Consider the following 1,153,433-nt stretch of genomic DNA (forward strand, 5'->3'; position numbering starts at 1 on the left):
AAAGCCAGATAATTTTCTGGCGGGGAGTGGGAGGAGGAGGGAGGCCAGATTGTTCTCTGGTGGGGGGAGAGGAAGGAAGGAGGCCTGATCGTTCTCTGATGGGGAGGAGAGGAGGGAGGAGAAGGCCAGATCGCTCTCCGGAGGGGTTGGAGGAGGGGGGGTGGGGGGGTGGAAGCCAGAGGGTTCTCTGGTGGAGGAGCGGGGGGGTTAGGGGGGACCACTGCTACTCTGCAGGTGATTGATGTGGGGGAAAAACTGGAATGCATTATGGGAAGGCATCCAGGAAACATGTTGCTAATTCTCAGACTTACAAATGATTCAAGCTTTCTGGAATCCTTGCTGCCTGTTTAAGTTCTCTAATAGATGTTGCACAGTAATTTATGATACCAATGGAGTATTGTGGAGTATTGAATGAATAACTTGCCTATGCAATCAGAACAGCACTTTTCATTCCATCAATTGAAACAAATCCCTTGCTGGGTGGAGTCGGGTGTGGTGGGTGGGTAGTGGGGGGGAGAGAGAAGGTAGTGGTGGGGGGAGGAATAGTTCACTACATATCAGCACAATACTGTCTTAGTAAAACACTACTGATGGCACTGGTGTGCTCACTCAATCCCTTCCTATTCAGATTTAACCAAGTGATCTGAAGACTTCACTATCCATTCACATCCTGGTCAACTTATTGAAGCTATCTCAATTTCACTAACACTGCCTTTTGGCGCCAGGATTTGAGGTACCTAATGTTTTCCCAATGCTTAGGAATGACTTGACTACTAAAAATGCTTTCTTTCACAAAGGAGTTGAGTTACATTCTATTCAGGAATTCTCAGCCTCCCAGCTGTGTATTTCTCAGCAGCAGGAGGTGGTGTGCTGTTTGTTGGCGAAGGGATTCTCTGATCCCACTGCAGTCAATGGGATTTCCCACTGATATCAACCCATGCCAGCAGGGTGTAGGCTGCCAGTGGGACTGAAGAATCTGGCTTGAACGGTTGGAGAACTCACCCTCTAAATCCACATGATTGGTGCATAAACCCAACTCACCCATATAATCAGGTTCTAGGAACTAATAACTAAACAAGGTGACATTTTGAAGTTAAGATTAGGTTTGTATTTTTAAATCAGTAAGGAGAGTATTAACAACCACACTGAAGAGTACTAATATGCCTGCTGTGCCTGCAATGAAACAACAAACAAGTACCTTTATTTTTTAAATTGGGCTTTTTTTTACAAAAGGTTCTTTAATAAAAGTATAACAAGTGTTTTGTTAAATTCTTATCCGTCCTTGCTACGTTCGTTTTAAGGATCCACTAAATGAGAGTTGGGTGGGAGACACAGCAGGAGCTGAATGCTGTGACACAACTTACTCACATTACACATTTCTCTGACTATTGCTTTCTCTGTTTCACTCAGGTCATTCTCATAGCTTTCTTCTTTGTCCACTTTCTCGTGCACTTCCACAACCTAAGTTTAAAAATATTTAAAAATGTTATTAGTAGCAGCATACCGCTCAAATAAATTTGAGCTGCCATCAAACAGCAACATCACATATATCACAGATGACATTCAATATATTTGAAAATAAGATTCACCAAGATAGAGACAGATGACAAGTATAGTTTAATTTTGAAATTCAGTATTGGAAAGTCAAGATGAAAATTTGATTGATAATTTATTTTATGTTACATGCTGTAAGTACCTTTTACCCAACAGCCAGGTATGAAATAGTGAAAATATACTGGCTACTATAAATTTAAATATACTGGCTGTATATTTAAATGGTATCAATACTGGTTGATTGCACCAAAACAGCTTGATATCACCTTCCTTATTCCTATCCAGATACTGCATCTACTGACTGACGACAACAAGAGTAAAATGATTTGACAAGTTATTGGAAATTCAATTTCCAAAGTGGGAAAATCCAATGTTTGTGGGAGATCTGAATCCTGTTAAGATGTGATGATTAGTACAGATCGGCACTGTAAATTAATAATCAAATAATGCTGGAAAACACAATGCTGAGATAGAGGTGAACATTGAACATGAATGCGCCTTAGTTCTATTTCGCCTATACATTGCTTTCAAGTAAACTGACAGTTGGGCATATCGAGGTGCAGTTCTTACTGTTGAAACTCTTCTTAATAAAACAAAATACCAATAAATTAAACAGAAATGACAGGGATGATAGCGCCTGCTGGAGTACTGGAACGAAGACAAAGGGAACTTAACTAATTAAACCAAAATGTCACTCCCACAGTGTGGTTAGCACTGCTGCCTCACAGCGCCAAGGACCCAGATTCAATTCCGGCCACGGGTCACTGTTCGTATGGAGTTTGCACATTCTCCCTGTGTCTGTGTGGGTTTCCTCTGAGTTCTCTGATTTCTTCCCACAGTCCAAATTTGGTTGCGTGGCCATGATAAATTGTCCCTTAATGTCAAGGGGATTAGGACGGTATATATCTGGAGTTACGGGGATGGGACAAGACCTATCGGCCAAATGCCTCCTTGTGCACTGTAAATTATACGACTCTTTGATCGTGGATGGCCTGAAGCATGCTGGTGGACACTGTGCACTCCTTCTCCAAGGCCACTCAGCTATAAATGTAGTTGCAGTAGAGGGGCAGAGAGTCAAGTTGGCGACTCCCTTGACCGCGCACTGCCGGTATTTGGGCCGCTTGGCCAGACCCAGGGATAGGCTTATGAAGAGGTCCTCCTCCTTTTTTCATGCACCCCTCCACACTGGCTGTCTTACTGTTTATATGATCCAAAGGACAAAAGGTGTAATTAGTAAAAGAGCTTGAAAAGAAGTAGTGGGAGGGGAGTTTGGCGTCAACAACTGAGCATCTTAATTTGTTTTCCAAATGAATGATATGAATCGTGATGTTTCCCTGCAATTTTCAAACTATAAGGAGAAATTGTCTTAATGCCAAGACACCTTTCATCCCACATTGAATGGAAAATATTGGTATAATGTGTGGTCATGATGGATAAGATGAGATACCTTGTCATAGACAAAAATTCAAATGTGTTAATATTTAAATACTCATTCAGAGTTATCATCGACAGAATATTGCTCTGATATTCTGTACTGTAATGAAGTACACCTTTTGAAAAGCTGACCCATCAGCGGCCCAGGGAAGATTTAGCAAAATTAGCCAAATAGTCCTGTCAAAAACAAAGAATTGAATTTATAAGCCACCTAATTATATACCTCTGAAACATCCCTCAATGCCATACATAAAATGAATTGTATTGTAATGCAGTATGAGCAACATAGATAACTACAGCAACCATTTTACACACAGGATAGCCCATAATTAGTAAATAAGATGAATGACTAATTAATCTTGATATATTGGTGATGACTGGGAGGAATTATAGGCAGTCACTCAGATAATTCCTTACTCTATAGCAAAATACAGTGCTATAGGATCATTAACTAGTTGGCAACTGAGGAGACTCAATAATGGGAATGTTTCCTTATTGAGCCTGATCTTGACTTTATTAACATCCATAGGAATGCATTTCTATCAGAATTCTTTGATTATAATCAGACACTGGGAATCAAGTTGATTTCTCCCTTCTCTTCCAGCTTTGGACATTGAGGATAATTACATTTCCTCCTTGTCACGCTGCCTATGATTTGTTAAGCCCATACAGATCAGGAAGCAAATGTAGATGCTCCCGATAGAAGCAAAATATTGTGGATGCTGGAACTTGAAACAAAAATGCTGGAAAATCTCAGCAGGTCTGACAGCATCTGTGACGAGAGAATAGAGCCAATGTTTCATGTCTGCATGACTCTTCGTCATCACAAGTACCCAGCTCTGATGAAGAGAGCAAGCTGAAACCAAGTGTTGAAACAAAAGGATTGAAAACTCGGGTACCTGCTCCTCCAGAGACAATATACCCAATCTATGACAGAGACTGTAGGTCACGCATTGGCCTCCTCAGTCACCTGAAAACTCATTTTCAGTGTGGAAACCAGTCATCCTCAACTCTGAGGGACTGCCTAAGAAGGAAGGAGACCATCATTGAATCTCTTACACACACTTTTATATCATCATCTCTCATCACTTCCTGCACAAAATCATGTGTCCAGCCCTTACAAATGCCCACTCAGCACACACAGGCATGATCTTCATCTGCTTTGGTATGAGTCCGTCTCATTACATAGGAATGATCACCCACAATGACAGGGAGAGATTGCAGACCAGAGATGGGGACGCTGGAGCTCAGGCCATTCACTCGAGAAGTAGACAGCAGAGCTGGCCGGCAGGGACAGGGGGTGTTCCTATGCTGAAAGTAAGATTGGCATCTCACAGCAGGCCAGGGAGGCCCCATTCACTAGTTTTTGCCCATCCACCAAACTGTGGGTGCTTTTTAATGTAGGTGACCATCAGCCAATCGCTAATTATCTCTTCTCTCCATTAATGCCTCTAGCAACAGAAGGAGGAGACAAGCACCAACCAATCCATCAGCCCCAGCCTCCAGGCCACCTTGGAGCAGGATCCTGAGGACTCACCTGATGTCGAGGCATCACCAGCACAGTCACTCACACTTTGGTGGGACCAGGTTACAAAACATGCATGGGGTGACCATTTGGTGACCATGGCACAGATTTGGGTCCACATCAGGTGGAGGCCATGACAGTAAAAGTCACTGACACAAACAGGGCCCCTGGAGGCCAGACTCAGTGCAGGTTCAATGATGAGCCTCTGGATTTGGCAGGCACAGCAGTCAGGTTTGTCAGAAGCTGCCGGCAAATTGGAGGATGGAGGATGGAGGAGTACGTTCACACTCTGTCTGATATCCAGAACATGCCAGCGCACTGAGGTCACCATGGGAAGGGTAGTGACCACAATGGAATCTTTGTCCACTAGTGTGTGTCAGCTATGCAGGCAGACCCTCACCCCATCACTTTAGCTGCAAATGGGATACATCAGCTGTTAATGTGCAAGGGAAGAGTGACACTTTGTTCTCCCTCCAAAGAACCCCTTCTCTTCGAAGAGTAAGGGAGGGGCCCTTGGGTATCCACAGGGTGGATGTGTGTGAACTGGACACCTGGGACAATCCATCCATGATGCTCCTGGGCTATCCAAATCCCCTGTATCTGTGACCCGAGTAACGCCAGTTGCTCAGGCTGAGGAGAGTGCACCCAACCCACAATAGGACACCCAGAGGAATCAGGATCCTCCAGGCTTCAGCCCTCCAAGGTCATCACACACACAAAAGGGCATAGCGGTCAGCAGGCTACCTCCACCTCTGCTGCTGATGCCAGGGAAACATCTAGGTGTAGCAATAGGGTATGAAGAATTAAGCAACATTGAGGTGACACAGGTGTTCACTTATTGTATATGCTTTTGTAAATATATTTGGTTTATCTGAAATTTGAGTGAATGGCCCTGCTATCTGATTCAATGTTCCAAGTGTGACAATCTCAGCGCAGTGAGTCACCTTTCTATCCATAGCAGAGACATGAGCAAAGCCTCTTGTTCTATGATGGCTGGGTGATGCATATCTTCGATTTGCATTGGACAATCATATCATGTGGTCTCGTGTGTATAGATTTTGTAGTTTGATTTGGTCGATGGCTTCCATGTAATATCTGCCAGCTTTGGGAGCAAGTTACATTTCAAATAGTTGTTGGGGATTTTACATACTCATAGCAGCTTGTAGCGTGATGGTCTGTACAGCTAGACAGCACCGCTGCAGTCGTTCTCATTCTCCACCTGCATGATGCAGGGCTACAGACCTAACTGGCACTTTGTGACTCCTGAAATGCCTGCTAGATGATAAAGAATATACCAGATCAGAAATATACTAGACTCCTGATGCTGGCCTATTAAATGGACCTGAAGGTCTGGCTAGCGTGGTATAACATAATCCCTTGCTGGATTGCTGATTGGTAATCGGCATGGTTATCTGATTGTGACAATGGCATCAGTGTGCCAGGTTTCTTTGTGTTTGTCTGAAACTGCAAGCATGAAAATGTGAAAGCCTCAAATGGGATCAGAGTGAAGCTCCACTACATCTGATATGTCCTCTTTGTTATCAATAAAGTTATTAAGTAATGCCTAAATGCAGTGACGACATTGACAGGATTACCTCACACCTAGATTCCAGTGCTGGAGAGAAACTTGTGAAGCTCCATATGAAGACTGGTCATGAGATTTGTCAATGATCAGATGATGGTGCTGCTGCACTCTGTACACACAAAGGTGACCTGACGCACAGACATGACACTGAGAGTAATAGATCACAGCATCATAAAGAACAATGTCATGCTGAGACTCAGTCTCAAAATGAGTCCTGAACATTATTCTTGCATGAGGGATGGCCTGCAAAGAGATGCCACAGTCCGCATTCAGATCAGAGCTTAGATGTTCATGTGAGAAGCAGTGAGAAATTATTGTCCTCTTTGAGGCTCCCCACAATGTTCCAGACATATTAGCATCAGTGCACTGAGGCTTGCAGTGCTGCTCCTGCCTCTCAAAGGCAGATAAATGTTGCACAATGCTTGAAAAGCCTGCATCATGGCATATGTCTTCACAGTGCATGCTGGTAGAGTTCTTATATTGTGGCATATGGACCACAGGCTGCCGAGCCATGCAAGGACGTGGCCATCATTATACAAGATTGTGACAATGCATTCTGATGACCTTGTGGATAGAAAAGAAGGTGTTAACGTCAAGCCAGCATGGAGGACCCAGGTAAAAGAGGCTTATATGAGCAAGCTGTCATATTACCCTGGAACTTGTGTTGATAAGTATTTCACAGCTACATCTGCCACATCTAGCTCATGCTGTGGCCTCTTCTGGGGCTTCAACATCTTCACCCTCATTGACTTATCCCTCTCAATGCCATCTTACTGGGAGGAAACGTATAGCTCCTCTAACTCTCCATTTAGCAAGTCAAATCTCCTTTAGAGCACCAGGTTAAAAAGCGCAGCAAGCCTCAATGATACACAACACCCTCTGGGGAGACTCACCTGACCAGTCTAGATATTGAAAATGTATCTTCAGCATCCCACTGGACTGCTCAGTCAAACAGCATGTTGCAAAATGCGTGGCGTTGTACCTTTCCTCTGAAGCATTCCATGGCTGTTAGGGGGAGTAGCCTTTGTCACTAAGGAGTGAATCCTGAATACACTGAGAGCCATCGTAGATCTGTGGCACCTGTGAGTGACTCAAGATGTAGGAGTTATGTAAGCTCCCAGGTTATTTCATACAAACCTGCATAATCTGCTTTTGATGATAACAGATCATCTGAACATTGAAAGGGTGAAAGCCATTTTTATTAATGAATCATAGCAGCTTCTGCCAGAGAGCTCTTAAAGCTACTTGTGTGCAATCAATGGCACCTCACACCTCTGGGAAGCTGGAGATCGCTGAAAATCCCGGACTGGCTGGCTTTATCCAGGGAGAAGTGACTGTAATTGTGTGTCTTATTGAAAAGGGCATCAGTAACCCCTCTAATGTGGTTATGAAAGGAGAATTGTGACATTCCACAGATATCCCCAGTGGAGCGCTGGAACGAGTCACTTGGAAAAATGTTGACTGTGGAGATCACTTTTAGAGGCACCAGCAATGGATGGCCTCCCAGGCTGTGTAGCATCAGAAATCCCAAGGGGTGTGGCAGACGTGAACCACCATATCCCTTGACAAGTGAAGGTATCAACAGCGTCTGGTTCTTCTGCAAGTATGGGAAGAATCTTTGGGGCACCCTAGGTCATGTCAAATGCCTCAGTGGAATTGGTCCCCCCTACTCAGCATCAGGGACTTCATAGAGCCCTCTTGCCTTGTCAGACAGTGACGGACCCCTCCTCTCCTTCCGAGGTCCATGGGAACCATGAAAAATGGAGTGTTGCTGCTGCCTTCACTGTGCACTCTTCCTCGTCCCTGGGGATAATTGATTGAATATCGCTCTGTTACAATCACCTAACAAGACTGTGATTTTGCTTTCACGGAGTGGGCTGGATCTGGATGAATATAGCTTGGCACTATGAATCTCAGTCATGGCACTGTCAGGCTGTTTCCTTTGGAGTAAGCACAGCAAGAAGGCTCAACAACACCAGGTTAAAGTCCAACAAGTTTATTTGGTAGCACAAGCCACGAGCTTTCAGAGCGCTGCTCCTTCATCAGGTGAATGAGAGTCGTGTTCACAAATGGAGCACATAAAGACATAAACTCAGTTTACAAAATAATGGTTGGAATGCTAGTCTTCATAGGTAATCAAATCTTAAAGGTACAGACAATGTGAGTGGAGAGAGCGTTAAACACACGTTAAAGAGACATGTATTGTCTCCAGACAGGACAGTTAGTGAGATTTTGCAAGCCGGGGCAAGTCATGGGGGTTACAGGTAGTTGACATGAACCCAAGATCCCGGTTGAGGCCGTCCTCATGTATGCGGAACTTGACTATCAGTTTCTGCTCAGCGACTCTGCGTTGTCATGTGTCCTGAAGGCTGCCTTGGAGAACGCTTACTCGAGGATCAGAGGCTGAATGCCCGTGACTGCTGAAGTGTTCGCCAACAGGAAGAGAACACTCCTGCTTAGTGATTGTCGAACGGTGTTCATTCATCCGTTGTCATAGCATCTGCATGGTCTCCCCAGTGTACCATGCCATGGGACATCCTTTCCTGCAGCGTATCAGGTAGACAACATTGGCCGAGTTGAAGAGTTACATATCCCCAGGACTGCCTTTACTTTCTGACAATGACTACACCATGTACACAGCCCCAGAACTGTGTTTGCTTTCTGCATCCAACTACACTGTGTACTGAGCCCCAGAAATGCCTTTACTTCCTGACAGTGACTACACTGTGTACACAGCCCCAGGCCTGTTTTTTACTTTCTGACAGTGACTACACTGTGTACACAGCTCCAGGCCTGCTTTTTACTTTCTGACAGTGACTACACTGTATACACAGCCCCAGGACTGCTTTAGATTTATGTTGCCTCACCCATTCCTACCCCTTCACCCATATGTGACTGTCCACTTCTCCCCGGGCCTCTGTCTCACCCATATCCCCCAGTCAACAATGTGCTACAAACCACCCTCCATCCCACCTTGCCTTCCCACTGGTCTTGCCTAAGCAGCTTTGGCAGGATGAAGGAGCAGCGCAATGAAATGTAGGCGAGCACCATGTGTACAAGCCTCAAAGTCACAAGTGGACAGCAATTTGCCTGGTGCACACCTGTATGTATTTTTAAATGGAAGTTTAGAATCTGTGGAAACATGATCTCATCCAAGTTGGCAACAAAAGTCTAAAAGTCAGATTATCTGGATAGTTCACTGAGATAAAATCTGAAAGAAATCTCAATTTTCAAATAATTCTGCTTCAGCCAAGATTGAGATGCTCCAATGTATTTTCTTCATATACAAGGTTCATCGAGCTAGAAATCACAGATACAATTAAAGGGCCCGATTTTTACCAATTGGAGGCTAAAGGCCGGATCCGAGCCCAGAATCCTCGTTCCAGCGCGCCCATACGCTTTTTGTTGGCTCCAGTCCGGTCTGTGCTGTGGGCCGGGTTTAGCACTGCCAGAACGATCAGAGCTCTGAACTGCGCATGTGCAGTTTGAAAAAAATCTGAAACAGCGCGCCCGGGCGCGAAAGATAAAACAGAGAGGGGGGGGATGTTCTCCCAAGTCCATCCTCCCCCTCAATCCTCCACGACCTCCCCCCCCAACCAGAGATCCATCTGAGGCCGCCCTCCTCCTCCAGCAGACGCCAGCAGAAGATCAGGAAGGCTGTCCAACAAGTGCAGTAAGAAATCTCATAACACCAGGTTAAACTCCAACAGGACTTTAACCTGGTGTTGTGAGTCTTCTTACTGTGTTACCCCAGTCCAACGCCCGCATCTCCACATCAACGAGTGCAGGTCAGAAGGATGGTGGATGGAGAGCAGGTAGATTGGGGGTATGCTCTGCCAAGGGGGGGGGCCTGCCTCCCGGGGGGGAGGGGGGGGCGGGGTCTGACCGTGGTCGGGGGGGGGAGGTCTGCTGGGAGCGCCTGCCTCCCGAGGGGGTTTGATCGTGGAGGGAGTGGGGGGCTGCCTCCCGCGGGGGGAGGGTGGACCACAGGGGGATGTGCTCTGCTGAGGGGGGCCTTCCTCCTGGAGGGGATCCAATCGTGGTGGGGGGTGTGCCAGGGGAGGTCTGCCTCCCATGGGGTTCGGATCGCAGGGGGACGCGTCTGCCGGGGTGGTTAGCACGGGGTCCGCGAAGGACGTTCGAGGAGGATGGGCTTCGGAGGTTCCCCTGCAGAATAAGAATCTGCTTCGGATTTTTATTCTAATGGTTGATAACAGCGCGGATCCGGAACGGATCCGAAAATGGTAAATTGGGATTTGGCAGTAGAGTTGGGTGCGCGGTTCATTAAGTCGATTTAAATGCACGTTAATGCAGTTAAATCGTCGGGCCGCCCAATTGGGGCACGGACCGGGTCCGCACCCAAATTGAGTGCCGGTAAAGGCGCGATCTGCTTGGTTTTGGGTGCAGATCGCGTTACAGGCCCAACGCTCACATTTACTGCAATTTTACGCCTGAAAACGGGTGCAAATATTTGGTAAAATTGGGCCCAAAGACTCCAGTCACTGAATCTCACTTGGATGAGTTTTCAGATGCTTCAGTAGCCTTGTCTACAGCAAGGCAATGAGCTGACATTCTTTAAAACTGCAGGGGTAGCCATCGTGATTCATATATTTTGTGTTCATTTACCATCTTAAACTTCATTTGACATTTTTCCTTCTGGTACACAAAATCAAACAGTTTAATGTGCTCCTAACAGTGGATCTTAAAATCTCTGTGCTTCCTGAAGGTCCTCGCACAAGTGTCAGAAGAACACTTGAAATACTCTAGGTTTCCATGCTGACACTTTAGGTGTTTCTTTAAATGGGCATTGCTAATATAGGTTTCTGTGCAACCATCAGTTATACATCAGAAACATTTCTGTCCCAAATGTTGGTTTGTAGATCAGACCTTAGGGTAAAAGTCTTTGGATGTTCCTCTTGATCACACTTCTGACCCGTGTGGACAATCAGTTCTTTCTGCAGTTTTCAAATTCTGGTGAACATGGCCAAATACTTTGGGTGATCACAAGGAATGGGTTTTAGTAACTTGTCCTCCATTCTCTGGTTGTGATGAATGATGGTTTAATTAGTGCATGGCGTGTTCATTAGATTTGAAATGGGGGTGTGATTCCAGCCAGCTTGGGTTTTAATGAGTATTCATGAGATGCAAATACATGCACAGTTCCCACCATGGCAGGGAAGGTACCCTGACCCACCATGAGACACGGTATGGAAAATTGTGAACTGTTTTCACATCAGCAGGAAATAAGCTTTGGCCTCAATCAGAACTTTGTAGTCCCACCACCATGTTATTTGTCCAGTAAGTGATTGAGGTTTCTTAGCTGCCGTTGGGAATATTCTAAGGTTCAATTGGGAATATTCCTGAGAAAATCTGTAACAACAAACTAATTTTTGTCTGGGTGGGTGTATTAATGACTGATCTAACTCTGCAATGTTGTAACATTGTTTGAGTGTGACCAGTACCTTGATAGCATGAACCACAGCCTCAGGTTTCTGAGTCGGTGAACTAAATCCACATTTCCCATCTTGAAGGCTTGGAGATGACAAAGTCCCATCAGTTCCTGACATCCGCCTAAATGGAGCCTGTAAAGAATAACAAATACATTATGAATTTTAGTACTATTGCTTTATATTAAATTATTTCAGATGGTGCATGCTGAAGAAATGAGCTGCATGCAGTCCTATGCATCACCTGTACAGAATAGACTCTAGTTATTGGTCAGCTACTATGCATTGTAATATCTCCTTCTGAAAGATGCAAGCAACCCTTGTAACGTTTACTTGTCAAAAATAATGTATATCTTCCCATCAAAAACAGACCCAGACAGAAAATTAACAGTATATAAAAATACGCAGTTCAACCAACCCATCGGTAGAGTAACCAAACATAACAGAAGCAGAAAAATTTCACATACTCCCTGCTGGAAGTCAATCCCAAGAGACATCGAAACATGGAAACATGTGCCTTCTGAATAGAAGTTCAAACTCAATTAGTCATCGTTTATTGAGCCAAGGTTGTTGAAGCACACACAAGGTGATAGTTTGACGGCTGATATTCGTGTACAATTTCTCCAGCTGCACTTTCTCTGTCCTCTTGAACCACGAGGGTCAAATTCATGACACATTTATCCTCATATAGTTGCTTTGAGAAATACTCTTGTGACCACCTGATTTACAATAAAAAGAGGAAAATAGCAAATGCATTGGTGCTTTTATTGCTATGTGGCACCAATTTTTCCACGGATGAAAGAATGCCTAAACTTGCACAATTAAAAAGTAAGATTTTGACAGAACAAGGTTTTATTGACAGGAACAGGAACTGAGAGATTGTGGTTGATATTGAAAGATTTGAATGATTTTGTAAGATTGATACTTTGAAGCTAACTAATTTTCTAAAATGTTGGATGGGAAGGATCAAAATTTGATTGGCTCTTTACAAATATTAGGAATTTGTGTGTGGCACGTGTGTCCGTAAATGTACATGTCCATGTATGTGAAATGTATCCTTCCATCACATGCAAGAGTTAGACCTGAGAATATTGGCATAGCAGTAATGTTACTGGGCTAATAATCCAAAGGGTAAGACTAATGCTCCAGAGACTTTGGTTGGACTTTACTCCAGAGAGCATTATAATCTAACAGTCCTGTGGCTCTGCAGCAACTTAATATTCATAGAATCATACAATCCCTACAGTGCAGAAGGAGGCTGTACGGCACATTGAGCCTGCAACAACACCAAACCCACAAGGCCCTATCCCCATAACCCCACGTAGTCTCTCTGACACTGAGGGTCAATTTAGTAAGGCAATCCACCTAACGCATAGATTTTGGGCTGCTAGAGGAAACTGGAGCACCCAGAGGAAACCCCCACAGACATGCAGAGAACATGCAAACTTCACACAGACAGTGACCCGAGGCCGGAATTGATCCTGAATCCCTGGCGCTATGAGGCAGCAATGCTAACCGTTGTGCCACCATCCCTTCCATTCGTTGATACATAAGTTATCTTGAAATAGCACATCCACTCCCATCTCCCCAGGCAAAATAGCCTAGCGGTAATTTCACTGGGCTAGTTATCCCAGGATAATTCTCTTTGGATGTGGGTCCAAATCCCATCGTGGGAGCTGGTGGAATTTGAATTAAATTAATTTGCAACCTCAGTACTGGTGACCATAAAACTGTCATCGATTGTTGGGTTGTTAAAAACCCATCTGGATCACTAATGTCCTTAGGGAAGGAAATCTGCCCTCCTTAACTGGTCTGGCTGACATGTGACTCCAGACCCCCAGCAATGTGGTTGATTGCCTTTTTAAATGGCCTAACTGATTATTTAGTTCAAGGGTAATTTGTGATGGACCTTGCCAGCCATGTCCACACTCCAGGAAAGAACATAGGGAAATAAATTTGTGGAGAAAGTCCAACCTCCAAGAGCTGTCAGCCAATCAGATGGCCAGCTTTCTTCTTCCTGCCCAGCCTGCTGTTCACATGTGCTCACATTGTCTGCATCTTTAAGACTTGAATAGCAGGTTAGCTGTAAAGGCTTGCATTCTAATCAGTATTCTGTAAACTGTGTGTGCCTCTTTATGTCCTTCTCTGATCAGAACCTTCCACACACCTGACAAAGGAACAGCGTTTCTGAAAGCTTGTGGGTTTACTATCAAATAAACTTGTTGGACTTTAACCTGGTGCTGTGAGACTTCTTACTGTCTCAGCTCAACACCCATGAATACAGGAGTTGGGATGTCTTCTTGAAGTTGTACAAGATATTGGTAAGGCCACACTTGGGATACAGTGTGCAATTCTGGTCACCCTATTATAGAAAGGATATTATTAAACTAGAAAAGGTGCAGAAAAGATTTACTAGGGTGCTACTGGGACTTGATGGATTGAGTTATAATAGAGGCTGAATAGACTGGGACTTTTTCTCTGGAACGTAGGAGGCTGAGGGGTGATCTTATAGAGGTCTATAAAATAATGAAGGGCATTGAGAAGATAAATAGTTAATATCTTTTCCCAAAGGTAGGGAAGTCTAAAACTAGAGGGCATAGGTTTAAGGTGAGAGGGGAAAGATACAGAGTGTCCAGAGGGGCAATTTTTTCACACAGAAGGTGGTGGGTGTCTGGAACAATCTGCCAGAGGTGATAGTAGAGGTGGGTACAATTTTATCTTTTAAAAAGCATTTAGATAGTTGCATGGGTATGATGGATATAGAGGGATATGGGCCAAATGTGGGCAATTGGGATTAGTTTAGGGGTTTTAAAAAAAAGGGTGGCATGGACAAGTTGAGCCAAAGGGCCTGTTTCCATGCTGTAAACCTCGATGACTCTATGACTTTATGAGGTCAAACCTGGTTAACGGAAGCAGGCGTACGGGGAGCAATCTGCTGGGCAAGGTCTACCTCTCGAATCATACAATGTCTATACTGCAGAAGGAGGCCATTCGGCCCATTGAGTCTGCACCGACCACAATCCCATCAGAGTCCTATTCCTGTAACCTCACATATTTACGCTGCTAATCCCCCTGACACTAGGGTCAATTTAGAAAGGCCAATCAATCAATGAAAAGGCCTGAGTGGTAGAGTTTATCAGGCAGACCAATATGACGCTGACAGGAAGGAACTGGAAATTAGCGGTCTCTTTTGATGATTCTGTGAGATAAAAAAGGGGAACTGTTTGTTCAGAATATCTTAGCAGTCAATAGAAAATAAAAAAGATAGATCTACCACTCTGAGAGATCATTTAAAAATCAATAGTGAGGCCTTAGTTCTCACCACGGAGAATTCTAACTTTGCAGATTGACACTGGGACTGATGACAGGATAGCAGGGACAGTCTGCACGCATGAGGGACTTTATTGAAGAACTTCAAACCCTTTTCTTTAACAGCTTGTCAGGGAAACCTTCAGGTGGAAATATTATAATGGATTTGTTGCTAACTAATGAGAAAAGATTAATAAGCTAAATTGAATAAAGGGAATAATTAGGAACTGCTAATCATAACATTGCTATGTTTAAAGTTTAAATAAGGAAAGGAGGAATGATAAAAACATTGGATTAAAGGATTGAAATATCACACGAAAGGTGTAAAATGGGAAGAATTATTCAGGTGTTATTATTAGGTGGAAAATGAGAATGCTTTAAGGATTACTGTTTTACATTACAGCTTATCCCAGAAACAAGTCAAGGAGAAGATAAAAGTTGAACCTACATGGAGAAAGCAATCAGAAAGAAACAAAGAGGCTATAAACCTCTGAATACAGGGATAAAGTGGGATTGCAAAACATGTCAAACCAACCAGAGGAATTCAAGAAATTAATCAGAGACAAAGGGAGAGTGGAATTGAATAAAAATAGTCACCAGTAAGGGTTAATTACACATCATGTCTGGAAACGGGGATGACAATTGTCCCCTTTGGACAGGTTTAGGATTAATGGTAGCTTTTAAAATGACAGAGGGAGACAAGCTGGGCAGATATAAGGAGGTCATTCCAGAGGACTGGGATGTGGAGGTTGGAAGAAAGCTCCTGATGAAGTAGGAGGTGAGAGGAGAATGGAGAACCATGGGGCCAGATTTTCAAAGGGTGGGAACCTGATATCTGGATGAATTCCAGCTCCTGACCCTATGTCTGAACTGCGTCCCTCTCACAATGCTCTCTTGAACTGTCAATGGGCGGATTGAACAGGAGGCCTCCAGGTCTCCAAGAGTGGGAGCTTCCTGCCTGATGCTAGTGACAAAAGCAAGCTGCAGCCATATTGGGGGTTAGCAGAGCCTTGCTGAAGAGAGCAGGAACCGTGTGAAAGGACCAGAAGGATAAATACTGTGCAAAATGGAAAGGGACACCAAGTCGAGTGTTCAAGCCAGCATAGGTGACCCTTCAAATTTCACACAGAAAAAATCAGATGGGACTAAATTTTCTTTTGCCCTACAATGACTCCAATAGCGGTGCACAAAAGTGTTCCAGAATGTTTGCCTTTGTCCCAAAAAACATTGAAAATTCCATTCTGTCCTGGACAGGCTATTTATCAAGCTCTGTAAGGAGCTTAATTGACCCTAATTGGCAGGAAGAGGCTTTCTCATTCCCTCCCTCCTGGAGACCCTTTGAAATTTGCAAACTGTCTGGAGGCGGCAGGTTCCCTACCCACTCAAAGATCAAAGAACAACACAGCACGGGAAACAGGCCCTTCGGCCCAATGAGCCCGTGCCGCCAGCAATTGAAAATCCAGCCCATGGTGTCCAAATATTGCAGATGTATTTCAAGTTTGACTAGCCGGATTGACTTCCTTGATGAAGTAAGGGAGACTGTTGATGTGGAGTTGTCGATAATGTTGTGCATAACAAATGGCAGTTGACAAGTTACCACACAATGCACTTGCTATTTCAAAGATTGTGTATCATGTGCACACTGTATACAGGGTAGTCCTATGTTCCTAAGGGATGAAAAGCAGAAAATGAATGTGAATGATCGTACATCAGACTGAAGAGAAGTACACAGTGGTGGTTCCCAGGGTCAGTATTAGGACCATTAATACTTCCTCCAAGCTGTGTGGTCACTCAGCAAGCTGGATTGTACCATCGCACATGGTATTAAAGAAACTGATTACAACAGTAAGATCAGTTGGAGGGTCGGGCAGAGATTCAAGGCCCAACATCAAAGGCCTGAGCTGCTGGAGAGAGAAAGAGTGGGAAAATGCAGTTGCGATTGGAGCAGAAGTGAATTTGGGAGTGAGGGAATCAACAATTAGAGGAGCAATGAGCTATGGAATGAATGAATCTGTGATTGGAGGAATGTCACATAGGAGGGAGGCAATCTGTGATTGGAGAAATGAGCTCCAGCAGGGATGGGGGAAGACATGTCCCAAATGTAGCACGCAGAGAGAAAGCAAAATGGCAAAGATAATGAAGTAGGGTGGCAGAAAGATTCATGGATGGAATAAAGACCTCGGCGGTGATCTTACTGCTCGTCCTGCCAGTTGATCAGTATGGCAAGCCTGTAAGATTGGGAGAGAGGTGAAAAATTGGGTTTGCACCCTGTTGTTTTATCTCTTGCGATGTTACCAACCCCATTTTGCCAGCAACCAGTTTTGTATCCATCTCAATTCACTACCTCCAGTCCCATGTCCTTTAATTTTATAATCTCTTTTATGGTTCCTTGTCAAAAGCCTTCTGAAAGACCATTTAATTTGCATGCACTGGCTCCCCCCATCAACATAGAACATAGAACACTACAGCACAAACAGGCCCTTCAGCCCACAAGTTGCGCCAATCACATCTATACCTACCAAGCCATAGAACTATCTGTAACTCCCAATGCCATTAGATCCCATATACTCATCCAGAAGTCTTTTAAAAGACCCCAGCGAGTTCGCCGCCACCACCACCGACGGCAGCCAATTCCATTCACTCACCACCCTCTGAGTGAAAAACTTACCCCTAACATCTCCTCTGTACTTGCTTCCCAGCACCTTAAACCTGTGTCCTCTCGTAACGACCATTTCAGCCCTGGGAAATAGCCTCCGAGAATCCACCCCATCTATTCTTCCTGAAGGACGTGGAAGCTATTGAAAGGGTACAGAGGAGATTTACAAGGATGTTGCCTGGATTGGGAGGCATGCCTTGTGAAGATAGGTTGAGGGAGCTGGGACTCTTCTCCCTGGAGAGACGAAGGTTGAGAGGCGACCTGATAGAGGTTTATAAGATGTTGAGAGGAATAGATGGGGTTGATTCTCGGAGGCTATTTCCCAGGGCTGAAATGGTCGCTACGAGAGGACACAGATTTAAGGTGCAGGGAAGCAAGTATAGAGGAGATGTTAGGGGTAAGTTTTTCACTCAGAGGGTGGTGAGTGAATGGAATCGGCTGCTGTCGGTGGTGGTGGAGGTGAACTCGCTGGGGTCTTTTAAAAGACTTCTGGATGAGTATATGGGATCTAATGGCATTGGGAGTTACAGATAGGTCTATGGCTTAGTAGGTATACAAGTGATCAGCGCAACTAGTGGGCCGAAGGGCCTGTTTGTGCTGTAGTGTTCTATGTTCTGTGATTGGAGAATTGAACACATCAATTGAACACAATCAACAACTCTCATAGTTGCATACTCAAAGAATTCCAGTCAAATTGTCAAGCATGATTTCCCTTTTGTAAATCCATGCTGACTCTGTCCAATCCTGCCACTGTTTCCAAGTACTCTGCAATTAATTATTTTATATTGGGCTCTAGCATATTTCCCACTACCGAGGTCAGGCTGGCTGGTCTATAGTTCCCTGTTTTCTATCTACCTCCCTCTTAAAATAGTGGGATTACATCAGCCACCCTCCATTCCACAGGAACTGTTCCAGAGTCTATAGAATCTTGAAAGATTACCATTAAAGCCTATTTCTGGTGCTGCTTCCTTATGTACTCTGGGATGTAGACAATCATGGGGATTTATCGGCTTTCAATCCCATCAATTTCTCCAACATAATTTTCCAGCTAGCATTGATTTCCTTTAGTTGCTCCCTCTCACTAAACCCTGTGCTCCTTAACATTTCTGGTATATTACTTGTGTCTTCCTTTGTGAAAACAGAACCAAAGCATGTGTTCAGTGGGTCAACCATTTCTTTGTTCCCCACTATAAATTCCCCTGTTTCTGAATTTAAGGGACCTACGTTTGTCTTCACTAATCTTTTTCTCTTCACATATCTATAGAAGCTTTCACAATCAGTTTTTATGTCTGGCAAGTTTGCTCTCATCATCCATTTTCCTCATTCCTAATCAATACCTCTGTCCTCCTTTGCTGAATTCTAAATTGCTCCTAATCTTCAAGTCTGCTGTTTTGTTCTGGCCAATTTTTTGCCCCTTCTTTGGATCTAATGGTATCTCTAATTTCCCTTGTATGCCATAGTTTGGCCACCTTTCCCGTTTTATTTTTACATTAGACAGGGATGAACAATTGTTGCAGTTCACAACGATAGTTCAGTTCAATGTCATCCTTTTAAACAGTGTTCACCAATCCTTCATAGCAAACTCGCACTTCATACCATCATAGTTTCCTTTATTTAGATTCAGGACACTAGTTTCAGAATCAACTATGTCACTCTCCATCTTGATGAAGAATTCTATCATATTATGGCCGCTCATCCCTAAGTGGCCTCAAGCAACTAGATTGCTAATTATTACATTCTCGTTACACAATGCCTATCTAGAATGGCCTATTGTCTAATTGGTTCCTCAATCCAGAAAACTATCCCCTACACACTCCAGAAATTTCTCTTCTGCAAGATTGTTACTTATTTGATTTGACCAATCTATCTGCAGTGGCTATAAGATAATAACTTATTGGTTACAAAATGCTTTGGACTATCCTGAGACTGTGAAAGGCAATCCATAAATGCAACTTTCTTTTTCATTTTGTAAATGATATTATTATTCTTTATTTCAATTTCCTCTTCAGTTTCCCAGTTATGGCTTGCTAAATTTTCCACCTCTTTACACTTTCTTTAATATCTCTACTTCAGTCCCTTTCCCATGAGTACCATGCATTTCTTTTTCAACCATACCCAAGTGAGTCCAATTGAAAGAACATTGGACAGACAGTGGAAGGTCCTAAAGAAATCCTGAAGCAAAGAGAGATTTACAAGAGCAACAGGAGCTTTGAGGCAACATTTGTACGTTATAAGGAATACTGATACAACTGTCTCCACAGCAGAGCATATCAAGAAAAACAGGGCTAGTTTAATAGCTAATGAGCTATTATAAAAGACTATAATTCTCCCAAGGTTTCATCACCTCTTCATTCCTTGACCAATCCTCAGCTCATTTCACTGACAATCCTTTCCATTCTAACTGGAATTCTATTTGCAACACCTTTAATCTTGACCACTGAAGTGTGGAGTGATGCTTATACAGTGCCTCCACTTTGACACACAATCTCTCAGCAATACCTAGCCTTTCCAAATGATCTTTTTCGCTATTAAGAAGTAACCTTACTTTGGTTAGGATACTCTGCTTTGGAGACAGCTCCTTCTTGTGTTCTTTCTAACTTTCTCAATGGCTTTACTAGATGTCTGGTCAGAATTTTGCTGCTCTTGCAAATCTCTCTACTCAATCTTCAAAATTCCTTCAGGGTTATCCTTTATCTATCCCATGTCTTTTGTGGCCTTCGAAACAGAATCACCGTAAGTAATTCTTCCATATTTACCAAAATCAAAACGTTTTGTTGTCTAACCTCACTGTCAAAATTTCATAACATGTTTCCTGCATGACCTTAATATCTCTGGTAATTCATTTTCTCTGAGCGTATTTCTTCTGTGTGTCACACAACATTAATTGTAACCAACAGAAATGTATCATTGCCTGAAGGCAAGCTTGTTAATTTATTAATGCAATCGGCAGGACGGAAAAATAAACTGGATTGTAATGTGAATTGGACAATTGGATAATTATCTGTAAATTCCTAATTTGAGGTCAGCAGGTAAGGCAGCATCCATGGAGAGAAACGTTTTGGAGAAGGTAGAAATAACTTGGCAAGGGTGTGGAAACCAGGAGGTAATATTATAGAGATCCCATGAAGCACAGAATACTGGGAGAGACAGATAGAACCAGAGCAGCAAACAGAAAAGTATTAGGTGGTTTCAGCGAAAAAGGAAAATAATAATGGCTAAATTAGAATTGCAGTATATATGAGTATTGTAAATAACAATGGTGAGTTACAGATAGGATTTGGGAGTCCTTGTTCAAGATTCTCTTAAGGTTAACGTGCAGGTTCAGTCAGCAGTTAGGAAGGCAAATGCAGTGTTAGCATTCATGCTGAGAGGGCTAGAATACGAGAGCAGGGTCGTACTTCTGAGGCTGTATAAGGCTCAGGTCAGGCCCCACTTAGAGTATTGTGAGCAATTTTGGGACCCATATCTAAGGAAGGATGTGCTGGCCTTGGAAAGAGTCCAGAAGAGGTTCACAAGAATGATCTTTGGAATGAAGAACTTATCGTATGAGAAATGACTGAGGACTCTGGATGTGTACTTGTTGGAGTTTAGAAGGATGAGGGGGAATCTTATTGAAACTTACAGGATACTGCAAGGCCTGGATAGAGTAGATATGGAGACGATGTTTCCACTAGTAGGAATAACTAGAACCAGAGGCCTCAGGCTAAAGTCAGGATCCTTTAGAACAGAGATGAGGAGGAATTCCTTCAGCCAGGGAGTGATGAATCTGTGGAACTCTTTGCCGCAGAAGGCTGTGGAGGCCAGGTCATTAAATGTCTTTAAGACAGAGGTAAATAGGTTCTTGATTAATAAGGGCATTAGGGGTTATAGGGAAAAGGCAGAAGAATTGGGATGAGGAAAATATCAGCCATGATTGAATGGCAGAGCACACTCAATGGGCCAAGTGGTCTAATTCTACTCCTATTCTTCTGGTCTTAGCTATGTGGAAATATGGGGTGTGATTTTCCCAAAAAAACACTAAGTGCCCAAAAGGCAGGAAACGGGAGTTTTCCCACCCATTTTCTGGACGAGTTAGTAAAATGAATTTATGGCATTCTGTGCAGCACAGGGGCTATCGGGGGAGTTACGCCTGTAAGAGGAGGTGGGGCCTCATCCCGCCTGAGAGGCCAGCATCAGACTGCTGAGGGGACCAGCGCACATGCTTTGATTCTCTCAATATATTGGGAGATCAACTGGCATGCGCCTCCCACTCTGAACACCATCAGCTTTCCAATCGCCAGCCCTGACCCCTCCAGACATTGCCGGCCGAGATGCCAATCCCCCTGATGGCTGGCCATGACCCCATCCCCTTCCACAATCGTTGGCCCTGACTCCTTTCTGATGGTTGTCCAACTGATGGCCAGACCCAGCCTCCATGTGCTGGTTCCACCACCAGACTCCAACTCCCACCGCAGAGTTCCTCCATTCTCTCCCCTCCTACCTCCCCCCAAACACCCGATCTGGTTCCAACCCCATCAGGGCCTGCTCATTCAAGCAATGCCCCCTTGGCACTGCCAGTATGCCAGGCTGGCAGTAACAGGGTGCCCAATGGGGAGTGCCAGGATACTCAATGGGGAGTGCCAGGGTGTCAGGTTGGCAGTGCCCAAGGTGTATCCCCTATCCTGGTCTTTTGGGTGGCCTCAATGGCCTCTGGTCCCACCAGCAAGGTTATCATGCCTGGTTCCCGTTGTTGGGGATCATACATGATACCCGCTGGTTCGGACCTCCACTGGTGGGGTCAGAAACATTAGCAAGCTTGGACGATTGCATCCTGAACTTGCTAAGTAGATGCAAATAAGTATTTGCATAGTGTCATCAGCCTCGTGCCATTCCTCATTGCAACGCTGATTATGTTGAAGAAAATGGGTCAGAAAGATTGAGACCAGCCAGATGCCAGTCCTGATTCCCGTTTTTGGCCACCTGCTGACATTTTCCTGCCTGCTGCATAACTCAGGCAGAGCAGCGGGCCAGGAAAATCATGCACACAGTGTTGTGGTGTTAATGCAGTCTGGCTCAAAGAAGGGCAAGACAATGATTAAACATTCCTGGATACAACGTGTTCAGGAAAGATAGGAAATAAATGAAAGGGCGATGGTGGTGCTATTGATTAAGGAGTATGTTGTCATGTTGGGGACAGGATGTCCCAATAGGTTGTGGACAAAATCTATTTGGCTAGAGCCAAGAGGAACAAAAGGTGCAATGACATTGTTCTGTATCATCTATAGGCAACCAAGTATTGGCGAAGAGATAGAGAAACAAATTTGAAAGGACATTACAGAAAGGTACAAGAATTATATAATGGGTGGCTTTAATTATCAAATACAGACTGGGATTGTAATTGTGTAAAGGGCAAAGATGGCCATGAGTTCTCGTGTGTTCAGAAGAATTTTTTTAATTCCAATTCAATCCAATCAAGTCCAATTCAGAGTCTCAACAAGTTGAGATGCTCCAGATCCAAGCTGACAAGACAGTACTCTCACCTCCTGTCTTGGGCTTGATCTACATGATTCAAGCTGAATGGAATAGGCATAGCTCCCCCTTCGAGGCTTGATCTCATTTGCATCTTAGCCAAAAGGCCTAGATGCTACTTTTAAAAATTGCTTCAAACGAAGCTGAAATGTAACCCAATGACTTCAACCAAGCACAGCATGGTTGATCTTACTACACTTGATCTTACAGCAGCATTTTTCCAATCTAACAAAAATGATGGCATAGCTGGACCTGATTCTTGGGAAGGAGGTGGGACAAATGAATCAAATATCAGTGGGGGAAAACCTTGGGGATAGTAATATCTATCGTAAGATTTGCTTTGGGAAAGAACAATTAAGCGCAAGAATAATTAACTGGGGAAAGTCAACTTCAGTGCATAAGAATGGATCTAACCCAGATTTGGAACCAAAGGTTGATAGGCAGGTCATAGCAAAAGAAAAGGTAGTTCAGACACTTGAAGGCTTTAAAATTTTTAAGGAGGAGGTATTGCATTGGCTATCTGTACTTGAAGTTGATAAGACACTGGAACTGAATTAGATGCAGCCAAGTTCACCAATAAGCAAGAGTGGAAATTGCAGAGGCACTGGCTATAATTTGTCAATATTCCTTGGACTCAATGATGTTCTTCAAGGATTGCAAATGTTACACCCTTGCAGGTTCAAAAAAATGTAAAGATGAGCTGAGTATTTCCAAACCATCCAGTTTAACTTCAGCGACAGTGATTCTTCCAGAAACAATAATTTGGGAAAAATTAATAGTCACTTGGGCAATTGTGGATTATATAATGAAAGCCAGCAAGAAGGTGTTCAGGGGCAAATGGTGATTCACTAACTTGCTTGAGGTTTTTAATAAGGTCATTAGACAGGATTAATGAGGGTAATGATGTTGATGTGGTGTGCATGGGCATACAAAGGCATTTGATAATGTGCTACACAACAGACCAATGAGCAAAGTTAAATAAGGGGACAGTAGAAGTAAGGGGAAAATGAGCTGAGTAACAGGAAACAGAGAGTGGTGGTTAAAGGTTGTTTATCAGACTTGAGGAAGGTTTGTACTAGAGTTCCCCAGGGTTTGGTGTAAGGACTACTGCCCTTTCTGATATGTATTAATGACCTAGACCTTGGTGTACAGGGCACAATTTCAAAATTGGCAGATGATATAAAACTTGAAAGGATTATGAACTATATGGAAGACAGTGTAAAATTTCAAAATGACAGACAGACTTTTGTGGAATGGACAGACAATTGGCAGAAGAAATGTAATGCAGCAAGGTGTGGAGTGATTCATTTTGACAGGAAGAACGTAGTGAACCTATGTAAAACAATTCTAAAGAGGTGTAGGAGATGAGGGACCTGTGCATATATGAAGGTGGCAGGACGGGTTGATAAAGCATGTGGTGCTGTAGGTTTATCAATAAGTGAATATTGTACAAAAGTAAGGAAATTATGTTATACTTGCAGAAAGCACTGGTTCAGCCTCAACTGGAGAACCGGATTCAGTTCTGGGCACCACACTTCAGGAAGGATGTGAGAGAGACAGAGTGCAGAGAATGGATTCTGGGCTCAGGAACATCAGTTATACCAGTAGATTCAAAAAGTTCAGACTGGTCCCCTTTAAGATGAGAAAGTTGAGAGGAGATTTAATAGAAATATTCAAAGAGGCCTATATAGAGTCTAAAGAGAATCTGTTCTCGTGGTGCTGGGACCAAGGAACAAAAGGCATAGATGTAAGCCAATTGGAAAAAGAAGCAGCAGTGACATGAGGGAAATCTTTTTAATGCAGTGAGTGGTTAAGGTCTGGATTGCACAGCCAAAAGGTCTGATGGAGACTGAGTCAATAAGGCACTTGAGAAGAAATTGGATTATTATTTGAAAAGGAAGAATGTGGAGGGCTACGGGAGGAGATTGGTGAGTTTAACTGTTAGCGAATTGCTCTTTCAAGGAGCCTGATTCCATGAGTTATAGTTTTAGCTCAATGACCCTGTCAAGGCTGGATCTGTTGTAGACTAATTGGTTTCCTTGATTCATCAACAACTCCATTATCATTGAAACATGTGAATCCAGGATTGTGAGAGATGAGATAGATAAAACTTCACCTTCTTTCATTTAGCAATTCTTATCTTCCTATCAACTAGTGTGCCTTGTTAGCAAATCCACAAGCCTGTAAAAATGTTTTGTTTCATATAACATAAACGCCCCTACTTGTTGCTGCTTCTGCACCATTTTTGGGACCTCACCACGTCAGAAGGCAATTTTCTAGTGCAGACCAATAGTGATTCCTGCCATTCAAATCCCAGTGCTTGGAGGGCTGGAGACTGTATATTTAATGCTACTTTAAATAAGCTAATCATGCCATTAGTAAGAGGCTGAGAGAATGGCAAATAGTTTGGCACCAGGCATGAAATGGATTCTTACTATTCTCTGGGACCGATGTGATCTACAAATGGCACGACGAGGTCGGAGAATTGCCCCCAATATTTCCAGCTGATTTCACCTTGCAGTTAATGACAATTATGCTATTTTAAAACTAATGAAAAAGCAATGATAAACAAACTAGTCTTGTTAGTTTCAGCACCAGTTCTTGTCTTCTCTCCATTAATGAAAGATAGCAAAATAATCAATATCATTGCCTAGAATTTCATGTTATTTCCTGTTCATTCCAATTAAGCTCTAGCTGGCTGTCTGCCAGTCAAAAGCTGTGCTGTTTCCACCGATTGGGATGGATATGACCACGTATATTGTGCTTACCTGATGTGCTAAGCAACATGTTAAAACAGCAACAGGAAAATGAATATTTAATGCAAAAATGCAGGTGTGCAGGAAGGGTTTTGGGGAATTCGCAAATAACAGAAATATCCAGTTCTGATATGTATTTACCTACTTTTAACTCAGTGTCTTTGGTCACAGAAAATATTTTCTATAAGAAAATGTATTTATTGATTTTTTTTTTCTTCTTGTGTAATTTATCCAGCTAAAATTTGACTTCAATGCAAACAGTCAATACATGTTTCTATTTTCTCCCATCTGTTAGTTTGATGAAAGCAGTGAGGTTATCCAAATGTTGATTTGTTTCAAAACCGATTGGTGATATTCTAATACTGCAAATCTCTTATTGTGCTTGTTGCCCATCATGCATCAAAGGAAAGCTCTCCCACAAAATATGCAGCATGAAAATCACAATGCTGTTTACTCAGAATCCACCTGTCTCCATCAGTCAATGTGCTACGAGGTAGCAGTAAGGATAGAATATAATGCATAGTACAATCTCGCGTAGGAGGTTCCATCTTTCTGTATCCATCAAACTAAGACCTGGTCTACTCCCTGCAGCTGGTGTAAACGATCCCATGGCCTTATCTTGAAGAGCAGCAGAAGGGTATTCCCAGAGTCCTGCCCAGTATTTAATCTCTCAAGCAACAGCACTAAAACAGATTATTTATCATGTCACTTGCTGTTTGTGAGGGATGCGTGCAGAAATTGCCTGCATTATTTCTGTGCCTTTATCTCAACCATACTTTTTAAAAATTTTTCACAGGATCAGGGCATCGCTGGCTAGCCAGCATTTATTGCTCATCCCTAGTTGCCCAGAGGCAGTTAACAGTCAACCATATTGCTGTGTCTCCGGAGCCACATGTGGGCCAGACCACGTGAGAATGGCAAATTCCCTTCCCTAAAAGACATTAGTGAACTAAATGGGATTTTTTTCTGACAATCAGCAATGGTTTTATGGTCATCAGTAGATTCTTAAGTCCAATTTTTTAAAAAAAATTGATTCAAATTCAATCATTTGCGATGGCAGGATTCAAATCCAGGTCCCCAGATCATTAGCTGAGTTTCTGGATTAATAGTCTAGCAATAATACCACAAGGCCATCACCTTCATTGGCTATAAAGCACTTCAGGACATTCAAAAGCCAGGAGAGGCTCTGTATGGATGCAAGTCTTTTATTCTTATAAAATGACTTCATGCCTACATCTAATTCAACCCCAATTAACATTTTAATCTGTACTGGCCTTTGCTTTGAACATTATAAAGAGCAGTTACTATCATTGTATTTATTGGTGTCTTTCACATTCATACAATTGTAATGCTATGTCAGTGGTGAGAGTTATTCATAAAGTTGTCAATCTTAAACCAGTGTAGCACTAGACAGAACGTTGCGGTTCCAGCTCCATTCCAGGACTTGAGTACATGATTCGGGCTGTATTATGGTGCAGCATTGTAGAAATGCTGTATTGTTGGAGAAATTGCCTGTTAGGTAAGTCATTAAACTATGATCTTGTCAGCCTTCTCAGATGGACAAACAAGACGCACTTTTCAAAGAACTTGGGAGTTTTCCTGATGCCCTGGAAACATGTAGGCCTTACTGCTAGTGGCAGACATTTATTTCAATCTCTTTGATTTGATTTATTATTGTCACATGTATTCGTATATAGTGAAAAGTATTGTTTCTTACGCTCTATACAGACAAAACATACTGTTCATAGATACATAGGGGAGAAGGATAGGATGCAGGATATAGTGTTACAATCACAATTAGGGTTTAGAACAAGCGTAAAAGTTAGAATTAGAGGATATGCTGGGCACAGCTTGCAAGAAGTCGCCACACTCCAGCACCATATCAGGCCTGATATTTTTGTGGGATCTTGCTGTGTTTGCTCACTGTTTCCACTGCCACTTCTTTCCATGTCTTTCCCTGGAAAATCTCTCCCTGAAGTCACTTACAATTGCACTTTCAAATTCCTAAGGATTTACCATTTGAGTTTCCATTCTCCACAACATTTTTTTCAGCTACCCATCAGCTTAATCACACCCTCATCTCCATCTCTTGATGCCTTTGTCTCCAGTAAAAGCATCACCCTCTCTCACTCTGTTATTCTCATTGATACACAACCCTCATTTCCACTCTCTGAAGTCAGAGGGATACATGCTTGAATGGTTAGGGAGGCAAGTTCAGGCATTTATTGTCAGATCTGGCTGGATCAGATAAAGCATTATTAGATACTGTCCTCCGCCAAACCTCTTGTAAGATCACTCTGGAATGCAAAGATAATGCCAGCTTCTCTTCCCCCTGTCTCCTCTACCTTTACATTCAACAGTAGGTATGAGAGGCTCATAGACTTCTTTGTCACTAAGACTGAGACCACAGTTCAGCTATCTCTACCATCCCCAAGAGTTTCAAATTCCTCTCTGTTCTAGATCCAGAACCTGCATTTTTCTCAAGCTCTGCTCCAATCTCTCCCATCACCTCCTTCAAGCAAACTGTGTCCACAAGACCAACCTTCCCTTCCCTTAACCTTCCTCCCAGTAAGTTGCTGATAACCAAACTACCAGCCCTAACTTTCATTTTATTATAATGGGGAGGCAATGGTCTAATAGTATTATTACTAGACTATTAATCCAGAAATTCAGCTAATGTTTTGGGGACCCAGGTTCAAATTCCACTATGGCAAGATGGTAGAATTTGAATTCAATGAAAAATATTTGGAATTAAGAATGTGCTGCTGACCATGAAACCATTCCCAATTGTTGGAAAAACCCGTCTGGTTCACACATGTATTTTAGGGAAGAAAACCTGCTGTCCTTACCTGGTCTGGCCTGGATGTGACTCCAGAGCCACAGCAAGGTGGTTGACTCTCAAATGCTCTCTGAAATTGCCTAGGAAGCTATCCAGTTTCAAGGGCAACTAGGGATGGGGAATAAATGCTGGCCAGCCAGTGATGCTCATGTCCCATGAATGAACAATATATTGCCTGAACATACTTATTAATATATAGATAATTATTTATGATCCTCATGGGGAATGTAATGGATCTTAATGACAGTCCTCTGTGTGAATACATGAAAATGGTAGAAGTGATGGATGTCTTAAGAAGATAAAGCAACACAGTTTTGAAACCATGAGCAAACACAATATGTACAATAAGTTTAAGTTTATTTTATTAGTATCACAAATAAGCTTACATTAACACTACAATGCAGTTACTGAGAAAATCCCTTAGTCGCCACACTCCGGCAATGTACTCAGGTACATGGAGGGGAAAAATTGGCGTGGCTGATGCACTTAATCAACACATCTTTCAAACTCTGGAAGGAAACTGGAGCACCCAGAAGAAATCCACGCAGACACAGGAGAACATGCAAACTCTGCACAGACAATAACGCATGCTCGGAATTGAACCCAGGTTTCTGGCACTGTGAGCCAGTAGTGCTAACCACTGTGCTACCTCATACTGTAAAGACAAATGAACTATTATATGGCCCATAATTATTCTGGGAGGTAGAGGGACTAAAACACAGCAAAAGAATCAGTGTGCACAAATCATATTATAGGTATGTCATTTACAAAAAGTGTCATAAATATTTAATAAAAATGCAAATTGCTTCAACATTAGAAGAAATTTCAATATCATAGCCCAAATGAAAATGATCTGTATCAAGTATTCTTATGTCAGTTATATAACAGTTCTAACCTAATTTAAATGCAATACTATTAAAAACAGAAAATTCAACTTAAAGCATTTTACTCCTTGAAAAGGTATTGATTTTGCATGATTTATGCAGATTGCAAGATTTACACTCAGCTGAGTATCAGATGCCTGACCCTGATGAATCTTGCAGTGTCAGAGTGGATGTTTTCTTTCCTGTTATGTCCTGATGTGTAATTTGTAAATTAAATGGAACCTGGATGATTCAGTGTGGAATATCAGGTGCTGTTATCAATTTTGTAATAAAATGTGGAATGCAGAATGGCTTACTTGTCGCAGTCCATAGATTTAAAAGGATGCACCAGCGTGCGGTTTTTGATTACCACCGACAATGCTAAGCCTATGTTGCAGATTGACTGCAGTAACTGGCACTATTGTGCATCAAGTACCACACTGCTCTTCAGCTGATGGGAAAACACCCTTGTCGCTGCAGGATGACAACATTGGAGATTTGGGCCAGAATTCTCCCAAAAAAATTCTAAGTGTCGAATGCGGGTGAAAACTGGAATAATTCATGTTGTATTTTTTTTTCAGTGGGAGTTCAGGGAAGAATCTCCCACACTCCATGCACTGCAGAGGCTACCAGAGTGAATATCATTACATTTCAGGGGGTGGGGGCTATCCCCACTGGAGAGGCTGAAATCAGCGCGTTGAATGGGCCACTGCACGTGTGCTGATCTGTCAGTGCTAAGATCAGCACATGCTCAATGACCCCACACTGCTAGCCATCCGATTGCTGACTGCTTGGTCGCTGGCCAGCACCATGACCCCCGCAAAGTTGGCTCTCTGCACCCCCCCACCCGCCCCTCCCCCTGCCACACCCCACCCCCCCCCCCAACAGCCCAATCACTGCCCTCCCCATCCATTCCAAGGCCCAGCTCTGATTCCCTCCCACCCCACTGATCCCCCTGATAGTCAGTCACACACAGACCCACCCCCCACTGCTGCAGTGCCGATCTCCCAGCAGCCTGACCACCACTTCCCCCAGCTTATCCCGCCCCCCCCCCAGCCTGCTCTGATCCCTCCCTCCTTCCACCACCAATCCCGACTGCAGAATGGCAGCAGGATCCCCCACCCCCTAGGTCCCTGCTCCATCAGGCCCGGCACTCCTAGGCCCTGCCCCTTGGCACTGCCCCATGCCCAGTGGACAGTGCCAATATGCCCCCTGGGTACTGGCACTTTGCCGTACTGGCACTTTGCCACCCTGGTATTGCCCAAGGAGCAATACCCAGGACGCATGCCCCCCAACAACTGCCCGATCCTCTGAGGTTAGGGTGCAACTCTAAACCTCTCTGGAGTGAAATACTCATCATGGGGTGGGAGAGGCTAGCGGGCCCTGGAGATTTCAGTTCCAGACCCGCTTCATGAAGCTGAATGTGTAATGCAGCTTCATGCCTATTTCTGGTGCGGAACTGGCAGTGCCAGAAATCTGGCACTGGGAGAGGCGCTCGAGGCTGGATGCCCAGTGCGGATGACACTAATCTGCCCCACTCAAATCTCCTGACCTGCTGCACTAATAAATTAGAGCACCGGGATGGGAGAATCGCCCCTTTGCAGTGGATTAGCCCTAAAACCGGAAGATTCTACCCAAGATCAAAGGATCTTTCCATGGTCCGCCCCTCACTCGCTCCAATTCCTGCAGCAGGTGGAATGAGAAAATCCACCCCATGATGCGAGCCATATGTAACTGTAGCCAGCCCACCTCTGATATCTGCTGATCGCCCTGGTATGGGGAAGGCAATGGTTTAGTGGTGTTATCACGACACTATTAATCCAGAAACGCAGTTAATGTTCTGGGGACCCAAGTTTAAATCCCGCCACTGCAGATGGTGGAATTTGAATTCAATAAAAAATGTCTGGAATTAAGAGTCCACTGATGACCATCAAATCATTGATGATAGTCAGGAAAATCCCATCAGGTTCACTAAGTCCTTGAGGGAAGGAAATCTGCTGTCCTTACCTGGTTTGGCCTACATGTGACACCAAAGCTGCAGCAATGTGGTTGACTCTCAACTGCCCTCTCCAAGGGCAACTAGGGATGGGCAATAAATGTTGGCCAACCAGCAACATCCATGTCCCATGAATTTAAACAAAGAACAGATTTTCTTTCATATTGTGTTATTCAGCTATGTAACACTTAGATTAGGACATTTAGAAATAAATCTCATTGTTAAATTTCAAAGCATGTAGCCAAATGGCATGAGATCTTGCAGTCTACAGTTTTAAAAGACCTTGAAGGAACTTATGATGGAAATGAGAGCAGAACGTGGGGCAAGGAGGCCTAAACTAAACTCTCTTCTTTTTACCCAGGGAGAACATTCCTGGCCCAACAAGAAAAGTAAATGCATTTTTTAAAAAAGTAACCTCTTTAAGCTTCTTCTGGCCCTAATTGTTCCTGTTAACTTCTCCAGTTGGAAAAGTCGCACTGAGTTCCCTTGTTCAGGCCAGTAATTAATAGTGAAGGACTCCAATGATTTCAAGTGGCTATACTTGCCACTTGGTCAGAAGAGCTGGTTACAGTTGAAGACAATTACAAGAAGGGAATGGGATATGTGAGTGGAAAGAGGAGGAAACCACAGCCCCATGACAATCACAGCTGGGCAAGAGGAGTGGAGCTCTTTCAGGATTACAAAGCCTTTCCCACTTCCTCAACCAATGTTGGCCTTCATACAAGAACAGCAGACAACACTATTGGCAGTCTCTATCAGGATTCTCTCAGGATTATAAAAATATCAAGAATTTTCATTTGAAGCAAAACAGGTTTCCATCTCCCCTGCTGAAGCCATCTAGAGAGTGGAATTAGTTGGGAAGAGATGACTCAACAAATACTCAATGGGCTCACTCCAGGTGATAATTGGTTTGTGGCTTTTTGTGTGGGCCAATAAAATCAGAATCCCACTTCGATACCATCGTATGCAGATTGCAGTGGCTGGGCACCATGCAATGTTGGTCTTTGTGTTCAATTAGTTTAGTGGAGGGTAAATGGAATGGAACCAATATTGAAGAGAATGGGCCCTGAGAGGATGGGTGGAGGTGGTTCAGCAAGTTGCTGCCGATCAGTTGGGCCTGTGGGCTGGAGTTCACGCCCTTATGATGAGGTTTTAATTCTCCAGTCATTCAGTAAAGCCTGTCAGGAACAAGGACAGAGGCACACCTGCAGGCAGGATGGCAGTCAGGTCAATAAAGTAAGCTTTTAAAGACCCTTCATGTAATAATATGAACCTTTGGTTGCTGTTAAGATTCTGCATCAATATTCATTATACATATCCCAACCCAGAATACCCCAGAGTTCATTGAAGCCTCTCTGCAGGTTCTCCTCCAGACTGTCTGAGAAGTGCATGGGGTTCTATTTCCCTGAGATGGCAGCAGGACCCCCTCCTGTCTGACTGTGGTCACAGTGGAGGTTAGGACTCATTGAGGTCCACAGGAAAACAGCCCAGCAGTGTCGTATAAGGATGAACAACCTGCTGAGCTTCACCATGGTATGTACCATACTCAAAGTGACACTCACAAGGGCATCAGGCAATGCGGATGTCAGGCAGGAGTTTGGGTTGCAGGATTCAGCAGCAGATGGGATATGTATACTGAATGTGTGGCAGCCACATCTTGTTCTCAATGTTTTATCCATTACAGAATGTCCTGCTGTTAATCTCTTAGTGGGGAGGCTCAGGAACTGACATGGGCATGCATGCTGCTACATGGCTCATGCACCCATTGGAATGACAGTCAATCCTTCCATTTGTCTGCAGGACAAAAACACACACAACAGGGGGAAGAGGGCCAAAACCAGTGGCAGTCTGACAGCCTTGGTCAAGGAGGAGGCTACAGAATAGATAGAGAGATGCGTCCACTATGGAAGAGATAGGATGCCAGTGAGGATGTCTACATCTGCAGTTGTTAGATGTACCCATATAATGAGATATTAGCTTGGATTTTCCACCCTAACCCTACCTCTGAGCATAAAGCTTCAGCATTCTCAGAGGTTGAACTGCCATGTTGTTCATCTGCCCTCTCTGCCAGCTCAGAGACTTTGCTGGGACCAGGCTCAGGGTCACAATCTGGTGAGGACATCACAGGCACACCAACAGGACTCAAACTGCTGGAGGAAGTGACAGTTGATGTCTTTAACAGCAAGGAAGCTGAGTCTCTGCACAGAGGAGTGAGGGACCAGGTGGTGTCCCCATGCTGCTCCACTCTGTGTATTCATACATTTGGTTCTGCCTGAAAGAGCCATCTGCAAGGTCCAGACCCCAATGGGAGCCATGAGGGAAACATGAGTAACATCCCTGCCGAGGTAAAATTCCATGTTGTTTCCAAGTTGTCACACACAGACTTTATGAGGGCATAGAAAGAATCTTATTTCCACTTCCAGATGCCTGAGGTTGTGGGAGAAAGGCGTGCTGTGCAGATTCTAATGTGTGCATTTACCATCAGGGATCTATACATCAGCACAATTTGGCACACACAAAGGCTCAAATCATCATCATGGCAGACATTAAGTGAGCAATTTAATTCAGCTACCCTGAAACAAGATACTGAAAGCAAAGGATAATGTGTGTTACCAAAAAAGAACTGTGGCCTGCCAGCCAGCTGAGGATAGAAAACCAAATAAGAAGGGAAATAGTTCAGCAAATACATTTACTCTGCCTGGGGTCTGTCAGCTATCAGATTGCCATGGGCCTGTGTGCCACATTATTCTTATGCGATGGCCACTGCACGCACTTCCGCAACACCGTAGCCTCATCAGCATCATCCCTTCACCATCCTCATCATCAGAGAAGACATCTTGGTCCTCCATGTCTCCCTCAGCGAAGGCAGCCCTCTTTATAGCATATGGCTTTGCAGAGCGCAGCAGAAAACAATGACCCAGAACCCTCTTTGTGAAGAACATTGGAAGCCCACATCTGACCAAACATCTGAACCTCGTCTTTAGGATGCCTGTCATCGGCTCAGCCATGGCCGAGATGGAGGCATGTGCAGCATTGCAGCTCTCATCGGTGGCACTTTGCAAATGGTGAACTGGTGTCATCAGCTTGATCCACTCTGGAGGCATTCCTTGTCCCCAAGAAGCCAACTCTCCAATCGAGGTCCTTAAGAAACTTGTGGCACCTGGGAGTGGGTCAGAATGTAGGCATTATCAGAGCTACCTGGACACTGAGCAGAAACCTGCAGGATTCACGTGATATGATCACATATCAGCTGTGTATTCAAAGAGTGGAAACCTTTCTTATCGATGAATGTGACTGGCTGTTACCAGGGAACACTCAAGGCCACGTGTGTGGAGTCAATAGTCCTTAGCACTTGCTGGAAACCCAATTGTTGGGTTGCAAAACCCAATGCTCTGGCAAACTGGCTTTCAGGATCTGGACAGATGTGGACAAATTGGTCCTGAACAGGGCATCTGTCACTTCCTGAATGCACTTGTATGTTGCTGACTGGGTGATGTCACACAGGAGCCCTAGGAGGAGGCATTGGCGAAGAAGTTTTGGGTGGAGATGACCTTTGATGCCACTGGCATAGGTTTGCTTTCAAGCCCTTGTGGCCACCAATTCTATGGCGAGGTTGGCAGTTCTGAGCAACCACATTCTGCAACACCCTAAGGTGTCTCCAGCATTGATTTACACTCATTTACAGGTAGCTCTACCATCTGTAATATTCCCGAGTTTGAGCCAGTGTTCACTGTCACACTGTCCCCTAGTCACCAGCATAATGACCTTCCTGAGGGCCCATTCCTCTTGCTGCTCTGACCATTACTCTTTCTGGCCCTGGGCAAACGTGTGCTGGTCCTTCCTCATCTGAGCAACAGCCAGTGGGAAGACAGAGCTTCCTGGAAGCTGCACCATCTTAGCCTCAGTGGATCTTATTGAATTCAGTGATCCATTTAGTGGGCGTATTCTTTGTAGATTAGCCTCCATCTCTGAACCACAAGCCAGTACTAAATGCTGCACTTGGTTTCCATGCCATGGCATCCATACCTCACCCCTCCCAGGCTAAGGACAGCTTGGAGAACCAGGGATGAATGTCACTCTTATTCATACATGACTGTTTATTGAGGCATTGCACATTGACCAATATTATGGCAACCACGTGCAAACACTGCTGAGTTTGTCTCCATTACCCTTGAAAACTCTACACAGTAGGCCTTTCTAATCTTTGCACTTGGGAGAGTCACATTTCCACTTTCTTTCTCCATCAAGTTGATGATGAGCAAATTTCACAAAAAAAAAGGTTCAGCACAACTTTAAACCGAATTTCAAAAAAAATTGAGGTATTAAGAAAATAAATTGCTGAGCAAAACAAAAGCAATTTAGTAGCAATAAGTTGTTAAACTAAAAGAAAGTATTTAATAAAAATGTGAGAAGGTCAGAGTGTTTGAGCAGAATTTCCCCATCCTGCCTGCCACAGGAATCATAGCAGGTGAGAGGCGAATCATGGTAACGTCTGTTAATCTCGGGTGGGATTTTCCAGCCTTGGAGTAAGTGTGGGCAGAAGCTCCAGCCCTATGTGTTTGGTCCCTGCTTAATCTCAAGGTGCTCATTCACTAACCCTCACCCAATGTGAGTGAGTGTGAGTGTGTGTTGGTATGTGGTGGTCCGAGAGAGTGAGAAACCCTGAGGCTGGGAGTAAGGCAGGCACACATTCTCACTCTCACACAGGCATAAGCTCTTTCTCTCTCTGTCTCTCTCAATCCCTTACACACACAGAACATAGGCCAGGGTTTTTTGGCCTCACTCCAATGAGACCGCAAATTCCTGCGCAGGTCAATGGAGATTTCCATTGTCAGACCCTCACGCGCGGGCAAGGTGGTAGAGTTCCAGCCATAGGGCAGGATTTTCCAACCGCACTTGCCTCAAAATCGGAAAATCCCACCCAAGGTCAATAGACCTTTGCATAGTCCACCCCTCGCCTGCTACAGTTCCCATGATGGATGAGAAAATTCCTCCGATACAATCTCACTCCTTTACACAACAGCCAGCCACCCCATGCTCAAATCCTATTATATTTCTAACCACCCCCTGTTCTGATGGTGGTAGATGTTACCTGACTTGCTGAGTACTTTCAACATTTTCTCTCCAATACAATGATGTTCGTGTGTGATTTTGCTTCGTCTTCTAACCACAATCTAACTGAGGTGATAAGAAACTAAAGGTTTTCCTGTCAACAATTCCTTATTGTTGCCATATTCCTGTGACTCACGGTTCAAAATATAAGAATAGATTTACTAACCATTTCCTCAGATGCAATTTTTGACCTTTGCATCTGTACCTGTGTGTGAGAGGTAAGCATCAAATTTCAGCTTAAGTTTAACTGCTTTCTTCTTGTTGATTGATCACAACATCTGGTCAGAATATCAATGCTCTTGTGGTTGAGATGGGTGTCTGTTTAGAATGTAGTAAAAAATGCACCATCTTCCTGATGCCCTACAAAGAGAAACTCTAGGTCCAGTTGGGGACCTATCCTGTAATCTCCCATGATTGACCAGAGGTATAAACTGAAACAAAGACCCAATTTCTAGTTTTTCTACTGACTGAACAGCACATATAAAAATTTGAAAACAAAAAAGTTCTATTTTCCTTCTTCCCGCACAATTAATTTCATAAGAGTGGTCAGTCTTTCAGAAACCTATTTTCCCAAGGGCCTGGGATTTTTTTGCTTTGATAAAAATAATAAATAAACCAATAGCTTACCAGCAGCTATCTCATTTAGACCGTGTAATACAGTCATTTATTTCCATTTTCTATTTCTTTCAAGGACCATAAACGTGAAAGATGGTTGATAAAATGGATGTAAAGAATTCCTCCTCACTTTACACTCCTGCGACTCTTTCTCAGAGCTGACACAATTCAAGAGTAATGCATTGTCGTTACAGTGGAATGCCAGCTACATATCACAGCAAGCTACAGCATACTTGAAAACAAGTCCCAAATGCTCGGAGGCTATTGACGTTGCCATTAAGCTACACTTTGCTTCTGCTGGAAATGAATGATAGGATGTGCTTACTTTTAACCTAACATCCTAACCTTACTTTTAACCTCACATGGGTGACACCGTGGCACAGTGGTTACTGCTGTCTCACTGCGCCAGGGACTCAGGTTCAATTCCCAACTTGGGTCACTGTCTGTGTGGAGTTTGCACATTCTCCCCATGTCTGCATGGGTTTTCTCAGAGTGCTTCGGTTTCCTCCTACAGTCCAGAAGACATGTTGGTTACGTTGATTGACCACACTAAAGTGCTCCTTAGTGTCAAGTGGACGAGCAGGGTAAATATGTGGTGGTATGGGAATAGGGTCTGGGTGGGATTGTTGTTGATGCAAACTTGATTGATTGAATGGCCTCCTTCTGCACTGAAGGGATTCTATGATTCCTTACTTGTGGTAAGTGTATCTAAGGAAGTGTAACTCTTTTCTTCAAGACATAAGATCATAATAAGAACATAAGAAATAGGAGCAGGAGTAGGCCATCTGGTCCTTCGAGCCTGCCCCGCCATTCAATAAGATCATGGCTGATCTGTTGTGGCTCAGTTCCACTTTCCCGCCCTCTCCCCATAACCCTTAATCCCCTCTCCTATCAAAAACCCATCAACCCGCATCTTAAAAATATTTAGCGAGGCAGCCTCCACCACCTCAACGGGCAGAGAATTCCAGAGATTCACCACCCTTTGAGTGAAGAAGTTCCTCCTCAACTCCGTTCTAAACCGCCCCCCTTTTATCTTGAGGCTGTGCCCCCTAGTCCTACTGTCTTTTTTGAGCGGGAAGAGTCTTTCCATGCATTATTCCACCCCAGCCTTTGCTTGAATATTGTGGAAGATATTCGACGATGCAGTGTCAATGTTTTTCATGTGTCTGTTCAGGTCAAAAATGGTAAAAGTTAGTATTAAAAGATGGACGAAGTTGGGAGTCATGGTTTGCAACCTACTTTGCCAGGCACAGTGAAGGGAGACAACACACGAACTTTGTGCCACTTCCTCATCTTTGTGATTGTGGAGTGCAATCTCTGCTGCTGACTGGTTCCATGCCTAAGAGTGTGCAATGTCAGCAAGTGCTCCAGCCAGCCTCCAGCTCTTAAAGGCAGTCTGTCCCTCTTAAAGGCAAACTGCACTAGAGAAGTGAAGGTTGAAGAAAAGCATTGTTGAAGATTGAAGGGAAATAAATGGAGCCCTAGGAGCGGGCTCCAAGGCTCAGTGATGCAACACTCTCAGTGCATTAAAGGAGAGAGGCAATGTTACCACTGGGGGTGGGGAAGGAAACAGGAGGCCCTGGCAGAAAGGAGTGGAAGCAGATTGCATAGGAGATAATATCAATACTGACATCTGACCTCAAGGATCTGGCAACAGTGTCAAAAGGTGATCTCACCAAGTGACCAAGGTTAATGAATGCATCTTCACATCACCTCTCATTCCTAGTAAATCACCAGCTTTTCATACTGCTGAATATACCACACAATATCCCCCAGCCAACAGTAGTCTCCAGCCCTCAGGAGACACATGTAACATCCACATACTCCATTATACCCTTCCAATTATGCCAGTCTCATGCCCAGTTTTCACTGTCTACACATACAGAGAAATGGCAGTCATTTCAAGATCCACAAACTTGCTGTTCTCTCACAGGACGATGGCGTTCATGCTCCCACCACTGCCATCCTACCAATGCCTTTGTTGTTGCCTGCCAGTCAGGCAGTGTAGATTCCTCCATCCATGCCCAATAGTCCCCCAGCAGCCAATGGTGTGAAGCTGGGCCCTCATTGTCCAGAGTTGTTCAAGGGCATCCTACAAAACCACCTGTCATCTCCCTCAGTGGAAAATCAGCAGCCTTCTACCAGCCAAGAGTAGCATTGCATAGAGACATTCGGCAGACAAAGGCACCCGGGAGGCAGGCGCTAAGGGAATGCACAAGGCTAAGCTGTTTGTATAATTGGATGTACTGTACTCGTGCATAGAGATGTTGTGGGAAGGATTAAGTTGATGGCCTTTATTGTCGGATGGTGGTCAAGGTGATATTATGATGAGGTATCTCAGGTGGATATTATTTGGGGGTATTGGTGAGTCCATGTTGGTGTGGGGCAGTTGTTTAACTGAAATTGCAGACTGATGAACAACTTGCTCACAGTACATCTGGTTAAAACAGTTTAGGATGGCACCTGTCTTCCACCTCCTGGTTCCTCCTTCTTTTGATTTAGCATTTTGGTGGTTAGCACTGCTACTCAGTGCCAGAGACCTGGGTTTGATTCCTGGCTTGGGTCACTGTCTGTGTGGAGTTTGCACATTCTCTCTGAATTTGCATTTGGTATATTTTTCCTGTCGCATATTTCTATAATGCAAAACTTGTAAGTCAATATTTCGCAATGTAATGATCTAAGCAGGTCAATACGTAATAATGCAAAACCGCAACCTAACAAAATTTTACCATCAGAAATTGTTTATAAATTAATTGACTTATAAAATTGCTTTTTTGAACAAGATCTGTCCATTATTTCATCTTAGTTACTGAAATTTCTCATGGTTTAATGGCTTTTTTCTAAAAATCAAAAACTTACATTCTCATCATGATTGAATGTAGTCACTGAATTGATCATTGTAATTTTAATAATTTCATTAAAACTCTTTGTTGAAGACATCAGTTCCTCCCATAAACCTAGACTGCAATTTGGTTCTGAATTTTTATGATACTGATTTTAATTGAATAAAAATGGGGAAGGGTTCCACAAGGAACGTGCAAGCTGCATCAGCAAAGTGAGGATGATAATCTAACTTGATAATTCTGCTAGCAGAAGATCAATTCTGTCACCTGAACATAGGCGAGTCAAAATGGTTCAACTCCCTGGGTGATCAGATTGGGGTTGTAACCAAGGGCAAAATGAAGAATTCTTGTATCATGGAAACTTGCCAGAAATGGATCTGTTCGACAATTGCTCATCCAATGGTGGCAGGTAGCAATGGTTACCAATTAAGTTCCCACTTAGGGGTTTTGGGTGATATCAAAGCACAGCCTGTAGGCAACTCCCTCCCCTCGCCAAATGCCAGGCTGGAGAACTGTAGCAAGAACTCCCCACCAGTGGAGCCCCTCCACATTGAAGGCCTGGGAGTTTCATTTACTTGAAATAATTTCAGAAGTCTCCAGAGGGCTCACCATCTTAAAGCACTCTTGCAGTGAGCCACCTTCATCAGTAACATTTACCCCTCCTGATGGGACTGCTAATTGTCCAAAGATTTAGGCAGTACAATTGGCCTCCGCCTGCAGAGGTCACCTGCTGCTCCTTATTGGGACTCCTGGGGACAGCTTATTAATTGGCTACTCCAAGATGGTTGTGTTGTCATTAGACTATTAATCCAGAAACTCAGCTAATGTTCTGGGGACCCGGGTTCGAATCCTGTCATGGCAGATGGTGGAATTTCAATTCAATAAACAAAATTCTGGAAATAAGAATCTACTGAAACTGCATGAAACCATTGTTGATTGTCGAAAAAAACCATCACTGATGTCCTTTAGGGAAGGAAATCTGTCATCTTTATCTGGTCTGGCTGACATGTGACTCCAGAAGTACAACAATGTGGTTGACTTTCAACTGCTCTCTGACAACTAGGAATGAGCAATAAATGCTGGCCAGTCAGCAATGGCAATGTCCTATGCATGAATAAACAAAAAATTGGGCATCATTGGAGGTTCATTTATGGCCTCAGTGTCCAAGAATCTTCGAAGAAGAGAAGATGCCGCTTGCACTGTGCACAGTATCCAGGATGTAGCAATGATATCAATGGATAAAATCCTCTTTCTCCACTCTCCGAAAAAAAACTGTATTTTGTCACTTGTAAACATTTAAAGTTTAGTTGAAGGTCAAATTTCAAAAACTTCATTTGGATAAAATCGATATTGAACGTTGTATGATAGAAAATAACAGAGAGGTTGCTTGTACGTATGTGTGAGATGTAGCTAGAAAGAGACAGAACCGAGTGGCAGATTGTACTATTGTGGTCATTCTTGGTTTTGCACTATCAATTTCCTATCAACATCAGGCAGCATTTTAATGCAGGAAAGGGAGAGTGCTAGAGAAGCAGACCATCTCCATCTGATTTTTATAAATTAAAAATAAGCTAAATTTTGAAAACCATCAAGCCTCAATTTAAACTGTGGGAGTGGGGAAGGATAATTTTCACAGCCTTACTGACGTACGTTCATCAGTGGGGAAAGGGTGGCATGAGTCGTCCACTGACTTGGCTGAGTCTCCATAATATGGGGCAGTGTGTAAGGTACCCAATGGGATGTAATCTTTAAGCCCATTGAGGCCAATTAGGTGGCAATTAAGTCCCTCAATCTACCTCTACTGCTATACTATACTGGGCAGTGGAAGGTAATGGGTGGTGGGAAGGCTTTTTTTTAACCAAAAAGGCAGGAAGGAAGGAAGGAGGGGTGCCTTCTTCAGGGGTGCCCCTTGTGCATTGGGTGCACACCTATTAAGATGTACCCTCTTTTTGTGCCTTTTCTCCTGGCTCCAAAACTAACTGCCATAACCGCTTAACATCCCCCCTCTCGCTCCCTTCCCCAGAGAGCGTTATCTTATCCAGTATCTATGACACTTCTTGGGTCTCATTGCAGTCCCACTATTCTCTCCTGTTGCTGCAGGGGCTGTAAGAGCTGCCGACCAATCAGATTGGTAGATGTCCAACCCTCAGTTGATAATTCCTGTCTGACCCAAAGAGGGACATTAAAGTGGAAGGATTGAGCAATGGGAGAGAAATAGATATAGAAATGGGAGAGAGATACACCAGCAAGAATTGATGTGGGCCTGGATTTCAGATTCCAAGGTTAGGCATGTTCCCAAATGCATCTAAAATCGCACAAGATGACGTTAGTTGTGTGTCCTGATGTCAGCGTGCACATCTGCAATATTGAGGTCAGCAGACATGCCTTGGAGTTAGAGCCCTGTCCACCAACAACTGAAGGGTCAATTAAAGCCATTACGAGACCATTTCATATGGATTTGACGTTATCCATGTGATTTTGTTTACATCGCACAGGCAAGAACGACAGGCCTTTATGAATTTGCCATCCCAGAGCGGAGTAAACGACTCCCGGAGAAAAAGCACTTTATTTGTGATTTTACTGCTGTTGCGTTTCTGAGTTTTGCCAGATTTTCTTTTGATTGCGGTAGTTTTCTAAACTGCTTCACCTCCAAATCTGTGCCAAAGTTCTAACAAAATAGATCTTTCTTTACAGCCCATGCATAACGTTGATATTTACTGTGATAGTGTGGTCTCTTTAAGGGGCTGGTCCCTGAAGGTCACGTGATCAGGCTGGATCCTATGGAGGTGGGAAGCCGAGCCAATCAAGTGCATAGTGGGGTATCTCAGGTCCAGTATGTTGGCCAGAAGCCAGATATGGCCAGCAGGGAGGTAGTTCCTTTCTACTGGGGACTGAAATTGGGAAAATTGGATCACCCCACGAGTTTGTTGTTTTACTGACCTTTTAGAGATGATACAATTGACCAGAGTGTGATACCCGTGCATCTATATATATCACAGGAATCCAATTTGCCTTCAGTAATAAGGTTCTGCCTGATTTAGGTAGGCAGCCAGGTACCTGCTCAGAATCCCAGCATAAATTGCAATGGAGCAGAGTGGGAACAGGCTGCAGAGCTCATTCCATCTACTTTAACTCTGTTACTAATCCTATTTCCACTGAGCAAATGAAAGATTGTCATTAACTTGACAAACAGAATGTCATGACAATGTTGTAAGCAAGAGCATAGACTACAGTAATATTGTTAGCTTAAGTATTCATGCAATCCACCCACTAAAATGTTTGCTTCAATTTCTCAGAAATATAACAGAAAATTGTCCAAAATCATTTTTTGTCCATTAGGCCAGTCACTGGCCTGGAAAAGACTGTGGGATCTGAGATGACACTGAACCTTTTTTCATTCTGAATGGTTATTACATTTTAGGAAACTGAAATGAAATAGAGTCATTGAATTATAGAATCCCTACAGCACAGAAGAGGCTATTTGGCCCATCAAGTCTGCACCAACTCTCACTGACAGAATATCTTACTCGGGCCCCCTCTCCCACTCTATCCCTGTATCTCCATTTATTTACCATGGCTAATCCACATAACCTACACAGTTTGGGACACTAAGGGGCAATTTAGCATGGCCAATCCATCGAACCTGCGCATCTTTTGAGTGTGGGAGGAAAGCAGAACACCCAGAGGAAACTCACGCAGACACAGGGAGAATGTGCAAACTGATAAAGACAGTAACCCAAGCCGGAATTGAACCCCACTCCCTGGAGCTGTGAGGTAATGGTTCAATGTCCAGAACTGAATGAGTTAAACTCTAATCATTTCATCTGCCATCCACAAGGCAGCCAATTACTCTCAGCAGAAACTTTAAGAGTAGAAAATCAGGTCTGAAATTGGAACCAACAAAGATTTGGATTCATCCAGGCCTATCTGATGGAGTCAGGTTCACACAGATTCAATTCTCTGCTCATTCCAAGCTTAATGGAATCTGTCTGAAAATGATGATGTGTTTAAAAATTTTTACAGCTAAGGTGCCGTAGATTATGATAACCAAGGAACCACCTGAGGGCATAGCGTGTTAAGAAAAATAGTGTAATCTTCTCAGCCTGGTTTCTAGACATCGGCTGGTGATTCTAGCTATGATGATGAATGTCCTTTTCTCTACAATTAGAATTCGAGTGGTTATCAACTTTAAGGATACTGTACAATGGGGAAATATTTACAGATGTTCAGAAGGGGAGCAATGCATTTGTCTTTTATTAAAGATTTTAATATTATCCAGGAGAATAAATTTTTCAGCTTTTAATAGGTTAATCAGCATCTGCAGAGAGAAAACGATGGCAAAAGCTTAATGCAGTCGCTAAAATATTAACTCACCTCTTTTTGTCTACAAACACTGATTAACTTGCCTTGTGCATTTTGGGCTGGCTTCTTCACAGTTCCACAGAGCTGGGGTTAGAGGTGGGAGTGCCCAAGGAAAATGGGTGGGGTGGGAGTGGGAGCATGTGAGGTGTGCCTGGGGCTGAGTTGGGAACTCATAGAATCATAGATTCATAAAATCCCTACAGTGCAGAAGGAGACCATTCAGCCCATCAAGTCTGCACTGACCACAATCCCACCCAGGCCCTATCCCGTAACCCCATGTATATATCCTACTCATCTCCCTGACACTAAGGGACAATTTACCATGGCCAATTAACCTAACACTCACATCTTTGGACTGTGGGAGGAAACTGGAGCACCTGGAGGAAACCCACGTAGACACATGGAGAACATGCAAATTTCACACAGCCAGCCGAGGCTGGAATCAAACCCAAGTTCCTGGTGCTGTGAGGCAGCAGTGCTAATCACCCCGCCACTGTGCCACCCATAAAATCACCATAATCCCAATAGGCTGCTCTCCTTTTTGAGAGCTGACTGGTGGTGATTTAACCTGAAGACCACCACGCCTCTGCTAAGAGGCAAGATTGAAAAGGTGGGGTCTTCATGAATAGCCTCAGCTGGTATGGGAATTGAACCCACACTGTTGGTGTTCTTCTGTGTCACAAACCAGCAGTCTAAACAACTGAGCTAAATGCACCCCTTAATGTGTCAACTGCCCATGAGGCAGACAAGTTTATAGGGCTAATAAGTTAGGCATCATGTTGAATAAATGCCAGTAATTTCCTACCATTGGATTAGTCTCCCACTTTATGCAGAGCTTGGCTGCTCATTTCTGTTGGCATTGGACAACTGGGTGGGTAGCCAGTGGAGAGGAAACTTCATGCCCAATTGTAGTGGAATTTAAACTCACTTTGATACCCAGCTGGCCAGAGTAGAAACCCCCTGCCTCTGTAGTTCGATGTTTCATGAATAAAGTAAAATTAAGCTAAAACATTCAACAACTTTTCAATTTATCCCAATGTAACTTCAATGATGCTGTCTTTCAAAAAGTAGTAATTCATTCTCTTTCTATCACTGGTCATCCAAACTGGGTTTTTCCTATGCCAGAGTAAGGTATGCGCGAAAGAAAACAATCATCTAATCCCAATCCTCAAAAGTCTGCAACATACATTACGGCCTACTCAATAAAAACAGGCAATATGCTATTCCTGTCACAGCTGCCATTACTGATAACATCTGCAATTGTCTGTTAAGTCCAGAAAACGGCTGAAAAGAGCATTGCTTGAATGAAGAACTCCAGATATTTAAAATGAAAATTGACAAGAAATCCTTCTAAATCAATGGATTTTCATTCCAACTGAAAGATGTAAATTAGTGAGTCCGATAAAATCTCCAGCTACTCTCTTGCCATATCAAGTGAGATAGCAACCTATCTAGCAGCATCTGTGGAGACAGGAACAGAGTTAATATTTTGAGTTCAATATGACTTCTTCAGAACGGAAGAGAGGTAGAAATGTAATCAATGCTCTTCTCTGTACTGTTCTACGTAAAGTGAAATCACCTATAGTTTGTTGTTGAACTTCTATTCTTGCTTAGACTTTGCAGAAAGCTTTTACTAATTAAAGTCTCCCAGATTTGAGCAATCTTGCCTTGGGACCCACTGCCTGCTGGCCGGAGTGCGATGCAATCCTAGGAGGAAGGTACAAGGATTGGTGAAATAATACTGTGGGTTCTTTATTTGAAGATGAGACTACGTACAAATAATGTTCATTGAGAACTAAGTATAGGTCATTTGGCTCCTACCACTGCTGTTCAATGACTATATTCAAGGCATGGGACTAAATCATCATATCCTGACAAGGTAGATGATAACTGACAGCAATTTAAAGTATTCCCTCCTTACTGGTGTATGACATCATGAGAGGCATGGCGGTGCAGTGGTTAGCACTGCTGTCTCACAGTGCCAGGGACCTGGGCTCAATTCCCAGTTTGGGTCACTGTCTGTGTGGCATTTGTATGTTTCCCTCATGTCTGCTGGGCTTCTTCAGGGTGCTCCAGTTTCCTTCCATAGTCTGAAAGACGTGCCAGTTAGGTGTATTGATCTGAACAGGTGCCAGGCTGTGATGACGAGAGAAATTTCACAGTAACTTCATTACAATGCTAATATAAGCCTGACTTGTGACTGATAAATAAATTTTACCATGTCACAACAAAAACATAACAGCTCCAATAGATTATAAAGGATTGACAATCCATCAAAATTTGAGGAAGCAGTCCTAACTTTTCTGCAGATTTGTCTTGACTGGTAGAAATTTGGGATAAGCAACGTGATATGATGTGGTATATGGAAAAAACACTGTTCTAAGTACAGACTTTTATTTCCACTCTTGTCTTGCATTATTGGCTTTGTGTCTTCAACTGATTTTCTCAATAATTTATTTTCAACAGGAACAGAACAAAGATAAAATAATTAATTGAGACCTCCTCCTTCGCTTGCAGAGACCTGAAACATTTTGATGCCAATTGTTTCAGCTGCAGTATTTAATTTGGCACTCACACTCGCTGCCGCCTGCAGAAGTCAGATGGAAAAAGACATTCAACCTGTTTCTGATGAGAAAATAAATAGAAGATGTACAACAAATGATGCATTCACACAAAAGCCTTTCGCACAAACCTTCCAGTGAACCTTTTTCAGATTTAAAATAAAAACTGTTTCCCCAGTGTGTTCGTCTGGCCTCAATGCAAGAGGTAATATCCACAGCTAAGTGACAATTTACTCAGGCTGGAACACCAAATAATAGAAATGAGATTCGATTCAAGCAGAAAGAAAGGATGTGAAATTAAAAAATCCAAAGAAGATAGTCCATTATCTAATACTATTGGGTTTTACCTAACAGCACAGCACAGAGTTTTATCTCAAGTTTGCCATTCTAACTGGTTGAATTTTTTTTTACACCAGGAATCAGCAGCCTGACTGGAAATATTTTCAATCATTGTTTGTTCCGTAATCCTTTAGACATGTTTCAATTTAAAATATATCTCACCAGCACACAAAAAGGCGTGCATGAGTTATATAATTCAGGGAAAATATATTTACTGACGGATACATTACGCCTGGAATTCTTCCTCTTAAGGGATAAAGGATTGACTTTTGAGTTATATGTATTCTTTATTTAATAAATTAGTCATTCTAATTTTAAAATCATTTAGTTTAAAGATTTGGGCATACCAATACTTGGTAAGTTGCATTTAATGAAATTAGGAAGTAACCGCTGACCTAAACTGATCCGGTCGACAGTACCTATATCCTACTCAGAGTCACTGCTCACACTCCAAACTCCCTTTTGCACGGAAGACAGGAATTAAAAAAATCTATCTGATGATTACAGATATTAAGCAATTCTTTTCATGGTGTGTTATCATCTCTTCTAGGACAGTTATCAATGTGTGAGACAAAAACATTCAAAAGCCATTGGACAGTTCAATTACATTGCCCACCCATTTCCAGCAAGTCTCCATCTTGTTTGTTGCTGATTTGTTTGCCACATTCAAGCACTGTTTGTCAGATCTCTCTTCTATTCTTTTGATACTTAATTATTTCCTCTTTAAATCCCCCTACAAGCAAGTTCCTATTTAGGTCATGCTCCTACCTGCTTAATGACAGATTTAATTTCTCTCCTGTTGGTTGGGCTGTTAAATGCAATTGCCTTGCTGTCTGTTTAATATGAATGATAAAGCTTTCAGGAGGGAGTACTCTGGTCTGTTTCTTGTACCAGCAATGGTGCAGAAGTATTTATTCAGGTGGGAGAGTGACATGCAAGCCCTGCCTATCTGCCTTCACCAAAATTAAATCCCAAGTGCGAATGCCTGTAGTCAGACCACTCGCCCAGCTGACAATTGAGGCTCCTAAGTGGCCTATTAATGAATGCTTATGGGCCTCATTCAACTGCTGCCAGTATTAAGCCAGCTGTGGGCAGGTCTGTCACCACGCGACAAGCACAATGAGTAAAATTATGCTGGGCACTTATGGTCTTGTGGAGGTAGTCCCTCATTTAAAAGCATTCATTTGCCTGATCAAGGGATCTACCATGGGGGTTGGGGAGGCCAGCTGAGTGCCACCCTCATGCTGTTGGTGCACATCCCCCATAACCCCTACACTATGAAACCCCTGCTGTCACGACTTGAAATGATTGGGCACAGTCAACATGGATTTAATGGAAAATCATGTTTGACAAATAGTTTGGAATTTTCTGCGGATGTTACTAACAAACCTGATAAAGGAGAGTCAACGGACAGAATATATTTGAATTTACAGAAGGCTTTTGATAAGAACCCCCACAGGAGGTTGATTAGCAAAAGAAAATACGTGGGATAGAAGACAATACAATGACATGGGCTAAGGATTGACCAACTAGCAGGGGACAGAGAGTTGGGACAAATGGATCATTCTTATGTTGGTGAGCTGTGGTTAGTGGGATACCACAAGCATTAGTCCAAAGGCTCCAACTGTTCACAATATTTATGAATGATTTGGATGTGCAGCACGGTGGTACACTGCTTCATAGCACCAGTGAACTGGGTTCAATTCCCACCTTGGGTCACTGTCTGTGCGGAGTCTGCACGTTCTTCCCATGTCTGCATGGGTTTCCTCCGGGTGCTCTGGTTTCCTCTCACAGTCCAAAAATGTGCAAGTTGGGTTGATTGGCCATGGCTATATTGCCCCTCAGTTTCAAGGAGAATGGCAGGGTAACTACACTGAATTATGGAAATAGGGACTGGGAGGGATTGTTGTCGGTGCAGATTTGATGTGTTGAATGGCCTGCTTCTGCACTGTAGGGATTCTATGAGGGATTCTACTTGGGGACCAAATGTAATATTTCTAAGTTTGCAGATGATATGAAGCTAGGTGGGAATGCATGTTGTGAAGAAGATGTAAAGCGTCTACAGGAAGATTTGGACAGACTTTGTGAGTAGGCAAGAACATGGTATAAAGAATATAATGTGGATAAATGTGAAGTAATCCAATTTGATAGAAGGAACGGAAGTGCAGAGTATTTCCTAAATAGTAAGAAATTCAAAAGTGCATATGTAGGGACCTGGGTGCCCTTGTCCATAAGTCACTGAAGACTAACATGCAGGAGCAGCAAGCTATTCAGAAGGCGAATGGAGTGTTGGCCTTTATCACAAGAGGATTTGAATATAGGAGTAGTGAATTCTTGCTTCAATTATATAGAAGCTTAGACCACACCTGGAGTATTAAGTGCAGTTTTGGTCTCTTTACCTCAGAAAGAATATTATTGCCTTGAAGGGAGTGCAAGCTTTGCCAGACTTGTTCTGGGGATGGTGGGAGTGTCTTACGAAGAGAGATTGGGCAAATTGGGCCTGTATTCTCCAGATTGTTGAAGAATCAGAGGTGATATTATTCAAACCTAAAACATATTTAAAGGGATAGACAGGGTAAATGCAGGCAAGATGTTTCCCTTAGTTTGGGAGTCTAAAACCAGCAGGCACAATTTCATTATACAACCACCGTCCCCATCCCCTCCCCTGAGTCAGCTGGACAATGAGAGATTTGGGGAAGAAGAGTAACAATACATGTTGCTACACCAAGCAGAAATAAAGGACTGTTCATGGATTCATCACCAAACAGAGTGCTGGTGAGGATGGACACCTTATTCAAAGAAATAAGGCTTGTGGAGAGTTAAAGACTATGGAGACAAAAAGCCTTCCCACCCTGGATATAATTGAGCAGAGGCAAGAAGGTGATGGGATCCCCATCCGGCATCCTTCTGCCCAATGAAATGCCCCACCTCCAAACTGGCCACCAGGGTATTAAATTCTGCCCAGAATGTGGGACGTCACGTAAAAAAAACCATAAGGATAGAAAATTAACATAGTTAAATACTGGGTCATGAGTCAAACCTATATTTTAGATCAGAACAATAAGAACATAAGAACATAAGAAATAGGAGCAGGAGTAGGCCATCTAGCCCTTCGAGCCTGCCCCGCCATTCAATAAGATCATGGCTGATCTGTTGTGGCTCAGTTCCACTTTCCCGCCCTCTCCCCATAACCCTTAATCCCCTCTCTTATCAAGAACCCATCAACCCGCTTCTTAAAAATATTTAGCGAGGCAGCCTCCACCATTTCAACGGGCAGAGAATTCCAGAGATTCACCACCCTTTGAGTGAAGAAGTTCCTCCTCAACTCCGTTCTAAACCACCTCCCCTTTATCTTGAGGCTGTGCCCCCTAGTCCTACTGTCTTTTTTGAGCGGGAAGAGTCTCTCCACCTCTATCCTATCCATCCCATTCATCATCTTATACGTCTCAATGAGATCTCCCCTCATTCTTCTAAACTCTAACGAGTACAAGCCTAGTTTATTCAGCCTCTCCTCATAGCTCAATCCCCTCAACTCCGGTATCAGCCTAGTAAACCTCCTCTGCACTCCCTCCAGGGCCAAAATATCCTTGCACAGGTGCAGCGCCCAAAACTGCACACAGTACTCCAGCTGCGGCCTCACCAATGCCCTATACAGCTGCAGCAAGACCTCCCTACTTTTATATTCAATCCCCCTCATTAATGCCAATATATTGGCATTAATGGCAGAATTAAATTTCATTGCACGATTTCAGCCGTAGCTCAATAGTAAGATTCTAGCCTCTGAGTCCGGAAATTGTGAGAATTTCACATCGTAGCCTTGAGATTTGAGCACAACATTTTGGCTAATGCTCCAATATCGCACTGAGGGAGCATCAGAGGGACTGTCTTTTGGATGAAATGATAAATTGAAGGCTATGCCATCTCTGGAGGACTAAAAAGAGGACATAGCATTATGTTAAACAAATACTGGTCAATATTTATTTTTTGACCAACATTATTACAAACTGGCCATTATCACATTTTGTGAGAGCTTGCTATACCCAGAGCAGCTGTAGCATTTCTGATACAGCAGTGGCCACATGTTATTGGCTGCAAAATGTGTTGAGATGTCCCAAGGTGCTATGTAAATGCACCTTGGGACCTATTTCCTCTTTCTCCACAATTTAGCTATTTATATAACTCTAGTCATATAAATATATTTACTAATATAAAGAAAAGATTTCATTGGAGGCTGGAATGAACTCCCTGACCAAGTGGTGGAGGCAGGTTAGATCGAGGTACTTAAAAGGGAATTGGATTCCTATCTGAAAAGAAAGAATGTGCAAGGTTATGGGGATAAGGCAGGGGAGCGGGACAATGTTGAGTGCTCTTTCAGAAAACCAGCGCAGATCCAATGGACCGAATGGTCCTGCGCTGCACTGTAAAGATTCTGTGGAACCTGAACAGTATTAAGGGAAATTCACTCTCTTTCATAAGCTGAAATTTCTTTGGAAGTCATGGGTCACGTTTATGTCAGATTGAGATTCCACACCGAACAAGCTCTGATGGAAGATAACAGCAAAGGACAGAATCCAATGTTTCTAAGATTGCAATAAGCCATCAGAGACAGAAGTCCCTTCACCAAAATCACTTTATTTATAACTCTAACAGCAGTACACAGAGGCTGGAATTTTACCGGCATGCCAGCCCCAATGCCAGGGGTGGGCTCGGCTTGGAAAACAGCATTCTCCGTTGGCCTCCGGCAGGATCATGCGAAACTTGGGCAGACGTGCCGGTAAAATTCTGCCCAGTTAGCAATCTATCTCCGGGGGTGTCAGGGGAACTGACACACCCGATTAAATACAAGGCAAAGACTCTCTGATTAGGCCCTCAATTGGATCCTTAATCAGGGAGTTCATACTCCAATAGGCCAACTTCAATGGCCTGATTGAAGTCATTACAAAGATCCAATAGGTTTTTCACCCCCAGCTGTATTATGCCTGATTACACTAATGGCTATTTGGGACTGTGCCTATGGCCAACCACGATAAAGACAAAAGAGATACACTCAAATATTATTAAAGCTGGCATCATTGCATAGAAAATGGAGGTGTACATTTTCATCAGGTGTACTTGAGGCCGACTTTAAATTTATTTGAAGTTATAATGTAACATGGACCTCTAACAAAGAACCTGGCAGACTGAAGTCTGAAATACCATACTCTGCTGATCTTCAATTACAGGCAGTGATATCTGAGGATGCACTCATTTATAATTTACATGAATCCAGTCCAAGGAAATGCCGATTAAGCTTCAGACTGAAAAAAATCAACAGGTCAGAATAGAACCTCTGGCACCAACACTGTCTCCTACCCCCACCACTCCCCCCTGCCCTCCCCCAACCCCTCACTCCAACACCACCACCCCTCCCCCATCAGCTCATTCCCTCTAATTAAAGCCTGTGCTTTTGAGTTCTGAGTATTCTTTTCTATTTCTGTTTCGTGAAGCACTTGATTTAAAGAAGTTGCTGGAGGTCACTGTAAATTTGCTATCCGTGTAATTTGTATTCTGAGATGGTTAGGAGGAACAAATTGGCGCACAGCATGCAATCCAGAAACTGAAATATGGGCAATTTCATGCTGACGGATTTTCATTTTCATCATAAATACTGGTATTGTTTTACACTCCTGTGAATTTGCTAACAAACTGAAGTTCTGAAAAGTTAACACATTAAAACAGCCATTGCTAGTGTTGGTGGGAAGGCTTCCAAATGTCTGCTTCCCAGCACGAAGAATGGCACTGTCACTGGATATAAAACTATTGCTGCTCTCAGTGTAGGATGACTTGCATGACCATCCTTGCATGTCAAAGTTAGGTGGAAATGTTAACCTATATCTCATAATAACTGACTTCCCAAGCAGAAAACATGAATCTTTCTCTATTTATCAAATCAAAATTGTTCATAGTTACAAAAACCTCGATTGAATTTCCATGTCACATTCCCTGCTCCATAGAAAGTAAGCCCAGTATCTCGTGTCTCTTCCTTGTCTCCTATCCCAATATTGTTATCATCAATTTAACTTTTAGGGGGGGAATCTTTCTGTCCCATTTGCCACAGGAATCGTAGCTGGCAGTGAAACAAACCATGCAAAGGGTCGTTGGCCTCGGGCGGGATTTTCCCTTTTGGGGCGAGCGTGGCCAGAAAATCCCATGCTTTGCATTCTAACAAATAAGCACCAAAATAATGCAGAGTACTCCATAGCCTAACTATTTTTTTGCACACTGTTAAGACCCCTTTATTCCATTGTTTTATGCCTAAATTCACCAAACCCAAAATGCCAAGGTCTTTTTCTCCCTTTTCTTTTTTTCCCTGCACTTTCATTTCTAGGGAATTAGGTATTTAAATTATCCATCTCTTTGTTCATCTGCGTCTTTCAATGTCTGTCTACTGAGCCTATACTTCCTTCCCTTCCTTGCTTGGCCTCCCAGAGTATACAGAGTACATTTTCCCACATTTGCCTCTCAGCTATCCAGTCTGGGATTAGCAGGGTAAATTTGTGAGGTTACAGGGATAGGGCCTGGTTGGGACTGTTATCAGTGCTGGCTGGATGGGCTGAATGGCCTCCTTCTGCACTGTCAGGCTTCTGTGATTCTATCCAGAATTTATCCTCAGCTATTTTTCAATTGAGTTCTCAATTTGACAAGAATTAAATGTGTACCATTAGAATCAACATTGTGGTCCCTCTGTCCAAGTGCAAGCCACATATATATTGAAAACAGTTTGGACCTATGTATATATGTTTGTACATATGTATGTTTGTATGTATGTTCATGTATAACCATTGGGCTGTACCACTATCAACCTTCTCTAATTATTCACATAAGCTCGAGCAGAAAATTGGATTCAGTTCACCGAATTGCTGGTTAGCCTCCCTTCAATACTCTGGCTAAAAAGCCTCAATCATGTTTGTAGTGAAAAACAGACTTTCTGATATACCCTTATTCTGGTGATGTTTGTTCTAGTGATGAAGTGGCTAACTGTGGCCAACAAAGCATCAGTCAGTTGCAGAAGGGCTGACATTGCAATATCTCCTGCGATGAATGAATCCAAGGCATAACAATTCAAGTCTGGGGAGCCCAGACCTAGATTTTGATTGTAGATTTCCTTCCATGGAAATATGTATCATAGGCAATGCCAGTAGGAACCAACAGAAGGTATCAATCTCCATACTTCTGGTCAATTATGTCCCAATTATGTCAAAAGGATTCCTTTTTTTTAAACAATAGTTTAGCACAAATTTGAGTATATGTACAGTCTTAATCTAAAACTGAATTTTCCTATTTAACAAAAGTCAAAGGCTAAATTCAATGGCGAGACAAAACAGAAGTAGACTTGTAATTAGGCTCAATTTGGATGCTACAGACAGCATTTGAAGGCCAAAATGGTATCCGTACCACACGCACAGTTCTATCGTCAATCGTGCCAGACATCATGGGCTGAATTTTCAGGACCCCTCCTCAGGAGCAAGATGGAGGTAGGCCATTGAAATTACCAGCGTGAGTTGGCATACCAGTTGCAGACTGACGTTCCTGGCACTGGACATTTTTGAGGAGACTTGTTCAGGTTCCAGGGAGGCTGCTTGTCCCCACAAGACAACTGGGTTCATTAACAGCCTTGTTAAAGATGAGCTTAGGCTTAGATTTTCCACTTGTCCTCCAGTTTCTGAACATGACAGGGGCAGGTCAACTGCTTGAAGGTGGGCAGACTGAGGCCAACATGCTTGGTCGGCCTACATGCCCTCTTCTTCTTGGCTGGGTAGGGGTGCAGCCAAATGCCACACTGTTGAGGGGCTCCCACAGTGATGGCCAGGATTTTTTTTCTCTGTTTTATCAATTACAGATTTTAGAAAGAGGCTGAGAGGGGAACCTTTTTGCTGATGTACCTACCCAGTTAATCACTCTGCGCTGCAGCCAGGCATTGCTCTGCAAATGGAAGGCCTGTGATTGGCTCTTCAGCTTTGAGAAGTTGCCAGTTGGCATTAATTTGATAGCAAACCTGTCCTTACGCCAGTTAAGGCACACCCACATGAAAAATGGAACTTGTATCAATTCCTGCCACAGGTGGGCTTCTGACACTAAAACAAAACTAGCTTTGGTTTTCCACCTCTATTGTGAAGACCCAGCCCCATACTGGTGAAGGTATTTCAGTGTAACTAACGTCCACTGTAAGAATGCAAGTGGGTTAATCCTGACATCAATCAGCCGGCAATTCTGATTTGACTTTGGTGCTGCCATTTTGGAGCTCAGCTGTATAGCTGACATCCTCTCTTAACCTCACAGAGCTGAATGCACATTAGATAGATGCAGGACTCACCAGCTCTTTTTAAAAGGATTATCAATCCTTACAGGTCAGCTGGTGATTGATTTCTGCTGGCCATTGAGCTGCTGTGATTATTCGAGAAATGTTTTCCACAATTGTTTCAAGTTGGAAAAACCGACAGGGAATGGTGTGGTAAATATTGAAGGATTTTTTTTTAACTTCAATGCACTAATTAGTTGCTCCCAGAGATATTGCAGGGGGTGGCGTAGCAGTATTTTCACTGGACCGGTAATCAAGAGACTCAGGGTAATGTTCTGCAGATCCAGGTTCAAATTTCACCATCTGATGTGAATTCAATAAAGTTCAGGAATTAAAAGTCTAATGATCATGAAACCATTGTTGACAAAGATGATAGATGTGGGGAAGGCACTGGATGTTGTATGCATGAACTTCAGTAAAGCCTTTGACCAGGTACCTCATGGTAGACTGGTCTGAGAGGTGAAGTCACACCGGGTTCAAAGAGCTGGAAAGATGGATACAGAACTGGCTTGGCCATCGAAGACATAGGGTAGCAGTAGAGGGGTGCTTTTCTGAATGGAAGGCTATGACTAGTGGTGTTCCACAGCGATCAGCTCTGGGACCTTTATTGTTCATCGTACATAAAATGATTTGGAGGAAATGTAGCTGGTCTCATTAGTAAGTTTGCAGACAACACAAAAATTGGTGGAGTTACAGATAGTGAAGAGGATTGTCAGAGGATACAGCAAGGTAAAGTCTCCAGTTGGAGATTTGGGTGGAGAAATGGCAGATGGAGTTTAATCTGGACAAATGTGAGGTAATGCATTTTGGCAGGTCCAATGCATGTAGGAATTATACAGTAAATGGTAGAACTCTTAGGAGTATTGACAGGCAGGGAGATCTGGACGTACATGTCAACCAATCACTGAAAGTGGCAAAACAGGTGGATAAGGTAGTCAAGAAAGCATATGGCATGCTTGCCTTCATCAGTCAGGGCACTGAGTATAAAAATTGGCAGGTCATGCTGTAGCTGTACAGAACATTCATTAGACCTCACTTGGAATATGATATATAATTCTAGTCGTCACACTACCAGAAGGACGTGGATGCTTTGGAGAGGGTACAGATGAGGCTTACCAAAATGTTGCCTGGAGGATATTAGCTCTGAGAAGAGGTTGGATAAACTCGGTTTGTTCTCACTGGAAGGTGGAGGTTGACGGGTGACCTGATAGAGGTTTACAAGATTATGAGTGGAATGTAGAGTGGATAGTCAGATGCTGTTTTCTAGGGTAGAAGAATCAAGTACTAGGGGATATAGGTTTACAATGCGTGGGGAAAAGTTTAGAGGAGATGTGCAAGGCAAGTTTTTTTAAAGAGGGTGGTGAATGTCTGGAACAGGTACAATCGCGGCATTTAAGGGGCATCTAGACGATTACATGAATAGGATGGGAATGGAAGTTTAGGTAGGCACCATGGTCAGCGCAGGCTTGGAGGGCTGAAGGGCCTGTCTCTGTGCTGTACTATTCCTTGTTCTTTGATTGTTGTAAAATTCCATCTGATTTACTAATGCTCTTTGGGGGATGAAATCTTCCATCTTTATCTGGTCTGGCCTACATGTGATTCCAGATCCACAGCAAAGTAGTTGACTCTTAAATGTAATCTGAAATGGTTTAGCAAGCCACTCAGTTTCAGGGCAATTAGGGATTGGCAATAGCTGTTGGCCCAGCTGCAGTGCCCACACCCCATGAATGAGAAGGAGGCAAGAGTTATTGCCTCTAGACTATTAATCCAGAAACTCAGCTAATGTTCTGGAGACCCAGGTTCAAATTCTGCCACGGCAGTTGGTGGAACTTGAATTCAATTAAAAATATCTGGAGTTAAGAATCTACCGATAACGATGAAATCATTGTCGATGGTTGGAAAATCCCATCTGGTTCACTAATACCCTTAAGGAAAGGAAATCTGCCATCCTTACCTGATCTGGCCTACACGTGACTCCAGAGCCACAATAATATGGTTGACTCAGGCAACTCGGTGGCATAGTGGTTAGCACTGCTGCCTCACAGCACCAGGGACCTGGGTTCAATTCTGGCCTCGGGTCACTATCTGTGTGGAGTTTGCACATTCTCCCCTTGTCTGCATGGGTTTCCCCTGGGTGCTCCGGTTTCTTCTCATGTTTCTTCCCAGATGTGCGGGTTAGGTCGATTGGCCATGGTAAGTTGATTGTACTATCAGGTGATTAGCAGAGGTTATGGGAATAGGGCCTGTGTGAGATTGTACAGACTTGATGGGCTGAATGGCCTCCTTCTGCACTGTAGGGATTCGATGAAGTTAAAAAAAAGTAACTTTTCCCAAATAGCACATGACTGTGAGATTGAGCAGAGATCAGACAGAGAAGAACAAGCTGGTACAAGAGGTACAGGAGTAAAGATGGCAGAGCCTGGACAGCCACTGCACAGGTTGTCTGTGAAGAACTCATCCGAATGTGATACCAGTAACTGCAAACCCAATTCCGTATATACCAACAATCCTACACCTTCACTTTGTTTTGTCACTGGCTATCACATCATTGCCCTGGCCACAATGTGCAAATAAAGCTACCACAGAATCGAAATTCCAATAACATCACACCATATTGCATGCAAATAGCACCCAATTGCCCTATGCATTCTCTTATTGCCTGTACCAGTGCTCCTTCACAGTGCTATCCCTGGGTAGTTACAGTAAGGTTTGTGGAAGACTCAATGGAGGATACTATGGATGACATTGGAGAATAACAGCTCTGGACCTAGAAAGCATGTCCTCAGACAGCACCATCTTGGTCATTGCTGCCTACATTTGGCTGCTGGCTATCAGACAACAGCAAGGGCACTGGTAGATTGGCTATGAGGGAGGCAGAAATGCTGTCATCCTGAGAGAGGAGAGCATGTTCATTCTCCATGAAGCCACTGCCATTGTTCCAGAGCACCAACTCAGCCATCTTAGTCATCTGATGGGAGGACTAATTGCTGGACTGCTACAATACTCTGCAATCCCCTTTGATTCCTGGTATCCACCAGGTACCATACGGAGCTTGCATGGCTGCAAACTGACCCGCATGACTTCAGTCTAAGCTTCTACCGTAGCACTAAGATGTTGAGTGGCCAGTGCTTATGCTGCAATGGAAGCTGAGATATTGATAACCAGATGCTGCATCATGATTGTATTCATAATTATCCCAATGGAGTTGGCCATCACTTCCACGTTGCAAAGGTTGGGTTGCAAACTCTCCGCAAAGCCCTAATTTGGTTCCAGACTCCTCCTTGCTCCTTGACACTGACTGCAGGCTTTCTGACAGGAAGGGAGATGGAAAATGTGAACGGTAGGCATGAACTTGACTGATTAAGATCGGTGGTGAGCGATGGAGGTGTGAGAAATTGAAGAGTGTGTGAAGCTAGTAGTCTAGTTTGTCATTGACGTTGACCACTTATACGAAATCATAGATCCTCTGGCAACACTGCATCAGTTCCATATAACTTTATTTCTGACATTAGCCTCCACGGCTATCTGCTCCCACTGCCTTTGACCACAGCCGCAATTTTACTGTCCCGCCCGCCACGGGAATCATGAGGGAAGGACAATGAATAGGTCCATTGACCTTAATCGAGATTTTATAGTTTCTCAACAAGAGATGTCTGAAAGGTTTCTTTTCCATGTCTCCTCCATTCCCAAATGCCCTGTAGATTTCTCTCCTATTTTCTATCTCCACCAGGTCTCCTATGCAGCATCCGAAAACCACGGAACCCATGCTCTCTCATATTGTGCCATCCATCAACTTCTCCCGTTTGAAATTGACCTCCTATGTAAATAACCAGCACCTGTTCCAGCTGCAAGCAGCTTCCCTTTTAAAAATGCAGACACGCTGGAAGTAACGCCGGGGAGGTACAATTTGGGGCCCCCTGCTGATGTGTGCGGCCAATTAATAGTGCAGTTAGTGCTGACTGCATACAAAAATCACTCTAATGAAAGGCAGCATGAAGTTGGCATGCTGCCTACATTTCAATCAATGAGTACAGGTTCACAGTTTATCAGGGTTCCTGCATCAATTTGTGCACTATCCGAATTAACAGCGCAAGACAAGGAAATCATAAAGCCAAATAATCTCTAATATCCATCTTCTGAATCAGAGTATAGAAGTTTGCACTATGTAACTAATTGTTATTAATATTTTTGTCTTTTTCACCTATGCTGGTAGCTCATTATTCTATTAAGTTCATTCAACTGTTTAATTTCAGTTTGGTTATAATTAAATGTTAATAACACTCAGTAGTGCTCTTATTGGCATTCAACGTGGAAAATAATACCTTGGCACGAGAATGATCAGTTGATTAATTTACCATGGTTAATGACAGAGGTGCTGTAATCTCCAAATAAGCTGAAAGGTCTTGGCTTCAGTAGCAAGGAATACATATGAAACAAGAGATTTAACTAAATAAGTACCAAAAAGTCAGTGTTGACTTCAGTGGTTTGGATTCAAAAATACCTTGCAAATTGTATTACTGTACACCATTCCATTATTTAAGAAAGAGATCTGTTCATGTCAACTCTTCAAATTTCTTTGCTTTGAAGATGTAAGATTTTTTTCCCTTCCACTAGGACTACTCTGTGGAGGTCAGCTGCTTCACCAAAGGAATGGAAGAAACATAGATCACACACATGATGATCCGTGCCCATTTCCAAAGCATTAAACGTACACATAAGCCAAAAATGTGTCAGGGTCAGGATAAAGGCATTCATTATGTGCCTTTCACCATATTAGTATAGGCAATAAAATAGGTGTCCAGGATCTATCTGGAATGTCAGGGTCTTGGTCTGTGCCTTTGTAATATTGGTCTGTCATGACTGCAGCTATATTGCAATATTGACTACGTTATGAGTCGGCGTGATCAAGAACAAGGTTTGTGTTACGAGACCAATTCACGTCAGTAAGATGATGTGAATCAAATTTTAGGCCAGTACCTTGATTAATTATTTTCATTAACATCCCATAGTCAGTTTTCATTCACACAGATGAATGCCACGAATTAAGTTGCTTACCTGTCACTGGTAGTGCCAGAGGTACCCCTCCACAAGGGTGCCGTGGCTGCTTGATCCATTTCTAATTTAAGATTTCAAAAAGTTGGAGAGAAATGCTTCTGTCCCGGGATAGCCTCTCCCCCACTTACCTGCTGCTTCTTTCAAGCTTCAGGTTGTCTTACTGGCAGTCCAACTTCAAGAGTCTGCCCTTCTTCATGAAATGGTAAGCCTATCCTTTGGCCATTAATTGGCCAAATTTGGTAAATTCTCAGGTGACTGACCGCTCCCATTTGTCTGCTGCCCTTGTCTTTTCAGGTGGAAGAGAAGGTTGGTTTTGAAGATGTTGTTGAAGGAGCCTAAGTGAGTTGTTGTACAGAATTTTGTGCATGGTATACACTGTTGAAATTGTGGGCGGTGGTGGAGGAAATGAATGTTTAAGGTGGTGAATGCAGATAAGATCAAACTTTGTCCTGGATGGTGTTGAGTTTCTTGAGTATTATTGGAGCTGCACTCAACCACATAAGTGCAAAATCCATCAAACTCCTGACTTGTGCCTTGTGTAATAAGAAGTCTCACAACACTAGGTTAAAGTCCAATCAGTTTATTTGATAATAAACCCACAAGCTTTCGGGGTTTGCCCCTTCGTCAGTGAGTGGAGAGTGACGAAGGGGCAAACCCCAAAAGCTTGTGGGATTACTATCAAATAAATCCATTGGACTTTAACCTGGTGTTGTGAAACTTCTGACTGTGTTTACCCCAGTCCAACGCTGGCATCTCCACGTTGTGTGGCCAGGCGACAGGTCTTTGGAAGCATTAAGAAACTTATATCTACCTTTGAAGGTCAGGAATTCCAATGAACTTCTGGCCTTTCACACATGCGCCAGACAGGAACTATGCAAAAGAAAAGAAGAGCGTGACAAGGCAAGTCAGATGAGCTGGAATGGGGCACCATTGTGGGGAAGCATTCCAGGGAGCAAAACAGGGAGTGATCCCAAACCAGGAATAGGATAAGGAGAAAATCTAGGTAAGGAATTAAAGACAAGGGGCAGACAAAGGTCATAATAATTTAGGATTAAAAATGAACAGAGATAGAGGTTCAAAATTTAAGAAAGAGCTACAGGGAGCAGACTTTGAGTGTGGTGGTCATGCAAGAAGCCCTAAAGATCTGAGAAAGCAGCCACAGATTGGGTGACTCTATTCCACAGGCCGTTGGGGCAGAGATACCCAGTCGGAGCAGTGGTGTTCTGCTTGGCATAGCCGGAGATCTGAGATTATGCTTTGTTGGTGAAGCTTGCATGGACAGGGGAAAAGACTTTTGAAAGCAAGCTTTACACTCTTCGAGGTGGGTCATTGTTGAAGCTATGTGAGTTGGAGTGACTTATTGGGGAGAACTCTGAGGCGAAATCTTTAAAAGTGAAAACTGGAAACCCTTGTGAAAATGATGAAGTTTCATGAAATTTGTTGGTTCACAGGTGAACCTGGTGAGTTGTTGAGAAATCCATGGAGTTGATTTTGGTCACATCTGTCATTTATTTATGGCATGTTGTATTTGAGCAGGTTTGCCTATCAATTCACTTTGTACTTACCCTGAATAAGATAGACATAAGATAGATATTGTAAAATGTTTATCTTTCTGAACTTGTAGAGTAAAGTTTATTTTTGCTTGTTCAAATTACATGGCTGGAATTCCACTCCACTGCCTGCTACAGGAATCAAAGCGAGCAAGGGACAGACCATAGAAAGGTCTATTAACTTCAGGTGGGATTTTACAGTTTCAGGATGAGCGAGATGGTAAAATCCCACCCATGGAATCTTGTGGCTTCATTCTCTCAGTAAGCATCTTGAATCTCCTACTCACTACTTTAAACAAAATGTTTAAATTGATCCCCAACCAAATCATCCCCTGTGACCTGGGATTTGGCCAGGTATCACAACAGGAAGTCAGAAGATGAGTTACTCATTGCAGAATTCTCAGCCTCTGACCTGCTTTTGTAACCATGGTAATTATATGGCTGGTCTGATTCAGTTTATGGTCAATGCCAACCTCCAGGATGTTGACAGTGGGGATTCAGCAATGGTAATGCCACTGAATATCGCAGGATGATGGTTAGATTTTCTCTTGTTGGAGATGGTCATTGCCTGACACTTGTGTGGCATGAATGTTACTTGTCACTTGTCCGCCCAAGCCCGAATGTTGCTAGTTATTGGGTGTGTGCAGGCATGGACAGCTTCAATATCTGAGGGGTTGTGAGTGGTACTGAACATCACCAGCAAATATCCACATTTTTAACCTTATGATGTGGAGGAAAGATCATTGATGAAGCAGCTGAAGATGGCTGGGCTTAGGACATTACCCGAGGAATTCCTGCAGTGAAGTGCTGGGTTTGAAATAATTGGTTTCCAACAAAGACAACCATCTTCCTTTATCCTAGGGCTGATTCCAACCAGCGCAGAGTTTTCCTACCCAATTCCCATTGACTTCAATTTTGTTCAGATTCCTTGATGCCACTCGGTTAAATGCTGCCTGATGTTCAAAGGGCAACTACTCTCAACTCACTTTGGAATTCTGCTCTTTTGTCCTTGTTTGGAATAAAGCTGTAATGGTATTGGGTGGCCATTGTGGAACCCAAACTGTGCACTGGTGAACGGATTACTGATGCCGAAGTGTTGCTTGACAGCATGGCTGCCAACACCTTCCATCACTTTACTATTGATTTAAGGAGCAGTGATTAGCTGGTTGGATTTGCCCTGTTCTTTGTGAAGGAGACATAATTAGGCAATTTTGCACATTTGTAGATGCCAGTGTTGTAGTTGTGCTGGAATAAATTGGCAATGGTTGCTCACCTACATTTGTCACTGAACCAGGGTTTTTTCTCCTGGTCTGATCGGAATGTCAGAATGGGGGGGATATGCCAGACCATGAGGGTACAGATTGTGGTTGAAAAGGATTAAGCTGCTGCTGATGGGACACAGTCATTCATGAATGCCCAGTTTTGAATTGCTGGATCTATACTGAATCTATCCCTTGTATGAACATACAAATTAAAAACAGGAAAGGCCATTCAGCCCCTTGAGCTTGCTCTACCATTTGATAAGGTTGTGGCTGATCTGATAAGTTCGACCTCCATGTCTAACTCAATGCCCTTTGACTCTCTTGTCAGCCAAGAATCTATTTAACTCAGCCTTAGACATATTCAGTGACTCTGCTCCACTAATCTCTGGGGAATTCCAGACTAACAACCATCTGAGAAAATAAAATTCTCCTCATTACCTTCTTAGATGAGAGATGCCTTACTTAATATGTATTCCCTAGTTAAGTGTCTCCCACTAGAGGAAACATCTTCTTAGCATTCACTCTAGTAAGTCCCTCAGAATCTTATATGTTTTATTAAGATCACCTCTTCCAAACTCCAAAGAAAACAGGCCCAACCTGCCCAACCTTTACTTGTAAGATAACCCTTTCGTCCCAAGAATCAGTCAAGTGACCTTTCTCTACATAATTTCTAACACAATTTTATGCTTTCTTAAATAAACACACCAAAATTTTACAGAGTATTTCAGATGTATTTCAGTATTTCAGGTGATAGTGGATGCCTTGGTGGTTATTTTCCAAACATCGCTGGATTCCGGGGAAGTGCCGGAAGATTGGAAAACGGCTAATGTTACGCCGTTGTTTAAGAAGGGTGCCAGGCAAAAGGCGGGGAATTATAGGCCGATTAGTTTAACGTCTGTGGTAGGTAAAATGTTAGAATCTGTCATTAAGGAGGAAATTGCGAGGCATCTTGAAGGGAATTGCTTGATAGAGCAGATGCAGCACGGTTTCATTAAAGGGAAGTCGTGTCTGACAAATTTACTGGAGTTCTATGAGGATGTGTCTAGGGCGGTGGATAGAGGAGAGCCGGTGGATGTGGTCTTTCTAGATTTTCAGAAGGCGTTTGACAAAGTGCCTCACAAGAGGTTATTGCAGAAGGTCGAGGGACATGGAGTTGGGGGTAGGGTGTTAGCGTGGATAGAGGATTGGTTGTCAAATAGGAGGCAGAGAGTGGGGGTCAACGGGTGCTATTCGGATTGGCGGATGGTGACTAGTGGAGTGCCCCAGGGGTCGGTGCTGGGGCCTCAGCTATTTACCATTTATATAGATGATCTGGAGGAGGGAACCGAGTGTAGAGTGTCGAAATTTGCTGATGACACCAAGATTGGGGGAACGGCAAATTGTGCGGAGGGTGTGGAGAGTCTGCAGAAGGATCTAGATAGGCTGGGCGAATGGGCCAGGAAATGGCAAATGGAATTTAATGTTGGCAAGTGTGAGGTGGTCCACTTTGGTAGGAAGAATGGTAGGAAGGACTATTACTTACGGGGCGAAAAACTGCAGCAGGCGACGGTGCAGAGGGACCTCGGGGTCCTTGTGCATGAGTCGCAAAAACCCAGCTTGCAGGTGCAGCAGGTGGTCAGGAAGGCGAATGGGATGCTGGCCTTCATAGCGAAGGGGATTGAATATAAAAGTAGGGAGGTCTTGCTGCAGCTGTATAGGGCATTGGTGAGGCCGCAACTGGAGTACTGTGTGCATTTTTGGGCGCCGCACCTGCGCAAAGATATTTTGGCCTTGGAGGGAGTGCAGAGGAGGTTTACTAGGCTGATACCGGAGTTGAGGGGGTTGAGCTATAAGGAGAGGCTGAATAAACTGGGCTTGTACTCGTTAGAGTTTAGAAGAATGAGGGGAGATCTCATTGAGACGTATAAGATGATGAATGGGATGGATAGGATAGAGGTGGAAAGACTCTTCCCGCTCAAAAAAGACAATAGGACTAGGGGGCACAGCCTCAAGATAAAGGGGGGGCGGTTTAGAACGGAGTTGAGGAGGAACTTCTTCACTCAAAGGGTGGTGAATCTCTGGAATTCTCTGCCCGTTGAAGTGGTGGAGGCTGCCTCGCTAAATATTTTTAAGACGCGGGTTGATGGGTTTTTGATAAGAGAGGGGATTAAGGGTTATGGGGAGAGGGCGGGAAAGTGGAACTGAGCAGCGACAGATCAGCCATGATCTTATTGAATGGCGGGGCAGGCTCGAAGGGCTGGATGGCCTACTCCTGCTCCTATTTCTTATGTTCTTATGTTCTTATGTGGTTTTGCTAATGCTCTGTACAAATTTAGCAAAACATTTCTACTTCTATATTCCATTCCCCTTGTGGTAAATGACAACATTCTGTTTGCCTTCCTGATTACTTGCTGTACCCGTATACCAACTTTGTGATTCATATACAAGGATGGCCTGATCCCTCTAAACCTTCCATTCTGCAATCTATCAGCTTTTAAAAAATTTGCTGCTTAGCTATTGTTCCTGCCAAAGTGGACAACTTCGCATTTTCCTGCATTATATTCCCTCAGTCAATTATTTTCTCATTCATTTATACTATCTATGCCTCTGCAGTCTCCTAATGCCCTTTTCACGACTTCCTATTTATCTTTGTGCCATCAACAAATTTAGTATCTTCTTGATATAGGTTGTAAATAGTTGAGGTCCCACACTGATTCTTGTGGCACTCCACTGGTTATATCTTGCCGACCTGAAATTTATCACTTATCCCTATTCTCCGTTTCCTGAAGCTATCCAATCCTCTATTCATGCTAATATGTTACCCCCTACACCATGAGTTCTTATTTTATGTAGTAACCTTTGATGTGGCACCTTGTCAAATGCCTTCTGCAAATTCAAGTACACCACTATCTACAGGTTCCCCTTTATCCGCATTGCTTGTTACTTTCTCAAAGAGTGTTAATAGATTTGTCAAACACTATTTTACTTTCACAAAACCATTTTAACACTAAATGTCCTGTCATAGCCTCTCAATATCGTACCTTTAGAATTTTTCCTAAGACATGTGTTTGGCTATCAGTCCTGTGGTTTCCTGCTTTCTGCCTCCTTTTTTGAATAGCAGAGTTACATTGCTATTTTCCTATCTGATGAGATTTTTCCCGAATCTGGTGATTTTTAAAAGCAATGCATCTACTAACTCAGCAGCCACTTTTTTAAAGATTCTTAATTTTAAAGATTCTTGGATAAAGTCCATCGGGACTGAGGGACTTGTCAGGTTTTAGTTCTAATAATTTTTCAATACTCTTCCCTTGGTTATTGTAATTGTTTTAAGTTCTTCCCTCCCTTTCACCTATTGGTATACAATTGTTTCTGGGATGTTATTTGTATATTCCACATTGAAGACAGATCCTGAATACCTCTTCAATACATCTGCTATTTCCTATTTCCTATTCTGAATTACCCAGACTCACTCTCTGGGGGACCAATACTCACTTTAGTCACTCTTTTCCTTTTTAAGTACCTGAAGAAACATTTACTATCTCTTTTTATGTTTCGAACTAACTGTCTCTGACACTCTCATTTCTCCCTCATTTTTTTTGTCATTCTTTGCTTTTTTAATATTGTGTGCAATCTTCTGACCAGCCACTAATTTTTGCAGATTTGGACAATTTTTTTTCAATCTTTAACTTCCTTAGTTAGCCATAAATTATGTATCCTTTCCTTAGAGTCTTTTTTTTCTCACTGCAATGTATCTTTTCTAACTGTTATGAAATACCCCCTTAAAGTCTGCTACTGCATGTCTACCAACCTATCTCTCAATCTAATTTCTCAGTTCAATTGCCAAGTTTACATTAGTTTTAGACCTACTTGGCTCTCTCAAATTGTATTGATTTATTAGCACCTGAATATCCTGAGACTTTGAACATGGAAAGAGAAATGTTTGCCTGTTCTGCCTGGAGGAGAAGATATCAAATATCTTCCTGATAATTGTGTTATGATCACAGAGATAATGGCATAATGGTAATGTAGTACTCCAGAGGATCAACTAAAGCTCTGGGGGCATCTGTTCAAATCCCACCACGGCAGTTAATAGAATTTAAATTCAATTAAAAAATAATCCATCCAGTTCACTAATGTTCTTTAGGGGAGGAAATCTGCCAATCTTGCCTGGTCTGGCCTACATGTGACTCCAGATCCACAAAAATGTGGTTGACTCTGAACTTGCTCCTGAAATGTTCTGTTAGAAGGCAATTGGCGATGTGCAATGAACGCTGGCCTTGTCAACGACACCCATACCCCATGAAAGAATAAAGATTATATGTAAACAAGTATCAGAGTGCTTGGGAAGTTGGTTTGCTCAGTTGGTTGAACAGACAGTGTGGATCAGATTGTTGCACAAAGAGCATGAAATTCAATCCCTTTTCTGATGTGGATTTAGGACCTGTCTGCTTTCCCTACTCATGTTGGAAGTGATGACACATGGATTGGACCTGCCTTTGACAGAGAACTGAAAAAGAAGACATTGATCACTATCTCAGTAACATCAAATATTAACAAAGGTTTTGAACCACTTACAGCTCTTGAACTGATGTAATATGGTGCTTCATACCGTCTTCAAATTGGCACTAATACAGACACTTCTTTCTAAATCATTAACCTGCTGCTTGCTGTTGTTAACTTGGCAGCCATACCCGCTGTGTGTTTGATGTTAAGGAGTGGTGTCAGGATGTAAAACGATGTGGATGGACTGGTACAGAGTGGGGAGCTGATGGCAGAGAGAGGTTTGACAGCAGGAAGCTGCTGACTCAGGGATACATAATAATAAAAATAAATATGGGAAAAGGAATGTCTTTTGGTGTTGAATGGGCAATGGAAGAGGGGGGCTGATAACAGGAAAACATTCTTCAGTGCTGCATGACTGCTGAATCCAGACCATGTCTGTGCAATGCAAGTATTTGAACAAAATGATAGATTTGAGTAAACATCACTTCTTCCACTGGACTGGAAGGCAGCAAGTAGAATCATCCTCTGCACTGAGCACTGGTGACATGACTTATGGGGAACATCCAGGAAATGACTGTTGTAAACCGCAGGGAACAAGGCATTAAACAAGCCTGAGGCCCACCAGAACCTGGGAAAATGTATTACGAGATAAGACCTTTAAAATTCTGCTGTCTTGATAGAAGGTGATCAATTGCAGGTGTATTTGCAGCATTGATGTTGGCATTACTGAACACAACAACACAACAGCTTTGAGCTGCGTGCCAGTGGCTCTTTGTCAGATGCAATTTCTTTGCCTGGCTCTCCAGGTTTGAAAAATTGATCCCAACTGTCCTTCTTAGGTATCTAATTTCAAGCATGAAAAGCCCAAGGTTCCTCACAACTCAATTGTCCGATGGCAGGGGATTGGCCTCACAGGTCTTCTCCATTATCTCTCTGCCCCTTTCCACTTGTTTCTTCCATGTTCAATTTAAGTTTACTGATTGATGAGAACTTCCAGAGCTATTGGCAAGAAACAGCCAACCCAGATGGGGCAACTGAGCAGGGAATAGAAGAAGCGATACCACGCAGAACATCTCCTAAATCTGATAGTTCTCCTATACACATCATGATTGACACTAGATTATATTAAAACTAACTTGATATCCTGCTGCAAAAAGTACTTCAATCCTTTTTTTTAAGATCAGAGCTTACTGAATACCAGGAAACATTTCATTTCAACAGAAATATTGGCAGCATAGAAACTAATTAATTGGCGCATGAACAGGACACAAGCTAATTCTTATTGGCTAGATGATTATAGATCGTTATGCAATTAAATCTCAGTTCTCCAAGGACTTGAGTAAATTAATTGCTTTTCTAAATCCAATGGAGTTTCCTATTTTTAGGAAGTTTGTGCAAATAAGCAATTTAACTTTTGTTCTGAATCCACAGTTACAGGAGTTGAATATTTACGGCCTTGACAATAGCTTGCAAATGATAGTCTGAGTGAGTTTCAAACTTTGCTGAGTGCTGTGATTAATCTCGAAAGCTTCAGGTTTACAATGTGGATTTTGATCTCCATGGTGGCTAAATTATCACAACTATTCTTTAGGTCAGGTAAGTGATTAATTAAATATCTAATCTTAGTAATTCGACATTAGCAACTACCAACCTATTCTGTGACAACTCTGAAATTGTTCCTTTTCTCTGTGCTTTAGATAACTGTTACCTGGCTGTGAAATGAAGAGCTGACTGTGCGCAAAACCTAAGCTTCTGTTGGCGACTTTACTCTCGTGCTTACCGTCAACTTTTACTTCTGCGCAAGATTCAGGTGGAGGGACTAATGGTGATTAATTAAATTCAAGCTCACAGTGAATTATTAAAGTTTTTCTTTCTATGTATAGTACAGAACATATTACACTGTTACAGAAATGACATATTGCTTGAATATTTACATCAATAAATACCCTCCAGCCGAAGCTGATAGTGTCAAGTCCATACTCATTTAACACCAAGCATCAAGTGGAAATGTTTGTATGGGTGAACAAAAACAAACCAGCCAAAAGGGCAGAGGCCATCGATACAGATAATTGGCCCTCGTGGGAGGATCCATCAAAATTGTAGGAAGACAGTTACTCCAACTTGCAGATAGGGAGATTGAAGGCTTTTTTCCAGCATTTTCATCAAACAACACGCCAATAAAAAGGGCACGTTGTGAGTCTTACATGAACCATTGTTTCAGCTATGATTTCTGAACTCAATCTCAATTAGCAATTGATTCACTGAGCAGAAAAGAATCTCCCCTCCACACAGCAGAGATTTTTATGGAAAGCATTGCCTATAAGTTTGCAAAAAGAGATTGTTCAAACACTTTACAATCTTTCACCCTTTGACAACGTATTTCATCTTGGATGGTTGTCTCCCAGTCTCTCCTGTAGGTGGTGTCTAATTCTTTCTAGTTCAGTGATCACTGGTAGCCTACCCATATGACTGTTTGTGATGAATACAAGCCTCATTCTATCATCACCTTATGCTTACATCTGTAATTATGAGAAAAATAAGAAGCCTGTGGGATTTGTTACCACAGAAAGCAGTTAGGGCCAAAGGCATGATCTTACCCTAAAAATATTCTGTCATAAAATCTGAAAATAGGAGTGTTCCACACCAGGTTTTTGTGTAACTTCGGCACAACAATCCCCCGGCCCTCTTGTCAGCTTTTCTGATAGCTGGGAGAGTTGCGATGGCGAGGGATGGGGGCGAGACTGGGTACGCTGGGGAAGCCAGCTGCAGGGTGCTTGGACATCACTGTTCAGAACACTGTGACCTCCCAGCCACCACTCCCCCTTCCCCATCATCGGCAGAACGTTTTCCATCCACACCAACATTGGTTGCCAACACTGAGGCATCAGGACCCTCCTGATGAGTTCCCTATGCCACCTCCCCTGCATGCCATCCCCTGCCAACCAGGCCCCTTTGAATAGCACACCACCCTGCATATCCCCCCACCCCTTGTATAACCCTCCCCCATTGCATATCGCCCCCCTGTATAGTCCTCCCTCTTTGCACATCCCCCTCTTGTATAGCCCCCATCCCACATTGCATAGTCCCCATCTAATAGAGCACCACCCCTTGCAGAGCTCTCCTCTGCATAATTCCCCTCCCCACACCTACATTGTGCATATCCTGCCCTTGTCATAGCTCCACCACTTGGCACTGCCCTTGGCATAATTATGGTGCACAATCAGACACTACCAGGGTGCCAGGTGGGCACTCTCAAGCTGGTACTGCCCAATGAGCATTACCTGGCTATATCTCCAACTACCTGAGACCTTTAATGATCTCTGATCCTCCTGGAATGGCCAGGTCTCTGCTGGTGGAGACCAACAGTGATTCTCTCTGGTGTGTTATCATGCCAGCAAGGGGGAAGATTCTGGAAGGCCAAAAGATGCAGTGCAGGACCAAGGTAAGTCCTTTTAACTCTTGCTGACCGCTTTGTGCCCAGAAAGGGCGTAAAGTCAATCTTGCCAGCAACAGGGCCAGGAGGATAGCAAATAGATCCAACAAGTGTGGCAAGCTGGTAAGAACTGACAAGAAGAAGTTACATGTAGTTCCAGAGTCAAAGAGATCAAAGGATATGGGAGAAAGCAGGAATAGATTTCTGAGTTGGATGATCAGTTATAATCGAAATGAACGGTGAAGCAGGCTCAAAACGCCAAATGGCCTCCTCCTGCTTCCATTTCCCATGTTTCTAAAAATATATTGAGAGGATGAATCATTGTTCGGCCTAGGATGTTTATACAGTTGGATCATCCCCAGCTTTGCATTGCTTAGGATCAGATACACAGGAAGTCAAGCATCAATTCAGATACCTAATATCGTATAAAATAAATACATGAGACCCTGGAAATATTCAGCAGGTCAGGCAGCATCTGTGGAGAGGAAAATAGGGTTACCAAAATTCAAATACCTCTGTACAATTCAGTCACACAGCAGCCAGGCATTCAGTCAACGAGTCATTAAGAGAACTCATATGTATTTAAACTAATAAAACAGTCGCTATTTTAAATATCATTACAGCAGGATCTATTCCAAGGGCAAAGGCCCAGTCATGTTTAGAATGGGATGTGTGCTTTTGAGCTTTTTCATCTGCAAGTTCTGCTCTGCTGCCTGTAGTTCTCCTCCTTCAATCCTTCCCAACAAAATTCAGTATTTCCTTTGTGCCCTACTACTCTGCGGTACATCACTGCCATCCAAACATTCAACCCGGCCATTCACATTCTCCACTCTCCAATGTGATTGCTACCTCATCTTAGGACCACATCCTTCCTCGTCAAAATCACCAGGCATCTTCTCTATAATTATGACTGCAGTGCAGTATTCCACCTCAATCTTTCCCCAACATTTCACAGAGTTGATCATTCTCCTTCACTCTCACACCCTTCACCTAGATGCTGCTCCCTCTTGGTTCTACTCTTACCCAACATACAATAAGATAATTTCATACAATGGCTCTCTTGATGCCTTATCCTTTCAATATACTGAAGCTGATAGCTCTGAGCCTGCATTTTCACACATGGCACCTTTTAGCTTTAAATATAAATATATACATCATCACTAAAAATGCACAGACTTCCTGGCATACTCCTGTCAGAACTTCAGAAGGTGCAGGGGAAAACGACTAGAATTTTGACAAAGTACCAAAGCCAACTCACAACCTCCACATGCCCCTTATAAGCACATTGGTATAAGAACAACGAACAGTACAGCACAGGAACAGGCCCTTCAGTCCACCAAGTCTGTTCCAACACAGATGCCTCATTAATCTAATATTTTCTTGCCTCTACATGGTCCATAACCCTCTATTCCCTGTCTTTTCACATATCTGTCCAGATCCTCTTAAACATTGTTATAGGATCTGGTTTCACCATCTCCTCTGGCAGTGCATTCCAAGCATTCACCACTCTCTGCGTGAAAAACTAGCCCCTTACATCTCTTTTAAACTTACCCCCCTCTCACTTTCAATGTATGTCCCTGGTAATTGACCCTTCAACCCTGGGAAAAAGACTCTGATTGTCCACTCTATCCAAGCCTGCCATAATTTTGTAAACTTCTACCAGGTCCCGCTTCATTCTCCAATGCTCCAATGAAAACAATCCAAATTTATTCAACCTTTCTTCATAGTCCATATCCTCCAAACCAGGCAACAACCTGATAACTTTCTTCCACATCCTTTGCAATGCGTTAACATCTTTCCAGCAATGTGGCAACCAGAATTGTACACAATACTACAAATGTGGCCTAACCAAAGTCTTATGCAGCTGCAACATGATTTTCCAATTCCTACACTCAATGCCCCAACTGATGAAGGCCAACATGCCATAAGGCTTCTTGTCCACTTGAGTTTTCACCTTCAGAGAACTGTGGATCTGCACACCTAGACCCCTCTGAATGTCAATATTTCTAATGCTATCATTTACTGTATACTTTCCTTCTGCAGTAGACTTTCCAAATCACATCATCTCACATTTGTCTGGGTTAAATTCCATTTACCATCTTTCGGCCCAGGTCTCCAGCTGATTTATATCCTCTGACAATCCTCCTCACTATCTGCTACTCCCCCAATTTTTGTATGATCTGCAAATTTACTAATCGGACCACCTACATTTTCTTCCAAATCATTTATATATATCACAAATAACAGAGGCCCCAGCACTGATCCTTGTGGAATATGGCTTGTCAATGACCTCCAGTTAAAAAAAATCCTTCCACCGCTACTCTGTGCTTTCTATGTTCAAGCCAGTTTTGTATCCATCTTACCAGGGTCCCATATGGCTTCACCTTCTGTATCACCCTATCATGAGGAACATTATCTAAGGATTTACTAAAGTCCGTGTATATAACGTCCACTTCCCTGTTCTGGTTTATTTTTCTTGTAACTTCCTCAAATAATGCAATCAAGTTTGTGAGACCCAACCTCCCCTTCACAAAACCATGTTGCCTATTGCTAATAAGCCTATTTTCTTCCAGATGTGAGTACATCCTGTCCCTATTAATCTTCTCTAATAATTTTCCCCCACTGATGTAAGCCTCACAGGCCTTATAAAGGGTATAACAAGATGATGATCACGAGTTCTGAAGTTCACGTGCTATGGGTCTTCATTAAAACTTGGAATACAGTTGGCATCAGTGTGCTTGCGAACAGGCATGGGAACAACCTGGGAGTCCTGATCTAGACTGTGACTTGGATCACTGAAAATTGGCTTCTGAAATTTTAAATAAAGTTTTAAGACAGCCTCTTTGTGGGGACTGCTGGGGCATCTAAAGATTGTTTAGGAGGCAGGAAGCAGCATTCCAACCAACCTCCCCTCCCCACACCCCACCACTCCCCTCAGCTGGATCACCAATGCCAGATTTTTTAGCTTTATTGCAAAGACAATCACACCCACTCCATTCCCAGTGATACAAATACCTGCCAATAGTACTCAAGGTGAAGGAGTCTCCCTCCTGCTGACACCACAAACTTAGTAAGAAGTCTCACAACACCAGGTTAAAGTCCAACAGGTTTATTTGGTAGCAAACACCACTCTTCAGTGTGGCGTTTGCTACCTAATAACAAGTTTGCTAACCTGTCTGGCTGTGGTGTTTGCTACCAAATAAACCTTTTGGACTTTAACCTGGTGTTGTGAGACTTCTTAGTGTGTTTACCCCAGTCCAACGCCAGCATCTCCTCATCACCACAAACTTAGGTAGGAGAGAGATAAAGCTCTGAGGCGGGCTAATCACACCACGCAGATTTTTGAGGCTACGATGCTTATTTTTCTTCAAGTAAACTAGATCACTTAAAGTTTATCATACCTTTTTCTATTAACTAACTTTTTTCTTAATATAGATCACTGAGATCTATAAGATGGCATAAGTAGTGCACCAGCTACTTTTCAAATCACAGTTGTCATTTTCCTTTTGAAGAGGAAAGATTGCCAACCAGCTCTAGGTACTGAGTTTTGTCAGATCGTTTTGCATTGCAAGAGCGGAAGGTACATTGAAAGGGGGAGGAAAGTAATGACACTCGGCTTAAGAGGTCATGTAATGTCTGATCTTATATGACAGGAAGAGAGTGATCTTTGATGCTAACCCATACCAATCACTTCAGATCAATAACTGATGAATAGGATCCAGCTGGAAAATACTCCTCTACAGTGTTTGTCTGGAACTCCTACTCCTGAGTCTCATATTAAGATGAGAACAAGGTACGGAAGTCCTCCTCAGGTTAAAATATATGGGGTGGATTTTCTTGATAAGGTCTTGGGGGTGGGGGTCCACCCTCATGTCTGCATGGTTGGTGGGAAGTGGGGGATTGACCTATTATTTTAGTGGTGAGGGAAGGATGTGTCTCTTTCCTGAAGGATTGGTGGTGCTCCTCTTGTAAAGTGACGTCACCATTTCCATGGTCAGTGGGAGGGAGGCCTTTCTCTGAAAGCAGAGATTAGAGGCCCTTTAAAAATGTCACCCTGAAGTCAGGGTGGCTGACAGGCCTCTTATTATGCATATTTTTATCTGCTGGAGATGAGTAAATCCCACCAAAGAGGTGTTGCTAGTGCCAGCGGGAAATGATGCAGTTTGTGCACTAATGGGAGCATTTAGAGTGCAAACAGATGAATTGTGCCCTACATCTGTACTTAAGTATACTTTCAGCTCTTGTGTTTGAGGCCATTGCTCTTAACGCTTCTTTGAAACTTAATCCTTCCTAACATAAGATCTTTCATGCTCATTCTACATTTACAGGATCCCCATTATCCACTTTGCTTGTTATATTTTTAAAGAACTCTAGCAAATTAGTCAAACATGATTTGCCCTTCATAAAACCATGCTGACTCTGATGGAAAATGTTTTGACTTTCCAAATGTCCCGATATTGCTTCCTCGATAATTGATTCTAACACTTTCCCAACAACAGATGTTAAACTAACTGGTCTGAAATTTCCCACGTTTTGCCTCCCTCCTTTTTTGAATGAGGGTGTTATATCAGCATTTTTCCAATCCATTGGAACTTTTCCTGTGTCCAGGGAATTTTCGAATATTATAACCAATGAATCTACTATCTCCACCACTACTTCCTTTAGTACCCTAGGATGTAGGCCATCAGGCCCGGGGGAACTTGTCAATCCCAATAGTTTGCTGAGCATCTTTTCCCTATTGATGTTGATTGTTCTAAGTTCTATCCTTTCTATTACCTCTGACTAGCCTGTTCCTAAAGGAATGGAAAAAGTACGTGATTATATGCAAATAGAATAATTTGCCCTAAAGAAAATAAGCAATTTATTAGCTTGTTTTGGTAATCACTAAGCACCTCACAATGTATTGGAGAGTCTTTGATGTTCCTTGCAGTTGTGAACAAATGATAAAATACAGAGACATCCGAAGGAGCCCGCCAGGTTTTTAAAGAGGAGGCTATAAGGGGTTTTGCTGTGACTGAGCAGTTAGAAATGATGGAGGTTTGTTGAAAGTTGTCTTATTTAAATCAACTTTGATGATCCATTGATTTGAGGAAGCAAGCTTGTTCTTTCTCAAGCATTGCTCTGTGAAAGCAGGACTTTCTAATTGAACTAAATGAATGCAATTATGATAACTGATCTGTAAGCTTATCCATTCATTATTTTTTCTTGTCTTTCCAATCCTTCCACCTTCAGAGATAAAGAAAAAGCACACGTATAAAAGGTACTCATACTTTATTTAGGCCACAAGGGAATATAATGGTTACACTTTTGCCTGTGTTATCCTGTGAGAACATCCAGGCTAATATGGTCAATTGCTATACAGTGAGATTTTTAGATAACCTACAAGAGTAACACCACTGAACCCAAGAACATATCTACAACAGACCTGAATTAGTGATGACTATTAACATTCTGAACCAAACTCACCATCACACAATTCAGTGAATAACCAATAAAGATTAATGCTGTTATTTTGTTTCCATCAATTCATCTGCTGTTTGCTTCCATTTATTTATTCATGTTCTCATTAATATTGATAGCTGCAGAATGACTCAACAGCAAAATATTCTGCAAAAGTATTTCAGTTTCAGAAGGTTAAAAGTCAAAGCAATCGTATGTCTTCCCCAAGGCTCTGTTGATCACAACATAAATTATTTTTCAGTTGTAGCCTTTTGAAATTTATGAAACAACCTCAAAAATATCTTTCTTTGACCTAACTAGCTGATATTTTATAAAATCATACCACTTTACAAATAAAGCTTCATGCAATTTATTAATATAGAAGAATATTGTATCTTTTCTAATGAATTACTATTTTATTTAGCTACAGACAGAATACACATTGTCTCAAGGAATAAGTAAATATTCATAAGAAATGCCAGTGAAGATGACTGACTTACTTAATGTGACCTTGATTGCTAAAGTGTAGATATTAAAGCGATCTTGATAAGTATCTTATTTTGATTTTAAAGTTAAAAATTGTTGCTACTCATTAGGAATAAATGCTAAAGTGAAATCTCTCCAGCTCCAAAAGGTGACCAATTCATAAATAACTAAATTTTGCTCTGTCAGGTCTTGCTTGCCCTTTGAAGTATTGCAGTCAGCTGGCATCAATAGAGAGAATATGGACATTAACATTTTAGGCTCCAGCAATATTTCATAAAGGCAATAATGAAAGATGAACATTTCAATAAAACCAGAGCAAAACCAGGGGATAAAACGTGAGGTTTAAAAGGACAACTGAATAGATAGACAGACACAGACTAATTTTCAAACCAGAAAATGGAAAGAAGCATTAAACAAAGTAAGTACGTTGGGAAAACAAAGTTTATGCAAATATCTAAGACAGTGAGAAGCGCACCAAAGGAAGAAACACGACCAATGGGAGACATTAAAGTTTAAAGTTTAGTTTAAAGTTTATTTATTTATTAATCACAAGTAAGGCTTACATTAACACTGCAATGAAGTTACTGTGAAAGTCCCCTTCAAAAGTTTGTAAAACAAGAAAGATTTGCTTTAAAACAGAAAACACTAGCAAAACACAGCGAGGTCTGTTCATTTTGAAAAGAGAGAGAGGAAAAGATATTGGACAATATCAAGGGAACAGATGGCCAACTAGAACTGTGCTGGGGGGTTTACCTTAACTATCAAACATGCCTTCCCTACCCAGGAGAACACTGACAAACTTATAAAATGTTACTATACCTGGACACAGGATGACAATTCAAAGCTCTGATATACAAAAAAGATTTCTCTCCATTGTGATTGATAATGATTCAAATAAAAGGATCCACATTAAAACTACTTTTGTAAAGATGATTGAATTAGTTAATGTTTTATAGTGACATGCACACTGAATGCCTTGCAGGCTACAGGTGTAGATTTCAGACCATAGAAACTTATTTCTAGTATGTAAAATGTACCTTATTCCGCAGAGAATGCTACTGTCATCAATCAAGGGAAAATTGCCTCCCCACTTTTTCACTAAAATTTAGATTTACATAATCCATATACAGCACCCATCAAATTTGTAGTCCAACTCCACTCAAATACTTGTTTTGGCCTTTACTGACAGGGTATTTCCAATTACTTTTGGAAGATACTTTTGGCTTATTGCTTTTCACTCTTAAAGGAAGGTTTAACCCACTTAAATTGAAGAAATTTAAATTTTTGATGAAACAAGGGAATTGGAAGCCACTCCCGATACCAATATCCTGTACCTTTAGTACACCAGTGGGAATGTAGTGCACAGCATCATTAATCAAAAGAACGCAGCTTTCTGAACTTGTTTCCCTCCAGTCTGCAATGTACTATGTTTCCAATTAACTTCAATGTGCACCAACCAAGAAAACATCTAGAAGTGTATTCTGTATTAAGCTGCAAATCAAGGTAAGTCTAGAGATAGACTTGCTTAAAGGGAGATTTAGTGAAGTTTAAGTTTAAAGGAAACAGACAGCAGTGAAAAGATGACTAATGCCAACAAATAGCAGAAATTCTCAGTAAATAGGCTAGGTTTGCGTTCTCCCTGGATCCATTCACATATTCATCTAGCCTGTTATCCCAGACCACAAGAACATAAAGACACAAGATATAGGAGCAGGAATAGACCATATGGTCCATCCAGCTTGGTCTGCTATTCAATACCCTCACGCCTGATTTTGGCCTTCAGCTCTATTTTCCCTCATGTCCTCCATATTCCCTGAGACCAAAAAACTGTCCACTTGAGCCTTAAATGTTTCCAATGGTGAAGCATTCACAATGCTCTGCAGCAGAGAATTCCAAACATTCACAATCACTTGAATGAAGTAAAGTCTGCTCATCTCAAGTCTAATGGACTGACCCCTTATCCTGAGACTGTGTCACCATATTTTAGTCTCCCCGCCCAGCAGAAACAATCTCTCAGCATCCACCCTCTTCGGAATTTTGTAGGTTTCAATGACTTTTCATTCTTCTAAACGCCAGAGAATATATGCTGAATTTGCTTAGGTTTGCAACAGAGGACAACCCCTTCATTCCAGTGACCAGTTTAGTGAACCTTAAATACGGAGATCAAAAGTGCACACAGCACTCCAGTCGCACCAAAATCCTGTACAACTGTAGCAAAGCTTCTTCATTCTTTAATTGTAATCCTGTTGCAATAAAGATCAACGTAGCATTTGTCTTCCTAATTGCTGCACAAGCATTGAGGGGAGATGATGGTTCAGTGGTAATGTTACAGGACTAATAATCCTAGAGACCTAGACTAATGCTCTGAGGATAGGGGTTCAAATCCCAGCATGCAACTGGTAGAATTTGAATCTAGTTAATAAATCTAGAAAAGTTTGTTTCAGAAATAGTGACCATGAAACTATCAACAATTCTCATGAAAACAATCTGGTTTACTACTGTCCTTTAAGGAAGGAAATCTACCATCCTAATCTGATCTGGCTTACATGGAACTACAGATCTACAACAATGTGGTTGACTCTTAACTGCCCCTCTGCAATGGCCTGGCAAGCCACTCAGTTCAAGGACAATTAGAGATGGGCAACAAATGCTGGCCTTCCCAAGGATATCCACATCTCATAAAAGAAATACTCATTTTCAGTGTTTCTTGTAGGAGTAGACTATATGTAGTAAACCAACAATTACAAGTTTCTCACCGATGATAATAGTCTTGTTTTTTGTTCGAACTGCCATCTTGCTGCCTGCTCAATTTACCTGTCTATATCTTCTTACAGCCTCTTTGTGTCCTCCCTACAACTTAACTTGCCACCTAGCCTGTTACCTTTCACAAACGTAGTACATATACTCTCTATCTCTTCATCTAAGTTATCAATATAGATTATAAATAGCTGAGGTTCCAGCACTGATCCTTGCAGAACACCACTATTCACTACTTGTCAACTTACAAAAGTACCATTCATGATAACTCATTGTTTGCAGACCTCCCCCTGTTGACCACTCCCCTTGCAGAGCTCCCCGTGCTGACCATCCCCTTTGCAGGATTCCCCTTTGCCAATCAACACTCCTATCATTATGCATAAACCCCCCGTGCCATAGTCTCACCCCACTCAAGCCCCACCACTACTTAGGCCCCACTCTGCTCAGGCCACATGCCTTGGCACTGCCCTGGAACAATTATGGTGCCCAACCAAGCACTGTCAGGGTGCCAGATGGGCACTGCCAGGCTAGAACTACCCCTTGGATACTGCCCAGCCATCCCCCTGACCACCTGGGCTTCAATGGCCTCCGATTACCCCAGCGTGGCCATCACATCTGGGTCCCTGCTACGGCAGAACAGTAGTGATTCTTGCTGGCATGACATCTCACCAGCAAGGGGGATGATTCTGTGAGGCAAGAAGAATATGCGGGGGAAGTCCTTTTAATTTATCTTAGTTAATAGGCTTTGTGTCCAGCCAGCAAAATAGGCCAGAAAGATGCAAAACTGATTTGTGCTGGCTGCAACGTGCCAGTAAGATCGCAGCCTATATTTCAAATCAATTTGAAAATGAAAGCACAGTATCCAAATGACACATTAGAATCAGATCCTGACAATGATGAATGCAGTAGGCAAGCCATTTATCAATTGGATAAAGTACTCCAATGCATGTGAATACTCACACTGTGCTGGTCAATTTAATGATCATTACTGTTTAAGGACAGAACTCTATAATTAATCACTCATTAAAAACATATTCATATTATCATTTTCACAGTTGATGTTGATAAGGGGCAGTGGGCAGTGGAGATTCTCCAGCCCTGTCAGGTGGCCAGTGAGGATCCCGATGCCCCATTGAATGGGGCATTAGCCAAGAGTCCAGAATACCACTGGGTGTGAGATCTACTGAGATTCACCTAACGTGCCCCACCAGCTCTGATTAGGTTCCCACCATTGCCCCATAACAGGCAGCAATCTGATAATTATGCAAACCCGCTGACTGTAATACAATTATGGGACTCGTGCAACCACTGTAACAAAGGTCTGAAGTTCGACCAGGGTGCAATTTGAGACTGAAGGCTGGGGGTGGTAGCTGATCAAAGACAATGAGGCAGTGTGGAAGGAGGGTGAAATGACTTATCTTTCTGCTCCTGCATTGTTATCTCTGGAGTCCCCCAAGGATCTATCCTTGGTTTCCCCCCAACCCTCCCACCCCGCCTCCTATATCTCATCTACATCCTGTCCCTTAGAGGTATCGTTTGAAAGTTGTTAATTCTCACATGTATCCTGATGACTTCCAGCTCTATCTCAGCACCAACTCCAACAATATCTAAACATGTAGATTGCTTATCTGGCATTGCATACTGGATGAGCAGAAATTTAATTCAATTAATTGTTGGGAAAACCAAAGCCATAATTTTCAGTTCCCATTCCTGACTCCGTTCTCTAGCTACGAGTGAAACGAGGATGGAGGGTTATGGTAGGGGTTATTAAATAAGGTCAGAACCTCGGGAGACACCGGAAAAGCAGACTTGTAAGATTAACATTTTTGTCTTTTATTCTGCAGGTGGAGGTCCACCTCGTTGTCAAACGAGGGGCATGCACACGGTGGGTCGTGCGTGGGCTGCTCTTGGAGGTTCCAGGAGTGGCCTAGTACTTTGTGTCGGTGTGTGTGCTTGATCCTGGACCGGTAGATGGGCGCCGCAACAGCTCAGTGACTAGCACTGCTAGCTGTGCAGATACATGGATTTGGGCCTGTGTCTGTGGGAGTTTGTGCATTCTCCCTGTGGTTGCGTGGGTTTCCTCCGGGCGCTCCGGTTTCCTCCCACACCCCAAAGATGTGCTCTTAGGCTGATTGGTTTTACCAAATTGACACTATTCTCCTCTGAATCTGGCTAAGTTAGGGGTTCCATTCGTAGACACGCAGGGTAGAATAGGTGTAGGGTGATGCGGCGGCGCGGGCTCGTTGGGCCAAAGGGCCTGTTTCCCATGCTGGGTTGTTCTTTGTTCTTTGTACTAACTCAATCATCTGCCCACCAGCAGTCTTAGGCCAGTCTCTTTACAGCCCCGACGTTATATTTGACCTTGAGATGAGTTCTGACCTGACATTTGTGCCATCAGTAAGATTCTCTATTTCCACCTTGGTTCTGTTGTCTGACTTTGCTCTGTTTCAGCACACCTGCTGCTGAAACTCTTACTCATGTCCTTGTTACTTTTAGACTCGACTATCCAACACATTCCTGGATTCTTTCCTACGTAAATTTGAGGCTATCCAAAATTTGCTGCCCATTTTGTTATGAGCACTAAGTCCCATTCCCCTATCACCTTTTTGCTCACTGACCTACATTGCTACCCATCAAGCAACAATCTGATTTTAAAATCCTCATCCTTGTTTTCAAATCCCTTCATGGCCTTGCTCCTCCCCATCTCTGTAATCTCCTCAAACCTCACAACCCTCCAAAATATCTGCATGCTTCGATTTCTGGCCACATGAAAATCATGATGTGGAGATGCTAGCATTGGACTGGGGTAAACACAGTAAGAAGTCTCATAACACCAGGTTGAAGTCCAACATGTTTATTTGGTAGCAAACGCCCCAGATTGCGTTTGCTACCAAATAAACCAGTTGGACTTTAACCTGGTGTTGTAAGACTTCTTCTCACATGAAAATCCACAGTTTCAATTACTCCAATATCAGTAGCTGTGCCGTCATTTCTTAGACTTCAACCTCTCAAATTTCCTCCCTACATCTCTCCACTTTAGGACACTCCTTAAAGCCTACCTTTTTGACCAGTTTCTAGTCATATGACCTAATGAGCAGGATTTTACAGCCTCGCTTGAGTGAGGCTGTAAATTCCCACCCGAGGTCAACAGACATTTCTGTTGTCTGCCCCTTGCCTGCTTTGGGTCCATCGCGGGCGAGGCACAGAATTCTGGCAAACATCTCTTTACGAGGCTTAGTGTCATATTTTATTTCATTTTGTGCTCCTTTGAAGCATCTTGGGATATTTATTACAATAAAGGCACTACATCAATATAAGTTGTTGTTGTTTTCCAAAGCATGGCTGAATAAAACTGTCAGGTTCTGGCGAAAATTTTCCGCAAAACTGACAAATTAAAAATGCATTGGAGTTCGTAAATCTTCAGACAGTCCCCGTGTCAACAAATAAACTTTGTGGGAGATACACTTGGGAATCAATTTTAATGGACGGAACGCAGTATCTGCATACAAACCAGCTTGGTTTAAAATCCAGCTATCTATTAAATTACTGTGTTTATCAAACTGAAAAGCAATTTCCGTTTCAGCTTAAGCTTCCATTTAAGTTTAAGCATTATCAATTTAACGAATCATCTACTTCCCTTGATTTATGTTATTTCAGGCAACAAGTATTTATTAGAGAGTCACTAGCAATATATATTCTATTTAATCATTCATACCTAGCAATAAATTATTGCTGGATATACTGCCATAAGGCTTACTTTTTAAAATATTAGGTGGATTTTTAGTATCCTGTCAAGGAGCAGGGTGCCAGTTCTAGACTGTACAAAATCTTTTTGTCTTGTTTGATAACATCAAATACTCCCAAGCCCCTAACTGTATTATAGTCAGAGGGTTTGCATAATTATCAGATTGCTGCCTGCTATGGGTGAGAACCCAATCGGCACTGGTGGGGCAGTTTGGCTGAATCCCAATAGGTCTCACACCCAGTGGGAATCCGGATTCTTGGTTGATGCCCATTCAGTGAGGCATCGGGATCCTCACTGGCCATCTGACAGGGCTGGAGAATCTCCCCTACCCACCGCCCCTTATCAACATCAACTGTGAGAACGATAATATGAACAAGTCAAACATGAAGCAATATTCTCCCAATGTTATCTTACCCTGACTCAGAAGAAGGACTCTGCTATACCTGTCCAACACTATAATTTCTTCAAAGCAGCTATTATTACAGATCTTTCAGAACACCATAGACAATTTAAAACAATTTGGTCCAAGAATAAAGACAGCTTTGTTCACCAGAATTGCATTCATTAGGTAATACAATGGGAAGTTTTTCTCTTCTTAGCATTGGAAAATGAGGAATATTTCATCCCATCAATCAGGACTTGATTTGAATCCAAGCCTAATACAGAATGCTAATATTTTATCTCCTCTGCCAACTCATCTCTATATTGTTCGCTCTCCACAAATGCTCTTATCACCTTTCTGCCCTGCTATGATACTTGGGCAGAAAATATTACATGACTTCCTGTCCAAAGTAACTAAATTTCTGATCTTCATTCCTGGCGTAAAAAGTTTGGCACCATAGGCATGAATTCCTAAGATCTGGATTTCACAGTCAGCAACAAACTGATGGTGCTCACCACTGACCCTAAAGAAAGCTTCCCAAAAAGATCTAGCGATTGCTATCACATGTGTTTCCCCTTCCCCTAGTTTTAATCTGGTGCCAAGTCTAGGGAATCTCCAGGTGCCCAGAAGCAGTGATAATATCAACCAGCACATTGGCATATGTTCACAGACAGGAAAAAGTCTGACAACACCAGGTTTTAGTCCAACCTATTTATTTGATAATATACTCACAAGCTTTCGGGGTTAGCCCCAAAGCTTGTGAGTATATTATCAAATAAATAGGTTGGACTAAAACCTGGTGTTGTCAGACTTTTTACTGTGTTTACGCCAGTCCAACGCCGGCATACCCACATCACAGAAACCAGGGAATAAAATGCATTAATTCTTTCTTTTCTCAAGTTTTATAGAGAGCCAGATAAATGATTGGGAAAAATGCATGGATTAAGGTTGAAGAGGAAAGATCATGAATAAATGTTTAAAGGCAAATTTTAAAATGTAATTTTTGAAATCATAACACAGAGACTTGATATTCCGCAAATGTAAAATTAGCTTTTTAAGGCCAGAGAGGTTGTGCAACAGAAATTAAGAACTTAGCACACCATTAAAAATACTGTTAAACCTCACGACTTTTTCAAAGGTTTTTATAGTGAGACAAATATCATAAAAGGGAACATTTTCATCAATTCTGTGATTTCTAATTGATGGCAGCATGGGAGGTTTCTACAGCACACCCTGTGGTGAAGCACAGAATTACAGGCAGTAACTTTTAGATTTCTATCTGTGACTGCTTATGTGTGAAGTTGCTGTCAGTTTCTGGGAAGAAATGACAATGAGCACCAACAGGTTCATCATCAGTACTACCACAAACATTGTGCCATCTTTTACACTTTGCAAATATCTCAACTCATTTTATTTATCTTTTTATAATATGTGAATTTAAGGATCAAAACTATGAATGGCTGAAATGAGGAGTAAAATGTACAATATCGATAATATTGACTACTTTTTTTTTCTTACTTCCACTGGAGGTGTACTACCTTGACTAGGATTTGCCCCTGAGTGCCCACAGATCACCTCCCACCAAGATGAGCCCTCCACCAAAGAAAATATGTATTTCTAATCAGGAAAGGGAAATGGTCATAATCAAGTAAAGGGCTCTTCCTCAAAGTGGTCCATGAGCTATGAATTTGTGAATGTGTGTGCTTGTGTATGTGTATAGCCCCTTTTTAATTTGCAAATAATTCAATTTTAAAATAATCAACAGCAAAGCTTTAGTCTTTAAAAAAAGTGAACATTTAATACAAAACTACTGTTGTAAGTAAGCTAAATAAAAGTAATAAAGTTACTAACAGTCCAGGTAAGGATTAAATACAGATGTGGATGAAAGTTACTTAAAAAGATTAAATTCAGCTCAATCCTTGTAGGTCAGTAGCTTGCAGTTGAAATGTTGGGGCGGAATTTTCCCATCCCACCCACCACAGGGATCAGTCCAGGGGGATAAGGGCACCCAGAAATTCCCACCCTTGGTGTGAAGTACTAAAGTTGAAGAGTTTGGTTCAGCAGTTGTGATAACTTCTGTAGTCAAATAGTCAGAGGTTGCTTTTGTAGGTGGACTCAGCTGGAGAGCTGGATGATGTCACTCCAGATTCTTCCTGGGATTCTCCATAAAATGGTTATTCTCAGCCAGACTTTCTATAGTTCAAAGGTCAAAATGGCTGCTATCCCAAACTGTTGAATCATGCTCCCATATTAGGTATTGGAGTATCCCAAGTCTGGGATATAGTCTCATCCATCGAGGTAATTAATCTTTTGAATGTCTCAGTAGTTGACTTAAATGACTGTCATTCATCCAGGTTTGGTGAGAAAGAAAATAACTATTCAATTCTCAGGAAAGCAATTGTCAATAAGTTTCTGTTCCCCTTGTGGAAATGGACAGTGAATTTAAATTCCTTCAACTTTCTGGGTATGTCTTTTTGCAAAAGACTTAGAGCCTCTCAAGGCTTAGCAAACATTGTAGTTGTAAAAAAGTCAGGTGACTTTTGTTAGCCATCTTTAAAATTCCTTGTGTCCATTTAAGGAAGATTTGTTTCTTTTAAAAAAAATCTACGTGTAATGTAGATTACATGCTCATGACAAATGCTTTCCCTCTGTAAACTTAAACAGGCAGTTGATGACTGAGGTGATTCTATTGAAGCTGCCTTCTATAACCTTGAAATATATAACTTGAATATATATATAGGACTGTTTAATAACAAAGCCAAAAGCTCCTGTTTTGAAGGTAAGCATGAAAACAGACGTCTGAAACCAAACCGATGGTACTCTGAGATAAACTGTGACTGTTATTTGACTGGTGTCTCTGAGAATTCGTTGACTTACTCTTTTGTTACACAAGACCATGATGAGAGTAGAATTATCAGTTTTTACATTTCCTTAATATTGTTCAACTTTGTCCCTGTCTCAACTCCTCTGCTGAAGAAACCCTCATCAATGTCTTCGTTCTTCTAGACTTGACTATTCTAATAGTTCTGGCTGGTTTCCCACATTCTCCCTTCTATAAGCTTGAGGACATCCACAACTCTGTTGCCTGTGTCTTAACCACAACTAGTGCCTTTCTCCTGTCACTCCTGTGCTTGCTGACTTGTATTGGCTCCTGGTCAACCTTGAATTTAAACTTCTCATCCTTGTTTTCAAATCCCCCCAATGGCCTGGCTCCACCCTATCCCTGTAATCTGCTCCAACACTTAGAACTCCTCTAACTCTGGCATTCTCATTTCTCCATCGTTGTCAGCCGTGCCTTCAGTTGCCGATGCTCCAAGCTGTGGAATTCTGTCTGTGCACTTCTTTGAGTCTCTAACTCTCTTTCCTTCTATACGGTCCTTCCGAAAACCTATCTGTTTGATGAGGCTTTCACTCATCTGACCAAACATGTCCTTTGTGGCTTGGTGTCAGACTTGGCTTGATAATACTCCCATTTCATTACATTAAAGATGCCTTGTAAATATAAGTTGTTATTAGTGGTGCTTAACCTTAGACCCCTTTGTTTTGGCAAAGACTTTTTAAGCCTATGTCCTGTAGGCAAACGCTGGAGTGATAATTTTGAGTCCCATTATTACCAACTAAATTTTGTCAGCTGTGTCACCACAAAGTAAAATTCTCACCATATTCGGATCATATCTTATCCAGCCAAGGACCTGGACTTCTTGAATTTGTCACTCCCCTGAGTTACCCCCGAGTATTCAGTTCCATAGCAAAAACAGCTTTGTGTGTGAAACTCATTAATGTAATTAGGTATTCATGAATTCAAAAGGCTTTTGGCTGCTGGCTTGCTGAAATATTCCCTCAAGATTTGCACTGTAATTAAATATGTGCAGATAAGAGTGCATGTACAGCCAATATCCTCGTGAAGTCTTGTTATTGAAAAATAGAAGTTCTGAACTATTCCGTCGGTGGATTACAGCTTTACTTTTCAATTCCTGAGAAGCATTTTACAAGTCATTCACATGGATGTGTTTTTAATTCCTCAGTGGGAACACATTTTGAAATTAATTGTAAAAATATCAAGGCTAGCATTGCTGGACTGGCCAAGATTTCCTGCTTTATTGAGGATGTATTTTTGCTGATTTTCCAGTGTTCAGTAATCTGTCAGGAATCCATCAAAATGGGAGTGCTTTTCGTTTTCATAAGTTTAGACATCACTTCTCACTCTCCTTGATGATGCTGGATATCAGAAGTGAATTGGCATCCTTTATGCCCCATTTTGTCACAGTACCAGTGATGGAAAGTGCACTATATTATATATTTCTGTTATTTTTATGTAGTTGTAATTAATCTAGCTATATCTGGTCAAAGGCTCTTTAAACCAAATGTCACTCATGCAACAAACATTGGGAGTGACATTAGGTGTGAAGTAGAATCATAGAATCATAGAAACCCTACAGCGCAGAAAGACACCATTCAGCCCACCAAGTCTGCAGCAACCACAATCTCACCCAGGCCCTATTCCCATAACCCCACATATTTACTCTGCTAATCTCCCTGATGCTGAGGGGCAACTTAGCATGACCAATCTACCTAATCCACACATCCTTGGACTGTGGGAGGAAACTAGACTACCCAGAGGAAACCCACGCAGACACAGGAAGAATGTGCAGGCTCTGCATAGACAGTAACCCGAAGCCAGAATTGAACCTGGGTCCCTGGTACTATGAGGCAGCAGTGCTAACCACTGTGCTACCGTTGCCAAAGAATACCACCTGAAGAAGATGTTAGTGTATTCTGCTAGAATTACAATAGCAGAAAACCTAGGCATCTGTCAGAAACAATAATGGACTAAACATACCACATTGTTAGAATTCACAGGAGGCATTAATCTGATCTTTATTGTCACCTATAGCAATTTCCAACCTCCAATTTTGTGAGAATTTGGAAAATTGTTTTCTCGAATTATGTTCAATTTCTTGTTGCTTCCTCAGAAATGAATCTCTGATTCATATTTTTACCAATAAATTGTTGAAGTGTTCTCTTGTGGGGCCAGATTTCAACCTGGGGTGGGATTATTTTGGGGTCATGACCCTAACCTCTCAGCATCAGTCGCACAAAATGATTTTCAATGAAAATGTTCCAAATTGGCCTGGAGTTAAGTTTTGAGAAAGTTTATTTATTAGTGTCACAAATAGACTTACATTAACACTGCATGAAGTTACTGTGTAAATCCCTTAGTCTCCTCTCTCCAGTGCCTGTTTGGATAAACTGAGGGAGAATTTAGCATGACCAATGCACCTAATCAGCACATATTTCAGACTGTGGGAGGAAATCTGAGCACCCAGAGGAAACGCTGCAGACACAGGGAGAATGTGTAGACTCCGCACAGTGACCCAAGCCGAGAATCAAACCTGGATCCCTAACACTGTGAGGGAGCAACGCTAACCACTGTGCCACCATCAGCACCCGATTAGTGCTGATTGGTGTGGAGAGGAGGTGGGGACTATTTTTGAAGAGTGATCTTAAAGGATAACTGCTAGCCATGACTGAGGCTTGCTGTTATCTGGAGAACCGAGGAGGGTGAAGGGTCAGCAGCCTCACAGTCCAAACAAGTGCGCAGGTAATCATCAGGCACTTAATCCACGCTGCTCAAGCAATGGCCACTGCATGAGAATATCAGTTTTCCTTACATATTTTTCTGAGCAGCCACAAACAGTAATGGCTTCCATCTGTGTCCTGTACATTAACATATCCCAGGCTATTCACTCCACCTGTTATTAAATTTGATTTTGTCCATCTCCAGCCTTTTCACAAGCTCTTCAAAGAGCTTAACAGGAAGTTAGTTGGAGGTGTGCATTTCACTATCTCCCCCACTCTCCCTTTAACAATTGCAAAGCGATGGGAAGGCATGGGAAGACTCACATGCAAGTTGAGAACGTGATTTTCACAGTGCACCTGTATGCACCTGCCCTCACCCCACGGGCAGCTGAACTCATTGCCAACAGAGTCTTAACTAACTCAATCCCAAGAAGCAGCCTAATTTCTGGTTCCACACATGAATGATTTAACCAAACCAAAATAAAGAAAATACTGTGACTGTTGTCCGGTTTATCAATAATACTGCCTGCTTCAATTTAAACAAAAGCAACATGTCAATCTGTTTAAAGACATTTTAATTAGATTTCTCCACAGAAAATAGTTGAAGGACTGAGCTAGGTCACGCCCCACGGGACTGTTTTCTAATCCACCTCAGATTAATAGGATAACAGCTACTCTTTTTGATAACTGCAAAGATACCCGGAGGGAATTTTAGCCTATTTTCACAGCACAAAATTAGCCACATATCAACACTAATTTCCACTAAATTGACAATCTTACTCAGAAAGAGGATAAGTATGGTGAACAGGAGTCCAGCAGATGTCACACTGATACCTTTGTGAGGTTAAGGTTAATCATTTGTCTGATGCAGCAGGGAAACAAAAGGCAGAAGAATAGTTCCAGCCCAACTCTGAACATCTCCACTTGGACAGCATAAGAGATGACAGTAAAGAAAAGCTACTGAGAAATGCCTTTCAGTTATAAACTGCAGCTCTCTTGATGGCGCAAGAAGTTTATTTAATCAATAACAATATTGTATAAATGAGAAGGGTCAATCGCAGTCCAAATTATGCTGGTTAATCTCAGCTGAAGCAATGGTAGGGCACTGCAATTAGCACTAATGTCTGAGAGTTAGGGAGGGGGAAGTCTGCGATTGTTCCCTAGTCTTGATCAAAATTTATCATTCTCTGTTTGAATTGTAGGCATATGCTCAATGGGCACTTAGGCTTGCGATATCCTCTCCAGTCAAATAGCCTATTAACTTTGAAGGCTAAGGGAGTGATCTTGAGCCCATATTCTCCGGTGGGAGGTCAAGATCCAGCGAAAGCTGAAAGTCATGAATCTTGCCAATGAGGTTGCATTATCCAATTTTTACCGATACTTGCCAGCGATGTAATCAGACTGTGCACCCGATTTTAATAGATTTAAATATATTTAAATATTATTAACCACCCTCCTTGCCATATATTGACCCCTCAACATATTTTCAGCCCTCTCCCCCCACCCCCATCACGTTGGCGCCATTTACAACAGGTTCATCCAAACGTGAATCTGTCGCCGGGACCCCCCCTAGGGCACTAAGGTGAGTTTAGTCCCTGAGGGAGAGGGACACGGCCAAGCAGTGGCCTTGGCAATACCCCCTGGCACTGCCCCTTGGCACAGATTGAAACTGCCAGGTTGGCAAATGTCAACTTGGCAGTGCCAACCTATACCAGGGGGCAGTGCTAGGGGCAGACTCTAGTGGAAGAGCTGAAATAGGGAGGTGAGGGGGAATCATTTATTTGTGGTGGTGTGGAAGATTTTGGAGCTGGAAATATCAGCGATGGGTGTAGGGGGAAAGCAGTAAGAAGTCTGACAACACCAGGTTTAAGTCCAACCGATTTATTTGATAGTAAACTCACAAGCTTTCGAGGTTGCCCTCTTCATCAGGTGAATGGAGAGTTCTGGCCTCAGACAGTACATATAACAGCACAGACAGTTTACAGATTACTGATTAGAATGCAAATCTTTACACCTAACCTGCTATTCAAGTCCTAAAGTGGCTAACAATGTGAGTGGAAGGACCACTGATCACAGGTTAAAGAGATGTGTATTGTCTCCAGGCAGTACAGTAAGTGAGGTTTTACAAACCCAGTCAAGTCATGGGGGCTACAGATAGTGCGACATGAACCCAAGATCCCTGTTGAGACCGTCCTCATGTGTGCAGAACTTGGCTATCAGTTTCTGCTCAGCGACTCTGCACTGTCGTGTATCGTGAAGGCCACCTTGGAGAATGTTTACCCGAAGGTCAGAGGCCGAATGCCCGTGACCAGTGAAGTGTTCGCCAACAGGAAGGGAACAGTCTTGCCTGGCATTCTCCAAGGTGGCCTTCACGACACACGACAGCGCAGTCGCTGAGCAGAAACTGATAGCCAAGTTCCGCACACGTGAGGACGGTCTCAACAGGGATCTTGGGTTCATGTCGCACTATCTGTAGCCCCCTTGACTTGACTGGGTTTGCAAAACCTCACTTACTGTACTGTCTGGAGACAATACACATCTCTGTAACCTGTGATCAGTGCTCCTTCCACTCACATTGTTAGCCACCTTAGGACTTGAGTAGCAGGTTAGGTGTAAGGATTCGCATTCTAATCAGTAATCTGTAAACTGTCTGTGCTGTTATATGCTCTGTCTGAGGCCAGGACTCTCCATTCACCTGACGAAGAGGGGAACCTTGAAAGCTTGTGAGTTTACTATCAAATAAATCGGTTGGACTTAATCCTGGTGTTGTCAGAATTCTCACTGTGTTTACCCCAGTCCAACGCCGGCATCTCCACATCATGACTACTATCGGGGAAAAGCAGGTCAGGGAAGCGTTCCAATGCCGACGATGTTTGAGAGAAAGTGGGTGTTGTTAACATTGATTGGATGGAGAGGGGGGGAGATGTTAGCTCAGATTGTGGGATGCCCAGCTGCTCACCAACACCAAAACCCAAGATGTGCAGCTGCTTCCCGACACTAATATCCCGCATGGCAATACCATCTCCCATACCCAGACCTGCACTCTGACACACAAGGGGTGAGGAGGATTCACTGCTGGATATAATGAATGCTGATGCATTTCATATCTAATTTTAAAACAGATATGTTGTAATATTAATACAGGTAAAGTTTCAGAACAATGTATAATAATAATTTGTAGATTGTCCTTCTGGTGGGACAGCGCTTGCCACTTGTGTTACATCACATTCCATGACATACCAGGCAGACACATAGGTGGCAACACATACCATAATTTCAAATACTTCTACAAAAAATGCTTGAGCAATGATGTACAAGAAAGTTACATTGCTTTACAGTATGTAATATATTTGGAAATGATGTGCAGGTACTGTATGTATTGTTTTATGAATTATTCTAACAGATTTGCCTGTTTGCAGTATTGTTTTGGCTGAATTTTTCGGTTGATTACTCTGTTGGGCTCCCTCACGGAAAATGTTTTATTTAATCATTTATGGATTCCTCTTTGTTTTTGTGAATGCCCCTGCACTGTGAAATAAAATGGTGCAGCACAGTGGCACAATGGTTGGCACTGCTGCCTCACAATGCCAGGGATCTAAAGATGTACAGATTAGGTGACTGGCCATGCTGAATTGCCCCCTTAGTGTCAGAGGGATTCGCAGGGTAAATACACGGGTTACAGGGATAAAGTCTGGATGGGATTTTTGTCAGTGCAGGTTCGATGGGCTGAATGGCCTCCTTCTGCACTGTAGGGGTTCTATGAATCTATGATTTGATGAAATGCTAATGTGTTTACTTGAAATTTGTCTTTCTGCTTTTCTGACTGTGGTAAACCTATTTATGTAAGGCTTCATGAAAATAATGAGGAAAGCAATTCCAGATGACTATATCAATGTTTTCACACTGTTACGCAGCATAATTCTTGTCTGATCATTCAAGAATTTTTTTTTAGAAAGATTAATTCTTTTACAGCAGTTTAGCATCCTGTGTAACAAATAACATTGGGTAATTTGTTGACTTCTTCAGATCTCAACAATATTGACACTAATGATCATGCTAACTTTAGTTGGCAGAATGTAATCTGTCACTTTTTTTGGTTGACTTGAGTATGTCGCTTCAGTTTCCAAACAACAGTTACATCATAGTTCTCCATGCCGCTTTAATCTGCTTTTAAACATTCTCTTATTCAATAATAAGCCCACACCTGGAAATTTCTCTGGGTATGATCCAGCTGTACGAAACTTATCCTCACACAATTAAATGAATACTGACTCCACCACAGTTTCTATCAGTAACTCTGGTTAGAATAATTCAAAGTGATTTGAATTCTCAAAGTATTCTCACATGTTTTGGTTTAAGGGCAGCATGGTGACACAATGGTTAGCACTGCTGCCTCACAGCACCAAGGACCGGGGTTGAATCATAGAATCCCAACAATACAAAAGGATATTGAGTCGGTATCGACCAGAATCCCACTCAGACCCTCCTCCCGTAACCCCACACATTTACCCTGCTAATCCACCTGACACTAAGGGGCAATTTTGAGCATGGCCAATCAACTTAACCAGCACATCTTTGGATTGCGGGAGGAAACTGGAGCACACAGAGGAAACCCATGCAGACATGGAGTGAATGTGCAAACTCTACACAATTAGAGACACAAGGCTGGAATTGAACCTGGGACCCTGGTGCTGTGAGACAGCAGTGCTAACCACTGTGCCAATTATTCTACCCTTAAAGCAAAACATGTGAGAATTTGAGAATTCAAATCACTTTGAAATATTCTAACATGAGTTTGATTCCTGGCTTATGTCACTGTCTGTGTGGAGTCTCCACATTCTTCCAGTGTCTGCGTGGGTTTTCTTTGGGTGCTCCAGTTTCCTCCCGCAGTTCAAAAGATGTGCTAGTTAGGTGCACTGGCCATGATAAATTCTTCCTCAGTGTACTCAAACAGGCACCTGAGTGTGGCGACTACAGGATTCTCACAGTAACTTCATTGCAGTGTTAATGTAAGCCTACTTGTGACACTAATGAATATACTTTAAACTTTAATATTTTGACCACAGAGAAACTGTGGAGAAAAGGGGAAGTTTTTGATCCTACGTGAACAAAGCGAACTGAACCATGAGATTCGGACACCGGGTTAAGGAGTGGATGTTGGGGAATGGGGTGGGGAGGTGAGTTCACATGAGGCTAAGATACCACATTCCCAATGAAAGGTAGCTTTGAAATACTGCAAAGGCACTCAGAACTATGAAAACCTGCAAGGTTACTGACCTCAGCATTTAATGTATAATAAAGTAAGCTTATAGAACGGAAGGGGAGACAGAAAGTTAGCAATAGGTAAGCATCTTGGCAAATCAACCACCTATGTAAATTAAATTAAATGCAAAATACAGAGGATGTTGGAAAAAAAATCTGTAAGTCTTGCAGCATCTTTGGAGAGAGAAACATAATTAATATTCTGGGTCTAATATGTAATATTCATCACAGCTTAATAATATATCTTTGTCTATTGTTGTGCCTTGGGGCAGCCCAAGGTAGACAAATGATACAACGTAAGAACTAGGAGCAGGAATAGGCCATCAGGCCCCTTGAGCCTACTCCACCACTCAATAGGATCATGGCTGATCTTTTCATGGACTCAGCTTCATTTACATGCCCACTCACTGTAATGCTTAATTCCTTTACTGTTTTAAAATGTATCTATCCTTGCCTTAAAAACATTCAATGAGACAGCCTCAACTTCTTCATTGAGGGGGAATTTCACAGATTCACAGCCTTTTGGGTAAAGAAGTTCATCCTCAACTCAGTCCTAAATGTGCTCCCCTTCATTTTGAGGCCATGTCCCCTATTTCTAGTTTTACTCACCAGTGGAAACAACCTCCCTGCTTCTATTGTATCTATTCACTTCATAATTTTATATGTTTCTATAAAATTCCCCTCCTTCTTCTGAATTCCAATGAGTATAGTCAGAGTCTACTCAGTCTCTCCTCATAAGCCAAACCTCTCAACTCCAGAATCAACCTAATGAATCTCCTCTACGCCCTCTTCAGTGCCAGTATATCCTTTCTCGAGTAAGGAGACCAAAACTGTACACAGTACTCCAGGGGTGGTCTCATCTGCACCTTATACAGCTGCAAGAATGCCATAGGAATGGAACCTGTATCCTCCAAAGGTCAGAGCACTCCCAGGACAATCGGAAACCCATTTGCTACAATAGTGACATATGAAGCGAATGTTACAAGTCTGATCACCCAAATAGGATATTGCTGTGAAAATAAGCTGTATTAATTTCTCACTATTTAATACAATGCTGTAGAACAGCTGTATAAAAACAATACTGCTATCAATGTGTATTAAAGCTTATTGCTTAAAGAAACTTGGGAGCCTGAGTCGTACAGAGATTATCGCTGTCAGATAACCCTTTGTTGAAACCTTAATAACAAAAGAATGCACCCACAGCTTCATTTGATGAATGATGCTGACTGCCAGGCATAGGAATCACCTCTGATTGGGGCTTCATCATTTGGGGAATGGGGAATCACATAGTATTGCAGGATATCACTGCTTTCCACAACTCAAATGGCCTGGTAGCATTCAAGGATATTCAGTTGGAAACTAGGAAGTTGGCTTGTTTACACTGTTATTCAGGTCAGCAGCAGAGTGCAAATGTTGGCCTGTTTCTGAAGAATTCAGTCAACAGGTTAGCACTGCAGCAGTTTAAGGACACCACAGTGAGTTGTTTATGGTTAGTGAAGGAAAGTGATCGGAACAGAAATTGCTATGGCAACCAGCCAACATATTCTGGATTAAACTGTCATCGTCCCAAAATTTTCTACATCAAATTAAAACGAAATCCACTTGGGTGACATGATGGCATGGTGGTTAGCACTGCTGTCTCACCGCACCGGGGACCCAGATTCAATTCCCGGCTTGGGTCACTTTCTATGTGGAATTTGCATGTTCTCCCTGTGTCTGCGTGGGTTTCCTCCGGGTGCTCCGGTTTCCTCCCATAGTCCAAAGATGTGTGGGTTAGTGGATTGGTGATGCTAAATTGCCCCTTGATGTCAGCGAGACTAGCTGGGGTGAATGCATGGGGTTATGGGGATAGGCCCTGGGTGGTATTGTGGTTGGTGCAGATTCCATGGGCCAAATGGCCTCTTTCAGCGCTGTGGGATTCTATGATTGTAATGCTATGTCTATGGGCATTTTAAAGGGATAAGACAACGTCTAGGATTCTCTGAACTCATCTGCGGCCAAGATTCTCCAGTGCCGCTGCTGTGAAGACAGATCTGGCTGAGAGCCAAATTCTCCTTTCTCGCTGGTAGCAGCAGCGGGGTACACAACATCAGAGAATCCCAGCCCATGTTTCAATTGAGATCTGAAATAACTAATGCCTTTGTTAACAGAGTTGTGGGCTTTCTTAAGATAGAGCATTTGTTTAAAACTTCAGTCACTTGATAGAGATTAGTTAATCCTAGTGTCTTTATTTCCTTCTTTCCTGGCACGCAATCTGCCAGGAACAGATCTGAATCAGAGGAATGAAATTCGGGTCAATTCTATAAAAGCAAGGCCATTCTCTCAAATAAATTAGCAACTAGACAGCAAAGGCAAAAATCTACTCCTCCTATTCAGTGCAGGAAGAAATGATCAATCCAGAGAAGGTGAGTTAGTTATATCTTACAAAAATTAATTCTATTAAATTCTCACAATTCCTCTCACACAGTTTGAATAATTATCTTTAATCCCCAGGAGGTGGTAATGCCCATTTCACCTCAGTCTTCACCCGGATAACTTTCTCACTAATACCTTTATATATTTGGTGGCACAATGGCACAGTGGTTAACACTGCTGTTTCACAATGCCAGGGGCCCAAGTTCAAGTCTGGCCTCGGGTCACTGTCTGTAAGGAGTCTGCACATTCTCCCTGTATATGTATGGGTTTCCTCTGGGTGCTCTGGATTCTTCCCACAGTCCAAAGATGTGCAGGTTAGATTGATGGACAATGATAAGTTGCTCCTCAGTGCACCCAAACAAGTACCGGAGTGTGGCGATGAGGGGATTTTCACAGTAAGTTCATCGCAGTGTTAATGTAAGCTTATCTGTGACACAAATAAATTTTAAAACTTGATGCCACATCAAGACTTGCATGATTCATACGGGTGAAGGTTCTACTTCTGCACTCTCAAGATATGTACATCACACACTCCCAAATCATGTTCTTCCATCTATTAAAGCTAGGTGATAGAATTTCACCAATTAGGAGTCACTAAAGCAAATGTACCGTGTGTGCACAGGGAGCTTGCAGGCTGAACAGATCATGATGTCAGTCAACACCTAACCCTGTGTGATCACCTTTTCAAACCTCAAAGGTTCAGTTAACAACCTCCCCCAATCACGGACAGCCAAACACACGCTCAGCTGCAGAAGATGCCTCCCCACCACCAATGTCCACACCTCCCTTAAGTCCACTTGAATGGGTTCACTATGGAATTTTCAGAGGATATGCATTTGACTTTCTTTTGCTGCTGCAAAGCTTTGTGAAAGTACTCTGCTGAGCGTTACTGAGGGTTTTAGGAAAACTCTTTCCTTTCACAAAGCTGGGGCGCTGGACTTTGACAGGAAGGTCAGAAGAGTTTGGAGACCTTTCAGTATTATCCATCCACCATCTGACCACTTGTAAATTTACAATGAGAGCCATGCTGCCACCACAAGTGTCATGGAATGGAGCATTGGTATCAGAGAACAACAGTTCCCATGTCTGGACTGCTCAGGATAAACCTCCAGTAAGCATCATTATTATATATTTGTCTTTTTTGGCTCACCATAGAGCTTTGCTATAGTACTGTATGCAAGGAACTGATATAATGCAATGGAGAGCAGGAAGCAGAGAAGCAGCAGGAAAGAAAGAACATACCATAACAAAATAATGGTTGTTTATTGAGTATTCCTGAGTGTCATTCTCTAAATACACAAAAAACTGGTGACGAGGATAAAATGGTTTATGATGACACTGCCTCTGGCCGGACATCTGTATCTTCATCATAGTATGAATAGAAAAGTAGTCACCCAAATGCCTGTCTTTGGGCAAATAGACCCAGTGAGATATTAAAATATTGCTAGATCCTGAGGGATGGATGCAGAACGAGCCAGCATTGGTTGTCAGAGTCAAAGGTTTAGAAATTTACATTAAAAAAAGAGAAAGTAACTCTCAGAAGCAAGAGCTGTGATTTTGAGGTTAAAGAAAAGTGGAACTTCAGTTGCAAAAAGGGTTGCTGCAGAGTTTTTATAAAAAAAGTGCACAGAATGCACAGAAAGCGGTCTTTTAAGTGAAAAAGGAAGAAGTGTCCCAAGGAAATGTAGTGGGGTCTTAAAAAGTACAGGAAACTGGAGAGGCTTGATTGGTGGGCTCCCACTGGGAGCAGAACCTGTGGGATTTCCATGGCAGTGGACACTGCACTGATGGACTACAGGTAGCAAAGTTTCAAAATTTAACTTGTTTAGAAGAGAAATAAAACAATTTTCAAAACACCACCATGGACCTCAAAAATGCTGGGTATCCGGTGAAATTGATGGAAAGAAAAACTCAACACATCATAAGAAGATGGAGAATGCTCTCTCCAAATGGCCAAGCAAAAAGAAAACGGCAGAGATCACTGGAGGAGCTTTCCAGCAGAGGAGAAGTGAAGTTTTCAAAGTTTAAAAAAGAAACAGTCAGGTTCTCACCAAGACTTTAAAAGTACAGGAAAAAACATAGTGACAGCTCAGTGAAAAAAGTTGACAGTCTTAAAGCAGTAATGCATTTAGAATAATAATACTTTTCAAGTGGCAATGCACTTAAAGCAGCAACCATAAGAAGAAACAAATGGTAATGGATGGGAAAATTCGGCAAGATTCCAGATAGAGGAAAGCTCCCAAAAAAGGTGTCATTCCTCAAATACACAACAACCATAGTGAGTCTCCAAGTTCATGGTGGTCTGTTATATCCTCCACAACCTTGATCACATGAGAGTTCAGTCCTTGCTATCAGAAGGGTCAGGAGGGAAATGAGGAAGGGAAGGAAGAAGGGAGATAATATCTGGGACCTCTTCACTCCAGATATGCTGTTTGTAAGAGACTAAACAAAGCCTGGTTCACCAGAAATCACATCCTCACACTTCCATTGCTCCTCTGTGCCTGAACATTCATTCCTCTGCTGTGTATCTGAGCTGGTGGCTGTGATTGTCAAAATAAGTGGTGGTGTTTCGGCAACAGAGGTCCGTCAATGCAGCCTTGAGTGTGAAGCTCCACCGACTGGACAGTTGGTGACAAATCATGAGTAACTGAAAGCAATCTCAGAAGATAAGAGTAAAGGTGAGAGTAGGGGATATGTGGAAAACAAGGAGCCCAATGGTCACAACACCTACAGTTCTCACTTGATGCCAGACAGCAGGGTGTGGGTGAAGCCAGATTTGTAAAGGCAGGAACACACTCTCATCCTGCTTGGTTGAAAATTAGCCTGCTAGTCCTTCCAACACTTCCTTATTCTTCCTGAAAGGGGAAAAAAAAAGCATGTGTGTGCGTGAAGATACCAAGCAAACAGGCTGTCATCCTGAACGTTCTCAGAGACACAGAGTGCAAAAACAGACTTCCACCTCATCAAAGGGGCTCAGGGCACACAGGTCTGATGACACCCCCCTCCTCTGAACCTGAAATGATGCGTAAAGTTGTAGTGCAGGTGAGGTGGAAGAATGTCAGTGAGTGTGTTGCAATGTATTTTAGTGATGCCCCTACTATAGTTAAATAGCTGGAGGTAGATAGAAGCAATGTGAGATGGGTGTGAGGTTGGGTGTGAGGGGTATCTGAATGCTATGCCTGAATCCTGATTTCTGATGGGTGAGTGATGGGACATTGAGCAGCATTATATTTTGGAGTTGTATGGATAAAAGACGTCCTTTGAAGACACATTCACTGACCTTGACAATCAGTGTGAGATCATTAAACTTTATCCATCACTGCAGCCTTCAGATCGGACTCTGGAAATGAACTTCCATGCTTCCATTATTAACACAAGCTATGCCTTAAGGACCTCCTGGCTCCCTGTGGAAACATCACCTCTCTCCTCATTACCACCATTTTTTTCCCAAAAATATACTTTATTCATAAAACTTTCAAATAAACCATTGCGAATCTACATGTCTTTGCATTGCCTACAGCGCAGAATTAAACCTTTTTACAGTTCTATACAAATTACAGTCATAACATTTCAAACCTGAAAACTACATACATGCCTCAAAAATTACTGTGTGCCGTTATTTCTCAGATTGGCGCACAGTTGCGCAGGTCGAGGGTGTTCTGCAGTTGCCAGGCCCCCGGTATGCCTCTATTCAAAGGCCTTACAGTGTGGCCTTTCCCGAACGAACTTTTTTCCAAAAATATACTTCACTCATAAAAATCTCAAGCAAACCCCATTGCAAATCTACATGTCTTTGAATTGCAAACAGTGCAGAATTAAAACTTTTTACAGTTCTGTACAAATTACAGTCATAACATTTCAAACTCAAAACTATATACATGCCTCAAAAATTACCGTGTGCCGTTGTTGCTCAGATTGGCACAGTTACGCAGGTCAAGGGTATTCTGCAGTTCCGGGGCCCTCGGTCTGCCTCCGTTAAAAGGCCTTATAGTGTGGCCTTTCCCCATTGTGCCTTTGCGGCGGCTGCTCCAAGCTTCAGTGCGTCCCTCAGCATGTAGTCCTGGACCTTGGAATGTGCCAATCTGCAACACTCGATCGAGGACAGTTCTTTCAACTGGAAGATCAGCAAGTATCAGGCGGACATTACCACCATCTATTACGAAGACCTCCATAACTACAGCAAGAACCCTGGGAGCGCTCTCTGGCTTGTGCATCTATTTGCAGTCACCCATCTTCTGGTAAAGCTTGTCAGAACATGTTCCAGCTGCAACCTGAATGCAGCTTCCCCTGCAGAGGGGCAGATTCCCTCAAGGAAGTGCATGCTATCAGCTCACCATGCTAGCTACATATGTTCCTGAGCCCCCTGCTGACCATATAGACTGGGCTGCAGGCTGTAATCATGTGAATGAGCAGGCAGCGGGCTGTCTGCCTAAATGGGACCCGGAGCCGGATAAATGCACATGGTGATCCTTGTAGGAAACTCTTCTTATTGAACTTATCCCCTTCCCAACCCTAAGGTTTTACTGCACAGCTGCACTTCAGGTAACTTGGCCCTCTTCTTCTGCCAATGTAAGGCATCCCAAATGAGATCACCCCCCCACTATCAATGAGATCTCTAACTATTGATGAGGATCAAGTCTTGCACATCAAGGGAAGGGAGGCTGTCCAAGATCTGAATGAACGTGTCAATTAAAGCTTCTGTCTTTCCAGTACTGATTAGCTGTCCTGGATGTCATTGAGGTGGCACTCAGCAACCACTGCATGTGGCTCTGGTCATTGTTTTTGGTCCCCTCCTTCTCCACTAGTGACCACTCCCCTGGCGGATCTCATCCTATGAGCAGTTGTGAGTTCACATCTGGAAATGTCTATTTAGGAAACCTGGAAATGTCCGTCTTCTGCCATCACATACCTGAGCCCTTCTTTCTCATTCTCCAGGGCCTAACGTGGAGACCACAATGAAGCTGTGAGACAGCATGAGGATATAATATAAAATCACTGCACCTTGATAGCTTGTCAAATGTTACAGGAAAACAACACATTACATTTATTGATCATCCTCCAGAAATTTGTTACCACATTAAGTTGCTGTAGGCTTTTAAATCCCCTACCACCAGCATCATTAATTTAATCCCACTATATACTGTTTCATTGAGTTGATTGTGTACATTTCAGCAGAGTCAGCAGCGCCCTTACCTGTGGAGGAATATCCTGCCCAGCCTGTGCTTCTGAAACATCAAAGGGTCCCACAGAGTGTTGGCCTCAGTGTTTATAGCTTGACTCAAGTAACTTAATGATTGAATGTATAACCTGCATGTTATTTATATGAAGTATAATTGTGGTACTGTTACTTTGTTTGCTAGAACTAAAAAGGCTCTCTCTGAGCCATCTGTATATCAGCAGTTTCTACATTTTCAAAGAATGATTGAAAGCAGTTGTTGGTGTTTTTGAAGCACTAACTTGGCCAGAATCAAGATGCCAAATAATACAATGAGATAGAATTCATCCCCTTGACACAACCTTCACTGCAGTCTGTCAGTCGAGCTTATAAACACAAGATAGATGGTAATAATGTGATCAAAACTAGAAAAGAATTGTTCCAGTCAGATTCACAATGAAGACATTTACTTTCTAGGGAATTTACTTAATGAGCAAGACAAGACATTGTAATTATCTTTCCTCGCCATTATTTACAAAGATCAATTTGAATCACAGTCCGTAAAGAGTGGCAATTCAGAAAGTTGTCTTAGGTGAATGGTGACTTGTAACAAACTAGAGGGGTCAGATGGGAGTAGGTTTAGCATTGATACTGCAATAATTTGTGCCATGGAGTGTTCCAGGGTATGTGTTAACATAGAAACATAGAAAATAAGAACAATGGTAGGCCATTGGGTCCTTCAAGCCTGCTCCACCATTCATTATAATCATGACTGATCATCAAATTCAGTATCCTGATCCCACCTTCCCTCCATATCCCTTGATCCCTTTAATCCCTAAAGCCATATCTAATTTCTTCTTGAAATCACTCAACGTTTTGGCCTGAACTACTTCCTGTGGTCGTGAATTCCACAGATTCTGCACTTTCTGGGTGAAGAAATTTCTCCTCACCTCACTCCCTTATCATCAAACTATGGCCCCAAGTTCTGGACTCCCCCACCTTCAGGAACATTCTTTTTGAATCTACGCTGTTTAATCTTCTAAACTCCAATGAATGTAATCCTAACTGATAGGTCTATCAAATGACAGACCTGTTCATCTGCAGGCCCATCGTAGAGGCACATAAATAGTTTGGAACAGCTTTTATCTACCCACCAGCCACTTCCTGCCTGGCTTGCATGATATTGCAGCGGGAGAAGGGCACAGGTGGGCGTGTGTGTCCTGTGCAAGCACAAGGCATTGAATCCATGTTTTCCTCACATCATATAACCAGCTGGTGTCAGAATTCTAAATTCAGACCATATAGATTCTAGTGCACTCGTACACATTCTTCAAAGAGTAGGAGCACAGAGTAAGGCTTGAGTGTGACAAATAACTAGTGTTATGTCAGGAATTTGTTACCAGTGCGATTTCTTTCATAAGTTCTCATCAAGGTATAATTTAGATTAACAGTCAGACTCTAAGTTAGAACTTTAAAGCTGCAAGCAAGTTCAGGCACCTAATATAACTGAAACTGTCTAGCGGTGGCAGTCATCAACTGGAAGCGGCTGTCTAAATAGGCATTCATTACTGTAGCAGGAAAGTGACTTTGCAGTTGTAACATGAGAGTGAGTCATCAGTTCTCTGTAAAAGTGGGCAGATTTGCCACCACACAAAGTGGGAGCACAGAATGAGGCAAGGACTGAGTGTGATAAGGAACAAATGCTAAGGCGGGCATTTAGTACAGGTGGGAATTCAGCACAGAGGGGGAATGACCCTTTTCAGCCTCAATTGCTGGTGAATGGTCTTCTTTTGTACCCAAGCAAGGAGACTAGCAATTTAGTTGTGTAAATTAATAATAAATTGACTAAATAAATAAGTAAGGTTAGAGCAATGATGGTGCGCTGCGAACATGATTTGTAGAACTCTGAAACATGTGGGAGTCAGGCAGGTATGCGGATCCAATAGGTATTGATAGATGAGTCTCAGTCCTTGATTTTTATCAGTGGGTATAAGGTGCTTGGTACCTGTATGAATGAGGAAAAGGATTGCAGGATAGGTGATTAAATTGATCATGGCACCATGGGGAAGGATGACATTCAAGCAGAAAGGAATAGGTGACAATATGGTCAGGAAAACAGACACTGTACTCTGTACCATGATCAGGAGCTCCTAAGGTTGTGGTGCCTGACTAGTGTCAAGACTAAGAACATTTCCTCATGGCTGAAAAAAAATGAAATGGGAGGGGAAGATCTAGTTGTTGTAGTTCACGTAGGAGCTAATAACATAAATAGAACCACAAATGATGTTCTGCTGAAAGCGTTTGAAGAGTTGGATACAAATTAAAATGCAGAACACCAAAGGTAATTACCTCTTTATTGTTACCTGAGCCACGTGCCAATTGGATTAGAGTCAAGCAGATTAGTGAATTAAATGCGTGAGCTGGGAAGAAAAGGTTTCCACTCAAAGGGCACTGGTATCAGTACTTAGGAAAAAGAGTGCTGTCCCATTCCTGTGGGCTCCATTTAAACCAGGCAATGCAGACTCAATGGGATGAATGGCTTCCTTCTGCACGGTAGGATTCTATGGTTCTATGTTCTGAGTAAAACTTGTATAGGAGAGGTGGTTACACCATCTGTACACGTTGCCTAGCTTGATAAGAACAGGTGGGGGCGAGTCAGAAATTATGATCCCTGCCCCCAAAAAAAAGGGCAACTAAATTTCTAGCACTTGATCCTCTTTGCAACACCAGCAATCCATTGGCCAGGCATATTTAATTCAGTATGACAGGCTGTTCATGCAGCTATTATTGCTGCAGTAAATCACTCCCACTTAAAGAATATTTACCTTGCAAATAAATGAGACAAAGTTGTCACATTCAAAAGGGAACCGATTTAAACAATACAAATAATCTAAAATATTAACATGTTTCTCAACACATTGCCACCTCATTGTTTTGGATGTCAGTTCATTTCTAGTTACATGCAGGACATTTATTCATTCAGGAAAAAAGTATTCAAATATCCTATCTCATTTTATTAATTGCTATATGACATCTCAAAACTTTCTATTGTGCAAATGGAAGTTATTGACAATAATATTGCAGTTTGACTGTCTACCTAGCAGCTTGCAAGTGGCACAACATTTTGCATCACATGGACCAACACAAAATGCTTCAGAAATCAAGGCTTATTATCTAGTCCTGGTGTTCATAGTCCCAAATATAATCAGTCTCTCGGTCTTCAATCACTGTTTACTTTGCTATGCATTCACTTCTGTCATAATACTTCTGCCACCTTGGTACAAAGAACATAGAAAAACTAGAGCACAAACAGGCCCTTCAGCCCACAAGTTGCGCCGATGACATCCATACCGACTAGGCTTACCTATAAACTTCAATTCTATTAAGTTCCATGTACTCATCCAGAAGTCTCTTGAAAGACCCTATCGAATTTGCCTCCACCACCACCGACGGCAGCCGATTCCACTCACCCACAACCCTCTGAGTGAAAAATTTACCCCTGATATCTCCTCTGTACCTACTCCCCAGCACCTTAAACCTGTGTCCTCTCATAGCAACCATTCTTGGAAAAAGCCTCTGAGAATCCACCTGATCTATAACTCTCAACATCTTATACACTTCTATCAAGTCACCTCTCATCCTTCGTCTCTCTAAGGAGAAAAGACCAAGCTCCGTCAACCTATCCTCATAAGGCATGCCACCCAATCCAGGCAACATCCTTGTAAATCTCCTGTGCACTCTTTCAATAGCTTCCACACCCTTCCTGTAGTGAGGCAACCAGAACTGAGCACAGTACTCCAAGAGAGGTCTGACTAGGGGTAACATTATATCCCGACTCCTAAACTCAATCCTTCGATTGATGAAGGCCAATCATCTATTTCTACTTCTGCTTCAGCCTCTGAATCTCTCATTTATGCTTTTGTCACATTCAGGCTTGATGTATCCCGTCCTTTTCTGGCCAACTTCCATTGCAAGACTCCATAAATTTCAGTCCATCCAAATCTCCACTGGCCATACTCTATCGTACATCAAGTCCCACTTAAGCTTTTCCATGTTTGCTAGCCTAAATTAGATTCAGACTCACCTACCAAAGTCTAATTTTAAAATGCTCATGTTTAAATTACATCATTGTCTTGCTTCTCCATATTTCTGTGGCCTCCTCTAGCATTATAATCTTGCAATTGCTCATCATTCCTCCAAATTTGGCCTCTTGTGAGCCCCAATACTGGCAATACTGGGTGTTTGGGCAGCACGGTGGCGTAGTGGTTAGCACTGCTGCCTCACAGCACCAGGGACCCGGGTTCAATTCCGGCCTTGGATCAGTATCCGTGTCGAGTTTGTATATTCTCCCCGTGCCTTTGTGGATTTCCTTCAGGTGCTCCGTTTTCCTCCCACAGTCCAAAGATGTGCAGGTTAGGTGGATTGGCCGTGCTAAATTACCCCTTTGTGTCAGGGGAATTTGCAGGATAACTAAGTGGGGTTAAGGTGATATGGCCTGGTTGCAGGTTCGATGGGCCACATGGCCTCCTCTGCACTGTTGGGTTTCTATGAACTGTGCCTTCAGCCAACCAGACCCCCTGCTGTAAATTTACTCCCTAAGTCTTTCCCTCTCCAATTCCCTCCATCTCTGTAAGACCCTCCTTGAAACCTGCTTCAATCAAACACTTAGTCACCCTTCGTATTACGTCCTTCTTTGGCTCAGCATTGATATTTGTCTCATTATGTTTCAATGAAGTGCCTTGAGATGTTAAATGTTAAAGGTGTTACGTAAACACAAGACAAAGAAGGAATGATAAAATGTCACCTTAATTTTCTGTTCAGCAAGACAGAGGTAGCCAACTATGTGCTGTTATTAATTAATAATAATCCACAGCAAGTCTCTATCAAATATGATTCTCACTGCATGTAGATTAGAAGTTCTTCAGTATTCAAATAGTTAAGCAAGCAAAACTGAGATGCAGCTGAAAGAATCATGTGGCATTAAAAAGCAGATCCCTGATGGAAAGTGGATGTCAGAATTTAATCTGATTAGCCAATACATCAAAGGCCTGCATCTGATGGAGCAAGATCATATTTGGCAATATGCAAAAGACTATACAGCAAAACTGAGACAAATCCAATTTACATTGCGACATTAAAATGCTCAGCTTCACTCTTTGGACATGCAAGAGAACATCATGAACATTTATGCCACCACATGTCAGTTCCTGACGGTGCACAGTGGCATAAGTAATCTAAGGAAATGGATTGCATTGAAATCCCACATCAAATTGTAGCATAATTGCAGTTTCTCCAAATACTGATACATTCCTGTCAGTGCTGGCATGAGAGGAAAAGGAGTATTCATGGTGACTGCAGTAAGAATTTGCAATTCCTCTAATTGCCTGGCATGTGCGCTGTGACACAGATTTCCATATTGCAGATCATTGTCTCTAAGATCCAATCCGTAAATTCAACATATCCACTGCAAAGTCCTTTATCCAGCATTATGTAAAATCTGGCATCGTTCCCCTTGAAAATTAAACCAATAAGTACACTTGATAACCCTTAGATATTTCCTCAAGCGAACTGTATTTATGCCCACATAAGTGCAATTTCTTCTGTTTTCACAGAGATGCTCATTCACACTGACTACATTTAAGAGAGGGAGGGAACAGGCTTCACAATAAGTAAAAGCCAAACTAACCTTTAATTTGAAAAGTTCTTTGAAATCCAAATTGTCCTCTAACGGGTCCTAGTAAACTTTTCAGGCACAATGGAGCACATATCAGGCTGATCCGTACAGCACAACTCTCTTTCCTGATGCAACATCTGGGTGAATTACATGTAAATTGAAGTATTAACAAAATAAGTCAGGCACAACTCGTATCTTGTCCCAATGTGCAGTTAGGTCAGTTGGCTGGATAGCTGGTCCGTGATGCAGAGCAAAGCCAACAGCATTGGTTCAATTCCCGTACTGGCTGAAGTTATTCATGAAGACCTCACTTTCTCAACCTTGCCCCTCGTCTGAAGTGTGGTGATACTCAAGTTAAAATCACCATCAGTCGGCTCTTGCCCTTGAAGAGGAGAGCAGCCTCTGGTTGTCTGAATCTGTGGAATTCATCGCCACAGAAGGCTGTGGAGGCTAGGTCATTGAGTGTATTTAAGACAGAGATGGATGAGCTCTTGATTGGTAAGGGGATTAAAGGTTACAGAAAAAAGCAGGAGAATGGGGTTGAGAAAGTTATCAGCCATGATTGAATAGCTGAGCAGACCTGATGCATCCAATGGCTTAATGCTGCTCCTGTATCTTATTGTCTGGACTACAGTGACTTTAAGCGTGCATCAATGGGTTGAATGTTATAAGCTCCTAAAAGTTAAACAAGGTCTTGAATCTTAAAATAACAGTTTCAGACAATTAATAATGAACAGCTGAATAATTCAAACAGAGATCAAACACAATGCTGTTCAGTATCACTTGTATTGACAGCATCCAGAAATTAAAATTGAACTGCAAGTTTCTCACCCTGATGTGGAGTAAACCCCATTGCACAACTTCAGCACCAACTATTGCGATCGAGATTCTTCCAAAGCCTTTGCATCATCCACAATTACTTTTCCACACAAACAAAAGTTGGGAGAAGAGGAAAGGAAGAGATATTTATCCCTTTCAACCTTCCCTGTCCTGCATCAGTAAACAAGAAATTAAATTGCTCAAATTTGAAGACTGTCTTTCCTGTAATGAATCGTCAGATGTTTATTCAACAAAAGCACCGATTTCTGTCATTCCAATTAATGGTAACAGAGTGGAATGTGTTTATGTAGCTGTGACTTGTCTGTCACAAATCCTTTCCATCTTAACAACAGATTTGGTCTATTTGTCTACAGTCTTTTAGTTAGCTCAGTCAATCAAAGAAAGCGGGCAATAGAAAACATTTTTAGCTGTTGCTGTGCACTGCGATAGAAATTGAATTAGAAAGCCAAAAACATTTTTGTTTAACAGCTGTTATTTTAGTTTATTGAAAATTAAATGCTACCATTATTTCACATTGGACTTGTTGTTGACAAGCAAATGATCTAACAACTCTTATGAATAGGTACTACTAATAGCAATCAATCCTAATATATTTTATCAGGCTAGCTCATTTAGTATACAGTTTGGACCCACTAGACAGAAATGGTGCAAACAAGTACTTGAAAAAAAAACTGTGTTTGCGTATAACATCTTATCATGTCTCCAGAGCATCCCAAATCCAATGGCAGACTTGCATAATACAATTACTGTTACTGCCTAGATAGTTGTGACATACAACTTGCATACATGGCTTCAGAAACAGTAAATGAATGGGCAAACAGTTTACAAGCACAAATTTGCTGGGGCAGGGCATCTATTAGTATTGGCCAATCAACAGGTTGACCCCTGTATTCTTCAGTAAAAAAATGTTACCCACACCATTATTCAAAATGTAAGCTAGCAACAATACAATGAGGGAAACAGGGCTTCTGGGGTCTGTGTGAAAAGGGCAATCATTAGAGTATCTCTTAACCAGTCAGATTTAAGGATGGCGGGGTTGACCAGATTATGGGGGGTTTTGACAATCTCTGGAAATTTTCACACTGAATTATGAGAAACAGAGCATTCACGCTCTCCACAGTGGACAGATGATGCGCAGGAATTGGAACTTACTATGCTAAGAAGTTTCCTGGTCCTTCATGGCCAAGAATGGGCAATAATGGCATCTGATTCACCAAGTGTGATCTGGCCACATGTTCAAATCAAGTGGGGTCCAAGCCTGTCAAGTGGGATATAACCCCACAAAGTAATTCTTTTCTTTGGAAAACTTCAAATCTGGCTTTTTTACTCGGAGTAGTAATAGGGTTAGGAGTTCCCACAAGTAGACACTTGAGTTTAGGCCTTTATGAAAAGAAGGCACCAGTGGGGGAACTCAAAGTAGCAATTGTGACTGTCTGACCATTGTTCATCCACTCAGCCTGCCCTCTACCCCTGCCAAGCAATTCTGACAGGAGTCTATGCTGGATGCCACCAGTGGGTATGTATAGTAGCTGGCCCCTTTAAGGAACGTACACCAGGAAAGTCAATGCGACCCAATCACCCAATGGGGAATGAGGATGGATGTTTGCAGCCAAAATAGAAACTAAATCTAGAATGTTAACACCATAAAAGTATTCTGTATATTTATCTGCTTGTAGACAAACCACGATAGCTCATTATATACCAACTAGTGGTCACCAATCCTTCCAAATGCTACAGTATGATTCCAGTGAAACTACTGGAATGAGAGGTGTGGAATTTTAGGGCCATAATAAATACAATACAAATACCATGAACAATCTTCCATTTTCATAGTAGGATATAGAATTATAGAAGCCCTATGGTGCAGAAGGAGGCCATTCAGCCTGCACCGACAACAATCCCATCCTGGCCCTAAATATCTTGTCTTTAAACCTCGTATTTACCCTGCTAAACCCCCAATACTAAGGGGTAGCTTATCATGGCCAATCAACCTAATCTGCACATCTTTGGAGTGTGGGAGGAAACAAGCACACCTGGAGGAAACCCACACAGGCACGGGGAGAATGTGCAAACTCCACATGCACAGTCACCCAAGGCCGGAATGGAACCTGGATCCTTAGAGCTGTGAGGCAGCAGTGCTAACCACTGTCCCACCATGCCATCCCTTTGGGATTTTCTGGCTGCCTGCATCCCAAAACCAAAAATTCCCACCCAAGGCCAATGGACTTTTAAATAATCCACCCAATTTTCGGCTACGATTCCCATGGTGGCCGGGATGGGAAAACTTGGCCCACAATCTTTTTAGTTTCCTACTTTGCTGTCTATTAATGCAAAAGAAGTTTTCTGTCAGTGTTTCTTCAGCTCCACAAAATTTGCAGCCAGTCAAAAGTGGTGGAATTTATCTCCTAAAAACAACTAAATTTGGCAAGTTCAGAGGAGTGAAACTTTCTGGCAGCAACATGCACAAAAAACCCATACAAGTCGAAGGAAATAAAAACGTTATGGATCTTTGCATCCTTTTCCTCACTGTCTGTAATCAATGTGGTTATGAAGAGTGGTTGCACATGAGAAACCCATTTGCACTGGAGAATATTCCAGAGACATGAATTAATCCTTTGTGCAGAAGAGGTACGTCACCTGACCTTTGGCAGCCATCTTCAGAGCCTTGTACATGTCCCTTTTTACATAAAAGATAGTTCCAGATAAATTTGATTAGGTTATAGCTATGATTAGGACATGCTTTCACTTGGCATAACAAAGACTTCCAGAAATTATATTGCAACAACACTACAGTTGAGCCTTTTTGTATTTTTCTGATTTTTCCATTGCATCGCATTGTGCAAAAATATTTGACCTCTCCTCCCCTTGCCCCTTTACTCTTCAAACTCAGAGAAAATTCCTTAATGGAAAAAAATAACGTCAACTTTTATTACGTTTGTCTGACAATCATTGGTCGCTGGTTTTTGGTTCAAAATCTAGTTGCATTGAGCCTGTACCAATAACATAATAATGTGGTTGCTATGTGGGGAGCAAGTTGGTCATTTAGAATGAAAGTGTACCTTGTTGGGATGTCCGATTATCGTGTTTAATTCATCTGTACATTCCATTCCAAGAGGTGTGTCTGCAGCTTGCTGTCTCACAGAAGCGAAGCAAACCACAAAACAAATTAAATAAATAAATACCAACTATCAGTTTGCGCGCTTTTGTGATATCCTGGTCTTGTGATGTGCATTGCAGATGACACCTTATAGCTCCGGCCCAATTTATCGATAATAACCCACAAAATGAAGATAAATTATTGCTGAAAAGCACAGCAAATCTCTGCCAGAAATCAATCACGTTTACATCGCAAGTCATTAATCAAAGAGCGTCTCTCCTGTCGCCCACTTTCCCAGATGCATTTATTAGCTCTTCATCATTCTGTTCCAGGCCCCTGGCTCATTGCAAAGGGGGACAGTTCTAGGATGGCTCTCAGACACCTGAAATATGTGACTAACAAATTGCTGCTACTCAGCCTCCTACCCTGTCTGGAAAGATTCGACTTTCACCTCTCAGCCATCAAACCTGATCCCAAAAGAACAGCCAATGCGCATCACTTGATATATCTGCAAGGTTACTTAATACAGTGGGACACACTCCTGTCAATAACAATCACCACCTGATACGCAATGTGCTAGAACAACGTTGGGTGGAATGTTAATGGAAACATCTCCCGCAGACTATGCAAATATACTTGCACCACAGCATTCGATATCACAGAGATGTGCTGTTACTATTTTGTAAAAGTACAATCAATCATTTTTCGCAAATCTTTGTTCTCTCAGTGTAATATCTCTAAAGAGACAAAAGCGGATGAGTCAATGACTTCTGTAAATGAGGTTGAGCATTGTCAGATCCATCAAAAAAAGGCAACTTATGTTGCGCCTTGCATTTGGAATGGACAGATATTCTCATCACTCAGCCTGACTTTATCATTCAGACTGACACATACTGTCCAAGACAGAAAAATACTAAGGCCAAAGCATTTATTGCAGTTTTCCCTCTAGTTCTTTTATTATTGGATTTTGTCCTTTCTTTGTCAGTTTTACAAGCCACAGTCAGCACTTCAGGTTTAAGAGGTACTCTGGCCGTTTTCAGAGTTGTAGATACGCTCAGTTCTCTGAATCTTTTAAACAGTTCACTGAGGAACTCTAACAACCAGCCTCCCACGAAAGTACCATAAATCTGAATAGCATATTGTATATAACCACATCTGAAATTAAGTTCAAAGACAGCTATGAGGTAGGAATAGCTGTGCAAGTCACCCGTTTTTCAGAAGTCGCACAGACACAAAGCAGTGGGACGCAGCACAGGCTTTACCCCACTGCTAAACAAACAGGGGCTTTTACTTTTAAGCCATTTTGGGCGGGCATCCAAGATGAAAAGCAGGCCCTTAAATATCTAACTTAAGAGGCTAAAGTGGCACGATAGCACAGTGGTCAGCACTGCGAGCTCACAGTGCCAGGGACCTGGGCTCAATTCCCAGCTTGGGTCCCTGTCTGAGCGGAGTCTGCATTTCTTGTATCTGTGTGGGTTTCCTCCGGATGCTCCAATTTCCTCCCACAGTCTGAAAGACATGCTGGTTAGGTGCATTAGCCTTGCTAAATTGTCCCTCAATGCACCTGAATAGGCACTGTGTGGCGCGACTAGGGGATTTTCACAGTAATTTCATTGCAGTGTTAATGTAAACCTGCTTGTGACACTAATAAATAAACTTAAATTTCATTAAGAAATGTATTGTCCATCAGCAGCATAACCTTCATGCACTACACAGGACTCTTCAGCGATTCCCATGGCCACCAATGTAAAAGAAAATATTTAGAAGTAAATTTATGGAGCCGAAGTGTAATATACCATTGTTCTGCATTTGATTATCTGAGTCTGGTAACTAATCCATGCTAACTGTGCTTGATTGATTAAATCTTGGTGCACTTGAGTAAACAGAAGCTTCAAGAAGAAGTTGAATTGTAAACATGCGTGCAGGCATTGTGTGATTCCAGAGCTATTTTAGTCTCTTGGAAATAAAGCTGTTAGCAAGCCGACACTGATTTCCTCAGTTGTACAAGATACCTCAGTTAGATCCAAGGAATATTGGCAGTTCCTGCAGAGTTTGCTACGAAGTTCTGAGAACAAATTTCCTCCGACCCCTGAGTCTCAATTTTAGGAGAAACTGGTTGTTTCAGCTTTAGTCTGGGCCCCAAAACAGACCCAGGCCCAAAATCTACACAATTATGTTTCATTTTAAAGGCACGTTGGCCGGAATACCCACCACAGGAATGGGAGCGGGCGACGGGTGGAGCTTGGGAAAGTCCACTGGCCTCAAGCAGGATTTTATGGTTCTGGGACAAATGAGGCCACCCATTGTTCTTGGGGAGAACAGAAATCTTGCTCAAAATATTGTGACCAGAGGTTAGATTTTCTCATCCCCAACTGAGGTAAAATGAATGCAGGATGGCGAACAAAATGGCACTGAAGGCGCAGGGATTGCAGGTGGCGTCAAACACTGGGGCCTGGGTTTTGGGGGGGGTTTGGTTTGTTAGTGTGACTGTCAGTGTCATTAGCTGCTGTGCTGCTGCTTCTGACCTACAGGCAGCTCCATGGCTGTGATTTGTTTGTGAAAAGCCTCCAGAACTCCACAAAGCTATCTGGGGCAGACGGAGCAAACAGAAGGTCAGGATAGAGTTAGAGGGCAGGACAGATTAAAGGACAAAGATGCTGTGGAACCCGCGGCAAAGGGAGTAGTAATGATAGTATTAAATTCAAAAGCTTTTTAATATCATCGTTACCATTCCCTTTCTCTTGGGACATTTTTGTCACTTAATCTCTCCTGCCCTTTAACCTATCACAGACCTGAGCTGAAATTTTCCAGTTTTTCCCACCTATGGCGAACCTTAGCTGCAGGTAGCCAGGCGGTGGAAGGTGTGAACAATGAGAAAACTCACTGACCGCGGCAGGGCTGGAAAATCCCACAGACAGCCAACGGTGGGCCACCTCAGCCACCGCAAGATTCACCACGGAGGGGAAAGAAAATCCTACCCCTTGTATTTTGCTCTACCTGCCCCCCGCCTCCCAACGCCGCACCCCCCCCCCACCCCACGCCAACATACTTCTATCAACATCATAAAACACATCACAATTCTTCAGTTCCAAAGAAGAGTTTTATTGGACTTGAAACTCTGTTTTTCTCTCTACTAATCCTGCCAGACCTGCCAAGTTTATCTAGAACTTTCTGTTTTTATTTCAGATTACCAGCATATGCAGTATTTTGCTTTTATTTATTCCTAAACTCCCCTCAAACTCAGTTTCATGCTGCCACACGAAACATGTCACAAAATCAGGCAGCTTTCTAAATCTTGATATTTTTTCTAATATTTGCATTAAAAATAGTCTTGACACATTAAAGAGTGGTAATCTGTGCAATCTGTCCTGGTTCCTCCATGCCGACACTATAACTAAGAAAGCCCACCAAAGTCTCTACTTTCTCAGAAGACTAAGGATTTGGTACATCCACCATGACCCTCTCCAACTTTTACAGATGCACCATAGAAAACAGTTTTTCTGGTTGTATCACAGCTTGATATGGCTCCTGCTCTGCCCAAGACCGCAAGAAGCTACAAAGAGTCATGAATGAAGCTCCATCACTTAAACCAGCTATCATCCATTGACACTGTCTACATTTCCCACTGCCTTGGAAAAGCAGTCAGCATAATTAAGACCATAAGCACCTCAGACATTCTCTTTTTCACCTTCTTCCGTCGGGAAAAGATACAAAAGTTTGAGGACATCGCAATCAACTCAAGGACAGCTTCTTCTCTGCTGCCGTCAGACTTCTGAATGGACGTACCTTGTATTAAGTTGATCATTCTCTACATCTTACCTTTGACTGTAACACTACATTCTTCACTGTCTCCTTTGCTTTTCTATGAATGGTATGCTTCGTCTGTATAGTGCACAAGAAACAATACTTTTCACTGTATGTTAATATATGTGATAATAATAAATCAAATCAAATCAAATCAAAATCAATTTTATTCCCACAGCTGAAAATCTGTTTTTCACTAAAATTTTCAATCAGCGTCTACCCCACTGTTTGAAGTAACCTCAGCTTGAATAACTGAAAATGATAAATTGTACCAAATCATTTGAGAGCTACACTGATAGTAATTTTCAAAACAAAATTAAAAGCTTTTGAAATGGGTCTATTCATGACCTTGAAGGAAGGTCTCTTTGAAGGTCTGCAAACAAATGCAGTTAGCAGAAACTTGCAACAGTGATTAGTTTAAATTCAGGCCATGGCCAGTTTTGTGCATAGATCAGGCTTCTCGTGAAATGCTTTTTAATCAAGCAAAGGAGATTGGGAAATCTCAACTTGTGCAGAAAACAATTTGGCCAGGATTTTACAGCCTCAGTCAGGTGAGACCGGAAATTCCTGCCAGAGATCAACAGAAATTTCCGTTGTCGGACCCTCGCCATCTGTGGTGGGCGAGGTGGTAGAGTTCCGTTGTCGAACCCTCAACCTCCGTGGTGGGCGAGGTGGTAGAGTTCCAGTTTTTGGGCTTAAAATTCTGCAATTTTTAGCAAGATTGTCCAATTTTTGTGAAACATGCTGAAAAACCAACACAAGTGAATGGAACCTCCTGCCCTCTATATCCAAGCAGCAATAATAATTCTGGCCATATTCAGTTCATGGTTCAAAGAAGCTCTTTGACAATTACCTGAATTGACCTCTGCATTCAAATCCAGGAATGTATTTCCGTTCTAACAGAAATTTCAAACAATCAACTAATTTCAAATAACAAGTGTGTGCAAGTAGCCTTAAAGTAAAATTCGAAAATGTCGAAAATACGAGGCATATCAGTCAATATCTGACAGAAAAATATAGATTAATGTTTTCAATGTTCTTCTTGCACTCTTGATTGGGGCATCACGGTGGCACAGTGGTTAGTGCCACTGCCTTTCAGCGCCAGAGACCTGGGGATAGGGTGCAAGGAAGGGCCTAGGTGGGACACTCTCTTGAAGAGTTGGTTCAGACTCGATGGGCTGAATTGCCTCTTTCTGCACTGTTGGAATTCAATGGTTCTATGGTCACACTTTAACGTATAATTTTTTTTTTCTTTTAGTCACTGAGTTGCTGTGTATTTGCACCATTTTCTATTTAGGTTACAGACAGCCACTATTCCTGATCACTTCTTGTTACTTCTGCAATAAAAACTTTTGTTTTCTGAGACATGCTAATTTTAGTACGTGTCATCGGCAATGTATGAGTTGGCTAATTATACATCAATAGGCAAGAAGACATCACATACCAGTGATAACTTAACAATGTTGGACTGGTCCTACTCACTTCTAAAATGCACTGACAGTTGAGAATCTAAGCAGCGAGAGGATTTTTGTCCTGTCAATTACTTAGCTACTAAAATTACAATGTCAGGGCTGAGTAATTAATTGACTGACAAGCAGCAAGTGTAGCCAATGTTATTCACAACATTCACAGATTTTCAACTAGTTTACATTAGGCATTAAGAAGCAATAGGTTCCCTTTGAAGGCAGGTATTAATTCACCCCTTCAATTTAGTGCACATTTTTACAAATCATTTTATAGGATATGCACATTGCTGGCAAGGTTAAAATTTTATTGCCCATCCCTCCTTTGATGGCAATGAGGTGTCTTCTTTAACTGCTGCAGATTTACCTACAGTGCAACTGGGAAATGAGTTATGGGCTTTGATTCCACAGCAATGAAGGAAAGACAATATAGTTCCAGGACAGGAAGGTTTGTGGCTTGGAGGGGAAATTGCAGATGGTAGCTTTCCCATGTATCAGCTGCCCTTGTCTGGGTAGTAGAGGTCACAGCTTTAAGAGTTGCAGTTGAAAAAGCTTTAGTGAGTTAATATTCAAGCACACGAAATACAAGCAGCAGTGGGCCACTCAATCCTGCTAGCCTGCTCTGCCATTCAGTAAGATCAAGGCTGACCTCATTGTGTTTTGAGTTTCACATTTCCACTTACCCCAAGAATCTTTGATTTCCTTGCCTAACAAGAATCTACTTATCTCTGCCTTAAAATATTCAATGACTCCCTCCTCCATCAGATTGTGGTCTGAGAGTTAGAAAGTTCAGGATCCACTCACAGAGAGAGGTGCCTAGACCCAGGCCATGGAGTTTGGAGACGAGTTTCATGGGAACAATAGTGTTGAAGGCTGAGCTGTAGTCAACAAATAGAAATCTGACATTGATTTCTTTGTCGTCTAGGTATTCCAGGGTTGAATGTAGGACCAGGGAAAAGATCCACTACAGGGGTTCGGTGGTGACCTCTGACTGGGTGTCTGCCCGCTGCCTCTGACTCCATGTCCAAGTCACAATCTTCATCGTCCAGATGACTAGTTCTTGAGCTTTTAGAGGGAGAGTTTCCCATTCATAGGCCAATATTAATGATGCTGACAGCGTGTCCATAGAAATGATTGCCTTTGTGAAGGGTTCCTGATGATGGAGGTGATCTACATGCTCCTTTAGGATCTTCTTCCTGTTTTTGACCTTATAAGACATCAATCCTATTTTCTCAAAAATTGGCTCCCAGAATCCACGGACAGCCATTGCCACAGTTCCCCACATGGACCGTTTTAAGTCTCATGGCCACGTTTCTGGGTTTCTTGTTTTAACTTGGCGTTGCTTTCCAAATTTGGGAACATCAGGCTAAGTCCAGTCCAAAGGTATCTGCCCATCAATAGCTCTGCCGGTGCTATTCTCATCGTCATATGCAGCACAGTCCAATAGTTAGATAGGAAATTTTTGTTTCTAGAAAACCTGCAGTTTGTTTCTTCATGCCACTTTTCAATTCTGGACTGCCTGCTCAGTCAGGCCTTTTGAGGAGTGGTGATAGAATGACGTGTGGGTGTGTCTAACCCTATTTATATTCATGAATGTCTGAAACTGCAGCATCCATGGTGAATTGAATATTGTATTGTGCATTCTGTCCACCTAAGAATACCATATATGCATGTACCAGCAGAGGGAGTCTGAAAAGAGACAAAAGGAATCCATTGTTTTACAGAACATGCGGTTCTGATTCTGAATACATCTTACTGAATATCTTACTGTTCCTTGCCAGGTATTTCATGGTGGCAATAAGGATGGTGAAAAATGGACAATACTTTTAGGTATTGAAACACACATATGCACACAGCAAAAATAACCATCCAACCAAATAAAAAAAAAATTCAAATCATTACAGAGCTTTTTTTGAAAAAAAGTGATCTTGGATCTCTGATCATGCACTATCACTACATTACAGATGAATATAACATTGTCTCTATCCAATCTACCGGAACTTGAAGCCATCAGCCGGAATTTTACCGGCTGCCCATCATGGGAAACAGAGTGGGTGAGGGGCAGAGCATGGGAAGGTTGGACGACCTTGGGTAGAATTTTGTGGTTTTGGGATGAGTGAGGTGGTAAAATTCCACCCATCATCTGTATTCATGCATTGGCAAAAGTGGCTGCAAGGCTTCAACTGTGTGAGAGCGAGTTTGGCAATTGCAGATGACAAAAGATAAAGGCCTTATTTCTCCAATATGGAAGTGAAGAATTGGAAGGTATTTTGAGAGACTTACACCTGAGCAAAATTATTATAACTCAGCGAACAAATGCACTCACGACTTATTTTATACCCCCACCAAAAAAAACAATTATCTTCTGATGCATTAAACAGAAGCAAACAAGACAATTCACAAATATTGCTTGTGATTTAGGCAACGACAAACATCCAAGTTAGGGGAGAAGTAGATCACTCGGTCCATCAAGCCTGCTCTGTCATTCAATCAGATCACAGTAGATCTGATTGTAACTTAAATTTTACATTCCTGCGTCCCTCCAATAACCTCTCACCCTCTTGTTAATCAATAATCTGTCTAGCTCTGCCTTTAAAATATTCAAAAACTCTGCTTCCAAAGAGTTCCAAAGTCATTGCAGGCCACTATCAAATCAGGCTTGCAGAAGCATTGGGGTATCTTACTGTATTCTCTGCTCACAACAAACTTTTTAGACACAAGAAACTCAATTTTGGAGTCAGGTCAGCTGCCCAGTTATTTCAGTGCTTGATACAGTTTGCGATTCCAAGGATTAAAAGACACTCTGAATATCAATGTTGACATTGTCATCTATGGTTGCATTCAAAGTAGATTGGATGCATGCCTACAATATCTTAGAGAATATAACTTCACCTGGAGTAAAGACAAGTGTTTGGTTAATGAAAGCAGAATCTAATTCTTTGGTCATGTGATCACAGGTGAAGTATGACCTGATTCATGGAAATTTGAAGCCATTGCAAATGCTATGGATCCCATAAATGCATAGGAAGTCCAGAGTCTGCCAGAGCATATCATCTACTGTAATTGCTTCATTCCCCCTAGCATGACCTGACAAAAGAGACCACCAAATGGGAGTGGATTATATCATAGAAACAGAGTACACCAGATCAAACAATGGAGGTTAGCAAGTTGCACAAATGCCAATTTCAACCTTGAGACAACCACCCAGCTGGTCTTGGATAAGAGTCCAGTCAGCTTAGGTGCAGTTCTCATGCAGAATTGCAGGACAGGTAACCATTAATTGCTGCATGGTAAGCAGATTGCTACCACCCTTGGAGCAACATTATTTCCAAACAAAGAGTGAAGCTCCTTCAACCACATGGAATATCCCATATTTTCATCTCTATTTGCACGGAAGCAAGTCTGAAGTAATAAATGATCATAGATCACTAGTAACAAAACAGATCACTTACCTGAATAGACCATTGAATATTCAAACTACAAGAGTACAAGTTCCATGTTGAACATCAGCCAGGGAAACTGAAACCAGCAGGCTATCATTTGCAACATCGGGGATGATTCTCCCATCGCGACCCGCAACTTTTCTGGTGGGTCCGGTCGGGAGAATCACATCATCGGTCTTTTTCTGGGATTTACGCATGCGCCGGGGAATGCGTGCGCATCTCCCAGTGCCAGAGAACAGTTGGAATCCAGGCTGTGTTGGAAACCGACAGGAAGAGAAGTAAATGATTTGAATCTTTTTTTAATGTAGTTTAAATATGTTTAGCATGCAATTATCGGGAACTTGGCAGTCCCGATAGAATCTCCCACCCTGCTACGAGTACTTCGTTCCGTCGGGGTTTAAAGTAACTCCCCATGTTTGGGGAACTAGCAGGAGACCCTGCCGGAATGAAAGGGGGGCAATTGGGTTCCCCAGGGGTTCGGGTGGTGGAGGATGGTGCCTCCTGGGCATGGGCACCCTGGCAGTGCCAACCTGTGCCCCGGCATGGCCCAAAGGGTAAAGTGTCCATGCCCAGGGGGCACCTTGGCACCATCCACTGGGCATCGGGCAGTGCCACGGGGGCAGGGCCTACAGTGGGTGGGGCCTAGTAGTGATCGGGATCCTGCTGCCACCCTGCATGGGGATTGGTCTGGGATAGAGGGAGGCCAGCGATTGGGGCGGGCTGGGAGGTTGGGGGCTGGTGATCTGTCGGGGGGGAGTTGCCTGCTGGGGGGGTGCCTGATCCTGGGGGGGGGGGGGGGGGGGGTCAGTGGAAGGGGAGAGGGGAGTCTGCCAGGGTGCGAGGGGTGGGGAGATCACCACTGCTGGGTGGGGGGGTGGGCTGGATATCAGGGTGCTCCAGTACAGGGGGTGGGGTGGGGTGTTAGAGCTGGCCTGGGAATTATTGTGGGGGCCACGGTTGGGCCATGGGGAGGGGAGGTGCTGGAGGGGCAGCACTGCAGGGTTCCTGATCTGGCCAGCAAACAGGGAGTCTGATAGATCAGGACTATATGCACAGGGTTCCAGAAGTGACAGACTCCGGTGTGAATAGGCTCCATCCCTTGGGTTTTTCATGAGATTCCCGATTGTGAACTCTGCAGTGCACAGAGTGGAGAGATTTGAGTGTGAAGGTGAACTGAGAAAACAGTCGTGATCTAGAACAGTTTCCCCAACATTCTCCCACTTTTGGGAGAATCACACCGCCCCCCCCAATTCTTTCCACCAATCAGTCCTACACAGTGTGAGAAAAATATTACCAAGCAACATTATAACTATATAAGCTTAGACATGGTGCCAACATCACTAAATCTAGTTGACATCAAAGCTGCATTATAGAAAGATGAGGCATTGCAATGATCCATTAGATTTCTTTTGAATCATAGAAGCACAGAAGGAGACCATTCGGCCCATCAAGCCTGCACCAACATCAATCCCATCCAGTCCCTATCCCCATAACCCCTGCCAATCCACCTGTCACTAAGGAGAAATTTATCATGTCTGACCAACCTAACCTGCACATCTTTGGACAGTGGGAGGAAACCAGAGCACCCAGAGGAAACACACACAGACATGTGGAGAAGGTGAAAACGTCACACAGTGACTGACACCGGAATCAAACTCAGGTCCCTGACGCTGTGAGGCAGCAGTGCTAACCACTGTGCTACCATGCCACCCCAAAAATCATAAAACAGGAAAAATGCGATTGAGAGTGCCTACAGATGAAATCGCTCTCATACTAAAAGGTCTTCCCATTGTTCAAAATGAGCCCACCATTACAACCACCTCTGATCTTGTGTTAAGCAGCAACCGTATTGTCATTCTGCATGCATTGAGGTGTTATCAATGTATATATGATGGTCACCATGTAATTTTCAAAATCAACAACTCCTTAGGGCAGAACAGTAACACAGTGATTAGCACTGCTGCTTCACAGCTCCAGGGACCTTGGTTCAAATCTCGGTGTGGATGTGCTGGCGTTGGACTGGGGTAAACACAGTAAAAAGTCTGACAACACCAGGTTTTAGTCCAACCGATTTATTTGATAGTAAACGCACAAGCTTTCGAGGTTTCCCTCTTCGTCAGGTGAATGGAGAGTTCTGGCCTCAGACAGAGCATATAAAGCACAGACAGTTTAGAGATTACTGATTAGAATGCGAATCTTTACACCTAACCTGCTGTTCAAGTCCTAAAGTGGCCGACAATGTGAGTGGAAGGAGCACTGATCACAGGTTAAAGAGATGTGTATTGTCTCCAGACAGCACAGTGAGTGAGGTTTTGCAAACCCAGGCAAGTCATGGGGGTTACAGATAGTGTGACATGAACCCAAGATCCCTGTTGAGACCGTCCTCATGTGTGCGGAACTTGGCTATCAGTCTCTGCTCAGCGACTCTGCGCTGTCGTATGTCGTGAAGGCCGCCTTGGAGAACGCTTACCCAAAGGTCAGAGGCTGAACGCCCGTGACCACTGAAGTGTTCGCCAACAGGAAGGGAACAGTCTTGCCTGGAGATTGTCGAGCGATGTTCATTCATCCGTTGTCGTAGCGTCTGCATGGTCTCCCCAATGTACCATGCTTCGGGACATCCTTTCTTGCAACGTATCAGGTAGACAACGTTGGCCGAGTTGCAAGAGTATTTACCGTGTACCTGGTGGATGGTATTCTCACGTGTGATGATGGTATCCATGTCGATAATCCGGCATGTCTTGCAGAGCATGCTGAGGCAAGGTTGTGTGGTGTTGTGGTCACTGTTCTCCTGAAGACTGGGTATTTTGCTGCGAACAATGGTCTGTTTGAGGTTGTGTGGTTGTCTGAAGGCAAGAAGTGGGGGTGTGGGGATAGCCCTGGCGAGATGTTCGTCTTCATCAATGATATGTTGAAGACTCCGGAGAAGATGTCGTAGCTTCTCTGCTCCAGGGAAGTACTGGACGACGAAGGGTACTCTGTCCACTGTGTCCCGTGTTTGTCTTCTGAGGAGATCGGTGCGGTTTTTCGCTGTGGCGCATCGGAACTGTCGATCTATGAGTCGAGCGCCATGTCCTGTTCTTAAGAGGGCATCTTTCAGCGTCTGGAGGTGTCTGTCACGATCCTCCTCATCTGAGCAAATCCTGTGTATATGGAGGGCTTGTCCATAGGGAATGGCTTCTTTAACATGTTTAGGGTGGAAACTGGAGAAGTGGAGCACTGTGAGATTGTCTATGGGCTTGCGGTACAGTGAGGTGTTGAGGTGACCGTCCTTAATGGAGATGCGTGTGTCCAAGAATGCAACTGATTCTGGGGAATAGTCCATGGTGAGTCTGATGGTGGGGTGGAATTTGTTGATATCATCATATAGTTGTTTCAGTGATTGTTCACCATGAGGCCAAAGGAAGAAAATGTCATCGATGTATCTAGTGTATAGCATCGGTTGAAGATTCTGTACAGTACGACATCTTCTCCGGAGTCTTCAACATATCATTGATGAAGACGAACATCTCGCCAGGGCTATCCCCACACCCCCACTTCTTGCCTTCAGACAACCACACAACCTCAAACAGACCATTGTTCGCAGCAAACTACCCAGTCTTCAGGAGAACAGTGACCACAATACCACACAACCTTGCCACAGCAACCTCTGCAAGACATGCCGGATCATTGACATGGATACCATCATCACACGTGAGAATACCATCCACCAGGTACACGGTAAATACTCTTGCAACTCGGCCAACGTTGTCTACCTGATACGTTGCAAGAAAGGATGTCCCGAAGCATGGTACATTGGGGAGACCATGCAGACGCTACGACAACGGATGAATGAACATCGCTCGACAATCTCCAGGCAAGACTGTTCCCTTCCTGTTGGCGAACACTTCAGTGGTCACGGGCATTCAGCCTCTGACCTTTGGGTAAGTGTTCTCCAAGGTGGCCTTCACGACACACAACAGCGCAGAGTCGCTGAGCAGAGACTGATAGCCAAGTTCCGCACACATGAGGACGGTCTCAACAGGGATCTTGGGTTCATGTCACACTATCTGTAACCCCCGTGACTTGCCTGGGTTTGCAAAACCTCACTCACTGTGCTGTCTGGAGACAATACACATCTCTTTAACCTGTGATCAGTGCTCCTTCCACTCACATTGTCGGCCACTTTAGGACTTGAACAGCAGGTTAGGTGTAAAGATTCGCATTCTAATCAGTAATCTCTAAACTGTCTGTGCTTTATATGCTCTGTCTGAGGCCAGAACTCTCCATTCACCTGACGAAGAGGGAAACCTCGAAAGCTTATGCGTTTACTATCAAATAAATCGGTTGGACTAAAACCTGGTGTTGTCAGGCTTTTTACTGTGTTCAAATCTCGGCTCAGGTCATTGTCTGTGAGGAGTTTGCACATTCTCCCTGTGTCTGCATGGGTTTCCTCTGAGTTGTCCAGTTTCCTCCCACAGTCCAAAGATGTGTGGGCTAGGTTGATTGGCCATTCTAAATTGCCCCTTAGTGTCCCAGGATGCATAGGTTAGAGGGATTAGTGGATAATTATGTAAGGATATGGGGATAGGTCCTGGGTGGGATTGTGGTTGGTGCAGATTAGATGGGCTGAATGGCCTCTTTCTGCATTGTAGAATTCTATGATTCTATGAAAAGGTATATTTCTCAGGAAATGACCACATGGTAGAGCACAAAGTCAATGTTCTCTGTGACAAGCAACCACAATGTCATATCTTTGTGATCCACTCAAGTGGACTGAGCTACCTCGAGGACTAGGATTGAGATTAGTGTTGACTTTGCAGATTTGTCCACAGGTGAACATCTGACTGTTGTCACTGATGATTACAGCAGATTTCCAGTTGCATAAATAGTTCTATCAGACTGAACGAAAGCAGTTTTCCTAGAGCTTGACCAGATTTTCATTTTGTCCTGAATCCCTCAAACGGTGAGAAGTGCCAGTGGAGCCCCATTCAATGGTGATGTGGTCAGTAAATTCACAAACTACCTGGATTTCACTTACTGAAAAATCACAGCCCACTGCCAGGAGCGAATGGGAAATTCCAGAGCTTCATGTGCACCTTGAAAAAACCAATATGTACAGCTACAGCTGAGAACAAGTCATGGAGGCAAGGATTGTATCATTTTCTTCACAATCACAGAGCATCACCCACCGAAATACCAGAAAACCTCCAGCTGCACTCATTTTCGCCCACCCTATACACTTACACCTTCCTGAATTAACCCACAGAGCTACATGTACATGAACATAGTCAAGAACTGAATGATGGAATGGAAGTGAATGTTGAGCTAAGTGTCAAATTTAGTGCTACACTCATAAAACCAAGAGATAAAGTGCTGGGAAAATGTGACAGTCATGTTGGAGAGCAAACAACTCCTGTGACATCCAGCCATTTGTTGTGACCAACACAAATGAATCATTGATCATCCCAGGCGGGTCACAAATCATCGCATAAAATGTGCCATTCTTCAAAGCACTGAAAGCACCATTTGTAAGCATTGAATCCGAAATAGATGTTGACATGTCAGAGGACGGACCTGAATTAAATGAGACCACAAACTAATGTCAGATGACATCCTTCTCATGAGAGAAAACATCCAGCATACTTAAGGGATTATGTTACTAAGTGAAGAATTCTCAATTGGTCTTTCATCTCAATGTACATGACCGAGTGCTTTATTAAATTAATACACTAGTTTGCATTTGTTACTAGTGAAGTTGAGTTATGCATACATTTTATTATGTATACTTATGGAAATAAATGTTTGAAACATACCATGCCTCTGATTTACTACAGATCAGAGAAGGTGGTGTATTCAGAATGAGATTTTGTACTTTGTCCACCAAAGAAAACCATACACATATATAAGCACAGGGAAAGTATGCAAAGAGATTAAAGGAATTTATAGTTTTAACAAAACATGCAGTTCTGGTTTTGAAGGCTTCTTCTTGAATACCTAACTGTTTCTTCCCAAGATCTTCACAGCAACAATCACTAAGAAAGCAGGGCAGTTCAATGGAAAAAAAAAAGAACTTCTTAAGCCAAAAAAGCAATGCAAACTGCTCCGTTCAAAAATAGTACAATTAATTTTGAGGACATTAGGCTGGCTAAAGATGGTCAGCTAATCAGATATAATCCATTTTTATACCAATGAGAATAAAGGAAGGAGCTTCAATCAAAGTTTCTGAATCCATAGTAGAATTTCATTTTTGTATTTGAATTTGAGGTTCTTGCCAATGATGTTGTCTCCTCTGGTTCCCAAAATTGGACGCGTTAGGAAATGGCTACATGGGAGGTTGCACCCTACCTTGCAGCCGATACCCATTAGGCTCCACACCATCATTTGGTTTGGCTCAGGTGAGTCTGTGTCATTTGGTTTTGATTTGTGAAGTCCAAGTACAGATAAGATCCAACAGCGATTCCTGGAGTTATAACCTTTGCGTGGAACTAGAATCCAAACCAGAGTCCAAGGTGTCATCAGCTGGAAAACTTGTGGAGTGCTGATGGATTCTGGTTATGGTTTCAAAGTAAGTGTTAGTGGGCTTTAGGATTACAAATAGTTCAGGTACGATATTGGGCCATGACATCTTTTATTACACATTCTACAAAGACTGTCAGTGAGTTATTGTATTACTGCTGCTTGTGAGGAGAATCTTTGTGTTAATATTTTACTATTATCTTATCGGGCAATTTCAATGAGTTGCCATTAGTTACTGGTGGAATTAAAATTCTTTCCACCTTCAGCGTCCCTTCTGCAAATTACTCCTTCAACTTTGGTTTTTAATTTTATTTATTAGTGTCACAAGTAGGCTTACATTAACATTGCAATGAAGTTACTGTGAAAATCCCCTAGTCGTCACACTCTGGCACCTGTTTGGATACACTGAGGAAGAATTTAACATGGCCAATGCACCTAACCAGCATATCTTGCAGACTGTGGGAAGAAATTGGAGCCCTGGAAGAAACCCACACAGACATGGAGAGAATGTGCAAACTCCACACAGACAGTGACCCAATCTGGGAATTGAACCTGGGTCCCTGGCACTGTGAGGCAGCAGTGCTAACCATTGTGCCACCATGCTGTCCACTTTGGGCTCACCACTGTAAGTTACTCTCCGTTCTTAACCTCTGTTTTCCCCCATGCCCTTTAGATCCATCCAGAATTTTTACTTTACCATCTCTGTATTAAGTGATTAGGAGCTAGAAACTTGATCTGCATGATGCATAATGGTCAGCATGCCAGCAACACATCCTAGATGTCCAAGGTATGAGGCTCAAGGTGGTGCCAAAAGTACCATTTTTAGACTTCTGCAACAAATGCCTGAAAATTGTCTGATCCAATATGTATTAAAGACATCTTAAGAATTTAGTGCCTTTTGCACATGTTGTCTGTCCAATAAACATGTGTACCACACTCTAATTTTCCCTCGATTCCCCTTAATTTTAACAGCACTAATTTTTCTTCTCACCATTCATTCATAAGCAAAAAGGTGTTTTGATTTATTTGCCTCTTTACAAGTAGTGGCATATTTCCCCGTGCCTCAGGTTTGATGTGATCCAATTATCGATTAATAACTCCACAGTAAACTTAGGATGAACTCGAAGGGTTAGTTGATTTGCACACACTCAAAATGCAGAAAGCGGGTGGTTTTGACATCATATGATGAGATAGGCATGTAGCAATGCATCAGTCTGGTGTACGATGGGATAGAATCTCCAGGAGATGCAGTGTAGATGGGACCAGGGCCTGAGCATCTTTTCTGTGAGGCTGCTAGTTAGATAGTAAACAGTGAACTGAGCTATGTAGTTTAGCAAGGCAATATTACTTGTGTCACAAGCCAGAAGCCCAGGCCAGATGACTCCTACCTTTCCACCATCTTTGACAAAGGATATGTGTACATCACCTGGATTCCAATGATGTTAAATGAGTCATCCATTAGGAGCTGAAAGGAAGGTTGCAGAGCCTTTTTCTCAGCAGGTGACACATCTCCTTCTGGCCTTTCAGATAGCCTTTCTATGCTTCTCTTAAGTTGGGCTGCACAGCCCAACGAGAGTGGTTAGCATTTCCTCAGGTATAACAAAATGTGGGATTTCCTAAAACCCTTTCTTCCAAGTCACCAACAGACATAGTTACAGCCATTTTAATGTTATTTATTCAGTTTTAAGAAGTTTAAAAGTAGCCTTAGAACAATGCCTGTCTGCTCACCTCCATGCCACATAGTGCCAATTCATGCCAAAAATGGTCACATCCATCACAATTTGTCCTATACTGACCATGCCAACTAATCCAGTATCTACCACGGGCAGACCACAGAACACATACAGAGATAGAAAAAAACATTCTTAAGTGTCTAATGATTAATTTATTATTTCAAACAAAGTTTCTCATTAATAGAACCCCATTCATTACATTGCCTTCCTTTAATCTCTTAAGATAACAAGCATTGGAATTTATAGACCAACTTGGAACTATTAATTAAACTACAAACGAATAGGCACCATACTGTGATAATGAAAGGTTGTGAAATCAGTCATGTGACATGAATGCTATAATGATAACCCTCAGGTTTATATCAACAGACAGACTGAAATAGCAAGTACTGTTTTTTTTCTAAACACTGCAGATCATGTTCTCTGAGACTTTGGCCCAGTTGTGAAAAGTTGTTAGGCCCTCTAGACTTCACTTCTCACCTCTCACTCATTCAAATGCCCCGTCATACTCTCATGTCAGCTGGATATCCCCAATATCGCCACACTCCCTTGTCACCTCAATTCCCCATACTGTCATGCTAGCTCCATACTCACTCATGCACCCCAATGCCAAAGATTTGAGATTGAAATACCTTCAGGCCAGGCAATTGGACAGTATTGCATTGCATTCCTGACTTGTGCCTTGTCAATGGTGAACAGGCTTTGGGAATCAGGAGGTCAGTTATCCTCCACAGAATTCCCAGCCTCTTTCCTGGTCTTGTAGCCATAGTAATTATATGGCTAGTCCAGTTCAGCATCTTGTCATCAGTGACCCATGGTTGATAATGGGAGATTCAGCGACGGTAATACTGTTGAATGTAAATGTCATCTCTAATCAATCCATCTGCCCAATCCTTCAAGCACTTTCTGGAAATGGTTATTGCTTGACACTTGTGTAATGTGATTACTTACCACTTATCAAACATGAATGTTGTTTAGGTCTTATTGCTTTTGGGCATGGGCTGCTTCAGTATCTGAGGAGTTGTGAATGGAGCTGAACATTTTGTAATTACAAGCAAAATTCCCCACTTCTGACTTTATGATGGAAGGAAGGTCATTGATGAAGCAGCTGAAGATGGTTGTGTCTCGGATACTACCCAAAGAAACTCCTGAAGTGATGTCCAGGATCACAGATGTCTGCCCTCCAACCATCACAACCACCTTCCTTTGTGCCAGGTATGATTCTGCCAGCATTCTCCGAATTCTGATTGGCTTCAACTTTGCCAGGCAACTTGATGCCACAGTCGATCAAATGCTGCCTTGATCAATCTCACCTCAGCTCTTTAGTTCAGCTCTTTTGGTCTATATTTGGACCAAGACCACAATGAGGTCAAGAGTTAGATGGCTCCAGAGGAACCCAAACTGAGCATCAGTGAGCAAGTTGTTCCTGTATCAGTGCCATTAAATAATACTGTCAATGACACCTTCCAGTCACTGATACAATGGTTGATTTTGCCCTGGTTTTGCGGACAGGATATATCTGGGCAATTTTCTAGATTGTCAGATAGATGTTAGTGTTGTAGCTCTGCTGGCTGGAACAGCTTGACCAGGGGTGACGCTAGGTCTGGAGCACATGTCTTCAGCTTGGTGACTGGGATGTTGTCAGGGCACATTGTCTTTTCAGTAACCAATGCCTTCAGTCATTTCTTGATATGCTGTGGAGTGAACTGAATTAAGTGATGACTGGTGTCTGTTGTGCTGGGGACAAAAGGATGAGGTCAAGATGCATCATCTGCTTGACACCTCTAGCTGAAGATAGTTACAAATGCCTCAGCCTTGCCTTCTGCACTGATGTGCTGGGCTTCCTCATCATTAAGAATGGGAGATTTTTGGAGGATTAGCCAGGACTCCAGATCTTTGAGCTGATCTGTAAGTCGGTCACTAGATTGCTTAGCACTGTCTATAGCATCTGCTTTGGCATGAGAATAGTCCTGTGTTAGCTTCACCAGGTTAACACCTTATTTTTGGATGGCAAGTACAAATCCTGGCATGCCCTCCTGCATTCTTCATTGAACTAGGGTTGATCCCTTGATTTGGTGATAATGGTAGAGAGGGGCATATATTGGGCCATGAGATTAAAGATCATTACAATTCTGCTGGTGCTGAGGCTCATAGCGTTTCATGGATGGCCAGTTTTGAGTTGCTAGATCTGTTCTAAATCCACCCCAATTAGCATGATGGTTGAACTACACAATACAAGATGAAAATTCATCTCCGCAAACACTTCTATCAATAGTGTCATGGATATATGCATCTTTGACAGGTAGATTGATGAGGTCAGCTTTTTCCTCATGTTGGTTTTCTTATCAACTGTTGCAGACCCAGTCTGACAGATATGTCCTTCAGGGCTCAGCCCCGCTCGGTCAGCAATGGTGCTATCGAGCTTCTCTTGGCCTTGTATCTTTAACCCCCCACCCAGAATACATTATGCCCATGCCACCCTCAGAACTTCTCCCAAGTTTCTTAATGTTTTCTTGTACTTAGTCACATTCCTCCTTTACATCAACTAAATTCCCAATTTGCTGATTGGATGGATGGATGGATAAATGGACAGATCATGAGTTTCCTGAAAGTCATCATGATGGAAAATGCCAAAATGTGATGATGATACAAATAAAACAAGTGATCATAATTCATGACATAGTTATAGACAATCATTCAAATTAAAATTAGCATAAAGCATAAAAAGGATTGCACAATTATGATCATTTCAGCATAAAAATAATTACATTATGTTGCAAAATGCAGTTCTTTATTTACAGACTAGAAATAAAATGTAAATTGCATGAATCTATCCATGTCCAGATGAATTTTCATATTACTGGGAAAAGGAATAACATTGGAGAAAGTGGATCAGGTAAAATTCATAGAAAAGACAAAGAAAAGCAGTTTTAGAATGCCAACATGTTTCAGGTAACCACAATTTCCTATTACATATTATTCCCCGATAGCCGTTTTGTATTGTTTTTGATTGTCATGAGGAGATGTTTTCATACAGTGGGTGCAAGTCAAAGTTTCCTGTTATATTCACAACAATCACACTTGCATGACAACAGGCCTTCTACTGATTTATGTGATTCAAATGGACAATGTTCTCTCTACCAAGAGAACATGCTTGTGTTACAAATGTAAAGATTCAGTAGAGCCAGGTACAACAAAAATCTCTAACAGCTGCAATGCATATAATCACCCAGGATATGTTGTAATTATTTAGAATACACTTTTCAAGACAAGATAAAGATATTACCCCTGTGCAGGTTTATTGAACTATTACCAATAATTTTCTCGTCGGAGTAATGTAATATCTGTACTTTTCAAATGACAAACCAACAAATATCATATCTCTGCTTTCAATTCCTTTCAAGTGACAGGATAATGGATGGGAAACATTTTTCTTCAATCGGAATTCATTTTGTAGCAGTTGTCTGTTGGTCACAGTTGGGAAAATAAAAGCATGAAAGACTTGTATTTATAAAACACCTTTCATGGATCTCAGAATATCCCAAAACATTTTCCAGCCAATGAAATGCTTTCAAAGTTGTAATATAGGAAACACGGCAGCCAATTTGCCCACAGGCTGGTCTCACAAACAGCAATATCATTATGCCAGCCAACCTGTTTTTGTAATTGTGATTGAGGGCGGAACATTGTTAAGCCTCACAGTTGCAGTCCAATAATAAAAGATATGCAAGTCCAGCTTCTTTACAAACTCACTTTATTTTCTTTTACTACTCCACATATACACACCACAACACCCAGTGCCACCTGTAACCCCTTTATATATCCCGGTGAGTATTATTAAACAACTAACATATAAATTAGGTCTAAAGTGGGGAGACTGCAGCTAACCCATTCCTAACAACACCAGTGCCATGGGATCCTGTACGTTCACCTGAGAGGATCAAATGGGACCTTAGCTTAGCAATTATTCAAAAACCGGTGATCTGGATTTTCACCAAGTCAGATTTTTATAAATTATTCATCCAAGGGATGTGGACATCATTGGCTGGTCCAATATTGATTGCTCATCCCTTATGTCCCTTCAACTGAATGGCTTGTTCGGCTACTTCAGAGTCAACCACATTGTTGTGTATCTAGACTCACATATAGGTCACATATAGGCAGCAATGGTAGTTTTCCTTCACGAAAGGATATTAATGAATCAGATGGCATTCGGGAGCCATTTAAAAATGACAGGTATGTCCCGAGTCTGGGATTCCCGATCCCATACTCATGCAGCCTAATTTTTGGGACTACTTTTAAAGGTTGCAGGCTGGTTCCAGTCAATGGCTCGGATCTGGCACTCGCTACCCAGTGGGCTCCATTGCAAGGATAGGCATGTCGTAGTCTTCCTCAATTTTCAAGGAGTTGTGCCATGCTGTTTGGGAGTTGTGGTTCACAGCCTCTTAGAGGAGGCCCTAAAACTAAGCTGAAAACCTCCAACTGCATCGGCTGAGTGCCAAATTCTCCATTCTTGCTGGCAGCAGGGTTAGTATGGACGAGCAGCTCTAACTGTATACTGATGTGCTGCTACCTCTGTTCCACTGGCAGGACAGACCTAGGGATTGTGATCACCCTAGCTGTTGAGACATCCTAGACGCAGGGTCAGCAGGGCTGAGTTTGCTGTTGTCTGGTGCCGAGGCCGATGTTAGGTGGTCCATCTGGTTTCATTCCTTCATTCAAATTGAGTGTCTTGCTGGACCATTTCACAGTCCACCACATGACTGGCATCACATTAGTAAACTAGTTACATTTATATGACATCAATAATGTTTCCAACATTATTGATAATTAGACCTTTACTTCAAGATCTTTATTGAATTCAATTCCTCCATGGTGGGATTTGAACCTAGGTGCCCTTATTCTCTGGCGTACCAGTCCAACATCTTACCATTACGTCACTGCCTCCCTCTACATGTAATTAAACATTGGCTAAAGATGCACAGGAACCAGAGCAGAGGAGGAAGGGTTATCAAAGCTGCCAGATTGTTGAAGGGTGTTATTGAATATGAGCTTCATTGCAGACGACTTGGATGGAGGAGTGAGTCAGGTTACAAAAGAAGGCTGATGCATGTACAAAACCAAATGTTTGGTTCACTGGAAAATCTTCCACAACACCTGAGCACAATATTAGAGAGCAAGGCAGAGTGTACTAACCTGGCACAAGCTTTGTGCAGAGTTTGGAGCCAACCTTTTCAACATGGAATAGCTGTTCACCACTCCTGTGGAACTCAACATGATGTATCATCTGATGGCTAATGTCCAGTTTCTATTACAGTACAAATAGCTCCCATCGAGTATCTGAGTCCTGCAATGGAAATTTAGTCCCGGGGTGATGTCAGGTGCATGGGTCGTACATCCCAATAATTGGCTGAGTGAATCAAACAGCATGTTCCTTTGATTGTTCACAACAGACAGAGTACAGACTGTACTCAACCAGCAACACTTCCAAAACCCAAAACAAAACATTTATCCTTCGATATGATTGTGATTGAGCAGCACTTACTGAACTTGCTATTCACAATACATCAATGATTAAGATGAGTGAACTAAATGTACATGTCCAAATTTGCAGATGGCACAAAGCTGGGTGGAAGGGTGAGCTGTAAGGAGGAAGCAGGGATGCGTCAGTGTGACTTGGACAAGCTGAGTGAGTAAGAAGTGAGTAAGGAGAGCAATGCTCCCAAAGCTCGTGATTCCAAATAAACCTGTTGGACTTTAACCTGGTGTTATGAGACTTCTTACTGTGCTTACCCCAGTCCAACATCAGCATCTCCATATCAAATGCATGGCAGAAACAGTACAATGTGGATAAATGTGAGGTTATCCACTTTGTTAGCAAAAAAAGACAGATTATTTTCTGAACATCTATATATATCGATCAATAAATTAAAAGACAAGGGAATATTCAGGGAGATCTGAGTGTCCTTATACACCAGTCACTGAAAGTAAAGCATGCAGGTGCAGCAGGAGTGAAGAAGGCAAATGGTATGTTGGCCTTCATAGCGAGAGGATTTGAGTATAGGCGTAGGGATGTCTTGATGCAATTATATAGGTCCTTGGCGAGGCCACACCTGGAATATTGAGTGCAGTTTTTGTCTCCTTATCTGAGGGAGGTGCTTTTGCTATGGAGAGACTGCAGAGAAAGTTTACCATACTGATTCCTGGGATAATGGAACTGATGTGAGAGGGGAGATTATCGGTAAGGATTATATTCGCTGGAGTTTAGAAGAACGAGGGGGGATCTCATGAAAGCCTATAAAATTCTAACAGGACTAGACCAATCCAAAGATATTTGGGTTAGATTGATTAGCCATGCTAAACTGACCCTAGTTTCGGGGTATTAGAGGTGGCCTCCTTCTGTACTGTAGGGATTCTATGATTCTAGACAGGGTAGATGCAGCAAGCATGTTCCCAATAGTGGAGCTGTGCAGAACCAGGTGTTAAGATAGGGGAGGAAACCTTTTAGTACTGAATTGTGGAGAATTTCTTTCAGCCAGAGAGTGACAAGCCTGTGGAATTTTCTACTATAGAAAGCAGTTGAGGCCTAAACATTGTGGGCGGGATTTTCCGATTGTGTTTACCCTGAAACAAGAAAATCCTGCTGGAGGTCATGGACCTTTCCAAGGTCCACCCCTCACTTGCTAAGATTCCCATGGTGGGCGGAATGAGAAAATTTGCCCCTGTATGTTTTTGAGAACGAGTTAAAGAAAGCACTTGGGGTGAAGGATGGGGTGGGGTGGGGTGGGGTGAGGTAGGGGGCAGGGAAGGCAGGATCAGGCTATGGAGTTGGATGATCGACCATGATCATAATGAATAGTGCAGCAGGCTCAAAAGGCCCAATGGCCTCCTCTTTTGCTATGTTTCTATGTAATCCTGAGTGTGTTAATACCTACCCTAACAACCAATTTAAGATGATCAGTGGAGCTTGTAATGTGGCTCACTTATGCTTGCTGGAAGTGCCATATATTCATACACCATAACCTGTTCATTTCAAACAGAAGGAATATGTCCAAATCTTGCACGTATTTGAGTTAGCCAGAAGCGTTGTGATGCTGAAGTTCCTCATTGCTTTCTCCATAGCAACACCTTGGATAATCGGATTTGACCTGTCAAATAATCAGCATCCTATTTTCTTTTACAATAAATTGTGACCATTTGAAATTTGCCATTTTTGTGTTTGATCTGATGAGTGCAAAGTGAAAATCTTTGACAACATGTTTTTCTCTTCAATAATATTCAGGCTTTTTGCTACCAAGCAGCTGTTTGTTATATGTTTTGTTTGGGCATACTTTATTCTGCTGCCTGAAACTGTCATGGAAAGCGTAATTGGAATGAAGAGCAAATAAACTACATCAACAAAGCTACCTGTTTAAAACCCTGTTTTAAGACTGGATTGAACTTCCAAAGCAAGTGATTGAACGATGAAAGGAAACAGCAGATAATCTTAGCTACTTATCTGATACAAATCAAATAGAGTGCAGCTAATACCTCTGGTAAGAATAACGGCCCATTTGCAAAAATAACTTTTATATTTGTTTTCCAAAGGACTACCACAAGACGTCTCTTCTGCAGTTAAAGGTGGCCAATTACAGTTCATTCAATTATTGACAAATGCCATGTACCAGATTCACTTTGTCACACATATATTTCTACTATATAATTTCCAAACAGCCTCCAAAAGTAATTAGAAGACTGTATAGCTCGCAAACTCTTGTTTCATTTGTCTCGAGCATTCATAGAACTATATAGAATCCCCATAGTGCAGAAGAGGACCATTTGGTTCTTTAAGTCTATACCAACTCTTGGAAAGGGCATCCTACCCAGGTCCACTTCCTCACCATGGCCTCATACATTTACCATGGCTAATCTTTCTAACCTACACATCTTTGGACACTACAGGGCAATTTAGCATGGCCAATCCACCTAATCTGCACATCTCGGATGATGGGAGGAAACCAGAGCACCCAGAGGAAACTCAAGTAGACATGGTTCAAATTCCACACAGTCACCCAAGGCTGGAATTGAACTAGGGTCTCTGGAACTCTGTGGCAGTAGTGCTAAGCATTGTGCCACCCAGAGTATCAACTTTATACATTTGGTAGAAACTTCATGTTCCTAGAATGGAGGGCTGAACCATTTTCTACAGGGTTCTCTTTAGACCAGAATTCCAGGGAGGGAGGTGGTGGGTGGATCTTCTATCCATTTTCCCAAATGGCAGAATAAGCTCAAGGGGCTGAATGGTCTTCTCCTGTCAAATGGGCAGGTTGGTAGAGTTCATTGCTAAAAAAGGCATAATGGTCCCAAAAGATTTAACAGACCAAGCAGCAGATTGCCACCAGTTACTTTTCCCACTCAGGATAGTTTGGTACAAGCTAGGATGACAGAGGGAAAGTGCTGTGCACAGGACCCATTGTTCTACTCCAGGTAATCAGGTGATAGGACTGGAACCTAACCTTGCATATACTTAGAAACTTTTAGTTACATTACAAACATGTACCTTCCTAATCCCCACAATTGCTATTTCAGTCTGCTTCTATATATAGAAGCTCAGTTACTGTTCATTACCTGATACAATTAAATACACTTAACATTCAGTGCCCTTCTAACTGGTTTGTTGCTTTGCCTTGTTCTGAAGCCATCATGTGTGCCCCCAGTCTTTCACATCAGGGTAAATGTGCCACCGTATTATCAGCCACATAGCGTACATTTTATTAGTTTCTTACTACATATTTTTCTGTTAAGGTGAACAGTTCTCTTTTTTCAATCTGTGTAAGTATGCAAAAGTGGAGAGAAAGTTGGGGAGCTCAGAGTCTGGGGGTTTGGAGGGAGGGATCGTTCTGCCAGATTTTCTAACAGAATCTCAGAGAATAATTACCTTTCAATACCTGCCAGGCAGCTGGCCACATTGACGGCTGCTTGATAGGAAGATCAGGGACACAAGGTCCCTGCTGAGGGCTCCTTCACAATGGGGAGGGGAACAGTCTGCAGGTTGGGAGTTAATTGTGGGAGTGTGTGGTCATGAGCATCAATGGCAGATTGGGATTTGGGAACTGTGATCCATATGAGGAAGGCTGAATACTTCATTGAGAAGCAGAGGACGTGAGGTTGGAGTGAAAATATGCCTACTTTTTTATCCATTCATGGGAGAGGCAGGCATTGCTGGCTAGGCCACAGCTTATTACCAATTCTTTATTGCCCTTAAGAAAATGGTGCCTTCTTGAATGGCTGCAGTCCATGTGCTGTAGATGTACCTACAGTGCAGATAGGGAGGAATTTACAGGATTTTGACCCAGTAACAGGGAAGGAAAGGTGATATATAAGTCAGGATGGTGAGTGACTTGGAGAGGAAATTCTGGTGGTGTTGTTCCCATATGTCTGCCACCATTATCCTTCTAGATGATAGAAATTGTGAGTTTGAAAGGTACTGCCTAACTGGTGAGTTTGTGCAATGCACCCTTTAGATGGTAAACACCGCTATCACTCTGCAATGGTGGTGGAGTGAATGTTGTGGATGGGGTGCCAATCAAGCAGACTGCTCTGTCCTGGAGGGTGTAAAGTTTCTTTTGTGTGGTCGAAATTGCACTCATCCAAGCAAGTGGAAAGTATTTCATCTCACTCCTGGCTTGTGTCTTGCAGATGGTGCACAGGCTTTGGAGAGTCAGGAGGTGAGTTACTCACTGAGGATTCTAAGACTCTGATCTGTTCTCAAAGCCACAGTATTTATATGGCTAGTCCAGTAATTAGGAGTTACATTGGCTGTGGATAAAGGGAAACTGGTAGATATCTTGCACTTAGATTTCCAGAAGGCATTTTATAAGGTGCTACATCAAAGGTTAATTGTGTAAAATAAAAGCTGAAATAAAATATCATATTAGTATGTACAAAAGATTAGCCAGCTAACAGGAAACAGAGAGTTGGTATAAATGAGACTTTTTCTCATGGCAGAATGTGATGAATGGTGTGCCACAGGGGTCAGTGCTAGTGCTCAGCGCTAGTGCTAGTGCTTAGAATTTATATATATGATCTAGATGAAGACAGAGATAGATAGGCTGTTGATTAACTAGGGGTGAAAAGTTATCAGGCATAGTTTGTGAGACAGCACTTCTAATTATAGCACTATTCCCCAGATGTTAGTAAGGAGGAACCAGTGTCTGTTTTTCAGAAAGCAAGGTAATTTTTTGAAATTTCTTGACTTCCACAACAGGGTGAGAGTGAGAAGTCCTGAAATGTATAATAAATGTAGACAAAACCCACAGATTTGCCTTGTGACTGGCAATTTTCATCTACTAGGGATTGTTGCCTAAAGAGTGACCATTAGATTTTTAATTCCAGATTTTTATTACCGGTCTAATGACAAAACCACTACCTCACTGCCTCTCCCCAACGTTTCCAGCCTACATGCAGTACTATCAAGGCTCTTAACTTGTGGAGTAGACAGCTCCCACATGTCACTTCTGAATTTCCTGAGCCCTGGAAAACTCCGTTGGCAAAAGCTAAGTTTAGTTCTAACTCCCACTGACAACAGGAGAATTTGATTTATATCTGTTAATTATGCTGCTCACCTCTCCAAAATGGAACAAACATATCACACAAACATAGCCGCCACTGGAGAAATGAGAACAAAATCAGGCAGGAATGTAAGTGACAGTGGGATCATGTTTCGTATTTTTCCAGGTTGAATCCTGTGATCTTTTGCTGTCCATTGGCGGCAGTGGGATTTAATATTCAGGCCATTATGTCTGAATCACACAAATCTCCTTGCTGACAGTCAATCAGAAAATTGGAAAACATCTTCAACTCAATTCCATTGTTCACAATAGCTCCCTTTACCTTCACAATCCTTTAGTCATTGTGTTTCAACCATGCTGTCTAACCTGGTTCCCGCCTAGAACCAAACACAAAACTGGTTCACTTATTTCCAGGCCTGTTCTGAGTGCTCCCATATCAGTCCTACTCACTCCCTTTTACAGGTTCATCTGACTTCCTGTTTTGTACCTACAGTGCTGTTTTTGCTTTAAAAAAATGCATCAACAGGAGGCATTTTCTATCCAAAATTCTATCCACAGTTCCATACTGTGAGTGTCTGTCACCAGATTGACAGAGCCACATTTGAAATTCAAGACCATCGGTACGTTAAATGTCTGGTTGACAAGCCGTGCTTGCATCTGAGGCTTTGAGAAACAAAGAGCCTAATTATTTCTAGATTAATTGCTGTAAATAGATCCTCAGGCAATAACATTGTAGCTATTCATCACCTTTTGATGGCTTTGTGTTAGTCATCTTTCTTCAGCTTGACTTCCAAGCATTCCAGTATTCTACGAGGTACTCACTCCATCCATCAAACACCGGTATTATGTGCCAACAATATATTGAAAACATTGAAATACTTGCCAGAATTGTGAAATTTACGGTTTAAATTAATTGTATAATCATTTAGAGGACACTATAAAATATGCCTGAGGCTCAGTGATTGAGAAGATGGTAATTACTACAACTTGTTCTCATTAGAGACCGCACTTACTGTGACAATATGTCATATCTGTGCTTAACATTGACAAATGTCATTTATGATTTCCATGGATCAAGGCTTATTACCAGCGCTATGATCAATGTCTGACAAAGTGACTGAAGAGCCAAAACCAGACTTGACATGAATGAATATGGATGATCAAGGGCTTTTGTTTACTCCCTTCCAGTACTTGAGTGGCCAGGAATGCAATTTAGGAAAATAAAATTGACAACAATCTGAACAAACAACATTGTTGAACAGCACTGAGAAACATTTAAATGCATTCAACAGAATCCAGAAAAATATAGCCTGCTAAACACAAACTAAACAACAATGATATGCGGTAAGGAAAAACATGGAAAGGATAAAGATATACCCTAAGCATACAGACAGCAGGGAGATTAGGAGAACGAGTTTAAAAAAAAAATTAGGAAGGTAAAGGGGAAATACAAAAATTAAGTTATCATGGAATATAAAGCAAATGATTAAATATTTTACAGGCACATAAATTTAAAAAAAACGAAAATCAGGTTGGCACGAAGTGACAGACATGATAAAGAGCCCAGGCAGCCACTAGCAAAATGACAGGGATATTAAATAAATAATTTGCTTCAGTATTTACCAGAGAGAAAAATCAGGTAGGCAGTCCATGAGAAAATGTGATTCGAAAATTGCAAGAGTATTTCAAAATAAAGTTACCAAATTCAACAAGGAGATAACAGAGGCGCTATTGCCTAATAATCTATTGGAAAATGATGCAGTGGTAATAAGTGGCAGATATTAGATCTAGATTTTAAAATAGCCAGACCGCTTCGCATTAGTAGTAGGAAAAATAACAGGATCCCTACTAAAATGGAAAATGGTAAAACATCTGGAAAATAGAAATATAATGATGAATAGTCATCACGGATGTGAAGAAGGGCAGTTTAGTTTGACTACCATCATTGAATTCTTTAAAAACAACATTGTATGCAAGGGTAATGCAGTAAATGTAGCATATCTAAAATTCGAAAGAAATTTTTGATAAGCTAGCACATAATAGATCAATTAATAAGGTCAGAGTATGCAGAGTCAGCAGATAAGTAGGAGAACATGTAGATTAGCTGTATGCAAGACAAAAAATAGGGAGTAAAAATACGGGGTGGGAGTTTCCGGCTGCGCTCACCCAAATTCTGCTGACGGTGGGAAGGGAAAATTCCACCACAGAGTAGAAATTCAGAATGGCAGAAGGGTGAAGTTGGGTCCCATAAGGAGTACTGTGAAGCCTTTTTATTCACAATTTATATTAATGATTTTGCCTTTGGAACTTGCTACCACAGGGAATAGTTCAAGTGAAAAGTGTGTAGCAATGTAAGGTGAACCTGGTTTAGCATAAGAGCGAGAAGGAAATAGAGTGTTTTGTTGATCTGATAAAAATAGATGAGGAATGGGCAGAAATCCTAGCAGAACATAACTACTGACATGGCTGACAGAGCTGTTTCTGTGCTGTATATTCAATGTAATTGTTCGAAATTGGTAAATGAGGATTCCTTTATCACTAGATAACTTAGTCACTCAGAACAAAACAAAACACTCTTTTCAATTGACTATGAACAGAAGGAAATGTCGTATTACTGCTCAAAGTCTCAAAGAAGCAACAGTAACATTTGGTAATCACTTCTTAATAGTGCTAAATCAAAGCTATTGTAAAATACGTCTTCAGTTCAAATAACTGCATACCTTCCTGAAATAATACACCCAATAGGAGCACATTGGGTGGGGTGCACAACTATTTAACTATTTAAATGAATAGTCAGAAATTTTATGTAGCCTACATCTAAATTTTTTACGTGTTCCAGTGGGAAATGTTTGTAAGAACAATATCAGAAAATTAGCCATTTCTTAGGTTAGTTTAACATTCAAACGACATGGTGCATGATGAAAAGGAAGGGCTTTTATTCTTGGCTGACATTGGCTGCCGTTCTGGGGCAGAAGGCATCTATTCCAAAGGAATGAGTTGCATCTCAACAGGACGGGGATCAATCTTCTCATTAGGAAGTTTACCAATGTGGTTGGGAAGATTTAAACTAAATTGATAGGGGAATAGGTACCAGCATATAAAAGAAGGAAAGAGAAAAAAAGTGCGTGAAGTGAGAGTTTTGGACAATACTATAGAAGGAATTGGTTTTATAGTAGACAGCAATGGAGAGGCAGGATTGCAATGCCTGTATGCAAATGCATAATGTATGGTGAATAAAGTTGATGAGCAACAAGCACAAATAGCCATGTGGGAATATGATCGGGTGGCAAAAATGGCATAAAAATGGTTAGGACTTAATACTCAAGCACATAATATCTTTAGAAAAGATAGGGAAAATTCAATGGTAAACCAATTATTTCAGCCTGCTCCTGCCCCATTCAACTAATTTCTTTTTATCTTGGCTATTTATTCTCCCCTTGTCCAGTGTCTTCCTCCATGATCATCCTCTTCCATGATCACTCTCAACACCCATGCCCCACAAAAATTATGTCCTCAGCCCCTTATAATACTCTTTATACACCTATGACTATGTAGCCGAATTCCCCTCCAACTCAATTTTCAAGTATGTTGATGACACCACTGTAGTGGTTTGGATCTCAAAGAATGACAAGACAGATCTCTCCCTCAATATCAACAAAATCAAAGAGGTAGTCATCGATTTCAAGAAGCGTAGTGGAGGACGTGCCCCTGCCTACATCAATGGGGACAAAGTAGAACTGGTCGAGAGCTTCAGGTTTCTAGGTGTCCTGATCGCCAACCTGTCCAGGTCCCCCCATGCTGACACTATAATTAAGAAAGCCCACCAACACCTCTACTTTCTCAGAAGGCTAAGGAAATTTGGCATGGCCACTGCGACGTTCACCGACTTTTACAGATGCAGCTTTGTATGGCTTCTACTCTGTCCAAGGCTGCAAGAAACTATGAAGAGTTATGAACAAAACCCAGTCCATCACTCAAGCTAGTCTCCCAGCCATTGACATTGTCCACTGCCTCAGAAAAGCAGCCACAATAATTAAAGACTCCATGCACCCCAGGCATACTCTCTTCTGCCTTCTTCCATCGGGAAAAAGATACAAAAGTCTGAGGATTTGTACTAACCGACTCAAGAACAGCTTCTTCCCTGTTGCCATCAGACTTCTGAATGGACCTACCTCACATTAAGTTGATATTTCTCTCAGGTTAAGTTGCTAAAGTAACACTACATTCTGCACCCTTTCCTTTCCTTCTCTATGTACGATATGCTTTGTCTGTATAGTGCACAAGAAACAATACTTTTCACTGTATACCAATACGTGTGACAATAATAAATCAAATCAGATCAAATCTCTGTTTTTCACTCAGAACAAACAAAGGAAGAATAATTCAGTTTCACATTGATGCAGGAAGTATTTATGTTAGATCCTTTATGAGACTAATCTTTTGAAGTTATAATTGTGGATTTACCTCCAGCCGTCTCTGCTGCAGCAAGGACCCAGAAAAAATAATTGAAGCCTGAAAGGAACTGCTCCCCAAAAGTTTAGTTTATCACAAGACTAATTAGATGTTCATGCAATGTCCATTTAAAATATGTGATATAACTGAATCAAACATAGTTTTCCCCATATCAACTGCATCTCAATGGATCTATCACACACATTCATGATAATAAAATAAGGTGGACTTTTGAAATTGTATGATTGCACGTACATTAGAGTGACACAGTGCAGTAGGGATCTGAGTTTGTATACAATAAATCAGAGAGATATAGATTAGCACATACAATGCCTCAAATTTCCAATCCTATCTAATCATTGGAAGACAAACATTCCCCATACAGAGAGGGAGAGTTGCCTCAATGCCAGCTCTTGCATACCTCCGAGTGACTAGCTGCCTGCCATCTCATTTTCAGATGCTGAATATTATGAAAAAAAGAAATTATAAAAGAGAATTTCATTCCTGCATAGCACCTTATCATGTCCTCATGATGTGATGGCTTGGTAAGTTTGCTGATGACACGAAGGTTGGTGGTGTTGTGGATAGTTTGGAGGGATGTCAGGAGTTGCAGTGAGACAGAAATAGGATGCAAGGCTGAGCGGAGAAGTGGCAGATGGACTTCAACATGGATAAATGTGCAGTGGTCCATTTTGGCAGGTCAAATGGGATGAAGGAGTATAATAAACTTACCAACCCTTCCCTCCACTTCCTCATCCAGGTCATTTATGAAAATTATAAACAGCATGGTGTTAAGTTCTGTGGAATATTAATACTGTCAATGATGCTTGACTGCTTCAGGTGGAACTTTACATGTTGGAGGATTGGTTGCAGAAATAATAAGTTTTTTTTAATTCGGGAAAATGTAGTGTTTATGCAAATATTTAACACACATACAGCCATCAGAGAAAAAAAAACATGAAAGAAGATGGCGAAGGAAAGAGATCTCAGTGTTCTAGTGCATGTATCCCCAACTGTTCATAAACAATCCTGTGACGTGTAACTAGAGCAAATAGGGTAAGACTCTTAACAGTGTAGAGGATCAGAAGGACATTGGGGTCCGGGTCCATAGGACTCTTAAATTGGCCTCGCAGGTAGAGGGTGTGGTTAAGAAGGCATATGGTGTATTGGCCTTCATCAATCGAGGGATTGAGTTTAGGAGTCGGGAGATGATGCTGCAGCTGTATAAGACCCTGGTCAGACCCCACTTGGAGTACGGTGCTCAATTCTGGTTGCCTCATTACAGGAGGGATGTCGAAGCTATTGAAAGGGTGCAGAGATTTACAAGGATGTTGCCTGGAATGGGTGGCATGCCTTATGAGGATAGGTTGAGGGAGTTTGGTCTTTTCTCCTTAGAGAGACGAAGGATGAGAGGTGACCTGATAGAAGTATATAAGATGTTGAGAGGTATTGATCGGGTGGATTCTCAGAGGCTTTTTCCAAAGGCTGGAATGGTTGCGACGAGAGGACACAGGTTTAAGGTGCTGGGGAGTAGGTACAGAGGAGATATCAGGGGTAAGTTTTTCACTCAGAGGGTAGTGGGTGAGTGGAATCGGCTGCCGTTGGTTGTGGTGGAGGCAAATTTGATAGGTTCTTTTAAGAGACTTCTGAATGAATATATGGGACTTAAAAGAATTGAGGGTTATAGGTAAGCCTAGTAGGTAGTGATATCATCGGCGTAACTTGTGGGCCGAAGGGCCTGTTTGTGCTGTAGTTTTTCTATGTTCTTTCTGGAAACTTGCAGACTGTGACAACACAAACAAATAGATCATTAATGAAAATGGTAAAGAGCAATGCCTCCACTCCCAGTCCCTGCAGGACATCATTGGTGTCTAGGTCCCACTTGCAAAACGGATGCAAATACATCTATAACTACTTCCTGCTTACATCCTTACAGTCATTTCACAATCTAGCTGAAAACATTACCGTGGATAGCACGGGCTTTGATCTTGTAATGGAAGCATATTGTGCAGAAACTTGCCAAAGCTTTTTGAAAGTCTAAGTAGTCAATGTCTATTGGGCTACTTGCAGCCATCAATTTGGTAACATCTTCAAAAAGTATAACCAAATTTGTACGATATAAGCTGGAGTTCTCTGATGTTGGACACCCTGTAAGCGCTGCCAGCGAGAATGGAAAATTTGGCACTTAGCCAAATCTCCATTCACTGCAGCGGGACTGGGGAATCCCAGCTGCAGGTGAGGTCAGAAAATTCTGGCCATTATCTCTGCTTATGAGGCCATTGGCTGTCTCTCTCTATCCAAGAGATCATATATTGTATCCTTAACAAATTCCTTAAGCATCATTCTCTATTACTGATATCATGCCAATTGGAATATAGCTCTCTAGCCCATCTCGTCTCTTATTTGGAAAAGTTCAGGACGATGGTAACCTCCTTACAGTGTAGGTGAAATGTTTCAGACAGCAGTAAGCTATTAAATAGGGACAAGCAAAGTTAGACATCATCCAGCCCATCTGCTCTACCAACATTCAGGTTCTTAATCTATCTAAAATGTGTTGATTTATATTATTAGTGTTATTATTTACATCATTAGATTCTAACAGGCAAGCATTCGTCTTCAAGGATGATGACTGATTCAACAGTTAATATTTACGCCATTTCCAGTAAGTCTTTTGTGACATTCTTCACTGGCCCAATACAGACTTTGACATTTCTCTGACACTTCGCATTGCTCAAAAAGCTTTTCCTATTACTGACATAAATGTCAATAATCATCTCGCACAGATCTTGGTGAATACAAAGGTGGAAAGATTGATTGAAAGAGCTACAAAGAAAAGAAATCAGCAAGAGATCAAAATAACTTTACAGTTCGGCAAAAGAGTCTGATCAGGAGTAATGTGGACCCTTTGATGAAATAAGGGAATGGTGGGCATGCTGAATAATTACTTTTCTTCGGTATTTTCAATAGATGTGCTGGTTAGGTGGATTGACCAAAGTAAATTGTCCCTCAGTATCGGGGAACTAGCTAGGGTAAATGCATGGGGTTATGGGGTCAGGGCCTGGGTGAAGTTGTGGTTGGTGCAAACTTGATGGGCTGAATGGCCTCCCGCACTGTAGGATTCTATGATTCCATGAAGAGATCAGTATGGCAGACAGCCCAAGGAAACTAATAATGAATCAGGGACAGGCATACACCAAAACTAATGTAACCAAAATAAGAGTAATAAGAAGCAATAGTAATAAAGAGTAGCAAATCTTCAGGATCAAATGATTTCCACCGCTAGCTTTAAAACAAGCAGGCAAGACAATAGGTGCTCCAACTGTAATCTTTTAATGTCCTTTTCAATCTGGCATTGTCCCTCTGGATTGGAATATTTTACATTTCAGTTACTATTGAATAAAGTTGAGATAGGGAAACCAGGAAACATTAATATAATAGTGTCGCTGAGGCCAGTCTTCTTTCACCATACCCTTTATTTACAACGTGCATAAAGTACCACTCCCGTAGCTACGGTGTACAGGTCAAGCCCCGGAGTCCTCTGAATGTTGGCCTGAGCGGAGCAGCTGGTTTTAAATCCCTCCCAGCTTTTTCCTATTGAGTGAGCCTCCACTCAGTAAGGGAGCTCGTATTCCATGGGGCACACAGAGAAATCAATTGATGACCCCCCCCATCATAACATCCTTCCCCATCTCATGTCCATTTCTTCTCCAGCACTCCCTCCATGGGAGGGCCTTTTCTGTTGCTTGCCAATCATCCTAGAGTCATTTGGGGGTAGGACAGGATCTGGGGTTGTGAAGCAGATTGGAGACATTCGCTTCCAAAGGGAACACTGTAACGCCACTTATGATAGCTCTTCCCAAAGTCTTGCTTCAGTCAGGGTGCCAGTTTCTTTCGCATCCATTTCAAAATCCATGCCCTCCCTACCCAGAGGCAGGCTTGGGTCAACTTCTAATCATGGCTCGATGCTGTCAATGATCATTCCCATAGCTAGCAATGAGGCCTGCACAGTCTTGGGCTTCCCACTTCTGAGATGGTCCAGGTAGTTCTTCACAACTTTGCCTTGCACTTGGACCTTATAAGACATGGGCCCTGTGTTTTCTGTACAATCCCATGGACACAACTGTGACTGTCCCAAAGTTCCTCACATGGACCGGGTCGCTAGTTTTGAACATTCTTTCTGTCTTTGCAGTTCTTCGTCTGGTTCCCTTGCTGGGACTCAACCCTCCCAGCCAGGTTTGGGATCAGTTGGCTGAATCTTGTCCAAAGCCTCCATCCCATTAACAATTCCGCTAGAGTGATTCCTGTCATGGTGTGAGGGGGTAGTCTTGTAGCCAAACAATGATCCCGCCAGTTTGGTTTATATGGATGCTGCAGGTTGCTTCTTCATGCAGAGCTTAAACTCTGCACTACCCTTCAGCCAACCCATTCAAATGTGTTTGATTCCATTGGAAACCATGAAGATCTGAAACTCGGTACTGGTAAAGGCAGTGCCATTGTTAGAAGTGGCACAATGGTTAGCACTGCTGCCTCACTGTGCCAGGGACACAGGTTCAATTCCTGGCTTGGGAGACTATCTCTGTGGGGTTTGTATGTTCTCCCTGTGTCTGCGTGGGTTTCTTCCGGGTGCTCCAGTTTCCTCCCATAGTCCAAATATGTGCAGGCTATGTGGATCGGCCATGCTAAATTCTCCCTCAGTGTACTCAATCAGGCGCCGGAATGTGGCAACTGGGGAATTTTCACAATAACTTCATTACAATGTGAATGTAACTTGTGACTAATAAATAAACTTTAACTTTATCCCCTGTGAGTGGAAACTGTCGTAGTTTCTCAATGGTCGCACGGGAAGTGGTGGAGCACATGCGATGCATCTCCAACCATCTGGAATACGCATCAACCATAATTAAGAACGTGGAACCCATAAAAGGCTCAGTGAACTGCAAATGCACTCGCACACAGGGCCTACTAGGCCACTCCCATGGATACAGGGAGGCTGAGGTGGGAGTTCTCCTGGTGTAACTCATACTGTCAACCAAGCCTGTAATGTCTGCATCAAAACTGGGCCCCATACGTAACTCCTGGCTAGCATTTTCATTTTGAAATTGCAGGATGGCCATGGTGTAATTCTATAAGCATCGGACATCACCCTGGACAAGGGAAACTATATGGGATCCCCAAAGGATGATGCCATCCTCAACACTGAGCTCATCTTTCATCATCAGATTTCATTTCCTCTGAGGGATGTCCTCTGAATTCCCAGGTAATGTTATACCTTTCAATTTATATAGGACTGGGTTCTTTTGCATCCAGGACTTGATTTGCCCTGCCATCACCAGCAGGGTGTCCAAAAAACTAAAGGTGTCACAGCCTTTTTCCTCAGCTGGTAATGAAGCTGTGCTTGTGGGCAAAAGCAGATGACTCAGTGGACCAGCATTAGCTATCCAGATCTCAGAGCGGTGCTCTAGGAGGTATTCATAAGCTGCCAGTAATAGTGTCCAATACCGTATCCAGGTGGAGGCAATGGGGGTCATCGCCATGTCTACTTAAAAAGTCCCAGCAATGGTTTACAATTAGTGGCTATGATGAAGTGTCTACCATAGATGTACTAATGGACTTTTTTTAATGTCGAAGACAACTGCCAATCCCTCTTTCTCGATTTGGGAGTATCTCCACTCAGTGTCCGAGAAGGTCCGAGGTGCATATGCAATAGGCTTTTCCGTTCCATTTTTCCAGCGTGTTCCACTACCATCCCAACCTCATAAGGGGAGATAAGGAAAGGTGCCGCATATGAAAGCCCTCGCCATCGGTCAAATAGCCCAAATAGTTCATGGCACTTGCTTGGAAGACACATTTTCCCTTTTTGAGATGCATCATGACCCCTGAGAATCGCTATTGGCTAGGTGTTTGCTTTCTAAAGTTCCTGTGACCAAAACATCATCCAGTTATACCACTACCTGAGGTAAGCCTTGGAGTTGAAAAATAGTGCATGTGGACGAAACTCCACAGGGTATGTGTGTGTACTCATAAAGAGTTTGTGCATGTCAGATACTTCCAGGAGGTTTGTTTATTCAAGTTGGAGATATGCATGGCTCACGTCCACTTTGGAGAATGCTTGGCCATCTGTTTACCTGGTGTACAGATCTCTAATTTAAGGCATGGAGTATCTGTCAAGTTTAGAAATCCTATTGACAGTAATCTTATAGTCTCCACAAAGTCAGACCAACTTATCCAGCTTGAAGACAGGAGTAACAGACACAGCCCACTCTATAAATTGTACATGTCTTATGGTGCCTAACTTTTCCAGGCCTTTCAGTTGCAAGTCTACTTTTTCAAATAGGAAGCATGCAACTGGTCTCACTCTAAAATACTTCGGCATAGCACTGGGATTGATGTAGATCTTGCCTTTGGCTACCCTTACTTTTTTCAAGCTCTTCCATTGAAAACTTTGAGGTACTTATTGTTGACTTTGTACAGACCCCCATGTCCAGCCTGATGATCTCCAACCTGTTCAGTCTGATGTGCTGGAGCCAATCCTTCCTCATAAAGCTAAGTCCTTGTTCCCGTACATTGACGAATGCAAGTCAAGTTGACTGCTGCCGATTCATCATTAGGGTCACCATGGTGCCCCTTACCTGTAATGGTGCCCATGCAGGTAGCCAGCCTGATCTACGTATCTTCTAAATTCAGGAACTGCATACCAGCCCAGAGGCAAATGTAAGTCTACTCCCCGATAAGAGAGACTGCAACCCCCAAATGCACTTCCATTTTCAAAGGGCGATCATTTACTAACAACTCCACCATTATGGGGCGACTTTTGTCATGGAGTTGTGATTTAATCGCATTTTCCCTGCTCCTGGTAAGGGACAAACTGCAAGGTACAGTCTGGTGTTGGCCTTAATCTCTTTTCGAAACAGCACATGTTTTGACCGTCCCTTGGTTGTTGTCTTCTGCAGTACTTATAATAGCCCACCATCTGCAATCCACAACCCTCCAAAATATGCTCCCTGGAAATCTGAAGGCTGCCCCTGACCTTCCTTGACTGCCTGGTGATGCAACTTGGGCTCCACTGCTGTAAAGGGTTGTGATATTTTACTGGTACCATTGCGCTCAGTTGAGGGATTAAGGTTCTTCACCACCACCACCACCACCACCACCCCCCAACGCTGCTGTCTGATGTCTGCTGTAATTCCTGAGCCCTTTTCTCTGCATTCTCCAATGATAGAGCAATCTCAATGACCTTCTTTAGATCCACATTAGTTTCTGCCAGTGATTTGTTCATGAACACTTAAGAGCCTCATTCCGACCCCGCTGCTATTTTATCCATAGCCGGGGGAGGCCTACGAGCCTGGCAGTGTTAGCTGCAAAACCTGGTGTTTGGAAGGGAGAGGGGACCTCCTTTGTGGATCACACATCTCCCTTTATCCATCCCCAACATGCCCTTTAATACCTTGCCCCACCCCCCCACCCCCACTCGGCCAGTAACTTTCTGAGGTTGCAGCTGCAGACCCTGAGGGGCAAGAATCCCGACTCCACCATATTAATGGCCACTTGACTGTTAAAAGGCAGTGGGACAGCCGTTCTTTCCCTGGGAGGAAGCCCCACTGACCTTTTAGCAGACAGAGACCATATTGTCCTGGAACATTCAATCTCAGGATTTCGGGGCATCTTCAAAAATTAGAGACAGACATATCAGGGGTGAAATTAGTGAATATATCCTAACACAAAGGGTGTTAGAGGTCTGGATGTATCTTCTGTGAATGGTAATTAATACTAGATCAATGTAATTTTAAAATTGAATGGTTTGTGTGGCCAAGGAATGAAGGGATTTGGGAGAACGTGGCAGAATATGGAGTTAGGTCACAGATCACCCTTGATCTCACTGAAAAATGGAAAAAAGGCTTTAGGGGCTAATTGGCCTACTCCTATTCCCATGTTCCCATTATTAGCTTTTATCTGAAATAGTTCTGCTACATTCCAACAGTAACACCCATGATTTTCTACTTTGTAATTGTGTCATTTAACTTTAACACTATGAAAGATAAGCCTATATTGAAACCACCATTGCCTTGATCTTTCTGAGGAGCTCTAAGTCAGCTGAAGGCTCTTTTCCAACATAAGTAAGCCTATCTCCTGAAGTCTCTCCCTGTGACCACTGTTATGTTCCAGTATATTATGAACTTTCAGTTGATATTTTTAGAAACCACAGAAGGCAAGATAACTGCCTGAGGATCACTTCTATTATGGATTGAAAACTCTCATTTCAAATTGAATGGGCCATTCAGATACAAAGACACCAGCTGTATCAAACTCAACACACAGTCAACACACTGGATCCATAATTGACCTGGCTAACCTGGCTTTACTTGGAAAATGACCTTGGACTTGTAACAGGTCATACGAGGCGCAATTCTCCAAAATATGACAAGAGGTGGGATTTTTCCAGCCACGCTCGCTTCAAGGCCAGAAAATCCTGCCTGGGGTTAACGGGGCCTTGCACGGTCTGTGTTCCACCCATGACGATTCCCATGGTGGGGAGGACAGGAAGATTCTGGTGGGAAACACAGTGCTGGGTGTGAACCAGATTATATCACCAGCCAGGGAAGGGGAGAACCTCAAAATGTGATCTTCCCAGGAGCAATTCCCATTATGGCCCCTCTCACGAGAGTCTCCAGCCATAACGGAATTTGCATCTGTGTGAGCGGGGCTGGAGAATCACTCATAGTTTTTTTCATTCATTTACAGGATGTGGGCATCACTGGATAGACCAGCGTTTATTGCCCATTCCTGCTAATTCTTGAGACGGTGGTGGTGAGCTGATTTCTTAAACCGCTGCAGTCCCCAAGGTGTAGGTACACCCACAGTGCTGTTGGGGAGACAGTTACAGGGTTTTGACCCAGAGACAGTGAAGGAATAGCAATATATTTCCAAGTCAGGGTGCTGAGTTGCTTGGAGAGGAACATTCAGGTGGTGGTGATCCCAGGTATCTATTAGTCCCTTATCCTTCTACATCGTAGCAGTTATGGTTTGCAAGGTGCTGCCTAAGGAGCCTTGGTGAGTTCCTGCAGTGCATCTTGTAGATGGTACACACTGCTACCACTGTTCATTGGTGATGGAGGGAGTGAATGATTGTGGAAGGGGTAACATTCAAGTGGACTGGTTTGCCCTGAGTGGTACTGAGCTTCTTCAGTGTTGTTTGAGCTGTGTTCATCCAGGCAAGTGGAGGGTATTCCATCACACTCCTGACTTGTGCTTTGCAGACGGTGGGTAGGTTTTGGGGAGATAGTTGTCACAAGATTCCTATCCTCTGACTTGCTCTGGTAGCCATAGTATTTATATGGTTAGTCCAGTTCAGCTTCTGGACAATGGTAATTCCAGGATGTTGACAGTAGGAGATTCAGCGATGGTAATGCCATTGGATGCCAAGGAGTGATGGCTAGGTTCTCTCTTGTTAGAGATAATCATGGACTGATACTAGTGTTGGGCGAATGTTACAGCCATGATTGTTGCCTGCTTTTAAAGCAGTAAGAAACTGCTGTGCAGACCAAATCCATCAGGCAACCACTGAACCAGCTACCTAAGCAACCAAGGTAATAAACACCTTGAAAATGGGAAAACAATGATCCCCTGCCAAACATGTTCTAATTTCAATTTCACCTGAGAACCAACATCCTGGACATTCAACTACATGAAGCGTCGCTACTTCTGAAAATCCTCTGCTTTATAAGGCCTTCACTTTAAAGCATCAACTGATCTAAGAAACTAAAGCCTGTCACAAAAGAGACTGAGGCAACATAAATTGTAATTGCCTCATTTTACTTTCATCTGTATCTAACCTCTGTGTGAGTAATAATGTTGACGAGTCAGGTAAGTTTAAAACTCCAGGGCAAGTATGTCATAATAAATAACCTTCCTTATTTTTAAATTCACAAAAAAAGCTTGCTGCAGGAATTATTTAAATTGGGACAATCACTCTGAGGGCAAGGCAACGGACACTGCTCGCATACAAAACCCATTGATCACAGCAATAAGGAAGCCCATAAAATCTGTCTGTGGTACCACTTATCAACTTTCAGGCAGCTCTACGAGCAGTGCAGCAGTGAGCTAACTCAGAACATTGTGTTCTGTGTTGAGGCAGCTGCAATCCTGGCTCCTTGGAAATTACATTACAGCACTAACTACCTCTGCAATTTTCCAATGATGTTACAGACTGGATTTAATGCTCCCCCACTGGCAGCTTTGAAGACAGGGGAGAATGGGGGCAGGGGGATGGGGGGGGGGGTATGGGGGCAGCATAAATCCAGCTGGCAGACTGCCTGCTGCTGCCTTTCCACTCACCTCTAGTCCCACTGCTATTGTACTATGAACAGGGTGGCATCAGCCAATTGGGGCACTGAGGGAAAAAGGGCTTCACCTTCCCATCACCAAGATTAAACCAGCAGCGGGAGACCATAAGGCATAGAGGCAGAATTAGGCCATTCGGCCCATCGAGTCTGCTTTGCCGTTCAATCATGGCTGATATTTTTCTCATCCCCATTTTCCTGCCTTTTCCCCATAACCTCTGGTCCCCTTATTAACAAGAATCTATCTCTGTCTTAAAAACACTCAATGGCCTGACATCCACAGCGAAGAGTTCCACAGATTCACCACTCTCTGGCTAAAGAAATTCCTCCTCACCTCTGTTTTAAAGGATTGTCCCTTCAGCCTAAGGTTGTGCCCTCTGGTTCTAGTTTTTCCTACTAATGGAAATATCCTCTCCACGTCCACTCAATTCAAGCCTTGCAGTGTCCTGTAAGTTTAAATAAGATCCGCCCCCCCGCCCCCCCCCCCCCCCCCCATCATCCTTCTAAATTCCAATGAGTACAGACCCAGAATCCTCAACCACTCCTCATTTAACAAGCTCTTCATTCCAGGGATCATTCTTGTGAACCTCCTCTGGGCCATTTCCAAGGCCACCTCATCCGTCTTTAGATACGGGACCCAAAATTGCCCACAATACTCCAGATGGGGTCTGGCCAGAGCCTTATACAGCCTCAGAAGTAAAACCATGCTCCTGTATTCTAGCTTTCTCGACATGAATGCTAACATTGCATTTGCCTTCCTAATCACCGACTGAATCTGTACATTAACCTTAAGAAAATCTTGAACATTGACTCCCAAGTCCCTTTGTATTTTTGTTTTCCTAAGCATTTTCCCATTTAGAAAATAGTCTTTGCCTCCATTCCTCCTTCCAAAGTGCATAACCTCACACTTCTCCACATTGTATTCCATCTGCCACTTCTTTGTCCACTCTCCTAACCTGTCCAAGTCCTTCCGAAGCCCCCTGCTTCCTCAATACTACCTGTGCCTCTACATATCTTTGTATCATCTGCAAACTTAGCAACAGTGCCTTCAGTTCCTCCTTCCAAATCGTTAATGTATATTGTGAAAAGTTGTGGTCCCAGCACCAAACCCTGAGGCATATTACTAGTCACCAGCTGCCATCCTGAAAAAGACCACTTTATCCCCACTCTCTGCCTTCTGCCAGTCAGCCAATCTTTATCTATGCCAGGGTCTTAGCCTTAACACCATGGGCTCTTAACTTATTTAACAATCTCTTATTAGAAATCTTGTCAAAGGCCTTCTGGAAATCTAAATAAATCATGTCCACTGATTCTCCTTTATCTAACTTCCTTGTTACCTCCTCAAAGAGCTCTAACAGATTTGTCAGACATGATCTCCCCTAGACAAAGCCATGCTGACTCAGCCCTATTTTATCATGCACTTCCAAGCACTCGGCAATCTCATCTTTAATAATGGACTCTAAAATCTTACCAATGACTGAAGTCAGGCTAACTGGCCTATAATCTCTGACCTGCTGCCCCCTTCGTTCTTAAACAGCGGTGTTACATTAGCTACTTCCCAGTCCTCTGAGACCCTCCCTGCCTCCAGTGATTCCTGAAAGATCACCACCAACGCTTCTACAATTCCCTCAGCTATCTCTTTTCGAACTCTGGGGTGTAGTCCATCTGGCAGGAGAGGTCCATGCTAATTGGCCAGCATGGCCTGTTTCTCAGTAAGGATTGCTGACTGGTGGAGTAATCCATCCATCCTTAATGGGTATCCTGGGCTCATTGGAAGACCCCTCCCCTACTAGTTTACGCCTCAAAGCCTCTCAGACCCTAACCACCACCCCATCTCATCCTGCCTCCTTCCTGCTCTGTCCCCCCTTGCCCCTCTCATCTGGACCTGCCAGTTTGGTATCCAGTGAGCTCTCCAAGCTTAGTTAAATGATTTAGCACTACTGAAATAACATCTCGGAGGCCGGTGTCCCTTCACCAGATTCCCTTTATTCACAAACTCCATTCCAGCTCTAAAAGTGCTTCAGGAAGAACATCAGAATCCAGAGCGACACTCCTCAATATGTATACAGGTTAGGCTCTCTGATTGGACAGGCATTCATTACCTCAATCAGGGAGCTCATACTCCAAGAGGTCAACATCATAGGCCCTGTTCAGGTCATGACAACCACACGCTCCAATTGTTGAAGTGGAATTTGCTGTCCCTGAGGAGTGGAAATCCCGCCCCCAGACTCTTAATGGTCAATTGTCCATTAAACAGCTGACTAGATCCCACCCTATGCCTCCCTGGAGTAAAATCTGGGCCTAACAGGGCCTCTATATTGCAGCAGGTATCATCCACGGTGTTAAAATTCCAGCCCACTGTGTCCAGGTGATTCATTGCTTTTGGATTCAGGCCCAAGTAAATCTCCACTATGGGGGTACATTACAATGTGGAGTGGGTTTGGCCATGTGGAGGGAGCAGGTGTGCAGAGTGAAAATGCATTAGCTGACAACATTGCGGACCCAAGGTATTATAACACCTGGCCTTATTTAAATGCCACTGCCACACTGGTGGCAATAAAATGGAAAGGCAACAGAAATAGAAGAAGAAATGAAGCAACTTCATTTTAACTTCCTACGCATTGCATTCCCGCATTGTAAAGTTGCTCCATAATAACCGTGGCACAGTGGTTTGCACTGGTGCCTCACAGCACCAGGGACCAATTCCGGCCTGGGGTGGCTTGGGTGTGGAGTTTGCATATTCTTCTCATGTCTGTGTGGGTTTCTTCCCAGAGTCCAAAGATGTGTGGGTTAGGTTGCTTGGCCATGCTAAATTGCCCCTTACCGTCAGGGGGATTCGTGGGGTAAATACATGGGGTGACAGGGATAGGGCCTGGGTGAGGTTGTTGTTGGTGCAGGTTCAATGGGCCAAATGGCCTCCTTCTGCACTGTAGGGTTCTATGATTCTATGAATTTAGACACAGCATTATAGCAGTTAATCTGCATTGAAATGGATTACATGCTCATTTAATTTGTTTGGTTATTTATAACATCAAGGAGAAGTCAGGGACTGAATTGCCTAATTACAAAATCTTTTTCAGTCTTAGGCACTCCTCTGTTGTAAATGAGATACAAATATAGCTAATTGCTCAGTATGTGCACCAGTTTATGTCAATGCTGCTGTTCACTGCTCTAGAATGGCAATTTATTTTCCATTGATCTCCTCCAGGCCAATACAAAACATTGGGGGAATTTTCCCATCGCACCCGCCATGGGTGGGAGGGGGTCGACTATGCAAAGGTCTGTTGACCTCGGGTGGGATTTTCTGGTTTTGGGGCGAGCATGGCTGGAGAACCCCGCCGTTATTACTGATACCATTGAGATATGTAAACTCTTCTTTGCTAATCCAGCCCATATCATTGATTCATTTCTTGCCCAATGCAAATAAAGGATTGTTAGCCACGGAAAATGGATATAAATCTTTTGGATTCTCAAATGACTTCTGGATGTTTTTATTGTTTTGTTTCTGTTTGCTTGCTCTTGTAAATTAAATTGCAATGATGTCACACTGCCAGCTTTTTTTTGCCAGGGATAGTAACAATAAAAGTGAACCAATATGTTAGGCAGTCAGTGAAAAATGTGGATGGATGGTTGAAAAATAGCTAAGAAGAGATTGAAATGGTATTACTCTCTGTTCTTGAGGGGCAGAGGACTTGTGGTGAGGGAGTGACGGAGATGGGAGTGCCTGGAAGGCCTAAGACGCAATTGGAAGGGTGCAGTGGTGACTTAAACCAGTGGAATTAGAAGGAGAATGGGTGCCTGACAGGAGGAAATGGAGAAGGGTAATCACCAGCACTGTGATAATCCCAAGTAAAATGTCCCAAGACAGGAGAATGATAATGACAGAGAGGTTCTGGGTGATTGAGAAGCATCACCAACAAAGAAATGCAAAGGTAGGTGAGGCTGTGTTATCAGCATTTTGCACTCACCCTCAAAAATAAACCTACAAGCAGAGGTGCACAGATCCTAGATCGTCCAGCAAATGGAGGATCCAGAACATCCAGTTAACAAGGCAGCTTACGAATGCTAGTGGGGCCAATGGAAGCATTTAAGTATGTGAAGCCATTCCAAAGTTTAATAATGGAGGCTTCTTTAGAAGCATCTTATTCATACAAATTCATGTTTTCATTTATGAGCCGCATTCTCCAACCTTGCCTGGAGCTGGGATTCTCCAGTCCCACTGCAGTAAATAGAGATTTGACTAGGCGCCAAAATCTCTGCTCCCGCTGGCAGCAGCAGCGGGTCGTAAATGGTCGGCAAATTCCAGCCTATATAAAAAGAGACTAGACAGGATGATCAATAGCTACTGGAATCTGATTGGTCCTAGATCAACATGTTGCTACTAATCACATCTGCCGTCTCTGGCACAGCTTCTTGGCATTGACTATAGGGAATTAACTGTACAGGTTCTGGATAAGTAGAACTATCTAAAGACATCTCAGAGGGTGGTGAGTGAATGGAATCGGCTGCCGTCAGTGGTGGTGGAGGCGAACTCGCTGGGGTCTTTTAAAAGACTTCTGGATGAGTATATGGGGTTTAATGAGATTGAGGGTTATAGATAGGTCTGTAGGTTGGTAGGTGATGTGGTCGGCGCAACTTGTGGGCCGAAGGGCCTGTTTGTGCTGTAGTGTTCTATGTTCTATGTTCTATGTTCTATCTATATAACTCACATGCACCAACAGGCTGCCACTACCAGTGGCAGTAAATACACTTAAAATTTAAATGCTTTTGCCAAATATATCATAATTTTACCCACGAGATCATCCTTTTCCTCCAGTGAAGCACCATATTTGTCAGCTGTGGCTATGAGGATATGACTTTTCTAAGCCTATTGATGGCATGCAAAAAGATTGCCAATATTTGAAGTATAATATCACACATTACAAGTTCAAGTAAAATCCATTTACTCTCGGAACCTTTGTGATGCCAGTGACTCCTTAACTGTCAATTTGACTTGTGACACAGCACTTATTGTATCATCTCCTCTTATTATCGAGAAGCCAGACTTCACCTCAAGACATTTCTGCTGTTGCAAACCTTTCTTCTTTGTATTTCAGAGGCAATGTTGCTAAAAGTGCCTCTGCTTCCTCTGATTGTTATGGTAGCAATTGCCACTTTCCACAGAAACGTCAAAATATAAAATTTATGGCACAGAAAGAGATTATATATCCCACCGTGTCTGTGCCAGGTGAAAAAGAGATATGCAACTTAATCTTGTTTTTCAGCTCTTGGTCCATAGCCCCATCACTTCAACTTCGATCAAAGTAGCTTTTCAAACGCGGTTTCTATTATCCTTTCAGAAGGTGTCTTCCAACTCCATCATCCTCTGAGTGAAAACATTTCACCTCAACTCCCCACTAATCCTTCTAACAATTATATTAAATTTACGTCCCTGATCATTGGTCCTACCTATCCTGCCAATCTAATTTTATACACCTCCAGTTAAATCTCACTTCAACCCCCCAATGTTCTAAAGCAAAAAACAATCCCAACCTACTCACTTTTCCAATAGCTAAAACTTTCAATTCCTGGCATACATCTGTTTTGTATCCTCCCTGTAATATGATGACCAGAACTTTACATAGTATTCTAGCTAGAGTTTAACAAGTGTTTTTTACAGTTTTAGTGTAATTTCTTTGCTCTTATATTCAATGCCTCGGTAAATATATGCCTTGTTAACTACTTTATCTACCTGTCCTGTTACCTTCAGAGATCTGTAGACATGCACCCCAAGGTCCCTCTGTTCATCTAATTTCTCAGCATTGTACCATTTATTGTGCATTCCCTTCCTTGACTGCCCTCCCCAAATACATTAGCTCTCATTTTTCCAGAGTGAATTCCATTTGCCACCTTTTTCTCCACCTGACCAGTCCATTAGTATCTTCCCATAGTCCTATAGTGTGTTACTTTATTCCTTACTATCAATAATTGGCCGTGTAGTTGTTTCATCGCCAAACGTCTAAATAATGCTCCCAACATTTAATTTTAAATCAATGATGTATGCTACAAATATCAAGGACCAAGTATTTGGAACACTAATGGAAACATCTGTCCAATTCCCATAACATCCATACACTGTTATCTTTTACCACTAGCCATTGAACCAATTAAGGCTCCACTTTCCCATGGATTTCATGGGCTTATCATTTTCTGACCAGTTCAGTTTATTCTGATTTATTCCAGCTATGAAAACTGTGTAGGCACTTCATGGGGTACGGAACAGTTTTCCTTTTCATTGGCTACTTTAGGGCTGTGAGATCATGTAGGGTCATCTGATCACAAAATAAAGCTCAGCTGTGAATTCCTGCAAAACTGGCACTAATGTTGTTAAAAAGCAGCTTTGCCATCACTGTTTTGAGAAGTAGAGTAATTGGTTCCTAATGATAGATGATGGAAGATGGGATGGGAGTTGGAATGAGCAGACACCCAGATTTATGGACCCACCTCATTTTTTGTTGTCAGTTAACCAATGAGCCATACAGAATATGACAGGAGCCTACATAAAAATGTGGGCTGCTCCTCATCCCCTAAATTCCCCAACACTTTCACAACTTCTTGTTTACCCTGAAATGGATTCTTGTATTTTAATAGATTTGCTTGCCTTTGGTCTTTGAATATATATCAATAATATCAGGAATAAAATTGCCCTTATAAAATGCCATCCCTTCTTCAATTACCAAATCATGCCAACATAATACTAGACAAACTTTTTGTATCTATCTCAGATAAACGGTACCACATTGGATGCTGAAGTCTCTCACTCTCTTGACTTCGTGGATCTGATTGATTGATAAAGCAGTATTTCAGTCTAGAGAAATATGCCACGTGCCTAACAGAAGCACAAGATTGCAATCCATGATCAATATAGACACTTCAATTATAATTACCACCACTTATTGCACACAGAGAATTTTCCTTAATTGGATTGTTCTGCAAAGTGACAATTTGTGATTTTTTTTGTTTTATTATTATTCCAAATGGAATCAGTTTATTCCAATGCTCAGAGGAACTGAGTTCCTTAGTCACAAGTTTCAGTCACAAGCCAAGAAATTCAAAGTGGAACGCAGTCAAGCAAATACAATGGTACAGGGTCCTGCAGGCTGGAGGTTAATTACCATTGTGAAGTTTCATATCATGTGATGACATTTCTAGCATTTAAAATGTGTAGCAGTTTTTCAGCTCACTGCCACTAAAATTTACATCTGATTTGAAATTAATTAGAGAGGTTTAATCATTTTTTGTCAAGTGCTTAGGTCAAAATTACCACTGAGACCTAGTTCATCAAATACTTATTCATTAAAATGTAGCTACCAGGGGAATTCCAGCTCTGTTAGCTATATCTTTCCATGAAGAGGGAAAATTGAACTGCACTAAATCAGATCCCCATACATCATGGTGGTAAATGAAGGGGCCACTTCATAATGAAAAAGCAACATAAATCTTCAAAATGGCTATAGATATTTAGTATGGAAACACACATCTCCCATCAGTAACAGCATCATTATAATAAACGTAAAAAAAGAATTATGTGCCACATTGCAATTTTTCTTGACTGGAAAAATGAATGTTTTGAGAAAGCGCAAGAATATATCAATTACGAAAATATTTGGAATATACAGTGCCTCCAATTTTGGGTTTTATTATAATCCAAACCTCTATTTTCCTGGAAAAATGGGAGCATGCAGAGAATATACTTGTCTGTTAGGCTGTCTTATAAACATACAAAGAGAAAAATAGGTAACATAAAAACCATAGTTTTTATCGCTGTGTTGGCCTGTTGTCCCTGTTCCATTACCTTCAGGATCTCTCGCTCTGACTTGCTGCAAATATATCAATACCTCCCAACTCTTCCTCAATCTCATGTTGTATCTTGGTGGCAAAAATCCCATTACTGGTTGGTCCATCACAAGGTGCTAATTTCAGACACTGCAATTTTGATGGAGTCTGGCCAGTTATATATAGATTCCCTATAGTGCAGATAAAAACCATTCGGCATATCGGGTCAGCAGTGACTCTGACAGAGCACCTTACCAAGGCCCACCCCTGCCCTATCCCCGGAAACCATGTATTTACTCCACTAATCCCCCTAACCTATACATCTTGGATACTAAGGGGCAATTTAGCATGGCCAATCTTGACCTGCAATCCCCCAGACTGAGGGGAAAGCGGGGCACTCAGAGGAAACCCACAGGGAGAACAGGAAGAATTCACACAGACAGTAACTCAGGTCTAGAATTGAACCCGGGTCCCTAGTGCTGTGGGGCAGCAGTGCTAACCACTGCGCAATCTTAGCATTAGTAATCTAATGCACCCAAAGACTTTTGCACTTCCACAATGCTGGTCAGTTTAATGGTTACTTACCAAAACTCTATCATCTATTTTTTTAAACAAAACTCTATCATCTACCACTGGATTAAAAACTGTTACGCTTATAGACAACACAGCTTCAGCTGGCTACATGCCAGCCTGTACTTAATCTGTTCATGGTTTTCATGTGTCCCTGGTAAACATTGGTTCTCATATTCTCAAAGACTGAACCAGTTTAAAGTTTACTTATTTGTGTCACAAGTAGGCTTACACTAACACTGCAATGATGTTACTGCCACACTCCAGCACCTGTTCGGGAACACTGAGGGAGAATTTAGTGTGGCTAATGCACCTAAGCAGCATATCTTCCAGACTGTGGGAGGAAACCAGAGCATCCAGAGGAAACCCATGCAGCTATGGGGAGAATGTGCAGATTCCGTACAGACAGTGACTCAAGCCGGGAATCGAACCCGGGTCCTTGGCGTTGTGAGGCAGTAATGAGCACTGAGGAAACCACTGAATAGGATTAAAGCTTTTTACAGGTTGATTTTGATTGGCTATTTGTATCATGAGGGGGTCATGAATTCTGTCCATACTGAATACTGGATGACTGAGTATGGAAAGATATTAAGGATATGGAGGGGGCATGGGGCATATGGGGCAAGCAGGTGGCTATGAGGCAAGTGGGGGTTATGGAGGCAGGGGGCTGGCTAGGGTCAAAGGGGTTAGTGAGGTATATGGAGGGTGAGGGATGAAGACTTGGGTATCTAAGAATCATGAATAGAATTGGATCAATGTCCCAGTGAATGGAGACAGGCCTTCTAGCCTGCCTACGAATCCACCCACCTTGGGCCTGCTCTGGGAGGCAGCAGCCCCAAATTTAGTCTGTCCTTGCCCCACCACTATGAAAATAGTGTGGGCAGGCACTACCAGAATGAAGCAGGATTGCAACATCAGGAAATATCTATTAATCTAAGAAAGTGATTAACAAAGAGGAAATAGAAAGGAGCCAACTAAGGAGTGGAAAATAAAATATGAACACAAACTGAGCAACTTAAAGATGGACTGTCAAAATTTCTTTACAGATGCAAAAAGGAAAAGATTTGTGGGACAAATGTGCATCACTTACAGGAGACAGGAGAATTTATCGTGGAGCACAGAGAAATAGCAGAGAAGCTAAACTGCTTCTTTGTGAATTTTTTCATGGAAGATAGAGAAAAATCTCCCAGAACTACTAGGCAACCAAGGGACTTATGGAACTGAGGACCTAAAAAAATCTAGTATCAGTAAAGAGATAATATTTGACTAGATTGAAGGTTAACTAATTCACTGAAGCAGTTGTGTTTCCTTCCAGTGTTTTGAAGGAGATGGCTAGAGAGCAGATGGTAATCTTCCAAAACTTTGGATTCTGGAAATGTTCCTCTGGACTTGAATGTAACCTCACTATTTAAAAAGGGTGGATGAGGGGAAATGGAGAACTACAGACCTGTTAGTTTGATATCAGTAATAGTGAAAATGTTAGAATCTGTTATTGAGGATGTAATAACTGAACGTTTAGAAGAGAATGGTAAAATTGGATAGAGTCAACATGGATTTGTGAAAGGGAAATCAACCTAAATCTTTTGTTCCTGTCCACCACTGGAATCACCAAAGGTGGGATGGTAAATATGACCGACAAACCAGAGATCCATTTACCTCGAGCAGGAATTTCCGGTCCTATGGCAGCAGGACCAGAAAATCCCACCCATCACGTTTGACAAATTTGTTGGAGCTTTTTGAGAATGTTACTTGTTGCATAGATAAAGGTGAATCAGTGGATGTGATGTCTCAGGGTCTTCAGAAGGTTTGTGATAACATTCCACACAGGTGGTTCGTAAATAAAATTAGAGCACATGGGTTCAGAAGAAACATACAAGATAGATTTGAGAAACAGATAGAAAGCAGAGAGTGGAAATAAATGGTTCACTCTCGGGTTGGAACGTTGTTACTAGTGAGGTATTGCGAGAATCAGTGCTAGATCCATTGCTGTCCACAATTTATATAAATGTTGGAACCGATTGTAATATTTTCAAATTTGCTGATGACACCAAGCCGCGAGGAAAATGTAAATTGTGAGGAGGATGCCAAGATGCGGCTAAAGGACTTGGACAGGCTAAGTGAATGGGCCAGAACATGGCAGATGGAATATAGTGCAAAGAAATGGAAGTTTTTAACTTGGGTAGAAAAGAAACAAGAAGGCAAAGTGTTTCTTAAATGATGAGAATCTTGGAAAAGAGGGTGTCCAGAGCGATCTGGATATCTTTGATCAGTCATTACAAGTTAGCAGGCAACAAGCAATTAAAAACAAAAGATACGTTAGCCTCCATCACAAGGGGATTTGAGTACAGGAGTAAAAATCTGTTGTCGCAGTTATATAGAGCCTTGGGGTGGCTGCACCTGGTGTATTATGCACAGTTTTAGTCACCTTATCCAATGAAGGATAGAAGGAGTGCAAAGGATGTTTAGTAGGTTAATCCCTGGGATGGTGGGATTGTCTTATGAGGAGAGATTGAAGAGATTGGGTCAGTATTCCTTAGAAATTTGAAGAATGAGGGATGACCTCACTGAAACTTACAAAATTATTGCAGGACATGACAGGGTGGATGTAAGTAAGATGTTTGCCCTGTCTAAAACCAGTGGACATGATCTTAAGAGGCAGGCCATTTAAGGCTGAGGTGAGGACGAATCATGTTACTCAGAGGGTAGTGAAATTTTAGTATTCTCCATCCCAGAGGACTGTTGAAGCTCAATCATTGAGCATGTTCAAAATACAATCAATAGATTTCTGGAGGGCAATGACTTCAGGGGATATGAGGAAAGTACAGGAAAGTGGCACTTGATCAGCCACGGACACACTGAATGATGGAGTAGACCCAATGGTCTGAACGGTCTAATCATGTTCCCGTGATTCCTATCAGGAAAGGAAAATCTGGTCCAAGGGGAGTCAATGACGAGTCTCAGCTCTCCACTTCCTCCCCCTTTCTCAAGTCCTCCACAGTCTCTTTGTCAGAATTGGGAGGACTGATGCCATCAGCCCTGGCCCAGGCTGTACACTCCATACCTTGAAGCTGATTCTATCTGCCCTCCTCAACCACTAACTCAGGTTGAAACCAACTGTTTAAATCTCAGTATTCTAGTTGATCGTGCTTCTTTGAAGGGCTTTGAGACATAGTAAAGGTGCTATTTAAATGAAAGGTTGCTGTTGTTATAGTAACTTCTTGTTGGGAAATTTCAGAATAATACAATTTCAAGATGAAGTAGGATATCTTTTTGTTACATTATATGTCTAATAGGGTGGGATTTTCTTTCCGCATGCACCCCATGAATGGAAATTCCTGACCGAGGTCAATGGACCTTTAACTGGTCCCACCAAGTATTCTGTCCTGCCCTCTATAACTCCTGTGGCGGGCAGGATGGGAAAATTCCACCCAGGCCGTTTGAAAATGAAAGGTATGGTGATGTAGCTAGGAAGATATTTGCAGAACGATTACAATATTGGCATAGTCCAAGACTTGCCATGATCTTTCTATCAACCTGGCGCTGTGGATGTTAATAAAGTATAGCGGGGGAAACTGTGCAGCTATTAATTTAGATCAGTGATAGGTCAAAGATATTAAATAGTAATAGCATTCAATTGAATAACAGGGGATAGCCAGTGCATTTGATAGCTTTCATTAAGTGTCTTTTTTTATGGAATGAGCAGAGACCATTTATTAATGAAGTACTTCTAGAATATGATGTGGAGGCTTACCTAACATTCTCCTGAAATGGAGAGTTGAAAGGCCCTTTCAGAGGGGCTTAATTTTTAATTATATGAATAGAAATTAAATTAACCTCCACTGTATTCAAACAGTCAGGAGTACAGAACTTGAATATTGCTGAAAAGACAGACATATTGCTAATGTTATTTTGTCTTACACACATCAGGACAAACATGTTTTGCTTGTCTCTCTCATCAGCAATATTCAGCATTGAGATGATACTAATGCCTTATGGTGTAGTCCCAAAGTATCCAATTACAGACACCTAATCTGGCCCTGCTTCTCAGCAATATAAATCCCAATTCTCCACTAACTCAATGCCAAGAAATAATGAAGTATATTAAAATATTATCTACGCGCTGCGCTTCAAGATGTTGATTGTGGATGCTAAGAAAAATATCTTACTTATTATTAGTCTTATCCGTGTACATATTGTCCTTACCAGAAAATGTTGATATTATTTGCTTCCAATGGCATTCAGCTGTGCTAATTTTGATATCAATTGTACTCAGTAATCATTTAGCCATTATTTGATATAATTTGCATTCAAACCAATCATTTACCTACAATTTGATATCATTTAAAACATCCAACCATGAAACCACTGTCAATTGTCAAAACAAAACCATTTGGTTTTATAATGTTCTTTAAGGAAGGAAAACTACTATCCTTATCTGGTCTGGCCTATATGTGAGTCCAGAGCACAGCAAAGTGGTTAACTCTGAACTGCCCTCCAAGGGCAATGAGGAATGGGGAATAAATGCTGGTCAGCTAGTGATGCCATGTCCCATGAATGAAAAAACAAAATTTTGCTCAGAAGCAATCATTTGTATCATTTCATAATATTTGCACTTAAAATGATCATTTAGCTTTCATTTGACATTGTAAGTAGTGCAAATGGCATTATTGTCATCAATTACCATCAAACTGCAGCATTCAAACATTTTTGATGAGCAAAGTTATACTTACCTTAAGCATTCTGATACCAAAAACAATTATAGAGTTTGTTCGCCATGTTTTTGAATTTCTTTAGTTTCAAACATCCTAAGGCTGAGCTAACTGTAGAAGTATCAGACTCTATTTCAACATATAAGGGGTTTTGACAAGCTAGTTTTATGTTTTTCTTCATAACCTATAACTTATGCAGCACTCCTCTTTACCCATCTCACCACTTCCCTCTTTCCCGGACCGCAGCAGTTTTCTACCCAACCACCACCCTCCAGAACAATTTTCTCAAGGGCTGACCACATCAACTGCATTGCCATCATCAGGGTTACTTCATCAGAAAATTTCATCAGGTTAGTCAAACACAACTTGTTCTTATCAAATCCACATGGTTTTCCTGCATTTGCCCAAGCAACTATTCATTTGTAAAAGCTTCCCCACTACCCAGGTTAAACTGTCTGGTCTGAAATTGCAAGGCTTATCTTTCCTCCCTTTTTTGAATAAGGGTGCAAGATTTGGTCTCGCAAGCTTTCTGAGTACTGAGAGGGCTTGGCCTAGGGGCTGGTAATACTGGGTTGGGGGCCTTGATTCTGCTGCATTGGGTATCATATTAACATGTGGCAGATCATAGAATCATAGAATCTATGGCACGGAGACAGGCCGTTTGGTCCTTGCTGACCAAACAGCCCATCTAAGTTAACCACACTTGCCTGCATTTGGCCCATATCCCGCTAAATCTTTCCTATCCATGTATCTGTCTATGTTGTCAATGTCCCTGTCTCAACCACTTCCTCCGCCAGCTCATTCCACATACATATCACCCTTAGTGTAAAAAAGTTGCTCCTCAGGTTCCCATTAGTTCTTTCCTGTCTTAACTTAAACCTATGCCTTCTATTTCTCGATTCTCCAACACTAGGAAAAAGACTCAGTGCCTTAACAAAATCCATGCCTCTCCTGATCTTATAGACCTCTATAAGATGTAGGGAGAAATCCTGAGGATGTCAACACTTGACTGTAACCCTTCCACTTAAGCCTGGGTTATTTCCTAACAATGGCAGTTTCAGCCACTATGGTCCACTGCTAACTAATTTTGCCAAGTACCTTCAAACAGGAAATTGGCCCCTATTTGTACAGATCAGGATATTCTATCAATGAACGGCACTTGCAGCATGGAATGATCACATGCATGCCACCCACCATATTGAACCCCCCACACCAGCTTACCAGTTGTTAGACAGAAGAGGCATCATTGGAATTCAATTTCAACATGTCTAGTAAATTAATTAAAAAATTCATGAGATCAAACTTGGCTCGCGAGTGGCTAGAAGAGAAGGCAGTGATTCAAGCTTCACTGCAAATTCACCACATAATCCAGATGACCTCTAGACCCTGCTTGCCCTCACAGATAGACGTAAAAGACCTCATGGCACAACTCAAAGAGGAGGAGGGGAATTCTTCCTCATTCCTCAGCCAACACCTAAAACAGATAATCTAGAGATTTAAATAAAAACACATTTTTGAAGTAAATTACCCGAACACTGAAATAAAACATGGAAAATGAAAGGTCATCAATTTGGCATGTTGGGCGGAATTGTCCCATTTCGACCATGGCCGGCTCGGTGGCAGGCAATGACAGAATACAACGGTGGGCAAAAGGTCAGAAACCCGCTGGTGTAAAAGCAGTTTGTAATTCTTCTGATGGCAAGTTCATGGTGGTCTGTAGCCCAATGCCAAGCGGCATGAGCACAATTTACATTCAGTTAAATCTGATGAATGTTATTTATAACAACTGCTCATGGAAGTCTCCTCATGCCTTCCAATCCTGTGTCATGCCAGCAGGGAATTACTTCAGTCTCAAATGCTTTAGAAAAGAAGTGACATGCACAAATTGGACGTTAGCTCGTTGGTGTCTTGGAGGTAAGTACAACCTGTACAGTCACCGTAATATTGCGGTGAAATGCTGGGCTGTAGGGTTGGTCTGTCTCTGCTTTTCGTCCACGTTGTCCAGAAGGACACCACTGTGCTGCGGTACTGATGCAGGCCTCCACCTTCAGGCACCGACAAGCACTGCAGCTGAGGTTGGAGAGCGCAGGGATCTTCTACTCCCGATGGCTGACACCATTGTCCACAAGGACACCACCATGCAATGATTTTGAGAAGAATCTCAGTAATGAGCATTTCAACCAGGAGGATGGGGTGTGAGGGGAGGGTGGGGCTCAAAAATCCAATGGGGGCAAAGGAGAAGGAAGGCTATGCAAAAGTTGTGGGGGGAGGGGGTGGAAGGAGCACAATGGCAGGCAGATGGCAGACTAAGGGGTGGGAAATTGGAGCCTGACAAGTGTACGTGAAATGCTGACAAACAAGGGAGCCAAAGTGACAACACATTTTTGACTAGAAGGAGACGCATGCAGGTTCCAGATTTGGGGGTGGGGAGGGGTGGGATGAGGTGGTATTGTGAGTGTGGCACATGAGGAATGGGTCACAGAAGGTAAGGGGTGTGGTTTGGGAAAAGACACTATAGTCCTTCATGACAATGGGGATCTCTGTGAAAGTCCAGTTCTTTGGTCTGGCCCTTACAGACCGGAATCTTGGAATACAGACACTCCTGGTGATGTGGGAAGGTGTCATAGACTACCGGCAACTCAGGAGTTACACGGACATCAGAATCAGAAGTCAGAGATAGGAGACAGTCCAGGGGTGCAGTGGGCGTGCAGCAGGATCATTGGGAGCATGGTGTCCTTCAGCTGCGAGGAGGGGCAAAGATTGTGTGCTGCAGAGGGGAAGAACAGAGCTTGGTGTGCAGGGCTGTCTCACAGCCACTGTCTCTGGGCTTGCCAGGTTCTGTATTAGACTGCAAAGGGAATGGTAATGGTGACTGGTGGATTGGGAAACACAATAAAAGGGTATGTGAAGCTTTCTTGAGGGCGAATTGGGATGTATGTTCATCCACTGGTGTGCACAGCCCAAAAGGGGTTCACCGCAGTAGATGACCATAAACACAGCCTCTAAATAAGATGGGTAAAGGTCCATATGGGGCACGGGCACTTCACAGGCTCGAGACGTGGAGGAAGCGAATGTCCACAACAACAACTATGGCATCCAATATTACTGGGGGAGGCTGATGAACAACAAGAGGGATCTCTATCTTCACACTGTGAGAGTATAGGTATATATCGGGCATATGGACAGTGAGAGAGGGAGAGTTGAATTCTGTTTGGAAATGAAAGAATCACCATCTTGCTGCAATACAGTAATGGTACTGGCTCAAAACAAACATAATAGTGAATCTGATCAGGAGAGGTCTGAGGCAGTGTGGGAGAAGTGCCCTGCTGGTCTCAGGGGCCACTTCTTGGGGATGCAGGAGTGAACATCAGTCTGCTTAGTTAGAAAGGAAGAAGACCTCCTTTGGCAAGAAAGCCACTGGGGGCCTATTAGTGGTGTTGAAGGGATACTCAGAACTCAATGGCTTCATATCACAATTGCTGCATCTAAAGAATAACATCTTTGTGAATGCAGGCAATAGTGAAGGAGGCACAGATGCTTTGTGGCATTCCATCAATGAAGGTCAGTCATTGTTCAGAATTAGCATTTCTAATGGGCCAGAGGGCATCCAGGCATTGGCCACGAGCACCTCATTTGGTTATTAATATGTCACATCAGTTTGGAACACAGCTAGTTGGGGTCATTCATCTCATTTATACCAAGCAAGGTTCCAGATTTTGCATTTCTGGGATGCCATCCTGATCACCTCAATGTGTGTGCTAGTGTGCTAGGCTGTATCGGTCACCATGCAAGTAAGGCAGGAAAGGTTGCAGACATTTTTCATAGGTTTCATATTCAGATCTTCACAATCTTGACCCTTTAATCATTCTTGTTGTCTGTATTTTATTTCAGCAAGAAGGCAGAAGGACAAATGGATCCAGGGCTCAATGCTGCCTTTGTCAGAGTCCGAGTTCAACAGAGGAGGTGAAGGTAGGGGAGGTGGTGCTGAGCCCAGCTCCAGCATGAAGCCCCACCTGAAGGACATGGTCAAGATGAGCCCGAGAATGAGCAGGAGGGTCAGGAAAAGAGACCCAGGCAATGGAGGTAACTCGGCTTACCTAAGTTTATCATCTAACAAAAGAGTGAGAGGCAGTGCTGGGCACATGTCCAAAGTTTGGTACATCACCAATGCCACAATCTTTGTAAGGTGTGATGCAATGTGGGGTTGGAGACTATCCCCTGCCAGTGGCTTTGAAGGTGATTGCAGCACTCAATTTCTTTATCTCTGGCTCTTTCCAGGGATCAACAGGGGACCTGTGTGGCAACTCTCAGTCCGTAAAAACATTGATGTATAAAAGAGGTCACAGATACCTTTTACAGGAAGGCCTATCATGATGTCTGGTTTGCTCTGGATGAAAATAGCCAGGCTAGACCAATGTGAAAGAAGCCTTGAAGCTTTCACTGCTATCTAATGATGCAAATGCTGCTGTGCCTGGGATGAAGGCATGGCTATGTCTCCACCTGTGCATATCATATTTTCAGCCATTATCACTGTAGAGACACAAATGGTGTTGCTTGTGGAAAGGTTGGGAACCTTTACATCAGACACTGTAAATAAAGATTCAAACGCAACTTGCTGACATCACAGAAGGGTGTGGAGATGAGTTCAGCTGAGATTGATCATCTCACAGTGGGACACTACCACTGAACGGGAAGATAGCTAAATCTCAACAAAAGAGGATTCCGATGTACAAATTCACATCTCCTTCAAAGCATTCACGTCACTATCAAATGTATTCACAAAAGTGCAATTTCTTTTACAGCGATAGCACATTAGTGACCCAACAGTAACATCAAAATCTGTTAACTTTCCTAATCCTACCGTTACACCTGGGTGCAGGCACGACATCTGCAACAGAGGTGAACTCACCATGCTGGCTGTTTTGTCCTGATATCTGTGATGATCTCAAAGGATATCTTCTAGTGGCCTGGAGGGCCCTGGACTGATAAGGTTCTCCTGCTCGGGGGCCCCTGGTGGCCTGAGCAGCTGGAATGGATTGAGTCGCAAGCCATGAGAGGACACCTCCAGGATATGCAGCTAATGTTCAATCTCCTTGTTGGTCCCTGAGGGCCCGTTCTTGAATCCTGATGTACATTCCACTGTTAACTCTGTTTCTTACCTCACAGATGCTGCCTAACCTGTTCAGGGTATCCAACATATTCCACTTTTATATCGAGTCATTTATCTCATTGCTTGAAGTTTGCTGTGAGAATTTGATTGCCATCAACGGACAGCACGGTAGCACAGTGGTTAGCACTGCTGCTTCACGGCTCCGGGACCTGGGTTCGATTCCTGGCTTGGATCACTGTCTGTGTGGAGTTTGCCCATTCTCCTCGTGTCTGTGTGGGTTTCCTCCGGGTGCTCCGGTTTCCTCCCATAGTCCAAAGATGTTCAGGTTAGTTTGATTGGCCACGCTAAAAAAAATTGCCCTTAGAGTCCTGAAATGCGTGGATTAGCGGATAAATATGTAGGGATATGGGGATAGGGCCTGGGTGGGATTGTGGTCAGTGCAGACTTGATGGGCCGAATGGCCTCTTTCTGCACTGTAGGGTTTCTATGATTCAAAATGGATAGAACTCAGGAATAGGAAGGGTATAGTCACAGTGTTTACTGTAGGCTGCCTAATAGCCAACCATATTTCCCTACATAATAATAGTAAAGGCACTTCAAAAATCATTGGCTGCGAATTGTTCTGATACAGCAAGTGGTTGTACAAGGTGCTTGACAAATGTATGTCTTATTCCCCCTCTCCATATTATTTTTTCCTCTTTTCTACTGATAGTTTTTGATCACTAGATGCTTAGACATAGTACAAAGTTCAAGGACAGCCAGCTAGAACATTGGTGCAAAATAACATTATAGAGTGGAATAATGTTATTGTCATCCAAGAATTCAGGCAACTAAAGTAAATTACAGATATTGAAGTAACAAGCAGTCGCATCTGTAACCTATTTTCTGTGATTGGCGGTTGGCCAGATATTGCTCATGCAACAGTTAAATTATTCCTGTTGGAACAGGCTTTAAAGAAAAAGAAAAGGAATATAAAATAATAGAGATCGCAAAGAAATATTTCTGCTCATGCAGCATGTCTGAAACAGAAATAAAAAATACTGGAAATATACAGCACATTAGACAGCATCTAAACAAAGGGACAACTTAATGTGTGTGGAGACAGTTCTGTGGAATAATTTGCCGTATTTCCATCAATTTCTACTTCATTTTGAAATGTCAAAACATCTACTTTAGAGCACTCAGTATTTTACGCAGATTTCCTCCAATGGAAAAGAAATTGCCAGCAATCTTTCCTTTATCACACACTTAAAAACCAAAAAGTGAATCTGGAGCAAGATTTTTCTTTGGTTCTTTGGCACTAAGGCTGCCTATGCATTTTTCTTTGGTACTATACTGCCTAAGAGTTTCATAACATCACCTGCCTTTGCCCCACGATTCAGGTCACCTGCTGTTGATTTGATTTGAATTATTATTGTTATTGGGATACAGTGAAAAGTATGGTTTCTTGCACTATACTGACAAAGCATACTGTTCATTGAGTACATATGGGAGAAGGAGAAGAGAGGGTGCAGAATATAGTATTATAGCTAGGGTGTAGAGAAAGACCAACTTAATTTAAGGTAGGTCCATTCAAAAGTCTGATGGCAGCAGGGAAGCAGCTGTTCTTGAGTCGGTTAGTATGTGGTCCCAGACTTTTGTGTCTTTTTCCCAAAGGAAGAAGGTGAAAGAGTGAATGTCGGGGGTGGGGGGGTGTTGAGTTCTCAATTCTGCTGGCTGCTTTTCCAAGGCAGCGAGAAGTGTTGACGCAGTCAATAGAAGGGAGACTGGTTTGCGTGATGAATTGGGCTACGTTCACAATCTTACATAGTTTCTCGTGCTTTTGATCAAAGCAGGAGCCATACCAAGCTGAGACACATCCTGAAAGGATATTTTCCATGGTGCATCTGTAAACATTAGTGAGAATAGTAGCTGACATGCCCAATTCTCCTGAGAAAGTAGAGGCATTGGTGAGCTTTCTTAACTAGAGCATCGGCATGGAGGTACCAGGGCAGGTTGTTGGTGAAACCCTCATACATGTTTCCATTCCTTTTAGACTTGACTATTCCTGTCTCCTCCTGGCTGCTCTCCCGCAACCTGTCCTTTGTGAACTTGAAGTCATCCAAAACTCTGCTGCCCACATCTTTAGCAAGTCTTGTTCCTCTTATAGTCATTGTGCTCATTGATCTACACTGGCTCCCAGTCAAGCAACCTCAGTGTCAAAATTCTCATCCTTGTTTTCAAATCCCTCTGTGGCCTTGCCCCTCTCTATTTTTGTAATTTCCTCCTGTCCCACAAATTGCTGCGATAACTGTTCACCTCTAATTCTGGTCTCTTTGCATCCCCAATATTAATTGCTCCAAAATTGGTGGCTATGTCTTCTGTGGCCTGTGCTTCAAGCTCTGGAATCCTCTCCCTATAAATATTTGCATCTGCACCCCACTTTCCTCCTTTAAGGCAATTTGTAAAATATACCTATTTCAGGGGAGGCACAGTGGCACAGTGGTTAGCACTGCAGCCTCACAGCGCCAGGGACCCAGGTTTGATCCCCAGCTTGGGTCACTGTGTAGATTCTGTACACTCTCCTCGCATCTGTGTGGGTTTCCTCTGGGTGCTCCAGTTTGCTCCACAGTCTGAAAGATGAGCTGGTTAGGTGCACTGGCCATGCTAAAGTCTCCCTCAGTGTACCCGAACAGGAGCCAGAGTGTGGCGATCAGGGGATTATCACAGGAACTTCATTGCAGTGTTCATGTACGCTTACTTGTAACGCTAATAAAAAAACTTTAACTAGCTTCTGGTTAGTTGGCCTAATGGCTGAAATCTTTGGTCCTCATTCATTCAGCTGGGATTTTCCAATGCCGCTGAAAGTTAAATGGAGTTTTAGTTGGAATGTCAAATGTTCCATTCTCGCTCACAGCAAGAGCCTTGAGGCACTTCATTACTTTGAGGATACCGCATAAATATATGCTGTTACCATTACCGTTGTTGTTTAAAAATTATTACATGACTTCTGGCAAGGTTGTTAAAAAAGGGTAATATCTAAAACAGGCAGGAAATAAAGAAGAATGCATTTCTTTGGATTATGTAGTTAGCCTGAGGCAAAGATCACTTGCTGTGGAAAATGTTAAACTTACCCTGGATTGTCACTGCCATGAAACAATTAAGGGATAATTCTTGTATCACTGCCTGGCCTGCAATCTAGTGCAGCAGGTCACCTGCACTACAACCTGCCCTTTTCCATCTCATTGCTGTAAACATTGGGAGGGCTCAAAATGGGTGGGCAATGCTTTAGAATCATAGAACCCCTACAGTGCAGAAAAGGCCATTTGGCCAATTAAGCCTGGACCAACATCAGTCCCAACCAGGCCCTGTCACTGTGATCTCACGTATTTAACTTACTAATCCCCCCGACACCAAGAGGCAATTTAGCATGGCCAATCCACCAAACTCACTTTGGACTGTGGGAGGAAACCAGAGCACCCGGAGGAAACCCACACAGACATCGGAAGAATGTGCAAACTCCACATAGATAGTCGCCCGAGCCAGGAATCAAACCCGGCTCCCTGGCGCTGTGAGGCAGCAGTGCCACTGTACCACTGTGCTCACCAGCAGCTGGAGACCTGCACCAACATTGGGAAAGCTCATCCACAGAATAGTCAGCAACAGTCATCCTCACAGAATTTTTCCTTTCAGCCAAAGTCCCAGACTCCCCCGTCACTATTCCATAGATATTGAAGCAGAATCAGACCATTCAGCCCATCGAGTCTGCTCCACCATTCAACCATGGCTGATATGTTTCTCAACCTCATTCTCTCGCCTTTTCCTTGTGACCTTTGATACCTTTACCAATCAAGAACCTATCTATCTCTGTCTTAAATGTACTCAATGACCTGGCCTCCACAGCCTTTTGTGGCAATGAATTCCATAAATTCACCACCTTCTGGCTGAAGAAACTCCTCCTCATCTCAGTTCTGAAGGGTCGTCCTTGTATTCTGAGGCTGTGCCCTCGGATCCTAATCTTTCCCACATGCACTCTATCCAGGTCTTTCAGTATTTTGTAAGTTTTTCAATGAGAAACTTACAATATCCTATCTCATAGTGATTCACAGCCAGGACAGAGTTACCCTACAGCTCTGGACCTTGTGAATTCTCATGGCATCAAGTCAAACATGCGACAGAAACCTCCTTGTCACCTACTATCCTCGCTGTCCTGATGAGTCAATATTTCTCCATATTCAACACTATTTGGGAGAAGCACTGAAAGTAGGAAGGCCACAGAGTGTGAGAGGGGAAGCTCCCTGAACATTCCCATCCTCAGTGATGGTGGAGCTCAGCACGAGTTAAAAAATATATTCTCTAGGGCAATTAACCCTTGCAGTTCCTTGGATTCAGGAAAAGCCCCATCAGATTGAATAACAGTAAATTAAACTTCTCTATTCAAGAAAGGAGCGAAGCAGAAAGCAGGAAACTACAGGCTAGTTGGTCTAATATCTGTCAGAAGGAAAATGCTTGACTTTGTTGTTAAGGAGGTCATAGCAGGGCATCTTAATGCAATTAGGAAGAGTTAACATAGTTTTGTGAAAGGGAAATTATGTTTGACAAATTTATTGGAGTTCTTTGATGAAGTAACAAGTAATATAGATAAAGGGGAATTGTAGTTGTGGTGCATTGAGTTTCCAAAAGGCATTTGATAAGGTGTCACACAAATAAGAGTTCATAGTCTGGGGGGGTAATATTTGTGGATAGAAGATTGTTTGTATAACAGACAGCAGAGAGTAGGAATAAATGGGTCACATTTTGAGGTGGCAAGCTGTAACCAGTGGAGTGCTACAGTAATTAATGCTAAGGCCTCAACTATTTACAATCTGTATCAATGACTTGGATGAGGGGACCTCATATATAATTGCCAAATTTTTTGAGGGCAGAAAAACAGTAAAACCATAGGAAATACAGCTCAGAAATGGGCCTTTGGCCCTTCTTGTCTGTGCCGAACCATTTTTTGCCTAGTCCCACTGACCTGCACTTGAACCATATCCCTCCACACCCCTCCCATCCATGTACCTGTCCAAGTTTTTCTTAAATGTTAAAAGTGACCCCGCATTTACCACTTTATCTGGCAGCTCATTCCACACTCCCACCACTCTCTGCATGAAGAAGCCCCCCCTAATATTCCCTTTAAACTTTTCTCCTTTCACCCTTAACCCAGGCCCTCTGGTTTTTTTCTCCCCTAGCCTCAGTGGAAAAAGCCTGCTTGCATTCATTCTATCTATACACATCAAAATCTTATACACCTCTATCAATCTCCCCTCATTCTTCTACGCTCCAGGGAATAAAGTCCTAACCTATTCAATCTCTCTCTGTAACTCAGCTTCTCAAGTCCCGGCAACATCCTTGTGAACCTTCTCTGCACTCTTTCAACTCTATTTACATCCTTCCTGTAATTAGCTGACCAAAACTGTACATAATACTCTAAATTTGGCCTCACCAACGCCTTATATAACCTTACCATAACACTCCAACTTTTATACTTGATACTCTGATTTATAAAGGCCAATGTATCAAAAGCACTTTTTATGACCCTATCCACCTGGGATGCCACTTTTAGGGAATTCTGTACCTGTATTCCCAGACCCCTCTGTTCACCTGCGCTCTTCAGAGTCCTACCATTTACCTGTACATTCTACTTTGGTTTGTCCTTCCAAAGTGTAAAACCTCACGTTTGTCTGCGTTAAATTCCATTTGCCATATTTCATCCCATTTTTCTAGTTGGTCCAAATCCCTCTGCAAGCTCCTCACTCTCCAGTACACCTCCAATCTTTGTATCATCAGCAAATTTGAAAGTAAGTAGAAAAATAAGTAAGAGGTCAAAGAGTCTACAAGGGATGCTAGATTGATTGTGAGTGGGCAAAATTTGGCAAATGGAGTATAATGTGACAAAATGTGAACTTGTCAATTTCAGCAGGAAGAATAGAAAAGCAATATATTATTTCTCGGCCTTTTGGCTAAGATCAAGTGTAGTAGCGACATGCTGTACTTTGTTGAAGTCATTAGGTTACATTTTAGCTTCATTTGAAGCAATTTTTCGAAGTGGCATCTCAGCCTTTTGGCTAAGATGCAAATGAGATCAAGCCTTGGAAGAGGAGCTACACCTGTTCCAATCAGCTTGGATCATGTAGATCAAGCCCAAGACAGGAGGTGAGAGCCCTGTCTTGTCAGCTTGGGTCGGGAATGTCTCAATTGTTGGGGCTCTGAATTGAATTTGATTTGATTGGATTGAATTGGAATAAAGAATTTAAAAATTCTGTAAAAAAAATTCTGAGGTACAGAGGGATCTTAGTACCCTGGTATATGAATCACATGAAGTTAGTATGCAAGTGATTAGGAAGACAAATGGAATGTTGTCACTTATTGTAAGGGGAATGGAATATAAAAGTAGGAAAGATGAACTACATTTAGTGAGATCATGAGTACAGTTTACAGTTTTGTTCTCCTTACTTAAGAAAGACTATAGAGAGGAAGCAGAACCAAAAAGATCAATGTCTAGAAATGGTAGATAAAGCATAATTACAGGGAGATCAAGGGCTGTACAGGGAAGATCAGGTGCCATTTAAAAGGCAAATGGACATTTAACCCCATGAGGTTATAATGGGCCATCAGTCTCTTGCCTAATCCCGCTACGTGATTGGCCAGGATCTTCACTTCTGCATATCTATCTGGCTGGCCACCATGTGATTCTGCATGGCCAGCCACTCCACCTCTCAGCACTTCTGGAGCCACAACCGGCACTCCCAACATGAGAAAAGGTTTTGCCCAGAGTCAACGGAAATCAGAGTTGAACTCTCCACTGGTTGGAATCAAACCTAGGTAAAGAAGATAGTTCTAGTTCTTGAAGGCCACTCATCTCAGCCCCAGGAAATCACTGCAGGATACAAGGACAGTATCCTCGACCCAACCACCTTCAGCAACTTCATCAACATAGGATCATATATGTGGATGTTTGCTGTGCAGTGTTCAGTTCCGTTCCTAACCCTTTCAAAATCACTGAATCCCGATAGTACTGAAGGAGGTCATTCGGCCCATCAAGTTTGTATCAACCACATCCCACTCAGGACCCATTCCAGTAACCCCACATATTTGCCCTGCTAACCCCCTAACATTAGGGTCAACTTAGCATGGTCAATCAACCTAACTCATACATCTTTCGACTGTGGGAGGAAACCAGAGCATTCGGAGGAAACCCAACCAGGTAAGGGGAGAAAGTGCAAACTCCACACAGACAGTGACCTGAGGCTGAATTGAACCCTGGCGTTGTGAGGCAGCAGTGTCAACCACTGTGCCACTGTGCAGCTGCAAGCAGCCACTGTGTCAGAATGCAGCAAGACCTTGGCAAGTAACAATAAGTGGCAAGTAACATTCACATCATACAAATGGCAGGGAATAACGATCTCCAACAAGAGAACGCTCAACAACCCCCCTTGAAATTCAATGACAGTACCATTGAACATTCCCTAACAACATCCGAGTGGATCACCAATGACCAGCAACCTAACTAGAGCAACAAAGTAAATACTGTGGCTATAAGAGCAGGTGAGGTGCTGGGTAATCCTCCCCTCACCTCGAGCATCCTTAAGGCACAAAACTGGAAGATGATGGAATACCCTCCACTACTAACTGAGCATAAGGATGTATCTATCAGACTGGGCATGCAGCAGATGTTGAGAAAGTTATCAAGCAGCATAAACCTACTTGACTTCTTCCTGCCTGCCATCAGATTTTTCAGTGGACCTACCTTGCATTATGTTGATCTTTATCTACACCCTAGCTATGACTGTAACATTACATTCTACATTCTCTCCTTTCCTTCTCTATGAATGGTATGCTTTGTTTGTATAGCGCGCAAGAAATACTTTTCACTTATACTAATAAATATGACAATAATAAATCAACTCAAAACAAATCAAAACTTGATGTAAATGCATCAGTCCATAAGTGTATTGGTAGGAGTGACCACCACACAGTCCTTGTGGAGATGAGTCCTGTCCTCACACAGAGGAGACCATCCATGTTGTATGGAAGACCTGGATAACATTCAGGCTTGGGCCAATAAGCAATAAGTAACATTTGTAACACTCAAGTACAAGGTAATGACCATCTCCTGTCAATACAACCATCTCCCCTTGACATTCAATGGTATTATCATTGTTAAATTTCTGCACCATCAGCATCCTACGAGTTACCATTGATCAGAAACCAAACTGAACCTGCCATATTAATACTATCATTAGAAGAGTAGCCATGATGTTGAGTGCTGGTGTTGGACTGGGGTAAGCACAGTAAGAAGTCTCACAGCACCAGGTTAAAGTCCAACAGGTTTATTTGGTAGCAAAAGCCACAAGCTTTACGAGCACTGCTCCTTCATCAGGTGAGTGGGAGTTCTACTCACAAACAGGGCATAAAAACACAAACTCAATTTACAAAATAATGGTTAGAATGTGAGTCTTTACAGGTAATCAAGTCTTAAAGGTACAGACAATGTGAGTGGAGGGAGGGTTAAGCACAGGTTAAAGAGATGTGTATTGTCTCTAGCTGGGACAGTTAGTGAGATTTTGTAAGCCCACGCAAATTGTGGGGGTTACAGATAGTGTGACATGAACCTAAGATCCCGGTTGAGGCCGTCCTCATGCGTGCGGAACTTGGCTATCAGTTTCTGCTCAGCGATTCTGTGTTGTCACGTGTCACGAAGGCCGCCTTGGAGAATGCTTACCTGAAGATCAGAGGCCGAATGCCCATGACCACTGAAGTAAGAACATAAGAACATAGGGGAAGGGGAAGTCGTGTTTAACAAATTTATTGGATTTCTATGAGGATGTGACCAGTGCGGTAGACAGACGGGAACCAATGGATGTGGTGTTTTTAGATTTCCAGAAGGCGTTCAATAAGGTGCCTCACAAAAGGTTGCTGCAGGAGGTTAGGGTGCACGGAGTTGGGGGTAAGGTGTTAGCGTGGATAGAGGATTGATTATCTAACAGGAAGCAGAGAGTTGGAATCAGTGGGTGCTTTTCTGGTTGGCAGTTGGTGACTAGTGGAGTGCCGCAGGGATCAGTGCTGGGGTTCAACTGTTTACCATTTACATAGATGATCTGGAGGAGGGGGCTGAATGTAGGGTAACGAAATTTGCTGATGACACGAAGATGAGTGGAAAAGTGAATTGCGTGGAAGGTGTGGAAAGTCTACAGAGAGATCTGAATAGGCTGAGTGAGTGGGCGAGGACCTGGCAGATGGAGTATTTAGTTAGCTATTGTGAGGTTATCCACTTTGGTAGAAATAATAGTAGGAGGGATTATTATTTAAAGGGTGAAAAGCTACAGCGTGCTACAGTGCAGAGGGACCTGGGGGTCCTTGTGCACGGATCGCAAAAAACCCAGTCTGCAGGTGCAGCAGGTGATCAAGAAGGCGAATGGGATGCTGGCCTTTATGGCGAGGGGGATAGAATATAAAAGCAGGGAGGTCTTGCTGCAATTGTACAAGGCACTGGTGAGGCCGCAACTGGAGTACTGCGTGCAGTTTTGAATCATCATAGAACCCTACAGTGCAGAAAGATTGGTCCCCGTATTTGCGAAAGGATATGTTGGCCCTGGAGGGAGTACAGAGAAGGTTCACCAGGCTGATACTGGAGATGAGGGGATTAGTTTATGAAGAAAGATTGAATAGACTGGGTCTGTACTCGTTAGAGTTTAGAAGGCTGAGGGGGGATCTTAAAGAGACTTACAGGATAATGAAGGGGATAGATAGGGTAGAGGTAGAGAGATTCTTTCCACTTAGAAAGAATAACAGAACTAGAGGGCACAGCCTCAAAATAAGGTGGGGGGACAGTTTAGAACGGAGTTGAGGAGGGAGGAGGAACTTCTTCACTCAAAGGGTGGTGAGTCTCTGGAATTCTCTGCCCGTTGAAGTGGTGGAGGCTACCTCGTTGAATATATTTAAGAACATAAGAACATAAGAAATAGGAGCAGGAGTAGGCCATCTAGCCCTTCGAGCCTGCCCCGCCATTCAATAAGATCATGGCTGATCTGTCATGGCTCAGTTCCACTTTCCCGCCCTCTCCCCATAACCCTTAATCCCCTCGCTTATCAAAAACCCATCAACCCGCGTCTTAAAAATATTTAGCGAGGCAGCCTCCACCACTTCAACGGGCAGAGAATTCCAGAGATTCACCACCCTTTGAGTGAAGAAGTTCCTCCTCAACTCCGTTCTAAACCGCCCCCCCTTTATCTTGAGGCTGTGCCCCCTAGTCCTACTGTCTTTTTTGAGCGGGAAGAGTCTCTCCACCTCTATCCTATCCATCCCATTCATCATCTTATACGTCTCAATGAGATCTCCCCTCATTCTTCTAAACTCTAACGAGTACAAGCCTAGTTTATTCAGCCTGTCCTCATAGCTCAACCCCCTCAACTCCGGTATCAGCCTAGTAAACCTCCTCTGCACTCCCTCCAAGGCTAAAATATCTTTGCGCAGGTGCGGCGCCCAAAACTGCACATAGTACTCCAGCTGCGGCCTCACCAATGCCCTATACAGCCGCAGCAAGACCTCCCTACTTTTATATTCAATCCCCCTCGCTATGAAGGCCAGCATCCCATTCGCCTTCCTGACCACCTGCTGCACCTGCAAGCTGGGTTTTTGCGACTCATGCACAAGGACCCCGAGGTCCCTCTGCACCGTCGCATGCTGCAGTTTTTCGCCACGTAAGTAATAGTCCTTCCTACCATTATTCCTACCAAAGTGGACCACCTCACACTTGCCAACATTAAATTCCATTTGCCATTTCCTGGCCCATTCGCCCAGCCGATCTAGATCCTTCTGCAGACTCTCCACACCCTCCGCACAATTTGCCTTTCCACCAATCTTGGTGTCATCAGCAAATTTCGACACCCTACACTCGGTTCCCTCCTCCAGATCATCTATATAAATGGTAAAAAGCTGAGGTCCCAGCACCGACCCCTGGGGCACTCCACTAGTCACCATCCGCCAATCCGAATAGCACCCTTTGACCCCCACTCTCTGCCTCCTATTTGACAACCAATCCTCTATCCACGCTAACACCCTACCCCCAACTCCATGTCCCTCGACCTTCTGCAATAACCTCTTGTGAGGTACTTTGTCAAATGCCTTCTGAAAATCCAGAAAGACCACATCCACCGGCTCTCCTCTATCTACCGCCCTAGACACATCCCATAGAACTCCAGTAAATTTGTCAGACACGACTTCCCTTTAATGAAACCATGCTGCGTCTGCTCTATCAAGCAATTCCCTTCAAGATGCCTCGCAATTTCCTCCTTAATGACGGATTGTAACATTTTACCTACCACAGACGTTAAACTAACCGGCCTATAATTCCCCGCCTTTTGCCTGGCACCCTTCTTAAACAACGGCGTAACATTAGCCGTTTTCCAATCCTCCGGCACTTCCCCGGAATCCAGCGACGTTTGGAAAATAACCACCAAGGCATCCACTATCACCTCTGCCATTTCTTTCAGAACCCTCGGATGCATTCCATCCGGTCCTGGGGACTTGTCCACAATCAGTCCCTCCAGTCTGTCGAGCACCGCCTCTCTAGTAACAGTAATGTCATTAAGACCCTCCAGTCCTACCACCTTTCCATCACTAACACCCGGCAAATTATTCACGTCCTCCTCCATGAAGACAGAAACAAAAAAGTTATTCAATACCTTAGCCATATCCCCATCCCCTACCACTAGGTCCCCTTTCTCATCCTCTAAAGGACCAACGTTCACCCTAGCCAGCCTCTTCCTTTTTATATATTTATAAAAACTCTTGCTATCCTTTTTTATATTAAGCGCTAGCCCAGCTTCATAGTTTCTCCTACCCTTCTTTATTAACTTCTTTGTCAATCTTTGTTGACATTTAAACCTTTCCCAATCCTCTTCTCGCCCACTACTCTTAGCTACTCTAAATTCCTCCGCTTTTAATTTAACACTTTCCTTCACCTCCTTCGTTATCCACGGCTTATTACCTCTCCTCCTACTATCCTTTTTGACCATCGGAATAAATTTCCGCTGAGCACCAAGAAAGATCTCCTTAAAGATCCTCCACTGCTCCCCAGCAGACCCTCCCTCCAACGCGCTCCCCCAGTCCACATTCGCCAATTCTTCTCTCATCCTACCGTATTTCCCTCTATTCAAACAAAGGACGCGTGTCCGGGAACCCACTTTCTCCTCCTCCATCTGCACCAGAAACTCCACCATACAATGATCACTCTCCCCAAGAGGATCCTTCACCGCAAGGTCCCTAATTCTACCCGCCTCATTACATAGCACGAGATCCAAGATAGCTCTCTCCCACGTCGGCTGCAACACGTACTGTTCCAGGAAACTATCCCGGCAGCATTCCAAGAACTCCTCCTCGAGCCCACCGCGTCCAACACGGGTCGACCAATCAATATGCAGATTGAAATCCCCCATAACTACGGCCGTCCCATTCCTGCACGCCGCACTTATTTGCGCGTTAACAGCCCGCCCCCACCTCCAGATCATTATTCGGGGGCCTATAGACGACACCCACCAGCGTCTTCCTCCCTTTGCTGTTCCTAATCTCCACCCACAACGATTCCACCCTCTGCTCCTTGGCTCCAATATCATCCCATGCTACCACCGTGATGCTATCCTTAATCAGCAGAGCTACGCCTCCCCCTTTTCCCTCCTGCCTATCCTTCCTAAACACTTGATAGCCCTGTACATTCAGCTCCCAGTCCCTGTCACCTTGCAGCCACGTCTCTGTAATGGCCACTAGATCGCATCCATTTGTGCTGATCTGCGCCATCAGCTCATCCACTTTATTCCGAATGCTTCGTGCATTCAGATAAAGCGCTTTCATCCCAGCCTTCACCTGGACCCTATTTGCCGTAACGCCACCAACCATACTCACGCCCCCTACTCCCTCTATTATTGGGACATCCTTGGCCTCTTCCCTTACCTGTACCCTATCCTTAACTTTTGACCTCGTAACGTCACCTACCCTCGCACTGTCCCCCCCCCCCCAAATTAGTTTAAAGCCCTGTCTACAGTCCTCTTTACTCGATTCGCCAGCACTCTGGTCCCAGCACGGTTCAGACCAACCCCATCCCGCCCGAACAGGTCCCACCTACCCCAATACTGGTGCCAATGCCCCATAAATTCAAACCCATTCCTCCCACACCAATCCCTGAGCCACCCATTCACTTCCTTAATCCTGTCAACCTTATGCCCGTCTGCACTCGGTTCAGGCAGTAGCCCAGAGATGACCACCTTGTCGGTTCTACTTTTTAATTCCATTCCCAGCTTTTCATACTCCCTCCCCAGATCCTCAGTCCGCATTTTGCTTACGTCGCCAGCACCCACATGTACCACAACGACCGGATTCTCACCCTCCCACTCCAGGTTCCTCCGCAGCCCAGCTGCGACATCCCAGACCCGAGCACCAGGCAGACAACACACCCTTCTGTGCACTTTGTCATTGTGACAAAGGACAGTGTCAATACCCTTCACCCCACTATCCCCAATCACTACTACGTTCCTTTTCCCCTTCTCTTTGCCTATGTCCTGCTGCATCACTGTACCGTGTGCAGTTTGCTCACCAACCTCACCTGCCTTGTCCTCTTCCAGACTGGAAGCAAGAACCTCAAACCTGTTATGCAGATTAAGAGGCTGAGGCCTCCGCTCCCCACCCTCCTTCCTCCTCTCCCCACTCTCCTTCCTCCGCTCCTCACCCCCCTTCCTTCTCCCAGCAGCCCCCTCTTGTCCCTGACCCTTAGAGTTAGCCAGTCTAGGGGGGGTGGATGTCACTTGCACCCCATTGACAATGGCACCCTCTCTCCCCCTGATGAGCCTCAGTGTCTGTAGCTCAGAGGCCAGCTCATCTACCTTGAGCTGGAGCTCCTCCAGCAACCTGCACTTACTGCAGACATGGTCACTGGGATGGACCCTGGAGTCCACCAGTTCCCACATCATACAGAAAGTCATGGGTAGATAGATTTCTGATCGACAAGGGAATTAAGGGTTATGGGGAGAAAGCGGGAAAGTGGAACTGATCCACTTCAGATCAGCCATGATCTTATTGAATGGCAGGGCAGGCTCGAAGGGCTAGATGGCCTACTCCTGCTCCTATTTCTTATGTTCTTATGTTCAGAAGGGGCCATTTGGCCCATTCAGTCAGCACCAATCAGGCCCTATTCCTGTAATCCCACATATCTATCCTCCTCATCCCACTGACACTAGGGTTAATTTAGCATGGCCAATCAACCTAACCTACACATCGTTGGACTGTGGGGGGAAACCGGAGCATCTGGAGTAAACCCAAGCAGACATGGGGAGAATATGTAAACTCCACACAGGCACATATAATTTTGTGGGTGTTGACTCCCACTGCCCTGTAGCTATGTGAGCGATATCATAGCATATTAGCATCCTTTTGTGACTTGGACTGGGTTCTTATGTATTTCACATGTGTATTTCTTCCATCTGTATGACCATGGTCTGAGTTATTTTGAGATGAGGCAAGGCGTGATAAAAATCATTAAGCTGCTTTACTTCACAGGACATTGAACATGAAGACTGACTGTTATGGTCAGGCTCATGATTTCTAGCAGTGCAGCAGCAAGACAATGATACAGAAATGATTAATATGATAATATCAGTTTGTTTGGCTTAAAACTAATTTTCACTTTAACTCTCCTGCATTCCATCCTTCTCACGACCTTTTGCACAACCCTCAGATTTCCCAGCTCTCCCAGTGTTAGCCTTTAGTCAAACCCCACCCTCAAAACTGACTGCTGCTGAGTTTTAAATGCTGGATGAGATGAACCTGGATTTACTGATGAAGATCTGCAGCTCCTGGCAGATCATATGCAGCATGGAAAAGTGCTTTTTGTAATGAAACGCTGATAAGCTGAGGGTAAAACAGGTATCAGAGCTTATCCCTCTGAAACTGAATGCAAAGTCATATACCTGGAGGAAACAACAGATAACCACATGGAGATATCTGGCCTCAAGTGAAGCACCCAAGTAAAAAAAATCCAAAGCTAAATGTAGGCTGCAAATACACAGAATAATTCAAATGTGAATCAGTTTACAGCATCAGGTAGTTTGTTTCAGTAGCATGACATAATTAACCCAAATTGTGGTAATGTGGCGCCTTTAAGGGGACAATCCTTTGAGGGCCATATGATCGACCAGACAATATGGAGAGGCTGTGTGGGAAGCTGAGCCAATCAGGAGCAAGGGCACGCATTTTGGGATGGGGAGGAACCTCAGTTGGAACCAGGAAGAAGTGAGGAGACGTGTATCGCAGTTGTGTCAGACACTTATCTTGTACACATGAAATTAATAATGAATCATCCATTGTTGAAGCCACAACAAGTTGCCTTTGACTTTACTACACAAATCAAGCCAGAAATCTGTTGCGATTGCACATAGCGGAGTATTACAAGTTATTGAGAACTAGGCGGGCCACAATATCAACTTGCAATTCTGTAATTATCACAAACAGGATGATGTCTCAAATTGCTGAACACTTAAAAGAACAAGCCAGTGAACCACTGTAGAGTAATAATTTGTGAATGAGTATTCATGAGAAATATCAATACTCTTATCTTAAGAGCAAGGCCCTAAAAATTAACATTAACAGACACATTGGTCAGGAGGGTGAGGGTGAGGAGAATTAACCCCCAGCATTGACATGTCCACCCACTTTAGAATCTCCAATCATTTTTTTCTAGTTGTATTACTGAAATTCATTTCTTCCCCGTAGGGAAGTTTCCTGAACTGTAGCAGAGTCTTTCTAGTCATTGTGCACTGATTAACCACCAGCTTCTCCAAAAGAGATATATAAAATGTCCGTGGACTATTGCAGGAGAATACTTAATTAACAATGGCTTTTCCATGTGCAGTAAAGAGTAGCTACTTTATGCCCAAGGACTAATCAAAGTTAATCAAAAATAATTCCACATTTTGTGGCATAATGGTAATGAGACTGGACCATTAGTCCAGAAGCCAAGAGGAGTGGTCTGGAGGGATGTGTTCAAATCCCACTATGGTTGCTGGTGGAATGTAAATTCAGTGAATGAAATCTGGAATTGAAAGTTAGTCGCAGTATTATGAAACAATCATTAATTCACTAATGTCTTCTAAGGAAGGAAATCAGTCACTCTTACCCTAAAGTAAAGGCAAAATACTGTGGAGCCTGGAATCTGAAACAAAAACAGAAAATGCTGGAAAATCTCAGCAGGTCTGACAGCATCTGTGGAAAGAGAACAGAGCCAACGTTTGGAGTCTGGATGACTCTTTGTCAGAGCTGGCTTTGTCTTACCCTGGTCTGGCCTATCTGTGACTCCAGATCCACAGCAATACGGTTGACTTTTAACTGCCCCCTGCAATGGTTTCCTAGCTAGCCTCTCAGTGCAAGGGCAATTATGGATGGGCAAAAAATTCTGGCCTTGTCAGTGTTGCCCACATCCCGAGAAGGAATAAATGTTACAAAAGAAAACAGCCCTCAGCAGAATAGGGCAAACATCATATCCAACTATGGGTAACAAAAGCTACTACCAATATGACCAAAAGGAAGAGAAGGCTTTAGATAATTGAGGTAGCAATAGTAAAATATGTTTAATTCAAAGACAATAAAGGACCCTTTGGGATCACTGAATGCTTCCTTCAGGCAGAATCTAGGGTGTGGTGAAGGTTTTAAAATTTCAACTCTGCATAAAACATTTGCTTCTGTAAATAGCATTCAGTTACCACTGGTGCTAACTTAGCAATGGAGTTGTGAATGTTATAGTAACTGCAGAACTAACCTCAGAGAGAATAAGTGAGGCAAAGTCAGAATGAGCTGTTGGCCCAGACAGAATTTACTCAAAGTTGTTTCAAGAAATGGAAGAGATGCTGTGTGAGTCACTCAGTCGTACGCTGGAGGCTGGAATCAACCAGAGGGAGGCCAATCTTGGTCTGACATTCAAAAGGATGCAACTGGAGTCAGGAGATTATAGAACAAAAAGCAAAGAAAAGTACAGCACAGGAACTGGCCCTTTGGCTCTCCAAGCCCGTGCCGATCATGTTGCCCAAAATAATCTATAAAAAAACCTTCTGCCCTTCGGTCCTCATCCCATTATTCCCTCCCTATTCGTGTACCCATCCAGATGCCTCTTAAATGTTACTAATGTGCCTGCTCCCACCACCTCCTTTGGCCGGCTTTCCAGGCACCCACCACTCTCTGCATAAAAAACCTCCCCTGCACATCTCCCTTAAATTTTCCCTCTCTCACCTTGAACCTGTGCCCCTTTGTAATTGACACTTGCACCCTGGGAAAAAGTCTCTCACTATCCACACTGTCTTATGCCGCTTATAATTTTGTAGACCTGTGTCAGGTCTCCCATCAGCCTCTGCATTTCCAGTGAAAACAATCCTAGTTTATTCAACCTCTCCTCATAGTCAACACCCTCGCGACCAGGCAATACCCTGGTGAACTTTCTTTGCACTCTCTCCAAAGTTTCCACATCCTTCTAATAGTGTGCTGACCAGAACTACATGCAATACTCCAGATGCAGCCTAACCAAGGTTTTATATAACTGCAACATGATTTCCCAATTCTTGTACTCAGTGCCCTGACCGATGAAGGCGAGCATGTCATATGCTTCTTAATCACCTCAGCCACCTGTGTTGCCATTTTTAGGGAACTGTGGACTTGCACACCCAGATCCCTGGGAAATTAAATCAATTAGCTTGAAATCAGTGTTGGACGGTTGTTCGAATGGGTCACTCAGGATGCTCTGCACAACCATCTCAGGAGAGGAGTTTTAGACTACAGCCCACATCTTCTGATCAAAAAGATCAGCCTTACCATGCTGATTGAATTATTCCTGGTGATTACTAGGTTGATGAATGAAGACCCAGTCGGTATTGCATGTTTGGAATTTCAAAGAACTGTTGGTAACGTGCCTTTTAACAGGAAGCTATATAACCATGGTGATTGTGCTAATTATCTCTTTAAAGGCAACACAGCAGAAGCGGAACACTTGGCTTGAGGGACCAAATGAGTCTTGTTAATGTTCATTGTTTTGTTTTTCAGAGGGGTAGGACAGATGGCCATCCCTCCAAACATGGAGGAATAGTCTACTTTTTCACCTCCAATCCGCCTTGTTTTAATTCTGGATACTTTCCCCATCATCTGTCACAAAAACCTGTTGGGAACATACTGTTCACCAGGATAGATACCCTGATACTAGAAAATAGGAGAGGCCTTAGGTGTAAATCAAACAAAGGCTGATGCAACCAGTTTTGGAAGAGGAAAGGGTAAGTTTTGTGATATTTTTGTTTTGAATTAACATCAAATATATTTAATGAAGTTAAAATTACCATGTAAAAACCCAATGAGAAAATATTTTAATTTACAAAAGTCTATTCTTTTAATAATGAAATCAGACAACTTCCCCAAAATACTACTTTCTAAATAAATGTCAGCTGGCTGGTCCCCAAAGTTTGAGTCAAAATGAACATATCCTTTGTTCAATGAAGCATTTGATTCTGCTGGCCGATTGCAAGCTGTTGGTTGCTTGTACTTATCATTAGTTGTTGGAGTGCACATTGCCACTCACTAGGGCCAACTGTTGAACCGCTGCCAGAATATGACACTGGTAACAGCGCTATTGATCGGTACATTAATCTTAAGGGCTTGTAGCAAGACCCGTGCTCCCATGGCTGTTCTTCATTTTACTTCATTCCACTTGCATTGCAGCCAGAGCTCACAGATTACAGATGGTAGGAAGGTAGCTCTAAATGCTGTACATCTTCCTCCCAAAATGTACATGTGAATCTCAGAGCTATAGATTTAGTCAAAACATTTTTCTTTTGCTTTAACGTACTGCTCTAATGATTAGTTTGTGAATTTGTTCAGTTAACAGCTACCTTAACTTAGACTCAGTTAAATATCTCGATATTCTTCTAGAATCAGCAGCACAGTGGCACAGTGGTTGCACTGCTGCCTCACATCCCCAGGGACCTGAGTTCGATCCCTGGTATGGGTCACTGTCTGTGCCAAGTCTGCATGGGTTTCCTCCAGGTACTCTGGTTTCCTCCCACAGTCTGAAAGACATGCTGGTCAGGTGCATAGGCCATAAATCCCCCCTCAGTGTACTCGGACAGGCGCTGGAGTGTGGCAACTAAGGGATTTTTACAGTAACTTTATTGCAGTGTTAATGTAAGCCTACTTGTGACTAATAAATAGACTAATAAAACCGTAGCCACAGTATTTATATGGCTAGTCTAGTTCAGTCTCTGGTCAATGGTAACTACCAGGATTTTGATAGTGGAGGATTCAGCAATTGTAATGCCATTGAATGTGAAGGAATGATGATTAGATTCTCTCTTATTGGATGCAAAAGTTGTACAGAGCGCAGACAACAGCAACTTTGGGCACACAGTCCCTGAAATATTTTTCAAAACCCCTTTCTCATGTATCAAGGCAAAAGAAGTGTTCTGTAATGACCCTGATGTTTCTCTCAATAATTACTATCATACAAGCTCTGAAGAAGAGTCATACAGGCTTAAACATTAACTCTTTCTGTCTCCACAGATGCTGTAAAAAGTCTCACAACACCAGGTTAAAGTCCAATAAGTTTATTTGATAGTAAACCCACTAGCTTTCGGGGTTTGCCCCTTCATCAGGTGAGTTGAGAGTTCTGATCCACTCATCTGATGAAGGGGCAAACCCCAAAAACTAGTGAGTTTACTATCAAATAAACTTGTTGGACTTTAATCTAGTGTTGTGAGACTTCTTACTGTTTTTACCCCAGTCCAATGCCGGCACCTGCACACATGACTTCCACAGATGCTGCCAGGTCTGCTGTGTTTTTCCCATGTTCCTGTTTTTGTTTCTGTTTTTATTTACTCTAATGCAGGCATTTAATTCATTACAGCGATATTCAGTTGTTACTCCTGCAACTGTGAGAGGGGCTTTAAGCAATGGCAGCAAACAACATGCCTTGTCACCCATAGCCATCTGTTCACTCGACTATCTTCTTTGAAGAGCTCCTGGAGGGTACATTTTTGCGAAGAGTTTTTCACATGCGATCACACACAATATGGGCACTGCGGATCTCTCTGTCGACTGTTTTGGTTCAGTGGCTGTCTCACTGTGTTCGCTGTTGGCCTCTTGGGATTTGTGGAAGAACTCCCACAGCCTCATTCGCCTGATCAATTCCTCTGTGTCTGCTGTGAGACTGACTGGATCTATTTTAGTGGTGGTGCAGAAACTGAGCCCTCGGTTGAGAACTTCGATTTCGTCTGGTTGAAGTGTGTAGTCTGACAAGTTGACAATGGACTTCCCTGCAGTGGTACTGTTTTCTACTGTGGTACCGGGGGAGGCTAGGTTGCTGCTGCTGGTGGAGATCCTCAAGTTTCCTGTTCTTGGTGTGCACGTAGATGGTATAGTTCCTTGGTTGAGCAGCAATGGGGGAACAGGGTGTTCTTCACAATTAATTTATTTAACTAGTCATTTAACACATATAGCAATACAGCTACCATAACACACATTTTCCAGTGTCAAATAATTCAACATTTGTATAATAACACAAAATATGCAAAAAGCTGCATGCTAACTAGCATTACAAAAATGGTTAAATATTAACAATATCACTACTATGTGGCTAGAAATTGTGAGGTGAAGTGATGGTAAAAGTTACAGATTCTGAATGCAACAGACAATTTTTTAAATGAGTTGTAAGGTTGCAGGGTTTAGTTTTGGGGTAGTGGTCTAGTGTGACATGCTGTACCTTTAAGAAATACGTTTATACTATGTTTCTTGTGAGGAGTGTGTTTAAAATTCAGCTCTGATTTAGCTGGTGCCAATCTGTCTGTAAACTAGGCTGCTTCATGCTGAGAATGCAGAAGCATAATTGATCCTAGATAATGGGGTAATTGTTTTAATCTGAGCTAATGCAATTTTGGTTTTCCCCCTGACGTTTCAGAATAGGGTTTAATTAGGCTGATTGACAAGAGACAAAGTCATGTGCTAATGGGGGGGTTAAGCTCACAGGGCAAAACAAGTTAGATTCTGCTTGGGCCTGCAAGGAGCAGATCATTTACTTTCTCTCTCTAGAGTCTGCTGTTTAGGACTTTTGGGAAAATAAGCCTGTCACTTCAAAGGTGTTCTGCAGGCTTGAGGGTCGGCACATTAGCCTGTGTTGTTTAGTAAATGATTTTGAAGGGGGGGTTTAAGTCTATGAGGAATATTGCTTACATTGGAACTAATAGAGATAGGTTAACAGTTAAAAATTGTATCTTGTCATGCTTAAATATGTCAAATGTTAAAAGTTAAGCTGATACATTTATTATATTTAAACTGTACTGTTAAAAATAAAGTTTTTTTTGATAAAAGCTTCCTAGTGTGTCACCTGGAATGAAACACTTTACCCTCACATTAATGCCAAAATAAAATATAGTCGAAATCTGGTTGGGCTTCAGAACATACTTTGGGGTTTCTGATCTGATCCATAACACGAGGCAGAAACAGTATCAACATAAAAGGATGATTGAACAGGTGGATAAAGGGAGCAGTGATAACAGTATATGGGAATTGGGTGGATAACTGTGATTATGATTATTTGTTTATGTGGAGGCTAAACAATATATGCTGGATAGGCCCATTTCTGTGTTAGAAATACATAGAGGTTATATCGTGTCATTTTTTTTTCAACTTTAAAGTTTGTTTGTTAGTGTCATAAGTAGGTTTACATTAATACTGCAGTGAAGTTACTGTGAAAATCCCCTAACCGCCACACTCCAGTGCCTGTTCGGGTAAACTGAGGGAGAATTTAAGAACATAAGAACATAAGAAATAGGAGCAGGAGTAGGCCATCCAGCCCTTCGAGCCTGCCCCGCCATTCAATAAGATCATGGCTGATCTGTCGCTGCTCAGTTCCACTTTCCCGCCCTCTCCCCATAACCCTTAATCCCCTCTCCTATCAAAAACCCATCAACCCGCGTCTTAAAAATATTTAGCGAGGCAGCCTCCACCACTTCAACGGGCAGAGAATTCCAGAGATTCACCACCCTTTGAGTGAAGAAGTTCCTCCTCAACTCCGTTCTAAACCGCCCCCCTTTTATCTTGAGGCTGTGCCCCCTAGTCCTACTGTCTTTTTTGAGCGGGAAGAGTCTCTCCACCTCTATCCTATCCATCCCATTCATCATCTTATACGTCTCAATGAGATCTCCCCTCATTCTTCTAAACTCTAATGAGTACAAGCCCAGTTTATTCAGCCTCTCCTCATAGCTCAACCCCCTCAACTCCGGTATCAGCCTAGTAAACCTCCTCTGCACTCCCTCCAAGGCCAAAATATCTTTATAAATATATTTAGCATGCTCACTGCACCTAAGCTGCATGCCTTTCAGACTGTGAGGAGAAACCGGAGGAAACCCATGCAGACATAGGAGAATATACAGACCACACACAGACAGTGACCAAGCTGGGAATCGAACCCAGGTGCTTGGCGCTGTGAGGCAGCAGTTCTAACCGCTGTGCCACCAGGGACAATGTAGCAAAAACAAAAACTTTGATAAATGAGATGTCAATATCATAAATATTCACAAAATCAACAGTTTGGAACATAACCCTCTAATAGATTGAGGGTGGAATTTGTCCAAAAATGTTCTAACTGTTGAATTCACAGGAAAACTGAATAATTCACACAGTTATTTTCAGTGCGAGTTCACATTAGAATCTCCCACACTCTGTTCAATGCAGAGGTCACCAGCGTGATTATCATTAGATTTCAGGGAGTGGGGCCTATTCCCACTAGGGAGCTGAAACCAGCACGCCTCTGCACGTGCAAATAGCTCCGAACTGTCAGCCTCCCCATTTGCTGGTCAGCTCAATCTCTGGCCATCCTAGGACCCCTGTAATGCTACCCCCACCCCCTTCCTCCAGCCGATCCTGCACTCCCAGCCGGCACCCCTCAGCCTGCCCCGATCTTCAGTCCCTCCAAAACAGATTCACCCCTCCCCCAACAATCCCGACCACCCCCCAGCCCACCCCAGTCTTCAACCCCTCCAAAACAGATTCACCCCCCCAGCAGTCCCGACCACCATCCCCCCCCCACCCCCCCCCCCCCCCCCCCACAAAGCACACCCCGATCTCCCCCAGGCCATGCCTTCTATAGGCCCCAGCACCCTGGCATTGCTCGATGCCCAGTAGGCATTGCCAAGGTGCCCCCTGGGCATGGGCACTTTGCCCCTTGGGTAGTGCTGGGGGCACAGGCTGGCACTGCCAAGGTTACCATGCCCAGGGGGCACCACCCCTCCCACCACCCGATTCCCTGGGGAGCCCCAATTGCCCCCCTCTTCACTACAGCGGGGTCAGACCACTAGTTGCCCAAAAGTGGGGAGCTAGTCTGAACACTACTGGAGTGAAATACTCCTGGTGGGGTGGGAGAATTGCTCCCTTAATATTTGTTTGCCTTGACTTTGAGACTATACATTCATAACTGATTCATGATTATGTGTGCTCATAAAATGATTCACAAGAGTCACTATGGAGCTGAGTTATTAACAGAGGACAGTCAGCTCTCATTGAAAATACATTGGCAACAGGTCGATCCATTACCCGATTCAGTACATCAGCGCTGGTTCTGTGTGACTGAAACCAAGCAGCAATTCTTCAAAGTTCCTGACTGCCAGAAAACCACGGTTATACCTGAAACAGCAGCAGGCACTGTGATCAAGGTAATAATAATGGTCTCTACTTGTACTGTAACAGAAAATCGAGGTCAATTGAAGCACTGAAGCAGCAGATTAACCCATCTCTGCTGAGCTCCACAATTTCCTGCTACTGTACTAGTCGTTCAAAATTTTGATTTAAAGGAGAAATAAGTCCCCCAGGTACGATTTTTCTTTGAAGTACTATCACTTCCCAATTTTTAAGGAGGAAAATAAGCCAATCGTAAATCTCTTTGGCAATTTTTCAGACACTTTCTTCACAACATGATGACTCAGGAGTCAGCGGTCCCTTGTTTCTCCATTACTTCTTACTGATAAATATCTGAGATATGCCAGGGTAAAATATCAAAGCAGTCTGGCAGCTGCTCTGGAAGTGTCTAACCTCAGAGATCATGCTAGAAACTGAGATTGCAGAGTTTACAGTCCATTCGAAAGGTGACCCCATGGTTGGTAGTAGTTCACTGCATTGTTCAATGCCAGCCTTGCCTTTCGTTGAAACTTGGCTACATTCATTAGATTAGTTTCTCCGTGAGAACCCAAAGGCAGGTTTCCACCAAGAAAAGCACAACTCCTTTCAATTGCAAAGGTACATAACTATAAAATCTATTGCTTTTCAACCTTAGTATTGGCCGTGATGGCAGGGAAGGGCAATAGAGAATCATAACAGAGTGGGCCGGGGGGGCGGGGGGGGTGGTGGGTGGGCGGGGGAAGACAAGACAGAGACAAGGGAATGGGTGGGAAGACACTGCTTGACTGGGGATGGGGGAAATGGAAGCTGGGGGAAAGAGTGCACAAAGACACATGATTTGGGGGGAATAATTGGAATAACTGGTGAAGAGAGCATGGAGACACATGACTACTGGGGGCAAGGGGATGTGGGGTGAGTGCAATATAGTCGAGGCCAGAGAGCAGAGCCAATGCTGGACAAGCATGTACCATGTTTATAGAATCATACAATCCTATGGTGCAGAAGGAGGCCAATCAGCCCATCGTGTTTGCACCAACCACAGTCCCACCCAGTTCTATCCCCATAACCCCATGTATTTACCCTAGCTAGTCTCTCTAATACTAAGGAGCAATTTAGCATGGCCAATCTACCTAACCTGCACACCTTTGAACTGCGGATAATCCGGGGGAAACCCACGCAGACACAGGGAGAACATGCAAACTCCACACAGACAGCTGGGAGTCAAATTCAAGTCTCTGGCACTGTGAGGCAGCAGTGCTAACCATGGTGCCACCGTGCCACCACATAAAGCTGTACTTGGCATGCCTGTCCTGGTTCCAGTCCAAGGAAGCAGAGGGTCTGTCAGTCCTGTATCAGTCATGCCCTGCATGGTGCACAGAGCAAGGTCAGCCCCTCATAATTGTCAGTCATGGGGGTTGGTGGTTTGATTCTGCGACTGCAAATGGCACAGTCAGGGCAAGAATCAGCTGCCTGGGGATGGGGAACAGGTAATGTTGCAGGGAGGGCTGATGGTGAGTAGGGCACTCAATGGTCACATTAATGGGGGAGGAGGGGAGGGGATCTCGGTAAGCTACAGTGTGATGTGCCTCAAAATGGGAAGGTCTACATGAGGCATGGGATATCTACATTAACAGTTCAGGAGGGAGGGCTGGGATATCAATGACAATCACAGTAGGATCAAGGATTAGAGGGGGAGGAAGGAGAGTGATCGGAGAGAGGGGAGCCTGCACATTATTCTTCCCATACAATGGGAGGGACTTCTACAGTTAGAGGCAGGGATTAGAAGCTGGTTTCGTAATAAAACCACATGATTTTAATAAAACCACATCAATCTCCTCCAATAATGCAGTGAGATGCAAGCTATGAAAAGAATCACCAGGGTAGGGTGGAGCTCTCAGGATTTGTGGAAGGAGTCTGCATGATTGGTCTGACTGAAAGGATACCCAACTAATTTCCACTGTAACCAATGGGGTATGGAACAGCTGAGACATGTAAACTGCATTCAAATGTCACCTGAGAATTTGGGGCACCTTAACTCATTTCGCCTAGAGTAATATTCAGAGCTTCACTTCAAAGGAAAACCACTGCTGAATTCCGAGGTGTAGAGGAATCTAGGTGTTATAGAAATCATAGAAATCCTACAGTACAGAAAGAGGTCAATTGGCCCGTCAAGTCTGCACCGACCACAACCCCTACCCCCATATCCCTACATATTTTACCCACCTGATCCCTCTAACCTACGCATCTCAGGACACTAAGGGGCAATTTTAGCATGGCCAATCAACTTAACCCGCACATCTTTGGACTGTGGGAGGAAACCGGAGCATCAGGAGAAAACTCACGCAGACACAAAGAGAATGTGCGAACTCCACAGCGACATGTTCTAGTACATGTCACAAAAGACTGGCATGCAGATACAAATAACTAAGAAGCAAATGGAATGCTATCCTTTACTACAATGGGAATTGGACATAAAAGTAAGATGCCCTACTTCAGTTATACAGGGCATTGGTGAGACTGCACCTCGAGTACTGTGTGCAGTTTTAGTCTCCTTATTTAAGGAAGGATATCAGTACATTGGAGGTGATTCAGAGGAAGTACACCTGGAATTAGCAAGTTGCCTTTTGAGGAAAGGTTGTACAGGTTGGGTTTGATTGAATTATATAAGAGGCTTAACTAAATAAAAGCATACAAGATGCTTAACTATATAAAAGTGTATAAGATGCTTAAGTACTGAAGTATATAAGATGATGAATGGTCTTGACAAAGTGGACATGGAAAGGATGTTTCCTCTTGTGGGTGAGGCCAAGACTTGAGGGGCCAAATTCATTGCTAGTGGCTGTCGAAGTGACTCTCTGAATTTCTTTATAAGGCTCTCTTCCAGGGCTTCACTGCGGACTTTGGCAGGATTTCTCAAGCATCTGTTTAAAAGTGCATCTGAGTAGTTACCAACACCCTATTGATGAAGGTGCACAATTACATCCAGTTCTCCCTAGGTGAAGCTGGTCAGGCTGCCAGGGCAATGGGATTTGCAGCAATCTCCGGACTCCCACAAGTGTAGGGTGTCATCGACTGCACATGTGTGGCTTTAAAAGCTTCCTGGGCAGCAGCCACTACTGTTCAATAGGAAACTGCTCCACTCTCTCAACCACCTGGTGTGCAACCACCAGAAGCAGCTCATGCAGGTACGTGAAATATTCTGCAATCCCCAACATCTTGAATCACTTGCAGGTGCCACAGATTTTCAAGGGCCCTCAATGCATCCAGGGTTGGCTTCCTCGGTGACAAAGGCTACTCAAAAGAAGGCACGGCTGATGGTGCCTGCTCAGAGGCCACAGAGTGTCTCAGAGAAAAGGTATAACACTGTTCATCCTACAAAACACTTATTGATTGATTGGCATTTTGAGATGTGTTTTTTGATGTCTGGACAGGTCAGGCACTACTTTCCAGTACTCTACCCAACTCGGCACAATAAAGGGGAGATGTCTGCCCAGAACAAGAAATGAAGGAACTGCATATCTCCTCTGATTGTGATCTCAAGAGAGCTGAGCTCAATGAGGATGACGGAGCTGAGGCCCTGAAGAAGAGGCCAGAGCATACTGTTGCAAAGTTGAGTTTGTAAAGATGGAAAAAGTGTAAAAATGCAAGAGGTAAAAAAAATTGCAAAGTCCTTTTAAAAGCAGGTATTTTGTTTCAGTGCTTAGAGCTTTAAAATGCAAAGTACACACAGAGTCCAAGCTAAAACATTTGTATCAAAAAGGCAAGCAACTTGTTTTTTTCTAATTTAGCCCAATCAATTTAAAACAAGCACTCAGCTACCAGGAACCTATAAAATTGCAAATTGATGGTGCTAACAACATCAGACCAATCCTATTTTAGGAAAATTGATAGATCGTCACAGGTGTAAAAGAGAGTGCAGGGGGGAAAATAGAAATGAGCAGCAGTTAGCAACCGCTACCTTCCAAGTCTCGTGAGCGAGAGAGCGAGAGCAAGAGCGAGAAAGAGAAAAGGCCGGTGACCAAGAGATAGGAATTCTCAGCACTCTACCAGATTTATATATATCTTAAAGAATGCACCATCTAACCAACCAAAGTTACCAAATCAGAAAGAACTTACAGACAAAGTTCAACAAGAAACTTCAGAAGATTCTGAAAGACACAAAACCTGGTTGTATATTTTTGCGACTGACTAAATTCTATTATTACTTTTTTTAATGAATGGGCATTGTATTTATTTGAACAACACTTCATCAGAATCTTATTTTATTCAGTATATTACTTGTTTAGTTCAAGTTCCATTAGTTAGATAAATAAATAGTTAAATGTTCATTTTAGAGTGAGTGTCAGGTATTTCTGTTGGTTAACCACTAAACATTACTGAAGAACAGTTCACACCCTCCCACTCTTTTAACAGATTATGAGGTGAGGTATTCCCATTTGGAGGATTTGGCATTACTTCTCAAAAGTGGGACAACCTTCACATCGTAACACTAGGCCAAATGAGGCAGGTATACATGTGAAATGCTTGTAGCCACAAGTTTCCAGGAGGATGATGACAACTGGCTGATACAAGCCCCTAACACCAGTGTCCTTCACCCTGAGCCCTTGCTGTAATTAATGTGATCCTCATCATCTCAACAAAGCACACCAATGTCTGAATGAGTAATTATACTCTTGTGCCACAATGTCCTCATCCTTGAAAGGTAAGATAGCCTCTGGAACATGTGGCTTTTCTGTCCTGAGATGATTATGGCATCAGCATATGGTGTGGGCCAAGAGGAAATGGTGAAGCCTCTTGGAGCAGTTCAATAATGTTCCATTGCCAAGGGACAGGAGCAGCACTGCAATCCTCAGTGCACTCATGGCAGCATCCTGCAGTGTAGCAAAGTGCCTCAAGAAGGACAAACATCACTCAGTGGTTCTCATCCTGAAATCTGAGGTCTACTTTCAATCCACACTGTGGAATTTCTGCACAGCCATTTGGTCATATGAGACAAGTCTTCAGGCCTCATCATCATATTCAGTACCCAGTCATAGGATCTAAATTCAGGACAGTCTTTTAATGATAAATGCAAGCTTGCACTTCAGTGGAATGTGAAAGCTTCAGCTGCAGCAGCAGAGCCTGCTCTTGTCAAACACTCATGACCGTGGCTCCATCTGGAGTCTCCCAAGTTATCACAGAGTTTAGCTTTGGCGTCTGTAGGCCCAAAAATGTTGGCATTCTATCTAGGCATTAAATACGCTAATCCTTGATAACAAAGAGCAGACATCAGATGTATTCCAATCCCATTTGAGGCCTCCACATTTTTATTCCACCGGTTTGGCATATCCACAAAGAAACCAGTCACACTGCTGCCACTGTGACTAACACATAACCATGTCATTGTAACCAGCATATAACCATCTCGACTGACCACCTGAGAGTTGACACAAGGTTAATGTCAAGAGATGCTAGACAGGCCTTCTGGCCCATTGCAGCACCCTTCCATGCCAAAGTCTGGTATCTGGGGTCTTTACACAACCTTCCTATCTCACACAGTTTTAATCACCTAGCACATTAGTCAAGGCTCAACATGTGTCAATGAGGCCCATAGCTCTGTAGCATGGAGATGGGAAGAGGGGAATAATATTGAGGTGCTATTTAGATGTGCAACAGACATGATACAACCTTGCAGGCGGTTTGGAATGCATAACAGCCCCATGTTTGCTGCATATATAAAGCTGAATCAAGACTGGTCTGACTGGAATTACTGGGATTGACTGCAATGCACCTCAACATTCAGTTCTCTAAGATCCACCTTGAACATTCTTCAGTGCAGACTAAACCAGCTTACAGCTTCTAAACTCAGCAGGAACAGTATATGAACCTCTGAGGCAGGTCTCAGGGATGCCTTACCCAACCACCAAGTTCTTAGAGCCGGAGGCTTCACTCATGTCGACACAGTGCAGAGCACGGTCAGGCACCGTAATGTGATGGTTCTAGATACCAGGGAGCAGTGACAGATGATGGGACAACTGAGAGAGGTGAGGGCATCTGTTACATTTGATTAATGAAGAAGCATATCATCGGAAACTAGAGACAGATGAGAAGTAGACTGAATCGAATTATATTTATAATTGTGACATTTAAGTCCAAACACCTAAGCTACCTTTGTGCACTTAATATTTCTGAACTTTTCTTCCCCCACTGCCGTGCCTATGTGCATTCCCGACAGGCAGAGTCCAGGAGGAGACAGACTGCTTACTGCTGTCCCCTGTAACTTGCAGGCATCCTCTGGAGGGCCGAGGCCTGGAGAGCTTTGGGTCTTCTGCTGTGGAGTAGGTATACCCTCCTCGGAGCTGTAGTTGATGGGCTCAAAAGCAAAGGGGATTGGGTGCAGCTGGACACACTCTCGGGGTGTTTTGCTCAAGGGTGCCCAAAGATCCCTACCTGACACTTGAGGAGAAAGGGCAACTGTTGTCAGGTTGAGGTACTCTGTTCCCTTTTCACCTGGTAGCTGATGCATCCCACCATTGGCGTGAAAGTCTTGGTACAGATCAGGCACAAAGTCCAATATCTCTATGGCAGTTGCCACTCTACCAATGTTGACCTCGGTGCACTGGCATTTCTTAATTGTCCATTGCAATCTAGTGACAGAATCTGACAAGTCTTGCTGATGTTCCTGTGTCTGTCCTTGCAGCTCCATTATCTCTGTTAGGACTGATGAGGTAATGGTGGGTCGGGCTGATCCCAGGCCATTTCACAACAAGATACAGCTTGCTTCACATTCATAAATAATGAGCTGAACATTCAGCGATCTGTTGTGGAAACCCACCATAATGGCCGAGGCAGATGTGCCATTCTTCTTACCTGCCACCACACTTAGTTTTGGGAGTGGAAAATCCTGCTCACTGTGACAAAGTCTGAACAGATGACTGCCCTCTCAATCAAACAACTCAGCCATCTGTCCCACTGTTTTAAAGGCTGAACAGTTGGCTGACCTATCCACCAATGAAAAAAATCAAAGAACAGAGTTCAAGTGACACATTCAATTCTGAACCCTAATGCTGTTGAATGAAGGGAAGTATTTTATCCACTGGTAATATATTCTAATATATCTGACGCTTTACACAAAGCTGGTCAATTTAATAGTCATTTACCTCTTAAGAGAAAAACCCTATCATCATTCATTGCATTGAAAACATATCTAAATTATCAAAGAACATTGAATTATGACATATGAAATTGCCTCCATCTTTTAAGTTTGTTCCAAAGAGGGGTAATATTAGACTAACATTAATTAGACTAACATTAACATTAGACTTACATATTAGACTAACATTAATTCTGGGTCTCTCTCCAAAGAAACTCTATAGATGTTGCCTGCTGGGTTCTTCCAGCACTTTTTTTCACTTCAGATCTCCAGCATCAGCAGTACTTTGCTTTTTACTTTTAAGTGTACCTATCAAAAGTTCTCAACTTCAGCACAGGCTTCCACCATGGTTCACGACTCCTTTAACCTCAAGGCACAGTGGCACAGTGGTCAGCACTGCTGCCTCACAGCACCAGGGATCCGGGTTCGATTCCCGGCTTGGGTCACTGTCTGTGCGGAGTTTGCCTGTTCTCTCCGTGTCCGCGTAGGTTTCCTCCGGGTGCTCCGGTTTCCTCCCACAGTCCGAAGGTGTGTGGGTGAGGTGCGTGGCCTTCTTCTGAACTGTAGGGAGTCTATGATTCTCAGGTGAACCAGATTTCCTTCAGAAGCTTTCCAAAGTCCTCCCAACTCCATGAATATTGCAGGGGTCTGAAATCACAAACCCTGCATTGGAACTAGCTACGTGGGGTTGCTCTGTGCACAATTGTGACCCGCACCATAATCTCACTCCCTTGACAATCGCAGAGAATGGGAATGGGATCATGAATCCTGCACTGAGGTCCTTCCCATTTCATCCTCCCCCACCCCTGCATCAGGATTGCAAAACCTGGCTCAAAATCTCCAAATTCTGCACATCGCTAGGTTCGATCGATTAAACATCAGTTGATTTATCTGGGCAGCAAGATGCAGTTTTTGATGTATTACTCCATTTACTGGCAGTGCTGTGTTTAGCATTGCTCCCTTGGTACTTATCACAGTAGCTATTACAACTGCGCATCTATGCATTGATGGCAGAGATATTTTGCGGGATGAATAGGGGGACTGCTGGAGTTTTTAAACAAAAAAAAATAGCCAAACCTGTACTCAACGGAAATAAATACCTTCCCTCCCCAACTTAAAGGCACAACAGAATAAAGAAGAACTGGTAAGCTCCTCCTGTGCTGAAGCAATTCTCCAGCTTCAGAAGCTTTTACAATAGATCCTGCTATACATGTGGGCTATTTTCAGCAAGTAGTTGCAATAGTTTTAAACAGTTTTAAATGTGAAGCAGATGAAAATGTGAGTAGGCCATGTTGGCAAATTTAAATTGCAGATTGAATGTGCCCATATAATGATAGGCATACACCAGGAGCAATTAGAGAGCAGTGGCATTGCTGTTGAATTCACATAGAACAGTAGTAAATGTGGAACTGGCTGCCACCTATCATAACCTGTGTCATGCCCAATTGCGGGAGACCAACAAACTGACCAAAATCAGGAAATTATAGGCCAGTGACCCCCAGTCCCATCTCTCTGGCCATTTAAAGATTCAACCCAGTCATGCCAATATGACAGACACAGACAACATGAAGACCACAAGACATAGGAGCAGAATTAGGCCACTCAGCCCATTGAGTCTGCTCCGTCATTCAATCATGGCTGATATTTTTCTCATCCTCATTCTCCTGCCTTTTCCCCATAACCCCTGACCCCCCCTTATTAATCAAGAACTTATCTATCTCTGTCTTAAAGACATTCAATGATCTGGCCTCCACAGCCTACTGCGGCAAAGAGTCCCACAGGTTCACCACTCTCTGGCTGAAGAAATTCTTCCTCATCTCTCTTTTAAAGGATTGTCCCTTTAGTCTGAGGTTGTGCCCTCTGATCCTAGTTTTTCCTAATCGAGGAAACATCCTGTTCATGTCCACTGTATTCAAGCCTCGCAGTATCCTGTAAGTTTCAATAAGATCCCCCCTCATCCTTCTAAACGCCAGTGAGTACAGTCCCAGAATCCTCAACCGTTCCTCATACGACAAGCTGTTCATTCCAGGGATCATTCTTGTGAACTCCTGTGAACCCTTTCCAAGGCCAGCACATCCTTCCTTAGATATGGAGCCCAAAACTGCTCACAATACTCCAAATTATTGTTTCTTGCCAAAATTGTTTCTAATAATCTGTGGCAAATATACTTCAATGTAAAATAAATTTGACAGAATGACCAAAAGGGATCAATGAAGTCCACAGGCACTGTAAAATCTTCATCAGTCTGGGCAGTTGCACAGGGGGTTTAAACATCTTATATGACAAATGTCTAACTGATTTTTCTCTTCACAAACACTTTGTAGATATGGCTGATGGGTCAAAATACAATTCAAAACTTGAACAAGAATATAATAGTGAATCAATTTTTTGTGCTGTTTGTGATGAATAAAAGAGGACAGAATCATAACTGGTCAAACATCCTTGATGCACTTTGCATGCTGATTATTATCCAGGATACAATGAAACCAGCAACAATCAAACTGACTACAATGCAGAGCAATGTGAAAATGTAGAAGTGAACATAGGAATGAATTTGAGAACACAGGAGACTGCGGTGGACCTATGACCTAACTGTCAATCTCTGAGTGGAGCTGTGAGAGATGGGGGTCGAACAGAATGATTAATGTTGCTGAAGACTGTCTGATTGCCACCTCAAAGATGCTTTGAGGATATCTGGCATTCTGTAAATCTTTCACCATCTCCTGCTTTGGGAAAACTGCTTACTGTCTGTGGGTCTGAACTTGAAGCTCGGCGAAGACAAAATAATTTACTGCTAGGATTATCAGAGGAGCAGATTTTTTAAATTGTTTTTACAGTACAGTAATTTAGTGATACTTTTTCCAATGTTTATCCAGTTAACAAGTTAAAATTACTTTTACTGTTTTGCAACATTAATATAGAATTGAAATTTGTTTATTAAGTTTCTAATATAATAACTTAAAATATATCTTCATCTCTCATCTTCCTCTACTACAGTCCAGGTTCTATGTGTCTCCATGTAATTTGTTGGCTTTTTCACTAATGTCTGCAAAGCCATGGCATAGGGTGAGAAATTCAGCTCCTCCTATTCCTTCACTACTTGCCGTTTCTGAAAGCATTCCACACACACAAAGACAACGCCTAACTGTAAGTCTCAGACTTCACCCTTGAAAACATGAGAATTTTCATGCAGACTGATCAAATGTGAAACAAATTAGAGTTTGCTGCATTTCAACATAAGCGGAGACATCCCGCCAGAAACCTTGTGCCAAAGCTGCCAATTCCCTGTCTATCCCTGGCCAACTGAGCCAGTAGGCACACGCTCTAGTCCTGATCGACTTTGATCTAAACTTCAAAATCTATATCAGTCCCGTGGTCATAAGCCTTTACTTCCACATCCTGACATCCATCCTACATTCCTACTTCACTTACTTGGTTGTTCATCTGCATCTTCTTCATCTTCAAGTCTATTTTTCCAACTCTTGTTCTCAGTTGTTTTCCAAGCTGCAGACTGCACAAACTCCAACATATGTGGAAACCTGCAGTTCACAACTTGCTGCACACATCAACCTTTCTAACCACCGCTGGCTCCCAATATATTGACTTCATATCCTCATCTACAAAGCCATCCATGGGTCCCATGCCTCTGCACTGCTGAAATCTTAAGTGGTCCTCAAGTTGTGATCCTAATTATATCTGATTTTATGTGTAGAGGAATGTAGCAATGAAGTCAGATATTCATAGCAAACATTGGATTTTATCCATTGTTGGAACCTGCGTCTACGTCCCGAGGATAACTTTGTGCAATTTCAAGGAGAAGGCAGCAATGGCTGAATGTAAAGTTCAGAAATCTCTTTGGAAATCCCTTCAAGTAGGCAATTTCAACCTAACGAGATTTCAGTGGTCATTTAACCTCAGCACAAATTGTACCCTTCCTCCATGGCCAGCAGTTGATTGAGATTTTTTTTCCCCGTAAATTATGAATCCATAGCATTGAAGAAAATTGAATGAATCCATCATAATGTGGCGTTCTGTTGTTAAAAGGAAATGGTATATCGTTCAAATGAAAGGCCTCCTGACCTTAATCACAACAGTAGGACTCTGTCACTCACAGTTTTCATTCTGGGTACATGGGCAGGCTCCCTGAACTGTAAAGCAAATCTGAGGTGGCCACGAAGGTGGGAGAGTGCCAAAGTGGGCTGGCTCAAAGACCTGTCTTGGATCACAATTGGAACCATCCCCAGAGAAAGCTGTTAGATCCTCTTGCCCTTACTCCTCACATGCTACTTCCATGCCACCATTTCCAAATACATCACCTCCTTAGCTATTTATTTAGTGTCCACCATGGGAGCGATATGGAGATGACAAAAAAGTGTAATAACCAAAGAGAATTCTCACTCATATACACTTGATTCAGAAATAAACCTCCTATTCATGAAATTCATGAAATCCATCCAAAGTACCAAGATGCATAGATTCCCTGAATTGTTAATTTGTTATGAAAACAGATTTATCTTCAATAACTATATCAAAGACAGTTAGTCCTTTAATAGCCTCTTAAAACTGTCAACCAAAATGTGAAATCAGCACCACCCCACCACCGCTCTGCACCCTCCCTCCCCCGTTGCAGTGATGATAGGTTTTTGAGGTTTTACTAATCATGATGGGCTAAGCTATATTAACTGTGCTTGTCAATTGCCATTAAACTGCAGGAACAGATAGATGGTAGTAGACTTTTCTAAGCTATACCAGATGGCCCGGTAATCAAAAAAATCATCAACTTTTTTTTTCACTTTAAATGACAGTTGCAGTCTGTGTTTTACGTTTGAAGGTCTGGGGATTTAAATAACTTCAGGTTGTGACATCTAAACAGATAATATCTACCCTTTAATCATGTTTCCATTTCCTCTATATTTTGTAACTCTCATACTGTGCTTTAAGCCCCTTGGGAGTGACAAAAATGCTATGATGTTTGAATTTGGCACTAATTTCAAATGGCCATGATGGGTTTGGGTTTCCAGCCTGAACGAGTCATGTCCCACCCCTTCAACTTCATGACAAAATAGGATCTGTTGGAAATGGGGGGATGATATCCCGGGGACATGCTATCCTGTCAGCCATTTTTAAAAGCTTCTCTCATCGGTATCCTTTCAAGGTAGAACGCATAACAGAAATCATTATGGATTTATAGTTTATGCTGGCTCACTTTTTGTCCTGTTTGGATGTAAATGGTGTGAACTGCTAAAAGATGATCATGGAAAATAATTTTAAGGTTTTGTTGCAGGGTAGGCAAAGCTAAAAGTTTTCCTGAAACTGGGAAAGACATTGGCAGCCCTGATCTGCTTTTATTGTTCATTCTTAGTCTCCAGAATGAAGATTGAAACAAGTGATTAAAAGTGATCTGGGTGGGACATGCTGCCGTCTGGCATTTGAAATCATTTAAACATCTATTTTATTCTCAATAGCTACATCTTCTAGATGGAGCTTGGCATTTCAAAATCAATGAAGGAGAAAACAATGGATCGATTTAGGTTGTGATAAGAATCACAGGATTTGGCCTGTAAGAGAGGATTTAAACTTCAGTGTTTGGTCATTAATAAATGATAACACACAAAGCTTAATCCTAAACAGATCATCAATCAGTAGAAGCAGGAATATTGGACTGCACATAAAATCAAGATGTTGATTCTTTTAATTGCACAAACACAAAATGTACCTGATGTTTAGAATAGTAAAACGTATACATTTGAATGCATCATGCAGTTCAATTTGTCACATTTTGTGTCCAAGAACAATGAACTGTTCCAGGGTGAGAGAAAGTGAGTGTGATATGCTTGAATGCATACAGCTATTTGAGCTGTAACATTAGAACGTGCATACAACAATTTTAAACATTTTAAAGGTACCTATATTAGATGAAGGTTTGAAGAAACTGCATCTTGGATGGCATTAATCTCTATCTAAGATTTATAGCCATTTATACAATATTTGGTCTTAACACAAAATATCTGCTGCACCAACAACTTCAGAGCAGGCTCATTGGGCTGGAAAATTGGTTTGTGAGCCAGAAGCACTGTAGTTGAGCAAAAAGGTCACTTATCGGGATGGACACTATCTATTTTTGTCCAATTAAATAATGGTGTTGAGAGATTTGCCTCCAAAACTTGTTAAAATCATGGAGCTCCTGTATCTTTCAATAAAATGTACTATCTGGACCATCACTTGCTGTCACAGATTTTATTAATGGCACTTGGCTAAGCAAACCAGCTGGTATCAGAGGTTGCTCACTGTCTCTGGTCTTTCTTCATAAAGAGGCGACCTTTGCTTTTCCCGAAAGCTTCTGTACAATATCTCTTCCTACTTTAGGGAGAAAAAAATTACAAAATTTTCAAAATTGTTTAAAGTTTCTTTGTTTTGCAAAATGTGGAGTTTTTTTTATACAAAAGAGTAACCTACCTTGATAACATGGTGGTAAGTTCTGGAAATGCTGTGCTGGTTAGACACGCACAGCTGGAGATCCCAGCTTTAGCTTACATACCATTTAGGTCCAGACAGATCCAGGTGCAGCCACCAAAGACTGGGGATGGGATTTTCTGGCCACATTCGCCCCAAAACCGGAAAATCCAGGCGAAGGTTAACAGTCCCTTGCGTGGCCCACCCCCTGTCCGCTATAATTCCCATAGCAACTGTAAAATTTGCCCCTGAGTGATTAAAATTGGGGGATGTTCAAGGGGCTCAAATTAGAAGGGTGCAGGTATTTCAGGTGATTGAGGCCTGGAGGAGATTAGAGAGAAAAGGAGGGGCAAGGTATTGGAGGAATTTGCAAACAAGGACGACAGCCAGGAAGAATTGAGATGATGGCTGAACCAGGAGAACTCCCTTGTTCTTTCAGCAATAACCATGGGATTGTTTATGTATGATGTAGAAACTCACCTGATGAAGGGGCAGCGCTCTGAAAGCTAGTGGTTTTTGCTACCAAAAAAACCTATTGGACTTTAACCTGGTGTTGTGAGACTTCTAACTGTCATTTATATATAACAAGCAAATGGGACCTTGGATTAACATCTCATCAAAAAGATGGAAACTCAAACTATGCTACACCCTTTCAATATCTGTTTAGGTCCCTGGAGAGAACCTTCACTCTACAAACTTATAATTCTGCACCAAGTATGCTATCCTAGAACTAACTGTTACCTTATCAAACAGTGGCCAAAACGGTTTGCAGAAGAGAAGATCCTATTTTGTCCTATTCTTGACATTTTTGTGAATGTGAATTCTGGAGAGGACTGGGGGAAACACAATTAAGTTCGGCAATAAACTGGAAAGCCCCTGATAAAGGGCATGGGGATCAATGGTGTGCAATTACCTATGTTCACTTGCTGTAATGTAGGCAGCATGGCATCTTTGTGCTGTTGCCAGCACTAACTGAGAGGTTGGCTGTCTGCCCACCTTAGCAGGGGATCCAATACAGATACTTTCCGGCATTATTTAAACTCGCCTGCATTGTTTAATGCCAGACTGCATCTCAAAAAGTAATCAGTTTCTGGCTGGAGCAGGCGCTGGCCATCTTTTGTGGCCTGAGAAAGAGAGAGAATGGCTGAACGTGGGGAAAAGCAGACACCCAGGTTTTCTGAGGCTAGAATTCTTTGTAAAGAAGATGGGGGAAACAAAAGTTTCTGTTGTTTATCTGAAGGGGGCCCAGAGACCTCCTGAACACACTGTGGAAAACAATTACAGTAAGTAGCCATTGGGGATCAATTGTAGCTGTTTAGCCCCGAGGGTCTTGTTGTAGTACGACACAGCATTTAATAACTTCACATGAGTGATCTAGCTCAGAATGTATCTTTAAATGGCATATTCTATCAGCTGTCAATCATGACTCATACTTAATGTATATAGATTTCACCTCACCCTCACAAACTAAGCAAAACTGCAAACCTCACACTCACATCTCACAATATGTACACACTGCCAGCTATTCAACCATGACAGCCACATCACCCAAACATATTGGACAAGGTTAATCCACACAATTCCTCCTCTCAAGCGGGAGAAGATATCACACCAAAGGCAGCAGGAGTTCACTGGGGGGGGACTGGAGATATGCCCAGATGTCCTACCCCCTTGGAGGAGATGGAGCTAATCATTATTGCAAGGGTTACTGCTGAGGCCATGGCCAGCAGTGAGGCTGACTGCATTGAAAATGACAACGTGCTCATAACTAACCCTCCATCTCAAATCCTATTTGCCTCTCCCACAATCCCCACTGATTTACAGCTACAGATGGTGTAAGAGTGCACCTCTTAATTTCACTCCTCCCTTCACCCTAACATCACTCTTATGCCTTATTCTTTAAGGTACCTAAAAAATGCCACCAGGGCAAGCAGTGGAGGAGAGCCAAGAAGAGAGTGATTGAAGAAGGCATATTGCCAAATGATTTATTAATGGCAGCCACCAGCTCAAAGGCTGGCACTGCACACACAGTAAAGAGTAGATTAGAGGTGGGATTTACTCGTGTTGAAGAACCAATCCTGAGTGTACTACAGCCCAAGGATGAGGGAGAAGTAGTGCAGGTGCCAGGTCACGCACTAACTCTGTTGCTCAGTTGAGGCATTAAATGGGGCAGTCTTCCGAACAGGGCTGATATGTGTATGCAACAAAATTCCTGGGAAGCCTGCCAGAAAGCCTGTCTTCAATGGCAAGCAGCACGGAGCAATCCAGTGCCTACTTGGCACAGGGCCTTTGTGCAGAGCTTGGATCCCGGCCTTCCCAGTGACAGCTATTTCCATTTGCACGTTTGCCGACCCACCCGTGCTGCAGCGTCTGTTGGCTGATGTCTCAGCCTCCACTGCAGCACAAGCAGCAGCAACCCCCCCACCCCCACCACCCCCTCCAAAATCTGAGCTGAGGTTCAGACTCAATCATTCAAACTCATACTACTGCTATCAGACTCTGGGTAACAGTTTTCAAAGGGGCTTGAAGAGCAACACAGTCACCCAGCAGTCTAGTCTTCAAGAGATTATCAAGATTGCTTAGGTGCCACTTTTGGGGAGAATGGCAATGGATCCATGGAGCATTAACCTCTTGTCCTATCTCAGATTCCTTGCTCCCAACACTGACATGCCACCAGTGCCCTTCCTCAGCTTCTTCCCTGCTGCTATCAGACTTTTGAATGGACCTATCTCGCACTAGATTGATCTTTTTTGTAACACTACATTCTGCATTCTCTCCTTTCCTTCTCGATATACGATATGCTTTGTCTGTATAGCACACAAGAAACAATACTCTTCACTGTATACAAATACATGTGACAATAATAAATCAAGTCAAATCAAATCTATCTGCAATCCCTTCAGTCTAGGCTGAATCTGGGCACAATTCAGATCTGACTTGTTGCTCTCAGGCGCCCCCATACACACTCAGCCTGAAAAGCAATCGCGAGTCTGAATCGGACTGTGGGTGGGGCTTATTGCACCCAAAATGCTGCAGTTATGATTGGAGCTTTGAACTGCGCATGTGCAGTGAAAAATAAATTGAAAAACGCATCCCTGTCACCTTGCGCCCAGGCCGCAAAAAGCAGATAAAGCGACTCAGGAGGGAAAAGCGGGAGCAATGGCCCCCACAGACATCGCTTCACTCCCACAACATAACTGTCCCCCTTATCCACCCAACCCCTCTGCTACCCATATCGATCACAGTCCCCTGCCTCCTATCCCCTCCCACCGATCACCCGCAGGGTGGCAGCAGTCCCCCCTGATCCTACCCACCCCATACCCCCCCCCCCCAACAGAGATCCATCTGGCCTCCCTCCTCCCCATCAGATGTGGCTGCCCTCCTTCTCCACCCCCCCCCCCGCATGAGAGATCCAGCTGGCCTCGTCCTTTTCCCTCCAACCCCACCCCTCGCCCCAACCAGAGAATGATCAGGCATCCCTCCTCCCCCCACCAGAGAACGATTGGGTCTCCCTCTTACCCCCTCCCCACCAGAGAATGATCAGGCCTCCCTCCACCCTCGTCCCTCCTACCCCACAAGAGATACATCTGGCCCACTTCCCTCCTTCCCCCAACCAGAGAACAATCTGGCCCGCCTTCCACCTCCTCCCCCCTCCCACCAGAGATCCATCTGGCCTCCTACCCTTACCAATCCCCCCACCCCCACTGCCAGAGAAGATTTGGCCTCCCTCCCCCTCCCCTCCCCACCAGAATGTGATCTGGCCCTCCCTCCTCCCCCCTCCCATCTGGCTTTCCCTCCCTGCCCCCGCACACCAGAGATATATCTGACCCACCTCCTCCTCCCTGCCCTCCCACAAGAGTATGATGTGGCCCACCTCCCTCCACCCCGCCCACCCCCTCCTCCCCCCACCAATGATCTGAGTCAGAGAGCCACTGGATCTTCAGAAGCTGGAGAGCTTGAAACAGTCCTTTGCCGAGCATGGCTATTTCATGCTGAATCTGTTAAAGGGAGAAATGAAAGCTGGGTGCCCAGCTCATTAAGTCAATTTAAATTTGTACAAATGCATTTGAATTGACGTCACGCCCGTTTCGGGCATGGTTCAGATTGCAGCCATTTTCGGGCCTTGGTAAAGTGGGCATCTGTGCGGGCGCAGGTGCAGTAGGCATTACTAAGACGCAATGATAAAATTGGGCCCATGGTGGGGGGAGGGAGTGCGGGAAGGGTGGGAGGGTGTGGGTAGCTGGTAACTTTGTGTAGGCAGAGGTATATCTAAGGCAGGTATTAGTGAATTTATAAGGATAACCAGTTTCAATTTATATGCAATTTGACATCATTTCATTTACAAATTTGATTCACAATGTTTGTTTTGTGTTTTTATTTCTGCATCGTAACTAAAGAGACAATGCCGTGGTCAGTGACAGAGGCAAGGTAAAGAGGGTGACTTTGTTGGTGAATGGGAAATTGGGTTGAAATGACCAATAACACACTCGCATTAGTTCTTCACATGCAGCCTGGCTGAAAGGGGCTGTCTGGGTTAATGCCTCCCCTCCTCCAGGGTCCCCGTCTCCTGTTCGTCAGCCTCTCGCCCGACAGATGGAGACAAGGGCTGTGTCCTCATGTCAGAAACACTGCTCAGAATGAACCATCCCAATCACAAACCTTAAGACCTATTTGGATGAGAAGTGCCAGGTCCCTCCAGAGCAGCACAGGCAGCAGAATCATTGCCTTACCCCACTGACTACTCAATCCCATTTCTTACAGAAGCATGGTTCCTATTGTGTACATATTGTAAATGTGGATTGCAAAACAGATTCCTGGATCACGTCATCAGTGGATCGCCCTCTTTGTCTAGAAACAGTTTTGCTTTGTCTTGGCGGCTGAAATAAAGGTGCCACAGTGGACTGCCACAGAATGAAGGCACTATGACTGTTGTCAGGATATTGGGCATGACCTGCATGATGCGTGAGAGAATGGAATCCCTTTCAATTCCAAAAGATGGCAGAGTCGATGGTGATAAAGCAATGTTCATGCAGTCAATGGCACCCTGCACCATTCGGAAGCTACCAACTAGCAAACCCTTATGCTCACTCAACCCGCTTGTGGCTACAAGGATGAAGGAAATAGAGTTAGCTCCGAGTGAGTAGAGCTTGAGTGACCACCCTTTAGATGGCAAACTGTGAGGTACTGCTTTTAGTAGCCAGAAGCAGCTAAGTTCATTTCTAATTTCACCTTTACAGCCATAGGTGATGTTGTTCACTTCCTGCTCTGATGCAGCAGCTGTGGCTACAACAGGTGACAGTTTGCAGTGACAACCTCTTTAGAACAAGAGTACTTCAACCCCTGCCACACCATCCCCTAGAGACATAAATTTGAAATATCAATTGAAAGCACCCAAACCTTTCAGAATTATAACCACAGCCAGAAGAAATAGGTTACAGGGAAAGTGGATGAAGGGAAGGCAGTGGATGTTGTCTACACGGACTTCAGTAAGGCCTTTGACAAGGTCCTGCATGGGAGGTTAGTTAGGAAGGTTCAGTCGCTAGGTATATGTGGAGAGATAGTAAATTGGATTAGACATTAGTTCAATGGAAGAAGTCAGAGAGTGGTAGTGGAGGATTGCTTCTCTGAGTGGAGGCCTGTGACTAGTGGTGTGCCACAGGGATCAGTCCTGAGTCCATTGCTGTTTGGCATCTATACCAATGATCTGGATGATAATGTGGTAAATTGGATAAGCAAATTTGCCGATGATACAAAGATTGGAGGTGTAGTGGACAGTGAGGACGTTTTTCAAAGCTTGCAGAGGGATTTGGACCAGCTAGGAAAATGGGCTGAAAAATGGCAGATTTTGTTTACTGCAGACAAGTGTGAGGCATTGTACTTTGGAAGGACAAACCAAGGTAGAATATACAAGGTAAATGATAGGACACTGAGGAATGCAGTAGAACAGCGGGATCTGGGAATACAGATACATAATTCCCTAAAAGTGGTGTAGATAGGGTAGATAGGGTCTTAAAGTGCTTTTGGTACATCGGACTTTTTAAATCAAAGTATTGAGTATAAGAGTTGGAATGTTATGGTGAGGTTGTATAAGACATCGGTGAGGCTGAACTTTTGGTCACCTAATTATAGGAAGGATATTAATAAGGTTGAAAGAGTGCAGAGAAGATTTACAAGGATGTTGCCGAGACTTGAGAAACTGAGCTACAGAGAAAGGTTGAATAGGTTAGAACTTTATTCCCTGGAGTGTAGAAGAACGAGAGGAGATTTGATAAAGGTGTATAAAATTGTGATGGGTACAGATTATAGTGAATGCAAGCAGGCTTTTTCCACTGAGGCTAGGGGAGAAAAAAGCTAGAGGACATGGGTTAAGGGTGAAGGGGGAAATGTTTAAAGGGAATGTTGGGGGGGTGTGTTGGACTTCTTCACACCAAGAGTGGTGGGAGTGTGGAATGCGCTGCCAGATGAAGTGGTGAAAGCGGGCTCACTTTTAACATTTAAGAAAAACTTGAACAGGTACATGGATGAGTGGGGTGTGGAGGGATATGGTCCAGGTGCAGGTCAGTGGGATTAGGCAGAAAAATGGTTCAGCACAACCAAGAAGGGCCAAAAGGTTTGTTTCTGTGCTGTAATGTTCTATGGTTCTAAATCCACGAGCAATTAACCTGTAAGTGATGATGATGCCATTAAAGAGTGTTGATGGTGGGTTTCTTCCTGCTGTTTACAATGTGTTCAGCTGCGCTAACCTGAGCATCAATCTCCAATATGGAAACACTGGTGCCAAACCAACTTTGCACATTGGAGCAATCTGTCTGCACTGCATATTTCCATGGGGTATTTACTGTATGTGTGCATTCATGTTTTTGCCAAGTTAGCATCTGGCATGCTTCACATCAGAAATGTGCGCACAGGCAACCATTCTGGAACATTAAGGGCACTCACCTGGCAAAATATGAGGGCTTCTAAACCCAATTTCTCACCAAAGGTTGTACTTAGAGAGATGCAAACTTAATTATAAAGAGTGTGGTAGTGATGTCAGAGCTGGGAGATGTTGAATTCTCAGGGATCATTGCCCTTGACCATTATATTCATGATTTTGAATTAGACCATTAGTATAAACCCATTGATTGACAGATAGGATATTGGAGGGCCTGGGATGGGGACTAAGAATGGTGGCATTATTTAAAAAGACTTAGATCTGACTGGTTAGATTTTTCATCATCTTTTCCCTACCAATTCTTTGGTGCATTTGGGGAAAGTGGAGATGCAAAGCAACTCAGCGGCGCACTGGACATTTATTTTATTCTTCCATGGACCATGGCCATCGCTGGCTCAGCCAGCATTAATTGCCCATTTCTAACTGCCCTTCAGGAAATTGTGGTGAACTGTCTTCTTGACCACTGCACTCCGTGTGGTGTAGGTACATCCACACTGCTGTTAGGCTATTTAAGGATTTTGACCAACAACAGTGAAGGAACAGCGATATAGTGCCAAGTGAGGATGGTGCATGGCTAAAGGGGAACTTGCAGGTTATGTTCCCATGCATCTACTGCCCTTATCCTTCAAGATGTTCATTGTCATGAGTTTGTAAGGTATTGTTTAAGGAGCCTTGGTGATTTCCTGAAGTGCATCTTGTCGACGGTACACATTGCTGCACAATGTTCAGCTCATTCATTATCCCTCAGATACTCAAACTGTCCATGTCCATCTGCAGCAAGAACTGGACAACATTTAGAAGGATTAAGGTGTTGGTGTGGCGCCAATTGTAATGTTCTGACAATGTTTGGGGTTGTGAGTTTTGACAGAAAGAAAAGAACTTGGTTTGCATGCGTAGATTCAAACTAACACACAACAGGTTTTATTGAAAGATGTTCCCTGCACTGCATAGAGTACAAATTGAAAGTGAAACAGCAGCCTCAGCGAACATCCAAATGACATCACTATCAAATCATGTGATCAGCTCTTAAAGCAACCTGCAACTCTTTTAAATATATAAGTACTCAACAACAACAATAATCTTTATGAAGCACCTTTAACATAATGAAATGTCTGCTATGTTCTGCATGGTCTCAAGCTTCAGTGTTGTTGGAGCTGCCCTTATCCAGACAAGTGGAGAGTATTTCATCACAGCTTGGAGATGGTGGATAGGCTTTGGAGAGTTAGAAGGTGGGCTACTTTCCAAAGAATTTCCAGCATCTTGTAGCCAGAGTATTTATATAGATGACCTAGTTCAGTTTCTAGTCAATTGTGATCCAAGTATGTTGATAATGGACGATTCAATGATGGTAAAACCATTGAATGTCAAGGAATGATGCTTAGACTCTCTCTTGCTGGAGATGGTTGTTATTGCCTGGCAGTTGTGTATTGCGGCTGTTACTTAGCACTTTCAATCGAAAGCTAAATGCTGTCCAGTTCTTGCTGCATATGAATATGGACAGTTTGAGTATCTGAGGGATCATGAATGAGCTGAACACTGTGCAATCATCAACGAACTTATTGACAATCATCTGATCTTATTATGGTGGGAAGTGAATTGATAAAGTAGCTGAAGATGGCTTAGGAGAATATCTTAAGGTACTCCTATAGTGATGTCTGGTAACTAAGATGATTAATCTCTAACAATCACAATCATCATCCTTTGTGTAGGGTATAACTCTCCAAAGTGTAACTGCATAGTTATATCTCTGCTTCTTTCACTGGGACACGTGCTGTCTAAAAACCTGTACCTGCCCATATGTGGTTAGGCAAATGATAATACTGCAGATAAAAAGGGAAACACAATCTTTGCCGTAGTAGGGTGAGTTCCCAAAGCCAGAAACCCAGCTGAGATAAAAGGGCCACCTCAGGGACAGGCAGAAATACTCTAAAACAACAATTATGTTTGTAAAGCACTTTTAACATAATGAAATGTTTCAAGGCACTTCATAAATATTAATTGCTGTTATTGGCTACTTACTGGAGAAGTGGGGGGAATGGAGTCAGTGCTGATAGAAAGGAGTTTCCAGCGGAAACCGAATACAATGGACAGAATTTACTGCTGCTTGGGTGGGTAATCTGGAGGTGAAGGGACTTTTAAGAGGACAGAGCGTGCCATATCTCGATCTGAAAATCCAAAAGGGAGACAGAGAGTGAGAAAGAGAGGAAGAAGGAGACAAGGAGATAGAAAGAGGGAGAGAGAGAGAGAGAGAGAGATGGATGGATGGTCAGAGAAAAAGTCTTGAAGGGTATAAAGAACAGTGTTGAATTTAACATGCTCCACTCAACAGAAATAGTGAGCAGAGTTAGAATTGAGAAGTCTGGCTGTGCCACCATTTTAACGTAGGCCTTTTCCTGTACAAACCAGATATCACCTCAATCAAATGGGTCCCTAATTAATTTCCCTGAATGAGGGTCTTTTGACATACATGGCACCCTGATGCAGTTCAGAGCACCTATTACAGAGAGGGCACATTGTGGATAGTCCACTCAGTGAAATCTGCTAGTCTGGAAGAGACAAGAAAGATAAATCTAAAATTATGTTTGTGTGGTTGGTAAGCCTTGGGATGAGTACAATCAGAAAATGTCGCCCAAAGGGGCCATAAGACATAGGGGCAGAAATATGCCATTCAGCCCATTGAGTCTGGCAATTTGGGATAAAATTTCATTCAAAAATTCTACTTACCAACATCTATGAGACAGGATAGAGAAAAAGATGGAAAAATACAAATTAAGGGTGCATCAGATAAGTAAGTTCTTCATTCTAATTTAACTCATTTCTTAAAGACAATGATTTTGCAGCAGCCACTGATTAACAGCTCGAAGTAGTTGCCTGAGTTTCAGTGAGCACATCTGACAAAAATCAAGTGTTTTGATTGAGATATAAAACAATGGCAAGTAGTGAGTGAAACCATCAGGTTTTCAGCACACAAGCATTCTATTTATAGCCAAAAATAAGCAATGGACAATGGATTTCAATTAAAATAAAATTTAATGTTCTTATACAACATTTAACTTGCCAATAAGAATAATCAGGATAGAGATTTTATTTAAAAGCAAGGTTGGAGCTATGATGTGAGAATTTTCATCAAAATATCTTTTATATAGTATAAAGCCAACACAAAATATGACCCAACAATGCTTGAGAGGATACGTTAAATTTAGTAATAATAAAATGGAAGAACTTGCTTTGACAAGCCTGACTATTGGATGTTACTTATCAATGCTAACAACCTAGTACTGAATTGATAGAAATGAAACTAATCAAATAAGACAATTCTGTTTTAAGTCGGTTTACCATAAGTCTCAGTTTATTAAATGATATTTCTTCTCTTTGTGCAATGCAGTGGTTAGCACTACTACCTCAGAGTGCCAGGGACCTGGTTTGATTCCTGGCTTGGGTGAGTGTTTATGTAGAGTTTGCACATTCTCCCCGTGTCTGCGTGGGTTTCCTTCAGGTGCTTTGGTTTCTTCCCATAGTCCAAAGGTGTGGGGATTAGATTGATTGGCCATAGTAAATTGCCCAATAGTGTCAGGGGACTAACTAGGGTAAATACATGGGGTTATGGGGATAGGGCCTGGGTGGGATTGTGGTCAGTGTAGACACGATGGCCCCAATAGCCTCCTTCTGCACTGTAGGGATTCTATGATTCTATGATGAATGCAGACTTCATGCAATTAACTCCTAGCAGGATCCATTTTTATTCAGTTATTATGTTGTTATATTTTGTACTTAAAATGTTCAGTGTTTGTGTCTGAATCTATGCACATCTCAAAGAATATTGATGAAAATGAGTGAAACATGAAGTGTGAGTTGAGTGCTACACTATTTCACGGCTGTTGTGTGATGTTAAGGGTTAAAATGTGCACATTGACCATAACCTCTCACTCAAACTAACACACTGGATCTGGACTTGAATGATATACATTGTCAATGTCAAGTTGCAGTCAAACAAAAATATTCCTTTTACTGGAAGCAAGAGAATTATTTAGTTTGTGGGGTTAAGGGTTACCCAGTGAAAAATGTTCAAAACTTCCCTGCTGAGGCTAATAGTTTTTCTACAAGTGTCCCTGAGAGATTTTATACTAGGTGTTATGTCAGCCGGAGTGGAAAGAATTAATTTGCATTTATGTAGCTTGAAATCTCGTCCTCCGGAAATCTCAAAGTTCAAAATATCAAACTAGTTACTTTTGATGTGCTGCCCCAACCATTACGTAGGCAAATGAATGGGCCAAGCACTCATTAAGTAACTGCTCAGATTAAAATGAATTTGAGTTTTTGATTTTGAGAAATATTTCTGAAGGTTTCTGAACTCCTTCCTTTGCTTCAGCTGCAGTGCTGCACATCAAACTGGAATTCATCACAGGCTCCCAACCAGGTCACCGAAAGCACATCACTACTCTTTTTCTTGATCACAGACCAAAAACTGCTCATCCCTACAGACTTCAGAAGGCATAGATATTGCTTGAAAATATGTGCAGTGGTGCTGAGTACCAGTCCCCAGTTTCTGTTGCCATAGTTCCCAATTACAATGACATATTACAGTGTCACAAATGATACGGTGGAAACACAAAAGTTCCAATCATCTCCACCAGATTACCAATGAAGATGAAAATTTATCCCATGCATTCAATGCTGATCTTCTATCAGTCACTTTACCATTAAATGCTGTTAGATTTATTTTGAGTTACCGATTCTCACTCAATGGTAACATAGATTGGAAAACTTCAGAGCTCATGCAAGAGCAAATTGCACTCAAATGTTCCTGATCCATAATGAAACTCTGTGCACAAAAAAAATTACAATTGAAGGATAATTGCAACATGATAAACCTGAAATGCCTCCTGTTCTTATCCATTCAGAAACTTAATTCAGTTCTCACTTTTGTCAGTGTTGCGTGAATGGATTGGCTAACTATGGGCTTTGGATAGGGTGGAAATTTCTTCTGTAAGATCTCCACTTCCACCTGCTAGGGGCAGCTATTTCTACGGCCTATACTGCTGCTGTATAAAAGGAGCAGAAGTTTCATTTTAATAGTAATATCAATGTTAAGGAGATGGAAATCAGTTCTGGCATAATTTAGCATAACAAGAAGTTAATGTATCTAATGAAGCCAGATAACGTGGAGTGTCAGTGCTTTGACTCTGGGCTTTTTGTTGGTTGAATGCCTCAGCTTTTGATTTTAATTGTCAGTTTTTGTTTAATGTTTGAATATTTTTACCAGACTTAGCAGCAAGATTTATAGTTGGTGTAAGCAGAATTCTGAATATGGAACTATCATTCTTCTTGTGTTCTATCCACTATCTGATCAACACGCATACTTGAAAATAGTTGTGTTGTCAGACTGATTGGTGATTTTTCTTTTCCAAGTGTTAAAACAGCAAATGCAATTTGAAGTGGTAGTAATGAAAATAGCCATTATTCCCTTTTGAGCCTGTGTGAAGTTGCTATGAGAATGTTGAGCATGCAATCAAAGTCAGGGTTTAACAAAGTAAGTAAAATCTATTGCTGTATGTCTAGTGATCCTTGACTTGGCACCAGTTTTGAACTAACACTTTTTATCTTTATTTATTTCCTGTTGGCACATGAGTCACATAAAACACAGTCTTATGTCTGTTTCCATGGCTATTTTTTCCCCAGAACAGGTCGCTACCCTGTCATCAGTGCCTACAACTTGAGGGGCACCACTCCACAGAAAGCAATGTTCGGCAGGAAATTGTTCTGCTCTTGCCATCTGTCGCAGCCGCATCAGAAGAATTTACAAGTTGTTAATCAACCTGTTATTAATGCATCTCCCTTGGCTGCTAAGTCCTTCAGTACGTCTTGAACCTGAAGCTTCTGGCTCAGAGGCAGGGACAACACTCAATGTGCCACAAGATCTGCTCAGGGATAATTCAGTCTTTGTGGCCAACAAACAGTGCTGTCCATTGCGATTGACTGCAAATCTAGGTCATTGATCAAGGTTCTGACTACTTTGTCCGGTAGAGGTTAAGAAAAAAAATCACATGGCATTATGCAAAGAACACCAGGGAATTCTTCCTTTTGTACTCAATATTTATTCTTCAACCAACATTACTGAACAAATTATGCTGGATTTTGCAGTCAGCAACAAAAAAGACTCACTGCTGATCTCAAAGAAAGCTACCCACAAAGATTCAGCAATCTCTCTATTTTTGCCCTTGAAGCTGGCACCAAACCAGAGAGCTGCCTTAGCGTACAGCAGCAGCAACCCGGTAAGCAGCCAATCCCATTGAAGTATTCACACAAACCCAACTAGGAAGTAAAATTCACTTACTAGCCTTCATGTTTCATTTAAATTTTTCAAAAAGCAAAATAAATACTTCTGATTGGATTAGCATACATATGTCCAGGAGTCAGCTGTAAAGGAGCAATGCTTTATTGAACAAAACAAAGTAAAGCTAAGCAAAAACCACAAGCCAATGGTGAACACAACAGATCCCAACCAGGACAATTCAGTAATGGATCTACTCAGTGGTCTGCTTTATACAGGGCTCAGTAGACAAGCTCTACCTGGTGAGTTAATTACCAAATCCCACGGAGCTCATTTTCAACAAATCCTACAGGGAGATCAATCAGTGATTCCCAATGCAAGACATGGGGGTTATCACAGCATAGAGACTAAATTGAAGGCAAACAAAATACATTTTTTTTAAATAATCATGGCCAAATTTGACATTCCACAATTATAAAATGAGCTTCTCAGGGCTTTGTGTGTGTTCAGCAGGAATTGGGAGCATAGTATGCTGTCAAAATCCCAGTTACATCTCATTCAACAATGTATGATTTTTTTCAAGGGTTGTTACAACAAGACTAGAGGAAATTCTCATCAACTCAATTGACTTCCCATTGAACATAAAGTGGTCGTGCCTCAGCAGTACTCTCTCCAGAGAAGTGTAAAATCACTGACAATAACATCTGGATTTCTGCCCTGTTCTGTGTGGGCTCCAAATGTCACTGTCATTTTCAGTGGAGTAATGATGGTGAATGCTATCAGTTTCTGCTGTCAATATCACCACAGAATCCAGGCCATTTATTCAGCCAGTCTTACTACTGTGTGCAAAATGGCTGCCATGTTCCTTACATTGTACTAGTTATTACCCTTCAAATGTGCTTCCTGGGCTCTGAGGTACTTCGGGACATCCTGATGTTGTGAAAGGCGTTATATAAATAAACACTCTTTTCTTAATTTCCTAGCTTCTAGAGTCAAATTATGCAGAGTTGGGAGTCCACAGATAATCGTAGCTTGCATGTTCTTGCTCTTTCCAAATAGTGTCACCCTGCACTGTTATGTCAATGTTGTTTCTGGTACTTTTACCAAATTCATGTAATCTTGTACTGAAATCAATCACAGTAGATAGTCCAGATTTGATAATGAATATACAATGAAGCAGCAACACAGCAACACAGTCAATGCACAGGCCTTCCCTAAGATGTCACTGTTCTTGGCACTGAGTTCCTGTTGAAGAATGCCCCTAAACAGGGCTGTGTGTAAAGAATACCATCACTTACTGTCTCCAGTTGTTCGGGGGTGCTACGAGCATGTCACTTCCTAGCTGGAATGAACAAGGACATGGACCCTACCTGGGGTAATATTCGGTTTTCTTCTTCAAGTTGTTTCACTCTGGTCTCCAGCTGTTTGACATATGTAAGTGCTGGCTCTGAAACAAAGAATAAACCATCACATTTCATTAATTCAATGGAGCATTTGGATGTCAACTGCTTCTTTTTCGTGTCTTCAAATTACAATTTTAAGATTAGGCAGCATTAATAAGTTGCCTGACCATCAGGGCAGTCACTGTCACTGGAATTTACATCAATCTTTAAATACTTTTAAAATTAACTGAGCTAATGGGGGGAATTTTGAGCCTGCATTCTCCATGTGTATGATCGCCAGCGCAGGGGCAAAATCCGGAGAGATTCATCAAACGTGACTCTCTCCGGAAGATGGGGTTTCCCGATTTTCCCTGCCCCTTGCTGGTGACATCATGAGGTTCGTGCCCACAAAAGGCGGGAACCTCATTTAAATAGATCTTAATGCATTTAAATATTAACTGCCTCCCCGCCAAATGACCGTCCCCCTTCCCTGCCCCACTGACTAAATATTAATAACATATCAGCAAGGTTACGCAAGGATATTTTGGCCTTGGAGGGATTGCAGAGGAGGTTTACTAGGCTGATGCCGGAGTTGAGGGGGTTGAGCTATGAGGAGAGGCTGAATAAATTAGGCTTGTACTCGTTAGAGTTTAGAAGAATGAGGGGAGATCTCATTGAGACGTATAAGATGATGAATGGGATGGATAGGATAGAGGTGGAGAGACTCTTCCCGCTCAGAAAGGATAGCAGGACTAGGGGGCATAGCCTCAAGATAAAGGGGGGGTGGTTTATAACAGGGTTGAGGAGGAACTTCTTCACTCAAAGGGTGGTGAATCTCTGGAATTCTCTGCCCATTGAAGTGGTGGAAGCTACCTCGCTAAATATTTTTAAGACGCAGGTTGATGGGTTTTTGATAAGAAAGGGGATTAAGGGTTATGGGGAGAGGGCAGGAATGTGGAACTGAGCCACGACAGATCAGCCATGATCTTATTGAATGGCGGGGCAGGCTCGAAGGGCCAGATGGCCTACTCCTGCTCCTATTTCTTATGTTCTTGTGTTCTTAAGGTTCACAGCAGGTTTGCCTAAAACAAGAAATAAAACAATATCCCTCCAAGGACTGTGCTTACATCCACAGGTGCAGAGGTAAGCATAGCCCCTGGGGGGGAGGTGGGGTGGGGGGGTGGGGGGGGGAACGGGACATGCTGGGTCATTGCCCTGGCACTAAGCCCTGGCACAGGTTGGCACTGCAACCTAACAGTGTCAACCTTTGCCAGGAGACAGTGCCAGGGGCAGGCCCTAGCAGGAGGCCCATGGGGTGGGGAGAGTCAATTCATGTATAGTGGTGGCACTAAGAGGGGTTGCTACTGTTGGCGATGACAGAAGTGGAGGGCAGGCGAAGAGCCCCAATTTACTTTTAGTTCCAATTGGGACGGCAATTAAAGATGGTACCCCAATCTCTGCAGTGTGGGTTTTGCCAGCTCTGTGAGGTCCCACCCTGCCGAGGTGAAAGTGTAAACCACACCCACTCATTTTCTTTTGGACTAAAAGGCTCAAGGTCTGGAGAGGAAACTAGTCCGTGGAGCTGGGGCGCTTCACACAGTTTTTCTGTCTGAGCTTAGCACTTTTGGTAAGATTCCCCACAAAGATAATATTGAATCCCATAATAACTGTAAAGTTTAATATAATGTGGATAGTAAAATGTTTTTTTGTAACCCTGGCTGCCAAAGGATGTGGGCTGAAGAAGGATAAAAAATGCTAAACTCAACTAAGAATACCTTTCATGAAAATGACTAAATAACTATCTCAGGTCCTTTAGCAATTCCTGAATGAGATTATATGACTAGCATAAATTTTCAATCTTTCTAGTAGGCGCTAAAAATAACTCCCTCATTCAACTATTTGTATCACCACGCTGAAACAAAAATCACATTTACAGTCAACGGGGTTTTGATAAACTATTTTTCAAATCTGCATGGATATTAACTTACTGCAGTCATACCCGGCATAACACAAAAACTGAAGTAGAAAGTGACTGTAAGATAGTTCATACAGAACACCAACAACTCACAGTTAAATATTACATCAAACAAATGTTGCCAGGGCTTGAAAATTGCAGCTATAAGGAGAATTGGATATGCTAGGATCATTTTCCTTAGAGTAGAGGAAGCTAAGAAGTGACCTAATTGAGTTGTACAAAATTATGAGGGGCCTAGACAGGGTAGTCACGAAAGACTGTTTCCCTCAGCTGAGAGGTCGTTACCAGGGGACAGAGGTTCAAGGAGATTGGTAAAGGATTAGAGGGGATAGGAGAAAAAGCTTTTTCACCCAGAGGGTGAATTCACTGCCGAATGTGGTGAGTGAGGTTGAAATGCTCAACTCATTTAAAAGGTACCTGGATCTGTATCTGAACTGCTGGAACTTGCAAGGCTACGTACAGATCAAGAGCTGGAAAGGGAGATTAAAGTGAGCAGTTTATTCTCTTTCTTTTGCGGCAGGCGCAGACACAATGAGCTGAATGGCCCCTTTCTTACTCGATGGTTCTAAGTAAGAATGAATTACTGTAACGTGATTAATTTTGGAATTTGAAAATAAGTTATTAAGAACCTATCTATCTCTGTCTTATAAGATCATAAGATATAGGAACAGAATTAGGCCATTCGGCCCATTGAGTCTGCTCTACCACTCAGTCATGACTGATATGATTCTCATTCCTATCCGCCTGCCTTCTCCCCATAATCCCTTGATCCCCTTATTGATCAAGAATATATCTATCCCTGTCATATAAGACCATAAGATATCGGTACAGAAGTAGACCATTCAGCCCATTATGTTGGAATTGTGACCTGTAACATGGAATTATATATAGCTGTACGCAAATTACAAAGCTACAATCTAATCAGGGATTTATGATGATGTCACAAAGTGTCACAAAGGAATTTCTTTGGAGTAAAGTCTGGAAGCTGTATCTGTGAAGCAAAGGATAACAACAACAGCCAGTAGTACTTTGTGGGCACAATTTTACACTCCCCCCAAAGTGGATTCAGAGGCGGAATGTAAAATTGCACAGGCCAAATCCCAACCAGTTGCTGCCCATCCCAACCCAGACACAATTTCACAACTGGGTGGGAAACCTGCCCTTTCATCTGTTAAGCCCTTTGAGTGGACACTTAATAGGCACTTCACGGGCTTTCAGGGACTTTTCCCATCCAGCCTCAATTTATGGGCTGGTGGGAGTGGGTATGAGTAGGGTGGGAAACAGATAAATAAACTTTTCTCCGTCAAAGGTGAGAACGGGGCGGATGGGTGCCTCAATCTGAAGGCCCCTTCAGATTTGGGGTGCCCTCCCCTCTGGGAGCTTAGAATTATGACACTCTCGATCATTTCCACACCCGCTCCCCCCATGTCACAATCGCCCACCCCCCCCCCCAGCCCACAGGGCATTTCATACTTCCATTCCCCTGGATCCCGGGGACTTGCCTTGAAAACAATCCTGGGATTTAGTTCCAGGCAGAGGGCTGCAGTACTTCTTTTGGCAACTGCAGTGCTGTACCTGGCTGGCTTGGAAACCGTCGGCCTGTCAGATTGGCCGACAGTGGCAATCACAGGTGGGTGCTCCTTCCAAAGATGGACAGAAGTCCCAACCACTGGCAATCGATGCTAAAGCAAGTGTTAGATGGCAGTGGGCTTCGAAGAGTGAACGATAGCACGTTACGTGCTCATTCTTAGGATGGCAACTACCAAGTGTTCGCCATCCTTAAAATTCCACCAATGACACTCATGAACATAAACTTTTAAGGTTATCCTAAAAACTGCCACAAAATCACATTATAAACATTTATGCTTGCACTTTGCTCCTCAGGCTGGAAAGAGAGAAAGGCAGTTGTTTCTATGCAAATATTCTGATGTTTTCTCTCTGAAGAAATGTTTATTGACAAGGCCATCATCAGTGAAACCGGTTGAAGGAGGCCAGATGCTTGAGATTCAAAGGTAATGAGCCTGTAATTTGTTATAGCTAACATGAAAGATAAAATCAAGTGTCAATTATGAGCGAGAGAGTCCAGGCAATCACAGCGAGTAGATGCACCAGCGAGTACTAAAATGCTTTGCATGGTTTTTCAATAGATTTGTAGTTGGTTTCGCTAGATTCTGCATAAAGCATGAAAGCTATATTAGATCAGAAAAACTAAACACATTTCACAAAATAATCATGTAATAATTCTTTGTTGTAATCTTTATGTCTTTGGTAGCAAGGTAGACATGAGTTATAAAATATTTCCTTTGGCTGTAGATGGGATTGGTTTTGTGGAAAATCCTTGCAATATTTGTATATTAACAAATGGAACACTTTAGACAGGATTTTCCAACACGATCGCCCCAAGGTCGGAAGATGCCACCTAAGGCCAACAGACTTCTGCATGGCACGCGTCCCACCTGCTGTGATTTCTGTGGGATGGGAAAACTCCACCCTTTGTTTCAATTGAAAATTAGGCAAGATGTACAATAAAATTGTCCTGTGTACTAATCAAATTATATATTGTCAAAACAGCAATAGATGCTCAAATCCTGGACGAAGTCTGATCATATGCTGATCTTCTGTCCAGAGAGACCCATTCCCTCTCGTGGAATCACGACTGTTCACACTTTGCAACTGAGTGGATTGTTAACCTCACTATCAAACTATAACTATTTCCCCAGCCATACAAACTTTAAAAAAGAATTGCTGATCACTTGAGGTCAAGCACAGACGCTCAGCTATACCTATGATCTCGGTTGACTGATAGCTCTTTATTCAGTAGCCTATGAACTGGATAAATATTGCAGGATTTTCACAATATTTATCAGCTCAGATTGTTTGTGAAGTTGAATTCTATAATGTTGACCTAGCAATCATGTCACCTACATATGGCATTGCATCCACAGGTTTCTGAGATATTTTTGTCTGCATGTCCTGCAAATTATTGGATTGTGTATGAGGTAGGGTCTACAAAGTCATGTTAATTCTATGATTCTATGAATTCCTGTGAGGCAATTACATCTTTAGTGCTTTCTAGTATTGTGTCATCACCAATTTGTATATTTTTGTACTGCTGTGAATGATCTCATCTGATTGATAAATCTGGGTGAACAGAACCATATGATAACATGTTCATTGTTTTCTTTCGGAGCAGAAATGAAGAGAACAGAATGGGTATACCATGAGATCCTTAGTACAATAAACCACAATTGTTAGTCCCTTGGGACACTATTCCAATCAAGTCAGTGGTATAGGTTTTAGTTCACTGGAGGTGCAGTCTGCTCTAAACTCAAGCTGAAAAGTGCTTGGAAATTCCTTTGTCTCCTAGTTTACTCATTTTAAATTATCTATCAACTTCCTGGAGGTTATCATTGACTAGAAACTAAACTGGACTAGCCACAAACACAACAAAACTGAACTGGACCACCCCATCTACAAACATTTACTCTCTCCACCACCGATGCAAAGTAGTAGCCGTGTATACCATTGACAAGATGCACAACAGTAACACACTAGGCTCCTGAGACAGCACCTTCCAAACTCACAACTGCAACTAGAAAGACAAGGGTAGGAGATACATGGAAATGCCATCACCTGGAAATTCCCCTCCATGCCACTCACCATCTCAACTTGGAAATATATCCTAATAGTCATTTTTAGCCCCAGACCAATTTAGTGCCAACTCATGACCCCCCACCCATTCATCCTTTTGCCTATAATCTCTCCATACCAACTCGTTGGTATCATTTGACAGTTCCTTGACATCTTTGACAGATCCTTGACAGCTTGACAATTCTTCCACAGTTCCTTGACAACTTGACGTTTCAAACAAGCTGTTTATGTACTTCTTGTGTGCAATCATTTTTTCCTATTAATAATCCTAAAGAGTTCTTGTTGGAGGGAAATACAATGAATCGAGCCTTAGAGACCTTCAAGAAAAGTTTTTATTTCACATGCATGAGGGAGAGCTGGACTCGGGCCTGAAATCTCAGGTTGCCTGCAAGTCTTCTCTGCCCCTGGTAGATTGGTACAGGTTAATATACTGTTTCAAGTCACAAAGGTTTACATTCGCATCTTAATTCCCCGAGTTGGATACAAAATGGTTATTTTAATCTTGTTATCCAGATTGCATTGTTCAGTACAACTTTGTTCATCAGTTTCTTGAGCAATTCTTTTTACCCAATTATAATATCAAAGTGTTATATTTGCCCAACCGACTTGCACTGATGTGTTAATCGCTATCCTCTTCTGCCAGATGATTGTGTTTTATAAAAGATTATACACTCCCTAGACTATGTGGAGCCCGACTGTCTTAATGCTGGTTCTCCCATTGTTGCAATAATTCGGAGTGATCCCTGCACATCAGAAGTTGATAGTATGTATTAATTGTTATCTGTTGGCAGATCAGGCCTCTACCTGTCTTTCCTCTGATGAGGCCTGGCTCTCTGAGCTTGGTCTATGTAACCCTGCATGTATTGTACTGAAATTAAATAAAATATGAAAGGACATATAAATTAAAATATGAAAGACACAAGCTCCGGTATTGCCCTACAATAGTTCCTATCCTCCTACAAACATGTCCCAGGACAAGATGTAAAGGAATAACCCCAGATTCACCAAGTTAAGACCTGCTCTTACCTGGTCTAATCTGTATGCTCCAAATAATGTGAATCTTTATTTTGTTAGTCATAAAAGAGTTAAGAACATAAGAAATAGGAGCAGGAGTAGGCCATCTGGCCCTTCGAGCCTGCCCCGCCATTCAATAAGATCATGGCTGATCTGTCGTGGCTCAGTTCCACCTTCCGGCCCTCTCCCCATAACCCTTAATCCCCTCTCTTATCAAAAACCCATCAACCCGCTTCTTGAAAATATTTAGCGAGGCAGCCTCCACCACTTCAACGGGCAGAGAATTCCAGAGATTCACCACCCTTTGAGTGAAGAAGTTCCTCCTCAACTCCGTTCTAAAACGCCTCCCCTTTATCTTGAGGCTGTGTCCCCTAGTCCTAGTGTCTTTTTTGAGCGGGAAGAGTCTCTCCACCTCTATCCTATCCATCCCATTCATCATCTTATACATCTCAATGAGATCTCCCCTCATTCTTCTAAACTCTAACGAGTACAAGCCTAGTTTATTCAGCCTCTCCTCATAGCTCAACCCCCTCAACTCCGGTATCAGCCTAGTAAACCTCCTCTGCACTCCCTCCAAGGCCAAAATATCTTTGCGCAGGTGCGGCGCCCAAAACTGCACACAGTACTCCAGCTGCGGCCTCACCAATGCCCTATACAGCTGCAGCAAGACCTCCCTACTTTTATATTCAATCCCCCTCGCTATGAAGGCCAGCATCCCATTTGCCTTCCTGACCACCTGCTGCACCTGCAAGCTGGGTTTTTGCGACTCATGCACAAGGACCCCGAGGTCCCTCTGCACCGTCGCCTGCTGCAGTTTTTCGCCCCGTAAGTAATAGTCCTTCCTACCATTCTTCCTACCAAAGTGGACCACCTCACACTTGCCAACATTAAATTCCATTTGCCATTTCCTGGCCCATTCGCCCAGCCTATCTAGATCCTTCTGCAGACTCTCCACACCCTCCGCACAATTTGCCGTTCCCCCAATCTTGGTGTCATCTGCAAATTTCGACACTCTACACTCGGTTCCCTCCTCCAGATCATCTATATAAATGGTAAAATGGCAAGGCAGATCAGCTTTTTAACAATGAGTTTCTCAGTTCTCCTCTAACAGATTTCAAAAGGGAGAATGTGATTAAGTCAGCTGAAATCTTGGGCAAATCTAATTTTTTCTGTAACGGTGGTGGATATTTGGCAAGAGAGGACATCCACTCACAACTTGTCTTCATTTGGACTGCAGTCTTTTCCTGAGAGGTAAAGACAGAAGATCTTCTTTTGACATCTTCTTGTAATTTGAGTCCTATACTAATATACAAGTCTATACTTGGGTGGATACACTGTACAGCTGGCCTAATTTCTGGTACTAAATATTGGGTGCGGGAACTGTCTGTGCTGTTATATGCTCTGTCTGAGGCCAGAATTCTCCATTCACCTGACGAAGGGACTAACCCGAAAGCTTGTGAGTTTACTATCAAATAAATCGGTTGGACTTAAACCTGGTGTTGTCAGACTTCTTACTGTGTTTACCCCAGTCCAACGCCGGCATCTCCACATCGTGGGAACAGGCGTCAGGAAAGCGGCAGAACAGCTTCCAACTGAATTTTCCTCCCCTTGTGCACACTCACACTACATGAACTGACCAGCATAAAGATGAGGGAATTCAGCTCTCCCGTATTCATTAACTGTATTGCTTGCAAAGATGTTTTCAAAAAATGCTGCTCGTAACAGCTGGAGCTCAGTTCCGAAGAAGTGAATTCAATACTTTAATTGTTTTCTCTCTCTACAGGTCCAAACTTTCTAGCCAGGGTCTCCCCATTGCTTTCTAAAGGTTTAGTCAATTCTTACACCTTAACTTTGTACTCCATGCTGTTACTTATAAAATCAACAGAGCTTTACAACAGCCTTCTCAAGTTATCCTGCCACTTTCAAAGATTTGTGTTTATATACCAGCAAGTTTCTCATTTTCTGCCACCCCCATCCACTTACAATTGCAATATTTATTTCATATTGCCTCCCCTTATTCTTCCCACAAAAATTATCACTTCACACTTCTCTGTCTTAAATGTGATCTGCTACGTGTTTGCCCATCCTCCTAAAGTTTGTTACTATTCTCACGCTTTTGTGCATTCTTGAGTGTTGTGTCTTTTGTTTTTACCCTGTGTAACTAAGATCAATTCACCAACACATCAAAAAGAGCAGTTCTCAGACTAACACCAAATATCCCTATTTCTGTGAAAAACAACCACTACCATTCTCCACTTTCTGCTCCTTGGCCAATTTTGTATTCGTGCAGTCACTATCCCTTTAATCCCACGGATTTCAAGCCAGGTGAGTTAATTGCAGCACTTATTGAAAGTTCATATATCTAACACCAAATATATCATCCTTATTAATCCTCTACATTTGGCACAATGGTTAGAAGTGCCGCCTCACAGTGCCAGGGGACTTGGGTTTGATTCCAGCTTGGGTCACTGTGCAAAGCCTGCATGTCCTCCCCATGTCTGTGTGGGTTTCTTTCAGGTGTTCTGGCTTCCTCCACAGTCTGAAAAACATGCTGGTTAGGTGCAATGGCCATACTAAATTCTCCCTCACTGTACCCGAACAGGCGCCGGAGTGTGGCAACTAGGGGATTTTCACAGTAACTTCATTGATGTGTTAATGTAAGCCTAATTGTGACATTAATAAATAAACTTTAACTTTCTCAAAGAACTTCATAAAATTAGTTAGAAACAACTTTTCTTTTACAAATCCGTGTCGAACTTCATTTAGTGACCATTATTTTTCCATGTGTCAATTATTTTTTTTCTTGACTATTGTCTTTAAGTACATCTGAAACATGGCCATCGGACTGTCTGATCTATAGTTGCTGGGCTTTGAACAGGCTTGTTGTTAAGGACTTGATCCAGTTAATGAAATAGTTTTTAAAAATATTTCATTATTTTTGATGCCATGCAGCACCATCCCAAGCAACCCCTCCACCCCTGCACAAATCTGCCCACCACCGGATCACTGACCTCAATCTTAAACCCCCTTCTCCAGCAATCCTGATCTCCCGATCTCCCCCCCCCCCACCTCCACAACTCTGACCCCCACACCCCAAACAGGTCCACCCCTGCTCCCCCAACACCGATGGCCACCACTGGTCAGTGGTGCCCCTGCCTCTATCACTGAACCCAGTGCAGCATGACAGCAGGACCCTCTACCTCACCCCAGAGGCCTTGCCCCCAATCGGCCACTTGCCCCCTCTGGTCCCACCCCCTTGGTTCTGCCCGCTGCCCGTTGGACAGTGCTACTTTGTCCCTTGGGCTGTGCTGGAGGGTTAGGTTGCAATGCCCAGGGGGCACCCCCCATGCCTCTGACCTCCCTGGGGGTGGGGGGTGCCTCCATCGCCCCAACCCCCCATCATTCCAGTAGGATTGAGCCACAAGCTTCCCACTAGTGGGAAGCTGTTGTATACCCAGCTGGAGTGAAACACTCCTGGCAGAGGAGGTGGGGACAGACGTGAGCTTCTTCAGCTCTGTGCTGATTTCCAGAGTCACAGAGAAGCTGTGGTGCTCAGCAGGAAGCCCACAACACAGCCTCCACTAGATCAGCGCAGTAGGCTGGGAGAAATGCCCTCCCATATTTTTCATCTTACAATACTTCTCTCAAACAACAAGCCTTAGAATATGTTGGACAGTGATTATGTTATTCTAAAAGCAACAGATTTTCTTTAAATTTGATTGTTAGATTTGCATAGAGTTCAGCTGGACAAGGAAGTCAGAACTGTTGGCTAAAGTAAGGTCAAGGTTCTGATGAGATCTCTCCAAAGCTGAGACAAAGGCATAAACTTCAATTTATACATTGATATTAAGTTTAAACTAGTTTATGATTTGTTTGAATGTTTTGCGTGCATTTCTAAGTGGATTTGTAGTTTGCCTTTACTTTTAGGTAGAGTCACATTTTTCATTTCTGGATTAGACTATCATGCATTTAATATTCCAACCATTAATATAATGTAAATCAATATTTAAGCTGATAATAAAGTATTATTAAGTAACCATTATAAAAAAGCTGTAGCCTCTACCTGTAAAACCTCAACACCTTAAATTCTCTGGAATTCTTCATTGAGGGATCTGTATTCCGAAAGATGTTAACTTTTCAGGAGAGTTATTTCTCTTATAACATACTTTGTACATTGTATTCTGAGATTGTTGTTTAGTCTACATACTTCTGGCAGCGAGGATGTTTTAAGACCAAGTTAACAGCCAACATAGTTGACTAAGCGCTTATAATGATTTGAAATTTCCCCCAGCTTTTTTTATTCATCTGCAGGACATGAGTAACGCTGGCTGGCCAGCATTTATTGCCCATCCCTAGTTACCCTTGTTCAGAGGACGGTTGAGAGTCAACCACATCACTGTGGCTCTGAGTCACGTGTAGGCCAGACCAAGTAAGGATGGCAGATATCCTTTTCTAAAGGACATTAGTGAATGAGGTGGGTTTTCCCAACAATTGACAATGGTTTCATGGTCATCCGTAGATTCTTAAACCCAGACACTTTTTTTATTAAATTCAAATTCTACCATCTGCTGTGACAGGATTCGAACCTGGGTCCCCAGGTTCTGGATTAATATTTCTTGTGATAATACCAGTATGCCACCACCTTAAAAGCTACAGACTGACCCAATATATTTACCTTGCCAGAGGGTAAAGATTGAGGAACCCCAACATTATAAATTTGCAATCTTCCAGTACTGTGGCCCCACTCCCATGTCAAAGGAGAATTGGAAGAGTGTGGACAGAGTCTCTGCTATTTCTTAATTTCTTCAACAACTTTGGAAGCATTCAATCTGGGATGGGTGACATTTCTATTTTAAACATCGGCAAAATTTGAATCTCCTATTTTTCTTTGATCAAATCTCTCTATTACCTCTTCCTTTAGTGCAGCAGGTTTATTGAAAATAAAAGCTATTTGGTTTTCCCTTCCAAGCAAGAAGTTTGTCAAGTTTGTGGTGTGAGTATGATGGCAAAATATTGAAGACTTAATGTAAATGACACATAAACACTTCAGGGAGATAAGTGACAAAATAAATATTAGAAACAGCAATCATAACCTAAGTATCAGGTTAAATAATTGAGGGATTAAATCACAAGTGCAAATTTTGACAGTCTCCTACATACTACTGTAATATTATGGGGTTAAAACGACATACCAAGGTCTTTAAATTGTCAAAGTGGATGCAGTTGAGCTTGATTACAGTAAACAAGGCCATATGAACAGTATCTACAAAAAGCCTGTCTGGTCCATCAATACTTCATTAGACAGTGTGAATGCCCCCACCTCACAGTCCCCCCAGCCAGAAAAGGCAAAAGGCCAGAAGGAAAATATGGTGACCAGATAGAGATTCATTTCTGGGACATCACCTCAAAGCATTTTTTTTCTGACATGAACAATTCTTTTCATTGTATTTATTCCTAGCTCCGATTTATTAATGCAGTTACTCTTCTTTGTACTTCCATGGAGGCCAGGCCAGATCTTAGTCTTTGTAGTTCAAAGCCCAAAATGGCACATTGTGGTCAATGTCTACACATGAACAAAACAAATCAAAGCTGAGAATAAGCTATTATGCTCATCTTCATTTATCCTTCTGCAATCCAGCTTTCTCAAGTGAGAGTATAACTCCATTCAACATCTTGAATATTTTGTGTTTACCAACCTAGAAGGCAGATTATGGCAGACATACATCGCTGAATAAGAAAGGATTAAAGATCCCAATTTCCACACTTTACTTTCTCGCCACGTTCAACAAAACATTAGGCTGTAAACCCTCTCAAGCAGTGCATTGGGTGCTTTAACTATAAAAGTGGAAATCTCCTTTGGCTTTATGTTTCACATCTAGAACAGGTGCTATAAAAACAGCCAGCAGCTGAGTGACATTTAAGGCTTTGGGGAATACAATCCTAATTACCAAGGATACTCCTGAGTTATCAATTCACATTAGCAAATGTCAACAATTACTTTCTTGGAAAATCTTTGGCTCCACAGACAACAATTTTCTTTAAAAATATCATCAGTAAGTCTCGGCCTGTGTGCCTTCGACCTGCAGTAAGGTATTTTTTTCCGAGAGTTCTGAACCTTCGTGTTCGCAACAGTCACGTCTCCTGTTGCTCATCAGGCAGAATGTTGGCAGGGTGAGAAAAGTAATGCTGTGCAGGGCTTAAAGAATTCTCTAACCTATGAACAAAGTGTCCACAAGGCTTTTAGATCAGGCACCGTTACACAAACTCTCCACCTTATCTGTCAAAATTCTGCATTGTACCTCAAGGTAATCTGTGTTTGGGTTAGGGCGATGAGGGCAAAGTAATGCATTTAGTTTCTTTAATTGGATTCAGGCTTCAGTTAATAAGCTTAATTAGAATCTGGGTGACAATTGCAGAAAAGTGCATCCAACAACTGAAACACAAGTCAGAATCATTTCACCTTTGGCTACAATGAATTACTGTTTTGTTGCAACTTCATTTTAATTGTGTGATTTCAGACTGTCAAAAACATTTCCAACTGAAAATGTATCCCCCTGCACTTTAATTCACACTTTATTTGTATACATGTATGTGCAGATACTTTTAGTCTGTATAGCATGCAAGAATCAATACTTTTCACTGTATGTTAATGCATGTGACAATAATAATAAATCAAATCAAATCAAAATCAGAGGTACAAATGCATCAGTTCTATACAGGATATGAAGAGTATGGGGACAATTGTAATGTTGTCAATAGGGAAGGAAGTTTCAAGGAAATGCCACAAATGCATTTCACATTTTTAAGGCAAAGCTGTGGACAATGGAGACAATCCGTCTGCAAGGACAAAGGACTTTGAAACCTCCAGTATCAATGACGGGTGAAATATTAACCATCTCAAGAATTCAGACCAGGAAAATACATCCTTTGTCCAAACCAAGGGGAGGAAGTGAGAGTTATGTCACATGACACTCCAACCTGCTCGAACCAATAATATTGCCTTGTGAAGCTAAAAGAGTCTATGCACCATCTTCCATCAATTGAACAAAAGCAGAACCAGAGTTCTGTCCGGGTTTAAACTGCCTCATCCTCATCTACACTATTTCTATAGAAATGTCTGAACTTCTGTACCAGTGTCTACTACAAGACTAATTCATCTTTATATACTTCTCCAACTATGGAGATCAGCAGTACTGGAAAAATGGATTACCCTGCACCAGTTTGCTAGCCTCTCTGAAGGAATACACCATTAAACCTTTGATTCTAGGCTCTGGATTTATGTGAAACACTGGATCCTATTTTGCCATTTTAATTCTAAGTGCTGGCAGGCTTGAAATTGGGAGTGTTTCAGATCCAACTTTTAAATCCATTCTCAGGTGCCCCCATATGCACTCTGCCTGAAAAAATATCAGTGATTCTGAATCGTGCTGCACAAGACTGTGGGTGGGGCTTATCGCGCCCAAAATCTTATAGATGTGATCTTCGCCTCCAACTGCACATCCGCAACAAAAAAGATAGAATGCTGCTCTCCTGCCCCATCCCTCCCGGGCCGGATAAAGCCTCCCACTGGCCCCCACAACATTGCTGACCCCCTTATCTACCCACCACGCAGACCAATCACGGGCCCCCACCCCCACTCCGCCCTTTCTGCCTCAGGCAAAGTGGCAGCGGACCCATCTTCCCCCAACCCCCTCCCCTGACCAATCACAAGTAGAGAGCCGTCTGACGCTAGGCACCTACTTCCTCACTAACTGGAGTGCCCGAAATCGGACTTTTGTAGAGCATGTCTATTTCATGCTGATTCTGAGTGGGTGAACGCGGTGGTAAAGGGGGAAGTGCTGATAAGGTTGGGCATGCAGTCTATTAAGTCAATTTAAATGCATACATGGAGTGTCATGGCCAATTGCGGCCATTTTTGGGCCTTGGTAAAGGGGGAACTGGTGTGGAGGTGGGCACAGATTGTGCTACTTGCTTCGTGCCTGACCTTACCAAGCTTTCGCACCCAAAAAGAGGTGCAACATGATGGTAAAATTGGGCCCTAAATGTCTTTTTCTCTCTGTGGTCTTTGCCCTGTTCCTCTTTCCTTCCCTTATCTCCTTTTCATTGCATGGATAGAAAAAATGTTGTGAATCCTCTTCTTGTATTTTAAATGCGTGTAAAATAAAGAAACCTGATTTTACCCTTTCTCGAGTTTGCTGCACAGTTACTAATAAAAGATTGGATCCCTCGAAAACTGAAGGGTTGGAGAAAATACGCCACCACTTATAAAAGGGGAAATCAAAAATCAAAAAAATCACTTGTTTACAGGTGGTCATAGTGTCATAGAGATACTTAGCACGGAATCAGGCCCTTCATCCAACTCATTCATGCCAACCAGGTTTCTTAAACTGAACTATCTCTTTTGCTTGCATTTGGTCCATATCTGTCTAAACCTTTCCTATCCATGTATCTGTCCAATTGCATTTTAAATGTAATCGTACCCGCCCCGTACCACCTCCTCTGACAGCTCATTCCACATACTCATCACCCTCTGTGTGAAAACATTGCCCTTCAGGTCCCATTTAAATCCTTCCCCTCTCACCTTAAGTTTATGCCCTCTAGTTTTGGAATCCCCTAACCTGGGAAAAAGGCCTTGGCTATTCACCTTATCTACGCCCCTCATGATTTTATAAACCTCTGTGGTGGTGAGGCGAGAAATCAAAGCTGTTTTGAATTAAACCCTCTCTTGACCATAACAATACATATAAATATTTATTTGCTTACATTGATGAATTTAATCTTCAGGCTTGGTGAAATGTATTTCAGAGACAAGTTCCGTTCTTTGTTTGACATCACTATCCCAAAGGATTTCAATGGGAGAAAAATATGGAAATTGACTGAAAGGTGTGATGAGACTCTGGGAGGCTGTCAAGACCGATGTATCTGCTTAGATAGAACAATGACTCTTTAAAATTAGAGCCAGCATCTCTTCTAATGGGCTGTAGACTGGGATTTTAAGCAAACCAAAATTAAATTAAATTAATTTTATTGTAAAATAGTATTTTAAATCAACACAGCAGTGTTAAAACGAGACATCGCAATCAGTCAGCATCATTAGATTCTGGACAGATTTCAGTACAAATGTTTCCTCCGCAGGAGTCACATTTGGACGCAGTGAGGACAGATCAGTGCTGTTTCACTGATGTGCATTAAGAATCCTAATTATAATGATGGGACAGATTTAGAAAATTTGGATGCTTGTCTAAGAAATAGAAATGTTAAACTAATAAATACATAGGGCAAGATTTTCCTGCCACACTTGCCCCAAAACAGGAAAATCCTGCCCAAGGTCAACAGGTCTTTCCATGGTCTGCCCCTCACTTGCTCCGATTCCATGGCAGGTAGATGGGCAAATTTGCCCCATGTACTCTTTTTCAAATTAGAGGTGAAAGTTCATCATTCTAGGAGTCTGAAGTGAAGCAGATATATGTAACAAGGAAGAATTTAGGGTCACTTTGTTAAAGACTGGCAAAACAGCAGAGAATAATTCCAAAAACTAAATCAAATCGGTGTGATAATCTTCCTGGCCCAACCCACAACCTGCACCCCTCTCAAAAATGTTTAGGTTTAGTTTCAGCCAATCATAGCTGACTCTAATGTTGACGGAAGATCTAATTGAGCTCATTCCATCTCAATTATAATGGTAGATAGGCAACACATTTCCAGAAAACAGCTAATTTGGCTCCTTTACCATTATAAACATTCCAAATTTAGACATTTTTAATGAGAAACCATCTCTGACACAGCTGCACAATCTAATTGGCAACTTGGAAAAAGATTATTCAGTGTAACTAGTCTGACACATTCAGGTAGAATGCCTGCCAGTAACTTATACTGAGTATGAAACACACAGAATTACTTGATTCTGGGAAGGTACTTACCTTACTTTATACAGAATGCAGACAAGGAAACAGACACAACTACGGTGCATTTAAATTGCTCCCAGTGTAAGGTGTGGTCTGGCTGCAGGGTTTATTAACTTACATTCCTGTATATTAATTAATTGTTTCTATTCAAAGTAATTGCCTCTAGAGCAGCATCTGAAAATAGTAATAAAGAGGAGCCTAAGCAGAGGAAAGACAGACTAAGTGAAATCATCCATCATCATTCTGCACATTTGTTTGGGAAGGATGGGCATTCTCTGAAGTTACAGAGAGATACCCAGTAGGTGTTACTGGTAATATGAATGAACAAATGCTAGATGCATTCAGAAGGCATTCCTCTTTTCTGCATTGGTAAAAATCTTGACCAGTTTAAAATAAGTGAGTTAGCACCCGTGTTGAAATAGTAAAATACGGTGATAGAAATGGATTAAGCATTAATCTGCCGAAGGCCAAATCCATATGAAGCTTGTTCATTTCTATTTAGTTTCATTTCACCCTCAAAATTCTTCAGAGGTTCCATTAATCTGCCCTGATAAGTTTGAGAGAGCACCCAGGAAAACAATGGAGGCCCAGTTGTGCCGGGTCACATTTCTTTCCTGAGTTTCAAGGCTGCTTGGAAAGGTATGGCCTTCTGTCTACTTTTCACAAATCAGGTAGCAATCAGGGGCAAGAGATTCGCTAGCCAGGACTTCCTCCACCTGATCACAGAATCCCTACAGTGCAAAAGGGGACCAATTGGCCCATCAAGTTTGTACAGACCACAATCCCATCCTGTCCCCCTAACCCCACGCATTTACCCCGCTAATCCCCCAACACTAAGGGGCAATTTAGCATGGCCAATCAACCTCCACATCTTTGGAGTGTGGGAGGAAACTGGAGCACCCAGAATCACACAAACATGAGGAAAACAGACTCCACACATACAGACCCGAGGCCGGAATTGAACCTGGGTCCCTGAAGCTGTGAGGAAGCAATGCTAACCAATATACCAACGTGCCACTGATGTTCAGTGGGAACCTGATGTAGCTGTATTAACTAATGTATCAAATGGGTGGAGGCATGTCAGCCTCCACAAGGCAGATATATTCCCCACTGAAGAGATAAATACATCAAAAGGCACATAGCCAGTCTGGGGGAACAGGGGCAGAAATAATCTCCACCACTTTGCATAGCAGACACCAGATTTTTCAGCAGAAAATAAGCCTGAAGTTGAGTTGAAGTGTCCACCCTCAGGCCCTACAATTTGTTCAGAGTCACCAATGTAGGGCACTGTTGGTCAGATTCCCATCATAACCACTGGGATTGTAATCCAAAAAATTTCAGGACCGTGGGTGAGATTTTCCATGCCCTACCCCATCCCCACTCCAGTGACGTGTTCTGTGGCAGCAGATGTAGCCCCCCATTCGTCAGTGGCAAGATCTTTCAGTCCTGCCACTGTCAACATTGTTCACACCCTCCACTGCTGGGGAACCCACAGCGGGGTGTCACCATCAGGGGGACTGGAAAATCCCACCAGTGGCAACGGCCGGAAAACCTGCTTATGAAGAAGTGTCCCTTTTAGAAAAGAAACTACCTTAAAAGACAAAAGAAGCAACTACTTCACCAGTTTCAAAAGGCATGAAATTAACAAAAATGAATGTCTCCTTCAAATCCACACATGCATACAGGCAGAGACAGAATATAATAAGCAATTAAGCAAGAAGTGGTTTTAGTCATGTGACAAATGAGAATAGAGACTTAATATGATCTCCACTCAGCTAATCTTGCTAACAGTCCTAATAAAATATATACACTAATTCGAAACATTAGCATGAAAATACAGTTCCCCCAAAACAAGCACAGTAATATTTTCTAATTAAAAGCCATTGCATTGAACCTCCCACCCCAAAGCGTAATTACTCATGCAAATAAAAAAAGTCTGTGTTTGCCTCGGAGATGAGGGGAAAAGATATAATTTATTGCTGTCAGGGCAACATAAACTAGGGTCTCCCACATTCTCAGCACGACGATTATTTCTGAATGTTCTCAGCCACACTTAAATAATTGCAATCTCCCTATTGAAATTATTAGTGGCTTCTGATGAAATTTGTGAAGTATAAAAATGAATAAATACAAACAAGAGCTTGACTTCACGTCACTTTCAGTTGCTGGCTGCATACATTCAACTAATAATGCAATTCATTCTGTGTGGGTTATGTTAGCATTTATTGACTGCAAACTGTACTGTGCTAGACCAGCAGTAATTATCATTTTGCTGCAGATCCCATTAAAGCCAGCTGTAAATGAATACCACACTTCAGCAAAAACATTAATTAGAGGCAACTATTTGGGTGGATTTTATTTGAAGAAGCAAGACCAGATTCACCCTGCATGTTATTCCAGGTAATGCAAAGCCAAATTCGAAGACATCTCATTGACTCCTGCCATTGTAAGCTGAATTTCTTTGTAGATATACTCTTTTGCCCAAATATGAATCGATTGTGTGTCAACTTTCATTATCCCAGCATGGTGCAATACCTAATATGGCTGCAATTAATAATCTTAAAACATTAAAATTTGGATTTCATTATATTTCATATTAGTTGATCGGGCAAGAATTTTAAAGTAATTTACTTTTTACACTAGGCAACTCCTTACAAGAATTTTAACTCCATTTATCTGAAAGGCTTTTCAGGGCACACAATGAGGATGATTTTCAAACCTCGTCATCTTGTTAGCAGATCATACTGATCCTGCAGGCCGAAATACCATTCATACACCCTGTGCCAAAGTGACTCTCTCGACCTCTTCCTAATGGTGCCAACTGGATCGCACCCAGAAAGGACACAAGGCCGATTAGCCCATTTAAAGTTGTATTTAAATATGCAGAGCCCATTTGAATCACCAGCCTATAATGGCAAGAATCACTATTGGTCTCCACTAGCGGAGGCCTGGCACAATGGTGCTTGGAAGCCATAGAAGTCTCCTGCTGGTCGAAGGCTTGGCAGTGCCAGTTGGACATCGCCATGTACCAGTGGCAGTGCCAAAGGGGTGCAGGGCCATGACAGGGTAGGGAGTGTTGTCGCAGGCTATGCAGGGGGGTATCTGACCCAGGGTCGTATCGGGGCTTTTGATGGGGGTAACACCGGAGGTCAGGCAGGAGACACACGGGAGGGCCCCCCATGCCCCAGTGCTGAAGAGCTGTGTCAGGGCGGGGATGGGAAAACACACCACCAATGAGGGTGGGTGGTCCTGAAGTCTGTGGGCAGAGGGAAGAGGTCTCTCAGTGCATTCTGAGATCGGGATGCCCAAGCGCTCTGAAGCTGGACTCACCAACGTGCTTTGGCCCCACCTACTCCTGCCCAGTATCGGCACAAAACTCCTAGCTCTCCAAAAAATTACTGAGCATGGGTAGATTGCAGTGCAGTGTGTGCTTGAGAGGCCAGCGCGGATTACTCCATTATTCTCACTGTTATGACACTTAGACATTTTTGGAAGAATTCCTCCCAACTTTTAATAGTGTTAATGACTCCAGAGTCAAGTTTGGCATCTTTACATATGATTGTTACCTATAAAGAGTGAACAGAAAGGAAATTCAGACTGAAAAATCCACGGCCAACTCCTTCCAAGGCTGACCCCCTCAAGAATCATGAGGTGGCAGACACACACTCCAAAAGGAAGGTCATTTCTATCACACTGCTGGAAACTCTAGCACATCACTGTCCTGCTCAAACCTGCCTAAACCACCTTCATAATGGAGCAATTCTTTTCAAAATTTCCACTTTCAGTAGTCTGTCCCATTGAAACACTATTGGAATCCTCTTTTTCTTATTGATAGGTTCCCTCTGCAGCTGGGAGTCCACTCCTGACAAATGTCAGGAGCAGATGGGTACAGGTGGGAATCTCATTCCTTATGTTGACGTGGAAGAAGAAATCTGTCTCTCAACACAGTAAAGTTAAACATCAAGCCCAGTTTCTTCATAACCCCACTAATGGCTCACAGTCTGGCTACGACTCCATTCTAAAATTCTTGTTTTCAAATTTCTTCATGATCTTGCCCCTCCTTATTTCTGTAAGCTCCCCCAGCCCTATAAAATTCTTTGATATTTCTGTTCCTCCAATTCTGGCCTCTTATGCATCCCCTACTTTAATTGCCTCACTATCAGTGGCCGATCATTTCGGTGCCTCGATCCTAAGCTCCGGAATTCCATCTCCAAACTTCTCTGCTTCTCAACCTCTCTTCTCCCTTAGGACTCTTCTTCAAAGCTCCCTTTCAAACATCCTAATTATGTGACTTCATGTTAAATTGTGTTTGCTAATGGTCTATAAGGCATTTCAAGATGTTTTGCAAGTTGATGTTGTTGTTTATAGAACTATTGGACCGTGCTGTGTCTCTCTCCCCATACAGAAAATTCTGGAAAGTCCATCATAATTGAGTAATGTTCCCTCTTTAAAGCACATGGTTAAAGCTTAAATTTATTTATTTGTGTCACAAGTAGGCTTACATTAACACTTCAATGAAATTACTATGAAAATCCCCTAGTCACCACACTCCAGCACCTGTTCAGGTACACTGAGGGAGAATTTATCTTGGTCAATACACATAACCAGCATGTCTTTGGATTGTGAGAGGAAATGGAGCACCCAGAGGAAACCCATGCAGACACAGGGAGAATGTGCAGTCTCCACACAGACAGTGAGCGAAGCTGGGAATTGAACTCCATTCTCTGGTTCTGTGAGACAGCAGTGCTAAGCTAACCATGGTTAAACACAGGGATACGTTTCCAATATTGAAGTTGTTGTATTAGTACAAGTTGTTGTGGCTATATTTCATGGAGATGAATCAAGTAAATGAAAGCTTGTCAGTGTCAGTAGACGACAATGGGAACTCTGACATTGGCTGAACACTTGTTTTTGGACTGGTGAATTTTGCTGTCAGCTGAAATGTTTAATTGACAGATATTAGGGACCGAACAATATGTTTAACAGATGGCATGTAATAGCTGCACAGCACATCAGACAAAAGACTCTGCTTGAGGCCAGCATGGGAACCCAAACCTTCTCCTGTGTAACAACTTGTACACCTGTTCTCAAACAATCTGAAGCTGCTCCTGTTCTGCCCCTCAAGACCATTTTCTTTCCAGTGTACAAATTCACTCCATTAATCCACTGGTAAAGCTGGTCTGGAAGCTGTTCATCGGCAGAGTAAATACATACTGTAATCTGCTGTATTGTTACCCCAGCCCCCACAAATTAAAAGTACCACATTCAGCAATTCAATTCTTCTTACGTATTCTTTTCCAGATTTTGAGTCAGTGCTTTGTTCCATGATGGTCCACTCAGTGTTAGATATCACTTGTGGCTCAGCACTCGCACACTGCAATGGCCAATCACTGGTATATTTGCTGCAGATGAATACAATGGGCTGAGAAGGTGCATGACATGCTGGTTTCTGTTTTTCACTGGATCCTCTTCTCTGCCAGCTGAAGCTTTTGTTTCTCCTTGCTCCTTTCAGCATCCCTCCGACAGTCAGCTTCCAGAGATCATGTCCGTCAGCAACTGTCAATGTTTACCACCTTGTTGGCTCATTTGCAGGTGTCCTTGTAGCGGAGGTGTGGACCGTGACCCAGTAACCAATTCATATCGAAGAAGGTCTTTAGGTAGAGAGTTGTCACCCATCCAATGAACATGCAGGTGCCAGTGCATATTTTGTTGGCTTAGTTATGAGTGCATGCTCTTGGAATTAGCATGTTCTGAGACAGACAGGAGTTGGTGACCTTATTTTCTAAGAGATGTTAAGGATATGTCTTCAACAGCAAAGGTGGAATTATTCAGTCTTTTCTCCTGCAGCTTTTCCAATATTTGTGTTGATTTCAGCATCAAGTAACATTAATGGTGATCGTGCAGCTGAGATATGAGAAGCTATCAGCATCCTCATATTTCAATGCTAATAGATAGCAGTATGGAAATGTCCTGAATCAGTAGTCTTCTTGATGCTGATGATCAAACCCAAACTCTTAACAGCCATTAGAGAGAGTTTATTTGTTGCTGAAGGTGCTAATGTGGTATCACTGGCAGAGGGCAACTCTCTGATGAGGATTAGCATTATTTTATATTGAATCTACAGGTGAGTAAGGCTGAACAGCTCTCCATCAGTTCTGATGTGTAAGTAGCTGTCCCTCTTTCGATGAATTGAAGGCAAATGACAGCAGCAAGAGATCAAAGGTAACATAGGTTACATCTTAGGCTGAAAGAACAACATTTGAATTCAAAGAGTTAGCTGCAAAATGATATAATTCAAGCTGCCAAACTGGCCAACTCCCTAATATGTGTTATCTGACTAACAACCATCCTCCCCATCACCCGCCACTGCCCCCCCCTCCCCCACATATCTAGTACAGAATGTATCTGACAGTATCTTATCCAAGTCCCAAGTAGTATTTGATACTCATGTTCAAATGCATAATCATGACACCCCTCCCTTAATAGACCAAAAACATGTCCATGATGTTTCTGTTTGGTGTGTGTAGCTTGAGTCCATCACTTCCCACACAATCTGCAATAAATGTTGTAAATAAATTTTGCATACAATCAGCATTTCCCTAATTCACTGAGTAAATGAGCTCCTTGAAATTCAAATGTCATGTAAGTTCATAGCTCAGAATTTCTCTTTCTGGAACTGTTATTTCTCTCTCACTATTTAACTGTGGCATCCCTTACGATCACCATTAATATGTGATCATTTCTGCTCACTGATCTAATATAATTGCTTTCTCATGTACTTACAAACATCACAAACAGGAACTTCCAAATCACAAAAGCAACATTCGGTGTATAACCCTTTTTGTTTTGAATATGATATGGAGATGCCAGCATTGGACTGGAGTGGGCACAGTAAGAAGTCTCACAACACCAGGTTAAAGTCCAAAAGGTTTATTTGGAAGCATGAACTTTCGGAGCATTGCTCCTTCATCAGGTGAGTGACAGGTCTTTGGACTCACATTCCAACCATTATCTTGCAATTGTGCCTTTGTCTGTATATGCTGTATTTGTGAAACCTACCTCTCCACTCATCTGATGAAGGGGCAGTGCTCCGAAAGATCCTTATTCCAAATAAACTTGTTGGACTTTAACCTGGTGTTGTGAGACCAATTACTTTTGAATATTACCACAACACATAAAACTTCACATCTAGACCATTTTTCAACTTAAAATCAACCTACTTTAAATCACAAACTTGCTCCAAACTGATTTTCAATTTTACATTCCGTCGCTAAATCACACAAAATCTTCATATCGCTTTTCGTGGTCTTCTCACAGACTGTGATCTGTCTGCTGACTCGGGAACTTTGATCACTACATCAGGGTTAAGAAGTGTCATCAATTGCTCTGGAATCAATGTCTTACTCTCTGAATAGCAGCTGAATTCTATCAACATCATTGGCTTGGACTTCTGGACGTCAGCTTCACCCAAGCCGCAAAATCTGGTTCATCTGATCTGATGTTTTCAGGGGGATTTTCAGAATGATTCTCTGACAATCTGTGCATCAGACAGTGCCCCAACGTGATTCGCTCTGACAATGTAGGGGCAGGGCCTATTCTTGCCTGAGAAGTCAGCAGCATAGTGCTGAGTGGGCCACTGCGCCTGCGCCAATCTGTCAGTGACGAGATCAACACAGGTGCAGTGGCCCCACATTGCTGGTCTCCAGATCGCTGGCCAGCCTGATCACTGGCCAGCTCTGCAACTCACCCATGGCTGGCCCTGTGAACCCCCCACACCCCCCTCCCAATCGCTGGTAACCCCGCCCCCTGGCCAGTCCCAATCTTGCTGAGTTCCCAACAGGCCAGCCCCAATCTCTCAATTCCACTCCCTACCTCCTCTCCCCCCAGGCAGTCTCAACCAGCCCCCTGGCACTTTTGACATCAGTAAAAAGTCTGACAACACCAGGTTTTAGTCCAACCGATTTATTTGATAATAGTTTTGACATCAGGCAGCCCTGATCCGTCAGCACCCACCCCCCCCAACCCAGATGGCCAGACCCAATCGCCCTCTTCCCTCCCTCTATCTGCGGTCCTGATTGCAGAGCAGCAGCGGGACCTCGCCCACTGATCACCCACCCAATAGGCCCCATCCCAGTAGGCCCTGCCCCCAAGAAAGGCCCCACCCCCCCCCCCCGGTCCTGCCTGCTTGGCACTGCCCAATGTCCAATGGGCAGTGTCAATATATCCCTTGGGCATTGCTAGGGTGCCACGCTGGCTCCACTGCCAAACTCCTGGGGGGCCTTTCTTCCTTCTTTCAGGGTTGGCCACCTGTCCCCCTGTTGGTGGGGAGCAGGAGTAAATCCTGGTGGAGTGAACCACTCCTAGCGAGGAGGTGTGGGGGGAAGAGACACTAGCGGGGCCAGAGACCTCAGTTCATATTGAAACCTCCACTGATCTCTCCCTGCTTGAGTAGTACAGCAGGCTGGGAGAATCATTTCCCCCTTATGTCGTATTGACTTGCTTAAAGAATTATTGAAGAACTGAAACCTGCAATACACTTTAAGTGGATAAGTACACTGCAACATCAAAGATTATAAAAACATGGAAAGTTAAAGTCCAAAATATCTTAGAGCATCCATCAAAAATCTAAAGTGTTACCTTCAGTACCCCGGGCAATAAGTTGCCCACCTAGAAGGACAGGTCTTCTCAATCAACATGGAAGTATCCAACTATTCAAACAGCTCTTATGAGAAGCATTGATCTGAGGATTTCAATATTTCTGAGTTTTCAATGCATCTTTCTACAGTTTTAACTAATCAGATCATCTTTGGCAAATATGGGTGTTGCCTGCCTGTGTAAGATCCACCCCTTTTTATCTCCTTATCATTCTTTATTATTGGTCAGTTATTGAATTGTTCAGGTTTGCTTTTCTATGTAGTGAGTTTTTAATCTGGTCAAAAAATATTTGTAATGTCTTCCAATAACGACCTCTGGATCTTTTACAGGTTTATTACTTTCAAAATCTGTATTTTTATAAAATGGTTTCTAAACTTTACACAGAATGATTAGCTTCAGGTTTTCAATGAGGTCATTCAGCAGCTACAGCTATTTTTTTAAACAGTTCATCCAAAGGTTGCCTTTTCTCAGTGATATGAGATGTTCCATTTCTGTGTTTAATTGCTTTGATAAGAGTCCAGAAAGCCATTGGTGTTGGCTAGTGCCAAGCTCAAAAAATTCTTCCTTCAAATTTTGAAAACTTCAATGAGACTAAATTGATACTAATGGAAGTTACCATCCTTTTAACATTCCATCTTGCTCACGTCTGTACAATTAGGGATTATGAGATAGACAGAGTTTATTTATTCTGTCATTTTTGGGATAGCCTGTACCTGGTACCTGTATTCAAAAAGGCTTTTAACAAATTCCAGTGGATTCTAAAAGCAATAAGTAATGCCCATCTGTCTTTAGTTAAGTTCAGAGATGTCTCTGTGTATGCAAACTTCTCTGGGTAAAAAGCTTTAGCCCTTTCTTGTTTGTACACGCAAAGGTACCTGGGTAAAATCTTCAGCTCTTTTCTGTTTCCTTTATACACTTCATTACAGCAAATTCATAATAATGGTCGTTGTCGTCAATCACTAGTTGTGCGGACTCTCCTGATGGAAATGGGCCAAGGGGGGGGTCAACTGCTACATCCTCCCATGGCCCAGCCAGTAACATTGTGCCAACTACTGATTCTGGTGGATTGGGTCTGCTGATATCTGTGACATGTTTTGACAACCAGCTTCGCATCTTTCTCCATCCTTATCCATTATACATTGGCTCGAGTCCTCAATGGATTAGCAGGATAGCAAAATTTGGGATATGCCTCACACAATAGTTCATCTGTTCCAGAAACTTCCTCACTTCACCAGTATTTTGTGGTTGACATGTCTCTGCTAGCAGTTTGATCTTGTCTTTGGCTGAGCCGATTGAACCACTTGTGAATTTCTGCCTGATGAACATTGGCTCTGTCACTCTCAGCAAGCACTTGTCTGCATTTACCATATGTTCTGCTGACTGCAATCAGCTGATACTAATCTCAGACTTTCATCATATTCCTCTCTATTGGCTTCATGAATATTGATTTCGCCTGAGATATTGGCTGTTCCTGGGATTCCTTGTATCATCTTATGGATTTTGTGTTTGTAAATTTCTGGCACCACATTGATGCCAAAGAGCAATCTCTTATTTCTGTAAAGTCCATAACAAGTGGTGAAAATTGTCATCTTACTTGAATCAGGCTGAAGTTCAAGTTAATTGCGTCCCCATTTCAAGTCTAATTTGATCAATATTTTACTTCATAGGTCATAGAATCATAGAATCCTACAGTGCGGAACGAGGCCATGCGGCCCATCGAGTCTGCACTGACCACAATCCCACCCAAGCCCTATCCCCTTAACCCCATGTATTTACCCTAGCTAGTCCCCTTGACACTGAGGGGAAATTTAGCACGGCCAATCCATCTAACCTGCACATCTTTGGACTGTGGGAAGAAACCAGAGCATGCGGAGAAAACCCATGCAAACACAGGGAGAATGTGCAAACTCCACACAGTCTGTGACCCAAGCCAGGAATCGAACGTGGGTCCCTGGCACTGAGAGGCAGCAGTGCTAACCACCGTGCCACCATGTGACAATTTCTGAAATATGTTGTCCACAGTAGGAATTGGGTGGAGTGCTCTCACTGTTCATTCAGCTGTTGCATATCAGCACTGAGTCACCACTTGCTTTAGGCACAACCACAACAGGGTCCAACCATGGAACTGACCCTTCAGCTGGCTCTATTGTGTCTTGGTCGATCAGTTCCTTGATCTTCACCTTGGCTTTCTCTCTTAGACCAAAAGGTGTTCTGTGAACAGACTACGCTACAGACTTCATTCTCAATGGTTCATCACTCTTGGCTGTTGTGTAACTTTTTGATTCTTGGATCCTTGGTTCAAGCTCCTCTAAGATAGTCTCTCACAGATTTTACTTTCACTCTAATATGTACCACCCCCAAGGCTTGTGCAGTTTCTCTGCTCTGAAGAGACTCATCACCTTCCTCAATCACTGTAAATTTTGCCTCTACGTTCCATTCCCCAGCTCTCACATCCACAGTGAAGCATCTAGCAGTTTGAAGTGGAGTTTTAGATGTAAACAGAGAACGTTTTGACACATTTTCCAGATGTGCACTTGATTCTTCCCACAATGGTCTGTTGATGACATTACTGTTATTGCCTGAATCTGCAACAATGCTCACATCAACACCACCAATAATCACTGAAACTTTCTCTTGGTTACTCCCATTGACAGAAAACATGTACCCACCATTGCTATCTGTGTCTTCACTCTGCATCATCTTCAACTGCTCTCACAGTTCAGTTACTTTTATCTTTCTCTCCTTTACATGTTCAGCTTTGCTTCTGCATTTCTTGGCAAAATGACCCCTGCCCCCTCTCTTTCTGTATAGCTTCCCCTTAGTGGGGCAGTAAGAATCTTTTCCACAGTGCCCCAAATTGTCACACCTGAAACATCCTCTCTCAGACTTTTGTGGTTAACATTTACATAGGGTGGCACAGCGGTTAGCATGGCTGTCTCACAATGCCAGGGATCCAGATTCAGTTCCGGCCTCTGGTGACTGTGCAGAGATTGTGTGTTCTCCCCGTGTCTACATGGGTGTCCTCCGGGTGCTCTGGTTTCCTCCCACACTCCAAAGATGTGCAGGTTAGGTGGATTGGCCAAGTTAAATTGCCCCTTAGTGTCAGGGGAGTCCACACGGGATTATGGGGACAGGGCCTGGGTGGGATTTTATCAGTGAAGACTCGATGGTCTGAATGGCCTCCTTCTTCACTGCAGGGATTCTACAATTCACACATACCTGGATTCTGTTGGGCCACTTGGTTAACCTTAACTTTTATCTTGCTAATGGCAGAGGTGGGATCAGATTTATGCTGCAAAAAATTGTCCATCCACTACTTCCAGTGCAGCTATTATTTTCAAAGTGTAATCGAACGTCAATTTACCTTCTCTATCCAGCTTACCCAACGTGCAATATTGGATCACCTGATCCATTAACTGGTTATTCATCTCTATAGCAACATAATAATATCAATCCAATGCCTGCTTCAAATGGGTCACAAATTGGGCTACCATTACCCCCTCTTTCTGTCTCATCTGGCAGAAAGCATGCCTTTGGAATGTGGCACCTGGCATCTCCACATCATGGTCCTTTCAAAGCTTTACTGCACAATTAGAATCTGCCTTTTCTCCCACGTCAGGTAAAAATCACCCAAACCCCTGTGTGAACAACAATAAGGCCCATTGTCATCCTCTCTGTGTCACTGTCACCTTGCCCAAAAACAGACGGCGACTGTTAGCATACACGTCAAATTCTTCCAGCTAACTCCAGCTCAATCCCACACTGCAGATGTTTCAGCTTCAGCAAGTACCATGACACAATCCTGAATATCTCTTCATCTATCCTCATTACCAACGTCACATCTCAGCCTGAAAGAGCAACACTCCAAGTCATAAATTTAACTGCAATAACAACATAATTTAATCTTCCAAACTGGCTAACTTCCTAACATGTGCTATCTGATCTCCACCCTCCCTTAGGTCAGTCAACCCTTATGTAACTTTCTGTATCTTGTCCATGTGCTGTATAGTATCTAACACTCAGGTCCACTTGCAAACTATCAGTTATCTCCATGACAGCACACATAGTAGTTTGATCCTTCTGAAGTGAATAGTCCTAATAATATAGACTTAATTCCATAAACATCACAAAACCGCTTAACAAGTGTGCACTGGACTGCTACATAATAAGTATCTTTCCTTCTGCCTGCTCTATGTTCTTGTCCAGACATATCCATGGGATTACTAGAGAGAAGTACCAAACCAAATGGTGAGATTAGAGAATGGGCATTTTGTAGGGATTTCACTGCCCAGATACCACTCTGTTGGAAAATCCATCCCACTTCTCTCCCATTTAGATATAGCTGCCAAAGGTAAGCTTAAAGAGACCCAAAGGACTGAGTGGCCTGGACACTTCTTGAGAATTAAGATACTTGCCAGACATCTCCTCACTGATGAACAGCAGCAGCAATAAATATATTCACCAATCAATGACAATAAAATTATCTCCTGCATTCAGATACCATGTAGAATCTGTAACCTGGGAAAACAGCTGTCAGTAACACTGCCAGTGACAACTAAAAAGATAAAAAAAAATGAACTTTCTTGCTTAAAATGTGGCTGAAATCTCTTCCCTCCCAGGAAAGAAGTAAATAGTCTGTATTATTTGATGAAACCAGATTAAAAACAATCATGTAACATTAATAGGGACAGGCATAACACTTGGAGCTAATTCTTTTGACAAAGATGCAAGATACAAAGGTGAGTGATTTGCAATGCTAATAAACATAGATTACAAATTTCTCCTGTGACATATTACAATAATGCAAGTAATTAGAACATTGATTAACATAGCATCAAATTGTTCACTGGTAAAAACTCTGGCCAGCCTGGAGAGGTTGTGAAAACAATAGCTTCAATCTATTTTTGATCAGAATTACATATTTGTACAATGAAATGACAACTTGCATTTATAAAGCACTGCTAATATGAAAAACAAATCACCCAACGTGTTACACAGAGGAAATGGAGTGTGAGGTTTTGGAGGAGACAGCTAAATTGATATGAACAGGGTATTGAGAATGGAATTCAAAACCAGAGGGATTTATTAAGGGAGTTTCAGAGACAGTGAAAAGCTTGGCGATTAATAAGGGAGCAGTGGGAGAGAATGCACAGCGGGCAGGAGGGCATGGGAGAGGATTCAAGGTTGGAAAAGGCTGCAGAGCTAAAGGGAATAAAAGGCATTTTCAGATTAGGACATGGATTTCAACTTTAATACTGCCCTGGAACCTGTCCAGCTCCTGTCTGCTCCAAAACATGTCTTAAAGGCTATAAAAAGAAAACTGTGTCAGCAGACGAGTCAACATGTTTACAGTGTCTATACTGCAGTGATACAGGTTCACAGCTCTGTGAAAAACTAATTGGACGTGGATACAATTTGGGAAATAAGATCAATAATTGTGCAAAATAGGCAGAGACACAAGTGAGGTAAATGCTCCTAGGTGTCTGCTGAGGAATGAGCTAGACAAGACGAGCCATTCCAGCAAATGAGTGGCTAATGGCACTAAGGAACTGAGGGACTTCGAATGACCCTGGGACAGTGCAGAAATTGGTATTGCAATATTAGGGGAAATACTGATATACAAATTATCACACTGACAAAAGATATCTGGGACTAGGCAACAAAAATATAAAGCAAAATCTACAGCACATCTTTGATAAAGAAAAATCTCCACAGCAAAATAATATCAAAGGACAACTAACTATGAAAAGTCTCTAAGCCAAACTCAATTTAAAAATGCTATTTATAAATCAATTAGCGGGTAGGTTGACACCTGCAGATGTCAATCAAAGAAGAACCTTGTACTTTTTCAGCTTGCAGTTAAACAGCAACATAAATATATATGGCAATTAGTAACCAATCATGTTCTGGGAAGTGAAGTCAGATCAGCCAAATAAAATTCAACATTCGCTGACAAAATAGGAATCCGGACACAAAGAGGGCATGTTGCAATCTGTTTGACTTTGTTGAAAATTTATCAGAAATAGGCTTCTTTCCATTAGAAGTGGTTCAGAGTATAATTAAGAGATATTTACCAGAGACAAAATCATGAGCAAAAATGATCACATCTTACAGCCATGATATTCCTAAAATGTTACCGCGTGAACTAACTGGAGAGGATTTTTAGCAGATGAACATGCAAATGCTTCACAAGCAAAGGGGCCAAATAACTCATGAGTGAAGCAGGCAAGAATAATCACTAAAATGGTAGTGTTAGGCAAGCTAGTGGGGCAAAAAGTAGACAAGCCTCCTGACCTTGATGGAATGCATCCCAGGGTATTAACAGAGATGGCGGGGGAAATAGCAAATGCACTAGTACCAAAATTCACTGGACTCTGGGGTGGTTCCCACAGTTTGAAAAACAGCAAATGTGACGCCACTTTTTAAAAAAGGAGGTAGACAAAAGGCAGGTAATTATAGGCTGGTTAGCATAACTTCTGTAGTAGGGAAAATGTCTAATCTATCATTAAGAAAGAAATAGCAAGACATCTGGGTGTAAATTGTCCAACTCGGAAGGTGCAGCACAGGTTCATGAAGGGCAGGTCATGTTTGACTAATTTGGTGGAATTCTTTGAGAACATTACATGTGCAGTGGATAATGGGGAACCTGTGGATGTGGTGTACCTGGATTTCCAGAAGGCATTTTCCAAAGGCAAAGACTGTTCCATAAGATAAAGGTGTTAGAGGTAATGTATTAGCATGGACAGAGGATTGGTTAACTAACAGAAAGCAAAGAGAGGTGGTAAATGGGTGTTTTTCTGGTTGGCGATCATTGACTAATGGTGTGCCTCAGGGATCAGTGTCAGGACTGCAATTGTTTACAATTTACATAGATGATTTGTAGTTGGGAACCAAGTGTAGTGTGTCAAAATTCGCAGATGACACTATGATCAGAGACAGAGCAAAGTGCGCAGAGGACACTGAAAGTCTACAAAGGGATATAGATAGTCTAAGTGAGTGGACAAGGGTCTGGCAGATGAAGTATAATGTTGGTAAATGTGAGGTCATTCATTTTGGTAGGAATGACAGCAAAATGGACTATTATTTAAACGGTAAAAAATTGCAACATGCTACTGTGCAGAAGGACCTGAATGTCCTTGTGCAGGAATCACAAAAAGTTGATTTGTAGCTGCAGCAGTTAATTAAGAAAGCAAATAGAATTTTGTCCTTCATTGCTAGAGGGATGGAGTCTAAAAACAGTGAAGTTATGTTGCAGCTGAATAAGGTGCTGGTGAGGTCACACCTGGAGTACTATGTACAGTTTTAGCCTCCCTACTTAAGAAAGGATATACTGGCACTAGGGGGGTTGCAGAAGAGAGATTCACTAGTTGATTCTGGAGTTGAGAGGGTTGGCTTATGAGGAGAGACTGACCAGACCAAGACTATACCTTTACTGAGCAGACTGAGATTATACTCATTGGAATTCAAAAGAATGAGGGGAGATCTTATAGAAACATATAAGATTATCAAGGGAATCGTCAGATAGAAGCAGGGAGGTTGTTTCCTCTGGCAGGTGAAACTAGAACTAGGGAACATGGCTTCAAAATAAGGGGGAGCAGATTTAGGACTGAGCTGAGGGGGAATTTCTTTACCCAAAGGGTTGTGAAGCTGCAGAACTCCCTGCCCAGTGAAGCAGTTGAGACTACCACATTGAATATCTTTAAGGCAAGGATAGATAAATTTTTGAACAGTACAGGAATTAAGGGTTACGGTGAGCGGGCAGGTAAATGGAGCTGAATCCATAAAAAGATCAGCCACGATCTTATTGAATGGCGGAGCAGGCTCAAGGGGCCAGATGGCCTCCTCCTGCTCCTAGTTCCTATGTTCTTATAAGTGTGCAGATGTTTTGCACATGCAGAATCAAAAGCTTGGGCCAGAATTCTCCAGCCTCAACCGCAGCTGACATTCTCTGGTCCTGCTATAGTGAATGGAGATTTAACTGAATGTCAAATTCTGTGTTCTCGCTGACAGCAGGGCTGGAGAATTCCAGCCCTTATTTAATATAATAAATGCTAAGTGTTTGACTAGTCCAATAAATATAATTCACCAATGAATGCACTGTTCTAGCTCGCTGTATCACGACAAGGAAGCCTTGAATCACAACAGTGATTAATTGAAGGAAAAATAAAACTATATACAACAAGTTGAATGTGGGTACAGGTCTAGTTCTACTAACCCCTGGGCTCACACTGAAGGTTCTCTCCTACCAGAACCTGTGCCCTAACACCTGATAAGTGACAGTTCACACAGTTCCTCTTGACAGGCCTTAGTAGTAGGATCCTGTGACCCACAAACACCTGCCCCTTCAAAGGAACGTTTTGTGGAACAGTGCAACTCCACACCTGCATTCTCTGAGCTCAGGGTAAGTGGGTCTTCAATAGCGGATGGTGAGTCAATAGGTTCTGACATTGAACTAGGCCCAGCAACCTCTTCCTAAGCTTCTGCTGACTGTCGAGATTCTTCCTGGTCAACACTGTTAGTGCTGACTCAGCTGCTGGCACACTGGACCCTGTGACAACTGAGTGTTGGAGGCTGCATTTTCCCACCATCTAATGTGATGGACATGTTTCCACACTTTGTGGCCCTGCAGGTCAATAACATAAGATACTTGGCCAGTCTTCTGATTTACCTTCCCAGGAACCCAAGCTTTGTCCCCCCACCTACCACCACCAAAAGTTCTTTACAAGAACAAAATTGTTCAATTGTCAAGTGATCTGTTTCTCCTAATAGATTTATGATAATCCTTCTGTGAGGCTTGCTTAGCCTTCACCCTCCTCACCAAATAAATTTGGGAAAAGAAGATCAAGACCGGTTCTTAGGCATTGACCTATTAACAAATCTTGACCTTTGTAGTAGCAATGGGAGTGGGAAATTGGCCAATTGGAGGGATTGTGGTCTATTGGATTGTTTCCTCATTGATGCTTTAAAAGTCTTCACTGCCCTTTCTGCCAAGCCATTGGAAATTAGGTGGTATGGGACCATGCAGGTGTGTTGGATGCCATTTGTTCTGATAACGTGATGAAAGTCCTTGGCTGTAAAGCAGTGCCAATGTCGGAAACAATTACTTCTGGAATGCTGTGAATCGCAATTTGCTGCAGCTTGTCTACCGAGGTCATGGAGCACGTGATTTGCACATCCAACTACTCTGAGTGGGCATCTACCAGGATCAAAAACATCATCCACATGAAAGGACCAGCGAGATCAACGTGGAGCCTCGCCCAAGGTCAGCCAGGCTATTCCCAGGGGTGCAGCTTCACTGCAGGCGAGGGGTCTGCTACATTTGACAATGTTGGCAAGAGACACCATACCCTCTATCTCTCGTCAATTCCTGGTCACGCTTCAGACCAACATCTTCATATTGATTTGCCCAGAATGTGTACTGTACAACTCCTGGAGGAGTGGCTGTTACCCCAGGGATGGTATTATCGCTCAGCTCCCCCACAAAAGTACCCATCTTCACCACTGTTTTCATCTCTAAGCTGCAAGTAGGGCCGGACCAGCTCGGATTTGTTCAAATGCCAACCTGTCAAAACAATTCTCTCCATTTTTGAAAGGAATTATTTCCTGAGTTGTCACTAACTTATGGAGCTTTTTACAGTCTGATATTGTAGAGCATAATTTTTAATGTATCTTTTATGGTAAAATTTGAAGAACAGGATTTAATTCATTTTCCCAAGTATTTCCTTATTTCTTTCACCTAAATAAGCAAGTGTGTCTGTCTAATATGTAACATACTGAAAGGAAAATAATAGTCAGGCCACCAATCCCATTCCTCTTGTATAAGGGTGTTTGGCAGAGCAAGGGTTAATGTGGCATGGTATAGGTTCACATGATGATATTCCGTGCGTTCAGTGGAGTCTAGCAGAAACCAGTGTGGAGGCAGCACCCAAGCAAGGCTGTATCAAAGAGATATATATAGTTATGCACTACAAATAAACAGTTTATGTTCAACCAGACAAGCCTCCAGGCCACATAGTGAGACACCACACAACCTCACAACATAGTAGCATTGAAGGATACATCCCAAAATGCTGAAAGCAAGAAAAAAAATAAAGAAACTGAAGCCTGGGAGAAGTTTGCCTAAATTAAAGACACAGCTGGAAATCACTTAAAACTGCCAGATCTTAAAAGAAAAATGGCTGAAAGGCCAAAGAGTAATCCACTGCGCACATGAAAAGAAGAACTTGACTGAACGTAGAGTCAAGGGACCTAGCCAGATCACTAAAAAGGTGAGCAAAATATAGTAACAGGATAGGAATGACCTTTTAAAACAGGCAGCGACAGGATCAATACTGGCATTCCGAACATAGCTGGAAGAAATTTGAAGCATCAGGTCCACAGAAACATCGTAACACAGGGTAGCTGAGCTTGACTGAGTGAAAACAGAAGTATTAAAAAAGCAGGCAGGTCTAAAGAAAATGACTTTCCATTTGATGCCCAGGATTAATATTGCAAGTAGCTGGCCCAACAACTAGTTTTGAAAAATTCCTGCAGAGATGTTTGAACGGTTTGGCCCATGAGCAGTGAGAGTGCACCAAGGTTCACTTGGCGATGGAAGAGAGAAAGAGAAGAGGAAAGATGGCTGCTGTCAAGCCATCTTTGAACAAAGAAAAGAATTAGGAAGTACTCCATTCTTATGGAAAGCAGCAATGGACAGTAAATGAAAAGTGCCAGACCAATTTGAGCTCTTGCAAGGGCCAAACCAGATACAAGTTTGGGCATCATGGAGAACAAACTTTTATATTACAGAAGTACGCCAGGATTAAGGAAGAAATCAGAAGAAGTCCAAGTTGGGCGACTCAATGGCACAGCAGTTAGCACTGCTGCCTCACAGCGCCAGGGATCCGGGTTTGATTCCAGCCTTGGATGACAGTCTGTGTGGACAGTTTCAATGCCAAATGAAAAGTCAATCAAAAGCAACTGAGACAACCTTTCCTCCAAACACAACAGACCAAGATCTGGAAGAATTGTAAAGCTTCCAGATTATATGGATTTACAAAGTCAGAGGATGGACAGAAGACAGTAGCACAGAATGGATAGTAAGCAAAGAAGATCGTATTTTAAAAATTTTGGGTAAGCTCTTCAGGGGGGGACAGGTGTAGTATAAGGGTGTTTGGCAGAGCAAGGGTGACTGTGGACTGGAGAACGGTTCAACCCACAATGTGATATCGAGAATCACATGAAAGTAGACTGTGAGTGCAGTCAGGTTTAGCAGAAGCTAGCATGGAGATAACAAGGTAATACCTTGGAGATGGACAATTATTACAAGCACTTTGTGCCAAATAAAACACAAAATAGGTCATTCAATAATGGAGGACACAAAAGCATAGAACTCCATTCAATGTTCTGGTCTAACATCCTACTGGCTATGTTAAGCTGTCTTTATAAAATAATTACTGACCCGATGAAGGAGCAGCGCTCCAAAAGCTTGTGATATCAAATAAACGTGTTGGACTTTAACCTGGTGCTGTGAGACTTCTTATTGTGCCTACCTCAGTCCAACGCCAGCATCCCCACATAACTTATAAATAAGCCATGTGCTGTGTACACTGACCTTGAGGGTGCCTCTTGGGGTGTAGTGTGATTAACCATTCTTAAAAATTTACTTCTTTATTATCTAATTGCAAATTTCAAACGTCATCTATGCAAGGTCTTTGAAAGACAATTTCATGCGAATATGAATGATGGATCATATATTCAGGCTGTTTAAATATACCAGATACCTGTGCAATGCTTGTTAAAGTTTACCTGCATTCAAATCAATCCAATTTTCTTTAAAACCAAGGTGCACTGCATTGCTGGAATTCTAAGCCATTGATAAAAAAACATGAATATTCTTATTAAGAATTATACAATAGAAACTTATAATAGTTATTGTTAGCTTAGTTATACGATTCCATATATTTAAACCATTTTAACTTTGGGTTCATTTGACTTATAGATGGTTTAACAATATTTTGTACATAATGTTTTGTGAATTGATTGATCTTATTCAGTGCAATATACTATATATGGGGATATGGAGATAAAGCTTGTTCTTCTTGGTTGAGTTAAGAAGGAGACCTCCATTACTTGCTGAAACTCAAGCATTGACCTACATTATTTTGAGTAGGTAGACAAGTGAAAGTGCTTGATAGAGCAGACGCAGCACGGTTTCGTTAAAGGGAAGTCGTGTCTGACAAATTTACTGGAGTTCTATGAGGATGTGTCTAGGGCAGTGGATAGAGGAGAGCCGGTAGATGTGGTCTTTCTAGATTTTCAGAAGGCGTTTGACAAGGTACCTCACAAGAGGTTATTGCAGAAGGTCAGGGGACATGGAGTTGGGGGTAGGGTGTTAGCGTGGATAGAGGATTGGTTGTCAAATAGGAGGCAGAGAGTGGGGGTCAATGGGTGCTATTCGGATTGGCGGATGGTGACTAGTGGAGTGCCTCAGGGGTCGGTGCTGGGGCCTCAGCTATTTACCATTTATATAGATGATCTGGAGGAGGGAACCGAGTGTAGGGTGTCGAAATTTGCTGATGACACCAAGATTGGTGGAACGGCAAATTGTGCGGAGGGTGTGGAGAGTCTGCAGAAGGATCTAGATAGGCTGGGCAAATGGGCCAGGAAATGGCAAATGGAATTTAATGTTGGCAAGTGCGAGGTGGTCCACTTTGGTAGGAATAATGGTAGGAAGGGTTATTACTTAAGTGGCGAAAAACTGCAGCAGGCGACGGTGCAGAGGGACCTCGGGGTCCTTGTGCATGAGTCACAAAAACCCAGCTTGCAGGTGCAGCAGGTGGTCAGGAAGGCAAATGGGATGCTGGCCTTCATAGCGAGGGGGATTGAATATAAAAGTAGGGGGGTCTTGCTGCGGCTGTATAGGGCATTGGTGAGGCCGCAGCTGGAGTACTGTGTGCAGTTTTGGGCGCCGTACTTACGCAAGGATATTTTGGCCTTGGAGGGAGTGCAGAGGAGGTTTACTAGGCTGGTGCCGGAGTTGAGGGGGTTGAGCTATGAGGAGAGGCTGAATAAATTAGGTTTGTACTCGTTAGAGTTTAGAAGAATGAGGGGAGATCTCATTGAGACATATAAGATGATGAATGGGATGGATAGGATAGAGGTGGAGAGACTCTTCCCGCTCAGAAAGGATAGTAGGACTAGGGGGCACAGCCTCAAGATAAAGAGGGAGCGGTTTAGAACGGAGTTGAGGAGGAACTTCTTCACTCAAAGGGTGGTGAATCTCTGGAATTCTCTGCCCGTTGATGTGGTGGAGGCTACCTCGCTAAATATTTTTAAGACGGGGGTTGATGGGTTTTTGATAAGAGAGGGGATTAAGGGTTATGGGGAGAGGGCGGGAAAGTGGAACTGAGCCATGACAGATCAGCCATGATCTTATTGAATGGCGGGGCAGGCTCGAAGGGCTAGATGGCCTACTCCTGCTCCTATTTCTTATGTTCTTATGTTCTTATGATGTGCAATACAAGCAAGGGAGAAGTGTCTCACGAGTTGGGAGAGCCTTTCTGGTAGCAAGGCAGGACACCTGAAAGAGTGGTACAGCAATTGTGGAAGACATGCCAACAAGGAGCGCCTCCAGAGTATAAGAAGAACAATCAACCATTTCCTGTGATTATGATCCAACATAAATTATCTCAGTAACTATTTTAATCCCAATTGACTAAATTTTTTCTATATCCTTACTGTACCACCTATATATTAATAAGCACTGCTTTTCCTGACATAACATGCTTGTACCACTAAGTTCAAGCAAGAACAGAAGAGGGGTGGCAGTACAAGCTCAAGCAGCAGCATGAATTTTGCAGAAGGAAGTGAAGAAAAGAAGATGGCCATTTTACCTTTGCTGAATTTACAAAGCACTTCCATGTGATTTCTTCCCGAGTTAAATCAACTGGGCAGCTACTGTCCTTAAGTACAGCTCTGATTTGCATTAAGTGTCTCAGTATAGCACTGCTGGATTTAATTCATTGATATTGTGGCAATCCCTCTGTGCAAGAGATACTATTGGGATTCTAATCTTTCCCATATGATGAACCTCAGCCCATGCAGGCAAATGGATCAGAGACATGACTATACTGGGTTAGCAGGCAGATGAACTGCTCTAACCAACATCACATTATCTATGGTGGAATAACCCTGGAGAAAAATTCTGCTTTACCACACACAACATGGTCTGTCCATAACTTCAGAATGACAGAAGTACTTCTCCCTATTATGCAGGTAATCTCTTTTATCATGTTGCACTCCTCAAACATTGCTACCAACTCCCATCAACCTCAGCAAAACATTTTCCCTCCCACTTGGCATTCCTTCCTACCACGGCCCTCCAACTCTGAATTCACCTGAAGCTCCTACTAAATTACAAGGTGGGCGTTTTCCTGTTTAAAGCAATTCTTGATCTAATAAAACTTGTCTGTATAATGCAGCAGAGATCTTTGTTCTTTATCTTATGCTGTAAGATATACCTCCAAATTAATGTTTACTGTATTTTCAAAGTTAGTTTGCAAATATACAAGCACTGTTATAATACATTAACATATCGACAGATGGAGCTTGGAGAGAAATCCTTAAATTTTTCGCTATTATAATACATTGATTGGCACTTAAAAGCATCTACAATCAGATGCAAATATTTCAGAAGATCAAGATTGCTTATTCATAAAATATACCATGGGGTTTTCGAAATAGAATGATATGCTAATGGTAAAATTTAAAGTATCGTCCCCATAGTCTGACTATAACAAGTATAAGCTTTGAAGATTTCATTCTCAGTATGATCAAGTCGTTCAGAAAGGCGAAGCTATTTCTCATAACCTTCATAAATGCTGAACATTATCATCCAAAAGCTCTTGACAGTGTGGAAAGGATTTTTTTAAAAGAAGCTGCACTCTCTGTGCATGGTACAGCTCATGATAAGCTTAATGCTCAAGGTCTTGTCATTGGTATACTCCTCAATTCTTCAACATTGCAAATACTACAGCCTAGAAAAGGGTTGCCAACATTTGAAGTCTATGTGGTAAAAAAGAGAGTGAGAGATGATGTCTGTACTTTATTACTTACAATAGTAATTTGATTTCTGTTGGATGTTTGACAGCATTATTTAAGTCCTTTCTGTACAGCCGCTCCCCAGATCCCTTAAGTAACTCATCAACTTGGCTATCACCTTGAGCTCAATAGTGAAGAATGATTATAATCTTCTTGGAAACAAGGACATCATAGCTGAACACTATAGAGTTCTCATTCAATGAAAGTGATCAGGAGGGGGTGCATGACTAATCTTTGTTCTGCCTGATCCAGGAGTATGGAAAGAAATTACCCTATCATTATTTAATCCCTATCTTTAACTTGTTTGCTCTAGCATACTGAGAGAAATTACACCATCCTTACCAACATCTTGATTGGAATGAGTAAAAATGAGCAGAGCTGGGAAATCAAAGTTGGGACCTCAATGTATTCATGACTCAATTACTCACTGAACAAACCTGCTGAACTATCTGGGAATTACATTTATAAAGTACCAAAATAGTTAACTGTAAAGTTTAACCTGTATTTTATCAAGAAATTTTAGATTAAGGGGATGTGATTGAGTAGCCATTCTCGAGTGTTTTCATTTGCTGTTGGTTTTACTTCATTGTTCATGTGCCTCTGAGGCCTCAATGGACCAGTGATTTTTCTGTCCAACTATATTATTATTTCTACAATGGATTCCAAATGGGAAACCCACTGCATTTGTGCCTTTTGAAGGATAAGACTGAGGGCCAACAAAGAAAGCAAGGCAAGTTAAGCTACATCAATATATCTTATATTTCATTTAGAAACATTAGAGATTATTTATACTTTGTAATCTATGTTGATGCAAAGCTTCTAAAGCAAGTGACATGAGAACATGGATAGTGTCTTCTCGCATTGACATTGTACCAGTATGAACTCACTGACCACAGGGTGCATCTGAGGAGAGATACAATGCCGCACATTCAGCCTAGAGCATATTGGCCTTTGAAAGATGTATTTCTGATGTTTGGAGCAGTCAGGCAGGGCTCTCTAATATTTACCATTGAGAGCGCCCTGCATCATCACTGTTTATTGCGCCCTGCACAATCTAGTGCTGCGAAGGGAGGATGTGTTGCCAAAGGGAAACATGGAAGAGCTGGATGACTGTTTGGATGATGAGCTCTCGGAAGGGGATGAACTTGAAGAAGGTGTGGATTTAGATTAGCCACAAGAATGCCATTGCATGGGCTTGGGGCAGCAGATACACCTATTAAAACTTCACAGTTACAAGATTAGTAAAAGAAGAAAAGGTGAAAGCAGGCTGTTACTAGCACAGTTCTCTTCAGGCTTTAATACAGGGTACACAAAAAAACCTCAACATGTCATGAGAGGTCATCAATCTCATCATGGAGCAAGCACGAATCACCTTCAATCCTACTGAAGGATCATCCTTAGAAGGCGACGTAGCTTAGGGACCATGTGGCCTTTGTAGAATGTGGTAAGCATACCACTGATGTGCATCCTTAAGTGAGTAAACATAGTATAGTCCTTTCAACCGTGGCAACAAGTTAGTGGGCATGACATCCTTCAAGAAGCTGAAATGTCACTGCACACATTGAAGCATTCAGACAAGCATGAGAGCAACTTAGCAAGGGACTCTCAGACGATAAGCATTCATCAATAATCATCACATGAGGGAGCTACATCCAGATGGCACTATCTCTCTAAATGCCAGCTCTCATATATGATCAATGCAATGACCACATCTTGATACTGAACCCAAGATGGCACATCAGGGTGCAATGATCTGTACTCTGCAGGATGCACCTAAGGTTATATCCAATGCATCTAACCTACATATCTTTGGACTGTGAAAGGAAACCAGAACACCCAAAGAAAACTCATGCAGACATGGGGAAAATGTGCAAACTTCACACAAACAGTGACCCAAGCCAGGAAGCCATCCCAGTCCCAGGAACTGTGAGGCAGCAGTGCTAACCGCTGTGCCATCGTGCCACCCTAATGTATTTGAGGTGACCTATTTCAGCATTGCATTGTGAGCAAATGGCTCAGGCCCAATTTACAAGTTTGCTGAGAAGACCAGTTTTATAGTGTGTGGAACGGTAAGAATCCCAGCACTGATCAGTGAAGGCAAACTTGCAGTAGACCATGGGAGAGAACTCCCTTGAAGATTTCACAACTAGCATGAAAAGCAAGTTCATCTGACTGCTCCATTTCAAAAACAAATTTGAACCTAGGATGGAGACCATTAAAATACGTAAGGAAATAGTCACATGCTGCTGCAGATTTCAATATAGCAGATGTACTATTGACATATTGGAAACATGCGAGGGATAGGAGGTTATGTGTTGTTCCACTGAAAACACATTTCCCTCGGAATTCACAAAGATGTTTGCAGGAGCTGGGTCTGTAGGGAATTCCATGACAACACCATCTATTTTGACACATGGCACTATGAAAACTGAATTCAATTGTATGAGTTGCTGTGTTTGTAAGTTCAATGAGTACTGATTTACACAGTGGTGATGGGTCTAGAACACCATGATAGAGAGCTGCAGCACAAATATCTATGGCTTCCTTCCATTGTGGAATAAGCTAGTAATATCAATGGATTGTTGTTTCCCTTTTTACTGGTATTCTTGCAAAATGTCTTAATGGGTGCAAGACAAAAAGCTTTTCTTTGAGCTTTTCTCAAGTTCTGTGCTACCAAATGACTAATAAAGATAGATGGCTTAATAGTGAGCACAATGGATAAAAGAGCATTTCAAAAGCATTCTTGCCTGTTCCACATACCAAGCACTCCCTAATAAAGGATTAAATCACCATTTCTTCTGGATCTTTCATAAGACGTTGATCTTAAAATGGCTGGTAGACATTCAGTGCTAATGTCCCATCTGCTGGTCATATGGGAGATCCCTGTGGACTCTAACACTTAGGCTGCCAGATGCCCTTGTTAGAGTGTGAGTTTAGAGCGAGCAGAAGTTTCACTTATCTTGGCCGCATCAGATCATTCATTGTTTCCTGCACTGCAGTGCAGCTATTTACTGCTGGCCATGGGTGCTAATCTCCCTAGTGACCCCCTTCCAGATCAGGGAGGTCAGGTGAGAGGGCCTGCTGCATATTACCCTTCTACCTTTCCTGGATGGCTTGAATCCCTAGGGAGGCTGGGTGAACTGTGGAGCGGAAGGTTTTGTACATTTGGGAGCCATGGTGAAGCAGATGTTCAGACTACAACTGGCCTGCAGCAAGTGAGTGTCTATGCAATGCCATTTAAATATGGCGTTAGGATCTTCAACCCCATAAGATCTTGACAGATCAGACAAATCCCTGCCTGTTCAGCCACGTGATTCAATGATGCGTAATTACTGAGCTGAAAAGTGAAAAATCGGCCCAATGGATTCACACTGATATTCCCGCCTACCACCACAATTAGACCGGAATTCTCCAATCTTGCACGTCCCACTGCTTCTGCCAATGAGAGTGGAGAATTTAGTGCTCAACCAAATCTCCATTCACTGCAACAGGACTGGAGAACCATAGCTACAGGCAAGGTCAGACAATTCCAGCCTTAGTCTCTAGATTGGAAATTCCATCAAAGCCATTGAATATATTGAAGGCCGAGTTAGTTTTTTTTAAGTTTAAGGAATCAAGTGTTTTGGGCTTCAACTGCACTTTTCTGCCTGTTCTCCATATCTCTTAATTTCCTGAGAGACCAAAAATCTGTCTATCTCAGCCTTAATGTATTCAACGGTGGAGCATTTACAATGCTCTAGAGTAGAAAATTCCAAAAATTCACCATCATTTGGGTGAAGAAATTTCTTCTCATCTAAGTCTTAACTGGTAGGCCCCCTATCCTGAGTTCCCATGTTTTTGATTTCTCAACCAATCAAAACAACTTCAGCACTCACCCTATCAAATCCCATCATAATGTTCTAGATTTCAAAGAGATTAAAGTTCAGGCGAAAAGAAATTTGGAAATCCAAAGAACAAGGCCAAGGCATTGGAACAATATGGTTCTTATGTTCTTATAAATGTAAAGCACAGAGGTAATGAAGCATAGTCTATGCAGGAGTATAAGTTAAGTGTCATAGATGGAGTGTAATAAATTGCAAAGGCATATTAACATTTTATTTATACATAATTGGCAGTTCTATTATTGTAGTTGTAACTTCTGATTCTAATAAATGAATTGTTTGATGCTGTGTATAATAATCATTAACAGGCATGGTTCCTTTAAAGTAACATTATTTTAATATATTTGAGACAAGGCAATAGAATTACTTTTGCAATTCTTATCGTAATTATTGGAATTGCAGGTTGTTGTTTAGGGTGCTGAAATAATTTGCTTTCTCAATTATTGTGAGAACTTGTTACATTGATAATCTGTGCACTGCCAAACACACAGATTATTTGCAGTTATCAATCCAATATTTGAATTAAAGTCACCTTGTCTAAAAACCGATGACAGATAATATGGATTTTCTATTAACTCAGCGGAAAGAGATAAAAAAAATGTTGCCTTCATTTTATTTAAACTATTTGAAGCTGAAACTAATAATGTGGTAATGTGGAATAATGCAGAATTGGCAAGTGTACAAAGTTATCCACAATCTGTTTAAATTGTTCTTTGCCACAAGTCTTCCTGAATGGTGCAACAAGATTTTTGAAAGACACGCTTACATTATATCATTCCTATTGTATCATTTTGTTTTTGCTGTTGATCTATAATTTAAGGCTGTACACTGAGCATGTCGGTGGCAATAACATTGAGGCCATGATTTTAACTTCACCTACATGGACATTTACAACCCCCACTCCCAACATTGAGCAGAAACCAGACAATGGCAATTCAAACATAGCAGAGGACTCACTCACTCCTTATTCAATGTAATTCAGCTTATTCCCATTTTAAATTGCGTACGGTAAGGACCCTACCCCAAGTCAATGGGGTCTTCTTTAGATAAAATAGCCCGAATCTTCCGAGAAATGACGATGACTGCTGGAGCAGACAGGTGGAGAAGTGGGTAAGGAGGTAAGGTGCGTGAGGTACAAGGGTACAGTGAGTAAGAGGGGACAATGAATTTGTTGATATGACAGATAAGGGGGTGGGATAGGTAAATGCTATGATGCAAAGATTAATCTCCTGTATCTCGCTTCATAATCTGTTAAATTTGTTTGGGAAGGTGTTGATTGTTCTTCATTAACATTTACAGGTTCATTAACAGAACAACCTGACACTCAATTTAAGTAAATAATTAACAAGTCACTTACTTAACTAAGTGGGAACTTTTACTAAACAAGGAAGATATCAAATGAAAATAAGGCTCGACTGGAACGCTGTCCAAATAAATACAAGGATCATTCATTACAAAAAAATATGGACACTAACATAATCACTCTCAAAAAATCGTATAAACTGGTTTTGTGGCTTTGGAAAAACTTTTGGAGTTGTTTTGTCAATATTGCTGTCAATAAACTCTTTCTGATTTGGTACCCTTCTAGTAAATAGATGGAGAGTTATCTTGAGATATTTCTTCAGCTGGCAGACAGCCATTGTTCCCACCAGCCATCCTCTCTGAATCTTGAGAGGTGACAGCTTTACAGTTCAACTTCATTGATCTGAACTGACTTAACTGGCTAAAGTCTCTGCGCTCACTGCACTGAAGGCAGACAGTTGAGTTTCTATTTTTATATTCCTGATGATTTATGCATTTTTCTACACCATGATTGGTCTGATGGTGACAACAACAGCAAATTCAAAATTAATAGAGTCCTGATTGCTGAGTATCTTCTTTAAACTAATATGCTATCAAAATGCAACTGCTGGCAAAGCCAGTTACCGAGGCAACTCTGGTGCTTGGTCCTAGTTATAATTGTTGCAAACTGTGTACTCTGTAAACATTCAAGCACTGAACACAAAATCAGTAGTATAAGGACCACGCAATGTTTTTTTTCCCCCAGCAGTTTTTTTACAATTCTCTTACATCTTTACAAACATTCTTTATATCTTTACAAACTCAACTTCACAGCAGTAAGGTAAGTGGGAAAGGGGTAGAATAGGTCATAGGGTAGGAAGGCAGCTGCATAAGGTGGTGAAACATAGGAACTAGAAGCAGGAGTAGGCCAGTTGACCTTTCGAGCCTGCTCCGCCATTCATTTTGATCAAAATAATCAAATTCAATACCCTGATCCCCCTTCCCCCCATATCCCTTGATCCCTTTAGCCCCAAGAACAATATCCAATTTCTTCTTGAAATCAGACAACATTTGGGCCTCAACTACATTCAGTGATAGTGAATTCCACGCATTCACCCCCTCTGGGTGAAGACATTTCTCCTCACCTCAGTTCTGAAAGGTTTACCCCTTATCCTCAAATAATGACCCCTATTTCTGGACTCCCCCACCATTGGGAACATTCTTTCTGAATCTATCCTGTCTAACCCTATTAGAATTTTATAAGGTTCTATGAAATCCCCTCTTACTCTTCTAAATTTCAGTGAATATAATCCTAACCAACTTAGTCTCTCCTCATATGACAGACTTGCCATCCCAGGAATTAGCCTGGTAAACCTTTGCTGTACTCCCTCAGTAGCAAGCACATCTTTCCTTAGGTAAGGACACCAAAACTGCAGCCAATAAGTCAGGTGTGGTCTCACCAACGCCCAATTCTCAAATCCTCTCTCCACGAATTCCAACATACCATTTGCCTTCTTTAATGTCTGTTGCACTTACTTTCAGCGACTGATGCTCAAGGACACCAAAGTCACGCTGAGTATTCACCTCTCTTAATTTACACCCATTGATGTAATAATCAATCTTCCTGTTATTGCTACTAAAGTGGATAACCTCACATTCATCCACATTATCCTGCATCTGTCATGCATATTCCCACACACTCAGCCTGTCTCTGCATCCTCCTCAACTCATCCTCCCACCTAACTTCGTATCATCTGCAAATTTGGAGATATTATATTCAGTTCTCTCTTCCAAATCATTAATATATAATGTGAACAGTTGGGATCCCCCACTCGTCACTGACTGTCAATCAGGAAATAACCCATTTATGCCAACTCTTTGCTTTCTATCAGCTAACCAGCCTTCTATTCATCTCAAGACACGACCTGCAATCCCATGTGCTTTAACTTAACATAGTAGTCTGTTATGTGAGACTTGTCAAAAGCCTTCTGAAAGTATAAATAAACCACATCCACTGGTTCTCCTTGGTCGACTCTACAGGTTACATCCTCAAAGAATTCCAACAGATTCGTCAAGCATGATTCCCCTTTTGTAAATCCATGCTGACTTTGTCTGATTATACCACTGCTTTCCAAATGCTGAGTTATGACATCCTTGATAATGGACTCTAGCAACTTCCCCAGTATCGATGTTAGGCTCATTCACGTGAGGTCAAATCAGGTCTAGTTTGGGAGTGGTCTGGGGTGGGACAGAATTGAGTTGTGAGGTTGGGTCAGGTTGAGTCAGGGAGAGTGGAGAGGTAGGTTGAATTGGATAGTTATCCAAATGTTAGGTTAGATTTTAATCTGTCTAACATCTTCTGGATATCTACCCAGTTGAGTAAATAAGAACTGTCTCAGGTCTCTGATTCTGACTCAGAATTGGATACTTTTCCAGTGGGTCCTAGAGTGCAGGGAAATTGACCATCAGAAGTTCAAACATTCCAGATAATTCCCACAGAGTCAATACATTGGATATTCTGAGGGGTCCCTTGGTGCACCTTGGGGGAATGGGGGAGGGGGAGGGGGGGCAGCATCTGGTTCCGAATCATGCAGAGATCAGAAGATCTGGGCTTATATTTATTAAGCTACTCCAGCTCCAGGCCTCACCCTCATCCCAAAGGAAATCCCAGAGCAGTGTCTCCTTGATGCTCGAATTCCCATTGCTGTACTCTGGCCAGGCACTCATTTCTTCTGCTTTCAAATAAAGTTCAAAAGCTAACATTTGTCTGAGCCTCAGCATGTGAGCTTGTTGAATGCCACAGAACATCCATCCAACATTTATCCGGTCAAGAGTTCAAAGCAAGTCTATATAGACAGGTTTGTGCTGACAAATGTTTCTTATCAATTATTTTCATTGTCAAATGCAAATAAAGTTAAATTCTGATACCAAAAATGCAAACACAACATTTATCTGCTTAATGTTATCTGCTTAACCTTTCTTAATGTTCAAATCACCTTTGTGAATATGATTTTACACTAGTTCCACTCAAAATAACCTTAGCAACAATTCTTTTTATTTGTCACTAGCACCGACACTAATCTTAACTCAAGTACAGTCAGCCTAGGCAGCCTTCCTCCATCCTCCATCTCATTCCTCTCTTTCTGTAAGTAGAATATACTGTTTTGAATTTACTAATAGGCTGGCATTAACCATTGAATTGAAGGTTACCATAGCCCTGACTTTCTACAACTCATAATCTTCCCACCAGCCGTGCGGGATTTACAAATCATCAGACAAAGAGCTCTTAGGGATTTCATTCACCAGGTGACAGGTGCCCTTTTTCAAAGGGTATCTCAATTCATACTCTCTGGTTTGCCACAAGCACTAGATACTCCTCAGGCTCACTGGCTTCCCAGGATGCAGAAAGCAATTAACAAAACCCACATGATTTACATCAATGATAGGGTTGCTACTACTGAACATGCAGAATGTGTGTCGATGCATATAGGGGATTGCCATTGCACTTCCATCCTTCAGCATTCAGCATTGCCCAATTATTCAATGAATGTAGGTTCATTGACGATTGAATTCTATGGGACAAAGTCACCTCCTTGCTACCAGGACTCTATGTGCAGCAGAGCAGCATTAAAACCTGGCCATTCACCAACCAAACAGCTCGTGGAGAGACTTTCAGGGTTTCGAAAGGCCAGAAGAAGTGGGGGTAGCCTGCAGTATGTGTTAGAGAGCGTGGAAAAAGTAACTAGCCCATGCCCACTGCATAAATTTCATCTTGGAGGAAGGGATGAGCCTGGATATCCTTGGCAAGGAGATCTGGAGCTTGAAGATCCTGAACTGCAGGTAGCGGAGCCAACGGGTAATTCCAGTCTGATGATCAGTCACCTTGAGTTAGAGCAGTCGGAGACCAGTTTACCTCCATCATCAGAACACAGCTTACCCACAGTCTCCCTAGTTTTGTCTTAGACAGTGAATATCTTAGGAAGGCATGTGAAGGAATGCAGCAATCGATACAGAGCTTTAAAATAATCCAGCATTGTGGCACAGTGGTCAGCACTGCTGCCTAACAGCATCAGGAACCTGGGTTCAATTCCCAGCTTGGGTCACTATCTGTGCAGAGTTTGTACCTGCTTCCTGTGTCTGCGTTGTTTCCTCTCGGTGCCCTGGATTCCTCCCATAGTCCAAAGGTGCATTGTCCACGTTAAATTGTCACTCAGTGTCAGGGGGATTAACTAGAGTAAATGCTTTAGGTTATGAGGATAGGTACTGGGTGGGATTGTGGTCAGTGCAGACTCGATGGGCCAAATAGCCTCCTTCTGCACTGTAGGATTCTATGATTCTATAGTGAGTTATAAAGTTAAAACGAGTGAGTTTCCTATGAAGTAGGATCTAGAAATTTTAAAAAAACAGTTCATCTGCTGGACAAAGGAACAAAAGTTTAAAAGCTTAGGGACATGCCTGGGCATAATTGTATATCCAAGGACAACAAAATCCTGTTACATACTTGACAACACAAAGGCAATCCTAAAACAAAACTGAACTGCTCTTCAGATCGCCTCAACAATAAATTGTAAGATACAACACTCTAATTATGGGCAACCTTTAGGATAACCATAAATACTTTTTTAGTGTGTTCTGGAAAATTGAAATTGTTCAACGTGAGTGCTCAACATGCTTCCTGCTGGGTTATGGGCCCTGAGAGTATTTCGGCAATATTGCTGAGGACATGTGCACCAGGACTTGCTATACTCCTTACCATGTTCTTCCAGTACAGCTACAACACTGGCATCTATCCTACAATGTGGAAAATTGCCCAGGTATATCCTGCACTCAAAAATCAGGACAAATCCAACCCAGCCAATTACTGCTCCATCAGTCTATTCTCAATCATCAGTAAAGTGATGGAAGGTGTTATCAACAGTACTATCAAGTGGCACTTACTCAGCAATAACCTGTTTAAGGACCTAGTTTGAGGTCCGCCAGGGTCGCTCAGCTCCTGACTCATTACAGCCTTGGTTCAAACATGGACAAAAGAGCTGAATTTCAGTGACGTGAGTGTGACAGCCCTTAATGTCAAGGCCGCATTTGACAAAGTGTGACATCAAAGAGCCCTAGCAAAGCTCAAGTAAATGGGAATCAGGAGAAAACTCTCCACTGGTTGGAGCCATACCTACTACAAAGAAAGATGGTTGTGGTCATTGGAGGTCAGTCATCCAAGCTTAAGGGAAGTTTCTTAGGCCTAACTATCTTCAGCTGCTTCATCAATGACCTTCCCTCCATCATAAGGTCAGAAGTGGGGATATTTGCTGATGACTGCACAATGTTCAGTGTCATTCACGACTCCTCATGACTGAAGCAGTCCATGTCCAAATGTAGCAAGATCTGGACAATATCCAATTTTGGGCTGTCCAGTTGCAAGTAGCATTTATGCCACACGAATGCCAGGCAACGACCATCTCCAACCAGAGAGAAGCTAACCATCACCCCTGACAGATAATGGTTTTGCCATTGCTGAATCCCTGACTATCAACATCCTGGAGGTTACCATTGACCAGAAACTCAACTTGATTAGCAACATAAATACTGTGACTACCAGAGCAGGTCAAAGGCTTGGAATCCTTCGATAAGTAACTTACCTCCTCACTGCCTCAAAGCCTGCCCATCATCTACAAGGCACATTAAGGGGTATAATGAGATATCCTAAACTTGCCTGCATGAGTGCTGCTCCAACAGCACTCAAGAAACTTGACACCATCCAGGGCAAAGCTGCCTGTTTGATTGGCCCCCCTTTCACAAGCATTCAATCCCTCCACCACCGATAAACAGTAACAGTCATGTGTACCATCTACAAGATGCACTACAGAAACTCACCTTAGGCAGCAATTTCCAAACCCTTAACCCTACCATCTAGAAGGGCAACAGCAGCAGATATCTGAGAACACCACGACCTGGAAGTTCCCCTCTGAACCACTCATCACCCTGACTTGGAAATATATTGCTGTTTCTTCACTGCCATTGAGTAAAAATCCTTGAACTGCCTCCCAACAGCACTGTGGGTATCTCATGGACTGCGGCGGTTCACGAAGGCAGCTCACCACCACTTTTTCAGAGGCAACTAAGAATGGGAAATAAATGCTGGTTTCCTCAGCAATGCCCACATCCCGTAAATGCATAAAATAAGAAGTTATTTTACAGTATAAGTATTGGAAGTACAGAACAGGATTTTTACATTCATTGGGTTCACTCCAGTCTCTCTCAAGTTAAAGGTTACTGCTTTAGTGCAGTGATGATAGTTCTCACCTTCATTTGGATGAAGGTATCCTGCTAGACCTGGTATTTTGTACATTGGAAAATAAGATAAATACTACTTTAAATATTGATAGATATCATAAATCTCTCTCTGTGACATTAATAACAGTTGGATACTCAAATAGAAATAAGGTATCTACCTTTCCTAGAACTGTCAATGTTGTGATTGAATTACCATCAAAAGTGCATTGCATGTTTTTTCTGTAATAACCCTTTAAAGAGTTTGCTAAATATTTTGTCTTATATAGTCTTCTGTACCCCAACTCAAAAACCCATTTCCACACACTCTTTAGTGCAGAGGTGCATGGTTGAGAAGAGCTGCTGGGACCTTTATCACATCTTGGTAGTTCTAATTAAAATGGTGGATGAAGTGCCAATCGAGCAGGCTGCTTTGTTCTGGATGGCATTGAGCTTCTAGAGTGTGGTTGAAGCTGCAATAATCTAAGCAAGTGGACAGCATGCCATCACACCCCTAATTTGTGCATTATGAATGATGGACAGCCCTTAGAGAGTCAGGAAGTGAGTTTGTCTCTGCAGAGCTTCCAGCCTCTGACCTGCTCTTGTAGCCACAGTATTTATATGGCTGGTACAGATCAGTTTCTGGTCAATGGTATCCTCCAGGATGTTGATAATGGAGGATTCAGTGATGATAATGCCATTGATTGTAAAGGGTAAATGGTTCAATTCTCTCTTGTTGGAATTGGTCATTGCCTGGCACATTTGTGGCATAAATGTTACTTGCATCTTCTCAGCCCATGCAGGAGCATCCAAGTCTTGCTGTATTTGGGTACAGACTGCATCAGTACCTGAGGTGATGGAATTGGTGATGAACATTATGCAATCATCAGCGAATATCCCTAATTCTGGCCTTATGGTAGAAGGAAGGTCATTGATAAAGCAGCTGAAAATGGTTGGCCCTACACCTTTTGTGGCTACACTGCGGAACTCTTGCAGCGATGATCCAGGAAAAGTGTGAAGTTATGCGCTTTGGAAGGTGCAGTGATGATAGTTTTCACCTTCATTTGGATGGAGGTATCCTGCGAGACTTGGTATTTTGTACTTGGGAATTTAAGATAAATACTACTTTAAATATTGATAGATATCATAAATCTCTCTCTGTGACATTAATAACAGTGTTGTGAGACTTCTTATCAGCACTTTGGAAGGAGGAATGGAAGCATATACTATTTTCTAAATGGGAAAATGCTTAGGAAATCAGAAACACAAAGGGCTTGGGAGTTATTGTTCAAGATTCTCTTAAAGTTAACCTGCAGATTCAGTCGGCAGTTAGGAAAGTAAATGCAATGTTAGCGTTGATGTCGAGCCGACTAGAATACAAGAGCTGGGATGTACTTCTGAGGCTGTGTAAGGCCCTGGTCAGACCCCATTTGGAGTACTGTGAGCAGTTTTGGGCCCCATATCTAAGAAAGGACATGCTGGCCTTGGAAAGGGTCCAGAGGAGATTCTCAAGAACGATCCCTGGAATGAAGAGCTTGTCGTATGATGAACAGTTGAGGACTCCGGGTATGTACTGGTTGGAGTTTAGAAGGATGAGGGGGGAATCTTATTGAAACTTACAGGATACTGCAAGGCTTAGATAGAGTGGATGTGGAGAGGGTGTTTCCAATAGTAGGAAATCTAGAGCCAGAGGGCACAACCTCAGGCTAAAGGGATGATGCTTTAGAACAGAGATGAGGAGCAATTTCTCCAGCCAGAGAGTGGTGAATCTGTGGAACTCTTTGCCGCAGAAGGCTGGGGAGGCCAGGTCATTGAATGTTTTTAAGACAGAGATAGATAAGTTCTTGATTAATAAGGGGATCAGGAGTAATGGAGAAAAGGCAGGTGAATGGGGATGAGAAAAATATCAGCCATGATTAAATGGTGGAGCAGGCTTGATGGGTTGTGTGGCCTAATTCTGCTCCTATGTCTTATGATCTTATGGAATGAAACGATTGACCTCCAACATGCATAAGCATATTCCTTTGTGGCAGGTATAATTTCAACAAGTGAAGAGTTTTCCCCTCCGATTTTCACTGACTTTGCTAAGGTTTCCTGATAAGAAGTCTCACAACACCAGGTTAAAGTCCAACAGGTTAACCTGTTGGACTTTAACCTGGTGTAGTGAGACTTCTTACTGTGTTTACTCCAGTCTAACACTGGCATCTCCACATCAAGGTTTCCTGATGCCATGCTCAGTCAAATGTGCCTTGATGCAATGACAGTCACTCTCACCTCACTTCTTGAGTTTAGCTCTTTTGTCCACATTTGGATCAAGGTGTACTGAAGTGAGGAACTGGCTTATTTGTATTCAGACATCCCTCTGTTCCTCTCCCTGACCTAGATCTGCATCTCCCTACCAAGTGTCACAAACAAATCATCAGATTACAGATTCTAAGGATAGCAGCTTTGAGGTCACATTTCAATTTTCAAACCTTCAAACAGAGTTTTAAAAACCTTTTTCAAAATGGAAGTATGGACAGACAATATGGCACCTTCAAGTGTTTATTCAAACTTCATCAAGACTCACAGCTGGCTACAAGAGTCAATAAAAATACAAAGACTTCTTCAGGGATGTCCATTGAATTTGAAACAGTGTGAAGAAATCTTTTTATGTCTGAGGGAACAGGAGACAGGAAGGGAATTCAAAGGATCTTTCGTCATAGATTAGCCCAGAATTGCACCGAACGATCCCGCGGCAACCCATGAATGAATTTGTGATGCCCAAAATGTTGTTCCAGAGCGCTTTGTGGTGCCACTTGGCTCCATCTTTGCCCAGCCCCATTCCACCTTCCTTTCTACCCAACATGGTCTGTGCCATTGATCCCTTTCAACTTTCACTTGTCCATTATTTGTTCATTCTGTAAGTTTATTCACATCCTTGCAACTTGTTGAATGTCTCTTCAATCTACACACTCCAGCAAAAAAAAATTGTCATTTCCAAATTTAGAGACTGTGTTTTTTATACCAAAGTCAAATTATTAATGTAAATTGTGAACAGCAGTGACCTATGCGGAACACCACTTCCCAATTTCTGCCACTCTGAATAATGAACCTTTACATCCACTCTACTTTTCATTTTGAAGCCAGCTACCAATCCATTCTGCAACTTGTCCCCAGACTCTGTGTGCTTATTCATTGTCTAGTATCAGGCATATTATCAGAGGCTTTTTGAGAATCCAGATAAATTACATCTGCTGTATAGTCATTAACTACACTCTCTGCTATCTCCAGAAAAGACTATAAAATTGGTCAGGTATGATTTTCATTTTGAAATCCATGTAGCTGATTTGTTATCATTTATTTTGTTTCAAGTTGTTCTCCTTTTCTCTCCTTTAGTAAGGTTTCCATGATTTTTCCTAGCACTGATATTAAGCCGATTGGTCTATAATTTTCTGGATATGTTTTATCCACCTATTTTAAATACTGCTTGGGTTAAGAGGGACTTTACCTGCTGCTGAATAGAGCAATACAAGGTATAATAGCACAATGGTTAACACTACTGTCTTACAGTGCCAGGAACCAATGTTCGATTCCCAGCTTGGGTCACTGTCTGCAGAGTCTACACATTCTCCCCATGTTTGTGCATGTTTCCTCCCACTATCCAAAGGTTAGATGCATTAGCCATTCTAAATTCTCCCTCAGTATACCTGAACAGACGCCGGAGTGTGGTGACTAGGGGATTTTCACAGTAACTTCATTGAGGATGGGCAAAGGAATCTTAAAATCTTACTAGTAACATAGCATGTTATTGACAGTCATACTTTATCTACCATATATAAAATGCATGGCGCATACATTTTATTTATGAGGTAAAAAAGAATATTTGTCCCACAGTTATTATTGTTATAAATAGATTCTGTTTTCTTTTCCTTTCACAAAGCAATTTTCCCCAAGAATACTTGAAGTAGAATCTTAATTGGAGATAGCATGCAACATCTTACCAAACAACACTGCAGCTCATCATCTCTTGAAATTTAATTCCAAGATAAGTACCAAGTACAAAGTGACCTTCATAAATTGCTATCTGATGAGTTATTTCTCAAAATGTCACTGCATGAATGCGAGGATTGTACAGGAGCATTTTAATTTCGATTTGAGGTAGAGGATTGCAATGTAGGATACAAAATATCCTTTATGCAATTAGAGAATGTTCATATGATCTTTGAAGTTAAAATATTGGCAGAATTTACAAGGATGGCTGGCAAGAAAAGAGACATCCCATTCAGTAAGGGTGAAGTGTGGCAGACAAGCTACACGTAATCTGCAATGGAACTTCCTTGAACATGCGCATGTTCTCGTGCAAACTTGCGGTATTGTGGGTACAAATTATGCTAATACTCTTCTGAGAATGTTAGTCAAACTTTGTTGCGCCACTTAATCTCTCCTTGTAAAAGTGGTATGAAACTCAAGACATGAACAGCAGACAGCTAGCAATTATTGATAGAGAAACAGAGGCTGGAAATCTCCTTGGTGCTGCTCTCACCAAGCATCAAAACAAACTGGAAACATTTTAAAAGCTGTTTTTAAACTACAGAATTACTATCAAAGTAATGCCAGTATTACCGCCACTAAGGCAACATAGTTTTACTTACACAGACAAAACTAATGGGCGAGGCAAGGAAACAACAAGCATTACCATTGATGCATCAATATAGTTAAAACCACTTGGCTATTCATTTATGTGGAGCGTTTCATCTTCAAGTTATTGATCTCACTGGCATTTCAGGATTACCTGCAATATTTTAAAATGAATTACGTTCTATTAATTTCTGTTTAACTGTGGATAGTAATGATTATCACGATTTTCTGGAAATAACTTGGGTATGATCTAAAGCACCATTATTTATTGCTGTAAGTAATGTCTATTTTTTTCACCAGTTTGCTGCAATATATATAATGGTTTGTAACTTAGATATTATCTGAAGCACCATTACTTAATCCTTTAAATAATGTCTATTTTTCACAGGTGTGTTGCAATATATACAATAGTTTGCAATTTAGATATTATCTAAAGGGCCATTATTTAATTCTGGAAGCAATGCTTATTTTTTTCACAAGCTTGCTGCAACATATCAGTCCAAATTGTAATTTAAAAGTCATCTAAATGACTAAGACTTAATTCTGTAGATAATATCTACTCCTTTGAAAGCTTACTTCACTATCTAGAATCCAGAGCTGCTGAAGCTACACTTTGCACTCAGTCTTACAGACTGATCAGATAGCTTGCACTTGTGTTAATCTGATGGACAGGAGGACACAAGCTGGTCCATCGAACCTGACCCAAACAGTTTGCTTGCAACTAGGCATCATGCTTTTCAATGCTCTCTGCCACCACGGAGAGACAAAAATTTGATTTAAAAAAACCCTGAGATCTCTGCAAGGGAAATACTTCTTATCTTGAGCTTTCTGCCTTGTTCTGAAACCATGCTTTATCTTAAAAATGACTTCTTAATTTGTTGGCTGGAAAAGCTTAATTGATTTTTTTTTCTGTAAAGAAGGCTAACATCACATTCCAGTAACTTGGGATCACAGTCCAAGATGGCTGCATATTTGCACTGTAAACACTTAATGAGGTCTATGAGTTGGAGCTGCTGAATATGAGCTTGCTAACTGAGGGCTATCAAGGTTGCCAGATCAGTGAGCTCAACACAGTCATATAATGTGGAGCATCTGGGTCACTGGCACTCGGAGTGAATACTCTGTACTGGGAAATACCTGATGGAGAGATGCCGGCATTGGACTGGGGTAAACACAGTAAGAAGTCTCACAACACTAGGTTAGAGTCCAACCAGTTTATTTGATAGTAATCTCAGAAACTTTTGGAAACGGTTTTCCTTCACTCCAATCAGTATTCTGTAAACTGTGTGTGACTTTATATGCCCTTCTCTGATCAGAACCTTCCACACACCTGATGAAGGAACACCGTTTCCGAAAGCTTGTGAGATTACTATCAAATAAACTGGTTGGACTCTAACCTGGTGTTGCGAGACTTCTTACTGTGAGAGAGGAATTCCCAGCCATGGTCTGTTCAAGGTAACTTGAATACACTAGCCACAACCACCTTTGGGTCACTGGAGAGAGAAGGCCATGTGACAAGCTAACTCTTCTGTATGTTTTAGCATCTGTTTTAGCAACCAAGAGACACAAAGACCAAAATCCTGATTGGGTTCTTTCCCTCTCTCTCCATCTAACTTGCAAGTTTTGAACCCTGGCTGCTGATTTTGGCAATACAGGTGCCTTGGATGGAAATTTAAAAAACAACTCAATTCAGCACTGCTATCTCCAGAAGAACAGACAAATCATCCATTTACAGCTGTAAACTGTCTTAGCCCCAAAAGCAGCAACACCACTGAGTTCAGCCTGAAGCCAACTAAGCCAATGACCTTCAAGAGCCGTATATCCCTTTAATTTTACTGGAGTCTAAATTACATTATCTGTCCTCTCCACACAACCATGTTTTTGTTTGTGTGTTAAAAACTTGTGTGTGTGTGTGTGTGTGTGTGTGTGTGTGAGTGTGTGTGCGCGCGCGCACATGTCCATGTATGTGTTTGTACATGTCTGCATGTGCGTCTGTGTATGTGCGATTGTATGTTTATTTAGGCCAGGTTAAGTACCAATAATAAAGGATCCCTTTTTTTTTAAAAAGAAGCTCAAGAAAACCTCTTTGATCATGTATTTATGATTGCAGCACACAAACAATTAAATCCACATGGAATTGGTAAGTAAACATTTTCTAAAGTAAAACCCTGTTGTGGTCAAATGAGGAAGGTGTAAAGAAGGGAGCCATTTGACTCCTCTTCATGTGATTATAACAGCCTAAAGGCAGGTGCAGCCCACAGAGCCACCATCTCCACCACAGTTGGGGTGAAGAGCAGATCCCAAATCCATCCAGCCAGAACAGGGATTGAACCCTGTGCTGTTGACAACAACTGATCATCCAGTCAAATTGCTTCTCCACCCTACCTCCCACCACCACCCCCACTCACCAAAAGGAGTCCAAGCTTGCTGTAGCCTGGATCTATTGGTGAAGATTTCTGGAGGTTCCTATTTTCTTTCTATTACAAGGTTGACCTGAAATCTCTCCCACTGTTACAACTGTCCATGTGTATGTTGGGAGGTTTTACAAGTTGATATGCAACCCATTTGACTGAACAAAAGCCTGTGCTCTGTGAAAACAAAACCTAAGAACAAATGACAGATGGCCTAATGTGGGGGGGGTCACACTGGGACAATCCCCAGCCGGGAAACTCAACACCTTCCCACCCCTCTCACCGCATTCCTTCTTCTAATCCCAACCCTTTCCATATATTCACAATGCCCTCTGACCTACATTGTGAGGCTGAGAACACAGACAGCCACTACTCTTGTTGAAAAAGCTTCGCCCAAAAGAAAACATTGCTTGATGGGCTGCTCATGTTCTCTGACCTCTGCAGTCATCTTCACAATGTTTATTTACACAAGATTAAATGGTTTCACAAATGGCGTGTTTTTTGCATTTACATTTTGTGAGGTTGTTTGAATATTTTGCTGTATATATGAATTTTGTTTCTGATTTGAACTTTCCCAATGGCCTAATTCACATTAATGACTAAAAAATAATCCAAAATGCACACTCAAAAACATTTATTGTTGCAAAGAACCGAGCAGCAAGGAGAAAGTAAACAAGCTATCTTGCCATCTCTCTTCCCATTAGCAACAGCCCATTGTGTTATTTGAAGGATTACAATCTACTAAACCACTACTCAACCTTACTTACAGTCTGCATATACCATCCACTGGGCAGAGGTTTGTTGGCATAGCAATGGCCTCAGTAATAGGTAAGAAAGCCTGGAGTAACCCCATTTTGTCATGATTAAATATAATAAATCTATTTTTTTTATCTTAAATATCATTAAGAAATTAATTAATTCCAGAAACATATCATATTCTAAACAGTCACACTACAAGAAAGCACATTTATTTGAAATATTCTAATAAGTGTTATAAAATCATCACAATAATCGTTTGAGGAATGAATTAATCTGCATTAATCAAATAAAATCAACACTAGGCATGGAAGGCTGAGGGGTTGTAGAAGTCTATAAAATAATGAGAGGCACACATCAGCTAGATGGTCAATATCTTTCCCCAAAGGTAGGGGAGTCTAAAGCTAGAGGGCATAAGTTTAAAGTGAGAGCGGAGAGATACAAAAGGGTCTACAGGAGCAATTTTTTCACACAGAGGGTGATGAGTGTCTGGGGCAAGCTGTCAGAGGTAATAGTAGAGGTGGGTATAATTTTGTCTTTTAAAAAACATTTAGACTGTTTCTTGGATAAGATGGATTTAGGATAGGGGGCAAGCGCGGCCAATTGGGACTAGCTTAGGGGTTAAAAAAGGGGTGTCATGGACAAGTTGGGCCGAAGGGCCTGTTTCCCTGTTGTAAACCTCTATGACTCTAAATCATAGAATCCCTAAGCTGGGAGGAGGTCACTTGGCCCATCGAGTCTGCACCAACCACAATCCCACCCAGGCCCTATTGCTGTAACTCCGCATATTTATCCTGCTAATTCCCTGACACTAAGGGGCAATTTAGCATGGCCAATCAACCTAATCCACACATCTTTGGAGTGTGAAAGTAAACCAGAGCACCCAGAGGAAACCCATGTAGACACAGGGAGAATTTGCAAACTCCACACAGACAGTGACCCAAAGCCAGAATTGAACCCGGGTCCCTGGCATTGTGAGGCAGCAGTGCTAACCGCTGTGTCACTGCACCACCCCTTACTTACAAACTGCATTGTTGTTGCTCATGCTTATGATGACATGTGGCATAGATGTAAGAGTTGATCTGGTTACATGAGTGGTTGGGTTAAGGGTTCTGACCTCTCCTCTCACATAGTCTCTGCTGTGGCGTTGCATGCCAATGATTCTCATTTTTGACCAGCTGCTGAAATACCCTAGAGTGCATGGTCTATTCACCACATTTTGAGAGATCTACTGAGGCCTAGTCAAGGTCTTGTACAAGGACAACAGTGTATTTGTTTTATTTTGAATAATCCTAGTAATGCATCCTTAAATGATTTATTTCTGCAGTATATAGTGTAATACTCAGGTGACTTCCCTGCTCAACACTCTTTAATTTGGAACCCTGCAGGGTACAGATGTGATTAGTATTCTTTGTGCAAATACTGTATTTATCTATTCTGAATGTCATTTGCCATTTGCAGACCTGTTCCTCCATCACAGCTAATTAATCCTAACACTAATTGTTGTATTTGTTTTGTCACCCAAAGTTAAAACACTAGTACAGATCTTTCCATCATTCAGAAACTTAAGGATATTTCCCCAGAAGCATTCAATCAATTTCAATAATAAAAAGCAACAGAGGTACTAATGAGCAATTGCGCTTAACTTTTCAATATACAATTCAAAAACTCAGATGAAATCAATCATGTGATGTGTAGAGGGAAGGGGTGGCCCAAAGATATTATCAGTGGGCTAGAAAAGCAGGGTGCCCAGGGTGTCCAAGTTCAACTCCCCCCATGGCAGAAGGTGAAATGTAAATCCAATAAATTCTGAAATTTTTAATGACCATTGCCAATTGTTGTTAAAAAAAAGCATCTGGTTCACCAATGTCCTACAGTAAGGAAATGAACCACACCAGTTTGGTCATATGACTCCAAATCCACAGCAATAGGGTGATTCTTAAAAACCCTCTGAAATGGCCACTCTGTTCAAAGGCAATTAGGGTTGGGCAATAAATGCTGGCTAACTAATGATGCCCATCTCCCATGAATGAACTTTAAAAATGTTAATGACCTGCTTCACCTATGCTAATTGACTATGCCTTCCCTGTAGTGTAAGTTTAGCTATCCAACCAAAATACTCGGACATCCTAATGGAAGGTAGCATTCCAATAACACACGAAGAGGATGCAATTTTCTGTACGTTCCCGCAGTATGTATTGTGCGACCTCCTCCCATTGTTTGGACCTTCCACCACTGGGGAACCATGCCGGTGAGGTTGCCTTTGGTGGGACTGGGTGATCCACCAGTAGGAATAGCCGGAAAATCCCACCAGCAACCCTGCTGCCTGCTGAAAACAAGGAAGGCAGCTAAAATGGTCACACCACTTTGCATCAATGACACAAATAGCTTCCCATGGATTGCAATGTTAGCCTTTTCCTTTGAACCAGTGAATGGTTTCCTTCCTGGAAGGCACCGGGTTCCGTTTTAAATATGCAGATTAGGCACCAATGGCATTAGTTAGATCAATCAAGTAGATTAAACCAAATTATGTAGATTTAGGTGACAGAGATATGGCAACTCATGGACAGAACTGCAAGCAAGTTCATGTATTTATATACATCAGGGTGTGTAAATAACTAACCAAATCAGGCATATTCTCAGCACAGAACAAAGAATAAAGAAATTACAGCATAGGAACAGGCCCTTCTGCTCTCCAAGCCAGCACCAATAAACGTTACCCTAATTGACCAACCGCTTGTATTCCTCTATTCCACATTTGTCCATGTGTCTATCCAGATAAGTTTTAGACATCGCTAACGTATCTGCCTCAACCGCCTCACACCAAAGGGTTACTGAAAGTCAGGCTCTTTATAGACCTATGTGGACAATGTCAGATAGTTCAGTCTGAATCTATCACTTTGGATGCAATTGGTGACCAGGATGCAAACTGTGTTTGATTTATTGAATATAAAAGTAGGGAGGTCTTGCTGCGGCTGTATAGGGCATTGGTGAGGCCGCAGCTGGAGTACTGTGTGCAGTTTTGGGCGCCGTACTTACGCAAGGATATTTTGGCCTTGGAGGGAGTGCAGAGGAGGTTTACTAGGCTGATGCCGGAGTTGAGGGGGTTGAGCTATGAGGAGAGGCTGAATAAACTAGGCTTGTACTTGTTAGAGTTTAGAAGAATGAGGGGAGATTTCATTGAGACGTATAAGATGATGAATGGGATGGATAGGATAGAGGTGGAGAGACTCTTCCCGCTCAGAAAGGACAAGGGGGCACAGCCTCAAGATAAAGGGGGGGCGGTTTAGAACGGAGTTGAGGAAGAACTTCTTCACTCAAAGGGTGGTGAATCTCTGGAATTCTCTGCCCGTTGAAGTGGTGGAGGCTGCCTCGCTAAATATTTTTAAGACGCGGGTTGATGGGTTTTTGATAAGAGAGGGGATTAAGGGTTATGGGGAGAGGGCGGGAATGTGGAACTGAGCCACGACAGATCAGCCATGATCTTATTGAATGGCGGGGCAGGCTCGAGGGGCTAGTTGGCCTACTCCTGCTCCTATTTCTTATGTTCATATGTTCTTATGTAATTCTTCCCATTAGATTTTCACCCAAGCACATTTGCATATCACCAAACAAAACGCTGGTATGAGCCAATGCAATCACACGGTGTTTTTAAATTTTTTTTACCAAGTTTTTTAAAGAATTATTTGATATATTTAAGACTGGAAATTGGTACAATTTGACAAGTGCAACTGGAAGTGGGTTTATCAGAAAGACAGGCATTTTAAATCTATTAGTTTTTTTATTCATTCGTGGGATTTGGGTGTCACTGACTGGCCAGCAGTTATTGCCCATCCCTAATTGCCCTTGTTCAGATGGCAGTTGTGAGTCAACCACATTGCTGTGGCTCTGGAGTCACATGTAGGTCAGATCAGGTAAGGAGGGCAGTTTTCCTTCCCTAAAGGACATCAGTGAACCAGATAGGTTTTTCTAACAATCGATAATGGTTTCATGGTCATCAGTAGATTCTTAATTCCAGATTTTTTTATTAAATTCACATTCCACCATCTGCCATGGTGGGATTCGAACCCAGGTCCCCAGAATATTAGCTGAGTTTCTGGATTAATATTATAGCGATCATACAACTGGACCATCGCCTTTCATGTAAGTAACTAAATTTTAAATTACCGATTACTTATTTTAAAAATGATGCAAAACTATTTTATTGTTATGTTATGGGCGGGTTCTTCCAGCTGCACTTGCCCCAAGACCGGAAAATCCTATCCGAGGTCAACGGACCTTTGCCGCTACGATTCTCATGACAGGCGAGATGGGAGAATGTCAGCAATCAGTTTCAAAATTTTACTCAAAAGCTTTTAAAATGTACTTATTAATGTTTTTGAACCTAAAGGAACCATCTTACTTTTACCACCTCTTTGAGGTAAGTGAATGAGCTTAGTTAATCTACAATAATGATTAATTCAAACTGGGGTCATGGCCAACTCTGTGGACAGGGACAGCTTTTAACGCAATGTTTCCAAACTAACTCAAAAGGTTGCAGAAACTTAATTTGCACTGAATTTAGGTTGCACTTAAAATTCCACAATCTCTTATGCAGGTTGAGCCAGTTTTGGGAGAATTGCACTGACCCAAACACACCACTCCATGATAACATGGGGAGACGGTGGTGTCATGGTAATGTCATTGACTAGAGACCCAGACTGAATGTGGAGATGAGAACAGTCAGATCCTACCACATTAATTTTCTGGAATCTGGAATTGAAAAACAAATCTCAGTAATAGTTTCTGATAGACAAGGGAATGAATGGTTATGGGGAGAGAGCGAGAAAGTGGAACTGATCCACTTCAGATCAGCCATGATCTTGTTGAATGGCAGGGCAGGCTCGAAGGGCTAGATGGCCTATTCCTGCTCCTATTTCTTATGTTCTTAGTTACTGTGAAACTGGTGTCAATTGCAGCAAAAACACTTCACCAATGGCTTTTGGGGAAGGAAATCTGCCATGCCTTACTTGGTCTGGCCTTCTTTTGACTTCTAGACCCAAAGCAATGTAGTTGAATCTACCTGCTCTTTGAAAAGGCCAGGCAAACCACTCAGCTCAAGGGGGATTAAGGATAGGCTGTGCCGGTGATGTCCACATCCCTTGAAAGGATAAAAAAAGTTGCATAGTGCAACATCATCAGATGACTATGTCACACACCAAGCATTTTGTGAATGTATTTCACCACTGTGGCCAATGTTTATTTGTTTTAAATAAAAGAAAACACAATTTTGCATGGTTATAAACATTACTCCTTACCAGAATAATGACTAACACTAGACATGTTGGCTCCAAATTAGCAATAATTCTTTACAGAAATCCTTTGATGCTTCTTCAATTGCATTAACCTGACACCTTCTGCTTGTTAGCATTTCCCTGTGGAATTATAATAACCTAATCAAACCTATATCTACACCTCTATCACACAGAATACATGCTCACGATGCAAAAAAAGGATTAATAATGAATTCTGTACTGTGAAGCTAATTTTTTGCGATTAAATTAGACATTATCCTATAGTGTCATTCCCTGATGGTGATTTTAAATCAAAATCTGCTCACCTTAAGTCATCTTAACATCAGTAGGCTGGCTGAGGTCTAGGCCTCATAAGGAAACTTTGAGCACCTCCTTCTACCCTAAACATAGTGGCTAGAATCTTCAGATTTGGAGAGGGATAATGACTTGAGGGGAGGCACAGTGGCACAGCGGTTAGCACTGCTGCCTCACAGCACTGGGAACCTGGGTTTGATTCCAGGTGCCTATCTGTGTGGAGTTTGCACGTTCTCCCTGTGTCTGCATGGGTTTCCTCCAGCTGCTCCGGTTTCCTCCCCCAGTCCAACCTAAGGTGTGCAGGTTAGGTGGATTGGCCATGATAAATTTAGCCTTAGTGTCAGGGGGATTAGCAGGGGAAATCCATGGGGTTAAGGGAATAGGGGCTGGGTGGGATTGTTGTCAGTGCAGCCTCTATATGCTGAATGGCCTCTTTCTGCACTGTTAGGGTTCTATGACTTTTCTATGATTGTACAGATTTCCTAATGCACCTTGGCACTCAGGATCCTGAGGAAGTCCCTTTGGGCACAAACACACTGTATTTACTCAGAAAGATTTAACTTCCAATGACTGCCTGAATTACTCCACAACTCTCTAGCACAGTGGAGTGAAATGACGGGGACCATGGAGACTTGGGCTCTTTGTTCTGTTCTTACCCAGATTTTTAGACAGGTTTACTTAAAGCTGGCTTGGAAAAAATAAATCAGCTCGAGTATCAAATACTCCAGCACATTGGTGACACTGATAAAGCTCAACCCTCCCCCAGCAATGTCCACCACCCACCCAACAATGTTCACCCCTCACCAAAATTGTTTACTCCCCTCCCAACAACGTCTCCCCCAACAATGTTCCCCCTCCTGACAATGTCCACCCGCCCCAGACAATGTTCCCCCTGAAATGTTCTTCCTCCATCCCGACAATGTTCCCCCCTCACAACAATGTTCACCCCTCCCAACAATGTTCCCCCTCCCGGCAACGCTCCCCCTCCTGACAACATTCCCCATCCCAACAATTTTCTCTCTCCCGACACTGCTCCCCGCTTCCAGGAATGTTCCTCTCCCGAAACTGTTCCCCCTCCCGACAATGTTCCCCCCTCCTGACCATGCTTACCCCCCTGCCCCCGACAACGTTCACTTCCTCCCGACAATGTCCACTCCCTCCTGGCAGCCTCTGGAGTGCCCGCTTCCTATTTGGCCAATGTCAACCGAGTCCGCCATGCTGGAGAGTGAACAAGGAGGGGGAACTAGCATTGTTCAACTAGCACTGAGAGAGGGGAGGGAATGAACATTGTCAGTAGTATAACGGGAGTAGGGTGAGCATTGTCAGGGCGTAAGGGGAGAGGCAGAACATTATCAGGTGCCCCAAGGGAACACTGTTGAGGTGAGAGAAGGGCAGCATTTTCAGGAGATGAGGAAGTAAATGAGCATCATTGGGGTGGGGATGTGAATATTTTCACACAGTAAGGGAGTATCAACATTGTGTTATGTCCATGAGACATCTAAGAGATCATCAATTATGTCAATCAAACTTTAATTACTGCTTATTTCAAAATGGACTTCATTGGACCAAAAACATGCCTGTCATAGTTGATGACAAGTTTGCGACAGGTCTGAAAAACTTCCAGCGCTAATTACAGGACAATGCTCAACCCTCATCCTTGAGGAATCTCACACCTATCGTTCTGTGAACCCATTACAATCAATGAAACAGGGAAGCAGCAGAAGGTCTGTTACGCTAACCTGGACTTAGAACAAAAAGAAAGCCATCAAGACTTGTTATACCTGCAGAGGCATCGATGGCCATCTCGTAACTCTTCAAAGCCTGGTATCCCTTCACCAGATTCCCTTTATTTACATACTTATCTCCACTCCTAAGAGTGCTTCAGGTACAAAGTCAACAAAGGTACTGGAGTTCCAGTATACCTGGCAGTCCTTGTAATATGTACTGATGAGATTCCCTGGATGGGCAGGCAATGATTACCTCAATCAGGGAGCTCATACACCAAGAGGTCCTCCTCATGGGCCTCACTGAGGTCACTACAAAGGTGAACAATGGATTTTGATATAGCATCAAAAATTATTGGGAACACAAAACCAATTCATCAATGAGCAACACCACAAGTTTCCTTTGGTTTGTGAAATGTTTTAATATTACCTTCCTAGATTCCCAGGGCAGTTTGTTATTTAACATTCAGCCTGTCAAGTCAGATTCTAAGCTGACAGCAAAGCCTGCCTCAATTCTAAATCCCTACAAAGTCTGCTTCTCTGGAAGATTCCAGCCATCTCTGTGAACCAACCTCATCTTGCTGTGTCATCACCAGTCTGACAACTGCAGGAACTTTAATTCCTACCTGAAAGGAACCCTCACTGGATTCTGACATTCACATGAATTAATGCCCATATCTTCATCTTCCTTTTGTTTTAAATTATTCCCAGTTGTAAAACTTTTCTTTAAATCTCCTTGTGTACGCGTGTGTGTGCGTAGAGTTGTAATGACCATCCTCTGGGTTTGAATGCATGAGTAAACAATACTCCTGATTTAACCCGAAGAGATTTTGTTGTGAGACCCTTTAAAAATTGACTTCACAAACAGAGGGTCTGGGAAAATACCCCACTGTCTACTTCAAAAGTTAAAACAGCTCTGCTTAAGGATGGACAATAAGAACTCTCACAACACCAGGTTAAAGTCCAACAGGTTTATTTGGTAGCAAAAACTTACAGAGCACTTCATCAGGTTAGTGAGAAGCTGTGTTTGCAAACAATGCATATGTAGACACAAACTTAATTTACAAGCTAACCGTGCTACCATGGACGACACGGTAGCACCGTGGTTAGCACCGCTGCTTCACAGCTCCAGGGACTTGGGTTCGATTCCTGGCTTGGGTCACTGTCTGTGTGGAGGTTTCACATTCTTCTCGTGTCTGCATGCATTTCCTCCGAGTGCTCCGGTTTCTTCCCACAGTCCAAAGATGTGCGGGTTAGATTGATTGGCCATGTTAAATTGACCGTAGATGCATAGATTAGAGAGGATTAGTGGGTGAAATATGTACGGATTGGGGGTAGGGCCTGGGTGGGTGGGATTGTGGTCAGTGCAGACCCAATGGGCCAAAGGGCCTCTTTCTGTACTGTAGGGTTTCTAATGGTTGCAATGCGAGTCTTTACAGGTAATCAAGTCTTAAAGATACAGACAATGTGAGTGGAGAGAGGATTAAGCATAGGTTAAAGAGATGTGTATTGTCTCCAGCCAGGACAGTTAGTGAGATTTTGCAAGTCCAGGCAAGCTGTGAGGGTTACAGATAGTGTGACATGAACCCAAGATCCCGGGTGAGGCCATTCTCATGTGTGCGGAACTTGGCTATCAGTTTCTGCTCAGTGATTCTGCGCTGTCGTGTGTCGTGAAGGCCACCTTGGAGAACGCTTACCCAAAGATCAGAGGCGGAATGCCCATGACTGTTGAAGTGTCCCCCAGTAGAAGAGAACACTCCTGCCTGGTGATTGTCGAGTGGTGTTCATTCATCCATTGTCGTAGCATCTGCATGGTCTCCCCAGTGTACCATGACACGGGACATCCTTTCCTGCAGCGTATCAGGTAGACAACGTTGGCCGAGTCGCAAGAGTATGTACCATGTACCTGGTGGATCGTGTTCTCACGCGAGATGATGGCATCTGTGTTGATGATCCGGAATGTCTTGTAGAAATTGCTGTGGCAGGATGGACAGCCAGAAAATGAAGGAGTTCAGTTTGCCTCTCTCCCCTAATTGTTAGGGAAAGCATTTTGCTCACAGGTGGACAGGGATGTGAATATTGCTGGCAAGGCAATTAAGAGGGTTGCAGCTTCATTTAGAAACATCAAAGTCAATGAACTGAAGATGAACCTTCCAGGGACTGAAAAGGGGATGTGCTTCACTGGAATTACACTTGACCACTTGATGTTGCTCATCACTGGACTCTTGCTGGAGCAAGACTGGAAGATATTAATGTTTCCAGCATTAAATGGTAAGTGGTGATTTAAATTGCAAGCAGTGATGTGTATACCCCTGGACCTCTGATTGGACAATCCAGCCCGACCCACCATTCATAAACATGTCCCTGGAGTGCCGAGTGGGAGACTGACTGCAGAGCCTATTCAGACAAAGGTCAAGAGTTAAATTCTACATCCTACTTAGAGCAGCAGCCCAAGCCACATAACTCCATTCAGAGTTAAATTTGATCTTTTAACTTTACCCTTTCAAAGTTTTTCCAAAGTCAGTACCATGTGTACTCCAGGACAAAGGCCTGAATTTTAGCTTGAAGGTGTGTGTTTTTAATGCAGGACATCTATCAATTTTTCTGGAGTTTATCCATCCACAGCTAGCCTGATTGACAGTCTAGACACACATCAGGCAAAAATTCCCACCCCTCAGGACTGCAGCTAAGCTGGCTTATGATCAGCTAAATGAAATGGGCCCCAATCACAGAACAGAGATGCGCATAGAAACCAACAGGCCCAATGGTGGTTGAGGGTGGTCCAAGTGGTGGTTTGAGAAAACCCAATAACATTGCAGCCTCTAAGTTTGGATGGGTGTTTGATTGGGGTCAAAGGGTTTGAGGCAATTACCTTCCTAGTTCACAGTTTTTGAATTCTAACCACTGATGTTTCCCCCATCACCTTTTTTGGTAAGGGTCAGCTGAAAATTACTACATTCTAATGGGCATTGTTAAAGTATACCTGTTAAAAATCTTTCACACCTCTTATCGGAACATAGGAACATAGAAATTAGGAGCAGAAGTAGATAATTTCAGCCCTTCAAGCCTGCTCATTCAATCAGATCATGGCTGACCTCTCAGATCCACTTCCCCATTTATTTCTCCATATCCCCTTATCCCTTTTTTATTAGCAATATATCTATCACCCTCTTGAAACCATTCTACGATTCGCCGCACTATGGGACAGCGAGTTCCACAAACTCACCGTCCTTTGCAGGATGTAGTTCCTCCTTATCTCAGTTTTAAATCTATCACCTCTCAACCTATACTAGTGACCTCTTATTCTAAATTGCCCCATAAGAGGAAACATTTGGTCTGCATTTACTTTATCAATCCATTTAAAAATGTTAAACACCTCAATCAGACCACCTCCCCCACCCCTCTGGGTGGGCACATCCCTCTGCCCACCCCCTCCCCCCATCCTGATCCTTCTAAACTCCAGAGAGTACAAGCCTAAACTGTTTAATCTCTCCTCATACGTCAGCCCCTTAATCCCCGGAACCAATCTGGTGAACCTCCTTTGAACTGCCTCCAGTGCCACCACATCCTTCCTCAAATAAGGAGACCAAAACTGGATACAGTACTCCAGGTGTAGTCTCACCAACAGCCTATACAATTGCAACAACACTTCTCTTATTATTGCCATGTAAATGCATAGCTGGAGTCATTCCCTTGTGAAGCAAAGACTCCTGCAATGCATGGAAACTGTTTAAGATAAAGGAAGGTGCTGAGGAGTTAATGAATGCTTCAATTCTCTTCCATTGTAACTGGATAAAGATGAGGGAAATCTGGTGCAGATGGCAGTTCTGCTCTCGTGCAACAATTACCCCATTCTGCTCATTCATGCTGTCATTACCTAGATGGTTATTGCTTGCTTGTTTCCTCTATATTGGGTGGATGTGAAGTGTAGACAGGGATGTTATTGTAACGTACAACAAATATATCGCTAAGGGCGAGAGCGTTGTAACTATAGTTAGGCCCTTGTATTTAGACTCTCCCTGCTTCACTGAGCTGAAACTCACACAGCTCCTGAAAATATCTTTTGTGAACTGCATTCAAAGTTACCCATTCAAAAGTGAAAATACGTAGCTGTTGTATTTCTGATTTTTGGCATGAATCACAACTTGAAGTTTGATAATATGTTTGATAACATGCTGGAAAAATGTATTTTGGCTGGCATGAAAATGGCATTCTTACAAGACTGAGACTTACTGCTAATTAGTGACAAGTTATTGCCATTTACTCTTAAGCTGTTGCACCTCCTTGAAAGTAGATTAAAGTTAAAAATAATATACATGTAATCATTACAGGCATTAAAGACTAAATGCCTCTTTTCTGTCAATTATTTGGGTTCAAATACAGGTATCAGAACTCAGCGGTAATCCCACTGCATACAAAAATGAACTTTTAAAAACAATAATTAAACTAAAAGATTATTTTTTAGCACAACCATCCTTGTTATAACAGCACCATATACGTAAAGTCTTTACAATGCTCTGTGACCATAGTTTGAGCTCAAAACTACCATTAAATGTTGTATTCTAATAAATTCTTATGCACGAGGTGGTCATCTATAACAAGCGGATAACCACAATGTGCTTTCCCTCCCACTCATCTAAATTATCGTCTCCAGATTTTCAATAAATTGTTAAATAATGCATTCTCAATCAATGGACCAAAATATCAAATACCAAAGAGTTGCTTCCACCCAAATTTAAATCGTAAAGAAACAGTATTAAGAATACTTCCTGCATTCACATATCCAAGCAATGACAAAACATGCACCTTCTGTGGAATCCACTCAAACAACAGCTTGCTGCCTTGATAAAAACACTGCTATCATATGCCATGAAACAGAAACTTGGCAGCTAGCCAATTAGGTGCAGGCACAGGATTACAATAGCATTATTGCTTCCTTTATTGGCCAATCAGTCATTAAAACTGATGGTTATTTCATGGAAATAACTTGACTAATGCAATGCAAATGAACCATTTGCTTCACTGATATGGTCCTGAAGGGAGTGAATGCACTTAAACAATATTTCAAATGTGTATGAAAGATCACAGGCCAACTTGCTGGATGATGCAGAGGTTATTGTGCATTTTCTGGTATGTAGCCTTGTTTACATATAACATAAAGGCTAATATGATAATCTGTCAACTAGGGATCGACATTCAAATATTGAACAAGCCATACTGCAAGCAGGGAGATAATATTCACATCTTGGACAGGGATTACAAAATCAGAATAGGTTATATGTAATAATGCACCCTTAAAAACATAGAAAATAATATTCAATATGATCATGGCTGATCCTCTATCTCAACTCCATTCTTCCACTCTCCACCTATACTCCTTTTTGTCTTTTAACTTTAAAGTTTATTTATTAGTGTCACAGGTAGGCTTACATGAACACTGCGATGAAGTTGCTCTGAAAATCCCCTAGTCACCATACTCCGGTGTTTGTTCAGGTACACTTAGGGAGAATTTAACATGGCCAATGCACCTAACCAGCACATCTTTTGGACTGTGGGAGGAAACTGGAGCGTCCAGAGAAAACCCATGCAGACACAGAGAGAACATGCAGACTTTGCACAGACAGTGACCCACCGTTCGATTCCCGGAATCGAACCCAGCTCTCTGGTGCTGTGAGGCAGCAGTTCTAACCACTGTGTCAAGAAAGCTATCCATTTCCTTCTTAAATACATTCATTGACTTTGCCTCTACACTGATTCACCACCGATGGAAAGGAGAGAAATAGAAACCAGCAGCATTTAAGATTCTTTTCCTTTATTCATTCTTGGGATATTGGTGTCACTGATAAGGTTGACATTTATTGTCCATTCCTCATTACCCGGAGAAGGTGTGGTGAGAAGGTATTTCTTGAACTGATGCAGTACTTTGTAGTGATTTGATACAACAAAATGGCTACTTCAGTATGGAAGAATGGTTACGTGACGAGGTGAAGGCTATTTAAAGAGTCAGGTGACGGAAGCTGGAGTTCGCCCAAGAGCCTCTGGGGAGTATGTAAGAGCTGCTCAGAGCACTTAACACATTATTGCTGTTACAAGTCCTTAGTTGCCAGTGATTGGAACCCAACACTTCAACATGGTGTCAGGAGTTGGCAGTATAGCACAAGGACTTTGCTGCATCGACCTGCTTGCGTTCGATGAAAACATTGTGGAGAACTCGGCAAAGTTTGAAAAAGAGTGGCGCATCTACTCTGGTATCAGTTTATCAGACAAATCCAAACAGTTACAGGATTACACTTTACAAAACCTAGTGGGCCTCGAGGCCATTGAGAAGTTTGAATCTTTCCTTTTCCAAACGATGGAGGAGACAGAGGACAGCAAGGACTGCCAGTCAAGAACACCATACATGACAGGTATGTATTTAACCCCACAAACCAAAGATCTAAATATCAAAACAGTCATTCACTGCAACTTTAAAAATTTCAGCAAAGGAGTATGTGCAAGGTACCCTTTCAGACAAGTTCCTTAGGGGTCGCATAGTTTGGGGGCCCACAATAATCTTATCTACAAGCAGCTCCTTTGGAAGAAAGAGTTAACATTGCAATCTGCTATCAGCATTTTATGCTGAATGAACAATCAGAAGAAAAGCAACAGGGAGCTAAGGCAGGAAACAGAAATTTCCATAGTGTAAGATATGCCCTGCTCCAACTACAGTGGCAATCAACCTCAGAAAAAAACAGCATGCTTGGCATTTGGCAAGTGCTACAATAAATGTGGGAAATGGCACATTTTGCAAATTGCTGCACACCCTAACCACAACAGCCTTCCAATGCCACCAGCCAAACACACTGCAGTAGATTAGTCCGCCAAGGTTCAGAACACGAGCAAGGTAAACAAACTGGAGCTCAGTGAGGGCAACCAAACCACTGAGCTTCCCACAACATTCTACTGTGAGAGTATCAACACCATCACAGAGAAAGGTGAGATCTTCACCATCCTGAACATTATTTGCAACAATGCAAAATTAAAAGTAAAGATTGACGCAGGAGCAAAGTGAAATATATTGCCCAGGCAAATGCTACAGAAACTAAACCCACAAACAGCACCGTATCCTAGCACCCAGGTGGACCTTGTGGCCTACGGCAGACAAAACATCTACACGGAAGGTGTGGCCACTCTCCATTGCACACAGGGCAGCTTCAAGTTTCACACGGTCGACCAGAACGTAAGGGCACTGTTAGCTCTTCAGGACAGCATCACACTGGGATTCCTCCATCTTGGTCCAGAGGTACAAGCTTTGCAACATCAGAGCTCAGACTGATACAGTACAAAGACTTTTTCAACTGCAATATCATCAGTAAGCTACTTGTAATATATCACATGCTGACAATGACACGGTACCACCAACAGTTTGTGCCCCAAGAAAAGTAACTTTAGACATGAAACAAAAGATATTCAAAGAGATGCACTGGATGACAACACTGGGGTGTCATAACTCCCATAAATGAGGCCACAGAATGGGTTCAGCAATGCTGGCTGCAGTAAAGAAAGATGGCATAGTCAGGATATGTATTGACCCAGTGCACTTAAACAAGGTGCTGCTCAGACCTCATCAACCTATGAAGATGATTGAACAGTATTAGCAAACATGCCTAATCTAAGGTCTTCAGCATCCTAAATGCAAAATGCAGGTTCTGGAGAAACCCATTTGATGAAGAATTTCAAAACTCACTACATTCATGTCTCTGGTAGGCAGATACCATTTTCTTTGTATGCATTATGGGATCTCCATTGGCAGTGAGGTTTTCCAGTGAAGCATGGAGCAACTCCTTGCAGGTCAACCCTGCAAAATCATCCTCGGTGACATTCTGGTTTGGGGTCAAACAATGTAAGAACATGATGCATATCTTCATCTCGTCCTTGACAGAATTAGGACTTTACAACTAAATTTTAGCCCTGCTAAATGCAAAGTCAGGATAAACCAGGTCCCTTACGTGGGTCAGTCACTCGCAGCCGATGACGTGAAGCCAGATCCAGATAACACAATGGCTATATGATAGGCGGCCATTCCCACGGACAAGCATGCTTTACAGTACTTCCTTGGTACAATCTTTCAAACTCCATTCATTGTTACAGTGAGGTCATTGGACCTCTTTGTCAGCTCCTCTACCAGGATGTTGAGCTGTGCTTGCAGGAACACCACACAGTGACATCCAACAGACTCAAACAAGCACTCGTAGCCCCACCAGAGCTACAATACTTTGATGCCCAAGCACCAATACTCTTATCAGGAGGTGCCTCCCAGCAGGGACTTGGCACAATGCACATTAAAAATGGCAGATCAAGGGCCCTCACTGAAACTGAGACTTGTTATGTTCAGATTGAAAAGGAACTCTTCATTTCAGTCTTTGTCTGTCAGAAATGTCATGACTTTATTTATGGTTGTTGAGCAACTGTTGAAATGGATCATCAGCCAATCATAGCTATCTTTAAAATGTCTCTTCACACTTGCCTGCACAGCTGCAAAACACGACACTAAAGCTGCAACATTACAACCTCAGTGTCATCAATAAGCACGGTAAGGAGCTGTACTTGGCCGATGCCCTTTCCAGAGCCTTCCTATCCACTACAGACCAGATAGATTGTGGGGAAGCCATACCCATTATCACGATGGAGATGGGGATAGGGCCTGGATGGGATTGTGGTCGGTGCAGACTTCATGGGCCAAATGTCCTCCTTCTGCACTGTAGGGATTCTACGATTCTATGAACATGCCAAAAAAGTCAACAGCCTTACAGAGTTGGCCAAATCAAGGCACTGTTTGCAAAGCATCGCCTGACAGAATCGAGAAGTTTCACTCACTTCTTCAGCTATCAGTGTTTTTACGCCTCATCTGCTGAATTTCAGGCAAACTGACGGCAAACACAGAAACCTCTGGAAAGAGGGATGTGATGAGATTGTTTATAAAAAACAAAGGAGGCCTCAGGGAGTTGTTAAGGGCCTGGATAGAGTGAATAGGAATGACCAATGGCTTTTAGCAAAGAAGTCAGCAGCAAGGGGCACAAATTTAAAATAATTTGAAGCAGGATTAGAAAGTGGTTGAGGAGAATTTCCTTTTCATCCAGAGAGTCATAGGGTTCTGGAACTCTGCCTGAAAGGATGCCAAAGAACACACATATCATGTTTCTAAATTACTTGGAATGCATTTGAGGTGCTGTAGCCTGCAGGGCTGTGGAGTACGGAAAGGAAGACAGATTGATCTAGGTAGCTCTTTTTCAGCCAAGATTGATCAATTTGTCTCTTCTTATGCTATAAATTTTCTGTTTCTATGTGAAGGTCATGCGGTTGCTTCCAAAGCATTCGATTGTCATCTAGGAAAACTTAAAGAAGTAAACTACACATGTCCCTGCATCACATCCCAGAAAGTTTCTGATGTCCTGCAGAACAAACAATAAGTAGTGACAGTCCAGTAAAATACTGGAGTAACAAGATGCTATTAGAGATTTCTAATAACATTGATGTCTTGACAATCAAAACTGACAATCACCGCTGGTCCAATGAAACACTTGGTGATCAGCATGAACATAACATCAATTCCCACAAAGCTTCCATGTCTTGACTGGAACTATTGAATCTGAGATGACACCAATAATTTGTATTGCCGTTACAATGCTGCAAGAAAAGTTCACAAGTGTTTCTCTCTTTGTGATTGGCAACCATCCGGCTTTCTTGAGGCCACATTCAATCCTGCTGAGTGAGACTCAATGATGGAGTGGCCCATTCCTTCTTGATAGGGTAGGGATAAAAGAAAACGTGATCCCATCTACAACAACCGCTTCAATGAGATCAGAGTCACCCTTGGTCTCTAATGTTCAAGGAGTACTTTCCCACCTACTATCTCTCAATTTTATCACACTCAGAGTTCATGTCAGGGGAGTAGTTGATCAAAAAAATACAGATGTATGTAGAAATATCTGTAAAGGGATGTAGGTAAATCCAATAGCAACTTTCAAAAGGGAATTTAATATAGACTTGCAAATAAAAAATGTGCACAGCTATTCAGAAAGTATGGGGAAGTGGGATTAATTGGATAACTCTTTCCAGCAAACTTGTTATTGCATTAGCTGCTGTTGCTCCAGAGCAAACCACCATCACCATTCCTCATTGTCCATGAGTGCAGTAGCGGAATGGGAGCAAGACTGAAAAAAATAGGGAGGCTTCCCTTGTCTAAGTCCCACACAAAAAGATCATTTGTTGACTCTTGCTCCCTTCCTTTAGTTACATGAAGGGAGGCAGAGAAAGAATAACCTTCTGGGTAGGACCAGGGACAGTGGAGAAGAAGAGAAACTGATCAGCACACAGAAATAACATTGCCATCCGATTTTGCCACCATTGTATTGTGAAGTTGAATTTGTAAAGCTGTAAAGAATGTTTATAAGAAAGAAAGAATATTTGTAAAGAATATAAAATGCTAGATGGAGAACAATAGTGTGTGTCCTTTAAAAGCTGGTTTAGTTCTCTATGCTGAGATGTTTAAAATACAGAGGCACACAGGGTACATAGACTCCAAAATTGTAATTAGGACCAAGCATCAGGGTTGCCTTGGTAACAGATTTTGCATTTTGATAGCATATTAGATTGAAGAAGACACTCAGCTAAAAGGAACCTATCAAATTTGATTGTTTTTGTTGTCCAACTTGGCAGTTCAGTTAGTGAGTTCAGTTGAGTTCATCTGAGAACCAGCATAGATGGCCATCTCTGGAGCAGTTCTCCACCCTGCCAGCTAAAAGAACTATTTCTGAAGAGAATTCCCCATCCATCTAAGAACAGGATATCAAGTCAGAATGACCTTACAGAGAGAGAAATCACCAGAAAAGTACTTCAAATCTTTTCCAAGCCATCAGACCTGGTTGTATATAGTTTTTTTGAGAATGACTAAGATTCTGTTATTACTGTTTTGGTACTGAATGGTCTTTGCCTTTATTTGAACTGTATTTCAGTCAAACCATCCTTCAATTAAAATGTTACTGGTTGAGTTAAAGTTCCTGGTTGGTTGAATAAAATAGCTTGTTAATTATTCATTTAAAGCAAGTATCAGATTTTTATATTAATGAATCTCTAAATGTTAATATGGAACAGTTAACACCTTCCCGAACACTTACTAGATTACGAAGTGAGGTAATGGGGATTAACCTCTGCATTGTAACAATTGTTAATGCTTGAATTACAGTTGGAACAAACCAGTAGAATTTTCAGAGCAGATACTCCCTGATCATTCCACAGATTAAACATGCATGGAAACTACAGTAAGGTAACCAGGAATGACCATTTGAGATGTACCAGTGAAATTTGATTATTTATTTACTTTGAAACCCTAGCTTTACTTACAGACATAACATGACAGATAGGTGCAATACATATTAAAACAGATGACCTTGGATATTTCTAACTATTTAGCTGTTGTTATTTAACAATCAGTAATGATGGAATTTTGTCTACCTTAAAATGTCTAATAGTTTTTCACTGCAGTTATTCCTTGATCATGTTTGACTTTGCATAAATTCTGTCTGCTAGGAGGAACTTAGAATTCTTGCATTTATGTTAGTGCAGGAATGTAAAACTGCTGCAGATTTTCAGCATCGGAATCTCAGTCATTAGAAATGGAACCGATTACAGATTCACTAACTTCATAATCTGTTGGGTTAAAAAGCAATCGATTCATTTTAAAAACTGCCAGCTTGATAAACATTGAAAGTTGCATCAAGTAGAGCCAAAAATGGGGCAGTACAGTGGCACAGTGATTAGCACTGCTGCCTCATAGCACCAGGGATCAATTCCAGCCTCGGGTGATCATCTGTGTGGAGTTTGCACATTCTCCCTGTGTCTGCATGGGTTTCCTCCCACAATCCCTTAGTGTCTCAAGATTTGTAAATTAGGGGGATTAGCAGAAATACAAAAGTAGAAATACATGGGGTTATGTGGATAGGGGCTAGGTGGGATTGTAGTTAGTGCAGGCTCGATGGACTGAATGGCCTTCTTCTGCACTGTAGGGATTCTATTCTATGAGAAATTATAAGTAGGCTCTCAAAAAAATAGCATCAGTTGATGCTATTGTAATACCAATCATATTTAACAGGCCACAGAGAAAATTCTACATGTTAGTTTTGCTTCTCACTTTGTCTCTTAAGAATAGAATAAGGTTTTACTAGCATACTGAGTTAGCACACTGACCTTACACCTCTGGGATATGAGACTGGATCTAGCCAGACATCCTACTGCCAGCTGTCTCAGTTTTATCGGTTTTAATTTAATTCCTGGTAAGGATTGGTCCAAAGCACCAAACCAAAGCTGGCTGCAAAATGTGGAACCTGTTCCATTGGCATGACTCACTTTGATAAGTGCAACATTTCACTTCATGTTTTTGTTGTCTTATTCCCTGTCGTACAGGCTGTCAATCAAACAGAGCTTCCCTAATGCTGAAAGAGCACAAGGATCCCACTGCACTACTTTCTTCAAAAGTTACCACTTCATTTGTCTTACGTTCATTCTGCTGCCTTATTTTTCTTCACAGCCATAGCTGGGCGACATGGTAGCACAGTGGTTAGCACTGCTGGCTCACAGCGCCAGGGACCTGGGTTTAATTCCAGCTTCGGGTCACTGTCTGTGTGGAGTCTGCACCTTCTCCCCGTGTCTGTATGGGTTTCCTCCAGGTGCTCCAGTTTCCTCTCACAGATGTATAGATTAGCTTGAGTGACCATGTTAAGTTGCCCCTAGTTACGGGGATCGGATCTGGGTGGAATTGTTGTCAGTGCAGGCTCAATAGGCTGAATGGCCTCTTCCTGCACTGTAGATTCTATAATTCTCTGACAACTGGGTCCAAAGGTAGCATTCGTACCTCTGAGTCAGAACACCATGGGTTCTTAACCACACAGATCTAGATTTAGTACAGGCTATTGCAACTGGAAATATGGTGGCTCGGCTACTCAATTACAAGTTAGGTTTCACCTCAGTCTCCTGACCATGGGAAAGCTTCTCACAGTCAAGTTGGAGGTGGGAACAGGAGCACTGAGGAAACTCACACACTTCTGGTGGGTTGTTGAGCCAACTGACATCCCTGAGCCCAATGGAATATAGTGGTCGTTCCTCCTTATGTCCCTGCTCAACATTTATTCATCAACCAACACCATTTAAACAGATTATCTAGTGAGTTAAAGTAACGTTTATTTATTAGTCACAAGTAGACATACATTAACACTGCAATTATGTTACTGTGAAATTCCCCTAGTCACCACACGCTCAGGCACCTGTTTGGATACACTGAGGGAGAATTTAGCATTGGCAATGCATTTAACCTTTCAGACTGTGGGAGGAAATCGGAGCACCTGGAGGGAACCCATGCAGACACAAGAAGAATGTGCAGACTCCGCACAGACAGTGAATTGAACCTGGATTTTTGGCACTATGAGGCAGCAGTGGCAGAATAGAATAACTACTATAATGTATAACTCTTAACAAATATATCTAATGTGTTCCAATCAAACCAATCCCATAGACAGAAGGCCCTTTTCACAGGTTTAACACAGCAAAGACCAAGGCTCACGTAGTACTGGACTTAGGTCCTTTGGATGAAGTCTGCAGTTCTCTGGACAGACTTAAAACAACTTCCCAGAACACCAGGGACTCTAGGCAATGCACCAACAGCAAATTCTCCCTCTGGAAAGGCAAGACCTTGCTTTCAGATGACCAGCAGAATTTCCAAAACCAGAAAGAGAGAGTTAGTTTCTGTTTGATGCCCTTTCTAAAACTAAAACTCAAACTGCAACTCAAACTGAAAATGAAGGAACTCCTGTCCCAACCTGCCAACTAGTTCTTTTTCCCTGACAATGTAGAATCATAAACATCCCAGTAAAAATAAACAAACCCCATTTAAGCAGCAATGTAAGAGCATCTCCAGTCAAACTGCTACCATAATGACATCAGCTATGGCCATGAACTGAGAAACACTGACTGTGAGAGCTGCAGAGATCATGATTTTAAAAAAAATCTCTTAACGGTACACTAATGTCACACTTTTGTGGGCCTTCATGTGACTGAACAGACTGATTCTCAACCAATAGATCTTTGGGCACATGGGCAAGATGTCCCACAAGGTGGTGGGATGAGAAGTGCAGGACTTGCTTCCTTCTCTTCCTTTCTTTGCCACCACTCTGCCTCATCATTAAGACTTTGTGAGTCAAAGTATGATGCAGTATGAGGGACACAGTGTTGCCATTTTGAATCATTGGCAGCAAGCTTATCTTAGTCATTAATGTCAGTGAAGTTGTGCTTATGGAAATGGTTTCAAGAAGGACATTCAATGGTCCTCTCATTAAACCCGAAGGATGCAGCAGAGGCATTGCTGACGGAACTTCCCTATCACTTCCATGATATACAATCCAGGTCTCATTGCAGTTACAGGAGTGTGGTGACAGCAATGCTCTGTATGCTAGCCCTTTTGTTGACTTTGTTGTCAAACACTCGCTACCATAATTTGTAGAAGGTTGAACTAGTGCAGCTGATCCAGTATTGAATTTCCTCACCAATGGCAGCGTTTTGAGAACGGTGACTGCCAAGCTATGGGAAATGCTTAACATATTCCAGAGTCTCTCCTTCAACAGATATGGGAGGTGGAAAATTTTCCTGGCCAGTCTGAGTTGACAAATGAATTTGACTTGGCAACAGTCAAGGACAGGCCAAATCTCTTATTTACAGAATCAAAGAGATGGAGTGTGGCTTGCAAATTTTGTATGCACTGAGACTGCAGTCATCCTTAAACTATAGATCATGTACATTCATGGTATTGTCAGTTTAGTTTTGACATGGAGACAACTCAGGTTAAAACGTTTTATATGTAAATGGTATTTAATACTGATATCAGAGGGTAGTTGATCTGTGATGAGGTGAATAGACACTGTAAGGTAGGTTGTAAATATTATGGGCGCTATCACACAGCCGTGCTTGACCCTTGTCAGGATTTTGAAGGTGTCACCCACCATCACTGAGCCAAGTGTTACAAAGATTTTACATTTCTGTTACTTCAATATAAGTTCCAGCTGCATCATTGGGCCAATTTGAACACTGATCTGATTTGATTTGATCTACTAGTGTCACATGTATATGACAAAAGATACTATTCATCATGTACACATAAAGGAGAAGGAAAGGACAGGGTGAAGAATGTCGTGTTACAGTCATAGCCAAGATCTACTTAATACATGGTAGGTCCATTCAAAAGTTTGATGGTAGCAGGGAAAAAACTGTTCTTGAATCAGTTGGTACGTGATCTCAGACTGATGGAAGAAGGTGCAAGAGAATATGTCCAGCATGTGTGCAGTCCTTGATTACACTGGCTCCTTTTCCAAAGCAGTGGGAAGTGTAGATGGAGTCAATGGATGAGAGGCTAGATTGTGTGATGGACTGGACTACACTCATGACCCTTTGTCGTTTCTTGCTGTCTTGGTCAGAAGAGACATTCCAAACTGCGGTATACCCACATAGGATACTTTCTTTGATGCATTTGTAAAAGTTGGTGAGAGTCGTAGTGGACATATTGTATTTCCTTAGTCTCCTGCAAAAGTAGAGGCATTGGTGGATTTTCATAGCTGTAGTGTCAGTATAGAGGGACCAGGTTGATGGTGATCTGGACACCTAGAAATTTGAAGTTCTCATTCATTTCCACATCATCACCATTGATGTGAATAGGGGCATGTTACCCACTTGTCTTACTGAAGTTGATGACTAACTCCTTCGTTTTACTGCCATTGAGAGAGAGATGGTTGTCATCGCACCATTTCACCAGATTCTGTACCTCTTTCCTGTACCCTGTCTCATCATTAAGGTCATTATGGTATGATATAAATAGCAAAATAAAAAATAAGTGCAAATAATGGGAATATAAAATCAAAACAAAAATTATGGAAATAGACAAAAGACCCATCAGCAACTGTAAAGAGAAAAAGGGCAAATCTGATGTACTGTCAATATTCAAGTCATCAACCTGTCCTTCTTTTCAGATATTGAAAGATATGCCACATCAACCAAATTTTCCGTTTAACAGAATGGCTGGCAACTCTTCACATCAGATATCATTCCTTCTTGCTTTTCTGTTTCAGTAAAAATATCTTTAGTGTGCATTGTAACAATGTGAATGTGTAATGAGAGGAGTAAGAGTTACGGCTGGCATGAAATGAACTGTGTGACTGAGCAGCACATGGGGCCTGGCAGTGGGGCACCTGTCCAGTAAGGAGTGGACTGACAGATGGCACCAGATGAGGAATGTGCAGTGGATGGGTTGGCACTGAAAGCCCATGAAAACCCAACCTGATCCAGTCCCACGGACAGCCACATGGCATCACCCAAGCCTGAAGAAAGACACATGCGATTATATTTTCCACATTTACTGCAGGTATTCGAGGCTATTATTGCTTGGGTGAGGCGATGGCCAAGCTGTATTATCGCTAGATCATTAATCCAGAAATTTAGCTAATGTTCTGGGGACCCGAGTTCAAATCCTGACATACTGAAATTTGAATTCAATTTAAAAAAATCTGGAATTTAAAAAAAATCTACTGATGATCATAAAATCACTGTCGATTATCAGACAAAGCCATCTGATTCACTATTATTCTTTAGGGAAGGAAATCTGCCATCCTTAGCTGGTCTGGCCTACATGTGATTCCAGAGCCACATCAATGTGGTTGACTCTCAACTTCCCTCAGACAACTAAGAATGGGCAATAATGGCCAGCGATACCCATGTCCCACAAATGAATAACAAAAATGCACAGCTGGGCTGTAGGGCTGTATTCCAGTCTTTCGTATAACCTGATAGTTAGTGAGCAGCACTGGCTAGCAGGAGCCTTGGAGCTGGTCACTTGTTTGCTTTCTTTCTTTCTCTTAACCTCAGTGAAACCTTGCAACAGCAGAAAGCCAATTAGGTATATAGGCAGTTCAGGGAGGGGAGAATGGTAACTTGAACACACCCCACAACAGTTAGATTTATGCTGCATCTTTTTAGACACACAAGCTGGTGAGAGGCAGCATCTTGCAGGGATTCACAGCAGATGGCTTCAGTCCACCTGACACCCTTTGGAGCTATTCTGCTTCTTTTGCATTGGTGTGAATTACTTGGCAGCAATGTAGAAACGGCTGTAGAAATGTAGCCAGTAGCTGGCCAGTCTTCCCTAGTGCTCCCACAAAACACAAGATGGTCCTGGAAAAGCTCAGTGACATAGATTTACACAGACTTATTTGTAAATAGCACCACTTGACTGCACTTGGCAGCTTTAAGTATAATCAAGTGTGGTGTCGGAAGCATTTGTGCTGTTTTGCAGTGGAAAGAATTTAGCTACAAGATGCTGAACTGTTTCGAGCTAAAGGAAACCCTCAAATATCCTATCCTCAGTTACTTCCCAATTTCTTAGATGGCTGACATTAGCAGAACTTGTACAAGTCTCCCTGGTCATCTGGCTGTGCTCTCAACTGGAGCTCAGAGTGTAAGGAGCAGAAAATATCCCCAGATAAATGAATTGAATAAAACTGGGTGGTAGGTTCCGTAACACTGCACATCAAGCAGCAGCAGTTTGAACTCAATCAGCGCTCTGAGATCATGAAACTTACTGAAATACTCTGCAAAGGATTCAAAAGGCTTTGTCCATGATCACCCGCAATGAATCGATCTGAGCTGCACTACCACACTCCATCACTTGACTGCAAAATAACAGCAGGCATTTCAGAAATGACGTCACTACACATTAAAATAAAATGATCTGATTTTTTATATTAGAAAGACTTGAATTTATACAGTGCCATTCAGAACAACTGGGCATCTCAATGTGCTTTGTAATCAATGAAGTTTCATAGAATCTCTATAGTGCAGAAGGAGGTCATTTGGCCCATTCAGCCTGCACCAACAACAATCCCGCCCAAACCTTATCCCCGTAACCCCACATATTTACCCTGCTAATCCCACAACATTAAGGGAGAATTTTCCCATCCCACCCACCACGAGAACCGTAGTGGGTAGGACACGAACTATGCAAAGATCAGTTGACCTTGTGTGCAACAAAAATCCCGACCTAAGGGTCAATTTAGCATGGCCAGTCCACCTAACGTACACATTTTTGGGGTGCGGGAGGAAACTGGAGCACCCAGAGGAAACCCACACAGAAACACGCAGAACATGCAATTTGCAATAGTCACCCAAAGCTGGAATTGAACCCAGGTCCCTGTGAGGCAGCAGTACTAACCACTGTGCTACTGCGCTGCCGCTGCTTTTAAAGTGTGCTCACTTGTGTCGTATTCATCCACACTGACATTTGAATCATAAAAGCTACTACAAAACAGAGCTGCAAGTCACTTAAAACTGTGCAACCATGAAGGAAATCCTATTGCCATGTTCATACAGGAAAGCAATGGCCACTGCTCAATCACTCCCTGTATATACTGCAGTTGATGGGAACATCTGTGTGATTTTATGTTTAATCTCTCACGGGTGTGACATAATTGAAATGTAACAGATTTAAATTTCATTATAACTTGCAATTTAAAATAAAAATGATCATTAATTTCTAAAGAATGTTAATCCATTTCAGTTGAGAATATTCAGACATAGTCACAGCGTGGAAAAAAGATAATCCACAGGAGCTGCAGTTTTTCTTTGTTTGTGGATCCCCGCTCTTCTGAAATCTGGCTTTATTTTTAGGTATAGAATAAAAATATACTACAATCATAGAATCCCTACAGTGCAGAAGGAATCCAACCAGCCCATCATGTCTACACCAATCACAATTCCACTCAGACCCTATCCCCATAACCCCGTATATTTAACCTACTAGTCCCCCGACACTAAGGGGCAATTTACCACGGCCAATCCACCTAACCCGCATATCTTTGGACTCCCCGGAGAAACCGGAGCAGCCGGAGGAAACCCACACAAATACAGTGAGAGTGTACAAATTCCACACAGACAGTCATCCAAGACCAGATTTGAACCGGGTTCAAGGCGCTGTGAGGCAGCAGTACTAACTACTGTGCCACCGAGATGCCAATATTGTGCATTAATCATCAAATCAGCAACAGTAATCGATTTTCAAGTTTGCTGATGACACCACCAGAGTAGGTCGGATCTCAAACAATGACGAAATGGAGTACAAGCAAGATAAAGAGAATCTGGTGAACTGGTGCAATGATAATGTCAGCAAAATGAACGAGATAATCATTGACTTCAAGAAGCATAGTGGAGGACATGTCTATGTCTACACGAATAGGGGTGAAGTGGAAATGATCGAGAGCTTCAGGTTTCTAGGTGTCCAGATCACTAACAACCTGTCCTGGTCCCTCCGCGGTGACACTATAGTTAAGAAAGCCAAACAATGCCTCTCCTTCCTCAGGGGGCTAGGAAAAGTGGTATGTCCACTCTGACCCTTACCAACTTTTACAGATGCACCATAGAAAGCATTCTTTCCAATTGTATCACAGCTTGGTACGTCTCCTGCTCTGTCCAAGACTGCAAGAAACTATAAATGGTCATGAACGAAGCCCAGTCCATCAAGCAAACCAGCCTCCCATCTATTGACTCTGTCCTCACTTCCCGCTGCATCGGAAAATCAAATCAAATCAAAAAGCAGCCAGCATAATCAAGGGCCCCCTACACCCCCAACATACTCCCTACAACTTTCTTCCGTACAAAAGTCTAAGGTCACGTACCAACCAACTCATGAACAGCTTCTTCCTTGTTGCCATCAGACTTTTGAATAGATCTATTTCATATTAAGTTGATCTTTCTCTACACCCTAGCTATGACTGTAACACTACATTCTGCACTCTTGCTTCCTCATTGTGAACAGCATGCTTCATCTATACAGCGTGCAAGAAACAATATGTTTCACTGTATACTAAAACATAATAATAACAATAACTAGGGCCATGCCAACACATATGGGCCAAAATCTTACAACCCCATTCGGGGATGGGGTTTCCAGTGTCGCTGAAAGTTTTGGCTGAAATGCCAACGTTTCCATCCTTGCTCGCAATGAGTCCCGCCATGAACGAGACTGGAGAATCACGCCCATGGGTTCACTCACAGTATGGTTGGGATTTTCCACAAACTCCCACAGCATGTTTCACAGCGGTGGAGGCAGCCTGCCATTGATCTCGCTGCTGTCCATGGGGTTTCCCATTCTATGTACCTCCCACCACCAGGAAATCCATGGCAGAGCTTCACCATCAGCGGGACTGGAAGGTCCAGGCAAGAAGGCTAGAAAATTCCAGCCTGTACTTTTGTCAATGCTAATAACAAATCATGTTGTAGGTATTTTGCTATGTGCTTGAAACCTGATCACACTGTGGATCATTAAATTTCAGATGATCAGAAAGCTGTTAGTTTTGTTAGGGGTCAAAGAGGACTCAGAGGCAGAAACCATCACCTCAAAGAGTTAGAGTGGAGCAGCAGGATTATTAACAGTGAGAGAAGAGTAACGGGGCATTAGCAGTGAGAGAAGATTAATGGGGCCATGGACAGTGAGAGAGGTGTAATGGGGCCATGGACAGTGAGAGAGGTGTAATGGGGCCATGGACAGTGAGAGAGGTGTAATGGGGCCATGGACAGTGAGAGAGGTGTAATGGGGCCATTAATAATGATAGAGGAATAATGGGGTCGTTAAAAGTGAGAGAAGTGTAATGGGGCCATTAACAGTGAGAGAGGAGTAATGGAGTCATGAACAGTGAGAGAGGTGTAATGGGGCCATTAACAGTGAGAGAGGTGTAATGGGGCCATTAACAGTGAGAGAGGTGTAATGGGGCCATTAACAGTGAGAGAGGTGTAATGGGGCCATTAACAGTGAGAGAGGTGTAATGGGGTCATTAACAGTGAGAGAGGTGTAATGGGTCATTAATTGTGAGAGAAGTGTAATGGGGCCATTAATAACGAGAGAGGAGTAATGGAGTCATGAACAGTGAGAGAGGTGTAATGGGGCCATTAACAGTGAGAGAGGTGTAATGGGGCCATTAACAGTGAGAGAGGTGTAATGGGGCCATTAACAGTGAGAGGGGTGTAATGGGGTCATTAACAGTGAGAGAGGTGTAATGGGACCATTAACAGTGAGAGAGGTGTAATGGGGCCATGGACAGTGAGAGAGGTGTAATGGGGCCATGGACAGTGAGAGAGGTGTAATGGGGCCATGGACAGTGAGAGAGGTGTAATGGGGCCATGGACAGTGAGAGAGTAATGGGGCCATGGACAGTGAGAGAGGTGTAATGGGGCCATGGACAGTGAGAGAGGTGTAATGGGGCCATGGACAGTGAGAGAGGTGTAATGGAGTCATGGACAGTGAGAGAGGTGTAATGGAGTCATGGACAGTGAGAGAGGTGTAATGGGGCCATTAATAATGATAGAGGAATAATGGGGTCGTTAAAAGTGAGAGAAGTGTAATGGGGCCATTAACAGTGAGAGAGGAGTAATGGGGTCATGAACAGTGAGAGAGGAGTAATGGGGCCATTAATAACGAGAGAAGAGTAATGGGGTCATTAACAGTGAGAGAGGTGTAATGGGCCCATTAAGAGTGAGAGAGGAGTAATGGGTTATTAATAGTGAGAGAGGTGTAATGGGCCCATTAAGAGTGAGAGAGGAGTAATGGGTCATTAATTGTGAGAGAAGTGTAATGGGGCCATTAATAACGAGAGAGGAGTAATGGAGTCATGAACAGTGAGAGAGGTGTAATGGAGCCATTAACAGTGAGAGAGGTGTAATGGGGTCATTAACAGTGAGAGAGGTGTAATGGGGTCATTAACAGTGAGAGAGGTGTAATGGGGCCATTAACAGTGAGAGAGGTGTAATGGGGCCATTAACAGTGAGAGAGGTGTAATGGGGTCATTAACAGTGAGAGAGGTGTAATGGGCCCATTAAGAGTGAGAGAGGAGTAATGGGTCATTAATAGTGAGAGAGGTGTAATGGGGTCATTAATAGTGAGAGGTCTGTGCGACTTTCATGAGCTCATGAGGCCACCTCGGCACTCTCTGAATCCTAGGGAGAGAGGTCCTGTGGGAAGGAGAAAGAAGGACAGTAGGAGTACATGTGCTTGTCTGTCCTGGGCTTGTTCCATGAAAAACGTGTAGCCACCCCACATTAAACGAACTCACATCTTCCATCCCTTAAATGTTAAGGATATGGAATATCAGGACTCTCATGGACAATCCCAATGAGCAAGAAGCTATCGTTAAGACCTTCACCAAGGCATACAAGAGCATGGGCCTTCGTGTCAGAGTAAATTACTACGGATGCTACAATCTGAAACCAAAAGAGAAAATGCTGGAAAATCTCAGTACACCTGGCAGCATCTGTAAGGAGAGAAAAGAGCTGACGTTTCGAGTCCAGACAACCCTTTATCAAAGCTTTTGACAAAGGGTCATCTGAACTTGAAACATCAGCTCTTTTTTCTCTTTGCAGATGCTGCCAGACCTGCTGAGATGGGCCTTAGTGGATTGTACAACCCCAAAATTCTCCCTGCAAATAGGATCAGCAACTTCATATTTCTATTAGGAAGCTGAATGGAGACCAGTGAACAAATACTTCAAATGTAATCATGTTATTTAATTCAACATTGCAATGATAGAGCTTGAGTAGAAGATGAAATTGGAAATTAAACTGGATTTCCCCCACTTTCAGCAATAGATATATGGCTTGGGTTCAGAAATTTTGGCTCACCCATTTTATGCTGAGGGTTCATTGCCTACACTTGAATGGTAAGTATTGAGGCTCCCCAGTCTTTGACTCACAAGATTCAGAGACTAACTTACATCAATAATTACTACAAAAAAGCTAAAATAATTAAAATCTCTTCTAACTTCTGGATAACTGTTGTAAACACTCTGACCAGCCACCTCACAGGAATCCCTAAACCTCTGACTATTGTATCCCAATGGTTTTCCCCACTGCCCAACCCCCTCAAGGATCACAACACCATCCTGACCTCAAATCCCTTGAACTATGAAGACAACCTGTCACTCCACTCCCCACCCATCCCGACCTCCAACTCCACCCTAACCTCTGACCATTGCCATCCAGACTCATAGACCCAGCCTAACATCCCCTCCAACCAGACTTCCCTGAATCAATGCCCTCCAAACCCAAACCCCTCCCACAAGTCAACCCTTCCATAAACCTGCAGACTCAACCCAACACTCCCAGCTCCCTGACCTCCAATTCACCTCACTCCTCTCAAACTCTAACCACCCCCATCCACGGCCTCTGACCGCCTCCACTTTCCCAACCTCTGATCCCCCCACCCCTAATATCTGGCAACCCCACCACCCCGACCTCCAACCCCCCCAGCCCACCCTGACCTCTGACCTCCCTCATCATCCTGACCTCCAAATCCCCCCATCCCCAACCTCTGACACCACCCCCAACATCCGATTTCCCACCTGTTCTTGCAACATTCCTGACCAGGCAAATCCCATCCACTTACCTTCGACACTCACCCTCTCCCTGACCACTCAATTTCATTGGGCCCTCTAAAGGTTGCTGCTTTATGGCAGCTAGTACAGTTAAAAAAGGGGGCATGGCCCCCTTGAATCCACCAGAGCTGGACTGCACTGGAGTCTGCGGGGACTTTTTCAATGCAGGCCCTTAGTAACTCTGATGATTGAAAATTTCAGGATAGTTTTTCAGAGCAGGTAAGTGTGCTAATTCCCGTGGGCCATCGTTTTCCATCATTGGTTGAAGTTATGGTCTAGTGCCTCATCAGAGCTTGCTATTGAAGTAGATGGGTACAAGATGGGTGTAAGTGAATCAATGGCTAGTAATTGCAGAGGGGCAGGAAATCAGGAGTTGAGTCTGGCAGTGCCTGCAATATGTTGGGTAATGGGAAAAGGGAAACAGATGAAAACAGTTTCTTTCATTTGGATTTGGGAGGAGCACTCTTGTTCCATCTGTCTTCGAATTCAGGTACATTACTTTAGCTTCTTGGCTGAACCTAACAGGTAATTCCTCGGCCTGCTTTCAAGTACAATTGATACTTTTCCTACTTTTGTTTCAGGTTTGTAGCATCTCAGCTCTCTTCATACTATTCTTTTGACATTACAATTACGTGCTCTAGGATGACTCTGGTGGTATCATTGTTCTGCTAATATCCAGGACAGCACAAAGGTGTCATTAGCAGGTAGCCTTGATCTCCCAGGAAAGATGGACGCAGTCACCCTCTTTGTCCAACAAGCAATGGTGCAGTAGTTGCTTTAAAATGAAGCCAGCCTGGCAACTGCAATACAAATAGGGTCTCTATTTGAGTGGAATTTGTTCCTATTGTAGAAGTGGAGGGAATGGAAGGCAGCGCATGGATGACCACATGGGCACAATATGTGACTCATTGTACTTTGGAGAATTGCTTTGTATTTGAGATGGCTGAAGTGTCAGATCCACCAGAATTAGTCAGTAAGATCAAAGGACAGTACAGCGCAGGACCAGGCCTTTCACTACACAACTCAAGCATCGGGGGATAGAGGAGAAAACAAGTGGTGAGGTTCACAAAAGGAAGTTTCATAGCTTTAAGAGAGCCTGTTTAATTACATATCCACATTTATGTGGATGCAACATTCAATGTCGTGCTGCAAAATGTGACACTAACTTCACATCAGCATTTTTCACATTGCATGGTGCAGGGTAGAAAATCTTGGGGGTAGTGCCTGGTCTTTGTATATTCGGCAGGTACATATTAGACACCTGCTATGTACCCTGCTGAATATTATTTTCCATTGAAGTCCATAAAAGACAACATAGGTACGATGTACAATAGGTAATCCATCTACTGCCAACTATTTTGCACCCTGGTCAAAATTTCAAATTAACTCTTAGATTTCTGACAACAAATATGGACTCAAACCATTAACTAATATTTTCTAGCATTGTCTGTTCTTGTTACTAAATGTCCTTAGTCTCCAGGTGCTTGCCTTTGGGTAGTCACTTCGTGCCAACCTGTCACTTTTGACAGGAATTCATAAAAGTTAGGTTCTGATGGACAGTAGTGAGGTTTTATATCCCAGAATCAAACATTGAGTGAAAGATAGAAAGAAAATCTAACCTCAGTGTCTGGACTCACAATATAAGAATGGCTACTTGGACAAGGTACAATAAGGTGGCCAGCAGCCACAGTGCAACTACCTCAGCATTAATAACTACCTTCAGGAGAGGAAGAAACATAAAAAAATCAGATCAGTCTTTTATCTGAGCAAGCTATCCTTTGTCATGTTATACTATATTATATCATATTGGACACCTCCCATTTCCCATCTCGTTTAAAACCTCCCTAAACTTTAATAATGTTCAAAAAGAATTAAAATCAATGTTTATTTGAAGTTTTCCTTTCATATGCATATGTATATAAATGTAAAAGCAGAGAATGCTAAAAATTGAAATGCACCTCGGTTGAATTTATTCATGAATCATTGTATTAAAATTTAATTTAAAAGACTTCAACTATTTGGGAATAATGAGATTCAGGGGATGTAAATCATTACGACTTGTGCTTGAAATAATGAATACTTTAGTCATTTTTAATCTGAAGCGGCGAGATATTTATATTTTCATTTTTACGGGCCATAAGATTGTGATTTAATGATGCGCAATTTCATACATCGGCTCAGCCAAATCAATGACTTTTGAGCTGAAACTCAGGGTCTTAAATGCTGGAACAGTTGTGCTAACCTTGACATAGCGAATGGTTGAGTTGAATTCATCTACTCTGCTGTTAAAAAAAAATGAGGTGTGCAGAACAAAAGGCGCGCAAGAAATGCCTTCCATGAAATATTAAAATAATTCCTCCCAGCACCACAGTGTAGCAAACACTGGAAATGATGCAGACCATGTTTTAATCAGCTAGGTAGCACACGTGATGTTTTCATATTTACATGTAGTGTAAGTCACATCTGTACTTTTAATATTAGTTACATCTCAGTCAACATTTACATGGCTGATCTCTGACTCAGTCAGGTCTCTGATTCTTCTATCTAGGTGTAGTTTGTGACACAACAGAAAGCTGACGTCACTTGAAATAAGGTGCCAGTAACAGTAACAAGGGCCTTTGTCCCCTCTGGCAAAGTTACAGAAAGCACAAACTACAGTGCAAGTCACGATGTTGTATAAAATTAGCATGCAATGGCACAGGTTTCTCCAGCATTAAACTGATTCAGAGTCTTTAAAGGTGTCCTTGCAAAGGGAGCACATTGAGAAAAGGGAATAAATGAGAAGGAATCTAGAAACTGCAAGGGCTAGAAATTGGTGTGTCACCATTTTTGGGAACTCATGATTCACAATCTGCCTGTACGGGTTCAGAAGAAGGTGGGCAGCGTATAAAACTTGTCAGCACAGCTCAATCCCATGACTGTACATGGCCCTGAGCTGATCCCATGTTACGCTTCTCCCTGGAGCACTGGTGGCCTCAGGGCAATGATTTACATTGTGAGGGAACAATTGTGCACCAGGCAGCCATGACATTTCAAAGGCACAGTCCCTATAAAAGAGAAGCTGCATCCCTGGATTGAAGACTGCTAGGTAATCAGTTTGGGAGTGCAGGGTGGAGCACATGTGTGTGGCCATCCTGCTGCCATGCCATCTTGCCAGCGTTGAGGCAGGTGGCGACTGGCCCTTCCACCCCAGTATCTAACTGAGCCAACTGAGTCGTCAATGAAGTGAGACCTTCCACTGTATGGGGAGACTGGCAGGTGACCTATGCAGGACCCCACTGGGCTCTGGGTGGGGCCTCCATTTTGAGCCATGGTGGGGTCATGGAGAGGCACAGTGTCACTACCCGCCCTGACCAACCACCAAGTTCCCTGCTCGCCCATCCTACCTCTGACCAGTATGGTCGACATAATTGCCTGATTATGAGGGTCACATCCATTGATATGTGGTGTTCCCGAGCCTCCAGGACTGAGCCTCCACAGAGAATGGAAACAGCTGTAAAGACAGTGCCCCATGGACTTAGCAGCAATGTAGGAAAATATTTCCTGACCTCATTCAGGTGCTCAAAATTAGACAACACGAAGTACACAACCACACATCACATCTCAGACCCTCCACACCACACATCACATCTCAGACCCACCACACCACACCACACACACCCTCAGACCCACCACATCACACACACTCTCAGATCCTCCACGCCACACACACTCTCAGACCCACCACGCCACACATCACATCTCAGACCCTCCACACCACACACACCCTCAGACCCACCACATCACACACACTCTCAGACACACCACACCACACACACTCTCAGACCCTCCATACCACACACACTCTCAGACCCTCCACACCACACACACTCTCAGACCCTCCACACCACACACACTCTCAGACCCTCCACACCACACACACTCTCAGACCCTCCGCACCACACACACTCTCAGACCCTCCGCACCACACACACTCTCAGACCCTCCACACCACACACACTCTCAGACACACCACACCACACACACTCTCAGACCCTCCATACCACACACACTCTCAGACCCTCCACACCACACACACTCTCAGACCCTCCACACCACACACACTCTCAGACCCTCCACACCACACACACTCTCAGACACACCACACCACACACACTCTCAGACACACCACACCACACCCACTCTCAGACCCTCCACACCACACACACACTCAAACCCACCACACCGCACACACTCTCAGACACACCACACACACTCTCAGACACACCACACCACACACACTCTCAGACACACCACACCACACACACACTCAAACCCACCACACCACACACACTCTCAGATCCTCCACACCACAAACACTCTCAGACACACCACACACACACACTCTCAGAGACATCACACCACACACTCTCAGACCCACGACACCCACACACACTCTCAGACCCTCCACACCACACACACTCTCAGACCCTCCACACCACACACACTCTCAGACCCTCCACACCACACACACTCTCAGATCCTCCACACCACACACACTCTCAGACCCTCCACACCACACACACTCTCAGACCCACGACACCCACACACACTCTCAGACCCTCCACACCACACACACTCTCAGATCCTCCACACCACAAACACTCTCAGACACAGCACACACACACACTCTCAGACACACCACACCACACACACTCTCAGACACAGCACACACACTCTCAGACACAGCACACACACTCTCAGACACAGCACACACACTCTCAGACACACCACACCCACACACACTCTCAGACCCTCCACACCACACACACTCTCAGACCCTCCACACCACACACACTCTCAGACCCTCCACACCACACACACTCTCAGACCCTCCACACCACACACACTCTCAGACCCATTACACCATACACACACTCAAACCCACCACACCACACACACTCTCAGACATAGAACATAGAACATTAGAACATTACAGCGCAGAACAGGCCCTTCGGCCCACGATGTTGCGCCGACCAGTTACAAAAACAATGACCCACTAGCCTATACCAATCCCTTTTCGTCCATAAACCTATCCAGAGATCTCTTAAACGCCCCCAAACTAGACGCATCTACAACTGCAGCAGGCAGGGCATTCCAATCCCTCACCACCCGCTGGGTAAAGAACCTACCCCTGACATCCGTCCTGTAGCTACCCCCCCTTAATTTAAAGTCATGCCCCCTCGTGCTAGCTTTCTCCATCCGAGGAAAAAGGCTATCACTATCCACCCTATCTAAACCCCTAATCATCTTATATGTTTCAATAAGATCCCCTCTTAGCCGCCTTCTTCCCAACGAAAACAACCCTAGATCCCTCAGTCTCTCCTCATAGGACCTCCCCACCATACCAGGCAACATCCTAGTAAACCTCCTCTGCACCCTCTCCAACGCCTCCACATCCTTCTTGTAATGCGGGGACCAGAACTGCACACAGTACTCCAAGTGCGGCCGCACTAGAGTAGTGTACAGTTGCAACATTACACTGCGACTCCTAAATTCAATCCCCCTACCAATAAACGCCAAGACACCGTACGCTTTCTTGACAACCTTATCTACTTGATTCCCAACTTTCAGGGATCTATGTACACACACACCTAGATCCCTCTGTTCATCCACACTATTCAAAGTCCTCCCGTTAGCCCTATACTCGACACATCTGTTGCTCCTACCAAAGTGAATTACCTCACACTTCTCCGCATTAAATTCCATCCGCCACCTCTCGGCCCAGCTCTGCAACCTATCTAAGTCTCCCTGCAGACTATGACACCCTTCCTCACAATCTACCACACCTCCAACTTTGGTGTCATCAGCAAATTTACTAATCCACCCAACTATACCCTCATCCAGATCATTAATAAAAATTACAAACAACAGTGGCCCCAAAACAGATCCCTGAGGCACACCACTCGTAACTGCACTCCATGATGAATATTTACCATCCACCACCACCCTCTGTCTCCTATCTGATAGCCAATTCCTGATCCAACTTCCTAGATTACCCACAATCCCATACATCTGCATTTTCTGCAGAAGCCTACCATGGTGAACCTTATCGAACGCCTTACTAAAATCCATGTATACCACGTCAACTGCCTTACCCCCATCCACCTCTTTGGTCACCTTCTCAAAAAACTCAATAAGGTTAGTAAGGCACGACCTACCTGCTACAAAACCATGCTGACTATTTCTAATCAATTCATTACACTCCAAATAACTATAAATCCTATCCCTAATAATTTTTTCTAAAACCTTGCCCACAACAGAAGTAAGACTCACCGGTCTATAATTCCCGGCAAAGTCTCTGTTCCCCTTCTTAAACAATGGGACAACATTCGCTATCCTCCAATCCTCCGGGACTACACCAGAGACCAATGACGACCTGAAGATCTGAGCCAGAGGCTCTGCAATCACCTCTCTAGCCTCCCAGAGAATCCTAGGGTAGATCCCATCCGGACCAGGGGACTTATCTATTTTCAGCCCCTCAAGAATTTCCAGCACATCCTCTTTATCAACCGTAATACTTTCTATTTTACACCCCTGCGACCCAATGTCCTCCTCAGCTATATTCATGTCCCCTTGCGTGAACACCGAAGAGAAATATTGGTTCAATACTTCTCCAATCTCTTCCGGTTCCACACACAACTTCCCCCTGCTGTCTGTAACTGGCCCTAATCTTGCCCTGACCAACCTTCTGTTCTTGACATACTTATAGAACGCCTTAGACATTCCACACCACACACACTCTCAGTGAACCCACCACATGACACACCCTCTCAGGCCCTCCACACCACACACATTCTTAGACATGCCACACACATTCTCAGACCCACCCCACCATACACACTCTCAGACCCACCACACCACACACACTCTCAGACCCACCACACCACACACACTCTCAGACCCACCACACCACACACACACTCAAACCCACCACACCACACACACATTCTTGGGCATACCACACACACTCTCAGATCCTCCACACCACACACACTCTCAGATCCTCCACACCACACACACTCTCAGACCCACCACACCACACACACACTCAAGCCCACCACACCACACACACACTCAAACCCACCACACCACACACACATTCTTGGACATACCACACACACTCTCAGATCCTCTACACCACAAACACTCTCAGATCCTCCACACCACACACACTCTCAGATCCTCCACACCACACACACTCTCAGATCCTCCACACCACACACACTCTCAGATCCACCACACCACACACACTCTCAGACCCTCCACACCACACACACTCTCAGACCCTCCACATCACACACACTCTCAGATCCTCCACGCCACACACACTCTCAGACCCTTCACACCACACACACACTCAGACCCTCCACACCACACACACTCTCAGATCCTCCACACCACACACACATTCTTGGACATACCACACACACTCTCAGACCCTCCGCACCACACACACTCTCAGACCCTCCGCACCACACACACTCTCAGGCCCTCCGCACCACACCACACACACTCTCAGACCCTCCACACCACACACACTCTCAGACCCTCCACACCACACACACTCTCAGACCCTCCACACCACACACACTCTCAGACCCTCCACACCACACACACTCTCAGACCCTCCACATCACACACACTCTCAGATCCTCCACACCACACACACTCTCAGACCCTCCACATCACACACACTCTCAGATCCTCCACACCACACACACTCTCAGACCCTCCGCACCACACCACACACACTCTCAGACCCTCCACACCACACACACTCTCAGATCCTCCACACCACACACACTCTCAGATCCTCCACATCACACACACTCTCAAGCCCACCACACCACACACACTCTCAGACCCTCCACACCACACACACTCTCAGACCCTCCACACCACACACACTCTCAGATCCTCCACATCACACACACTCTCAGACCCTCCACACCACACACACTCTCAGACCCACCACACCACACACACACTCAAACCCACCACACCACACACACATTCTTGGATATACCACACACACTCTCAGATCCTCCACACCACACACACTCTCAGATCCTCCACACCACACACACTCTCAGACCCTCCACATCACACACACTCTCAGATCCTCCACACCACACACACTCTCAGACCCTCCACACCACACACACTCTCAGACCCTCCACACACACTCTCAGATCCTCCACATCACACACACTCTCAGACCCTCCACACCACACACACACTCAAACCCACCACACCACGCACACATTCTTGGACATACCACACACAGTCTCAGATCCTCCACACCACACACACTCTCAGACCCACCATACCACACACACACTCAAACCCACCACACCACACACACATTCTTGGACATACCACACACAGTCTCAGATCCACCACACCACACACACTCTCAGACCCTCCACACCACACACACACTCAAACCCACCACACCACACACACACTCAAACCCACCACACCACACACACATTCTTGGATATACCACACACAGACTCAGATCCTCCACACCACACACACTCTCAGACCCTCCACACCACACACACTCGCAGACCCACTCCACCAATCATGCTCTCAGACCCATCACACCACACACACTGTCAGACTTACCAGCTAAGGCAAGCACTCACCAAAGCACAGGAATGCCAGACCACTGACATTCTGCCCTTTCTCTCTTGCAGGAGACATTGGCCCACAGCAGGTGGGAAAACCAGAATACCAGCATCTCTTCAACACCTGTGTGCAGATGGCCCAATGAAGCATCTGCAATCATGCAGCATAGCCAACAGCATTAGGGCAGCACCATGGCACAGTGGTTAGCATGACTGCCTCACAGCAACAGGGAACCAGGCTCAATTCTAGTTTTGGGTAACTGCGTGGAGTTTGCACATTCTCCCTGTGACTGCATGGGTTTCCCCGGGTGCTCCAGTTTCCTCCCACACTCCAAGGTGTACAGTTAGGTTGACTGGCCATGATAAATTGCCCCTTAGTGTTAGGGTAATAGAGCCATGTTGGTGCTGTTGATGGGGCCCAGCATGATCAGGCAGCCGGTTATCTTGGCACACCTTTGTGCCCTCTCATTCTGCTGTTAAACCCTGTAGAAGAAGAGGATCACATACAGTGATCCCATCATATACAGTGTGTCTGTAACCATTGATGCATCTATGAATGGCAAATAATAAGATGTCGGCTGCTCCAATCCGGAAGCATCCACTGGTACAGAATGTTAGAGTGATGATGAACTTAATAATGAGAAGCGCCATCTTCCTCCTACATTGAGATTCCAGGACACTGTGAAGGAAGTGGCAGTACTCTGGGACAGCCTCCTTGGTGAAGCCTACTCCAAGGTCATTGCTTTTGATTATAGTTAAGTCGGAGTGAAGCTACTGGAGCACTCTTTGTGGGTACGGCCCTCTACATAGAGCCTGCCTTCTCCTCCGTCCTCAGAGAAATCCTCCTCTCTATCCCTCTCACCACACGCCGCCACCACCACTCTGCCTCCTCCCCCCCACACCACCACCACCACCACCACCACCACCACCACCACCACCACCACCCCCCCCCCCCCCACCCCCCCACCCCCCACACCACCACCCACTCCTCCATGTCCTCATCATGTCGCTGACCAACTTTTGCCATATAACTGTAAGAATCTGGTCTGTCCTCCCTTCCCATGTACAGCAAAGATAAAGGGCCTCATATTAACCTTGGCAGCAAAATTGAACATGGTAGAATAAAAGGAGGACTGGCAGCATGGGTACAAAACTGGCTGAGTGACAAGGACAGAGCACAGTGGTGAACAGACTGGGTTCAATTCCCGGCTTGGGTTGCCGTCTATGTGGAGTCTGCATATTCTCCCTGTGTCTGTGTGGGTTTCGTCTGGGTTCTCCGGTTTCCTCCCACAATCCAAAGATGTGCAGGTTCGGTTGATTGGCCATGCTAAATTGCGCCTTAGTGTCAGGGGGACTAGCTAGCATGGGGTTATGGGGATCGGTCCTGAATGGAATTGTAGTCAGTGCAGACTCCATAGGCTGAATGGCCTCATTCTGCACTGTAGGACTCTCTGATTCTATGAATTCAGCCACATGCTGCATTGATGCCCAGTTAGTTATCCACTTGGCCAATTGCACGCCAGTCTCTTTCTATGTTTCAAGTGACCCTTTTCAGACTGGCAACAAGCTCCCCTAAGGTCAGTACTAAGACCACAGTCTTTATTTTAAATATATTACTGACTTAGACTTGAGTGTGTAGGCAACAATTTCACAATTTGCTGATGACATTACAGTTCAGTGGCACCAATCTGGCCTTCTATAAGCTGAAGGTGTCCAAATACCAGACATTTTTAGAGTGAGTCATGCATCAATTTTAATTCAGTAAAATGAAATAAACCTTACCCAAACAATTTGGCACAGTGGCGCAGTGGTTAGCACTGTTACCTTATAGCACCAGGGACCCAGGTTCAATTGCCTGCTTGGGTTGCAGTCTCTGTGGAGTTTGCAGATCCTCCCTGTGTCTGTGCGGGTTGCCACAGGGTGCTTCAGCTTTTCCTCACACAATCCAAAGATGTGCGGGTTAGGTTGATTTTCCATGGTAACTTGACCCTTAGGGTCAGAGAGACTAGCCAGGGTAAATGCATGGGGTTATGGGGATCGGCCCTGGGTGGGATTGTGATCAGTGCAGACTCGATGGGCTGAATGGCCTTCTTCTGCACTGTAGGATTCTATGAATTCAGCCTCATGCTACATTGGTGCCAGGCTCGTTATCCACTTGGCTACTTGCACACCAGTCTCTTTCTATGTTTCAAGTGACCCTTGATCCCAAGCGACCTGGCTTGGCCTGAACTGCCCAACCCAAAATCGGGCACGGCCTCAGTCCTGAGGTTGCCGGTTTTGAGACACTGTTATAAACTGTGAGAATAATAGTGATGGTCTTGAAAAGGATGTAGACAGGCTGGTTGGATGGGCGGACACACTGCCGATGGAATTTAATGCAAAGAAGTGTGAAGTGATACATTTTGGTGGGAAGAATGAGGGCAGGCAATGTAAACTAATGGGTACAATTTGAAAATGGGTGCAGGAACAGAGAGATCTTCGGGGTATATATGTACAAATAGTTGAAAGAGAGATTAAGAAAGTGGTTACAAAGGTATGCAGGATCCTGGGCTTTATAACTACACGTTCAAATACAGAAGCGTAGAAGTTATAATGAATGTTTATGAAACTATAGTTTAGCCATCTCTGGGATGTTGAGTTCAATTCTGAACACCACACTTTGGGAAGGATGTGAAGGCTTTAGAGACGTGTAGCAATTATTGATTAGAATGGTTCCAGGATTGTGGGGCCTCAGTAGCATGAAGGGATTGGCAAAGGTTGTTCTAAGAGATCAGAAGGCTAAAAGGGGATTTTACAGCAGTGTTCAAAATCATAGGGGATCTAGACAGAGTAGATAGGGAGAAATTGTTCTCATTATGTTAGAAAATTCATTTATATTTGTTTGATGGGTATTATGAATAATATGTAGCTTCAAGTAAGCTTAATATGTGTTTCTGCATTCGCATGTTAAGAAATGGTTAAGAATTTCAGTTTCGTTTCACTTTAAAATTTGCCTGCATTTAATGAGGTTTTTAAAACTCTAAGACAAATACAGGATATAAAAAATTGAGCCACTGTCTAGCAACCAGGGGCTCACAGAGATAGAAGTAGGTATTTAGTTTAGTTGAGAGAAGGTCAGTGCAGTTAAAAGCAGGATTCCACAGACACTTCTGGATAATGCAAGGGGATTGAATGAAAGTCCCAAACAAAAGACCAAAGTCCCAGAAACCAGGGAATGAGACAAAAGAAAGTTCCAGGAGTAAAGGAACAAGGAAAAGTATTGAAAATAGGCGTGAAGAACAATGAGAGACTCCAAAAAGACAAGCTTCAGGAAGCAGTCTGAAAGTAGGATTAAATTACAACATTAAACTTTAAACTTAAACTCTAACATTTATTCTGGAACATCTTTGAGGATTTTGCCTAAGAAGAGTAGGTTCTGTACTAGAACAAAACAAAATACAGTAGCTACCAGAAATCTAAAATAAAAATGGAAAATGCTGAAATACTCATCAGGTCTGGTAGTATCTATGGAAAGAGAACTGCTCTGCCACCCAGCTTTATTGGATACCTTACAGTAGTTATCAAGAGAAAGAGAGATGAGGACAAAGTGAACTCCATCTCCCCTGTGGTACAGGTCAATCCTTCTCATCAGGACCTCTTCCATCAGGATTTTTAGTGTTGCTGAACAAGTGCACCCTTTCACTCCGTCTCTTAGCCACCTTAAAACTTGTCACTGATTATCTGCCAGTCCACTGCACACCTTCAGTGGAAGTGTTTTTTTTAATGTATCTTCACACCCACACTTTCTTTTACCCTTTGGGGAATCATGGGGAGTGGAAGTGGTAGAGGGGTTTCCAAACTGATTATCAGCCCAATGAACACCCTTTCTGTGGCCAGTGTGTCCTGGCATTGAACTCGAACTCAGGGATTTTGGCCCAGCAGTAGGGATGCCTACTGTGCCACAAGGTCTCCTAGTAAAAGTGGTGAATAGAATGCATTGTACCGCTCCATGAAAAAATGCATCTAAACAGCAGTTGGGTGCTAAACCTTCTGATGTGTCTGTTTTAGCACTGTCAGGCGAGTTCAAGTTATTCGACATGTGAAAACCAGACTTTCAAACAGGTGTGTTTTATTCACTCACACAGCATTCATTTAGCACCTGTTTCCACTGTCTCACTAACACCTTCAGGTAAATTTATTGTTCATCAGATAGCAGCAACCTACCAGCCTCATATAGCGGCACAGTGGCACATTGATTAGCACTGCTGCCTCACAGCGCCAGGGACCTGGGTTCAATTCCGGCCTCGGGAATTGTCTGTGCAGAGTTTTCAGATTTTGTCTGTGTCTGTATGGGTTTCTTCTGGGTGCTCTGATTTCCTCCTACACTCCAAAGATGTGTGCATTAGGTTGATTGGCTGTGCTAAATTGACCCTAGTGTCAAGGGGATGAGCAGGGTAAATATGAGGAATTTTGCAAATAGGACTTGGGTGGGATTGTTGTCGGTGCAGACTTGATGGGCGGAATGGCCTCCTACTGCACTGTAGGGATTCTATGATACAAATGTAGTCTACATAAATGACTTGGAAGAGAGCGTAGGTGGTGTGATCAGCAAGTTTGCTGATGACACCAAGATGGCAGGGTTGGCGGGTACCGAAGTGGATTGTGAGGTGATACAACAGGATATAGATAGGTTGGTGCATTGGGCAGATAGGTGGCAGATGGAATTTAATCCTGACAAATGCGAGGTGATGCATTTTGGAAGGAATAATGTAGAGAGGAGCTATGTGATTAAAGATAGACAAATTAGGAGTATAGAAACACAGAGGGACCTGGGAGTGCAGGTTCACAAATCCATGAAGGTTACGACACAAGTGGAGAATGTTGTCAGGAAGGCTTATGGAATGCTAGCCTTTATAGGAAGGGGTATAGAGTTTAAAAGCTGCCGTCTAATGCTTCAGTTGTATAGAACGTTGGTTAGACCGCATTTGGAGTACTGCGTCCAGTTCTGGTCACCTTACTACCGGAAGGACGTGGAGGCTCTGGAAAGGGTGCAGAGGAGGTTTACCAGGATGTTGCCTGGCATGGAGGGGCTGGGTTATGAGGAAAGGTTGGAGAAACTGGGACTGTTCTCCTTGGAAAGACGGAGATTGAGGGGGGACATGATAGAGGTATATAAGATACTGAAGGGAATAGACAGAGTCAATAGTGAGAGACTGCTCCCTAGATTGGTTACGAATACAAGAGGACATGATTTAAGGGTGAGGGGGGAGAGGTATAATTTGGACATGAGAGGAAGGTTCTTTACGCAGAGAGTTGTGGGGGTATGGAACGCGCTACCGAGTGGGGTGGTGGAGGCGGGAACGTTGGACTCGTTTAAGGTTCAGTTAGATAGGCACATGAGTGAAACGAGGATGGAGGGTTATGGTAGGGGTTATTAAATAAGGGTTAGAACCTCGGGAGACACCGGAAAGGCAGGCTTGTGATTAACGTTTTTGTCTTTTATTCCGCAGGTGGAGGTCCACCTCGTTGTCAAACGAGGGGCATGCACACGGTGGGTCGTGCGTGGGCTACTGTTGGAGGTTCCGGGAGTGGCCTAGTACTTCATGTCGGTGTGTGTGCTTGATCCTGGACCGGTAGACGGGCGCCGCAACAGCTCGGTGACTAGCACTGCTAGCTGTGCAGATACATGGATTTGGGCCTGTGTCTGTGGGAGTTTGTGCATTCTCCCTGCCGATGCGTGGGTTTCCTCCGGGCACTCCGGTTTCCTCCCACACCCCAAAGATGTGCTCTTAGGCTGATTGGTTTTACCAAATTGACACTATTCTCCCCTGTATCTGGCTAAGTCAGGGGTTCCATTCGTAGACGCGCAGGGTAGAATAGGTGTAGGGTGATGCGGCGGTGCGGGCTTGTTGGGCCGAAGGGCCTGTTTCCCGTGCTGGGTTGTTCTTTGTTCTTTGTTAAATATGAACAGGACTGATTAAGAATAGGACAGGTGTCACACTATATCAATTAAAAATAAGTTATTTCAGTGATGTTATTCAGCAGTAGTTACTTTTGAGTTGTTCTTTTCCTTACAGCACCATTTCCTGTCACAGTTTGATCTTCTACACTTCCTACTACTGTTCCATTGTGCAAAAGAGGAGAGTGCTCCAGAGCAGGTAGCAGCTAAAATGCCTTAATACAAAATCATCGTCCATCCACCGTACACAGCAAATAATTTTCAGAAGTTTTTGTGTATGATTGATACAGTTTTTGTGCTCCCATGAACATTATTTTCCATTGTCATATTTGCACTGTCCAGAAGAAGAAAAGTTAGCACCTGCTGGGTTCCATCATCAATAAATCAAGAGTCGTAAAGATGCTAAATAAAAATCTGTTCGAGAAGTGTGATTTCACAAGGATCTACAAGCTGAGCGCTAACATTAATTTACTTACACTTGATTAAACATGGATGAATACACATATTTCACAAGCAAATATCTTGCAACTTCTGTATAGTGTCAAGTCATACCAATACTTTTCAGTGAGTTAAACAAAAGAGGAAGGTTTTTTTCAGCTCTGACTGATGTTTTGAGAGGCCACCATTTATTTTCTTTACATCTTCCTCAATATTTCAATGTTTGCTTTATTACACTAATTTCAGTCAAAAACAATGCATGCAACTTTCAGATGTCACAAATACATCTTTGTCACTGAAACATTGGATCTGGCAAACGGCATTGCAAATGTTCCTTGTGTCTGTGTGGGTTTCCTTCAGGTGCTCTGGTTTCCTCCCACACTTCAAAGATGTGTGCATTAGGTTGATTGGCTGTGCTAAATTGACCCTAGTGTCAGGGGATTAGAAGGATAAGTATGGGGGTTTTTGCGAATAGGACTTGGGTGGGATTGTTGTCGATGCAGACTTGATGGGCTGAATGGCCTCCTACTGCACTGTAGGGATTCTATGATACAAATATGAATAGGACTGATTAAGTGTCAGAGGGATTAGTAGAATGAATATGTGAGGTTACAAGAATAGAGCCTGGGTGGGATTATGGTCAGCGCAGACCCGATGGGCCAAATGGCCTCCTTCTGCACTGTGGGGATTCTATGATTCTAAATGGTAAAAGAAGCAAAGGTGAGGAAAATAGTACGAATCATGAGCAGAATTTTTCAGTTTTCAGGCTGAGTGTCCACACTGGCAGGAAAACAGGAGTTCTTCCCATTGGTGCTGGGAGGGAGGTGGAATTCGCCTGATTGAAAGATGTTGATGAGCTCATTTCACAAAACCCGCCAGCCAGCCCCGCTGTTCAGAAATTGAGTCACAATTTGTAAAAGATGCCCTGATCTCCATGCTCAGAGACAGGCCCCCTTCCCCCCAAAAATGAAAGTGTAATATTTTACACAACCTCCAAGCTCAATTCCAGGGAATTGAACCAGATTTGCCGCATTTCGGGCAGGGATACAAACTACTATACTAATGAGGAACTCTGTTTCACTAAGTTAAACACTTATTCATTTTGAAGAAACCATAGGCTGTCAATCAGGCTTAGAATCTTTATAAACATTGTGGTTAGAATCAATGGAGGTACTTGAGATGCATTCAAGAGTGAAGGGAAAGGTCAATAAACACATCAGAGATTATCATAGAATCTACGGCACGGAGGCAGGCTCTTCAGCCCAAACTGGTCCATGCCAACCAAAATGTCCATCTAAGCTAACCTTATTTGCCTGCATTTGCCCCATATCCCTCTAAACCTTTCCTATCCATGTATCTGTCCAAACGCCTTTTAAATGTTGTCAATGTCCCAGCCTCAACCACTTCCTCCAGCAACTCATTCCACATATGTACCATCTCTGTGTAAAAAGTTGCTCCTCAGGTTCCCATTAATTCTTTCCCCTCTTAACTTAAACCTATGCCCCCTAGTTCTCGATTCCTCAACCCTGGGAAAAAGATGAGTACATTCACTTACCCATGCCTCTCAGGATCTCATATACCTCTCTACGATCAACCCTCAGTCTCCTATGCTCCAAAGGAAAAAATCCTAGCCTGTCCAATCTCTCCCTATAACTCAGTCCCTTGAGTCCTGGCAACATCCTTGTAAATCTTTTCTGCATTCTCTCCCAGTTTAATAACATCTTTCCCACAGCTAGGCAATCAGAGCTGAACACAATAATCTAGTTGCGGCCTCACCAATGTCCTGTATAACTGCAACATAACTTCTCAACTTCTAAACTCAATGCCCTGGTTGATGAAGGCCAGCATGCGAAAAGCCTTCTTCACTGCCCTATGTATCTATGACTCCACCTTTAAAAAATCTGCACCTGAACTCCAAGTCCCCTCTGTTCCACAATACTCCCTAAGGTCCTACCATTCACCGTGAAAGTTCTACTTTGATTTGACTTTCCAAAATGCAACACCTCACATTTATCTACATTGAACTCCATTTGCCACTTCTCAGCACACTTCCCCAGCTGATCAAGATCCTGCTACAATTTGTGATAACTTCTGTTGCTTCTGTAAATGGAGGCCTCTCACCCAGCACTGAACTTTGAAATGGAAAAGGAATAAAGATAATAGAATGGAGAGGGTTTCAAAGGTTTCAGCTCACTAGGAAGGCTCAAAGTTGTATATACTTTGGAGCTGACTGCACAGCTATGCAGAATGGAAACCACCCCTCAAGGTGAAATTGACATTTCGCATGGAATTTTACTGTTGGCCTCAGCTGGGATCTTATGAGTCTTGGACGGGGGAGAAGGTAAAATTCTGGCACTCCTTTCTGCCAGAGGACTTCACAGGTGTCTGCTCACACCTGCAGTTTCAGACAGTCTCTACTGCAGAGTGGAGTGCTGCAATGATTTAAAATCCTGCCAGATGACTGGTGGCATGGAGATTAAAGCGAACTGGCCACTTCAGAATCTTCACATCTGACAGGCAGGAATCACAGGCCTACCTGAAATCACCATGCCAGGGATCATCTTCCAGTCAGCCGGGGCAAGAAGGGGCAGCCACATCCCAGGGGAGAATGGTAAGGTCAACCCAATGCCCCAGACTGAGTCCACCAACTCCCAAGGGCACTTCCTCTGCAGCCTGATAGAGGCTGAGAGGCAAACTGCCACTAACCCCCCGTCAGTGCCCAAGACACCAAGCCAGGGTTTCAATGTCAGAGTGCCAGGGCACAGTGCACTGTTGGCACTTCCAAGGCCTTTGGCCTGAATGGGGTGCCTGAGGGGGGCGGGGGTTTGTTGAAGTCTAAGGGAAGAGGTGTGTTGCGGGGGGCCTGCAGGGGCAGGGGGCAGAGTGGGAGATATCAGGGGAGGAGCACCCCTGATATCAGGGGATCCTGAGGGGAGAGTGAGGCTGAGGGGTTACTGAGGGGGGAGAAGCCCTGAGGGGATGTCTGCAGAGACAAGGGAGCTAATTAGGGAGTCTAAAGAGGGTGGGGGCCTGAGTGTGGGGTCTAAGGGGGGAGGGTGTTCATGTCAGGTTACCCTGGATGCCTGGGTGGTGCAGGGTTGTGGGGGGGGGGGTGGTGAGCTGGGATTTGAGTTGGGGGGGGTGGTGGATGCCTCTCTTTTCTGAGGCGTATCCCACAGGGTCCAGCATGCCAAGTCCATGCTCATGATTAGCAACACCAAAGTACACCTGGCGCCATTACTGCTCATGGGGGTGGGGGGGGTTGATGAATGGGGTGGTGAATGGTGGGGGGATGAATGGTGGAATGGTGAATGGTGAGGGGTGGGTGAATAGTTGGGGGGTGAATGGTGAGGGGTGGGTGAATAGTTGGGGGGTGAATGGTGAGGTGAGTGAATGGTGGGGGTGTGAATGGTGATCGGGGGGGGGTGAATGGTGGGATGGTGAATGGTGAGGGGTGGGTGAATAGTTGGGGGGTGAATGGTGGGGTGAGTGAATGGTGGGGGTGTGAATGGTGATCGGGGGGGGGGGTGAATGGTGGGATGGTGAATGGTGGGGGGTGGGTGAATAGTTGGGGGGTGAATGGTGGGGGGTGGGTGAATAGTTGGGGGGGTGAATTGTGGGGGGTGGGTGAATGGTGGAATGGCGAATGGTGGGGGGGGTGGGTGAATAGTTGGGGGGGTGAATTGTGAGGGGTGGGTGAATGGTGGGATGGCGAATGGTGGGGGAGTGGGTGAATGAGCTACAAAGCCGCTAACTGTATTCCAGTTATGGGTTTTCATAATTATCAAGTTGCCACCCACTGTGAGTGAGAGTCCATTCGTGGTGAATGGCAGTGGTCGGATGAATCCTGATTTTTGGTTGATGCCCCATTCTGTGGGGCATTGGGATTCCAACAGGCCGACTGAAGAAGCTGGAGAACGTCACCCTGTATATTTCCACAGAAAATGCTGCGCATTATACAATGTGCAACATTAACAGAAAACTCTGGAAAATTAAGGTCAATCAATACTTATAAGAGGAAAAGAATAGATTAATATATTAGCATTCATTCATCTTTTAGTTGCTCGCAAGTCTGCTTCCCAAAGCTTTGTTATTTCAGATTTCTAGCCTTCCAAAATTTAGATTTTTATCATTGAGATTGTGCAGTTAAAGTTTATTTATTAGTCACAACTAAGGCTTACATTAACACTGCAATGAAGTTACTGTGAAATATCCGAGTCACCACACTCCAGCACCTGTTTGGGTCAATGCACCTAACTGGCACATCTTTCAGACTGTGGGAGGAAACCTGGGCACCCCGTGAAAACCCACACAGACATGGGGAGAAAGTGCAAACTCCGCACAGACAGTGACCCAAGCCAGGAATTGAACCCAGATCCTTGGGATGGTGAGGCAGCAGTGCTAACCACTGTGCTACAAGAACATCTTTTCAATCACTAATCTAGTTCCCATCAATCTCCATTATCTCAGTAGTAACCATTCTCCTAAAGCCACTGGAGTCAGAGATTCTGGCCATTCGTGCTGTCACTATTCTCCAACATCAGCCAGTAAGCAAGAAGATTCAAGAGGTACAATTTGGTGCATTAGGTTTGTATTTTCCTTCTGTCGAGTGTAACATCCAATGAGTCTAGCCAACAATGAGGAGAACTCTATGGCCGGAATTTTACATAGGAATTGGAACAGGCAAAGGGCAGACCATCAAAAGTTCTGTTGACCTCAGGCGGGATTTTATGGTTTTGGAATGAGCAAAGCCGCAAAGACCCGCCCTCTAGGTTTCGAGGGATATAGGCCAAACAAAGGCAAATGGGATTATTTCAGTTTAAGAAACCTGGTTAGCATGGATGAGTTGGGCCAAAGGGCCTGTTTCCATGCTGTATACTTCTCTATCACTCTAACATATCACACCTTGACAAGTGATCTAGAGTGATGAAAAGATCCAAGGCTCTGACTTGCCAACGCATTAACTGAAAGCTGAGTGCTTAATAATATATATACATACACACAAATGGCCAAAAGAGGGTGCTATAACAGAGTTGTGGTCCCAGTTCCGTAAGTGGTCATAGTTAATTCCCCTTTCAGGGCAATACACTGCCACCAAAACGTAAGTACTAGTAGGTCACACATAGAAATATAAAGATAGTGGAATATAAATATTATTTAGTATGGGCTGGGAGAATTTCAAAGCTGACCCACCCTAAAGTGTACTTAAGTTTCTAATATTCATATCTGCTGGTTATTCTAAAATAATCTGTTTACCACATCAGTTACCTCTGGATTGCTACAGTGAATTGTTGTAATGAATTTATAGTGAAGTGATATGAAGCATTATTGACATGAATGTACATATCTCCTTCAGCGAACCTATAACAAAAATGACAGGGGTAGAAATTTGACTTGGGTGATAATGCAAAACAAGCAATATCAGATCGGCCGCCCATTACACACAGAACCTCCATCTTCTGCAGGAGTTGTGTTCTGTGCTTCTAGAATCCCAGGGTTATTTCGTGGACTGGCTACTTCCCAAAGCTCTGAACAGGACTGGTCTTGGAGCTGCAACAGGAATTATCCTATGCAGATGGGAATGAGTTAGTTTGTATCAGGAGCCTCCTCCCTGTCTTGCTGTTATTGTAGGAAAATGTCGTGACTCTTGCTGCTTTCCACCAAGATGTGCAGATTTGTGTGCAGTTTCCCAGAAATCATCCTGAATGTTCTTCTTGGTTTTAATATCAGTTGATGTCCTGGTGTTAAATGCAAAATAGTGTGGATGCTGGAATGGTGGACTGGTGTTTCCAATGTGGCTTTAACCCTCCACATTTTCGGACAGATTTGCAAAGTTATAGTCAGAATGAAGCATCAATATTGGGGTTTAAATGAAAGAGCAGCTGTTGCAGAAAGTGTCGATGGATTTGAAGAGAAGTCACGCAGCTCCTACTGAGGATCTCTCTCTTTCTTGGATTCTAAATCACAATTAGTGCTCAACCAGATATCACTTGGACAACTCAGAATGATTGCATATCCCATCTCGAGAGTAATATGCCTATTCAAAGGCAGAAGATTGATAATAATATTTGCTATCATGTTAACGAGTCGGACATTAGCAGTAAATTTGCTACGCTACTCAGCAGCTCATTCAAGTATGAAGACAACAGGAGATGGCTGATCTTAATTGCAACACCAAGGCAGCAAACTATTCAGATCGTAAAATCAATGACTACTGCGTAAACTCAGAGATTCTTCAATCATGGTTTTTCTTTTAATTCATTCGTGGGACATGGGCATCATTGGCTGGCCAGCATTTATTGCACATCGCTAGTTGCCCTTGAACTGAGTGGTTTACTAGGCCACTTCAGAGGGAAGTTGAGAGCCAACCACATTGCTGTGGCTCTGGAGTTGCACGTAGGCCAGACCAGGTGAATATGGCAGATTTCCTTCCTTAAAGGATATTAATGAACCAAATGGGTTTTTTTTCCAAAAATCAACAATGCTCTCACAGTCATCAGTAGATTCTTAATTCCACATAATTTTTATTATTCAAAGTCCACCATCTACCATGGTGGGATTTGAACCCTGGACCCCACCCCAGAACATTAGCTGATATTGTGCATGAGTTTCACCAACTAGATTTTATTTATATCTCCTGATTTCTGGGATATCTGTTCTTTGAGGCAGTCAATTTGATATTCCCAGTGTATTCTAATGCAAGCTGACTCATTTAATGTTATTGTGGGGAATTTCCTGAATACTCATTACTTCCTTACCTGTTCTATTAATGGCCTGACATAAGAGTCAGCAATTTAAGTTCTGGACATTTTGGAATGGCGAGGATCTTAACTTTTATTTCTTTCTCTCTCCTTCCCCTCCTTTTGCCTGACACAGTATCTGTGTGAAAATTATAAAAGGGTTTGGTTCTGACACTATCCTCTTTTATGATACTTGCTGAGAGTTGTGTTGTGAGTTATTTATATCGCTGCTGGTAATTTCATTGTGAGTTTTAGTTGCTACACAAGTTAGTCTTGAAAACCTATGCATAAACATGGCAAAAAAGGTTTTCATGTTATGGGAAGAAATAGCTTTTTAAGGCTGTGTCGTCTAGATAAAGGAAACATGTTATTCTTGTACAGGACTATACAATGCTAGGCTCTAGTTCTTGTTACTGTCTGTAGACGTTTTCCTGCGTTTTAAATGTAATCTTGTTGTTTGCAACACCACACTGTGTGACTTAGTCGTACCTTCAGTGGTTTGACAACAACTTCTATTTGTATGGAACCGTTAACACAGAAACATAGAGACTAGAAGTAGGGGTAAGCCATGCAGCCCTTTGTGCCTGCTCTGCCATTCATTATAAGCAAGGCTGATCATCAAATTCAATATCATGATCTCTCCTTCCTCCCATATGCTTTGATCCCTATAGAAACTTAGAGACTAGAATATAATAAAACATAATAAAACATCCCAAGGAATTTGATAGCAATGTTATGTGTCAATATTTGACCACAAGTCATGTAAGGGGTTGTTAGGCAAGCATCTTGGTCAAAAAGGTAGCTTTTAAGGAGCGTCTTAAAAGAAGGAAGTGAATTGGAGAGGTTATGAGGAGGAAATTCCATAGCTTAAGGCTTTGGCATGACCATTATTAAGGGCAGGAATATTCAAGAGTCCAGAATTAGATGAATGGAGGAATCCCGAGAGACTGCAGCTGGAGGAGATTTACGAGGGAGGATGCACAAGGCCGTGAAGGGATTTTAAAGGGAAGGTGGAGTTTTAAAATTGAGGCAATGGGATCCAATGTGGGTCAGCAAGCACAGAGATGATGCGTGGACAGGACATGGTGCAAGTTCAGACACAGACAACAGAGTTTTTGGATGACACAAAGATAAGTGGAAAATGACATGAAGATAAGTGGAAAAGCAAATTGTGCGGAGGGTGTGGAAAGTCTGCAGAGGGATCTGGATAGGCTAAGCAAGTGGGCGAGGACCTGGCAGATGGAGTACAATGTTATCAAGTGCGAGGTTATCCACTTTGGCAGGAATAATAGTAGGAGGGATTACTATTTAAAGGGCGGAAAGCTGCAGCATGCTACGGTGCAGAGGGACCTGGGGGTCCTTGTGCATGAGTCGCAAAAACCCAGCCTGCAGGTGCAGCAGGTGATCAGGAAGGCAAATGGGATGCTGGCCCTTATAGCGAGGGGGATTGAATATAAAAGCAGGGAGGTCTTGCTGCAACTGTACAGGGGACTGGTGAGACCACAGCTGGAGTACTGTGTGCAGTTTTGGTCGCCACACTTGCGCAAGGATATTTTGGCGTTGGAGGGAGTGCAGAGGAGGTTCACTAGGCTGAGACCAGAGATGAGGGGGTTGGACCTTGAAGAGAGGCTGAATAGACTGGGTTTGTACTCGTTGGAGTTTATAAGGATGAGGGGGGAACTTATAGAGACGTATAAGATAATGAAGGGGATGGATGGGGTAGAGGTAGAGAGATTCTTCCCGCTCAGAAAGGACAGCAGGGCTAGAGGGCACAGCCTCAAGATAAGGGGGTGGGGGGGAGCAGTTTAGAACGGAGTTGAGAGGAACTTCTTCACTCAAAGGGTGGTGAAACTCTGGAATTCTCTGCCCGTTGATGTGGTGGAGGCTACCTCACTAAATATATTGAAGACACGGGTAGTTAGGTTTTTGGTAGGCAAGGGAATTAAAGGTTATGGGGAGAAAGCGGGAAAGTGGAACTGAGCCACGACAGATCAGCCATGATCTTATTGAATGGCGGGGCAGGCTCGAAGGGCTAGATGGCCTACTCCTACTCCTATTGCTTATGTTCTTATGTTCTTATGATTTCAAATTTAAGGAAGGTTAAGCCCAGGAGGTTTGCCAGGAATGCATTGGAGTAGTCATATCGGAGATAGCGAAGGCCTGGATGGGAATTTCAGCAGCTGATGAGCTAAAGTGAGGTGGTGTTGGACAACATGAGGTGGAAGTAAACAGTTCCAAAATATATTTGCAATCAGAAGCTAATCTCGGGGTTATATGACATCAATGTTGTGAACAGTGTGCACTGAATTTTAAAGCCACAAATTAGCCGAAATCACACTTCCCTACCTCTGCGCAAAGTAGATACAGCTTAGAACCCCTACAGTGCAGGAAGAGGGCCATTCAGCCCATTGAGCCTGCACCAACAACAATCTCACCCAGGCCCTGTAACCCCACCTATTTATCTGCTAATCCCCTTGACACTAAGGGGCAATTTAGCATGGCCAATCCACTTAATCTGCAAAAGGTTGGGTGTGTGGGAGGAAACCCCCACAGACATGGGGACAACATGCAAACTCCACACAGACAGACCCGAAACCGGAATTGAACCTAGGTCCCTGGCACTGTGAGGTAGCAGTGCTAACCACTGTGCCACCATGCCACCCATGATAGAGTCAGATCAACAATCTAATATCAAGACGGTGTCCAATATTACAAAATGTGAAAGTGTGGAAATTAGAAGCCCCCCACTCCAGCTCGTTTGAAATAGGCAATTGAAAAGCCTTGTTAAAGAGCCAATTGTCATTGGCCCATCCATTTTTGGGCATCTGACAGGAAAAAGTTTGGGAATGCTTTTTGTCTGGCATGAGAAGGCAGTACGGGGGCAAAAGAAAAGGCCAAAGGGTCCATGCCTTCATGTAGCAGCAGGGGCAAAGGTGGCAGCATCTAATTTTCTTTTTCATTTCATTTGTTCACTTTCCTGAAGCTGACATAAGAAATAAGGAGAGTTTGAGAGGGTGGCAGGCCTTTAACTTGGCCGCGTGACCAAAGTCCTGTTCAAGACCTAACCCCTCTGCCATATGACGCCCTGCCCTTTTATTCTGGTTGGGTGCAAAGATCCCCTTTGCACTGCTTATTGGCCGCCATCCTGTCAAGCAGCTGCTATCCGATGCTTGATTTGTCAAGCTGAGACAGCAAGGCCGGGTGTGAGCGGACCAGCCCCCTGTCAAAACCATCAAATTCGGCCCTCTTTTCCATATCAGAGAGTTGTCAGCAATCCAGACTCCCACTCTCGAAAGACAGAGATGATGCAGCTGCAAACACCTTGGCTGAGACATTATCTGCAAAAGTGATGGAAGTACCAGGGGCCCTTTCGCGACACACTAGCTGCCTCAGAAGCAATTAAATATTTACAAAAGTTTAATTTTCTAACTGGAAATTGAATGCTGGCAACATCGCATGAAGGTTCACTGAAATTTCGATTGTCAGCAGATGTTCTAGATTAATTAAATCTACACACCGCATATACTTCAAAAAGCTAAATCAGGTCTGTGCCTGTTCACATTGCTGGTTAATTATTTTCAAAGGAGTATTTTTCCCCTCAGTTGGGGAACAATGTACTACAGAGAAAGCCTATCAAATGGTAAATTGCTGCAGTAGGTGAGCAAATTTTTTGCCTCCTCTCTGTTCACTTGGAAATAAAATGCATGAAATTGGAGCTTAGGGCTTCTGAAAGAGTGCAAAATAAATATGAACTGATCATAATTTGTCTCGATTGTGGAGATGAAGAGCACCACAGGATAGTAAAGTCATAAAAAAAGCAGCACAATGGGGGATGCACTTGCACTGGAAGCATTTCATGTGGCTAGTTCCTGGGATGAGGGGGTTGTCTTCTGAGCAAAAGTTGAGCAGATTGAGCTTATATCCGTTGGAGTTAAGGAGGATGAGAGATGATCTTATGTGCGATACGGTGGCACAGTGGTTAGCACTGCTGTCTCACAGCACCACTCAGTGCCAGGGGTCCGGGTTCAATTCCTGGCTTGGGTCACTGTCTGGCTAGAGTTTGCACGTTTTTCCCTATGTTTGCATGGGTTTCCTTCGGGTGCTCCAGTTTCCTCCCACAGTCCAAAGATATGCGGGTTACCTGGATTAGCCATGCTAAATTGCCCCTTGGTGTCAGGGGGACTAGCTAGGGTAAATGCATGTGGTTATGGGGATAGGGCCTGTGTGGGATTGTGGTCAGTGCAGACTCGATGGGCTGAATAGGCTCCTTCTGCACTGTAAGGATTCTATGGAACATTTGAAATTCTGAGCAGGCTTAATAAAATATACACTCGGAGGATGCTTCCCTTGCGGAGGAATCTAGAACAAGGGAGGACAGTTCTGCCATTTGAGGTGGAGAGTTTGAGGAGGCTGTTCGTGTTTGAAATTCTTTTCCCCAGCAAGGCTGGAAGATTGAATATATTCATGGCTGAGTTGGATAGACTTTTGATTGACAAAAGAGTCAACTGAAATTAAGAGAAGTGATCATCATCACCTGGGGAGGTAGTTTGTATTTTAAGACTTCTTAGTGATATGCACAGGCATGTCTGTCCCTGTTTGTACAGAAAGCACTTGAACCCGGGCCTCATTTTGTCAAAGCCAATTGTCCATTTATTATATCTTTTTAAAAAGTGAAAATGTCCATCTATCTCACATGTTCATGGCCATACGGTGCAAGTATAACAAGGGTTACAATGATACATTTAGATGAGGAAAGATGGGAGGAGTGCAGTATACACTCAAGCATGGATTTGTTGGGCTGAATGGCCTATTTCTATGTATTATATCAGGTGTAATCCCAAGTGAAGAGGAAGCACTCTTTCATGAGCAATGATTTGATTTTAGCAATTAGCTGATTAAATGGACTGTCTTACATTTTGAAATCAATAAGCACCATGGATTACAAATTGGATGCTACCATTGATTGCAATTCTCATGGAGATGGGAAATGTACCAATTTGGTGCTGCTACCTCATTTCTGTGAATGTACCGTGTAGGCAGGTATTTTCCATGTGCTGGCCGGCTGCCACTGTGATCTGCAAGGTCCTAGTAACATTGTGCTGATGGCATACTGTGCAGCCAACATTCTATTCTTAAAGATAATCTGCCCTTCTTTAAGGGAAGCAGCTATATTGCTAATCTGTCATTCTAAACATGAAAATGGAATAGCAAGGTAGAGCGTGGGGTTCAAGCTTTCTTTTATTCACTCATGGGACATGGGCATCGCTGGCTGGCCAGCATTTATTGCCCATTTCTAGTTGACCTTGGAAGGAAGATGAGAGTCAGCCAGGCCAGGTAAGGACAGCAGATTTCTTTCTCTAAAGGACATTAGTGAACCAGATGGGTTTTTCTGGCAATTGGCAATGGTTTCATGGCCATCGGTAGATTCTTAATTCCAGATATTTTTATTGAATTCAAACTCCACCAGCTACCATGGCGGAATTCAAACCGGGTCCCCAGAATATTAGCTGAATTTCTGAGTTAATAGTCTAGCGATAATACCACTAGGGCCATCACCTTCTCTAAAGCCGTGGAGGGCTTAGTGATGGAGGTGGACAGAAGGAAAGATACCGTCGTTTTGTTGGCAGACCAGGAGGCAAACACTTATTTCTGAAGGGATTGGGAACAGATGGACAAGTAGATCAATTGTTATGTCTGTACTTGAGTAACTAGCAGCAGTGCCACAGGACAAAGTTTAATTACCTTACATTCAAGGCCAGCGAATGCATCTTCACATGACATCTCCTTGCCATTGCTCAATGTTGACACCTCCATCACTCACCAGCATCAGTTTCTGGCATTCACAACTCACACACAATATCCAGATGCTCCTACTCACCCTCACGCACTTACCAATGCTGCCAGTCTCACAGCCACCCTTTGCTACCTTCTCATATCTCCACCTATCCAGCTATAGCAGGCAGATCATCCAAGCACACTAACATTCTTCCCTCTCTTGCAGGACAAGTTGAAACACAATAAAAGTAAGCAGAGCAAAGCCAGTGAAAAACAAGTAAATCAACATCTCTTCAAGCTAACAGAGGAGATCATCTTCTGGACTGGCTCTGACAAGTGAATTCTCAATCCCCAGCTCATTCACATCTTGCTACCTGGCAGGATGACTAAGCTGCAGTTTCTGTGACCATGGACCTCTTGCTTTCCAACTCAACTTCTCACTTACCTCGACCCCCTCCCGCCTTCTGATGTTTTGCTTTCAAACACCCAGGACTGCTGCCAGCCTGGCTGTAACAGGCCTCAGCAGGAAGGAGAACAATACTCTTACTTGCTCTGACCCTTGCTGCCATCAGCTCAGATAATGCCACTGCATGTACTTTCAGGGCTGTGAGAGGGTAGACCCTCATTCTCAGGCACTCTGTGCTCGATTGGGATATCCAGTACTGGGAAGGGAATTACCAAGGAAAGTCATCCCCTCTCCAATTCACCAATGCCCCAATCTGCACAACCACCAGCTCCCACCCCCACCTAACACTGACCCCAACTTCCTACCTCCCTTGTACCCTCCTCCTACCTTCACTTACCACTTGGCAGCGACTCATTGGTGATCCCTGGTAAAGGCCTGAGTGCAGTATCAGAACTGCCACAACTCACAGTGATGCTGCCAATACTGCTGTCTATTTTGCCTGCAGCTCTTGTGTACTCGATGTTTGGCTGACACCAGGATAAAATGCATGGTGCTAATTTGGTGAATCAGAGTCACATCAGCTGTTGGGCTGTTTGATGTTATGATAGAATGCACTCAGTGCTTCCAGCACTTGCAGGGGATGCCCACGAAAACACAAGGTGGTGCACCCCAAACAGCGGTACCTATCTGAATTTCACACTTGGGGCGGGATGTTCCGGCCAGGCTCACCACCCGAGGTCAATGAACCTTTCCAAGGTTCGCCCCTCACCCGCTACAGGCAGTAGGGGAAAATTTGCCTCTTTGTGAATCCCTCTTTCACATATGATATATTTTCACCCTAACCAGACTGAAACTTAAAATTGCATGAAATAAGTAAACTAATTTCCTGTATATGGAAATAGACACGTTCTGCTGATAGTTTGATCGTAATGCATGATCAGAACATAAAAATGCAAGAATATCAGCAATAGGAGTCAGAATAGACCACGCAGTCTGTCGAGCCAGCTCCACCATTCAGTACAATCACAGCTGAACTTTGGCTGCAACTCCACTTTCCCACTTCCTCCTCCTATCCCCGATTCCCTGAGAGACCTAAAGTTTGTTTATCTCAGCCTTAAATATATTCAGTGATAGAACATGCACAATCCACTGGGGTAGAGAATGCTAACCATTCTCAACCCTTTAGGTAAAGAAATTGGGCCTCATCACAGACTTAAATGATTTTTTACAGAGACTGTGCTCTCTCCCTTGTTTTAGATTCGCCAACCAGGGGAAACAACCTGTTAGGGTTCACCCTGTCAAATCCCTTTGGAATTCTGTCTAATGCAGTGAGATCGCCTCTCATCCTTCATACAGTGAACCCCCAATGCAATTATCCTTCCTTAGATATGGAGAATACACTGTAGCTGGTATTCCAGGTGTGGTCTCACCAAAGCTGTGTACAACTGCAGCAAGGCTCCTTTATTCCTGTACTCCACTCCCCTTGAAATAAGCCATTTGCCTTCCTAATTGCTTGCTGGACTTGCACACAAATTTTGTGTATGAGTATACACAAGAGGGGCAATTCTCCCCAAAAAATTCTAAGTGCTGAATTGGCTGGAAAACTGGTGTAAGTCACGACTGTTCCTTCAGTGGGAGTTCAGACTTGAATCTCCACACTCTGTGCAATGCAGAGGCCACAATCATGAATATCATTAAAAGCTGGGGGTGGGGGTGGTGTGGGGGTGGTGTGGGGGGGGCAGTGGTGGGAGGGCTTTCCACACCTGACTCTGACAGTTCCGGACCTCTGTGTATGCACAGTGGCTTCAAACTATCAGCCTGCAGTTTGCTGGCCAGCTCAAAATCACTGGCCAGCCTGGGGCACTCGCAGTGTTGCCCCTCCACCCCCCCCCAAAGCCCGATTGTAGCCCACACAAACATTCCCGGGCCAACCCCAACCCCCCTCCCATCCAGGACCACCTGGTCTCCAGCACCATCACCCCAACAGTAATGATCCCCGCCCATTCCGCACCACACCACCCCCCCCCCACGATCCTGGCAGACCACCCCCTCACGGGAAGCAGACCCCTTCCCCCATGGGAGGCAGACCACCCCTCCCAGCCCGCCCCGAACACTGGCCTCCCTCCAGCCCCAACCAATACTATCTGCAGAGTGGCAGCAAAACCCCCCACCCTCACCAATCGCCCCATTGGCCCTACTCCTCAGCACTGCCCCATGGACCCCACCCTCTTGGCACTGCCTGATGTCTGGTACAATGATGATCACTGTTTCCCAATTTATCTTTCACAAGAACAGTACGAATGAACTCTGTCTCAGTACATAATACCATATCTGAGGTAGCCTTTTCTCTTATTGCTTTCAGTGTATCACTTCAGAAAACTGTTATGAAAACATCTTCAAACTTATCTTCAACCCACATTTGTCAATGAAGATTAACATCAGCTACAATTATTACGTTGCCTTTGTTACATGCTCCAATAATTTCTTGGCTGCGCTATATCTGATGATGTAACTATTATTCCATCAGTATTTTCTGATTCTTTCTCTTCCTGATATCCACCAATATGAATTCTAATTTCTATTAAAACAAGATCGATTTTCACTAAAGTCCCTATGGTGTTCTTTCCTATCAAGGCTACCCCTCCTCCTTTTCCATTCTGCCTGTCATTTTCAAAAAGCCAAAGTATGTCAACTCCATTAATTTCACCTTGATCAGAAGCTCTGTACAAAGTGCTGGGGTGAGATACTCCAGCCTCCCAGCTACATGTTTCCAGCCGGCGGGGAGTGGTGCAGTGTTTCTTAGCGGTGGGATTCTCTGGTCCCGTTGCTATCAATGGGAATTGTGATTGACATCACCCCACACTGACGGGAAACCCGCGGGCAGGGGTGTGCTGTCGGCGGGACCGGAGAATACTGCTGGTGTTAAGTGACTGCTAGTCATAGACTCAGAATCCGACAGTGCAGAAGGCCATTCGGCCCATTGTGTCCACACCAACCACAATCCCACCCAGACCCTATCCATTTACTCTAGCTAGTCCCCCTGACACTAGTATCAATTTAACATGGCCAGTCAATCTAACCCACACATCTTTAGAGTGTGGGAGGAAACCAGGGCACCCAGAGGAAACCCACAGAAGATCAAAAGTCACAGGCTCATAACATCTAATATCAAGATTGTACAGAAAAAGTGCAAAATTTCCACTCTTGGATAGATATTGACGTATGTCAAGCCCTAATTCCTGATATCAATGATACTCTTTCAACAAAGCATCCAGTGATGGAGTATTTATTACTGTTACTGGAATTGCTACCAATTGGACCCCTACCTATGGCCAGTTGGCACCTCCACTTTCACAAAGGCAGAGTCTTCTGCCCAGCTGGCAGATCCGGCATGCAGCTGCCAGATTCTGGTGGGCTCGATACGTATAGCTGTCTCTTGGAGCTTCCAGGATTTGATAGCTCCTATTAAACCGGTCATCCGGCTGATCAGTAGGAACTGATCCCGGACCCAGTCAAATGAAGTTGACTCAAGTTGATCAGCAAGAATCTGAGAACAGCAGCTTGCTCCTCAGAGTATAATGCCAGTGGGATGTAAAGGGAAATACCAGGCCACCAGCAGAAGTTCCCTACCACCCGCAAGCTGCCATGTGAGGAGAGGCTGCTTAGTTCCATGACTGTTTTATGGAACATAGCCAACCAACCACAATTTGAGTTGCTGGCTCATAAATTGTACCAAAAAGAAACCAAAGGAAAAATAAAGATGTCAGTCACCCAAAGCACATAGTGTCAGAAAAGTGAAGGTTAACTTTGAACTTGGTTCTATTAAAAAGAATGTTAATTATGTCACGATTTACTACTCATTGGAGGGTAGGCACAGTCACACATCAACTGCTTCAGTCTGCAAAAGATCCTGGCACAAAGAAATCCAGCACCACAGTGACCTATGCAGCTAATGGCAGCACTGTCCTAGCCCTGCTCTAAGGCAGCAGAGGCGAAGGAGGTGGGTGAGGATCTCCTTCCTAAAGTGCAGATGATCTACACATTGTTCCAGGCTTAAGTGGAGATAGAAGGAGTTCTCTTCAAACACCCTAGATGGGCAAAACATTCTACTGAAAGTCCTCCTCTTCCCTCTGCAAGCCGCTTGCCCTCTTTCTGGTCACCTCTATTCCATCTTCCTCTCGTGCCACAGCACAAGGAGAATTGCAATTACAGCATGGGAGCAGGTGGCCTGACCAGACCCTGTGCAGTCACAACCAATGGGTTTTCAATCTCCAATGCTGCTCCCTGATCATCAACTGTAACAAATTCGGCAAACTTCCAAGCCCTTCCACATATTCAGAGTCGGGAGAACTGAATCAGCATCTTGCCTGCAGGTGGGAGATGAGTCCCTGAAATAGTGCTGATGGGAGGTCCTTCCTGCTGCCGAACCCCCAAGTCCTGCTGTGTTTGTGGGCAGAGATTACTTGAATGGTAAGGATGCACTCGCATCAAACCAGCATTATACCTGACTGACATCACAATCTGCCTACTCTTCATACACCCAAAGCACACTTGGTAGACCTGCCCTCATCAAGATGGTGTTCAACACAAGTGCATATGCAGATGGATGCCATTTTGTTACTGAGTTACTGGTTGCTGAGTACCAATAGCAACAAAATTACATCTTGTCATCTTGGATCTTGTTTGTCTCTCTTGAAACTTGCAGGCGACTGCGAGGCCTGGATAGAGTGGACATGAAGAGGATGTTTCCAGTAGTAGGAAAAACTAGAACCAGAGGGCACAACCTCAGGCTGAAAGGACGATCCTTTAAAACAGAGATGGGAGGAATTTCTTCAGCCAGAGGGTGGGGAATCTGTGGAACTCTTTGCCACAGAGGCCCATTGCGGCAAGTCATTGAATGTCTTTAAGATAGGTTCTTGAATAATAAGAGGGTCAGGGGATATGGGGAAAAGGCAGGAGAATGGGGATGAGAAAAATATCAGTCATGATTGAATGGTGGAGCAGACTCGATGGGGCAAGTGGCCTAATTCTGCTCCTATGTCTTATGGCAGGAACTATGAATTGGGTTCAATTTGAATTTGGTTTAATTTGAATTTGGTTTTTGGAGCAAGCAAGGAGATGGATTTGGGTCTGCCGAGTCCATTTTGAGCATTGGTTTTGTAAATCAAAATTACGGGCACATTTTTAAATTTTGCAGCTAATATAAACTTCTGAGGCCACAGGAAGGAATAATTATGTTATGCCTTTAACCAACTGGGGTAAAGGCCAACAATTTGTTAACTCTGTGTGTCTCAAATCATTTACTGAAGAACACTGCTGTCTTTAAATGACTCAGGAAGCTATAAAAGCAAGAGTTTAGTGGCATGAATGTCATTTAACCAGAGCTAGAAATGGCAACTCAATTTAGTAACACAAGGAACACAGTTGGAAATTTCATGATTATAAGACAGATATTTCTACATATAGGAGCATACTGTGAATTCAGTGAATGAAAGACAGCAACACTATCTCTGTTATTTTTGTACAGTAATTACTAGGAAATAATAAAAACACTGTTCTTTGCAGGTTTTCATCTACAAAATGCAATCCTACAAACAAAGTTGAAACATCCATTACTTAAAGCATCATTGGTATAAAATACCCCAAATAAAAAGAAAACCACACTTTGCTAAAGTATTTTCAAGAACATTTCTAGGAGCAACTGTGCAAATGCAGAGGTAGTATTGTCTTAAAGGCATTGGGCAATGTTTAATACAGGTGACAGGGGTCTCGCCAGACAGCTGGAGAGCCACAGGAACCCCTTCTTGTCTCTTCATGGGAAAGTCCACTGAGTAAAGTAACTATCAGGCAATTAACATAAGAGAGGGCTGATTCTATTCCTTAATATTCTTCCCAAAATCATCTTTCATTTCCATTTCTTACAAAGATCCGCATTAAATTCCACATAATTGGTTGAATACGATCACCGTTTTACTGAGCTTCACTTTAACCTCTTCCATGTTGGGTTCCAGTTCCCCCAGCCCCCATCAACTCTCTGCCTGCCATCGTTCCTAACCCCATCACCAACCCTCCCCTGTTCTCTTCACGTTTGTGTCTGCGAGCCACACCCCTCCCCATGCTGATTTCTGTTAGTAGACGGACATCACAACAAATGAGCACAGCACCCACCATAAGAGGCACAGCTGGGCACCTGAGGAACCCACCATGAGCCTCCCTACCACACACCAGAGGAACCCACAATGAGCCTCCCTACCACACACCTGAGGAACCCACCATGAGCATCCCTACCACACACCTGAGGAACTCACCATGAGCCTCCCTACCACACACCAGAGGAACCCACCATGAGCATCCCTACGACACACCTGAGGAACCCACCATGAGCATCCCTACCACACACCTGAGGAACCCACAATGAGCCTCCCTACCACACACCTGAGGAACCCACAATGAGCCTCCCTACCACACACCTGAGGAACCCACCATGAGCATCCCTACGACACACCTGAGGAACCCACCATGAGCATCCCTACCACACACCTGAGGAACCCACAATGAGCCTCCCTACCACACACCTGAGGAACCCACCATGAGCGTCCCTGCCACACACCTGAGGAACCCACCATGAGCGTCCCTGCCACACACCAGAGGAACCCACCATGAGCATCCCTACGACACACCTGAGGAACCCACCATGAGCATCCCCACCACACACCTGAGGAACTAACCATGAGCATTCCTGTTACACACCTGAAGAACCCACTGTGTTGCCGGCTCCCTAGACACTCACGCCAGTCTCACCCTACACAGCAGCATTGGCATTGCAGACAACTCAGGGCGGTGTTGATGCAGATAGGTTTGAATATTGCACAGAACTCAAAGTCACTGTGATAACCCCCAGGACTTGCATGGAGAAACTCTGATTGACCTCTCAGTAGGACTCGTAGAATATGAGTTCCTCTGGTGGTTGGTAATTACCTTACTGGGTGGTACTATTATCCTGAGCCCTTTACAAAGCAGGTCCGTGGGTGGGTCCACTGTTGTATCATCACAGTTGGGACCTGTATGTGTTCACCACAGGCTTGTGGCTTTGTTTTACTTTTACGTTGTGCAATAAAGCATCATACCTTCACAGTGGACTCCTCAGTTATTTTAGTCAAGAGCAAAGTCAAGATGGGCAGCGACATGCCACTTACATCTGGTCATGATTCAGACCTGCCTAACTTCCTGATAGTGAGGCACATAATGGGGAAGGAGAATGTAATTTTGGTAACTTGCAATTTTAATGAGTACTCATGACATGCTAACATGTGCACGTGGGATTTCTGACATGAATCAGCAGAAAAGCTGACCCACCATTAGCCCACCATGAAACTGACGAGGGAAAAATTCCAACTTTGCTTTCCCGTCAGTGGAGTTCAGATTTTGGGCCTTACTCCCGATTTTCCACACCTACCTGCAATGAAAGCCACCACTAGCATGACCAGAAAATACTGCCCAATCAGCTTCATCAGCGGTTGGAGATCAATATCACAACCATCTTGTCAATGATGTTTATAGACAACCCCAGCCCATTTAGTCCAAGAATTGAGGCGCATTAATAAACATTGGCCGCAAATACTCAGTACTCTAAATGATCCACTAAGTTTAATTCTCGAAATGTTTCATAGAGTCAGAGAGGTTTGCAGCATAAAAACAGGCCCTTCTGCCCAACTTGTCCATGCTGCACTGTTTTTTACTACTAAGTTATTCCCAATTGCCCGCATTTGGCCCATATCCCTCTATAGCCATCTTATCCATGTAACTATCTAAATGATTTTTAAAATTGTACCGTATCCACTACCACCTCTGGCAGCTTGTTCCAGACACTCACCATTCTCTGTGTGAAAAAATTGTCCCTCTGGATGCTTTTATATCTCTCCCCTCTCACCTTAAATATATGACCTCTAGTTTTAGACTCCCCAATCTTTGGGAAAAAGATGTTGACTATCTACCTTACCCATGCCCTTCATTATTTTATAGACTTCTATAAGATCACCCCTCCTATGCTCCACGGAAAAAGTCCCAGTCTATCCAGCCTCTCCTTATAACTCAAACCATCAAGTCCCGGTAGCATCCTAGTAAGTCTTTTCTGCACTCTTTCTAATTTAATAATATCCTTTCTATAATAGGGCGACCAGAACTGTACACAGTATTCCAAATGTGACCTTACCAATGTCTTTTACAACTTCAACAAGACATCCCAACTCCTGTATTCAATGTTCTGACCAACGAAACCAAGCATGCTGAATGCCTTCTTCATCACCCTATCCACTTGTGACTCCACTTTCAAGAAGCTATGAACTGTATCCCAAGATCTCTTTGTTCTATAACTCTCACCAACATCCTACCATTAATTAAGTCCTGCCCTAGTTCGATCTACCAAAATGCATCACCTCACATTTATCTAAATTAAACTCCATTTGCCATTCATCAGCCCACTGGCCCAGTTGATCAAGATCCAGTTATAATCCTAGACAATCTTCTTCACTGTCCTTTATGACATCAATCTTGGTGTCATCAAGCATTGACAAAGTATTGTTTTAAAGCGAGGAATGTGGGAATGGGAAACTATTTCATAATTGTCACAATGAGTTGTCATGTGAGTAGGGCTGCATCAAATGGGGCCACAGATTGGTGGAACCAAATTTTTTGAGAGATAGAGGCCAAATTCTCTGGCCTCCCAGCCACGTGTTTCCCGTTGGCGGGAGGTGGTGCAATGTTTACTAGTTGTCGGATTCTCTGGTCCTGCTGCCAATGGAAATTCCCACTGACGTCACCCCGTGCTGGTGGGAAACCCATGGTGCAGGTGCATTACCAGCAGGACCTAAACATTCTGCTGGCATGATCAGCCAGAGAATTCCACCAGAATTCTGGCCAAACTCCATACTGACCACACAGTAATAGTCAATATGAACTCCGTAGCAAGAGGATTTGTTTATTGGCCTGATGTACATAGTGATCTAGAGTCACTGATAAGCAATGTACTATCTGTCAAAACTGTCAAAGCAAGTTAATCAAAAACCCTTTTGTAGTTGTCGTCATGGTTGAATCAACCGTTTCAAAGCATGTGGACTTTTCTGAAAAGGAAAATGACAATTTCTTGGTGGTCATTGATAATCCTTTGAAGTGTATCGAAGCAAAACACAACGGCTAAAACACCAATGTGGAACGAACAGTAAATCTATCTATCTTTGTTTGTCTGGGATTACCAGAGGAGATTGTCACAGATAACATCCCTCGGTTTCATCCTGCTCCATTCCCAAATTTCATGCAATAAAGCAATATCAAACATACCCTTACTTCTCAATATCTGACATCAAACGGAGTAGTTGAAAGATCTGTTGGGGTGGTTAAAGAGACACGAAAGAAACAAGTGCTGCACAGATGTTGAAAGTCAGTATGAAACAATGGCTGGCTAATTTCCTGCTGAAGTCCACATTCCATTCCGTGACATGGAGATTTTGATGAAAGGAAGACGAAGGATATGTTTGAGTCTGATCTTCACAAACTTGACTGTCAAAGTTGAACACAGACAGTCGTCATGAACATCAGAATAAGACAAACGAAAGGGAACAGTTTCAGTCACATTGAGCATGTTTCCACACCCCCCTCACAATTTGTACAAGTGAAATGTCGTTGAGTGTGTGGAACCAAAAGATACAAAGATTCTCGCAGTATTGCCAGTGGACTTGTCACCCAGAGTAATTCTGTGGCGTTCTGGGTTCAAATCCCACCATGGCAGATGGGGGAATTTGAATTCAATAAAAGTGTGGAATCATAAGTCTAAAGATGACCACAAAACTAGATTGTTGAAAAATCCACCTTATTCATTAATGCCTTTAGGAAAATAAATCTACCATCCCTGCGACATGTGACTCCAGACCCACAGTATGGTTGGCTCTGAAATGGCCTAGTAAGCCATTCAATTGTGTCAAGTCACAAAGAAAGGAATGAAACTGGAGAGAGAACCCAGCACCGACCTGGACACCGGAGACAACAACAGTGAGCCCAGCAGCGACCCTGCAAAGTCCTCCTCACCAGCATCTGGGGACTTATGGTAACATTGAGAGAGCTGTCTCATAGACTAGGCAAACAACAGCGTGACAGTCATACTCACAGAATCATACCTTACAGGTAATGTCCCAGATATGACCAGCACTGTCCCTGGGCATATCCTGACAGTGGGGCAGGACTTACAGACAGCAGAGATGATGACATGGTGGTATACAGTCAGGAGGGAGATGCCCAAAAAGTACTCAACATCGACACTGGACCCCATGAAGTCTCTTGGCACCAGGTCAAATATGGGCAAGAAAACCTCTTGCTGATTACCATGTAACCCACCCACCCCTCCATCCTCAACTGATGAATCAGTACCCCTCAATGTTGAACACCAATCATGAGTGCTCTTGGACCAGCATTAGTTGCCCATCCCCAATTGCCCTTGAGAATGTGGTGCTCAGCTGCCTTCTTGAACTGGTGAGTCCATGGGTATACCCTAGTGCTGCTCGGGAAGGAGTTCCAGGATTTGTCCCAGTGACAGTGAAGGAACAGTGATTTGCAAATCAGGGTAGTGGGGTGGCATGGAGGGGAACTTGCAGGTTGTAGTGCTGCCACGTGTCTGCTGTCCTTGTCGTGCTAGATGCTGGCGGTTATGGGTTTGAAAAGTACTGTCTCAAGAGTCTCGGTGGGTTTTTGCAGTGCATCTGCTGCTACTATGCATTGAGTGTTTGTGGATAGACTGCCAATCAAGTGGACTGCTCTGTCCCAGATAGTTTCAAGCATCTTGAGGGTTGTTGGAGCTGCCCTCATCCAGGCAAGTGGAGAGTAGCCCATCATACTCCCGATTTGTGCATATAGGTGATGGGCATGGTTTGGGGAGGCAGGAGGAGAGTTAGTCAACATTAAGGACATTTAAATGGTAATTGGATAAAGATATGGATGATATTGGAATGGTATAGTTTAAATGGGCTTTAGATTGGTTTCACAGGTCGGCACAACATCGAGGGCCGAAGGGCCTGTACTGCACTGTAATGTTCTATGTTCTATGTTCTTACTCATCATAGAACTCTGAACTTCTGACCAGTTCTTGTTGCTACAGTATTTATATGGCTGGCAGTTCAGTTTCTGGTCATTGGTAACCCCCAGGATGTTGATAATGGAGGATTCAACTTTGGCAATGCTATTGAATGTCACATCGTCATAACACAAATATTATATTAATGAGACGTCACAGCTTGCACAATGATGCAATAAACAGTCATGTAAACTGGCCATTCCTTGCATTTTTGCTTCTTTGTTTGTGTCTCCAATACACAATGGATGACTTCATTCTTTCTGTCAAAGTGAGTGCAGTGCCAGATCCTCATGATTGGCCTCTGGCTATTCAATCTCCAGCTGATATACCAGCTATAGAGTCTGTGGGTGCATGCTGCTCCTGAGCATGTGAGCCCCGGGTTTCTACTGAGTCCCCAGCAAGGTTCAGATCTGTTGGCACGTGTAGCTTCTGATATCAGTGAGCTGCTAGTATTGGCCCCTGAGACCACCAGCGCCTTATCTTTCATCTTCAATACTTGCAGGAGACAAAGGGTCACAGTGTCAGAAAAAGGACTCGGAGCAAAGGAGTTTCCTGTCTCCAAATTGGCTGCCATGGAGGAAGAAGCCATAGAGATTGCAAGAGGAGCTCTCTGGGAGAAATCTGGGATGACGCATATGGTGATATTGCAATCTAGAGTGGCATGAACTCCTCCCTTCCCAACATTATGACAAAGAATGAGCTGCACTGGGAAACATATGTATAGTAAAAAGTCTGACAACACCAGGTTTTAGTCCAACCTATTTATTTGATAATATTCTCACTAGCTTTCGAGGGGACAGCCTCTTCGTCAGGTGAATGGAGAACTCTCCATTCACCTGACGAAGAGGCTGTCCCCTCGAAAGCTAGTGAGAATATTATCAAATAAATAGGTTGGACTAAAACCTGGTGTTGTCAGACTTTTTACTGTGTTTACGCCAGTCCAACGCCGGCATACCCACATCAAACATATGTATTGCAGAGGATTCTGCTCCCCAAAGGTTAGCCCTCATGATTCTGGCATGGAGGGGGAGGGACAGAACTTTGTGATGACACCAAGGTGAACAGTGTTATCAGAGCACACAACATCTGATCTTATCAGTGTATCCACTACTGGTGCAGATGCACTCACATCAGTGGATCATCCTGTTGGATTAGGTAGGGTGGCACTAGGTGAAGTACACATCACAAGTGAGTGGGAGGAGATGAGAAAAGAAAGGGGTAGAGAGGTGAAGAGGGTTAGGAAGGGAATTTCTTAAGGCTTGGGCAGTTGAAAGCATGGCTGCCTGTAGCAGAGTGGTTAAGATTGAGATTGCTCAAGAGACCAGAACTGGAAGAGTACAGAGATTTCAAAGGCTGTTCAGCTGGAGCATGCTACAGAGATAAGGAGGGTTAAGGCCTTGGAAGGCTTTAGAACAAGAATAAGAATTTGAGACAGTGGTCTTGGTGATGGAGCAGATCAAGGTTGTGTACAGTTTGGTTCAGTCTGAGACAGGTGTCACAGTGCATTGTCAAGTCAGTGCTTAGGACATTAACTTTGTGGCAGGACCTGTAGACAATGCCTTCTGTCTTCTCAATACTTAGTTGGCAGAAATTTATATTATTCCAGTCCAATGCTGGATAAGCAATGGGACATATCAGTATGGTGGAGGGTTTGAGAGATATGGTGCTGAGGTAAAGCATGCAATGGAATAATACTGAGTTTATAGATGATGTCACAAAGAGGCAGCATGTAAGTGAGAATTAGAATGGAGCCAAGGAAGGAGAGTTCTTTAGGGAGCTGGAAAGGTTGTGGTGTGAGAGTGGGAAGGGAAGCCATTGCTGATGTTTCTGTGGCTACAAATGAGTAGATCAGAATGAAACAAGGTGATGACAGCTGGATGACAGAGGAGAGGCACTGGAGGAGGATGGTGTGATCAACCATGTGGCATCAGGTCAAGAAGGACGAGCAGGGAAAACCCACCTTTGTCACAGTCATATTGGATGTCATTTGTAACTTTGATCAGAGCTAGTTTGTTGCTGTAGTAGGGATGGAAACCTGATCGGAGGGTTTTCAATATGAAAATCTAGGGAAGATTTGGAAGGGGACACAACATCCAGGGATCTTAGAGTGGCAAAGGAGATTGGAGATGGGACAGCAGTGTGCAGAGACATCCCCATAGTAAATTATAGAAAGCTTTACCATCCATATTATATATGAACAGCAGTTCTGAAATGATAATATGATTATTAATATTTGATCATTTGGAACATAAATGACAGAGTTGCTTTTGAAAATTTCCGTCAAAATTTGAATTGTGCCTTTCTTGCTGGTGCCTAATGTTTTACATTTGCTAATACTTCAGATATATGAGCGTCACATTTTCCACATTGCAGAGTTGACTGATCTATTTCAAAGTATTTATTGATGCCCGATATGCCATGAAATCAAGTTGTTCACATCCTCTTAAGTGCCTTCACAGAGTTTTACCCGCATTCTAATTACCTTCAGCTTAAGCCAATTTTCTACTGACCGGGATCACTACCGTTGGATATGGTCATTCTATGGCTTGCATATGCTTAAACCTACCTTTTATGAGGTCTGTTGAACCAAACAGAACACATGAATATTGGACCTGAAAGGCAATAAGATGGAATCATAGCTACCCAATATATCTCTGCACATATTCAATAAAGTCAGCAAACTGCGTGTTGTTAATGCGTTATGTTACAAACCAATGTAAGCATTCACATTCACCTACTCGGCAAATATTTTAGCAAGCGGCAGCATCTACACTACAGATGTGTGATTCCTACTTCTCATCAGAATCTTAATGAGCAGCTTTAAAGCGACTATCAACAAAATTAAAAATAAAATCATTACAAGTTCTGAAGACATCAATTCCTTGCCTGCCAATTCCTCAGCACGTTTCATTTATAGTGAAAGAGGTTGTATGCAGGACTCAATGAAATAAACAATATTGCAGAAATCTAATCAGATTGTGAATCTGCAATGTCATCTGAACCCTCAGGTTAAGTTACAGTTTTGATATTAATATATTACTAAGTATTTAAAACAATAAATTAATTTCAGGATTCATGTTGATTTCAGTGGGAGTTTAAATTGAAGTGACAGATGAGAATAGTGCAAGCGTGATGTTCACAGGATCTGGTAACTGTTATATTATTAATGCTGCTTTAACTATCTATCTGTATATCTCAAATGTCTATCTGTTGGCAAACTTCTCTGAGGCTTTTGGGTCAATCTCAACCAAACTTGGAGCGGCACGGCAGCACAGTGGTTAGCACTGTTGCTTCACAGCTCCGGGGACCTGGGCTCGACTCCCAGCTTGTGTCACCGCCTGTGCAGAGTCTGCACATTTTCCCCATGTCTGTGTGGGTTTCCCATGGGTGCTCCAGTTTCCTCCCACAGTCTAAAAGATGTGCGGGACAGGTGCATTGGCCATACCTAATTCTCCCCCAATGTACCCAAGCAGGCGCTGAAATGTAATGACTAGGGGATTTTCACAATATCTTCATTACAGTGTTAATGTAAGCCCACCTGTGACATAAATAAATACATTCTTAAACTTGTTAGACCAAGGGGCATTTCATAGGAAAGTTGGCATTGAACCACTGTGCCCTCCTAGTAGAGGATACTGTAGTTCTGCTAACCCTGTGGCTCCAGCTGTCCCCTAACTCATACATGTGTGAACCAACCTTGATCATACATCCAAGAAAGAATGGACTATAGAATCCCTATAATGCAGAAGGAAGCCATTTGGTCTATTGAGTCTGCACTGACTCTCCAAAAGAACGTCTCACCCAGGCCCGCCACCCCATCCTATCCCTACAATTTCACACGTTTACCACAGCTAATCCAGCTAACCTGTGCATCTTTCGACACTAACAGACTATTTAGCATGGTCAATCCACCTAATTTGCACATCTTTGGGCTCTGGGAAGAAAGCGGAGCACCCAGAGGAAACCCCACACAGACATGGGGAAAATGTGCAAAATCCACAGAGTCACTCAAGGCTGGAATTAAACCTGGGTCCCTAAGAGCAACCAGGGTCCACAGTGCTAACCATTGTGACACTGTGCCCTCACTGTTGCCCAAATGCAACATATTTATGTTATAAATCACATTTCATTTGTTCTTTGTTCTCAGATTTGTTTCATGTAAGTTCTGTTCTACACATTAGTAATTGGCAGGGAAAGGGACAGGCAGTGTGCAGGGCCATGGAGGATGAAGAGGCTGGAGCCAAACGGCAGAATGTTGACGGAAAGCAATAGGCAGCAAATAGGGAGAGAGGTGGAGAGGTAGCAAGAAAAAGGCGAGAGGTTGATAAAGAGCAGAAGGTCGATACTCTTCAGGGAAAAGTTCCAACCACAATTGTCATCATCCTTATAAATCAGACTCAGTATATGATATTGGCAGCAGATCAGAGATATGTGATTATTGCTGTGTAAAAAAGTGAAAAAGAACCAGCTTCAATGCATTGTGTAAATGTTAAAGTACGATTGCTCCTCTTAACTGAGTCACCTGACCCTCAATGTTCACAGGAACAACAATAAAATCAAAATAAATCTGGAAACATATCTGAAAATACAACAGTTGAGATCATAGAATAATAAAAATCCCCACCACGACAGAGATGGGAAATTCCACCCACATTGGGCCACAACCTCTGGCAACTGGCATGATCAGTCGGATTGTCACTTTGCTCCTTTTTACTTACCTATAAAACATAGCAGAATTAGGCCACTCGGCCCATCGAGTCTGCTTCGCCATTCAATCATGGCTGATACTTTTCTCATCCCCATTCTCCTGCCTTTTCCCCATAACCCTTGACCTCCTTATTACTCAAGAACCTATCTATCGCTGCCTTAAAGACACACAATAACCTGGCTTCCTTAGTTGGGAGCTGCACATTCCTCACCCAACCTTCTGACTTGAGAGACATGCATGAAGTTGGTTCCTGGGACACTTCTGTGCAATGGAGCAGTGCCGGGAAAGTGAGGCCACATTCCCTTTCTCCGGCACCAGCTGCCATTAAGCAGGTAAATGTAAAAGTGCCAGCCACTTTGAGAAGCCATGGTGAATGTGTGAGAGGGAAGTGGGTGACACAGTCATAGAAGTAGCATAGGTAGCAGAGGTTGCACGGGTTGGTGATATTGGAGGGTTGTCAGGGGCTAATGGGGAGTAGCCAACAGGGTGGAGGTAGTTGGAGAGTCGAGAAGGCAGTCCAGAGTTTGGTCACAGGGTTAGTTGAGGCATAGTTGGGCGGGGTGAGAGGTAGTCCAGGTGTTGGGAGGGAAGTCAGTAGGGTTAGTCCAAGATATAGAGGGTAGTCATGAAGGTTGGGGGTGCAGTTAGAGAGTCCAGTGAGGGGATCGCAGGGATCAGTGTTATAGTTACCTAAAAGTTAAAGGCACTATTAATCCTTCTAACCTTTCCTTGGTGACTGTTTTGCTAAGAGTCAGAACCATCCAAAGTCTTTGGTGTAAATTAGAATACCAAATGGTTCCCAGTGAAGGGTAATTGCCAATTGGAAGTTTGAACTTCCCCAGCAATTCCCAAGGGGACATCCAGGGGGTTCCCCAACACATCTTCTGGAGTACCTCCCGGAATTACAGTTCTGATAGAAAAAGGTTCGCATTTACTCCCAACTTTCTATGCATTTTTTTTCACTTTTGCACCCTGGCAATTCCTAATCCCAGAACCATCTCACTGTGAGCGTTGCATGTAGATTTCTTCCTCTAGGTCTAAGCCAGAAAAAACTTCCGGCCTTCTTTAACTCTTCACGATCTGGCTCTTCAACCTGAGCACCAGCTGTCACCCATGTCCCACATGGTGAATGATACAGTCAGAATTAAAGTGTGGGCCTTGCTGGTTGTGTCTCTTGCTCTTTACCTCTTGTTTGATTATCAATTCATTACATGAGATAAAATTGTAACCTCCTCTCTGTCTGAAATTTCGCTGGGTTTATAGGAAAGTCTGTAACTTGATCCTCTACCCACTTCCCCGTGGCAACACGAAACACATTGGCTTTGTATATAAGTAGAGTTATCAGTTATCTTTGACGCCCAATTCCCTTTCATCTTAGAATTAATGGGAAAGTTTGCAGCACAACTATTTATAAATTAATACTGAGAACACCTTTCTGTGCTTCTGAGAGACTCAGGATCTACTCATCTTGGAGATAGAAACTGCTGCCATTGTCTCCAAGCATAAATACCTTGCACCTCCCTTTCAACAAAACAATTTGAGTCCTACTTACCTCTAATAACTGAAGCCACAGTACAAGGTACATGGTCCCCTTCATCTATCCTACATGTAAAGTTACAGTACTCAAATACGATGGGTCAAAACTTCCATGCATGGTGATCACAGTTGGATTACCCGACTCCTTCTAACTTACTCAAGTCAGGAGTTTCATATTTCTCGCCCAAACTTTCATCCTGGGCATGGGGAGGAATGTGCAGTGCTGCAGCTCCAGAATCCTTTGAGTGCATCACAACAGTGTCAGAGGGAAGTGAAGCATGCACCCCCTAGGCTGCCATAAACTGAATAAGTTTAAACCTCCTAGCCATTTTCAGAAGCCAGGGAGAAGGTAAAAGTGTAGGTTAAATGGGTGAGGCATTAGGGTAGTCAGTGGGGAGAAGGGGAGGGGGGTGCAGAGGAGTGCAGCCTTGGAGGGAGTGCAGAGGAGGTTTACTAGGCTGATACTGGAGTTGAGGGGGTTGAGCTATGAGGAGAGGCTGAATAAATTAGGCTTGTACTCGTTAGAGTTTAGAAGAATGAGGGGAGATCTCATTGAGACATATAAGATGATGAATGGGATGGATAGGATAGAGGTGGAGAGGCTCTTCCTGCTCAGAAAGGACAGTAGGACTAGGGGGCACAGCCTCAAGATAAAGGGGGGGCGGTTTAGAACGGAGTTGAGGAGGAACTTCTTCACTCAAAGGGTGGTGAATCTCTGGAATTCTCTGCCCGTTGAAGTGGTGGAGGCTGCCTCGCTAAATATTTTTAAGACGCGGGTTGATGGGTTTTTGATAAGAGAGGGGATTAAGGGTTATGGGGAGAGGGCGGGAATGTGGAACTGAGCCACGACAGATCAGCCATGATCTTATTGAATGGCGGGGCAGGCTTGAAGGGCTAGATGGCCTACTCCTGCTCCTATTTCTTATGTTCTTATGTGTTGAATGGGAGAAGTTGGGATGAACAGGGGCACTGGGAGGGTAATGAGTATATGGGGCAGACACTCATTACCCTATGGGGCATAGTCAAATGGTGGGGTGGGTAGCCTGAAGAATGGAAGCCATTTTGGGTGTTGAAAAGGGTAGTTGAAGGGTCTGGTGGAAGGTAAGGTGGCCAGGAAGTAGGGAGAGTAGTTAGGGGATCAGAGGGTCAGTAGAATAGTCAGCAGAGTTGGAGCCATAGCCAGTTGAGGAAGATAATCAGAGGGATGGGGATTAGTCTGGGGATCAGAGGTGTACTCAGGACTTCAAGGACATCAGAGGGAGAAAGCACAGTTGGGGATTCAGGAAGGTTGCAGGGAATAGCTGGAGTGTAAGGAGGTAGTCAGAGGGTCAGGAGAGCAGCTATGGGTTAGGGATTGGCAGTCGTGGGGTCGTGGAGCACAGTCAGGGGGTCAGGAGACAGTTGAGGGGTGGGGTGGTAGACAGAAGAGTAGTTGTAAGTCTTAGGTGATGGGTTTGGGGTGGCGAAGCAATGATCCAGAAGTTGGGGGCGATTGGTCAAAGGATAGTCAGGGCTCCAGTGGGGTTGGTAGTCAGGGGTCCAGTCGGGGCCGGAGGGTAGTCAGAGGTCCGATGGGGGGGGGGGCGGTGGTCAGAGGGTAGTCAGGGATCTAGTGGGAAGGGGTCAGAGGGTAGTTAAAAGTCCAGTGGAAGCCGAGGTGGTGTCAGAGGGTCTTCTAACATTTTCTGGGTAACTATTCTGCGAAGAGATTCAGAACCTTCCAAAGTCTCTGATTTAAATTGGATACTGGATGGTTTCCGATGCAGGATAATTGTTTCTCGGTAGTTTAAACTTCCCAGGCAATTCCCATGCAGTCCTTGCCTGAGGACTTCTGAGGGGGATGTCCCCCAGAGCATCTTCTGGGACACTTTGAAACCTCACAATTCTAACATGATGATGATTAAAATTATTGGACTTAATAAAAATAAGTTTTATTTTTAATTTTGCTAAAAAATTCATTTCAACTAAACTGTATTAGTGTGTTTTAACTACATCAGTCCAGGTTATACAGATTTTGTGGTGCAGTTTCTGGAAGCCACATCCATAACTATCTGCCATTTTCACCCACATTAAACACCACTCTGGGCCTCACTGAGACTGACACTAGGAGAGAATCCTCCCTCCTTCAAACCTAAATTCTGATCACATTCACCTTCTTTCTAACTACCCTGTGGTCTATCTGATATACAAATGTTTTCATTCACCTGAAACATCAGAGTACAGCTGTTGAAAAACAGGTGACAAACAATCCTGTTCTTTTATAATTAATAAAATGCACCATTAGTCTAAATTTTAGTTGAAGATATTTTAAGTACTTTGATTTTGATTGTGATTTTGTCAGATATTTCTGAGCTGATATTACCTTGAGAAATATTTGCAGAGGCTGATGGTTACAGACTCATGGGTGTCTGTAAAAATGATATGGAATGATGTATTTCCAGCAGGGATCCAAAGGGACTTCCTAGCGCATCCTCCAGGGTGATCGTGCTTCCTGTGAGCATATTTCAATCTGCCAGTATACCACTGAGCATGCATGTGTCACAGACTCAACAGCTACCGCCACAGTTTGTAGTTGTACTCCCGAGTCCTGGAGTGAGTATTGAATGCACAACATTCTGGCTCACAGGCATGACTGCTCGGAGCTAAGCCAAGCTGTAACAAATGTGACTTCTGGAGAGTAGCATTCCTCTGTGCTAAAGTAGATAAACAAAGCGATAAAAAGAAAGAAAAGAATGACTTAGAATCATAGAAATCCAACAGTGCAGAAGGGGGCTATTCGTCCCATCAAATCTGCACTAATTTTCTGACAGAACATTCCAGCCATGCCCTCCACTGTAACCCCACACATTTCCCATGATTAATCCAACTAACCTTAGACATCTTTGGATACTAAGAAGCAATTTAGCACAGCCAATCCACATATTGGACATCTTTGGAGGTTACATTTATATAGCAATTTTCACAAGCTCAGGCTTCCAAATTTCCTTTACATCCCATTAAATGCAGTTGAAGCATAGTTACTGAACTAGAGGAGGCAGGGAAAGATATAGATAGATTAATCTTTTGGTGGAATAATGTTTATCTTGAATCATAAACAACAAAATTTGGACATGTGATTACATTAGTTAGAATTTATTGGAGGAGTGAATAATAAAGCATCTAATCTATTGGTGTAGTTTAGAAATGATAAGATAGTATCATGTTGGAAGCAATGGGGGGGAATTTCAGTGAGAACTATTAATGAGTGCAGTGATCCTGCATCTTTACCCTGTGCCCAGTGGAAGTACTGCAGGCAGCACTTAAACCTCCATGATTGTGACACAGCAGCCCAGTTCTATTTCCACTGCACTGTGACTACACACTCAGCAAAGGACCTAGCTTTGTATAAGGCTAGGACCAATTAAAGCTGTAGCCTGTGTTTTTGAAAGCCAGACTGTACCTCTTAAAGGGAAGGTTCATTGTGGCAGCAGCACATGCCAGAACTGGCTGCGGGATGAGTCTCTGCGTGATATGAAAACAGAGCAATGGAGCTGGCCGACGAAGGATCTCTGGGATTCAGAGGCAGAGTTGGAGGCCTGAGTGCAGTAGAGACGGGTCACCTTTCTGCAGGAGTCAAGGACACCCTCCAGATTTGCACTACAAAGACAGTGTGAGCAGAGAGCCAGGAAGGTAATTTTGAAGAGTCCAACTTGAAGACACGAAAATAGTGCCAGAAAACATTCAATAGCCTCACGAGTGTCAAGGTCAATGACTGCACCTACAAATCCTATATCCAACCTGTCACAGCAGCAGCTTTACACACTGCTCAATGCACCGCACTCCCATTGCTAATGCATCAGCAATCTTTAGCAAAACATTTATATGCTCCACCTCACACTTACTCCCTTACTAACCACTCCTGCCAAATCTTGCACTCACATTTCACAGTTTTCACATGTTTCCAGCTGTTCAGTTAGACAGACACATAGCTCAAATACATTGCAATATACTCAATCACATTCTTCCATCTCCCTTGCAGGACAAGGTGGCAAATAACTGAAGGCAGTAGCAACGACCTGGTGAGACACTTGTATGACTGCAGGTCCTCACTTCCTTGGAGAGGAAGCATATGTGATGTGGCTTTCACTGAAACTGTGGCCACATGAATTGTAGAAGCCTTAGGCACCTTCTCAAATCCACAATCTGCTATAGTGTATCAGCTTGCTTTCCACACAACTTTCATCAGCTCAACCCTCCCCTTACACATTTATGCTTTCAGTGACTAGACAGCACTGCGTGTCAGTCAGTGGTGCCAGAGAGGGGACCTGAGAGAATAGTACAGATTTGGGATCTGCATGTGATGAGACCATGGGTACACGTGAGCTGCAGCAAGGCCAGGTGGGAAAGGATAACGTGTGGGCAAAGGCACTATTGGGCTGTCTTCTTGAGCCGCTGTAGTCCATGTGGTGTGGCGCACCCATGATGCTGTTACAGAACGGGTTTCAAGATTTTGAGCTAGCGACAGTAAAGGAACAGGAATAGAGTTCCAACTCAGGATATATGCGTGACTTGGAGGGGAACTTGCAGCTGGTGGGGTTCCAATGCATCTGCTGTCCTTGTCTTATAGGTGATAAAGATTGTAAGTTTGGAAGGTGCTGTCAAAGGAGCTTTGGTGAGTTGCCTTTAGTTCATATTGCAAATGGTACACGCTGCTGCTACCATGTGTCAGTAGTGGATAATTGGGAGAATATTGATAGGGTGGTACATAGACAGACTGGATATTTTCTGCTTTTATTTTTAAACTGGATGTATATGAGCAAGCTTCTTTACTGTTGGGTTGATGTTAGTGTTATAGCTATGCCAAAACAGTTTGGCTAGTTCTGGAGTACAGGTCTTCAGTAGTATAGTCAGGATGATGCCAAAGACCCATAACCTTCACTGTCTCTAGTGCCTTCAGCTATTTCTTCATATGACATGGAGTTAATCTTATTGTCTGAAGACTGGCAACTTCGCTGTTTGTGACCTCAGGAGGTGGCTGAGATGGGTCTTCCATTCTGCATTTCTGACTGAAGATGGTGCAAATGATTCAGCCTTGTCTCTTGCAATAATGTATCGAGTGCCTCCTTCACTCATGATAAGGATGTTTATCGAGCTTTCTCCTAGTTGTGGTTTAATAATTCTCCACCATTCCTGACTGGGTATGAATGGATCGCAGAACTTTGATTTGACCTGTTAGTTGTGGGATTACTTTGCCCTGTATGTAACATCTTCTTTCTGCTATAGTTTGTAATTCTTTCATAGAACACGTGTGTTGCATTTTTACTGCCTATCCCTAATCGTCATTGAAAAGGTGATGGTCCACGTGGTGTAGATACAGTGCTGTTTGTGAGGGAGTTCCAAGATTTTAACCCAGCAACAGACAGGAGCACCGATATCCAAGTCAGGATCGTGAGTGGCTTGGAAGGGAATTTGCATGTGGTGGTGTTTCCAGGTATCTGTTGCTCTTGTCTTTCTGGCAGCTTGGACAGTTACTGCAGTGCATCTTGTGGCTAATGTACACTGCTGTAACTGTGCATTGGTGAAGGAGGGATAGGGATGCTGCAGGTTGTAGATGGAGTGCCAATCAAGCATGCTGCTTTGTTCTGGATGGTGTTGGGCTTCGAGTGTTGGTGGAGTTGCACTCATCCAGGCCAGGAGAAGGGTATTTCATCACACTCCTGACTTGTGCCTTGCAGATGGTGGACAGGCTTTGGGGAGTCAGCAAGTGAGTTACACACTATAGGATTCCAAGTCTCTGACCTGCTCTTGTAGCCACAGTATTTATATGTCTAGTCCAGTTCAGCCTTTGGTTAGTAGTAAATCTAAGGATATTTATTGTGGAGGATTCACAACAGTAATTTCTTTTATATTCATTTGTGGGACATGTGCATTGCTGGCTGGTTGGCATTTATTGCCTGAGGGCAGATGAAAGTCATCCACATTGCTGTGGCTCTGGAGTCACATGTAGGCCAGACCAGGTAAGGACAGCAGATTTCCTTCCCTAAAGGACATTAGTGAACTAGATGGGTTTTTCTGATAATCACAATGGTTTCATGATCATCAGTGGATTCTTAATTCCAGATTTTTTTAATTGAATTTAAATTCCACCATCTGCAATGGCACAATTTGAACCTGGGTCCCCAGAACATTAGCTGAGTTTCTGGATTAATCGCCTAGCAATAACACCACTAGGTCATCACCTCCCCATTGCCACTGAATGTCAAGAGGAGATGGCTAGATTCTCTCCTGTTAGGGATGCCAATTGTATGGTGTGATTGTTACTTACTACTTGTTAGCTCAAGCCTAGATATTGTCCAGGTCTTGCTGCATTTGGACATGTGCTGTTTCAGTATCTGAGGGCATAGTTTTAGACGGCACAGTGGGACAATGGTTAGCACTGCTGTCTCACAGCACCAGGGACCTGGATTCGATTCCTTGCTTGGGTCACTGTCTGTGTGCAGTTTGCATGATCTCTCCGTGTCTGCGTGGGTTTCCTCTGGGTGCTCCAGTTTCCTCCCACAGTCTGAAGGATATGCTGGTTAGGTGAATTGACCCGAACAGGCGCCGGAGTGTGGCGACGAGGGAATTTTCACAGTAACTTCATTGCCATGTGAACGTAAGCCTACTTGCAACTAATGAGTAAACAAATAAAAAGAAAGGGAAGGAGATTCAGAGGGAATTTGAGAAAAAAATCTTTTCACCCAGAGGGATGTGGGAATCTGGAATGCACTGTCTGGAAAGGTAGTTGAGGCCAGAAACTTTACAACCTTTAAAAAATATTTAGATGAGCACTTGAAATATCATAATATTCAAGGATACGGGACAAGTGCAAGAAAATAGGATTAGTGCGCCTTTAGTGGCAGATAGTCAGTGCAGACACAGTAGCCAGGCTTTTTTGCATTGCATGATCTATGAGTAGTCGCAAATGGTGCTGAATATTGTGCAATCATCAGCAAACATCCATACTTCTGACCTGATGATAGAAAGAAGGTCATTGATCAAGCAGATGAAGATGTTTGGGTCTAGGACACAACTCCGAGGAACTCTTGCAGTGAGGTCCTGGAACTGAGATGACTGATCTCCAACAATCACAACCATTTTCCTTTGTGCCAGGTATGACTCCAACCAAAAAACAAAGGACAGTACAGCACAGGAACAGGTCCTTTGGCCCTCCAAGCCAACGCCAATCATGATGCCTGCCTAAACTAAAACAGTATGCACATACAGAGTCCGTATCCTTCCATCCCCAGTGGAGAGTTTTCCCACTGATTCCCATTGATCTCAGTTTTGCTAGGAATATTTGATGTCATATCCGGTCATGTGCTGCCTTGATGTCAAGGGCAGTCACTTTCGCCTCACCGGTGGAGTTCAGCACTTTTTTCCTTATTTGAATCCAGGCTGTAATGAGGTCAGGAGCTGATTGGCCCTGTCGAAACCCAAACTGAGTGTTAGTGAGCTGGTTGTTTCTGAGTGAGTGCTGCTTCACAACACTGAATGAACCCTTGCATCACACTGGTGATGTTCTAGCATGGACGGATGTGATGGTAATTGGCTGGTTTGGATTTGTCCTGCCCTTTGCATACACGACATATCTGGGCAGTTTTCCACATTGTTGGGTAGGTGCCAGTGGTGTAGCTATACTGGAACAGCTTGGTTAGGGGCGCAGCAAGTTCTGGAGCACAAGTTTTCAGTACTATTGCTGGAATATTGTCAGGACCCATAGCCTTTGCAGTATCCAATGCCTTCAGCTATTCTTTGATATTATGTGAAGTAAGCAAATTGCCTGAAGACTGGCATGTAGAGACCTCCAGAGGTGGCTGGGTTGGATCATCCACCTGACACTTTTGCTGAAGATTGTCCCGAAGACTTTGGTCTTGTCTTTTGCAGTGATGTGCTGGGTTCCCCCGCCATTTATTTAGCCTCCCCATTCAGTTTTTAAATTGTCCATCACCATTCATGACTGGACGTGTGCAGAGTTGAGATTTCATCCCCTGGTTCTGGGATTGCTTAGCTCTGTTGCTTTCACTATTTGGCATTTAATTAGCCCTGTGCTATAGCTTCGCCAGGTTGACTCCTTACTTTTAGTCATGCCTGGTGCTGTTCCTGACATGCCCTTCTGTACTCTCCATTGAATCAGGGTTGATTCCAGCGTAATGGTAATAGTAGAGTGTTGGGAATGCTGCACCATGAGGTTACAGATTACGGGAGAATACAATTCTACTGTTACCGATGGCCCACAGCGCCAGCTCATGAATGTCCAGTTTTGAGCTGCTAGATGTATTTGAAAGCTAAACCATTTGGCACCATGGTTGTATCATGTAATATGATGGAAGGTATCCCAAATGTGAAGATGAGACTTGTCTCCACAAGGACTGCAGTTGTCACTCCTACCAACACAGCCATGAACGGAAGCATCTGCAGCAGGCAGGTTTGTGAAGAGAAGGTCCAATAGGAGTTTCCCTCTTGTTAATTCTCTCACCACCTGCTGCACAACCAATCTAACAGCTCTGTCCTTTAGGATTCAGCCAGCTTCAGTTATGATGTTCCTACTGAGCCAATCTTCAGAGTACGTCCAATCCTTTATTCTAACTTTACCTGGTTAGCACCTCCTGATGTTGTTCCTGGGTATGTTCTCCTGCACTCTTCATTGAACCAGGCTTGATGGCAATGGTAGAGGACAAGGTCAAGTATGTTTTCCCTTTCTTTGGTTCCCTCACATGCTATCTATGAGGTCAATGGCCCTAATTTGCATTTAACCTTGGTGAATTAATCTGCAGTAATACAACAGAAATAAATTATGTGAAAATGCCGGCGTTGGGCTGGGGTGAGCTCAGTAAGAAGTCTCACAACAACAAGTTAAAATCCAACAGATTTATTTGGAATCATGAGCTTTCAGAGTGCTGCTCCTTCATCAGGTGAATCAAAAATAAATGTCAGACTGTCTAAGACATTAGAGAGGCTCTTATCTCTCATGTGATCATCTTAAGGGGCAAGAGTATTACAAATCAAAAAACAGAATTGTATCACTGGTACAAAGGGGGGGTTGGTTTCATAAATATCTGTGCGGGGCAATGCTACAATTACAATAGAAACTACTGGCTTCTGATCACAAAAAGTGAAAATGTTGGAAAATCACAGCAGGTTTGTCAGCATCCATGGAGAACGAGAACAGAGCTAATGTTTCAAGTCTAGATGACTCTTTATCAGAGCCTCTGATTAAGCAGCCTCAGTTTAATCTATAGTCAGTCTTCTCTAGGGGCTGCATTTGACAGAGTTAGGCTAGAGTGGTTGTAAAAGATCAGCCAGAGAGGGATTCCATGCTTTACTAAAGCATGTCATAATGAGTTAAGATTAGGGCTACCAATTGAGATATGAAAAGCAGCACATGTGAAGAAATAAGACAAAGGCCATTTGGCCTTCAAGCCACTCTTTTCATATACATCTGCATTAGTAAAGGTTTCCCAAATTTATTTAACACCGTGAGTGAGATGTTCAAAATATAATTTTCTGCATCTCAAAGGCAATCATCAATCCTTTGAGACATCAGGCTAACATTAAGATATATGGTGCATCATTCATCATCATCATCATCTACTTCCATTCTTCAGTTGACACATTTCAATAGAATTGGAGGAATGACAATAGAAATTACTGTCAGCAAAATTATCCAGATGTATTCATATCAAATTTGAGTAAAAATAGTGGAGACAAGCGTTAATGTTTTAAGTATTACTTAAATTTTAACAGTTTTCTACAATTAATATCACCCACAATAATGTCAAGAATTTGAGGGGGAGAAAGTTGCTTGTGAGGTGACGTGACACTATACAGACTTAGGCTGGTTCACTGGAGCAGTTTAGTGTTATGTTATGTCAAAGCAGCATGGTAGCACAGTAGTTCGCACTGCTGCCTCACAGTGCCAGGGTCCTAGGTTCAATTCCAGCCTTGGTCACTGCTTATGTGGAATTTGCAATTTCTCCTCGTAGCTGTGTGGGTTTTCCGGGTGCTCCGGTTTCCTCCCACATTCCCAAAGCAGTGCAGGTTAGGTGCACAGGCTAGGCTAAATTGACCCTGGTGTCAGGAGGGATGATGTGGATGTGCCGGCGTTGGACTGGGGTAAACACAGTAAAAAGACTGACAACACCAGGTTTTAGTCCAACTGATTTATTTGATAGTAAACTCACAAGGATGCCTCAGAAGGGATTAGCAGGGTAAATGTGCGGGAATGGGGATAGGTGAGATTGTGGTCGGTGCAGACTCGATGGGCTGAATGGCCTCCTTCTGTACTGTTAGGATTCTATGATTATTTTACAGAAAAGCCTGCTTTTAATCAGTAAAACAATCACAAGTTTATTAATTTTGAATTTCTAAGTCTATCATCTATGAAAAACAAAACAAATTTGAATAATCATTCATGATAAGTCTTGACATTTCACTTATCTGATTGAACAGTTCTGAATATTCTACAAAAACGGGTTGTAAGCTCAAAAACCCACATGTCAGTGAAATGAAAAGTGATAACATAATGGGGTGAAGAAAGGCATTTTGTTGTTACTATTCTGCGCACTAGACCACTTACAGATTTTGGATGCACATGAAATTGATGTAGAACAATGCTATTCCTTTATTGTAGGTTTAAATTCTAGCTATGGATTAAGTAAATTAAGCAAACTGTGTGTTTGTTAGACATTCATAAGCTTATAATATCTCAAGCAAGGGTTAGAGACAGACTGTGGTTTAATCAGACGTGGATGGTTGTAAGATAACATGGAATGAAACATTTCCAGCAGAGATCCAAAGGAGCTCCCTGGCTTGTCCTTTAGGATTAGCATGCTTCCTGTAAGCATCTCACTCATTCTGTCAGCATACTACTGAGCGTGCACCTCACAGGCTCACAGCTATTGCTATCTTCACCTGCTGTGTGACATTTTCAGATATTTTATAGATCTCAAAGTTTCCCTCTGTGACCCTTGTAGATCATCAAAGTACCATTTTGCTGTGACATGTAGCTTTTCTCTGGGTAAACTAGTATTGTGCCCGTTCTTTTCCGTAATCAGCACAATAAGCATAAAATACTCACAGATGCACATTTTTTTCTTTAAATAAGTAACTCTGGCTTATTTGTTAAATAAAGATGTTGGAATTAATTTTCATTTATCATTTAAGGTGCCATTTTCAGGTTTCGGAATTGAAATTGAGGCACTGAGGCAGAGTAAAACTATATTGATGAGAAACTGTGGAATATAAAACATAAAGAAGGACGATCACCTGATTGAGACACAGGAAGCAGAAACTTTGATTTTTTTGCCTCTGTACTTTGCCGAACTGAAGTAATTTTGAAACAAACACCTTTGGTTGGAATTTTCCCAGGGAAGGGAATGCTGGTTTGGGAATTTGTGCAGGGTCCCACATTAGCCTGCTCATTTCTGGATATTACTGAGGTTTGGTGGGAGCAATTGAGGATGAATGGGGAATACAAGTAAATAATTAAATAGCTCATTAAGTAGTGTTTTAACCTTCAATTCTGGCTGCAGATCTTAGGTAAGCTATCTGACCAAAGAAATTCTAAGTCTTGAATGAGCGTGAAAACGGAGGAGTTTCAGATCTGCTTTTTTGGTGAGGCCACAAGTCCAATCTTATGCCACTCTATGTTTGCACACAATCTGTTTCCCACCAGTAAAGGGAGGGGGAGGCTGGAAAGCTCACCAGAAAGTCAGTAGCTGACAACAGAAGGGGCAGTTGTGCATGCGCAGATCATTCTTCTGTGTAGTAACACAGGGAGATATCAGTCACCTCCACCCCCTGGATTTCATCCACTTACCTCACAATCAGTGGCCTCCTTGGCCAAGTGCCATCCCCCCATCCCACCTCCTGACCACACAGTTGTGTCCCAGCCTCCTGAATAACATTTAAATCAACATTTGATTTGATGTAAATATTGAGATCTTGCTGGAAATCCAGTTAGTATTGCGAGAGGTGAGAAATTGAGCTTTAACCTGATTTTTCATCTATTTGCAATCTTACCAGCTCACCCCGCTCATTGATTGGTGGGACAAGAAGGTATGTTCAACTTTTGGCAGAGATGTTAAACTGAAAATCTGTTTGTCCTCTCGGGTGGGTGTGAAATATCCAATGCCAAAATTTCAAAAGATGCAACGCAGGAATTCTCCTTGGTGTTATGGACAACATTTACCCCTCCAAAAGCATCATAGATACAGATTATCTGGTGATTATAACATTGCTGATAGTGGGAGCTTCCTGTGCTCAAATTGGTTGTTGCATTTCGTACGTTATAACAGTGACTATACTTCAAAAGAACATCATTGGCTATAAAGTGCTTTGAGGCATACAGTGGTTATATACAATGCTAAATAGATGCAAATCTTTCCTTTATTTAATGGCCAGGACACCCCTTTCCTGATGCATTAGTAACTCACCAGAGCCGGCATGGTGAAGTGAGTTTCTTCAGTGAAACTGACAAACTGGAAAGATATTGACCAGTGAAATGGAAGGATTCCTGCCATAACCAGGTGACAGGCTGCTGTTGAGAATTTCTTCCCTCTGGGAGTGCTTTCACTGCTTGACAGTTGAATTACCAATATCTCCTGCCTTCACTTCACTCAAATTCCAGTGCCTGTCTTTGCTGTCAGTGTCCACCACAACAGACATAGCTCTATCTGGAACCTCTCACGAGAGACATCAACAGCTCCAATTCCAGTAGCAGCTGCCTTCTAGTTAGAAACCACACTGCCCCCCACTCCACTATTGGGCAGACAGGAATGGATGCTAAAATCAATCTGGAAATAGGTGTGACAGCCTCAACACAAGGTCTACAGAAAGAGGATCAGCTCTGAGCACCAGTACCTCAAGGAGCTAAGGCTTTTGTGGCAGATCAGCACCAACATCTGGATGAGACCTCCTTCTCAGTCAAGTAGAAGAGCTCACACTGCCAGAGACAGAGCAGCTGCCTATCATTGGATAGCTAACATCCCCACAGTTTCATCACCAACACCCACCAACCTCACAGCCCATATTTCACACTCATTTCAAGGTAGTAGTCAGGCTTGTCCGTATGGAGTTGAGGTGCACAGCTGTTTTTTGTGGAAATCTGAGACACGGGGAAAGGCAGCAGGAGATCGACAGTATGGAGGGGCTGAAAGGACTTGAGTGAATCAGGGATGTGCAGGAGGGGACTTCGATCTTAGCGTCAAAGGTCTTTGAGAAAGGGAACCAAGTGTGACTGGTGAATGGATGTACACAGCCAAAGGTCTTTTTGTGGGTGGGTAGGTGGGGGGCTGTGTGGGTGGGGAGGTGCAGAAGGATGTGGGGAGGTGTGGGAGTGTGTAGGTGGGGAGTTCTGGGGGTGTGTGAGTGTGGTAGTGTGGGGTTGTGTGAGTGGGTAGATGCGGGGCTGTGTTGATGGGGAGGTGCAGAGGGATGTGGGTGGGTAGGTGCAGAGTGGAGTGGGTGGGTAGATGTGGGGCTCTCTGGGTGGGAGATGCAGAGGGGTGTGGGTGGATAGGTGCAGAGAGGTGTGGGTGAGTAGGCATGCAGGTGTGTGAGTGTGGTGCTGCGTGGGTGGATAGGTGTGGGGCGTATGGGTGGGGAGGTGCAGAGGGGTGTTTGGAAATTGTGCTGTTGCCTATACTTGAAGGATGTGGCAGGCCATTTAAAAATGCCTCCGGGGCCACATCCTGCCCTGGTCCATTCCTTGAACAAAGCTGATTTAGTAAAATAGACATTAGGTTGAATCTGCCAAGAGGAATTATCGAGGCAAAAACATGATGGTTTTTCTTTTAAATGCGGCTGTGTTCTACTGGGAGACATGGAATTCTGCGGGGAGTAACTTCAATTGGATCTGTGCTTTTTTCTCATTCTTTGTTCATGTTCTTTATATTATAATGAGACAGCACTTTCCGGAGAAACAGAAAAACAAATTATAAAGTGAAGATTTCTGAGTGTATTGTGCCAACAGATCCATCCAAAGTGTCCCATAGTTTATTTAAATGTTCCCAATACCCAGCATAATCTGTGCCAGCCTCACCGCTGAAAATGTAAAGTTATGAACTTTGCTTTGAAATGACAGTATGCAGTATATGCTGAATACTATTAATGAGGGCGATGTACTTCATACCATCAAAGCACAGAAAGGAAGAGGGAGTTTCTGAGACTAAAGGTGGATTTTCACTCATCAAACCGCTCGTTAGTTAGGTTCTCATTTGCTTGCAACATTATGAAGCTCCGGCAATTTTAACTGCCGGGCCTCATTGACGTGCGATTAGCCTTCAGTATATTGGACTGCTGCTTCCCCAGCTGTGACCCGTTGATGGCTATCTGACCCTTATTAGTGTATGTGAACTTGGGCTCCACCAGTTTTGGGCGATGCTATTTATATGTGACTTTACAGCCTCGCTCATCCCAAAACCATAACATTCTGTCCAAGGTCAACGTACATTTTCATTATCCACCCCTCGCCAGCTCTGATTCTGTGGTGGGTGGGGCAGTAAAATTTCAGCCAGCATCTCAGTCGCTAGGTGCATTGCATTACCCAGTGATATAACTAGCGATTGTGTTGATAGAAAATTTTGGTGGCTTTTTTTTTTGCAGCAGGCTTGTGGTGAAAAACAATGGCTCTACATTTTACGTAATATGATAGCTAAAAACTGTAGTTTTCCATAAGATAATCTATCCTATAAAATTTGTTTGTGGAAGGTGAAATGTAAGTTTGATTTTGCTTTGCAAATAGAGACGGAGTTTGTGAAATCATGCTCTATATCAAAAAACGTTTTATGAAGTTGCCGGCTAGAAACCTCTAACTGATTATTTTTAAAGAATAAAGCCACGTTCCAGTGACTTGGTATCACAGTCAAAGATGGCTGCATATTTGCATCACTGTACCTTACGCATTTAGAACTATTAAAATGGAGACAACCTGTCTGTAAGCTGCACCTGGACCAATGGCCTTGAAAGATGAATGGAGGCCATTTCCAATCTCATTAACAAAGCATCGTCACGTTCCAGTATATCATAAACTTTCGGACAAGATTTTAAAATTTTAAACAAAAACAGACTTTTAACATGGCTGCTGCCAACCATCTGACTCTGGCAGTATCAACTCCAGATAATCCAAAGACGCAAGCAAATGCCTAATCACCTATGGATACTCACAACCCTCTGTTTAAGAATGGAACATGAATAAATGGACTACAGCATTCAAGCCGACCTATCTTTCAGGTTCACTGTGGGCAAAAAATGCATCAAAACCCAAAGTGTGTTCGACAAATGTGAAGGGATTGTATGATTGTTTTATGATTGTATGATGACCATCAAGGCCATGGGGGATCATTAATAGAACTCCCCATGGGTTTCATGCAGTATGAGTTGCCTTATTGAGCAGGGGGATGCTCACCCAATGGGAAGCAGTCGGCGGGGTTTTTTATAGCCTGTTACTTTACCCAGACTGGAGTTCTAGGTCCTGAGGTGAAGACTGCCCTACTGTAAGCTGCAGGAGAGGCCCTTCTCTTTAGTGAAGGTGTCAGTGACAGGAAACTGAATTATGACAATTTTTTGTCCCTCGCCAAAAACTGGGTAAATTGACCGTAACACCAGTAACCACAGAAGAAGTTGCGTGATTCATGATGCCTAAATATGGTAAATTAAGTTCTGGATTTAGCAAATCTATAGTCTCTGGATTCATACATTTTGGATTGGTGCTTCTTTTTCTGTCACTGCTGGAGAACAAAATTCTTCAAATTTTAGAATTCAGTGACGGCATGAAACATTCAGACAAATCTGGCTGAGATACTCAAAAGCACTTCAAAACACAGCCTCACAAGAATACACCCTTCTGAAAAGTGAGAAATGTTTGCTATTTCACACAGCAATTTGTGCATTAGTAGCTTGTTGAAATTGCATAGGAACGACTCCAACCTCAGTCACGGAGCTTCAGTATGCGGATAACTATTTCAGAAACTGAGCTTCAGATTGTTGTCAACTTTTTCTCTGAAGCATATGAGAAGATGCACCTTTCATTGAACACCCAGAAAACTAAGCTCCTCTTTCAAACCAACTCTCACAGCAAAGCACCTCCCACCAATGAATACAATCTCTGGCGAGATCCTGGAAAATGTAGACCATTTTCCACAATTTTGGAGCCTCCTATCAACAAAGGCAGACATAGATGATGAAATTCAGAGCCTGAAATGTGCCAGCCCAGTTTTTGACCAATTAAGGAAAAAAGTATGAGGACCAGGATCTCAAACTTAATACCAAAGTCCTGGGTTACTGAGTGGCAGCGATTCTCACACCCTTATATATTTTGGTGACTTGCACCATCTGCAGCAGGCACCTTGCAGCACTGTAGGAGTATTGCCAACAGTGTCTGCACAAGATCCTCCAAATCCAATGGCAAGAAAGATGGTCTCACAAGCCAATGTACCCAGCATTGAGGTGCTAATCATGCAAAACCAACACCCTGATTTCACCATGTTGTCCATATGCCTGACATTAGACTCTCAAAGCAACCATCCTACTCAGAATTCAGTGCCAGAAGACTCCCAAGAGCACACTGCAAAATGTTTTAGGGATATTATAGAATATTGAAAGGAGGCCATTCAGCCCATCGAGACTGCATCGATCACAATGCCACACAGGCCCTATCCCATTATGCTATAGCCCCATGCAATTACTCTAGCTAATCCCCTTCTCACTAAGGGGCAATTCAACATGGCCAATCCACCTAACCCGCACATCTTTGGACTATGGGAGGAAATCAAAGCACCCGGTGAAAACTCACGCAGACATGGGAAGAATGTGCAAACTCCACACAGGCAGTGACCCAAGCCGTGAATTAAACCCAGGTCCCTGGCGCTGTGAGGCAGCACTGCTAACATAAGAACATAAGAAATAGGAGCAGGAGTAGGCCATCTAGCCCTTTGAGCCTGCCCCACAAGTGTGCCACTGTGAAACATCTCTGAAGAGGTCAAACACATAACCATAAACTTATGTGAGATTTTGGCTTGTGACTAACAAAAGTGGAAAAGGCTGATTTGGGAAGGCACCAAACACATCGGGAGGCTTCATCCAGAATGTGCAGCAGCAAAGTCAAGATGTCAGAAGGAGTCCACAAGCCTCCAAATAACCTATCCACCCCAACTCTTCAAATACCATCTCCCTCACAGGTGCCAGAGACTATAGGTTGTGCAGTGCATTTCTCAGTCATCTTAGAACCCATTCAATCAGGGGAAGGAAGTTGTCCTCAGACCCGAGGGTCTGCCTAAGGAAAAGAAAGAGGAAATGGGTTGAAATGATCCAAATTTATTTCATGTGCACCCTTTAGAATTAATAGAAGATTGAGAATTTCACCCATAAATTCTAGCTAGATTCAAAGCTAAGTTCCTGTTTTGAAAGGGGCATGAGGACAACATACACAACCAAACCTTTTGTGTCTCTGAGCCTATTTAAACCCAGCAGAAAGCCAAGTACTTTAAGGAGTACATCTAAACATCTGACAGCTACCTTCCATTCAAAACAGAAGAAACAAAGCATAAAATTGACTCATTAAACACAGCTTTATATCTGTGCATTCACATAACATCTCTGTTGGATAGATGTTACAAACATAGTTCAAAAGCGAGTGTCAAGTCGAGCTAACATTTCGGCAGGTAAAATTAAGTCTAAGAGGCTGCTTGACTTATTCACGTTCAAGAAAGTATTTCTGAGTCAATAATGTATTTTTTCAATGCCCTGAAGAGAAATTATATTTTAAACAAAGGTTGTTGGGGATAAAAATGAGGTTCCAGATCTGCAGGCTATATAAAATTCTCCAGGTGAGAATAAAAACTGGAAATATTGTTAATTGAAATCTAAACTGAAAACAGCTAATATTCAAAATACATGGCAACCCCATCAGCAAATATAGAGGAAAAAAACAGTTTAACCTTCCCTACGCATACCCAAAATATTAATCAGTCTGTTTTACTTACTAGTCTTGATCGATGGTGGCAGGGTAGAACAGTGGTTAGCACTGCTATCTTATAGCGTCAGAGACCCAGGTTCAATTCCAGCCTCAGGTGACCGACTGTGTGGAGTTTCTGCATTTCCCTGTGTCTGCATGGGGTTCCTCTGGGTGCTCCGGTTTCCTCCCACTGTCTAAAGATGCACAGGTTAGGTGGACTGGCCATGGTAAATTGCCCCTTGCTGTCCAAAGATGTGTAGGTTTCATGGATTAGTCATGGTAAATGTGTGAGGTTATGAGGATATGGCAGGGGAGACAGTCTGGATAATATAGTCTGTCGAACAGTCAGCACAGACTTGACAGGCCAAATGGCCTCCTTTAGCACTGTACGGATTCTATGATGGATGTGATTGTGTACTTCCAGCACATTCTGGTTGATTGTAAAGAGGTATATTGGACTACATACAAATTTATGGATATTCTGTGTATCACTTGTCAGTGCAAAATCTCACTAATTGTCCTGTCTGGAGACAATACACATCTCTTTAATCAGTGCTTAATGCTCTCTCCACTGACATTGTCTGTACCTTTAAGACTTGATTAATTGTAAGACTCACATTCCAATCATTATTTTGTAAATTGAGTTTGTGTCACCATATGCCCTGTTTATGAACAGATCTCCCACTCACCTGACAAAAGGAGCAGCGCTCCAAAAGCTAGTGGAGTTTGCTACCAAATAAACCTGTTGGACTTTAACCTGGTGTTGTAAGACTTCTTACTGTATCACTTGTCATGCAGTAACTGACTTGTATAAAAAATGTATTTTGTTATGAATTATTTTATATCTTTCTCAGTGACCTACATCAGACCAAGCCTACTTCTGTTGTAATTGAGAATTGATTTAAAATCATACCAATGTTCTGTGACTGACAGTACTTATCAAGAAAATGCCAGGCCACCAACAAATTGATTATTTTTCTACGCAAACCCAGGGAAGAAAAGTCTTCAAACAAATTCTCCTGGTGTTGCTCAAGGCGATGGAGTTTCCTGACTGAAATCTCCCCTGCCGTTGAATGCTAACATCTTAGCTCATTACACTAATAGGCCTTGGAAGCTAGTGAAACACTACAACTCTTAATGGAAATAAAGAACAGGATGTCCTGATCTATAAAAGCAAAGCTGGTATTAAACTGAAGCAACATTTAGCACAGAGACAGTGTTTACATCCACCCCCTGCCCCCCCACAGGCTTAAACTGACAGATTTAATTTCCTTCGCTTTTTAAAAAGAAATTTCTTTCAAAAAGAAACTCACTTTGAAAGGATGGAAACTCGCTTGTGTTTTTGGTTTAAACAAAAATGTACCACAAAGAGAGAATATGACTCCAGATTTTTGCTTACGTTCCTTATTAAAAAGACAATGATATATACTATAGCGTTACCAGCAGTGGAATTGGCTACCGCAGTGTTATAAAACTCCTGAGTATTTGCTAAGGTGAATGTTACCCTGTGGAGCAACACATTGGGTTAGATTCTGGCCATTCACCACAAATATCAGTTTTTTCACAGCCCTGATGGATCCTCTGACAACTGTATAATAAGATTGAGCTCTCTGTAAAATTGGAAGTATCACATTAGTTCAGGTCTATGAGCTCTGTTGAGAATATGTTGTTGGCAGAATAAGATGAACTTCACTCTGTATCTGGTCATATTAGACACGCAAACTCCACACATAGTGACCTGAGGCTGGAATTGAACCTGCAACCCTGGCACTCAGGCTGTAGTGCTAGCCACTGTGCCACCGCATCATATTAGACATGACCAGAGGATGCTTAATGTTGATATGTAGTGGAAGTGAAAATCCATGGTACTTTCAGTGCACCGCTTCCAAAATACTAGCTGGATTACGCTGGAAGGGCCAATTTCAGGCCAAGATCTGGATGCCTTCTATGGAATGCCTTCTGGCCAATGTTCAAGCTAGGGGTCCAGATTTTTGCTTCCGCATCAGGTGTGCAAAAGGCAGAATTCCTGTTTTTGTGAATCCAACATTTAAAAATGGCTGCCAGGATACTGGATTTTGGGAGGTAGGAGTGGGCCAGAGTGAGGGTGGACAACCCTGAAGGAAGTGAGGAGACTTCTGGGTGAGGAGGAGGCAGGCTGAGCAGAAGCCCTCCTTTATGGCTCTGGTACTTTTTGCAAAAGTAAATATTAAGACCAAAATATAAAACATCCCTCTAGGTCCTACCCCTAAAACCCCCTGAACATGTCCCAGGCCTCATCAATACCAACCCATGCTACCTCAAGCCCTGTACCCACCACATTTGTCTTTATAGTCTCTATGCTTCTGTGCCCATCCCATGACCTTTCATAGCCCCTACACCAACTAACTGCACACTCATGTCAAACCATGTTTCCCCACCCACCACTTTGTCCTTACACCTACCATACTAACTCACCTAGTATCCACCATGGGCAGACCTCAGGAGCAATGCAGAGGTGCGAGAAAATAAAGTTCTATGAGGTAAAGTTCTAAGTGTCTATAGATCACTCTATTTAAAATAATACACTACTTCAAACACTTTCAGAGGCCATTGACCTCCACCAAAGATGTCCTGGGACTAGGTCCAAAGGGCTGCTGTACCTCTCCACAGAGATTCCCAGTATATCCAAATGGATGCACAGTTTCAGGCCTCCTCCTGCACATGTCAAGTCTCACACTCTTGGTCTAACAAAATCCCACTTCAGTGGGGGCAACTGATGATTTAAATGGCCCAGCTATCCCTATAAACAAAATGCGCAAAATGCCCCAACTCTGCTCCCGTAAGAATAGGAAGTGTTGTGTTCAGGGACAGAACTTCCGATTTTTGAGCATTTCTGCTATTTTCACCATGACAGAGAATCTCTCCTTTCACAGAATCATAGAATCCCTACAGTGCAGAAGGAGGCCATTCAACCCATCCAGTCTGCACCGACCACAATCCCACCCAGGTTCTATCCCCATAACCCCACCCAGGTTCTATCCCCATAACCCCACACATTTACCCCACCAATTCCTCTAACCTATACATCCTAGGACACTAAGGGGCAATTTAGCATGACCATACACCTAACCCACATATAAATTTCATTGCAGAAGTTTGGGACTGTGTCTTTGTCCACCCAAAACAAGATGGGCATTCCCTGTGACAGGCTTTCATCAGGCTTATAACAAGGAAGATAAATAATAAAGGATAAAAAATAAATCCAATAAAGAATAGAAAATCATGCCCAGTAAACCTAATTCAGATCTTACTGTTCTACCTCTTGAATTGGACCCTTATTATTTTGATTTCTGATTCTTCAAATCCTTTGTTGATAACGTTGTATCCTAGTTTCCATTCTTTTGCCAAGTTAATGCCATTGAATGTCAAGGGTAGGTGGTTAGATATTCTCTTGTTGTAGGTAGTCACTGCCTGGCACATGGCACAAGTGTTACTCACCATTATCAGCTCATGGCAGAATGGGGTCCATGGCTGAACGTGGGCGCAGATTGTTTCATTGTCTGAGGACCCGTGAATGGAACTGGGCATCGTGTCATCATCAGCAAACATCGGCACTTCTGATCTTTTGATGGAAGAAGGGTCATTGATGAAGAAGCTGATGATTGCAAGCATTTGCAGCCATATTTTTCACATGTTTAACATACCATGTATTGTGTTTATGCCATCCTCTGGCCAGGCAGAATGGTTTGCTCCCGAGAGGTTTGGATGGTTGTTGGGATGGTGGGGAGGCGGGGGGGAATCTTGCACAGGGCAACTCTCTTTTGCTCCTATAGAAGTACCTACAAACCAGCTCATAAAATGGAGGTACTTTATGGCATCGGTCATTATTTTCAAGCTTATGCCAGCAACAATGAAACAGGTCTTTTAAAAGGAGCTGCAGCTGGGAGCCACTTCCTGCCCTTGCTAACAATAATCACCCACAAGCGCATCCAATTCAGCATGGGAGCTCACTACTGTAGATATAATGAGGCTGACCTTTGGAATCCTCCTGGGCTTGTATGGCATGCAGAATGTTGCTTTAGCACCAAGACTGGAAAATTGCCCTTATTATTTTTTTTGCTACGGTTAATTTGACAAGATGAGGCATACTTCTCTTCCTTCGTAAGAATATCTGCACTGTCTTTGGTATTAAACTAGGTTTCTGGTGGCAAGCTCAGGATAACAAGCAGAAAACATTTCTGTAAATTGTATTAGATTTCTGTGATTCACTGGACATTTTTCATATCATGAAAATGTCAACATCATTCTGATTAATATACGTACATTAATTGTTATTTGCTGTCCTTTATTTTTTGTCAATGCTCCTATTAATCAGCTTAATTCCAGATGCTTTCCTTTGCCTGATACACTATCCAGTTTTGGGTGTGACGTTGACCATTCACTGCAAGTTTCCTGTTAATGTAGAGCTGTTGCCAATAATATTAATCAAACACTAGGACCCAGCTTAGGGCACTTGACTGTTCTGCCTTTGCATAGATCAGAGAGCGAGACCGTGATTAGAATATTACAATTCAGTTTTGGAAGCTCTTGATTCCAAAGGATAAGAACATGATGTATTTACAGCAAAGAAACAGGCCATTAGATCCACCAAGAATAAACTGATGTCTACACTCACAGCTTCTTCCCACCTTTCTTCATCTCACCCAATCAACTTATTCTTCCATTCCTTTCTGCTTCTTGTGAAACCCCACAACTTCCCCCACCCACATAAAATTTTCATGATGTGGAGTTGCCAGCATTAGACTGGGGTAGGCACAGCAAGAAGTCTCACAACACCAGGCTAAAGTCCAACAGGTTTATTGGTAACCTGGAATTGTGGGACTACTTATTATAACATTTTTGACAGACTGGGCAGGGCACTCACTAGATTTTACCTGCTCCCTTTTCTTCAAATCAGCCAGTGCGGGAGTGTAAAATCAGCCCAAAAGCTTCCTTATCCATAGAATTCATAAAATCCTACAGTGCAGGAGGTGGTCATTCGGTCCATTGAGTCTGTACTGACCACAATCCCATCCAGGCCCTATTCCCATAACCCCATGCATTTACCCTAGCTGGTCTCTGACACTAAGGGGCAATTTAGCATGGCCAATCCACCTAATTGCTTTTGTTTTCTGTTATGTTGTATCTCCTGTTTCTACTCTTTTCCATTCTTTCACCTCATGCACGTGGAGCATCATTGTAGAGAAGACACATAATTCTTCTCTACAGCCTCAGATTTTCTGGTCAAGAGGCTCAGCTCCATTGTGCTGTTGGAGTGGTGCCATGAAAACCAAAAGTCCCGTCAGTAGAGTGGGCAGAGCTTCCGTCTGCTTTCTGGTGCAGCCCATACAGCGCCCCATGCGCGGGAGAATGTGCACACAGTTCTTCGTGTGCGCGCCAGCAATTTGATGGGTTTTGTCGTCAAACAGCTCTACCACCTGATCTGGTGCACGAATTCCAAACTTGGATGAGGCAGGTCCACTTTAAAGATTTACTTATCACTCAGCAAAGAACGTGTGTTCAGTTGGGGAACCACACTCAAATCATTACCAGCCATTCAACTTGGGGGTAAGGTGTTTTCAAATAACTTCTTCTTACAATGTTGTGCAAGTACTATGGGGAGTTTTTGGAGATACTTTTGGTGAGTTGCTGGATTTGGCAGTAGATTCTGGTGTAACCTCACAGGGATCTGGTGACTTCTTCCACACAAAGGCGGTGTCAACATCTTAACTGGTGACTACAAATATCAAGTGATGGTGTTTCTTCATCAGTAGTGAGCAGTTGCTGTTTCTGTTCCTCCTGGGTCTGCAATGGCTCGCAGGGAAGCTGTTCTTGTATTTATGAAAGCAAGAAATAGAAAGAATGGGGTGAGTGACAGGGTGGGCAGGGAGCAAGAGGTCACCATGATATAGAGAGCTATCTTCTCAAGAGGTTAAGGGCTGCAACCGTCCTTGCCCCCAAAACACACCGCCGCCCCCCCCTACCCCATGCCCTCTGGTTTTTCTCTGCTTCTGGCAGTCATTTACCAACGTGTCCTGGATTAGAGGGAAGTACCTGGATGATGTGCCCACCACAGCTGAATAGCTGGAGGCATGTGGAAATAGTGAAAGTTGGACCTGAGGCTGTCAGCATTGGAATGTACATGACATGGAGTTTTGGAATGTTGGGCATGAGGCCTAAGTGCTCGGGAACACTGAACATAAGAACATAAGAAATAGGAGCAGGAGTAGGCCATCTAGCCCTTCGAGCCTGCCCCGCCATTCAATAAGATCATGGCTGATCTGTCGTGGCTCAGTTCCACATTCCCGCCCTCTCCCCATAACCCTTAATCCCCTCTCTTATCAAAAACCCATCAACCCGCGTCTTAAAAATATTTAGCAAGGTAGCCTCCACCACTTCAATGGGCAGAGAATTCCAGAGATTCACCACCCTTTGAGTGAAGAAGTTCCTCCTCAACTCTGTTCTAAACCGCCCCCCCTTTATCTTGAGGCTGTGCCCCCTAGTCCTGCTATCCTTTGAGCAGGAAGAGTCTCTCCACCTCTATCCTATCCATCCCATTCATCATCTTATACGTCTCAATGAGATCTCCCCTCATTCTTCTAAACTCTAACGAGTACAAGCCTAATCTATTCAGCCTCTCCTCATAGCTCAACCCCCTCAACTCCGGCATCAACCTAGTAAACCTCCTCTGCACTCCCTCCAAGGTCAAAATATCCTTGCGTAAGTACGGCGCCCAAAACTGCACACAGTATTCCAGCTGCGGCCTCACCAATGCCCTATACAGCTGCAGCAAGACCTCCCTACTTTTATATTCAATCCCCCTCACAATGAAGGCCAGCATCCCATTCGCCTTCCTGACCACCTGCTGCACCTGCAAGCTGGGTTTTTGCGACTCATGCACAAGGACCCCGAGGTCCCTCTGCACCGTCGCCTGCTGCAGTTTTTCTCCACGTAAGTAATAATCCTTCCTACCATTATTCCTACCAAAGTGGACCACCTCGCACTTGCCAACATTAAATTCCATTTGCCATTTCCTGGCCCATTCGCCCAGCCTATCTAGATCCTTCTGTAGACTCTCCCCACAATTTGCCTTTCCACCAATTTTGGTGTCATCAGCAAATTTCAACACCCTACACTCGGTTCCCTCCTCCAGATCATCTATATAAATGGTAAATAGCTGAGGCCCCAGCACCGACCCCTGGGGCACTCCACTAGTCACCATCCGCCAATCCGAATAGCACCCATTGACCCCCACTCTCTGCCTCCTATTTGACAACCAGTCCTCTATCCACGCTAACACCCTACCCCCAACTCCATGCCCCCTGACCTTCTGTAATAACCTCTTGTGACGTACCTTGTCAATCACCTTCTGAAAATCCAGAAAGACCACATCCACCGGCTCTCCTCTATCCACCGCCCTAGAAACATCCTCATAGAACTCCAGTAAATTTGTCAGACACGACTTCCCTTTAAGGAAACCGTGCTGCGTCTGCTCTATCAAGCAGTTACCCTCAAGATGCCTCGCTATTTCCTCCTTGATGACGGATTCTAACATTTTACCTACAACAGACGTTAAACTAACAGGATGGAGTTGTCATTTATTGAGCAATATGACAGGTCGGTGGAGTAGGAGATATAACAGTGCATTCAGTCACCTTTATCACTCACATGAAATCATCTTTTGTGGCACTCTCTGCCAAATCTTTCGAACCAGACTTCAGACATTGATCTCCTGCTCCCATTCCCTTTTGACATTTTGCTTTGAGGTTTCCTGGACCTCCACGGCTCCACCAATAAAGACTCCAATGCAGCATCCACAAACTTAGGAGCCTTCCCTTTTCCTTGATGCTCCATTTGTGCAGTCAATAAAACAGACCCCATGCATCAGGAACATACTCTCTTCCAGCTTCTTCCGTTGGGAAAAAGGTGCAAATGTTTGAGGTCACGTACCAGGTGACTCAAGAACAGCTTCTTTCCTGCTGCCATCAGACTTGAATGTTTTTAATGCCTACCTGGCATTAAGCTGATCTTTCTCTCCACCCCAGCCATGACTGTGACACTACATTCTACACTCTCTCCTTTTCTTCTCCATGAAGAGTATTCTTTGTCTGCATAGCGCAAAAGAAACGGTGCCTTTCACTATATACTAATACATGTGACATTACATCAAATCAAATTAAAGTCAGCAGCAGCTCCCATCAATGCAATTCCCCTTTATGAGGGGCAGACTGCCTTTAAGAGAAACAGATTGGCAGCACCAAGTGATATCAGTGCATACTGAGCACTCAGACAGCCAGCAGTTTGGGTCCCATTTGGGTTAATGCTATACTGATGTAAATGAGGAGGCATCACCAAGTTTTGCTTGCTGCCTTACTCAATGGAACAGATGTGGGCCAACTGTGAATATCAATCCTTGAATACAGGCCTTAATCCATTTCTAACTCACTCTGTATAACAGCAAAATTATACTCAGATTGCAGACATTTTCTCATGGGGTATGACTATCAAATTACGTGTCACAATTCACTTAAATCTATTCTCAAGCATTTAACAAGTAAGTTACAAGTCGGCTGTATCATCAAATGCTGAGTAATAAGCTTAATTGGACAATGCTTGGAGTCTCTTGACCAAAAACAATAATAATATTACTGCTCTTGACAAATTGTGCTCATCATAACACAAAATAATGATTCTAGTAAAGTTATAGCACATAATGTATCAATATGTGCGCAAATAAATATATACATTTCATTTACATATGTTCCTGCTGAGCTTTCATGCCAGCAGGACTGGAATGTTTAACCAATGACATTCTTTCTGTCTCCATCCTATAGTTAAAACAATCTCATTATGAAGTATGAGATCAACTCCATTTGTAAGTGGTCCCTCAGCAGGGTTGCAGAAGAAAGTCAATGGGAGAGGTTGGGGGTGGGTTACTAGGGGGAAGGAAAACCATTGTTTGCTACAAAAAAAAAATTAGAATGGGCTTAAAAGGTCAAAAGATGTTCAGAGAGGGTCACAGGGAGCAGGGAAATGCCCAACAGAAATTGAAGCTTTCCGAGCAATTCCCACATAGGTCTGTGCATCAGGATTTCCACAGGATCCCAACATGCATCTCAGTTACATTTCCCGTCTCTGACAATCTGGAAACCAGAAAATCTGGCTCAATAATGCATCCCTGAGGACATTGTGAAGTCATGATGTGGAGATGCCGGTGTTGGGCTGAACATAGAACATAGAACATAGAACATAACAGCGCAGAACAGGCCCTTCGGCCCACGATGTTGTGCCAACCAGTTTTTTAAAAAAAAACACTGACCCACTAATCTAAACCAATCCCTTTTCGTCCATAAACCTATCCACAGATCTCTTAAACGCCCCCAAACTAGGCACATTTACAACCGCAGCAGGCAGGGCATTCCAATCCCTCACCACCCTCTGGGTAAAGAACCTACCCCTGACATCCATCCTATAACTACCCCCCCTTAATTTAAAGCCATGCCCCCTTGTGCTAGCTTTCTCCATCCGAGGAAAAAGGCTATCACTATCCACCCTATCTAAACCTCTAATCATCTTATATGTTTCAATAAGATCCCCTCTTAGCCTCCTTCTTTCCAGCGAAAACAACCCCAAATCCCTCAGTCTCTCCTCATAGGACCTCCCCTCCATACCAGGCAACATCCTGGTAAACCTCCTCTGCACCCTCTCCAAAGCCTCCACGTCCTTCCTGTAATGTGGGGACCAGAACTGCACACAGTACTCCAAGTGCGGCCGCACCAGAGTTGTGTACAGTTGTAACATGACGCTGCGACTCCTAAATTCAATCCCCCTACCAATAAACGCCAAGACACCGTATGCCTTCTTAACAACCTTACCTACTTGATTCCCAACTTTCAGGGATCTATGTACACATACACCTAGATCCCTCTGCTCCTCCACACTATTCAAAGTCCTCCCGTTAGCCCTATACTCAACACATCTGTTACTCCTACCGAAATGAATTACCTCACACTTCTCTGCATTAAACTCCATCCGCCACCTCGCGGCCCAGCTCTGCAACCTGTCTAAGTCACCCTGCAAACTATGACACCCTTCCTCACAATCTACCACACCTCCGACTTTGGTGTCATCAGCAAACTTACTAATCCACCCAACTATACCCTCATCCAGATCATTAATAAAAATTACAAACAGCAGTGGCCCCAAAACAGATCCCTGAGGCACACCACTCGTAACCGAACTCCATGACGAATATTCACCATCAACCACCACCCTCTGTCTCCTATCTGCTAGCCAATTCCTGATCCAAGTACCTAGATTACACCCAATCCCATACATCTGCATTTTCTGCAGAAGCCTACCATGGTGAACCTTATCAAACGCCTTAAAATCCATATATACCACGTCAACTGCCTTACCCCTATCCACCTCTTTGGTCACTTTCTCAAAGAACTCAATAAGGTTAGGAAGGCACGACCTACCTGCTACAAAACCATGCTGACTGTCTCTAATCAATTCATTACTCTCCAAATAACTATAAATCCTATCCCTAATAATTCTTTCTGAAACCTTGCCCACAACAGAAGTAAGACTCACCGGTCTATAATTCCCAGGGAAGTCTCTGTTCCCCTTCTTAAACAATGGGACAACATTCGCTGTCCTCCAATCTTCCGGTGCTATACCAGAGACCAACGATGACCTGAAGATCAGAGCCAGAGGCTCTGCAATCACTTCTCTAGCCTCCCAGAGAATCCTAGGGTAAATCCCGTCCGGACCAGGGGACTTATCTATTTTCAAGCCCTCTAGAATATCCAGCACATCCCCGGTATCAACTGCAATACTTTCTATTTTACACCCCTGCACCCCAGTGTCCTCCTCAGCTACATTCATGTCCCCCTGCGTGAACACCGAAGAGAAATATTGGTTCAATGCCTCTCCAATCTCTTCCGGTTCCACACACAACTTCCCTCTACTGTCTGTAACTGGCCCTAATCTTGCCCTAACCAACCTTCTGTTCTTGACATACCTATAGAACGCCTTAGGATTCTCCTTAATCCTATCAGCCAAAGTCATCTCATGTCCTCTTTTAGCCCTTCTTAACTCCCTCTTCAACTCCCTCCTAGCCAATCTAAAGCTTTCTAATGCACTACCTGAGCCCTCAAGCCTCATCCGAACATAAGCCTCCTTTTTCTTCCTAACCAACGAATCAACTTTTTTAGTACACCACGGTTCCCTAGCCCTACCAAATCCTCCTAGCCTGACAGGGACTGAGGTAACTATCAAATAAATTGGTTGGACTTAAACCTGGTGTTGTCAGACTTCTGACATCATGAAGTGCACTCAAACATACTATGACAGTACGGCGGCACAGTGGTTAGCACCGCTGCCTCCCAGCGCTAGGGACCCAGGTTCAATTCCAGCCTCAGGTGACTGTCTTTGTGGAGTTTGCACATTCTCCCAGTGTCTGTGTAGAATTCCTCAGTTGCTCCAGTTTCCTCCCATAGTCCAAAGATGTAAAGGTTAGATTGATTGGGCATGCTAAATTGCCCCTTAGTTTCAGGGGGATTAGGAGCGTGAATATATGGGGTTTCGGGGATAAGACCTGGGTGGGATTGTTGTTGGTGCAGGCTCGATGAGCCAAATGGCCTCTTCTGCACTGTAGTTTCTATGATTCTATACTCAAGTTGCAGTGAGATTTCAATAAATAACATTCTGACAAAACTAATGACAATGTTATCACTGTGCCAACAGACACCATGAACTGAGATCTCTTTCCTCCCCATCCACTTGGTTTGTTTTCCAGTTAGATGACTGCCATTCTTATGACAATAGAAATTTTCACTTCAGTATTGAAATGAATTTATCATTATGTGACAGGACTTACCAAGCACCATTTTGTGACTTTTGATGCATAACTTATTCCCAAATTCTTTAGACAACAAGGTAAGTGTTGTGATGCTGTTTGTTGTGTGCATAACGTAGCCAGATAGATTGATTATCGGCCTGCAAATCCTTCCAATATGCCTATGGCAGGGAGTAATAGCAAGAAAGTCTCTTGGCCATCCACAACCTGCAGAAGACAATGGTGAACCACTGCAATGCCTTGCCAAGTATAACCACGGACCAACACATGGAAGTCCATGGTCACTAACACCTTCTTAGGGAACATCAAAAGAGAGAGACACCACCTGCACCAGATAAAAATGTATTCTAATTTAAATTTGAAAAACACCAACTGCGTTCCTTTATTTCTCTATTATGTGTAACCACTGGGCTCAGGACCATCAACTTCATGGCTACCACCTCAGATATTAAGAAGCCAAAAGCTACACTGCTATTTTGCTCAGAGAATGCAGCAAGTTAATAAGTGTCTCTCACTCTCAGCATTGAAGCACCCTCTTCTTGCCCCGCCTCTCCCCACATATCAGCTAAAGCCTGGGCTTGGAGTTACGTGCCTACTGAGTCAGACCCCCACTGGAGTCAGAGAATTGCTCAAAACGATTGCTGTTGTCTGTCTGCTGTACTCCTGCTGTGAATGCTGGCAGTGCTTTCAGTGTCATTTGCCAGTGACACATCATTTACTTCCCACAGTGGATTTTTAAGGTCAGTGTATTTCATTTATAGAGCTCACCTCAGTTATTGGGAGCATTGTGTTGTACACAGGAGGGATTGTTTTAGAGGTGGAGTTCTGGAACCAGGTAAAACCAAGAAAAAAGCAGTTATGTTGTCTATGACCTGAAGTTGGACACCCTTGTGTTAAATGCTTGTGACTTCACCCCACAGAACATTCAGATCTGAGAGTGACAGCAGGCAGGATTTTCCAGCCCCCCTGTGGTGTGTTTTCCAGCAGCAGATGCAGCTTTGCATTAGCCACCAGTGGGAGCAGAAGATGATATTGTGTGTGGCCCACCTGACCCTCCGCTGGGGAATCTGCCGCAGGTAAGCTTTGTCGAGACCGGTTGACCACACTGGCTGTGGGGCCGGAAAATCCTGCCCAAGGTTTGTCCAACCAAGAAACATACATAATGTGGCAGCATAACCTGCACCTACTGACTTTAAACAGCAGGAAGGATCCAGAAAGTATGTAACACTGTTCCTGATTACAAACTAGACCAAAATTGCAATTAAAATTACAAACAAAGTACAGTGGTAGTGCACTGTCAAAAGTATTTAACTATGCTTCAACATGTCTACATTCATTTATTTGAGGAACAACATTTGCATGGCAGTCTATATTATTCAAGTTAAGATTCAGATTGCAGCACAAGAAACACAATAATTACTGTAGTACAGATCAATTCTGTCAGTTGTGAAATTGTTCTCTATGATTTGAGAGTCAATAATTTATATTTCAGACAAGCAGAGTATAATAAGAGGTAATTATCTTCTAGGGCCTGCTGTGGGCACATGTGTATGTTTCTGTTTATTTCTATCTCTCTTACAATAATCTGTTTCTGATGAAAATATTTGGACAAGGTTGTTTACCGTGAAAGAAGGACAATCATGAGTGAAAATTCAGCTACAACATTGGCAACAAGCACTCCACTGCTCCGTCGCTGATTCCATGGGCATTCAACATGGTCAGTCCCAATAGCTGTTGTTGAAATCCAACATGCCCTCACTGGTACAATGGAGAGGCCAATTTAAACAAGGAAGGGTGGATAATAGCATCCTTTTACAACTGTAGTAGTGCAACATTTTGTCTAATTTTCCTCTCTCTGTTTGGATAAAGCTATTTTATTCAGTGCTGAGGGAGTAGATCAGTGTCATCAAAGAAACATAATCACTTAATAATGAATTCTTGACCAAACTGACATATTTAATGTACAGCCAGCAAATGCACCTTTGATTTGATTTATTATTGTCACATATATTAGTATACAGTGAAAAGTATTGTTTCTTGCGTGCTGTACAGACAAAGCATACTATACATAGAGAAAGGAGATAGCTATGACTGTAACGTTACATTCTGCACTAGGTTATAGGGAAAGATCAACATAATGCAAGGTTGGTCCATTCAAATGCCAGATGGCAGCAGTCAAGAAGCAAACAGTCAGAGAGAGTCTGTTGGTACACAACCTCAAACTATTGTATCTTTTTCCCAACGGAAGAAGGTTGAAGAGAAAATGTCAGGGGAGCATGGGGGTCCTTAATTATGTTGCTTTGCTGAGGCAGCAGGGAGCGTAGACAGAGTCAATGGATGGATTGGGCTATATTCACGGCCTTTTGTAGTTTCTTGCGGTCTTGAGATGACTTATTTTGATTTGATTCATTATTGTCACATTTATTAACATACAGTGAAAAGTTTTGTTTCTTGTGCTCGATGCAGACAAAACATACGGTTCATAGAGAAGGGAATGAGAAAGTGCAGAATTTAGTGTTACAGTCACAGTTAGGGTGTAGAGAAAGATCAACTTAATGCAAGGTAAGTCCATTCAAAAGTCTGACAGCAGCAGAGAAGAAGCTGTTCTTGAGTCAGCTGGTACATGACCTCAGAGTTTTGTATCTTTTTCCTGAAGGAAGAAGGTGGAAGAGAAAATGTTGGGGTGCGTGGGGTCCTTAATTATGCTGGCTGCTTTGCCAAGGCAGCGGGAAGCATAGACAGAGTCAATGGATGGGAGGCTGGGCAGAGCAGAAGTCACACCAAGCTGTGATACAACCAGAAAGAATGCTTTCTAAGGTGCATGGCTTATAGGACACTATCCTATGACAATTTGGAGGTGCTTACCTCGTATTAAGTTGACCTTACTCTACATCCTAACTATGACTGTAACACTACATTCTGCATTCTTTCCTCTCCTTCTCTATGAACAGTACACTTTGTCTGTCTAGCACACAAAAAACAAGTCAGGATGCTAGGGCACTGCTTTGTCATGTCCCTCACCACCCAGGGGCCATACTCACCTCCGCGTCTCCCTGGTGTGGTCATCGCAACTAGTTTCCATTTTAGAAAACCAGTCGTGATTTCAGCCAGTGTGACACCACGCTGGCAGTATAAATTTAACCAACTTTTATAGCTGAAGCAGGGAAAGCATTCTTTTTGGTTGTATCACAGCTTGGTATAACTCCTGCTCTGTTGAACACCACAAGAAACCACAAACGGTTGTGAACAAAGCCCAGTACATCAATCAAAACAGCCTCCCATCCATTGACACTGTCTACACTTGCCACTGCCTCGTAAAAGCAGTTAGTATAATCAAGGACCCCACATTAAGCATCCCAGACACACTCTCTTCCACCTTCTTCTGACGGGAAAGAGATACAGAAGTCTGGGGACATATGCCAACCGACTCAACAACAGTTTCTTCCCTGCTGCCATCAGACTTTTGTTTGTTTTATTCATTCATGGGTCATGGGCATTGCTGGTTGGCCAGCATTTATTGCCCATCCCTGGCTGCCAGAGGGCAGTTAAGAGTCAACCACATTGCTGTGGCTGGAGTCACATGTAGGATGGACAAGCTAACACTAGTCTATCTAGATTGGACCTACCTCATATTAAGTTGATCCTTCTCTCCACTCTAGCTATGACTGTAACACTACATTCTGCACTCTCTCCTTTCTTTCTCTATGAGCAGTATGCTTTGCCTGTATAGCGCGCAAGAAACAATATTTTTCACTGTAGACTAACACGTGTCAATAATAAATCAGATCAAATGGTAGTGTACAGTTGCAGGACACTCAAGAGTTGGTGCCACATGCATCACAGCAACCCAAACAAACGTGCCGCTCGAAATGTACTACAATTTCAATCAGAGCCAGTCAGCTGTAATAACAGAGCATTTTTTTTTAAGAAGCAGAAAGTTAAACACACTCGTCCCCAAGATGAATGGGGAACAGGCAGAATAGGATACACTGTCTAAGCACCATACATTTGTATCTGCGACATGAAGTATGAAGGAGCAGGACTGAAATCATGCAAAACTGCAAAGTGTTATGAACTTCCGATCACTGCCTATTCAGAGAATTCTTATTTTAGACTTATAGGAGACAGACCACAGGGCACAGTCATTCATCCATTTTCCAACACTTTGCAAACTATATTATCGAAATATTAGCCAGCTCAAAACATGCAACATTTCTTTCAATCTGGGAAATCAGTAGGAGATGCATGTGGTCAGTATTTTCTTTGTTTAATGCTTTCAGTAAAAGAGTTGAAAGAGCTAAATGTTGTATTTGGCAACTTGCAACTAAAAAAAAAAATCGACTTTTACGCGTCACCACAAGAGAAAAAGATTACTTAACCTAACGAAAGGTGGAGCAAGAATTATCTTAACAACACAAATTCTGTGTCACTTTCAGGTCTCACAATTTCAACTGATTGGATATGAGACTTGAAGCAATCAGAAAGAAAATCACAACTAAAGATGCAGGAATCAGCAAATTGCACCAGGAATGAAAATCAATCAAACAACAATTGCAAATCAAAACCAACAGTCAACAACAGCCACAAATATCAAACTGCTCAAAGTAGATTGTGAAACAGCATTTGGCTATTACCTTGAATTTTTCATTACTTATTGAGAATAAACCTTTACCATAATAAAGACATTAAGGGTTGAAAATATGGTTATTGCTTGCTTTTGGGCATGGGGGTCACAATTTGCGACATGCTTATGCTGGTTGCCATGAGGCCCCCCAACCCGCTAGCATGGCACTGCTATCTAATTTACCTGATTGTAGCTTTGGTCTGAGTGAGGTCCACAATGCTGGCTGTTTAAACAGGCAGCCAAGTGTGATGTGCTGATAACAAACGGTGCAGCCAGTCTTAAAGGCAATCTGCCCCTCTTAAGAGAGAGCTTCACTATGAAGGGAGCTGCTATACCGACTGCACAAATATAATTTTCCCTCAAAAATGCATGCTGACTTTCTTTAATTCACCTGCATTTGCCCAAGTGACTATTAATGTTGTCCTGAATTATCGTTGCTAAAATCTTACCCATGACTGAGGGTTAAACTAACTGGCCTGTAGTTGTTGGGTTTATCTTTACACCATTTTTTGGACCAGGGTATAACTCTCCAGTCCTTGGGAACCACTCTAAAATCTAGGGAACATTGGAAAATCATGACCAATACCTCCACAGTCTCCACTCTCACATCCATCATTATCCTTGGATGCATCTTATTCAGTTCCTGTATCTTATCAACTTTTAAGTATAGACAACCTGTCCAATACCTCCTCCTCATCAATTTTAAACACTAAATCTTTCTGAACTACTTCCTCTTTTGCCCTAACCTGGGCAATGTCTTCTTTCTTGGTAAAGACAAATGTGAAATATTAATATTACACCTTTGCCATGCTACCCTGCCTCCATGGTAAATCTCCTTTTGGTCCTTCATTGGTTCCACTCCTCCTCTTACCATCTTTTAATTATTTATATGTTTATGTTGGCTGCCAGCCTCTTCTCATACTCTTTTGCTTATTTTATATCCTTTTTCAATTCCCAGAAACCTTCTATATTCAACCTGGTTCTCCATTGTATTATCCACCTTGTGCTCGTCATAGGTATAATTGTTCTGTTTCATCTTAATCTCTATTCTCCTTAATCAATATTGTCATGCCTCCTTTCAAATCTTTATTGAATAGCTTGTATCCAGGAATATTTAATACTCAATCCAATCTTCTTTAAGCCAAGTCTCGGTTATCGCCTCAACATCATACTTCCACATGGCTCTGTGCTTTTGAAACTCACTAATAAAACCATAGAAAATTACAGCTCAGAAACAGGCCTTTTGGCCCTTCTTGTCTGTGCCGAACCACGTTTTGCCTAATCCCACTGACCTGCACTTGGACCATATCCCTCCACACCCCTCTCATCCAATGTACCCATCCAAGTTTTTCTTAAATGACCCCGCATTTACCACTTTATCCGGCAGCTCATTCCACACTCCCACCACTCTCTGCATGAAGAAGCCCCCCCAATATTCCCCTTAAACTTTTCTCCTTTTACCCTTAACCCATGCCCTCTGTTTTTTTTTCTCCCCTAGCCACAGTGGAAAAAGTCTGCTTGCATTCACTCTATCTGTACCCATCAAAATCTTATACACCTCTATCAAATCTCCCCTCATTCTTTTACGCTCCAGGGAATAAAGTCCTAACCTATTCAATCTCTCTCTGTAACTCAGCTTCTCAAGTTCCAGCAACATCCTCGTGAACCTTCTCCGCACTCTTTCAACCTTTTTTTTTACATCCTTCCTGTAACTAGGTGACCAAAACTGGACAAAATACTCGAAATTCGGCCTCACCAATGCCTTATATAACCTTACCATAACACTACAACTTTTATACTCAATGCTCCGATTTGTAAAGGCCCATGTACCAAAAGCACTCGTTACAACCCTATCCACCTGTGACGTCACTTTTACGGAATTCTGTACCTGTATTCCTAGATCCCTCTGTTCAACTGCACTCTTCAGAGTCCTACCATTTACCCTGTACGTTCTACTTTGGTTTGTCCTTCTGAAGTGCAATACCTCACATTTGTCTGCGTTAAATTCCATTTGCCATTTTTCAGCCCATTTTTCTAGTTGGTCCAAATCCCTCTGCAAGCTTTGAAAACCTTCCTCACTCTCCACTACACCCCCAGTCTTTGTATCATCAGCAAATTTGCTGATCCAATTTACCACATTATCATCCAGATCATTGATATAGATGACAAACAATCGATCCCTGCAGCACACCACTAGTCACAAGCCTCCATTCAGAGAAGCAATCCTCCACAACCACTCTCCAGCTTCTTCCATTGAGCTAGTGTCTAATCCAATTTACTCCCTCCCCATGTATACCTAGCGACTGAACCTTCCTAACTAACCTCCCATGAAGGACTTAAAGGCTTGCTAAAATCCAGGTAGACAACATCCACTGCCTTCCCTTCATCCACTTTCCTGGTAACCTTCTCGAAATCTTGTAACTACATTCTTCATATTCACACACATGCACTGTAAACCACATTTAGACTTTATTACTTACCCTTGTGCACTGAATCCATCTTATATGTATTTCCTACTCTAGCACTATATTCTTCGCATCTTGGTATCCCTCTTTAGTATCACTTCCTGCTTCCCATGGTGGCACAGTGATTAGCACTGCTGCCTCACAGCACCAGGGACCTAGGTCCTGGGTTTGATTCCCGGCTTGGGTCACTGTCTACGTGGAGTTTACATGTTTTCCCCATGTCTGCATAGGTTTCCTCCCACAGTCCGAAAGATGTGCTGATTAGATGCATTGACCATGCTAAACAGGCACGTGAGTTTTGTGACTTGGGGATTTTCACAGTAACTTCATTGCAGTATTAATGAAAGCCTACTTGTGGCACTAATAAACTAAACTTTAAACTTTATCTGCCCCAAGTTAGTTTAAGTCCTCATCAATAGCACTGGAAATAACTCCACAAGGAAATTGGCTGCAGTTCTGTCAGGCCTGTACAGGTCCCATCTCCGCCAGAACTGATCTCAATATCCCAAGAATCTAAAGCCCACTCTCCCAGCCACACATTGATCTGTTTATCTGCCTATTTCTATACTCACTTGTGCATGGTACTTGGAGCAACTTGAAGATTACTGCTTTTGAAGTCTCACTTGCTAATTTACTACTTAGCTCCCTAAATTCTGACTGCAGAACCACATCCCACTTTGTGCCGATGTCAAGGTGCACAATAACTTCTGACCATTCACCCTCCTCCCTCAGAGTGCTCTGCAGCCTTTCACTGACATCCATGATCCTAGCAGCAGGGAGGCAACACACCAACCTAGATTCACATCTGCAGCCACAGAAACCCCCGTCTAATCCCCTAACAATTATACTCTTATCACTATTGCTCTTCCAGTCATCTTTGTACTACTCGGTACAGCTGAGCCACCCATGGACTAGGCTCCGGCTGCACTCCCTAGATGAACAATTATTTATATCAGTAGTCAGAACTGGACACAAGTTGGTAATTGAGATACATTCAGGGAATGCCCCACTATATACAATTTCTTCTTGGTTGCCTGGTGGTCACCTATCCCTTCAAACCCTGCCAACTCTTAAACAGCAGGGTGACCACATATATAAATGTGCTCTTAGTCTCATGAATGCACCGCAGTGATGCCAACTACTGCTTTAGCTCCAAAAGCCAGAGTTCAAGTTGCTGTAGTTTATGAAACATTGTGCACATTTCTTTTTCTCTCTCTTTTACCTCTGCCACAGCTTTGATTTGACAACTGTATTTACTGTTAGCACAGCTGCCCACACCCTTTGTTCCAAGGTCTGAGAAATTTGCATCTTTGCCCTGTCAGCCCATTGACTAGACCAGGCTTGTGGTTAGACACAATTCATGACCTCCTTCATTTTAACCAAAGATTATAGTCACAGTCTAAAACATAATAATCTTATCACCTTCAGATTCTAACAGGGGAATCAGTTTCTTCTAAATTCCCTATTGGATTTCTTGGTGACTATTCTATATTGATAGCCACGTCCCTGCAAGTATTTGAAGTTTAAAGTTTATTTATCACAAGTCGGCTTACATTAATACTGTAATGAAACTACTGCAAAAATCCCCTAGTTGCCACACTCCAGCACCTGTACGGGTGCATTGATGGAGAATTTAGCATGGCCAATGCACCTAACCAGCACGCCTTTCAGACTGTGGGAGGAAACCGGAGCACCCAGAGGGAATCTATGCAGGCACAGGGAGAACATGCAAACTCCACACAGACAGTGACCAAGGCTGGATCGAACCCGGGCCCCTGGCGCTGTGAGACAGCAATACTAATCACTGTGCCATATTCTTCAATATTCACTCAATCAAAACCTTGCATCATTTTGAAGACCTCCATTAGGTCAGCCCTCAGCTGCTTCTACATCCAATGGAAAGTCAAACTTGTAGATAGAAAAACTTGGAAAGTCACATCCAATCACACTCGTGTAATACCGGGTCACAATAACATACCTTGGTCTATTAAAGTTGAATAAATAAACTGCAAAGGTGTGTTCTACATTTTCACTGCATCACAGTCCATGCAATTGTTTCAGTAACATTTCAGAACAGACTATTCTTGGCTATTCCAGGAGTGCAGACAGCAATCCAACACAATTAGTGTACCTTTAAATCACACACAAACATATAATCACATATACTTCGTATCAACAGCACAGAGCTGACTTAATTAAATCTATTCTTTTCGTATAGGATCTACTGAAAGGTGCAATCTAATCCAACAATTTACGGTATCTATCACTGCGGAGAGTGACTGTCCTTGATATTAAGCCTGCATTTGACCAAGTATGGCATCAAGGAGCCCTAGCGAAACTGGAGTCAATGGAAATCAGGGGAAAAATTCTCTAATGGTTGGACTCGTACTTGGCATTAAGGAAAATGGCTGTGGTTGTTGGAGATCAGTCATCTCAACTCTAGAGCTTCATTGCAAGATTTCCTGAGAGTAGTGTCCCAGGCCCAACCGTCTTCAGCTGCTTCATCAATGACCTTCTTTCCATCATAAGGTCAGAAATGGAGATGTTTGCTGATGCCTGCAAAATGTTCAGCACCATTTACTACTCCTCAGATACTGAATACAAATTCAGCAAGACTCGGACAATACCCAGACTTGGGCTGATAAGTGGCAAGTAACATTTGCCCCACACAACAGTGCCAGACAATGACCATTTCCAAAAAGGGCAAATCCAATCATTTTCCCTTGATATTCAATGGCATTACCAATGCTGAATCCCTACTATCAATATCCTGAGGGTTACCATTTACCAGAAACTCAACTGGACCAGCTATATAAATATTGGGGCCCTACAAGAATTTTACATGAAGGCATATAAAATCACCAGCTCCAACACAGCCCTCCCTGATGAGCTCAATGCATTCTACGCCGGTTTTGAGCAAGAGGTTAGCAAAACAGCATGACCTCCACTTTGGAAGCCCTGGATGAACCTGTATCTGGGGTCACCATTGCAGATTTCACAAAGGTAAACCCACGGAAAACGACTGGCCTGGATGGGGTACCCAGACAAGCACTCAGATCCTGCGCAGACCAGCTGGCGGAGGTATTCACAGATATCTTCAACCTCTCTTCACAATAATCTGAGGTTCCTATCTGCTTCAAGAAGACAACCATCATCCCGGTACCTAAGAAAAGCCAAGCCACGTGCCTTAATGACTATTGCCCAGTAGCTCTGACATCCATCATTACGAAGTGCTTCGAAAGGCTAATCATGGTACAAATCAATTCCAACTTCTGGGACTGCCTGGACCCCTACAGTTTGCCTACTGCCACAACAGGTTTACAGCCATCTCCCTAGCCCTGCATTCACCCCGGAACACCTATATAACAAGGACATCTATGTCAGACTCCTATTTATTGACTGCAGCTCAGCCTTCAACACCATTATTCCCAAAAAACACATCTCCAAACTCCATGGCCTGGGCCTCGGCTCCTCCCTCTGACTGGATCCTGTACCTCCTAACTCACAGACCACAATCAGTAATGATAGGCACAACACCTCCTCCACGATCATCCTCATCACTGATGCCCCACAAGACTGTGTTCTCAGCCCCCGACTATACTCCTTATACACTTATGACTGTGTGGCCAAATTTCCCTCCAACTGGATCTTCAAGTTTGCTGACAACACCACTGTAGTGGGTCGGATTTCAAACAATGATGAGGCAGAGTACAAGAATGAGAAAGAGAATCTGGTGAACTGGTGCGGTGACAATCATCTTTCCCTCAATGTCAACAAAGCAAAAGGAGATTGTCATCAACTTCAGAAAGCATAGAGGAGAACAAGTCCCTGTCTACATCAATGGGGACAAAGTAGAAAGGGTTGAGGGCTTCGAGTTTTTAGGTGTCCAAATCACCAACAACCTGTCCTGTTCCCCCATGCCGACACTAGAGTTAAGAAAATCCACCAAAACATCTATACCCTGGCTATGACTTTCACACTACATTCTGCACTCTCTTGTTTTCTTCTCTGTGAATGGTACGCTCTGTCCATTTAACACGCAAGAAACAACACTTTTCACTGTATACTAATACATGTGAATAATAAATCAAATCAAATCAATTCAAATCAAAATCAAGAGCAGGTCAAAGGCTAGAAACCCTATGGAAAGTAATCTACTTCCTGATTCCCCAAAACCTGTCTAGCATCTATAAGGCACAAGCCAGGAATGTGATGGAGTGCTCTCCACTTGCCTGGATGAGTGCAACTCCAACAATACACTAGAGGCTTAATACCATCCAGGACAAAATAGCCTACTTGACTGATACCTCATCAACAAGCATTTACTCCTTCCATCCCTGCTACACAGTAGCAGCAATGTGTACCATCAACACGCGAACTGCAGAAATTCACCAAGGCTCCTTAGTCAGCACTTTACAAAACACAACATAGCCATCTAGAAGGACCAGGGCAGCAGATACATGGGATCTCTACCACCTGGTGGCTCCCCTCCAAGCCATTCACCATCTTGACTTGGAAATATTCACTGTCAGATTTAGCAGCCATTATGGGATTTGTGCCAATGGTCACAAAAAATCATGCCCTGCATCTCAGAAGTTGGGGGAGGAAAGGAGTGCAGTGGCAGTCCTTGAAGCTTCTCCTTGAAGCATATTGTGCTGAGAAGGTGCCCGCAGGCAAAGCCATATAGAATCCAAAATGGCTGATATTACTGCTCTCAATTAGACAAATCTGTCACTGGCAGCCCATTCCATGATCATTAAAACTCCTGACCAATTTTTGGTACTAATTGTACTCGTGATTATGCCTGTGCTGTCTGAGCAGTATTAATTCTGGGCTCAAATGCAGGACCAGACAATCTACTCCACAGATTTCTTAAGGTTGTAGGAATCTGGAATGCACTGTCTGGGAAAGTAGTGGAGGCCGGAAACCTTACAACCTTTAAAAGATATTTTGAATGAGCTCTTGAACATCCAAGGATATGGGACAAGTAGAGGAAAATGGGATAAGCACGCCTTTGATGGTAGTTGTTGTCAGTGTAGACTTGATGGGCTGAAGGGCCTTTACTGTGCTCGACACTTCTATGACTTTATAAGTCAAAGCATCTCAAAGGACCTCACATATTAAATTGCCTTTCTGAAATATGATCACTTCCCATATGGGGAGATATATTTACAAGTAAACGTAAAATAGCAAACTTCAGGTTCAATATAAAACCAATGAATGATGCACTAAGAAAATGTTCCAACATGCTTCAATGGCTTTTGTTACACACTCAGCACAGAAGGCATGTCATTCACTATGTTTATACGGTAAACCTAATTTGTGATGCTTCACTGATGAGCTTGTCTCTGTGACAAGTTTGTTCCTCTTCCTCCATAAAAATGTGTGCACTGCGGCAAAAAGCTTTGATTCAGAGTTCAACTTAGAGACAATTAGAGTGCGGCAGATACCAGGGAGGTTTCCGAATCATTCTGACTCAGCTCCACATTTCCTTGGCAGGTCAGAGGAATGAATGTCTCTCACTCCTGTGATTCATAACCCACATCTTCTCTGATATCTTCAGCAGCTTTCAAATAGAACTGCAAACCAGGTTCCTGAAATATCAGAATATGTCGGTGCAGGAAATGACTCCACATTATGCAGGCAAACTCAATTCAGGTGTGACTGAAGGAAAGGCTGTGTTCACTAGTGAGAGGGGTGATAATTCTCAAACAGCACAAGGAGTTTACAACATCGTCATGTGACTAGCTCTGACTATATTACAATTTGGATCCCGTGAATTAAACTGTTCACTTGGATTTTTTAAATTAATTCATCCTTAATATTATTTTTGAAATAGCAGCAAAGAAACCCATGCTTTAAGGTTTGAAATGTAACCGTAAAAGCAGTTTTCAGTCAGAACCTGACACTGCCATTTTTTTTTTGGAAAATTCCGCCGACAGTACTGGAGATCTTGGTGACACAATCAAGGGTAGAAAGGAGATCCACATTCCACCAAGGTTCAGGAAACGAGCCAGGGAATTTGTTCAGCTGCAATGAATGTGTGTGCAAAGGAGGTCAGTGTGGGACCAAGGCCTTGTTGCAATGTGTGGCCTGACCAAAGTCACTACGGATAAAGCACACTGCTGCAATTCTGTTTCACTTGCCACAGAGCCCTATTGTACCTGAAGCTCAGCACTCACATTCTGTTGACACATTTCAAAAGGCATGTCATTCCGGTGAGGTATCTAAATGGATACAAAATTGGCTTGATGACAGAAGACAGAGGGTGGTTGTAGAGAGTTGTTTTTCAAATTGGAGGCCTGTGACCAGTGTGTGCCTCAGGGATCAGTGCTGGGCCCACTGTAACTTGTCATTTATATTAATGATTTGGATGAGAATATAGGAAGCATGGTTAGTAAGTTTGCAGATGACACCGAGATTGGTGGCATAGTGGACAGTGAAGAAAGTTATCTACAATTGCAACGGGATCCTGATCAATTGGGCCAGTGTGCTGATGAATGGCAGATGGTGTTTAATTTAGACAAATGCGAGATGATGCATTTTGGTAGATTGAACCAGGCTGGACTTACTCAGCTAAGGGTAGGGCATTGGGAAAAGTTACAGAACAAAGATCTAGGGGTGCTTGTTCATAGCTCCTTGAAAGTGGAGTCATAGGTGGACAGAGTGGTGAAGAAGACATTCGGCATGCTTGGTTTCATTGGTCAGAACATAGAATACAGGAGTTGGAATGTCTTGTTGAAGTTGTACAAGACATTGGTAAGGCCACACTTGGAATACTGTGTGCAATTCCGGTCATCCTATTATAAAAAGAATATCATTAAACTAGAAAGAATATAGAAAAGAATTACTAGGATGCTACCAGGACTTGATGGATTGAGTTATAAGGAGAGGCTGGATAAACTGGGACTTTTTTCTCTGGAGTGTAGGAGGCTGAGGGGTGATCTTATAAAGCTCTATAAAATAATGAGGGGCTTAGATCAGCTAGATAGTCAATATCTTTTCCCAAAGGTAGGGGAGTCTAAAACTAGAGGGCACAGGTTTAAGGTGAGAGGGGAGAGATACGAGAAGTGTCCAGAGAGGCAACTTTTTCCACACAGAAGGTGGTGAGTGTCTGGAACAAGCTGCCAGAGGTAGTATTAGAGATGGGTACAATGTTGTCTTTTAAAAAGCATTTAGATAGTTATATGGGTACGATGGGTATAGTGGGCCAAATGCAGGCAATTGGGAATAGTTTAGGGTTTTAAAAAAAGGGCCACATGGACAAGTTGGGCCAAAGGGCCTGTTTCCATGCTGTAAATCTCTCTGGCTCTATTTCAGCTAGTTTCTCAGGATGCCTTCACTAACCTAGCAGCGGTTAAATTTATTGTATATTTGAGGGTGGTACGTGGAACAGCAATTTAATGGACAAAAATTGAGTGAAATGTAATCAATTTTCTATCCCTATAAAAATGCTGTTATGAATTTTATGACACGCCAAATACATAATTATTAAAATAGTGCTAGTAGTATATTAGATCACTCTTAAGTTAGAAATACTCAACAGGTCTGGAAGCATCTGAGAGAGAAAGAAAAAGAATTACTCGCCAAAATCTTGCTGGTGTTTATGCTGGCGAGATTTTATGGTCCTGTCGACAGTGCCCCCACCATGGGTTTCCCAGCGATGAGGGGTGTGTTCAATGGGAAACTCTGTGGGGCCATAAGATCCCCCCACCGTCAATGAGGCGTACACCGCCTCCTGTTGCCACAAAACATACTGGAGAAGGAGGAAATCCCACACACTGGGAGTAATTTTACCATCGTGTTGTGCCCATTTTGGGTGCGACATGGTGGTAAAGTTGGGCATAAAACACTTAGAATGATTGGCTTTGGTTTCTGCAGATTTTGGGCGTGGTCAGCCTTTCACCAGAAATGGGCAGGAGGTAGGTTAATATATGGAAATTTATTATAATGCTGTTTTACATCTGCTTAGCGAGCCCGGCGCTCGATTGGCCAGGCTCTGCCCCCTTTATGATCTCACCAGTGAGGAATAAACATGCTCCCCATGAATGAGGAGTAGTTGACTTGGCCTTGACGGTGGAACTGGGCAGTGCCAGACTGGCAGTGCCATCCTTGCACGTGGGCAATGCCCAACTGGCAGTGCTGGGCAGTGAGGCCAGTAGGGGTGGTGCTAATGAGTGGAGGGGGCCCGCTTCCACTCTGCAGGGATTGGTCGGGGGAGGGGTAGGGAGAGAGGTCCTGCTGCAACTCTGCAGGGATTGGTGGGGGAAGGGTGGAGGGTCTGCAATCGTTTGGGGGGGTCCAGTCTGGGCATGGGTTGGGAGGGGGTTGGCTGGGGCTGCATCTCTTGCAGGGGGCAGGGGAGCTGCTTCAGGCAGCCTATACTAGCAGGGACCTGACAGCTCTCTCTATTCTCTCAGACTCCTGCTACTGGTGTTGGAGGCTCAAGCTTTGGCAAAACCCGGGAGGTTGTGGATCTCTTGCCTTATGAATCTGATGGAATTCTTTGAGGAGGTGACAAAAACGGTTGACGATGGGAGAGCCGTTGATGTCATCTATATGGATTTCAGTAAGGCGTTTGACAAAGTCCCTCATGGTAGGCTGGTAGAAAAGTTTAAGGCGCATGGGATACGAGGTCAGGTAGCTAGGTGGATTGAGAACTGGCTGGGTAATAGGAGACAGAGGGTAGTTGTGGAGGGGACTTTGTCCGGCTGGAGGCCAGTGACCAGTGGTGTGCCACAGGACTCAGTACTGGGACCTCTCCTCTTTGTAGTCTACATAAATGACTTGGAAGAGAGCGTAGGTGGTGTGATCAGCAAGTTTGCTGATGACACCAAGATGGCAGGGTTGGCGGGTACCGAAGTGGATTGTGAGGTGATACAACAGGATATAGATAGGTTGGTGCATTGGGCAGATAGAATTTAATCCTGACAAATGCAAGGTGATGCATTTTGGAAGGAATAATGTAGAGAGGAGTTATGTGATTAAAGGTAGACAAATTAGGAGTATAGAAACACAGAGGGACCTGGGAGTGCAGGTTCACAAATCCATGAAGGTTGCAACACAAGTGGAGAATGTTGTCAGGAAGGCTTATGGAATGCTAGCCTTTATAGGAAGGGGTATAGAGTTTAAAAGCTGCCGTCTAATGCTTCAGTTGTATAGAACGTTGGTTAGACCGCATTTGGAGTACTGCGTCCAGTTCTGGTCACCTTACTACCGGAAGGACGTGGAGGCTCTGGAAAGGGTGCAGAGGAGGTTTACCAGGATGTTGCCTGGCATGGAGGGGCTGGGTTACGAGGAAAGGTTGGAGAAACTGGGACTGTTCTCCTTGGAAAGACGGAGATTGAGGGGGGACATGATAGAGGTATATAAGATACTGAAGGGAATAGACAGAGTCAATAGTGAGAGACTGCTCCCTAGATTGGTTACGAATACAAGAGGACATGATTTAAGGGTGAGGGGGGAGAGGTATAATTTGGATATGAGAGGAAGGTTCTTTACGCAGAGAGTTGTGGGGGTATGGAACGCGCTACCGAGTAGGGTGGTGGAGGCGGGAACGTTGGACTCGTTTAAGGTTCAGTTAGATAGGCACATGAGTGAAACGAGGATGGAGGGTTATGGTAGGGGCTATTAAATAAGGGTTAGAACCTCGGGAGACACCGGAAAGGCAGGCTTGTGATTAACGTTTTTGTCTTTTATTCCGCAGGTGGAGGTCCACCTCGTTGTCAAACGAGGGGCATGCACACGGTGGGTCGTGCATGGGCTGCTCTTGGAGGTTCCGGGAGTGGCCTAGTGTGTGTCGGTGTGTGTGCTTGATCCTGGACCGGTAGACGGGCGCCGCAACAGCTCAGTGACTAGCACTGCTAGCTGTGCAGATACATGGATTTGGGCCAGTGTCTGTGGGAGTTTGTGCATTCTCCCTGTGGTTGCGTGGGTTTCCTCCGGGCGCTCCGGTTTCCTCCCACACCCCAAAGATGTGCTCTTAGGCTGATTGGTTTTACCAAATTGACACTATTCTCCCCTGAATCTGGCTAAGTCAGGGGTTCTATTCGTAGACACGCAGGGTAGAATAGGTGTAGGGTGATGCGGCGGCGCGGGCTTGTTAGGCCAAAGGGCCTGTTTCCCGTGCTGGGTTGTTCTTTGTTTTGGTTATCTCATCGGTGTGATCGGGACTTCTGATTTCCGCTGCCTCTCGCTGGTGATGTAATTAGGTTGACGCCCATAATATGTGTGAATCTGATTTACATTAATTATAATATATTTACATTTAGTTAACCCCCCACCATATCAAACTGCCCCAGCATAGGACAATTTACAACAGGTTCACCCAGACAGGAACTCGTTTTAGGGATCCCCCAGGGATGCAAATTTGAGTATAGCTCTCATAGGGGAAGAAGGGCAGTGTCTTGGCAATGCCCTTCATGTCGAGGGGCAGTGCCAGGGGTGAACTCCAATCAGTGCCTCATGAGGGAGGAAAGGGATATTAGTGTTGGTGGTGATGGGGGAGAGGGGAGTGGACTTGGGAGCTGGGGTGCTGGCAATGGCCACTTGTGCTTTGTGTGTTGGGGGATGGGGTGCAAGTACCAACACCGACTGTTCGTAGGAGGTTGGGAGAAGGGATCCAAGGTTCAGGGGAATGGGAATGGGAGTGGTGTCAGCACTGACTGCCGGATGATGGTGTGGAATGTCAACTCCAATCAATGTGGGGAAGGCAGGGGCAGGAGGTGGAGGATGGATACTAGATCCAATCAGGGGTGAGGGGACAGTTTGAATTTCCTGCTCCAGCTTGGGGGATTGTGAATGCCGACTCTAATTGGAGGAAGGGAGTGATGGGGGAGAGCCCCTGAGCCCTCCAATGTGGGCGGAGGGGTGTGGTCATTGTTTGGTATGATCGGAGTGCCCTTTAAACACTGTGCCCTGATCTCAATACAGCCAGGCTTTGCTTCTATGGTGAGGACCTGCCCACCCCCCTTTAACCAACTGATGGTGTGAAACACACCTACTTTTTTTAGTGGCAAAGTTTGGTTTCTCCAGAGAAACATGGTGTTTTTCTCTCTGGAACCAACACTCTGCCATTTTTTGGTAATGTTTTGTCTTTTTATTCCTGTCTGCCAATCAGTTTTCTATTCATCTCAATACACTATCCCCAATCCCAAGTGCTTTAATTTTACACACTAATATCCTGTGTGCAACTTTGTCGAAAGCCTTCTGAAAGTCCAAATAAACCACACCTACTGGCTTCCCCTGATCAAATCTACTGGTTACATCCTCAATAATTCCAGTAGATTTGTCAAGCACAATTTCATAAATCCACACTGACTGTCCAATTCTACCATTGTCTTCTTTAGAGCTTTTGTTCCAGATTCCAACATCTGCAGTATTTTGCTTTTAACTCTTACTCAACTTTATCAGGCAGCTCAACATTAATTGCAGCATATTATAACTGATTCAAAGTTTGTAGATTGCTTATACTTTTACTTTTTCACAATTTTTATCCATTAACTTTCACAAGTAGCCACAATTGGTTACAGAGCAGTGCAACTGTATATTCCTTTCCTATTTTGTATATCTAAGTCACACGCTATCCTGACCTGGAACATATCACCATTTGCCCACCATCACTGGGTCGAAATCCTGGAGCTGCCTCCCGAACAACACTGGGAGTGTACCTACATTAGACAGACTGCAGTGTCTTAAGGTACTTCACCATCACCTTCCCAAATGCAATTAGGAATCTACAGTTAAAATTGGCCTTGCCAACAATTATTTTTTTTAAAAAGTGAAATAAGACACTTGCCTTAAATTTTTGACTTAAATGTAGGAATAATATTCTGGTTATCAGAATTACACCATATCAATCTAGAAACCAAATGATTAATCTTTTCTCCCACCATCAGGATTATTAATATTAATTCAGTTCAATTAGACTCCCATGATTTCTTTATTATGATTAATCACAGAAACTAGACTGAAACTCACCAAGTGCTAAATATAATCTTTAAGTTGACGCTCACCCTCCTCATAGTAAGTGATTATATTCAAACTCAGGATGTAGGGATGGAAATGTTATAAAACCTGTTACAGAACCCAGTTCCTATAAACTTCTATCCACCTCTGCTTCTCTATATTTCAGAGGCTTAAGCTCAGTATTCAATATAGAGCTACACCAAGATGAGCTGGAAAAATACGTAATAAAGACCATCCACCCACATAGATTTCTAGTGCTAGAATGGTTCATCACTTACATTTCAATCTGACAGCTATTGGCACAGTTCAACACCTCACATCTGGCTAGAAATAAATAACAGCTGGATTTCAGGTCTAAAATAGCACACATAGATCTGGAGGTGGTCAGGTAGAGGCTGACAATGGAAACACATAAGAACATAACAACATAAGAATTAGGAGCAGGAGTCTGGCCCCTTAAGCCTGCTCTGCCATTCAATATGATCATGGCTGATTTTTTTGGTGGACTCAGCTCCACTTACCTGCCCACTCACCATAATCCTTAATTCCTTTACTGCTCAAAAATTTATCTATACTTGCTTCAAAAAACATTCAATGGGTTAGTCTCAACTGCTTCACTGGGCAGGGAATTCCACAGATTTATAACCCTTTGTGTGAAGAAGTTCCTCCGCAACTCAGTCCTAAATCTGCTCCCACTTATTTGGAGGCCATGCCCTCTCATTTTGTAACTCCATTTCTCTAGCAATGAAGGACAAAGTTTCATTTGCTACCTTAATTACCTGCTGCACCTGCAAACCAACTTTTTGTGATACATGCACAGGGACACCCAGGTCCCTCTGCACAGCAGCATGCTGCAATTTTTTAACCATTTAAATAACAGTCCATTTTGCTATTATTCCCACCAAAATGGATGATCTCACATTTACCAATATTGTACTCCATCTGCCAGACCCTTGTCTACTCATTTAGACTATCTATATATCTTTGCAGACTTTCAGCATCCACTGCACACTTTGCTCTGCCAGTTACCTTAGAATCATCTGTGAGTTTTGACACACTACACTTGGTCCCTGACTCCAAATCATCAATGTAAATTGTAAACAATTGCGATCCCAACACAGACCCCTGAGGCACACTACTAGTCACTGATCACAAACCAGAAAAACACACATTTACCCCCACTCTTTGCTTTCTGTTAGTTAACCAATCCTCTATCTATGCTAAAACATTACCTGTAACACCTGGAAATCCAGATACATCACATCCAGAGGTTCCCCCTTGTCCACTGCACACGTAATCTTCTCAAAGAATTCCACCAAATTAATCAAACGTGAGCTGCTCTTCATAAACCCATGCTGTGTTTTCCCAATTGGACAATTTATATCCAAATGTCCTGCTATTTCTTCCTTGATGATAGATTCAAGCATTTTAAATTAGAGAGTTGTTACTCATGTTCAGGTAAATCAGGAGGAGCGCACCTGATCTTCTTGGCTCCACATTTAGGTGAACAATTTTGCTTTTTGTAAACATTAACTATTTTTGAGGGGGGTGGTTTCCAAAAGTCCCTTTAGACTTGGTTTAACCTAAAGACAGCAGGCTTGGTGTTGAACATGTTTAGGGAAGTTTGATATTGCAAAGTGAGTTCTCAACATTAAGCATCCTATTTGCATATTAAAAGAGCCAATTATCTGGTATTTAAATGAGAGTCTTTTGTGATATGGTGGGCAACTTCCTTCTGAAACAGAATGTGCGCAGACGTTCTATCCGACACACTAGCATCCATTTTACATCTGTAAACAGCAGGACATCAGCAAATTCCCAGACCATCAAGTCTAATTCTTCATATCTGAGTTCTGACGAAGGGTCATCTAGACTCGAAATGTTGGCTCTATTCTCCCCCCACAGATGCTGCCAGACCTGCTGAGATTTTCCAGCATTTTCTGTTTATGTTTCCGATTCCAGCATCTGCAGTACTTTTTGCTTATATCTTCATATCTGGTTTTGTCTTAGTTTTCAGTTTTAGATTAGGAACACAGAAACATAGGAGCAGGAGTAGGCCATTCAGCCCCTCGAGCTTGCTCTGCCATTTAACTCGATTATTGTTGATCTTCCAGTTCAATGCCATCACCTGCATTATCCCCATTTCCCCTGACATCACTGGTGGCACAATGGTTAGCACTGCTGTCTCACAGCACTACAGACCTAGGTTCAATTCCCGGCTTGGGTCACTGTGTGGAGTTTGCACATTCTCCCCGTGACTGTGTGGGTTTCCTCCAGGTTCTCTGGTTTCCTCCCACAGTCCAAAGATGTGCAGGTTAGGTAAATTGGCCATGCTAAATTTTCCCTCAGTGTACCCGAACAGGTGCTGGGGCATGACAACTAGGGGATTTTCACAGTAACTTCATTACAGTGTGAATGTAAGCCTACTTATGACGAACAAATAAACTTTACTGTTATCAAGAAATCTATGGGTTGTCACTACATCAGGAGTGAAAACGTAATCCTGAAGGAGCTGGAGTGTAAAGTCAAACATAGATCTATACAAAATGATGGGTGTGTACCTAACCAGAAAAATTGTGATAGCGTTCTCTTAATTTATCCAACAGATCAACAATTGCCATTTGTCTGATACTGCTTTTTTTGCAGTAAATTCAAACATAACTTTTTGTTTTCATCGTGAAGACAGCGATGGACACGAAGGTTTAGCAGTCATCTTAAATCTATTATGATTCACCTAAGTTTCTAGGTTCCCTATTCTGGGTGAACTTCATGTACGACTAGGCTGGATGGACATTTGGTGACTCATCCACTCTTTCATTTCTTCTTGATTCTTTTTCCACGTCTTGATGCAGATTAAGCAGATGCTTCCATCTGTTTCTCCTCGGCCCCCGTGCAACATGGAGGAGTCACAGGAAACCCAAAGTTTCCTCAGGCACTGGCTCCCTGCCATCTGCAACCTGGATACATAATTGGCAAGTTATGGCTTACTCCTATGTCTGTCTGCTGCAGCCATTCTCAGTAACCCCTTACTCCTCAGCAGATTGGGCTCCTTCACATACATACTGTGTGGCTCCTGCCCCTGTCCATCTACCTCTCCTCTCTCTTTCTCTCCCCCCCCGCCCCGCCTCCTTTCCTCCACACTGAATGCTGTATCTCCAACAGAAAGAAATAAAGCTACATTTCACAATCAGTAGTCCTGCAGTGATGCAGGTTACAAAGTCTTGCAGATAGTATAATGCTTAAGGTCCCTGATAATGTCCAAGGATTCAGGAACTTTCAAAGGTAGCCAGTCAAAAGCTTATCAGCCGTCTCTCCAGCTGAAATCATGCACAGATGCAACTCCAGCCTTGATATCACCCTTCCAACCAAATGTGGAAAAAAACAGCAAGGTTCCCACTCGGCATGTTCCACATGCTGGGGCCATATTCTTGCCTTGTGGACATATTATTGCAGCCAATTAGGCTGCTTGTGAGCGCAAATGATCATTAATTGCTTGTTTCAAAATGGTAGGTGTGCTCCTGATCTCAGAGCATGTCTAATTTGCTGTTCAGTATGGTTCGGACCTGACATCACCATACTGGATATCATGTTGCTGCAGGGTGAAGACAGTATTCACATGCTCAAATCCAGCCCTATAGCTAGTTTTTCCTGGAACGGTTAGCCAGCCTGTTGCTGGAGGGACCCCACTCCACATTAAGCATGACTGACCAGTAAACTCCCACCTTTACCACCTGGAATAATTTACAGATTGATAAGCAACCTGTTTGATCATTTCGTTAATGCACCATCCATAACCAGCAGATCCTGGAGTGGGAACCAAACCCAGAACTTCCGACTTAGAGCCAGTGATGTTAACCACTGCACCGCAAGACCTCGCCATTCATCCACTAGTGGATGCAAAGACTAGCAACGATAATGTAAGAACCTCCACCCAAAACAGGCATTATGGCATTGTATTAAATATGAATAATATATTCAGTGTTCTCCCACACAGTTTTACACTGCTTTAAAATATTCCCAATGTTTACCATCATCTACAAGAGAAGACTGGCTCACACCTGCTGTTTCACACCTGCTGTTTGCTTGCTTTAAGTTTTACCCCAGAAGTAGTTGCGAGGGCACTCGGGTCAAGTTTTTTTTCTCCCCTACTATAAATTAGACCGGAGGGGATTCCCGATACTCTACATAGGTAGAGTATCCCAGCCCTCCCCCCTCCTCTAACCTAAAAAAGAGAGAGAGAGAGAGGGGCTCTGTCTGAGAGCAGGTAAGACTGCTTTTGTTTTTGTGTGTGCTGTAAGGGCTTTGGCTCACAGGGCCAAAGAGATAAGGTAAGTTATAAGTTTTTTTTTACTTTTTCCTCTGGGTTGCTAAAAGGGGCAAGTATGGGTGTGAGATCTGTATGTTGTTGCCAATGCAACATGTGGGAGGTCTTGGAAGCTCCTGGTCTACCAGACATCCACACCTGTGCTCGGTGTGTGGAGCTGCAGACCCTACGGAACCAGGTTAAGGAGCTGCAAATGCAGCTCGAGGACCTTCGGCTCATTCGGGAGAGTGAGGAGGTTATAGATAGGAGCTATCAGCAAGTAGTCACACCAGGGCAACGGGAAGAGGGCACTTGGGTAACTATTAGGAAGGGGAAACCTCGGGTGATGGAGAGCACACCGGTGGATGTCCCCCTTCAAAATAAGTACTCCGGCTGAGTACTACTGGGGGGGGCAGCTCATCTGAGGGAGGAAGCGGTGGCCAGGTCTCTGGAGCTGAGCCAGTGAGTCGAAAAATCAAAAAAGTGAGCAGAAAGGTAGTGCTAATAGGGGACTCCACAGTGAGGGGGGCGGACAGGCGTTTTTGTGGACGTAGACGGGAGTCGCGGATGGTGGTTTGTCTCCCTGGGGCTGGGATTCGGGATGTCTCTGGGCATGTCCCAGACATCCTGAAGGGGGAGGGTGAGGAACCAGAGGTTGTAGTGCATATAGGTACTACTGACGTAGGCAAGAGGGAGGCACTCGTGAAAAGGGACTATAGGGAACTGGGTAGGCAGCTGAGGAAGAGAAAAGCGAAGGTAGTAATTTCAGGATTGCTGCCTGTGCCACGGGAGAATGAGGGAAGAAATGAAATGAGGTGGAGGCTGAATGCGTGGCTAAGGGACTGGTGCAGAGGGCAAGGATTTCGGTTCCTAGATCACTGGGACCTCTTTAGGGGTAGGTGGGACCTGTACAGTAAGGACGGGTGGCACTTAAATCCCAGGGGGGCTAATATCTTGGCGGGAAGACTGGCTAAGGCTACCGGGGGGACTTTAAACTAGAAAGGATGGGGGGAGGGAATTGTGATGGGGAGACTGGGACAGAGGAGGTTAGCTCCCAGGTAGGGGAGGACTGCAGGCAGTATGAGAGGGAGGTTAGACAGGGGGTGGAGAAGGGAAATGCCCAGACTGAGGGGCTGAAGTGTATATATTTTAATGCAAGGAGTGTAGTGAATAAGGTAGATGAGCTTAGGGCGTGGATTGCTGCTTGGGAATGTGATGTGGTGGCCATTACGGAGACTTGGATGTCTCAGGGACAGGACTGGGTACTTCAGGTGCCAGGTTTCAGATGCTTCAGGAAGGACAGGGGGGGTGGCAGAAGAGGTGGTGGAGTGGCACTATTGATCAGGGACAGTGTCATGGCTGCAGAGAAAGAGGATGCCGTGGAGGGACTATCTACAGAGTCTCTGTGGGTGGAAGTTACGAACAGCAAAGGGTCGAAAACTTTGCTGGGTGTATTCTATAGGCTGCCCAATAGTGACAGGGAAGTTGAGGTGCAGATAGGGAAACAGATTCTGGAGAGATGTATTAATAACAGAGTTGACGTGATGGGAGACTTCAATTTCCCAAACATCGACTGGAATATCCCTAGGGTAAGGGGTTTGGATGGGGAGGAGTTTGTTAGGTGTGTTCAGGAAGGTTTCCTGACGCAGTATGTGGATAAGCCTACGAGGGGAGAGGCTGTACTTGACCTGGTACTGGCGAATGAACCAGGGCAGGTGATGGATCTCTCAGTAGGAGAGCATCTCGGGAATGGTGACCATAATTCTACCTCCTTCACAATTGCATTGGAACGAGATAGGATCAGGCAGGCTAGGAAGGTGTTTGTCTGGAGTAAGGGGAGATACGAAGAAGTCAGGAAGTTACTTGGACAAATAAACTGGAAGGAGGCGTTCTTAGGGAAAAGTACCGAAGGAAGGTGGCGGATATTCAAGGAATGTTTGTCTGGAGCTCTGCATGACAACGTTCCGATGAGACAAGGGGGTTTTGGTAGGTCGTGGGAACCGTGGTGCATGAAGGCTGTGTTGAACCTAGTCAGGAGGAAAAGGAAGGTGTACAAAAGGTTCAGGGAACTAGGAGAGGTTAAGGATCTTGAGGAGTATAAGGACTGTAGAAAGGAGCTTAAAAGGGAAATTAGGAGAGCCAGAAGGGGTCATGAGAAGACCTTGGTGGGTAAGATTAAGGAGAATCCCAAGGCCTTCTATAAATATGTGAAAGGTAAAAGGATGAGAAGAGAAGGGATAGGACCTATAAAAGGTGAAGGGGGAAAGGTCTGTGTGGAACCAGAAGAAATGGCAGAGGTGCTTAATGAGTACTTTGCCTCAGTATTCACAGTGGAAGCTGATCTGGGAGATTTTGCTACGGATTTGCAGCAGATGGAAAAGATTGAGTATGTGGATATTAAGGAGGAGGATGTGTTAGAACTTTTGAATTCTATCAAGATAGATAAGTCACCGGGACCAGATGGGATGTACCCCAGGATACTGTGGGAGGCGAGGGAAGTGATTGCAGAGCCCCTGGCGATGATCTTTGCGTCGTCAATGGAGACGGGAGAGGTTCCGGAAGATTGGAGGATTGCGGATGTGGTCCCTATTTTCAAGAAAGGGAACAGAGATAGCCCGGGAAATTACCGACCGGTGAGTCTGACCTCAGTGGTTGGTAAGCTGATGGAGAGGCTTCTGAGGGACAAGATTTACGAGCATTTGGAGAGGTTTGACATGATCAGGAATAGTCAGCATGGATTTGTCAAGGGCAGGTCGTGCCTTACGAGCCTAGTTGAGTTCTTCGATAATGTGACTGAACACATTGATGAAGGAAGTGCCGTGGACGTGGCGTACATGGACTTCAGCAAGGCGTTTGATAAGGTCCCCCATGCAAGACTTCTTGAGAAGGTGAGAGGGCATGGGATCCAAGGGCCTTTGGCCTTGTGGATCCAGAACTGGCTTGCCTGCAGAAGGCAGAGAGTGGTTGTGGATGGGTCTTTTTCTGAATGGAGGTCAGTCACCAGTGGAGTGCCCCAGGGATCTGTTCTAGGACCCTTGCTGTTTGTCATTTTCATAAATGACCTGGATGAGGAAGTGGAGGGATGGGTAAGTAAGTTCGCTGATGACATGAAGGTCGGTGGTGTTGTGGATGGTCTGGAAGGGTGTCAAAAGTTGCAGCAGGACATAAATAGGATGCAGGACTGGGCGGAGAAGTGGGAGATGGACTTCAATGCGGATAAATGTGTAGTCGTCCATTTTGGCAGAACCAACGGGATGAACAAGTACACTATCAAGGGCAGGAGTCTTAGTAGTGTTGAAGAGCAGAAGGATCTTGGGGTCCGGGTCCACAGGACTCTTAAATCGGCCTCGCAGGTGGAAGAGGTGGTCAAGAAGGCGTATGGTGTACTGGCCTTCATTAATCAAGGGATTGAGTTTAGGAGTCGGGAGGTAATGCTGCAACTTTATAAGACCCTTGTCAGGCCTCATTTGGAGTACTGTGCGCAGTTCTGGTCGCCTCACTATAGGAAAGACGTAGAAGCTATTGAAAGGGTACAGAGGAGATTTACAAGGATGTTGCCTGGACTGGGAGGCATGCCTTATGAAGTTAGGTTGAGGGAGCTGGGACTCTTCTCCCTGGAGAGACGAAGGTTGAGAGGCGACCTGATTGAAGTTTATAAAATGTTGAGAGGAATAGATAGGGTGGATTCTCAGAGGCTATTTCCCCGGGTTGAAATGGTCGCTACGAGAGGACACAGATTTAAGGTGCGGGGAGGCAAGTACAGAGGAGATGTTAGGGGTAAGTTTTTCACTCAGAGGGTGGTGAGTGAATGGAATCGGCTGCCGTCAGTGGTGGTGGAGGCGAACTCGCTGGGGTCTTTTAAAAGACTTCTGGATGAGTATATGGGGTTTAATGGGATTGGGGGTTATAGATAGGTCTATAGATTGGTAGGTGTTGATGTGATCGGCGCAACTCGTGGGCCGAAGGGCCTGTTTGTGCTGTAGTGTTCCATGTTCTATGTTCTAAAACTTACAATCTGCGAATTTGCTTAATATCTGTGCCTGTAATCAGATGCAATATAGTCAAATGTCCGGATATCTCTGTAAATAATTCTATTCAAGTTATTTAACCCCTTTAATCTTGTTTCCTCAGGAGAATAAAGAATATAATGAGGTGTTTTCCAGACAAGGAGAGGGCTTTGTCCCTGCCATCCAGTCTCCACCACAATCTCATCTCACCCACTTTCACTATTGGACTCCAAATAATATCTGGCCTACCAGATTAAAGGTCTATCTCCAGTAAAAGTTAGATTTATATAGGATTTTTAATGTCCCAACGTATATCATGGGGCACATCAGACAAAGAAATCAATGCCAAGTCAGAGATAAGGATTATTAAAATGAGTAAAAGCTTTGTAAAATAGGCAGGATTAATAGAGCTTTTAAAGATGAGAGAGAGTTCAGAAACAGAAAGATTTAGTCGCTAATTCCCAATTCCTAATCTCTAGACAGCTGAAAGCACATCTACTATGGCAAGAGAAGTGGGACAGCACAATAGGCCAGAGGTGAAGCTCTCAGAGACATATACTCATAAAGGAGGTTACTGAGATAGGGAGGGCAGAGGCATGGAGGGAATTGCATATGACGATTGGGAATTTTAATATCAAGGCATTGCTGGACAAGGAACCAGTGTGGGCCAGTGAGCACAAAAACAAATTGTGCACAGGGTTTTGTGCAATTTAGGGTACAGGTAAAAAGGCTTGGATGAGTTCATGTTACTAAAGGGAAGAAATAGGGAGTTGACCATGAAGAGTACTGGAATAGTCGAATCTGGAGATAACTTTAGGCTGGATGAGAGTTTCAACAGCAGGTGAGATCAGGCAGTGATGGGACGATGTCACAAAAGTGGAAGTTGATCATCTTTGTCATTTAGGGGAACCTCAGCTCGGGGTCAACTAAGGCACAAAGGTTGCAAAAGGTCAGCGAGGGGACAGAGTCAGCTGATGGGGAATGGCATTTGTGGCAGGGGCTGAAGACAATTACTTTGACTTTCCTGATGTTCAATTGTTGGAAATTGTAGTCCATCTCGGACTGAACATCAGACATCACAGAAACAGTAGAGGGGTTGAGGGAAACGGTGGTGAGGTAGAGCTAGCATTACGTCTTAGGATGATGCTGCCGATGGGCAATTTGTTGATAAGGAACGAGTAGAGGGCTATTATACAGCAGCACCTTGAAAGGGTTTTAGTCAGGTTTCGGCTGAGCCAGCCTCTGTAGCTTGACAGCATGATTAAATATCAATGATGAATAAATATGTTCTGCATGTACATATGTCGGAATGAAACTATAGCCTGAGGGAATAATAAAATTGATTGCCGATGCAATTTTCTCATAATACAAGGTTGTTTTTTGTCAGCAGTTACAAAAATAAACCTTTATGTGCTTCGGAAATAAACTGTGTTTAAGTCCCTTTGCACTTCAGGACAGCCAATACTTGAATTCTGAGATTTTAATAAGGAATATGAATCTAAATATGACATTCTTACAAAGTAGCTCACTATAAGATACAAGATTAATTGGCATTGGGCATTCTGGGCGGGATTTTCTGGCCACGCTCACCCCAAGGCTGGAAAATCCTGCCCGAGGTCATTGGACCTTTGCATGGTCCACTTCCCGCTCACTACGATTCCCGCGGTAGGCGCAAAGGGAAAATTCCACCCTCTCTGTCTGAATTTTATTTCCTCCTCCATAACATTGCCTGACTCAGTTCATGCCTCAAACTATGTGCTACTGAAACCCAGCCTCTTCCAAACCTCTGTTACCTCCAGACTTGACTATTCCAGTTGTGGGCTTCTCACCTTTCAATTTCCATAAAATTGAACTCATCCAAAATACTGCTACTCACATCTAGGCTTGGGTTAACGAGTGGCAAGTAACATTCATGCCACACAACAGTGCCAGGCAACGATCATCTCCTGCTTGAGAGAATCTAACAATCGCCTCTTGACATTTAGTGGCATTATATCACAGAATCCCCCACTACCTACATCCTGGGGGTGACCATTGGCTAGAAACTGAACTGGATCAGCCATATAAATACTGTGACTACAAGAGCACAACAAAGGCTAGGGATCCTGTGGTGAGTAACAATCCTCTGACTCCCCAAAGCCTGTACACCATCTATAAGGCACAAACCAGGAGTGTAATGCAATATCTTTCCCTTGCCTGGGTGACTGCAGCTCCAATAATACTCAATAAGCTGAACACCTTCCAGGCCAAAGCAGCCCTCTTGATTGGCACCCAATCTGAAAACATTCACTCATCCACTGCCATCAAACAATGGCAGCTGTGTATACCATCTACAAGATGCATTGCCAGTAACTCACCAAGGCTCAAACAATCAACATTATGTCGATAATGTTGGAGCGTCCATCTATTATCTCTGGAGTTGATGGGGAAGGTTTGAAAAAGCACAAGACAATTCTCTTGTTTTTTAAGTTCTTTTTTCATTCCTCAATGGGATTAAGAGATTTGTGTACATGATGACAGCGACAGGGTCACTTCAGTTTGGTTTAAATCACCAATTTCAAAGAAACAAGTTGAAGTCTTCCCACTAAATATTGCATTGTGCAATAAAATTATATAAATGTACAGGTTATAATTCATATTACTCAATTTAAGCCACAAATACCATTGCCTTTAGTACCACATATTTGATGAATGTAGAAGGCCTACTTTGCCTAGTTAATTTGATTATACATTAACAAATATGGGCATGATAACATTGATAAAATTGTTCCTTTGAATTTAAGGGGAGAGAAAAGTGCAGGAGGTACATCTGACAAATAAATAAACTTAGCAGAATTTTATTTAGCATTTTAGGATAAGGTCAATTTTTTTCCCCCAGTGTAAAGAGCCACAATGCAATTGATTCTCCCTGTTCAAAAACCAAAGTGACATCACTGACAGAAAGAACCATGCTGAAGGAGCACGACAATAAACTTGAAGCATACAACTTCAGAACAGTCTGTAATATGTTTGAGAGCCATGGGTCTCCTTGAAATGAATATTGCAGATTGGAAATACATATTTGCCAGCTGACAACATGTATTTCTAAGATCCCACTGCTTTGGAAGGGCCCATAGACTACTGTAAGCTTGCATTCCTTTTTTTATCTTATGGATTGGGTAGTATCTCTGGAATTGCCTGGAAATAAAAGAATGAAAACGGCTTTTCATTCAGCCTGTGGTTAGATTTCTTAAATACAATCTTCTGACAACACAGATTCTCAGGTGGAAAAAAACTCATATTGAATAAATCCTGGACATTTGTAAAATCCTGGAAAAATCCAAGTCAAAATTTGAATACTCTTCATTGATAGTTACCATAGCAAGATCAAGAGAAATGAAAATAATAGTATTTGGCCACTTGACACTAATATCGTTCATCTAATTGGTAATCAATCTTATTTTAATTTCAAAAAATTCTTGTGAAAATAACACAAAAGTAATCTGAGATAAAAGCAAATTATCTGAAGCAAAAACAGAAAATGTTGGAAACTCTCAGCAGGAGCAACAGCATCTGTGAAGAGAGAATAGGACCAACATTTCAAGTCTGGATGATCCTTCATCAGAGCTGAAGACAGTAGAATATAGGATGAAATTTATATTGTTAGGCTGGAGGCTGGGGACTGACAAAGATCTCAAAGACAAAAAGACAGGGAATGGAAATGGTGGTGATCATGGCTAAGAAGGGTGCTAATAGCGGCACATTAAGAGATCAGAATGTGTAAATGGCAGAACAAAGGTACGCAGAGTGTCAAAGGACAATCTGAGACATGAAACAATGGTCCTAATGGAGTGGGAGAAGAGAGAGGAGTCAGTTCTGGGGGGCAAAGATGGAAATCAAGATTTTATTAAAGGTGGAAAAATGATGGAAGAAATGAAAATAAGAACTAATAAAATAAAATGTATTAAATGAAAATAGGACAGACCACGGTTCTACTGATTTAGAATAAAGAAAATCTGAGCTAAAAGTTAGTGTTCACAATGTTTTTGACACAGGGTTTGCACCAGTCACGGTAGAATTGGGCAAGACCCAAATGTGCTGTGGACACCTCTTCCCATGATTATAACATAGGACTGAACATCTGCATCTGCCCTCAAGACAGCCCACTAATATGTCCTAATAACATGCGTGGTAGCCAGCCTTGTGTTCCCAAAGGCAGTCTATCCATCTAAAATCGAAGCTACGCTGAAGTACAGGAGGCTGCTGCAATTATAAACAAGAAACATGGACAACCAGGGTAGAAAGAGTGCTCCAGGGTCATAAATGAGGTGCTGATTGGCTTGGTAGTGGAAGTAGACAGGAAGAGGGATGCTTTGGTTCCAAAGGGGGTCCAGGATAAGTCACAGAATGGATTGGAAGCAGGTTCCCAGGGAGGTCAATTCCCAGCACCGAGTCCCAAAGACCTGGTAGCAGTTCCAATAGAAGTGGAATGACTTCATGTGGGTGGCCAAGTCCAGTGAATCTTTATATAACACCTCTAATCCAGCACTCCACCAACCTCTCACATGTATCAATTCACCACATTCCCCATTACTCATCCCACTTTAGCCCTGGCTCTCAACGTTCACAAATAACATCCAGACACTCTACCTTATCCTCACACACCTATCAATGCTGTTACTGTTACATCCACCTCTCAGTGCTTCCACGTGGCTCCAACTATTCAGCTATGGCAGATACATCATCGAAACACAGCGCAAACAATCACTAACATTCTTCCCTCTCTCATGCACAAGTGCACATAAAAGAAATGAGCAGTGCAAGCTCAGACGGACAAAGATGCCTGAATATTCTGAGCTCTATGGATGAAATGGCTCTCTACACCATGGAGCCTGCTGCTTCAGAGCCCATGATTGGTATCACCGAGCATATTCAGAATGTCAATATGTTCTTGTCTTATGCCCCTTTGCCATTCCCAGCTCCCTCTCATTCTGCTCTCTGGTGTGATGAACAAGCTGATGATGGTGGAGCTATGAGCATCTTCCTTTCCACTTCAGCTCCCACTCCCTTAAATCAACCTGGACCCATCCGTCTCCTGCCCCACTCCCCGATTTTCAAATACCCAAGAACTACCATCTATCCAACTACACCAACCTTGGAGGAGAGAGAACAGCACATCACTGATGAAAAGATCCCTTCACTTGATTTGTCACTCAGCAGCTCAGATAGTGACACTGCACAGACTATACAAGTTAATATAGAGTTAGGACCAACATAAAGTGCACCACTGGGTATCAGTAAGTTGTAACCCAAGGTAATGGGTAGCTCACTTGAGGGCGAGGTTGCACATGAATTCTGCTACAAGGGACTCAGATGAGAACTTCAGAGGGACAGCATATAGAAAAGCACACAGGTTCCATTGGGTGATTTGTTAGATAGCCAGCTGTCACTGCTAATCAGCATGCAGGAATTTGGTTCCAAGTTTGCAGTGATCATTGCGCAGAGTTTTCCCTCTCTGCAGCTTCTGCTCCAGCTTCCTGTCATGTTGCTGGCCCAGAGTCTCTTCCTGTGCAGCCCCCAATTATATGTTGAAACCTCTGTGAGGACAGGTCTCCAAATGTTCAGCTCTCTGTGAAGATAACAGCAAAATATCCCACCAAATCCACAACCTCCAAAAACACTCTGCAACTATTTCAGACACTTTGCACGAGTGGGTGTTTTTCAAAGTCACCTAATTGGCAACTTTGGTGCCTGGCCCCCTGAATAATTCAAATGCCATGTCTAACTTGCTGCTTGCATGATTGATCTTTGGTGAGTGACATGCAAATTTATTGAATGGAGCTGTGTGGTCCAAATACATAAAAAATGTCACATCAGCCATGAAGACTGTATAGTGTCAGGAACGGATGAATTCAGTTGCTTCCAATGCTCATGGGGCGCACGTATGAGTACCCTCTTCACGCTGGCGTGATTCATAGGTTATGCTGGAAGGCTGTGCAGAGTGTAGCAGAATAGAGATTGACTTCCATAGCACCATCCTCAGGGGCATTACAAATCCCAATTTTGCAGCCTGCTTTTTGAAGGGACCCGGGTTCAATTCTGGCCTTGAGTGACTGTGGAGTTTGCACGTGTCTGCCTGGGTTTCCTCCGGGTGCTCCAGTTTCCTCACGCAGTCTAAAGATGTGCAGGTTAGGCCATGCTAAATTGCCTCTTTGTGTGTCTGTGTGTAGTGGGGGGGGGGGGGAGCAAGCAGAGTAAATTTGTGGGTTTACAGGGATAGGGCCCGGGTGGGATTGTTGTTGGTGCAGACTTGATGGGCCGAATGGCTTCCTTCTGCACTGTGGGGATTCTATGATTTAAGCATTGTTTGTGCTCAAATCAAAGGATGTTATTCATGGGAAATGGACTGCTTTTCTATTTAGGGCACTGTGTTTCAGCATCAAACATCCTCATGTCAGATAATTAATTCTTTTTAAATTAAATAGCATGTTATATTGCTAAAAAGTGGTAAAACTAGATTAGAAATCATTATCCTGCTACGCATTTACAAATGAATTAAGAAACTGAAAGCTCTTCAAATGAAGAAACAATGCACATTGATCATATCTGAAAGGCTTGAGGCACTTAGAATAAGTGAAAATGTGTTTTAATTACAAAGCAGCTTGATTCCCATTTAACTCCATTGCAACGTAAATGAGTGCGAGACGTTTAGTGACCCGAGAAGAGAAAGATTGATACAAAATATATTGGAATACACAATGGAGGAGTTTAAATCAAATTATATCGCTTCTCAGTTAAGTTAAAGTTTAATTTCGGTGGTGGTAAATGTAGGCAATCTATCAACTCTACTCCAAACTTAAAACACATTTTTATTTCTATGCAGAATCTGATAATACATTTTTACATAAAATGCAAAATACCTCCTGAGAGGGATCAGGCATTTTTCTTGCACCCTAGTACTTCCAGCAATCACTCCAACCAAATTATGAATTTCATGCATTAAATCAGTGCTTCTAAATTCACTTCCTTCCTATACTTTAAGCATATACATCTTGTTTGGCTGGATAGCTAAGTGTCAAAGTAAAAGTGTAATGGCACACATGAGTAAATTGGAAAAAAAAATTATTTTTGGTCACTTTGTACAACATTATGCTGAAATGGATTCTGAACCTATTTGACTCAACTGTGAACACTGTTATTAGGAAAAGTTAATCGCTTTACACCAGAAATTATTGACAGTGTTCAGCACCAAGCTTGCTGTAGCATGTCACACAACAAAGAAACAAAACTTCCTTTCCATCACAAATTAAACATTCGAGGTGGGATTTTCTACCCGCTTACCCCAAAACCAGAAAATCCTGTGCAAGGTCAACTGATCTTGGTATGGTCCACACCCCCCCACACCCCTCCAATTCCTATGATTGGCAGGGCGGAACAGGAAAACTCCCCATCTCCCTCTGATGTCCCACACATGAATTTTGTTTTACATTCATATGTTTTTTTCATTCGTTCATGGGATGTGAGCATCATTGACTCAGCAAGCATTTACTACCCATCCTTCTCTGCAGGCATTTAAGAGTGAACCATATTGCTGTGGATCTAGAGCCATATGTGGGCCAGACCAGGTAAGGACAGAAGGTTTCCTTCTTCAAAGGACATTGGTGAACTAGATGGGTTTTTACAACAATTGACAGTGGCTGTATGTTCATCATTGGTGACTTTCAATTCCAGATTTTTATTGAATTCAAATTTCATCATCTGCCATGGTGGGATTCGAACCTGGAGTATTACGTTGGTCTCTGGATTACTAGTCCAGTGACAAAACCACCACGCCATTGCTTCTTTTAAAATTGGGTCCTTAACTAACATGTGCATGCTAACAGAACATGTGCTGTAAATATGTCTGCATTGTGATGTTATGTTTATTATTGTTCACACCTTCTTCATCTATTCCTTTAGCAGTAGTTTGTAAGTTTACACAATTTACAGTTCATGTAAGCTTGAGTCTCATGCTCTATTGAACCTGGCCCTTCTCTCCGTTGGTACTGAGGCACATGCCGAAATGTTGCTGTTTTGTTTTCCAGTGCGGAAAGACGAGAGTTTGAATGTCCTTATTCTTCATTATCTTCAGGGTCAGGATGGGTATCAAATGAAAGATTATAACCAAATAAATAAATGGAGTCGAAACAGCTGCATCTTCTTTCTGAGGAAAATGTTTATTTGGGGGATTTATCTTCTGTCAGAGGTCATTTTAGATTGTTTATTGCCATACCTTCATTGAAAAGAAATGAATTCTCCCAACTTTGTAGGGGGAGTTTTCCCATGCTGTTCTGCCTGCCACAGGAATTGTAGCTTGCGGGAGTTATGGGGAGGGGCGGGGGGGGGTCAACCATGCAAAGGCACTTGATTTCAGGTAGGATTTTCCGGTTTAGGGGCGAGCATCACTGGAAAATCCCACCCTGTGTGTGACTATCAAAATTATCTTGCACTGTGACCCCTATTCCAAGGCACCAGGCAGAACTCTCTGCAGTGAGGAATTATTCATGCGCTGTAAGTTGGATTGGGCACAGTCTCTTTAAACATGGTATGTCTCTGCAATTGAAAACCCAAGAACCATCATACATGGAGTCCTCCCACCACCCCATTCAAAAGCCACTTCACCTTCATTAGTCTCATCTGAACTATGGTTTGCAAGGCAGGAAGATCCGGCTGGCGGGAAGGGCTGGAAAATCCCACCTAATGGATGGGATTTTATGACCGCACTCAAGTGAGATTGGAAATTCCAGCCTATGGTCAACAGACATTTCCATTGAATTCTGGTATATATATTCCAGCTGCAGCTGTGGACTGTGACACCAATGCAGTGCTGAGGAAGGCTCCACTGTCAGAGATGCTATTCATCAAAGATATTACACTCTGCTCATATGTTTAGATGTTAAGAGTCTCGCAGCACTTTTAAAGATAAGCCTAGAGTACTCCAGCTAGCTAATATCACTCCTTCAACCAACATAACTGAAAAATAAACAGGCCTACTGGTATTTCATCTCAACTATGAAAAACAAGAACTTGCATTTATATAGTGTCTTTCACGACCTTGGGATGTCCCAAAGCACTGAACAGCTAATGAATGCTTTTGAAGTGTAGTCACCGTCTTGACTTATGAGAATGGCAGCCCATTTGAAAACAGCATGATTCCACAAACAGTGAGCAGATAATCTGTTTTTGTGGTGTCTATTGACGGGTTTATATTGGCAAGGACACCAGAGATAATGCCAACACTCTTCTTATGTTATGTCCACTTCAGAGGGCGGTCAGAGCTTTGACTTAATACCTCATCAGAAGGATGGCATCTCCAACTTCTTCAGTAGGACACTTGGAGGTCAATCCCAGTCTCAGGAATGGGACTTGAACCACAACCTTCAAACTCAGATGGCAAAGTGCTCCCAGCTACAGCCAACAGACAATTGATGACCAACTGGCAATGGCTGACACACAGTAGCTATGTGATTTCACTGTCCATGGGATTATTCAGAGGGCAAAATCCAGCAATGAATTCCGATCACTAAACCATCTTCTGTCTTTATTATATAATGTGCAAGACATTATTTTTACAACCCCATGAATTATAATCAGAACAATTCAATAACAATGACTGAATATCTCTACTGCAAAGGGAGTTTGTAACTTGACAGTTGTCAGAAATAGGCCAAATTCCATAACCCAGGAACCAACAGGAATTTTAAAATGAACATTTAAAACATGCTAGAAGATAAAATTATTTTTACAGGGAGAGACATAATAGATTGACATCATGAATATGTTAAACACGAAAAAGCTGGAGCAATCAATCCACATGGCGGTATGCATTTGTTCGAATTTCAGTGACTGCCCTGACCATTCAACTCTGGTGGCCAAATTGTTAGCGTGCTGGGATTTTCTGATCCTGCTAGCAGCTGGCCTTGTGGCAGATGTGGATGGATAGTTCAGTGGGAGCTGAAAAATTGGTTTCCCAAAGGCATGAAATGACGACGGAATTTGTGGTCCTGAATTTCCTGGTGTGATAATGATGGGTTTTCATTCCTGCCAAAGGTTGTCGGGAAACCATTTTGCTTCTGATGGTGTGAGTTCAAATAAACAGCCAAGCGAAATTCTGCCACCCATTCCATTTAATTGACTGCTCCAACAGCAGAAATTCAAGTCCGTCCAGAATACATCACTCCAGGGCTATCCACAGATAAATGCAGTTGGCATTTCCCACCCTGGCGACTGCAAAGTTGGACAGTTGGGAGGGCTTCCTCCTTCCATCCCTCACCTATTAAATTAGACACCTGGTGACACAGTGGCACAGCAGTTAGCATTGCTGCCTCGCAACGCCAGGGATCTGGGTTCAACTGCAGCCTTGGGTGACTGTCTATGTGGAGTTTGCATGTTCTCCCCATGTCTGTGTGGGTTTCATCCAGGTGCTCCAGTTTCTTCTCATAGTTGAAAGATATGCAGGTTAGGCTGATTGGCCACACTAAATTAACCATCAGTGTCAGGGGATTAGCAGGGTAACTACATGGGACTACAGGGATAGGGCCTGGGTGGGATTGCTGTTGGTGCAGGTTTGATGGGCCAACTGGCCTCCTTCTGCACTGTAGGGATTCTGTGATATGACGGCAGAGTGTTTAACTTACATGATTTCTCACTGGGGTCTGCAATGGACAACAATCCCATTTCACACCACCGCCATGGGACTAATCCCAGAATGATAAATCCTGCCCATGATTTGCAATTGTACGATGGTAGTTCCATAACGTCGAGATCAATCCCCATCACCTTTGGCAATGTTAGTTTCAAAACCATTTTAGAAGGTGAAACTCATTCACCGATGCTGATAAACCCAGAATTTTCCCCAAGCTTTTTTTTGCTAAAGTGGTATTGAGGAACCCTGGACATGAAATTGGTGCAAGATTTAAGCTGTTACAATCTTTAAGGTGAGAGGGCAGAGTTATAGCCACCATTATCATAGCTCTGATCTTTGTAAAATAAGAAGCATGTGTTTAAGGACAAATAATCACTGGGGTAATAAACAGTGAAAAGAATACTGAGCTGTACTGAGTTGAGGAATTTGACCTTTTGATCACATCCATAAGCAGGGTATTCCTTTACATCTCCAACAACGCAGCAGCAGTGGAATGCACCTATTATCAATGCAGCCAATTCTTCAGCAAAGACCCATTTAACTTAAAGTGAACTGCAAAGGGAGTTTGTAAACTGACAATTGTCAGAAATAGACCAAATTCCATAACCCATGAGTCAACAGGAATTTTAAATGAACATTTAAAACATGCTAGGAGATAGGACTCTGCGGACTGGTCTCCTAGAGGTCCATGTCCCTGGTTCAACCTCAGGTTCCACCCTGCTCGGTAGCAACTCCGAGAAGCAGCTGGGAAAAGGTGTCTATCTATTGTGTTGATTCAGTGCACTTGAAAATCCTAAAAATATCTTGCCATTTGTTAGTTTGTGTGTATTTTGTTAGTCTTTTTCAGGTAAAGTGATCAAATCTATTAGTCACTGAGACTTGCTAACTGTCTCTGGAATGTGAGAAAGCTGATACCATGAATGCTGAAATGTAAAACTCATTTGCATTGGTAACAAAAAAATCAATTATTCTATTAGAAAGAATGAAAAATGTAATTTGCATGTCCCATAATGCAACCCTAGTTGGCCACAGGCTAGTCAATTGAATTAGCTTCTGGTCTTGAAGTGAATGTGGATAGGATTTCCAATATACTGAAAAACTGAACCTTATCACGCAACAACTATTGTTCCACTGTGTCCCAAGAGAAGGATTACATTCAATTTATTACATGGTCTGATCAATTCTTTTCTAATTAAAACACTTTGTTAAAAATGGATAACAGCTATTACCTGACAAACATTTGGATTAAAACAGCTTCCATGCACAATTTCACCCGTGGAAGGGAATACATGCGGTTGATCACTTGCAGTGGAACGATCTTGGTTTGCATTATTTGAAACTGGGGAGGTTGGTTCATTTTGCCTTATTATATTTTTTTCAATACTGCTTTTAATTTAAGATGCAAGAATTCCCAGTGCTCTGGTACCTCATGAAAATGTAAATGCGCAGAAGCAGGCCATTCAGTCCATCGTGTCTGTACCGACTCTCCAATGAACATTTCACCTTGTGTCATTCTCCTGCCTACTCTCAGCAACTTTGCAGGGTTAATCCTGTAGATTGTTTCTTCACAAAAAATCATCTAATTCCCTCAAACTTGCCTCAAATGGTTCCCTCTAATTCCCTCAAAATTGCCTCAAAATCTGCCTCCACCACACTCTCAGGCATCCTATTAACTTATAAAGTGAATTCCACAGCTACAGTTACAAGAGAGAAATAAATGGGCATGTGTATAAGAATAGTTACTTTTGTTTTCCTGTAATGGACTTTTCCTAATGTCTAGATAAAGGGGGGGAATCTCCCAGCAGTGCAGTGGGCTACAAGATCAGCGGGGCTGGAGAATCTTGCAGCCACTCTGCACTTTGGGCTTGGTGACAGAGGAGGGAGGCATGCAACTGGAGCTGGCCATCAGGGTGGGAGTGGAGGGGGTTGGAGGGGGGGGGGGGGGTGGTGCGGGCAGGTGGAATGTCAGGAGATCTGGAGCGCCAGGCTTGGGGGAATGACTGAGGCTGGCCCGGACTTGTCCGAGGGGCTAGCCACCGTGCTTTGGGGGGGAAACAGGGAAGCAGTGATGGGAGATTGCTGTGCTGGCCAGTGATCAGGAAGCTGGCAGTGTAGGCCGCTGTGCATGCACCGATCTCGGCACTGATGGATCAGCGCTGTGCTGCCGGCCTCTCCAGCAGGAATAGGCCCCACGCACTAATTTTTAATGATGTTCATGCTGAGGAATTCTGCAGTGCACCGAGTGTGGGAGATTCATTTTGAAACTCCTGCTAAAAGAAACGGTGATATTTACTCTAGTTTTTACGCAAATTCAACAATTAGAGATTTTATGACTCGCTCGGGCAAGATTGTAAAATCCCACCTGAGGCCAACAGAGATATCCATTCTGTAAGCCTCGCCTGCACTGATTCCAGTAAAATTCTTGCTTTAGTATTTTTTGGGAGAATCCCATCCAACATCTATTTAAGTAAACTCTCTCAGAGAAAGTAGAATGAACAATGGCAATGCAGTGGGTTGTTCTGTAACAGCTTCCAGTTCTTTGATCTTGAGGGTAAAGTGAATGTCAAAATCTGAATTACTGTCAGCATCAGTGGTGATTTATAATGGGAATATTAAAATGTACCCCACTTTGAACAGAGTTCCAGCAATCTTTATAAGCAATCCATCGTGCAAAAGCACAGTAAATTCAATTGACATGCAGCAAGCAGATCCACCTCAGTTGCACCTGCAGAAAATGGTCGAGGAGGTAATTAAATATCTTGGTCATAGCCAACATTAAAAACAATGAAAACTGTTGAAGGATTTGCTGCTAATGGTAACACAGTGGCAGTCATAGCGAAATACAGACTCCCACTGCTCAGCATATGGCAATAAATAATTGAACAACGCATAAAGTAAAGATTTCCTGCGTGTATGGAATGCTGGTCGGTCCATGTCCTTCAGCAATGGTCCTGACATGGTCTCAGACTTTATGCTGCTATTGACACTTATTCATTTCAAAAAAGCAACAACGTGCTGTTTGTATCTGTGGGAGTGACGTTCACTCAAATTGTATGCACAAGGATGAGATGTCATGAGGGCGGCACAGTAGCCTCACAACGCCAGGGACTCGGGTTCGATTCCTGGCTTGGGTCAGTGTGTGGAGTTTGCATGTTCTCCCCATGTCTGCGTGAGTTTTCTCTGGGTGCTCTGGTTTCCTCCCACAGTCCAAAGATGTGCAGGTTAGGTTGATTAGCCATGCTAAATTGCCCTTCGGTGTCACGGGGGCTAGTCAGGGTAAATGCATGGGATGATGGGGATAGGGCCTGGATGGGATTGCAGTCAGTTCAGACTCAATGGGCCGAAAGGTCTTTTTCTGCACTGTAGGATTCTATGGTTCTATGATTTAACGAAAAGGCATCTAACTGATGAGGTAATTTCAAAAGTGACTATACAGCAAAGCTGTATGAATGAATCCAAGATGATGACCTTATCAAGGTCAGTGCTCATCCACTTGAAGAAATACGGGACTTGCACTATCTGTCGAAATCAGATTGATGTGTTCTTACACCTCAGTTTCACTACAACATTTTCACTGAAGCGGAACAGAAACTGTGAGGATAATACATTTGGCAGAAAATGGAATGTAATGGATTCCAGAGATATAACCTACAAATAAATGGATATATAATTACAAAAATGTACACTTATATACTATACGTAGTGCAAAAATTGAACATTTTATAAGTGAAGTTTTTGGGCACAGGGAAGCAAAGTAGGTTAGAAAAGACAAATGGTCACGAGTGAACAGGATTGAAATGTGGGATAAGGTACAGGCAGCGGAGATTTGGATGAGTTCCATTTTACAGGAGCTGCAAGATGGGAGCAGTCAAGAGAGCATTGGAATAGTTGAGTCTGCAAGTGACAAAACATAGAGAAGGGTTTCAGCAGCAGATGCACTCAGATACAACCAAAGGCAAGTGGTGCCACAGAGTTGATAATAGGCATCCTTTGTCGTGGAGAGGTTTCAAAACTTATCTCAGGGTTGAATGGAATATCAAGTTCCAAGTAGCCTAGTTCAGTCCTTTTCAGTCAAAGTACTGGGCAAGTCAATAAATACGCAAAACGTACTGATGTAGAAAGTGAGCCAAAATGTACTTGTTCATGGTCTTTCAAACAGGAACTTGTGCCCAAATTTCCTGTGAAACTCATTTATTCAGTTCTGGCATAAAGATGCTGTCCAAAGTTGTGAAAATTAGGTGATTTGGTGTTGCTAAATTGCACCTCAGTGTCCCAAGACATGTAAATTAGGGGGATTAGTGGGGTAAATATATAGGGTTTTAGGAAAGAGCCTGGGTGGGATCCTCTGTTGGAGAGTCATGCAAACTAGATGAGAGGCTGAATGGCCTTCTTTTGCACGATAGGGATTTTATGATTCTATGCTATGAATCTGTTAAGCGAGGATTTATTCAGGGTGGGGGGGAGGGGAAAGTGAGCAAAGCTGTTGTTAACATCACGATTCTACAAAGCTGCCAGAAAATGCAGACCAGCGTCGACAAAATCTCTTTCAAATCAGAGCTTGCAAATACACATTTGAGAATTTCCCTATCCAGGGATGTAAGTGTGACAACTGGAGGAAGGAGGAAACTGCTAAAAAAAAACCTGAAAGCCTCATCCTGATGAGAGACTGAGCACAAAATCACATTTTGAAGAAAATTTCAATGTAAAGCAAGGATTCAGAAAAGCAACATCAATTATTGCCTCAGAGCAGTTCTCTCACTGCTAGTGGAAAATAATACATGATTTCCAGCAGTAGAGAAGATTCTGGACCTTCAATATTGTTGAGTTGTGATCCCAGTTATGCTGGGATTGTCTACACTAGCACCCTCTGCTGGAGTTAGCAGGATCAATGGAGGACATCTTACCTGCCTAGGCCAAATGGCTGCAGGCACCACTTCAGGCACATCATTTCATAGAATCCCCACAGTGCAAAAGGAGGCCACCTGGCCCACCAAATCTGCACCAAGCACAATCGCATCCAGATCCTATACTGTAACCCCACATAGCTACCCTGCTAGTCCCCCTGACACTGAGGGTCAACTTACCATGACCAATCAACCTAACCTGCACATCTTTGGAATGCAGGAGGAAACCGGATCACCCGGAAGAAACCTATGCAGGCACGGGGAGAACATGCAAACTCCACACAGACAGTCACCCAAGACCAGAATTGAACCTGGGACCCTGGCACTGTGAGTTAGGACTGCTAACCACTGTGCCATCGTGTTGCCCCAAAACTACTTGCACCTTCCCTTGCCCACTGAGCTAGAAATTCGACCACTGCTGCCCCTTCCCACTCAACTGGTGCTCCCATCAGCTTCATGAACTGAAAGCTGATTTGGCTCAGTCATTTTTTTAAAACATCAGATTATTGGGATCTAAACTGCTCATCTCGCCTGGATCCACCATCAGAGTTGAGTTACACCATAGGGGAGATAAGAACACTCCACTGACTCAGCGCACTAGCTGCCAAACAGCTGGCAGGTTTGCAGGTCAGCATCAAATGTGGGTAAAAGGAGTTGCAAGCTCAGCACACTCCTGTCTTCATTATTTGCCTTTCAAACAGTGAAGAAACACAGAAATTCACAGAGACACTGTGTAACTTCATCTCAACCATCTTCTTGGTGTTGAAGCTCTGAAGCTGTAACAGGAGGCTGGAAAATTTCCCTTAGCTTTCATTGAAAACAGTAAACATCAATATAAGCATCAGGGAGGTGGAGAGTGGTTTTCTGAACATTTCAGGATAATCCACTTTCTTTTTTAATTTCTCTATGTTGTACAGCTTTGGTTGATGTTTGCAGCCTATATCCAGAGCTTGTATTGAAGAATTAAAGATCGTATTGAAGAATAACCTCCCTTGTCACTTCCCTTTGGATACCTAGCAACTAAGTTGCAGCTCAGAGAGCCGCGGCTCCAGGTTTCTCTGGAAAGCCTAAGCTCCTAATTTGCATTAATGTAACATTGCATGGAATCTCTTGAATATTCACCGGTGTGAAAATTACACAGCTGCACTTTAGTTAAACACAGCTCACTGCAGGCCTGAGGAAAACCAGAAAAGAAGTTTGAATATAGTGCTACTCATAGTGCAGAATGGAAGTGAAGAATGAAAGCTGATTTTTCCTTTGCACTCCACCTATTCTTCAGCAAGACAGGAATCAGCTGATCCTATTCTGGCCATTTGCTGTCTTCAATGCAGTTTTTCTTATGGATATTATAGTTTTTGATGGGACAGTAGGCATCAATTATTATCAGTCAGCCTAGTACCTGACTTGGATTGAAGTGGACTGACATTGGCTTCACTCCTTATCTAAAATAATGATGGCAGTCCATAATCGGTGAAATAAAACGCTACTTAATTTGACAAAGACTTTGCTTTCTTAGAAGCAGTGATGGGCAAGATTGAAAGTGGAGGTTCTGTAGAAATTGCACTGCAACCTGCTTAATTAGTTCACTCCAATTAACAGTGTTGGCATTATAAGATATGTGGGATATGTTTTGGGACTGCAGGAAGGTATGTGATCTCTTGGGCAATCTGTCTCATATCAAGGTTTGACTTTTAGGAGATCAAAGGAAAGTTTAGATGGTTTTGCAGGAGAGAAGGGGCAAGGTGTTTATGCTTGATGGAAATGGGAGCAGTCTCTGAATTTACCATGAGTAGATCCTGAATCTCCCAAAGTCCCAGACGAATATCTAAAATTATCCACAGGGCTCAAAGGTACAGATGAGTCTTCTGCTGTGATGTGGCTTTTAGTAGATCTGCAGGGCCTGATCTCCAACCTCACCTGCAGCTGGGATTCCCCCTTCCCGCTGCAGTGAATGCAGATTTGGCTGAGTGCCAAATTCTCGGTTCACGCTTGCACTGGTGGCAGGACATGAATGGCCGGAGAATCCCGGCTGAGATTTGCATCAGTTCCCATCACATGTATATCCCACGAGGCTAATAGTAAGCGAGGCGACCAAAATTCCTGCACTAGCTCAAAATTGCTCCTCCATACACCACCTGTGGACATGAAATCCAATTTCCTGAGTTCCAGGGGACAGAAAACTGGATGATCCAGGTTACACTCCAAATGATCCTCTTCCCACTGACTAGAATTGTACTACCGTTTCCCCCCTCAGATACCTGTAGATTAAATTAAATTTAATCCTTTTAATCATTTTTTTAAACTATCAGCATATTTGATCGCAAGATATACTTTACACATTATTTTAGCTTCTCCATGTTTGCATTTTGTGGATTTTCAAATGAATTACCAGACATTTTTCAGTACCTTAAGTTTAAAAAGAATCACAATTCTTGTCAAAACTGGTGATGGCAAAGTATATGATAAAGTTTATTTATGTCACAAGTAGGCTTACATTAACATTGTAATGAAGTTATTGTGAAAATCCCCTAGTTGCCACACTCAGACACATGTTAGGGTACACTGAGGGAGAACTTAGCATGGTCAATGCACATAACTAGCTTATCTTTCGGACTGTGGAAGAAAACCAGAGCACCCAGAGGAAACCCATGCTGACATGGAAAGAACTTGCAAAGATAGTGATCCAAGCAAGTAATCAAACCCAGGTCCCTGGTGCTGAGTGGCAGCAGTGCTAACCACTGTGCCACTGATTGATCTGACATAGGAATTGTGAATATGTTGAAGCCCTCAATTCTCAGTTTCTTCCTGTGAATTCATTCAACCAGAATATTTAAAATCCCCCTATCGGGCTTCAAATGTTATTTTGTTTACCCATAATTTTAACTTTTTTTAAGAGGACCATTGACTTCAACATGCTGCTGCCAGGAATATCATTGCTATTTGCTTAAATCAGGAATTTTAATAAATGGTTAATTTATTTATGTTCAGTTTTTCATAGTGGATAGATTACATATGGCTATCTGATTGACTGATGATAGATAGACACTTATCCTGAGAAAGATTATTTGATTTTGAAAGTGACAGTGTTGCATGCCCCTTATGGACTGATAGCCATTGAGTCCAATCTCCTCGATTTTGGCATACCTCTATTCTGGTATAGAGAGCCGGGGGCTATTGAAGACAGCTCTCAGTCTGCACTATCAGTTGTCCCTTGTCTAATACAGCTGCTTTTAATTCCAATTCCGAGACTGGCATCTGTACGCTACTTGTTGCGATCCAGTTGGGGACCATAAATGATTGAAGAGAAATCCAAATATCCAGTGAATTAATCAATAGAACTTGGCAAAAGATTTAATTTTTTGAACAGAAGTATAAATTTACAGTATTGAAAAGAATTAAACAAAACATGAAATCTTAGCTTAATACCATTGGTTAAAACTATATATGTTAGGCACTCAGTTTTACTCTCTATTTTCGCAAAGTCTTTTCTTTATAAGACACATCAACCTTAGGAGTTATTTACTTTTTTGCATTACAGAATCATCAAAACATATGCTACAGCCCACTGGAATTTACTTTCATTATCTTCAGTTCTGGCTATTCTCCAAGGAAAGATTCTTTGTTGAATGCATCTTGACTGTGGAGGCATCAATGCCTTGTTTTGGTTACTTTCTCAATGCTTCCCAGCTAACCCTGCTGATTGATTTCTTTGCCAGAAGGTTCTGTGACGACTGCCATAGATTTCTTCACTAGCTTTAAACTAATCACTCTTCCTGCTTTCTTTCCTTCACACAATTCAAACTGAGTTAAGCCTCATCTGGACTCCACAGTGAATGATAAAGTTAGCATTTTATCTGCTGAAACATTAGGCCTAACTAACTTCAATGATTTTGGCTATCTTCGCTCACTGAGCTGCCAACTGCACACATTAGGTCCAAACTACAACTAACTCCCAGCAAACCCCTTGGTAAATTGAAACCAGCACATCTTCCAATGCTCCAGCAATCTCCAGGATAGCATAACATTCGGGGATATCCTCAAACTGACCTTCAAGTTAAATAAAGAATTTTATTCCGTCTGAAGGAAGAAATTGATTTTACAACTCTTCATAGTTTACCGAAGACTTTTAAAATAATTTAGCTCCAACTCCCAAAACAAAACATCTTTCTAGTTTGCCCTTCTTGAAATGACTCGACATCAAGGCTGGGATTTTCTGGCCTTGTTTTCCCCAAACCCGGAAAATCCTGCCCAAGGTCAATGATCCCTTCCATCATCCGTCCCTCACCCGCTCTGATGCCCGTGGAGAGCAGGACAGTAAAAGTTGCCACCAAGTCTCCAGTTCATTAGCTAAGTAAGCCCACTTGTTGCTTTATGAGTTTAGCTATCTAGCTACTAACCTTTTAAGTTAACATGGTTTAACTTTTTAAGTGTAATAACTCCAAACTTGATTGCATTACATCTACTTCAGGGTTATCAATTTTGTAGCCAGATCGACCCATTCTCCACAAATAAAACTTCTCATGCAAAAATGTCAAATTCTAAAACACATGAACCACAGACTAGATATTTGTGACAAGCTGTGCACACTGCTAAAGCTAACTCTTTTATTACCAGCAGGAGATAAAATGACACACAAGAAACTCTATCCATGGATCTACCACTGGATTAAGGGAGCACTATACTAGCCTGCAGGAGTTGGCACACAGACACTGGTCTCATGGAATTTAAATAATATATTGTCAGTAGAGAGCACTATGTGCAAATGTATCCTCAAAGCATTACTGATGAAAGAATTTTAAAACCAGAATGGCATTTCATGTTTGCAGCATGAAAACATGATCACTGGATTCTGAATTATAAAGAAAAACCACGTAAAAATAATCCTACTTTAATTTAGTGTAAATTACTCAGGACTTTGAAACAGGTTTCTTTCAGTCACCATCTTGTTCATGGGTATACTGTGGTTTTGTTATCTAGAATTATAGAATAGAATCATAGGATCCCCCACAATGCAGAAGGAGACTGTTGACCCACCGAGCCTGCACCAACAACAATCCCACCCAGGCACTATGCTCATAAACTCTCGTATTTACCCAGCTAATCCACTAAGGGACAATGTACCATGGCCAATCAACCTCACCTGCATATCGTTGGAGTGTGGGTAAGAGGAAACTGGAGTACCTAGAGGAAACCCAGCAAACAGAGGGAGAACATGCAAACTCCACACAGTCAACCAAGGCTGAAATTGAACTGGGTCCCTGGCATGCAGGCAGCAGTGCTAACCACTGTGCAACTGTGCTATCCTACATCTAGCATTCCTGCTAGAGTACTTTGGAGTACAAAAACAATATAGAAATGTCTTGAGACATGGCCCAAATTGAGCACAGGGTGATGAGATAATAATCTTTGTCTATTAACTGTTATGGTCCTATGTGAAGCTTTGGGCATTATCAATCCGGTTTGCAAGGAGCATAAATCTGTAATGCAATAAATTTTATATCACAATCTCAAATGGAAAGATAACAGGAGAGCTCATACATTAAAAGAGAAGGATTCCATTGGAGGAGTAATAGCAGTACTTTGAACACAAGTTTTCAAACATGAATCCTAAATGAACATATAATGGGCCAGCTTTTCTCAAACAAGGCGAGAAGCTCAAGTCGGGAAATTTCCCAACTCTTCAGATCTATCTTGATATAAATGGCCTCCATAAGGACTATGTTCTCTCCAGAGAGGTAGGGGCAAGATCGAGTTGGGCCTACTGATCCTGGAAGCAGTTCAGATGTGTGAGTGCCAAGTTGAGCTTGTTAGAAGACTCACCTCAGTTCTCAGGGACTTCACCCCAGTTGAATTAAGACTGTTAGACCCTCCAGCTCTCACCCCTCACACCCTCTCACCCCAACTCCCCATACCCACATGACCTCCATGCCATTTATATGCCACCTCCAATCCCTTGCCTGCATCCTCCAGACACACTCACCCAGTGTGAATAGGAGTGATGGGAAAACAAGACTTGATACGAGTTAGAATATGGCTAGCAGGCACATCAGTGCTACAGAAAGTGCACTGCTAACCAATCTTCGAATTCAACTAATTAAACACAAGGTAAGGTGCATTGACTGCTTCCCTGGAATGAAAAGTCCCAATTTAAAAAAGGGATTAACACAAGGGAATAAACAAATATACTTCATCATTTGCCTCTGTAAGTAGCATGGGCCATGGAAGCATTCACCATTGACAGACAGGTATCGGCCACAACAGCTAGAAAGTTAATAAAAAGTAATCCTCAGCCTGTAAATCATCTGGAAACCATTGGAAGCGCTCAGTTTGTCTAGCCCTTAAATATTTACTTGATCACATGAGTTGACTTATAATCAATAGAGTCATTAAAAAATCGGGTCAACAATTTTCCAAATAATACAGAATACTGGACTTGCAAGAGGCAGTAATTCTGGCATCTCGTTTGGAGTCCCAATAGAATGTAAAATATTGCTGGCATTAAACACTCAACCTTTGAGCACTGACAGACATATTGCTTCTTAAATTGCTGACATATTTTATATCCCAGAACTTCCAAATTAAAGAGCTTGAAATTATCGCTGGAAAAATATAATCAGAGAAATTATTTATTTGAGTGTCTTTAGCGTGACAGGTACAAACCTCATTAACATTCATAAAAGCCTCTTTAGCACCGAAAAGGTAGAGATGAAATGCTAGCTCAATAAAACACTGAGCCAATGATGCGTTCTGTGCACCCATCACGTCATTTATAATTTCTGTAAAATATGATTTTATGGGAGGTGAACATTATTGGATTACATTTTCTATGATATGATGCTTGATATTTGATGACATTATAAGTTAGCAGCAATGTAATGTACGTGAAACCTTGTACAATAAATAGATCTTCAGTTAGCATGGGGGTTTGAGCGGTATTCAGAAGAAAATTATATTTAATTATGTATGTCAACTACATAAGCAAACAAATGTTTCACAATTATCATGGCAATTGTCTGTGCTTTGAGCAAACCAGATTTTATTTTTCTGAATCACAATTGGAATCACAATTGTCTAAAGTTCTATATTTTGCACCAAGACAGTGAGTTAAAATGCAAAGGTTCCCAAGATGGAGGGTATATTATAGTCAAAAGCACATTAATTTTCTGCTAAAGGATGGTTTATATGGAGAATATCAAAAAAAACATTTCCAATGTATTATGCTTTAGTTTTTAATGGATTTTTTTTCTCTTCCTGCCCTGGAATCCTCCATTCCAAAATCTCCCCATGAAGTCTTTATGCAAGAGATCATGTTAAAGTCTAAAATCAAGGCCTGCGCCAGTTCAGCTTAAGAACCAGCCACTGCTGTGTGTGTAATCTCAATAAATGTGAGGCAAAGAAGTAATAATTTTATCTTGAATTGGGGAAGATTAAATGATGTGGAAGAGTAGAGAGGTTATGGGGTTCAGATTCAGAAGACATTAAAAGCAGACCCTTAGATCTTAAAAAGCTAATAGACATCCAGGTTATAAAAAGAAGTATATTATATAAAAGTTGAGCTGTAATGTTGAATACAAGTAAAATGTAAGTAAGATATTATTGGAGCCCTGTGGACAGATTTGGGCTCTGTGTTGAAGAAATGGAGAGAAAGCCGCACAATTTCACTAGGATATTGCCGAGTAAACACGCTGTTACGAAGAAAAGGTTTGAAGACTGGAAATGTTTCAGTCACAGCAGTGGAAATCAAGTTGAAATGTGATCGATGGATTTAAAAAATAGAGAAGAGATAGAACATTGTTGATTTAAGTGTGGTTTTAGTGGTGTGTCAGCTGTGGCTCAGCTGGTCAGATTCTTGTCTCTGAATCAGAGGATTGGAGGTTTAAGTCCCTCTCTAACACTGGATGCAATAATCTAGGCTGACACTGCAGTACTGAGAGATTACTGCACTGTCAGGGGAGATGTCTTGTGGATGAGACATTAAACTCATCTGCTCCTTCAGGTGGATACAAGTAATCCCTTGGCACTATTCTGAAGCAAAGCAGGAAAGTTACCCCAATACCTGTCCACTATTTATCCCTCAAGCTAAATCACAGAAAGCAGATTACCTGATCATTATCACACACAGCTTGTGGGAGCTTGCTGCTTGTAAATTGGCTGCTGCATTTCCGAATCACTACAGGGGCTACACTTCAAAAAGCACTTTGGGACATCCTGTGGTTGTGAAAAGGGCACTACAAATGCAAGTCTTTTTTCATTATACCAGTGTATTTAAGAACATTACAGAGACTCCATGGGTAAACACTTTGGTAATAAGATGCACTTGCTCTAAATGTATGTGCACAGTCAAACTGCTTGTGTTTTTAAGTCTAGTGCTACAAAGTAAGTCTACCTTTTGCTTTGCATGTGATGGATCATATAGTGGCTAAGGAGAGGAATGGACTCAAAATGTTGAGAATGGATTATGAGGTGGGACCAAACACAATAATGACGTTGCTCTTCCCAATATGTCGTTGAAGGAAATTTATGCTCATTCTATACTGACAAGCAGCATGAGGGATTAAAGGCAGTTGTTGGAATTCTACTGCCTCGCCCGTCACGGAATTGGAGTGGGTGAGGGACGGACAACGGAAATGTCCATTGACCTCGGGCAGGAATTTCCAGTCTCCACCCAGTGGCAGGATCAAGAGAGGTAGTGAGATATAGTTGGGTTAATCATCATGTACGTGGAACTTGATGACCGCAATCTCGTTGTGGGCACAAATCCCGTAATGGGTGTTAATCGCGCAAATGGCAAAAATAGGATCCGTGCCAGCAAGATTTCGGTTTGAGATCTTCCCTGCCCTCCCAGCCAACCTACCATCCCCCGCACGCCACCCCCCCTCCCCGCCCACAGCCCCCGGTGACATGATTAGTTTCACACCCAGAAAGGGGTTAGCTCAGTTGGCTGGACAGCTGGTTTGTGACGCAGAGCAATGCCAACAGCGCGGGTTCAATTCCCGTACCGGCTGAGGTTATTCATGAAGGCTCTGCCTTCTCAACCTTATCCCTGACCTGAGGTGTGGTGATTCTCAGGTTAAATCACCACAAGTCAGCTCTTGCCTTCAAAGGGGAGAGCAGCCTATGGTCATCTGGGACTATGGCTTCTTTACCTTACCACAAGAATTGGTGATTGGGCCCCAGCTATATTAATGATTTGGAGGTTAAGTGCAATATTACTAAGTTTGAGATGACACAAAGCCAGGTGGAAGTGTGAGTTGTGAGGAGGAGGCAAAGACACATCAAAGGGATTTGGAGAGGTTTAGTGCACGGACAAAACTTGGCAGATGGAATACAATGTGGAAAAATGTAAGGTTTCCACTCTGATAGGAGAAACAGAAATATGGAATGTTTCGTAAATGGTGAGAGGCTAGGAAGTGTCGAACTTCAAAGCGACTTTGAGTTTTCTTGTTCTATAGTCTCTGCAAGCTAACTTTCAGGGACAGCAAGCAATTAACTAGTCAAATGATATATTGCCCTTTATTAAAAGCAGATGAGTGTAGGGGTAAAGATGTCTGACTGCAATTATACAGAAGATTGGTGAGACTGCAACTGAAGTATTGTGCACAGGTTTAGTCTCATTATCCAAGGAAATATACACTTGCCACCCTATGATGGATTGATTGTCCTCTATGGAAAGATGAAATAGACTGAACCTTTATTCTTCAGAGTTTAGAGCAATCAGAAGATATCTCATTCAAACACAAAAAATTCTTCCAAGGCTTGACAGGGTAGATGCAGGATGGATAGGTGGTCTAATCTATCTCACAGGGCACGTAGTCTTAGAATGAGAGGTATTTCTTCACTCCGGAAGTGAACCTTCGGAATTCTCTATCCCAAGATAGTTATGAGGCTCAGTCATTGAGACTGAAGTCGATAGATTTCTGTGTATTTAAAACATCAGGATAGTGAAAGTAATCGTGTTGTGCACTGGATGGGCTAACTGGCCTATTTCTGCTCCTGTTCCTTATGTTCTTACGTAATCAGGTTAATTTAACAGTGTAGCTGAGGTATGGACCCAGTGCCCACTTCACCTGTGCTTTTGAAACCTAATAGGCAGCACATTCCAATTCTTAACTACTCAATACATAAAATGATTTTTCCTCATTTCACCCCTGGTTCTTTTGCCAGTCACCTTAAATCTATGACTTCTGATCATTTATCTTTCAGTCATGAAAGAGCAACCCGTATAATCCCACCACCCTGCCTCTTCCCATCACCCTGCATTTTTCTTTCACTCTAGGTAATGATCCAATTCCCATCTGAAAGCCTCTATTCAATCTGCCTCCACCACCACAATTTCAGGCAGTGCTTTTCAGATCCCAACCAAACAATGTGAAAAATTTTCCAGTCACCATTGCTTCTTTGCTAATCCCCTTAAATTAATGTGCCCTAGTTCTCAACTTTTCAGCCAACAAGATCAGTGTCTCCCTATCTACTCTGTCTAGACGTCTCATTACTTTGAACACCTCTATCAAAGTGCCCCTAAATCTTCTCTTCTCCAAGGAGAATAGCACCATCTTTTCCAATCTATTCACATAACTGAACTTCATCATCCCAGGAAATAGTTTTGTGCATCTTCTTTGATAGAGTATGAAACGTACTCTATCTGTACATTTCATATTTTAAACACTTCTGTGAAATATTGACATAGTCCTTCCAGGCCACTGTGTAAGACCTTTCAACCAATGTGCACTGAAGGGCTGCTAACTGTGTAAAACCCCTCAGATTGTATGCTTAATCCTAACCGTATGTAACTGTACTGAAGTGCCTCAGAGTGCAACATGACGATGTATAAAGTTTGAACAGAATTGTAGTTTATGTAATGAAAATATTGAAACATTTGCAATGTTCTTATTGCTGAACTGAAGCACCTCAGAGTATATCTTGATCTCTGGAGAAAATGTAAATATAATTGCCCTTCCTTGTTATGACAGTTTGAAATGTTTTATAATGTCTCCTCCAGATATTTTATGAATAAAATATATTTTTGCAAAAAAAAGCTCTCCTAGGAATATAGAATGATAGAATCACTATAATGCAGGAGGCCATTTGGCCCATCAAGCCCGCACTGACAGCAATCCACCCAGGCCCCATTCCCATAACTCCATGTATTTATCCTATTAATCCCCCTGATACTAAGGGGCAATTTATCATGGCCAATCAACATCTACCACATATGTGGACCTTGCAGGGTACATCACTCAGTGGAACTATATTCAGTCTCACTATAACCCTGTGTGTATGACAGACACAAATGGCTTAAAAATTTTAAAGTTTTTGGGAATTAATCCAATACCTCAGAGGCCAAACTCATAGGTTCAATATAATTCTCCAACTTTCTACTTGACCCTTCTAGTTGTAAAGCACAGGATCCCATTTGCTTTATTAACCTGCCTTGCCACCTTCAAATATACGTGCATTTACTAGTCTATACATTGAATAATTTCCAGCAATAAGTGTTTTAATAAAAGTTAATGTTCTGAAATCCTGGTTTGTTGGAGGGACTCACCTACTCAGTGCAAATCAGGAAAAATGGGATGCACTTTTTTGGTTTTCCATCTGAGGGTGGCACAGTGGTTAGCATTGCTACCTTACAGCGCCAGAGACTCAGGTTTAATTCCGGCTTTGTCTGTGTAGAGTTTGCACATTCTCCCCATGTCTGCGTGGGTTTCCTCTGGGTGTTTTGGTTCCCTCTCACAGTCCAAAGATGTATATTTGAGGATAATTGGCCATTTTTCATTGCCCCTTAGTGTCCCAAGATATATAGGTTAGGTGGATTAGTGGGATAAATGTATGGGGTTATGTGGTAAAGCTGGGTAAGAGATGGTGCACACTCGATGGTCTGCAGCTATTGTGTAAGGCTTCCCACCATGACTGTAACTTTGACAAATGACATTGACCTTGCCTAGCTGAATAATTAACTGATCAGTGAGCTGTACTTTCTTTTTACGTTAAAAAGCACAAGAAATTAAAAGATCTAGCAAATGGAAACCCTGCCTTATCTCATTTTGGTAAAATGACATAAAACAGAAGTACATTATTCAGCAAAACATTGAAATCAAGTTAGTTACTGTATCACCAGCAATGGCTTAATGTTCTTTTGTACCTTTGTGGTAAGTGTTGTGGATATGCAGATACATCTATGCATCACAAAATAATACCGAGGCATTAACACACAGATGTGCTCACATATGTGTGTTTGCTAGTCCCTGCAGCTCTGCTGAGAATGTTGTTCTATTCGCAGAACCTAAATCACCCTGCAATATAACACAGAAAGGACATCCTCAGGAGGAGAGGCTTATATTTATCCACTAACAAACTTAATCTTATGAAACAAAAATCTCTATTTATTGCTCTTGACAAAATAACTTGGCATTTTTTGCTGAACCAAAAATACTCCTCAGAAATGTCACTTTGAACACAGCAGGGACTGGAGGGTCCACTCTTATCAGCAACCTATGAGCAAGTCTTACAACAACACCAGTTAACTACTATTTTGAGCCAATTAAGGTCTCCTTCCACCAAAACAACAAGCCCATAATTAACAACTTCAAGAACATGGTATCAGAGGAAATCGACAATGACTGAAATTAAAGCACAAACAATCAACGTTAATTCTGCAGAGAGAGAGAGAGAATCAGGTCTCAAATTGCAGAGACATCTGTTCAATCCACACTTTTAATAAAGGATTCCATTACCTCAACTTCAATCATCTCATGTTTGGCACTAAAAATGTTTTAACTTAAGCTATTGACAACCATTCATTTTTTTAAAAATAAAAATGAGTTTTATATATATAAACAGCAGATTTTCACCTGGCCATGACTGCAGTTCTTCAGTTTCTCTGATTTAAACTTTCTCAGCCTGTCGTTTTCTCTGAAAGATGCACTTCCCTCTGCCACAGTCATCTTGCTGAGTGTGGTCAGCTGGCTGTCAGAATGCAAGATTCAAACAGTACTTCATGACCTATTTGAATACTGAAATTACTGATCTAACAGTAGCTTGCTCCTTGCCTTCAAGTTTGCCTGGGACACATGATTACAAGGATCCTGACCCAAGGCCACGTTTAGGGGATTTAACTCACTGCAGGGGCTACAACCCATTTCCTCTTGTCCAGGAAAATTCCACCCAGTACATGTCCCACAAAATTTCTCTGTTAAATATCTGCTCATCATGTTCAGTTTCTGTTTGGTATTAATAATCATCAAATGAATTTAACATCTGGGCAATAATTAAACATTAGAATGGATAAAAATCAAGAATCCACAAAAAGCTACGAGATATATACTACGTCTGTAATAGTGTGCAAGAAACTTTTCACTGTATACTAATACATATGACAATAATAAATCAAATCAATTCAAAACATTTGGGCTGACGTGGAAGGGTTTTTCCCCCACATATTTACAGAAAATTACACTGTCCTGAATTTTACGTTCCATGCAATGTTGGGTGCATGCAAATGAAGGCGGGCGTGCATCCTGATGACATAGTGCATGCGTGCAATATTGAAGTCTGTGGGTGAGCGCGGGAATCAGGGTTGTGCCCACTGAGAATTAAAGAACCAATTCAGGCCATTAAAACCTGATCAACTGATTTTATGTTGCCTGTGTGATTTTGTGCTTGTCACACAGGCTAAAGCGGCAGGTGCACAACACTTTTACAATGTCCTCCGAGGGCAGGGGAAAGGGGTCTGAAGCATTGTCACCATAAGTAAAAAAAAAGTTTATTTGTTCGTCATAAGTAAGCTTACATTCACACTGCAATGAAGTTACTGTGGAAATCCCCAGTTGCCACACTCTGATGCCTGTTCAGGTACACTGAGGGAGAATTTAGCATGGCCAATGCACTTAACCAGCATATCTTTCAGGCTGTGGAGGGAAATAGGAGCACTTGGAAGAAATCTACGCAGACATGGGGAGAATGTACAAACTCCACACAGATAGTGACCCAAGCCAGGAATCGAACGTGGGTCCCTGGCGCTGTGAGGCAGCAAAGCTAACCACCATGCCACCATCCAATGAGGTGTTTAAGAGGGTGTTCATTGCTGGCTGCTGAATGAAACTGGATAGCTTTACCTCCATTTTTAGCTTCAGTCTTTGTATTGCTAGCCTTCATTTCAGAACTCATTGGTGTCCCCAAGGCTCCTGGAGGATTTATACCATGTAGAGTCTTACAGTCACCAGGCAGCTTCCTGTTTCTCTGGTAATGGAAATTGCCTACTTCATTGTTGGGAGCTCCTCTGAGCAGGGAGAATGGGAGAGAGCTAGAAGAGGTCAGGTGCCTGCAGATGGGAGGAGAGGTGCAGGCATTGGGTGTTCAGGGCCAGCAATGAGTGCAAGGCAGAAGGGGGCCACAAAAACTACCCTGCAGTCAGAATGTACAGACAGCGTTCCAATAACCTCAACATGTCTAAGGTGCTGTGCTAAAGAAGGTTCTGTCTCTCCAGGGAAACTGTGACCTCCACATGTCAGGTGATAGGGCTGAAGATTGCCTCCAACTGTTTGAGTAGCTTTCCCATGCGAATGGCTCAAAAGGTCACCGTAGCCTCAATATCTATGCCTCCAGCTCTCTCTCCAGGGGTCAGTGATGGTCCTATGTGGAGTGTCCTAATCTACTGCCCAGAATTGCATCAAGCTGGTCACTGACACTCTGTTCAGGAAGGGCATGACATTTATTCATTCACTGGAAGGATGGTAGCCAGGCTGAGCGAGCCAAAGGCCTTGCTGTGATTGCTGGGCTCCCCTGCATCCAGAGTGCCATTAACTCTGCTCATGTGGTCATCAAGGCACTGGTGGGTCAGCCAAGTGCCTTTGTGAATAGGAAGGGCTTCTACTCCCTAAACGCGCAGATAGATTGTGTCCAGGGGCTGCAGATTCTGCAAGTCTATGCAAGAAATCGTGGCACCTCCCATGATGCATGCATTCTCTGACAGTGAAAGGTGCCAAGGCTGTTCACTGGGTGACAAGAGGGCTATCCACTGGGGCCTACTCTGATACTTGAGGACAGAAGCATGAGAGAGGTATAATAAGAGTGACGTCTCCACATGGCAGTGATTGAGGGGACCATTGATCTGCTAAAGAGGAGATTCAACATGGTCTGCACAGTTCAGCGGAGCACAGCAACATCCTCCACAGCATTTGTCTCTTTTAGCTGTTGCATGCTGCACTCTCCACAATCTGGTTTTACCGAGAAGGAGGGGGCACCAGAATAGATATTGAGGCAACTCTACAGGCTGCAGATGATGACTCCAGTGATTGGTCAGAAGGGGAGCCGAGGGGAGAACATGGTGAGGAGTGAAGCAGACACTGGAAACTTGACTCAACACATCTTCAGCCAGGCGGCCAAGCCACTGCTGCCAGCTCATGCCAACGGTGCCACCTCTTTACCAGACAGTTGCAGTGACCTGTTCCATTTGCACCCAAAGCCCAGTTAGCATCTGTATATTAAAGTTTACAGCCCTTCATGTCCAATATGAGACACTGATGCGCTCTGCACCTATGAGTGAAGCATACTCAGGCCAATTAATATCAAAGCAACCCACCTCTGCTACCCCGCCCCAGTCCCAGCACCCCCCCCCACCTCACTGGCAGCAGGATTGGAGAAATGGGTGCGAGACTCCTCATGGCCATTGGCCTGGGCTGGGCTGCCTCCTCTGTCCAGGCGTTCATGGGTCAGGTGTGATACCCTCCTGTGTCATCCCATGGCATCGCAATGTCCTACCTGGCACTGACCTTGTCCACCAATACTCTGAGACAGTCACCTGATCAGAGTGCCCACTGGACTTGCCCTCCCATCTGCTGTGCCCACTGGGTGTTGAGGCCACGGCTGCTAAGCAGAATAAGGTCAGCAATTCTCTGCCAGCCAGCTCCCGGAGGCTCCTCCGCTACTGCAACCAGCAGTACTGCTGAATTTTTTAAATCCCTGCTGACTCACCATTGGACCTTGCACTCGACTAGTTCCTGCCCAGAGGTCCTAAACCACTCAAGGGACATATTTCACACTGAACTTCAGTAAGGTGCCACACAATCCGGAAGGTTAGATCCCAAGGAGTAAGGTATAGTGTAGTGGTTTGGATTGAGGATTGGCTGACTGATAGAATGATGTGGAGATGTAGGGTAAGCACGTTAAGAAGTCTCACAACACCAGGTTAAAGTCTAACAGGATTATTTGGCAGCACAAGCTTTCGGAGCACTGCTCCTTCATCAGGTGCGTCAGATCAAGGAGCAGCACGCTGAAAGCTTGTACTGCCAAATAAACCTGTTGGAATTTAACTTGGTGTTGTGTGACTGATAGAAAGCAGAGGTTTGGGATAAATGGGTCCTTCTTCAGTTGGTGATCTGTAACTAATAGGCCAGATCACAACTATTTACAATCTATATCAATGATCTACAGGCAAGGACACAGTGTAACATAGCAAAACTTGCTGATGACACAAAAATAGGTGGAGCTGGCTAGAAGATAATTGTGATGAACAAATAAAGAGTTTACAAATGGATATTAACAGATTAGGGGAATAGGCCAGAATCTAGCAAATGGAGTTTAATGTGGATAAATGCGAGGTTATCCATTTTGGCCTGAAAAATAAAAGGGCAAGTTATTATTTAAATGTGAAACAAATTCAAAAGGCATCTGTGTAGAGGGATCTGGGTGTCCTCGTGCATAATCTCAGAAAGTGGGCATGTAGGTACAGAATGTTATCAGGAAGGTAAATGAAATCTTGGCATTTATTGCAAAGGGTCGAGAATATACAAGTAGAAAAGTGTTGTCACAATTGTAACAATTGTAAAAGACATTGGTGAGACCACACTTAGATATTGTGTTCAGTTTTGGTCACCTTCTTTGAGGAAGGATGTGCTGGCACTGGAGGTGGTTCAGAAGAGGTTCACTAAATGGATTCCAGGTTTGAAGGGGCTGTTGTATGAGCAGCAGTTGAGCAGCTTGGATTTGTGCTCGCTTGAGTACAGGAGAATGAGGGGGGATTTGATTGAGGTATATAAAATACTCAACAGGATTGACAAAGTAAATGTTAACCAAATGTTCCCCCTTCTAGAACAATTTAGGACAAGAGGTCACGATTGTAGAGTGAGAGGGGGGAGGTTCAATACAGAGATAAGGAGAAGCTACTTCTCACAGAAGGTTGTGAATCTATGGAACTCACTGCCCCAGAGTGTAGTGGATGCAGAATCAATCAATGGATTCAAGAAAGAGGTAGATAACTATTTGCTCAAAAGCAGGATAAAGGGCTATGGGGAAAAGGCAGGGAAGTGAAGTTAAGCTGAGCTGGAGATCAGCCATGATCATATAGAATGGTGGAGCGGGCTCAAAAGGCTGAATTGTCTACTCTTGCTCCTAACTCCAATGTTCCTATCAGCTATCTTGATTGGCCAGCCTGTGTGAAATTGCATCATGAACGCAATGTCGCATGGGAGTGGATTCCACATCCTGCCCGTCCAGCAGGCTGGACAATCAGTATGAAATACAGACCATTAATATCTTTGATTTGATGTCCAATGTCCAGAAAAGTGGGCATTGCTCAAGGGTGCAAATTTATAATGTTTCCACAAAGCCCCTGAAGTTAAAAATATTTCTGGATTTTAAGAAGGTTCAATTTTTGAGTATAGTTGTGTATCTGATAAGTACAACTATGCACAAAATAATGTCAAGGAAATCACATTTTCCCATTGTAACAAATGAAAAAGCTTTAATTTGGCTCTGGCAGTTCTTTCTCATCTGAAAAAACATTAAAATACTATATACTGCAGGTAGAAATTCTTTGCATTGCTACATTCCTTCATTCATTAACTGACTAACTTTTAAAATAAATAAATGCAAAACATAAAAGAAATATGTGGACTACATCTACTTCCCTCTGGCTTGCCACCTCACCTCTGCCTGACCCTTTCAGGTGCCATCTACTGGAGTCACTTAACCCCTCTCACGCTAACCCTCCCTGGCGTGAACCCTCTCTCACATCAATTGCTGCTGATTCTCCCTCTCACCGACCCTCCCTCTCCTGCTTCCTCACCGTGAGACAGGACCCACATGATGAGCAATGAGAGGCAGGAGGAGCTACTTCAAGTTGCATAGTTACAGACAGAAGTAAACTGCAAGCTAGACAGGTGGCAAGAGATATGGTTAACAAGAGAGAAGGTCAGCAGTGTCCGGGACAGTCAGGAAGTGGGTAACATTGCTCCAAAATGACGGCAATCATTGTCACTTGACCCTACATCAGACTTGGCACAAAACGTTAAAATGAAGCCTCACAGCTAAACACAAATACTATTAACTGACCATCATGAAAGTGGAGTAGCTTAAAACTGGGACTTACTGCATCCAAAGTATTCTATAAAAAAATTTTCAATTTTTATACCATGGTTTTATTCTGTGTTACACAATGGAATACTTAAACTAAATTCACTAGTTGTATCACCATGTCGAAAAATGAAACACATTTTGCAGTTAATGTTACATTAAACTGTATTTCACCAAAATTTCTCCAAATATTGGGAAGTCATATTGTCATACATTGACTGGAATTCTATCCATCCCGCCCACCACGGAAATCAGAGCTGGCGAGGGGCGGACCTTGGAAAGGTCCATTGACCTCGGGTGGGATTTTCCAGTTTTGGGTGAGTGAGGCCAGAAAATCCTGTCCATTGTCTGTTCTGAAACAACATGAGTGAAGAGTTTTGAAATTCTCAATAAAATGTGATCAAACACAGCGGTACAGAGTTGCAATTATATAGTAAGAGGACATGGATTTTCGCAGATGTATTATGACAATCCTGTTGAAACGATTGTCCAGCACACAGTACAATGATACATCTCTCAATATAGGAAATAGGAACAGGGTAGACCACAGAGTTGAGAGCCAGCTCTCCCATTCAACACAATCGTGGCTGATCCTCTGCCTCAACTCCACTTCTCTGCCTGCTCCCCAAATCCCCCAATTACAGGATAGATCAAAAATCACTAAACAAAAATCACAAAGCATTTCCTCTGCATTCAATTCTCCAGGAGTGAAATTCTACTTAATGAAAAATGGAATTATATTGTTTTTTCCTCTATAATTTCCAAGGATCCACACAGGGAATCATTTTCTCAGAAACTGCACGTTTCAGGGGCCTCTGTTTCTGTAATTTGGTGCACAAATCCTTAGCAAGGGAGCTCTATCATGTTTTATTAAAACAAGAATGTAACCCTTCCTGTCACCTCTAATAGCATGACATTTGCAGAATCTCACCACCTCACAGTTATGTTTCATACAGCTCTGCATAAATTTTGCTTTAATCCTGTTTTGGAGGGAAATAATTTCACCAAAAGTTCCTCTCGTGCAAAGGCTATTTCAACAGTGCAGAGAATTGTTCTCACCCCAGAAGGTTACAGTTTACAAAGCGCTTTACTTTGATCAGTATGTTCGATTCCTTGGCTACAAATGACCCCTTTGGGGAGAATGTTAAATTGCATGCCTGGCTTTGGCTAGTTTATCACAGGAGTGGGAATCAGTAGTGCCATGACTCAGACAGGCCCATCTTGGAAAAGAAACAGATCATGCCTGTCAGTCATCACACACACCACATCCAACTTGTGGGGGCGATCATATCAACTTGTCCATACTGATTCGTCTGTCCCTCAATCGGCACAGCGAGCCAATAAGATCGTGAGAGAGGCTTTGTGTCCGGTTTCTCCCCTCTGGCGAGACTGCTGGCACTCTGAAGCTGGTGTAATCAGCCTCCTGCCCACTCTAAATTTAAATATAACTACTGAGCCCGGCTGCTATCGTCTGGGCTCACTTGCCTTAATAGCCTCACTGATGGAAGTCCTCACCAGCGAGGATCACTTTATACACCCCAGCAACGGTGGACCAGATGTGATGCCCTCGCCAGTGGGACCGGAGATTATTGAGGCCCCCAATCAGGTGGTCGTGGGCAGACTACAGTGCCAAGGAGATTGGGGTTTGGGCCACTGATTGACCAGGATGGGGGAGGGTGGGGAGTATTTGGAGGTGTGGTGATAACCAGGGGTGTTGCGGGGGAAAGGTGAGGGGATTGAGTGACAGATCTCACAGTGTACTATGTGCACTTGTACACAGAACATAGAGATCATGGTGCATGCACAATAGCACCATCTAGCTATCAGCAGCCAACTTCCTGGTGAGCACAGACTCTGTCCACTCCCTCTGCTTGTGTGAATCATACTTTGCCTCTTTTTTTGCAGTAGGGGCTGTACGATTGCATCTGAGAGCTCGCCCTAAAAATGGGTGCTATTCTCTCCAGTCTTCACCTTCATTTGGCAGTTCTAATGTTTTTGGTAAGATCGCCCCCTCAGTGTGTTTCAGCTCCAGGACCTAGCCGATGTTGAGTGAGTTGCACTGCAGCTGAAAAGCTTTGGATTTTCTTTTGAAAGTTCAAGTAGTAAACACGGATTTATAAATGTTAAAAAATGAACTGTAATCTCAAAGGAAACTAATACAAAAGCAAAATACTGATGATGCTGGAAATCTGAAATGAAAACAAAAAATGCTGGAAATACTCAGCCGGTCAGGCAGCATCTGTGGAGAGAGTGTAAATAAAGTGAACATTTCAGGTTGATGAGTTCTACCAGGTACTGTCTGACCAGCTGATCTCCAGCACTTTTTTCTTTTCATTTCAGTAATCTAGAGGAAGTATTTTTAATCTCAACATGTGAATTTATAGTACACACTCATATATTTGACACATTTGATGGATATCCCATGTTGCATGCAGATACAATCAAACAGCTAATCCCCAGAGTACTGTTCACTTTTAACAGAATCCAGAATAGATTAAAGAGATCCCACTGGCATAAAGGATTTACCCTCTTCCAGTCGCTCTAAAGAACCCATTTTATTTTCTTTTAAATATTTCAAATAACTGCAGAAACTTCAATTCTAATGCCAGTGACACCCACATTCTGAGATTACAGGAAAAAAAAATCAAATAACTTACACTGAATATACAGCACAGAAACAAATCATTTGGCCTAACCAATCTTTGCAGATGTTTATTCTCCACAAGTCCACTTCTATTCAATCCACTTCTATCACCCGTTGAGCACATCTTATTCCCTCTTCTCCCTATACTTGTCTAAATCATTTTTGAAAGCAAGAATCCTTGATTTCTAGTGTTAGTTAGGGAGGTTCAAATGGGCAGCATGGTGGCACAGTGGTTAGCACTGCTGCCTCACAGTGCCAGGGGCCTGGGATCGATCCCTGGTGTGGGTCACTCTCTGTGCACTCTCTTTGCACATTCTCCCCATGTCTGCATGGGTTTCCTCCAGATGCTCTGGTTTCCTCTCACAGTCTGAATGTTGTGCTGGTTAGGTGAATTTGCCATGCTAAGTTCTCCCTCAGTGTACCCAAACAGACACTGGAGTGTGGTGAGTAGAGGCTTTTCACAGTAGCTTCATTGCAGTGTTAATGTAAGCCTTGTGGAACTAACAAAAATAACTTCAAAAAATGCAGGAGAAATTTCTGGATAGTTTAGTCCAGAGAACAGTCACACCTCAGAGGACAGTACAGCTGCATGAAGGAGAGAACATGACTATCGCCAACAGGTCTGGGGGTACTGAGCAAAAATTGAACAGGAACTTGAAGACACTGATCTTTTCCAATAGAAACAATGTACTTGTTACTAGAGAGGAGAAGTATGTAACCTACAGGGAGAATGGCCAAAATGCTAACCATGGTGCTGTGATGCAACATTTAGTCCAAGGGTGAGGTGGGACATTGAAAGGAACTGAAGAGAAGGATTGTTGTCATTTTCAAGAATTAGGAAGTGAAATAGCATTCCCTTCAGTGACAATCCTGTTATCATTGTTGTGGGTCTTATCTCAGGCCTTGGTTAGATTCAGTAGAGGCTGCTACACTCAAGGCTGTTGATAATTGCAATTTTTATTACACATTCTTCTAACTATGCGCAGGATGAGGCTTAATATAGAACTATCTTTCAGCATACTCTGTGGTCATGTGATCTTACATCACTGTTGATGTAGACTGTCCATTTACAGTAATCCTCTGCACCTCAACAGCCCAGAGTTCAGGAGGACTTGCTGCCTGCCTGGTTCAGAGACAAAAGAGTACTTTGGAAGAACTGAAGAGAAGAAGGGGAAATTGAAAAAGGGATAGGAAAATCCAGTGGTCATGGTCCATGCTGTGATAGCTAACGTAAGGAAGGAATTGAAGGAGGCACACACTAAGAGAATATCAGAAGCTAGAAACTAATTTAATAAGAAAGACCTAATAGATGGTGCTTTGAGGATTAATACCTGAACTAGGTGTTAATTACGTATGGAAAGATAAATCGAGGAGTGAATGTGTGATTAAGTTTAAGAATGAGGAATTCCATTTCATGGAACACAACATATGATCTATGGACTAATCAAAATGCAAAGTGCCGTCCACCTTACATTTTTATTCAGAAAATTAAGGAGACCTGAATTTGCAATTATTTGTATAATGAAATGTTCATTATTGTGCAACCCTGCTATTATTTTATACTTTACTTCAGTAATTGCCTCGAATTACATGATGAATCATGATTACTTGCTCTTTTGTACCATCATTACAATGCAGTGCATGATGGTTTACCAAGAAAGCCATTATCAATCTGCCTGCTATCTATTTCTCTCTCTCCCCATCTATCAATCTATCTTATTTTGTCTGTCTACCTATCTTATCTAATCGATCCGGTGGGCTAGTTGGAACACAATGACATCAGTGTCCTCCCAGAGAGGATAAACAGGATTGTGACACATCTTGCAACTGGTATGATGGGATGCAGTTTGGGTGTGCAGAGGAGGAATAAACATCTGAGTTTGAAGATAAAAGAAATAGATGAGAGCAAAGGGTAGACCACAGTAAGGAGGAAGGGCAGCAAATGGTTAGGAACAAATACATCTACACAACCCAAGTATAAAATTATTAAAAATAAAGAGAAGCATTAATTAAAAAAAATTGCCTATAAAGTGCATAGCAGCCATAGCAGAACAGAACTGGTGACAATAATTTGACAGAGCTAAATATCAAGAGGATAATTGAAACCTGGCTACGCGGAAGAACAAGACTGGTAATGAAATATTGCAGGAGACAACATATTTAGAAAGGATAAGGAAGGAAGGTAGCGTTGGGTGAAAGAGGCAGGTTACCCACACTAATAAGAAGCAACAGACTGGCAGAAGGAAAAAGAGAAATAACTAACATCAAGATAAAAACAGAACCCATATGGTTTGAAACAAAGAAAAAGGGACTAATTAAATTAACAGATATATTCTCTAGACCACCAAGTAATGAAAGGAAAGTGGGGGAAGATATGAAATGAGTAAAACAATTAAAAAAAAAGCCCGCAAATAATGATGGGAGATTTCAACTATTCCGACCGAACTGGGACGGACCTGGGAAAAGCAACATAGAGTTTTGCCAGATTGTTGAACAGCTCTTTCTTACCCAGTACATTAGAAGCTCAATGAGAGAGGAATCATTGTTTGATCTAGCAATGAAAAATTAATCAGAAAAAAATAAGAGAAATAGGGGAATATTGAAAAGACACAAGTTAGGAAAAAAAGCAATAGATTGGAAAAAAGGGGCAAAATTTGAAGGTGCATAGGTGAACTAGAGTGAAATTGACCAACAATGGTGATGAGTGTTCAAAATAGTGCTCAACAGATTTCACAAGAAGGATATTCCAGTAAAAGAAAGAACAATTGAGCTAATGTTGAAAAAACAGGGATGAATTTAACAAAGGCAAGGGTAAAATTGAATCAAGGAAAAATGCATACACTAAGTACATAAAAAGATAACAAAAATTGAATAAGGAGGTTAAAAAGTCATTCAAAATCAATTCTGAAAGCAAAGCTGAAGTAAAAAAGTTATATCAAGGAATATAAACAGAAACTGTAAAATAAGCTAGAGGTACATAAATATATATTAAAAATCCAGATACAGATAGGGCAGCTGAGGGATGAAGGAGGTTAACAGCGTGGCAATTACAACAAAATGGCAGAAATATTGAACAATTACCGAGCCTAACCTCGTTAGTTGTAATAACTGTGTGTTGAGCAAGAATGATCTTGAAGCTAGCCTGTATCTTAAAACAGATTCATTTCCAAGAGAGAAAAATAACACACTCCCAGTTCCTCTTCACCTCACTATTCCAGTTGTCCCCATTTCCAGGTGGACCAACATTTTTCACCCAATTAACAACACAATCGCTTTAACAACGTCATTGCCATTAAACCTTTCCAATGTAATTGCCATTTAACAAAGGGCAGAATACTCCCTCACTCCCTAGCATGGGGGGTGAATATGACAGGAGACCCAGGAACCGGTATTACGTTGCCGTGAGTTTCCCGTCAGATCTTCTGCTGGTGTTCCCCAATGGTGTGACTCTGATGAGGGACTAATTTGCATCTTATTAATGGTGGGCAAACATCCGGAATCTTCTGCCCACAGCCGATTTTCCGCAACACCAGCAGGAAAACAAGCCGGTATGAAACACATTCGGGACAATGTGACATGCAGAACTCGGGACTCACCTTAATAACATCTGGGGGTGTCTCCAGAATTTGGGATGGAGGCATCCCACAAGCCTGGATCCTGCAACAGCACACTAAGGACTTGGGGAAGCATCTACAGGTGGAAAACTTACATTCCAGCCTCAGAATATTCCAGGAGACTCATCTTCTTTCTCAAGAGATCAATCTTCATTTTCAGGAGGTCCACTTTCTTTCCTCAATACGGGGTCAGTGATGTTGGACAATATGGCACCCATCTACAACACTGGATTACATGAATCCAGCATGAAATACAGCACTAAATATCTGGGCGCAAAATGGTTGAGGTGAAGGCTATTGAATATGGTATGCTTTTCCATTGACTTCCATGACAGCAAACACTCCATATTCTCCAGAATGGGAGCATTCCGCCCAAAGTGGTTGCCATTGGACCTAAACAATGTGTTAATAAGACATTGAAATAAAACAAAAAACAGTACCGCATAGGAACAGGCCCTTCAGCCCACCAAGCCTGCACCAATCATGTTGTTCTATCTAGATTAACCGCCTGCATCCCTCTATACCCTGCCTATTCATGTGCCTATCCAGATAAGCCTTAAATGTCGCAAACACATCTGCCTCAACCACCTCACTTGGCAGTGCATTCCAGACCACCACCACCCTCTGTGTAAAAAACTTCCCCCGCACATCTCTACCGAATCTTTCCCCCCTTACTTTGAACTTGTGCCTCTTTTTGATTGTCATTTCTGCCCTGGGAAAAAGCTTCCAACTGTTCACCTTATCCAAGCCCCTGATAATTTTATAAACTTCTATCAAGTCATCCCTCAGCCTCCATCTTTCCAGGGAGAACAATCCCAATTTAGTGGATCTTTTCTCATAGCTAACACCCTCCATACCAGGCAACATCCTGATAAAGCGGGACAATAGTGGTACTGGTTATAATTTTCCAAAGGGTCCCATCGGATTGCAAAAAAATACAAGAAAGGAGGAAAGCAGGAAACTACAAATTAGTTAGCCTCACATCTGTTATCGGGAAATTGTTCAAATCTATTATTAAGGAGGTTACAACAGGAATGGAATCAGGCAGAGCAAACATCATTTTGTGAAAGGAAATCATGCTTAACTAATTAATTAGAGTTCTTTGATCACTTAATCTTTTAATCACTTTGCATCTGACAATATATCAAATGAAAGTCAATCTAAAAACATTTATGCATTACAGTTACACACCATGAAACATCAGATGGTGTTTGTTTCCAAAACTCCCTTCAAAGTTCAATAAGTAAATCTTACATTAGTTCAATTTAACCAAAAGAACTGACAGGCGCCTCAGGATGTGCAGCTCTTCCTAATGTTGAAGACCTAATAACACATCAGAGATAATGAAAGATTGAGTCATCAATTAGATGAACTGCAAATCACAGGTATCCGCTGCACAGCTTTAGGGTACATGATTACATCTTTGCTTCTATTGTCACAACTATTTTTTATGCATAAGAAAATGTTTATTCTATTGGTACCTCTTTGAGAACTCCCACTCATCCATAACAAAAGATCAACATAGTTCACAACAGCAGCATTACTCATTCCCAGTTTGCCGCTTAAACACTATATTTAGCCAGAAGTAATCACGTGGCAATTGAATACAGTTGAATTCAACAAGAAATCTGAAGATAGGCAAAACAGCTTATTAGTTTAATGGCCCGACTTCATCATTGCGTTGCACCCGTTTTTCGGCGTGAAAACTTAGTAAAGTCAGGCGTTAGGCGAGTAGCTCGATCCGTGCTGGTTCCCCCTTTACTAAGGCCCAAAAATGGCTGCGATCGGTACCGCGTGCAAAATCGGCACGATGGCCATCTAAATGCATTTGCATGCATTTAAATTGACTTAATGGTCTGTAGGCCCAACTTTACCGGCACTTCCCCCTTTATCACTGCATTTGCCCATCCAGAATCGGCACGAAACAGACATGCTCCATAGAAGTCCATAGAGTTCGGGCACTCCGGTTAGTGAGGAGGTAGGTGCCTCGCATCCGATGGATCTCTGTTTGAGATTGGTGTGGGGGTGCGGGGGGAGGGGTGATGTGGGTCTGCTGCCACTCTGCCTGAGATCAGTGGAGGAAGAGATGGTCTGCCTGTGATCAGTGGAGGGGAAGAGCACATGATTGGTCTGGGTGGTGGTGGGTGGGGGGGGATAAGGAGGTCAGTAATGTTGTGGGGTGGGGCAACGTCAGTGGAGACCAGAGGGAGGCACTATCTGGCCCGGGAGGGATGTGGCAAGGGAACAGCTGCATGCGCAGTTGAAGGTACTGATTGGAGCTTCAGGATTTCGGGTGCATTAAGCCCCACCCACAGGCTTCTGCAGCGCAATTCGGAATTGCTGATGTTTTGCAGGCAGATTGTATGTGGGGGCACCTCAGAACGGGTCTAAAAGTCGGATCTGAAACATTCCCAGTTTCAAGCCCACCACTTTGACACAAAATTGTAAAATAGGATCTAAGAGTCAAACAGCATTGTTGAAAAGACAGATGTGTTGCCAAAGCAACACATTCATAGAATCACAGAAGGAGGACATTTGGCCCATCAAACCTGCACCGCCAATAATCCCACTCGGCTTTCCATCTTGCACTCATCAGGATAAACACAAAACTTCCAAATTTCAATCAATCACAATAATTTATACAACAGGACAAAAGGCTGGTGATTGGTTGCTGAGTTGACTGACTGGCTGAGGTATTGTCATGGTGGAAACAATGGGAAACTGTGGGTAAGAGGCTCTCATACTACTGGCTAATTCAAAAGGGGCACATGGCTTGAACATATTTCTTTTGTTTGCAGAGGAACAGTCCACGAATATGAATGTATGTCTCTTCTCACAAGCATAACTGAGCCACATTACCACTCAATTCTTGATTTTAAATTGGCTGTTAGAGGAGCTATTAATGTACTCAGGATTACATAGTGGAGATGTTTTATTTGGGTTTTGCAAGCGCGGGCTGGTTAAGTGTGATCTGTATTCTGCCTATTACAAACAGTCAGAGTTCAAGTCTTGCATGATTTTTGAATAGCCAGAAGCAAGGGATGCTGTAGCTCCCCATTGCTTTCTCTATAGCAGAGATTACCATTCAGAGTCAACCTATTTTTGCTGTATTTTCCCATTTACGAATGTGACCTTATGTAACTTAATGTGGGCAGCAAGGTGGCACAGTGGTTAGCACTGCTGCCTCACAGCGTGAGGGACCCGGGTTCAATTCTTGGGTGACTGTGTGGAATTTGCACATTCTCCCCTTGTCTGTGTGGGTTTCCTCTGGGTGCTCCCATTTCCTCCCACAGTCCGAAGATGTGTGGGTTAAGTTGACTGGCCATGTTAAACTGTCCCTTAGCGTCATGGGGACTAGGGTAAGTGTGTGGGGTTGCGGGGGTAGGGCCTAGGTGGGATTGTTGTTGGTGCAGACTCAATGGGCCAAATAGCCTCATTCTGCACTGGAGAGATGCTATGACAGTATTGCATTTGTCCTGATGAGTGCAAGATAAATAACTTGTGCAAGATGTCTCTCTTTATAGCAGTCTATCTTCAAATTCTCTTCTATCAAGTAACAGTTAAACAGTACTTATAGTTGCCCAGCAAACTGAAATATTATTAATGATTTGAGGAGTCTGAGTGCCGAATCATAAACAAATAATCTCTTACAAAATAGAAAATGTTTACTGTAAGAAGCTAATATAAGCCAAAGCCAGTATTTAAACTGGATTATGAAGATCTTAGAAAAACCCATCAAATTTCCTATTCAAAATTCTATAGGATTACAACCAAAATACAGTCAAAGTAAACTATATATTTTATGATGTTTCCAAAATATATCATGCACAAGTCAGCTTTCTTCTACTTTTGATTATTGTTTTGTAGTGTGGGATTAGCATCTTCTGCACTGCAGCGCTTACAGTCAAAAGATGATAGAAACATGAAACTCATTCAAAGCCATGTACATTTCATCTCTTTTGACAGTATTGAATAAAGAAAGGATTGCATTGATGACTCCTAATCCAAACTGAAAAATAAGTCAACCTGGTATGAGAGTGACAGTAATTCCGCAGTGGAAATCATAACTGTGCCATTACTGCACATGAAATACATTCATATCAAAACAGGTTATACCTTCCTAAAGAAAAATTCCAGATGAATGCAGTAAGGGTTCACCAACACTTAGCACAAGACATGATTAAAAGTCTCAAAGGTCTACAGAGTGTTTTGGCAAGAAGAGTGGTTCAATAAATCATTACAAATCCTAGTAATATCTATATAATCACAGAATCCCTACAGTGCAGAAGGAGGATATTCAGCCTACCAAGCCTGCACCAAAACAATCCTATCTAGGCCTTATCCCCATAATCCGACATATTTACTCTGCTAATCCCCCTAACCCGAAGGGGCAACTTAGCATGGCCAATCAACCTAACCAGCACATCTTTGGACTATGAGAGGAAATTGGAGTGCCCGGGGGAAACCCACGCAGACATGAGGAGAACATGGAAACCCACATAGACAGTGATCCAAGACAGGAATTGAACCAGGGTCGCTGTGAGGCTGCAATGCTAACTACTGTGCCACCATGCTGCCATACAGTTCTACCTTTTGTAACCTTCTTTTACTCATGAAAGTTAAATATCTTGACTGTGAACTTCAATATAAAGTAAAGCTTATTTATTAGTCACAAGTAGGCTTACATTCACACTGCAATGAAGTTACTGTGAAAACCCCATGGTTGCCACACTCCACTACCTATTCATGTACACTGAGGGAGAATTTTAGAATGGTCAATTCACCTAATCTGCACATCTTTGGACTGTGGGAGGAAACCAGAGCACCCGGTGGAAACCCATGCAGACACAGAGAGAACATGCAAACTCCATACAGACAGTGACCCAAGCTGAGAATCAAACTGAGGTCCCTGGAGCTCTGAGGCAGCAGTGTTAACCACTGTGTAAAGTTCATTCTGTTCAAATGTCCAACCGGAAGTGCAGAGACAAGATAAAGATTACACCAAACAAAATCATTTCGGTCTTGAGGTTTGTTGAGGTTGAAATTCACTGCAGCATCAATAGAGCTAATTAGACAACTCACATTAGTAACTGCATTACGATGATAGCACAGATAAATTTGTAAATACAGGCATGGTTAAACACGTACACCCACAGTCAGCATTTCCCAACTCATATTAACTTATCTAACAAAATGAACATGGGTTATGAATTTCAGCTACCACCACTTACTAAACCTGTGAGGAGCTTTGGGATGTTTTTCTACATTAAATGCACAATATCAGTTCCTGTTGTTATTATTGTTTTTGCCCCAAGGTTGTCTCATGATGTGTTTTAGCAAATGATTCTGTACTATACTGAACTTTCACTGATACATGACTGCATCGGCCGGCTCTCATGCGTCTAAGCAGATGCTACACATCTGGCCTAGGGAGAAAGAAATATTTCCTCCAAAATGATTACAGCAGATTACAATCATTAACAGTATTTGGTGTCACTGTGTGGGTTTATTCTTCTGTATTTAATTCAGAGAAGAATGTTTTAAATAACACATAATATAAACATATTGATTGTAACACTTACTCTTGTAGTAGAGATAATGTTGTTACACAGAATATCTGCCAGCTGAAATATCCAGATGCCCTAGCACAATGCGTCATTATCAACAGAATGGAAGGCAAGTTTTCTACTTTTTGTCTGCTGGCTCTTCACAAAAGAAACATGTGGTGTGGCTTGGTTGGTACCATTTGGTTGAGGGGGTGGGGGTGGTAGCAAAGGATGCAACCAACAATAGTAATGTTCCTCCTTGAAGAGGTGAGAGGAAGAAGGCTTGTTCATTTTTTGAGATACAACACTGAGCTAGATCAACTTATTATAAGGTAATAAAACAAACAAAGCTGGCTGTCCTCTTTGCAACTGAGTCTCATGGAGCTGAATCATTCTTGAACCTTATTAAGCATTCATAATGACGCCAACTTGCAACTGTATCGACAGAAGCAGGCCGAACATCTGTTTTCTCCAAGACTCACTGATGGATTAGTTCAATGAGGTGGGGGGGAGGCAGGAGGAGAGAGGAAGCATCTTTTTTCACAGCTCAAGTGGAGTGAGTGTTTGTTTTGACTGATTGACATCTTTATGACGTTATATTAGATTTCCCTTTGAAATTTTTTAAAATGTCTATGATGGGATTTTCTGACTCTACCCACCACAAGGATCATCCGATCCTGCTGGAAGACAATGAACTTTTAGTTAGCCCACTGCGTCCCTCCGGCGGCTTCTACCACAGTGGGACTGGAAAATCTCTATATGTTTATCTGGACAAGATCAAGAGATAAATGAGGTAAAATATCTGTTAGTGATATAGCAAATCCCTGTTTTTAAGTTTCCTCATTCAGCAGCATTTTGCTTTAGCGTTGTAGATATAATAGGTGCAGTATAAGCACTTAGCATTGGGACCTTTGCATTAGTAACTTTTTGTGCTGGGACGAACTGAATGTGCGCGATCCGATCAGTGCCATTTTGGATTGGTTTCTCCAATCTATGAGATACTCTCCTGCTTCCGGACACTCTCCCACACTGGCTGAGACTCTGTCCCACGCTTCTGGGTACTCGCCAGCAAATCTGGTGGTGGTGGTAGTGGGTGGGAACCCTGCCACATTCTCACCTTCACTCCAATTAAGTCCTTGGCAGGAAGACCCATGGATGGCCTTCAAATCCCTGTCAGTTGGTATTAACCTAACGGCAGACAAGAGACATGTCAGGCAGGGAGCAGGGCAAGCTGGCACTGGGGTGTTTGATCAACAGCTCCCAGCAGTTTAGGGTTTCTCATTCAAAAACACTCAGATTGAGGGTCTCGACATCAGGAAGGATGAACGACATCAGTTATTACAGTTTGGATACTGTGTCAGCATTTTCAAATCAACTATTTTTCAGCCTTTCAGCTGTTCCTCAGTTATTTCTTTGTTCTGCACCAAACTCCTTTGGTTTGTGGATTTTATTGCACTGACACAGTTGGCAACCATCCTGAGGTTTGCTTGAATATTGTCTCTCTCTGTCTGGGGTCTTTATTGGGGGATGTGCTCAACTTTCTCTAGGGTCTGTGCTCACCACAACTTGAGTTTGAAATACCTGGCAAAGCCTTTTAATATTTCACCAAATGTTGTTGAGTACTGGTATATACATTGGCTATGGAGTACTTCACCCACAATGAAGCAAACATGAATAAAAGCTTGTCAACTTGTACTTCTTCTGAATCTTTATGTAATCCTGTAATTCTTCTGCAAACTAAAATTCTCTTATCCAAGGTTCTCACCCTTTGGCCATTTCCTTTTCCAAAATGGGTCTGGCTCTTCAATTATTCCTTTAAATGTCATTACTGCTTTCTGTTCAGTAATCACGTTTTCATGTCAGGATGGCTCTGTAGCTGTTAGTTCTCTATGATTTCCATGTGCTTGTATGATTTTGGTGGGCTCCTTTGTGATTGTAGCTGTTTTTTTCACTTTTTGAACAGCAGCAATTTGTTCCTCTTTTCCTTCTTTTAATACCCTGCAGGAACTTTCTCTCCATTATGTCGTTTCTTTGGTAACTTTTATTAAAATTCAGTTCAGCACAGCATATCCACTATATGTTGTGGTGGTGGTTGTAGACTTCTTCTGCAGCTTTCTTCCAGCTACAGCAAGCTGCTGAGCCCTTAGGATTACCTCCTATTCTACAACACAAGTACAGCTTCTTTTTTTTTATAATTTTGCTCACCTGTCTTGTGATCTAACCACATTTCTTCAGTCTGAATCACTTGGGATCTTGCACTGGACCAACACTCACTCTCATGAATTCCTCAACTTCAAGTCTGTAGTGACACCTGTTTCATCATTTTTTTCTCCTTTGGTGTATATCTCTGGTCAGACTTTAGCTACATTCAGTTTTTCACATCTTGGGATTCTGTTCTAGGTTCATCAGGTAAATGTCACCTTTCACACCACTGCTGATCATCATATTGTGTTATGGGTTAATTTGTTATCTCATTGATGAAATCTTGAGACTTGTACTTTTAAACATGAACACTTTATTGGTAGTCTTTATCTATGTACATATCCCAGTTACTGCGATGCATGGTTCTGCTCTCATAACTGTTCTTCAAGTCTATTACTATGTGACTCCACACATCATACCACGAGCAGTGCTGTTCTCCAGACCCATGTTAACCAGTGTTCTGCTGAGCACCTTTACATTACAATGGCACAAATACACAACAACTTCACTCTTTTTCCAGTTCTGATGAAAGGTTCATTGACCTGAAATTTTAGCTCAGCTTCTCTGTACACAGATGCTTGGTACATTGGGGAGACCATGCAGATGCTACAACAACAGATGAATGAACACCGCTCAACAATCACCAGGCAGGAGTGTTCCCTTCCAGTCGGGGAACACTTCAGCGGTCACGGGCATTCAGCCTCTGATTTTCATGTAAGCGTTCTCCAAAGTGGTCTTCACGACCCACGAGAATGCAGAATCACTGATAGCCAAGCTCTGCACAACTGGGATCTTAGGTTCATGCCACACTACCTGTAACCCCCACAACTTGCCTGGGCTTGCAAAATCTCACTAACTGTCCTGGCTGGAAACAATACACATCTCTTTAACCTGTGTTTAACCCTCTCTCCACTCACATTATCTGTATCTTTACCTGTAAAGACTCACATTCCAACCATTATCTTGTAAATTGTGTTTGTGTCTATATGTGCCCTGTTTGTGAACCCAACTCTTCACTTGCCTGAAGAAGGAACCTGAGACTCCAAAAGCTCGTACTGCCAAATAAACCTGTTGGACTTTAACCTGGTGTTGTAAGACTTCTTACTGTGCTTACCTCAGTCCAACGCCGGCATCTCCACTTCATGGTTACTACCGACACCGCAAACTGCCGGCTCCAAATGGAGAAGATCTCCAAGAAAATCACGCACATAGACACAGACATTAAGTTTCTACAAAGATTCATGAAAGCAGACAAGATACCAAAAGGACTACAGATCACAAACCCACTCAGATCAACTTATAACACAGACAATGCTGGGAGACTCTGCTGTCGTACCTCTCTCACACTCCTCAACCACCTCATACACCAGCTCTACAGCAAAGGCCGCAACTTGGAAACCAAAATAGAGTCCATATTCTCAACTTGCACTCAGGACACAGACCAGCTGCGAAACTCTGCCAAGCTGACGAGACAACAGAACTATACCATCTACGTGCACACCAAGGACAGGAAACTTGAGAAACTCCACCACCAGCAGCAACCAAGCCTCCCCCGGTACCACAGTAGAAAACAGTACCACTGCAGGGAAGTCCATTGTCAACTTGTCAGACTACACACTTCAACCAGACGAAATTGAAGTTCTCAGCCGAGGGTTCAATTTCTGCACCACCACTAAAATGGACCCATCAGTCTCGCAGCAGACACAGAGTAATTCATCAGGCGAATGAGATTGCCGGAGTTCTTCCACAAATCCCAAGAGGCCAACAGCAAACACAATGAGACAGCCAATGAACCGGAACAGCCGACAGAGAGATCCGCAGTACAGCGACTGAAAGGAAAGAGTTGAATTGGACTCCTCCGGAAGCCCTCGACTCGACATGTATGCCCAAACCGCCAGGAGGTGTATCAATGCCAGATTCATCAGCCGCACTCACAAGACAGTCCCGAACATCACCCAACCACAATGCAATGCCATCCGTGCTCTCAAGGCCAACCGCAACATTGTCATCAAACCAGCAAAGGAGGGGCCACTGTCATACTGAACAGAATGGATTACTGCAAAGAAGTGTACCAACAACTAGACAATGTGGAGCATTTCAGACAGTTAGCCACACATCCAACCAAAATACATACCCGTCAACTCAAGAAACTGATCAAGACCTTTGATCTGGACCTTCAGAACACCCTCCGTGCTCTCATCCCATGTACTCCCTTCATTGGAGGTCTCTACTGCCTCCCGAAGATTCACAAAACCAACACACCCGGCCATCCCATTGTATCTGGCAATGGGACCCTGTGTGAGAACCTCTCCGGCTATGTCAAGGGCATCCTGAAACCCATTGTACAAAAAACTCCCAGCTTCTGTCGCAACATTATGGACTTCCTACAGAAACTCTGCACACATGGAGCAGTTGAACCAGAAGCACTCCTTGTCACAACGGACATCTTGGCATTCAACACCAGCATTCTCCACGATGATAACATTGCTGCAACTGCCTCAGTATTCAATGCCAACAACTGCCAATCTCCAGATGTAATTCTACAACTCATCCACTTCATCCCGGACCACAACATCTTCACCTTAAACAACCAGTTCTTCAAACAGACACACAGAACAGCCAAAGGGACCAAATTTGCACCTCAATATGCCAACATCTTTATGTACAGGTTCAAACAAGACCTCTTCACTCCACAGGACATTCAACTGATGTTATATGCTACATACATCGATGACATTTTCTTCCTTTGGACTCATGGTGAACAATCATTGAAACAACTATATGATGACATCAACAAGTTCCACCCCACCATTACACACACCATGAAATACTCTCTGGAATCAGTTGCATTCTTGGACACACGTATCTCCATCAAGGATGGTCACTTCAGCACCTCGCTGTACCACAAGCCCACACATAACCTCATGATGCTCCATTTCTCCAGCTTCCACCCTAAACATGTTAAAGACATTCCCTACAAACAAGTCCTCCATATACACAGGATCTGCTCAGATGAGCAGGATCGCAACTGACACCTGTAGACACTGAAAGATGCCCTCATAAGGACAGGATATGGCGCTCGGCTCATCGATCGACAGTTCTGACGTGCTACAGTGAAAAACCACACCGATCTCCTCAGAAGACAAACATGGGACACGGCGGACAGAGTACCCTTCGTTGTCCAGTACTTCCCCAGAGCAGAGAAGCTACGACATCTTCTCTGGAGCCTTCAACATGTCATTGATGAAGACAAACGTCTCGCCAAGGTATCCCCACACCCCCACTTCTCACCTTCAAACAGCTTCAAACAGACCATTGTCTGCAGCAAACTACCCAGCCTTCAGAAGAACAGTGACCACAACACCACATAACCCTGCCATAGCCACCTCTGCAAGACATACCGGATCACCAACATGGATGCCATCATCTACACGAGAACACCATCCACCAGGTACACGGTATATACTCTTGTGACTCGGCCAACCTTGTCTACCTGATACGCTGCAGGAAAGGATGTCCCGAGGCATGGTACATTGGGAAGACCATACAGACGCTACAACAGATGAATGAACACCACTCAACAATTACCAAGCAGGAGCGCTCCCTCCCAGACAAGGAACACTTCAGCACTCACGGCAATTCAGCCTCTGATCTTCGGGTAAACGTTCTCCAAGGCGGCCTTCACGACACACGACAGCGCGGAATCGCTGAGCAGAAACTGATAGCCGAGTTCTGTACACATGAGGACGGCCTCAACTGGGGTCTTGGATTCATGTCACACTATCTGTAACCCTCATGGCTTGTCTGGGCTTACAAAATCTCACTAACTATCCTGGCTGGAGACAATACACATCTCTTTAACCTGTGCTTAACCCTCTCTCCACTCACATTGTCTATACCTTTAAGACTTGATTAGCTGTAAAGACTTGCATTCGAACCATTATCTTGTAAATTGTGTTTGTGTCTGTATATGCCCTGTTTGTGAACACAACTCCTCACTCACTTGAAGAAGGAGCCTGAGACTCTGAAAGCTTCTACTGCCAATAAACCTGTTGGAATTTAACCTGGTGTTATCAGACTTCTTACTGTGCTTCCCCCAGTCCAACGCCAACATCTCCACATTACAGATGCTGACAGACTGCTGAGTATTTCCAGCATTTTCTGTTTTTACTTCAGATTTCCAACATCTGCTGCCTTTTGCTTTTTGTCGTTCTAGGAGTTATTGGCTGTAGATGTGTACTCAGCCTAATCTCCTGTCCTGAGGGTCACTTCCTGAAATCTAAGTCTCTCACCGGGAGATGGAGGACACTGAAAACTGACAATGAACCACCCAGACTCCCATTTTCAATCATTACCCATGACAACTATATCCTGAGTCCTTTACATCTAATCCCAAGGATGTATCATCTAGTGAGGATTCAGCAACAAACTGATTAGTCCTGGTCACTACCACCTACGTACAATGAATAAGTGATATTATTATTACAATTACATGAAATAAAAATTATTAATTTTCTGCAATGTAATTCCAGGAATGAGAAACTGACTCAATTGTGGTCAAAGAGATTTACTGTGTGAATAAAATCAAATCAATCCAAGGTAATGAAAAAAAATTAATTCAGATGAATGTTTCCCTACAGGAGTTTCCGAACACAATTTAATCAAAACCCCACTCACGTTTCTTTCCCATCTCTTCAAGACCAGCAAAATCAGAAAAGTAGGTTGTCTGAAATTCTAATTGCTCCATAAACCGTGCATATTTGCCATAAGTACTTTACAACCCTTCAAGTCTGCTCCGCCAATCAATGAGATCATGGCTATCTACATTAACTGCACTTTCCTGCCTTAACCCTATATACTTTGCTTCCTTTTGGATCCAAAAACCTATCAATGCAAGTCTTGAATAAGCATCCAAAGCACTTTGAGGTGGGGAATTACAGGTATTCACAGAATCCCTACAGTGCAGGAGGCCATTCAGCCCATTGAGTCTGCACCGACAACAATCCCACACATGCCCTACCCCCACTTAGTTACCCTGCTAACCTCCCTGGGGGCAATTTATCGTGGTCAATCAACCTAACCTGCATGTAGAGTCATACAGGTTTACAGCATGGAAACAGGCCCTTCGGCCCAACTTGTCCATGTGGCCCTTTTTTTTAAACCCCTGAGCTAATCCCAGTTGCCCCCATTTAGCCCAGGGCCCTCTAAACCCATCATACTCATGTAACTAAACGCTTTTTAAAAGACAAAATTATACCCACCTCTGCTACTACCTCTGACAGCTTGTTCCAGACACTCACCACCCTCTGTGTGAAAAAATTACCCCTCTGGACACTTTTGTATCTCTCCTGTCTCACCTTAAATCTATGCCCTCTAGTTTTAGACTCCCCTATCTTTGGGAAAAGATATTGACTTTCTAGTTGATCTGTGCCCCTCATTATTTTATAGACCTTTATAAGGTCACCCCTCAGCCTCCAACACTCCAGAGAAAAAAGTCCCAGTCTATTCAGCCTCTCCTTATACCTCAATCCATCAAGTCCCGATAGTAACCTAGTAAATCTTTTCTGCACTCTTTCTGGTTTAATAATATCCTTTCTATAATAGGGTGACCAGAGTTGCACACAGTATTCCAAGTGTGGCCTTATCAATGTCTTGTACAACTTCAACAAGACATTCCAACTCCTGTATTCAATGTTCTGATTGATGAAACTAAGCATGCTGAATGCCTTCTTCATCACTCTGTCCACCTGTGACTCCACTTTCAAGGAGCTATGAACATGTACAAAGGGAACAGAGATAGCCCGGGAAATTACCGACCGGTGAGTCTGACCTCAGTGGTTGGTAAGCTGATGGAAAGGCTTCTGAGGGACAAGATTTACGAGCATTTGGAGAGGTTTGACATGATCAGGAATAGTCAGCATGGATTTGTCAAGGGCAGGTCGTGCCTTACAAGCCTAGTTGAGTTCTTCGATAATGTGACTGAACGCATTGACGAAGGAAGTGCCGTGGACGTGGTGTACATGGACTTCAGCAAGGCGTTTGATAAGGTCCCCCATGCAAGACTTCTTGAGAAGGTGAGAGGGCATGGGATCCGAGGGCCTTTGGCCTTGTGGATCAAGAACTGGCTTGCCTACAGAAGGCAGAGAGTGGTTGTGGATGGGTCTTTTTCTGAATGGAGGTCAGTCACCAGTGGAGTGCCCCAGGGATCTGTTCTAGGACCCTTGCTGTTTGTCATTTTCATAAATGACCTGGATGAGGAAGTGGAAGGATGGGTAAGTAAGTTCGCTGATGACACGAAGGTCGGTGGTGTTGTGGATGGTCTGGAAGGATGGCAAAAGTTGCAGCAGGACATAAATAGGATGCAGGACTGGGCGGAGAAGTGGCAGATGGACTTCAACGCGGATAAATGTGTAGTCGTCCATTTTGGCAGAACCAACGGGATGAATGAGTACACTATCAAGGGCAGGAGTCTTAGTAGTGTTGAAGAGCAGAAGGATCTTGGGGTCCGGGTCCACAGGACTCTTAAATCGGCCTCGCAGGTGGAGGAGGTGGTCAAGAAGGCGTATGGTGTACTGGCCTTCATAAATCAAGGGATTGAGTTTAGGAGTCGGGAGGTAATGCTGCAACTTTATAAGACCCTTGTCAGGCCTCATTTGGAGTACTGTGCGCAGTTCTGGTCGCCTCACTATAGGAAAGACGTAGTAGAAGCTATTGAAAGGGTACAGAGGAGATTTACAAGGATGTTGCCTGGACTGGGAGGCATGCCTTATGAAGTTAGGTTGAGGGAACTGGGTCTCTTTTCCCTGGAGAGACGTAGGTTGAGAGGCGACCTGATAGAGGTTTATAAAATGTTGAGAGGAATAGATAGGGTGGATTCTCAGAGGCTATTTCCCCGGGTTGAAATGGTCGCTACGAGAGGACACAGGTTTAAGGTGCGGGGAGGAAAGTACAGAAGTGATGTTAGGGGTAAGTTTTTCACTCAGAGGGTGGTGAGTGAATGGAATCGGCTGCCGTCAGTGGTGGTGGAGGCGAACTCGCTGGGGTCTTTTAAAAGGCTTCTGGATGAGTATATGGGCTTTTATGGGATTGGGGGTTATAGATAGGAGTTGATGTGATCGGCGCAACTCGTGGGCCGAAGGGCCTGTTTGTGCTATAGTGTTCTATGTTCTATGTACCCCTAGATCTCTTTGTTCTGTAACTCTCCCCACCGCCCTACCATTAACTGATTAAGTCCTGCCCTGGTTCAATCTACCAAAATGCATCACCTCGCATTAATCTAAATTAAACTCCGTTTGCCATTCGTCAGCCCACTGGCCCAATTGATTAAGATCTCGTTGTAATTGGAGATAACTTTCTTCACTGTCCATTATGCCACCAATCTTAGTGTCATCTGCAAACTTAATAACCATGTTCCCTATATTCTCATCCAAATCATTAATATAAATGACAAATAACAGTGGGCCCAGCACTGATCCCTGAGGCACACCACTGATCACAGGCCTCCAGTTTGAAAAACAACTCTCTACAACCACCCTCTGGTTTATGTCAAGAAGCCAATTTTGTGTCCATTTAGATACCTCACCCTGGATCCCGTGAGATTTAACCTTATGCAACAACCTACCATGTGAAACTTTGTCAAAGGTGTTGCTAAAGTCCATGTAGACAACTTCAACCGCACTGCCCTCATCTACCTTCTTGGTTACCCCTTCAAAAAACTCAATCAAATTTGTGAGATATGATTTTCCACTCATATCTTTGGCGTGTGGGAGGAAACTGGAGCACCCGGCGGAAACCCATGCAGACACAGGGAGAATGGGCAAATGCCACACAGACAGTGACAGGAGGCTGGAATTGAACCAGGTTCCCTGGCACTGTGAGGCAGATGTGCTAACCACCGTACTGCCCATTGAAGTGGGTGCTCGTGGAAGCGATGACCAAGAACATCAAGACCATGTCAGTGTAATTTAGAGTGTATTGTTAGATAGATATTCAAGAATGTTGCTATATTTACTTCCTTCAAGTGAAGATTCTTTTCTGAAGTCAGTCCTAACCGTCACCCTTTATCTGAGACTATGGGTCCTACTTTACCATTTTGATTCTAAGTGTTGGGCGGACTGGAAACTGGGAGTGTTTCACATCCGTGTTTTAGATCTGTTCAGAGGTGCCTGCATATGCACACTCCCTGAAGAAATATCATCAATTCTGAATTGTGCTTCACAAGCCTCTGGGTGAGGCTTAATGCTCCCGAAACCCTGCAGTTCCGATCGGCACCTCCAACTGTGAACACACAGAATAAAAAAGATAGAATGCTGCTCCCCTGCCACATTCCTCCCAGACTGGATAATGCCTCCCCTGGCCCCCACAAACATTACCCCAACCTGACAACATTACTGACCTCCTTATCCCCCAATCCTCCGTCACCCAGACCAATCGTGGGCCCCTCCCCCTTTCCCCCACCCTCTCCCTTAAGTGCAAATGCATTTAAATGGTCATCACGCCCGTTTTGGGCGCAGTCCAGAATGCAGCCATTTTCATGCCTTTGTAAAGGGGGAAACTGGCAGAGGCGGGCACGGATCGCGGTACTCGCCTCACGCCCAAAAACGGGCGCAACACGATGGTAAAATCGGGCCCTATATGACCAGTTAATTCCAGACTTTCCAGCAAGGGGAAAGAACATTTAATTATCTACCCTGTCAAATCCTCCAAAAATTTCCATTAGGCCACCCTTCATTCTTCTAAATTCCAGGGAATATTCTACTCAATTTCTCCTCAGGAATCAATCTAGTGAACCTTTGTGGCACATTCTCCAAGGTAAGTTATGTCCTTCCTTGGGTAAGCACTCCAAAACTATGCAGAGTACTCCAGTCTCACCAAACCCCTACATCATTGCAGCCAAACTTCCTTATTCATATACTTCAGCCACCTTGCAATAAAGGCTAACATACCGATTGTCCTCCAGATTGCTTTCTATATTTGCGTATTATCTTTCTGTGATTCATGTACAAGATCTCCCAAATCTCTGTGTATCAATACTCTCTAGTTTCTCGCCTTTTGAATAATATTCTGCTTTTCTACTCTTGCTGTCAAAGTGGATAGTTTCCCACTTTATTCTCCAACTTGCCTTTTCACTTGATATGTCTGTATCACTTTGCAGCTTCCTCACCTAGCTTGGTACCTTCCGCAAACTTGGACACATTACATTTAATGCTTAATTTAAGCCACTGACACAGACTGTAAACAGCCAAGGCCCAAGCACCAGTCCTTGCAACACTAATTACATCCTGTTCTCCCAACATGCTGACTCTCCATTTTCCATTTGTTCACCAATCCTCAATCCAATTTCATATGTTGGGCCATAACTTCCTCAGAGTGGCAATTTCCAGCCGATAGCCACTCTGAATGGACTTACCCATGTTGAAATTGCAAAGTCCCTGTCTCACCCAACCTTCCTCACTCAAGCTGGGTGAGACAGGAGCAACAAAGCACACTCCTGGCTGCATCAGCAAGGAGTAACTGAGGCGCAGGGAAGCATGGAATGCCCCCATTTTACAGCACTAATAGGAGACCTTTGAAGTGGTAATTGAAAGAGAGAAGGTAAGTTTCAAAAGTAAGCGGTTCAGACAATTGGGGAGAGACCGAAGCCGGAGGGTTGTGTGTATGTTGTGTGTGTGTGTGTGTGTGTGTGTGTGTGTGTGTGTGTGTGTGTGTGTGTGTGTGTGTGTGTGTGTGTGTGTGTGTGTGTGTGTGTGTGTGTGTGTTTAGATAGTTACTCTGGAGTTAAAAATGATCTTTTTTCTTTCCAACATTTTCAGAGTAACTATCAGGGTAAAACATGGCAGAACCATCTGAACTTAGTAATTTAAATCGCTTGTGTCTGATGGTTCCCAGCTCAGTGCAATTGTCTAGAGGAAGTTAGCATTTCTGGACATTTGACAGGGAAACCCTTAGGTGGAACTTCCTACAGGGATTCCTAAATGCAATGCTGGAGAACCAGGAAGTTATGGGCTATTATTCCAAACTCTATGAGCATTACTCCACAGCTGGATTGGCCACAGTAAACTGCCCCTTAGTACCCCATGATGCGTAGGTTATATGGTTTAGCCATGGTAAATGTGTAGGGTTGTGGGGATAGGGTAGGGAGAGGGCCTGGGTGAGATTCTCCGTCAGAGGATCTGCGCAGACTCGATGGGCCGAATGGCCTCATTCTGCACCGTCAGGATTCTATGATTCTAATCCTGTGTAACCACATCTTGTTTGGCACCTTATCAAATGCTTTCTGCAAATCCACATGTACTACATACACAGGCTCCCCTTTATCAACCTTGCCCATCACGCTCAAAAAAATAGATTGATCAAACATGTTTTCCCTTTCCTGAAGTGATGTTGACTCCAGCTAACTATAGTGGGTTAAATAACCACATGAAAGGGATTTGGCACTTTGATCATTGAGACGTTTGTACACAAATTTAATATTTAGTTTACAGGCAATTATTGTAAATGGTTAGCATCAGAAGCATCCATGATGCTGATGTAATGATGATGTCAAGTCACATGACTGAGAAATAAGAATGATCTAGAAGGAGGAGAAGCTCCAATCTCATGAAGATGTCCAAATATATAAGTACCTGCTTTAAATAAAAAGTAATTGTTTTAAGAAACTACAACTCGAACAGCATACTTTGAGAGAATAGACAATCCCCAAAGCCACAATCTAGACCTCAACCACACAACAAAACAAGTATCATAATTTATATTTCAAAATATCGGAAACACAGAATAAATAATTTAGGTTGAAAATTAGAATCATGGTGGACTTGAAAATGCTAAAAAATAAATGAACCAAAAAAAGGGTTCTGAAGAAAGAACATTGACTCTGTCTCTAACAGTTGCCGTCTGACATTGAGTATTTCCAGGATTTCCTGATTTTATTTCTGATTTCCAACATCCTCAGTGTTTTGGTTTTGTAATAGAGAAAGAGCACCCTCCCATACACATCAACCCAAAAGGGAAGAGTGTTGGGTATAACCAGAGCTTATATTATAGCAAGCATGGTAGGTTGTTGCATAAAGTTAAATCTCATGGGATCCAGGGTGAGATAACTAAATGGATACAAAATTGGCTTCTGGAAAAGAGGTAGCAGAGGATTGGATTATAATGTTCCAGACTGTGTGGAAAGATAAGTTGTGCCAAGGAATGGAGGTTGGTGAATGTGACTTCCCTCTTCAAATTAGGAGGAAGGGGTAAAAACAGAAATTATTATCTAGCTTTGGTGTATGGTCCGAGCATAGGAAACAGACCTCCTGTTCCTGCACTTGGGCTACCAAATCACCTACATATTGTGACATCGAGAAATGCTCATGTGGGGAGAAATACTTCCCTGATTTTCCAGCATGCAGTTTGCATCCCAATTTTTCTGTAATTGGTACAACCAGAAAATCACTTAACATCAGGAAGAGAATAAGGTATCATTCCAACTGAGGTGACGAAATGACAAAACACTTGCAGAAACAAGAACTGATCAGACCCAGTAGTAGGAATGTTTGCAGCTTGGGCCGGTCATGCGTAAGTAACCTTCCAAAATTCAGGAAATAACAGAGTGGACGTGATTTACACCAAGATAATCCTGAATAATGATAACACTTGAATTAAGGTAAGTAAATTATTTAAGAATCCAGAAAAGTGTTCAATGAATCATGCTCTGTGCTACAACCTCTGTTTGTTCCTGTTTAGAGGAATCAATTGCATTAGAAACTGAGGAAACAAATTGTAGCAAGGGCAGTTAACTGCTGGAGGACATTCCTTGGTTAGCAATGGAGACAGTGGGGTGTGGGGCTAATATCATTGAAGTAATAATTGTTAGGTCCAGTCTAAGGTTCTGGGAACAAGGGTCCAAATCTCTCCATGGTAGCTGGTGGAATTTAAATTCAATAATAAAATGGAATTGAAAGTTGAGCTCAATAATGGTGACCAAGAAACCAGTGTCAATTTTTTAAATTGGTTCTTAGTTCACTAATGTCCTTTAGACAAGGAAACCTGCTGCCGTCCTTGTCAGGACTGATCTATGTGACTCCAGACATGTAACAACTGCTTTCTGAAATGTGCGGCAAGTGACTTGCCACATAGTGACCATATCTCATGAAAGCATCATTAAGATAGGTGACAGATGCAGTTCAATATAAAGAAATATATATTTCTGTTTAAATGGCAGAATTTTCAATGGTATAAAAGGAGCAAAGGGTGACTCGTGTGTAGATACATGGATCATTAAAGGTGGCAGATCTTTCAGTAAAGGTAATTTTTTTAAAAGGCTATTCAAAACTTTGGTGTTACAATTAGATGAATTTAAATAGTAAAGAAGAAATGTTGAACTTTCATAATATTAAGTTGAAGAAATTCTGCATAGTTTTAGATCATATCCATTTCAGAATGATATAAAAGCACTGGAAAAGAAGTATGTCTGGTTCACAAGACTGAGGGGTTACTGTATGAAAATGACTTGAGAAATTCTGAGTTTTTTCATTGGAGCTGAGAAGGAGCAAAGAATGATTTGGTAAACATCAAGATGACAGATGGTTATGATGAAGTAAATCCCAGAACAGACACAAGTTAATGATTATTACTATGCTGCAATGTTACTTCTCAAATTAGTGGGAGATATGAAGACTAACATTCAAAAAGAAGATTTATCTCTGACTACATTTTAAACAGTCTGAAATGTGAATAGTGAAGCAAATATAAAAAGAATCTTTTTTACAAATCATTAAGTAATGGACAACCTCCCATTTGCCAATTTTGTTCTTGACTGTTCTGCTAGATTATGAGCAAACCCAAGTCTCCACATTGCCATTCTCCATCCCACCCCCCCACCCCTGCCAACCCAACTCTCTCAGCCCTCTTGCAAAGGCCTAACAGCCAGGCCCCACTGTTACCCCAAACTTACCTAAGGTCTATCATTCATAACCTCTTCTTTGGGACAATCTGCAGTCCCAACAGTGGCCACTGCTTGAACCTGGTGCTGCTGGGACTGCAGAGCTGCTGGCCAATCGAATTAGCTGCCAGCTCGCTATGGCAGGACATGGATGGGAAGGGATGCCTTAACATTGAGTAATTAAACCTCCATGCAGCATTAAGTGGTGAAAATGCAGAAACCCACCATCTAAAAAATTCCACCCATTTTGTCAAACATAGCCTTATTTTGCACACTTTTCATTGGGCCAAATTTAAATGGTACACTTCTCTTACAAGAGATTTGCAGATTTGGAGCAGAAAACATAGGTTCTGTGTTCAAGCAGTCTCTCCATGCAGTTAATGGGCAGAGATGTAGAAAAATCCTTCTCAATTCACCTCAGTGTTTTTTCAAGAATGAAACCATTGCACTGCAACATCCCAGTGACATTAACTATGCATCAACCTTATTAAACAAGTTGATACCTGTTTAATAAGATTGTTATGGCCAGATAGTTCATTTTTTTTAATGTATTCATAAGATGTGTGCATCACTGGCTTGCTAGAAATTATTGCCCATCCTTAATTGCCCTTGAACTGAGTGGCTTGCTTAGCCATTTCAGAGGGAGTTTTTTAAAAATCAGCCATGTGGTAGTAGGTCTGAAATCATATGTAGGTTAGACCAGGTAATGATGGCAGATTTCCTTCCCGGAAGGAAGGAATTAGTGAGCCCAATGGGTTTTTACAATGGTTCCAGGGTCACGATTAAAATTTAATTCTATTTTTTTCTCATTGAATTCAAATTTCACCTCTGCCATGGTGGGATTCGAATCTAGATCCTCAGACCATTGCCTTGAGTCTCCAGGTTACCAGTTCAGTGACAGTATGACCACGTTTCCCATTAGTGGAGTGCACAATGAGCGGCAAGTCCAACACATCGCATTGGCAGGAAACATTTAATGAAAGTTCGGAAAGATCCAACTGATCTCTTTTCTTGTGAAAAGGATGTAAAATATTGTCCCTCTGCAAACATTGCATCTGTTACTGTTTGATGTTAGTGTGTTTTGTTGGCTGTTTAATGTGACAGATGCTCCTGGGTGGGTTGGAAAGAACTGGTTTCATATTATGGTAGCCTTCACCTCTGTTGGAAGCACTGCTTAGGTTCCAGATGTCTGCAGCTCCACCTACAGCAACTGGTACAACTGTGTGACAGCTCAACACATGAAACAGAGGCAGTGAAGACCGATCTCAACCAGGCACATGTGGCTTGGTTTGTAAACTGACAAGCTGTAAACTCAGCTCCTGACCTCATTACAGCCTTGGTTCAAACATGGACAAAAGAGCTGAATTCCAGAGGTGAGGTGAGAGTGACAGCCCTTGGCATCAAGGCCGCTTCTGACTGAGCATGGCTTCAAGGAGCCCCAGCGAAACTGGAATCAATGGATATCAGGGGGGACAACACTCCACTGGTTGGAGTCATGCCTGGTACATAGGAAGCTGGTTGTGGTTGTGGAGGCTCAGTCATCTCAGTTCCGGGACATCTCTGCAGGAGTCCCTCTCGGTAGTGTCCTAGGCCTAACAATCTTCAACTGCTTCATCAATGACCTTCCCTCCATCATAACGTCAGAAGTGGGGATGTTCGCTAATGATTGCACAACTTTCAGCACCATTCACGACTCCTCAGATACTGAGACAGTCCATGTCCAAATGCAACAAGACGTGGACAATATCCAGGCTTGGGCTGACAAGTGACAAGTAACATTCGTGCCACACCAATGCCAGGCAATGACCATCACCAATAAGAGACACGCTAACCACTGCCCTTTGACATTCAATGGTGTAACCATCATTGAATTCCCCACTGTCGACATGCTTGGGGTTACCATTGACCAGAAATTTAACTGGGCTCACCACATAAACACAGTGGCTACAAGAGCAAGTCAGAGGCTAGGAATACTGTGGCGAGTAACTCACCTCCTGACTCCCCAAAGCCTATCCACCATCTACAAGGCACAAGTCAGGAGGGTGAAGGAATACTCCCCATTTGCCCGGATGGGTGCAGCTCCAACAACACTCAAGAAGCTTAACACCATCCAGGATACCATGCATGTCCCCTTGATTGGCACCACATCTACAAACATTCAATCCCTCCACCACTGACGCTCAGTAGCAACAGTGTGTACTATCTACAAGATGCACTGCAGCAATTCACCAAAGATCCTTAGACAGCACCTTCCAAACCCATGACCACTTCCATTTAGAAGGACAAAGGCAGCAGATACATGGGAACACATCACCTGCAAGTTCCCCTCCAAGGCACTCATCGTCTTGACTTAAAAATATATCGCCGTTCCTTCGCAGACACTGGGTCAAAATCCTGGAATTCCTTCCCTAATGGCATTGTGGGTCAACCACAGAACATGGACTGCAGCAATTCAAGAAGGCAGCTCACCCCCCACCTTCTCAAGGGCAACTAAGGATGGGCAATAAATACTGGGCAGCCAGCGATGCCCATGTTCCACGAATGAATTTTTAAAAATCACAGTCGTCACAGGGGAAGGCAGACTGTGTGGAGTTTGCACGTACTCCTGTACTCCCCGTGTCCGCATGGGTTTCCCCCAGATGCTTCAGTTTCTTCCCACAGTCCAAAAATGTGGTTTGGTCGATTGGCCATGATAAATGTGCAGGGTTACGTGGATATGGTGGAGGGAGAGGGGCCTGGGTGGAATGCTCTTCCGAAGAGTCAATGAGACTCGATGGCTGAATGGCCTCTTTCTGCAAAGTAGTAATTCTATGTTTCAATGGCTCATAGAGGAAGCAGCCAGTACATTTGAAATTGGAAACAATAAGCATGTTTAGCACTTCATGTAATGCCCTTAAAATACCCACAGCTACCAAGAATAACCAAGAATAGGGGCAGCATGGTGGCACAATGGTTAGCAGTGTTGTCTCACAGTGCCAGGGACCTAGGTTCGATTCGGGCCTTGAGTGATTGTCTGTGTGGAGTTTGCAGTGTTTTGGGTTTCCTCTGGGTGCTCCGGTTTCTGCTCTCAGTCCAGAGATAGGTAGATTGGTCATGCTAAATTGTCCCTTACTATCCAAAGATGTGTGGAGGGATTAGCAGGGTAAATATGTGGGTTTATGAGAAAGGGCTTGTGTGGGATCCTCTGTCAGAGAGTCTGTGCAGACTTGTTGGGCCTCCTTCTACACCGTAGGGATTCTATGGTTCCATAACAAAGGAAAGTACTGGCAACCAAGGAAAAAGCACAAATGATAGAGCTCTGAATAAAAGCAAAACATTGTCGCATTGCTCTGGAACTGCAAACACCTGAACAAATAATCAAAGATATTCAACTGCCTGCAAGAGACTAGGATTCCGCAAGCATCCAGATAAACTGTGGATAGGACTTTCAGCGAGGGACCAGAATTTACAAAATGTACCATTTAAATTAGGTTCACACATGTTGTTCAGTAACCACTGTTATTTGTGCAGAAACTGGTACTCAGAAAATTTGGTGCATTTGGCTGCAGGGTCCATCTCCCCCAAGTACAGCCTGTTTCCTGAGAGTTACCATGCTGCTGGTGAATCCTGAAAAGAACAGTGCAAGAGCCTTTTGTATTGTCTGGGGACCAGTAGCCAGTAAACTCTTTAACTGCCTTGTCAGCAACTCTACACACTGCACTTTGAAAAAGCTACACTGCTGGTTGTTCTTGATTTGTACTCTGAAATGTCAAAAACTAAATCTGACATCGAGGCCAGGGCCTTGTGCTCTCATTGATGGTGAGATTGAAAGGGGGGAGGTGAGGGAATTTGTGGTGACTGTCCCTTTAACGGCAACACACCAGAGTAAGAGTCACTTGACTTGGGGGAACCAAGTGGGACCCAAAGTAGATAATCAACCCAGGGGGTGGAATCCACCCTTAAGCACGAGACAGCGAGATGGTGCATTGTGGCTGCTGTACAATGCTTCTTATTAATAAATCATTGTGTGTTTCTAATGAAGTCTGTGGAAGTGCATCATTACATTTACTTCATGGAATCATTGAATCCCTACAGAGCAGAAAGAGGCCATTCAACCCATCGAGTGATCACTGGCTCTTCAAAAAAGCATCTTACCTCAGCCCTATCCCAAAACCCCACACATTTACCCTGCTAATCCCCCTAACCTACACATCCTATGACACAAAGGGACAATTTAACATGGCCAATCCACTTATGCAGAATGACCTGCCAGAACCCTGCCATGTTCCCTCTCTGCCAGAATTAAGTTCTGGCAAAACTTCCCAGCCCATCACCTATTGAGTTCCTCATGTGGCCGATTCATTACCACTTAACAGCCTCATTGCTTGCTCAACTACTGATATGAACCCAGATGTAGATAGGCTTGTCACCATGCAGCATTCATGACAGATGAATCTGAGCGACAGCTTTCACCTCATGGCGACAGGGGGTTGGGATGGGAGGTGAGGGGTGGGGGGAGGCCTCTACCAAATGGCACTCAGTGCCTGATCAAGGGCTGGGCATCAGGGAAGAGGCCCTTCAAAAGCCACTCTGCTGCTGCCACTGTCACCAACACCCTCACACGTCTCTCTCTGCAATACTTCCTGTGGCCTAGGTCACTCCATGCTCCTGGGACTCCAGTGCTTGTCCTCCCCACAGCAGCCACAGCCTCCCCAGCTGAGCACAAGACTTTCAGCTTCTCATTGTCTGGCAGCTCTCAGTAGGCAAAATTTCTGCCCTCGAGACCTTGATTCCAAGGGACGGCCTGCTGCTGGCCTTGCCACTAACTTATCCATAGGAACCCTACAGTGCAGGAGGCCATTCAGCCCATCGAGTCTGCACCAACAACAATCCCACCCAGGCCCTATCCCTGTAAACCCACATATTTACCCCGCTAATCCCTCTAACCTATGCGTTCCAGGACACTAAGGGGCAATTTTAGCATGGCCAATCAGCTATCACACACATCTTTGGAATATGGGAGGAAATCGGAGTACCTGGAGGAAACCCACGTAGACACAGGGAGAATGTGCAAACTCCACACAGACAGTGACCCAAGTCGGGAACTGAACCCAGGTGCCTGGAGCTGTCAAGCAGCAGTGCTAATCGCTGTGCCATCATGCTGCCCATTGGCTATGATTCAATAGGCTTTCCCAAAAAACAGGCAGGTGAAACCCCAAAATCTTCCCCCACTCCTGGTCCAAATCACCATGTCAGACACACCCAACTTAAATTAAATCTTATTTATAAGCAGGCTTGTGGAAAAGAATGCTATTTCTGAAACAATGGGTGATTTTCTGTCTATGATTTTGCTTTCCTTGAAGAAATTATCATTCTTCAATATGACCTACAATGACATGATTACCCACAGATTGTACTCTGAAAGTGTTTCAGTGTTGTAATCATAAAACTTAAACTCACAACTTCTGAGAAAGTGTTTCAGTTAAATAAATGACAGGGAATTAGCTAGTGGAAATGGTTAGTACATTGTCATTTCACAAGTTTGAATCCAACCAAGATTCAGACAATTATCTCCTTTGTCTCTTTGACTGGAAGGTTTCTCTGTAAAATGAGCTTGGGCAATTCCATTCCAGTTCCTAGCTCAGAGTGATCCATGGAACAAAACCACTCCTAATCTTCCACCACAGGGAAGGAAAATGAAAATGTGAAGACAATGCTGAGACTGAGAAAGACAAGGGAGGAAATTTTGATTGGGTGGTGCTACTCACATTTACAACAATTTTATGTTTAAAGGCTTTCCAGCCTGCCAATTTCACAGACCCATCAATCGCTGCACAAACCGGGTTGATGGAGCAGTGTCCTCCCTACCAAGTTAAAAACAGCTCAGGAATCCCATGTGCTGACGGTTAAAGCTAGACTATCACTTTGTATTTCATAATCATTTAAATGCTTGTCCCATAGGAACATACCCCATTCCATGAAATGCACACCAGCTGAATAGGGAAAATAAGCAATTGTGTCAGTTTCTGACATTTTAAAATTGTTCTCAGTACCTGTAAATCTCTGGGTATATCTTGGGTCATAAAAGACGTTATATAAATGCAAATCCCTTCCTGAATTTAAGCTCTGTCATAATATGGGTTGTTTCCTTTGCTGTGGAGGTATCTTATTGATGAGATCTTGAGATTTATATGCTTAAACATGAATTCTTTATTGGTAATTTTTAACTACTTACAGTTCCAAGGTATGGTCATGAACATTGCTGCTCTACCATACAAGCTGGCTACTTGCTCAGAGTTCTGTTTCTGAACTATTTTCTGAGACTCTGTTACCATGTGATTGCACACATCATAGTGTAGGCAATGCTATTCTCCAGCCCCACATTAACCCATGCTCTGCCGAGCACCTTTACATTACAATGGATGCAGGCACAAATCTGTTGTCTGAAGTTACTTCAAAGAGATCCTTGATGCTATGGCTGAAGCAACCTTTCATGCACCAAAAAGAAAAAAGAGAGTGTATGAATGTTATGAAGCTCCTTTTCCTGTGTCACTAACCCAAGAAGAGACCGGTTCAAAGGAAGAGGAACATTATTATGCTGAAATTATGAATAACAGTGTAATTGTAAGGAAGCCAGAAAGTATGCAAGCCTTGTACGGAAAGGTATTCCAGGATCACTCCTATTTTTTCCAAATACATTCATGACTTGAACTTGGGAATACAGGGCACAGTTTAAAAACTTGTGTAGAAGAGTATAAGGAAGACAGTGATAGACTTCAAGAGGAAAGGACATCTGATGGAATGGGAAAACACATGACAGATGAAATTCAATGAAGAAAAGAGTGAGGTGGTACATTTTGGTCAGAAGAATGAGGAAGAAAAATACAGGCTAAAGGGTACTGTTTTAAAGGATGATTCAAGAACTGAAACACCAAGGGATTTTGGTGCACAATTCTTCACACACAATAGAACTTGTACAGTGCAGAAGGAGGCCACTTGGCATCCTACCAAAGTCCCATCCCTGTAGCCCCACATAGTTATCCCACTAATCCCCCTAACCTACACATCCTGGAACATAAATGGGCAATTTAATATGACCAATCCACTTAACCTGCATACCTTTGGACTGTGGGAGGAAACCCAGAGCACCTGGAGGAAACCTACACAGACATGGGGAGAATGTGCGAACTCTACACAGTTTGCATTCTACTTGTATCTGGGATTGAACCCAGATCCCTGGAGTCATGCAGCAGCAGTGCTAACCAATGTGCCACATGCTGTTCATTTATTGGTACAGTATTTGTTTATTAAAAACAAGACAAGTTAATAAAATATACGTGATCCTGAACAATATAAATCAAGGCATTAAATACAAAAGCCAAGAACTTAAAAATGCCAGCTGCATTATTGTGTTCAATTCTGGGCATAAAACATTCGGAAGGATGTGAAGGGTTTGGAGAGAACATGATGTTTACTAGAGTGATTCCAGGGATGAGGAATTGCAGTTAAGATATACTGGAGAAGTTCAGGTTGTTTGCCTTAGAGCCAAGAGGGCTAAGAGGATAATTGATGGATGTGTTTATTGTCATGAAGGGATCAGATAGAGTAAGTGAAGAGAAACAGTTTCCTTTGGCTGAAGGGTTGATAACAAGAAGGCACTTATTGAAGGTGATTTGCAAAAGAACTGGCAGTGACATGAGGAAAAACCTTCTTGCACAAGTGGTTAGGATTTTCAGTGCACTGAGAGGGTGTTTAGATACAGACTGAATTGTAGCCTTCAAGATGAAATTGAATAAATATTGAAGGAGAAAGGCAGTGAGACTAATTGGATTACTCTTCGAAAGAAGTGGCACAGACTTGATGGATCAAATGGCCACCTGCGTTGTACTATTCAATGATACAGAATGGTCTTAATTTTGAAATCAAAAAGGTTTGGCAGTGTTGAAAATCCAATTTATTTGTATTTTAAGGGTTATTTCGGAAAAGGGGTGCTATCCAGAAGTCGACCAGATTACAATATTTCAGACCTTACTTTAGTTGCCAAATGGAAAGGTAAATGTTCTTTATTCCCTTATTTGGCCTGTGTTTTACCATTTGTAGATGATTATCTTTAAATTGTTGCATTATAGAACGATAACACATTATTGAGAAAAGAGTCATATTGTCAAAGCTTCTTTCATTCATCAGGACAAATGCAAGAATAATCAGGTGATCACAGCTTCTAGTTCCTTGTTGTTTTCTCCATGGCAATGCTTCAGCAAGCTTGCATTTGTCCTGCTGAATGCAAACAAGAAGCTTCAAGATGTTTCACTCAGCAATATTCCATTTCTGTATTACCAAGTAGTAGTAACTCATTGAATTTGATTTGACATAGGGTTTTTCACAGTCAGCACTAGTAAGAGAATCTTAGCCTTTTGATCAAGAGTCCGAGCAAGCCCAAGATGCCACAGTTGAGTCAATGATCAGGGTAGCCGATGAGGTTCAACTGAGGCGTTACCTGATACAATTTTTCAAAGCCACCTTGGCTTCTTGGCTAAGATGAAGTGTCAGATCAAGCCCAAGATGGGGTGCAATGCCTCATCTTGTCAGCTTGGATCTCGTTTGCCCCTCCTGTGGGAGCCATGAATTGGATTCAATTTAAATTTGTTTTTGTTTTGGATGGAATAACTTTTTTAAAAAAGGGGGTGAAACAATATGCAACCTTTATCCCAAGCCAACTGTTTGAGCTAACTGGCAAGTGGGGCTGGATTTAATGTACGTAATAGGTGTCTCAACTACCAGTTGGAGCACTGGTGAGAAACCAGTGTTGCTTCCATGGAGAGGTCCGGCCAACCAGGCTCTTAACTAGCCCGTGTCATGCCTTCTATGGGATGTAGGAACCGGGGTGGTTGTCCCTGAGAGCAACCACCCACTCGAGGGAAGCAGCAACTGGTTGTTGGCAGTGTACCATACCACGGACTGCTTTCAATATTGCTCCCAGGAGTTCACCAGGAATCATCATCATTGGATTCTTGGATATAGGGTGTGAGGGAGATGTAATCTTGGCCTGGCTGGAGAATCAGAGACAAGGGCATGGTGGTAGCTTTCTGGTGCACTCGGTGATAATTGGTATCAGTTGACTCATTAATGAGTGTAATTGACATCCTTCCATGAGGTGGCAAGTTTCCTCCATGTGCTCCTTCCCACAGTCAACTTAATCACGGAGATTTTCAACCACCAACATATTAATGCAGGGCTTCTTCCGCAATTAACTGGGCCTGGCCTCCATGTTTTCCACCCTGAAGGTTGGATTAAATTCCGCCTGTGCTATGTTAGCCTGACTGTGATAACATTTCTGCTGATGTTTCTCCAAACATGGATAGAGGTGGAGAGGCTCTTCCCACTCAGAAAGGACAGTAGGACTAGAGGGCACAGCCTCAAGATAAGGGGGGGGGGGGGGGGGGGAGCAGTTTAGAAAGGAGTTGAGGAGGAACTTCTTCACTCAAAGGGTGGTGAATCTCTGGAATTCTCTGCCCGTTGAAGTGGTGGAGGCTGCCTTGCTAAATATATTTAAGACGCGGGTTGATAGGTTTTTGATAGGCAAGGGGATTAGGGGTTATGGGGAGAGGGCTGGAAAGTGGAACTGAGCCACGACAGATCAGCCATGATCTTATTGAATGGCGGGGCAGGCTCGAAGGGCTAGATGGCCTACTCCTGCTCCTATTTCTTATGTTCTTATGTTCTTATATCAAAACATCCCTGCTCTTTTCTGAAACACATTCTTCTCTTTCAACAAAGTATAAAAGTACAATCTTCACTGGCTACCCCTACTTCCCCAGTCTCTGACTTTATAAATTCAGATGATCTTGAGGCTTGACAGCTTTTCCACATCTCGGTCTGTCACTTTTGGAGGAATGGTAGCTTGGCTACTTCCATTTTATTTGCTTTTGACACTCTTTTGCATTGTGTTTCTCTTGATTCACAACCCTTCTCCTTTATTCCTGTAAACTTTGGATTTATCCTATTCTGGTGAGGGCGCTCCATTCTTTCATAGAGTGGACTTAAAGTTATTTTGTGCGTTGTTCATCAGGTTCTTGCTGGATCCACAAACTGACCAATGAAGTTGTACTGAACAATGCAGTCTGCACAGTTAGATTAAAAGAACCATCCATTTCTCAAATGGAACCTTAATTTTCACTTTCCTTACAATTTTAGCCAAGCATTTGTTTGCTGTTGCATTTGCAGATCAATTTGCAAGTTTACAAATCTGATCAATCAGCTCAGCTGTTTTCCATACGTCTGAGACACCCAATGCTTTTCCTAATTTGGGTCCTTGAGCTTCAGTGTTGGATTTATATTTTCTAATTGTACCACAGTGGTTAGCACTGCTGCTCCACAGTGCCAGGGACCCAGGTTTGATTCCCAGCTTGGGTCACTATCTGTGCAGAGTCTGTATGTTCTCCCTGTGTCTGCGTGGGTTTCCTCTGGGTGCTCTGGTTTCTTCCCACAGTCCAAATGATGTACTGGCTAAGTGCATTGGCCATGGTAAATTCTCCCTCAGTGTACGTGAACAGGCACCAGAATGTGGCGACTAGGGGATTTTCACAGTAGCTTCATTGCAGCGCTAATGTAAGCCTGCTTGAGACACTAATAAATAAATAAACTTATTTCTGTTGTTTCTTTTTCTGGCTGCAGTAGAGCTTTATCCTTGTCCTTCATTTTGTTTCCACAGTTGGCCAGGTCTATCTCTAGCAAAGCATTATCTTATTCAGCTCTGTAACTCATGGCTTCATTATCCACTCACAACTTGAAAGGTTTTACAGCTTCTCCTTTTGATGCCTCCTCTTTTCCATTCAGCTGCTTCTTCAACTCTTCACTCTTGTAGTGCCTGGCTTCCTCGTCAAATATGGGACATGGCTGACACAAGTTTGTTCACTGTTGTCAAATTTATTTTCCTTCTCTTCATAATTTTCCAGAGGCATAAATTTCATCTCAAGGGATTTTTGTAGTGGCTTTCCTTTTCTTTGCCAAGTTTGCTTGCTTCACCTGGAGTTTTCCTGTAATACAATAGAGTAACCTTGCGTCTTCAGCTGTGCTTCCATGCTGCTGTTTAAGACAGACCTCATTTCTTTATTTTGTTGTAGGGCAATATCGGGTATCGTGTCTTTTATATTTTAATTTATAGGCCCATTCACATCTTATTTAATTTCAGTATAATACATGCACGGCTACATAGAGCAAGTCCAGAAGCCAGGGCTCACCAAAGGGAAGACAGCTAGAGGCTCACTCTGCCAACAGACAACGATTAACGTTGATAGTCAGCTATCAACTCCTGATGTGCAGATCATTCCGAATTATCACGACAATGGGAGAACTGGCATTAAGACAGCCAGGCTCCATGTAGTCTAGGGAGGGCATAGTCCTCCATAAAACATGATCATCTAGCGAGGGGTGGGAAGTGGTGGGAGAATGATTAACACATCAGTACAAATCGGTTAGGCAAATACAATGCCTTGACATTATAATTGGGTAAATGGAACTGTCCAAGAACTGATTAACGAAGTTGAACTTAACAATGCAGTCTGCATAATGTGATTAAAAGAACCATCCAACTCAAGGAATTAAAATACTAAATGTAAACCTTTATGACTTGAAAAAATATATTAAACTGTACCTGTATCAATCTATCAGGGGCAGAGAAGGACTCACAGGCATCCTGAGATTTCAGGCTCATGTATGTGGAATAAAATTTTTCTTGAAGTCTGACACGGTCTCCAAGGCTCGGCTCATCTTATTTTCCTCCTACGACATTGCTGAATGGTTATACAATCCTTTTGTGTTCCATCTTGAAGGACACTCAACTGTTCATTTTATTGTTGCCCTCCCTTTGGTGTCTTTTATTGCCTTAAGGGATGATGAATCTACATTTCAGACATTTACCATTCCACATGCATCAAGACCCACCTAGCCTTGCCAGTGAAATCCATAGACATCCTCCACATTCTGAGTATTAAGCTTTCTCCCTCCCTTGGCAAGGGTAAATTAATTTCAAAACATGGGTTGATTGACATAGAACGGTACAGCACAGGAACAGGCCCATCAGCCACAATGTTATGCTGAACATGACACCAAATTAAACTAATCCCTCCTGCCTTCCCTTGGTCCATATCCTTCTAGTGCTTGCATATTCATATGCTGGTCTAAAAGCCTCCAATTGCATCTGCCTCTACCACCACCACGGCATTGTGTACCACTCTCTGTGTAAAAAACTTGCCCCTCACATAGTCTTTGAACTTTCACCCTCACACTTTAAGTGCATGCCTCCCAGTTTTAGACATTTCAACTCTGGTGAAAAGGAGTCTAACTGTCAACTCTATCTACGCCTCTCCTAATTTTATAGACTTCTATCAGGTCTCCCCTCAGCCTTCACTGCTCAGAGAAAACAACCCTAGTTTGTCCAGCCTCTCTTTATAATTCATACCCTCTAATCCATGCAGCATCCTGGTGAACCTTTTCTGCACCTTCTCCCAAGCCTGCACATCCTTCTTGTAATGCAGAGACCAGAATTGAATGCAATATTCTAAGTGTGGCCTAACCAAAGTTTTATAAAGCTGCAACGTGACATCCTGACTTTTGTGGTCAATGCCCTGACTAATAAAAGAAGCATGCCATATGCCTTCTTTACCACCCTATCTACTTGTGTGGCCACATTCAGAGAGCCATGGGCTTGAACCCCCCAAAATCCTTCAACATGATTGGGTGCTAGTCAGTTAACTCTATACATTCACTATGATTAAGTATACCATCAAGGAAACTCATAAGAGTATATTTTTAATACTATACTAATTGTGCACTAACACTTTTCCCTATTTTATTTACAACTAACAGACTTAACATTTTTCACAATGCTCAGAAAGAACAAGGCAGCTTTTCTGCTACTCTGCAGTAACAATTACATTATCCTTGAAAAACTGTAACCACCCAGCATAAAGACATGCTACAAGTAGAACATTTCTCTCAAGTGAAAAGGGCTTCCATGATACTGAACCAACATGACCTGGAAGGTGGTCGTGGGACAACTTTGGGCAAGGGTGTCAGTCCAGTTGTACCCCTTGAGCATGTTCTAGCCCCAAGCTTTCAAGTGTATCTTCCTCCCCCATCAAATACTAATAAATTTTAAACATGACGGTGGTTCAAACCAAGTGACTTGTCTTAAACAAAATAAAATGCAGGATTTTCACTTCTGGGATGGAATCTTTGATGCGCAATGTCATTTGATAATATGGTGAGTTGATAAATTCATTAAAATGAATATACAGTGAACTCTTGCAAGATCACCCCTGTGAGTGAGTTAGAATGGAATTCAGCTCACTAAATATTGCTAAAATATTTCATGCAGGACACTTGCGTTCAACAATTATAGATAACTTCATAGCTAACCTAAATCATTAGAGAATGATGTGAAGGAAATAAAGTTCCCATCCCTACACCCAACAAAAAGGTACTAGAAAAAAGAATTGATGGTTTTTTTAAAATCAGTATTCTAACACAAGATACAGTATTTGCAAAAATGAATCCTGTCACTATAATGTTGCTATTAACAAAGAAAATCAAAGATATAATGCACCTTGTTATGTTTATGATTAATCTAACCTTATTCAGACTACACTGAGATCATAGTTAGAATATTCAGACAAATTTTGGGCTGAAGACTGCCATGAACACATGTGTTGTCTTTTATCCATGGCACCTTTGTCAATGTCTCCTTAGTCTGACCTATCCCTGACCTTTCATTCTGCCCCACCCCAACCATATAATTCATTACATTGAAGGTTAAAACACCTCAATTTATGATTCAATAAATATTCAGACGTACATCTCGGGGCACCAAAGAACATTTTCAGAATCTTTCCTCAACAAATTAAAATATTGGATTTAATCATGGATAAAGCAAACAGCATGTGGTTTGTGGGACCTGATTCAATGGATCAGATGATGCTAGGATCACTGCTTTCTTACTGACATAGTACTTAATTTAAAGAATCTTCCTTTCAACGGCATACCCTATGGAGAAATAGGTTTTGTGTTGGGTTTAACTGTGATTTAATATTGGTGGCACAGTGTTTAGCACTGATGTCTCACAACATCAGGGGCCCAGGTTCAATTCCAGCCTCGGCTGACTGTCTGTGTGGAGTTTTTATGTTCTTCCCATGTCTCCATGGGCTTCCTCTGGGTACTCTGGCTTTTTCTACAGTCCAAAGAAGTGTGTGTTAGGTTGAGTGGCCATTCTAAATTGCAGGGTAAATAGGTGGGGTTATGGAGATCGAGCCCGAGTAGGATTGTTTGTGCAGGCTCAATAGGCCAAAAAGTCTCTGCATTGTATGGATTCTATGGTTCTATGAATATTATTACATCTTTGTAAACAAATAAGATCCTCTGTTAACTTTTCTAAAGATTTCTATCCCTGTTCATATGGGTCATGTGGACTCCAAACATTAACTCTTTCTCTCTCCACAGATGCTGCCAGACCTGTGGCATTTACCCAGCATTCCCTGTTTGGATTTCTAACTTTGGGCTCCCTTTTTCAAAACAACATGAATGTGTTCGAAGAAAGTCTAGTAAAGGAGGAAGCAAGGTACAGAGAGCTCATCGAGTGGCATTTAATATCCCCTCATGAGTTGAGTTTGGAGGCGGGAGGGACATTCAATCAAGTGGCAGGGTCTCAGGCGAGGACCCCACAGACTTCCCGTCTCTGTCCTGATGAAGTCCATGACAGGACAGCCTTGCTGCCAATTGAGGCCCTTGAGTGTGCAATTAATGAGCACAAATGGGCCTCCTTGCAACTCCATTGGTACTTAACCAATGGCAGGTAGCAGACTGGCCATGACTGGAGTCCCAAAAAGTAAAATCCTGTCAGACCGCTCATGGGCTCCCAGTGCGGGTCCCTTGTTGTCAGGTGCTCAGTGCCTGATTGAGTGACCCGACATTGGTAAATTGTGGGGGAGTAGGGGTATGGCCTGTTCCAGTGGAGGGTGGTGAGGCAGCCTCTTGCTCTTGCCATCAACACCCACCCCACAATCCCCATCCAGCCGTCATTCACCTGTGGCCTGAGTCTCTTGCTGGTTAGGTGAGCGAGATCCCCATTGCCTGGATTAAATCTCACCCATTGTGTTTTACTTTGAGATAATGTTGAGGGGGAATGAAGATTCAGCTTCTTACAGCATCGAGAGAAATGGATAATCTAAGTGATTGGCGCTATGAAAATTAATCCCTTCAAAAACAAATAGGATAAATATTTGGTTAGGAACTGGATTGGGATTCAAATAGATAATTACAGGTTAAATTATAAAACTCTGTAGGGAGTAAATCTCACTGGTTTCCGAGCTCAAAAAAATCAAGCAGAGAAGGCTATAACACCTCAATTATATGATTCAATAAATATTCAGAAGTACTTCTCAAGGGCACAAAAGAACATTTTCAGAATCTTTCCTCAACAAATTAAAAAGATTGGATTTAATCATGGATAAAGCAAACAGCATGTGGTTTGTGGAACCAGATTCAATGGATCAGATAATGCTAGGGTTGGTGGTTTTTTACCAACATAGTACTCAATTTAAAGAATCCTCCTTTCAATGGTATACCCTTTGGAGAAATAGATTTTGTATTGGGTTTAACTGTGATTTAATATTGGTGGCACAGTGTTTAGCACCTGCTGCCTCACAATATCAGGGGCCCAGGTTCAATTCCAGCCTCGGCTGACTGTGTGGAGTTTGCATGTTTTCCCCATGTCTCCATGGGTTTCCTCCAGGTGCTCTGGTTTTCTCCCACAGTCCAAAGATGTGTGTGTTAGGTTGATTGGCCATGCTAAATTGCCCCTTAGTGTCAGGGGATTAGCAGGGTAAATAGATGGCGTTATGGGGATCAGGCCTGAGTAGGATTGTTGTCTGTGCATCTTGGTGGGCTGTTTGGATTCTATGGTTCTATGAACATCATCACACCTTTGTAAACAAATAAGATCATCTGTGAACTTTTATAAAGATATTGGGTAGATTTCTATCAGATTCTCCAGTGTATTGTCAGAAATCTCAGAAGAGATGAACAGTACGTATATCTAGATCAAATTCAGTGGGTGCCCCCAAATACTTTCCTTGTCTCTGGCTACCCACAGTTAGGCCAGAGGATTAATAAAATAAGCAGGATAGATTAAGTATCCTAGTGACACATTTACATACAACTTTACATTCTTTGGCATTGGACCCAAATAAAGGCTAACATCTTGACCGGGTGTTAAGTCAAACAAGAGATGGAAAAAGACATAAACTTGCAAGCTTGTTCTGTTCCAGTAGTTCTACTTCAGCAAGAAGAAAAGATGCCCAGCATCAATAAGTAGAACAAACCACAGGCCATGCACACAGCTAAACAAAGTTGGCTGGAGACTAAGGTACCCTGAAATAGTTCTGCAATATACAAGTCCACTTAACAACTGTCTTTAGCACATCTGGTACATTATAGAAACTTGGGAGAGAAATTAAATAGAACACCTCAGTATTTGGTTAACTTTACTCATGAGTAAATTTTAATAACGGGAGACTGGATCAAAGAAATAATATTAACAGATGCAGTAACTTGTGACTCTTAATTCAAATCAGCAGGCAACATGGCAGTGGCTGCTTCACTGACTACTATAGATAATATTCCACTTGAGGACGCATGTTCTAAACACAAAAATGCATTAATGGTGGCAGCAGTGCCTTTCAAACTGCTGAGGCAAGTGTTCACTGACCCCTCCATATGGAGAGCACAGCCTCAGCAACAAATGGCAAGTAGCCTCCGGGGGCAACGGTGAAAATCATCTCCTTAGATTGGTCGCACTGTCCCCAAAGGCAGCAGCTCTTTTTTCCTCTTTACTCCATGGCAAGCTGAACACTAAGCCAGCCAATAATGCAGTTTCATTGGTTTGTATCAACCTTGACCAGCCACTGGGGAAATCTAGTGGGTCAACATCAGTTAATGAATTCTGACATTCAAACGTTAAGCACGTACAGTTGCTTCAGCATTGTGGAAATACCGACACAATACAAAGATATTGGCTCCGCAAAACTGGGGAGGCTATGGCATTGCCAAACTACTTTCACATGAGGCAGAGGCAGGTGACAGTCTGCTGAAAGTAAATTGACAGCTAAACAGAACCGTAATTCAAATATCCTTCCGTCAAACGGCAGAACATCCAACTGCTATCTAAAAGATCATGGGGCTGAAATTAATCTTGGTCATGCTACAAAACAGAGGAGAGAGAATCCATTTAGCATCCCATCAATGGAAATTTTAAAAACAAAACAGTCTGTGCCTGTTTGTAATCACCTAATTTTTTATAGCCAATATCAATTTATCCCCATTATTTAAAAGCAAAATACTGTGGATGCTGGAATCTGAAACGAAAACAGAAAATACTGAAAAATCTCAGCAGATCTGAAAGCTTCTGTGGAGAGAGAATAGAATCAACGCTTCAAGTCTGCATGACAATTATCTAATGAGGAAGAGAAGGCAAGTCCGCAGTGTAGACATTAGGAGGCCACTGCTCACTGCTGGTGAGGCCTGTTTCCATGCTGTAAACCTCTATGACTCTACGTAACCTGTGCCTGAGGTTCCCTTACCTCTCTGCACCGTCGCCAAGGCAGCCATGGAGAATCTGTAGTGAAGATTTGCCTGTGATCCCCCACCCCTTTGCCCCTCCCCCAACCCCCTGAATCCATGGATCCACTTCCTTGCACTTTTTTTGATTTGATTTGTTCTGATTTATTATTGTCACGTGTATTAACATACAGTGAAAAGTATTGTTTTTTGCGTGCTATACAGACAAAAAAAATTGTTCATAGAGAACGATATGAAAGACTGCAGAATATAGTGTTACAATCACAGCTGGGGTACAGAGAAAGATCAACTTAATACAAGGTATGTCCATTCAAAAGTCTGACAGCAGCTAGAAAGAAGCTATTCTTGAGTCAGTTGGTACGTGACCTCAGACTTTTGTATCATTTTCCTAAAGGAAGAAGATGGAACAGAGAATGTCCGGGGTGCATGGAGTCCTTAATTATGCTGGCTGTTTTGCCAAGGCAGCGGGAAGTGTAGACAGAGTCAATGGATGGGAAGCTGGTTTGCGTGATAGATTGGGCTATATTCACAGCCTTTTGTAGTTTCTTGGGGTCTTGGGCAGAGCAGAAACCATACCAAGCTGTGATACAACCAGAAAGAATTCTTTCTGTGATACATCTGTAAAAGTTGATGAGACTCGTAGCTGACATGCCAAATTTCCTTAGTCTTCTGAGAAAATAGAGGCGTTGGTGGGCTTTCTTAACTATAGTGTCAGCATGGGGGGACCCGGACAGGTTGTTGGTGATCTGGACACTTAAAAACGTGAAGCTCTCGACCCTGAAGTAGGTAATGGGTTAATGAACTTTGTAATACTTAGAGATTTATAAAAAAGTATTGTAAGACTTGTTTTCGTGTATCCCAGACAGATAAGAAAGCAGCTGTCCCTGCTGTTGTACATAAGTTTATGATTTTCCCAGCTAATTGTGTTCAGGAATGTGTCTTTAATATCTTGGACTTCTGCCTAACATAGTGGAGCTTACATGCATGCCTTCATATATATTTATTATGTACTATTTATGTGTTATGTGCCAATATATGCTATACATGTACCTACAAACATAATATTGTTATACCAGCCCCGTTACCTTGTATGCCAGTTAACTTGTTTGTGCTGGCCTGTATGTTAGCTAATAGCTAATCACACCATAGGTGTTGAGATGTGGGACAATTGCGGCCTTGAGATAACCATGAAGAAACTGCCAAGGCAGCTATGTTCACATGATGGAGGACAAGCCACAGCCTGGGAACCTGTCGAGTATGGGAAAGTGCATATGCGCTTGGGCGGATATAAATATATGTTCTTAATTTGTGTTCAGAGAGAAGCCTGGGGAACGACTGTTAAGTGCGTGCATCTCCCAAAAGCTTTTGAATAAACCTGCTATACCTCTCAGAGGTATTATTCTACCTACAACAACATTTTCTACTTCATCCCCATTGATGTAGACAGGGGAATGTTCTCCTTTACGCTTCCTGAAGTCGATGACCATTTCCTTTGTTTTGTTGACATTGAGGGAGAGATTATTGTCACCACACCAGTTCACCAGAGTCTTTTTCTCATTCCTGTATTCTATCTCATTATTGTTTGAGATCCGACCCATTACGGTGGTGTCGTCAGCAAACTTGAAAATCAAATTGGAGGGGAAATTAGCCACACAGTCATAGGTGTACAAGGAGATTGGAGGGGGCTGAGAACACAGCTTATGGGGCACCGGTGTTGAGGACGATCGTGGAGGTGGTGTTGTTGCCTATCTTTACTGATTGTGGTCTGTGGGTTAGGAAGTTCAGGATCCAGTTGCAGAGGGAGGTGCTGAGGCCCAGGCCATGGAGTTTGGAAATGAGTTCCCATAGGAAAACAGTGTTGAAGGCTGAGCTGTAGTCAATGAATCGGAGTCTGACATAGGTGTACTTATTATCTAGGTATTCTAGGGTTGATTGCAGGGCCAGGGACAGGGCATCTGCTGTGGACCTATTGTGGCAGTAGGCAAACTGTAGTGGATCCAGGTAGTCTGGGAGGCTGGAATTGATTCGTGCCATGACTAACCTTTCGAAGTACCCCATAATGATGGGTGTCAGAGCCACCAGCCGATAGTCATTAAGGCACGCTGCTTGGTTTTTCTTATGTACCGGGATGATGGTCATCTTCTTGAAGCAGATAGGGACCTCAGATTATTGTAAAAAGAGGTTTAAGATGTCCGTGAATACCCCCGCCAGCTGATCCGCACAGGATCTGAGTGCACATCTGGGTACCCCATCTGGGCCAGTTGCTTTCCGTGGACTGACCTTCAAGAAAGCTGACCTGACATCTGCAATGGTGACCCCAGGTACAGGTTCATCCAGGGCTTCCACGGTGAAGGGCATGCACTCACTGACCTCTTATTCAAAACAGGCGTAGAATACATTAAGCTCATCAGGAAGGGGTGCATTGGAGCTGGCGATTTTAAATGCCTTATCTTGTAGCCTGTGTTCTTTACAAGCACTACACAAAGTTGCACATACTCATCTCTAAGTTCCCCTCCCAAATTCAGGTTGCCAGATGCATGCCTTTTGAAACCAGGTCTAAATCCATGTCAATGTGGGGGGTGGTTCCAGTGTGTGCCACATTAATGAGATGCAAATCTATTAAAATTAAGCTTTCAACAGTGAGGCATGCAACCCACCACTGAACAATGGAGAGGACAATCGCTTCCTGGATTTACATCACCTCAAAACACTGCGATGCCCTTCTTGCCAGATTTTCGACTCTCGCCACCAAACACACCCATCTTGATCAGGCACAGAAAATTTCAGCTTTGAGTGAATTCAAGATAGTTTTCTGGATTAATATGATCTAGAATAAACAACAGGCAGTACATTCTAGATTTTGTTATGATAAGACTTAGTTAATAGCCTAACAGTGAGGAAACATTTATCTACCAATGATCATGTGCCTGAATGCAATATGAGGTGTCATGTCCAATACAGCTATGACATATTCATAACTTCACACTTGGACTGAGCTCATATGGAATCTGCTGGAATAGTCTATTTATTTCTTAAAATTAATACTAGTGAACTGTTAAAACAGCTGCCAAGGGTCAATGACCTTTACTTGTTGATAATGATTATGATGCTTCCAGAAAGTTCCAAACTGAATAATCATGGGTAGATCCTTCTTCTAGAAGGGACATTAAAGACAAATGTTATCTTTAGAATTGTGACGATACTATGCCTTTAAGAAACGTGTTTTAGTCATGTTTCTGTGCAGAATGTGTTTATGAGTCCCTTCCATGTTATCAGAGGTATTTTGCCTGGATCCAAAAGCACTGTATTGTTACAGCAGCAACATAACTGATCTTAATTGATGCACTATTTGTTTCAATCTGAATTCATGCAGGGTTCTGTTATTTTAGGTTTCCCCTGGGATATTTCATAGTGGGGCTTGATTAGGTTGATTGATGAGTAAGGTCATATGACTGGGTACAGCGATGCTCTCACAGAGAACCCAAGGCCATAAGTTTTAGGGATTTTTAGAGAGAGGTTGCTTTCTCTGTATCTCTTTCTCTATTTGAAGTGGAGACTAGAATCGTCCAAGAAATAAGTCGTTTCTCTGAGATTCTGCTGTTCAGGAATGGAGATTTCCCATGTGTCTGCCTGAATCACTCTCCAAAAGTCTCAAAAGTCTGTAAGCATTCTTAGTTTCTATTTTAACTGGTTCTAAAGAAGGGATTCATGTTGATGGTGGATACTACTAAATTAGACAATAGAGATAGCTGGCTGTTAAGAATTATACTTGTCATGTTTAAGTATTTTAATTGGTAAAAGTTATGCTAATTATTTTTGTTTTAACTGTGTTCTTAAGTAAAGTTTGTTTTAATAAAAGCTTCCTAGTGGGTCAATCGAATCATACCTTATGCTCACCCTAATAACAAAATCAAAAGGAAATGTTAGGGTCTAGGCTAGTTTCATAAAATACCTTGGAGTTTCTGATCTGGTCCTTAACAGAATCCATGCCTACCATTGTTCAAAGCTTACTCATAACACAGAGTCAATGGACTTCATGCCTCTAGGTTTGCAACAACTAAGTGGAAAAGATCACCATCTATCTCCCAATTTACATGAATGACCTTTAAGCTTGATATGTAGTTTCAAACAAGCATAAGTGAATTACATTGTGAGCTCAACCAGTAGAGTGAAATTTGCTGTTGGTGCCATTCTTGGCACAGTCTGGGCTGTTCAGCTAGTGCTGTCCAATTGTGAAAGCAGACATTATGTTCTGAGTTACATAAGCATGGGCTGTTTAAGTATAGACAATACTCTATTGTGAACAGCTAAAGGGATGAGCTGTTTTATTTGGTTTGTCAGCTGCAGAGCAGTGCAGTCTACTAAACTCATATATCCATATGCAGAGACACATCCTCTGCAGACAAAAAAGAACATTTTCAGACGTTGCACCTTTTTTTGAATTACTCAAAAGTATGGGAGGACAGTAGCTCCTATGGTGCATTCTCCAAAACCCCTGCTGCCCCACAAAATAATAGATAGAGTGCTTTTAAAAAGAGAATTCAGCTTTTAAAAAGGAGAGACTTGTGGCATGAAGCAGGCAGAGAGGTTCTGTGAGAAGCTTAACAAAATAGCAGGGAAAAATGCTTCCATTTTGTGCTGTAAGAGAACACAAAAGTATTATCTTCTCGGGGAGATGACATAGCACATTTGTTACTTTTTAGATCATTACCCAATGGTTAATTTTATCATCTGTACCAAGTGAATTTGATCATAAATGTTTCCCTGAGCAATCACATCACAAAGGAAAGAAGAGCTTAATGACTTGACACACGCCTCACCTCATATTATGTTAATTTGCTCTGTCTTCAGAGGGATTAAACAAATACATGTATCAATGACACCAACAACTGATTCAGTTCACAAAAGACGCAATTGATACTCCCCTGGATCCTGATGTTGCATATGTTAGCATGAGGCAGTGTGCATGATGAAGGTTTATTTAAATGATGCACTGGAAAGCTTATGACACAAGTAGAACCACAGTTCAATGGGGGTCATCAACTTACCAAGAGGGAAATAAAAGCTGGAGATGCAAGAAAAAAGATCATCAACAGCAATAAATAGGAAAAATGATTGAGAAGTCAGAATAAAATTGAGAAGTCATACTTACTAAACTTTCTGGTAAAGGTGCCATCAGTCACCTACCTGACTTCTTGCGTAAAATAGAAATCAGACAAGGATTTTGGGCTGGAATTTTGTGGAGTTGGGTCAATTCTGGAGCCCTTTAATAGGGGCAGCCGGGGCCTGATTGTAGGATTACCAGCCACATTTCACCAACCTTAGTTTTCACCAGAGTGGGGTAAACATTTGTTGCAAGTCCACACACTGTATTCTGATCTGGCTGACTCCATAGCAGGGATAGACGTCTTCTTAACTTCTACAGTTTTCATGGTGCCAGGTTTCAGAGTTGTCGTGAACTTCTGGATGAGGGAACTTTTTGAAAGGCAAGTTCAAAAGGTCTTACCCATGAACCCCACGCCCCTGCACGCATTCCACATGGTACCTCAGGCTCTCTATGTTAACCTATGGCCATCCACTCATCTGCCCCTCACAATCCCTCAAAACCTCCATGCCAAGTAATGCCTTCTATCTATTCCTCAGGGCTCCTCATATCATCCATGCCAAGGTATGTTCTTCCACCCACCCTATGGTCCCCATACACTCCATGCCAAGCTATGCCTCTCTACATACCCCATGGGGTTATGAGGGAGCAATGCCAAGCTATGCCCCTCTATTTACCACCATGGCACTTTGCACCTTCCACACAAAGCTATGGTACTTCCACGTCCATTCACCCTCTACGCAGAATCAAGCACACTGTAGTAATAATAGCATGTGTGGAAAAGCTTTAAAAAATTCATCTAATCATTGTTTCTATTTTCTAAAAATAGACCTGTTTTTACTACAGTTGTACAAAAAAGTGTCAAACATCCTGACCTTTAAAATCTCAATAGCAAAAATGCCAGCACTTAACACCTTTTATCATGTGCAATTGACAAAATGGATCAAAGCAAAAGAGCAGTCAAAAAAGCAACGGCAGTGGGACTGACTCCAGCTGTTACCACGCTCCCCCCCAACTCCAAAAAAAATCTTGCCTTTTCAGGCGCTTTCTCCCAAGGCAGGCATGCCAAGCTTGGATGTTTCCCAACTCCAATTAGGAACATAGAAAGAAACATAGAAAATAGGTACAGAGTAGCCCATTTGGCCCTTCGAGCCTGCATCACCATTCAATAAGATCATGGTTGATCACGCACTTTCAGTATCCCACTCCCACTTTCTCTGCATAACCCTTGATCACTTTAGCCACAAGGGCCATTTCCAGTTCACTCTCAACAAACTGGTCCAACAGCTTTCTGTGATGGAGAATTCCACAGGTTTACAACTCAGTAAAAAAGTTCTTCCTCATCTCAGTCCTGAATAGCTTACCCCCTATTCCTAGATTGTAAGCTCTAGTTCTGCACATCCCCAACATCAGAAACATTCTTCCCATATCTAGCCTGTCCAGTTCCATCAGGATTTTATATGTTTTTATGAGATCTCCTCTCATTCTTCTAAATTCCAGCAAGTGTCCAGTCGATCCAGTCTCTTTTCATATGTCAGTCCTCCATTCCAGGAATCAGTCTGGTTAACCTTTGCTGGGTTCCCTCAATAGAATGTCCTTCTTCAGGCTAGGAGACCAAAACTGCACACAATACTCACAGTATGGCCTCACCAAGGCCTGTATAAATGCAGCAAGAGGTGCTTACTCCTATACTCATATCCTCTTGCTATGAAGGACAGCATGCCATTAGCTTTCCTCACCACCTGCTGTACCTGCATGCCAACTTTCAACGACAGTTGCGCCATGACACCCAGGTCTCATTGCAATTTGCCTTTTCTTAAACTGCCACCATTCATATAATAATCTTCCTTCCTATTTTTGCCACCAATGCAGATAACGTCAATGTGAGTCATAGAGGTTTACAGCATGGAAACAGGCCCTTTGGCCCAACTTGTCCATGCCACCTTTTTTTTAAAACCCCTAAGCTAATCCCAATTGCCCGCATTTGGCCAATGTCCCTCTATATCCATCATACCCATTTAATATCAAAATGCTTTTTAAAAGATAAAATTGTACCCACCTCTACTACTACCTCTGGCAGCTTGTTCCAGATACTCACTACCCTCCGTGTGAAACAATTGTCCCTCTGGACACTTCTGTATCTCTCCCCTCTCACCTTAAACCTATGCCCTCTAGTTTTAGCCTCCTAGTCTATGGGAAGAGATCTTGACTACCTGACTTGTCTATGCCCCACATTATTTTATAGACCGCTATAAGGTCACCCCTCAGTCTCCAACACTCCAGAGAAAAAAGTCCCAGTCTATTCAGCCTCTCCTTATAACTCAATCCATCAAATCCCAGTAGCATCCTAGTAAATCTTTTCTGCACACTTTCTAGTTTAATAATATCCTTTCTGTAATAGGGTGACCAGAATTGCACACAGTATTCCAAGTGTGGCTTTACCAATGTCTTGTACAACTTCAACAAGATGTCCCAACTCCTGTACTCAACGTTCTGACCGATGAAACCAAACATGCCAAATGTCTTCTTCACCACTCTGTCCATCTGTGACTCCACTTTCAAGGAGCTATGAAGATGTACCCCGAGATCTTTTTGTTCTGTAACTCTCCCCAATGCCCTACCATTAACTGAGTAAGTCCTGCCCTGGTTCAATCTATCAAAATACATCACCTTGCATTTGTCTAAATTAAACTCCATTTGCCATTCATCAGCCCACTGGCCCAATGGTCAAAATCTCCTTGCAATTTAAGATAACTTTCTTCACTGTCCACTATGCCACCAATTTTGGTGTCATCTGCAAACTTACTAACCGTGCCCCCTATATTCTCATCCAAATCATTAATATAAATGACAAGTTACAGTGGGCCCAGCACTGATCACTGAGGCATACTGCTGGTCACAGGCCTCCAGATTGAAAAACAACTGTCTACAACCATCCTCTGGCTTTTGTCAAGAAGCCAATTTTGTATCCATTTAGATAACTCACCCTGGATCCCCTGAGATTTAACTTTATGCAACAATCTACCATGTGGTACCTTGTCAAAGGCCTTGCTAAAGTCCATGTAGACAACATCAACTGCACTGCCCTCATCTACCGTCTTAGTTATTCCTTCAAAATACTCAATCAAATTTGTGAGACATGATTTTCCACTCATAAAGCCATGCTGACTGTCCCTAATCAGTCCTTGCATCTTTAAATGCCTGTAGGCCCTGTCTCTCAAAATATCTTCCAACAACTTACCCACCACAGATGTGAGGCTCACTGGCCTGTTGTTCCCAGACTTTTCCCTGCAGTCCTTTTTAAACAAGAGCACAACATTTGCCACTCTCCAATCTACAGGCACCTCACCCGTGACTATCGATGATTCAAATGTCTCAGCTAAGGGACCCGCAATTTCCTCCCTAGCCTCCCACAACATCCTGGGATGTATTTCATCAGGTCCCATGGATTTATCTACCTTGATGCACTTTTAAGATTTCCAGCACCTCCTTCTCTATAATACGTACACTGCTCAGGACATCACTATTTATTTCCCCAAGTTCCCTAACATCCATGCTTTTCTCAACAGTAAATACTGATGACAAATATTTATTTAGGATCTCACCCATCTCTTGTGGATCTGCACATAGATTACCTTGTTGGTCCTTAAAAAGCCCTACTCTCTCCCTTGTTATTATTTTGCTCTTTATGTATTTGTAGAAGCTCTTTGGATTTTCCTTTGCCTTATCTGCCAAAACAATTTCATGTCCCCTTTCTGCCCTCCTGATTTCTCTCTCAACTCTACTCCTACACCCCCTATATTCTTCAAAAGATTCACTTGATCCTAGCTGCCTATGCATGTCATGTGCCTCTTTCTTTTCCTTGACCAGGTCCTCAATATCCCAAGTCATCCAGGGTTCCTGACTTCTGCCAGCCTTGCACTTCACTCTTAGGGGAATATGTTTACCCTGAACCCTGGTTAACTCACTTTTGAAAGATGCTACTTACCAGACGTCTCCTTGCCTTTCCACAGGCTCCCCCAATTAACTTTTGAAAGTTCCTGCCTGATACCATCAAAATTGACCCAATTTAGAATTTTAACTTTTGGGCCAGAACTATCATTCTCCATAGTTATCTTAAAATGAATTGAATCATGGTCACTGGTCCCAAAGTGATCCCTCACTAACTCTTCTGTCACCTTCCCTTCCTTATTTCCCAAGAGGAGGTCAAGTTTTGTCCCTCTCTAGACAGGCCATCCACAATACTGAATGAGAAATTCCTCCTGAATACACTCAACAAATTTCTCTCCATCCAACCCTCCAATACTGTGGCTGTCCCAGTCAATGTTGAGAAATACCACCCTACTTTTCTTGGAACTATCTGTAATCTCCTTACATATTTGCTCCTCAATTTCCTGTTGATTACTTGGGGGCCTATATTACAACCCTATCAAAGTGATTTCCCCTTTCTCATTTCTCAGTTCTACCCACATAGACTCAGTGGCCGAACTCTTGGATATATCCCCTCTCAGTATGGCCGTGATGCTTTCCCTAATCAAAAGTGCAACTCCCCCTCCTCTCTTACCTCCTGTTCTATCTTTCCTATAGTATCTGTACCCCGGAACATTAAGCTGCCAGTCCTCTCCCTCCCTTAGCCATGTTTCAGTAATTGCTATAATATCCCAGTCCCATGCACCCATCCATGTCCTGAGTTTATCCACATTATATTGCATTTGCCAAGTATTTACTCACTCAGCCAGCATGTCCAAGTCACGCTGCAGCCTCTTAGCATCCTCCTCTCAGCACACACTGCCACCCAGCTTAATGCTGTCTGCAAATTTAGAGATATTGCATTCAATTCCTTTGTCTTAATCATGAATGTATATTGTGAATAGCTGGGGCCCCAGCACTGAACCCTGCTGTATCCCACTAGTCACTGCCTGCCACTCTGAAAAGGACCCGTTTATTCCCCCTCTCTGCTTCCTGTCTGCCAACCAGTTCTCTATCCACATCAATACATTACTCCCAACACCTTGAGCTTTAATTTTGCTCACTAATCTCTTATGTGAGCCCTCATCAAAAGCCTTTTGAAAGTCCAGGTACACAACATCCACTGGTTGAACTTCGTCCATTCTACATCCTAAAGAAATTCCAGATTTGTCAAGCATGAATTCCGTTCAGTGACTCTATGCTGACTTGGACCAATCCTATCAAATGTTCAGTTATTACATCCTTAGTAATTAACTCCAGCATTGTCTCCATCACTGATGTCAGGCTAACCAGTCTATAATTTCCCATTTTCCCTCTCCCTCCTTTTTAAAAAGTGGGATTACATTAACTACCCTCCAATCCACTGGAACTCTTCCAGAGTCCATAGAATGCTGGCAGATGATCACCAAATCACCCACTATTTCTGGAGCCATTTCCTTGAGTACTCTGGGATGCAGAGCATCAGGCCCTAGGATTTATCAGGTTTTAATGCCAGCAATTTCTCCAATACAATTTCCTGACTAATAAGGATTGCCTTCAGTTCCTCTTTCATGCTAGACCCTCGCTCTCCTATTATTTATGGAAGGTTATTTGTGTCCTACTTAGTGAAAATAGATCCAAAATATTTGTTCAGCTGGTTAGCTTTGTTTTTGTTACCCATTATGAATTCACCTAATTGTCACTGTGAGGGACCAACATTTGTCTTCAACAGATACGTCTTCACATATCTGTAGAAGCCTTTGCAGTCAGTTTTTATGTTTTATGCAAGCCTACTCTCGTTTTCCCTTTCTGATTAAATCTTTTGTCTTCCTCTCTGGATTTTAAATTTCTCCCAGTCCACAGGTTTGCTGCTTTTTCAGACCAATTTATACGCCTCCTCTTTGGCTTTAACACTATCCCTGATTTCCCATGAATGAGCTACCTTCTCCATTTCATTCTTACGCTAAACAGGGAAATGTACAGTTGTTGGAGTTTATCCATGTGTTCTTTAACCGTCTGTCATTGTCCATTCATTGTCAGCCCCTAAAGTATCCTTTGCCAGCTTATCCTCCCTAATGCACGTCTCATATCATCAAAGTTAGCTTTCCTCAAGTTCAGGAGCCTATTCTCAAACTTAACTGTGTCACTCTCCATTTTAGTGCAGAATTCTATCATATTATGATCACTCTTCCCCAAAGAACCTTGCTAATTAATCCTCTCCCATTAGACAATACCCAGTCTAGGATGGCCTGCTCTCCAGTTGGTTCCTCAACATATTGGTTGAGAAAAACATCCCTCATACATTCCAAAAAAATCCTCCTCCATTGCATTGCGACCAGTTTGGTGAGCCCAATCAATATTGGGCAGATTGAAGTTACCCATGATAACTACTGTACCCTTACTGTGCGCATCTCTAATTTCCTGCTTGATACCATCCCCAACCTGTTTGGTGGTCTGTACACAACTTCCACTAGCGTTTTTGTTCTTTGGTGTTTTGCAGTTCCACCCATGCAGATTTCACATCATCCAGGCTAATACCCTTCCTTACTACTGCATTACAATTACATTCTGTACAAGAAGGGATATATCTGAACTGGAGAGACACCAATATCCTGGCTGGGATGTTTGCTAGTCTGGTTCAGGTGGGTTTTAACTGATGTGACAGGTGTATGGGAATCAGAACAGTAGGTTAGCAAGTGTAGAGACTGGGAATGAGCATGGTACCGAGGGAGGTCAAACTCAGTGGGCCTGGAGATCTGGAGTGCATCTACTTCAATGCAAGGAGAATAACAGGTAAGACAGATGAACTTAGAGCCTTGATTCTTGCGTGGAACTTGGATATGGTTGCAATAACGGAGACTTGGCTAAAAGAGGGACAGGACTGGCAGCTAAATATTCCAGGATATAAATGTTTTAGGCAAGACAGAGAGGAAGGTAAAAAAGGTGGGTGAGTTGCAATACTGGTTAGGGAACATATTACAGCTGTACAGAGGGGGGACACCTTGGAAGAATCATGTAATGAGACACTGTGGTAGAACTCAGAAACAGGAAGGGGGCAGTCACTATGATGGGGGTACACTACAGGCCTCCCAGCAGCCCCCAGGAAATTGAGGAATGGATATGTAAGCAGATTCTGGCCAGATGTAGAAATAATAAGGTTGTTGTAGCGGGAGACTTTAATTTTCCTCATATTGACTGGAAATTCCTTAGGGTTAAGGATCCGGATGATGAGGAATTTGTTAAGTTTGTCCAAGAAGGCTTTTTGGAACAATATTGAACAGTCCGACTAGACAGGGGGCTGTACTGGACCAAGTACTAGAGACAGAGCCCAGCCAGGTCAAAGTTGCAGTGGGGTAACACGTGGTGAACAGTGATCACAATTCCGTAAGCTTTCGAATACTGATGGAAAAGGATGATTGTTGTTGTTGGGTTATGATGCTAAACTGGGGGAGCGCTAACTACAACCAGATCAGGCAGGATTTCGAGGTTGTTGTTTGGAGAGGCTGTTTGAGAGTAAATCCACATTTGGCATGTGGGAGTCTTTTAAAGAGCAGTTGATCAGAGTGAAGGACAGGCATGTGCCTAAAAAGGACAGAAAAGGCAGGATTCAAGAATCATGGATGATCAGGGAAATTGCAAGTCTAGACAAAAAGAGAAAGGTTGCATACATGAGGTCTAGGCAACTAAAAATAGATGAAGTACTCGAAGAATACAGAGAAAGTAGAAAAGAACTCAAACAGGGAGTTGGGAGGGCAAGAAGGGGTCACAAAATGTTCTTGGCAGACAGGATTAAGGAGGATTCCAAGGCTTTTTATACATATAATTTGGGACAAGAGGGTAGCTAGAGGAAGAGTTGGTCCACTTAGGGACAAAAGAGGGAAATTATATGTAGAACCAAAGGAAGTGAGTGAGATCCTTAATAAGTACTTTGCATCAGTATTCACAAAGGAGATGGACTCATTGATTGATGGTGTCTCGAAGGGGTATGTAAACCATTTAGAACAAGTCATCGTTACGAGGGAGGAAGTGTTAGGCGAATCAAAAAGCATTAACGTAGACAAATCCCCAAGGCCAGATTCTATCTATCCCAGATTACTGAGGGAGACAAGAGATGAAATTGCTGGGCCTCTTACCGAAATCTTTGTTTCTTCGTTGGCCACTGGTGAGGTACCAGAAGACTGGAGGACAGCCAACGTTGTCCTGTTACTTAAGAAGTGTAGCAAGGATAACCCAGGTAATTATAGACCAGTGAGCCTGACGTCAGAGATAGTGAAATTGTTGGAGAAGATTCTTAGGAATAGGATCTATACACATTTGGAATGAACAGTCTTATTAGCAACAGGCAACATGGTTTTGAACGAGGGAAGTCAATTCTCACTAATTTAATTGAGTTTTTTTTGAGGTGGTGACTAAAATCAGTGATGAGGGAAGGTCTGTGGATGTTGTCTATATGGACTTTAGTAAAGCATTTGACAAGGTCCCTCATAAAAGGCTGGTACAAGAGATTAAATCTCATAGGATCAGGGGTAAACTAGCTGGATGGATTCAGAACTGGCTTGGCCATAGAAGACAGAAAGTAGCGGTCAAAGAATGTTTTTCTGAATGTAGGTCTGTAACTCGTTGTGTTCCACAGGGATCAGTGCTGGGACCTCTGCTGTTTCTAATATATGTAAATAAATTGGAAGAAAACATAGCTAGTCTGATTAGCAAGTTTGCGAATGATCGGCTGACGTGTTGATAGTGATGAAGATTGTCAGAGAATACAGCAGGATGTAGATAGGCTGGAAAAATGGGTGGAGAAATGATAGATGGAATTGAATCTGGACAATTGCGAGGTGATACATTTTGGTAGATCCAATTCAGGTAGGAGCTATAAAATAAATGGCAGAACCATCAGGAGCATAGACAGAGAGAGAGAGATCAGGGCGTGCAGTTCCACAGATCCTTAAAAGTGGCAGCACGGTGGAAAAGGTGGTGAAGAAAGCATATGGCATGCTTGCCTTCATCAGATGGGGATCAAGTATAAAAGTTGGCAAATTATGTTACAGTTATATAAAGGTTGGTTAGGCCACATTTGGAATACTGTATCCAATTCTGGCCACCACACTAACAGAGGGATGTGAAGGTGCTAGAGAGAGTGCAGAAAAGGTTTACCAGGATGTTGCCTTGTACGGCAGGTTAGCTATGAGGAGAGATCGAATAAACTGGGATTGTTCTCCCTGGAAAAACAGAGGCTGAGGGGGTGACCTGATAGAAGTTTATAAAATTATGAGGTCTGGATAGGGTGAACAGTTGGAAGCTTTTCCCCAGGACAGAAATGACAATTACAAGGGGGCACAAGTTCAAGTTAAGAGGGGAAAGATTCACTGGAAATGTGCGGGGAAAGTTTTTTTTATAAGGAGGGTGGTGGTGGTCTGGAATGCACTGCCAAGTGAGTTGGTTGAGGCAGTTACATTAGTCATATTCAAGACGTACCTTGATAGGCGTATGAGCAAATGTGGAATAGAGGGCTACATGTGGTTGGTCTAGATAGGACAATGTGATCAGCGCAGGCTTGGAGGGCTGAAGGGTCTGTTTCTGTGCTGTACTGTTCTTTGTTCTTTTATTAATCTCCTCTTTAACCAGCAACGCTACCTACCCTCTAGCTGGAGGATAAAAATCCTGCCCATTGTTTCTGTTTGATCGGCTTAAACAAGTACATGTGCTCCAGTTTAGCAGGTGATGCGAGGCAGTATGTGGGAAATACAGGTAAATATATTTAGTATTCTAAAAAAAACCTCAATTCTTTTTGAGAATTATAACATTCTGATTCAGATAGGAAATTTACAGCAATATTCTCAAAAATGGTTTCTTAATTATAAGCACAATAATCATATGGAGCTATGAAATGAATACTAAATAAAAAGCCCATCACTCACACTTGTTGAAACTTGTGTACCAGTCTCTTTACCTATTCCTAACATTAGCTCAAAGAGAGGCAAAGAAAAATTCGATCCAATTTGAGAAAAGAAGGCATGGCTGGCCTTTCCCACCCCACTCATCTTACCAACTCCTGAGAGAGGCAAAAAAAGAAACATAATTTTGGATCCAGGAAACCATGGTTACTAATGACATAACTGGAAATACTTAAACTACTCCCATTCTTCCCTCCCCGTACGTTCTGAAGGAATTTGAAATGTTTCTAGACGAGACGATAATGATCTGCTCCAGTTATCAAACCATCCATAAATACCTCTTCCTCCATTTTTCAACTGAAAGCTTCAATAGGCTCATCTGTCAAAATTGTAAATATCATTTTCTTTAAAGTTCATAACATTCCTCATGTCCAGTATTACATTTTACGTTGCTTGTCTGAATTAATAAATTCTAGCTTAACCATGCATTAAAGGATTGAATCCGCGTCCCCATGTCCTAGCGTTTGTGTCACTGTCAAACAGCTCCTTGGGTTCAAGGTTATCTACTCCTATTAATATCTTAAATATGTCAATTTTCACTTATACCACTGGGAACAGAAAACGGGCGCTAGCGGATCAGCCATCAGCAGAAAATCACACAATTTTCAGCCCTACTAATATCAGTGAAGCAGGAAGAATGGCCCAAGCTTTAAATCATGAGGCAGATCTATCCACACAGCATTAAATTGAAAATTCACCCTGGTCTGTTTTCTCCACGGATGCTAGCTGACTTTCTGAACGAGTGCGGGACTTAATATTTTTTATGATCGGTTACTACTTATTTAAAACTCTCTCATATCTCAGTTACTCAATCATGTTGATCATCTTATTACCTTTTATACCACCTCAAAGCAAGTCCATGTGATGCAACATACGGAACTGTGCACAATACACAAGATTTGTTGCAACTAATGCTTTGTACAAGGTATTACTTCCTGGGAATTATGTTCTATTCTTTGACCCATACATCCTACCATCCTATTTGGCTTCATCACCATTGCTGTTAATTCTGCCAACAGCTTAAGGGTGTTTTCTCCTAAAACCCCCGATCCCTCTCCAGTATAATTTCCTGTATGCTGCCCCTATTTATTTTGGACTTCTGCTGTTTGTTTCCCTTTCCCACCTTCATGGCTTTGCCTTTTTTAATTAAATGATTTATCCCACTTTATAGCTTAATCCTCTCCTCTATTCAGAACCATCTACAACTGGTCCATTTGCACAGGGTTCACAGCTATGCTCAACTTGGCACCAGCTACTTGTTTAACACCCACTTTTAAGTGATTTCAACAAAATACTTCTGAACATTATTTCAAAAATTAGATGGAAAGTGTGTGCTTTTTTAGGTCAGAAAATTCACAAAGCTTCACATAAAAGAATTACTTTCCAACACATCTGCTAATCAGGGTCATTCGGAATAGATTTCTAAAAAGGTAAGTCATTCTTGCAAAACTACAGAATTCACTGAAAAAAAGGATATAAATAAATTTAGTGGTTGCGGTTTGAATAGGATTTCTAAATCATTTGATAAGTTTTCACACACAAGATGCAGCAACATAATGGAATGTGGAATTAAAGAGAACGTGGCTATATGATTTCTGATTTGATTTGTTATTGTCACATGTATTAGCATAAAGTGAAAAGTATTGTTTTTTGTGCACTCTTCAGACAGAGCATAGTGTTCATAGAGAAGGTAAGGAGAGAGTGCAGAATGTGGTGTTACAGGCATAGTTAGGGTGTAGAGAAAGATCAACTCAACGCAAGGTAGATCCATTCAAAACTCTGACAGCAGCAGGGAAGAAGCTGCTCTTGAATTGGTTGGTACATGACCTCAGATTTTTATTTCTTTTTCCCCGACAGAAGGTGGTGGAGGAGAGAATGTCCAACGTGTGTGGAGTCCTTAATTATGCTGGCTGCTTTGCCGAGGCAGCGGGAAGTATAGACAGATGGGAGGCTGGTTTGTGGGGTGGGTTTGAGGGCTACATTCACGATCTTTTGTAGTTTCTTGCCGTCGTGGGCAAAGCAGGAGCCATACCAGCCAGAAAGAATGCTTTCTATGGTCCATCTGTAAAAGCTGGCGAGAGTTGTAGACAACATGCCAAATTTCCTTATGGATGGAAAGATAGTTGAATTACATAGGATATATGGCACAGAAGTAGGCCATTGACTAACAAGTTTATGCTGATGTTTGCCAGTCCTTTCCACTCAAGGCTCCTCCAATCTTGTCTAATCTAAATCTATCATTGTAGCCATCTATTTCCTTCATCCATATACATTTACCTAATTGCCACTTAAAATACATCTACACTACCCACTTCAACCACTCCCTGTTGTCGCACATTCCAGGTTCTTACCCCTCTTTGGATGAACAAGTATGAAGATGTGTTCCCAGAGGCTTCCTAGGTTAAACTTTGCAACATAGCAGAGTAAGGGTCGTATCACACAATCACCACAACAGTGTTCTTTACAAGCCTAGAATGCTGTATGCTTTACTAATTGCTCTTTTAACATATCCTGTCACCTTAATGATTAATGAACATATACACCTTCTTGCATTCCCTTCAGAATTGTACCTTTTAATGTCTTTCAGTGTCGCCATTGTGGGTCAGCTCTCAAACAATGACAAGACAGAGTACAAGAATGAGATAGAGAATCTGGTGAACTGGTGTGGCGTCAATAATTTCTCCTTCAATGTCAATAAAACAAAGGAGATTGTCATCAACTTCAGGTAGTGTAAAGGAAAACATGCCCCTGTCTACATCAATGGGGGATGAAGTAGAAATGGTCTAGAGCTTCAAGTTTTTAGGTGTCCAGATCACCAACAACCTGTCCTGGTCCCTCCAAGAGGACGCTATAGTTAGGAAAGCCTACCAATGACTACTTTTACAGGAGACTAAGGAAATTTGGCATGTCTGCTACAACTCTCACCAACTTCTACAGATGCACCATAAAAAGCATTCTTTCTGATTGTATCACAGCTTTGTATGGCTTCTGCTCTGTCCAAGACTGCAAGAAACTGCAAAGGGCCGTGAAGAAAGTTAGTCCATCATTTAAACCAGCCTCCCATCCACTGATACTGTCTACACTTCCCGCTACCTCAGAAAAGCAGCCAGCATTATCAAGGACCCCACACACCCAAGACATACTCTCCTCCACCTTCTCCCTTCGAGAAAGTGATTCAAAAGTCTGAAATTCCATACCAACCAACTCAAAAACAACTTTTACTCTGCTGCCAACAAACTTTTGAATGGATCTATCTCGCATTAAGTTGATCTTTCTCTATACCCTAGCTATGATTGTAACACTACATTCTGCACTCTCTCATTTCCTTCTCTATGTACTGTATGCTTTGTCTGCACAAGACAAGAAACAATAACCCACAAGAAACAATACTTTTCATTGCATACTACTACATGTGACAATACTAAATCAAATCAAAATTTCTGCATTCTTCCTACTAAACTGAATCACTACATACTTCTCTGCATTAAATTCCATCTGCCACTTATCTGCCTATTCCACCAACGAGGCTATGTCTGAAGCTCTACACAATACTGCTCACAGTTCACAATGCTTCTATGTTTCACAACTGTTGCAGATTTTGAAATTGTGGCCTGTGCATCAAAGTCTATATTATTATTTATACATCAGGAAGAGCAAAAGTTCTAATATCGACCCCTGGGGAACTCCACCACAAACCTTCCTCCAGCCTAATAAACATTCATTAACCACTATTCTGTTTCCTATCACTCAGCTGCACTTGTATCCACAATGTGACTGCCCCAACAGCAAAGGTGATAAACAAAAATTCTCAGATTAGGAAGATGCAGAAAGTAATGTTCCTATGACTCTGTATTGGGATGATATGGAAAGTGGTGTTACATATCATTCTGTGAAGAAAGATGTGGGGAGTAGTGTTACTTCCCAGTCTGTAATGGAGCTATTGCTAATAACTGTATAGAAATGATGTAGGCAGAATTTTCCACTCTGGACACCAGGTGTCGTGGTGAGTGGGAAAGTCAGCTGGATTCTAGCTGGACGGCAGGCCGGATATAACAGCATAATTCTCCATTTCTCAGCTCATTAATTCTGCAACAAGAGGGAATTCACCAAATCCTGTAGATAATGGACAACCACGGTTTCATCCAGAGGTACCCCTGAGCTTGGGACACTCTCCTCCCACAAGAAGCAGGTAGCAGAGCTAGCAGGAGAAGTCAGAGATCATTCCTGTGCGCAAGGTGAGATCGGCTTCCCCCTGCAAGTTAAGGAGATGCTCCCAGTTTGTGTCAACAACATAGGACAATGATTGTGAGGGACATATTACATTGGAGCCTGCCTAGTCAATCACCAATTATCTCTTCTCTCTGTTGCACTTGCAGCAAGATAAGGCAGAGAAAGAGTGCCAGCCAGGGCATCAGTCCCAGCCCCAAGAGCACCTCAGCTGAGGAGGCAGAGGAACCATCCGGTGAAAGCCCATCACTGCATTTATCTGCACCCTCCACCAGTGCAGATACAAGCACCTCAATGGGTTCTAGATCTAGAGCAGGCTCAAGGTCCCAATCTGGTGATCACCTCACTGACACAATCCACATCAAGCAGAGATCAAGACAGCTGAGGAGACCAGGTCCCTGCTGACTCTCTGGGACCAAAGAGATCCTCTGCAATCTGCCCCGAGAGAAATGTTGGGGATGTACAGACAGGCAGCAGAACATCGGACAGAGTTGTCAGAAACCATCACCAGACTGGAATGAAAGATGGAAAAGTCCATTCACATTTTGTCTAACGTTCTGGCTCTGACATGCACGCACATTGAAGTCTCCATTGGAAAGGTGGTGGCCACCTTGGAGGCACAGGTCCAGCAGTTCCTGCTGGATTTGTGTTTGGATTTGCACACCACTGCTTTAGCCATGAGTATGTTCCAGCAGTGGCGCAGCGAGAGGAGGACAGGGTACAGCGAGCTCCTTCCAGGTGCCCCTTCTACTCAAAGAGTCAGACAGGGGCCCTCTGCTACTCAAAGAAAGAAGAAGTGCCAACCAGACATACCAGGGGCATCTACTCAGGACACTCCAAGGATGTTCTGCAAATCTAAATTCCCTCTGCCCATGGCCCTATCAACTCCAGGAGGTCAGGTTAAGGAGGGCGCACCTGTCCCAGAAACCATTAACAGGTCCGGGCCATTCAGGCCTCAGGCCTCCAGAGGACACCCACCAAAGCCACCTCAAGGCATAGCAGTCAACAGGCTGTCTCTACCTTTGCTGTGGATGTTAGCAATGCACCGAGGACATGGTACAAGGGTTAGGAAAATTAAGAAGTTTTCAACGTACAATGGTTGCAAACGAAAATGATGGCTAGATAATGCAATGTGATGCAAATCCCATATCCACTCAAGGATACAAAATGGACCTCACGCACTCCGCCTCCACCCCCTCCAATTATCTCTCATCTTGTGGCTCAATTCATTACATTTCACTCAATCGCATCACAATGGAACACCTTCAGTTCCACATCAGCAATGTGAACAAAGGCATCTCCTATGTGAAAATGATGGCTAGATAATACACGAGAGTGAGTCATAATTTACGAGTTACATGAAATCCCTGGGTACCTGGCACAAAAATGCAAACAAACATGTTTGGAGAATGGGTTTTGTTTCAGTTAATGAATCTCACAATTGATGGACCCCTGCAATTGCAGGAACGCTGAGATCACTGCAAATCCCCAAGTTTTTGCAGCCTGGTTTGCTGCGTCATGAGGAACTGCATTCACGCTAAGGGCATTTGTCACCTGCCTATTGTGAGATTCCATAAAGGTACCAAATGGTGCCCTGGAAGGATCCAAAGGCAAAATAGTTCAGCATGACAGTAAACTCCAGAGCAGCTGACATTGGATGCCCATCAAGTCTGTGTGATGTGAATTCCCCATGGAGGATAAGGTACCTCATCCATGGACAAATGTACATGCCTGCATCACTGTCTTTCACTCATTTGCATGTATGAGCTGTATCTTCCATAAATGCTTGACTGCGCCAAACGCCCTTCTGGATTTGTCCCCTCCTCAACAGCCTTGCTGGCTCTTTTTCCTCCAAATAAGCCACTAACCTGGGCTGTTCCAAAGGGCAAAGGAGTCATCTTCTCATTCTAATTAAAGCTATCAAGAAGGCTGGATTGCCTGCAGTCTGTATTCTCCGCACCTCCTTATATCTGTGAATGGATTCAACTAAGCAATCTGTGGTGTCCTTATTGAATGGTCTCCCTCAATAAACAAGGTAGGAATCCAATCTCTAGCCTTTGACTTTTCCTCAGTCTACACATTGCATACCTCAGCCACCCTTGACAGGTTAATATTATCCTTGAGGATGAGAGGTAGCTGAATTTATCCCTCAGATGTAACCGTGCATTCACTACGAGGGTCATAATTTGGGTCAAAGTTCTAAGATTTACAGTCAACCTTGTGTTTATTATTCTGCAGTGGCTTTGACAATAACTATCTATAGTCAATCCTTGCACTTATTTCATGACTGTAAACACGGTTCCTTGAGTGCCTTGACTAGAGCATTGAGGCTTGTACGGCCCATGCTGCCTCTACACAGAAGACTTTGCCCTGAATTTTTAACCCTACCTCCATTCTGACATGTTTCTGTAAGGATCAAATGCCAGTTGACACCAAATGCGCCATAGCAAGTAAACGTGATGGACTTTCACCTGAATGTGCACTATTTGTATAGGAATAATTGTGCATTTGACCCTTGAGTCCAGCACTCTGTTGAGTCCTGCTCTTCGTGGTTTAAGTAGGGTAGTTATAGGGTATCCTTCAATTGGCCAAAAATCATTGTGCTGAGCTCCTCTTGTATGCTTTGAGACTCCTCCTCAATCAATTCTTTTCTAGCTTGTCTTTCAAACAGCATCATTATTGGATGAGATCGAAAATGGTGCTGCTGGCTTTCATCTGTAAGACTGTCTTCCAACTTCCAACTATCACCCACCAAATTCCTCCCATCTACCTGCATCCTATTGCCTCCTCATTCCCTATCCTCCTGTCACTAACATCTCCTTGCTAGCCTTGACCTCATCATTGTTTATGTGGATTTTCCTGTTCTTCTCCGTCTAAACTCTTTTATGTTGATGACCCCGTGCCATTTGTCAATCTGTTACCACCCCTTCCACGTACACCCCTAGTCTCACACGAGGTGTCCCATAAAATATTTAATGCACCCTAAGATTTTTCAGCTGTTGTATTACAGGATCCAAATGCCTCTCTTGAATGTTACTGTGCCTTCTGTCTCAATGACATGAACACTCGAGAACAAATGCCTTCGGTAACTGACCATATGATATACTGCATGACCGTCACTGCTCAGAAAGGTAATGCTCCACGCAAGACAGGCACCAGGTAGAGCCCTCTAACATGGCTTGTATAGCCCCAGATAGTCTCATTAATATGCCCTGTGGAAGGGGTTAATGAACAGAGCCACAGGCTTAGTTTTAGCAGCAGATGGGAAGGAAAGAGTTAAGATGACTTTCACCTAACAAGATAATGTCAGCAGTTTGCTCATACGTGAATGCTAAACACTATTAAAAAATGAATGAGAGATGATTTTAATGTTAAGTATCTACATTTATATTAAATGATAATACATTAATATGTATTAAGTGTAATGGAAAACATCTGTTCGCCCCAGTCAAAATGCAAGCACTGCAGAGACTACAGAAGTTCAGAAATTCATAGCCAAAAGCCATTTAGTCAGCAGAGACATAATGAAGTTTCAAAGTCAGGACAAATGCTGAAACATTTAATGTCAAAAGTGAAGGCCCTATTGTCCTGGCATAAGGAAGTATCTGTCCAAGGACTCTGGGCTGATACAATTGGTTGTCTTGGCAAAGTGCCAGTGGGAAAAGTATTTGAATGGTAGTGTCCTTAGGGAGACATAGTAACAAGGAAGTAAACCATGCCAGGGGAGAAATCCAGTTCTTGGGTTAGCAAATGAAAGATCATTAAATCAAGCAGGGTATCACGATTGGCTGAGGTAATTTGTCATATTTTGGACTGACGTGTTAATGTGTAATGAAATCAAGTCTAAGCTAATCAGAAAAAGTACCTTAGATATCAGGAAAATATATCTGTAATGGATTTTGGCTCAGTGCCTCAGATCTTCAGGGGGTCTTCAGCATGGACTCAAAGCTACTTGACCATCCAAAGGCCTCCCACACCCAAGGTTAATGTTTTTGTCTCGTATGTTTTTTATGTTTAAATAAATTTTTAGTTATGCCTTGAGCTGAGATTCTTGCCTTTGCGAATTTAATTCTTAGTTTTCTTAAGTTTTTAAGAGAATCAGGCCACCAATAGAGAAAACTGCCACTACAGTGTCTGAATAGCATGGCCTCAGCCAGCATGGCCTCAGACAGTTTCTTTATTATGCCCCTTACAGCCTGGCCTCAGCCCCAGAATTGTGTCGGACTCTTCCTTGGACAGTCTTGTAACTCTTGGCCAAGGACAGTCTTTCACTACTCCACTCTGTTCCTTGAGCACTGCCGAGTCCTGCTTCTGTCTGTACCTCTGTCCCCGTGTCCCAAACACTCTCCCACCAAGTCCTACCCATGTGCCTTTCTCCCCTCTTGTGATCCACACACCCAGGTCTTCCAGTGACTTCCTACAGTCATATCTCCCATCCTGTTCTTCTTGCCTCCCATGCCCAACTTTGGTGCAACTTGTGATAAAGGCACGCAAAATTTCGCAAGATAACTCTTAGGGGTAGGTGAAAGCACTGTCTACTGATCTTGAAATTACTGATGAATTGAAGCTGAACCAGTGCACACATTTATATGCAACTGGGAAACAAACCATTCCAATTATCCGCTGGCAGGACTGCATTTGGAGAAAGAATATAAAGTTGGCCTTATCGTGAGGGTTCATAAAATGTATGTTAATGTTAATGTGGTCCCAACATAGATTAGTGGGAAACTTGACCCATCTTTAACTCACCATCAAAGTTGGGAGAACACAATTTCAAACTAATTTCTCAACAGGAAACAGACTTTTTCTCAAGTTTAGTGTCCCCGCCCGCCATGATTCCTACCATCTCTGGCAATGCAAAATTCCATCAACAGACTTCTGAATAGAATGGTACAATATCAAAACTTGCTGATGATACCAAGTTTGGAATCTGGCAAATGGATTTTAAAGAACTGCAGGATGACAGGAGAATGGTCAGCTAAGCTTCAAGTAGAAAACTGCAAAGTTGGAAGGAGTAGAAAACATAATTATAGCTTAAACAGTTAGATTTTAAAATGGAATAGCGATGCGGGGAAAACATTATTAGAAAACTTCAAGTTCCTTTCAAAGTTACACAGCATCCATCCTTAGGCATATATCACCATCCTTCACCACTGCTGGGTTAATATCCTGGGTCAACAATGCTTATCTACCAGAACAGTGGGAGTACTGCAAGGATTGCAGCAGTTCAAATGGAAGGTTCACTATCACGTTTGATGGAGAATAAATGTATCTCTACCTGTGTCATTTGCATTCTGAGAACAAATTAAAGATAACCTTGATGTGCACAAATTTAAGAAATAATCAATTGCTGGGAATGTAGTAGATAGCCATAAATCACCTTAAAATGAATTGCATGGTGGAAGCACAGAGTGAATTAATGTAGAAGAAAATACAGCAGAATAGTTTAGATGGAGCAAATAGCTGCTGCTATTCTGTAACATTTTATTAGCTCAAAGTGCTAATTATTTAGACAAACGTGACAGACATATTACATACAGCAAACATCCACAAATAATAATGGTGCAAATCATCTGGTGTCCAGATAGTTGGAGGTAGGACACAGGGCCCTGAGGACATTTTGACGAGTAAGTGGAAATTTCTCAGGAAGTTGGATATTCCAGTGTGATTATTCTCTGCTATGTGGGACCCTCCATGACTGTGTTCCATCTTGAGCTTAGGGTACAGCACTGGGTCAGATATACAGGAATTACCCAGATGACTACTCTGGAAATGTTGCACAGTTTAATATTTGGTCTAGCTCACTTAACTCTACAACGCCCTCTGACCACCTGACATACCCTCCCCAACCATTCACCTGAGCCCTGATCACCCAACTATCCCCTGACCCAAGCATGACCCCAAATCACCAGACTAGTACCCCGACCTGATCTGACCACCTTCCTGGCCGCCTGATATCCCACCACCCAACCTGATAACCCTCCCTCCTGACTTCCCCAAGACCTGACCAACAACCCTTCTTGACTACACCTGCAACAACACATGACTTCCTACTTAAGTCAACTTCCTACAATTCCAAGACATGCTGAAGTCTTGCTTGGATTGAGGCAAGAAAACCACCAGCTAATATGACACTTGAAGAACAGCTCCAACAATGCAGCACTCCCTCAGTACTGTACTGCATCACTTCACCAACTCACTCAAATACCCACTTATCCGTCCTTACTCATTCATTAAAAGACTTGGACCTATAAAAATGTGCCTTAATATGGCACTTAGTGCTGTAAAGGCAGGATGTGTCCTTTCCTTCTCCCCAACTCACTGGATTTGCATAGGAAAGGTTGCACTGATCAATTTTAGGGTCAGCCGGGATTGGAAGTCCTTTTTGAAATGGATAATATTGTCGGGTCAGAGGAAACATCACCTAACATTGCTGCTACCCAGAATGTCACCTTAATGATAAATAATCTGTTTTCTTTTGGGTGCTATTGATTGAGGAAGGACACCAGAAAAACTCACTGCACTTCTCCAATTAGTGCCAGAGGATCCTTAGCATAATGGATAGATAGGAAGACATTTGTGGCTGTTAGAGCTGAATCAGGAATGAGACAGTCGTCACCAAATTCTTCACCAAATCACACACCATCCTTTCTTGGGCATATACAGCTATTCCCCGTGGCTATATGACCAATATCCTGGAATTTCTAACATGAAACCACTGTAGAAGCATCAAGAACTGCAGAGGTTCACTAAAGTGGGCTACTGCAACTAGGGATAGGCAAAAGTCCCAATGCCATCCACATCCTAAGAACAAGGAGAATGGCATTTAATGTCAGAAGAACAGCTCCAACAATGCAGCACTCCTTCAGTTCTGCACTGTACCACCAACTTGCATCACGTGCTGAAGTTTCTCTCAGATTGAGGCAAGAAAAGCATCAACTATACTGACAGTTGAAAACAAAATCAAAAAGACATGAGGGTTCTGAATAACATTAGACAAAGCCACAATCATAGGATGAGTCAAGATAGGTAGACAACAGAGTCTGGCTAGTTGAAGAAAACTAATTATTTAAGAATTATGTCAAGCAGGTAGAATGTTAAAGAACGCAGACAGGGAAATAGTTGGGTAGCAATATTATGAGATAAAAAGACTGAAAAAAAATGGAAAATGCAGATTTGGATTAATTCTCCACTAAGCAAACACTGTGGGGAAATTCCATTTTCAGACAAACGATGATATAACCTTTGTAAATGCCAGTGAAACATTTGTAATGAAGAACTTTGATCAGAGAAAATACATCTCAAATCCTGAAGGAAATGAGGGAAACCAGACTTTGGCTATGATCTTCAGTGACTGTGAACAGAAAGATTGTAGCTGAAGAGCCGAGAATGTTCTCTATAAACCTGGTACTTAAAACTGACCCAGTCACAAAAAAAAAATAGACTAGTTAATGCTGTATTGGAAATTAGATAAAGCATTAAGAGACACTCCTACTGTTGTCCATGCAGAGTCAATATAATGGAGTTGGGGACAGGAATGAGATAGTCGTCACCAAATTCTTCACCAAATCACACACCATCCTTTCTTGAGCATATATTGCTATTCCCCGTGGCCATATGACCAATATCCTGGAATTTCTAACATGAAACCACTGTAGAAGCATCAAGAACTGTTTTGTATTTGGTATGTGTGGCGTTATAATGTTGGAGGATATTTTGGCCACTTTTTCACAGGCAGGGTGTTGGAGAATAAAGGAGTTCCCTTACATTTTTTGTTTAGAAATGTCAGGGAAAAGTGCCAGTAAAAATAATGGGGTCAGTGATACTTGATGGTAAAATGCTAACGAAGCTGTCTTGCTGATGTTTGCCCATAGATTAGAAGTGGGGTAGATTGTTTGTCTCTACAATTTCTGAAAAAAAGGTGTTGCTTGGTTCTTGATTTCTCAAGAAATGACACAAAATGACAGATACCTAAAAGACAACTATAGCAACAATGGTGCACATTGAGATAAAAGGCTCTGAGCAGGCAGGCTCAGAAAGTCAGAATACAAATGAATGGTTCTGATTAAGTCCTGTAAAATGACCCACAAAAATGGGGTAGCATAGCACGTTCATTATTTTCACATAGCACGTTGAGGGAAGTTGCACTGATTGAATTAAGTGAATATGGTCATGGCCGACATTCTGTATATCCAATATACTGTGGAATAAATCAGATTAACGATTCAATCTAAGTATCATCTCACCCAATAACAATTTGGTCTGCCTTCAGAGAGATTAAAGAAATGCATATGGAACAGACACAGATACATTGTTAAGGTCACAAGGGATTTTCATTATTACACTTGTGCAAGCAAATTTTGGACAAATGTGAATCAATTTTCAGAACAATAAGGTGTTCAGATTGCCTTATGGAAGGGGCCAATAACACTTGTTATAAACCACACTGATGTTAAATGTGAGGGCATCCCAAAACCAGGAAGGATAACTTGGAACAAAGGTTCCAAGGCACACAGGTCGTGGTGAATGTGTTTTTTTTGTACTATGTGAGGAATGATGCACAACCCAATGATTCATTGTGTGAACAATTAATAAAGAATATTTATTAACTTAAAAAGAAAATCAAAAACACACAAGACTTAAAGGACTATAATACACTACGACACTTCAGGATACTGATGGCTATACACACATAACTGTACATGAAACTATCGCTTGGTCCCCGAAACTACCTTCATTTACCTGAATTCTGAGACACCCCTTTTCCCAAACAACATTCAAGCTAATCCAGCTAAGTAAGCTAAATCCAGCAAATAATTACCACACACAGCTTAAGGTAGCCACATCTGGGAACCAGTCTTCTTGTTAAAGGTGAAAGACTAGTGGTGCAAAGGTGAAAAATGGTTTCTTCTCTCAGGTGCCCACAGCTGCAACTTGCTGTGGTTCTGGTATTAGCTGTCACTCTCGCTTTTCTTCTGTGTGTTCTAATGTTATACCATTTCTTTCCCTTTGATTTTATTCCTGTGTAATCAGCTTTTGGCAGATTTGTGTCAATGCCCTTATCTCTCCACTTTGAAGTTTCCACTTCTGTAGCCCCATTGTTTTCAGTAGTCACAAAAGTAAAGTATTTGTTTTCCACTGATATGCTAATTTGTTTCTCATCATTGCTCCAGCCATCTGCCTCTAATCAACTCCTTGTTTTACTTTGGATTTTTTTATTCTTAATTTTAACTCAATGAACTAGAGATGCTGTTGATGGCAGATCTCATTCATAATGAGCCTGTGCAATGCTTACCCTATTCCATTCCACCTTTCGCCTGCATTCATCTTTCATTCTGCGATTTCTTGAGCAGTAAAAATCGAAATGCACAGGACTGGTATTGTCAAATGATTGAAATATCCCTGATTCACTTGAATTATTTGGAATTACCTCACAAATCAATTAACTTTTTTTTCAATTTCATTGGTACGAGTGGCCGCATTATCAAACATTCTTCAGAATATGTGTGATGTAAACAGCAGTAAAAGAATCTTTCCCATGGTTGTTAATTAGGCGCTGAAGTTAGCGACAGATGGAATCTATCCAGACTTGTTTCAGGTGGTTCTGAAGGTGTCCTTCCTCATAAGTCTAGGCAATATAGTAAGTACAATATCTATTTAAAACTTTTATCATGATCCTTCAGTTGTAACTGCATGATTGTGTATGATGCATTTTTCCATTTACTTCTTATATGTAAAGGCTACGCCTGTCCATAACTTTTCAACAATGAAAAAAGTCATCATTGATTTCTGCCACGGATGATAATGTCAAGTTGAAGTCTAAGATAGATCTGTACACTTCAGAAATGCAATCTTTGTGACAGCTGACATTTACTATTGGTTTGCCAAAGATCACAAATGATGGATTCCTTGAATCACAGATATTTGCTCAGGTAATGTTCAATGATATTTTCAGCAGATTACATTTCAACACAAAGGATGTAAGAAAATGTAATGCTGACTCTAGGACTATCACTTGAACAACATTTAAAACTGAGAGAATATTCAATTCCTGCAGACAGGCATCTGCTATTTTATTTATACACAGGGGAAGAGGGAAACAAGATGCACATCAAGGCAAGCAGACATTTTGGATGGAATTCTACAGCCGCGCTGGTCTAAAAGCTGGAAATTCGTCCCCAACCATCAATAGCATTTCACATTCTCTGCAAGCCACCCACTAAAATTCCAGTGGTGGACGGGATGGGAGAATTCCAGCCTTCATCTATTGCTGGGCAAACCAGCAGTGAGATACATACCTGTTATCCTGTGCTAAATCACACAATCAGAGAATTGTTACTGCATAGAAGGAGGCCATTTGGCCTATCATGCCGGCACTGACTCTCCTTTCGAGCATGGTGATCTAATGTCATTCCGTGCTTTTCCCCCGGAATTCCTGCACATTGTTTCTATTGATGTAATCATCTAACGCCCCCTTGAATGCCTCGACTGAACTTGCCTCCACCATACTTCCAGAGGCTGCACATCCCAGACCTGGCTCACCCACATAAAAAGTTTTTTTTTTCACATCACACTTGTTTATTTTGCAAATCACTTCAAATCTGTACCCTCTATTCCTGATCCTTTTATGAGCAGGAACGATTTCTCCCTACCTATTGTGCCCAGCCCCTCACGATTTTGAACACTTCCTCTCTGCCTTCTTCTCTTCAGAGGGGCATCAGCCAAAAGTCAAGACTCCCGACAGGTATCACGGCGATCGGGATTCACTCAACCCACCCCACCGGCCCTGATCGGAATCCCACCCATAGTGGGTGCCAACCTTATTAATATGCAAACCTGCTAATTGTAATACATTCACATGCCCGCCCACTCCACCATGCACAAAACAGTGCTCTTTGATATTGGCAGGGATCAAGGTTTTCAAGTGTAATACAGAGGGCTTCAAAAGTTTCAGCTTACTAGGAAGGCTCAACAATTTCAAATCAAAGCTGCATACACACATTGGGGCTGAGCAGCTGCGCAGAATGGAACACCTTCCCCCCACTCCCCCATGAAATTGACATCTCCCCTCTGTTAGAGGACTTCAAAGTGCTCTGCTAACCACCTGCAGCTTCTGAAAGAGAGAAAGGGTAATCCCCGCTACAGAATGGAATGCTGATGTGATTTAAAAGTCTGCCAGGTGATTGGGGAGGAGCATGGAGATTAAAGTAACCAGGCCAATTCGAAGTTTTCACAGCTGACTGGCAGGAATGAAGATGTTGATCACAGGGCTGCCTGAAATCACCATACCAGCGGTGATCGTTAGGTCTGTCAGTGCTAAAAGGGACAGTCCAGCAATGAGATCCACATCATGGGGAAGAGCGGTGATGTCAATCCCTTGCCCCCAACCCCTAGGCTCCATTTGGGACCCATCCTCTGCAACCTGGAAGCAGCAAAGGGGCTAATGACTGTTGGACCTACCACCTTGTAACCACACCACCCCCCCTCCCCCCCTCCCCCCCCAAGGCATGTGGTGCCAGGCCAGGGTGTCAGTGCCAATGTGCAGTAGGCCTGAATGGAGGCTTTCAGGAGTTCTGAGGAGGGAGGGGGACTGATTGGGGGGCTGAGGTGGAAGGGGGCTCTAAGGGAGATCAGGGCTGAGGGAGTGTTATGAAGGGGGAGGGGGACCTAAGTGGGGGTCTGAATGGTGGGGGAGTACGCTGAGTGGGGTTCCTGAGCAAGAGGGTCAGGTCATCTTCCTGCCTACATGGTGTGAGTGATGTGACCATGGTGGGTGGGGTGGGGTGGGGGTTGCCCCATTTTGTTAAGGGCCTGGTGATGCTCCCCTGGTGAGCAGGGGGGGGAGGTCACCATTTAATTTTTGGGGGGAGGTGACCTGCCTCTGATCCAATCTCTGACTAGCAGGGCTGGCCAGCGGGTTTCACAGGATTGGCTCAGGTGCATCTTTCAGGTGGGTGAATCCCAAAACTGACAGGCAGTGCCAGCGAGAAATACTTTTCCCACTGGCGTGGGCACTTTGCCTGAAAACAGGAGAATTCCACCCCCAGTAAGGTTATTCAAGTTGAAAGTACTGTGCTAAAATATTTCAAAATACAAGGTTATCAAGCTTTAATGGTCAGAGACCACCTTTAAAGAATAAAACACTAATTGTAAATGGTAATGGCTGCTAAATATGCCCAATTGAACCATTATGAGTAGATTGAGTTCCAAGTGGCTGCCATTATCTAGCAAGATTTCATCACAAAACTATCTCAAATCTCTGATTATTACAGAAGCCTGATTTTCCACAATGTCACCATTGGATAAAGGACCATAGGTTGGCATGGTGGGTATATGGGTTTTGGGCATGGATAGAGGGGCATAGGTTGACATGGAGGGTATGGGGTGGGTATAGGGGCATAAGTTGGTATTGAGGGTATCAGTAGACATGAGAATGGGTAGAGAACATGGGCTGGCATGGATGGGGGCTTAGCGAGTGTGTGAGGGATGAGGGGGCATGATGGGTGAGGTCCAGGGTGGGGGCTGTTTTATGTTTTAATGTTTTTGTAAAAATCATTGACAAAGTGCCCGTGCACCCAGGCAGGCTTTCCTTCCAGCCTGTCTCCACATCCAGAAGCCTTCACATTTATTCTGGCATCACCCAACCCGATTCCCGGAGAACCACGACAACCTGGATCGAAAATCCCAACCTCTGGGGTAGTTTCCTCAGTCAGGTTGCTGAAGCCAGGGTATGCCCCGACTCTTGACTCCCAACCCAGGAGCAAAAACCCAAGCCACGGGGCTTAATTTTCAGTTCAAATGTGAGAAAGAACAGTTGGGACTGTTCCAGCTCCTAACCCTGCTCTCGGGGGGGAGGATAGAATCACTCTTTGGAATGTTGATTGAATTGCCCCCTTAATTGGCACGGAGATCGGTTCCTGGTCCAATTGAGGGTGCCATGTGCATTTTTGAAGCTGGAGGACTCTTATCAATGTTTTCTTAAAACGCAAATAAAAAATGCAAGATGCAGCCAGGCCACCCCACCCTAATGAAAGTTGGGGTGGGGGAGCGAGGGGGGATCTTTCAACAGGATCTATCAGCTTGCACTTAGGTTCCCACCTTGAGCCAATTAAGCAGCACATCAGGAAACTGCAGGCCAATTGATAAACCCTCATCGGGCTCCTTTTATTGCCCACAGCAAAGTTCTTAATGAGCCTGATCGACTGCTCACCTCATGGAGGTAGACAGCCCTCTTGGTATCTTAATCCACCGCTCCTAAAATAGCTGGTGCCAGAAAACGGATCAGGAAACTAGTCCGCTGGCCGGCACTGCTATTTCTGGGCCCTGTCTGGCACTGTTATTCACTCACCTGATGAAGGAGCAGTGCTCCGAAAGCTAGTGGCATTTGCTACAAAATAAACCTGTTGGACTTTAACCTGGTGTTGTGAGACTTCTTACTGTTTCACACTGCAGCAAGGTCCAAAAATTCTATCCGATGGAGAGACACCTAGAATGGATTGATGGGTTTGAAATCTAGGGGTAAACCTCCTTCCACTGCAAACACTGATTTTGCTATGCTTTCTCTCTCATTACATTATTGATGCAATTCTGCTGCCAGATCTAAGAATCTTGAAAAAAAGCTAATGGGTGACCCAATAGAGGTCTTCAAAGTTAAGAAGGGTCTTGATGGAGTGGGTGCAGAGAGAATGTCTTTTTTCTATGGGGAAGAGCATAACTAAAGGTCAGCAATATGGGCGGCATGTGGTACAGTGGTTAGCATTGCTGCCTCACAGCTCCAGGGACCTGGGTTCCGTTCCCGGCTTTGGTCCCAGTCAGTGTGGAGTTTGCACATTCTTCCCGTGTTTGCTTGGGTTTCCTCTGGGTGCCTCGGCTTCCTTCCACAGTCCAAAGACATGCAGATTAGGTACATTGGCCATGCTAAATTGCCCCTTAGTGTCCTGGGATGCATAGGTTAGAGGAATTAGTGGAATAAATAAGTGGGGTTACGGGGATAGGGCCTGGGTGGGATTGTTGCCAGTGCAGACTTGATGGGCCAAATGGCATCCTTCTACATTGTAGTGATTCTATGAATATAAGATCATCACCAATTGGAAATTCCAAAGAATCTTCCTGAAACGAGGAGTGATGAGAATACGGAACTTGCAACGACAGGAAATGGTTAAAGTACGGCATGGTATAGATGCCTTTAAAGGAGAAGTTAAACAAGCATATGAGAGAGAAAGGACTGGGCAGTTAGATAAGAAAAAAAGATGGGAAGAGGCTCACACAGAACATAAAGACAGGCATGGACTGGTTGGGCAGAATGGCCTATGCCATATATCTGATTAATGCTACATAAGTATTAAAGGTGATTTCGCTGGTCAAAGCTACTGTGTTCCTCTGATGGATTGCACACAAACTATCTCACTGAATCTCCAGAGAGAATGATCTGCATAAATACTTGTTGATTCCCAAAGGTTAATGAGCACACATTCAGAATGTCCACATGTCCACCATATAAATTTGCCCTACTAAGCTCTGGCTTGGTCCCCCAACACAGAATCATTATAGTTCATAATCATCTTATCCTAATCCCCAGCTAATTTCCTCATCTAATTTTCTGCTAAGTTGACTGATCTATTATGTCACTGAATGCTTGTTCATTTTCAACTTGCCTTTTCAATGTCTGCTCAGATAACCTGCTTTCATATGTGCCTTTTAGTATCTTAAAGAGTTACATCCACAAGATACGCTGACTAAGACATACCAGTCATGAGCTTATCACAGTGAAAAGCAACAATCAGCTCCAGATGCCTGTTCCAAAACGCCTGATTATTGTCAACTTAATTTAAAAACGGACACAGTATACAATGCTTTATTCTCACTTTCAGTAGAAAGTAACTACATCCCTTTTCAGGTTCAAAAATGCAAAATAGGTTAGAATTCAGCATTGATGAAGGATTGGGGAAAGAGGGTTTCAGTGTGAACTGGTTGGTGAAGAGTGTAGAGGAAGTCAGTATGTTAGACTGAAGTTCGTTTTAATGGAGGGAAAGTGAGAGAAGAATACCAGCTTAGCAAGGGAGGGAACAATGGGGTCTTAGCTGGATAACTGGCAAGGGACTCTCATTGCCTCCTTCACAGAAGGCCCACCACATTGTGAGCCAATCAGACAAATAACAAGGCGGTCCTGCCACAGGATCAGGACCTCGAATCTGCAAGGCTCTCGCCAGCCCTTCAGATTTCAGTTTTTTGCAACTTGGTCAGCTTTTGATAGTTTTCTAAATAGTTAACTTGAGTCATGCACAGGATGCTAAAATGAACTGTCAGCCACAACACAGCTTTTTGATTTTGATTTGATTTATTATGGTCACATGTATTAACATACAGTGAAAAGTATTGTTTCTTGTTTGCTTTACAGACAAAAGTCTGACAGCAGCAGGAAAGAAGCTGTTCTTAAGTCGGTTGGTACATGACCTCAGACCCGAAGGGTTAAGATGGAAGAGAGAATGTCCAGAGCGTGTGAGGTCCTTAATTATGCTGGCTGCTTTGCCAAGGCAGCGGGAAGTGCAGACAGAGTCAATGGATGGGAGATTTGTTTGCATGATGGATTGGGCTACATTCATGACCTTCTGTAGTTCCTTGCAGTCTTGGGCAGAGCAGGAGCCACACCAACCTGTGATGTAACCAGAAAGAATGCTTTCTATGGTACATCTGTAAAAGTTGGTGAGAGTCATAGCAGACATGCCAAATTTCCTTAGTCTTCTGAGAAAGTAGAGGCATTGATGGGCTTTAGTATTGGCGTGGAAGGACCAGGATAGGTTGTTGATGATCTGGACATCTAAAACCTTGAAGCCCTTGACCCTTTCTAATTTGTCCTCATTGATGTAAACAGGGGCATGTTCTCCCTTATGCTTCCTGAACTCAATGTTCTCCTTAACTCTTCCTGAAGCTTGAGGTATAAAGATAAATTTATAATCACAATATAAGCAAGTACTTCAGGAAGGACTGCTTGCTTAGTGATGCAACCCCTCACTAAAGAGATCCTGATTCAGTTTTTTCTTTTGGCCCCCTGGGCTGATCAGTGATATTGCCGCCAATCAAGAGTTCCCTCCCCTCAGTTCCCCTCCAACTCAGGTTTTATTACCTTGGCATCCAGCCTGGTCTTGCCAGCCTAGCCCTGGCGAGAATCTCAGCTTTACCACTGTCCCTGACTCCAGTGCAGCACACCTTCTTACAGGCTTTACTGTAGTACTGGTGTGCTGCAGCTGCTATGACTGGAGCACTACCAATCTCTGACTGGTCAACCTTTTGCTGCAGGTTGGAAGTCCCACCTCAAGGCGAGCACCCTTACCCCAGGTGAGCTCACCTCTGGATTTTACACCTGAGGGTGGGACCTGCATGATCCTGGGCCTGCAGTGGCCACCAGCTCCCCAAGGACACTGCTGAGCAATTTAAAATCCAGCCCAAGGGAATGGCAGAAATTTGGAAATCTCTTCCACAACTGGCAGTTGATGTTAAATCATTTTCTGATCTTGTATCTGAGATTGATAGGTTTTTGTTAATGAAAGGTACAAGAGGATTCATCAGAGCGAACCTTTCAGCAACTGCTTGGTGCTAACCGGCCGTGTCCCCCGGGCAGTGGCACATGCAGTGCTTCACTGACTAACAGGTTAGCTGGTGCTGGGTTCAAATCATTTCGGGGTAACAGATAGGTACTTTTTAATGCCGGGCACACACACACACAGCATGCACGCATACATACATACATACACACACACACACACACAGCATGCACGCATCACACACACAGAATGCACACATCACACACACACAGAATACACGCATACACAAACACACAGAATGCACGCATGCACACACACACACAACGCATGCACGCATGCACACACACACAGAATGCACGCATCACACACACACAGAATGCACGCATGCACACACACACAGAACGCACGCATGCACACACACACAGAACGCACGCATGCACACACACAGCATGCACACACACAGCATGCACGCATGTACACACACACACAGCATGCACGCATGCACACACACAGCATGCACACACACACAGCATTTACGCATGCATGCACACACAGCATGCACGCACACACAGCATGCACACATGCACGCATGCGCACACACACAACATGCACGCATGCGCACGCACACAGCATGCACGCATGCGCACGCAGCATGCACGCATGCACACACACAGCATGCACGCATGCACACACACACAGCATGCACACATGCGCACACACACAGCATGCACACATGCGCACACACACTCACAGCATGCACGCATGCACACACACACACACAGCATGCATGCATGCACACACACAGCATGCACACACACGGCACATGCACATATGCACACACACACCATACACTCATGCACACACACACACACACACAGCATGCACACACACGCACACACACAGCATGCACACACACGGAGCATGCACGTATGCACGTATGCACACACACACCATACACTCATGCACACACACACAGCATGCACACACACGGAGCATGCACGTATGCACGTATGCACACACACACCATACACTCATGCACACACACACACACACAGCATGCACACACACAGCATGCACACACACACAGCATGCACACATGCACACACACACACAGCATGCACACACACACAGCATGCACACACACACACACACAGCATGCACGCATGCACACACACATACACACACACACAGCATGCACGCATGCACACACACATACACACAGAGCATGCACGCATGCACACACACACACACACACACACACAACACAAGATTAATGAAAGGTATTAGTGAATAGGTTGCAGATCAACCAATGAATGATGCAACTAGGCTCAAATAGCTGAACTGGTCTATTCCTGCTGACAGTCATACCTTCAGCTGCCAAGGCCCTAAGTTTTGAAATTTCCTCCCAATTTGTGTTTGCCTCTCTTTTCCTGAAAGAGTCAGCTCTTCAACCAAACATCGAGACATCTGTCCTGATGTCACCTCATGTGATTCGGTGTTAAACATTTTTGCACTTGCTCTGAAACACCTTAGGGTATTTTGCTGGGTTAAAACTGCAATAAAACTTAAAACTGTTGGTGATGCCTCTGCATTAAAGAATTTTCAACCCAAATTCTACAGGTATAGCTGTTCTGGTGGGAATTAAGTTAATAAAAATCAAGCTATTCAAACAAAGGAGGACAGCACCTTCCCGTTCTAACTCAATACCTACACACGTAACATAGATTATCAAATAGCAACCAAAAGACAATATTGGATGATTTCTGCTCTCCTAATTGATTTTTTAGCACCCTCTATTGCCTGGGTAGATCTGCATAATAAATCTCTCAGGGGGAGGTGACAGCATAATAGTAATGTCACTGCACTAATAATCCAGTCGCAGGCTATTACTCTGGGACACCAGGCAACTGACAAGAGTTTCACTTCAGTTATAAATCTGGAATATAAAGCTAGTCTCAGTAATGGCAATCATGGAACTACGATCAATTGTCATTAGAAAACCCATCTGGTTCACTAATGCTCTTTAGGAAAGGAAATCTGCTGACCTTATCTGGTCTGGCCTAGCCTGCACATGGCTGCAGACCCACAGGCTGACTTAACTTGCTCCTGAAATGTTCAGTTCAAGAGTGATTAGAGATGGGCAATAAATGCTGGCTTTGACAGCAATACCCACAGACCATGAACAAATATTAAAAATTGATGAAGTGGAAGACTTTACTGGACCACATTTCATGACACAAGAATTATTTATCAATGAAGAAAGCCAGAAAGTCTCGAGGACAATTTGTGTAGGTTTTGTTTCAATTTACAGAACTTCTTAAAAAAAATCTTATTCTCTGGCTCCTCACATTCTCTCTAAAGGGAATTATGTAACTTATCCTTCTGAATTTTTGACTTTCTGTAGCTCATACTGTAAGACTCACTGGCTGAAATTCTCCAGTCTCGTACACCCCACTGCCAGCGGGAATGGAGAATGTGGCGCTCAGCCAAATCTCCAGTCAGCACAGCAGGACTGGGCAATCCCAGCTGTGGGCGAGGTTGGAGAATTCTGGGCATTGTTCTGCTCAATCTGAGTTGGATTAATTTCATGTCCATACAGGAGGAATAGTATTGCAGTAATCAGCTCTAATTTGTGAAACTATCCCTTATCATTCACCAGCATGGCATATGTAATTTTCCACCTGGAGTAATAGGTTGCTTTTGTTTTTATAGTTAAAAGGACATGAGGTTTTGTAATTCTTACAGGTTGCTAATTGTAATAATTATTTCTTGCCCTCTTGATGACAAGTTATTCAAGCACATCCATACAATTATAGAGTGCTTACAGCACACAAAGAGGTGACAGCCTGTGCTGTCCATGCTGATCCTCTGAAGTGTCACTCCCCTGCCTTTCCCCCTTGGCCCTGAACAAGTTTTTTTCCTTTGCAGATAATGATCCAACTCCCTTTAGAAAGCCTCGATTGACCCTGCCTCCACCACAGTCTCAGGCACTGCATTCCCAATCATAACCACTCGCTGTGTGAAAATGCTTTTCCTCATGCTGCCAAAGCTGGAATTCTCCGGCCCTGTAAAAAGTCTGACAACACCAGGTTTCTCCGGCCCTGCCAGCAGTGCACCCCGGCTTGAGGGTTTCACAGCAGCATGGGGTGACATCGATGGGAAATCCCACTGACAGCAGCAGACCCGTCTCCAGCAAACAGCACACTGCCCTCCACTGCTGGGAAACAGGCTGGCAGAGGGGCTGGAGTATCTCACCCCATATCTCCTTCCAATTACTTTGGGGAGAATCTTCCATTCTAGAATCTAAATTGGGAGGGGGTGCAGAAGCGAATGTGATTTCTACTCAGGTCGGGGAAGGGGAAGTTTACATACATGCTTGACTAATCTTGTAGTGGGGCAGGCAGGATGTTACTGACCTTATCCTTTCCTTACAGGCTGAAAGGTCGGGGCTCATATTAAAAGAGCATCCAGATAGTCATTCATACACTTCAAGCCAGAAGCAGCAGTCTGGCTGTTGAAACCTACCACAGATACCAGAACATCACAAAAGAGTGTCTCCACAGTTCAGCAATGCCTCACTGCAGGTTCTCCCCCAGGCCAACCAGAAAAGGCAGGGGGTCCTGAACCCAAGGGAGAGCAGCAAGAAGCTCTTCCATCTGACCAAGGTGACCTGACCTGAGATATCAGCACAACTCAGCACCAGCAAGGCACATAAAAGAGTGCAGTGCTGAAAAAGGATGAACAATCGGCTCCAATCCACAAAGGTCCATAGTCACTGCTAACTGATACTGATGAGAGCATCAGGCATTGTAACTGTACAAGTGCAAAGGGCGAGGAGGATCATGTGCAGGACTCAGCAGCGGATGTGGACTGAATGTGTCTTAGCCATTTCGTGCTGCCAGTGTTGTACCCTGTTGTGGGGCACTGTGCTTGTTAATCACTTACTGGAGAGGGTTCAGGAACAGGCACATGCATGCTGATGAATTGCTCATGCACCCAATGAGATGACACTCAATCTTTCTGTCTGCCTTTAGGGAAAAAGTGCCTACAACAGGAGTGGCTTCAACCCAGGACACTCCGAGGGTGCCCCTCCACTCCTCCTCTCTGCCAGGACGTTGCACCTGCACAGGAGAACCTTAGCAGTCCAGATCCTTCTAGCAGACCAGCAGAGGGCACTCTCAAAGGCATTACAGCCAACAGGCATAGCAGTGAGCAGACTGCCCCTACCTCAGCTGTGGATGAGGGTGCTTCAACTAGGTGTAGCAATAAAAAAATAAATTTGACAGTTTATGGGTAGCACAGATGTATATGATTCCAATATCTAAATATACATGTAATTACACTGTTTTCGAGTTTGCTGTATTGTCTGTATATAGATGGTTGCAGCAATGTTCATGGGGATTGAAGGACATTGCACTTTAGTTCTCCTATCAGGTTCCAATGATGTGGTACTAACAATGCACCAGTTATTGTCTCATATCCATCAGTACCATCAACACTGAGTATCCTGACATGAGTATGTTTAAGCCTTAGCCATCAATTGTGAAAGTGTAGCCTTGGCACATCATTAGCAGGTCTACCTGGTTCTGAGCCCTCTTAGAAAGCAGTCTGCACAGCATTTGAAACAAATCATTGCATGTCCTGCTGGTGTCCTGCAAAGAAGCCTCGAGGGGAGTTAGACAGGCCAAATGACTGACCAGAGACATGGCAGATGGAGTCTAAGGAGGAAATCATGAGGCTCTCCACTGTGGTCTGAGCAATCAAAAATCAGAGTCTTCCCAAGATGTTGAGACAATGAGAAGTGAGGGCAGTCAGTCAGACCTGGTGGTCTTGTTCAAAAGTAACCGGGCTAAGATGCAGGTGCAGCTGGCAAGTAAGGAGGCAACTGGCAAGTTGCCCTTGATTGTAAGGTGAATTAGAGTCATAGAAGTTTACAGCATGGAAACAGGCCCTTTGGCCCAACTTGTCCATGCCACCCTTTTTTGTTTAACTCCTAAGCTAATCCTCATTGCTCGCATTTGGCCCATATGCCTCTATACCCATCCTACCTATGTAACTGACTAAATGCTTTTTAAAGGACAAAATTGTGCCTACCTCTACTACTACCTCTGGCAGCTTGTTCCAGACACTCACCACCCTCTGTGTGAAAAAATTGCCCCTCTGGACATTTTTGAATCTTTCCCCTCTCACCTTAAATCTATGCCATCTAGTTTTAGACATCTCTACCTTTGGGAAAAGATATTAGCTATCTAGCTGATCTGTGCCCCTCATTATTTTATAGATCTCTGTAAGATCACCCCTTGGCCTTCTATGCTCCGGAAAAAAAAGTCCCAGTCTATCTAACCTCTCCTTATAACTCAACCATCAAGTCCTGGTAACATCCTAGTAAATCTTTTCTACACTCTTTCTAGTTTAATAATATCCTTTTTATAATAGGGTGACTGGAACTGTACACAGTTATAATAGGTTGACCAGGACAGTTGAATGAAGGATTAAAGAGGTTTGGATGCAATTGACTACAAACTTGGTGAGACCTCACCAAGAGTATTGTGCATCCTGTTTGCCTTCTTACCAAGGGAAAGATAGCGCTCTCAGCATAGGACTATAGCCAAGGTTCACAAGACTGATTCCAGGACCTGTGGGATTGAGTTTAGAGTAAGGACAATGGGCCTCTATTCCCCAGAGTGCATTGGACTGAGTGACTATCTATGTCCAGCACAAAGATTCGTGCTCTGCAGGATGTTTCTCATGGCTGGGGTGGCCAGATCAAGGCGACACAGTCTCAGAGTAAGAACATAACAAATAGGAGCAGGAATAGGCCACCTAGCCTTTCGAGCCTGCCCCGCCATTCAATAAGATCATGGCTGATCTGAAGTGGATCAGTTCCACTTTCCCGCTTTCTCCCCATAACCCTTAATTCCCCTGTCTATCAAAAACCTATCTACCCGTGACTTAAATATATTTAGCGAGGTAGCCTCCACCACTTCAGCCGGCAGAGAATTCCAGAGATTCACCACCCTTTGAGTGAAGAAGTTCCTCCTCAACTCCGTTCTAAACTGCCCCCCACTTATCTTGAGGCTGTGCCCTCTAGTCCTGCTATTCTTTCTAAGCAGGAAGAATCTCTCTACCACTACCCTATCCATCCCCTTCATTATCTTATACATCTCTATAAGATCCCCCCTCATCCTTCTAAACTCCAACGAGTACAGACCCAGTCTATTTAGTCTCTCTTCATTGGCCAACCCCCTCATCTCCGGTATCAGCCTAGTGAACCTCCTCTGCACTCCCTCCAAGACCAAAATATCCTTCCGCAAGTGCGGCGACCAAAACTGCACACAGTACTCCAGCTGCGGCCTCACCAGTACCCTGTACAGTTGCAGCAAGACCTCCCTGCTTCTATATTCTATCCCCCTCGCTATAAAGGCCAACATTCCATTCGCCTTCTTGATCACCTGCTGCACCTGCAGACTGGGTTTTTGCGACTCATGCACTAGGACCCCCGGGTCCCTCTGCACCGTAGCATGCTGCAGCTTTTCACCTTTTAAATAATAATCCCTCCTACTATTATTTCTGCCGAAGTGGATAACCTCACACTTGCTAACATTATACTCCATCTGCCAGGTCCTCGCCCACTCGCTCAGCCTATCTAGATCCCTCTGCAGACTTTCTATATCCTCCATGCAATTTGCTTTTCCACTCAGCTTCGCGTCATCAGCAAATTTCGTCACCCTACACTCAGCCCCCTCCTCCAGATCATCTATATAAATAGTAAATAGCTGAGGCCTCAGCACCGATCCCTGCGGCACTCCACTAGTCACCAACCGCCAATCCGAATAGCACCCATTGATACCAACTCTCTGCTTCCTATTAGACAGCCAATCCCCTATCCACTCCATTCTTGAGGGGCTAAATGGTCTAGTCATGCTGCTTATTCCTTGTGTCTATCATTAATTCCACCTTCCCAAAAATCACCCTCCTCCCACTTCAAAGGGTCACACTGACAACACGATTAGAAGATGGTGATCATCATATTTCAGGCCTTCTCCAGCACCTTCCACCCTCTGCCAACGCTCACCAACTTACCTCCTTCACCCTTGACCTTCCCAGTATAACAATTGCTCTCCCCTCTGTTATCCTTAAACCTCCCTCATTATCCTTGAGCCTATCACCATCACCCTCCTCATTCCTTCCCTCCCCTCAGAACCTACAACCATTACTGTGCTCATGTCCACCCTGACTCTGATCCCTCCCATTAGCCACGCTACCTACTTTGTCTATTTTCCTGACCCAACCTAGCCCAGAGGCACCATCTGCTGGTTCAGTATGACCTTGGTCCTGCCACCATACAGCATCCTCTCATTGTGACTGTTCCATAATCCCAGCTCAGCCTCCAAGACCCCTGTGTCAAGAGCATCAACCCCGCCACACCCTTTCGGATCATCTCTCTCTACCCATCCCTGCCCAGATACACCCTCCCCCATTCAAACATAGAATTAGCACACCCAACTTGTAAGGCCCTTCCTTCATTTCCATGTCCCTGCACTCTTGCATTCTCTCCCTGCCTCCCTCCCTGTCCCATACAATCCAATTCTCTCCTTGCTTCCCTTCTTTCCCCAGGCAGCCTGCCTCCTAACCTGGCTCTCTCCATGTCCCAGCACCTTGCCTCTAAGCCTGGCTCCCTCCATGTCCTTATCAATGGCAACAATTTCTCCTGATCTATTCTGAGCAAACTCCTCACGGTTTTGAATGCTTCTATCAAATCTCTCCGCCTTTACTTCTCCAGGGAGAACACTCCCAATTTCAACAATGTTTTTATTTAACTGAAGTTCCTCATCCTTGGAATCAGTATTTTCTGCATCCTCTAATGCTTTCATAGCCTTCCTAAAGTGTGCTGCCCAGAACTGGTCACAGTACCAGCTGAAGCTGAACCAGTGATTTACACAAGTTTAACATAACAGTTCACACCCCGCCATCGCTGCCAACAAGGACAGGGAATTTAGCACTCAGCCAAATCTGCGTGTGCTGCAACAGGACAGGAGAATCCTGGCTACAAGCAAGGTTGGAGAATACAGTCCAACTTCTTTTCTTTTATACGCTTGTCCCTATTAATAAAACCCAAGATACTGTACACTTTATTAACTGTTCTCTCAGACTGCCCTGTCTCCTTAATGATTTATGCACATATACACCCAGGTCTCCTGGCTCCTGCACCTCTTTTAAAATTGTTCCATTTATTTCATATTGTCTCTATGGGTTCTTCCTACCAAAGTAAATTACTTCACATTTCTATGCATTAAATTCATCTGCCACTTGTCCACACTTTCCACCAATCTGTCCATGCCTCCTTGAAGTTTTACACTGTCCTCCTCATTGGAAGCAATGCTTCCAATGTCATATCATCCTGAAATGTTGAAACTATGCTCTGTACACCAAATCTAAATCATTAATATATATCAGGTAGAAACCGATCTCTAAGCAACTCCACTATAAACCTTCCTCCGGTCTGAAAAAGAATAGTTCACTCTGTTTCCTGTTACTCAGCCAATTTTGTCTCCATGTTGCTAAGCTAATGACCCATCATCAATGTGATCCTGCTGCTTTCAAAGAATTGCAATCCATGCTCTGAAAATATAGTTTGCCAGTTGCCACATGTAAATTGGGTTCTGTCACGGCAATTCAATTCACCGTATGTTCCTGAAAGTTACACTATAAATAACATATCTTTAATGATATGGACTTGAAAGGTCAGCTCAATGCATTTTCTACGAGTGGTTTCATGTCAAAAATTGCATGCAGCTGTGGTATGTTAATTATCCCCAAATCTGCCATCCAAGTTCAATAAATAGCACTTAATTACCTTAACCTGTCCAGATTATGGAACGAAGTAATGAAGCTGCATTGAGTCTTGCAATTCAAGCACTTCATAGCAAATGAAAAAAAATGCTGAACATGACATGGTGATAAGGACACAATTATCTAATAATAAGCTCAGTTTCTTATTAAACAATGATTAGAATTGCAGGTCCCAGTTACAAATCCAAAGGCTATAAATAGCATGACAAAAAAGGTGAATTTAATAGCACCCCATCTTAAAATCAATCAGAAGTTTCCTGTAATTTTAATTCTCAGAATGCAATGTCAATGATCTGTTAGCTGGAAATATGTAAGTAATTTCCCAAATTAATAATCCAAAAACATGCAGGTTAGATGAATTGGCCATGCTAAATTGTCCCTTCGTGTCCAAAGACATGTAGGTTAGGTAGATTAGCCATGGTAAACGCATGGGATTATGGAGATAGGACAAGGGGAATGGGCTTGGGTAAGATGCTCTTCAGAGAGTTGGTGCAGACTCAATGGGCTGAATGGCCTCCTTTTGCACCAATAATGACTCTATAGATTCTGTTTTCCATTGGTGCATTAGAACTTTCAGTCACATGATTCAAGGTGCACTGCTGCAAGCATGTTCAAAAATTCATTAAACTTTTCTATAATAATTGTAGAGACCTAGAAAACAGAAATAGGATGAGGCCATTCGGCCCTTTGAGCCTGCTCCACCATTCATTTTGATCATGGCTGACCATCAAATCCTGATCCTGCCTTCCCCCCCCATATCCTTTGATCCCTTTAGCCTGAAGAACTATATACTTAATTTCTTCTTGAGGCCTTGCACTTGCCAATCTGAGAAGAGATTTGTTGATAATTTGCAAATACTAAGAATCCTAGGACACTCTGTTAGTTCAAAGGCAGACCATTCAGCAGAGATGGACCTCAGCTGAATCAAAAGAATCATACATCTCCAGAAAAGTCAAATAAGGCAGTCAGGAGGACAAAGCAAGAGATCATAATTAATTAGGAGAGGATATTAAAGGACATCTTAAATTGTGCTTATTTAAAAATATAAAGAATAAACTGATTGATCTAGCAGTATAAGTACATTGAGAGAAAATTGATGTTGTGGGAGTGATTAAAACCTGGTTGGAAACAAGTGATGGTGGGGGAGGTAATTAGTGTTTTGTCATGTATTCAGGGTCTAGATGGAATCCTCTGGGCAGTCTATTCTCCCAAAGTTAGCTGCTTGAAATTGTAATTTGTTAAAATATAACCCTCTTTAAAGCAACTGTCTATATATTGGAAGCTCTTCATGGATTTGGAACAAATTTGTTCTATTACTCAATCAGGTGATATTACATCAACATATGCTTCTCATATTAACCCGTTCCTCTACACTCCCCCACAAGTCTTTATCCTTATCATATTTACATCCTCAATTAACTGGGATTTGGCTATGTTTTAGAGTAGATTGGGATAGGAAGCCAGGAGGTGAGGTGGTATTATTTCTTACAGATGGACTAGTCAGAATAGATTTGAGGCTGAAAGTGGAATTGAGTTTCTTTGTATAGAATTAATGAGGAATAAGAAGAATAGTAATTGGAATATGCTGACAACCATCAAATAAACTGAGACTGATGTAGTTTTGAGGAAGATGGTAAAAGAGATGAGTGCCAAGCCTTCAGTAGTAATCCTGAGAGACTATAATCTTTTTCATATTGCCTGAGGCAGTCTGGTTCACCTGTACGTGAATGGAGATTCAGCTGAAATTTGAGGGACTAATTTCTAAAAAGGTGCTTAACAATAGCCTGCTTATATTATACCAATATTGTATTGGATTTGGTTCTCATGAAGAAGGAGCAATAAGCAAAGAAGTAAGGGAGCATTTGGGATCTACATTGTATTCTGACATTTGGAGCAAGTAACGTGGCAGGGAAGTGGGCAGGAGACAAGGGGTGTTCAATAGCCCCTGAAAATGGATACAGGGATCATGATGCAGGATTAATTCATGCCCATTCCTTCTGATACAGGCAAACTTTATATTGCTTACTAATTTGAATGATCGTGGTGGTATGAAGTGTAGTTGTGTGGACCTGGCTGCACACTGCAGATGGAGGCCCAGTTTAGACGAGGCCAGCACCACTTCAATTTATTCTGCACCACTTAAACCGACCTCTTAAAGGGCAGGTTCATCATGACTGAAAGAGGTGCTGCAGAAGAGTGTCTGACCTGAAACAGTCCATAAGGCACCATAGGACAGAGTGTGCTCCTGTGTTCTGACAGCGTTGGATGTTTCAGGTGGACAGGAGGAGAATTTCTCTCTCAACAGATTCCAAGAGGCCAACGTGAGCGGATAATCATTGCTGTCAATGCCAACAATGTATCCCCAAAGGCCTGGATTTCAGGAAGAGGTTTAATGGTCTTGCATGAGTTATCAAGGTTAATGAATGCATCTCCAAATACCATATCCCACTAAATGAACCACTAGCATTACACAGTGCTGGATGCACCACATCTTCTCCACTCACCTACTAATACTTCCTATCAACAACCACTCGTGCCTAACAGTTATAGCTTTACCTCACCCTCGCACACTTAGATTGGCTGCAAGTCTCGCACCCCACATAGTCCCACATGACAGCCACAATGTGCATGCACAACTGTCAACAATGACAGTCTCATCATCCAAACACATTGCACACACTCACTGAGACATTTGCCTCCCTCTTGCAGGAAAAGATAGCACCATGCAGAGCAGGAGCCAATGGTGGAGGACTGGCACAGCTAAATGCCCTCATCCAATAAGGGAGGACAGTGCTTTCCACCATTGGATCAGTCACAACGTGAGGCCATGGCTAGTGCTGTAGCTGAAACAATGGCTGAATATGATGATATGCCTATAATCCTCCTCCTCGCATTCCACTCCCCTTACATCGCAAAATCTCTTCAACTTTATAAGCTGCGGCTGGTGTGAATCTGCATCTTTTGCTTCCTCCCTTCACCACAACCCTGTCCCAGTGCCTTTCTTCTTTCAGATATCTGAGTACTGCAAACTAACCGGGCAGTGATATACAAGCAAGAAGTGATAGAGGAAACAAGAGTCCGAAATACTGTCATTCAAGCCACCAGCTCAAAAGTGACATTGTCTACATTTTATAGAGTAGCTGAGAAGAAGGATCTGCACGTAATGAGAGAGTGGCCATGGACAGCCACGTAAATGCAGTAAGCGTTTTTTTCTGACCGTACTCGCCACGATTCCCATGGCAGGGTGGAATGGGAAAATTCGCCCTTATGGGTACAAGAACAGGTCATAGGCTGGGTATCCTGTGCTAAGTAAAGCCATTCTACCATTAGCAGGTCACAAGTCAGGAATGTGATGGAATACTCTACACCTACCTGAATGAGTACAACTCCATTAATACTCAAGAAGCTCAGCACCATCTAGGACAAAGAAGGCTGCTTTATCAGCACATCATCTACCATTTTGGAGCTATGGAAAGGTCAGGGACAAACTGGGTAGACAGATCCATCACCGACACAATGAACCCAATGACCTCCTTTTAAGCTATGAGATTCTATCTTTCTATGACGCTAGACTGCAATTTTAATTTCTTAGGAGGAGAATGTTAAATATCAATCACATTGGAAAAGCTTGGTTTATTCAAAACTGTTACCAGTAAACCACATACAATTAGTTCAAGCTACTCATCAAAATGAGGGACAGTTCAATTTACAGATTAATAACAGCAGCTTCCTCGGAGCCCTCAATGAACTGTCCTTATTTGCAAAAGAAAAGGTTGATATTGCGGTGACTGGTGAGACTGTCACTCACAGATATTTCAGTGGCAGCAAATCTCTTGTGGCCCAAACAGATTAGAGACAACCCATAAATTTATGGACTGTGCGATTTGCCTCTCTTTCCTTTCACCACATTGACATCCACAGTGTCAACATCATAATACCCACCACTGCTGATGGAGTGACATCTCCAAAATGAGAAAAAGTGAATTCAGTATCAGAAATGCCTCCAGAATCATTTTCGACTGAGTTGTCAGGAAATGTACTAACTTAATAATTGTGGGCTGCTTTGAGGTATAATTTAAAAAAAAGTCAGGTTCTGACTGAACAATACTCAGCAGAAGGCCCTAAATTTGACTCTGTCTGTGCTGAGTTAACTGGGTTCAGATAGGGTGATAGTAGGTACAATAAGTTGCCTCATTGCCTCAGCACTAGAGAGGAGGAAAGGTCAATCTGTTTCTAAACATTATCCTCTGAGCTTGTGTGGATATCATGAAAGGAAAGGATTGGACTGGGCTTGAATCATTTAATTACTCTGGAACCTGTTAAATGTATGTGGGCAACTACAAGCAAAGCTATTCCTTCGCTGACCACAGTACATTGCTTAGGCTCACTCATGAAGGTGAGATTTAGGAGTGCTTGTGGAACCATGAGTGGAATGTTCCCCCCCCCCAAAATTTTAAGGGTGAGATCTTACAAAAAAAATTCAAAGTGCCAAACGAGCAAGGAAACGGGAGAATCGTGCTGATTTTTTTGGGGGGCAAGCTCCCATTCGCAATCTTATTGCACTTAGTTTAAAAATAAGTGCCAAGATATGATTCTCGCCAGCAGGGGGAGGGGGGCATAGACCCTCAAGCTCACCAGTGAAACTGGCTGCTCCAGAGGTGCCATTGCACAGGCACCCCGATCTCAGTGCAGCCAGTTTTACCAACATCTTTTGGCCCTATCCCTTGAAATAATGGTGTGAAAAATGCCCCCCTTGTTTTTGGCAAAGTGCTATAAGATCCGGAGAGAAAACCTGCCTGATTTTCAGTCAGACCCTGACATTTTGCTATTTGTTGGTAAGATTTCACCCTATGTATTTTTAAATTAATAACTGTACCTGAAAAATGTACCAATGAAGTCAGCCAGTTCCCACTTTTTCAGTAAATTGTGTCACAGGCTATTTCTGAGCCAGCTTCGAATGTACAGTCTAATTTTAAAGTGCCAGTTATCTCCTGAAACCACAACTATGTCTCCTATTCCCAGCTGTCCTACCCACAACAGATTTCGCTCCCATTTTCTTTTTCCATCCCTTCCCCATTCAGCACAGTACCTGTCTCTTCCCCCCTCCATACCCACTTCCTTTTTAACAAGCTATCTATCCTTCCTGCAACAGGAGGTATCTCAAAAGGCTTTTTTCTCATCCCAAAATAAGATCTTCACTTTTCCCCCTTCTCCACCATCACCGCAATTTCAACAGGACATTTGTCTGCCTCCGTACTGCTCACCTTCCTGCACCCCCCCCAACATCATAGTTTTTCCAATCCATTTTCCCCCTTTTTCCTTCTTCCCCTCCTTTATTTCGCTGCCTCTCATCGCATTATCCAACTCTTTTATTTCTCCTTGTTCCTTGGCTATCGCTGGAATAACTTCTCTGAATGCACCTCTATTACATCTTCCCCTCTGTTGCTTCTGGTGTACTCTCCATTTTCTACTCAGGTTCTTTTCTCTTTTCTTCACTTGTAATTATTTCTCCCCACTTGTTGGTGACATCCACAGCCATCGTGCATTGCAACTTTGTCCTAATGTCATCAAGTGATGAGATTCCTGAAAACAGTACCTGCTTCGATGAGCAGTGAAAATAAATATTTTTAGGTAAAATTAATGATGTTTTTACTGCTTGAAGCTTTGTAAAATAAGTGGAATGTGCAAAGTTAAGGTTTTCAATGCCATATGCATCCAATTCCATTTCACACAGTTCCAGTGAAAGCCTTAAACTGAATATTTAAAACCCATTGCTTGCTAAATGTTCTATGAATTATATAGAAAATGGCATTCCCATAGGCTCATGTCTATTCACCTGATAAATTCAATTTGCAAAGCTGGAACAAATAAATTCCAAGTATTTAGACCAAGATGTATCATTTATGCTCTGCTGGTGTAAAAGGTCATTAAATATACATATATAGGACTTGTTAGATACTGGTTTTTGTGAAGCATTTCTTTAGTGCTTAAGAACTTTTAATTCAAGCTGATTTTCTTATGGTTTCATATGAAATCTCTTGGAGTTACTATTTTGAATAGTCTCACAACTGCACATGATTTGGATAAATTATCAATCGCATTCATGACATACAGGTGAAACACTTTTGTGTCAATCTTGCTGCTCACATCAATATGTCTGACTGATTCATTGACAAACAACAAGGAAACTGGTAATAGTCAGTTAAATATGAACTTACAGACTTTTCCCCATACTTCCATTCTACATGCAACACAGAAGAGATCAGGATTGATTTTATTTGGGGAGCAAAATGGTGGTTTTAAAAGTGGAGAACAGTGTACAATGTCAATGAGCAACTGGAAATGGTAGAAATCCTACAGTGTAGAAGGAAGCCATTCGGCCCATTGAGTCTGCACCGACAGCAATCCCATCTAGATCCTATCTCCGTAACCCTGAACATTTACCCCAGTAATCTCTCTAACCTACTTATCCCGGGACACTACGGAGCAATTTAGCACAACCAATGTACCTAACCCACACATCTTTGGACTGTGGGAGGAAACTGGAGCACCCGGAGGAAACCCACACAGATACAGGGAGAACGTACAAACTGTGCACAGACAGTGATCCAAGCTGGGAATTGAACCTGGATCTCTGGAGCTGTGAGGCAGCAGTGCTGACCACTGTGCCACTATGCTGTCCAAAAAGAAATGAGATAGTAATGGGGTTGTAAGAAAAGGGAGATCTTCAACTTCCAGCTCTTGAGATCCTGCTGGCATTCCCAAAGACGGCAGGAGAGGGTTCAAATTGCTCCTGTAATTTCAAAGTAGTATTAAACTTAACAAAAACAACTGCAGGTTGGTTTAAGTCAGTCCAAGTTGTAGAGTGGCCCAGGATCTTTTATGGCTCACCTACTCCTTGGCTTCCCAATAAATGTGCTGCTTTGTGTCTGTGGGCATTATTATATGTATGTGGGATGGAGAGAAATTCTCTACCAGTCAAAAGTTAATGCTGGACACAGCTTTAAGTTGATGTTCAGTAACTGTAAAAATCTGGGCAGTGGAAAATTGTAAATCATCACTAAAAATAGATGCATACTGCCAGCCTCATGACAGCAATGCAGCTGCAATTCATGTTTAACTTTTATTTGTGCTTTTGTATTTAACACATACAAAATAAAAAGCCTTTCACCTTGCAGGCAGGCAGATAAAAGAGTGACAAAAAAACATCACAGGTTTCTTTTTAATAATGTTATAATCAGGGTTAATTTTCCCTGAAATCATATTAAAGCACTGTGGGACCATATTGTTGAAATGGCAAACCTGTAATTTAAAATTTATTTCAAAAGCTGCATTAGGTTTTCTTTGAAACTAGAGGTATTCAGGAATCCCTGTACTGCATCAATAAACTAAATAATAAAAGACAACACTGTTAATGTATTCACATGGTGGATAAATGTGCCCTGTGGTTTGAGATCAATACTAGTTTTAATGAATTAATAAATATTTACCAATTCTAAAATGCAATTCTTCTTAATCGTGTAAGAAAGCCTGGTTTCAGAAATGTTTAAGTTATAATTTGTGTGGAGAATTTAATTACCACAGAAGCCACACTGCATTCGCCAGCCCCCGTGATAATGGGTGCTTGTACTGTACATGTGGGAAATGCCTTACTAAATGGATTAATAACGTTAAGAAAGAATTAGCTTGTATGATCCAGAGGTCAACCACTTAGAAAAGAAATCTGGTACAAGGCAATCACATCCTCATGTTTAACATCGGCAGGACACCTTATTCACAGTGAAGTACTCAGTCACAGTTTCAGACATATCTGCTCTCACAGATTTTCTGAATCTCACGGGTTTGCTTGCTGTCACTTAAATATGCTTTAACCTCATGGAAAACAAACTGTCAGTAATTGATGGGATCGGCTGCTTTGGGGGATCCTTGCCAAGTATGAAAATAATCTCAATTATCCAATCCCACCACTATGGCCTCGTGAATGCTGAATCTGCTGGATGACATTATTATCATGACATAATGTGGCTTTGGGTAAACAAAACAAGAATGGAAATTTCATACATGGCAGCTAATCAATCATTGCTCTTGTCTTGTGGTGAAATCAAAGGCTTGTCTTGGGAGTCAACTGGAGCCCCACTTTCTGACATTTTCTTTCACTAAAAGATCACGTTCAGGTTGAAATTAACTCTGAGTTAAATCATATTCCAAAATGGTGACATAAAAAAAATTCAACATTTAATAAAGAGTGCTGTAGGACATGGCCATGTGTCGCTGCTGTGGCTGGAAAACTGCACAATGTAAATGTTGACCATCAGAGGGTACCGGCACGTGGGTTTTTGTCTAGTCAGTCACACATCAGATTAGCTGAAGAACCTGCAAACTAACCAAAACTGATCAAACCCACTTGGTGACAAGTCATCTAAAATAATGTTAATATCCAATGTGCACATTCAATGGACATTCCTTTCACATTTTCTTCAAAATTATTGAAAAATTCACCTTTTTAGAATTATAGCTAAGTCCAATCAAGAATATCGTGTGGAGTAATTATATTCTTTTAATTCAACAATTCATGAATAGGTCTTATGTAGGAGAATCCCTAAATATATATACATATACTTATAGCACCAGTGTTCTAAAATGCTCATCTTTAAAGTTACCATTCAAATTGTATCCACACAATTTTAGACTTAAATTTATTAGTAATTGGCTTTTTGGTAACAGAATTCTGAAAAGAGTATCACCGCAAAATTATCAAGACCTGCAATGAGGTTTCAAAGATTGAGTTACAACAATATAAACAAGTGCAAGGTGGTACATTTTGGTAGGAGAAATAAGAAGACCAATTACCTCTACGAAAATAAGAGTCCAATTGGGATAGATGGGCAAATGGATCTGGGAGTACAATAGTCCCCTTTATGTGCTGCTGCATCAAGCTGTGCATAGACACTAGGAGCAGGATTTTAAGGCCTCACTGAGGAGAGATGGAAATTTCCATTGTCAGACCATCACTCACTCCAATTGCATAGCAGGCTAGGTGGTAGAGTTCCAGCATTGGTATGCAAACAGATTGCATTTTCAAACTCGCCCAAGAGACGAGTCTGAACCTCACATGTTTTCTTGCTCATTTGGCACTTAGAATTTTTTTGTAAAATTTCGTCCTTTGAATTTTTTGGGAAGATTCCACCCTTGATCTATATCTTATTGCGGATATCATTCCCTTCGCACACTTAACAGCCCGCAGTAGGTCTTCCCCAGGATGAAGGGCCCCAAGGGCAGAAGTCCTGCCAATTGCCAACCAATCAGAGGTCAGCAGCTGTTCTGTACTCAGCAGTGCCCCCAGGCGGCTGCTCCAGTATTACATGCATCTGAGGCCTTGGATTGAGAACAGACCTAACGTGGTGGAATCCCCAGCCACTCCCACCCAACTGATGAAACGGTCCAATCACCAGACACAAGATTCTGCCTGTGGTATCTACCTTTCCTCAATGGTAGCACTCTCACATCTGAGACAGAAGGTTGAGGGATCGAGTCTACTCCACAGACTTCAGCACATAATCTTGGGTGTCATTTGAATGAATTACTGAAGAAGTGCTGCCATCAAGCCTTTATAGGAAGGGGTATAGAGTATGAGAGCTGGCGTCTAATGCTACAGTTGTACAGAACGTTGGTTAGACTGCATTTGGAGTACTGTGTCCAGTTCTGGTCACCTTACTACCGGAAGGACGTGGAGACCCTGGACAGAGTGCAGAGGAGGTTTACCAGGATGCTGCCTGGTATGGAAGGACTGGGTTATGAGGAAAGATTGGGCAAATTGGGGCTCTTTTCCTTAGAAAGACGGAGATTAAGGGGGGATCTGATAGAGGTGTATAAAATAATGAAGGGTATAGATAGAGTAAACAGTGGCAGGCTTTTTCCTAGATTGGAGGCAAATATCACGAGGGGTCACGAGCTAAGGGTGAGGGGGGAGAAATATAATTTGGATACTAGAGGCAGGTTTTTGACACAGAGGGTCGTGGGGGTATGGAATGCACTACCAAGTAAGGTGGTGGAGGCAGGCACGCTGGACTTGTTTAAGGTTTACTTAGAAAGGCACATGAGTGAAACAGGGATGGAGGGTTATAGGAGACGGTTTTAAAAAGGGTCAGAGTCTCGGGACATTACTGGAAATCTAATGCTACATGTGTTGATGTTTTGTCTCTTTTACTCCACAGGTGTGTCGGTCCACCTTGTTGTCTAACGAGGGGCATGCACACGGTGGGTCGTGCGTGGGCTGCTCTTGGATGTTTCGAGAGTGGCCTAGTACTTCGCGTCGTGTGTGCTTAAAACTGGACCAGCAGATGGGCACCACAACAGCTCAGTGACTATCACTGCTAGCTGTGCAGATACATGGATTTGGGCCAATGTCTGTGGAGTTTGCACATTCTCCCTGTGGTTGCGTGGGTTTCCTCCGGGTGCTCCGGTTTCCTCCCACACCCTCAAAGATGTGCTCTTAGGCTGATTGGTGTAACAAATTGTCCTTCAATTATTCTCCCCTGAATCTGGTTTCCAATGGGGGTAAACACAGTAAAAAGTCTGACAACACCAGGTTTAAGTCCAACCGATTTATTTGATAGTAAATTCAGGTGAATCAACCTGACGAAGAGGGTAACCTCGAAAGCTAGTGAATTTACTAATAAATAAAGCAGTTGGACTTAAACCTGATATTGTCAGACATTTTACTGTGTTTACCCCAGTCCAACGCCGTCATATCCACATCATTCCAATGGGGGTACCATACGCACACACACGGGTCTAGGTAGGTGTAGGAAAACGCTTTGTTAAGATGGCGGCGTGGGCTCATTGGGCCGAAGGGCCTGTTTCCCGTGCTGTGTTGTTCTTTGTTCTTTGTTCTAAGTGAACCTGGATAAAGGTGCCATCTTTCAGGTAAGCTATTAACCCAAGGCCTTGTTTTCCTTTTGAGGGGAAGTGTTCCATGACACTACTCCAAGAAATACTGGGAAGATCAGCTGGCATCCTAGTCAGTATTTGTATATTAACCAACCTCAGCCAAACATCTGAACTGCTCATTATCTTATTGCTGTTTGTGGGATCTTGCTGTGCACAAATTTGTCACCGTGTTTCTTATATTACAACAATGACTGCACTGCTTTGGGATTCTTGCTTTTGTGAAAAAAATTATATGAATGCAAATCCTTTCTTTCAATGCTTCAATTCTGTGTCACGTGACCCAACAATCACACACCCAGGACTAATCCAGTGTTGGTAAGGGATGAGGTGAGGCTGTAGTCAGCAGATGGAGGTTAAGTCTGGGAATAGTCAATGGGGTCAGGGGTAGTTGGTGGGGTGTAATCAAGGCTGGAGGGTCGGGGGGATAGTCATGAGTCCAGGAAGATTAATCAGATGGTGGTTGGGCAGTGTGGGGGGTAGTCAGGGCTGAGAAGGGTAGTTGGGTAGGTGGAAGAGTAATCGGGAGTTGGGTGGTTTCACTAGTTTAATTGTTCAGGAGTGAGAAGTGGTTTTAATCCAGGATAAATAAAACAGTCAGGATCATCTGAAAACTCCAATTTAACTCCGAATATCAGGCAGTCCCTGGTGTAGGATAATTGCCCAACGAAAGTTTAAAATTCCAGAGTAACTTCCTTGCAGTCCTTGTGATGGGATTCCAGGGGAGTGAGGGCAGTCCCCAATGCATCTTCTGGGATACCTTTGGAGGCTGACTTCCCCATGCCCAGTAAGAAGTCTCACAACACCAGGTTAAAGTCCAACCAGTTTATTTGATAGTAAATCCACAAGCTTTCGGGAATGCTGTTCCTTCATCAGGTGTGTGGAAGATTCTGATCAGAGAAGGGCAGATAAAGTCAGTTTACATATAAACACAGTTTACAGAATACTGATTAGAATGCAAGTCTTTACAGCTAACCTGCTATTCAAGTCTTAAAGACAATGTGAGTGAAGATAGCATTAGGCGTAGGTTAAAGAGATGTGTATTGTCTCCAGAGGGGACAGTAAGTGAGATGTTGCAATTTCAGGAAAGTCATGGGGGTTAGACTTTAACCTAGTGTTGTGAGACTATGTTTACCCCAGTCCAACACTGGCATCTCCACATCATGTTCCCCATGCCCATCTGAAATCGGTTGTTCTGGGCCATTATTTTACGACTTAATTGCTGAGTAAAGAGAACAGGGAATAATTCTCATTAAGTTACATAAATAAAATCTCATCCGTAAACATGCCTTGTACTAATCTTCTGCACATTCTATACATTGGGTCTCCTTAAAGATCCAAGTAAAAAAACATAAGAACATAAGAAATAGGAGCAGGAGTAGGCCATCTAGCCCTTCAAGCCTGCCCCGCCATTCAATAAGATCATGGCTGATCTGTCACTGCTCAGTTCCACTTTCCCGCCCTCTCCCCATAACCCTTAATCCCCTCTCTTATCAAAAACCCATCAACCCGCGTCTTAAAAATATTTAGCAAGGCAGCCTCCACCACTTCAACGGGCAGAGAATTCCAGAGATTCACCACCCTTTGAGTGAAGAAGTTCCTCCTCAACTCCGTTCTAAACCGCCCCCCTTTTATCTTGAGGCTGCGCCCCCTAGTCCTACTGTCTTTTTTGAGCGGGAAGAGTCTCTCCACCTCTATCCTATCCATCCCATTCATCATCTTATACATCTCAATGAGATCTCCCCTCATTCTTCTAAACTCTAACGAGTACAAGCCCAGTTTATTCAGCCTCTCCTCATAGCTCAACCCCCTCAACTCCGGTATCAGCCTAGTAAACCTCCTCTGCACTCCCTCCAAGGCCAAAATATCTTTGCGCAGGTGCGGCGCCCAAAACTGCACACAGTACTCCAGCTGCGGCCTCACCAATGCCCTATACAGCTGCAGCAAGACCTCCCTACTTTTATATTCAATCCCCCTCGCTATGAAGGCCAGCATCCCATTCGCCTTCCTGACCACCTGCTGCACCTGCAAGCTGGGTTTTTGCGACTCATGCACAAGGACCCCGAGGTCCCTCTGCACCGTCGCCTGCTGCAGTTTTTCGCCCCGTAAGTAATAGTCCTTCCTACCATTCTTCCTACCAAAGTGGACCACCTCACACTTGCCAACATTAAATTCCATTTGCCATTTCCTGACCCATTCGCCCAGCCTATCTAGATCCTTCTGCAGACTCTCCACACCCTCCGCACAATTTGCCGTTCCCCCAATCTTGGTGTCATCAGCAAATTTCAACACTCTACACTCGGTTCCCTCCTCCAGATCATCTATATAAATGGTAAAAAGCTGAGGCCCCAGCACCGACCCCTGGGGCACTCCACTAGTCACCATCCGCCAATCCGAATAGCACCCATTGACCCCCACTCTCTGCCTCCTATTTGACAACCAATCCTCTATCCACGCTAACACCCTACCCCCAACTCCATGTCCCTCGACCTTCTGCAATAACCTCTTGTGAGGTACTTTGTCAAACGCCCTCTGTAAATCTAGAAAGGCCACATCCACCGGCTCTCCTCTATCCACCGCCCTAGACACATCCTCATAGAACTCCAGTAAATTTGTCAGACACGACTTCCCTTTAATGAAACCGTGCTGCGTCTGCTCTATCAAGCAATTCCCTTCAAGATGCCTCGCAATTTCCTCCTTAATGACAGATTCTAACATTTTACCTACCACAGACATTAAACTAACCGGCCTATAATTCCCCGCCTTTTGCCTGTAAGCAGTGAACAATCTGCTGTCTTCAATCAATTTGATTAAGATGAGGAATAAATCGCATCTGGCAAAGAGCCCTTGTGTCTTTGATCCTGGAGGAGCAACATTAAAAGTAGATCTCCTTTGTTGTTGCTTTTACAAACATTTACGTTTTAGGGTGCAACTATCAATAAAACACCAATACATTTATAGTCCATAGCACTCTGATGACAAAACAGTTAAAATATCCCTTGGCATGTATTATAATATTTACTTTCAGAGTCACCCTTAGTTTGTGGAAGAGATTACAAAAAACAAAATTAAAGCCATCATGATATTTAAGAATGCCTGAATAAGAATAGGGCATTCAGCTCCTCAAGCCTATTCCACATTAAATTAAGTTCTGAGTATTTTCATAGAATCATAGAATCGTACAGTGCAGAAAGAGGCTATTCAGCCCAACAATCCTGCATCAACAACAATCCCGCACCAACAATCCCACCCAGGCCTTATTCCCGTAACTCCACCTATTTATCCTGCTAATCCCCCTTACACTGAAGAGCAATTTAGCACAGCTAATCAACCTAACCTGCACATCTTTAGACTGTGGGAGGAAAGTGGAGGGGACCCACACAGACACGAGGAGAATGTGCAAACTCCACACAGGCAGTGACCCACGCCAGGAATCAAACCCAGATCCCTAGAGCTGTGAGGCAGCAGTGCTAACCACTGTGCCACCATGCTGCCTTTAATTCACTTTGTACCTTATCTCCTTTGCTCCATATCCCTTCACATCCTTATCTAACAAAAATCTTTCTCAATTTTTGAATTTCTTTCAATCAACATGGCCTGAACAGTTTTTTGTGTTGACAGAGCTCAGATGTCCTTGACCTTTACTGTTGAAATGTGCTCTCTGACATCACCCCTGAATGAGCAAACTCTAATCTTAGGCTATGATTCCTTGTTCTGAACTGTCCTACCAGTGGAAATAATTTCTCAAATCCTTTAATCATCTTAAACATTTCAATTAGATAACTCCCTAATCTATAAGCAGCGTCTATGCAACCTGTGATCTTAATTTAACATTTTTAACCCTAGTATCATTCTGTTGAATCTATTTGGTATCTCCTCCAAGAACAATGTTATACTTCCTGAGGTGCAGTGTTCAGAATTGAACACAGTACATCATTGAATTGTACACCACTGAATTGAAAATCACATTTTCTAAAGCTATACCAATACGAGGAACTGTAAGATGAACAAAACAAAATGCAATCATTTCTGCTAACAATGCAATGTCACTCCCAATAATTATACTATAAGCTTAGTAATATTCCCACAGTAATGACAAGAAAAATATACTTTCACTCTACAAATTAATTAGGGAATGGAATCAATGTGACATTAGGCACACTTGTTCTCACTATTTCCTTGAAATCTGGTTTGTTACTTGGCTAGGTATGAATGTGACTAACTTCTCTGAATTCATTTTTCATACTGAAACGTCAAAAAAGATTTGCACAAATGACGAGACAAGTAAAGAATTCAGATGTTAAGGTTCATCTCAATTTGAAGAATCATCCAGAATTCAAGTATTCTCTCTTTTCAAATTGGCTTCCATCTGTTACCTTCAGGCAGTTGACTCATTCCCAATGGAATAAAAAAACTGCTCCATTGTTAACTGATAGACACTGCAAGGATCTGTCTCAACACTGAATTGGATGAATTGAGGTCTAACCACCGGCCTTTCCAAAGTAGGACAATGGTTGTGGACAATGCTTGGAACTGCTGAGTTTTTTGTCATCATAGATTAATTCCTGATCACGAAATGGAGACAGGATCAGTTCATCGATTAAGAACTAAAAAGGAAACAGCTTAAACTTATTCATATAGGTAAACATACTCTGTATAACAGCAGGAAATACGTCATCTTCCCTACTACTTCAACGTTTAATATGTTCAGCTGCAGAAAAACGTATGCTATACAGGCCAAATCCTACTCACAAAGGGTCAGCTAGTGAACTCAGGAGATGCTTTGATCCACAAAACTAAGAAACTTGATAGATCCAGCAACTGTTTTTCCTTAGACCACCGGACTGCAGCAGCTGGGAGACTTCTCCAAAAACACCGTTGATGGGTGGCACAGTGGTTAGTGCTGCTGCCTCACAGTGCCAGGTATCCAGGTTCAATTCCCAGCTTGGGTCACTGTCTGTGAGGAGTTTGCACATTCTCCCCATGTCTGCGTGGGTTTCCTTGAGTGTTCTGGTTTCCTCATGTCTGAAAGACATGCTGGTTAGGTGAATTGACCTGAGCAGGCGCTGGAGTGACATGGGGAACTTCACAGTTGATGTGCATTCCATGGCAGGAGATGTCCGTGCCATAGTGCAGCGTTAATACAAAGAACAAAGAACAAAGAACAACCCAGCACGGGAAACAGGCCCTTCGGCCCAACGAGCCCGCGCCGCCGCGTCCTCCTACACCTACTCTACCCTGCGTGTCTGCGAGTAGAATGTAAGCCTTACTTGTGACTAAAACATAAACTTTAACTTTACTGTTAAAGATCCATCACAGCTGTCATCTGCACCCAGCATCAATGCAGATAATCACACCTCAAATAAGTAGACAGGCTTCTAAGTCACTCATTGGTGAGCATCTAAAGCTGAAGATTCACAGCAGGCCAACGTCCCTGGGAACTAGCACTTGGAAGGGTGCCAGAGCCCAGGACTCTGCTGAGCCCCTTGCCGATGATGTGGCCGTGGGCCTAGTCATCCCACAGGTGCTGGAGCTGCAAAGGCAGAGTTGCGAGTATCAGGAAGGGATAACAGCAGCCCTCTTCAGAGTGCAAGGTCAACTGCAAGAACCCCATTGCCTTCTATCCAAGGAGATGGTGCTGTCACTGCAGTGCACCAATGCCAACACTGTGAGGTTAGCATCCTCAGTGGACACCTTGGTGTGTGACGCGCACTCCATGATAGGAGATGTCCACACCATGGGTGCAGGACTCTGACCGCATGGTGCAGGCTCTGGTGGGAATCCCAGAGCAGCACTTCTGAATCTCATTCCAGCTGCCCCTCTATCCCATGGAGGATTACAGGGGCAACTGGGAACCTGAAGGGAAGAGGATCAGCAGGAGTACAGCACCTGGCCCTCCAGCCAGGGGGCCCCGGGCATCACCAGCCTATCTGATACCCTCTTCCCCGTGAGCAACATACCTCATGCCCTGACACTGAGAAGGGAATCAGCCAAAGATCCATGTTACCAGAAAGTAGGCCTGGACCCTCAAAGTCCTGCCCCTACACCACCCACCGCCACCCCCCCATCCCAGGGAACACCCACCACGGTTATTTCAGGCAAAAGGGCTTGGAAGTCAGCAGGCCACCTCAACCTCAGCTATAGATCCTAGGGATACATCTAGACATAGTGGTAGGGTCAGGAAGATTAAGAAACTATAAGCACTTAATAGCACAGGTGAATATAGACACTAACTTAGATAGGTCAGCATGTTGTTTTGAATGTTCAACAATAAATTTCATTTCATTCATCCACAGAGCCCCCAACCTGTCTGTTCATGCCACCAAGCTTGAGGGTACCACTGCACTCAACCAGTGCCTTCTCCGTGAGGGGTGTGTGTGAATGGCAGTGCTATGTCCCCCTGTGCCCTTGCCAGCCCCCACTGAGGAAAGGAACTCCCCTAGCTGTGATATAGACAGGAAGCCAGGAAGGCGGATATAGGAAGCGCTTCCTGCATACCAACCTTCACAATCCCTTTAAAGCAAGGGGTGCCCCAACATGAAGGGAAGAACTGCAAGTGACCCCCTCCCAACCCCTCTCCCGGAAATGGGACCTTCACTCCAGCCCCTAGTTGAACTTACCTTTGTCCCCCGAGTCCTCGCTGGTATCCCTGAGCAGTGAACATTGCAGAGGGTACTGGCTGCCTGAGCACTCACCTCTGAACTGCGCCTCGGAGGTGAAGGCACCAGGTTCACACTTATGTAGAGCTGTTGTAAATGGCACTGGCCTGACATTACATCTGTGTCAGTCGAATATCCAGTGGGGGGTTTGTGGGGGTGGGGGGAGTCCCAGAGAGTGTGCTCGCTAATGACATGCGACTGTATTAAAATAAGCTTTCTCCAGTCCCGTAAAATGTTTCATGCCGCTCCACCGGCGAGGGGCCAGTAAGATCAGAACTCGGAAAATCATCAGCGCGAATCTCACTCTTTGGATTTTGAGCGCACGTTGCCATTCCCGCAGATGGAGAGTACGGGCTCCAACTCATTCCACTATGTCCAATGAACTCGATTGTATATTTAATGATGTGGCAGAGAGGGTTAACAAGGGCAATGTGTTTGATGCAATGTCCGTAGACTTCCCAAAGGTGTTTGATGAAGTGTCACGTAATCGTCCTGTTGACAAAGTCAAAGCTTTTGGAATAAAAAGGACAGTGACAACATGGAAACAAAGTTGGCTGAGTGACAGGACAGAGAGATTAGTGATAAATAGCTGTTTCTTAGATTTAAGGAAGGTTTACAGCAGGGTTGCCCAGGAAACGGTATGAGGACCACTACTTCTCTTGATCTATTTAGTGACCCAGACTAAGGTGCCAAGGGCATAATTTTAGAATATACAAATGACAAAATCTGGAAGTATTGTAAGCTAGGAGGAGGAGACCGGCAGCTTGACATTTATTGTAAAGAAATACAAAGTGATACATTTTGGTAAGAAGAATCAGGAGAGGCAATACAAAATAAATGACATAATTCTAAAAAGGGAGTGGGAGCAGAGAGGCCTCAGAACATATGTGCACAAATCATCTGTCCATTCACTACTGGCACTCATCTTCATCTTTATGTCATGCCTCTGCCTCATAGCAACACTCGATAAATGTTCTGAGGCAGGTTGAGAAAATGGTTAAAACATCACGCAGAATCCTGAACTTTATATTCAATGCCTCTATTTATAAGACAAGGGCATTATGCTGAATCTATATAAAACTTTGGAGTTTTGTGCCCAATACCGGGTTGCACAGTTTAGGAAGGATGTGAAAGCATTGGGAAGGTTGCAGAAAATATTTTGTTTGAATGGTTCCAGCGATGAGGGTCTTGAGTTATGGAGGTAGATTGGAGGAATTGGGCCGTAGAAAAGGTCGAGAAGAGATTTGATGGAGGTGTTCAAGATCATGAGCAGTCTGGACCAAGTAGGTGGAGAGAAACTGTTCCCAGAGGTGGAAGGATCAAGAACCAGAAGACACTAAGTTAAGGTGAATGGGAAAAGAGCCAAAGACCCATGTGGGTAAGTATTTTCACACAGCCAGTAATCTTGAATGAACTCTCTCTGGGTGTCATGAAGATTCAATTACGGTTTTCAAAAAGGACTTGCATAATTATCAGATGTGGAGATGCTGGTGTTGGACTGGGGTGGGCACAGTAAGGAGTCTCACAACACAGCTTAAATCCAGCAGGTTTATTTGGTATCACAAGCTTGTGCTGCCAGATAAACCTGTTGGATTTTAACCTGGTGTTGTGAGACTTCTCACTATAATTATCAGAGGAGGAAATAATTTCAGAGCGAGGGAGAAAGGTTAGGGCTTGCTTGTCAAGAGTTAGCACAGATATGAAGGATCGAATGATGGCCTCCTGTGCTGTAATCATTCCATGATCCCATGAAGTCTTTCATTCATCATGCCCCTATCTGTCCATTCACTACTGGCACTCATCCTCATCTTTATGTCATGCCTCTGCCTCGTAGCAACACTCGATAAATGTTCTCCATCAATCCATTCAACATGTGACATTAGTCTCACTCATCAGTCTCTTCTTCCTCGCCTTTGAAATGAAGAGAGTACAGAATAAAAGGGAGAGAATAGGCACTTGGAGGTATGTGCATAATGATCACACAAAAAATTCTTACCTTGACAGTTCTAATTGCTGTCTTTCATTTCTGACCAGTTAATCAGGAGGTGTTCCAGAAGCATGACAACAGATCCACAGAGGAGATCATTCACTCTGAGTGTGCACCTTCACAACACTCAATGTGGACCATGCACCAGTTCAGGTCACTTCAAAGGGATCAGTTCAGAAAGAGATTTGGGTTTTCATCTGGTGACTCAGGCAGCACAAGTGAGTCTATGGATGAGGCAGGAACAGGGGTGGAGATTTTGCATTGGAGACTGTAAGGTATTCACAGCTCAGTTCAATTGGACGTAGATCTTGAACTTAGGGGGCTGTGAATGAAGAGGACACTTCTGGAACAGCAACAATGAATATGCAACACTTGTAGAGAGACTGGAGCAGTCCATGTCAGGCAGAATTTTGAAATGATGGCTTTGTCCATGGACAGATATGGCCAAGTGTATGCAGGGACAAGTGTGGGAATGAAACAGGTATATTTACCTGTTTCACCTCTATTGCCTTATACACAATAGATGTCATGTTAAATCGGGTGAAGCCAATCCAGCCTCAGTTCATTCATTGCACCACTGCTTTGCAACAAAAAGCTCCCAAGTTCATTGCCAGCTGGGAAGTGTAGGTGGGCCGTGACAGGGATGCTGGTGGCAGGATACATGGATGTAGCGACTCAGCCCGAAGAGCTTCCAGTACTCAGCTGATGCCCGCCTTCCCACAAGCCCCCCCATTCAGTATCCTATATTCTGCCACATGTCTGCCCCTGCTCAGGTGCAGGTGGAGCAGTAACTGACAGGGTACTGGAGGCTCCAAAACCTAGCGGATGGTTGACCAAGAACTTCATCACAATCAGGGCAGGGACCTGAACCTCTACCTCCACTGAAGCCAGAGAGGTTGCATTGCATAGAAACAAAAGAGTGTAGAATTTAGGCAGAGAAAGATTAAAGATTCAAAGTTGCTCAACAATATACACAACTTTAAAACTGATACATCTCAGTTTAATTGTTGAGCTACATAAATGTTACTGTTTCCATCACTGTCCTATATTGTCTACTTTTGTCTGTAATGAATGGTAAATCCAGTTCCAATTCTCTTCCTGCACTAAGTGGTGTACCAAGGTAGACTTCTGTCTGTTTCCATAGCTAGTAATTGCTGACCAAGTCTGGCACTGAGGGCTGATAGCTTGAAGGACACCACTCCACATCAATCAGGACTAACCAAGAATCTCTCACACTGTTACCACCAGTCATTGGCATGTTGAACAATTTGTAGGGTGACATACTCAACCTGTTTTATTTGATTTGATTTATTAGTATACAGTGAAAAGTATTGTCTCTTGTGCACTATACAGACATAGTATTGATAGGGAAGGACACAAGAGGGTGCAGAGTGTAGTGTTATAGGCCGCATTACAAATTTGGGCATCGAGTCCTCGGGTGGAATTTGAACGCAGAGCTTCTGGCTCAGAGGTAAGAATACCACCCACTGCACCACAAGACCTGATGAATGGTAACAAAGGAATCAAAGCGGAGCGCTAGGGTTCTGTGCAAGGGATCCTTGGTTGCTTAAAGAACTGTTTTGTGTTGGGGGTTGGAGGGGGAGACAGCAGCATGGAATAGCTTTTACATGTGGTTATCAGATGGGTGGGCTAGTGAAACCCAAGCGAACTTCAGAATAATGAAGGAATCAAACATACAAACAAATGAAATAGAAGCAGAGGTTGGCCATTTACCCCCTTGAGCCTCCTCCGCCATTTAATTAGATCATAGCTGACCTGTTTGCATTGAATCCAACATCTACTCCGATAACCTTGTCTAACAAGAATCTATGTACCTCTGCCTTAAAAATATTCAATGACCACTGCTTCCACCATCTTCTGAGCTTGAAAGTTCCATAGTCACACAACCCCCTCCCTAGGCAGCACCAAAAGTCCAGACTTAAGTTCCAGTAATACTGGCACCAGCGAGATCCAGTTCTGAATGAGGAAATGAGCACAGTTCAGAAGTGGTGTTCTAGTAGAAATTGCCAGAAATACTGATGATAGAGCCAGTGGGAACTGCTAGTAATACTGCTGTTACCTCTGATCTAAATTGATATCCAGTTTATTCAGTGGTCTTTATTGCTGGTGTACTTCCAATGAGCACTAACCGGTGTATAAAAAAAACTGGAAGCAGATACCTTGGCCACATCACATTTGACAGTTTTCTCCACATTCTCCTCTGTGGAATTGTCAAAGCGATTCAGTGCTCTGTGCCTTATTCCTCCTACCAGTCCAAACCTCACTGCTAGGCAATGTTGTGGAGGGCTCAGTACACTGTGCTCATGCTATAGACAGACCCCCTTGGTTGGTGTATATTGAACGGCACCTTCCGACCAAATCAAGCATCTGAAGCATTTATTAGCAAGCCGGTGGCTTATTCAATGACACAGCTAGTTGTCTTCTATGCCTTTCTGGATCTTGCCGCTTGGTTCCTCATGGGGGTGATCAGCCATGGTTAATGGTGATCCTCATGTGTCCAAGAATCCAACAGGTAACTCTGCTTCAAAGTGTGAAAAAATTAGGTTGGATGAAATGCCACAGAATAGAAGCACCATGGTAGCTGTCTGGAAATTTGGCACTAATCTATGTAAAGATATTTTAATGGTTGCAGATCAGATATCCACTGATGGAGTGGAAGTCCTTGCCATTGAAGGATACTTCTGTGTGATCTACAGGTTCCTTAATTGCCATGCAAGCAGTCCATGTCACTCCACAGCTAAGAGAAGCCAGCCAGAGCTGCAAAACCCAGCAGCCACACACTCTGAATGGCATCATCACCATTCTCACACTTGTCAGAATCACTGGTCCTGGGAAAAAAGGCATCGGTCACCTGTCTTCAAGCATTTGTGGATCGATGACTAACAAATTGTTCAAATGGTAGAGCCCTGGAAGGAACGCAAGACAAATAAATTGAGTGCAGTGGTGATTTTGACAGCCAAAGTCTGAAGCAGCAGTCAGTACCTGACATGAAACACTGAGCTTCCTGAGAAACTGCTGTTCTGACGTGTCAGGGAAACCTGTCTATTGGAACCTGCCCTTAGACCGCGTGTCAAAGGTTTGGCTTCCTGCAAACTGTGCCCAACTGCCCATCCTCTCTCTCTGGGATGGATCACCAAGTCTGTGAGGAGCAGGCTTTTGCTACTTCTGCAGATGCTGCTTCCACCATTAATACTTGTTAAAAATTATTACATGGGATATGGGCGTCACTAGCTGGCCAGCATTTATTGCCCATCTCTAGTCACCCTTGCGAAGGTGGTGGAAAACTGCGTTCTTGAATCGCTGCAGTCCATGTTCTACGGGTTGACCCACAGTGCCATTCGGGAGGGAATTTCAGGATTTTAACCCAGCAACTGCAAAGGAACGACGATACATTTCCAAGTCAGGATGGCTTGGAGGGGAACGTGCAGGTGGTGGTGTTTCCATGTAGCTGCTGCCCTTGTCCTTCCGGATGGAAGTTGTCATGTGTTTGGAAGATGCTGTCTAAGGGCCTTTGGTGAATTGTGCGATGCCTCTTGTAGATAGTACACACTGCTGCTACTGAGTGTCGGCAGTGATATTCCTGATGTTACTGCTGCTGGTCATCTTGCGTCCTGATCTGAGATCTGAAGTAACAGGTGTAAAAAGCACTCATATCGAACAGGCAGCTCCAAGTGGAGTTCAGAAGTTAAAAACCTTCAAAGTTTTGAAAGTAACATCTCAGCACAAGGGTTATGCACAAAGCCTTTAACACAAACAGGCAAGAAAGTAGCGCTGGGATTTCACCAACAGCTTTTTCTGATGTGCCTTCAGCTCCTTTAACTGCCACTGTGATCTCATCTTTCTTTCACTAGCAAGCTCCAGAGAGCTTAGGGAAATCCATACACCCACAGTTAAATTACAAATGTCATAACAATGTCGCTCTAATTGAGCAATTAACATATTGAAATTGGCAACCTACTGCTCCTGAGTGAGTCACTTACATGTAGTCTGCAATTAAGAAATCGGGGGTTGGGAAAGCGGAGGGTGATGCTTCTAGCTTCCCAACATGTTGTCAACTTCGATGATTTTAACCTCTTCCCTAGCCAGTCTAAATCTACACAATCCGGTAAGTTAACATTCACCCAACAGGTCTGAATGGAGACTTTTGCTGCCGAGTTCTTCAATCAGAATTTTTGAATTACCTGAGATTCAGCGTGTGTCGCTCGCAACGTCATTCCAATTTGCGAAACAATCTGCAGGACATGCTTTAAATTCAGGTGCAAAGACACCAGCTGCTCCCAAAGAATGAAACAGTGTCATTTCCAGAATTCAATCAAGTTGTTATCAGCTGCAGTCATTCATGACACCCTGTCTATAGGAATACCTAGGTTTCTGTAGTAGTCCTTCAGCTTTCTGAGTGACAGATATTAAGTTTGGCAGGTTTGTCCCATGGTGTCCAATCTTCCCCACCTCCACCCCCCAACTTCTGCCATGTCCGATGTTGCCCCTTCCATGATGCCCTCCCTTGCTTTCTCTGACTTTGGCCCCATATTGTCCAACTACACCTCTTCTTCCCCCATCTCCCCCCACTCCTCCACCCACCAGCATAGTTGTCTAATGCCCCCTAAAATGTCAGCAGGTTTACCTGCCACCTGCTCCCCAGTTGTTTCCTAATCCAATAAAAATCCAACCTGTTAATCTGGCTGGCTGTTCGATTGAAAAGCTGTCAAGAACATGTACAACAGAACCTGCTGTTACAATGGAAAGCACCTGCAGGGAACATTTATTTCCCGCTTTCCTGTTCACAAATCCTCCCCTCTCTTCCCAGCTCTGAATCATTATTGGGCCACTGGTTTTGTTTTTTAACATTTGTGTTCTATATTTGACCTTGACACAGCAGTGAATATTTAATCCTTCAAAGTGTGGTGATCAGAGGCAGTATACTGTAACTGAGGCTGGTCTTCAATGCCAGATGATACAAAACTTAAATACAGTTTGATTCAACATCGCTGCTCAAATCCAGGATCCAACTTTCTATTTAGTGATAAGACAGTTGCAAATTTGTTTTATTATTTGATTGTTACTTGAAGACATAATATTTACAATATTAGTAACACACATTATGCTACATCAAGTATAGAAAGCAAAGTGTATTATGGAACAGAGACTGTAATATTGGAGATAAAATACCTGTTTTCATTAGATTTACAGGGTCTAATAGGGAAATGGTACTACTTGAAAGAATTTAGGTGAAATGATCAGTTTACTGGATATTGTTGTCTGGCCAGCACTTATTGCCCATTCCTAGTTCTCCAAGAATAGTTAAGAGTCAACCACATTGCTGTGGCTCTGGAGTCACATACAGGCCAGACCAGGTGAGGACAGCAGATTTCCGTCCCTAAAGGACATTAGTGAACCAGATGGTTTTTCCGACAGTCAGCAATGGTTGCACGGGTCATCAATAGACGCTTCATTCCAGATATTGTTTTATTGAATTCAAATTCTACCATGTGCCATGGTGGGATTCGAATCTGGGTCCCCAGGGCATTAGCTGAGTTTCTGGATTATTAGTCTAGTGATAATGCCTCTAGGCTATCGCCTCCCCATGATTAGTAAACATTTACATCCAAAGTGATACATTTTTGTAGAAAACTCCAAATTTGCAGGCGGCAGGTCAGTTGAACAAGTGCTTAAGAATGGATCCCGAGCTTTATAAATAAGGGGATATAATTCAAGAGCAAGGAAGTTACGATGAGTTTTTATAAAACAATCAATTTGAGCATTTTGCTCAATTCTGGAATCAGCACTTTAGGAAGGATATAAAAGGTTTGGAAAGAGTGTAGAAAAGATTCAATCTGAATAGTTTCTGGTTGAGGGATTTAAGTTGCATCCATAGGTTGTGAAGCTACAGTTATTCTCAAGAGGAAGTTGAGAATTTCATCGAAATGTTCAAAATCATCAGGGGTCTGGACAGAATAGATTGAGAGGAATTGCTGCCAGTGGCAGGAGGGTTGAGAATCAGAAAAGACCCATTTAAAGTGGTTGGCAACAGAATCAATGGCAACATGAGGAAAAACCTTTTTACGCAGCATGTGGTTAGAACCTGGAAAGCATTACTGGAGAGTGTAATGGGACAGATTCAATTGTGGCTTTCAAAGGGGGACTGGATAAGCAGCTGAAGGTAAAAAAAATTGCAAGGCGATGGGGAAAGGCAAGGGAATGGGACTAGCTGAATTGCAGGAAGTCAGCACACACTCCATCAACCAAATCATCTCCTTCTCTGCAGAACCATTCAGTGACAATTGAAATACACTATTGAAAATACGCATTTGGAGGTACTAAAATACCTATTCAAATAAAATACCTACTCAAACTGGAATAGGTAACAGTACAACTGAGACAAAAGGTTGCCTTGAAGATCCCAGGTGAGCAAGGTTAGCGAGACTACGAGAATGGGAGCATGAAGTGTGTGTGTGTGTGTGTGTGTGTGTGTTGGGGGGGCTGGTGGGAGGGGTGGAGACGGAGGAGGGGGGGCAGGTGGGCAGAGGGATTAGCCAGGGTTGCAGACTTTCAGGGAGGGAAAGTGTGTGTGGGGGCTGAGTTGCACTTTGGAGGGAGGGAGCAGTTGTGAGAGGAAAATGGGTAGAGAAAGAGTAGAGTGAGTGCTGCTTGAAATCCAGAGTCACAGCTTCATACTTAAAACAATAATCCAGTTTTTGCAGAGTTTGAATTAATGTGGGATTGACTGTATAAAAGCCTGCTCTTACAGAAAATTCATTAAAATCAAGATCAGTTTCTTTAGCAATATGAAGTGAGACTATCAATCTGGCTGTCAAAAACGCAGGAAATTGAAGACGAGGCAAGAGGATGAAGCTAAGCAAAGACAGTTTGTCATTTTGCTGTAAAAAAAAATCAAATTATTGAACAGATGCACATTCATCCTCATGTTGTGGCTTCCATCTTTGTGTTCTGTGGGGTGATGGTGGGTGGGGAAGAGCATGAAGTTGGGGAGGTGAGAGGGCAAAAATAGTACGTGCGAGGCCTCACTAACTATAAAACTGCTCTGACATGTGGAAAAGCATGGTATTATTGGCAGCAACGATCAGAATCCCACATTTAACTGCACGTGGGTGGCAGAAGTTGGCATCAGTTTTACATGGGAGTAATGACCAGCATTGGCAGTTTTGTCGCTATAAACTCGGCGCTGTTATTTTCAGGGGAAATTGTAACAAACGCAGAGCTTTGATCTTAATTCCAAATGACCTTAAGGTTTTCAGGCTTCAACCAGATGTCTTTGGGAGATCTGTCTGCAGCCCTTTTTGTCCATTTATTCACGTAACAGATTGGACATCTCATTGGCTCAAGCCAACTGCGTTCCTGCTACTGTTAAGGAACATGTGCATCTATCGGCATGTGATTTCTACTTTGGGACGGCAGTGTGGCACACACTGCTGCCTCACAGTGCCAGAGACCTGGGTTCGATTCCAGCTTTGGGTGACTGTCTGTGTGGAGTTCCCCCTGTGTCTGTGTGAGTTTCCTCCAGGTGTTCAGGTTTCCTCCCACAGTCTGAAGATGTGTAGGTTAGGTGGATTGGCCATGCTAAATTGTCCCCTTAGTGTCCAAAGATGTATAGGTTAGGGCGAGTAGTGGAGTAAATGGTGTGGGGTGGGCCTGGATAAGATGCCCTTTCAGAGAGCCGATGCAGACTCAATGGGCCAAATGGCCTCCTCCTGCACTGTCGGAATTTTATGATTCTGCTTTTTATCAACGTCATCATGTCAGTCTTGTACACAGAGTTTGCTCAGTTTCTTGCTTGGATTGAACCAATATTGAGATTACACTAGAATGAAAACCAAATGATGTTGGCTGTGAACCTATACGCACACATGCACATTGATGAAGCCCAGTGAATATTAGGATCCTAAAACTATCCTGGAAATGGTAAGAAACATTAAGGACATAGTTGAGAGATTTAATCATGTGAGTCAAAGCACCAAATCAATTCACTGCAACATAGATGCCATTTTAATTTGCTAAGTGCCAGGTACATCAATTAGTATTTGCATTGTTGGGATAGAGGAGGGGAGGCAGCCAGAAGTTGGAGCCAAAATGATACCAGACAGTCGCTCTTATACCAGCTGGGAGTCACGGCAATTCCCCAGAAGCAACAGTTTGTAAAAATAAATTCCATGCCATGTCTTATTCATGACATGACTGGATCAGGAGAATCTTTGTGTTCTTTTTAAACATTACTTTCTTCTTTAATTTATATTTAGCATCATGGCCAAAATTCTACCTGAGGGATTAAGCCAGCATATCCACAACCACAGCTGCTATTTAACCTTTTTATGATCATGCCCATTGCTCACATTTTATGTTAGCAACACTTGTACCCTGATTTTAACCTGCATCAGGAATTAGCTTTAGGAGCTGTAAAGGGTGGTGATCCATCCAGCCCCCATGAGCACAAAGCTGAAAATTTGAACATTATTTAATTCATTCATTGAATGTGGGCAGTGGTTGGTTTGGAAGGTGCTGCCTAAGGAACCTTAGTGAGTTGATGCACTGCACCTTGCAGATGGTACACATTGCTGCCACTGGCTGTCAGTGGTGGAGGGGGTGAACGGTGGAGGTGGTGGATGTGGTGCCAGTCAAGCAGGCTGCTTTGTTTTGGATGGCGTTGAGCTTCTTGAGTGCTGTTGGAGCTGCACTCATCCAGGCAAGTGAAGAGTATTCCATCACACTCATGATTTTTGCTTTATGGACAGGCTTTGGGGAGTCAGATGGTGAGTGGCTGACTGCAGGATCCTGAGCCTCTGACTTGCTCGGGTAGTCACAGTATTTGTATGGCTAGCCCAGTTCAGTTTTTGGTCAACGGTAATCCCCAGGATGTTATTAATGGTCCTCATTTAAAAAAGTGCTGCACTGTCTTCCACCTGAAGCAGCAGGAAAGATACCAATATCAGTGTGTGGAACTAGGAATTGGGGTAGGAGTCAGATATCAGCTGTCAGCCCAGCTGAAAAGAAGTTCAAAGATAGGAGGGTATTTACTTTTGTGTGGCTGAGCAGAATGTGCATACTCTTCCTTACACCATAAGTGAGCTAGGCCGCTGACACTCCAGCTTCCCATCACTGAGATGAATGTCCCCTACCACCCTAACTGGAGTCTGACCAGATCACCTGAGTCAGACTGGCGGGTGCTGCGGATCCACAATCCGGCAACCCATTGCTAAATGGGTCCGACCCTCATAATGGACTCTGCACGACCATTAAGCAGTTGCTGTACTTGACCAGCTGAATGCCTGTTGTCTGCTTAGGGGAGAAAATTCAGACCATCTTCTCCCTGTGATATACATTTTGTATTTTTGCCCTCATGCAGCATTTTTCTCAATTATAGAAAATACTTTACATTAGCAGGAAATGGTTAAGTTAATTGGCCTGGAATCATAGAATCCCTGCAGTGCAGAATTCGGCCCATCAAGTCCGCACCGATAATAATCCCACCCAGGCTCTATCCCCATAACCCTACATATTTACCCTACTAACCTCCCTGACACTGGTTAGTTTAGCATGGCAAATCAACCTAACCCACACATCTTTGGAGTTTCTGCTCATTATACTTATTTTTTTTGTTCATTGCAATTCACCCAAAATCAGTCAAACCAGCTCAAATTTCAAGCTCAAATTACACTCAGAAAGGTTTTGGTTTCTGCACTCTATTGCTAAAAAGCATTGGTCCGGATATCCAAAGTGGGTTTGGGAATAAGACATCCAGAAGAAATCCAGATCCCAACATCACATCGAAGCTGATTTTGAAACATCACTTTCCTAATTGGGCAGGAGGCAGCCAGTTAAAGAATTTTTAACCATGGACTGGAAATTTAGACTTCCAGACCTATTTCAGCTGCAGCAAGGGTGAAACCAGAACCAACAGTGCCAATTCTGGACAGTAAATTTTCTAAATTACTGGAGAACATCAAATCTCAGTGAGAAATCAGAAGAAGTCCAAGTTAGCATCTTATAACACACCTTTGATGAATCTGCTGCCCATATGATCTTAACATAATCCAACGAAGACTCAATCACCTTGCATGAAATATTAACAGCATTCCACAAATACTTACATTTTTAAGCAGAATTTAAGCTCAGAGTTTGATAAGAGTCATAAAAAACCCCAGCTACACAAAGGAAATGCAAAAGATAAAACCCCAACAAACCACACGAGGGTGCCAGAGAGGCACAGAACTCTCTAGAAAGTCCATTTATCTTGAGGTGGAAGACACAAGTAACTTATTTCTCCTTGACCTAGACATGTTTTCAGCTTCATACCAACGGCTGGTAGTGGATGGCATGGAAAAATCCATGTGCCAGGCAGACCAAGAAAAAGCACAGCCACAAGCCAGAAGCGTTGGTCTCAAAGCCAAACTGGAAGGCTTCAACTGCAGGTACTGCCAAGCATGACAGCCGGAGATACTCACCAAACCATTGGCTTGAAAGACTATTTGACAAGCCAATACGCATCCTTCGTAAAACACAAAGATTTGGCAAAGACACTGGGTGGAATTGTACAGTCCCATCACGGTGGTTGCGGGATTGGAAAATGTGACGAGTCATTCCAAAATCCTTTGGCTTCGGCAGGAATGGAAAATCCCACCGGTGGGAAAGGCCACAATATTCCACCCACTGAATGCCCCTTCCTTGAATGCAGTGTTGGAGGTGTCAGTAATGAGAAATATAGGCCACGATTCTCCCAAAAAAGTTTGTGTTGAATTTGCAGGAAAACTGGAGTAAATCACGCAGTTTCTTTTTTCAGGGCAACTTCAGACAAGTATCTCCCACACTCTGTGCACTGCAGAGGTCACTACCATGATTATCATTAAATTTCAGATGGTGGAGAGACTGAAACCAGTGAGGCTCTGCCATGTGCAGTGGCCTCGAACAGTCAGCCTGCAATCTGTTGGACAGTTGATCACTGGCCAGCCTGGGACCCCTGCAGTGCTGCTCCCTCCTCCCCCCACCCCCACCCCCCAACCCCCCACCACCACCCATGGTCCGATCACGGTCCCCCTGTCTATTTGTCGGCCAACCCAAACCCCACTCCGTCCCGGACCACCCATCTAATGCCCCTCCCCCTCCCCCAGCAGTGACGATCACCCCCAACCCACCATCGACAGATCCCCCTATCCACCCCCCAAGGAGGCAGACCCCACCCTCAGCAGACCCACCTGAGCTGACACCCCATGCCCCCTCCCCCACCAGCCCGGCCCGATCGTTAGCCTCCAGCCTCACTGATCACAACAGCAGAGTGTCAGCGGGAACCCCCATCTCCACCAATTGCTCCCTAAGCCTCGCCCCTTTGGCACTGCCCAATGCCTGATGACCAGTGCCAAGGTGCCCCGGGCGTAGGCACTTTGCCGTTAGGCAATGCCGGGGGCACAGGCTGGCATTGCCAGGGTGCATATGACCGGGGGCACCATTTCCCCACCCCTAGCGGCCCCAGCTTTCCCCCTTCACTCCAGCAGGGTCGACCCGCTAGTTCCCTGAAAGTGGGGTCTAGTCTGAACTCCACTGGAATGAAATGCTCTTTATGGACTGGGAGATGCTAGCAGATCCGGAGGACTCAGTCCCAGGCCCACTAATACAGATTCATTAAAATTAGATTAAAATGACTTGCTTGGTTTTTTTCTGCCAGTTTCCAGCAGGAATCAGACGATGCCGGATATCCGGTGCTGGGAGATGTGCGCGCAGCAGGAACATGAATCCTGTGAATCGGCCAGCATGCGATTCTCCCGGCCCCACCACACTAAAGAATTAGAGTGGCGGGATGGGAGAATTGCCCCCATAGTCACTGACACATAGCTCGAGAAAAGCCAAACAGGAAAATAAACAATTGAAGAAACTTGTCTTTGAAGAGCTGATCCAAGCACCTCTCATTACTCTTTGTGAGACACTGAAATGCAGAACACCGCGAGTGGCAGAACAGCAGAACAAACTCAATGAGACTCTGCTCAATTAAATAAAGACTCAAAGTGAAATACTTGAGCAATGGAAAAGTAAACCTGTTGAAAGATTTTTACACTTACAAGGATCACTCAGGTCCGAGCTTATCACTTGGGAACATTACAAACTTTGACAAAATTAATTTACTGCCACGATGCACAAACTGACTACACAGTTTCCACATTAAACTTAGGAACGTTCTGGGAAAAAGGCCAGAGGTACAAGAATGAAACTACAGCACTGAAGAAAACAGTTGGCATCCGGAAGGAATGCTGGAACAACATTACATTCCCAAAGAGGTCTACAAAGAGATAAAGATCGAGAATAGAGAATGACATGCAAAGATTGACCATCTCATTAAAAAGCGAGAGCTCTTGCAAAACTAATTAGCAGAAGAGTAATTGCAGCGTATGACCGTAAAATGTTGCACAGAGGAATGATACTCTGCCAAGGAAGAACCGGTCAATAAAGGGAACACATCATAGAGGGAGGGAGGAGTGGATAAGAAAATCTGTCCTCAATCATAATCAAGCCAGAAGCTCATCCTCGCGAAAGTCCAACAACAAAGCAGCAATCTGCTGTTGACTTCCAGAAGAGCCTTTGCTCTACCAGCAACCACAGTGCAATAGTTGAGATGATGATCTAAGCACGGTCCCAGCCAGTACGATGAAACCACAGTGTTCACTGGAACCAGGGAGCATCCCAGTGCAAACATGACTCAACAAAGCTGAGCCGTCTCTGCACTCTTATTCTATTCACAGGACAGCTCCCCCTCAATCCCACCTTCCAGAAACCAGACAAGGCATAAGGAAAGGAGACACAACCAACAGTTGGATGGATGCCGCTCTCATTCACCTGGAAATAAAAGGCCACCTCTGACAGTATCAGACCACCATCACAACAACTGACCAAGCAATATGGTGGTGCAACACTTGCCACAGAAGAAGTGCGTAAAGCCATGCATGAACCAGGCTCCAACCAATGATCCAGCATCAAGATCAACAATCCCTACATCCTACCACTTTCCCAACCAGACAGCAATGAGACAAGGCAGAAATACAAGAGCCCCAGACTACTTCCAACCCTGATACCAAGGACGTGAAGAGGGGAGATGAGACAGTATGACCTCTTGCATAATAATGTTATTTAATCACAAAGTAGCTTACAGTTAGTTATAGTTGCAACATTGAAGTTAAGTACACAAGACTTGAATCAAATTGGAAGTAACAAATGTCAGTATATATCCAGGGGATAAAAATTTTGGACAAGGTGTAGTTGAACGATCTGGTACATTAAGGACTGAGCACAGTACCAATGAGAACCCAACATCAGCCAGAAAAATGGGTCACAGACAGACACAGACGACTGGCAAAACCTCCCCCCACCCACTAATCTTACAGGGGACAGCCAATCAAGTGGCTGCTGCCAGAGTTACCATCTTATTTTGGACAGCAGCCCAAACCCTCAAGCTGCTGGGCCAGAGGACTGTGAGCCACAGCAATGCCATCAGGAACACTGGCCACTGCTGCTGCAGGTCAGAGAACTGCTGTGTTCAGCAGGTAAGGAAGAAACAGTTTGAGAAGTCCGATTGCTGGAGAAGAACCCACTCCAGGGAAATCACTCTCACCCTGGGTGCTGCCTTCCCTGCCTGCTTCATAAATCCACCCCCCCACCCCATCCTCAGACCATGGCCTGCCTTTGGGTGGCTTCCTCCATTTAACTGCTGGCTTCCCCATGCAGTGATGGCTTGACCCGATGTTGGCAAAATGTCGATGGCCTGGCACAATGTCCCTTCATAGGGCCTTTGCATTTTTAACTTGGGATGGGAAGCCTGACCAGTCCCATTCCGGCTGTCAGGAAAATTCTCCGACAGCAGAACATGGTCCGAGAGCCGAACCAACATCGCTCTCCATGGTTTTACCAGCAACCCTACCTCCCTTCCAGCCTTGTGGCATCTGGTAAAATTCTGCCCAACATTTCACGTCGTGGTCTTTCGTTGGAACTGGGAAAAGTCAGAAATGTATAAGATCATAGAATCTCTACAGAGCAGAAGGAGACCATTCGGCCCATCAAATCTGCACCGACACAATCCCAGCCAGGCCCGACCCCATAACCCCAGGTATTTACCCTGCTAATCCCCTGATACGAAAGAGTAATTCAGCATGGTCAATCAACCTAACCCACACATCTTTGGACTGTGGGAGGAAACCGGAGTATCCAGAGGAAGCCCACGGAGATAATGGGGAAAAACATGCAAACTCCACATAGACAGTGACCCAAGGCTGGAATTGAACCCGGATCCCTAGCACTGTGAGGCAGCAGGAGAACTCTACAGTGCAGAAAGAGGCCCTTCGGCCCATCGAGTCTACACCACTGCTAACCACTGTGCCACCATGTCGCCATAGTAGAAGCTAAACAAGCAAAAGAGAAGCAGAAGTGAGAAGAAGAGCAAAAAGACAAGTCTGTATCACAGAGAAAAGCAGGGAGATTAAATGACAAAAGATTTCATGGTGCAAGGCCCAAGAGGGTGGGAATGAAACAAATAAAGAAATAAAAGATGTGCCCAGAGGAGCTGTGAATAGCAGAATAGCTACTATCGAAAGGCAAGTTATAGGAAATAGCTGGAAGGGGGAAATGAGAGAAAAGAAAACAAATCAGGAAAGAAAAAATAAACAAAATGCAGGGAAGAGATTACGATTAAAATTGTTTAACTCAATGCTGAGTCCAGAAGGCTACGAAGGCCCCAGTTGAAAGATGAGATGTTGCTCCTTAACTCGCATTGAACATGATTAGAATATAGTACCAGACTAAGGACAAAAAGATGGGAACAGGAACTGATGTAGAGAATGAAAATGATAGGTGGCTGAAAGTTCAGGGTCAGAGACTGAACAGAGGAGTTCCACAGAGCGGTCACCCAGTCTGCATGTGGTCACACCAACATGGAGAAAACCGCACCATGGGCAGCAAGTCCAATATACTAAACTGAAATAAAAACAAATAAGTTTGTTTACCTTGAAGGAGCTTCAGGACAGTGGGAAAGGAAGTAAAAGGGTAAATGTTGCATCTCTTGCACTTGCCTGGAAAGGCTGGAGAAGGTATTGGGAGTGACCAAGTGGACCAAGATATCGCTGAGGGTATAGTCCCTTCAGAATGCTGAAAAGGGAAGGGAAACATTTTTGGTGGTAGCATTATGATGGAGGTGGCTGGAATCGTACAGGATTCAATACAGAGGATAGAGAGTTAGAAGGTGAAAACAAAGAGCACATAATCATGCTCTGAGAGGGAAGAGAAGAGGTAAGAGCAGAAATGTGTAAAATAGAATGCGCACAGTTGAGGAAAAATAAACTTACTAGGACCACTGGTTTCAGCGAGACACAGAGATGAGGAGAATAAAATAAAGTGCTTACAGTCCTAAGAGATGTGCCTTTGACCAAAATAGAAATGTCACTCCTGTTGGCTTATCAACGTCCACTTGGCCTTACTTAATGAAACTCCCACCCAAAACTAAAGTCAGTGGCATCAGGGAAGCAGGCATATGTTGGTGAGTACGACAATCCTTCAAGAACAAGTCAGCAGTTCGATAAATGGTGGGTGGGGGCAAGCATAACATTTGGAGAAGTGATGTTCAGGGTCCACATTTGCATCTTCGTGAGGCCAGCACCAGCAGCCAATTTCATAATACAAAACTAAAATAGTGTCAGGGTATAATAAAAATGAAATACTGCGAATGCTGGAAATCTGAAATATAAACAGAAGACACTGGAAAAATGCAATAGATCTGGGAGCATATGTGGAGAGAGGAGCATTAACATGTTAAGTCCATATGATTCCTTTTCAGAGTCAGGGTATAGCTGATATCATCGGAACACAACCTTCGCATTTTAGTGATCTGATTGCATGCATTCAGCAGGATCAGACACCCCAAAAACCAGAAGTTAAAATAGCAGCCACAGCATGTGCAGTGTTGAAGGGCAAGATGCTGCCTCTATCTTAACCTTCCATGTATTCCTCACACTGGGGGTGGGTGAGTTAATTGACCTAAAGAGGCTACAAATCACTTTCTAAGTAAAATGCTTAAATGCTGCGTTAACTTAATTGCTTTCCACTTGACACATACTGCAAACGATGGAAGCGTGATGCTGTAAATTGAATTGGCTGCGGCTGGGGACATACAGTGGACTTGTTTCACTGAGAGCTTGTGACTGGATTATCTGTTAAAATATGTATTAATCTGTCAGAGTGTGGGTGGCATATGGTGAGATTCAACTTCAGCTGAGTGGGGGGAATGTGGGGGGTGGGGAGAGTGCAGGGGGACACACAAAGAGGTGGCAGCAAATCACCTGCCCAGTTTTTTTAAGTTTAAGATTTAAGTTTATTTATTACTATCACAAGTAGGCTAATATTAACAGTGCAATTAAGTTGCTGTGAAAATTCCCTAGTCACCACATTCAGGCACTTGTTTGGATACACTAAGGGAGAATTTAGCATGGCCAATGCACCTAACCAGTATGTCTTTCAGACTATAGCAGGAAACCGGAGCACCCAGAGGAAGCCCACGCAGACACAGGAAGAAGTTGCAAACTCTGCACAGATAGTGTCCCAAGCTGGGAACTGAACCTTGGTCCCTGGAGCTGTGAGACAGTAGTGCTAACCACTATGTCACTGAACCGCCCCACCTGATTTTGCTTCCATCCCAGCTTTCAAAAAACTGCAGTTTTCAGCTTTCTTATGTTCATGGGATGTGAGCATCACTGACAACACAGCGTTCACTCCATTTCCCTAATTGTTCTTGTGAAGGTGGTGATGAGCCACCATCTTGAACCTCTGCTGTCCATGTGATCCAACATTTTGAAACAGTGATAATGAAAAATGGCAATGTATTTCTTGGATAACCCCCACGAGCTCCATTGGGAACCACTGATTAATCTTCTTGTGGGGCTCATTGAGTACGTGTTCCCCTGGTAACCATTAACTGAGTCTTTTATAAGGCAGGCCCCAGACTAGGCCTGCTGAACTGTAGTTCCAGCCAGGCACCAGAATTTGTGCTCCATCGTAGTGGTTTTACTTTGCATTCTGGAATAAACTGTGTTCCTTTCCAGTCGGGCTTCCTGAGCCAGGATGCCATCTGTTTGGGAGGGGGACTTCCAGTGCAGCAAGGGGAGATGGTGGATTAGTGATAATGATACTGGACTAGTAATCCAGAGGCCCAGCTTCATTGTTTAAGGGACACCATGGCAACTGGTGGAATGTGAATTCAATAAATAAATCTGGAATTTAAAGCTCATCTCAATGATGTGATCATGAAGAAAAGAACAAAGAAAATTACAGCACAGGAACAGGCCCATCGGCTCTCCAAGCTGTCTATGTGAACTAAAAACCATGATCGATTCTTGTAAAAAGCCATCTAGTTCACCAGTGTTCTGCCACCCTTACCCAGTCTGGCCTATATGTGACTCCAGACTCACAAAAATGTGGTTGACTCTTAACTGCCCTCTGAAATGCTTGAGCTAGCCACTCAGTTGAAGGGCAATTAGGGATGGGCAACAAATGCTGGCCTTGCCAGCTGCACCCACATCCTATGAAAGAATAAAGGGGATAAAAAATCTGCTACTCCTGTTCATCCAGGAGGTAAAGGTTGCAGGTTTGGAATGTATTGTCACAGAAGCTCTGGCGAGCTGTCAGAGTGCATCTTGTAAATTGTACACACTGCTGTCACTGAGCATCAATGATGGAGGGAGTCAATGTTTAAAATGCTGGGTGGGATGCTGAATAACAAGGCTACTAAATGGAAGTGAGCTTCATGGGTGTTGCTGGTGCTTCACTTGTCCAGGTAAGTGGAGAGTATTCCATCATATTCCTGACGGATTTCCCTTGTGAACAGCCAGGGTTTTAATGGATCAGCCTCTGTATGTCATATTAAGAACACAACAAAGGTTGAGGTGCAGTCCAGGCTGTTGCATAGACACACATGGCCTGACTTGTGTCTTGGAGATGGTGGAAAAGCTTTAGGGAGTCAGGAGGTGAGACACTCATCACAGTATACCCAGCCTCTGGCCTGATTCTGAAGCCACAGTATTTGTGTGGCTGTACCAGTCAAGTTTCTGATCAATGGTGACCCCAGAATGTTGATTGTTGGGGATTCCGTTAATGAAAGTCACCATAGCCACAGAGAACCATAGGCTGCTCTCCCACTTTCAGAGAGGGAGCTGACTGGTGATGATTTAACCTGAGGGTCACCACTCCTCAGGTGAGGGGCAAGGTTGAGAATGCAGGGCCTATACGAATAAGCTCAGCCAGTATGCAAACTGAACCCACGCTGTTGGCATTTCTCTGCATCATGAGCCAGCCATCCAGCCACCTGAGCTAACCAACCCCCATAATGCTATTGAAGGAAGGTGGTTGTATTCACTCTTGTTGGAGACAGTTATTGCGCGGCACTTGTATAACATGAATGTTACTTGCCACTTATCAGCCCAAGCCTGAATATTGTCCACATCCTGATGCTTACAGTATCTGAGCAGTTGCGAATACAGCTGAACACTGTGTAATCATCAGTGACTGTCCCCATTTCTGACAATAGCAGAGCGAAGCATGTTGTAATCATGTTTCAAAATATATTGTAATAAATATAAAGCAGATTCTTCAGAGATGGTACTTTCTAAAAATAAACTGACAGGGAATATTACGCTAATTCTATACAGAATAGTAAAAGGTTGGTCCACTTAATATAATGCTGTTCAGTATAACTCAAATTACCTACCTTGAAGCATGCAAGACATCAAAGAATTGACAAGCAACAAAGTATATGAAAAGAATACTTGTGAAAACTCAAATACAAATAAGGAGTAAGTAGTAATATCATAGGCTTCAAAGACATCAGAAAAGTGTTGGAAATATGATTTGAGTGTTAAAGAGTCCATACATGTTGGAATATCACTATTGTTCTCTCAGCACTTTCTAGGGTGACTGTCAATATTTATACAGAGGTCAGTTGTTTTTATTTCAGTATCTGTGTACACTTTATAATGTAATTTTCTTCAGTATCTTTTTATTCACCATTCTCAATAAGGATTTGCTAAACTGAATATGGCATAAAGGATGATGGGAACAGAACCTCCACATTACTAGGGGAGGACTTTTCTTCTATGATTTTTGCATAAGTGGGCTCCCAATTAGCTAATGGGTGGGTTGGGCAATCAGTTATTGGCCCTGGTGTGAGCATGGATGACTGAAGTACAGCCCCCATTTAAACGCAAACAGGCAGACATTACTGCGGCTGGTGATTGCAGGAAAAACTCAAGCACCAGGGATCGAGGAAGAGATACAGAGCGTCAGACAGGGGCAGTGCTGCCCCTCAATTCTCCCGTGGGCTGTGAGAGAAGGAAGAAGGTGCTCTTTGGGGAGGGTGGAAGAAGGCCACCTAGGTAAACTCAGCGGGTAATGATCAAGCTGGATGAGGCCGTCAGCAGCAGAACTGTGGTATAGAGGAACTATCTCGTGCCTCAAAAATGTCAATGACCTTCTTTGCTCTGGTACTATGGATGCACAGGGAATCAGTTAGTTCAGTTGGCTGGATGGCTGCTTTGCGATGCACAGTGATTCCAATTGTGCGACTTCAATTCCCAGGCCGGCTGAGGTTATTCATGAACCTTCTCAACATTGCCCCTCACCTGAGGCATGGCGACCCTCAGGTTTAAACAACCATCAGTCAGCTGTCTTCCCGAAAGTGGAGAGCATCCAATGGTCATCCGGGCCTATGGTGACTTTAATATGAGTGCAATGGCAGACCCTGATGACAGGACATTCCAATGGACACTCCAGTTAAGGAGTCTGAGGGCATATGCTGCTCCTAAACATAAGTGAAACGTATGCCTAGGGCACTCATAGACCCACTCAGCAAGGGCCAGAGTCATAGTGCTGTTGAGGAGCTGCCAGCACTGATTTATGCAGCATCTTATGTATATGGATCACTGGGCTTAGTCAGAGAAAGAAGTCTCACAACACCAGGTTAAAGTCCAACAGGTTTATTTGGTAGCAAATGCTACTACGAAAGAAACCTGTTGGACTTTAACCTTCGTACTGTGTTTACCCCAGTCTAATGCTGGCATGTCCACATTTAGTCAGAGAAGCCAGCTACGCCTTATCTCTCTCTCTTTTGTCCTTTCAGAAGAAAAAAGTGAGCAATGCCAGAGAAAAGATTCTGACATGAGGAGAACTACCTTGTCTTCACATCAAGATGGTCATGGAGGAAGAAGTTATGGCCCCAAGGATGATATTTATGTGGGAGAGATGGCTACTCCTGATGGAGAGGATGAAAATTTATTGAGGTTAGTAAGTGAAGGGGATGGTGTTCATTCTTCTTCATCTGACATTTTCCAAAGGCGCAACTGCACTGACGAATCTCAGCACTGCAGAGATTTCTGCTGCTAAATGTTAGTTCTCATGATTTCTTCTGGTATCTCCCACAGATAAATATGGGGCAGCTATGCCCAACTCCTGTGACAACACCAATGCCATTGTCACAGCTTACAATAGCACCTTCCACCAGTGCAGATACACTCACATCAGTGGATCCTTGTGCATATTTAGGCAGGGTGGCACTGGGTAATGTGCATGGCAATAGTAAGCAGGAGGAGGCGAGAGATGCACAGGAAGCAGTGGGCAGAACTCCTCGGATGATGGAGGACAAACCTAGAGATGCTGTCCTGAGTGAGGAGACAGAGCCTCAGGAGTTTCAGGAAAGGAAGCTCTACCTAAACCAGTCACAAGAAATGTGCTCACACACGTCAGAGTTCCTGGAAGCAATGTTGTGTCCTTGGCCAAGAATGGATGACATCCAGCAATTCTAGCTCAGGGTTTTGAATGAATGAGCTCCTCCACAGAAACAGCGCTTAACCTTTTGGACAGCTATGGATGGCAGCATTCTGACTGCATGCAGAAACTGTGCACTTACATGCACAGAATGCATGTCACACTTTGTAGTATGTAGCAGTCCAAAAAAGTGCAGGTTAAATGCATTAGCCGTGGTAAATGTATGGCGTTGTGGTGATATGGCAGAGGGAGTGGGCCTGGGTAAGATGCTCTTTTAGAAAGTTGGTACAGATTTGATGGGCCTTCTTCCACATTGTAAGGATTAGATGGATCAATCATTGAACCTGTTGGCACAGACACACATGGACTGGGTCCCAATTACACCCCAGCTGGTACTCCCCTTTTCCAAGTATTTAGGGGATGTGGGCATCAACGGCTAGGCCAGCATTTATTCCCATCCCTAACTGCCATTGAGAAGGTGGTGGAGAGCATTAAGGAAAGGCTGTCAGGGCTATAGGGAAAGGACAGTGGAGTGGGGCTAATTAAACACTTTGTCCAAAGAGTTGGTGTGGTCATGATGGGCTGAGTAGCCTCTTTTTGTGCCAAATAATTCTATGATTAAATTGCATGAACTATGTTTTGACTTGTACTTCCATTTCTTACTTATCCATTTTGTCTTTTTCAACTTTTGTGGGCTTGCACCTTTTAGAAGAGCAGTTTTTCTGGCTGTCATCTCAGTAGTACATCCTAAATCAAAGCATCAAGATCTCCAAGTATCTGCTGCTCGAGATGCAAATTCTTCAGATCAACGGCTTAAACATTTTCGTTTCCCCCATGTTCCATGTGTTTTCCCAATGCTCTACCAAATTTTGGGCACTTCTTCGGTAAGTGTACTTTTTTATGGTAAATATTTATTTTCTAATTTCACTCAGGGACATATAAGTATTCTCATCCCTCTAACTTAAAAAACCTGCCACCTAAAAAGGATTTCCTTCTTCCTAGTGACGAGAGAGTAGAATGTGTAGCTACTGTCAATCTCTCTCCACACTCTTCAACAGCAAAGCTGTGATAGCAGTTTAAACATATTAACAGAGGATATAAAGGAAGTGTGGTTCTCACTTACATTCTTATTTTTACAAATAAAGGTAGAAACTGTCATCATTTTGTAGTGCACACTAAGCCTTTAACTTTCAGACTTCAATTCACGTCTGGAGTATTGAAGCCTTGAACCTCCAGCCACCTGATGCCAAATTCAAACCCTAAGTCTGTATTTACAAAAATATTCCAGCTGGTCTATTGACAAATATGGGTTATTGCAATATTCAGTAAAATACACACTCCAGCACAAATGTTCACTTCCCTCAGTTAAGTCTTTATTGCATAACCCCTCCCCTGACTGGTTGCTAATTTTTCTAAAGATCTATCAGCCCTAAGGTTTTCTTTCTTCTAAACTGAAATTTATTACTTGGCTAGGTGAGAACAAGAAATTTTCAACACCTTTTTCATTAAGCACAATATATTCAACACTATTTTCTTTCAGTGCAACCTTTGCCTTTACCAGGCTGTCCCTGATCACAACCTAACCTTCACAAGAAAGCTTGCGTGATTCGGTCAATTGAAAATCTCAATACAGAGATTAATAGTTTCTTTATTTTGACAAGGATATTACGGGTAACAGAATCAAGGCATATATATGGGGCTAAGATAGAAATCAGCCCATGATCTCACTGAATGGCAGAACAGGCTCAAAGGGCTGAAGGGCCAAATCTGGCACTGTGTTTCCAACAATCAATTTATTGGCTCATTAATATTAAAGGAGCTCAGATGTTCCTCCACTTCTTTTCATCGACATCTTCAAAGTCAGTGACTCATAAGCCATGTACAGAGGGATAAAGCACTTTTTGATCAGTCTGAATGTTGGGATGAACATTGTCGTGTTCCAGAGTTGATGGACAGACTGGGCTGACATTGTTAATCTGATTCTGAGTCGTTGATTCGCTTTTCAGTTCTGCTGCAGAACCTTTGAATTGAATACTAGTTTTGGTTCTTAGAATGCTACACTATATCCTTCAGTCCCTTCCATTAAGCTCGAGTGTGACTTTCAGCTTAGTTATATCGATTAGAAGCCGGTTCAAAATCGCCCAAGTTCACTTCAACTGCTAACCTTAACTATCAAAATGCTGAATATAAGAAATAGGAGGAGTAGGCTATTCAGCCCTACAAGCCCACTCCAGCATTCAATGGAATCATCACTGATTTTCTACTTCAAAATCATTTTCCTGCACTATCCCCATATTCTTTGACATGTATCATAGAATCCCTATGTGCATAAAGAGGCCATTCAGTCCATCACCAACCACAATCCCATCCAGGCCCTATTCCCATAAGCCCACATATTTACTTTGCTAGTCCTCCTGACAATACTTACACATCTTTGGACTGTGGGAGGAAACCAGAGGAGATTGTGCAAACTCCACACAGACAGTTAGCCGAGTCCAGAATTGGACCCAGGTCCCCGGCACTGTGAGGCAGCAATGCTAGCCATTGTGCCACCATGCCACCCATAGAAATCTATCAATCTCAATCTTGAGGCTCCACATCCCACTGGGGCAGAGGGTTCCAAAGATTCACCACCGTCTGAGTGAAGGAATTCCTCTTTTTCTCAGCCCTATATGGCTTTCCCTTCATTCTGAGACTGTGTCCCCTGGTTCTAGGCTCCCTGCCCAGCCAGAGGAAACATTCTTCCTGTATTTACCCTGTCAAGCCTTGTAAGGATTTTGTATGTTTGAATGAGATCACGTCTCATTCTTCCAAAACTCCAGAGAATAAACAGTTTATTTTTCACAAAAGTTCAACAAATATATTACATGTGCAAAGATGAGCTATAGTTGATTGTGGGAGCAGCATCCAATGTATAGACACTGCTACTACATAATAAATATAAAATGATTCCCTCAACCAGCACATAGATTGAAAGATTAATACGTATTAAAACAGACAAAGGATACAGCCTTCCACAAAACTTTGAAATACATATTTGAGAATAATAATTCACCACAGATATATCTGTCACTTATTCTAGAAGGATACTGTTAGTATTGAGGTCATAGCACCAGTACTTCTGGGGAAGAAGCTATATTAGCTTGAAACCAATTTAAAAAACGCATCTGAATCCGGACAAGTCCTGTTAATTTTCAGCATTTCTCCAGGTTTTAAGCCAAGCTGTAAAGAACATCTGACCACACAATGGTATTTAAAACCCGCTGAAGTGAAATCATCTCACTCCATTGCAAGTTGACTTAACAGAGCAGTACTATTTGAAACTGGTAAAACAGCTGAGCCCAGAAAGAAACAGATGCCAAGAAGAGTGAGCGGACAACTCTGAGTTAATTCTTTAATTTAAATGTTAAGACACTCAGATACAAATGATTTTAAACGCAAAACAAATTCTGCTAACGTATGCTTATTAATAATGCCAGATATGATCTAAGGAGATCCATCATAGATGCCAAAAGACAGTACCAGACCAAGCTAGAGTTCCCAGGCTAGCCACACAGACCCCCAACGACTATGGCAAGGTCTGAAAGACAACAGGCTACAAGATGAAGGCTCGTAAAATCGTCAACTCCAACACACCCCTCCCGAATGAGCTCAATGCATCTATGCCTGTTTGAGCAAGAGGTCAACGAGACCGTGCCCTCCACCCCGGAAGCCTCGGATGAACCAGTATCTGTGGTCACCACTGTAGATGTCAGAGCTGCCTTCTCGAAGGTCAACCCATGGAAAGTGACTGGCCCAGATGTACACTCAGATCCTGCATGGATCAGCTGGCAGGGTATTCATAGACATTTTCAACCACTCTTTACAACAATCTGAGGTTCCTCTCTGCTTCAAAAAGGCGACCATCATCCCGGCATCAAAGAAAAGCCAAGCAGTGTGCCTTAATGACAAGCGGTCGGTGGCTCTGACATCCATCATTATGAAGTACTTTGAAAGGTTAGTCATGGCACTATTCCAGCCTCCCGGATTGCCTGGATCCACTATAGTTTGCCTTCTGGTGCAACAGCTCCACAGCAGACACCATTTTCCTGGCCCTGCACTCAGTCAACCCTGTAACACTTAGATAACACCTGTGTCAGACTCCTATTTATTGACTACAGCTCAGCCTTCAACACCATTATTCCTAATAAACTCATCTCCAAACTCTGTGGCCTGAGTCTTGGCTCCTCCCTCTGCAACTGGATCCTGAACCTCCTAACCCACCAACCACAATCAGTAATGATAGGCAACAACACTTCAACCACGATCATCCTCAACACTAGTGCCCCACAAGGCTGTGTCCTCAGCACGCTACTACACTCCTTATACACCTACGGCTGTGTGGCCAAATTCACCTCCAACACGATTTTCAAGTTGGCTGATGACATCACCATAGTGAATCGGATCTCAAACAATGACAAGACAGAGTACAGGAATGACATAGAGAATCTGGTGAACTGGTGCGCAACAATAATCTCTCCCTCAATGTCAACAAAACAAAGGAAATTGTCATTGACTTCAGGAAGCGTAGTGGAGAACATGCCCCTGTCTACATCAATGGAGATGAAGTAGAAATGGTCAAGAGCTTCAAGGTTTTAGGTGAGCAACCTGTCCTGGTACCCCCATGCCAACACTACAGTTAAGAAAGCCCACCAAAGACTCAACTGTCTCAGAAGACTAAGGAAATTTGTCATGTCAGCTATGACTCTCACCAACTTTTACAGATGCACCATAGAAAGCATTTTTTCTGGTTGTATCACAGTTTGGTATGGCTCCTGCTCTGCCCAAGACTGCAAGGAACTACAGAAGGTTGTGAATGCAATCCAATCCATCACGCAAACCAGCCTTCCAACCATTGAATCTGCCTGCACTTCCCGCTGCCTTAGCAAAGCAGACAGCATAATTAAGGACTCAACGCACCCCAGACATACTCTCTTCCACCTTCTTCTGTAGTGAAAAAGATACAAAAATCTCAGGTCACATACCAACCAACTTAAGAACAGCTTCTTCCCTGCTGCCTCTGAATGGACCAACCTTACACTAAGTTGATCTTTCTCTACAACCTAGCTATGATTGTAACACTACATTCTGCATTCTCTCCTTTCCTTTTCTATGAACGGTATGCTTTGTCTGTATAGCGCAAGAAACAATACTTTTCACTGTATACTAATACATACGACAATAATAAATCAAATAAAAAACAATTATCACCAATTCTTTCCCTTGAATGAACTAACTAATAGCTAATCATAGAATCCTCCAGTGCAAAAGAAGGCCATTCAGCCCATTGAGTCTGCACCAACCACAATCCCACCCAGGCCACAACCTCATGCATTTAGCCAAACTAGTCCCTCTGATGCTCAGGGCAATTTATCGTGGCCAATCCACCTAGCTGCACACCTTTAGACTGTGAAAGGGAACTGGAGCACCTGGAGGAAACCCATGCAGACATGGGGAGAACGTGCAAACTCCACATAGACAGTGACCTAAGCCAGGAATTGAACCCAGGTCCCTGGCGCTGTGAGGCAACAGTGATAACCACTGTGCCACTATGCCACCAATGTTGAATCTGTATTTTCCAAATCTCTGCATGCAATTTACAACACAATTCACAGCACAGTGATCAAGAGCATTTATTTTCCCTTCACAGAACAATGACTCACATCATTTCATATCCATTACTGACTAACTCAGCATAAAGTGGGAATTGGACCTTGAACCATCTTGGCCTCTGTGACTCACTTCCACCCTGAACAAGGCATTTCCAAACAGTGTCATTAGGTGCTCAGTCCATATATAACTATCCATCTCAATTCAGGTGCTTTTAACGACTGCTTTTATCTCTGCACATCAAGGAAACATTGACTCATGTTAAAGCAAAGGTTAGAGGGTTAATTTCTCTGCCAGCCATGAAATGGGTCAATTGTTAAAAATTTTGCTACATCTGATAATGCATGAGCAACCATAAAATCATTGGATCATAGAGCTTTGCAGCATAGAAGGAGCACATTCAGCCTGTGCTGCTGTGCTCACATTCTGAAGGAGCAATTTTCCTGATGCCACACTCCACCCTGCCCCCATGAAAATATTTTTTTTCCTCACATCGTCTTTGCTTTTTTTGTCATTTACCTTAAATCTGTGCCCTCTTGATTTTAAAGCTTCCACCAATGGGATTAGTTTTTCCCGATCTACACTGCCCTGATCCCTCATGAGTTTCAAAACTTCCTAACAAATCTCCTCTACACCTTCCCTGCCCTAAACAGAACAATCCCAACTTCCCCAACTTTTCTATGTAACTGCATTCTTCTAATGCCTTCGCATCCTAACAAAAGCATGGGGCCCAGAACTGGACACAGTACTTCAGTAGATTCCAAATCAGAGGTTATTACAGGTTTAACACAACTTCTTTGTTTTTGTATTCTATCCCCCAACTGATAGAGCCCATGATGCACTTATAGTATATTAATTGCTCTCTCAACCTGTCCCGCCACCTTAAATGATGCAAGAATACACCCACATCTCCCTGTTCCTGCACCCTTTTCAGAACTGTACCCTTTAAATGGTATTGTCCCTCTGTGTTCTTCCTATCAAAATGAATCTATTCACACTTGTCTGCATTAAATTTCAGTTGCCACTTAGCTGAATACTCCACCAACCTGTCCATGTCCTTTTCCACACTACTCTCCTCGTGGTACACAACATTTCCAAGTTTTGTAACATCTGCAAATTTTGAAATTGTGTCCTGTACACCAAGGTTTGAGTTATTAATATTACAAAAAGGGGTCCTAACACTAATCTCTGCAAAACTCCATCATAAACTGTCCTCCAGCCCCAAAAACAACTGTTCACCACTACTATTTGCTTCCCTTGCCCATCAGATGAGCTCTGCTCTCAATTTTTATTAATTCCTACTTCATAGGAGAATCACTATTTTAACCTCATAACTCTGAATTTATATCTGGATTCGCTTATAACTCCTCATTTATAGTTGCATTCCTTCGCACTTGAAGCCACCTTATCAGAAAAAGCAAGCTGCAGAAGAGTCCCATTCCAGAAACTGAGAAGGAGTTGTTGCTGCTATTTGTGTTACATGAAGGTAACATGGGTGAATCCATGCCATCTAAACCCACCAAGATGGCCTGCAGATGTGTGCCATTATGGTAAAGAGCGTGCTCGTGGGTTCGGATTGGTTGTGCACTGCTGTCAACTGAGACTCAGACTATCTCCCAGAGGGAGAGGAGTTGAAATTCTTTGTGAGAAAGATGAAGTTTTGAAGGACTTGGTGACTGAGTTTGAAGAATTACATATTGTGTGGACAGTCAAATCAAGGCATAAAATCCGTCTTAATTGCGTTTGCCATTGAACATTTAATTTGTCATTCATAATCAACTGCAATTTGTCTGTTAATTCGTGTTTAGTTTCTGTTGATTCTGGGATAGAATATCAGAGGTCATCTGAGACAGTATTTAGTGTTTGCCTTGATTAACTCTTGTATAGTTTGAAAAAACCTTGGGGGCGATTCTCCCAAAAAAAATCGAAATGTCAAATTCACGTAAAAACTGGTTTTTCAGCGGGATTTTTTAAATGAATCTCCCACGCTCTGCGCACTACAGAGTGCACTATCATGAGTCACTCTAAAAATCTGTGGCCAGGGCCTATTCCCACTGGAGAGGCTGGCATCATATCACCGAGGGGGCCACTGCGCATGTGCCGATCTGTCAGCACTGAGATAGGCGTGTGTGCAGTGGCCCCTATCTGTCGGCCTCCTGATTGCTGGCCAGGCCCATGAGCCCCACAACACTGGCTGTCTGACCATCCGCCCCCCCCCAAATCAATGGCCACCCCTGAACATGCCCAGGCCAGGCTCCCCCCCCACAGGCAGTCCCCGAGCCCCCCCTCTGCCCCCTGCTACCCCGATCCCCGAGCAGGCTGACCCATGCCCAGTGGACAGTGCTAAGGTGTTCCTTGGGCATTGGCACTTTGCCCCTTGGGCCGTGACAGGGGCCCTGGCTGGCACTGCCAAGGTGGCAATGCCCAGGCAGCACCCCCACCCGTGGTGCCCAACCCTCTGGGGGGGCGTTGATTGCCCCTCATTCATTCCAGCAGGCTCGGGCCATCAACCATCAACTCCCCGCAAGTGGGGAATTATACAAACCCCGCCCCGCTGGAGTGAAACACTTCTGGTGAGGGGTGGGCGGCCGAGAGGCTAGTGGGTCCAGAGATCTCAATGCTGGGCCTGCTAATGGCATTGAAATTGCATTCAAATTAGGATGCACATTATTCAGCTCTGCGCCGATTGATGGCACCCAGAAATCCGACTGCCGGAGATGTCCAGAGGCTGTGGTGCCCTGGAGGGGGTACAGGAAATGTCCTCAATTAGACTCTCCCGGGCCGCTGCCCTACAAAAGCAGCGCAGGGAACTGGGAGAATCATCCCCCCTCCCCCTCACAACATTGTTTTAAACCTTAAAAACTTGTGGCATCAATTTTTCAGTAGATAACTGGAATGTTGGATTTCCTCTACTTTTGAAGAAAAGCTTACTGGTTTCTATCAAGATTATAGCACAATTATCCTCTGAACCTTCTATATTCAGCCTCGTTCTCTGAGGTATTAACCAGCTAACCTTTGTCATAAGCACATTTTTTCAGCTCCATTTTAATCTCTGTCACTTCTGTCATCCAGGGAGCTCTGGATTTGTTTGCCCTACCTTTCCTTTTGGTGGGACTATACCTTGACTGTACTTGAACTCTTTCTTCTTGAAAGGCAGTCTAGTTTTTGCCTGAGAACCACTGATTAGAATTTATCTGGACCGTACTGACCCCACCGAAATTGGCTTCCCCCAATTAATTATTTCTTACTTTACATGTTCTTCATCCTTTCCAGAGCCAGCCTAATCCTGATCAATACAATAATCATTGTCCCTCAAATGTCCTCCTACAAACACACGGTCCACTTGCTTCACCTGATTCCAAAGAATCAGATCCAGCAACACCTCCTTTATCATTAGGCTGGAAACATAATGCTGCATAAAATTCTCTTGAACACAATCGGGGGAGCTTTACCCCTCGCTGCCCTTTTGCACTACTACAATCCTTGTCTATATTTAGATAATTAAAGTCCTCCATTATAACTATTCCATAATTCTTGCACTCCTCTGTGATTTCCTTGCAAATATGTTCCTATCTCCCCTCCTAGTTGGTGGCCTATAGATGACACAGAGAAATGCAAACTCACCTCTTTTGTTCCTCAGCTGTAGCCAAATCAATTGTTCTTGACCCCTCTGGAACATCCTCTTTCTCCAGCACTGCACTGTTCACCTTAATCAATACTGCCATTATTTCTCTCGAAGGGTTGAGAGTCTGTGGAATTCAGAGTGTGATGGATGTCACAACTTTGAATAAACTTAAGAGGTGGACAGATTTTTAATGAAAACTCTTTTAGTTCCTTTCCTATCTTTCCTGATATTTAATATCCAGTGCTACCCACCTTTGAGCCACATCTCTGTTATAGACACAACAGGTGGAACTTTATGAGAATTTTTTCTAAGTGTCCAGCTAACATAAAAATGGGACAGTTCCTGATCCGTTTCTGGGTGAGTTTTCACACCCAATCTTATGCACTCTGTCTCTGAAATTTTGGGCTAGATTGTTTCTAGACACAAGAGGCAATGGGCAGGATTTAACTCACCAGCAGCTCAGATCGGAGCCACAAATCGCGCATGCGCAAAGAAAGCAAAAAATAAAGCAGCTCTCCTGGCAGAACTCTCCTGGGCTAGATACAGTCTCCACCTACACCCCCTCCCCCAACATTACTGACCCTCTTACCTCCCCACCCACCCAGCCCCAGGCCCACTTGCATATGGCCCCCTCATCACAACCTGGTCCCAATGATTGCCTGACATAACTCTCTCTCTCCCCTACCCCCATTCATCATAGAGCCACAAATTTTCTGGCTGTCTTCATTGGAGGGGAATGCTCAAAGTCATTCACACAACTGAATGGGGCATTAGTGACCTATTGTGTGCTCCTATGTGTGGCAAGCTTGGACATGCCACATATGTCATCCATCGTGCCCATGTTAACACAATTCAGCGCTACTTTAATCTTCAAGGCTACTGGCATTGGGTTGCCACCAAATCCATGTGACTGCAGGTCTTGACGCAAAATCTGACATATCACAGTTACCATTTGCAGAGACATCCTTAGGTGTCCCTGGCATTGCCTTTCTGGCATCTGGAGATAGTTTGTTCTCATCCTCTGAATGCTTTTATGCATCATTGCCCATCTTCACCAATGCCTTCCATGGATGCCTGCATCTGGATCAGCCTTCTCCCTGGTGCTGGCTATTGTTGGTATTGAAGCCACTGTTGTTGGACAGCAAGAATTCTTTTTCTTTGTATCTTTTCCTTCTGTTACTCTGGTCCCTATTACCATTTTCCTTGACATGTCATCTCTTCCCTCCATGCCTACCCCTGTGCCCATCTAAATACCCACTGTGACCCTGAACCCTCCCATTATCCTCCTCAATGCTTTCACCCACATCTGGGCCTCACCCTTTGAATACACACCCTTGATACTATACCTGTCCTGCTACCAAGACCAGTTTTCCACCGTGACTGCTCCCTCTACCTCCAGCACCCTCAATTCAACCACAGGACCCCCATATTGACAGTATCAACCCCACCCCATCCATTAGGCTCATCTCTGCCTGGAACCGCACTCCCTCATCTAACCGTTTACAGGATCACCATACCAAGGTGGATGTGGTCTTTCTGGATTTTCAGAAGGCATTTGACAAGGTACCTCACAAGAGGTTATTACAGAAGGTCAGGGGGCATGGAGTTGGGGGTAGGGTGTTAGCGTGGATAGAGGACTGGTTGTCAAATAGGAGGCAGAGAGTGGGGGTCAATGGGTGCTATTCGGATTGGCGGATGGTGACTAGTGGAGTGCCCCAGGGGTCGGTGCTGAGGCCTCAGCTATTTACCATTTATATAGATGATCTGGAGGAGGGAACCGAGTGCAGGGTGTCGAAATTTGCTGATGACACCAAAATTGGTGGAAAGGCAAATTGTGCGGAGGGTGGGGAGAGCCTACAGAAGGACCTAGATAGGCTGGGCGAATGGGCCAGGAAATGGCAAATGGAATTTAATGTTGGCAAGTGTGAGGTGGTCCACTTTGGTAGGAATAATGGTAGGAAGGATTATTACTTATGTGGAGAAAAACTGCAGCAGGCGACGGTGCAGAGGGACCTCGGGGTCCTTGTGCATGAGTCGCAAAAACCCAGGTTACAGGTGCAGCAGGTGGTCAGGAAGGCGAATGGGATGCTGGCCTTCATCACGAGGGGGATTGAATATAAAAGAACGGAGGTCTTGCTGTGGCTATATAGGGCGTTGGTGAGGCCGCAGATGGAGTACTGTGTGCAGTTTTGGGCGCCGTACTTACGCAAGGATATTTTAGCCTTGGAGGGAGTGCAGAGGAGGTTTACTAGGCTGATGCTGGAGTTGAGGGGGTTGAGCTATGAGGAGAGTTGAATAGATTAGGCTTGTACTCGTTTAGAAGAATGAGGGGAGATCTCATTGAGACGTATAAGATAATGAATGGGATGGATAGGATAGAGGTGGAGAGACTCTTCCCGCTCAGAAAGGATAGTAGGACTAGGGGGCATAGCCTCAAGATAAAGGGGGGGCGGTTTAGAACAGAGTTGAGGAGGAACTTCTTCACTCAAAGGGTGGTGAATCTCTGGAATTCTCTGCCCGTTGAAGTGGTGGAGGCTGCCTCGCTAAATATTTTTAAGACGCGGGTTGATGGGTTTTTGATGAGAGAGGGGATTAAGGGTTATGGGGAGAGGGCGGGAATGTGGAACTGAGCCACGACAGATCAGCCATGATCTTACTGAATGGCGGGGCAGGCTCGAAGGGCTAGTTGGCCTACTCCTGCTCCTATTTCTTATGTTCTTATGTTCTTAAGGTGCTACAAGACCTTGCCTCCTCCGCAACTCCCCGTACAGGAACATCATCCTCTGCCCTTCCTTCCTTCCTTCCTCTGCACCTCTCTACACAAACATGCCTACCTTTCCATATGTGGACAAACGGTGGTGCAGTGATTAGCGCTGCTGTCTCACAGTGCCAGGGACCCGGGTTCAATTTCAGCTTTGGATGACTGTGTGGAGTTTGCACATTCTTCCCATGACTGCATGGGTTTCCTCCGGGTGCTCCAGTTTCCTCCGACAGTGCAAAGATATGCAGATTAGGTGGATGGCTATGTTAAATTTCCCCTTAAAGTCAGGGAAATTAGCAGGATAAGTACATGGGGTTACGAGGATAGGTCCTGGGTGGGATTGTTGTCAGTGCAGGCTTAATTAGCCAAATGGCCTCCTCCTGCACTATAGGGATTCTATGATCATCCACCACTGTCACTTCTGCCAGAGTTTAATAAGGACAGCTATTAACTTAGGCACAATTGCATAAAGCGAAGTGATACATACCACCTTCAGATAACAAGGAACCCAACTGACACGAGATTCTTGTAAGCCATGGACTTAATCCTGAATTCGGACTTAATTAGAAATGGCTTCACGCTACTATGTATTCATAACAAGCAAATGCATAACAACTAGGTACCCGCCACAAGACAATTTGAGGCCCAACATGCTGCACACGGCGCTGACTTAATCTCTGCCTCTGAACCCATCTGAAATTCAAAAATTCACTTCTTGTCTAATTCAATCACTCTACATGCTGCAATTCCACCCTTGTGGGCTCTGTAAAATTACCCCCTCCCTGCCCCCGCAAGGTATTCTGTTCAATAGGTGCCAATTCATCTCCAAGATTTATTGCACTGTATTGTAGCCTCCAAAAACATTATCAAGAATCTTCACAAAGTCTTTGTGGAAGGCCAATAATGGTGAATAAGCTCTTTACAAAGAAATAAAAACTAAATTATTTTGTGTTCCCATCTCTTCACTTCAATACCAGGAAGTTTCTCAGCAGCAAGCAACATCAAATAGATAAAATTAAAATACCTACAATGCAGAAGGAGGCCATTCAGCCCATCAAGCCTGCACCGATCACAATCCCACTCAGGCCCTATTCCCATAACCCCACATATTTACCCAGCTAACCCCCCACCCCACCGATACTGGGTCAATTTAATATGGCCAATCAGCCTAACCCACACATCTCTGGACTGTGGGAGGAAACCAGAGCACCCAGAGGAAACTCATGCAGGCACAGGGAGAATGTGTAAACTCCACATTGACAATGACTTGAGACTAGAATTGAAACCGGGTCCCTGGTGCTGTGAAGCAGCAACGCTAACCACTGTGCCACCATGCTGCCCACATTAAGTACTAAATTAAGGTCACATTCGTAAATGAGAATATATAGCAAAAATGGGGAATAGGAACAGTGGATTCACCTCCCTATTCACTCTTAGTAATTTATTCTATGCTGCATGATTAATAGTGTCAAGGGATTAGCCGAGATACTTTTAATGAACTTCCTGATTTTCTGAGAATCCAAGGCTCGCTCCATTTCCTGTGTGCCTGCCAATGTCTGACTGTTGTAAGGTTATTAACTGATGCTGCATCCATTAAAACTCCTGGTAAAGAATATGATCTGTTTAACCTGAATTACTTTCACTCAGGAATACTCTTCACAATCAGAGCATTAAATATTGCGATCACATCATTTATACATGAATACAATAGAACATGAAATATCAGTTATACCCTTGAGCTACTCCACATCATAACCTGCAGGTCTCATGAAGTCACAATCTTTCAAACAACTGTTGATAAAAAACGTATCCTTTCATGAAGCTCGCATAATATGAATTAACATTCTTTCTTTAAAGCTACACAGCTGTCCAAAAATCATTACTGGTGGAACTATCAACTAGTGCTAGAGCGATACTGGATTAACTACTGGTTACACACCTCACTTGTCATTGTCACTGAATAAAGAGAAAAGAAAATGCACAATAAGCAGCCAGTCCAATACAGCCGGCTTCACATCCTGATAGAAGCTGAAAGTTCCACCCTGTAGTCCATCTAAGTTCACTTCGTCTGAGAAGTATAACTATCAGAAAGCGTAGTATCAGAACAATGAACATTTGTTTTTTTTAAATTAGAAAGCAGTAGCCCTGCATCTATATGCAGATCTCTATCTCCGTGTTCTCTCCACTGTGCTTGGAAACAAAGGGTTTTCCATGCACTCTATTGGTTCCTGGGAATCCTAATCGGGCAAACTTGGGCAACGATTGTAGAATTGTTTTGTATAATGGATTGGAAACAGCAGTAGACACAGCAGCTGATGGAATTATCGATCGTGCCCTGACACGCTTGAGTTATAAACCTTGTAAAATACTTTATCAGGAAATGAATGCCTGTACTTTGTTTTTCTCTCCCGTTCAGGTCCTTCACCTCCATTCCAGGCAGTGCTAACTAATGTGTGATACAACAACAACTTATGTTCATGCTGTGCCTTTAAGGTGCTGCAAAGGAGCATTACAACACACAATTTCACTCTGAGCCCTGTAAGGAGATTAGATGACCAAACGCCTGGTCAAAAAAAAAAGGTTTTAAGGAATGCCAACAAGCAGGAAAGCGAGGTAGAGAGCTGGAGGGGGAAGGGAGGGTATTCCAGAACTTACAGTCAAGACAACAGAAGGCACAACCACCAATGGTGGAACGATTAAAATCAGAAATGCTGAAGCAGCCAGAATTGGAGGAGCACATATATTGTCGAGGTTTGTGGAGCTGGAAAAGATTACAGAGATGGGGAGGAACAAAGCTATGCAGAGATTTAAAAACAGGGATGAGAATTGAAAATGCTTTGTGATCAGGAGCTAATTTCAATCAGCAAACACAGGGGTGAAAGGTGAATGGGCTTTGGCAACAGGCACTAGAGTTTTAATGAGCTCAAGTATACGTAGGATAGAATGGGTGAGAGCAGCTTGTAGGGCATTGAAATAGTCAAGCCTAAAGGTAACAAAGGCATGAATGAGGGTTTCAGCAACAGATGAGCTGAGACAGGGGCAAAGTCAATTGATGTTACGGAGGTAGAAACAGACGATCTTAGTAATGATGTGAATGAAGTCAGAAGCTCATTTCAAGGTCAAAAATAACACTGAGTTTGTGAACAGACTGACTTAATCTGACTGTTGTTAGGGTGGCGGATGGAGTCCATAGTTAGGAAATTGAGTTTTGAATAGTGACTGGAAACAATAGCTTCTGTATTTTTAATCTTGAGTTGGAGTAAATTTCTGCTCATCCTGGACTGGATGGGGGTAAATAGTCTGATAATTTAGCAGGAGGAGGAGTTGAGAGAAGCAGTGAAGAGGTAGAGCTGAGTGTCATCAGCTAACACTGGATGATGTGACCAAGGGACAGTATGTTGATGAGAAATACAAGGGGGGTAAGAACAGATCCTTGGGGATACTAGAGGTAACCATGTAGTAACAGGAAGAGAAGCCATTGCACATGACAAACTGGCTATGGGTAGATGAAAATGGCCTGGGTGAGAGATGTCTCCTCCATCTGAAAGATGGGAGGAGGATGATGTGATCAACCACGTCAAAGATTGAGGGCAGGTCGAGGAGGACAAGGAAGGAAAACTTACCTCTGTACAATTCAAAAGATGAGCACTAGCCTTCAGTGTCATACCCAAGTAGCCTTTCTTCATATCTGAACCATAGTCATACTGACAAGACTGCTCAATCTTATCAAAGCTGCCATATACTTGCGCAGAAATCACTAAATGAGGATCACAAGCAAGAGTCCTAGCTGATATTTCCCTTCTCAAGTCCAAATCAGGCTGATTAATACTCCTCTACTGTCACAACACAGGACAATAATCAGATCTGGAACCTTGATAAAATTCTTATTAATAAAACAAACACATCTTATTAAAAAGCCTAATGTCTTGGTAAACAGCACATAATTTTCAAAATATATACATTACCCACTGCTTACTGTTTTATCAAAACAATTTCATATAACAAAGAATATGGAATCAGATCAAAGACAAATTAAACTGCAAGTTGACTATGCATTAAATGCCGTCAACTTTCCTGCCAAAGGTAGATGTTAATTTGCAACCTTTGTAAGCTGAACTGGTAGTCACGCAATGGAACATGCTGGGCTTGATGATTCCTGGGAGAAAGTGATAACTCCTGTCAGAGAATAGATCAGAACTCTCACTGCTGATTTGCTGGAACAATAATGCAGTTACCAAAGTCACAAACAGTTCTAATGAACGACCTACTCAGAAGCTCGAGAGCTCCTGAAAGGCGAGATAGGAATCGACAAGTTGAGATATTACAAATAGGTGGTAAGTTATTAAATATTATTGCAAGTAACGCATTACAGAGAATTAACAACACAAAAAAAACGATCGACACAGCTGCTTCACGCCATCCTCCTCCTATCCTTCTTCATCTCACCCTGTCAGCATAGCCTCGTTTTCCTTTCAACCTCTTTTGTTTAATTAGCTTCTTCTCAAGTGCATACACGCTTCACCTCAAGTACTCTTTGCAGTAATGAATTCCACATTTTGAATGCTCCCTAAGTAAAGAATTACTTCCTAAATTCCCTATTGGATTTGTTGATGAGGTCCTTATATTTGTGGCATATTGTTCTGGTCTCTTCCACAGGTGGAAACATCTTCTCTACATCTAGCCTGTTGAACACTTTCATCATCTTAAAGATCCCAAAAAGGGCACCCCTTAAAATTTTTCTTTTTAGAGAAAAATTTAGCTCAGTCTAAAATCTAGCTCAGTCTTTTCTAACAGGTACAGCTTTTTTAGTTCTGGTTTCATCCTTATAAATCTTTGCAACTATTATAGTACCTCCATAACCATTTTATAATAGGGAGACCAGAACTGTGCACTCAAGTGTAGACTAATGCTTCCAACGCCTCAAGAAAAACCTTCTAAGCAGATGTTACTGAAGAATGAGCAATTGTCTAAAATGTGGTGAAGTCAAAATCTGCATCAGGAGCTTGGAACAATACAATACTTTGTGTAGTTATACAAAGCTCTTTCTTATATGATTGAAATAAACAGGTCAAACACCATTCTTAGCTGGTACAAAATTTCATATTAATGACCAGCTAAAATCTCCCCCACAACACACCTAATAAAAACATGCTTTACTACCCTGGTAAGCAACATGTATAAAACATAGAAACATTGTCCAGTAGCAACTGAATGCATATCACTTATGATAATTGCTGCATTGATTTCATTTTTCAATACTTTTCCCACTATTACATCTGTGCCTAAACCTTTGACAGATACAAGCCTGAATTCTTTCCTCCTGGGTTAGGAGCACAGAGTTGAGACAATTCCCAGCTCTGCAAACCCAAGCTGGGAAAAAGTGTTTTGGAAGTTCACACTTCAGACACGCAGCAGGGGGCGGATGAGAATGGGAATCATGGCAGGCAACCCCATAAAGAACATGAGGGCTGTAGAATGCGGACACAGACTATGTGAAAGGCTGGCCTTGGTGCTCTGTCAGTTTGTCAAAAAAAATTGAAAAAAGTTAAAGAAACACAAAACAGCCCTCATCCCTCACATACTTCCCATGTCCCATCCGTACCAACGTAGGCCACCTCATGGCCCTCCACTTACCCCTTTGGCTCCTCATACCCTCCATGCTGACCTATGTTCCCACCTCAAACTCTCCGTGCCAACCTATGTCCTTATCCATCCAATGGCCCTATCGTGTTCCACGCCAATTTAGTGCTAACTCATGCCAACTATGCTCCCTATCCACAACCCTGTGCCCTTACACCTACTATTCTAACTCAACCAGTATCCACTTTGGGCAGACCTCAGGAGCCATGCTGAGATTAAATAAATTTTTTAAGTGTCTATTGATGAATTCACTATTTTAAAAAAAACTAACTGATTAAAACAAGCCATTCACTATATTTAATTTCTTTTAACCTCTTATAAAAAAAAGCATTTATATTCATAACCCTACTTCATAGAACTTACAACCACTTAGAGTCTGAACTGACAAGCACCTCGTTGTAATAATGGGAGGTTGTGGAATCAGTCATGCAGTGCTAACACTACAATGTTAATCCTCAGGTCTATGCCAACAAAGTGAAATAAAAAGCACTTTTTTCAACACTTAAGTTTTATTTAATTATTTAAGGAACATGAAGTTCTAAATTCCCAACTGCTTGTCAGTTCTCTTGATGGTTTTCATGACAGCTATCTTCATAGTTCAAGTGAAGTTATCCACGTTTTATGCATATTCATGTCTATTTATAATAATCATAAAAAGCACCTCACCTCTCCCAAAGGTATCCTGGGGCCAAATCTAAAAGGGTATCTAAATAACTCTGCTAACTTCTGGCTTTTTTCTGAGATCTAAAGTGCACAAGTTGTGTTTTGGACATCGACTGGCTAAAAACGTATCAGCCTGAAGGCAGCTGCATTTTAATACATGCAGTTGCCTTCATGAACTACAGATACATAATGACCCACCCTGTTCCCGACTGCCCTGCTTATTGTGAAAATGGTAAAGTGGTGGAGGCTGGGTTTGGAGTGGGACTTCCAGATCCAGACATCCACAGCCTTTCTCACAAAGACAGAGCCTCTCTGCGTGAAAATTCAGGCCATAACTTCCACCCAATCGTAGGCCATGATTCTGCGGCAACTGCATTTCTTTCACCAAAGATGGGATGATCATGAGAATCCTCAAGGAAATTACAGTACAAGATGCATTTGCACTGCAAGTTTGCCACTTCCTGGTTCCACCATGGTGGGTTTTCCTGCGACAGATATGGCGATCCATTAAAATCCCCATTGACTTTGGCAGAACTGGGTGATCCTGCCAGCAGTGGGGGGCGGGGGGCTGGAAAATCCCACCCATGATTTATTTCTATTTGCGCATTGTAAATCTGGAGTAACTGTTTTTGACACACTTCTGGAATGGAATTGATTTTTAGAAATTACTTTGCATCGATGCTACAGTTGTAGTGTGAAAACGCTAATTGTGGCAGGCTGCAGACTGTGAAATTCAGGAAATGAGTTTTCACTGCTGCCAGCTAACTCATAACTGCAGGCAAGGGCAAAATAGCAATAAAACACACAATTATTTTTAAAAGTTCAAAACTCAGAATGAAACAACTAATGATTCCAATTTATAAGTTATAATTCACAACTTCTTGTTTGTGTGCTACAGGAGCCCTTCTATTGTACATAACTCATAACTTTCTAACTTTCTCTACATTAAGTTCTATAGAAATCAGGTCAATACAATATTACCACCTTTGAGTGTAAATTGAATGTCATTGGACACATGAATGAATGCAAACTACTGCATTTTTTTTATGGCTTTACATATTTTTCTTCCAAACATTTAATGGAGTTATTAAGTGGGCTTGGGGCTTACAAGAATCAATCGTTTATACAGGTTCTTGTGACTCAACAAAAGGCTGTGACTTATTCGTGGGTGCAAATGCTTTTAACCACTTGACAAGCCAGCATGAATTGTACATCAGTGTGTCTCAAATAATACATTTAAGCAGCAGTTTGGAGGTGTTAAACCACTTGGATTAGTAACAAGGGCACGGTATGACTGGACTGGAGAGGTTTTAGCTGAGAATGCAGTGATTGTTTGGCAAGAATATCAAGCTGTTGTGAAAATGTCATCAGTGCACTCAATGAAATGGTTCCAGTTCTGACCAATCTCTCTATGGACTGGGAATTCATTAAGAACTCCAGCAAACTTTACACTGACAAACCAAATTCTCCGACTCAAACTTTTCTTAGTGAAATTCCATCTTTTAATTATAATAAATGCTAACAAATCTGTTTCCGTGAAGCCGTCTACATAAAACCCACTTTTTTTTATTTTACAACTGTAGCAACTGCAGAAGTCTTTGTTCCATTTAAAGAATAATTGACAATTATCACAATATAATCTTCCAAACTGCTTTTTTGGGAGCAGTATCCCGCTGTGCATTATTGTGAGGGCAAGAAGTGGGAATGAGCATTTCCTAAAGCTACTTATTAATGCAGAACGCATAAACCATTTATGACACATAAACTGTAGGGTGTCCTAATAAATCAGTGAATATTTACAGTGAGTAGCTCCTGTAACTCCAAAGGCAAGAGCAGATTGATGCAGATTCAGTTGACAGATGAAACAGTTTGTGTCAATGCCTGCTGCTGAACATTACATCTGTTGGAAGCAAGAAGAGATTTAAGGCAAGGAGCAAGCGGACCTTACCTAATTATTTTATTTTTTTTCTGACTGATTTTCTTTTTAACCCTATTGAGACTTCTAGGCCCATGAGATGTTTCACGTGCAATGCCACAGAGGTAGGCTGAGACATACGCGCGCAAACACAGATTAATTTATGAGGGTTTGTCCCAAAAAAAAATTGAAAGGAGGGTTCATAGAATCATAGAATTCATATAGTGCAGAAGGGGGTCATTTTGCCCATCGAGCCTGAACCAACAACAATCCCACCCAGGTCCCATACCCGCAACCCCATGTAGTTATTTCCCTTTTAATCTCCCTGATGCTAAGGGTTAATTTAGCATAGCCAATCCACCTAACGTGCACATCTTTGGAGTGTGGGAGGAACACCCAGAGGAAACCCACACAGACATGGGGAGAACATGCAGATTCTGCCCAGAGTCACCTATGGTCAGAATTGAACCTAGGTCCCTGGAGCTGTGAGGCAGCAGGACTAACCACTGTGCCATCATGCTGACTTTTGATTGTTCTTCAGTCTGCTTAAATTGTATTTGTAGATTCTGCTGTCAATGCATAACTTAAATCAGATAAATATTCAAGCTTTTTGGACCACAATTTCTTTTATCTCCCTCATGATTAGTAACTAAAATAGTTTACACAGGAAAACACTTTAGGCCAAGATTTTCCAGCCTTGTTGTGGTCGGACACGTCACAGGAAATTCCACTGCCCAGTCAATAGCTCACTGATTTTCAGCAAGACTGGACAAATCTAGCAGCGGGCGGTGCTGGAAAATCCTGCCCCTTCCACATTCACTACATCTTCCAGTATTTTCCCCATGTCAGGAAGCATAACATTTCTATATATTTCAATTAAAGCTCTTAAGTCCTGATTCTGTAAGGTTCGCGATAGGCAGAGATTTTTTAAATTGTACAGCTGCCAACATTCTGTTGCCAAGATACCTTAGAAATTACTACATTTGAACATTTGAAAAGAAAACACATCTTTCATTTAGCCCTAAAAAACAATTATTGGGATGCTCACCACAAACTGAATTTACGCAACCCACATTTCTTTCTGGATTCTATTCGTTTTCCAGAATGTTACTGAGTTTACCTATTCATGACAAAGGATATTGTGGAATTCAACCTTCTTTGGAGCGGGGATTTCAGCATCATGAGAAGAGTGCCAGAGGTGGTAGGGGCAACCTTGTGTCACCACAATTGTCAGTGAGGAAAAGAAATGAGAAACTGCAACTGAAGTTTGATGATTACTGACACAATACTTCTAACTGGAATCCCAATCTTGCCAACTTTGCAGAATATTGACATCAATCATCGAACTGGAGACATGAACTTACATATTAGCATGCAGGTGATAGCAAAAAAACTTCACTGGTCTTCAGTGCGAATTTTTTGAAGAATTGAATTACAAGAACTTCAACCTTGAGTATTGACTCATCAACACTATAATTACCTCTCTGCATTAGTATTGATTTTACTCAATGCAGGCAAGCTTTTTTAAAATCTTTATATTCATGGTACAGAGAGGTGAGAAATTTAATGACTACATCCAAGACCACTTTTTCTGGATGTGGCAGCCATCTATTCGAAATACATGGGCATCTATAAACTCAAGGAATAGGTAAATCCAATATTACCAACAGAGAAGGTGTTTCTCTTCTTGAGTGCAACGGATACAGAAAATTAGTCGGGTTTCTTTACAAGTGTGCAACTCTCCTCCCATCCAAATGTGTGCTTAACCAAGCAATTCAAAAAGCCTGTCTACAGGAATGAAAAACATGACCCTGACTTTTTCCCATTCCCTCCTATTTCCTCTTAGTTCCTTTCACATTGAATGGTCTGAGAGTAGACCACTTTTACATTCTTGTGCTACTTCAGCTTGTGCCTGATGCCATTCACATTTGGCCAACCGTGTCTATGCCAGATCTCTACAAGAGGAACTCAATTAATCCCACGCCCCATATTTTCCCCATTACCTTGCTATTTTTTTCTCTTCACCCTTTTGAAAGTCACTGTGCTAAATGGAATTCACTAAGTGAACTTCAACACAGTCCATAGCAATAAAATCTGCTTTGGAATCATAAAATCCCTACTGTGCAGAAATTAGCCATTCAGCCCATCGAGCCTGCAGCAACAACAATCTGACCCAGGCTCTTTTCCTGCATCCTACAATTTAATCCTGCAAATCTCCCTAACGCTGAAGGACAATTTAGCATGACCAATCCACTTAACCCACACATCTCTGGAGTCCGGGAGGAAACTGGAGCACCCAAAGAAAACCCACGCAAGACACAGGGAGAATGTGCAAACTCCCCGCTGACAGTCACCTGAGGCTGGAATCAAACCCGGGTCCCTGGCACTGTGAGGCAGCAGTGCTAACCACTGTGCCACCGAGCCACCTTCAATGGGTCTTTTGGAGAGAAAAAAGTTGTAGGTTTTTTTTAAATGTTCTTTTGGTCTAACCTGGAGAATTAAAAGGAAGGCCATGTTTAATTTCAATTATACTCTGATCAAAGTGCATTAATTTGTTTTTTCTCAATATGATCTTTAGTTTTAAAGCTCTGGGATTTTTAAATTTTTTTTCATTCAGAAGCTGTTTGCATTAATAAATTTGAATAAAATTCCTAGTTTACTTTGTAACTTGTACTCTGGAGGTGGGTATGGTTTATTAGAGAGTTTAATATGTTGCCTGTCACCATTCTTGTTTAAAAAAGACAAAGGTGCCAAGATTGAAATCTAATGGTTGAATTACTGCTTTATTTGTCTCCCCTTGATGGAACAGAAAATTATGTTTCTTTCAGTTCAAAGGCACAGATTTTTCTTCTCTCTCAAATGATTAATAAACAATTACTGCCTCAGACTTTACTAATTTTGTTCACCTACCAACATTTCCGATCCGTTTTTCCTGACATATTGAGCACAAACATTTTCCCTATTGCTAAATCTATAAGAACACTTGTTTAACCTAAACTATTAATAACTTTCTACAAAGTCCAAACCAATTCAAACTCTGAATGCTTGCATCATATCTGGGAAACATCTTCTAACAAAACTAGACAGGAAACAAGTCTGTCACATGATGAGTGATCTTTCCCTCACTTTTAACTCCCAGTCTCTTGTTTTTCATTTCAACTACAATAGTTTGTGTTAACCATCCTTCATTGTTTATTCAAAGCAGTAAATACAGCACACTATATGCTTTCTTCTCACTTTCGACAAATTGAGGAAAACTGAATAGCCTAAGCCTTTATTCTTTGGAGTTTACAAAAATGAGAGATATTCTCATTCAAATATACAAAATTCTTACAGGGCTCAATATGGTAAATATAGGAAGGTTGGTTCCCCTGGCCAGGCAGGGATATCAAGATCCAGGGGTCACAGTCTCAAATTAAAGGGCAGGCAATGAGAAGGAATTTCTTCATTCAGAGGGTGGTGAGTCTTTGGAAATTCTCCAGCCCAGAGGGCAGTGGAGATTCAGTTGTTGAGAATGTTCAATTGAGATTGATAGATTTTTACATATTCTCAACCAACAGATATGGAGAAACAGCAGGACAATTGTGTTGAAGTGTCAGCTGTGATTGAGTTCAATGCTAGAATGGGCACAAAGGGCTGAGTGGCCTATTCCTGTTCCTTTTTTTTAAGTTCTAATCAAAACCATCTCACTGTCTGCTACTCTAATTCAGTTTTCACCACAATTTCAAAATTGTGAATTACTTACTTCTGTCTTTCCTTTCTTTCAAACGCCCATGTCTTCAAAGCTTAGTGGCTTAATCACTACTTTTACAGCCTCGATTGTGTGCTGTGCTATAATCTGGGCCCTTCATTCTGTTTTCTTTTCACTTTGAGAAAATGGAAAATGATTAATAGTAACTAATTCCAGCCATACAATGTACAAGTTTCTCAGTGACAAATCTGTTTTTGATTTTGATTCATAGAATCATCATAAAATCCCTTCAATACAGAAGGAGATCATTCAGCCCATTCGAGTCTACACCGACCATGATTCCACCCGGGTCTTATCCCTGTAACCCCATAAATTTACTGTGCTAATCCCCTGACACTAAGGGCCAACTTATCATGGCCCCCTCCACCTAACCTGCACGTCTTTAGACTGCGGGAGGAAACCAGAGCAGCCGGAGGAAACCCACACAGGCACAGGGAGAATGTGCAAACTCCACACGGACAGTCACCTGAAGCCATAATTGTACCCAGGGCCTGGTGCTGTGAGGCAACAGTGCTAACCACTGTGCCACTGATTGTCAACATCCACTTTCAGGAAGATACATTTTGCACTAAAACAAACAACAGGTATCTCCTCCAATATCTCAGTTAAACCACTGAATATTTAAGCCAAACATCCAAGGAAGGTCCCTAACTAAACAGTTTAGCTGGATTTAATCAGGCTGTCGGAACGCACTAGAATTGACTTCAGTACCCCTGTTTTATTGGCGAAAATCAGTTTGGATTCTTGACCCTCGTCACCAGTTATATCTACTAGAAGTGTGTTTGTGTGGATATCAGGTGAGGTCAGGTTTGAGTTCACTGATGATGCACTGTGATAAAAGAAAAAACTTACTACTATCACAGTATATGCTCAGGCATGATGGACAAAAAACTTAGGGAGATACTGGAGAGAATCTATAAAATCGTGCCCTAGTCAGAAGGCAATATCTTCCAAAAAAGGAGTGGATGAAAAGGGAAAAAAAAACTAAGGTAGAGAAAATACTTAATTCCATGAGAAATCCAATTCAGGAGTTTTTAAAAATGGCACGCACTGAGTAACTGGGCAAAGACATAGATAAGGAAGCTCATTTGTAAATAACGTAAATAATAACTGCTATAAAAAAGCGTAACTTAAAAATCAGATAAAGGAGAAAAGGGGTCCTCCGGCCACCTCATCAACAGTTCAGTGATTAACACATTATATTATGTGATAGTAAGCCCTCAAGACCAAGGAGATTTCAGGCTTATGCTCTAGTCTTTGCAAAATTACCTTATTTCCATCAGATGACAGTAATGCCAATCAGTGCTTCAGGATAAGGGAGGATGTAACAATAACTACCCCATGTTTCACACTCCTGATCACCTACTTAGTGACCCCTCCTGGAAAGTGCATGTAATGGCCTACAACTGAGACCATATTCAGACTTAATGGCCCCACACGCCATGGCTATTGGAGCAGGCGAGGGGGGGACAATGGGAAGGTCTGCTGACCTCATGTGGGATTTTACCATTTCAGAACAAGCGAGGCCGTAAAATCCCACTGAATGTGAATGCAGTTTAGAAATATCTGTTGCTTGTCATCGCACAGACTTATACATGCAGATCAGCCACATGGCTGGCAATAGCCATAGGAAAATAGCCCTTCTATAGCCAATGTTTTTTTTTAACGGCCAGATACTGGAGCAAACAAATTTTTGGCCTCAGTTAAAAACCTTTGGTATGGGCATTAAAATAAACAGCGTAATAAATGATAAGACTTAAAAGTAATGAAAAAGCAAAGAATTAGACAAAGTACTAAAGGTCAGGAGAATGTAAAGAATAAGACTTAACCAGAATAACTGCAGTCAACACACCACCATGCTGATTATCAGATAAGGACGTTTACTGACATTTAACACTGGACAGAAATATTTTTGGAGATTGTGTTGTACTGAACAATATGATACAGTGTTTAGACAACCATTGACCATTTATACAGACAAAGCTCATCAATACAAACTCAAGAAGACACACCAAATAGTTCTGAAATGGAACCCCTCTATCAATACTGTCCCATAGTGCGGAGTTGCCGGCATTGGACTGGGGTAGGCACATTAAGTAGTCCCATAACACCAAGGTTAAAATCCAACAGGTTTATCTGGTAGCACAAACTTTCAGAGCACTGTCCCTTCATCAGGTGAGTGATGAAGGGGCAGCACTCCAAAAGTTTGTGCTATCAAATGAACCTGTTGGACTTTAACCTGGTGTTGTGAGACTACTTCCAATACTGTCCCAGAATAGCAGCTCCTATTACACTTAAAACTTTACTGGACCTGCACTTCTACCTAGTTGGTAGGCCACAGAGAAGATATCAATTATTTTCACAAAAATACGATAAGTGCTTCTTTTACTCAACCATTATCTCCCTCAATAAAATACAGTGAAATAAAAATGGACAGGTATGTAGAGTAGTTACTCCCCTCTAGTCTTTGTACACTTGCAAAAATTATCACTACTAAGATTACACAAGATCTGTATGATGAAAACATTGTCTACTGGTTTGCATTAACAAAGTTTGTCTGTAGCTTATGAGAAGAACACCAATATCAAAGGTCACAAAATCTAAGCATTGAAGTAACAGGAATAAGCAGTTTCTTTAAGAGTATCTGTTGTCCTCAAAGTTTGTCAAAGTGGGAAGAAGGGGATTCAGTTTACAAATTACATTGATAAAATCTGGCACGGTATGCCCACAAAACACCGTTCAATCACTTGTCGCAGTAAACAGGAGATGGCAAATTCGGTTTCATTCCTTAAGTAGGAATCAGTTCTGGCATTTGTTTCCAGGTGCATTTTTCACCAATATTTATGATTCTCACAGTGTGTATAGAACTATTGGAATTTGAAACTAACTTAAACACCAAATCATGTCTTTTCTGCTGAACAAAGGAGACAGTTGTCCCCAAATTATTACAAGTTTTATTCTCATGGCAGGTTTCAGGGCCAGGTAGCAAACAAGTGGTAAGATTTAGCAGTGCTCTCCCCAAGGAGTTACAGTATTTCCCTGTAATTCACCATGTTAAAACTGCCAGATTCACAATAATTTAGAAAGTAATTCTGAGTCCCTACCCAACTACTGGTGCAAGTCTTTCATTTTTAAACACAGACAGGAGAGGACATATTGTTTTTCCTTAATTTCACAAGTTATGATGAACTAGAGTGTACTCCTGAAAATGTACAAAAGCAGATTCAATAACCATTATCCCAAAGGGAAGTGTACACTCAACTGGATAAAAGAAGGAAACAAGAAACTTAAAGGGCACAGAGAAGGAGCAGGAGTCAGACTTGTTGGGTAGTTCTTTCAAAGAGCTGGCATAGATATGATAGGCCAAATGACTTTTTCTGTGAACTGTGACTCTACATTGTGAATTGTTCCAGCCTGAACTCAGTCCCAATGACATCCAGACATTACACATGGTCCTAGACCTGTTTGATTTGCAGTTTCCAACTCTTAGACCTCTACATGGATTATGTTCCACTTATGTCTTGCTATTAAAGCACTATGAGTTAGTCCCACCACCCCAAAGCCTTGACAACAATAGACATTACAGCCAACATTCCCTTGCCACTAAGCCTTGAATGACACTCCCTGCACACATCCTTGATTTGAACGTGAAGGACCATGTTACAGACAAAGAGATACCAATTTAGATTGCCAAATAACTCTCTAGTGTATTCACTGATTATTATACTCATTGTTTGATTTAAATTTAATTTATTCAAAGAATTACACTTCCTTTACTGGAGCAAACAATTTAATTGTTCTGTACTTGTTAAAGAATTGAAAAGGTTTTTCCTATTGCACAGAGTTAGCACCTAGACAAATCAATGACTGTGTGGATTATGTACAGGGTGAAGATTCTACAATAATGCTCCCACCAACATGCCTTCATTCTGACCTCCGACAAGCGCATAGTTGTAGCTTCGTTTAATAATGATAAATTAATTTTAAAATATGGACAATTTTATGCTGTAGACTCACACCTATTTGCAATGAACTGAAACTGGCCAAATCAATTTCATTTAGAAGTCTTACAGCTGTTAAAAATTTGGGCTAGATTCAGATCCAGATTTTGGAAATGAGAGTACAATATTGATACTCAAGTATGCTTTCCTATCCAATCCAATGTTAAGCATTGGCATATTGAAATCCAAGGACACCCAAGATCCTGCTTCAGGTATCAAATGTTAGTAACTTGGAACTAAATCAACAATCTATGACTTGGTTCCTGAAACCAACATGAATTTCACTGGAGCCAAAATTGGTTTGATGACTCCAGTTAGTCCAGCTGTGCAGTACCAAAATTCTTAACCTCAAACCTCTCTGCTTTGCAATCATGATCTTCCAATCATGCATTGGTATTAAACTTTATAGTTCCTTTAATTCCTCCCCTCAAGATCATAATCACACAAATAAAGACTGTAACAGAAACAAACGTTCTGGAAAATTACAGATAATTAGGATACCTTAGGTTAGGTTAAGTAACAAAATGAAAAAAAAAATCAATGAAATCGGGGCATCACCTTATTAAAATGGTACATCATTCATCATGAAATACAGAGCTTGTTTCAGAGCCTTAATACTTTGCAAGTAATTCAATAAATTTCATTTACCAGATCCATATGCTAGATACTGTTAAAATTTTAGGACTTCCCCGGCAACCCCAGTTAACTACAAAATTCAGTTTGAGGCAAATGTTATAAAATGCATTGACAGTTCATGTAACTAGATAGATAATTGAATAGGATTCAAAAATGAAGCTCAATATTTGTGTCAATATGATGGGAACTAGTGTTATATATATTTTATATGCAAAAAGGCACAGACCATTTCAAGGAATAAAGTCTATTTTGTCCTAAATCATCTGCAATTCAACTAATTGCAAGTAATCTAATAAGTAGCTTTCATTATTACAAAAGCAATATAAAGTCTTTAATCCTAATGGACTTTAATTATATACACAGCACCAAAGGCTTCATAACCCACCATTAGGGTCATACTTGGATATTTCTACTGCAGACAGACTGTACACTATTTGCCTAATATGCTGATATGGAGAAGATTTTAAATGCGTTTTATCAGATAAATGAGTACATAAATACATTTACACAAAGCGTGTCCTGTCAGACTGATGCACTGTGCCACATATGAGGGGCATCAATTTGTTGTACTATGGAAATTATGTCTCTAAGTGTAGAATAAATGGTTGTCATTTATTAACAGTGCAATAACCTGTGTGGCTGAATTTTAAATGGGAATCTCATTGAACTTCACAAACAAAAAGTGCTACACTTCTGGGTTTCGCTCCTATCTGAAAACATATTCTTGCTCTAAAGTAAGAATTGTGATTATATATATCGTAATATAAATGCATTGATTTCATGCAGAAATTGTAATGTCACAGTAAAAGACCTGCAAATTGGTCGGACTAATTTTAAAATTAACAATTTGTAGGTATGACAATACCATGAAAGATGGGCATGATGCATAAACAAACGAACATGCATCAGTTAAGTTTCCTGTCAGTGTTGAACACATGCTGCATGTGGTCAGACAACGCATTCTATTAATGCACTGAAATCTATGCATTATAAACCCAAAGGTAATTCAGATATTGTGGCTATGTGCTTGTAGTCTCTGCAAAAACACCTGTGGTTTCAGTAGGTCAACCAACCCACCATTCATCCCATTGTACACACTTCTGTGATGAGGCGAGAGCTCGTCCGCTGCTGCCGCCGCCGCCGATGGTCTCCGCAGAGTCCCTTCCCGGCTGCTGCCGCCGCCGCCGCCGCCGCTGCCCAGGTGCTTGAGGTGCTCGGGGCTGCCGCTGTAATGCTGTTTAAGGCGCTCGGGGCTGGCACCCCGGTGCTGCTGCAGATGCTCCGGGGTGGGGGTGCCCATCAGCACGTGCTTGGGGTGCTCGGGGCTGGAGCTCGCCATGTGCTTGGGGTGCAGCTCGGGGCTGCCGGTGCCCAGGCTGTGTTTGGGGTGCTCGGGGCTGCCCCCGCTCGCAGCCCGCTGCTGCTGCTGCTGCTGCTGTTTGGGGAGGTGCTCGGGGCTGCTGCCGCTGCCGGCCCCCGCCGCTGCTGCTGCTGCTGCTGCTGCCACCGCCGCCGGCTGCTGCTGCTGCTGCTGCTTGTGGAGGTGCTCGGGGCTGTCGGTGCTGCCGCTGCTGGAGCTGCTGCTGCTGCTGCCGTCCCCCAGGTCCCGCGGGCCACTTGTGGCGCCCAGCTGCAGCAGGCTGGACTGGCTGTCGATGGAGCTGCGGCTGCCCGCCGCGCTCTTGTCCTCCTCCAGCAGCAGGCACATCTCCTTCAGCTCCAGGTTCTCCTTCACCACCTCGTCCTGCCTCACCTCCAGCTCCTTCATCTTCTGCAGGTACAGGGCCACCTCCTTGCGCATCAGCCCCGCCGTGTAGCGGCCCAGCCGCTGCCACTCGCGGGACACCTTCTTGCCCTTCTGCCGGTCGTCGTCCAGGAAGCAGCAGAGGTCCCGCAGCTCCTGGTTGTCCTCCTGCAGCTTCTGGTTGACCTCCTTGAGCCCCCGGATCTCGGTGAGGTGGACCTGCAGCCTCCGGTTCACCTCCTTGATCAGGTTGCTGTGGTCGATCATCACTGTCATCTTCTCGGCGTCCGACCTCCGGAGTCTCCTCACCAGCTCCTCCTTACTCCACTTCAGCAGCTCTTCGTCCGCGAGCTTGCACAGCTCCTCCCTCGAGCCTTCCGCGCTTTTACTCATTTTTTATTAAAGTTTTTGGCAAAAAAAAATCAAATAAAAAATTTAAACCAGGATTCACACAATTGAAAATTGTTACTTCCCACTGCGGAGCATCCTTCAGCTTTTTTTCTCTCTCTTTTTGTTATTGTCGGTAGCAGCAGCAGCAGCAGTCCTTTAGCGAGTTGATGTGCTGTCCGCTAACAGCACCTTCTCTCTCCCTCCTTCCCTCTCTCTCTCTCTGTCTCTCCCGCAGCCTCTCCGCAGCAGCAGCCGCTGCCAATACCCGCGCTCCGCCTGAAGGGAGCCTTGGCCAGCCCTCCTCCACACCCTCGCCCCCCTCCTATTACGTATGCTCGCCAGTACCCGCCCAAACAAGGCAGCCTGGTCCTTGTAGTCTTTCCATCATCTCAAAAGCCGCCACCACACCCCCCCCCCTCCCCGCCAGCCCTCAGCAAATTGTCATCCTATGCTCCAAACTGCTCTGTGAAAGATACCAACCATTTTCATCTACCTCCACCCCCCCCCCCCCTCCACTCCACATCTCTAAATCCCGAGGTGGTTAGCACTGCTATCTGACAGTGGCCAGGGACCTGAGTTCAATTCCTGGCTTGGGGGTCACCATCTGTGTGGAGTCTGCACATTCTCCTCGTGGGTTTCCTCCAGGTGCCCCGGTTTCCTCCCACAGTTCAAAAGATGTGCTGCTTAGGTGCATTAGCCATGCTAATTTCTCCCTGGGTGTACCCAAACAGGTGCCAGAGTATGGTGACTAGGGGATTTTCACAGTAACTTTATTGCAGTGTTAATGCAAGCCTACTTGTGGCACTAATAAATAAACTTTAAACTTTAAAATTTGGCCTCCCTCCTTCCACCTCACCATTGCTGCATCATTTTGTTTCTCCAGTGATGCCAGGGTTTTCCCTTCCATCTGCCAAGAGAGAATAGAGCCAACGTTTCCGTTCTGGATGACCCTTTTGTCAATGATTGTCTACACTTCCCCGCTGTCTCAAAAAAGCTGCTAGCATAATCAAGGACCACACGCACCCCGTACAAACTCTCTTTTTCGAGGAAAAGATACAAAACTCCAAGAACCCTTAACAACCAACTCAAGAACAACTTCCCTGCTGCCATGAGACATTTAAATTGACCTGCTATATTTTAAGCTGAAATTTCTCTATACCCTATCTGTGACTACAACGCTATATTCTGCACCCTTTCCTTCTGCCCTGTGTACTCAATAAACAGTATGCTTTGTCTGTATAGCACACATGGAACAGTACTTTTCACTGTATCCCAATACATATGATAATAATAAATCAAATTAAAACATTGGCTCTATTCTCTCTCCACAGATGCTGTCAGATCTGCTGAGATTTTCCAACATTTTCTGTTTTTATTTCAAATTCCAACACCTGCAGTATGTTTTCCTTTTCCCTTCCACCACTAAATGAAAATCCATTCCACGTGTTGATCACTCTCTGACTGAAGATGATTCTCCTGATGCAAGCCTGAAGATTATCTTTTCACCCAGGTCTCTGGTCATACTCCTACTTTTCAAATTTGTATTCTGCATTCACATTTTTCATAGACCATTTAACACCTCTTGGGCGGGATTTTCCAATCTCGGGTTGAGACTGGAAAAAAATCCCACCCATGTTTACAAGGTGCTCTAAATTTAAGAAATGAATATTCCAGGGCACACAATATTTCTGAAAGACAGACAGAATGACAGAGGAGGACAGGTAGTCCTGATCGTATAGGATGACATAAGGACATTAGTCACAAATGTCTAGCCTCAGAAGATCATGCAAGATAATCAGAATGGGTGGAAATAAGGAATGGTAAGAGTCAGAAAACACTGGTGAGAGTAATTTGTAGTCCCCTAATAATAATTAAATCATTGGACAGAGCATTAAACAATAATTCATTGGAGCTTATAACAAAGGCAATGTGATGATTGTGGGAGACTTCAATCTTCAAAAAGACCGGCAAGAGTGATCTAGAATATGAGTTTGTAGAATCTTTCCATGACAGTTTTTTGGGGCAATATATTATGGAATCTGACGAGGGATAAACCTAAGCCTAGTATATCTCATGAGGTCTAGTATATCTAAGTCTAGTATATCTCATACCTAATGAGATAGGACATGGGCAACACCTTGGTAAAAATCCATTGGGAAATAATGATTATAATAGCATTGAATTCCAGGTTAAATCTAAATATGTGACATATTCCAATCACAAACAAAAATCTTAAACTTAACCATAGTCAGTTATATAGGTGTGAGGGGAAAACTGTCTTAAATTGATTGAGTAAAAAGACTAAGACATACAACAGTAAATAAGCAGTAGAAAACATTTAAATAAACAGTTCGAAATAGTGAATAAAATACATTCCATTGAAAAACAAAACCTCAACAAAAAAATCTATCTGTAGCTCATGCTGGAAATTAAAGATAGCTGGAAATTAAAGGTAGTATCAAATTAAAAGAAGAGACTTACAATTTTGCTAAGAATAGTAGAAAATCTGAAGATTGGGTATGTTCCAGAAACCAGCAAAGGACAACTAAAAGTTGATGAAAATGAAAAAAAGAGAGTAAGCGAGTGATAAATATATAAAAAAAATTGTAAGTGCTTTCATAAGCATGTAAAAAGAAACAGGGTAGCTGAAGTAAAAACTGGTCACTTGGAAGCAAAAACAGGAAAATTACCATGGGAAGTGAGGAAATGGCATTGGACAAATATTTTGTGTCTGCCTTCACAATCAAAGGCACAGGTTGCATACCAGAAATAAAGTGTAACCTAGGGGCTAAAAGAGTGATGAAATTAAGATAATCAATATCAGAAAGGAAAAATAATAGAGAAACCTAAGGGATGAAATTTTGACAAAGCCCCTCTACCTAGTGGTCTACACCCTAGAGATCTAAAAAAAGACAGATGCAGGTAGAATGGCTGTGCTAGCTATGATTTTCCAAAATTCTTCCGATTTGTTAAATGATCCTGTCAGATTAGAAGTTGAGAAATGTAACAAGAAATGATTGGGGACACTGAAATATGGGAATGCAATCTCGGAATAAGGGCTAATTACTTGAGATTGAAATGAGGAGCATTTATTTCACTCAAAGGGTTGTCAATCCTTGGAACTCTAGCGGATTGCCCTAGTGGATTATGGGTACTCCATCACTGAATACAGTTCAAGCTAGGATAGGGAGATTCTTGGTCTCTTGGGAATCAAGGGATCTGGGTGGGAAAGTAGAGTTGAAACGAAGATCAGCCATGAACTCATTGAATGGCACAGCAGGCATGACTGATCATGTGGTCTACTCTTTCTTCTTTTTCTGGTGTTCTTGTTATTTTTGAAATCTCTTTGTGTTCAATTTATTGTATTGTCAATATCCAAGATTCTCGCCATTCTTCATTCCACTCATTATACCTTAGGCAGGAATTCCTCACCTCAAGATCAGAAATTCCTGCCCAAGTTCAGTGAATCCTTAAATGATCCACTCAATTTTCTGTCCCACCCGCTACAATTCCTGTGGTGGGCAGTTAAGGAAAATTCTGTCCCTTAACTGTGATTTTCCAGGATATTCTGATTCAGAATGTCTTTAAAATGATTCTGTTGGCCAGTTTAACTGTGAGAATATTGCAATCATTGAATCATATAATGCAGAAGATGCCTTTCGGCCCATCAAGTTCATACCGACACTTTGGAAACACCTGAACTCCCATCAAATCTCATCTGCCAGCACTTGGTCCATAGCCCTGAATGTTATGATGTGCCCAGTGCCATCCAGATAGTTTTTAAAGGATGCGAGGCAACCCGCCTCCACCACCCTCCCAGACAGCGCATGCCAGGCTGTCACCACATTCTGGTATAAAAAGTTTTTCCTCACATCCCCCCTAAACCTTTTGCCTCTCACCTTGAATCTATGTACCCTCCTGACTGACCCTTCAACTAAGGGAAATAGTTGCTCCTTATTCACTCTGTCCATGTCTATCATAATCTTGTACACCTCAATCAGGTCACCCATCAGTCTTCCCTGCTTCAGCGAAAACAAATCAAGCCTATCCAACCACTCTTCATAACTTAAATGTTTCATCCCAGGTGGCATCTTGGTAAATCTCCTCTGCACCCTATCCAGTACAATCACATCCTTCCAATAATGTGGTGACCAGAATTGCACACAGTACTCTAGAATGGCTTCATAAGTCCTGGGAATAAATTATACAATACCATCAACAAGTGCCTTAACTAATCCAATTTGTGGCCTTAACAATGTAGCCTCAGTTCTGCTTAGGACAAGATGTTGTGATTGGGGATCTTGTGCCAATATTTCCAGTTAAAATGCCATGGTACCTCTCAATTTGAATTTCTCTGCCACCTGATGTACTCACAATGCAGCATTCAAGCTTTACCACTCTGAGCAAGCATCAGCATAAGAATATGGGTATTTAAATTTTAAAGCAATTCTATTGATAGTGGCACGACTGATAATGACAATTGTGATAGCTAATTATGATGTTGGCACAACAGTGTCCAGGGAGGGTTATTGAAATTATGTACATACGCGTACATCTAGGTATTTATTTGTCATAACATATGATCTAGTCTGCAGCAATTATATTACAGAAAGTTATTGTTTCTTTGAATTATGACACATAAGAAATTTAACAAACAACTATGCAGTATATTACTGACAGTAAGAAGGTAAAATTCAACTTTGGCCCAGACATAAACAGCTATTATACACTCTGACCAAGTCACTGGATTGGAAAAAAGAATGGGTAGGGTATATAGCATGTGACCAATCCATAACCATCTATTTGAATTTTGCTCCCCAGATTCCTCCGTAGCACCATGAGGTAGAAAATCAGTCATATTGCAAGTGCTGTATAAGACAGTTTGCAACCTTGATGTGATACTTGATCCCAAGACTAGCTTCCAACCACGTGTCTGCACCATCACTAAGACCAACTAGTTCCACCTCCATAACATCGCTCAACTTTGACCTTGCCTCAATTCATCCGCTGGTGACACCCTCAATCATAGCTTTGCAACCTCTTTAACTTGACATTTTCAGTGCACTCCTGATTGGCCACGCACATTCCATCTTAGGTAAACTTGAGGCCATCCAGAACATTTTTGTTCATGTCCTAACTTGCACACATACTATTCTCTGTGCTTGCTGGCCTACATTGGCTCTTAGTTAAGCAATATCACAATATTCAAATGTATTCTTTGCTGACTTTTCTTATCCCCGTAACCTATCCAGTCCCAAAACCCTCCCCAAAACTTTTTGAGATATCTGTGCTCCTTGATTCTAGCCACTGGAGCTTTCCCAACTTTATTCATTCAATTGTTGGTATTTGTACCTTCAGCTGCCAAGACCCATAAGATCCGAAATTCCTTCTCTAAACTCTCTGCAACTTTCCCTCCATTTCTTCCTTTCAGTTACTCCCTGAATTTGCCCCTTTGAACCAAACATTTGATCATAAGAACATAAGAACATAAGAACATAAGAAATAGGAGCAGGAGTAGGCCATCTAGCCCTTCGAGCCTGCCCCGTCATTCAATAAGATCATGGCTGATCTGTCGCTGCTCAGTTCCACTTTCCCGCTTTCTCCCCATAACCCTTAATCCCCTCTCTTATCAAAAACCCATCAACCCGCGTCTTAAAAATATTTAGCGAGGCAGCCTCCACCACTTCAACGGGCAGAGAATTCCAGAGATTCACCACCCTTTGAGTGAAGAAGTTCCTCCTCAACTCCGTTCTAAAGCGCCCCCCTTTTATCTTGAGGCTGTGCCCCCTAGTCCTACTGTCTTTTTTGAGCGGGAAGATTCTCTCCACCTCTATCCTATCCATCCCATTCATCATCTTATACGTCTCAATGAGATCTCCCCTCATTCTTCTAAACTCTAACGAGTACAAGCCCAGTTTATTCAGCCTCTCCTCATAGCCCAACCCCCTCAACTCCGGTATCAGCCTAGTAAACCTCCTCTGCACTCCCTCCAAGGCCAAAATATCTTTGCGCAGGTGCGGTGCCCAAAACTGCACACAGTACTCCAGCTGCGGCCTCACCAATGCCCTATACAGCTGCAGCAAGACCTCCCTACTTTTATATTCAATCCCCTTCGCTATGAAGGCCAGCATCCCATTTGCCTTCCTGACCACCTGCTGCACCTGCAGGCTGGGTTTTTGCAACTCATGCACAAGGACCCCGAGGTCCCTCTGCACCGTCGCCTGCTGCAGTTTTTCGCCCCGTGAGTAATAGTCCTTCCTACCATTCTTCCTACCAATCCACCCTAATGTCTCCATATGTGTCTCATTTTCAAATTTGTTATATAATACTTGGATGCAACTTCTTGGAACATTTCACCCACATTAAAAGTACTAGGTAAATACAATGTTTTTGCTATTTGCTGTTGTGCTCCAAAACAGCATAGACGCCTGTATCATAAAATTTGCTTCTTTTATTTCAGATTTTGCAAAATTCACATTTTTTAATTTGTTTCCCACATTCAAAGCTTCTCTGTTGGAGGGATTCTGGGGTCTCTACCTTCTGTACACAGGTATTGTGTGGTGCTGCAGTGGACTTGTTGGGGCTGGTGCTGGGAAGACTGGTTTACAAGATGTCCTCCTGGTGACAAGCCTTGACATGTTTCATAGGTTTGCTTTTGGATTTGTGTAAGTATAGGATCCAAGCCTTGAAGAGCACAGTGCAGATATCCCTCTTGCACCAATATACAAGGTTTCCCCTTGCTTTTTCAGCACTGCTATACTATTATTGTATCTGTTTGTTCTTGTAGTAAGTTTCCATTGTCTCACTGAGATGGTATCAATAAATCATCCACCAGTTTTTATCCCACCAGGTTTTCCAAAACTCTGTTTCCTCTCTGTGACCGGGCTTACATTGCTGATTTACAATGTCTTCACATTGTTCTCTTCCATTTCTCCTATTTATTTTGATTTATTTCGGGATTTCCTTCTCTTCCAAATGAGCTACACCCACAGTTATGTTGTCTTTCGTTTCACTTAACATTTGCCGACTGATCTTCAATTTTCTTTTTGGTCTTGACATAAAATTGTGTTTTCCTTGTGCCACATTTTCTGCTACATTTATATTACAAGGACGAAAAGTCACCACAGCCTGAAAAAAATGAGTTAAAACAAAAGTTAAGTAATTGCTATCGAGCATATATCATAAATGACCATTTCTTTTAGAAATCAATTTCAAGTTTTTGTCTTTTTATTCCGCAGGTGGAGGTCCACCTCGTGTCAAACGAGGGGCATGCACACAGTGGGTCGTGTGTGGGCTGCTCTTGGAGGTTCCGGGAGTGGCCTAGTACTTCGTGTCGGTGTGTGTGCTTGATCCTGGACCGGTAGACGGGCGCCGCAACAGCTCGGTGACTAGCACTGCTAGCTGTGCAGATACATGGATTTGGGCCTGTGTCTGTGGGAGTTTGTGCATTCTCCCTGTGGATGCGTGGGTTTCCTCCGGGCGCTCCGGTTTCCTCCCACACCCCAAAGATGTGCTCTTAGGCTGATTGGTTTTACCAAATTGACACTATTCTCCCCTGAATCTGGCTAAGTTAGGGGTTCCATTCGTAGACACGCAGGGTAGAATAGGTGTAGGAGGATGCGGCGGCGCGGGCTCGTTGGGCCGAAGGGCCTGTTTCCCGTGCTGGGTTGTTCTTTGTTCTTTGTTCTTTGTAAGTTATTTAAGACTGTCCTATTACAGAGTTTAACTGACGTTGAAAACTATCCCATCTTCATTTTCTTATGTTATGATCACCTCTGGTCTTGATTAGATTCTTGTTTTATAAAACATTAGAGATAAACTTACAATGTAACAAAATAATGCATTAGGATCTTGGAAAGGTGGTGAAGTGGGGTAAAATTCTTATGTTATGACCACCTCTGGTCTTGATTAGATTCTTGTTTTATAAAACATTAAAAATAAACTTACAATGTGACAAAATAATTAAATAGGATCTTAGAAAGGTGGGGAAGAGAGGTAAAATTAGCACAGAAACCTCATGTGCCATCATTTCTATGACCCTATCCATTATTCTCTACTTCTCATTTCAGCACATGTGGAGATGTTTTAAAGTTCGTCTATATTTTGGTTTTATTTATATTTCAATATGGTCAAAATGGGGCATTCTCAGTCGTTTGAGCTATTATCCATAATTTGTCAGAAAGCATAGTACTTGTAAAGTACCCTTGTGCTGCCTAGGAAACAGTCAGTTTGTAGTGGCAGGAATACACGGCTACAGTGTCCTCAGGTGGCCCAATTGAAAATGGCGATCTTTGCTGAGAGTCAGCAGGACTCTTCAGTTTCTCATTGCTGTTTTATAAAGATAGGAGATAGAATTTTTTAAAATTATGTTTTGTAGGTTACTGCTGGTATAACCACTCTATTATATACTCTTAAGAAAACAGCTTGAATCTATGTAACCTCTCTATCAAAAATATATCTCAGAGTTCTCCACATGTCAGAAAGTGAAACAGACCCAAGCAAGAGGAAATATGATAAAGGATAAGGATATTGTTGTATATTGGATAATTAATACTAGGAAGCACAGAGAGTTGAAAATAACAGAGCTTTCTTTACTGCATAGTGTTCAGTACTTGACTGCTTCTTCATGTTGGTAGTTTCCTGCGCTAGCAACCTGTGACATCACTTCCGGTGAATACATGAATATATAAATGCACAGTGTTTACTGCAGCAACCAAGAATCAATATTAAAGGACTCAGGTTCAATTCCAGTCTTGGGTGACTGTGTGGAGTTTACACATTCTCTCCATGTCTGCATGGGTTTCCTCTGGGTGCTTCGGTTTCCACACACACTCCAAACATGCGCAGGATAGGTGGATAGGCCATGCTAAATTGCTCCTTAATGTCAGGCAGATTAATAGGGTAAATACATGGGATTATGGGGATAGGGCCTGGGTGGGTTTGTCGTCAGGGCTGGCTCAATGGGCTGAATGGCCTCCTTCTGCACTGTAGGATTCAATGATTCTATGATAACATTTCTTCCACCTTTAGATTGAACGTCCGCAACAAATTCAGACAAGTGCAACATGAACAATTATCAATGAACAATAATCTATAAATTAGATGGTCTGGAGGTTGTCGATCTCGAAACAGTTGACGGTGAATTTCTGGTATCTTCTTCTTTGCACTTGTTCTAATCTTTGGTATTTTTGTCTTTGCACAAATGGTATCAGTGGTGGATTTGACCGGTGTTGACATTGCAAATAAAGGCTGACTCGATGTTTGGTCTAAAAATCATAGTAACAGAAGATGGATGCCTTTATTCTGCTATTAACATCCACTCTGGACCAAAGCTTTAGGGAGTGATCTTAACTTTTCATCCTGCCAGTTGCTGGGCTATGAGTGAGCTGGCAAGATCGCAGGATAGGCAAAAAATTGGATTTGTGCCTGATTTCTCACCTATCCCAATCTTACTGTGCCTGGATATTCGGCGAGATAAGCTTAGCGCCCTTTTTGTGCATGAAGCTGATCCCAATATTGAAATTCTATTTTAGAGGGTGCCATCCTGGCACCTTCACAGTGCCAGGCTGCCACCCTGGCACTGCCCACCAGGCACACTGGCACTGCCATCTTGGTGCATTGGCAATGCCCAGCAGACACTGGGCCATATGAAGGGGAGGGTCTGAGGGGGAAGGGTTCACTGGGAGAGAGTGGGGCTATGCTGCATACTCTGCAGATGGCATTGGATGGGGAAATGCTGCACACTCTGCAATCGACTGTGGGGTTGCGATTGACGAGGCCAGCATGGGCGGGGGGGGTGCGGTGGGGGGGGGGGTGCGGTCATCTGGGCCGGGGAAGGTGATTGGCCAGCCCAGGAGGGAGGTGGGAGTGATCATCCAGCCCATGTGGGGGGAGAAGCGATCGACCGTGGAGGCCAATAGTGGCAGCACAGGAGGCAACAACAGATCTCTCTGTTGGTACTGTTGCACAGAACAGAAAGATGTAAGAGTGCACAACTGTGCCCTCTGCTGTCAGCTGCAGGCTTTCTGGCAAGCATAGGCCCTTCCCACCTCCCCCTGCTGGCAGGAAACTAATTTAGCAAGATTTTTTGCACAGAGTGACATAAGAGACAGCCTCACTGAAAACACAGATCTGAAACTCCTGTTTTCATGCTCATTCAGACTTAGAATTTTTTAAATTAAGATTGGCCCCTAAGTCTTTAATACCAGCATTAGCACTCCCTTTGTGTTTCAATTTCAATTAATCTCCTCACCCTCTATCTGCCCCTTCGCCTTTTTCAATAGCTCAAAACTCATTCCACTTCTACCTTGCTCCAGTTCCAAGGAAGAGCCATATTGGACTCAAAGCATGAACTCATTTGCTTTTATTTGAAAAAACATTCACATAAAAAAAGATATTCTGCGTGTTCTTGAAAATTGTTAACATTTTGATTATTTAGCTTTTCTTATGGTAAACGTAACAGATGATAATTTACTTAGATTTTTACCTATATATTTGAGAAATGAGCTGAATTATAATGTTAATTGATGCAATTTCACTCAATACCTTTTCTGCTGTCTGTAGAATAGCAAAGCTAAAACAGTTGTGTAATCAGCAGTAGTTTTTTTGTCACATTAATGTGTACAAATGTGCATATAAATATGTACACAAAAACACTCAGCCTGGCTGCCTAATAAAAATTATCAATATAAATGTCATCTGACTTGATCTTGAAATTTATTATCAATCTTTTATTCAACTATTTAAAACATATGATGAGAAAAAGTGCTAGAGGCTAAAGAAAAAGTACCGTATTGGTTCAGATGGCAATTATATTAATGAATTATGACAAATTAGCTCTGATGCATATTGGAAACAGAGAGAGTTGGGAATGCCGGGGAATAATAATCATTAAAATCTGGCAGGCAGGTACAAAAAAATGATTGTAAAGGTTAAATGGAATAATGTCTTTTATCTCAGGAAAGTTGAAATGCAGCAGGGTGGAAGTTAAGTTCCTGTTATATAAAGCTGTGTGTTATGTATTCACGTTTGTTCCTCATTGGAACAAGGTCACCTTAAGAGTACGATATGTGACTTATTGATGACACTATCAGCCAGTTGCACAGTCTGTCGGAATAGCCTGTAGACTAAACACCTTTCTAATAAAGTTCTTGTCTATTTGTACCTTTGTGGTCTACGAGCTTATCTTTTAAAAATACCACACTATGGTTGGACCCAATCTAGAGTATTGTTTTCAGTTCTGGACACCCACACCTCAGGAAAGACATATTGATTTGGTATTGAGGTAGGGTGGGGGGATGTTGGAGGTGGGCGATGTTGGTTGGGATGTACTGCGGAGATTCACCAGAATGATACCAAAGAAAGAACAGGTGCAATAAACTCAGCTTACATTTCCTTGCATATAGAAAATTAAATGTTGAGTTTAAGATGTTAAAGAGCTTGATACAGTAGATAGGAAAGACAATGGCCTAGTGGTATTATTGCTGGACTATTAATCCAGAAACTCAATTAATGTTCTGGGGACTCAGATTCAAATCCTGCCATGGCAGGTGGTGGAATCAGAATTCAATAAAAAATATCTGGAATGAAGAATCTACCGATGACCATGAAACCATTGTCAATTGTCAGAAAAACCTATCTGGTTCATTAATGTCCTTTAGGAAATCTGCCGTCCTTACCCGGTCTGGCCTACATGTGACTCCAGAGCCAAGCAATGTGGTTGACTCTCAACTGCCCTCCAAGAGCAACTAGGGATGGGCAATAAATGCTGGCCAGCCAGCGAGGCCCATGTGCCAAGGATGAGTAAAAAAAAATGGAGAAAAACTATTTCTTCCAAAATGGTGGGAGAATCTAAATCGAGCTTTGTCTAAAATTAGAGCTAGGCATTTAAAGAGTATCAGAAAGCACCTCTTCATGTGAAGTGCAGTGGAAATCTGAAACCCTCTCTCCAGATAGCTGTCAGGACCATGTAAATTGAAAATTGCAAATCTGAGATTACTAGGTTTGTGGTAGGTAACGGTATTAAGGGGCACTGAAACAAAGCAGGTAAATGGATTTAAGAATCAGATCAACCAAAATCTGACTGAGTGATGGAATGGACTCCAGGGCTGAACAGTTTACTCTTGTTCCAATCTGCTCAGGCTACATAATTCAAATTCAACACACAGAGTCATAGCTTTGGGAAAGGCAGCCAAAGCAAAGCTCAGTCATTGGGGATATGCTGAGATCTTCAAGTAAAAATTTAAATAACTGCATGTAAGGTACAATTCAAAGCATACATTTAATCTACTCATTGTAAAATATTCATATTTTTCTTTAAACATGACTTTGAAATTTAGAAATTAAAATTACTTGCAAAAATAAAGTAGCAAATTAAAAAAAAGTTTCATAAAGAATTTTGGGGGTGATTCTCCCATCCCGCTGCACTAAGTTATTAGCGCAGGGGACCAGGAGACTTCAGCGGGGCCAGGTTGGCATGATCGTGTCCAGCCCTGAGGGCCTCTCTCAGTGCCATATTTCTGGCACTGTCAGCTCCACACTGGAAATAAGCACAGAGCCGCGTTACGCATTCAGGAGCTCATTTAAATATTATTTAAATGTGATTAGCAGGCCCTGGGACTGAAGTCTCCATGCCCAATAGCCTCTCCCACCCTGTGAGGCATATTTTACCACAGCAGGGTTTACAGTAGCTCTGCACTTTCGGAGAGATAGCAGTCCGTCCCCACTGGAGAAAAGGGGGGCAATTGGTATCCCCCAAAGGATGGTCAGTGGGAGGGGTACTCCGGGCATTGGCACCACGGCAATGCCAGCCTGGGTCCCTGGCACTGTCCAAGGGGCAAGTGCCAATGTCCAGGGGGAAGCTTGGCACTGCTCACCAGGATGGGAAGTGCCAAGGGGCAGGGCATTTGGGGGATGGAGCATAGGGGGTGGGGCCTGCTCGGGGATCAGCACTGCGATGGGGCTCGGGACTGCGGGAGGTAACTGTTGATGGGCAAGGATCTGGGTGGGCTGGAAATCGGGGCCTGCTGGGAGAGGCAGGGGGTGTCAAGGCTGGGCCCGGGAATGGTCAGGGGTCGTGGAGAGTTGGCGTTGAGGAGGTCACGGGGCTAGCCAGCGATTGAGCAGTGTGGAGCCACTGTGCATGCGCCCATCTCAGCACTGACAGATCGGCACATGCACAGTGGCCCACTTTGCACAGTCATTTCAGCCTCTTCAGGGGGATAGGCTCCAACCCCTGAAATGTAATGATATTCACCCTGGCAGCCTCTGCAGTGTGCAGAATGTGGGAGATTCTTCTCTGAACTCCCACTGAAAAGAAAAACAGTGTGAATTACTCCAGTTTTCACACAAATTCAACATTCATAATTTTTTGGGGAGAATTCCGGCTTTTAAGTGAGTTGTTGAATCGATGGTCAGTTAGTACCAGAGTGAAGAGGTTGTATAGATGAAGCCCAGGTGAAGGTAAAAATTTGTACAGGGGAGAAAAGCAGACACAAAACATTTAACAAAAGATTTGACAACAAGAAGCAGGATTGTGCAGCCAGATATTGTTAGATATTGTTAGCAGCCAGTGTGTATTAAGTAAGTTCTGTTCCTAAACAATCAAGAATTGTCTTGTCTAGAAAGTCTACCCTAAAAATTATAGGGTTGCAGCATGCTTAAAATTAAAACATAAGTTAAAACAACTATGTCATAGCACCAAATTAATTCACTGCATAATTAAATGTACTGTTAACTTTGAACATAGTTGAACTGTATTGCAGGACACTATCATAACAGTGCCCCTCTGGTGTCACAAGTAGGCTTTCATTAGCACTGCAATGAAGTTACTGTGAAGATCCCTTAGTTGCCACATTCTGGCGCCTGTTCGGATACACTGAGGGAGGATTTAACAAGACCAGTACACCTAACTGGCATATCTTTTGGATTACAGGAGGAAACCGGAGCACCCGGAGAAAACCCACACAGGCAGGGGAGAACATGCCAATGACCTAAACCGGGAATTGAACCTGGGTCCCTGTTCTAACCACTGTGTCACCATGTGTCCTCCCCCCGCAGTGCAATAATTCAGGTTCATTATCAGCTTTAATTTTACTGCTGTGAATGATCACATCGCTGGACAATGAAATCACCCATAATGACCACAGAATAATTACACTTAGTTCTACCAAATAAGAAAAAAGTTACAATATAGAAGGCTTGTGAATATTCATACCTGACCATTTGAAATGACATGAGATGTTTTTTAATAATGTTCAAGCTTCTAAAATATCTGTCACAAAGCATTTGTTTTTGTCAAAGGATGGTTTCATAACGGAGACTCATTCTGGTCATAAAGAAGCACATGCAATCTCCAAAATGTTTGCTTCATGAGATGAGAACTCTGTATTGTATTGATAAGATGTTCTGTTTTAATTTGGAGAATGATTGCAGGGATCCAAGGTGACCTCCAAATTCCTCAATAATTAAATATACAGAATCACATGTGTACTCTAAAAACCCACGGCTATTATTGCTTCTGTTGAATTATTAATTACAATACAGAAAAGCTGTTTTTCAACAAAGTATTGGAGAATTTTCTCCCATTTTCATTTATGAAGACAAAAAGCAGTTCAAAGACAGACATTCTTCAACAAGTAACTCACCTCCTGACTCCCCAGACAAGGCACAAGTCAGGAGTGTGATGAGGTGCTCTCCACTTGCCTGGATAAGTGCAACTCCAACAACACTCAACAAGCTTAACACCATCCAGGTCAATGCAGGCCACTTGATTTGCACCTCATCCATCAACCTTCCAATAATGACATACCATGTATGCTGTTGTACCATCTACAAGATGGACTGTAGCAATTTCCTGAATCTTCTCCAAGATCGTCTTCTATACTTATGACCTTTCGAAATTAGGACACCAAGCACAATGGAAAATCATCACCTGGAAGTTCCCTTCAAGTCACACACCATCCTAACTTGGAAATAAATGTCTGTCTGTTCCTACATCGTCATTGGGTCAAAATCCTGCAAGTGTCTACTTTTGAGCGTATAGAAATAGGAGCAGGAGTAGGCCATCTAGCCCTTCAAGCCTGCCCCGCCATTTAATAAGATCATGGCTGATCTGAAGTGGATCAGTTCCACTTTCCTGCTTTCTCCCCATAACCCTTAATTCCCTTGTCTATCAGAAATCTATCTACCCGTGACTTAAATATATTCAGCGAGGTAGCCTCCACCACTTCAATGGGCAGAAAATTCCAGAGATTCACCACCCTTTGAGTGAAGAAGTTCCTCCTCAACTCCGTTCTAAACTGCCACCCCACCCCCCCTCTTATTTTGAGGCTGTGCCCTCTAGTTCTGCTATCCTTTCTAAGCGGGAAGAATCTCTCTACCTCTACCCTATCGAGCCCCTTCATTATCTTGTAAGTCTCTGTAAGATCCCCCCTCAGCCTTCTAAACTCTAACGAGTACAGACCCAGTCTATTCAATCTCTCTTCATAAGCTAACCCCCTCATCTCTGGTATCAGCCTGGTGAACCTTCTCTGTACTCCCTCCAAGGCCAATATATCCTTTCGCAAATGCGGGGACCAAAACTGCACACAGTACTCCAGTTGCGGCCTCACCGGTGCCTTGTACAGTTGCAGCAAGACCTCCCTGCTTTTATATTCTATCCCCCTCGCTATAAAGGCCAACATTCCATTCGCCTTCTTGATCACCTGCTCCACCTGCAGACTGGGTTTTTGTGATCCATGCACAAGGACCACCAGGTCCCTTTGCACTGTAGCATGCTGCAACTTCTCGCCCTTTAAATAATAATCCATCCTACTATTATTTCTACCGGAGTGGATAACCTCACATTTGCTAACGTTATACTCCATCTGCCAGGTCCTCGCCCACTCACTCAGCCTATCCCGATCTCTCTGCAGACTTTCCGCATCTTCCACGCAATTTGCTTTTCCACTCATCTTCGTGTCATCAGCAAATTTCATTACCCTACACTCAGCCCCCTCCTCCAGATCGTCTATGTAAATGGTAAACAGTTGAGGCCCCAGCACCGATACCTGCGGCACTCCACTAGTCACCAACTGCCAACCAGAAAAGCACGCATTGATTCCAACTCTCTGCTTCCTGTTAGACAACCAGTCCTCAATCCACACTAACACTTTACCCCCAACTCCGTGCACCCTAACCTTTTGCAGCAACCTTTTGTGAGGCAACTTATCAAACGCCGTCTGGAATTCTAAAAACACCACACCCACCGGTTCCCCTCTGTCTACCGCACTAGTCACATCCTCATAGAAATCCAATAATTTCGTTAAACACAACTTCCCCTTCACGAATCTGTGCTGTGTCTGCTTGATCAAACTGTTCTCTTCAAGGTGTTGTGCTATTTCTTCTTTGATGATAAATTCTAGCATTTTACCAACTACAGACATTAAACTAACCGGCCTATAATTCCCTGCCTTTTGTCTGCTACCCTTTTTAAACAGCGGTCTAACATAAGCCGTTTTCCAATCTTCTGGCACTTCGCCAGAGTCCAGCGAATTTTGATAAATAATTACTAAGGCATCTGCTATCACCTCTGCCATTTCTTTCAGAACCCTGGGATGCATTCCATCCGGTCCCAGGGACTTGTCTACCTTCAGTCCCGTTAGTCTACCAAGCACTACCTCTCTAGTAACAGTAATTGTATCAAGGACCTCATCTCCTACCATCCTTCTATCTTCAATATTCAGTAAGCTATTTGTGTCCTCCTCCGTGAAGACCGACACAAAAAACTTATTTAAAGCCTCAGCCATTTCCTCGTTGCCCACCACTAAATCCCCCCTCTTGTCCTCCAAGGGTCCAACATTCACTCTCGCCACTCTCTTCTTCTTTATATATTTGTAAAAACTTTTACTATCATTTTTTATATTTAGAGCTAGTTTAGCTTCATAATCTATCTTTCCTTTCTTTATCGCTTTCTTAGTCATTCTTTGTTGTTTTTTAAATCTTTCCCAATCTTCTAATTGCCCACTATTTTAGCCACTCTGAACACATCAGCTTTTAATTTAATACTCTCCTTTATTTCGTTCGATAACCACGACTGGTTATTCCTTCTCTTACAGCCCTTCTTTACCATCGGAATATATTTCTGCTGAGTACCGAAAAAGATCTTAAAAATCCTCCACTGTTCCTCAGCCGTCCTACCAACCAATCTGCACCCCCAAACTACATTCGCCAATTCCGCTCTCATCCTATCATACTCCCCTCTGTTCAAACAGAGGACACTGGTTTGGGACACTACTTTCTCATCCTCCATCTGCATCGGAAATTCAAACATACTATGATCACTCGTCCCAAGAGGATCCCTCACAAGAAGATCCCTAATTCTACCTGCCTCGTTACACAGTACCAGATCTAAGATAACTCGCTCCCTCATAGATTCCGTTACATACTGTTCAAGGAAACCATCCCGACAGCATTCCAAGAACTCTTCCTCAAGCCCACCGCATCCGACTTGGGTCAACCAATCAATATGCATATTAAAATCCCCCATAATTATCACCGTTCTGTTCCTGCACGCATCAATTATTTGCTTGTTTATAGCCCGCCCCACCTCAAAGTTATTATTTGGGGGCCTATAGACCACACCCAACAGTGTCTTTCTCCCCTTACTATTCCTTATCTCCACGCACAACGATTCCACGTTTTGCTCTTTGGAGCCTTTATCTTCTCTTACTACCTCCCTGATATTATCCTTTATTAACAGAGCTATCCCACCTCCTTTTTCCTCCTGTCTATCCTTCCTAGATATGTATATGTGAATACTTTCACTATGTGCACTGTAGCGGTTCAAGAGGACAGCTCACAATCAAGGTCTCAAGGACAATTAGGGATGGGCTGTAAATCCAGCAATGTTCACATCCCATGAATGAATAAAAATGAATTCATCTGTGCATACTTTGTTGCAAAATTTTTAACTGTGAACTGTAGATTTAAATTACAATCTGATTCTTCATAAATTGGTTAGGATTTTGTTAAATCTGGCGCAGTGAGGGAACATTTCCAGAGCTATCTCAAGGAGAATTTTCTGGGGAACTGCTGGAAAAAGTTCAATTTTTATTCAGGTAGTACACCTTTAGGGATTGGCTAGAGTATGGTGTAGAACAACACTAGCAGCACAGCTTCAGTTCAGGTAGTTCTTGGGGACTACCACCTCACCTTTTCCCATAATGATATTATGGCAGAAGCCATGATGAGCAATCCCAATATAGAAAGGATGCTACATGAGGGGAGATGACAATTTTCAATAATGATATGGGATACATTTGATAGGAACAAGAGTCGGTAATTAAACCCTGTGAGCCTGACTCATCAATCCCTGAAAACTTTATAACCTGTGACCTAACTGCAAACACCTGTCATTGCCTCATTAGATCCCAAAGATGTATCAAATTCAGTTTAAGCTAGCTTATTGTTTGTAGAAAACTTTCCAAATTTCTGCCAACTTTTGCATGTAGCACTTATTTCACTTCTGAAAGATCTGGCTTTAATTTTTAGAATATGCTCCCTCATCCTGGGCAGGAATTCTCCCGCCCGCCACTGGAATTTTAGTGGGTTGGTTGCAGAGAATGTGAAACACCATTGACAATCAGGCAGGAATTTCTGGTTTTTAGACCAGCGCAACCAGAGAATTCTGCCCCTGGGCTCCCCAGCCAGCAGGAATCTCAACCTGCCCCATCTGAACCCCCAATACCTTGAAAACTTCAATCAAATCATTACTCAACCTTTTAAATTGCAGGAAATTCAACCTGAGGTTGTGTAATGTCTCCTCATAATTTAACCCTTGAAATCCAATAATCATTCCAGGAGATCTGTGCTTTACTGCCTCCATGGCCAGTGTATTTTTCTTGAGCTATCATTGCCCAGAACTGCTCACAATATTGCAGGTGTGATTTGACCAGGGTAGTTTTAATCTTGATAACCTGTTGGTGAAAGAAGCCAATCTTTGGAATAGCTATATTCACAGAGTGAAACATTACAGCTATAACCACATCCTCTGTCAGGAAGTATCTCTTCATATGTGTTCAAGTAACTATCCAATTAATTCTCTCCATCTGTATGTACTTAACTCATGCATAGCTAAATAGGGTTAGATTCTTTAAACAAATTTATATTTGGGATTAATGGCGTACAGTTTGAATTGAACCAAAGTTCAGAATTGATCTTGAAAGATAATCTGATACATTAAAAATAAATTCCTCAAGATCAAATATTAAGTCAGATCCTTAATTGTGCATGGTAACTTCCATCAGACACAAGGTGAATGCACAGCAAAGGACCATTGATCAACAAAACTGACAGCACTGAAAGACTTTAAAGACGGAAAGTGCACAGCTGCTGATGTGCCCTGGTGAGAGGTTTGTATTCACAGCACTTGTTCTGAAAGCCAGATTTTATTATCTTAGACCCTGTTCACCTTGATGTGATCATCCTGACCATCGGCCTTTACTGCAGAACGTGAACAGCTTACCCTGGACCTTCGAAGAGAAACAAGTGGAGATGCAACGCAAACATCATCAGGACAGCGTGAGTTACTCCCGCCGCCACTTCCACAACCACTTGCTGATCTATAGGTCAGAGAGGAAAGACATAGAGATCCTTCTCAAAGGAGATAATGCCCTCAGCAAAAAGTCTACAGGCAAAGGATCAGCTTTCTTGGCATGTGTGACCTCCTGTGCCTTACGAGGCTCAGGCTTTAACAGCAGATCAGAGCCAAATCCACAGCCTTCTGGAGTAATATGGCTGTCATAGTTGACCTGGTGATTATCACTTTAGAGCTAGCTTTGGTTCTCTGTCTTTCCCTGGAGTCTTGCATTCTCTCCTGCAAGGTGGTTGCATGTGCCTTTTTAAGGCTGCAGCAACCAGAGGAATAGAGAAGAGATTGGCGAAGTTTGTGGATCAGGTATCTCACACTCAGTCTCATGCTGAGATGTCTGAGGGAGGAAGAGAGCAGCTTCTCCAGCCAAACAGGCAAGTGTGAGTATGACTTAAGGAAGTCAGCAGCAGATGCGTGCACCTTACAACCAGGAGATTGTGCCCCAATAGAATCCAGCATCTCAGAAGAGTGGGAAGAGTGAATGGCATAACTCTTCAAGTGCCAAGGCACATTCTCTAGTTCTTCAACATTCTCCTGTGCAGCACAGCTCAGGTCAACACACCTTACAACTCCACTCATCCGTCCTGTAGGGTACCTCATGTTTGATCATCCAACATTCACGTTCACACTCATCTTACTGGGCTTTCACATCCATATCTCACACAGATCTTCTGCAGACGTTGTCCTTCCTTCCTATCCACACAAGCCATTTCGAATACTCATAACTCTCTGCTTTCTCTCATTTCCATCTACTCATATCACAATAAAAGTGGAGCAAGTACTTCATAAATGCTGACACATTTCACAAATTCTAAGGAGATTTGTCTTGTCTACAATGTATTGGGTACAACCTGATCAAAGATATTTCTTGAGAAAGGATATTCTGGTGATCCCAAAGTGAAAGAACAATGGCACAACATTTCCTTGGAGTTTTTAATCTAGCAAGAGGTGCCTTATTCTGCTTTTCCAAGGAATTCACTTGCAGGTTTTACCTTGTGAGTTTCACAGGGTCGATGGGCTGGATTCTCTGACCTCGCTCGTAGCCAGGACTCTTCCGTCCCATTGCAATGAATGAAGTTTTGGCCAAACGCCAAATTCTCCATCCTCACTGGCAGCGGTGGCACATGAACGGCTGCAGAATTCCAGTCCCAGGCTGGAACTCTACTACCTCGCCTGCCGTGGAATCAGTGCAGGCAAGAGTCTGACAACGGAAATCTCCGTTGACCTTGGGTGGGAATTCCCAGCCTCACCCTGCGAGGCCATAAAATCCCAGAATCAGAGATTCATACAGTAGAGAAGATTCCTTTCGGGCCACTGAATCTGCATCAACAAAACTACACAAATCCCACTTTCCAGCACTAGGCCCTTAGCCTTGAATGTTATGTCATTTCAAGTAATGCTCATCCGTGTACTTTTGAAAGATTGTGAAGATTCCCACCTGAACTCTCCTTGATCATTTGGACTGCCTCTGAGCTTTGTCCACTGAAAGCCCACTTAGCTCATTAACATAGTTCTCTTCCCATGTGAAAAGACCAGAGAAAGTGATTTTTTCACATTTATCCCTGTTCCAAACAAGTGTGATTGCATGGCCAGAACTTAGGTACAACAGAATTCAAAGTAACTGCTATTTTACAATGTTCTTTTTGAGTAATTTTATTTTCAGTTCTCCTCACTGAGACACGCACTCAATTTTCCATAGATGTATTTAATAGCATAAAAATTTATTACATTAAAAAGACAAAATTTGCACAATTACATTTCCTTAAACTGCTACTGCAGAGAAATGATGGTTTGATGACCTCAAATTTTAGTTTTTAGGATATCAATTTTTTAAAGATAGCCTGAAGGAAGGAACACTGTGTATATTTTCCAAGATTGTTTCTCATGTGTTCTGTTTGTTTTACACTTTATGTTTAAGCATGTGGACATGAATTTCAGTGCATTTTGACAAAGTTCCCATTGACAAGTCTGGTACAGAAACTGATACAAATCACAGTGCTTTTTTTAGCTAAATCAAATAAGGAAATTTGGCTTAATCAGTTAACGCAACATCTACTCATTCTTATTCTTTACTGTTCCTCATAAAGAAATGATATTCTTTTTATTACTCTATGTACCAAAAGATTTAATTCATATATTTATTCTAAATGTATTTCTACCCCAATGTTATCACATACTCTTTGTGCTTTTTTTTGAGATCATGAAATGGTAAAACCAAACCTACACAAAAGATCTCGCCACATTTTTAGGATAATAAGACATTACAGTTTTGGATTGAAAGCTGATCTGAGATAAAATGAAATTCTGAATGTAAGAAAGATGGTGGTGCAATGGGAATGCCACTGGACTAGAAACCCCAAGCTAATGCTCTGGGAACATGGGTTCAAGTACACACACACCAACTGGTGGAATTTAAAGCTGGTGTCAGTAATAGTGACTGTGAAATTGTCATTGGTTGTTGTAAAAAGAACTTGATTCACTAATGTCCTTTAGAGAAGGAAATCTGCCATCTTTAACTAACCTGAGTAAAGGTATCACATATGACTTTCAACCCATTGAAATGCGGTTGACTCTTACCTGCCCTCTGACAAGCCATTCATTTCAAGAACAATGATGGATGGCCTTGTGAGTAATGTCCACATCCAGTGAAAGAACATTAAAAAAGGGTGACTTTTCCAGCTGGCTGTGCATAGTGGGCCTGGTGACCTAAATGGAGGACATCTTACAAGTTACCCGCTGAGCATCTGGGCCTCCACGCATCTCCTGGCTGAAGATTTCCACCATCATCAAGTCCATGTCAAAAAATCAGCACAGAGTTGATTACAAGTTGGAAATGTTCATTTCCATGACATTACTGGGCCCAGGGCTGAAGTCTCAGGGCCCACTATCATCTCACCCACCCCCTCCTCCTGGCCAGGAGCTGTTCACTCTGGTGGAGTTTACAACTGCTCCCCACTAACGGGGAGCATGGGCCCGATTCTGCCCATGGAAAAAACTGGAAATGCCCAAGGAACACCTTAACACGGCCCATCGGGCATAGGGCAGTGCCAAGATGTGAGGCCAGAGGGACAGGGCCTATTGGAGGTGGGGCCTATTTGTGGTGGGGGGGGCGCGGGGGCGATTGTTGGGATGGTCCCACTGCCATTTTGCATTCAGGATCACTGGCAGAGGGAGGGAGGATGTCGATCAGGGCTGACCATCTGGGTGGGTGGGAAGGCCAGGGTTGCCATGGGCTTGGAACTGCTGGCGGGGGGTGGGGAGTCAGGACTGTCAGGGTTGGGGGTGCTGGTGGGTGGGGAATCTGGGAGGCCAGCGAATATGGGACAGGAGGTTGGCAAGACCAGCAATGGGGGATTGCAGGGTTAGCCAGCGATCAGGCTGCAATGTGTTGATTTCAGTGCTAACAGATCAGTGCATGCGCAGTGGTCCATTCAATGCTATGATGCCAGCCTCTTGGATGGGAATACACCCCACCCACAGATTTTCAGAGAAAATCCTGCTAGCACACTCTATGATGCTCAGAGTGTTGGCCATTAAATCTGAAAATCCTGCTAAAAGATTGCTGTGAGTTACTCCCATTTTCACGCAAACTGGGGAGTTTGAATTTTTATGGGAGAATCTTAACCAAGATGTCCCAAAATACTTCATGTCCAATTAAATACTTTTAAAGTATAGTTGCTATTATCATGGAAGGAAAAAAAAGGCAGCCAATTTGCACGCAGTGAGATCTCACAATAAGCAATGGGATGAATGGCCATGTAAACTGTTTTGACAATGTTGGTTGAGAAGAAACATTGGCTAGGACACCAGAATAACTATTCTGCCCTCCATTAAGTAGTGCAATGGAATGTTTCACGTTCATCCAAGAGGGCAGGTCAGACCAAAGTTTAACATCCCATTCAAAATGGCAGCACAAATGTCCCTTAATACCACACTGGAATATCGACCAAAGTTTTGTGCTCAAGTCCTGGAGTGGGACTTAAACTTCTTCACCTTCTGGTCCAAAAGTGAAAGCACCGCCACTGAGCCAAGACTAGTATCAGATGTTTTATGAAGTGACTGAGAATGTTGAACTACACTTTTAAAACATCTGTCAGGATGCCTCAACTGATATTTACAGAATTGATCTTCTCCCACCTTTATCTCTGTGAAATGGGTCTGACTGTGTCAAATTTCAGAACATGGAAACTGCAGGGTGATGCAACAAGCTATTACAGAAATTCTAGCAGCCTTACTTTCCTGACATCAAAGTTTTTTATTATTTGTTGGGATTAAAATTGATCAAACAGGAATGAAAATAACAATGTTATTTTTGCAGAACTTTATCACAACAACAGAAACAATCCAGTCTGTTTCTCATATCCATTGACCCCACCTCCCCAACTTTCCTGAAGTGGTGATTCACGCTAGGTATGGTTCCCGTATTACCTGAAACATTCTAATGTTTCACAAAGGTGGCCATTCTTCATCTGTGAGACTTCACTAAACTTGTCTTAAGCTGATTTTGGCTAATATGGTTGTGGAGATCAAGAGGAGATACTTGGGCTGATTGCTTTCCATCTCTCAAACTGGTCGCAATGTTGGTAATTGTACCATTCCTGTAGAGATTTCTCACATCACCTGACAACCTCACCAAGTACCTGAGCGCAGAAATCAAGGTTAACATTCCAGTGCAATACTGAGGGAGTTCCGCACTCACTGCAGGAGATACCGCCTTTGATTTGAGATTTTAAATCAAGCTGCCATGTTGGATGGATGTAAAAGCTCCCGTGGCATGACTTTGAATAAGATTACTGACATCCCTGATGTGCTGGCCAATTATCCTTGTGGGAACTTGCTGTATGCAAATTGGCTGCCAAGTTCCCCTGTTACACTTAAAAATCACTTCATTTGTTGTAAAACACTTTGATGCTCATAAAAGGCATCAAGAAAATATTTCTTATCTTTCCTTTCTTTCACTCATGTGATGCATTGACCTACTAAACTATTGGTCAGCGTTAAGTATTGAGTGGGAATTTGAACAAAAAGCGAAGTAATGAGGTGCTACATTCATGAGTTAAAGGCAAGCAGGTGCATGTTTCTTGAGGAGATGTTGCTTGTTCAAAGTCCAAGATGGAAGTGCTGTAAAAGTCCATGAACCCCTCTGCTTATGTCACCGGTCACACCATGTTCCACCAGCAGAGCGGGGACTACTTTAAGTACATACCATGATCTTATGGCAGGTGAATGGGGATGAGAATCATATCAGCCGTGATTGAATGGTGAAGCAGACTCAATGGGCTGAATGGCCTAATTCTACTTCTATGTCTTATGGTCTTATGGTCTGCTGATTTTTAAAACTCTCCGTTGAATAAAGTATGAGTGCTTAAAACTTCACAGAGGGGGGGAAGGGTTATTGAAAGCAATAATATGACATTGTAATGAAGTATTATTGGGCATTTATATTTAGGGTTGTGAAAGGAGTGACTCCCACACTCACTTAACCACAAAACATCAGCTGCCTTTCATAATCATGATGACAAAATGGACTAGCAGTTCCAGAGAATGTATAAGCTGGGAAGGCTGCTTGTGTATGGATGAGTGGGTGGTGCTCAGATTACTGTACATGGTTATTACAATCACAAATATAAAGTAAGAGATTTTATCGTAAATCCTTTTAAAGTAAAATTGTGGATTAAAGAGCTTTACCAGCGCTTCTAGTAGCAAGGAGCCTGTGGTAAGCTGAATGAGACAATCATGTTCCTGCCAGTGGACAGGAACAATGGGCTGTGCAGTATGAATTATTAATACCATGGAATATAATGGAAATATTGACTTCTTCATTAAAATTGATAGCATTAACCAATGAAACCCAGCAAACATCTCAATAATATTGTGGTTGAAAATACTTACACAAAATAACCTTGTATACTATTGTGCTGTCACCTTAACATCCCTCGTCAGATACTCAAACTGTAGGAAGACATGTCTTCTCTCAAAATAGTCAACCCCCTTTCAAAATTTAATGTGATTAATGTAAGTGTCAAGTAATTCTTTAGTTGCCATTCATTAAATTAGTAATGTATCAGGTGGTTCTAATATTCATGTAAATATGCAATAGTTGCATAATTATAATAATTGGCGACATTTGCAAATTTAGATTACAACATATTCAGAAAATTGCCCATTTAATTACTTGGTGAATGGGCTATCCTTTGTTTTTAACTCAGGGGTGACACAGTCATTAGCACTGCTGCCTCACAGCGCCAGGAACCTGGGTTCGATTTCCAGCTTGGGTCACTCTGTGGAGTCAGAACGTTCTCCCTGTATCTGCGTGGGTTTCTTCCGGGGGCTCTGGTTTCCTCCTACAGTCCAAAAGACATGCTGGTTAGGTGCATTGGCCATGTTAAATTCTCTCTCAGTGTACCTGAACAGGCACTAATGGTGACTGTGTCACTATGGTGACTAAGGGGTTTTCACAGTAACTTCATTGCATTGTTAATGTACGCCTAATTGTGATATTAATAAATAATCTTTAAACTTTTTTAATAAATGAGCCATGAAATTTGATAAGACTCAAAGATGAACACACAGACAATCAAACATTGTCAAATCAATGCTTGATTAACCTATTGCTTCCACTGCTACTCAGCTAACTGACTGAAATGAGAGGAAATGCTAAGTATGCTGCAGGGTGAGTGGGGGTGCAAAGTTTAGGGAGTCTAGCACAAGCGCAAGCTAGTTACAACTTAACACCTGCTTACCAACTTTAAAATAGCCTGAGCCCATTAAAGGAGAAATGCATTCTGGCTGGAACAGGCAACTGCTTACTGGAAAGAATGTTAACAAGACAAAGATGGAAACTACCCGGCACTAACGGAGACATGGCTCAGAAAAGGACAGGCTAGGATACCAAACATTCCTGGATAAAAGATGTTCAGGAAAAATGAGGGAGGAAAGAAGATAGAAGGTGTGACAGTATTGAATAAGAACTGTACCAGAAAGAGAGAGGGGGTGTGATCTTAGCTATCATTCATGCCACACTCCCGCTGCAGTGAGGTCAGAGAATTTGGCAGCCAGCCAAATCTCCGTTTGCTGGGATGGGATGGGAAGATCCCTCCAGCATGAACAGTGGTAAGCCGGATGTCCTCGAGGACAGATTTGGTTGGGGCTAAGAAACAGTAGAAATATCAGTACACTTCAGTATAAATACTAAAGGGCACCAACGAGTAGGAACGATATGGAGAAACAAATCTGCAAGAAAAACCCAGAGAGATGTAAAAATGATAGGCTAGTTGGACATTAATTATCCAAATACAGACTAGGATAAAAATAGTGCATAAGCCATAGAGAGGGAGGAATTTATGAAGCATATTCAGAAGAATTTTCCACATCAGTAAAATTCTGATCCAACAAGAAAGGAAACATTGCTAAACCTGGTTCTGTGCAGTAAGGTGGGAGATGTGGATCAAGTATCAGTAGGGGACCATTTAGCAGACAATGATTTTAATATCATAAGGTTTAGGTTAGCTGTGGAAAAAAAAATAGAAATCTAGAGTAAAAATAATTAATTGGATAAAGGCCAATTTCCATGGAGATGAGAACAGATCTGACCCAGGCAAATTGGACTCAAGGATTGGCAGTCAAAACTGTAATTGAGAAATGAGTTATCTTCCAAGATGAAATAGTTAGGATATAGACACGGTATATTCCCATAAGGGGTATGGTAGGGAAAACCTAGAGCTCCCTGGATTAGAGTAAGATGAAGAAGAAAATGAATATTAATGGCAGATATCAGGTTGATTATGCAACTGAGAACCAGGTTAAATATTAAAAGTTCAGTGGAAAAGTGAAAAAAAAATTATGAGCAGCCAAGTGAGAGTATGCAAAGAGACTGGCAGGCAACATAAAAGGGAATTTAAACAAATAACAGCAAATAAATAGACTAGTAAAAAGAGGATTAAGGCCAATTAAGGAACTAAAAAGGGGATTTGTGTTTGGAGGAAGGGGCCATGGCTGAGGTACTAAATAAACAATTTGGTGGGATTCTCCCATCTCTCTCACCCCAAAACTGGAGAATCCCGGCTGAGGTCAATGAACCTTTGTGTGGTCCACCACCCCCCTGTCTGCTACGATTCCTGTGGCAGGTGGAATGGGAGAATTCTTCTCTTTCTGTCCATCTTTACCAAAAAGGAAGGTGTTCCCAAAGTCACAGTGAATGTGAAAGTAGCTGAGGTACTGGATGGGCTACTGTCGATGAAAAGGAGATACTAGGAAGGCTGGATGTACTTAAAGTTGATAAATCACCAAAACTGGATCAGAAGCACTCAAAGATACTGAGTGAAGTAAGGGTGTAAAATGCATAGGTTCTGGCCATAATTTTCCAATTCTCCTTGGGCATATTTGATCTTGATTTATTATTGTCACATGTATTAGCGTACAATGAAAAGTATTGTTTCTTGTGTACTATACAGATAAAGCATACTGTACATAAAGAAGGAAACTAGAGAGTACAGAATGTAGCGTTACAGTCACAGCTCGGGTGTAGAGAAAGATCAACTTAATGCAAGGCAGGTCCATTCAAAAGTCTGACAGCAGCAGGGAAGACACTGTTCTTGAGTCGATTAGTACGTGACATCAGGCTTTTGTATCTTTTACCAGATTGAAGAAGGTGGAACAGAGAATGTCCAGGCTGCATGGGATCCTTAATTACAATGGCTGCTTTGCCGAGACACCAGGAAGTGTAGACAGAGTCAATGGATGGGAGGCTGGTTTGCATGATGGATTGGGCTACATTCATGACCTTTTGTAGCTTCTGGCGGTCATGGACAGAACAGGAGGCACACTAAGCTGTGAAATAATCAGAAAGAATGCTTTTATGGCTTTTTATGGCCTACTCCTGCTCCTATTTCTTATGTTCTTATGTTCTTATGTTCTTATCTGTAAAAGTTGGTGAGGGTCATAGCAAACATGGCAAATTTCCTTGTCTTCTGAGAAAGTGCCAGCAAAGGGGGGACGAGGACAGGTTGTTGGCAATCTGGACACCTAAAAGCTTAAAGCGCTCCACCCTTTCTACTTCGTCACATTGATGTAGACAGGAACATATTCTCCTCTAAGCCTCCTGAAGTCCCTGACAATCTCCTTTGTTTTGTTGACACTGAGGGACAGATTATTGTTGCCGCATCAGTTCACCAGATTCTCTATCTCAAAGGAATGGTGCTGAATCACTAGAGAATTACAAATGTTACAACCCATTCAAAAAGGGATGTAAGGATAATGTCAACAACTACATACCAATTGTGGGAAAGCTATTCGAAACAATACTATGGGACAAAATTAATAGTCACTTGGGCCAAAATTTTACACTTCCTCCTCCCCCCAGGTCAGGCCCAAGGTGGGACGGGAATGTAAAATTGCCATGGATGGAATTTCCTCTGGGATCCCACCTGCTCCAACACAGAAGAAATTTTAAGGTGGGCCAAACAAGTTCTCAGACAGGAAACACATCCTTTCCCTTATTAAAGCCCTTAAGAAGACACTTTAAAATCACTTACGCCTCAATTTCCAGGCTGATGAATGGCATCAAATGGACACGTCCCGCACCTTAACCCCCCTCGTTGAATAGACTGAGAGGGTTGTCCAAACCTGTAAGGCAGCCATGAGAAAGCAACCACCAGCATCCCTGCAGATAAAATTAGTACAGGATAATGCCACACATGACCTTGGGAGTAAGTTGTTTATGGGCAGGCATATGAGGACCAGGTTGGACCTGGTGTTTCCCAATTTGGCAGGGAGGGTGGAGGCAAAGCAAAGTGTTCAAGAGAAGAATCATATTCAACTAGAATTGAGAGAATATTCGAAGTGGATGATCTGGTATATGTCAAAAACTTTGGGACTAGTCCGTGATGAGTCCCAGGTCTTATGGCCAGAATGAGCCCAGTTTCATATCAGGTGGAAGTTTAAGATAAAATCCTGAAAAAGCATCTAGATCTCTTGAAAAGAAGGGAGTCAGCGGGGCAGGCTGCGCCAATTATACCTGCCAGTAATTTTGCTGTGAGTGTAAGAAATATAGAAGCAAGTCAGTCTGAGGAAGGGCTAAATCTTATTCCTGTGGGAACTGAAGAAGTAATAAGCACAGATGCGCATTTACAAGTTGAGAGTACAATTTCTGAAAATCAAACCGAAGCTACCCCTGCTGTGGAGATACCACTTGCTGAACTACATCACTCCCAGAGGACGAAAAAGTCTCCTGACAGACTGAGCTTAAGATGGGCCATGTTAAAGAACTTGATTATTATTGTTTCATTGTAAATGGTTTAACTTTTGTTTGCATAAGGAAATAAGGAACTTACGGGGAAAGGGTGTTTTAGCAAGCCCCTTTTCGGGGCATGGTTTTGGGAGGTCATATGACCTGATCAACCAATCATGATGAGATGCATGAATTCTGGGGCTGAGCATAGCTTTTCCAGTCAATCTGAGACTGGAGTCAAAGTAGTTGATAACACATTTCTTTGCACTCTGTACATAGTTTATTTGTTAGGATAAATAGTTTGTCCACTTACTAAATTTGGTGGTTGCCATCCCTTGAGATATCACATCCAGGTTGCTGAACTGTGGTAGAAGATTAGCTATGTTTTTATCTAATGGCCACATGCCCCGCTCCATATCCTATTTCTCATCTTCCTATGTTTAAGATGCTCAAACTTTTGGCCACCTTCGCATGTATCACCATATGCAGTTTGATGTCAAATTATGTTTTACACCATTCCTGTGTAGTAACTTGGTACATTTTATTTTGTTAAACATGTCAAGCTGTTGTTGTTCATATTAAAAGGACTTATGTGGTACCTACAAGTTCTTACTGAGTTGTCATTTGAAACTGCCGGTTAATCTCTGGGTGTTATTTGGCCTGTTTTCTAACTCTGAGTTATGTTTGGCTGCTAATGAGAATCTTTTGCTGATCCTGCACTATTTCCTGGCTGCCTTATAAGCAGTCTGATTGCAATCATGGGTGGTCTGAAACGGCTGATGTTGAAGGCAGGAAAGGGCATCAGCAGGTCACAGCAGAGGGGCGAGACCATTGTGCAAGATACAATCTCCGTGTATTCAGCGAGCCCTTAATTGTCAGCTATGGTGCTGTGTAGAGAACTCTTGCCTCTGAGTCACAATGTTGTGGATTAAAGGACAGTACTGAGAAAATATTGCACTGTCGGAGGTACCATCTTTCAGATGAGGTGTTAAACTAAGGTGGATGTAAAGTATGGCACTGTTTTGAAGTTCTAGGGGATTGTCCCCTAGTGTCTTGGCCAATACTTATCCCTCAATAAACATCACAAAAATACATTATCTGGTCATTATTGCTTTGCTGTTTCTGCAGGTGCGCTGTGCAAGTGGACTGCCACATTTCCGACATTATGGTGGGATTTTCTGGCCCTTCCCTCTGACATGATCATCCCGTCCCATCAAAGATGACCCCCTGCGGTGTGTTCTATGGTAGCGGGATGGGCGTGCCAAACAAAGCGCCATAGACATTGTCAGGACTGGAAAGTCCCAATGGTGGCCAGTGGTTGAGCCCCCTCCACCACCGGAAAGCACGCTGTGAGGGGTGGGGGTGGGGAGTGGTGGGGTAGCGTAATCCCATACTCTGTGTCTACACTTCAGAGATATTCAGTGGTTGGAAAGTGTTTTGAAAGGTCCTTGGTGCATTTTTTCACATGAATTTCACTGAAAACCAAGGTTTTTGTAAACTTCACTTTATCAAGGAAGCTGTGAGTCAGCTATGTCACATGCTGTAGCCCTAATTCATGCCTAACAACAGGACATGGACAGCACTGCCTGTAGCTCTCAAGGTCCATGGTTCTTAACTTGAATGGACTCCTTCCAGAATGCAATAGGAGACATCTGTTATATTTCACAGCTTCCCAGGACGTCACTGAGAGTCCAGGTCAGGTGAAACACTGACAGTTTGTTCCCCATGGACAGAGAATATAAGAACATAAGAAATAGGAGCAGGAGTAGGACATCTAGTCCTTCAAGCCTGCCCCGCCATTTAATAAGATCATGGCTGATCTGAAGTGGATCAGTTCCACTTTCCCGCTTTCTCCCCATAACCCTTAATTCCCTTGTCTATCAAAAACCTATCTACCCGTGACTTAAATATATTTAGCGAGGTAGCCTCCACCACTTCAACGGGCAGAGAATTCCAGAGATTCACCACCCTTTGAGTGAAGAAGTTCCTCCTCAGCTCCGTTCTAAACTGCACCCCCCTTATCTTGAGGCTGTGCCCTCTAGTCCTGCTGTCCTTTCTGAGCGGGAAGAATCTCTCTACCTTTACCCTATCTATCCCTTTCATTATCTTATATCTATAAGATCCCCCCTCATCCTTCTAAACTCCAACAAGTACAGATCCAGTCTATTTAGTCTCTCTTCATAGTCTAACCCCCTCATCTCCGGTATCAGCCTAGTGAACCTCCTCTGTACTCCTTCCAAGGCCAAAATATCCTTACGCAAGTGCGACGACCAAAACTGCACACAGTACTCCAGCTGCGGCCTCACCAGTGCCCTGTACAGTTGCAGCAAGACCTCCCTACTTTTATATTCTATCCCCCTCGCTATAAAGGCCAGCATTCCATTCGTCTTCTTGATCACCTGCTGCACCTACAGACTGGGTTTTTGCGACTCATGCACAAGGACCCCCAGGTCCCTCTGCACCATAGCATGCTGCAGCTTTTCGCCCTTTAAGTAGTAATCTCTCCTACTATTATTCCTGCCAAAGTGGATAACCTCACACTTGCTAACATTGTACTCCATCTGCCAGGTCCTCGCCCACTCGCTCAGCCTATCTAGATCCCTCTGCAGACTTTCCACACCCTCCGCACAATTTGCTTTTCCACTCATCTTCGTGTCATCAGCAAATTTCGTCACCCTACACTCAGCCCCCTCCTCCAGATCATCTATATAAATGGTAAATAGCTGAGGCCCCAGCACCGACCCCTGCAGCACTCCACTAGTCACCAACCACTAATCCGAATAGCACCCATTGATACCAACTCTCTGCCTCCTATTAGACAACCAATCCTCTATCCACGCTAACACCTTACCCCCAACTCCATGCCCCCTAACCTTCTGAAGCAACCTTTTGTGCGGCACCTTATCAAGCGCCTTTTGAAAATCGAGAAACACCACATTCCCCTTTGTGTACCACACTAGTCACATCCTCATAGAAATCCAGTAAATTTGTCAAACACGACTTCCCCTTAACGAACCTGTGCTGCGTCTGTTCGATCAAACCATTTCTTTCCAGGTGCCTCGCTATTTCTTCTTTGATGACGGATTCATCAAAGCAGAGCATAATGAGAGAGCACCGGTCATGGAGGGCTTCCTTGGCCGGCAAGGTGCCGTAAGCTGCACCCACATTGCCTTGTGTGCATCTCCTTCCCAGCTGGCACCCCTTTGTCAATTGGAAGAGATTCTATTCCCACAACATACAACTTGTTCGCAATCACAGATAATGCTCTGTCTGTGCCCAAGATCATTGAGCAACCAGAACGCATTCATCCTGCGCCAGTTCTCTATTATCTTGCCTTTATTCCGGCCAAGGCTGGTGGCTTCTGGGTACAAGGGTTAGTTACCTTCTCAAGGGTGGGAATTACTGGCTTTATTAGGAATTCCAGCCCTGTTGTAGAGCATGCAAACATCAGCAGTCACATGTGATCAAACAGCCAACACACTTATTCCTGCTGCCTGGACTTGGAGGAACTTTGCAGTACATCCCTGCGTGGGCATCCAGATTTATGACTGTCTACTGTATGCTCAACAACTTTGCCATTCCTGCTCCAGTGTTGCCAGCTGCCACAGGCACGACTTGGTCCATATCTGTAATGGCTGCTGCCCTTTCTTCAATGAGGGATAGGCTGTGCAGTGGCCTTGGCCTCCTCTGCAGACAGCCTGCTGTGTCTGGGACTGTTGGCATCTCCTCCTGCAGGAGAGAAGGGAGTGTGTTGTCACTGCCTTGTGAATTGTTTTGTGAATGATACTGTCATAGCAAATTAACTGGCAGCTCACTCTGCATGGCTGAGAAGGAGAAGACGGAATGAAGTGCAGTGGAGCACTGACTGTGAGAGTGTGAAGTGATGTAGGAAAGAAGAGGTTTTTGAGTAGTGAGGCTGGAGGTTTGGGCATAAAGCAGTATTGTTACCTCGACAACATAATGAGGTCATTAAGGCCAGATTCCCTGACCTTACCCATGGCTGGGATTCTCCACTTCTGCTGCAGTGAGAGGAGTTTCGACTGAGTGCCAAATCCTCCATTCTCACTGGCATTGGCGGCGGGGTGTACAAGATTGGAGAATTCCAGCCAAACATCTTTCAGCATTGCAGCCATGTCCTGGAGATAAACTCCTGGCATTGAGGTCTCTGTAATATATTTCCATTGGTGGTCAAGGTGTTTCTCTTGCCTGACATCTCTCTCCTCTTGTCCACTATCTGCACCTGCGGCAGCTCCAAGGCAGCATTGGAAATCTTTGGTCCACCCGCTGCTGCAATTTCTCTAGCTGTGAATGTTTGCCTAATGTCTGTAGGCAGTTTGTACCTCCAAAAACACTAATGCTGCCTTTAAGCTGTGACACTAAATATACCCCCATCATCACCACCCCTACTGCCTCCCCCCCACCACCATTAATGAATTGTGTGGATTATGTTGGTTGCACAGGTAACTCTTGATAATGAGGGCTTGAATATTATGTGCAGTCTGGAATAAAGGTAAAAGGCACATCTAGTGCACATCAGCATTCTCGAGTGTGATCAAGTTTCCATGCTATTATGCCTCATACATATTGAACGATCTTTTATAACTTGGCTCAAGACATTGCTTTAGGTATTGTGACACATTTCAGCTTTTTAGGGGCTAAAACTGAATTTTCCCAACCTTGTTCAAATAGGTGATCACTATGTATATAAATGGTCTAAATAGGAAAATCCTAAATGCATCGAGACACTAGTTGAGGAAAGTCTCTATCGATTGATAGCTGATTGACAAAGCTTTTTAGGACAAAAGCCAACATGAAATGTCAGTATATTTTCTTTGTTAATGTACTATTGGCACTATAAACTGCGATACTTGATATGTAATAAATAGGGTGATACGATGGCACAGTGGTTAGCACCACTGCCTCAAAGTGCTTGGGACCTGGGTCAGTTCCTGGCTTGGGTCATTGTTTTTGTGGAGTTTGCACATTCTCCCCACATCTGTATGGGTTTCCTCCCACAGTCTAAAAGACATGCTGGTTAGGTGCATTGACTCAAACAGGTGCCAGAGTGTGGCGACTTGGGGAATTTCACATTAACTTATTGCAGCCTTACTTGTGACTAATAAATAAACTTTTTTAAAAAAGGGTGGTAGATGCAAGACTTTTACTCATAAAGGTTAGCTTTTTGGTGGGGAATGTTATGGGCAGATTATACCTTTGTAGTAAACCATTACAAGCCACAAAAAAATTGCATCTCTTCCTTTTCTTCTCCTCTTCACTACCCAAGTGCAACTTCCTTCCTTCCTTCATTATAAATCCTAACAATGCGTATCAGCAAACAATAGAAAAACACAGATAACCTAACCTGCCCTCTTCGAGCATAAATGCAAATGTCCCTTCATACAGACTCTGGTTCATGATGTCTCTGAGGTGCCTTGAACCATGGCTCATTGAAAACCTTGCATTACTCCACAACATTTGGAGAGGACACAGAAACATAGAAAACAGAAGCAGGAGTGGCCATTCGGCCCTTCAAGTCTGTTCCACCATTCTTTTTGATTATGGCTGAACATTAAAATAAATATCCTTCCCCCATATTTCTTGATGCCTTTAGCCAAGTGCTATATCTAATTTCTTCTTAAAATCATGCAATGTTTTGGCCTTGACTACTTTCTGTGGTAATGAACTCCATAGATTCATCACTTTCTGGGTGAAGAAATTTCTTCTCACCTCATTTCCTCAAACTGTGATCCCTTGTTCTGGAATCCCCACCATTTGGGAACACTTTTCCTGAATCTGCCCTATCTAAACCTGTTAGAATTTTATAAGTTTCTATAAAATCTCTTGACACTCCTCTCAATTCTAATGAATATAATCCTAACTGACTTATCCTCTCCTCAAATGACAGACCTGCCCTCCCAGGAATCTGCTTGGTAAACCTCCCTTGCACTCCCGCTATAGTAAGGACTTCCTTCCTCAGATAAGGGAACCAAACTGCACACAATATTACAGATGTGGCCTCACCAATGCCCTATCCAATTGCAATAACAGATCCTTATTCCTATACTCAAATCCTCTTGCTATGAAGGCCAGCATACCATGTGCCTTCTTTATTGTCTGCTGTACCTGTGCACGCACGCTACTATCAGCAACTGATATCCGAGGACACCAAGGTCTCGCTGAGTATCCACCTCTCTCAATTTACACCCATTCAAATAATAATCTGCCTTCCTATTTTTGCTACCAAAGTGGATAATGCCAATTGATGAGGACATGCCTACCCCCGCAATGGAGCCAACCAGTTTTAGAATGCTGGATACCGTCTTTTGCCACAAACAAGCCCACACCCTTAAAAGGCGCTCTCTGAGAATCAGAAATCCTGGGAATGGAAACTAGAAATTAGTCCTGGACTCTATGTTCAAAGGGTTCCTGAGTCATCCCAACTCAGCAAAAAATCAGGCCTAGTATCACTGTCTGCTTTTCCTCTTCCTAACCCAAGGGCACTAAGCAAAATGATAGCACTTAACTGAAATCAGACAACTCAGCATAGACCTGGCATTGAACGTGTGACCTCCCCTGTGTGAATTATCTAGCTGTTTACTGGATATGCTTACAGAGCCATTGTAGGAACATTAAAATCCTCAGTGTCACATACATTTTACATTCAATCAAATACTCCATCCTACTTTAGTTGAAGTCATTAATATATAATTTTATTTAGAAATGAGAGTGTTAAAGAATAATAATTTTCACACGTCTGATTTTGAAAAAGCTTTGAAAAGGTGCCAAGTTTGAAAAGATAGGTTTTATACCACAGCTGTGGTCTTAGGTTCCAGGTTTGTTTTCAGGAGTTGTTGGACTAATTCCAACTCGTATAATTTAACTGGACAAGAGCCAAAGCGTGAATAGAAAACCTGACTCCTGTTTGAAGTGGTTTTGAAATAAGCCGGGAATTCAATACCTTCAAAAACTTGCCACTTCGTTTTTTTCTTTGTTTGATTAGACCCTTATTATCTAAAAATGTTTCCAATGGAACACTCTCAACATCCTCGTTATGAGAAGGACAACAAAGGTGGACGTATGTGTTGCACCATGAGCATCATAATAGTGAAAGTTGAAAAGTGAAGGTAAGGAACTCAATATCCTCGGCTGTGCACTTGCTTTCTCCAACACGCTTCATTGCAACAACAGGAAAGTACAAAGTACAACACTAAAAAATGCAACCCCACTTTGAGAGTCTGCAAATATTGTTTGTGAAAACATGAGCCTGAACTTTAGAGGGCTACCAGTGATAGAAAACATCCTTTCTGGATGTATCACAGCTTAGTATAGCTCCCGCTGTAACCAAGACAGCAAGAAACTAGAACAGTTGTGAACGTAGCCCACTCCATCACTCAAACTAACCTCCCATCCATTCTCTACACTTCCCAGGGGTGACAGTCTCGATCCAAGAATTGGTTAAGTTTATTTTGATATTTGGTCTTCAATGCAACAAGCCCTGAGAATCTAGTTTCACAAAGGTAGGTACTAGGAAAAGGCATCAGAAACTTTACTGCCTTGTCAGACAGTTCTGGGTATTCCGGAGCAACTTTAAGCTAAATGTCAGCCAGGTAGTTGTGAGAAAAATCCAGCCTTACAGCACTGCCATAGGACAGTTTCATAAAGCTGTCTTGCTCTCTAGAGAAGTCTCACAACACCAGGTTAAAGTCTAAAAGGTTTATTTAGTAGCAAAAGCCACTAGTTTTCGGAGCGCTGGCTGCCCCTTTGTCAGATGAGTCAGAATGCGCTCCAGAAGCTAGTGGCTTTTGCTACCAAATAAACCTGTTGGACTTTAACCTGATGTTGTGAGACTCTTTACTGTGTTTAGTCCAGTCCAACGCCAGCATCTCCACATCATTGCTGTCTCGAAGTCAGGCTTAGAATCATACAATCACAGAATCATAGATTCCCTCAGGGCAGGCAAGGCTTGAAAAACGATTTTGTATCCAGTTGAACTTTGTGTCAGGAACAGGGAAGTACTCACATAGCCGTGTTTTCAAATTTGCAGGTGCTCTCTGATGTCATGTTTCACACCGTTTGGAAGCTGTGTTTCTGCTGTGGCCAAAAAATCTGACAGATTCACAAACAAGTCGTAATTTGATTTAGAATCATAGAATCCCTACAGTGAAGAAGGAGGCCATTCAGCCCATTGAGACTGCACTGACAACAATCCCATCCAGGCCCTATCCCCGTATCCCCTTGTATTTACCCTGCTAATCCCCCTAACAATTTAGGGACAATTTAGCCTGGCCAACCAACATAACCTGAACATCTTTGGACTGTGGGAGGAAACCAGAGCACCTGGAAGAAACCACGCAGACACGGAGAGAATGTGCAAACCACACAGAAATGACCCGAGGCTAGAATTAAACCCGGGTCCCTGGTGCTGTGAGTGCTAACCAGTGTGGCACCGTGCCACTTATCAAGTCATTAGGCCCACATCTTTATTTTCTTGATCGTTGCTTCTATTTGTCCTGCAGATGGAAAACTGACACTGATTCTGCAATAAAATTATTGCTTCAGCTCAGCAGATTGGGAATCACTGTTTGACTGTCCTAGGTTGATAATTTTATATGGATTGATGCTGAATTCTTGAATCTTTCATCACCATTTGTAATTCTGTACAGTGGCAGGTCAGTTGTTCATCAGATTTAGTTTCTGCTAAACAGGAAATTTGTTGACAAAAGTTGGAATTTGCACACTCTTCCCATGTCTATGTGGGTTTCCTCCGAGTGCTCCAGTTTCCTCCCACAGTCCAAAGATATGCAGGCTAAGTGGATTGGACATGCTAGATTGTCCCTTAGTGTCCCAAGGTATCAAGGTTAGAAGAATTAGTGGGGTAAATATGTAAGGTTAGAGGGATAAGGTCTGGGTACAATTTCTTCGGTCAGGTCAGATCTCTTTGTAGCTACACCCTTTGGCTGTGTATGATCCCACCAGCAGCACAACTTGAATCATATAACTGGTTGTCAGGCCCTAGTGAAGATCTGCATACCTCCCATCCATTTATCATCGGCTCCTTTTGAATCAGATAATGTAGTTTCAGTTTACTCGTGTCCCTTAGACTCCGAGAGATAGGCAACAGTGACACTAAAGGCCAGCTCAGAGGAGCCATCGCCATGTGTGAGAACACAGGATGTGGAGATGCCAGTGTTGGATTGGGGGAAACACAGTAAGAAGTCTCACAACACCAGGTTGAAGTCCAACAGGTTTATTTGGCAGCACTAGTTTTCGGAGTCTCAAGCTCCTTCATCAGGTGACTGAGGACTTGTGTTCATAAACAGGGTAAATAAAAACACAAACTCAATTTACAAGATAATGGTTGGAATGTGAGTCTTTACAGGTAATCAAGTCTTAAAGATACAGACAATGTGAGTGGAGAGAGGGCCAAGCACAGGTTAAAGAGATGTGTATTGTCTCCAGCCAGGACAGTTGGTGAGATTTTGCACGCACAGGCAAGCTGTGAGGGTTACAGATAGTGTGACATGAACTCAAGATTCTGGTTAAGACCGTCCTCATGTGTGCGGAATCTGGCTATCAGTTTCTGCTCAGCGACTCTGCGCTGTCATGTGTCGTGAAAGCCGCCTTAGAGAACACTTACCCGAAGATCAGAGGCTGAATGCCCGTGACCGCTGAAGTGTTCCCCAACAGGAAGAGAACAGTCCTGCCTGGTGATTGTTGAGCGGTGTTCGTTCATCTGTTGTCATAGTGTCTGCGTGGTCTTGCACACCAAGAACGGGAAACTTGAGAAACTCAGCATCACCACCAGCAGCAACCAAGCCTCCCCCAGTACACAGTACAAAACAGTACCATTGCAGGGAAATCCATTGTCAACTTGTCAGACTACACACTTCAACCAGACGGAATCGAAGTTCTCAACCGAGGGTTCAATTTCTGCCCCACCACTAAAATGGACCCCATCAGTCTTGCAGCAGACACAGAGGAACTCATCAGGCGAATGAGGCTGTGGGAGTTCTTCCACAAATCCCAACAGGCCAACAGCAAACACAATGAGACAATGAACCGGAACAGCCGACAGAGAGATCCGCTGTGTAGCAACCCAAGAGGAAAGAGTCGAATTGGACTCCTCCGGAAGGCCGCTGCCCTCAACTCGACATGTATGGCCAAACCATCAGGAGGTGTATCAATGCCAGATTTATCAGCTGCACTCACAAGACAGCCCCGAACATTACCCAAGCACAATGCAATGCCTTCCTCACAAGAGGTTATTGCAGAAGGTCAGGGGACATGGAGTTGGGGGTAGGGTGTTAGCGTGGATAGAGGATTGGTTGTCAAATAGGAGGCAGAGAGTGGGGGTCAATGGGTGCTATTCGGATTGGCGGATGGTGACTAGTGGGGTGCCCCAGGGGTCGGTGCTGGGGCCTCAGCTATTTACCATTTATATAGATGATCTGGAGGAGGGAACCGAGTGCAGGGTGTCGAAATTTGCTGATGACACCAAGATTGGGGGAACGGCAAATTGTGCGGAGGGTGTGGAGAGTCTGCAGAAGGATCTAGATAGGCTGGGCGAATGGGCCAGGAAATGGCAAATGGAATTTAATGTTGGCAAGTGTGAGGTGGTCCACTTTGGTAGGAAGAATGGTAGGAAGGACTATTACTTACGTGGCGAAAAACTGCAGCAGGCGACGGTGCAGAGGGACCTCGGGGTCCTTGTGCATGAATCGCAAAAACCCAGCTTGCAGGTGCAGCAGGTGGTCAGGAAGGCGAATGGGATGCTGGCCTTCATAGCGAGGGGGATTGAATATAAAAGTAGGGAGGTCTTGCTGCAGCTGTATAGGGCATTGGTGAGGCCGCAGCTGGAGTACTGTGTGCAGTTTTGGGCGCCGCACCTGCGCAAGGATATTTTGGCCCTGGAGGGAGTGCAGAGGAGGTTTACTAGGCTGATACCGGAGTTGAGGGGATTGAGCTATGAGGAGAGGCTGAATAAACTAGGCTTGTACTCGTTAGAGTTTAGAAGAATGAGGGGAGATCTCATTGAGACGTATAAGATGATGAATGGGATGGATAGGATAGAGGTGGAGAGACTCTTCCCGCTCAAAAAAGACAGTAGGACTAGGGGGCACAGCCTCAAGATAAAGGGGAGGCGGTTTAGAACGGAGTTGAGGAGGAACTTCTTCACTCAAAGGGTGGTGAATCTCTGGAATTCTCTGCCCGTTGAAGTGGTGGAGGCTGCCTCGCTAAATATTTTTAAGAAGCGGGTTGATGGGTTTTTGATAAGAGAAGGGATTAAGGGTTATGGGGAGAGGGCGGGAAAGTGGAACTGAGCCACGACAGATCAGCCATGATCTTATTGAATGGCGGGGCAGGCTCGAAGGGCCAGATGGCCTACTCCTGCTCCTATTTCTTATGTTCTTATGTTCTTATGTTCTTCCGCGCTCTCAAGATCAACCGCAACATTGTCATCAAACCAGCAGACAAAGGAAGGGCCACCGTCATACTGAACAGAACAGATTACTGCAAAGAAGTGTACTGACAACTGAACAACCAGAAACACTACAGACAGTAGCCCACAGATCCGACAAAGAACACACCTGTCAACTCAACAGACTGATCAAGACTTTTGATCCGGACATTCAGAGCACCCTCCTTGCTCTCATCCCACATACTCCCCGTGCCGGAGATCTCTAATGCCTCCCGAAGATGCACAAGTCCAACACAGCCATTGTATCACGCATTCAGACCCTGTGCAAGAACCTCTCCAGCTACGTTGAGAGCATCCTGAAACCCATTGTACAAAGAACCCCCAGCTTCTGTCATAACATTACGGACTTCCTACAGAAACTCAGCACACATGAAGCAGTTGAACCAGGAGCACTTCACGTCACAATGGACGTCTTGGCATTCAATACCAGCATTCCCCACGATGATGGCATTGCTGCAACTGCCTCAGTATTCAACTGCCAATCTCCAGATGTAATGCTACAACTCATCCACTCCATCCTGGATCACAACGTCTTCACCTTCAAGAACCACTTCTTTATCCAAACACAAGGAACAGCCATGGGGACCAAATTCACACCTCAATATGCCAACATCTTTATGTACAGGTTCAAACAAGACTTCTTCACCACACAGGACCTTCAACTGATGCTATACACTAGATACATCGAAGACATTTTCTTCCTTTGGACTCATAGTGAACAGTCACTGAAACTACTATATGATGGCATCAACAAGTTTCATCCCACCGTCAGACTGACCAGGGACTACTCTCCAGAATCGGCTGCATTCTTGGTCACACGCATCTCCATTAAGCACAGTCACCTCAGCACTTCACTATATTGCAAGCCCACGGATAACTTCACAATGCACACTTTTCCAGCTTCCACCCTGAACACGTTAAAGAAACAATCCTGTACAGACAAACCCTCCGTATGCACAGGATCTGCTCAGATGAGGAGGATTGCAATAGACACCTACAGACGGCGAAAGACACCCTCATAAGAACAAGATATGGCGCTCGACTCATCAATCGACAGTTTTGACGTGCCACAGCAAAAAACCGCACCGACCTCCTCAGAAAACAAACACGGGACGTGGTGGACAGAGTATCCTTCGTCATCCAATACTTCCCCGGAGCGGAGAAGCTACAACAGCTTCTCTGGAGTCTTCAACATGTCATTGATGAAGATGAACATCTCGCCAAGGCTATCCCCACACCCTCACTTCTTGCCTTCAAACAACCACACAACCTCAAACAGACCATTGTCCACAGCAAACTACCCAGCCTTCAGGAGAACAGTGACCACAACACCACATAACCCTGCCACAGCAACCTCTGTAAGACATGCCGGATCATTGACATGGGTGTCATCATCTCACATGAGAACACCATCCACCAGGTACACGGTACATACTCTTACGGCTCGGCCAACGTTGTTTACCTGATACGCTGCAGGAAAGGACATCCCGAGGCATGGTACACTGGGGAGACCATGCAGACACTACGACAACGAATGAATGAACACCACTCGACAATCACCGGGCAAGAGTGTTCCCTTCCAGTCGGGGAACACTTCTGCAGTCACGGGCATTCAGCCTCTGATCTTCGGGTAAGTGTTCTCCAAGGCGGCCTTCAGGAGACACGACAGCGCAGAGTCGCTGAGCAGAGACATTGTCAGCCACTTTAGGACTTGAACAGCAGGTTAGGTGTAAAGATTCGCATTCTAATCAGTAATCTCTAAACTGTCTGTGTTTTATATGCTCTGTCTGAGGCCAGAACTCTCCATTCACCTGACGAAGAGGGAAACCTCGAAAGCTTGTGAGTTTACTATCAAATAAATCGGTTGGACTAAAACCTGGTGTTGTCAGACTTTTTACTGTGTTTACCCCAGTCCAACGCCGGCACATCCACATCATCCTATCTACTAGCAGAATTAGGAATTCATTGGGCAAATGGGCCCCCCATTGCCCAGCAACCTCATTTATAGTAGGTTCGTGTTTTGCATGTCCTGCGGCAGTGAAAACCTTGGGATGGAAACCAGCCAGTAAAGTCACCAACTCAATATGGGAGGTGGTGGCAGTGGTGGGCAGTGTTAATGCCCTGCAGAACAGGACAGTCTTCCAGTGCAGGAAGAGGATGAATGATCTCCATTCTGCCAGGGTAAGTCATTCTTCTCACCGCTCTCAACTCACACGCCCATTACACATCCACAGGGATCTCACTCAGCTCAAGGGACATCGCCATTGATGCTCCCTCACACACTTTCATTTCCCATCGCCTCGCTGCTCCCACTCATCTTCTTCAGAGATCCTTATCATCTGCCCTGCTTTGAATCTGTCCATCTGTTTTCATACAAGAGAAGCTGGCACACAGCAAGAGGGAGCAATTCCAGAGGGATGCCAGAACTGAAGGTCCTCAAGAACTTTGAGAACAGGGCCATCCAACTGGCCAGGGAGGATGCTGACTGCTCCTGCGCTGATAGTGCAGACAGTGGCAATAAACCAAATGAGAATCCATCAGGCAACAATATTGCAAATCAAGTGTCCTGTTTCTAAAGGCTCCTTTCATACCCTAATGATCTCTCCTTTCTTTCAAAGACACATCCAGGAAGTAGCCCAGGGAGTCCCCAGTCAGTTCTTCAACTCCAGCCCTAACAACAGCACAGAGGAGGGATTCACAAATCCTGGTATTAAAGAATTGTCACCCACACTCTCAACCAGCACAGGCACCTCAGTGGGACCTGGTTGTAGAGTAGCCCGGAAAGCACATCACACTTTCAGATCCACAATAGTCAGAGGAAGGGAAGTCCCAAGGTGCTGACACTCAGAGAATTGCTGGAGGCCAGGAATCTGCTGTGTCCCAGTCAGATGCTGAGTCTCTGGTCCTGACCATTCTTCAGATGCTGGACCTCCAAAGGCAAACTTAGGAAAATCAGAAAGGGATGTCTGGTACACTCCTTGGATTGAAAGATTGCACGGAGGGGTCAATCCGCCTTATGTCTTGAAGTGAATGTGCTGACACTCCAATGCAAAAAAGTCAACACAGCTTGGCTAACGGCCACTGTGAAGACCCTGGTGCAAGACCTTTGCCTTGTATTGCCACAGGACATGCACTCCATGATGCAGGCACTTGTTGGGATCTACCAGTGCCAATGCCAGAGGACAGTGGGGATTCTTGAGCTCACTCCAGCTGCTACTCTACCCCAAGGAGGAAGCCTGTTGTCACCAGGCACCCATGGGGTGGAGACCCTGGGACCATCCACCCATATGATTCTGGGAGTATCCCACCCATCTGAATCCCCTCTTTCTATAACCAATTCAGTGTCAACTCCCTAGATCAAGGAGGGTGACACTGTTACACAAGGAGTCTAAGAGCAGGCCGGGGTCTCCAAGTCTCAGCACTCCAAAGGACTACACTGGGTGCGGCAGAGAGCAGGCTGCATGTGGATGTTGGGGATGCACCCAGGTCTAGCGGCAGCATTAGCATGGTTGAGAAGCTCTAGTTGCAATGTTTGGGCATCAGTGTGAAGCACTTATACATAATGTCCACCCTCTGTAAATAAATTCCCACTAATTGCACCCTTTCTATGGTTCCTCGTTCTGATGAGCTGTGTTGCTGAAGTCCCAACCTGAAAACCGGGTTCCTGCACCAGAAAAAGTTTGGGTGCTCATTCCAGGGCTTTGTGCAAGGCTTCCAGCACATTGGTGGTGTTCCTTCACAGTGACTGAACACATCAGTCACGCCTGTTTCTTGTAGGGAATGAGGATGTCTCTCACGATGTAAAAAGCGAGCATCACCCATTCCAGTCACTGTGTGCTCTGAGCACCTTTGAGCTGCGGCTGGCTTCCCTTTCCCAGATGCCTCAGCCTCCAGTGACACTGAAACTAAACAGTACAGCTCAAGAAGGATGTCTTACGATGAGGGGAAGTTAAACTTTCCCCACAGCATTGCCATGATTTGTCCCTAGTTACTGACAGTAAGCGAATTGCCATCAGTCAGACAGGGGTCAGACAGTCACAGAGGCTCTCTGAGGATCTATTCACTGTCCCCACTGCAAGCCATCGTCATCCTATTGCAGTGTAAGAACTATGTGAGACTGCTGCCTCCCCTATCAAGAGTTTCATCACAGAGGGTGTGTTCTCCCATCAGAAGCCATGTGAAGATAATGGGATGTTCTCACTGGATGTCCTTACCCTCTCCATGAATGTAGTGGCAATGAGTGTGACCCAAACTCATCGGACATTCTCTGTGGATTGTATTGCAGGACTACACCTGATCAGTACAGGCACTGGAACTTCATCTTTAGCATCCTTGTGTCTGGTCCACCAAACTGTGAGTTGCAGCATAAGTCTCATTCTATCTTGTCTCAGCTGTGCTCCCTGGCCTCCACACTAGTGTCATCAGCCACCTCCTCAATGGGTAACGCTTGTCCCAAAGCAGCCAACCCCGCAGCATCTGTGAACCCTGGAAGTTGCCAAGATCTGAGATTAACTCAGAATGTAGAAGTCATGCACATTTCCTGGGAATCAAGCACAAACCTGCAAGATGTATTTGATATGGTCGCAGACCAGCTGATCATTCCATGAGTGGAAGTCCTTGCAGTTCATATAATTCACTGCTTGATGCCCTGGAGATCTGCATGCCATTTGAGTGCAGTCAACGGCACACTGCACCTATATAAAGGCAAAGTGATAGGGATATACAGCACACAAACAGGCCCTTCGGCCCCCCTGCTGATCAAGTTCCCCAAACTTAACTAATCCCATTTGCCTGCATTTGGCCCATATCCCTCTAAACTTTTCCTATCCATGTACCTGTCCACATGTCTTTTAAATGTTGTAATTGTACTCTCCTCCATCACCTCCTCTGGCAACTCATTCCATATAGATAGGGCAGCACAGTGGCACAGTAGTTAGCACTGCTGCCTCACAGTACCAGGCACCTGGGTTCAATTCCCGGCTTAGGTCACTGTCTGTGTGGAGTCTGCAAGTTCTCCCTATTCTGCGTGGGTTTCCTCGGGGTGCTCTGGTTTCCTCCCACAGTCTGAAAGTCATGCCAGTTAGGTGCACTGGCCATGCTAAATTCTCCCTCTGTCTTCCAGACAGGTGTCAGAGTGTGGTGACTAGTAACGTAATTGCAGTGTTAACGTAAGTCTACTTATGACACTAATAAACTTAAACTTAATACACACTAATCCCTGTGTGAAAAAATTGCCCCTCAGGTCCACTTTAAATCTTTCCCCTCTCACTTTAAACCTATGCCCTCTAGTTTTGAACTCCCCTACCCTGAGGAAAAAAGCTTGACTATTCATTTAATCTATGTCTCTCATGATTTTATAGACCTTTATAAGGTCTCCCCCATCCCCCTAAGCTCCAGCAAAGGAAGTCCCAGTCTATCCAGCCTCTCCTAATAATTAAAACCTTCCAGTCCCAGTAACACCCTTGTAAATCTTTTTTGCACCCTTTCTAGTTTAATAACATCCTTCCTATAGCAGGGTGTCCAGGATTGTATGCAGTCCTCCAAATATGGTCTAGCCAATGTCTTGTACAGTTATGTCATAATGTCCAACTCCTCTACACAATGATTTGACCAATGAAGGAAAGTGTGCCAAACGTCATCTTCACAACCCTGTGACACCACTTTCAAGGAACTAGGTATTTGAACCCCTAGATCTCTCTGTCCGACAACATTCCCCAGGGCCCTATCGTTAACTGTGTAAGTTCTGCCCTGGTTTGTCTTACAAAGTGCAACATCTCGCATTTATCTGAATTAAACATCATCTGCCATACCATGGCCCACTGGCTCAGTTGATCAAGATTCCATTGTAGTCTTAGATAACCTTCTTCATTGTCCAGTACAGCACCAGTTTAGGTGTTATCATCAACCATGCCTCCTATACTCTCATCTAAGTCGTTTATATAAATGACAAACAACAGTGGATCCAGCACCGATCCCTGTAGCAACTGGTCACATGCCGCCAGTTTGAAACACAACTCTTAACCATGACCCTCTGTCTCCTGTTGGCAAGCCAATTTTATATCCCAATTGGCTAGTTCTCCCTTGATCCCATGTGATCTAACTAGACTCCCATATACTACCTTGTTGAAGGCCTTGCTAAAGTCCATGTAGACAATGCCCACCGCACTGCCCTCACCTGAGATTTGCATATAGCACATTGTCTTGCATGCAATGTTCAGAAGATAGAGAGATAATCTTATTGCAATACTTGAGATGCCCAGGGGAACCTGACAGGCTGGGTGCTGAGAGCAGCAGACTCAATGGGCCAAAGGGCCTTTTTGTGTGCTGTAGGCCTCTATGAGTCTAGGATGTTTCCTCCTGTGGGAAATAATGAAACTGGCAGATGCAGTTTAAAAATAAGGGGTCTCCCATTTAAGACAAATGAGTCTTTGGAGCTCTTTTCCCCCAGAGCAATAGTGGAAGGGTCAGTGAACATTTTTAAAGCAGAGGCAGGTAGCTACTTAGTAACCAAAGTCACATGCTATCGAGGGTTGGTGGAATATGGAGACCGCAATCATTCCAATCTTGATCTTATTGAATGGTGGAGCAGACACAAGGGGCCAAATGGTCTCCTCCTGCTCCAAATTCACATGTTCTATTAAACTCAAGAATAAGTGAGAAATTTCAGTTACTTAATACTCCCCACAGCCAGGAATTAACTAGGTCTGCGCATTCAAATATAGAGAATGTTTGAGTTGTGACAGTGTAAATCTATGTGCTGATTGCTTTGGCGTTCAAGCAAAAAAATATAGATTCTTTAAGGAAAAAAGGTTGTTCCTGCCCTTTAGGTCAGACGAGAGAGAAAATTAATGATTATGTTTAGAATTCACGCACATCTTGAGGTGAAGTCTCCCCCTTCAGGATTAATTCAGCAGTACAGCTTCTTTTGAGAATAACTGGAACATCACCTTGGGCTGGGTTTTCCAGTCTCCCCAAAGCAATTGGAAAATGGGGGGGCATGTAAAATCCAGTGGGTGATCTTTCAACCATCCACCTGCCTGTGTGAAATTCTACAGGATGTGGGGAGGTATTAAGCTGTCTGCTGTTGGGCTGTTGAATGCTTTAAATCAATTAATTGCCACTTATGGACATCATCCCATCGCCATTGATACTTTATCCTCTTTAGAGGAACTGGGAGGGGTTTTGGTCTCCAGACATGCAGTGTGCAGGCCCACCAGCGTGCGGACACACTGTATAGCACCCAGGAAGCAAAGTCCCAGTTATGAGTGAATAGCTCCAATGCCTTGTGGACACTTTGGGAAAGTTGAAGGCTAAGGGAATAAATCCTGTCAAAAATCTAAAGTGCAGCCCAAAAGCAGACTCATCTCTAAACATGTCACCTTTCCCTCAGCCAAGCTGATGCCAAACACCATATTTTACATTCCTTAAGATTTTTCTGAGAAGGTTGAGAAGGGTATGCTGATATTTCAGCAGTTCAGGGTCCACACAAGAGGGACACTACAGTTCTGTTTCAGAGCATTGACTTGTTTCAAAGCAAGTCTTACACCACAACATAAGGGACAGCAATTAGAAATGGTAAGCCCAATTTAGAGACTGGTCCTATTAACAGCCTTTGATTGTCAGAGGGACCATCATGTCCACTGGTCAGTCATGCCCACTTCAAGTTGAGCTGCCCCGACTGATATAAGATGCTGACCCACCATGGTCCACCTGCTTCACTGGTGCTTAGAGTCTCTGCTCAATAATTGGATGGAATCCATTAGATCTGATGAACAAACAAAGTAATGAAAAGAAAGAATGACCAGTGGGAATGTCAAGACCATGTGTACAGGTCTGACAGGCGACTTGCTGCTGGTTGATAATGCATGCAAGACTGCTATGGTCAGTGTGGAACTTGATAGGCCAAACATTGGCTACTTCCTCCGATTCTCTCTATCTGCCTCTCATTTCAAACAGGGCCAGGTAACCTAATGCTTCACCACAGAGTGAAGTTCTTTGAGGAACACTTTACATGAGGGATTTCAATGCAAGACTGGGCATGTACCAGGCGAGTTGGCCCTCCTGCCTTGGACATTATCTGCTGGGAAAGACAAATGAGAATGAAAGAGACTCCTTGGGCTTTGCTGCTACCATGTGCAAGGTGAAACTAACACTTTCTTTCAGAACAAACTATGCCACAAGTCATTCTGGAGACATTCAAGATCAAGGCACTGACAGTGGCTGGGTATGATCACCAGATGTGACTATCTGAACAACGTTCTCAACACACACATCTACCACAGTGCTGACCATGGTACAGATCACTTGCCGATGAGCGTTAGGGTCAGCATAGAGTCAGACAGTCATAGGGGCTTACAGCATGGAAACAGGCCTTTGGTACAACTTGTCCCTGCCACCATTTTTTTTTACCATTAAGCTAATCCCAGTTGGTGAGTTTGACCCATATCCCTCTATACCCATCTTACCCATATAGCTGTCTAAATGCTTTTTAAAAGACAAAATTGTACCACCTCTACTACTACCTGTGGCAGCTTGTTCCAGACACTCATCACATTGAGTGAAAAATTGTCCCTCTGGACACTTTTGTATCTCTCCCCTCTCACCTTAAACCTATGCCCTCTAGTTTTAGACTCCCCTACCTTGGGGAAAATATATTGACTATCTACCTTGTCTATGCCCCTCATTATTTTATAGACCTCTATAAGGTCACCCCTCAGCCTCCTACGCTCCAGAGAAAAAAATCCCAGTCTATCCAGCCTCTCGTGACTCAAAGCATCAAGTCCTGGCAGCATCTTAGTAAACATTTTCTGCACTCTTTCTAGTTTAATAATATCCTTTCTATAATAGGGTGACCAGAACTGTATTCCAAGTGTGGCCTTCCTAATGTCTTATACAACTTCAACAAGACATCCCAAGTCCTGTATTCAATTGTTCTGACCAGTGAAACCAAGCGTACCAAATGCCACCTTCCACCACCCTGTCCACCTGTGACTCCATTTTCAGGGAGCTATGAATCTGTACCCCTAGGTCTCTTTATTCTGTAACTCTCCCCAATGCCATACCACTAACTAAGTAAGTGCTGCCCTAATTTGGTCCACCAGAATGCATCATCTCACATTTATCTAAATTAAACTCTATCTGCCATTCATCACTCCACTGGCCCAATTGATCAAGATCCTATTGCAATCACAGATAACCTTCTTCACTGTCCACTATGCCACCAATCTTGGTGTTATTTAACCATGCCTCCTAAATTCTCATCCAAATTATTAATATAAATGACAAATAACAGTGGACCCATCATCAACCCCTGAGGCACACCGCAGGTCACAGGCTTTCAGTTTGAAAAACAAACCTCTAAAACCATCCTCTGGCTTCTATCATCAAGCCAATTTTGTATCCATTTGACTACCTCACCCTGAATCCCATGAGATTTAACCTTATGCAACAACATTTAATGTGGTATCTTGTCAAAGGCCCTGATAAAGTCAATGTAGACAATATAAGACTTCCAGCACGTCCTTCTCTGTAATAGGTACACTCTTCTACACATCACTATTTATTTTCCCAAGTTCCCTAACATCTATGCCTTTCTGAACAGTAAATACTGATGAGAAACATTCATTTTGGATCTCACCGATCTTTTGTGGATCCGCACATAGATGACCTTGTTGATCCTTAAGAGGCCTTACTCTCTCCCTAGTTAATCTTTTGTCCTTTATGTATTTGTAGAAGTTCTTTGGATTCTCCTTTGCTTTATTTGCCAAAGCAAACTTGTGGCCCCTTTGTGCCCTCCTGATTTCTCTCTTAAATCTATTCCTACACCCTCTATACTCTTCCAGGAATCCACTTGATCTCAGCTGCCTATGCATGTCATATGCCCACTTCTTCTTAACCAGGACCTCAATATTCCCAGTCATCCAAGGTTACCTGCTTCTACCAGCTTGACCCTTCACTCGAAAATGAATGTGTTTACCCTGAAACTTGGTTAACACACTTTTGAAAACCTCCCACTTAGCAGCCGCCCCTTTGCCTGCCAACAGATTCCCCCAAGCAAATTTTGAAAGTTCCTGTCTAATAGCATCAAAATTGGCCTTGCCCCAATTTAGAATTTTAACTTTTGAGCCAGACATCTCATTCTCCATTGCTACCTTAAAACTAATGGAATTATGGTCACTGGTCCCAAAGTGATCCCTCACTAACATTGCTGTCACCTGCCCTTCCTTATTTCCCAAGAGGAAAGTTTTGCCCCCTCTCTAATCAGGCCATCCACATACTGAATGAGAAATTCCTCCTGAATACACACAACAAATTTCTCTCCATCCAAGCCCCTAATACAATGGCTTTCCCAGTCAATGTTAAAAAAGTTAAAGTCCTGTACTATTACCACATTATGTTTCTTGGAGCTATCTTTAACCTCCTTACATATTTGCTCCTCAATTTCCCAAATAGAAACATAGAAACATAGAAAAACTATAGCACAATACAGGCCTTTCGGCCCACAAAGTTGTACTGAACATGTCCCTACCTTAGAGATTACTAGGGTTACCTATAACCCTCAATCTTACTAAGTTCCATGTACTTACCTAAACGTCTCTTAAAAGACCCTATCGAATCCGCCTCCACCACCGTTGCCAGCAACCCATTCCATGTACCCACCACTCTCTGAGTGAAAAACTTACCCCAACATCTCTTCTGTACCTACTCCCCAGCACCTTAAACCTGTGTCCTCTTGTGGCAACTATTTCAGCCCTGGGAAAAAGCCTCTGACTATCCACTCGATCAATACCTCTCAACATCTTATACACCTCTATCAAGTCACCCCTCAGCCTTCGTCTCTCCAAGGAGAAAAGGCCGAGTTCACTCAACCTGTCCTCATAAGGCATGCTCCCCGATCCAGGCAACCGCCTTGTAAATCTCCTCTGCAGCCTTTCTATGGCTTCCACATCCTTTCTGTAATGAGACGACCAGAACTGAGGACAGTACTCCAAACAGGGTCTGACCAGGCTCCTATATAGCTGTAACATTATCTCTCGACTCCTAACTCAATTCCTCGATTGATGAAGGCCAGTACACCATACGCCTTCTTAACCACAGCTTCAAACTGCGCAGCTGTTTTGAGCATCCTATGAACTTGGATCCCACACTGCCAAGAGTCCTAACTTTGCTATTATATTCTGTCATTCTATTTGACCCGCCAAAATGAATCACTTCACACTTATAACAGCTGACTATTTGGGAGTCTATAGTATAATCCTTTCAAAGTGATTTCCTCCTTCTTATTTCTTGTAGCCCTTGAAGCAGAAATGCTGTCTTTGCATCAACTTCAGCTACACTGCCTACCCAGGTGAAAAAGGTCCCTCAGCTTGACTGAGCAGATATCCTCCAGCATTCTTGCACAGCGTGCAGGCGTGAAACAGAACATTCACAATACAGCATTCTTAACATATGGGAAGCAAGAGCAGATAAATTCTGACTGCTTCGAGGCTCGTATCACTGTGATGGAACCTGTCACTGAAGACAAGAGGTCCATTCTCCTAGGTACAAAAGAAACCTGAGTGATGAGATTCTAAGAACCGCTCAGAGTAAAATCAAACTGACCACTACGCAGTGTGCCACTGACAACTGGTTATAACCTTTCCAGAATATCCAGGCGTCTTTTGATACAGGGAATATGAGGGGAATGTCTGAAGGGATCAAGTAGATGTTAGGTGAATCAGTGAAGAAAGCAGCTCCACTGTTAACCAAGGCAGAGACATGTCACTCAAAACTGTTACAAGAAATCATCATTTTTATGCCTTTGTATATTTGAACTATTTCTAGACTAAGGCTGAATTAAGGATCTATTTACATGCACTCCTTTTAAAGGCCGAAATTCAGTATCTTGTGACTTTCATTTTTACCCAATAAACAAACATTGCAATTTCTTTTCTGTCTGTTGAAAGGGAACATGAATCAGCTGTCACATATTTGTACAGCAAGTTTGTTGGGTTTCTTGTTTTCCTATGTAAGTGTTCAAATTGTGCAAAAATTACAGTTGTTATGTCCAAGCTGAATGAGAGAGTGAGGAACACTGTACTGGGAGTCCATCAAGCCTGCATCCTCAACATAGCCCTTTACAGTGTTGAGACCTGGACAACAAAAGTGAGGCAATGGCCTGGTGGTATTATTGCTAGTCTATTGATTTAGAAACTTAGTCAATGTTCTGGTGACCCGAGTCCGAATCTCAACACAGCAGATGTTGGAATTCGAATTCAATAAAAAAAAACTGGAATTAAGAATCTACTGATGACTATGAAATCATCGTCGAATGTCGGAAAAACCCATTTGGTTCACTAAAGTCCATTAGAGAAGGAAATCTGCTGACCTTACCTGATCTGGCCTGCATGTGACTCCAGAGCCACAGCAATGTGGTTGACTCTCAACTGCCCTCAGACAACTAAGGACGGGCAATAAATGCTGGCCAGCGAGAGACACCCATGCCCCATGAATGAATAAAAGAAAAATGGTGAACAGTTTCCATCTTCACTGCCTCAGTCGTACCCTCAGTATCACTAAACCAGAAAGGATCACCAAAATAGAGGTCATGGAGCTTGATAATTCCATCAGAATACTCCCATTGATAAGCTAACAATATCTGCACAAGCACAGTCATATTCATTAGATGGATGAGAGTGATATATCCAAAGACTTTTTGTGTGGTGAACTGGCCACTAGATCACGATTCCTGGCTGTCCATGTCCCCTCCACAAGAACATCTGCAAATAAGATTGGGAATGGTAAACATTGGCACTGGCAACTGGGAGGCGATCACTGATGGCTGTGACTTCTGGAGACTGACTATTTGGAAGGATATTGGGAGAGACAAGCAGAATTATAAAGCTCAGCTGATCAAGAGAGGACTCAGAGCAAACAGAGATCTGTGAATCCTGCAACCTCTCAATCCAGTGTCTTCCTCTGTGGAAAATGTTACTGTTATCCCAGAGTGGGGATTCTGAACTGCATCAGGCGACTGGAGTGACATGGTGGCACTGTTTCCTCAAAGCACCAAGAACACAGGTTTAATTCCCGGCTTGGGTCACTGACTGTATGGAATTTGCACTTTCTCCAGCATCTGCGTGGGTTCCATCCGGGTGCTCCGGTTTCCTCCTAGAGTCCAAAGATATGTGAGTTAGGTAGATTGGTATTGGTAAATTGCCTGTTAGTGTCACGGGGACTAGCTAGAGTAAATGCATGGAGTCATGGGGATAGAGCCTGGGTGAGATTGTGGTCAGTGCAGACTCGATGGGCCAAATAGCCTCCTTCTGCACTGTAAGGATTCTATGAACAAGAGATAAACACTATGGCACAAACTATCATCTTACAAGATGTAGGCTGCCTTAACAACCCCTGTGGTTGATTAAATTTGACCTCAGTCCCCTTATCCTCCCTCATTTCCCTCTTTGAGGCCCCTGCCCCAGGCCTACCTGGGCTCCTTGGAACGGTGGGACTGCCTGAAGTCTCAGCAATGGCCACTGCTCCTGTCTGATGCTACCATCTGATTGGCTGGCAGTTCTTTAAGATGGGGCTACCTCCTGAGAAAGGGGAGAACATATTGCCTTCAAGCAATTTGCACTGATCCCAGTGGGGCAGGCTCCTCTGACATGTTAGTTAGACGGAGGAGGTGGGGGGGAGGGATGTGAGGGGTGGAGTGGGGGTGTTGGGTGAGGGGGAGGGCTGTGTGGGTACAGCAATGTCCTATAAAATCCAGCCCCTTTACTCAGCAACTGTAATGTGATTTGCAAGATGTACTGTAGAAAGATAATGTTTGAGGATAAATATGTTTCAGGTTTGTTGTTCAAGATGTAAAATCATCCTAACCTATGAAAAGCAAAAGGAAGAAGCATGTATTGCCCCGATAAATGACCTGTAAATAGTCATACTTTGTTTAATGTAGTGTTCTCCCCGTGGCCATTCAGAGTTGTAAAGCTGATGTAAGATGAAGAATTACATCTTTCCATTTTGAGAACATCATTAATCAGAATCACAGAAAATCACAGGCTACAGCGACAATTACTGAAAGAATATTTCCACTTCACTAACCTGTAACAACCACGCACTGCTGAAGGAGAAAAGTAACATTTAATCTTGAAAATGCTCAATTACAAACTAATATTTCTATTGATTGAGGAGTCTAGATGAATGTTGTAGAAAAGGGGCAGGGATTTTACACTCTGGCTTAACGCTAGCACAGTTCCAGCAAGGATAGTCTTTGTCTCCATTTCATGTGTTGGACATCAAAGTCTGATTGGCAGCAGTGTACGCTTCCAGATATATAACTGCCAATTCTGGTGATACAGCCTTCTCGGGTGTGTCTGTAATTAAATAGACTTGATTGCCAGAGGGCTGGCAGCAGGTTAGGAACCTGATCCTTGCAGTAAAGGCGTCATCTTAGATGCTTAACTCAGTCTTGGCATTAGCAACCCAATAAAAGACACCCTGATCATTCACAGATTGCAGGTCTTATCGTCATCCACCTTCAATCAATGGAAGGATTTCTATTTAAAGAGACTACAGAAGGGGCCAGTGTTTCTCAATTCTTCTTTGCATCCTGGGATTTCAGCAACCCACAGGGATGGAAAACAGATGTGGCAAGGCGGCCCTTTCCATCTCACCCCCTCCAACACCACCCCCTAAGTCTCTGACTCATCCCTACTGCCGGCTGTGAAGGGCTGCAATGGGGTTGCAGCTTCTTAAGGAGAAGGTCAGTGTCTCTGTGTCAGCAGTGTAGATGGACATAGTTCTGGAAGTCAGCAGAATGTGGTCTTTCCAATCGAAAGACAATGCCCCAGAGCCTCAATTACCTCAGGAGGCAGGAAAAATCAGCAGTGTCCCACTTTCAGATGCTATCTCCCAGTCTCTAACTTTCTCAGCATTCTCCAGCACAGCACACCTCAGCCCAACACACATTGTAACCTCAATCCTTCCTCACCTCCCCAACCAATATCCTCATCTAATTGGCATCTTCCACCCACCCCCACAGACACCTTCCTCAAATGTCATCATTCCCTTCTCTCCACACAATCTATTTCTCATATTCTAACCTCTTCCTTTCTCTACTTGCAGGAAGAGAGAGCACACAACTCCAGGGAGAGACAGTGAACTGGGGCATTGAGTTTAAAAATTGGCAAGTCATGTTGCAGCTTTTATAGAACCTAAGTTAGTCTGCACATAGAATATAGTGTTCAATTCTGGTCGCCACACTATCAGAAGGATGTGAAGGCTTTGGGGAGGGTACAGAAAATATTTACCAGGATGCTGCCTGGTATGGAGGGCATTAGCTTTGAGGAGAGACTGGAGAATCTTGGTTTGTTCTCACTGGAACGACGGAGGTGAAAAGGCAGCCTGATAGAAGTCTGCAAGATTATGAGGGTCATGGACAAAGTGGATTGTCAGAAGCTTTTTCCCAGAGTGGAAATGTCAATTACTAGAAGGCATAGGTTTAAGGAGTGGGGGACAAGGTTTGAAGGAGATGTACAAGGCAAGTTTTTTACATAGAGAGTTGTGGGTGTGTGGAACTCGCTGCCGGGGAAGGTAGTGGGAGCAGATACAATAGTGACTCTTAATGGATATTTTGACAAATAGATGAATAGGATGGGAATGGAGGGATATGGTCCCTGGAAGGGTAAGGAGTTTTACTTCAGTCAGGCAGCATGGTTGGTGCAGGCTTGGTGGACTGAAGGGTCTGTTTCTGTGCTGTAATTTTCTTTGTTGTTTGTTCTTTAGTGCTGGCCCTCCTGTGAGAGCCACCTAGTCAGCCAGTGCAATTCCTGCCCAACTGGTGGCTTGTAAAAGATGTCCTGCTCCAGGAGACTGACATTAGCAGTGACCCCCGCACCCCCCCCCCCCCATGAAACCCTGAGTCTTGTCTGGCACTGGTGCTTAGACAGATCAAGAAAGCTTCCTTCGAGCTACATTTCTGTCTAAACCCCCCTCCCCGGGTTGGTACTGATGCTGTTCCTGGTGCTCCTGGTGCTGTTGCGTCCAGTGTAGAGTTCCATAAGCTTCCCCCATGCTGCAGTGAATTCGGACAGCAAGGAGTACCAGGCCAAGGAGAGTAATAGCCAGTACGGTAAATTACTCTGGGTGTATTTTTACCAAACTTGTCAACCTTATTGACCCCTTGCATATTCTGCTAAAGAAATACCAGCGTTGGTCTTTGGAAGACTCCCTAGATGAAAGCTTTCAACAGAGCAAAACAATTGTTGCATTTTTACAACTTGTTATTACATTTCAACCCATCTAAGGAGCCAGTGTTGACCTGCGATGCCTTTCCATATGGTATTTGGTGCAGTATTGTTTCATAAGATTGATGATGGATCTGAAAGGCCAATAAGCTAAGTCTCAACACCCTCTCAGAGGCTGAAGAAAGCTACTCGCAAAATGAGAAGGAGGGATCATCAATAGATTTTGGTGTCAGAAATTCCATCGGAATTTATATGTAGACACTTTACCATTGTTTCTCACTGCAAACTGCTCTTAGGTCTTTTTAAAGAGACAAGGCTATCCCACCAACTGCAGCAGCAAGTATTCAACTTTGGGGGTTAATTCGGAATGCCTACGAATATATATTCAGGCACCAACCTGGAAGCTACATAGTAAATGCATTTAGCTGCCTATCTTTACAGCAGAGTGTTACACCTGCTCCAGTTTCACAGGAAATAGATTGTTAAGTTATTGCTGATTCTGTGTCTGATGTCTATGATTGCAGCACATGTTTTTGAATAAATTCATTGTACAAAGATCCTTTTAACCTATGAAAGCATTTCAAAAGCCAATTGTCTTTGACATCTGATGCAACGAGTTAATCAAATCCATTCTGAGTTGCTGTGTCAACATGGTAAGGATCAGATGTGGCACCCTCACTTTCAGCATAGTGCCTCCGCAACACATCATCTTCCTCTCCGTCTGTTGGGTTGGATATTGCAAATTACTGAATGATCTGATGACACTTAACACACTACAACATCAAACAACTTGATGACAAGCATCAAGCAGCACAGCATGTGAATATTTTCATACAACAGAAAATGCTGGAAAATCTCAGCAGGTCTGACAGCATCTGTGGAGGGAGAATAGAGCCAATGTTTCGAGTCTGGATGACCCTTCATCAAATCTGGGAGCTTGCTGAGGGATTTTGCTCAAACACCTCTGCATATATCAGGCAAAAGGGCTACGCACATGAACCAATCGTAAATAACAAAGTCACAACTTTATTCCAAAGCGTAAAAGACTTAACTTCTGCAACCTTAACAATTCTCTCTCTCTAGCTAAATGGTCATTTAGAAACTTGTATACTACCCTGGATCCTTGTGATTCCATCAGTTCATTGAATTCTCAAATTTGTCTGTCTATCTCTCTCCCTGCTCTGGAAGCGAGCTGCTTTTCTTTTGTGTTTGTGTGCTAAATGTGTGGTTTCAGCTTCTACTATGTATGGAATGTTTTGTTGCAAAGATGCAGGTCTGTCCCATGTATATAATGGTGATTTGTTTCTCAGGAAGTGTAAAACTGTCTTTTCACACATGCTAATGTTTCCTGGTGCACCTTTGGTTTTCAAATCTTACAAAGGGACTGTCACCAGGCAGACTGTTTTGGACATATCGTGCTTTTATGCCAATATCTATGTCAGTTTTTTGTGTCATTTTGTTGTGCTTATATTTCTTGCCTGATGTTTGTCTGCAGTTGGTTTTCTTTCAATGCTTCTACTTTAGTCAAGCAGTCACAGGCTGCTACATTTATCCCAATTTTAAGAGTCTCCCTGATTCTTAGAAACCTTTTAAGGTATCTGGTGAAATAAATTCTACATTTACTGTGGGAAATATGCAACTTAGTTACTTCAAATGCTTTAGGAAAGTGCAATCTTCAAGATGACAAATGCAAGCCTCCTGTAAGCCAATATGAACTCTCTGTCTGATAGGCATTGCAAATCCAATGCGCATTGAAAATCTGGAATCATGTTCCAAGACCACTGATGCATGATACTTTTAGCTTGGCTTCTTAAAATCACTGAAGTTCTTTTGAGGCTTTGACGTAAGCCCAAACCCTAAGGGGCAATTTAGTCAGGAATCACTTGCGGGTTGTCCTATAACTTTTCTTTCAGGCACTTCAGAGCAGTGCTTTAATCCTGACAAAAAAAGTGGTGTGGAGATGACTAACATCGACACCACAAACTGCCGGTTCCAAGTGGAGAGGATCTCCAAGAAGATCGCGCATATTGACGCAGACTTCTTGCTGAAAAAAAATGAACCAGAAGCTTAAACTTGCTGTGCTTTCAGCATGCATGTTTATGCACTGGGACTTTGGTATTGTCCCGATTGTGCGCTGTATGGGCACAATCTCCATACACCGTGGAGCAGCCTGTGACTGCCTGAGTAAAATAGAATTTTTTTTTTATTTTTTACAACTTTGTCATGACATACTGTTAATTCCATGAAAAAGTACTTTCACATATAACAAAATGGATTTGAAGTACCTGCAATAAGTTTCATCTAGATATTATTTGCATTTTGCTAAGTATTTTAAGCAGTGTTTATCCCAATTTTAAGAGTCTCCCCAATCCTTAGAAACCTCTAAAGATATAGGGTGAAATGAGTTCTACATTTATAGTGGGAAATATGCAACTTGATTAATTCAAAGAACAAAGAACAGGAACAGGCCCTTCGGCACTCCAAGCCTGTGCCGATTAGAATGCCTGCCTAAACTAAAACCGTATGCTCTTATAGAATCCATATTTTTCCATTTCCATCCTATTCATGTATTCATCTAGTTGCCCCTCAAGTGTTGCTATCATACCTGCTCGCACTATCTCCCCAGGCATCGTATTCCAGACATTCACCACCCTCTGTGTAAAAACTTGCCTTGCACATCTCCTCTAAACTTTTCCCCACACACCTTAAACCTATGTCCCCTAATACTTGACTTTTCTTCCTAGGAAAGAGCATCTGACTATCCACTCTATCCATGCCATTCATAATCTTGTAAACCTCTATTAGGTCACCCCTCAACTTCTGTCATTCCAATGAGAGCAAATTGAGTTTATTCAACCTCTCCTTATAGCTATTATCCTCCAGACCAAGCAACATCTTGGTAAACCTCTTCTGTATCATCTCCAAAATATCCACATCTTTTTGGTAGTGCGGCGACCAGAATTGTACACAATATTCTAAATGAGGCCTAAATAAGGTTCTGTACAGTTGCAGCATGAACTGCAATTTTTTATACTCAATGCCCTGACCAATGAAGGCAAGCATGCTGTATGCTTTCTTGACTACCTTATCCACCTGCGTTGCTACCTTCAGTGATCAGTGGGCATGTACGCCCAGATCTCTCTGCCTGTCAGTACTCCTAAGGGTTCCACCATTTTGTGTATAATTCCTACATGCATTGGACCATTCAAACTGCATAATCTCACACTTGTCCGCATTAAACACTATCAGTCATTTCTCTGCGCAAGTCTCCAACTGGTGTATATCTTGCTGTATGCTCTGACAATCCTCTTCATTATCTGCAACTCCACTAATTTTTGTGCCATTTGCAAACTTACTAATCAGACCAGCTTCATTTTCCTCCAAATCATTTATACTATGAACAATAAAGGTCCCAGAACTGATCCCTGTGGGACACTGCTTGTCACAGCCTTCCATTGAGAAAAACAGCCCTTTACTGCTACTCTCTGTCTTCTATGGCCAATCATAATGACTCACCTGACAAAGGAGCAGCAAGCGCTCCAAAAGCTAGTGGCGTTTGCTACCAAATAATCCTGTTGGACTTTAACCTAGAGTTGTAAGACTTCTTGCTATGGCCAAGCCAGTTCTGTATTCATCTTGCCAGCACTCTTCTGACCCTGTATGACTTCACCTTTCATACCAGTCTACCATGAGGTACTTTGTCAAAGGCTTTACTGAAGTCCATGTATACAACATCCACTGTCTTTCCTTCATCTAATTTCTTCATCACTTTCTCAAAAAACTTGATCAGGTTAGTGAGGCATGATGTCCACTTCACAAAATCATGCTGTCTATCACTAATAAGTCGATTTCTTTCCAAATGTGAGTAAATCTTGTCCCTAAGGACCTTTTCCAAAATAGGCTCTCTAGGCTATAATTTCCTGGATTATCCCTGCTACCCTCTTAAACAATGGAATAACATTGCCTATCCTCCTATCCTCTGGAACTTCACCTGTAGCCAATGAGGATACAAAGATTTCTGACACCATTTCAACTCTCTGTCTGATAAGCATTGCAGAATTCAGTGCAGATTGAAAATCTGGAGTTATGTTCCATGAACACTGATGCATCACACTTTTAGTTTGGCTTCTTAAAATCACTGTTTTTTTTGTGACTTTGATGGAAGTGCAGAGATCATGAGCAAAGAATCAGGCTACATGTAAAATGTGCAATTAACATGTACAAATCCTCCCCTCCCCTCCCCCCCTCTCTACTCCATTCCCTTCCACTTCCCCTCCTCCTCCTCTCCCTCTCTGCTTTGGTTCCCTCCACTTCCCCTGCCCTTCTCTCCATTTCCTTCCCCTCCTACCCCTCTTTACATCCCTCTCTCCGTCCCTCCCTTCCATCCTTGTTTATTGAAAGAGAACAAAACTGTTGTGTTCAAATAAAAATTTTAAATATGATCACTGTGGTGAAAAAATATATTTTATTACATGAAATTTAGAAAAAATGAGGCAATAAAACAAAACATCACACTACAGCTGCTGAAGTTAAATGTTAACATCGTATCAAAGATTGTATTTATAACATTATTTTTGTTAATAAATGTTTTCCAATAAACTTTACAAAATTCTACAATTGCTTTATTGAAACATCAAAACACAACATTGAAATATGTGATAATTATAAATGAATAACATAATTGAAGTAAACAAGGCAGAAGAATATTAATGATAAACACATGGTGGTTTAGATTTTCCATGGCCCAAAATGTGAACTCTCCTTTGCTCAACGTCATACACTAAGATATCCAAATCATTAAGTTCTGTTCTCTCTTCTTTCTAATTACATTTCCAGTTTCCATAGTCTAAATTAAAACATTGAAACAGAAGCTAGAAGCAGGAGTAGGCCATTCAGTCCTTTGACTGTGCTCCGTCATTCATTTTGATCATGGTTGATCATCGAATTGAACATCCTGATTTCTCATCCCCCCCTTCCTCCCATTTGCCTTGATCTCTTTAGCCCCAGTAGCTAAATCTAATTTTTTCTTGAAATCAGACAACGTTTTGACCTCAACTACCTTCTGTGGTAGAGAATTCCACACATTCACCACTCTCCGAGTGAAGAAATTTCTCTTCACCTCAGTTCTGAAAGGTTTATCCCTTATCCTCAAACTATGACACCTAGTTCTGAACTTACCCACCATTGGGAACATTCTTTCTGAATCTACCCTGTCTAAAATATGAACAATTATAAATATGTCACACATAAAGTTGTATCATAATACAATGCAGGTTGAAATAGTTGTTTCACAGATTTAAAACAAATAACAAAACCTATCTTCACTTATACATATTAAATATTACTAATCTTCAATCATAAAAATAAAATTAAAAATTACACTTTTAAATGAGCCAATAATAATAGGATTAACTGCTTAAAGAAATAGCAAAATCATAGATAAAAACTTCAACATTCCTTAATAATAGCAGGGAATCCTTTTGATCTCTGTGCCTTCATTTGAAACTGTCGTTTCAAACATGGTGTCAATGGGTGTTCTCAGTCTGGTCCCATCATAAGGGACTGTGACTAGAATCCTCCTGCACTGCACTGGGGCCTGTGGAGTTTGCCCCACTGAAGGTCGAAGGCTGCTGCACCCATTGGGAATTAGATTGTGCCCATTGAACGCAGGTAACTTCGGAAGGAATTCTAGTTGGAGGCTATGGGTCTATGCAACCATTCTGATGATTTTCAAGGACCCATTTCGATGCATTCTTTTCAAGATCAGACCAACAACTGGTCCCCGTTCTCATGGGGCATTTGGTCTTGGGCATCGTTTTCAGGGCAGACTCCTTCCTCTTCAGTTCTGACACCAGTTTTTCACTCATTGAGCTCCTTCACTGTGGCATAATATTTTGACAAGTTAGCAAGGGTCACAATTTTTAACTTGAAACCAGCTTCATATTTCATTTGCTTTGTTGGAAGGCTCATTTCTATTACGGTGGGCCTGTCTTAAACTCCTGTGCATCTTTGTAACATAGCCCGTATGGCCTGATCAATCCCTTGAGCACAGCTGTAAGATAAGCAAAACATTTTATGGGGTAAAAAATTGAGGCTAGCCACCCACATCATGGCTCAGAGGTTCAACTTATAAGTCAAGGAAGCGCAAAAACATGAGATTGGGGCTGGAAAAATTGAATCGTGTTAGCCTGTGCTTGATTTACATGTCATGATCCATGATAATTTAACAGAAACACATTGTTGTTCCACCTCCTCCTCTCAAGACATTTTGTCAGAGCCAGAGATTGTTATTCTGAGATGAATTTGTGAAATTACAATTTGTCATCAACGAGACTTTGCTAGAGTGCTCCTTGACAGTTCTGTTGTCCCTGGGACACCTGAGTCAGAGGCAAGGTTGCAGTGTATAATATTGAAATGTGAACTTTATAATGAATTTGTATGAAATTGACTTGATCAGCTCTTTTAACAAAGGCCTTCTTTCATGTCAAAAAGAGGAAAATAACGAAGGAAAATGAAAGAGTGTGCCTATCTCATTTCTGGGCTTTGAAAGGTGAACTCAGCATCTGCCTGCAAAGGTTATCATGACAGATGTCTCTCACACAGTAATCTCTGGAATGCTTTGCTCAGTCAAGTTTGAAAACATGAAGGGGTATTTGTGAATTACATTAATTTGATTTGATTTGATTTATTATTGTCACATGTATTAACATACAGCGAAAAGTATTGTTTCTTGCGCACGATACAGACAAAGCATACCATTCATAGAGAAGGAAACGAGAGAGTGCAGAATGTAGTGTTACAGTCATAGCTAGGGTGTAGAGAAAAATAAACTTAATGCGAGGGAAGTCCATTCAAGTACATTTCTCTGCTTGCTATGCACCGACTAAAGGATCAAATATTATCCCTAAACGTTGAAATATATCTTCAACACCCATCAGTTACAGGTTGCACATTGCAAGTTTCTTTGAAAATGTTTGCATGATCTGCATCTGAATTAATACATTTGCTGATTTTGGTGTCACACATATAAATTCCCCTGAAACATGGGGCAGAAATTTTTCAGGCCCATGGAGATGGGTTTCAAATGCACTGAGAAATCCTATGTCACATGAATTCAATAGCAAAACGCATTCAAAAGCATTTACCTTTTAGCCAAGTATCTACAAATGGTACTAGTTATATCCATGGGGAGACGATAGCCTAGTGGTTAATATCATTAGACTATTATTCCAGAAACTTAGCTAATGTTCGGGGGACCATGGGTCGAATCCTGCCACAGCAGATGGTGGAATTTGAATTCATTAAAAAATATTTGGAATTAAGAATCTACTGATGACCGTGAAGCCATTGTCGATTGTTGGAAAAGCCCATCTAGTTCACTAATGTCCTTTAGGGAAGAAAATCTGCCATCCTTACCTGGTCTGGCCTACATGTGACTCCAGATCCACAGCAATGGGGTTGACTCTCACCTGCCCTCAGGCAATTAGGGATGGGAAATAAATGTTAGCCGGTCAGCCAGTGACGCCCGTGCCACACGAAATAACAGAGAAAAAAATAGGTGATTCTGCCTGCAATTGATTTTCCAATGTTAAATGTCAAAAGCCTAAGGCTGCTAAATGGCAGCAGCTATGTACGGTTTTGGGAGTTAGCACCAAAAGCAAACTGATTGAGTTAAGATACAATTGTTGGCTGCGGCACTTAATCTTCCAGTACAGCAGGCTTACTTTTATGAGTCTCCATTATCTTATCCAGTGGAAAATGAAAGTTAAAGGAGGTGAATCTTAAAAGTGTGAAAGCAAAATCTATTGTGCAAATTTGGAATTTTCACAGCTCTGTTGTAATGTTTCCCTCACTGAGTTGGTTCCCTTTTTTGTGTGGCATTCACTTTTTGGGCTCTAGGTTATCTGCTTACAGACCCTAAACATAGAGACATAGAAAATAGTAGCAGGAGTAGGCCACTCGGCCCTTCAAGCCTGCTCAGCCATTCATTTTGCTCATGGCTGTTCATCACAATCAATATCCTGATCCTGACTTCCCTCCGTATCCATTGATCCCAAGAGCTTTATTTAATTTCTTTCTTCTTCTGTCGGTGGAAGACACTCCAAGCTCTGACGACATAGTCCTTCCTTGCTGCCAAGCCTGGGTTTGCTCCAGCTGATTCAGTTGTTTCCTCCACTGTCCGCTAACATATTTGGATGACCATTACGCATGACATTGGTTTGACTGACGCTTTGGCTGGGAATTGCCTGAATATTATCCAAACTCATCTATCACTTGCTTCTGACAGTGAAATTGGAACCCATAGGGAAGAGGGGAGGGGAGGCAAAAGTGGTTGCCAGTTAAAATGGCAGTGGAAGTGAATGCTTTGTGAAGCCCAATCACTATTTAGCCACCAGCTCTAAAGTAAACTATCTGTCTTGAATCAAAAGACTGTTTTCCCTTTCAGTAGCCATATAACATGATAGGTTTTCTTGTCGGCTACACCACATAGCTACCATTAGTTGATTTCAGAGCTAACAGATGGAGAAATCTGTGGCAGAGATCATTCCAGTCTCTCAACTGCGTAAGGACATGTGCTGGTTGGGAAGGGATGGATAAGGTTAATTACAGTCCCCCCGTTTCTATGCCATTCACGGGCTGTAATCCATCATTTTCAAAGAAATAATTTGCTTTGCTACATTAAAGTTATACACGTTGTTGGTGCTACATCATTTATGCTGAAGTGGTGTGAAATCAATGCCAGAGTGCGTATGGTGTAGGAATTGATAGCATTTTCTAAGTAAGTAGATGTGATTAGTTTGTCAGTGGAGGCACATGCCCAGAAAGTTGAACAGCATCAGTGAAATTTCACCAGTTCTCAACTGGGGTCTTTATCAGGTTATTCCTGTTTGGGACAATCCTGCTGTTGTCCTATCATCTCTCTACTACGACTTGCATGTATTCATCACTTGGTTAATTAAACAGACATATTGAATGTCCTCCTTTGTCACCATCCTAACAGCAGCAACATGATGTGATTCTGAGACTGAAAAACAGTAAAAGGGAAGCAACGTTAAAGTGACACCTGCCAGGGGTTTCCCTACCACAGTCTACCCTCACTGGTCAGTATATGCATTATGATTCTTACTGTGCCACATGCTACAAGATCGGTCTTATTAGCAATCTTGCACATAGAGCCTGAGCCACTTGCTCACCTTGCAAGCTTAATGCTGAAGTAGGGCATGTCAAAGGCATCCTGCAGGATAATGGCTACCCTGATCAGATCATACATGTTGTATATCATGTAAACTCAAGAATGGACCTTTGCCATCACTCTTGGCCCTCAGAGCTGCCTGGTTTACATTTCAATCAATGTTTGACAGTTATCTGTCAGTCACCATCAACTGGTGCATTCTCTCCGTGGCAACACCTCTACCAATCAGACTACACTTGCCAACTAATCAGCATTCTCTTATACAGTATAAATTGTCTTCTCCTTACACTGGCACTCTTGCAAAGTGTCCTGATGAGTATCAGATGGAAAGCTGATGCCCCTTTTGTTGGCTCGATTCAGATTGTGTTCTACCAAATGACTACTTAAAAGTATATCCCTACTACTGCCTCATGAGTGCTTTATATGAACTGAAAGGAAAATATGTGTATCAGAATTATTCTATAACTTATTGGTTTATTTAGGGTGTGTTTATATAATAGTTGCCGTTTTAATAGTTGAAGATTTGATTCCGGTTGGGTATCCCTATATTGCTACAGTCTGGTTCTTGCCTGACTCCAGATTGAACTTTTAAGATAGGGAGAAGGAGAGTACTTGTAAAATTGTCCAAATATTTCATTCTTTGGTTTGGCACCCATTTTCGTTTTGGCCACTGTGAAGACCCTAAGAGGCTGTTCCTGTCCTGCCTGAGCTCATCTGTCACTGAGACTCATTAGACCATGTACTGTACTATTCCAGTTCTTACATTTTGAATCAAATGTGACTGTTCTTCAAGAAGAGTCATGCCTGAATCAAAATGTTTCTCTCTCCACAAATGTTATTAGACTTGCGAGGTATTTCCAGCACTTTCTATTTTTATTTCAGATTTCCAGCATCGACAGCATTTTGCTTTTGTTCCAATACTCTCCTGATCTACCTTTCACTTTGCATCCTCTGGGAAACTTGTGCCCGTTCAAAATATCAATTATAACTTTACACATATAATGTGTAATGAGTCTCTTTACCCAGCAACTCTGCACTCTCTGAATTACATTATTTTCTGGACCAGCAATTTTTGATTTTAGAATTTTTGTTCACTTTTTCAAGCCCCTCCATATCTCTATAATCTCCTCCAAGCCCACAAACAATGTTCCTTCTAAGGCGTGTACAAAAGTTCCAAAAGTTCCTGCTTTAGCCCACACAGATGATTTACAGTTGACAAACAAGAAAAGACAAGTCCCTAGTAAATCTGATATCAAGCATCAGCAATTCTTGCTTCACCATTGGTTGTGAGGAATCAGGAGACTCCCTTTCAGCCTCTCATTTAGATTCAATGCCATACACTGAATATAACAGGTATGAGGGACTCTGACAAGTATTGTGTTAAAATAACAATTTTATTGAATATTGAATAATGATTATAATAACAATACAGCAAATATCATTGACAATATATAGAAAAGAGTAAAATAGGAGTGGCACGGTGGCACAGTGGTTGATACTGTTACCTCACAGCACCAGGGATCAGGTTCAATTCCAGCTTCGGATGATTGCCTGTGTGGAGTCTGCACACTCTTCTCGTGTCTGCGTGGGTTTCCTCCGGGTGCTCAGGTTTCCTCCCACAGTCCAAAAGATGTGCGATCTAGGTGGATTGACCATGCTAAATTGCCCCTTAGTGTCAGGGTTAAATATGTGGGGTTACGGAGCTAGGGCCTGGGTGGGATTGTTGTCGGTGCAGGCTCAATGGGCCGAATGGCCTGTAGTGTAGGTATTCTATGATTCTAAGTAAAAAGAAGGAAAGATAACTGTGTTGAAAGGAGAAGTACTTTGTATATATCTGAACAACATAAGACAGGTGTGTATTTGAACACAGACAATAACATCAGATTGGTTTGTCCCATAAGCGCTCCCCAGTGCGCATGTTACCGTCTACTTGGTAGACATATTAGCAAGTAGTGGATTAACACCAACGGGTGAATGCCACAGTCAGTCACTTTGTTCCTGACACTTTCTCCTGTCTTCAGTGGTGGTACAGTTGCAGCACCAATTCTTAAAGCAATGTCTCTTATAAGTCAAATCCTTGGCTCCATTCCAGTCTTTTGAGGCTTGGTATAGTCTTTCCCAGAAGATATCTCAGTTCTTATCAGTTCTTCTCACAGGAACTGCAAGGACATGCAGACTTCATAATATTGAAATTGTTTATGCAACTCCTCTCATCTGCCATCGATCAGGTGTCATATCCATTAATTAAACTTCATCTTCCAATACTTTGGATGACCAGATAAGATTATTCAGCGACTTGGTTCATAGTCCAAAACCAGAATTCTCCGACCATTAACACCCCAGTGCTGCTTCTAGAGAGAACGGAAAATTTGGCGCTTAGCCAAATCTGTGTTCACTGCAATGGGACAGGAGAATCCCACCCAAGAGTCACAGAATGCAGTGAAGCAGGATTCTGAGAAAGAAAAGACAACTTATTTCAGAATCCTATCTTGGAAACTGGAAAACAAAGATGTTGCCTAAATGCCAGGTTTGCTGGCTTGTGTGGAAAGAAAACAAGGTTCAGAATACAAGTCACTCACTACTGACTATTATTGATTAATTAATCAAAACACAATCATAACTCGGTTAAGATCACTGTCAACTAAATGAGATTAAATACAAAATTACTTTGAATATTCACTATAGGCTAAAAGTCAATAGTAAAGCAGAAATAAAATGCAAAATACAAAATTGCAAAAATTAATGGCTGCAGTCTCAGGCCTACCGGATGCTGAGGCCCTGAAGTCTCAAACTCCCTCCCTCCGGTGGCACGGCGGCACTGTGTTTAGCACTGTTGCCTCACAGACTGACCCGGGCTCGATTCCCAGCTTGGGTCATTCTCTGTGCGGAGTCTGCATGTTCTCCCTGTGTGTGCGTGGGTTTCCTCCTGATGCTCCAGTTTCCTCCCACAGTCTGAAAGACATGCTGGTTAAGTGCATTGGCCATGCTAAATTCTCCTTCAGTGTGTGCGAACAGGCGCTGGGTGTGACAGCTAAGGGATTTTTACAGTAACTTCATTGCAGTGTCAAGGTAAGCCTACTTGTGACACTAATAAATAAACTTTAATCTCTCCATCTCTACTTACCTTGCCTCTGTGGTTAACACTATTGCCTCACAGCGTCAGGGACCCAGGTTTGATTCCCATCTTGGTTCACTGTATGTGTGGAGTTTGTACGTTATCCCTGTGTCTGTGTGGGTTTCCCCTAAGTGCTCCAGTTTCCTCTCACAGTCCGAAAGATGTGCTGGTTAGATGCATTGACCCAAGCAGCTGCCAGAGTGTGGCGACTAGGGAATTTTCACAGTAACTTCATCGCAGTGTTAAAGTAATCCTACTTGTGATTAATAAATAAACTTTACTAAAGATGGTCTTTAAAACCTGTTTAATTGAGATGTTGAGTACCTCTCTGAATCACTCCTTATGTGGCTCAGTGTTAAATTTTGTTTGATATTGTTCATTAGAAACACTTATGCCACATTTAATAGACTATATAAATGCAAGTTGATATTATGATTTTCTAATGACCTTCAGATTCTGATGAACTATTTTAATTTTTGTTGTTCCCCTCAGTACCATAACTTTGATCGTTATTTTTCTCAGTGGGAATTACCCTGTTTGGAAAATAATAGACTGCGCAAGGCAAGTTAGGTGCACTGTCAGTTCTGCACACAAGCAGCCTTCCGGCAGATGGGAACTTATCTCAATTTGCTTACTGCAGATGGAAAGCCCTCTTCCCAAGAAAATTGGAACATCAGTTAAAGAGCATCACTGATATACCTAACTGTTGGCTGCTGAAAGCAATCCAAGAAATAAAGAAAGGTCAGGATAGCATGTAAGAGTGTTCCAGAGCCAACACAGATTATCTGATTACATCCAGACATATCTTGATGCCTGATTTGATGATAGCTATAAGATGATATGGTGATAGCTCTATCAGTACAGAGTCAGCTGTAGTGCAAGACCATTACTGTTATGTTACCAGGCTTTTTTCTTTATCACCTTTTCCAAGGGAGGATAACACATGAAGGGAATTGTCCCAATTGAAAATTATCATGTTCATGGATAATTCTGCAGTGAGGTCTCTCTAAGGATTTATACGGCTCTGAATCAATTGTTTGTGCTTTAGGAAGCTACCCCTTAGACAGGTGAAAATTCTGGTAGATCTGTAGCTGGATGGGGATAGTTTCTATGCAGCTGTGTTCGAGGAGTGCGAAGCTGAGACCATCAACGATGGCACCTTTCCAACAATGACAGCCACTTGTCTTTTTTTCCTCTATCAACGTTATAAACAACACCAAAGTAAACCTAAAAATCCAGTTACTGAGATGCTCAAAGCCCTGCCCACAACTGTTTCTTCCTGATTTGATTTATTGTTGGCACATGTATCAGCATACAGTGAAAAGTATTGTTTCTTGTGTGCTTGACAGACAAAGCATACTGTTCATAGAGAAGGAAAGGAGAGAGCGCAGAATGTAGTGTTACAGTCATAGCCAAGGTGCAGAGAAAGATTAACTTAGTGCGAGGTCAATCCATTCAAAAGTCTGATGGCAGCAGGGAAGAAGCTGTTCTTGAATCGGTTGGTAGGTGATTTCAGACTTTTGTATTTTTATCCCAGTGGAAGAAGCTGGAAGAGTGTATGTCTGGGATGCGTAGGGTCATTGACTATGCTGGCTGCTTTTTTGAAGCACCTGGAAATGTAGACAGTGTCAACGGATGGGAGGCTGGTTTGAGAGACGGATTGGGCTTCGTTCACGACCTTTTGCAGTTCCTTGCAGTCTTAGACAGAGCAGGAGCCATACCAAACTGTGATACAACCAGAAAGCATGCTTTCTTTCATGCATCTGTAAAAGTTGGAGAGAGTTGTACTGGACATGCCAAATTTTCTTATCTCCTGAGAAAATTGAAGCACTGGTGGGCTTTCTGAACTATAGCATCCGCATGGAGGGATCAGGACAGGTTGTTGGTGGTTTGGACACTTAAAAACTTGAAGCCTCGACCATTTCTACTTTGTCCCCAATGATGAAGACGGGACATGTTCTCCAGTACGCTTCCTGAAGTCGATAACTATCTCCTTCATTTTGTTGCCATTGAGCTCAGACCTGGAGCTCTGTAATACTTATTACACCTCCTCATAGCTCATTTCTTTACACTTCTATATATTTAAAAATATGCTTGTCCACTCCTGAGAAAGAACAGCAGGCAACCCGATGCATTGTATCTGTTTTTTATCGGTACGTCTGCGTAATATTTGGAGATCTAGGCATCCATACAGGCACATGCTAAGGTCGGGCCTGTTGAGTCTCTCCTTTCCAAACAGAATTTGTTACCAATGGTCAGAGCAACATTTGGGCAAGATTCTAAAGTAGAATTGCTTCTGGATTCCCAGTAACCATTATCCTTGCTCCTTGCCTGATTCAACCCTGTAATGGTACTTTCCCAAGGGTGACTGCTAGCATGCTTGTGGAGCGAGCTGTCTGATTCCATGCAGCTATTTCAATGCACAGGGACCAAGGTTGGAGGATGGGTGCTCATCACATTCCCAATCACATTCCCTCAAACAAAGGAACATTAATTCACATTATGTATTTGGTGCAGAAAATCACAGAGTTGTTCCAGCCTAGAAAGAGTACATTTGGTCCATCATATCCATGCTAGTTCTCTGAAAAAAACAATCCACCTGGTCCCAGTCTGCATTTTATCCTCATAGCCCTACATGTATCAAATATGTGCGAGAAACCTGCTGTACAGGAGATTGATTTGTCTAACAGTTATCCTTCTTTTCTCCTGCTCAGTAACATTAATTCGGTCCTGTGTGGTTTGAATGTTATCTTAAGATGTGTAATTCATTTCCCCACCCTTCCTTGCGGCGATGTCAGATGTTTTGCTGTCGACAAACAAGAAAAGACAAGTCCCCAGTAAATCTGATATCAGGCATCAGCAATTTTTAATTTTGTCAGCAACACTTCAAATTGGAGTCCTACAGCAAAGTTGCAATGTTTCTAACCTGTTATTTTGTAACAACAAGGGCAGAATATTACCTTGCTCCGGTGGGTATGCCATGAGAGGATCTCGCAGATATGACAAGCAGCTTGCCCGCCATAGTGAGGTGTACCTGGACCTCTTTGCTCACCATTGACAGATGGATACTGATCTGAGAGACTGCGTGCTGCATCCTTCTCCAACTTTGGCACCTCCTGAGCTCACTGCCTGTTTGAGGGTTTGCAGGTCCGAGTTCAGCTCCAGGATCCCTCCATTCTATTCCTGGAGCTCCTCGCCATGAGGGTTGTCACTGTCAATGGATGAGGCTCAGTGTTCCCAGTTCAGGGTCAATGCAGCGCTCATCCTCCACATGGACTCCACCATGCCAGAGACCGTCCTCGGAAGATCTCCGCCATATCTCCCTGTGCATCCTGCTGGACATCCAGCATTTGCTGCCTGACTGACAACTTCACCATTGAAGAGGGCCATCATCTGCCTCGGACTCAGCGTGGTCCTGGTCTCCAGCAATCCTCCACTGCCGGCAACCTGCCTCCACCATCTGCCCATGTGAGTGTGAAGTGTGCCCTCTCCACTGTGCTCTGCCAACTAATCCAGCGTGCTCTTGCCCATCGACATGCCAGTATCTGTGTTGACACTTGGTGTAGCAAGAAGGTGTGATACAGGCGAATCTGCCATCCGTGCTTGCTCTGGTGTCAATGGAGGGTCGTCAGCCTCCTGGCTGCCTCTAGTGGATGGTTTATGTGAAGGAGGAGAACACTTGCTCAGAATGATTATCATTCCACCCAGAGTGACTGTGTATGAGATGCAACCCGATGAGAGTAGCATCACAGTGGCTCAGTGATTGGGAAATCATTAAAACTCTTGTGAGGAATCAGACACCCAGACATTCTTTTCACTTTCCGCCTGACTCCCACTGGGGTCTTATCTTCCCCAGAGACTCCAGCATCTCCATGACCTGAGGAGTTTCCTCCTTGCTCACACCCCACCCCAGACACCCACCCTCGGAGTCAGTTCTCTCAGCTCTGTTATGGCCATATTTCACCTGCTGTGGAAGGATTGGAACTGGGTCCCCAAAGTGCAAAGTTCCATTCAGTACTGAACCCTCTGCCTCCAGCAATCATACCACGCTGTCCCCCAATCCTCATCACCCCACAAACCATGTGGGCATTCATAACCCCTCCCCACCTCTGACCCTTTGATGGATTCAGAGTTTCTGATATTCTCTCCAGCCACAACATGCACAGGCGTGTTTTTCGAGACTCCCTGATTCCTGCACCCGTGAGTGCAACTCAGGACAGGCACTCTTCCTCAAGTCTGGCGACGGTGAGTTGACAATATCAACTCTGAACTCACCCTTGCCAAGCACAGATCATTGAACCATTTCTGGCATAGTGTCCATGTGCGCCAGACAGGGTGATGCCAGTTAACCTCAGCTGCCACCTCTTACCAAGGCCTTCTTGGTAACTTGGTGAGTTGAGGCATACACAATGTATGAATATGCCACTCCTGGCTAGCACCACCCCCGCAAGAGCATGTAGGCAGTCATCCAAACATTTGGCGGGTCGCGGGGGGGGGGGGGGGGGTGAGGAGGTGGGGGGCTGCTTCCTGCCCACCTGACGTGCCCTCCCACCTGCAATGTCTTCCAGCTACTTCTGCTGCCAAGGTGCAGACCTCCCTCTGCCTCCTCAGATGTCTTCAGTGATCTGTGAAAGCCATCTTTAAATTTCTCGTCTTTAAATGGCCCGGTGACACTGCCACCCCCACTGGCCTCGCTGACCCTAAACACTGCCCGTTTAGTGCCAGCCTGCCAAAAGAATATTATGTTCTTTCATGGCTCTCGAGTGGAACTGGGAAACACAGCTGATCTGGTCCCACCAGCCCGGTGTACGCATCACGTGTAAAATTCTCACCCAAAGGGTAATAAATTCTCTGTTTCCACCCACTGTGGGAATCATCACGTGTGGGACAGGCTATCTGATGGCCCATTGAATTGTCCGTTGAACCTCAAGCAGGAAGTTACAGTCACTGTGCAGACGGGACTGGAAAATCCCATCCTTTGGCCTGAATTTTCCAGTCACTGTCGGGATCTTCTGGCTGTGCCAATGACAATCCCCCCTGTGGCAGGTTCCCTGGCAGCAGGGGCTGCAAACAATGGGAAACCCTGTTGACAGTGGCGGGATTGGAAGATCCTGCTGTCAGCCAATGGCAGACCACCTCAGTCACTGCAAAATAAGCCGCAAGGGACTCGGTCATTACTGCCTTGGTAGTAACCTGTTGCATTGGATCATCCATCTGTTAGCGAGTCAAATCCTACCCCACCAGTTGTCCTGTAGCTGAATCCTTCTGAGATAATAGACACACTGCGTAGCCTACTAAATCACCAAATCGTTTGCTGCTCCGGTGAGTATGTCGTTTGCTCAGTTTATCATCTATCAATACAGGAATTGATGCTAAAACACGTGTGTGCTCTACAGCACTGCATTCAGCTGAACTGTTGGCCATTAGGTTGTGTGTATCATTCCTGAATGAGCAGATTTCCACTAGGTGGCGCACATGAACAATGTATGATCACAAAATCTGCAGTAGAGTTTGTAACTTGTGCTCATTAACCAGCAGCACACTAACCAGCACCTGGCTGAAACATGTTCCAGGTTCAGCCCTAGGTGAGACCACAGTCCTGCACTCCATCACCTCTATGCAGGCAGCTCTCAAGTTAGTCCCTAGTGACAAGTGTGGTCCTCTCACCTTAACGGACCTACCATTTGCTGCAACACTCCGAAAGCCTGATGGTTGATTGTCTTTGTGTCTCCAGATATTTAATTGCGAACAACAAGGCTCACCTTTCAGGACAGCTGGAAGTATTTTGAAAGCTGGTCACATCAGAAATGCCATCCTCAAAATCTTCCAGTAACCATCATGTTGTGCATTGCATAATCATAGATATAATCAGTGCATAAGGTCAGCTGTGTCGGGTATCATCTGAAAAGTAGTAATTCTAATGCCTCAGGGGTGGGGGGGGGGGGTGGAGGCGATGGCCTAGTGATATTATCACTAGACTATTTATCCAGAAACTCAGTTAATGTTCTGGAGACTGGGGTTCAAATCCCACCACGGCAGATGGTAGAATTTGAATTCAATAAAAATATTTGGAGTTAAGAATCTTTTGATGGCCATGAAACATTGCCAATTTTTGGAAAAACCTATCAGGTTCACTCATGTCCTTTAGAGAAGGAAATCTGCCATCCTTACCTGTTCTGGCCTACATGTGACTCCAGAGCCACAGCAATGTGGTTGACTGTCAGATGTCCTCTGAAATTGCCTAGCCAGCCATTCAGCACAAGGGCAACCAGGGATGGGCAATAAATGCTGGCCAGCCAGTGAGTTATTTCCTCCTTTCAATCACACAATGTTTTGGCCTCATCTATGTCTTGCGGTAGTGAATTCCACAGATTCACCGCTCTCTGGGTGAAGAAATTTCTCCTCACCTCAGTCCCAAAAGGATCGCTCCTTAAAGGGGCCACATGAGTACAGCAGGAATCTGAGTTGAGGCCACAATCAGAGCTGCCGTGATCTTACTGAATGGCAAATCTTTGTCCCACGAATGAATTAAAAACAAAGCTTTCTTATCAAACCATTGTAACCCAATTAGAGCTTTTTTTAAACTCTATTTTAAATGGTCATTTAGGGCAATTAAACTTTTTTTGCAAAACAGGTAACCATTCTTTTCATTTGTAAAAAGGAGTCAAATTAAAAAAGTAATTTGAAACAGTGTTATCTCTTATTCTTCAGCTATTCGTGCTGGTTTTATCGAATTACACACAATCTTGTCATGTCTAAGGTTGCAAACTATTCAGAACAGAGGATGCTCTGTCAACTGAATTCATAGATCAAAGATTTCAGCTGGCATCCATTTCAAGAATTTATTATGTTTTATTTACACGAATGAGCTTGCCAAAATAACTATCTTTCAAACTTAGGCCAAAACATGATGCATTGGAATTTTGTTTTACTCATTAACATTGCCCCAACACAGCAGAGTCATTGTTAATCATTTTGGACATTTGGGCGAGGTGCGGGTAAAGAGAATATGAACCTTCATTTATTGCATGAAACCTGAGCTGGAAACAAAGTTTCTTACAGCTTAAAAATCTATTCAAGACCCTTTATAATCAGGATCGTCTACTTCAAGAGGACTGATCATGAGACAAGAGTTGGAGAGATGGAAATAAATGATCACTAGAGTGTTGTGCCGTGAGGGTGTGTACTGATCCACATTCACAGGAGAAAGGCTAGTATTTGAAATATTTCTATAGTATTGTAGCACTGAAGGTAACTGGGAGGTTAAGTTGTGTTGGTCTCCGTGGAGCGAATACCTGGAATTCCAGCTGCAGGGCCGAAAGCGGGAGGTGAGCCCACTTTGGGACTTCGGGCAGCATCTTGCTAGCAGTGGTCATTATCGAAGCTGCAATTCCAGGGAGAGACCACCTCATGGATGAGACTTCCTTGGAGGGACAGGAGGTTTCTGTAAGGAAGCTGGGGCCTGGCAGCCAAGAACTGGTGGCTGGGTGTGGCAGAGAAGGGCTGAACCAGCAGCAGTGATTCTATTGTCACAAGGACGGCCACTGCTACCAGAATTTCCCTCCATGGCCAATGGAATGCCCATAAAGTGGGGGGGGGCACCTTGGGCAGGAAGCTAGGTTTCACCCTGAAGTCTCCTTATACATACAAACATGTGTACAAAGCCTGCTTTGCTATTCAATAAGATCACAGTAGGTCTGATTGTGGCCTCGACCCCAGATTTCTGCTATGCTAGTGTGGCCCCTTTAAGGAGCGATCCTTTTGGGTCTGAGGTGAGGAGAAATTTCTTCACCCAGAGAGTGGTGAATCTCTGGAATGCACGACCACAAGAAGTAGACGAGGCCAAAACATTGTGTGATTTAAAGAAGGAATTAATATAGTTCTTGGGGTGAAAGGGATCAAAAGATATGAGTTAAAAGTTTATTTATTAGTGTCACAAGTCAGCTTACATTCACACTGTAATGAAGTTACAACGAAAATCCCCTAGTCACCACGTTCCGGCGCCTATTCGGGTACACTGAGGGAGAGGTTAGCATGGCCAATCCACCTAACCAGCCCATCTTTCCGACTGTGGGAGGAAACCAGAGCACCCAGAGGAAACCCACGCAGACACGGGGAAAATGTGCAAAATTCACACAGACAGTGACCTGAACCAGGAATTGAACCCGGGTCTCTGGAGCTGTGAAGCAGCAGTGCTAACCACCACGCCACCATGCTACCCTACAGGGGAGGGGTGGGGAGATATGGTGGGGGTGGGGGGTGGTGGAGGAATCAGGATATTGAATATGATTAGATATTGCCATAATGAACAGCAGAGCAGCCTTTGAAGTGCCAATGGCCTGCTCCTGCTTCTGCTTCTATTTTCTATGTATGTTTAAATGTATCAATCTACTAAATCTTCTCTGAACTGCCCCCAACACATTTACACAAAAAAAAATCAAACTGCCTCTGCTGCCAATAGCAGACCTCAGGTGGGTGACACACTGGCAGCAGTCGGCTCCTCCCTGCTGATGCTGCCTTTGAATATAGCCACAGGCCTCTGACTGGCCATTGGCTGGGACTTCCACTCTGTGTCCTTGATCCTGAGCAAGGCCCACCTCTGTCCAGTTAAGTGCCTGAGCGGCACTTTATTACACAAGCATTTCCTGAGGGAGGTGATGCGGGACTCCTTACAGCTCTCCAGCCAACATATCAGACCCCTATTGCCCCCACTGAATCCACTCAATGGAATCAAATCCTTAAATATGACTACTTTCAGAAGAAACTTGTGAAGCCAACAGTAATTTGTCCCTTCGTGACCTAACTGCAAAATGATACATTCAGTACAGGTAATCTTTTCAGGTCTGGATTGGGTCATAGGATAGAGACAATTATGTTGATCTACCAGGAAGAACTCTTCAGTTGTAGGCAATAAAATAAAACAAAACTTACTCCAATTTATAAATTAAAGAAAAAGGTTTAATAAAGAAACTTAATTTTTTTAAAACTTTATTCCAATCCAATCAAGTCAAATTAAAGCCAATTTAGAGTCTCAACAAGTTGGGACATTCCTGATCCAAGCTGACAAGACAGGGCTCTCACCTCCTGTCTTGGGCTTGATCTATATGATCCAAGCTAATTGGAGTAGGTGTAGCTCCTCCTCCAAGGCTTGATCTCATTTGCATCTTAGCCAAAAGGCCAAGATGCCACTCTTACAAATTGCTTCAAATGAAGCTGAAATGTAACCTAATGACTTCAACCAAGTACAGCATGTCAATACTACACTTGATCCAATTACTCCAACACTTGAGAACATAAGAAATAGGAGCAGAAGTAGGCCATCTAGCCCTTCAAGCCTGCCCCACCATTCAATAAGATCATGGCTGATCTGAAATGATCACTCCAGGCCATTCCAAGCTCTCATAAGTCCCAGCAGCTTCTTATTTATACTGAGTCAGCTGGTCAGCTGACCACCACATCATTTTGTCATTGGTTACATAGTTTACTAGGTCAGCTGATCCTTACAGCATGTTACCATTGGTCACACTACAGATCCAATGTTACCATTGGTTACATTCTAACAAGTTACAACAAGAAAACATGAAAAATATTTTGCCATCGGGGGGAATCGAGGCTTCCTGTACTACGCGGGACAGCCTCGAGTGTGCCGAATCTGCGGCAAAACCGGCCATTTTGCCGCGAGCTGCAGCACCACCTTCTGCAGAAACTGCTTGAAGGAGGGGCACGCGACGAAGGACTGCAGCGACAGCAAATGTTGCAACCTGTGTGGGGAGGCTGGCCACGTCTACAGAGCCTGCCCCAAGCGAAAGGTCACTTACGCCCAGATCACCGGAGGCGGAGTGAAGAAGGCAAGCGCCCGTGCCACCTCAGAGGGACAGACGACCGGTCCAGAAGCAGGCCCGGAAAAGGCTTCGGAAGGACGAGTGGACCCCCCAGTGCAGCAGGAGGACGCATCGTCAGCACCACCAGCAGAGGGCGCCGAAGCCATGGAACAGGAGAGCTCGGAGCTCGAAAGCCCCTGGCTGAACGTCAAATCCAGGAGAAAGATACGGAAAAGGAAATCCGTGGCAGCGAGACCCCTCAATGGTGACGTCTCCTCAGATGAAGAGAGAAAAGCTGCCAGACGACGACAGAACCGCAAGAGGCTCTTTTCAAAAGCGGCAAAGGATCCACAGGTGACGGGGAGAACCGACGAGTTTGCCTCGGTAAATGTACGCAGTGTCAAAGACGGGTTGAGATGTGCGTCCACATTATCCTACCTGGCCAACGTCAAAGCCGGCCTGCTGTTCCTGCAGGAGTGTGGGATCCCTCACCTCAGCAGCTACAGGCGTTGGTCGAGTGTGTGGTCCCACGGACCGTCCATCTGGTCAGGTGGGAACGACTGCCGTTCCTCGGGCCTCAGCATCCTGCTGCGGGGAGGTGGCTTCACCATCTCCGAAGTTAGGGAGGTGGTGGGGGGACGCCTTCTCGTAGCAGACGTCACGTACAAAAACTGCCCTCTCAGGTTGATTAATGTGTATGCCCCTGCCGCCAGAACCGAGCGGCTGGCGGTTTTTGAGCAGCTGCCACAGCTGCTCACCACCTCCAGGCCGGTCATTCTGGGTGGGGACTTCAATTGTATCCTAGACAAGGCCGACCGATCCAGCAGGGCTGAAAACAAACTGGACGCTATGTCCAGAGCCCTGCTGGAGACGGTCAAAGATGCCAAGCTGCTCGACGTCTTCAGCAACCCAGCAGATGGAGGGCAGCGCAGGTACACGTGGTCGCGGCCCAACGGGTCGGTTCGCTCCAGGATCGACTTTATGTTTGTGTCCCGCGCGCTCACGGTCAGGCCCACCGACGTCAGGCCGGTGTTCTTTTCTGACCACTGCCTCCTGCTGGCCGACTGTCAGCTGGAGGCAAACCAGAAAGTGGGCAGGAGGTCCTGGAAGCTGAATGTAGAACTGTTGACCCCAGAGAACCTCGAGGAACTCAGGAGGGATTACCACGGTTGGAGGACCGTCAAACCCTTCTTTGAGTCTCCATCGCTCTGGTGGGAAACCATCAAAGGCAACATCAAAAGGTTCTTCATTCGCAAAGGGGTTCAGAAGGCCAGGGAGAGACGGCGGGACATGTCCCGACTCCAGAAAAGCATGCAGGAACTGCTCCAACTGCAGTCGATGGGGGTCGATGTCAGAGAGGAGCTCCAGGAGGTGAAGAGCCAGCAAGCCTCGCTCTTTGCCTCGGAGGCCGCCAAGATCATCTTCCGGTCCAGGGTCCGCTCCGTGGAGCAGGACGAAAAGTGCTCACGCTTCTTCTTCCAGAAGGTACACAGAGAAACCTCTGTGATCAGCAGCCTGAAGGAAGAAGACGGCTCAGTAAGGTCATCGCAGTCTGACATTCTGAGGATCTGCAAATCCTTCTATGCCGGACTGTATGACCTGAAGCCAACAGACAGCACGGCCTCCCAGTCTTTCCTGTCGTCTATCACGCAGGTCTTAGACGACGGTGAGCGGGACAGCCTGGACAGACCGGTGTCTCTGGACGAGCTGACCAAGGCCGTCGAGTCCTTTCAGAAGGGTAAAACTCCCGGAAGCGACGGCTTACCGGCGGAGTTTTACTCAGCGTTGTGGGACTTGATGGGCCCGGACCTCCTGGAAGTATACGAGAGTATGCTTCTGGAGGGCAGGATGTCAGAATCCATGAGGAAAGGCATCATTACCCTCATCTACAAGCAGAAGGGGGAGAGGGAAGAAATTCGGAATTGGCGACCCATTTCACTATTGAACATGGATTACAAAATTCTGGCCAAGGTCATCGCCAACCGGGTCCAGTCTGCTCTGGGGTCAGTAATCCATCCTGATCAAACCTATGCTGTACCCGGCAGGAAGATCTCTGACAGCCTGGCGCTACTCAGGGATACGATCGCCTACGTGCAGGACAGGCAGGTGGATACGTGCCTCATCAGCCTCGACCAGGAGAAGGCGTTTGACAGAATATCACACAGCTACATGATGGATGTGCTCTCCAAAATGGGCTTTGGGGAGGGAATCCACAATTGGATCCGGCTGCTCTACACAGACATCAGTAGCGCAGTCTCAGTCAACGGGTGGGAAACAGATAGCTTCCAAATCAGGTCTGGAGTCAGACAGGGCTGCCCTCTCTCCTCCGTCCTTTTTGTGTGTTGCATTGAACCCTTTGCCCAGGCCCTCAGAAGCGACCCAGGCATCAAAGGGGTGACAATCCCAGGCAGCGGAGGCACGCAGGTCAAAGCCTCCCTGTACATGGATGACGTGGCTGTCTTCTGCTCGGACCCCTCGTCTGTTCGCAGGCTCCTCCAGGTCTGCGAGCAGTTCGAGCTGGCCTCGGGAGCCAAAGTCAACCAGGGAAAGAGCGAGGCCATGTTCTTTGGGAACTGGGCCGACAAATCCTTTGTTCCCTTCACCGTCAGGGCAGAGTACCTGAAGGAGCTGGGGATATGGTTCGGAGCGGCAGGGGCATGCATCAAAAACTGGGAGGAGCGCATCGCCAAAGCCAGGCAGAAACTCGGCTTGTGGGAGCAACGCTCGCTCTCCATAACAGGGAAAAACCTGGTGATCCGGTGCGAGGTGCTGTCCGTGTTGTTGTACGTGGCACAGGTGTGGCCTATCCCCAAATCCTGCGCTGCAGCAGTGACGCGGGCCATCTTCAAGTTTATCTGGAGATCAAAGATGGATCGCGTCCGGAGGGAGGCGATGCACAAATCTCCAGAGAACGGAGGGAAAGACGTTCCCAACGCCGCCCTCATCCTGATGGCTACCTTTGTGAGCGGCTGCATCAAGCTGTGCGTAGATCCTCGGTACACCAACAGCAAGTGCCACTACTTTTTGAGGTTCTACCTGTCCCGAGTGTTGCGAAGGATGGGTCTGGCCACACTGCCGCGGAACGCTCCGAGTAGTTGGACCGTACCGCAGCACCTGTCCTTCGTGGAGAAATTTTTCTGCAAACACACCTTTGACCACAAGGCGATTAAGCAGTGGTCAGTGCGTAACGTCCTTGGGGCCCTAAGAGAAAAGGAGACGGCGGATCCTGTCGGATGGTTCCCTGAGCAGACTGTCAGTGTCATCTGGCAGAACGCCTCATCACCAGAACTGACAAACAAGCACCAAGATCTGGCTTGGCTGGTGGTGAGAAGGGCACTCCCTGTCAGATCCTTTATGCACGCTCGAGGTCTCAACATCACCGCACGCTGCCCTCGAAGTGGCTGCGGGGCTGACGAGACGGTCGCACACCTCCTTCTGGAATGTGCCTTTGTAAAGAAGGTCTGGAGCGAGATGCAGTGGTATTTGTCGAGGTTCGTCCCGAGCAGCTCGGTGACGCAGGATTCCGTGCTCTACGGGCTGTTTCCGGGAACGCACACCGAGACAAATATCAACTGCTGCTGGAAGGTCATCAACTCGGTGAAGGACGAACTTTGGTCCGCCTGAAACTTGCTGATCTTCCAGCTGAAAGAACTGTCCTCGACCAAGTGTTGCAGACTGGCACATTCCAAGGTCCAGGACTACGCGCTGAGGGACAGGCTGAAGCTTGGGGCAGCCGCCGCAAAGGCACAATGGGGAAAGGCCACACTGTAAGGCCTTTTAACGGAGGCAGACCGAGGGCCCCGGAACTGCAGAATACCCTCGACCTGCGTAACTGTGTGCCAATCTGAGCACTAACGGCACACAATAATCTTTTGAGGCATGTATATAGTTTTTGAAGTATTGAAATGTAATCATTGTAATTAGTACAAATATGTAAATATTGAGACATGGACATAGTTTTTTTTAAGTACTGAAATGTTAAGTACTGAAATGTAGTCACTGTAGTTTTGGACAGATCTGCAAAAATGTTCTTATTCCGCATTGTTTTGCTACTCGAAGCCCTGTACATTGTAATAGATTACTTGAGATTTTTATGAATAGAGTATATTTTTGGAAAAAAAATATAAAGGAACAAGTCAGAGAAGTTATTTACATCCACCTGCATTTCCAGTTTATTTACATCCACCTGCATAATGATTAATACGTGATAAGTTTACTTATTAATCACAAGTAGGCTTACATTAACACTGCAATGAAGTTACTGCGGAAATCCCCTAGTTGCCACACTCCGGCTCCTGTGCAGGTACGCTGAGATAAAATTTAGCATGGCCAATGCGCTTAATCAGCATGTCTTTCAGACTGTGGGAGAAAACTGGAGCACTCAGAGGAAACCCATTCTGACCCACGGGGAGAACATGTGGCCTCCGTACAGACAGTGACCCAATCCGGGAATTGAACCCAGGCCCTTGGAGCTATTCACATGATTTGATGGTGATGTCAGTGGGTGTTTCACAGGCTTTAGTTTCACTTTCTGTTCTGTGCAGAGGACATCTCTTTTAATAAACCTGTTGTGTGTTACTTTGAATCTACCTGTGCAAACCACATCTTTTTCCTTTTGTTTAAAACCCACTTAATACAAAACCTAGCTTAATATGAGTTGTTATTGAATAAGGGGAGTTACTCAATGATCACAAAGATATCTTCAGTCAAAAATGGAAATAGGAAGAACAGTTCCTTTTGAAAGTAAGAGAACTTTTCGACTCTAAAGTGTTCTATGTCTGATCTGGAGTGTCTGATTGACTAACTGGGTGCAAAAAGTGGTAACATTTTCTATTTCTCATCTATCTTCCACCTCAATAAACCTAAGATCCCCTCTTTTTCCAGAAAAAAAAGTAATGATTTATATTCTAATGAAATCATGATCTGCCAAGTAACAGTTCACAATAGATATTGTTATGATCTTACAAGAATTAAGTAAAATAAGCTGCAATACTGGTATAAAATTAGAAAATATATAGCATACACTTTCATTTCACTGAAAGAGAAATTAAAATAATTTAATGAATTCTATGGGTAGGATTTTCAGGCCATGCTCACCCCAAGGCTGAACATTCCCTCCTGAGGTCAACAGCACGGCCCTCCGAATTTTCCGTTCCACCCACTATGATCCCCATGGTGGGCAGGACAGGAAACTTCCGCCCTGTATGTCACATTTTATTGTATGTTGGACAGGAGAAAAGTCTGAACTGTTTCCATCTTCATTGCCCCAGACATATCCTCAGCATTATCTTGGCAGACAAGGTCACTATCTGAGAGATCCTGGAGCCTGCTAATTCTATCAGCAGACTCTTGTTGCTAAACCAACACCATCTGTGCTGGCCCGGACATGTGTCTCAAATGTCACAAAGCCAAATGCCCAAAGGCCTTCTGTGCACTAAACTGACCACTGGCTCTGACCACCAGGGCATCTATACGTCTGCTTCAAGGACAACTGCATGTGAGATATGAAGATGGCAGACATTGAGGCAGCTGGGAGGCAGTTACTGATGGCTGAGACCTCTGGATGCTGACTGTTTGGAGGGGCATTGGAGGAAGCGAACAGAAACAAAAGACTCTGGAAGCTTCACTTACGTGACTTCAAGTCCTGAGGGAAAATCGCCCAGGATTGCTGCTCCTGGCGTAACCAAAAACATTGAAAGTGACATTGAAAGTGAACACATATCAGAGGCAGAGAGAAAATGCAGAGAGGAACTCCTGAGCCTGAAATTCATCCAAACCTCAATCGTTTGAGCTGTCCGTTCCTGTCCTATTTGCAGCAGAACTTCCTGGGTTCAGATTAGCCATAGCAGTCATCTATATGCCCATTGGAACTCTACCAAATCCTACCCAGAGGATGAACATGGTCACCTTCAGCTCTAAGGATAAACAAGAATTGTAACTGGCACGGTTACAGTTCCAATATATTCCTGATGGTGGTGGTGTGGGGCTATTTCAGATCAGTGCCACCCACAAGAAATCAACAAGAAATCCAGTTCAAACTGAATTTAACTGGGCATACAGATGTTTTATTATATCACATAATTTTATATAAACATGTGTAAAATTAATTCTCCAGATTCTCTCATTGCCTGCTCCACTCTGTAAAATTCACATTTCAATGCATGTGGTTAATTCAATTCATGATTGCTAATCCAATTGAAAAGGGAGCCTTCAATCAAAAACTGTTTGAAAATCACTCAGTTATTTATTTCTTAGTGTCACAAGTAGGCTTACATTAACACTGCAATGAAGTTACGGTGAAAATCCCCTACTCTCCACACTCTGGCGCATGTTCGGAAACACTGAGGCAGAATTTAGCAAGGCCAATGCACCTAACCAGCAATTCTTTCAGACCGTGGGAGGAAGCCAGAGCACCCAGAGGAAACCCATGCTGACACAGGGAGAATGTGCAGGCTCCACAGAGACAGTGACACAAGCCATGAATCAAACCCAGATCCCTGGCACCCTGAGGCATTAGTGCTAACCACTGCACCACCATGCCATCCTAGTTACTGCCTACATCTTAGCTCAACCTATCTTAATCACTTCCACACCCTCACAAAACTTTATCTAACACAGATCTATCAATCCCAGTATGGACATTTTCAACTGACCGAGTCTCAGCAGCTTCTTGTGGAGAATGTTTCAGATTTTCAGTGCCATTTATGTGCAGTACTGCCTCCTGTTGGTCATGCTCTAATGTTAAGGTTAAGACATTCGGTTCTGGACAGTAGGAAATAGCTTCTCTCAATCTACCCCATGAATTATTTTAATCATCTTAACCACCTCGATTAGATCACCCCTTGCTCATCTATACAAACCCAGCCTGTGCAATCTGTCCTCATAATTTAACCTTTTTGACATTAGAACCAAATAATTTTCCTGCCAACGTCTCATTGTTTCTCAGTTCACTGAAGTTTCACCAACTACTGTACGATGGAATAAAAACTGCCTCTCACTCATTTTCAGACGTATAACTGAGGGTTGCTTCCACCAGCCAAAACTTTTTTCCCCAAAAAATATACTTAATTCATAAAACTTGTAAAACTACATTAAAGAATTGTGCAAAGTTTACGTGACCTAAAGTGCAAAACAAATCAGTTTCTTCCACTATTGTCTGTTATTCACTATATTTCCAACCATAGTCAACGGTCGGAATTCTCCAGCCTCACAGCCTCGCCACCGCTGCCATGAGAGAGATCACAGAATCCCGGCCAAAATTTCTAATGCTCATTACATAAAGCCTGAGAGCTTTTCCCAGTATGCACCTTGTCGGGGTCAGTGGCTGGAGGGCCTTAGGCACTGATCTTGCCCCATTGCACCTTTGCAGAAGCTGCCCCAAGCTTTAGTCTATCGCACAGCAGGTAGCCCTGGACATTGGAATGTGCCAGTCTACAACCCTTGCTCAAGGACAATGCTTTTCACTGGAAGACCAACAAATTTCAGGCAGATCAAAATATGTCTTTCACCCAGTTGATGGTCCATTGTCCACAGCTGATATTTGTCTGTGTGTGTGTCCCTGGGAGCAGCTGATAGAGCAGAATTCTGTGTCAAGAAGCTTCGCAAAATAATCTTCGGCAGAAATTACTGCATCTTTTTCTAGAACTGCTTTGCAACAGCACAGTCTAGAAGGAGGTGGACAATGTTTTCTTTCCCGCCATAGCTAACTCAACGACAACATATGGAGAGAATGGGACTCAAACCATGCAAGAAAGAACTGATTTGCCAGAGGAGTGCCAAGTTACAATTCAGTGCCAGTCCAAATTCTGGTGATGGGATATTCTGCCAAATTAATGTGACAGTCTACTCAGGGAACCATCTAACAGGATCCACCATCTCCCTCTCCCATACCATTTCCATTTGTGGGCCACTGCCTAGTCAACGAGTGTTCACAGGTCTATTTCTGCATAAACTTCTCCATAAGGGATAGATAGTACAATTGCAATGATATGGTCTGACCCATTCTTGGTAACAACAGTGACAGGTAAAACACCAGTGCATGGTGATTGATGTTTGCATACTAAGGATCTACACACAGGCTGATGCAAAGATACTCATTGGGATGAGGGCAACATTGGGTACATTATCCCCACTCTTCCCATTTCACTGCACTCTTCTCCCTCTCACCAAGAAGATATCCCTGTGGGCACAATCCATTTTTGATCTCCAGATAAGGCGGTTCAGGTGATCACCACAGCACACAATTGGGATGGGGGGGGTGGGTGGCGAAACCTGTGCCACATACTGCAACACCAAGGGCACCTTGCACCTTATGATTCACCACAATGGAGAGGGAGTGTTGCTCTGACATGGTCAGTAACTGTTTCACCCTGACAGCTTTCATGGCTTTCACCCGGCCCAAAGTAGAATATTCCAGAAAACTGCGGAGTAATGGCATGAAAAGAAGATGAAGGACGATGTAACTGTCATTAATAGGGAATTATAGGGGAGGGGGGATAACAAAAGCAATCTGCATAGAAGTTACTGACCAGCAGCTCAAGGTAAACTGGCAGATAGAGAACTCTTTAAGCCAGTTAAGGGGCTAGATGTTGGTTTTGGCCCATTTTTGGACCCAGACTCAATGCTGCACCATGTGTACCTGAACCAGGAGGTCTGAAGAGTGATGGAACGTGATCCTTGAGCCTCATCAGCATACTGGGCATCACCCTGGGTATCATTACAGCAGGAAGTCATGGTGTGGTGGGCCACATAATATGTCAATGTTTCGGTCTAAACCAGTTCAAACAAAGATAGTAAGTCAGGGGTGAAGTAGTTAATTGTAATCATTCTAAAATTAGATTTAACATATTAGACAGTAAGGAGGGGAAGCTTACCAAAGCAATTCTAAGTGCAAAATGAGCGTTAAAATGGGAGAGTTTCAGATCCGTTTTTTGGGTGAGTTTAAAAATGCAATCTTATGCCACTTTGTGCAGAAAATGAACCATGATCTGTTTTCCGCCAGTAGGAGGAGGGAAAATTGCTCTGTCAAAGAGATCTGTCAAGCACATGCCTTCCAGATATCATGCGCCATCCCTCCCGGCTATTATATGCCCTCCCCACCTCCCCTTAGGCCCCACTCCATCATGACCCCGCCTCATTGGTACTGCCTGGTGCCTGGCTAGGCTGGCAGTTCCAGTGCCAGGGCTCCAGGTTTGCTGTGCCAGGGAGCCAGGTTGGTGGTGCCAGGTTAACACTACTCCAAACCTCCCAGGGGGCCTCAATGGCCTCTGGTCACACCAGCGAAGCCATCACGCCAAGTCCCCATGATGGGAACCGTACGTGATCCTTACTGGTGAGGACCCCTAAGCTAAGTGAGCCCGGATGATAGCATTCTGGGATCACTACTTCTATGTAAATTCACTTTAATGTGGATTTATATGTGGAAATCAGCTTTGCGCTCTTTTCACCAGAAATCCAGGCCCAGTAAGATCGCGAGAGCTGAGAAATCAGCCATGAAGCTAACTTGTTGCCTCTCGCACGATCTTACAGGCTCGCCGCACTAGGTGACTGGTGGGATGAGAAGGTGAGAATCGCCCCATAGAAACAAAATATTTATTTATTTAATATTACACTTATTTAACGTCTTTCATGATCAAGGAAATAGACTTCTACACTCCAAAGTTTCAAGGGATATGGGGACAGTGGGAGTATGGCATTGAGATAGAGGATCAGCCATAATCATATTGAATGGTGCAGTAAGCTCAAAGGGCCAAATGGCCTACTCCTGCTCCTATTTTATATGGTTCTACCACAGGACATCCATAAGTGCTTTCCAGCCAGTGAAGGACTTTGACTTGCAGTCAATGTACCAATGAAGGAAATATGGCAGCTAATTTGTTTAGAATAAGCTCCTACAAACAGCAGTGTGATAGTGACCAGATCGTTAGTTTTGTTTTTGTGATGCTGATTAAGGGTTAAATATTGGCTATGACACCAGAGATGCTTCTTTGGTACAGTGCCATTAAATATTTTACACCCACAGGAGAGGCTTGATTTTGTTTAACGTTTCAAACAAAAGATGGCACCGCTGGCAGTGCAGCACTTCCTCAGTACTGCACTGGAATGTCAGCCTTAACATCTGTGCTCAAATCCTGGAGTGGAACTTGAACCCAGAGGCTCAGAGGTAAGAGTGTTACCAACTGAACCATGGTCGACACTGACAAGTTAGAGACAGACAAGAGCATTATTTCAGGTAAATATTGCAGCCTGGTTATTCTTTTGCACTCACAGGAAACATTCTTGTACCAGAAGGGATAAGCTGGAGACTTAACTGATATTAGACCTCAGGTCTCATTCATTTTAGACTGGCAGGTTGCAGATGCCTACTGCGTGACTCCAGACAGCTCACCGGCAAAGGTAATTTGAATTTCAGGGCACTATGGCTTGCCAATAGCCTGCACTAGAGTAGGGATTAAGCAATCTAGGAGGAAGGGGGTGACTGTGATGGGGAGGCAGAACCTGGGAGAACAAGAGTACCAGAGTAGATGGTGACGTAGGGAGAATGAGAGTTAGTAGATGGCTAGAAGGGGCCAGCTGAGTGCAATATCTGAAGGGCCGAGAATCATGACTCAATTTCACCAGCTTTATTGCCAAAACTTTAAACTTGAAAACAATGCTGAATATATCATGTTTTGCTTTGTCTGACTGCTTTAGAATGAGCCACAATTGTCTTCAATTAAACACTGATAAGGATTAAGGCCGAAGACATAACCTCTGATACCTTGCTAATGATTCTGTCCTTCTCCCTGGATACTGTGTATTCAGAACCTGGCAATATATTCAATCCAGATTGAGTTTCTGACCCCACATTCTCTCCATCACAAAACTAACTACTTCCACGTCTGTAGACGGCACCGTGGCATTGCTGCCTCACAGTGCCAGGGACCAGGTTTCGATTCCTAGCTTGGATCACTGTCTGTGCGAAGTCTGCACGTTCTCCCCATATCTGCGTGAGTTTCCTCTTGGTGCTCCAGTTTCCTCCTACAGTCTGAAAGATGTGCTGGTTAGGTGCATTGGCTATGCTAAATTCTCCCTCAGTGTACCCGAACAGGCACCAGAGTGTGGCAGCTATGGGATTTTCACAGTAACTTCATTGCAGTGTTAATGTAGACCTACTTGTGACACCAATAAATAAATAAACACATTGGGTGGGATTTTCCAGGTCCTTGTGCATGAGTCACAAAAACCCAGCTTGCAGGTGCAGCAGGTGGTCAGGAAGGCGAATGGGATGCTGGCCTTCATAGCGAGGGGGATTGAATATAAAAGTAGGGAGGTCTTGCTGCAGCTGTATAGGGCATTGGTGAGGCCGCAGCTGGAGTACTGTGTGCAGTTTTGGGCACCGCACCTGCGCAAAGATATTTTGGCCTTGGAGGGAGTGCAGAGGAGGTTTACTAGGCTGATACCGGAGTTGAGGGGGTTGAGCTATGAGGAGAGGCTGAATAAACTAGGCTTGTACTCATTGGAGTTTAGAAGAATGAGGGGAGATCTCATTGAGACGTATAAGATGATGAATGGGATGGATAGGATAGAGGTGGAGAGACTCTTCCCACTCAGAAAGGACAGTAGGACTAGGGGGCACAGCCTCAAGATAAAGGGGGGGGGCGGTTTAGAACGGAGTTGAGGAGGAACTTCTTCACTCAAAGGGTGGTGAATCTCTGGAATTCTCTGCCCGTTGAAGTGGTGGAGGCTGCCTCGCTAAATATTTTTAAGACTCGGGTTGATGGGTTTTTGATAAGAGAGGGGATTAAGGGTTATGGGGAGAGGGCGGGAAGGTGGAACTGAGCCACGACAGATCAGCCATGATCTTATTGAATGGCGGGGCAGGCTCGAAGGGCTAGATGGCCTACTCCTGCTCCTATTTCTTATGTTCTTATGTTCTTTGCCCCTAAATCGGAAAATCCTGCCCAAGTTCAATGGACCTTTCCTTACCTACTACGATTCCCTGGGTGGGTGGAATGGAAAAATTGGCCCCATTCTGAAACAGTAATCCAATTTTTATCAGTTGTTACAGAGAGAAAAATCTTGTGATAATGATACATGTGATGCTGAACAAGGACTCTTTTCTCTTAAGCAGGAAAACAGAACTTTTCCAGTGTTCTCCTGGCGGACCTGCCACAATAAACTTTAGTTCCTTAAAGCTTCTGTTTCTTGCACATTAGCCTGCATCAAGTTCCTTTCCCTTATTCGCCACCTCCTTGTTGGCCTCCATTGCTCAAGGCCAACCAAAGTTTCCAACTTAAAATTCTCTCCCTTGAGTTTAATTCCCAGCATGTTCTCACTTTTCACTTTCACAGCAACTTCCTTAGGAAACCCTCCCCAGATTCTGTTCTCTTGTGCACCCATCCCCTTCTTGTTTTTGATCCTGTGTTCTTTAAAATCATCTGTCTCTCCACCTCCCTTTTCTCCATTAAGACCCTTTGCCAAACCCACCTCTAACCAAATATTTCCAGATGTGGTTCACTAATCATTTCTCTGTGTCCCTGTGAAGTGGTTTACAATTTTTAAATCTATATTTAGAGAGACTGCAGGATTATAAGTAAATTTATTTGTTGTACCCAGGTAAAGCCAACAGAACTATTATTTTTAATAAATTGAAGATATTTTTCCTACAAGGTTGAAGCACTGGTCATGAGGAGCTGTAGCTCATTGGGCATCTTACATAGTCTCCAAGTGACCATTTTTCTTATGAGAGCTTTGTAGATGAATATGGGTTTCATGCAAGAATTTTATATTACAACTTAGATAGCCAGCCTGTGAGGGATGCAACTGGAGCCTAATATTTACAAACCTTCAGGTACAAAGGCATCGGCCGGAATTTTCCGCCCCCTTCTCATTGGACAGGTTTGGCAGCATGAGTGGAAAATATCACACAAAGGCCCTAGATGTGTTTCCCTGAGGAGCAAATAGAGGGTGTCTTCTGGATAGCCAAGACATGGAGGCCCCACCTGCTTTTGCTGTTCTGCTGTGTGGCAGTGCCACCCTCCTTGGCTTATGGAATTAGAGTTAAAACAGTCACAGGAAAAAGGGATTCAATAGGTGGGATACTCCAGGAGTCACCTGCATAGATGACCCCGGGCTATGCACCAGCTGATTCTCCTCACTGTGGGAGCCGAGGAACCCTGGCTGCTTCCCTGGGAACTGCAGCTGGAGTGAGCTTCAGTTAAACATCACTTTCCCTGCCCAACATCTTTGCCAATTGCTGGGATGATTCTTCCCACAAATGCACCTCCAATCAGGAAGCACATGTTCAGCCTGCTCCTATTTGTTTTGTTCATTCATGGGACATGGGCATCACAGGCTGGCCAGCATTTATTGCCCATCCCTAGTTGCCCTGTGAATCAATCACATTACTGTGGCTCTGGAGTCACATGAAGGCCAGACCAGGTAAGAAGGGCAGATTTCCTTTCCTAAAGGACATTATTGAACCAGATGGGTTCTTCCAACAATCAACAATGGTTTCATGGTCATCAGTAGATTCTTAATTCCAGATATTTTTTATTGACATCAAATTCTACCACCTGCCATGGCAGAATTCGAACCCATGTCCCCAGAGCATTAGCTGAGTTTCTGGATTTATAGTCTAGCGATAATACCACTAGGTCATTGCCTCCTCTATGTAGATGAGCAGAGGTGATTTCCTAATTAATATCAATCAATTATTACAATTAACTTCCAGTTGATACACAATTAACAGTAGATATGAAAACATTATTATGTTTTATCATTAATGAAGTATATCGTACCACATATATGTCATTAAACTATGTTTTAAATCAAAAATGACTTTATTTATTGGATGGGCTGAAATCACTGGTTGAGTTTAAAAGACTGAATGACAGCATTGTTAGTGACGTGAACAGCAACTCGTAAGATAGCCAAACATTAACATAACTGTGTCCAATAAATTACAAAGCCATTATAGCAACACTGGGCTATCTCGAAGTGACCCACCAAGGGCAAACAACTTAGATGAGACTGAATAACCCATCTGCTAAATCAGTCACAAAACATCATGATATAACCTATGTATTCAGTTGAGTGTGCACCAACCATTAGGTTCAGTCACTTTGGACAATGGACTTCCCAATATTATTATAGAGCTCAAGAGCTTCAGCATAAGATGGATACTGGATGAGGTGGACATGGGCATTTGGAGGAATTGGATGGGATGTGGGGAACAAGGGACAGGAGGTATGAGGTTGAGGAGCCATGGATGGTGAGGAGTGGATGAGATGGATGGAGGATAAGGATTTTGAAACCTCATACTCATCTGAGAACCTGAGTCAATATCTCAGTGTAAGACTTCTAATCTGCCAACCTTAGCATCTACCCACCTCAGTTTTTAATTGAAATGTTTAAGATGAATTCAAGATTTTAAGGGCAGATAGTAAGAAACTATTTCTCTGGGGGAGGAGTCCAGAACTGTGTGTGTGTGTGGGGAGGAAGGGGAGAGGCAGGTGGAGGAAACAATAACAAAGAATAAAGTTAGGCCATTCAGAGCTGCTATTAGAAAACACTTCTTCACACAAAGGGCTGTGAAAATCCAGAACTTGATCCCACCAAAAAAGCTGTTAAAGCTAGATCAACTGAAATTGGCAAACTGAGATTGCTAATTTTTTTGTTCGACAAGGATATTAAGGTTTACAGAGTAAAAATGAGGAGATGGAGTTAAGATAAAGATCAGCCATTATCTAATTTAATACTCAGGGGATTGCAATGGCCTCCTCCTCTTCCTATGTTCCTTTAACCTAAATCATAATTTAACCTAGTGTGGGACAGTCACATATGCAAGTAAGTAGGCAATTTGTATAAATAAATAATACAAGCACTGTCGACTTCTGCCTGGTTTATTGTATTTATAAGGCTGCAGAGAGGAGCAGGTTATTTAAAATTTAATAATCCTCCCTGATTATTTTCAAGATCAAAGAGGAAAAGCAAAGCAATAGCTATTGGAAATTATTTAACACACACTGACACATATTATATTATTCATTCTTGTCCACCCCACCACCCCACTCCCCTCCCCACCCCAAACCCCCTCCTCACCCTCCACACTGAAACTGGCCTTCAAATCTAACATCAGCAAAGCCTTTATGCAGTGACCGTTAAATCTGAATAAATATATTCAATAGACTTTAAAACTGGAAGGTTACGAAAATAAATGATGAGGAACAGACCTACAATACAAAACATAAAATTATTCTCAAGCAAGATAAAACAGGAATGAAAACGGAATAGATACTACAGACCCTTACTGTCAAAATCTATTGCAGAATGAATTAGAAGGTTACTGTATAAACTGGAATAAGAGCCAAACAATGACCTGGCCAGGCACCTGATTCCAGTTGTACTTATGCATCAAAATCTCAATCCATGTTTGGATCCCTCTTCCTGTTACTGTAAAGTGATTTGATCTTTAGTGTGATTTAATACATGCCTCTGGTCTCTCCATAGGTCATTTCAATGACTTGGTCAAAAATGAGTTTATTTCACTGAGCAAAATCAGGAGAACCATATTTATTTGTCACTGTGCTGATTCCACTGACAAATGACCACTAACCAGTGGGTACAGGTTTAAACTGATTGGCAAATGAACCTGCGGTAACACGAGGAAATGTTTCTTGGCTGTACATTCCGAAGCGTAACAAGTCACTCTGTACAAAAAACAGATTCGATAGCAACTTTCAAAAGGGAATTGGATAAAAACTTGAAGGGAAAAGAAATGTCAGGACTCTGAGGAAAGAGCAGGAGAGCAGGTAGTTAACAAATTTTACAAAGGAGCCTGGATAGAGGTTTTGCGTTGAATGGCCTCTTTCTAAGCTGTATCTGATTACAATGATACCATTGGGAAAACAGTGAGCCAATGTAACTGGCCATTTTCCTAAATTTTCCAATACTTTTCCCGTATCTGTGTGGGTTTCCTCTGGGTGCACAATTCAAAGATGTGCAAGGTAGATTAGCCTTGCTAAATTCATAGAATCCTACAGTGCTGAAGGAGGACATTCAGCCCATCAGGCCTGCACTAACCACAATCCCACCCAGGCCCTGTCCCCGTGCATTTACTCTCGCTAGTTCACCTAACACTAAGGGGCAATTTAACATGGCCAATCCCCACAACGCACACACCTTTGAACTGTAGGAGGAAACCCATGCAGACACTAGGAGAATGTGCAAACTCCACACTATGGCTCAAGCCAGGAATCGAACCTGGGCCCCTGGAGCTGTGAGGCAGCAGTGCTAACTATTGCGTCACCTTGCCACTCCAAACAGCCAAAGGAGTGTACATTAGGTGGATTAGCCACGGTAAATGTACAGGGTTACGGTGGTGGGGTTGGGGGGGAGAGGGGGACTGAATGGGATGCTCTTTCAGAGGGTCAGTGCAGACTCAAGGGGCCAAACTGCCGCTTTCTACACTATATGGATCCTACAGTTCTATGGTTCTATTCCATTTTTGCCAATCTTTCTATCGAAGTTTTCGCAGAAGACTGGAAAATAACCCAATTCTACCGTTTTATCTTTTTAGACAGCTAGGGTCAGGATTTTAGGTTAAGAAAATTTTAAACTTTACTTATTATTGTCACACGTAGGCTTACATTAACACTGTAATGAAGTTACTGTGAAAATCCCCTAGCTGCCACACTCTGACATCTGTTTGGATACACTGAGGGAGAATTTAGTATGGTCAATGCACCTTTCGGACTACGGAAGGAAACCGGAGAAGGCGGAGAAAACCCAGGCAAACACAGGGAGAACATACATACTCCACACACACAATGACCCCAGCCCAGAATTAAACCTCAGTCCCTGGCGCTGTGAAACAGCAGTGCTAAGACTGAGACTCAGTTTGCTGAAAATTCTCCTTTCAATTTATTTATTAATGTCAAAAGTAGGCTTATATTAACACTGTAGTGTAGTTACTGTGAAAATCCCCCAGTTGCCACACTCCGACACCAGTCCAGGGTGCACTGAGGGGGAATTTAGCAGGGCTAATGCACCTAACCAGCACATCTTTCAAACTGTGGGAGGAAACTGGAGCACCTGGAGGAAACCCATGCAGATATGGGGAGAATGTGCAGACTCCACACAGACAGTGACCCAAGCTGGGAATGGAACCTCAGTCCCTGGCACTGTGAGGCAGCAGTGCTAACCACTGCACCAGGATTCAGCTCTTACTAGTCAATCTAAAAGAATGGACTTTAATAACTGCTTGGCTAAAATACAGGAGAAGTTTTGATGATCAGCTCATAAAAATTTGAATGTGGTGATGAAAACAATCAAATGAGTTCTTGGATGTGAAATCTCAGCCTGATTTATCTAATGTAATAGCTTCAGCTTCAGTGAGAATATGCACCTTCTCTGTGTTCAATGACCAATAATTAAGCAACTGCTGAAACTAATGCAATCCACAGTAATTGAGTTTTAGACTGCAGCTGTCAGAAGACCAGATAAAGAGGATTTGTCTTCAGAAAATTATGTTTTTGTTTATAATGGGACCTGATTGTAATTAAAATATTTTGACAAGAACAGCAAAATTATTGAGTGTGTTTAACCTTTCCATTGCGTAATGGTTTTTGTAATAAATTGAAAGTGGCTGTGCTTTGAATTGCTGTTTTGCCTTTTAAGTGTTGCAAGGGACCTGCAGCCAAATGTCATAGTGAAATAGTCTGCTTTGCAGTTGTTTGGTTAGATTAAAGGCATGTTGTGATAGCTAATGCTTAATGCAACCTGTTTTGAGCCAATTGAAAGGACATATCTCTGTGGAATTGATAATGTGTTGGGGAAGCAATTGTCAAATGAAATAATCTTACCCTGTTGGGTGAGCAGAACATATTAGATCAATAGACATATAATGTATGCATTTATACAAAGAGTGAAAGCTCATGAACCCAGTGATGCAGTATTCATGTCATTTTGTGAGCTAAATGCAGTTCCATTGCAGTTAAAAAAGCTTGTTTTAAAAGTTTACTTAATAGTATCACAAGTAGGCTTACATTAACACTGCAATGAAGTTACGGTGAAAATTCCCTAGTCACCACACTCTGGTGCCTGTTCAGCTACACTAAGGGAAGAATTTAGCATGGCCAATGCACCTAACCAGCATGCATTTTGGACTGTGGGAGGAAACCCATGCAGATACGAGGAGAACATACAAACTCCTCACAGGCAGTGATCCAAGCTGGGAATCGAACCCTAGTCACTGATGGTGTGAGACAGCAGTGCTAACTACTGTGCCACCGTGCTGCCCATGACCCACACAAAATACTTGACTAGGGGAGAAAACAATATGGATAAATATCGAGTAAATGTTCATGATTCTGTAGTTTATGTTACAGTCTATGGAATTCCTTGGGAAAGGTTACAATCATACACTCCAGATGAGACTACATCTGGAGTACTGTGTGCAGTTTTGGCCTCCACATTTTCAAAAGGATGAATTCATAGTGAATGCAGTGCAACAAAGGTTCACTAAATTGTTTCCTGGGACAACGGGTTGTCCTGTGGTGAGAGGCTGAGTAAATTGGGCTTATATTGATGTTTAGAAGAATGAGGGGTGACCTTACTGAAATGTTCTTTGCTACCTGACAGTGGCAGATGGGCATATGGTCACTGGATCTGCCTTCTCAAGCCTCCACAGGGTCCAAGGTGCCAGGGAACAGTGCACTGTTGGCACTGCCAAGTGTGGCCTGAAGGGACCTGAGAGGGGGAAGGGAGTTGAGTGGGGAGTCTGAAGGGGTCGGTGGGGCTGAATGGGGATCTGATGGTGAAAGGGGGCCTGACTGGGTGTCTGAGGGGAGTGGGGGGCTAACTGGGGACGGGGATGGGTCACCCTCATGCCTGCATAGTGTAGGAGCTAGGGTTGTCCTTTAATTATGGGTGGGGGGGAGGGGGGAGGATGCCCCTCTTTGGTGATGGTTGGTGGTGCTCCCATGGTCAGTGTGAAGGTCATCATGTATGTTTTTGTGTTGCGGGGGAAGAAACTGTCTCTAAGCACACAGATTGGGTCGCCATTTAGAAATGGCAGCCCAGTTTCGGAACAGCGAGGCTGGCCAGCAGGTTGTCTGTGATGCATAAATTAGCATCTGTGACATGGGAGAATTTCCCCTGATAAGTGCTGTTAATGCCAGTGTGGTGGTATGGGCACTTAGTCCCAATTTGGGAGAATTGCGGCCATGGTGTGAGACTTGCAGTAGAGTTCAATGTGTGGAATGTGAAGTGAAGCTGTTAATGTGAGGGATGAATCATGATTAATAGAGACTATTGGTGGGTGAACGATGGGAGAGGGGAATTAAGCAGTGTCCGAGGGTTAAATAGTATGAATGACCACATCTTTTTCATAGAGTGTTAGCTTCACTAAACAGGCATCATCCCAAAAATTCTCTGTGAACTGCAAGCCACAAGAGATCCAAACTGCCAGCAACATCTTCTCCCAATAAACACAGAGATAAATTGAAACCAGAGAGCAGTCTTAAGCCCTACCCATCTCTGTGACAATGCAACATTTCAGGGTCCGCTGAATGATTTTAAACTAAATTAGCTCTAACCCTGAAAGCAAAACATCTCTCTTTTAAAGCAGTATAAGAACATAACATAAGAAATAGGGGCAGGAATAGGCCATCTAGTCCCTCGAACCTGCCCTGCCATTCAATAAGATCATGGCTGATCTGATAGTGGTTCAGTTCCACTTACCCGCCCACTCCCCATAATACTTAAGTCCCTTATTGGTCAGAAAGCTATCTATCTGTGACTTAAACACATTTAACGAGGTAGCCTCCACTGCTTCAATGGGCAGAGAATTCCAAAGATTCACTATCCTCTGGGAGAAGAAGTTCCTCCTCAACTCTGTTCTAAATTGTCTCCCCCTCATTTTGAGGCTGTGTCCTCTAGTTCTTGTTTCCTTTCTAAGTGGAAATAATCTCTATATAGAATAGTATAGAAGTCATCATGTCTCCTGTTCTCCAACAAAGCAAGCCCTGTTTTCTTTTCATGACTCCCTCTCTTCTTTCCTGGATCTATTAACCTTCTAAACTGTCAGTTCCTGTTAATTGATCTGGAAGTCTCTAAAACCCAAATTTTAGTTAACTTGACAACAATCTTCTCAGAATTAAATATTAACATTAGATATTAGATTAGATATTTGTCACACTTCCAAAAGTGGTGCCAAAACTGGACATGAAATTCCAGTTGAAGCTAAACCAGTGTTTTATACAAATTTAACATAGCCTCCTTTCTTTGTACTCAGAGTGGCTATTAATAAAGCCCAGGGTGCTGTATGCTTTCTTAACCACTCTCTCAACCTGCCCTATCACTTTCGATAACTTACGCACAAATGCACCCAAGTATCTCTGCTCCTGCACTCCTTTTTGAACGATACCCTTTACTTTATTTAGTTTCTCTCTGTTCTTCCTATCAAAATGAATCTCACACTACCCTTCATTAACTTTCATCTGCCACCTGTCCACCTATTGCACCCAGCTGTCTATGTCCTTTTAAAGTTTTATACTATCCTCGTTAGAGTTCTTCCAAGTTTCATATCATTTGCAAACTTTGAAATTGTGCTTTGCACAACAATGGCTAGGTTATTAATAAATATCCCGAAGAGCAAGCTTCCCAATACTATCTCCTAGGGAGCTCTACTACAAATCATCCTCTGGTCAAAAGATATCCATTAATGACTACTGTCAATTTCCTGTCATTCAGCCAATTTTATATCCATGCCACTACTGTTCCTTTGATTCTATGAGCTCTAACTTTGAGCATAATTCTGCTGCATGGCACTTTGGAAGTCCTTGTACACCATCCCCAGCAATACCCTCAACAACCCCTCCCTGATCAATAAACTCCAACGAGCCAATCAAACAACATTTGCCCTTAACAAATCCATGCTACTTTTCAGAATTAATCCGCATCCAATCTAATGACTATTTACTGAAAGGAAGTGAGTATTACATGTCAGCCTTCTGTAATACCAATGAACCTTATGGGAGATTGGTGGGGAGTTTTCAACTCTCCAAAAATGGGCAGGATTTGAGTCAGCTGCAATGTTACACATCTGAATCTTGCCCCTAACATACTCCAATCACACCCCTTATACTTTTCACGGAGATAGAAATTGGGAGCAGCAAGGGAATGAGAGATAACCAACCCAATGATTGGATGAAGCAAAATGGAAGGACAGGCCCAGATTTTCACAATGACAGAGAGACATTCCGTGGCCAGAAGAGGCCAAAAATCTAAATTGTCAAAACATGTGTCAAAAGCAACTGTCAGAACTGTCAGAAGCATCTGTCAAAGGGACCTGTCAAAGCTTTAACAGTTTAACAGTTCTGCCATTTAAATACTTGAAAATATATCTGGACTACTAAGAAAATGATTACTTAATTTGGATGGAGGGGCAAAGCTTGTCATGGAGAGTATGAGGGACAATAGTGTATGGGTGGAGAAATTAAGGTTGCCATTAGGGATATAAAGTGCCATGAAAGAGTGGGTGGAGGGGTACAGGTTGACGTGGGAGAATTTCCCTGCCTGATCAATAAAGGTTGGTATAGGGGCTATAAAGGGCCATAGTGAGTGGATGGGGAGCATATCAGGGTATTGTAAGAATGAGAAGTCATGGGGTGGAATCCTTTAGCATGACGAGTAAGAGACCATTGGGGGGGGTGAGGGCTTAGTTTACCATGGGGGCAAGAGCAACAAGAGTTTGGTGATATGGGTTGGCATGGGTGCGGCATGGAAGTGTGTGAAGGGTGAGGAGAGGTGAGGGTGGGAGGAAATTTTTAAGTTTTTATTCTAGTTTTTATATTTTGGACACAGTGCCAGACCCTCAAGGCAGACCTTCTGCTCAGCCCAAATCCACGTCTAGCACCCTCCTCAGTTTTACCAGGGTCATCTGTTCTCATTTCTATTCCAGCCTGCGTCCTCCCATTTCTCTCTGCACACACATACCCTCCACCTGCACCCCTCCTTCCCCCCACCCGCCCTTTCCATGCCCCCACAGACTGAAAATCTAATGCCTGAGCAGCCATTTTAGAAGGTCCAGTCCGCGGACCTGTGAATGATTCCATCTCAGCTTAGGGAGTGAAAATCCTGGCCACAGTGTTATTATTTTAACCAACACCAGCTTAGGCCACAGAAATAATATTAGCAGCTCCTTAATAATGAATCTACTAAAAGAAAACACCATTTACATTGGAAAGAATTCACAATGATAAATGCCTGAGTCATCCAGTGTGAAATATCCCTTGATTAATGGCACTGCATTATTACTGCAGCCCAGTAATTCACTGTGCATGCATTACAAATGAAAGTAACCAGAATACTAAGTGACTCAGAGATCTAAGTGACACTGAGCGTGTGTATCATTAATGAGCAAAGTTTCTCCCTCATCCTGTGGCTTCTACAATATTTACTATCTCACCATGAACATACATTATTATGTGACAATATTTGCAGATTTAGTAGCAAAACATTTTCATAACCCCTCAATCTGCAAAAAAACATAATGACAGAGTTGAACTTCTAAATGATTCCGTTACAATGTCAGCACCTTTCCTGCAAACTGTTGACTGTAAGTAATTAAGTGAGACATGGAGGGTGAATACTGTCGGTTGACAGGAAAGAAACAATTAGTCAAACGCTGCATTGTGTGGCCAGCTTGTGATTTCCAATGTTAAACGCTAAGAAGCAATTTTAGTTTGGTGTTCATGGGGTTGGGAATGCTGAGGGGCTGCTTGCATTGTGAGGTTGTTGCAGTAATGGATTTGAAAACATGACAAGGAGCGCACTTGAAGATCTTCAACAGAGCAATTGTCCCCCTCTCAGGTACTGCAAGGTGGAGATGCCGGTATTGGACAGGGGCGGACAAGATGAGAGGTCACACCACACCAGGTTGTAGTCCAACAAGTTTACTTGAAATCACGAGTTTTCGGAACTTCACAAGTCTTTACAAGTAATCACAAGTACTCATAGACAAACGCAAGCAGTTAAGTATAATCAGTATGTGTAAAGTGTCAACAGGCTGTCTAACAAGTGAACTAAGAGCCGATAATTTAGAGCAAAGAGACAATTACAAGCAATCAAAGAGTAAAATGGTGCTAAAAACTATGCCAACTAATTCATGCAGGGAGATCATCACCCATAATCAAGGTATGCATACTGTCAAAACAGGACAGTCAGGGAGATACTTCCCGCATGGAACAATATGGTGGGGTTACATATAGCACGACGTGAACCCAAGATCCCGGTTAAGGCCTTCTTCATGAGTGCAGAACTTGGCTATCAGCTTCTGCTCAGCTATTCTGCATTGTTGGGCACCTCGAAGGCTGCCGTGGAGAATGCTTACTCGAAGATTGGAAGCCAAATGTCCGTGGTCACTGAACTGTTCTCCGATTGGGAGGGAATACTCCTGCCTGGTGATTGTGGTGCAATGTCCATTCATCCATTTTTGTAGTATCTGCATGGTCCCGATGATGTGCCATGCTCCGGGGCATTCTTCCCTGCCATGTATGAGAGGGACGCTGCAGTCTTTCGCTATGGCACATCAGAATTGTCGATCAATGAGTTGTACATCGCATCCTGTTTCTACAAGGACATCTTTCAGTGTCCATAGTTGTCTGTCGCATTCCTCCTCATCCAAGCAGATCTTGGGCGTACGCAAAGCTTTCCATAGGGAATGGCTTCCTTAACTTGCTTGGGGTGGAAGCTGGAGAAGTGGAGCCTCATGAGGCTATCTGTGGGATTGCTGCAGAGTGAAGTGCTGAGGTGTCCATCTTTGATGGAAATGCGTGTGTCTAAAAATGGGACTGATTCTGAAGAGTAGTCCATGGTGAGTCTGATAGTGGGATGGAACTTATTGATGCCCTTGTGGAATCATTTCAGTGATTCCTCATTACGAGTCCAAAGGAAAAGAATGTTGCGATGTATGTGGTGTATTCCATTGGTTGGAGGCCCTGGTGTTGAAGAAGTCTTGCTCGAACTTGTTCATGAAGATGTTGATGTATTGGGGTGTGAATTTGGTTCGCATGGCTGTCCCATGCATCCGGATAAAAAACTGGATGTCAGAGGTGAAGACGGTGTGGTCAAGGATAAGGCAGATGAGCTTAGGGTGGCATCTGGGGATTGGCTATTGTTGGTGTTGAGGAGTGATGCTGGTTCGACTGGTCCATGGGTGCTGAGTTTCTGTAAGAGGTCTGAAGTGTCACAACAGAAGCCGTTTCCTTGTATGAAGGGTTGCAAGATACCTTTAATACAACCCAAGAAATTCTCACACAGAGTGCCACTGCCTGATACAATGGAACGTCCAGGTATTGTTTTGTTATATCTTCAGGAGGCAGTAGAAGAATCCAATGTAGGGAAGACGTGGGATGAGGGCATGTGGGATCCTCTGAAGGTCTGGATTGAGAGTCTTGATCAGTCTGTTGAGTTGGCAGGACTGTTCTGTGGTCGGATCAGTGGATAACCATCTGCAGTGCTCCTGGTTGTCCAGTTGTCGGTACACTTCTTCACAATAGTCCATTCTGTCCATGATGGTAGCCCCTCCTTTGTCTGCTGGTTTGATGATGATGTTGTGGTCGGTCTTGACAGCATGAATGGCTTTGCATTGTGCTCAGGTGACATTCAGGGCTGTCTTCTGAGTGCAGCTGATGAATCTGGCATTGATGCATCTCCTGACAGCTTGAACATACATGTCGAGCTTAGGTCAGCTGCCTTCCAGAGGGGTCCAATTTGACTCCTTCTTCTTTGGTCGCTGCACCGCGGATCCCTGTCGGCTGTTCTGGTTTGTTGGTTGTTTCATTGGGTCTGCTGCTGCCAACTGGGGTTTGTAGAAGAATTTCTGGATCATCGTTCACCTGATGAATTCCTCTGTGTGTGCCGCGAGACCGATGGGGTCCATTTTGGTGATGATGCAAAAGTTGAGCCCATGGCTGAGAACTTTGATTTTGTCTGGTTGAAGGGTGTGATCAGACAAATTGATAATAGATTTTCCTGAGGTGATATCCATTTCGACAGGGGTACCAGGACAGGTTTAGTTGTGGCTGGGATTCTCAGGCCATAAAATCCCACCCATAATCTCTAGATTATTACCTAAACCACCTGCAAATTGGAATTGAGGTCAGCAGAATAGAATGGCATGCAGCTGGTGGAAGGATTGGTGTAGGAAAGAGAGGTTTCATTTCCTGAGACTAGAGTCGGACAGGAAGGAATTGTACCATTGGGATGGGTTCCATTTAAACCAGGCTGAGAGTAAAGTCCAATCAGAAAGGATAAATATTGTCGTCATAAGAACATTAAAACAGTGGCCAGGAGTTTACAGCCCCTTCCCCAAGGCAAGATATTTGGTCCCCTGAAGTAAATGGGAATTTAAATGGCCCACCACACCTGCAGGGGCCATAAAACCCTGCCCTGTAAATATTTGGGAGGGCTGTGTGTGAGAAGTCCTGCCTTTTCTGGATGCATTTCAGGGGTAAGCAGTTGGGTGGGGAAACTTTTAATTACAATGGTGATTTATCGAACAACAGTTATAATTATATACAAATGAGCTCAGAACAGCTACAGGTCCAGTCAAACTCCTGGGCTGCAGCTTCTACCTACCTGACCGGCACCCTAACACTCAATAGGCTGAGCTTCATGCACACCATTCTGACAGGTCCTGAGAGTCATGTGGCCCACAATCGATCACCTCTTAAAGGGGCCATGCTATCACGCAGTCCAAACCCTGTGCAATTTTTGTGGAGTTGGGCCCTTATAAGTATATGTATTTCACAGAAGCCATGAATAAAGGAGAACCCTATCTGAGGCAGTGGCACTGTGCTATTGTCATTGGACTAGAAACCCGGAGATCCAGAGAAACCCTGGGATCCAGGTTGGAATCTAGCTCAGCAGATGGTGGAATTTGAATTCAGTAACAATCCAGAAGCCATTGTCGATTGTTGTCATAAACCATCTGGTTCACCGGTGTCCTTTAATGAAGGGAATCTGCCGTCCTTACCTGGCCTGGCCTACATGTGACTTCAGACCCACAGCAACGTTGTTGACACTTAAATGCCCTCTGAAATGGCTTAGCAAACCATTTAGTTGTATCTAACCAGTACAAAGGAAACAAAACAGAATGAAACTGGAAAGGCCACCTGGCATCGGCCAAAGCATAAGAAAGGACAATGACTAACCTGGCCCTGTTGACCCTGCAAACTCTTCCTTACTGACATCTAGGGCCTTGTGCCAAAATTGGGAAAGCTGTGTCACAGACTAGTCAAGCAATAGTCTGATGTAGTTATACACATGGAATCATATCTTACAGATAATGTCCCAAGCACCACAATCCTGGGTATGTCCTGTCCACTCCAAAGATGTGCGAGTTGGATTGATTGGTCATGCTAAATTGACCCTAGTGTCAGGGGGATTAGCAGGGTAAATATGTGGGGTTATGGGAATAGGGCCTGGGAGGGATCCTGGTCAGTGCAGACTCAATGGGCCAAATGGCCTCTTTCTGCATTGTAAAGATTCTATTCTCTGTCCCACCGCCTAGGTGGTGGTACAGTGGTACACTGTTAGCAGTGTGTTCCCAGGGAGTCCTGAACATTGGCTCTGGGCCCTGCGAAGTCTCATGGCACCAGGTCAAACAGGTGAATGTGCTCTGGGTGGAGGGCTTCAGTGTCCATGACCAAGGATGGCTCAGTAGTACCATCACAGACCAAGCTGGCAAGGTCCTAAAGAATATAACTGCTAGACTGGGACTGCAGCAGGTAGTGACAAAACCAACAAGAGGGAAAAAACATACTTGATCTCATCCTTACCAATCTGCAACAGTGTAGGGAGGAATGACCAAAGCACACGCCTTGTGGAGACAAAGTCTGATTTTCACATTGAAGGTACCTTCCATCATGTTGTGTGGCACCACCACCATTCTGAATGGGATTGATTTCGAACAGATCTAGCAACTCAAAACTGGACATCCTTGAGATGCTGTGTGCCATCAACAGTAATGGAAATAGAAACAGAAAATAGAAAACAGATACAGCAGCTTTTGTATTGAGAAATAGTGGATTAATGCCCTAATACAGAACTAGTCTTTTTCTGGATTTTCTCTGTTGATTTATGCTGGATACTATGGTCTGAGTATATGAAGTTACTGAGAAATGAGATTTAGCTCCTTCGAATCTCATTTACTGGATACCTAAATGTGTTAGTGACAGTGGGCCTAACATGATGAATGAAAATACTTCCAATACAACGCTTTAGCTACTGTATTTATCCAGTACTTCCAGAGATCGTCTGTCCTCCGTCAATAAACAACATCAGATGTTGCTTCAGTCTTTAAGTATGGGGTAATTTTGTTGAATAATTGATAACAGAATACATAGAAATCACAACATGGAAAGAGGCCATTTGACCCTGTCAGTCCATGTTGGCATTAGTCCTGTGGACAAGCAGTAATCCTAATCTTATGCATTCACCTTGTTTCCCATTCCTTTACTCCCTTTATCTCAATGACTTATTTCACCTATTAAAAATAGACTTGAACTCTGCTGCTACCACAAGCTCACAACCATTTTCATTTAAAAACAAGCTTTTTCCTGCCCTCTATCTTACGTCTCTTATAAGTCGTCTTGTATCTATGTATGGAACTTGAATATTGCTGAGAAGAAAGACTTGTTGCTGAAGGTTTTCACCCTGTACTCATCAGGACAAACACAAATTTAAAACAAATACAAAAAATTATACCGCAGAAGAGAAGGGGTGCTGAATGATGTCAAGGGGTTCTTCTCATGGAGGAAGCAATCAGGAATTCTAGGCTCCCTATGGTTCTGGGTGACTCAAGGAAAACACAAAGCATGAACATATTCCTTTTGCTTACAGAGAATGGGTCCCTGTGTATGAATGTATGTCACTTCTAGGAGGTGTAATTGAGCCAATTACTTGATTGATTATCTTAAACTGTTTATTACTGTAGCTACTAGCACACTCAGGATTGTTTAACAAGTGCTGCCCAATCGTGGAATCTCGTCTAAATATAGGTCATAATGTGGCTTATTTATGCTTGCTAGAATGACATACATTTGTACACTGAAACTCATTCCCTGCAAACAAAAAGAATACTTTCAAGCCTTGCACCTGTTTTGAATTACCCAGATACATAAGGAACTCATAATTCCCTATTCTTTCCTGTGTGGCAACCGCTCGGCCAATCAGAGTCAACTTGCCAGCCAAGCAGCATTTTCTTTCTTCTGAAGTATTAATTGTGATCTTTTGAAATTTGGCACTCTTGCATTTGTTCTGATGAGAGTTGGAAGAAAATCTTTAACAATAGAAAACAGCAGGAGAGAGGAGGACCCAGAGACTAGCAAGTAAAAGAATCATCCAATCCAGTCCAACCCATGTCTCCAGAGTGGACCAGCCAGCTTCTAAGAAAAATGGAAGTCATTGGATGGTGAGTAGTTTTCTACTTTGTCTTTGGAAACACAGGTAATTTTAGTAATCGTAAGGTTTTATTAATAGTAATACGGTTTACAAATAGTAAAGCTTATTAAATTGGCTGGTGAGTCTTAACGGGAGAATTTCAATCAGGATAAATAGAGAATTAATTAAAATAAGAAGACAAGCACAGGTAGGAATATTGACAATGGGAGGGATTTTCTTTTATTTCAGGGTATGGCAGTGGGTCGGAAAAAGACTGTATTCTATAGCATCCCAAAACTTAAATTCTTGGCAAGGTGGGCTCAATCAGACCCTGGCCCAGCAGTATGATATTATGGGACCTGCCACTTAGGTTGTTTTTCTATGCTTCTTGCAATATGGCAAAGGAAACCATGATTGTGGTAGACAATTTCCATGCTGCAGTGTTGTGAAAAAATTACAAATGCAGAATGTGCACAGCATTTCGAACAGGAGTTGAATGGAAATGGAGATAAACATGTATGATTCAATTGCTGTTACAGAAATATGGTGGTAAGGTGACCAAGGCTGGGAACTGAATGTTCACAGGATTTGACATTTATGACAGTGAGGCAAAATGAAAAGGAGGTAGGGTAGTACTGTCAATAAAGGATGAGTTTTGTGTATTAGTGAGAGAGGATTTTAAATTAAAAGAGAAAGTGAGAGGGCATGGGATCCAAGGGGACATTACTTTGTGGATCCAGAACTGGCTTGCCCACAAAAGGCAAAGAGTGGTTGTAGATGGGTCTTTTTTCTGCATGGAGGTCGGTCACCAGCGGAGTGCCCCAGGGATCTGTTCTGGGGCCCTTACGCTTTGTGATTTTTATAAATGACCTGGATGAGGAAGGGGAGGGATGGGTTGGTAAGTTTGCTGATGAAGCAAAGGTTGGAGGTGTTGTGGATAGTTTAGAGGGATGTCAGAAGTTGCAATGAGACATTGATAGGATGCAAGACTGGGCGGAGAAGTGGCAGGTGGACTTCAACCCAGATAAGTGTGTGGTGAGTCATTTTGGCAGGTCAAATAGGATGACAGATTATAATATTAAGGGTAAGACTCTTGGCAGTGTGGAAGATCAGAAGGATCTTGGGGTCCGGGTTCATAGGACTCTCAAAACAGCTTCGCAGGTAGAGAATGTGGTTAAGAAGGCATATGGTGTACTGGCCTTCATCAATCGAGGGATTGAGTTTAGGAGTAGGGAGATAATGCTGCAGCTTTATAAGACCCTGGTCAGACCCCACTTGGAGTGCTGTGCTCAGTTCTGGTTGCCTCATTACAGAAAAGATGTGGAAGCCATAGAAAGGGTGCAGAGGAGATTTATAAGGATGGATTCTCAGAGGCTTTTTCCCAGGACTGAAATTGTTGCCACAAGAGGACACAGATTTAGCGTTCTGGGGAGTAGGTACAGAGGAGATGTCAGGGGTAAGTTTTTCACTCAGAAGGTGGTGGGCGTGGAATTGGCTGCTGCAGTTGTGGTGGAGGTGGATTCAATAGGGTGTTTTAACAGACTTTCAGATGAGTACATGGAACTTAGTAAGATAGAGGGTTATAGGTAAGCCTAATAGGTATGGACATGTTTGGCGCAATTTATGGGCCGAAGGCCCTGTTTGTGCTGTAGTTTTTCTATGTTTCTATGTTTCCAACAAGATATTTACCGGAAATTTACTGCCCCGACAACACAAAGCTCATAAGATCCTATCCAAGGCTAACGGAGAATGCTGTTCTGCAAACCTCGCCCATCCCAATTCTGGGGTAGGTGAGGCAATAAAGTTCTAGCCATAGAATCAATTTGGGATTGAACTAAGAAACAGCAACGAACTGCAAATAAAAGTTCAAAAGGAATGCTTAAGCTTCTACCCACTGGTGTGGGTACTTAAAGGCCATCAAGCTGAAGTGGCAAAGCAGGGCACTGTATAACTCAGAAAATTAGAGGTGCATGTAACAAGGTTAATGCAGTAATCATGAGGTATATCAATGTATATATAGACTAGGTACACATATTTGACATTAAGGCTGATGACGATGAAATCCTGGAATGTATATGAGATGGTTTTCTAAAGTTAAAATTCATTTGTTAGTCACAAGTAAAATTTACATCAACACTGCAATGAAGTTACTGTGGAATTCCCCTAGTCGCCACACTCCGGTGCCTGTTCAGGCCAGTGCACCTAACCCAGCACATCTTTCAGACTGTGGGAGGAAAGCGGAGCACCTGGAGGAAACCCACACAGACGTGGGGAGAACATGCAAACTCCACATAGACAGTGGCCCAAGCCAGGAATCAAACCCGAATCCTTGGTGCTGTGAGGCAGCAGTGCTAACCACTGTGCCACCATGCCATATATTGCAGAATCAATTAAATAATGGGCTATTTTCAATCTAGTATGAGAAACTACAATGTATCTACAATGAGAAAAGGCTAATTAATAATTGTGTTATAAAGAATTATTTAGGGAGGAGTGACCATAATATGACAGAACATTTAATTCAATGTGCAAGTGATGTAGCTCAATCCAAAACTTATTCTTAAATGTAAACAATAGAAACCATGAAGGTGTAAGAGGCAAATTGGCTGTGGTAGGCTGAGAAACTACAATAAACGGTAAGACAGTAGACAGGCAATGACTGGAGTTTAAAGAATTAATACATGGCTTAAGCCTCATAAAAAAAGGAAGTGCTGGAAAAACTGAGCAAGTCTGGCAACATTGATGGAGAGAGAGAGTAGTGAATTTTTTGGAATTCTCTATCCCAGAGAGCTGTGGAGGGTCCATCAATTGAGTATATTCAAACAGAATTGATAGATTTCTAGATATTAAAGATATAATTGATATTGGGGGAGTGCAGGAAAATAGTTTTGAAGATCAGCCATGATCAAGATAAATGATGGAGTGGGATCAAGAGGCCAAATGGCCTAGTCCTGCTCCTATTTCCAATACTCCCTGCTCCTATTGAATCTACATCTTCTTGTTATAAATCACTGAATCTAAATCACTGAAAATCACTGATAAAACATGTAAAACAGAGAGAGGTTGATCTGATACCATCAGTTTTACACAGGTATTGAAATTTAAAATCCATCGTTGAGATTCTCTGGCCTTCCAGATGTGTGTTTTCCGCCAGCGGGAGGTGACATGTTGTTTGCTAGTGGTGGGATTCTCTGGTTCCGCTGCTGTCAATGGGAATTGCCATTGATGTCACCCACGCCTGCGGGAAACCCACAGGTGGGGGTGCTTTCCCTTTGGAGCCGGGGAATCCCGCCAGTGTGAACACCTGGAGAATTCCAGCCTATATGTTTGTGCCTAATTCATCCCTTCATAACTTGAAACACCCCTTTCAAATGACATCAAATAGTACAATATATATGATTTTTAGTCACAGATAAATTAACCACATCATCGCGAAAACATTAAATGGTCATAATTTTTTTGTTATATGTTATTTTTCAGGGAACTTTTATATATGAAGCCTTATTTTCTCTTGTCTTTTTAATTTTAGGAATTAAATGGCCTTAGTTATCTTCATAAATGCTTGCAGCAGACAAAACTCAACTCAGTTTAGTTTAGTTTTGAATATCAAATTCATTCATTAAATAGCTCTGAAAATGTTGCAGGACTATCTGGATTTGAATATCTGCCAGGTACATTCAAAGCTTCAAGTAGCACACACATTTGAAATCACTCAGAATGTATTTGTTTGAATATGTTTTTAATCCTTCTTCAAACTTTGAACACAGCCAAAAAACATTTGCAAGATTGTCACTGGGTAAAGTAAAAGATTGAATTCTGACTCAAGTTGATTTTTAAATTCTATGTGAGTTAAAAAGACATAGCAAAATTAAAACTGAACAGAAGGGCATTCTTTTTTATGTTCCGAATGTAATGATACTGTGCCTTTAAGACATGTATTTATACTCACGTTTCTTGTGAAGGTTATGTTTGATCTGGTTTACTTGGTGCCAATCTGTCTGCAATCCAGGCAGCCCAAATGCCGATAATGCAGGAAAATAATTGATCCTAGATCATGGTATGTTTGTTTTAATCTGTACTAATGCATTTTTGTCAGTTTGTTTTTTCCCATGGGGTTTCAGAGTAATCTCAGGCAGAGCAAAAAAGGTGACAAGTATCAGTAGAGAGGTAGCCTATGCAAGACTTTGTATTGACTTTGTATTGTACCTAAATGTGTACAGTATATGGAACAAGGTAAGTGAGCTTGTTGCACACATTGAAATTGGCTGGTACAATCTTGTGGACATCAAGAGACGTGGCTGCAAGGGAATCAGGGCTGGGATCTAAATATCCAAGGATATGTGTCCTATTGGAAGGACAGGCAGAAGAGTGAAGGCGTTGCATTGTTAGTAAGGAATGAAGTTAAATTGATAGCAAGAAGTGACATAGGATCAGAATGCATAGAATCTCTGTGGGTAAAGTTGAGAAATTGCAAACATAAAAAGACCCTGATGGGAATTATGCACAGGCCCCAAGCAGCAGTCAGGATCTGGGGCAGAAAATAGATCACGAGATAGAAAAGGCATATAGAAAAGGCAATATTACAATCATCATGGGGGACTTCAATATGCAGGTGGACTGGGAAATCAGGTAGGCATTGGATCCCAAGAAAAGGAATTTATGGAATGTCTAAGAGATGGGTTTTTTTGGAGCAGCTTGTGACAGAACTATTGGGAAATAGGCAGTTCTGGATTTAGTGACGTGAAATGAGGCGGACTTGATTAGGGAATTAAAGTGAAGAAACTGTTAGGGAGCAGTGATCACAATCTGATAGAATTTACCCTGCAGTTTGAGGGGGAGAAACTGGAATCAGTTGTAACAGTATTACAATTAAATAAAGGTAACTATAAAGACATAAGGGAGGAGCTGGTCAGAATTGGCAGGAATATTTAAGAGTTATTGGGGAGGTACAACAGAAATTCACCCCAAAGAGGAGGAAACATGCTAAGGGGAGCACAAGACATCCATGGCTGACAGGGGAAGTCAAGGACAGTATAAGAGCAAAAGAAAAAGCATACAAAGTGGCAAGGATTAGAGTAAAGCCAGAGGATTGGGAAGCCTTTAAAAGCGAGCAGAGGGCAACTAAAAAAGCAATAAGGGGGAGAAGATGGAATATAGGTGTAAACTAGTTGGAAATATGAAAGAAGAAGAATTTTTTTCAATATATAAAAGGTAAGACAGAGGTAAAAATAACCTTTGGACCACTGGAAAATGAGGCTAGAGAAGTAGTAATAGGAAACAAAGCAATGGTAGAGGAACTGAAAAGTTACTTTGCATCAGTCTTCACGGTGGAAGATACCAGTGGGATGCCAGCGCTCCAGGAGAGGCAGGGGGCTGAGGTGAGCGTAGTGACCATCACTAAGGAGAAGGTTCTGGGGAAACTGAAAGGTCTGAAAGTGGATAAATCACCTGGACTGGATGGACTACACTCTAGGGTTCTAAAAGTGATAGCTGAGGAAATTGTGGGGGCACTGGTGGTGATAATTTTTCAGGAATCACTGGAGGCAGGGACAGTACCAGAGGACTGGAAAGGGGCTAATGTAATATCGCTGTTTAAGAAGAGAGGGAGCAGCAGATGGGAAAATACAGGCCAGTTAGCCTGACTTCAGTCACTGGCAAGATTTTAGAGTCCATTATTAAAGATGAGATCGCAGAGTACTTGGAAGTATATAATTAAGTAAGACTGAGTCAGCATAGTTTTGTCAAGAGGAGGTCATGTCTGACAAATCTGTTAGCGTTCTTTGAGGAGGTAAGAAAGAAGTTAGATAAAGGAGAAACAGTGGGCATGATTTATTTAGATTTGTAAAAGGCCTTTGACAATCTGCCACATAGGAGACTGTTAAATAAATTAAGTTTCCATGGTGTTAAGAGTAAGATCCTAGCATGGATAGAGAATTGGCTGACTGGCAGAAGGCAGAGAGTGGGGATGAAGAGGTCTTTTTCAGGATGGCAGCCGGTGGCTAGTGGTGTGGCTCAGGGATTGGTGCTGGGACCACAACTTTTCACAATATACACCAATAATTTGGAAGAAATTTTGAAGGCACTGTTGCCACTTTTGTAGATGATACAAAGATATGTAGAGGGACAGGTAGTATTGAGGAAGCAGGGGCCTGCAGAAGGACTTGGACAGGTTAGAAGAGTGGGCAAAGACATGTTAGATAGAAAAGCGTGAGTTTATGCACTTTGGAAGAAGGAATGGAGGCATGGAGTATTTTCTAAATGGGAAAATGCTTCAGAAATCAGAAATGCAAGGGAAGTTGGGACTCATTGTTCAAGATTCTTTTAAGTTTAACATGCATGTTCAGTCAGCAGTTAGGAAGGCAAATGCAATGTTAGTATTCATGTTGAGAGGTCTAGAATACAAGAGCAGGGATGTACTTCTGAGGCTGTATATGGCTCTGGTCAGGTCCCATTTGAAGTATTGTGAGCAGTTTTGGGACCCATATTGAAGGAAGGATGTGCTGACCTTGGAAGGGTCCAGAGGAGGTTCACAAGAATGATCCCTGGAATGAAGAATTTGTCATATGAGGAACGGTTGAGAATTCTGGGTATGTACTCTGTGGAGTTTAGAAAAATGAGGGGGGATCTTATTGAAACTTACAGGATACTGTGAGGCCTGGATCGAATGGACATGGAGAGGATGTTTCCACTAGTAGGAAAAACTAGAAACAGAGAGCATGAATTCAGGCTGAAGGGACAATCATTTAAAACAAAGATGAGGAGGAATTTCTTCAGCCAGAGAGTGGTAAATCTGTGAAACTCTTCACTGCAGAAGGCTGTGGAGACCAAGTCATTGAGTGCCTTTAAGACAGAGATAGATAGGTTCCTGATTAATAAGGGGATCAGGGGTTATGGGGAAAAGGTAGGAAAATGGGGATGAGAAAAATATCAGCCATGATTGAATGATGGAGCAGATTGATGGGCTGAGTGGCCTAATTTTGCTCTTATCTCTTATGGTCTTATTGTCTCACGGCTTAATTAGCTTGATTGACAGAGGCAGAGTCACGTGAAAGGGTGGAGCTAAGCTTATAAAGAAAAGCAGGCAGTTTCTGCTTGGGTCTGCAAAGAGCAACAGGTGTTTTTTTTGCTCTCTCTCTCTTTCTCTCTAGAGACAGCTGTTTAAGAGCTGTCAGAAGACAGGTGTATCCCTGTTTTTCTCTTTTCAAGGGTATCCAAATGCTATAGGACTGTTAATAAGTAAAACATGTATTCCTGCATTGTTACCAACTGATTTTGAAGAGGAGTTATGAGTCTATGAGGAATATCGCTTAAATTGGAACTAATAGAGATAGATTAGCAGTTAAGAATTGTATATTGTCATGTTTAAGCATTTATATTGGTAAAAATTAAGCTAATTGATTTGTTATATTTAAACTGTATTGTTAAAAATAAAATTTCTTTGATTAAAAAAATCCTAATGTGTCAATTGGATCACACCTGGAGTAAAACATCTTATCCTCACACTATTGTCAAAATAAAAAAAAGTTGGGGTCTGGTCTTACTTCCTCATGTACCTTGTTCCCTAACAAATATCTTTGTGAAATGGGATAAGAAAACTAACAAAATCAGAACGTAAACAGAAGCAGGGTTTCTGCAGCTGCCTTGCTGAAAAAAAATGTAAATACTAGAAACCTGAAATAAAAACAGAAAATGATAGAAAGACACAGGATAAGGTAAGATAAATGAATGTTCCAGGTATTGACCCATTTTTAGAACTTGCAAATAAGCTCAATATGAGATTATTCATTATTAACAATACATGATTGAACCATTTAATTAGAGGAAAGGAGATGAATTGTTCTAACATAGTCTAGTTATTCAGAATAAAATAATCTGTTTCTCTGAACACACATGCCAACTGAACCACACAGAACAAGTTTTTATCCTGTTTTAGTTGACAATAGCAGATTTCAGCCAGTAGAAGTGCTCCAGTTGGCCTTGGCACTGCTGGAATCAGGAGTTAACTTCCAGCTGCTCATGACATCTGTGTCCTCATTGTACAAGTGTCAGGTGAGGACTGGATTGGATTCACCTGTGTTGCTCACCAGAGAGCCAACCAACATACAGATTTCACAGAGGGAGAATAGCAGCTGGGCAAGGAGCGAGAACTCAATCAGCATTTGCAGAACACAGTCAGCATCATTTGCTTTGTTTGTGTAAGAGAAAAAAAGTTTGCGACTGAAATAATTGTTGTTAGTAATCAACCATGTATACAGTCAAAGATCATAGCAAAACAGAGCCAGCCCTTAGATACGACATGGGGTACACAAATATACGAATTAGGAGCAGGAGTAGGCCACTTGGTCCCTTCAGCTTGCTCTGCTATTCAATAAGATCATGGCTGATCTGTATGTAACCTTCCACCTACCCCAATAACCTTTCACCCTCTTGGTTATCTAGAAACTACCTCATTCTGCCTTAAAAATATTCAAAGACTGATCCAAAGACACACAATTGTCTGGGAGAAAAATGTTCTCATTTCATCTTTGTTTTAAACAAATGACCACTTATTTTTAAACAATAATCCCTGGTTCCAGATCCTCCCACCATCATCTCCATATCTATCCCTTAAAGAACCCCTCAGGATCTTAAAGGTTTCAATCAAGTCACCTCTTGTTCTTCTAAACACTAGTGGATACAGTCCTAGCCTGTCCAATGTTTCTTTATAAGACAGCCAACACATTCCTGGTATTAGTCTAGGAAACATTTCCTGAACTGCTTCCAATGCATTTACATCTTTCCTTAAATAAGGAGACCAAAAGTGTACGCAATACTCCAGATGTGGTCTCACCAATGCCATGTACAACTGAAGCATAACCTCCCTACTTCTATAATCAATTCCCCTCACAATAAATGATAACATTCTATTAGCTTTCTTAATTACTTGCTGTACCTATAAACCAGCCTTTTGTGATTCATGCACTAGGACACCCAGATCCCTCAGAATCTCAGTCTTTTACAATTTCTTACCATTTAGTTAACACGCTTCTTTTTTATTCTTCCAGCCAAAATGGACAATTTTATGCTTTTCCATGTTATAGTCCATTTGCCAGATTTCTGGCCAGTCACATAACCTTTCCATGTCCCTTCGTGGCTTCCTTAAACATATTTCAGAATTTATTTTCCTACCTATCTTTTGTGTTTAGCAATCATACCTTTGGTCCCTTCGTCCAAATCATTTATATAAATTGCAAAACATTGATTCCTGTGGCACATCACCAGTCACACCCAGAAAAGGGCCCATTTATGGCTATCTTCTTTTCCCTCTGTAGCCAGCCAATCTTTGATCCACGCCTATATGTTACCCCTTACACATTGAGCCTTTATTTTCTGCAAAAGCCTTTGATGTGGCACCTTACCGAATGCCATCTGGAAATCTAAATGAAATATATCCACTGACCAGCTCCTCTTTTTTCACAGCCCATGTGACTCCTTTAAAGAATGCCAATAAATGTATTAAACATGATTTCCCATATATAAAACAATGTTGATTCTGCCTGATTGTCTTGTATTTATCTAAGTGCTCCCTTTAATAATAGGTTGTAACATTATTCCTATAACAGATGTTAATCTAATTGGCCTGTGATTCCCTGCTTTCTGTCTCCACTCCCCACCTTTTTGAACAAAAGAGTTACATTTGCTGTTTCCCTATCTAATGGAACCTTCGCCAAGACTAGGGAACATTGGAAAATTAAAACCAATGTCTCAACTCTCTCTGTAGCCACTTGTTTTAAGACCTAAAGAAGAAATACATCAGGACCTGGGGATCTGTCAGTCCCAGCTCCTGAATTTGTTTAATATCAGTTCCCTGGTTATTTTAATTTTCCTGAGTTCCTCCCTCCCTTCCACTTCCTGATTTACAGCTATTTTTGGGATGTTACGGAATTCTTTTATAAAAATACCTGTTCAATATACCTGCCAATTCCTTATTTTCCATTATTAATTCCCCAGACTCACTTTCTATGGGACCAATGCTCATTCTTCCCTCATTTCAATTTCTATAAAAGCTCTCACTATCCATCTTTATATTACTAGCTAGCCTTCCCTCATTCTCTAATTTTCCCCCTTATTAATCTTTTTGTCATTATTTGCTGTTCTTTATTGTCTGTCCAATCCACCTGTCTTTGCTCAATTTTATCCTTTTTCTTACGTTTAACACTATCTGTAACTTTGTAGTTAATCACGATGATGGGTCCTCCTGTTGAATTTTTTTATTTCTTGTTGGAATGTACCTATTCTGTGTTTTCTGAAATATCCCTTTAAATGTCTGCATATTTTTGACCTATCCCTTAACCTCATTTGCCCGTTTATTTTAGCTAGCTCTGCTTTGATGCCCTCATAATTGCCCTTATATAAGTTTAAAATTCTAATCTTGGGCTCACTCTTCTCTCCCTCACACTGAATGGAAAATTCAATCATATTATGATCTCTGTTTCCTAGGGGTGCCTCCTCTGGGAGGTTATCAATTGGTCCTATCTCTTTGCACAATACTAGGTCTAGTATAGCCTGCTTTCTGACTGGTGCCAGAATGTACTGTTAGAATCATAGAAATCCTACAGTGCAGAAAGAGGCCATTCAGCCCATCGAGTCTACACCAACCACAATCCCACCCAGGCCTATCCTCATATATTACCTGCTAATCTCTCTAACCTATGCATCCTGGATACTAAGGGGCAATTTAGCATGGCCAATTACCTAACCCACACATCTTTGGACTGTGGGAGGAAGCTGGAGCACCCAGAGGAAACCCACGCAGACACAGGAAGAATGTGCAAACTCCGCACAGACAATGGTTCAAGCCAGGAATCGAACCCAAATCCCTGGAGCTGTGAAGCAGCAGTGCTAGCCACTGTGCTACCGTGCAGCTGTTCTAAGAAACTATCCTGAAGTTATTCGACAAGCTTATCATCTATGCTATTTTTGCCCATTTGATTTTTCAAGCCTGTATGCAAATTAAAATTCCCCATGATTATTGCTGTACCTTTCTGACAAGCTCCCATTATCTCTTATTTTATATTCTGCCTGACCATGTAGTAATAATTAAGGGACTTGTACACCACTCCCACAAGTGTCTTTATTATTCCTCATCTCAACCCAAAACACTTCTACATCTTGCTTTCCTTGAACATAGATTATCCCTTTCTAATGCACTAATACCATCCGTAATAACAGAGCCACCCTTCCACCTTTCCCTAACTGTTTGTCCGTCTGAAATGTCATGTCCTCCTCAACACTCATGTGTCAATCTATGTCATCCTGTAGCCATGCCTCTGTAATGGCGATCAGAATCTATTTATTTATTTCTATTTGTGTTACCAGTTTGTATATTTTGTATCCACTGTGGTACCAACCTGTTACAGGCCTGTCCGTCATTAGCAAAGCTTCAGTAAGGAGCTATTTAGGGTTTCTAACCATATTTATTATTGAGTTAGTCAACAAACTTATTGCTAGATATTTTATTTTCTGCAGAGTGAATCCAAGTTGAGATCTGGTCTGCCTTTTTTAAGGACCATTAATCAGACGTTGTTGATAGAAATGTGCTAATCCATTAAATAGAAAAATAGAATTGCTACTTTATTGAAATAAAATGTCGACAATCATTCTCTATGAATTTTATTAAAGCAATTTTCTGTAAGAAAGCCCATATAAATACGTTGAGAGAATGTAAACTGGGTGATCTGCTAGCACATTTCATATGAAAAATTAAGGCTCCAAAATGCTCCAAGCACTAAAGGAGTTTGTTATTTTGGAATTGTATTCTGCAATGCCATGACACTATACAGAAAGAAATGCAGCAAAATGATTAATTGCAATGATGGCCACAGTAATTCATTATTTTTACCACTATTTCAAATGAACTAAATTCAAAAATCAAAACCCACGAGATGATAATTTGCAGTATTTCTGGTTTTTTCTGAGGCTAAGGAATAAGCCAAAGGCTGTTATTGGCTTTGAACAAAAACTGAGCTTTGCCCAAAAAGATCTCAGGCTTGTTCAGACAGTGATGAAACCCTGGATCAGTTGTGCAAAGTTAGCCATAATTGATGTCTTCTTTCTGATATTTTCATCAACTAAATATCTGTGATTCATGTACATTGAAAAACTTGTCAAAAATTCTGAGTAGCTCTGTTGTATTTGATCAATTAACTATATAGGATAAAAATAAAAGACCATAGAAATCCCTACCGTACAGAAGAAGGTCATTTAGCCCATTGAGCCTACACCGAGAAACAATCTCATCCATGCTCTATCCCCCACTTATTTACCCTGCTAATCATCTTAACACTAAGGGGAAATTTAACATGGTCAATCAACCCAACCTGCATATCTTTGGTCTGTAGGAGGAAATTGGAACATCTGGAGGAAACCCATGGGGAGAACCTAAAACTCTGCACAGGCCAGAATTGAATCTGGGTCCCTTGCGTTATGAGGCAGCAATGCTAACCACTGTGCCACCATGCTGCCTAGGCTGTATGCCACAATCTGTACAGACAATCTGTACTTAGGTTTCATTGACGTGTAGCTGCATTCTATGGTGAATGTCACATTTGGCACGCAGTGAATGGTGCAAAACCAAAATCAGCAGTTAAAGAATAAGTTGAAGCAAAATCTTGGACTCATTACAATTCTGCTTTGATATGGGAGACTGGGCTGAAACAGCTGATCTAACTTCATCAACAGGGAGCTCGTTGGCTCTTTAACCCTTAACCAGCTAAATAAACAGGAACTTTACATAGCTTACATAACGCTACTGCTCTGTGTTTCATTGGCTATGATGGAAATCAGAGATTTAGGTTTGTTCCATTTGAGTCAAATAAGTTATTAATACTTTGTATGTTGTGTTGTTTACATGCTTCATACAGCAAAGTACAATTGCCATCCATGTTAGATATAATAGATACATTTATGATTTGTATTGCTTCACTGCTGTCATCAAAGTGTGTGGAGTTCAATTCTTATCTATCTAATTATAGCCTGAATGTAATTACAATGGTTTCTCCTTCCACACCATTACCTTTGGTGACCCCAAGGATCTATCCTTGGCCCCTCCTGATTTTCACTGACTTGTTGCAAAACCACAGCGTCAGCCCTCACCCCCACCGTCCCCGCCTCCTTGATTGACCTCTAATTTATCACACTGCTTTCCCAGTCAATTCTGGATAATCAGGAATTTCCTCAAATTAAATATTGGGAAGTGTATCATTGGGCAGGATTTGATATAAACAGACCCACCAGCAGCAAGGAAGCCGATATCAGGTCAGGAACTTGTTTGTCATTGAAGTGGGACTTCAAATTGGCTTTTGAAACCAGCCACGGTATTAGAATGTCACTTCTAGGTTTCCCAGAGTATTAGTGAGTGTGGGGTGGGATTGTTGAATTGGTGAGGGGGGAAGGGGCATGTGTGGTAGAGGGGGTGGGATAACGTGTCAAATCTAGTTAAAAAGGCCACATTGCCTGACATGTACATTTATTACTGAGCCCTGAGGCTTCAACAACGACAGGATTAGAGCCGAAACCTGGGTACGGTGCTCCCCATTTTTTGAGGATTTAAAATCTTTGGGTTTCAGGAATGGAAATTTCTTCAGTAGCAAGTGTGTATGAGTGAGTGCTTTCTTAGACTATTACGTGGTGATTTTATGAGAACACAGCTGAATGCCTGACTGACGTGAAAATGGCAGAGCTACAGCTTTGTCTTTTGGGCGAGTCCAAATTGCATATCTTAGAGAAGGAAAAAATGGACTAGACCGTTTCTAGCCGCTAAAGGGAGGGGACGGAGCTTCACTCACCGGCGAGGTTGCTGCAGCAGCAGAGGGCACCATTGCGCATGTGCAGACCATTCTACTGGTTGTATATAAGTGTCACAAGCCTACTTGTGACACTAGGATATAAACTTTAAAAGCTTCTGCTGCAAAGCTCTCATTAAGACATTGTTACCCCTAGATTTGATATCCTAGCACACCCCTTTGCTGTTCTCCCATATTCAACCTTCTGTTAACCTCAGGTCATCTAAAACTCTGTTCATGCCCAAGGTCCCATTCACACATTACCCAGCCTTAAATTGATTCCTGGTTAAGCAACATCTCAATTTTAAAAGTTTTCAAATTGTTCCATGGTCCAGCTCTTGCTCTCCAGCTGAGCTTTTCTCACTCTGGATTCCGAAGATTGCCTAATTTTAATTCCTCCACCAAAGGTGGCCGTGCATTCAACTACCTCAGCCCTAAGCTCTGGAATTTCCTCTCTAATAATCTTTGCCTCTCCATCTCCTTTTCCTCCTTAAACATATTCCTTAAGATTTCCTGCTTAACCAAACTTTAGAAAATCTGCTGTAACATCCACCCACTGAGACTTGGTATTTACTGAAAATTCTCTAAGTTTACTTATTAATGTCACAAGTAGGCTGACATTAACACTGCAATGAAGTTACTGTGAAAATCCCTTAGTTGCCACACTCCAGCGCCTACTCGGGTACACTGAGGGAGAACTTAACATGGCCAATGCACCTAACCATCACATATTTCAGACTGGGAGGAAATCGGAGCACTTTCTCCCACGCAGACATGGGGAGAAAGTGCAGACTCCGCACAGGCAATAACCCAAGCTGAGAATCGAAATTTGGTCCCTGGCGCTGTGAGGTAGAGGTGTTAACTACCGTGCCACAGCACCTTGAAATGTTGTGCTGTATTAAAGGTGCTATATAAATATACATTTTTGCTGTTGAAACAAATGTTATTTTGATGTGAATTTTTTGGAAGTTCTTACCCTGTCACTTGAAGAGTCAGTGCGTAGCACATCCCTGCCAATCACTGCAGCCCTGCAGTCATTTAGCCCTCCAAGGAAGAGACAGGACTTCGGCCCCTCACTCAGATAAAAGTCCCACCTCGGAGAGCTACCAGATCATTGGGTTGGCCCACAGCTCTGTCATCCTGGTGGCAGCATTGGACAGAGCTGGGCTGAGGAAGGGTCCTCAGTCTTCAATAAATGGCTGCTCAGGGCCTCAGCTGGGGTGAGACTGGGTAAACTCATAATTGTGGACTGCTCAGGGTGGCCAGGAGGGTGGTGGGTAGACCACATTGGACGTTGACACCTGTGAACCCACTGAGAGAGGGTTGTAAAATTCTGCCCATCATTGCAGTCTTCCTGTCTCTGAAGGCAATGCCATTTGCTCCCCACTCTAATCTCAAAATTAAGAGGAAGAAAGGCCATTTGGTCCTCCAGGATGTTCTGCTACTTATTAACATTGTGGCTGATCTTCTTCCTCAACATTACTTTCACATCTTTTCACTCTATCCCTTTGATTCTCTTTGTATCTGAAAATCCATTAATTTCGATCTTGAATTTACTGGATGACTGAACACGCAAAGACTCCTTGAGTAGAAAATTCCACAGGCTCACAAGCCCTTAGGACAAGAAACCTCTCCCGATCTCAGTTCTAAATAGTGGAACCGTTCTCCTCCGACTGTAGTGTCCAGTTCCACACATCTCGGCCAGCGAAAGCTTCCTCCCCACATTTACCTGACAAACTCTGAAGAATTCATGTTTCAGTGAGTTCACCTCTCATTCTTCTAATGCTAAGGAATATAGGTTGAGTCTATTCATTCTTTCTTCATAGGACAATTGCCTCATCTCAAGAACCAGTCTAGTGAACCCTCGTTGTACTCGATGTAGAATAAATATCGTCCATACCACCTTATATAAGGAGATTGAAACTGGAACCAGCACTCCAGGTGTGATTGCACTAATGTTCTCTACATTTATGGTCCAACATCTTTACTCCCAATCCCTTTTTAAGTAAAGGTAACATACTATTTGCCCTTCTAATTGCTTGCTGTACTTGTAAATTAATTATCTGTGATTTATGTACAAAGATATCCATATCCCTTTGAGTACTAACATTTCCTGGTATCTCAGCTTTTAAAGAAAATTGTTCTTTCTACATTTCCTACTAAAGTGGATAACTTCACATTTCTCCACCTTTTTAAAAATTCTTTCAAGGAATGTGGGCATCGCTGGCAAGGCCAGCATTGCCCGTCCTTAATTGCATGTGAACTGAGTGGCTTATGGGCCATTTCAGAGGTCAGTCACATTGCTGTGTGTCTGGAGTCACATGTAGGCCAGACTGGGTGAGGACAGCAGATTCCCTTCCCTAAAGAACATGAATGAATCTAATAGATTTTTGATTAGCACTGCTGTCTCAGTGCCAGGGACCTGGGTTCAATTGCGGCCTCGGATCACTGTCTGTGTGGAGGCTGCACATTCTCCCCGTGTCTGTGTGGGCTTTCCTCAGGTGTTCCAGTTTCCTTCCATACTCCAAAGATGTGCAGGTTATGTTGATTAGCCGTGCTAAATTGCCACTTAGTATCCGGAGGATTAGCAGCTTAAATACATGAAGTTACGGGGATAGGGCCTGGGTGGAATTGTTATCGGGTGTAGGCTCAATGGACAAATGGCCTTCTTCTGCGCTGTAACGTTTCTACGATTCTATGAATTAGTGATGGTTATTATGGTCGTCATCACTGAGACTAATTAAATTTAAATTTCACCAGCTTCCTCGGTAGGATTTGAACCCATGTCCACAGGGATTTATTTTGAGCCTCGGGATCACTACACTAGTGACATTAGTACTACACTACCATGTTCTTCATATTCAATCTGATATGTTCTTGCCCACTCTACACTACATGTATCCCTTTGCAGCTGAGTTGTAGAACTCACTCACAGCTTACTTTCTTATGTAGCTTTGATTCATCAGCAAATTTGGATACAATGGGTGGGATTTTCCTCCCCTCTGCAGGGTGGTGAGAGGCAGGGCGCCACTCATTGTTGGCAAGATCTCATGGTCCCCACCATCGTCAATGGGGTTTCCCATTGAACGCACCCTTTGCCACCAAGAAACCCACGGCAGGGGTGCGATGTCGGTGGGACTGTAAAATCCCGCTGTCATAAATGGCAGCAAGATTTCGGCAATTGCCTTTTGTTCCCTAATTTAGCCCAATTTATTTTTAGAAGTTGTAAATAGCTCAGACCGAAGCAATGAACTTTATTTCAATCATAATAGTTGTAAGTGACCAATCAGAAAACACTCCACTGAAGATGGGCTAACTTCAATATTCTTTCCCACTGTTTTCCTTCAGCTTGGCCGGAATTTTCCAGCACCACCGCTGCAAGTGTTCCCATGGTGGAGGTTGGCCATCGGCAGCATTGGAAGATCCTACCGAAGTCTATGGCATTTTGCGTGGCAAACCCATCCCGCATCTGGGGATCTGCAGAGATCAACTTCGGTGGGACCGGAAGATCTCTCTGGTGGAAAGGGCTGGAAAATCCTGTCCCTCCCTTGCGTCCAATTTCCCCAAGGTTGGGGTGTAATATGAATGCACTTCACTGTTTTCCTCCGACAATGTTTTTATAAAAATATGTGTTACGTAGGAAAGAAATAGCTTCACATCTCCAAACTATACCTCATTTCCTTCTCACAAAAAAAAATTATAATTTAGCAAAATGCATTCAAATAGAACAAGATTCTTCACATTTGCTTTATAAATTATTGTGTAATATCTGTCATTGATCAGGGAGCATTTTGGCTTTAATGGTGACTGAATGCAAAAAATAACTAAATCTGCCTTTAGTTGTAGTCCTCATATCGATCACAGGAAGCATATATTTCTCAGCTGCTGTCAACCTGTGCCCAAATATCTTCAGGAATTATAATCAAATTAATGTCCATTTTCAAGAAGGATACTGCATAATTTGTACATAATGTATTGACCAATATCGCCAGATCATCGGGTCATGTCTGCGGCTAAAATCCCAAGAAACTGCTTTTTGCCTCCCTGAGAAACAGAGAGGGGAAAAAAATCAATGGTAATGTTTTGAATAATCTTTGCCTTTGTTTTTTTTTATATTTTGTTCCAATTAGGGTTTCCAGTTCCTTTTATCAGACACTGTATTTTCAGTGTTCAGACTGTAGACGATTACACGGCTTTGTAACTGGGTTCACTCAAAGCCTCAGTCGAGCTTTGGAAAACACAAAAGAAACTTAGCTCATTACAGCTGAATTTATTGAATCCCAATATCATTATTTCTGATTTGCAAATGAATGCCGACCATATCCAGAAAGTCATTTGGCATTTATTCACATTTATTGGGGTTTAAACCTGCTTTTATTTTTGTAAGTGCAAATGAGTAAGCTGGTCCTGAGAGAGATCTATCCTATTATTCAGGAGCCAGCAACGATAAATGAAGCCTGGTCATCTTTTTTTTTTCCCAGGCAGGACCTGTGACCTCAACACCAATAAATTTATCATCTGCTCCTTTGCTGCTCTCACAGAATTATCTCTCACTGACCATTCAAGAAGGCCATTCCAAATTGCCTACAATTTTTCTTTCTGTCAGAGGGTATTTCTGCAATAGGGGCTTGATGAATTAGCACCTTATGAATTCATTACAGCTGAACAGCCAGATTTTCAGTTACTTACATCTCCGTCTCTTCCCTAAGCAGCTGCCTCTCCCAGCTTCCATCTTTATCAGGTTTTCATACCAGGATTACAGGCATTTTGAGATTATGGCTCAGTAGAAAGCAGCCGTCTGTGGCCTTCATTCTCTACTTGTAGATGTGAGTAAATATGACAGTTCTAAAGTAGCCAAGGCTCTGGACATGTTTTGCATTTAAAGCATAGTAATCTGACCAGAATATCTACCACAAGAAATCTGGATAAATACTGTAGCTGTGTTCGAATTCATTACTCGTTACATGTTTTCCTCTTGTAATATAAGTAGTTCAACCTTTGCGAGTTTGCGGTTATATTTTTGCTTTGTGTTCAAACTACAATGAGGATGGATTATTTCTGCTTCTCTTACAGATGGCCTCTTAGATTAAATACATGCTGCCAGCCACAAACCGTTTTCATTTTTGAAATTCATCTACATTATGCATTATCAGAATGTCATATTAGAGGGTATGAGATAAATATGCCCCATTCAAAATACTGGAAGGCTGAAAATTCCATTTATCGTGTTCACTGGAGGTAATAATGCAGCAGACAGTATATTGTTAATTTGTTCAAATCTGAATCAGAGATTCAGGGTCATAGGTCCTAAAATATGTATTAACAAATCGTGAAACAGAACCTTAACTTGCAAACTAGCTAGGTGGAGGGGCAACATGTTCACATCTATGTTGTGTCAGTAATTATTTTTTAGAAATTAAACAAATAGAAGATGAAAATCTCTTTCCACTGACATTACATTCACAAAGATCCAGTTATGGAACAGCTTACGGTGTGATGAGAAACGTGCTGTTGCTTGTTAAAATATTGAAGAATTTTAATAAACATCAGCAGGGATCTTAAGTCAACTTTCAAATTTGTAAATCGGAATAACTGGAAAAAGCAATTGTAGCACTTGCCTCGGTGACCTTTGACACCTGTGAAAGCAACAGAGATGGATGGTAACTATGGTAAAGAAATAGCAGGTTGTTGTGTGAAAATGATGTTTGTGCTGTAGTAGCATGGACAACATAGCACAGACTAGATAGGGAGCGATCTTAGTGTGCAGAAACCAGAAACTGCCCACAGGGTAGATAAAATCAGTCAGGTTACTTACCTGCCTTGGAGTTCAAGCATCACAATTTTAACCTGGTCAACTAAGCAGGAGGTAAGGACACCCGTCCATTATATATCCTTTTTACTGATATTAAAATTTTAACACGATTGTTTGAGTGGAAATTTAAAAGGAGTATTTCAATAGACCAGGATGCAGATTGGGCCTGAGGAGGCCTTAAAAGATCATTTTTTAAAATGTATCTTAGTTACTTTGACTGCAAGTCCAGCAGTGGTTCTCTGGGCCTGACGAGGAAAATTAAGGTCTTCGCTCTCGCAGATTGGCTCTACTTCCCAATTGTAAGACCCTCACTCGGTGTTACAAATCCATGGTTGAAATTGTTCCCAAATAAACATTGGGCTGAATTCATAGTGCCTGCTCTCTGCTACCTCTCCAATCAGAAACCAGCATCTCTCAGGTACCAGTAGTAGTTCTGTGTACAGTTACCGTTGACAGAATTGAACCCCAGGCTTGAGGAGGGATGGATTGGAATTTTGCAAGTGTTTGGGGATTGGTGAGGCGTATTGGTGAAGTCGGGGAGGGCCAGGGTAGAAGTAGCATGGCAGGGGCAGGGTTACATATTGGAGTGGCCCTCCAATGCACTTAGGGGTCAGTAAAGGAAAGATACCAATGCCCACCACCTGCCTAGGGAAATCTACTCCTCCACTGGTTTAATTCAGATGACAGTGGGCTGGGACCTTTAAGTGGGCATCAATTAAGCTGTAAGTTTTTAAGTTTATTTATTAGTGTTACAAGTAGACTTACGTTAACACTGCAGTGATATTACTGTGAAAATCCCCTATTGCCACATTCCAGCGCCTGTTCGGGTACACTGAAGGAGAATTATTTAGCTAGGCCTATGCACCTAAACAGCACATCTTTCAGACCATGGGAGGTAACCCAGAGATACGAGGAGAACCCGCAGACTCCATCCAGACAGTGACCCAAGCTGGGAACCAAACTTGGGTCCCTGGCGCTGTGAGGCCAACCATTGTGCCACTGTGCTGCCCTTGTACCACTGTGCTGCCCATTTATGGCCTCAATTGGCCCACTGGTGGATTGGCTACCCATTGACACCTCTGCCACTGGTAAAATTGTGATAAGAATAGGGGCAGGAGTTTTAGACTACACACCAGATTTTAATGTGCCCCCCAGCTACAAACCTACCAGCTGTACAGTGTAAAATCCAGCCCATTATTTAGCTCCCAAATAAAATACCTCCCCAGTAGAGACTCAACTGAACAGCACTCAAAGAATAAATGTCTTGCTAAGTGATTATCTGATTCAAAAATAGCCAAAGGATATGGCAATACATGCATGCAACAGAAAAGATTTCTTGAGACTGTAAATAAAACTGTCGACAAAACAGAACTATTGAAGAAATGAATGTAGCCTGCAACAATGGACAAGAGGCTGAATGCCATATCTAGTTAGAGTGACAAAAATAGATCCCATTTGTGTAGAGCTTTAACAGAGAAATATCAAAATGTTTCATGTTAAGGCAGGCAGAGAATGTTAGAGAGCAAGGAGGAATTTTAAGAAGAATTGTGGAGGTTACCAAAGTCAAGGTAGAATAGATATACTATGAAGTAGCTTTTGTAGATGGTCAGAGGGAGAGAGATTTAGGGAGACAATTCTAAAGAGCAGGAACTGAAAGCCAGGATCTTCGGTCAGTGGCGCAACTGAGGAAAGGAGGGACGCAGAGGTGATGCGCAAGCGATTAGGCGGTGTAAACTGGAATGTACAAGAGCATAGAAGTTCGGCCAAGTGATGTATAAGGAAAACAGCGCAGTGAAGAATGGGGAGGCAATTCACAGATACAGGGCAGATAGGTGAGTTAGATGAAGAACAGGACAGATCGACTCTCACTGATCATCTGCTGATTAGACAACACCCTCCCATGCTATCATGCCCTTCATTTCTAATCAACTGACCATGCCCCACTGACCACCCAACCCATCTGCACTGACTGTCCAACCCACCTGCACTGACCACTCAACCCACCCACTGAAAACCCATCCGCCCCAGTGGTCACCCACACCACCCACTGTGTTAACCACAGTGGTACAGTGTTTAGCACTGCTGCCTCACAGCACCAGGGACCTGGGTTCAATTCTCTGGCTTGGGTCACTGTCTCTGAGAGTCTGCACGTTCTCCCCCTGTCTGCATGGGTTTCCTCTGGGTGATCCAGTTTCTTCCCACAGTATGAAAGATGTGCTGGTTAGCTGCATTGGTCATGTTAAATTATCCCTCAGTGTACTCGAGCAGGCATCGGACTGTGGCGACTCGGGGATTTTCATGGTAACTTCATTGCAGTGATTATTTAAGCTCATATGTGAGTAATAAATAATGAGACTTTCAAAACACACCCCACCCACCGAAAACCCCACACCCACTGACCAACCACGCACCTATCTACTGATCACCCTCTGCTCTCTCCTGCACTGACCACCAGTTCCCCCCACTGACCACCTAACCCTTCCCCATGACCACCCACACCGCCCCCACTGACCAGCTGACCCCTCCCCATGACCACCCGCAACCCCCCCACTGACCATCCAACCCCCGCAATGGCCAGCCTCCACCCCACTGACCTCCCGCAGACTTACAACCCAACCCCCCACTGCCCACCCCCGACTATTTCTCCACTGATGGGGGGGTGGGCAATAAGTGGGTAATAAATGCTGACCTCGCCAATGACACCCACACCCTATGAATGAATAAAAAATTGTAACTAGGAGCAAACTAGTAATCCAGCTGTGATTGCCACTCCACTGATGTCCTGGCCATATTGTTTTTTACAAACTCTGAAGGTGAAGGATAGAGATGAGGAGAATTTCTTTCTCTGAAGATCATTCAGTGAAATTCTCCAGCCTCCCAGCCGTGTCTTTCCCAGCGGTGGAAGGTGGCATGCTGTTGGCTAATGGTGGGATTTCCCCCCACGGTACTCCATGGGTGGGGGTGCATTATTGGTGGGACCGGAGCCCACCTAGAACTCTCTTTCACAAAAGGCAGTGGAAACTGAGTTTTAGGTGGAATTTTCCCCAAATCAACCGAAGTGTTATTTTCGGTGTGAATCCTGTCAGCGGGATTGAAACCAGAATTGATAGACAAAGAATAGATTCCCACGTGAAAACTGTCATGCCTGTGGGCACTGATTCACCAGCTCTGGGGTGAATTCTGAAAGAAGTGCTGATCAGGTGCACTGACCCAAAGAGTGTGGCAACTAGGGGGAATTTCACAGTAACTTCATTGCAGTGTTAATGTAAGCCTTACTTATAATAAATAAATTAAGAGAAAAATTAAGATATGAGCTGTATTGATGAGGGCGTCAGCTGCATGGCACAGACACAGGTGGGCTTCTGGCTCTCACTCCAGTTGTCCCTTTACCCCATGGAGGGACCCAGGGGCCCATGAGCACCCAAAGGGAGGAGGATTTGCTGGTGCATCGCCTGGGGCCTCCCACCCAGGAGACCCAGGAAGTGACTCGTCCCTTCCAGAGACCGAGGCACTTCCAGCGCAGCTGACAGAACATGGTGGCACAACAATACCTGTGCCACCCACAGGTAGCCAGGGGCATCCAGGTCCTGGCCTTCCAGAGGACACCCGTCAAGGATAAAACTCAGGCAGCAGAGTGTGGCAGACAGCAGGCCATTTCAACCTCAGGTATGGATCCTGGGGAGACACCTAGATGCAGTGGGAGAGTTAAGAATGTTAAGAAGTTGCCATTGCACTGTGTGGGTATGGGTAATGTTAGGCTAATAGATGTGTTGAGCACAGACATTTGTTTATATCCTATCTCTCACGGTGTTAAAACTCACTTTTGTTCACCAGGTTTAGGCTGCCCAATCTGTACTGATTGCTGGATGCATGGGAGGTTTAGGGGGATTTGAGGAAAAGCTTTTTTACCCAGAGGATGGTGATGGTCTGGAATGCACTATCCAGGAGGATGGTAGAGGCAGGAATGCACTGTCTAGGAGGATGGTAGAGGCAGGATGCTTCACATCCTTCAAAAAGTACCTGGATAAGTACTTGGCATATCACAATATTCAAGGCTATGGGCCAAGTGCTGGCAAGTGGGATTAGGTGGGCAGGTCAGGGCAGATGCTGACTCGATGGGCCAAAGGGCCTCTCCTGTAGTATTCTGTGATTCTGTGATCCTGTGAATGCAATAGCACAGCTCACTGTAGGATTACATTCAGACTAGCTGGGCAGGATTTTACATCCCAAAACCATAAAATCCTACCCAAGGTCAACAGATCGTCCCATTGTCCGTCCCTTGCCCAATTCCCCCCTTGCGGGGGGGAATGGTAGAATTCTGGCGACAGTATCTCCTCCATTCCCTCCATACAATGGTGTCATCTCAGTGCCCTCCCCTGATCCTCAGGCTGCCTATCACTCCAGCATCAGCGCAGCCACGCATTAGTGCTGAAGTCTTTCCTCCTCCATTGCTGAAATAAGAATAACAGCAAGCTTCACTGGCTCCATTGCTATATCAGAAATCAACCTGCAAGGGAATAGACAGAGTGAGATTTATTCAGCACTAATGGCTCATTACCATCCCCTGACCCACTGGCCATTTTTACCTGGGAGCAGCCAGTTGAGGAACATTACCTGCAGTGCTCGTGCACTCACTGATATCAATTCCCCTCCCTTCTCCAAAATGGGGCACTTCCTGGAATGAGCCCTCGTCCACTCAGATTTATAGCTGGGGCTGTCTTCCCCTATGCATGGGACCACAGGAGGGGCTTGTGTTTATCATTGTATCTGGACCTGGGCATGGGGAGTGGGCATTGGGAGTGGGGGGAGCCCCATAGGACTGCACATGCAGGAGCTGGAGGCATTGGAGAGATGTGAATCTCTTGGTCCTTGTTTCCAGGGCATCAGAAAGGGAGGAAGAAAAATGCTGTGGGCAGTTCAGGTAACAGGAGTTCATTTTTGGTTTCAGTTTTGGGAGTTGCAGGTTAGGAGCATCAAGCTGAAAGAGAAATCTCTCTCTCCCTGTTGCTTTTTTGAAAATTCTGTTGCTTTCCTGAAGGATAAAAATCTGCTGTTGTTGGGGGTTGGACCAGAGTCTGTCTGGTGTTTTGGGAGGCTGTCTTGTCTTTAACCTGTTCTGAGTGAATTAAGGCTGAGAGTTTTCACTTCTCCAACCAAAGGACTCAATTTCCATTATCAGGTGAACCATAGACTTTGCTGCATTGAACCTGTTTAAAGGGTTTTGTCTATGGCAAAGGTTTTGGTTTGATTGGAACACATTAAGTATCTTTGTTAAGGGTTATACCGTCACCAAAGGTCCACAGCAGATGCCATTTCCCTGGCCCTGCACTCAATCCTGGAACACCTGGATAATAAAGACACCTATGTCAGACTCCTATTTATCGACTATAGCTCAGCCTTCAACACTATTATTCCAACAAAACTCATCTCCAAACTTCATGGCCTGGGCCTCGGCACCTCCCTCTGCGTCAGGATCCTGAACTTCCTAACTCAGACCACAATCACTAAGGATAGACGACAGCATCTCCTCCACGATCATGCTTAACACAGATGCCCCACAAGGCTGTATTCTCAGCCCGCTGCTATACTACTTATACATCTACGACTGTGCGGCCAAATTTCCTCCAACTCGATTTTCAAATTTGCTGAAGGCACCACCATAGTGGGTTGGATCTCAAACAATGACGAGACAGAGTACAGGGATGAGATAGAAATCTGGTGAACTGGTGCAGCAACAATAATCTCTCCCTCAATGTCAACAAAACAAAGGAGATTGTCATCAACTTCTGCAAGCATTAAGGAGAACATGCCTTTGTCTATATCAATGGGGATGAAGTAGAAAGGATTGGGAGCTTCAAGTTTCTAGATGTCCAGATCACCAACAACCTGTCCTGGTCCCCCTATGCCAACACTATAGTTAAGAAAGCCCACCAACGCCTCTACTTTCTCAGAAGACTAAGGAAATTTGACATGTCAGCTATTACTCTCACCAACTGTTACAGATGCACCATAGAAAGCATTATTTCTGGTTCTATCATAGCTTGGTAAGTCTCCTGCTCTGCCCAAGACTGCAAGGAACTACAAAAGGTCGTGAATGTAGTCCAATCCATCACGCAAACCAATCTCCCATCCTTTGACTCTGTCCACACTTCCAACTGCCTCAGAAAAGCAGACAGCATAATTACAGATCCCACACGCCTTGGACATTCTCTCTTCCACCTTCTTCCTTCGGGAAAAAGATACAAAAGTCTGAGGTCATGTACCAACTAACTCAAGGACAGCTTCTTCTCTGCTGCCGTCAGACTTGAATGGACTTACCTTACATTGAATTGATCTTTCTCTACACCCTAGCTACGACAATAACACTACATTCTGCACTCTCTCCTTTCTTTCTCTATGAATGGTATGCTTTGTCTGTATAGCATGCAAGAAAAATACTTTTCACTGTGTGTTAATACATGTGACAATAATAAATCAAATCAAATTAAAATACATTGTAGTGGTTGTTTGATTTCCTATATGTAGTTGATAAAACGTATTGCTAATTTTCTTTCCATACACGTTATCTATATTCTCAAATAAACTTTGTTTAATAAAAGCTCCCTCGTGGGTCACTTGTATCATACCTGAAGTGGAACATATCATGCTTTTCCTAGCCACATCCAAGATGCAAAACTTACGATTCAGGCAGGCTTCATAAAATAGTTTGGAGTTTCTAACCTGAACCATAACAACTAGCGGCCCTTGCGACATTGAAATCTATATTTCTTGATTGATTTGGGACTATTGAACTCAAAGATAGTGAATGGTCAGCATATTGGTGTTTTCTTTTCAGGTGTTGTATTCAGGTTTAAATAGAGAGTGCTTTGTGGAATAATGGCTCTTTCAGAGTCTCAAAAGTTTTTGGTGGTCACACAGAGTGCTTTACAAAAGGTGACTAAAACAAAGCTTTTGGAATTAGCAAAAACATTGCAGTTGGCATTGCCTGACGTTGAACAGAAAGGGGAGATAAGCCCAGCATTTAAAATAGCCAGAAACACAGTTAAAACCTTGGAAATGGCTCGAATCCAATCACAAATGAAACAGCTTGAACATGGAAAGGAATTAAAACAGCTTGAATTCGAAATAAAGGAAAGAGAGAGGGTAGGGAAATAAGAAGAAAGGATAGCCAAAGAAAGGGGTGCAATTTCAGCAGAGAAAGCCAGGGAAAGGGAGAAACAAAAAGAATTGAACCAGTTTGAATTACAGCAAGAAATGAAACTGCTTGAATTACAGGCATGGGAAGACAACAAGAAAAGGATGGCCCTAGAAGAACAAAAAGAAAGGGAAAGAGAAAAAAGATAAAAAGAGAGAGAATTAGAACTTCTGAAACTGGAAAGTCAATTTAAATTTGAAATGTTGGAAGTATAAATGCATAGAACTGCGAGAATAGCAGCAGAAATGGCAGATGATTATGAATTAGTTCATGAATCAACGTTTTGTTCTCAACATCAATTACAGTCTGAGAGGGATAGAAACTGAGGAAAAGAGAAATTCTTGGGTGGTAAAGGTAAAGGGAATCTTGTGAGAGATAATAAAGACAGTGTATCTCAGTTTAGAAAGGAAATATAGGAGGCAAGAAGACAAATGAAAAGCCTTAGGTGTTTCCATTGTAATAAATTAGACCATGTAAAGTTGCAATATTGGTTATTTAAGAAAAGCACTGGGAAGACTTATGTGGTAAAACAGAATAAGCCAGTGGGGTTTGTTAAAGTGGTAAAGAAAGCCCAATTGAAGTGAAAGAGATGCAAAACAATGCATGGCCTGGTCAGGAGTTAATTGAAAAGATGATGCCAGATCTATTTAAACTATCTACTTGGATCAGTAAAGTTTACTCATGTGCACCAAACTTTTAAAGATGTTTAAAATTTTAAGAGGTATGGGAACAAGTCAATCTTTGATGGTAAGAGATGAGGAGTTATGTAGTTTGGAAGCTGTATTGTCAGAAAAGGTGGTAATATGTGGAATTCAGGATGAGAGGAATAATTGTTCCATTATACAAAGTGAGGCTGGAGAATCCAATGAAGAGTGGTGAAGTGATAATAGGAGTAATGGAGAAATTGTCTTGTCCAGGAATGCAGTTTATCTTGGGAAAGGATATTGCTGAATCATAGTGATGCCTACTGTGTTTGAAAAGCCAATGGAAAATCAAACAACTGAGTTGTTGAAGGACGCATATCCTGGGATTTTTCATGATTGTATAGGAGCAAAGTCACAAAGCCACAGGTTAGGACAAGAGAAGAAATCAAAAAGTGGGATAAGAAAGTGGGAGTTCAATTCTCAGAAAGAATTTTCAATCAGATGGTTAGAAAAGAACAAGAACAGGTGAAGGATGAAATGGATATTTTTAGTTTGGGAAAGTTGGCAAAGTTACAGTGGACACACATAGAAATAAAACAGTTGTATCAGAAAGCATACATGGAAGAGGAATCAGAGCATATACCAGAATGTTAAGAATGATGTCTTAATGAGAAAGTGGAGACCTTCACATATTCAGGCAGATAAAAAGTGAGCAGAAGTTGATTAAGTGGTATTGCTGATAGGATATAGAAAAGAGACATTGCAATTAGCACATGAAATACCAGTGTGACGTCATTTAGGAATAAGGAAAACTCAAGCTAAAATATCAAAAACATTTTTATTGGCCTGGAATGCATAACAATGTGGTTAAATTTTGTCAGTCGTATCACATATGTCAAGTAACAGGGAAACCTCAAGCGATGATAAAACCAGCATCCTTAATACCCATTTCCAGCATTTGAAGAACCTTTCACAAGGATCTTAATTGATTGTGTAGGACCCCTCCCTAAAACAAGAAGTGGGAATCGATAACTATTGACTGTAATGGATGTGCCTACTAGGTTTCCAAAGGTCATTCCATTATGCAATATTCCAAATAAAAGGAGGAGTTGTTTCTTTTTTTTACTAAATATGGACTACCCACAGGATCAAATTTTACCTCAAAGTTATTCAAAGAGATTATGGATATTTTAGGAATAAAACAATTTAAATCAAAATCATCCAGAGTCACAGGGAGCATTAGAGCAGTGGCATTAAACTTTAAAGACAATGTTGAGGGCTTATTGGTAAGATTATTCGGAGGATTGAGATAAAGGAATTGCCTTTTTACTCTTTGCAATTAGGGATGCACCTAATGAGTGAACCAAATTCAGTCCATGTGAATTGATTTTTGTCATGAGGCATATTCACATGAATGTGTCATGTGAATATGCTTAAAAGATATTGTAATAGGGAAGGAGAGCAGAAGGAGGATATTTTTGTGCTTATAACTCAGAGTGAAGAATCAAACCCAGATGATTCTGAATTTGACATTCTTCAAATTAAATTGAACAATGAAGATGTTATTAAAAATTGGGATAAATTACTGAGTTACCTTGCAGAGGAAAAGTGAATTGACCTGAATGTATTATTAATATCACATGGACAAGTATGTGGGAATAAGTTGGGAAGTGCAAGAATGGTTATACATGATGTACATGTGGGAAATACTGTTCCAATTAAAAAACATCCTTATAGACTTAACCCTCTGAAATTGGCACAGGTTCACAAGGAAATCAAAAGTATGCTTAAAAATAATATAATTGAAGTGATTGCAGCGCGTGGAGCTCAACCATAGTAATGGTACCGATCGGAACCCAACAATTGTGTGTGGACCATAGAAAAGTTAATGCAGTTCAAAATCAGACTCTTATCCTATTCCACAATTGAAGGACTGCATTGAGCAGGTGTGGAAATGGGTACAAGTCAAGTTGACTGTTTGGGAACATGTTACTGAATTGTTCAAATTGCCTGAACGTAAATTGCAGGACTGTCAAAAACAGCTCTTCATCAATACAGAGGAAAATGTGGAGGAATCAACAGTCATGCGTGATCTCAAAAAGAAGATCGAGGAGCAGAAGTATTGTAATGTGGATAAAAGGAAAGGACAGCAACACAAGATCAGACTGTTTGCCAAAATTGTGCTATCATCTAAAATGAACTGCTAGCATAATGATTCTGTACATAATGCAGAGATGTGGATGCCCAGTGAAACAACACTGTACTACTACTGCTCGTGCTTGAGTGAAGTACGGTGGCTTTCACAGCAGTGTAACTGGCACAGTGATCTGTGGAATCATGGTTGAAATGGGTTTTGACACCAAGAAAGACAATATGCCATGTGTCTTTGTCAAAGAGTGTACAAAAAGTGATGGAGCAGATGAAGACCAAACAAATGAGTTTAATTGCTTGGCAGAGGAGAAACTAAGACCAATGAACAAGAAAGGGAACAAAGATAAAATGAGCTTTCTAAAAGACCCAGACTACACATATGTAATGTGCTATCCTGCTGGCCCTGTCTAGTTCTGTGAGGACATTACCAGAGCAAATTTATCAAGACAGCAATAAACTGAGTTTGAGCTTGGAATCAATGCAGGATTAAAGACTGAAGGAGAATTTTGGAGAGGAAACAGTTCATCACAGATGTGATAAACAAGAAGGAGTGTTCAATGGTGGAAGAAAAGGACCGAAATCGACTGTATTACCGTTATGTTTGCATGTGTTTATTTTGTAAAAATGTGTGTATATTCATTGTAAAATGATAGCAGTATGAAAGTGAAAGGGTTTGAAAAATGAAACCACCTTTGAATGTTGATGGCTCATTTTTTTAAGGGCGTAGGCGTGATGTTAGTGTACCTTTAAGAAGTGTTGTTTTTTTTTAATCATGATCCCTGTGGCTCTCACAGTCAGTGTTTATCATGCTCATAGCCTTAGGTGATGTCATTACTAGGAGGAAGAAAAAAAACTGCACACAAGTCAGATGACAGGAGTTTATTATTGGGTGAGCAGCAGGCTTTGCCATATTGAACATGTTTAAAGAGTTTTGTCAATGGCAAGGTTTTGGTTTGATTGGAACACATTAGGTATCTTCATCAAGGGATATACATTACAGTGGTTGTTTTGTTTCTTGTTGTAATTGATAAAAGCTATTGCTAATTTTCTTTCCATACTTGTGAACTATATTCTTAAATAAACTTTGTTTGATACTAGCTCCCTGATGGGTCATTTGAATCATATTTGAAGTGAAGCTTATTCCAGCCAAATTCAAGATGCAAAACTTATAATTCAGGTGGGCTTCATAAAACACTTTGGAGTTTCCAACCTGAACCATAACAAAAAAGCAGCAGTGATTCATGCCAATGTGATGTCATGACATAGCTAATAACATAAAAGAAGATAAGAAGAGATTTTTTCCATATATAAAAGATAAGGGAGAGGCAAAAATAGCCATTGGACTACTTGAAAATGAGGTTGGAGAAGTAATAATAGGAAACAAAGCAATGGCAGAGGAACGGAATGCTACTTTGCATCAGTCTTCACAGTGGAAGACATCACTGGGATGCCAGAGCTCCAGGAGAATCAGGGGGCACAGGTGAGTGTAGTGGCCATCACTAAGAAGAAGGTTCTGGGGAAACTGAAAGATCTGAAGGTGGATAAATCACCTGGACTGGATGGACTACACCCCAGGGTTCTAAAAGAGAAAGCTGAGGAAATTGTGGAGGCATTGGTGGTGATTTTTCAGGAATCAGTGGAGGCAGGGAGGGTCCAGACAACTGGAAAGTAGCTAATGAAACACTGCTGTTTAAGAAGGGAGGGAGGCAGCAGATGAGAAATTATAGGCCAATTAGTCTAACTTCCGTCATTGACAAGATTTTAGAGACCGTTATAAAAGAGGAGATTACGGAGTACTTGGAAGTACATGGTAAAATAGGATTGAGTCAGCATAGCTTTGTCAAGGGAAGATCATGTCTGACAAATCTGTTCGAGTTCTTTGAGGAGGTAACAAGGAAGTTAGATAAAGGAGAACAAGTGGATGTGATTTATTTGAATTTCCAAAACTCATTTGACAAGGAGATTGTTAAATAAGTTAAGAGCCCATGGTGTTAAGGGTAAGATCCTGGCATGGATAGAGGATTGGCAGAAGGCACAGAGTGGGGATAAAGGGTCTTTTTCAGGATGGCAGCCGGTGTCTAGTGGTGTGGCTCAGGGGTCGCTGCTGGGACAACAACTTTTCACAATATACATTAACAATTTGGAAGAAGGAACTGAAGGCACAACTGAAGGCTAAGTTTGCAAATGACATGTTGCTAAGTTGCAGATGATATAAAGACATGTAGAGAGACAGGCAGTACTGAGGAAGCAGGGGGCTGCAGAAGGACTTGGACTGTTTAGGAGAGTGGGCAAAGAAGTGGCAGATGGAAACAATGCAGAAACGTATGAGGTTATGCACTTTGGAAGGAGGAATGGAGGCATAGACTACTTTCTAAATGGAGAAATGCTTAGGAAATCAGAAACACAAAGGAATTTGGGAGTCCTTGTTCAAGATTCTCTAAAAGTTAATGTGTATGTTCAATCAGCAATTAGAGAGGCAAATGCAATGTTAGCATTCATGTGGAGAGGGCTAGAATACAAGAGCAGGGATGTACCTATGAAGCTGCATAAAGCTCTGGTCAGACGACATGTGGACTATTCTGAGCAGCTTTGGGCCCCATATTTAAGGAAGGATGTGCTGGCCTTGGAAAGGAGGAGGTTCACAAAAATGATCCCTGGAATGAAGAGCTTGTTGTATGAGGAACGGTAGAGGACTCTGGGTCTGTACTGGTTGAAGTTTAGAAGGATGAGGGGGGATCTTATTGAAACTTACAGGATACTATGAGGCCTGGATAGATTGGATGTAGAGAGGGTGCTTCCACTTGTAGGAAAACCTAGAATCAGAGGGCACAACCTCAGGCTAAAGGGCCGATCCTTTAAAATGGAGATGAGGAGGAATTTCTTCAGCCAGAGAGTGGTGAATCTGTGGAACTGTTTGCCACACATGGCTGTAGAGGCCAGGTCATTGAGTGTCTTTAAGATAAAGATAGATAGATTCCTGATTAATCAGGGGGTCAGGGATTATGGGGAAAAGGCAGGAGAATGAGAATGAGAAAAATATCAGCCATAATTGAATGGCAGAGCAGATTTGATGGGCTGAGTGGCTTAAATCTGCTCCCGTGTCTTATGGTCTAATGGTCTTATGACTGATGGGTGGGGAAATACATCAGGGCTGGAGCTTGTGCTGTGACGCATGCTAATGACATGCTAATAATACATTAAAGTACACTAATCAGGCTCACACCTTCCTGGGCGTGAACCTGATTGCACCTTGGGAGGAGGACTTGGAAAATCGCAAACCAAAATCTTGCCACACAAATCCCGTTTTTGGCCACTCACAAGATTTAGCGGCCATTATGGGATTGGAGCTGCTAAGTCGTGGCCTTTGGATATTGTTAAGGCTGAACTAGCTAGATTCTTGATTAACAAGGGAGTGAAAGGTTATCCTGGGTAGGCAGGAAAGTGGGGTTGAGCTTACACTTAGATCAACCATGATCTTATTGAATGTCAGAACAGGCTCGAGGGGATGAGTGGCCTACTCCTGCTCTCAATATATATGCTTGTATGTTACATCTGCCATACACCTGACACTCAGTGGTGACAATATTCTAAGTATGCTAAGCATTTTATATGAGTTGATTCATACATCCTTGCATCTAGGTGATGGCCTAGTGGTATTATCACTAGACTATTAATCCAGAAATTCAACTAATGTTCAGGAGACCCTACTTGTACATAGTAGCAATAATAATTTCTGGAGCCTGGAATTGGCTATCCAGTATTTTGCATGTATATTTCTTCACTTGCTCTAAAGGTAGATGAAGCAAAGGCTGGATATGTTCAAGTCCCTGTTCCAAATATTCTGCTATTTAATCCACAGAGCCATATGGTCAAATTCACTCATTTCAATTGATATATTGTTGCTTAGTGATACAAAATGAAGAATATGCCACACTTTCTCATTTTGCGGAATATTCTATTTGACTTTAATAAGAAGCCTTCTATCTCTCCTTTAGCATTCCTGATGCCTTCACCCTAGTAAAACTCTCGCAACTTCTTTTTCTAACAAATCAGACTACCCTTTCATTTTCTCTCTCATCTCAAAGTCTCTCTGTCTTTTTTTTTAACTTTGGCTCCATTATCAGCCTTTAGTCAAAGTCGACAAATGCTCCAAAGAACAGAATCTATCTGGAGAGTAACCTCTGCTGAGTTCAACAGAATAGAGCTGTCACGCAAAAATAAATGTGACTATCACTGGGATGTCAAATCATCTTTCATTGCCTGCAGTGTGCTGGTTCAGCCACCCCTTCAGAAATCTAATCCCTGCTGTCCTGTGCATGTATCCTTTCAAGATCTACATTCAGTTCAACAGTAGCATTTCTGACATATATTATACCCCTATATCTCTGGACTGAACTATTCTAATGCACTTCTGCACATTCTGCTCTCCATAAACTTGAAGTCAACTAGAACGTTTGTTCACACCAAGTTCCATTCACCTGTTGCTCTGTATGTATTCCCGGTTTAACAATACCTTGATTTTCAAAATTCTCATTCATGTTTTAAGTCCCTCCATGGCCTCATTCCCCATATCTCCTCCAGCCTCCAGGCCTATCCCATTCCAAGATATCCTCACTCTCCTAACTGACGACTGTGCCTTCAGCTCCTAACCAAAACCTCTCTGCCCCTTTATCTTATGTTAAAACACTCTCTCTAAAATCTGCTTCTTTAACCAAGATTTTGATCACCTGCCCTAATGCCACCTTATGCATTTTGAAGCAAGACATGCTGTCATTATTGATAAATATCCATATTTATAGTTAACTAGCAAATTACAAGGCTATTTGGGAGACAGATAGGCACTGTTCGTTTGAACATAGTATTTTTTTCTAGGTTAAAGAGCTGAAAGATTGAAAATCACTCTCTCACTGCGCCACTGTTTGCATAGATGATATCCACTCTATATATAGACATAAGAATTTATAATGGAGAAATTGAAGAAAGCATGCACAGCCAAAGGAATGTCAATGCACAAAAATATAGCATTTGAAATGTGGGATGTGAAATTTGAAATTTGGGAACTCACAGTAAGTACCCCACAGTATCTGTTATGTTTGTCAGTGGTGCAGTGGGAATCCTTTTAATGTTAATGTTGAATGATACACAATAGCTGCTATTTTGGACTGAGCGTATATCATCCCATCACCACACCTCTAGTCATTGGCTTCCCACAAATCACCCAATGCTTCCTAGATGTTTTTACCTCTTCATTTTCATTCTATAACTGAAATTTCTGATGACCAAAATAGAAGATTAGATTTATTTCATAACAGCTTAATTGGATTAATCTAGTAAATTGTATTTTGTGTCTTTTGATACCTTTTTCTTTTTTACTTTAATGGCTTAAGTCACTCACAAAAGTTTGGATTTGTGCTCTGCTCTTCTTCAAAATTGTGCCATAGAATATTTTACATCTACCTAAGAGGCAAGAAAGGCCTCAGCTTAATGTTTTATCCAAAAACTGTCATCTCTAGCATTGTGGCACATATGCAGTACTACACTTGATTTTTATACTGAAACCCTGGGTGGGAATTGAACAATGAGACTAAGAAGCAAGAGTGCTCCAAATGAGTCATGGCTAACCCAGGCAGTGGGCCCTGGAAACAACAATAATGACTAGCTGATGTCTTATCTCCAATAAGCCCTACTGTAACAACTGCAAAACTTCCGCAGTTGCATTGGTGGGATCCATCAGAGAAAAACTCACAAGAAGGCCACCATGCTTGCAGGAAGGGATCTGACCAGGTAGATTGGGATTGGGATAGAATTAGAAAATCAGGTGAAAGTCCCACCCTGATGGACCTCAGCCTCACAGCAGATAATTTTCCCAAATTAATTTTTAATGTCAGCACTGGGGTATGTGAATCACCAAAACACACTCTTATAGGTTCTAGCTAACCTGTTAATCTCCTGAATAAAGGTTCAATAAAGCATGCCCAATCATGATGCACAATGACACCTGACAAAATTATGGGACAATCATAAATTTTTGAAAGTGTTTCAATGTGTAAAGATACTGTGCCTTTAAGAAACATATTTTAATCATGTTTCTCTGTCCAATATCCTCTATTGTTACTAAAGCTGTATAATTGAAACCATGTTTGTTTTAATCTGAACTAATCTGTTGTTTTAGTTTTCCCCTGGGATTGCAGAGTAGAGTTTGATTCAGATGACTGAGAGGTTAGGTCATATGACAGCTAGGCTTTCACAGAGAATTCCAGTTTTGTTGCTGTTTTTCAGATGCTCTTTGGAGTTGTAAAATAGAGCAGTATCTCTTTTGTTCCCCTTTCTGGAGTTGGAGGTTCTGCTATCTGAGTGTTGCTGTTTTGGAAACTGCAGAGAGAGAAAGAGGTATCCTTTTCTGTCTCTGAAGTCTGAAGACTGGATGCTGCTGGAGATTAGGATACTTTTATATTTTGCTGCCTTAAGGATATATTCTTCTCTGAAAACTGATGTTTGGATTTCTGTCCATGGTTGTTAAAAGCTGGAAATCTAGTATCAATGAGCATGCTTGTTTTAATGCTAATGAATTCTGAAGAAAGGTGCATGTCTAAGGAGTATTGCTTTAAATTGGAACAACAGCGATAGCTAGCTGTTAAGAATTATATTGTATCATGTTTACATCTTGTAATTGGTAAACATTACGCTAATTATTTTTGTTATGTTTTAAACCTGTTCTTAGACAAATTTTGATAAAAGCTTCCTAGTAAGTCACCTGAATCATACCTGGAGTGAAACACCGTATGCTTACCAAAGCCAAAACCAAATGTAAGACTTAGGGTCTAAGCTAACTTCACAAAACACCTCGGAGTTTTTGGCCTGGGCCTCAACAAATGATCTATGATTAAAAAGCAAACTTAATTCAGGTCCAAAGAACATAAGAACATAAGAAATAGGAGCAGGAGTAGGCCATCTAGCCCTTCGAGCCTGCCCCGCCATTCAATAAGATCATGGCTGATCTGTCGTGGCTCAGTTCCACTTTCCCGCCCTCTCCCCATAACCCTTAATCCCCTCTCTTATCAAAAACCCATCAACCCGCGTCTTAAAAACAGACACACACACACACACACACACACTCACACACAGACACACACTCACACACACACACAGACACACACACAGACACACACATATACACACACACTCACACACACACACACAGACACACACACACACACACACACACACACACACAGACACACACACACACATATACACACACACAGACACACACACACACACACACACACACAAGGTCACTCCTAGTTGGGTCTAACGTCCTGAGCTGACTCCACAGAGCCCAGAACCGTCTCCAGGCGAGCGAGAGAATCGAGCCATCTCCCCCCCACCCCCCCCACCTCCCACACCTCCCCTTGACCTTGGCGGTGAGCCGCCATCTTGAATGGCTCCGTGCCGTGGGGTGACCCAGAGTGACCCTTGAACGTAGGACATCGAACGCGGGGAAGGAGCTGTTCTTGAGTCGGTCGGGACGTGACCTCAGACTTTTGTACCTCTTTCCCCGAGGGAAGACGGTGGATGGGAGAGTGTCCGGGGGGGGGGGGGGGTCGGCGGGGTGGGGGTGGGGGCTGGGGGGGAGGGTGCTTGGTGGGTGGGGGTGGGGGGGTCCTTATAGTGTCTATAAATGACTTGGAAGAGGCAGTAAGTGGTGTGATCAGCAAATTTGCAGATGACACTAAGATGTCTGGATTGGCGGGCAGTGAGGAGCAGTGTCTGGGAATACAACGGGATATCAATAGGCTGGGATATTGGGCAAACGGAATTTAATCCGGATGATCGTGAGGTGATGCATTTTGGCCGGAATAATGTCGGGGGGAGTTACATGATAAAGGGTAAGCCTATAAAGAGTATAGAAACGCAGCGAGACCTGGGGGTGTAAGTGCACAAGTCTTTGAAGGTGGCAGTACAAGTGGAGAGTGTGGTGAAGAAAGCCTATGGTATGTTAGCCTTTATAGGAAGGGGGATAGAATGTAAGAGCTGGAGTCTAATGTCGCAGTTGTACAGAACGTTGGTTGGGCCACATTTGGAGTACTGCGTCCAGTTCTGGTCACCTTACTACCGGAAGGACGTGGAGACTCTGGAGAGAGTGCAGAGGAGGTTTACCAGGATGTTGCCCTGGTATGGAAGGACTGGGTTATGAGGAGAGATTGGGCAAATTGGGGCTGTTTTCCCTTGAAAGATGGCGACTGAGGGGGGAATCTAATGGAGGTGTATAAGATTATGAAGGGTATAGATAGAGTCAACACTGGGAAGCTATTTCCTATGTAACCCGCACTTCATTGCCGTGTCAATGTCAGCGGCTCAAGGGAGAAGGTTTCAGTGTTTAACCTCACTGCTGGCCACTCGGCCCATCTCTCTCGGTGTCAAACTTACTAATCCTACCCCCCGCCGACTCCCCACCTAGAACCATTAGTTTAAGTTCACTGTGTAGCCTGTAGATAATTCACACCTGCTATATTTTGGATAATGTAGGGTCTTACAGTCAATCAGTCACATTCTACCTCAATCAGCATTTCTGTTAATTATTGATTCTGCATTCTATTAAGACTCAAATGTTTGAAAAAGAAACAGGCCCAGTGATACTGACAGGTCAAGCGATTACAGTATTCTCAGGCAATTAATAATCAGTCAGGTAACACCTATGTCATAACTAAATCAAAAGTGAAATATTGCAGATTCTGAGGATCTGAAACAAAACACCTTCACATTTAACAGACAAAGCATGTCATATTTTTGCAGTAAAAAACAAAACACAAGAAAATCTATCTTTTTGAATTTGTGGTAATGAGTTATTACAATTTATTTTTAGCTACCTGTGGCGTCTGACCCCTGAAAAGGGCAATCTTCTGGAAGGGTCACATGTCCCTATGTGACCAATCAGGAATTGAGTTGGGGCTTCACTCCAGCCTATCTGGCCTTGTCCCAGTAGTTAGATCTTGGAGGCATTACTGTAAGCATCGAATCTGTGTCGCTCCGTACATAATTGTCACTGTGAACAGATGTTCTTTGTTTGTTAATAACTGATGGAGCCAAGTTACAACATTTGGCAATGAGGTAACAAGCAGGAAGTGAGTTTGTAACATCGTCAACATAGAACCTGGCCCAGTCGAAATCAAGCTTGCAAATGAGCTGCAAGAATATCTGTATCTGGAAGAGCAGACCCCTTCAATTCCTTGCTGAGGATTGGGTACAGTACTTTAAGCTTTAGAGTATTTTTTCAAAAACAACACAATTGAGGAAAAGAGGAAGGCAATATTAATAAGTGTGTGTTGGAACAAGACCTATAATTTGATCTGAAGTCTTATCTCCCCGAACCACCCAATGCAAGCTCCTTTACACAAATCATACAGTTAATAAAAAGGCATTACCACCCTAAGGCTCTATGATTTTACAATGATTTAAGTTTAAATCAATAGGGAAAACCCAGTGGAGAACATTGCAGCATGTATAGCAATGCTTAGAAGAATTGTGAAATGTTCTGACTTCGGGACAACATTAACTGATATGCTGAGGGATTGATTAGTTTGCAGAGTAAATGTCGAGGCCATGCTGGCAGAAACTGAGGTTGATTTAAAAAAGATGCTGGAAATAAAGTTAGTAACAGAGAACACTGAGAAGTGTGCCCATGAACTTCAGAGCATGCAAAATGGCACAGTCCACCAGTTAAGACGTGCAAACTGCAGACAGCAGTAGCACCGGAACTAAAGAAATCACTTTAAACCAGGAGACAGATCTGAAGTTGATAGATTTAGGAGATGAAAGAATCAACTGTCCAGGATCAGTATAGAGTGTAACAGGGTGTGGAGGAAACCATTCCACAGTGATTTGCAGATTAAGAGATGCAAAATGCATTGTGTGCCACTGAAAGGGCCATCTGAGACACAGATGCAAGGATAAGCAGTACCTGACTAGTAGCAAAAGAGTGGACAGATCAGCACTAGTACAAAGCATTGAAGACTTTTCTGCAAGTGATTGCCATGTCTTTCAGATGAATAGTTTGAAAGCTGGCAAGGTAGCCCCAACACAGTGGTGTTATTGATTAATTGCAGACCATTAAGAATGAAAGTAGACACGGAAGCATCTGCTATCATAGTAGGGGAACAGACCGAGAGGTATCATCGGGGGATTGTATATTATTGTTCTCTGTATAAAGGAACATAGAGAGGGAGGGATTTGGTGTCCTGCCCTTTTAAGGGGACAATCTTCTGAAATCCAGTGATTCTCTGGTTCCTGTACAACGTGGGCTGCTGAAGACTTTGCAAAGTAGATATCATTGAATTGACACAAACATGCACTTTGTATGCTATTTTTGTAGTTAAAAAGAACCCTTGAAAATGTTTCACTTTGTTGAATGAGATGTAACTGGATTTTCAATGGTGTTCTAAGTTATAATAACATGTTCGAATAACTTCTGTAACCCTGAAAAACTAATTTTATATTTATGGAATGTCTAATTTTCCATTCCAGAAAAAAAATTCCATAGACTGTTGAAATGACACTTTAAAAATGATGGTATTTCAGCCTTTACCTTAATCCCATATATAAACCTCGATCTTTATTGTGCTTTCTGTAATAATATAAGTGAATGATAAAGCACATTTGTTAATTCTTGGTTTGCTGTCTGTTTTAATGATTTAGATGCTTTGCTTGCTTCTTGCTTTCGTTGTTGCTGTACACCAGTGATTCCCTATCACTGTTGGGAAACGTGCAGTCAATACCACAAAGCTCATTAAATTGTCATGGGAAATCCTCTTCAAGTTCAGTGGTTCAGAGGTAGAGAAATTCTTCCTGATTAGAAAGGATAGCAGGACTAGAGGGCACAGCCTCAAAATAAGGATGGGGGAGCTGTGCAGTTTAGATCGGAGTTGAGGAGGAACTTCTTCATTCAAAGGGTGGTGAATCTCTGGAATTCTCTGCCCATTGAAGTGGTGGAGGCTACCTCGCTGAATATATTTAAGTCATGGGTGGATAGGTTTCTGACAGACAGGGGAATTAAGGGTTATGGGGAGAAAGCGGGAAAGTGGAACTGATCCACTTCAGATCACCCGTGATCTTGTTGAATGGCGGGGCAGGCTCGAAGGGCTAAATGGCCTACTCCTGCTCCTATTTCTTACTTTCTTATGTTCTTGTGAATGCCATCACTTTGCCACTCACTGCAAAGTCCAGGCCATTATTTGAAGATGTTCTCTTGACCATTTGTGAGCCAGCATTCTCCCAAAACATGCCCAATGGATGGGAAAACGGGACAATTTCCCACCAATTGTTTGGGTGTACTTAGCTGAACAAATCTCTGACACTGCCCAATGCAGAGTGCCTTAGAGAGATTCACACTGGAAAGTGGGAGATAGGGTCTCATCCCGTCTGAGAGTCCAGTAGCATAGCACTGAGTGGACCACTGCCGCATGTGCTGATCTGTCAGTGGGGAGATTGGTGCATGCGCACTGGACCCCACCACCGCCCCCCCCCAATCACCAGCCTCCCAATCGCTGCCCTCCTGTTTATTCCCAAATCCCCTTCTCCGTTCGCTGGCCTCCTGACACCCTTCCCCAGTTGCCAGCCTTCCCAATCCCTCCCCCACAATTGCTGGCCTGCTGAACCCACCTCCCCCCCACAGGGCCAGATCTTTCTCCCCATAGCCATCTCTGATTGCTCCCTGCCAGCCCCACTCTCACACCTTGATGGCCAGCCCCAACTCCACACTGCAACCCCCTCACCACCATGGCCAGCCCCGATCGCCCCCTCTGATCCCACTTGCAGAGCGGCAATGGGTCACCCCCCCTCACCATGAATCACTGACCCAATAAGCGCTTCTCCCCAAGTATGCCCTGGCCCCTCTGGCCCTGCCCCCTTGGCACTTCCCAGTGCCTGGTGGGCAGTGCAAAGGTGCCTGGTGGGCAGTGTCAAGGTGCCCATTGGGAATGCTAGATTGTCAGGCTGGCCATGATCTTTCCATCTCCTGATCAGCCATCTTTACAGTTAAACAATCTTGAGAATCCAAGCCTTCTGTAAGATCTCTTAAAGGCATTGTTCATATTACAAAAACCTAACCATAGGTCGCCATCCTCTTCCTTTGGTATGTTCACTGCCTTCCCATCTGACAAATACTCTGCATAAACCATTTGCATCAAAACATTTACTTCACACATTTCAATATCTCACTATTAAGTGAGCCTTTACCACCATAGTATTTACCCTTTCTAACAGTGGCCTGGGGAAGCAGCTAATGCTTCATCTAAGTGACTCCCATAAGACAGAACAAGGGCAGGAAGACAACACTTAAACACTAAAATTTCTACCTTTCTGAATAATGGCTCCTGATCTCTGTAAGGTCAAGAACCAGATAGACTGGTTTCAAGCTTCAGTACTTCCTCTTTCTGTGCTCCCATCTTTCAGACTCCCCATGACATACAGGGGAGGAAGAGGAAAGCTGGTAGCTGTGAAAGTAGAGCCTCCTGCAGTGAAAACACCAGCATCCACAGTATGTTCTGAAGTTCCCCTTCTCCTGACCTTTTTGGCACTCGGTATTTTAGACAGACCCATAATGGGATTGGCAGGTTCATGGCAAACAATACTTTCCTGCTGGTTTGACAGACTGGTGGGCTCAGATTGTGGAATTCCGTAAGTTACTGGCAGATCCCTGGCGCGGGTCGGAAGCAAAGAAATTCAGGGCTGTGGTGAGCTTTGCAACCCATGGCAATGCCTCACATTTGTGGGGAGGTGTTTTGTTTCCGAAGGTTGCAGACATCATCAATGATCTTCCACGAATGCCTGAGCCACTGTTGCTCTAATATCCCAAGGATGCTGACCTAATCCTCTTCCCTTGCCATAGGCTTGCAAATGCTTTCTCTTCTGGTTGTTGTCCAACTATGGAAGTAATGTTGAATATTCTGCCACCACACTGGGCGGCCCAGTGGCACAGTCGCTAGCACTGCTGCCTCACAGTGCCAGGGACCCAGGTTTGATTCCTGCCTCGGGTCGATGTCTGTGTGGAGTTTACATATTCTCCCCGTATCTGTGCAGGTTTCCTCTGGGTGCTCTGGTTTCCTTTCAGAGTCCAAAGATGTCTGGTTAGATTGATTGGCCATGCTAAATTCTCCCTGATTAGTATCAGGGAGAAATAGCAGGGTAAATATGTGGGGTTATGGAGATAGGGCCTGGGTGGGCTTGTTGTCAGTGCAGGCTAAATGGGCCAAATGACCTCCTTCTCCACTATACGTGTTCTATGATTTTATTCACTCTTTAGGCAGTGCATTGCAGATCCTAACTGCCTGCTGAATAAAAAAGATCTTCCTCATGTCACAATTGCTTCTCAATCGCCATCAATTGGTGTCCTCTGGTTCTGGACATTTCTGCCAACTGGAACAGTTTCTATCTCTCTACTCTGTCTAAATGCATCATGATTTTGAAGACCTCTATCAAATTTCCATTCAACATTCTCCTTTCTAACCCCAGCCTCTCAATTCTATCCACCAATCCTTGGAACCATTTTCATTAACCTTCTCTGCACATTCTCTAAAACAGTGGTGGGCAACCTATGGCTTAGGGGTTACATGCAGACCACCCGTCTTCTGAATGCAGTCCACAAGACATTATGTTGACCTTTGCTCATGTGCAGGGTTGCCACATTCTGCTGATTTCCATCTGTGTAGCTTTTCCCCTACCAATATGACTGAAATGATACACACATCAAACAAGGGCAACTGAAGTGAGGTATATGCACACAACTCATCCCAATGTTGGGAGCTTTCGGAGTGTCACTCCTTCTTCAGGTGAGTTCTGCAGAAGGAGCGACACTCCAAAGGTTGTGCTACCAAAAAAAGGTGTTGGGTTTTAATCTGGTGGTGTGAGACTTCTTACTATACTTATGTGAGCATGGTACTCAAAGTCATTCAAAGTTTCCTACCTTCTGTTTCCTAACTTCTTAAAATCCTGTAGGGCATCATCCCATTTCCCACCTAAGGTACTGATATGGACCATCATCTTGGTTGTTCATCCTCCCTCCTCAGAGTGCTCAGCAGATTCTCAATGATATCCTTCAACCTAGCACAATGATCCTGGGTTTATTTCAATGCTCCAACTATAAAATCCCCATTCATTATTGTTTTCTGATTCATTCTCCTTCCTGCAGTTCCCTCTTGTCACAAGATGTGCATTCCACTCAAATAAGGTGCCTTGCCATACCTGTATTTATTAGACTGTTAACTAAATTAAGAGAAATAAACTTAACAATTAAACAAATACCCATCAGCTACTCGCCAATCAATTCCTTTGAGCCAATAAATTTTCATTTTATTGGGAAGTTAACTTAAATGATTTACTGAAACTCTTAATGTCCAAATCTTTAAGATCTTATCTTATTGAAAAAAAACAACCCTTCAGTGTTACAATCTCTCTTTATTTAATTTTACCTCCCAGACCTGATCAAGTACTCATGTTTGGAGGTAAAAAGATTATATCATATATAAAATAGAAGATAATATTTATGCATCTTATCAAATTGTATATTTCTGTATGAATTAACTCATTTAGCTGATTTTGTAAGTTGATTAAACTAAGTGCTTACCTGTAGACTGATCACTCAATATCTCCTTGTGTTATTACAATACTATGTAATATTCTTTCCTCTGTTAATTACATTGATGAACAGAGTCAGCCTCTTTCTCTCTCTCGTAATCTCAAACCATAATGTTCTACGCCTCTCCTCCCTGGCCTCACTCTTTCTGATCATCAAATCCCACACCTCATTCCTTCAAAACCTCACTCACACTCTCACTCTCTGAAAATTCCACTCACACCCTCGGTCTCTGAAAACTCCCCTCACACCCTCACTCTGATAACTCCCCTCACACCCTCACTCTGATAACTTCCTCACACCCTCACTCTCTGATAACTTCCTCACACCCTCACTCTGATAACTTCCTCACACCCTCACTCTGATAACTTCCTCACACCCTCACTCTCTGATAACTCCATTCACACCCTCACTCTGAAAACTCCCCTCACACCCTCACTCTGAAAACTCCCCTCACACCCTCACTCTGAAAACTCCCCTCAAACCCTCACTCTGAAAACTCCCCTCACACCCTCACTCTGAAAACTCCCCTCACACCCTCACTCTGAAAACTCCCCTCACACCCTCACTCTGAAAACTCCCCTCACACCCTCACTCTGAAAACTCCCCTCACACCCTCACTCTGAAAACTCCACTTCCACCCTCACTCTGAAAACTCCCCTCACACCCTCACTCTGAAAACTCCCCTCACACCCTCACTCTGAAAACTCCCCTCACACCCTCACTCTGAAAACTCCCCTCACACCCTCACTCTGAAAACTCCCCTCACACCCTCACTCTGAAAACTCCCCTCACACCCTCACTCTGAAAACTCCCCTCACACCCTCACTCTGATAACTCCCCTCACACCCTCACTCTAATAACTTCCTCACACCCTCACTCTCTGATAACTTCCTCACACCCTCACTCTCTGAAAACTCCCCTCACACCCTCACTCTGAAAACTCCCCTCACACCCTCACTCTGAAAACTCCCCTCACACCCTCACTCTGAAAACTCCCCTCACACCCTCACTCTGAAAACTCCCCTCACACCCTCACTCTGATAACTCCCCTCACACCCTCACTCTGAAAACTCCCCTCACACCCTCACTCTGATAACTCCCCTCACACCCTCACTCTGAAAACTCCCCTCACACCCTCACACCCTCACTCTGAAAACTCCACTCCCACCCTCACTCTGAAAACTCCCCTCACACCCTCACTCTGAAAACTCCCCTCACACCCTCACTCTGAAAACTCCACTCCCACCCTCACTCTGAAAACTCCCCTCACACCCTCACTCTGAAAACTCCCCTCACACCCTCACTCTGAAAACTCCCCTCACACCCTGACTCTGAAAACTCCACTCCCACCCTCACTCTGAAAACTCCCCTCACACCCTGACTCTGAAAACTCAGATGGCAGGAGGGCACAATGGCAGACAGAGGTGCAAGGAGGTGGATGTGGATGACGAACAATGAAAGGTAAAGGGAAGGCAGATGGGAGGAAGGCTGTACTCTCACAAGATTGAATGATATGTTCATAAACAAGGGGGTCAAAGGCATACCACATTGCTGCCTGGAAGGGGATGCACAAAGATTCCAGATGTGGTGGGTAGAGGTTCAAGTGGAACATGGGCACCTCGCAGGTCATGGGTGCTGGGGGTGGTGGTTGAATCGAGGAACAGACTTCTTGAGGCTGCTAGCCCTTTCCCTCTGGTTTCTGGACATACTGCATGGCCTGGTGAGGGCAGGTGGGCTGGAGAGAGGGATAGGGTTGTGAAGGACTGGTGTTTACATATAGTGCTAGGACCTTTGAACCCGCTAACTGTAGGCTGCCAGATAAGTCAGCTGCTGACCTGTAAGGTGATTCAGAGGGGAGCTTGACTTGTACAGATTCTGATGTGGGATCATGCCGCTCTAGCCAATAGGAAAGATGCCACCAGAGTTGCTGACCACTGCATTTAGTCTCAAAAATGGAGAATTCCACCCAGTTCCTCTGTGCTCCAGTATCGAATCCAGTCAGGTTTATCTTTGTGGGTTCATTTCTCATTATCGTCCTGCTCTGAATGGTTATTGAGAATTTATTATGTCCGGGAATGAATGCGTCCTTCCATTTCATGCTTAAATGTCTCTTGTCTTCTCGTAGTCTCCAACGCAATTTAGACAGGTTGGGTGGGATTTTCCAGCCACGTTCACCCCAAAACTGGAAAATCCCACCCGAGGTCAATGGACCTTTCCATGGTCTTCCCCTCTCCCACTATGATTCCTGTGGCAGGCAGAATGGGAAAATTCACCCCATTGAATGAGCAGGCAAATGCATGGTAGATTCAGTATAACGTGGATAAGTGTAAAGTAATCCACTTGGATTGGAGAAACAGAATGACAGTATTATTTAAATGGTGATAGATTGGGAAATGTTGATGTACAAAGGGAACAAAGTGTCCTTGCATGCCAGTCACAGAAAGCAAGTACGTGGATGCATCAAGCAATTTGGAAAGTAAATAGTATGTTGGCCTTCATTGCAAGAGGACTTGAGTACAGGAGCACGGATGTCTTACTGCAGCTGTTCTGGGCCTTTGTGAGGCTTCACCTGGAGCATTGTGTGTAGTTTTTGGTCTCCTTAACCAAAGAAAGAATATACTTTCCATAGAGGAAATGCAGAGAATGTTCACCAGACTGATTCCTGTGGTGGCAGATTGGGTGAACTGAGCCTGTATTCACTGAATTTGATTTGATTTATTATTGTCACATGTATTAGTATACAGTGAAAGTATTGTATTTTGCACACTATACAGACAACGCATCCATAGAGGAGGAAATGAGAGAGTGCAGAATATAGTGTTACAGTCATAGCTAGGGTGTAGAGAAAGATCAACTTAGTGCGAGGTCCATTCAAAAGTCTGATGGCATCAGGAAAGAAGCTGTTCTTGAGTCGGTTGACAGAGTTTTGTGTCTTTTTCCCGATGAAAGAAGGTAGAAGAGAGTACGCCTGGGTGTGCGTGAGGTTCTGAATTATGCTGGCTGCTTTTCCGAGGCAGTGGGGAATGTAGACAGAGTCAATGAATGGGTGGCTAGTTTGCATGATGGAATGGGTACATTTATGACCTTTTGTAAATTTAGAAGAATATAAGGGGATCTAATTGCGACCTATTAAATTCTGTCAGGGCTGGACAGACTGGGTGAAGGGACGTTGCTTCCTCTGGCTGAAGGAATCTGGATTAAGAGGTCACAGACTCAGGATACGGGGCAGGCCATTTAGGACTGAGATAAAGAGGAACTTCGTCACTCAGAAAGTGATGACCTGATGAAATTCTCTACCACAGAAGGCTATGGAGGCCAAGTTCCCAAATATATAGATTTAAATACATTGAGGAAGGAAGAAGATTTCTGGACTCTGAAGGTGTCAAGGATATGGGAACAGCATGGGAGTATGGCATTAACATAGAGGATCAGCCATGATAATAGAATGGCTTGAAGGGCTAAATGATGTACTTCTGCTCCTATTTTCTATTTTCCTATGTTTCAAATATATCATTTTCCAGGATATGGATGTTCTAGTTTCTTTTCCTTTCATTCTCCCTGTTTTGTTGACTCTGATAATTCATTTACCATCTTCTTTCTTTGTTCCCATTGGTTTGACTGGTTTCTACATGCTCTGCAGTTTGATCAACATGTGGGACATTTCCTTTGTCTGTGAACCCAGGTGGCCAACCAAAGCTCCCTCACATTTTTCTCTCTGTCTGGCATGAATTTCTTTTGTTGCTATTTCACTGCATCAACCTTGCTGCCTTTCTCTTGATCTGATTGAAATCTAGCATTTGGGTAGTCAATGTCTCCATCTGTCTATTTGCGGCTTCAAGCAGTGTCCTGCCACACACGACATTGTGAGCTTGTCCATTCCAATCAATTCTTTTGTTGCACATCAGGATGTGCTCTGCCTCAAGTAAGTTGATTTTTTTAGTCTTTCATCTGTGTCCTTAAATTTACATTTTCCAGCTGCATTCTTCAGTCTTGCTATGAAATTGTCAACAAAGCTCACCTGATTCCTACCACAGGCCCTGAGCATCCAGTGATGTGACTTTGCCTGGTTTAAAATTTTTCAAAGGTTTTATCTGGATTTCTGCTCCCATATTCACTCTGCTCCCAGCTATTAAATAAATTTAACCCTCTGTCTCCTGCCCATAACAGGATGTAGCTGACTCTTTCCTTTACACAAGTGCATTTTAGAAATGATTGAATATCAGTCGCAACTTCTTAAATGCCTCTCCGATGTTATCAGCCATCCAATTCATCATGGGCTGTATATTTATTCTTGTGGTGGCATTTTGTTTTCACGTGGTTCACTCAGCTTTTCTCTCTATTTATGACACTAATTTGGGTTGATTTTCACTCTAATTCAGCATTAAGTTTATTTAAAATGTTTGGATTCTTACTCAGAGACAACCGGTGCCACCATGTTGTAGAGTTTCAATGAGTGTATTTCTTGCTGTTCTCAACGTGACTGGTAGTAGATTGATGGACTGATATGTTGTAGCATCTGATCTGTTCAGTTGTATGGCAAATTAGAAAATCAAAGTTAAAGGGGAGGATAGAAGTGTAGGTTAATGGAGCTGAGGGCTCAGGAGAGGTTAGTAAAGTTTCCAGACCACATGGTGGAACAGAGTATAGAAGGTGGCAGGAATCTAACCTCAGGCAGAGAAAGGGGATCAGGGTTGAAATCTAAATATCCAAGGATATGTGTCCTATTGGAAGGATGGGCAGATGAGCAAAGGGGCAGGCTTGTATTATTAGTAAGAAGTGAAGTTAAATTGATAGCAAGAAATGATATAGGATCAGAAGGCATAGAATTTCTGTGGGTGGAGTTGAGGAATCGCAAAGGTAAAAAGACCCTGATGGGAGTTATGTACAGGCCCCCAAGCAGTGGTCAGAGTGTGGGGCAGAAAATAAATCAGAAGACAGAAAAGGCTTATTAAAAAGGCAATGTTATAATAATCATAGGGGACTTCAATATGCAGGTGGACTGGAAAAATCAAGTAGGTAATGGATCCCAAGAAAAGGGATTTGTGGAATATCTAAGAAATGGTTTTGTTTTGGAGCAGCTTGTGACAGAGCCTATTAGGGAACAGACAATTCTGGATTTGGTGATGTATAATGAGGCAGACTTGATTAGGGAACTTAAGCTGAAGAAACCCTGCAGTTTGAGAGGGAGTAGCTGGAATCAGATGTAACGGTATTACAATTAAATAAAAGTAACTACAAAGACATTGGGGAGGAGCTGGTCAGAGTAGATTAGAAAGGGAGCTGAGTAGGGAGGAGAGTGAAAAGCAGTGGCAGGAGTTTTTGGGGATTATTTGGGAAGAACAACAGAAATTAAACCCAAGGAGGGGGAAACATGCTAAGAGAAGGATGAGACATCCATGGCTGACAGGTGAAGTCAAGGATAGCATAAAAGCAAAAGAAAAAGCATACAAAGTGGCAAGGATTAGTGGGAAGCCAGAGGATTGGGAAGTCTTTAAATGTGAGCAGAGGAAAATTAAAAAAGCAATAAAGTGGGGGGGGAGGGAGAAGATAAAATATGGATGTAACCTAGTTAGTAGTATAAAAGAAGGTCGGAAGAGTTTTTTCAATATATAAAAGATAAGAGAGAGGCAAAATTAGCCATTGGACCACTGGAAAATGAGGCTGGAGAAATAATAATAGAAAACAAAGCAGTGGCAGAGGAACAGAATAGTTACTTTGCATCAGTCTTCATGGTGGCAGACACCAGTGAGATGCCAAAGCTTCAGGGGAGTCAGGAGATACAGATGAATGTAGTGGCCATCACTAAGGAAAAGGTTCTGGGGAAACTGAAAGGTCTGAATGTGGATAAATCACCTGGTATGGATGGATTACACCTCAGCGTTCTAAAAGAGATAGCAGAGGAAACTGTGGAGGCATTGGTGGTGATCTTTCAGGAATCACTGGAGGCAGGGAGGGTATCGGAGGACTGGAAAGTAGCTAATGTAATGCCACTGTTTAAGAAGGGAGGGAGGCAACAGACAGGAAATTATAGGCCAGTTAACCTGACTTCGGTCATTGGCAAGATTTTAGAGTCCGTTATTATAGATGAGATCACGGCGTGCTTGGAAGTGCATGATAAAGTAGGACTGAGTCAGCATGGCTTTGTCAAGAGGAGGTCACATCTGACAAATCTGTTAGAGTTCTTTGAGGAGGTAATAAGTAAGTTAGATAAAGGAGTACCAGTGGGCATGATTTATTTAGATTTCCAGAAGACCTTTGATAAAGTGCCACAGAAGAAGTTGTTAAATAAGTTAAGTGCTCATGGCATTAGGGGCAAGATCCTGGCATGGATAGAGGATTGACTGACTGGCAGAAGGCAGTGAAAGTGAGGATAAAGGGGCATTTTTCAGGATGGCAGCCAGTGTCTAGTGGTGTGCCTCAGGGGTTGGTCCTGGGACCACAACTTTTCACAATATACATTAATGATTTGAAAGAAGGAACTGAAGGCTTTTTTTCTAAGTTTGCAGATAATACAAAGATATGTACAGGGATATTGGGAAGGAGGTATTGAGGAAGCAGGGGGCTGCAGAAGGACTTGGACAGGTTAGGAGAGTGGGCAAAGAAGTGGCAGATGGAATGCAATGTAGAAAAGTATGAGGTTATGCACTTTGGAAGAAGGAATGGAGGCAAAGACTATTTTCTAAATGAAAAAATGCCTAGGAAATCAGAAAGGGATTTGGGAGACACTTCAAGATTCTCTTAAGGTTAACGTGCAAGTTCAGTTGGAAGTTAGGAAGGCAAATGGAATGTTTGCATTCATGTCGAGAGGGCTAGAATACAAGAGCAGGGATGTACTTCTGAAGCTGTGTAAGGCTCTGGTCAAACCCCATTTGGAATATTGTGAACTGTTTTGGGCCCATATCGAAGGAAGGATGTGCTGGCCTTGGAAAGGGTCCATGAGAGGTTCACAAGAATGATCCCTGGAATGAAGATCTTGTCGTATGAGGAACGACTGAGGACTCTGGGCCTGTACTGGTTGGAGTTTAGAAGGACGAGGGGGGATCTCATTGAAACTTACAGGATACTGTGAGGCTTGGATAGAGTGGATGTGGAGAGGATGTTTCCACTGGTAGGAAAAACTAGAACCAGAGGGCACAACCTCAGGCTAAAGGGCCGATCCTTTAAAACAAAGATGAGAAGGAGTTCCTTCAGCCAGAGTGGTGAATCTGTGGAACTCTTTGTTGCAGAAGGCTGTGGAGGCCAGTTCATTGAGTGTCTTTAAGACAGAGATAGATAGGTTCTTGATTGATAAGGGGATCAGAGGTTATGGGGAAAAGGCAGGAGAATGGTGATGAGAAAAAGATCAGCTATAATTGAATGGCGGAGCAGACTCTATAGGCTGAGTGGCCTAATTCTGCTCCTATGTCTTATGATCTTATGATTGCAATGCAGGGGTCATTGTTGCACCTAGGATAAATATTTACATAACAATTGTCTCCAAGCTCTTTATCAATAATATAAAAATATAACAACGGTGACTGAAAATGTAGTCAAAGAGATAGGGTTTAAAGAACAGCATGATGTAGAGAGGAGAAGATGTTGAGGAACAGAATTCTAAAGATTAGGGCCTAGGCAGCTGAAGGCACAGTAATCAATAGTGTGGCAAAGGAAATCCAAGGGATGTATAAGAAGCCAGCGTTGAAAAAGTGTAAAGTTGCCAGAGGCTTTGAGAGCTGGAGAAAGGTACAAAGTTGTGTTTTTTGAAGGGGTGGGGCATAAGGCTATATACTGATTAAGAACGAGGACAAATATTTTAAACTTGAGGCATTGCAGGGTGGGGAGGTATTGTCGGTCATTGATGATGAGTGAATGGTGATTGGTGAAAGTTAGCATACGAGCAGCAGAATTATTGGATAAATTTCAAAGTGAGAGAGGGTGGAGGTTAGGAGGTTGGCCTGGAAAGCATTGGAATAGTCAAGCCTTGAAGCGTCAAAAGCATCAATGAACATTTCAGCAGCAGAGGAGCTGAGGCAGGGATGGAGACTGACAATATTAGGGAGGTAGATGTAGATGGTTTTGGTAATGTTGAGATTGTAAGGTCAAATAGAATGTTAGTCTGGCTCAGCCTCAGAGTCTTGTATTGCTAACTGGGGAACCAAGTTTATCAGCATTGCTGGATTATTGCTCCATAAGTACCTGAAATCACTGCATTTGCTGAGCAAGTGCCTTTCCTACGTAAGTGACCCTAGGACAGCATGGCTGAGATGTATTATTGCCAAACCCAACAACCAAAAAGAGCATTTTCTGGCAGAGATCACTGGATAATGCTCTGGTGAAGAAGCTGTCATTGATTTTACCCTCCCTTAGCCAGGGGGTGTTGAGAAGGGAGGGAGGCAACAGATGGGAAATTATAGGCTGGTTAACTTGACTTCAGTCATTGGCAATTATTCTTTTGGAAATTATTTAAATTTCTGCATCAAAGTTGAGATAATTTAAAGTGGAGTTGGTGCATTCAGGCCTCTGACTTCTGACCTGGATCCACAAAAACACTCTTTTATTTCCTGAATGATCTTTATTTATTTTGTAACTACAAAAAGCAGAGCTTAATTAATGTGCTGTGTAAGTCCTTTCAAAACTATGGGAATCGATTTAAAAAGTGCTTTTTATCCCTGAGTTTATATCCAAATGTATTTGCATATCGTCAAAAGTAGCATAATTGGATATTTTTAAGACATAATTGATTTTTGGTTTTGCATCAAAATATATTCCTTAATATATGGTGCAATTGGATTAGTGCAGCTGGAAATGGGCCTTTCACAAAAATAAGAATTTAAAATCATTCTATCAAACCTGTGAGCAACCCAATTTTAAATTGCTGAATAGAATTTTTAAACATATACAAATCTCTGTTCCAGTCAGATTGAAGTACCATCATCGGTTCCTTGGTAAATTAAGAAAGAATTTAAACATTTTAAAACCTCCTGTTCTTGAACCAAGAGGTCCAGGTAAATTTTTGGAACCCACTTGAAGGCACAATAAGAGGAAACTTTCAATGGTCATAGAATCCTTACAGAGCAGAGAGAAGCCTTTCAGCCCATCGAGTCTGCACTGGTTGCCTGAAAGAGCATCCCACCCAGGCCCAGCCCTCTGAGCTATTCCAGAAGCTCATGCACTTCCCATGGCCAATTCACTCAACCCACACAGCTTAGGACACTAAGGGGCAATTTAGCATGTCCAATTCACACAACCCGCACATGTCTGTGGGGGGAAACCCACGCACACAAGGGGAGAACAGGCAAACTCCACACAGAGAGCTACCCAAGATCAGAATTGAATCCGGGTCCCTGGCGCTGCAAGGCAACAGTACTAATATTAATTCATTTGTGGTGATGGCATGGCTGATTCTAATATCACGCTTTCAAAATTAACCCAGAATATTGCGGAAATTTGATTTATGCTGAACGCTATTGGCTTCTGAAGTTTTGCAACCATTTGCACCAGTTAGACCTGGAGCATGGGGGGGGAATTATGGTCGATGCAGTCTCGATGGGCTGAATTGCCTCCTTCTGCACTGTCGGCGACTCTATGAATATCAGGGGAATTGCACAGAAAAACCATAATTGAGCATAAGCTCCAGGCCGAGATAATTACTTTCTTGTTCGTATCTCAACTTCCTTAGCGTTGCTGATTTTAAGCCACAGGGTTCTGCAAGCAGAAGATCGGATCCCCACGATTTTAAGGATGTTGGGGTACAATTACTTCAAAAGAACCCAGAGTGCACTTTAATGGGGGCAGCTACTGTTTTCCCACTCGATTAAAGCAGGCCTCCATCTAGAATGAAAAGGTCCTCCAATATATGTATAAACTTCCATCAGTCAAGTAAGGCTGAAGAGACATGCTTATCTCCATGAAACAAGGAAAGTTTCAGTCTGCCTACCCCAGAAATCCACACCTTCCTCCCACAGGATCCTCATCAAAATCCTTCCCTGTGACTTAGCCCTGGCCACCAACATTTCCCACCTGCCAGCCAGCTGTCCCTTTCCAGCCTTTTTGGGTGGGCAGATGACCAGATGATGTAGGCCAGGAGACAAAATCTCGGGAACACACACTCACCCGTCCCCTGCCTACCAAACGTCTCTGAGGGGGGTTAAAACTGACCGCAGCGTTTCAATCAGATTATCATGAATACATTTTGAATTGCTTTGTCATGCTATGTCATGTGTACTATTCTTGTCTACTGACATCACCTAACACTGGATTTGCAAGAGAAGAATATAGGTTATTTCACTGTGATTAGGCAGTGTGCGGGCTGGTAAAATTAGATCTAATATTAATAACAGCAAGCCTTGTTTACCATTGCAAGTGACCTACATTGCCTTCAAGGAACAGACAAAGCAAGGAAAATAAGCAATTAATAAGTAAGAATCATCCCCAACTGTGCACACAGGCTAAAGCAACATCACAGGGACCTGAATATTAATACTGATGCCAGAGGTTTTGGATGAAAATTTTGAATATGCTTCCCCATTATTGTGGAGTGAGTGGGGTTCATTATTTTCAATGCTATTACAGCAAGGCTGTGTCCTCATTGATTTTTTAATCATAATCAGCTGTGATGTGTACACAAAAATGGTTAAAAATATATTTGAAGCAGTTTTATTACACTGAATTATCTGTTACTAAGTGTGAAAGATTGTGTAGATTAAAAGTCCAATTGTCATTTCCAGTTACTCTGTGACATATAAAAAACTCTAGCCCAGGCTGTCAAGTGGAAAATTTTATGGAATAAAAGATGAGTTGACTGTGTGAAAAATACAAGGTTCCAGTTAAATAGTGGAAGGCGAAAGGTATAAAAGAAATGTGTAAGAGAGTATCAAGGGAGGATATGTAAGACTGCTTCCGGGTAACTTGGATACAGCACTGCAAGCCAGCTGCTCCCTCTCAGAATTGAAGAGAAGGATACTGATAGCAAAGGTTATAGGGCACAAGCTTTTTACAACAGAGCTGTTAGCATCAGTCGTATTCATGGCCACTCTTGAGACAGTGAGGAACTCAATAATATTGAGAGGTTTCTAAAGCAGGTAACTAGGAAGCCTAATCCCAGTCGGATATCTAAGGCAGAGGAAGTCATTACACATTTTACTATTTTAGTGGTTGCAATGAAACTCTACGAAGAAAAATCATGTTTCCAGAATCTTTCGAAAACAAACACCACAGGTTCCCTGGAAATAAGGAGAGAGAAAAATCAATACTTGCCATGTACGTTGTAGCCAATGGAATAAGGGAATGATTTATGTATGGACGGATGCAGGCTGAATCAGCTGGGGCCCTGAGCAGAGAGGTGTGGGGGTGAGCTGGACTGCAGTGATTATTTCTAATGGCCACAATTTATTCTGCTGTGATAGTGCCCCTCTAGCAGCTAAAGACACAGCAAAATAGGTTGCTGAATATCAGCTGATTTGGCATAAGTCTGTATTCATGAGATTAATGGGGCTACATTAAAATTAACAGCATGTGAAGAGATGGATTCTTGATCTCTAGCACACGTCACTCGACCTCTCTCCTCTCTTTGCCCCACCACCTTCTCCCAACCAAAAGGCCAGCCAGAGGGACAGCCTCACTCGAAGAGTCCAGTCACCCGCCGGAATCAAAGCACAGCCTTTACACTGTGATCACATAGAAGCAAACGTCTTACACAGGAAGAATATAGGAAGTGCTGCCACAGAGAAATTAGCTTGAACTAGGTGACAAATGAAAGAAGAGTGGGAAAAGAGAGCAATCTTTAACTGTGCAAGGTAATTCTAGTCTATTCATCGTAACTGTGGTAAAATAGTAGATTTTCATTTCAAAATAATTTCTATTTTTTCAAGTACTTGTGACTGGCATAATGTTGTGGTAAAAGCCACAAGTAATGCTTACCTTTTAAATATTTGCTCTGTTTTTGATTAATCCTTCTTGTATCTCTGGACCAAATATATTAATTGTTACGTTTCTGAATGAACAATTACATACAGCACAGTGATGATAACTTTTAATGCTAATTCTTTTCATATTCGCTCCATAATTATAAATATAGAATGTGCAGTGCTTTTGTCTGCAGTACCCAGTATCTATAGTGCTGCCCATTCTCAGGGATTAATATTACAGAGATTTATAAGATTCAGTTATGTATCAGTCCAGACACTGGAAAGTGTTAATTGATTGTGAAATGTTTCCCCATCACACAGTAGCTGCTAATAAGGTTTATATTGCTTTTGACACATAACCAGATTTCGGGTGAAGCCATACTTCATTGTAAGCTGGTCTGTCACTGTGACATGAACAACAATCTTTTCTCTTCCTCTCCAGATCCTATCCAATCTCGGCTCCATTCGGATTACCATGGAGCCCAGCCATTGCAGGAAAGAGAGGGATTAAAAAAGCAGACTTGGCAACAGGCCCAAGGTAAAAGAACGATGGAAGGTGAGACAACATTGAGAAGGCAAACAATCAGCTAGGCAAAACACTCCAGTCGGGCAAATAGCTGGTGTATAGATCCAAGGCACAGGTAGCGAACCAGTGTAAGGAGCAATATTGAAGTGACATTTTCACAAGGATACTGGGTGGTAGAAAATGGCATATGTTTATATGAAAAACAAATCGCCTGTTATATTCTGTCAACGCCTTACAAGTGCTGATAGTGCTGGCCAGAAAAGACAGTTAATTTGTGTCAAGTTTCTTTCTGTGGGCCATTGCTATGGGCTAATTTCAATTCACCCAGCTTTCTTCACTTGCAGACTTTCAATCAATTCAGCGTTATTAATAATGATCACTTTCAGACCACTCTCGGGCTTGACAATGCTGACATTGCAGTAGTTTTGCAATGTGCCAGCAGAATGCTTTTCTCTACATAATTCTGCAGTCATGCCCCTGCCCCCTTGCCTAGTCAGTTCTAGGTTAACTGGGCAAATCGGAGTTCTGTAGTCAGCATTTAATTCTTGTGCTCCTTCAGTTGGACCTTAGTTTGGATGTTCTGAAAGCAAAAACTAATTACTTCATCACCTCTGGAAGTGAAGTCACACAAAATGCTCTAGGGTTCAGATGGTTAATCTTCAGAATCCTAGCTTTTCTTTGTGTTCTGTACCACACAAATATAATTCTGCTGCTTTAAATGGGTAACACTGCTTTTGTCAAACTGTAAGCTCTTTTTATCCAGCAATTTATTACTTCCCATTTGATTCTTTTCTCACAATCTTATTAATTCTATTTCCATTATTAAAAGCTTTCCAAAGGCAGAATAAAATGTAACAGCTAATGTTCTCCAACATAACAGATCCAACACTGAGAGGAGGAAGACACCATGCAGAAACAGATATTGCAACTTATTCTGTACATTTTAAACCACTTTTAATCAAAAGGTTTTGAAACCAATGGAGCTCCAGTAAGGCTTTCTTCTGAAACAGTTCACTTCAAGTCTGTTTTATGCCATCATGTTTGGAATAAGATATGATTCTCCATTTTATTGTTTATTTCTGTGCCACTAAATGGGAGTGTAATTAAATGAAAGTTATGCTGTTGCTAATAGGATCACAAAGATTTGAGGGGCGGTTACAGGAGTAATTTTTGAATTAAACTCGGATTTCTAATTTAGATAAAGTTCCAATGGCTCAAGAATTAGATTACTCCAAAGCAAAGGGTCATTTTTCCTGTATTTATACGCGCATGACATCTGAAAATTCTAAAGTAACAAGGGCACTAACACTTTCCCCCGATCCTGCAGCTACAGCACAACTTCTGAATTCCTATCGGGCTTTTTTACATGATTGCACTGGACAGTCCTTCTGTGCTGATATAAATTGGGTGCAAGTGTCGCTCTGATTTCCTGTCAAAATGTTATCTCTAAGGTGCCAGGTATTAGTGTCAGCTATGAGGGAATGAATCTAGAAGTAACAAACACACGGAGGAGAGGTGAGCAGCAATAGGTGAAGTCATAATGGAGAAAAACATTGTTCCAAAACTGGAAATCATGGGGTCATTATGGCACAGAAGGAGGCCATTCAGCCCATCAAGTTTGTGCTAGTTCCCTGTAGAGCAATCTAGTCAAGCCTCCTAGTCAAGCCTATTCCTCTGTTCTGCTCCTGCAAGTAGTTTGACTGAAGGTTCGAATGTGAGCTTTGAAGCTCAACTCGATGCCTGCTTAAAAGGCAGCTAATCCTCAGTAGAGTTTATGGTAACAACAACAACTTGTATTTATTTAACACATTTAATAGAATGTCCCAAGGTGCTTCACAGAAACATTATAAAGAAAAGTAAGACACCAGTGCACAAAAGAAGATATTAGGTCAGATGACCGAAAGCTTGGTAAAAGGATAGGTTTTGATGGGCTTCTGAAAGGAGGTAAAGAAGCAGAGATAAGGAACAGATAAGGAATTCCAGAGGTAGACAAGGAATTCTAGGGCCTAGGGCCTAGACAACTCAAAGCATGGCCACTAATAGTGAAGCAATTAAAATCAGAGATGTTCAAGATGTCTGATTTTGAGGAATTTGGATATCTTGGGGGGCTGTGGGGCTGGAGGAAACTACAGGGATAGGGAGGGGTGAGACATTGATATTTGAAAATAAAGGTAAGTATTTTAAAACTAAGATGTTGTTTGACTAGATGTCAATGTAGGTCAGCAAATATAAGAATAATAGAAGAATGGGGCTTAGTGTGAATCAAGACTTGGACAATAAAATTTTGGTTGACCTCAAGTTTACAGAATGTGAGAGAGCAGCCAGGTCTGGAGGCAACAAAGGCATGGATGAGAATTTCAGCAGCAAGTGAGCTGAGATTAAGTTGGGCAATGTTGCAGAGGAGGAAAGAGGTCTTAGTTACCGCATGAATATATGGGTGGAAACTCATCTCGCAGTCAAATACGGTTGTGAGAAGACTGATCTAATTTCAAATAGGTGTTAGGGAGAGGGAAGGACCTGGTAAATAGGAAAAGGAATTTGGACAGGGAACCAAAATAATGACTGCAGTCTTCCAGATATTTAATTGGAGGACATATTTGCCAATCAAGCGCTTTGTGTCACATAAGCAGTCTGAGCACTTAATGACAAGAGAAGTGGAGGTGAGGCAAATCTCAGCATCATTACTGTACGTTTAAAAATTAACCCTGTGTTTTTGGCTGATGTCTCCAAGGGGAAGCATATAAATGAGAAATAGGAAGGGACCAAGGATAAATCCTTGGGGGAGTCCAGTGGTAACAGAGCAGGAGTAGGGACAGAAACCATTGTAGGTGATTCCCTGTTATGACGAGATGGATGTGAATGCAACCAGGTGAGAGCTGTAACAGACAGCTGAAGGACAGTGGAAAGGAGGATGAAGCGGTTAATCATGTCAAGGGCAGCAGACAGGAGGGGAAGGACATGGAGGGAGAGTTTGTCACAGTCATTCAGGATGTCATTTGTGACTGCAGTAAGAGCTTTTTGGATACTGCGGCAGGAGTGGAAACCCAATTGCAGGATGGAATTCTGGGGAAGGTGGGCATGGATTTGGGAGGTAACAACACATTCCAGAACCTAAGAGAGGAAAGGGAGGTTTGAATTGGGGGCAGTTGTTTGAAAGGATGATGGTGGGGTCAAGGGTTACTTTCTTTGAGGAGAGGGTGATGACAAATATTTGAAGGATAGGGACAACACCTGAAGAGAGAGAACCATCAACAATATTGATTAAAATTGGGATTAAAGAGGAGAAGTTAGGCCATCTGTATATTAGTGGGAATAGCGTTGTGGGCAAACTGACTTCAAAGAAGGCATAAAGGGAGGTATGAGACAAAACAGAAAAAGATTAGAGAGGGGATTTTAGAGGAAGTTTGGCTTGATGAGGTAGAAGAAGGAAGGAAAGTGGCAATGGCAATTGATCAGATGGTCACAATCTTAAGAAGTTCACAAGTTTCCTTCATTTATTTTTGGTGGTGAGGGCAGGGTTAGGGACAGAAGTCCTGGGCGCTGGTGCTTCTCCTGCTTCTGGACCCTTTGGCATTCCAGGTAACCACTCACTGATATGACATTCAACATATTTTGCATTGGAAATGTGCGCATCTGAGGCAAATCTCCACCTTGGTCATTTCTGTTTGTGAATCTTGCTCTGTGCAAATTGGTTGTCAGAATTCTCCTTGTAACAACCTTGACTAAAAAAAGTGCAAAGCAAATTGTTCTGGCAGTGTCTATAGCAGCCAATCTGCTGCATAGATCATCCAACTTGGCCAACCATTTGTTTTTCTGGCAGTGAGCCTGAGTCATGGGTGAGAGTGGAGGGACAGGAAGAAGAGTTTAAGAATACAGTTTGTCATCGAGAAGTGAAGCTCAGAGTTGTCTTTGCTTTCCAGGATGACCTTGGAATAAATATTGAGCAGTTGTAGCAGTTGAGCACAAGGCCCTGTATTGTTTTATGTGGCACAGTCAGATCTGCAGTGAATGGTTAAACCAGTTATCCATCTTTTAAATCTGCATCCCATAGATTTAAAGGAACAGAGATGAGTGCTGTTCTGGGGGAAAGGGCAAAGTGAGCGAGAAATGGTTTTGTTGGGGTCTAGGACATCAAAGGCAGAAGTGAAGGTACAATTGAGCAAATCACTAGCTGCAGAAACGTTATGGTAAATGAAGGGCCTACGGCGATTCATTGACGATTTCAAAAGTGCAGTTGTAAGAGAACCAGAGGATATGTTTTCCTAGGGGTGGATACAGAGGCAGGTGGAAGTGTGGGGGGTAATGTGTATGGTGAGTTATACAGGGAAGCGGTCAGAGATAATATCTGTAATTGATATGATAGGTCCAGCAGGTCTATGTGAGATAGGAAGGTGAAGGATGTGGCTGTGAATATGAGTTGGAGAACTTAGATGGAGCGGGAGAATTGGGGAATATAAGAGGGCAGTGAACTCAGAGGAGGGAGAGCATGATGAGCAGAGATGGTTGAAGTCGCAAAGCATGAGAGTTGTTCAGTACAGAGGCTCAGAGAGGAAATCAGAACGATACCTTGGGGAGGATATTTTTATTGTATGTGGGAGAGTAGTAGAGAATGAAGATTTTGGATGAGAGGTGGGAGTGTGGTACTAGGTGAGATTTTCAAAAGAGGAGAAAGTACCAAATGAGTTAGGGAGGGTGTCCAGCCATGGTAAGATTTGGTGAAAAACGGCATACCATTCTACAACTTTCTTGGCTGGGTAATTGATGGAAGGTGATGTTAGATGGGGAGACTTCAGTAAGGGGAAATACATCATCACCCCTCAGCCACGTGTCCATCAAGATCAGAAAGCCCATGCAATCACCCACAAAAAGCCTATAGATGGCAAGGAACTTATTCACATTCTGGAGGGAGATGTGTAGAATAGCAGCCAGCAGTGGGTGGAAGGAGAGTGAATTGGCTAGGAAAGAGACTGGCAAGATTAGTCCCCAGCTGTATGGGAAGGTGTCCGGCAGAGTGAGACGGGCAATTAGAGTTCTGTTCTCAGTGAATCAACGGCGAGTGTTTTGAAGGTCATTTGAGGATGCCAGGTGAGGCACAGAGGGAAGCTAAGAAGGAGCTGTATTTACAGTTATTGTACTTAGGGTTCTGTGGTGTAATGGTGAGCGATCTAGACTCTGAATCCAGCAACCCAAATTCAATTCTCGGTGAAACCTTCCTTTGTGGGTGGCATAGTGGCACTCACAACATCATGGACTCGGGTTCCATTCAAAGCTTCGGGTCACTCTCTGTTTGGAATTTGCATGTTCTTCCCACATCTGCGTGTGTTTCCTCTGGGTGCTCCAGTTTCTTCCCATATGCCAAAGATGTGCAGGTTAGGTTGATTGGCCATGCTAAATTGCCCCTAGTGTCAGGGGAACCAGCAGGGTAAATGTGGGGTTGCAAGAAGAGGGCCTGGGTGGAATTGTTGTTGGTGCAGGCTTGATGGGCTGAAAAGCCACCTTCTACACTGTAGGGATTCTATGGATTTCATGGAGCCAATTCTGCAATTGCACCAGAGAGCAGGAAGGCCAAAGAGTGCTGAAGAGTTGGGTAAGAAACTGGGAGTGCCCGAGAGTGGAGAAGTGGAAAGAGACTTCAGGATGGGGTGACGAGAAGAGGAATAAAATAAAAAGACACAAGTTGGAAGAGAGTGCTAGATTTGGGTGCAGAGCAGCAGCCTATATGTGCCCACAAAATGAATTCAGAGAATGCTTAATTTGCATCCGCATGGTTATGTAGATATAAGGTTACATAAAAACTTGATTGTAAATGGAAACCTGTACATGGCTGGGAGATAACAGGAGGGAGTCCAGAGTTATAATAAGAGGTTCCATGATGGGGAAACGTTGGCATCATTAGGGTGGGGTCAGCATGTAACATTGGCAAATGGCTGTCCACTTTTGGTGTAACAAGTGAAGCCCAGAAGCTCCTTGAAGGGTAGAGTATTGGGGGATGCACTTTTGGAGGGTTTTTTTGAGAATAAAGATGTAGAGGGAGTATGGAGTTAGTAGAAGAATCAGACTGACAATGGCAAAGTTGGAGGATACCATAAAATCCAGAAGCAGTTTGCCCGTTGGCCCAGTCACAGGGATTTCTGTCCAGGAGCTCACTGAAACTGAAAGAAACAGTTTAAGCAGTGGCCATTACACAGGAGATTGCAGACTCTTATTCGCAGCAGTGGTGGGGGTGGGGCTATAAAGTTGCTTTAAATATCACAAAGGAACAACCATTCAGAGGCAAGAGTTGGGTCTCACATTTGAGTCAGTGTGATCCAGAACAGAAATATTGTTGTGATGATGAAAGTGATCCAGGAATCTGGAGTCGAATTTGACAGAAACTTCACATTCGGGTCTGAAAAGTCATGTTGGACTGGAAATGTAACTCTGTCTCATTGTCCACAGATGCTGCCAGACCTGCTAAGTCTTACCAGCATTTTCTGTTTGTATTACATTACTGTTGGTGAGCCAGGAGGAGTAGGTGTGCTCCCCACATCAAAACAACCCCCACCTCTGCCAACCACACACACTGCGTATCTGCCCCGAGACCTGCTCTGGAGTCCTCCTGTCCAACTGGAAGGCAATCCCGTTAATCGATAAAGGAACCTGTCAGATACAGAAGGCACTCACTGCAGACTTCCGGGTTTCACACGCAGAGCTCTGCCACCTCACCTACATAGTCTGTCCCTGTTCATATCCAAAATCGTGGGCAGTGCAATCTTACCAAAATGTGACAAAAAAGATGTCAGGATCTGACTGAAAACCAGTGTGTTTCTCTCCAGAGAAATAAGCAGATTTTTTTTGCCAGACCTTCTGGTGCTTTGTCAAAAAGAAAATGAGGGCATGTGTTACTGGCCATTTTGAGGGATAGGGCTAAACACGCTGGTAAAGCAATGAGATGCAGACCAGGAAGAGCCTCCCCTGCAACTCAGCATAGCGATCGCAGGAGCTTCCTACTCCCCCCATCCCCTCCATCAACACAGCATCCCCCTTTCTCTCCCCAGCAGTCATTGTTGCCATTACCTCTCCCCTTAGTTGAACATGCTCTCCTTCCTATATACATGTCTCCTTACGGGGCTCCCACTAGGGTCTTCCAGTGGCACTGCCCCTGCAAATGGCCCAGTGCCAGGCTATATCCCTCTGCCCCCGGGCGCTAGACTCACCTTTACACCCCGGGGATCCCCATGACATGATGAGCCTGTTATAAACCTTGCCACTTTGATGACACGGGGGCAAGGTATGAACATTGAGTCGAGAGGAAGATCTGGCTGAGGATGGGGCTAGGGGGTATTTGATTATATTCAAATGTATTTACTTGGATGTAAATCAGGTTCTTGCCCATTATGGTGCCAACCTGATTACGTTGCTGGCGAGGGGTGGTGGAAATCGGAAATCTCAATCTTGTTGGCAAGATTCATGATTTCTGAGTTTCGCCAGATCTTGTGACCCAATCCCATGAAAAGAGGCTTTTGGGGTCAGACAGGGAGAGGACATGTCCCCTTTTCTTTGTACTCTGTCACTTTTCTTTAGGCTGAAATCCAATCCTTGTTTTCTGTGATGCCTTGCCCTTATCTTGTGGCTTGTTGTCTTGTGGCTTATTGTTTTTCCGGGGGTGGGGCAAAAGGTTTTGTTAGTGGGTGGATTACTGAGAGGGGTAATATGTGGGCTACTGGGCAGGTGGGGTGGGGGGGGGGGGGGGGGGTGCGGAGTGCAAGAGGTAAGGCGGTGGGGAAGAAAACTCCTGGGGTTTCCTGATAGGGATGTTGGTGGGTAGGTTGTTTGTTAAAAGGTGGTTTGTTGTCCTCCCCTATCTTGGCGGTTTCGTCTCCCATGTGTGTCTGTTAGGGTGGGTGGGGCGAGGGGCCTCCCAGAGCTGGTGGGATGGGTGACTCTTTATTCTTTGTGGGTGGGCAGGATGTCCTGCTGTGGATTCGGGTAGTATGTATTAGACTCGAGTGGGGGCACTAGTTGCGGAACAAGTTGGTGTAGGGACATTCCTGTTTATTCGGGTGGTTTATGGGTTTGGTATGAAGGTAGGTCTTTTGTTGAAAGTGAGAAAAGTACTTCACTGATAATTTATTTGTTTATTTATTGATTAATTAGTGTCCCCAGTAGGCTTACATTAGCAACGTAATGAAGTTACTGCGGAAAGGTACATTGAGGAAGAATTAAGCATGGCCAATCCACCTTTGTTAGTTATAATGAGTCAATCTGTGCCCAGGTTTCTCCCATTGTTCCTGATGATCGAATACTTAAAGATTTGCATTTTTCCCAGACTTGCCTATGGATTCTACCCAGTTACCATGTGGTCAGAGTGTCATCCCTGCAGAGTTATACACTTATATTTTTGTATTTAGGGGTTTATACTTCTCCGTGTGGATTAGTTTGCCCCTTCTAATAGGTTCCCATATGTGTCCATTATCCCTTTTAATTAAGGTGAACCTATATTCCCGGGCCATGTCTGAGGATTTTTTGTGTGTGTTTTATTTTAAAAATCTCACTCTGAAGCGGCTGAAGGTCGAGTCCAGGTCTAACTGGGGTTCATTTAGCTCCTATTCGTTCCACATCCAGGGCTGGCTATGGAGAGTGTTTGGCCATTCTTGCCATTTCTCTCCAGTAGAACCATAACTGAGACTTAGTCTTGCCCTTTTGGCTTGCATCCCAATCCGTTTTGCTGCTTCTTTGTGCTTTATCAAGAGAAGACAGAGTTGATTTTACCATTCTGTGCTTCTGTAGCCTTTTTTCGACCCTTTTTGGATCTTGTCTCCTCCAATAGGTTCAGGGTGGATGAGTCTTGTCTGTTCCCTGCTACCTCTGTGGGTAAAGGAAGTTCGCTCCCTGTACTTGTCCAGTATATGGGCTTAAATCCTGCCCTTCTCTATCCTCGAGTGGCAGGAACATCTTTGCAGCTATTGGGTCCTTGAGGTTTGGGTTCACCCCCTCACATCCCTGAGTGACTGGGAGGCAATGTGGTATGTTGGGTCAGTTCCTTGTGATCCTGGTGCTTGCGGGGGAGGGATACTTATTTTTATCCTTGTGGTATTTTGTGCTGTGGTTAGCTCCTGGTATCTTTTGGAGGGGGGGGTGGTGGTTTTGGTAGTGGATAAGTCTCCAGGTCTGGGTGCCTATGTTCTTGTGTATGTTGTGGAAAGGAGCATGGGAGAGAGGAAAGTGGCTTCCTGGTTTTTCTTATAGATTCGGGGAGGGAAGGGTGTTCAGTGGGAGGGTCGAGGCTGGGTCAGACTGGGGGCTGGAATGAGGGTGGGAGGGAAGGGGGTTCCTTGGTAAGGATCTTGGATAGAAGGGTGTTATTCAAATATATTTAATTGGATGTAAATCAGGTTCTTGCCCATTATGGGTGACAACCTGATTGCATCACTGGCGAGGGGCAGTGGAAATCGGAAATCTCAGTCTTGCTGGCGAGATTGATGATTTCTGAGTTTCGCCGGACCTTGTGTCCCGATCCCACGAGCATAAAGTGTGGGCTGAAGATCACTGCTCATTGTTTCGAAAACAGGAAACACAGTGTGAATATTTAGCCCAGAATTTGTTCATAGCCCATTCTCTGGCCCGAGGCTGTCTCTAATTTTGATTTCAAGCCTCATTGATATTAGTTAGAAGGGACACTGCTGCCTTTTCTATTGTGGAATGTCAGGTTGCTGCAGACAGGTAAGTTCTGGCAGGAAGGGATGGAGTTGGGGCAGTTCACAATTCCGAATACAGTAGACACAGCAATGATATTGTTCAAAAGTTACCTCTTGGTGGTGGCTGCTTAGGTCTTAAAAATCCTTTGTGGAGCCAGACTCCTGCTCTATTCTGTAGATCTAATTGGTAGAGTGGGCCTGAATCAGGCATGTATACTTTCTGAGATCTGTCATTCTTTCTGAATCTCCCCTGTCCAACCCTTTTAGAATTTTGTAAGTTTCTATGAGATCCTCTCTCACGGGGCCTTAGGCCTCATGTGCACTTATGTCTCTAAAATAGACCTTCATTGAGTCTGTATTTTGCTCTTAAATGGGGTCCAATTACTGCACAATGTCTGCAATAACATGCATCAAGAAACATAGAAACTAGAAGTAGGAGTAGTCCATTTGGCCCCTCAAACCTGCTCTGCTATTCATCTTGATCATGGCTGATCATTGAATTCAATACCTTGATCCCCCTTACTCCATTTCCCTTGATCCACTTAGTCCCAAGAACTAATTTCTTCTTGAAATCAGATAGCGTTTTAGCCTCAACTACATTCTGAGTGAAGTAATTTCTCCTCACCTCAGTTCTAAAAGATGTACTCCTTCTCCTCAAACTATGATCCCTAGTTCTGGACTCCCCCAACTTCGGGAACATTTTTTCTGAATCTACCCTGTCAGAATTTTATAAGTTTCTATGATATCACCTCTCACTTTTCTAAACTCCAGTGAATATAATCCTAACTGACTTAGGCTCTATTCATATGACAGACCTGCCATCCCAGGAATCAACCTGGGTTCACCCCTCTCAACCCTGAGTGACCAGGAGGCAACGTGGTATGTTGGGTCAGTTTCTTGTGTTCCATCCCTGGTGCTTGTGGGGGAAGGATATTTCTTTTTACCCTTGTGGTATTTTGTGCTGTGGTTAGCTCTTGGTTTCTTTTGGGGGGGGGGGTGGTGGTTGTTGGTAGTGCCTTATGTTCTTGTGTATGTTGTGGGAAGGAGCATGAGGGAGGGGAAAGCAGCTTCCTGGTTTTTATAATACATTCGATTCCGGGGTGTGTGTGTGTGGGGGGGGTTGCTGCTGGTGGTGGTGGTTTCAGGGGGAGGGTCGAGGGTGGGCCGGACCGGTAAACCTTTGCTGTACTCTCTCTATAGCAAGGACATCCTTCCTCAGATAAGGACACCAAAACTGCACACAATACTCCGAGTGTGGCCTCACCAATGCCCTATACAATCACAGCAAAACATTCCTAAAACTACAAAACTAATTTTACTCAGGAGCTTTTCCATATATCTAATTTATTCACCTATATGAACAAACAAACTGCTCCAGAGTGACATCCAGTGGCAGAGACTTGTTCCTGCATGGGTAATCAACTTGCTACTTTTTGGCACCCTCTCTTGGGTTTTTTATATCGCTGCTTTTATTTAGCAACTAACATTACATCATATTCATCATTTCTTTTAAAACAATCACCATTCCAGTTACAGGCAAAACCAAAACTGTACATGAATGTTGGAACTTGTATGATGAGTTTCCCATTGAATTGTCACAATGCAGGATTTTTCAAAAATGTTTTAAAATGGAATATTATGCAATTGTAAGAAATAATGAGTTATGACTCAGTTCTGTCTCCCTGTGGTGAAAGGATCAATTTTCAGAGGGAAATTTCCTTCTTTGATGACTGTGTTTTCCATTTATTCTCATACATTAAAGTCTGGGTTTACTGTTGCCATAATCTTAGGTGATGTTGCAGCACGGAAAGATCTGATCCGTTGTGTTTGCCTTGATTCCCTGCATGCGCAACTCAGCTGGTTCCATCCGTCTGCCTTTTCCCAGTAGTCTTGCAATACTTTTTGAAAGTCACAATTTGCATGAGGAACGATTATTGAGAAATAACATCATCACTTGAAATAACACCACACAGGCTGGTGTCCTTTTGCCTGTGTCCCTTTATTTACAAACTTCCACTGACAAGAGTGCTTCAGGTTCAAAGTTAGAATCTGGAATGCCAGTAGCCCGAACACTCCTCGGCTAAGACTCCCTGATTTGACAAGCAATCATTACTTCAATCAGGGAGCTCATACTCCAAGAGGTCAACCTCATGGCTCTCGTTGAGGTCATTATATCCTTACTAATGGTCTGCATATGCTTGACAACATAAAAAATGACATTGAAGAAATATGGCTGACAGCTGTGCACATGCAGCCTATGATATTATGATTTGTTAAATCTACAAAACAAATCCAATACTTGACTTTTCATGAACTTTTGTACACTTGGGTGGCACGGTGGCACAGTGGTTAGCACTGCAGCCTCACAGCGCCAGGAACCCAGGTTCAATTCTGGCCTCAGATGACTGTGTGGAGTTGGCATGTTCTCCCCTTGTCGGCGTGTGTTTTCTCTGGGTACTCCGGTTTCCTCCCACATTCCAAAGATGAGCGAGTTAGGTTGATTGGCCTTGCTAAATTGTCCCTTAGTGTCAGGGGATGAGCAGGGTAAATATGTAGGGTTATGGGGATAGGGCTTTTGTGCGATTGTTGTTGGTGCAGGCTCGATGGACTGAATGGCCTCCTTCTGCCCTGCGGGGATTCTATAATTGATTATTATTCTGTAGTTTTATGAAACAAATACTATTGTCATGGATGTTTACATTTTTTGATCAAATGTGAGTAATTATGTTGCTTCCATTAATTGTTTTGCTTTAGTTGTGTGTTTTTAGAAAAAAAGGAAATGTGTATTTTAATCATGATGATTAAATGAATGAGTTTACAATTTTATCATAAACTTATTTAATGTTACAACAATGCAAATCCCCATTTAAATGAGAAAACTATATGGGAGACTTCTTATACTGTTAAGAAAACCTGAGGTACTTTGAGAGACTTTACGTTAATTTCAAGTGAGAACGAAAGGAGATCCCAAAGTAGAAAATGCAATGAAGGAAAATTTAACTATCCTGGTAGACCTCACATGTCATTGCTCACGTTGAACCAATACCAAATACATTTGTGAAAGGACTTGGAGACCAGGATACAGTTCAAGTGCAATGGCAACTGCTCCTCAGGAATTGTGTGCACCACCAATTAAATCAACTGACATTGCACTGCAATGAGAATCAATTTTTTTCAAAATAAGTAAGTTTCACCCTTTCACAGCTATTTTAGTGATTGGAGTCAAAATAACAGGGAGACAGAATTTGAGGATTAATAGTAATGAAAGGTTCTTGAAGGAGTACACCTAGTGAAGGAGCAGGGAATGGCAACAGCATCTCAGTGCAATTTGTCAGATGGTAAATACCAGGGAATGTTACTGTCAAAACTCTTGTACCAAATGCTGTTTGGATCTATACTAATCTGTAATCTATTAAAATGTTTGGTGTTCTGACAGTCCTTTTGATATGAGGCAAAGCAAATTAGTTAGTGGATTTTTAGTGTTTTTTTTCCAGACGACCTGACGTAAGGCTTCTGTGGTTACTTGAAATTATCCAAAAACTGAAATGTTCAAGGTGAACGTCATTTTGACTGGGACAGATAGGATCGTTTTATCGTTCAAGTGCTTTGCCTGTCTGGCTGTAGGCGTGCAAAATGTTCAGTAACATCTGAAACTGTAGTTTCCATAAACAGAGTTAACATAACATAACGAGGCCTGAAAGCCTGGATTTGTGTCCAGCTCACCTTGTAGGTACAGCTACTAACTGATGTCCTGATGTGAAAACACGTAACATGTGACCCTCCAACTGCACCCCGCCAAACCTGCAAATAGAGATGGCCAACAAGCCAAAGCAGAAGAAAATGACCTATCCCTGAGCAACTGACAAAATTACTGTCCTCAGTAGGGACTCAATTACTTTTAGCTATTTGTTTTCTTGTGGAACGCCAGTAATGACAAACAAGCAGCTAACAGGAATAAGCAAAGTAACAATACACTTTTAACATTGAGATCCAATTTGAGGAGAGAAGGGTACTGAATATCTGGATCTCTGTTCAGGCTTTCTGAACATATTATAGAGCCTTTATCAGAGATCTCAGTGAGCCTAATGCATAATGGGTAAGCAGGCTATGAATTTGTCAGGTGTGTGGGGGTCATATTATTCCTGCTATGTGGCATGGGGCACTGGAAAGGCCTCAAACATCATTGTGAAGTGCAGACAATTGTCCAGTAGCCCTATGGGTACCAAGCATCACAGCATCATCTTGCGTAACTGAAAAAGTGTTTTCTGAGTAGTTCAAACATCCCAAGAACCAATCAGAAAATAAGAGATTTTGTAACGTGATCACAAATAAAAGTGCAGTGAGTACGAAACATACAGCTTTCATTTTCCAATTAGTTGTTGTCAGACAGCAAGCTGCTTTATTTCTGGGCATCTAAAATGGGGACAGTTTTTAATTGAAACAGGTTGAGCGTTCAGGCAGTAGCTAGGTAGCCATAACCAGCTCATTGTAAGGCTTCCAGGAAATAGGATAAGTGCTTTTCTGATATGGCTTTATTATTTCAATCTTAAATCAATTTGCACTGAACTACTACAATATTTCATCAGAGGGAAAGAAAAAACACAGTCTTAAAGCACTTGAGAGCAAGTTATTATGACCTTTTGCAGAGGAGGACATGATCGTATAAATTTTTGTGAAAGAAATGATATATGAAAATTGCTGGATCTAGGAATAAATCTGATTCAGTCCATGCAGTTATACTTTAATAGGACCAATTTACCAGCCTCTGTCTCAGGATCTGTACACAGTAGAATGAGAAAAATACTCTAATACTAAATCCCTAATTTATTTCCATTTCACAATTGCAGCATCCTTTTCCTTCAAAACTTTCTTCAATTCTCCTCTGCACTTGGACACATGCGGCTTGCTCTCCTGTCTCAAACCCAAGTGCTCAGATTGCTTGGGGCAAAGTTGCACAGTGTAATATTACCACATTACCATAAGAAACAGATAGCAAAGAGCACATAGGGCAGGATTCCAACTCTCAGCCCCCACCCCCGCCCCACCATCACCGCAGCGTATTTTCCAGTGGCAGCAGTGGTTTGACATTGACCACCAGCTGGATCTTCCAGTCCCACCACTATCTCTGACATTTTGCGTGACCCGCCTGTCCCACCACTGGGGAACCCACCAAAAGGGGTCATCTTTGCTGGGACTGAAAGATCCCACCAGTGGGAAGGTCTGGAAGCCCCCCCTTGTGCATTTATATAGTGCCTTTCAACAATCTCAGGATGTCTCAAAGCACCTCAAAGCCAATGAAGTAATTTTGAAGTATAGTCACTGTTGCAATGTAGAAAATGTTATAGCCAATTTTTATGCAGCAATTGGAGATAATGATCAGATCATCAGGTTTTGCGATATTAGTTGAAGGAGAAATATTGCAAGGACATGAAGGAGAACACCTGCTCTTCAACATGGTGATGGTTTATTTCCATTTGAGAGGGCGTATGGGGTGTTGTTTTAAGATTTCATCCAAGGAATAGCGAAGAATCACAGCTGAAATTAAGACACTATGCTGTATTAATATGAAATCCTGTCATTTTAACAAAAGCATTAACATGTTTGAAGTAAACAGTGTAACACGACTGTCAAATAGGAAAGAGGTTTCACCTGATTGCTTTCACAACAACTTTGTTAATATTCAAGAGTACAATTAAACCTTAGTCATGTGTGACCCTAAATGGCAAGTGATAGCAACCTTTTGAGCATGAGGAATTACTGAGGACTCTGTCTGCATCTACAATTCACATATGTATTCTTCCCAGCAGGACTGGCTGGCCAGTTATCTGGATCAGGAATCCTGGATGACTTTGTTCCTCCCCACAAGACTAAGAACTCTGATCAATTTTAGTAGCACTCATGCTGAGATTCTGGGCTGTGTTGAGAATGTTTTACTTTTAACTCTATCAGGGTATACATAGGACAGGATCTTTATCTCGAAGTGGGAAACTTGAATCAGGTCATTTCCCAACTCGGCAGACCCATCTCCTTTAAAAGGGTCACTATGCATCATATTTTTGGTGGGGGCAGATTGGAGTCTTGGCCTGCCACATCTGCAGGCAATTTTAAGGTGGCAAATGCAAACCAGGATGGTTAGAAGGCCTGCTGAAGTTCTATAAGACTTTGACCTAGTTGTATAAAAGGCTGTTTGGCCCTCCAGCCCTCTGTGCCCCCCCTCCCCGATACCAACTTCATACCCTACATATGCCCCATCCCACCTCAACGCCTCCATATCTTCTAACCTATTAATCATATGGGCAACTCACAGCAGCCATGTGGAGATTAAAAAGATAAACTTCAAATGATAACATAAGAACATAAGAAATAGGAGCAGGAGTAGGCCACCTAGCCCTTCAAGCCTGCCCCGCCATTCAATAAGATCATGGCTGATCTGTCGTGGCTCAGTTCCACATTCCCACCCTCTCCCCATAACCCTTAATCCCCTCGCTTATCAAAAACCCATCAACCCGTGTCTTAAAAATATTTAGCGAGGCAGCCTCCACCACTTCAACGGGCAGAGAATTCCAGAGGTTCACCACCCTTTGAGTGAAGAAGTTCCTCCTCAACTCCGTTCTAAACCACCTCCCCTTTATCTTGAGGCTGTGCCCCCTAGTCCTACTGTCCTTTCTGAGCGGGATGAGTCTCTCCACCTCTATCCTATCCATCCCATTCATCATCTTATACGTCTCAATGAGATCTCCCCTCATTCTTCTAAACTCTAACAAGTACAAGCCTAGTTTATTCAGCCTCTCCTCATAGCTCAACCCCCTCAACTCCGGTACCAGCCTAGTAAACCTCCTCTGCACTCCCTCCAAGGCCAAAATATCCTTGCATAAGTGCGGCGACCAAAACTGCACACAGTACTCCAGCTGTGGCCTCACCAATGCCCTATACAGCCGCAGCAAGACCTCCCTACTTTTATATTCAAACCCCCTCGCTATGAAGGCCAGCATCCCATTAGCCTTCCTGACTACCTGCTGCACCTGCAGGCTGGGTTTTTGCGACTCATGCACAAGGACCCCGAGGTCCCTCTGCACCATCGCCTGCTGCAGTTTTTCGCCACGTAAGAAATAGTCCTTCCTACCATTATTCCTACCAAAGTGGACCACCTCGCACTTGCCAACATTAAATTCCATTTGCCATTTCCTGGCCCATTCGCCCAGCCTATCTAGATCCTTCTGCAGACTCTCCACACCCTCCGCGCAGTTTGCCGTTCCCCCAATCTTGGTCTAAAAAAACATTCATACACACTTGATTCTAGAACAAACTTTCTTCACAAAAAGCATTCAAAAAGTAAAATCACTTCAATCCTAGTCAATCTGGTGTAAAAAACAAGGAAACGTCTATCCACCAACCGGATTTTAAAAAGCTAAACCTTCACCTCTTAGAATTGTCAGTCAAGATGTAAACTCAGTCCCTTGTTGGGTTAAATACTTTAGGAACATTTAGGAACACCCCTTGGAAAATGTCTGTAATGAACTCTATTGAAACTGCTGGAACAAATGGCTATTTTTTTCAAAGCTACACCAGATGGCCTGTCAATTAATGCACTCTATCAGTGGGTATCCATTTTTATAATCTCACTGAAAACTCAGATTATTTTATTTTATATTTTAAAGGGCTGGGAATTCAAATCACCTTGATCATGACATGTAAACCTTCTCTGCCCTTTGTGAGCATTTACACTTCCTCCATAAAATCTCAGTCCCCACAGTGCAGGTTGGGGCCCTCGAAACAGCAAAATTCAGGTCTGTTTGAACTGAGCATTAATTTCAAATAGTCCTGCTTAATTCAGGTTTCCTGCCCGTGCCATTCATGCCGTGCCCCTTCCTCTGTCAACAGAAATGGGAGATGTTGAGAATAGGATCAGGACCTCTGCATCTGTGTCCTGACCTTCGTTTCTAAAGGCCACCAGACCTGGCTGCCACTCTATGAAAATCCATCCCGTAGTCTCGGTCTACACATTATTTGCAGTGCTGAGGGAATGTCGCATTAATAGATGTAACCTTTCCTGGATAAGTCTCCATCAGCAGATTCTGGTAGTTCAGAAAGACATAGAGATATTCTGTCATTATTCATAAAGTTCATAGTTCTCCTAGTGTCTCCTAGCCAACATTCCTCCCTGGACAAACATCATTGAAAATGGATTAATTAATCATTGAGTTAATTTACTGGTCGTGGAATCTTGTTGTGAACAAATTAACTGCTGTCCTTGTTGGTATAACATTGATAAATCTACTTCAAAAGTGATTCATTAGTGGTGAAACACTGAGGAAAAATTATCATGTCAGAATACCCCATTTAGCTACATCAGTTATCCAGCCTATAAATCTACAGGAGCTGTATTTTGACAAGGTATATAACTGGGATGTAATACCATTGATGAACTGTGTAATATACATACTGGGGGTAGCAACTGTTATTGCCATTTTACACTCATTGAATTGGCGCAAAACATATCGGTTTAGTAACGCAACTGCCCGTACTTGATATTACTGCCCAAACTTGGCAAGAGCTGATGTATATGTGGGTGGGAATGCCTTTTTAGAACAGATGTTAAGCCCCTTTAATATGTAAATCAGGGTCCTAAAGCCTATTGAAAGACCTCAGCAAAAAAACGAGTCCATGATGAGGAAAGCATGTATCAGGTCTGTCTTAACCTGCTCCTGGGCCTAGCCAAGCTTGTCATAAACAGGTCCAGGCAGCGGGTGACTGAGGGGGTCATCCGACCTGACTGTCTGCCCCTCTACCATGGCTACATTCGCATCTGGGTGTTCTTGGAGAGGGAGTATGTCTGAGGCCAACGTTGAGATCTTCCATGCCCATTGGGCACCGCAGGGACTGGGGTGTATTATTGACCCCTTTAATCATATTTTGATTTAACGTTTTAAATTGCCTTTCTGCTTTGGTTTCTGATTCGGGCAGTTCCCTTCTTTCTGGGGGCTGTCATTTTGGTTTTGTCCCTGAGTTGATTTGATTTAGTTCATTTGGTTGGCATAAAAAGAAATGTCAGGCCTGTCTTAAATAATATGTAAACAAGTTGGATGCAAGGTTAATGGGGATTGTTGATGATTCCTGAGACATACCTACATTAAATTATCAAGGCCAGCATTCATTAAAATGAGTAAGCAATTAAAGATGAAAAAAGTGATTAAAATAAATCCACATTCATTCTTTGATGGCACAGGCAAATGGATATGATAATGCAATACATGATTTAAAAATACACCGTTCCTTCCCTCTTTCGTTCAGTAATTACAATGCACAAGGGCGCATTAAACCTATGTAACTGGTGTAGAAACTTAGTGTGTTCTCAGTCGCTGAGCAATGGTACAGTTGCTCCTTGCCCATTCACTTTTAAGACCTTGACTCCACATAAAGCTGCCTAAGAAATCATCTCCGCCTGTTTGGCTTTCCTTCAGCTTCCCTCTCACTTACCTCCAATTTCCTGTCACTTGGTAGGATTTCTCCCTCAAGGGCCAACCCGGACCCCCACCAATCTGAGGCCTGGAAGTGAAAAAGCTGCAGACTTCATGCTGGTTTCATCGTGTGTCCTGTCTTCTTTGGCCGGTTTCCACAATCTGTCTTCAAAGGGATGTAGATAGATTAAGCGAGGGGACAAAATGTGGTAGAGGGACTACAATTTGGGTAAATGTGAGGCTGTCCAGTTTGGCAGGAAGAATAGAAAAAGCAGAGTATCATTTAAATGGAGAGATAGCGTTGTGATATAGATGCTATGGTACAATGGAAACACAAAAAGTTAGCATGTACATGCAGAAAGGAACAAGTAATGAGGGCACTCAGTGGAGTGTGTATGTCCACTCCACTATGTTAACTCAATGCTATTGCTTGATGCTTTGTAAGCACAAATGTGAGAAATAAACCTTTTTATTAAGTGCTTTCATTTCACTAAGGAGGCTTCAGGACAATCCATATCCAATAACCTGCTCTGAAAACTCTGTTCACATTTGACAACTGTGACAAATTACACCAAAGTAGCTGAGATAACCCAAGACATTCGACTAGAATCAAGAACATTTGAAATAAGACCATCCATAACTTTCTAAATAAAATGTTAGTTAACCCTCTCTCCGCATGTTAATGGATCCTTAAAAGATTTCCAGGATCCAGCTCCAGACTAGCACCCAAAAATGAATTAGGTCTTCCTTCGGCCATAGCCTACCTGTATACCAACTTTCATTGACAACCGTCTCTTAGTTTTTTGAGAAACGTTGACTGCAGACAAAGATAATAACAACCAGCGGTGAAAACATTACCTCTACCCACCTTCAGGTGTGGAGGTGATAAGAGACCCCCCCCCCCCCCCCCCCCCCCATTTAAAATTAAGGGTTATTAGTCCTTGGAATTCTCTTAGAAAAATTGAACCATAGAATCCCTACAGTGCAGAAGGAGGCCATTGAGTCGGCTCTGACTGTCCTAAAGAACATCTCACCCAGGCCCTCCCCTACACATCTAAAACTTAGCACAGCCAATGCACCGAACCGGCACATCTTTGGTTTGACTTGACATTGTCATATGTATTGAGATATGGTGAAAAGTATTATTGGAGTGTGGGGATGAAACTGAAGCAGCCGGCGGAAACGCACACAGACACAGGGAGAATCTGCAAATTCCGCACAATCACCCGAGGCTGGAATCCCCAGAGAGATCCACTCCAGAGAGAGTAGACAGATGTTTAACCCACAATGGAGACAAGATTTTTGGAAAAGGGGTGGGGGGGGGGGGCGCAGTGCTGCTGGTGGGCAAAGCCCATTTAAGCCCAGAATCAGATCAGCCATAATTTAATGAAATAGCAGAGCACATTTGAGGGTCCAAATGGGCTACACCTGCTTTGATTTCTTATGATGACTCTCACCCCAAAGTAAAATTGGAGCCCTCGCCTTCCTGTCACACACTTTTAGCAAAATATATAGTTATATATTATTTAGTAATACTATTATCTATGTCAATATTGAAGCCATACTTTCCATGCAGCAATCACTGAATTTCTAATGAACCAACCATTAAACTAAATCTTCCTAGAAAGATCACGGGATTCTAAAACCAATTTCAAATGGATATAGAGGTGTTCCATTATTAGGATTTAATTTGCAACATAACAGAATTAATTTTTTCTTTCACTTGAGCTGCTTTTGTTTCACACGCGTGTTTTCTGCTCATACTGGAGCACAGACAAATGCAGGCGAAATACTTCCTACTCCTGACGGACATGTTTTAATGTGACAATACTAGTAACAGAACATTTAGCCATTTCTTTTGGAACAATTTCACCCTTTTTATTTGTTATGTATCAAGTTTGACTTTGTTACACACAGATTAGTTTAAATGTCAGTTGAAGAATAATGCAGATGGCAATCTTCCCGATTTTAAATTCTCTGGCTGTTCACACGCTCAGCCGAATCTCTGCTTGTTGGAATGGGACCAGAGAATCCCACTGGTGTGAATGGCCGGAGAATTACAGCCATGTTATTTATTGCAAAGGTGAGTGTTATTGGGAGTTTGTAAGCCACTCATTCCAGAGAAAATGCAACCTTAGATTGCTGAAAGAAGAAAAGTAGAAATGGCAGATGTTTGGTCACAATGGCTGGAACTCTACTGCCTTGCCTGCCATGGAATCGGCACGGGCGAGGATCCGACAACGGAAATCTCCATTGGTCTCAGGTGGGAATTTCCGATCTCGCCCGAGCGAGGTCGTAAAATCCCATCCGATGGGTGCAATTTTCCCAAAAAATGACAATGGCTAGAATCTTACCAAAATATCATTAAGTGCCATGACAGTGAGAAAACAGGGGTGTTCTGCGCAGTCTCTAGGGCGTGCTCTGCACTGCGATACTTACTGCGATGAAAGAACCTCTACACAAATCAGGCCACCATGGAGGTTCCAAGCATGTGACTCACCCAAGATGGCCACAGCTGTGTGTCATAAAGAAGGGGGAGCTCTGTTTAAACACTAATGGTGCGCACACAATCAGTCATGTCAGGAAGATGGTATCTCGTAGAGCTACTCCACAATTTACAGATGTGGCTACCAGATGCCATGGAGGAGAGGAAGGCCTTCACCTTCCTCTGACACAGTCAGCGGCCCAGGGCTCGGGCAGGCAATGTGGCCTGGGAAGCAGAGGCGGTGGCTGCAGCACTGCTAGGGTGCTGACTGCAGTGGAAAGCCTGGGACCAGAAATGGTTGCGGTGGGTCCAAGGCGTGGTCAAGTCGCTAAGGACCATGGCTGAGTGTTTCAGAAGCATGCTTGAGTGGGCTGTGGCTGCTGGCCTCAAGTACTTGGTCCAGTCACAGAGGGCACTTGCTGAGGGGATCCAGAGCTAGGTCCTGACTCCGAGGGCTATCATTGAGGGTTCATGTACATGAGGCGGACACTATTGTGCCTCCAGTATTGGTACAGCTAGGAGACACGGAGGCCACTGGAACTCACTCTTGCTACCCTGCTGTCCCATGGAGTGTCCCAGGGTCCTGGGCATCTGACAGGGGCAGGAAGCACTGAAGTCCAAGCTTCAGCCTTCCACCCAGGAGATCCCAGCTATCCCGAGTCCCCTTCTTTCTGACACGAGTGATTCTCTGTAAAAAGTCTGACAACACCAGGTTTTAGTCCAACCTATTTATTATCAAATAAATAGGTTGGACTAAAACCTGGTGTTGTCAGACTTTTTACTGTGTTTACCCCAGTCCAACGCCGGCATACCCACATCATGACAAGTGATTCTCACAGGCAGCAGGATGAACAGGGTGGCACACCTAAATCCAAGACACTTCCAGGTCCCAGACCCTCAGGGGACATCTGCCAAGGGCATCACAGGCTACAGGATGTGGAATGCAGCTGACTGGCCCCATGTCTGTTGCACTGGGGAGTATCTAAACTTAGTGGTAGGCCGTATGAGATTAAATTAAATGAGGGCACAGGTGAAGGCATGCACTAGTTAGAGGTTTGGAAATTGTCCATTCAAAAATCACAAATAAATGTTATTGTGGCCCGTGGCTGTGACTAGTCTGTCTGTGGTCCGCCTCTCACAGAGATGACCCTACCCTGAACATACACAGTGGCACAGAGCATCATTCTGTGCGAGAGACACGCTACAGCCCAGTGAATCTGTGATCCCCAGTTCTCAGCGCCAATGCCAGACTTCTGACTGCCATGGTTTTCCAAGCACTCAACCCAAGCAGTCCCAGCAGTGGGGGCCATTGTAGGCCCACAGTGATAGATAGCCTGGCATTGCATCCCCAGCATCCACTGGGCCCTAAGCACCAGTCGCATGGTGACGACCCCAACTCTCACCAGACATGGGCCGGGGTGCCCGGGTGCAGTCAGAGAACATGAGGAGTCACACTCATGTTGCATTAGGGCAGTTTCACAGCGTGTTACATAGCAAGTCAGCATTACCCTCCTGCCTGAACCAGTATCTCACTAACACAGCCAACCCAGGCCTGTTACCCGGGCGTGATCTCAATGGGACTCATGCTGATGGGTGTGGACAAGAGATGTGGGGAGTGGTGAAGGTTCCCAAGATGAGATGGGTGGGTGGAGACCCCACACTTTATATTGGGAAAACCGTGTGGCGATGTGGGCCTCCCTCGCCGGACCCATGCTACTACCTGTCCTCCATCCTCCAGCTCCTCTTTGCCTCATCCTCCACATCCTCATAGGTCTCCTCCTCCTCCTCAGTGGCATCAGCCTCGTCCCCCTCCCCTCTGGCAGAGAATCGAGCAGGTGTCCCAAAATGGCCAGTAGTTTTCCCCCTCTCCATTGTTCCTGTCCCTGCCAATGACATAGGGTGACATGGTGGCACAGCGGTTAGCACTGCTGCCTCACTTTGTCAGGGACCCAGGTTCAAATCCAGCCTCGGGTCACTGTCTGTGTGGAGTTTGCATGTTCTCCCCGTGTCTGCGTGGGTTTCCTCTTGGTGCTCCGGTTTATGACAGTCTAAAGATGTGCGAGTCAGGTTGGATTGGCCATGCTAAATGGCCCCTTAGTGTCAGGGGGTCTTGCTGGGGTAAATATGTGGGATTACGGGGATTGGGCCTGGGTATGACTATTGTTGGAGCAGACTTGAAGGGCTAAATGTCGCCCTTCTGCACTGGAGGGATTCTATGAAGAATCCCAATCTGTGAGATTCCTTCCACATTGGACAATCCATTCATAGGAGAGCACAGTGATGTAAGTCATGACAGATCCCCACCACATGAACCTGGCAAATAGAACCTGCAGCAGTCACATCTGTGAGTACAGCCCCTGGAGGTGAGTGGGTCATGCCTAGACAGTATCTTAGCACTGCCACCTGACACTGCTGGGGGCAGTGCTGGGGTTTTTCCATATCCAAAGGATATGGTTGCGGGGGCGGGGGGGGGAGGTGTTCTTTTCTATTTTTATCTATTTTACATGTGGATGCCCTTTAAAAATGGAGCCCTGAACTAAGTTGCTGGCCTGGCTGCTCAGTCAGAGCTCACCCCACCAGCATAATGTCGTGGGATCCGCCCGCCCCTTCTCTTTTTTTTCCAGCGAGTCTAACAAAAGACAGAAAAGGCTATCAGCAAAGCTGCCGTGCCAGATTCCATTTTACTCACTTGGACTGACACTCTGAATAAAGAAGCAGAAAATTCCAGCCAGAGTTTCTTGATAATGCTGACACAGTACCTAACCTGCAACAGCAGATGGCAATATAGAGTATATAGCAGGCTGTGAATGAAGGAAAGCTATCCGAGCTAACTCAAAAGAAGCAAAACAAACAAAAAGTAAATGAAAACTGTCTTAAAGAGCAGAATGAAAGTGCAATCAAAGAAACCCAAAGAGGCTTTGCTGAGTTACAGGAAAGCTTAAGATGAAAGAAGCAAGCTTTGCAAAGAAAAGGAAAACCTCTTGAAAGATAATCAGTCAGGGCAAAATTTGTTCCACTGAAAAATTGTGAAGAGAAGCAAAATGAATTTTCCATCACTCTGGTTGTAAATCTGTGGAACTCATTGCCATACAGGCCTGTGGAGAGCAGGTCATTGATTGTCTTTAAAACAGTGATAGATTGGTTCTTGATCGCTAAGGGGACCAAGGGTTATGGGGAGAAGGGAGGAGAATGGGGATGAGAATCATATCAGCCATGATTGAGTGGCAGAACAGACTCAATGGGCTGAATGGCCTAATTCTGCTCCTATACCTTATGGTCTTATGATCTGAGCAAACTGAAGAATCAGTTGACAGAGAAGACTCAGCAATGCTCTGTATTCCAGAAAGAAGCCAAGAGCTATGGAGAGCTGGAGGAGCTGAAGTTGGAATGGCAAAAGAGGAAGGATTGAAAGGAAAAGCCATTGAACTTTCCAAGTTGCAAACAGAAAAAGAAGGGACAGAAGTAAGGTTAGAAACCGTAAATCTGACCCTGAAGTGGAAGGAACTAGGAGAAGAAAAAATGTGCTGAGAACCATTGAACTGAATGAAAAGATTAATCAGTTTACAAAACAATTTGAGAATAAAACAGCAAATGCATGTTTAGTTGTGATTGTGAAGCAAGTGGAAGTTATGGTTCCATTTGCGGAATGTATACATCCAGCAAGAGCATGGCAGACACCATGGATAAAGAAAATTTGAGTCCACTCTAGAAATGAGCATTCCCTTTGAAAGGAATGGGACAAACCCATTGTGTGCTCAAGAAAGGCAGGCAAATTGTTAATAAAGAAGAACGCAACTCAAAGGAGCATAAAAAGCAAACTGAATGGAGAAAACCAAGTACCAGAAAGACGGAGTACTACTGACATTCTTCCAAACATGAAGGATGTGGAAGCACTGTCAAGCTTCAAGACCTTCTGAATTTATAAAGTCAGAGTCTTGAGTTGGGGGAACAGGGATAGCAAGTAAAGATCGTATGGTAAATAGTTATCTCCATTGGAAGTGGAGAAGGTTTTTCTATTGAGAAGGAAAGGGATGTTGCATTATGTGCCTGCATGCCATTTTAATCTCAAGGTGCTCAGCAGAGCAAGTGTTAATTTGGGACTGGAGAATAGCACTGCCCATAGTATGAGGCATAGAGTAACATGGTAAGAGATTCAGAGAGAGGATACTCTGGGACCCTCCCTGTGTGAAGATGGAGCACTGTGCATGACAATATCTGAGATCTGTAAATGGTTAAAGATTAACAATAAATGGTTCATGTTTGAACATAAAAATCCCAAGACCTCATCATTGAGACCCCTAAACAACCTTTAATTTAACATTAGGGGATTGGGAACATTATATCACTATTCCAGAATGGAGAAAAGGATATACCACAAAAGGAGAGAGCAGTCAATCGAACATTGTCACAGTGGACATTCCTATTTTTAAATAAATCAAATAACATAAAAAGCAAATAAACTGAGGGGTAAAGGAAAGGGGCAGCCATTTAAAGGATACTGCCTGAAACAAAAACCAAATCACAAATATGTCGGTGTAGACCTTACTGCACAGCATTATCTGGGACAAAATAAATTTTCACTTGTAAAGAAATGGCTAATCAAGGAAAATATGCAAGGATTTGTTAAAGACAAATCATGTCTGATTACCTTGATTGAATTGTTTAATAAGGTAACAGAGAATGTTGATCAAATTAGCTTAGTACTTGTTAAATATATAAGGCATGAACTTACTGGTCGTTCATGCCACGCTCCCTCTGCAGTGAAGTCTCCATGTGCCAGCCTGGCTCCCCGGCACTGCCCAAGGAGCAAAGTGGCAATGCCCAGGAGGCATCTTGGCATTGCGCACCAGACATTGGGCAGTTCCAAACAGGTGAGGCCTAGTGGAGCGGGACCTTTTGGGAGAGATCGATGTGGGTGAGGGGTCCTGCTGCCACTCTGCACTTTGGGCTGGGTGACGGAGGGAGGTCAGCAATCAGGGCTCGCCATTGGAGTGGTGGGGGGGGGTGGGTAAGTCTGCCGGCAAGGGTCAGGGCTGCGATGGGGGGGTGAGGTGCTGGGGCCGTCAGTGAGAGGTGGGGGGGATGGGGACTGGGATGGGGGAGGGGGCTGGTTCGAGGCTGGTCCAGACATGTCTCGGAGTGGCCAGTGATCAGGCCATGTGGGGGGTGGGGGTGGGGTGCTCGGAGGAGCAGTGATGGGGGTTTGAGGGACTGGTGAACAATCGGGAGGTGAGTAGTGCAGGACGACTGCACATGTGGTGATCTGGGCACTGACAGATCAGCACATGCTCAGTGGCCGCTCAGTGCTATGCTGCTGGCCTCTCCAATGGGAGTAGGCCCTACCCACTGATTTTCTGTGTGATTCACACTCATGCACTCTGAAGTGCGCAGAGTGTGGGAGAAAACCAACGGGATTTACTTCAGTTTTTACTTAAATTCGACACTTTGAATTTTTGGGGGAAAATTGCCTCTGCAATCTAACAAGGATCCTGTTCCCTTCAGTTCCTTTTCCAGACCCAATAGTTATGTCTGAAAAGAAGCCAAATTAATGAGATTTTCTTGAGTTAAGATACAGTAATTTTATTAACTACTAAAAAGGTAAGGAGAAAAGGTAAAACACATGAATCTATAGTCATACAGATTAGTAGTAAAACTGAGTCCAATGGGAAGTAAATAAGAAGTTATACAGAACAGTCCTTGAGATGTGAGGAACAGATGATGCATGTTGTGGTCAATGTAGGCTGATTCCAGTGGCTGACCTCTGCTGGTGAATAGTTGATTCTTTGGTTCAGGTATTCTGTGGTTTGACAAGAGAGATTTCAATTCTTTTTCCAGCCACAAAATTGGCTGATTGACTTTCAGTCAAAAAGAGAGCTTCAGATGCTCCTGCAAAAGGTGGCTATTTTGGCAGGGGCCCTGCCTCAGTTACTGTATCTCTTTCAGTGTGACTAACTTCCAGCATGGCATTTTTCACAACACACACACACACACACACACACACACACACACACACACACACACACACACACACACACACACACACACTTCTGTGTGCTGATTTTTAACCTTCTTCTTTGTGTACTCGAAATGGACACCCATGTTACACATTCTCATCTAGCCAACCAGGATCCTTGAGATGAGATTGTCATTATTTTCCTTTTCTTCCCCAGAGATGGTAATCAGTGTTTGGATGGTTTTACAAATACCTTGCCTGGGAGCACAAGGAGCAGCCTTGTTGTACCTTAGAGAAAGCAGCCACAGCCATTTCTGTCAGTGGCTGGGGTTTGTGTCCTTTTTCAAAAAATATATAAAACTTTATAAGTCCAAAATTTCCTTGTATAATTCCAGAGTTTTTTTCTCCATCATCAAACAGTAGGAATGGGTGATAAATGCTGGCATTATTAGTGATGCTCATACCCCATGAATGAACAAATTGAATACAACAATGCATTTAGAGAATATTTCTAATCATCTGTAGATCACTGATAAATAGGAAAGTATTGTGATCCAATCCTCAAAAGATAATTGAAGTAGCAAACTGAAAGAAAAATTACACTTAACTTAAGAATTTATAGTTGACCTTGTTTTCGTTTGAGAAAGAGGAGATTGAGACACCAGCTTGAATCTTTAGAATAGTAAGAAAAATGGATAATACAGACAAATTATTTAATGAACTTTGTAAAATCAAAATACTGTAGATGATGGAAATCTGGAATAAAAACAGACAATGCTGGATAAATTCAGCAGGTTGTGTGACGTCTGTGGAGAGACAAACAGAGTTAACAGGTGAGATTCTCCAGCCTCCTAACTGTGTGCTTCCCATCAGCGGGAAATGGCACATTGTTTGACTGACGGGAATTCCCACTGACATCACCCCACACCAGTAGGAAACCCATGGGGGGGCGGGGGGGGGGGAGCGGGCGGTGGTTTGGGTGGGGGGGGTGGGGGGTGTGCTGCCGGCAGGACCAGAGAAACCCGCTGGCGAGAACAGCTTGAGAATTTCAGCCATTTCACATCCATATGACTCTTCGACAGAATGTAGTCAGTTCAGATCAAGATTGAGGGCCATGGTGATAAATGCAAGTGTATTTCTGGGACAATTTCAACTTTGTATCATGGTGCACTGTGTGTGGTGATATAACATCAATGAAAATAAACAGGATATGTGTTAACAGCTGATAACTCGCTTTTCACATTAAGTATAATAATCAAAGCTACCCTCGTTATTGCAATGTAATGCCAATTGAAATAACCCACCAAGGTGACCCAAAGTAGAATGTAATAATAAATGGGTATTCTGGAGCTAAATTTGTTGACTTAATGGAAAAACTGTTTTACCAGCAGATTTAATATTGATCTTTGTGAAGCTACAAAATATAAGACAATTTGAGATAGCTGATGGATGTTCCATATACATCATTGTGTTACCATTTTCTATACTTTCAACAAAAGGCATTCCTGCAGATTCTGTTTTTCATTTAAAATGAGCATCAACTAGGGTTTTGAACAGGTTTGATGGCAACATTTGGTATCAATACCCATCTCAAAACTGACCTTTAGCCTCAGGCAGATTAATGCAGAAATCTTGAAGTTGAGGCATGTCACACCACTCCATCGCAAACGTCTTTGCCCAGAGTGTACTGGGTATCTGGATTTTGCTGTCTGATTTGGTTTGAGAGGTAGCTGGATTTACACCTTTAAGTGCTGAAACCTGCAAGGCTGTGGACCAGGTTCTGGGAGGTGGAATTAGAATGGGCAGCCTGCTTTTTTTTATTTTTCATCCAGTGCAGGCACAATGGGCTGAATGGCCTCTTTCTGCACCGTATCTTTTCAATGGTTCAGTGGTGTCCTTTCCCCACCATTGACCCCACAGAACCAACAATCATAGAAACATAGGAATTAGGAGCGAGAGTAGATAATTCAGCCCAACCAATGAAGTTTTTCTTTCCACTTTCACAATGTAGAAACCCCATAAAAAGTTACACCTTGTTCAATGAAATCTAGGCTTTAAGAGTAATTACCTCACAAAAATTTTTAACTAAAGTTTTATTTTATTCATATTTCAGCTTTTATGTCCCAACCTTTATTTTGTCGTATGTAAATTTTCATGAAATGATTTGATTTAAGTGGTTTTCATTTCCTGGTTAACAGTTGGCGACTTCTTTAATTTGACTGGCTGCTTGAACAACCTGTTGGTAACAATGAAACTCCACAATGAGAAACTCCATTGAAGAATGCAGCTAGTCACTGCACAGGGAGAGGATCTCTCTGCAAGGCTTTCTTTGAGGTCAGTTGCAAATGCCTTTGCTCCCAGACTATTATGATCACAAACTTATGCAAGCCTTTCCAGTTTGCTCCCAGCAGAAGATCTCTGAAAGTGCAACAGAAAGCCTGAAAATTAAACTGGCACTTACATATGCCAGTTCCCCTCCAATACTGTCACTTTATGTAGAATCTTGTTGGGGTGAAATTCCCACCCACTTCAAGCAAGTTCAGCTGGAATGGGGAGGCCTCCCTTATCCCCAACCTGGGAATCTCCATGAAGCTGGTATTCCAAGAGAAATAAGTCATACTCCCCATACCTATGACAGAGTGAGACCCACATGAGAATCTCAATCTGGGTCTTAATCTGAGCCTGTAGAAGTCTGGCAGGACTAAGTAAGAATTTGCCCCACAACAGTGAGGTCAATAAGCCCTCTTCAAATCTGTGCAACAGCCACATATGCAACTGAAAAGCCACTGTCAACAATAAAATAGGGCTCTTTCCCTAACTCTGCATTGTCTGATGGTGTCAGCAGCCAAGATATCGAGCAGACACTTCACAACCCTGCAGATTTTATGCCCCTAATCTCATGGTTGTACACAGTTTTATTACTGCCCAAGACTTTAATGTTTTTCTATGCTGGACAGATTTTCCAATGTAAAATGAGTGATTAATCCTCCCCAATATTTTATGCATCACAAAGCAATAGCGACATTTTCTTTTCAGCATTGTTGCATGTCCAAAATATGCAACAAGTTGTATTGCTGTAGTAATTTGAATGGGCAATTGGGAAAACGCTGCAATCACAAGATTTTTACAAAGTAAATGATTTACATATTTTAGCTCATAAAACCCAGGTAGGCCTCTATCTACATAACTATATTAATAAAACAAGTTTCAGAGGATCTGCGCAATTATAAGAAATATTAGCTAGGAAATATCAACATGATGTACAATTTCAATCTATATTTGAGGTGAAAGTAGAAAAAATTTGTAGGAGACAATAAACAGTATTGGAAAAAGCGAAGGCTGAAAATAAAAGTGGAAACAGCAGGGAGCCATACTCTAAGTGAGTATAGTGTCCTTTAGGGAGGGAAATCTGCCGTCCTTATCCAGTCTGGCCTACATGTCACTCCAGAGCCACAGCAATGTGGTTGACTTTCAACTGCCCTTTGAAATGGCCTAGCAAGCTATTCAGTTCAAGGATGACTAGGGATACGGAGTAAATGCTGGCCAGCCAGAGACACCCATATCCTACAAATGAATAGTAAAAAATATAAAACTATGGAGTGCAAGCGTGTCATTTGCACTCTAATGCATCATTTTCTCCCTTCACTGAGATCAGTTAGCATACACTGGGTATTCTTTAATCTAAGAACATGATACAACATAATAGCAAGAGTAAATACTGACACTTGAACAATACACCAGCACAGATAGAGTAAAGGAGGAATAGAAAGTGATGTTGACAAGATAGGACCAGGTTAAACATGCAGAATGGGGGAGTAATCATCCCTAATGCTGGTGGATGAGGCAATGCTGTTTCTTATGCTGCTCTATGGATGGTTACTCTTACTTCCTGCTGTTTTATATTCAAATATTATGCCCAGTGTTTTAACATTTTGGGCTCAAAATATGCAAGCCCTCCAACAAAATTGTTCCTCAACTTCCTTTATGTTTAGAAGTGATATTGTCCAAATCTGAAATAGATTAGGGCTCCTTGCTTCACCCTCTCTCTGTCTACTAAGAGACTTTCCTTTGAGAAAAGCCGTTTTGAAACCTTACAGGAAAAATACATAGGTTAATTAAATCACTTTTGTTTCAGATGGCAATGCTTCCGGACATTACCTAGAATGGACAATGCAGTTAGAAAGTAAATTGCAGATATAACACCTTTTCCAATATAACCTCAAGTACATCACAAGTCATGTGCTCTACATGCTGTAGATTGTGTGCAATCTGGACAAAATTAGAATTAGTTGGCTTAGTTTTTAGCCTTAGATAAATGCCTGCTCTATTCAAAATGAGGCAAATATTTGTCCAATCGATAATTAACGTGGAAAGTAACAGCTGTTTTTAAGCTGGGATACCTGGGCTTCAAACAGGGGCCTTGAAGATTACCCAAGTCTATGAAACACAAGGGAGGCTCTAAGCATAAACTGGTCACCGTTGGGAAGAAAAACAGCTGGTTAAATCATAAAGCATATTCCAGTCCTGATAATGAAAGTTGCAAGAGTCCACTGAGGTCAAAGGGTACTCGCTGGGCTAAAGTGGAAAACAAAATGACTGTGCAATGGACTAGCACACTGTTTGAATTCTTCTCTGCTTCTTTTTCTCAAAAGGTCGCGCAGAGCCCTATAAATTTATATAATCCTTTTTAAAAATTCAGTTAATCACCCAAATGAAGAAATGTAGCTAATAAGACAGCTGCACACATTTTCTAATTTATTTGACCAATAAAATGAGACAGGAAGGATCGCCGGGATAAAAGGAGGCACTGACCTTGCAGTGTTGGTAAGATGGTGAGTCTGTGTGGCCCTGAAACATAGGCTACAGCAGCTTGCCTAAGTGGGAGTTGTGTCACTACAGTCTGAGGGCAAACAAGGCACGTGCAAAGTAACGAGGGGGCACCGTGTATCTTTTATTAAATGAAAATCTTGATTGAAGATGTGAACGGCACCCACGGCTAATTTGTTTCGAAAGGTAAGCTCCTTGTTGTATTAACTGTTGTATTAACAGTTTGGTAACAGCATGCATCTACTCGCAGTTTCTAATGATTTTTATTAACTCGCTTGAACATATGCTGTGACAGTGCAGCTAATGAAGTAGAATTTAGCCGTAACAAGAGGCCAGTCGCCTGTATTTGTGACTTTATGGGATCAACGCCATAAAACTTTAAAAATGATGAGGCTTGCATTGATTGCTTAGCAAAGTGCAGCAAAATGAAGATTGAAAAGGTCAGCAATTTTATCTGAACCCAATAGAATCCTAGTCATTTGCATGGTAATATAGTTCAAATCTAAATCACTGTAATGGCTTCAATGGTATCTGTAAAAAAACCTCAAGTTTAATCATATAGTATCTTTCCTTGCCATTTAGTTTCAGTTGATGAGGAGAATGTGGATAAATTACTGAGACCATAAAGCTATTTGAGAATAAATACTGCTGTGTAAATTGTTGGGAAGATTTGTGAAGGGGAAACATTATTTCATTAGTTTTGGAATGAGGTCCTGTGGCGTTTCAGTCTCAATCTTCACACAAACACAGGTTGCTAGTGTCGCAGTTAAAGATTTGCTTCAGTAATTAAGTAACAAACAAATCTGATAGATACTGGGTCTAAGGTCTAAAAAAGGCCTGTGTTGCCATTTTAAAAGTAGGCTGTTAACAAAAATTCTCTTTTGAAAAATGGCACAGAGATGAACCTGCTAACTATCAGCCAGTTAGCTTAACATCAGTGGTGGGAAAGCTTTTAGAAAAAATAATCCAAAGCAACGCAAAATGTCACTTGAAAGAACATGAACAATAGTCAGCACATCTATCTGACAGATTTATTGGGAGCTGATGAAGATAGTGCAGTTGATTTGGGGCATATAGACTTTCAGAAGATTTTTGATAAAATATCACATGTTGGCACAATGGTTAGCACTGCTGTCTCACAGCTCCAGGGAACCAAGTTCAATTCCTGGCTTGGGTGACTGTGCAGACTCTGCACATTCTACCCATGTCTGCATGGAGTTCCTCTAGGTTCTCTGGTTTTCTCCCACAGTCTGAAAGACATACTGATTAGGTGAATTGGCCATGCTAAATTCTCCCTCAGTGTACTCGAACAGGCACAGGTGTGTGGCAACAAGGCAACTTTCACAGTAACTACATTGCAGTGTTAGTGTAAGCTTACTTGCGACATTAATAAATAAACACATAATAGACTTGTTAACAGAACTGGAGTCCATGAGATTAAAGGAGCCGTGGCAGCGTGGATAAAACATTGGCTAAGAGACAGAAAGCAGAGAGTATTGGTGAACAGTTGTGTCAGACTGGAGGGAAGTGTCGAGTGGCGTCCTCTCTCCTACTCTACTAATATTGGGGCACTGTTCTTTTTAATACATATCAATGACCTGGGTGTACAAGATACAATGTCAAAGTTTGCAAATGACACACAACTTATTCATCGAATAGAATCCCTACAGTGCAGAAGGAGGCCATTTGGCCCATCTGCACGGACCACAATTCCACCCCTAATATTAGTAGAGTAGGAGAGGGGAGGACATCACTCTACACTTTCCTCCAGTTTGACACAATGTTCACCAATACTCTCTGCTTCCTGTCTTTTAGCCAATGTTTTATCCATGCTGCCACTGCTTCTATCCCCGTAACCCCGCGTATTTACCCTGCTAATCCCCCTACCATTCAGGGTCAATTTATTATGACACCTAACCTGCACATCTTTGGCGTGTGGGGAGAAACTGGAACATAAGAACATAAGAAATAGGAGCAGGAGTAGGCCATCTCGTCCCTCGAGCCTGCCCCGCCATTCAATAAGATCATGGCTGATCTGATCGTTGTTTAATTCCACTTACCTGCCCATTCTCCATAACCCTTAATTCCCTTATTGATCAGAAATCTATCTACCTGTGACTTAAACACATTTAACAAGGTAGCCTCCACTGTTTCAATGGGCAGAGAATTCCAGAGATTCACTACCCTCTGAGAGAAGAAGTTTCTCCTCAACTCTGTTCTAAATTGACTCCCCCTTATTTTGAGGCTGCGCCCACTCATTCTTGTTTCCTTTCTAAGTGGAAATAATCTCTCTGCCTCTACCCTATCTAACCCCTTCATTATCTTATATGTCTCTATAAGATCCCCCCTCATCCTTCTAAACTCTAACGAGTACAGGCCCAATCTCCTCAATCTCTCCTTATAAGTTAACCCCCTCATCTCCGGAATCAACCTGGTGAACCTTCTCTGCACCCGCTCCAAAGCTAATATATCCTTTCGCAAATAAGGGGACCAAAATTGCACACAGTACTCTAGGTGCGGCCTCACCAGTACCTTGTACAATTGCAGCAAGACCTCCCTGCTTTTATACTCCATCCCTCTCGCGATAAAGGCCAACATTCTGTTTGCCTTCTTGATCACCTGCTGCACCTACAAACTGAGTTTATGTGATTCGTGCACAAGGACCCCCAGGTCCCTCTTCACAGTAGCATGTTGTAATTTTTCACCATTTAAATAATAGTCCATTTTACTATTTTTCCTCCAAAGTGGATAACACCCAGAGGAAACCCACACAGACAGAGGGAAATCATGTAGACTCCACACAGAAAGTGACCCAAGCTGGGAATCAAACCCAGGCTGTGCTAACCACTCTGCCATCATGCTGTCCCGTGATACGGTGGCACATTAATGTGTTGAGGAGAATAATCACATTCTTCAGAGTAGTGAAATGGGCAAGTGCGTGGTCATTGAAATTTTGTGCAGTGAAGTGTTGAAATGATGCACTTCAGGTGAAAAAAGTTGATATAAACTACATTGTAACATTTTAAAGGGGGAGCAGAGAAACCTGGGGTTCACAAAAACATTTTGAAAGTGGCTACAGCTTTAACAAAGCATGTCAGATTATTGGCTTTATAAATAGAGCTATTTATAGAAGCAAGGAAGTTATAGTAAGCTTTTATAAATCATAGGTTAGGCCTCAGCTAGAATACTGTCAAAATGTGGGCACTCCATTTTAGAAAGGATCAAACTTTTGGTGAGGGTGTAAATGGCATTTGTTAGAATAGAGCCAAGGTATTTGCATAGAGAGACGAGAGAAGCCAGCTTTGTTTTCCTTACAATCTACATGTTTAAGGAGAGATTTAATAGAGGTGTTTAAACGTTTTGAAGGATTTAAATAGAATAGATATGGAAAAACTGTTTCCACTATCAGAGGGATAGATTTACGATGAGTGGCAAATAAAAGTCAGGGAAAAGACTAGGCTTTTTTTTTACTCAGTAAGTTATTATGACCTGGAATGAGTTGCCAGAAAAGATGGTGAAAGCAGATTCAATTTGTAACTTTCTTAGTAGTATCTGAGATAGACATAAACATTAGAAATTTACAAAACTGGAGAAAGAGTGGGGGTGTGGGATTAATTTCTTCCTTTCAGTGAGTTAGTGCAAGGATGAAGACCCAAATCCTTCACCGCCACCCACTTCCTGTGCTGTCAGTTTTTGTGATTATGTGACTACAACTGAGTTCCAAACAGCCAGGCTTTTATTCTCAGAGACATTGGGAATGCGGGGATTGTGACATTGTGGCTTATGGGAATGGAGACATATTAAAGTAATTACAATTATACTGCAAATGCAGCAAACTTCAATATGTGGCATCTGAATTTGCCAGTTGGGACACCCTCTCAGATAGAAATTGAAATGATAGTAATGTTAATAAAGCACATCAAATTAAGCACAGATGGGAAAGAATGCAAAGTGGAGGCTAGAAACAGTTGTTTGTTTTGGTGTAAAGCCGCTCTTCTAGTATTACAATGCTCATTCAGGAATCAAACCATCACAACCAGCCACACAGCTGTGAAAGAATTCATCATATCAAGACAACAAAGTGTCAAAAATGTTAATCCACAAAATAAAATATGTTTGGCCTTAACACTTCACACATTTTACCATCTGTACAATAAAAAAAAAGTAAATCTTCAGAATCTGAATATTCTGGTAAATTTAAAATTAAGTGGAATGTTTTTCTTTAAAACTCACCTTTAATAAGGAAATGCAGGAAATATTCAGCAGGTCTGACAGTATCTGTGGAGAGAGAATTGAGTGTGTGTTTCGAGTCTGGATGACCCATCAGGCTCGAAACATTGGCTCTACTCTGTCCCCACAGGTGCTGTAAAAAGTCTGACAACACCAGGTTTTAGTCCAACCTATTTATTTGATAATATTATTATAATAATTATATTAATATTAATATTATTATAATTATCAAATAAATAGGTTGGACTAAAACCTGGTGTTGTCAGACTTTTTACTGTGTTTACGCCAGTCCAACGCCGGCATACCCACATCATGCCCACAGGTGCTGTCAGATTTACTGCAATTTTCCAGCATTTTCCGTTGTTAGAAAGAATTAAAACTTAGTTGAGTTTATTTATTAGTGTCACAAGTAAATCACACTGCAATTAAGTTGCTGTGAAAATCCCCTATTTGCCACGCTCCGGCACCTGTTCAGGGACATTGAGGGAGAATTTAGCATAACCAATGCACCTAACCAACACGTCTTTCAGACTGTGGGAGGAAACTGGAGCACCCAGAAGAAACCCACGCAGACATGGGGAGAACATGAAAACTCCACACAGACAATAACCCAAGCTGGGAATCGAACCCAGGTCCCTGGCACAGCGAGGCAGCAGAACTAACCACTGTACCATCGTGCTGCCCACATCAGTAGAGTCAAGTCAATGGCTTTTGTAATCATGGGTGATCCAATACAAGGAGACTGGATCAGCTGGAAGACATTTGGAATAATTTGGAGCTGGAGACTGTTGCTAAGAAGATATAGCTGTGGTAGTGAGTTGGGACAGCAGGAAACTGTAAAACAATGAAGATGAACAGAACTCTCATTGGAGAGAGGAATCTATTCAGGGTGGGAGAAAAATGACAATGAATTGAACACTAATACAAAAAAAATACAGCTGCTGGAAATCTAAAAAAACAGAAAAGATTGAAAATACACAGCAGTATAACAGCGTCTGTGGAGAAAACAGAATTAACATTTCAAGTCTGTGATCTTCCATCAAAATTGTGAAAAGTTAGAAATACAATATATAGTAAAAATAAATGGAAAGTATTATGCATAACATGTTTAGAAACTCATCAGTTGACATCTGTCTATCTTCACCTGCTCTTCTTGAACAGTATGAATTAGCCTGAACCTCAGACCTAGCAGTTAAGACCAGGCAAGCATCCTTTGAAACCTTTTGACATTGCCTAATCATCTTAAAGTTGGGAATGACATTTTGTACATTGCAACTTATAGTTAAGTCTCAAAAGGGCATTGGTGGGAGAACGGGGTGTTGGCGGCATATCAATTACTCCTTCTGGTTTTCAAATGTGTTTTCTATTTAATTTAGATACGTTTTTGATAGCCTGACTCTCATGCATTCTGCTTCAGTTCCATTTATTTATGTGGTAGTACACCTTTATTATTGGTTTCAGCTTTTTGTTGCTGGTGAATACTTTAATTTTGAGGATCTTACCTGAGGTAATCTTACACTTGGGGTAAACTCCTTGAGCAATAATGTGTACCATTAAACTTGAGGACTCCCACAGATCCCAGTCACCAGTACGTGACCCAGTCACATGTGGATGGTTACGTGTTCCTTCTACATTCACCAACATTCAATTACAGACTGTTTCCACCAGGTGTCACTACATACTGATCACCAATTTCCTCTTCATAAACAAATAAATGTTCCAACTCTTAGTCTGGCACTCAGAGATTAGTTGGTACAGAACAGAGCTGGGATTGAACCTTTATCTCTACTGAACATTTTTGCTTTAAAACAGTAGCATGTTTCTGATGTCCATACTTCCATTGATATCAAACTATTCCATGTTAGCCAGCCAAAATGTGACTGGCACAGAGAAACCAGCCAAAACGTTATTAAGCCATTTTTAAATATGCAGCTGGGACACCTGCAGGCATACAATACAGAAAGGTGAGTTCTGAACAGACTTGCATGGAAATAAATTAATATTTGAATACTTCAATTGCAACCCATCAATTAAAGTTGTCAATGTATTAACTCTCTCCATCCTACACAACATGAAAAATAATCCATTATGAATTTTAGGTAAATTCCCTTTAATTAATAAAATAAACTACCATGTCTGTGCTAAAGTTTCCAATAGCACATTGCAATATTGGGCCAAGGCATCTATCTATCTCAGCATGAAAGTTCATGATACAATTCAGAATTATATTTTTTTTCCAAGCAGCTACCACATTAGATTTAAAATATAAGCACAGCCCCTTCCCCCTAGTGCTAGCATATACACCTGTAATTGCTCCTAAACTCCTAGCGCGATAATGTGTACCATTAAACTTGAACAGTTCTACCATAAGAACATAAGAAATAGGAGCAGGAGTAGGCCATCTAGCCCCTTGAGCCTGCCCCGCCATTCAATAAGATCATGGCTAATCTGTCGTGGCTCAGTTCCACCTTCCCGCCCTCTCCCCATAACCCTTAATCCCCTTGCCTATCAAAAACCTATCAACCCGTGTCTTAAAAATATTGAGCGAGGCAGCCTCCACCACTTCAACGGGCAGAGAATTCCAGAGATTCACCACCCTTTAAGTGAAGAAGTTCTTCCTCAACTCCGTTCTAAACCGCCCCCCCTTTATCCTGAGGCTGTGCCCTCTAGTCCTACTGTCCTTTCTGAGCGGGAAGAGCCTCTCCACCTCTATCCTATCCATCCCATTCAACATCTTATATGTCTCAATGAGATCTCCCCTCATTCTTCTAAACTCTAACGAGTACAAGCCTAGTTTGTTCAGCCTCTCCTCATAGTTCAACCCCCTCAACTCCGGAATCAGCCTAGTAAACCTCCTCTGCACTCCCTCCGAGGCCAAAATATCCTCGCATAAGTGCGGCGACCAAAACTGCACACAGTACTCCAGCTGCGGCCTCACCAGTGCCCTATACAGCTGCAGCAAGACCTCCCTACTTTTATATTCAATCCCCCTCGCTATGAAGGCCAGCATCCCATTCGCCTTCCTGACCACCTGCTGCACCTGCAGGCTGGGTTTTTGCGACTCATGCACAAGGACCCCGAGGTCCCTCTGCACCTTTTGCAGTTTTTTGCCACGTAAGTAATAGTCCCTCCTACCATTATTCCTACCAAAGTGGACAACCTCACATTTGCCAACATTAAATTCCATTTGCCAGTTCCTGGCCCATTCGCCCAGCCTATCTAGATCCTTCTGCAGACTCTCCACACCCTCCGCATAATTTGCCGTTCCACCAATCTTGGTGTCATCAGCAAATTTCGACACCATACACTCGGTTCCCTCCTCCAGATCATCTATATAAATGGTGAATAGCTGAGGCCCCAGCACCGACCCCTGGGGCACTCCACTAGTCATAGTATGACCAAACCCTAGATTCCGTACTCACAGTTCATTCAAGCATTTTTACTCTCAGAAGCTTTTTTTAAAATCATTGTGAAGTTCTTCAGAAGGAACAGTAAGATTCAATAAAAAACAAAGCCAGACATGAGTTTAAAACAATGGATTCTTTTATTCTCTTCCAGACTCCCTCTACTGGTATATGTGTGTGGTAACCTTAAGTGGACAAAGTATGCAATGCAATTCTCAATAAACTGCATAATTCCCCTTCTTAGTAACTATAAGGAAGAGTGTGTTTCAGTAGCTGGGTTTCAGAAATGTAAACAATAAATTTAAACATAAATTGAATATCCAGCTTCAGCAGTAACATTATTACACATCTGACATTTTGTATTAATTTAACCAAGCACATGGTCATATAAATATTAATCATAGAATCTCCACAGTGCAGAAGAAGGACAATTGGCCCATCGAATCAGTACCGACAACACTCCCATCCAGGCCCTATCCCCGTAACCCCACATATTCACCCTGCTAATCGCCTGACACTAAGGAACATATTATCATTGCCAATCAACCTAACCCGTTGGACAGTGGGAAGAAACTGCAGCATCCGAAGGAAACGCACACAGACACAGGGAGAAAGTGCAAACTCTGCATAGATAGTCACCTGAGGCCGGTATTGAACCTGGGTCTCTGGCACTGTGAGGCAGCAGTGCTAACCACATGTACATTGAAATGAAAGATTTATTCCCCAACTGAAAATAGTTTACTTTGTAACAATAACTATGCTAGATTTTCTCTCACAAGTAGAATATCATCTGACATCAGGTGTGGTTTCATATAGTTCAGTTCTTCACGTGAGATGTCGACATCTACACTGGATTCAATGCATGTGAATGGTGCTTTCGTTTCTTTGAAGGATGATGCATTTTTTGTGAAGATTTACAAACCTTACAGTGATCACTGATCCTTTATCCTTGAACATGAAAATGGCTTGATGTCATAGAAAGTTGTTTGCTTTCCAACATGACTGTTTCATTTCCCCAGCACTTTATCTTCCAATTTTAATGGTGAGCCTTGCATTAACACTACAATGAAGTTACTGTGAAAATCCCCTAGTCGCTATGCCCCAGCACCAGTTCGGGTGGACAGAGGGAGAATTTAGCGTGGCCAATGCATCTAAACAGCACATCTTTCAGACTGTGGGAGGAAACTAGACCACCCGGAAGAAACCCATGCAAACAAGGGGAGAACATACAAACTCCACACAGACAGTGATCCAATCCAGGAATCAAACCAGAGGCCCTGACGCTGTCTGGTAGCAATGTTAACCACTGTGCCATGGTGCCACCTTTCTTTTGCTTTGCATTTTACAGAGTCACAGAATTGTTACTGCACAGAAGGATTTGGCCCATCATGTCCACACCAGCAATTTTGGTCAATCTTGTTTGATCTTGATCACCTTTGTATGCACTTTGATCATAAGCTTTATAGCGTAACTCAGGAAGATGTGCATGCGTAGGCTGTGCAAAAATGACTGGAGTTGGAGCCTTTCCAATAGTCAGGTGAGGAGTCACTCTGCAATTGTGAAGAAAACAATACATGTCTTGCTTCAATGATTTGCTGTCAGCTGTACCTGTACAGATATTTCTTTTCAGGGTACACATAAATCTCTCCATTAGCTCCTGGCAATGAGCTGTGATTTTTCAGTAAGTGAAACCCAGGTAGTTTGTGAATTTACTGACCGCGTCAATATTGAACAGAGCTCCATTGGCATGAGAGACTCGGGACAAAATGAAAATCTGGTCAACTCTGGGAAAACTGCTTTTGTTCAGTCTGACAGAACTATTTATACAACTGGAAATCTGCTGTAATCATCAGTGACAACAGGAAATCGTCAAAATCCATACCAACCTCAATCCAAGTCCTCGAGGTAGTTCAGACATCTGGAGCAGATCACAAAGATTTGACATTGTGGCTGCTTGATGCAGCAAACACTGATTTTGTGCTCTGACATGCAGTCAACCCCGGGATCCACACCTTTTCAAGGAGACAGACTTTGGGTATAACAATTCCCATGTGACCTTCATGAGCTTCATCTACAACAGGCTCTATCAGTGATTGTGGAATGACAACACAGTTGTCCCATAAGACAAGATCCAATGTGGTTGTGATGGAGAGCTCATTTTGCACTTTGTGAAGACCTTTTAGTGATCGAGCAATTTCATTTATAGACATCCCTTTGATCACATCTTTCAAGTTTCATGATTCCATTGCAGTGGTAGATTACTTCTTTTGTTGCCAATTTGATGTCAGCTAGTTTTAGCACCATTTAATTTGATTTATTATTGTCATATGTATTAGTATACAGTGAAAAGTATTGTTTTTTGCACGCTGTACAGACAAAGCATGCCAATCATAAAGAAGGAAAGGAGAGAGTGCAGAATGTAGTGTTAAAGTCGTAGCCAGGGTGTAGAGAAAAATCAACTTAGTGTGAGGTAGATCCATTCAAAGTCTGATTGCAGCAGGGAAGAAGCTGTTCTTGAGTCGGTTGGTATGTGATCTCAGACTTTTTTTAGTATGCTGGGTTCAGCATGCCTCGATGGTACTCAATACCTGTACCCTGGTATTTGAGTATACGACACTGTATTTGAGTAGGTGCTTTGCTATGTGGATTGCTAAACAAGCTTACCTATGGTCTACAGTTGATACTTGCTTCAAATTTGTTTCCATGCAAGTAGTAATGCAAGATAACCTATGTCAATGAGAGTGCTTCTCCTTCGGTTTATGAATAACATTGCTTTACTTGCATTTCTGGTTGTGATCGCAACAATTAATGAGATACTTCTCTCGTTTTTCTGCTGAAGAACAGGATCTGAACCAGCCTAGCTTGCATCCATGACTAGTTGGGTTGTTTTCTCACCATAAATGACAATGTCACCATTGATGTTCAGCAACCTTTCATTTTCCTGAAGTGCAGATTGAATCTTTTTTTATTCGTTCGTTGGACATGGGTGTCGCTGGCTGGCCAGCATTTATTGCCCATCCCTAGTTGTCCAGTGGCATTTGAGAGTCAACCACATGGCTGTGGCTCTGAAGTCACATGTAGGCCAGGCCAGGTAAGGATGGCAGATTTCCATCCCTAAAGAATATTAGTGAACCAAATGGGTTTTTCTGACATTTGACAATGGTTTCATGGTCATTAGTAGATTCTTAATTCCAGATAATTTTTACTGAATTCAAATTCTACCATCTGCTGTGGCAGGATTTGAATCCGGGTCCCCAGAACATTAGTTGAGTTTCTGGATTAATGGACTGGCAATAATACCAAGAGGCCATCACCTCCCCTATGATACCTCAGTTGCTGAGCTAACTCCAAAGTTTAACCTGTTGGATCGAAAGAGTCCATTGTGAGTGGACATCTGCAAACTTAATTTGATAGTAGCCTGCATTAAGATTAAGTTTAACAAAGAGTTTAACACCATTCACTTTTTCTAAGATATCGTCAATTGTCAGTATCAAGTGTCCTCTCTTTATATGGCTTGGTTTGTTGACACATAGCTGGTTACTGTGTCCAAAAGGGAGTAAACAAAATCAGGGTCATTGACCTCTACCCCTAGCCACATCCTTTTGTTGTGTGGTACTTGCATGTGGCACCTTTCTGACAGTATTTTCTTATTATTAGTTCAGAGGGTGTGGAGTTGCTGGCTGGACCAGCTTTTCTTGCCCATCCCTGTTTGCCCTTGAACTGAATGACTTGCTAGGCCATTTCAGAGGGTATTTAAGAGTCAACTACTTTGCTGTGGATCTGGAATCATATATAAGCCAGGCCAGGTAAGGAGAGCGGATTTCCTTCCCTAAGGGGTATTAGTGAACCAGGTGGATTTATTACAACAATTATGGTTTAATTCTAGTTCCAGATTCTCATTGAATACAGATTTCACCATCTGCCAAGATAGGATATGAATCCCTGGGTCTCTGGATTACTATGCTGCTGAAATCTTTCTTATTAGTCCTCATGGCTGTGTTCACTAAGTGAGAGACACAAGCAAAGTGATTGGATTTTCAGCAAGCTTTACTCTGCTTTCCTGACATGGGACATTATGTCCGGTGTGGATAAACACCATCGTTTGGACAAGTTGAGACCCTGTCAGATGCTGTTGTTGCTTTGCAGCTGGTTTCCTGGCACACGTGCAATGAACAGTGTTAATTGGAATTGAACTTGGAGTCCGGTAGTTATTGTTGGCAGTGTCAATTTCAGTTGCTCTAGACTCTAATGATGATCATTAAACCATTGTCAATTATCGTAAAAACCCAGTTGGTTCACTACTGGATTCTGAAAATGATAGTAATTGCTAACTCCAGCAGCTCTCATAACTTCCTCGAGAGTCTTGTTACCTATAGGGATAAACTTTGATTATTTGTGCATTGATTTCCTCTTCAAAATGTTCAACATCACCAAAGTCACATTTGTCTGTTAATTGTCTCAATCGTGCAAAATTGATCAATTGTCTCATTTTCTTTAGTTTAGTGCATTGAAAGAGAATTGTTTCATACATTGAACTTTACTTGGATGTGAAGTAGCTTGTTGGTGCATTATTTTGCTGTTTCATAGTCATTTTCACCTTGTGCCAGCATCATGTCTCAAAACTATCTTTCAATTTTTCACGTCAACATTAGAAGATTAAGATCTTTTCCCTCTTGTCATCTGGGATTACAAAATTCACCCTCGCACCTATAAAACATTGCAGCCACTTATGCTGTTGTGGGAATATATTAGCTTTGAGTTCACATCAAGTTGGCCAAGATTGGGCATAGACAATGCCATCTTGATCAGCTATGCAGCAATAAGCGGTATGGTGGCATTGTGGTTAACACTGCTGCCTCACCAGCACCAGGGATCCAGGTTCAATTCCGGCCTCAGGTCATTATCTGTGTGGAGTTTACACATTCTCCCCATGTCTGCATGTGATTCCTCTGGGTGCTCCCACTTCCTCTCACAGTCCAAAGATGTGCAGGTTAGGTTGATTGGCCACGCTAAATTGACCACTAGTGTCAGGGAGATTAACAGGGTAAATGCATGGGGTTACAAGGATAGGGCCTATGTGGGATTGTTATTGGTGCAGACTCGATGGGCCAAATGGTCTCCTTCTGCACCGTAGGCATTCTATGATTCTATTAATAGTCTGTGATCAAGGATCCAGGATTTTTCTTTCAAAGAAAAACTTCACTGCAATGATCTTGGATTATTTAATTTTGCAGTTTGGATTGTTAATTTAGTGTGATGAGTGTTTGTGTACGTTGTCCAGGCCTCCCTATTGCTAATCTGAGCTGGAGTGCCTTGTGTGTGTATGTAAGCCTAACAACAGGTTCACTACAACATGTTCCCTAAATCCCCAAGTTAAACTGCCGTCTCTAGAAAGGAGACTTCCAAAAGCTGCATAGCTGAAAGCAATGTTTCACTTTTTCACCACTTATGTCACCATTGTGAAGTTCCTGAGAAGACACGGTAAAATTCAGGAAGAAGTAAAACAGCACATGTTGTTAAAACAATGTATTGCTTTATTTTCTTTCCAAGCTCCCTCTACTGGTACACATACATGATAACCTTAACCACAAAGTGCACAATACAATGCTCAATATACTACAATTATTGCCAGCTTTTTAATTATCCCCTGCCAGCCCTTGCAATCAAAGACCAGGTCCTAAAATGTAATTCCTACTTCCCCACTGCTCCACAGTTCCCCACCTCACCATCCCTCTGACAATAACCATCGCAGTATACCTTTGGACAAAATTCTAAAAGGCACTGCCAAAAAAAAGTTCCAAACCAAATTTATTCAACAATATTTTTAATAATTCACACTTAGTGGAGCTGTTCATGCTCGTGTATTCCCTGAATGCCTATTTCAGAGTGTCTTTGCCTGGCTTAGGGCATCTACACAGTCATAGACTCATAGAGATTTACAGCATGGACTTACAGCCCTTTGACTCAACGTGTCCGTGTCATCCTTTCTTTTAACCACTAAGTTGGTCCCAATTGCTCGTATTTGGTACCAAACTGACTGTAGCTGTAGTATGTCCAATGGAATAATTTTGTAGGAAAGGTGGGGGGGCGGGGGGTGGATTGCTGGAGAATACATAACCTTGAGCAGCTCTGGGCTTTGAGGATCCTACTCTGATGACCATACCATCAGTAATTTCAGTCCAGAAATTATAACCCTTAAGGTTTCATTCTGTAATTTTGTTCCAAGCTCATGTTATACTTCAAGCAGAATATCTTTCCTATGTAAAACCTGATCCTCCATCTCCACAATCCTTTCAAGCTGGTTCAAGATGTACCTCATCCTGGCACCAGGTAGGCAACATATTGTGTGGGATTCTTGATCTTGCATATGAAGGATGCAATTCATTGTCCTAATTATTGAATCCCTTATCACGACCATACTTTCCCTCCTCCTCCTCCCATTTAACCCCACTATTTAAGAAAGGAGCAAGAGATACTATGGGAGACTATTGGCCAGATACCACAGCATCTGGAGAAAGCAGAATGTTTGCATCTATTATTAGGCATCATTAAAGTTAAATCCCCTCTCCCAGTGATGATTGCCAGAGAGTCACAGTTGTGGCCATGGGCTGTCCTGTGGAAAGATTCCTCCTCACGATGATGGTCTGGCAGCTGTGGCCACTCCAATTTTTATTCTTCAATTTTTATTCTTATTTGTCAGCTGATTCCTCCATTTAGGAGCCTCGAGCTTGGGTCTGTTGATCTTTCAGTGACGGAGGGCCTCTTATTGGATCTCCAGCCATTGGAGTCCAACCTCTGTCCTCAATTAGGTGGGGCTTCAAGTGTCAGGGCATTTAATTGGCCACCTCCTCATTAATCAGGCCTCTGGGACCTGGGGCCTACACTTGTGGGCTCCTTGCTTACATTTCCTCCCAATGGCAGGATCAGACCAAAAAGAAATTACAGGCTCAGTCTTTTTCAGGACCACAATGTTGGAAAATTATTCTTTTAGACTACATTATCTGTTTTACTTAACACTTTTTGGCTAATGTTACTGTAGTGTATCTGTGCAACAATTCTGACATACTTAATTGTTGGTTAATCTGACAAATTCATTGGGGTTAATCTTACCAAAAAAATTTGTAAGTGCTGAATGAGCGAGAAAACGAGCGAGTTTCAGATTTATTTCTTCAGCACGTTGTAAAATGCAATCTGAGGCACTTAGTCAAACTAAAGTATGCCGGGAAGTGATTCTTGTCAGTGGGAGGCAGGGCAAACCAGCCTGGTCTTGCCGATGAAGCTGGTTGCTGAGCTCTGGGGGTGCCATTGTGCAGACACCCCAATTTCCTAGTGTACTGTGCAAACACATGTGCACAGTGCATTGGGAGGTCTCCTGTCATGCCCCTGCCCCCCGCCCCCCACGACACTCATGGACAACAAGTACCACTGCCAATCACTCCCTCTGCTGGGCTCCCTCTATCTCCCTGAACCTCAAGCCCCTCGCTCCCCGCCGATCACAGCACCAGACATTGACCCACCCACACCTCCCCCCCCAATCACTATACCAAACATCATCCCCCTCCTCCCCGATCGCTGCCCTGGACATTGCCCATATCCCAGTCGCTGCCCTGGCCAATCAATCCCACCCCCCCTGCAAAGTTCCACCCTTCCCTCCTCACCTATGGAGCTCCCCCACCTCCCCTATCATGAACCCCATCCCCTCAAGCCCCGCCCCCTCAGCCCCTCCTGGGTCCCGGCCTGGTGAGCAGTGCCAGGGTGTCGGGTGGGCAGTGTCAAGCAGGCACTGTCCAAGGGGCACTGACAGGCCTTGCACCCAACAACCCGGGGGGCTTTAATGGCCTCCATTTCCATTGGCAAGGCTATCACAACAGGAGCCATATGTGACCCTCGTCAGTAAGGGCCTCGACCAATGAGCACGTCACAGCAAGTGAGCCCAAACGCTATCGTCCAGGACTCAAGAATTACACTTGAATTAAGTTATGAATATTGAATCATATTCAGGCCCTTTCTCAGTGCAAAGATGATTTCGCCAACAAAAGAGGGCCAGTACATTGCAAAAGGAGAATAAACAGATGCAAACCCAATTTTCCATCACTTGCCTGATCTTACCAGCTCGCCAGGCCAGCCAATAGGCAGGATGAGCCAGTAATACCACCCCATTGCATTTATTATGACATATTCCACTTGTCCTTAATTGGCTGATTATATCAGATGTTGTCTTCCTAGCCTTGGTCGTCCTGCTTACTGACCTGCCTTGATTGAGGGATTGTGTTCCCACTCCCAATGTGACTAGTGGCTCTGGCTTGCTGATAAAACCAGTCCCCATTCCTCTCCTTTCAGTACATTGGCTTTTGGCCTTTTGGCCTGCTGATCTTCCCAATCTTGCCTCAACAGCACTACCACAGTGTTCTCAGTCATTACTTGTCCACCTCCAAAGGTTAGTCCACTCTTTCCTTTTGAGATTTGATAAGGTAAATAGGAAAAGTCATTCAGTATTGGACTTTAAATTCAAGATCACCTCCAAGCACAAGGGGACAAGTGAGAAGATTATTTTTCACTCTGCAAATGCAAAGCCTCGTCAAACTAATAGTGGAAGCTGAAACCGTGTACACGATCCACCCAATGTAGAACCAAGTGCACACGCCAGTAGGAAAATGAGAGTATTTCCTGCTGGTGTTCACAGTGTCCATCAGGTGGGATTCGCACCCTGTCACAACGGACAACAAGAATGAAGAATTTGGTGCTCGGCCAAATCTTTGTTCACTGCATCAGGACCAGACAATCCGAGCAGTGGGAAAGGTCAGAGAATCCAACCCATCATATCAGGAAGCATATTGGGATGGAAATACTTTCAGAGTCAACACAGAGACAATGGGCTAAATGGCCTCATTCTGCACTGTCAAACTTTGTACTTTTGACCTATATTTTAGGGGCTGATAAGCCTCAGTTAGCTAGGTGGCTGGTATATGGTTCGCATTATAAGTCACGTCAGAAACTCCAAAGTGTTTTATGAAGTCCACCTGGATCATAATTTGTAATTGAATTTGGCTAGGGTGAGCAAGAGATAGTTCACTTCAGGTACCATTCAAAAGACCCACAAAGTTTATTTAAGAATACAGTTAACATGTATAGAAAGGAAATTAGCAATAACTTTTATTAAAGTTACCAATTACAAACAAGAATAAAAGATCATGATATTTTATAAACTTTAACAGCTAAGTATTCTTCCAACCAAACAAACCCATAAACAAAATCCTTGCCACAGGTTTAGCACAGAAAATATGAATGCTTAAATGATGCTGGAACTTTTAGTCCTTTGGTTGGGTGCAAAGATAAGTTTGAAGTTAGAACAGCTTCCCAAAACACTAGTGGGAGAGAGAGAGAGAGACACCAGTCATTAGCTAATAAACCCCCATCAGCTTAGTGGTTAGCACTGCTGCCTCAAGTGCCAGAGACCCGGATTTGATTTCCAGCTTGGGTCACTGTCTGTGTGGAGTCTGCATGTTCTCCCCATGTCTGCATGGGTTTCCTCCAGGTGCTCCGATTTTTTCCGACAGTTCAAAAGGTGTGCTGGCTAGGTGCATCGGCCGTGGTAAATTCTCCCTCAGCTGCCATAGTGTGGCGACTAGAGGATTTTCACAGTAGCATCATTGCAACGTTAATTAAACCTACTTGGGACACTAATAAATAAACTTAAACTGAATGTGTGGAGTTATGGGGATAAGATAAGGAAAAGGGCCTTTGCATCTTTGACGCAGACAAATGGGCCAAATAGTCTCTTTCTGCACTATAGGGATTCTATGATAACACTGTATGAGCTGACTCTTCGTAAGAATAATCCAATTTATCTCTTCCCCTGCTTTTTCCTCAAAGCCCTGCATTTTTTTTAAGTGGATCCAACTCCCTTTTGAAAGTTCCTATTAAATCTGCATCTACCGTCTTTTCGGGTTGTTCATTCCAGATCATAACAACGCACTGAATAATTTAAAAAATTCTTCATCTCCCCATGATTCCTTTGCTAATAATTGTCTTCAATCATTGCAGTCTGATTACCTGCCTTCCTGCCAGTGGAAACAGTTTCTTCCTATCTACTTTTATCAAAGCCACACAACTTTCAGCATTAAATCTCCCTTTAGTCTTCTCTTCTCTTAGGAGAATATTTCCTATTCCTCTCGGTAGCCAAGATAACTGAAGTGCCTCACCCTGGCACTAATTATGGTCAAATGTCCTTTTCACCCTAGGAAACTAGGCGCAAAGGACATCTGCACCCTAGATTCACTAATATACAGAAGCAACATACTTCATAGATAGCTAATGAACTGGTCAGAAATAGAGACATCTATGTCCTTAGAAACAGCAAGGGGATTTTCACAATAACTTCATCTGCACTGTTAATGTAAGACTACTTGTGACACTAATAAATAAACTTTTTAAGAACTTTAACTTTAAACTTTTAAACAATGTCTTTCCTCATCTTAATTTAAGTTTTATCTTTCAAAGTTTCTGCTAGAGCATGGACCTCAGTGATCAGAAAGAAAAGCGGACCTGATGATATCAGATCCTACAAACTATGAGAGAAACTGTCTTTCTCATGTGTGCCACAAATACAAGCTTGCTTCCCATGGAGCTTTGGTTAAATACACCCTAGGCTGGATTTTATTTGGAGATGTATTTCCCATTCCCCACCCTACATGAACAGAAAAGTTAGTCTAATGCCCGCTGACTCAGAATCTGGTCATCCCACAGTGACAATACACTGGGAGCAGCCTGAATTGATCCAGAAAGGGACTCTCATTCCATCTGGGAGGAAGGCTCACCCGAGAGAGCTGCTGGCCGTTTTGATTGGCTGTCAGCTCTGCAGTCCCATCAGTGCCAGGATTGAGTGGTGGCCATTGCTGGAACTACAGATCTTGTGGAAGAGCCATTGAGCCCGGACTCTGAGCTTCAGTGCGGAATTTTACACCGGTCTGACTAACCGCACACAGGAAGGGGTGGGTGGCAGACTGGGTTAGAAAGGCCAAGGGGAAGATTAAAGAGTGGGTCTGATCTTGGGAGAGTACATCTGATGGGTATAGGTGAGACCATAAAGAAGGTACTCACCATAATTTGCCCTCCAGTAACCCCAGGCACTGAAAGCTGCCAGACTACCCAACTTGCCTTCATCTTCCCCTGGCACATGAAACATAATGGAAAAAGTGGAATGAGATCCTTAATTGGTATTTAAGAGTCTCAATAGGCCAGAAGGCAGGCAAGCTGCCTGATGCCTTCCCTGTCCACCTTAATATAAAAGACAAGTTGGGGGTGGGCAGGTAGGCAGTGAGAACACAACCTGCTTTATTTTACAAACCCCAACCCCCACTCACCAACCCCGCCTCCCCCACCACCTTCAAATATACCAGCTGGGGGCAGACATTCCAACCTCATATACACCAGCTAAAGCAAGATTTCTAATATGATTCCAACTTAAACATAGTTAACTGATCTCAACCAGTGTGACACTAGGAGCAGTAACAGGTGTTCGGAAATAGGAGTTCCCTTTCTCTTTGGGGCAGCGTGGTAGCACAGTGGTTAGCACTGCTGCTTCACAGCTCCAGGGACCTGGGTTCAATTCCTGGCTTGGGTCACTGTCTGTGTGGAGTTTGGACATTCTCCTCATGTCTGTGTGGGTTTCCTCCGGGTGCTCTGGTTTCCTCCCACAGTCCAAAGATGTGCAGGTTAGGTTGATTGGCCACGCTAAAATTGCCCTTTAGTGTCCTGAGATGCGTAGGTTAGAGGGATTAGTGGGTAAAATATGTAGGGATACGGGGGTATGGCCTGGGTGGGATTGTGGTCAAAACAGACTCAGTGGGCCGAATGGCCTCTTTCTGTACTGTAGGGTTTCTATGATTTCTCAATTGTATCAAACCATAGTGGAAGCAAGTGAGCAGTGGATGTAACACATCAGCTATTCTCATTACCCATTGTCAAACATAAAGAATGAGTCAGGTACTGGAAGCTTAATATAGAAATAAGAAAGTGTCTTCTCTTCAACATTGAAAGGATTTTGATTTGATTTATTATTGTCACATGTATTAACATACGTGAAAACTATTGTTTCCTGTGCACTGTACAGACAAAGCATACCATTCATAGAGAAGGAAAGGAGAGAATGCAGAATGTACTCTTACAATCATAGTTAGGCTGTAGATAAAGATCAACTTAATGCAAGGTAGGTCCATTCGAAAGACTGATGGCAGCAGGGTTAAGAAGCTTCATTGAGAAAGTGGCACTCTTTGTAACATCTGCTTCACAAAAGACTATTTTTGTGACTCTCCGATGCAACGTTTTGTCTGTAACAGATGTGTATTAAAACATCATCTGGTCACTCAAACCTTTCCCCTTGTTTGTGTATCTCAGCAAAACAAGTCTAATTTCCGACTGCTTAAAATCTTTAAAGCACATTGAAACGAACAGACCCAACCAGTCAGGTAGTTATAAGAATTAGTCTGTGGTGCATGAAGAAAGCAAATTTTCACCACAAAAACAATAGGTCTAAGTGACAAAGACTCTGAGTGCTTTAAGCACACAAAGCCTCTGCTGTGGTTTGAAACTTGTGGCCGTGCTTAAAAACCTCGGGAGAGCTTTGTTGAGAAACTGAACATCTGCATTTGCAATCTCTGCAACTGCGACACTCCCAGCCCTCATTGTATGAGCGTAACCTGCAACTCTCACGGGGGTCGGCAGCAGCAGAAGTTACAGACAGCAAGAAACAGCATGAGCAAGCTCAGAGCAGGTGCCACCCCATGTTGTCTTTGTCATGTGTGGGGGATGGGAGGGGAAAGACGGGGACGGGAGAGGTATGAGAGCTTGCAACAATTTCCTCTAATGCGCTGCCAACAAATAAGACTTCATCTTCAATAACGCAGGCCTCTTCACACAGTCTGATTACAGCAAATTGCAAATGCACAGATACGTAGGATTGAGTAAGTCTAGATTCCAGAAACCGATGGGCAGGACTAAAGCATCGATCAATTGGCTTAAGGAAGCCAGTTTAAGCAATTTAAATGTGGCGGGGAGTGGGGGGAGGGGTCAGTCTCACATGTTTGTCTTTGTACCTCAATATTAGAGTCCAACACAAGGCCAGCTTCTCAATCTGAATGTGAAATTTGAAGAACAGCACACAGATGCCACTTTCCTGAAATTGAATAAAGTATATCACAAATGTAAAAATGTTTTAGAAACATAGGAATTCGGAGCAGAAGTCAGCAAATTCAGCCCTTTGAGTCTGCTTCACTATTCAATCAGATCATGGCTCATCTCTCCCTGGTCTCAAATCCACCTCCCTATCTTTTAACCCATTTTTAAATTCAGATAGATATATATGTCCTTCTCGAAACCATTTTACATGGTATTAATAACTTGCATTTATGTCGCACATTTAACCTGGTAAATGTCGTAAGGTGTTTCACAGAGGCATCATTAAAGTATGAATTCTGAGGTGTTAGTAGGGGTGACCAGCTACCTGGTCAAAAAAGTAGGTTTTAAGAAAAGTAATTAGGAAGGTTGTAAAGATGTACTTTTACAACTTCATTAATGAACACAAAAGGATTTATCAATAAGAATTATACAGCAGCCTCGTGGCTGCAGCAGCTCCCAAATGTTTCTTTGTCTAGAAGCCTGTCTCACCATGGGGAGATTCCGTTCTCTGGATCCCGATTGGTCACATAGGCCAAGTGACCCTTACTCTGCATTGTTGCCCTTAAAGGGACAATCACCACAGAGGTGGAACCGTTAAAGGAGGGAATACTGGAGAATGAGGTCTGAGTAGCTGTAGGCACAGCTGAAATGGTGCGGTAAAGAAAGATAGAATTTCTCAAAGGTTTGCTTCAGAGAAGTGAAAATATTGGTGAAGGTGTGTGGAAGAGTATGCAGAGATGGGGAGAGGCAAAACCATGAAGGCATTTAAAGGCAATGATAAGATACTGGGGAACCATGTGCCAATAGACAGGGAAGATAGGGATGATGGTGGGTGCAGGATTTGATGCAGGATAGGATACGGGCAGGAAATATTCAGATGGGCTGAAGCTCATGCGAGAGGGAAGGTGGTCACTCTGGAGGAGGCAAGGGCACGGATGTGGGTATCAGTGGCAGATAGGCACAACCAGTCCTTAATCATAGACATACTGCACATGAATTGGCCTGGAGTTTGTGAAGAATGGCAAATGAGCAGTGTTCGTCATTCATTAAACATAGACTTGCAAATAGGCTTTCTGTGGCCCTTTGCCAGATGATTTGTGAAAATTAGAGAGGCAAAACTGGGATCTGTGTGAGCAGGGCAGGTAGCAACATGCTTCTTCAGCCAATCAGATTGAAGAAGCCTTACCAAGACACGCAATTTGCAAATTTCAAATATGTTGTTCCCATTTTCTCGGTGCTACAGGTACTGCTTTGTGTCCAGAGTGGCATGTACAGTGCACACTGGTTAGGGCCTTGGCACACAGCTGTGGAAAAGGGAACCCTCCCTCCTCTATCACTCCCACCCTCAGTGAAAGTGATTTCTCCTGTCAATCAGAGGACTTGGAAAGGGTTTCCCACGCTTGCAGCTTCTTACAGAGAAAAAAGGTAATGTCTTCTGCAGAATGAAGCGCTGTTTGGATTTGGAAGCCTGCCAGGTGACCAGGTGGCATGGAGGTTGAAGTGCCCAGCCCACTTCAAAGTTTTCATGGTCCACAGCCCAGAATAAAAAGTTTGATTAGACAGCTACCTGAAATCATTATGCCAAACATGATATCCACATTTCCAATGGCTAGAAGGGGCTGATGGAGGACAGGAAACATACTTGCCCTCCAACTGAGGCCCATTGAAGCTGTTTTAAAGGTCGTTAAGCGCTTGTGAAGGCTTGAGATTTGAGCTTTTGAAAGGGGTGGACAGGTTATCAGCGCCTTCATAAGAATGTACATAAGAACCAGGAGCAGGTGTAGCAACTCAGACCCTCAAGCCTGCTCTGCCATTCAATATGATCATGACTCAACTCATCTTCACCTTCCTGCTGGTTCCCCATTATTCTTCATCTCTTTATTCATTAAAAGCCTATCTATCTTCTCCTTAAATTTATTTAGTATTCCAGCGTCCACTGCACTCTGGGGCTGTCAACCCTTTGCGTGAAGTAATTCCTCCACATTTCAGTTTTAAATCTGCCACCTAAAACTATGATCTCTGGTTCTAGAATGTCCAATAAGGGGAAGCATCTGCTCTACATTTACCCTGTCTTTACATTTAGTATCTTATATACCTCAATATTTTCACATCCTCCCTACAGTCCCCACTGTTATCCACATAGGGAGCAGGAATCTTGAACCTGTTGGACAAGGGCATGGGCTGAGGCTCCTGCAGAGCTAACTCTTGGATCCCTCCTCCTGCCTCACTTCAGTCACTCATAACCTGATCATTTGAAATGAAGTGGAGTAGGGAGCCAGTTGTGGCAGCCTCGAGACCCATAAGAAGATCAGTGGGGCAAAAGAGGACTGGACAATTGGTAAAGAGTTGACCATGGTGCTGAACAGGTGGGTACTCAGCACCTGGGCTTTGAACAGTGTTCACACACCCTGGCATCATGATGACTGTATATCAGGAGCCTAAGCTAGCAATCACAGCTGGGGGACTATCTGGCCAAAAGGAAGGATTCCACCCACTGAGAGTTGCCAGCCAATCACAGGCCAGCAGATCTCTGTACTCAACAGCATCATTGGGAAGGTGGTGGCCGCTGCTGGTATTATACCCACTCGAGGCCTTGGATCGAGAAGGGAGTCAGGCACAGGTGATTAATAGTAGGAAGGGAGTAACAGAAAGGGGGTTTCAGGGAAGGGGGATAGGAGTTGGTAACCAGGGCAGGGGAGGCTCACTATGAGATGCCCCTCCCATTACTGAATCCCTCAATCAGATACAGAGTACCTTTGAACAAGGGACCACCCCCACCACACTCTGGAGCCCCACAAGCAAAGATGCCAGGATCCCATATGGCAAGCCCCTCACTCACCACTGAGTTAATATCATTACTATCTATTTATTATCCACTTCAGAGCCTCAGTTGGCAATAGTTAGGTGTCCACAGGCCTTCCTGTCCAGAATTAATTGAGGTGGAGGTGGAAGTTGGCACCTTCCTGCTAATTAATTGCTCTCCCAAGCCCACCACTGGAGAGGGCACAAGATTCTGCCCTCTCTCTTTCTCTCTGTTCAAGATCCCTGAGACAGGAGATCTATAAAAACAGGAACATCTTTATCTTCAGGTATCAAATCTAACATCTGCATTTCAATAACATCACATCTCAGCCCCCAGTCTTCATGGTAACCAAGCCACACAAGCTTGCTGTCAGGCAGAACCCATTGTAGTTCACATTAGTCTTCATTGCTCTATTTTATGTTAAAGAAGCAGTCCAAAACATAATCACCCTGTAAAGCATCACATTCATAATAGCAGACAACTAATACACTGAAGTGCAGAAAAGGTATTTTTCCATTAACTAATTAACACAACTGAAAAACGCACACCACATTTATATGTTATGCCACATGTTCAGCAGATACGTCGCCTTGTAGATAAAGTTCCAAACTCCTCACAACAGTCAATCGGCTCCCTTCTCCCTGTCAGACCAGACCAAGACTTTCAATCTTGCACTACCCTTTGGAAGTCCCTTTAACTCAATCTCCTGAGCATCAGTGAACTGATTTCTAGCAGCAAGGCACTCTCTGATAATTCCTTGCTCTTTAAATCTCTACAAGTCCCATCTTTTTAAACAGGGAAACCATTCTCACCAGCATACTGCTTGATGGTTAACACAAACAGTTTTTTTCTCGACCTGATGTAGTAGCAACTCTCTCTATCTTCCTTTCCAAGTCAGTCTCTGACTTTGCGAGTCTGTGTCCAGCAAAACCAGTTGCCTCTTTTTTGTATCAAGGTATGAAAACTGACACTTGGGTTTCTATAGGTTTTGACCTAGGCCTCTGTCCTCATAACGACCAATTTACATGACTGTTACTAGAGAGGTGGTGCGCGACAGACTGGAGGGGCTGATTGTGGACAAGTCCCCAGGACCGGATGGAATGCATCCGAGGGTTCTGAAAGAAATGGCGGAGGTGATAGTGGATGCCTTGGTGGTTATTTTCCAGACGTCGCTGGATTCCGGGGAAGTGCCGGAGGATTGGAAAACGGCTAATGTTACGCCGTTGTTTAAGAAGGGTGCCAGGCAAAAGGCGGGGAATTACAGGCCGGTTAGTTTAACGTCTGTGGTAGGTAAAATGTTAGAATCCGTCATTAAGGAGGAAATTGCGAGGCATCTTGAAGGGAATTGCTTGATAGGGCAGACGCAACACGGTTTCATTAAAGGGAAGTCATGTCTGACAAATTTACTGGAGTTCTATGAGGATGTGTCTAGGGCGGTGGATAGAGGAGAGCCGGTGGATGTGGTCTTTCTGGATTTTCAGAAGGCGTTTGATAAGGTACCTCACAAGAGGTTACTGCAGAAGGTCAGAGGACATGGAGTTGGGGGTAGGGTGTTAGCGTGGATAGAGGATTGGTTGTCAAATAGGAGGCAGAGAGTGGGGGTCAATGGGTGCTATTCGGATTGGCGGTTGGTGACTAGTGGGGTGCCCCAGGGGTCGGTGCTGGGGCCTCAGCTATTTACCATTTATATAGATGATCTGGAGGAGGGAACCGAGTGTAGGGTGTCGAAATTTGCTGATGACACCAAGATTGGGGGAAAGGCAAATTGTGCGGAGGGTGTGGAGAGTCTGCAGAAGGATGGGCCAGGAAATGGCAAATGGAATTTAATGTTGGCAAGTGTGAGGTGGTCCACTTTGGTAGGAAGAATGGTAGGAAGGACTATTACTTACGTGGCGAAAAACTGCAGCAGGCGACGGTGCAGAGGGACCTCGGGGTCCTTGTGCATGAGTCGCAAAAACCCAGCCTGCAGGTGCAGCAGGTGGTCAGGAAGGCGAATGGGATGCTGGCCTTCATAGCGAGGGGGATTGAATATAAAAGTAGGGAGGTCTTGCTGCAGCTGTATAGGGCATTGGTGAGGCCGCAGCTGGAGTACTGTGTGCAGTTTTGGGCGCCGCACCTGCGCAAGGATATTTTGGCCTTGGAGGGAGTGCAGAGGAGGTTTACTAGGCTGATACCGGAGTTGAGGGGGTTGAGCTATGAGGAGAGGCTGAATAAACTAGGCTTGTACTCGTTAGAGTTTAGAAGAATGAGGGGAGATCTCATTGAGACGTATAAGATGATGAATGGGATGGATAGGATAGAGGTGGAAAGACTCTTCCCGCTCAAAAAAGACAGTAGGACTAGGGGGCACAGCCTCAAGATAAAGGGGGGGCGGTTCAGAACGGAGTTGAGGAGGAACTTCTTCACTCAAAGGGTGGTGAATCTCTGGAATTCTCTGCCCGTTGAAGTGGTGGAGGCTGCCTCGCTAAATATTTTTAAGAAGCGGGTTGATGGGTTTTTGATAAGAGAGGGGATTAAGGGTTATGGGGAGAGGGCGGGAAAGTGGAACTGAGCCACGACAGATCAGCCACGACAGATCAGCCATGATCTTATTGAATGGCGGGGCAGGCTCGAAGGGCCAGATGGCCTACTCCTGCTCCTATTTCTTATGTTCTTATGTTCTTATGACCTGTCTCTGGGCAGAATTCAATATGATTTTACCATTCCCCCATTCTAGTACATTATGTTTAACCTTAAATAAAAAGAAACATAGCCATTTTAGAAAATCTTTCATTCATAATAGTACATTACCCAAATGAGAGATGGCTAGGAATCATTGCAGGTAAGTGGTCAAGTAACATTGGGATTTTCTGATCTAGCAGTAGGTTGGGCAAGATATATAAAATGCTACGGATTTCAGTGAGACTGGATGAACCCGCTAGTGGCCAATAGCGAGCTACCTCCACTACCAAAAAACACTCCATGGGGAGGGGGTGGTGGTTGGGCAGAAAATTCTGGCCAACATTTAAAAAGGTTTTGCAAGTGTTATGCTCATTTTATGGCAATCTTCACCAAGTTTATTACACTGGGGCCATGTTGAATAAGGTATGTCACTTGTACCGGAAAGATGTTTGGCCTAAGAGTTTATATTCATACAATAAAGCTATACCACAATTTAACCCTGGGATTGCAGGCAGGACTGGAGAGATGACTAAAATGCTTTGCCAAAAAATGTTTGGAGAGTTATTTCAATTTTGGCGAGGATTGCTGGAAACTCCATTTATTCATCTTATTTAGGACTGTCCCCAAATCATTTGCTAAAGCTATGGTAGCCAATCTGGAAAATCCCTGAGGAAAGTGCCATTGTTTGTTTTCAATGGGATGCAGGAAGTTAGCCTAGTTCTTTAGCAACAAAGCAGGAATAGATTTTATTTAAACCCAAACATCGAAGAAAGACAACAAAAAACTCAAATTTGAATAACATCTTTCATGATTTTTCAACACTTTATAGCCAGTGGAGCACCTTTGTAAAGTTGTCATTGTTGTAATATTTGACATAGTTACAATTGTATTTCTAATTAAAATAGTGCTCAGTTCTTTAATTTCACTTGTTCTGTTACGCTTTCTTCCCCATTCACTATTCCTCACTCAGTCTCTTCCTCTTTTAAATTTCATTTTAATTTATCCTCTCTAATCCAACCTCAATATCCTGTACTAACCCTCTATTTTGTAGTCGGTTGGAAGACATTGAAAGATCACATCATAGATACAAAGAGGCCAATCTCCGAAGTTAATTTCTATGAACCAGAACAGCCAAGGGTGCTAAACAGATAAGTATCTAACATGGAAACATTTCCTGAATTGGGATAAGTTAGCTTTTAATTGGGCAGACTATGTAGGCAACTCAGGCAAAAGATATAAAGACCCAACCAATCATTAAAGTTTAAAATTTATTTAATCAAGTCAAAAGGAGGCTGACATTAACACTGTAATAAAGTTACTATGAAAATCCCCTAGTCGCCACACTCTGGCGCCTGTTAGAGTACACTGAGGAAAAATTTAGCATGACCAATGCACCTAATCAGCATATCTTTCTGACTATGGGAGGAAACCCACACAGACATGGGGAGAATATGCAGACTCCGCACAAACAGGTATTAATATGGAAGCTTCAAAACGTTCAGAAAATGCACTGAAATGTATTTGGACCTTGAACCCCAACTGGAGGCCTGACTAATAACACTACAAGACAGGTAAAAACAGATGATAAACAGGAAAGAGACAACTGTGACCTTGCTGTACTACCATTCACGTAGGCTAACCAATAGAAAAATAATGTTTTCTTCCTTTCCCCATCTTTCCTCTTTTTAAAAATTAATTTACAGGATGTGGACATCGCTGGCTGGACCAGCATTTATTGCCCATCTCTATCTGCCCTCCATTTCAGAGGGCATTTGAGAGTCAACCACATTGCTGTGGATCTGGAGTCACCTGTAAGCCTGAAGTCACCTGTAAGGCTGGCAGATTTCCTTCCCTAAATGACATTAGTGACCCAGATGGGATTTTGTTTAACAGCAATCATAGGATCCCCACAGTGCAGAAGGAAGTCATTTGGCTCATCGAGTCTGCACTGATTCTCCAACAGAGCATTCTACACAGACCAACCTATTCCCATAACCCCACACATTTATCCTGCTAATCCCCTAACCTACACATCTTTGGACACTAAGGAGAAATTTACCATGGCCAATCCAGTTACCCTGCACATGTTTGGACTGTGGATAGAAACTAAAGCACCCAGAGGAAACTTACGCAGATGTGGGAAGAATGTGCAAACTCAACTAAGTCACCCAACTTACATCTTTAAACATTTAATTCCAGATATTTTTAAATTGAATTCAAATTTCACCATCTGCCATGGTGGGATTTGAACTCAGGTCCCAAGATCTTGCCCTGAGCCTCTGAACTACTAGCCAACTGATAATACCATTACACCACTGTCTTCCCTCATTGGACATAAATTAATTTATTGAAATAAGAGAGATAAGTATAAGAAGATGTTTGTCACTCAGATCATATACTTGCCTTAACTTTAAATTGGCAAGAATATTAAGCCAAGCAGCTATATTGCGGAACATCTATGATGGACCATTTGAGGCCATCCAATCAGCAAACTATACCAACACATGATAGGTGAAATTTAACAAAGGAGTATTAAGTGGTACGTTTTAGGAGAAAGAGCAGGAGGAGGCGATGTAAAATAAAGGATGTGATTCTGGAAGGGAGCAGAGGGGCTATGCGAAGTGTCATGTCCTATCATTCTTATGGGTTGTGGGTTTTAAACAAAAATAAAAAGATTTAGTTTGCACATATATCAAACTAACAACAACAGATTTATCCTAGGAACTTTTGCCTGTACAGCGCACAAATAAAACAGCCTGTAACACACCCTAATGACATCACCATCAAATCGTGTGAGACAAGTTTTTAAAGTAATCATGCAACTAGTTAAATATATAATATCCCTCCCCCGTTACTTCTGTGATCCTGACAACAAAACACTATGGTGTTACACTGAGGATCAACAATGCTTTCAACACAGCACTATTCATCATAAATCATTACACACAAGCAAGAAGAAAATTGATCAGGAGGAAGTCTATTCCTCTGTGGTTGTATACAATGTTTTGGAATTTGGCTGTCCTTGGCCCTAGAAATATAATTTAGAATTTCATTAGGCACTTCTGTTCTTGGAATTAATTCTGCATCATTCTCACATGGTATAGTAGCAGACACCATCAACAGGCAACTCAGATTCAACTAAGTCTTCCATAGTAATATTCACAGCACTGGGGACTAAAGTGTTTGGTACATCTGGAGATAATTCAGAGAAATCATTTTGAGATGATAACAATTGGACAGCATGGTGCCCCCACCCAGTCATCTTTGTTTGAACTTTGTAAGAAATTGGACCTGCTTTTGCTAAAACTATGGCTGTGCCCATTTCCGAATTGTGGCATAATTACTCACTAACGCTCGATTCCCTTATTGAAATCAGTGTTGTTTTGCCCTCATTTCTCATCAAGCAGCTTAGGATTGGTGTTAATGCTCTACTATCTCTGATGTTTCCGGAGGTAATGACAATCAAGCATAATTCTCAACTTTCTCTTTAAGAGCAGTAATCGAAACATAGAAACGTAGAAAATAGGAACAGGAGGGGGCCGTTTGGCCCTTCCAGCCTGCTCTGCCATTCATTACGATCATGGCTGATCAACCAACTCACTAGCTTAATCCTGCTTTTCCCTTATTACCTTTGATCCCATTTGCCCCCAGGTGAAATGCAGGTGAAATTTGGGTAAACACGTGAGTAGTGTTTCTATAAGATGCCAAAATCCTAGAAAGGACCTCAATTACATCACATTCATCAGATGCCGTGCTTCTAAAATAGCATCCATCTTTTTAGGTGCTTTACATAGGCCGTTACTATCAATGACATGACCCAAATACTGGATTGAGACCTGGAAACAGTCATACTTTTCTTGATGCACAGACCGTGTTCCAATGTTTTTTCTAAATTATTCAAGAGTCCAATTCACTGGACCTTGTAATTAGAATATCATCCAAATAACATTGTACACCAAAGAGACCACTTAAAATAAATTCTAATTTATCGATCTTGTGAATAGGACTCGTTTGGATTATTCCAAATGGCAATCTTTTATAACAAAAAAGACCTTTATGAGTAACAATGGTAAACTATGGTTGAGATTCAGTGGCTAAATCCTCTAAAAAAAAGCTTCTGAAAGATCAATCTTGCTGAATTTCTCCCTATATAATAATCCAGCAGACAAGTCTTCAATTAAAGGATGTGTATATTGATCTGCACACAACATTGGATTTATGGTTGTTTTAAAATCACCACAAATACAAAGTGAGCCATCTGGTTTTATGACAGGTATGATGGGGGTAGCCCAATCACTTTTTGTAACCAGTTCTAACACACCAGCGTTAACAAGTGTTACCATTTCTTGTTTGACCTTGGGATGAATTGCATATGGCACTGCTCATGCTTTGAAATGATTTGGTTGAAGATTATGCTTTATCTCCCTTCATTGAGCCTAGTTTCTCGTTGAATGCACTCTTGTGTTTATCCAGAAGATGCTGTGGATCTGTTTATACATCGACCAATCTGTTGACAGCACTCCAGTTAAGCTTTATTTCTCCAACCGTTATCTCCCAAATAGATTGGAAAATAACCACGGATCACATAGAGAGGCAACTCTGCTGTTTGTCCACTCAACTCTATGTTGCCATGATGTAACCTTTTGATGGCACGATCTCTTCCGTGTATGTCCTTAAAATCACATCAGTTGGATGTAAAGGATAATGGTTCACTTTTGTTAGCACGCTCTCTCAGGAATTAAAGATATAGCAGTGCCAGCATCAACCTCTATCCTAATAGGTTGTCTACTTAACTTCGGAATCACCCAGAATCTATGTGATTCACTCTGTTCAGTTGGAGCTCTTCATCATAATGCTGGACATTGTCTTCTTCACAGGCATAATTTTTTTCTTCCATGTTGTAAGTTTTTTTTTGTAGAATGCAACTTGTCCTTCTTCTGAAAGGAAGCTGGTCTAGCCGAACAAGTTTTTGCAATGCGATCCATATTTCCACAATTATTACATTGACTATCCTAGCTCCTGCACTCATTCACTGAATGGTCCATTTTGGTGAATGCTTGTTGCTGTTTTGAATTCAGTGAATGCTTGTTGCTGTTTTGATTTCTTATGTGCAGGTCCCAACTTGTGGATCTTCATTCCAACACCAAATCTGAAGCCTCTTTAGTAGTCAGTTCCTTCAACACTGTGATTTCTACTGCTGTCTTTAAAGTCAAAACATGCTCACCAAGCAATCTTCTTTGGATAGACTCGTTTTGGAGGTCACAAACTAGACGATCTCAAAGAGAATCATCTAAGGGCTCACCAAACTCAGAATGTTGTGTCTGCCTTCTTAAGGCTGCCACAAATCCAGTAATGGTTTTGTCTTCCATTTGATCCTTTTTTTGGAACCTGAACTATTCAGCAATGATCAACAGCTTTGGAGACTAACAGTCTTCAAGGATTTTTGTCAAGTCATCTTAAGTTACAGTTCCTGATTTTGGCAGGTGAACCAAGTTCTGGATCAAATGAAAGGTTTTACATCCTATTGTATTGAGAAAAACTGGTGAATCTGCTTGGTATAGGAATTCCATGATTGAAAGTACCCGTGGATCCTAATTAGAATCATAGAATTCTACAGTGCAGAAAGAGGCCATTTGGCCCATCAAGTCTGCATCAACCACAATCCCATCTAGGCCCTACCCCCACATATTTTACCTGTTAATCCCTCTCACCTATGCATCTCAGGACACTAAGGGGGCAATTTTTTTAGCATGGCCAATCAACCTAACCCACACATCTTTGGACTGTGGGAGGAAATCAAAGCACCCGGAGGAAACCCACGAGGAGAATGTGCCAACTCCAGACAGACAGTGACCGGAACTGGGAATCAAACCCAGGTCCTGGAGCTGTGAAGCAGCAGTGCTAACCACTGTGCTACCGTGCTGTCCAGTAATTGACCCACCATTTGCAGCCACTAGCGACTCAAGACTGTTCAGTATACATAATTTTACTGTCTTTCCATTCATCCTCTTTTTACCCTGGAGACAATTGACTTGATGTACTTTTTTTTCAAATGGCCCCAACCATAACGCAAAAACACCCCTTCCTTTTAAATATGCCTCATACTGCCTGGAACTATCCTTCACTGACTGGAAAAACACCCTTTTTTAAAATGACCACAGAGTTTTTTTCTTAATTGGTTTTCCTCCACTGGCACATCAGTCTCCAATCCTGTTACTGATTTTCCCCAACCTTCTAATATTCAAAGTGTGAGCAGCAACAATATTTTTTCTTCCACTTAGGATTTTGTCTCAATGTTCTCAATTAAACAAGATCCTGACTCATCCCAATTGTCTTTTTGTGATGTTCTAACCATGGTAGGGGTTATGGAATTTAAACAAAAATAAAAATATGGGGGGGTGTGGTTTGCCGGTGGGGGGGGCATGTAGAGGAGGTGGTCTACCTCCCAGGGGATCTGCCTCCCATGGGGGAGGTCTGCCTCCTGTGGAGTAAGTGGGGGGGTCCACTGGGGGGTGGGGGAGTCATCACTGCGGGGGGCATGGGGGAGGCTGGAGATTACGGTGCTCCAGGACAGGGCCGTGGTTCGGGGCTGGCCCGGGAATGCTTGTGCAGGATGCAATTGGGCCACGATCTGGCCATGGGGGATGTAGAGGAGCAGCACTGTGGGGATTCCGGGCTGGCTAGATGGCCAGCAAAGTGCAATCTGAAAGTTTGGGCCATTACGCATATCTCCTGCGTGATTAGGTGCCGCCCCACCCCCCCCCCACCCCCCTCCCCGCCCGCCCCCGAGCTTTTAATTACAATCACGATTGTGACCTCTGTATTGCACAAAGTGTGGGAGATTCGAGTCTGAAATTGAAAAGTCTTGAAAAAGCAATTGTGAATTACACCATTTTTTCTGCCAATTCAGTGCTTAGAATTTTTTTGGGAGTATCGCCCCCATAGATTCAAACTAACAACAACAGATTAATTCTAAGAGCTTCTGCCTGTGCAGCATACAAGATAAAACTATAACCACAGCCTGGGAACACCCGAGTGCATTGCCATCAAATCATGCGGCTGGCTCTTAAAACAATCATTCAACTACTTAAATATACAACAGGAAGTGAAGGTACTAGGACGGCCTTGATTATATGTTTAATCGGACTTTCAGGATCCTGGCTGTAGAATTAGGAGCATTACAACCAATGCTGGAGATGATAAAACATTGATTTGGCATAAACTGGAGCATTGTGTTCAATTTGGGCATCAAGCTTTAGGAAGGGTGTGAAAATTTTAGAGAAGGTGTTGAAAAGATTAACAAGAATGGTTTAAGAGATGAGGCATAGAAGCAAGGGATCTTTTCCTTCAGGGACATTTGAGACGAGATTTGATAGAGGTGTTCAAAATCATGAGATGTTGGGATGGAATAGATGGCAAAATATTGTTCCCACAATAGAAGGGTCAAGAAGTAAGAAACACAAGGTGAATGACAACATTTTTGATTTGCTTTGATTTATTAGTATACAGTGAAAAGTATTGTTTTTTGCATGGTCTACAGACAAAACATACCATTCATAGAGAAGGAAAGGAGACAGTGCAAAATGTAGTGTCACAATCATGGATAGGGTGTAGAGAAAAATCAACTTAGTGAAAGGATAGTCCATTCAAAAGTCTGATGACAGCAGGGAAGAAGCTGTTCTTGAGTAGGTTGGTATGTGAGCTCAGACTTTTGTATCTTTTTCCCAACAGAAGAAGGTGGAAGAGAGGACATTGAGGGTGTGTGGAGTCCTTGATTATGCTGGTTGCTTTTCTGAGGCAGCAGTAAGTGTAGACAGTGTCAATGGATGGGAGGCTGGTTTGTGTGATGGATTGGGCTTCATTCACGACCGCTTGTAGTTTCTTGGGAAAACTTTTTTTACGCTATAAGTAGTTAACTGTAACTACAAGTATAACTATAAGTAGCAACTGTAAGTAGCAACTGTACAAGGGCATTGGTGAGGCCGCAGCTGGAGTACTGTGTGCAGTTTTGGTCGCCGCACTTACGCAAGGATATTTTGGCCTTGGAGGGAGTGCAGAGGAGGTTTACTAGGCTGATACCAGAGTTGAGGGGGTTGAACTATGAGGAGAGGCTGAATAAACTAGGCTTGTACTCGTTAGAGTTTAGAAGAATGAGGGGAGATCTCGTTGAGACATATAAGATGATGAATGGGATGGATAGGATAGAGGTGGAGAGGCTCCTCCCGCTCAGAAAGGACAGTAGGACTAGAGGGCACAGCTTCAAGATAAAGGGGGGGGGGGCGGTTTAGAATAGAGTTGAGGAGGAAATTCTTCACTCAAAGGGTGGTGAATCTCTGGAATTCTCTGCCCGTTGAAGTGGTGGAGGCTGCCTCGCTAAATATATTTAAGACGCGGGTTGATAGGTTTTTGATAGGCAAGGGGATTAAGGGTTATGGGGAGAGGGCGGGAATGTGGAACTGAGCCATGACAGATCAGCCATGATCTTATTGAATGGCAGGGCAGGCTCGAAGGGCTAGATGGCCTACTATTTCTTATGTTCTTATGTTCTTAAGTAGTTAGGATCAGGAATGCACTGCCTGAGTGTGTGCTGGAGGTAGACACATTCATGGCTTTTAAAAGAGAAGTTGAAGAGAAAAGAATTGCAGGCTTATGGAGCAAGGGCGATCAGGATGGGGGGGACTGGGATGAGCAGAGTTGCTCTTGCAGGGAGCTGGCACAACACAATGGGCTAAATGACCTCCTTCAGTGCTGTAAGCATTGCAAAATTCAGATGTTTAGGTCCCAAAACCTTCAATTTTCTTCCTAAATCTTCCACAAACTTCTTCCCCTTTAAAAACCTTCAGCATCTTAACCAAACTTAAGGTCACTCTGCCTAATGTCAGCTTCCTTAGCTCAGTATTGATCTTTATATCATTGCACTTCTGTAAACTGTGTCAAGACATTTGCACTTTGAAGACACTACTTAAAGTTATTAGTACTCTTTTTACACTTAAAGAAAGATAGTTTAAAAATTAGATCGATTGGTTTGCATTGTATAAGTTTAATGTAGATTTCTCAAACTGATAATTCTGTTTCCGATACCAGGATGACCAAAAGATGCATCTTTATTTTTGCCTCCTCACAGCCCAGAGTCGATTATCAAGCTGGAGCATAACAATAGGTTTAGTTCATGAAGCAGCAAAACCAAACTAACCAGCCACAGCTGAAAAGTATTCATTCTGCCATATAATCAGCTCTGATTCTTTGTTCCTTTGTAGCCTTTCACATCAGTTTGTAATGAAGATAGAGGTGGAGGTGGGGAGATGTGGGGAAACTCAGTAAAACAGTAAAGCCCTGGCAGATGGTGCTCAGCGTTTGGCTCCTGCTGGGCTCAGCAGGATCTACAGCTTAGAGGGTTCGGGCCATCAAAAAGACTTCTGCCATTGGGGGAATGGCAATGTCGACAACCAGTCTGCCACATATCCTTATTTCCTAAGCTTTCCTTCATTTGTATTAAATACAACCTGCGATCTGTTTCTGTGGCCTGTGCACAGGTCTGTGGTGCAAAGTGTTTACTGAATGCTGCAAGATGGAAGGAATGAACCTGGAGATGGTACACAGGTAAGCAAGCTAAGAAAAGGCTAGCCTTAGATCCGGAGATTAGCAGCTCCCTGCTGACATAAACCATTCCAATGAAAACAATTACTTAATTGTTGATGAGCCGACTCCTTGTGAGTAACTCTGATGTAATCCATGCCCTGAATATAGTAAAGAAACAGTAAAAAATGTTCAGTTCGATTCACCATGTAAAGATTATCATCATGTTATAATCTTCAGTTTTGAATGGGAGACATTGTAATCAAGGGTTATATCTGCATTCAGGCAACGACAAGATAATTTTCTATTGCAAACTAATGACATTAGATCAAAGAATGTTAGAGTTTCTGCTTCCTTTGAGATATATCTAAATATATATATAAATACATATCTATATATATATAGATAAGTGTGTGTGTGTAAAAAAATAAATGAATGCTGAAGCCAATTTTGCAACTGCACACAGTAATGACTTCCATAAACTGCATAAGAAAATTGATTTTATTCATTTTTTTTAAACTGTAGAAGAAGCTAACAAATACCCAGCAACGTGTTTTATTCTGGTACAGTCCAAAATACAAAACAAATCAGTAAAATTTGCAAGAATAGCATGCAAAGTTTTAAAACCTAGCTTTAGTTCTAAAATAATAGAAATGCGCAATTCAGCGGAAGGAGTTTAAATTGTTGTTTAACCACATTACAAGAGAAAGATGTTTCTGACTTATTTTTAATAGTTTAAATGCCCTTGATACTTATGATTACAAAATTAAAGTTTCTACTGAAAGATTTTATCTGCGTAGCAAATTCAGAAATGTATTATAGAAAGGTCTATAATTTCATTACACCTAATGTTCAGAGGAAATGTTGGCCTAAGTTTTTTGGTAATAACAATTGTACATGTATTAGGTTTGAATATTTTACTTAATTACTCAAGGCCAAAGTGACTATCCCAAAGGTGCAGCACATTTGCTACTGTTATTTAACAGCTATTCAAACATCACCAACATTACACGGGATCCTTTATGAGACAGGAATTCTCCTGCTAATTTATCGTAGAGCAAGTTTGCTTTGGAACAAGCTTTACTGCAGTGTTCTGAGCATTGATGATAACATGATGATATTTAAAGTGTCTGTCTAAAACCAATGCATCCTGTTTAATCTAAACAGCATTGAATTGCATAAGTATTGTTACATATTTATGTTGGGAAAATGGTAGACACCTCAAAAGGCTCTGTGTGCTACAGTATAACAGGTCTAATGTGATAAAAAATAAAGATAGGTAGATAACAGTAAAATATTTCAAATATTGGTGTTGATGAACAGCTCTATCTGGAAATAGATGAAAACTCTTTAATATATGGCATATTTTGCAGCTAGTATGCTTCCAGATAATGTTGATGAGAATGCTGTCTGATTTTAAGTACAGTTCAGTGTTGGCTGCCTGTTAAAAAGAATTAAAACTGATGAAAGAAATTTCTCTTCAGTCCACTGCACCCTTTGCAACCCTTAAGAAATGTCAAATTAACTGCAGCTGGAGACTAAACACCACACAGCAGTCTTGCTGTCTTCTTTATTTTTCATCCAAACAGCATAATAAGATTTACCCAATCCATTTTTTATAAAAACAAATGTGTTAATCTTTCAATTTGTTGCAGCATCTGAAAGTTCAAGGGTCGTGACCTCATTTTTTTAAAGAAACAGCTCTCCTGGGCCCAGGAGTTCACCAGAAAGACCCTGCAACAATGAGACACGTGCTGGTTAACTGTCGTCAGGAAAGCAGTTACGCTTGACCAGTGGGGGTCTGTTACCTTGGTGAGGCTTTGTGAGGGAAAGACACGTGGCAGCTGTCACTGAGAAACTATTGTGGTAGGTCAGCATGAGCCAACAGTCCAATGGGCCCAGATTACATTGTGAGTCATAACAGGGAAAGTAATTACTTCTCCTTAATAAATCCCCATAATTTAGATATGTATGTAAATGGGTGGCAGAACATGTTGGATCAAGTATAAATGACGTTTACCATGCTGTGGGGACATTAGTTTCATGTTATGTTCCAGCTGTGAAATATGCATGAAAAGGAGGAAGATTATAACATATGTTAGCATGTGTTTACCTTCTTAAAATGAAACACAAAGTAAGTGGGGAAGATAATCATTTCCAAAGGCTATTTCTGTGAAGGAAAAGTTTCTATTCTGGCTTAAGTGAAATATAGGAAATATTGGACAGGCTTTGTTTCCTTTATGACAAGAATATTGATCTCCTAATTTGGTTTCAACCATGGAAAATTGTTTACATTATAATTGGTTCATTTACAACTTATGCAGTATTTGTACAAAATAACCATGCAAATGGGTGACACAGTGGCACAGTGGTTAGCATTACTGCCTCACAGCCCCAGGAACCCAAGGTTTGATTCCATCCATGCAGAGTCTGCACGTACTCCTCATGTCTGCGTGGGTTTCCTCCAGGTGCTCTGGTTTATTCCCACACTCTAAAGATGGGCAGGTTAGGTTGATTGGCCAGGCTAAATTGCTCCTCAGTGTCAGGTGGATTAACAGAGTAAATGCATGAGGTTACGGAGATAGAGCCTGAGTGGGATCGTTGTTGGTGCAGGCTCGATGGGCTGAATGGCCTCCTCCTGCAATATAGAGATCCTACGAGTCAAATGAGAAGCTATAGATACAGAAATTCTGTCAGTCTGGCTCAGCCAGCTGCAGGAGTGTAGCAATATATGATTCCTGTCTACCATCATCAATCAACACAGGCTGTATCAAAAATCATAAGGATGCAGTTGCCCATTTTGTAGAGGGCAGCCTGAACTTAATATCAAAGATGTCTGTCAAGAATATCAACCAAGTTGTTAGATTAACTACAGCATTAAATTGAAGTGGCATGTGGCAGAAAGCAGGAATAGGAACTGATAACATGAAAAGTTGTAAAAGACTTATTTTTCTGTGCTAGTTCCAGAAACATAAAGCTTAAAAGGACATTTGAAAGAGTATTTCTCCAGCAGCTTGTCATCTCCCTCAGAAATGTCCTAAAAAAATCCTTAATTACTTTTAAATGTAAGCATTGATGTCAGGTAAACAGGTTTGAACACAAGTCCCTGGAAACAGCAATGGAATGAACAATTGGATCATCTGCTTTAGTTGATGTTGGGTGAGGGAGGAATTTTGACCATGATACACAGAGTCTTCAGTATCCATTTTAATCTTTTTGCTTTGTTTCCAGATCTGATCTGCATCTGTCCCTCAGTCCTGCATTGGTACATCAGCCGAGGTTGTGTGCTTGAGTCCCAGAGTGGGCTTAATACCACAACCTTCTGTTCATAAAACAAGACTGCTATCAATTGAACGAAGCTGAAAGTAGCTATATAGCTTACATTGGCAATAAAGATAAACAGTGTCTGGAATTTTACAGATCCCCCCCCAATCCCCAGAGCAGATTGGCAGGAGGGAAAGGGAGCCATGAAATTGGGCGCCATGGTGGTGCTGTGCCTGTCGCCTTCATGCCTTCACTTGTATTTTACCAATGGCAAAAGAGCTGTCAGGTAGCCTCCCCATCCTAGGGCCAATTGAGGCCTTTAAGTGACCATTTAATGGCATTTTACCAGTGGCAGTGAGTATCCACATACTGTGTCCAATGGAGGCCTCTACTCCCCTAGGTTATCTCCTCCCAGCTATTTGTGCCCATTCGACACCCTCTTAAACCCAAAACCAACATCTTTCACTGGGACCTGCCAATCTGGTACCTACCTGAGTGTCTGGCAACATGGCTGCTCTTCAGTGGGGCCTACCTGGACAACAGTATCCACTCTTCCCAGCAGCGCTGCTGCACCTAGAGAGCTACCAGCAATTCGATTGGTTAGCAGCTCTCAGAGGCCAACATTCCCTCTGAGATAAGGGCAGATGTTCCACCCGGAGCCAATTAATGTTTGGACAGCTGTGAAATCACCATGGTGACCTGGTCAGGCAAAGGCACAACCTTTCATCCCATGAAAGAAAATCCATGCTTTCAGGAGAAATTTTAACAATATAAGTGACAATGATCAAAAAGAGTTTTCAAAAATATAAAAATCTTGAATGTATTTATTGTTCACAAAATGTAATTTGATGTCAATTTTTTTCTTTAAAGGGAAAAGATCTCAAGCGGCAGACTAGATAATCTCTGCAGGCAACTGTGAAGTTTTATCACAATCTCACAAGAGCCCACAGAGATTGTGCAGTCTGTTGCCTCTACTAATAGCTTCTCAATGAGGATAGCATTAAAGAGCTAATGATTTAATGACTAGATATTCAACATTACTCTTTCAAAAATAGAATGAAAGAATGCCTGTTAATATCAATTATTAAAGACCCACTGATTTTTCCATTGGTCTTGTGTTCAAGTGGGGTAGACGTCCATGCCTCAGAGCTAGAAGCTCCAACTTCACATCCCACTCCTGGACTTGATGGCCAAGGAAGGTGTGTTCATAATGAGCTGATTATCAACTTGTAAATCCTTCTAACATCTGTCAATTGCAGGTGCTAAGAGCGGGAGAGATTCCCGATCAACCACCTGTCTGGATATGGCAAACCACTGCAGTATCTTACAAAGCGTAACCATGTACCAAGAAGTGGTTGCCAACCATCTTTCATGATAAGGTAACTGAAGAAGGATATATTCACAGAAATTTGCAATTCCTAAGGATTGATTTTCATTATCAGATCATTAATTAGGGGGTGGTACGGTGGCACAGTGGTTATCGCTGTTGCCTCACAGCGCCAGGAACCTGGGTTCGATTTCTGGCTTGGGTCACTATCTGTGCGGAGTCTGCACATTCTCCCTATGTCTGCATGGGTTTCCTCTGGGTGCTCCAGTTTCCTCCCACAGTCTGAAAGATGTGCTGGTTAGGTGCACTGGCCATGCTAAATTGACCCTCAGTGTATCTGAACAGGCGCCAGAATGTGGCGACTAAGGGATTTTCACAGTAACTTCATTACAGTAAGTCTATTTATGACACTAATAAACTAACTTTAAAAACATGGGCATTTTATCCTCAGTATGTTTCAGCTGGGAGATTTATAAGAAATTCCAATAAGAATGTTGTGAATTAGAGTAAGACATAAAGGAAACCTGAGTAAAATTAAACCAGAGAAATTGTTTAAAATGCTTGCAAATTTTAATCCATTATCTTCAGTGTCACGTCTTGTTACTGCATTAAAAAACTTATCACATCTACATAGGTATAGCAATGGGAAACAAAAATGTTCACTGACCCATAATTTGTAAGAGAACAACCTAAGAACGGTTGCACAAAGAGTCCTATACTGAATGTGTATCATTTAATTTTCATTTTATGTTAGCTAGCTCAATAGACTTATTTTTCAATCATTATTTAAAGAATTGTTCCCACTCAATATATTGGGGACAATCTTACCAAAAATCTCTAAGTGAGCATGAAAATGGGAGAGAATCACATTGACTTTTTTGGGCAAGCTCCCAGGCGCAACCATACGGCACTTAGATTAAAAAAAAGCCCAGATGTGATTCTTGCCAGGAGGGGGAGGGGGCAGTTGCCAAGCTCTAGGATGCCATTGCACAGCTACCCTGATTTCCTAATGCACTGTGTACACTGTCTTCCATAGAGAGTAATGGTGGCAGGTTCACTGGATATATTTAAAACTGAGTTCAATAGATTCTTGATTGACAAAAGAATCAAAGGTCATAGGGGGCAGGCGGGAAAATAAAGCTGAGGCCACAATCATATCAACCATGATCTTATCAAATGGCAGAGCAGGATCAAGGGGCCAAATAGCCTATTCCTGTTCTTAATCTGCATGTTTTTTAGGTAGGAGGCTACAAGTCCCTCAAGGATCACCCACATATGTAAGTGGGAGTAGGTTGCCAGGAAAGTCATTCCAGTTGTCTGGCCTTAAGAACCTGATAGCAATGCCTCTAGAAGGTGAATGATCTTATGGAGATGGCGAAACTCAGTGAATGCGTTTTCACATGACACCTCCTACCAACCCTGTACCAGTCTCTCACACTCCTCAATGCACTACTCCACCACATCACCGCAAAGCAGCAGTCTCTAGCATTTTGACTCACACTTTTAAGTGAATACCCCAATTCACCCTTACACACCGATCAATGCTGCTAGCCTCACAGCCACTACTCCCTGCCTTCACATAACTCCAACTATTCAGCGATGGCAGACACATCACAAACACAGTGCAACGCAGTTACTGACATTCTGTCCGCTCTAGTGTAAGACAAAGGAAAGGAGCAAACTATTGAAGGTAACAGAGTGGAATAGGTTTGGAATAAGGACACCTGCATTTCCGGAGCCCTGTGGAGCAGACGGTGCTCCGCATCCTGTGGTTTGGTGATATGGACATCATGATGTCCAGCATCACAGGGAACATTGAGGATGACAGTATCTTCCTGCTTTGTGCCCCTTCTTGATCCCAGCTCACCTCGTCCAGAGATCTGGCATGCTGAGCAAGCTGTAACCATGGTCATCTTGCTTTCACGCCACCCTCTTAACTCACACCAATCTTTACCTTCTTATTTTCTGCTTCCAGCTACCCAACAACCCGTATAGCCACAGCAGCACATGGAGGATGAGAGAGAGAGGGGGAGCAACAACACAGCACTAATGAAGAGACATCCTAATGTGAGCACTCACTCCCACCCACCAGCTCAGCTATTGGCACTGCATGTATCTTGGAGGCTTCAGGGACAAGATACCAGATTAGCAGGTAACGGGGTATTTAGTGGACTACAGCCACTCCAGGGGTAAAGGATTGTGAGCTCAGGGGCAGGTGAGGTCACAAACGAGTCCCACTGCAATGAACGCAGAACAGGACCTTAAAGGTGCCGCAATAGGAAGGAAGTGATGGACATGCATTAAGATGCATTGACTAGTCAGGCAGGTAGTCTGCTATCACAGTCAGGAAGTATTGAGGAATCCAATTCCAAGTAGGTAGATGGCATGGCACAGAGCTTGCCCTGTCTGCAGCAGTCACTGGGAAAAGCTTAACACTATCCTATTGCAGCTTTTGTGTGGACAGATTGTGTGTCCGACAATGGTGTTCAGCAAATGCACCAAAACCTGTCCAGAAACACGCCCTCATTCTTTCAGATATTTTCTACTGGAATCATTTCCGTAGATTTTACTTGTATACATTCAGGGTGCTTGGACTTTCGAGTAACATTCGTCCAGGGCCCATCTTCCGCAGCCTCTGTTCCATCTCCCTGCCACACTGCAGACCCAAAGGCATTGCCACTGCTGCCCCCTGCAGCCTCTGTATGAACAGGTCACCTAATCCTCTACCATCCCATTGAGGGTGAATAATGTCCCCTGCTAGGCCAGGATTCATAGAGTATTTGGTTTCATAGAATCCTACAGTGCAGAAGGAGACTATTTGGCCCCTCGAGTCTGCACCGACCACATTCCCATCCAGGCCCTATCCCCATAACCCCACACATTTCTCCTAGCTGGCTCCCCCTGACACTAAGGGGCAATTTAGCATGGCCAATCAACTTATCTGCACATCTTTGGACTGTGGGAGGAAAATGGTGCACCCAGAGGAAACCCATGTAAACAGGGGAGTATGTGCAAACTTCACACAAACAATGACTTAGGTTGGGAATCGAACCCAGGTCCCTGGAGCTGTGAGGCACAGTAAGAAGTCTCACAACACCAAGTTAAAGTGCAACAGGTTTATTTGGTAGCACAAGCCACAAGCTTTCAGAACACTGCTCCTTCAGGTGAGTGGGAGTTGTGTTCACAAATAGGGCACATATAGACACAAACCCAATTTACAAGATAATGGTTGGAATGCAAGTCTTTACAGGTGATCAAGTCTTAAAGGTACAGACAATGTGAATGGAGAGAGGGTTAAGCACAGGTTAAAGTGATGTGTATTGTCTCCAACTAGGACAGTTAGTAAGGCAGCAGTGCTAAACATTGTGCCAGTGTGCTGCTCACTATCTCAATATGCCATCTCCAAAGGCACTCCATGCTCCTACCTCCAGGGTGTTTGTAATCACAGACGTTCCTCAAAATAACCTTGCCTGCTAATTGGGTGTCTAGTCCTTTAAACCACGCTAATGTGGGTCCCGACTCACAGATAAATACTTTGTCATTCAATGAGCCCATGGCGTCCAAATTAATAAGCCCAATGTCGCATCAGCCAATAGAGCTGTGCAACATCAGTATAGCACCATTTCATATGTTTCTGGTACACATGGGGCACCCACATCGATGCCCCTCTCAAAAGGGGCTGCTCAGGGTATGACTGGCTGCACAGCACATGCCTCCAAGAGTTTGTAACATTTGCATAGTATTACCTCCAGCTTCAAACTTCTCAAATCTCTTTTCATCACTGAATATATCTTTATTAAATCTGTGCTGCACCTTTTTCACTGCTTGTCTATTCTTGCTGTAACAGTGGGCCTTAAACTGTACACATTATTCTAATGGCAAAGGTCTTGCACAAATGGAATGTGACTTCATCCTTTTATATTCTACACTTCTAAATGCAAAACTATGATTTTGTTTGCTATTTTTGGATCTTATCTAATTCCACTTCCCGTGACCTGGGTATCTGCACACCAAGCACCCTATACTCCACTAACCCATATTAAATGATCATATAATGTATATGTCCAATTCAATGGCAGATGCAGTATAGTTTGGATAAATGTAAGGTTATTCACTTTGGAAGCAAAAACAAGAAGGCATATTATTACTGAATGACTGTAAATTCTGAAAGGGGAATTTGCAGCAGGACCTGGATACCCTTGTGCACCTGTCGCTGAATGCGATAAAGAAGGCAAATGACCTTCATTGCGAAATTTTCAGTACAGGAGCAGGGATGCATTGTTGCAATTATACAGGGTCCTGGTGAGGCCACACATAGAGTATTATGCACAGTTTTTTGGTCTCTTTTTCCGAGGAAGGATGTTCTTGCTCTCAAGAGAGTGCAGCAAAGATTTACCAAGCTGATTCCAGGGATGGAGGGATGTATGAGGAGAGATTGACTAGGTAGGATTATTTTCACTGGAGTTCAGACAAATGAGAGGGGATCTCATGGAGACTTCAAAATTCTAAAAGGACTAGACAGAGTAGATGCAGGGAGGATGTTCCCAATGTTGGGGTGAATCCAGCACCAGGTGTCACAGCCTGAGGATTTGGGGAGAACATTTAGGACGGAGATGAGGAGACATTTCTTCACCCAAAGAGTGGTGAACCTGTGGAATTCATCACCACAGGAAGTAGCTGATGCCAAAACATTGAAAGTATTCAAGAGGCAGCTGGATATAGCAGTTGGGGCAAATGGGACCAAAGGTTGTGGGGAGAAAGCAGGAACAGACTATTGAGTTGGATGAGCAGCCATGATTGTGATGAATGGCAGAGCAGGCTTCAAAGGCCAAATAGCCTCCTCCTGCTCCTATCTTCTATGTTTCTATGTTTCTTCATCTGCTCACTTCTAAAACGTACTGATACAAATTTCTCTACATGGTGCTGCAGAGCCACTTATCTACACCCTACCAGATCAATAACGTCTTTCCAACAATTTGGTTTCACCAGTAAAGTTCGTTATTGATCTATTTATCCCTAAATCCTGTTCAGTAAGTAACAAAGCAAATAGCAGCAACTACAGAACAGACCCCTGTAGCCCATTTGAGAAACTCCTTTTCATGCTTATCCTTTGCCCTCTACCCACCTCACAACCTATGGCCAGAATACTCTGGCCTTGCCTGCAGCTGGGATTATACAGTCACGCTGCTGTGAGCAGAGATTTGGCCGAGCACCAAATTCTCCATTCTCCCTGACAGCAGTAGCAGGACTTGCGAGACCGGAGAACTCCAGCCTGTGTGTCTGCAATCTCCTTAATTTCATGTAGATTTTTATCATTTTCCATTCATGTATTTTTGAATATTTACAAAGAAAGTTTAAGGTAGCAGATTGAAAAACAAAACCCCAAGCATAGTAATCCCGTGTCGCTTCCTGTGATTCATGCCAAGCAGGTCAAGTGGGGAAGACAAGAAAACATTAACAGAGAAGAAAGGGAAAGAAAGAGGCTTTCACTAAATGACAGACAAATGGGGTTAAAAAAAGAGAAAACAGGAATAAAAGAAAAACATTATTAAAATATTGGAGTCAGGTTTGACTGAATGCAAAAAGCATTGAAAACAATTTACTTTTAAAAACATTAATAAATGAGGGATAAAATAGAGCAGCTCTGGAACATGTAGCCTAGGTTTTGATCAGCCTGAGAATGTAATGTTCCTGGTTACAATATTTGTTGAAAAGATAAAGAATGGGTTGAGAGAAACAATGTTCCTTTTTACTCATTCATGGGATGTGAAGTCACTGGCTCAGCCAGCGTTTGTTGCCCATCCCTGATTGCCTTCAACTGAGTGGCATTTCTTCAAGAGTCAACCACATTGCTGTGGGGGTCTGGAGTCACATGTAGGCCAGATCAGATAAGGACGGCAGATTTCCTTTCCGAAAGGACATTTGTGAACCAGATGGGTTTTTACAACAATCGGCAATGATTTAATGATCCTGGCCATGATTCTTCTGAATTGGGTCTATGTGCCCACACCAGCAGGAAAACAGGAATGTTTCCCATTGGTGTTGGAGGTGTCTTTCAGGATTCATCCAACTGAAGGATGCTAATAAGCCCATTTTGAGCATCCTAACAGCCAGCCTGGCTGTTCAGAGACCAGGCCGCCATTTTTAAAGGGCGATCCCAATCTCTGTACTTGGAGACAGGCCCCCCTCCCTCAAAAAATAAAATGGTGCTCTCCCCATTGACCAGGGAGCACCACTAACCCCTCACCAAAGAAGGGCATCCTCCCCCCCACCCATAAATAATGTACAAACCCTGCCCCAAACTACACTGGCATGGTAGTGAACCAACATACCCAACCCACAGACTGTCCACACAGTCCCTTCCCCTTCAGACCCCTGCACTGTGGCACCCTGGCACTGACACCCTGACCTGGTGCCTTGGGCCCTGAGGAGTCAAGGAGATAGACCCAGTGGCTTTTTGACCCTCTGCCATAGCCAGGCTGCAGAGGATGATCCTTCAAGGGTCCGGGGGTTGGGTGGGCTCAAGGTGGGTGCAATGGGTTCATCACTCTGCCAGGAAAGGGGTATCATGGCTGGACAGCCCCTTCTAGACCTGGCAGACCTTAAGATCAGCCCTGGTATAGAGATTTCATGATGTGGGTATGCCGGCGTTGGACTGGCGTAAACACAGTAAAAAGTCTGACAACACCAGGTTTTAGTCCAACCTATTTATTTGATAATATACTCGCAAGCTTTCGAGGGGTTACCCTCTGAACTCTCCATTCACCTGACGAAGAGGGTAACCCCTCGAAAGCTTGCGAGTATATTATCAAATAAATAGGTTGGACTAAAACCTGGTGTTGTCAGACTTTTTATAGAGATTTCAGGCAGCCTTGTGATCAACATCTGCTTTTCTGTCTGCCAGCTGTGAAAATTCTGAAGTGGTCAGGTCACTTTAATCCCCCTAGTTGCCTGGCAGGATTTAAAGTCATGGCAGCACTTCATTCCACATAGAGATTTCCCTTTCTCCCTCTCAGAAACTGAAGGTGTGAACAAATTCTATTGAAGTCCTCTGACAGATGTCAATTTCACTTTGGGGTGAATAGGGGGTGGGACGTGGGGGGGGTGGGGGTATGATACATTCTACACAGCTGGGCACTCAGCCCCAGTGTATGCACACAGCTTTGATTTGAAGTCTTTGGGTTTCCCAGCAAGCTGGAACATTTGAAGGCCTCTCTATTCAACTGGAAAGCCTTGATCTGTTAATTTCAAAGTTCAGCCCCATGAGCTGGGTCTCCATTGATATCTGTGTTTATTTTCATTTCCCTTTACGCTTGAATGCATTGCGAGTATCTCCATTGACCCTAACCACATTTTTGACAAAGACTCTAAGTCTGATTGACCACCTGTAGTTTCTTCAAAAGGAACAAGTGGTTGAACTCCCTTTTTTGCAGAAGACCCCCCCCCCCCCTTTATCCTCCCCCCCAACCTTTTTTCAACCTTTAATTCCAGATTTATATTGGAATCAAATGTCACCATCTTCAGATGGTGGGATTCAAACCTGGGTGCCCAGAACATTACCCTGGGACTCTGAACTACTCATTGTGTAACAATAACACTGTGCCACTGACTTAATGAAAGTGATCTTAGTTGCTGATTTTTGTGCATAGGGCAACAAAAATCCCCTCGTGTCTGGTGAAATACATTTTTCTCATGCAGAACTCCTCACTGAGATCTTTACGAGATCTGCATGGCCTGTAACAGTATAGCATCCACAAGTGCTAACTCAGCCTCCTTTCCTCAATCCTGCACTGTTCCCATTGATCCAACAAGCATGCCACAAATGATGTAAGATCCTTATAATTCTTGGCTCCAGGAGGTTATTTTTAATTTAATTTTATCTATTCAGTGTTATGCAATTTCTGAGCTGCATTCACACTTGGAAATCCTACACCTCAAAGCAGACCAATTTCCCTTACTCTGATTAGTGTTATCCATCTTAATGCCTGAAAATCTTTGAAGGCCAATAGGATGTTTTGAAGGTGTCCTTGGAGGCGATGAAATTGGTGGAAACTTTGACCCAGTTTTCATCTGAAAAATTAGCACAATATTGATTAATTTCAGCCCCTCCAAACCCTAGTTCCTGGATTGTTTGTCAAACCCAATCTTTGTTGTAGTTGCCCCATTTCTGAAACATCAGCTTCTTTTTATGTGGAAATAAGAATAGTGGTAGAAATGTCAATTATTTCATAGAAGGCCTAATTCATAAAAGAATTCAATCTTTCAGTAGTTTCTTTTACTTCTTCATGGGACACAGGCATCACAGGACAAGAGTAGTTTTGGAGCCCATCCCTGATTGCTCTTGTATAGCGTAGCTGGTTCGATCATTTCAGAGGGCAGGTCCCAACCCCATTGCTGTGAATCCAGAATCACATAAATACCAGCTAAGGATAGCAGATTCGCTTGCACCGAATGACATTTGTGAACCAGATGGGTTTTTGCAATGATTGGAAGTGGTTTACTAACACTACCTTATAATTCCAGGTGTTTTATTATTGCTTTTTAATTTAGTGAATTCAAATTATACCACTTGCCGTGGTGAGTTTCAAACCCATGTCCCCAGGTTATAAACATGGGCCTTTGGATTACTAGTCTAGTAACATTACCACTATGCCACCTTCTCTCTACAAATAAAATCAAGGGTGGTATTTTCCAATTGCACTCACCCCAAGACCAGAAAATCCCTCCCAAAGTTGAATAGTCTATCAAATTGTCCATTCTGCTCATCACAATTCCCATGGTGGGTGGTACCAGAAGATTTACCTCTAATTCTGAGATGTTCCAGGCCCCCTCCCGCTCTGGTAACAACCACCACTGGGGATGTCGCAGGTTAGGCAAAGGTTTATCGACTTTCAGCAGGAATGGACAGTTCCAGCGCTGGGCAAGAATGGAAAATCCCAGCAGCGGGCAAGAATGGAAAATCCCAGCAGCGGGCAAGAATGGAAAATCCCAGCAGCGGGCAAGAATGGAAAATCCCAGCAGCGGGCAAGAATGGAAAATCCCAGCAGCGGGCAGGAATGGAAAATCCCAGCACTGGGCAGAAATGGAAAATCCCAGCACTGGGCAGAAATGGAAAATCCCAGCACTGGGCAGAAATGGAAAATCCCAGCACTGGGCAGAAATGGAAAATCCCAGCACTGGGCAGAAATAGGAGATCCCAGCAATGGGCAGGAATGGAAAGTTCTGACGCTGGGCAGGAATGAAAAATCCCAGCAGTGGGCAGGAATGGAAAATCCCAGTGCTGGGCAGGAACGGAAAATCCCAGTGCTGGGCAGGAACGGAAAATTCCAGCGGTGGGCAGGAATGGAAAAGCCCTGCTGTGGACAGGAATGGAAAATCCCAGCAGTGGGCAGGAATGGAAGATGATAGTCAAGGAATTTTTATTATTAAAGAAGAAAATGATTTATAAGCTAGTCAGATAGCTCAGCTACTATTCACAAACTTTTGCTATAGTCTAAGCCCAACTAAATTTAAAGATCAGCCAATGATCCAAAAGAGGAATTTGTTCTTATTTTGTACAATGAAGCAATTGGGCTACATGAATATCAAATGAATTGCCTTGTAGAGCAACTCCCACAGTTTAAACTTTCCGAGCTCTGGCACAGCGGATCTGATGTTGTAAGCCTGGGAGACTTGTTATCTGGTTGTTATGTGCCAGGTCCCGTTGTGAACTGCCACACCTTCAGGCACACGTAAAGAAGGAGATTTACTGACATGATCCTACTTTCGAGGCTAACGAGAACTGCTGTGAGTTGGCTTAATCTCAGCTGGCAACTGTGAGTGTTTAATAGCTTCCCCCACAGTGGTCACTGGGATTATGCTAAACACAGTCATTTCTTTGTACTGTATCGCATCAATAGAACTGTGCTGCCATCTGATCTTAAAAACCGGGGCTGAGAGTTTCATCAGATTGTGCTGATATTTTCAGTGAAATTTGTCTGAAATCAGTCAAAAGATCGAGAAATTTTCAAGCACAATTTGCACCCAACACAAGTCAATTTCCTGAGTAATTAATAAACATTGTGCCGACTGCTGCTCCAACCACAATCCTGGCCACGCCCACAGACTGAATTAATTATCGTTCTGAGTTCCTGCTACTTGTGACTATATGCAATCCGTCAGAGAAACTCTTAAAGTTATGATGTTTCTTTTAGATGCGAGGGTGTGAATATACAAATTATAAAGGCTTTCAAAGATATAATGTCTGAAATTTTATTAGCCCGCCGCCACAGGACTCGGAGCAGGCGAGGAGCAGACAATGGGAAGGCCATTGACTTTGGGAGGGATATATACAGTTTTGGGACGAGTGAGGCTGTAAAATCCCACACTGTTACATTCCTTTCAATTTAGTCAGAAACTGACCACTGTTCACTAATGTAACGATCAAATGGCTCCATCTGGCATTCAGTCATTTTCAGGTATTTATAATTGGGTTTGTGGGAAATGGTGGACTAGACACTCGGCTTACCTTTTCTATGGTCAACCCATTTTCAGTTGTATTCATAGAAAATGCACCAGGTAACCATAACTTAATATATCAAGGAATGTTTTTCATGAAATTGTTTCTAAAATGCTACATTTAATTGCAGCCCGTTTGAACTGGCTCATGGAAGATCTCACATTCAGCGAGCAATATGTAAGTAAGTTTGAGTGGAAATGTGAACAAAACTAAAACGCTTCTCAAAACTAGAGAAATTTGTACCAGGATGGCCAGCTTACTGAAGGTGAAAACTCTTGCCTGGATTTCCCACTAATCTATTGTTATAATTCCTACATATGAGTGGTACACAGATAAAGGGTTGCCTCACACATAGGCATGGATTTACCCTGATACTTATGTTGATCTGTGTAAATTGGGATTTCCTTCTTTATTGGGTTTAATAGTATTTGCATGCAAAGAATGTAATGCTTCCACTAACAAGCATGGATCACATTATTAGATTGAGACTGAACAGAGATCATTGAACAGGAATCAGCTGCTGAGTACAGGCAGCTGTAGTAAAATCATCTTCCTGAGGTCCTAAGTAAGTGACAGCACGGTTTTTCTGATGTCGCAGATACTGCATCAGGAACTGATTGGATAATATTCACACACCATCAGTTCCTAATGCATTGCCTTCAGCATCTAAACAAGCATCAGTGAATCAATGCAAAGATACCCTCTATTCCCTGGTTTACTTTTGCTAATCTGTTTATTGTTGTAAATCTCTAGCCAAAAAAAACCTGATTGGACTATCCTTGTGTACAGATGTATCATTTGTTCTGGGTTAGTAAAAGCACTTATTGAAGCAGTTGTACCTTTATCAAACTAACCCTTTGTCCAAATCATTAAAAACATTGGCCTGTGTAGTACAGTGCATTGGCATTAGGGATCAGTGTGGATGACTGGGGAGGGGTTTTCTCTGTCTGACATTTCCTGAGTAATTATCCAGGTAAGTCCTGTGCAACTGTTTGAACTCTCCAACTCTAAGGGTAGGTTTTTCTGACCGCGCTCACCCTGAGATAAGGGCCGAATGGCCTACTCCTGCTCCTAGTTTAAAAGAAAGCTTATGGAATTAGAAGTAATATTTGTGAGACAACGTGACGTGCACATAGAATATTAATCTTTAATTTTGTTGGCTGATCAAATATATATTGAGCTTCTTTAAAAGAAAGTGCTTTCATTTTACGAAAATGCTAAGCAAATATACTGGAGGGAATTTTCCTAACCTGCCTGCCACGCAAGTCATAGCGGGCGCAGAATGGACCGTGCGAAAATCCATTGCCCTCGGGCAGGATTTTCCAGTTTAGGGGAGAGCACGGCCAGAAAATCCCACCCACTTACTTTCAAATGGCTGCTAATTTGCATTTGTGAAAGTTACATTTCCCCTTGTGGAGTTATCATGTGTGCAGAACCAACAGAGAGACAATGGCATTTCCTTTGGTGGTATAAAAGACTTCTTTCCACATTATCAAGAAGGAAATTGACTATTCAGGGAGTTAATAGTTGAGACATTAATATTTAATCACTTTACTCAGTCTGCTAACAGGATACAAGGAATTAATTGTCTGAGTGATTGTGCACTGAAGGCTAATCTCATGACATAGCAGCCATCACACCTACTGCGAGAGAGAGGCAAAGCAGAGTCTTCAAGGCAGTCAAAAGAAGAAGTCTGCAATGGACCAATAACATTATCTCTCTCCCCGCTGTTCTCAGGTTTGGAGCCCTATCACTGTTACATTTCAGAATACAACACAGGGAATTTCAATTGAAAGGAATTCTGCCTGCTTTTATCATGCTAGGACCAACAGATAGAGAAATTTGAAGGATACCTGAAAATTCCAAAGTAGAGTTTCTGGAGTAAAAACCAGGATCACCATTAAAAAAAACTAACCTTTATCATTGAACCAAATTTGGCCAAAAGTTAACCTTTTCTACCATATACATTGCAATTTTGCATGTGTGTATGTATGTGTGCATATTGCAAAGATCAGGGCATGGGTTCCACTATTTAAAAATATTTTTATGAATTTAACTGGGTGAATTTTTAGCGTAATAAAAGCTATTTCCTGTGTGCTTAAACTCAACAAAGTCTGTGGACTGAGTTCTTTGCAATCAGCACATAAATAGTAATGTACAGAAACTGAATTGATACATCCATTCCTATACATTTCAAAAACCCTGTTACAATTGATCAAGGACACAGAATGATTCTTATAGAATCCTACAGTGTAGAAAGAGGCCATTCAGCCCATTGAGTCTGCACTAGAACAATCCCACCCAGGCCCTATCCCATGACCCAATGCATTTACTCTAGCTAGTCCCTCTGATGCTAAGGGGCAATTTAGCACAGCCAATCCATCTAACCGACATATCTTTGGACTGTGGGAGGAAACTGGAGCAACCAGAGGAAACCCACACAGACACAGGGAGAATGTGCAAACTCCACACAAACAGTGAGTCAAGACAGGAATTGAACCCAAGTCCCTGGCGCAGTGAGGCAGCAATTCTAACCATTATGCCACCCACGCCGTACGAGTGAAAAGGAAAGTCCTGGCAAATGTTCTCAGAAGGCCGTAACAATATCCTAAGATTGGCAGGGAATTGATTGACACACTAAATAGAATGAGTAGGGATAAATAGAGCATTTTCAGAGAGTCAAGCTATGATGAGTAGAGTGCAGCAAAATCCAGTGCTGGGGCCTCAGCTATTTACTATCTACATTAATAACTTCAACTGAAGAGAATGCTAATTACACAATGCTAGATGGGAATGTACACTGTGAGGAAGACACAAAGAAGTTACAAAGAAATATCAATAGACAGATTGAGTGGGTGGGAAACTACATAGCAGTTGGAGTAAAATGTGGGGAAGTGTGAGGTAATTTGCATTGATAATAGGAATAGAAAATCAGAACATTAAAGACATGAAACTTCCAAATATTGACAGTCAATGAGAAAATTGGGTTTACTCACACAAAGAACATCAAATTATAGCATTTGCACAACACACAATTTGCAAGATAAATGGCTTTTGTTGGAAGGGGACTGGAGCACAAGAAAAGGGGTTCTTGCTTCAATTGCACAGAATTTTCATGAGAGAGTACTGTGCACTGTTTTGGTCTTCATATCTAAAGATACATGTACCTTGGAGGAGGTGCAGCAAAGTTTCAACAGACTGCCTCCTGGGATGAGAGGATTGACCTATGATGAGTGATTGTACAGATCTGGTCTCTTCTCTATAGTTTCAAAGAATGAGAGTTGATCTCATTGAAACATACAAGACTCTGAAGGAGCCACACAATTGCAGTGTAATTCATTCTGCAGCATTTGACAGGATTCAAACCACCTCTTAATATTTATAAACAACTTTTATCAGTGAATGAAAGTTGTGTCCATCTCCTCTGTAAAGAACTGAGGTGATTGGTATAGTTACATGGCCAACAAAAGGAAGCGGAACAAACAATTCTTTGCACGTTTTGCACACCAATGGCAGTTTTCTGAAGAAGGAATCCACATCAATAACATCCCCTGTTACTTCTTTTTCTAATACTGTCAGCAATGAATATTTGGTTAAGTATTTACATTTATAAATGTTTGGGTTGGGTCATTCCTGGGAGAGATTTGGAACACGTTCACTTTATGTGTGCAGATGGCCAGTGTTGCCTACAATTGGAGCATTATCATTCAAGTTAACAAGTGAATGATTACAAATTTTAGGAGCGAACAAACATTAAGATCCTGGAAAAACATATAAGCAAGATGTAAAGGCAGTAACCGTTGGCTCCAATGGGATTTGGGCTCACATCAAAGGCATTTACACTGAGTTATGGTTTTGACAAATTTCAGCGTAGAAATCACTTTAAACCACAGCAAGGTTCTGTATCAAGGCTGTTCCATATGGATGTCTGTCAGAAGTAAAAGTTTTATTACTTTGTTATAGAAATACCTCAAGGACCTCTAGTCAGTGTAAACAGTCCCCTCCTGAGTACATAGGAACTCCACAAAGTCAGCACAACAGACTCCATGACTAATACTTAAAGGGTTCAAATATCCACTTACTCTGCAAGAAGAAAAGTAACAAGAACATACTGTGCAACAAGTAACTGGGAAAAGAAAACAAAATCTCTTTGCAATTAAAGCCAAAAAAAGGCTTTAAATCCCCTTAGAAAAACCTACTCCATGTCCTTAACCTGACACTGGGGGTGGAACGTTTCCCAACCCTCCTGCCCATAGGAGTTTCTGGTCCTCCTGAATTCAACGGACATTTGAATGGCTCACTACATTTTCTGCCACAGGGCCATACAATTCCACCCTGATATGGCTTTTCAGCTGTGCCTAAGAACTCTTAATATTGGAAACCTACGTTAGCTGACTTCACATTGCTGCAATACTCAGCACCAATGTCCACAAATTATTCATTAAAAAGATATTTTATTTAATTGAAAATTTACTGAGTAGGTAATTCAGATTTAGAGAAACATGGAGGTCAAAGCATGCCATACAATTCAAATGGTGAGCATTACAGTATGTGAAGAGGCAAAGGATGGGAATCCACCCAATCTACAGAGTGAACAGTGATAACAAGGACACATCGCACAAGGAGCAAAGGTTACATCCCTTCAACTCCTGCAGTGGGAAGAGAAGGGGCAAGGTAGCTCAACAGAATACATCAAGAACAGTGAGATACCCAGCTAAGTGCATCGCTTAATAGGAATGCAAACTTGAGTCTGAAGAGCAGTGTGGCTTATTTTCACTACATGCCTAATGTTTCAGTTACTGACCATCTTAAAAGTTAATTCTCTGATCTATGAGCCCATCAACCAAGAGAAGAGCACTTCACAAAATGTATCTAATGTCAAAATTCGCTAACACTGAAATGTGGTGAAGCCACATACATCCTTGTGTCAGTGTATCAAGACATTGCAAATCATTGTGCAAAACTGTGAAGCCCAATTGTTCCAGTGTTTTGTTTTCTGGTAACTGTGACACACACATGCACACACACTTCTGAGACTCATCTTAAATGCTTGAAGGCACAATCCAGGCCTCAGATGTGATAATTGAAAATAACTTTCAGGAAATATCACAGCATCATGCAATACTGTAGTGCAATAAAATATATCTTAGACATGCAATAATATGTATCTTATATTACATTTAACTCACTGAAAAGATGGGAATATAGGAAAAAGGAGCAGAAGGAGGCTTTTCAGCCCTTCAAGCCTGCTCCGCCATTCCATCAGATCGTGGCTGATCTCTTCCTAGTCTGAAATTCACCTCCCTACCTGTTCCCCATCTCCCTTTAACTCATTTTTTATCAGAAATACATTTATCTCCTTCTTGAAACCATTTAATGATTCAGGGGTGAAATTTCTGGTTCCGCCTGCCACAGGAATCATAATGGGTGAGGGGTAGATCAGGGTGAGGTCCATTGACCTTGTTTTCGGGGCGAGTGTGGCCGGAAAATCCAGCCCTCAGATTCCACCGCGCTATGGAGCAGTGAGTTCCACAAATACACCATCCTCTGCGAGAAATCGTTCCTCCTCATCCCAGTTTTAAATTTACGATCTCTCAACTTATACCTGTGACCTCTTGTTCTAGATTGCCCCACAAGTGGAAACATTTGGTCTGCATTTACTTTATCAATCCTTTTTAGTATTTTATATACCGTGATCAGATCCCCTCTTATCCTTCTAAACTCCAGTGAGTACAAGCCCAAACAGTTTAATCTCTCCTCAAACATCAACCCTCTCATCCTTGGAATCAACCTGGTGAACTTCCACTGAACCATCTCCAATGCCACCATATCCTTCCTCAAATAAGGAGACCAAAACTGGACACAATACCAGATGTGGTCTCACCAGCACCCTATATAACTGCAACAACACTTCTCTACTTTTATAATCCAGTACTTTTGCAATGAATATCAACATTCGATTTGCAGGCAGTCTGTTCCTAGGTCTGTCCATGGAACCCCCTTTGCAGACCTCTGTCTACCCACTATTAACAGTAACAATGATGTCCTGGAATAAGCTCATGTGCCATTGCATTCTGAGAATAATCCTGTAAGGAATAATTTGATTCCTTCCAGATTCCTGGGATGATTTATCCGTGATAATAGCATGAGATTCATTAATAAATACCAAATGTGCATAGTGTGGCTGTGATCTTATTTTAAATTGTTATTTATTTCACCTCAAAATCCTTGATCTGCCATCATGTTTAATGTCCTATATATTTAACTTCAATATTGCACTCATTTATAGAGAAGGTTTTTTATTTAATGTAGCACTTGAGGATTCAGAAATAATATTACAACATTCAACTGCTTTTTGGGAATTTTTACATATGCTTTTAGGTCACTAGTTATGCAGCAAACACATCATTTATCTTCCCATCATTTAACATTCATTATGTTTATAATCCAAATATTTTTCCATGCACTATAAAGTTATTTTATGAATCAATTGCTTCTTTGTTTTTTGCTTCTCTTTTTCTTGGCTATGGCAGTGTTTCCTTCACACATCATCAAAGAGTTGCCCGGGATCCCTGGCAGTGAAATGTTAGGTGTGGTTCTTGGAAAGATTGTGGAATCATCGGTCCCATGGGGCCTCCTTTTACTCCGTGGGCCTTGCATATTAATGCAGCTTGTAAGTTGTAATTCACAAATGCAGGTTCATCATTTCCCATTACCACGAACTCTCAAAAGCAAATTTTGCATTTATGTTCTTTTCCACGTAAATTTAAAAACCTCAGCAGTTGGAACAAGTATAACTGTGTCACTGGAGAGGCAATGGCCTAGTGCTATTATCGCTAGGCTATTAATCCAGAAACTTAGCTAATGTTGTGGCCACCTGGGTTTGAATCAGACCACGGCAGATGGTAGAATTTGATTTCAATAAAAAAAGTCTGGGATTAAGAATCTTCTGATGACCATGAGTGCCAAATCTCAGAAAAAGCTATCTTGTTCATTAATGTCCTTTAAGGAGGGAAACCTGTCATCCTCATGTGATCTGGCTTACATGTGACTCCAGAGCCACAGCAATGTGATTGACTCTCAGCTGCCCTCCAAGGGCAAATAGGAATGTGCAATAAATACTAGTCTCTGTCTGAGGCCAGAACTCTCCATTCACCTGACGAAGGGGCTAACCCGAAAGCTTGTGAGTATATTATCAAATAAATAGGTTGGACTAAAACCTGGTGTTGTCAGACTTTTTACCGTGTTTACACCAGTCCAACGCCGGCACACCCACATCAATAAATACTCGCCAGCCAGTGATGCCCATGTCCCACAAATAAATTTTAAAAATTTGTTTGCACCTGCAAGTAACTGGAAACCAAATTAAATTATACATTAAAGTACAATCCTGATGAATACATTTCTGATTGCAGAATACGTAGAGCAGAGACTGACCATTCTGCCAAATCAGTCTACGTTGGTGTTTTTACATGTCTCCTCCCATTCCTTCTGCTTCATTTCAACTCTGCAGCACACTTTTCTATTCCCTTTTTTCTCATATACTCACCTAGTTTCCTTCTGAAAGCATATAAAACATTTGTCTGAACCACTTCCAACTATTCGCTATGTAAAGAAATCTCTCCTATTTTCTTAATGGATGTAGCTATCTTGTATTGATTGTCACTAACTTTGGATAGAGTAGATGTGGAGCGAATGTATCCAACACATTCATAACTTTACAAACTTTTATAAGGGTGACCCTAAAGGCCAGATATTCGCAACTGAGGTGGATGACTCAGGTGGGCAAATTTCCTGACTCACTGGCCCCACCTCATTAGAAAGGCACACAAACCATAGAATCATAGCATCTCTACAATGCAGAAGAGCTCCATTGGTCCATCAACTCTGCCCTGATGCTCCGACAGAGCACTTTACCCAGGGCTATTACTGTAACCCTATGTATTTACCCCACTAATCCCCCTAATTTAAATACCTTCAGATACTAAGGGACAATTTAGCATGACCAATCCACCTAATCTGCACATCTATGGATTGTGGGAGGAAACCAGAGCACCCAGAGGAAATCCACAGAGTCAACTATGGGCGGATCAGCCAATGTTGCTGTCTATATCCCAAGGAGGGAAGGGTACTGGTGTGGAATAGAGTCAGGCCCACATAAACAGGAAGCAGAGTATTGGCGACCACGCGATGGCTGAGTGTCAAGACAGGTTAGTTAGAACGTCCACATTTGTTCTCTGGGATTTTGTCCCAGCTGTATTGAAGACTGTTAATCCTTCCAGCTCTCACTTCCCACAATCCTTCAACCCTCATACTCACTTCCCATGCCACCTCCATGCCGCTCATACCCCCATCCCATCCCATGGCTACTTGTAGCCTTCATGTCAACTCATGTTAACTCATGCCAATTCATGTCCCCACACATCCCCCATTGCCCTTCATTCTTGCCATGAAAATTCATAACCCTTCCACACTCATTCTCTTATTATGCACAGCATATAATGAACCAAAAAGCAGCAGTGACATGTGTGGAACTGTTTGAAAAAGACCCTTTTATAAATCTTTTGAACAAAAAGTTGCTGCTCCTATACCCCTATGAAATGTCAATCAGATAGAACATTATAAATATCAATAACAGTGTCTTGAAATGCTTCAAATCTCTTAACCTTGTGCAAATAAACCGAGACATTTGACAATAGGGATTACAGAAAGAACCACCATTTCAAGATCTGAGTCAAGCAAAATCACTGTTCTCTCCATCTGTCCAAACAGAATCCCTCTTCAGAAAATCATTTTATGAATCTGGGCTCTCACCCAAGCATACATAATGAGGCCATCCATTGCTACTGAAGGAGTTCTTTCCTATCCTTAGCTGTACATTTTTTCTGTACTTTCTGTGGCAGGGTCCTGGGCAAGTTTAATATAACTTCCCTACTTTGAAGTCTAAACTCTGAACAATTAATGTTTTCATTATTTCTGTATTGCAGACAAAGATTTTTAAAGCTTTTAAAGTTTTTTTATTAGCCACAAGTAGGCTGACATTAACATCGCAATGAAATTACTGTGAAAATCCCCAAGTTGCCATACTCCAGTGCCTGTTTGGGTACACGGAGGGAGAATTTAGCATGGCCAATCCACCTAACCACCATATCTTTCAAACTATGGGAGGAAACCGGACCACCCGGAGGAAACCCACACAGATACAGGGAGAATGTGCAGACTCCACATAGACAGTGACCCAAGCCTGGAATCAAATTTGTGTCCCTGGCGTTGTGGGGCGGCAGTGCTAACCATTGTGCCACCATGGTACCCACAATGGGTTTTAAACATTTTCTGAGTAGATATAATTTTTGTACATGGTGAAAATTTATAGTTATGATGGAACCATCACACTGAGTCTTAGTTATCGTAGAAATCATAGAATCGTTACAGTGCAGAAGAGGCCATTCAGCATACCAAGTCTGCACAACTCTCGACAGAACATCTTACCCAGGCCCTATCCCCATCACCTTACATAATTCTTCCATTAATCTCCCTAACCTACAAATCTTTAAACACTAAGGGAGAATTAAACATGGCCAACCCATCCAACCCATATGTCTTTGGACTGCGGGAGGAAACCGGACACCCGTAGGAAACCCAGCAAATACGGGGAGCACGTATAAACTCCACACAGACAGTGACCCAAGCCGAGAATCGAGCCCAGATCCTTGGAGATATGAGGCAGCAGTGCCAACTACTGTGCCACCGTGTCGCTCCTCACTGTATTCCCAAATCCAGAGGCAGACTGGGAATCGGGTTAGTGGAGACATGCAGCCAATTAGTTCCATTAACACCCTTCGTCTGGGGCTGGTATTTGACTATCATAGTGGCCTTGTGCAGCAAACATTAGCTTGGTTGAGGCAGCCTCCTTGTAGCAGACCAGTGGGTAAATTGCTGCCAGAGATTGTACACTGCAAGAACAGAGCCATGGGGATTATAGACTACAGCCCCATCTATGAAATGCCATGGAGGGGGTAGCCTGCCCCCAGCCCACTGGCCCTACCAATTAAGGCCTCCATAATATATAATTTATACACAAGCAGGAAACACCCTCATGATTACCTGCCTGACTAAGTTATAATCATCTCTCCCATTGGGGATGCCAAGGCTCAAGAGCAGCCAGTTTTCTGATTGCACCAACAGCATTGGGAACCCATGGATAATGAGCATGAGGCAGTCAATCAGGAGGAAAATTGGGCCAATGGGTGCACTGGCAACATGGAGACCTCTTTAAAAGCCCAAAGTCAGGGATATGATGCCACTGGAAAATCCTGCCCATGAAGACAAAATTTCCCCAATGTCTGTAATAACGTTGAGCTGATCTTTCTCCGTCCTTTTGCAATGGACTAGATGTCAACAGTGTTGGCACATTAGTGTGAGAAGATGTTTGGAGGGGAGCCCAACAGCTTCATGCCACCATTGCACATTATCAGCCATGGGAAAACTCAATGATTTGGCTACAATCCAGCCTGTCAACTGAACCACTTAAATGGCCAGTTGAGGGCCTCTTTCTGCAGTTATTTTGCTCATGTCAAGAGAACTCCCATCCCACTGAGATAGTGAAACCTGGTAGCTTCCCAACAGGTTCCTATGTGGCCTCGTATTAGGACTCAATGGCCCAAGGCGCCGATGGTTGCCCTCATGACAACGGCGCACTGTTCAATGTGCCACACACCTTCAACAACTGAGACTTGTTCTTCAGGCCCCAGATTCCCCACAAAAAGCTACCAGCTCGTTGAGAGTGCCTCAATCCTGAGACTTACCTTGCCACGTCCCCTAGAGCTGCAGCTTTTGCAATGGCCATTGCTAGTGGGGGCGCTGCTGAGCTTGTTGAGCTGTTGACCCTCAGATTGGGTCAGCAGTTCTTGAAAATAGGCCGCCATCCTTGATTTGATAACAGCCCCATCATGGCTTCTTAATTGGACACTGCTAGCAATGTGCTTTCTGAGGCCCCACCACTCTCCGAGGTGGTGTTGCCTCCTGCTTTTGTCTCTAGCATCAAGACTTCCAAGTAGGCAACAAAATTTAGCCTATCATTTTAATGTCATTAAATGGCACCATTTACCAGAAGGCATAGTGCTATGAAAATGTCCTTAATAAATTAATTTGCAAATGAGGTGACATTGTGGCCCTATAGCATTGTAAAAGCCCCATGAGTAGTGTTCACCCCAGAAAAGTCCAATGCTGAAATAACACAGCCACTGGAAAGACTGCATTCTCCATTGGGATATTTGAGGACAGCAAGATGGGGTTGCAGAGATTCCTTCCTTAACCACTTTAAACTTGCTTTACTCAGGATATTTCCCACCTTCATTTCAGCAGAAATGTGAGAAATCACAGGCCAGCTGTCCATAACAAGACAACAATTTCCCAAACGGCTGTGAATTTCTCACAAGAATTTAGGAGTGGCAGACTTCAGGATGTGTCAGGCAGAAAGCAATCTGAGAGTGCCAACATCGCCATCTGGACCAGACATTTCCTCACAATGAAAACTGCCTGACAACATTGGAAGAAGATCAATGACTTGCTCAAGGCAGGCAAGGTAATGTCTAAATAACCTTGCCCAACTTGAGTACCATCACACTTTTGGCCCTCTACATGCAACATCCATGTTACCATCCCTTAGTACTGCACTCTGTAAAGTTTTCACAATTCCCTTTCCTACGCAATTTGTGGTTTGCAGAATGATGACATGACGTGGCATAGTATGTTGAATTTCAAACTTAATTGATGCTTCGGGCACTAAAACGATATAGTTTGAGTGGTGCTGCCAAAGATTGCAAGGAATTTCAATCCCATAATGTTCAGAATAAGTTTAAACAGGAAATTTAGTCCTAACTTGTCGTGTGTAACATACAAAGCCCTTCCCACACAAAAGAACACACGTCAACCAAGATATGACTTCTGCAACACTATGAAAAAAATCACAAAGGTGTTAGTTTACTTTAAAAAGACAGTTTGTAAAAGTAGCTTTTGATTTATTTTTATCTTTCTTTAATCTCACAACACTCAAAGGAATATTCCTTCTGCTCAAGTAAAGTATTTACAATATAACTATTCATGACTCTGTAGGGCTGAATTATGTTATCAAAATAAAACCAAGTAAAGAAAATCACATCTGTGTGTATTGACAGGTGCAATTAAGGGCTGTGGTTTTCCCATCGCAACTTTTCTGGCGGGTCGCAGTGGGAGATGTGCGTTGCCGGCCTTTTTCCGGGATTTGCGCATGCGCCAGGAACGCATGGGCATCTCCCAGAGCCGGTGAACAGTCGCAGGCCAGACCATGCTGGAAACCAGTGGGAAGACAGTAAGTCATTTAATTCTGTTTTAAATGTATTTTAAATATGTTTAGCAGTTCGTTATCGAGAACTTTCAGGTCCCGATTGAATCTCCCTCCCCACAAGGAGCACTTCATTCCGGCGGGCTTTCCACTAGCTCCCCATGTTTGGGGAACTAGCGGGAGATCCCACCGGAATGAAAGGGGGGGATCGTGGTCCTCCAGGCAAGGGGGGGTGTGGGGCATGGGGACACTGGCAGTGCTAGCTTGTGCCCCCGGCACTGCCCAAGGGGCAAAGTGCCCATGCCCAGGGGGCACCTTGCCACTGCCCATCAGGCATGGGCAGTGCCAAGGGGGTGAGGCCTATTGTGAGCGGGGCCTAGGAGTTATCGGTGGGGTTGGGGGTTTCCATTGCTACTCTGCAGACAGAATCAGTCTGGGATGGAGGGAAAGCATCGATTGAGGCGGGCTAGTGGGGTGAGAGGGGTGGGAGGATTGCCACTGCTGGGGAGGGGGTTGGGCTGTGTATCAGGGTGCTCTGGGACAGGATGGGGGGGGGTGTCAGGGCTGGCCCGGGAATTGTTGTAGGGGCCAAAATCGAACGATGGGGGGTCTGGAGGGGCAGCACTGTGGAGTTCCGGGCTAGCCAGCGATTGAGCTGCCCAGCAAATGGGAAGTCTGACAGATTGGGACCACTGCACATGCGCAGACTTCCAGAATTGTCAATCTCCAGCATGAATAGGCCCACCTGCACCTTCTCCCTCCAAAGTGTTTAATAATATTCACACCTGGGACCACTGCAGTGCATACAGTGCGGAGATTCGGGTGAGAAGCTGAATTGAAAAAAACAATCCGGATTTAGAACAGTTTTTCTGTCAATTCAGCGCTGTTGGGAGAATCGCGGCCAAGCTTTCCATTCAAAATTTTGTGTCCAATGGAACTTATGTCACTGTGAAAAATTTATCACTTTTCCTATTTTTGAAGTTGTACGTCTCAAAATGTTAACTTATATCACAAAACTCTAACTTTTCATGCAATGATTCAGTTATGTTCACAATTGGTTAAAAACCATCAAAATCCTGATTTTCTTGGATTACAAGAAATCCTTTTAACCTGCACACTGGTGGTTAAATTTTCATTTCTTTTGGTAATAAGATATGTTGCTGCAGGTGCTCAGAACAGCTTTTCCTCTGCTATAGTCAAGATATTCAATTAAAAGGTCCTCGAAACAGTCCATGCCAATTCCACCCACACATCTAACAGTAGGTTGTTGTTTCGTTGGTTGGCATACAGCAGAATTTTCATGGGAAGCAAAAAATTAGTGCCAATTTTAACAGATGTTCAGAAAGGCAAATAGTGTTAAATACCGATTGTTTCATGTACTGTGATGTTACTGTTACAGTAAAGCACATTATCATTAAGCAAGTGTAATATCCCCTAATGTGAGCCACAGTGTGGGCTACTATAAGTTGATTTTATGTGAATTATTCAGGTACCCATTTGCTGTTTTCAACTTTAAAACTGATGCGGCACAGTGGTTAGCACTGTTCCCTCACAGCACCAAGGTTCGATCCCTGGCTTGGGTCACTGTCTCTGCAAAGTTTGCACGTTCTCCCATGTCTGTGTGGGTTTCCTCTGGGTGCTCTGATTTCCTCCCACAGTCTGAAAGATGTGCTGGTTAGGTGGATTGGCCATGCAAAATTCTCCCTCAGTGTACCCGAACAGGCACTGGATTGTGGCGACCAGGGGATTTTCACAGTTACTTCATTGCAATGTTAATGTAAGCTTACTTGTAACACTAATAAATAAATTGAAACATCACAAAAATAATTAGTTGGTATCTTCCTTCCTCGTAGTGCTGCACGGAGAAGACGCAATACAATGCAGCTCCGTCGCTACCGTTAATGTGTAGTATCTGTATATTTTACATAGGTGAAATAATCCTTTGATATGCTCCTGAATATTTAAGTAGAGTTATGTACAGATAAGTTGCAGATATCTATTTCCTTATCAGAAGTTCGCAGTGGCAAATATCCTATACACAGTTACGTGCTGAATTTTGCTGGAAGAATGTCAAAAATATTAATTGTTTAAAACTGATTATTTTTGGCTTGTTGTGGTTTAAATTTGAGGAGGACATTTGTCATTCAAAGGGTTGGAATTGCCATGGTGAAGAATGGAACATTCTCCTTTATTTAGTACTTACAGGCAATGAGGAGAAATCCTATACCAAATACAGGATGAGCCAAATGACAAACATCGCTACAACAATGTGCCTCATCTGCATCTGCAAAAGAACACCTGCCCTGTATCGACATTCTCTCCCATGAAAGGGATTGTGTATGTAATAATAGCCCGATTTTGCTTCACTTTGTTTCCACAAGAATCCCAACAATGATTCAACTAAATTCCAGAGGTGAAAGGGCAGTGCAGAATTTCCTTGGCAGACACGGTAAGAAAGAATTTGCATTTATATCCCACCTATCACATCTCTTAGAACATGTACAATGAACTTCTTTAAAGAGTAGCTAATGTTTCCCTGTGGGAAAACAGTAACCATTTTGCTTACAGCCTGGTTTTATTTTCCAGCATGTAGTGTTCGTACCGTGAGAACTCCTTACCTTTTAAATAGTGCACTGGAATCCTGAATATCCACCTGAATGGATTGATAGGATCTTAGTTTAAAAGGTTATTTATTAGTAAAACAAGTAGGCTTACACTAACACTGCAATGAAGTTATTGTGAAAATCCCCTAGTCTCCACATTCCAGTACCTATTCAGGTACACTGAGGAAGAATTTAGCATGGCCAATGCATTTAACCAGCACGTTTTTCAGACTGAGGAAATGGGAGCACCTGGAGGAAACCCATGCAGACATGGGGAGAATGTGCAGACCCCACACAGACAGTGACCCAAGCCAGGAATTGAACACAGATCTTTGGCGCTGTGAGGCAGCGGTGCTAACCACTGTGCTACCATGCCAATAATTCATCTCAAGGACAATGTATTTGATAATAGAGTATTTGCTCAGAAGTACACTGAAATGCCAGCCTAAATTGTGTGCTTATCACCTAGAGTGCGACATATGTATGTAGCCTTGTAACTCAGAGACAATAGAATTCTCATCTCTGCTATGTCATGCAATCTACTATCAATGAATGGGATGTCGGTGCAAAACAGCCTGCTGCTTTTGATTTTAACTCAGTTAGCAAATTGACTCACAGATTGTAAATGCGGAATGCAGCTCTGGCACAGATTCAAAGCATCTTCTGGAGGTTCCTTTAAACTTGCCATATTGATGGGTTCTTTTTCAGGTCTCGGGCAAATGAACAAACCTAAAGGCCCCACATCTTTGTCCAGGTCATGGTGAAATTCTGGTAGATCTCCAGAAAGGAGCTGGAAAATGGTTTCAGTGCGCTTTCATTCTGTAGGTAAGATTGTACAAATTGTTCATCTGCCTGCCCATTCTACATCAAGGCAGTGCATCTGAGACTAACCCAGCTTTTACCTTTAACAGCCTTGAATTCAACAGAATGTATGTTGCCTGAGATCTAGTATTGGTCCCACATACTGGTAAAATAAAAGTCCCAGATCAACACAAGGTAAAGTGATATCCTCTCTCCCTCAATCATCAAGGAGCCTTCCACCTCCATCAGGAACAAAGTGACCAAAGATGACTGCTTTCGGACCTCCACTATCAGGGTGACATTAAAGTTACACTGTCATTCCTCCATCAGATACAGGCAGATGGCCCTATCCCTAATGTTTGAGGTAGACTTTCAACCCAGACCTTAGAATGGATGGAGAGTTCCATTCTATCATACCTACACCAGGGGAATGAAGCCCCCAGAATTTGAAACCCTTATTATTCTTGGAAGTGTTTTGCCTGGTTAACTACACCTTCAATAATTAGTAAACAGGAAAAATAAACAGTTAACAAATGTGATAACCCCCACAAAGTCAATGGAGGAATCATTGATTGATCTCCCTGTGGGTCTCCTTGTGTATGAGTTCCCCTGGTAACAGGCAATGGACTGCCTGGAACTCATTATCTGAGCCTTTAATAAGGCAGTCCCAGGTCTGGGCCCAAGACTGGGCCTGCTGAATGGTAATCCCAGGCAGGGGTTACTGCGTGTGTACACCACAGTTTTACTTTGCATTCTGTAATAAACTATGTTCCTTTCCGATCGAGCTTCCTGAAGCATTACAGCAAGACATAATAAACGATGACACACACACACACACACACACACACACACACACACACACACACACACACACACACACACACACACACACAATCTCCACTCAATACCTGAGCAGTAGCTGATTCAATGTGGAATATACATTTCCAATCACAAGACTATTTATTATTATTAAGGAGGAAGAGGGAAGTTTAGCATCACAAATATTTGTACTAGAGTTTTGAAATGAAAGTATGTATAAAGCACACAAAGTGGTTTTGGCAGGGGAGCTAAAGGCTTTCTCTGGAGGCCCCAGTACTTCATTAATAGCTTCCTCTTCTGTCCCATCAAGAATGCACAAACATAAATTATTCTTTAAAGTTCTCACCTGTACATCTGATGTGTAAATGTTCCAGTGAAAATAAATCATAAATGGAATGAATTCCACCCCACTTCAAAATTGAATAATTATTTTTCCTCTGCTAAAAACGTGTTTCCATTTTCTCTCTCGTTGCATTTTACACAAAATTGGATCAAAACTGAGAATGCACAGCAGATCAATCATCTTCTAATATTTCAGGTGTAATTATTCAACAGAAACAGACACTTTAGAGTGTCAGTATTGGCAGGGTTTATTTAACATCATATAAATAATTAACTCCAAATCCATAATATACAGTAAGTACACACTGCTTTCCCCCAAAAAAATGTTTTGCTTTAATGTTTGTTACTCTACAGTGAAAGACCCTTGGAACTTTCCCAAAAAAATTCTAAGCACCAAATTCACTTAAAACTGGAGTAAATCCCGCTACTTTTTCAGCAAGATTTTCAAAATGAATCTCCCACACTCTGTGCATCATGGAGTGCCATAGCATGAATCACAATGAAAAGCTGGGGGCCTGGCCGATTCCCGCTGGAGAGGCCAGCAGCATAGTGCTGTATGAGTCACTGCACATGCACCTGTCAGTGTAATAGCCCCTACACTGTTTGATCGATGGCCAGCCCTGTGACCCTGCATCGCTGGCTGTTTGAGACCCCCCCACCCCCGATCGCTGATCTCATGGATCGCCCTGGGCAAGCTCCAATGTCCATCACCCCCCTTGCAGCCCCAATCTCCTCCCAGCAGCCCCAAACCCCACACCCCCCAGCCCCACCCTGGCAGCTCTAGCTCCCCACCCCCCCACCACCACCCGGATGACCAGCCCCAATCACTGTGTCTGGGCCAGACCCTCACACTCCCAGCCCATCTCGGTACCCCCACCCCTATCAATCCCAATCTCCCGATCCCAGCCCCCCTCCACCTGTCCCAACCTGCCCTCCCCTCCTGGCAGCTATCACCCTCCACCTTCCTCTACTCCCCCACCGTAAGGGGGAATTCAGAATAACAACTAACAGATCAGGGAAGACTAAATCTGAATGAATGCTCAGATTTAGTGAATGCTCAGACACGTCACAAAGTGCCTGGAATATAGTTTACAAAGGTACTGTTTGCATAGAGACACATGACACGTATAACCACTGTTAGAGAATTTATACATGTATTTTTGAAAATATATTATATTTTGTGTTAAAAACATACAATAAAACACTGCATGATGGGGTGTAGTCAAGTAAAAAATAGCATTCTTCAGAACAATATAGCTTCTGAGTGAAGGGAGAAAGCAATTCTTATCAGTATCTCTGGATGGTCCTAATGAACAGAATATTCACTAGCCAAGGACAGGACCAGAGATTTCAGACAAGTCAATGAATAGATTATACATTATACCAGATAAGGAGATCTAGGGAATATTAGGAGACCGTAAGAAAGACTCAAATTCCGCAAACTCACATATCTCCATGCTGTCAGGGGATAAATATTATTGACCAGGGTAATAATTGTAATATTGAGAGTAATATAATTTTAGAGTGATTTGGAACTGCCTCAAATCTCCCTTCTTTGTATGTTGACCAGGCCTGGAAAATAAAGAAACATCTTTAACCAGAATACTGTCTCAGCGAGTTTTTGTGTTAGCTGAGCCATACTTAAGTGAAAGCCAGCTTAATACTCAGCCTCTGGAATAAGCTCCCCCGCAGTCCGAATCCCTCCCCCCCCCCCGGCAGGCTGATTCTCCCCAACCTGATGGCCAGCCCTGATCAGCTCTTCTTTCCCTCTGTCACTGATCCTGAGTGCAGAGTGACGGTGGGACCCCCCCCGGACCCCCACTGATCTCCCCCCATTGGCCATGCCCCAACATGACCCACTCACTCTCTCTGGCCCCACTCCCTTGGCCCAGTGCCTGGTGGGCAGTGCCAAGATGCCCCCCAGGTATTGCTACTTTGCCCCTTGGGCAGTGCCAGAAGGCCAGGCTGGCACTGCCAATCTGACAATGCCCAGGGGCACCCCCTTACTCCCAATCACCTGGGGGGCCTCCATGGTCTCCCTTCACTCCAGTGGAGTGGGACTGCCAGCTCCACATGACTGGGGACCAGTTGTAAACCCCACTGGAGAGAAATACTCTTGGTGTGGTGATTGGGGGGGGGGGGGGCGTGTCCCGTGCCTGCTAATTAGATTTAAATTCAAATTTAGGCACATAGCTGACAACACCGGAATTCCGGTGGCGGCTGACATGCGGTGAACATGGCAACCGGCAGGAAGCCTGCTACACTGCCTCTGCTTATGTCTCCCATAACACTGTGCTGCCAGGCTCCGGGAATATTCCCCCCACCATGTTATGTTAATTTGATCTTGAAATTATGTTGTATGGATTTAATCAGGTCAAATAAAAATTGGATTCAGGGGCATTTCAGGACAGAAAATGGGCTCCGCAATGCCATTGTGACCAATCCTATTGAAGCTGCAATGGCGTGTGGATCTCCTCGGCAGGACTTAGGCAGAACAATATGCCAGAGATGATGGACTTGCACCAGAAGCATCCTGAGAGGCTCAGTGTGACATCAAACAGCTTTTCAGGCTGACTTGGCAATTTTGACTATTAAAGTTTTATAACATTTATTCAATAGTATCACAAGTATATTAACACTGCAATGAAGTTACTGTGAAAAATCCCCTGGTCACATATTGCAAAGTTTGTAGAAGTGCTGTGAAATGTTTTTGGAATTGTTGAGGTGATTGCTGGATTGAGCAGAGGGCGTTGCTGCAACGCCACAGGGAAAGCACAAGATTTGGTTGGCCATCCACAAAAAGGCTACAACAGGTATCGAGCAGGGCTGCAATTGTAACGTGAGAAGGAGATGGAGCAGAGACTATCTGTATGGAGAGAGGAGGAGAAAGAGAAGAGAGGAAGCATCTGGAATGCCTTCACTCACGGAGGGTTATCAGTGAACACCTACTCAGACTTCACTTCCCTTCACCACCATCATCCCACTTTACCCCATGTTCCCATTCATCTGTATTGGCCAATCACAGCATGCTCATGGTCATTGCCCTGATATAAAAGCCACAAACAAAACCCTTGCTATAACAGCTTTACCAACCAGCACACTTAAATTATACAACCAAAAATACACTATTCACCCGTAAACACGTCCTTCACATCTATCTTGGGCGGGTACCCTTGCTTGTCCTTATGCTCCTCATAGAGCTCCCTGAGTGATTGCAGCATGGTTAGTGGAAGGTTGCTGAAGAGATTGCAGAAGGGTTTGTAACACATCCTCGAGCTGGCTTCCACAGCCTGGCTTCAGATTGCATCATCTCAGCTCACACAGCAGCAGTCTGGGCTGGCTGGCTGATAGACAAAGGCATTGGCAGAGTGGCAGTGGTGAGACAGCACTGCAGCTTTGTGCTTCAGCGCATCAGAATTCCGAGTACTTCTTTGAAGAACAGATTGCTGACAACCTGAAAGTTCCTTTAAACACCACTAACCACAGCCATGATGGCAGCATCTAAGCTTGCATGAGGTCAGGTTAAGCTGACAGTTGGCCTTGCATAATGTAAATTTGATTTTGACTGCTGCACACATGAGTTGGGTGGTTTCTGTTATGTTGCAATGGAAGGCATGACCATCAGATAAGAACATAAGGAATTGGAGTTTGAATACACCATTGGACCTTTCTAGCTTGCTCCACCATTCAGTAAAGTCATGACTGATCTTCTACCTCAACTCTACCTCCCTGCCAGGGGATATGGAAATGGGAGGGGTGGGGTTGGGTCTAGGTAAGATACTCTTTCAGAGAGTCGATGCAGACTCAATGGGCCAAATGGCCTCCTTCTGCACTGTAGGTATTCTGTGGACCTATTGGGACTGCAAGGGGACACAGGCTAGCTGGAAAATTCCAGTCAACCTCTGACCACTGGCCTAGACAGGCCTTTTACCCATGTTAACATTTGTAGGTGGGTAGCTGTCACCCAACTAAATCTGCCTCATTAGAAATTGCCCCAAGGCAGAAGAATGCCGACAAGTCAGCAGTGCTGGAAAATTCCAGACCTGCCTGCCTCTGTTCCCATCACTAGTGGCTTCAAAATTCCAGCCCAATAACTTAAAATCCTGGCCCAAGCATGAATGTCCTTGGACAACAGATCAAGCCTTTCTTTGGATTCAATTCCTTTGTATAATGGATAACAGTCCCAGAAGTTGCCAACCCTCTAGGATTGGCCTAGAGTTTCCAGTAATGTAATTGTATAGTGATGTGGAACTCACATCGTTCTCCTTCGTTTGTTGACCAAGCCTGGAAAATAAAGAATCATCTTTAATCACAATACTATCTGCGCGAGTCTTTGTGTTAGCTGAGCCATAATTAAGTGAAAGCCAGCTCAATACTTAACCTCTGAAAAATGCTCCAACAGCTCTGCAGTCCCAATCCCCCAGCAGGCTGACCAATCTTCAGGACACTGCTGTGTGCAATCCTGGAGAAAAATCATCCAGACATGATTGTTTGTCATTTCCTATGAACATTTCCCTTTACCCGATTGTTTGTCATTTCCTATGAACATTTCCCTTTACCCGATTGTTTGTCATTTCCTATGAACATTTCCCTTTACCCGATATAAAAATATTGAAACTGAGTTTTAAACAGAAAGGTTGTTTGGCTGAGAATCAAACATCATCCAATTGGATAATAAGTGCTTTTACTTTCCAATTGGCATAGGAAATGGCTTATCACAAGAAAAGATGTGTTGGTCACTAATTGAAAGGGAGTAGTTGGCGGGGGGGGGGGGGGGGGGGGGAGGGGGGAATCATGTGATGAAACCTCTCGGAATACATTAAACCACAGTTGACTACCCTACAGCCCAGTCATTATGTATATGCAGCAACTGCATACACCCATGCAGGCATAAAAATGATCTCTGCATGTATTCTGAATTCATTAATGAGACTGAGCTCTGACTGAAATGTACACAGTGCTAAGTTCATCAATTATCCTTAAGCACTAATAGGGAAAGTGTTCTGTTAACAGTTTCAGAATCAATTTATTTAGTTTTAGGGTATGTTATGTCTTTTGATGGGAAACAAGAAGAACAATCCAGTTGGGGCCAGACCTCATGGGCAGAATTTTACTATCCTGTGTTGGTGGGTTTGTGGATGACGAGAGTGTGAGCATACGTTTCCTTGGATGGTCTTCCCACTGGGTTCCTGCTCCAACCTCTCTGAATTTGACACTGGGATGGACAAGGCTTTGACCCATCCTTGCCTCAATTGAGGCCCTTAAGTGGCTGATTGTTGACTGTTCCTACCCAGCCTCATTTTATAAGCTGTTCGAGGAGTTTCAAGGGATGGGTGAAGTCTAAAAATAATTGGGTTCAGGCCTTGGGTGTACGGCTGGAGAGAGCCTTCTATCAGCAGCCTCCTTTTAACATGCTTTAAGCCCACCTGCCCCCCCCCCACTTAAGGTCAACCACACGACCTCCCCACCTACTCCTTCACCAACGCACCAATCTTCCCCCCCCCCAGCCCTCCAGGCCTCCTCTACCCTCCCCACCTGAGTCCCTCCAATACTTACCTCTTCCTGGACTCCATGGGGCCTGCACGTGGTGCCTGTCTTGTCCACTGCAGTTTGGGCTGCAGGGATGAGAATGCTGTCAGCCAATCAGATTGGCTGGCACCTCTCAGTGGCGGGGCTTCCTCTGGAGTGAGGGTTGGAAATCCCACCTCCAGCCAATTAACAATCAGTAGACCATGAAATCAGTGCGGGGAAACACTCTCAGTGAGAATGTGTTCCCTGCCAACTCTTTGATTGGTGTGACTGAAGATCCAGCCATCCTAAAAATCCTGGCCCATGTGCATCATTGACTTCCATGGTTAATTTGTCCTTTCACCCATCTGTCTTGACTTTGATCCACAAATCCTCTTTCTGGGTTGTTATTGACACTGTTCATTCATATACCTACTTTTAAACTCCTGCTTTCTACATCATTTTGCATTGAAATCCATCCAACACTTTCCCGAATCAGTTGCAACATTTTTCAATATGTTGCTAATATAAGCTTACATTTCATACAACATAAAATGGTAATTAGTTGGCACCATAACCTTTCCTGTTGTAATAAAAAAAAGGTTAATGGAATACTAGTCTATCTAACGAGACCTTAATATGATCATTATTATTGTAAATGCCGTATAATTAGATAGACACATTTCATCTACAGATGTTAATTGAATTTAATTAACACAGCTTATATTCTCTATCTTCTTCTCATAAATAGATCACTTTTTTTATGTAGGAAAGGTACAAGTGCCTTCTGACTACTTTTCATCAGTGTGTGCATCATTTGTATTAAATAGTTATAAATAATTATATTAACGCTGTACTATAAGGGCCTGGCACATGTAATGCATCTATGATCAGTGGAGTGTTGGGCAGAGCTGTGCGTACCAGCAAGCATGGAGAGAGCTCTTAACTTATAGTTACTGAAACCAGAAATATTAACAGGTATGAGTGAAAAAATCAAGGTAAAACAGCAGAAAGCCAAATTTCATTTTGGCAAGACTCAAACCATTGCCAGAGCAGAGCATTGGAGAGCCAGTCAGGATACAATCCTTCAATGCTCTCAACAGGAGTCATCCCACATGGCAAATTAGGGATGTGATTAGAGAAGTTGTTACCTCGACTGTAGAAGTGAACAAACAAATGCACTGGCGCAACCACAGGCACGTACACATAACTAGCAAACCTGTTCTTTCACTGCAGTCAGCCAGACAAGAACAAGGGTTCTTGCCAGTTGTACTGAACACAGAACTACAGTCATTCCTAAAGGTTCACTAATTCCCAACAATGGCAATGGAAGAACAATAGGTATCATGGGAACAAGTGCCATGAGGACAATGCTCCTCAGACAAGGAACATTACCCAGGCAAATAGCCAGTGACAATGTGCACGTGCAACATTAAGAGACCTGCACAATTTAAAGATATTGTACGCAATGCATGTACAGAGACTGACTAAAAGAACAAACAAACAGTCGTTAATGCATGAATGAGAAGAGTATAGTGATGTACAGTGGGTAACTTGGGTAACTCACAGTTACACATGAGTGTGCTTGTAAATGTGTCCTCTATTCATTAGGAAAAGGAATTGATGGGATCTTCTGTTAGTCAGGAAAAAGGAGATGTTTGGATCATGAAATGCAACATTATCCGATCTGGCTTGCTGTTGTCATGTGACCTTTGCCATGAGAGACTCTGCAAACAGCCATCTTACAATTAGTTCAATATGGACTTCAGGCTAAGAAAGACTATAATCATTGAACACAGAACATTTAGAACTGGGCTGCATGCTGCTATCATGTAAATTAGCAGGTAGCACAAAGGTTTTATGCTGCCTACATGGCAATGAATGGATAGCATGTTAACTGTGCATCACAATCTCCATGTGTATTTGTAGGAGTTATATGCCTTTTCCTACATTGGCTTTCATATACAACAACTATCTGCAGCAGCAAAGTAAATGCTTTTGCATTTCACAAAGAAAATTATGTGAAATATAAGCATTTATAAATGCTTTAAAATTAAGACTTGCTATATTCTACACTGAAGAAAAATCTTCTGTATACCAGAATTAAAATATTTTATTTCAAGCAAACTTATGACTTATTTAATTCCTCCAATTTGAACCTTTTTTTAATCTCTTACTACAAAGATGTTGAGCTAGTGAAAGCTAAAATGTTATTACATTTACCTTGGCAACAGATGTGCTGCCTGCACTTTATGTATATTGCCAAGACAATCCTTGAGGTCCAGCCAACTGGCCTCTTTCACTTATGATTTATGGGGAAGAACTAGAAATTTATGTTTTTTAATCAGGCAATTAGGCAGAAGGGCAAGAGAGGCTGAAGAAAAACTGTAGTAGTAGGATTGTTAACATGTGAGTAGACACTGTGAACAATGGTGTATCGATTTCTCTATTAGTTGATGAAATCAGGCGAAACATTGTTCTTCTGTTGGTCAGAGGAAAGTTAAAGAAAATCAGCAGAGGAGGAGAAAAATAAAGTTATTCTCAATTTTAAATTTTGGTGCAATATACTTAGCCAGGCCCTCAATAACACTCAAACAGTCCTTTCAAGTTTTGATGCAATGAAATTTATTTCTGACTAGGTCCCCTGACCTTAACTGAGTTCTCAAGACACAACAAGTTAACCAAATTTATTAAGTAATTGATTGAACAAAAATACTTAACAAGAGGTGATAGCAGATCCTTGCTCCTTGAAGCTGTCTGGACACAGGTAATGCCTTTGATTCTTCTCAGTGTCACCTTGTGTAACAAGCTGTTTGAGGCCATTCTTCTATACTGTCTCCCAGATGCGTCTATGTGCAGTTTTACACATAAATCCCTGCCTACGTGCAACCTGGCTATCTAACCCCAAACTCACTAGCAACATTTTATGCCATTTGCCATCCACTGACATCAAGGTATTTGTCTGTTGCCAGAACAGCAAGCAGCAGCTTTCTGTGGTTTGTGAACTTTATCATTAACCATTTATCTTCCTCATAGCTGCAAATGGCACAATGAAATATTCATGCAATTCAGAATTTTTCTGTAAATTATAGAACCATCATACAGTCCTTACAATGCAGAAGGAGGCTGTTCAGCCCATCAAGGTCCACCAGCTGCTCTATCCCATAACCTCACACAATTATTCTGCTCATCCCCCTAACCTACACATCTTTGGACTCAAAGGGGCAATTTAACGTGACCAATCCACCTAACCAGCACATCTTTGGATTGTGGGAAGAAACCGGAGCACCCGAAGGAAACCCATGCAGACAGGGGGAGAATGTGCAAACTGAACAGAGACTGGGATTGAACTTGGGTCCTTGGTAACATGAGACTGCAATGCTAACCACTGTAAATTATGCCAACAATATATTAATCATATTAACAAATTATGCAACATATTTACAAGTTCCTACACTAAAAATGTTATTATCTCTGAAGGAATTTAATTGCATCAGAACTTGAGGAAGCTATTGTTGAGAACTACTGAAGGCCTACGTTCATAGGATGATAAGAATGAAAGTACTTCACTGAAGAGGAAGTGAAGTTTATTTATTACTGTCGCAAGTAGGCTTACATTAGCAATGAAGTTACTGTGAAAATCAGGAGGCGAGGCCTATTCGCACCCAGGAAGCTGAAATCAGCGCATTGAGTGGGCCACTGTGCATTCACTGATATGTCAGTGCTGAGATTGGTGCATGTGCAGTGGCCCCACACTGAAGGCCTCCCAATTTCTGGCCAGCCCCATGACCCCTGCAGCTCTCTGCCCACCCCACAGCCCAATCGCTGGCCCCTTGACTATTCCCAGGTCCAGCCCTGAACCTCCTCCTCCCGATATGACCCGATCGCTGGCCTCCCTCCTTCCTCCACTGATTCCAACTGCAGAGTGGCAGTGGGTCCCCCCACCCCTACTGATCATCCCCTGCCCCATATGCCCCAACCCATATGCCCCATCCCCTCGGCACAGTCCCATGCCTAGGTGAGCAGTACCAAGGTGCCCCCTGAGTATTGGCACTTTGCCCCTTGGGGAGTCCAGGGGGCACAGGCTAGCACTTCTAGGGTGCTAATGCCCAGGGCACACCCCCCTGAGGCACCCCCATCTGACCCTCTGGGAGACCCCAATTCACTCCAGTGGGGTTGGGCCGTTGGTTCCCTGTTGGTGGGGAACTAGTGTAATTCCTGCTGGAGTGAGATACTCTGGCGGAGTGAGAGATGCTAGCGGACCCAGAGACTTCAGTCCCAGGCCTGCTAATCACATGCAAATGAAATTGAAATGACAATTTAAATGGTCTGTGCATCTTCCCACCGATTTCTGGCACAGAGCAGGCGCTGCCGGGAATCCGGCACTGGGAGACACCAGCAGGGCACAAACAGTCACGCAAACCTCAAAAATCAGCTGTGCGGGATTCTCTAGGGCCGCTGTGCTAAAAACGTAGCGCAGTGGGATGGGAGAATCTCAGCCCCTATTTCCAGACGTCTCATCCAGCAGAAATTATTTCCATCTACCCTACCGGATCCCCTTAATATCGTGAAACTTCAATCAACCTTAACCTTCTAAATCCTGAGAAACCTCATCCTAGTTTGTGTAAATTCACCTCCTAATTTAACCCTTGGAATATAAGAACATAAGAAATAGGAGCAGGAGTAGGCCATCTGGCCCCTCGAGCCTGCCCCGCCATTCAATAAGATCATGGCTGATCTGTCGTGGCTCAGTTCCACTTTCCGGCCCTCTCCCCATAACCCTTAATCCCCTCTCTTATCAAAAACCCATCAACCCGCTTCTTGAAAATATTTAGCGAGGTAGCCTCCACCACTTCAATGGGTAGAGAATTCCAGAGATTCACCACCCTTTGAGTGAAGAAGTTCCTCCTCAACTCCGTTCTAAACCGCCTCCCCTTTATCTTGAGGCTGTGCCCCCTAGTCCTACTGTCTTTTTTGAGCGGGAAGAGCCTCTCCACCTCTATCCTATCCATCCCATTCATCATCTTATACGTCTCAATGAGATCTCCCCTCATTCTTCTAAACTCCAACGAGTACAAGCCTAGTTTATTCAGCCTCTCCTCATAGCTCAACCCCCTCAACTCCGGTATCAGCCTAGTAAACCTCCTCTGCACTCCCTCCAAGGCCAAAATATCTTTGCGCAGGTGCGGCGCCCAAAACTGCACACAGTACTCCAGCTGCGGCCTCACCAATGCCCTATACAGCTGCAGCAAGACCTCCCTACTTTTATATTCAATCCAGGTAACATCTTCAGTCCAACAAAGCCGTAAATCCTTATGAAGCAGGGTGCCCAGAACAGCTCATAATATTCCAGTTCTGGTCTAGCCATGGCTTTACAAAGCTGAAGCATAGCTTCTAACCCTTTGCATTCCAGTCCTTAAGCCAGTATTCCATTTTTAATCATTTCCTGTACCTGTCAATGGCATTTTAATGGTGTAGGCCTCTGGGCACCCAAATCACTTCTGATCTCCACTGCCTCTGGCTTTTAGAAAGTGCGCAGTCTGATGCACTTTGGGTCCAAAGTGGATGAACTCATATTTGCCTCCACTGAAATCCGTTTGGTACATTTTTGTCCATTCAATTAACCTACCCATGTCTCCTTGTAATGTTACATATCAGCCAAAGCTGCTGACAGAGTTGCCTATTTTCACATCTTTGGGAAATGTGGATGTATTCTATCCCATCATCTAAGTTGTGAATAAATATGGTGAATGATTGATGCCCTGATATAGAGGTGACTTTTACAGGGGTGTATCTTGCCTGCCTTCCCAAGGGAAGTCTCATCTTTGAGAAACTGTTTGCCAATTTGATTAACAGGCATAACTAATGGCCCCAGTCCAACTCAGAACTCAGTAGTGGACTGCAGCAATCCCAAGAAGAATTCAGAATAGATTCTGGACAGAATAGTTGGGGATATTCGGACAGGAGTGATTGAGTACCCAGGATGGGGAGAGGGAGAAGGGGAGTTAGAGCATAAGGACATAAGAACATAAGAAATAGGAGCAGGAGTGCCTGCTCTAGCCCTTCGAGCCTGCCCCGCCATTCAACAAGATCATGGCTGATCTGAAGTGGCTCAGTTCCACTTTCCTGCTTTCTCCCCATAACCTTTAATCCCCTTGCCTACCAAAAACCTATCTACCCGCGTCTTAAATATATTTAGCAAGGTAGCCTCAACCACTTCAACGGGCAGAGAATTCCAGAGATTCACTACCCTTTGAGTGAAGAAGTTCCTCCTCAACTCTGTTCTAAACTGCACCCCCCTTATCTTGAGGCTATGCCCTCTAGTCCTGCTGTCCTTTCTGAGCGGGAAGAACCTCTCCACCTCTACCCTATCCATCCCTTTCATCATCTTATACGTCTCAATGAGATCCCCCTCATCTTTCTAAACTCCAATGAGTACAAGCCCAGTCTATTCAGCCTCTCCTCATAGCTCAACCCCCTCAACTCTGGTATCAGCCTAGTGAACCTCCTCTGCACCCCCTCCAAGGCCAAAATATCCTTACGCAGGTGCGGCGACCAAAACTGCACACAGTACTCCAGCTGCGGCCTCACCAGTGCCCTATACAGTTGCAGCAAGACCCCCCTACTTTTATATTCAATCCCCCTCGCTATGAAGGCCAGCATTCCATTTGCCTTCCTGACCACCTGTAGGCTGGGTTTTTGCGACTCACGCACAAGGACCCCCGGGTCCCTCTGCACCGTAGCATGCTGCAGCTTTTCACCCTTTAAGTAGTAGTCCTTCCTACCATTATTCCTACCAAAGTGGATAACCTCACACTTGCCAACATTGTATTCCATCTGCCAAGTCCTCGCCCATTCACTCAAGCTATCTAGATCCCTCTGCAGACTTTCCACACCCTCCACACAATTTGCCGTTCCACTTATCTTGGTGTCATCAGCAAATTTCGACACCTTACACTCGGTTCCCTCCTCCAGATCATCTATATAAATGGTAAGTAGCTGAGGTCCCAGCAGTTGTGTTGTGTTAGGAGGCCAAGAGAGAGGTACTAAGCGGCGTTGGGGGAGAGCAGTACTTTGGGGTTTTCCTCTAATGCATACAAGGCAACCCCAAATGAGGTATACCCCCTTCCTTTTTGCTTTTTCACCTGAGTTGTCAATGCAGATATTATGGATGTGGAGACAGAATTAAACTTTTAATTATGTTTTAATGGGTAGATAAGAGCCTCAGTAGGCCTAAGGGCAGGAGGGCTAATGGGCATCTTACCCATATACAATATTATGGGGAATGGTTCAGGGTTGGGTAAAAGAAGTTGGACAAAGCAAGAGATACATGTTTATGTCACCTATAGCTTTAACATCAAAGCAGATTGTGGGATGAGGTGGAAATGGGATGTGAGAAGAAGAGTTAAGAATGAGAAGTTATCATCAATTGTTGTGGCCCTGCTGCTGGCCACTCCAACAGTGGCAAGCAGCATCTCCTCCATGAGGAAATGGACACATAGATATGTCCACCTCCCACTGGTTAGCATCTGCTGCTGCCTGTTGTGTGCCACTTGGCCCTGCAGGAGAAAGTGTCAGTGAGTAAGGTGCAATGTGTCCAGGTAATGTGGCTATCATGGTTGAGTAGATGATAGTGTTTGCAAGCTGTGAGGTGTGGGTGTGAAATAATTTTAAGCGGTACTATCCCCATAATCTTGAGTTCTGTGTCAAGGCAGGCATCCACTCAACAGTGCAGTTAGTTCAGGCTGCATGCCACAATCATAAAGTTGCCTTGCTCCCAGCATTGGAAGCAACAGTTGCAGAATAATCCCATATCACAATCTCCATGTTGATGTGATTGAGTTTAGTACCACTCTCTTCCCCCAATCCCACCTAAACTATCTCCCTCTCTCTTCCCAGTCTGTGTTATCATTGTTCTACTCACTACACAGTTCACATTGATGTAGTCCTCACTGAACACTTGCCACGTGCTGCATTTGGGTTCCTTTCCCTCCTGTCTTCTCATTGTCTCTCCTCTTCTTTTTAGGAGAATTTTGCATTCCTTTCTTGACTTTTTTCTCTGCTTGAATATTGGATAGAGGAAATGTCTTATGGACGAATTCAAGGCTCATTCTATACAATATCACCAACAGAAAATCACAGAACTCCTGCACTGCAGAAGAAGGCCATTTGGCCCATCAAGTCTGCATCGACAATAATCCCACCCAGGATCCCCATAACCCTACGTATTTATCCTGCTAATCCCCCTGACACCAAGGGGAAATTTATCATGGCAAATCAACATAACCCACACATCTTTGGACTATGGGAGGAAGCCAGAGAACCTGATGGAAACCCATGCAGATGCAGAAGAATGTGCAAACTCCACAAAGGTAGTGACCCAAGGCCAGAATTGAACGTGGGTCTCTGGCCCTGTGAGTCAGCAGTGCTAACCACTGTGCCACTGTGCTGCCCAATAGTTCATATTTCTAATTTCTATACCACATGAAATTTTATGGCAGATTTACCTGCCAATTCTCTATTTGTAGCATTTAAAGTTGCATAAATTAATTTTGTGTCATTGTTAGCTGCGTTTTCTAGTTATGGTCATTTGCTGAATTTCAGTGATCAAGCAACCTGTTTATTTTGTTTTCCAAATGTAATTATGCGAAGCAAAGGACATTCATTTCACACAGATGTACAATTTTTTTTCTCTCCAATTCAGCATTATTGGGTGTTGCTCACAGGATTATTGGATGTTTTGGAAATTATTTTCGATTACCAAGAGTGCAGTTTAAAATCTATTATATAAACAGAATAAGGCTCCAAGGACCATTATTGCTGGCATCATAAGGAAGCCTGGCGGCCTTTTATACGGAAATTCATGGGAGCTTGCTGTGAGTATTTTAGTCACAACTTGGTTTTGCAATTACAATAACAGGAGCCAAATGGCCTAAAAATAAGGTCAGTGGAGTATGAGCCACACTTTGAATCGTGACTTTATTACTGAGTATTGTTCATTATGTGTGTTTAAACACCGAACAGAACGCAGCAGGTACACTTTGTACAATGTTAATCACCGAACAGAAACTGATCATTTCCAAGAATAGTAACACTTAGGCAGTGTAATTCCACGTTTGGATGAAGCAAAAAATAACTGCACCATACAGAGAAAATCACATTCACAAATCACCAGAAGTAGCAATGCAATAAGGCAATTAAAAAAGACACAAACCACGCACTGGGGCTCATTCATAGATGGATAGGATTGAAAAGTGAGAAGTTACTTGAAACTTTTCCTGCACCTTGTTTTGAGCGTACCTCCTGTACTGGACGCTGTTCTGGTCTCTATATCACAGAAAGGACACAGAGGCACTGGAGAAGGTGCAAGAATGATTCACAGGTTTGACACCAGAACTGGGAGGATATTCTTATCAGGTAAGATTGAACAGGCTGGGGTTCTTTTTTCTAGAAAAGAGAAAGCTGAGGGTTGACTTAACAGCAAGGCTGAATAGAATGAAAGAGGTTGATAGGGCATATGTAGAGAAAATGTTTCCACTTGTGGAGACTCCAAATCCATAAGCCTAAAATACAAGAAATGATGTAATAAATCTAATAGAAAATTCAGGAGAAATTCTGTTCCAAAAGGGCAAAATCTTATCAAAAATTGGCTGTGTGTTGGTTCCAATGCAAAAATAGAGTGTTTCCTGCCAACAGTGCCAGTTGTTTTCTGACCGTATCTTGTGCCTCATTAGTAATAATTTTTATGCCCACAAGTATTACACCGCACCTGCAATATGTTCCATCTGATTCACCCGCCCTGCAGCAGCTTAACTGCTTCAAGCACTGGGGAGCTCCGTATAAATGGCTCCCCAGCATCTCCCAGCACTTGTTCCACAGTGACTGCAGGGGATGGCAACCAAGAAACCCACACCATGCTTTTCAGTGGAGCTTCACCGCACTGCTGGATCAAGTAGAGCAGAAGCGGGATACACTCTACCCCCACTCCAGGCAGCAGCTTTCCAGCAGGGACACCACCCCACCTGAGATGCAATGGCAGCCCTGGTCAGTGCAAGTACACTGCAGAAGAGGATAGGGCAGCAGTGTCAGAAGAAGATAAACAATCTTCTTCACTCAGCCAGGGTAAGCGAACACCCCTATGCACAGGATCGCCCCTCGCACCCCCAACCCTTCCTCTCACTGAGTCACCTTGGCCGTTGTCAACACCAGGCACCAGAATTCCCCCTCCCTCCTACAATCACCATGTTTCCGCAGCGTCTGACATACCAGCCACCCCAAAGAAACCTGGCGTCACGTTAGCGGGTAATCACCTGGCTGTGTGTGAGTAGTGTTTTCATCCTGATGGGGGGACTGCACTAATGCACCCTGTCATGACCTCAATTGGGGTTTACAGTCCTTGTATGGGGAGGGGGGGGGGTTACCTGTGTGATGTTGCAGCCCTTCTGGAAATATCAGCTCAATGCCTGGGACAACAGCTTGCAAAGGGTTAACAGTTGGCCTCCATTAAATGGATGTGCTACTTGGTTGCACACCATTTAACGGCATAATCACTAGTAAGGGGTGGCTGTTCAGCCAAATGTCCATCTCCTGTGACAGCCGAGGCACAGCTGAATCACGAGAGGTCAGAAATGAGCATACCCAGCTCATTCCCAGAGTGCACCCTGTTTCTCCCGGGTCACAAGAGGTGCAAAGTTGAGCAGCCTTCAATGACCCAGTGAGATCGACCGTTACACGCAAGCATCCCTGACAATTGGTTTTAGCCTTCTGGGCAGCTTCTTCCTCACATCGCTGCCTGTTCCAAGCACACTGTAGCTATCCCTCCGCTGAGCGTGCGGGCCTTCAAACCACATGAGGAGAGGCGCAGGCCATTCCTGAATCCCCCACTCTGCCTGACAGCCTAGCCTGTCAGTGGGCCCCACCCAGATAACTCACAGTTCACCCCCAGTGCTGAGCCTCTTGTTTTCAAGCCCTCCCATATTCTGACCAGCCTCCATTATGGAAGGACACTCCCTCAGCTGCAACATGGACAGGAACCTAGGGTGGAAGAAACAGGAAGTGCTGCCTCTATACCAACCAGCCTTCACAACCCTTTTAAAGTTAGGGGCACTCCGACATGAAGGGGAGATAAGAATTGTAAGCGACCCCTGTGGACGCCTACCCCTGATATGGCAACTGTGAGAGCCCCACACACCCTCAGCCCCCATGTCCTGTCCAGTGCCCCCTGAGCAGTGCACATTACGGAGGATGCTGGCTGGCTGCTTGAGCGCTCATGCCTAAATCTTCCCTCGGAGGAGAAGGAGCCAGGTTCATGCTTACATAGACTCATTGTAAATGATGCCGGTGTGATGTCACACCAGCACTGACTGAATATCCGGTGAGGCGGGAAGTCCCAGAGAGAGTGCTTTGGCAAAATGGGAGATTTTCAGCCAATACCACAAAATGTAGGACACCTAGTAGACATAATATGACACAATGTAGGATAGATAGTAGGATGATGTGACTACATATCTCTGTCCCACTGAAACACAGATGTTCCATTCAAGTGTGTGACTTCTACATTGGTTATTGCAACATCCTAATAAAGTAAATTGATTGCGTTCATTCAGCGTTGCAATCCATTAGCGATAAAACACTTTGGAAGTTTCAGAACATCTCAAGCAGTTAATTGATTACGTGTTTCAATGGAATAAACTTCTGGATTTTTATTTGAATTCAGCAAAATTCATGGAATTGTGGAATGTTTCTAGTGCAGGGGGAAATCAGTCAGCCTATTGTGTTCATCCAGCTCCCTGTAAGAGCAATTCAGCCGCTCCCACTCCCCACTCTTTTCGCTGTAACCCTGCAAGTTGTTTCCTATTCTGATAATGATCCAATTCCCTCTGGAAACCAGATTCAAATGATCAGACAATGCATCCCAAATTCTGACCACTTACTGCATAGAAACATTTGTCTTTGTGTGGTCTTTGATTCTGCTGTCATTCATCTTGAATCAGTGTCCTCTGGTTCTTGACCATCCACCAACAGGAATGGTTTCTCCTTAACTTCGTTTCCTAGAACCCTCATAATTATCAACACCACCATAGAATCTCTTCTCAACTTTCTCTTTTCTGAGAAGACTATCCCCAGCATTTTCAATCTATGTAGCTAAGGTCCCTTATCCATGGAAACAACCTCATGAATGTTTTCTGCATTCTCTCTATTGCTTCATGGCACAGTGGCAAAGTGTTTAACATTGATGCCTCAAAGCTCCGAGGACCTGGATTCAATTCCTGGTTTGGGTCACTATCTGTGTAGAGTTTGCACATTCACCCCATGTCTGCATGGGTTTCTTCTGGGTGCCCTGGTTTCCTCCCACAGTCCAAAGATGTATGAGTTAGGTGCATTGGCCATGCTAAATAGGCCCTTAGTGTCCCGGGATGTATTGATTAGAGGGATTAACGGGGTGAATATATGGGGTTATGGGGATAGGCCATGGGTGGGATTGTTGTTGGTGCAGACTCAGTGGGCCGAATGGCCTCATTCTGCACTGTAGGATTTCTATGATCCTAACTAAAGCTGGTGCCCAGAACTGAATACAGTTCTCCAGTTGAAGCCAAACCAACATTTTGAAAAGGTTCACCACAACTTCCTTGTTGTTATACTCTATGCCTCTATTTGTAAAGCTAGGATTTGCATTTCATATGTCATTCTCAACCTGCCCTGGCACTTTCAACGATTTGTGCATATACACCTCAAGTCCCTCTGCTCTGCAACCCCTTTAGAATTGTATTTTTTTAAATTTGATGTTGTTTCACTTCATTATTCTTACCGAAAGATATCATTTCACACTTTTCTGCATTGGGTTTTCATCCAATATGTCCTAGCCCATTCTATCAGCCTGTCTATGTCCTCTTGAAGTCTATCACTGTCCTTCTCACAATTCACAATACTGCCATGCTTTATGCCATCTGCATATTTTGAAATTATGCCCTACATGCCCAAGTCAAGGGCTGAGATTTAACTACCATTCCTGCCAAGAGCAAGCAATGTCATAGGGCAGAATGGGAAAATGGAGGGCGGCTGAAAATCAATTTGGCAGGGCATGAAAATCCCACCCAAAGTCAAGGAAAGCAGTCAGTCTGATAAGAATATCTGGGAAACCTCACCTTCCTCCAGTTCAAGAAGTAGCCAATCTCCACTACTCTATTGTTTCCTGTCACATAATGTCATACCTATGCTGCCATTGTCCCCTTTATTCCATGGTCTTTGACTTCATGGACAAACTTGTTATGTGGATTTAATGATGCACTTCCAGAGATTTCATGAATGAATAACAAAGGATTTATTTACAAGGCTCTACAAGAGTAGATTATGGCTGCAAGTAGTTCTGGAATGCCGCTGCCAAAGGAGAACTCTTCTCCCGGGATGATTCCCCGCTCTGAGTCCCAATTGGTCACCCAGACCAGGTGAACCTTACTCTGCTGTGTTGCCTTTAGAGGGACAACCACCACAGTGGAACTTTATCAAATGCTTTTTGGATGTCTATATACACCACATCAACCAAATTACACTCATCAGCATTCTCTATTATCTCATAATAGACTCAATTAAGTCATTTGAACACAATTTACCCTGAACAAACTGCTGCTGGCTTTCTGTAATTAATCCATATTTGTCCAATTCTGTTCCCAATGATTAATTCTCACCACTAATCAGACTGGCATGCTGTTGCTGGGATTATCCTCACTTTTTTTTTGAGCAGAGGTATAATATTTCAAATTTCCCAGCCCTCAAACATCACCACTAAGCTGGATTAGAAAATTGTGACAGTACTTCTGCAATTTCCACCCTTACTTTCCCCATTTTCTTCAGATGCATCTAATCCAGTCCTAGTGTCTTATCAGCTTTAAGTATAGGCACCCTTTCCAACAGCTCCTGTTTATAAATTTTAAATCCTTCTAGTGGCTCAATTACCTTCTCTTTCACTGTGGGTACCGCCTTCTTCCTTGGTAAAGACAAATATAAAGTATGCTTTAATAACTCAGCCATTCCCTGCCTCCTTGCATAAATCTCCTTTTTAGTCCCTAATCACCCTACTCCTCCTTTTACCACCCTTTTAGTACTTATATGCCTATAGAAGACTTTGGAACTCCCTTTTATATGAGCTGACAGTTTCTTATCATATTCTCTTTGCCTCTTTCCCTCTGAACTTCAAATATTCCATCCAGTTCTCACTTGTATCATCAACCTGACATCTATCTTATGCACCCTTTTCTGGCTTTGTATTACTCTAATTCTGTCTGTGCCCACCCACCAATGGTAAAATCATGAGATGGTTTGGATACCCTCCCAACTATGGCCATTAAAACTCAGGCCATTATCTACTACTTTCATTGTGAACATTGTAACTTCACAGCATACATCTGAGTCTCCTTGCAGCAAACAACAGTGTGTCAGTGACAGCAGTATAGCTGTTCAATATTGTTCATTCAAAATTGAAAAACATGCTTCCAGTCCAACCTCAGCTTAAAATGCCAGTCTTCATCCATTAACACTGGTTTCTTGATATATCTCGCTATACCAATGGGTAGCGTGAGGGACCTGCCCTTTTATTGGGTGTAGGTTTTCAAATGAACTGTGCTCATAGTTAAAGGACTGTCACTGAATTTGCTCTTGCTTGTGTCACAATTCATAATGGAACAATCTACAGCCATATCAATGTACATTTTCATGTACTTCTGAATTTCCAATACCTTTTTGTGAAATGATTTGACTGATTGCTGGTAGTAGCATAAGTACATTCCAAACTCCTCTTTGCTTAAGCACTTTGGATTGTTTTCCAGATTCTGAAATCTACCTTAGTGACGTTGCTGTTTTCCATTACCTCTGGAACAAGTTCTTTCTTGATTTGGTCTTCGCTCAGCGAGCAGTTGCATTATGTGCTAACTTTTGGCAATTAAAACATTTGGTATTTCTATAGTGGCAATTAAAACATTTGGCATTTCTATAGTGGCATACCAGTACCGTGTGCATTGCCATTGCAACAACACGAAACGACTAAAGCATTATCACCAGCATTCTGCCGACCATGTGCACTCACTTCAGATTTGACTGAAGTTCAGACCCTGGATAGAATCGGTCGGAAAAAATAAGAAAAAAATCCCCTCACATTCTTTGATGCCATCTCCATGATGCAATCTGACACAAACGGATTATTTTGCCCACAAATCTATCACCTAAAGCACAGTCTAAGAATGTGCTAAAGTTGCAATGTAATGTTAAATTCTTCAGTTGCCCATGTACACAACAATGACATGGTGCTGTTTGCTGTAAATGAGTCCATGAGCTGACTTATGAGGGAAATACCATGAGGTAATGTTAAATTGAATGTTAATGTGTATTACTTCTAGCTCAGTTCTTGGAATGAATGCTGGGACTCAGGACAGGTTCTGTTCCAAATTTTGGGTTTGTTGATTGACAGCTCAGTGAACAAGTTGGAGACTGTCTGGCCAGGAGTTGCATGGAGAAGGAACTGAAAAATATTGTTTTCTGTGAATACTTTGCATATGTAAGAAAGGAAGCAGTTTCCAGGAGGTTGCTCGTGTGAACTATATTAATTGTAAAATTCATTGCTTATATAAATGTTTAACTGCTTCTGGTTTTGTTTTGACATGTGTCCATGATCCACGACACCTTTTGACAAAGTGGAAGCCCAGACTGAGTCAATTGTGTTAGAATCAGTGGAGAAGCCAAAGAAATTTAGCTTGCTTAAAATCAGTGGCACAAAGCAAAAAACACTGGAAAATCTCAACAGGTCTGACAGCATCTGTGGAGAGAGAATAGAGACAATGTTGCGAGTCTGGGTGACCCTTCGTCAGAGCTTAAAATCAGTGGGTTTGATTTTTAGCTTTTCTGACTTCCATCCCACTGGCAAAGAGACAGCTGTGTTTTTGAGGCCCACTTACGTCAACAAGCTGCCCAGGACCAAATGGGTTAAAGTTGACCAATATTCAGCTACCTTGGGCCATGTGAATGCTGTGTGGGAGTTCTGATTGCTGGAGGTTAGGTGAGGTCTCAGGTTGATAGCTGCCACAATTATTTTTGTTAGGCTGGGAAGGACACTCCTTCCATGAAAAATAATTTCAAACATTTCTTTGATCAGCCCTTTAGAAAGTGGCACAAGGTAACTTAGAATCATAGAACCATAGAGTCCCTACAGTGCTGTTCAGCCCATTGAGTCTGCACTGACAACAATCCCACCCAGGCCCTATCCCCGTAACACCATGTTTGTACCCTGCTAATCTCCCTGACACTAAGGGGCAATTTAGCATGGCCAATCAACCTAACCACACATCTCTGCCAGGGTTAACAGGCTAGTAAGGCTATCAATCCACTTCTTAGCAACTTGTTGCTTCATTGAGGCCAATCTTCCAAAATGGAAACTAGCTCTGATATGAATCAATTGTAATAAATATGACTATAATTTAAAGTTGCATGAACTAGCTAACAAAAAGGTGTAACAGGAACATCTGTAGTAAACACAGCAATTATGAAAACTATTTGCATTTTGTTAACTGGATACTAGGTAGCCCCATTTTGGAGTAATCATATTGTAGCAATTACCAGCCTCTTCTCTTATCATTCTTCAATGGAAGATTCTGAGACAGATCAGCAGACTCAGCATCAAGATGAGTCATTTTTTAATTCAGTGAAAAGTGACTTGTCTTAAGAACTGCAACGTTATGACTCAAATGCTAATAAAATTAAAGATTGAGACACAGACAGATTGAAGGATTTCAATGCAGCACCTTTTACAGATGATCAAAATTATTATTATCAACATCATTTTCAAGGTTTTTCAGATAATTGTCCTCTTATTTTTTCAAGGGGTGTGGGCAACACTGGCTGACATTTGTTGTCTATCCCTGATTGCTCTTGAACTAAATGGCTGGCTCAGTTATTTCTGAGGCATTTAAGAGTTAAGGAGCATTTGGCTAAGACAAATGTGGGTCTGTCACAAAAAAATTCAGGAGAATTCATAATGAGGAATAGAGAAACAGCAGAAAGCCTGCAGCAGGTTAGTTAGCAAAATAAAGCACATGAGATAGAGATAACATACTGTCGTTGATTGAGAATTAGCTGACAGGCAGAAAACAGTAGGATAAACAAACCATTCTCACATTGGCAGGCTGTGGCTAATAAAGTACCACAAGGATCAGCAAATGAACTCCAGCTATTCACAGTATTTATCAATGATTTGGATGTGGGGACAAAATGTAATATTTCTAAGTTTGCAGATGACAAAAGCTAGGCGGGAATGAGTGTTGTGAGGAAGATGTGAAGCGTCCACAGGAAGATTTGGGCAGACTCTGAGTGGGCAAGAACATGGCAGATAGAATATAACGTGGAAAAATGTGAGGTAATCCACTTTGGTAGAAGGAAATGAAGTGCAGAGTATTTTCTAAATCTAAGAAATTAGAAAGTGTAGACATTCAAAGGGACTTCTGTGTCCTTGTCCATAAATCACTAAAGGGTAACATGCAGGTGCAGCAAGCTATTAGGAAGGCTGATGGCATGCTTACCTTTATTGCAAGATGATTTGAATACAGAAGTAGTCTTATTTTGCTTCAATTGTATAGAAGCTTGGTTAGACAACAACTAGAATACTGTGTGCAATTTCGGTCCCCTTACCACAGAAAGAATATTATTACCATAGAGGAAGTGCAACAAATGTTTACCAGACTTGTTCTGGGGGTGACAGGACTTTGAAGAAAGCTTGGGCAAACTGAGCCTATATTCTCTGGAGTTTCGAAGAATGAGAGGTGATCTTGTTGAAACCTACAGAATACTTCAAGGAATAGGCAGAGTAGATGCACAAAAGATGTTTCCTTTGGTTGAGAAATTGTAGTGATTGTCCCTTTAAGGATCAAACTGCAGACTAAAGATCAAACTACCAAGTGGGGAACAGAGTGGGGGATCACTCTTACAAGCACAGGCTTCTGTACTCAGGGTCATCTCAGGAGCTGATTGCAGCCCTGAGGCTGTATAGTTTTAACCTGTAAATTAATGAGTTGTGTTTTCCCTAGAGTGGTGACCAAGCATCTTTACAGGAATCCAGAACCTATGGGCACAATTCCAAAATAAGGAAGATACCACTTAAGACTGAGATGAAGAGAAATTTCTTTATACAGAAGGTTGTGAATCATTGTAATTCTCTACCACAGAGAGGTATGGAAACTCAGAGTATATTTAAATCAGATTTATAAACTTCTGATTAGCAATAAAGTAAAGGATTATGGGGATATGGGTGTCAAAGGCATTGAAGTATCCAATCAGCCATGATTGTATTAAATGGCAGAACAATCTTGATGGGCTGTGTGGATTACCCCTGTTCCTATATTCCAAGCACATTGCTGTGGGTCTGGTCTCACATGTAAGCCACACTTAATGGCAAATTTCCTTCCCTTAAGGTCATTAGTGAACAAAATAGGTTTTTATGACAATCCACAATGGTAACACAAAGAGCAAATGATTTGTAATATATTTTAATTATGTAAGCAAATTATATATTTTTGACAAGTTTTTAATATTTGTGGGAACTTGCCACCTTTGAGCAATTGTGCATGAAAAATAGCTGGAAAGTTAAAAACACATTCCAACAGTGTAATCACTGAAAGATCTTTTACTCTACCAGAACATTTGAAAATACAGTCAATAACCATTTTCTAAATATATGAAATGTCACCAGCATTGATGGTTTTAGTCATCTTTGTGAAGGTATTCATGAAAACACCCGAGATGAACAGTGTCCCAGTTGAGATGAGAAGAAAGTTTTATATCTCCGTCAGTCAGATTACTTTATGATTTTTATTATCTGTTTTTCAAAATGGACAATTGCTGGGCTCACAAGATGGCTCGAGCTGGTCATATGCTGACTTTTGGACGTTTGAGAAATTTGGAAGCAAGAAAAAGGCTAACACTTCAAATGCCCTGGAATGTAACACTCCTTATATCATATAAACATTTTCAACCAAGCCAACACAATAGCTTAGCAAATGAGCTGCCTGCCCCAGCCAGCTATGAGCAAAGGTAGCCGTTTGCAACTCCTCGTCTCCAATCTGGTGCCAATGGCCCAAGCTTTACCTGTTCCAACATGCAATGGCTTTCAGCATAAATTTCAGTTAACCCTAAGCTTGTGTCTTTAAAAAGAAAAGGAACCCTGACATCCATTAAACACCTCAAAATTCCAAGTCTATATCCTTCGTCCAATATTGAGGAGGAGTGATGAGAAGTATGTCATATGACCTCCCCAAGCTGCTAAAACTTGTAATGGTGCCCTGTGGACAGCTATGGCAGTTGCAATTTAACCTCTGAAGAAAAGTAATAAATGGAATGCACCAAAGACTAGGCTGTGTCATTTTCTGCACGAAAACTGGTGCAATTCCTACCACCCTGTCAGTGTAATCCAAACTGTAAATTTTAGGCACTTTTAAAACTTCATTTCCCCATATGAAAACATTGTGCCTGCAATGCAAGCCATCCAATTCAGCCATGCTGGGGGTCAACTGAGTCGTTCCATCAAGGGGGCATTGTATTTAAATTGCTGCATAGTGCTCAGTCAAACCAGGAGGATGGCAGCAAAGAAGCCTTTACGTAAAGGGCCTTCATCCATATGCTTGATGCTGTGGAGGAGAGAAGATCGACAATCTACTGGCTGCAGGCTGGCAGGGGATCCTCTGCCATGCCACAGATTTTATTGTGAGGGCGTTTCAACCTGAAACACTGGTTGTGGTGGTGAATAATTTTGTTCTTTGAATGGTATGAGGAGTCAAATGAAACCCCCAGTGAGAATAACAAGCCCAATCATCATGTAACAATTACTAAAGACTATTTTTAAATAGAAGTAAAGACAAATACACATTACTAGGAGTATAACACTCCAAGACAATTAAATGCATGAACCACTAAACACAAACTTAATTTCTATAGAAATTATCCCTTGTTCTGTGAATTCCTTAAGTCTTTCCCATTCCCAAACAACATCCAATTTAAATAAATCTATAAAGCAATCCAGTTTATGGTTACCACACAATACAAGGTAGATGACCAAGTCTGGGAAACATCTTTTCCTGATCCAGTGAAGATATTTAATCTGCCTTTACAAAGGTTCCTGCATTACCTTGGCTCTAAGACTTCTTAGATATTAAAATGGTCTCAGACTTGGAGCTGTAAAACTGGCCTCTCCAACTTTTAGATGTTACAATGCCTTCTTGGCTGTGAGATGTTAAACTAGCCTGCCTGGTAATTATACCTTGGTTCCTCTGATTTTCCCTTTATGTATTTGTGTTGTCGCCATCTTTCACATTCTGTGACTCTCAAAATTAGCATCTGCATACCTCCACTGATCTCTTAGGTGTCTAGGTAAGCTGTTTCCTGGTGATAGCTATTCATGCCTGATTCTGCCTGCTAATCTCATTACTGGGAAGGGTTGCATCACCTTTGAATGCTGGTTAGTGCTGGCACTAGGCAGATACAAGAAAACCCTCCAGCAAAGTCAAACCCCACCTGGGAGATGGTGGCCATGCTGATGAGGCCCAACACCCTCAACAACAGGGCAAGAGCTCAATACTGCAAAAAAAAATCTCCTCTATGCTACTATGTTTCTCACCTTCTCTCACCATTTCCCCTTTCAGTCACACTCACGTCTCCCCATACCACAAGGATCCCAAATTCTGCTATCTGGATAGGTTTGACCACCTGATCTCCCACAACACTTCCTCGTCTGCCCTGGTACTCCCTTCCTCAACTCAGTGCCCACACACATGCCAGTATCATCATCTCACCCGGCAGATGGTCTGCTCACATCATGCCTAATTGTTCCTCTGTAGGATAAGCTTGGTCACAACTGCTGTGAGTGAGTGAGACAGGCAGCGGAATGGAGCTAAGGATCCCAATTCCCTTTCAGGAGAGAGCACTGGAACTCACAGGTGAGCAGCAGGACTGGGCCTGGGAGAGAAAAGTGAGGAGTCTCTGCACTTTCATCCAGCTGCCCAAACTCATGTGAGTTCTGTCTCTGCCAGACCACGGTCCTGGCCATGCAGTAATACCATGTCCCTTTCCCTGCAGGAAAATCCTTGCAGCCTGGTTCCTTTACCAGCAGGGATCCAGTGCCAAGCCTCCACATCAGTTCAGAGGAGATGTCGGAGGAGGACACAGAAGATTCATTACAGCTATCACCTGCACCCTCCATCAGCACAGGGACACAGTGGGCAAAATTAGCTGGCAGGCTTCTCGGTTAATATTTGGTGAACACCATGCTGTTGCTGATGCAGATCAGGTAGAGGTTGGTATGTCCCAGGGATCAGACAGGCTGGATCTCAGGACTCAGTCACATGCCATGCCTCTGACACTGTCCACCCCTCGGCTGCTGAAGATGCAAAGCCAAAGCCAGGATGACAGGAGCAGGGGAAGGGTGATGTGGTGGTTTGAGGGCCCAGGTCAGTTTGAAGGGGGAAAATAGCAGCTGCACTTGTTCCTGGGCTGTGATAGATGTGTGGTTGCACCTCTTGCACTGCACAACAGCAGCTAGGTGAAGTGGACTGCAATCAAGGCATCCTTCACTGCCCTTCCCTGCTGGACACCAGCTATTACCACCTGCCCTCCATCCGGTGGGACGGCCACCTTGCCCCCTCACTGCTCCTCCAGCTGGTCTCCCCGCTGCTGGGCGATGTTGTGAAGAGCGCAGCAAACGATGATGATGCATGAAGCACTCACAGGGTCATACTGGAGGGCCCCCCCCCCCACAGCGCTCCAAACAGTGGAACAGTGTCTTCAGCAGGCCTATGCACTGCTCAATGATGGGCCGGGTGGCTGCATGGGCCTCGTTGTAGCTGGTTTCAGCCTCGGTCTCAGACATCCGCACACGCATCATCAGCCATGACCTTAGCAGGTAACCTTTCTCACCCAATAGCCATCCCGGTACCTTGGGCCGGTCTTCAAAGAGCCCAGGGATGTCCGACTGCCAGATCACAAAGCTGTTATGGACACTCCCTGGATGGCGTGCATCGACCTGCATGATCTTCATTAGATGGTCTCAAACAATTTGGACATTCAGGGAGTGGGATCTCTTCCTGTTCACAAATTGCTGCGGCCCTGCATGGGGTGGGGGCCTCAAGGCAACGTGTGTCCCATCCACTGCTCCCTGGACATTGGGAATCTCAGCAATGGCAGTGAAGCCCAGAGCTCGGACATCCTGTGCATGACCCACATCAAAATTACTGAACTATTCAGCAGGAGGTCCGAGCTCTGGGCTTCACTGCTGTTGCAGGGAGCAGTGGATGGGACACACATTGCCTTGAGGACCCCCCCATGCAGGGCCGCAGCAATTTGTGAGGAGGCAGAGGTTCCACTCCCTGAATGTCCAAATTGTTTGAGACCATCTAATGAAGATCATTAGATAGAGGGTATCTGTAACCTGCTGCACACATCTGTGCACAGAGGCCTGGGAGGTCCCAGCTAGGTCACCACTGGGTGCCTGGAATGAGTCGGAGACATAAAAATACAGGGCAGCCGTAACCCTCACATCAACAGAGAGCTGGTGGCCACCCCCTCCCTTGAGGTGCCAGGTGTGAGTGCATCTCATGTGTTGCACCATGGTCTTGGACAGGCGCAGCTGGCGATGGCATATCTGCTCCAAGAGGGCCTCAAAGGAATTGCAGGGCCTGTACCTCCTTGCCCTCAGCACCCTCTGCGTCTCTCGGGAGCCTGCTCACCCACCTCCTGGCCCTCAGTGGCACCTCCCACCCTCCTTCCTGAGGGACTGGTGGTGGCTGCTTTTGCAGTGGTCTTCCCATGCCCGCCACCTCCTGAGCCACTGCCTCCTCCGCCCCTGCTGCCACCATCATGGCCAGCTCCAGATCGAGCAAACCGAGATCCATCTGCATAGTGGGGTTTGGAAAGAGCATAGAATGATGGATTATTATCATTGGCTGCAAACACCGAGCACCATCCCAATTCCTCACTTGTGGGAGCTGGCAACCCCACACAATCCATGGTGCCATGCGTGGCCCGATTAGGGTTGTGTGAGATTCCCATCATGACAAACGCTGGTACAGATAATGCAGGTTGATGTGCAGATGTGGGCAATGTGCACCTTTCAGCCATTGCAATGTGTGCAACTGCAGCATCTGTTACAGGTATGTGTTGCTGATCCATGTCACAGGGCAGGGGCAGACTGTAAATCAGAACCAGATGTGAGCCCAGTGACAGCAGATTCCATACAGTCCATGTCTGAACCTCTGCACCCCGGCCTGGAGCAGCAGCTGCTCTGGTTAGGCCTCAGGCAGCACATGGTGCACTCCTCCCCCACCCCAGAACACCAGCACTCACTCGAGTCCCTGACCTCACCCTGCAGCAAGACAATGCCACTGCAAAGTGCCCTGGAGGGCAGGGGTAAGCAGGACTCCTGGATGGTGTCTCCCACACTGAACTACAGCACTGCCCTGGAGGGGAGGGGTAAGCTAGACTCCTTCATGGAATCTCACCTACAGAGCTCTGAGAAAACAGAAGCCCCCCCATGCCCCCAACCCAGGTATCACTGGTCCATGGGCCAGTGCCTGAAGACAGCAGGAAGAAGCCCACCCAGGGTCTCCCTGCAACATCCCCCACGCTCCACTAGCAGCGCATACTTCCTCACGCCAGTTCAAGGCTGCCACATCAGGTTCAGACTTTTATATACCTACTCTGATTCACACCAAAGAGATGGGAGACACAAATGTGAGCAGAGATTGCCGTGTCAATCCTGATAATAGCATGTTAAGGTATGGAAAGTAATGCAAATCAACAGCACAATCGGTTTTCTGCGTGGCCCCAGCAGCACCAGTTGTTTCCAGCTGTGAGATGCACACGGTTCATAAACGCTCGTTGGGAACCCACAAAATGGCCAACATGCTCATCTCATGACCCAACCCACCAGAAAATATGCAGGTCACAATTTCTCACAAAACTACCAGCATGCTTCTGGGTAAAATCAAGTCAACTAAATCAAACAAATTAAGGGATAAAATGGGAAGGGCAGCCCCTTAAAAGGTGGGTGGGGGAAGAGGTGGGAGGGAGGGAGGTGGCAGGGAGCAGAACTGCCCTACAAAAAAGTCAAAAGGAAGCTTATACCATCAAAGCAAAACATGATTAAGTTTAATCACAACATCAACAGCAAATCTACCTCATACAATGAAAATAGTTCATATTCTTGTTTGTTAATTAAAATGAAGGGTTGCACCTTCTAGGTCACACAAGTCCCATCAGGAACATCAGTTCTCCCACAAGTCCCAGCCAGAATTATAGTTCTTCCTGGTGTCTACCTTATAAAGGGCTCAGGAGACAAGTTCTACCTGGGCAGGACATTGCCTGTTACCAAGGGAACTTGTATTCAACAAGCCCCACAGGGAGATCAATTAGATATTCCCCATGGAACTCATGCGGCTTAACACAGACAGGTAGTGAGAGGAGAAATCAGGGCTTTTTAAATTAACGCTCCCCCCCCCTCCACCCCTCCTATCTATAACTCAGGTAATCAAAACCATGGATTATTTCACCAAGGCTTAGCTACACCCATTCAGGGAGCAATGTGTGTGGCCATAGAACAGGTTTAGTATCAAAGTAAAAAGGGTGGTTAAAAGAAAAAGAATGGCATAGATCAGGAAGTCATCATAGGCCTCGCTCATTCATCTGTCAGTTGCAATCACATATGTTACACTTGATACAGGAAGCTGCACATTAATTCTTAAGTAACCTCATCTAAGGTTAAGTTTCATCTCAGCCCACAGTATCAAATTGGTCTGTTGTATGTCAATAAATGAGGGAAAAAAAGTGCAAAAAATCCCTGGAGAGGAAATGTAAGGGAAGGAAAACTTCAGCAAATAAAGTTACTCTTGCCAACTTTCATTAACTAATACATACTTGTTAGAGTTCTGCTACCTCCGCTGTTTTACATCCTGCAGCGGTTTGCTGTGAAGTTGTAATAATACTGAAAAGCGAACAGAGGAAGTAATTTCAGGGTACTGCTGTGCTAAGTCAGCGAAGAGAAAAACACACATAGGTACCAAGTTTCCAAAGTGAAGGCAGATTTAAACACTAAATAATTAAGATAGAAGAATATTGTTACTTTTTGCAAAAGTTTTCCAATGTTCTGTGAGGGAAAACTTTGAATCATTGAATCATACACTACAGAATGCAACAAATGACAGCAAATTAAACAGTTACCTATTCCAGTGAATGCTGGTGAATTGTAGAATATTCTACTTCACATACGTACAGTAGATATTTTACAGACAGATATTGGTGTGTTTTTCAAGCACGGGTTTGCACAAAGTGTTTTCCAATTATTTTTACTGGACTGAGAAATTGCATCAAAATTATTTGGGTTGCCAATTTACCTGACATCTGGAACTTCTAAGTTAAAATTTCCTCTTCCAGGATTCATTTCACAACTCAATTCTGCCCCTATTGGCATGTTAGCAGTAGAGAGGGGCTATTACCTGACCAAGTGACTCTGTCACCATCCCATTAAACTTTTGTTCCTGCTCTTTGTGTGTTACATAGGGCAAGCTTTGAGCAGTACTGCTGTTCTCAATAAGGAGACAGGGAAATTCTGTGCCAATGCGGCTTTTAAAAGGCTGAAGCCAAAGAAAAGGAGACGTAACTTTTCAGCAGTAGGGAGTACAAAATGTTTGAAGGAGCATGGGCCTCAAGGAAGGAAGTCAGCAGTATTCTGGCCAAGTTATTTGACATAACTGTAGAGATATTAGTGATTGAAGTCAAGACAAAAAGAGCTGGGCCATTGAGCATTGAGGTTAAGCAACATCAAATGGGATCATCAACTTGTTTGGGAGAAGGTTGCAAAGCAGACAGTTCAACATTGAGTACTCCAAGAGCTGCTATACAATACAGCAAGCTCAAAGCAGGCCAAGCTAAGTCAAGGCACTGGTGCTAATTTGCATCCTTTACAACTGATTCCATCTTTACACACCTCTTTACCTCTCGTACCTTTCCTCTATCAGGGAAACTCACCATGGAAAGGGAAGGCTCAGCAACCATGCAGGCACCATACAGGGTGGAGAAACAATTATCCTTGGCTAAGCAACTACAAATTCTCATGTACCCAATCATTAAAAGAGCTGTGCCATATGTAGACTGAGGAAATGCTTTGCATACATTGAGTTGAGGTGCAAGGTAAGTCTACTCCCTGCATCTCCAAAACATTGCAGAAAGGTTCCATGATAAGTAGAACACCCTGGCGAGAGCAACCATCCAAAAGAATTCAGCAGCAAGTTGTCAGGAGCAGATACTATGGGGATAATGAAGGTTTCTGGAATCTAAGCTATCACTGCTTCAATAGATGCTTTGGACAGGACATTGTCCAAGGCTTCCAAAACCTCAAGGGATACCAATATGTAACATATTGAAATTCATTCACTAACTATCGGGTTGCAGCAGCAATCACATCTGTTTCTTTCTCTCCAAGGATTGGCAATGTCCCTAAGACCCACCTCAATGCCTGCACATAAGGCAGCATCAGTCTTCAGTCACGGACCAATATCTGGCAGTACAGTGACACGCTGCCAGCACAGAGGTTAGCACTGCTGCCTAACCACATCTGGGACCCAGGTTCAATTCCCAGCTTGGGTCACTGAGTCGAATCTACACATTGTCCCCATGTCTGCGTGGGCTTCCTATGAGTGCCCCAGCTTCCTCCCACAGTCCGAAAGACATCTGGTTATGTGGATTGGCCATGCTAAATTCTCCCTCAGTGTACCCAAACAAGCACCAGAGTCTGGCAACTAGGGGATTTTCACAATAACTTCATTGCAGTGTGAACATACGCCTATTTGAGACACAGCAAGAGAAAGGAAGCTGGGTCCCTCCACAGCTGCTTCCCTGAGATTGGGAGTCACCGCAGGCCTACAAGATTCCATTGGAAGTTTTCTAATCATCTACCTGTGGAAACACATGATTCATGGAATCATCTCATAAAAGTAATAGAGGTTTAAATGGGAAGAAAAGTCAGCACATGGATTAGTGAATTAATTTCTGTGTTTGCTTGTAAAGTGTTAGAAGATGTCAGAGAAAATTTAGACTTCTGTTTTTTGTGCTTTTTGGAATCTTTCCTGATATGCCGCTTGCGTCCCAAATAAATAAATAGTAAGGGGGAAGCAGCGGCACTGGTACTTACATTTCCTGCATAACCATTCACATCACACGTGGGATAAGTTACACTCAGAGTGATCTGATATTGCTGTTACTGAGCATCTACTGAGGCAGCTAGAAGTGACTGAAAAGTGTAGAGAATTTCAGCAGCAGTGTCCAGAGACACAAATGTTTTTTTTGTTGTGGACATTCTGCACATGCAGACCTGGACTTGTTTCTAACTGATTTTGACAGTGTGGGAGTGCTGAGGGGTTTTAACAGCTCACCCTTCACCCAGAGTGAGGGCTTCTTAATAGCAAATTTGGTTTCCTTATGGGAATACTCTTATATGCAAATATCCTGATAGAGAAGGAGTGTGACAGAGGGTAGAATCATAGACATGATGCAACATAGAAGGGGGCCATTCAGCCCATCATGTCTATGCTACAAAGGAATTCCCAGAGGAATGGAAAATAGCCAATGTTGTTCCTTTGTTTAAGAAGGGTGGCAAGAATATTCCAGGTAATTACAGGCCAGTGAGCCTTACATCAGTGGTAGGGAAATTATTGGAAAGGATTCTTCAAGTCAGGATTTATTCCCATTTGGGAATAAGTGGATGTATTAGTGAGAGGCAACATGGGTTTGTGAAGGGGAGGTCGTGTCTCACAAACGTGATCGAGTTTTTCGAGGAAGTGACAAAGGTGATTGATGAGGTAGGGCAGTGGATGTTGTCTATATGGACTTCAGTAAGGCTTTTGACAAGGTCCCTCATGGCAGACTGGTGCAGAAGGTGAAGTCACATGGGATCAGATGTGAGCTAGCAAGGTGGATACAAAACTGGCTTGGTCAAAGAAGTGGAGATGCCAGTGTTGGACTGAGGTAAACACAGTAAGAAGTCTCACAACACCAGGTTAAAGTCCAACCAATAAAGTCCAAACTGGTTGGACTTTAACCTGGTGTTGTGAGACTTCTTATTTGGTCAAAGAAAACAGAGTAGCAGTGGAAGAATATGTTTCTGAATGGAGGACTGTAACAAGTGGTTTTCCTCAGGGATCAGTTCTGGGACCTTTGCTGTTTGTAATATATATAAATGATTTGGAGGAAAATGTAACTGGATTGATTGTCAAGGTAGTCAAGAAGGCATACGACATGCTTGCCTTCATCGGCCAGGGTATTGAGTTTAAAAATTGGCAAGTCGTCTTGCAGCTTTATAGAACCTTAATTAGGCCGGACTTGGAATATAGTGTTCAATTCTGGTCGCCACACTGCCAGAAGCATGTGGAGGCTTTGGAGAGGATACAGAAAAGATTTACCAGGATGTTGCCTGGTATTGAGGGTAGGGTGTTTTTGTTAAGTCGGGCAGTATGGTCAGTGTAGGCTTGGAGGGCCAAAGTGCCTGTCCTTGCGCTGTAATTTTCTTTGTTCTTTGTTCTTGACCCAAAGACACCCAGGTGCCCTTCTCAATCACATCATTTGACACACGGCCCATAGCCCTGCAACTTACAGCACTTAAGTGCCAGGTCCAAATACTTTTTAAACTAATTTAGGGTCCCTGCCTCCACAACTAACTCAGGCAGTGAATTCCAGACACCTGTTCACCCCCCACTTTCCCACCCCTACGTGAAACATTTTTTCCTCATGAACCCGCTAATCCTGCCTCTTAGTTTGAATCTATGACCCCTGGTTTTTGAATTCTCTGCCAAGGGAAACAGGTTCCTCCTGGCTATGCTAACTCTACCCCTCAATCATGTCACTGCTCAGCCTTCTCTGTTCCAGGGAAAATAGAGCAAGGGAGATTCAGACAGTATAGAAAGATGATCAACCCCACTAACTATTATTATTACCCCTCACCACCACCATAGAGAAGCCAACACAGCTTATTTGAGAGCCTTCACATGCTGTATGAGGGCCTTTACAGGTTATCTGAGGGCCTGATAGAGCAGACTCGATGGGCTGAATGGTCTAATTCTGGTTTTATGATCTTCATAACGCGGTTTTGAAGAAAAATGAAACCGGAGAGGCAGTTGGACCACTCTGCCACCTTCTTGATGAAAACCTGCCACCATAATCATCTGCCCACATAATCTCTCACTGTGAAGTTGATATTCAATTTTTATGATTCATTTTAAGAGGAATATCTAAAATCACTTAGGCTACAGCACAGATATGCAGGAAAATCATGTAGACTTTCCCAATTATTTTACTCCTCCAACCTTTCCCTCTAACATTGTCTTCTTAGCCCCTATTCTTCTCATCCGTGCTAACTTTAACAGACAACAGCAGTCATACATACTCCATCTGTTCTATGTGTGTCTGCCTGGACAATGGCTGCCAAGTGAGCTATTTAATCCTGGGAAATTCTCTTTTTCCACTGTCCTTATCCAATTTCTGCATGTCTGTCAATACTAAATATCAGCAATTAAAACAACTTTATTCTAAAGGCCACGCTCTTATCTTCACATTGAAAGAAAATTTGTTGGCAGAATTTCTATGCTCAAGATTGCATTCAAAAGAACCTACACTGTTGTATTTTAAAGGAAAACAAATGGGTCATTAAAGGAAACAATATTGCAAAATATTCTTCCCAGTTCATAACCGAGAACAGATAGCACTATTGGAAAAGAATTGCATTGACGTATTTACAGGAACACTTTTTCGCTTTGCTGCAGGTAGGTAATCCCATATCTCCCCTCGTAACCCTCAAGGCTGACCTGATTCTTTCTGGGGGAGAAAATGGTCAAGGTTCATAATTTAGTACACCTCAGCATTCCTTTCACAGTTTATTGAACCACTGATCGTTTCTAATCCATGCCCTCTGGCACCTTACAAACGTCAGTACCCTGCTCCCTTCAGGTTAAATCAATACTCACAAATGCTGTTCCATTAATTTCCAAACTGCATTCAGTCTGTCAATCACTTAAAGTGTGATGATCAATTTTGCCTGCTGTTACCTCGCAAGTCGCTCCCACTATCCCGAAACACATGTTTTTTTATGGTGCACAAATCACACCCATGACAATGATTGTTGCAAACCTCTCTTGCTTTTCATTGTACCTTCTTACTTCTTGCAATAATGCCACATCCTGGGTTCATGAATAGCCAAGATGTTTCCATGAGGAAGAATCAGGCTTATCACATTTTCAGATTGATGACTGAGTTTTCCTATAATGAAACAGCTATTTTGGGACAAGCTTTTCAAGGAATATGGGTGTCCACCCAAACAAACTGGAACCCACAGCTCGTTAGTTTGTAAGTACTATTTACAGTTCTGCAATTTGGCCACAGGAGTTCAATGGTCAAGACAAACTTGGATAGACACAGACTACTGTCATAATATCTTGACGAGCCTTCTTCAAGACGCCATTCACCGTGTCCATGTCACATTTCAAGTGTTTATTATTTGTCCAGTTCCAAGGTCCCATGGACTGCTGGGAGGCTGAACCTGGCCAATTTCTGACAATTTTCGATTATAAACAGCCCTTTTAACCCAATGCCGTCACTTGAATTTTCAATGTTGGTTGAATGCATTCTTGCTGAACGACTGACAACAGTGCACCCGTTTAGTTCCCAGTTAGGCTGATAAATCCCTTTAACCTGTGCCCATTCTTTCTGAGAAGCACATCAAAAACCTTGGTTATACCATAAAAAAGAGTTTTTGTTGCACATCCAACAAAGTAATCCTGTCAAAGTGGAAACACACATAGGAATTCTCAACCTTAAAGTTAAAATTTACATCTAAATGTCATTTTTTATTTGCATACAATGCTCAGTAGAGGCATATGTCATTTAAGCCATCTGATCTATGCAGTTTTTATGTTCCAGGACAGCTTCCTCGTATTTATTTTCCTTGAACCCTGTTGACATAGTGTAACGGAATATTCTCCACTTGTTTGGATGAGGGCAGCTCTAATAACACTCAAGATGCTTAACACTGTCCAGAACAAAGCAGTCTGCTTGATTGCCGTCCTTTCCACAAACATTCAACCCCCCCAATCCCTGATGAACAAGTGGTAGTTGTGTGTACCACCCACAAGATTTACTGCAGGAACCCAGCAAGGTTCCATAGGCAGCACATTCCAAACACATGATCACTGACATCCAGAAGGACAAGAGCAGCAGATACCTGGGAACACCACCCCTGCAGGTTCCCTTCCCAGTCATTCACCATCCTGATTTGGGTACATATTACCATTCCTTCTCTGTCACTGGGTCAGAATCCTGGAACTTCCATCTAATAGTACTAACAGCACTCCCTCCCTTAAACATTTCTATGCTATTCACCATATATACTCCTTGTAGTAGCAAGTTCCACATTCTAACCATTCTCTGAGCAAAGAAGTATCTCCTGAATTCCCAACTGCATTTCTTGGTAGCTGTGTTCATTCCTTGTGAAGCCATGTGGTGAAGTACGAAATCTTTTCTTTATGGTAGATTTATTGACAGAATATAATATTACACAGGTCTGCCTCCTCCCAAAACCATCAACCAGTGTCCCAGAAGTCTTCAAGGTACTTAATCAATCAACGTCCTTCACTGGTGTATCCTTAATTCTAATAATACAAGTAACACACCATTAACTTTATATTTATGATCCCTACTTTTGAGTAGCTCAGACCAATGCTCTAACTGTGGGTCTTTTGTTGTTGATGGATATTCATTTACGCATGCAGTTCCTTTAAAAAATTTTCCATGGCCAAGCCAGCCTGGTTATTTAAAGAAGCTTGTGTGAGAAAGTCGAAGTGATTATGTGACTATGGTTGTGTGTAAGAGACTATCATCCTACCATTCTGGACTGGAGCCAAGCATAAGGTGCAAAAGTGAAAGAGCAGCAGCCAAACTTTTCTGGCTATTCCCCCAGGGGGATTTTCTGGTCCCACCAACGGTGAACACACCACCACGGGATCCCCGGTAGCAAAGTGTGTGAACAATGGTAAAATCCATTGACAGCGACTGGACCGGAAGATACCACCATCAGCCAATGGCTGCCCACCTCCACCTCCGCAAAACACATCAGGGGGGGCCCAGAAAATCCTACCCAGTATTTGACTCACTGCACTACCAAATTTTTTGGCATATAGAGAGAGGAATCAATTATTGAACACCTCAAGCTTTCTGACAATTCAGTTAGATCATGGATGATCTGTATCTCATCTCCATTTATCTGCTTTTTCTTGAATTCACAATTAGGAATGGGCTTTAGTCAGGCACTGTGAATCTTCATAAAAATGTCAACAACATTGAATAGAGAGAGAATCAGTTGTAAAATGATGTGCCTAATTTGTAATACTAACAAAGTACTTGGAGCATGTAATATGCAATTTATATTACATTTTTGTTCATCAAAACTTACTTGTGATATCACTCAGTACCTGTGGGATATAAATCATAGCTCCTCATCATGTATCAGCATTACGTAGAATAAAAAGTAACGTTAACCATTGTTATGGCAGCTGTGGATCTCAAGTAAATTGCAAACTTACATTACTGCTATCTGTATAAATGCCTATGGCCCCCAAATTATCAAAAGACAGATAATTTACCAAAGTGTCCTAATGTATTTTACTTCCATCTTGCTTTTCACAAAATACAATTGAGAATAATTGCTTGAATGCCACAAGTGATTTCGTCAGTAACATTGCCAAGTTAATTACTGCCAGCAATTGCTGCATTCCAAACCAGAACACAGTGCATGACCTAGATTAAATTAAAAGATGTTATATATATATTGTATCACTTGCACTGTGAACTGGGAATAATTTTATTTTTCAACTTTTATATTGATCAATTTTGATACTAGGCAAATCTGAACTTGGTCACAAAGGTTGGAGGCAGAGTCGGGTGGATCACAGATAGAGTGAATTGTAAACAGTGTGTGGAAAGAGGAGAATTGGGGATGGTGGAGAGAAGGGCATGGTCGTACCACTGTCACTCCAAAGGGGTGACTCCACAGAACACAGGGACTCTGAGCTGTAAGTATCTAGGTAAGTCTCTAGCTTTTTAACATTTAGTTTCTTTTCGGTTCCTGCTGCGCTTGAGCCAATAATTAGTCTTTGCCCTTTGCTTTCAGAAATGGCTAGAAAAATAACAACATGGTTTAGACCTTGTTAACAGCATTTGTATCAATAATCACCTCACGTCCAAGGAGAATTATTTAAGCTTTTAATTAAAATAGAGGAACAGCTGCACGCCATGGACTGCAATTCCTGCCTTGCGTGCAAGTTTCCCAATGCTGCAAATGTACCAGAGGTGTAGAGGAAGACAGTCCAGCTGTTCAGACTTATGCTTCTAAGCTTGCAGGACAGCAGCATCCACTGCAGGGCATACAGGTGACTGAATGCCTCCTGGATCATTGGTTCCAGCAGATTGTCACCCCTTAGCATTCAGAATAGTAAGTGGGTGACAAGCAGGAAGAATTGAGAGAGGCAGACAGTGTAGGAATCCACTGGAAATGTAGCACTCACTGTTGCCTGCCGCAGTCTGTTTTAACCCTTATACGGTGGACAAATAACTACGAGTAGACGTCTTATTAGTCCAGCCAATATTTATTTAAACCCACACAATCAATAATCACCGACCCGACCAACAATAAGTTATCTTACAGAAAATACTAGAATTCAAGTCCAATGAAAGACCTTGACTTAACTCTGCATGACTGGTAAGTACCGAAGCAGATATTGGCCTTTATCTGTGCGCTGGTCTCGGTAGTTGTCTACATAGTCTGGCCCTTTGATCTGGTCTGGCACTCTGGCTGTGGTCTTCCTTCCTTTCTTCCTTCTTGGGTGTGGTGACTCTCCTCGTGCTGGTCATTGCTGGCAATGGTCACCATTGTTGTAGTTTGTTCGTGGGGTCAGAGAGAGACAGAGAGATTCCTGGTTGCGCAGCACCCTTTATACACCGTTTGGCCATTGCCAATCAATTGATCAGGACTTGATCCCCTGATCGATAAGCGTGCTACCACACCAATCTCTGGGTGTGTCCCCAACGGCCATGTCTGTAGGTGCTGGAGGCACATAGGCCACGTACCTCCCTCCTAAATAAAGGTTCACGGTGTCCTTATGTCTGGTACACAACCCAGTGTGACCAGAAAGTCTCTTTCATCCTGGAGATGAAACAAGCCAGTGTGACTATAAAGTCCCTTTCACCCTGGAGATGTCCCATATCCTGTTTATTCACTCGTCACAGTTGCAGTCTGTTTGTTCCTGTCTTTAAACTGCAGCCTGTTGTTTTAGTTCTTGCCCAATTGTCCCAGAGTGCTTTACAAAACGTCATTTTAGATGGCCTGTCTGGCTACACTCACAAAACCAATATTTAATTTTAAATAATGTTTAGGGTGGCAACACCTCAAACGAGTGCAGTCCCAAGGCTGTCACTGTGAGGCAAATGGCTCCAGTAGCTAAGAATTGGGGATTCAGTAGTCAGAGGGACAGGCAAGCAGAGTTACTACTGTCAATGTGAAACCCATAAGGTATGTTACTGTTGCAAAGTTGGGTAGAGTAATTGTAGATTGGTGTTTGTAAAATTGTGAAGTGCTAGGGAGAAAGCAGTGCATGGGCTCATTAAAAGATGGTACTTTTTCTGTGCTTAGAAGATTTTAAAAAATGCAAGTACACAGGGAGCCCCAAACTAAAACGTTTGTATCGAAAGACCAACAGCAGTTTTACCAAGACAACAGGCTTTTGAATTTAGCCAATCAATTTGAATCAGGCACTTCGATACCAAGAACCTATTAATTTAAATCTGACGGTTTTGACAAGCTGGACCAATCCTATTGGAAACATAGATATGTCATCACAGGTATAAAAGGGGCAGTGGAACAAAAAGAGAGCAACAAGCACCTGCCAGAGATAACAGCTCTCAAAGAGTGAGAGAATTATTGGCTCTCATTCTTCATCTATGGCTTAAAGAAAGCACCATCTAGATAGTATAGAAGAAAGATGAAAGAAGTTCCAGACAGAAGAGTCAACTGAGAAAGCCCAGAATATTCTGGAAGACACCAAACCTGGTTGTAATTTTGGGAGTGACTAAATTTTATTTTGTTAATGAGTAGGAATTATGTTTATCTGAACAGCATTCCATCAGAATCTTGTTTTAAATGGGAATAGTTAATAGTTCAAAGGGATTTCAAGTACAGTATATCTACATTCACCTTCATCCACATTGCATGTTACTCCTTCAACAAACTCCAATAAATTGGTTCAAGATTATTTCCCTTTCAAAAAAAATGCCAACTCTTCCTGATTACCTTGAATTTTTCTAAGTGCCCAGCTATAATCTCTTTAATGATCAATTCTAACACCTTCCCATAACCAATGTCAGCTAACTCCCTGCTTTGTCCTATTTTCTGCCTCCCTCTCTTCTCAAATAGAAGGGTTATATTAGCTATTTCCCAGTCTAATGGAACCATTTCAGAATCAGGGAAATTTTGGAAAATTAACACCATGCATCTACTACCTCATTGTCGAACTCTTCCCTGACCCTAGGATGAAGTCCATTTGGACCCAGAGACTTGTCAACCCACAACTCCATCATATTTAAGTTTACCATACTAGTCTTAGACTCAGTCTTCTTAGACCATCCCCACTAATGCCTTCTTTCCTCTACTATTTGTCATCTTACTCAAACTGATTCTACATCCTGACCTCCTGTACTGAGGTTATCTTGCACTAACGTCATCCATGATTTACAGTGCTAACCTCACTCACCCCACACATCTTTACCTAGCTTCCTTTTCTTCTCGAATGTCATATACCCCTCAATATTCAATACACAATTCCTATGATCCTGCAGCCATGTCTCTGTAGCTATCAGATCATATTTATTTATTTCAATGTGTGCTATCAGTTTGTTTGCTTTATTATGAATGTTACATACATTCAAATACAATGCCTTTAGTTTTGTTCTTTTGTATCTTCGTAATGTCTCTTGATTGTTGGTATATGCCTAGACTTTTCTGTCAGTCCCTTCTTGCCATTCTCTGCCCCTCATTTCCCATATCACCATTGGCCTCCCTTGCCTTGCATCTACTCTTTGATATACTACATCTTTCCACATTTGTTCCCTTTCCCCTACTATTTAATTTAAAACTCTATCTACTTCCTAGTTATACAATTTACAAGAACACTGACCACAGCATGGTTTAGATGTACCCACTTTCCCCAGTACTGGTGTGACCATCACAAAGTGGAATCCATTCTCCCACATCAGTCTTTAAGCCATTTATTCATCTTCCTAATTTTATGTACCATTTGCCAATTTACATGCAGGTCAGGTAATAATCCAGAGATTCCAACCTTTGGGGTTCTGCTTTTAATTAATGCCTAGCTCCTCATACTTTCTATACAGGACCTCACTCTTAGTTCCACCTGTGTCATTGGTATCTACATGGACCATGACAACCGTACTCCCCCTAACACTGCAAGTTCCTCTCCACCATGAGCAGATGCCCTGAACCCTGGCACTGGGCGGGCAACATAGCCATCCGGACTCTTGCTCTTTGCTGCAGAGAACAATGTCAAACTCACTCAATATACTGTTCCCTATTACCACTACATCCCTTTTCACTCCCCTCACTTGAATGGCTTCCTGTACTAAGGTACCATGGTAATTTTGCTCGTCCACCTTGCAGCCCTCACTCATCCAAACAACCTGAGAGAGCCTCAAACCTATTGGACAACTATAGAGGCTCACACTCCTGCATTCCTGTCCTGTCAGACCCCTTACTGGTCTCACTCACACAGGAGGCACACCCTCCTGTTCCTGACCACAGTCCAAATCAAAATGCCTGATTCTAAGGTGGCATGGTTGCTTCCTGGTTCAAACATCTAGGTAATGTTGCCCCTTCCTGTTGTGTTGCAGTGTCTGCATCTCAGCCCCCAGCTCAATGACTCGGAGCCAAAATTCCTCAAGTCACAAACATTTACTCACTCACAATGTTACCCAGGAGCTCCCACGTGCTGCAACTTTAACACATCATGTTACCTGCCATCCCTAATGTATCTTAATTAAATACTGAATTACATTTTACGCTTATTTATGTTGCTTTTCTATATATATATATTTTAACTTTACCACCAACTGGTGCACTATTTTAAAACTTAGGGATTAAATAGACTTTACCCACTTACCAGATACTCACCAAATAACCAGCTGTATTTCCTATGTAGAATAGGAACCAATTCCTATAGGGTCAGAAAGATAGAAAAATATGAAAGGAAAAGAATAACTCCCTCCCGCCCCTCAGCCCCTTCATCAGCTTTCCCCACTCACCAAACTCTCAGGTTCACGCTCAGTTTCCTCAGCTGCACTCATTTGCCATCCAACCACAGTTTGCCTATTAATTAACCTCATACTTACCCTAAACATTAAAGTGTATAAATATTGGAATTTTCTTTAGTCTTTCTGACCTTGCACGGTAATGTTTACTTCTGTTTGTTCCAAAACCTGTGGAACCTTGTGGCTCTAATACATTAACAAATGTCTTAAATCTCAAACTCTATCTACTTTGAACAAAACTTTATTGATCCTTTACAGGGACGCCCCAACACCCTGGGGGCTCAGGCTAAGGATCTTAACACGTGGGAGACGCCTAAATTTAAACTGTGTCCCCTGGTTCTAGACTGTCCCATAAGGGGAGAAACCTAGCAAGTCTATTCATGAACTACTATGTTTCAGTGAGATCACCTCAAAAGTCCAATGGATACAGGCTCAACCTGCAAACCTTTCTTCATAAGCTAACCCTTCTCCCCTTGTTTGAACCTTCCCTGAACTGTATTCTTTCTTAAGTAAGGGATAAAATGATAAGGGGCAGAACTTTCCCATCCTGCCTGCCATGGGAATCGCAGCGGGTGACTTCGGGCAGGATTTTCCGGCTTCGGGGTGAGCGCAGCCAGAAAATTCCACCCAAGGAGTCTGATTGGTTCCTGTAGAACAAGGCTGGTATTCTTGTAGCTCACGATAAGTTTCCAGATGCCCACACATCTGCAGCAGAGAGATATGATGATGTCCATATTATAGTGAAAAATACTTATGTAAATACGATGGAGGGAGTTTCTCTCTCCTTCTCGTGGAGGTATTTCAGCCACAATTGGGAGATGAAACCAATAGATGGGATGCCATCACCAGAGACCCACAGAAACAGTCCTCAGCAAGAAACCTGGTTGGGGGTGGGGGGAGGATGTGGCAGGAGGAGGGGATCAATTACTTTTGTGATCTGAGAAGTTCAGGTTGAGGAAAATCCAAAATGGCCCCACGGGATAAAGAGGAATAACAATGACTTGTATTTATATATCACTTCTCATCAAGTGTCAAAGCATTTTTGAGTCATTGATGCATTTTTGAAGAGAATTCACTGTTGTAATGTAAGAAGTACTGGGTTGTGCACAGCAAACTCTCACAAACAGCAATGTGATAATGAGGAGATGGTCTTTATGTGTGATATTGATTGAGGGGAAAATATTGCCCAGGACACCAGGGGAAGCTCCCCTGCTCTTCATTGAAAGAGTGCCAGAGGATTTTTTTTCCAATCATCTTCAAGGCAAATAGCCTGACTGAAGAGCAGATAGTGTAGCAGAAACCAGACCATTTTCTGTTTTAATTAGCCTGAATGATGGCACTTCCAACAGCATAGCACTCCCTCAATACTCCACTGGAGTGACTGCCTTGCTTATTTGTGTTCAATTCCTGGAGTGGGATTTGAATCCAAAATCTTGTAACTCAGATGCATGAGTGTTCTGGCCTCATGGTTAGCACCGTGCCAACAAGGAGCCTTTAAAAAGGAAAACAAAGGCATCCTGTGAAAGTCTCTGATAGAGACCAAAGGAGGTTTCTGTTCCAGTCAATTTCTACTGCAATTGTGAGAGTTACAAAATTCTGATGGCTACGCCAATAAGAACTGTGAACATGAGAGAAAGATTCCATTGTCATACATGCTATGCCTCCACCACCATGGAATATTTGTTTTAGCTTTTTCATTGGGAACTATTCAATGGCTCATGCCAAAAGGGAGATCATTTTGATCATCCAACCATTGATATTGGCAACCTTACCAAACGCAATGGTTACCAGCCTTCCTTTCTTTTGTAGTAATGCCAGCTTTTTCCTCTCTCATCCATCAAGCACTCATGAATACTAAATGCTTTGCCAGTTGTTGCAATTCATTTGCAGCTAGATGTGAACACTGGGATTGTTTGAAAATCTTGTTCAGTGCAACTTATATAATGCAAGGGCCCTAGATCAAACTGGGCCTGCAATGTTTTCCTCACATTTCTCCATCAACCAATACACATAAAGTTCAGTAGTACAAAATACAAAAAGTTAGCAAATAAATAAGTTATAGGTCAGCGAGAGAAGAAATTCAACCCACTAAAATTAAGTAAACTCAGATGGTGCTTTAAAGGATTCCAGAATTTCCATTGAATTAAAATCAGATACGTGGATAATGCGAGTTAAGTAAAACATTTTAGTTAAGGTACCTACAACTTAATCGAATTCACAAAATTAATTTAAGAACTTAAAATACATAAGCTAAGTTGAATCGGAGAGCCCAGAGGTAAGGGAGAACAAAGACGAGATTCTCAGGCAGCACCCACCCCCCCCCAGCCACATGTTTCCTGCTGGTGAGAGGTGGCATATTGTTTGCTAGTGATGGGATTCTCTGGTCCCACTGCTGTCAATAGAAATTCCCATTGACCTCACCCCATATTGGCAGAAACCCCCATGGGTAGGGGTATGCTCAGTGAAAAGTCTGACAACACCAGGTTTTAGTCCAACCTATTTATTTGATAATATACTCGCAAGCTTTCGAGGGGTTACCCTCTTCGTCAGGTGAATGGAGAGTTTCATGACTACTAGGGGTATGCTGCCAGAGAATCCTGCTGGCATGAATGGCCAGAGAATTCCAGCCCAAGTGTTTGGGAAAGAGAATTTAATAAAAACATCTAAAGTGATGTCAGCACAATAAAGGTGCTGATTCATGAGTAGGTAGTGAGTGTTTTATTTTAAGTTTTAAAGTTTCTCTCTGTTAGATTAGTTAATAGTCTCATGAATAAAGGCATAGCAGAACACCTTAGTCCTGTGATTTGCACACTCTATTCCAAATGGGATCTCAGGGACACTTCACATGTCCTGGGTGAGTCAATGTGCAGAAAGAGCTATCAGCTAGAGTAGCTTGAATTCGGAGTTTGAGCAGCAGTTGGCTGCACTATGGTACATCTGTGAGCCTGAGATCCGCATGGATTTCTGGAAGTAGGCATCCTGCATCTTAAGAGTGCGCTGGTAGAGAATGAATGGGTGGCCAAAGAGGACTAGGCTGGTAGGAGCCCTGAGTGATCTCACTCTCTAGCCAGTATCTCATTCCAAATATTGTTCAGGGCGATGGTTCCTCTAGGGTGGCAACACAAACTCAATGGAAAAAATGGCTTCCTCCTGTGCTGTAATTATTCTATGGCTCTGTGATTCTAAAGCTTATCTTTCTAATTCACTCCTATCTTAACATCAACTGTATTTCGAAAAATGTGAAAGGAAATTTTCCAATGGGCAACAGTACTTATACCAAATTCCAGCAAATGACAACTTGGGGCAGATGTTAAGATATTTATTTTGTAGTGTTTGGAAAACAAAGGTAGTTTTAAAGAATTTATATTTGTATTGGTAAACATTAGAAATAAAGTATCATTTTAAGTGGGTTTAGTTTAATGTTTCTGTGCCTGGAAGATTAAAACCTATAGTTAAATTCATACTGGACGAGGGTGCTTGTATGTATGGGGGTTGGTTTCAGTTCTAATTGTGTTTCTATTGTGCTTAGAGAGGCAGCCGTGTAAACAGTTAATAAATAGATTAGCAATCTTTGCTTAGCAACTTGGAGGTCTTGTAATGTAGAAAAGCTTTTAATTTTAATTTTAGTTCTGTATTTTGCTGTTGAAGGAAGACACCGAGGAGTGAACACCTCCCGATTAAGCGAGGAGAAAGACTGGACAGAACAAGGGCTACAAAGAGGCAGGCTTCCAAAGAACCTGCTACTGTACAGATAACCAGGGAATTGCGACAGAAGGAATACCTTAAGATGACTGAAATTAACAGAAAGAGACCAAGGTATTGTTCAAATGAATTTCAAGGAAGAGTAAACAAAGTATTCTAAGTTAAAGATACAGGGTGGGATTTTACAGCTCACTCATCCCAAAAGCGTAAAATTCCACCCGAGGTCAATGGACCTTTCCATGGTTCACCCCTCGCCCACTCCAATTCCCATGGCAAGCAGGGCAGTAAAATTCCAGCCACAATTGCAGTCAGCAGATTTAAAGTGGTAAAGCAGACTTCAGAGGTAAATCAAAGTTTGATGCTATTTTACTACAGTCTGGGAATTGAGAGCTAATGTAATTGTGAATAGTTTTGTACAGCTGTCGAATAAAAATCATAAAGGGGGTGATGTAAACCATAGACACTGGATCTGCTGTTAAAGGTAGAGTGAAAGCTTTGTTTAAAAGAGACATTCGGAAAACCTGGACTGAATTTTAGAATGCAAACCATTGATGGAACGTGTGATTACGAAAGATTTTGAAGATTGTTTTTGGGAGTGGAGTTTGGAAGCTTTTATGTGACAATCACCTGCGGGATTCTGAGGGGAAATCCAGAGACACTAACTTGGGTTCAGAGCAGAATGTGTGTATTTGACTACAGCCAACTTGTATGTTTAAAGGGACTTAGTGTTACTGTGGCCATTGCGTTTAAGGTGTACATTGTAATCCAGTTTAACCTTACAATCTCTGTGTATTTGTTAAGCTAAGGGGGGGAGTAAAGGAGCATTGTAGCATAATCCAATTTTTCATGTTTTACATTTTGTCATGTAATTAAAACTAATGTCAGGTCCTTTGACTCTGTTCTTCTACATTTTATAAAAAAGTAAAAGTTACAGATTTGTGATTCAGGATTCCATTCTGGGATCTTGTCAGTTATGATATCAACTGGGATCATAACAGTAGTCATTTCTATTTGTATATTTTGTGACATCCATGTTAAAATAAGGCATAGTCAGGGTGTGGATCAGGTCTCTTGTGGGGGTGGTAGTCAAAGAATCCGTTCAGTGCAGAAGGAGGCCATTCAGCCCATCATGTCCACATCGACCACAATCCCACCCAAATGCTATCCCTGTCACCCTAACACTAAGGGAAAATTTAGCATGACCAATCTACCTAACCCATACATCTTTGGACTCTGGGAGGAAACCAGAGCATCCAGAGGAAACCTATGCAGACATGGGGAGAATGTGCAAACTCCAGATAGGCAGTGACCTGAGACCAGAATTGAACCAGTGTCCTTGGCGCTATGAGGCAGCAGTGCTAATCACTGTGCCAGCATGCCAACCTAGTTAGGATGTGGGGGTGGTTTTGTGAAGGGGGAGTTCATGTGGGGGGTGGAGGTATCCCATGGGGGTGGGGGAGTCGCAAAGGCAGGTAGTCGAGGATGGATGAGCCATGTGAAGTGTGGACAATTCTGTGGGGGATAGTTATGGATGGGAGTACAGTGGATATGGGATGAGGATGTGGGAGGGTGATGGTTGCCCATGGGTGTAGGTATGGGTCTGCACAGTAGTTACCCAGAAGCTATAAATGGTTTTAATTCTTCGAACCATTTCTGTGCAGCCATACGAAGTTCTTAGTTTAAATCACCTTTTCTGATGGTCCTCAGTAGTTCTGAGCAATTGCCCATCAGAAGCTTGCACTTCTTGGCCAATTGTTGTGCCAACCTTATCTCAGAACTTCCTGGTGGGGGCAGCATCCTTGGGTACCACCCCCCTCCCGACCCCCGTTACATTGACCTAGCGCTTGATATGACTAATGTATCATGAGTACTTTCATCAAGCCATTTTGACATTAAAATATATGTTATGATAATGCGAGAGTGAAATCATTTGTCACCACCAGATGGAAGTCTATGGCTTGATTTGAAATTCCACCAGAGCTAACATGTCTGAAATAAAGAATAATTTGTTTCTGTGTGTTACATATAACACCAGGGAACCCACCATTGTTTGTGAGTTATGAAACTTGTCAACATTCTGTGTTATTCACATCCAACATTCCTCTGCAGATTTACAGTTCCCGTGCTCACCTTTCCTTCTGCCCCCACAACCTCCCACCCTTCCTGACCCACCCAACCTCGCCTGACAGAGCACAAAGGCAGAAGCCACAAAAATGCACAAATTCATCACTGCGTGTCTGGTTTAGTGCTTTTTAACTTGCAAAAACAAGCCTGTGTGAACAATTGCTGAATTGAAATCCGAACTTACAGAATGACAGTACAAATGGTTAATATTGCAATGTGCAAGTCTTGCAGCGGGCAAACATACAACTTGCTGATGAGCAACAAGATGGAAAAATCAGCCAATCATGTCAGTGCAGCACAGGGCAGTGCAGGATAGAATAAGCCAGTCCAGTGTAGGAGCAAATATTCAAATCAACTAGGTATTATATGCTGCCATTCAGTATATTTCACAGAGTCATATTCAGTTTCAGAAATAAAAGTTAACTTTCTTATTTCCTCTCACAAATTTTAACAAGTTATTCCCATAAATTCATATCAGCGGCATGTCCAGTGAGTCCAAATCCAATATCAGCTAGTTTGTCCACCAAGATTCCATTCTTCATCCCAGAGACTTTCTGAAGGCCAGTCTTGAGACCAATGACAGTTAGAACTGCAGCCATTATAACAGACCAGCAATGGTCCATTATGAAAAACTGCATTTAAACAAGAGAGTATGGAAGACGGGCATTTTTAAGGTTTTCTTCCTTCATCCCTTTCGGCATGGCAATTTTGATAGCTTTTTTCCACACTTTTTCTCTACCAAATGATCAATTGCGTCACCATAGGTAAAATCTTCCTGATTCATTGTACTTCACAAATAATTCTTAACTTTTTGCAACACCGAAAAAGAATGGTCACTAGAAGCATGTGTGACAGGTATTGTGAAAAATATTTTCAGAATATTTTCCGCATTTGAAAAGGTTGCCTGTAAACCATCATAAAAGACTGTACTGATCAGTTAGGAATCCTGAAGCACAGAGCTCATCATTGCCAATTAAATGAATGAATTGTTTCACTTCATCTTCAAAACAAATTATGTCCATGTCCTGCCTGTAGAATTCACTTAATTTCTTACTTAATGGCTTTTAGCATTTTTGTCCAACCATCTGTCAACAGTTTTCTTCAGAGATTCAATTATGCTTTGAAATTGCACCATTATTGTGTTACAAATAACATTGATAGTCTCAATGATGACGTTCTCTTTCCCTTTTAATGTGGTTTAATAGTGATTGAAAAATAACTTTCTGAATCTTATACATTTCTCATCATCATAGGGACCGACATTTTTTGCTAATGTTTGTGCCCCTGCTTCCACCAAACAATAGTTATTTCAAGCTTCCATGACAAAACTTTTAAATGAGGCGAACAATTGTGCAACTTTCAATGAAGTTGTATGAACATTTTGCAATGATACGCTGATGGCATTAAATCTTGGAAATAAGTGGTTCCTCACAAGAGCAAAAACAACAATATACTTTTCAAATTTCTTTGCTAAGGATTTTGTTTCAGCTTTCATGTGTTTTTTTCTTTAAATTTGATGCAGTTATGTCTAATAAGATTTCCTTTATATCAGCAAAGTTCATTTTCAAAGCCAAAACAGCATCTGCATGAGTGACCACTTGCTGACAAAAATTCATTTGACTGGCAAATGTTTTCCATTTGCCTGCTCCAAATGTGATTACAACATATTCCGCCAATGCGTGGAAACCAAAACAAAGGCTTACACATTTTGAACAAAGTCAAAAAAAGGTACAGTTACCTCACAGGTAATCACGAGAGTGACTGGAACATGGCATGGGTAATGCTTGCGATGTTCAGTCTTGCTTGTAGATCTGAATATTTTCCTGTCATATTTGTGGCATTATCCAAGCTCTGCCCACAACTGTTTTTGATGTCCAAACCTAAGTTTGTAATGATTTCCAAACAGTTGTGTCCAGACCTTCCAAAGTGTTGGATTGTAACTGAACTAAAACAACAAAAATTGCTCTACAACTTTACCATCACAGATCACATATCTTAAAATGAATGTTAATTGGTCCACATGACTCACATCTGGTGTTGAATCAACTATTATGGAATGGTATTTGGCATCTTTTAATTCATTAATTCAAATTGGTTTCTGAGCCACTCTGCCATTATGCTGATAAAGTCATCGTAGGTTTGGTGCGTTAAAAAAGGTGGTCTTCTCTGAGCCACAATACTGATAACTTTTCAAATGTTCTTTGGGAAGCTATCAAGTTCACTGAGTTACTCAATGCAAGCTAATTTCAAGTTGACAATGATGACCCATCATGTCCTCTTAGAGGTATTTCCAAAGAGGATAGCAGTTTGACAGTGGCAGCAACACATCTCAGCATTTTCCTCCAACAAGAACACTCCTTTTCAAACTGAGCTAATAAAGCAGAATCAATTCTTCCAGATAATTTACATCTTTGAACAAATACACACTTGGCTTTAGTATGAGCTTTGGAAGTTTCATGGTCAGCAATATCTCTTCCAGCATTTCTCCAGTCAAAATACCTGTCGATGAATGCGTGTTTCCCTTTATTAGAGTCAGGGAATAATTTGCAAACATGATCATAGATTGTCTTAGAGGTTTCCCAAAAAAATCAACCAATTTCTAATTTCTTTCATTCCATTTCTCTTCACCCTCAGAAAATGGGACTTATGAAGACTTCAAACCTGCTTTCAGCCTCCAACCTCTTTTCTCAAACTTTCCATATTACTTATGTTTTTTGGTTTATTTAGAACAAAATATTCTATTATATCCAGTGGAACAGGTTTTGACCATAAGGCAATGTCTTCAGGGTGTGTTGCCTCCCTCACTTCAACAAAAGAATCAACAATATCTTATAGTTCATTTGTCATTTCAAAGTCTCCTTATTCAGTTTATTCAGGTGATGGGGTATCTCTGGAAATCAGCAAGTCTCAGTCATCAGGTCATTCAGCCATACTTTTGGATGAGGATGAATGTGCAATTTGTGCACCCATCAATATTTCAAACATTTTAATGTAAACTGTATTTTTGCCTAGGTTTGTCCTCTTGCCTCACCTTCATTTTTCTACAATTTTGACTGCCAAATTGATAGTGTTGCTTCTTATTGCTAAAGAAACTGATCTTGATTTTACACAGCTAATAAAATGTCTGAAAAGCAGGCGTTTGCACAGTCAATTCCACAAAAGTCGGTTTCATCTTTTAACTACGAGGCTGCGATTCTGATCATGGATTTCAAATAATACTTATTATACTCTCCTCCTGCTCATTCTTCCCTCACAAACTCTCCCTTCCCATGGACCCCAACCCCATCACAAACTCTCCCTCTCCCAAATCTGCAACTCAAGCCTCTCACAAACTCTCCTCCCCCATACCATATAAGATGTTGAAGGGGATGGATAGGGTGGAGGTGGAGAGGTTCTTCCCGCTCAGAAGGGACAGCAGGACTAGAGGGCACAGCCTCAAGATAAGGGGGGGGGTGCAGTTTAGAACAGAGTTGAGGAGGAACTTCTTCACTCAAAGGGTGGTGAATCTCTGGAATTCTCTGCCCATTGAAGTGGTGGAGGCTACCTCACTAAATATATTTAAGACGCGGGTAGATAGGTTTTTGGTAGGCAAGGGGATTAAGGGTTATGGGGAGAAAGCGGGAAAGTGGAACTGATCCACTTCAGATCAGCCATGATCTTATTGAATGGCAGGGCAGGCTCGAGGGGCTAGATGGACTACTCCTGCTCCTATTTCTTATGTTCTTATGTTCCTATATGTGAGATGGAATAAATCACCTGTAATGGCACAAGATACCAACTTGTCACCCCTATATTTCATTGACTGAAACATTCTTATTCCATAGAATCACAGAATCCCTACAGTGCAGAAGGATGCCATTCAGCCCATCGAGTCTGCACCACAATCCCACCCATTTACAGGATATCCCTGTAATCCATCTTATCTACCCTACAAATCCCCCTGACACTAAGGGGCAACTTAGCATGGCCAATCAACCTAACCTGCGCATCTTTGGAGTGCTGCAGGAAACCCACGCAGACACAGGGAGAACGTGCACACTCCGCACAGTGACCCGAGGCCAGAATTGAACCGGAGTCCCTGGTGCAATGAGGCAGCATTGTTAACCACTGTGCCACCGAGCTACCCCTATATCCACTTTTTGCACCTTCATCATTGCAAAGGCGAAATTTGGCACAGGAACTCAGAAGGCCTTCAAGCTCCAAGTTTGAAGTTTAAAGTTTATTTGTTAGTGTCACAAGTAGGCTTACATTGATTGACAGAAATTGTTGAGCTCACCGTGTGTTTATTTTGTGTTTTTTTATTCATTGTTGGATGCCCACCTCCCCCATCGGCGCGTCAGCCAAAGGTTCCCGGAGTAAATCACCCACACGCTGTGCTGGTGTTGTGTGTTGTTTTTGGCTCACGGGATCCAGGAACAGTGCAAACAGAGGCCGTTTTCAGAGCTGTGAACACTGGCCTGGGCCCTTTAAACAACCTTCTGAAAACTTGCCCACTGCCGCTTCAACTCTGCTTCCTTCTGCTTGGTCTAATGCCGAGGAACATGCTCGTGTATTTTCTACTAACAGCTTTGCAACTTTTTTTTCCCCAAGTCGTCGAATTGGTATCAAAATATTGGAAATGCCACACAAGCTGCAGATTGTTTTGGGAGTATTTATGGTTCGTAGTAACTGCAGGATGATGAAACCTTTTAGATTTGGAGGAACATTTTACTTCGCATACAGTCGCTCCATTCCTGAACAGCGTGTTAGTCTGTAACCATTAGATGCAATCAACTCGGCTCTGCTATAAGTGAGTATTGACTGATAGTCCCGCCTTGCCTGCGGTGTATGGCTGCAGAGCCACTATACCACCTGATGGTGCTGCAGTTGCAATGACATTCCCCTTGAACTGTGCCTGAAGGGTTTGTTTGCCGTGCTATTATTAATCAGGAGATTTTGTGATGAGCCTATGAACCTGCAGAGGGAGCAACACATCTGTCGTACAAACGTCCTCACAATTTCTTCACCACCACTGCAACTCACACACTCAACACTGCTCTTCCGGCAACTGCTTTAAAAAAACAGCCAAAAGTTACCCAGAAGAATATTGAAAGGTTGTGAAGACCTGCTTTTCTTTAAGGTAATGTCCGTGTATGTATATAACTATATGTATGTAACTATATGTATATAACTTTTATAGATAAAAGACTAAATATGACGTTTTATTCTGCGTGACAATTCTGTTATCTCAGCATGCTATCTATCTTTTAAACTTGTTCATTTTCACTTTAGACTATTTACTAACCTCATGTCATGATGTCCTTTGAGCTATTATAGTGGATATTTTTGTGTATAAAGTTATGTAAATGAATACAAGATAGGTGGAAAATGAAATGTTTACAGATGGAGAGAATTCCCTTTTGTGTTGAATCCACCATCAAGTCATTGTATGCATTCAATTCATGAAAATACTTAATGCAATATAAGTAATATATATACTTAATTGGAAAGGTTTGTTGAAGGATTTACAAAGCATAAATATCCTTTTCATTCTCATAATGTTGTGTTGCCTGTCAAGACTTGTAAAAATGTTGTTAGTTTAGACTTGAACTCATTCCAATAAACCAGTGCAAAAGCAACCTTTTTATGTTCACCATGTATTTTTTGAATGATAAATATAAATGAATTATGCTGTGCAGGTTGCTTTTGTTAACAGTTGTAAAGCTTGTGTGTTATTATTGTCCAGATACAAGATGTTGCAGTGGTATCTGCTGGTTGCAATGATTTTCCATTCTGTAAGCTCACAGGAAGTCGATGAAACTATCACGTATACGGTAAGATATCTCCAAGAATGAGCACACTTTTTGTTCAGGACTATATAAGATTTGATTATAATTAGAATAGCAACAATTCATCATTGATAAAATCATAAATCTGTAATGTGATCGACCCTATAAACAATTGTTCCAGTGTGTTCATCTACAATGGATTATTTATTTCACTCTTTGTAATTAATTGAAAGAAACACCATTTTTATATCACAACAGTTGCCTATCAAGGAAAACATTGCTGAATTAGTCAGTCGCATTCACTTTTTTTTAGTTGTCCTGCTGCATTGCATAATATTGTAATTTTCGTTTGAATGCAAAAGCAGTGTTGCACTTTGAAACCACTCTTTATGCTCTTACAGCAGTGTACAGATGGTTATCAATGGGATCCTGAACGACAGCAGTGCAGAGGTGAGACTGTAAACTTGGGAAGATTCCTTCCCTTTACATTGTATTTCTTCACCTTTATTTGACTGTTTCTTTTCCTAATTCAAGTTCTTTTTTTTACATTTTACAGTCATAACTTCAAAACTGTTTCAACATTTCTTGATGTAAGCTTTCAGTTATAGGTCAGAATTAGCCACTGTGAATCTTTTTTAATGTACTGAGAAAATAATAATTGCAACAACAACAAATTCAGTACACCTGTTGGAAACAAATTGTTGTTTTCATACAATGCAGTTAAATAAGTCTCAATGGGCTGGATTTTGATGAAAATGTAATGGCACATTCTGTTATTAACGTGCAAATTGGCCAGGAACTTGTAACAAGAAAGAGATACCCCATGAATTGTTAATTGCTACTGGTCAATTGTTAAGTTACTGGTCAATTTGTATTGCTCCAGCAATAATTGAATGTTAGCAAGATCTCGTGCATAACCTTCCCGTGCTTTTCATGAGGTGACTACATTTGCATATTAGTTGCCCATTCAACTAGCAACAGACAGTTAAGTCTGGTGAGTAACAGTATATGTATCCTTTTAACAACATCCTATTTGTTGATGACTGCCAATCAAATTCTCTTGCCCACAATGTAAGCAATTATGTATCAAGCTGCATTCCTTCAAATATGAAATGGTAAAAATAGCACATTTTTGTTCTTACTTTTCTCTTCTGAGCTTTTTCATTTCTTCTGGGCATAGATCTTCCTCCCTAACCCTGTAACCTGCCATTCCCCCACTTCTTTAAAGATAAAAGATTGACTTGCATTTATATAGCATTTTTCATGACCACCAGTGCTTTACAAACATTAAAGTACTTAAACCAAAAGTTGAGGAGAACATTTTTAGCCAGCTCATTATAAGCCTGGACTTCATATTAGGACATACTCAGGACATTAGATTAAAAAGAAAGTTAGGAAAGCAAAGAGGGGGCATGGAAAAATTCAATCAAGGAAAACCCAAAGACATTTCAGGATATGTAAAGACTAAGGAAGGAGTAGGGACTAGTTAGGGACCAAAAATGGAACTTGTGTACGGAGGTGCAAGAAATCAGCATGGTTCTAAATGAATACTTTGCACCTGTCTTCAGAAAAAAGGTGATACAGATATTGTTGTTGAGAAGTAATGTGAAATATTGTATGGGATAAACATAGCGAGAAAGGAAATATTAAGGGGACAAGTATTTTTGAAATTGGATAAATCATTTGGCCTGGATGAAATGTATCCCAGGCTGTTAAGAAAAAGCAGGGAGGAAATCCTCTCTGCCTGCAGGTGAGGTCCCAGAGGATGGGAGAATAGTTAACATTGTACCATTGTTTAAAAAGGGAGGAAGGAATAGATTGAGTAATTACAGGTCGCTCTGCTTAATCATGGTTGTGGGCAAATTATCGGAAACAGTTCTGAAAAAAGTGTGGATCATTACACAGAAACGAATTAATTCAACATGGATTTATTAAGATCTGACGAATTTGACTGAATTTCTTGAGGTAGTGGCAAGGTGGCCAATTTAGGTAGCCCATACGGGGAGGGTGGATTCTCCCAGCCCGCTGTGTTGCTAAAGCTTTTGCCAGGAGACTCAAACGAAGGCCATTTCACAGACTTCCCACTGGGAGCCACGGCCTCTGCAAATCTCCCAACACAGTTGGATTTCTGGCATTGTTAGCTCCGCACCAATATTTATGTAAATACACATTTGAATATATTTTAAATCCCATAAGTGGGCTTGGGACTGAAGTCTCCAGGCCTGCTAGCGTCTCCCCCGTGTCACTCCAATGGGGTTTACTCTCCGCAGGTGGCCCGGTCCACCTGGATTAAAGAGGGGCAATCAAGTCCCCCTACAGGGTTAGGAGTAAGGAGGTGCCTCCTGGCTGTTGTTGCCTTGGCAGTGCCAGCCTCGGGCCCCTGCCACTGTCCAAGGGGCAAAGTAACTATGTCCAGAGGGCACCTTGGCACTGCCCATCAAGCATCAGGCAGTGCCAAGGGGGCACAGTCTAATGGGGATGTAGCCTAAAGGGGGCAGGGTCTCTGTGGTGAGATTGGTGGGGGTGGGGGATCCCACTGCCACTCTGCATAGGGGTCATGAGCAGACATCGAGGTGGGCCGGGGGTGGGGTTGACGTTTGTGGGGCCAGCGAACGGCTGTGGGGAGTTTGGAGAGACAGTGATGAGGGTTTGCTGTGCTGGCCAGCACTCGGGAGGCCGGCAGTGCGGGGCTCCTGCATACGCACCGATCTCCACTATGATAGATGCTGGAGCCCCATGCTGCTGGCCTCTCCAGAGGGGATAGGCCCTGCCCACTGAATTTTCAAAGTGTAGGAGATTTTGAAACAGCAGGAATTATTTCAGTTTTTACTTGAATTCAACACTTAGAATTTATTTGGGGGAATCGCCTCCTAGGACTTTACCAAGGCTTTTGTTAGGATCCCACATTACGGATTTGTCAGCAAGGTAAGAGCCCATGGAATCTAAGGAGAGAGAGAGACAGAGCAGGAGGACACAGATATGATTGGAGACAGAAGCAGAAGTGGATGATAAAAGAGAAAAAGAGAGAGTAAGAGCAAGAGAACAGTGCAGACTTGTTTGGAGACAGAAACAGGAGTAGAGGGCAAAAGTGAAAAAGAGGAAGAGAGAGAGCAGCAGAAGAGCAGAGACATGATTGGAGAAGAGAAGAAACAGCAGCAGTGGATTGGCAGCACACTCTAGTTTGAAAAAGTGAGAAGAAAAGTCAAAATGTAATATCACAGGAAGGTTGTGAGTTGATTGGTTGGTGAGTATTGGAGATTTATTTTTCTTTGCCTAAATCTAGGGAGTTAGCACTAGGAGCTGGTAAATTAAAACATATTTTTGTTAGATAATGAAAATTAAGCAGAAGGGAAGTGAGCAGCTGGTGCGTTTTTTATAGTAGAAAGTTTTATTATCTAATAGAATGGCAGAGCAGCTTCAAACTCTTAAATGCACATCCTGTGCCACGTGGGAATTCTAAGATGCATCCTGTGTCTGGGTGACACCTGATGCATGAATGGTTGTCGGCTTCAGCAGCTCAAACTCTGGGCTTTAGAACTTAAACAACAGCTATTGTCATTTTGTGCATAGCAGGTTTATAGATGTGCTCACCTTGCAGCTTAAGAGTATGTAGGGAGAAAAAGAATGATCATCAGACAGTCTAGAAGAAACAGGCAGGCAGTGCAGAAGTGCCCTGAGTACATCTTGCTCTCCAACTAGTATTCAAGTAACTTCATTGCAGTGTTAATGTAAGGCTACTTGCGACACTAAGAAATAAACTTGAAATACTTATAAATGGGGTTTAAGCATGGAGGCAGGGGGATGGTTATGTGATTTAAATATACAGTTTGTATCTGTCTTTACTGAGGAAGATGATGCTGCACAGATCATGGCGAAAGTGGACATAATTCAGCCTATCCATTAATAGGGAGGTGGTATTGGATAGGTTACTTGTACTTAAAGTTGACAAGACCAGGACTGGATGAGATGTATTCAAGGATACTGAGTGAAGTGGGAATGGAATTCTTTGTGGTTATGACACCTAGAATGTTTTTGGGAGAATTGCCCCCCCCCTCCCCCCAGGACTTTACCAAGGCTCCTGATAGGATCTCACATTACAGAGATCTCAGTAAGGTGAGAGCCCAGGGAGCGAGAGAGAGAGAGAGCAAGAGGACACTGGTATGATTGGAGACAGAAGCAGAAGTGGAGGATTAAAGAGCAAGAAGTGATAACAGGCTTGTTATGAACTGGCTAAAACATTCCCTATGTACGCTTGAATTTTTGAAGGCACAGGCACAAAGTATTCATTTAGAATCATGCTGATTTCTTGCACCTCCACACACAAGTTCATTTGTGATCCCTGACTAGTCCTACTCCTTCTTAGTAATCTTCTTGGTCTTTACATATCCTGAAATGTCTTTGGGTTTTCCTTGATTGCACTTGACGATATTTTTCCATGCCTGTCTTTGCTTTCCTAGTTTTCTTTTTAACATCAGCCCACTTTCTAATGTCCTAAAGAGTTGTATGTCCTAATCTGAAGTCCCAGTTTGTTTTGAACTGACTAAAAAAATTTCCTGCATACGCTCAAACTTTTGAAGGCACTGGCCTTCTAATTTCTAATCTTCATTAGACTCTGGGCTGGTGCTAGAGGACTGTAAAATTGCAAACTATACACCCCTATTCAAAAAAGGCTGTAAAGATAAGCCCAGCAACACCACCCCCCCCCCCCACAACACTCCACCTACACCTCCCCCCAACCCCCCTGAATGCAGCCGACATTAACCTCCCACCCCACAAATCAGAGCCAGCATTCACCCCCAACATTCAGTGCCAGCAGCCCATCCCCTTTTATCCAAACACTGGACCCTTTACCCACACAGCCATCAATGACATCCATGGAGCTCCCATGTCTGCTCCTGATCACCACAAGGAAGTTAATCCTCCTCCTTCCCCATGAGGCTCCCATGGGTGTCTGCCCTGGCACTGCTCCCTGGCATGCTGGCATTGCCAGGCTGGCTTGCCAGGTTGACGGGGCATGGTGCCAACCTGGCAGTGCCAACTGGGGCCAAGGGTTGGTGGCAGGAGACATTGCCAGGGCACTGCCTAGTCCCTCTCCCGGGGGCTATAATTACCTTCAGATCCTTGGGGAGATCCCTATGACAGGTTCACATCTGGGTTAACCTGATGTAAACTGCACCAATGTGATGTAACGTTGGCACGGTTTGCAAGTGTGACGGTTTGCAAGTGTGACAGTTTATGAACCCGGGCCCCTGGCGCTGTGAGGCAGCAGTGCTAATGGCGTGCCACCGTGCCGTTCCCTAGGAGCTAGTGTTAGGACCCCTCCTCTTCCTGGCATATGTTGGTCATTTAGACCTTGGTGTACAGGACATAATTTTGAAAATTTGCAATCAATACAAAACTTGGAAACATTGTTAGGAGGACAGTATAGAAATTCAAAGGGACATAGACTGGTAGAATGGGCAGACAAGTAGCTGATTAATTTAATGCAGAAAAGTTGGAAGTGATTCATTTTGATATGTTTCTCTACATTCTTCAATGTAATTTTAAAGTGGGTGCAGGAGCAGAGGGACCTGAATGTATGCGTGCACAAGTCATTGAAAATGGTAGGACAGTTAATAAAGCAAACAACATCCTGGGCTTCATTAATGGGGCAGTTTTTTTTTTAATCTGGCAAAAATATACTTCATACAAAATCTGAAAGATGTATGACAAAACATTTCCAATTATTATAACAGTAAAGTTAGATGATATTTACATTTCCTCCAGAGATCAAAGTTCATTCTGAGATGCTTCAGTTCAGTAATGAGAACATTGCATATATTTCAACACTTTCATTACACATTCTTTACAAACTATGTATATATTGATTATGTTGCATTCTGCAGTGCTTCAAATACACACGCAGTTCAAGGGGGTTTACCAATTTACTAACCCCTCGATGTACATTGGCTGAAAGGCCATACACGGTGGCCTTTCCCCATTGCGTCCTGCCAGCAGTTGTCCCAAGTTTGAGTGCTTCAGCACATAGTCCTGGACCTTGGACTGCGCCAGTCTGCACAATAAATGGCACTTACTAAGAAGCATTGGAGTGCATGTCCACAGATCGCTGAATGTAGCAGGACAGGTTGATAAAATGGCAAAGAAAACACACAAGATACTTTCATTATAAGTTTAAGTTTTTTTTAATTCTTTTCAGAAGTAGGCTTATATTAACGCTGCAATGAAGCTACTGTGAAAATCCCCTAGTCGCCACACTCCGGCACCTGTTTGGGTACACCGAGGGAGAATTTAGCATTATTAATGAAGGCATGAAATATAAGAATATAGAGGTTATTCTAGAGCTCTATAAAACACTATTCATGCCACAGCTAGAGTACTGCATAGAGTTCTGGTCATCACACTACTAGAAGCATGTGTTGGGACCTACTCAGATACAGATCAAGACGTGGAAAGAGAAACGAGGCTGCATAACTCTTTTTCATTCAGCACAAGCATAGTGCACCTTCTCTGTCAGAAATTTTTCTACGTTTCTCTTTCTCTACCTGATTTGACATTGAATTAAATTTCTTTCTCAATCCCGCCATTGTTTATTTCTTGAACCTTTAATCACATTGACTAAGGAGTGCCTTAAATTTCTGAAAGCACAGGCACAAAGTATTAATTTAGAATCACGTTGATTTCTTGCACCTTCACACATACGTTCCGTTTGTGGTCCCACCTACACTCAGGTCCAAGCTACCTTTAGCTGTGCTGTCATCAGCTCATGTTTCAAGCCTTTTGTAGGAAAAATGCTTTCACACCTCAGTGTGAGGGAAGAATTCTAACTATCAGGGTATGCCAGCAAAATCAGGCTCATTTGTTGACTTTTCTGAATACAGGATCTGTGACATGGGTTAAGTAAATTTTTTTTGGTTATCAGATATTGATGAATGTGAAACCATCCCAGGTGCTTGCAAAGGAGAAATGAAATGTATAAACCATTACGGAGGATACTTATGCCTGCCTAAGACAGCTGTCGTTTTCCTGAATAATGTGACAACGGCTTCTCCTTTGGTTCCTGGTCATGTTCCTGTTCCCACTCGACGGTCATATCCAATCCTCCCTCGTTACCCGCAGCGTCGATGTCCGCATGGATTTATGCTTAATGAACAAAACCAGTGCATAGGTAAGACAGCGGTTTAGCAATTTGATTACAATTGTGTGCTTGTGAAAAAAGACATTAATGATAATGTTGCTTGCACTTGCTTCCAAAAACATTCCGTTGAATTGTATAATTTTAAAATATTTTCCTCTGTTATAAAAGCAAAAGATTTCATCGTTAGAATACAAACTACGTTTGTTTTGCATTTCCACGGTCATTGGAGTGACTTTTAATTGGGTTTTTCTCCTCTCATTTTAATTCATATTGACTTGGGAGGCCTTGAGTTACTTCATGTTCCCTCTTGCCAATCAGGAAATTCAAAGCACTTGATGTTCTGTGTGTCGCTGGGAGAATACAAAATTCAAATGGGCAAGTCGGTCAATGTCACTTTTCATTTCCTTCTAAATGTTTCCTACATTTTTCCAAACAATATTATAGTATTGCATATTTTAATATAACGAATAGTTCCACATAAACACTATAAAGAAACAACAGGTGAGGCGATGGTCTGGTGGTCTTATTGCTAGACTATTAATCTGGAAATTCAGCTAATGTTTTGGGGACCCAGGTTTGAATCCTGCCTTGGCAGTTGGTAGGAATTTGAATTCAGTAAGAAAAATCTGGAACTAAGAATCTACTGATGACCATGAAACCATTCTCAATTGTCGGAAAAATCTGTTTGGTTCACTAATGTCTTTTAGGGAAGGAAATCTGCTGTCCTTACCTGGTCTGGTCTACATGTGGCTCCAAAGCCACAGCAATGTGGTTGGCTCTCAACTACTCTCTGGAAAAGAGCAACTAGGGATGGGCAATAAATGCTGATGTGGATGTGCCGACGTTGGACTGGGGTAAACACAATAAAAAGTCTGACAACACCAGGTTTTAGTCCACCCGATTTATTTGATAGTAAACTCACAAGCTTTCGAGGGGACTCCCTCTTCGTCAGGTGAATGGAAAGTTCTGGCCTCGGACAGAGCATATAAAGCACAGCTTTATATGCTTTGTCCGAGGCCAGAACTCTCCATTCACCTGACGAAGAGGGAGTCCCCTCGAAAGCTTGTGAGTTTACTATCAAATAAATCGGTTGGACTAAAACCTGGTGTTGTCAGACTTTTTACAATAAATGCTGGCCAGCCAGCAATGCCTACGTCCCACAAATGAATAAGAAAATCATTGATCTGCAAGAAATCCTGTTGAGATGCATCTGAGGCAAGCTATTGAGATCTACGTCTGAACCTACAATCTCTGTGCAATTGATTTCCAGTCTTGGGTCTGTAAGGTGGGAGGGTCACTGAGAGACCCTCACTCATCTTGGAGCATCTGACCACAGCTCTGCTGAAGGCCTGGAAGCAGTTCACACAATCTGTTGGCTACAGTTGGCCCCAGGAATCTCTGAAGAGAATCAGGAAAAATATAGGGGATTTTTTTTTACAAATAGGACCTCAACGAAAACCTAGCTTATGAGAAACGGTGCTTTTAAATTCAGATTCACGCCTGAATCTGTTTTTGCTGATGTAAGATTAGAGGCAATAAAGAAGGAGTCCAAGGATAAAAGCTGCTTTTGAAGTGCAGAATTCAAGAAGTAGGAAAATCAAAACCGAAGGAGGATCTTTATTTCAAAACAGCACTGAAGCTGCGTTCAATCATGTGCATTAAAAACTCAGGGCAAAATTTTCTGCTCATGCTCACCCAAAACTGGAAAATCCCGCCCCAAGTCAACGGACTTTTGCATGATCCACTCCCTGCACCCCTACCCCAATCACTGTGATTCCCGTGGCGGGCGGGTGTGATGGAAGAACTCCCCCCTTAGTGTTTTGGTGCACCACCATGATTAGCTGAAAATGCAAAAAATTCTCCTTCCACATCAGGTATACAAGGTGGGCAAGACAAGTTGAGAAGATTGTTCAAATAAGTGCATAAGATTCTTGGTTTTATAAATAGAGGCAGTGAGTAAAATACAAAGCGATTATGTTAAATCTTTATAAAACACTGAATGGATTCCAGCTGGGTCATTGTGCCCAATCCTGGGCTCAACACTTTTGGAAGGATGTCAAAGCCTTAGAAAAAATAGACTTGTATATGTATACCATCTTTCATGTACACAGGATATCCTAAAGTGCTATACAACCAATGAAATACCTTTAAACTGTAGTCAGTTAGTAACATATGGAGAACAGACAACAAATTAGAACCAGACCTTTCAGAAGTGAAATTAGGAAATACTTACCCATGTATAGGGTGATAGAAGTTTGGAACTCTCTCCTACAAATGGCAATTGATGCTGGATCAATTTATTAACTAAAGGTATGGGATTTGGAGTTCAGGTGGATAAATGGAGTTACATCACTGATCAGCCATGATCTCACTGAATAATGGAACATGCTCAAGAGGCTGAATAATTTTCATCGAATCTTTCATAAGATGTGAGCATCACTGCAAGGCCAGCATTTTTTGCCTATCCCTCATTGCCTTTGAGAAGGTGGAGATGAGCCACCTACTTGAACTGCTGCAGTCCATGTGGTGTAAATACACCCACAGTACTATTAGGAAGAAAATCCCAGGACTTTGACCCAATGACAATGAAGGAATGGCAATATAGCACCAAGTTAGGGTGGTGTGTGCCTTAGGAGGGAACTCACAGGTGGCAATGTTCTCATGCATCTTCCACCCTTGGTCCTTCTAAGCAGAAGAGGTTGCAGGTTTGGAAGATGTTGTCAAAGCATGCTTGGCGAATTGCTGCCGTGTCTCTTATCGATGGTACACAATGTTACCACTGTGCAATGATGGTGGAGGGAATGAATGTTGAAGCTGATGGATAGGGTGCCAGTTAATGGGCTGCTTTGTCTTAGTTCAGACTTCTGGAGTTTTGTTGGAGCTGCACTTATTCAGCCAAGTGGAGGGTATTCCATCTCATTCCTAACTTGTGCCATGCAGGTGATGGACAGGCTTTGGGGAGGCAGGAAGTTACCACAGATGTAGCCTTTGACCTGCTCTTGTACCCATAGTATTGAAAGGAAGTGTGGCCAATAGTAATTCACCACTGTGCTAACAGGTACTTCTACATTTATGTTGTAATCTTGAGTTATGAATAGTGATGACAGAGGCTGATGTCTCCCACTCGTACCACCTGCCATCAGCATGTGCTGGAAGGGTTTGCAGGTAGATAATCAAGCTGGATAAAAGCACATTACTGCAGATGCTGGAATCTGAACTCAAAAGAACCAAAGTGCATTCTTGATACAGCCAAACAGCTTGATTATCTGAAACCAAAAGAGAAAATGCTAGAAAATCTCAGCAAGTCTGGCAGCTTCTGTCAGAAGAGAAAAGAGCTGACGTTTCGAGCCCAGGTGACCCTTTGTCAAAGCTAAATGGCATAGCAAGTGGGAGTATAAATATCTCCCACTTACTATGCCTTTTAGCTTTGACATAGGATCATCTGGACTTGAAACGTCAGTTCCTTTCTCTCCTTCACAGGTGCTGTCAGACTTGCTGAGATTTTCTAGCATTTTCTCTTTTGGTTTCAGATAATCAAGCTGTTTGGCTGTATCAAGAACGCACTTTCCTTGACCTGGAGTTTCTGACTTAGAAGCAGGGATGCTGCTCACTGCACTAGAAGACACCACAACATCTGGTAGCATACTACACGTTCTGTGCTAAAACATCTTGCCAATCTTTCCTTTTGGCTACTACAAGCCATTCACAAATTCTCCACATTATTGTTCAACTCCCCAAACACCTTGTAATGTAAAACTTCAGAAATATGATTTTTATTTCCACAGTTCTTCAACCAGAAGAGTACTGCAAGCATCATAAAGCACCTCTTCACTGAAGGGACAATTGTAAACTGTAACAATTTCACAAAATGGGGCTAAATGGAGTCTTCCCATCCAATCTGTTAAGTTATTGGACAGGAAGCTGTGGGAAATGTGCTGGTAATTTCTTGCTATGCAATCCTGATGAATGCTTGCTTGTGTCATTGTAAAATCAACTCTCGGTATTTATGTGGCTCTTGGGTATTGTATTCAATGTGCAACAACTTCTTGTGGGTTTAGGGGAAATTCACAAAATCTTTTTGAATTGAACACAAAATGAGCTTGAGAAAGTCTAAAACTGGCCAGCATCAAGAGAGAAGGCTGCACTAAATCTTCTAACTGGAATTCTTGCTAGGGTGAATAGGTTGCTGGAAACCATAATTTTCAGGTATAGTTCAGTGAGATATGGAAGGTTCAGCAAGGAAGCTGCTCCTAAAAATCTGCACAGCATAACAGTTGAGGGGAGCTTATTGTTAAACTTCTGATACCCAGAATGTGATGTAAAAAAAAGACATCAATATTTTACCTAAATTTACAGTATGTAAGATCACAAATGTCTGCCTAATGCAAGTCTTTCTTTATATATGCTCAAGCTACCTGACCAATCAGTGCCCTCCGCCTGTATATCCTTAACATTAACAACACAACTAACATGACATTAACAAATTCCCCTCTTTTCTTTAAATGGAAGCCAAGCAGCATACAAACAATATTAAAAACAAGAGAAATAATCAAATGATATACTGGACATCACATCATAATTCAATACACCTCTCTTCCAGACTGCTAATAGCTCCTTTGTGCAAGCAGGCATTTTGTAAGGCAATCCAGCAATTGACTTGCATGAACCCATTTAATCTTAGGGATTTTTTTCTTTCTAGCATTTCTTTTACACTAGCGATGTCAATCCTTAACCTTCTGTCAGTCACAATTTTTGTTGATTCTGGATTATTCCACAGTTAGCTATTATTTATGTAACCTTCAATGGGCAAACTAGTCTCAGAACACCCCTTGTATAGAATTTCTCCTAATATATTTGACAAGTAAAACCCCATAGCTGTCTCTTCTGAAAAGGCCAGTGTTTCCACAGCAAGAATACTTTTAACCACACTTTTTACCTTCTTAGCTTGCCAAGCCAAGAACAACATTTCCCATTTTCCCCACCAATAATATTCTCAAACCAGTGGTACTCAAATGCCTATTAAGATTGGCATGAGAAGCATCACTGAAAATGACTAATTTCATGTCTTTTGGGTTCCCCCCAGATCTGGAAATTTGAGTACACATTACTCTGTATTTAATTTCTAAGATGTTTTATCTGCCTTTACAACCTCTTCAACTGAACTTAACATGTTTCATCATACTCCTCAGTTGTAGTACATCGAAACTAGCTGATTTTAGCTGAGTTCCCAACCCAATCAAGCTTCTTAACTGCTCTGCTTCTTCTTTAGATGTAACACCATCTATCTGTAGTGACCTAGCAGAGTTAACAGGGATATTCACTCGATAAGATTGTTGATTCAAAGTTACCCCAGACCTCGTATGCTTAATGTATAAACCTACATATGTAAAGGACCCCAAAGCCTGACTTCCAATCTTTAATCTCATTATAATAAGTTGCTCAAATTCCACAGAACCACCCCATAGGAAATCATCAGCAAGCATGATAAAGAGTTTCCCTTTGCGGTACCTTTTAGACCATTGCTGGATGCTGTCAGCTGAATGTAATCTACTTTTAGCAAGACCGACCTAACCAAGAAATATCATACTCTCGATGTATCATTCAATCCATAAGCACATTTGTTTCATTTCCAAAGATTCACTTCTACATCAATTGCCTCTTTAGGTGATTTCAGAAACTTTTCTCTGAAAATTTTCTCTCTGCAAAAAAGCAGCTTTTATATTAATTGACCCAAATTCCCACAAATATATGATCAACAGAGCTAAGATAATTTTCAGAATTACTTTTCCCACCATGAAGGAGTCCATTCTAACATCCTGAACTCCAAGTTGCCTTTTGAGACCCCAAGCCACTAGTTTCTCTTTGGCCTCATAGATCCCATCGGGGAGGGCTTTTCCTGTATCTGTCCATTTATGCGATAAGGCTGGCTGTCCTCTACCTGGTATTTCTGAGTAGTTACTAAATTTCTTCCCGCAGAATTTCCCCATGATATGTCTTGTGTCAGGTTCTGACTGAAAACCAGTGTGTATCTCTCCAAATGTATTGCCAAATTTTCAAACTGGATATTCTGGCACTCTGACTAAAAAAATCAAGGAGTGTCATTGACGCTGTCTGTCTGGCAGGGGAGGTCTGGCCTGATAAAGCCACCAAGTACAGCTCGATAGAGTTTGACGTGTCCTCTTTTAAAGGGTGCCCTGATCAGAACTGACCTTAAAATAACCCAACACCCCTATATATATATATATATATACACATACACACACACCCATGACACCACAAAGGTATCAAGGGTTCTCCCCTGCAAGCGCATGGGGGGATTATTGGGGGTTCTCATCCTGGCCCCCACACAACCACCACAGCAATATTGCCTTCGCTATCCCCTCACACTGCTTGTTCTCCCTCTTCAATACCCATTCCCCCACAATATCTGTTGCCCCTCGTGGCTGCCGCATCCCTGGCACAGGTTGGAACATGCTAGCAATGCCAGTTGATGCCACAGGCAGTGACCAGGCCTGCCCCCTTCCCCCATCACACCCCAAAACCCCTCCCAGGATTATAGTGATCTTGGCGCCCCCAGTAGGAACCCTTCGACTGTTGCCCATCTTCTTAAGGCTGTTTTGAACCTCACCGACAATTTGAATATTCAGGGCATATGGGCCCTTTTTATAACATTTTAAATACATTTTAACGGATTGATATGAGGTTCCTGTCCTTTGTGGGCAGGAATGTCACTATGACACTAGTGAGGGTAAGGAAAGTGGGGAAGTGTGATCTTGCTGCTGAGAATCCCATTTGCTGACTCTTCTGAGATGATGTGCCTTTGTTTTGCCTCGCTTAGTAATTTATTTTCTAATTTTTTGGCAGCTGTCAAAACTTCCCAGTAATAAGGGCTTCTATTTCTACCACTGTTTGTGGATTCTTCTGAAGTTGTGTCCTATTACATAATGTAATCAAGGTACAGCCTTTATTTTCACTTCAATGTCTTTCTGGACCACTACAACAGTATCTCTCCTTCTCATGATGAGAGATTCTATGGCCGTTATGTGATTATTTTCTAGCTCAAGACTCACTTCCAGTTCCAATATGAGAACTCGCACAACATTTTCTTACTTTCCACTACTTCTCCTCATTCTGCCAATCCACAGATCTTCTTGTACATCATGTTAGACATTTAACCAATGTTTGAACTATCCAGTAGCTTTCTTTCTCTCCCTACAACAGTTGAATTTCTCATTCTCTGGACTCTTCAAGTATAAATGTCATCTGAGTACCTGCTCTAGTCAGTTGTCCTTTGGATATGATATTCATCAGTAAGACTCTGCCCATTACCATCAAGTCTCTGATCTATGGTATTCTGTGCCTCGTTGCTGTAAACATACTTAAATATGTTATATGTTGGTGCCTCATCACCCTTTTGTCCTTACCGTGCCTTATTGTGGAAAGACTGAAACTGCTTACCCATTTCTATAAAGTGCAAAATCAAAATGTCTCTTTCTTTCCCCCACACTTTTAAATCCATGGCTACTACTTCATTGTGGTTTTGTGCCAAGTTAAAACTTACAATGGGACATGGTGGCATCCTCCGATACTTTTAAAATGCACCACATTTTCCACTATTCTCTTCATTGAACCTTGTATCAACCAAGGGATTTATTAATTCATCCAACTGTTAACACACCAGCTTTAAAAGTCAAAAGGGTTTTGGCACATTGTTGCTAGAAAAAGACTGATTAAATTTTCTGCATGTGGGAAGCGATTCTCCAGTCCGATTACTAGTCAGTGAGAAAAAATGTGAGGGAATAGTCTGTGCAACTTTAAGACACTTTGTTTATTTCTGTCAGATTCTTTTCACCTGATGCCATTAACACTTTAACATTCTGACTGGAAATGTCAAACGTTGTTAAGGAAGTCCAATAATGCACTGATTAGGTAAACTGCAAATCCACTTTCTAAAATCAATTGCTAATCAAGTTTGATGTCCAGTTTCATTTGTGTTTTACTCATGGAAGGCTTGCTCAATAGCAAGGATATCTCACTTGAGGCTATGTTACATATTTAAGTGGTTGCATGACTGCTTTAAAAGCCGGTCACATCTTTTGATGGTGATGTATTTGGGCTGTTTCACAGACTCCTGCCTTATTTTCTGCTCTGTACAAGCAACAGCCCCTATTATAAATCCATTGTTGTAGTTTGAATCTACATGGGCAAACCACATCTTTTTTTCCTTTTTAAAATACACAATCCCTAACATAGTTAGGACATTACAAGCTACGTATGAATAAAGTATCTTACAAAGCTATTTTGCATGAAATTGCTACTTTTTTTAGTAACCTCAGTATGCTATCATCCTCAAACTTGAAACAAATAGACTTTCCAAACTCCCTGAACTTAGTACAATCCCTACTACTACATAAATCTAAATAAGTTTTAACTAATCTGTTCCACACTCTATTGAGGTGCAACTACTATATAACATGGCACAGTTAAATGAATCCATGACTAATACACTAATTGCTAGAATGAATCTTGTCAGACTGATCGTTATTACTATCTTCATCCTCCAAGTTCTATGGCACGTATTACATTTGCCTTCCTAACTGCCGACTGAACCTGCACATTAACCTTTAGGGAATCTTGAACAATGACTCCCAAGTCCCTTTGTGTTTCTGATTTCCTAAGCATTTTCCATTTAGAAAATAGTCTGTGCCTCCATGCCTCCTTCTAAAGTGCATAATCTCACACTTTTCCACGTTGTATTCCATCTGCCACTTCTTTGCCCACTCTCCTAACCTGTCCAAGTCTTTCTGCAGGCCCCCCCAACCATTTCCTCAATACTACCTGTCTCTCTACATAACTTGGTATCATCTGCAAACTTAGCAACGATGATTTCAGTTCCTTCCTCCAAATCGTGAATGTATATTGTGAAAAGTTGTGGTCCCAGCACCAACCTCTGAGGCACACCACTAGTCACCGGCTGCCATCCTGAAAAATACCCCTTTTATCCCCACTCTCTGCCTTCTGCCAGTCAGCCAATCCCCTATCCATGCCAGGATCTTGCCCTTAACACAATGGGTACTTAACTTATTTAATAGTCTCCAATGTGCCACCTTGGCAAAGGCCTTTTGCAAATCTAAATAAATCACATCCAGTGGTTCTCCTTTATCTAACTTCCTTGTTACCTTTTCAAAGAACTTGAACAGATTTGTCAGACTTGACCTCCAGCATGGTGGGGTTGGGGTGGGGGGGTGGCAGGGGTGTGGTCATTTGGCATAACTCCTACTTCTTCCCCTTGGTTTTGACAGAAGATGTATATTCCTGGTTCCTGGTCTGGATTCTTAAGATGGTTAATATTTCATCCACTAATACGTTTATCAGAGATTTCAAATTCCTTTATCTTCATAGATGGTTAAGTCCCAATGGCCAGAGCCTGCCTTAGAAATGAAAAGAGCCTTTGTGCATTTCCTTGAAATTTGACTTATGCATCTAGTTCACTACAACTAGCAGCAACCCAGGCAAACCTAATCAAATGAAGTCAGCCATCTTTAGAGATTGTTGTAGTTTTCTGAAGGCTAGAAATCCCTTTTGTGTGAGTTGCAGCCAGTTACAGCTTCAATCAGTGTAAGGTTTTTGCCCATTAAAGAAGCCAGGATCATATAGATGCATACATTTATCTTCATGCCTTCTTGGCATGGTACTTTGTTAAGGACACAACCTATGTCCACATATCCACATTATTTTTCTCCGCAAGTCATGAGGCTCACATTCAGAGAACATTGGTAGGCAATCATTCCCTAAAAAAATTACATTTGCTTTGAGCCATTCTTCAAAAACACAGCACAGATTGCAATCTCCTATCTGAGAAAAAAAAATTCCTAGTTTCTATTTACTTTTACAACTATCCTCCGACACCATGTTTAACTTCTGAGAGCCAGATGGTGAAGCTGGAAACCAGACACCAATCTTTTACTTAATACTAAATTTGTTTATTGTATATAGGGAGGGTAATTAATAATCTAGAGGTCCAGGCTAATGTTCTGGGAGACATGGATTCAAATCCCATATTGGCAGCTGGTGGGATTTAAAATTCAATTAATACATCTGGAGTTGAAAGCTTAGTCTGAATAATAAAACCATTGCTGATTGTTGTAAAAAGTCATCTCGTTCACCAGTTCCCTTAAGAGAAGGAAATCAGTGTCCTTATCTGGTGTGGCCCTAACATGTGACTTCAGACTCACAGCAATGTGGTTGACTTTTAATTCCCCTCTACAATGACCTGGCCAGCTACTCGGTTATATCAAACCATTACAAAGTTTTAAAGAAATGAAACTAGAGAGTCCACCTACCATTAACCTAGTCAAACATAATGAAACAAGAAAGCTGAATACAAGCTTGGAGTTTGGTAAGTGGTGGAGTTTAAAAGTACTAAACTTGCCCTTAAATTGGTGCTCTTTAAATCTAATCTCATCTCTAAATTAGCAGTGACTGGGAAGTATTGTGAAAACATGCTAAATTCTTTTGAGCAGTTTGGACAGGATAAACTCTCCCTCAGCTGGGGGAGCTGAGTAGTTTATTAGTTAACTGGTTTAATCTGGTTACTGTAGTCCAAGTTCAGTTTTCCATAAATTCAGTTCAGATGATACAGCAAAGCAAACCAAGTGCCAGAAGAAAGCGGAATGTCAACTTGGAATTTGATGAAGAGAGGGAAGGAGGTGTTTGTTTCCCCGTGCTTTTTCTATCTTTATCTTCCGTTAGAACTGATTATTATCCACTGCAGAGAAAGGTGCTATCTGTTTGGTGACAATCTGCTATGTGGGGAAGCACTACTCTATCCCTAGGGTTTTAAACAATACACAACTTGATGGTGAAGTTCATAAAATATATAAAAAACACCATAAATAATAAATAATTAAATTAAGTGGCTATTTAAAAGGCATTAAGGTGGCAGGGGAGGTAATGTATCAAGACTGTAGCATATGTTAATTCAGTACTGTTAGATAAAGCAAGTTATCTATTCGTATCAATGTCTCCATGATCCATTTCAAAGAGATTCAAGATGTAAATTTATGAAAGACAGAAATATTCAGTTCATGTCACAAACTAATACATGTCACACCTTAGGTTAGATCTTGGGTTATGTCATTGTGTAATTGGTGTCAACTGTAGTATACGGGTCTGGATTAATGTAGGACAAATACAGTACCACCCACACAGTGATGTATGAAGGCATTTGACTCAGGCCCAGAGTCAGTATGGTGTTGAGCAGAGACAGGGAGTGCAGAGGAGGTTTACTAGACTGATACCGGAGTTGAGGGGGTTGAGCTATGAGGAGAGGCTGAATAAACTGGGCTTGTACTTGTTAGAGTTCAGAAGAATGAGAGGAGATCTCATTGAGACGTATAAGATGATGAATGGGTTGGATAGGATAGAGGTGGAAAGACTCTTCCCGCTCAAAAAAGACAATAGGACTAGGGGGCACAGCCTCAAGATAAAAGGGGGGCGGTTTAGAACGGAGTTGAGGAGGAACTTCTTCACTCAAAGGGTGGTGAATCTCTGGAATTCTCTGCCCGTTGAAGTGGTGGAGGCTGCCTCGCTAAATATTTTTAAGACGCGGGTTGATGGGTTTTTGATAGGAGAAGGGATTAAGGGTTATGGGGAGAGGGCGGGAAAGTGGAACTGAGCAGCGACAGATCAGCCATGATCTTATTGAATGGCGGGGCAGGCTCGAAGGGCTGGATGGCCTACTCCTGCTCCTATTTCTTACGTTCTTATGTTCTTATGTATAGGCAGCTCCTAGCTTGCAACCTTTACTGCATATGTGTCAATAGTTCTAGTAACTAATGAAGCTTCTGTTAACTACAGAAGAGAATACAGACTTCTTTAAGACATAACATTCTGTAACCAACGCCCTCCCAACATGGTGGCAGGAATGGAATTAATAACCCAGAACCACACTGAAATGCAGGGGAAGACTTAGAAACATTCAACAAAGCATTCTGACTTGAAAGGAAGCTCTTAAAGAGGCAGAGGGGAAATTACCAGTTACTAGAGAAAGGACTGGAAGCTGAAAGCAGACATTTAAACTCCTTGCTACAGCAGACGACTCCTTTGAAAATCCTCTGGAAGTCCAACTTCAGAGTACAGGGTCAACAAAATCTTCAAAGGTGAGCTAAATCTTTTAAAATTTCAGGTTGCAGCAAATCCTGAAAATTCCTTGTGTCACTTGTGAGAAACCCCATCAGTAAAACTTAGTGCCCACGTCGGAGACTGAACACCTGGCCTCTGACCTTGTCTGAAAGAAGAGGATAATTAGTTAAATATTTTAGGTACATCACAACTGCCCAGCTCAATTTTAAACAAGCAGAAGCTCCAATTTGACTGACACGACAGTTTACAAAGTAAACCATTGAATAAAAGAAGAAGACAGGCAGCCATTGTTAAATTTATTTTAAGAGGAATGCCATTTTTCAGAGTCTGCCAAAACTAGCAAACACAGGAAATCCTGTTGTGTCTGAGGGAATGGTGATGCTATCTTGAAATTCAGACAACTATTGAAGCTACGCCTGCACTTCTTAAAAGTTTTTGTTTAAACATAGGAATAATTCCACACTTCCAAATCAGTTTGGACTAAACTATGGCCCAGACCAATCTCAAAATTGAGGCCTTTGGAGGAAAAGATTGTTAAGGTACAGCATCACTTCAGGTTTAAATAAAGCTTAAAGGAGCTGGTGAACACAATGATTTACCCTACAGACATGATTATAGATGACATCATTGTAAGACAAGGAATTCATGAATCATCTGCAAGATTCAAAGAGGTATTACAATCATTTGATATTTATTTCAGCCTAAGAAGCAACAAAATACTCAAATTCAAAAAGAGTCCAACTGCCAGGAGATATAATTAGTTCACAATTCAGTGATCTGCACAGGATGCCAGAAGGTTGTGAACACAGAGAATTAAATTCTGAACTTAACAGAGACTGAATAGTGGTAGTGGTAACAGACGATGTACTCTCTGACCTCCTACAAGCAAAGGAAGATCTAACCCTGGCAATCCAGATAGTTAGACAGATAGTAACAAAGAAAGAACTTTGTGAGACACACAGGACAACCTTAAAGGAAGCAGGTAAAAAAAAATGGCCAACTCTTAGTCCAGATGGTCAGGCTACAAAGACACAGGAATATTCTTAGTCAAGAAAAGTGTGCCAGCAGAGCAAAAATGCCAGCATTGTGGAGTGAAGAACTCTCTCAGGTGAGATCAGTGTTTTGTCAGAGCAGCCCAATGCTCTCAATTAAACAGGATGGACAGTATGGCAAACTTGCAAGGCAAGAACCCTGAAACACTTGGATGGCCCACGAGATTGAGACTGCGAACACCGAAGACACAAGGCATGCTCATTTTGTAATATGAGCTGTCAATGGCTACCAAACGAAATTTAACTTAGATTTAGGAATCAGCGTGGAAGTCCTGTTGGACAAAGAACCATGGCTGAAAGACTTCTGGCTTTGAACAATGGACGCACGGTTTAGCGGGTTCAGAAGAATTAAACCTCCAGACACTGGTATGATCCTGGAAGCATTGAGGTGTAATGGTAGGCAGATTTTCAAGCTGATGTACATCATCCATAACCAACTTTTTTTATACCCTGAGCAGGGATGCCTGCTGAGCCTTGGACCTCTTCAAGATGGTAGATAATGTCAAGACAACCACTGTCATTAACCAAAAGAACTGCATGTTCCCAAGTACTCAAAAGAAAAAAGAGTTCCTGACTGGGACTCCAGTTCTGAACCATCTCTGTCTTTGCAGACCAGGTTTGTCCATTCTCGTTACTGGTCCTGGAAGCCCCTCAATGGTCAGACCAGTGTACCACCCAGGAGATAACAATGACGTCTCCAATGGACGGGGCAAATGAGAGTGATTAGCATTCCCAAGAAGCCTCTTTCCTATCCCGACAGTGATACAGTAGGTCAACACAGCAACCACTGTGTATTCACTGAACCTCCCTGCTAGTGTGCCAAAGCCACGAGATGCTGGAACCTGGTTGCAGCTGTCCATGGCAGACAGTGAAAAGCAGAGGTGAATAGACCACTAAGCTGCCTGCTTATCACAGAAATGCTCTTCCCCAGCCACAGAGGAGATCACATGTTGATGGAGAAAGCAAAAGCACCATGAAGGAGATGAACAAAAATGTTTGTCCACTCCCATTAAAAAAAATGAGTCAGATTAGCAGCAACCATCGATCGATGCAATAACTGAACCAACAAAATGTAGCACAACATGAAGAACTAGAAGAAAAGAATGAAAGCATAACCAGATACCAGATCAACATGAAGAACCAGCACTGTAAGTGAGATATGGAAAGATTATGAACCTTTATATCCATGGACTCTAATGGAAGAGATAGTATTATTGATAATATAGTAACAGACCTAGGATAGTAATAGTAATAATGCTATAACAATTTAACTGTATGGGACTGATAATTTATGAAATGAAGTAAAGTAGTAAAACTTCAAATACATTGGATAAAGACTGGTGGGAGGGGGAGTGTAGTTTAAGGCACATAGAGGGTCAATGTGGGAGCGAGAAGGTACACTACCTTCTACACACAGATGTAAGAAGGGATATGTTCCAGACCCAGGTGTTAAGCAGTCATGTGTATAGGCCTAAGCATGGAGACAGCTTGTACCCTTTACTGTACATGTGTAACTAGTTCCAGTAATTAATAAAGATTTAATTACACTGCAGAAGACTACAGAGATTTTTTTCAGACATACCAGGTGAAAATTTCCCTCCAAAAATTCCAAGTATCCTAACGGCAAGAAAACGGAGACCTCCATGCTGGTCTTTTCATCGAGCTCCGCACTGCAATCTTCTAACACTCTGTCACTTTTCTTGACAGTTGGGAGCTTCCCGCAGAAGCGGGTGGGGGTGCAAGGATTGGAGTGGGGCCAGAGTCTGCACACGCCTATGAAACCAGCTTCAGAGCATTTAGGTGCATTCTGCAATGCCAGGTGGGCACTGCCACATGGGCACTTCCAATGGGCACTGCCTGGCCATGCTCCCAATTGGCTTCCAATCCACCACCCTCCTCCCTCCCTCTGGCATGGCCATGGAACCTGGTCTCCGCTGGTGGAGACCAGTAGTGATTCACGTCAGTGTGGGGGGGAAAGCATCTGGGAGAGGGGAGGTAGCTGTGCCGGTATCACTAATGATATGAAGATCCAGGCAATCTGATGGTAAACGTGAATCAGATTTTTGGCCTCTCGTGCTATGTTCCCAGCTTGGCACACTGATCGACGGACATGACAAGCTGATACCTGTCATTTTCTAACCAACTCCTTCCAAAAATCAACTCCTATAGAAGTACCACAGTCAGTGATCTTACAGGAGTGGCTTATGTCACAGAACACAGGAAGATATCTACAGCAAATCATGTAACAAGATGATATTTAGCAACATTGGAGAATTCTTGGGTGGGGAATTCAGATCAAGACAGGTAAATCTAGCCCAAGAGCTAGCATAAATCTGATAGTTTAGACGGCCTCCTTCTGAACTGTAATTTCTCTGATTCTATATGAAGCAATTGAGTGGGAAAGAGGGTTGAACACTGCAGAATCCTTGCATTAATGGAAAAAGAGTCATAAGATCAGTTGTGAACCACACCTCAAATAGAGTGATCTGAAAAAAATCTGGCTTGTTGTCAACGTTCTTTTTGTGGAGAACCATCTAATGGTAATCTGTGTCATACAGTACAGTTCCAGATCCAGTCAAATATATTAACAAACAACTTACCAAAGTTCTGCTAAAGCAGAATTCTGGAATTACTTCACAAAGCCAGCAAAATCCCCAATGTAGTGGGCAAGCCAAAACCAGACTGGTGATAATAGGATTAGGCCAGGATGTTGGAACGAATAAGTAATTTGTCAGATAATATTAACCTTAGTATAACTAATGTAAGGGTATTTAAGTGGTGAATAAAAGGATAAGAAGAATAGGATGAATTTGACAGAATTGTTTGGGATCTTCTGATCCTGCCCGCTGGTGGGACTGGAAAATACCAGCCGTTGAGACTGAAAATATCACGTAACTAAATCCTCATCAACAGAAATACATTTACTAACTGGATGCTTCAGCATCAGTTTACCATCATAACTCAGCTCCTTCACATTGTCAGACTGGACAACTTTTGTAGCTGTTATCATAGAATCCTTATAGTGCAGAAGGAGGCCAGTCGGCCCATTGTGTCCGCACTGACAACAATCCCACCCAGGCCCTATCCCCATTACCCAGCTAGTCCCTCTGACAATAAGGGGCAATTTACCAAACCACCCAACGCGCACATCTTTGGAGTGGGGCAGGAAACCAGAGCACCCGGGGGAAATCTGTCAAGGAAAGTGACAGAGTGTTAGCAGTACACACCAATTCTTAATGACTTTTGATTTTAAGAATGAGGTTTACTGGTGAAACAGTACAATTGATTGATCCACTACAGAACAGCTGGCGATGAGAATATGTTGCAGAATGTGGAATGAAACTGTTACTCTTAACATGATAATACACATTTGAGGATCAGTGTTCAAAACAATGGAGATTGTCATGAAATTGATACTGTAGTTTCAGAGCATGTTTTGTATTCTTAAAGGCACGGGGGGTATTTTTATGTTAGTGAAATAACTCATGTTCTTTGAGGGCAGAAATGATTCAATGGAATAAATGGCCTCCTCCTGTTCCAATGAAAGCAAAAGGGTCAGTTTAAAAGCTATCATTTATAGATTTTGAGTTTGTTTTATATCTTTTTAAAAGTGACCTTCAGTTGGTTAATAGATAAATTCCTGCAGATGGCTGTGGTTTCTTTTTCCAGTCCAGCAGATTGAACTCTTTAGCCTTTTTTTTTTATGTTCCGTGTTTTTGAAATTTTTTATGTAAGAATTATAGTTCAAGAGCCATTGCATGATCAAAATTGGACTCTAAGGACCCTCTAATACTGACATCATTGAGAAATCTGGAGACATTTTATATGGAGATTAATGGGATCTCCCATGCGTATTACACAGTCAGAACTTGTTTGTACAACCACATTTATCACAGTCAAATTAGCCAGATAAACAAGGTCACTACAGAATGAGTCACATGTACAGTAATCATTATGTATTTCAACATGAGTTAAAATTATTGAAGTCCTAGTGGAACAGGACCAGATTTTGACACATACATCGATTTAATTTACCTTTTTGAGACTCCATCAAGGTAAGTTATTTGGTTTGGTTTGTTGATGAGAATAATTTCCATATTCATTTAATTTTTGGCTTTTATTGTCCATATGTTTCACCTGTGAAAGGGGAGCAGCAGTATAAAATCTTAAAGTATTCTGAGTAAATACATCGCAAATAAGGGCAGCACAGTGGTTAGCACTGCTGCCTAATAGTGCCAGGGACCGGGGTTCAATTCCAGCCTTGGGTCACTGTGTGGAGTTTGCATATTCTCCCTGTGTCTGTGAGGGTTCATCCAGTGTTCCAGTTTCCTCCTACACACCAAAGAAGCACAAGTTAAGTTGATTGGCTATGGTAGATTGTCCCTTGGTGTCAGAAGGATTAGCAGGGTAAATGCACGAGGTTATGAGGATAGGACCTGGGTGAGATTGTTATCGGTACAGGCTCGATAGGCCAAATAGCCCCCTTCTGCATCTGTAGGGATTCTATTCTTCTAAATATATTTTATGGGAGTCCCCTTTTTCCTTTCAGGCTCTCACTAGAAGATGCACAAAGTCATTAAATGGTGCACAAACAACTCAAATCAAATCAAATCTAAATATTATTCACATATTCATATCTTTTAATCCATAAAAGATGAATTATGTAGCCACAGCAATAAAAATTATTTCAAACTGCTATCTTAACCTAATTGCCCATGATTATGCTTGGCAGTGCATTGCAGTGGTTTGCTGTTGCCTTCTACTGCACGGTGGCCGACCAGGAAGCTCTCACACTCTTACCACCTGCCATATTGGAAGGATTTACAGGCCCCTGATCAACCTGCCTGGCCAAACTTACCAGGGCCATCAAGTCTTGAGGTGCATCTTGAACCCAGAACTTCTGGCCTAAAGGTACAGCTATCACCATTGTGCCATAAGACCTCCTAAAAGCCCACCATCAAACTGTAACTTTAGAGAGAGTGGATATATATCCACCCTCTTGGTAAATCTTGCTAACAGCAAAAACTGGACACTTAGAAGGAAATATGAAATTGGAAATAAATTCACAGGCTGCTGCAGTATGGTCTGCATTGGATTTAATGAAAAGCAATTCCCCAAACTAGATAGTAAGCTGAAGGTTAGTACCTGCAACATGGCAATTGCTGTACTGTGCAATTGAAGTTATTAAAAGCAGATGGTGGTGCAATGCTTTGGTCGGTCAGATTGAGAAACAAAATAGGGGGAAGCAGTGTTAATGTCATGAGGTTAATAAGATAGAGACCCTGGTTCAAGCCCTACCATGCCTGCAAAAGTAGAACTTAAACTCTGTTAATTAGTTGAAAAGAAGAAGTCAGTAATACTAGCTTATTGTGAAAACACATCTAGTTTACTAATATCCGACAAGGAAGAAAATCTGCCACTTTCAGCTAGCCCGGCCTATATATTCATCCGAATTATTCTCAAGAGTCATTAAGGATGGCACCCACACCCCATGAGAAAGTTCTAACAAAACTAAACCTCAGGGGAAATTAATTGGAAGCTGCCCGAAATTGAGCAGAAAAAAATGGAATATATTTAATGCTGTCATGTAGGTTACAGGAATAAAGTATATGGGGAGGAATTCTCCAGCCATTCACGAAGCGCCAAATTCTCCATCCTTGCAGTGGTGACAGGGCATGAAAGACCAGAAAATTCCAGCATTGCATTTTTAAAATTAAAAAAATACATGTGTGTGAAAGAACCTTACACTTAAGTAGAAGAACTGCAGCGTGACAGCAGTAAGTGAGGGAGAATGTCAGGTGTCTGTACCGCTGTCTGTCACTTCAACATCCTGCTGAGTTCTGCTCCAATATGGGGAGTTATACTGAAATGCAAATTATAGCACCATGATGTCTTTCCATCAGTGGACCCTAAAAGTAATGCATAACATTCCTGGTATACAACATTGCTATGAAATGAGAAGAAGGATTTACATTTTAAAGTGAGTGTACATTCCCAAGCCCCAGAACAATAATTATGTTTTAAATTTCTGCTACCTCAGTGCTATTCAGCATGCTAAACCATTGAAGGCTTCCGACAGTAACTTCCTTTTCATCCATGAAGGAAGAATTATTACAGGAGCTCACCCTACACATTGGGCTTCAGTTTGTTCAAAGCTTGTGTCATTGTTTTGGCATATCCACGGCGTAGACCATTATTACTGGTGCAGAGATTTCAGGAGATTGTGGGGTGGCTTATGCCATTGCCTATGCCATGATTAATTTGCTTTGTGCTACTCCACAGAGTCCCTCACCAAAAGGCTTGAACAGCTAATTATCACAGCCCTTCCCCCCATTAAAATCAGGTTAGGGTTAGATCAAGATCAGGTTTGCTGAATTCACGCCACTGCAGCCTCCACAGTGTCGATGATTGCACAAGGGCACTGGATGGCTCAAAATCAATGAAGTACTCAATCATTATGTACTGAGCTCAGGTGATAAGTATGAATTTCAACCAGTAATGCAATGTAGCTAGGGAGTGCACATGCGGGGGGAGGGGGATCTCAACCCACCAGCGAAACCCGGCTGCACTGAGTTCAGAATGCCATCTTTAAAGGGCGCCCCATTCATAACAGGAATAAAACTTCCCCTCCAGCTCACAGTAGAGATCTCGGGTTCTCCTCCCCAACCCTGATCAGAATTGGCTCCTCTCCTCAACACAATCAGAGTCGGCACTTTTCTCTCCCCCAACGCGGCACCCCCCCCCCCCCCCCCCACCGATCACTGACCCCCTTCTCCCTCTACCAGAGCACACAGTTTTATCTCAAAAACACTTATGAAAACAGCTGCCCATCAATGTCCTGTTGCGTCATGCAAACAAGAAATACGTCAGTGTTGAACTCAATTGCTAAAGAGTGACATGCACAAGGTGGTCCTCAGTGCACCAGAAACTTCAAGGTGAGTACAACAAAGCCTTTCTGTCATAGGGCTGCTCTCTCCCTGATGTGCTGTCCCACATTCTGCCGAGGCACTCTGCTTCCTGCCTCAATCTCCCTGCCAAGTTGGTTTTCATGGACAGCACTGTGCTGCTGGACCCCTGGATCCTCCTGTGTCACTGAGTCAGATCAGTACTGCACCTGGGGTTGGGGAATATAGGGGTCTCCATCCTCCCTGGTGCCACCCATACACACGTGTCCATCTGTACAGCACTGTGCTGGGGAACCTATGGAACCATCCCAATAAAGGTCCGAAGTTTGACTGAGGATGAAGTGCAAGGTGAGGCGGGCTGGGGGTGGTGGCCTGATGAAGACAAGGGTAGGGGAAAGATGTAGGAGGAGAGTTGTGCAAGGCATAGGAGGGGTGGGGGGTAGAACAAGGAATGGGAGAGGAGAGGGTTTTGGGGCAAGGAGTGGGAGGGGAGAGGGATTTGGGGCAAGGAATGGGAGGGAAGGGGGTGTAGGGACAAGGAGTGGGAGTGGAGGCGGAGTAGGAAGGGAGGGGGTATAGGGGAAGGGCTCACAATGCCTGGCAGAGGTGCAGGGAGGTGGATGAAGAAGATGAACAAAGGCAGCCAGAGAGAGAGAAGCTAGATCATGAAAGGCTGCATGTAAATCTCACAAACAAGGGTCAAAGGGATATCACATTGTTTACTGGAAGGGGGTGGATGAAGACTCAGTGCAAAGAGGAGTTTAAACACTCAATGACCTCTATACTGTAAGCTGCCTCACTCCCTATTTCAGCTCATCTCCAGCCAAAATCCTCATGCGTGGCTTTGTTGCTTCCCTGTATAAACCTCAGCTCATGCAAAAGAATCCCAACATGCACTACCCCCAACGTTGCTGGCCTACATTAGCTCTTGGTCCTCCAATACCTCCAATTTAGCATTCTCAACATTGCTTGTAAATCTCTTCATGATTTTACCTCTCCCTCTTTCTGCAACCTCCTCCTCCAGTCCTTTACCCTCTCTGATACACTTCCTCTGGTTCTTGTGTATTCTGTCTAACTCATCACTGGTTGTCATGCCTTCAGTAACTAGGCTCTATGCCCTGAAATTCCCATCCTAAATCTTCACTGCTCTGGTCTCCTCTCCTTCTTTAAGACCCTCCTTAAGACCTACCTGTTTGACCAAGCCTTTTGGCCTCTCCTCCTCGTGTGTTCCTCTTTAGTTGGCATCTATTTTTGCCTGAATATGATTCTGTGAATTACTTTATTAAAAATGTTGCGTAATGATAAGTTACTCTTCCTCACAAACCTGCAGATGCACAAAATTCAAATAAGCTAAACCAGTAAATAAGAAATATAAATGGAACAAAAAAGAATTGACTATGCTACAAGCGCCAGATTATCAAGGCACATATTTTGGCCCAAGATTGAATGTTGGATACCCCTGGGCAAAGCAATAGCACGTACAGAAGTTGCCAAACGAACATGTTACACAGCAACTGGAAGTATAAAATATCCACAAGGCTTCTGGGGCCAGAATGGATTCATGTTAATGTCAGAAATAATTAAAGCAGGAAATGAATGATGCTTTGAGATTTTTCAGAGCTCCTCAAAGGCTGGAGTTGTACATGAGGACTTGGGAAAGCAAAGGTACTTCCTGTAATCAGCATGAAGCTAAACATGATCATTATAAGTTCATTAACACAACAAAGTGAATTTTAGAGCCCTGTCACCGAGGGAGTGATACTGGAAAATGCAGCAAGCTATTCAAAACCCCACTGACTTCAGTGGGAGCGGAAAATCCACCAGTGGAAAATTCCAACATCTGAGGTGGGAACATGTTTTTCATGGCTTTTTTTGTAGTTTTTTTGTGGCTGTTATAAGTAATGAGCTAAAGAGCACAATGTGAGGAACAACAAACAGCGCAAGATAAAAAAAACAAATAAATATTTGTTTGTAAAAAGAAACAAATATTTTGGGGGCGATTCTCCCAGCCCACTGCTCTAGCAGCCCGGGAGACACAAGCAGAGGCCATTTAATGGGCTTCCCATCGGGCACCACAGCCTCCGTGTGTCTCCAGCTGCTGAATTTCCACACCGGAAAACAGCGTGGAACTGATTTGAATATTATAATACTCATTTTAATTTTATTAGCAGACCCAGGACTGAAGTCTCCAGGCTCACTAGCCTCTCCCCTCATTGTTCCCAGCCAGGAGTATTTCGCTCCAGTGGGATTTACAACAGCTCCCTGTTAATGGGGAGTTGGCAGCTGACCCGGCTGGAGTAAAAGGGAGGGAGGGGGGCCATGGAGGCCCACCTCCATGGGGAGGGCCAGAGGGGTGCGGGGCCTATAGGGTGGTCTACTGGGGGAGATCGCACTGCCACTCTGAATGGGGATCAATATCAAAGGGAGCGAAGGGATTGATCAGGGTGGGAAGGATCGGGGCTGCAGCAGGGGAACCAGGAGATTTGGAGGGGGACGGGGGTTTGGGTCTGGCCCGGAGATGTCCGTCCAGAAGGCCAGCAATCAGGGGTATGGGGTCCATACAGCTAGTGGGGTTGCAAGGCTGGTCAGCGATCAGGAGATCGGCAGTATGGGGCTGCTGTGCACGTGCTGATCTTGGCACAGACAGATCAACTCATGTGCAGTGGCCCACTCAGCGCTATGCTGCCAGCCTCGCCAGCAGGAATAAGCTCCACCCTAGGGCCCTCTGTGATGCACAAAGTGTGGGAGATTCATTTTGAAAATCCTACTGAAAAAATCAGCAGGATTTACTCCGGTTTTTACACAAATTCAGCACTTAGAATTTTTGGAGAAGAATCCCAGCCCTTGCATTTAAATAACTCCTCCCTCAGTTTCAGGACATCCCAGAGTGTTTTTGGAACAGTGATGTTCTTTTGAAGTATCACCATAGTAACGTAGGTAATAAGTTCTTTAACTCCTTCCAAATAAACTTAGGCCGGGGGCCGGAATTCTCCAGCCACTCAGGCCACACCGCGAAAGTCTGGCACTCAGCCGACACTCCGTTCCCCCAATGAGGCTGGAGCTGCGGGTGAAGTTAGAGATTTGGGCCTGTAATAATTTACAGAACAACGCGGGGACTATTCATTGTCTGACTATTCAGAAAAAAATCACTCAGCCCCTTCAAACTCACCCCACTTTCTTCCGAATAATTTACTGTTCAGATATCAAAATTGAAAATTAATCCTCATTCAGTAGCAAATGGAGACAATGCTGATCAGCGCTGATCAGCAATGACCAGCACATAATCTTAAATGAACCATCCAAATATTACCATTTTTACCTTTACCTTCCCAAGATATTAGAATAGCTACATCACCTTCTACAATAACTATAATTGAGAGGAATTTGCATGGAATGAAAAGTAATGGGTACTTTCTTTAAGGAAGTGTGCAAGTTAATCCTAGATGTAATTCAGTAGATGACATTCAATAATGTTCCTTATCTAAAATGATCTAAAACATATGAAATGGATGTCGGAGAGGATTAGCTTAGCAGCATAAGAGAGGTAAATGGGGAGTATTTAACTTGGGAAAGAGTAATCACCAGTGCTCTACAGAGATCTATTCTAAAAATTTCTGCTGGACTCATACTTTATGAGCAGATGAATAAGGGCAGTATTATTAAGTTTGTTGATGATGCAAAGCTGATTGGACAGGTAATTAGTCAGAAGCTCAGAACTATCTTCAGAGAGACTAGAACCAATTGGGCTGAGATAATGGTGATAGATTTCAATGCCTATATCAACATAAGGGAGCCAGTTTAACTCAGTTGGCTGGAGGGCTGGTTTTAATACAGAGCTACGCCAACAGCACAAGTTCAATTCCTGCACTGGCTGAGGTTATTCCTGAAGGCTGCCTTCTTAACCATGCCCCTCATCTGAGGTGTGGTAATCCTCAGGTTAAATCACCACCAGTCACTGCCTATAGATATATATGGTCATCAGGACTACGGCAACTTTAATTTAAACATAAGATGGTGCTTTTAGCAACAAGTAACTGTGAACATAATGGGCTTTTTAAGACAAGCCAGTAACATTATGGAATTTGTTGATGCCAAGGCCAACAGGGCACATCAAGTGATTCCCTCTGAAGCAGCAGTAACCTAGGAATTTCAGGGAGGTGCAGCCCTCCCGAAATATATAACGTAAATCTGCAACAGCAAAACTTGCATTTAGATAGCGTCTTTAACCTCCCAAGGTGCTTAACAAGAGCTTTATTAAAACAAAAACTTGACACTGAACCACAAAATTATTTTTAAGGACAGATTATCAAATGTTTTGTCCACAAGGTGGATTTTAAAGAAGCATCTTAAAAGAGGAGATAACCAGACAAGTGGAGTGGTGTGTGGAGATAAGTCCTGAGTTTAAGGCTTGGGAAGGTGGCAGAGAGACCACCAATGGCAGAATAATTAAAATCAGGGGCGCAAGAGGCTGAAATTGGAAGAGAATGGTGGTTTTGAAAGCATGTAGAGCTAGAAGAGATTCATGGGATAAGGACTGACCAATGAGGTCACTATTATTTGAAAACAAAAACGAGGATAAAATTGGAGGCTTTGTCTGACTGGGAATCAGTGAAGATGAGCGAATACAGAGGTCATGGTTCAGCAAGATTTTGCACCCATGTTTGCCGTAAGCACAAACAATGAGGGTGCAAAATATCACAAAACTTGGAAAATGAGAATCTGAACCACCCCTTTTGCCAGTGACGTAACGAGGTCCCCACCACCCCCCCTCCCCCTCCTGGAAGACTGGGCATCTTATTAAATACAATTCAATATAATTAGTGGGCTTTCCCATCATATTGTCCCCACACATTTGAAATGCTCTTATTGCCAACAGGACGTCACACTACCAAGATCTGCAACAGCTTTTGAATGTGAATCAGGTGAAGGGAACCTCCCGGAGGTGCACTGGTAAACATGGCCACTGGAAGGAAAGTGACATGGCAATACCCTGGCATTACCCTCGGCACTGCTCAGATCTGCCATGCCCTGGCACTTTTCCCTAGCACTGTCCTCACCACCCTGGTACTGCTCTGACACTGTACCTTGGCATTACTACCTGGCACAGCCCTTGCCACCCTGGCACCCTTGCACTGCTGCCTTGGGGCAGTGGGGGCCCTCAGGGAAGTTCCATTGGGAGCATTTCCCTTTATCGGGGTGGGGGGGGGGTGTTCCCCTGGTGTGTGTGGGGTGGAGGGGTGTCTCTATGCCTGTGGGGGGGATGGGTTCCACATGTCTGTGGGGATGGATGAGTTTCAGCTGCAAATGCGTTCAGGCAGGAGTTGGGCAGTTCTAATGTCCTAACTTAGGGGTTGTGGGTTTTAAACAAGAAGATAAAAATGTGATTCACACAAGTAAATTCAAAATAACACACACAGGTTTATTCTTGGAGCTCTTGTCTGGACATAGCAGAAAATGAAACACAACAGCAAAACCCTAATGACATCACCATCAACTCATGTACCTGGGCAGCACGGTGGCACCAGTGTGTAGCACTACTGCCTCACAGCGCCAGGGACCCCTGTTCAATTCCCAGCTCGGGTCACTGTCAGTGTGGAATTTGCACATACTCCCTTGTCTGTGTGGGTTTTCTCCGGGTGCTCAGGTTTCCTCCCACACTCCAAAGATGTGTGGGTTAGGTTAATTTGGCCACGCTAAATTGCCTCTTAGTATCAGGGGGACTAGCTAGGGTAAATTCATGGGATTATGGGGGTTAGGGCCTTGGTGGGTTTGTGGTCAGTGCAGACTTTATGGGCTGAATGGCCTTGGTCTGCACTGTACAATTCTATGATTCTATGGCTCTTAAAACAATCATGCAATTACTTAAATATGTAAGTGCAGTGTAATGGAGGTGGAAGTAGCCTTGGTCATGGAACGGGTTATGTGGTCAGGGTCAAAAACTACACCAAGGTTGGGAACAATATAGCTCAGCCTAAGGGAGATGGAAGATGAAAGGAAAAGGTGGTAAAGGAACAAATTTTGTGGTGGGGATTTTTCCAATATCCAATCAATGAAATTATAGCTAACCAAAAAAGAATTGTGCATGGTGCCCAATGGTACAGATGGTGCCTGTTGGTCACATAATTGGTTTACTTGTATGTATGGCAGACAGAATGTTAAAATGAGCTCACTCTCGGCTAGTTTAGTGGAAATTGTAGGAGATGTATGATTGGAATTGAACAAGTACTTCTCCTGAAAACTCCAAGAGGGATCCCCCAGCTAGACTAGTTTTAACTAGTTTTAAAATTGCAAGTGTGAAATCAGGACCATTAAAGCCCATTGGGACAAATTAACAAAAACAATAAAAGCAAGAAAACAAAATCAGAGCAATTAAACTGAGAGAAATCAAAACAATACTTACATGCAGTTCTTCCCAGTCATAGAAGGTATTCACGAAAAGATCAAAATGGTCAAGTCTACAGCTGGTTAAAGTTCAGAGAAGGCTTACTAGGCGAATACCTGGATTGAGTGGATTGTATTATGAGTAGAGGATGGACAGGCTAGGCTTGTATCCACTGGATTGAAACAAAAAAGATCCTGAGGGGTGTTGACAGGTGGATGTAGGAAGGATATTTCCCCTTGTGGGAGAATTAGTGGTCATTGTTTAAAAATAAGGGGTTACCCATATAGGGCAGAGATGAGGAGAAACTTCTTCTATTAGAGGATTGTGAGTCTTTGGAACTCTCTTCCTCAAAAGTCAATGGAAGCAGTCTTTGAAAATTGTTAAGACAGAGCCAATAGATTCTTGATATGCAAGGGCGGGTGGTGAAAGGTTATTGGGGTTGGTGGGAATGTGGATTTGAGGTTGCAATCAGATCCACCATTGTCTTATTGAGTGGTGGAGCAGACTCAAGGGGTCATCTGGCCTATTCCTGCTCCTAATTCTTCTGTTTGTATGGCAGTGGGTGAGCTAGGTAGGGGTAGAGGCAGATATGTCAAATGAAAAAGAAATTCATACCTTCCTTACTTGCTGGACTTTAATCACTAAATCCCTCATGAGCAAAGTATTTTTAACAAGGATCACATAGCTCCATGATTTAAAAACTACAAAGATTATAAAGCACAGTTCCACTCTCTGAAACACAAAATCACAGCTATGCCTAAAGTAATTTTAAATTGTTTTGATCTTTTTTAGGTCTATATAAACCTTGGTGTAGAGTTTATCAACTGGTATCTAAATACCTATCAGCTTGAGGGTGTGAACTGAAATACAATCTAGCTGGAATGGCGGAGTCTAGATAAAGATTACAGTGCACAGATAGTTTACAAACTGTTATACAAAAATCTAAAGATGTTGCAGATTTGAAGCTGGATTGAAGAAAGGCAACTCATCTACAAGTTTTTGTATGTCAGACATTGCACAGATTTCCTGATGGTGTTGACATATTGTGTATCACATCAATGTCAATTTGATTCTTTTCCAATTAAAATCATATAGCTTTTCTATACGAAGGATCCAAGAGCCTTTGTGCAATGAAGAAGCACAGCCATCAATCTGCCAGGTACATTCTTACTAACTAATTATGCCCCCCCATTGCTCAAAAACCAAAAAACAAATAACTCACAAGTTCATACATGATATTAGTCTCCTGATTATCTGATAGAATTTGGATCAGTCTCAAGATTCTACATGCAAGGCCATTTTATTGTGAAATCAGCAGCAAAGGGTAAACATATATTTACTAATTAAAAAGCAAATAAGCTTCTTGATTTACACATTATTCAATTAAGTTTAATTTCAAGGTAAGGTGAAGTACACTTTCCTGAAATCAGTCGACAGCTATTTGGAATGAATTCAAGTAACCCTTGCGCTCATTTTTAATTTTCTTCAACATGAGTAAAGCGTGTTTCTACTGTGGACTTCAGCCTTGATTTACGTGACATGAAGCAGATTTTTTGTGGCACAGTAGTTAACACTGCTGCCTCACAGCACCAGCGACCCAGGTTCGATTCCCAGCTTGGGTCACAGTCTGTGTGGTTTTGCACATTCTCCCCGTGTCTGCGTGGGTTTTTTCCACGTGCTCCGGATTCCTCCCACAGTCTGAAAAGTGTACGGGTTAGGGTGCAGAGCATTTAGACTCTGCTCACCTGACTCCACCAATGGCATGAAACACCTGATAGCCACTGTATTGCACAGAGTGCTGTCAATTCATGAGCCTCAGCTCAGGCAAAATCTGGACGTTTAGTTCTTTTTTTGTGATAATCACTCCTACTGTGTCTGTAAATGCAGGTCAGAGGCTGGGAATCCTGCAGTGAGTAACTCCCCTCCTGACTCCCCAAAGCCTGTACACTATCTACAAGGCACAAGTCAGAAGTATAATGGAAAGCACTCCAATTGGTTGGATGAGTGCACATACAACAACACTTAAGCTAAACACTAGCCAGCCCATTGCAATTCACTCAACCACCCACTCCCTGATCCACAGACGCACAGTGGCTGCAGTGTGTATCATGTACAGGATGGGCAGCAACAACTTGCTAAGCCTTCTTTACCAGCACCTTCCAAACCCTTGACCTATACTATCTAAGAAAACAAGGGCAGCACATGGATGGGAACAGCGCCACCCGGAACATCTCCAAGTCTCGCACCATCCTGATTTAGAACTATGATGCCATGCTAACAGCACTGTATGTGTACCTGCACAAGATGGACTGCAGAGGCTCAAAAGGCAGCTCAGCCACATTGCTTTCTCAAGGGCAGTTATGAATGGGCAACAAATACTGGCCTTGACAGCAATGCCCATATTCCATGAATGAATATAAAAAATTGCAAATGTGATAGGTTTTCCAGTACATCAGAGTGGATTGTATCTCATCAGCTAAGAGGACATGGTCAGAGGTCTGAAAGAGCTTGCATTACGTAACGATAAACACAAAGATAATGCATAAATATTACTGGAAAATAGAAGCATAGTGTACACGTGTCTAAGGTTGCAAGATTTAGTGAAATGACATTGTACTGAAGCACAGCAGTGATAGCAAGGATGTGGTAAGTAAGATTTTGAAATGACAAATCAATGAGGTTATGTAAATTGCTTCATATATTTTTGATTTTGCTTTATTATTGTCACATGTATTAACATACAATGAAATGTATTGTTTCTTGTGTGCTAAACAGACAAAATATACCATACATAGAGAAGGAAAGAAGAGAGTGCAGAATGTAGTGTTATAGTCATAGCTAGGGTGTAGAGAATGATCAACTTAATGCAAGGTAGGTCCATTCAAAAGTCTGATGGCAGCAGGGAAGAAGCTGTTCTTGAGCTGGTTGAGTCAGGATAAAAACAAAAATATGCACTGAAGGAATTTTCATAGGCTGATTCCCACTGCTTTCATGATTAAAGGCATAATTGGACTATAATTAATCTTTGACGCATGACATGAAGCAACTCATGCCAAAGCCTAGAAATTGCTTTTGATGTGCTATTCACAGTGAAACAATGGATGTTAAAGGTTTCGGGGACATTTGATTCCTGTTAGCTTGCACAATGATTTCTATATTTCGTTTGGGCAAAAAGCTGCATGTAAAAAATGACAAACAACAACTTGTTAGTACCCAACAGAAGTTGACTGACACCATGGCAGTTTGTAGGTCAAACTAGTTTGTATTGTGATGCCAAGATCTCAATGCTATCAGTCATTGGAAATGTGCCATTGTTGAATGGAACTAACTTATTTCAGGAAGATTTAGAGGCCAAGTAGCATCAGGAGATTACAGTATATAATCGTTTTGTTTGCAAATTTCATTCAAAGTGACACTGGGCAAGTTGAGAGAGTGGCTAATGAAGTATACAGTACTGTAGGCTTTATTAATAGGGGCATATAGTATAAGAACAAGAAGGTTATGTTGAACGTGTATAAGACACTGGTTGGGCCTCAGCTAGAGTATTGCATCTAATTCTTGGTGCAACATTTTAGGAAGAATATGAAAGCATTGAACAGAGTGCAGAAAAACTGAGAATCATTCCAGAAATGAGGAACTTCAGTTATGAAGATAGTCTGGAGAAGTTCAGACTACTTTCCTTGGGGAAGAGAAGGCTCAGAAGAGATTTGATTGAGGTATTAAAAATCATAAGGGCCAAGTAGATGGGGAGAAACTGTTCCTACTCATGAAAAGATCAAGAACAAGAGGGCACAGATTTAAGTAACTGGCAAGAAAAGCAAAATTGAAAATATAAAGAACTTTTTCACACCGCGAGTGGTGAGAGAATGCATTGCCTGAGATCACTGGAGGAGCAAATTCAATCGAAGCATTCAAAAGGAAATTAGACTGTTATAAGACCATAAGAAATAGAAATAGGAGTAGGCCATTCAGCCTCTTGAGCCTACACCGCCATTCAATAGGATCATAGCAGATCCCAGTATTCCTCATGTCCGCTTTCTTGCCCTTTGCCCATAATCCTTGATTCCCTTACTGATCAAAAATTTATCTATCTCAGCCTTAAATATAGGCAAGGACTCTGCCGCCACAGCTGTCTGTGGCAAGGAGTTTCAAACACTCACAACTCTCTAAGAGAAGAAATTCCCCTTCATCTCAGTCTTGGTGCTCCTTTATTCTGAGACTATGTCTTCTGGTCCTAGAATCTCCCATGAGGGGAAACATCCTCCTAGCATTTACCCTGTCAAGTCCCTTAAGAATCTGATATGTTTCAATAAAATCTCCTCTCATTCATCTAAATTCCAATGAGTACAGTCCCAACATTTGCTCATAAGACAACCCCTCTACACCAGCGATCATCCGAGTGAACCTCCTCTGAACTGCCTCCAATGAAATAATATCTTTTCTTAAATAAGGGGACCAAAACTGCTCACAGTATTCCAGATTTAGTCTCACCAGAACTTTGTCCAGTTGCAACAAGATTTCCATACTCTTATTCTCCAACCCCTGTGAAAAAAGGGTTAACACTTCATTGCCTTCCTGATTACCTGCTGCATCTGTGTGCTAGCTTTCTGTGTTTTGTGCACGTGCCCCAAGTCCCTTTGTGTTGTAGCTTTCTGCAGTTTTCCTTTATTTAAATAATATGTTATTCTTTTATTCTTCCTTCCAAAATGAACAACTTCACATTTTCCCACATTATATTCCATTTTCCAACTTTTTGCCCACTTGCTTAACCTATCAACATCTCTGAAATCTGTTAGTATCCCTCTCAATCTGAAAAGGAAGAATGTGCAGGGTTATGAGGGAAGGCAGGAGAATGGCACAGGGTGAATTTGCATTGGGAAAACCAGGGCAGATGGTCCAACTGGCCTCCTTCTGCACTGTAAAAATCCTGTGATTTCAGAGTAATTACTGTTTATATTAATGGGGGACATTGTTTAGCAGATCCAAGGGAAGTATGCTGTCAGGTCCTAGCCATCATTATTGGACCATGGTTCATTTCAGTATATATTAATGACCTGGACATGGGTATAAACGGGATCATTTCAAAGTTTGCAGATGACAAAACTTGTGAACTGTGAGATGGATGGTATTAGATGTCAGGAAGATATAGATTGGTGAAGTGGGAAGACACATGGTAAATGGAATCTCACACAAAGAAGTGTCACATTTTGAAGGGGAGAATGAGGATAGACAATAGTGGATGATTTTGAAGAGAATGCTGGAACAGAGAAAGTGTGAGAGGGTTTCATACAAAATATTTAACAGTGACAGGACAAATTGAGAAGGCAGTCGTAAAAACATGCAGGATCCTGGACTTTATAAATAGAAGCATAGGCTGGGATTTTACAATGCCCTGAGCAGGATGGCGGGGTGGGGCAGGGGGCTGTCCATAAAATTAGGCGCCATGGCAATGGCACAGTGCCACTGCCTGCTCGCTCAGCCCATCCCTGCTACAATTTTATTAGCCTCAGGGGAGGCCTCCAGTAGGCTGCTCACCTATAGAAGTTTCTTTAGGAACGAGCTGGGATTTAGGGCAGGTCTGTGCTTTGAACTGCTGCACTTGTGGTGGTGGACTGGAGCTCCCGAAATCTTAGTGTTGAAATATCAGTTGTTCAAACGCCAAACACAGTTGTGAGACCTGAGATGTCCCTTAACAAATGCACAAAATCTCTCTGTCTTAAATGTTGGCGTTGTGTACTGCCACTTGTAGTATATTGTGAATTATGTAATGTCCATGAAGGAACTTATGGGGTCATGATCTCTCTGATGACCCTATGTCCCTTCATTTTTCTTGTGTTATTATTCCCTTGCCAGCCCCAGGCAACTGATTCCATTGCAGTAGATCTGTCTGGGGCATTTCTGATAAAACAAATACTCACAGAGCTATGCACCTATTTTGCCCTGTATACTGAAGATCTCTTCTTGAAATGATTTTACAAATCATGTACACAGTCTGAATTCATGATTAATGACTTTTAAGATGTGAAAGCAAGTTGTTTTCATGTAAGCAATCAATAAGGCGAATGTTATGTTGGGTATTTGAGTAGGAGTAAAGATGTCTTACAATTATATGGAGCATTGGTGAGACCACAGTTGGCATTTTTGGTCTCCTTACCTAAGGAGAGATACTCTTGCCATATAGGGAGTGCAGTGAAGGTTCTGCAAGCTAATTCCTATGATAGAGGGATTGTCCTATGAGGAAGGATTAAATAGACCAGAACCTTTATTTTCTGGAGCTTAGGTTGAGAGGTAATTTCATTCAAATATACAAAACTTTTACATAGTTCAACAGAATAGATGCAGGATGGATGTTTCCCCTGGCTGGGGTGGTAGATGGGGGCGGGGGGAGGTGGGTGGTGGCTACCAGGAGACACAGTCTCAGAATAAGGGGCAAAGTCATTTAGGACTCAGATGAGGAGCAATTTCTTCTCTCGGAGGGAAGTGAATCTTTAGAATTCTCTATCCCAGAGGGTTGTGGCTAAACATTGAGTGCGTTTGAGATGGGGATCGATTTCTACATCTAAAACCATCAAGGGATATGGAGATAGTGCAGGAAAATCGTGCCGACGCAATTCATCCATGATCTCATTAAATGGCAGAAGAAGCTTGTTGAGTGCTAATGTAGGACATCTGATAACTTTATTACAAATAAAAGTTAATCTTGTGTTTTACAATAAATCTGTATTTTATCTTTGTGCCATTCCTTAAACTTATTTGCATTAATAAATTAATTCTACAGTGAATAGTTGAAGCATAATTGTTGAATCTACCACTTCCCAAATTCAATAACATAATCTAGTAGCATATGGTACAAGATTACTAGTGGCACAGTGGTTAGCACTGCTGCTTCACAGTGCCAGGGGCCTGGCTTCAATTCCGACCTCGAGTCACTGTTGATGTAAAGTTTGCACATTCTCCCCATGTCTGCATGGGTTTCCTCCAGGTGCTCCAGTTTCCTCCCACAGTCCAAAGGTATATGGCTTACGTTGATTGGCCATGCTAATTTGACCCTAGTGTCAGAGGGTTTAGCAGGGTAAATATTTGGGGTTATGGGGATAGGGCCTGGGTGGGATTGGGGTCGGTGCAGACCGATGGGCCGAATGGCCTCCTTCTGCACTATAGAAACTCTATGGTATATCGGTGAGTTTGAATACAATAATAAGGGGCTCACTACAGTCACTGTTGTATTGCTCAGGTAAGTCACATTTGTTTATGTGTTGGTTTTAGCACTGAATCTGAGGACAATATTTGAAGTAAAACCTACAAACATAGAAATATATTCTGTTGAATTACATATCCTATATGTTGTAAGGGAAATTTCCATAAACCTATTAGTAAGACTCAGCCTTTCCTCATTACTTCATTGTGTGTTATGATGTAGTTGGTTATGGGGTCTGATTCTGTACTGAGTCCTGCGCCAACATGTGCAAGTATACTGGGCCAAAACCTGCTCTCAAAATAATGGTGAGGCTAATGATATTGTATATAAATGCTAGGGCAACTGCAGGTGAGGGATATTTATGCAGTATCTAAATGTTAGCATCCAAATCCTGCCCTCAACAGCAGGAATGTTGTGAAGTTGCTTGCTGGGATTCTCCGGCCTCTCTGTGGCATTTTTCTCGGCGGTGGGAGGCAGCACGCTATTGGCCAGCAGTGTGTTCTTCTGGTCCCACTGCTGCCAATAGGATTTCCCATTGATTGCATTCCACGTTGCCGGGGAATACGCAGCGGGAGTACACAGTCAGCGCGGCCGGAAGATCCAGCGAGCAAGAAAAGCTGATGGATCGCACCTCATCTTTCAATTTTCTCAAAAAAATTCTAAGTGTCAGAGAAGCCTGAAACTGGAAAACTGGCCGGAAAGCCGGCTGCAGACTGCTAGGCGCAAATCCTGATCTCAAGTGCACACAGTATATAAGAAATCTGACAACCAATGCCCCCCCCCCCCCACCATGGACGTCTGCCCCCACCCCCACTATGCTGATCACCCCACACCCCCCACAGTCAGTCCCACACACACAAGCAGCCCCAACCCCTGATTGCCGGCCCCACCACTAGCTTCCATCCCCAGATGCAGAGTCCCTCCTTCCCTTCGGCCCCTCCTACCAACCTCCCCACTTCCTCTAGCTGGCTCCATCCTCTGTCTGGCCACAACCTTGAAGCCCTGGTGGGCAGTGCCAGGGTGCCCAGCTGGTGGAACCAGAGTGGGCTGGTGCTGCTGACAACTGGGGAGCTTCAATGGCCTCCTTCCCCATGGTGAGGTCATCACATCTGGTTCCCATTGGTGGGGACCTCCACCAGTAAGGTCAGAAAGGTAAGTCAGTTGCATTCAGGGCTCACTCAACAGATGTAAATGAGGTCATCAATATTTAAATCAGATCACATCACAAAAAAAATCCCAGAAAGATCACAATTGGTTGGAAATTTCCCACCCTGCTGCACTACTCAAACAGTGCAGCCAGCCAGGAAAATTACGCCTTAGGTATGAACTGAAGGTGTTTTTAAACTGTAGTCTATTCATTTCTGGCAATCAATCTCTCTGAAATTGAAAGTGTGAAGATTCACTTCCTTGGGTTTTGAATTTTTGCAAGGAGATTTTTAGAAAAATCAAATTTATGATTTAAATTCATACTTTTACTTCCTGTTTCCTTCTTACATTTTTAATTCAGTCTTTCTTCCCCTCCCTTTACTTCAATTTCTATACCTGATTTGACATTGAATAGTCTCCTTTAATTCACCAACCTTCCCAATGCTTCTGCCTTCTATTTATCAGCCCATAAATCTGAGCCTGTTGCCTGTTTTCTCAAGTCAGAGATATCTGGTTTCGTTCACGGCATCATTATCAGCTCGCCCTTTCAGTAACTTAGGGAATAAAAATGTTTTAGACTGATGTGCTAAAGGAGAATTCTAACTAGCGACAGACAAGGTGTGTTGCTACAACAAATTTTGACTCACTCTGCCAATTAATTGACTTGATCATCTAACTCAAGCATAGCTGTGACATATATTTTGTGTAAGGAACAGCATTCCTTCTGCCATTGGGATAGAATTGAATGCTCAGCCCCATAGGAACCATTCATTACATCAAGCCTTACCTTTTTCGCCTCAACTCATCACCTTTTTTTCACATCCCTATATATACTTTTTTCCCAATATTGACCTCCAGAATTCCCAAAGCTTAATTGATAATAAGTGTGTAATGTGGTACAAATCAGACAGCTCTCATTTTTAGTTAGCATACTGCACTGAGTTAACTGATTCCAAACATAATAGTTGGGGTGCTTCAATTGGTCATGGTTTTGTTTTAAAGTTTACATGGTAGTATCACAAGTAACTTTACATTAACACTGCAATAAGGTTACTGTGAAAATCCCCAAGGGCAGAATTTTCCCTCCCCCCCCCCGCCATGGGAATTGCAGCAGGCAGCGGGATGGATCGTACAAAGGTCTATTGATCTTGGGTGGGATTTTCCAGTCGTAACATCCTGCCTCTAGTCACCAAACTCCAGCACCTGTTCAAGAGAAGGGAGAATTGAGCATGGCCAATGCAACTAAGCAGCACTTCTTTCAGACTGTGGGAGGAAACTAGAGCACCCCGAAGAAACATATGCAGAAACGGAGAGAACATACAGACTCCACACAGGCAGTGACCCAAGCTGGGAATCAAACTCTGGCACTGAGGCAGCATTGCTAAAGCTCAAATCGGCAAGAGATCCCACACCAAATTGTTCCCCAGCAATGTTTGCCAGAAAGCTATGTGTGATAATTGGATGAATACAGAATTGGGCTTTACTGTAATGCTTGCCATTGGCAAATAGCTGGCCATCCAATCCAGACTTTTGCAACATTTATATTTTAATGAATACATCACGATATGTTTTTCTACTTCTCCTTTAGTAAACGCACAGAGATGTTATGGTTAATACTCGAAACAATTACGCCATTTAATGAATGGTTGGCATTCCCTCCTAAGAAATCAAGACAGTGGTTATAAAACATCACATGTGCATGACTGGACAACATTCCAATGTGCTGGGAGATAATGGACTTTTGTAAACAAAAATCCTTCTGAAGTACAGTGGAAATATTTTAGTAATCCAGTTATAAAGAAAAGTTCCTTTGACAGAAACAGAAAATGAACAAATCAGCTCTTATTTTGTTAGTGACTTCAGCTATTTGCAATTTCTCATCTTTCCTGTTTAAATTAAACATCTACAAGGAACGAATGCCATAAAAACAACAAATAATATTGTATTGTTTTGCAGGCCATTATACAAAAGAGTAGGAGAGAATCAGAAGCCTGGCAGTTATAACTTGTTCTGATTTGGTACAGGAACCTTATACTGTGCTTAGACATGGGTCTGAATATTTTGATGAATCATGCTTGGTTGAAAATTGTCAAATTATTATTAAAATTGCTCTAAGATGGCATCAAATGTAAACTACAATACAAATCAAAAGAGAAAGAACAAGTGAACATTTGTCTTATCTATTTTGGAATATGTCTGCACATTTTGAATGTGTTAGGTAAGAAATATAAATTAATACAAAAGGCATAGTATGTAATCCACTTCACCAAAATCATATGTAGAAGTATAAATTCCAAGTGATTAAGGATCATCATGTGTTAACTTTAGAGTGTTAATCCACTCATGTTTGGTAATTAAAGGTTAAATGGGTATTTTGAATGGAAAATGAACAAAGATTAATATAAAAATGAACTATTTCCAAAACCATGCGGAGGACTCATTAAAAATTAGAGCTTTTTTTTAATTTTTGAAGAATTAGAAGGAAACACCTAGGCATACGTAATTATTTTCAAAATGTTGCTCCTTTTGTCCTCTCCTGTAAAACGCAATAAAGAAAAATTGTGAGAAGAGAACAATTTATTTGGCCTTTCCCTTCAAATTTTAATGTTTTTGTCTAAAACATTTCTATCCAACTTACCCACGACCACTCTGAACCTACATAGTGCCATGCACTATCTGCCTTCAACTCAGAAGTGTATGAGCTTGTTTGATGTGACTGGTAGCAGGAAGCGAGGAGAGAGAAGATCGACTATGGTACTAAAGTATTAATCTAGAGACAACAGGCTAAGAAATTAAATTCAAATAAATTCAAAAACAAATAGGTAAACAAAATCTTGGGTTAGCATTTTCCAGAACAACCATGAAAGCTGCAGTCTTGTCATGACCAGAACTTCACATCGTTTGAGTGGGTGGTGCGTGAGAAGAAGTTGTGTGACATCATCCTGCATGTTGCGCGATATCCCACTCAGTGGGCATGCTTAAAGGAGTTGGAAGTGTGCCCGCCAACAATTAAGTGAACTTTTTTTTTGGGTACCTTTTGGTACTTTTATTCCAACCAAAAAACCCAATTCAAATTAAATCCAAGTCATGGTCCCCACATGAGGGACAATAAGATCCAAGCTGAAAAGACAAGACTTTGCATCCCATCTTGGGCTGGATCAAACAAGATGCAAGCTGACAGGATGAGGCATTATACCCCCTCCCAAGCCTGTTCTGATGTTTCACCTTAGCCAAAAGTCCAAGACGGCTTTGAAAAATTGCATCAGGTAAAGCCTCGGTTTAACCTCATTGGATAGCCTGATCCTTTACTCTATCCTAGCTTAGGCAAGTCAGCATCTCAGGCATCATCAGCACACCCCAGTGCAATAGGCTAGCCTGATCATGGTTTCACCCCTGCCAGATAATTAAGCCCATTAAAGAATCAAATAAAATTGATCTTAAGTGACTTGTCTGCTTTCATAGTTGACAGATGGAATGGAAGTACAGTGGTTCACACCGCTGCCTCACAGCACTAGGGACCCGGGTTCAATTCTAACCTCGGGTTATTGTCTGTCACTCCCTGTGTCTGTGTGGGTTTCCTCTGGGTGCTACGGTTTCCTCCCACCGTCCAAAGATGTGCAGGTTGGGTGGATTGACCAAGCTAAATTGCTCCTTAATGCCAGGGGGACTAGCTAGGCTAAATGCATGGGGTTGTGAGGATAGAGCCTGGGAGTAATTGTGGTCAGTGCAGACTCAATGGGCCAAATGGCCTCCTTCTGCACTGTAAGATTCTATAACAGGCTGATCAGTTAGCCAGGCAGCCTTTTTTTAATGTTCTCTCTTCAAATTCAATCCAGGGCAGGATGAAATGTCAGGGATGTGATTTAATTAAAAAGTGATGTCTGGGGACTGAATACTGCTGTCAGGTGTTGACTGTGCTACATAAACAGTTTGCTGCTCTCTTTCATCACGTTTAATTTGTATAGGTTTGCAGCTCCTCGGAGAGCTCCACAGTGCTGTCCACCTTGAGGGAACCAATAGAAATGCCAGCTGTACCTTCCCTTTTCTTGGTGCCTGCCCTCTTCCTGCCTCTCTGGCATCGCAGAGCCAATGCAGAGTGCAGTGTAAATTCATGTACCAGGACCAATCATGGCCCAAAGCACATTTTGCACCCAGTTTCGGATGTGCCGAAAGGGAGAGTCAATGGCCACAAAATTCAGCTGCATCAAAACTCAAATGGTTCATTAGAGAACCTCTCGTGCCTTCTACCAATCTGACCAATATGTGATTCCAGTTCATCATTGATTCTTCATAATCTCAGGGCTACAGAAAGTGGGCAATAAATCGTGCTCACCTCCCAAAAATGTATTTTAAAATGCCATACTAACGGGTCATATTCACAATAAGTCACAAGAATGATTTCAGTTTCCTTGGAAATTTTCAAGCCAGGCAACAGCTACTTATCTTATTGAAATTTACAGGATACTGCAAGGCCTGGATAGAGTGGACAAGGACAGGATGTTTCCACTAATAGGAAAACTAGAACCAGAGGGCACAACCTCAGGCTAAAGAGACAATAAAACAGAGATGAGGAGGAATTTCTTCAGCCAGAGAGTGGTGAATCTGTGGAACTCTTTGCCGCAGAAGGCTTTGGAAGCCAGGTCATTGAGTGTCTTTAAGACAGAGATTGATAAATTCCTGATTAGTAAGAGGATCTGGGTTATGGGGAAAAGGCAAGAGAATGGGGATGAGAAACATATCAACCATGATTGAATCGCGAAGCAGACTTGATGGGCTGAGTGCCTAATTCTGCTCCTATGCCTTATGGTCCACTTACCAAGGAGTGTAACAATCAGATTTACCACATTTTCAAGTTGTCAAGCATAGCAGAAGAATCAATTCAAAACAATAATCCGGTATAGAAGATTATCAACATCACAATATCATTGGACTTAGTCAGTTATGAAAACCTGTACATGCTTAAGCAATGGTGTCAAGTCTATTCACTCTAACAGTAGAATAATCCTTTGAACCCTTGTGTCTTTTTCCACGAGTGCACATGTCTGTTGATGTAAGAGTAAACCAACATCTAACCTATCTATTGTATACACACAGAACCCTTTTGTTGCTTTAGATTTGTATTTTGTTCCCTGGCCAGTCCCTTGCAACCATAGATCTGAATCTATCCAGTAGAGTAGATTTTGATTCATGGTTAGCTTCATAATTGCATCTGCTGCTGTTCCATTATTGACAGACCAAGCATTGCAAATAAATCAGGAGAGCGATGAATGAATTATATCCTCCTCTTTCTTAGAATCCCTACAGTGCAAAAGGAGATCATTCAGCCCATCGAGCCTGCATCGACAACAATCCCACCCAGGCTGCGTAAACCCATGTATTCACCCTGCTAATCCTCCTGACACTGAGGGGCACTTGAGCATGGCCAAGCAATCTAACCCATGCATCTTCAGATTGTGGGAGGAAACCAGAGCACCCAGAGGAAACCCATACTGACACAGGTCTGCAACACCACACAAGCAGGCCAGAACTGAACCTGGGTCCCTGGCACTGTAAGGCAGCAGTGTTAATCATTGTGCCACCCATTAAATTAATTATTTCACAAATTCACTCAAACTTGTGTAGATTTCAGATCCAACAGCTTAACTATTCAGCCATCACAGCTGGGAGATGGAACAACTATCATATGACATTCCAGTGAATTACCAATCTGGGAGCTGATGAAACACATTCAGTTAAGGAAGGCAGACTCAATAGCAATAGAATAACTTGCATGTATATATCTGCATTTGTAAATAATGGTGGAAGGGAAAGGCACACTAATTTCTTATTTTTTCAGTAAATTTAGCTATATCTAAATGACTGATCATTATACTTTTGATGTAGAGCCATATGAAATTAAACATACTTAAAACACAAAGGAATCAATTTTAACTTTTGGGTCATCAGCTAGCGGAGCAAGAAAACTAAGTCTTGAGGAAGTACCCCCCCCCACACACACATATACACACACACATACCTGTGGAATTCTCTGCCCACTGAAGTGGTAGAGGCTACCATGTAGAATATATTTAAGTCACGGGTGGATAGATTTCTGATAGACAAGGGAATTAAGGGTTATGGGGAGAAAGCAGGAAAGTGGAACTGATCCACTTCAGATCAGCCATTATCTTATTGAATGACGGGGCAGGCTCGAAGGGCTAGATCGCCCATTCCTGCTCCTGTTTCTTATGCTCTAATGTTCTTATGTTCACACACCCCAAAGAGGGTACTAAGATTTTCAGGCCACAGCCTGAGTTACATGAAGCTAGCAAGCTGTGAGACATCAAATTTTAATTCTAATGTAATTCGCCAGGTGACAGGTGATCAATTTTAGACCAGTGTGCTCAATAGCAAGGTAAATGTGGGGGAGGGGATCACATCACAGCATGGGGATCATAAGCTGGCAGCATCCTTGATTATTCTTTAGAGCTAGAGGACCGCATCAAAGATAGCTAATTCTTTAATTGTCTCTTTAAACTGTCAATTTAAATGTGTATTTAGGCCCCTACCAGCTGAGACCTATGACTTTGTGGCTTTTGAAACTCAGCCAAGCATTCACAAAACCTCCGCTGTAATAACAATCCTTGGCAAATGTCAACAATGAGCTCTATTTAAATTACAAGGACGGATGGTGACATTTGTTTCGAACCTATAACAGATGGCAGTCAAAGCAGTCCAGCAGCATATGTTTTGTTTTAATTTAAACTGATAGATTTAGTCTTTGTTTTGATTTTTAAAGGACTGAGGATTTAAATAACTTAAGATTATGGCACTTTAACATACCTTATCCAATCATCAAGAATGTTTACATCTACTCCATAAATTTGTGAGGCCCACATTGTGGGTTAGGGTCTTTCGATCAGTGAAAACAGGTCTGACCTCAGCACTAATTTCAAATGCTGATTTTAGGTTTCCTGCCTATATGATTCTCGCCTTTCCCCCTACCTCCAGTGACAACATGGGATTTGTTGGAAATGGAGGTGGGACTTCTGCATCTAGATCCTACTCACCATTTTTAAAGGTGTCTGGAATTACCCAACTCTGTGAAACTCACGTCTTATATCTCAAGATTTGGTGCAAGGGTATTGTAAATCTGTAAAGAAATGAAATCTAGTTGTTATGCAATAGAATTGCCAGGATAAGTGCAAATAATCAGTAAAAACATGCAGCTTTATTTGAAGGAAAGGGCTATTTATTCATAGAATCCCTACAGTGCAGAAGGAGCCTTTTGGCCCATCGGGTCTGCACCGACCACAATCCCACTCTTACCTTGTCCCCATAACTTCATGTATTTACTCTGCTAGTTTCCCTAATGCTAAGGGGCAACTTAGCATGGCCAATCCACCTTACACCACGTTCTTGGACTGTGGGAGGAAACCGGAACACACGGAGGAAACCCACGCATACAAGGGAGAATGTGCAAACTCCACACAGGTAGTGACCCAAGCTGGGAATTCGAACCCAGGTCCCTGGTGCTATGAGGCAGCAGTGCTAACCACTGTACCACAGTGTCACCCTCTTATTAATGGCTTGCAATATTCTGTCTCCCCAACATTGGACTTGGGGGAGTGGGTACACCGAAGATGTGTTGGGGAATCTTTCTCGGAGGTCCCCGGCAAAGGTTTCTGTGACAATTGTTCAGAAGTGTGAACTTTCTCTGGACCATAGCACTAAGCTGGGAACAATTTGACAAAGCAATGTAAATAGTCTACTTTGGATGGTTCTGCCAGTTTTCACCAATAGTTACTCTGAAAGACTTCAAAGAAATACAAGCACTTCTAAACATCAGCGTAACTAATAATTATTTTAAAAACCTAGATTGGTCCCTGCATGGTACAATATGGTACAATGGTACCCACCCGCCATACCCCCCCATCTCCCCACTACTGAGCACCCTGCCTCCCATGATATTCCCCAGTTTCTGCTTCCCCCCACCCTCAAGATTCTCCATCCCCAACCCCACAACCCAACCTGGCCCCAACCCAAGACAATCAGCACTCACACAATGTTCAAATTCCCCCCCCACCATCAATGTGCAACTTCCCTCCAAGATATCTGACCCCTGTGCCCCCAATGTGCCACTGCCCCTTCATCTACCCCACCCCTGATGCCCAAACCCCTCCATCCAGCTTCAAATCCCCATTCCCTCCCCCAACCCCACATCCCATTCACTTACCTTAGCCACTTAACTTCTCCCAGGCCTGTTATTTTCAAAAAGGACATTTAAATCTTTTTTGTTAATTCATTTTACGGGACGTGGGCATCACTGGCTTGACCAGCATTTATTGCCAATCCCTAGTTGTCCTCGAGAAGGTGATGGCTTCTAGAACCACTGCAATTCCTGAGGTGTAAGTACACCCACAGTACTGCTAGGGAGTGAGTTCCAAGATTTTAACCCAGTGACAGTGAGGGAACAGCAATACATTTCAAAGTCAGTATGGTGAATGGCTTAGAGAGGAACTTCCAGGTGGTGATGTTCCCATCTATCTGCTACTTTTGTCCTTCTAGATGGTAGCGGTCATGGGTTTGGAAAGTGTTGTATAAGGAGCCTTGGTGAGTTGCTGCAGTGTATTTTGTAGATATTACACTCAGTGGCCACTCTGTGTCAATGGTGGAGGGAGTGAATGTTTGTGGAAGGGGCAGCAATCAAGTGGGTTGCTTTGTCCTGGATGGTGTCAAGCTTCATGAGTTGTTGGAGCTGCACCCATCCAAGAAAATAGGGAGTATTCCATCACACTCCTGACTTGCGCCCTGCAGATGGTGGGCAGACTTTGGGAATCAGGAGGTGAGTCAGTCACCAGAAGATTCGTAGCTTGCTTTACTGCAGCTAGTGCTGTAAAATCTGCTAATTGCCAATTTGCTAACGATTGCCATTCCGTAAAAGTAATTGTGTGTTAGTGTGGAGTGGTCTTTGTGTTCCTTAGATTGAGGATGTCAATGCTGAGAAATTGCACTATGCATTTCCTTCACTCGCACCATTAGAATTAATCCATCTATAACATGTTCAGTAGGTGGGGATGTTAAAATCCTCCATATGTAAAAGTGAGAAGTCTCACAACACCAGGTTAAAGTCCAACAGGTTTATTTGGAATCACAAGCTTTTGGAAGCGCTGCTCCTTCATCAGGTGAGCATTCCTCCTCTATCTTCTCTACCAGTGTCACATTTTCACAGTAACGTCATTGCAGTGTTAATGTAAGCCTACTCGTGACTAATAAATTAACTTTATTTCACATTCCCACACGAGCCATATTTCTGAAAGAAATGGCCAGGTTAAAGTAACTCAGTTGGCTAAGGCCAGGTTGAGTCTGCAGCACAAAAAACAATCACAGAGTTAAACATAGAGAACAAATTACAATAAACTAAAATTTGTGCAGATGTAATCCATGTCAGCCAGAGAACCCATAAGACGAAAGTTGCATGGGTGGCACAGTGGTTAGTACTGCTGCCTCACTGCGCCAGGGACCTGGGTTCAATTCCAGCCTCAGGTCGTTGTTTGGATTTTGCATGTTTTCCCCGTGTCTGCATGGGTTTCGTTCCACCATCCAGAGATGTGCAGGTTAGGTTGGTTGGCCATGCTAAATCGCCCCTTAGTGTCAGGGGGAGTAGGAGGGTAAATATGTGGAGTTACAGGGATAGGATCTGGGTGGGATTGTTGTCTGTGCAGGCTCGATGGGCCAAACGGCCTCCTTCTACATTGCAGATTCTATGATTCACAGACGATCTGGTTGAAGGTGGTTATTTTTGCACAAGCCTACAGCTCTCGAATTATGTTTCACATAGATAAAACTTGCTGTAAATTTGGAACTTTGAATAAATGAGGTGGAGGTGTAGATTAATGCAGTCTGAATCTTAGACTTAGTTCCAGACTTCGTTTCATTTACCAGGCTTCAGGCTCAAATCTTTTTGAATCTGATTGGTGGGCAATGCTAGTCAGTACACTTGAATTTCTGCTCGAGTCTGAGCAGTCCTAAGATTCAGATATTCACAAGACCAAACAGCAGTTCCCCAGTGCCACATGCTAATACTGGATTGTCTCCATCAAGCTGCCAGGATTTCACAATATTAAGCTGTTGAGGGTGTAGCATATTTGGCCAAGGTTTCATCATAAGCAGACTGGCTGTAGGCCCCTGAAGACCTAGACATCACACTTCCTCTCCATTACCACCTCCAGCAGCTGTCTTCTCATTGGCATTAAACAAAAACCACCCGAAAGACCACCAGAGATGAAAAAAACCTCTGCTTTGCACTGAGCACAGAAATGTAAATATTAAAAATTGATCAAAACAAGTAACTGTCATGGTCCCTGTGATGTCAGGGTAAAGAAAAACTCATTGCACACAACCATGGCCCTTTTTTCTAAAAGAGCTTAATTAGGGTGCTTGTGAACAAAGCTAAAATGACATTGAGTTCAATGTTAAATGTGAGTGGGAACAGAAAGGCTGAGTCAGTGATCATTGGGGATGGCAAAGTGATGAAGCCAGAGCCAGGGATGGAAAAGAAAGGGTTTGAAGCAGATGATTAATAATTGTTTTAGCATTTTCAGGGCAGGCACATTTCGCTGCCTCTGTTTCAACAATTGATGCAGAAAAGAACTAAGTGCCAAACAGGAATTGAATTCTTTAAGTAGCGAAGCCATGTTGCTGATGAAAGTTTGAAATCTGGAGCCAGGGCTGCTGGAAAGTGGTAATAAACTTACATGGGAGAGGTCAGCAAATACCAGCTGCGAATCTGAAAGGTAAGGGAGAGTGCCAGAAATGGGAGATGTGCGCAGAGTCCACAAACAATCTAATGGAAAAATAAGTGCATGTGACATCAGAGTCTTGGAAATGGTAACGTTGCACCTGCACTATCGCAGTGAAAGGCACTTAACAGGGAATATAAATATATTCCCAGTCAGGAATTAAACTGTTGCCTCTTTGACCACACATGTGGTACAAATACAGAGTTTAAATTTATTTATTAGTGTCACAAGTAGGCTTCAATTAACACTGCAATGAATTTACTGTGAAAATTCCCTAGTCGCCACACTGGCACCTGCTCAGGTAAACAGGGAGAATTTAGCATGGCCAATGCATCTAACCAGTACCTCTTTCAGACATGCAAAGATGGATAAGAGTGAGTTACAAGTTAATAGTGGAAAAATATAGAGAAATTCTTGAATAATTAGTATGATAATCAAAATCCAATATTATATAATCAAGCAGCCCCAGAAACCTTTGATCCACTCCTCTGGAATTCTCTTCTGTATAAACTTTGCCTCTTTTATCTAAGCTAGATTTTGTACTGTGGTTCCCTGTCTCCTGCCACAGTCAACGGTTTTTATTATTCAACTTCATAAATCTGTCACTGGGCACTAAGTTTGCACCTTGTGTTTCCCCCAAAAATTCGTATTAATTGTGTCTACATTGTACCACTGTAACTTAGAAATATTAACCATGAGAGTCTTCACTATGTTTATTTTACTAATCAAAAAGCACCACAAAATGAAAAGGCAAGAGTTTAAGGGTGTGATGGTGGAGGTGATGGCCTAGTGGTATTATCACTAGACTATTAATCCAGAAACTCAGCTAATGTTCTGTGGACCTGATTTCGAGTCCTGCCATGGCAGATGGTGGAATTTGAATTCAATAAAGAATATCTAGAATTAAGTATCTACTGACGAACATGAAACCATTGTCGATTATCAGAAAAACCCATCTGGTCCACTAATGTCCTTTGCAGAAGAAGATCCGCCATCCTTACCTGGTCTGGCCTACATGTGACTCCAGAGCTGCAGCAATATGGTTGACTTTCAACTGCCCTCGCGCAATTAGGGATGGGCAATAAATGCTGGCCAGCCAGTGATGCCCATGCCCCTTAAATGAATTTAAAAAATAACATAATAGATAAATTCAGAATGGGAACCTTTGCATTTAAATTTAAATTAAATTGCATTGAAAATAAGTAAAGTTAACAACATGGCTATAAATTTATAGTTAGTTGTATGGTGCATGAATGCTAGTCCACAATAGCATCTTTAATATTATAAAATTCTTAATACTTTTAAGGAAAAAAAACTACAGCGCAGCCTGGGATTACTGATATGTTTAGAATTTTGTTTGTGGGATTGTGCCAACCATAACTTCTGCTTCTGAGCTTACAGTGTTGTGATGACACAGCAAATAGGAATTTGGTAATACAAGCATGCAGTAAAATGATCATCTTGTTTGGGCAGAGTTCAGTGAATCATGGCAACTGCACCAGGGCAACAACGTCTTGCTTCTAACTTCCAAGCAAGATTGAAATGTAACCATGACAGAATCATGGTTACATTTGTAGGAGGCTGTTTGTGTAATGTATCATTTCCTTACCCGCATGTAACAACTTTAAAAATGCAACCAAAGTCATGTCACTGAAGGCAGAATAAAAATTAGAAGGCTGTTTTTATTTGTTTCCAGGACTTAATTCTATTTAGCATACACCAGTCAAATTTTAGTCCTTGAAGAAATGCTTTGGTTTAGCAATCTTATAATGCGTGTGGGGATTACAATGCGCAATTATTCATAATCATTGCTTCCAGTAAGGCAGTGTATAAACATTGTGCTACCTGCTAATGTTGTGCTTCTTGAATGGCTGCATGTTCAGCAGAGAGCCCAAGATTGGACAATGCTAGCACAAGTTTAAAATAGCCTTCAACATTCAAAAGCCAACCTTTTTTGGGGAAGTTCATTCTGGCTAGAGCAGGTGTTGGAAGAGAGTTTAATCTGGGACAGACTCCAAATACACAAATGGCACAATATTGGGGAGAGTGACTTTAAAACCTGCATGCCTTCACTGGAAGCTTGGTCAAGGCAAAGCAGTAGAGGAGAGATGCCCTTCAGACAAACTCTCTGAGACCAGATAGCCATGGATAAATGCAAGGAGACTGGCCCTGAGAACCTGGATGCAGTACCATAAGAAGCTCAATAATCTTCCAAGAATGGTCATGTCCTATCAAATGGGTCACTACCTGCACTATGTACCCATCACTGACCCACCAACAATCTCTATTAGCCATACATCTCATTCATTTGCTTTACTATCATCATATACTTGGCGTTTCTCCAAGTTTCACATCCACATTCCGCAACTTGCACACACTTCCAGCTATTCAACCATAGCGACCGTATCACCCAAATATATTGCACCACACTCACTGACACACATCACTCTCTCTTGCAGGACAAGTTGTCACACAATCTCAGGCTGCAGGATCTAACTCATGGGAGGTGAGCTTGGCTGCATGTCCAAAGCACCCATGGACGAGGTAGTGGCTGCCATCACTGAATAAAGGATGGTGTGGTAGCACAGTGGTTAACACTGCTGCCTCACAGTGCCAGGGACCTGAGTTCAATTCCGGCCTTGGGTGACTGTGTAGAGTTCGCATTTTCTCCCAGTGCTTTGTGGGTTTCCTCTGGATGTTCCCGTTTCCTCCCACACCCTAAAGATGTGCGGGTTAGGTTGATTAGCCATGCTGAATTGCCCCATGGTGTCAGGAGGACTAGCAGGTAAATATGCGGGTTAGGGGAATAGCGCCTGGATGGATTGTGGTCGATTCAGACTCAGTGAACCCATGGCCTCATTGTGGACTGTAGGGATTCTATGATTCTATTTTGCCTTTGGCCCCCCATTCACTATAACATTTCAAAAGTAACCGATCTGTTCAACCAAACCATTACCGGTAAGTTTGATATTGTGTGGTTCCCATTAAACTTGTTCTGATATTGACTCTTTCCCCTGTTATAGCCCTTATTTCTGCTCCCTTAAGTCCAAGACTTGAACAGATATGACAATCAACTGGTTTCATCATTCACTGCAATAAAGCCCATAGGAGTATTTTCTGCCTCTGTTTTCAATGGGTAGGAATGATGGCGGAGAATCGAGAGGGACTCCACAAGAGGCAGGAGATCCCCACTTGATTGTTCCAGCCCCCAGGCAAACAACCTCCACCATGGGAGCACAGGTAAGTACAGCCCCCAAGGTAAGAGGGTCATGCTTGGGCAGTACCCTGGCACTAGCTCTGGCATTACCCCCTGACTTCTCCTGGCACTGCCCTCTAGAGTGAGGGACAGTGCCAGGTCAGTGCCAAGGGGATTTCTGTGGTAGAGATTCCCAGTATCCCTCAGGGTTTAGCTTGTCTGTGGCGGATAGGGGTTCCCTGTGTCTCTGGCAGGAACTCCCCATGTCCATGAAAGGCGGTGGTGGTTGGGGGCACTCCTTGTTTTTATTTTTGTTATGTTGAGGATCCCTTTAATACGGGCATCCCAATCTCTTGAAAGCCAAAGCTGCTGGCTCCACCACCGTGACATCATGGGACCCACCTCGAGCATTTCATTTAATGGAATTTCAAACAATCTGGCGGAAAAAGCCAGCAGAGGGGTCTATGGGCAGCACAGCACTTTCCCCACCTGAGTTGGCACTTAGTTAAAAGATGAAAAGGTTCTATCCTATAAGATCCTGCTCTCATCTGCCCAAATGGCTTGTTATTCCAGGGTGTGTCTAAAATGAAAAGGTAACCTTAGTGTTGGTCCTTTACTGAAAAAAGTCTTCTGAAGCTCCTCTCCTCTGTTTCCTTCACCATCACCAATAGAAAGTGTGAGAAGCTCATGCACATTTTGTCACTGAATTTAAAGTTTATTTATTACTGTCTCGAGTAGGCTTACACTGCAATGAAGTTACTGTGAAAGTCCCCTAGTCGCCACACCCCAGCACTTGTTCAGGTACACTGAGGGAGAATTTAACGTGGCCAATGTACCAACTGCTCTGCTGTTTCCCCTGCCTTCCCCTAATTTACTGCCAAGCTCTATTTTTTCCCCTACCTTCATCCTAAAATTGCATTTTATCTTGATTCCATCTTCCCATGTCCTCTGTAAGATCATGTTTCTCATGAGACCCAACTTCTTGACCCTATTCCCCCTAAATTACTGACTTGCCTTCCAGATTCTTATGCTAGCTCACTAAGAAGTCTCATGACATCAGGTAAAAATTCTTTTGGAATCACGAGCTTTCGGAGTGCTGCTCCTTCATCAAGTGAGTGGAGGTAGGTTCATAAACATGACATATACAGGCAAAGATACAATTGCAAAATAAATACAGATTGGAATGTGAAGAATGGTTGGAAAGTGAGTCTTTACAGGTACAAACAGTGTGCATGGAGAGAGAGAACTAATCACAGGTTAAAGAAATGTGAATTATCTCAAGCCAGGACAATTAGTAGGATTTATCAGCATTTAGTGCGGATTGTTCGTGTCAGCTGACATTGTTAATGGCTCTGTCTCTCTCTCTCTCTCTTTGACAAAGCTTTTACTCTTCTGTCCTCATACCTTCTTAGACAGCTAGATGTCAAATTTTATTTGATAATACTCTTGCAAAGCACCTTGGGGAGTTTGACTATGTTAAACATGCTATATGAATTCATGTTGTTGGTCTTATTACAGGGAGGTTTGGCTTGATGATATGATGGAGTGTGGGAAACAGCAAAGGAAGCTAAATGAATGGTCTTAATCTTGGTGACAAATAAGTACACATGCATCTCGTACTGTAGTGGAACAGGCAGTGAGAGGGGCTTTTGGAGGTGGTTGGCAGTGGAGAAAAGAAAGGTTATCTTTATTCTCCATGTTGATTCAGCAATATTGGGCAGCTTTGGCAGTGATTTCGATAGAACAGAGTGGTTTATTCATTTTCTCCTTGATCTACCTCCTTTCTATAAATAGAAGAATCATTGTGTATTGATGATCGTTCAGTATTACAAGAGAGATATTTTGTATTCGTTATTGTCTGATCAAGAAATTTATAAAAAGAGACTTGCATTTATAAAGTGATTTTTGTAAGCACCAGAACTTTACAGTCAATGAAATACTTTTTGAACTGCTGGTCACTGTTGCAATGTAGGAAATGCAGCAGCAAGTCTGTGCACAGCAAGCTCCCACAGACAACAAGTTGATAATGTCCTGATAATCTGTTTTCTGAACTAAAATAGAAAATGCTGGAAAAACCCAAGGAGTCTGGCAGCATCTATGGAGAAAGAAACAGAGTTAATATCTTGAGTCCATTTGACTCTTCAGAACTGATCTGGTTTCTGTAATGTTAGCTATTTAGCTATGATACCAAGGATAATGTATATGCTCCTATTCAAAATACTGCTACATAATCTTTTACATCCACCTAAGCAGACAAAAAGAGCGTCAGTTTAACTTTACATCCAAAAGATGGCTCCTTTGATCATGCAGCACTCCCATAATACTGCACTGGAATGTCAGCCTGGACCTTGCTGTTCCAACCCTAGGGTGATTCAATTTGATTTGAGTTATTGTTGTCACATATATTAGTATGCCGTGAAAATATTGTTTCTTGCACAGTGTACAGACAAAGCATGCTGTACATAGGGAAGGAAAGGAGAGAGTAGAGAATATAATGTTACAGTCATATCTAGAGTGCAGAGAAAGATCAACTTAATGCAAGTCCATTCAAAAGTCTGCCTTGTGATTTAGCAGCAAGCATGCTACCAACTGAGTCACAACTGACACACCTAATTACGACTGGAAAAACATTCAGTCAAAAAAAACATGTAAGAACTCTGTCTTTTAATAGAAAAGTTCACCATTAAGAGGTGAAGTTTATCTTGTAAATAAAAGTAGCAGATCAATTTCTGGTCTCCTAATGCAACTTTTATTTTTACCAATCACTGTCCCAGAATTTGTTAAACTAACGACACAAATCTCACATCAACTGAAAATCTAAAAGTCGGTGCTAATTTATCAGCATTGAAATCATCTTTACAAAATGTGCTACAGGAGGAATTGAGTTTTAATTGTCTTGTGGAACATTCCACGTTTACACGTGAAATGCTAGAGGCAATCATTCCATAAAAAATCCTGCTCCTAATGTAACATTAAACTATGGAGACTTGTTGACATAGGTTATTGAAAAGCATCTGCCTGCCTTATCTATATAGCTAACCTTGAAAACAATAATCATGTGAGTTTAATCAAACACACAATTCATTTTTCATTAAGACTAACGGCTAATTTGTGCTTTGTTGAAAATCTGGACCTCTATGGTTTCCATTATTACATTTTTACAAGTGTTCATGCTGAGCTGTAATAAGTACGGGTCCTTCTCTGCAGTGTTTACAAGTAATTGTAACACGAACAGTGTTTTTTAAGCAAGATATTAGGTTGACGGGGCTTAACCACAAGTGTGTCTCCATTCTCAGATCAGAGGACTTTATTTGAATACAGCAATATAGTGCCTTTATATCTGTAAGATTGTATTTTACTGGATACAGTTTTACTGTGAAACAAAATAAAGAAGCAAGGCCAGAAAAATAATGGGTAGCATTTCTGATCCGAGCACAGGGACATTTTAGGCTCAATTTGTCAACCACTGATCCCAGGAAATCTTCTGAGGCCAGCTCTCATTCAACACATGTTCCCAACATTCAATCCAATACTGACTGGGAGCTTGTTGCTTTGGAGTAGGCGTTTAAAGTTCTTTAGTAATAGTCTAAAAAGAAGTGCACTTTGGTCCACAAATAAATTGCAACCCTTGTTCTGCACTACATATTATGTTTATTGGTGCTGAAATGGATGTGTTGCTGGATTAATGATGTGAAAATCCCAGCGTTGGACAGTAAGAAGTCTCAAAGCACCAGGTTAAAGTTCCAACAGGTTTATTTGGTAGCAAAGAACAGGAAGGTTCCCTGCATAACACTCCACAGCATCCCCTACACACAAAACAAATCCAGAGTACTCCGGCCACTTAGTGCTCCCTGCTTGTTTAAGTCATTGTTGTGTGCAGCCAACTCTAAGCCAAGAGGCTAAACATCTTAACGGGGGAATAAAATCATGACGGACTACATGAGTTCAGGTAGTGCTTCCTTGAGACCAACCTGCGCCTTTTGAAGAAGTGATGTATTCTGGCTGGTCAGCTGCTAGAACTGGTTGGAGAGAAAAGAGTCTGCATTAACAAAATAAAGAGTGAACATGGCAGGGCAGAGAACAGCCTCCCAAGATATTCTGATGTTGGTCTGGTCAAGGAAATGCAGAAGAGAAGCAATGTCATCCAGCACCAGGAGGCCAAGACGCCCTCCAAAGAATCATAGGCCACGATTCTCCCATTGCAACCCGAAATTTTTCTGTCAGGTTGCAGTGGGGGATGCACTTCCCCAGCCTTGAACAGGGATTTGTGCATGTGCTGGGAATGTATGCACATCCCCCAGAGCTGGAGGACAGTCACTGGCTAGACCACACTGGAAACCAATGAGAAGGCAGGTAAGTAATTTAAATCTTTCCTGCATGTATTTTAAGTATGTTTATTAGTCAATTATCAGGACCTTACAGGTCCTGATTGAATCTCCCACCCCGCCAGGGTCATTGCAGCGGGGTTCAGACTGGCTCCCCATGTTCAGGGAACTAGCAGGAGACCCTGCTGGAATAAAGGGGGGCGATCAGGGCCCTCAGGCGGCAGAGGGGTGGTGTCCAATGAGCATGGGCACCCTGGCAGTGCCACTCTGTGCTCCTGGCACTGCCCAAGGGGCAAAGTGCCCATGCCCGGGGGGGCACCTTGTCACTGCCCACCAGATATTGGGCAGTACCAAGGAGGCAGGGCATATTGTGGGCAGGGCCTAGAGGCAGTTGGTGTGGGTGAGGGGTCCTGCTGCCACTCTGCATGGCAATAGGTCTGGGATGGAGGGAGGGCAGTGCCTAAGGTTGCTGGGGTGTGTCGGTGGGGGAGGGGAGGGCATTTGCCTCTGGGGGTATCTGACCTTGGGAGGGGGGGCAGCGGTGGGGTGAGAAGGGGGGATAGCAGGGTGGGGGGCGGGGGGAGTCCTGCTGGGTTGAGGGAGGTGGGGGCACTGCCACTGTAAGTCCTTCAGCACATCCACTTATTGACTTACAGATTAATGAAACAAGACCATTAGACAGAGTTAAGATACAGATTAACCATTGTCTAATTGAATAACAGAACATGTTCAAGAGGCTACTCCTGCTCTTACATTCAGAGCATCAGACTCGATCTCGAAGAAACAGAATTTCAGAGCATTCGTATCTCCACTTAGTACTAAGTTTGACCAACAGTTATGATCAATTCTAAGAGCAAGTATAATTGGCAACAAAGAAAATCCATGGGAATGTTCTGTTATTCAATTAGACAATGGTTAATCTGTATCTTAACTCTGTCTAATGGTCTTGTTTCATTAACCTGTAAGTCAATAAGTGGATGTGCTGAAGGACTTACAGTGGCAGTGCCCCCACCCCACCGCTATCCCCCCTTCTCACCCCACCGCTGCCCCCCCTCCCAAGATCAGATACCCCCAGAGGCAAATTCTGTCCCTCCCCCACCCACCGACACACCCCATCAACCTTATATTTTTATGTAAACATTTAGCTTCACCATAACATTCATAATGGCCCCACATTTTCCTCAGACTAAAAGTAAACCGAAAGTGTAAATTGGTCAGCTACAATAACTGAATTTATATAGCGCCTTTAATTTTAAAAAATCATTCCAATGTGCCTTGCCAAGGGGTAACCTGAAGAAAATAGATGTTGAATCAAAGACACAGATATTAAGTAGGTGACAAAGTGGTAAGAGAGATGCACTTTATGGAGGGACTTTAAGGAGAGAGAGATAGAATGTAGAAAGACAGGATGCACACAAGGCCATAGTCAGAAGAATGGAGAGTTCTAGAGAAGGTTTTAGGACTGGAGGAGGTTACAAGTAGCCATAAAGAGGCTCAGAAAGGTGAGTTTCTTTTTAGGTTGGTTTCCTTGTGGGTCAGAAGGAGCAGGAGTTCTTTGGGGCTCTTCTGCTCTCAATTTCCCTCCCCTGCTCTCACTGTTTTACCCATCTAATGCCAACTCCCCACTCTCTGTGCTGCATAAAATGCTGATCTTTCCCAGTTTGACCTGTTACCCACCATGTACAGTCAAGAGATTGACTGGGCATTGAAGATAAGGCCTGGGTATATTATCTCCTAGGCCTCGTACTGTGGAGTGCCGTAGTTTCCTGTCCATTTCCATCCCTTGCTGAGAAGAAAGCAAGTTAACATCTCAGGTTAATAACATTTCACAGAACTCGAAAAAATGAGAGAAGTAAGAGATGCTAAATAAGTACAGAGGCAGGGAGAGGTGAGGAAAGAACAAAAGGGAAGCTCAGTTAGAAATGGTGGCAATTGGACAAGAGACAAAAGTTTTTTTTTATTTCTTCTTGAGATGTGGGCATCAGTGTAAGCCCATCATTTATTGCCCATATATAATTGCTCTTAAACCGCGAAAGTCTATGCGATTTAGGTACACCCACCATGTTTTTCTGCATTGTGGCTTGCTTGGCCATTTCAGAGGACTGAAGAATTAGCCGACGGCTATGGAATCGCAGGCAGATGATCAGGTAAGTAAAGACAGCGGATTTCCTTCCCTATGGGTTATCAATAAACTAGTTGGATTTTTAACAACAATTCAGTGGGGACAATTCTCGCATTCCAACCCGCTAATTTTTTGGCATGTTCACCAATTTGTGGGATTCACGCCTGAGTTCCCGATGGTCATTATCAGGCCTGGGGCTGAATTCTCAGTGCATCTCCCAACTCTCCAGTACAAATTCACTTCAGCTGGGTTTAGAGTAGCTCCCCACTTTCAGGGAACTAACGGGAGTGAAGGAGGATGAATTGGGGCTGCCAGGGGATTGGGTAGTGGGGAGTGGTGCTGCCAGGGTGTCCCTCAAGCATGGGCACACTGGCAGTGTCAGCCTGTGCCCACTGGTACCACCCAAGGGGCAAAGTGCCCGTGCCCAGAGGGCGCCTTAGCACTGGCCACCATGCCAGTACTTGTGGGGGCTGTGATCAAACCGCAATTGGACCATGATGGGAGCTGGGGGGCAGCCTGCGAGGTTCTCAGCAATCGAGCTAACAGATCGGGGCCACCACGTAAGTGCAGAGGCCAGGAACTTTCAGACTCTGGTGTGAATAGACCCTGGCCCCCAAGCTTTTAATGATATTCATGATTGTGAACTCCCACTGTAAAAACAATCGTGATTTACACTATTTTTGCCGCCAATTCAGCATTTAAAATTTTTGGGAGAATTGCGTCCCCCCCTCCCCAAGTATGTTGGTGATCGTAATTAAGCTTTTTCATTCAATTGAATTGAAATTCTCTAACTATGATGATGGGTCTTGACTTCATTCTACTGGCACATTAGCCCAGGCATCTGGATTACTAATGCATCAAAATATTACCAACACCTGCTGACTGAAAAAAATGGGCATGACTTGGAATTGTTCAACTGAGGTTGAGTTTGGGAGGTTGCAAGTGTCAAGCTAAAAGATTAGGTGTTATTCCATTGGGTTTCATTGGAACCAGGTCTGAGGTCCAGGGCAGAGATATCAGAAACAGGACAAGAATTAAAACTGCAGGGAATCGGAAGCAACAGTTCATGTCTGGACTGAATGGAGGTGTTCAGCAAAGTGATCACCAAACCTGCATTCGATCTTCACAGTATAGAGGAGTCCACATTGTAAAGAGTGCACACATTCAGTAGACTAAATTGAAAGAAGTGCAAGTCACTCACTCTTTCACCTGGAAGGAGTGTTTGGATCTTTATGAGCAGACCAGGGCATCAAAGACAGAACATCTCTTTAGGATGTGGAAAAGGGAAGAAAGGTGTGTTTTGTTGGCATGTTACTTCAGAGGGCAAATGTGGCGGAGAATGGTCTGCTGAATAGAGAGGTGTTTAAGGCGAGGGCAAGGGAAATCTGTTATGGTCCTGGAAAATAGGAGACGGGATGTGAACAGAAATGAATTAAATGGAATCATATAATCCCTACAGTGCAGAAGAAAGCTATTTGGCCTATCGAATCTGCACCAACTCTCTGACAGCATCTTAACCAGGCTCACCACTGTAACCCCATGCATTTACCCTGCTAATCTCCTCTAATTTGCACTTCTCTGGACACTAAGAGGCAATTTAGCATGGCCAGTTCACCCAATCTACATAGCTCACAGATAAGAACCCTATCCAACTATGGAGAAGGGGAAACCTCAGTTCAGGCTAAAGAGTGCTTTCATGGAAGGTGGCATCATCAGAAGGGATGTGACTGGGAGAATGAAATTGAGTCTTTGCTGGAAGCTGGATGGAAGGTTGTGTGGATAAGATAACTGGGAGAGTTTGTGAGTTTATAATGAATATTAGTTAATAGCCTATCCCCAGAAAAAGAAACAGGGAAGTCAGAAAAGGGAAGGGCCAGCTTCAGCGTGTGAAGAAGAGGTGAAAATTGAATGAAATATTGGCAAATGTTTCCGATTAGTGGGAACGCAGGAATCAGTGCCATTATAGTTATAAAGTTGAGACAGGCTATCTGAGTCGGACTGGAACAAAGAATGTTCCAGATATCCTGTAGAAAGCATCCATGAAGGTTTCCACAGTGGCATCTTTTAATTGGAGACAACGAGTCAAAGGAAAAGTTGCTCAAAGTAAACAGGTCCAGTGAAGTGGAGGAGTCTGATGATGAATGGGAACTGATTGGCTTCCGTTCATCAAAGAAGTGGAGAAGCCTCAGACCTCCCTGCTGTGGGCAGAGGGGTAGTGAGATTGGACATTCATGGTGAAAAAGAGACAGGGTTAGGGAACTGGGACTGTTAAACTGGCAGAGGCCATTGGCAGAATAATGTACATAGATGGTAAGAGACTGAACAAGGTTCAGAGGAAATAGTCAAAACAGGAAGAAATCTGTTCTGAAGAGTACAAGCAAGCTGACTAATGGATCTACCAAGGCAGCCCTGTTTGTAGCTTTTAGGAAGGCGATAGAAAACAGCTGTTTAGATTTGTGGGACTATGGTGTGAAGGATACTGGGGGCAAGATCTCCAGAAGAGATTGTTTAGTAGCAGTCTGGAAAACAACATCTCCCACATTCTACTCTTCGTAAACATGAGGTCAGACAAAACTCTGTTGTCTTTGTTCTAAGTTGTACTAAGTCTTGTTCACCCATCACCCCTATGCCATTGATTTGCATTGGCTCCTGGTTAAACAGCACCTCAATTTTAAAATTCTCATCCTTGCTTTCAAACTAGTCCATGACCTCTTACCCACACTCCCTATCTCTATGATCCCTTCCAGCCCCATAACCATGCAAGATAACTGCATTCCTCCAATTCTGGTCTCCTCAACACCCCTGATTTTAATAGCTCCAACACTGGTGGCCAGACCTTATGTTACTCAGGCCTTAAACTCTAGAATTTCCTCCCTAAACTGCTTCACCTCTTGACCTTGCTTTCCTTCTTTACAACCTACCTCTTTGGCCAAACTATAGCCATCAGCCTAATATCTGTTTATGTGGCTCAGCGTTAATATTTTGTTTGATAATACTCCTGCCTGGGGACATTTTACTATGTTAAAGGCACTATACAAATGCAGTTCGTTGCAGTCGATATTTGGTGCTGGGGCGGTGGACTAAAGAAGATTGGACAAGATATCAGAGGGCTGACATTCAGCCCCCACTTGACAATGGTCAGTTCACCAAACAATCTTTTTAGCAGGTTTTCTGACGGTATGGTGGGCCTGAGAAAATGGAATGCTCAGAAGATGATAAGTTAGAGTGAAAGAGGGATGTAAAGAAGTTGAGACAGCTAATGTCACACCAGTGGTCCCCAATGAAAAGATCAAGAGAGGATAAGAGACCCAAGGAAGGGGTCAGGTAAAAAGAAAATTCTGGAAGGTTCCACTGTATGGGAGGAAGAATCATGGCCAAAGAAGTGGATGAGGAAGTGAAGGCAAAGGAAAAGAAGAACTCAGCATCATGCTGAGCTCCAAATTCATTAAGTTAGGGTCATAAGGAGATGGAACTGAAACTTTTGCTGAGGATTGATAGTTCAGGGTCAAAAAAGGTCATAATGGATAACAGAAATGTACCAAAGCTGAGGAAGGGAGTTAGAGAAAGATGAGGGGGAAAAGGGATCTAGAGGGGTGTTGGTATCTTAGGATGAGATTTTCCAGTCCTCATGCTGGTGGGCATCATCGTTGAGCATCATCACGGGCGGGACGAGCAGATTTGGATACCCGTTGGCTGTACAAGTTTTCCCGTCCTTCCTATGATAATGCCTACCAGAGGCAGGGCCAGAAAATCTCGGCCTTAAGAGGTTTTGTGCCCTTGAGATGTGAAAGAAAGAAATAAAGTTTAGATAAAGCAAAATTGCGATCAACTCTGTAATGGAGTAAGTTCTGTTGAAAGGAGTGATTGAGAGCCTACATTTGGTGATGTGTGGAGTTGGAAGTGGATCTCTGGAAGCGATGAGAGTGGTTTGAAAAATGCTGAATATCTTGGAGCTGTCTTTAATCATGGGTGGATCTGAAAAATGAGGCGTGGAATTTATGTTCGAATCCACATGGAATAGATGAAAACTGAAGACAGCTGATGAGGGGAAAGATGCAGGCTGGAATTCTCCGGCCATTCATGTCCCACCACTGCTGCCGAGAATGGAGAATTTGGTGCTCAGCCAGAGACTGGAGAATCCCAGCTATGAGCGAGCTCAGAAAATCCAGCCCAATGGTTGTGTAAACATGCTTTACTCAATACCTGGCCAAACATCTTAAGGTTAAAGCAATGAAGGTGAACATGGTAAAATGTAGAATGCTCAGGTGCTTGCAGAAATATTTGTTTTCCAAGTATGGGTGTTTTCCAGACAAACAGCAGTAATGCAGAAAGTTTTGTGATTGAGGGGAAGAACTTCTCTGGCATTGCAGTAATGAACCAATGACAGATCCTGTAGTATGGGGCGGCATGGTGGTGCAGTGGGTCGCACTGCTGCCTCACAGTGCCAAGGACCCAAGTTCAATTCCCAGCTTGGGTCACTGTCTGTGTGGAGTCTGCACGTTCTCCCCATGTCTGTATGGGTTTCCTCCAGATACTCCGATTTCCTCCAAAGTCTGAAAGACGTGTTGATTAGATGCATTTCCCATGCTAAATTCCCCTCAGTGTACCTGAAGAGGTGCCGGATTTTCACAGTAATTTCATTGCAGTGTAAATGTAAGCCTACCTGTGACACTATTAAATAAACTTCAACTCAATTTGCTGCTAGTTCCTCCTTCTTTCTTCTCCTAGATGGCTTTTTACTAATCATCTTTGCAAATGGGCATTTACTAATGGCCATGCCTTAATTGTGAAGCATGTAATATTTCAAATTCTACCAGAAGCTCTCAAAGCCTTGAGGTATAATTCATACTTTTAAAACTGGCAACTGCTCCAAAATTTCTCACAATTTTGAAGAGAAATACTCATTCTGACGTGTTCCATGCTGTTGTTTAATTGCTAAAGCTCTTCTTTCAACCTGAAAATGGTACATTTTCAACATCTGGCTATTGTCTCTGCTACACCAGGTCTTTTTTTCAAACTGCACATACTGTTGACTGAAGTATGCTGAAATATACTGATCTGAACCAAAATGAACATTGCTTACACTTAAGCAAAGGTGCATCTTTGTGAGAGATTCGCTTTCCTTCTCCCTAAGTTTTCTCTTGGGTCTGCTATTGATGATATTCAGAGTGAACCCTGTCAAACACCATCCACTGCAGTTTAAATGTGATTTGTGAACTGGATGTTACACTTGCCCATTATTCTGAGGATTTGTTTACCCAGACTGCAGGCTCCAGTTGTGGCAACTTTCCAAAATTACATAATTCTTGCTTTGTGCACGTTTCTCTAGGAAACTAAGAATAATTTCCTAATATACTTGCTGAACATAGTATAGGTTGGATTTTCAGATCACTATTTATTTCTCATCTTGCATATATAGCGTATACCATATATAAAAGATATTCAGATTCAAGATCTGCATCTTTCCCTTTTTATTGCAAGTTAGACTCATGATAACAGTTGTATGCTGCACAGTGAACTAGCAAAGCTTAGCTTATTATTTAAAGTTGCCCAGGCCACCAAGGTGCTGATGATTAGCTGAGCGGTTTTAGAAAGATGATTTGAGGCCTGACGCTTTGCAGCAGAGAAATAATTGGAAGGCAAGTTGTTCTTTTGTACCTCACCATGATCAGTTCCAGAGTGCCACTTGCACAGCAATGGAAGCAGGTTGGAACAATTTTGTGTAATGTAACAATTTTGGTGCTGGGGTCACCATGCAACCATCACCCCACGCCCAGCTCCGTCAAAGCAGGCTACAAGGCTGCACTCACATGCGGCCTCCTGTTCTGAATGCTAACAGGCAGCAGCCCAGCTCAGGATATCCTGCTGACTGGCTGCACACTCAACAAGGAGCTCAGTAACGTGCTAACATGATGCAGATTTAACCTGGATCTCCTAAAGGGAGTCTGCCCCTGGGTAAACAAAGAGTCACACTCTTTGTACGGAAGCTGCTGCAGACTGTGACAGACTTGGGACAGAATCAAAAGCACAGAAAGTGGAACAACAGGCAAGCAAGAAGGATTTCTGATTTTGTGCTAGGTATTTGTAAAGAGATGGAAAGGAAAAGAGACACAATGTTGCTGCAGGGATCAGGAGGCCCGTGAGGCATGCCATGAGAAAGGAATTGGAGCAAATAGCCAGCAAAGTCAATTCCCAGAGCCTGGTCCTAAGGATGGGGTAGCAGTAATGCTGCGGAAGGTCACTCACACAGCTGGATAAGGTCAGTGAATACGTGTTCAAAGAACATCTCTTAACCCGCTACACCACCAGCCTGCTCACTGCACCAAACACCCATCACTCGCTCATCAGCAATCTCTCACAACCAAGTCCCGGGTCTCATATTCAGATACTCCATCTGACCCTCACATTTAGCGATGCTGCTTAGCTCACCCTGACCTCTCACTGCTTCCAACTATATATAGCTATTCCGCTGTAGCAGCCACACTGCCCAAACATATTGCAACATACTCACTGACATTTTTCTCTCTCTTCTGCAGGATGAGGTGGAGGAGGAAACAGAGTAAAACTACAGGGGAAAGTCACACCTGAGCCCTTTGGAGGAGATGGTATTCCACATCATGGAGCCAGCAGTGACTGAGGCCATTGTATCCAGCACCTCTGAGAGCACTTAGGATGGCATTATGTTCCATATTATTCCCTACTCAAATTTCAGCTCACCGTCATCCTGCTTTCTGAGGTGCAAGCTGAAGATTGGGCGACAATGATTCTTCTGCTTTCCAGCCGCCCTCAATTCCTTTACCCAACACTCCTCTTTTTCGTGTCCACTTTCAGACCTCCAAAAATTGCCATCTGATCAGTCACGGCAGACTCATGAGGAAGGATGGCAGCTCCACCTGACCTCTGATAAGCAAGCACCAACTCTTTTCCAGACACTGGCCAAGTCATCAGCTCAGATACTGATTCAACACACAGCTACCAAGGTAGTTAAGAGTCAGGATCAGCATATAGTGAATTACCAGATACGTGCACGACTACCAGGCCAGACAAAAAGATCAATTTTGTGCCAGCTCACCAGAGAGCAAGGTCACACACACATTCTGCCACAGAGGACTCAGAACAGAATTGTGATAAAGTGAAAGGCCGATGTGTATGCTCACAGAAATGCTCGGCACAATAGTGGGCTGCCAGGTAGTCTGTTGCTACTGAAAAGGAGCATGGAGGAGCCAACTTCAACTTAACAAGGAGTTTGCGCGGAGCTCTTTCCGATGTGGCAGCGGCAGCCAACACCACTGCACCGCTAATGGACCACCTATGATGAGATGTCCAGTTATCCTTATCCTCAGCTTCCACTACAGCACAGGAAGAAGCCACCCAATGACTCACTCCTGCAGCGAAACTCAGACTCAGGTCATAGGATCCATGTTTGGTATCATGTCGGCTCAGATTGCTGCTATCATGGCAGCAGGTGCCAGTGCTCTAAGGACATGTTTGCTGTCACAGCATTTAGACATTCTGTATTCCAGTAGATTACAATATTGCAATGGTGCCAACCAAGAGGTTGTTGCTAAACTAGTTATCTGACATCCAGTACTGGATGAGCAGTAATTTCCTCCAACTAAATTTTGGGAAGACTCAAGCCATTGATGTTGATACTTGCTCCGAATTCGCTTTCCTACTCTTAGTTCCATACAACCTTGGTGTCATATTGACCCCACTCTGACTTCATATTCGCTCCATCACTAAGGGTCAGCTATTTCCGCCTGAGTAAAATCACCTAACTTCACCCCTGTCCCAGCACATTTGCTGCTGAGACTCTTATTTATACTTTTGTTATTTCTAAAGTTGACCATTCCGGGCTGGTTACCCATCATAAACATGAGGTTATCCAAAACTTTGCTTAAACATGTCTTAACCCATACCAAGTCCTGCTTACTTATTACCCTTTTGCACAGTGAACTACCTTGGTTCTTATTCAAGCAATGTCTTGGATTTAAATTTTTCATCCTTCTTTTCAAATGTCTTTGCCCCTTCCTACCTCTATAATCACCTCCAACCTCACAATCATTTTAGATCTTTGTATTCCTCTGGTTTCGGTCTCTTAAGCATCCACAATTTTAATCACTCCACCCTTGTCACCATGACTTCAGTTGCCCATGCTGTAAGCTCTGAAATACCTTCCCTATATCTCTCTGCCTTGCTACCTAATTTTTCTCCTTCGTCCAAAATGCTTCTTAACCATATCTTAACCCATACCAAGTCCTGTTAAAACCTATCTCTTTGACCAAGCTTTTGGTCATTGACTTAATATCCTCCTTTGTGGGTTAGTGCCATACTTTGTTATATAATGGTCTTGAGAACCACTTTTGGAGATATTATTATGGAACATAGGTATAAATTGGTGAAATGGGCAGACAAGTGGCAGATAAAACTTAATGTAAAGAGATGATAAGCGATTCACTTTGGTGGGAAGAATGTGGACAGACAATATAAAATAAAGGGTACAATTTTAAAGGAGGTGCAGGAGTAGAGGGACCTGAGTGTTTACGTGCATAAATCACTGAAGGTGGTGGATAGGTTGAGAGAGCAGTTAGTAAAGCTTACGGCACCCTAGGTTTTATTATTAGGGGCAGAGTACAAAAGCAAGGAGATTATGTTAAACTTATGCAGAACCCTGGTTCAGCCTCAACTGGAGTATTGTATTCAGCTTCAGGTGCTGCTCTTTAGGAAGGATGTGAAGGAGTTAGGGAGAGAGTAGAAAAAGCCTCAGGAAAATGGTTCCGGGGACCAGGAACTTCAGTTACATAGAGAGATTGGAGAAGTTGGGTCTGTTTCCTCAGGAAGGAGGTGGAGAGAAGATTTGATCAAGGCATTCAGAATCATGAAGGCCCTGGACAGAGTAAATAGGGGAACACTGTTCCTATTAGTGAAAGGATTGAGAAGTAGAAGGGGCAGATTTAAAGTAATTGGCAAAAGAAGCACTGGAGACATGAGAATTAGCTTTCTCATGCAACAAATAGTGGGGATCTGGAACATACTGCCTGACAGTGTGGTGGAGGCAGATTCAATCTGAAGAGCGAATTGGATTATTATCTGAAAAGGAATAATATGCAGGGCTACTGGAAGAAGGCAGGGGAATGGTACTACATAAATTATTCCATCAGAGAGCTCACATCGACATGACTGGAATCCTTCTGTGCTATAACCATTCTGATCGGAATAGACGTGACAGAGATGGAGAGACTGGGTGAACTGTATAGAATCCTTACAAGGAGTGAGTGTGAGGAAGTGTAGCTGAGGCAGTTTGGAGACTCACTGCATTTATGGTGAATATTGGCTATCTGCCTATCCCTAGAACTGGAGACAGAGAAGTCAAAGAAGGGAACGAAAGTCAGAGGTGGACCAATGAAGGGTGGAAATCAGAAGCAAATTTGATTAAATTTTCCCGTTTGGGTCAAGAGCAGGAAAATAACATCAATATATTTTCATTATACCAAATAAGAACTGGGGGAAGGGACCTGGGTAGGACTGGAACAAAAAGTATCCCACATTTCCCACAAGAAGTCAGGTGTAGCTAGGCATATGCAGGTTTGCAGAGGGAAGACCTTTTATTTAGAGAAGTGAACCGAGTGAAAAGAGAAATTGTTCAACGTGGCAACAAGACGGTGGTGGTGATGGGGATTGGTTGTTCCATTCAAGGAGGAAGCAGGAAGCTGTCAGACTGCCCTGCTGGGTGATGGAAATGTAGAGAGACTGGACATCCTTGGTGAAAAAGCGACAGTTAGGACCAGGAAACTGGAAACTGATAAAGCGGCGGAAAGAATTAGAAGGGTTGTAAATTTAGGTGGGAAGAGACTGGAAAATGGGAGGTAGGTGTAGGTGGGAAGAGACTGAAAAATGGGAGGTACAATAAACCTGATACAAGAAGAAATCAATGCGCTGGGGCAGGACCATGTTGACCTACTTGCCAGTATCCAGCACCATACCCTGGAAAATCCAAAAGATTAGCGAACACCTTCCAATAACACAACACAGTTCTTTCACTCAATGCACCAATGTAGTTCCATGCCACTGTTTTCTGACACAATATGGAAAATACACGTAGCTATGCAATTGGAAAACTTAACACTAATTTGTAAACTGTTGCTGATGATTTTCCAGCAAGCAACATAATCACGAAACACGCAGGCATGATTTTAATTTATTTCACCCATCCATCTTCTCAGCATCTCAGAAATAAACGCTGCTCCTGATATAAACTTTAGCCATTCAGAATTGAATGTGCAACTTAGCATGATGCCAGACATCAAAAAATAAAGCTAAACCATATGCCAGAATGTTTTATGTTGGACCAATGACAGCGTACTGAAATGTAAAGTTATTTTCTTTCATACACACTTATGGGCTCAGAAATGACTTTTTTTATTCCGCTATGGAAACTGCAACACAGCTTGCTGCTTCTCATACACAGAGGTGATTTCATCACATCGCGGAATGCCACATGTGGGTAACCTTGTCACCTAAAGCTGGTTTTGTGGATCGAGTGGTTTCTATAATGGGCAACCAAACTGCAATACCAGTTTTACACCCAGATGTGAGTTGAAAACCGACTTCATCATCAGAGCATCTGGCTGTCTGATAGAAAACTGCATCATCCCATCTGACATTTATCCTCCGGCCATTCATGCCAGCAGGATTGTCCGGTCCCACCAGCATGTTGGCTGGAATTCTCTGGGCATTCATGCCGGTGGGTTTGCCTGATCCCGCTAGCAGCAAACATGGGTTTGTCCCCAGCGTGGAGTGGTGTCAGTAGGAATTCCCATTGACTGTGGCAGGAACAGAGAATCTCACCTTCCATCGGCAGGAAACATACAGCTGGGGGGCTGGAGAATCTCACCCATGATTTTTACATACCCAAAGTTAACAAGTCTCAAACTCATATAGAAATTTCAAAGGTTTATCCCAGATCATATTCGAGCTATAGAAAATACTTCCAGAAAAACTAGTTTGAACTATGTCAATTTATTCTTTAGAAGGAGAGGTAGATAATTATCTGTCCAAGAACAGGGTTGAAGCTTTTAAAGATTAAATAGAGACATAAATGTTCATGGGACACAATTGCTCATGTCCTGTTGGGCATTGAAAATGTTCACTGTCGAATGAGCATTGTTAAAGTTCAGAATGTAGAATGTAATGTTAAATTGATGACTTGAGGTATCGTGAGGTCAAGTTGGGAGATCAAGGAAATCTTTCGCACAGACTTACCTTCTTTGAATTTTTATTCGTGATTTTAGAATCAGAAGATTATCAGTAAATGTCTTGGAGAGTGTCCATGGCAAGGAAATTAATCATGTGAGAGGCAAGAAACCGGAAAATCCTGCCCAAGGTCCACAGACCTTTCCATGGTCTGCCCCTTGCCCGCTATAATTCCAGTGGCAGGCGGGACAGGAGAACTCCCCGCTTAGTGTCTGTACCACAGGGCCTTATATCAATAACCACTGTCTGACATCTTTACAGCTCCGATTAACTGCTGAAAGTAAATCTGTAGTGAATAAAAAACAATTTAAAACCTGATAACCAATGCTGAATACATTATATATTGTCCTAAAGTAATCATGACTCAGTGATTTACTGAAACATAAGCCACCAAGTGACTTTTGGCAGCACAACTGGAATTATGGAGAGTGACTCAGTCAGTGGTTTTGTTTTTCAGGAATTCACAAAACTCAAATAGTGTATTTCTTGTGTAATTTAGAGGTTGACGTTCGTGATGCAGTTAAGAGATTTCTGCCACTTTGTTGGGATAACTTAAATGTCAGTGGTGCAGTGTAGTGCCAACCCAAAATTTCCAATCCAGTTTACTTGGATAGCCATCATAGTGGGTCAGGCAGCATTGCCTTTGAACAGCAAACAAGTTTGATGAAGGATGTGGAATTTTAGCAGTTACATCTCAATCAAATCAATATTTTACTTATAGCTAAATGCCTGCTTATGAGGAAAAACGTTTAGAGTCATAGAATCCCTACAGTGCAGCAGGAGGCCATGCAGCCCATTGAGTCTGCACTGACCACAATCCTACCTCGGCCCTATCCCCATAACACCATACATTTACTCTAACTAGTCCTCCTGAACTAAGGGGAAATTTGGCATAGCCAATCCACCTAACCTGCACATCTTTGGACTGTGGGAGGAAACCGGAGCACCTGGAGGAAACCCACGCAGACATGGGGAGAATGTGCAAACTCCATACAAACAGTAACCCAAGCTGGGATTCAAACCTGGGTCCCTGGTTTATTTCCGCCTCTTTCAAGTTTAACTATGGAGGCACAGGTCTAATTCTAAGTACATGCAAAACATTAGTACAAGACCTAAACCTAAGTTTGAGGTGTGGCTAAACAAAAATGCAGCTGTGTGTGGAGAGCTTGGCAAACGTGGCACCAGGCCACCATTCCTGGCAGTAAGTGGTTAAGCACACTCAATGTATAATACACTCACTACCTGTGGGATCTGGGAATCGATGGAGAGGATGTAAAAGAATCTGCCAAGGAAACAATGGCCAAAAGCTCCATCTTTCTCAAAGACAAAGAAAAACATTTCTTCAGGCCAAGTCCAAAATGAGCTTTTAATGAGATTCTTTGGAACTCATGCATTCTCATAAAGCGTGTAGGCATCCCTTCAAAATGCAAGATAAAGTTATAAAGCTTTCTCATCACCCAAGTAAGAGGAAGAGGGCAGTGGGCTATAGTAAATAGACGCCCTGCTTGGCTTTTCACTCGAAAGAGGTGTAAAGCGGGCTATTTGTTCCCTATTTTCAATACTGCATTACTGCAGAATGCTAATTTCACCCCGTGAGTTTTTACACCAGATGACATCAGGTCATTTTAGCTCAAATCAATTGCATGATGCCCAATTACAGACATCCAGGGTTGGTGTGCAAGTGCACACACATGTATTGCTGTTAACTTTCAACTTTCAAACCAGCGAAACAATTTTTCTTCAGCTGGAATCAAATGCCAACTTTAAGGCTCAATCACAACCTCGATCAAGTCTTCCTCTTCATGGAGGTCTGTAAGGTTCTGCCTCTCCAGGGAGTTGTGCCTTGTGTCACCCTTTTTCACAAAGGGGCAAGCTTCCCTTTGATGACTCATCTGGAAATCCTTCCTGTCCTCCAGCTAGCACAGCAAGAAAAATTCTAAAGAAAGGTTGAATTTCGCGGTCGGGCCACTCCACATTATGATTAAAGACACCTGATTTGTGAGCAATAATAAGGATAAAAGTAGGATTCCTTTAAGAGTTTGTAGGCCTATGACAGTTAACATCACCCCCTGCAACTGATACAACTTTCACAGCATAAACTGCACCCACACATTCAGTCCATGTGCTTCATCTGGTGCTGATGCCAAGGCCCCAAACTGCTACCTGGCATATTCTCATTTACATCGCTTGATGCCATCTTCAGTACCACTTTGCAGTGCCATTTACCTTTGCGGAATGCAGGAGGTCATTGACCTTTTTGTGGCATTGGACCCAGTTTGACTTATGGACCCATGGCTACTAATCTCCACTGCAATCTCCACTCAAGCCACCTTGGTTAGACAGGAGGGTCTCCTACTGCCACCACTAGGAAACAGGACCTCCTGCCTTGACTGGATGGCCTGGAGGAAAATCTACATTGAGGTATTGCTCAAAAACAGGAGGAGGTGGCAATATCTCCAGGGATTCAAGTGTGGATCAATCTGTTGCAACCCGTAAGGTCCCTATGACATAAAAGAATCGGGTCATGGTGACTTTAATAGCCACAGAAAAGTAGCAGTAGTGTCCATGCCTTGCTTCATGGTTCAGGTACTAGTTGCAGCAGATGGTATAGCTGAGTAACAACCTCCTCGTTGAAGAAAAAGTGCCTCATGCATTATTTATCCAAGAAATTCAGCGAGGACAAGTGCACCTGCATAGCGTCCTACACCTACAGATGCAGTTTGCCTTTTTTTTACTGTCTTCCATATTGCTCCCTTCTTCCTCCAGTGTCAAAGGCCACCCTACCAAACAGCCATGATTAATCAAGTCTTTTTCATTTGGACATTGGATGTAAAGCTGGCATTCATTGCCCATCAATAATTGCTTTTGAGAAAACAGTAAGGAATGCCTTATTGACCCGCTGCTGTCCATGTTGTGAAGCTCTCCAGTGCAGTGTTGAGGGAGTGCTGCACTCTTTAGGGTGAGACATCAATCTAAGGCCCTGTCAGCCCTTCAGGTGGACATAAAAGAACTCAAAGCACTGTTCCGAGAAAGAGAAGAGGAAGTAACACAGAGTCCTAGCCAACATTTATCGCTCAATCACTATCACAATAGCAGATTGTCTGATCATTAACTCACTGTTCTTTCTGGGAGTTTATTGTGTACGTGTTGTTTCCTACATTCAGCAGTTACTACACTTTGTAAATGCTTCTTTGGCTGTTAAACATTTAGAAATGTATTCATGTTAGAATCCTTACAATCCAGAAAGAGGCCATTTGGTCCATCAAGTCTCTACTGACTACAATCCCACCCAGGTCCTACTCCTGTAAACTTGATTTACCCTGCTAATTCTCCTGACATTAGGGTCAATTTAGCGTGGCCATTCAACCTAACCTGCACATCTTTGAAATGTGGCAGGAAACCAAAGCACCCAGAGGAAACCCACACAGACAAGGGGAGAACATGCAAACTTAACAGACAGTGACCCAAGGCCGGAATTGAACCCAGGTTCCTGGCGCTGTGAGGCAGCAGTGCTCACCACTGTGCTACGGTGCCACCCCATGTACGGTGGTTATTAAAGGCACCAAAGGAATGCATGTCTTAGAGCTTGTTTTACAACCAAAGTGTTCTTTGTTTGCTTTAAAACAGATATCGATGAATGTGCATTACGGACCCACAACTGTGATCAGGAACTAACCTGTATAAACACACGAGGTTCATTCAGGTGTCGCTGCAGGCCGGGCTATCAAAGGCAAGGAGATCAGTGTTTCGGTAAGTGTCGTGAAACTACTTTTGGAAATTACTTTTTTGGTGTTTTGCTTTGTGATTTTCTGGGAATTTCGGGAGTAACTTTCCAACTTTATGCTGCTCCGTGAGCAACTCACCTTGGAGAGTTGTGTGCACACAGCACATCATTTTCCGCTCATGCAGTCAAATCAGAACAACTAACAGTGTTGGAAAACTACTTCTTACAAAACAGTTAAAAAAAAATGTTTTCTTAAATGCACCTTTTTAAACTTTTGCAAAGCATGATTATAAGTTGTAAGTGCCAGTGATCTCAGATACACATTACCAGTTTGCCTAGAAATGTTCCGCTGGGAACTGAGAGTAAAATTCAACTTCAGAGGTGGCACAATAGAGGTAGTGGCAGACTATTTCACATTCCACCCAATGTCAAGGAAAATCAGGTAGGTTTATAATGGGAGGCTGAATTGCTACTTCATGATCATATGTCTACCAAAGTTTAGGGTTTCTTTAAACTCCAGATTTATAAATAGCCACTATTGGAACGCAATAATCCCTTTGAGTAACCTAGAAACATCCTGCGTGATAATTGTAAATTGTCATGTATGAAATATCCAAAATCTAATTAATAGAAGTGGGTTTGGTTCTTTGAATTGACAATGACTTTCAGATTTCTCCATATTTCAACAATTGATCTTTAGGATTTTTAATTTCACCTGCCTTCAAAAATCTGGAGTTATATTTTCTTGAGCCAGCTGGCAAATTGCAGCCAAAGTCAAACCTGAACTCAATTTTGATCAACTTGACTTCTAAAACTGCATCAGATCACTCCTCTGCTACTTCATGTAGAATACTACTTTAGTTTATCTAGCTAATTGTCCATGGCTTTGCTAGTGATGGCTTTTGCTAGTGCATAGTGCCTATGCAGTTGCCAGGAGAGGGCTGGGGTCTAAGTGTGATGAGGGACACATTGAACAGAATTGGCAAGAGATTTGCACAATTCCGTGCTTTTGTTTTGACATGGCTTCTTGGAGATAAATGAAGGGTAATTTTCCATGCGATGTTGAGAGATCCATGCTTTTTCTGGGTTTGAAATATTACACACAAAAAATCAAATTCCAGTTGCTTTCATTGTTCCAAAATGTGGGATGAACTTAGCCATCTCACCCCGACACCCACCCCCCCACATAAAAGTTTGATGGATGACGGTGGAACAAACTGGCTGGTTGCACAGTAGTCACAATGGACACCTGCCCAGGCCTCCACCTGTGGCCTACACCATGTTAGATAGATCCTTTGGTAAGGGCAAAGCATCAGATACTTGGGTGAGAGGGGAGGAGGAGTGGGAGGACTGTGGGAGCCAAAGTGGCGTTGGCTCAGGCTGGATTTGTGTAACCAGGAGAAGCATTCCTGTAGACTGCCCCCCCTCCCAATCCAATGAAAGCAAACTGGAACCTAGCACCATGATGCTCTTTCAGTCAAAAGTTATTGGCCAGTGTATGCTGGTGTCTGGTTTGGCCAGCTCAGTCCAAAACCAACAAGCAGGGTCCTACTGCCATTTGAGATGGGCCCACAACATGACTCCATGGGTCACTCCAATGATTATTGCCACAGCATAGCAACATGACCATAGGAATATTCTTTTTATTCTTTTATGGGATGTGAACATCACTGGCAAGGCCATTACTTGTTGCCTCTCCCGAATTTCTCTTGAAAAGGTGATGGTGAGCCATCTTCTTGAACCACTGGAGTCTGTCTGGTATAGGTACACCCACAATGCAGATAGGGAAAAGTTACAGGACTTTGACCCACCAACAATGAAGGAGCAGCAACAGAGTTCCAGGTCAGAATGGTGTGACTTGGAGAGGAACCTGCAGGTCGTGGTGTTTCCAAGCATCTGCTACCCTTTCCCTTCTAGATGATAAATGTTGCAGGTTCAGAAGCTGTTGTTGGCAGGTTGGCGGAAATAAAGGAATCTCTAGACCAAAGAAGACCAAGTTCCACCTTTGCCTTCCACTATCCAAGAAGTCATGACATAGTAGGTCACTGCCCACCATTGTCATGGAACAAGCTTCCTTTGGTGATGGGAAGCATCACCAACTAGAAAATAAGAAATGCGAGCAGGAAGAGACCATATGGCCTATCTAGCCTGCTCCATCTTTCAGTAGGATGACAGATGATCTTGGGCTTCTGCTCCACTTTCTGTCCCCTCACATATTCCCTGATTCTGTCCTCTCCACATATCCCAGTCTTAAATACATTCAGCAATGCAGCAACTCCAACCCATTAGGGTAGAAAATTCCAAACATTAACAACTCTTTAGGTGAAGAAATTTCTCCTTATCAGTGCTAAATGATAAGTCTCTTATCCTGACACTGCGCCCATATGTTTTAGAATAAGGACAGGATTTTACGGCTCGTTCCAAAACCAAGTTCAGTGGACATTCCCATTGCTACGATTCCCGTGGTGGGCAGAGCAGTAAAATTCTGACCAATCTCTCAGCACCCACCCTATCAAGTCCCTTTGGAATCTCAATGAGATTGCCTTTCATTCTTCTAAACTCCAGAGAATATAGGCCCAATTTACTCAACCTCATCATAGGACAACCCCCTCATACCAGAAATAGATTTAGTAAACTTTCCCTGTACCATCTCCAATATAGAGGCCAAACTGCACACAGTAGTCCAAATATAGTCTCACCAAAGCCCTGTACAACTGTAGTAAGACATCTTTATTGGTATACTCCAAACTCCTTGCAATGAAAGAAAAAATGCCATTAGCCCATAAGTACCTCCTATAACTGCTTACTACCTTTCTGTGTTCCTCCTTGAACATCAACATTTACAGGTTTCACACCTGTTAAAAAATATTCTGTATTTCTATTCATACTTTGCAACATTAAACTCTATCTGCCATCTTGTTGCCCGCTCACTTAACCTGTCTCCATGTCTTTGCAGTCTCTCTGTGTCCTTCCCACAGCTTACCTTTCCACCTAGCTTTGCAACATTAGCAAACTTAGATACATCGGGGGCAGTCTTGAGACCACGTTTGCCGTCTATGGGACTGGTGGGCTCAAAGTCCAGCAAAACCCAGAAGTTGCTTCTGATTTTTGCCACCCCTCACAGGCAATCACGCCTGCAATGGACGTGATCCTGATTTAAATATGTTGTGACACACAATTACATATTAATAAAGACACCCCCCTCATCCCCCCTTGCTGTATATCGAGACCAAGGTGTATTTTCAAACCCCGTTGGCGTGATATGACGTTGTGCCATTTACAACAGGTTCACCCAGACCTGAACCTGTCATGCGGATCCCCTGAGGCATAAAGGTGAGTTTTGTCCTGGTGGAGAGGCAGTGGCCTGACAATGTCCCGTGCACTGCCCCTTGGCACAGGTTGACATCATGCCAATGCCAGCCTGGCAGTGCCAGCTGTGCCAGAAGGCAATGCCGGGACAGAACTCAGTGGGAGCCTCATGGAGGAGGGATGATTCATTTATTTATGGTGCTGGGGGTTGGGGATGCTGGTGGTGGATATTTGGGAGCTGGTGGAGGGGTGGGGGGAGCTACGGCCACAGTGGAAGTGATTGCCAGCATTGACTGTGTAGGTGTGGAGATTGGTGGGAAAAGGTTCCATGTTTTGGGGGATAAGGGGGTTTTCCAGCATTGACAATGTGGGTGTGGGGTTGGAGGGAAGGGGTCCAATATTTGAGGGTTAGGAGATCAGGTTGCCAGCACTAACAGTTTGAGTGTGGGGTTGGAGGGAAGGGGTCCAATGTTCAGGGGGCAAAGGGGGGGTTGCTGCCGGCACTGACAGGGAAGCAGGGTGGTGCTGGAGAAGTGAATGCCAGCTCTGACCTGGTGGCGGGGGAGTGGAGGTGGAGGTAGAAGGGAACCCCTGAGACCTCCATGGTGGAGTGGTGAGAAGGTTACAATTCAGTCTGACTAAGGCGCCTTAAGAGCAGTGCAGCCGGGCTTTGCCAGCTATTGGCACCTCTACATGATGGTGTGAAACACGCCCACCTGTTTTTCTGTGAGAGTGTGGTAAGATCTGGAGAGAAATCTGTTGTGTTGGTCTGGAGAGAAACACACCATTTTACCCGCTGGAACCAATACTCTGCCAGTTTTTTTACTATCTCTTCATGTAAGTCAGTAATTGTAAATAGTTGAGGCCCCAACACTGATCCTTATGACTCCCCATTAATCATTCCTTGCCAGCTTAAAAATGCCATGTTTATGCCCATTGTTTCAAGTCCTGTCCATTAACTAATCCTCAATCCATACTAATATATTACCCACAAGTCTCTGAGTCCTAATTTTAGATATTAACCTTTTCCGTGGCACCCTAGCAAATGCTTTTGGAATTCCAGATATGCTACATCTGCTGGTTTCCCTTATCAAGGCTGCTAATTACATCCTCAAAAACGCTAATAAATGTGTCAAACATTACATTATCCTAAATCTCCAACATATGATATTTTAATATTTGCAACTTAGATTATTATTGAATCCAAGTCTAACCAAATTATGATTACATGACTGATATATGCAAATAAATTGTTTCATAAAATTACATTTATATTAACAACATCACATTTAATTCACTCGGGGAAAATCTTGATATAAACTAAATTATTTAAAGAATGCAAATGGAGCATTTACATGAAGACATGTATTCAAAATCTTCCAAGGTGTAAAATGGGAAATAATTGTCTAATTTTAATATTTAAAATAGAATTAAAAATCGATCGATTGTATAATTTTCTTACAATTAAGATAAACTGCTGAATTAGTATTAGCCCCAGCAATGTAAATGGGTCTTTTTTGGCTGTTTAAATATTGAAAATATTGTTTCCAAGTAAGTTGTAGTTATCATTACATCATTTGGACAATCTCCTTTTCTGGAAGTGAACCAAGTTTAACTTGTTGGCTTAAAAAACTACTTTCTACGTATTCCATATGTCAAATGGCAAACAAATGTTGCCAGTGAAACATGGCTATCAGTAAAAACAAAACAGATTTTTCAACCAGGAATAGGACTTTCCAAGTTCTCAATCATCCATCTCTTTGAACTCATGTTTCAACACCCACTTCTTGACAGGGCATTTTGAAATTCTAGAATAACAGATCGCTAAGAGTGTGCTATAAAGCTCAGTTGAGATAATGCTTAATCAAGCAAAATTGAAACATTTTATAAATAGCTCCATTAGAGCTGTGAAGCACAATCGCACATATGTTTATTCCATATGAGCTGACTCCCTATAGTATTATTCAGTGAATTGGAAGGTTTCTATGAACATAGGGACTGGCTCTGATTTTAATAGAGACTGGCTCTGATTTTAATACAGACTGTGGCTAGGTGTAGCTTATCAGAAGAGCAGGTTTCCCTCTTGCTGAATTTGGGCAAGACCTGATTCGTGTTTTCAATTCTGTATCCTGAGTACAGCCAGCCAGATTGAGAGGCTGGTAGTATGTCAGGTAGCCAGAGAACAGAGAGGAGGGAATAAGAGGTCAGTGGGAGCTGGGCACATCAGTGAGATGGCTGCAAAGATCAAAGGAAAAGGTAACGCTAGGAAGTGAGCAGGGAGAGTTCAAGGGAGGAAAAGAGCCGATTGCAGGGGGTGTTGTGGGGGGAGCTTTTTTCAGGATAGAGAACAGTACTTCCCAAACATTTTCCAGGCGGGACCTCATTTCAATGCCTCAGACTTCATGTGACCTCAGTGGGGGAGGGAGGGGGAGGATTTAAGCTCCGGATGCATGGGTTGGGGATATTGGGTTTGCTTCTGAGGGATCAGGGGATGGGATTTGTTTATACTTCCCCACCAGGGGTGAAACTATGATCAAGCAGGTAGTTCGCCCAGGATGAGGCTAGCCCATTGCACTTTGGGTGTGCTGACGCCCGCGATGTCCTCAAATGCGGGATACCCGACTATAAAATTGGTGGGAATTGTTTAAACTGCACATTTTAAAAAACAAACACATGTTTTACCATTTTAATTCTAAGTGCTGGGTGGACTTGAAACTGATAGTGTTTCAGATCCGACTTTTAAATCCATTCTTAGACGCCCCCATACGCACTCTGCCTGAAAAAAAATCACCGATTCTGAATTGCGCTGCAGAAGTCTGTAGGCAGGGCTTATCGCGCCCAAAACACTGCAGTTCCAATTGGAGCCTTCAACTGCAAAAGGCAGTAAAAAAAAATAGAAAATCCCTCCCCTGCCACACCTGGGCCGGATAATGCCTCCCCCCCTCCAGTCCCCAAAGACATTGACCCACCCCCACACATTACTGTCCCCCTTATCCCCCGCTCCCACTATTCAGATCAATCACGGCCCCCTACCCCACTTCTCCCCCACCGATCACACACAGAGTAGCAGCAGACTGCCCCTGACCATCCCCACCAGAGAGCCATCTGATCTGTCTCCCTCCCTCCCCCCCCAACCAGGGAGCCATCTGACCCACCTCCGTGCCCCCACCATCAGAGAACCATCTGACCCACCTCCCATCCCCCCCCACCACCAGAAAGCCACCTGATCCTTTCAGCATCTTCCCCCTCACCAGAGAGCCATCTGACCCACCTCCCTCCACCCCCACCAGAGAGCCATCTGACTCATTTCCCTGCACCCCCCCACCAGAGACTATCTGACCTGCCTCTCCCCCACCCCACCTCCCAACCACCAATCTGAGTCAGAGAGCCGCTGGAAGCTCTTAACTTGCCTCTGCAGAGGTTGGAGCGCCCGAATTGGAACTTTGCGGACCATGTCTGGTTCATGCTGAAACTGGATGGGTGAACATGGTGGTAAAAGGGGAAGTGCCGGTAAAGTTGGGCGTTTAGCCCATTAATTCAACTTAAATGCATTCAAATGCATTTAAATTGGTATTGCACCCATTTCAGGCACGGTCCCAATCGTGGCTATTTTCAGCCATTGGTAAAGGGGGAACAGCTGTGGAGGCGAATGCGGATTGCGCTACTCGCCTCATGTCCAACTTTACCAAGTTTTCGCACCCAAAAACGAGCGCAACTTGTTGGTGAAATTGGGCCCATAACCTTTTGCAAGCTCTTACTGCAGCAATAGGAAGGCCCCATAGATCTGTCTATTGGGCCCAGACCACAAATAGAAAAAACACAAGGATTTAAAGCAACCTTTCAGCTGTCAACATGTAGTCCAACGTGTAGTCACATGTACTTCTTTCATCATCACCCCCCTTTTCTTCGTTTGCAACATCCTCAGTGACATTTGTCTTTCAGAGACAAAGGTAACTTTTTTGAAAGGACTTAATCGGGCAGGACAATTTGGAACTTCCTTCATGTTTTGTTCAACAGAAGCAACTGCATTCCTTGAGCTAGATGAAGGTTCAAGCGCCTCTGTTAGTGCAGATTTCAGTGACAATTTTGTATTTGATTGCATGGCAATTGGAACTCACAACTCACTACCCACAGATAGGGAAGCCCTGGGGAAGAGATGGTGGTGTCATTGTGGTAATGTCATTGGACTAGTAATACAGAGGACCAGGCTAATGCTGTGGGGACACAGGTTCAAATCCTACCATGGAGTTTGTGGAATTTAAATCCAATTAATAAAAATCTGGAATTGAAAGTTAGTTTCATGGTCACCATTTCTGAGACTATCATTGATTGTCATAAAAACCCACCTGGTTTGTGGGTTTCCTCTGGGTGTTCCGGTTTCCTCCCACAGTTCAAAGATGTGGGGGTAGGTTGATTGGCCGTGCTAAATTGACCCTATCAAGGAGATTAGCAGGTGGCAAAACATGGAAACAGGTATAGAGCCAGGGTGGAATTGCTGTTGGTACAGGCTCTATGAGCCAAATGACCTCCTTCCGTACTGTAGGGCTTCTGTGATTCTCTGGCTCACTCCAGGGAAGGAAATTGCCATCTTTTCCTGATTTCCTCACATGTGATACCATTCCCACAGCATGAATTTTAGCTGCTTTCTGAAATGGCCCAATAAGCCATTCAATTCAAGGGCAGATAGGGATGGAGAATAAATGCTGACCTTGTCAGTGATGCTCACATCCCATGAAAGAACACATCTTAAAAATATCAAGGGAGCAGGGATGGAGTGCAATGGAGACCATCTAAGGACAAAGAACAAAGGAAATTACAGCACAGGATCAGGCTGTTTGGCCCTCCAAGTCTGCACCAACCATGCTGTCCAACTGAACTAAAACCCCCTACCTTTCTGGGGACTATATCCCTCTATTCCCATCCTATTCATGTATTTGTCCAGGTGCTCCTTAAAAGTTACTACCGTATCCACTTCCACTTCCTCCCCCGGCAATGAGTTCTAGGCACCCACCACTCTCTGTGTAAAAAATCTGCCTCGTATATCTCCTTTAAAGCTTGTCCCTCGCACCTTAAACCTATGTCCCCTAGTAATTGACTCGTTCACCTTGGGAAAAAGCTTCTGACTATCCACTCCATTCGTGCCTCTCATAATCTTGTAGATTTCTATCAAGTCTCCCCTCAACCTCTGTCATTGCAATGAAAACAAACCAAGTTTCTCCAACCTCTCCTCATAGCTAATGCCCTCCATATCAGGCAACATCTTGGTAAATCTTTTCTGTACCTCTCCAAAGCCTCCACATCCTTCAACTGGTGTGACAACCAGAATTGAACACTATATTCCAAGTGAGGCTAAATTAATGTTTTATAAAGCTGCAACATGACTTGCCAATTTTTAAACTCAATTTCTCCCACCGATGAAGGCAAGTATGTTGTATGCCTTCTTGACTACCTTCTCCATCTGCATTGCCACTTTAATCCACTGGGTGTATCCGTACACCCAGATCCCTTTGTCTATCAATACTCTTAAGGGTTCTGCCATTTACTGTATATTTCTTATCTGTATTAGACCTGTCTAGAGGACATAGGATCCTGTGACAGACCAAACACATAGAATGATGACAGGTCTTCTTGGTGGTTTCTTCCTCCACCCACAAGCAATGATAGAAATATACTTACCGCTTCCAAGCAACTGTCTTGAAGCACCCGTTGAAGTGGTGGAGGCTACCTCGCTAAATATTTTTAAGATGCGGGTTGATGGGTTTTTGATAAGAGAGGGGATTAAGGGTTATGGGGAGAGGGCGGGAAAGTGGAACTGAGCAGCGACAGATCAGCCATGATCTTTTTGAATGGCGGGGCAGGCTCGAAGGGCTGGATGGCCTACTCCTGCTCCTATTTCTTATGTTCTTATGTTCTTATGTCTTAAACTCCCTTCAACAACTAAGTTTCCCAAAGCCCAGGAAACATAAGGTAATGGGAAATAGGAGCAGGAATAGGCCATTAAGTACGCCCCACTATTCAGTACAATCATGGTCAATCCCCTACCATAACTCGTGAATCATAGAATCCCTACAGTACAGAAGGAGGCAATTTGGCCCATCGAGCCTGCACTGACAACAAACCCATCCAGACCCCATCCCCATAACCTCACATATTTACCCCACTAATCCCCTTGACACGAAGGAGCAATTTTTTACCATGGCCAGTCCAACTAACCTGCAAGTCTTTGGATTGTGGGAGGAAACCAGAGCACCTGTAGGAAACACTACAGACATGGGCAGAACATGCAAACACTCCACAGACAGTGACCTGAGGCCGGTATTGAACCCGGGTCTCTGGCGTTTTGAGGCAGCATCGCTAACCACCGTGTGATGAGAGTGTGGTTCAAGAAGAAAGTCCACCAATTCCTTCTCGGAGCAATTAAGGTTAAGCAATAAATGTTGGCCTTGCACATTCTGAAAACTATTTAAAAATTAAATGATAAACACTGTTGTAAAGTGCAATATCATTTGATGAGATGATTGATTTCATCTTGAAACACCGGTGAATTTATTTTTCTGGTGTCTATTTAGTAATCTCATGGCTGCGCTGGCTGATTAATCGAGTAACTGAATACCATTATCACACTGGTGTTGGTTCAGTACTAATATAGTTTAATGAGGTAGGAAATAACCAAAACCAAATTACTACCAGACTGCAGCTCTTAGTCTCTGCTGAAGATTAGTTAGTGACTTACTAAGTCACTAAGACTTACTGAGGAAGACAGAATGGATCCAAGTGTTAACAATAAAAACTGACTTGAAACAGAAAAAGGCAACCTTTCTGTGATAATATTACATCATTGGGCAACAGCCCTTGGCATTAATCATTCTGGGTGTCTGGCAATGATTTTCTTAAATATGAGCAGTTGTGTAATGTATTTTTCAATGATTATGCAGACATTGATGAATGTAACATAGCCACCTATTGCCATCACGGATGTGTCAACACAGCTGGTTCCTATTACTGTCAGTGCAACACAGGTTTTCAGCTGGCAAGCAATAATCACACGTGTAGAGGTAAGCATCTGTTCCTACTCATCCAGGATACCTTGTATTAAGCTATGAGACATCATCGGCAGTGATTTCAGTATTAGCATAAGAAAGCTTTTTCCATCTGTTGCCTTAAGAGTATATTAAAAGTGCCTGCCTTATATTTGAAGGCATAATTAAAGCTTTGCAGGATATTTTGTCGTAACTTTCCTCCCCTTCACTCTAAAGATTTATTATTTGTTATTCTGTTGAATGAAATACACAGTTTTATGATTCACATGTAACATCAGGTGAAGGAAAAGTTCCGTCCTTTGAAAGTTTATTCAACAACTTCAGCATGAAAGGATCTTTCCGTCTCCATAGTGACATCATTAGAAATTGGCAGTCATTGTATCAGAGTAACTTCAAACCATTCTTTTTTAACATTGCGAGCAATACCCCACTGAAATACTTTCCTACTTGTATTGGCCGAGTTGGGTTAAAGCCACAGGTCATAGTAATTCTTGGTGTTCCAGTAATTCCACAAAGAAAAGTCTTGTAGGCATATAAAACAAACTACCTTTTATGTAATGATAAGTGTAATGTAAGAAGAAATTCGAATTAATTCTAATGAGTAATTGTACTGCCTGGTGTGGTACAGAGCTATAAAGATCAGGAATACCCTGGGTTCGATCAGAATCTTTATTGAAGTTAACGCCTGCTGGATGGCAATAAAACACCTTAGGTTAGCCTTAAGGGCCCTTGGCCTTGGGTGGGAAAAGGCCAGTGAGAATTGCAGTTCAGTGCCTCCTGTTGTGCACACAAGAGAGACTTTGGCAGTCATGATCCTGAATATAGATAGCTCACCAAGAATCAATGACCTGGAATTTCCTGGGAGCTACTTCCATTCTGTCATTATAACATCACCAGACATGAGGCAGAAACCCCAGTCATTACATAGCTGCCAAGGTTTGTGTCGTACTTCCAGCAGTGCAGTAAGTGAAGTGCCAAGGAAATTCCTGGCCAGATTTTTCTGTACAAAACTCTGGTGCGGCCGCACTTGGAGTATTGCATACAGTTCTGGTCGCCGCATTATAAGAAGGATGTGGAGGCGTTGGAAAGGGTGCAGAGGAGATTTACCAGGATGTTGCCTGGTATGGTGGGAAGGTCTTATGAGGAAAGGCTGAGGGACTTGAGGTTATTTTCGTTAGAAGAAGGTTAAGAGGTGACCTAATTGAGGCATACAAGATGATCAGAGGGTTAGATAGGGTGGATAGTCAGAGCCTTTTTCCTTGGATGGTGATGGCTAACACGAGGGGACATAGCTTTAAATTAAGGGGTGGTAATTATAGGACAGATGTCAGAGGTAGGTTCTTTACTCAGAGGGTAGTAAGGGCATGGAATGCCCTGCCTGCAGCACTTGTGGACTCGCCAACTTTAAGGGCGTTCAAATGGTCAGTGGATAGGCATATGGATAACATTGGAATAGTTTAGGTTAGAGGGTCATTAGATTGGTTCCACTGGTCGGCGCAACATCGAGGTCTGAAGGGCCTGTACTGCGCTGTAACGTTCTGTGTTCTAGATTCTATGTTCATACCTGAAGAATGGCCATTTGGGCATTATCTGGGGCTTCCACAGCCCATGGAACTGTACTTTGGCAAGGTCAGAAGAGAATTGTGAAGGGACTTCTAAGTAAAGCATTACTAACAGATGTCTTATTATTATTTCCTTCATGATGAGAGGTCTCAAGTCAGTCTCTACATTTTGGCTTTTTCTGTTAGAAGTAAACAAAGATATGACCTCCAGTACAATGCTGCTTTCTGTAACGTTACAGTAGATGTTTTGATTGGACACCTATAAAAACTGTTTTCTTAAACTGACAATTCAATTCTACTAAGGAAAAATCAAAATAAGTGAAACAATATTTCTTGCAGGACATGACGGAATCTGGAGATTGTTACTATGCCTTGTGGACTATCCTGAATAAATTAACGCTTGGCTTTCTCTCTGTCTAGGGTATCCCAGTCTGAACCTATGCTATTATGAGTGTTAGTCTTCTATTTAAAATGGAGAGGTTGTGTTTGCCAAATGTCGCAGTCAGCAATCCTTTAAAAATATGTAATAATTTCCTGCAATATTTTGAAAAAAATCAAAACGGATTGTCATAAGTTATTGAAATGCATGAAAGGAAGTGGGCTACTTTTCATGCCAAGCATTGGCCATTTTGAAGAAACAATATTTGTCTCATGGGAATTTTTATTTTAGAAGTGCCCATTTTGGCATCAGCTTGTAATCCCTGTGCCTCACTATTTACCATCCACCACCTTCACAATTCACGCCCCCTCCCTGTTAGGATACACGGTAACACTGTCATTGAGTATACTTCCAATATGGGTGACAACTTTTTATACAACAAATCTTCAGGATTTGGAATGCTAGGTGCACACAGATTTCACTCTATTCTTCAAAAGGGAATTGGATAAATACTTGAAAAAGAAAATATTGCAGAGAAATGGGAAAAGAGCCACGGAGTAGGGCTATGTCATTTCCAAAGAGTTGGCACAGATTAGATGAATCAGTTGACTTACTTTTTTGCTGCAATATTCAATGATTCTAGGCCCTGAAGTGATTCCACCGAAAGTAATAAGGTGGTGGCAACTTCATCCAGGTCAGAGAGATACTTTGGAAGTATCCCACCTTGGGAAACCTCAATGGGAAACCTGCATTGCTAGACTCCAATGGGCCATTCCCAGGTCAAGCACCTCCCAGAGTGATTTTCACCTTGGTCTGAAATTGCAGCCCACCTGCTTTCTTATGAGTTTATAAACACACTGGACTGTTCCCTATCAGTCACATTGAGCAGGTAGCAGGATTGAATACCCACTCAGCACTCTCCATGTCTGTAAGAATACTGACTTTTTACAAATATATCAATTAAAGTATGTTTAAGTGAACTGGTTGAGGTTCTGGGAAAGAGTTTGTGAAAGAGCTGAAAGACAGTCTGCTCAAAATGTCCCTCAGAAAAATTGATCTGTAGCATCTCATTTTAAGGTCCCTTAAACGTTTCTGTAATTTTATTTGCAAAAAAATCATTTTGCTGAGATTTTGAATGACAATTACATGTTTTCCTTTCCCCTTTAGATATTAATGAGTGTGAGACTAGTGCTCCATGCGATCACCAATGTTTTAATATTGTGGGTTCGTTCATCTGCCAATGTGAGCAAGGATATGAATTAAATACAGATAAAGTTACATGCAGAGGTAATGACATGTAGGATCATTTATGCCATTAACTCAACCAATGGACAATAGTTTGCCTTCCTCCTCTATTGTTCACACATAAAAATGAGAAGGCTATGACTTTGGCCATTTGGTGATGCATACAGCCAACAGAATAGCTGAGTATTCAGGTAACATTGCACATGCCCTGAACCATGATAGTGTCCATTGTCCTCACTTTACACCCCACCAGTGCCCACGTTCAAAGGATCATCCCCCGCCATTTATGCCAACTCCAGTATGATGCCACCATGAAACACATCTTCCCCTCATCCCCCTGTCAGCATTTCTGCTCCCTCCTTGACACCCTGGTCCACTCCTCCATTACCTCCAACCCTTCATCCCCTTCCCACGGCATCTTGCCTTGCAATTGCAAAATATGCAACACATGCTCCTTTACTTCCTCCCTCCCCGCTGTCCTTTCAGGTAAAGCTGAATTGCTTACACCTCCTTCAGTTTGGTTTATTGTATTTGTTGCTCCCAATGTGGTTTCCTTTACACTAGGGAGACTTTAAATGCAGACTGGATTACCATTGCTCCTTTGCTCCATCTACAAGCATGACCCCAATCTTCCACTCTCACAAATTATAACCTTGATTTACCTAACTCGAGGCTGCCTGGAAATCTCCCGTTACCTTACCTTTCCAGCTGCTGACAGCACTGTACCTCTGCTAGACAATAACTGCAGAGCTGGTGCCAACAACTGATATAATTCACTTACTGCTTCTGAAAGAAAGAACTGCCTTCTTACACCACTGCCTTTGGGGAAATCCACATATGATTTTATTCTACAGAGATCCCAGCATTGTACCTACAGGTAGTGCTTATCAGAATTTCATCTCTTTGGATTCATTCATTGGTTCCTCTTTATTCCCACTGATTAAATTCCTTATTTGCTTTGGTGAATTTTAACCAAAAATGCCAGGATGTCAGTGGGATAGTTTTCTACTTCTGTCACCCAGTTGTAATACCAAGTGGAAGCAGATGTGTACAGTAGTTAGATGCAGAATTAAGACCAAACCTCAAAACATTATCCATACCTTATTGATGTGAAGGAATCCAGTTGGCCACATCTGTACATCTCAGCACGTTCCGAGAATACATATTTCACAACTTCTCCTGTTCAGATATCATCAGCAAGAAAATATGCTGCAAATTTTACATTTTTTAAGAAGCTATAAAATGGTCTCTTGTAATGCAGATGTTGATGAGTGTGCCTACTCCAGCTACATGTGTCAGTACCAATGTATAAATGAGCCAGGACGATACTCATGCCTCTGTCCCGATGGATACAAGCTCCTGGGTTCAAGAATGTGCCAAGGTAAAGAATCCAAGCAATAATTTCTTCTTTCCTATATTAGAAAAATTAATGCTATTTTGGATGCTGAAAATTTCAAATTATGTCTTGTATTTAGTTTGCCCCCAGAACATAAAAATGCCTCAGAGCATCACACCTCAAAGGTGTGCCCCTAAAGCCCCTAAAATTACAAAAATGATCAGCTTAGATAGTTACTACAGTTTAAAGTTTATTTATTAGTGTCACAAGAAGGGTTACATTCACACTGCAATGAAGTTACTGTGAAAATCCCCCACTTGCCACACTCCAGCACCTGTTTGGGTCACTGAGGGAGAACTTAACATGGCTAATGCACCTCACCAGCACATCTCTCAGATTGTGGGAGGAAACTGGAACACCCGGAGGAAACTCACACAGACACGGGGTGAGTGTGCAGACTCCACACAGAGAGTCACCCAAGCTGGGAATCGAACCTGGGCCCCTGGAGCTGTGAGACAGCAGTGCTAACCACTGTGCTATGTTAACCTGATGTATTCCAATCTCCAATTGATTAAATGTTAACTTAATCAAAAGTATCCAATAAAAGGACCAATCTTCAATGAATAATCAACACAAAATTAAAGTCAAAATTGCTCAATTTTTCAAAGATGTCTTTCAAATAACAGAAAGTACCACAAAACTGATTAGTCAACTTATGTAGAATTACACAGAATGCACAGCACGGAAAAGACCATTCGACTCGACTTGTTCATACCTGTGTTTCTGCTCCACATAAGCCAAATTCCTCATCTCACCTTATATAACCATTCCATAACCTGTCTCCCAATGATTATCTAGTTTCCCCTTAGATGGGCCTATCTGTTTGCCTCAATTACTATTTGAGGTAGCAAATTCCAGATTTTAATGACACTTTGAGTAAAGAGATTTCTTCTGAATATCTTATTCATTAGTGACTATCATTCAGGAATTTATATTTCATCCTTTTTTAGTAATATGGCTTTTCACACTACTAACTGCATACTCTTCAAATGAATTTGTAAGATTTTACAGGAATAAGCTACCAAAGAAATTACTGAAATTAACTACAAACCTACTTATTGATCAGATTTTGCAGTGTGTGACATCTCATGATGTGATCCATTAGTTTGACTGCTTGTGCATGTTTTTGCTTTAAAACATTTTGCCCACTGAGTTGCTGGAAGCGTGAGCTGAGAACTGCACTGACTGTGCTGTGAGGACAATGGGATGTCTGAGACTTTGTTGAATAATGCGATAGTTTGTCCCTTTATCCAATAAAATTTACAAATTAAGAAATCTGTGAAGGTGGCTGAATTTGAGGGGGCAAATTCATTCATCAGGTGCAGACAGAGAAATGATTCGATGATTCTAAATAAAAAGAGGGAAAAAAAATTGGAAAATCTGCATATTCACCTCCTATTTCTCATTTCTGGTGCAGAGAATGAGTCCAAACTTCCAACTGTTCTTCTCTCTCCAAACATTGGCTGAACTGCTATTTATAAAGGAGATTATGAATGAGCACTAAAAGGTTCTAAAAGGGATTGTTGCAGACACAATGGTCCTCATTTTAGTGGCACGCCTGCCCCGAAATCGGGGAGGGCGAGGTTCGCAGACCGGCATTCTCCATTGGCCTCAGGTGCAATCTTACTAGCCTCAGGAGGGCATGCCAGTAAAATTCCAACCAGTGGATGTGTTAGCTATGGTTTTCCAAAATTCCTGATTTATTAACAGTACCACAGAATTGGAAGTTTGCAAATGTAGCACCACTTTTCAAGAAATGAGGGAAAGAACAGGAAATTACTAACCTAACATCGCTTGTTCGAAAAATGCTGGAATCTATAATTAAGGAAAGCTTAACATTGCACTCAAAAAAGTATAGTATGGTTATAACAAATCAACATGGTTTTATGAAAGGAAAATCCTGTTTGACAAATTTATTAAAGTTTTTTGAGGATGTAACTAATAGCATAAATAACAGGGAACTAGCAGGTATAGTATATCTGGATTTCTAAAAGGCATTCAATACAGTGCCACACAAAAAGTTAATTGGCAAGACAGGGCTGAATGGAGTTGGGGTAATATATTATGAATAGAGGTTTGGTTGTTGGACAGGAAGAAGAGAGTGGGCATTTTCAGGTTCATGAGCTGTGACTCATGGATTGCCACAGGGATCAATGCTGGGGCCTCAGCTATTTACAATCTAAATTAGTAACTTGAATAAAGAGACAGAGAGCAACATATTTAGGTTTCTAACAACACAAAGCTAGGTGGAAATGTAAACTGTGGGAAGAACACAGAGAAGCTGACAGGAGAGAAAGGCCAGAATTTGATGGCCATTCATGCCAGTGGGATTTTCTCATCCCGCTGCAGTGAACAGAGATTTGGCTGGCCGCCAAATTCTCTGACTTTGCTACAGCAGGAACATGGCATAACTGGTAAGATCACACTGATATAAACAAAGAAATATGGTTAGAGAGTGGGCAACAAGACGACAGATGGAGTATAACACGGGGAAATGTGTTATTCATTTTGACCATAAGAAAAGAAAAGCAGATCTTTTAAAAATGTGTGAAACTTGTAAATGTGAATGTTCAAAGAATCTCTGCTGAGTTTGTTTAAGAGTCACAGGTTAGTACAATAAAAAAAATTAGAAAGGCAAATATAGAAATCTTCCTCCAATTGCACAGCTAAGGCTTTCATGAGACCACCTCTGGAATACTTTATGTAGTTTTGGTCTCCATATTTTAAGAAAGATATACTTGAATTGGAGGTGGTACAGTGAAGGCTCACTAAATCAGTCCCCGGTGTGCATGGACTTCTTGATAATGAAAGGCTGACTAAATTAGGGCTGATGCAGTTTAGAAAAAATGGGAGATGATTTCATTGAAACATACCAGATTCTGAAGAGGCTTGAACTGAGGGATTGTTGCTGCTGGTTGTGGAATCTAAAACATGGACGCCCAGTCTCAAGGTGTAGGGCTGATCATTTAGGATTGAGATGAGGAGAAATTACTTCACTCAAAAAGCTGTGAATCTTTGAAATTCTCTGCCTCAGAGAGTTGTGGATGCTCCATCATTGAATATATTTCAGGCTGGGATACACAGATTTTCAGTCTCTCAAGGACTGAAGTAATATGAGAAGGGGGTGAAAAATGGTGTTAATGCCAAAGATCAGCCATGATTATATTGAATAATGGATGAGCCTCATGGTTTCTTCCTGCTCCTATCTCTTGTGTTTTTATGGATTCACAGCCCTTTTCCGTTTTTAGTTCAATACTGTAACTGATTAGCAAGCAATGTTTAGCCTATTGGCAGGGAATGTTCATTCCACTAGCAGACTGTTTACCTGAGTAATACAGTCACCCTTTTCATGTTTCTCTGCATCAAAAGAAAGATGGTTCATATTTTATCAAGAGCAATTTCCATAGTTAATGCCGCATTATTATACCAGATCCCCTAATCTGTCAGCTTTCCATGTTAATATGTTACACCAGTGCTAAATGACCACATTATATATTATACTGCATATAACATACATTGCAGTGTTATGATTCAGTTAGCGACTACTAACATTTAAAAAGAAATCTGAATCCCATGTTTTACCCAATAGAACTACTCCACAAGATTTCACCTTTTGTTAACTTTATTGTGCAAACAAAATGTCCACTATATCTGGACGATAAGGTTTATAACTATATCTGTTAGGCATTCAGGTTTACATCCTACCTCCCTTAAGAATTCACTGAAAGACAAATTAATGTTTAAATTATTTACTTTTGTGGGGACTACACATACGTGTGCTGCAGTTCTCTGTTCCAGCTATTCTCAGAGGTAAAACTTGCATTTAACTTCTTTTGATGTGGAGGTTCTGGTTATTTTTCCAATACTTCAAAGTTAATTCAGCTGTTTACTTTCTTTCGCATTAAGACCCAGAAGCCCCTTTGTAGATCCTCCCACTGGCTTCAAACTAAGCAATCTTCCAGTTTATGTTCTTCACAAATTCCAAACTGAAAGTAAACCTCACTTGTCCTCCACAAAATCAGTTTTGAAGTTAGGGTTTTACTGTGCTTTCAGTGCATGTCTACCTGTCCTGTATTTTGGCTGATTTCTCTCAGTGAGCTGAAAACCACAGAAGGTCCAAACTGCAACTAACTTCTTCCAGCAAACACCCATATAAATTGAAACCAGAGAATTTCCATAAACTCCATTTGTCTCCATAATGATGTAACCTGCTCTGGGCTGTCCTCAAACTAACCTGAAGATCAATTACCCCTAATTTACAATTTTCTATTAGATCTGATAAGGTAAATGGATTTTTATAACCTTTCAGGGTTCACTGAATCCCTTTAAATTAATTTGCTCTAACTTGGAAAACAATAACATCTCTCTAGACTGCACTCCTTTGCAAGCAGTGTAAACCTTATATCTCCAGTTCTCCAGTAGGTCAGTGCACCAGCTGTTTTATAGCTCTCTCCTTTCTATTCTTTCTACCCTGACTCTGTTAAACAAATTTGAGTAGTCTTTTGAACTGTGATTTCTTTTGGTGTTCTGGCAATCACTAAAGCCAAGCATTTTAATTACTTTATCGTTGCAACAATAATCTTCCCAGAACTAAAATGTCTTTAAAATGTAAACATGAACTATGAACTAGATATTCACAACACTAGGGGCTGAAGTTGTTGAACTTGACACAAGGAAAACATTATGAAAAATGTTCTGACAAAGGGTTGAAACATTAACTTTGTTTCTCTCTCCACAAATACTGCCATACCTGTTGAGTATTTTGTGTAATTTCTGTTTCTGTTTCGGATTTCCAGCATCTGCAGTATTTTGCTCTTATATAATTATAACAACTATTTGTACTGGTTTAGTGGAATGAAACATCACCAAGAAGTGCTTCCCTCACCCTCAGCATCCTTACAGTGATCTGCCTCCATCCCTGTGACCGGCCAGCCCATCCCCAGCAATTGAGATCTCACCTATTGCAGTCGCTTCACCCACAATCTCTCTCCAGTTTCAACCTTCACAGAAAGTCACAGAATCTCTACAGTGCAGAAGATAGCCATTCAGTCCATCTGGTCTGCACTGACTACAATTCCTCCCAGGCCCTATTCTGATAATCCCACACATATTTACCTTGCTAATCCCCTGACACTTGGGTCAATTTAACATGGCCAATCAATCTAACCCTCACATCTTTGGACTGTGGGAGGAAACCCACGCAGACACGGGGAGAATGTGCAAACTCCACACAGACAGTGACCCAAGCCAGGAATCAAACCAGGGTCCCTGGCACTGTGAGGCAGTGTTAATCACTGTGTCCTGCCATTAAAATCAGCTGGTTCTCAGACTTTGCTGCAATTCCAAGAGCTAGTGCAGATTGATGAGGGCATGGTGATGAAGGACTCTATATGGAGCACAATTTTAGAATCAGAACTTCAGTCAAGTTGAATATGAAGGACTGAAGGCTGTGAAGAATGCTGGAAAAGAATAGCCCAGCAAATGAGAGAACATCCAAAAGGAATATTCTTTTCTTTTGACAACTGTCAGCATTATGGGCTCCATCTTTCACAAAGTGTGTATAGATCTCAAACTGGTGTCATTATTAAATAATCAATCTCTATGGAATTGAAATGCCTTGATTATTCCTGTCTTTGCAGCAATTGCTACCTCACGAGTGACGCATGAACAGTGCCAGAATAGCTCTTCAACAATTTATCGTAACTCAGGGATAATCATCCTGCCCTAACTTGATATTTTCCGATGTTCCATTTTAATTTCCCTAAAACAGATATAAATGAGTGTGAAACGGGAAGTGTTTGTGAGGAACAAGAGAAATGTTGGAACTATCATGGTGGATATAGATGTTACCCTCAAAATCCATGCCATGAGCCTTATACTCAGATGTCTGAAAAGTAAGTAATAACATTTTTCCAACAATCTTGATGCGAGATATAGGTGGAAAGCAAATGGAAATGAAAGCAGAATTTTCAACATTTGAAAATCAGTGGAGCTTTTGTTGTTCAGTCAAGCGATATGGGTTTTGTTGGTTAGGCTCACATTTACTTCCCATCACTAATTACCCTTGAGGGTGGTGATGAACTGCCTTCCTGAACAGCTGCACGTTCAGTCCATAGGTGCACCCACAGTGCTGTCAGGGAGGGAGTTCCAGGATTTTGACCCAGTGACAGTGAAGGAATGGCAATATATTTCCAAGTCAGGTTGGTGAGTGACTTGAAGGGAAGCTGCCAGTTGGTGGTGTTCTCATGTGTCTGCTGCCCTTGTCCTTCTAGATGGTAGTGCAGTGGGTTTGGAACCTATTGCCTTGGTGAGTTCCAAGTCAAACTATCAAATGAAATACTGGAAATGTCACATATAAGTATTCCTTTCCTTTCTCTGAAATGTAACTTCAGGTCAGCATTTTATTAATGACTGTAGTAGTTCATCAATACTGAAATAAAAATAGTTAGTCTTGACCAATCCTCAACTTCCCTAATGGTAAATAGCATTGTGTTTCTGTGTTGTAAAACATGTTATTTCTTTTTTGGAGAGTCTGGGTTAGGCTTCTCTAAACATTGTAAAATTTGATGTGATGATGATACGTTCTGATTCATTTTAAGCACTTTTTTTTTTACAATCTTCAAACCAACTGGAATAAATTGGCAAATAAATTTTTAAAAGATTAATTTTACTGGCTCCTCCTAACCTAGTTCACAGGGACAATATCCCTTCCAACTGCACAGCATCTGACGAGGGCCTTCTCTTCATCTCCTTCCCCTTGCATCAGTGCACTCCTCTCCCCTTCAACCAGTTCAAGCTGCTATTCTTCCTTCACTCTCACTGTTCAGGCCGATACTCTTCCACTGCCCACTCCAAGTTAATGCTGATGCTCTCTCTCTCCCCACTTATTCTCAGGTAATACTGGCAACTTCTTCTCCATCCTCCCACCTGACCACTCTCCAGTTTCTCCCCCCTTACCTTCACTAAGTTATCACTCCCAACCTCTCCCTCTCTTTTCCCTCCTGCCCTTTTCCTTTCACTTTTCCATCCTCACTCTTTCCCACTACCCATTTTCCCTCTTCACTGTCACCTACTGCCCTCCTGTACTGCCTTTTTACTTCCATATCATCCATTTCACCCCTTTCACTACCTTTCATTTCCTCTTCTCTGCTTCCAGAATTCCAATGTAATGCTTCATGATAGAAAGGTTTCTAACTACTTCACACTGTAGGTAAAAATGATTGTTCTTGCAAGAATTCCCAGCCATGGCACGCAGTGTACAGAATCACTGTCATTAGCAGTAGAGGCACCACCCAATGGATTGGACCTGGTCTGGTCCAGCACTGGTGGGCCTAAAGCAGAGACAGAGCTGGGAGAGGGCTTACTCTTACTGATTTCAGTTGCCATGCAGTCTATTGATGAGTTCATTCCCTGGTGATATGGCAGGATTTTCCAACCCCAAGATGGTGGGGCCTGATGCAGGAGATTGACTTTCAGTAAGACCGGACGATCCCGGCAGCAAGTGGGATCAGAAAATTCCACACACAGGGTGGGGCATCAGTCTCTGTTTCCTGGTGTTTAGGAAGAACCAGGGGGGTGATTCTCCCAGCCCACTGCACTGCTTTAGCAACACAGCGAGCCTGGAGACATCAACAGAGGCTATTTAGTGAGCTTCCCGCTGGGCATCACGGCCTTAGCGCATCTCTGGCTGCCTGATTTCCAGCATCATCAGCTCTGCACTGGAAATTCGCACACAGCTGATCTCCATATCAAAATCAAAATTTTAATATCATTAACAGGCCTGGGATTGAAGTTTCCGGTCTCACTCGTCTATCCCCCACCCCACCAGGAGTGCTTCACTTCAGCAGAGTTTGCAACAGTTCCCCACTGACAGGGAGCATATGGCCGAACCCCGCTGGAGTGAGGGGAGGTCATGAAGACCCCCCAGGAGGTCGAGTAAGAGGGGGAGTGCCCCCAAGGCACTGCCCAAGGGGCAAAGTGGCAAAGTCCAGGGGACATCTTGGCACTGCTTACTGGACATAGGGCAGTGCCGGGGGGAGCCTATTGGGGGTGAGGCCTACGGGGGGCTTTTGCATTTTTAATGATGCGGGTTTTGTTTTGTTTTTCCATTCAGTCGCTGTGTATGTCCAGCAGCAAATGCAGCCTGTCAGGATCAGCCTTATTCCTATGTGTACAAATACATGAATGTTCGATCAGATAGATCTGTGCCCTCTGATATCTTCCAAATTCAAGCAACAAGCGTTTACCCCAACACCTTCAACACCTTCCAGATCACCTCTGGAAATGAAGGCGAGTTCTATCTGAGGGTGAGTCATTCTTTTATTTCCCTATCAACCACTGTATTGATTTTGTTAAAGAGGTGGGCTCCAAAAATCTGCAAAACGGCTGAGTAATTCCCAGTGGATCTTCCCCATTTGGTTCTTAATGGATGGCATCCTGTCACTGGTGTGTATACCTGCTGAAGAGGCCAGAAGGTAACACTAATCTCTGCTTGGTCCCTGGCTCGAGAGTGATGTGGGAGGTTCCTGGAATCCGTCTTCCAAGAAATATTATTTGTTGCCCCCTCACTCCTCCTTCTGAGGGGAGGAGTTTTAAAATTTATTTAAAATTCCGCTGCTTCTTCTTTGGGCCTCCAGGCCACAGTCCTATTGTGAGTCATTGACATTGTGGAGGTATTCCTGATCAGACCAGCTGTATTTCTAGCTGTGCTGTTCTGAGTCCCAGTCACAGGAAGTTGCAGCCCCAAGCTCTCTTGTACCAACTGCCATGTTTGGGACTGGTGGAGGTCTCATCCAATAAAATAGCACCCTGGAGAATTATACCAAAAGAGCTATGGATTTTCGGAGCTGTGATCATTATAGTCTTTAAACTAAATTGTTGTTGAACACAAGTTTTTTTAAAATATCAATTTATCCTCAAAAGCAAGTGTTACTTGTATTTGCAATGGGAAAGCCCAACAAATATTGCAATTTCCACTGGCCCCCAGAATAAATTTAGCACTGTAGCTTTCCACATTGAGCTTTCCATAATACAACTGTCTAGCTCGAGACCCTATGTAATTATCCATAACAATAGCCTTGTCTACCTAAAAGCACTGTGTGCCTGGGTGCAGCCCCTGTCATTACTCCTGGATGATGTTCAATACTGACGTTCAGTGGTGTCCAGTACTGATCCCTGCCTTTCTGCTGAGGGTCCATGCCTTATGGGTGCAGTTCTTTGCCCACTTACCCCATTCAGATGGAAATTCTCACATGTCCCTGCCAATGGAAGAAGGGACCAATCCTTATCCCGAACCGGCTCTCATGCTGCTCTGTGCAAGAATGCTGATCCAAGTGTTTCTTTAAAAATAAGGCCACAACATTACTTTGGATTATATGATACTTGCTTCAACTGGTCCGTCTGGCTGATCACACCTGCTAAGATCTGGAGTTGTGCGTTCTGAGCCAGGGAAGCATGAGGTCCCAACAAAGCAAATGCCTCAAATAGAATGACTTAAACCGGCTGTCTTTTTTTAAATGTCTTTATTATATTCTTATTTCACTCTTCTGTATTCACGCAGCAAACAAGCAATGTGAGTGCAATGCTTGTCTTAGTGAAGCCTTTAACAGGACCAAAGGAGTACATTGTGGATCTGGAGATGTCAACAGTCAATGCTGTAATGAACTACCGGACTGTGTCTGTGTTGCGGTTGACAATAGTGGTGGGACCTTATTCGTTTTAGTTTAGGTGGCACTGATAAGAATAGCCAGAGTAAAGCATTGATTACCACAGCATTTAACATTCTGGTGTGTTTATGTAATTTGCTTTATGATTCAATTTAACTTTCACTTTTGTATTTTTGGGTCTTTTTGTACAAAGTGCCTTCAATAATGTGTAGAGATAAACTTACTGAAATAAATATACATTACAAATTAATATTTAAAGCTACATAAAGTTCTATTATGTTCGCTATCCAGCCCAAAATTAAATACTTAATATCATGATGTACAAAGTTGTTTTCTAATCAAATAAAATGTACTTCATATATTAAATTGTCGTTTTTGGAATGTTTGCTGCTGTGAATTCAAGTCACGATATTATGAATATCAATCACTTATCTCTCATAAAGGGGACTCTTGTGGTAAAGTAAAGCACAAACATTCACTCATGTAAGCATCAGTATATTGATAGCTTGTCTTTAGTGAATCAGTAAACGTTTTGAGTATTTTATTACTGATAATAGAATAGTTAACAAGTTCACGTTGATAGTCTGCTGGGCCCAGTAGAGTATCTGAATGGGGAAGTATGGCCTCGTGGCATTATTGCTTGACTATTAATTCATAAACCCAGCTAACGTTCTGGAAACTCGAGTTCAAATCAGATGGTGGCATTTGAATTCATTAAAAAATATCTGGAATTAAGAATCTACTGGTGACTATGAAACCTTTGTCGATTGTTGGACAAACCCATCTGGTTCACTAATGTCCTTTAGAACATAAGAACATAAGGAATAGGAGCAGGAGTAGGCCATCTGGCCCTTCGAGCCTGCCCCGCCATTCAATAAGATCATGGCTGATCTGTCGTGGCTCAGTTCCACTTTCCTGCCCTCTCCCCATAACCCTTAATCCCCTCTCTTATCAAAAACCCATCAACCTGCTTCTTAAAAATATTTAGCGAGGCAGCCTCCACCACTTCAACGGGCAGAGAATTCCAGAGATTCACCACCTTTTGAGTGAAGAAGTTCCTCCTCAACTCCGTTCTAAACCGCCCCCCCTTTATCTTGAGGCTGTGCCCCCTAGTCCTACTGTTTTTTTTGAGCGGGAAGAGTCTCTCCACCTCTATCCTATCCATCCCATTCATCATCTTATATGTCTCAATGAGATCTCCCCTCATTCTTCTAAACTCTAACGAGTACAAGCCTAGTTTATTCAGCCTCTCCTCATAGCTCAACCCCCTCAACTCCGGTATCAGCCTAGTAAACCTCCTCTGCACTCCCTCCAAGGCCAAAATATCTTTGCGCAGGTGCGGCGCCCAAAACTGCACACAGTACTCCAGCTGCGGCCTCACCAATGCCCTATACAGCTGCAGCAAGACCTCCCTACTTTTATATTCAATCCCCCTCGCTATGAAGGCCAGCATCCCATTCGCCTTCCTGACCACCTGCTGCACCTGCAAGCTGGGTTTTTGCGACTCATGCACAAGGACCCCGAGGTCCCTCTGCACCGTTGCCTGCTGCAGTTTTTCGCCATGTAAGTAATAGTCCTTCCTACCATTCTTCCTACCAAAGTGGACCACCTCACACTTGCCAACATTAAATTCCATTTGCCATTTCCTGGCCCATTCGCCCAGCCTATCTAGATCCTTCTGCAGACTCTCCACACCCTCCGCACAATTTGCCGTTCCCCCAGTCTTGGTGTCATCAGCAAATTTTGACACCCTACACTCGGTTCCCTCCTCCAGATCATCTATATAAATGGTAAAAAGCTGAGGCCCCAGCACCGACCCCTGGGGCACTCCACTAGTCACCATCCGCCAATCCGAATAGCACCCGTTGACCCCCACTCTCTGCCTCCTATTTGACAACCAATCCTCTATCCACGCTAACACCCTACCCCCAACTCCATGTCCCCTTACCTTCTGCAATAACCTCTTATGAGGTACTTTGTCAAACGCCTTCTGAAAATCCAGAAAGACCACGTCCACCGGCTCTCCTCTATCCACTGCCCTAGACACATCCTCATAGAACTCCAGTAAATTTGTCAGACACGACTTCCCTTTAATGAAACCGTGCTGCGTCTGCTCTATCAAGCAATTCCCTTCAAGATGCCTTGCAATTTCCTCCTTAATGACGGATTCTAACATTTTACCTACCACAGACGTTAAACTAACCGGCCTATAATTCCCCGCCTTTTGCCTGGCACCCTTCTTAAACAACGGTGTAACATTAGCCGTTTTCCAATCTTCCGGCACTTCCCCGGAATCCAGCGACGTCTGGAAAATAACCACCAAGGCATCCACTATAACCTCCACCATTTCTTTCAGAACCCTAGGATGCATTCCATCCGGTCCTGGGGACTTGTCCACAATCAGCCCCTCCAGTCTGTCGAGCACCGCCTCTCTAGTAACAGTAATGTCATTAAGACCCTCCAGTCCTACCACCTTTCCATCGCTAACACCCAGCAAATTATTCACATCTTCCTCTGTGAATACAGAAACAAAAAAGTTATTCAATACCTTAGCCATATCCCCATCCCCTACCACTAGGTCCCCTTTCTCATCCTCTAAAGGACCAACGTTCACCCTAGCCAGCCTCTTCCTTTTTATATATTTATAAAAACTCTTGCTATCCTTTTTTATATGAAGTGCTAGCCCAGCTTCATAGTTTCTCCTACCCTCCTTTATCAACTTCTTTGTCAATCTTCGTTGACATTTAAACCTCTCCCAATCCTCTTCTCGCCCACTACTCTTAGCTACTCTAAATTCCTCCGCTTTTAATTTAACACTTTCCATCACCTCCTTCGTTATCCTCGGCTTATTACCTCTCCTCCTACGGTCCTTTTTGACCATCGGAATAAATTTCTGCTGAGCACCAAGAAAGATCTCCTTAAAGATCCGCCACTGCTCCTCAGCAGACCCTCCCTCCAACACGCTCCCCCAGTCCACATTCGCCAATTCTTCTCTCATCCTACCGTACTCCCCTCTATTCAAACAAAGGACGCGTGTCCGGGAACCCACTTTCTCCTCCTCCATCTGCACCAGAAACTCCACCATACAATGATCACTCTCTCCAAGAGGATCCTTCACCGCAAGGTCCCTAATTCTACCCGCCTAGGAAAGGAAATCTGCTGTCCTTACCCCGGCCTGGCCTAGATGTGACTCCAGAACCACAGCACTGTGGTTAACTCTCAAATGCCCTTGGGCAACCAGGCATGGGCAATAAATGCTGGCCAGCCAGAGACACCCATGTCCCACGAGTGAGTAGAAAATATATTCAGGATGGGTCAACTAATTACAAAATTGCCAGTGGGGATCAACTGCTTGTTTGGACACAGTGTGAAAAATCATTGGGGGAAGTGGCACTAACAAGCCAGTCCAGGACAAGCCCAGCAAGAATTTGTTTTTTTTTAATTGTCGCCTATTGACTCCATATAAAATCTTCTGCATTCCTGGTGACTCAGCAGTTTACAAGGGGTCCAACGGAACACAGGTTTGGATACCAAGGACTCAGTTGGACTAAAATGGCCTAGATGCCCATTCCTTACCAGAGTCCAGAACAGTGAGTGGAAAGGAGACAACAGACAAAGGAATTCCAGATGGGCAGCTGCTCAGGACAACATTGCTCAGCCTCAGCTTCCAATAGAAATGCTCTTCAGATACTGCTATGATTTTATTCCATTTAGCACCACAAATCCATTCCATGAAGTATCGCCCCACATATTTAACATCTCCCTACAGCCGGGATGCTCAGGTGGAACGGCACCAGAAAATGATGGAAAATGGTCATAGAAATGTTTACAGCCACATTCCCACCTTTCCCTTTGCCCTAGCTGCCAGGATTGTGGCATGCCGCTTTTTCTTCATTAGCCACATCCAAAAGGCTCCCTGAGGTCAGCTTTCCCTTGTGCCTGTTCCACTTTAATACTGCTTCTAAGGACCACCATGGGGCAAGTAATAATTGATTGTGGCAGCTCACCTTTCTCTCTATCTTTGAAACGTTGCCACTGAGGACAACCCTGATTATTAATTCTCTGCATTTTTAAAAACTTAAACCACAGCTCTCTTTAGGCTTTTTCTAATATTAAAGCCAATTTGATAAGTTTTAATGCTAGCTGAATGATCTAAAACGGTCTCACTGTGTTCTTTCTACTGCTAGTGGATCTCTTGGTAAGTGCCGTGACTACAATTGGAAACAGCACTATTTGTGTGGTCTCGCTAACGCCTTAGAATGTGTCAGCTTCAGGAAATGAGAACCTCACTAAAAGTCTTTGCAAAAATTTTAAATATTGGAATAAGCTGCAAAGGGAAACATAAATTCAGCTGAAAATTCCAGTGAGAAGTAACATTCCTGCAGAGCCCAGTGGGAGATTAAAGCGTCCGAGCAAGTTGTTGAAAAGCATCATGTCAGGGAAACAGTTTCATCAAAGGGAGAGCAATTTATCCCAATGGCAAACGTTCCACATTTGTGAAATGAAGACAGCAAAATAAACTGCATTGTAAGGTGCTCAACTCCAGCAAATAAATTCAGGGGGGAAACTGAGACAATCTGCCCCTGAAACTGAATCTGGTGCTGGATGAATCATAGTTTCTTCGAACTGGTGGGTTCTCTAAGAATAATTCAACTCCATTGCCCAACTTTACATTTTTTTTGGGGGGATCTCTTCAATCCAAGCACAACCACCGACCTGGATTTTGCCAGGCTTTTGGGACCAGGTTGGGAGATGGGAAAGATGGCATGATGGCACTGGAAGGTTGCCCATCACTGTCCTGCCATCCAGCCCTCCCACTCAGTGCCTAATTGAGCCACTTACGTGGCCAATTAAAGGCCTCTTCCCAACTCAACTGCATTTTAGCAGACTTAGAGGGCACTCCAGAAGCTGGTGGCAGACCAGCCTGTCCCAATTCCTGATCTTCCTGGGTATCCTCCTCCAGATGTGAGACAATGATCCTCTCACTCCTCCAACCTTTATAAGACATTGGAGCAGAATTAGGCCACTTGGCCCATCGTGTCTGCTCTGTCATTCAATCATGGTTCATATTTTTCTCATCCCCATTCTCCTGCCTTTTCCCCATAACCCTGACCTCCCTTATTAATCAGGAACCTATCAATCTCTATCTTAAAGACACTCAATGATCTGGCCTCCACAGCAAAGAGTTCCATAGATTCAGCACTCTCTGGCTGAAGAAATTTCTCCTCATTTCTGTTTTAAAGGATCATCCCTACAGCCTGAGGTTGTGCCCTCTGGTTCTACTTTTCCCTATTAGTGGAAACATCATGATATGCAGAACACAGAAAGCTACAATATTTATTGAGACTACCAATGCATGTCATTTCAGCCAGTCAGCTGATGTTATCAGGCACTTCAGACCTTTGCTCTGTGACACATGTAATGGCTTGGAACTTATTGTATCTGCTACACGTCTCCATCTCTGGAAACTATACCGCAGTCATTAACCACAGAAGCAGTGGAACTTCAGAGCACAAATCATTGAAGGTAGCAGAGCAGATTAGGAAATCAGTTAATTAGGATTTAAGATCCTGCGATTTATAAATAGAGGCATTGACTAGCAAGCACAGCAAATAAATCATTTGCATAAATCATCAGAAGCAAAAAGTTATCAGTGATTGGAAAAAGTGATTGCAAAAAGTGATTGGAAAAAGAAATACAGATTGTGTCAGGAAAACCTGTTTTATTTTGCCTGAATACAAGTTGTGTGAGGAAAACTTGTTTTATTCTACCCGAATACAGATTACATAAGGAAAACCCATTTTATTCTGTGCATAGCTAGGATATGGAATGCGCTGCCTGAGAGTGCAGTGGAAGCAGATTCAAAATTGGCTTTCAAAAGGGAATGGGATAATTATGTGTACAGAAAGAAAAATGCAGGGCTACAGGGAAAGGGAAAGGGCAGGGGAATGGGGCTAACTAAGTAGGTCTTACCCTATTTATGCGTTTTTGTGCTGCAGACTAGGATCCTGGGTGGCTTTAGAAGCAAGTGTGATCGTGCGCCCGACTTTGACTTGAGTGCAAATTTTCCCGATCCATCTGCCACAGGAATTGGAACGGGCGAGGGGGTGGACCATGGAATGTTCCATTGATCTTGGGTGGGATTTTCCAGTTTCGGGGTAAGCATGACCGGAAAATCCCACCCTTTGTGTGAGAGTACGTCCCAGGTGTGATTCTCACCTGGAGAAGCTCATTTTCTTTGCTGCTATTGAAAGCTGATATTACTTGAACTACGTTATCAATCACTTTAATATTCTGGAGGCTTAGTCAAAGTATTTGCTGTGAACATTACTCAGCTTTGCTCAGGGTCCTGCTGTATTGTGGGAAAGGATTTCCCATTAAGAATCCCTCTACAGCGTGTAACAGCTGACAGAGAATCTGTGACTCTTCTCTGCACTGATCTTGTTTATTGTTTCTGTTGAAATCATGGAATGAGGAGTAAATGCCGAGCAGGGTGAAAGAGGTGGGGTGGGGCAGTGAGGTTTAGGAAGTCAGAAGGAAACACAAGAGGTTACGTGCAGAAGCAGGATATAAAACTTTCCAGTTAATGAGGCAACATAAACACTTCTTGAAGTAGGCAAGCTGAGTGGCAAAGATGGCATTGGATCAAAGAAATGATGAAGAAGAGATGGAGCAGGAAAGACAGGCAACCTGGGATCAGCAGAGGTAGCTGGTTGTTGCAGTGAGTATCGCTTCTTTGAATCACAGGAGTTTTTTGTCATCCAGGAGGAAATTTCACAATTTCACCAGGGTAGCCAAAATAAGCTAAATGAGTCAGAGGTAAAATTTAGACCTGACAGTGGGGTTTGGAGGCACCATAACAATCAGTTTTTGATTCTTGAGTCTGCAGACTCAGATCTCGGGAGCACTTCTCTAAACAAATGTTTACAGTCACCGAGAGACAGATGGCACTTACATCTCAGACACTGAGATATAAGACCAACCCTTTTGCTGATACTTGAGGAGGATTCAGCATACTACAAAACTATCTGGAAACATCTGCATTCCCTAACAGAAGATTTGCCAAATTAGTCAGTGCGTCTATGGTCCACTGGTCATCAGGTCTTGTAGAATGTCTGGATGGAACAATGATTACTGTTTTTTTAAAGGAATCAGGGTACCATCTCTCAGGGTCATCAGGACATAACCAAATCCATCAAGTCTACCATCCATTTACCAATAGATAACAATAGATACCAGGACTCAATACAAGTGGCATGCCTGGAATATATCTTGGTGATGCCATTTGCTCACCCAGCAACAGCTCATGTGACCTGTTTAATTAGGGAAATGCCAGATACGCACACACCTACAGTGGTGACACTAGACCCAGAAACTTTTGAGACAAGGAGCACTTTGTTCTCAAGAGATTGACAATACTGTCATGGAGAAATCATACATTTCTCTGGATTGCAGGTGTCAATTTGCAAAGAACAAGGATAGATTTAAGAATAGCACAGAGAGAGAGATTGTGAACAGCTCCAGCAGTATTAAGAAGCACTTTCTCTAAATATGTAAAAATGCGCAGTAAAATCACTTTGTGATAGGATATCAGTGTTCTGGGAAAACTTGTGGATTTTTATGTCTGATAAGCTGTTTACAGGTCAAAGAGAGACACAAGAAATTAGAACCATTTAGATTTAAAATATCCTCAGTGTTCCAAAGTGACACACACACACTCCATGCATACATATGTAAGGTGAATCTTGCTAGGTGCTATGTTGATTAAAGAATAATCTCTGAACTGCACGTGTCTGGAGGGCCCAAGGGGCATGAGGATGGTCTAGCCTGTTTGGCTATTTTGCCTGCGGGGGGATGGCATCAGTGTTTCACAGCAGGTAAAGGAGAGCATATTGATTACGCACTTGGAATTTGAGGAATGACAGCATGTCCTGAGAATGTCACACTTGTCTGTGCTCCCTCCCCTCACCCCCCCGTTCACACTCTTCCTCCTCCCTGGCCACACGAGGGCTGTCTCCTCAAATGGTGTGAGGGTTCTGAGTCCAGCTGGCTCACACTTTTTGTGGTTGATTTTGTCCTGCAATGACACAGATAGGAAGTGTGTTGGCAGGGGTCTTGACATTTAGGATGGCGATGAGGTGTAGCAGGTATGGATCTTGAGTGGGAGCTGGAGTGTGAGGAGCATGGCAGCAAGTAGGAGAGAACATGGTGATTGGGGAAGGGGGGGGGAGTGTTGGCAAAGCCCGAAGTGGCTGGGTGAGAGATGAAGATGGCACTGTGTGAGGAAGCCCAGGAAAAATCTCATGACACTCACTTATCCTGGCTGAGCACAGAAGATAGTTCATCTTCTTATGGCACTGCTGCCCCATCCTCTTCTGCAGTGAGCTTGGACTCACCAGGACTGAATTGTATCCCAGGTAGGATTGGTGACCTTGATGGGAGGCCTTCTCCTGGAGTGGGGCAGTGTGCATCCCGCTTCTGCTGCACTCCATCCAGAAGTCTGGTCAGGGCTCCCTCTGAGAAACAGTGTGCAGGCTTCCTAGCTGCCATCACCTGCAATTGCTGTGGAACAAATGCTGGGAAGCCATTTATATGGAGCCATTGGCACGATTAAGTTGAGCTGTGGTAAGTGTATCAGATGGAGGCCTTCACGGGTGCAATGTGATTCTCATGGCCATAAAAACTTTTGTCAATGAGGCTCCAGATTTGGTCAGAAATTACGCTGGATCTGTCGGTAGGATTCACTCCATTTTCCCCGCCACAACCAACACTGCCGAATTCTGGTAAGTTCACCCCCAATATATCTGATTGCATCTTTTTCAAAATTTGATAAGGTATTCCTCCCTTTCTCTCTTCTTGTCCACCCAACCATGAATAAACCTAATACTAACTGAGATAAATTCACTCGGTCCCGATATCTGCCAACATCACTTTACAACCAACCAGGTAGCTCAGGTCGATATTATCTCGATTCTCGTTCTCTCCATAAATGTCACTGTCTCCCTCTCTTGCCATGAAGGAGCATTCAGCCTCAGCTCAAACTTTGTGTAATACCACAGCTGATTTTGGAAACTTATTCTGTGGGATATTCAGAATAGAGGTTTACTTTGCATACGGCACATGCAGTTGATTTTGCAGCATAGGTCATTTAGCCTAACTAGTCTGTGCCAAAGCCTCTGCTCCATAGGTGCCTCCTCCCATTCCTCTTTATGTAATGCTATCCACTTACATTTCTATTCCTATTTTCATCATGTGTTTCCCGTAAATGTAATTAAGATGGGCACACTGAGCGAGTGGTGCAGTGGTTAGCTCTACTGCCTCACAGCACCAAGGACCTAGGTCCAATTCCAGTTTTAGGTGACTGTCTGTGTGGAGTTGGCACATTCTCCCCATCTGTGTGGGTTTCTTCCAGGCACTCCGGTTTCCTCCCACAGTCCAAAGCTGTGTAGATTAGCCATGCTAAATTACAGAGTTTCAGGTAAAGGACGGAGGGGAAGGCATGGGTGGAACGCTCTTTCAGAGAGTTGGGGCAGACTCGATAAACCAAATGGCCACTTTCTGCACTATAGGGATTCTATGGTACTTTGGTGATATGCTTTAATCTGTGTACCACATTTCGGGTGGCATGATGGCACAGTAGTTAGCACTGCTGCCTCACAGCACCAGGGACCCAGGTTCAATTCTAGTCTTGGGTGACTGTGTGGAGCTTGCACATTCTCCCTGTGTCTGTGTGGATTTCTTCCAAGTGCTCCGGTTTCCTCCCATAGTCCAAAGATGTGTGGGTTACATTGATTGGCCATACTAAATTGCCATTGGTGTCAGTGGGACTAACAGGGTTAATACATGGGATAGGACCTGAGTGGGATTGTTCTTGGTGCAGACTCAATGGGCTGAATGGCCTCCTTCTGCATTGTAAGGATTCAATGATTCTATGATGATAGAATCCAACAAGTTTCTGAATATTAAGTACTTGATATTTAGATCATTTTTGAAAATTTCTTAAGTAGTACATAAAATAAATAAAGGCATTGTATTAGCTTAGTGTTCTGATGAACTTCTGTGTAGCATGAACAAAATTTTGTTGCTTTTAAATGTTTGATCAGATGTTGGAAATCACTTTCTGGAAGATTCAGTTGAACTTTGTAGACCACCATAAAGTGCAACAGTGAGGATTACTTCGAGTCAATAAGTTTTGTTTCTTTGCGTTTCCATGGTATTGTTTATCTGTTCCATGTTCTGCATATTTCAAACTTTATGGCCACCTCGTTGCACTGGAGAGCAGCTGCTGTCGGGCACATGCAGTCCATGCACCAGGGACAAAACTCATTCATTTCGCCAGGGAATTTAGCAACCACCTCATATTTGTGACCCATGGGATCATCTCATTTCAATGGCAACTCGCCATGCGTTCTGGGTGGGGGCAACACCTGTGCTTTAAAAACCAGTACACTGTCACATCTGGAAAAGGCACTGGTCTCTACTCATCTGGTCCGCACATTTAACAAATTAGGGCTCCGAAGCCACTAAATAGAAAAGGAAACTTCAATTCAGCAGTACACTTTACAGCCTTCTGGACTGAACATTGAGTTTAACAACTTCAGAGGATGAACTCCCTCCTCCACCTTCGCCCCATTTCCATTTATTTTATTCTATTTCATTTCATTCATCCATTTTATTATCCTTCTTTCTCACTTCTATTTTTCCACTTCTCCATTCCAGCTTTCGTTCTTTCCACACCCTCCAACCTCCCCTTTCAGTGCAACTGCCACATTCCTCAAGCAGTCGTTTAATAACCTGTTCTGCCATTCACATATTCTGATCATTAATGGACACTCTTCGCATCTTCTCAACCTTTTGTATCCTCACTTACATTTCCTTTGTCCAATTCCACACCCTCTCCCCTGCCTCCCTCCTCCACCCCAATAGCATAAATCTCTGCTGATTCTCTTTGCTCTTAGCTCTGACAAAAGGTCATCCAGACTCGAAACTGTGGCTCTATTCTCTCCCCACAGATGCTGTCAAATCTGCTGAGATTTTCCAGCATTTTCTGTTTTTGTTTCAGATTCCAGCATCCGCAGTATTTTGCTTTTATCAGCAGTCCCCTGTCGTTGTTCGTCCATCGTCATCGATGAAGACCTCAACGCCATTAGTCATTTTGAGACTGGTTGCGGTGTGTCCGAAGATGACTGATCAGGCCAATTCGGGCACAGAATGTCCTGGCACATATTGGACAGACTTGTGTAGACACTGTAGTTGTGGCACTGGTGGCTCTGGATTTGCGCAGCTTGCGCTTAAGTTGTGCTTCAGCAATACACCTTGCTTCGTGAGCTTGACAGTCTTCGTGGATGAGGCAGCGCCAGGTAGGGCAGTTTTGTGCCAGTGTTTCCCAGGTGGTCGTATCAATGCCAAGCGACTTCAGGGAGGCCTTGAGCGTGTCTTTGAAATGTTTCTTCTGCCCTCTATGCGAGCGTTTTCCAGCAGAGAGTTCCCCAAAAAGGAGCTGCTTGGGTATGCGCTCATCTGACGTATGGATGACATGACCTGCCCACTGGGTCTGCACTCTCATCAGCAGTGTGTGGACTGATGGTAGACTTGCTCTAGAGAGAACTTCAGTGTCTGGTACTTTGTCTTGCCATCTGATGCGTAATATTCTGCGAAGACAAGTCATGTGGAAATGATTGAGCTGTCTTGCATGCCTTCGATACATAGTCCATGTTTCACAGGCATACAGGAGGGTAGTGAGTACCACAGCGCTGCAGACCTTCAGTTTTGTTGCTGGGCTGATTCCTCAATGTTCCCAGACAGTGGATCGCAGTCTACCGAAAGCAGAACTTGCCTTTGCTATTCTGCAGTTAACTTCCGCATCAATAGTCACTGCTTGGGAGAGGGTGCTGCCAAGATAAGTGAATTTTCCATTGCCTGCCCTTTGATTGTGATTATGGGTTCTGTGTATGGTGCATGAGGAGCAGGCTGGTGCATGACTTCGGTCTTTTTAATGTTGATGGTGAGTCCAAAATTATCACAAGCTGTGGAAAATTTGTCCATACTGACTTGCATCTCTGGCTGTGAGCCAGTATACAGGGCGCAGTCATCAGCAAAGAGGAAATCTCTCAGAACAGTCTCTTTCACTTTGGTAATAGCTTGAAGTCTCCTCAGGTTGAAAAGCTTCCTATCCACTCTGTACTTGAGGCTGATTCCAGCAACACTGTCCTGGAAGGCATCATTCAGCATGTCAGTAAACATCATGCTGAACAGTGTGGGTGCGAGCACACAGCCCTGTTTGACGCCACTGGTGACTGGAAATGCCTCAAAGGATTCTCTGCCATCCAGTACTTTGGCCATCATGCAACTGGCATACCATCTGAATGAATTTGGGAAGGCAGCCTAACTTTGACATGATCCTTCACAGGCTTTGTGGGCTTACAGTGTCAAAGGCTTTCACAAGGTCAACAAAGGTTGTGTAGAGCTCGCGATTCTGCTCCTGACACATCTCCTGAATCATCTCAGTAGAGCCACGACCTTTGCAGAAGCCACACTGTGACTCTGGAAGCAGGCCCAGCTCTAGATGAGTGACCAGACAAATTAGCAGGACTCTTGCGAGGGTTTTTCCTGTGATGGAGAGCAGCGAGATTGCTCGATGGTTGTCGCATACTTGCCGATTGCCCTTCCTCTTGTACAGGTGTACGATGGAAGCATCTTTAAGTTCCTGAGGAATGGATCCTTGCTTCCAAAAGGACTGGAGCAACTCGGTAAGCTTCTTGATAAGTGCAGGACCAGCAGCTTTATAGATCTCTGCGGGTATGGCATCTGTCTCTGGGGCTTTGCCATCAGCAGTCCCCTCCTGTGCACATAGAGCCTTCACTGAGTTAAGAAGTCAGTATTTATTTCCATATTTTGTTCTCCATGTATAACATACCCTTTGAGTGAAATATTAAACATCACAAGTGAAAATATTCATTTTCGTGTGTGCCTGACAAGTGATGTAACAGATGGTTGAACGGAGTCAAACCTGCCGATGTCACAGATTGAAAACAGTGCAAACCCATGAAACGGAGTTCTGCCTCAACTCCTTCACAACAAAACAGATGAGTTTTCAGAGGGAACAGGAATATTTTATTTATTCACTGCACACAATATAAAACACAATGACAAAAAAAGCCAGCGTACTTCTCACAGAGGATTGCAAATCTGTGGAACACATTGCCCCAGACTGCAGTGGATGCAGAGTCAAATCAACGGATTCAAGAAAGAGATAGATAAATATTTGAGCAAAAGCAGCATAAAAGGACAATGAGGAAAAGGCAGGGGAGTGGAGTTAGGATGAGATGGAGATCAGCCATGATCAGAATGGTGGAACAGTCTCAAAGGGCTGAATTGCCTTTTCTCATTCCTAATTCCTGTATTCCTAAATGATAAAGGCACATGGTGCGTGCTCAACACATTCAATTTTGTGTTGTGTTCAGCAGAAGTGTTATTTTCCGAAAATCCAAAAACATTTTCGACCACAGCAATCATAAAATGCAGGTCAGGTCACTTTCCTTGGCACTTTAGAGATGATAAGCCAGCAAGAATGGAAGCCAATGAAAACTTGAAAAGTGCCTTGAAGAGCAATCACTCTCTGCGGCGGTGAGCGCTGCCAAAAGCGTGTCATTTAAAAATTTTTTTGTGAATGAAAACCAGAAGTGGTCGCAAGTTCCATCAAAATCAATTCCAGCAAGCAGCATATTTACTTTAACCACCCACCAAAAATATTAAAAGAAAGAGGAGCGTAACCTTCATTGTGGTCTCTGCGTGCATTTATTCTCCCTGTGGGCAAGAACAAGATGGACAAAGAATTTAAGTGTGCTGGTTTTTCTATAGTCAGCCATAATCCCAGAATGGTAATTAAAGTTTACTTATTAGTATCACAAGTAGGCTTATATTAACACCGCAATGAAGTTACTGTGAAAATCCCCCAGTCGCCACACTCGGGCACCTGTTCAGATACACTGAGGGGCAATTCAACATGGCCAATGCATCTAACCAGCATGTCTTTCAGACTGTGGGAGGAAACCCTCACAGACACGGAGAGAACATGCAGACTCTACACATACAGTGACACAAGCCAGGAATCAAACCCAGTTCCCTGGCACTGTGAGGCAGAAGTGCTAACCACTGTAGCAGTGATAAATATAAATATTGATATCCTTCCTAAATCAGCAAAGGCTTTATGTGTGTAATGGGTGCATCTGCTTTTATGAAGAAAGCAAATAGTCATCAATGAAATGGTCATGAAAAAGCAGGAGCAGCTGAAAGTTTGTAAGGCCCAGGTGGAAGGCATCCAAGAATGCTATGATAAATAAGATTAAAATAATTGGGAGTCAGCTTGGATTCAGAGATTGCATCAGTGAGCTAGAAGATCAAAAACATGATCCTGGGGATTATGAACCTGTTGGACTGATATTTATAAGGGGAATCTTGGAATTATCAGGCAATAAATCTCTAACAATTTGGATTTATGAAAGGCATGTAGTTCTTAACAAAACATTGGAGTGAAAAAAGAATGATGATCCTTTATGAAGTATCCCATCTCTCAGCTGTATGTGTGAATGCATTTCACATACATTGAAGTTCAAAGCTGAATGTGATCTTGTTATGTTGTGGTATCTTTTAGTACACCATAAAATCCCGCAAATAATGATGAAATAACTGATTGATGATGTTGAATGAAGGAGAAACGCTGGTAGGAATACATTTTCTTTCAAATTAGCGCTCAGGGTTCTTTAACATATGCCTGAAACTCCCAAACCGTAGATGGAGATTTGGTTAACCAAATGGGGTAAAATTTTTGAAAGGATTCTCTTGATCTCCTACCATAAATTCAGCAGTAGATTGGGGAAACTCCCACAGCAATTCCAGGTCTATTCTCTCTCCACAGACACTGTCAGACCTGCTGAGATTTTCCAGCATTTTCTGTTTTTGTTTCAGATTCCAGCATTTTGCTTTAATGCTGCACTGAATTATTAGTTTGATTTGCATATTCAAGAGGCAAGTGAGTTAATGGGCAGGATTTTATGGCCTCACTCATCCCAAAACCATAAAATCCTACCCAAGGTCAACAGACTTTCCCATTGTCCATCCCTCGCCCACTCTAACACCCATGGTAGGCAGGACAGTAAAATTCCGGCCTACGTTCTCCTGCCAGAGAAGGTGCTACCATCGAGCACAATCACAGAAAGTACAACAGAGGTGATAGATACCATGTGGCCAATTCTGCAACCATGGGAACAAAGGATGTTTCTGCAAAAATAATCAAGCAATGGGAGATAGGGGATATACACAACATTGTCAGTTGATTTGAATAATTATTGTGTACTTCTAATGCATTTTTTGATGAATGGACAGAGAATGAGAACAGAAGCATTGGTTGAACAACTGCCGCCCTCAGAATTATTGTGGTTGCTGTGGCAAGTTGATGCGACAAAGATGGAATCTTTCCACAAACCAGAGATCCCCCTCAATGAGGAAACTTTTGAAATTCTGTAGGCAGAGGCAAGCAGGGCCTGATGTTTGGGTTAGCTTCCTCTACATTTTTGATATGCCATAACAGATGGCAACGAATAGAATCAATGTTCTTTCCCATATCCGGATAGGGAAGAAACTTGCAAGTGTGAGAAAGATTGCCATATAAAGTGGCCTATGGATGGATAACTCATATTAAATCCCATACATGCTGCAAGCAATGAGCTCCAGTGTGGTGCAGCTCAGACACAAAGGTAGGAAATGCATCAACATAACCCTCAAAATATATCAAAATACATGCGCATCAAAATGTCGACATCAATAATATTTTGGCTTCAGCCATGATACTAGCAGAGAAAAAGTGCTCTAATGACAAACAAACCTCTTGCATTTTGTTAAGTCAAAATGCTAAAAGCAGCTATTTTAGTTGATTTTAAATGGCAGTGCTGCTCACAGCAATAGAAAAGAAATTACACTGCTGTTGTCCCTGTCAACCCACTCCCCAAACAAACAGCTCCTAAAACTGTCAGGGTAAGGGCCATAGAAGATGTGGACCAAAGAAAACATTTTCCCAGCCCAACAAACCTGAACAACTTCTTCTTGCTATTCTTCAAACTCACTCACTCAACAGTAAATAAACAATTCTGCCCAGCAGTGGCACAGCCTTTGCTGCTGCCCAACGACTGGCAGTATGCCAACACCAGCCTGGCAATCATCTTTAAACTCTGCATCAGCCAAGTCTGACATCTTGTGTGCCCTCATTCCCTTCAGCCAACAAATGGTGACTCATGCCTTCAGCCACTTTGTGGACACAAAAGCTGGAATTTTACCAACACTCCTGCCCCAATTCCGGGGGTGGTCGAGGCTCAGAGAACAGCATTCTCCATTGGCCTCGGGCGGGATCATATGAACCTCGGGCAGACGTGCCAGTAAAATTCTGCCCAAAATCCCAGTTTCACACTGCTGACATCCTCCACTGTATTTTGTGATATTTCCACTTGGCTAAATGGGATCAATTCAGAACAGATCCAGCAACTGAAAACTAGGCGTCCATGAAGCAGTGCAGGCCATCAGTGGCAGCAGTATTGTATTGAAACACAATCTGTAATTTCAAGGTCTAGCATACCCCACACTCTATCATTACCATCAAGCCAGAGAGCCAACCCTGGTTCACTGAGGGATGTAGGAGGTTATGCCAGGAGCTGCACCTGGAATATCTAAAAATGAGGTGCCAACCTAGAGAAGCTATAACATGGAACTATTTGCAGAAAAGGCATGCTATGAAATAAACAAGCAATCCCATATCTAACAATTCAGATCAAAAGATCTACAGACCTGTGGCATCTGGTTGTAGAGGGCTAAACAAATAATCAGTGGAGGAGGAGGGTCCATAAAACATCCCCATCCTCAATGATGGGGGAACCAAAACACGTCAGTGAAAAGGACAAAGCTGAAGCATTTGCAATCATCTTCAACCATAACTGATTTCCAATTAGGAGTATGCCCACGACAGAAAGGCTAATGGTTTCTGTTTAAAAGCTGTATGTGTGACTGTGCCTGTAGTTTGAAAGACAACCAAGATAGAAAGACTGTGGCTCCTTATTAAAAGCTTCATGTGCACTTGCGCAGATAGTACTGTGCAGGCACACACACTGCCTCGCCACCATTAATGTTGCTACCAGTAAAATTTATAGTCTTTCTTAGAAATGTTTGTCAGGCCACATGGCAACCTTAAGTGAATGATCCATCTCAGCATCCTCCAAAGATCCCCAGCATCACATGTGCCAGTCTTTAGCCAGATGACATCAAGAAACAGCTTAAGGTAGAAGTGTCACAGATGTGGCCTGCAGGCTATGTCAGGCCTGTATAAGGTTGCCATGTGGCCCGACAAACATTTCTAAAAAATACTATAAATTTTGCTGGTACAAACATTAATGGTGGCGAGGCAGTGTGTGTGCCTACACAGTGTTATCTGCGGAAGTGCACATGAAGCTTTTAATCAGGAGCCACAGTCTTTCTAGCTTGGTTGTGTTTCAAACTGAACAGGCACAGTCACACATACAGCTTTTAAACAGAAACCATTTGTCTTTCTGGACATACTTCTAATTGGAAATCATGGGTGCATTGTGCATATATAGATAACCTCCTTGTAGTTGAATTATCAATATTATATTACTTGTAATATATAAAAATATACTTAACCATGTCTATAAAGAGGTTTATTTTTATTCATTTGTGAAACATGGGCATCACTGGCTGGCCAGCATTTATTTTCTTGAACTGAGTGGCTTGCTAGGTCATTTCAGAGGGCAGTTGAGAGTCCACCACATTGCTGTCGCCCTGGAGTCACTTGTAGGCCAGACCGGCTCAGGACAGCAGATTTTCTTCCCCATAGGATGTTAGTGAAGAACAAAGAACCAGATGGGTTTTTCCAACAATCAACAGTAATTTTGTAATCATCGGTAGATTCTTAATTCCAGTTATTTTTTATTGAATTCAAATTCTACCATCTGCTGTGGCGGGATTTGAAGCCGGGTTCCCAGAACGTTAGCTAAGTTTCTGGATTAATAGTCTAGCGTTAATACCACTAGGCCATTGTCTCTCCTATTAATAGATAGATAAACAATGCCATACTTTTTCAAACAAATAGAAATTGTTGCACTTTTATACTGAGGCAAGAGGTTACCGGGGCAAGTTAATATGTCACATCTATTCTTTCCTTGATAATTAAATATTTTGTTAATTTTATTTGCTGTTCAGTGGCTGTTGTAATGTTCATAGCTTATTAAATTTCCTGTAACTGGAATATCTGGGTCTCGTTACATACATCTTTAAGGAGGTCTCTTTTGTAAAACAATATTGATCTGGCCTGTCACTACTTTCATTAGAAGAAATTTGGTCTTTGGATCATTTGAGTAAACGCCCCTAACAAGGCACTGGATGCAGCAAAGGCTATGGGCCCTGACAACATCCTGACAGCCATACTGAAGATGTACTCCAGAATTTCTCATGCCCGTAGTCCAGCTGTTTCACAGTAGTTAAAACACTGGCATCTACCTGACAATTAGAAAATTGCCTCAGTTATGTCCTGTCCATAAAAAAGTAGGATAAAACCCAATCTATCCAATTACTGCCCAGTCTACTTTCAATCAACATCAAAATGATAGAATGGGTCATCAACAGTACTATAAAGCGATGTTTACTCACCAATAACCTGCTTAGCATTGCTTAGTTTGGGCTCTATTGGGGCTACTTGGCTTCAGACTTCATTACAACCTTTGTCTACACATGGACAGAAGAATTGGATTCCAGTTGTAAGTTGAGAGTAACATCAAGGCAGCATTTGACTGCATCAATAGCCGCAAAACTGATGTAATTGGATATCAAGGGGAAAACTCTTCACTGGTTGGAATCATACCTAGCAAAAAGGAAGGTGGTTGTGGCTGTTTGAAACCAATCATCTCAGCTCCAGGACAATGTTCCAGACATTCTTCAGGCTCAGTCTTCATTTGTTTAATGAATTACCTTATCTCCCTCAGAGCTTAGAAGTAGAATGTTCGCTGATGATTGCACAGTGGTCAGCACCATTCACAACTGCTCAGATACTGAAGCAGACTCTTCATATGCAGAATGACCTGGAAACATTCAGAACAGGTCAAAGATGGAAATTCGGCAGTAACTCACTTCCTAACTCTCCACATCCTCTACACCATCTACAAATCATAAGTCAGGGGTGTGTAGAAATACAATACTTTTTATTTGCCTGGAGAAGTGCTGCTCCAACAACAATCAATAAACTCCCCATAACTCAGGACAAAGCAGCCTGCTTGATCAATAGTCCATCCAAAACCTTAAAGATTCACTACCTCCACTACCATCTACATGTCCACCATCTACAAAACCTAATGTAAGAACTCACCAAGATTCCTTCAATAGCACTGTACAAACCTGGGGCCTCTACAACCAGAAGGGTAAAAGCAGCAGATTAATGGGAACACCACCACCTGCAAGTTCCTCCTCATGTCGCACTCCATACAATCTTGGAATATATCACTGTTACTTTACTGTAACTGGATCAAAATCTGGAATTTCCTCTCTAAAAGGTGATTCACCCTGGACCAGGTGTACAGCAGCAAGAAGACAGCTCACCACCACCTTCTTAAGAGCAATTAGGGACAGACAATAAATATTGGCTGAGTCAGAGATGCTTACATCCCCTGAACGAATGAAAAAATAATCTGTGGTTGTCTGCAAAGATTCATTTGAAACCTGTGGAAATTGAATAGAGGAAGTGACATACTGCAGGAAGTCCCTTGAGGTCCAATGCACAGAAGCAATATTCTTATTGAATATTGTGACTCCCAAATGTCAATTCTGGGCTGGTGATGTTGGACAATTACTCAGCCTTGATAATGGACTTCACATTGATAATGGACTCCATGAAATTCATCTTCCAAAATGGTGGACAAGATTTTGTCTCAGTTAACCTGCAAGTGACAAAACACATTCTGGACATTCTGCAACTATCTCTTAGGTCAATACCACAGCCCACTCGACGGACTGAAGAAGTGCCAGGTTCTAAGCAGGTGCCTCCAACAGGCACAGGGGCTGAGGTGTTCTCCATTGTTACAGGATTGCCACTGCGGTTAAGTGGGAGCAAGAATTTAACTGAGAGGATAACCAACCCACACAGTCCTGTTAAGAGCTTGCACTGGAGAAGCAGAGAGTGAAGCACATTGGGTGGGAGAGATTTAAATTGGCTAAGGTAGGTCTTGACTCTGTGGTATTGGTTGAAACAGGCGACAGCGAACTGGAAGACAGTTTTAGTCCTCTCCATTCATCTCAGTTGAGCACGTTAAAATTTCCATCAGGTGAGTAACTTTTGTGACCTCCACCCAGTTGCTTCAGATACAGTTAAATTGCTTCCCACTTTTTAAAATAAAATATGGTATGATGGGATTAAAGTGTATATAATTCTAAAATATAACTACAGCAATAGTGAAAGGAAAACCAATGGAATAAATATATTTTCAGTACTTCCAATAAACAGCATTAGTTTTTGAAAATAAGACCATGTTGCTGTTGTGTGACTGTTAAAAACACAACGGTCAGCATTTGTATTTTTGGAAAATACCAGGAGATGACTCATTCTCACATCAAGAGAAATCTTTCATCAGCAAAAACTTGATATACAAAAGGCTGGAAAATTCCATTCCGAGTTTCTTGCTTCAATAATCTGGAAGAAAAAGCTTTAAGTAACAACATTGGCCTGACCCTTCCGTCTTCAATCCTTCATTATTCCTTTGTCTGATTTCTCATCGCACATGATTCTTTGTCAACTATCATAATTTTTCCCATCACAGCTAATTAAAACTAACTAATGTTAAAGATGTAACATTTTTATGATTAATTTCCTCCAGTTAAAGTTTAAATTGTGTTTGAGTGAGAGAAAGGCTGAGAGAAAATAAAATATAAGTCCTACTTGTTGTCCAATAAGACAAACTAACCCAAGTTTTGAAGCAATTTTACGTGACTCCCAATAAGAGAAAAATACCTCCTGGACAGCATTTATCTATATTTAGATTTGCTCTGCAATCAATGACATTTTGCAGATGTTAGATACCCTGTAATTGAAGTTTATGTGAAATAGATTCTCTCCTGAAAATGGAGTGCAGATTGCAAGCAGAGTGAGCTGATATAATTTGGTAAGTGGGAAGTTCAGTCAGGGGACAGCAGTTGCTTTTTTTCTACTTCTTTCCGAATTCACCAACAACCTGTCCTGGTCCCCCCATGGCCACACTATAGAACATAAGAGATAGGAGCAGGAGTAGGCCAACTAGCCCTTCGAGCCTGCCCCGCCATTCAATAAGATCATGGCTGATCTGTCGTGGCTCAGTTCCACATTCCCACCCTCTCCCCATAACCCTCAATCCCCTCTCTTATCAAAAACCCATCAACCCGTGTCTTAAAAATATTTAGCGAGGTAGCCTCCACCACTTCAACGGGCAGAGAATTCCAGAGATTCGCCACCCTTTGAGTGAAGAAGTTCCTCCTCAACTCCGTTCTAAACCGCCCCCCCTTCATCTTGAGGCTGTGCCCCCTAGTCCCACTATCCTTTCTGAGCGGGAAGAGTCTCTCCACCTCCACCAACACTCCATATCTGTACCTTGATTGTAAGTATGTACATAGTTATGTGTTGGTAATAAAGACTTGTTGTTAACATACACCAGACCACAAAGCCTCCTACTCGCTGTCTGAAGCAGGATTTTTCTGATGGTGGCAGCATCTGGATTAAAATCCTCAACCTCACAAACATGTTGAGCAACTAAGAAAAAATACAGTTTCAATGGACTCTGTACTGAACTTAACAGCTAGCTGAAGTTATATATGTTGGGAAAGCTCACCAGTAAAAAAAGAAACAGGTCCAGAGGCAAAAGAGCCTGGAAGCTGAGAAGGTAGGAGCTTTCCACAAGCAGAAGACTCCATTACATCATCCTTTTGAAGTCCAGCTTCAACAACCAGAGCTCGCAAACTGCAAGGGTAAGATAATGGGTGTGATTTTCCGGCTGCGTTCACCCCCAAACCGGAAAACCCCGTCTGAGGTCAATGGACCTTTGCACCCGCTACGATTCTCATGATGGGCGAAAACTTCCCCCAACATTTCTAACTTCGAGGTCAGCTAATCTTGAGAAGCCTGTTTTAAGTCACTCATTTAAAACCGCTGTTTGAAAGCAACCCATTATTGAACCCGACCCCAGATTCCGAGGGCCAGATTTTCCACGCAACCCACCACATGTTTCACAGCAGCGGAGGAATCCCGCCATTGCCCAGAGATGGGATCTTCTGGTCCCACCATTGCTACCAGGGTTTCTCACTGAATGCACCCCCCGCTGCTGGGAAACCCGCGACAGGGTTACGCTATCAGCAGGACCGGAAGATCACGCCACCGGAAAATTCCAGACCAAGTCTCAACACGTGGCTCCTGAGTTTGGCAAAAAAAATCATTAATAATTTACTTTACCCCATTCTAGGTACCTCCAAGTTCTGGAACAGCAAGGCTGTGATTCTTTTCCGAGAGTCCTGACACGATATTGCTGAATGAATTAAATCGTCAGCCAGTCGACCTCCGCTGTCATCGCAGTCCCTGCTTCTTCAAGCAGAAGCATGCTGCTGCCCTTTTGAAAAACCTGCCAAAAACCGGGAAGCATGGAACGATCCGTTGTTCATCCGTATCTAAGGATGCCATCTTGGAAGCCCATAATCTCTTAAAGTTATACTCACTTTTTTAAAAAATGAATTACTAATTCCACACTTGTAGCTCCACTAGGATTAACCCACGGCCCAAACCAGTTACAGAACTGGAGTTTTTGGAAGAGAAGATTTCTAAGATAGAACATTGCTGCTGATCAAATAAATAATCAGAGGCAATACAAGTTAGTAAATCTCTTTTCTCAAATGGACAATTGCACATGACATCATTGCATGACTAGCATAATGAATCAGCTATCACATGTAGTGATATTTTGAAGCTTTTTGACATCTTTTTCAACTTCAGATCCAATAAAATTCTGGAGAGAGCTAAATTTAGTAAGAGCCTGCAGCTGGGAAACCTTCCTCATTAATAATAATCATTCCTCATTAATAATCTCTATAGAGAAGGATGTGAATATTGCAACTTAAAGTCTGAACTCATCCAAGACAGAATCATGGTGGGTGTTGCAGACGATTCACTCTCTGACTTCCCACAGGATAAAGATGATCTTATCCTCAACAAGGCTATCCAACTAGCTAGACTCTCAGAGCTACATAAACAATGCATTACATCCTAAGGAAAGTGACCAACTCATAGAGTCAGAACCAGCCCTCAGTCTACCATACCCAAGCAACCTCTGAACCGCCAGCAGAATGGTTTTACCAGCCCTGCAGTAAGAAATGTCCTCATAGGAAAGATCAGTGTCCTATGGATACTGCCCACTGTTTCCACTGCAATAGACAGGGACAAAGAACAAAGAAAACTACAGCACAGGAACAGGCCCTTCAGCCCTCAAGCCAGCATCGGCTATGCTGCCTGACTGAACTAAACAAAGAAAGAGCAAAGAAGGAGGCCATTCAACACATAGAGTCTGCACTGACCACAATCTCAACAGGCCCTATCCCCATAACCTCACATATAACCCCACCTACTAATCCCCTGACACTAGGATCAATTTAGCGTGGCCAATCAACCTAACCCACACATCTTTGGTCTGTAGGAGGAAACCGGAATACCAGAGGAAACCCATGCAGACATGTGCAAACTCCACACAGACATCACCCAAGGTCAGAATTGAAGCCGGGTCCTTGGCATTGTGAGGCAACAATGCTAAATGCTTTGCCACCACGCTGACATTTTGGTTATCTGTCCAAGTCGAAACACCAGCACCACACAGTTCAAAAGTCATCCATGAGGCCAAGACCAAAGACCCAGTGGATGCCTAGCCATGCTTCTTGGGAGACATCAGGGAATGCAGTTCTACATTTTGGAATGCTGATGTCCTGGTAAATGGTCATCGAGACAGTGCTGTCAAGTAAGAAACCATGGCTCCAATTCCTTTTTTATTCAAATGATAAGCACTCTGCAATATGGAGCAGGGGGAATCTGCCTCCTGGTCCTCAGCATGATCTCTGAACCATTGAGCTTTATGCCAAACAAATCTTTAAGCTGATGTGTGTCCTCTGTAATCAGCCTTCCTCTCTCCTGAACAAACATGCCTGTGTAGCCCTTGATCATCTCCAACCAGTAGACAATGTCAAGACTACCACAGTTCAGTAACCAGCCGGAACAGCACAGCCCTGAATCCTCAAATGCTAATGAGTGTCCAGATTCTGATTTCACTTATGATCTCTCTTCTCTTACTGCGAAGTAGATTTGTCCATCATCATTCCAGATCCTGGAAAGTCCTCAATGGTCAGACCAACCAACTGTACACAAGATTACCATTGAACTTCTGGTGGAAGTGGTAGCAGAGAAAGATTGACAATCTCAGGAGCCTTTGCATCCAGCTAAGATTATGCTACAGTCAGTAGACACACCAGCCACTGTGCACACACAGCAACTTCCAGCCAGAGTGCCAAAATCTCAAGGGATGCTGGAACCTTGTAATAGTAATAGCTATCACAATAAAAAGCACAGGTGTGCACACCACTCAATCTTTGTCTCACCACAGGAACTCTTTTCCTCAGCCTCAGAGACTTCCAACCTATCTAAATGGAAAAGAAAGGTGAAAAAACATTGCAAAGTAGACAATTACCATTTTTGTCCATCTCACAAGAAACAATTAAGGTAACAACAACCATTCACTGCCAAGCTGGCCAGATCAATCAGATTGATCAGGCCAGCTTGGCAATGGAAGAAGTAAATAAAACCACAGCCAAATATCAGTCCAACCTCCAAGCCAATGACAAGAACATGCAATGAACACAGAATGTTGCTAATGTTAATACTGTAACAGCAAAAAATGTTCAAATAACATTAACGTTGTAAAAATAAGGTTAATGCACAAAACTTATAGCAATGTAAGATTTAGAAATAAACTATAACTCTACATCCATGGGAGGTATAGTAGTAGGCTCAAGAACATAAAGAATTAATGTGGCACTGAACTCCGTACCCCCCACACAGTAATGTAAGAAGGCACGTGACCCAAGCTAGGATCAGTCTAGAGATGGGCAGAGTTGGGTAAAGACCTAAACTGGAGTCAGCTCCATATCTGTACCTTTCACAATAAATGCATACATTGTTTGAGTTGTTAATAAAGACTTGTTGGTAACATACTCTAGACTACAAAGCCTACTTCTTGGTGTCCAGAGCAGGATTCTTCAGGGGCCAAATTCATGAGAGCACTTGTGAAGTTACCTGTGATACAAAATCCGGTGACCAATGTCCCAGTTTTCCTGCAGCACCAACAGAATGTCTTCCAATGTCTCAGGCTCGTTGTCATACAGACCCAGCTTGTGGCAATGAAGGTTCACACTGTTGCCTTTTTGGCTGCAGATATCAGTCCTCCAAGTAACATGCATGTCTCACATTAGTCCAACAATCTGTCTTCCAACAGTTTACGATGGTCGCCAAGGTGCTGCCCAGAGTCAGTGAGACAAAGATCTGCTGTTCTCTCTCAGGATTTGGGGAACAACTAGGATGTGGATGACAGGAATCTGAGTATCCACTCACAGACAGCTGTGCCCTCATGACAAAAAGGTTGTGGAGGATTCAGCAGACAACCATGAACTTGGGCACACACTTCGGAGAATACTTGATATCTCCCCCAATCAATGTAAGCAGTGGAATAATGCTCCAGCGCACCAATTGTTGGCTCCACAATGTTCCTGATTGCTGCATGTTATAGGAGCACTATCCTCACATGATTAGACTGAGGAGGGAGCCAGATATAGAGCAGCAACCCCTTGTTACCCAACAACTACACACTGCCAAGCCAGTCAGATCAATCAGGCACAGGTTAAAATCAGGGTTTAACATGGTGAACTCAAGATGGCAGGTATGGCTGACTGGGTATGTCTGACTGGGTGGGATGAATGCATCATGGATGCTGCTGGAATAACAGATTCATCAAGATCTTTTGGGAATTACTGTACACCAACTGGAGAGTTGTAGCTGTTGCCATTACTGAAAATCTACCCGTTAAAATGTGAGACCTGAAGAGATATGTGTGTGCGGCTGATAGCATCATGCACTATTCAGATAATCCCAGCAGCCTCATAAATGTATGTGCCCACCTTCTCCTTCTCTTAGTGAGAAGATTGTGGAGTCCCCTGTCATTCTATACAGAGCTTCTGTCACCTCCCTGCTGCAGCAATTGACAGAGAACTAGAAGATGTTGCTGATGTCATCCAATCTCGCTTGGAAATGGCCACAGACGCAGACTCTTAGGGCAATGGTGACCATGATGGCCACTGGCACTGCCATCCTCACACTGCTGTCCAGATTGAGTAGAACAAGCTTGGGGGATTAGCAGGGTAAATATGAGGAAGAGGGCCTGGGTGGGATTGTGGTCAGTGCAGACTTGATGGGCTGAATGGCCTCCTTCTGCACTGTAAGGATTTTATGGTCGTGGTGACGTGGTCCTTGGTAAAAGATAAGAGTTTCAGACATTGCTCCTGGCTGAGATAGAGGTAGGAGAAGTGATCACTAAAGACCCTTTGAGGAGAAGGCCCTTTATTGAGAGGAACCCCTCCTCCTGCTCATTGCTTCCCTTCTCTGCTGTCTGTGCTCCATTCCCAAATTACGCTGCAGCCCAAGATAGACCTCATCCATTGCCCCATTACTGAAGCAGGCTTTTCTCTGACAGGTCAAATCAACTCCTCTGACCCCTTGTCAAGGTCCCTGAAAATGCAAAAGGTTTGAAAACTTCTTCAGTAATACACAATGCAGGGCTGCCATTAATTCTGCACCAGAACACAAAAGTAAGTCAACATTGCAAGTTGGATGGTTAGCTGTTTAAATATGGCTATATGCAGGATTAAGGGATTGGGTTCCCTCATGTATAATGAATAAGAGAGAGTGTTTACTGAATCCATTTGGTTCAAAATAGCAAATCAGTGTCAAATCAGCATTGATCTGCTCACTCTATATGTTTCTGATGCAGAACATGGCACACTCACTGTAGCACTCTGTCAGCCAGGGTGCAGTGTAGTCACAATGCCCGGAAGTATTCCAGCCAACATTTCGTAAATTCGGGATATCTGCTGTGCTACAAAGCCAAAGTTTGTTGCTGTAAAATTTCACAAACATAGACAAAGTTGTCTTCCACAGTAGAGTTAAAAATTTTATTGTGTTTTTTATTCATAACAATGTCAACACCCTGCCACTCATCAGAAATAACAGCAGTGGTATTCATTTCCTCTGAAATGAGGATGGCTGACTTCCAAATTTATTTCCCACTAAGAATCATAGTTCACCTCCCCTACGGCAGTGAACAACCTAACAACAATTATACTCTTAGCCTCAAACTGCCTTGGACCCCATTTCCCATCAATCATACAGTCAACACGGAAAACAAAACAAGGATTTTTCAAGATGATGGGGAGTGAGGGAGGGTCAGGGATTTTCAATATTTATTTATGAAATTAGAACAGTGAACAGCTTTGTTTAACACCACTAAAGTAATTTACATGGAAGTTCCAATGGGATGTTTAGATGTGAATCATAGAGCCATTAGAGACCTGAGTTACATTTTCCATATTGCACAAATCTGCTCAATATGGAGACCAGCAAACAAGTGATCTAAATCAAAAATGCATCACCTCCGGAGATTCAAGTTCAAATTGAGCCAGGGGAGAGTTAATGAAGATTAGCTCCCCAGATGGCCGTTAAGGGTCACAGAAAAAGTTGCTGACAATTAGAATTCAGTCCTGGTGGATATGACTCCACAGCACAAAAATGCCCAGTGTTTGGTAATCACCATTTCAAGACAGTTAGATTGAGCAACTTTAAAAATACATGTTATCATCTGGTGATCTTTGAAGCAACACAGTCAATCTAAGATTACGCTGTGTACCCCAAGTCCACATCAATACAGCCGATTCAGAATCACACCTAATAATGCTAATTTCCTGTTAATGCTGCATTGTTTCTCAAATCGAGTCTGCCTTGTTAGAGCTCAGATTCTCAATGCATTACCAAATATCCTGTCACCCCTATTCCCATCATGAATAATAAGTAAATGTCTATTTACAGGTGTGGCAGAATGGCTTTTGGCAAACTTTTTGACAGGCTGAAATGAAAGGGACCTGCCTACATCCCTGATTTACTGAAATCAGTATAGTTACAAACCCATACTCGGACTGCTGTAGAAAGCGTACAACAACCAGGAGTGAAAAAAATGCTTATGGCCAGAATTTTACGCCCCGCCCACCATAGGAATCAGAACAGGTGAGGTACGGAGCATGGGAAGGTCCGTTGACCTCGGCAGGACTTGACGAGTTCCGGGATGAGCGAGGCTGTAAAATCCCACGCAGCAAGTGAAATTTAAAGCGATAGAAGCATGAGAAGTAACTGGCACAACTTGGAAACAAAGTTTTGAAAAATTTTGCAGCATCTGGAAAGGCATTTGAAATCATCAGCAGCCAAGCATAAACAACAGAGTTGTTTGTATCTTGGTAAGTGCTAGTAGTCAAATAATGTGAGGTTTTGTTGCAGTGCTATTGAAAGCATGACCTGATTGCATGCTTCTAAGGAACCATCTAATATGATGATAAACTAGATATTCACATATTATAATACCATTGTAAATCAGCTATCAGAACATGATTTGAGAAAAGGAGCCTCCACCGGCACTAATTATTTGAGAAATTTAGGCATGTTCACGTCTGTCTATAGATATTAGGGTGCTTTTGGATTATCACCAAGCATTTTGCCTGCAACTCCTCCTGCCTGACATCTCTTCATAGTTCTTCCTCTTCATCCAAATGAGGAATGTAGAAGGATTCGCAATGGGAAGTTCATTGATAGTAATGGTGACTATTGGGGATTAACTAAATAATTTATAATTGGCACTGGAACTCGTGAGAACGTATATCCATGTAATGAGATTCCATTGCCTTTTATTTATGCTGGTGAATTCCACAGTGTGAACCCAGTTTTGGTGAGCAATAGGCTGATATAATGCAAAGAGAGTCAATCTCAGGATATAAGAAAACAAAAACATGACCTCAGTCACTGGGCCAACAGATCAAAGGGGAGGCAATAGCCTAGTGGTATTATAGATAGACTCTTAATCCATAAACTCAACTAATGTTCTGGGGACCTGAGTTCAAATCTCGCCACAGCAGCTGGTGGAATTTGAATTCAATAAAAAATATCTGGAATTAAGAGTCTACTGGTGACCATGGAACCATTGTTGATTGTAAGAAAAACCCATCTGGTTCACTAATGTCCTTAAGGGAAGGAAATCTGCCATACTTACCTGGTCTGGCCTACCAGGTAACTTAGACTCCAGAACCACAGCAATATGGTTGAATCTCAACTGCCCTCCAAGGGCAACTAGGAATGGGCAATAAATGCTGGCATACCAGCGATGCTCATATCCCAGGACTGAATGAAAAAGGCATGAGGAATTGAGTTCCAAGAAGGCTCCTTCAGTAACTTGTAAATCATTAAAGTTTAATTACAGTGGAACCCCAATTTTATACGCCCTGATTTAGCGCAAAATTGGATATGACACGATATGACGGACGGACCCTTTTTTTGCTCTTTCCAGTTTAGTGATTCAGCGCGACCCCGATAACATTCGTAATAACATTTCATAGACCCCAACCATCGCATTACAACGAGGCTGCACTGTATTAGTATCACAAATAGGCTTACATTAACACTGCAATGAAGTTACTGTGAAAAATCACCTAGTTGCCACACTCCGGTGCCTGTTCGGGTACACTGAGGGAGAATTTAGCATGGCCAATGCAACCAACCAGCACACCTTTTGGATTGCTTGAGGAAACCGGAGCATCCAGAGGAAAACAATGCAGGCATGGGGAGAACATGCAGACACCACACAGACAGTGATCAAGCTGGGAATCAAACCCAGTCCCTGGCACTATGAGGAAGCAGTTCTAACCACTGTGCCACTAAGCACCACTGTATAATTCCTGTTATAAGACATTACTGTACTTTTCCAGTGTCTGAGCTATTATATTCAATCAGTATTAATTGCCCAGAAGAATCAATTAATCTATACTTTATTTCATAGAATTCCCCCCCTTTCAATTAGAATTGAAATTCTGCCATACTTGCTTCATAGCTCATTTAATGGGATACCAGGATGGGCACTTTGACCGAGAAAGAAGGACCTGGTGATAAGGATCTAAGAAATTGCAGCAAAACAGGTCAAAATATAAGAAGTTGATGGCGATTTTAGATTTCCTACCAGAACAGAAGAAAATTTGACAGAAAGGCCACACTGGCTGCCTCAAAGCTAGCCTGGAACTTCCTTAACCATGGTCAGATCTTATTTATCTGTGAAAAGATGCAATATATCCAGCCAGGGTTGACCACGATTGTATCAAGAGGAAGCTGAGGTGATGTCCTCTCTCCCACCATCACTTTCCCAACCCCACTGACTTCTAACTGCTGGTCGCTTAAGAAAATCGCCTCTATTATGTAGATAAAAGTTCCAATTCCTCATCTGGTCCATTGGATTTATTGGAACTAGAAGGATACTTGTTATTATTTCCCAATTCTGCAGCGTATCGGGTAGTTTCTATGAAATACTGAAATATGTTATATGCTTTGTTACATATCTTTTGAACAGTGGCGTATGGCTTTTGTCTCTATTAGGTTGCAAGGCGGACAGTGCTTTATTACTAATGTCCAAAACAGTAGTTAGCCCTGATGCCTCACAGTGCCAGGGACCCAGATTCAATTCCCAGCTTGGGTCACTGTCTGTGCAAAGTCTGCATATTCTCTCTGTGCTTGTGTGTGTTTCATCCAGTTTCCTCCCACATCCAAAAGACATGCTGGTTGGTGCACTAGCCATGCTAAATTCTCCCTCTGTGTACCCAAACAGGCGCCAGAGTGTAGTGACTTTTCACAGTAACTTCATTGCAGTGTTAATGTAAGCCTACTTGTGTCTAATAAATACACTTCACCTTTAATGTGTTGATCTAAACATTTAATTCTGGATGAAACTTGTTTATATTCTGTAGGCAAGCAACTTTTAAGGTCCTGCAGCAGTTTTGATGGGGCAAAGCTTTTTCGGACAGCACACAGGATTATCACATTTGAGTAAATGGCCCCATGTGCTGTTCTAACCTCTCTCAGCTTTCAATGCCAGACTCTGCTCATCATTATTACATTGCTGTCTGAGGAACCTTACTCAATGCACAATAGCTGTAGTCACTGCACATTGGTTTAAATATCTGTATGTAAAGTTCTGCAAGATTCTTCGAAGAAATTTGTTAAAACAAGTTCTTCTTTCTTATAACTCAATCAAACACAACCTTACAATTTATTTTAGTGAACCATATTGATATCATATTATTCTTGCTTGTAGCAGAAAGGTTTGGAATGTGGGGCCAAGTATCATTGCATGAGTATTTAGCTTTGTTCTAAAATCAATTAAAATATATGACTTTAACAAATACACCTTCTATGTGCTATTGAAAGAAGCATGAAAATTAATACAGTCCTTTATGCAAGATACAAGCTAAACTTGAATACTATTGAAAAGAGACATATAGTCAAAGATTTTCATCTTGCACTCATCAGGACAAATACAAGAATGCCAAATTTCAAACAATCGCAATAACATACAACAGAAGAAAAGGCTTAATCCAGCAGTGGGGTGGTGGGGGGAGGGGGGGGTCAACAATCAGGGCTGCCCATGAGGGGATGGTGGTTGGAAGTTGGGCTGGAGTTGTTGGGGGAATTAACGCCTAGCCAGGAATCAAAGGAGGGGAGTTAGGTCTTTGATATGGTTGGAGGGGAGAGGGGTTCGGGGGTAAGCCGGCAATTAAAAATCAGGCTTTGTGGAGTGGGAAGGAGTCAGACTGGGCTGTGGAGGGGATGGGGAAAGTGGGTGAGGGATCAGACCTGGCCACAGGGAGGTGGCATGTCGGTATTTGGGCCTTGGGGAACGGAGGTCAGGATTTGGGCTTGAGACATAGATGGAATTGCCAAGGGAAAGGAAATAATGCCACGGGAATGGGGAGTTCCTTTGGGAGGAAGCATCAACTAGGGATAGAGAGTTCTGATGGGGGGGCGTTTAAACGTCCTGTGGGGTGGAGAACCAATGGGAAAAAAAGGGCGCAAATAGTTGGTAAAATTGGGCCCATGGAGCTCTGACGTGTCTTTTGTCTGCAGTAAACCAAAAAGACGAATCAACTGAATGAAATTATCCTTTTGTTGATGTTCCATTTGATATGTGAATTTCCTGGATGGCTGTGAATATCCATATGTAAATGGGTATTTGTTTGAACCTCAGGATTGTCTGGAACTGTTGCAGTGCTGGCAAAAGTCAGATGGTTTGCAGTGGCCATTTTAACAGTCTGTCTTTCTTCCAAATTTCAAAGTATTGTCTGAAAGTTCATAATATACCAGAATGCGATACTTGTTTGAAGAACAAACACCAGAATGGATTTATTAGGCTGAATGGCCTGTTTCTGTGCTCTAACTTCTATGTTCTTCCATGTAATTACAGTGACAACAAATCATTTTCTCTTCCCTGTCACTTCTGCCAAGTGTTGTATCATTTGGAAATATCTCTTTTGTTCCAGGCATGTGCATTCCATGGCAGGAAAGCTCGAAAGGGCATTGTTTCTTCTGACATTGATTCACTGACAGTGCATGATATTGCCTCACTGGGGACTGCTTTGCCTGATAACTTATTGTTCCATGTTATAGCTTAACAAGTTAACAGATGGTATCAATATAAGAACGTAAGGACTTAATGAGCTCCAGAAATTCTACTTTGTTGCAAATTTAAATGAGAACAAGATCCTTGTAGCATTTCAAAGTGTTCTGAAAACTAATCAGTTGTATAACAAAAAAGGACTTTGAAACATTTACGTTGATTTAATACATTAACAAGTCTTTCAGAAATGTCCTTAAATGTTTCACATCAAATTATTGCATTAAAATATAATGAATATAAAATATAATGAAAAAAATATATATATATTCAATTATAATAATAACAAACCAAACTATTTTAGTTCGTAATATTGGTTGAGGGAGGAATGTTGGTCAAGGCACTGAAAGAACTTGTTTCTCTTCTTCAAATATATAGGGTGGGATTTTCCTGCCACACTCACCTCAAAGCTGAAAAATCTCACCCAAAGTCAATGGACCTTTGCATGGCTTGTGTCCCACCTATGAATGTTCCCGTGGTGGGCGGGATGGGAAGATTCTGCCCATGATCTTTAAATTCCACTTGAACAACTGGAACAGGCAGAAATAACTTTGCTTGACCATTTCAGATGAAGGATATCATGTGTCACAATGTAACACAATGAATCCACAGTGAATGTATACATTTATAAAATCATGGAATCAGAAAATGTCTACAACATAAGAAGGAGGCCATTTGACCCATTTTGATGATCTTACCATTGTGCCTCGCTGGCCAATGGGCAGGGCGAGGCAGTAAGATTGTACCCGATTACATGCCTCTTGCAATCTTACTTAATTTCCGGCAGATCAGCCTCCCGGCCATTTCCACCAAGAGGCTGAATAATGTATTTAAATATATTTAATTCTGTCTTTTGCATTGAATTAATAAGCCCAGGACGGAATCAGGTAGGGAGGGGTGCCCCACTCCAAGTGACCGGTGGGGGAGGGAGGAGGGGGCCCCATTACCATTCTGCAGACAATTGGTGGGGGAGGCAGGGGCGATCAGTCTGGATGGTGAGGGGTGCAGAGTAGTATTTCCAGGTGAGATTGGGCTTATGTTCAGCTACAGGCCCCTGCAATAGCTGTGGGTGGGGGCTGGAGGAGTGCTGATTTGAGGCCAGTAGCAGCAACAGAGCCTAACAGGTCTCTTTGTCAGACCTGTTAGGCCTCTGCTGGTTGCCATTGCACATGTCTGACACAGAGGTCTGCACATGCACAATAGCACCATCTGCTGCTACAACAGGCTTGCTGATGATTTGCCTGCTTCTCCTAGAGGTGAGGAATGGTTTAGCCTTTTTTTTTCTACAATGAGTGATAAGATACTGGATTTGAATTTGCCCAAAAAACAGATCAGAACTCTCCCATTTTTACACCATCCTGGACTTAAAATGTTTTTGGTAAGATCAACACCATTGTGTGTGTGCCAGCTCTCAGCAAAAGCAATTTATCTAGACCAACTGTCCAGCCTTTCCCCCTTTAACCCTGCAAATTATTTTCTTCGCGTGATCATCCTATTCCCTTTTGAAAGCCACACATAAATCTGCGTCTACAATCCCCTAAGGCATTCTATTTCACTGTATTTCTTGTATTTCAGACCTAATTACTTGCAGCATGCAAAATGTTTTTCTTCATGTCACCATTGATTTTTTTGACAATCACATTAAATTTCTCTCTCTGTCTAGACCCCACAAAATTTTGAGCATATCTATAAAGTCTCCTCTCTTCTGTAGCAAAACCACCCAATCACGGAAATCCCTCAACCTAGAACCTTTCTCATAAATCATTGCCCACCTCTAAAGCCTGGACCTTCTTCCTAATGTGCAGTGAGCAGAATTGTTTACAATATTCCAAATGAGGCAAAATCAATGTTTTGTAAAGGTTCATCATAAATTCCCTATTTTGCACCCAGTAATGTTAAAACTGCCCAAGGCTTGAGCCATGTGATATGTGTGATGGACCCAGAATTAACAAAGGGAATAATAGGATGTAATCTACCTAGCAACAAATAGTCCACATTTTATGGGGTTAAAGAGATGTATACTTTTCCCAGTAACAAGATTAGCAGACATCCAGATAAGATCAACTGTAAATGCCTCTGTCATCAGGAACCAGTTTACTGAGATGGCTGAGAGATTGGGGAGGCATACGGATGCTAATTTCCAAGAGTCAGGAATGTAGGAGAGATATACGGCCCAATACACGGTGAACAGAATCAAAGAGAGCCAGGGATATAATTTTCAACACCTACAGAGTAGAAAGGCCAGTTTAACATCTCAAAGGAAGGCAAGGGTGACATGTAACAGCCAGCCAGACAATAGCAGAAGTCCTTTTTTAAAGTCTTACAGCTATGATAATGCCTAAACCATTGTAAAGGCAGTTTACCAATCTCTACTGAAGCAGACAAACACACTTTCCAAATCGAATGATCCTCCTGATATTGTGTAATAACTTTAAGCTGTAATTTGTTCTTGTGCTTCCTGGTGATAGCTCCAGAACAAAGGACCAGTCATATGACCATGTAACTTGTAGCAACCATCTTTTCAGTTCAGCAAAAAGTATTTTTTTAAATGTTCCTTCACATGTCATAGGAACCAAACACATGATTAACATAAAAGCTGTAATACAGTTCAAAAATTGTTCCTACATGTTCCCCTACTGACACTGGATGCATTTGATCCACCTCATACCCCAGAACCAAATTCAGCAATGCTTTCTTTCCTGTTTGGCTGGAAATACCAATCAAGGAAATATTCCAGAACACATCAAAAACTCTTTAGTCTCTCTGTCTTTAACACTATTAATATCCTGGTTCAAATGAAGTGATGGCCTCGTGGTATTATCACTAAACTCATAATCCAGAACTCAGCTAATGTTCTGGAGACCTGGGTTCAAATCCCACCAGGGCAGATGGTAGAATCTGAATTCAATAAAAAAATCTGGAATTAAGAATCTACTGATGACTATGAAACCATTGTCAATTGTTGAGAAAACCCAACTGGTTCACTAATGCCCTTTAGGAAAGGAAATCTGCTGTCTTTACCTGGTCTGGCCTACATGTGACTACAAAGCCACAGCAAGTTGATTTTCAACCGCCCCCAGGCAACTAAGGTTGGGTAATAGTTGCTGGCCAGCCAGCAACGCCCATGTCCTATGAATGAATAAAAGTTAGTAACCTCCATTATCACAACTCTACAGTTTTTGCATCCCACTGCTCCTTTACATCTTTTCAGCTGGTATGTGGAGAATAGAGTAGTCCAATGATATCCCTGTTGTTTCTCAACAAATAAATTCTGTTTTGACCCTTGTGGGACAATGTCTCTTTCCATCAGAATTTTCCTTAATCAATATTACCATCCTTCCTCCTTCTTTTCCTTCCCCATCTTTCCTGAATACTATGTATCCAGGAATATTTAGTTCCCAATCCTACCCTTTTCTGAGCCAGGCCTTGATTATTACCGTAACATCATATTCCCAAGTCATTATTTGCACCTGCAATGCACAAAGCTTCCTTGCCACACTTTGTGCATTTATCTGCATGCATTGGAAACCTAATTTAGACTTTAACATATTCATTCTTAGTTTGAAACACCTACACCTCATTCATTCTTACTCTCGTGCTATGTGTCTTTCCCAATCCTTTATTTCTCTTTACTAATGCAAAATCATGATGTCCATAGAAAACAGCTGTCATCACACAATGCTGAAACTCTAAAAGATGAAGGTTCCCATCTGAAACATACAAATCATACACAACCAGATGTACATTTGCAGCAGAGTCCTCTTGTAATTATTTTTATATAAGGCACTCCTGCAATTATTCCCACAGACTTGGGGACCACGTACAAATGTTGATGCATTCCTGCAACCTCCTTGCCCTAATTTCCCAAAAGATTCATAGAAAAAATGTTCTTAATAGAGAGTAACAGTTTTTGAACAAAAACAATGCAATTGTCAGCGAAGAATGCAGAAAATGTCAGAAATTGAAGAGGTTGGAAACTCAAAAATTGAACTTGAAAATTGATATTTACTTTCATGTTAGCCCTAAAAGCACACTCATATGAACAGCTCCTGCTGCTTTGGATTCAATGGCAAATCTAATATTCTCACTTTGGCAAAGTCGGTCCAAAATGGTTCTTCCAAGAGACTAGTCTGGGTCTACTGTGAGATTGCCACTGGGTGCATGAAATCCATACTTCAAGCATCCCTCTAGAAGCAGTTTCAGTACAAATGTTATGAGATATTGAAAAAAGCATGCATTATCCAGACAGTTCACTCCTCCAAGAATGGGGTTCAATTTTCCAGCAAAGGCTTTCTCAGTTCAATTTGCTTTGATGGGAATTTATGGGGTGAAAGCAGAATTTCCAGTATAAATATTGAAATGGAGAGGCTTGTACAAACAAAGCGTAACATGTTGCAAAACGCAAAAAGAAGAAAGATATATAACCAGACTATTGAAGTAAGGTGCAAACTGGTTCATTGTTATGTTCACAAAGAGACTATTAACACATTCTGAGACTTTCACAGTAGAGTTAATAGGTGATTAATATGGCAAAGAGCAGAAGACTGCAGGGTCACCACAGCTCACTGAGGATACAATGCAGCTGGAAAACAATGAGCACATCAGCTAAACAGCTTGTAATGATCACAAATTTAGCACTGCATGAAGAGTGACAGATCTATACAAAGAACAAATGTGGTTTTAATTCAAACAGATGTCAGAATGAGCTAGTCTGTATTTATTGTACTAATGGAATTAAACTGATAATGTTTTTGTTATTTATTTTATAAATTATGTTTAACATTGCATATTTCAATCAGAATAATGGGAAGCTATCATTCTATATAAAACGATTTGCAAAATAATAATTTATAAACTAATATTAATGCAGAATTTGTAAAACTATAAAAAGCAATCTCTCATCTTTTCTAATAGTTTTACTCCAGAATATCCAGAATTGCAACTAAATTAAACCTAGCAATCTGAGGATGTATTTGTTCATGAGAGCAGCCACCTGGACCAACTATTCTACCACTCAAATTCTTTGACCTTTGCTGCGAATACAAAGCAGGTTCCTGGTCTTAGGAAATGTTTTTCCAATAGTTCAATTTCATATGTGCATAATAGTTAACGAGTAACTATGTAAAAGTTACTATGTAATTATGTAAAAGTTACCCTTGTAACTCTATGTAAGAATTACTTTCCATGTTACTCTATGTCTATGTTATTCTATGTAAGAGTTACTCTTGTTAGAGTAAGAGTAACAATTCATTAAAATTGTTAACTAGGTACTGCCTTCAGTTTCTGTCTTATATTCCATTATCTTTCCTACTATTCCTATTTGTTCTTCTTCAGTGGCTACAACTTGGAAGATGTAAAGTTTCTCCATTAAGACACTTTGGATGACCATGATACTTGTCCCTGAGCAAATCTGAGCCTTGAATGCTCTGTTATAGACAGCAGCACCTTTACATGGATAAGGACAGTCTGGCCCAGTTGCCTGTGCAGCACTAAGTGGGTGGTAGCACAGTGAGTCACAGGAGCATGTTATTGTACTGAGAGAGAGCACTCTATTGGGATAGTGTCTCGACAGTTGTAGGGTTCAGCTAGAGAACAGAGCAGGAGTGATGTGATGCTCTGGAAGTCCCTGTCAACATGGACCACTAAGACAATCTGGCAGCAGTTTGAGCTTTCATGGCAGCAATGAGAGCTGCCAGCAGAGATTCCATAGTGTTGGGCACCAATGTGATGTTGAAGGAGCTGACCACTCAGTCCATGTTGGACAAGATATTTTTAGAGGGCTAAATCTTAATAAAAAATGGCAGAGTGTTATTTCCGGACGGAAAACCAGCAGAGCAGGCTCGAGGGGTTTAATTGTCTATTTCTACTCTTTATGTTCTTATGTTCTTTTGAGAAACAACTAAGCAGTGATGTGTCATTTCTGAACCCAGTCATTCATTTATGTATGAACTTATGCTTAAACTGTACCAAAGCTCTGGGATCTGGAACAGTTTCCTGTAATAGATGTGAAGTTGGTTGAACTACACTTATCCACATTAAGTCATTTATTCTCACATAGTACCTCAGTTTATCTATTTAATTCTATATAGAAAGTTCTCATTTCTCCATACATGAGGTTACAATCATAGATGTTTGTTTCATAAATGTCAAAACTGATTAAATGAAACTAATGCTATTTACACCTCATTGCAACATTGCTACTTATTTAAACATCCAACAGTCGGATCATGCCAAAAACATACTTTATCTTTTCCATTACCTCTGCTGATGTATGCTTTCAAAAAACTTCTTTAACATGCAAAATATTCTGAGTAATTATATACAGACTGATGATAGGCAGAATACAGCTGAGCCTTATAGACTTCACCAAAGCAAACAAGGCCAAATCACGAAAGCTACCCCTGGAAGTTCCAAATTTAATAACTAAAGTTTTGTAAATATCTGTGATCTCATTCCAGTTTACAATGTCGGCCAAAGCAGAACTAGTTAGAGTCATGACAGGAGCTTGGAAACTTGGCTACCAGATTGGTAATTTTACACTCAGCATCACCCACCACCTACACATTCATCAAGTTAAAAGTTTTCCTATTGCATTCAAATGTTCACTCTCTGAAGATATCCCGAGCAGCAAATCATTGCCAGAACAAAGTGAATTCCAGCTGAATTGTAAAAAAATGTTAAAAATCCTGATTGTTTTTTTCTGTTAAAGCCAAATGAGGATATAATAAGATGCTTTACTGAGCAATGCAGTTGTCGTATCAGAGAAAATTACAGGTGCTGTGGGGACTGGTATATTCTACCTATGTTCCTTATACATGTTTTGAAAGGCTTCTGTGATATGGAGGAAAGGAAGGAGGCTGCTAACTACCAAAGGCAGTGTATGGCTTCTCAGATGCAAATTTCCAGCTCCAGCAGGATCTCTTAACACAATCTGCCACTCTATGAAATCTAAGAACAAAGAACAACACAGCACAGGAAACAGGCCCTTTGGCCCAACAAGCCCGCACCACCATTTTAACATTCAGTGAGTGCCTCCTCTACCTTCTTCTATCTATGACTTTTCTCTATGCCAGATTAAGGGAGGTCTAATTTAAGGACAATTTGTTAACACCAATCAGCCTAAAAGCACGTTTTTGGGGTGTGGGAGGAAACCGGAGTACCCGGAGAAAACCCATGCAAGCACGGGGAGAATGTGCAAACTCCCACAGACACCAACCCAAGTCAGAGATCCGACCCAGGTCCATGTATCTGCACAGCAAACAGTGATAGTCACTGAGATGTCGTGTTGCCCGTCAGTTGGTCCAGTTTAAGTGTACACTAACAACGTGAAGCACTAGGCAGCTCTCAAAACAATATCCATGAGCAGCCCTCACACGACCCACCGCATGTATGCTTCTTGTTGGCCAACAAGGCGGACCAAATCACCTGTGGATGTAAAAAAAAAGACGTCAATAAACATACACAGTTTATACAGACATTCATGGAAGATCCCCAAAAGCTCAAACGTAAGACAGGTGAGCCATAAAATATGTTGGAATGCCCATAGGATTCTATTGATTCCCAGGAACGTCCTGAGGCTCTTGATCCTTATTTAGAACAGTCTTTGGTATCCCTCCGTCTCTAGTCTGCTCATGTGCCTATCTAGGTAAGCCTTAAACAACTCTAGTGTACCTGCCTCCACCACCCAACTTGGCAGTGCATTCCAATCTCCCACAACCCTCTGTATGAAAAACTTTCCTCTATCATCTAGGTGACATCTTAATGATGTTCACACAAATAACCTATCTGCGCTCAATCTACAAAGGGAAACCAAATATACAACCCTCTTATACTATTACTGGATACTGTCAAAGATCATTCCGCACTGTGCGAACGCTATTCTCAGCAACAGGAATATGGACAATGTGACTTGCCACTGTTATTTCTCATCTCATTCCCCAGCATCAACATTAGGGAGACTGGCTTGCAGTTGTCTGATTTATCCCTCTCCTATTTTTTAAACAAGAGTGCAACATCTACAATCCCCTAGCACCACACTGGCAGAATTCTCCAATCTTGTATGCCCTATTGCTAGTGAGGACAGAGAATTTGGCACTCAGCCAAATCTCCGTTCAGTGCAGCAGGACTGGAAAATCCCAGCCACAAGCAAAGTCAGAGAATTCCAGCCACTATATCCAAAGAGGATTAGTGATGACTGAAGATGTTAATTCAGCCAGGAAAAGAGGAAACTGTAGTGGAGCAGAAAATTTGCCAAGTATGAGCTTTGGCTAAATCGTTCTTCTGGATCCAATATTCCTTTATTTGAATGATCGTCAGCTAATGAAATAGCATACCAGTTATTTTCATTTTATTTGAATGTTACCACTGAACATCCTTCTACCGCCCATTGAGACAGTGTATCCCAGTGTATCCATAACAACTTGCTGGCCGGAATTTGTCAAAGAGTGCCATTCCCAACTTTGTAACTGGAACTGTGAATCATTTTTGCATTCCCCTTTTTGCCATTTCCTACGTGACTTTAACTAAAATTCTAAATGCTGCCAGCGAGCATGCAAAACATGTGTGATTTAATAGCTGAGAGGGACTTTCACAGCTGACAATGCAGTAGGTACAAAGCTATAAAACAGCCTCCAGGTAAAACAAAGAGGTTTTACATCTTAGCCAGGAAACAATGTAAATGATCTTCTGGTCCCACCACTGCCAATAAGATTTCCCATTGAATTCACCCCACACCAGTGCTAACCCCACAATGGGATGCACCATCAGCAGGACTGGAAGATCACACCGAAGGAACAGCTGGAAGATTTTGCCTGTTGTCCAAGATCTCAGTGGTATTAATTGAAATCTTGTTGGTGAACTCAAAGCCCTGACATGACTCTGCCAGCCAACACCCTCAGATGAATATACATTTGGATAGTCCTGCATCAATCATCCATTAGGCCCTCACTTTCATATCTTGACTGACTGTTCCCACCACTGTCCCCCACTACACTCTGGAGTCCGGACTAAATCCAAGAAAAATATTGGTACATTTTTACAACATTATGTTTTAGCAAAATATGGTGCAGGATACAGAGTTATCAGGAAGATATTAGGGTTTAGAAGTGATTTTTGGGAAGGTGCTTTCATTCCTGTCAGCCCACTCTGTATATTTTTCAAGAACTACGCAGAACCATTAACCCCATATGCAGGAATGGCAGACAATGTGCCATGGTCCATTTTAGGATTTACCTATTGGGAGGCAAATGGCCCATTAATCCCAAGAGATTGATCTGGTTTTATAGTATCCAATTTCATTACTTGCTCCCACATCTCAGGTAGCACAAAGGCAAAGAAGTAAAGTTTAGGAGGACATACTTTACACTCCATGTCCCCTAACCTTCTGTAATAACCTCTTGTGCGGCACCTTATCAAACGCCTTCTGAAAATCAAGAAACACCACATCTACCAGCTCTCCTCTATCCACCGCCCTAGACACATCCTCATAGAACTCCAATAAATTCGTCAGACATGACTTCCCCTTAACGAAACCGTGCTGCGTCTGCTCTACCAAACAATTCTCCTCAAGATGCCTCACTATTTTCTCCTTGATCATGGATTCGAGCATTTTACCTACAACAGACATTAAAGTAACCGGCCTATAATTCCCTGCCTTTTGCCTGCTACCCTTCTTAAACAACGGCGTAACATTAGCCGTTTTCCAATCTTCCGGCTCTTCCCCGGAATCCAGCGAGGTTTGGAAAATAATCATCAAGGCATCCACTATCACCTCCGCCATTTCTTTCAGAACCCTTGGATGCATTCCATCTGGTCCTGGGGACTTGTGCACAATCAGTCCCTCCAGTCTGTCGAGCACTGCCTCTCTAGTAACAATAATGTCATTCAGGCCCTCCACTCCTACCATCTTTCCATCGCTAACACCCGGCAAATTATTCACGTCCTCCTCTGTGAAGACTGAAACAAAAAAGTTATTCAAGGCCTCAGCCATTTCCCCATCCCCTACCACTAAGTCCCCCCTCTCATCCTCTAAGGGTCCAACATTCACCCTAGTCAGCCTCTTTCTTTTTATATATTTATAAAAACTCTTACCATCCTTTTTTATATTTAGCGCTAGCCCAGCTTCATAGTTTTTCCTACCCTTCTTTATCAACTTCTTCGTCATTCTTTGTTGATATTTAAACCTCTCCCAATCCTCTTCTCGCCCACTACTCTTAGCTACTCTAAACGCCTCCGCTTTTAATTTAATACTCTCCTTTACCTCCTTCGTTATCCACGGCTGATTATCTCTCCTCCTACGATCTTTTTTAACCATTGGAATAAATTTCTGCTGAGCACCAAGAAAGATCTCCTTAAAGATCCTCCACTGTTCCTCAGCAGACCTACCTTCCAATGTGCTCCCCCAATCAACATTCGCCAATTCCTCTCTCATCCTGTCATACTCCCCTCTGTTCAAACAAAGGACACAGGTCCGGGAACCCACTTTCTCCTCCTCCATCTGCATCAGAAACTCCACCATACAATGATCACTCTTCCCAGGAGGATCCTTCACCACAAGGTCCCTAATTCTACCTGCCTCATTACATAACACCAGATCCAAGATAGCTCACTCCCTGGTCGGCTCCAACACACACTGTTCAAGGAAACTATCCCAGCAGCAATCCAAGAACTCTTCCTCAAGCCCACCGCGTCCAGCATGGGTCGACCAATCAAAATGTAGATTGAAATCCCCCATAATTATCGCCGTTCCATTCCTGCACGCCGCATTTATTTGTGCGTTAATAGCCCGCCCCACCTCCAGATCATTATTTGGGGGCCTATAGACAACACCCACCAGCGTCTTCCTCCCTTTGCTGTTCCTAATCTCCACCCACAATGATTCCACTTTCCGCTCTTTGGCTCCTATATCATCCCTTACTACCACCCTAATGCTATCCTTAATCAGCAGAGCTACGCACCCCCCTTTTTCCTCCCGCCTATCCTTTCTAAACACTTGATACCCCTGTACATTCAGCTCTCAGTCCCTGTTACCCTGCAGCCACATCTCTGTAATGGCCACCAGGTCATATCCATTTGTGCTGATCTGCGCCACCAGCTCATTCACTTTATTCCGAATGCTTCGTGCATTCAGATAAAGTGCCTTCATCCCAGCCTTCACCTGTACCCTATGTGCAGGAACGCCACCAACCTTACTCACGCACCCTACTCCCTTTATTATTGGGACATCCTTGGCCTCTTCCCGTACCTGTACCCGCTCCTTTACTTTAGACCCTGTAATTTCACCTACCCTCGCACCCTCACCCCCCCAATTAGTTTAAAGCCCTATCTACAGTCCTATCTACACGATTCCCCAGGACTCTGGTCCCAGCACGGTTCAGACCAACCCCATCCCACCTGAACAGGTCCCACCTACCCCAATACTGGTGCCAACTTCTTTCTTAACTTCTTTCTTGCTGAGACTGCATCCACGTTCAGAGTTAATGGGCAGGGTTTTATGGCCTCACTTGAGTGAGACCGGAAATTTTCGCCAATGGATATTTCTATTGCCCTTCCCTCGCTTGCTCCAATTCCATGGCAGGAGGGGCAGTAGAATTCCAGTGAACAGATCACATAGACCAATATTTTTTATTATCCAAGAAGGTATAATTGATCCCTTTATAATTGATGCAAACTCTTCAAAAAACTTTTATAAACAAGCAAAGATACTGAAATATGGGCAGGATTTTATGGCCTTGTTCGTAAAATCCCACCAGAGGTCAATGGGTCTTTCCATCATCCACTCCTTGCCCGCTTCAATTCCTGTGGTGGGCAGGGCAGTAAAATTCTAGGCAAGATGTCTGCCACAAATCACCTTATGTTTGGTTTTACATGGTGGCCAGTTTCTGGAAGATTTCAATGTGGATTACAATTAAGACATGCCAAGGATGTCTCCTTTGGCATTTTACACCTGTTGGTGTCAAGAATTAATTCAGAGATTTACTGAAAGTGTCCTGGCCCTCACCAGTGGCATTTTTATGTTGCTATTGTTCAAATAGAGACAGACAGTCTGCTGGGACAATGGCTATACAGAAGGCATTTTTCCTATTTCATCAAGATGGAGGATGGATCAATAAGGGATTAATGGCTGGGACATTTATGAGACTAATTAGCTCGGCCATAATAAAAGTCTGTCCAGAATGGGGAGAGCTAACCAATCATCTTCTGAAATCACTACGGAAAGAGAGTTCATTTGACCAGGATAACCGTTTTGAAATGTTAGCACCCAAGCTGCTAACAACAAGAGTTTGGATACAACCTGCCAGTGGAGCAGTAACAACATCTCTCTCTCTCAAGTTCAAAACAGTGGATGGGATTTTATGGCCTAGATCAACCCAAAACTGGAAAATCCCGCCTGGGGTCAACTGATCTTCCCATTGTCTGCCCCTCGCCCGCTCCAATTCCTGTGGCGGGTGCGGTGATAGAATTCTGGCATCTATCTCTAACATATTTTGGAAGCTACCACAGAGATAAAAAAATTCTATCTAAAAGAACCTCAGGTACAATCACATTGATTTTTGGAAAAGACAGATTAAGGTTTAAAAGAGACTGTCTCCAGAAATTGTTGTTTATATCAGCCTCAACTCTATTGGAATTTCAAGATCACCATGGAAAAATTCTGTCTCAGCCATGGATACTAGCAAAGGACTCATAAACTATGAATGTTCTATTTTTCGCTGTTTTTCAGTGAATTTGAATTTGGTGTGTTAAAGGATCAGGATTTTGGGTTTACATTTTTCAATATATAAAGAACAAAGTAAATTACAGCATTGGAACAGGTCCTTTGGCCCTCCAAGCCTGCACTGACCAAGCTGCCCATCTGAACTAAAACCCATTACCTTTCTGGGTACCCTATCCTTCCATACTCATTCTATTCATGTATTTGTGAAGCCACCATCATATCTGCAAGGTATCTTTACCTGTGTGGGTTTTTAGCTCAATAAAACTTAAGAAAGCTTGTGAGACCAGTTTCTTTACAATGAGCATAAATGAAGTACAAACATTGAATAAATATTCTTATCCTTATAAATTATAAAAACCCTGTTATAATCAATCAAGGAATGAAAAAAATGGAAACCCAAATGGAAACAAGTGTTCCCGGGTGTAACACTGTAATCCAAAATAACCATATTTCCTAAATTACTCCCAAATGAAGACCATAATTTTTATAACTTTTACTTGAACGTGAGTCATAAGCAACGGTAATTACAGATGACAAATGGCACTTCAAATAAATAGGTGAATTTCACTTCAATTAATCACTACAACAAAGATATGTCTTACACAAACACAGTATTTGCATTACTTCATGCACAATTGTGGCACCACATCAGAACATAAGAAATAGGAGCAGGAGTAGGCCATCTAGCCCTTCGAGCCTGCCCCGTCATTCAATAAGATCATGGCTGATCTGAAGTAGATCAGTTCCACTTTCCCGCTTTCTCCCCATAACCCTTAATTCCCTTGTCTGTCAGAAACCTATCTACCCGTGACTTAAATATATTTAGCGAGGTAGCCTCCACCACTTCAACGGGCAGAGAATTCCAGAGATTCACCACCCTTTGAGTGAAGAAGTTCCTCCTCAACTCCGATCTAAACTGCTCCCCCCACTTATCTTGAGGCTGTGCCCTCTAGTCCTGCTACCCTTTCTAAGCGGGAACATTATAGTTCCCGCTTAGAACATTATACTTCCACAATATACTGCTCTTTATTCACATTGAGTAAGTCAGGAGTCCTATCTGACAACAGCCTTCACCTTTGAGTTTCATGGGTATGATTATCATCAGCAAAGCACAATCTATGAACCCTCGCCTCCTTGGGTCATGGCAGTTCTGCTGGTATAGCTTTTCCAGAGTTCCTTTTCAATCAACCAACAAATAACAGCCTGTTTCACAATTTGGCCCATTCTGAGAAAATATCCAACTCTTCACCATCTCTGAGCTATACACACAGTTTTCCAGGTTTAAGATCTGACGAGTCAACTTTCTCAATACTTCCACAAACTCCTATCTCCTTTTCTGACCAACAGAAAATCTGACCTCTTCCCCTCACAACAATCCTCTATTACTCTTTCTGTCTCTGTCTGCTTTTTCTCTGTGTCTGGTTCTGCGCACAGCTTACCTTTAACCTCCAGCTCCTCTGATTGTAGCCCTTCTTTGTGCCTGCAATTCTCCTTTGTTTCTGCCAGTCACACAACTTCTGGCCGTAAGCTACTTCTTGTTGGTGCTGCTTCCAAGTTAAGGTTCGCCAGGACACATGGACCAGTTTAACTTATTATCCAAGAAAAATACAACTGATCCCTCTTAAAAATTCTTTGTAAACATTCTCAAAAACAATTATAGACTCCAAAGACATGTTAAAGAAATTATAAATATTCCTTACTGTAGTGCTTCGGGGCCAAACATTGTCAAATCTTAAACATTTGACTACCCTGAGGTTCTCTATCCAGGTGTTATTCTTGCAAAGGACTATGAGTGTATTTCATCAGGAGACAAGAATAGGAAATGTGAGTTGTCTGAAAAATTTAGCACTTTAGGTGAAAACATGTTTGTGAAGGGCATTGTAAAATGCATGAAACAAAGAGAGATCACGTGTATAGGAACACGGTAAGTGGCTTTGGATTCTGTTCTGCAATCTCATCAAGGGAAAGGACTAGCATCAATACAGTTCTGTACATGACCTCTGGAGGACTTTATAGTCAACTAAATAAGTCTCAAGCATAGACATAAAATAGAGAAACATAGTAACCAAACTGTATACAACAAGGACTCACAAACAGCAATGAGTTATACAATCAGTTAATTTGCTCTTCAATGATTGTGGAGTAAATATTGGCCAAGACATTGAGAGAAATCCATTGATTTTCTCCAAATAGTAACAGTGTCCGCCTTGATTTAACATTAAAACAAAAGAGGGCTCCCCTAGCAAGTGACAGCCGGGATTACGTGCTCAAATGCCTAGAGTGGTGGTCAGGCTCCAGCTTTTCTTTCGCACAGTCCTGCTGCCGTACTGTGGGAGTGTCCCTTCTCCAATATTCCATCACTCTATACAGGGTCAACTTTTGCTATACCTCAAACATTGCAACAATATGCCATTGGGGTACTCGCTCTTTACTCAGGATATTGTGCTTGAAATGAACATAGATGTCATGATTCACAGCTTCAGATGACAGCTTTGATCATCCAGGAACCATACTGAGATTTGCCTCTTACGATCAATATTTGGTCATGAGCATCTGAAGGATATCATTGACATTTTCCACAGAAGTTCCTGCCTGTTTTACCTGAATGCTTCTCACAATCCAAGTTCCCCACCAGAAATATATATGTGATATGCTGGATGGAGGCATTTTATGTATCCCAACTCTACTTCAGTTCTGCCTGTTTTACTCTTATAAAACAGGCATAACTAATCAGAATTGCTTATCAGTATGAACGTCAACTCATCACGTTCATAATGAGCTTCAATATCTCTTTCAGGATAAAACTCCCAATCTCATCATTAGCGCATGATGTTCAAAATAAATATATTTTAAAAGTCATAAGACAGAGAGAGCAAAAACATTAAAAATAATCCACAATTAATCCAACAGCTAAAATTTCTGAAAACAAGCTTTTCATTATCTAGCCTTACATTTTGTCTTGTAGGTCGGTGTCAAATATGTTGTCACAGATCTTATTGTATTTATTAGTGTCACAAGAAGGCTTACATCAACACTGCAATGAAGTTATTGTGAAAATCCCCTAGTTGCCACACTCCGGCACCTGTTCAGGTACACTTGAGGGAGCATTTAGCATGGCCAACCTAATCCTTTGAACTGTGGGAGGAAACTGAAGCATGCGGAGAAAAACCATAGCGACACAGGTAGAATGTGCAGACTTCGGACAGACAGTGACCCTCACTGGCACAGTAAGGCAGCAGTGCCAACCATTGTGCCACCATGCCACCCATAATTTTCTGTAAAGCACCCTAAGGCATTTGAGGCATTATATAAGTGTAAGAAAATTTTGTTGATGATTGGTGGGATTCGTTAAATAAAAGTGGACATCATTTCATGAGCTCTGTATCAGTAACTTTTTTTGGAGATCCGAACATTGTCTCCCTCACTGAAGCTCAGTTCAAAGATGATGAAAGGGATGGATAGGATAGAGGTGGAGAGGCTCTTCCCTCTCAGAAAGGACAGTAGGACTAGAGGGCACAGCCTCAAGATAAAGGGGGGGTGGTTTAGAGCGGAGTTGAGGAGGAACTTCTTCACTCAAAGGGTGGTGAATCTCTGGAATTCTCTGCCCGTTGAAGTGGTGGAGGCTGCCTCGCTCAATATATTTAAGACGCGGGTTGATAGGTTTTTGATAGGCAAGGGGATTAAGGGTTATGGGGAGAGGGCGGGAAGGTAGAACTGAGACACGACAGATCAGCCATGATCTTATTGAACGGCGGGGCAGGCTCGAAGGGCTAGATGGCCTACTCCTGCTCCTCTTTCTTATGTTCTTATGTTCTTAATCTATTGTACATCTAAAGATTAGGTTGATAATTGATTTTAAAATCATAGGGTGGCTTAATTCAATAACACACATTGCATGTGGGTTGCTGCAATTTTCTACCAAAAATACCAAGCTAAAATGATGGAGCAATTTATGTTTCTACAGCACTGAAACCATTAGAACAGTAAACGCATGTTATAAATATGTTTATTCATTAGCAAAACAAAATGATGAGAGGGACTAATTCTTCTCCAAATAAAATCCAAAAACTATCTTTGTATCTACCAAACTACCAAAATGAAAACAAGATCATTTTTTAAACCAAAATTTGATCATAGATTAAAACCGAAAAAATATTAGGAACTGAATTTTCTCACTAATGTTGCAAATGTTTGAGTCTACCTTAAATTGAGTTTTTGAAAGTGGATTCTAATACAGAAACTATTCCTGCTGGATTTCTATTCTGCAGCAAATGCATTATATACCCTCACGCAACCTGGGCCTTCCATAGGGCACTTAGAGGAGTTATTAGGAGTTTCTTTTTACCATTAATTAAAATACAGAAAAATACCTTTAGCATCCATAAATTCCATGATTCCCATGGAAAGCTAAATATGCTTTTCTTTCTCACCTTCTATTGCTTCTTCAAGGCCAGTATTATGATAAGTAGTTGGCTGCTCCTATGGTACAATAGGTTCATGGAACTGAGCTGACTCTCCTCTCATGTCTATGTACTCCCAGAAGGAAACTTCCTTCATCTCTGAGGCTTGTGCAATCCATTTACATGATGCTCCGAAGGAGAAGGGTAAATGCCTGGTTTATCTGCAGTCCTGAGAATGATGGCCTCATATTGCTCATTGAATTTGTGTCCCCAAAGATCTGTAGTTTTGCTGAAGTAATGGGAGCTAACAGATTCTGAAAGTCCTAAGGGAGAGCCTCAGGGATTAAAAGTGCTATCTGTTCAGTTCTTGTGACCACCAAATGTTCACTCTATGTTTCCATTGGGAAGCCTAATGATGTAGTCTATGTATGGATGCAGAAAGATCTGGGTAACATTCAAGCTTGAGCTGATATGTGGCAATTAACATTTGTGCAACACAAGTCCAGACAATGACCGTTTCCTACGAAAAAGAATTTAACCTACCCCTTTTGATATTCAGGTGCTTTACTATCACTGACACTGCCCCCACTCCCAATGAATATCCTGAGGAGAAAGTTAACTGGACATAAACATTGTGGCTACAAGAACAGGTCAGGGTGAGTATTGCTAATGTTGGAAATGTGCTGCAACAGAGTTCATGCTTTAAGTTGGTAATCAAGAGCAGCTGTCGCCAATTGGGGAGGTATTAGGGTTTCATCACAAGAGTATAAGAAGGTGTACACACTGGGTATCAGGGCAAATTAGAAGAGTCTGTGTTTTTACTCTGCAAGCTTGGAAATAAATCTGTCCTAAAGTACAAGCTGGCTTCAGATTTATTCTAACCTCAACAAGCGAGTATTGGTTTTAGCAGAAGATGAGCATTAATCTCTGGTGATTAGTTGTTGAATAAGAAGTTTTTTCATCTCTATCCTCCAAGAGAAAAAGATGCATGTTACTCCTGATGACTCCTGCAGAAGGAAATGCAAAATCTCAGGCTTTGACTATCCATCTTTTTTTTTTCAGAGGTGGAACTATATCAACTATGGAAAAATGAAATTGAAATGTGTTCACAGGTTAGTGGAGGACACAAAGTATGGCCTTTGCTTTGTCATTACCTGCAAAAAGTAAGATTAGGAATAAAGTACTTTCAGATTTCAATGTAGATGACTTGGATGCCATTTTTGGGTAAGTTTTACAAGAAGAATGATTTATTGGAATCCATGACCAATTTTTGATGGATTTAAGAGGACTGATGATCAGTCAATGGAAGAGTATATGGACTTTGATAAGTGTGTAAGAGACTGAAAAAGTTGAACCTTGAAATCCTGAAATCTGTGTTGCCTTTCAAGTTACTGGACAAACCATGAAGGCCATTGACTGGAAAAGCAACATACAAGATTGAAAAATAGGGAAGTATTGACATAGTTACCATAATTGAGTTGGGTGATAAATTCAGTGTGAGGATAGGTTTACGTGTGGTGGATAGAATCTCAGCTGGGATATACAGGAGATCCAACAATAGCAGCCGGGAAAGAATTCAACAGACAAGTAGGGGTTGCAGCTTAACTAGATAACATGGAGGGTGGAGAATGTTGAATCACCATGACAACGTAGACAAAACAGGACTCTTCATAACTGAGAGATTTTGTAATAGCTAACAAGTTAGAGGATAAAGTTCTTCGCGAGGCTAAACGGAAAGAGCTATAATCAGAGGAAGTTTGGTAGGTATTTGGAAGTCAGAAAAAGCTGTTGGCTGGCATCGTCACATAGGTGGGCCCTTCAAGCCTTCCCTGCCATTCAATGCGACCATGGATGGTCTATGCCGGCCTCAACTACTTTCCTGTGCCATTTCCCCATAGCCCTCTATTCCTCGATCCATCAAATATTTATCCACCTCCGCCACGATTCAGCCTCCACCACCCTTTGGGGCAGAGAATTCCAGAGATTCACAGCTCCCTACAAGAAGAAATTTCCAGACATCTCAGTTTTAAATGATGGCTCTTTATCTTGGTAGAGATTCTCCCACTCGTGAAAACATCTCACCATCTACCCTGTCAACTCCCTAAGGATCCTATATCTTTGAATAAGGTCACCCCTTACGCTTTTAAACTCTAAGGAATATAGACCCAAACCATTTATTCTCTCTTGATAGGCCAACCCTCTCATCCCAGGTATTACCTGGTGAATCTCCTTTGCGCTACTCCTGTGTTATATATCCTTTTTAAGGTAAGAGTACCAAAACTGTACATAATATTCCAGGTGAGATCTGTATAATTGCAACAAAACATCCCTATTTTTAAACTCCAACCCCTTTGCAAACATGCAGCTTGCCTTCTTAACTACATGTTGAACCTACCCGCTAGCTTTTTGTGATTCATGTATTAAAACATTTAGATCCCCCTGTACTTCACTCACATGCAATCTCTCTCCATTTAAATAATAATCTGCCTTTTGATTCCTCCTACAAAAGTGCATGACCTAAGATGCAGATCCTTCCAAAGATGAGACCAAGTAGCTGTAGTTTGATTGTACAATTAAATCAACAGACGAGGTCAGATATAATCTCGTTCTTGAACTGAGTACTATATGAAACATCCCAAGGTCCAGGACATCTTACGGGTGAACAAGACACCTAAAAAGTTAAAAATGGAGAAATGTGTACTGAAGTTTGCATATTTGGGTAGCCCAAGATTATAAAATTGATAATGTTCAGTGATGCCTCTCACACAAACCTTTGTTGATGGGTTTTTAAGTGCAGTGGGTTTCATAATATTTCCTAGTAGGTGGAAATGTTATCCAATGAAGGTGCCAGATGCTCCATTCATTCATTCAATGAAGGTGATCATGTAAATGAGGATGGTAGCTTTCAACCACACAGCTGTCAGTTGCAACACATCCTTGAAGGCTGGCCTCGGATCCTGCACATAGGTGTTATACTCATCAAACATTCTATTAAGTCAGACAAGTACACAGGAACACAGGGTCCCAGAACTTCAAATCCACAGGCAGCTTTCTCCTCTGTCTCCATTGGGAAGTGCTTGAACTTGTCCATCCCGCCTTCCTGTAGTTCCCTCATACTTTGTAAATTACCTGGTGCCACATTCTTGATACTTACAGTAGGATAAGTGTTGGAGAGAATTGGACAGCAGTATGTCATCACTGGGGCACATCACCAGCTTAAATAACCATTTTATAGAGTTTTTGAGGCATTATACCTATAAAATATAGCTTTTGTAGAAGCACTGGGTTGGAATAACTGGTGACTAGAGACTAATAAACAGAAAGGTTTATTGATAAAACTAAGCAGCTCCTACATGCTGTGTGTCTGCCTGCATTCAGAGGGATCTCTGCACTCTGGACACATGACCCTTTTTGTACCCATATCATCCCAGTATCCACCCAACAACCCAATCCACAGCTTTTAAATCTGAAAGCTGGCCAATGAGACTCTGATGAAACACGCCCTTCTAAAACAGAATTTCTCATCACGTGTTCATTGAATTTTACCATTTGCGCAAATGAGAGGATGTTTTGAATTCACTTTGCAATAGGAGACATAGTGGAGAAATGTTGTATAAGGCCCCGAAACAGGCATGAAGTTCATAATTCATAACTAATCTATCCCCATTCATCCCGATGCAGGCAGCGCGTAAATTTCATGCTACCCACACGCGAATTACATGTTTGCAATATGTGGTTGAGTGGCTGCATGCCTACGTAAGGGGCGCAAAACCAGGAGAGCCTAGCACAAGTTCATCTGTCCTACACGATACAAACACCCGCATTCCTTAAAGAGAAGATGCATGTTAATTGCTAAAATTCATTGTACAAGTGACTTTGACCCGGGTAAGATAAGGGAATCACACAATGTGACAAATAGTTGGCTCCATGGTTCCCCTATGCAATAAAATAAAAACAAATTATTGTAGATGCTGGAAATCTGAAACAGAACATGCTGTAAAAATTCAGCAGGTCTGCCAATGTCTGTGGACAGAGAAACAGAGTTAACATGGGGAGTGATTTTGTGCTCGTGTTAGCCGGGGAAGCAAAATCTCGCAAGGATCAGAAAATAAGATTCGCACACCACTCCCCCATCCCTGCATCAGTGATGTAATGAGGTTCCCACCCTCACTTCAATACACATGGAACATGGAGCCTGGTGATCTCACTGTCATTCTTCTCACTCATAGGCAGAAGAGAGGAGGAAGATGTCAACAGTGGTGGTTGGCTCACCAAAGGTAGGAGCAAAGCCATCAAGAGAAAGAGTGGCAGGGCCTGCTCTGCACACAGAAGGTGAACCTCAGCCATAGGAACCTCGCTAGGCATGGTCTACAGACAGCGTTTGTTGTACCTGCAAAGAACCAGTATTGCCAAAGACTGCACATGTCCAGGAAACTGGTAGGTTGCATCTGTCACCTGCTGCAGGATTTGGTGCCAAGGGGATATGGAAGGTATCCACTGCCAGTGTCACTGGAAATTACTGCAGCGCTGAATTTTTACACTGGTGGAACCTTCCAGGGCTTCACAGGTGACCTCTGTGGGATTTTGCAAGCCTCAGCACACAAATGCATTCAGGAGGTCACAGATGCAACCTTTGCGACAGCACACAACTTCACCCATTTTGACTGAGATCAGGTAAGTCAGAATGCAAGAGAGATGGCTTTGCACAGATCTCTGGTATTCCACAGGTACAGGGTGCCATCGATTGCACTCACGTGGCACTCAGATCCCCAGGGCATCAAGCTGGAAATTATGTGAACCGCAAGGGTTTCCCCTGGCTGATTGTCCGACTGGGCTGCAACCTCACCATACTCATCCTGAGGGTGTGTGCTCAATCCTCAGGGAGTGCCCACGGCTCCTACATTCACAGCCTCTCACAGATCCTTGACATTTTTCAGGGTCCACAGAGACTGCAATGTTGGCTCCTTGGGGACAGGAGATATCCACTGACAAGGTGGTTGATGATGCCTGTTTCGAGGCCAGGGAGCACAGCTCAGACAAGATAGAATGAGGCTCAAGCTGCAACTCATACTTTGACGGAACACATCACAGGGATGCTGAAGATGAGGTTCTGATGTCTGCATTATCCTGGTGGAGCTCTGCAATACAATCCACAGAAGATCTTATGCATCATAATTGCCTGCTGCACCTGGCACAACCTTGTTCTGCAACAGGAGAGGGAAAAGGGGGGGGGGGGGCGAGGAACGCCTGAGGGGGAGACAGAAGAACAGAATGTATCCTCTGATGAGGATGATGTCAATAGGGATGAGGCTGAGGAGGTCCTCGAGGGAGAGGATGTTGCCCATGAGCCATTACAATGTCCAGACGAGGCACACACTCATAGCTGCTAGATTCATAGAAGGTGATGAGGACATCCTATTATCTTCACATGGTTTCTTTGATCATTGGACTCACATTCAATTGATGGCAGCACATACCCTCTGTGATAAGACTTCTGCCATGGAGATGCAGTGGATGGCCATAGTCCGTACATTCTGGGAAGATGATGACAACCTATGGTGGAGGTGGTTCTCAGTGCTTATGTGATTGTCTTGACTTCTGTCTGGCTGATGGTAGCTCGCTTGCTTTCAATGATCAGGGTCATATGGCCTCCTTCTGCACTGTAGGATTCTATGGTTTCTACAATATCATGGCAATGCAGCTGGGAAGGTTTAGCTTCTTCTGATCCTACAGCATCCTTTGTGAACTGTACCCTTGAGGACCACAGTGTCACCAGAGAGAGAAGCTGATGGGATCAGGAGCCACTCGGACTTCAAAGACGCAGAGAGCACATGGAGAATGACTAAACTCTATGACACTAGTCCTGTACATTTTGGCAGACCCAGTTCCCATTGAGATACAGGCATGACTGATGTGTTCAGTCACTATGAAGGAACACATCAATATACTGGGAAGGTTGTATATAGCACAGGGAAGAGGCCCTGGACTGAGAACCATTTCTTTATTTTGTGCTGGAATCAAGTTTTCATTTCAAGCTGACAAACACAGCTCAAAATAACAAGGAGCCATAGAGAAGGTGACATTAATGTGAGTTTATTACTGTCATGAACGTTATATGGAAGTGATTAACACCCATGCCCACACTGTATAGCTGCAACTTCTTGATCTTTTGGACCCTGCCGCTGCACCTTGGTGCATCCCCAAGTGAGGCAGCCGGCTGATTGCTTCACCCTATCATCTGTGAGGACTTGGCGGACATCGTCTGGAGGGCTGGGAACTGGAGGCCCTGGTCTGCATTTGAAATCATCTTGTGTGACAGTGCTACCTACCTTGGACCTTGAAGCTGAGACAATCACTGGGAGAAAGGATTTGGAGGGGCAGGACATTCCAGGAGTTATCTGTGTGGATGGTTGTGGTATGCATCAGCTGCTCCTCCTCCCTGTGTGTGTCAGAGGGTGAGGACACCTGGCTGCCTACTTGAGAGGGAAGGTCAGTGGGAGTGAGCTTGAAATAGCAGCTGCCCCATCCCCAACTCTGGCATTAACTCTGGATGCTGACAACTGCCTCTGTCATGGAGTTTGGCTCCTGCAGCAATGCAGTATATATGTTCCTGGACAAAGGTCACCATGCCAGCTGACACTCTAACAGTGTTGACCTTGGTGATTGGCCACTATCACCTCAGCCTGAAGGTGGATGGACTCCTCCATTGAGCCTTGGAATCCTGCAACAGACATCCCTTCATGGTTTTCCTGAGTTTGCCTTTGAAACTCCAGCAACTGAGACATGACCAGGTCTAAAGGCTCCTCAACTTATTTGGGCTTAGCAGAGTCACTTGTGGAATTCCCTGCCCAGTGAAACAGTTGAGGCTACCTCATTGAATGTTTTCAATGCAAGGATAGACAGATTTTTGAACAGTAAAGGAGTTAAGAGTTATGGTGAGTGGGCAGGCAAGTGGAGTCCACGAGAAGATCAGTCATGATCTTATTGAATGGCTGAGCAGGATTGAGGGGCCAGATGGCCGACTCCTGCTCCTAGTTCTTATGTTCTTATTCCTAGCCTGAAAGTCCTGAGTGCTGGCATCCTTGGGTGCCACTTCTTCCACCTGCTGTGAATCAGTGCAATGTGCTCAACCTCGAGACTACTCTAGAAATAGGTTGCACCAAGGTGTGCATCTGTGCTGGTGGAGGGTGTGGGTGAGCGCTGTGATGGAGTATCAATATCAGGGCCTGTGAATTCCTCTGCAGTTCTGCCCTTGGGGCTGGAGTTGAGGACCTGGCTCGTGCACCCCTCTGGGCTGCTTCCAAGATGTGCCTGCAAAAGAAAGGAGAAGTCACTAGTGCGTGGCAGGGGCCTGAGAAACAGGAGACATTGCTCACAGCATTGTGCAGCTCTCCACTGCATCCAGCAGGCAATCGAGAGAGGCATCGGTGAACTTTGGAGCTGTACGCTTCCTAGGTTTGGCAATCATAACTTCCCAGTGGCTTCTGCCGACTTGAAGTGTGCTAGCTGTGTACAGGTACCTTTAAAAACAGCACCAGGATCATTGAAGCACTGAGGTTATGGCCGGGCTGGTGAATCAGAGGCCACATGACAACAATCCAATGTGACACGCACACCTCTTCAATTTTTATATGAACTGCCACACAATCTGGCATAAAAGGTTGTCATTAGTGTTGATAAATCAAATATTTCTCCAGAATTGGACTGTGCTGATTTTCTGGGATGATCCCGTCCCTAGTTCACTTTGAAACTAGATAATAAGTAAGATCACAATGTAAATATCTTCAATATATAATTCCATAACAGTAAAATCCTGAAGAGTCGAATCGCAGGGGATTGGCCCACAAATTAATGTGAAGTGGAGTTTTGTGAGAGCCAAGGGGGTTCCATTCTCACATGACTGCATCACTAGGCAACCTGATATGCCTACAAGTGCAGTCCATGCCAAAAACAACAGATTCATATGCCAAATGAAACTACAGTAAAGCAGTAAATATGTGTAAGAGTCTTTATTTAATTTGTTCCCACCAAACATTGGCCTGCCTTTGTGAAAGGCAAAAGCTTTGCATTTGTCAGGAGTTTGCTCCAGAAAAGATCCGTAATCTATTTTTCCTTAGCATTTTGTCTTGAATCTATCAAGCTATCTGTTGCTGCAGGAGAACTCCATGTGGCCTAGCTTCCTTGGCAGGGTGACGCCCCTTTCCTGCAGGATTCAACTGGAGATAGGAACATACTCTGCTCGAACCATATAATTCGTCCCCTTATTTCCAAGTGGGAATAAATCCTGTCTTGAAAAAATCTTCTCCAATAATTTCCCTGCCACTGATGTAAGGTTCATCAGCCTGTAATTACCTGGAATATTCTTCCATCCTTCTTAAATAAAGGAACAACATTGGCTATTCTCCAATTATCTGGGACCTCCCCTATAGCCAGTAAGAATACAGAGATTTCTCTCAAGGCCCCAGCAATTTCCTCCCTTGCCTCTCTTAGTATTCTGGGGTATATCCTGTTAGGCCCTGGAGACTTGTCTACCTTAATGTTTATCAAGAACCCCAACACCTCCTCCTTTTTGTTCTCAACAAATCTGAAACAAAAACAGATTTCCTGCTGGAAAATCTCAGCAGGTCTGACAACATCTGTGGAGAGAGAAGAAAGCCAACATTTCAGGGTGATCTGATTCATCAGTGCAATCAAATGACAAGCTTAGAAAAATTCACCTAATCCAAAATTACCAGTGCAGAATTTTGGTTTATCACTGACATTGTTCTATAGGATTTGCTGTTCTGCTGATGGAAATGTTTGATGGCTTCAATCGAACCAGAATTTTGTGTCACCTGAGCTTGGCGCATCACAATCTCAGATGGGTTTGAAAGAAATAATTAACAACATACATGTGATTTTTATTTTGTACCATTATTATATTTCTATAAAATTGCTCCAAGAGCATAAATAGCAGTAAAACAACATAATAATTCTTCAAAAATAAATACAGCTTTGATTTGAAATTTCTGAGCCTTCCATGCAAGCTGAAAGCTTTGAAACCCTCTCAATTCCTTTGCAACCTTTTGGTTTCTGTCAATTTCATAGTGCAGTGCTTTGAAATAGGCTTCCATTGACAGTTTAATGGATTTCTACTCAGCCTCCAGTCAGCTACATTTACTTACCTTTCCTTTCATGCTTGAATGCATCTCAAATACCTCCATTGTCCCTAACCACAATGTTTACGTAGACTCTAAGCCCCATTGACAGCTGTGGTTTCTTCAAAGAGAATAAATTGGCTGCGAAAGAGGAAGTGAAATCATTTATTCCCTTTGAAGAAATCTGGACCCACTCCCAGATCATCAGCCCCATTGGAAAGTCACAATTACAAAATGTGGAAGTGTGGTGAAGACACCACGGAAATTTAAACTCTAATCAGCAGATTGTGGGAGAAGTGTGAAATGAGATGATAAAGCCACTGTAATCTAAATAGTTTAAAATAATTGTGATATAACTATGCCCAAACTATTTAACACTGTTACTAAAAGTATACTTGGGGGGCGGGCTGTAATGTAATCGGTTAATGGAATAGATATGCTAGTGGCTAATTAGACTGTGATGTAACTGTAACTTCAGTTGTCATATGGTAAAGACTCTTGTAGTGGATAAGTGACTCTCAGAGGAGATGTGGCAACTCAGTAACCCATCTTGTATGTATTACACATAGTGTTAATAAACTAGTTTTAAGTAACTACCCAAGTCTGGCTACAGCCTGTCTTCACAAGATATATAACATGCTAGTTCATCAAACAGGGACCGGGGAAAAGGCACCCAAGATTTCCTCTCCAATTATTTGGATGTTTGCTGTCTGTATAAACAACCTGCTGGTGAGCTTTTCTGCAAGATGTCTTTAAGCAGGGATCATTCACCTGTCAAAACGCCAGTCATCCCACCCACACTCCCTTATCGGTTGAGGCAGGGGCATTATTGGTCACTTCCTGGAAAGAGAAAGTGAAATGCCAAGTGCACTTTTGTCCCAGATCCTGACCCAGAAATGGTTCCAGTCCTCCACCAGAGACTAAGGTGGTAAGATTCTGTCCAGGGTGTCTGCTACTAAAGCACGTGACTACCTAGCCATTCACCCTTTCCTAACCCCAGCCCACGCAATTACAAACACTCCACAGTATCAGTCACAGTGTCAGCAATCAAACCTCACCTGACTGAATGGAACTAAAACATGATACAAAGTTATGAATTTATTGGAAATTCTCTTTGTTAGACAACTTTATATTCCCAGCATTATTTGGTTAGGCACCAATATGGCAAACTCCAATGTAGTGGCAGACACCAATGTGGCAGACACCAAGTTGGCAGACATCAATATGGCAGTCATCAATGTCATGATGTGGATATGCCAGCGTTGGACTGGGGTAAACACAGTAAAAAGTCTGACAACACCAGGTTTTAGTCCAACCAATTTATTTGATAGTAAACTCACAAGCTTTCGGATTAGCCCCTTCGTCAGGTGAATGGAGAGTTCCGGCCTCAGACAGAACATATAAAGCACAGACAGTTTAGAGATTACTGATTTACTATCAAATAAATTGGTTGGACTAAAACCTAGTGTTGTCAGACTTTTTACTGAGTCATCAATGTGGCAGCAGACATTAATATGGCAGTCACCAATGTGGCAGACACCAATGTGGCAGGCAGCAATGTGGCAGACATCAATGTGGCAGACATCAGTGTGACAGCAGACACCAATGTGGTAGATGCCAGTGCAGGAGACACCATGCGGTAGACACCAATATGAAAGCAGACATCAATGTGGCAGGCATCAATGTGGCAGACGCCAATGTGGCAGAGACCACTGTGACAGACACCAATGTGGCAGACACCAATGTGGCAGCAAACACTAATGTGGCAGCAGATATCAATGTGGCAGACGTCGATGTGACAGACATCAATGTAATAGCAGACATCAATGTTATAGACACCAATGTCAAAGACACCAATGTGGCAGCAGACATCAATGTGGCCGAGACCAACGTGACAGAGACCAATGTGGCTGACATCAGTGTGACTGACATTAATGTGGCTGAAACAAATGCAGAAGATGCCAGTGCAACAGCAGACATTATTGTGGCAGCAGATACCAATGTGGCAGACACTAATGTGGTAGCACACTGTTGAGGGCCCTGTCGACAACTATAGTTGGGAATCCAAGGTTGAGGAAAGAGGAGCAGATATTAGAAACACCACTTTGGAAAGTGGCATTATCGGAACAAAGGCGAAGCAGCTAAGAGAAAGGGATGGAGTCCTTACAGGAAGTAGGGTGTGAAGAGCTGTAGTCCAGATAGCTGTGGGAGTCAGTGGGCTTGTAGATAGTCTATTGCCGGAAATGAAGACAGAAAGGTCAAGGAAGGGAAGTGTCTGAGATGGACTAAGTGAAGGCAATGGAGGGGTGGAAACTGGAAGCGAAGTTGATGAATTTTTCGAGGTCTGGACGAGAGCATGAAGTGGCAGCAAAATAGTCATCAATGTACTGGTAAAGGAGTTGTGGGAGGGGACCTGGGTAGGTCTGGAACAAGGAATGTTCAACATACCCTATAAAAAAAGTATAGTTAGGACTCATGGAGGTACCCATTGCTACTCCTTTGCTTTGGAGGAAGTGGGATGAGTTAAAGGAGAAGTTGTTGAGAGATAGAGTGTTCAGCCAGGCAGAGGAGAGTGGTGGTGAATGGGAATTGTTCAGGCCTCTTTTCAAGAAAGAAGCAAAGAGCTCTCAGGCTGTCCTGGAGTGGGATGGAGGTGTAGAGAGTTGGCACATCCACGGTGAATAGGAGGCGGTTAGGGCCAGTGAACTGGATGCTGTCAATATGACACAGAGCATTAGCAGAATCCCAGACATAGGTGGAGAGGGAATGGACCAGGAGAGTGAGGATGGAGTCAAGATAAGAGGAAATGTTCAGTGGGGCAGGAGCATGCTGACACAATGGGACTAACAGGATGGTCCTTTTTGTGGTTTCTGGGAGTAGGGAGAAGTGGGCTGTTCGGGGTTGGGAGACTATTTGGCTGGAAGCTGTGGGGGGAAGGCATTTGGAATAAATGAGGTCGGTGATGGTATTGGAGATAATGGCTTGATGTTCAGTGGTGTGGTCATGATCTAGGAGGAGGTAAGAGGAAGTATCTGAGAGTTAGCACTCAGCATCTGCGAGGTAGAGGTCAGTACACTAGACAACAACAGCACCCCCTTTGTCAGCAGGTTTGATGACAATGTCGGCATTGGACCTGAGGGAGCGAAGGGTAGAAAGTTTGAAAGGAGAGAGATTGGAATGGGTGAAGGGGAGGCAGAAAAATTGAGATGGCCAATGTCCCGACAACAGTTCCCAATGAAAAGATTGAGGGCACGTAATTGTCATGGTGGGGGTGTCCAATGGAGGCATGTGAAAGGATCAATGGAACGGAGGGAGGACTGTTGCCCAAAGAAGTGGGTATGGAGACAATGACGACAGTGGAAGAGTTCAAAGTCATGTTGAGTCCGGAATTCATTGAGGTGGGGACATAAGGATACAAAGCTGAGTCTTTTGCTAAAAACAGTACACTCAGTCCCAGAGAGGAGAAGATCAGAGGGTATGGTGAAGACATGGCAAGGCCTGGGACTAGGAGAAATGGAGTTTGAGGGATTGAGACTGGTGGAGTGCCTGGGATGGGCAGTGGCATTGATAAGTTGTTAAAGCTTGCATTCCTTTACATCTGCAAAAAACAGGAAAAGTTTATTGTTAACACGTCGAATGATGCAGAGGATGAAATGAAACTGGGGTCAGGGACAGCTTTGAAAGACAGTAAGACAGTGTTGCTGGACAGAGATGTCGAGTGTCTTTGTGTGGCGGCGCATGGAACTGAGTGTGGTTTTCAAAATGCAGCGAGAACAGCAGTTCAAAGAATGTTGTATAGCCTGGGGATACCTGTAATCCTGGAGGTTACATGCAGGGTGGAATTTGAGTTGAAATCCACGTGAGGTAAGTCAGAGATGAAGACAGTCATTGACGAAGGAAATGTGGCTGTGGAAGCGAGTCTTGGTAAAATACCTTATCCAACACTAAGAAAGAAATGGAAAGCAGTGAAGGTGGGTGGGGGGAAGAGACATTCGGAAATCCTGTCGGAGAGAAGAGCACTACCTCTTCAGGGTAGGCATTCCTGAAAGAGAAATGGCAGTGAGTTAAACACTGGATAAAAGCAAAGTACTGTGGATGCTGGAATCTGAAACCAAAAGGGAAAACACTGGAAAATCTGAGCAGGTCTGGCAACATCTGTAAGGAGAGAAAAGAGCTGACGTTTCAAGTCCAGGTGACTCTTTATCAAAGCTAAAAGGCATAGAAAATGGGAGAAATTAATGCTGCAGGGTGAGGGAATGAAAGATGAGTCATAGCCATAAAAACCAGGGGAAAAGACTGCTAATAGCGGTCTACAGAGACAATAAAAGGTGTGAATGGCCAAATGGTGGAGAAACTATAAATAGTGACAGATTAAGATGTAGGGGGAGGGGGGGTGGAAAAGATGGGACAGAGGTAGAATGTAGAAAAGGGGAAGCGGGGGGAGAAAAGGTAAGGGAAGGAGGATGAAGTGGGGGGAAAGAGTTGGGGGGAAGAAAAATGAAGAATAAAGAAATAAAAGGTAGCAAACAGTAAAAAAATTAAATCAAATTGAATGAAAACAAAGGGGCCAAGGTGTGGTACAACAAATCATCTGAAGTTGTTGAATTTGATGTTGAGACAGGAAGGCTGTAAAGTACCTAGCCGGAAGATGAGATGCTGTTTCTCCAGTTTGCATTGTGCTTCACTGAAACTTTTCAGCAAGCTGAGAACAGACATATGGGCATGGGAGTAGTATCATGGGTTAAAATGGTAAGCAACTGGAAGGTCAGAATCCTGATTGCGCACAGACCAAAGGTGCTCAGCCAAGCAATCACCCAGTCTACACTTGGTCTCCAATATAGAGGAGGCCACTTTGGGAGCAGTGGATGCTATACGCCAAATTGAATGAGGTGCAAGTGAAATGCTGCTTAACCTGGAATGAATGTTTTGGATCTTGGATGGTGACCATAGAAGGGGTAAAGGGACAGCCTCAGCCTTACTAACACCTTTAAACAGCCAACCTACCTCCTGACAGTAAGATGACTACTCACTCTCTGCTATGCCTCCCAGGAGTACATTGGAGGTGAGTTGGCATCAGACTTAAGATTTTTAAAAGTTTTAACATCTCGGCATTTTTGGGAGTTTCAGCTTTATGACACAATGGTGTAGAATGTTGAATATCAGTATCAAGACATCATACACTCGGTAAAATGTTCCACAGTTACCTTAGAATCTCACCCTGCTGTACAAGGCCTAGTTATATGAAGTTAAATGGAGCAATGAAGTTTAGGCTGACATAAGTTTATTATGAAATTGTGTCCATTGGCACAGGAAGATCTGCAACTGAAGTAAACAAAAAGGATATGCTGGGTTACTTTTAAATTGAATCGCTCATGAAGTGAAAGGAGAATTACATATTTACGCACATTCTTAGCTCATGGACCACTTTAGGGAAACACCTTTTACACGGTCATGACACAAACGCTGATTCCAGTTTTTTAAGCTCAGATTCATTCTTACTCCATCCTTCCTTGAAGTTGATTTTCCCCAATTATTTATTCTTACTCTGGATTGTTCTTAGTCCTTTTCCGTAGCCAAAACGTGACTTTTTGGTGCAATGGTGACTATCCCCTAAATGTTCTCCGGGTATTTGAGTCACTTGCCCACCTCATTCCTAATAACCAGGTCCAGCAATTCCTCCCCTCTCACTGGACTGGAAACATGCTGCCGTGGAAATTTTTCATGAACACATTCTAGGAACTCCTGTCCCTCTCTGCCCTTTACACTACTGCTATCCCAGTCTTTATAATTAAAGCCCCACATTATAACTACTCTATAATTTTTGCACTTCCCTGCAAATTTATTATCAACATTCTTTCCATTAGTTGGTGTCTTTAAACCACATCAAGCAATGTAATATTTCACTTTTTTGTTCCTTAGCCCTAAACAAATATATTCAATCCTTGACCCCTCTGGGACATCCTCTTTCTCCAGCATTGCAATCAATCCTTAATTAATATCACCATTCCCTTTCCTGAGCACCTTGTAGCCAGGAATATTTAACAGCGAGGTCTTTGTTATACCCACAGCATCACATTTCCACATGTCAATCTGCACTTGTCACTCACCAATCTTATTAACTACACTCTGTGCATTCAAAGATGATACCAGAAATGTGTGGGTATACATGTCAGGAGGAGATTAAGAGGCTGGTCTTTTTCTCTTAAAAAAAAGGCTGAATGCTGTCTTAATGGGAGGCCAGTAAAATTACGAAAGGTGCTGATAGAATGGACACAGAGAATGCTTCCACTTGTGGGGGAGAGCATAGAGAAAGGCCATAAGATAGTCACCAAGAAATCCAATCCAATAGGCAATTCAGCAGAAACCTCTTTATCCAACAAGTGGCAGGAATGTAGAACTCACTGCCACAGGGTGAGTGGCTGAAGTGTACAATATAGATGCATTTAATGGGAAGTTTGACAACCGCATGGAGAACAGAGGGTTACGATGATAGATTTAACTGAGGAAAGATGGGAAGAGGCCCGAGTGGAGAGTAAGTACAGGAATGGACTAGTTGGGCTGGATAGCCTATTGCTGTGCCATTTATTCCATATAGTTCAATTTCAAGTTAAAGCAACCGTGCTTTGAATGAAACCCAAGGTCACTGCTACATTGAATTTTCCATAATAATCAGTACCTTTCAAGTACACTCAAGCACAACAGAAATTCTCCACCTGCAGGTACACCAGGCGACTGAGTTCAGCATGGACTATGAATAGAAGGAGCATGGGCAGCTTAACTTCTAACCACCCCGCACCAACCCATTCCCACCATCCCACCACAACACGCAGGGTATTATCAAGTGCAGCACTTTGCCATTCATCCCTTTCTCCACAATGGAGAGCTGTGTAGGACAGGTTTTCAATGTCTGTGCATTCCATTCAAGAAGCCTATTCCTGAAGGCTCCTTTTCTTGACCCATGGTGGGTAGAGTCTGCAGTGACTTTCTATGGGAGCCACGATTACACAGGTTTCCATGGTTATGATGTGCATACCAGAACCAGCAGACACACTGGGCGGAATTTTTAGGCCAATTTATGCCCATTTTGCAACTGGAAAATGCTGTAAAATCGGGCATAAAGTGGCTAGAGCAAATGGCACCAATTTTCACAAATTTTATAACACCTGGATTTCTGGCACAGTCAACCTCTTACTGGAAATGGGCGAGAAGCTGATTAATTTTCTTAATTTATTGAAGTAGTGTTTTGAATGTATTTAGCGAGTTTGACACTCAATTGTCCAGTTTGGAACTTTTCAGAAAGCTTGCTAGGCTGTTGAAGTTACAGATTTCAGGTGACCCCCCCCCCCCCACCCCCCACCACCGCTCAGCAGGCATCTTGCAATTAATCAGAATCCATGGGTCCATGTTAAAGGGAATACAGATTATTTTGAAACAGTTAAAATACTTATGGGACAGCACAGTGACACAGTGATTAGCACTGCTGACTCACAGTGTCAGGGTCCTGGGTTTGAATCCCGGCTTGGGTCACTGTCTACGTGGAGTTAGTACATTTTCCCCGTGCCTGCATGCATTTCCTCCAGTACTCCAGTTTCTTCCCACTGTCCAAAGATGTGCAGGTTAGGTGGATTGGCCATGCAAAATTTCCCCTTAGTATCAGAGGGGGCTAGCTAGGGTAAATGCATGGAGTTATGGGTATAGGGCCTAGGTGGGATTGTGGTCAGTGCAGACTCAATGGGCTGAATGGCCTCCTTCTGCACTGTAGAGATTCTATGATTCTATGATTCATGCCTGCATTGATATGACATAGATATTTAGTAGGAGCAGTAGTAATTTCATCTTTAACGAATCAGAGGTTTTCCCCAGCACAGATGAGCAACCAGCACCAGCTGACCTCTAATGCCCACGATGGGGTGTGGGGGGGGGCAGAGGGCATGCATGGATGGGTAGGAGGCACTAGATATGGGAAAGTGAAGGAAAAATACTCATAAATTGATGTAAATATTCTCAAGAGTTATAAGTGATGTTTACAACAATCTTGCGAAACAGAAAGAGTTAATGCTACAATCTATGGCTACTCAAAGACAAACTGTGAGGACAAAAGAATCTTTCACTGTTAGCATCTGTTTCTAATTAGTAGCTGGAGCTAGGCACATCCAGGCTTGTCAAGGTTTTATGGAGGGTTATGTTTTGTTGACCAAGAGAAGTGCACAGAGTGATCTAACCTTTATCTTGCACCACATCACTATTTACAGGCAAAGTGAAAATGACTTTGCAGCTAAATCTGGAACTGCCTTACAAATATTATCTAAGATAAAGTGAAAGAAGTCTGCAATTGATGTGTTCATTTTAAATATTTTACATGCGCATACCTAAATTATCTGCAATAGATAAGGCAATTACACAAAAACATGCATAACATAGATTGAGTGAAATTAAATGAAGTTTTACCTTAAAGAATCAAGAGGACATTTTGACTCAAAAATGAGAATTTGATCATAGAAGACAGGGAAAAGGCAATTTTTGAGAGAGAGGGAGAAAGTTTAAAGGGAATCCAGATAAATAATTGTGTATCACTTGAATGTAAGTCAAGCATCTGAGGAAAGGAATAAAGTGCTACGATGCAAGAACAACCAGATGGGGAATCATCAGATTGGCAACTCACTTATGGATTCAAACAACTCATAGTGAGATAAGACCATTAAACTCACGACACCAGCTTGAAGAAATATAGCTGAATAGAATCTCAAAACATTTATTTTCAAATTTATTTATTATTGTCACAAGTAGGCTTACATTAACACTGCAATGAAGTTACTGTGAAAATCCCCTAGTCGTCACACTCCAGTGCCTGTTCGGGTATACTGAGGGAGAATTTAGTATGGTCAATACACCCAACAGCACATCCTCCAGACTGCAGGAGGAAACTGGAGCACCTGGAAGAAACCACGCAGACATGAGGAGAACATGCAGACTCTGCACAGACAGTGACCCAAGCCAGGAATCAAACCCAAGTTCCTGGCACAGTGGGGCAGCAGGGCTAACCACTGTGCCACTGTGCTGCCCTGCTAAACTGCTAGCTTTGCTAAACTGTCAGTTTTGCTAAACTGCCAATTTATTAACAATGAGTTAAACTAACCAAACTTTAAGTATATCCAAAAGTTAGTTATTCAGAGCTATTCATCTGTCTCGTCAGATATTACTTTGTTGCTGATTTTATAGTCATTTTGGACATTGATTTTAAGACAGTCATGTAATAGGTACACTGCAACTAACACTGAGTAACTATGGTACATATGAGCTACCTTTGTAAGATCATATATTAATTATTTCAGCTAATAACACCCACCTTACTGCTTGTTGTCATATTGCAGTTGTAATTCATGAGATAACAAAGAAATGTTAGTTCATGATATCATCATATGGGTCCTTTGTTGAAAATCAATGGCAAGAAGAAGGTAATTTATTCACTCGTTGGGTTATAAAAATTCTAATGGAGTTTTTACAGTGTAAATGTTACCATAAGTTGGATTGGCTCAAGGTTTTAGTCAGTTTCCCCAGCTGTAGATGGTAAATTGTCAGATAGTTCTTTGATGAAGATTGTTGTTCTAGGTTAATTGCAGCATCAGATTTTGAACCACACTGTGAAATTGTTGAATACCATTGCTAATTTTAATACCATTTTGAATTCCAATCACATTATGAATAATTTATTTGACTTTAGTTGAATTTGTTTATTCAATACAAAAAAAAAAGTGACTTAAAAGGAATCTAAATTAATTCATAGTATTTCCTGGAAACACGGGGAAATATGAATCGTTGCACAAAAAGCAACATGCAGTTCAGCAAATACCAGGGATCCTCAATAGAGCAAAACAGGCCCATCTGTTACCAAAAATATCCTAGGGACTGGTCTATATGGTCCTTACAGATGTTTGAAATAAATCTTATGAGATCCTTTAGGGCACATTAAAAATACTGTGTAACCTTTTATATATAAATACATAATGGGTCAGGGCAACTAAAGATGCTTGTGACCAGATGTGCATATAGCAGGAGAACAGCATCATTACTCAGTAAGGAGTAGAAAGAACAAACTTGGGAATCAGTAATGATTTGCTTTTACATAAATAATATTAAGATGAATTAAGTGAAATAAACATGGGATTATGCTGTTGTGACTGACAGACTTCTCCATCCAAAAGCACCATTAATAATCTGTTGCATTAGTGATTTCAGACTTATGGAATGAAATTGAAAAAAGATCCCACCAAACAAAATCATTCGGGCTTTTTTTTGAGGAAATGGTATCGAAAGCCTCACATTGTGGTCTGCCAACATCTCCGAAATGCCTTTGACGAAATAGCACTGAGATTGCTTGTTATCTTAAATCTGTAATGGCTCAAAATTAAACTTGCAGAAGTTCCAGGAAACTTCTGAGAGTGTTGGATTGTAAACTGTTATGCCTTAAACCATCCATTGATCAAGAAATTGGTTTATAAGTAAACAGCAGCGGATTATTATTCACACCAAATAGTAAGGTGTTACAATCCACATGGAGACTGGTAACTTCAAATGAATTTTGAACTTCCAGTTAGTTAATAACTGAAAGGAAGATACAACAAGATTTCATGTTTTAAGGCTTTTACTGTAACGAAAAAAGCCCAGGAGAACGTACAACATAGAACAGAGAACAGTACAGCACAGTACAGGTCCTTTGGCCCTCGATGCTGTGCCGAGCCTTGTCCAAAACCATGATCAAGCTATTCCACTCCCTATAATTCTGGTGTGTTCCATGTGCCTATCCAATAACCGCTTGAAAGTTCCTAAAGTGTCTGACTCAACTATCACAGCAGGCAGTGCATTCCACACCCCAACCACTCTCTGAGTAAAGAACATACCTTGGACATCCCTCCTATATCTCCCACCATGAACCTGATAGTTATGCCCACTAGTAACAGTTACATTCACCCGAGGAAATAGTCTCTGAACATCCACTCTATCTATCCCCTTCATCATCTTATAAACCTCTATTAAGTCTCCTCTCATCCTCCTCCGCTCTAAAGAGAAAAGCCCTAGCTCCCTCAACCTTTGCTCATAAGACCTACCCTCCAAACTAGGCAGCATCCAGCTAAATCTCCTCTGCATTCTCTCCAATGCTTCCACATCCTTCTTATAGTGAAGTGACCAGAACTGAACACAATATTCCAAATGTGGTCTCACCTGTACAGTTGCAGCATAACCCCACAGCTTAAACTCAAATCCCCTGTTAATAAATGTTAACACACTATAGGCCTTCTTCATGGCTCTATCCACTTGAGTGGCAACCTTCAGAGATCTGTGGATATGAACCCCAAGATCTCTCTGTTCCTCCACATTCCTCAGAACCCTACCATTGACCCTGTAATCCGCATTCAAATTTGTCCTACCAAAATTAATCACCTCACACTTATCAGCATTAGATGCCATCTGCTACTTTTTGGCCTAGCTCTGCATCCTATCAATGTCTCATTACAGCCTACAACTGCCCTCCACCTCATCCACACTCCACCAATCTTGGTGTCATCAGCAAATTTACTGACCCACCTTGCAGCCACCTCCTCCAAGTCATTGATAAAAATCACAAATAGTAGAGGACCCAGCACTGATCCCTCTGGTACACCACTGGTAACTGGTCTCCAGCCTGAAAATTTTCCATCCACCACCACCCTCTGTCTTCTATGAGATAGCCAGTTACTTATCCAATTGGCCAAATTTCCCTCTATCCCACACCTCCTTACTTTCTTCATGAGCCTACCATGGGGAACCTTATCAAACACCTTACTAAAATCCATGTATATGACATCAACTGCTCTACTTTCATCTACGCACTTAGTTACCTCCTTAAAGAATTCATCAGATTTGTAAGGCAAGACTTACCCTTCACAAATCTGCGCTGTCTACCTTGGATTAAGCTGCATCATTCCAAATGGTCATAAATCCTGTTCCTCAGGACCTTTTGCATTAACTTACCAACCACTGAAGTAAGACTAACCAGCCTATAATTACCAGGGTCATTCCTATTTCCTTTCTTGAACAGAGGAACAACATTTGCCACTCTCCAGTCCTCTGGCACCATCCCCATGGACAGTGAGGACCCAAAGATCAAAGTCAAAGGCTCTGCAATTTCATCCATTTCCTCCCAAAGAATTGTAGGACATATCCCATCTGGCCCAGGGGACTTACCGACCCTCAGGTTTTTCAAAATTGCTAATACATCATCCCTCAAAACATCTACCTTCTCAGCCTATCAGCCTGTATCACATTCTCATCCTCAAAAACATGGCCCCTCTCCTTGGTAAACACTTAAGAAAAGTATTCATTCATCACCTCTCCTATCTCTTCTGACTCCATGCACAAGTTTCCACCACTAGCCTTGACCGGCCCTAACCGCACCCTGGTCATTCTTTTATTTCTCACATAAGACTTAAAAAGCCTTGGGGGTTTTCCTTTATCCGACCTGCCAAGAACTTCTCATGCCCCCTCCTAGCTCTCCTAAGCCCTTTTTTAGCTCGTTAGAAGCATTGACTAACATTATTTGCGTGGTTACCTGTACTATTAGCTACCAATAAAAAGTAAGAACTTATTTACTAGTCACAAGAACTGCAATGAAGTTACTGTGAAAATCCCCTAGTGCCCACATTTTGGTGCCTGTTCAGGTACACAAAGAGAGAATTTAGCATGACCAATCCACCTAATCAGCATGTTTTTCAGACTGTGGGAGGAAACCCACACAGACATGGGGAGAACATGCAAACTCCACATAACAGTGACCCAAGCCAGGAATCGAACCCAGGTCCCTGGTGCTGTGAGGTGGCAGTGCTAACCACTGTGCCACCGATCTGCCCAGTATAGACTGCAGAGAAAAATAAATTATCCAGCTCCACCTTTGTAACCACAGTATGCCCACTTTGCAACTCGTTTAAGATAACACATGAATCTTCCAGCCCAATGTTGCTAATTACAGTTTTGAACCAAATAATTTACTTTATTATTTTGTGTTCTTCAAGACTGAATAGAACTCACCCATTTTATTTTTAATATAACCAAAAATCCTACTTCATAATTATACTTTACACTGTCCCTTAGGTAGATACTCAAATATCCTGGAAACAGTCCGAAGTAAGAACATAAGAAATAGGAGCAGGAGTAGGCCATCTAGCCCCTCGAGCCTGCCCCGCCATTCAATAAGATCATGGCTGATCTGTCGTGGCTCAGTTCCACCTTCCCGCCCTCTCCCCATAACCCTTAATCCCCTTGCCTATTAAAAACCTATCAACCCACGTCTTAAATATATTTAGCGAGGTAGCCTCCACCACTTCAACGGGCAGAGAATTCCAGAGATTCACCACCCTTTGAGTGAAGAAGTTCCTCCTCAACTCTGTTCTAAACCGCCCCCCCCCCCCCTTTATCTTGAGGCTGTGCCCTCTAGTCCTACTAGTCTCAATGAGATCTCCCCTCATTCTTCTAAACTCTAACGAGTACAAGCCTAGTTTATTCAGCCTCTCCTCATAGTTCAACCCCCTCAACTCTGGTATCAGCCTAGTAAACCTCCTCTGCACTCCCTCCAAGGCCAAAATATCCTTGCGTAAGTGCGGCAACCAAAAGAGTTAAGTGATTCTTAACTCTCAAGGATTTAAGAACATAAGAACATAAGAAATAGGAGCAGGAGTAGGCCATCTAGCCCTTCGAGCCTGCTCCGCCATTCAATAAGATCATGGCTGATCTGTTGTGGCTCAGTTCCACTTTCCCGCCCTCTCCCCATAACCCTTAATCCCCTCTCTTATCAAAAACCCATCAACCCGCTTCTTAAAAATATTTAGCGAGGCAGCCTCCACCACTTCAACGGGCAGAGAATTCCAGAGATTCACCACCCTTTGAGTGAAGAAGTTCCTCCTCAACTCCGTTCTAAACCGCCTCCCCTTTATCTTGAGGCTGTGCCCCCTAGTCCTACTGTCTTTTTTGAGCGGGAAGAGTCTCTCCACCTCTATCCTATCCATCCCATTCATCATCTTATACGTCTCAATGAGATCTCCCCTCATTCTTCTAAACTCTAGCGAGTACAAGCCTAGTTTATTCAGCCTCTCCTCATAGCTCAACCCCCTCAACTCCGGTATCAGCCTAGTAAACCTCCTCTGCACTCCCTCCAGGGCCAAAATATCCTTGCGTAAGTACGGCGACCAAAACTGCACACAGTACTCCAGCTGCGGCCTCACCACTGCCCTGTACAGCTGCAGCAAGACCTCCCTACTTTTATATTCAATCCCCCTCGCTATGAAGGCCAGCATCCCATTCGCCTTCCTGACCACCTGCTGCACCTGCAGGCTGGGTTTTTGCGACTCATGCACAAGGACCCCGAGGTCCCTCTGCACCGTCGCCTGCTGCAGTTTTTCGCCACGTAAGTAATAGTCCTTCCTACCATTCTTCCTACCAAAGTGGACCACCTCGCACTTGCCAACATTAAATTCCATTTGCCATTTCCTGGCCCATTCGCCCAGCCTATCTAGATCCTTCTGCAGACTCTCCACACCCTCCGCACAATTTGCCTTTCCCCCAATCTTGGTGTCATCAGCAAATTTCGACACCCTGCACTCGGTTCCCTCCTCCAGATCATCTATATAAGTGGTAAATAGCTGAGGCCCCAGCACCGACCCCTGGGGCACCCCACTAGTCACCAACCGCCAATCCGAATAGCACCCATTGACCCCCACTCTCTGCCTCCTATTTGACAACCAATCCTCTATCCACGCTAACACCCTACCCCCAACTCCATGTCCCCTGACCTTCTGCAATAACCTCTTGTGAGGTACCTTGTCCATTCTTTTCCTTTCTCAGCCTGGTAACTTTCAATTCCAGGATTACCTTTCACAGTGTGAGTTTTCCTGGACATTTTTCTTTCAGCATAAGCTCAGTGAATCTTCCAACTTAATTTCAAAACATCACAATGTTCTCTTTTCAATCCCAGTGCAATTTAGCACTCTCATTCCTGTATAGTGAACAATCAAGGCTTTTGGTCTCTGAGTTTTCTCTCTCTTCTGCTTGCACCTGTGAATTTTCAGGGAAATCTTAGGAACCTTTCCGCTCTCAAAGCCCATGTCCATGGCAACATGAATCAGATTGGCCTTATATCCAGGTAGAAATGCTGATTAGCTATCCCTGAGACCTTAACTCATTTCTATTTTGGAAGTAAATGGTTATGCTTTATACTGTCCATTTACTTTCAATATAAAAATGAGTTAGGGCTTAAAGCAAAACCATTTACATCCCAATGTTCTCAATACCTTCCTGGGACTTTGGAGACCAACAGTCCAATCAGTGTAAACACAGATGCTGGTGCCATTGTCTCCAAGCAATGAACACTTTACCTTCTCTCCAGCAAAACGACCTGACCTCTCTTTAATCATTTTGCAAGCCTGTTGTTCGGCAGATTTCAGAACTGGTCATATGACCACCCCCCCCCCTTCATTTTATTCAAACTTAAAGACATATGCCAAAATCTTACTGTCATATATGCCAGCGGGATATTACATTCCCGCCGATGGCAAAGAAAAGAGGAAGAAAAGTCCCGTCCATAGACCCAAAGCATAACAAAATTATAGACCTCATATTTGAAACAAAGTACTGATATAAATGTCAAAAGGACACCTTCTAATTCTTAATAATTTTAACAACTTGGATTCGCATGTAGGTCTGTTGAATTTGAGGAGGCAACATTAAAACTAAAATCTGAGTTTGATAAAATATGTATGTAGATAGAAAGATAGTAGGCAATATTTAATATGCACATCAGCACACTGGAAAAAGGAACGAAGAGGTAAGTATCCCATCAACATTTTTAACTGCAATGCAGCAAACAACAACAAAATTAACTAATATAGCCAAAACAATAAAGTACCTGTCTGAAAAAGTTGTGTTTAAACTGTACAGTGCTCTCATCAGAATATACCGAAGTGAAAACTGACGTGGGAATGCATAATAGAAAATTGAGCATCTCCAGCCTGTGCTTTCTCACATATTAATTTTAATAGATGGGAAATCCCAGGCCAAGTGCATAGTTTCCTGCTTCATGCTTCTCACACTGAATGAAAATGTGGAAACAAACAATTATCCCCAACCATCTGCCACCCTTATTATATTGTATTCAGTTTGGTCACAGAAACAAAAGGAAATAGCCAAGTAGGGAAGAGCCACTCGATATTCCTGTCTAGTTGAAAAAATAAATTGCGAGGAATACAAAGGAGGGTGTTACAGCCTTAATGAAGAAAAGCAAGAATTGGATACATCTGCTGGTTATCATATCTCAAAACATCCACTACTTTGATAGTATAATTGCTACTTTGGAAGAGGCAAACATGGCAACCACTTTGTGCACTGCAAACAAGATGAATGACCAGTTTTGCAGAGGAAGAATACTAATTGGCATGGTGGCATAGTGGTTAGCACTGCTGCTTCACAGTGCCAGGAACCTGGGTTCAACCCTCAGATTGGATCACTGTCTGTGTAGAGTTTACATGTTCTTCCCATGTCGGTGTGGGTTTCCTCCAGGTGCTTCGGTTTCCCCCCACAGTCTGAAAGACGTACAGGTTAGGTGCATTGTCCGTGCTAAATTCTCCCTCAGTGTACCCAAACAGGTGCTGGAGTGTAGCAAATTGGGGATTTTCACTGTAACTTCACTGCAGTGTTAATGTAAGCCAACTTGTGACACTACAAATAAACTTATAACCAGAATGCATGAAGAATTTCCTGTTCCTCTTTGAGTAGTGTTATAGGAACTATGGACAGGCAGAAAGGGCTTCAGTATAGCTTCTTAGTAGTCCAATGGCACTGGAGAATCAATGTAGATTATGGGCTTAATAATTGACCCACCCCCAATCATAAAGCTGGGAATGGGGACCAGAGGCGGCAGGCCCCAAAAATATTAGCACCAGAGGCACATCAATTACAGGATGTCATTCCTGGCACCGGCAGTGTTTACTTGGGCAGTGGAGGTTGGACTGAAATCCTGCTGTCCTCCCAATAGAAGCCAATTAAAACTATTTAGAGCCTTGTTGGGACGTTGTCAAGGCTAGACATTCAAACACCTTCAGAAAGAGATCAACTGAAAGGAGATATGTGAAGAGTGGGGAGCCAGTCATGGCTGTCCCAAGGCATCAGCCCTGTCCCATAACTGGCTTACTAGGGCAAAAGGGAATTAGCATAGTATGGAGGTGCCCTTGGAACTGCATGGGTGGCAGGGAGAGTAGACACGGTGCTCAGGCATTGAAGAGAATCAGCACCACAGAACGTAAGAGCAAGGAGCAAGACTGTTAGATTTTTGAGTTCAGTGGCAATGATGGGAAACACACTATGAAGAGGCCATAGGGAAGGAAAGGCAACAAAGGTCATTTCCTCAACTCAGGATCTGCTGCTGAAGATGCAGCTACCAGCAGATGACCAAAACCAGTTTTTCAGGAGACTATGGGCAGAATTTTATGAGTTTTTTTGAAGTGTCCAGCTGGTGTGAAAATGGGAGCATTCCTGGTCCGTTTTCTGGATGAGTTTTCATGCCCAATCTTATGCAATCAATCTTTGAGAGTATGGGCTAGACCATTTCTAGCCACTGGAGGAGTGGGTGGGCTTAAATCACCAGACAGCATGCAGCTCAGATCGGGGTCACCAACTGCACACGTGCAGAAAGACCTAAACAAAAAACATTCTCCTGACGAAACACCCCTGGGCCAGATACAGTCTCCCCTTTAGCCACCCCTCCATGGGCATCAGAGACCCTCCCCCAACATTACTGTATGCCTCCCATATCCCCTTGCACATAGCCCGCTCATCAACCCCCCCCCACAAGGCCTGATGGCTGAGTGACATGGCCTTTTCTCCCCCCCTGCTCCTGATCATCACAGAGGCACAAGTCCCCCACCCCCTTCTTCCCCCATCAGCACAGCTGCAAATGTTCCCTTTGCTTCCCCGCCATGGTAACAAAACAAACTGCATTAAACTCACTGGAATGCTCCAATGGATCCCTGACTCATCCAAACTGCAGCTGACCGGCCCTAACAAGGGAGAGCTCCATAAAAACCCCAAGGATGGACACAGGCAGGCGGTGCAGGAGGAAACGGCCTCCAGGATGACAGCTCCCTGTTTTTCGGATGCAGATCTGGCCAGGTTGCTAGAGGCAGTGGAGGAAAAGCAGGACATCCTCTTCCACTCAGCAGGACACCAGAGGAAGGAATGGAAGCACAGCCTGGGAGCTGGTGGCTACTTGTATTAGTGGCAGGGCACTGGCCAGGAAAACCGGGGAGCAATGCTGCAAGAAACTGAATAATCCAGGCAGCAAGGGTGAACATTTAACCTCACCCAGCATCTTCCTCCTAAATGACCCCCATATCCCCCCACCTCTAATATCCTGCATGCTTCCGTTCCCTGACCCCTAAGCACCTCCCTCCTCCCCCTCAAGAGTATCACAACCCTGGCCATCTAAGACCACCCGCTGAAACCCTGCAGGACTCGTGCCATCAGACTTTACATGGTTTATTCTGTCCCCACAGGAGGAGAATGCACATAACCACTGGGAGAGGGTGAAGACGGGGGTAGGGTGCCTGAGATCTGGTCCTCACCCACTTTGAGGAGCAGGCATTGGGGCTGGCAGGAGAGGAGGGGATGCGGATCATTAGTGATAGCATGGTTTAGCTGGAGCATAGAAATGAGCGCCTGCCAATCCTCCACTCATTGGAGATGTCTCAAGTAAGTTGCATGCAGCCCAGATTCCTCTCCCTCCTTTGCACTCAAACTTGTTGCAGGACGGGACCGCGAATCGCCTGGACCATCTGACATCACGGCCTCCACTGCTGCTCCCGCCCATCCTGCCCCTGACAGCTCAGCAGACTCCTTGGAGGAAGTGGATGATGGGATCTCCAAGGCCGGCACCAGTTCTGCTTCAGCTTCCACCTCTCAGTTCACCATCCCAGAGACTCTCACATTGGTGGGTCAAGTTAGTGGCGAGGCATCTGGGTCACACTCTGGTCCACATGACACATCTGCTGATGTACATTGGGTGAAGGAGGGAACGTCTGAGGCATCAGGCATGCAGGAGTCCCTAGACAAGGAGTCAGCTGGCCCCAGGCTACATGCTGAACCTCTGCGATCACTTCTCCCTCAGCTGCTAGAGATGCAGCAACAGAGCCAGGAAATGCGGAAGGGGCTGACAGCCACAAAGGACCAAGCGCAAGGCTGTTGGAAGGAGTCCCAAATCTTTCAGGCAGATCAGCTTTTGCCTGTTTTGCATGCTTCCTAGGCCAACACTTCAAGGATGGCGTTGACACTGGAAAGCATAAGGCAAGGGAAATCCCCACCATGAGTGGCAGAGTCTGATCAGTTGCCAAATCCTGGATATAAAATTGGCTTCTTGATAGAACACAGTAAGAAGTCATAAGAACATAAGAAATAGGAGTAGGAGTAGGCCATCTAGCCCTTCGAGCCTGCCCCGCCATTCAATAAGATCATGGCTGATCTGAAGCGGATCAGTTCCACTTCTCCACTTTCTCCTCGTCTATCAAAAACCTATCTACCCGTGACTTAAATATATTTAGTGAGGTAGCCTCCACCACTTCAACGGGCAGAGAATTCCAGAGATTCACCACCCTTTGAGTGAAGAGGTTCCTCCTCAACTCCGATCTAAACTGCCCCCCTGCCTTATCTTGAGTCTGTGCCTTCGAGTCCTGCTATCCTTTCTAAGCCGGAAGAATCTCTCTACCTCTACCCTATCCATCCCCTTTATTATCTTATATGTCTCTATAAGATCCTCCCTCATCCTTCTAAACTCCAACGAGTACAGACCCAGTCTATTTAGTCTCCCTTCATAGTCCAACCCCCACATCTCCAGTATCTGCCTAGTGGACCTCCTCTGCATTCCCTCCAAGACCAATATATCCTTCCGCAAGTGCGGCGACCAAAACTGCACACAGTACTCCAGCTGCGGCCTCACCAGTGCCCTGTACAGTTGCAGCAAGACCTCCCTACTTTTACATTCTATCCCCCTCGCTATAAAGGCCAACATTCCATTCGCCTTCTTGATCACCTGCTGCACCTGCAGACTGGGTTTTTGCGACTCATGCACTAGGACCCCCGGGTCCCTCTGCACCGTAGCATGCTGCAGCTTTTTGCCTTTTAAATAATAATCCCTCCTACTATTATTTCTGCCAAAGTGGATAACCTCACACTTGCTAACATTATACTCCATCTGCCAGGTCCTCGCCCACTCGCTCAGCCTATCTAGATCCCTCTGCAGACTTTCCGCACCCTCCACGCAATTTGCTTTTCCACTCAGCTTCGTGTCATCAGCAAATTTCGTCACCCTACACTCAGCCCCCTCCTCCAGATCATCTATATAAATAGTAAATAGCTGAGGCCCCAGCACCGATCCCTGCGGCACTCCACTAGTCACCAACCGCCAATCAGAATAGCACCCATTGATACCAACTCTCTGCTTCTATTAGACAGCCAATCCTCTATCCACGCTAACACCTTACCCTCAACTCCATGCACCGTAACCTTCTGTAGCAACCTTTCATGAGGCACCTTATCAAACGCCTTTTGTTGTGAAGTCTCACAACACCAGGTTAAAGTCCAAAATGTTTATTTGGTAGCAAAAGCCACTAGCTTTCAGAGTGCTGCTCCTTCGTCACGTAAGTGGGAGTTCTCTTCACAAGTAGGGCATATAAAGACACAAGCTCAATTTACAAAATAATGATTGGAATGCGAGTCTTTACAGGTAATCAAGTCTTAAAGGTACAGACAATGTGAGTGGAGAGAGCGTTAAACACAGATTAAAGAGATGTGTATTGTCTTCAGACAGAACAGTTAGTGAGATTTTGCAAGCTCAGCCAAGTCATGGGGTTACAGATAGTGTGACATGAACCCAAGATCCCAGTTGAGACCGTCCTCATGTGTGTGGAACTTGGCTATCAGTCTCTGCTCAGCGACTCTGTGTTGTTGTGTGTCACGAAGGCCACCTTGGAGAACACTTACCCGAAGATCAGAGGCGGAATGCCCATGACTGCTGCAGTCTTCCCCAACAGGAAGAGAACAGTCTTGCCTGGTGATTGTCGAGCGGTGTTCATTCATCCATTATCGTACTGTCTACATGGTCTCCCCAGTGTACCATGCCTTGAGGCATCCTTTCCTGCAGCATATCAGGTAGACAACGTTGGCCGAGTTGCAAGAGTATGTACCGTGTACCTGGTGGATGGTGTTCTCACGTGAGATGATGGCATCCATGTCGATGATCCGGCACGTCTTTCAGATGTTGTTGTGGCAGGGTTGTGTGGTGTCGTGGTCACTGTTCTCCAGAAGGCTGGGTAGTTTGCTGCGGACAATGATCTGTTTGAGATTGTGCAGTTGTTTGAAGGCAAGAAGTGGGTGTATGGGGATGGCCTTGGCGAGATGTTCATCTTCATCAATGACATGTTGAAAGCTCCAGAGAAGATGTCGTAGCTTCTCTGCTCTTGGTTTCATCGGTCAGAGCATTGAATACAGGAGTTGGGATGTCTTGTTGAAGTTGTACAAGACATTGGTAAGGCCACACTTGGAATACTGTGTACAGTTCTGGTCACCCTATTATAGAAAGGATATTATTAAACTAGAAAGAGCGTGGAAAAGATTTTCCAGCGTGCTACCGGGATTTGATGGTTTGAGTTATAAGGAGAGGCTGAATATACTGGGACTTTTTTCTCTGGAGTGTAGAAGGCTGAGGGGTGATCTTATGGAGGTCTATAAAATAATGAGGGGCACAGATCAGCTAGATAGTCAATATCTTTTCCCAAAGGTAGGGGAGTCTAAAACTAGAGGGCACAGGTTTAAGGTGAGAGGGGAGAGATACAAAAGTGTCCAGAGGGGCAATTTTTTCACACAGAAGGTGGTGAGTGTCTGGAACAAGCTGTCAGAGGCAGTAGTAGAGGTGAGTACAATTATGTCTTTTAAAAAGCATTTAGATAGTTACATGGGTAAATGCTTATAGAGGGATGTGGGCCAAGTGTGGGCAATTGGGATTAACTTAGGAGTTTAAAAAAAGGGGCAGCATGGACAGGTTTACATGGACATACTGTAAACCTCTATGACTCTCTATGATAAGTCACAACAGGCTACAGCAGAGTCCCAGAGGGCTACAGCTGAGTTACAGCAGACCACAAATAAGAGACTGAACAGGATTCTCAAGGTTCTGCAGCCCATGGCTGAGAGGCTTGAGAGCTTGCAGGAGACACAGTGGGACAGCGTTAAGACACAGCAGGCTGTGGTAGCAGCCCTTGAAAACGTGGCCCAGTAACAGAAAGTCACTGGCCAAGGAGCTGCAGAGCATGGCCAGGTCTCAGAGGGAACTTGCTGCTGCCATTGACAGATGGCCCCCAATTCAGAGGGCCCATTGCACAGGATCGACCACCTTGGCAAGAACGCAGATGGTACTCCAGGGGCCCACAGGAACCCTAAGGGAGAAGGAAGGGTTCACACCCATGCCAGGGCCTTCCATCCAGGAGACTGCAACTGGGCTACACCTTCTGACTCCCCCCTTCCTGACACCAGGGTATCTCATGGGTGGCTGGATGAAGACAATGTCATGGATATGTCCCTAACATCTGGAAGCCTGCCAGGGCCCTTAAGATCCAGGCCCTCCAGAGGACACCAAGGGCATCATAGGTCACGTGGTACAGTAGGCAGCTGGCCACCTCTACCTCTGATGTACTGGGGAGACACCAAGACGTAGTGGTAGACCATATAAAGTTAATAAGTTGTAGCAGCACTAAGATGGCACAGATGAAGGGCAACACAAATTAGATAGAATAAGTTTCATGTTCACATATTTTTATATTATCACTTATTTTGAAGGCACTTTTACTGGTATCAATAAATGTTATTTCATCCCATTTGTCTCAGATTAGCATCTAACAGGAATGTACTTACCCCAACAGCCACCTAGGGTCCCTGCACATTGATGTCAGTGTGAGAGGCCCCTCAGCACATTGCCACTGGGAAAATCAAGGTGCTCAAATCATTTACTGGCTGTAGTGGGTGGCATGCATTGGCAGCAATTTACAACATCTGCCATGACATCCCCAGAACCCAGGACAGATTCCCTTCCCCCGCCACCGCAGGACCCTGCCTGGGTGTTTAGTGTTTCCTTACCCACCTCCCCAGCGAAGCCCAGCTGCTCGTCCTCCACATCCACCTTCTCCAAAAGGTCTCCTCGTTGCTGTGCCAGGTTGTGTAGGGCACAGCACACAATCACAGTGCAGGACAATATCAGGAGGTTATATTGTAGAGCCCTACCAGAGTGGTCCAGGCACTTAAACTGCATTTTGAGGAGCCCTATGAATGCACTCCACTGTTGATCGAGTGGCAACATGGGCCTTATTATATCGGGTCTCCGCCTCAGTCTCGGACCTCTGCACAAGCGACATCAGCCAACTCCAAAGTGGGTAACTCATGTCCCCCACGAGCGATCCCTGCACCCTGGGCTCCTCCTCAAAGACCTCCGGGACATCGAAGCTCCTCAATATAGAACTATCATGCACGCTGCTAGGGTATGTGGCGCAGACGTGCATGATATTCAGCTGATGGTCACATACCAACTGCACATTTATTGAATGGAAGCCTTTTCTGTTCATGAATCTTCCTGGATTCTTCACTAGGGCCTTGAGGGCGACGTAGGTGCAGTCTATAGTCTCCCTGCACCTTTGGCATCTCCGCGATGGCTGTGAATCCTGCAGCCCTGACTTCCTGCTGGGCCTTGTCCAGGTCAAATTTAATGTACTGACCAGCCCAGGCATAAGGGGATCCGTGACCTCCTTCATGCACTTGTAGACGGACAATTGTGCAACACCACAAAGGTCTCCACTGGTGGTCCAGAAGGATCGGTAGTGTAAAAGTTTAAGGCGGCCGTCATTTCCACAGCCAGCGAGAGTGAGTGCCCCAAGATGCCAGGTCCAGCAATAAGTGGCACAGGTGGTGCACTGTCTCCCTTCAGAGGTGGAACCATCAATGACTGGAAATGTCCGACAGTTGTTTGAAGGACACTTGCATGCAGAAGTGCTGGGGTCTCTGCTCCCTCCTTCTCCTGCCCCCCTGCCCTCCTGCCCCCCACCCCTTCAATGTGAATGGTGGTCACATCCTGTCCCAAGTGGCCATCTCCCTCTACTCCTGCTAGTGGTATGGCCTGGGATCTTCTGTCCACAATTCATCCTCCTCCTCAGTTCCAGCAGCAACCAAAAGAACTGGCACTTTGCCCTTTGGGCAATGCCAAAGGGCACAGGCTAGCATTTCCCCCTGAAGAGAAGGGTGGAATTTGGGGAAGGGGAGAAACAGATGGAGAGGTTAAAGAACTCTGCTCACCGCCAACCCAGCAACACACATTCCACATACTACCCCTCACAGACCCCCAAAAACACACAGTCCCCGTACCCCCCATAGACTCCCAGCAACACCAACTCCCCATAACCTCCCACAGACCCCCAGCAACACACACTCCCCATACCACCCCCTACAGACCCCCAGCAATACACACTCCCCATACCCCCCATAGACCCCCAGCAACACCAACTCCCCATAACCCCACAGACCTGCAGCAACGCACATCCCCACATTACCCACCCCCCACAGCTCCCCACAATGGGAACACAACCTCCCTATTCCCTCCCCACGTGCAAACACACCCCCAGAACCCATGCAGTAATGGTCCCCAGCAGTGCTGCTTAATTTTAGAGAGTTCCCAGCCCATTCCCCCACTAGCAACAGAGCTTGCTGCTGCCAGCACTAGGACCCAGATACAGTACTAAGATCCGAGGTCAACACTCAGACCCGGGTCCGTGCTGAGAGTCTGAAATCGGACCCTGTGAGAAACAACAGCCCTTCACCCCCCTACGCTCACAGGCCCCACCCCACCCCCCACCACCTGAAACACAACATGAAACAACCCCCCCCATCAAGCAGCAATGAACAGTTTGAAAGTAGAGACTCACCTCCTTTTTCACCCTCACTGCACCATTGCCTGAAAACAACTTTTATACATGGTGTTTTCCTGACCGTTTCCAGCTGCAGCAAGCGAGGTGGTTAAGATAAGTGAGCTAGGACGTTTGGGACTGAAGCTCACTAATTATATTGTGATGAACGCAAAAAAATGCAAATTGATGTTTTGCCTGTTGTGGGCAAGGCCCTGATAGCGCTGACTTTGTGTGGTAAGATGGGACTCACTAATTGTACTCAGGTGGCCATTAAGGCACTCAGCAACTTCCCACTCAGATTTATCAAGTGAAGGGCTTCTACTTCCTCGACATTCAACAGGTCTGTAACCACAGAAGCTCACTTCATATGTGTTATAATTTGCTCTTGGGATTTGAATATTGCTGACAAGGTCAATATTTGTTGCCCAACCCTAATTTTCTTGATCTGGATGGCATGATAGGCCAATTCAGAGGGCAGTTAAGAGTCAACTACATTGCTATGGGTCTGCAGTCATGTGTAGGTCAGACCGTGGTAAGGCCCTTATTCATCCCTGTTTATTTTGTGATGATAACTGCAATTCTAAGCAGTGGCAGTAACGAGGGTTTTTCTCTCCATACTGTTGAAAACATCAATGTTTATAAAAGTTGCATAATCTAATAGTGCGCCTTATATAAAAACACAGAACTATGATGGCTGGAATTCTCTGATCCTGCTGCAGTGAACGGAGATTTAGCTGAGTGCCAAATTCTCTGTTCTCACTGGCAGAAGGGCGTGCAAGACCAATAAATTCCAGCCTAAATGTTTTAACTGACAAGTTCCATGACATTATAGTTTATGGCAAGGTTTGAGACGTTGCTATATTGCTCTGTCCGCTGCCCTGTCTGTTGGGGAGGTGTTCAATAATGGCTAGTTGTCCACATGTTAATCCTTTCACAGTACAAGACACAACACACAGATGACAAGGATAGAGTGGAATTCTTTGTTACAGTTTGTTTGGGAAATTACAAAGTGAAGAACTTTGTGACACACTTTTTGGAACTTCAATAAGTTGATTTTGAGGAGGTTTGAGCGATTTAAAAGATTCCTTCATGTGTTCACATCGTACCAGGTAAACAATGAGTCAACATGGTACATAATTGAAAGAAGAGATGCTGAAAGTATATTTGTGGGACAAGGGTGGAATTCAGTCCTAACAAAGAAGACTAGTGTAATTATGAATTAAGGTTACACATTTGACCAAAAGCGAATCGAATAGTTAAGGATAAATTCCTCACCATGATGGGGGCAGATGCATTTGAGTTGGTGTCTAACCAATGTTGTCCCTGAGATCCCATACTATGAACTATCCTGAAATGAATAAGATTCTCAACTCATACTAAGGCACGACCAAGAAGAGAGTTCTCCGAGTTTGAAAAGGAGCAATTGCCATGTGAGACTGTTGCAGATTATATTCTTGAATTAAAGAAACTCTCTCATCACTCTAGGTTTGGCACAAACATGGAAATAAATCTTAGAGACATGTTTTTTAGAAGTCCTAAAGACCAGTAAAACACAAGTAAAGACAGAAATGTGGCATAGAAGGAGGCCTGCAATGAGGTAATAGTCATGGACGTGACAGCAAATTGCAAGAGATTCTTTTCCTGAGCCACAAGAGAGACCCACTGGATTTCCACGGAATCCAAGCCCTGGAAACCAGGTTCACAGGTTCAGTCAGAATTTTGGTGCTCCCATTGCCAATCGTGATACCCCAGAGGGTTGGGCACCGGGGGCTAACATCCTAGGCATTGGCACCTTGGCAGTGCCAGCCTGTGCCTTCTGGCACTGCCCAAAGGGCAAAGTGCCAATGCCCGGAGGCACCTTGGCCTGGCCCACGGGGCATGAGTCAGTGTCAAGGGGGCATGGCCTATGGGGGTGGGGCCTAGTGGGATAGGGGTTCCCACTCCCTTTCTGCAGGTAGGGTTGGTGGGGGAGAGAGAGAGGCCGGCAGTTGGGGGGATCAGCCTGCTGGAGGGGGTGGTCAGAGGTGCAGGAGGGCATTGCCACTATGGGGGAGGGGGTACTGTAACTGTTGGGGGGTGGTAGGGGTGGGGAGGGGCTGCTGGAGATGGAGAAGGCCCAGGAGGTGGGGGGTGGGAGGGATGGGTCGGGGCAGACCAGGAATGCTCGAGGGGCCAGCAATCAGGCTGTAGGGGAATAAGAGGGCTGGCATTGTAGGCGTCGTGAAGCTGACCAACAATTGAGCTGGTCAGCAACGGGAGGCTGGCAGACAGGGGCTATTGCGCATGCATCGATCTCGGAGCTGATAGATCAGTGTATGTGCAGTGACCCACTCAGCACTGTGCTGCTAGTCTCAGTGGGAATTCTGCCCATTGAATTCTGGAATGAATCACAATAGATCACTCTGCAGTGCACAGAGTGTGGCTGATTCTTCTCTGAAGTCCAACTGTAAAAGCCAGCATGACTTACTCCAGTTTTCCTACAAATTTGACATGTAGGGGGCGATTCTCCAGTGGCACCAGACGTGTGGATCCATGCTGAGCGTTCCGGCCCACTAGCATCTCCCAGCACCAAATTTCCGGTGGGGTCACATTTGCGCCAGAAATCAGTGAGGAGGCGGATAAATTATAGTAATGTATTTTACCATATATTTTAAACATGATTAGCGGGTCTGGGATGTGGGGGGTACATGGTCAAGAGCCAGTGATCAGGCTATGGAGGGAGTGGAGGGCCAGCTTTGCAGGGGTCGCGAGGCTGGTCAGCGATTGAGCTGGCCAGCAATTGGGAAGGCAGCAGTGCAGGGCCACTGCGCATGTGCCAATCCTGTTGCAGACTGATCAGAGTGTGCACAATGGCTCTCTCAGTGCGATGCTGCCTGCCTCACCAGTGGGGATAGGCCGCTGCCCCTTGAATTCTGGAGTGACTCACGCTAGTGCACTCTGTAGTGCACAGAATGTGGGAGATCCATTTTGAAACTCCCACTGAAAAGAAACAGTGTGATTTACTCCAGTTTTCACGCAAATCCGACACTTAGAATTTTGGGGGGAAAATTCCAGCCTTACATTTTTTTTGGAGATTTGCACCCCAGGAATCTGGAAATCCTCAAATGTGCATATGATAGGAACAGAAACAGAAATCAACGTCAGCAAGAAGGAAGAGCAAGAGCTGTACTCAGTCAGCGAGCAAGAAAATCCTCACGTGAAAATTGGAGTAAAAGGATTGAAGATATAATTCCAACATCCACAGTTAGAAATTCACAATTTAATTTCATCATTGATGTAACTTTATCTGCATTTGTTATCTCAGATCATACAAGAAATCCCTAAATCACAATCCCTTTCATAAATCTGGTGTGAAACAGACTGATTATTCCATTAAAATTATTCCATTAAAATTATTCCAGTTTTAGGTGAAGTTATTGTTAGGTTGGAAAATGATGATGGATCCTCTAGGGATTTGGACTCAATGGTAAACCCTAGCATAAGAACATTCTTGTTGAGCAACATCAGTAATTTGGGGGGGGTGAATTAACAAAGTTTATTGGCTATTAAAGATTAATACTTAACTATTCATCGGTTGAGGCACGGCATGATGCATAAGTTCAACATGTGTCTGCCTGTCTTTTCCTTGGATCCTGGGAATTCTGGGGTCTTTTCCTGGTTCCTTCGTCTCTTGACTCACAGCGTCCTCTCAGACTTTAGCTTAGTCAGTTAACTTAACTCTAACCATACGTACAAATCTCTTTGCAACTTTAAGGCTTCAACTCTAGTGGATCCTATTCCAACCCACACTTTCCAGAGTGTTCTTTCTCTCACTCGCTGGTGGATAAAGCTTTCTAACAAAGACGAGGGGCTTTCCCTATATGACTAAGACTATGCTTCACTACTTATTCTCCAAGGTGAAGTCTAACAATTCTATTGCATGCCACTGATAGTTGTAGGGGAGAACAAAGTATCCCTGATGGGAAGGAATTATTTTAAGGAGATACCGTTAAACTGGCTGTATGTGTTTTTTGCAACAGAGATCAGAAAGAACATATCTGACATTGAAAAAGTGGTGATGTGGTGATGCTGGCGTTGGATGGGCCCAATAAGAAATCTCACAACACACGGTTAAAGTCCAACAGGTTCATTTGTTATCATGAGCTTTCGGAGTGCTGCTCTTTCATCAGGTGAGTGGAGGGCTGGGATCACAAACAAGGCATATATAGACACAGACTCAATTGCAATGGGTAATTGTGTCTGTGTCTGTACCTGCCCTGTTGTGAACCCACTCTCCACTCAGCTGATAAAGGAGTAGCACTCTGAAAGCTTGTGCTACCAAATAAACCTGTTGGACTTTAACCTGATGTTGTGAGACTTCTTATTGAGAAAGTGCTAAGAGAGCACAAAGGGGTCTTTGAGCAAGGAGGCCCAAATTATAATTGTAAATGTGAATGTTCTTTGAGCTTTCCCATTTCTAGTCACTGAGTTACTTGTGAAATACTTTACATAAATGGCATACTTGTGTCTGCTAAAGAAATTACTACAGAAACTCACAAGCATATGATACACAGTAAATTTCTCAATTATATAACGAGTCAAGCTAATGGAAATGGAAAGAGATACCCCGATGGAAAGAGAATAAAGGTATTTGAAATGAGGAGAAAAAGGAAGAAATAAGTTGCTCTTTTTATTTTTTATTGTCAAATTATATTTTTGTTAAACACATACTGATGTTAAGAAAAACATTTTTACACATAAATTACTATGGAAGTATCGACCATATGTTTTGGTTGTGATTACAGTAACGTGTTAAACTTCCTATTTGTTAATTGCTCATAATTTTTTTAAAAATTGGCTGGGGTACAGGTATCGCTGGCAAGTCCAACCTAGTGACTTGCTAAGTCATTTCAGAAGATTGATAAGAGTCAACCACAATGCTGTGCATCTGGAGCCACATATAAGTCAGTCCAAGTAAGGACAGCAGATTTCCTTCCCTAAGGATAGGACAGCATTTTTATGACAACTAACAATGATTTCATGATTATTACTGAGACGAACTCATAATTCCATATTTATTAATTGAATAAACATTCTACCAGTTGCCATGGTGGGATTTGAACCCATTTCCCAGAGCTTCAGCCTGAGCTTCTGGATTACTACTTCAATGCCATCATCTCCCCACTATATTCTGGGAAATTATGTACATGTAGCATTTTACATTTTAATATGCAAGTTTTCTTAAGTGAGGAGGGATTGTAGTGCATTGCAAGATCTGCACTTTTTATTTTATATTATCTTCTGTGCTGCCCTCCCTGGGAGGTATAAATGAAGTTGCTGTGTTAAGTGAATCTCTTTTCACTACAATATATCAATACTCATAAAGAGTTTGAAGATTGAAAGTTTGTATGTGTTTAATACATCTCTATTGCTAGGTTTTCAAAATAATGGCTAATCTTATCTGGAGAATGAGATTGCTTTTAAGTTTCAAGTTTTAAGGTGTCTAGATTATCAATAACCTGTCCTGATCCCTCCATGTCTACACGATAGTTAACAAAGCCCACCAATGCCTCTACTTTCTCAGAAGACGAAGGAAATTTGGCATGTCACCTACAACTCTCACCAACTTTTACAGATGCACCATAGAAAGCATTCTTTCTGGTTGTATCACAGCTTGATATGGCTCCTGCTCTGCCCAAGACCGCAAGAAACTGCAAAAGGTCGTGAATGTAGCCCAATCCAACATGCAAACCAACATCCCATCCATTGATTCTGTCTACACTTTCTGCAAAGCAACCAACATAATTAAGGACCCCACACACCCGGACATTTTCTCTTCTACTTTCTTCCATCGGGAAAAAGATATGAAAGCCTGAGGTCATGTACCAACCGACACAAGAACAGCTTCTTCCCTGCTGCCATCAGACCTTTGAATGGAACTACCTCGCATTAAGTTGAGCTTTCTTTACACCCTAGCTATAACTGTAACACTACATTCTGCACTGTCTTGCTTCCTTCTCTATAAACGGTAAGCTTTGTCTGTACAGCATGCAAGAAACAATACTTTTCACTGTATGCTAATACATATGACAATAATAAATCAAATCAAATCAAATCAAATAGCAGGTAATTCATACACCAGAGTGACAGTACTGAAGGATTTGACACTTGTGATAAATCTCATTGAAACAAAATAAAAATTGAAACCAAATTATTCCCATATCAAATGTATAAACAGAAGAAGCAGTGAACAGGAACAGTTGTCATTTTAAAAATACACTGAATATTCAAAACACATCCCAAGATATTGAAAGTAATAATGGAATCATCAGTTTATTCCACTTGTTAGAAAGGCCATTCATAAATCCCTCATTAATTTATTGTTGAAGAATTATTAACTGGTGCTGCAATGATAAAATAAAATGTAAATTCCATTGCTCCCAGTCATATCTTAATTTGTTCACTCACATTTAGAACATATTTAGATTTAATCAATATCAGAGAATCATACCTATTTGATTTTTGACCAGCCAAACTGAAAGATTATTTCAAGTTTTTGATAATTGCATTTGTAGTTTAGTCTGAAAGAAAGTAAATATAAAATTAAAATCCTTCCACAATATTTGAGCATTTGATTAACTGTAAGTTGGAAATGTTACTTTGGTTATTCAATTTAGAGGCGGTGTTCAGTTTTGTATTATGAAAGCACAGATATTTTGAAATAACCCCACCACTAATGTTGATATCAGATGTAAGACTCTGATTGAACCTGCACTGTATCACATCAGGCCACTTAAGGAGTTCGCAGTGCCTGTCCAGAACAGAAACAGGATGCGTTTTTGCTGGATCTTTTCAATTCACTTTGTAACAAAAAATTAAACTACAGCCAAAATGCTAGACTTTATCGCTTTGTGATTTAAGCTTTATAGGCAAGTAGATCCATTTACAAGACGATAGAATCAGTAGCAGTATGTGACTGTAAACACAGTTGTTGTCCCCAACCTAAGGTGAAAGACCAACTTCTGTAAGATGTTTAATCAATATAACTCAATTTTTGTCACCTGAATCCACAAGAGAGAGCACATGTTGTACTTTCTGAGGGCACAGTGACCTATAAACTCCCTCTATTATGTCATGATTAGTTATTGCTTCTTTTCTTATTTTGCACAGTTAAGTATACATACGTACAGTTTGACTTCAGCTTACATGAAGCATATCTATTTGCATTGGAAAATGTCCAATACCAAAAATTGTGCCCAGGTCACTTGGAAATGGTTCAGTATTTATAGGAAGCAGTCAATCAGCAGGAGGAAATGCCTTTTGTCAGAAGCAGTGAGTAAGGTCAATGTTAGTAAGAAATGGTTTCTATCAAGAGAGTACAGCACAAATTTAGCCAGAGATAATTTAAAAATAAGAAATGAGATGGAGCTGTTTGTTTATTAATTTGACCAAACCTTTGGGCAAAGGAAGAGTTAATTTTAGTTTATTCCTGTTTTTATGGAAGAATATATTTATTTTTATGGAGCTACTAATGCTAATTTGAATAACAATTTCAGTTTCACACAAAGGTAAGGAAGTTTATATTCAAAACAGAGAAAGAAGGCTCCCTAACCGATGTTTCAAAATAAATTTCAGAATAATTAATATATGTATTGGACAGAGAATTATTTTTGGTTGAGGAACCACATTTGGTTGTCCATACTGAATTGAAATACCTGTAAAATGTTTCATTGAAAATCAGAGATCGAGTAACCACAGGCTACTTTTTCATGTTTTACATTGGTTAAATGAGGAGCAATGTTGGGAAAGGACTGAGAGTTATCCCTCTATTCTCTCAGCCAACCTGTCATGTTCTTATAAAGATATTAGGCCATGAGTTTATTTTCAGTCTGAGACGCAAGGCACCAATCCCGCATAAGAGAATGGGTGAACACATTGTGAGTTCTTTCATTCAGATTAGACACATGAGAACAGTTTTACATTGTCGTAAGTCTTGGGACACTGGGATCTGTGCTGTCTGCTCTGTTGCTTAAAGCAAAAGTGAAACCAAAATTGGAACACACACTACATACACGTTTTCCTTCTAGTGATGCATATAGACACATCTTCATCCTCTTAAAAACATACAACATCCACCTTTCTTTTTTAAAGTTCTTTATCCTATCTTCCAAAGTAGTATAATTATTTTCAATACATGTTCGTGTTTAGTCACCACTACATAATTGCATGGAACTAATGTATCTATGTGTCTCTAAAGCATAAAGATAATTTGCTTGTACATTAAGATCTCGAGATGGTAATCTTGTCTGGAAATGCCTTTAGTTTCTCACAGTGATCTGTGGGACTTTCATTCTTTAATGTTGTATCTGGCTGCTTTTGGGATCTTGTCTAATGCCTTCATTGGATCTTGGTTCTGGACAAATCTTCGTCAACTCAGCTGTTTGCCACATACCTTCTGTGGAATCTTGAATGCAAATTTGTTTCAACTGTAAACTTGGCAATTCTGTACCTGCATTTTTATCATGCATGTCAGTCACATTCCCTTGTAGTTTTGAAAGTTGCTCTCCAGTTTCTGACAGAGCATACAAAGAACAAAGAACAGTATGGAACATGCCCTCCGGCCCTCTAAGCCTGCGCCGATCACATTGTCTTATCCAGCCGCTTGTATCCCTCTATTCCCTGTCTGTTCACGTGTCTATCCAGATAAGTCTTAAATGTCGCTAACAGATCTGCCTCAATCACATCACTTTGCAATGCATCCCAGGCCACTGCCACCCTCTGTGTAAAAAATTTGTCCTGCACATCCCCATTGAATCTTTCCCCCTTACCTTGAACTTGTGCCCCCTTGTAATTGTAATTTCTGCCCTTGGAAAAAAGCTTCCAACTTTTCACCCTATCTATACCTGTCATAATTTTATAAACTTCTATCAAGTCACCTCTCAGCTTCTGTCTTTCCAGGGAGATAATCTCGCCACAGATAATATCCTGATAAACCTTATTTGTACTCTTTCCAAAGCCTCCACATTCTTCTGGTAGTGTGGTGACCAGAATTGGACACAGTATTCCAAATGTGGCCTAACCAACCTTTATATAACTGTAACATAATTTGCCAACTTTTATACTTGATCCCCCATCTGATGAAGGCAAGCATGCCATATGCTTTCTTCACCACCTTTTCCACCTGTGCTGCCACTTTTAAGGATCTGTGGAACTGCACGCCCTGATCTCTCTCTCTCTGTCTATGCTCCTGATGGTTCTGCCTTTATTTTATAGCTCCTACATGAATTGGATCTACCAGAATGCATCACCTCGCATTTGTCCAGATTAAATTCCATCTGTCATTTCTCTGCCCAATTCTCCAGTCTATCTATATCCTGCTGTATTCTCTGACAATCTTCATCACGATGTGCAACTCCACTAATCTAGTATCATCCACAAATTTGTTAATCAGGCCAGTTATATTTTCTCCCAAGTCATTTATATATAGTACAAACAGCAGAGGTCCCACTGATCCCTGTGGAAACCCACTAGTTCAGACCTCCATTCAGAAAAACACCTTCTACCGCTACCCTCTGTCTTCTATGGCCAAGACAGTTCTGACTCCATCTAGCTAGTTCCCCTGATCCCATGCGGTTAATCTTTTGTACCATCCTGCTATGAAGGACCTTGTCTAATGCTCTACTAAAGTCCATGTAGACAACATCCACAGCCCTTCCCTCATCAATCGTTTTTGTCACATCCTCAAAAAACTCAATTAAATTGGTGAGACATAACCTCCCTTGTATAAAACCATGCTGTCTGTCACTAACAAAGCCGTTCAGTCCCATATGTGCACAGATCCTATCTCTAAAAATCTTCTCCAACAATTTCACTATCACTGATATCAAGCTCAATGGCCGATAATTAGCCGGGTTATCCTTGCTACTCTTCTTAAGTAAGGGACAACATTGGCTTTCCTCCAGTCCTCTGGGACCTCATCGGTGGCCAATGAGGAAACAAAGATTTCTGCTGAGGCCCAGCAATCTGGGCCATGATTCTCCCAAAAGTGCTGAATTGGTGGTAGAACTATTCCAAATCTGACTTTTTTAGTTCAGCTTCTCACCCGAATCTCCGCACTCTGTGCACTGCAGAGGTCCCAGTCGTGAATATCATTAAAAACCTGGGGGGCGGGGCTACTCACGTCAGAGCTTGACAGTTCTGGGACTCTGCGCATGCGCAGTGGCCCAATTGCTGTCCAGCCCAGGACCCCTGCAGTGCTGCCCCTCCAACCTACCCCCCCCCCCACAATAAGTCTTGGGCCAACCCTGACCCCACCCCGCCCCCCAGGTCTCGGAGTGCTCCAATGCACAGCTCACCTCCCCACCCCCCCCCAGCAGTGGCGATCCTCCATTCCCTTCATCCCGCCAGACCCTCCCCTGCTGAACACCCCCTCCCCGCCGAGGCCAGACCCCCTCCACCCTGGCAGTCCACCTCCTCCAGCTTGTCCTAATTGCTGCCCTCCCTCTGTCCAGACCGATCCTGTCTGCAAAGTGGCAGTGAGACCCCCCATCCCCACTGATTGCCCCTAGACCCCACCCACAATAAGTCCACACCATTGGCACAGCCCGATGCTCAATGGCCTGTGCCAAGGTGTTCCCTGGGCATGGGCACTTTGCCCACTGGGCAGTGCCATGGGGCACAGGCTGGAACTGGCAGGGTGCCCATGCCCAGGGGGCACCACCCTCCCCACCCAACTCCGGAGTGCCCCCGATTGCTCCCCCAACCTCATTCAGGCGGGGTTTCCTGCTAGTTCCCCAAATGTGAGGAGCTAGTCTAAACCTCGCCGGAATGACATAGTGGGGCGGGAGATTCAATCAGCACCCAAAAGTTCCCAATAGTCACATTTAAAACATTTTTAAAATACATTTTAAAAAGATTCAAATGACTTAACTGCCTTCCTGCCAGTTTCCGGCACGGTCTGACTGGCAACTGTTTGCCGGCTCTGGGAGACGCGCAGACGTTCCCAATGCATGTACAAGGTCTTTGACGTACATCTCCCACCACGACTCACCAGAAAAGTTGCAGATCGCGATGGGAGAATCGCAGCCTTGATTTCTTGTCTTCCTCAGTAATCAGGGATAGATGATATCTGATCCTGGGGATTTGTCTACCTTAATGCTTTTTAATTCATTTTAATTCACCTCATAATGATGACTTGTTCTAAATGGTTTACACATCCCTCCAAGACACTATCAATCGACAAGTCCCCCTCCTTTGTGAATACCAATGCAAAGTATTCATTAAGGATCTTATCCACTTCCTTTGGTTTTATGCATAATTTCCCTCCTTTGTCATTGAGTGGACCAACTCTTTCTCTAGCTGCCCTCTTGTTCCTAATATATGTATAAAAAGCCTTGAGATTCTCCTTAATCTTGTCTGCCAGGACATTTTATGACTCCTTTTTGCCCTCCTAACTCCCTGAACTCTTTTTTACTTTGCCTATATTCTTCAAGTATTTCATCTGTTTTTAGTTGCCTCAACCTCATGTGTGCATCCTTTTTCTTTTTGACTAGATTCACAATTTCCCTGGTTATCCATGGTTCCTGAATCCTGTCTTTCCTGGCCTTCCTTTTCATAGGTACATGCCTGAAATGTACTCGATCAACTGCTCCTTAAAAGACTCCCACATGCCAAATGTGGGTTTACCCTCGAACAGCCTCTCCCAAACAACAGCCTCCAAATCCTGCCTAATCCGGTGGTAGTTAGCACTTAATCAGAGAACAAGACTTGTCCTTTTCCATAGCATGCAAAAGCTTAGAGAATTGTTGTCACTGTTCGCCACATGTTCCTCTACTGCAACTTTGATGACCTGGCTGGGCTCATTCCCCAGTAGTAAGTCCACTGTAGCCCCCTCTCTGCTTGGACTATACACATATTGTTCCAAAAAACCTTCCTGGACACATGTAACAAATTCCTCACCATCTGGACCCATAGCCCTCAGGGATTTCCAACTAATATGAGGAAAATTAGTCTCCCACTACAACCACCTTATTTTTTCTACATCAGTCGAAAATCTGCTTATATACCTGTTCTTCTTCTGTTGGAATGCCAGTAATACACCCCCATTATAGTGACTGCCCCCTTCCTGTTTCTGGGTTCTACCCACACTGTCTCATTACATGTCTCTTCCAAGGTGTCTTCACTCTGTATAGCTGTAATATGTTCCCTCACCAACATTACAACTTCCCCACCTCTTCTACTTTCCCCTTTGTCTCGCCTAAAACACTTATATCCCAGAATATTTAGCTGCTAGTCCTGACTCTCTCTTAACAAAGTTTCTGAAATCGCAGCCACATCCAAGTTCCGCACAAGAGCCAACCCTCTAAGTTCATCTGTCTTACCTGTTACACTCCTTGCATTGAAGCAGATGCACTGCAGACCTCCGGACCTACTGAGTTTGAACTCTCTCAGCTTGCTCTTCCTTTTAGCCAGTCTGGCCTTGGTGCCATGCTGATCCCCAGTCTCCACACTTACTGGCCTATTGTTCTGATTTCCATTCCCTCTGCCACATTAGTTTAAACCCACCCGAATCATACTAGCAAACCTCCCAGCCAGGATATTGCTGTCCAGTTCAGGTGCAACTCGTCCTTCTTGTACAGGCCCCTCCATCCCTGGACCACATCCCAATGATCCAAGAATCTGAAGCCCTCCCTCCTGCACCTATTCTTTAGCCACACGTTCAGCTGTACTATCTCCCTGTTCCTAGCCTCACTTGCATGTGGCAGGGGGAGTAATCATAAGATTACTACCCCAGAGGTCCTGCTTTTTAACCTCCTACCTAACTCCCTAAATTGCCCTTGCAGGACCTCACTACTCTTTCTACCTATGCCATTCATGCCAATGTGGACAATGATCTCTGTCTGATTTCCTTCCCGTCTTAGGATGCTTTATACCGGCTCAGAGATATCCAGGACCCTGGCACCAGGGAGGCAAACTACCATCCTGGAGTCCCTTCTCTTGTAGTTACTTTGTCTTGTAGTTTTAAAAGTTGCTCTCCATTTTCTGACAGAGCATAGTGTGTAGGTAAATTGATACATAAGTTTTGCCAGTGATGGAATAGTCGCACTTAAGGGTGTCAATCTCAGGTGTAACAACACAATAAGTAGACCTTGCTTAGTCTGTCTACATTTAAAAATTGAAGATTCCACTGTGTTAATCATTTGTTCAGCTAGCCTATCAGATTGAGGGAAATGAAGTGGTGTGATCAATACTCCACTCCTTAAACATGTCCTGAAATAGTTTACCAACAAATTGTAGACAATTGTCAGAAATGATCTCTCATGCTTCTTGCTGATGATTTCAAAGTCATTGTTCATACCTGGCCAAGAGACTGTCTCTCTTGTGATTTTCTTGACTGATCTATGCCCATGTGTGAGTGATGACATGGGCATTGAAGAACATAAGGTCACAAAGATTCCAATATGATGACCTGCCTGTTTTTAAAAATGACAGCCATGATGTGGAGATGCCAGCGTTGGACTGGAGTAAACATAGTAAGAAGTCTCACAACACCAGGTTAATGTCCAACAGGTTTATTTCGTAGCAAAAGTCACTAGCTTTCAGAGCACTGCTCCTTCATCAGAGTGAGACTCGTCTGCTGAAGGAGCAGTGCTCCGAAAGCTAGTGGCTTTTGCTACGAAAGAAACCTGTTGGACTTCAACCTGGTGTTGCGAGACTTCTTACTGTATTTAAAAATGACTCCAGGGAGATGTTTAACTTATCCTGATGAGCCCAAGATGACCTCACATGTTCGCGGTCATGCTGAATTGAAACAGGGTATCCTTCAATGGTAGTTTTCCACAGTTCTGTCATGTTGCACAAAATGTATGAGGTCAATTTTGAGAACGTCTTCATGTTTGGGGTCAATTAAGTCAACTTGTAGATCTAAGGATATATCTTCTATTTTCAATGAATTAGGCAATCTGCTAAGTGGATGTGATGTGACCATCACATTACCAGATTTGCATTTAATTTTGCAGTTGTAACCTTGGATCCTGGTCAAGAGACATTGCAATCTTGGTGGTGCCCTAATCAAAGATTTTCACCAAATCATTTCCGGCGGATTGTTTTAACCAGAACACGTCTCTTCATTAATTTTGTAGTTGCGTTATACAATGCCTTTTGAGACGATGAACATGAGTCTGTATACATCATTAGAAGGAAAATAATGTATGTATTGTGTGCTCCAGTTTTAGTTTCACTTTTGCTTTTAACAGCAGAACAGACAACACAGCTTGTAGTGCTCCAGGCTTTACAACAGTGTAAAATAGTTCTCGTGTACCTGATCTTAATAGATGTGTCATAAACCCACAATGTATTCATCCAATCCCTTATAAATGATTGGTGCCTTCTGTTTCATACAGCAAATAAGTTTTTATGGCTGTAAGAGTACAACATGGTGTGCAGCAGTGATTCCTTCTAAAACAACAGCTAACAGACATGGATAATAATGAATAGTTGCCAACCTTCTGAGGATATGAGATCAGAATCTTGGTAAACTCTTCCAATGGTGTGACAACATCAACATGTTGCATGATAGCAATGGTGTGAAACACATGCCCATCACTCTTTGTCCCATTATGCACATCATTGTCATTTTCTAGTTTGTCAATCATCTTAGGTTTCTGACAGGAAAGCGGATGGTCATTCTTATTGCTTGAAGTCAACCATTGTCTATGGTCTATTTGGATCAGTGCATAACTTTTTGTAGCTTCATCTGTCTTTGCTCTGGTGCATTGCTGCTGCCAATGGCCCTTTCTACCATATGCCTTACAGAACTGTTGAAATACTGGACATTTCCATGGTGAATGTATGCCCCGGTGCAATCACCAACTCAACAATTCTATCTGATATCTCTGCATCTGAAAAATGAACAATAAGAACATAAGAAATAGGAGGAGGAGTAGGTCATCTGGCCCTTCGAGCCTGCCCCGCCATTCAATAAGATCATGGTTGATCTGTCGTGGCTCAGTTCCACATTCCCGCCCTCTCCCCATAACCCTTAATCCCCTCTCTTATCAGAAACCCATCAACCCGTGTCTTAAAAATATTTAGCGAGGCAGCCTCCACCACTTCAACGGGCAGAGAATTCCAGAGATTCACCACCCTTTGAGTGAAGAAGTTCTTCCTCAACTCCGTTCTAAACCACCCCCCCTTTATCTTGAGGCTGTGCCCCCTAGTCCTACTATCCTTTCTGAGCGGGAAGAGTCTTTCCACCTCTATCCTATCCATCCCATTCATCATCTTATACGTCTCAATGAGATCTCCCCTCATTCTTCTAAACTCTAACGAGTACAAGCCTAGTTTATTCAGCCTCTCCTCATAGCTCAACCCCCTCAACTCCGGCATCAGCCTAGTAAACCTCCTCTGCACTCCCTCCAAGGCCAAAATATCCTTGCGTAAGTACGGCGCCCAAAACTGCACACAGTACTCCAGCTGCGGCCTCACCAATGCCCTATATAGCCACAGCAAGACCTCCCTACTTTTATATTCAATCCCCCTCGCTATGAAGGCCAGCATCCCATTCGCCTTCCTGACCACCTGCTGCACCTGCAAGCTGGGTTTTTGCGACTCATGCACAAGGACCCCGAGGTCCCGCTGCACCGCCGCCCGCTGCAGTTTTTCTCCACGTAAGTAATAAATCATACCATTATTCCTACCAAAGTGGACCACCTCGCACTTGCCAACATTAAATTCCATTTACCAGTTCCTGGTCCATTCGCCCAGCCTATCTAGATCCTTCTGCAGACTCTCCACACCCTCCGCACAATTTGCCGTTCCTCCAATCTTGGTGTCATCAGCAAATTTCGACACCATACACTCGGTTCCCTCCTCCAGATCATCTATATAAATGGTAAATAGCTGAGGCCCCAGCACCGACCCCTGAGGCACTCCACTAGTCACCAACCGCCAATCCGAATAGCACCCATTGACCCCCACTCTCTGCCTCCTATTTGACAACCAATCCTCTAACACCCTACCCCCAAATCCATGCCCCCTGACCTTCTGCAATAACCTCTTGTGAGGTACCTTGTCAAACGCCGTCTGAAAATCAAGAAAGACCACATCCACCGGCTCTCCTCTATCCACCGCCCTAGACACATCCTCATAGAACTCCAGTAAATTTGTCAGACACGACTTCCCCTTAACGAAACCGTGCTGCATCTGCTCTATCAAGCAATTCCCCTCAAGATGCCTCGCTATTTCCTCCTTGATGATGGATTCTAACATTTTACCTACAACAGACGTTAAACTAACCGGCCTATAATTCCCCGCCTTTTGACTGGCACCCTTCTTAAACAACGGCGTAACATTAGCCGCTTTCCAATCTTCCGGCACTTCCCCGGAATCCAGCAACGTCTGGAAAATAACCACCAAGAGGGGAGAGATATAAAAGAGTCCAGAGGGGCCAATTTTTTCACCAGGAGGGTGGTGAGTGTCTGGAACATGCTGCCAGGGTAGTATTACAGGCAGGCACAATCTTGTCTTTTAAAAGCATTTAGACTGTTGCGTGGGTAAGTTGGGTATGGAGGGATATAGGCCAAATGTGGGCAATTGGGACTCGCTTAGGGGTTAAAAAAGGGGCATATGGACAAGTTGGGCCGAAGGGCCTGGTTCCCTGCTGTAAACCTCGATGACTCTATGACTGTAAGTAGTCTTTTCTCCACAAATGCTGACAAAGTAGTTTATGAATTATTTAGGCTGTTTACAATAGGACATGAACTGTAGGTGATGAAAATGGAAGTTTAGCCTGATTCCAAACCAGCCTTCCAATGCAGTCTGTATCTTCTGGGGATTCTTTAAAAGTTTAAAGTTTATTTATTAGTCACAAGTAGGCTTACATTCACACTGTAATAAAGTTACTGTGAAGATCCCTACTGGCCATAGACTGGTGCCTGTTCGGGTACACTGAGGGAGAATTTAGCATGGCCAATGCAGCTAACCTGCACATCTTTGGATTGTGGGAGGAAACCGGAGCACCCAGAGGAAACCCATGCAGACACAGGGAGAACAAGCAGAGTCCACACAGACAGTCATCCAAGCCGGGATAGTCTTCTTTTGTTAATTCTGATGTGTTCAACCCAGGTAGACCTTCATTCCCAATTGCTAGGTGAAACTTTATGACTTGTTAGTCTGATTTACACACACCTGATTTGAAAAACCATAGTTCTGTTAACTCTGTTTAAAAAGTTTGAATTCAGAGAATAGATCAGCTGCAGTCCAATTCAAACTGAGGAATTTTGTGAACATTCTAATAAGCTCCCTTTGACCTCCTTTCTGCTGCAGCACTGAGGATGAGTGTTGTGTAGCCACTTTCATGCACTTTCCATGAAGATGCGTTCTACTGGGAACACACCATGAAGTAATGGCATCAATGCTTTGAATAGAGTTTATTTTTCAGCAACGTCTGATGCTGTCCATTACACCACAACTTTCTCTGGCCTGATTTTTTGACTTTTTTTTGTTTTAGATTCTCCCTTGCTCGCTATGGATCTGCCCACATTCTGCTCTTTCGTCTTTCCTGACTGAGATAACCTGGGGCTGGACCTCTCAACATGCCATCCCATGACGGAATGGACAAGTTGTGCGCTGCAAACTCATCACAAGGGATGCGTCTGCGGACTGGCTTTTTATCTCAGCAATTGCTCAAAGCTGTGTCTCCAAAATTTCTCTTCACAGTCACCATACAGCATTTTCAATGTTCCCTGACTCTGCAACTTTGTTCTGTTCTTACCAAAACATTGAGGGTCTTCTCATATTGCACAGCAGAAATTAACACTGTTCACTATGACATATCTGTACTTAATCTTTTTCCACCTTTGCCATCATGTCACAGCCTTCCTTAAAGATGTCTATTCATTGCCACCATTGTCATGTAGACAGAACCACTGCTGTACACCATGTTGTGTTCTTTTAATGATATAAACTCTTGAGCTTATTTGCTGTATGGGAAAGAAGAAAATAATCACTTATAAGGGTTTGTGTGAACACATTGTGGGTTCACTACAGATTTATTCAGATGAGGCACATGAGAACAGATTTACATTGTTGGAAAGCTTGAAGCACTAGGAGTTGTACTCACTGCTCCATTGCTTCAAACAAAAGTGAAATGAAAAATGGAACACAATACATGCATCATTTTCCTTCAAGTGATGCATAAAAACACATTATCTTTAAGGCATACCACAACTTCGCTTAGAAACAGAAGAAGAAATGTCTTACTGTTTCTTGGACCTGTGCCCTTGCTGCCATCCCAGGGGCAGACCAGCAAAATCAATTTGAAGAATTGTAACTTTTGAGGACTTTGCACAGCTTGGCATAAGGATAGGAGTGAGTGAGCCCAGGTCTACTATTCCTTATCTCCACTTCCGCCAAATACACATGAGTTGAGAAATGAAAATGATATTGTCACTTTCTAGGATGTTTCAGATAAAAACAGTAGACAGATCATCACTCTTTCGTGAGGGCTAGAAAGAGTTAATGATAAATTGATGTAAATACTGGGGATCATTGACTTCTCACTTTTAATTTAGAAAGAAAAGTTTAACATGAATATTCATTCATGGTCCTGCCCTAAGAATACTTCATTTATTTTCAACAATCAATTTTAAACTACAAACTACAGCTTTACTCTCAATTATTTTAAATTCTGGAAATGTGAAGAGAACATTGTTTACATCAATACACAGGACAAATACAGAATTTTATGCAATAGCACCTTAGCTATGTAGATAAAGATGCATTGGTTGATTTTCCACAATTCTCTAGATTCTTAAACAGTCTCCATGGATTGGTGGATAGCAAACATAATCAGGATGTGACAACAGGGTATATCTCTCTGAGAATAGATCCCAGCATTATCCTGACTACTGATATCAGGCTAAGTACTTAGCCTGATATCATTAAGTATTCAGTACATAAGTACTAAGTACTTAGCCTGATATCAGTAGTCAGGATAATGCTGGGAGCTATTTTCAGGGATGTGACAACAGGACATTTGGAAAATCATAGTATGAGTCGGCAGAATTGCACAGATTATAAACGAGAAATCACGTTTAACAAATCTGTGAAGAATTTTTAAGATTGTAACTTGCAAGTTGGATAAGTATTTGTAGTATATATGGATTATCAAAAAGCTTTCAATAAAGTGCCATGCAATAGATTACTACTCATAATTAGGGCTAATGGAAGTGGAGTTATTATATTAGCATGGTTGAAACTTGGTTAATGGAGAGAAAATAGAGAGCAGGAATAAATTGGTTATTTTGAGGTTGGTAGGCAAGGTACTGTTTTGAAGGGGAGGTTGATCTCCTCTCTGAGAATTACCACTTAACTCAAAGAGGAGTACTTTGTCTCATAATCTGTTTAAGTGTGTGAGAAATAGTACAATCTGACTTCTGCAACTTTTAGTGGTCAACTCAAAATAACTACCTGAGACTCCCTCTGTAAAGCAACAAGTAACACTTTATTTGTCTAACTAACAGTGTACAGATTAACTAAACTATTAACAAACTGAATAAAACACTATTCTAATGAAATGCTGTTTAGATAGATACAATTCCCACTTACTAATAAAAAATAGAAATTTTAGTCATTCCCAAAATACAACCAGGTTTTATTTTCTGGAATTTTCTATCTTCTTTGCTGATTTCTTCTGCCTGCAACCCTGGCTTCTTTTTGGTACTTTTCTCTTCAAATAAGGCTTTGGCTAAAAGCAATTAGCTGTGGCAGAGGTAGTTGCTGGCTGGTTCTCTGGGAACTGGCCATAATATCCCTGATGAAACAGCAACATCTCCATAATAAGACTGGTTTACAAGTTATCAAAACATCAAATACAAATCTGATAGACTGCTGTTTATTCAAATGTCTATTTTAAATTGATGAGTTAAAATTCAAAACAGCCTGTTGTCTTGGCAACACTAATGCCTAACCTCTCGATACAATGTTTTATTCTATGCTCTTAGTGTACTTGCATTTGCACCTGCATCTCTTTTATTGTACGGAAAAAAACTATCTTTTATAACAGGCGATTTTATAACTCTTAGCATTTTACAATTTTTTTTATAATTTCACAAACACTAACTTCACAACAATTCTACAAGGATTAATGCTTGGTTCTCAGCTATTTACAATCTATATTCATGGCTTAGACAAGGGGCTGGCTGAGGGTAATGTATCTAAGTTCTGATCATATAAAGTTGGGGAACAAAATAAGAAGGAAGGAGGACTCCAGGAAGCTGCAAAAAGGAATAAAAGTAGATACAGAGAATGGCCTACAGCATGGCAGATAGAGAGTTTGAATTTATCCACCTTAGTAGGAAAAACAGAAAAGCAGAAGCTTTTTAAATGCTGAGGGACTGGGAAATATTAGTATTTCAATGGGACCTGGGTGGAGTTGCATATGCATCACAGTAAACTAACATGCAACAAGCAAATAGAAAGGCAAATGGTATGTTAGCCTTGTTGTTGGACCGTGTAATGAATGTGAGATTCTTTTTGATGTTTATAGAAACCCTACAGTGCAGAAAGAGACCATTTGGCCCATCGAGTCTGCACCAACCACAATCCCACCCAGGCCCTTCCTCCATATCCCACCGTATTTACCCACTAATCCCTCTAACCTACGCATCTCAGGACACTTAGAGACAATTTAGCATGGCCAATCAACCTAACCCACATTAGGTAATGCCACATTCAATAGCATTACCTTCACTGAGGTCTCCATTAAGAACATAAGAACGTAAGAACGTAAGAAATAGGAGCAGGAGTAGGCCATCTAGCCCTTCAAGCCTGCCCTGCCATTCAATAAGATCATGGCTGATCTGAAGTGGATCAGTTCCACTTATCGCCTGCTCCCCATAACCCTTAATTCCCTTATCGATCAGAAATCTATCTACCCGTGATTTAAACACATTCAACGAGGTAGCCTCCACCATTTCAATGGGCAGAGAATTCCAGAAATTCACCACCCTCTGAGAGAAGAAGTTCCTCCTCAATGTTCTAAACTGCCTCCCACTTATTTTGAGGCTGTGCTCTCTAGTTCTGGTTTCCTTTCTAAGTGGAAAGAATCTCTCTACCTCTATCCTATCTAGTCCCTTCATTATCTTGTAAGTCTCTTTAAGATCCCCCCTCAGCCTTCTAAACTTCAACGAGTACAGGCCCAGTCTATTCCATCTTTCCTCATAAGCTAACGCCCTCATCTCCGGTATCCTGGTGAACCTTCTCCGTACTCCCTCCAAGGCCAATATATCCTTTCGCAAATAAGGGGACCAAAACTGCACACAGTACTCCAGTTGCAGCCTCACCAGTGCCTTGTACAGTTGCAGCAAGACCTCCCTGCTTTTATATTCTATCCCCCTCACGATAAAGGCCAACATTCCATTCGCCTTCTTGATCACCTGCTGCACCTGCAGACAGAGTTTTTGCGATTCATGCACAAGGACCCCCAGGTCCCTCTGCACAGAAGCATGCTGCAACTTTTCACCATCTAAATAATATTCCATCCTACTATTATTTCTTGCAAAGTGGATAACCTCACATTTGCTAACGTTATACTCCATCTGCCAGATCCTCACCCACTCACTCAGCCTATCCAAGTCTCTCTGCAGACTTTCCGCGTCCTCCACGCATTTCGCTTTTCCACTCATCTTCGTGTCATCAGCAAACTTTGTTACCCTACACTCAGCCCCCTTCTCCAGGTCGTCTATGCATATGGTAAACAGTTGAGGCCCCAGCACAGATCTCTGCGGCATGCCACTAGTCACCAACTACCAACCAGAAAAGCACCCATTTATTCCAACTCTCTGCTTCCTGTTAGATAGCCAATCTTCAATCCACGGTAACACTTTACCCCCAACTCCGTGTACGCTAACCTTCTGCAGCAACCTTTTGTGAGGCACCTATCAAATGCCTTCTGGAAATCTAAAAACACCACATCCACTGGTTCCCCTCAGTCTACATGACCCAGGGGGTTACCATTGATCAGAAAATAAACTGGTCTAGCCACATAAATACTGTGGCTACAAGAGCATGCTGAGACTCAGAATTCTGGAATTACTTAGTCTTGTCTATCGAATGTAGCTTTTGCTGTTTGGCATGTAGTTCTGTGTGAAGTTTTCAGTGAAGGTAATGCCATTGAATGTCAAGGGAGTATAGTTGGATTATTGGAGGTGGCAATTTCTTGGCACTTGTTACTGGCCACTTATCAGCCTGTGCCTGAATGTTGTCCAGTTCTTGCTGCATATAGACATAGAATGCTTCAGTGTCTGATGAATTGTGAATTGTACTGAACATTGTGTAATCACCAGTGCACATCCTACTTATAGTGGAGGGAAGATTATTTATGAAGAAGCTGAAGATGGTTGGGTCTAGGACACCATCCTGAGGAACTCCTGCAGTGATGATCTGGGACTTAGCTGATGTAGTTTCACCAAGTTGGCACCATATTTTTAGGTAAGCTTGATGCTGTTCCTGCCATGCCCTCCTAAATTCCTCATTGAACTAGATTTGAACTCCTGGCTTAAAGATAATGGTAGAATATGGGATATTCCAGACCATGAGGTTACAAATTGTTTTGAATAAATGCTGTCTATTGAAGGCCTACGGTTTTGGCTGCCCAGTTCTCAATCTATTTAGCATGGTTGTAATGCTGCAGAACATGATGGATGGCATCCTCAGTATGAAGATGGAACTTCATTCCAAAAAAGGACTGTGTAATGGTCATTCTGACCAATATTGTCATGGAAGATTATTCCCTGATAAATAGATCAGTGAAGGTGAGGTCAAGTAGATTTATCCTCTTGTTGGTTTCCTCACTAACTGCTGCAGGGTCAATCTAACAACCATACCCTTCACGACTCGGCCAGCTTGACCAGTGCTAGTGCTACTGAGCCACTCACAAATCACGTAACAGATCTTGAAAGTAACATGAGCAGTTCTACTGCTGCAAAATTCAGACCCATTGCACCAAACCTATCATACTAAATGGGGAACATGTCTACACAGTAAAAATAATTATATGTGAGTAGCCAGCAAATCTAAAATCAGAGAATTATAAAATCACTGCAGTGCAGAAGGAGGCCATGCACTATCTGAGAATGTGGTAGAAGCAGGTTCAAGAGGAAAGTGGATAATTATCTAAAAAGGAAGAAAGTGTGGGGTTTGGGGAGAATATGGGGAAATGATTCTAGTTGAATTTCAGAGTTCAGAGTTGAGGGGGAACTTCTTCACTCAAAGGGTGGTGAACCTCTGGCATTCTCTGCCCGTTGAAGTGGTGGAGGCTACCTCGCTAAATATATTTAAGTCACGGGTAGATAGTTTTCTGATAGACAGGGGAATTAAGGGTTATGGGGAGAGGGCGGGAAAGTGGAACTGATCCACTTCAGATCAGCCATGATTTTATTGAATGGCGGGGCAGGCTCGAAGGGCTAGATGGCCTACTCCTGCTCCTATTTCTTATGTTCTTATGTTCTTATTTCTGCTTCAGAGAGCCACAGATAGGCACACTGACTTGCTTCTGCACTCTAACCATTCTGTGAATCTGTGATATGGCCTTAGTTTCACACTTCATCCATTAGATGGTTGTGTCTGAAAGCTAAGCTTTCATAGAGGCAGAGATGATTCTGAATTTTATAATTTGCAGTAAAAGTGGAGCTTAATTTGTGTGCCAATTAAGGGTTTTGCAAAACTTTGTGAAAAGCCCATGTCTGCACCGACTCTCTGACAGAGCATCTTACCCAGGCCTATCTCATCCCTGCCCTATCCCTGTAACCCCACATATTTACCCCATTAATCCCCTAACCTACCCATCTTGGGACACTAAGGGGCAATTTAGCACCGATAATCCACCTAATCTGCACACAGTGCTGGATTTAGGCATAAACTAAACAAGCTACAGCTTAGGGCCTCACAATCCGCAGGGGCCTCACAACATTTCAGAAGGTTTACAATGAAGAGAACAGTTAAGAGCGGACACCAGAAAAGAGAAAGAAAGCACCAGCTTGAAGAGCAACTCAAAAAAATTACCAAAAGTTGACAGTTACTTTACTCCAGAAACAGATAAGGATCCACAAACCCAAGGTGATCAGCAAAGTCCAAAACAACCACAGCCTAGTGCCTCTGCTACTGAGACAACAGAGTCTGGAATCTTAGCTGAGGAAAACACTGGCAGTGATGCAAATATGAGTGTTGTAGAACTGACATCCACAGTTGAAACAACAAAATTCACAAAACTCAATGATGTAGATCAGTGGGGTGTTTTAACCAAGGATGAACTCTCATACTGGATTCTTAAGGGTCTTTCAGAGTGTCAACACTGGAAGGGCCGATTTGAAAACTCAAAGCAGTCATTCAAAAATCAAGACAGATATTGTTCAAAAGATCTTTTTCAGTCCAGAAAAGTTCATTGTGAAATATACAATCGGGAATGGCTAGTGTACTCTCCAACAACTGGCTGTGTTTACTGCTTTGTCTGGAAGCTCTTTTCAACATCAACCGCAGCTCTAGCTTCTGGTGGGTTTTCTGACTAGTGAATCCCATTGCAATTAAAAGTCATGAAAACTCTGAAGAGCATAGAACAGCTTTGCTGACAAACTTGACAAGAACTTTAAATACATTGCAATTAAATCATTAAAAGGCATAATTATGTTTTCAATTTTTTTGTGGCGACCCAAAGTCCTGTTTTGGTACACACGTTTGTGAGACTTTTTGGTGTAACTTTTTAACAAGGAGCCTCCAAGCTTTATATAGCTTAGGGCCTCACAAGTCTAAATCTGGCAGCACAGCTTTGAACTGTGGAGGAAACCGAATCATGCAGAGAAAATCCATGCAGACACGCAGAGAACATGCAAACTCCACTTAGTCATCCAAGGATGGAATCGAACCCTGGCACTATTAATCTGTCTATATAAAATAAATTGGATTAACCCAAAAGATTCTTGTAATCACCACAGCATAAAAAAAATCATAATTGTTTTAACACTGACGAAAGTCACTGTTGTGAATCAGCAAAATTGCAACATTACAAAACAAAGTGCAGACATGGGCTTTTCACAAGGTTTTGCAAAACCCTTAATTGGCAACAAACTAACTTCCACTTTTATACTGCAAGTTATAAAATTCAGAATCATCTTTGCCTCTGTGAAAGCTTAGCTATCAGACACAGCCACCTAATGGATGAAGTGTGAAACTAAGGCTACGTCACAGATTCACAAAATGGTTAGAGCACAGAAGCAAACTATTTGACCCATCGAGCCCATCTGTAGCTCTCTGAAGCAGAAATTCACCTAGTGCCACTTCCCCACGTTCTCCCCATAACCCTGCATATTCTTCCTTTCTAAATAATTATCCAATTCTCTCTTGAACCTGCTTCCACCACATTCTAGGGTGGTGCATTCCAGCTGAAAAAGATTTTCCTTGTTTCTTCATTGCTTCCTTTGACAATTACCTGAAATCTGTGTACTCTCATTCTCCATCCTTCCACCCGTGGGAAATCTTTCCCTATTTTCTTTGTCCAGATCCCTCATGATTTTGAATACCTCTATCAAATTTTCTCTCAACTTTCTCTATTTTGAAGGAAAACAGTCCTAAATTTTCCAATCCATCCACATAATTGAAGTTTTTCATCCCTAGATCCGCTCTTATGAATTTTTTCTGCCCTCTTTCCAATGTCTTTGCATCCTTCCTAAAGTGCAGTGCAAAGGTTTAGATGTAATACTCCAGTTGAATCCATACCGGTGTTCTCAACACCTTAACTTCCTTGCTTTTAAATCTATGCCTGTATTAATAAAGTCTAGAACACCGTAAGCTTTATCGGCCACTCTCTTAAGCTGTCATGGCACCTCCAATAACATATAGACATACATCCAGGTCCCTCTGCTCTTGCACTCCCTTTAGAAATTAAAAAGGTTAATAATCAGACCAGTTTAATAATCACATAAGCTGTTAGCTGCTAAACTCAGTTACTCGGTATTTTATGAAAATAAAAGCTGTGTTCAAGTTTCAAAATTCTCCGTCTGCTCACTCAAGGGGACAGAGTCCAAAAGCAGCTGGACAGCTAATTTTGTCCCACAACAGAATTGTACCTTTTATTTTATTGTGTTTTTCCTATCAAAATGAATCATTTCACACTTCCCTGCATTAAGTTTCATCCATCACTTTTATGTTCATTCCACCAACCTTTCTGTGTCCCATTGAGATTCTACACTATCCTTCTCACAGTTCATAATGCTTCCAAGTTTTCTATTGTCTATCATTTTGAAACCGTACTCTATACACCATGGTCTAAGTCATTAATCTATATCAGGAAGAACAGGGGTCCTAACACTATCTAACAGGTACCTGTTTAAGAAGATGCAAACAATTCCATGAGATTAGAATACTCTCTTAGTGTCCTGGTCAACAAAACGCCAGCAGTCTCTTAAAAACAAATTAATTGGTCATTTGTCTCATTGTTGTTTGTGAAACCTTTCTTTACACATACTGATTGCTATATGTACCTGCAAAATAACTATGTCTATGCATTAAGTGTATTTCATTAGTTGCACAGTGAGTTGAGAAATCTGGTGATTGTTGCCAGGTTTCGATAATGCAGGGCGCCCGTCTGGAAAAAGTATGAGTATTTAGATACTTCAACCCAAATAAAAGTACCAAGGAATTCTTGGGCTAAAGTAGAGCTTGGCACATTAGAGTTCTAGTTTCCAGCCTTCCACTACATTTCAGGTGAAATTGCATGGAACTATGCTGGGAAAGTGGTACAGAGACCCATTCGGATTAGCATGGACACAGAACTGCCAGTGCATTGTTGATCTTTGGGGAAACCTCTACAGCTTCGCCACCACTGGTCTACCTCTGAGCATGTTGGATGTTGGCGGTTCCAAATAGATGATCCATGAAGCATGCTGAAGCAAATTTCAGTGCTTGCCTCCAAAGGAATGATCAGCTGTATTATTTTCCCAAGACAGATGGCCTGCAATGCAGACATTTATAAGACTCTTTTTTAGAGTGTTATTGTATTGTTTTAACCAACCACTTTAGACAAATGCGAAGTGATGTATTTTGATAGATTAAACCAGGGCAGGACTTCCTCAGTTAATGGTATGGCATTGGGGAGACTGACAGAACAAGGAGATCTAGGGGTACATGTTCATAACTCCTTGAAAGTGGAGTCACAGGTGGACAGAGTGGTGAAAAAAGCATTCGGCATGCTTGGTTTCATAGGTCAGAACATTGAGAGGGAGTTGGGACTTTTTGTTAAAGTTGTACAAGACATTGGTAAGGCCACACTTGGAATACTGTGTGCAATTCTGGTTTCCCTATTATAGAAAAGATATGATTAAACTAGAAAGAGTGCAGAAAATATTTACTAGGATGCTACCAGGACTTGATGAATTGAGTTATGCGGAGAGGCTCAATAGACTGGGACTTTTTTCTCTGGAGTGTAAGAGGCTGAGGGGAGATCTTATAGAGGTCGATAAAATAATGAGGGGCATAGACAAAGTAGATAGTCAATATCTTTTCCCAAAGGTAGGGGAGACTAAAACTAGAGGGCATAGGTTTAAGGTGAGAGGGGAGAGATACTAAAGTGTCCAGAGGGACAATTTTTTCACACAGAGGGTGGTGAGTGTCTGGAAAAAGCTGTCAGAAGTAGTAGTAGAGGCGGGTACAATTTTATCTTTTAAAAAGCATTTAGATAGTTACACGGGTACGATGGATACAGAGGAATTATGGGCCAAATGCAGGCAATTGGGATTAGCTTAGGGATTTTAAAAAAAGGGTGGCATGGACAAGTTGGGCCAAAGGGCCTGTTTCCATGCTGTAAACGTCTATGGCTCTACGACTGTATGATGTCATTTGCTCTGAGACAGCTCCATCTCCATCTCTGAAGATCTGTTTAGGAATTAAGTAGTCATCCATGGCCTGTCCATCTAAATTGAATTTTCTGGAGAATGGTCCACATGCTGTTGAGATCAGCAAGATGAAGGAATTCAGTGTTTGTGATTTTGTCCTGTTATCAAAATATCATATTGGGCCTCAGGTGTCTTTGCTGAAAGTATTCCGGAGCTTTGATGTGGCATCCAGAGTCAGGACTCGGAACCATACAGCAGAATGGCAAAGACAATTTTTGAATTTAGTCTACAGCTTAATGCTGTTTCCAGGCACAATCATGAAAAAGCATAATTTGCTTTCTGGATATGCGCACTGATATTTTCATCCATACTGGCATCCCTAGAGACCACACTGCCAAAGAATGAAAACTTTTCTACAATCTTGAGACTGGTATCATCAAACACTAATGTCTGGTTCTTCATGGTGTGTGCCTGGCGCTGTTTAAATCATAACCTGCTCAATTTGATGCATAAAACTGATGGAGATGAATAGCATTCAAGTCTATTGCTGGTTTGACAATCAAAGAGGATACAAATATTCTAGCAGGCCACTGTCTTGTTGGTAACTTTGTATCTCTTTGCTTCCTTCTGCCTTTTCTTTCCACTAGACTGAGTCGCTCCCAGCCACGGTATGTTGGGCAGTAACATGAGAGGCAATCTTTGTTTATGCCTCCTTTTATCAGCCCCTCTAGTGAAAACCAGCCTGTTGTGCATCTCCAAACGCATGGCAGCTGGATCATTACATAGTGCTGCCTGATGTCAATGCAACTTTCAGGTACATTTTGCAACCACCTATCATCTAAGGACTGTATAAGTTGAGGGCTATGACTTCCAGTGTAACCATACCTGTCACTTGGCCTGTTTCCTATCGCTGTAGAATTTGGATGTATCATCTACACGTGGGTGACCGGTTCAAGATTTTTCTCTTGCCTTTGTCATTTCACTCTGTGCTATATATGTTGAAAGTACCAAATACTTATAGGTGTTGCCTACATGTCACAGTAGACTTTGTTTTGCTCTTCCAACATCTGTCCTTCCACTGAGGTAGAGGCTAACAGGGTCCACAACAAGAAGAGGTGAATAGAACTTGAACTGAGAGATTATAGATTGTGAGCAGAGATCAGCTTCTTTTCTGTTGAAATGAGGCATTAACTAGGACAATCTGGCAAACAAAATAAGCTTTTTAAAAATTTGTACTCCATTCTTAAAGTTACAAAGCCAATGCAGAGAGTGGACCAGGCAAACCTGAATCCATCTCCCTGCTTGCTCCAAAAACGAAATTCAAATTGAATCCAGTTCATGGTCCCTACAAGAGGGACATAGAAGATCCAAGCTGACAAGAAAAGGCATTGTACCCCATCTTGGGCTTGACCTGACGTTTGATCTTAGCCAAAAGAAATAAGAGTTGCCTCACAACCTTTGAACATCTGCCACATCATACTTAGAATATACCACAGAATTCACAGTGCTTGCACCTTTCTACACTTTAAAGTGCATATGTTTTTCATATGTTTTGAATAAGTTAATAATTTATTATTTTGTAGCAAATTTGATGATGTACAAGCATGAAGAATTCAATCTGCTATTGCACAATCATCACAATAATTTAACCAGTGCAGTGTATCTGGCCTAAGCTGTTTCACTCAACACAGGACTTGATCTTTTAAAAGTTTTATTTCTCCACTGGGATACCTGCGGAACTGAATTTTTGTAAATGTTCCCTGTGGAGGATTTGTTCCTTTAAATATTTTCCAAAGTTTAGAACTGCTCAGGTCCTCTGGTTTCTCTTAAGGTGGAGAGGGCAGCATCTAGCAAAGCTGAATAACTGCATTTATTTGCCTAGAGACATATTCCTTATGGAAGCTTCAAGGCGTGGTTAGGAAATTTTGAAAAACACTTGGGATTTTGGTTTGAACTGCTTAAAAAAACTTACAGCTTTTTTAAACAAAAAGATTATATTATAGCTTCCCAGAGATCAAGGACCCCTACTCCGGGTCATAGTTTTCAGATTGTGTTCTCTTTACATTTTCCAAGTTGGCATGTTGTGACTTCCCTTGAGGCAGTGTGAGTGATGTGCACTCATGGCATGTTCATCATTATGCAATGCATTAAGATTGTTTAATTCCTTGGAGATGTGACTGCAGAAGAACCAGCACAAAACAGAGCATTGGAAGAGTTGGAAAATTCTGTAACTTTTCATAACAGGAGAGGCTGGTGGGGGTGATGGGGGGTAATGTTGCATAAAGGTTACATGAATAAGAACATTTGCAAATTAAGATCTTGCTAAGTAACAAAGTCTGCGTAGCTGGTCTTAATCAAATGCTGATAGTAAATGCACTTTGTCAAAGGGGCAGAGGTCTATGGATTTTATGAAACATTTAGAATTTGAAGCATTTTTTTTCTTGTGCCCTCTGTTAAAGCTTTTGACATTTTTGGGTCATGATTTGCAGTAGTAACAAAATCATGGCGGACCCAAAAGCACACTTTGGTAACTCTGAGATAAAACTAGAAGTTCATACAATATAGTCAGCATTCAAAAAGAGAATGCAAAGTTAACACAAAAGCCAAATATTGCAGGTGCTGGAAATCTGAAATGAACACAGAAAACTTTGGACAAAGTAGGCAGGCCAGGCAGCAACTGTGGAGGAAGAAAGAGAGATAACTTTTCAGGTTGATGATCTTCCCAGAATTAGAAAAAGTTAGAGATGTAACAGATTTTAAGCAAGTGCGCAGACTGGAAAAGAAAGAATGAATTGGAAAGGACAATAGGGTAAGTCTATGGGGCGATGGAACACAGGAGAAAATAATTACAAAGTGGGTGTTGGTGCAAGCCGAGAGGATGCAAGTAGGACAAATAAAGAAACTGAAGATGGATTGAGAGGTGTAACTGGGAACAGTTACCAACAGTTGTTGTCCAAAGATGGGGGCAGAGGTTACGATCTGAATCCAATGTTGAGTTCAGAGGGCTGTAAAGTAATCGAAAGATGAGTTGCTACTCCTATAACTAACATTTAACTTCTTTGAAACAGTGTAGGATGCTGAGAACAGAGAGGTCAGAGAGGGAGAGTACAGAGAGAATTAAAATAAACACATGACCAGAAGCTCAGAGTCAGGCTTACAGAAAAAATGGAGGTGTTCTCACAAAGCAGACAGACACAAAGCTAACTTGCATTTAAGCTCCTCAATATGAAAGAGACAACGCCATAAGCGATAAATGGAGTATTAAATTGAAAGCAGTTCACAAAGCTCACTGCTTTAATTGTTCAGTTGATTGAAGAGTGACCCACAGGGTGTTGTAGTGGAAATAGTCACTTTAGAATACTGAAAGGGAGGGGGTAGATGTGTTTGGTGATGGCAACACATTAGAGGATAATGCAATGGTGAGATGTAAAGTTAGGACAAAGTGAATGGTACAGAAAGGAGAGAAACAGTGAGGTTAGAGCTGCAGAAATTGGAAAGGACATGCATGAGGGTCTTGCTCATCATGGCGAAGGAAGCCTTCAGTTGAGGAAACAGTTATGATGGAAATGTAGCAACTGGGAGAATGGAAAAGGAAAGTTAACACTTTTATTATTCCAACTGTGGTGAAGGGAACTGATCAGGCTGGAGAAGATCTTTTATAAGAATAACCAAAACAAAGATGGGAGGAAAGTTAAGGTTGGTATCAAATTGAAAGAAAAGAGATATAGTGCTGCAAAGATTAGTGGTGGGGCAGAAAGTTGGGAAAATTTTAGAAACCAGAAATGATTCAGTGAAAAGAAATTGGAACATGAGAGAAAATAAGCAAAAAGTATCAGAAGTCAGTAGAAGCTTGCTCAGGTATATAAAAAGGAAAAAAATGATAGCTAAAGTGAGACTAGGGAATTAGTAATAGGAAATAAGCAAATAGCAGAGGATATGAACAAGTATTTTGTATACATTTAGAAGACTCAAACCCAAAGAATAGAGGAAAACCAAGATGCAAAAGGAGGCAGGGGTGGAAACAATTACTATCACAGGAGAAAAAATAATGGGAATATTAATAGGACTAAAGACTGACAAGTCCCTGGACATCATGGCCTGCATCCTAGAGTCTTAAAAGAAGTGGCTGCATGGATAATGGATGCAGTGGTTGTAACCTTCTAAAATTTCCCAGATTCTGTAAAGGTCCCAACAGATTGGAAAACTTCAAATGTAACATTTCCATGGAGGACAGAGTGAAACAGAAAGCAGGAAACTATTTATCTTAATATCTGTCATCAGGAAAGTACTAGAATCCATTATTAGAGATATTTAGAAAATAATATTATCAAACAGAATCAACATTGGGTGGCACAGTGGCACAAAGGTTAGCACTGCTGCCCCACAGTGCAGGGACCAGGGATCAATTCCAGCCTTGGGTGACTGTCTGCGTGAAGCTTAGACATTCACCTGTGTCTACATAGGAAACCAGATGCTCCGGTTTCCTCCCACAGTCCAAAGGTGTGCAGGCAGGCAGATTGGCTATGATCAATGCGTGGGATTACGGTGATAGGGCAGGGGGAGTTGTTGTTGTTCGTCCATCGTCATCGATGAAGACCTCGACACCATTAGTTATTTTGAGGCTGGTTGCGGTGTGTCCGAAGATGACTGATCAGGCCAATTCGGGCACGGAATGTCCTGGCACATATTGGACAGACTTGTGTAGACACTGTAGTTGTTGCGCTGGTGGCTCTGGATTTGCGCAGCTCGCGCTTAAGTTGTGCTTCAGCAATACACCTTGCTTCATAAGCTTGACAGCCTTTGTGGATGAGGCAGCACCAGGTAGGGCAGTTTTGTGCCAGTGTTTCCCAGGTGGTCGTGTCTATGCCAAGCGACTTCAGGGAGGCCTTGAATGTGTATTTGAAACATTTCTTCTGCCCTCCACGTGAGTGTTTTCCAGCAGAGAGTTCCCCAAAAAGGAGCTGCTTGGGTATATGCTTTTCTGACATACAAATGACATGACCTGCCCACCGGGTCTGGGCTCTCATCAGCAGTGTGTGGACTGATGGTAGACTTGCTCTAAAGAGAACTTCAGTGTCTGGTACTTTGTCTTGCCATCTGATGCGTAATATTCTGCGAAGACAAGTCACATGGAAATAATTGAGCTGTCTTGCATGCCTTTGATACACAGTCCACGTTTCACAGGCATACAGGAGGGTAGTGAGTACCGCGGCACTGTAGGCCTTCAGTTTTGTTGCTGGGCTGATTCCTCGATGTTCCCAGACAATGGAGCGCAGTCTACCAAAAGCAGAACTTGCCTTTGCTATTCTGCAGTTAACTTCTGTATCAATAGTCACTGCTTGGGAGAGGGTGCTGCCAACATAAGTGAACTGGTCCACTGCCTGTAGTTTCTGCCCTTTGATTGTGATTATGGGCTCTGTGTAAGGTGCATGAGGAACAGGCTGGTGCATGACTTCAGTCTTTTTAATGTTGATGGTGAGTCCAAAGTTGTCACAAGCTGTGGAAAGTTTGTCCATACTGACTTGCATCTCTGGCTCTGAGCCAATATACACGGCGCAGTCATCAGCAAAGAAGTCTCTCAGAACAGTCTCCTTCACTTTGGTAATAGCTTGAAGTCTCCTCAGGTTGAAAAGCTTCCTATCCACTCTTTAATTGAGGCTGATTCCAAGAACATTGTCCTGGAAGGCATCATTCAGCATGGCAGTAAACATCATGCTGAACAGTGTGGGTGCGAGCACACAGCCCTGTTTGATGCCATTGGTGACTGGGAATGCCTCAGAGGATTCTCTGCCATCCAGTACTCTGGCCATCATGCCATCATGGAACTGGCGTACCATCTGAATGAATTTGGGGGGGCAGCCACCCTTTGACATGATCCTCCACAGGCCTTGTCGGCTTACAGTGTCAAAGACTTTCACGAGGTCAACAAATGTTGTGTAGAGCTCGCAATTCTGCTCCTGACACTTCTGAAGTTGGCGCGCAGCAAAAATCATGTCAAAAGTCCCACGACCTTTGCGGAAGCCACACTGTGACTCTGGAAGCAGGCCCAGCTCCAGATGAGTGATCAGACGATTTAGCAGGACTCTTGCAAGGGTTTTTCCTGTGATGGAGAGCAGCGAGATTCCTTGGTGGTTGTTGCACATTTGCCGATTGCCCTTCCTCTTGTGGAGCTGTTTGCAGGGGGAATAGGCCTAGGTAGAGTGCTCTTTCAGAGAGTCAGTGCAGACTTGATGGACTGAGTGGCCTCCTTCTGCATTGTAGGGATTCTATGTTTTTGTGTAAAAGAAATCACGTTGGACAAATTTATAAAAGTTTTTTTAAGCATGTAACAAGCAGAATGGATAAAGGGGAACCAGTAAATATCGTGTATTTGGATTTTCAAAAGGCACTTGATAAGGTTCTACAAGACAACAGTATATGATGCTGGGGGTGATATAGCAGCATGAATAGAGAACTGGTTAACCAACAAGAAATAACAAGTCAGGGTAAATGGGTCATTTTCAGGTTGAGACACTGATAAGTGGAGTGTCGCAGGGGTCAGTGCTAGGACTTCAAATATTTACAATCTACATAATGACGTGGGTGAAAGGACCAACTGTATTGTAGTCAAATTTGCTTACAAAATGAAGATAAGAAAGAAATCGAGTTGTGAGGAGGATACAAAGAGTCTGCAAAGAGATATAGGCAGGTTGTGAGTGGGCATTGTCAGGCTGTAGTTTGGCTTCTGAGGCCATGGTCAGCTGGTCCAGGTCAGCTTTGGGTCAGGAGTTTTCTGAGTCCTAAGGATCACCAAATCGGTAAGAGATTGAATTAAAGCATTGTCACAGAGTTTAAAAGAATTAAAGTTTTATAAGTATAGAACAAAAGTAAAAGTTAGAATTAGAGGGCATGCTGGAAAGAGCTTGCAAGAAGTCACCATGTTCTGGAAACTTCCGAATTCTCTGAGGATGTCTCAGCTCTCTGGTTAGCTCTGCCTCAGTCAAGCCAGTGATGCCTTGAATTGAATTTTAGGAGGTGCACTCGTGCAGATATCTGCTCCAGTTCCCATGTGAATATGAGGGCCTTTCTCTGAAATAAACAGTCCCGCCGAACTTGGCAATATTGGAGGAATTCAGGTCGGTGCTTCTGGAATAACTTGCTCTGTTTGTGTTGTGTTAGTTTCTCTCTTCCTTCTGTGGCCTATATGTTTCCTTATTTTTTTCTCCTTGGAGGTCAATTGGATAGGACACCGAGACTGTTTTTGTTAGGGACCCAAACTGGACAAAATTAAAGTTCTGATGAATACCAAGTCATTTACCTCAAATTACTTATCACCCTTAACATTTGTATACCTTGTTTCGTTTCTGCCTTCCCCGCTGAATTTGGAATCACCAGGTTAAGCCTGGTTTGGAGGTGCCACCCCATTGTAATCTGCAAGAGATAATCTGTAGTAATGTGGGGTGTCATCTTCTAAGCGAGGAAGGATCTAGCAAACTTCAATCATAATGGTGTGCCCAGCTGTTTCTTCATTGCTGATTTTAATATAAGGACAAGTCTTTTTGTTAAGTAGTTGAGGCTGTGTGTTAGGGTTCCATATGCACATGATTTATTCCATTATTTTGCATAACGTGCTGAAACTCTGCTCCCATAAAGGCAGTGCCAATATCAGAGACCAGAACTTCCACAGCCGACCACGTGGGACCCCCAGCTGGTGTTGCAGTCCCAAGACCAGGCCTTTTCCTACCTTGCGGCCAACTGTAGTGAAGATTTGTTGTAGTTTTTCAAGCATTGCAGATGACATTGCTGTTTTCATTTCATGAATATCCAGCTACTTGGAATGATCATCAAAAATAATTAGAAATATAGTGATCAGCAAAATCCACATGTAACCCTGCCCAAGGTCAGCCAAGGCAGTCCCATGGATGCAAATGAGCTGAAGGAGACAGTGTTTGTTGCGATTGGCATAGATCACAGCACCTGACTCAATTTTCAATATCTTTGTCAATACCTGGCCTCCAAATACAACTTTTGGCGAGTATCTTGGTTTTAGTCTGACCTGGGTGAGCACTGTGCAATTCCTGCAGTGACGTTCCTCTTGCTGGACCAGGAACCACCATTCTAGACCCCGACTGCAACACTCCATCCTCACACCTCAGTTTGTTTCAGCGGAGCTGGACAGGTTT

General features: G+C 42.9%; 2 protein-coding genes and 2 non-coding genes across 5 annotated transcripts; 3 read left to right on the forward strand and 1 right to left on the reverse strand.

The window, feature by feature from the left end:
• Window positions 1-1,296: 1,296 nt before the first annotated feature.
• LOC145350926 (coiled-coil domain-containing protein 85A-like) lies at window positions 1,297-611,923 on the reverse strand. The gene is made up of 4 exons (XM_080200399.1): window positions 610,672-611,923; window positions 224,601-224,677; window positions 11,561-11,680; window positions 1,297-1,461 (listed from the first exon to the last, which is right to left on the reverse strand). Exons 1-4 carry the CDS (start codon window positions 611,729-611,731, stop codon window positions 1,297-1,299), a joined length of 1,422 nt encoding a protein of 473 aa, XP_080056525.1. The 5' UTR covers window positions 611,732-611,923.
• On the forward strand, window positions 178,699-178,897 carry LOC145351272 (U2 spliceosomal RNA). The gene has a single exon (XR_013888377.1). It is a non-coding gene; the product is annotated as a U2 spliceosomal RNA (small nuclear RNA).
• Window positions 611,924-930,500: 318,577 nt separating the features above from the next.
• LOC145350927 (EGF-containing fibulin-like extracellular matrix protein 1) lies at window positions 930,501-1,033,579 on the forward strand. Of its 2 annotated transcripts, XM_080200400.1 has the most exons (11): window positions 930,501-930,632; window positions 931,239-931,326; window positions 931,683-931,731; window positions 938,201-938,446; window positions 1,008,548-1,008,670; window positions 1,018,889-1,019,008; window positions 1,022,102-1,022,221; window positions 1,023,441-1,023,560; window positions 1,029,346-1,029,469; window positions 1,031,689-1,031,881; window positions 1,033,135-1,033,579. In XM_080200400.1, the coding sequence occupies exons 2-11, from the start codon at window positions 931,246-931,248 to the stop codon at window positions 1,033,294-1,033,296; spliced, it is 1,338 nt and encodes a 445-aa protein (XP_080056526.1). In that variant the 5' UTR covers window positions 930,501-930,632; window positions 931,239-931,245; the 3' UTR covers window positions 1,033,297-1,033,579. The 2 variants fall into 2 exon arrangements, with proteins under 2 accessions (XP_080056526.1, XP_080056527.1); XM_080200401.1 differs by lacking the exon at window positions 1,018,889-1,019,008.
• On the forward strand, window positions 1,014,458-1,014,619 carry LOC145351252 (U1 spliceosomal RNA). Its single transcript, XR_013888365.1, has one exon. It is a non-coding gene; the product is annotated as a U1 spliceosomal RNA (small nuclear RNA).
• Window positions 1,033,580-1,153,433: the final 119,854 nt, after the last annotated feature.

The sequence above is a fragment of the Carcharhinus amblyrhynchos genome, chromosome 12, assembly GCF_965287045.1.
Source record: "Carcharhinus amblyrhynchos chromosome 12, sCarAmb.v2.hapA, whole genome shotgun sequence".
NCBI lineage: Eukaryota > Metazoa > Chordata > Chondrichthyes > Carcharhiniformes > Carcharhinidae > Carcharhinus > Carcharhinus amblyrhynchos.

What these genes read in the sequence shown, in the direction of transcription:
- LOC145350926 (XM_080200399.1), bottom strand. Translation starts at nt 611,731, where the DNA reads ATGAGTAAAAGCGCGGAAGGCTCGAGGGAGGAGCTGTGCAAGCTCGCG. An exon ending in TGTGTACAATGGGATGAATG is followed by an intron (nt 224,678 to 610,671) that starts GTGGGTTGGTTG and finishes TCTTTGTTTCAG; the next exon opens with AGCCAGCACTTACATATGTC. An exon ending in CTGTGGTTCATGCTATCAAG is followed by an intron (nt 1,462 to 11,560) that starts GTACTGGTCACA and finishes TTTTAAACTTAG; the next exon opens with GTTGTGGAAGTGCACGAGAA.
- LOC145350927 (XM_080200400.1), top strand. Translation starts at nt 931,246, where the DNA reads ATGTTGCAGTGGTATCTGCTGGTTGCAATGATTTTCCATTCTGTAAGC. An exon ending in ATGAAACTATCACGTATACG is followed by an intron (nt 931,327 to 931,682) that starts GTAAGATATCTC and finishes ATGCTCTTACAG; the next exon opens with CAGTGTACAGATGGTTATCA. An exon ending in GCAAGGAGATCAGTGTTTCG is followed by an intron (nt 1,008,671 to 1,018,888) that starts GTAAGTGTCGTG and finishes ATGATTATGCAG; the next exon opens with ACATTGATGAATGTAACATA.